Below are 1,153,433 nucleotides of genomic sequence, written 5' to 3' on the forward strand. Positions count from 1 at the left end.
ATATGGGTACAGGGGGTATGGAGAGTATGGAGGACAAGGTCCCAGAGGGGTACAAGGGACGTGTTGGAACTGTGGGAGGTGGGGGAATTTCCTAAGAGAGCGTCAAAGTCGCCCCATGAAAAAATGATCAAAATGAACAGCAGTATTGTCACCTCGACCCAGGAAGCCTGGATAGGCTGCCCAGGGGTGGCGGCAGGAGAGACGAGCAACCTGATCCTAGGTACATAGATGAACACAGAGCACATCCACAGAATGAACAACACCCCCCACAGGCCCAAGAACACATGGTCCATGTTTGAGGTAACCCCTTTATTACAACAACAAATGGCACCCTTGCGCCTTTCAGAGGAGCGGCAGTGGTGTCAGGTAATGTCTTCGATAATGGTGAAAATCAAAGATGTTTAGTATAGGTCAGCCCACAGAGAGCACTTGCGTGTCCAGTACTATCAACAACCATTGACGCAGCTGTGGAACCACTGGTGGGATGGGGATAGGAAATAAACTGTTCATTTTTATGGTAGACTGGGGAACAGTAAAATCGTGCCTACGAGAAGGCAGGTTTCTGTTATCTAATCGTAAAATGGAGAAGCAGGGGTTCTCTGGTGCAGTGGTTGAGGTTCCATACACAGAAGAATTGGATGTAACAGTAGGGGGAAAAACAGTGTGAGCACCTCTGTTGTACTACCAAGAGTCACCTAAAAATTTGCTGGGGAGGGACTTCCTTAGTTAGCTCAACATGACTGTCTCATACAGAGAGAGCGATAGTGTGTTCTACTCCTGGGATCTGTGCAATGCGAGCAATGTTAGTGATACACACACAAGCCACAGCACAGCAGGTGCATGGAATACCCGTAGACCCAGAAATGTTCATAAATGGGTTGAAGACATTAGCACAGGTTGTACCCAAACTGAAACGCCAAGAATAGAGAGTGCCAACAGAATTTGTGTTTTGTCCCGTAGCATGCCCTGAGATAATTCCAGGATCAGTGGTGTCCATAGACCTGCATGGGGTACAGGTATCATCACAAAGGATAGCAGTGATCGGACTAGACATACATGGATGTGAATGTCGAACAGTATTGTGCATCAATGCTAACATAGCACTGCGAGATTTGTCTGACGAGGAGATCTTCACTGACTCAGACAGTTATGGAGAAATAGTAATGGAGATAGCAATCCCCTGTGACATAATGATTCAGGACCGAAAAGTGCCACTATCACTTATGGCCGTAGTGAGCGCCCCAACAACATTCTTCAATGATGACATGCAACCGGTGCCAATAAAGTTATGGACAACAGGCCCACATGACATGGGATTGTTGTGTGAAGTGACACCAGTAAAAATAAAACTCAAACCAGGGCCATTATTGCCCCGGGTAAAACAGTACCACCTGTCACGTGAAGCAGAAGAAGGGATAAAAGAAAATATACATGCCCTATTACAGCAGGGGATCATAGTGCCTTCAAACTCACCTTGTAACACTTGTATATACCCCATTAAAAAAGCAAATGGAGGGGCTTGGAGGATGATACAGGACCTATGCCCCCTCAATGATGTCATACAAAAAGAATTCCCACTCGTCCCAAATCCTGCATCAATTTTGTGCAGCATACCCAAAGATGTATCATGTTTTACAATGGTAGACTTGTAGAACGCATTCTTCTCAGTGCCACTAGACCCCGAGTCTCAATTTTAGACAGCATTCACCCGGGGGGGGGGGGAGAAACCAGCATTGTAGATTGCCCCCGGGATACTGTGAGAGCCCAACTATATTCAACAGAATACTACATGAGGATCTTGGAAATATTGACACAAAGAGCACAATCATTCAATATGTAGACAACCTCTTGATTCGTGAAAAGAATGAGGATGAGTGCAGACAGGATTCTGTAACACTACTGACATTGTTGGCAGACAAAGGCTACAAAGCGGACAAAGAAAAATTGCAATACTGTTTGGCAGAAGTGTTGCATTTGGGTCAGCTGATAATAAAAGACGGCAAAAAAAGAATCCCTGACAGAGCAGTTGCAGTGCGAGCTGTGAATTAGCCTAGAAGAGTGAAGGAGGTGCAGAAATGTCTCGCCATTTTCAACTATTGCCGTGCATGGATATCAGAATATGCAGCTTACACAAAACCTCTCCTCCAGGGTCTTAAAGAAGCACAAAGGGAAGACATAGCAATACAATGGACACAAGAGATGCACACTGCCTTCAACATGCTAAAAGAGTTGATATCATCGGCACCCGTCCTAGCCACACCGGACTTTGAATGCACATTTTATTTATTTTCGCATTGTGATGGAACATCATTGGGTCACAAGCCTCTGGCATGCTATAATGGTACACTAGATGCAGTAATGCAGGGACACTTCGCTTGTGAACAAGCTCTCGGAGACGCAGCGTTTGCCATTGAAAAGAGTGCAACAATTGTGATGGGATGCTCTGTGACTCTGTACGTGGAGCATTCACTGTTTGCAATACTAGAAAGGTCCAAAAGTACATTAACATCGCAGAGAGCCACAGCGTATGAGATAATACTGTCAAGTGCAAATATACACATAGTGAGATGGAATACAGTGAACCCAGCTACATTTCTCACGGATGCATGCAAAGTGGAAGACATGCAAACACACAATTGTGCCACAAACAGAGGGGAAGATGATGGTACACCCACTGCCAATGAGGATGCACTAGCAGAAGGAGAGGTGTATTTTATAGATGGGCTAGCACCAATACATTGTGAGACAGGGGAAAAACATGTGGGGGTAGCAGTCGTGCCATTAGAAGAAGGAGAATATGAAGTAATTGTCCAAAAATTATTGCCTGCCCATTTTTCAGCACAAGCAACTGAATTAGTGGCTCATGATTTAACCACTGCATACAGCGAAAATAAGTGCAGTAACAATATACACTGACTCTGCATACATGACCACAACAGTGCATGGGGGACTGGCCCGCTGGGGTAAGAGAGGGTTTCAAAGAGCAGATGGGTCCCCAGTGCAGCATACTGAATTACTAGCAGAACTAATAGAAGCACTAAAGTAACCAACGGTCGTGGCACTAGTGAAATGCCAGGCCCATGCAAACAAGAATGATGTCATCTCATTAGGAAATGCGGCAGCGGACACTACCACCAAAGAAGCATTCTATTTACCTACAGAAGGAACTGGTGAGTACGTTTTACAAAAACATGTGAAAGAAGAACAAAGGGAGGGATACAGCTCTATGCCAGTCTCTCAGATATTAGAATTACAGCAGGAGGCGCCAACAGAGGAAACATAATTATGGGAGAAAAGAGGGTGTAGCCAATCATGCACTGACCTTCTCTAGAGGCAGAACAACACAGGTAAGGTAGTTATGAAACAGAAACTACTAGAAATAGCCTTCCAACAGCTTCACTTCCCAACCCACAATGCCAAACAAGATATTGCAGCTGAAATCCAGGAGAATTGGTTTGTCCCAGGATTACAAAAACAAATAACCAAAATGGTGATAGAATGTACTACATGCCAGATATATAATTCAGGAATGACATTGAGAACACTACGAGGAACATTACCCAAACCAATTGGCCCATTCTGCGAGTCACACATTGATTATGCAGATATGGGAGAAAGATGCAATGGATCTCAATACATGATAGAGGTAGTGTGTCCCTTTTCAAGGTGGATAGCGGCAGACACCTGCACCCACCCGGACGCAAAATGTGCAGCCAAGTTCTTAGTATGGGAAGTGTTCTACCGCTGGGGAATATGTTATGTAATACGTTCCGACAATGGAACGCACTCATCAATGACTTGTTCAAAGCAGTAACAACAATGTTGGGCATCACTCATAAAATATGCACGATTTATCACCCGCGATCAAATGGCGTTGTTAGGAAAATAAACAGACTCCTTAAAAGCAGACTCTCAAAACTATGTTACACATTGAAGAAAAATTGGGTACATTATTCACCCTGGGCCCTGTTTGAATTAAGGAACCAACCCAGCAAGGACCACCACTTGTCCCCTCACAAGATAGTGACAATCAGACGCATGTACACAGCACACTCCCCCATACGCAGACAGCAGTTGCACACAGAAGTGCAACCGTGTTGGGGGAAGAATTCTGTGAGTATCTGAAAAAACTCACGCAAGCAACATGTATAATTGCAAGACAGCTAGCACCCCCATTCACACAAGAGGCAGCAAGTGATACAGTAGCGCCAGCCACAAATAGTCCAAGTGGCCAGCTCATTCCAGGGGAGATGGTGTACGTGAGAAGATTTGTACGTCAGTGGAATGCACCCAGGTTCCATGGCCTATATGAGGTTGTGTATTGCACACCCACTGCAGTAAAAGTAAAGGGTCTGAGGTATTGGATACATTTGTCTGACGTATGCAAAGTTTATGACAGTGTAGCACAAAATGAGGAGAGAAACAAGCCAGAAGAAGAGACACAAACATAAAGAATAACAAGCAGACACAACTGATAAGATCTGCGAAAACAAAGGAGTAAGAGAAGTAAGATGAATATACGGAAATGAGATGTGCATCGTGTAAATGTAAAAATTTGAATAGATGTTACAAGTATCAACAGAGAGTAATAAGGTTGCAATAACAATGATGATAAAAAATGATGAGTGTTCTCTTTCTCTCTTTCTCTCTCTCTCTCTCTCTCTCTCTCCTGCTTTCAAGTAGTGATAAAGGATACAAAAATGTATAAGAACAATGTCTAAAATGGAACAAAATGCATACAGCGAATTGAGAAAAACAAATATATATATATTCAGTGAAAAAACTTTGTTAAAGGGACGTCATGGTTAAGTTGTGCTACTAAAAACCTATAAAATTCAGTGAAAGAATGTTGTCAAAGGGACGTTATGGTTCCAAGTAAAACCGAAAAAAACCCTTGAAATTCGCCAGTTATGGTAAACTAAGCAACCATAACTTGCGCCACCACCGTGCACTGCTAAGACTAACACCCAGGACATCAAAGATGACATCACAAATGTCATTGATGACATCACTGATGACATCACATGTCTGGCTCGCTCTTTTTTCTTTTGCTGACATGTCTGGGCCACATGTTTTCTTCAGTAAGAGTCAGAAAAGTGGTGGCTCTGAAAATAGCCTTTGGGTGGTGTTTGTAAGTCAAAAATTATAAATGCTTAACACCTACTTCAAAATGGTTGTTGTAATTCCAAAAAAGGTCGCAATGCATTTTGTACATTTCACAGAAAAATCTGATAGCCAGCATAAGTAAGATGGACTCCAACTCTGCGAAAAATGTATGTACTACGAAACATAATATTTTCATTGTGAAAAGAGGACATGCCAAAATCTCTTAGAAAGGCACAACAGCCTTATTAACATTGCGCTTTGCTTTTCCCATTTGTGGACCAAATGAAGAAGAAGGAAGCCACATTTGTCTCTGCGCAATCCGTGAAAATATCACTTGAGAATTAGGAAACATGTCCATAACCTTCCCAAGTCCTTCTTTCATAGCAAATTGCAAACAAATTCCAGTCACATTTCCTAAACTGTTCCCTCCACAATGAATTACAATTATGTCTGGATGTTGCTCTGTCTCCAAAGTAGCACAGAGAGGTAGCAAGTCCAACCACTTCATTCCACGTACTCCATGCCAGTGTACTTCCACATGTGGGAATCCAAGATCTACAGCTACTCCACAGCTTTCTGCATGCACCTTCAACCAATGTATCCGTGAATCTCCCAAAATCGAAACAATCTGTTTTCTGAAACACACAGCCATAGCTATCTTTTGTTCTCTCAGCAAAAAGAGTATCTGAGAAACTCTCTCCTGGCACAACACACCCACTAGACTTTCCTGACCAATCCCTTTCAGTGTTTATTCTCATTTGCATGACTTCTGAACCCAAAAATCCCCGGATGTAACTCCCGATGTCCGCGAACTACTGCCATGTCCGCGCACATATCGTAACATGAACAGCCCTTCTACCATTTCCACTTCACTCTCTCTGCCATTCCCTCATTGGATGTAGCTAAAAAATCACCTAACCATGCACCAGTCACATTCAAGACCTCTAGATCTAACTGCATCATCATAGATCAGCACTGCAAAAGTACTGTGAATCTCTCTGAGTACAAGTGTCATATCATTGGCAAGCACCATCTACTAGAAATACTGTACAAGTCTCCAAGATTTCTACTTGCAGCTCCATGCATATCCATATGCATGAACACAAACTTCAGGTATGCATATTTTCTGTACAGTAGATGAACACATTTTCAAACAGACTTTTAGCTTGTGTAATCTGTAAAATGAATTTACTGTATTTTTTCAATATCCTAAAATCAACTATCACTTGTAAACCTTTATACTATTTACTTTCTTTATACACACACACTCAAATCATGTTACACTAACGTTTTTTAAATGAAATATATAGACTACATATATTCAAACAAAATTGCATACAAGCACAATCTATGTTTAAATCCTTAAAAAAATACTTATACAATTTCATATTTTTTTGTTTTTATTTATTTATTTACTTAATTACTTTAATTTTGACATGACATTGAGGCGCTATTACCTAGAACAGCTTAATTACAGAAATAGTGGTATTCACTGGTATATTATAAATTTCACAAGACATAGTAAAGATATTTTTTTTTGCTACAGTTAGTCATTCAATACAATTTGTTCATTAAGAACACATCATATGTACTGACCTGAGCGAATGTATCTTATGTAAATAAATTAGTTTAATGGTTTTAAAGAAGGCACTGAGGATTTCAATTAAAAAAATCAATATCTAAATGAAAAACAGCGCTATATACAAACAAAGTTACTAATTTGAAGCTTTTACAATTGCAGTGAAGACCAGTCTACTGAAAAGAAGCAGCCGAATTCGAAGAACAAAGAAGAACTAAGAAGTTACCTGTTAATTTAAGAAATAAAGTAAGTTTAATATCACCATAATATTTGTATTATTAATCAAACATACTATAACATTAATACAAGCTATTTTGGTGCCTAAAAATAGAGATTGTGTACCATTTTGTCTAAAAATCTCCATGTCTTAAACAGCGATTTACAGCCAGAATGGCCCACAAATTCCTATTTTTGGACAAACAAATTACCCAACTGAACCGCTACAATTTTCATATTATAGAACAAACAACTGTTTTAATTGTATACATTAGATTTACTATTTGAACTTTTCCACACCACTAGCTTACTTTATTTTTGTCATCTGAACCCCAGTTTAGTAACACATAGATTCAAGAATACCTATCCCTACTAGTTGTAGTTCCCAGTGCACAATCACACAACATTACATACATCTTTATCATCTTACTCAAACACTCATGCACACAGCACACATGCATTCCACAACACCCCAACCCATATCTTCTTTATTTTTTTCAACAGACCCTAAAGAATGCCTACCAAAAGTCAAGTCCGTAGAAAGCAACGCAAAAGTAGAGCAAATGAAAATAAAAGTGTCCAACATAAACATCCATCTCTATCAGAATTTGTAAAAAAAGTTGAAACAAAACAGCTAATACAGTCATTTAGTGAAACACAAAAAGTTTCAAGTACAAAAACTTTTCCTCCTCTATCAAAATGTAAAACAAACCAAAAAACAATTAACAGAAAATCAGCTATCACTACAGATAAAACTACTTCTTCAAATTTTAATATAGTGCAAAGTAAGCATACCAAGAAAAGTATTTAAGCCAAAATGTACCGTCACAAAGTCCTTCAAAATCTTATAAAAACAGGAGAGAAATCAGGTTCAATGCTTAAAACCTATCGTAGGAAATTAATCTTAGAAGCGTTGATGGACAGTGCAATTCTTCTGGAAACAAAGTTATTTATTTTACTGTTAAACAAAATGAAACCACTAACAAAACTAATAACTAAATTACAAAAAAGAATTCTCAATAAGCGAAATGTCAACAGAAAGAACTTCTTAAGTATCTGCAGAGGTGAATGGAATCACACTACGCGCACAGAACCATATTTTAATTAAGAAGCGTACAAACAAAAGCAAACAAATACAGTTGCCATACATAGCAGTGGTCGAGGTTATGAAAAAGTGAATAATACCATAATGGAACAAGAAGTACTCCTTACAAAAATATGCCCTGAAAACTTAGAGTTACCCCTCCATTCAACTGAATCAGAATGTCTAGTGTACAAATGGCCATGCACGTCAATGTGTAACATTCCCAAACAATGTTTCAAATCTTTACGCCAATTCCTCAATAAATATGTAAAAAGCAAAGACAAAATCAAAATTAAATTACTGCAAAATGTGGATACCTGTCCAGTGCGCAAGTACACAGGACTACAAGGACATTCATTGGCCTGCATTACAGGACCTACTTGTAAAACCACTTTCCATGATATCAAAAGGATATCAACACATCATTCAACAATAAGAAATCTAGTCTATAAACTGTACTATGGCAAAAGTCCTGCTTTAGCACTAGCAAAGTTAAATAACATCCTTCTACATGGTACAGCAAAAGACCTACTTGAAGAAATTCACTATATCCAGAAAAAATATTTTGGAAGTGAAAGCCATTTACAGAATGAAATAGCTTTAAACCAATCAAGCAACAATTCTACACATGGCAACTTTTTGCTAAACACATACAAAAAAGAAATACTAAAATTTAAAAGTACATCAGCTGAAGTACCAAACCATGTATGTGTATGTTGCCGTAGAACTTTTTATAAAAGTAACACAAAAACTGTAGACATATCATACAAAATAGAAGACAATGAAGATTCTAAATGGTTTGAATTAGCTCTCTACCTTGTAGCAGAAAACAAATATGAAATAACTGAGCCCTTAATACTTTGCAGTTACTGCACTACAAAACTTGACATCAACCAAACTCCTTCACGTGCTATCACAAATAATTTGGAATTGTACCCAGTACCAAAACCCCTACAACAACTTAATTTATATGAGAGCATCATAATTCAAACAGCACACCCATTTCAAGCAATAATACGCCTTCAACCAAAAACAGCAAAATTACCTACCTCTGAATTGGTAAAAGGCATTCGTGGAAAAGTAGTTTATTTACCATTAGATCTAAAAGAAAATGTGCATACTCTAGGAGTGCAACGTCCAATGCAGCAATCTTTAATTATCTTAGTAAATGGAGTACCTACAAAAGACAAAACAATATGGCAACAGCTGGTAGATTTATATAAAGTTAGAAAGCCTTGCAATATCTTAAAGAGAAGAATGAATATTACAAAGAAATTAATATTGAAGAAAACTTGAAAGATACAACTGAAATAATTCAAGAAACACAAGAAGCTGGTCAATTTGAGCTACTAGATCCTGCTACAATATCAAATACTTTAGACCATTATGCAATTCATCCTTTGCACTGTAATGACACCGTAGAAGATGTACTGGAAACTTACCAAATGCGTCAAACAAAAGGATCGCCAATCAGCATATGGGAAAAAAGTATAGAAGCACGTGCTTTTCCTCTACTCTTTCCTACTGGCAAAGGAGGAAGGTATGATGATAGACATATTCAAATATCAGCTTCAGAATACCGCTCATTACAGATGTATTCTGAAGATCCCAGATTTAGACAAAATGTGGAATAAATATTCCACCTACTCTTTGAAAGTGAGCTAGCAACTTTATGCTACGGAGTTGCACACATATTAAAATCAGGATCACACTTTCAAAATATGACAGCTACACAATTATTAGAAAAAGTGCAACAAAAGGATGAGGTTTTACAATCAAATATTACAAATCTATTAGCAAATATGCGTGGTACTAAAGAGTACTGGTTTCGACGTCATGGAGATGTACGTTGTATGATCAGAAACCTTGACCCACCCACTTGGCTTGTTACATTAAGTTGTGCAGAATATGCATGGGAAGATTTACATGATTTCCTACGCATATCAAATAAAAAAAACAAAACAAACATAGATATACTAACACCTGGAGAACTTTGTTCTTTGGATCCTGTTAATGTTTCAAGATACTTTCACCATCGCTTCATTGCTATGCTACATTTTATTTGTAATAAAACTGTTCCTCCCCTTGGAGAAGTGCAACACTTTTTTTGGAGAAAAGAATACCAAGCCAGAGGAGCACCACATATCCACATGCTTTTATGGATTAAAGATGCTCCTAAATTTGGTCAAGACAGTGATGCCACTGTTTTACAGTTTATTGAAAAATATATCACTTGTGAAATTCCATCAGAAGCCACAAATAGTGATCTTCATGCACAAATTTTACAATTTCAAAGACACAAATGTGTAAAATATTGTCGTCGCAAATACAAAAACAAAGGCAAATACTACACCAAATGCCGATTTGGTTTCCCTAGACCAGTTACAAATGCAGGTCAAGTGAACAACCTCATGTCTTCAGTTAGACATAGTGTTAAAGGTAAGTCACCTAATAATACATATTACATAAAAAGTAAAGAAGAAGAAAAATATATCAATGAGTATAATGCAATCATTGCCCACTTATGGAATGCAAACATAGATGTGCAGTACATTGCAGACAATTCTACTGCAGTTGCACGATATGTCACAGCATACTTAACTAAAGCAGAAAAGACAGAGCTCCAAGACCTCTGGAATGACCTGTCATCAGATAAAACAGTATCTCAGAAATTATACAGCTTGGGCATGAAAATGCTCACCCATAGAGAATGTGGATCTTATGAAGCAGCTGATCGTTTAACTGGTACTTCATTGTATGGTAAATCTGAAAATATAGTATGGCTATGTCTTGGTCCAGCTAAATCTAGAAAAAGAGTTCTAAAATCATATGAAGATATAGAAACAATAGCCAAACATGATCCCAACAGCCAAGACATTTAAAAAAAACAATTTATTGGACACATACTACCCAAACAGAAGTAATACTTTGGATAACATGTGTCTATACCACATAGCCCAAAACTACACATACAAAAATAATATGAAACCTGATGAAAAAAAAGGTAAATATAGAGTAACAAACTGTGAAGGCAGCTTAGTTAAACTCACTAAACCAAATGTAATTAATTATATCAAATTGTCATTAAAGACTCCTCAACATAAAGAAGTATATTACATGTCCCTGCTACAACTCTTCAAACCATGGAGAAAAGAAGAACAATTACTAGATAACTATGACTCATATGAGGATGCTTTCAAAGCAAATGAAAGCAGTATAACTGATGTAAACTTTACACAGTACAAAACAATGTTGCACAATGAACAGCAACACGAAGAAGAACTCCAAGCCCAACTAGATAAGGACACTCCTGACAGTAGTCAACCTTCTGTAACAGGAAGCCAAGAACCACTGGGAGAACCACTAATAATAAATGAGCCAGAATTAGCTATGATAGAAGTAGAAAACACCATGTGTCAGTATGAAGATAAGGAAGACTTAACTATTCTACAATCAAAACTAAACAATGAGCAAAGTAACATTTTTCAAGAAGTAACAAAACTAATTGCACATGGTGTAAAACATGAAAATAAATAATGTTCCTGCCATAATTTATAAACCTATACCTCTGTACGTCAGTGGTGAAGCTGGTTCTGGCAAAACATTCCTAATCAAAACCATTAGTAAGTTCCTTCAACAATTGACAAACAACAAACTGTCAGCTGTTGTCACTGCCCCCACAGGTTTAGCTGCCTACAACATAGGTGGTGTTACATTACACCGATTACTACTATTACCAGTAGAACACCAAAACAAATTAGACTATTACAAACTTTCTGCAGAAAGTGCTACTAATAGATGAAGTGAGCATGGTCTCCAACCTGATGTTAGCTTTGATTCACCTCAGATTACAAGAAGCACTCAAAACAGACTATGAAGAGCTCTTTGCAGGAAAACACATTATTGTTTTTGGAGATCTGCTTCAATTAACACCAGTAAAAGGTGAGCCTATTTTTAAAACATTAGGACACAAACTCTGCCGTAAAACTGTTGGCAGCATTGGAAATGTCAACCTTTGGCAACATTTCCAATACAGAGAATTAACAGAAAACATGCGGCAATCTGCAGATCTCACTTATGCCAACATTTTAAAAAGTATCAGAGTTGGTATACCTTCTAAAGAAGCAGAAGCAATATTGAAAACCCGGCACATTAATGCACTTTATGGCGATAATTCATGTGCTACAGATGTTATGGAACAATTAGCCCACACAAATGTCAATTGTATGGCCTTAATGGCAACTCTTGCAAGCTGTTTCAAATTCAATGAAATCATGCTAAGTAAAGAAATGCAACCAATCATGGAAATTAGCGCCACAGACAAACTAGATGTACATGGTATGACACTACCCATGTGTGACCAAGCCACAACAAGACTAAATAGTTTAGAAAAATCAATCTCAAACACAAGAGGCTCAGAAAAGATGTTAAAATTATCCTTAAATTGCAGAGTAATGCTTAAACGTAACCTTGACGTGGACCAAGGACTAGTAAATGGAGCACTGGGTACAGTTGTTGGCTTTCAAACATACCCACGCGACAACAAAATTCAGTTTGTCAATATACTCTTTGACAAACTTTCAGAAGTAAAAAGGATAGGACGCTCAACAGCTGGATTCCTTCTCTTCAAGGATATGTATGTACGCGGAGAACAATTTTCTCTAACTCTTGCATATGCAGTCACGATTCATAATTCACAAGGTCTTACCCTCGACAAAGCAATGATAAATATTGGTAACACAGTCTTTAAAGAAGGCATGAGCTATGTAGCACTATCACGCTTACGTACACTTGACGGTCTATTTCTAATCAACTTTGATGCAAGTAAAATAAACGCTGATATTCCTTGCATTTTAGAATACAATAGACTTTGCTCACTATACACCCCCCACCTAAACACATATTCTGTTCGACAAAAAGTAAAACATTATAAAAGAAAAATAAATCAAACAGAAATGCAACAGGATGTCACTGCAAATCCTCCAAAGAGAGTAAAAGAAACTAATACTTCATCAAGTACCACAAGCAAAAAAGAATCAATTAGGGAAAGTAAACCAAGTACTTCTTTAAAGAAGGAAGACAAACTCCAAAAAAATCAGTTAGATACAGAACTACCTGGACCATTTAAATTCTCAAATATAGTTGATGTAAGTTGCTACGCAAATGTAGCAATGAAAATTCTATTTCAATTACCACCAATTGTTGACAACATTTACTTACACAGTACAGACCCATTGTGTTTGCAAATGTTAGTACTTCACAGAAATGCAGCAAATAATCCTGACAACACGTATAGTGTTTTTGGAATAAGACAACAATTGGACTACTGTGCTGCAATGGTGAAATTCACTATAAATTCACAGGAAGATCCACAATAATATCTAATGTACTTACTACAAGTACTGGAAAACAAAAACATACTTATAAATGAAATCTTTCAGATTCCATACATGTGGAAACATACATGCACTCTCTGCAACAATGTGACACAAGAAGCAATCCCCAATGAACGCTTCCAAGTTGAATCCTCACCAAACTTTGCAAAACAATTCAGAGTGACCCAAATACTTTTTTTTGCAAAGTTTGGTGAGGATTTGTCCAGGGAGAGCGTAGTTATAAGCCGCCCAAAAAGTGCTCTTCCTATGGAAACAGCAACTTAACCATAACTACATGGCCACTACTGTGGCCATGTAGTTATGGTTAAATTGGTGTTTCCAAGGTTTTCATAGGAAGAGCACTTTTTAGGCGGCTTATAACTTCGCTCTCCCCGACGAATCCTCACCAAACTTTGCAAAAAAAAGAATTTGGGTCACTCTGAATTTTTTTGCAAAGTTTGGTGAGGATTCGTCCAGGGGGGGCAAAGTTATAGGGGGGTCCCAAAACTTTTTTTTTTCCCATAGACATAATGGGAAAAAACTTTGCTCACGCCTACAGCCCAAACCGCTTGATGGATTTACACCAAATTTGCGGCAGGAGCGGCGGCTTGGTCACAAAAGCGTGCTTTGCTTTATTTGGTGTAAATCCGTCCAGTAGTTTTTAAAAAAATGACAAAAATGTAAGTGAAAAAAATTTGTGATATCTGTGTTTGTTTTTGTGGACACACTTCCCTGTTCGCTCCGCGGACAGGACGGTGATTGGGCAAGCAGCTTGCGGATGTCCGCGGACATCTGACGTGCTCTCTCATTGGATGCGGTGAAAGCGTGCAGTGCGTCTGGCTTCAGAGACGCCCGCCATCTTTGTTCCTCGCCGCCTGCACAGTAAGTCTTGTGTCTGTCTCCTGTTCCTCCCACCCCCGTTCATGCCCCGTGTGTCCTTCTTGTCCCCCCACCCCCACTCATGCTCCATGTCTCTCCTGTTCCTCCAGTCCCCCGATCACGCCATCGGCACACGGTGGCCAGCGGAGGGCCGAGGAGCGGGATCTGCCGCCTGCACACGAACGCTGTGTGTCTCTCTCCCACCCCCCGCTCATGCCCCGTGTGTCTCTCTCCCTCTCCCCACCCCCCGCTCATGCCCTGTGTGTCTCTCTCCCCTTCCGCCAACCCCCGCTCATGCCCCATGTATCTCTCTCCCATTCCCCCCACCCCGGCTCATGCCCCGTGTGTCTCTCTCCCTCCTGCCCACTGCCGCTCATGCCCTGTGTGTCTCTCTCCCTCCCCCCCACCTCCGCTCATGCCCCGTGTGTCTCTCACCCTCCCGCCCACCCCCCGCTCATGCCCCGTGTCTCTCTCCCCTTCCCCCCACCCCCGCTCATGCCCCGTGTGTCTCTCTCCCTCCCCCACACCCCTGCTCATGCCCCGTGTGTCTCTCCCCTTCCCCCCACCCCCCGCTCATGCCCTGTGTTTCTCTCTCCCTCCCCCCCCACCCCCACTCATGCCCCGTGTGTCTCTCTCCCTCCCCCTCCACCCCCGCTCATGCCCTGTGTGTCTCTGCCCCTACCGCCCACCCCCCGCTCATGCCCCATGTGTCTCTCCCCCTCCCGCCCGTCCACCGCTCATGCACCGTGTGTCTCTCTCCCTCCCCTCACTCCCGCTCATGCCCCATGTGTCTCTCTCCCTCCCCCCACCCCCGCTCATACCCCGTGGGTCTCTCTCCCTCCCCTCCACCCCCGCTCATGCCCCGTGTCTCTCTCCCCATCCACCCACCCCCGCTCATGCCTCGTGTGTCTCTCTCCCTCCCCCCCACCCCCGCTCATGCCCCATGTGTCTCTCCCCCTCCCACCCACCCCCGCTCTTGCCCCGTGTGTCTTTCCCCCTCCCACTCTCGCTCATGCCCCGTGTGTCTCTCCCCCTCCCACCCACCCCCCGCTCATGCCCTGTGTGTCTCTCCCCCTCCCGCCCACCCCCCGCTCATGCCCCATGTGTCTCTCCCCCTCCTGCCCACCCCCAGCTCATGCCCCGTGTGTCTCTCTCCTTCCCCCCACCCCCCGCTCATGCCCCGTGTGTCTCTCCCCCTCCCACCCACCCCCCGCTCATGCCCTGTGTGTCTCTCCCCCTCCCACCCACCACCCACTCATGCCCTGTGTGTCTCTCTGCCCCGTGTCTGTCTCCTGTTCTCCCCACCCACCGCTCATGCCCCGTATCTGTCTCCTGTTCCCCTCATGTGCCGTGTCTGTCTCCTGTTGCCCCCCCACACTCCCCTCTCATGCCCCGTGTCTGTCTCCTGTTCTCCCCACGCCCCGCTCATGCCCCGTGTCTGTGTCCTGTACCCCCCACCCCCCGCTCATGCCCCGTGTCTATCTCCTGTTGCCCACCACCCCCCCGCTCATGCCCTGTGTCTGTCTCCTGTTCCCCCTACCTGCTCATGCCCCGTGTCTCTCTCTTGTTGCCCCCACACCCCCGCGCATGCCCTGTGTCTGTCTCCTGTTCTCCCCACACCCCGCTCATGCCCCGTGTCTGTCTCCTGTTCCTCCCACCTCCGCTCATGCTCCGTGTCTGTCTCCTGTTGCCCCCACCCCCCGCTCATGCCCCGTGTCTGTTCTCCCCACCCCCGCTCATGCCCAGTGTCTGTTGTTCCCCCCACCCCCCGCTCATGCCCCGTGTCTCTCTCCTGTTCCCCCCACCCCTCGCTCATGCCCCGTGTCTGTGTCCTGTACCCCCCACCCCCCGCTCATGCCCTGTGTCTATCTCCTGTTGCCCACCACCCACCGCTCATGCCCTGTGTCTGTCTCCTGTTCCCCCTACCCGCTCATGCCCCGTGTCTCTCTCTTTATGCCCCCCACCCCCCTGCGCATGCCCTGTGTCTGTCTCCTGTTCTCCGCCCACCCCCGCTCATGCCTCGTGTCTGTCTCCTGTTGCCCCTCATGCCCCATGTCTGTCTCCTGTTCTCCCCACCCCCCGCACATGCTCCGTGTCTGTCTCCTGTTCCCCCCACCCCCGCTCATGCCCCGTGTCTGTCTCCTGTTGCCCCCCGCTCATGCCCCATGTCTGTCTCCTGTTGCCCCCCATCCCCCCGCTCATACCCCGTGTCTGTCTCCTGTTGCCCCCACCCCCCGCTCATGCCCCGTGTCTGTCTCTGTTGTTCCCCCCACCCCCCGCTCATGCCCCGTGTCTGTCTCCTCTTCCCCCACCCCCCGCTCATGCCCCGTGTCTCTCTCCTGTTGCCCCCCACCCTCCGCTCATGCCCCGTGTCTGTCTCCTGTACCCCCCCACCCCCCGCTCATGCCAGGTGTCTGTCTCCTGTTCCCGCCACCCGCTCATGCCCTGTGTCTCTCTCCTGTTCCCCCCACCCGCTCATGCCCCGTGTCTCTCTCCTGTTGCCCCCCACCCCCTGCTCATGCCCCATGTCTGTCTCCTGTACCCCCCCACACCCCTTGCTCATGCCCTGTGTCTCTCTCCTGTTGCCCCCCACCCCCTGCTCATGCCCCGTGTCTGTCTCCTGTACCCCTGCACCCCCACTCATGCCCCTTGTCTCTCTCCTGTTGCCCCCCACCCCCCGCTCATGCCCTGTGTCTGTCTTCTGTTCCCCCCACCCCCCGCTCATGTCCCGTGTCTGTCTCCTGTTCCCCCCAACCCCCGCTCATGCCCTGTGTCTGTCTCCTGTTGCCCCCACCCATGCCCCGTGTCTGTCTCCTGTATCCCCCACTCCGCGCTCATGCCCTGTGTCTCTCTCCTGTTGCCCCCCACGCCCCTGCTCATGCCCCGTGTCTGTCTCCTGTTGCCCCCCCACCCCCGCTCATGTCCCATGTGTGCCCTGTACCCCCCCGCTCATGCCCCGTGTCTCCCTCGTGTTCCTCCCCACCCCCCGCTCATACCCCGTGTCTCCCTCATGTTCCTCCCCACCCGCTGCTCATGCCCCGTGTCTCTCTCGTGTTCCCCCCACCACCGCTCATGCCCTGTGTTTCCTTCCTTTTCCCCCCCACCCCCTGCTCATGCCCCGTTTGTACCCTGTTCCCTCTCACCCCCCGCTCATGCCCATGTATCTCCCCTGTTCCCCCCACCCCCCGCACATGCCCTGTTGTGTTCTTTATACACCCCGCCTTCCCTTTCCATGGTGGCCATCTTGGTAAAAGATTTTCCTTCTTACACCGGGAGGCCGCAGGCGTCCCGGTGTAGGAAGGAAAATCTTTTTGTTTTTTTTACCACCCGGTGTTCCCACTTTGAGGACATTAGATGTTAGTGGTCTTCATCTATTGAAAAGGATGTTATGGTGACGTTGCCCTTATAAAAACCTTTAAAATGTAGTTAAAAACAAATGTTACAGGGACGTTATGGTTAAGTTGCGCTACTAAAAACCTATGAAATTCAGTGAAAAAACGTTGTCAAAGGGACGTTATGGTTCCAAGTAAAACCGAAAAACCCTTGAAATTCGCCAGTTATAGTAAGCTAAGCAACCATAACTCGCGCCACCACCGTGCACTGCTAAGACTAACACCCAGGACATCAAAGATGACATCACAAATGGTGGTCAAGAGTTGTCTGCCATGCCAATGTGAAGCCAGAAGTGACCCGCTGCTCCCGGTTCATGTCATCCATAAAAATAACTATTGAAAAAGCCACGAATTAACAGATGCCAGCCCAGCAGGCCCTGTGCCTCATGCTATGACACTACTGAAGCATGCTGCACTCTGTGACGGGAGTACTGACGTGCAACCTGATAAGAGCATATCGTGCAAGAACAGAAATTCCCCAAGGAGGAGAAAAACCAGAGTGGTGGTCAGTAGAGAGGACCTTCTGGAAGCAGACATGAGAGAAAGAGATGTGAGAATGAAGGAAACAGCCCAAGCAAGTATCGACTGGGTTCGAAATCCAAAGATGAAAGAGTTCAAGGAAGGGGACAAAGTGCTTGTGAGACAATGAATACAGAGTAAAGCGTATGCCAGAAGAAAGTCACCAGGAATGCATCCTTCTTCAAACACCTCACGTCTGAGAGCGGTTGCGACGTAGATGCCACCCGGAGTCAGGAACAGAGAAAGCAGTACATGGAAGGGGGAGACAACGCCCCTGAACAACCCCTGTCTACCAACTTAGAAGCAGAGGTCAACTAAGGGACTCACATGAGGTTGGTTACCAGGAGTCCCTGCCGGCTCATCGAAGAGATACGACATGGATGCAAGGAGATGTGTGAGGCCGAGGTGGTATAAGGAATTGTATTGGTGCCCTTTAAAAAAGACTGTCAGAGGAGAAAGAGTCAGTTACTCGGGGAGGAAGAGGCAACAGGTAATAAACTATGATGGCAAGTAACATGCACAATGTGTCCGTTTCGTTCTTAGGCCTGTATCCAATATGTAACAAATGCCTAACTCTTCCTAAAGTAAATTGCTACAGCTGTCAAAACCTCAACACACAGGACTTCTCTGAAAGATTCCAAATGAATGCATAAGAGTTCTAGAAGCAAGTTCCTTATACAGGCAGGTGAATCTGGCTGCCTGAACTCAATGCCCCAAATCTCTTAAAAGTGTGAGAAGTTCAGCATATCCCCAATACAGGTCAACATCAGGTGATTCAGGGTTTGATCTGAACATGTCTCCAAGCGTGATGATGTTGAAGAAATAGTGGACCACTAGGATATTGACATGTGGTCTGGGAGGGGAATACAGCAATTACTGTATTCCAAAACCACAACCACTCTCCTTACATAGATAACATAGCTCACTAAGAGTACCCAGCTTGCAAATAGCCTTCCACTGCTCTGTGCATACCTTTAGGTGGTCCTTAGTTAGGCGTTTTCCGTAGATTCTGGAACCCAGGTGTTTTACATTTACTGTTGTGTGTACAATTTAGGTGTTTTCCCTTTATCCAGGGGTTTCAGATTTGGGTGTTTTGCATTTGCTGTTAGGTCTACAATTTGTACGTTTTCCCTCTTCTCAAAGAATCTCACATCTAGTTATTTGCTACTTGCAGTTGTGTCTCAACTGGAGGTGTTCTGCATTGCGACAACTCTCTAGCAATGCAACTGTGCTTGGAGTTCAGGTCCTCAAGAACAAGGTCTCCCAATAGAAAGAGGCCCCATTTTTAGGTGCCCTAAGCCCTCCACTTTGCTTAGGATCTAGGGGCCTCTAGCTAAAAGAAGAAAAGAAGAGGTAATCTTCAGAAGGTCTAATAATCTAAGGATGGTAGACATTGTAAACCGCCCAAAAGGTAAGGCCACCAAAGCGCAGACTTGGAAGCCACTTCACAGATCTGCCCCTTTTTGACCTTCCCCTAATCCCAATCTAAACCATTATACTGCAAACCACCCCCTGCGACTCTGACAATAACGTCAGACCACACATACCATCAAGAAACAACAAGTAATTAGGGGTTTATAAAACAAAACAAAAAAGACAACAACAAACCCAACAAAACTGTTAAAGTGTCTTATGTAGACATGGGCTTCTGCGACCCATACGCAATAACACGAATCCCAAACCTATACTTAAGAGAACAGAATATGCCATTTCACAGAAGAGGACAATGCAAGAGAAAACTAGGAGAAAGGATACATTAAATGCAACCTCACCAGGTCACCAGGCCAACAAATACACAGGACAACAACAGAGCACACACCCATAAGCACAACACAAAATAAAAAAAATAAAAAATAAGACAAAAATCACTATATGATTGATTTAGATTTTTGATTTTGTGTATTTATAGCGTGTTCAGGATGAACTTAACTCTATAAAGGTGCAGCTGGTATCAAAAAGAGAGCACAGACCCAGTGGCATAAAATAGGTGCACATATAAAATCCCTAAATAGGAGAAGAGGTGTATGGCCCTCCCAAAGTCCCTCGCTCTCTACTTAAAAAGGAAGATCTTAAGGGCCTTCCCGAAAATGAATTTGCCTTTCACAAGCCCTGATCTCTTTGGGAATGCTGTTCCAGAGTCTAGGGCCAGGGCCAAAGACTGCAAATCTTCTGTCTCCCCTTGAAGTGCATATTGGCCAGAGAACAATCAGCAACAGCTGGTCTTTAGATCAAAGTGTCTTAGATGGTTATGTAGTGAAAAGGGTATCTGCTCACCCCAGGACCAGCCATAATGACCCTATAACCCTTTACGACCCCTCACAAGTTCAAAACTATGCGAAGCACAATGTACACAGTCTGGAAGAAACCCACTCACAAGAATATTTTATACTTGCATGTATTTACTAATAAATCAACTAAATCCAACTTGCAATTTTCTATAAAATGGGAATCAAAATGCAAGCTAAACAATGCAGGTTATTAGTTGCAAGTGAGATGCAAATATATTACGCTCCTATAAATCGCTGATCTTGATGCGATCTGGTCACACCTAGGACCCATGCTGCCCTTGTGCTCAGCACCGCTCCGGGACTGGCCCAGCCCCAACAGCCTACACAGAACCAGAATGTAACAGCAAGAGCCTCTGAATTTCAGTGCTTGGCTGGTATTCCAGACACTGCTTTGTGTGTGCACGGTCCAAACAGCCCAGGAAGAGTCCTTCCCCCCTTGCTCAGGTGAAGGCTTCTTATTATGGCCTGCTTGTCTATCAATGTTCGTATTAGATTTTTGAGAATCTTTTCGACAGAGCCCACGGCGCACAAAAACATGTTTTTGACAGGAAATTTCCAAGCTCTTTGGCTCTCAGGCTCTCTTCACTTTGTTTTGGGAAGCTTTGCTTCTCTACATTCCAGTCTTATCAATGCACCTAGCGAGAGCGGTGCAAGGCAGTGCCGGGTTGCAAATGTCTGTGCAGAGCCTCTTGCAAGAAATAGATGTTTACGCGCTGAGGTACTTTTGCAGTTAACCCCTCACAAGCACAGACGGGCTCACCCCGACCATGTATTTGAACAGCATTTTTCTACATGAATAAGCTGAATATATGCGCAACAAGACTTTGGCCAAAAAAAGCACAGTTAGCTCACTAGGTTAACGCCAGCATCTAGATGTTTGTTTGTTTGTTTATTTATTTGGTATGGCATGCAAAACTCAGAGGTAACAGGGCACAACAGAGAACAGGAAGATAAGATTACATAACAACTTAGTTGCATGATAAGGCACATATGAGTATAAAGCAAAGCATTACATTACGTAGAATCTGGTGAAAGGAAGGACATATCTACATATATTCATACATATATACATACAGTTCATTACATTTCGGTAGGTCATCTAAGGGATGTACATATATACAGTCTGGTTGGCTATGGTTTGTAAGTGTGAGAGGGCTAAGGTCAGTCATGTGGATCATTGGATCATAACCAAGTGAGAGTGTTTCGCCTAAAGCTGTAGTAGGATTGGTCTGTTCTGATGTTGAGTGGGAGGGAATTCCAGTGTTGGGCTGCCATGACAAGGAAGCAACTGCCGCCCGTTTTCTTTAGTCTGAATTTGGGTACCTGCAGGCAGTTAAATCATTCTGGTGGGACGGGTGGAATTTTTTTTTTTACTGTTCTCATTGCGAGATGGGGGGGCTGCATTATTTAAGCATTTGAAAGTGAGTGATGCCGTTTTGAGTGAGATGCAGTCACAGATTTTGAGCCATTTGTGTTCTCTTCTTTTGTTAGAGATCTGCTCCTTGGAGGGTAAATTAAGGGCTGTTCTGAGTGCATTGTTTTGCAGTGTTTGAAGTGTGTCGGTTATATATTTGTTGCTTTCCACTACAGGTTGGTAGCGGCAGATTTTGTCTCCCAAGTAGTCAGGGGAGAGACCATTTAGACATTTAAAAATCAAACATGCCATCTTCAATTCTTCTTCCACGGCCAACCAGTGCAAAGTTCTATGAAGAAGGGATACATGGGCGGATTTGCCTTAACGGCTGACCAGTCTGATGGCCGCATTCTGGTCTTTTTAGAGTCTATACATTTGTTTGGCAGGAATGAAAAGACTGTACAGTAGTCCAAATAGGCATACGTTAAGGCACCCGCCACCGTCACATGATACTCATCGGGATGAACTGTAGAGAATAAAAATGTGCCTTGAACTTGGCATTGACCGGCACCTCGCTTTCAAGATTATTTTGCCAAAGGCTGTCTATATTTTCTATGTTAGAGGTAAACTTTATTACAACTCCCAGGATAGTTGGGACAAGAGATTCTTTAGCAGCCGCGATGAGATGTTTAGGCCCAAACTGCACAACCTCCATCTTGAATGCATTCAGACGGAGCTAATTTTTGGCCGTCCACTTGCTAACATCTTCCAACCACTGTTTGACCTTGAGAAAAGTGTCCTCAATGTTTCCTATTTTGATGTATAGGTGGGTGTCATCGACGTAAGAATGATAACTCATCCCATGTCTCCTCAAGATATTCATCAAAAGTTGCAGATATTGGTTAAAAAGCTGGGGTGATAGGGAAGATCCTTGTGGGATTCACAACCCATCACAATAGGGTCTGAGCGATAAGCTCTGGATTTAAACTGATGTTATTGTTTTGACATGAATGATCTGAAACACTTACTGGCATGTTTAGACACCTTGCCTACCGCTCACAGGCAGTTAAGCAAAATGTGATGGTCGACCACGCCAAAGACTGTGGCAGGTCAAGCATCACTAACAGTGATAACGCCTGTTTATCTGCGACCCCCAACAGGTCATCCTGCACAGATAACTGTGCTGTCTCTGTCCAGAATTTGGCCCGGAAACTTGATTGAAAGCCGTCCAACAACAACTAATTTTCTATGTGTGTTAGCAATTGGAAAGTGACCACCTTCTCCAAGTATTTCCCTGGCCACGAAAGACCTGCTAAAGGCCAGTAATTCATTAAACTGGTCGAGTCCACGTTTTCTTTTTTAGCAGGGGCATTATAATAGCATTCATTGACTTGTTGGGTATAATCCCCTGAGCTAGAGATTTATTTGTGAAGGGAAACATAAATGTGGCAAGTTCTTGAGCCATGAGCAAAGCTGTGCATGCAGGCAAGGTAAACAGGGAGTTATTTGAGGGTTTGAGGTCTAAGATAAGTAATTGTATTTTGTCCTCTGTGACCAGGTGGAAGACAAATAAGACACAATCCTCTCCTATCTCGGCCTTCATTGAGCACAATGGGGAACTCAATCCCAGACAACCTCGGGAAGAGTGATATAATAGTCCCTTCTAAGACTTGTCTGCAGTACAATATATGGAACACCATACCTCGTGACAGACCAGCCACCAGAGCAACTTGCAACCGCCATAAATTCTGGAGACACCAGGAGGTTACTAGGACTGCCTTGGAAAAGTAAAAACATGCAGAAGAGGAACAATGGAAAACAACACCCTCACACCATACATCAACAAAACTCAAGAGTACCAACAGCAATGGCAACAAGATATAGTAGAGGAGCCAGAATAAGTGATGGACCTGGTTCGAAAACTATCCAAGCTACTCAATGAGGAAACAGACCCTTCAGAACACACCTCACATCCTGAAAATAATGAAGAAACCAGCCAACAAGACAACATTAAGACAAAAGCAACTACAAAACGGGGCAGTATAAAGAAATAAATACAAAGAAATCTGATCAACGCTAGATCGATATCCAAACATGCTACAGAGATCTATGAACTACTCTACAATGGTGAATTTGTTATCTTATTCATCACAAAAACCTGGTTAGATGACAACCACAAAGTCAGACTACACAGCTGTCTATGCAACAACTTCAAACGCACACAGTTAAACAGAAAAAGAAGAAGAGGAGGAGGACTTGCTGCAGCCTACAAAGAACACCTAAAAATAAAAACAGCTGACCCGCTGAACATCCGTAACTGTGAATCCCTCACGCTTCACCTGACATCAAACCCACAAACAGACCTCACTTTCATAATCATCTATATGATGCCTTTGTAAACACCTTCAGTAAAGCCATCACGAACCTGGCCATCAAACACGATCACCTGATAATCCTTGGGGACTTCAACATGTTGTATAGAATGGAAACTCACAGAAATCCCTAATTAAGCAGCTTGAGATAATGACAAGTCAGATGGTAAAAGGAGCGACACACATGGCAGGACACACTCTCGATGTAACCTTCGCCAACGAAAATCTGATCTCAACTGTGCCACCAATACAAATATTACGGAGCGACCAACTCATTATTCCGTTGGTAATCCAACTACCATCTAAGGCATTCAAACAGCCCCAAAAGCTCCCCCCATTCTGGAAAAGAAACTGGAAAACAGTCAAAAGCAATAATTTAGAAGGACAACTGGAATCCTCAAAACCATTGATCAAAACCTGGGAGGAACCCTTCATACCCTCACAAAAGAAATCAGTGGCAATATTGTTCATGTCAGACCTCAATACAATGAGGAGAAAAAAATCAGAATGGAGGAAAAACTACGACCAGGCCAAAAGATTAATCTTTCAAAAACAAATTTGAGCATACAAAAAGGAAACTCTCAAAGCCAAAAAGAAATAATACTATGACCTTATCTCAAAAGCTGCCAATACCTATTCAACAACATAAACAAGATCAGGAATCCCTCCAGAAGCAACAAAACCCTGTTACCTTCACATTATACAAAGTAGACCAACCAACCAGAATGTGCACCACCCCGTACCTACCCCAGGACCACAGAAAAATTCCTCAACCTGGTGAAAAGAAGCAACAAGGCAGGCTCCCCAATGGACACCTGTCCACCTAACATTTATAAATCAATCCTTACACAGGGCAAACCATCAGAATGCTTCCTAAACATCTTCAACCTATCTTTCTCATCGGGGAAAGTACAGCGACCATTCAAACCTGCATACATCAAACCACTCCTTGCAGACACAACGAGCAATGTGGAAGACCTCTCAAACTACAGGCGATAGCAAGCATTCACTATTCAGCAAAACTTTTAGAGAGTTATGTCTATGAACAAACACCGGAACATGTAGAATATTGCCATCTTTTGGACCAGGCAAAAGTCAGCTTCAGACCCATGAGAGGGACGGAGCCAGCACTTCTCTCTATATGGGACGACCTAAAGACCAGTTCAGACTTCAATACAAACTCAGCACTGATACTACTTGACCTCTACGCAGCATTTGACACAGTCAACCACAGAATCCTCATCAATAGACTAGAAGAAATAGTAATCACTGACAAAGTGCTTCTCTGGATTAAATCCTTCTTGTCTGAAAGATCAGAAACTAAAAACCTCACCACACATCTTCACATGCTACAACTACGCAGACGACACCCAAATCATTTATAAAATTGGCAATGAACAAGAAGAAAACAAAATGCTAATAGACTGTCTCAAGGAACTCTACCAAAGGATGAATACTAATCACCTCAAAATCAACCCCTGCAAGACAGAGATAATGATTACATCTGACAACCTAGGAAGCAATCAGTACATCCCATGGCCCACTGAACTAGGAACAGCAGTCAAAGCATCCACAGTTATCAAAAACCTTGGATTCCTGAAGGACAACAAGCTAACGTTAGAACTGCAAGTAAATGGGATAATCAAGAAATGCATTTTCCATCTGCACACGATCAAAAAGAATCAAATCTACCATTCCTCTCCTTCGCACACAAAACACTGACCATCATCTCCCTCATCATGTCCAGGATAGACTACACCAACAGCCTATAATTTGGTATGGTGACTATCTCCTGAAGAAACTTTTATAAAACCCGGCTGCCAGACTACTCCTGAAACTCTCACAAAGTGACAACAAGAGCTTAAGATGCTACATTGGCTGCCAGTCAAAAAACGAATCACCTTCAAAACAATTAACACACTGAGCTATCCACGGCAGAGGAGCACAATTCATAAAAAAGAAAATAATCATCTACCAGCCGACTAGAACACTCATATCCAGTGATGACATCCACCTAGAATCCAAACCATACACAAAGAAAAAACTCAGTGGATCAGCATTCTCTTGCCAAGCCGCTTAACTTTGGAAATCCCTATCCAGAGAAATATGAACCACGAAAGACCATATAAAATTCAGAACACTTCTAAAAACCTGGCTCTTCAACTCAGAATGGGACAAAAATGAATGAACAACACCCAGGACCCATGAAGCGGTCACACAACTGGAAAAGACTGGAGAGTATGCCAAACCAGAGTGAAGCACAGGAAAGTAGAGGCATCCAAATGGGAGGGAGACCCAGGTGTACCGTTCAGAGGGTCAAACCGGAAACAGGAGAGATAGATGGGACAAACTTAATTGGGCTACAGATAGAGGACATTAGATTAAAAGAGAGAGAGAGGTCACCCCATACTCGGATCAGATGGAACACAGGGAGTAATTGTCCCAAGGAGGGTACCCGTGGAGATGGTGATTACTGCACACCAAGATGTGCTAGGGATAAAGGGATGCAGGCACTTTTGGTCGGAACACCGAGGGGTGGAGAGGGTGCCACCACTAAACACTAAAAAACCCTGTTGTTGACCCACACCTCCACACACAACACAGGATTGGTAATTGTAGCAGACCACAATTTACAACAAGGGGAGGGACATACACAGCAGACTGTCAAAATAGAGGGGATAAGCTAGGGTAACACCACAATGCAACCCTACTAAAAAACCTCATCCTCCTCATCCTCTTAATACACCTCTCAGACTCTGATCTAAGCTCAACCACACTTCTACAGCACAACAAACCGCACGCATTTCACTACACCATAGCAATGAAACACAAAACACATAGCCTCCCACAACAATCACACATACGCTCAGTGAACCGTGTAAACGGAAATGAAGTTGCTAACAGGACATCACAGCTCTCGTGCTTTTTTCTCCCACTCAGTCCTACTAACTTACACCCCCTTACCATCTTGCTTTACAGATCCACCAAAGCGCCCAGGGACCACGCAGGTGGTGACAGTACGTGGTGTAACAACCTTTTACATAACATAACATAGCATTGCATGTGTACAGTAGGTTTTCATTCAAGAGTAACATTATGGATGAGTGTTGATAATCAGCTCAATCATTTTGAAGGATATCAGGATGGGCAATGTGCAATAAAATGATGATATGTTTTGTTGGTCCATTTTCAAAGTGACACTGTGGGCCTCATCACGAGTTGGGCGGTAACGCTGGTGGTATTACCGCCGGTGATATTAGCCCTACTGCCAACCCCCCAGCGCTATTAGCGCCGGATCACGGGTTTGGCGGTAATGGAATTCACCATTCCCCACTGAGCCCATTCGGGAATGCCTCATTCCCCATTGGGCTCAATGGGGAATTTTTGCGCTCTTACCGCCGGCGGATTTCCCGCCGGCGGTAATAGCGCGAATTTTCCGCGGATTTCCCCCCAGCTCAGAGCTAGGGAGAAATCCGTCGAAGCCCAGATTTGGCTGACCCTTAAATCCGCCGGTGATAGCGTGACCGCCGGATTTAAGGGTTACCGCCAAACTCGTGATGAGGCCCACTGGAGTTTTCTTTATTGGACAAAGATTCTAATTTCACTGACATCCTGTAGTTTTGGCCCTTTGTCAGAACTTGAAGCAGCTTAGACTTTCACATGGAACCTCTGGACAGCATGAGGGATCTATGAGCACTGCTAACACGGCCAGCCCTGCTGTTTTCCCACTTTGATCACATCTTTTACCATGACCGTCATCTTTACCACGGTCAATGTTGAATCCTATTGTTGGAGTAGGACGATTTGAAGCCAGCTAAATATAGATGACTATTGTGAATTAATTCCAAATTACATTGTGTGTTGCATACATCATACAGCCGTTTCCAATGTAGTTGTGGTTGATGGTTCTTGCTGAAAATATTAAGCACAGCACAGAGTTTGATCGCTAGGTTATTTCACCTTGCTATTTGAACCTTGCTATTAGTAAATCTATTTCATAAATCCCCTGCCCACATGGCAAGCGAAAATCCAGAACAGTGAACAACATAACATCATGACCAGCAGAGATTCAATGAAAAGCTTGTTCAAGAAATATTGCGCAGGCTGAAATGGCTGGCCATTTTTATTCAGGAACGAAACTATATACTTTTGATCACAACTCTAATATTGTGTCTATCACATTTCATACAAAACTCATCAGCCCTGTTGACGATATTATTCATTTTGATGTGGCACCGAATGGCACAGATAAGAAGAAAAAAAACAGAGGCAAAGACTCTGCTCGTTTTTGAATGATCAGTGCCATTTTGTCACAATTCCTCTGACAAACGAAGGCCTCTGTATTCCCCTTTTCGTTGTGGTGGCACCGAGAGTATCGCTTTCCACACCTAATTTTTATGGAAATGGTGAGGCTTGAATACATATGGTTACTACCTGATTTTAACAGCAGAAAAAAAGCTTCTGCGATCCATATGGAGTTATTGTAATTTGCCAGTGTATGCATACATGGCAGTATTGCCACTCACTTTCTGGTCAAAGGAGCTAACTGACCAGATGTCGATTCTCTTTATCCTCCCTGCATGGGACATTACCACAATTTGCAGGAGCACGCTGTGAATGTCGTCATGGATGCAATCCACACTACTGCATGACGCCGACGAACTGTTGACTGGCCCCCTAATGTTTTCTCAAGCTGCTTAATTTCACAACCTCAGTTAAAACTGTAATCTCTTATTTGCTGCCGCTATTTGTTTTTCAATTGCATGCTGTTACTTCCATGTGTTGTTTTAACACCATTCCTCCGTTTTTGGAATCATCTGAGTACAGCTAAATCATAGCTGACACTTTTCCCTGTTCCGTGCATCCCGATCCTGTTTTTTTTTCTTCTCGCACTGCATGCTGGGACTTGTAGCCCACCCTTGCAATGGGAAAAGCAAAATTACAAGTTTCAGGATGCATTTTCAAGCAAAAACCAGGACTGGCACGAGCTATCACGTATGGAATGCGGAAACTTGGCAAAGAGGCTAAATGTTTGCAGTTTTCATATTTTAGGCTGCCACAAGCACAGTGGTCCTAGTTAAATTATATTGCATGAGTCAAAAACTAGGCTGATATTCAGGCGCACAGATGATGACTACTAGTTTTTATATAATAAAATATAAGATGCTTCTTGGAAACGCTTGGGTAACAATATCATTTATAATTGTACCATATTACTTTAACTGCAAAGAGTATATTTTCACATATGCGAGATGGAGTAGAATCATAAAAACGGAGACCTGAAGTCTCCATGGATGATATTTTTCGTGCAAAAGCAACTCTTCATTTATAAGCAACAAAACATTTTTGCATCACCCACAGAAATGGTTCATTGCATGAAAATAACGTTTGAACTTTGTGAAATTCAGTGCAAGTGTGAAATACATTTTTCAGTGTGTCAATTGGGGTCAGCTACCATACATGTCTTCTCATTTGTGATGGACATATATTCCCTGTGGAGAGTGTGAGATTTCCCATCTTACATACAAACACCTATCCTTCTTGGCTGATGTGCCTCCTCTTTCCTTGTCTAGATCCCTCGAGGTCTTTGCCTTATCCCCTCCGGACCTGTCCTTCCAAACGTTTTCTCCATTGCGTTATTCTTGTCTTCCTTCTTTTTTTTAAATGTCTAGCAGTATTTTTCATGTGTGGGTTCTAACTGTTCTATACTGTTGGCTTTTCTGCATTTATTGTTTATATGCTGTGCCCTAAACGTGCATTGTCTTAAGTAACCCTAAACAATAAGTGCCCATTTCGGATTACTAAAAATACCCCCTATTATGTTGCAGCATTCCGGTGCACAGTAGTATTTGTTAATATCATCAAAATAATGTTGGTTTCCTTCATCAAAAACAATTGTATGCGATATGAGAATGTGCGTAAGTGTCCCACTTTCCAAGTGTCTGCTACAGTTAACTATACAAAGGAGAGACACATTAAAAAAGGTCTAATTGCCCTTTTGAGTATGTTATGGTGTACCTAATTAAGACCAATTATACTGCACAATATGTGATAGTATCAGATGTGTTGTGCAGTTTGGTAACCAATTGTCATTCTCAACCTTTACCGCCCAATAAACCTCGAGCCTGCAATACTATTTCTAAATGCTGCAGCTAACAATCTTTATGAATGCACACATTCAAATGTTGTTGCCTCCATAATGGTCGTATTTGCATGTCTGTAACACAGGGAACGGATACCTTGCCCTAATACATTTTGTCATTGTAGTTACCAACAGTGGCTCGAACTAATGCTACCTGTAGCTAAACCTACATTATTAGGTTCAGAGATGCAAACACTAATTGGCCAGATTCTGACCATATGAGGCCAGAACACTTCCAGCATCAGTTCAATTGGTCAACAGCTTGACATTCAACTAAAGATCCCCTCACATGCATTTTATATAGTGAATGCACAGTTCTGCAAACACTCTTCCCTTGAAATAAATTGTTTTATGTTCTTGTCTCTCTCTGTGTAGCACATGGACTATTGCTACTGTTCTGAAGAAGACATTAAGAGATGATGCTGCTGATGAAATAGACATGTGTTAATGCATACGTATCTTTCATTGTATCTATGTATTGTGTATGATACGGTTATTAGTCATGGTTGCATTAGAACGTGACTATCAGGGTAATTCATGGAAATTTGCACAAAAGTGGCACAGGCGGCTGGCGTACAGTGTTCCCGTGCAATAGACTGCGCCAGCCGCATGCGATAAAATCCATTTCAGCGCACAGCCAATATTTTTCTCGCGCACGGACTTCCATGAATCGATGTGCGCTGGTTTCCCTGCGATTTTCGCACTTGCACTGCGATTTTCGCTCTTTCACTGCGAATCGCACGTTTTTGCACGCTTGCGCCGAAATTTTCGGCGCACATTAATTCCATGAATCGGCCTGTGAATGTTTGACCACTATTCCATGAGAACATAATATGTGTGTCTTGTATTCATGGCTTTCATTACTAATACTTGTATAACAATATAGACAATAACTTTCATTGTGTGGTGTTATCATCATTAAATCATACGTCATTAAATCATAATTCATGTCATTAAAACATTGATTTATGCGCTTGTATTATACGTTGTCTGGTTTCTCTGTTAACTGACCTTTTCATATTGCCACAAACACTGTGTTTAGCTCTAACTTTACTGCAATTTAAGACACATCCATTGCTGTGTTAGAGCCGTTTTAGTCATGGAAATAATGTTGCCGAAGTCACTTCCTTCTTCTGTCTGATCCATATATGACTACCGTAAAGAGGATTAGAGACCGGTATTTTCTGAAGGAAAGACTCGCTTGCTGTGTAGGATTGTCAGCACACTTACCGTAGATATCACTTTGCTTGCACAAGGGTGCTTTGGGAGCTATACGACAAGACATGGATGTGCATGACTTTAATGGCAGTGAAAGTAAAACATATAAAGACCGATTTGTAGTAGCTGCTTAGAATATGAAGGACCACCCATTTGCCACCTAAATGCCTCAAACATATATTTCATGTCTGTATCAATCCTTTGACGAGCAAAGTATACCTAGTGGCCGAGGTAATGTGGGTTGCATGTATGCTACTCACAAGTGATAAATGAAGCATCACATGTGGCATTATCGGATTATTTATAAGGATCTGTCCAATTGGAATTAAAAAGTGCTCTAAACATTGAAATCAATAAACAATGACCATAGTAATGAGTGTACATAGAAAAAGGTAGAATTGTTAATTGCCACTTCACAATAATGTAGTGCTGATCAACATGGCATAACCCAGATAACTAAGATATTATAATATTTAGCAAGGTCCCAAATGTATTATAGTGATTATCGATACATGATACACTTTTAGTGATATGGTGTAACACCCCATTGAAAATACATTGTTAGTGATATGGGGTAATAACACTTGGAACTCTGCATAAGTCTGCCACAGACAGCAATCTCAATAGTGCTTGATGAGTTTTTTCAAAACTGGCTCGCAAGCTTTTCGAATCACTTTACAGTGACTCAAATGAATTTCAGCACAAACTAAGGTTTTTTTTAATGAGGTCGAGCCGACCCGAAAACAGATGAAACAACAGAAAAAAAATATATAATCATTATCAAGTGGATTTGCATCGATCCGGTAAATGCCTGCTTCGATTTTGCACAGTTTGAATCGGTTCAAGCAGTTAGGTCTCTATTGTTTGAAACTGACTGCATATTTTTCGAACAGGCATACTCATTTGAATCAGCTTGATCTTTTTCAAGCAAAAACAATCTATTGACTAAAGCTGTGTTGAGTTGGCTCGATCCAGTAAGAGCACAGGAGATTGAATAACAAACCTCCTGTTTCCCGGGTGAAGACAGAGAAAGAGTGTGAACGATAGAGGCACAACACAGACACACGGAAATGGCTAGGAAAATGGAGACAGTTGAAAAGGCTGTTAGAGCAGTAGAGGAAAAGGGGAAGAGGAGATTTACAATTACGAGGGAGTGATGCTTTCCATAACTTCCCGTGGCCAGCAGCCAACAGGACAGAAACAAGAGGGGCAGCAGCATGCATCCCTGCCTTAGGCTGATGAGGAGCAGAAGGCTCCGGCAGGCACTTCTTCACTGCAGCAGAGGCTCCAACAGGACTCAAATACGAGGGAGAATGGTTTTGAAAGGGGGTAGTGGTTTGATAGTGTTATTGTACCGGTGCTCGTGCGGATCCACGGAACAATAAGGGCTCAGAGGTGATCTGCAAATTTGTGTGGAGGGAGGTAGGCGCCTAAGTAGGAAGCAGGCCACCTATGGTATCTCAGTAGCTAAACCTACCACTTCCTCAAGGCAGCAGCATCAGCAGTGAACATGTCCCTCCCACTGTCCGGAAGGCCACGAGGATTGTTAGCTGTATTAGGATTTTTTTCACCCAACTATGCAGTATTTACCATCCTGTGATGGCTGGGTCCATGGCAACAGAACGAGATGATGCCAAGGGGGCTCACCTCACGACATACCTTGCTGCCACATGGCAAAACCGTGAGAACCAGACACATTAATTCCCTTATTTGTTTTTTCATCCTATTTTACATTCCTTAGTTATGATCCTTTCCCTCCCAAAGAAATACAAAATGAGGAGAAAAGCGACCACAGAAATGTACAAAAATGACAAAATATTAAAAAAGAGATTCATGTTTTTACAGCACTGTGTGCAGAATTCCTCCATCTGTAAACACTGAAAATGGTTTAATATTGATACCCATTTGTATTCACCCCAAGTGTATTGTCGAGACAGCCTTCCTCCAGGTGGGGGATGATTCCTGCCAATTCATGGATATGGATGACGCGTGCATCCTCACTGCACGGATGGGATTCACTGGCACTGTCCTGAAATGGTGTACCTCCTACCTCTCGGGCAGACATCAGACCGCCTAGATAAACATGACGTATTCTAATCTAACCTCAGACCACTGCTGAGTCTCCCAAGGCTACATACTCTCAATGGTCCTATTTCAACTTTCGATGGGGTCTCTGTGCACCCCCGCAACAAAGATCCTGCTATAGCCATCCACCTATACATGGACAATACTCAGTTGTACTTGAGAGCATGAAACCCACAGGACATGAATCATCTCTGTGATTACAGAGACATCCAATCCTGGATGTTGACTACCTACCTCAAATCAATCCTTCCAGAAACACATAGCAAAGAGGGTCCAAATGGCCTTGCTTCAAATCTCCACCCTTCTCCAAATTAAAACTTCATCCTGCAACATGGATTATCGACCATAGTGCATTACCTTGTGGTCTCTCCACATCAGTGGGGAATCACCCCCTGATTGGGCTCCTTGCCCTTCACTTGGCTCACTTAAAAGTAGTCCATCATGAAGCAGCACACCTTATTATGGGTGTGTGGAAAATTGACTCAAACTCCCCCATCTGATACAAACTATACAAAATACATGTGCTTCCTCTCAGTCCAGCATGCTGTTCAAGAATGCAAGCATAATCTACAAAGCCATCACAAGTAGCACAGCAGCATACTTGGTATGACCACATTGATGACATCACAGATTACTGCACTGATACAATCACTGGTTACATCTGCTGTCCGCTCACCAGCTGCCAGAGTAGAACTCCTGCACATGGACTCAGTTTATTCCGGTTTATGGATGGTCCTTTAATCGCAGACCATGTCCATGGACAGCTGGTGCTGTCTCTATGCTGGACTCTATGCTTATCTCCATGACACCGCAGCACCCTGCTTCTGCCCTCTATTGTCATTTAACTCTCCTACTTCCTTTAATCCCACTCTGGGTGGTGGGATATGTCTCCTGGGGCAGCTGGTCTCCTCTATCTCTCACTCCTTCATATTTATAGTTCAGATATCATCTTTTACCAAACTACTATGAATGAAAACATCACAAGCAGTGATTGATATATGTGTAGCTGTTGACTATTTTTAACTGTGTACTCATTGTTATGAACTATTCTAAAATGCTAAAATCACATATGTAGAAACGTAAGGGTGGTCTGAATATGTGCAATACCTAGCGTGAGCTTATGCCATCAGTTAAATAATCATTGTGTTGATATATGATGTTATTAGTGATGGCACCACTGATCGCATCAGTGATGCCATCAGTCATGTAATCAGTGAAGTCATACATGATAGTATTAGTGATGTAACCAGTGATGTCATCAGCTCAACAGTCCAGTGATGTTCTCCTCCTGGCATACTTTCATGCCTCAGCAAACTTCAGGGAGGCTTACTGGATTCAGGTGGGCAGGATCGAATCCCTATGATTAGTACTAGTATGTTGCAGATGGGAATTCTGATATCTATAGTTTAGGGCCACCCCCCCCTTTTTCAACGTTAGCCCTCAGTGGGAAGGGGGCATTAAATACAATGTGGCACTCCAAAGGTAGGGATGTTTAATCTTCAGGGAGGCTGACTGGATTCAAGGGTGCAGAGTTGAATTCCTCTGGTAAGTACCAGGATCTTGCAACAGGGAATCAGGCATATGTAGTTTTAGAGCCAGCCAAGATCCAACTCTCCCTCATTTTTCAATTTTAGCCCTCAGTGAGGATGTGGAGGGTGAGTTACCAACAGTGTGGCAATCCAAAGTCAGGCATATACAGCCTGGGTGCAGCCCCCTGGAGCCCCAGTCTCCAGTGATATGTGCAAACAAAAGTGGGATGGCAAGGGCACAGAGCAGGTTCCCAGCTGCAATCAGCTCAACAGTCCAGGGATGTTCTTCTCCTAACACACTTTCATGCTTCAGCAATCTTCAGAGGAGGTTGACTGGATTCTATCATGCAGGGTTGAATCCCTCTGATAAGTACCATGATGTTGCAACAAGGAATTCTGGTATCTATAGTTTAGTGCCATCCCAAATTCAACTCTCCCCCATTTGTCAATGTTAGCTCTCATTGTGGATTGGGGGATGTTTACCAACAGTGTGGCACTCCAATGTCAGGCATGTGTAGGCAGGTGCATACATATATGTATATGATACTCAGTACTTGTTTGCACAAACAGGAAGATGAGTGCAAAAAGCTTGTAAAACATGAATTGTTTCTACAATTACCTAGCTGTTATCCAATGCTGAATGTCATTGGCTTGGGAGGATAGCTCAGCGGCAACGTGCTCGCCTTGAAAGCAAGATGACACAGAGGAACACAGGTTCGATCCCCGGGTCCACGCTTAGAAACCTCTGGCTATTAAGCGCGTCATAAATAACCTATCAAAATCTGCCTACCTCAAACTTAACCCCTCCAAGAATGGATTTGTCCTCGTCAGTCCCCCAGCTAAACAACTATGTATATCACCTACGAAGCCATTACAATAAATGGCCTTGGTATGCATATTTTCAATTATGTTTACCAATGACTAATCCAAGGCATCTGTCCGGTGCTAAAAATCTGAAGGTCAGTCATCAACTATGTTGACCTCTAATGGAAAATGCATTTTTGACCTTGATGGATGATGAACTGTGTTACAGATGCTCTTTGAAAGTGAAGCCTTGTATTCATCAATGGGTGCCTGAGTTGACATTGTTTGTTTGTTTGTTTGCTTGTTTTATTTGTAAAGCGCTCCAGACCCAGGGGTATATGGGACATTATGTGGTAGGCCAACTTGATTAGGGCTCTTATGTGGGGGTGGGCAACGGACTACATTGAGGAAGACAGTAAGGATGTGCAGCTCATGTAATGTTTATGTTTTATGTCAATTCAACAACTATTGAAAGCACACATTCCTTCCTGGCAAAAAGCCTCAACTGTCCAGGCTACAGTAAAGGCTCCAGCACATGGGGGAAGAACACGTGTTGTTGATATCTATTTTGAACCTAAGTGTGCAGCTTTTATACTGTGTAAGTCTGTGTTTTAACTTTATGGAGGACAATTTGGAAGACTACCAATACTAATTGTTCAAGAGATATGTTCTCAGTGCTGCAATCTTGTCTGATTGATTCTAATGCACTGTATGTGTGTTCCATTGCAGGTGTAAGATATGTCAGTGCTAAATGGACAGACATAGAATCACATAGAACTCCAGGCAATTATCTAGGTCCTAACATTGTTATTACCGGGTAGGTAAATCAGGAGATCGAAACACACAGCACTCACACATGTCCAGACAATATTAGTGCATTATGCAGATAACCCTATTTATGGACATCATCGCAAGCACCTGACACTCCAGACAATCATTACGCTTGAGGTAATATTGGGATATCACATCTGTGATATGAAAAAAAATCAAAAACTCAAAGCCCTCATACATCCTCAGATAGTACTGAGACAGCATGCTGAAGGTAGGTGGGCAGGTATGGAACCCCACAACAGTCCAGATGATCATCGAAAAATGTATTTTAAAAACAAAACTGATCCACAAACACATAACACTCAGCACTATGCTGTCCTCAAAGATACCATCAACATGCATTGTATACTCGGACATTACATTCATGGTAATGTGCACAGCCACATACACAATGTCACAACCACACAGCAGCCGATGGCTGTGAACTCTCAAAGTGAGAAAAAACCACACGACAGGTTATCATGCCATGTACGGTCTGGAAGGGGGCGCCTGCTACCTTTTTTGACACATTACATATAGAATTGAACTTGGACAGAGAAATGGTGTACATTGCATGTCATCTTTTAAAGGCATTATTCACAAAAGTAACATGATGAATGTTCATATGTTGAACACTGGTCTACATTGGCGCTGCCACAATGGGCATGTTTCCTCACAGTGGACATAGCATGTTTACTGTATTAAGGACAAAGTGAAAATACGTTTTCTTATTGCATCTACATACATGCCAACATGTTCCATTCCATTCAAGAAATGCTAAAGTACATCCGATTGTAATTTTAAATCCAGGGACTTGCAGTCTTGGCGTTACCCATTATGAACTCAGGATAGCCCGATCTAGTATGCAAAGTTAAAATGAGGACTGGTATAGCATCTTCCAATTGGAAAAGAACATCTTGGCATGTATGCAGTCAATAGGGACATATTTTTAATGGTGGCCTTAGCATTTGTATTGGAATAATGGGCAAATTAGAAACGAGGCACATTATGTGGGACATAGTTCATTTCAGCCAGTATGGACGTGGCATTTTACAGTGGTATGTCATTTTTACTATCATTATGGGGAAGAATGTGTTCAGTGTTCATATGTGGGAACATTGGTGCAGCTATTATGGACATGTTTTTTTTAACCGTGAGCATCACATTGTTATCTGATGTGGGGAAGGTGGCTAAATTGGGCAGCCTGATATGTTTCCCATGACATTTTAATGCGATTATTGCCAAAGCAAACATGAGAAAGACTTACTAGTGTATATTGACCTACTCTGGTGTTGCGAGTATGGACATGTTTTTCCACATTGGCATAGCATTTTTAGTGGCATTACGTGCAAAACGAACCTGATTAGTGTTGTTGCCTGGGGATACTGGCATCCATTGGTGCAACTGGTATGAATATGTTTTCTTAAAGTATATATACCGACATTAGGGGTAAATCAAACCTGAATATTTTCATGGGTGGTACTGGTGATCACCTTACATTTCAGCTGAGCTTACAGATTCCTCTTTGTGTTCAGAACAGTACATGAGTATGGAGGTCTGTGGGAGGAGAAACATTTCTTAACAGCAGTATGTACTGCAACACATTCCTGTGCCCTCTTAGAATCAACATTGTTATATAAAGGTATCTTGGTTAACACATTTTATCAGGCTTCATAATACCAATCTACAGTGATATGGTTTCTTTCAGATGTTAGGCAACCCACAGAACGTGTATCAGAACTGTATTTCCATCAATACCAATCTTGAACATGTGCTGTGGAGTACACAAGCCTTCTTGGCAAAGTGAATGTCATGTTTGAATTCCTAAGCCTCAAATATCAAGCCCAAGCTATTATACTTTTGAAGTGCAGTTTTTTGCAGAGAAAAATACATGTGTTTTAAGTGCGTGCCTTTATTTGAGTAAAACAGTACTTTGTACGTTTATGGAAGGCCTATTATTGTATAATTACACCAATCAAAGTTAAAGTTATATAGATTTAATATTACCAAAGATGGGCTGAAATGAAGGTACAGAATCAAAATTGTAAGTTACATTCTCACTGAAAGGCATGCTGAGGAAACCAAGTCTACCATCCGGTTGGTACCTGTTAGAAAATAAATTCATGTTATGGTCTGGCAAATGGCTTCAGACCATCTTGAAATGTTCTTTCATTGGATTCAAGACAGGTATCAATGTATATACGCACCGTACATTCACGTCATGCACCCATTTATGATTACAAGGCTTTACTTTCAAAGAGTATCTGTAACAGAGTCCATCATCTATCAATGTTAAAATTGCCTAAGCCATGGAGGTTATGTACATCAAACTGGTGTCACATGAGGACTGATGGACCTAGCCCGATCTACAAGAATCACAAAGGGTAAACCAGCAGTTCAATTCCTCACTTCCTAATATACCCTCTCAAAGATCATGGCATCTGGAGACACATGCAACCAGCCCCTTCACTAGATATAGATTGTTGTATTTGATATCACACAAGGTAAAGATATCAAGTGCATGTGTGCACTAATTACATCACAATCTCATTCACACTCTCATATTCATGTGTTAAGTCTCAATCATTCATCCCAGTTCAATCATACAATTATACACTCCTAAAATAAAGCTAGTGCTATGCTACAAAGTTAAATAATATAGAGTGCAAACATGCATCAACCATTAATTGAAACAGTACTTGGTGTACTGATTTAACCCGCATACAATGATCAAAACATGTGAACAATGTCTCAGTCCACATGTGGTTGACTGTTATGACTTTAAATGCTTTACAGAGAATATAACATTTACACTTTGAGTTGGTTCACTGAATCCTTACTTGATGAAAAACAGGTACAAGGAGAAGTAATGGAGTGCCTTCCCAACCCCATCTCTGGCACTGAGAAGGAGAGGCAGGGACATAGGTAAAGCTGGGGAAACTCTCCTGGAGAAAAAAAAAAACACATGAAGAGTGGAATTTAGTTGACCTGGGATTAAGGTCTTTAATGAAGGCTTCAAGGGTAGACTATACAGCCTTTCAGTGTATTCGCAGACAAAAGGACGTCTTCTATTATGATTCAGTTCCCCACACAGCTCCCATGTAGAGATAGAGAAGAAACAAACACAAAGGTAATTAGTGTGTGTTGGAATTTGAAAACAGTGATGGCAGGAGACAAAAATGTAGGAAGAGTTCAGGGAGGCTAGGTAATTCGTGCTTACCTTTTGGAAATACTTCTTGCTCTTTTAACTGGAGGAATGGTGCACATGTTGCACAAACAGGAAGATGATCCATGTGTTGCATATGCTGGAAGACGATGAACATGGTGCGTAATGCTGGAAGATGATGCACCTGTTGCGTAATGCTGAAAGATGATGAACGTGTTGCGTAGTATTGCAGGATTGTTTTAAAGGTAGATGCATGAGTTTGATAAATTCCAATACTCAGGTGGTTTTGAAAGTGGAGGTATGCACGTGCATGTTTAAAAACTCGAGGAGTGTAGAGAAACAGAGTTTGCTAGGCCAGTGATTGTTCCGATGTAGAAAGTCGGCTACAAATGGAAATGGAAGGCAGAGCTTCAAAAGGCTCCAGTCTGCCAAAGTAAAGTTATGCTTAAACACATACGCGGCCCAGAAAAGGTGAAGTAAAGTTCACCGTGCAGCACTTAATGCAATAATGAGGGCGAAAGTCCCAAGAGTAAGTGTCCTGATGGAAATGTTTACTCAGGGTTTTCCACAAAAGGAATATGGGAAATACTGGTAGTGCACTGAGAAGCTGTGAGAGACTTCACTACAGAAATAGAACAGGGCGAGAAAAGCACAAGGAAGGTGGGTAGGGAGAGGTAGGAAGGAAGAAAGCAAGGAGCACTTACTCAGTAATAAGTTCAGCAACTCCAGAAAGCAGTCATCTTTGAAGTATCTCAAGATCTGCCATGCAAAAAAGTGTATTTAAAGGCGGAGACACAGCGGCCATCTTGAGAACAACTGGACCTGGAAAGTTGAATAGAATGAATGGACCTATGGGCTGCCATGTTGGAAGGGGGAAAAAAGTAATTACTTGAATAATTTCCACTTCTTCCACAGGGAATATCTATGCATTACATCAACTAGCGGGGGTCATAAAAATGTGTTCTCCATATGCAATTATTTGAATACACCTTCCAATGCAAGATTAACCATATTCAATGAACATCATATTAGAAAGTCTTCTTCAAGCCAAACATATGATGATTCCAACCTTTGCGACCCAATCATGCATTATGTTCTCTTAAGGAATCTAATCCCTGCCAGTTGCACACCTGCACTGCCCCCAGGACCACTCCCCGCCAGTTGCACACCTGTGCTGCCCCCCTGGCAACCCTTGCACATGTGGACTGTTCCTGTATCCCTACAGCCCCTTACCAGCACTTGAAACCTGACGCATGCACCTACCCTTGCACTTGCCACCAGCTGGACACACTTTTTCATTTAATAGTCTTTTATCATAGTGTTTATCCTATGCAATGTACTGTCCCTTCCCCGTTCCCCCAGCACTTTTACCCTTCTCCCCTCCCCTGTACTTGCACAACCTCAATGTCACCTGGCCTAGTAAGATCATTGTTTCGGTCTTCCCTCTGTTCCCCTTCCCTTGCCTCATCGCGCCTTGAAACACTTGTGTATAGGTGCGTTATAAATGCCATAACATGTTCTATCACTCCATGTATCAAATATCCAGGAATATTATATCTCCTTAAAATCCTTGTCCACATCTGTATATCACAAATGGTTACCATACAGATGGTATGTCCCATGTACCAATTTAGCAGTATTATATATCAACCACAGAATCCAATCCAATAGGATAGTTGATGAAACTGATAGACACCTGATTCCTAATCCATAGGGGAGTCTCACCCTGCGTATTAGCCAGCAGGAAAGTCCCCAAGAGCCATAAAGGTCAAGAGAGATGATGACTGACATTCAGAAGTTTGGCACCAGACAGCTACCTTGGATTAGTCATGGTTAAACATCATTAAACATATGATCACCAAAACCATGGAATGGGAATATTTAGTTGAGCGTTGCATCAGCCATCTGGTGGAGAACTGCTTGTATAGCACAACAAAAAAATTCCAATGCAATTACATGAACAAAAATAATAACTAGCATATGTAAAAATGAAATTTAGCAGTACATTGCAACGGAAAATCTGATTGACCACATATTTGAACTGTTTGTAGAAAAAGGAAACCTGTACTGGATAGAATCTTAAAACAGAGTTATATGTTGTAATTTTTGGAATTACTCAAATGTGCTAAAACACATACAATCATCAAATAATTCAGAACAACAACCTCTAAAAATATAAGTTTAATTAAGTTAGCACAGATGGGTTTTAAATGTTAGAATAAAAAAGGAAATTAGCTTCTTTCCAAAAAGGGCAAGTAGCCTTTTCACCTTTTCAGACATGTGGGAAACAAACCACTCTACTTTGCAAACCAAGAGTGGGATAAGAGGGGAATATAATGGAATGCTTATAGGACAGAGAAAACACTCTGGAGATTTGGGCGTCGGCGAATGAGAAGAGGAACAAACTAGAGATTGGAAAGAAAAAGGCAAAACTAAATGCAGAGGAAATTATTGCTCATTTGGAATTCAGCCGATAGAGGGATGACCAACCACTACCTGGTGATGGATTCCACAAAGGCCATCTGAATTGAGAGTTTGCTGATAGGATTATGTCTGGCTCCCTAGCTGGGTTTCCCAAAACCTGAATTTTAATCTGGAAAGGTAAATCAACCCCAATCCCCACAATGTCCAAGTAGAACACAGGGTACCAAGTGGGAAGATAAACAGAATTTGCAAAGTTAATATAATATAAATACCTGGTACCATTGCCTGGAACGACATCACACAGTTAATGCAACAAAGGAAAGCCATGTTCTGGATGTTTGCACAATGAAATGCATGCTGGAAGAATGATTCCATTCATGAAGTACTGTGCAAAGTGCAAATCCTCTGCCTAGGCATTACAACACAAGAGAATGCTGAGTCATGTGTACTATGGGAGGGCAGGGATTTTCCAAGTAAATGTTGGTTACTTGAGTATAGTATATTTCCAGCCAGGAAACATAAAGAGATTGAAAGCATTTTATACAGGTCATTTTAAAAGTGTGTGTGCATATAGGCAGAATGTAACATAATCATGTTTAGCAAAACCCATGCACGCAGGTGCATTAATGTGGTGCAGGCATACACAGATGGAAATATGCACATGTTATTGTTTTAAAAACACACACATGCACCTACAATAACATGTATAGCTTGTGAATCACAACCTCAGGTTTAGCTAAAGTAAAACACATGCAGGATTAGTGAAAACTGAGCTCATGTCTTGTAGAGAATGCACTATTTATGTATGCTCAGATTTGTGAATGAAAACTTACATGAGCCAATGTAAGCAATATGCCTGTTGCATATAATTGTCTTAACACATAGCCCTAAGTTAGTGATACTTGCTGATATTCCAAGTGGCATGTACAGCTAATGCATTCACTTCCATCCGCAAACACACATGCAAAATGTTCCATTGAATTGTATGGACAAACCCATGCTAAACAACATTGTCAGTTTGTCTAGAGTTTATTGCAATACATTATGTTAATATGGAGATTGTTCTGAATGAAAATGGGTGTATTTGTAGAATGTTAGTGGGGAGACAAAACATCGTCCTGAAAAATAAAATTATGAAATATGTGCAGAAACTAGTTTGAAGTACCCCAACAAACTGTCACTAGTTTTAATGAGCTTGTGTGGCACAGAGAAAAGGGTTATACAGGATTGACAAAACATTGTCCTGAAAAATAAAATTATGAAATATGTGCAGAAACTAGTTCAAAGTACCCCAACACACTATCACTAGTTTTAATGACCCTGTGTGGCACAGGGAAAAGGGTTATACAGGATTGAGTTCACATGAGCAAGCTGAAGCATATCTCAGAAGCTAAACAGGTGTCCTTGAGCCAGTGCAACATGAAGTTGATAGATGATTATGTGCTTAATCACTGCAAACAATTTGTTAAAGTTATTAAATAGGTTTATCATCAGGTGCAAGGGGCAGTCTTGAAGGGGCCAGCCGTGCCATGTCATTTGATTCAACCTGTTATAACTAAAGGAATTAATTCACATGGGGCAAATTCATTATCTGTAATTTAAATCATTCAATTTTCTAAAGACAAACAGAATTGTTAAACTGTCAAATATCTATTTATGACATGCATACATTCAATAGATATGATATGATAAGTAATTTATAATGCTCCTGTACGCAAATGTTTTTAGGTGTGACAAGATAAGGTGGGTGAAACAGAAGGAGAGCAAACAACGATCTTACTAGGCCCTGTGTCATACAGATCGTGCAGGTCTGGGGAAGAGGGGTGGGAGAAGTGGCAAGAGGTAGTGGAGGGTGAGGAGAAGTGCAGGTGACTCAACATGTGCTGCCAGAGGTGGGCTGTCAAGTGCAAAGAGAAGGGACTGTTGGGTTACAGATGCAGACCCTTAAGTGCTGAGGGAACCCAGAGGCAGTGCAACAGCAACTGGACATGCAGGAGCCTGGTTCAGAGGTGGCCAGGTGACCAGTGTGCAGAGCTACAGGACATTAGCAGGGCAGAGGAAGAGAGAAAGCGGAAGGGAAAAGGAAGGCCTTGAGTTTTTTTTCCAGAACCAGAGGTGGTTCTGCTCGATATTTTGTGAGAGGCAGGGAGGCTCTTGCAGAGGGATGCCCCAGCTGAGGAAAGAGGTCTGCCCCCATTCTCTGCAATGAAACGTGTTTGATCCTCAGAGAATTAGAAGTGGATGAGCAGAGAGCTCGAGAAGACAGATGTTTAGGAAGAAAAAGGAAGAGAAAGATGTTTCTGGTGTGGTCCCAGGCCCCAGAAAGCCTTGTGGATGATGCAACGGGTCTTGCATTTGATCCTTGCAAGATAATCATATATATATTATTTATACAACATTCATTACATCTTACTCAAATATATACATGTGGTCAATTTAATTATTTACCCTTTAAAACATAACAGACAGTATGACAATAATTAATCTACCAGTAAATATATTGAAATTGCAATTAATTGTGAAATAAATTGATATTAATCAACATACTGAATAACTAACAAACTAGCATACAAAATAATGATCACAAATAAATAAACTAATATCACACCGGGTTGATAACCTTATGGCTGATAAAGTTATTTGTCCTAACAGTCTCATCAAGATAATAATCTGATGATCTAATCAAGTTAACGGACAATAAGTTGTACCCTCATTTGCATATTGTTTTGGGTCTCTACTGTGGCAAGACAACTAGATTTGATGGAATCACCTCCCATAATGGCTTTGTCTTCTTTGGGACCTTTATTTATACAACCAACTTAATATCTATTTAGGTTTAATTGTTCAAATCAAAACATTTTTACATCACGTCTTCTTTTATTTGCAACAATATGTATTATGTTTTATCAGGTAAGTATATCTTCTTCCCTGTGACCATAATAATTAAATTCATCACTAAGTAACAACATCTGAATTGCACTGCCATATGTTAGAATATGTATTCAAAATGCCAACCAGCAACAATGTTGCAATCCATTGCATGCCCCATGTATTCAATTGAGAATCTATGGTACACACTGCTTAGGCTCTTTAAAAAAATAACAGAATGATTAATCATTTAAGTGACAACGTTGCTATTATATATTATATACATATATTACAGCCACATATTTAATAGGATCATATCACAACTGCTAAATGGCAACTTCTTACAGCATACTACAACTTTGTCAATAATCATTAGATTCTCAATTCCTTACCAATTTACAACATGCACTATTAAAATAAGTGTATTTGAGATGCTACCCCAGTTGCAGCATTGGTGCATACAAACGGAAGAGCATGCTTGCCACACTGCTTTAACAACCAAGGCTAAAAACGTGCAAACTAATACAAAACAATTAGAAGCTCTCCATCTTGCATGTTTTTGTAAACTCATCGATCCTATAAGTCTGCATGTTCCCTGACATTGCGTGATGACAAAACACGTTTGTGGAGTACTAACACTGCAGACATTTTGAAATCAAAAGTATTCACTGGTGGGCATAGGGTGGGTATCACAGAGCCAATTCTCTCGCTAGAAATCTCAACCATCTTTGTATTATCTGACTATATTTACTTCCTGAAACTGATAAGGTACACACCCATCATGAGATGGTCTTATATGGATTGTGCCAATCATGAAATGAGAAATATACAAAACCTAGAAATGTGTTAGAAGGCACAAAAAAATGTAAATGCTGAATGTGTTTCATTTCCACATGATACTTGAACAGAGCAAATCCTCACACATAATAGAAGATGATGATGCATGTTAACAGTGCTGACAGAGAGAGAGAGAATATTGGTTGGCATGCACATGGAAGCCGACATTGTCAGGCATATGCTATGTCAGGCTCTGTCCAGGGCACAGGTAGACCACGTTTATGGCTCAACAACACATTCAAGGCAGGCCATGCAAGAATACGATTTACATGACCAGAACAAGGTTTACATGACATTAAATGCTGAATAAGGCTATATGGTGTAGGTTGGAAAGATCAACTAAATAGGATGCATTATATCATCTGGGTAGGCTGACTGGAACTGTGCTGTCCTTGAAAGCTGCTTTAAGAGCTTGTCCCTAAAGGACAGAAAATGTATCTTTATGAAGCTCAGTGTTAATGTCAATAAACAAACGTATCACACTGACTTTTATGTGTAAGGCTCTGAGAAGTCTGTACAGAGGGCCTCATATTTGGGACAGGGATACAATGGCAGTTTCTCTGCCCATTTATGCACAGAAGTGTGCAATATACATTGTCCCTACCTTTTGTGCCTGGTTTCCAGTAGGATTATTTGGTGATGGAGTGCACATTTCAACAGTATCATCCTCCTAAATTAACACTTAATTTCCCTGATAAACCTATCAATGTATTTGTACATTTACATACAACAAATTCAACTAGATAGTTGTAGGTCCCTTAAAATATACAAACAGTATTCTGGAGTATTGATAACCACTTGGACAATCTGTTAATTCTTTATGACCTATCAGACAATGTCAGACATTCTATTCATCAGACTATTTCAACCTATGACCATGAGATTTGTATAATTTAAATTATTCCACTAGACTAGACTGACCATTTTCATATTTCCTTTGAGATTACTCTTACAATCTCCACTCTCCAATAATACGATTCTCAAACTAGAATTCTCCCATGCTCCTGGAAATTGTCCAGTGTGCAATCCACATCATCTCAAGAGCCAGTCAGCTAGAAAGTTCAACACCAGATCCCAGAGGTCTCCATACAGCTTTTGGCTCTAAACTAAATAATTGTATGAAAGCAACTGCACCTGCTCGGTCGATCCTACTATCCATTAAGTCTGATAAGCCTAGTCAATGTTTTAGTTCTGAGATTACCACTACCTAATCAACTGTTTATAATATTGAACTTAAGTGAACAATCTCCTGTAAACATCTAACTAAAATTGTATATTTATCTACTTTGCATATTTAGAAACTTGTCCGCAGCACTGCTCATTCGAGTTAGCTTTCTAAAATAGGTATACATGCCAACAAGGCTACAAATTAAATCTTTAAAACTATCTGCATCCTGACAACTTCTAAAGATTAATAAAACTGCATTAGACCATGCCAGACTTTTTCCAATGTGCTTGTACATTTTTCCCAGTTATCCCAGTTAAAATCTTTCCTCACAGTTGAACACCTAAACCAATTAGAATATCACGAATTGCCTGCAGAAGCTGCATTTGAAGCATGCATAATTCTATGACAAATTATGTGTCCTCTAATAGATTAAACCTGGTTTCTAACATAATGCTAACTTTAATTTACTTAATAAGACTGGATACAAACAACTGTAAACATAAACATAAATGCATATAAAAACAAATTAACACAATTATGAATTTAACGAAAATTGTTAAATTATGTTTCAATAATATTTATTGGTCAAATTACAATTAGAATATGCAATTAGGTATTGAACAACTTTAAATGTACAGAAAAAAACATAGTTATGATTTTCTAGAAATATGCTTAATTATAATAAAATATGTGTTTTCAATCCACCGCCATTTTTTCCAATGAACACATGATTAGACCAATGATTAGACATGTTGAAAAAACAACAGTGTACAACAGACAAATGTTGTTCAGATATGACCACTAATACTTTTCAATTTCAAGCATAATGTGTAAACCTTCCATAACCTCGAAAAGGTCCTAAAGCATGAACTGTCATTTGCACCATTGTCCCTACCATTGCTTCCTCCTTCAAGACGTGGTTCTCGATATTTTGGTGACCCATGAAAGAGAGAAACAACCATTACTGAGGTCATTAAAATGCTTTCTTCTCAAACGTATTTTTCCTCTTGAGGTACACAATATGCTTGAACAACAATGGATGGGACCCCTGGATGCACTATCCAGAGTCTGCACAATTTCCACAAATGTTGGAGACTGGAAAAAGGCATGAAAAGAATAACACAGTGGTGAAATCAACTAAAAATTGAAGTAGTAATTGAGCAAGGACACAGATAGAATGTTCAAGTTCACAGCAAACTACCATTAATGTTACAATTGACAAGACTGAAAATAAAATATATTTTTTAATCCAGCTCAGATTTTGTTCCCATGACTCAATGATTAGAAACATGTTCACACAACAACACAATGCAACATAAATGTTGCTCAAAACATAGTACATACCATGCACTAACCTATGAGGACAACCAAAAGCTAATGCATCTATATTTTAGAAATAGTGGATATGAAAAACACCAACGGATCATGCATATCAGAAAATAATCAGCATGCAGCTGGACTGTATTAAGTCATCTTATGTACTTATACCTTCATTGTTTTATAAATATGAATTGATTGAATACAGAAAGTAGATGACTAATTGTACCAATTCATAAATATGTTTGCTTTATTTATTTACATTTGGGCATAACCTTCACATCAGTCAGTAGTTCTTGCTTCATGAAGTATATAACATTGAATGGATTTAGATTTTTACTGTTGCAATAAGTATGCTCTGATTGCACTCTTATAGAATGGATTATACATGTTGTTTCTGTTGCTATGAGCTTCTTCAGGGCCTACTTTACCCAAATATTGGTTTCCACACTGTTATAAATAAGACATAAAAGATAGTTACAAAAATAAATGGTGCAGAGTCACATTGGAAACACAATGTTATGAAACAAAACAATAAATAAAGTATGATAAATAACATGGTGCACAGATTAATTCAAAGGGGTAATTGAAATATAGTTATACATAATATTTAAACAATGTGGTTAAATAAAAACATAAAAAGAGACAAAACATGAAAGTTGTTAATCCTAGGATAGCTACATTAAATAGAAGTCATTCAAAGTAAACTAAAGAATATCTTTGTATAATAAGTAAGAAACACAGTATTTGGCTAATATCAGACTCAACGTGTCATTATATAGAACCAAAAAATAGATTCAACAAAATATTATCAAATATTATTATAACAAACATTGGGAGTGATGGTCACATTGGATAATAGTTAGTGCTTGACAGATATAATAGGCTGATTCTGGATTTGAGTCCAGTAATGCCACATGAAATAAAAGAGTGAACATTAGAATGTTGTGTCTAATTTCTTATTTCTTGTGTATTATAAGTCTGTAAATGCTCAAGCGTAGTATCACATTTGTTTTAAGCATGATATTCTTGGGATTTTCTAGGATGCTGATTTCTCAAATTGAATAAAAACTGCTGCATGCTCATCCTTCTTTGTTTTTATAAGATAATCTTATTGAATACTGTTGATTTTGAAAAGAAAACAAAACAATAAATATGTAATGTTTTGATATACATAATGACAAAGGAGTGAAGATGTTTAATTAATGAATATGCAACAATTATTATTATATTATGATATGATGCAATATTGTTGCCATATTAATAATTTGTCTAAATTAATGAACATTTCAACATCATTTTGGTATTTGCACACTGCACACTTCAGTTCATGATCAGTATTGAGTCCCTTTTTGATGTTGTTAGATACTATAGAAAATAATGGATGGTTAGCAATTTTCCCAATGATGAAGAACATTTCAGAAATATAGAACAATTATGATTATCTTAGTTTACGTAATTATTTCAGCTGGTATGGTTATTAACATTTTATGTTATTTCCCACACCAGAAAAGGCTATTCAGAAACTTAAAAGAGATAAGCATTTGTCCCACTATGTAATAAATAGTTATTTCCAGCTTGTTCAGGGGTAGTGTTCTTTTTCAAAAAGTTCTTAGATGTAAGGGGAATAGTTGTTTTACATTTTGCCATAATACTATAGCTCAACCATATCAGGAATGAAGACGCAAAAGGAAGACAGTAAGAGTTTCAACACAATTAGTTAACATTTGGTTTAGAAATATTTGTTTAAAATACAAAAAGGACTTCAACTTTCTAAATCATTATGTTCTTAATTTACAGCTCATTGCCTTTTAGTCGCCTAGGCAAAAAGAAAAAAGAAGCATGGATTGAATCAATAGGATACAAAGTACCTTATGTAGAATTACAGCAAAATGCAGCATGGTAGACGCAATTTCAAAACATTCTTAAAAAGTGCTTGAAATATTCTGTTTAAAATAACAGTGGTCAATAAGGTGCGTTGAAGCATGCAGCACAGTAATTGACCTAAAATGAACAGAATAGGATTACAAAAGAAAATCACATTATGCAATGATTGACCAGTGTGGAAAATGGCTTTATGGCTGATCACTCCCACATCTACAGATCTATCTTTGGGGTCACAGCCAATCAGTGCCCATGCTGCACCTGTGACCTTTGACCCAAAAACTGATGTATTTGAGAGGTATTTTAACCTCCAATAACTGGGCTGAGAGTAACACAGAACTCAAAACAACAGCGCCAGAGGATTTGTATGATTTTACTGTGACATAATTGTACGCAGCAGAATTGACCGTAGTCAATTTTGCCACAAACCCAATTTTGCCACAGCCAAAATCAACTAATCCATGCCCGCCTCCAACCCACCCAATAGATCCCCAACCTCCCCCACTTACCTTTCAGTGCCAGCTTTACATCTGGCCCTGAGGTGTCAGTTCCGTCCCTGCAACGCGGGTTAGAACTGATGCTGCAGGGTTCCTTTCTCTGTTTATTTTTTTTTATTTATTTTTTTTTTAAAGTCCCCCACTTCCAGTGGCACGGAAGTGTGGGACACCCCTGCAGCCCCTGTTCTCCTTGTTCATTATAATGGAACCGTATGGCCTAGTTGACCGAATGTTTGGTTGTACGATCAGTTCGTACAGCCTAAATTCAGTCAACTAGGCCATACCGTAAAATATATTTGGTAAAATTGGCCAATTCTGCACCAGAAGCACTCATTCCTTTTGCCTGGGGATGCATGCCCGCCCCACCCCACCGGCTCCTACTGCTAATCTGAGCATGGCATCCTCCATCCAGCCCACTCTTCTCAGTCACCTGCAAGGACTCCATCTACCCATCTGCCCTGCTCTGTAGCTGCACACTTGTGGTTCTGGCTCCCCTTCCTGCCATTGAATGCTCCTCACCACCTTCAGTACCCGACTCATTTCTTTGGGGTGACTCAGCTGCGGGCGACCCAGCAAAGTGCAAACAGCAAAGGGCCAATCTCGAGCCCTTCCTCCAGCCTCTTTGCATTTGACCTATTGCTTTGTTGTGTCCTTCTGCTTGCTTGTGAGCACCTATTTTATCTTTGTTCGTTCTCGCTGTCACCATGCCCTGCTCTTACTATCTCTTCCCTTCTCTTCTACTTCTCTCGTCATTTTCCTCTGCTCAAACCATTTCAATTCTCTTCCTAGCCCCATAATCTATTTTCCTTGACACCACCCCTCTTCTTGCTCACAGACTCAACATAAGTATCCTTCTACATCCCATGCTCTTTATATTGCTCCTTGGAATGCACAGTCTGTCTGTAACAAGACTTCCATTGCCTCTGACTTCCTTCTTTCCCATTCTCCCTCCTATGATCTAATTACCCTTACAGAAACCTAGATTCCTCCCTCAGACTCTGCAACCCTTGTTGACTGACGTTAACTCATAACCAGTTGTTCTCATCAGTCTCCTCTCTGCCCATCGACTCAAATGATAACTCCCTTCACATTATTCTCATCTCCTCTCAACTCCCTGCCTATAATAACTCCACCGCTCCCTCACCCTCTAGTCATTCTATCGTCTTTGCCAAAATCTCCATTCCTTCTTCCACCCAGCTCTCTCCAACTATCACTTTCATTACCAAGCATAAATTTCCCTCCTCCAATGTCCCTATCTACCTCGCTGACTTACACCACTGGCTCTCCTCCAATTCAAAGTCCCATCCATTGATAAAGCCTTCTCTAACTTTAATGCTTACTACACTTACTTGTAAAACGCTCCCCTCCACAGCCCTGGATTATACCTACCATCCACACTCTGAATACAACAATGAGGAACACACTTTGCCCTTCGCAAAGATCTTGAGACTACTCGGATATCCAACTCTACCTGGCTGCGCTTTAAAATTGATCCTCTGCTCTCGACTCCAAATGTGACTTCTATGGCTCTCTCATTTCGCCTCAATCCTCCAAACCTTGCTGTCTCCAAAAATCTCTCCAGTCAATTCTCTCACCTCCTAAACCCTCCTTAATCTCCTCTAATGTATCTGATAACAATCTAGCTCTCTACTTTGATTCAGAAATGTCCAACATTCAAGTTACTCTTCCAGGTGTCCTGGAACAGCCTTATCTCCCCACTCACCCCCATGACTGTTGGTTTTTACCAGGATAAATCCTGGTGCACTTCCCTTCACTCTCTATACCTCTTATCTTGCCACCTTGATCTCTTCCTATGGCTTCTCCCATCAATTCTTTTCTGATGACACTCAAATATGCTTCTCCTTTCCCTCTTTAGCTGATAAGCTACAGTCATACCTTTTTCATTGTCTCTCCACCATCAAATACTGGATGCCATCTCATTCACTCAGGCTCAACTCGACTAAGACTGATGTTCTCTAATTCCCATCTATACTGTCTATATCTTCCTAGAGCCTCTTCAATTATTTTTTCCTGACTACTTTCCCTACTCTTCTGCTCGCAACCTTGGTGTTGTCTTTGACCTATAGCACAACTTTGCATTCTTCATCTCCAAATCTGTCACTGCGGCCAGACTTAATCTCCTTAAAATCAGAAAAAAGACAACTTAATTCCTTCAACACTACAAAGCACTTAAACTCCTCTTTGGTACTCTCTCAGTCTGCCTACCTTGTCAGTCCACTCTATGCCTTCCCAACTATGCGTTTTCACTTCTCGACAAAGTCCTCAACTTTTCTGTCTGTATACTCGTTAACCTTATACGCTTCACCTCCAACTCCCCAGCCTGTCGTCAGTTAGGCTTTGTTATCTATGAGACAGAGGGCTAAGTATAAACTCATTCTCATCATCTTCAAAACTATGCATGGACTTGCCCCACCCTACTCATAGGCCCATCTCACTCCCTACTCTCCCCTTCTCTTCCAATGATCATCCGTGGCCCACCTCCTTTCCACCTCTTGTGCATGCCACACTCCCTCTCATTTCCGCTCACTTCATCTTGTCGCTCCTTTAAACTGGAATGCTTTTCTTTTCCCTCTACACACCACTCTCACTCTATCTGTATTACCTCCTAGCTCTTCTCCTTTCTAAAGATCCACTTTCATAGCATTCTATGACACCACATCTCCCTTTGCTCCTCTCCAGCTACCTCTCTACGACAATTCCAGAGCACTTATCCCCCAAACCTTGATCCTAAAACTTAGCACTTACTTCACTATTCCATTCCTATATCATGCCCCACTATCCTTGTCTCTGGTTCACGTTTCTAACTCCCCTGCCTCATCTGGTCTTATATCCACATCATCTCACCTATTGTTAAGGACACTGGTCCTCCACTCTGTAAATCAGTGTTAAGATGTTGTGTCAGCATTTCTGCGGCAAAATTAAATCATGCAATCTGCATGCACTGATGGTGTTTGACAAGATTTTTGAAAATATGTGAATCAGCAAGATGCTGTGGTGTAGTGGTGTGGGATGGTGGTGCAATGAGCCATTGTCTTCAAATGACGGGTACTGGGACCATTTCCATTTGCAAATCATGTAGATGATGTCCTCCCATGGGGGCCCAGAAGGAAGAGATACACAACTGGGAGCATGCCTTTCCTTGCAAGACATTTTTCTTGCATTTATGGAAGGTGTCAAGATGAGCGTGCTGCTTTTGCAATGCAAAATACTGCACACTGCTGATATTTTGGAAGGGCTAATATGGGCCCATACCTCTCCAGGTTCCTGGGGTCTGTTCAGTTTGCTTTAGAGTGGATTCTGTGAGGGTGCTCCTAACTGAGAAACCAATGCAGTTTTTGTGAGTAACTGCAAAGTTAACTACCAGTAGAATGTGTTTTTTTCAGAACATTTTTGGAAAAAAAACTGTATGCCGGTGTAAACCTGTTTCCTACGTACAGTGCTTGCAATTGGCAATTACATGTCTTTCTTCTTCTGTTTCCTGGTCTCCCTTGCAATCTATTTAATCATCAGAGTAGAGGAGTCTGAGTATCAATGTTAAATCAGGGGAGGGAGCTTAATCTTTGTCATTGTCATTTGTTTCCATGGAAATCAGAGGTGAGGAATGTTCTGAAATCATCTTGTTTTGCTCATCACGGTATTGGACACTTTAATACCAAGCTAATATCATATCTTCTTCCATGTGCACCTCAGTTGGTGGATTCTGAAAGTCCTGCTTCTCCTACTGAACTCTATCCTCTGGAACCTGAGGCTTGTCCAAACATGGTGCCTTCCAAAGCGCGAGATTTGTTTAACACAGATATCTCTGTTCTTTTCAGATTAAGAGATCTATGATTACTGACTGAGTGCTGGGGCTGGCAAGGAAACCCCTAAACTATCTCTTCTTCTCCAAAGCATATAGCTGTTGCACCAGCAGGTAAAACACAACAACAGATACATGTTTACCCTGATTTTTGAATCCCCCCTAAACTGTTTGGGGCCTGTAGTAGACTGAGATAAGTTAATTTAATTCACATTTTCCTCTTTTGAACGGATGTGGGGTTCTTAATGTGTTGGTCTTTTACTATGCTAAAGTAAATGCATGTGGAGTTCTGACGCTTTGACGTACTCCTCGACCTACAAAATGCCCATGCACTTCTCATTGTGTTGTCCTTCTCCTAGGCTGGGTAAAAACATGTTATGGTCCCATTGCTTTGGTCTATACTTTATAAATTCATGTTGGGCTCCCATGTTACGTTATGTTAACAGCCTTGGCACTAGGGCAATAAACTGAAACAACCAGCAGGCTTCCTGAAAAAGGAGAGTTTTCAAAGACGTCCGGAATTGCAGGTGTTTTGTTAAATTCTTCATTGCTATGGGTAACTTATTCCACAGAATGGCTGCTGCAACCAAAAATGCATGGCCACCTAAACAAGCTCTCCAACATTTTGGAATATTGACCAAGTTGCCCGTTTGTGAGCATAGGGACCTGGCGGGCATGTAGGGCTTAAATGTTTCCTGCAATAATTCAGCGCTGAGTCCATAGTATGCCCAGTGTTCTACGTGTTAGTCCAAAAATAGGAGGCTACTGCAAAAAAAGACACGTCAGTCACGTGGACCAAATATATAAACAACAGTTTTTTCACACTCGAGGGTGGACTCGACTTTGACAATGCATGGCATACAGGCATAGGACAAGTGAGCAAAAACGTGTGGGCCTAGATGTGTTTTATGCACCTTCAGAATACCATGACGGATTTGGGCTAGCTTATCACGTAATGATGGCTTGTGACTTACAGACCGATGGAAGTGGGCAATTTACCATGGCAACATGTGCTTGGAAATTCCATGTCAACCTGCAGACTATTTACCGTCTGTGAAGCAAAGTGAAGAGGGTTGTAGGAGGATATTGTGTTCTCCAGCACAAGATAACACTCCTTGCGCTACTTTATCTATGTTATTGCTAGGCTAAAAGGTCAGTCTGTATTTCTTCTAAGTAACTTGATCATTCAGAATCAGAATATGCTGTGAATTGTGCTTCACTTTAATTGTTTGGATCGCACATTCACAATTAGCTGCAGAAAACAAGACAGTCAGGGAAGACAGGATGGCACCCAATTTAGAGATTAGCTATGTTCGTGCCAGTGCTTCAAGGCTCCTCTGTTAGAGTTCAGCATGCTAAGCGGTTTCAACATTCCTGTATAGGGGCATGTTTTAGGGAAGCTTCCAAAGCAGTGACTTTGTGAGTTCTTACTGCGTTCAGAATGAAAACTCGGAAATGGGTGCAAAGCAGATAAAATTGCGGTTTCGGAAACCGTGATGGCGCGGTTAAATGTGTATGTGCTTAGGCCAACATTATGATGCGAAATACATCTGATTTTACTGCCATGTTCTGCAGGCACTGGAGCTGCTGTATCAACCCCTTAGTTTGAGCCAGATAAAGGGCATTGCAGTAATCATTGCAGCTGGATATTAGAGAAGCCACCATCTGAGGGCATAAGGCCTCCGGTAAGGACGGCATAATCCTGCGAAGAATCTTTAGCAGATAGAAGCCCATCTTACAGAAAGTGCTAACTAGTCCAGTCATCGATAGCGTGGATGACAATATGACTCCTAAGTTTATGACAGACGCAACAGGGAGGGAGGATCCCCCAGAGCTGATGGCCAGAACGAAGATGTCAACAGAGAAGTCCTAGAAGGGGAACCAACCACCATCAACTCTGTCTTGTCACCATTCAGTTTAAGCCAGTTGTCTTCCATCCAGCCTTTCAAGGCCAACAGACCTTTGCACAGACTCAATGCCACCGCAGATTGGATAGATCTAACCGCACCAAATCTGGGTGTCATCAGCATAGGCATAGCATCTGAAGCCGTGAGAGCGGATGAGGGGAACTACTGATTGAACGTAGAGGTGAAATAACATAGGGGACAAGGCAGAGCCCTAAGGGACACCACAAGATAGAATGTGAGAGCGTGACAGAAAAGAGGGCGGGAATTTGACTGACTATGCCCCAATAGAAAATTAGAAAACCAGGCCAGGACAGTTCCCGAGAGGCCTGCTTAGGCCAGGTGGGACAGCAAGATGGAATGGTCGTCCATATCAAACATGGCTGACAGGTCAAGTAATATCAGAGTTCCCACTTCATCTTCATCTGCCAGCATAGCCAGATCATCCAATGCCGACACTGGGACATTCTCATTACCCCGACCCAGCCGGAACCCGGACTGTAATGGGTCCAGGCATTAGGGTGTTCGAGATAAGAGGATAGAAGAGGGGACACCAAAGACTCTAACAATGTCATAAAGAAGGAAAGAAGTCAGATAGAACGATAGTTGGTCAAAACCGAAGTATTGAGCAAGTTTTTTTTTTTAACAGTGGTAGAACAGTGGCTTGTTTCAGGTCAGAGGGAATAATACCCTGTTGAAAGGAGCAATTAACCATAGTAGTAACCAGAGTGATAACCTCTGGAAGAACTTCCTGCAAGACCGCCACCGGAATCATTTCTGACAGAGCTGCCGCTTTCAGTTTAGTAACTGCCTTAGGCACATCCTCAGTTGAAAAAAACAGGAAGTCATACCAGGAATGAAGGAGTCTGGTATTAGGCCTACTTGTATCAATGCATACTTTCCCATAGCAATTGTTCTTGATAGGATCATGTATACATGTAACCTTATTAATGAAAAATTCCACTAGAGAGTCACACAGTATCTGTGAGGGAGTTATACTAGCTGTAATGGCAGCCGTAGAAGTAAATGATTTGACAACTGAAAATAGCTCCTTCAACTGATTAAGAGCCATCACAACTCTGCCAGTAAAAAAGCTCTGTGTGGCGAGTTTGATCGCTCTATGGTAGTTGTAGGTCAGCTTCTGAAAGCAGGACTTCTCCTGCAAATCGTAATTTCTATGCCATTTCTGCTCTGCCTGCCGTAGCTCTAGGTGGGCTGTTTTCAGCTCTGCCGAGAACCAGAGTGCAGAGGGGCATTTTGGAGGGCAAATGAGATTAAGGGGAGCCACTATATCAGCCACTTTGAGAAGAATCTGAGAAAAAGAAGGCAAATCTGGTATGAAAGCAGAATTGCATGTTTTGGCTGTCAAAGGGGCCAATGCCCTATGGTTCAACCTCACACCAATTACGCAGTAGGGTGGCTGCAGCAGGAAATATAGTGGAGAAGCCTGGAACATTCATAATGCAAAGAGACAGAAGATAGTCATCCCACCAGATGAACGGGCACGGGGGGTCATTTTGTATATTAGGGTCAGCTGTAAAGAAAAGGTCAAGAATACTGCCATGCCTATGGGTGGACTCTGACACGAGCTGATTCAGCCCTAAGTCGGCATTCGAATCACAAAACTGAGCAGGACCAATAGAAAGAGCGGGGTTAAGCCTGATATTAAAGTTTCACTGTGCGTGCCTTCTTCTATGCCCAATAAATGCATGTGGGGTTCACAGTACATGGGCCTTTCCGAATGCCTAGTAAATGCATGTGGTATTCTCAGTGTTTGGCCTACTCCACCACAGACAAAATGAATGGGGGTTCTAAGTGCTTGAACCTTCTCCTTCACCTACAAAGACCATGTTGTATGCTCAGAGATTTAGCCTTCTTCAAGTCCTAATACATGCAGATGGGGTTCTCAGTATGTTGGGCTTTCTCTATGCCTAGAAAATACATCTGGGATTCTCTGTGATTTTCCTTCTCCTACACCTAGTAAAGTCAAGTGGGGTTCCCTGTGCTTTATGATCCTTCCCTATCCCTGTTAAATTGACATGAGGTTCTAGGTGCTTTGCCTTCTCATTCACACACACAATATATATGTGTTCTTAATGATTTGGCCTTTTCCTATGCTAATACATTCACTTGTGATTTGCAGTGCTTTGGCCTTCTCTTCCTCCTAGTAAACGCGCACAGGACTCTCAATGCTCTGGCTCTTTCCTAGGTCTGCACAATGCAAGGGAGTTGTATCCCCCCTCTCCACCCACAATTCAGACCGGCACCGACAAATCTTGTGCCACAAGACACCCAAAATAATTGCGATGTAACTCTGTCTAATATGGATTTTTATCTACTGTAACCTAACTATCCTAAAATACTTTACAGTCAAGCCTGAGCTACTAATGCCTCTTTACATGTCAATTTTCGACTATCCTGAGTTTCTACTCCCTTGTTTTGAACACAAGACAGAACCTTGTAGTATCTCATATCTCGAATGTCAGGAAAAAACCCACACAGTTAGATCTTGGCAAATCCCACAGAAATGATATTGGTGTGAGCTTTGCATGAACCATCTCACTCCTCAGGGGGAAGCTCTGGCATAAGGGGCACTAGGGTGCCATCCCTCAGAATCTTATTGTATCTAGAGCTCTGGTTCTCTCCAGGCTTGACTATTGTAACAGCCCTTTTCAAATCTGCCTTCCTCTACTCTCCGTCCTCTGCAACTCATTCAGAACAGGACTGCAAGACTTGTCCTTGGCTTCAAGCCCAGGGATCGTATATCTCCAGCACTGAAATCTCTCCATTGGCACCCAGTGGCTGCAACGATCATGTTCCAGACCCTTTGCATTGTCCACAAGGCCTTCTGGGGCCTGGGACCAAAGTGTCTCCAGCTTTCTCTTCTGAAGTATCTTCCTACTCGAGCTCTTCGCTCCTCCACCTCCAAGAGGGTCAGTCGCTTTTCCAAGCAGCGTTTCGGGGGCAGATCTCTCTCTTCGACTGGCACCTCCCTCTGGCACAGCCTCACTGCCTCTCTGAAACTTGAGCAGAACCACCTCCGGTTCTGGAAGCAGCTCAAGACTCTCCTCTTTGTCTCTGCCTTCTCTCTTCCGCTACCTTGCTGATCTCCTGTATGATACTGCACTGGTTACCTGGCGACCCTCTGAATCTGCCCTCCCAGTTGCACACCTGCACTGCCGGCAACCCTGCACTTGAGGCTGTTTTTGCAGCCCAACAACCTTCTACCTGCACTTATTTAACACTTGTTTTTCTGCACTTAATCCCTTGACTGCCACCTGCTGGCCGCACTTCTTGTTTTTCGATGTTTGATCCTATGTCTTGCACTTACTCCCCTTCCCCTGGCACTTCTCCCCTTCCTTCTTCCCTGCACTTGCGCAATCTCAATGGCACTGCGCCTAGTAAGTTTGTTGTCTTGTCCCCCCGTGTTCCCCTCCCTTGCCTCGTTGTGCCTTAAAACACTTCTCTATAGGAGCCATATAAATAAAATATCATATCATATCATGAGAACCTGTGGATCCCATAAAAGGAAACTAATCAAACATTATCTTTGTTGTGCATTTCATTATGCAAATATAGTGGTTTGCCTGTAAAATAATCTAAGACGGTATATATGCTTGCAAATGCAAACCCGGGTGTTCCTTGCATCAGTCATAGGGATGTGCATGGGCCAGGTCAAGAGATAATCAGTACACTACACAATTGCATGTATAATACTAAAAAAGACATTAGGGAACTATCACATGGCTTCACACTATTTATTTCGTTACCAGGATACTGGGAACCAAGACCATGCTGAGAATCAAAGGCCTTGTATCCCTCCCTCTTCCCATATGTCTCAGATAAAGGCTGAGGTCAGAATGCTGACCCTGCCCATGGTCTAATTCAGAGCAGGAAGAAGAAGGAGTGAAGGGAAGCCGCTGACCCTTGACCTCCCCTGCTCAGCTCATGCCTGTGGATAGAAGATAGCACCCGTGCTTCCCAAAGGTAAGTCAAATCCTTGTGGCGTTTGTGTATTGAGGGAATGGCCTCTGAATGCATGATGTCAGCATGTGCATATGAACATAAGTGTGATCGGTGTTCTAGCTGAATGAGACGATTTAGTCTGTGTGAGGGTTGTGTGTGTGTAATGACTGATACGTTAAATAAGTGTTGGGCAGGGAGGAGAGAAACATATTACTGTCATTACGGGCAAATACATTGTGAGTGTTCTTGCTTGGGAAGTGGGGGCAACATTTGTGCTGCCAGCACAGACATCGTTTCTTACATTTTTTCAATATTTGTGCTTACCAAAGTCAACGTGATAAGCGTTCTTACGTGGGGTTCGGCGTGACTTCATTGGGGCAGCTACTAGGGACATGCAGTTAGATTCATTTTGAGATGTTATGTTCACTCAGCAAATTGTGAACTAACCACAGCTTAGTGTGTAAGCACAAACTCATTCCTAGCAAAAAGTCTCAATTGTCCAGACCAGAGCAGAAGCTTGAAATCTTTTTCAACATAAGTGTGCAACCGTATTACTGTGTCGGATGGACCCTAACCTTTAAATTCTAGGAGCGTTAGTTACAATATTAATACTAATTGTTCAAGCATTGTGTTCTGAATGCTGAAGACTTGACTGACAGTTCTTAATGCCTTGTATTTGCATTTTCTGCATGTTGCAAAGGAATGAACATACAAGGAATTATGAACAATCTGCCACGTTCTTCTGATAGTACTTAAAAGCAAATATGCATTGCACAGGCAGACATGCATGCATAGAACTCTAGGCAATGCACCAGGTCCTGATAGTGCTATTATTGGGAGAGTAAACTGACAGATCAACAAATATACATCACGCACACAAGCTCAGATGGAATAAGGACAATGGGCATCATTATGACTGTGCCGGTCCGATAACAACGTTGCCGGTAAGCCTACCGGCACCGTTGTTACCGGACCGGCACAGTATGACTCTGCGGGCGGTCCTTCCATGGTCCCTATTCCCATTGCGTCCTATGCAACTCAAATGGGAATGGGGATTTACAATTTACTGGTGCCTGAATTTCCGGAACGCCAGGGTTGTAAACCCTCAGTGTTACTGGCAAGCCAGGAACTGGTAAATCTTCCAAGTCCGGCGGCAACACGCTGGTAACACTGGCAGGGCTAACGCCGGACTTGTAATGAGGCCCATTATGCGAAAGCCCTATACATGGACGTCTTCAAAAGCACATGACTCTCCCGGTGTTCTCTAAGCTTATGCTAGTACTAGAACATCATATTAGTGATACAAGGCAAACACGCCAACACAGACCACTGAAAACCATCCTACATCCCCATATAGTGCTTGGACATCGTGTTGTAGGCAGGTGGACAGACAAGGGAGCACACAACAAACCATGTGTCAGCAAGGCATGTATTTAACCACAAGTCATATAGGGGCACATGCACATCAAGAAAAACAGCATTCACCCACTACACATTCCTCAGGTCAACCATCCAAGTTCAGATAGTACTAGTACATTTTTAATAGTAAAGCTTCACAACCACACAGCAGCCAAGGGAATAACCCAGGCCCAGATAGTACTAGGACATTATATCAACAATGGTATGAACACAGAGAGACACTAGCATATTATTGTTATGTTTTTTTTTTAATTGAAGAACTGAACTAGCACAAAAACACCAGAGCACTGTACAGCGTATGGTTAGCCAGATTCTGGGCTGTGACATGTAACAGTAGCAATGTACTGTGATTCTTGGTCTGTGTTAAGTATTTCTGATTGTGTGTCTTCAGTTCCCGAATCTCTACTGCATGCCATGTTTTACTTGCATAATGGGCAAAATAAGCACGATAAGTGCTCTTATGTTGACTACTTTCCTACATTGTTGGTACCCCTTTGGGCATGTTTTCTTCCAGTGGCCATAGCATTTTTACAGGCATTATGGGAAAAGCTAACACAATGAGTATTCTTACGGGAGTGTTCTAACTGGACTTACCTCGCCCGAATGTAAACGGGAATGTTAGCATGTATGCTGCCAAAATTGGCATGTTTTCTTACAGTGGGCATAGAATTTGCATTGGCATAGTGGGAAAAGCAAACATGATATGATTTGCTATATGAGGGCTACATTGGTGTTGCCAAAATGGCATGTTTTCCTACATTTGCAAGGCATATGTCCTGGCATTATGGAGCAAGCCAATATGACCAAGGAGTGTTCTCATATGAGCATAGCTAATATGATAAGAAGTCTTGCAGGTGCATTGTGGCCTACGCCGGCGTTGCCAGTATCGACATTTTTAGTGTGATTACAGTCAAAACCAACATGATGAGTGTTCTTATGTGTGGATGCTGGCCTCCACTGGAGCAGCCGGCATGAACATATTTTCTTATCTTAATTTTACTGGCATCATGGTCAAGCAAGCTGCGAGTATGTGCACACGTGGGCAAAATGGTGTATATTGGTGGGCATAGCCAGCATGAACATGTTTGAAATATATGGACAAGCAATGAACAGTGCTCCTGTCCACTGTCCATGTCTTAGAAACAATTGTTTTTGTATGTCTTACCCTGCAATACCAAATATAAAATGTGGCTTTGAATACGATTGTTCACAGAAAGTGTCCTGTGAAAGAACCATATTAACCGATTATTTAAAAACCTTTCTCAGAAGGGGTTGGGAGGGGGGCATGAATCTGCCTTGCTTAGTTCTGGCTCAATCGCTACGCTCGGTCACATGTGTGCATTCATTGGAAATGTGTATGCCCCTCCAATCATAGCCACCACTGCTGCTCATAATCATTCCATATAGCATGAGTGATGTTGAGGTTTAAGAGAAAAAAAATCCATGCAAACGTGTATGTGTGCGTAGCTGGGTTTATTGTGACGAATAGACGTGTTTTTTTATTGTTTTTTTTTTTATTCACTTTAAACCAGTCCCACTCTAAAAGAGTGGGGTGTTTCAAATAGGCTATTCAAGAATGTTCTATCACTATATTTCTGTTTTTGATCTAGGTATAATAGTCGGACAATTATGACACTCACGAGACAACATTAAGTAGGTGCCAGTAGTCCAACCAACATTGTGTCACCTTTTCGCTAGTTGCAAGTAATGAATTGTTGAATTACCAGGAGTGGCCGTGACCAAAATGCACGTTTATATGTGCATTCGCTTCGGCTCTCATACATGTACATATATATTGTTGCAGTTTCCTTATGCAGCGCGTCACGGCGGATTCCTCGGGCTTTGCTCCTTTTGCCGACCTCGGAAGGAGGAGGGGCTGCGCTGGCCCTGCTGGAAAGGGGAGCCTCTGTTTGCCGGCTGCATTCTCTGAGCTCTCTACCCGGCACCGGATGCATCCCGTCGAACTGAACTTGTGATTTAAATCCGCTAATGTTAGAGTTGCTATAATAATCAATTCGCATCTAAAAGCTCATTCAATTAAGGTTATCACAAGAAACGGAAATACACTATTGACAGACTCCGCAACGGGGAGGACAATCACGTTCAAGAATCAAACTGACAGCACATGCATTTTAAATTGAAATTCCTTTTGGAGCAATGACACAGAATATCACAACTCACAGGCAGGCATTCCCATTTAGATAACCATTTATTGCAAAGGGGACATGATGTTGTAAAAAAAAAAAAAGGAAACATAGATCTATATATATCTTCTGATATTATGTTCTATTAAAGAGATTCTATTGCATGAAAATCGAGAAATGACACAACTGTAATTTCAGACAAAGTTTATACAAATAATTATCTGCGGGGTAAATGGGTGATGCCACAGTAAAGCACCAGCATATTAAGTAACATGCAGAGATAATGGCTCAACGCCCTTACTTTGACATTTGTCCTTCTCAGATATCCTTTCTATTATGCTGCGGGGGTGAGAGAATGAGGAGTTTAAGGACAGATGCATGCGTGATGTCACTCAATTTTAAATGGACAGGATGCATACCTTTTTGTATTTTCTTCAATGTATTTATTTATATGATTCATAATATAATTTTAGATACATAAAATGCAAACACGTAGTATTACAAATATGCTGTTTGAAAACATCGTTTTGTTTCAGTGAACACAGGAAAAATGTTTTTCCATCTGTGTTGCATTCAAATACATATACAGTATTATTTGCATTAACCGTTCTGTTCTCAAGAAAGCATCAGAAAAGCTGATGAGAGGACATCATCCAAATATGCGTCCTAGATAGAATAAATAGTGTGCACCTCGCCATACTCTACCGTGCAGTGCCTAATGTCTCGCTTGGCTGTTGCCCATTACACCTATACTCCTGGACCATGTCTCCAGTAATAGGGCAGATGACTGAATCCACTGTAGCCCAAATGCAATTTGGTGGTTCATCAAAACTGGGGTCCAATTAAATAAGTATTGATATCAATGGATCCTTCCTTTTGGTACATATTCGTCCAAGTAGACACGTTTTGACCAACCCGAGTATCTTCCTAGTGTCTCAGTTACAATCATCCAAAAAGATTGGACATATGAAAACTGCAACCACATATGAAGAAACGCAGCCTGTCGATACAATTTGGACATCCAGCTTTAGCACTGCCAGCCATTCTCTGCAGCAGGACCAGAGAGATGAACACCCTGTGTAAGCATTTGCAATAGAACAGTTCATGCTCGCTGTTATTCTGAATCCTGTGAAAAGCAACACAGATCTTCCTCCCATTTCTGCTTATGTTATTTTCAGGGGAGCATTATATATCTCAGAGATTCGTTTGCCTCATATACCAATTGACATACTTGTACTGTTTAGTACACCAATGCTTCCTAATGTAATGTGGCTCAAGTTTTCCGCTTCAATGTGAGCAATTCAGTGCAGGCCAACAGAAAGGTTGCATCCATACTCAGTGCACTGCAAAATGAGTCACTCTCTAGATATCTGCCTTCATCATATAATTGGCCCCAAGTTCTAATATTCGATCCAGGTCCCAAATACTTCCAAATTCAGTTTGTTTATTCAGGCAGAAGTAATTTTGCAAGAAAGGAGTAATGGGATGTACATGCATCCATGTCCGACCGTTAGTATACTTAGTACAGGTCAAATACATCACCATCAGATGAAGAGCAAGTAATTCAGCAAGAATACTCATCTCAACCCACCATTTTACCATCCATTGTCCCTAAAACTTTGGTTAATTTAGAGGCACATTCAGATGTTCTCATTATAGGAGTATTCATGGTCAGAGGTACTCCCAGTGGTATTTTGAATTTCCCAGGACACACTGGTCTAACCACCTTCCCTTCTGCTTGATATAGATGAATATTCATCAATATCTAATAAGGATTGGCCTTCTGGCTCAGTTGGGCTAGGCCTGGGTGAGTCCAGCTCCCTCATGTTTCCCTGTTCTTGCTAAGTGGTGTGTATGAGGTCACCAGGACTTATGAAGTTGTGGCTAACTGGCAGGAGGTCCCTGGTAGAGAGGGTATCACCCAGTTATCAGCGGGCGCTTTTCCATACCCTGACTGGTCAGATTCCCTTAATGCCTGTTTGTATTTTTCAATTTCCTTTGTCAAACACTCACCTCTGCTTCTCGCTGTCTTGATTCCTTGATGTTATTCTGAGAGCTGGCTTTTTAACTGTGAGACTAAGGCCTGTGTAGTCTCAAGCACCCTCCCTTGAGCCATGCTGTAATTCCTCCTGAAATGCTTCAATTTCTTTGTGGGAGTCCTGAAAGATGTGTGCATATTCAGGTGCTTGTCTTTCAGGAGACTGATCTCTTTCTCTAAAGTTCCCCTACATTATTTTGCCTGTGACAAGTCAGCCTCTACTTACTTCACATGCACCACAAGTCCCCTGTTTTCCTCTCTCATTCTAGTTAGCTCCAGAGAGTCTGAAGATTATTGTTCTGCATCATGGTCTTTTGCAAGCTGCAAATTCTGTTGCTTGAGAATATTTACATTCTGACACATTACATCATACTCCTGTTGAGTGCCCATTTATTTGATGACACACTGACTATTGTCCTTCTCTAATTGCCTGATGTGTTGTTTGAGGGCCATAATGTCATCTAAAAGCCGTCTATCACAGATAGTCTGATCGTTTACCTTATGTTGCAGTCTGCTCATATTTTCCACATACTCTTTATGTGCATCTTGCTGTGCAGATAAATGCCTTTCATGCTCTGAGCTCTCTTGTTGTCGCATGTTGTGCTCATTCTTGCATTGCTCAAGGAGACTTTCTTGTTTTAATTCTAAGATATGGCTCTGTCTTGCTTTATCTTCTGTTTAAGTTCTTGCTTGGTCTCTTTCAAAGCCACAGTCTGATTTCCACACATGACTCATTCTTTTGCAATCGTTCTTCCACTAACTGTAAATGAAAGTACAAATACGCTGTGAACTGAGCCATTTCAATCAGCTCATCACAAGTCTTTTGTGTCAGGTAAAAGCCTGTTAGAACTTGATGTAACAGACCATTATCCTGTCAAATGTCAACGCTTACAGAAGTAGCCTCCTGCATCATTCTATTTTGCCACAGTTCATGTTCTTCCTCCTTCAATTCCCCTCTAAGGAATAATTTGGATAGGAGGTGCATCCTGGCATCTCTAACTTCAATGGTGCTAAATGGTATTTTTGCAGTTTTGTCAAATTTCCTTTACGCAAAGGCAACATCACCCTGTTCCCACTTAATTTCCATTTAAAATGACAAATCAATAATCAAGTCTTACTCAATCTTAATTGATGACCTATACATCTCCCTGGTACACAGTGGTCAAGTCCATGTGGCACTTTAATAAGAAACAGAGGGCCTCATTACGACCCTGGTGGAAGAGCATGGTGCTATTAGCACAATGGTCCATGCCGGTAAGTTACCGACTCCGCCATGGAGAAAGGGGGAATTACCACCCCATTACAAGGTTGACGGGGCGTTAATTCCCCCTTCCTCCATGGCCCTTCCCCATTCCCATTTTTGCCCCATAGGGCTCAATGGGAATGGGGAAGGCGCTAAGTACGGTGCCGCAAATTGCGGCACCGTACTTAGCACCAAGGTCCCTTTGCGGGTCCCTACTTTAACGGCTGGTGTAGACCAGCCGTCAAGTTCGGGTCCCGCAAATGGACCTCGTAATTAGGCGCTAATAGGTTAACGGCGCTGCAGCCTTTTACGGCGCAGTTAACCCCTTAGCGCCTGGGTCGTAATGAGGCCCAAAGTAATTTCCCTCCTCCTTAATGCAATTATATCAAAATGGATAGTCTGTCACAATGCACTTGTAATGAGTCAGAAATAGCCTGCCAAATCCCGATCACAAGCCCTGAATTTGTAAAAGTTTATTGAGAGGCCACCCTCAACATAGGGAGTTCCTACCCTCCCCAATACGCAATAAATGGTTAATGTCAGTTCCTTTATTGAGAAATATGTCCAATTCATCTAATACCTCTTAGATCCCCAGGCCGGTGTACAGGAAATATATATATATTTATTTGAATTATATGTTAACAAAATTGTACTAAAATGTCAAACACCACTTTATCCATGGAACAACACAATCAACTACTCTCAACATAAATAAATCACACAAGTGGACTGAAAAGAACACAAATCACAATTCTTTACTTTCTACGAATTTCTCTTCAAGAAATAATGAAACTGATCAATAAACAAAATCAATTACGTATACAATGCTGTGCAATTTTGATTTTCCTGTGTGCTTTAAAGGCTAGCAGTTTAGTTTTACAAATGTTTGCAAATGCATATGGCAATTATTATTTCACCCTGACTTTCGCTTTAAAATAAACACAGGGTGATTTAGCAGTTTGTTTTTCAACCCCCCCCCCCCCTTGGTCTGTGTTGGGGAAGTCGGACAGACAAATTGGAATTATTTGGGAATTTTGGATTTCAGACCCCCATCCAATTAAGGCCCGTGTTGGGGAAACGGGATAGCAAATATGGGAGTGATTGGCGAATTGTGGATTTCAGACCCCCCTCCACTTAAAGGCTGCTGTTGGGGAAGCTGGATAGCAACACATGGGATGATTTTAGAATTTTAGATTTTAGACCCCCTTCACTTAAAGGCCTGTCTTGGGGATGCTGGATAGCAAATATGGGGATGTTTGGCGAATTGTGGATTTCAGACCCCCCTCCACTTAAAGGCCGCTGTTGGGGAAGCTGGATAGCAACACATGGGATGATTTTAGAATTTTAGATTTCAGACCCCCTTCACTTAAAGGCCTGTGATGGGGAAGCTGGATAGCAAATATGGGGATGATTGGCGAATTGTGGATTTCAGACTCCCCTCCACTTAAAGGCCGCTGTTGGGGAAGCTGGATAGCAACACTTGGGATGATTTTAGAATTTTAAACTGCAGACCCCCTCTTCTTAAAGGCCTGTGTTGGGAAAAATGGATAGCAAAAATGGAGATGATTTGCAAATGTTGGGTTTCAAACCCTCCTCCACTTAAAGGCCTGTGTTGGAGAAACTGGATGGCAACAATTTGGATGATTTGAGAATTTTGGTTTTCAGACCCCCCAGCACTTAAAGGCCTATGTTAGGAAAGCCAGACCCATAGGATTACCCAATTAAATTATAGTCTATAGTTTTCAGCGCACACCAGACATTATCTTGTTAATGTTGAATTTTAACAAAAATCACCCTGTGGTGTTCTACGAAGGGGAATTAATTACATTCATATTTTTTTGTTGTTAAATAAGCTAAGGATCTATACAGTTCCCTCCACCCCCTGGCCCGCTATAAAGGGAAAGGATGTAAGGCCAGCAGATCCCCCCAACCTATTGGCTGTAAAGGGTTCAATTCTACTTACATAGAAAACCTCTGTTTAAAGTTTAGGAAAGATAGCTGCATGTCAGGACCCTCTGGAAGGGCAGGGCAGGGATCTGGTCACTCCACTCTCAAGGATGGTCCCCAGCTCTCTGCCACAGGAACCAGTCAGTTTTTAGGCCTTCCTAGAAATAGACAATTCAAACTAGATGCACTCCCACTAATCTCCTCTGGAGTTTCTTTGCAGCTATCAGATCGTAAGTGTTAGCTGCTCTGTCCTTTCCTCTTAGTTTTTTTTTTTTTTTTTTAAATATTTTTATTTTATTCAAACCAAACAACAATACAACAAAACATAAATAAACACATTAAACAACATAAACACAGCAATCCCCGTCCCTCCCCCCTATGAGCCTGTATGTTCTTCGCATTCAGCATCCGCTTCGTGTGGCAGGGTCTCGCCGTCCTCAGATTCAACAGGAGCCGACACTGCTCCAAACAGTTCAGCTATCAATAATTTCCATGCCATGAGGGAGCCCATTTCTTCACCCCCCCCGCGTTACTAGCCTCTTGCCACACCACTGTTTCAGCCTCTGCCCATTTTTTTAGGTCCTTCCACCAGACCTCCACCTGTGGCTTATGACACTCCTTCGATCCCATGGCGATCCTACGTTTCGCAAGTACATATGCCAAATCTCTCAGGTTCCCAACATGTTTGAGTTTTCGCGCTCTGGGATACCCCCCCAGCAAGCAGGCCCAGGTCGAATCTACTTTGAGCGTGACACCCTTTCCTGCTAGTTTCTGCGCCACTTCACCCCAGTAGCATGCAATTACTGGGCACGCCCAGAACATGTGTATCATGTCGGCATTCTCCTCGTCACACTTAGGGCACGCCTGGCGCCCGATATTCCGGAACTTGGATATTCTCAGAGGGGTCATGTACGCCCTATGCGTTATATATAGCTGTATCTGTTTGAACCTGGCATTTCTCGACACCTTCTTGTGATATCCCAAAGCACGTTCCCACAGCCCATCTTCCATCGGGGCTCCCATCTCTGTTTCCCATTCCAATCTCAAGTGCACAAGGTCATTCCCGACCTTAGTCATCAACATCTCATACAATCTAGAGACCTCATGCCCGCCCTCCGATGTGTCATATATTATCTCAACCGTAGCATCCGGTTCATCCGCCAGAATAGTTTCAGACCACCTACTCCGAATCTCCTGCACTATCCTATGATAAGTGACATATTGGCCTCTATGCAATCCCGCCACCTCCTCCAGTTCCTCAAACTCCATAATAGACCCGTCTTGCCAAATGTCTCCCATAGTGACTAGTCCCACTGACTCCAAGTATGTCCTGATGATTACCCTCAGCTGCCTGTCTCCCCTCGCCAGTGCGACCAGTGGTAGCTGCGGAACACACGGCAAAGGGTCCCCCATCATCTGACAGGCTCGGCGCCACACGTTCCGCCCCAAAGCCAGCATTCTAGGGCGCTCCCTCATGTCTGCGCTGGCCACCCATATCATCTCCCGCAAGTAAAAAGGGGTGCAGTCCCTCCCGAGCAACCTGTGTTCAGGGGTCTCTTCATCGGAGAGCCACTTAGCCACATATTGCAGTTGCGCTGCCACATAGTAGGCTTCAAAATTCGGCAGTTTAATGCCGCCTTTTTCATAAAAAATCTGCAGCTTCCATAATGCAACTCTGTTCCGGGTACCGTGCCACAAAAATTCCCTGCACATACTGTGCAGCTTTACAAAAAACTTCTTGGGTATCATGTATGGGATATTGTTGAAGTAATGCAAAAGCCTAGGTAATACCACCATTTTAAGCATAGCACCTCGGCCCATCATCGCTAATGGCAATCTCTCCCAGAACCTCATGCATTTCCCGATGTTCCCAAAGGCTAATTCAGTATTGTGCCTATGTTCTTCCTCTGTCGTGTGATACACGTCGATTCCTAGGTAGCGGAAAGAGCTCGTCGCCCACGGAATCTGCAACACCGGCAACCTCTCCACAGGAGTCCCCACATAGCTACCCAGCGGAAATAGAACAGATTTCTGGGGGTTCACCGCTATACCGGACAGCCTGGCATATCTCCCCATCACCTCCAAGATATACCGCAGATTTTCTTCTGGGTATCTCAGATATAGTAGCATGTCATCAGCATACAGGGATATAAGGTGACACTCCCCTCCCACCTCGATACCGATCGGGTCATATTGCTGCCGGAGGTAAATTGCTAAGGGTTCCAGGGCCAATATGTACAGCTTCGGGGACCAGGGGCACCCCTGCCTAGTGCCTCTGCCCAGCTGCCATCTTTCCGACACCACTGCACCCGTGCAGACCCTGGCCAGCGGTGCACTGTATAACATCTCAGCCCACCTAATATAGCCTGGCCCCACTCCATACCCTCCTAGGTCCGCCAGCAACCACGGCCACTTGACAGAGTCGAACGCTTTAACCGCGTCCAATGCCACTATCGCCATTTCGCCGTCATCACTGCACCCCCATTCGACCACCCGGTGGAGGCGTCTATGGTTGTGAGTGATGTTCCTGTTCGGGACATAGCCCGTTTGATCAGGGTGGATTAACTTGCCGATTACTCTCCGCATTCTGTTGGCCAGGACAGCTGTCAGTATCTTGCTGTCCTGGTTCAGCATCGACAAGGGCCTGTAGGAGCCGCAACTGTGTCCCGGTTTATTGGGCTTAGGGAGCGGTATTATGATCGCCTCCCTGAGTGACTCTGGCAACCGTCCCACCTCGAACGCTTCATTAAGCATTTCTAGCATGGGCGGGAGCACCTCCTCTCCATACACTTTATAAAATTCACTAGGGAACCCGTCTGCACCTGGAGCCTTGCTGGTGGGTAACTGCCTTACAATCTCTTTCAACTCTTCCAGAGTGATCAGAGCATCCAGCTCCTCCCTCTCCTCGTCACTGACCTTAGGCAGGCCTATATCTTCCAGTACCTCGTCTATCTCCTCCTGGCTGCTCCCCTCGTCATCTTCATACAATGCCTTATAGTATTCCACAAATGCCCTATTTACACCTTCTTGGGTGTCCACCTCCTCGCCCTCTTCATTGATTACCAATCGAATCGGGGATCTCAGGGTTTCGCTCTTGTACAACCACGCTAGGAGTCGGCCCGTTTTGTCTCCTCCCGCATGCTGTCTCTCTATATACTTTTTATAATTTAAGTTACAGAGCCTTTCCCAGTATTCTGCGCACTTCTGTTGTAATTTGGAGACTACCTCCGTATCGATCCCGTCACCTTCCAACTCTCTTTCCAGCTCAGTCTCAGCTCTATGCAGATCAGCTAGAACTCCACCCATCAGTCCCTTTGACTTTGCAATGGCGATCCCCCGCATTACAACTTTAAAAGCCTCCCATAAAGTACCGGCCGACTTTACACTACCAGTATTCACCTCGAAGTAAGCAATAATCTCCTCCCTTATGTCTTCTCTGAAGACTGGGTCCCTGAGCGCCTCCGCCCTGAGGCGCCATGTTGGTATGCGTGCCCTTGGGGGGCAATACTGCCACCTCAGGACCAGGGGCGAGTGATCAGAGAGAACTCTTGCTCTGTAGTCTATATGGTCACACTCCGCGACTACGTCTGGAGTGGCAAAGAAGTAGTCAAGCCTCGTATGTAGTTGATGCGGAGCCGAATAGTGCGAGAATTGCCTCACGTCTGGGTGTCTCGCTCTCCACACATCTGCCAAGCCAAAGTCCGCTAGCAGCGTCTGCAATACTTTAGCCGCCGGGCTGGGCTTGGCCATCTTATCATCCGACCTGTCCACCCTAGGATTCAATACACAATTGAAATCCCCACCCCAAATCACTGCACCCCCCACACCCGCACTGAGCTTGGTACACAGCGTCCTAAAGTATGCCGCCGTGTTTTGGTTGGGGGCGTATGTATTTACAATGCATACTTCTTTGTTCTCTATCAGCCCCCTCACTATGACCAACCTCCCGTCCGCCTCCACAACCTCCTCAGTTAGCTTAAATGGGACATGTGGCGCCACCCAAACCAGTACTCCTCTTGCATAGGCAGAGTACGTTGACCCCACCGCTGTCCCTTTCCATTTCCTCCCCACCAACTCCATTTTCTCTCGCGTCAGATGCGTCTCCTGTAGCAAGGCGACGTCTATCTTCTGTCGCTTCAGATACAGCATGACCTTGTTTCGCTTCAAATAACTGTTGAGCCCTCTAACATTCCACGTTAATATCCTAAGGTCCCCCATGGTTCATCAATAGCTCCCCTTCCCCCTTCGAAGCAACCCTCCCCCCCACACCAAACAGACACCTGATTTTAGTTCCTCCCCCCAGGCTCATATTTAAACTTACACACCCCAAAACCCCAACCCAACCCACTGCCCAGCTCCATCCCTGGATCTCAGGCATCCCCGCGTTTGGTTCTCCCTTGGAAACCCAATTAGAGAACCCGACAGGGTGTCACCTCACTAACAGTGACTAAACTGAACTCTAAATGGGGTATAAAGATCGGCCCCTGGAGGCTCCTTCCTCTCGCAACCGTATCCGTGCTCACGGACCATGTTTCCTACCAACTAACGCATACATGTTCTCCAACTGCTTCAATGACTATAATCAAGTCCCACCGTCCGCAGCCCAACCAGGGCCGCAGCTTTACTTATTTCGTCCTACTTCATCTGCCTTCTGGATATCTGGCTCTTGAGGGCAGTTTTGCACGTCCAGCCACTCCATAGCATCCTCTGGAGTGTCAAAGAACAGCATCTTGTTCTTATAAAAAACCTTTAGCTTGGCCGGGTAGAGCAGCATGTATTTGTACCCGACTTCCCGCAATCTCCTCTTGACCGATCCAAAGTTCATACGACTGCGCTGTACCTGCAGGGTATAATCAGGGTAGGCAGTTATGTTCGCCGCTCCTCGTTGTATTGTTCCTCCCTTGCGGAAGTGTTCAAGGATCCTTTCCCGGTCCCGGTAATTGAGGATCTTGGCGATCACCGGCCTGGGCGGATTTCCCAGCGGCGGCTTTCTCGTTAAGGCCCTGTGCGCTCTTTCCACCGCAAAACCCTGCGACAGGGTGCCCCCAGTGATCTCCTGCAGCAGCATATTTTCAACGAACTCCGTAGGGTTGTGACCTTCGGCCCCCTCCGGCAGGCCCACAATACGGATGTTGTTCCTCCGGGCGCGTCCTTCCGCCTCCTCCGCCCTACTCTCCAAGTTGCCCACACGTTGCACCAGGGCATGGGGCTCACGCTTCTGTGCGGCGCAGTCTGCCGCAGTAGGGCCCATTTCTTTCTCCAGAGTCTCCGTGCGCTCCGCCAGAGTCCTCACGTCCTGCCTTAGGAGGTTCACGTCTTCCTGCACCGCCCCGACCTGGAGTTCCATTGCAGTCTTCAATTCCGTCACAGCCAGCTGGAGCTTGGTCTCCCAGGCCACCTTCAGATCCGCAATCGTCGCGAGGACCTCCTGATTCGCGCCCCCCGCGGCCATTTCCCTTGCTTGGGATTTGTCTTTACTTCTGGCTCCGTCCGGGCCAGTCCGTGTCTTGGCGTATTCGTCAAGCGTGGGCTGTTTACTCTTTGCTCTCAGGGGCTTATTAGACATTTCTTCCGTCAAAGGCAGCCTCCTGTCCGCGCTTGGATCTGCAGCAGGATGTCCCAGTGCACTCTTTTGCTGTCCCTTCGCTATCGTTGCATTCCTGTCACGAGGCTCCTTTGTTCCCTGGCCCCTCCTGCCATTCTATCTTCTTCCTCTGACTCTCACAGCCCAATGATAGGCCAAACTGCGCTTCTCCTCCCTTTGAAAAGTTCTGAGGGCGCTCCCAGCACTTCCAGAAGTGCCCATGTATGTTTCCAACAACCTTTGGGATCTTTATCTGCGCTTTAGTCCCTTCGCCCTCCTATAGTTCCGCCATCCAATACCGTATTGCAGGCTCTCACCTCCTGCTAAGCCCGGCCCTCACCTCATTTATCTTCAGCTGTATGCTTATTGAAAGCTGGCGCTTGGGCTACAAAAGGTCAGGGGCCTCGCTCCATGTCCAGACGCACGCTACATTTGCAGCCTTCTAGTCCAACATCCACGTTATTGTACGGGCTCAGTGCCCCAGCTGTCCACTGGCCATACTGCCGCTCCCGCGGCCGATCTTCCCTAACACAAGTTACAATTTATCTCTGGCCAGGCCCTGCTCCCTTTCGGTTATGCGCTGTTCTCCGCAACGGTGAATCGGGCAGGCTGCGCACCCTCCGATCCCGACGCTCCCGCACCAGGCTGCTTCGGCGACTCCCGGGCCTCGGGGTCGCGTCGCACGGAGCCGCCTCACTGCAGAGGTTGCGCACCTCGTGGGCCTAGGACTGGGTGCCGGGTGTCCTTAATGTTCACAGCGCACCCGATCCATGCCCCTCCAATGCCACTCACCTCCGTTGCAATTGCCAGGCGCCCAGGCTAGCCTCTCCTTTGTTCCTTGATTATGCGGTGGCGGCCATCTTCTCCTTCGTTGCGCTCTCACCTCCAGATTTTCCCTTAGCTTCTGGCAGCGCTCTCACGGTACGGGTCCGTGCCAAAATGTATTCACACGTGCACCCGAGCTTCGTGTACACGATCCTCTTTGTCACAGCCGAATTGCATCAGTCCTTGCATGGTTTTCAGTCGGATAATATGCGGATCTGCAGGAGCCCCCGTATGGACACGTCTTTTCACATGGCTTCCTGGCCACGCCCCCCCTCCTTTCCTCTTAGTTCATCCACTTTATATAGCAGCAATGACACCATCAAGTGTACAATCTTGTGGAATACCCTGCAAGACTTCTCACAAATGGGATTGGACAGTTAACCTTCTCTCACCTGCCAAATCCTTCCCATCGCTAAGGATTGGCTTAGGAGTTTGGAGAAGACAAATGGCAGCTGTTGTTTGCAGCTCCCATTTGTTCTCATGTCAAATTATTATTAAAACTAGTTATGTGCAAAACTGCATGAATTTATCTTTGACTAGTAACTGTGATAATATACATATTTTCTGATTCACCTAATCATGGGGAATTAAATAAAACAGCAGCCAATAAAACAGTGCACCATTTTGCACGGCCATTTGGCAATTTATCACCATGTTTACAAAAAGCATAATCATAAGGAACAATCATTGTATTATCCATATTGCTTATTTTACCCCCACACCAGTTCACCAACTCTCAAATTTGGAAAATGTTTAGATTAGCCAGAAATCCATTTTAGAAAGGCCTTACATTATGTTGAGTCCCAGGTGGATGAATTTTATATCATCAAAATCACCTATCGATTACCTAAAAAATTACACATTAATCAAGAAAGCATGACTTTTGGTTATGATATGATATATTTTATTTATATTGCGCTCATACACAGGTGTTTCAGAGCATGAAGTTGCTGAGAAAAAGGCCTACATTTTAACAGTCCTTTTAAATTAATAGCAAAACTATGTGATATGCAAATAGGTGGACTCCTGTCTCCAGCGCCATTTGCCTTACTGGGCCAGTGTTTTTATTAGTCTCTTTGTTGCTTCAGTGCAGATCGTAAATGGGGATGCATTTGCTACACAGAGATCCTGCATTGCAGATATCGGACATCCTTTCATATCATCTGAAGGGGACCACCTTTTGATCTGAGAAGCTTGTATTTCCCTGTATTGTTTTCTTTCCAGGGTTCAGCCTTGATTATACCCCCTGTGTTCACACTTCCCCCCTACATTCTGGACATGCACCAGCCAGAGCATTTGGCCTGCTCAGAACTGCCATTCGGGACAGCAGGTCTAAGGAAACATGGTTTTCAACACCCTGCGGGACACATTTATTGCAGTTGTAAACAGTTGGAATGCAAACCAGGCTTTCACTAGGGAAGTCCAATGTGAATTTTGCCCAGAAGCCCACCATTTCTCCTTGGCCGAAACAAACTCACATAATGCATGTTTTAACATCAGTCTTGTCTCTTTGACATACATTGTGTTTTCAGTTTTCGCTTTGCTTTTTGTGCTGGGAGTACAATGTTGTTTCTTTCAGTCATTAATAAAATACACTTTTAATTATCTGCTTTTCATTTTTCTGCTGAAAAGTGAGTCTGAATTGTCACAGGACATCACTTTTTGATTGGTGGTAGTTTCAGTGAAAATGCTGTATTTATTTCTCAGACAGTAATGTGATGTGCTATTCCAATCTGCACTTGGATTATGTTTTTGTCTAGCTTTCTCTGGATTTCCACTGCAGAAATACAACCAGATAGTCTGCTAAGGCCTACAGGACCTTTTCATGGAAACAAAGTGAGCTTTACTTTTCAAATGTTTCCTGGTAAATATACATTACTTTTTGTCAACAACATTTCTTTTGCCAGAAATCTTTATTTTGGCAGGGGAACATGTTCCGCTTGTCTTGCTTTAAACTCCATAAACACATGAAAAGCCAATTTTGTGTCAGTGTTTAAAAATCCTGGTTTTCATGTGAAATGGACCGTTGAATTCCCTCTGCCTTTGTGAATTAAAATGCTGTTTTTCCTTTGTTAATGACAGTTAGGCCTTTTTCACATGACCCTTCAGTTCCGTTGGTTTGAGGCCCTTTGATTACACCCCACAGTAGAGCTGCAAAGTCCATTTGTCATGACATCAAAGGCATCCCAGATCATTCCTACATCCACTGGACCTCTCTCATTACTGTCACAGAAGACTATAAATGCATTCTTTATCATACTTATATATGCTGTGTCGGTGAGAATCTCAACCTGTAATCTCCATGTCGATATCAGGGATTTGACTGCTGCCTAGATAAACAGAAAATGTTGTTGTGTATTGTTCTAGTTTCTGCAATCTAATTAATCTACCATTTTCATTTTGTGATCCCATTTAACTTAAGTGAAATCGTAATCAGTGTGAATGTACCAGCACAGAAATAAGACTACACCTTGAGAGTTAAAGAATGGTAATGCCATATTTCCATCAGATCAAATGCCTTTATGAGATTCCTCAGTGTATGGTCAGCCAGGAGGATAGCTCAGGGGCAAGAGGTTTATCTTGGAAGCAAGACAACACATAGCAACACAGGTTCAGAACCCGGTAAATGTGCTTAGGAACTGGTCTCTGATATTAACTGTGTTATAAAGGAACAATTATAATTATAGGATGCTAGGCCAAGGAGTCTCCAAACATAACTAGAGAAATCTTGTTCCCTGTGCAATATACAACTATAAACTGTAGCCCATACCAAACAGTGATCTATGTATTTATTCAGGATGGTAGATACATGAACAAACAATTAGGCCTTTGAAAATGCTGTATTTATTATAAATTATAGAACACATCTATATTTGGGGCATAGGAACTTACGAGCAGTGAAGGGTGGCCATCCAACTATAGCTCCATATCTCTTAATATAATCAAACATTTGCTTGGGTGTTCAAGGGTATTTGCCTTTTCAACCAAATGAAAACTCCTCTGAGTACATAAAAGCTGAGCTAACCAATGCCCTTACCCATTTCTATTCAGGTTAATAGAGTCAGCTGCAATTAAGTTGTTTTATCAATTAATTAATGTATTGGAATTTCTGTTCTTCACTGGCCAAACCCACAGAGTCTCGGAGCACCTTACAAGGTTGAAAGGTTGAATAGATGGGAAGTGTAACTGAAGTTACAAAATATTGTCAGGATAGGACAGGACGATTAGTATAGACAGGTGGTAGCAATGGAGGTCCAGAGTCAGAGTTATGTGTATGGAAACAGGTATGTTTTGAGGCTCTTGCTGAAAGTGGTGATGGGGTGTAATCAGATGTGAAGAGGTATGTTGTACTGGCACTGAGTGCCAACTGTGCAAATGTTTGTTTTTGTGTGCTCTGAAGGCATCATGAAGCAAGACACAGGCAGCAAATTCACCTTTATAAGCAAAAAGGATTTGATTGTATATGTCAGGATGGACTAAGGCCTAACTTGCGCTATGCTGAGGTGGGATTCCTTAAAGAAACTAAGGATTGTCTATGTCAGTAAGTTCAACTTAGAAGTCTGTCTGTGTGCAAAACCTATTCTTACCCTCACAAATAAAGACATACAATGTGCAGGGATGGTAGCACCAAAAGAAACAGTGCTCAAAATAAAGTTGCAAGCTTCTTCCAGCACGAGCATGGGTCATCTTCCACTTCCACACGTTCAAATAGTTCCACAAAGAACCAGGACTCAGGGTTCCCTTCCCCATGTGTAAGATAACTGCAAAAACTCTCAGGGGTCACTTCCCCAAGTTGGTCACAGTTTCAAGGTATCTCAGGGTTCCCTTCCCAGAGAGTAACACAGTTCCAAACATATCAAGTCTCTTATGGTTTCACCAACATCATCAACTTCCACTGGTACTGCCTTTGCCTTGTATCAAAACCACATGATCTCTTCCACTTCAACATTTTCATCACACAGCCTTTGTCTTTAGGATTTTCTTGGCTCTATCACTGGTTGTGACTACACAGTCAAGGCGCAGTTGTTGGACCTCACGGTCCACCCATTACAAATCATGGAACCAATAAACCTTGGCACTTGGTGCTGTTCTTTAGGCCTCTTTGATTAACACTGGTTTTACACTTAGCACCAGTGTTAGCACTCAACTGTTTCTCTTTCTCCCTTTGGCACCTTAGAGCTTCATCAGCATGTGTGTATTGGCAGTCTTTGGACTTTGTACACAACTTGCATTCAACTAGTTTGATAGTGTAGGTCTTCTTCCACCACCTCACATTAACTTTGCCCCTTTGAGTTCAACAACTAGCCTTTTCCACATGTTCAGTTCATAAATGTCCATCAAGAATGTTCACTTTGTTTGTTATTGTTCACCCTGGTATGAGTATCCTCTCTCTAGTACTCGCTGGAGCTCCTCTGCTTCGTTGGGCAGCATTGCGCTTCTCTTCATTCACTCTTGCGCCCCACTCGGGTTGCAGCACCACTTTCCTCCCCTGCGAACACACAGCTTCCTCTCTGCCAGTCCTGCACCATCCTGCTCCTCACCACACATCTGCCACATTCTCTCCTGGCCGGTTCTCCCTTCTTTGCAGTGTGGGTCTGCTTGTAGGCAACTGCAGCCTCTCAGCAGGCTGCAGGTGTGAGTAGTATGCCTGGCCCTCATTGTAGTAATTAACATGACATGCCTGATCCTTTGCAGGCATCTTCCTCATCCAATTACAATAGTGGTGAAACTAGCTAGAAGTGTGTATTCATCCAAATTACAAAATCGCAAAAAATATACATTTTCAACACATTTTCGCAGCACGGCAAAGGAACAGCAAACTTTGCAAAATGTATCTTTTTTGCACTTGGCCAATTTTTGCCCTGGTTCTTATACCACGCCAAACTGCACTTGTCATGGTGCAATGGTTATCTAATATGTCTCAGTGCCTTTAGATATATTACAAACTCTAGTGCTAACATCGTGCAACTTTACACTTGCACCAATGCAAAGTTTCTGCAATCTTGCGCCTGTTAGCTAACTTTTACTTCATTTGTTCAATTTTCAACATTGCTCTTTAAGACACTGCATTACTTTTTTCTAACATCTTGCATAATGTCACATTCTCTTCTATTCTTCTCAACAGATCGTGTAAAGACACCTTACTCTGATAACCTTGTCAATGTGCTTGCTCCTTGCTGTTTTATTATTCAAGTCAAGGGGGAAAGGCGGCAGGGACTCCTCCCATTGTGGTACAGGAGGCTCACCTGGACCCATTCCGGAGCCATCCCTGTCCAAGATGTGGGCAGTTAGAGATGCGGGGAAGATCCCCTGAAAAAAAAAGGTGCCCAGAATGTCAACACTCGTACCACTCTGTATCACTCAATGCCTCCCAGTACATGTTCAGGCAATGGTTCTCTTTTCTGTTGTTGCAGTCCAAATACCACAGTGCACCAGGGAGCAACTAAGAAAACCCATACCAAAGACAATAGACTTCAATTTAGAAAAAAACAGGAAATTGACTAGATGTTTACAAGCCAAACAGAAATGAGACACCCAACACCAGACCTGGTAACTGTTAATGGACCCGAGGCAAATGGGCAGCCAACAGAAAATGAACTGGGGGTGAGGAGAGACTGGCAACAAATCTCACCAGCACATGAAGGACACCACAGGGAGAATGAGCAGCCTGAGCCCCTGGCTGCTACCACACCAGACACTGTTCCAAAATCATGCTGGAGAAGGAGGAGAGGCATAGCGAGATATTGACGCCTTTCCAAAAGACAAGTAGTGATTTTTCACTTAAGTAAGGTGCACACTCTAGATGATGGACATGGGAAGAGGGAGACAGAACCAGCATGGCCCCAGTATTAAAGGAGATGGAAGGAGAGGCTGAGTGGATGTTGCAGGGGTGAGGTCAGGAGGTGTGAAAGTGGACTGAGAGACACGCCCTAGGGCGGACAGAGGAGTGGAGTGCTTGGAAGTTACTCTCAGAACCAGAGTAGGGTACTAGTGAGGTATATCTGAAAGTGAGTAGTACTTGTGTATGTTTGTGTGTGTGGGTGGCTATGTTAAGGTGAGTGAGAGAAAGCCATAATAGAGATAGAGAAGGAGAAGTGTATTAGGAATTAGAGGGAGAGTGAACATGGCAGAGAATGTGCATATGGGTGGTACTGTAGACAGTGCAAGAAGGTAGGGGGAGCAGTGGTGAGGGTAGGATGAATGGGGTAAAAGTAGTGGTACGAGTTAGGCTGAGAGAGTGTGGTGAGGCATAGATAGAGAAGAGAGGTGTATTGAAAGTTGAGTTGAGAGATACAGTGAAAGGTGAAAAGAGGGGTGCAGAGAGGGTGATAAGAGGGGGCAGTGAGAGTTGAAAAGAGGGATTTTGTGAGAGCTGGGAAGAGAATTGTAGAGAGAGGTGAGGAGAAGGATGTAGTGAGCAGTGAGTACAGCAGTGAAGAGACAGGAAAGTAAAGGAGGAAGGTGACAGACGGAGAAACAAATAGATGGTGTAGGAAGACCATAGTGGGTTGGAACAGAGAGGAGATTGTGGGAGAAATCAATAAAATGAGGTAGTAAGAACAGGAGGAGGAGAACAGAGCAGTAGATGGTGAGAGTGAACTGGAGCTTGTGAAATCGGCACATTTTCCATCTAGCCACTTTGACAACCCTAGGGAGTGTTAGAATGCAGGCTTCCCTAGAAAATGATTGAAGGGAGCCAGATACATGGGGCTGTTGCCTTTAGGCCCTCATTACCAGCTAGGTGTAGACAGTAGTTGTTACCAATCACTAGTTGGGGAAGATGAGATTTAAGGATGCCTGGACTAAGGCGGGAGCACCCACAGGAGACGGGAGAAGGGCAGACATTAGTGTACCCACCTTCTTCCAGCCTGATACACTCGTTTGAACAAATGTAACTATTGAACCATCTGCATGAGCAATCTAATATTGATGATGATAAAAGTTGATACAACTTAGCTGCTGAGAAAATAACACCCCTTGAATATCTCTGGAGACTCTCACCCAGCATGTCAAGGATGTAGCTGTGAATGAGGGGGATGACTGTGAGAAGGATGAATGACCAGCCTGTGGGGAGTGTTTTAGTTATTGGAGGTGAACCTCGGTATTTCATCGCGTTGGTGTTTTTTAAAACATTTTTATTATTTGTATGTTCCTTGCTCTGGAATTCACAATACAGTCAGAGTTAGAAATGACTAGTTGTGGTGTCTATAGCAGTGTAATATGTTGCAGTTTTTCCACAATATCTAAGACGTAAATTTCACCACTCCTGGCTATGGTGATGCCAGTTTGTTACATGATTTTGACACGGGACCCCGAGGTGAGTGTTCACTCTATTTTCAGCTGCCTTTGCAGCAAGATATGAACCTGCTTATTTACTCATGTGTTGCCCAAATGGGCATGAGGTTTTATTATGCTCTATTGGTCCGATTTAGGTGCTGCTTACAATTTGGAAATTTTTGATAACGATTATATTAGGCGAGATTGTTGGAACATGTTTTCTCATGTTTATTCTTAGGATATCAATCCAGTACTTGTGTGGATTGGTGATTTTTAGGATTCTTTCTGGTGAATCACATTACATGGAACATTTTTCATTCATGTTCACATAGCACATTTACTAGCACCAGGTCAGCTATGATGTTCACATTCCTTTAGGATATGGATTTATTGAGGTGTGACTGAGTTATTTACATAGTGTGTTAAACAGATTGATGCATGGTCCCTCAATAGATTTTACACTCAGACGCACTTTGTTTTTTCATTCATATCTGAAAACTTTGGAGTCTGTCAACTGAACATTTTATGGGATGTTATTATTTTGTCCGTCAAACTCAAGCCAGCCAACAGAGAAGGAAAAAGTGGAGGTGGACTTACCGTAGCATACAAGGAACACCTAAAAATAACAATAACACCACCATTTAACATCCCAATTTGTGAATCACTCATCCTACACCTAACCTCAGACCCAAAAATTAATCTAACGATTCTACTCATCTACAGGCCACCAACCTATGACACAACATGCATAGACACCATCACCAACATGGCCATTAAACATGAACACCTGATCATTCTTGGACACTTCAACATCTGGTTCAAAGAAGAGAATTTGAACTCACCCAAAACACTAACTAATCAACTAGTGACAATGCATCTACAAAAACTGATAAAAAGAGGGACGTACACAGCAGGCCACACAGTAGATACCATCTTGTGCAACAAAAACATGGGCACAACTACACCTCCAATGCGAATCCTCTGGAGCGATCACCTCATTACCCTTTGTGATTCAACCACCATCAAGGATACCTGACAAACTCCCTAAAAACCCACCAACTCTAAAAAGAAATTGGTGAGCAATCAACAATGTTAACCTAAACATGAAACTGGAAGCCACAAAACTATCATTGTCATCATCCTAGACGCAGCCATCATAGAAGAAAGAACAGATGCAATCCTAAAATGGATCACGAAAACAAAAGATGACAATGCACCAGAAAAACCTTTCACCCCCACACTAAAGAAAATACTAGGAAGATGGTTAATGCCTCATCTCAAAGCTCTAAAAAAATGAAAGAAAATTAGAACAAGAATGGAGGAAAAGCTCTGACACAAAGGAAAACACACACCAAAGACATATTAGTCTATACAAAGCGGAAATACTCAAAACAAAAAAGACATGGTACAATGAACGGATTGCAAAAGCAAGCAAGACAGAGAAAAAAAGTTAAATATCACAAACACGATAAGAAACCCACCCGCGTTAAACAACACACCAGCCCCCACACAAAAACTATGTGATGACCTTGCCAGCCACTTTAAGAAGACAATCACCAACATCCAGCAAATCCTACAAAGCAAGCCAAAATGCACCCTTGATCACCTCAACCAGCCAATTCCAGAACCACCGAATATACTAAACAACCTTGTAAAGACTGTAAGTGGTTATCTGTACTTCTACCATCTATATGTTAGGGTAAAGGCACAGAACATCCTAGCCAGGGCTTTCAATTTGGTAACAATGGACAAGCAGCCAGGCCTAAGATTTCAGTAGGTGATGCAGGAAGGTTCTTAAGTACAGTGAGTCCCCAAGCCTCCACAAAGGAATGTCCACACACTATGTTAGGTGATAACACATCTTTTTTTTAATATAAGATAAGATTCAGGAATACATATACTTTTAAATAGTAACACTGTGTACTTGGAAATACTTTTTGAAAGAATGGTGAAAATATACACTCTATGTGGTACCACACAACACTTAAATTCAGTTATAGATGCACTAACTGCAGACAGTTTTAAATAGACATGCAAATTCTTAAGTTAGGTGTACCAGCATAGAATAGGGAAGGAAGCCAGTTTAGATGTGAACAGTGGCAGAATGCTTTCTTTAGACCAGATATTCAATTATGTGTGAAGATTCCCCACCTGGTCAACCTGTAATAGAAAAGTTAGGTAATAACTTATCTTGTCTTTTACAGCCCAGTCCAATAATGTTCTATAATCTTCTGCTTTCTTTAAAAGGTTCTTCCACCACAAAGTACCTGAGAGGCCACCGGAGAACAGGATTCAAGATGAATCTGGGACCACTGGACGAGTCGTCAGGCTAGAAGATGCTCTTCCTTGTCAAAGTACCTTATGTGCCTTATGTGCCTTAGCAGGCTAAGTGGAAGAGTTTCTCGGTTTCACTCAATGAATCCTTCTGAAGATGGACTCCCCTTGGAAAAAGGAACCACTGGGATGCTGTGTCCATGAAGAAAAATGGAACCAAATTATTTCTGAAGTGCAGCGGTTTTGCACTTTGCAGTGCTCTCTTTTGGTCAACGATTTCTCTGACTGTAGAAGTCCTGTGAAGATAAAACTTTGTCTGGGCTACATAAAGGTATGGCAGTTGAGAGGAAGACAAGTGGCACCCTCCAATGACTTCTGGCAGTGACAGATGCATAGGTCACTTTTTGTGTCGGTTTATGAACATCACGTTTTTCTGACTTTCGGTTCTTTGTTGTTGCAGCTGCAGCACGGACATCTGGATGGCTTCTTGTGGCCTGGACTTGACCTTTACCAAGTCTGGAACCCCGGGACATCTTCATTAGCGTATGGTGGTGGGAAACCCACCTACGTACCTTATATCTGCACTGATCGACTCTGGACTCTCACCAGTGGGGAAAAGTGCTCAGTGATGATGGGAAGGATGTCCCTTGAAATGTTTTTAGGCAGTTCGAAACTTTTGCAGCTCTGGGTGTCCAGCAGCACTACACCAGGGTGCCCCATCGTCTGGGCGGTAGACATCAATGATACAATCTGTAGCGATATATGTTAGCTTTTCCTTACACTCAGCGTTTGTTTGATGTAGATGGTATTTTCTGAATAAGAGTTGTAATACCTAGAAATGCATGAGAAAAGCAAGGTCATGCTGCTGGTAGCTTGTTCAAAGTTGTCATCTGTTGCTCTGTTATATTTATTAGAAGTAAAATTAAGACAAATCAGATTGAGTATTGTCAAAACAATTATGACATGTCAGATGATGTATTGAGATTTGAGTAAACTTATTTTCATTTCTATCAAGTAACCATTCCAAAGCACTTTCCTATTTTTGGGGATGTATGGGTAGGTGTGTGACAATTGTACACATTATTGTCATGATGCTGCCTTAGTATATATGTGTCTTTAGGTCCTTGACTCTGTTGGACATTTTCCTTGTTGGCACAATTGACTACATTTGAAAGCATTTTCTTTTAAAATCACTCCCATGTCACAGCCTCTTGCGGTGCCACAGCAGGATGTGGAGGAACAAGGGCAGGTACCGGAAGAGGAGGTGTTGAAGGAGACATAGTGGAGGAAAAATCCAGGATGTTCCCAAGGGAGAGTTGACCTCAAGTCTCCCACCAATCCCACAGGGTTCTAGGTGTGGGACTGTTTTGACCTTCCACCAGTGAAGACAATCAGGAGGAGGAAATTGAGGCTCTGCTTGTTAAAGTGCTGTGGACAGTGGGTCAAGAGAGATTACAAGGAAAGTGTCAAGGAGTGCCTGAACCCTAGAGATGACAATGATGAAGAACCATGTGCACCAGTTTCACAGGGAAATGTACCAAATGCACATGTCCTCAGAAGCTAGTGTACAAACCACCACCATGGCCCTCTCGAGCAGTTGTCAGGAGGAGGGTGCTAGCATGTTTCAGAGCTGTAGTCAGCTTGTCAGGCTAGTCAATTGGCACCAGTGGCACTGGAAACTTTGGCCAGCAGCTGGTCCATTCACCCAGTGTGAAGCCATCATGAAGTAGACACAAACAAATGAATTCATGTTTTGGGTATACAAGTTGGTAAAAGACCTAACTTGCCCTATGCTAAGGTGAGGTTTCCCTACCTAACTAAACTAAGGATAGTCTGTGCAGGCAGTCCAATGTAAAAATATGTCTGTGTCCAAAACCTAAGCTTGCCCTCACAGCTATTTGTATGCAATTTGCAGGGATGTCAGCATCAAAACAAGAAGTGTTCAAATAAAAGTTCAGGGCTTCTTCCAGCTCATAGTTTTGGAAAGGGCTTTCCCTTTCCCATGTTTCAAGATAGTCATGATGCAAAGTGGTTCACTTCCACACACTTTAATATAGTTCACAATGTAAAGGGGTTGCCTTTCACACGCTTTCAAGTCTTTCAGATTTTCCAAAACATCGTTTTTGTGATACGTTCCTGCTCCTCTGGGTTGGTTACCTGTCACCAATTTCACAAAATACAGTTCCTTAACTTCAGTTCATAAAATGTCCTTTACGTTCAATTACAAGCTCCTTGGCAAGTATTTTAAGTGGCTTTCACATAAGCAGATGTCCTCGGTCTAGGAGCAGTTGTCGTACCATGCGGTCCACCCATTACTGGTCACGCAACCGAGTCACATGTCTTGCCTTTTCTTGCTTGCATACACGTTGCTACTGTTTCAGCTCTACAGTGGTTCTTGGGTTTTTCCCACCTCTTCATGATGCGTTACCATTTGCATGTTTTGCCACTATTCACTAGTTGCACTTTCATATCTTTCTATGGCCCTTGCCAATGTTTGTTCTCCCAATTCACACAGTGCTTTTATAATGTAGGAATTCACAAAACTGCTTTCATTCAGATCCGTTTTGAACAGTACTTGTTCTCACTCAAATTGAGTTCAGGTGTAGGCAATGTTCATACATTACATAACGATCTTGGCACTCAGCATCCCTTTTCCTCATCCCAGTACCAGAGTAATGTTCATCAGGGAAACATTTTTGGGAAAACCAAGGAAGGGATTGACAACAGCCTAAAAAGGCCTGGGAAATGGTGGACTCATTGTGAAAGGGAAATGGGGGAGACTGTGTCTCACCCAAGTATGCCTCCTCCCCACTCCCCAACTTTCCTCCACCAAGGTGATCGTCTCTTCCATTCCACCCCTAGGGTAAGGATTCAAAAGCAATGAGCTTTCCCTGGGTGCACCGGGGGAGGAAATATTGGGTAAAGAAGTGAGGATGCACTCAGATTCCACACACCACTTGATGATGATATACCACTGACAGCTTACATCTTTGTGCAGGACCCCTAGAATACTTTATGCAGCATGCGGTGACATAATGCTTTTATTGTTGAGAGTTAATAAGCACAGGGTAGCTGTACTGCATAGTCGTGGTGGGCAGCCTGAAAAGGCATATGAATCTGTGAAGCTGCATCACCCTTTCCACATGTAGGTGAACTGGATGATCCCCAAACAGTGGTTTAAGATGAGTAGCAGTACCCTCGAGATAGATGGGGATGCAGATTCATACTCATGCATCAAATAATTAAGATAACTCAATAGTTTGACAAAGTGAGTTCCTTTTAATGACAAGTTCATAAAACGGGGAGTACAACGAACATCAGCAATCGCTCGATCTTCTAGCTCTCTTTACTTTTAATAAAACACAATATTTATAGCAAAAACTCGTCATTGCTGACATACAACCTGTGCACGTACTATCGTCATTCTACGTGGCAACCTTAAAAACATAACATGCAATGTGATTGGTTAAATGGAAGGTAACTTAACATAGGTACTATATCTGTAAATGGTAACGGGGACAGGGGATTGGATAATCAATATCAGGTGGGGCAACTAAGCCCTCCCTTCGAAATGGTCACTATGAACGTCACTAAAAGTATGACCTTCCATTGGCTCTACTCACTATAGGACCCTAGATTACATAGTCCACTATGATTGGGTTGGCCTCAACACCACTCATACTTTTCCATCTACATCTAGCAGCACACAGAAAGAACATCCAGGTGCAGCGAAGCTCGTCTGCACCCCAGCTTCCCACCAAATATGCTACAATCAATCATCACCCCAGTAGTCATATGTCAATTACTGCTTTGTAGTTTTTCCTTGAGTCTCTGTGCTCTGAGAACTTTTAAGGAGTATGGAGATTGTGAGGATCAATGCATAGGTGTGAAAGTTTCACCCTCCAGCCTGCCTTTGCCACGTGACTGGACATCGTGAAATCGGCTTTCCTCCTGTCTTTTCGTATATTTGTTTAATTCTACCAGTTCGCTGACGTCTGTGGCTTATCTTGACCTTTCTGGATGGGATCCTCTGTTCTCTTTTCTCCTTAATTGTATCCCATATTGGTTTATTCCAGCCAGATAAGACCTCGGCTTCTTCGCATGGTCATCCTTAGCTGAGTTTTGCTCTGTCTTGATTCTCGATTTTCTTGCTGCGACACACTCCATGTGGGGCCTTTTGTAACCTTTGTTCAATTCTGCTCATATGTGTAGTGGTCTTGTATCCATACATAAAGTGCTTCTTGAGGTATACATTTGTAAACGTTGGCGCTTGCCGCAATCTTTTGACTATTTAGCATAAGCATGCTTCATGATTTCTTTGCCTCTTGTAGTTACTTGCATCTTTATACATTTAAACTACCTAAATATCTTCATCATGTATGTGGCATAAGTTTCTTCATCTTGACATCAACTTCTCCACCTTGGGCTCAAGATGTAACTTATCCATGGTATCTTTTCTATATTTCATCTCTTGTCAGTATTCTCAGGTCAATATACCTTCTATATGTGTGTCAGTCCGATTCATTATGACGTCACCATTCATCTTCCTTCATTATCTTCTTTGCTTCTTCGGGTATTTTATTCAAACAACCGTCATATTGTTAAGAATGTAGGTATGGCTTTTTTAATGGATACCTTACTGTCCGGGTTTCTTAGGTGTTGGTATATTAATAGGTACTGTTACACTAATAGGCACTGGGAAGAGCAGATGTGCTGCTCTTTGCTGAATCAACTGTTCTTCATAAGTCACATACTTTGGTGTGAACTCGACTCAATAGGCAATGGGAGGGGGCAACTGGAGTGGGGACAATACTCGATACTTCTTCTTCACTCCCCCTCTGGGCGATTCATCGACCACTCCCACTTCTTCCTTTGCATCCACGTTTTCTTCATACTTTTTCTTCATCCTTCACTTTTATTTCGTCCTCTGAAGAGATGGTTCCTTGGGGTCCATATCTTTATTACTCCTTTCAAGCATCCTGCTGTTCTCACATGCTCATCCTTGTTCCATGTCATCAGTTGCCATTCTCCACTTGGAGTGCAATAGATCCATCTTCCCACATATTTTATATGATCCCTTGGATACAGGAACTTGGTCCCTTCTGGTGCATAAATGCTGACCTTCACAAATGGCCTCATTACGAGGAAGGCGGATTGGGTTTACCAGCACCGGTAATGGTGCCGGTAAACCCATTCCGCCCTATTACGAGATTCCCTTGCGGGACCCGCTCAGAACATCTGGTCACACCATACGTCCTTTGCGGGTCCCGCAAGGGGACCAGAGCGTTATTAACGGGCCCATTATTAGCTCCATCCCCATTCCCATTGAGCCATATGGGGGCTCAAATGTGAATGGGGATTGTTTTTTTGAATGAGGAATTACCGGGTCCTCCAAGGTTGGAATGACCCAGTAATTCCTCATTCAAGGAACCCGGACACGATTTTGAAGGCAGCCATGGCGCTAATAGCACCATGGCTACCTCCAAACTCGTAATGAGGCCCAAAGTCTCTTATTTCTTCATCAGTTAGGTCTTTGGGCTTCCATCCTGACTGGACATCAATCATGATCTTCATCCCTACGGCTTTCTTTGGAGTCTTCTGGCATTGGGAGATTATTAATTTATCACACAGAATCCAAGTAATATCATCACCAGCAGGGCTCCTAGGAACTTGAATGCATCTGCCATCCATTTTGGAATCCATGAAAGCAGTGCTCCAAACCAACTGTCATCATCAACTTCGTCAACTTCATCTATCATATGATTCTGTTGTTTTTTCAGCATATCTATGGACTCTGTTAAGGTTCCATTCTCATTGTCGTGTGAAGGTATAAATGTGCAACATGATTCTCTGATTTTTGCACAAAGACCTCCATACATAGCTGTGATCATGTCTAAGACATATGTGTTCTGGAGTGCCATCAGTCTGATTGCTCTCAACTCTTCTCTGATTGCATTGAATCCTTTTATGGTCGTGTTGATAGTCTGCAGTAATTCCCATCTGGTTATCTGCAACCATTTAGTATTTGCTCCAGCCTGAATTCTATGGCATTTAGAAGCATACTCAAGTTTGTAGTGTTAGCTGGATCACGGATAAATGTGTGCACATCAACATTAGCATGTCTCCCAACAAGGTCAGGAAAATCCTCAATTAAACAAAAAAACGCTGCATTTGCCAGTCTATGATTCTCTGGTGGTAAGTACATTTGTATTGTCCTCGCTGTACTCTGGAAGTAAAAGAAATTGCTCTGTAATAACTGTGAGCAAGTTTGATATTATCTTTTCTTTATAAGAATCTTGCAAAAACTGTTATGCTTGTAAGTCTCCCCACCGACGACGGGTAGGGCCTCAATACCAACTTGAAATAGGTCAATATGTTCCTGGTGAGGTCACTATTGTGTGACACCATAAGTAAGTCCAAACAAAGACTCTGTAATGAATGACTCGGGATATTGTATTCTCTTCCAGTTTATATATTCTCGATCAAAATTTGGCATAGCGTTTCTTATCAAGGCTCCAATGTGCCTCAGTCCAAAGTCACCAAGCTACTTGTGGCTCAATAAATGCAATTATCTTTATTTACCCTGCAACTAGGATGCACAGAGTGTTTGGATTTGTGTCGTGTCCTTTTTCCTTTATTTTGCTGAAAGGAAATGTCTTATAACTGGGCCACAACCTTATCACAAAGGTTCCTTGCTTTTTCACTTGACTGGTCATACGTCCTTCTTCCTCGTCATAGATCTTGTCTGCACATGCTGCGGTTCTTCCCCGTTGTCTGTAGTCTCTCTGGGTTGGGGTACGGGCAGAGGGGTCTCTCCGATATATGGCTTGATGTCACCAAGGAAGATCCAAACTCTTCTTTCCTGTAACTTAACTGCAGATGGCGTTATGTCTTCCAGAACAAAAGAGCTGTGTAACTTTAGATCGTCCCCGATTTTTCCTTGTGTGATGCAAAACTAGGACGGTGTACCCAGGGTAGAGTTGAGGTACACGTAACTCCGGACCTTGTCTGTTCTAGTATCTCCTTCTGTGTTCTGTACTGCCCTACACCCTCCTCGTTGTTGCAGCTGTCCTGAAATTACAGAAAAACTGGAAGTCATACATTCAGGTCATTTTGCTTTACCAATCCTAGCACTTATACTGGCTGAGCATCACATCTAGCTCTAGTTCAAATCATTAACAGCATCCATATTCTTCTGCGTTTCACAATTTCATGTGGCATGAGATGGTGGTCAGAACCAGGCTGGTTTCTGAGTGCATACAATGCCAGTGGAAGGCAGTGCAACCATCCTTTCTCCAGAGTAAGCTTCAACTTGGCTATCGTCTCCTTTAACAAGCCGTTCAGCTTCTCGCATATGCCATTCCCTTGCGGATGATACGCCAACGAAAACGTGTGCTTTATAGCAAGCAACAAGCTGATCTGTTCAAATACTGCGTTAACAAAATGAGGACCGTTATCCAACCCCATCTCTTCACAACTCCCCATCTGGGAAACACTACCCTCACCAAGAATTTGGCTGCACAGGTAGAGTCTGGGTGTGTACATGGACCTGCCTCGATCCATCTAGAGAATGGACACACCACAACAATTAGATACCTGTACCCATTACATACTTGAATCATATTGACATAGTTGTTGTGCAAGTGCTGAAAAGAACCATTAGGCCTTGGGATGACTCCTCTGATCACACATAGTGTATGCCCAGCCACACATTTCTGATAGACTATGCAATTTATCATAACAAATGCAACATGCTCTGCTAGGTTTGTTGATACAAACCAGTCTTTGGCAATGGTTGCTGCTAGATTCTCTCTTGTTACATGCGCTGGATAGTGTAACTTTTCCAGTGCTATTTTCAGTAGAGCTATAGGCATCACTGGTTTACCATTGCTGTCCTGTCACCACAAAGCCTCAGAGGGGTTTAAAAAACACCCTATTCACTTCCAAAGGTTCTTTTCTTCCTGGGGTGCCTCCCCCTGCAGCTCCATTAACTTAGTATTTGACATGCTACTGTAGCCTTCCGGCTCACTCCTCACAACAATAATTTTCTCACACACATCAGGCATTCCCACATCCATCATTATTTCATCTTCAGTTGCCACACGCTTGGCTTCAGTGTCTGCTGCTTGATTTCTGTGTGAGATAAAATCGGTCCCTTTCGTGTGGGCTGCACACTTCACGACTGCTATGCCCACTTGGAGTTGTAGTGCCTTAATGGCCTGTCCAATGAGGCAGCATGCTGCACAGGCGAGCCGTCCACTCAGAGGTAGCCCCTCCTTTTCCAGTGCGCTAAGCCTGCGTGCACTGTCGACGTCACATAGGCAGAGTCACTGTACACTGTTACTTCCTGGTCTGCGTGATTCTGCAGCCTTTGCGGAATAATGAGAGGGTAAACGTGCACTAATAAGTACTTGAAATTCTCTATTTGCCGTGTGCTTCACCACAGCAGCACCTGTATATCTTTGTCCATCATTTTGATTGATCTTAAAAGAACTGTCAATGAAGACGATTTCTCCTTCTGCCAATGCATTTTCTTTTACTCGGGGGATCTCATCATAGAATTCGTCATAGTTTAGACAATCATGTATTGGCTCTCCTTCAGTAACTGGCTCTGATATAAACATAGCTGGGTTCACTATTCTGCATCAAATTATTTTAATCGCTGGATTTGATATGACCACTTCATATGCAGACATTCTTTGTAATTGGTTTCTTTAAAATTGCAAATAATATGAGATCATCGAATAACATCATAGGGCACCCCATTACAATGGTTGTAGGTTTCTCTATGGTGAACGCGGCGGCAGCCAAACTTTGTTCAGACAGGAAATGACTTCTCATTACTGGGTCTAAAATCACACTTTAGTATGCCTGGGGCTTGTACCCCAACGTGATTTTCTGTGTAAGGACTGCTGTCATAAGAGTACCATCTGTGTGTGAAAACAGGTAGAATTCTTCTGCATAATTGGGAATTTCTAAAACTGGTGCCGTGCAAATGTCCTTTTTTTCATCAAACCCTTCTTCCATGGCCCTTCTTCCATAGTCCACATGATTTTTTCTTTCATTGCCTGTGCTTTCTTTAAGGCTTGTAAGAAGGGCCTGGTATAAGAGCTGTAGTCAAAGACCAATGCCCTGATGTAATTACATAATCCTAGAAACGTTTGCATATGCTTTACCGTGTGTGGGTTAGCTGTTTTCAAAATAGTTTCAGCTCTTCCAGGAGTGACCTTCTCTCCTTCATGTGAAATCAATTGGCCTATGTACAAAACTGCTTGTTAACAATACTGTAACTTCTCCTTGTCAACTTTATATAATTTTTCAGCAAGTATAGTCAATAACTAATTGGAATCATGTCTGCACTCTTCCTCTGTTGTGCTGCAAACCAGAATGTCATCCAAAACAACGTCCAGTGGTTTCACCACTCTCGAATGCCATGTTGCTCAAGTACATCTGCAGGACTCTATTGAAAATTGAAGGTGACGCTCAATACCCTTGAGGAGGCCTTGTGCTTTTCAGACAAACTTGTCTGAATGTGAAAAATGTCAAATCTTGCGAGTCTTTGTCAATGAGATTGAGAAAAATGCATTTTTCAAGTCAATCACCGTGAAATAACGTGCCTCAACAGGTATGTTACATAGAATTGTAGACGGGTTAGGGACTAGAGGGAACTCAGTCTCTACCATCTGGTTTATCGGGTGAAGACCTTGTATTAAATGCCAAGACCCTCCTTTTGATTTTTTTATCGGATAAACCGAAGTATTGCATGTCGACTCTGATGTCACTAAGTTGCCTTGATCCATCATGGTGGAAATTGTCTTGAAAATCCCTTCATCTGCTTCCCTAGACATGGCATATTGTTGTGCTCTTGGTAAAATTGCTCCTGGTATCAATTTAATCTTCACTTCTCCAACTCCTTTCAGTAAGCCTTTCAGTAAGCCTATGTAGTCCATACTGAGATAGGCACCTTTGCCATGTCAGCATCAATATATTCAGGACGTTTTTGTGCCAGCATCATCATCTGGGGCACCTCTCTTTTAATAATTTTCACCCAATAAGTGAGGTTTACCTCAAATGTCATCTCATCATCACCTATTCGTTCTTCAAACAGATCGTCATTATTGATGTCAGTCAATCTGTAACCTTCCCCAATGGCGATTACTGCACACCATTGTCTGCCTTCATCATCACAGCCATCAAGCAAAGCCATCTCTCCTCGCACTATGGCTGCTTGTATTCTTAAGGGAAACACTTGTCCCTTTTCCTCATGCATAGGTATTCTTGGTCTAAAGAGAAACTCACCTGGGGTTCTCATGTTCTGTCTGCAAGGCCAGGTAGCCATGACATTAATATGTGCACTCTATATGCAAATATCTCAGGTTCTAATGGAATGGCTCTCATAGCGTATGCTCTGATCATTTCACACACATTTAAATAATGCATTTCTGGAGTTGAACACACTGTGCCCTCTTCTGTGAACGGGATTGTCCTATTTAACTTTGTCATCAAATCTCATCCTAATATATTGACAGGCGTCTGTCTCGAATTCAATAGTTGCACTTTCATGTCACATTATCCTATAGAAACTGGAAGTTCTTTTGTGAAGGGAAAACAGCTTGTGGCTCTTGTAAAAGCTTGGGTATTCATGGTGTCGCCAGATAAAGAAAACTTTCCTTCATTTATACACGAGCGTGTTGCACCTGTGTCCACTGGGAACAAATATTCCTTATCCCCTATAATGACATCTACCCTTGGTTCCTCGTGAGGGGTTTGGTGTCACTGATAGGATGGAACACATCAGGTCTCCCAGTAAGCTGTCCTAACCCATGTACAATTTTGTCCCACAGTTAGTGAATGGATTTCCTCCATCACTAGTGGCATTTCCTGCTCTTGAGTTCAATACCTCTCCTGTGCCTGTAGTCTGTAGAAGTTGCATCAGGGACTGTTGAGACTGCCCTTGTGGGAAATTGGTCACAGTCTGTACTCTCGCACTTGCTGTTGTAGTTTGATTCTGAGCAAATCCATCTCCACTCTGCTGCCAAAACGCAGGTGGATTCATCGTCCCCCCCTCTTGTATATAGATCATTTTGCTCCATCCCTTGACTTCTGCACATAAGCACTAGATGCACTGTCATCCCAAACGTCCAACACGTTGGCGGTGGTCTGATCATTTGCCCATTTTGCATATTCTGAGTTTTGCCATGCATATTATGAAAGCCTCCCTGATTATTTTGCCATCCCCTTCCTTGGTAGCCTCTTCCTCTTGTGCTGAACCCATTATTATTTTGATCGAACTGTCTTTGGTTATTGACCTGCTGCGCATTGGATCCATCTGTGCTAGTTAACATTTCCCCTTCAATGGCATATTTAGACAATTTTTTTCTGCACTAATTTGGCCTCTTCGCCTTTCCTTGCATCATTCTTCTTGCAATTTTTCTCTTGCAGCAGCCTGCAATAATGCACAATGGTCAGTTGTATTTCTGACCATGGCTTAGCTTTGATTCCTACCAACTTCTTGAGCTGTTTCTGCACCTGTTCTGGCAGGTCTTGACATAATATATGGTAAAACGCAGGTATAGATTTTCCCAAAGATTTGCGAGTTTCCAATACACATGCGTCTTGAAATGTCTGAATGTAAAGCAACGGATCATCTCCCTCTTTCATTTTACGCGTCATTATAGCTCCCATGTCAGAAGTATCCGGGTATAGCACTCGAAGCGCTTTCCATACTGTCATGCACGGTATTAACTGTAGTTACACCAGGGTAACCTGCACGTGTCCAAACACCGTCAGCTCTGTCACCAAGTTTGGCGATCAAAAGACCTTTGATATCCCCTATAGCCAACATATTACCTACCGTCATTTTTTCTAACTTGTGTATATATTTCCCAGCTCCAGATGTCAACATTGGGAGCTTGTTATTTAGATTCTCTCTATCCATTTGTGGGCATGATATATACTGTGGCCTTGTCCCTCCCTTCTCTAATAAGTGAAACTATGATGCACTAAACTCCTTTTCTTCTCTCATCATTTGTCTGTCTACTGCAGGGGAAATATTCCCACCTCACTGTCTGCCTGGCAATGTCCTTAATCTGTTTACATACAGACACCCCCCTCTGATCATGTGGCAGTCCTTCATGCCTATCTGACTGTGTCACCTACTCTGTCACTTTGGATGTGGACGTCTCTCACGACCTTGCCCTGTGTCTTTCTTCTCTTTGTTCTCTTTCGTCTCTTTCACAGGCTGCCCTTTCTTCATCTGATATTGCCTGTGCCCAACTTGTGCAGTTTATCTCATGTTCCTCATTTCTATTTAGAGTTAGCCTATCTTACGACAGCTCTCTGTGTCTGCTGCTGCGTGAAGCGTCCTCAGTATCGTACAAGTGAGTGCTCTCAAGGCGCTCATCCTTTCCCTTTCCTTGGGGTACTTTTTCTAATCCCATCTCATCATGTATTCTATCGATTGTCTCTTTGATACTTCTGGTGTCAAAGTCATCTTCTAGAATTACTCTAGACGTGCTTGATACTAAATCATACTCTTCTTCTTTAACTTCCTATTCTACCACTGGATCAGGCTTTCTAACCTCCCTTTCCAGATACCCGAGATCACGCGTTCTCTGTGTTCCCTTGTGTTCTATGTCATCATCAAATTCTCTAGGCTTCCTCTCCAACCCTGCCTTCCTCCTTTTTCCTAGTATCTCTTCTTTCATTTGCCCTTCGTAGTTCCTTATCTTTCCAACTTTTTATTCTCTTCACTTGTATCTTTTGTTCATCTTCTAGTCACCTTTTTTTCTATACTTCCTTGATCATCAGCTGTTCTCTGCTTTTTATTGTGTTTTCTTTTGTTCTTCTGCCTTCTCCTGTTTTCTGGCCTGTTCATCATGGTATAACTGCTCTCGTTTCTGCCTATCCTTTTTTTCTCGCCCTTCATTTCTCAATCGTCATTTCTCCTTATCCTTTCGTCTTGATCTCCCCTTAGTCTCATTTCCTCAATGCCTTTACCATTGAGTGTCAATAAAATCTGACCTCCCATTCATTTGTTCTGTGTGAATGCCATCTCATCAGTTCTATCCTCATCTCCTTTCCTTCTCTTTACCTCTCTTCCTGTACCTAGAGATGTACTTACTTGTGCTTGATCACTTTTTTCTTTTTCGTGTCTCTCCTGATCCATCAGGACTTTAGAGGTAATATTGCTTTCCCTGTCCTTCTCTGGGCTTTCGTCACTACTTTGCGTAGGTGACTCATATGATGGGTTGCTATATACCGTTGCTGCTTTAAGTTCCCTCAGTGGGTACAATCCTTCATCTTTACTAGCTTCATTTTTTATTTCAGAGGGGCCGGGTTTCACAGAAGGCTCTTCACCCCCCTCTTTGCATATATTCAATATCCAATCTAACAGCAGCTCCTCTTCTCTATCTTCCTGGTACATCTTCCAAAGTTCTAAACTAGCCAGGCGCTTGTCTAACTTTTTGGCAGTGTACGTGGCATGTTAATATGTCGTCATGTGTTGCAGGACCATTTTAGATTGTGATCCAACTTGGGGCCATGGCATAAACATTGTGTCCACGGTCCCTTTAACCCATTCCGCACTGTACTGTTTAAGCTTAGTGTTTCGGCAACTGTTTGCACATGTGTATTAACGGAGTGATATCTTCCATGCTTAACTCGTTTATCCCTTATTCATATAAACTTACTTATTTTTTCACTTCACACTTTATAACAATTGAGTCTCAAAAATCAACGACGTGAGTGAGCACCAATTGTCGCAAGCTCCAATCCTGTTTTTTCAACAATATTTGTTTACTTTAATCTTCCTAAAATATAACCATCAATCCATAACAGGCAATAATTTCCTTCTACAATTGTGCAATTTTCATTTCTTACATAAAAACTGTTTTCAACTATTACGTAACACTTTTACTCAAACACATAAAACAAACAGACAAACTCTGGCCGGCCACATACATCTTATGTCATCTGCTCTCTCAAACTCTTCTTACCCCTATGTTTATTCCGACATGGAATTTAAGCCTATCTATTTCGTATTGTCTTTAATCAAATCGGTCTCCTACGTCATCCTATTAAAAGGACTTTAGATAAGGGCTTCTGTTAGCATTCTTTAAAATCTAGGAACTGGCGTATACTCTTATCATGGCCACACTCACGATAACTCTTTATATTGCTCGGTCACACTCGAGTCTATATCTTTACCCATCTATATATATATACATATATATATATATTACATGGCCTGCGGTAGCGACCATGTAGTTACGGTTAAGTTGCTAATCCCATAGGAAGAGCACTTTTTGGGCAGCTTATAACTTGACTCTCACTGGACGAATCCTCACCAAACTTTGCAAAAAAAAGTATATGGCCCACTATGAATTATTTTGCAAAGTTTGGTGAGGTTTGGTCCAGGGGGGCAAAGTTGTAGGGGGATCCCAAAATTTCTTTTTTTCCCCACAGACATAATGGGAAAACAATTTGCTCACGCCTACAGCCCAAACCGCTGGACGGATTTTCACCAAATTTGCGGCAGGAGTGGTGGCTTCGTCCTGAAAGCATGCTTTAGTTAATTTGGTGTAAATCCATCCAGTAGTTTTTTTTAAATGATCAAAACGTAAGGCAAAAACAGCAGACAGGGCACCAATTGACTAATAGACTTGCGTCATGTCTGAGGACACACAGCATGTTCACTGATTGGTTGGCGTGAAGCGTGAAGTGCGTCAGATTTTTGGAAATGCACGCCAAATTGGATTCGTGGACATCGGCCAGTGTCCGCGGACATCGTGGTAAAAACAGATAAAAAAACACAACAATGCACTTGTCAAACTTATCAAATAATCTCTGGGGGGTTGAGGGGTGATGAGGATGGGATGAAATATGGTTTCAAGAAGCAAAAAAATGGGTGGTTTTTGCGTCGAAAGTCCGCAAACAGTTCAGATGTTCGCAAACAGTCCTGAGAAGTTTGGGAAGACTTCAGATGTTTGGGGGCAGTTTTTGGATGGCATATCATTTTGGCACCACTCAATGAAACTGCATGACATTTTGCAATTTTATTCCCGTCCTGATTCCGAATGTGTTTGGAAAGTTTGGTGGGATTCTGTCAAGAGGGGGAAAAATTAGAGGTGGTCTCAATATAATGTAAAGGCTTATAAATGAGGTGTCATTTGACGAATGCACACTTAATTTGGCAAACTGATAATAGAACTAGATATTAATGTTGTTGCAAAGTTTGGTGGGATTTTGTCAAGGGGGGAAAATTAGAGGGGGGTTCCAATATAATGTAAAGGGTTATAAATGAGGTGCAATTTGACGTATCTAAACTTATTTTAGCAAACTGATAATAGATCTAGATATAAATGTTTTTGTGCAATTTGGTGGGATTTTGTCAAGAGGGGGCAAAATTAGAGGGGGGGTCCCACAATATTGTAAAGGCTTATAAATGTGGTGTCATTTGACAAATCTACAGAAAGATTTGCAGAAAGAACAAAGATCTAGATATAAATGTTTTCGTAAAGTCTGAATGGATTTTGTTTTTTGACAAGCGTCATAATGTAGGTACAAAAAATATTGATTTACCTTTGGTGACTGGGGTGTAGCCTGTGGCCATGGGCAGTCGCCAGATTGTCCGGGTCTTGGAATAAGGTCATGATCGGGACAATCAGGCTACTGGCCATGACCACGAGGGACAACACATGGGGTTAAAGTGGCCATGTCCACCCGGGACTGGCTTTGTAGTAAAGTGCTTGTGGTATATGGTCATAGGATTCTCATTTCACCTTCTGCAGGCTGCCATGGAAAGAGAAGAGGGGCCCTGTATGGAACCCCGCCTTCCCTTTCCCTTTCCATGGTGGCCATCTTGGAAAAGGATTTTCCTTCCTTTCACCGCAGGCGTCCCGGTGTTTAGGAAGGAAAATCCTTCTTTTAGCACACCGGGTTCTCACTTTTGGAACCTAGGGTACTAATGGCCTTCATCCCCATTACAGGGGTTGGAATGGGGGAATAATGGTCTGGAGACCTTGTTATCTACCCTTGCTTTGCTTGGGCTGATAACTTGGGCTGCCAGGTCGGTATCCACTGTTCCATCCCTGGAACGGGGGATAAACGCCACAATATCACCATTAGCATAACAGAAAATGCAAATGGAAATGTTGGAAAATCTTATTGAGTCTATGTACATTACTGAGAAATATAAAGTAGATGGAGTCTAAAAGTTTTTTTTGTTCTATTTTTTAACTGTGAAAGGTGTTTTTTTGGCAGGAGAGCTTAGAACGAAAGGTGGGGAGGGAAATGAGGGAAGAGGCACCAAACACTAATATGGAGAGGCAGGTGGACAGGGGAAAATGTTGCTTGTGTGTTATTTCTAAGGTAGGGGGCAGTGTTTCTCATGCTCCTTTATTACAGCAGTGGTGGTGTCTCTTGGGGAGGAGGGATTGAATTAGCTGATTCCATTTTAAGATAAATAGCAGTTTTGCTAAAAGTATGTACTGTGTACTAGATTGTTAATGGATGAGTAGGAATAGGTGTTGGAGCTGTGCAAGGGAAATTTTGAATTTTAAAGTTCCTAGATCAGTAGAAAATGCAGTTTCAAACTGTCCACGAAGCACGTATATTATCGTGAAGTGCGCAGGGGTTCTTGGACACGTCATCATGCCGCACGCCAACATATGGTCATGTGGCACTGTCCGGAAGGTCAGAAATGAAGTCAGATGTTTGTAGACGTTATCGTTAAGTTGCACTAATAAAAACCTATGAAATTCAATGAAAATCTTTTGTTAAGAGGACGTTTTGGTTAAGTTGCACTACTAAAAACCTATCAAATTCAGTGAAAAAACTTTGTTAAAGGGACGTTATGGTTACAAGTAAAACTGGAAAACCCCTGAAATTCGCCAGTTATGGTAAGCTAAGCAACCATAACTCACGCCACAACCGTGCACTGCTAGGAATAACACCCATGACATCAAAGATGACATAACAAATATGATTGATGACATCACTGATGGTATAAACACTTCATATTGGTATAAATGGCCATTCTGAAGTGGTAAAAGCCACTTTGGCACTTGAACAGGAAAGGAGTTTTGGTAATGGGAAATTACCTCAGAGGATAATGGAAAGGGAGGAGATCCCTCAGTTTAGAATTAAAAACCAATGCATTTCTGGATTGGACAATCCAGATTTTGAAAATCGAATTGCAGGAAGGTGTATGCTAAAGATTACTGTTGGACAAAAAACCATCTAGCACAATTTTTAGAGAGTGGAACACAAAATGACCTACCTGGGCAATGATATCATGCACAGGATGTGCATGGTGTTAGATTTCCTTAACCAAAAAGTATGGTCCCGGGTAGGCGGGCCTGCGCCCGAATTTGAAGACAAAAGAAAGGCTTATCATTGTGCACAATTGGTGTCATATGTAATGGAGCTGCAGTTGAAAAAGGATACTACCATTCCTGCATTCACCAGGCAGGTTGTTATAACACTAAAATGCAAAGATGGACAGCAAAAGAAGGATTCTGATGCATTTTTGTGCTTGAATGAGTCCATGAAACAGCAAGGGCTGGACTGTGAATATACCCCATTGGGACATATTGGGGAGGGGTCCGTCAAAGTCATGGTGGATAATAAAGGATGTCAAGATGTTCATTTAGAAGAGAATTTGGTGCTAGGAATGGCAATACAAAAATCACATTATACTGCAGATTTCAACAATATGGTGATTGGAAATATCCCTGAGAGATATGTAGATGCACTGGGTGTGTTGCCAGAGTCCCTGGATTCTCAACCCAAAGGGATGTTCAAAATTCAATCTGTGTACCCTTATGATTCCAATGAGACAGTGTGCTGTCACCAGGAGAATTGTATTTTATTTGATTTAAATGAAAACAAAACAGGAAATCAGCATATTGAAATGGAGGCTGATATGCCAACATATTTAAAAGTGGCAACTATGCAAAGAGATACAGCCACACAGTTGGAATAAAGCACAGAGGTTCCTCCATTGGAGAATTTCCCAGAATTGTCAAAAATGGTAGAGCAGATTCTGTTAGCAAATGGCTGTGATAGCGAAGAGGATAAGAATTAATTGAGAAACATATTTATGGAATTTAATGAGGTTTTTGCCAAAGACGCATGTAATTGAGGCCTAACTGATTTACATGTTGCCACATTACCAGAGGGGTGTGGTAGAAACCCAGCATTTATGCAACAATATCGATTACCACTGACATGCTTAGAGTCATTGGCAGAGATAATTAAAAACTTGGAGTCTAGGGGAATTATCAGACCCATTCATAGTACCTCCAACACTCCCATTGTGGGTGTATTAAAGACAAATGGTCAATGGCGTCTGTGTGAAGAGCTGAGGGAATTAAATAAAAGAGTGCCAGTGTCTAGATGGCCGCTACCATTCATTGATCAAGGCCTTGCTCAGGTGCATGGGTCAAAGGTATTTACCACATTAGATCTTACCTCTGGGTACTGATGTGTGCCATTGGCAGAAGACATTCCGAATTTATTTGCATTTTCATTTGATAAAACATAATACGCTTTGTCCAGAACACCATTTGGGTATGTCAATAGTGGGAGCGAATTTGACATATTTTTAAGAAAAACTATGCCAGATGCAGCAGAAAGAGGGACTATTGTTTATGTAGATGATGTCCTAATAAAAAATGAAAGCTTAAAAGTAATTTTGATGAAAGTAGACATGTACTTGACCAATTGCAGAAAGCAGTGCCAAATTATCTTTACAGAAAGCCCAATGGTGCAAGAAAACGGTGAATATCTTAGGCCATGAAGTAACTGAACACAGGTTAAATCCACAAAAGAAAAAGGTGGAGGCCATACAGAAGTTGAAAGATCCTAGAAACATGAAAGGTTTAAAAAATCTATTAGTAATGAGAGGATATAACAGGAAATGTATTGAACATTATGCTGAAATCACTCAACCATTGAGTGGATTGGCTTATCATTGTGCACAATTGGTGCCATATGTAATGGAGCTGCAGTTGAAAAAGGATACTACCATTCCTACATTCACCAGGCAGGTTGTTATAACACTAAAATGCAAACGTGGACAGCAAATGAAGGTTTCTGATGCATTTTTGTGCTTGAATGAGTCCATGAAACAGCAAGGGCTAGACTATGAATATACCCCATTGGGAAATATTGGGGAGGGGTCCGTCAAAATCTATTGAAGCTAAATAAACCCTGGACATTGGAAAAGGAGCAATCTGAGGCAGTTGCTAAATTGAAGGAATGTCTCATAAAGGCACCATGCTTGGCCTATCCCATAAAGAATAAAGATATTTTTTATAGAAATAGGATTCACTGAGCAGTTTATGTCAGCAGTGTTATCTTAAAAACATGATTTGAAGCATAAAACTACTGCTTATGCAAGTAAGGCATTTTCTCAAGTTGAAATTAAATTCAGTGAATGTGAAAAGTCTCTTCTGACCACTGTATGGGCATTGCAACATTTTCGTCCCATTGTTCAAGGGGAGAAGATGATCATTGAGATACATCATCAACCATTGAAGTTTTTACAGAGTAAAAGGATTACATCAGGCAATCTAGCACAGTCCAGCATTACTTCATAGACATTGGCATTGCAGGGCTTTGATGTAGAAGTGAAATATGGCCAGAATAAAAAGAGCACGATTGCTCAAGGGTTGGCAGTTCTACATGACTGTGCAGCAGATGAGTGTGTATCAGATGAGGTAGAGGTGGAGTCCAGTTTGCAGGAGTTTGAACAATCACCACACAAAGCTTTTGATGAAAATACATGCAGGGAATTGCCAATTGTGTATGTTGATGGATGTGCTTTTCAGATTGAAAATGACAGCGATAAACAGTTGGTGTCAGGGATTGGAAACATCTGGTTGATGTGAGGACATTCCTAGTATAGAAATGAGAATTGGGGCTAGGAGTAGCCAGATAGCAGAGTTGTGTAGGATTGTTTAACGTGTTCTGGGAGCACAGAGCACAGCACCACTGCACAGGATCAATGTATAGCATGTTTTTTGAAGTGCAGCACCACTGCATGGGTTTGGTGCATTGCTATAAGGTGGTACAGCAAGGCATGTGTTGCCAGTGTAACCTGGACATGTAAATGAAAACAGGCTATGCAGGCAAAAACGATTTCTACATATAAAATGCAAATAATTCTTTTCACAGTTAAAAGCATATATTTTTTTTTTACCTGAAATTCCTCTGTTGCAGGAGACACATTTGAGGATTAATGAACTAACCCCATTAACAAAAAACTAACATGCTAACTCATTAATAAAATAATGTGTTCTCCAATGCAAAATGGGTGGAAAAGACAGGCTTTGAAAGTCATTTTAAACGCGCATCCAGATTTGTTTTCTTTTTGTTGCTCTGTGCTGCTTCGTCCACAGTATTTGCACGAAGCAAAGATTCGAATAAGCAGGAAATCAGTTTTGTTACAGTTGCTTACTGTAAAAGATTTCTATTGTGTGCAGGAAGAGGATAGGACATATGGGATTCTTATTGGACAAGCATCATATTAGAGGCTGTAACCAAGTTTTCCTGTAGAATCTGGGGGAAGGAGAGAAGCAGAATACATTTTAGACAGCTCGGAGAAAGACCTGACCGGTAGCTGTGGAGTTCCTGATTGAAAAAGCAGATCCCAGCTGCACTGCTGCAGAGACCGGGAATCCCAGACAATAATCCCCGGTTTGAGTAACGGCAGATGCCTGTTCTCACTGGGGGTGCTTGAAGAGGGAATTGCCACATCCAGAAGGCGACCAGCTGAAGAATTTCACATGCTGAACAGATTAGGTAATTATACATTGCAAAGTACGGGGGCAGTGTGCGTGAATGCGAAACTATTCAGTCAGTGTAGAAGAAAGAATTCCAGTGTCTTATCAACAGGTTTAATGTTGCGACTGTTCTCGTTGCCCTCTTCTCATTTTGTTACAGATAATGTTGACTGTGCTATTTCATTTATTTCTGTAAAAAGAGTAAGATCCTGTTTAGATGCAATTTTTATAATACACAAAAATATCTGAAAGCAGACGGGTAGTGTGTTTTATTTTCTCTTTCCTTTGTGCATTTACCATTATAGTGCTGATGATGTGGGGAGATGTTTAGACAGTGCAATTGTCATTTTTAAGGTAGCTAAAAATAAGACTTGGTTGCAGCTGTGTGCACAATTTCATTCAGTATGAGCAATTATAAATAACTGTGTGTGTGAAATAGCCTGCTGAAGGTAAATGAGTCAGCAGAAATAGAGACCCGGAACATAGTTCACTATTGTATATAAAATAGTGAGTGTTGTACCACATATTAGCTCGCTGTTGTAAATAATTCAGTGAGAATTCCCCATGGTGGCACACTAAAAATGAAAATGTCCTATTTCTGAAATGTAGGCCTGAGGTCTCTCTAGTGATCACACGAACAATCTAAACAAAAATAAGGGGTTTTGGATATTGGGGCCACAAATAAAACAAAGGAATTATGCTCACCAAAAATACCACCAACCACGCATACCAACCGCGCATACCAACAAATGTATACCATCTAAATATGTCTGTGTACGGAAATAATGCATATCCACTGTATTATTATTATACATAACCCAATCTGAATACAAGGAGTGATTGTTGCAAAATTATTTTTTCGGCGGTAATAAAATACCGCCAGGCCCCAAATCTACACAAAATACCCAACAGTTAGCAGCCACTTATAAAGCAATTACTACTGCACTTGATAACAAATTCAGTGAAATTGTCCTGGTGACTGATTATGATTATGCACAAAATAGCTTTGTAGAATATTTGCCTGGCTGGGGAAAGCAAGGGGCATGCTCACATATAACAAACAGCCCCTCAAACATGGGAATATTATTCAAGTTATAGACAAATTAGTGTCAGAGAATGATTTAACAATATATTGGAGAAAAATTTGTGGACATTTGAAAACACCAGGAGAGGATGAGGAGGGAAATGATAGAGCAGATCAATTAGCCACGATTGAGCTGTTATGAGAGAATTGTTGCCCATTGAACACTTAATTGGTGAAATACAAATAGATGCATTTACACAATCTAAATCTCCAAAAGAAGTTGAACAACCTGTAGTGCAATGGAGTTATGATACAGCAGATCAGGATCTGATTAAGGCCCAAAAAGAAGATCCAGTATTGGGGGTCTACTATAATCATTTGTTGGACCCCCCAAACAAATTCCTTTAACTGAAAATGATTGTACAGGAAAAGAAGAATTGAGAGTGTTGTTAAAGAACAAAAAACACATTAAACTACAGGATGGTCTGATGGTTAGGGAATCCATAACAGAGCAGATACAGTGGGTGGTACCCCTTTCATTTAGAGGGTTAATGTTATACCATGCACATGATGTGATAACTACAGGACACAGAGTTTCACAAAAAAACTTTAGAGATACTGAAAGAGTATGCTTACTGGCCACACATGTCCCAAGATGTGGAATTATATAGCAGAGGGTGTCTGGTATGTGCACAATTTAAACCTGCTTCACCAATGCATAGAGCTCCATTAATGAAAAGAGGTTTAACGCTTCCATGGTCGGATTTACAAATTCACTATTTGGGGCCTGTAAAAAGATCGAGTAGGGGAAACCAATATCTTTTGACAGTGGTGTGTTTAATGTCGAAATGGGTAGAATGTATTCCTGCACCAGATTGTATTGCACAAACAGCAGTTACATTGCTGGTAAATCACATATTTTCAAGATTTGGATTACCACAAAGGATAGAGTCATACAGAGGAAGTCATTTCACGAGCGCTTTATTGAGCAAGGTGTGGCAGATATTTGGGGTAAAAAGGAAATTGCGCATCGCATATCACCCCGCCTCTTCTGAGAATGTTGAACGTTGCGATAGATCTGTCGTGGAGATACTAAAGAAGTTTGTAGTGGAAGCAGGTTCTAGTTTGGATTTGCGATCACCTTTAGTGTTGATGGCTATTAGGTTGACCCCTGCTAAAGCGACAGGTATCAGTCCTCATGAGGTGTTGACAGGAAGGAAAATGGTACTGCCACAACATGTATTATACAGGACGCATGAACAAACATTTGTGAGTGCATCTACAGTTCACGAGTATGTGGAAGAACTGAAAAAGCATTTACAACATGCATTTGCATTTGCACATCAAAATTTGGAGAGAGCTGTTGATAGTGCAAAGTCCTACTATGATAAAAGGACATCTGTGAAAGAGTATAAAATAGGTGATTGGGTATATAAGTTTAATTTCTGGAAAGGTAAACTTATAAATTCAAAATTTCTTGCGGCATTGGCAATGTCCCTTCCAAATAATAGATAAAGTCTCCCCGGTAGTGTACAAAATCTTGAAGACAGAGTGTGAAATAGCAACAGAGATATTTGTTTACGTCAATCAAATTAAGCCCTTTCATCCAAAGCATGAAATAAAGAGGCTTGAGCAGGTGGAGACGGGTTAGGAGTACTAACTGCATAGGAAAGAAAGCTAGCAGGGGGATAATTGATGAAAACATGGTAAGTTTATATGTTAATGAATGGGTGAAGAACTGTTGACCATATAATCCATGCATAATGAAAATGACAAGGTGGTGTTTTATTCCATGAGAAACCAAAAAACAAAAATATAGTAGCATAGTAGTATAGTAGTAAATAAAAAAAAAACAATTTTAAAAAATAAATTAAAAAAAAACAATTAAAAAAGTGTGGGACACTGCGTTTATGAAAAGTGCTGAATCAAATCAATCGATTTTAGCACAATGTGATGAAGTTATTATACATACAGATCTTTGGAAATGTGTAATAAGGTGGGATATTTATGTTACTTGTTTCTCTAGAACATGTGCTTATTTGCAGGTATTCGAAAGTAAAGGATCATAATGTTTTGGGCCACATTTTTGTTTTGGCCAGTTAGTAGAAAGGGTAACATTAGTTCTGAGGGGTGCGCAGGGAGTTTTACACGCAATAGGCCTTGGCTGAGTGGGGTACGTGTATTCTGAGGGGTGCGTAGGGAGTTTTACACGCGTTTTCACTGCCGTGGGAGGGGTACGTGTATTCTGGGGGTGCACAGGGAGTTTAACATGCACATTGGCAGTGTGGGACCTCCCAGGTGTGCGCTCTCCCCCCTCCCCAGACCCTGCAGACAGCCCATCCACCTAGGCAATGCCCTACAGGTAGCCCATCCACCCTGGGCATGCCCCCTAGCCATCACACATGTCACCATGCACCATTGAGCACCCACTCATGTCCCCCTGCACCCCCAACCACCCAGCAGTGACGGGCACCTGCTAGCAGGCCCCGAATCATGTCCCCAAGCACCCCCACCCACCCGGCAGTGACGTGCACCTGCCAGCAGGCCACGACTCATGTCCCCCTGCACCCCCACCCACCCGGCAGTGAGGGCCACCTTCCAGCAGGCCCTGACTCAAGTCCCCCCCAACACGTCATCATGATCCACAATCATGGGCCTTATAGCCACCCAAAGCCCACTGCACGCCACCCCTGTCCAAAGAGCCAAGTATTCCATCCACCCCACATTGAAATGCACATTACATGACACAAACCAAATGGCAAGTATGTACATCAACACATGTCCCTCACACACACACACACACAATGTGTGGCAGTGAATGTGAAAACCCACATTGTGACATGCATGAAACCAATGAGAGAATACCACAAATTGAAGTACGACACAAAAATATATTACACACAAAATGAAGTGGATCAAATGAAAACACACAATAATGGAAATAAGAAATAAAATGCAGCATGTCCCAAAATAAAAAATAAAATATGAAATCAAAATCCAAATGAATCCAAATGAAGATGTGTCCAAAGTCTCCGTCCAACAAAGCAAATCAAAAGGGAAAGAAATAAGTAAAATCAATTGCTCCATGGTAAAAAAAAAAAAAGTAATGATGCAAAATCGACTGTTCAACTATATACCAATAACAAATCCAGGGTCCATGAGCCCAACTATTCAAATGAAACCTACAAAAAAGACAACCGAATAAAGAACTATCTACAAAAAGGTGGGCATAGTCCAAGCGCCCCAAATGAAAGAAAAACATAAATTAAACCTAACACTAACTAACTATATACAATGGAGGCGGGCAAGTCCTACGGCTCACTTGTCGATTTCCGGGCCAGGGCATCATCGAACCCCTGTTCTATGTCCTGGAGGCGGGCCTGTTCCATGGCCTGAGGTTTCGCAGGGATAACGCCATGTCCACCTCCAACTCCCTGAGAATTGCCTCGAGGCACTTGGCCCGCCTCAGTGCCCTGCACATGGAGTTCTCCGCCCTGACCATTGTGAGCCGTGCCTCTTCCGCCCGCCGCCCCTCCGCATCTATGTGCTGGCCCAACCGCTGCCACACGGAAGACACTCCCAATCCAGGGTCCTCCTGCCCTCCGGCTGATGCCTGCCCCTCTGATGCTGATGGCCCTGAGCCATCATCACTCCCACCTTGAGCCTGCTGCTGCTGTGCCTGTGCCATGGCTCTTGATGCCTGCACGTCCTCCTCCTGCTGGTGTGCAGTTGTTGGTGTGGCCACCCTGGCTGGACCTCCGACTCCTGACTGTGGCAGGGATGTGTCCTCCACCAGCCTGGCCGCTGGGTCAGAGGCAGCTCCACAGGGTACCCAGGTGATACATGGGCCGGAAGATGGCACTGAGTACGACTGGGGCATAGGGTGTTCAGGTGGGGAGGGGGTTGGAAGAAGGTCCAGCAGACGAAGGAATCCAGTCCTGGTGACCCATCCCAGTAGGTCGACGCGGTCAAAGAGGCATCTGAGATGACGTGCAGTGTCTTCATGAAAACACTGCAGGTCATCTCGCATGCCACGTTGACCCAACGCCACCCCAGCTAGGACAGGCACAACACGGTCTCAGATTTCCACAACCGCAGGGAGAGGAAGGCCAGTTGTTGTGCGCTCATCCCTTCCATGAGAAGGGGTCTGGACATAGGCATCCCTGCTGGTGCGGGATGATGCAGTCACAGGATCAGGGACAGGATTACGCACAGGCACCTACGCGGCGGCTTTGCTGCCTCCTGCCCCTCCCCTGGACTGCACCATTAGGACCAGTGGAATCCCCCTCCACACCCCGTGTGTGTCCCTTCCACAGCCTCCTCCTCAACCAAACCCCCCCCCAACCTGGATGACTCCATGCCATCTTCCTCCATCCGACCCTGTGGGGTCTCAGCTGCCCCTTCTGCTGCCGAGGAGTCCACCTCCGACCTCCGCCTCTTGGGCCTACCCTTGGCAGCTGCCGCCACAGACGTGGCACCAGACTCCTCACTCCCCGACGAGATGATAACCTGGGAGGGGAGCCGGGCCTTGCGTCTCCGACTGGCAGTGGGATCCCTGCTACTTTGCTCCACAGCACTGTCACCGCCCTCTTCATCAGTTGACACTGCAGACAGGGAGAGACAGAACACAGGCATCAGGGCACTGTACAATGGTCTGATAAACACATGACAGTTGTACATGAGTGGCAGTGTCAAACTTCAGACATGGCATCACACTCCCCAACACACACGTCATTACCGTAGATTGAGGAGGTTGAACATTAATGTCCTCTTCAGAGATAACGATTGATGGTGATCCATGATCAGTGTTATTTGTCTCTGGGAATGCAGAGTGTTCAGTGAGCTTAGATGAATCAAGAACTGGCGGATCAGAATTTCTTTACAATCTGAGAGTCGGTTATAGTGTTATTCAAGACATTTGCAGGAAAACAAGTTAAATCGACACATGGGATCGCCGTAGTATCAGGTTCATTGGTTACATTAAGCTCACCTTCATTACCATGAGCGGTGTCCTGGAATATGGTGTAGAAGTCCCGGATGTCAGCAGAAGCCATTTTCTTCCCAAGAACAAGCATGGGATGACCGCTTAATTTGCGTTTAAGAGCAATCGTGGGTGAAAGTTTGGGCATGGAAGGTTTCAGTTGAAGGGAGGCACTTGATGCTGCTATAAGGGGCAGCATCCCTGTTTTAAGTGTGTACATTCAAGTTTGTGAATTTCAATGTGACAAAATAAAAAATAAATAAAAAAATGAGGTGGAGCGCCACAGCCGTAGCAGCAGACTTACTGAAGCAACTTTGTGAAGCGCGCGCTCGAGAAGCGCAGCGTTCACGTAGTTGTAGAGAATGCTGGGAAAATGGGTGGAGTTATCCCTATTAGAACTCCTGTTGGAGCGAGAAACACAAAACACAAAAGCACAACACAGCTAGTTAGCCACAGCAGATTTCAGAGTCCGTTCACCATATAGCAGCTGGTTAGAGGCTTTTTTTCATTCCAAAGTCCAAGGAGCAGCGTTCTTGACAGCGTTTCCAACAGCGTAACAGCAGACTTATTTAAGCGACTTTGTGATGCATGCGCTCGATAAGCACAGCGTTCACGTAGTTGTAGAGAATGCTGGGAAAATGGGTGGAGTTATCCCTGTTAGAACTCCTGTTGGAGCGAGAAACACAAAACACAAAAGCACAACACAGCTAGTTAGCCACGGCAGATTTCAGAGTCCGTTGACCATATAGCAGCTGGTTAGAGGCGTTTTTTTCATTCCAAAGTCCAAGGAGCAGCGTTCTTGACAGCGTTTCCAACAGTGGAACAGCAGACTTACTGAAGCGACTTTGTGAAGCGTGCACTCGAGAAGCGCAGCGTTCACGTAGTTGTACAGAATGCTGGGTAAATGGGTGGAGTTATCCCTGTTAGAACTCCAGTTGGAGCGAAAAACACAAAACACAAAAGCACAAAACAGCTAGTTAGCCACAGCGGATTTCAGAGTCCGTTCGCCATATAGCAGCTGGTTAGAGGCTTTTTTTCGTACCAAAGTCCAAGGAGCATCGTTCTTGACAGCGTTTCCAACAGCGTAACAGCAGACTTACTTAAGCGACTTTGTGATGCGCGCGCTCGATAAGCGCAGCGTTTACGTAGTTGTAGAGAATGCTGGGAAAATGGGTGGAGTTATCCCTGTTAGAACTCCTGTTGGAGCGATAAACACAAAACACAAAAGCACAAAACAGCTAGTTAGCCACAGCTGATTTCAGAGTCTGTTCGCCATATAGCAGCTGGTTTGAGGCTTTTTTCATACCAAAGTCCAAGGAGCAGAGTTCTTGACAGCATTTCCAACAGCGTAAAAGCAGACTTACTGAAGCGACTTTGTGAAGCGCGCGCTCGAGAAGCGCAGCATTCACGTAGTTGTAGAGAATGCTGGGAAAATGGGTGGAGTTATCCCTGTTGGAACTCCAAAGTCCAAGGAGCAGCATTCTTGACAGCGTATGCGAGCAGGGTACATGTATTCTGGGGGTGCACAGGATTTTTAACACACGTTTTCACTGCCGCAGGAGGGGTACTTGTATTCTGGGGATGCACGGGATGTTTTACTCACAATAGGCCTTGGCCGAGCGGGGTACGTGCATTCAGAGGGGTGCGCAGGGAGTTTTACACGCGATAGGCCTTGGCCGAGAGGGGTACGTGTATTCTGAGTGGTGTGCGGGGAGTTTTACACGTGTTTTTGCTGCCACGGGAGGGGTACGTGTATTCTAAGGGGTACGCAGGGAGTTTTTACACATGATAGGCCTTGGCCGAGTGGGGTACGTGCATTCTGAGGGGTGCGCGGGGGAGTTTAACATGCGATAGGCCTTGGCCGAGCGGGGTACGTGTTTACTGCCGCGGGAGGGGTACGTGTATTCTGTGTGTGCACGGGACGTTTTACACACGATAGGCCTTGGCCGAGCGGGGTATGTTGTGTATTCTGAGGGTTACGTGGGGAGTTTTACACACGTTTTCGCTGCCACGGGAGGGGTACATGTATTCTGGGGGTGCACGGGGAGTTTCACATGCAAATTGGCAGTGTGGGACCTCCCAGGTGTGCCCTCTCCCCCCTCCCCAGGCCCTGCAGGCAGCCCATCCACCTAGGCAATGCCCTGCAGGTAGACCATCCACCCTGGGCATGCCCCCCCAGCCAGCCCATATGTCACCATGCACCAGTGAGCACCTACGCATGTCCCCCTGCACCCCCACCCACCCAGCAGTGACGTGCACCTGCCTGCAGGCCCCGACTCATGTCCCCCTGCACCCCCACCGACCCAGCAGTGACGGGCACCTGCCAGCAGGCCCCAACTCATGTACTCCTGCACCCCACCCACCCAGCAGTGACGGGCACCTGCCAGCAGGCCCCAACTCATGTCCCCCTGCATCCCCACCCACCCAGCAGTGACGTGCACCTGCCTGCAGGCCCCGACTCATGTCCCCCTGCACCCCGACCGACTCAGCAGTGACGGGCACCTGCCAGCAGGCCCCAACTCATGTACTCCTGCACCCCCAGCCACCCGGCAGTGAGGGCCACCTTCCAGCAGGCCCCGACTCATGTCCCCCCCAACACGTCATCATGATCCACAATCATGGGCCTTATGGCCACCGAAAGCCCACTGCACGCCACCCCTGTCCAAAGAGCCAAGTATTCCATCCACCCCACATTGAAATGCCCATTACATGACACAACACAAATGGCAAGTATGTACATCAACACATGTCCCTCACACACACACACACACACACACACAATGTGTGGCAGTGAATGTGAAAACCCACATTGTGACATGCATGAAACCAATGAGAGAATACCACAAATTGAAGTATGACACAAAAATATATTGAACACAAAATGAAGTGAATCAAATGAAAACACAAAATAATGGGAATAAGAAATAAAATGCAGCATGTCCCAAAATAAAAAAAAAAATATATGAAATAAAAATCCAAATGAATCCAAATGAAGATGTGTCCAAAGTCACCGTCCAACAAAGCAAATCCAAAGAGAAAGGAATAAGTAAAATCCATTGCTCCCTGGTAAAAAAAAAAGTAATGATGCAAAATCGACTGTTCAACTATATACCAATAACAAATCCAGGGTCCATGAGCCCAACTATTGAAATGAAACCTACAAAAAAGACTACCAAATCAAGAACTATCTACAAAAAGGTGGGCATTGTCCAAGTGCCCCAAATGAAAGAAAAACATAAATTAAACCTAACACTAACTAACTATATATAATGGTTGCGGGCATGTCCTACGACTCACTTGTCGATTTCCCGGGCCAGGGCATCATCGAACTCCTGTTCTATGTCCGGTAGGCGGGCCTGTTCCATGGCCCCGAGGTTTCGCAGGGATAACGCCATCCTCCAACTCCCTGTGAATTGCTTCGAGGCACTTGGCCCGCCTCAGCGCCCTGCGCATGGAGTTGTCCGCCCTGACCATAGTGAGCCGTGCCTCTTCCGCCCGCCGCTGCTCCTCATCTATGTGCTGGCCCAACCGCTGCCACACGGAAGACACTCCCAATCCAGGGTCCTCCTGCCCTCCGGCTGATGCCTGCCCCTCTGATGTTCATGGACCCGAGCCATCATCGCTCTCACCTTGAGCCTGCTGCTGATGTGCCTGTGCCCTGGCTCTTGATGCCTGCACATCCTCCTCCCGCTGGGGTGCAGTTGTTGGTGTGGCCACCCATGCTGGACCTCCGACTCCCGACTGTGGCAGGGATGTGTCCTCCACTAGCCTGGCCGCTGGGTCAGAGGCAGCTCCACAGGGTACCCAGGTGATACATGGGCCGGAAGATGGCACGGAGTATGACTGGCACATAGGGGGTTCAGGTGAGGAGGGGGTTAGAAGAAGGTCCAGCAGATGGAGGAATCCAGTCCTGGTGACCCGTCCCAGTAGGTCGACGTGGTCAAAGAGGCATCCGAGATGACGTGCAGTGTCTTCACGAAAACACTGCAGGTCATCTCGCATGCCCCATTGATGCAACGCCACCCCAGCCAGGACAGGCTCAACACGGTCCCGGATTGCCACATCCGCAGGGAGAGGAAGGCCAGTTGTTGTGCGCTCATCCCCTCCCTGAGAACGGGTCTGGACATAGGCATCCCTGCTGGTGCGGGATGATGCAGTCACAAGATCAGGGACAGGATTACGCACAGGCACCTCCGCAGCGGCTGTGCTGCCTCCTGTCCCTGCCCCTGGACTGCACCATTAGCACCAGTGGAATCCCCCCTCCAGACCCTGTGTGTGTCCCTTCCACAGCCTCCTCCTCAACCTGAACTCTAGGCGCTACCACAGGACACTGTACGGCTAAGTGTCTCCCTAGCTCATTGTATTTTGGTCTAGAAGTACTGATTCCAACCTAGATATTGCCACAGGGCTCTGTATGGCCATTGCATCTAGCACTCCTACAATGTACACTACTAGGAGCCCATTGACCTGCATGACTCTTGTCCTAGGGACCACGCTGTTAATAAACACATTGGTAAACTATTACCCTCCCACCATCATAATAGCACTACACCCACTTGGGATCAATGTAGAAAGGCCTTCCAAATTAACCATGCAAGAATCACTGTTATCTCTACCATGCACGACCCCTGTCAGAAATAGCAAACTCCGGGCAAGACTGCCTAAACTGTATGAACCGCTTGCCAGAACACTAGCACCTAGTAACAACAGATCCTGCATTTCACCTGTCACCAATATTAGTAAAGCCAAAGGTAACCAAACACAAATAACACAGACCACAGCACCAGCCGGCCTACCTTGCCATACTCTTAAAGGAGCTTTAATAAATGCTAGATCCCTGGTAGCACATGCCATCGAGATATCGGAGATCATACAGCTAGAACAACTAGACCTATTAGCAGTCACTGAATCAATCCTGGTTGCACGCCGCGGCAGGCCCGGCACTATCACTAGCTATCCCTACAGGCTACACTATCCTTAGATTAGACAGAACTGAGGCACGAGGTGGTGGAATTGCACTCATTGTAAAAGATAACCTACCTATCAGACTTATACCACACCTGGATACCAATTTGTGCGAGAACCTATCAGCCAAACTTAACTTAAATTGCACCCAAACTCTTACAATCCACCTAATATACAGGCCTCCAAAGTCCATTGGTACCTTCGAAGATGACTTATCTAATATCATATCAAACAATTTAAAAAACTCTTCCCAAGTCATTTTATTAGGAGACTTTAACTTAGGATATAACGACCCAAAAGACGTACATGCCTCTACTGTGGCAAATATCCTTACAGAACAAGGCCTCACCCAAAAAGTACTGGACCCTACACATTCTAAAGGAAGAACTCTGGATTGGATAGCGGACCATAACTGTAATGCGACCATCTCTTCCAACTCACCTGTGTTATGGTCAGACCACCATCTGATAACCTTCACCATCAACACTGAGAAAACTATTGTCCTGCCCGCACTACTAGCTCCCTCAGTCCCTACTCGCAACAAAAAAAAAATCACTTGCGATAAACTACTCCCCCTCATCTTACCCACCCTCAATGCCCTCCCAGAAAACTTGGGAACAGATGCCCTGATCAAAGTTTTCAACAATACCATGACCACCTCCCTGGATACAATTGCGCCACTTAAACTCAGAAAAAGCAAACCTAAGGCGCACCTCAACTCTTGGTACACACCCCACCTAAAAACATTACGTACCAAAAAAAGATCATGCCAATTACTATGGAAAGCTCACCCTTCTGAAGAAAATAAAACCAATCTGGGCGCTATTTCTGCCTTCTACACAAAAGAAATTCTCTTAGCTAAACGTGAATCTTACAATTCAAGAATAGCCCAAGCTAAATCCAGTACTAAGGAACTCTTTGCTATCCTCAAAGAACTTGAAGCACCCATCCCCGTACCTGACAACTGCATTAAGGTCAAACCTTGGTGTTCGAATATCCAACAAGCATTGACAGGTAAAGTTGCTACTCTTCAAACCAAAATTAAGAATAAAAAAGCCTCACTATTAACCAACTTGCCCAACAATACCATTATAACCCCGCCCACTATTTCTGACACACTAACACGATTCAAATTCTCAAAAGTTACTATTCTCGAAACAGAAAAGACAATACTCTCACTCAAACCCTCTAACTGCCATGGTGATCAGTGCCCTGCCCAACTCATAAAGGATGCAGCCAGAGAACTGTCACCTTTTATCAATAAATTGTTCAACGCATCATTTAGGACCAACAGCATCCCCACTAACCTTAAGGAATCCTGGGAGCTCCCTTTACTAAAGAAACAAACTTTAGACCCTCTAATTCCCACGAACTACCGACCCATTACCACGGTACCATTCCTCCTGAAAATCATAGATAAAATAGCCTATCTACAAATTCAAAAACATTTAGAATCCAATCACCTGTTGGGATCTAGACAATCAGGCTTCCGGCCCCAACACCGGACTGAAACTGCGTTAATTGACTTGAAGGCACAGATCGATGACCTCAGGGACAGAGGCGACCTAGCTCTCCTCTTGTTTCTGGACTTATCGGCAGCGTTCGACCTGGTCGATCACCAGATCTTGTGCAGCCACTTGGACTCGGCAGCACACTTCTCCCCAGAAGCTATAGCTTGGATACAATCCTTCCTCAGTGATCGTACCATGAGAGTATTCTCTCCCATTGCTTCAGCTGACCCTATCCCTATCACGTGTAGTGTTCCCCAGGGTTCATGTGTCTCGCCTACCTTATATAATATTTTCACCAAGTCCCTTTTCGATGATTTGGATCATCTGGGTATCACCTACACTAACTATGCAGATGATACGCAGATCCTCCTACCAATTACCGGTGATTATGAAAAAGATTTGGCCTTGGTAAATAAGGTTTACCTCATCATCCAGGCATGGATGGCCTCTCATGGACTATGCCTGAATGATGACAAGACAGAGATCATCATCCTGGGTACACAACTATCGTTAACGAAACTAAGCCCAAATTATTCTTCCTTTAGCGTCGACAATAACATTATTACAACTGCTAGGGAAGTAAAAACATTAGGTTTTTACTTGGATTCTGCCTTAACGTTTAACAAAAGGTTAACACGTTGTCCTCGGCCACAGCCTATACCTGTAAATTAATCAGAGCTGGCAGAGCCTTCCTCTCCAATGACAGCTGTATCACCCTTGCTAGAGCTCTTATATTATCAAGACTTGATTACTGCAATGCCATGTACATTGGGGCGAGCAAGCAAACCACTAATAAAATCCAACTCCTGCAAAACAACGCCCTTAGAGCCGCGCTCGGAATTGCCAGGAGAGACCATGTCTCGGACACCAGAAGAGCTTACAACTGGCTGTCGACAATGGACAAAATAAAACTTAAAGTCGCCTCCCTTACACATAAATGCGTAAACAAAGCGGCCCCTCGCTATCTTATGGACAGAATCATCACTAAATCTGAGACAAGACTAACCAGACAGTCAAATACTAATTGCCTCCTGACCCCTAGATTCAAACTGGCCAAAGTGGGAGGTAACAGCTTCCAGGTCAAGGCTACCCAACTATGGAATTCACTCCCTACCCTACTCAGACTAGAACCATCCTTCACAAAATTTCGCCACATCCTTATAAAAATTTGCAAAGATTCTGATGGCTAAGCGTGATTTTGGCATTCGCCCTCTTCACCTAGAACCTACCCTCCTCTACTCCGGACCCCACTCGGTATGCCGCTTCCAAAGATTTTGCATAAATTCATTTTGTATATAATGTATAAATATTCTCTGTGCTATTACCATGTAAATTTTAAAAAATTGTAAAAGTGCATTTTGTATATAATGCATATTGTATTGTATTGTATATTATGTACAACTAAGCTGTGAGCAATCTTATATGATGCGCCCGACTACCTGTGGGTTTGGTGCGCAATACAAGTAATAAACTAAACTAAACAACCCACCAACCTGGATGACTCCGTGCCATCTTCCTCCATCGGACCCTGTGGGGTCTCAGCTGCACCTTCTGCTGCCGAGGAGTCCACCTCCGACCTCTGCCTCTTGGACCTACCCTTGGCAGCTGCGGCCACAGAAGTGGCACCATACTCCTCACTCCCCGACGAGATGACAACCTGGGAGGGGAGCCGGGCCTTGCATCTCCGGCTGGCAGTGGGATCCCTGCTGCTTTGCTCCACAGCACCGTCTCCGCCCTCTTCATCAGTTGACACTACAGACAGGGAGAGACAGAACACAGGCATCAGGGCACTGTACAATGGTCTGATAAACACATGACAGTTGTACATGAGTGGCAGTGTCAAACTTCAGACATGGCATCACACTCCACAACGCACATGTCATTACCATAGATTGAGGAGGTTGAACATTAATGTCCTCTTCAGAGATTATGATTGATGGTGATCCATGATCAGTGTTATTTGTCTCTGGGAATGCAGAGGGTTCTTCAGTGAGCTTAGATGAATCAAGAACTGGCGGATCAGAATTTGTTTACAATCTGAGAGTCGGTTATTGTGTTATTCAAGACATTTGCAGGAAAACAAGTTAAATCGACACATGGGATTGCCGTGGTATCAGGTGCATTGGTTACATTAAGCTCACCTTCAGTACCATGAGCGGAGTCCTGGCATATGGCGTAGAAGTCGCGGATGTCAGCAGAAGCCATTTTCTTCCGAGGAACAAGCATGGGATGACCGCTTAATTTGTGTTTAAGAGCAATCGTGGGTGAGGGTTTGGGCGTGGAAGGTTTCAGTTGAAGGGAGGCACTTGATGCTGCTATAAGGGCCGGCATCCCTGTTTTAAGTGTGTACATTCAAGTTTGTGAGTTTGAATGTGACAAAATAAAAAATAAATAAAAAATGAGGTGGAGCGCCACAGCCGCACGCTGACACGCTGAACAGCGTAACAGCAGACTTACTGAAGCGACTTTGTGAAGCGCGCGCTCGAGAAGCGCAGCGTTCACGTAGTTGTAGAGAATGCTGGGTAAATGGGTGAAGTTATTCCTGTTAGAACTCCTGTTGGAGCGAGAAACACAAAACACAAAAGCACAAAACAGCTTGTTAGCCACAGCTGATTTCAGAGTCCGTTCGTCATATAGCAGCTGATTAGAGGCTTTTTTTCGTACCAAAGTCCAAGGAGCAGCGTTCTTGACAGTGTTTCCAACAGCGTAACAGCAGACTTACTGAAGCGACTTCGTGAAGCACATGCTCAAGAAGCGCAGCATTCACGTAGTTGTAGAGAATGCTGGGAAAATGGGTGGAGTTAACCCTATTAGAACTCCAAAGTCCAAGGAGCAGCATTCTTGACAGCGTTTCCAACAGCGTAACAGCAGACTTACTGAAGCGACTTCGATCATCAGCTTTCTGGTCTCCTGCAGTTGGCAAAATACGCAGAAGGAGCAAAGTTGTTTGTTGCCTGGTTGAATGTTGAGCTAATTTCATATGTAGCAATCTCAATCCACTGCCATTCAAAAGATTTAACGCATACTAGCATGACTTGATTGGTTTCGGAACGGTATTTCTATGACTCTTAATGGAAGCAAAATGATGTTCAACGAGCCGGTCCTGATATGTCTCGTTTAACGCATAGTTGCGTGTAAATGCGTTACTGCTTGAATGCAGGGTAAAGAGACACTGCAGTAGTGCAGGGAGGGTTAGCACATGTCATTACAACTCACACACATGAGCACATCAACAGGAATGTTGCACCAGGCAGCACCATCCATACACAAACAACAGCATGAGCAGCCGAAGGTGAGCCTCACCTCACATGCAACATGGGGAGTGCAGAACACATGCACACATGCCACCAGACATACATGCATCCGTACATCTCCACCACCTGTCGCAGTGATAAGATCGCCATCCATGTCACATCTATCAGTCAGCCTCCTACATGTCACTGTCACATGCATCCATGGTGTATCACAGTTGCATACTTGTCAAATAAACACACATGCACATGGACATAGTGCAGATACATGCAGGTGGAACCACCATCCATGTGTGACACCACAACCATGCCACTGTACATACACAGAAATGTAAAAATGTGTGCACCCACAGCTGCATTTGGCCAGCATGCTTACCAACACATACACCATCAATGTGTCTCACACATGAGAGGACTCACATGCGGCAGGCTCATTTCCCTGTACATACACATGCATACATGGCCCTACATAGACATATGTACAACCTGCACGCTCCTGTCACACCTCAACATGCACAGCATCCAATCAATACCATGTACACTTACCGCTCATCTCCAGACGGGTCTGCCTCTCAAGGACCTGGAGGCGGAGCGCTTGGCGTATATGTTCCAGGACCCTCATTTGGTTGTTGGTTAGGCGGACCCGGCACCCCTTGGTATCCACTGCCTTCAAGAGGCGCCAGGCCTTGTTGAGGGTCCTGGACCTGAAGTCCTCCCAGCGCTTCCGGACGTGTTGAATGTCACAGACTGCCACCCTCTCCACGTTGATGGCAGTCACTATGTCCATCCAGATCCTCTTCCGTCCTTCATTGTTGGCATGCAAACTTCTAAAAAGGGCATCATACTGCCCCAGGACTTGCTCAACCAGGATACCAACTTCACTGAAGCTGGTAGCCCTCTGCCTCTCTGGCTGTGGAGCAATGGTATCCCAGTTGGGAGTCTTCTGTTCCAGCAGGGGTGGTCACATCAACTGCACCCCTGCAGATGGCTGATGTGCAGGCACCAAACTGCAGGACACGTGGGCAGCAGGCAGTTAGGCAGCAGCAGATGGCAGGTTGGAGCGTGCTTGGGGCTCTGGGGGGCAGGAAAATGGCCTTCTGGGCAGGAGCGTGGGCCTCCATGTGTTGCTGCATGGCCAGCTTGATACGGAGTGATTTGGCACATGAAAAAACTGCATGTCTGCGTGTAATTCGAGGAGAGGCACTTAGCCTGTAACCGCATCTGTGACGTGACGCGCAACGGCGTTTCCCTCAACACGGGTGCATGTTAATTGTACACATGCTAAAACTGCACGTCCGGGTGTCACTGTGTGCAATTGGAGGAAAGGGCCTGAGCGTTTTCCTGAGCACAGGTTAAATGTGAGCGGGGCCAGCAGTTCGCTATACGTGCCTTTAGTGGAGACCGATGTGTGTGTTGCTACTTCATGTTGTTTCGCACACCATCACAACTTCACAGCGGATCAAGGACGTATCTCTTCTTTTGGTGGGGGTATTGGCTACGCATGTTTTTCATTATCACGCTAGTCTGACGGTGAGTCGTGCACGCTATTTTTCCCACTGCGGGTGCCCCTGTGTATTGCGTACCCTTTTTGAGGTCATAGTAGCCTGCGTATCTCACACGTGCCACCGCATACTGCGGGAGGTTAATTCCACACACGTGGGCTACCAGGGGATGCGTGCACAGTTTTACTGCAGTTTTGGTGTGCCTGAGCATTGCGTGACTCGTCACTTCATCACCGGGGTCACATACAGCCTTGCAGGTGAAGGGGTGCTTTTAACATCTTGTATCCCACCACCTTCACCCCAATTGCATAGGACAATTGACGTGTACACCTCCCATTGGCACTACTCCATCTGTGCCGGCACTACTCCATCTGTGCCATGGTAGGGAGGCCACGAAACGTGAGGGCAGCCTCAGCTGGACGTACTACTCGTGGTGGGCGTGGTCAGGGACATGGAGTAGGGGGACTCCAGGGTGTCCAGGGTGGCTGCAGAGGGGGAAGAGACAGGGGTGCGGCAGCTCGGGACGATGTTGTGCCACGTGTTGGTGCAGTCATGCCACCACGCCCTGCGGCTCTGGGGGATGCAGTTCATGCATCTGGCACTGGCGCCCATGTGACCCAGCAGTCCGTTTCATCAACTGCCACGGGCCCAAGGTTAGTGGTAGCTGCAGGTGTAGCTGTGGACACCACCACCCAGGCTCAGGGTCTGCCAGCGCATGTTGCGTTGGCACTTGAAGAGTCCATGGAAGATTTCCAGCAGGTCAGGAGGAACTCCGTAGGTGCAAACAGGGCTGCCCTGACCGAGGCAGGTGTCCCTGGGGCAGTAATGTCATCTGCTGCCCCGACCAGTCAGGTGTTGGCAAGTGCAGGGGCAGATGCAGCAAACAACACCTCGGTTGTGAGTCTACCAACCAGGACAATCGCGGTCAATGACCCTGGCACAGCAGATGTTGCTGTGCAGGGTCCATTTCAGGGCACCCAGCAGCCACTGATGCAAGTCAGGCCTTCGGTCGTCCTTCCACCTGCCACTCCCTTGGTTCAATCCACCGGTGCCACTGGCCATACTGATCAGGGCAGCATTCACCAGCCAGGGTCTGCACCACCACCCAAGCGGAGGAAGGTTGCACCTGCACACAGCTGGGACCCCAGACACAGCCACAGCCTCCTGCATGTCAAGGAAGAAGACTTTCTGTGTGCAGGAACTGGACTCTTTTGTGGACTACGTGTGGGAACGCAGACGTGACATGCTAGTGGGGCCAAATTGTCAAACTACGGCTGCCCATCGGAATACCCACTGGAAGCATGTTGCGGATAATGTGAGTTCATTCGGCCATGAGGTGCGCACAGCTGGCGAGTGCAAGAGCGTTGGGATGACCTCAAACGCAGCGTTAAGGCTAAGCGTGCCTCTAATTAGAGCATGACTCTGGTGACTGGCAGTGGGCCACCACCTGAGGAGGATGACCTCACTCCGCACAAGTCATTTGTTGCAGAGTTCATACAGGCAGAATCGGTCGAAGGAGTGGGAGAGATGCAGGACTTTGATGCCCCGTCCAGTGAGTGTTGTTGCATGTATGTCCAGCCCATGTGTGGTATGCCTGTGTGTTGTGCTTGACTGCCACTACATGCTATGTGTACATGGTTCTCATGTGCTAGTCATGCAATGCTTCACTGATGCGTGCATGCTGGGCAGGATGGTGGACATGTAGAGAGACAGGGATGTCCTCACCACCACACTTGCACCCTATTCACATGCTAGTCACCCAGATGCCCCTCCGGTCCATGTTCCAGCTCACTGGTCCTTCTGCATGTAGCCAGGGGTGTCTTTCCTCTCCGCACTGGGACTATGTCATTGCATGACTGACATGCATATGTCCTCTGCCTGCATGCGGGTACTCCACGTAGGCATGCCCCCTTGCCCTTCCACCCCCAATTTCACCATTGCACTGGTGTGCATCATTTTGGCATACTGCAATGGCCTGTTCAAGCCTCCTGTGTACATGCTAACTTCCACCAGGCAACCTGCCAGACACATGTAGTGGGGTACATCCTCTGCCCTTCATGCAGGGGGTCTCCCTTGCACTGTGCAGATGGCAGATGCTCCGCAGGGACATGAGTGCCCATTCATGCTCCATGTGCATTCCATGCATGTCCCTATGTGTCCTTGACTGGATGATCATTGTAGTACCTGTCCAGGATGAGCTACATTTCATGGCATTTCTTCAGCCATCCCATGCCCACTCTGGCTCAGTCCTGCATCACACACATGTTTAGGGTGTCACTGTCTGTGTGGGGCACCGTCCTACCCCTGTTTCAGGCCCACTGACTCTGTCCAACTGGTGTAGTGACTTCTGCACACATGGGTGTACTACTGAGGGTTCATCATGTGTCCTGCTTACTGTCTTACTGTCCCATCATCATCTGCTGTGTTGTCAGTTGACTCAGATGATGCAATTGATGCTAGTCAACACTGTCTGCCAATACACAGGTCTCTGGTCACCCTTTTGCTACCATGCAAGGCATACCTGCATTTTCACTAGGGGGGGGGTTGCTTGTAGCCATGCAACCCATTGCATGCACATTGCACGTGATGCCTGAACTTGCCGTTGCACTGCCTTCACGTTTTTTTGATACACATCATGAAGTACTTGTACATGTAGATAGTGAGTAACGTACACATGTTCTGCACTGCATCGACCTACTACAGGGCCGTATAACACCCTTCTACATGCCTACTCACTGATGCAATGTCAAATTGACCTGGAATGCAAGGCAGGTTCGCTTTTGTGTGTGACATGTCTGCTTCATGTGTTGGCTGTCTGTGTGGATGTGTATGTGTGTGTGTGTTATGTGCTTCTAACATGTGTACTGATATTTTTTTCTCTCCACTTTTCAGATGATGACGCAATGGAGCCAGAGGATGGTGTTGTCATGCCAGGCACAGGGTTGTTATCACAACAGCAACCCGGCACAAGTGGGGGTCGTGGGGTGGTAGACCACGAGAACCCAAATGTGCTACAGACCATCTTGTCTTTGGCTGGCAGTGAGCTGGCAGTGAGTCCAGCCCAGATGACCACTCTGACGTACATGTCGAGTTGGATGTGCATCAGGTACATACGTCAGGGGTGAGTGATTCTGATGTGGATATTCCTCTGTCCGTGACACCTGCACTGAGGGTCCAGACAGTGGTGGGACCTCCGCCTGTGGTAGATTGGGATGCAGGGTCACCCTCCACACCAGTCGCTGATGTGCATGGGCCATCACGTCGATGGGGGCATGTAGTCATGCAGCCGCGGGCAGTGCCAACCCAACGAGGACGGCCGGTCCTTGGGTCCCGCAGGTGTCAAGCCCAGCAACGCGGTGGCTGCACGCCACCGAGGTATACTGAGTGGGAACAAGACATGACTGCCAATTCAGAACGGCAGGGGGCAGCACTTGATAACATCACTGTGAGCATGCCACATGTGGCCCAATTCGTGCTCCTCCCTGCTAGGCAGGTGCTTCTCCAGCAGCAAGCAGCACGATCCACGGCCCACTCGCTCAGGCTGGGCATGGCGGCCTCAGACAGGGCACACCAGGCTGAAATGGTGTCTTTGCATTAAGCAATTGCTGCTCACGCAGAGGCACACATGGAGGCCATGGAGGTTGAGTATGCTTCCCTCAGATCCACTCTGGGTGTGCTCATGATGACCCAGAGGGAGCGGGCAGAGGAGAGGTTTGCGCAGCTTGGGCGTACCATCTCGGCTGAGCTACGTGCTTGCTCAGAGGTGCATCAGTTGTCCAGCCAGGCTTTGCAGGATGAACTCCATGTTACACGTGTTACCTTGCAAGAGGAAGCATGCGTATCACGGGAGGTTCTGCATGCAGACCTACGTGTCATCGCCGCACAGAACCAGGCTCACCCGTCCAGCAGACTTGCTGCCAACGAGGGGCAAGCTGCAGCTAGGCGTGGTCAGGTTCCTGTGCCATGTCCTCCTTTTCAGGATGAGCCAGACTCGGACGACGAGATATCTCCCACACAGGTCGGGCTGTGCAGGTGTTGAGCCCATGGGGGTTTTATTTTTGTATCAACATCATTGCATGTGGGTGTTGAGGTGCACCCTATATCTCCCCCCTCCTGGGTGCCCCCCCCCCCGGGTCGTATGTGGCCATTTTTGATTTTAGTTTAGTTAGTTAATATTGACTATTTTATTATTATTTTAATTAGGTTATGTAGGTTGTTCATTGTTAGTTTAATTAGTTAATATAATTTAATATTGTTTGTCTATTGTGCATTCATGTGACAGTGTGGTGCTTTGTGGCTTTTGAAAGCATCCACTGTCTGTTCCAGCTGGGCCCTTCAAGCTTGTCTCGTGTATGTGTTTGCAGCTTGGGGTCCTGACTCACATAGGCCACTCCTGCTTCCCTTATCCATTGGCTTGCTAGGATGGTTCAGTGTAACAAACATTTACACAAGGACTTTGGACTTTTGTCATAACTGTGGCCTGTCTGCTGCTGTACTGCTGTGTTAACACCCCTAGTGGGGATTTGTAGCGTTTTATCCACCCCATGTCTGTAATCAATTTTCGTGAGTATGTGATTGATGTCTCCATTAATTGATTTGGATTACGATGTATGTTATTTTCTTGCCTGCATATGTGCTTGATGCCCTTCATGCTGTAGACAGTAGCCTGCCCCCTTGGCCTGTCAAAGTCACACTGATGGTGGGAGGAGTTTGGATGTAGGTCTGTAACCGGTCCCAGTGACAACCAGCATGAAGGCACACACACAGGGAATTTTCAAGCCTTATTAATATATTTTATGCCCTTTCTGCAGGGAAATGAGCCTCCACGCTACCTTTGCCAGCAGACACAGGGACTAGTAATCCTGATGACTGGCCACGTTAAGTGGTGCAGACGTGTGAATGTGTGCACAAGCAGAAGCACAGGGCTTGTGCTCAGATGTCTGACAGAAGAAGATGTGTTTCCAGGAGCTCCAGGCAAGGTGAGCAGCACAAGGGCCCACACCGCAGCCAACCTTCCACCAGGCCACTTGCACATGCATGCTAAGTAGCACCAGTGCTGGGGAGCTTTGCCAGGCATTGTTGGAGAAGTGCACAGTCAGCTGATATGTTTTGAGGGCCAAAGGCAAAGTGGCTTTACAAGTTATCAGGGGCACACGCAGGGGCCATCAAACATATCCTCGAGTACCCCCTGCTCCATTAAAGCAGAATTATTAGGGCTGTAGTGTTCCTAGCCAGTAACTGATACAGTGCACAGGGACACCCTGCGAAGCACAGACTCATGTGCAGTGCATATCATTTGCATGTGCAAATTGCCACCTGCACTACCTATTGAAATCTGTGGCTGCCAGAACACAACTTGTACTGAAGTTGCACCTTGCTATACACGCGTCGCAGCTCACCCAGGGACCATTGCATCATGTGTGATTCTTGACACATTGGTCTTCCATTTCCCACATGCCCACATGCACCCACCTTACTGCATTGACAGTGTATGAACCATGAGGGGGCCAAGCTAAAGTATGGGTACAAAGCAGCAGACAGGAGTGTTTGTTTGTGGAGGAGTCACTTACTTTGGGGCATGGATGGTGTTGTGTGTGTTGTTAACACACATTCAGATAGTAACTCACACTCTCTTTGCAGCATTGAACTGCTCCTGTTACCAGACCTGAGAGTGTGCAGGCAGGAGGCCAGTCTCACCCCAGAGATAAGTCTCTCTTTGGCTTGCATTTGACTCATTTGGTACAATGTGCATGGTGAACATGTTTTCTCAGATTGAGTATGTGTTATTGTGAATAGTAGTTTTTAGTATTTTGACTACTTTCCCTTGCCAATCTGACTCCCCTCTCTTGTCCCTCTTTCCGGTTATCCTGCATACCAATGCCTGTCCAAGCAACATATCCCTGACCCTGCTTCCCCGCCGGGGTCTAAGAGGCCTGTGTAAGTTTGACCTTGCAGGTGCAAAGATCATGGAGGGTGTAGTTGGTTCGTGCCACTCCTTCGCCTGGACACCAGAGCTGTGACACTACCCATCAGTTGTTGCATCCTCATTGTATGTTATGTACTGTAAATGCTACCCATCCTGTAGGACCATTGTTCAACTGTGCTACCTTGGTTGTTCTATCATTGTGCTGGTACATGTGCTTTGACATTTCCTGCTACTTCAAGTCATCTACTGGAGACTCTTCCAGGGTTTTTTGGTGCTTACAGGCTTTTTCCCTGGTTTGTGGGTTTGGCTCCTTGGAGTTCTCTGCGATTTGGTATTTTTACCAGTCAAGGTGGCCTCTGAGGGGGCCGGACCCGATTTACATGCAAGCTGGAACATGGAGACCAAGGGGCAGGGTGATCCGGTAGCCAGGTAGACTTGAAGGAAGAAGGCTACATACCCGAGTCACAGTTGTTCAGAAGGTCACGGTGATGTGTAAATGAGGGAGGGCATTTTGTTGTTGGACAGTTGGCTTGGGCTACAGTGTTTTGGGCACTCTGACATTGTAATTGTGGGGTACTATGTACATGATGTGTTGTGCTGGTCAATGCCTGTTCCTGTGTTGTCTTTACTTTTCAGGTGTCAGGGGATTGGTGTGGTTTGACATGCTGGGGTGTTCACATGGGCAATGTTCACATGTGATGTGTACAGGACACTGAGGGTCACTTTATTTCACATGCATATATTGAGTGCATGTCCCTACTGACACACAAAGTAGCACAATGATCCACCACACGTACAATCACCCTTCCATGGCCACAGGTGCACACAGATTGCATTCTCGGGCCCGCTGTGTCCCTGCAGCACATGATCTACCATTTGGGTATCCGGTACATGCGTCATTTGGTTATTGATTTGATTTGTCATTTTCATGTGATGCTCAAGGTGTATCTGCAACACAATGGCTGCTCAATGTGCTGTGTGATGAGCAGTGTGTTGCAGGAGACACACACAGCACACGGGTTTGGGAGTAGGGATTTTGCCATGCCCAATGTGCATGTGAACAGGTATTCAGTGTTGTGTTCATGCTACGACTGGTGGAAAACATTTGTGTCTTACTTTGTATGTGTGGGAGGTTGTTGGTCAGTCATTTCATCTGATTCCATGTCAGGCATCATTGTCTCGTGCCGGTTTTCATTTCTGACATGTCACTTTGTATCTTATTGGTCATGTGTTGGCCTTTTGCTGTTGCATGCAATGTCATGGTGTGGCAGACAAGTGTGATGTGGGTCGGGAGGGTTTGGGTGACATACCAGGGATTGTGATGGCCTGTTTTGCAAGGGGGTGCGGGGGGGTGATACACACCTTGCGTGTGTTCCTTTTGGTCATACAGGATTGGTTATGTTTCAGTAGCTAGGGATGCACACAATATAGCACTTCCGTGGCAAAGGGTGGTAAAGTTGTGACAGTTGACTGTCTCTTTGTCATCATCGATTGTCACCTGGTATGTGCCAGGCCTGTGTGCACTCCACAGGGGTGGGAGTTTAGGTGAAAAATGTGGCCACAAGCTAGGTCCGGGCTGCCTCGCCACGTACCCTTTCCCCTCCCATGAGCAGCGCCTGTGCCTGTGGTTGGAGATGTGGGGGCACCACCATGTCCACCGGTACATCCCGTCGTGTTGCAACATTGTGCAGGACACATGCTGCCACAATGATCCTGCACACTACCGGGGGTGCATATAGTAGCTGGCCGCCAGAACGGTCAAGGGAGCGGAAGCGTGACTTGAGCACTCCGAATGTGCGGTCCACTATGCCCCTGATTTGCAATATGGGCAGCGTTGCATCTTACTTGGGGTGGTGTGGTGGGGTCCGGATTGGCGTCATCATGTGGTTGCTCAGAGGGTAGGCACTGTCCCCTGGGGAGGTGATAATGGTTGTGATTATTGGGGTTTGTGTATTTGGCTGTGTGTGACATGCATGCACGTGCACAGGCATTTGTACTCACCTAGGAGCCATGTGTCGCCATGCTGCCCAGCTTCCAGGGCCCGGCTCAGGGCGGAAATTCAGTATATGAAACTGTCATGGGTAGAGCATGGGTAGTTTGCATAGACAGAGGTGATGATTCCCTTTGCATTGCATACGACCTGCACGTTGATGGAATGCCAGTGCTTGCGGTTTCGATAGATATGCTCAGTGGCCCTAGGTGGACTTAGGGCCACATAGGTGCAATCTATGGCACCGAGCACTTTGGGAAAGTGTGCCACCCTGTAAAAGTCCTGGACCACGGCCTGCCTTTCTGCAGGTGTTCTGGGCATGTATATGTGCCTGCGGACTGAGGGGCGTGCAGTGATCATTGCCAACACCTGGTGTAGGCAGCGTGGCTGCGTGGCCTGTGAGACCCCCCCACTATGGCAGTTGTCCGCTGAAATGACCCAGTGGCCAAAAAATGCAGGACATTGAGCACCTTCTCCAAGGGGCTCAATGCTTGGGAGCACAGGGTGGGTGATGTACGGTCATCATCCCACTCCCTGACCAGGACTAGGACGATACAGGGTGGAAACCTATACCTGCCATGGACCTGGTCATCAGGCATCCCAAAAAAGGCTAGTCCGGGGAAAAAATGTGGGCACTGGCTATTCTCCTCCTCCTGCGGTGTCCCACGATCAGTGCTGGGACAAATGGGGCATTCATCGTAGCTGGATATACGTGTTTGTTGTTTGCGCGCACTTTTATACTGTGCGCGGGGATGCTTCTGCCTGCCTTCGTGTGGCGGACGTGTTGATGCCTATGCGCGTCTTTTGGCGTGCGCGGGTTTCCCGTTTTGAATTCCATGAATACGTGTTGTTCGCGTGCGTGTGGGCATTCCGTGTAGTTCCCTGTAGTACTTCCCCAGTTACGCCTTCCTTTTTACGTGTTGATCCCCATTCTGCGTGTTACGACCCGTGTCTCGCCCCCTTTTTGGTGTGTGCGCCGACGTTGTGCGCTTTCCCTGTGCACGTCGCGCACGGCATTCGGGATGTTGCAATGACGTGTGCGCCTGTGAGCGCCACGCAGGGATTTGGCGCACATCCTGGGGAAAACACATGCAGGCTTTTCCCTGAATCGCATGAGTGCGCGTGCGCTTGCTTTTTCACGCTTGCGCCAGCTTGCGCCAGCTTGCGCAGCGATTTTCGGCGCACATTTGTTCCATGAATCGGTCCCTAAATCTGTTCCTTTTCTATTTGATTTAGATACAATTAACTATTGTCTTGGCAGGGGACGGAGGTCGCAGGACCTGAGGACGCGAGAGATGATGGATTCCTGGAGTCCACTGGAGGAAGCCCCAGTAAAGCCTCCGGACAGAAGTATGGAGGTGAAGACAAATAGACTGGGGTGCTAAAAGAGATGACTTCTGTAGAGAGACACCCAAGAGTGCCAGGATGGAAGAATTCCACTGAAGGGATGATGTAATGGAAGTTTGGTGATCCGGACATCTCAGAGGTGCGGTCATGAAGGTGGTGAATGCCATCAATGGAAATGCAGTCAGTTGAACTAATTTTGCAGCGTTGCTGGTGGGGCATAGTATTGTCCTATGCTTAAATGGGAATAATGGAGACCCACAAGTTTGTTATTTTACTTAATTGTTTTAGTTATGTTAGCCATTTTTATTTATTTATTTTATTTTATTGTTTTGTTGTTATACATATACACTAATGAGAAATGTTTATTTCATACATATATAAAGACTATAATTGAAAAAGACATAACTGCAAACATATGTGGACACTTCAATTGGAAATATGTGTGTCCAATGTTTCATTATACATGCATATGCACATGTGTGTGAGGACTGATGCGCCCTATTTGGGATCTGCTTCATTTTTGTTATGATTGAGCAACAGTTTCTTATGAAATATTTAAATCTTCATTTTCTTAAGATGCTATTATTTCAACCGTGATTCATCTGACAACAATGGAAAAGAGAGTTTCCTCCAATTATGGTTTTATTAGCCAGAATTGACAGAAAAAGGAGGGTATGTAAGGATATATTTGGGAATTTTATTGACAGTATGCAATATGCAGTATGGAAATGCAGCCAGGCACAGTTTTTCAAACAGCAGGCATTATTTTTAAAATCATTTAGTTTGTTGGCAGTATGCAGTATGCAATATCTAAATGCAGCCATTTCAATGCACAATAGGTGCAAAGCAGTTTTCAGTAACAGCCAGCAGGTAATTTTTCAGAGCATTTAGTAAAACGTTTTAGCACAGTGTGCTGTCATTTTAAAATGCAGAGGTGCACATTTTTACAAAGTGGATGTTTTCATGTGTGCAAACTGCATTAGAAATACATCATTAATTAACATTATACTAATTGTCATACTAATAAATTAACTGCCCCTCTAACATGTTAATGCAATTCGACATGTACAGTTTAAAATCCACTTTATTTTTTCCATGAAGAGATGCACACTCTGAAATTCATACCATGTTAGTCTTTTCTGTGGAAAGCAGAAATATGCCACTGGCAGGAAGGCAAACGGAAACAGTTGCTTTGCAGGGCTGAAATCTTCATTGTCTTGAAAAACAAGGGCTGGTACAGGGACATTCTTTTATTCTGATTGGTAGGCATTAGAGGTGGATGGGCACGTCAATAGAGGGCTGACCTAGGGGTGATAGATAGGAGTTTTCTTGATGAATAAGGCAGTGGGAAGAGTTCTGTTTGAGCTGAGACGGAGGTACAGACGGTGCTTCCAAGGAAATGCTGCCGGACTCCATGTGGGTGTGAGCGCCGGCTACAAACTTAAATAGCTAGGAGCTGCCCACACAAGGAGGTCGAATTGCTGGATTTCTTGCAACGGTGTCCTTAGCACTGGGTCTGCGAAGTGGCGAGGTCGCGCAGATAAGGTCCTGACAACACGAATTTCAAACTTTGCTTGTCCGGGGTGTTAGGTGCCAAGTGAGGAATGAAAATGAATAGGAGATGACGTAATTTGTTGGCAGTGCAGGGAGTTTGAAAAAATAATACTGCATGTTCATGTCTCTCTCTCCACGTTTAAAAGTGCTGAACATCAAATTTGTTTTTTTTGCAATGTGCCTATTGTTTTCTGTTCTCTTTTATATTTTGTAGGCTCGATGCTGGGATATCATGTGGTAGGATGTAACTATGTTTATAATGGCTGTGTAATACATGGTGTGCAAAAAACAAAGGCTGGTATTTTGGTGTCATTTCATGTGTCTGTGTACAAGGGAATCACAAGGGTTTGATGTTTGTCAGAGTGGTAAAGCATTTGCTATTTTACCACTGGAGCTAAAGTAGCAAGCAAGGAGGTAGCAAGGGGTGTGTATGTGTTTTGAATGTGCTTTTCTCTGCATGCATTAGAGAGAGCGGTGTCATCAGGACACATAGATTACTGGATGTAAATAAGCCAGTAATATAAGCCACATACAATAGGTGACATTTTGAATAAACTCATTGGGTTCTCTAAAAGTGTGATAGATCTGGGGGGTTCTCTACAGGTGACCAAGAGACATTCTAATAGAGAGGATAGGTTTGTTTTATGATGGGACTGTAGTATAAAAAGATATGCTCATCACTATACCACAAAAATAAGGTAATTCTGAAAATACCACAAGTTAAGATACCACTAAAATTACCACCAACACAAGCTAACACTATATCATCACCAAAATAGGGTAATACTGAACTATCTTTAACAGTAAGGCCAGTTTACCGCCAGTTTACCACCAACATATCACAGAAAGAAAATACTACCAAATCCTGAATTTGCTCCAATACGACAAAACCTCCGAAAAATACTATATCGCTAAACTGTATTTTACATACAAAAAAATCAACACGTAAAGGAAACATATAATAACACAAAGTACAAATTGAATAAAGGTGAAGACTGCTTTTTTCAAACTATATTTAAATTAGCTTATGTTGCCTATAACACAAAAGGATGAATTAGCATAGTGTGTTTTGGGTAGCATGCTTTGGGTGATAAATATTATGAACCATTCCCATTCACTATGCAGACATGAGCTGATGGTAGTTTTAGTCGAAAACATCTAAAGTTCCAAAGGTTTCAGAACCCTGGCATAGTTTGTATCATGTACTCATTTTCATATCAATTTAGTACTTCTGAGTAGGACAAGGATTTAGGCATTAAACATTTGTAGTTACCTGGTTGCTCTTTGGCACATTTTAAAACAAATACAAATACTGCACTCCTATATAGTGTTTATCTACACCTTATCACTGCTGTAGATATATTTTTCATCACCAGGATTCTTAATACAGGTTTTAACCAGACAGCGTGTATACATTATATTCAGTGGATGTGGAAAGTGATGACCATCTTAAATCATCGTCCCCCCGGTTGATGACCCGTAGGATCTAATGATGGGTTATTTATATAACGCTTATGCCTACATGCTTTACATAGAGCACATATACATATAATATCACCGGATGGGAGTTGGTAGTCATTTATCAACCTCAGAAGGTTGAAAGGCTGAGTTTGTCTTGCTGGGATTGGAAGATGTGACCTGCAGATAACACACAGATCACAGCAGCGAGTGCTCAACCCACTGAGCTACCTTGCCAGCCTCTAATGTTGTATATCATTGTGAATCCCATCTGTTATGTATGTGCCCATGGGTTTTGCAACAGGGTGGATGCTAAGTTAAGATGAGCATCACTTCCCACATCTGCTGAATTTCAAGTGTTTTGTTGCGTTTAATTTGATCAAATTAACAGTCCATTAACTAAAGATTTTTCAATGAATTTCAAGGGTTTTGTTATACTCACTTTATATTTTAAAACCCTAGGTAGCTTTTAATCCCACTAGTCATGGCCTTCGGCCGTGGCCACTGCACATGTTGCACCAATAGGTTTATTTGTCACCCATTAGCCATGGCCTTCGACCGTGTACACTGTACATGTTGCACCAATAGGTATTATTGAAGCCCACTAGCTATGGACTTAGGCCACTGTACATGTTTCACCAATAGGTTCATTTGGGCCTGCTATGTATAACATTTCTTTGTTGTATCACTCTCTTCCTATTGCCACAAGATTACCATGATATTCCCCTGATAATGGCAATGAACTACATATAAAGTGGCAATGAACAACCCATGCCCACAGCATTCCCCTGGAATTCTTGTGATAATGCGGAAATGCTAGAAAATGTAAATACTCTTCCTCACCTTCACAGGCACTCACCAATTGCTCCCATTTCCATTGTCCCCCACTCCCTCATATACCTTTTCCCTTCCCTTGCCCTCTCCCATTACCCAATTTCACTCTTTGCTTTGTCTGACGCATTTTCTTTTTCTCTCCAACTCCCCAATTTCACATGGTGTCCTCTTTCCCCCACCCCATGTCTAGCCTGATGTAATTTTCTCATTTTTCCTTCACCAAAATCTTTTTGAGCACTTTTCATTTTCTGCTTCCTCTGGTATTACTGCAGTCATTGCCCGCATCGAGAAAACAAAAATGGCAGATGGGAGATATAGCTTTATTTTTGGGAGAAGGTGGCACCCCATTCCCCTTCAAATATTTTACAACATACTGGATGGAATAACCCCATACCTTTCCCAGAAATTAAGTCAACTCTTCATGCCCAAGTTGTTTCTTTTTTGGTCCAATTCCCTGCAGCGGTTTCTGCGCTTTGGCTTGATAACATTTTGACTTTTTCTCTGGGAAAATAAATGGGAGTGGGCTGAAAACAGCATTATCTTTCTTTCTTAAAGACTTTTTGTTTTCTTAACAGATATTTTCCATAATGTGCAGTCTGGGGGGCTAGATGGGTGTGACAAACATGTTGGTTACAAAATGTCATACAAATCCGTCCACTAAATCAAAAGTTATTAGCATTAGAATTTTAGGATTTCCTAAGGCTCATGTCACTCACCTTAACAACATGTTGGCGAGTACTGGTTACATCGCTAATTACCACCAATGTGATCAATAATTACATCAAACATGACATTAATGATGAAATAAGTTATAATATTTTTGTTGACCTCTTTTGATATATATTGTATTTTATTAAAGTTAAAAAGAATAACAACATGGCATTGAACAATACACCGATACATATGATTATGTGTGGGGAATATATTTGTAGTACTTTTAACGTATAAACTTTAAAAACCAAATACGTGACGTTGAAAAAATAGTTTGAATTCCATGTATTAGTAAACAATTACAATACTTAATTGCAGGGAAAGTACCTGATTCTGGCAAATCTATTTCAGGTATTTCAAACATAATACATTACGTACATGTAGTAACAAAAAAAAGGAAATACGTATAGCTAGAAGTAGAAACATGTTTAATAGAAAGTGTTATGAAAATAGTCAATGTTCACATTTAAATTTGCAATACCCCTTACTCTGATAACATTACATGAACACATTATTTACTAAATGACAAATTGTATTTAAAAAACAATCACATACAAAATAAAGTATGTGCCTGTGTGCATTGTGATAATATATCATCTAAGTAGTTTGGTTAATATGCAAAAAAAAACAGTTAGTTGAGCTACATAATTGTATACCACAGACTACAGTTAAAGAAAACAAGGCAGAATACATTGTACGGTGTGAGCATGAAATGTGTACATATATGTCATGTTAAAGAACAGAGATGTCATATTTAAAAATATAATTAATCAAACCAGTAACATCAGTGATGGCATACATGATGTAATTAGTTACGCTATCAGTGATGCCATTCATGATGTAATTAGTGATGTCATCAGTGTAGTCATATGTGACACATCATTGTGGTCATACCCTGTGCCACAGGGGGGTATAGTTAAGGTGGACTTTCTCGAAATATGATTGCTGAATATCAGGGGTTTTGTTGCGTTAAATCTGATCACCATAACTCTCTTGTAACTGAGGTTTTTTCACTGAATATCAATAGGTTTCTGTGGGCCCACTAGCAATTACCTTTGACCGTGGCCACTGTACATGAAGCACCAATATGTTTCTTTGGGGCCCACTATCGTTGACCAGTGCCCACAGCTAATGGCTGTGGACACTGCACATGTTACACCAATAGGTTTCTTCTGAGCGCACTGGCTATGGCCTTCACCGTGAACGCTATACTTTGAATTGTTTTTCTCTCCCTAACCCTTTCCCATTACACCTATCAATTATAATTGTTTTGGCGTGTGACTTGTGCCATTGCCGCTGGTATCTTGTGAGATTCACGCTGTCTTCTCCTGATAAACCTAGAATGTTCTACTCATAACTGGCTCTCCAACCCACCCCCAACTTCATGGTGGCTTCTTTCCCATTCCCCAACTCTAGTTTGATGTGATTACTATTGCTATTGCTATTTGTATTAGTATTTATATAGCTCTCAGGGCCAAGCCATCTAAGCACTGTTGTTCAAAACAATCAGTGTTCCCCTAGGATTGGCTACATACACATAAGAGTTTTGAGTCTCTTTCTGATGTCAAGAACCTTATTAGACTCTGCAAGGTCATGCGGGAGTTCATTCGAAATGTTGATGTCATCCTTTTCTCTGCTCTATATAGTGTTTTAAGTACTTTTATTGGCAGTTTCTCCTGGTAATATTGCGGGAATCACTTGCATAATGCAAAAAAAAAAAGCAGTGTGCCCAAGTTGGTTCTTATTTGGTCCAAATCCGGAAAGCGGTTTTCACACTACTGTTGTTCAAAAATTGCATTTTTTTTAATGTCTTAACAAATCTTTCCCAAAATTTCAAGTATGGTGGGGGGATGGGGGGTGGGGGCTTTGGGCAAATATCAGCCAAATCTGTCCTGCAAGTTAAACGTTTTAGCAATAGAATTTTCACATTTCCTCTTGATCAAGCAACTTACCTTAACTGTAGGGTGGCGACTGCCTTCCTATAATAAAGTAGGAAAAGAGTGAGATTGTGAGCAATATCGTCCTTAATCATGTTACAGAAGAACCCCTGATCACGGAGGGAGTGGATGGAACAGATGGAGTGAATGGAACAGAGGGAGTGGATGGAACAGAGGTAGCGGATGGAACAAATGGAGTGGACTGAAAGGATGGAGTTGATGAAATGGATGGAGTGGATGGAACGGATGAAGTCGATGGAACGGATGGAGTGGATTGAATGGTAAAAGCGGATGGAACGGAAGGAGCGGAAAGAACGGAAGGAGTGGAAAGAACAGAAGGAGTGGAAAGAAAGGAAAGGGGTGGATGGAACAGAAGGAGTGGGTGGAACGGTTAGTGTGGAGGGAACGATTGTTGCGGATGGTATGGTTGGAGCGGATGGAACAGATGGAGTGTATAGAACGGATGAGTGGATGAAACAGATGGAGTCAATGGAACGGATGGAGTGGGTGGAACAGATGGAGCGGATGGAATGGTTGGAGTGGAAAAAAACGGCTGGTGCAGATGGAACAGCTAGTGCAGATGGAACGGTTGGTGCGGATGGAACGGTTGATGCGGAGGGAATGGTTGGTGCAGATGGAATGGTTGGTGCGGACGAAACGATTGGTGTGGATGGAACGGTTGATGTGGATGTAACGGTTGATGTGGATGGTATGGCTGGTGCAGATGGAAGAATGCATGGAGTAGATGGAATGTGTGGAATGGATCTAACGCATGGAGTGGATGTAACGGACAGAGTGGATGGAACGGACGGAGTGGATGGAATGGATGGAGTGGATGGAATGGATCGAGTGGATGGAACGGATCGAGTGGATGGAACTGATGGAGTGGACAGAACGGATGGAGTGGATGGAATGGATGAAGTGGATGGAGTGGATAAAACCGAAGGAGTGGATGGAACGGTTGGTGCGAATGGGTCGGTTGGTGCGGATGGAATGGTTGGTGCGGATGGAAAGGTTGGTGCAGATGGAACAGCTGGTGCGGATGGAACGGTTGGTGCGGGTGGAACGGTTGGCGCGGTTTAACAGTTGGCACAGATGGAACAGTTGGTGCAGACTGAACGGTTGGTGCGGACGGAACGGTTGGCACAGATGGAACGTTTGGTGTGGATGAAAACATTGGTGCGGATGGAAAGGCTGGTGCGGATGGAACGGTAATACAGATAGAACAGATGGAACGGTAGGTACGGATGAAAAGGTTGGTGCAGGTGGAAGTGTGGATGGGGTGAATGGAACGGATGGAGTGGATGGAACTGACAGAGTGGATGGAACGGAGGAAGTGGATGGAACGGAAGAAGTGGATGGAACGGACGGAGTGAATGTAATCGGACAGAGTGAACGGAATGGACGGAATGGATGGAACTGATGGTGTGGATGATGCAGGTGTTAAGGATGGCTCGTATGATACTGATGGCCGGATGTTACGGATGTCACAGATGGTGAAAATAGTGCAGATGCTACGGCTGGTACGGATAGAGACAACACCTGTTCACCATGATACTACGTAATATCCGTAACACCTATATATGTCTTGTAACAGTATCCGCTTGTGTATCTGTATTCCATACATACCACTATCCATCCTGTCGCTATATATATATGTGTGTTGCTATGTACATCCCCACTGTCCTGCTCACGTTCCCGGTCTCAGGCACTTGCACTGATATCCACCATATCACACCACTATGCTTACTCTCTTCTATACACCATCATTCAACTAGAACACAGCTATACCATGATACATTTGGCCTAGTTGTTCTCATAGAACACAACCCCACGAACACCTCATCACCCTAATAAAACACTGCTAGTTGAGCACATTCCGCTAGCTTAGGCATTCCTTAGGCCTAACTCAATCAGAACCCAGTCTAGGTGTCCACCCACCAGATTGAACACATTCAACTGATTTCATCGGCACCACGCATATTGCTATAAAGCAGCTATCATACAACAACCAAACCAGCTGCACACATATCTGGTGCACCCACACACCATACCACACTCTTTCTCTCTACTGACTTCAACTACGGTTCCTGAGGGTGTTCAACCTACCAGTGCTTTGAAGTCATACCAATGATACTTAAGGCGCTACATAAATACCAAGTAATGTAACATAACAACATAACATGTTTTCCAGATCTCCAATGTGCTATAAATGCCACCAGAGTCAGAGTGCACAACCTACACTTTAGGTACATCTTGTTCATATACGAGTGTTCAAGCTCATTGATGTTTGAGGGCGACATAGTACTTATGAAGTGAATACTCAATAGCTAAAGTGCTTTTCAAGCAGGCACCTGAATTAGTTGCAATCCATTCCACAAAAATGGCTTTTGCTATCGGTTGTTGCAGCTGTAGATCTTCTCCGGGATGTCACAAGCATAATTCAGGCTATGCTTCCTGGTCATACCTTTAAAATCTTTCACCCTGAGAAACTTCATAGCTTCGGATAATTGTTCACAAATGAGAATTTGAAATGTGTTCCGAATCATTCAACATGTTATCCTGTGCACATGAGGTAAAACTAGTTAGCAGTAGTGTGTTTGAGGGAATCGGCAGAAGCCTCATAAGGGCTGAGTTCTCAGTTACACCAAAATATATTGTATCACTGTGACTATATAGGCCTGTCTCATATAATCCAGCAGGGACTGCATTTGCTCAAAAATATCCAAAACGGGAATGAAATGTTTGCAACCAAAACACTTTGAGATGATCACTGCTGCTCCTCCTAACCTAGATAAAGTCACACCCAGCTCTGGCACCAAGAATCATCCATCCTGACTAAACTGCACGCCTATGTATTCAAAGGTCCGGACTTTCTCTCGATTTCACAACACGCACATGAATAGCTTATCTCAAAGTATGCCTGCCATTTAGAGACATACATTTGATTTTATCCATGTTCCTTCCAAGGCCCTTCCTTTGCAGGTACCTTAACTGATCCAATCGTTTTGAACCCTTTGGCTTCTTAGAAATGAGTGACATCAATGACAAATAGGAGAACTGCAGAATTGTATCCATTCAGTGTTGGTACATCCATGCCCAAGGCAGTCAATTGCTCTTCTAGATCAGTTATATAGAAAGAAAAGAACAAAGTGTCTACGAAACACCCCGGTCTTACACCTATTTCTACCAGAAAAGATCTGGTAGTTTCTCCTCTCACATCAGCTCACATCCACTGAATTGCTACCAAACATCATATGCATGGATTTTAATGTTTCCTAATTCACACCACAGATCAGCTCTCAGCATTGTATCTAAAGATGATTTGAGGTCAGCAAAAATATCACAAAGTTTTGGATACCAATATTTTGTAATAGAACTTGAAAAAAGTGCCATATTTCTTAAGCCAGGTTGGAAATGATTAATCACATCTTCATCTGAAAAGCAACTATTAATTCTGTTCCTATAAACTCTCTGAACATATCAATTATTGATATCAGCATATAGTTATTGTGGTCATTTCTATCACCTTGTTTACCGTTAGTACAATATCTGCAGTTTACCAGGAATCAGGGAAGTGTACCTGTTCATTGAACCTATTATATAATCTATGAATATTTGGCATCCAAAGCAGATCTCCATTTAGTCTCTTGAGACATGTAGCTCAACCAGGACTGTGTGAGTCAAAGCTCCATGTATCACACACATTGTATAAAAAGGCGTCATCAAAAGGTTTTCATTCAGATAGGAAATTGCTATTGCAGAAACACTCTCTATGGAGGATATTTCATAGCATGTTTGAAAATGGCAATAGTGCCCTTTTCATTGGTGTTATTTTCTATAGTTGCTGCACTAAGTTTGCCTCCTGCCACAAGTTTTCAAAATAAACCTTTGTTTTACTTGTGATAGCATTCATATGTGTCTCCCTTTGTCAGCTAACTTCTTTCTACTTCTTTTTAGAGATCATGGGCCTGATTATGAGTATGGGGGTAAATGAAACAATAGGCAGTCACATAATTATCTACATATCTTTTGGTCTCCCAACCACAGGTTGTACCACCATAAAATGCTGGTCATATTACCTCCAAAGAAATTGATGAATTATCCCTAGTGGAATTGCCTATGGAGGTAATTCCTACATTCCTAAATAAAGAGCTATGTGGCTTCAGAATGGGTACTAACAACAACTCTAAATTAGGTGGAAATTCCACAGTTACAACTGGTGAACAATGCAATTCCATTTGGAGGAATTAGCTCAGCTAACAGCACTAATCTTGTGCCCCAAGTAATTCCGCTTTCTTCACTCTTCACTCTACATACATTATGAAACTATGAACACCTACTTTGGGTTCACTTTTGTGACATATTTTAAGACATGGTAAGATATGGAATCATGATTGTAACCCATTTACTATAGGCATCTATCAAGGCTCATTGACTACCTTCATCCTCCAGTATCTTTGAGAGCAATGGAAAAACATCTCTATACAAGAAGGGAAATGCACCCTCTTGATAAAATGATGTCCAAAGCAATCTTCCCATTATATTGCAGTGTATCACAGAAATGTTAACAATGGTCATCATTAATTGATCTACAAAATGATCATAGTATCAAAAAGGATCATACACGACAGCTGGAGCAAGAACTTTATCAGCAACAGGAGGCACTCAATACATTTTCATCTATGCATTGTGGATACTCACTTGCAGCATTAAGGAAAATGTATCTTATGAAGATACTCCCTAAATTGATGGTTGGTGGAGTGGTATGGGGGTGGAAGAAAGAGAAAAACCTAAAAAAAGATGGAGAATGCTTGTATTAGATCTTTAATCTATCTACCATCATCCAGACCTATTGAATTCATGTGGTGTGAGCTTCACATTGAATCAGCACATATAGAATTAACAAAACAACAAGCAACTTATTATAAAAACTTAAAATTGGCACAAAACAACTTTGTGCTTGTGCTAAAATGTGGGAAAAGTAGGCCAGTTTAGAAGGGACGTTGACAAGCTGTATCACAACACTCTCATTGTTGAAATGTAAACAACTGCTGAAACTGTATGTATTGTTGGATATTTTGTGTAGATTTGGGGTCTGGCAGTATTTTCTTACCACCAAAAATAATGGTAATTTGGTGATGGCTACTCCTTCCATTTAGATTGGGTTTGGCCTTATTTCCTTTCAGTGACCATTCCTCATTACATTATATGGGATCATTTAGTGTTATACATTATTGTCGGTGGTTTAGTGGTGAGCATCATTTTTCTGTTTTATTTGTGGCCCCAATATACACAAAACCCTTCTTATTCTTAGACTGTTCTTGTGATCTATAGAGGCCTCGGACCTACATTCAGAAACACCAGAGTTTCACATATAGCATTCTCAATAACCTGTGGTATGATCACTAATTTATATTCATTAGTGAACTATGTTTCCATACGCCTTTTTGCTAGTTCATGGACCCCCAGCAATGTCTATTGTATTAAATTACACTCAGGCACCATGCACTGAGTGGACACACACACACAGCTATTTATCACTGCTAGTGCTATTATTCCATCTGCATAGGAAACATGACACACGTATTACCTAAACATCTTCCCCCTTTCCCGAGATATTATTCTAAATGCACCAAGAAAAGAGAAAAAAGCAAAAACACTCTACACGATTTGTGTACATATCATTTGTATTATAAACAGTTGCATTTCAAAATAACATCTTACCCTCTTTACTGCTGCATTGTCTATAACAAACAGACGAGAAAAAAAATACAGCAACAAGCAACAAAACGAAATTCACTCCGCATTATTTGTAACAAGAAGAAGAAAAAAGATTACAGCGACAGAACAAACTTCACTTTGTCAATTAAACACAGGGGATTCCCTTGGCTACTCTCCCTGCCTGATATTTATAGAAGGTCATCCGTACAGCACACAATAACCTCAATTCACTTGGATAATCACCAATTTTCTGTCCCCCACGCGACCTCCCTTCGCTCGCCTCCGAGGAATGGGATCAGGGTTGTCTTCGTAATCTTGAAAGCTTGAAGTGCACAGTGAGAACATGCAGTTATCTGCAGTTCTCAAGCCGGTGCTAAGTGAGACTGGGAATGCCTCCTCACAGCCCAGTCTCAGATGCTCCGTGTCAGCAGCTCAGCAAAAAGAAATCTGAACTTTTTTCTGTCAGACTTTTCCAGCAAACCTCGGTCTCGTCCTCCTCTGCTTACGTGGAACCACTGCAGATACTCTGCACCAATCCAATTAAAAAGATCGTTCACCCTTCCTTCCACAATAGCTCATTTTTTACAGTAAGAAACTGTAGCTAAACTCATTTCCTGGCATGCAGATTCTGCTTTCTGCAAACACAGTGAACAAAGAGAGAAGAAAAAAAAAACAAGTGCACGTTTAAAAATGAATCTCAGACCATGTATTTCTGCCTCATTTTCCACATAGAGATTACATTATAATGTTACTAAGTTAGTACTAGTGATTAGTATTTGTTAATTAAGTCAGTCAATTAGATACCTAATGTAGTCTCCTGTGAATGAGGCATTTCAAGTAGGAGAAAAAAAAATGTGTCTACATTTAAACATGCAGCCTGTCTCCATTTGCATACCCATATGTTATGCTAGCAACATAGGGCTGGCTATATGTGTGCCACATTATTGCTGGCAATAGAATGCTATTACATTCAGTGGAGCGCTATACTCCAAAGCACAATAAATTATACTTTGCCACATTATTGCTGGCAATAGAATGCTATCACATTCATTGAAGCGCTATATTCCAAAGAACAATAAATTATACTACAGTGGATGTCGTGGCCAGTTAACAGACGTGGGTGGGTCTAGCAGCCAAAAGCAGCAGCATTAATCACATGAAAGCCCAAAGTACTTGTCCACCTATGGGAGCTTACATACATGGTTTCCCGAATCAGGAAATCCAAGATGAATACATTTGGATTAAATTTAATGTGGCAGAGACCTGGGATACAATTGGGGTATGTATGGGTATACCCAAAGCTAACCACGCATGCAGATTATGCCAGAACAGCATTATTGAGACTTCTAAGCACCTAATGTGCACCTGCCAGAATTTCAAAAGGATCAGAAGAAGGGCATTGCTTGCTATAGGGAGACATATCCAGGATGATGAAAACGACCTCTGGCAGTGTTTTTTTAGAAGGCAACAATGTATCTTTGGTATACCATTTGACTGGTCTGTGGATGAATAGTAACACAGCATTGGCATAGCTGTATAAAATAATGAATGCACTAAGTCAAACCTGTTTTGAGAGGGGAAGTTTTGAGACTGATTGGATATCAAATGCATGTTGTATAATGAATTGTGATCTTACTGAAAGACTTTAAGTAAGGCTGTACTATAATAAAAAAAATAAAAAAAAAAAAAGGGAATCATGATCACTATAAAACTAGGAATTATACTAACAACCACTAACTGGAAGCAGTTCCGAGTATAGCTTTATGTATAATGGATATAACTAGGTCTATCATTGGACCTAATGGTCTAGTGTGCCGGAGCAGTCCATCAGAACTTGCCATTGCATGCCCTTGGGCCAACATTGTGAGGGGAAGTAACTGATAAGCTGAAATGTATTTCATTCCCTCAACCACTTAGTGTGGACTCATTTCCATGGGTTATTGGTAAAAAAAGCAGGATGGTCTTCACATATGAAGTGGCCTGGAAGTGGCTGTTAGACTGGGAACCCTGTTGTCCTCAGCGATCGTGCTGTGCACGTGGCAAGTTCCATGCAATCAAGCTACGTTGAAGCCCTGCCCACTATTTGCGTGTTGCATTACCAATCGAATCTCCCATGCGCACCAGCGCACCAGGAAGTGACCCGGTAGTGGCTGTTAGGCTGGGAATCCTGTTGCTGTCCTCAGCGATCGTGCTTTCCACGTTGAAAATTTCCTGCAATGAAGGTCTGCATTTCCACAGAGTTGCTGCTTGATTTATTTTGTACTTTAATGAAACACGTTTTCAGTGCTAACACATCTTTATTCTATTTCTTAATAGCTATGTTGAAGCCCCGCCGAGTATTCCTGTGTTGCATTACAAATAGAATCTCCGGCAATCGGAAGTGGCCCTGCTGTGGCTGTTAGGCTTTTAAGCAGTTCGATGTGAGTTGTGAGAGTAACACTTTTTAGTGTTGTCCGTTTTTCTTATTCAGTATATCTAGCACATCTGTTATGGCTAGTGTCATCAATCTAGGTAAGGCCATTTGTGAATGTTGCATGGTGATTACGAGTATTGTACTTTTTTGTTAGCTACCTCATACCGTGTTTGTGCCGGTTGTGATACCGCCTAATTTTGGCTGCTATATGTCAATGCAAGTTCTGTTTTATTATAGAGAGAATGAGCTGTAAATAGCGTGAGTGCGGGCCATATGTAGTTAACTTTTGGAGTGTGAGTGTCTGAGCGCCCAGTTTTCACTTATTCTGCTACGATAATTGTGAGACATTTTCCATCGGTTAGCTCGAGCTTAGTGACTTAATGCTCCATATATGTAACTGCAAAATCAACACCTTGGTGTAATTATGTCAATTGGGTGAACTGTGAATAAGTCCTCATTTAGCACTGACATTAATTTTAACCATCTATAGAGTGGTAAAAGAAGGGGAACATCTAGGAGTAGGGAAGGAGTATTAGGGGGGTGGGGGGAAGGGAGGGAAGGTGACAAAACAAAATAAAGGGAAATTGACCATTTTTACTGGGATTTAGTTATACATTATGATTGGCGGTCTCAGAAGGGATTGCACGCACAGCGAGACTTCTGCAACTTGCTCTGTAGTGTTATACACTGCTTCACAAGCTGCTTGCCCTTTTAGAGAAAGCACAGACAACCAAAGGTCACCATCTGTTGAACCCACAGTCTCGAATAAAAAAAGTGAGTACCATGTGTGCAGATCACAGAGGTGATCCGTCCTCAAACCTGATTTGCCAGGAGATGGCATTTTCACGTGTTTGTGCTCAAATTCACACACAGAACAACGGCACACGCAAGGTGAAATCGTATGCTCTCCATGAAGTCCATGACATGGACTTCTCCATTCACCAAAGTTTCCATAATCACCAGGGTAATTCAACTAGCACCTGTTTGTTGTCTAATCAGGCAGAATGATTTAACAATTCTGTTTCTGACCTTTCGATGTTGGCTCTAGCTGTAATGGCAGAATTAGGTAAAAGGATTTGTCTCTCGCTTGGTCCCTCTACACCTGTAGTGACCACCTCAAATGCCATTGAGGATGTACAACTTCATAACAAACGGCACATTGAAGCCAGCTTAAATGAACCAACTCATCTTCTTGAGTATTCTTCCAGAAAAAACCTTCATTTACCTATGGCTAGTTCGCCAAACCCTTCATCATTTAATCCCATCAATGCCAGAGATGGGCACAGTCCTACTTATCACGAGAAGCATCAAGTAGTGTGGGTGCAAGATATCGAAATCATGAACACTATGCCAATGCCTCTGCAGAAAACACAAACTCATCCCATGACCTAAATAATCCTGATACATTTTAATTCCCTGTTCTTACACATATTTTGAACCTTTTAGATAAAGGTCATGAAAAGACTCATTATGAAATTAGGGATGTAAAATTGTTTATGTCAGACATACTGGCAAAGCTGAATAAGATAGAAGGATGTGTATTTTCACAAGAAACTATTTGGTCCATGAACTCGTCAAAGTCTCTTGATTTAAAAAAAGGTGTCTATGACCTCACACTCCTGCCAAACAATTGGTGTAGGTGTCAAGACCACCTAATCACATACAAACGATAGTAAAGGTACAGGTCCTACAAATATGTCATACGCACAAGCTGTTAGCAACATCTCCTCAATCTATATCAATGTTGAGGGTGTTGATCTACGTAACATTGAGGGTGATGATCTAGGTGACAAATGGCCTAGTGTCAACTCTAACATAGCGCAAATCATCAATCTTGAAACTCAGCTAAGAAACCTGCAGGAGTACGACGGTTAAACCTACACAATTGCTGTGTGCTGCCACAGACAAATGCAATAGAGACAGAATCAATATCTGTGCATCCGAATAGTCCGACTGCGCTGACCAACCTAATTGAACAAGCTGTAAATGCGAGCTCAAGCGGACATGAATGACCTCAACATTGAAGTGTTAGCACTTGGTGAAAGAGAATGTCTTAGTCCATTGAACTGTGCATCCCTTTGAAATCACAGAGCACAACCTTCAACTTGACAGGTTCCCACACTTTGAAGCTGACTTGTACAATGCAGGTTTACCCATTCACACCCCAAGGAGGAAAAGTTTATTTTTGGTGGGCCACTTTCTCTAGCCCAACTGCAGTATTGATTAATGTGACTCATTATTTCACGTGGCACACATTCATTCTAGCTTACAGTGTGTGGAGAATTTGCATATGCCACGGACGTATTTGTATTTAAGTGGCTGTAGGTGTGTAATCATTGTGGAGTATGGATCATAAAGCTATAGGCAAGTCCAATTGTAATTGTGACCCAGTGTGAACCTGAAACAAGTCTGCTCATTGAAAACGATATTTGTGCCTTAAGAAACACAAAGTGATTTGAAAGGAAGTGGAATAAAGAAGATATATATATATATATATATATATATATATATATATATATATATATATATATATATTCAGTAAAAAAACTTTGTTAAAGGGACGTTATGGTTAAGTTGTGCTACTAAAAACCTATGAAATTCAGTGAAAAAACTTCGTTATGGTTCCAAGTAAAAACGAAAAACCCACCAGTTATGGTAAGCTAAGCAACCATAACTCGTGCCACCACCGTGCACTGCTAAGACTAACACCCACAACATCAAAGATGACATCACAAATGTCATTGATGACATCACTGATGACATCACATGTGTATGTACTTTTCATGAAATATGTGTACAAGAGATTCTTATTATAATGTTGCGAAAAAAGTGTCAAGGATCATTGCAGTAAATATCATTCCCTAATTAGTGCATTGAACGATACATTGATATAAATAGCATTCTATTATGGGGTTCTATCTAGTATACTAAGCTACTATTGCAGAAACATAGCATTGTGTGCAGCGTACAAGATGAAGGTATAATATTCGTAATGTTAATATGTTGAATAATGAAATGATAATCGTTTTCATAATAGATTTTTGTGTACTGTGAAATATGTAATAAGTAGCTAATAAAACCCATGTGTTACATAATTGCATTACTATAGACAAAACACAAAGAGACAAGAACACATACCAAAATGGGTATATACAGGGAAAGTGAAGTTAGCAAAAAAGCACAAGTAGTAGCACAAACAAATCATAACCTAACTGATTATTTTCATGCAAATAAATGATTGCTCTGTTTCAAAGCTGCTATTTACCCTATGAATATGTATCACTTGATGTGATTGGACCCTAAGGAAAGTAGTGTGAGTACAATGTATACAAATGTGACCATATATAGGGAAAGTACAGCCATAAAACACAACAGAACTATCAGAAAGTGCTGATAAGTTTATTGATTATCTTTATGCACAAAAAGGATTGTGTCTTTAAAGCTTGTGTCTTCCCCTATATATATGTTTCATATGATGTGACTGGACTCTAAGGGAAATACTATAAGAACCTACTTATGGGATACGTCTACAAATAAAATACAATTTTTAGTTTCTGACTGTTACTGAAGAAAACCATGTGGCCTAGATATGTCAGCAAAAGAAAAAAGAGTGAGCCAGACATGTGATGTCATCAGTGATGTCATCAATGACATTTGTGATGTCATCTTTGATGTCATGGGTGTTAGTCTTAGCAGTGCACGGTGGTGGCGCGAGTTATGGTTGCTTAGCTTACCATAACTGGAGAATTTCAAGGGTTTTTCGGTTTTACTTGGAACCATAACGTCCCTTTAACAAAGTTTTTTCACTGAATTTCATAGGTTTTTAGTAGCGTAACTTAACCATAACGTCCCTTTAACAAAGTTTTTTTACTGAATTTCATAGGTTTTTAGTAGCGCAACTTAACCATAACGTGCCTTTAACAAAGTTTTTTCATTGAATTTCATAGGTTTTTATTAGTGCAACTTAACCATAACGTCCCTTTAACAAAGTTTTTTCACTGAATTTCATAGGTTTTCTAGTAGCGCAACTTAACCATAACGTCCCATTAACAAAGTTTTTTCATTGAATTCCATAGGTTTTTGTTAGTGCAACTTAACCATAACGTCCCTTTAACAAAGTTTTTTCATTGAATTTCATAGGTTTTTATTAGTGCAACTTAACCATAATGTCCCTGTAACACAATTTTGTTTTACGGCATTTCATAGGTTTTTATTAGTGCAACGTCACCATAACATCCTTTTCAATAGATGAAGACCACTAGCATCTTAGGTCCTCAAAGTGGGAACCCCAGGTGGAAAAAAAAGATTTTTCTTCCCAAACCGGGACGCCTGCAGCGTCCTGGTGCAGGAAGGAAAATCTTTTACTAAGATGGCCACCATGGAAAGGGAAGGCGGGGTGCATAAAGAGAACACAACAGGGCATGAGCGGGGGGTGGGGGCGACAGGAGAGAGACACGGGGCATGAGCGGGGGTGGGGGCAACAGCAGGGAGATACGGGGCATGAGCGGGGGGCAACAACAGGGATACACGGGGCATGAGCGGGGGGTGGGGGGTAACAGGAGAGAGACACGGGGCATGAGAGGGGGTGGGGGTAACAGGAGAAAGACATGGGGCATGAGCAGGGGGTGGGGGGAAACAGCAGGGAGACACGGGGCATGATCAGGGGGTGGGGGCAACAGGAGAGAGACACAGGGCATGAGAGGCGGTGGGGGGTAACAGGAGAGAGACACAGGGCATGAGAGGGGGGTGGGGGGTAACAGGAGAGAGAGACACGGGGCATGAGCAGGGGGTAGGGGGCAACAGCAGGGAGACACGGGCCATGACCAGGGGGTGGGGGGCAACAGGAGAGAGACATGGGGCATGAGAGGGGGTGGGGGGCAACAGCAGGGAGACACGGGGCATGAGCGGGGGGCAACAGCAGGAGACACGGGGCATGAGCGGGGGTGGGGGGCAACAGGAGAGAGACACAGGGCATGAGCGGGGGGTGGGAGAACAGGAGAGAGACACGGGACATGACCGGGGGTGGGGGGCAACAGCAGGGAGACACAGGGCATGACCGGGGGGTGGGGGTAACAGGAGAGAGACACGGGGCATGACAGGGGGGTTGGGGGTAACAGGAGAGAGACACAGGGCATGAACGGGGGTGGGGGGCAACAGGAGAGAGACATGGGGCATGAGAGGGGGTGGGGGGCAACAGCAGGGAGACGCGGGGCATGAACGGGGGGCAACAGCAGGAGAACGGGGCATGAGCGGGGGTAGGGGGCAACAGGAGAGAGACACAGGGCATGAGCGGGGGGTGGGAGAACAGGAGAGAGACACGGGACATGACCGGGGGTGGGGGGCAACAGCAGGGAGACACAGGGCATGACCGGGGGGTGGGGGGCAACAGGAGAGAGACACGGGGCATGACAGGGGAGTGGGGGGCAACAGGAGAGAGACACAGGGCATGAGCGGGGGGTGGGAGAACAGGAGAGAGACACGGGACATGACCGGGGGTGGGGGGCAACAGCAGGGAGACACAGGGCATGACCGGGGGGAGGGGGGCAACAGCAGGGAGACACAGGGCATGAGCAGGGGTGGGGGGTAACAGGAGAGAGACAAGGGGCATGAGCGGGGGGCAACAGCAGGGAGACACGGGGCATGACCAGGGGGTGGGGGTGAAAGGAGAGAGACACGGGGCATGAGCAGGGGGCAACAGCAGGGAGACAGGGGGCATGACCGGAGGTTGGGGGGCAACAGGAGAGAGACACAGGGCATGAGAGGGGGTGGGGGGCAACAGCAGGGAGACACAGGGCATGAGCGGGGGGCAACAGCAGGGGGACACGGGGCATGAGCAGGGGGTGGGGGGTAACAGGGGAGAGACACGGGGCATGAGAGGGGAGTGGGGTGCAACAGCAGGGAGACACGGGGCATGAGAGGGGGGTCGGGGGTAACAGGAGAGGGACACGGGGCATGAGAGGGGGTGGGGGAGACACAGGGCATGAGCGGGGGGTGGGGGGTATCAGGAGAGAGACAAGGGGCATGAGCGGGGGGCAACAGCAGGGAAACACGGGGCATGACCGGGGGGTGGGGGGAACAGGAGAGAGACAAGGGGCATGAGAGGGGGATGGGGGGAACAGGAGAGAGACACGGGCATGAGCAGGGGGTGGGGGGTAACAGCAGGGAGACATGGGGCATGACCAGGGGGTGGGGGGTAACAGGAGAGAGACACGGGGCATGAGTGGGGGGTGGGGGGCAACAGCAGGGAGACACAGGGCATGACCGGGGGGTGGGGGGCAACAGGAGAGAGACACGGGGCATGACAGGGGGGTGGGGGGTAACAGGAGAGAGACACAGGGCATGAACGGGGGGAGGGGGGCAACAGCAGGGAGACACAGGGCATGAGCAGGGGTGGGGGGTAACAGGAGAGAGACAAGGGGCATGAGCGGGGGGCAACAGCAGGGAGACACAGGGCATGACCAGGGGGTGGGGGTGAAAGGAGAGAGACACGGGGCATGAGCAGGGGGCAACAGCAGGGAGACAGGGGGCATGACCGGAGGGTGGGGGGCAACAGGAGAGAGACACAGGGCATGAGAGGGGGTGGGGGGCAACAGCAGGGAGACACAGGGCATGAGCGGGGGGCAACAGCAGGGGGACACGGGGCATGAGCAGGGGGTGGGGGGTAACAGGGGAGAGACACGGGGCATGAGAGGGGAGTGGGGTGCAACAGCAGGGAGACACGGGGCATGAGAGGGGGGTCAGGGGTAACAGGAGAGGGACACGGGGCATGATAGGGGGTGGGGGAGACACAGGGCATGAGCGGGGGGTGGGGGGTATCAGGAGAGAGACAAGGGGCATGAGCGGGGGGCAACAGCAGGGAAACACGGGGCATGACCGGGGGTGGGGGGAACAGGAGAGAGACAAGGGGCATGAGAGGGGGATGGGGGGAACAGGAGAGAGACACGGGCATGAGCAGGGGGTGGGGGGTAACAGCAGGGAGACATGGGGCATGACCAGGGGGTGGGGGGTAACAGGAGAGAGACACGGGGCATGAGTGGGGGGTGGGGGGCAACAGCAGGGAGACACAGGGCATGTCCGGGGGGTGGGGGGCAACAGGATAGAGACACGGGGCATGAGAGGGAGGTGGGGGTAACAGGAGAGAGACACGGGGCATGAGCGGGGGGTGGGGGGCAACAGCAGGGAGACACGGGGCATGAGCGGGGGGTGGGGGAACAGGAGAGAGACACAGGGCATGAGAGGGGGGTGGGGGGTAACAGAAGAGAGACACGGGGCATGAGAGGGGGGTGGGGGGCAAACGCAGGGAGACACGGGGCATGAGCGGGGGTGGGGGGGAACAGGGGAGACACGGGGCATGAGCGTGTGGTGGGGGAACAGGGAAAACACGGGGCATGGGTGGGGGAAAAAAGGAGGGAGACACGGCATGAGCGGGGGTGGGGTGGAACAAGGGAGACACGGGGCATGAGCGGGGGTGGGGGGCAACAGCAGGGAGACACGGGGCATGACAGGGCGGTGGGGGGTAACAGGATAGAGACATGGGGCATGAGAGGGGGTGGAAGGGCAACAGCAGGGAGACACGGGACATGACCGGGGGTGGGGGGCAACAGGAGAGAGACACAGGGCATGAGCGGGGGGTGGGGGGGTAACAGGAGACAGACACGGGGCATGAGCGGGGGGTGGGGGGCAACAGCAGGGAGACACGGGGCATGAGCGGGGGGTGGGGGGAAAACGAGGGAGACACGGGGCATGCAGGGCATGAGAGGGGGTGGGGGTTAACAGAAGAGAGACACGGGGCATGAGCGGGGGGTGGGGGGCAACAGGAGGGAGACACGGGGCATGACCGGGGGTGGGGGGCAACAGGAGAGAGACACGGGGCATGAGCGGGGGGTGGGGGGTAACATGAGAGAGACACGGGGCATGAGCGGGGGGCAACAGCAGGGAGAAACGGGGCATGAGCGGGGGTGGGGGGAACATGATGGAGACACAGGGCATGAGAGGGGGGTGGGGGGTAACACGAGAGAGACACGGAGCATGACCGGGGGGTGGGGGGCAACAGCAGAGAGACACGGGGCATGACCGGGAGGCAACAGAAGGGAGACACGGGGCATGACCGGGGTGTGGGGGGCAACAGGAGAGAGACACAGGGCATGAGAGGGGGGTGGGGGTAACAGGAGAGAGACACGGGGCATGAGAGGGGGGTGGGGGAAACAGCAGGGAGACATGGGGCATGATCGGGGGGCAACAGGAGAGAGACACGGGGCATGAGAGGCAGTGGGGGGTAACAGGAGAGAGACACGGGGCATGAGAGGGGGTTGGGGGGTAACAGGAGAGAGACACGGGTCATGAGAGAGGGGTGTGGGGTAACAGGAGAGAGAGACACGGGGCATGAGCAGGGGGTGGGGGGCAACAGCAGGGAGACACGGGGCATGAGTGGGGCGTGGGGGGCAACAGCAGAGAGACACATGGGGCATGAGCGGGGGGTGGGTGGTAGGGATAGAGACACACGGGGCATGAGCAGGGGGTGGGGGGAGGGGAGAGTCACACGGGGCATGAGCGAGGGTTGGGTGGGAGTCATAGAGACACACGGGGCATGAGCGGGGGTGGGTGGGAGGGATAGAGACACACGGGGCATGAGCGGGGGGTGGGTGGGAGGGATAGAGACACACAGGGCATGAGCAGGTTGAGAGAACATGGGGCATGAGCAGGGGGTGGGGGAAGGGGAGAGACACACGGGGCTTGAGCAGGGGGTGGGGGGGAGGGGAGCGACACACGGGGCATGAGCGGGGGGTGGTTGGGAGGGATAGAGACACACGGGGCATGAGCGGGGGGTGGGTGGGAGGGACAGAGACACACGGGGCATGAGCCGGGGGTGGGTGGTAGGGACAGGGGCATGAGCGGGGGGTGGGTGGGAGGGATAGGGGCATGAGCCGGGGGTGGGTGGGAGGGATAGGGGCATGAACGGGGCATGAGCAGGGTGTGGGGGGAGGGGAGAGACACAAGGGGCATGAGCGGGGGGTAGGTGGGAGGGGAGAGACACATGGGGCATGAGCAGGGGGTGGGTGTGAGCGTAGAGACACTCGGGGCATGAGCAGGTGGTGGGTGGGAGGGGAGAGACACACGGGGCATGAGCAGGGGGTGGGGGGGAGGGGAGAGACACACGGGGCAGGGGGTGGGGGGGAGAGACACACAGGGCATGAGCGGGGGGTGGAGGAGGGAGAGAGACACACCAGGCATGAGCGGGAGGTGGGTGGGAGGGAGAGAGACACACGGGGCATGAGCGGGACTGGGGGGAGGGAGAGACACACACGGGGCATGAGCGGGGGTGGGGGGGAGGGAGAGAAACACACGGGGCATGAGCGGGGGTGGGGGGAGGGATAGAGACACAAGGGGGTGGAGGGGAGGGAGAGAGACACACAGGGCATGAGCGGGGGGTGGGGGAGGGAGAGAGACACACAGGGCATAAGCGGGGGGTGAGGGAGACAAACAAAAACACAGACATGCCGCACCGACATGGGTTCGTGTGGCAGATCCCGCTCCTCGGCCCTCCGCTGGCCACCGTGTGCGATGGCGTGAGCGGGGGGCTGGAGGAACAGGGGACACACGGAGCATGAACGGGGGTGGGGGGGACAGGAAGGACACACGGGGCATGAGCGGGGGTGGGGGGGACAGAAAGGACACACGGGCCATGAGCAGGGGGTGGGGCAGACATGGGGCATGAGCGGGGGTGGGAGGAACAGGAGACAGACACGCTCCTGCTGACCTGACAAAGCCTCTCATGCGGGAAAGAAAGATGGCGGGCGTCTCTGAAGCCAGGCGCACTGCACGCTTTCACCGCATCCAATCAGAGAGCACGTCAGATGTCCGCAGACATCACGCAAGCTGCTGGCCCAATCACCGTCCTGTCCGCGGAGCGAACAGGGAAGTCCGTCCGCGGACCGAACACAGATATCACTAATTTTTTTTGCCCTACTTTTTGGTCATTTTAAAAAAAAACTACTGGACGGATTTTCACCAAATTTGGTGAAAATCCATCCAGCGGTTTGGGCTGTAGGCGCGAGCAAAAAAATGTTCCCATTCAATCTATGGGGGAAAAAAAATACTTTTTTTGCAAAGTTTGGTGAGGATCCGTCCAGGGAGAGCGAAGTTATGTAAGGGTCCTTGGAAAATGGCTAGAATAGATGACGCTAATATGGCTATTATCCTTGCTAGGACTCTCAGAGATATCATCTGTTTGCTCAGGCATACTGTGGCTCTTTTATGATGTCTCAGATCTTTTGGCTGGCAACTATAGAGTCGCTGACTTGGTGTCTTGCTGGGGTCATGTCTGATTTCTCTTGATTCACTAGGAAACCCAGTGAAGCAAGGAGCTCCTTCACCCATGACATCTGGTACATTAGAGCTTATCTGTTGTCCGTCAGTAAGAGCATGAGAGAACAGCAGGATTTTAAAATGTAAATTAATGTTTCTCTGCAATTCTTGTCATTTCCCTACAGGAATACAAAGGCGGCATACTGTTCCTTTGGTTGTTTTTTTAAGAAGTATCCAGGCTGTTCATGTTTTATCTTTTTCTGTATTTTACATGAAATGCAAACGTTCCCATTTATATTTTTTTCAACATTGTTCCTATTGATGGTTCACCTTTCAACTTTTATGAAGCAGGGGACTGGGCCGATCCTGTCCTGCAACCATTTGTTAATCTGTGCTACTGGAAAATGACACGCATCTTTGGGATCACTGGATATGAGAGGCATGTATGTGTTGCTCCCAGGTGATGCCTGTTGTGTGGGAGTGAGGGGTCGTTTAGGCCCCCCTCATGCATTCAGCACAATGTAAACCACTTGCTCATACAATAATGGGGGAGATTTCCATTTGCTCGCGTGCACACTAGCAGTTTCATGGGCAGTGGCAGAGGCGGGGTTATTGTACGTATACCCTCGACTCCATCTTTGGTCTAGGCCTCACTGCGATAATACGAAAAGGCTTCTCTCACCTCTGCAACGCTGCACACACCGCGCTCATGGCCCCCACCTTTTCTCACTGTGCTTGAAAGCTTTGCAGTTCCGTTCTCATGGCTGAGCCAGAGATAATTGCAACAAATACACCAATGTAACATCTCACTCTTCCTCTGAGATCATTATCCTATGTGTGAACTGGTTCAAACCATGCCCTGTAGCTCATCCATCTCCACAAACCTGCCCGTGCCCTCTTACCCCCACTGTTGGAAAATACTGACACTACGACCCTGTGTCCCTGCAAGGTATTCCCTTGATGTACTAGACGCATGACTCCATTGTGAATCCCACCCCAGAGTGCCTCCAACTAACACCAGACCTCTGTCACAGTCTATTGCACCCTAGAACTAACAAATGTCAGAATGCCTTATAGCCTCTTTGATGCATCTGGGCTCACCCCACAGCCAATGTTATCTCATTGACCAGGATCCTAAGCCCGGCACTTCATATAATCCCAATGAATAATGTTGTGATTATATGTGCACAATTTATAGATCTATGATGATGTACTGAAAGGAACTATAATGACTATTATTTAGTGCATGTCTAATGGTAGTATCTCACATTAGCATAGTTAGGGCTCACCCTACCACATCGTGACCTGCCCTTCACCCCTCCTGGAGCTGACAGCCGGACCATGTGATGTTCACCCTCCCGCCAACTGGGCAACCAATCCGGATGAAGCAGTGCCTCCGTGGACCTATGTATCCATATTGTCTATCCAATCCTGCACTGATCTAGTACCCTATGTTAGTTGTGTCATCTATGACGCTGTTTTACTTTATATTGTCATGTAATTGTAATGTTTGCCAGAGCGCTCTCGGGCAGCAGAGTTCCCTGGATGGCAATTTTATATAAACAAAACTTAAATCTCGCAGCCTGTTCTCTTAATCTCATTCCCCATTGGGGTGTGTCTCATTTATTGGTATGCACGTGTTAAGACGGGGAGTGAGCCTATACATTTGTTGACCCCCGCAACGTGATTGGGACAGGTGCCCCGAAGCCCTGTGCCATGTGGCGAGATCCTGGACGCCCTCAGCAAAACCATCGCCTCCACGGTTAACCAGTTCGCGTGCACAAACAAGAGGTTCCACGGGTTTCCGTTTTCCAAATACCCAACTACAACTGCTCGCCAAGGCGGGTCACGGCTTTTTTGGGGTGTGGACCAGATTGTGGTTAGACCGTGAATGTTGGCTTTCAGACCACACGGCTGAACATGTGAGTACTGGTTGCGAGACTCTCAGGGGAGAAAGGAAAAATTGGGAAAGGGATATAACAAAGTAAAAGAGATAAAATAGGGAAGGTAAAAACAGAAACTGAGGGTATAGTTAGGGTCTGTGTGAATGTGACTGAGGCTTTTTTCTTAGCTATCCTTTATATGGCCATTAGGTTGTTGTGGAAATAGAGATAAAAAGAGTATGGGATCCTAGCTCCGATGAGGGGTAGAAGGCAGCGCGGCGTTGCATTGTCTTGACCAGTGCAGGGAATAAGTGGAGATAAAGAGAAAAAAGTAGGAGTCTCATATATTTAGTAGACTCGGAATAGTAATTTAGAATGTTATTTTTCTGTGTGAGCAGAATCTTTGGAAAGGTAGCTCAAAGGTGGGGAGTGACTGAGAAAATTAGAGTGAGGGAAAATAAAGTATAGTAAGTGAAAAGAGGGGCTAAGGGAGAAAGGGAGTACATGTTACATGTTCAATGTGCAAAAGTTTTTTGTCAATATGTGGACGTTTTTCATGTTGGTTTGTCAGTAAGTACATATGTATCTGTGCACACACTAAAATAAGGACTATGAGAAATGTTGACAAATAGTTTGTGATCCACGGTGGTAACAACGTTGCAATTTTTGCAAAAGGGTGTAAGTAAACAAGATTGTGATATTGTTTGATATTACTAGTGAAATAATATTGAACAGAGGTGTTAAAGGAAGGTGGTCACTCTGTAATTGACATTCGGCCTGATCACGACTTTGGCGGTAATATTAGCCCTACCGTCGAACTCCCCGGCGCTAATAGCGCTGAATCACGAGTTCGGCGGTAATGTATTTCCCCATTCCCCATTGAGCCCATTCAGGAATGCCCCATTCCCCATTGGGTTCAATGGGGAAAATTTGTGCTCTTACCGCCGGCGGATTTCCCGCCGGCGGTAATAGCGCAAATTTTCAGCAGATTTCCCCCCAGCTCAGAGCTCGGGTAAAATCCGCCAAAGTCCTGATTTGGCGGACCCTTAAATCTGGCGGTAATAGCGCTACCACCGGATTTAAGGGTTACCGCCAAAGTCGTGATGAGTCCCATTGTGTGATTATACCCAAAGAAAAAGAAAGGGAACACAAGTACGGGATCATGGGAGGGACCACACCATTAGCACATATCTGTCAACACCTGCCTTTATATAGTGACAATATACAAAAATATAATGCGTTGGTGGTGGAAATAAAAGGAGAGGGTGTATCGCTCATATGGCCGGAAGGAGGGTCCTTTGAGAAATGTGTATTGGACCTAGTGTCGACACATCTGCTAGCAAAATACAGGGGAAAGCAATTGCAAAATAAAAGGGAGATACTAGATTTATGGCGAATGTTCGAAGAGATAGTGCATAGCGGTGAGGTAAGTAAAGACACAGTATCTGAGAAAGAGAGGTCCCGGAGGAAGGAGAAGGTGCTGCAGTGGAAGAATGCACCATGAAAACAAAAGAGTATGTGCTCACTACGCAGTGGACTACAGTGAGCCCGAGTATGTGCCAGCACCTGCCACACCAGCCGCCCTGGCAGCAGCAGCTGCCACAGCTGCCACAGCACCCCAACCATATGAAACAGGAGGGTTATTTGGGCCAGCTAGTGCCCCTGCAGTGAACTTAGCGTGGCTAACCGGAGAGTTAGATAGACAGCTGCTGCATGTGCAAATGGAAATAACACGATTAAGAGACTTGTGCGAAAGAGGTCAGATGTTGCCAGGAGGAGGGGAAGTACCACTATCGACAGCAGCTGACCACACCCCTCCACCAAGTGTCGCAGGGGAAGGTACACCTTCCCCGCCGCCGCCACCGCCAATACCAAAAGGATCGGAGCAAGAGTGGCAATCAGGGGAGTTCCTGTTCCATCTAAATGGCAAACCCGTAAGAATAATAAGACCAGCAACTCCAGACACCCAAAAAAGGGGAGGAACAAGGAGCGAGAGAGTCAGAGGGGAGATAGAGGAAGTATGGCGTGACCTAGATGAATATGAGGAGGGGGTGGCAGCCGTGGGGTCTCCACTGCCATTCCCGTTTGACCCAGAGGATGAAAGAGCTGCGCCAAGGTGGCAAGGGAGGTTAAGGCAAAGGGTAGGGAACATGCTGGTAAGTAAAAAAAAGAAGGGAACGGTAAGTAAGAAAGGAGGTAAAGCAAAACTACAAATACCACTGATACACAAGGGAGCAGGGAGGCTGCACTACATCCCATGAGCACAGATGGACAAGAATAACCTATTGAAGCTTCTCCCTCCACTTTTGGGTGGGGCAGGGATGTGTATACATGCATTTTAGAAAAACACAGCAGGAGTTCCCTTAGCCATAGGGGATGTAAAATGTTTACTGGTATCCGCAGAGGGTGACCAAGTAGACACAGTATGGGTGAAGGCAGGGTTCCCGGGAGTGACAATGAACTGTGATCGCAATGATGGGTCCCCATTCAATAACGTTAGAGCACAAGTATGGGATACATTGCAAAGGACTTTTCCAGAAACTCCAGATTTACATTTAGTGATGCAATGCACTATGGGAGAGGAGGAGGAGCCTACGCAGTTCATCCTTCGGGTGCAAGACCTGTGGAGATCTGAAACGGGTATGGCATGGGACCAATCTACTGCCTTGTTCTACTTTATAATTAAAAAAGGGCTCCTGAAGGAGGTACAGAAGGCCTTGGACAAAATAGCTGGGACAGAAGCCAAAGGCTGGCTGTAGATTCAGAGCATAATTGTGCACTATTGTAGGAGGATCAAAGAAACAGAAAGAGGGATAGTACAGAGAAGGTTGGCAGACGAAGCAAAGTTAGTACAAAATAAATGAGTGAAGGTCGCAGCAATGAACACCACAACAACAACTGACAGATAGGGGGAAGGAGAGGAAGGGGTAGGAAACACACCAGCAAGGATGGCCACAACGTGGGCTGCAAACGGACACGAGCAATGGGATGGAGAGGAGCAGTACGGAGGGCCCCAGTGGCAAGGAAGGCCCACAAGAGGACGAGGTGGGTACCAAGGATCGAGAGGGGATTTAGGAGAAATGGGAAATAGAGGATTTGGAGGGCCAGGGATGAAGGGAGGACCACAAGAGTCATGTTGAAATTGCAGTAGGTGGGGACATTTTTTGAGAGATTGCAGAATGCGACAATTGACAATGACAATTTCTAAAATACCTGAGGGAGTTAGATAGAGTAGGCCATACATGTTTGGTTTCCCTCTGAGATTAGAAAGACCTAAACAGATACATTATGAAACGGAGGCTAGGAATACCTGGGCTATACCGGAGGGAGCCCACAAGGAGGTAGAGAGAGATGTAGAGTTTTCCTTAGTTTAAATCATACCAGTCTTCCCAAATTTGTTGTTTTAAATATTCATATAGCACTGTGAAACTACACATTTTTTCTGTGGACACTAACCAATTAATTCCTTCTGAAGGGTCACGTTCCACGTACTTTAAAGCAGGGGACTGGGCAGTGTCTGTCCATTGAGCCGTATTATATTTCTGTGCTCCTGGAGATGGTGAACCCTCTTTGGTTTTACTGCATTTGAAGGACATACATGTGTTGCTCTTGAATAATGTATATTTTGCTGTGTGCGGGGGTGGTTGTCAAGAGCCATTCTGCATTCCTGAGTGTGGTGTATATACCCACAATGTCCCTGTGCACGTTGTTCCATGAGTGGATTTGTATCTCTTGCATTGTCAATATTTTTGTAATCATTTGTCGTGCTCTAATTGTCTCCTATTGTATGGGCTGCTAACAAGATGTTAAAAGGAAAGTGAAAGCAGGGAGGAAAAGAAGTTCAGTCTATTGATCCATTATTGCCTTCAAGAGATACAGTAATAGATTGCATTTGTACACTAAAACATGTGTATTCTTGCTAATCCTTCTATTTTAATAACAGTAGCACCAGCATTGATAGTACTACTAATATTAGTCATAACATAACTCCTTCCTACAGTGATACCAGAAATATTAGCATTACTACCAGTAGCAGTAATATGTAATGATATTATCTGTAGCATTATTTAAGAAACAACCATTGGAAATGGTTGGAATGGTGGAAATTACACCATTGGATCAACAATTTTACAAACAAGTTCAAGGAGCTGTGCCTTTCATCCCTGATACAGGTCCATGATCATCATTGGCAACCTACACAGTTGGAAGTACTACTAATAGTATTCATAACATAACTCCTTCCTACAGTGATACCAGAAATATTAGCATTACTACCAGTAGAAGTAATATGTAATGATATTATCTGTAGCATTATTTAAGAAACAACAGTATTGTTACACCATTGGATCAACAATTTTACAAATAAGTTCAAGGAGCTGTGCCTTTCATCCCTGACACAGTTCCATGATCATCATTGACAACCTACACAGTAGAATGTCTACTTCTTCAAAGCTCTATCCTCGTGGTAGGTGTGTATTTGAAAAAGAGTGCTTTGGGCTATTTGTTGCAAACATTGTGTAATTAGTGGTTTATCGTTCTTATGTATAAGAAGGTGAACATAAGTAATACAGCTTCTTTCAGACCAATTAACATTTTGTAAAGAGACCATAAAATTCTACGGCAAATGGGTGTCATCCCAGTTTCAATAATGGACTGAAGCCTAACATGTCATTCTGAAAACACAGTCTTTTCAAAAAATGCACCCCATGATCAACTTCCTTTCAGAATTGATTGCGAAATATGTGAAAAATAAGAGCAAGAGATTCTGTGCACGTTTTTAGGCCAAAAACAAGGTGGAGGGTCTGACAGCAGAGCCAAGCTGCTGTCTATATCGAGGATGTTTGGCCTGCCAAAGAGCCTTCTGACTATTACCAAGCACTGCACATGGACTCTTTTGGAAGAGTAAGGTCTGGGGAAAGTGGGCATCTCACCAACATCCTCTGGATTATGAGCCAGGCAACAGACAAGGCAGGATTATCATCCCATTGTTATTCCTCCTATACTTGGTGAATATGGAACAAACTTCCTGAAACAAAATACTTTGCCTCCTAAGCTTGTGCTGAGGAAGATTTTGACCTTCATTTTAACGCTGTAAATGTTCATTAGCATATTAAAAGCATCATTGCATCACAAGAATACCTATTTTGCAATTCAACTTGGTAAAAAACGAAATTATTGTTTTTGGTAGCATAGTAGGAAGGGTATCCAGACCTTTTTTTGACAGAATTCTGCTGAAAAAACTAATCAAATTATATCAGGGTGGAAGGGGGCGAGAGGGGAGTTGCAGGTAAGGGTTTAAGGGGGGCCTAAGGTAGGGGGATTAGTGTTGGGAAATGGGGGGTATGCAGGGGAACATCCCCAAATAGAAAAAATAAAAATAGGTGAGGTTTTTCAGTAGAATTCTAGCAAAGTAAAGTCTTTTTACACAATTCCTGTCGTACAAATATCATAGAACCAGAAGAAAGATCAGGCCCCTGGAACATTGATGTGACTGTGTTCAATATTGAGAAAAGTTATACTGTAAGCAAGTTGAAGAATGTGAGTGTCAGTATCATTCATTTGTCTAATATATACGGAGGTAAATCCCTGACCAGTACCTTGAGTGTATACGACACTGATGAGTTGAGATGAAAACCTATTGATGTTTTGGACATCATTGAATCATGGCTGTTATGTTTGTTGCCAAATCTGAAAGTGCAACACATCAGAAATAGATTAAATTACCAGGCTATCTCTGTTGGCAAAGTCCTGTTGGCCCAGTTTTCTTTTTTGTTTTGTTTTCTCATGCTAAGGGAATTGAGGAATGCCCTAAATATTAGACCTGAAGAAAGATCAATGTGGGTAGGGCGTGTAGAAGGGCTGAAGGAGAAACTGGATCTGACCCAGTTAATAGCACATGCCAAGAACATGAGTTATTAAAGAACACAATCGTAGATAAATTCCAGAAAAGTAAAAGGAGATATTATGGTCTAATCTAAGGTTAGAGTTATGTAAAACCAACCTGGATTCCTGAGGGTTATTTAGTAGAGATGTTAATCCCAGACCACTGGATCTTGTTCATAAAGGATCTTGTTCATAAAAGGGTGATTGTATCAAGTTAAGAATTGGGGTAGATATTGCAGATGGACTTGCATTTTAGGTGACAGAGAAAGTATTTGCTGAAGTGTCTTTTAAAAACAAGCTGAATGTTGTGGGCCTAGTGTATTGTTCTCTGCTTAAGTGTGATGTTCTATTCGTCAATTGCATGTTTTGTTTTTTTAAGGAAATTATGTACTCTTACATTTGATATATACTCTGGCTGGCTGAGTGTATCAAGCAACGTTTTATAAAAAAACAAACAAAAGTGTATTTCACACTTTGTTTTATTTTTAACTTGTTCCTATCAACTGTGCACACTAACTGAAGGAGACATTACAAAGAAAGCTGGATTTACTGACCAATACTTTCAGTATTATGTATAGCAGTACAGTTACTAATGCAGGTAATAGTAATCCCAGTAATACTGCAGTGGGTAGACATAGTATTAATAGTAGTAGTCACAGACACTGGTGATAATGAAGATTACCCCTGCATACTGCGCAGGGAGTCTTGATTCTATCAAAGACAAGGAGGCGAACATTATTCTTTAACTTCTTTAATACCACTCTACAGCAGTTTCAACAAAATAACAGAAAAAAAAATTGAAAATGAACTCAGCTACTCATTTTGTTTTTTCGTTCTTTTATGAACTACATTTCCCTCTGTCCTCTGCTTATCTGTAGTCATTTGTAGTCCCTTTCTACATGTCCCTTCCTGTCCATCAACTCCTCCCTTCTTCTCGGATGCTCTGAACTGATTCATAACTGTAATCTTTAATTAAACAAAAGTTCCAACTAAATTCCAGCTTCCAACTGACTTGGGTCTGTTGCCTGCCAGCTGTGTCCTATCACTCTCTCAGCACTGTGTCTCTCAGTTAGCCTTCTGAGCATCTCCTGTGGTTCATACAAGGTCATATTCTCAGGGTGGAGGCAATGCACTGTCTTGGATCATAAAAGGTAATATTGTCAGGTTGGAGGCAATGCACTGTCTTTCAAATCATAATCAACATTCTCAATGTATGCTTTATACAGTGCATGCACTGGGTGGGAGAGTCATGCTCGCTTCCTTGTCTTTAATAGAATCAAGACTCCCTGCACAGTATGCAGGGGTAATAGTCATTCTATGTCAAGACAAGAGGCGAGCATTATGCTTGTTTAAAGCTTCCCATTACTGCTGTCGACCATCCCCTGAATCGGCTTAAAATAAAAGGTCTTAAATCGCGAGCCCAGTCTGCTGCTTGCATAATATCTTGAAGTGTCACCCCCACTATGAACACTTTTGAGACCATCGCTCCTCTTAATGAATGCGCTCCAAATGTCTTCAATTCAATACCTGCTAATTGCATACCTTCTTGCACTTATCTGCCGATGGTGGCAATCGTTATTACCTGCTAAGGCTTGCTACGTGCTATTAAGAGACGGTTGATGCCCGCTGGCCTTGACTTTGCTGTCCTATCCTCGTACTCTCTGATACATGCTGCAACGCACCATTTTGTGTGTTCTGGGATGTAGGGGTAAGACATAGACGCGGAGTTCATCTTTGTTCTCTTAGCTAGTGTAAAAGTCACTCCTTCCAGTCAGATGTCTGCAAATTGACTGCGTAACACTAGACATTATAGCATGGCTAGTTTGCCTGATAGTTGCTTTAAGGATAGAAACGTGTTTGCTGGCCAACTCGCCAGAAGGCACAACACTATCATTACATCCCACAGCTGTAAATATTTTGGTTTTGGGGGTGGTCTGAAATTGGCTCTTATTAGGAGCCTCATTACCGCTGGTTTCTCTCCTATCAGAACTCCCTCTATGGGTAGGTGTCCCAGTGATATTGCTGACCTACAGACCCTAAAGGTCCATAAGGCCTTGCTGTCTTGTGACAGGGATGCTAAGAAATTCAGGACTGATACTACATTGGAAGAAAAGGAATGAAAAGGTCTCCCTCTGCACCAAGCTGACCATTTACTACAAGCCCCGTTGAAGCTCCTCCATGTGGATGGTGCCCATGACTGAGCTTTGCCACCTGTTTCAAAATGCCTGCCAATGCCCCGCATCTCCTGATATCCTGCAAGCTATTAACTGGACAGTCGCTTTCACTCTCAGAGGATGAAATGACCCAGCTGGTTCCATGAGTAGGTGTTCTCCCGCCAGAAGGATCCGCTGGAGATCCACAGTCAGCTCCATTAGGATCAGAAACCATACTTGAGACCTCCACATCTAGGACTCTGCTCAGCATCAGGAAGGGTGGAAAGGCATAGTGCAGCTCCCCTCTCCAATCCTGCAGAAATGCATCAGCTACTAGGGCCGTCAGGTCTAGTCTCCAGCTGAAGTAGCTGTCCATCTGTGTGTTCAGCCATGACACAAATAGGACAGTGTGTGCTGGCCCCCATAACCGGTCCAGCCGTTGGAATATCTCTGTGTTCAGTTTCCAGTCACTGGAGTCAAGTATTGGGAGTTCCAGGCCGCTACTACGTTAAGTGTACCTGGCAGGTACTCTGCTGTGACTGAAGTCCTTGACTGGAAGCAAAAATGCCAAATGTCCTTTGTCCCTACTAGGTGATTGATCTAATTGACTGCTGAGATGTTGTCCATCTTCAGCAGGATGCACAAATTCACTTTTCCCTTCGTAAAAGCTTTGATCGCAAAAGATCCAGCCAGTAGTTGTAAGCAATTTATGTGGAGCTGCAGCGCTTCTGCACCCCATTTCCCCCCCTGTCTTCAGTGAGACGCATCATTCTCCCAGCCTATTCTGCTGACGCCTGACTCTATAACTAGACTGGGGCGTTCTCCGAAGATGGCTCGTCCATTCCAAGCATCCATATTCTTCAACCACCACTGTAGTTCTGTGATGGACTTGCTGTCTAGCAGGGCCATCTAGTGTTATTTCAACCCCTGTTGGGTGTGTCTTATTTTTAGTCTCTGCAAGGCTCCATAATGTAAGGGTCCTGGGAAAATGGCTTGAATAGATGACGCTAATATGCCTATTATCCTCGCTAGGACTCTCAGAGATATCATCTGTTTGCTCAGGCATACTGTGCCTCTTTTATGATGTCTCAGATCTTTTGGCTGGCAACTCTAGAGCTGCTGACTTGGTGTCTTGCTGGGGTCTTGTCTGATTTCTCTTGATTCACTAGGAAACCCAGTGAAGCAAGGAGCTCCTTCAACCATGCCGTCTGGTATATTAGAGCTTATCTGTTGTCCGCCAGTAAGAGCATGTTGTCTAGGTATATAATCAAACGGATCACTTTCTCCATGATCGCCGCTGAGATTGGTGAATGCCCATGGTGCTGATGCTAGTCTGGATGGCATTGTCTCGAACTGCCAGAACTGCCTGTCCCAGTCGAATGCCAGAAATGGTCGCAATTCTTCTTTGACTGATACAGAGAGATATGCGTCTTCCAAGTCTATTCTGTTTGACCGGTCTCCTTCCCTTAAGGTGTCTCACAGCTGATGTATACCTTTGTTCTTGAATTGTTGGTATAGCAACCAGCCATTCAACTCCTTCAGGTTTATGACCGGTCTCACTTTCGATTTCCTGTGTACCAGGAACATGATGATTATAAACTGCGATGTGATCTTGCTGTGCATCGCTCGATGGCCCTTTCATACTCGAGCTGGCTCAGCTCGTAGTGTAGGCTCCATTTCTGACTGTGCCATGTCTATCACTTCCGGGTGCACTCTTGCACCGGCTCTTGCACAAAGTCTAAATGCAACCCTCTGACTATTTGCAGTACCCATGCATTGCTGGAAAGTGCGTAACAACTCTGCCAAAATTCTCATGTCCTCTGCCTACAGGTGTGTATGCACAGACTCTCACCTGTGGCGTGACCTTGACCTCTTTCTGGACCTCTACCTCTGCAACCTCTGGGAAATCGTCCTCTGGTGGGGAAGAAAGAGTCTTGTTGCCTGTTTTCCCAGTAGTGTGCTCTGTTGTTCTGAGGCCACCTCACACTTGAAATTGACCGGCTACACTGTGAAAACAAAATCAAAATATCGAGGCTGAGTACCCCAAAAGGAAATACACCGAACACGGGTTACAAAGGAACATACAAAGCACTTTATTTTATACTGAATCCAGTTACGAAGAACAGAGCAAAATGAGATAGCTATCGACCCTCAGTGCAACACAACGAACTCCAGCGTGGTTCAGTGTGTTCAGTGAGAGACGCTGTACATTAGAATGCATTGGTTTTTTATACTCTTTGTGAGCACGATGTCCAACCCCACTTCGGGTTAATATTCCGCTAATACATCACCGATCTAGGGTTCATGCCAAGTCTCGCACATCCACATATAACTTGTTTGCTTTTAATACATATATCAACAAGCCTATACGGCAACTGTGTATTCTGGGATTTCCCATGCAGGTCTTTTCAAACATTAATACAATGTAGTTAAACAAGTGTTCTACGTTCAGTATTTGAATACATTGTTCTTAACATATGCTCGCGGATTAGTTTCATTGCACGAGTAATCCTTTACACACAGGTCAACGAAGGACAAGGTCTCAGTTCACGACCTCAACAAGTGGCCTGGAGGCAAGTTATATATTAGCTACATACAGAGGTCAAGATGGCCATGTTGTATTTTGGAATTACATCGTCCACCATTTTAACTCACAGAGTGACTTTACAAAGCGAACCGAAAATGGCGGATTGACTTAAAATGGCGGCTTACATTGATTTTAAGGTCAGGACCTTGCAACACTAATATCTTCGCAAGCAATTTATAAGCAGCTTGGCATAGGGCAATATACATATATTCATTGCGATAGGAGGCATGATATAATTTCTCATTTGACAAACCCTCCTTTTGGCCTATGCCAAGTGCTAAAACTACTTTGGATCTCCTTGCAAATAACTCCATGCATCATCGTCCATGCACCCTGAATCACTGTCGGAAATATCTATTGCCATTAGGTCATTCGCTAAAGTTTCTTTCAACACATATTCTTTGGTAGTTTTATCAGGGGCATACACTTTATGTCCTATCAAACCTATCGCGTGTGCGCAACATCCCCCTAGCATCGAACATATACTAGGTAAACACTGAATACAGAAACAAAGAAACAACAGGATTCCCAAAATAATCAGCAAGACCGAAAGTACCTTCCAACCCCAAGATTGCAAGAAGTCCCACAACCAAGCGCTAATATCCCAATTTCCCTCAGGAACATGAACTTCTGAACCAAGGACGTGCAGATTCTGTATTGCCTTGAAGATGATTGCAGAGGAATCTGGAACGAAAACACAGCAAGCGGACCCCACTAATTTACACACTCCCCACGTTCAGCCAGAATGACATCTAATGCCATCCGGTTTTGAAGCGCTACTAGTCTTATTAGTCTTATCGCCTTCTGTTCTAATGTCATATTATAGAGTATGTCCGTGGTCCGGTTGATGGTTCTCTCCAGTACTCTCGCTAGTCTTCTGATATCTTCGGAATTCGCTATCTACCCCCAAAATGGCACAACTGATTTTGGTATATCTCCCAAGATTTGTGCTGGAGTGTTATCATTCTCGTCCCGCCGTGGACGAGCCTTTGAAACTTCTATTGTACTAGCTATAAACACCCCAGGTAACAGGATCCCTAAATAACAGGTTCCCTGCCAATCCCTGGGCAACCATCGGAATGCTACATTACCGCAGACAAAGTAGACAGGTTTGCCTACATACAAAGGTCTGTTTTCGCCAGTCAAATCATAACCAGGGCTATGATTAACAGTGTAAGACGGAGGCATGGCATACTTATTGCCTATCGGAGCCATCTTAAAGGAAATCAAAGATTGAAAAGGACGAGACAGTCTATCAGAAGGTCTAATAGAAGCAACGTTAGGTTTACTCCTATTTGCGAAAAGCGAGCATCTGAGGGGAGTCAAAACACGTTTCTCAAGACTATTCAAATTGGTGCCATCAAAGTTCCCTGAGATGCTATCATTCCAACGGCCAAACAACAGTGCTCTAAGAAAAGCATAAGAAGCAGTTGTCAAAGGTAAAGGATGAATATACCAACCTAGCCTCTTATCCCTGTGTTGCGGTAAATGTGAGCAGACCCAACAGTTTAGACTTATTAAAAATGGCATGCGTAACATTCATGATAAGTAGTAGAGTATTATTGTGGTACCTTTGTGTATGCTGAGAGTCCCTAGGGGACAGAGTATGCAAATGTACAAAGGGAATAGGAACAGCAGGTACATTTTTAGTGGGCAGCAAGGATTCTAAAGGATGCATTTCCTCAAGGTACCACAATCCTGAGACAGTGACTATTATAAACCAAAATATCATTATAAAAACACAGCAATATGTTTTCGGGGCCCAGGCATAGTGTCCATTGTCCCGGTTGGTCACCCCCTCATTTACAAGTCCCATACGAGCGGTAGCGGTAGCAGGCATTGTAGTCTTGACACGGATACCCCCAATGTTCGTTGCTGGCGACCTCCCGGCCGCGCGACTTCTTAGTCCTTCCACAACCCTAGCCAAAAGAATCCCCTTTCTCAAATTTGGGCAAAACAAGCCCTCGGTGATCCTTTCCTTCTTCGAATGCACAGCCGAACCGTGCTGTAAGTCTATCAGATGCACAACAAAACCGTGCCGTAAGTCTATCAGATGCACAGCAAAACCGTGCCGTAAGTCTATTTTCTTGGACGCAGATTGTACCTTGCTTTTCCCGGTACTGATTGATCCGGAAACAATGTGTTGTCACTTCCCGTTGGAACGTATCAGAGACAAGTGAAGATGCCGAATTTGAAACAGCAGTTTCCGGATGCAAAACTTTTGGAGAGTGTGGAGACAAAATGGCAGCTTCCCCAAGCCTCACTGGCTCAGAGAGATTCTCCGACACACTCTCGCACTGTTTACTGCTTTGGGATCGTTGATTTCAGCATTAGCGAGGGGTTCTGTTTCTTCTGTAACGTGTGGCACTGGGTGAGGAAGTTTCTTGATGTGGGACGCGTGTATCCAGTTCTTTCTTCCAGAGACCCGCACCGCTGTTTGGGTGACCAACAGGACCTGGAACGGGCCACGACAGCTAGGCGCAAGGCAGGAATTGAGCTCAAATGCCTTGATGAGCACCCAACTTCCAGGCCGTATACTGTGGCCCGGGCCCTCGTATCGCACAGGTAAAGCTTCTCGTACCTGGTGATAAATCAAATACAGGTTTTTAGTCAACTGCCTGCAATAATCTGAAAGTAATACATTTTCAACATTTCTCAATGAATTGCATTTAGGAAGGTTCCAGATATTGGCAGGTCTCCCCATTACCACCTCAAATGGAGAGAGCCCAGTCTTAGTTTGAGGGGTTGTACGCTTGGATAATAACATGATCGGTAAGGCGTCCGGCCATTTTAGTTTGGTGCCGGCACACATCTTAGCGAGCTTGTTCTTGATGATAACGTTGTGTCTTTCTACTAGTCCGGCGCTCTGAGCATGTCTGGCCGAATGGAACCGTTTGTTGATTTGTAATGCCGCACATATCTGCAGAATTACAGCAGCGACAAAATGTGGACCATTGTCCGACCAGATAACTCTTGGTAGCCCGAACCGCAGGATGTACATGTTTTTTGCAGTAATCATGGCTGTAGCATCTTTGACGGGAAAAGCCTCAACCCATTTACTAAAAGCACAGATGACCACCAGCACATATTTTTTATTGTCACATCGTTCCATTTCAATAAAGTCAAAGTGGATAACTTCAAAGGGGACAGAGGGTGGCCCAAAACTTCCCCTTGGAGTTACTGTCCCATTTTCCCACATTGTGTTGTAGGCAAATTATGCAATCCTGGATGTAACGCTGTGCAATTTTCAAAATTGTGTCATTTGCCCAAACTTTCTCTAACATTTTTGTCATCTTCTGGGCACATACATGCATAGGACCATGGGCCATGATGACCATCATCATTATATACGCGTCAGGGAGTAGCCATTTCCCTTCAACTATGTCCACCCAACACCCGTCATCATCAAGTTTCCCCAAGCCTTCAGCCCACCTCTTGGATTCTTCTAACGTGGCATCGGCTTGGATATCCCGTACAGACCCAACACCCTCATCCATTGCATAAGCATTTACAGTCTCCCTTGAAACATACATCTCCGTAAGGGGATCGGCAGCAGTTTGTCTAGCTATCTGATCAGCGAAAGCATTCCCTTTCCCTATGTCATCTGTAATCTTTCGATGTGCTGCACATTTCATAACTGCTAACTGAGTAGGGAGGCAAGCGCTGAGAGTAGTTGTACTATTAGGGAGCCATGTTGGATTTTAGTGCCGTGTGAAGTTAGGAACCCTCTCTCCGACCAAAGTCTCCCAAAGTTGTGAACCACCCCAAAGGCATACTGACTATCAGTATATATGTTTACTGCAAGCCCTTCAGAAAGTTCACAAGCTCGGGTCAATGCTATAATCTATGTGGCCTGCACATAGTTATGCGTGATTCTCTTGGTTTCCACGACTGTGCTTAATGTGGTGATTGCATAAGCAGCTGTGGATGTACCTACTGGAAGTTTGAAGCAGGAGATATCACAGAACAGCTCTCCTTGCGGATTATCCAAAGGAGTGTCTTTCAAATCAATTCTACCCTTTGTTTCTTGTTCGGTAGTATACAGACAGTCATGTGACTCTTCATCGCCGCAAGTAGTATCTTGCGGGAAAGGTAGAAGTTCAGCCGGATTAAGAACACAACACCTCTTAATTTGAATGTGAGGAGCAAACAAGATCAATTCATATCTTGTCAACCGTGCAGAAGTGAGGTGTTGCGTTTGGGTTCGGTTCAGTAGAACATCTACAGAGTGAGGCACCATCAGGGTTAGATCATGGCCTAGGACCATTCCCTCACTCTGTTTGACAGACGCAGCAGCAGCAGCGACAGCTCGCAAACATCTTGGCAAAGTGCATGCTACAGGATCAAGGGCGGAAGAAAAGTAACCGCATGGCCAATTCTTCCCTCCATGTTCCTGCACTAATACAGACAAAGCACATCCATCACATTTATGCACAAACAGCACAGAAGCCTTTTCATAGTTTGGTGTGCCCAAAACTGGTACAGAGCATAATGCAGTTCTAAGCAATCAAACGATTGCTGGTGTTCCGCGTTCCACGGCAATGGCGAAGAAATGCCCTTCTTTGTCAAAGCCAACATCGGTTTGATCACTAGTGAAACATTTGGGATCCACAACCTACAGTAAGAAGCCATACCCATCAAGGCTTTAACTTCCTTCTGTGTATTTGGGACAGACATGCCAGAAATGTGTTTTATTCTTTCAGGTGTCAATCTTCTTCCCTCCTGTGACAGGAGATAGCCTAAATAGGTGACCTCCTGGCAACAATATTGAAACTTTTTAAGCAAAGCTTTGTGACCATGCTTAGCTAGATGGATAAGCAATAACACAGTGTCCTCCTTGCAGGCGCTCTCAGAGTCAGCAGCTAAAATCAAGTCATCAACATACTGCAGCAATGTACAAGTTGACGGCCATTCAAGGGTATCAAGCTGTTCTTTCAAAGCCCTACTATAGATGCAAGGACTCTCTGTGTACCCTTGAGGTGCACAAGTAAATGTGAATGAGCGTCCCCGCAAGATGAAGGCGAACAAGTAGCTACTATCCTTGTGTATAGGAATACTAAAGAAAGCATTATTTAGATCCACAACCCTAAAGTAAGTAGCTGTATCTGGAATCATGGTTAAGATTGTCGTCACATCAGGCACAATTGGAAATTGTGGAGCGACGACTTTATTAATGGCACGTAAATCAATTATGAAACAGAATGGAATTGCATTATCGCCTTTCTTGTACACGGGTAAAATCAGACTATTACACAAACGTCCTGAAATTTCTTCAATCACCCTGCGATGCACAAAATCGGAAACAATGCATTTCAAAGCTCGCTCGCCCTCAACTGAAATCTTATGCTGGGGAATGCGTGGCAGCTCAATTCCATGTTTCAAAACTATCTTAACAGGTTCAATCTGTAAAACACAGACATCATTGTCGTCAACAGCCCATAAGCCCTCTGGTACATTAATAAATTCTGGTGGCAAAGGTCTAGTCAAGAATTGCGAGACAGAAAAATGCTGTGGTGAAATCGTCAAGCGCACTCCATCAGAAGAACAATAAATCACTGCATTTTATTCTTTTAACAGATTCAACACCAACAAATTCTCTCCACAATTCGAAGTCAACAGAAATGGACAGTGGTCTGTAAAGGGACCCAAAGAAATGGGTACCGGCAAAGAAACCGGACAAATAACTGGTGTGCCAGAAAACCCTACAGAAACATTGGCTTGCCCTGACAGTGGAATGTTTGGAACACGCGAATGATCAATGGAACACTTCTGTGCTCCAGTGTCTATCAAAAACTGATGTTTCCTATTTACCACCACCATTTCAATGTAGGGACCTTTCTGATTGACGGGAATAGGTGTATGTTCCAAACCCTGCTTCGGGCAATCCTAACAAAACAGAATGTCATCAAAAGGAAGCTCTTCAGATTAATATGCAGCAGAAGGATGATCAAATATGTTCCTGGTGTCCACACTCGAAGTCTGATTATCCTGTGAAAAAGGTTGCTGAGGATCCTGTGTAAACTGACCTCTACCAGGGCCCCCTACACCCAGGCGACCTCTGGATCGTCTACCCATATTCCCGAATGTATTATTCGACCTTTGTCGAAGGACGGGGCATTGTGCACGCCAATGACCCTCTTGACGACAATAGGCACACTGGTTAATGTTCACAGGACCCAAGGGCACATTCCCTTGCGGGACATACTGACCTCTAATCTGAGAACTACCCCCTCTGGGGCCTCTAACAATTTGCTGTAATAGCATTTTAGTCTTTAAATCACCTTTTCGTTTTTCAACTCTATCTTTTTCATTATTGACACGGTTCTGATAGTACTGAGCCATGTGCAGTACTTCTGATTGCGATTTCGCCTGCCAAGCGCTCTCAGAAGACGTAATTTGTGACTGGATGTCAGGCAGCAATCCACGCACAAATTTGTCCACAAATAACCTTTTCCCAGACTATGTGCCTAGGTCTTGTCCACTGAAATCCAAGAATACCTGTTCGAACCGATTAAAGAACTCGGTAGCACCTTCAGACTTTCCTTGGACACAGACCGTAAGTTTGTTCCAAATAATTCTTTTCTCTGGAATTATGGTTTTTAATTTTGCAATAATTCTATCAGGCAAAGTCAATATCACCTGAGGCGGTCTTTCACCAGCTGGGCTTTCTCCATCGAGTCTAGTTATATTCACCCATGTATCTCCCAAACCTGGCACGTCGTCTATAGTTCTAACTTGTTTCCACAAATCTACGGGCAGGAGTACAGGGAATAACAAAACAATAGCACCTAAGGTGAACACTGAGGATTGCAAGACGGACTCTATTTCTTTATAGAATCCTGTCGGATTTTTCCTAATATCAGGAATAGATTGCTTAATAGTATTCACTTCCTGTCTTGAGAACGGGACGTGAATGAACTGTGATACATAATGTGCAGGAATGTCCACAGCGACTATACCCCGTGCAGCATTGGCCGCAATCTCAACCTTTGGGACAAATGTCGGAGGAACCTCTCTCATAGGTAACTGAGAAGTAGGTGGCTCCGAACGCTTACTAAGCAACAGAGCTAAGTCGAGCGCTAAAGCAGTTGAAGAAGTGTCAAGTGAAAAAGCTCTCTTGTAGATACTCAATAACTCTGTGGACAACTAATCTTTCTTTTTACACAATCATCCTGTAGGTACTCTATCATTACTTGTATCACTTTCCTCTGAATTTGTGGTGTATACTGACTGTATGTGTCATATACTTCAACTGGAGTTATCAACATATCCGAAATCCATCTAGTGCGCCCTTCGTACAAATTCGTCCTTCCTCAGATATCGATTTACAACAAGGAAGGGACAGTTTCTGCACATACATACTTTCCCTCTCATCATCCTCATTCTGCAACTTTTCTAACTCCTTTCTATACCCAAATAACCTCTCGACATGCTCATTTACTTTCTCCACAGTGTCTCTAGAAAACGCTAAAGTATTTAGAGCCCTTAACCCTTACGGGAGATCTGTATTATTTATTTTTCCCCACATTACACATAAATGAATCCCTAAACCTTCAATAAAAACATTTTTCTCAGGAAAATTATCCATATTACAAAGTGTGGCAAAAACATTAGCTTGATCATCCCTCTCAATACAATGCTTAGCCCATGCAATCAAATCACGTTTCTTCTCTGGTGGTACAGTATTGAGAGTGACAACCTTTGACCCAGCACCCCGATCAACTACAAGCGGCTCAGGACCACTTGGAAGAGAGGGAGCAGGCAAATTCAATGGAGGTACTGTAACTGGTGCGATAAGAAGAGGTGGAGGAGCCGAAGGAAGGGGAACATTAGGAGGAGCAGGAACGGGAACAACAGCAGGTAGAGCAGGAATAGCAGGAGGAAGAGACAAAGCAGCAGGAAGAGGAACATACGGAGGTGGCGCAGAGGCACCATGCCTTCATTCATTTAACAATTTGTCTATGAATTCATCAAAAGCATGGAGGTCTTTGGAAGGATAGATTTTCTGAATTCCAAGTGAGAAAGCCCTATCCATATTCCTAGTCGATTCAGAATGTTTATCTTGGTCATACAATAATGCATTTTCGGCGTCTGTCTTATGACGGCGCGCATGTTTTTCTCTACTTTTAATTTGCTGCAACGCTTCTTTTTTCCAATGCTGCAGAACATCAAATGCTGCAGGTCTATAGCCTTTTTCTTTAATAGAATTGACTCTAAATACTCAATATGAGGGATTTCAAAACTACCATTTATTGGCCACTGAAGTTCGGAGGCATGTCTGGTTTGTCTGTGCCAAATGTCATTAAATACTATACTTCCAATGCCATGCTTACAGTGCATAGTACATTCCGGCGACCCCTCCTGTGGTGCAGGATGGCTAAATTCCAAAGATTGTCTATCGCTGTGGAACAATGCCTTGAAACAGGTAGACAATTTCCCAGGCATATCAAATTATTGGTGTTACCTGGTCAATAATTGTGTCTGCAGATACAATGCGCCAAATTTAAAATATCAGGGTTGAATTAAGAGTCGGGTCACGAGTCACCTGAACAAACCTAAGGAGGTCCGATCGGATTTCAAAGAATCTTACCTAACTAATCTTACTTCTTTTATGGTGATTTCGGCAAATATGCCCACCTCTATAAGTGGACCCTCGTCAAGATGCCGTCTCGGACCACAAGCTAATAGTCCAGGGATCGGGTCGTGCAGCGCTGCTGAGGTGTTGCGTCTCGTTCAGTGGGGCCCCCTTTTGTCACACCGTCTGCTCCCGGTACGATAGCCTTTGTCAACCTTCAACAATCCGGCATCAATCTTGAGGGTCCCTATTAGGGCGCCAACTGTGAAAACAAAATCAAAATAGCGAGGCTGAGTACCCCAAAAGGAAATACACCGAACACGGGTTACAAAGGAACATACAAAGTATTTTATTTTATACTGAATCCAGTTACTAAGAACCGAGCAAAATCAGATAGCTATCAGCCCTCAGTGCAACACAACGAACTCCAGCATGGTTCAGTGTGTTCAGTGAGAGATGCTGTACATTAGAATGCATTGTTTTTTTATACTCTTTGTGAGCACGATGTCCAACCCCACTTCGGGTTAATATTCCGCTAATACATCACCGATCTAGGGTTCATGCCAAGTCTCGCACATCCGCATTTAACTGGTCTGCTTTTAATACATATATCAACAAGCCTATACGGCAACTGTGTATTCTGGGATTTCCCATGCAGGTCTTTTCAAACATTAATACAATGTAGTTAAACAAGTGTTCTAAGTTCAGTAGTTGAATACATTGTTCTTAACGTATGCTCACGGATTAGTTTCTTTGCATGAGTAATCCTTTACACACAGGTCAACGAAGGACAAGGTCTCAGTTCACGACCTCAACAAGTGGCCTGGAGGCAAATTACATATTAGCTACATACAGAGGACAAGACGGCCATCTTGTATTTTGGAATGACATCGTCCACCATTTTAACTCACAGGGTGACTTTACAAAGTGAACCTAAAATGGTGGGTTGACCTAAAATGGCGGCTTACATTGATTTTAAGGTCAGAACCTTGCAACACAGATTTCTTCGCAAGCGATTTATAAGCAGCTTGACGTAGTCCAATATACATATATTCATTGCGATAGGAGGCACGATATAATTTCTCATTAGACAGCACAACCTCTATAATGGCCGGTCCCAGCAAAAACTCTGACTGGGAAGATCTTTCTTATTGAGACTTGGGCTTTTTCAAGGGATGTGTAGGTCTCTACGAACCTCCCCAATTCTTTGCCATAAGTCCCTCCACATAGGAGAACATGTGCTGTTTCTCCCGCCTCTTAAGTGGCTAGGTCTCCTAGTTTTTGTTTATTTTCAACAGGAGGCCCCTTATCCTTTCTGAGGATATTGCAAGGATCACATTTCCCAGTGAGCAAACTGCTCTTTGGGTCCAGTTAGCTAGCGCGTCCAGGTTCACCTCTTCTCCGGTGTCCCTAGTGCATTCTAACAGATCCATGATCGGTAAACAGAAGACCTGTGAGGTCTAGAACCTTCTCCTGGCAACTTCTCCAGGACCTGTCCATCCCCTTGCATGTGTCCTTAGCTGTCTTAGTGACAAAGGCTAGCATTTTAGGATCCAACTTGGACGCCTCCGCATCTTTGCCCGGGAGGTTTGGGGGGGGTACTCTACCCTCATACGCTGCCTCCTGTTTTTGTCTAGTGCTTTTCTGAGCCTATGGGTCATGTATTTTGACACCCTGGGTGATGGCTGCCAGTCTGACGACATGGAGTTCCTGATGTTCTCCAGCTCAAACTTGTCTGGTATCTCTTGACCCTCGCTTTCTAGGTATTTCTCTTTCTGGGCTAACTTTCCCACGGCAGGCTTAAGCCAATCCTCCTCTGGCTTCTCCCCTTCCTTCTGTGAGGATATTGCAACCTCCGGTGACTCTTCTTCTGAGTCCCTGTCTGCATCTCCAATATTATCAAGCCCTACAGAGGGAGTCATTACGCTTGGCACCACTGATTTCTGCAGAAAAGTGTTTCTTAGCTTCCTTATGTTTATGTTTATTGAGTTTATATAGCACTTTAATCCTTCCTTAAAGCGTCAGCAGCTTCTGGTGCCTCTTTGTTCACTCTGTAGGTAGAACTGCGGGGTCAGTTGAGGATTTCCTCTTGCAGGTCTCAGTACACCCCTTAAAATCTTTTTCCGAGGTCTTAGTGGACATGCTTTGCTTTGTCTTGGCGGTCTTACGAGGATGGCTTTACATTGATTGTAATGTAGCCAATCTATCTTGCAAGGGCTGCACCACTTGATCCACTGCATCAACCAACAAGCATCCTAGCACCTCCGTAAAAGCTGTAAACCAGGTCTTGTGCATGCTCCTCTTCACTCCACTTGCATTCAGACATTCTACAATGCCTGGGTGCTCTGTGCCGGTACCTGAACTTACAGGGTGAAGTTCACGCCCACTGCTGCTTTGTGCTGGATGTTGCTCTTTTACATATAAAGGTATTTCTTAATTCCCTTTATTAATCCTTTTGACTTCCTTTTGTTTCGTTTTTTGTCTGCCTAGCACCTCTTTCTCAGTGTTCTTCAACTCTAGTGGGAGCTATTTGGCAACCCTGTGAGGCTTGTCTTCTTACGGTCTTGTAGTGCCTCTGTTAACTTGTTTTACCAACAGAGAGCTTCTGTACTCTGAAGTGTGAGCCCTCGCGTTTCGTAACGCTGTGCTCGATTGTTTTATGGCTCCCATAACGTTCTGTGCGAATATTTCTTTTCGATCCACTGAGGCTGGGTTCGTCTTTCACTCTCTCTGAAAAAGACGTCCTTGGAGCTTTGTCGCTCGTGTGACGTGTGTTCTGCTTTGAGGCCCCACCCCCATGAGGGATGGGGCATGTGCACTCTACCGGCTCTTCACCGCTTAGGCCTCACTCCTGAGATGGAGGGGGACTTGCTCGCTCCTCTCTGTGGAAGGGAAACAGTCGCCCGGCTGTGTTGGTAATGCGACACAGGTCCCATTTCCCTTCCCTTGCTCGCATCTCAATACGACCTTGGCGCCTGCTACTCTCTGCCTGCTAGTTAACGCACTGCATTCTTTCTAATATAAAACCACTTAAAGAGCTTTGGCGTTCTGATCTAGATAACACTGTACGTTTTACACCTAGAGTTCTAACTCTGCAAACCTGTTACCAGCAATTCCTGACAGAAATAATTTTATTACGTGTGATACCAACTTCACTAGAATTTCATGAAAGAAATCATTATGTTCTGTGTGATACCAACTTCACTAAACACCATGAATGAGTCAACTCGTTCTGAAGTAAGAATAGTGCACTTATCTTGCTGAAGAGCAGGAAAAGAAGAGGAGAAGGAAGCGATGGACAAGAAGTGACATGTAGACAGGGCAAGGACCTCCAAGGACTACGGATATGCTGAGAACAGAGGAAAATGTAGTTTTTAAAAGAAAGAAAAATAGTTGAGTTCATTTTCAATGTTTTTTCTGTTTTTATGTTGAAACTGCTGAAGAGTGCTATTAAAGAAGTTGAAGCATAATGCTTGCCTCCTGTCTTTACATAGGATACATATGTTGATATTGACAGTACAGTTACTACTACTGGTTGTTGGTACTAATACGGTCAGCTGTGCTAGTACTGGTTATAGTAGTGCCACTGCTTCTGTTCTTACAACTACTAGTATTTCTACTACTGCAATTATTGCTACTATTTTTACTACTACTTCTACTATCCTGGTAATAATGTTGCTATTACTACTGACACTACTGGTTGTAGTACTACTGGTTGAACTGAAACTAATATACAATGTTTACAGAATTACTACAAATGGTAGTAGATGTAATACAGGTTCTACTGACATTAGTGTTTCTACATCTGAACCTACTGCTGTTAGTTGTGCTCTAACTACTACTAGAAGCATTACGATTTCTGGTATGACTATTGTATTTTCTGGGCAAGAAAGTAGTTCTGTAAACTTGATGGTGTAAAAGTAAAAGAAAATGAAGATTTTTATGTGGCACCTCTGCTTCAACAATGACATTTTGGAGTGCACCTCCTCTAGTCTTCTTGTGCCACTTCCACATCAGGGGTTTGAAAGTAACAGACTAAATGGAGGACAAAGTAGGAAGAAAAATGGCTACAAAAATGTTGAAAATAGGATAGACAGATTTTCATTTTTTATTTGTATGCTGGAAAAAAGACAGAAGACAACAAACTGACAGGTATATCCATTAAACAGAAACGCAACACCAAAGAGCCACGTACAGATGTTTCCCTCTGCCAGGCCTTTAAAATAATAATAATAATAATAATAATAATAATAATAATTATTATTATTATTATTATTATTATTATTATTATTATTATTATTATCATCATTATTATTATCATTATTATTATTATTATTATTATTATTATTATTATTATTATTATTATTATTATTATTATGATATATGTGTCACATTCATGCTGTTGGAAATCTAGTTGCTTGCAGTGCTTTACATATGAAAAATATGCCACACTGTCCTGCAGAGGTTTGCATAAAACAAACATTTGAGCGTGGGTTGAACCTTAATGCCAACAACTCAAATGTTCTGGTGATTGGTCTAAATCATACAAATTACTTGACAAATTGAACATTCAGAGACCACCCAAATAAGTGTGCCCAATCCAAAGACCTAACAACATAGGTGGGAAAAAGGGTTACCAATATAAACTTGCACTACAATATCAATTTCCCTTTTTATGCAGCACACTACCAAATGTACTTCTGCTGATTCCACAGGTTTCGAGTAAAATATGTATTCCCCCTAATGTATTTGTCAAAATTGTTCTTTGCATAATTCCACAAAAATCATTGCTAAATTACTTTCAATTTATTTTGTCCGTAATAACCCTGCTCCAAGTTTGTTGTGCCTTGTCTGACACGTGGTCACCTGTAATTAGACAGACCCCATACAGGTTGGCCCATTAGAGGAATAGACAGGATTGTGTAAGAATTGGGGCCTGTAGCTAATGTAGTAGGGCCTGCTCTAATGCTGCCCGCAGAGAAAAGGGGGCTGGTTCTGCACCCAGCTGAAAGTATAAGAGCGACCAAGCATTGTGAGGCATTGTGAACCAATCCAGGGTGGTTCTGAGGGACTCTCCTACCCACTCAGGGACATTTTTTTTTAAATCATTTGTTAAAATTGTGCAATTTACAGTACACTTTATGTCGTAAATTAGGTATAAGCCACATAGTTTACAATGCATTACAAGCCAAGTCAGCAACAGTACACAGGAGCACTTTCCAACCGATTTTCATAATGCCTTTGCTCACGATATGCCAGTGCTCTGTAAGTAAAACACATTTTCATATTGATTATGCACATGCATGTCCTTTCTGGAGCAGCTATACATGCCATGCCACAATTACCACATAAGAAAGTCCTCATATCTGCTTTGCCCATAAGGCCAGTAATGATATATAACAAAATGTGTTCATACTGGCTCTGCCACTATTTGCCAGAATCCTCTTTTAAGAACATACACCCGTTGGCTTTGCCTTAATGCCAGCAAAACAAGCCATGCCACAGTACGAAAATATGTCCTTGTTGGCGAAACAAATTTCTCACCTCCGTCCCATATAAGAACACTCATCATTTTGTACATGCCCATAACGTCTGTACGAATGTCATGCCACAGTAAGAAAATATAGCCTTGCGGGCTGAACAAATGCCCCCCATGCAAGAATATTTATCATGTTGCCTTTGACCTTAGAAATCCTTGCCACAGTAAGGAAACATACCCACCCATGTAAGAGCACTCATCATGTTGGATTTGCCCAAAATCAAGTGCAAAATTCCCTTCTGCAGTAGGGCCCCACCAACCCCACGTTAGTTGAAACCCTCACTCCAACTCGTCCTTAACATAGTAACATGTAAGTTGGCTATGTGTTTTGCCCGTATATGGTAAAAAATAACTCCTGGATGGCTTATATAGGTGAAGCCAGAACACTACAGGTCAAACATTTCACTTCATCAATCCTTATGAAAATGTAATAATCAAAGAGAAAAATACTTTTCACCCTTCCCTTAAAATACAGCGGTATTCTCAGTACATTTTAAAACACATATACTAAAAACTAATATTAAAGTGCAAAGTTCTACCAGCTCCATACAGTTCTAACTGTGCACACGTGCAAGGTGTCCTTAATCATAAGTTATTGTTGCTAAACATCTATGACCCTCCTGGGGGATCTTTTACAGCAGGTATTCAATTTAAAGTATTTGATCTTCTGGGAATGAAGTATGCGTATGACTCTTAGATAAACGATATTATTGGTGGTAATCTGAATGCCAATTGTGTTGTAGCAAAAGCCAAACATGCATTGATTAGGAATGTTTCTGAATTCCAACAAAGATGTGTCCGAACAAAGAATGCTTTTTTGAAGATCTGGAATTTGTCATTTTTAATGGTACAGTAAAAGGGAATATTCCTTCTGCCCCAGCATCCGTTTGTGGAAATAGATATTCTACACTAGATTTCATTAATGTATGTGAAAAATGGTATCAGTAGATATAGTCATTGCACATTTCATTTACAGCTGATAGTGTCCATGCAATATTGACATTCAGATACCAACTACCTGCTATGAAGTATATCTGTTTTGATAAAGTGGGCTTTGTGAATTTCAGTGCAGGTGCTAACAGGCTGAGGTGGACAGATAGAAATCTGGAAAAAAAGAAAAAAAGTGGGCTCTTCATGTCCGGGATGATCACCATCAAATGGAGAACACTGATGACATAGTCTCCTGGATCTCCTCCCACATGCATGGTTTTATGCCTATGGGCAACTTTATATCCCTCAAAAAGGGACAAAGCATGGCAGTTAGTACAATAAGGTTATTGTGCTTGTAAAAAAAAGTTATGCTAGTAATTGCAAAGGATTGCTAAATCAAACTTGACTTGTAGGGAAAACTCTTGCTAATACACAACGTGAAAAATAACTACAATAACTGGATACAAATATGTTGGATGTCTGCAGACAATGTAGTGTGCCAAAGCATGACGAGGGTGCTCATTGTTGGAAACAGTAAAACATTATAGACAAAATATAAATCTCTGAATAATAAAGCTGGTAGTGAGGTCATCTGTAGTATGAGTGAAGACTCATGGAACGAATACCTTTTGGATACATTTTCTGGCAGTGTACACACTGTGGAAAGAAAGTCTTCAAAGGAGATTGAATTTGAATTAAAAGACTTGATTAAAATATTTAAAGGACTTAAAGGACTTAAATCCTCACTTGTACATGGGCCTAATGGCCTATGTAATCTGATATTTAAAGATAACCCAACATTGTGGGCAGACATTCTAAAAACATTGTTCTCAAAAATTACCAATTCTGGAAGAGTACCTGGATCTTGGAAGAAATCACATTTAATCCCTGTATATAAAAAATGACTGAGGGATATGCCAAAAAACTATCGTCTTCTTGCATTGATGGATGTTTCAAGTACAATATTTTGTTCTTTACTCTTGAAGGAAATACATTATTGGCTTGAAAATGATGATGTCATCTACAGTTTCCAGACTGGCTTCAGGAGGGGGTGTTCAACTAATATGAATATTTGTATTGTAAACACACTCCAAGAGCAGACTAAGGTGAACGAGTATTTGCCTTTCTACATCCTAGTAGTAGACTTTACGTCTGCATTCGATTCAGTGGATAGGGTAAAACTTCAGGCAAAAATTGAAAAGTTGGAAATGCCAGAGCATCTCCTATATGCCTGTAAATTGATATTTGAGGCCAATACGGCTATAGTCAAATTGGGCAAAATGGGTCAACCTTCAAAAACATATAGCAATTTGGAGGGCAGTAAGACAAAGATGTGTTTTGCCTCTCCTCCTGTTTAACTTGTGTATATCTGACTTTGGCATGTCATTGTCATTAACACCTTTCCCAAATTGGGTGGAAATATATTTGGTTGGCTTGGATACGTAGGCGACTTGATCATCTTTGATATACCTATCAGTCATAGTGTCCAAGCAACCATAAAATATGCAGAATTGAATGTGCTAAAGGCAGACTTTAAAAAAAAACAAAACTATTTATGTCAGTTGGCAAAATATGCGTAGGGAGGTTCTCTATTAGTAATTGTCTGGGTGTGATAGATAAGGTGATAAGCCTACTGACTTAACATCTGAGAATAAAAATGAAATATTGGACTACTAGCACATTTGTATCATTTTGCATTTCCAGATACTCAAGCTATTAGCTACAAGGATAGCCAAGCCACCATATAGACCTCTTTTTTCTTCCCTAGTAGCAGGGCACAAATATGAAGTATACCCATCAAATAAAACTACCCTCAGCTGTCACGTCTCCTGCAGTAGTATTATGTCAGCAGAATTAATATATGTACATGAAACATCTGAACTAAAAAGATGCTTGGGCCATCTAGTATCCCAGATTTGATGTCAATACTTGATCAGGATTTTGTCAGAATTGGTGGTAAAAATGTACATAACCACTCCCAATGGGATTTAATGTTTGGGTCATATAGCTCTTCCATGGTGTTAGCAACCTGTGTTTTTTGTTACTTTCTACCTTCTTCCTATCCCCCTTATTTTTCATTTTTTGATCTTTATAGGAGAAATTTTTAGGGATGTTACAATCTAATTCATAACCCCATTAAAAGAGTGATGCCGAGATAGCCCTAATTTGCCCAACTACTTCAGCAGATGTACAATGTACCTTAGTTACATAACAAGAACATAACACAACACATTCAAAGCCACTGCTTTTTATCACTCTTAGAGGAAGGAGATTGTTAAAAATATCTAGTAGACAACCTCTATTTATCAGGTGCGTAGAGCCCTTTGTTAGGCTCGCAATGGTGAACTGCCTATGAGAAAGGTCATTGCCCTTAGAGAAAAAAGGTTTTTCTGGTGCCGACAGTTCAATAGCTTTCTATGTTGATCTATCTGTTCCCTGATTCCATTTGCTTTTAGCTGTATTAAATTGGACACTCGCAGCAGTGATCGTCCGCGATCTCTTGATGCAATAAAACTGTTTATCCATCAGAGTCTTAGCACCAATTAGCCAGTTAGATAAAATACCAGCTTTATTGACCGTTCTCTTCGCTCTTCGTACTGCATTTTTCTTTGATCTTTTAGATGCTCCGTGGTTCTTATCCATACTTTCTTTATCAGATTGCTCATTTATTTCTTCCACAGTCTGCGGTTTCTTTGCTGTGTTAGATTTTAAGTTCTTAATTCTTTGTTTTCTCTTTTTAATAAAGTGAAGTCATCCTGTAGGATTATTTAGCGTGTTTTTGGAGTGCAGCGCCACTACATGGGATCAATATATAGCGTGTTTTTGGAGTGCAGCACCACTGCATGGGATCAATGTATTGCTATAATGTGGTACAGCAAGGCATGTGTTGCATGTGTAACATATGGATATGTATATGAAGACAGGCTACTCAGTAAAAAACACATAATTTTTTTCACATTTAAAAACGCACCATTTTTTTTTTCACCTGAAATGCCTCTGTTGCAGGAGACACATTAGAGGATTAATTAACTAATATAATTAACAGTACTAACATGATTATAACTTATCAATATCATAATGTGTTCTCCAAGTGCAAAATGAGGCAGGCTGAAACTCATTTTAAACGGACATTCAAATTTTTTTTCCTTTCTCTTTCTCTGTGCTTTTCACAGTCCTTGCTAAGGAAACAAAACTCGAATAAGCAGGAAATTAGTGGATACAGTTTCTTACTGAAAAGTGAGCTATTGTTTGAAGAAGGAGGGTATGACATGATAGATTTTTATTGGATGCACGTCACATTAGGGGCTGTAACAGAGGTCTCTTGGTGCATCTCGGGGAGGAAGAAAGGCAGTGGACATTTTGCACAGCTTCGGTGAGGACTCGGTGGGAGATGCTGTGGGGCTGCCTGATTGAGGGGCGTCGTTCCAGTGTACTGCTGACCTTCACACGCCGGAATTCCAGTCAATTGACACCGGCTTGAGGACCAAAGAGTGCAGATTGGAACTGCATGTCCTCGCCGGGTGCTCTAAAAGGAAGCCCCGAGCCATTTAAAGAAAGCAACCTGTCCAGAGAGTTTGCGTGCTGAACTGCTACAATTTTTCTGGTAATTATCTTACACAAAGCGAGAATGCGGTGTGTGAATGAAAGCTATTTCAGTCAGGCAGCGTAGCGATAGCTGCATTCTAATGTTGCCATTCAGAAATGCAAGTCAACTGATGAACTGTTCTTTTTATTGTTGCAAAGAATCTAATGAAATGCCATGTATTTTGCAATTGCTTCTCTTATGTTTATTCTAGAAAAGACTGCCTCACAAAACTGGTAATGTATGATTTTTGAAATGAAACTGATGTAAATCACAATCTGTGTAAAGGCTTCTATTTGCTTCTGTTTTTCTCTGGTGCAGTTAGCACATATCGCCTGATAAAAGGGGAGGTTATTAGGTAATATATGCCAAGCATCCCATGTGGAAAAAGTTATCTTATGAGTAATTATAAATAGCTGTGTGCGTGGTTCCACTCAGTGTATATGTGTGTGTAACTTCTGAGTGGAACACAATCTGATAGTCTGCTGGACGTACATGAGTCAGCAGAGAGAGAGGCCTCTGGAAATAGTTTCACTAAAGTAAATAAATTAGTGATTATACTAAATGTTATTGTGAATACTTTATGGAAGCATAGCTCACTGGTGTAGATAAATCAGTGATAACAGCCATAAGTGGCACTCCATATGAAAATGTGGTGTTCTTGAATAATGTAGAAATCTGAGGCCTCTAGAGATCACAAGGACAGTCTAAACAAAAGAAAGGGGTTTTGTATGTTGGGGCCACAAATAAAACAAAGAAATTATGCTCATCACTATATCACAACAAAATGCACGATACCACTATAATACCAAACCCAATCTGAATGCAAGGAGTGATTATTGCTAAATTACTTTTATTCGTGGTGGTAAGAAAATACCGCTAGGCCCCAAATCTACACAAATACCCTACATATTTATGGGGCGTTGCAGGCTGGGAAAGTGATCATAGAGCATAGAGCATGGAGCACCTACTGGGCGTGGCAAGTGTGTCTCACACCGCCATCTGTACATTAAAGGGAACCCATTTCATAATAGCAGTGTGTCACTAAAAACGAATTTCAGAATATCTCAAAGGAAACCACATTCTCAGACCTAGTGCAATATTTAGAGGCAAAGTTATTTGCACATGGGACGTGGTCATCGAATAGTACCTCAGAATGGCATGACCGCATTCATGGTGAGGTGCAGAAAGAAAAACTAGACAATATTTTTGCAGAAAGCAGCATAATTCAGGTCTGCCTTTTAAGGTTATTAAATGCAGCAGATAAAAATGCAGAGAAAGACTGTTTGATACGGCTATGCGCCAAAATCTGGTTTATTTTGAATAGGTCCCTGCGAATGCAAGAAAATGACACCCAGCTAATTAACAGGTTAAAGACTGACTTAGATGTGGCAAGTAAAAAAGAGGAAATGTTAAGAGCAGAATTGGATGTATGCCAAAAAGACATGCAGTTAAAATGCAGAGATTTTGATGTTCAATTGTCCAAAAGCAAGAAACAGTTTGAGGACAGTGAACAAGAATTGGTACACTTAAAAGCATTGGTGGACCACATTAGATAAGATAAAGATGAGGTTGTGTCAGAGATGCAGATTTTACAAAAAGAACATTATGAGAAAGAAAGTGACCTCCAAAATGCAGAACAAGAAATGGTTAAAATGCTTCAAGAAAGAGACAAGAGGAATACATAATTTAATGAGTGCCAAATGCAAATGTGCGACATGCAGGAGGTAATTAATAAAATGAGTGATGAAAACAACTATTTGCAAAACGAAGCAAACAGGCTCCTTAAAAAGTGTAAGGACTTAGAACAGCAAATGTGCCTTCCCATGTCCCAGGAGAGGCGGCAGGGTACCACATTCAATGGAGTTGAGGTGAATTCTATTTCTACCCAAAGGGCTAGTGCCCCAGTGACTGGGCCGGTGACTGAACTTGGTTGCAGTGCCCTTGGGGGATTTGATACTCCCATTGGGGGCCACCACCAATCCCATACACCTGGAACCAGGGTTGAGTCACCAAGTAGTGCAATTCCATGCATTGCAACAAGTAGCCCCATAAAGATAATGAAATCCATTAAAGCCCTGATCAAACCATTTAAAAAAGGAGGGGAATGCTGCATTGAGGATCACTTAGAAGTGGTTCATGACATTTTTAAAGCACTCCAGATACCTAAGGAACAGTACAGGCAATATTTTCATTTAACTTTAGATGCCCCGACGGACAGTATTATAAGAGGATTGAATGAACTGCAGAATATGACATGGGCGGAGTTCGATAAAGAGATTAGGCGTCATTTTTCTCCTTTCCAGTCATTGCAGGAGGCAAAGAAAGTCACTTACATAATCACTGCACGGCCTAATACATCCCCTCGCCAGTTTTTACAACACTTAAAAAGAGCATTTTCTCGCTTTGATGTGTCTTTTGACCCCAATTCCAATGCGTTTAAAACTGCCTACTTCTATGGGCTGCAGAAAGACATCATATCCCAATTGGTCCGTGAATTTGACCGTGACAAGTCCCTGGAATGGATTGTACACCAAAGCACAAAACCATATGAGGTACTCTATTGTCAGGGTAGAGAAAGTGATCAAATGAGAGATATTAGACCTAAATCTAAAGAACCCTCAGCAACAGTGATGGAAATCAGGTCAGCCAAAATGTCCCTTGAGTCTGCTCAAAGTCCAAGTAAAAATAATTTGGCACCTGAACAGAGGGGTAATCAACAAAGGTCATCACACACTGCACCAATGTTCCAATCACATGATCATAGTACTAGGGAGAATACGTCAGCCCCAGGTACTTAGGAGATAGGCCCCGGGCAGGCTATCGACCTGATATGTCAGGTATGAACAATAACCAGAGACAATATCAGGATCAAAGAAATGATGGTCCTTATCAGACATTGGGGACACAAAGCAGATTTGATCCCAATACCATGATATATGGTAATCAGGATAGACCCCGATATGTGGATTGATTTGCTGATAATGGGAATCAACATAGGGGCCAGTATCCATCACATGAGAGACCGGACATGAGGCAGAATATGAACTACACGTCACGTCAGTACAATGATTCCCCACCAGGGGACTTCAACCAAAGGATGGGTGAACCCCACTCCCCTCCACAAATGAATCAAGAATTCAGGAACCATCCCAATAGAAATCATTCTCCTGAGAGGTATCAGAATAGATCCAATCAGGGAGAAAACAACCAATATCAATCTAGGCCACAGAGAGAGGATTCTAGAGAGATGGAAAGATTCCAGTGCCTCGAGGCCCAAGTAAAAATGTTGGCTGAGCAAATAGGAAAGATCTGTACAACACAAAAACAGTCATCAAAGGGGGCAGAAGGCCATAGCAATGATCGGAGGGCTTCTGAAAAGTACTTATGATACCTGCAGCGCCAAAAAGACAGTTTGCTCTGATGTAATTTTGCATAATGACTCTGAGATGCCTAATGATTTAAAAGTGAAAATACCAGTACATGAACATGTAACAGAAAATGCAAATACTTCTAAAAGAGAGGTACGGTTTAACCTAGAACTAAATCAAACATTGGCGATATGTACAAATTAAATAGGAAAACCTGAAAATCTAAAAGAACAAAGAGACAGGTTTAAGAAAAATGACTCATGCATGGGGAATACCAGTGAACCGGGAGTAAGTGGCGATGCTATAACTCCTTCCCTGGGCAATCCAAACAATGACCAAACACAGGCAGGAAAAAGAAATGCTCAAAAGGAGGGTACAGGTCAATCACCTGAAGAATTCTTTGAAACACATATTTTTGAGGAGGTTAAAAGGGCTGGTGTCATACTGAATAATCACAAATGCACAGAATTAGACAATGACAAATTGCCAAGTGATGTTGTTACACATGTTCAGTTGGAGGGTTGTAGTGTGACCTCTGATGATACCTGGATGGATTGGCGAACGGTGGCCACACTCCAAAAAATCTCTGAACATGGGGAAATGAATAAAGTCTCTCACGCAGGAATGAGCAAAAAGGAGGGAAAAATGTCTTTCCATTTACCGATATGCTTAGCCAAAAGTGAAAAAGGCCTGAGAAAGGTGAGCCCTGAAATCAGTAAGAATTCACATTTTCTATGTGTGTTAGAGGAAGTTGAAGACAGGTATTATGCTCCCATCATTGTGGAAGAAAAATGCCATACATTTGCAATGATTGACACTGGCGCACAGGCCACAATTATGTCTAAAGAATTAGTAAAGAGTATCAATGAAGGGAGATCCCCGCAGAATCAGATCACAGTAAAGGAGAATCAAGGTCCAGTGCATAATTTTAACAGGGAGGAGGTGCCTATTATAGGCGCCACCGAGGTTGTCATAAAGATAGATAAACACAGAATGAAACAGGAGGTATTGGTCACATCCATTTGTGATATTCCATTTCTGATGGGAACAGATTGCCTGAAAAGATTATCTCTGCTCATAGATTGGGTGAATGGAGTACTGTGGTCCTTAACCAAAAAAACATTGAGACCTAAGAAACTAAAATCACAAAACAGCAATATAAATGAATGTCACACCGTTGCAAAAACAAATGATGCAGTGGAGGTGTATCTCCAGAATAGTTGCATACCTAGCGTCACTGTTATATTAATGTGTCAAGACAAGATGCATAGTGAAAATAAAAAATTACCTGTACAAATATACTTAGACCCAAGGAAAGAATGGCAAACTGCCACAGATGAGCACTCCTTACGTTTTTATTTAAAAGAGAAGACATGCAAACAGAAGACTGCTCCTAGAGCAGGTTCAGAAAAACACATTACCACTCTTGCTGAAATACACATGGAAGATGAACAACCATGGGTTCATGTTGGGATAAATGACTATTCTCAAACAATAAAAGCCACTTTAGCGCTTGAACAGGAAAGGAGGTTCATTAATGAGAAATAGTTGCAAAAAATAATGGAAAGGGAGGAGATCACAAAATTTAGGATTAAAAACCAGTATGTCTCTGGTTTGGACGGTCCAGACTTTGAAAACCGAATTGCAGGTAGATGCATGCTGAAAATTAGCCTTGGACAAAAAACAATTTACCATAATGTTTGGATAGTGTGTGGAACACAAAATGACTTTTACATAGGCAATGACATCATGCACAGAATGTGTATGGCGCTAGATTTCCTTAAATAAAAAAATATGGTCACGCATAGGGGGGCCGGCACCTGAATTTGAAGACAAAAGAAGGGCTTATCATTGTGCACAGCTGGTCCCTTATGCAATTGAATTACAAATGAGGAAATATACTGTTATTCCTGCATTCACAAAGCGGTTTGCAATAACACTGAAATGCAAAAATGGACAGCAGATGAAAGATTCTGATGCATTTGTGTGTCTGAATGAATCCATAAAACAGCAGGGCCTGGATTATGAAGACATTCCATTGGTAGATGTGGGTGAAGGGTCTGTAAAAATTATGGTGAATAATAAAGGTTGTCAGAATATTCATTTAGAGGAAAACTCCCCAGTAAGAATGGCCATACAAAAAAAATTACACAGCTGATCTAAACAACATGGTGATTGGAAATATCCCTGAAAAGTATGTAGATGCTAAGGGTGAATTGCCAGAATACCTGGACTCTCAGCCCAAATGGATATTTAAAATTCATCCTGTGTACCCTTATGATTCAAGCGAGACAGTGTGCTGTCATCAAAAGGATTGCATAACATTTAACTTAAATGAAAATGAAATAGAAAATCAGCCCATTGAAGTGGAAGCTGATATGCCAAAACATTTAAATGTGTCAGCTTTACAAAGGGACACAGCCACACAATTAGAGGAAAGCGGTGAGATTCCCATGCCAGAACATTTTCCAGAATTTTCCAAAATGGTAGAGGAGCAGATTTTGTTAGCGGATACATGTGACAACGAGGAGGATAGAAATGAATTGAGGAAGATATTTATGGAGTTTAAAGATGTATTTGCAAAAGATGCTTATGATTGCGGGCTAACTAATTTACATGTGGCCACACTCCCGGAAGGGTGTAGCAGAAGCCCAGTATTTGTACGCCAGTATAGACTACCGCTGGCATGTTTAGAATCATTGGCAGAGATTATTACAAATTTGGAGTCACAGGGAATCATCAATCCCATTCATAGCACATCCAATACACCTATTTTAGGTGTGTTAAAACCAAACGGTCAATGGTGACTGTGTGCAGATTTGAGAGAGTCAAATAAAAGAGTGCCAGTATCCAGATAGCCACTGCTATTCATTGATCAGGGATTAGCTCAGGTACATGGTTCAAAAGTGTTCACCACATTAGATCTAACCTCTGGATATTGGTGTGTGCCATTGGCAGAGGAGAAACAGAATTTGTTTTCCTTTTAATTTGATAAGACTCAATACGCATGGGTTAGAACTCCATTCGGGTACGTCAATAGTGGGAGTGAATTTGGCATATTTCTGAGGAAGGCTATGCCTGATGCAGCAGAAGGGGAACCATAATTTATGTGGATGATGTCCTGATAAAAAATGATAGCTTGAGAAGCCATTTTGATGAAATAAGACATGTTCTTGGCCAATTGCAGAAAGCAGTGTGGGATGTTTTTACCCATGCATCCGAACCCTACCACAAAAATTGTGCCTTACTGGCATTGAAAACATCATGATGGCCAGAACTTCCCAGAAAATGCACAGGGAAATGCATGAAGAATAGGCTGCCACCCATTTTTGCCGATGTTGTGGGCACAGAAGGGCACTGCCTAAAACCACCTTTGGGCTACACACTGTAGTCTGAAACCATTGCAAAGGGGCAATGCTGATTGCCAAAAGCAACCCACAACTATTGGGAATTCATTTCTTCAATGGGCACAGAATTATTTTACTGCAGAACCATACCAGTGCCATGTGCTGAACCTGGATAATATACTTCCATGTAAAATCTCTTGTTTGAAATGCATTAATTCAAGACTGATCCAAAAAAAAAAATGCATGCAGTACCCGCTTTGGACTCAAGGCGGCGCTAGCGGTTTAAACTCTGACAGGAGAACTGCTACTTCAGAAGCTAATCAGCCTTCTGTGACAATTGGGACTTCAAAAGACTGTGGGTTAATTAGAAATCTAACCACCTGCTGTTCCCAGAAACAATCTGATTTGATTAACAGGCCAAAAGGCTGGGAAACCTTCTCACCTCAGAAAGCTCAGGATATCACATGGTCATGCTAACCAAATGCAAAGTGGCCCCCGGGTCTGTTGACCTCAGCTTGCTGGAGCCCACACAAAAGACCTTTTCCCTTGAATAGGATATGGTGATTTTGACTGTTTCCTGTCAACAAAGATCTGCCAGCCAGGAGAGACATGTGATCACTGTCATCCCCAAACTTTGGGGGCGGACTCAAACACTGCAGTACTTTGAATTGAAAGCAAATATATATTTTACAGAAACACTGATAATTCTTGGTAACCAGATGACAGAAATGTGAAATTTGGGGATCCTTAAAATGAAAACTTTGCCCACAATTCAAGCCCAAACTCCAATTTGTGTTATGTTCTGGGGCAAAACCCTGCTATTTATTGATACTACAGACTCTGTGTTGAAGCTAGAGACATGGGAATTTACTGGAGTATGTATGGACAGGCCGTGTATATGTGTATAATTTTTAATGAAAAACCAATGTTGCATAACCAACTAAAATCGAAAATAAGTTGCCATTTCTTTACCCAAGCTCCTAGAAACGCCAGAGTCGGAACAGTGCCTACCTCATGTGATATATGATGTGTGTAGGTGATGTAAAAACAACTGTGTATTTGGGAAAATATGTATTTGGATCAAATATAGATTTGTGTGCAATCTGACAAGGGGAGGGCCCTCTGGCCATAAAATCTACCTTATCACTCTGACTCACAACTCAGTTCCCCAAATCAAGGGAGAAAGGAAAGCTTGGCCAATGATAAATTGAGAGAGGGGCTGGCTTAGTGATTCTGTGCACACACCCACTTTCTAAACACATAAAAGCAGACAGTGCAAGACAACTGGAGATCCCTTTTTCACTTTCCGCGGGACGCTCTGCCGGGAGACTTCAGACTTCAATCCATCAATCTTCAGAGACCAAGACTTTACTTCAGAATTTGTAAAGAACAGGCCTAACCCACAGCTGAGTTCTCTTCAGCAGGCCTCAAAATCATTTGCAGACCGGGCTGAGCTGTTGATTCTGGCCTGAAACCCTGCGAGAGATTTCATGAGAAAAGATCTTTAGACTGGGTCATTGAACAGACTACCCGGATCTATGAGGTGCAGAATCCTATCGAAAATAAAAATAACGCGCCGAAAAACCCCAAAACCAACAGCACCCCTGCTGCTGCCAAGGTGGCAGAGGTAAAGATTGCCCCCATTTTAGATTTGGAGATGGGGGGCCTAAAAACCTGCCAGCACCAAATAATTCACAGCCCAGAAGGCCCTCGGGCCAGTCACAGACAGGGAGTCGAGGAGGTAGTCCCACAAATGGGGTCCCCCGCTCCCCTGACTATGTAAGTCCCTGCTACAAGGGAAACCGACCAATCCTGGGTTATGTGAGGGTATCCTCCTGCCCAAGGGGGGGGATCCAGCCAAACCCCTGACCCGGGGGACTTCCCTCCTAACTTCTGCCAGAAGAGCAGAAATTCACCAAATCCTGGGCAGAACTTTTTTCCCAGGTATCCACCCAATTTCCAACCCCAAAACCATCCATCCTTCTTTCCCCAATTCCCTGAGCCCAGACAACCTAATCCGGGAGAGGGGAGGCCAAGGGTGGAGGGGTACCCAAATCTTCCCAATCCGGGGTATTACCAGAGAAGGGATAGCTACCCTTCCCAGGATCAGCCCAGGGGAGAAAATAGAGCCCCGTATCAGCCTGAGTGGGTTTCACAACTTGAGCGCCAGGTCCAAAATATGGCATGGGATCTGGGTCACATACTGAGGGCTCAACAGAACCCTCAGATTAGCATGCCACCGCAGAATGCCCCAAAATCTGGACCTGGTGCTCCAGAACAATGACGGGGGCAGCACCCCAATAACCCACCGGTTCCCAGGGAGGAGGCACAAGGGGAAGGGGGTGTAAAGCCTTGGAGGAAGCTTCCTTCCCAACTTGTAAACAGCCCCTGGGAAACCAGGAACTGGAAACAAAATCTCCTGCCCCTGAATGCCTGCCTCCCAAGGAGCAGAGGGGGGGTAGGAGAAACAAAGGACCCAAACAGACCCACTTTGTGGAGGAAGTACAGGTCTTCCAATTTGAGGGAGAGGGATCCTCAGAAGATCCTGGGAAAAGGATCTTCTCATTCAGAGATGGGGGAACTCCTCCCAAAGAAAAATGGGTCCCAAGGGATTGCAATCCAGACTGGGGAGATATGGAGACTGAGCGACCGCCGCCCATCATCTCATCCCAGAACCCACAATACCGAAATCCCCTGGTTCAAACCCATCCTGATGACTGCCTCCAAAAAGGGGGGGGGTGGCCCAGACCTGGAACCAGGGGAACCCACAATGGCTCTGATCTCCAGTTGCCAACTTTCTCTTTCAGATTCCCCAGCCTCTCCACAGACTTCTGCCCAAATCTTTTCGCTAGCAATGTCCAAAACCAGAAAGTTAGCCCACCAGTTGTCCAAAAATGTGCATTATCTGTGCCCCCTTGAGGAGAAGGAGGGAAGATACTATGCCCCGGTACAAGTACAGGGGCAGGGTACAATTTTGGCACTGGTGGACACTGGATCCCAAGCTACCCTTCTGTCCAAAGGGGCCTTTGATTAACTAAATGCAGGAAGGGGGGAGGATTACCGAATTCCTCTCACCTCTCTTCCTGGACAACTGCAGAACTTTGACGGGAAGGAAATTCCCGTTGAGGTGGCTGCAGACTTGGACATTAAAATTGGGCGACATAAGGTGAAACACACGGTCATAGTAGTAACTCCAGAGGGCACCCCATGTTTACTAGGGAATGACCTCCTGAGAAGGTTGTCACCCCTAATAGATTGTGTAAACAAGGTCCTCTGGACCCAGACTAGCCGACCAATAAAATTAAAACAGAGTGTCAACCATGTTAGTTTAAAACGGCACCTGCCACATGGTTGAACAAAAATCTGACCAAGTAGAATTTCACTTCCAGAACAACCAAACTCCAGACGTGACAGTAATAGCAGTAGGACAACAGACTTGTGATGGGGGGGTCCTCTCTATTTCTGAAAATCAACCTTCCTTCCAGTTTAAGGTGGTATTCCACACTGGAAGGAAGCACCCTGAAATTCTTTACTAATCCACAATCAGAAACTCCCACTCCTATATTCCAGAAAGATGTGAAATCAGCTCAGAGCCTGGCTGATATTCAGCAAATTGGAGAGCAGTTGTTCATCCCTGTTCAGTTAAATGATGGGAAGGACTCTGTTCTCGCTCGAGTGTGTGTGAACAACGGTAAGAGCTTCATCAGCGAAGCCATGTTCCGCCAACTCCCAAAAGATCCAGCCATTCTCACATTCAAACTGATAGACAAATGGGAAATGGACCTGGAAGCACCTAATTCCAAACATCTCCTGCCAAGCAGGTGTATGCTCAAAATCTCCATTGGCAACAAGAGCATAGTCCATAATTGTTGGGTCGTGCGAGACGTCACTGCCGCCTTTTACTTAGGCAGTGACATTCTCAATCGCTTTGCCATTAGTTTGGACCTAATAAACTTCAAAGCTTGGTCCCGATTAGCGGATAATCCCATGGGCTTTGATGATCCAGAAAAAGCATTTAGGTCAGCTCAATTGCTACCTTATGCCGTTGAAATTCAGATCAAAGAGGAAGTCACCATCCCAGAAAGGACCCGACAATTCTCCCTGGAAGTGAAAGTGAAAAGAGGACAAAAATTGAAAAACCCTGATGCTTACATACATCTAAATGCTTCTCTCCAACAGCAAGGGTTGGGGGTAAACCCAACTCCATTAGTCAACATAGAACATGACACCATTCCAATAGAGGTGGATAACAGCAATTAAAGAGTATTACTCCAGCCGCAGGCACCATTATTGGAATGGCGGTTGATGACCGATATTTCTCCATTGATTTAGGAAATTAACTGTTAGGACCAATCCCCAAGGACTGTTTTGACAGTGACAGTGAGGACAATACAACACCAGACAGGATTTTCACCCGGCATGGGGGGAACTTCCTGGTGTACACTTCTTGCCCTTATGGTAAGGAAGATGTGACTTGTGACTTCAGGAGGGATGAGGTGATTTTCCAGGTCCATGAAGGCTGCCTTTCCCACCTGAAGCCTCCAGTCCAAATCAGCACTCTGACCAGGGACTTCTCCACCCAGCTGGAGGAGGCCGCTGAGATAGCCAAACCAGAAGTCTTTCCAGACTTCAGGCAGATGGTGGAAGAGAGAGTCAACCTAGCTGATGCCTGTGTGACTCTGGAACAGAAGCAAACATTGAAACAAGTTTTCTTGGATTTCCAAGATCTCTTTGCGGTAGACTCATATGACTGTGGTCGCACCGACATCCACACCACAATTCCCACGGACCCTGGAATGACTCCAGTGTTTGTGAAGCAATATCGTTTGCCTCTCGCCTCCATGGAGTCCCTTACTGAAATAATTAAGAAACTTGAGTCCCAGGGAATAATACGTCCAGTACACAGCACCTTCAATGGCCTCTGCCCTACATTGACCAAGGGCTGGCCCGGATTCAGGGGTCACAGGTATTCACAGCAATAGACCTGACCAATGGATGCTGGACCGTGCCTGTCAGTAGGGAGGACCAATACAAACTGGCTTTTACCTTTGGGGGCCAGCAGTACACATGGACCCGGACTCCCTTCAGATACCTCAACTCCGGCAATGAATTCAACATTTTCCTACATAAGGCCATGCCCGACCTGGGTGCAAGGGGTAACCTGGCTTATGTAGGTGATGTCCTCATCAAAAGTTCATCTGTGGAGGAACAAATAGTGGAGATCCGTTATGTTCTGACACAGTTGAGGGCTGCCGGAGCAAAACTTTCCTTCCAGAAAGCACAGTGGTCTAGAACCCGTGTTAATTTCTTGGGGCATGAGATTACTGCTCAGGGTCTCTGTCCCCAAGAAAAGAAAGTGGAAGCACTCCAGAAACTGAAGGATCCCACAACTCTGCGGGAACTAAGGAGCCTCCTTGGACTGACTAAGTACAGCAGAAAGTTCATTGAGGGCTATGCAGAGGTCACTAGACCCCTGATTCATCTCCTGAAGGGGGGGGGTCAAGTGGGAATGGGGTCCAGAACAATCCGAGGCAGTAAGACAACTCAAAAGAAGCCTCTCACAAGCGCCTTGCCTAGCTTACCCTGTCAGAAACAAGGAGTTCTTCCTGGAGACGGGGTTCTCTAATACGTGCTTGACGGCAGATTTATACCAAAAGCATGACAAGGTCAATAAAGTAATCTCCTATGAGAGCAAAACTTTATCCTCTGTGGAGGAAAAATTCAACGATTGTGAGAAGGCACTCCTGGCAACGGTGTGGGCATTGAAGAATTACCGCCCGTTTATCCAGGGGGAACACATCATAGTGGAGACTCCACACCAGCCTCTGCAATATCTCCAAAGTGACAGAATCCGGGCCAGAAATGTGAGTAATTCCCGAATTACTTCCTGGATTCTGTCAATGCAAGGCTTTCCTGTGGAGGTCAGATATGGCCAAAACAAGAAGAGTCCCCTCGCGCAAGGTCTGGCTGACTTGCATGATTGTGCCAGAGAAAACTGTCTCGAGGACGAAAGTCTAAAAATCAAGGACAACATGGAGGCATACCTTAATTCCCCAAACAAAGTCTTTGAAGAAGACAAGTGTGAGGGAATGCCCATTGTCTATGTGGATGGATGCTCGTACCATGTTGACAACCACGGGGAGAAAGAACTGGTGGCTGGCGTAGGGAATGCCTGGGTGAAGGAGTTTCCAGAACCCTCCGCTGGATACAAAATTGGTCCCCGAAGTAGTCAGGTGGCAGAGTTGATGGCTGTGCATCAGGCCATCCTCACTGCTGTCCAACATCAACTCCACAAACTGGTCCTAATCACAGATTCGGATTATGTACGGAACGGGTTCGTGGAGCACCTGGTTAATTGGAAAACGAGAGGCATGTTATGTGCTAATAACAAACCCCTGAAACATGGGAAGATAATTCAAAACATTGATGATCTGGTCACCTCGAATGGGATGACCATCTACTGGAAGAAGATCAAGGGTCATTCCAAAGTAGAGGGACCAGACAAAACTGGAAATGACTTAGCTGATCAGCTGGCGAAAAACCGGGGCCATCCAAGGGGATCTAATCGAAATAGAGTCTCTGTTGGGAGAAATCCAGGTCACTGCTATCACTAGGTCCCAGACAAATGCTCACAATGATCTTTCAACTGCACAATGGAGTAAGGAGACCCCTGATGCTGATTTAATTACAGCTCAGAAGGGGGATCCAATTATTGATAAGTTTTACCAACACCTTGAGGACCCTGAGAACTTTCCCCTGACGGATACCGATTACATTGGGAAAGAGGACCTAAGAGTGTTGATGAAATGTCCAAAAATGTTCCGAATCCAAGACGGTTTGCTGGTAAGGAAATCCAAAGCTGGCCACGATCAGTGGGTGGTTCCTACCTCATTCCGAAGCCTGATGTTAAGTCACGCCCATGATGCGGCCACCGCCGGTCATAGGGGGTTTCACACAACACTGGAAATCTTAAGAGAGGTTGCATATTGGCCACACATGGGGCAGGACCTCGACCAATACTTGAAGGGGTGTCTTGTGTGTGCACAATTTCAGCCATCATCCCTCACACACTGTGCGCCTCTCCAAAAGAGGGGGATGACACTGCCATGGTCAGATTTGCAAATCGACTTTGTGGGCCCTGTAATTCGCTGGTCTAGAAGAAACAAGTACATGTTGACCGTTACATGCTTGTTTACCAAGTGGGTGGAATATCTCCCAGCCCCGAACTGCAAGGCAGAAACAGCAGCTGCCCTGATGATAAACCACATTTTTTCTCGTTTTGGTCTACCTCAAAGTATTGAGTCAGACAGAGGTAGCCACTTCACCAGTGAAGTAATGACAAAGATGTGGGAGATACTAGGGGTTAAAAGGAAGCTACACATTGCTTACAGGCCAGCTTCTTCTGCAGCAGTGCAGAGATATAACCGGACAATTGTGAGCCTATTAAAAAAGTTTGTGGCAGATTCTGGGCCAAGTTGGGATATCCGAATACCTCTGGTCCTAATGGCCATCAGATCTACCCCTTCATCTGCAACCAAAATGTCACCATTTGAGTTGATGACCGGATGCAAGATGGTGCTTCCCCAGCATTTGCTCTACAGAACCCAAGAGCAAACGTTGATAAATGCCTCCACAACTCATGAGTATGTGGAGAATTTAAGGAAACACCCTCAGCATGCTTTTGCCTATGCTCAGCAGAATCTAGAAAGATCAGCCGAGAGCATGAAGACCCACTACGACCTGAAGACCACCCGGAAGGAATATAAGGTGGGTGATCAGGTCTATCTATACAATTTCCAAAGGAACCAGGCCAAACAGCAAAAATCCTTGCCTACATGGAAGGGACCGTTTGAAATTATAGACAAAATCTCCCCTGTGGCCTACAAGATCTGCATCCCCAAAGGCAGTCTGGCGGAAGGGGAAGACAAGTGCGTCCATATTAACCAGCTAAAGTGTTGCCATCCCAGGCACACTTTGCAGCAACTGGAGGAGTCCTCTGCAATACCAGAGGGGACCGCTCCAGATTAATTCAGTTCCAACCCTAAAATATCCCACATATAGTCTCTAAAATATTATACTCTTGTAAGCCAATGTCTTTGAATGATAACTTGTATCTCAAAAGTAAAATGTTAGGTATGTTAAAGTATAAAATCCATATGTCTGCCACACCATTAGTAGTGGTGGAAAAATGTCTACGAATAGGTATTGCCGCTTTTCCTTTGTCGTCCTAGGAGAAAGAAAATCTGGAGACTGACCAAGGAAGACGACCGGGGACCGGGAGCAGAGACCCAAGGGGCCCGGGGTACCGCCCAATATTCCCATCAGGACCGGCGAGGAGAACCGATCGATCTAACCGGATGGGGGAAAAGATGCTGAACTGTGCCATCTACCGGAAGAAGATGAGGAGAACATCCCAGATCTTGCAAGTTCCATCTGTGAAGGATCAGAATGGCCATCGCAAGAAGGGGGGGCTTGTGGGATGTTTTTACCCATGCATCCGAGCCCTACCACAAAAACTGTGCCTTACTGGCATTGAAAACATCATGATGGCCAGAACTTCCCAGAAAATGCACAGGGAAATACATGAAGAATAGGCTGCCACCCATTTTGCCGATGTTGTGGGCACAGAAGGGCACTGCCTAAAACCACCATTGGGCTACACACAGTAGCCTGAAACCATTGCAAAAGGGGCAATGCTGATTGCCAAAAGCAACCCACAACTATTGGGAATTCATTTCTTCAATGGGCACAAAATTATTTTACTGCAGAACCACACCAGTGCCATGTGCTGAACCTGGATAATATACTTCCATGTAAAATCTCTTGTTTGAAATGCATTAATTCAAGACTGATCCAAAAAGAAAATGCATGCAGTACCCGCTTTGGACTCAAGGCAGCGCTAGCGGTTTAAACTCTGACAGGAGAACTGCTACTTCAGAAGCTAATCAGCCTTCTGTGACAATTGGGACTTCAAAAGACTGTGGGTTAATTAGAAATCTAACCACCTGCTGTTCCCAGAGACAATCTGATTTGATTAACAAGTCAAAAGGCTGGGAAACCTTCTCACCTCAGAAAGCCCAGGATATCACATGTTCATGCTAACTAAATGCAAAGTGGCCCCCTGGTCTGTTGACCTCAGCTTGCTGGAGCCCACACAAAAGACCTTTTCCCTTGAATAGGATATGGTGATTTTGACTGTTTCCTGTCAACAAAGATCTGCCAGCCAGGAGAGACATGTGATCACTGTCATCCCCAAACTTTGGGGGCGGACTCAAACACAGCAGTACTTTGAATTGAAAGCAAATATATATTTTACAGAAACACTGATAATTCTTGGTAACCACATGACAGAAATGTGAAATTTGGGGATCATTAAAATGTAAACTTTGCCCACAATTCAAGCCCAAACTCCAATTTGTGTGATGTTCTGGGGCAAAACCCCGCTATTTATTGATACTACAGACTCTGTGTTGAAGCTAGAGACATGGGAATTTACTGGAGTATGTATGGACAGGCTGTGTATAGGTGTATAATTTTTTATGAAAAAACCATGTTGCATAACCCACTAAAATCGAAAATAAGTTGCCATTTCTTTACCCAAGCTCCTAGAAACGCCAGAGTCGGAACAGTGCCTACCTCATGTGATATATGATGTGTGTAGGTGATGTAAAAACAACTGTGTATTTGGGAAAATATGTATTTGGATCAAATATAGATTTGTGTGCAATCTGACAAGGGGAGGGCCCTCTGGCCATAAAATCTACCTCATCACTCTGACTCACAACTCAGTTCCCCCAATCAAGGGAGAAAGGAAAGCTTGGCCAATGATAAATTGAGAGAGGGGCTGGCTTAGTGATGCTGTGCACACACCCACTTTCTAAACACATAAAATCAGACAGTGCAGGACATGTGGAGATCCCTTTTTCACTTTCCGCGGGACGCTCTGCCGGGAGACTTCTGTCTTCAATCCATCAATCTTCAGAGACTAAGACTTTACTTCAGAATTTGTCAAGAACAGGCCTAACTCACAAGCTGAGTTCTCTTCAGCAGGCCTCAAAATCATTTGCCGACTATTCACAGCCGGGCTGAGCTGTTGATTCTGGCCTGAAACCCTGCGCCGGAAAGATCCAGAAGCAGTGCTGTACCCAGAGAAAGCAGAGACACCCAGAAAGCAGACCAGAGATCCAGAGAACCACAGGCCGCTGTATCCGGGGAGCTGACCCAGATGCTGTGAGCAGAACCGGTGCCTGACAGACCCAGCAGAGCAGAGCTGACCCAGGCGCTGCGCACAGAGACTGTCCGTGGCGAGGGAACCTCAGCCAATCCTGACCCGATCCGTGGCGAGATCCAGTCCTTTCAAAGCTAGGAGTGAGTACTTAGATCAGATTGTGACAGAAATAAGCTCTTAGTTAAAATAATTTAATCCAACTATTTTAATCTGATTAGAACTGTCTCCTAGGAATCGTGTCACCTGTCATTTTCAAAGCTGTCACCTGTCAATTTGAGTTACATTAAATCCGAAAAACGACCTTTATAAAATTGTTAATATCTCTGGAACCGTTTGTCCTAGGAACTTGGTTTAACTTTCCTCTGAAAGCTTAGAATCTCAGCTTCCCAATGAACCTAGCTGCTCCTTAAATTTTTGCCGTGTTCGCAATTCACGTACTCGCGAATTTCGCCGCGATTTGCGATTTGGCCTGATTTCTTTACCTGTAAAAAGATAGCAGCTTTTTGCTTTCCTTTGCTAAAAAATTGTTTGCCTCTTAATAACCATCCCTGAATCATTGCTAAAGTGAGCCTGAGCTCATCCCAAGTATCTCTCACTCACCCTGAACCTCCTAAAGGGAATTAAAAGCATTTTCAGCATATTTCTCACTTCACTGCCACCACATTCAAAGCACTTGGGCCTGTGTTTTAAAACTCATACCTGTTTTCTCTGAGCTTGCTGGGGTAGGAATTGAATTTCGTATTGTATTTGATTGCATTCCTGAGAACTGTGTGTGTTACTTCCATCTCCTTGCATTGCATATAGGGGAGGGGGGGTGAATTGCCACCAGGGAAAAAGTGAACATTTATATCATGTGAAACCATATTAGTTAGTTTCTGTACTGCATTTCCATTCAACATTGCATCCATTTGAAACCATAAAAGTATTTTCGCTGCCTTATCCATCCTACACCAACTCCTCATTGATTATAAAGAAGTGTGCTAGTGTCAGATTACCCATTGTTGATTAACATTATATTTATAAGGGCGATATCGATTATTAATTTATTATAAAAGCGTGGTATCTATATTTTGTTTTATTTCTCAAATAAACCTTTTAAACTTGCAAAACAGAACTACTTCTTGGCTCAGTGGGGTCAGGGGGATTCTAAGAGAGGGGTGTTACATAGGGGTAGTCATCCAGAACTCATGAACTGGACATAAAGATATATCAATAAGGGTTTCCATTCAGTATCCCAGACTAGGCATTGACTTAGCTGTAGTGTTGAATTGAATCCTCTTACAGCAGGCACCAAAGTATCTTTACAAAAAGCACAAAGGTGCAAGAAAAAGGTGAATTTTCTAGGCCATGAAGTGACTGAACATGGACTAAATCCACAAAAGAAGAAAATAGAGGCCATACAGAAACTAAAAGATCCTAAAAATGTGAAAGGGGTAAAAAGTGTATTAGGAATGACAGGCTATAACAGAAAGTTCATTGAAAATTATGCTGAAATCACTCAACCATTGACTAAACTGCTTAAACTGAATACACCCTGGAAATGGGAAAAAGAGCAGTCTGAGGCAGTGGCTAAATTAAAGGAATGTCTTGTAAATGCACCATGTTTTGCATATCCCATAAAGGACAGGGAGTTCTTTATAGAAATAGGTTTCTCTGAACATTGTATGTCAGCAGTGTTATCACAAAGACATGATTTGAATCACAAAACCATTGCATATGCAAGTAAGGCATTTTCCCAAGTTGAAATTAAATTCAATGAATGTGAAAAGGCCCTAATAACCACTGTGTGGGCGCTACAACATTTCCGCCCCATTGTTCAGGGAGAAAAGGTGATTATTGAGACAAATCATCAACCTTTGCAATTTTTAGAGAGTAAAAGAATTAGGTCAGGTAATTTAGCGCAGTCCAGAATCACTTCAAGAATGCTAGCATTACAGGGTTTTCCTGTAGAAGTGAGATATGGCCAAAATAAAAAAAAGCCCAATTGCTCAAGGTTTAGCAGATTTACATTACTGTGCAGCTGAACCAGTATCAAACAAAATAGAAGTGGAACCTAATTTGCAGGAATTTGAACAATCACCACACAAAGCTATTGATGAAAAAACATGCAAGGACTTGCCAACTGTATATGTTGATGGTTGTGCCTTTCACATTGAAAATGACAGTGATAAACAATTAGTGTCAGGAATAGGAAATGTATGGTTGAAGTGTGAAGGTATCCGAGTATAGGGATGAGAATTGGTGCTAGGAGCAGTCAAGTAGCGGAATTGGCAGCCATTTATAAAGCAATTGCTACTGCAGTTGATAATAAATTCAGTGAAATTGTCCTGGTGACTGATTCTGATTACGCACGAAATAGCTTTGTGGAATATTTACCTGGCTGGAAAGAGAGAGGCATGATTACATACAACAAAAAGCCACTTAAACATGGAAAAATGATACAAGCCATAGACAAATTGGTGTCAGAAAATGATTTAACAATATACTGGAGGAAAATTTGTGGACATTTAAAAACTCCAGGAGAGGATAAGGAGGGAAATGATAAGGCAGATCACCTGGCTAAAATTGGGGCTGTGATGGGAGAATTGCTACCTATTGAACATTTACTGGGTGAAATACAAATTGATGCAGTAACACGTTCTAAAGCATCAAAGGAGACAGATCAACCAGTGGTACAGTGGAGTTATGATACACCAGACCAAGATCTGATTGAGGCACAAAAGAATGATCGAAGTTTGGGAATCTATTCTAATCATTTGATAGATCCTGAACAAAACCCTTTACCAGAAAATGATTGTATGGGAAAAGAAGAAGTTCAGGGTGCTATTAAAGAATAAAAAACGAATAAGACTACAAGATGGACTCATGATTAGAGAGTCCATAACAGGACAGATACAGTGGGTGGTACCTCTTTCATTCAGAGGGTTAATGATACATCATGCACATGATGCTATAACTGCAGGCCACAGAGGCTCACAGAAAACAATGGAAATACTAAAATATTATGCTTATTGGCCACATATGTCCCAAGATGTAGAATTATATACTCGAGGATGTCTAGTATGTGCCCAATTTAAACCTGCTTCACCAATGCATAGAGCTCCATTAATGAAAAGAGGCCTAACTCTTCCATGGTCAGATTTGCAAATAGACTATGTAGGGCCTGTAAAGAGGTCGAGCAGGGGAATCCGTCATATTTTAAGTGTGGTGTGTTTGATGTCGAAGTGGATTGAGTGTATTCATGCACCAGATTGTAGTGCGCAAATAGCAGCCACATTGCTGGTGAATCATGTGTTTTCAAGGTTTGGGGTGCCAAAAAGAATAGAATCAGAAAGAGGAAATCATTTTACTAGTGCTCTAATGAGGAAGGTATGGCAAATACTGGGTGTGAAGAGAAAGCTACATATCGCATATTGGGCGGCTTCTTCAGGTGGAATTGAACACAGCAATAGGTCTATTGTAGACATTTTAAAGAAATTCATGGCAGAAGCAGGTTCCAGCTGGGATTTACGCTTACCTTTGGTTCTGATGGCAATCAGATCAACTCCTGCCAAAGCAACAGGTATTAGCCCTCATGAAGTTTTAACAGGTAGGAAAATGGTGTTACCACAACACCTGCTATACAGGACACATGAGCAAACACTTGTGAGTGCATCCACAGTTCATGAATGCATTGATTAACTGAAAAGCATTTACACCATGCATTTACTTTTGTACAGAAAAATTTAGAAAGAGCTGCTGACAGTGCAAAGACATATTATGATAAAAAGATGTCAGTAAAGGAATATTGTGTGGGCGATCAGGTGTATAAATTTCATTTTGGAAAAGGTAAACAGAAAAATTCCACATTTCTAGCAGCCTGGCAGGCCCCATTTCGAATTATAGATAAGGTCTCTCCTGTGGTCTATAAAATTTTGAAGACTGAAGGTGAAACAGCAACAGAACAGTTTGTTAACGTGAATCAAATTAAACCATGTCACCCCATACATGAGATTAAACAACTTGCTCGTGTAGAAACAGATAAAGTCCCTTGAACATAAAAAGGTAAAGTAAATGGGTCTAGTCAATAGTAGTGGCAGAGAAGTTAAATAAAGATGGTTGATTATAATAATGGCACATAAACACTGTAAAATATGTATATATATATATATATTTTAAAAAAATGGAAGCTGAAATTTATGAAGTTGGTGTGCAAAATTAAAAGGTATTATATATTGAATTTTGTTTTATGTATGATTGTTCTTTCTTGAAACCTGTGCTTAATTTCAGAAGGCGAGAGAAAAGGGGCGAAATGTTTTGCAGAGCACGTTTTATTTTTGGCAAAAGGGTGAAGTTCGTATTGTGCTATATACTTAATTTGTTTCTTTCCTATTTGATTTAGAATATTAACATATTTGTACTTGGAGGACACGGGACCAGCGGACACGGTAGACGATGGAATCTTGGAGTCCCCTGGAAGAAGATCAAATGATGCCTGCCTCCGGGTGGAGGTGAAGAAAAAATAACCGGAATGCCAAAGAAAAGATGACTTCTATGGAAAAAGGATCCAAGAGTGCCAAGATGGAAGAGCACCGAAATGAACCAAATGATGTGACATTGCAGGTCGGGACATATCAGAGGCAGACAAGTGTCCCGGAGTATGCGGTTCCATGTATTTATTATTTTAATTAATTATTTAAATCTGTTATGTTAATTATTTATTTTAAATATTGGTTTTATTTTATTGTTTTGTGATTAACTTCAAGTATAAAATTAAAACACTGGACTATGGACACTTCCATTGGGAAGAGAAATGTAAAATATTTTATAAGAACTGATGGACTCAAAGATGAATTTTGATATTATGATGATTGAACAGTGACTTTTCAGTTTCATTTCTTCACATATGAGTATTGATTTTGTTGGATTGCTACATGTTAAAAGATGAAAGGGGCAAGTTGGATTTCTTCCAATTGTGGCTTAGACCATGGCCAAAATTCTCAGAAAAAGGAGGGGATATGTAGGATTATTTAGCATGTTTTTGGAGTGCAGCACCATTACATGGGATCAATATATAGCGTGTTTTTGGAGTGCAGCACCACTGAATGGGATCAATGTATTGCTATAATGTGGTACAGCAAGGCATGTGTTGCTGGTGTAACATATGGATATGTAAATGAAGACAGGCTACTCAGTCAAAAACACATAATTGTTTTCACATTTAAAAACGGCCCATTTTTTTTCTCACCTGAAATGCCTCTGTTGCAGGAGACACATTAGAGGATTAATTAACTAATATAATTAACAGTACTAACATGATTGTAACTTATTAATATCATAATGTGTTCTCCAAGTGCAAAATGAGGCAGGCGGAAACTCATTTTAAATGGACAATCAGATTTTTTTTCCTTTCTCTTTCTCTGTGCTTTTCACGGTCCTTGCTAAGGAAACAAAACTCGAATAAGCAGGAAATTTGTGGATACAGTTTCTTACTGAAAAGTGAGCTATTGTTTGAAGAAGGAGGGTATGACATGATAGATTTTTATTGGATGCACGTCACATTAGGGGCTGTAACAGAGGTCTCTTGGTGCATCTCGGGGAGGAAGAAAGGCAGTGGACATTTTGAACAGCTTCGGTGAGGACTTGGCGGGAGTTGCTGTGGGGCTGCCTGATTGAGGGGCGTCGTTTCAGTGTACTGCTGACCTTCACAGGCTGGAGATTCCAGTCAATTGGCACCGGCTTGAGAACCAAAGAGTGCAGATTGGAACTGCATGTCCTCGCCGGGTGCTCTGAAAGGAAGCCCCGAGCCATTTAAAGAAAGCGACCTGTCCAGAGAGTTTGCGTGCTGAACTGCTACAATTTTGCTGGTAATTATCTTACACAAAGCGAGAATGCGGTGTGTGAATGAAAGCTATTTCAGTCAGGCAGCGTAGCGATAGCTGCATTCTAATGTTGCCATTCAGAAATGCAAGTCAACTGATGCACTGTTCTTTTTATTGTTGCAAAGAATCTAATGACATGCCATGTATTTTGCAATTGCTTCTCTTATGTTTATTCTAGAAAAGACTGCCTCGCAAAACTGGTAATGTATGATTTTTGTAATTAAACTGATGTAAATCACAATCTTTGTAAAGGCTTCTATTTGCTTCTGTTTTTCTCTGTTGCAGTTAGCACATATCGCCTTATAAAAGGGGAGGTTATTAGGTAATATATGCCAAGCATCCCATATGGAAAAAGTTATGTTATGAGTAATTATAAATAGCTGTATGCGTGGTTCCACTCAGTGTATATGTGTGTGTGACTTCTGAGTGGAACACAATCTGATAGTCTGCTGGACGTACATGAGTCAGCAGAGGGAGAGGCCTCTGGAAATAGTTTCACTAATGTAAATAAATTAGTGATTATACCACATGTTATTGTGAATACTTTATGGAAGCATAGTTCACTGGTGTAGATAAATCAGTGATAACAGCCATAAGTGGCACTCCATATGAAAATGTGGTGTTCTTGAATAATGTAGAAGCCTGAGGCCTCTAGAGATCACATGAACAGTTTAAACAAAAGAAAGGGGTTTTGTATGTTGGGTCCACAACAATAAAACAAAGAAATTATGCTCATCACTATACCACAACAAAATGCATACCAACTAAATGTATCTGTGTACTGAAATAATACATAGCCACGATACCACTATAATACCAAACCCAATCTAATGCAAGGAGGGATTATTGCTAAATTACTTTTATTCTTGGTGGTAAGAAAATACTGCTAAGCCCCAAATCTACACAAAATACCCTACAATCCTCTTCTTCATTACTGCTGTCAAGGATCTCTACCTTTATGGATTCCATGATTTCAGAGTTAGTTGTCGGATGTGTGTCATTAGTCGGAATGGTCACAGTGCCTGGCTGTGACTGCTGCATAGTAGGTCCATTGTCAGGACTAGCTTGTTATTCGAGTAATATCTCTGATAACAGGATTCTGTTATTTTGTACTTGACAGGAGATATTATATGTTAATTTCAACAACATGTTTAAGGCAAAGCTTGAGGCTAAATTATGTGCATCTAACTCTTTACATTTTTCATTATACAAACTATCCATGTTCACATGGCTGCTAGCATCTTTGGTAAAATCAAGCAAATCATTTCTGATTTGGGGACCTGTATCTTTAATCCCTGTAAGCCGTGGGGAAAATGGTAGAAGAAACAAGTAATTGCCCATTAGCCTCAATAACTGTTTGCTCATAAACATTTATCTCAATCTCAATGTTATCTTGGCAAACTTCCAAATTCACAATTTCTCTATGTAGAGAAAAACAAAGGTTCAACAATGAATTGTTATTGTCCAATTCTGCCGCTGTACAAGCCAAACTACTGCTCAAATTTTCAAATATTTCTGGTGTGGGATGAACTTCAATTACCACCATCTTCCCTTTATAAAAAGTCAGTAATTTTATCAATTTTTGCAGCTTCACGTTTTGAGACATTTTCTGATTCAAAGGTATTGTTGCTAATTACTTTTTATTATTATTAATAATCCTTTGTTTTCCATTTCGTAGACTTATTTTTCCCGACATGCAACTCCATGAAAAGGCAAGCTTACAGTACTGGATTTAGTCATATGAGTCTTGCGCCGCTCTAAATGGCTAAATACTCCTGCAACATCACTTAATGGATCCGTTAAGAGGACAGTCCAAGCAGTTAAAAAAAAGGCCATTTTAGCCCGCAGTCACTGCTTATTTATTTTATTTTTTTCATTTGGTTGACTGATAAATTCAACCTCTCATATACATAAGAGAAGAGTTACAATGTTTTATAATGATACATAAAAAAACTGTCCAAAATACAAACAGTTCTCATTGAAAAATTATTTTAACAAACTATTTTACATTTTTACAAACTCAATAATAACATTTTAAAATAAGATAGAAAAAAAATACGATGTTCATCCTCTGACCGTTCCAATAATGTTCATATATACCAAGTTTTATCTATCAGTTATAAGCAAAGCATGTTCGTGGATTCAATTATTTACACTGTTTCTACATCTGAAATTGTAGGTTTGAGCTGTTATTTTGTCTTGGTGTTTACAAACGGAAGGATGGACTCAGGGTATTTTACCACTGCTATTCTAACAACAATTCTTGTACTAGAGAAAATGTTTTTCCATAGTTCATTGGAATCTGCAGATCTATATAGACAAAATAATTTGGCAAAGAACAGTTGTCGTTTAAAAATTAAAGCTGGACAATATACAATGATTTGCTGTAGAGTCTCTTTCTGCAGGGTGTTAATACAGATAAGACAGTTTAGCTCTTTTGGTAATATACCTCTTCTAGCCAATACATCCTTGGTGTGCCACAAATTCAATCAATTTAAATATTGATATGTTATATGTGGTGAAGGGAAATAATCGGTCATAAATCGAAAGTACTTATAGCCAAATAAAAGTGTGTTAAAATCTTTATAAGCATTGCATTTTGCCCAATTACATAGCCAATCATATTGGTACAGTTTTGACTTCGCTCGATTAGGGTTCTCCAACAGAAGATCCAAGGAGATAGTTGCATCTGATGAAGCATTTAAAACACCATTACGCCATTTCTGAGGGAATATTTGACCGGATGTTATGGGTCCCAGCAGACATTTTCTGAATAGGTTACACATTTTCCACATCACTTTCACAGATAGAGACAGCAAGCCTAATTCAAAACGTATCATGGGTAGTGGGGTACAGTTTGGCAATTTCAATATACGCTTCCAGAAGTGAGCTTCAAGTATGTCCAGTTTTGTAGTACACTGGGAAGCTTTGTCTCTACACCATAGAGTAGGATTGGAACTACCTTTTGCTTATAGAACATCATGATATGGCTATGGGAGAATTTACCATACTTGTATACAGGGATGTTGGCGTGTGAGATCAAAGTTGCTAGATTACAGACCAGATTTTGTGTATAAATGGCATCAGACATGAAGTTATGTATTAACATATCTAAATATGTATCTTCTGTTACAATTAATAACTCTGTGTTCTGCAGATGTCATCTATATTTGGTGGAGCAATTTTTAATGTTTTTATGACAAACCAGAATTTGTGTTTTCTCTAAGTTAACTATCAAATTATTTGCCTGAATATGTGCAGCCAAACTGTCTAATATATTTTTCAATCCCATGGGAATTTGTCCATGTATAACAGCAAGGCTATACGCTGAGAAAAAACTTTTGGAGTGTCAGTCAAAGTGGTAATAAATTATTTACCCTAATCCAATATGAATAGATTAAAAAGAATGGAGGCCAATATACAACCCTGCTTTAGGCTTTGCTCGTTGGTAAATAAAGCAGGGAGTAAGCCTACCATTATCAATCTAGCCTGCATAGTGGCATTCGTATGTAGATGTTTAATTAAGGAGATTAAAAATGTAGGACATTCATAATCAATCAATTTTCTATAAAGTATCAGGTCAATGAAATCAAAGGCCATCCGGAAATCAACAAAAGCCAAATACAATGGCTGATTCCGGATGGCACTTTGTGATTTTAACATGATCAGTGTAATGATGTTTGGCATTGTGCCTAGTCTGGTTACAAATCCCAATTGAAATGGATCTCTCCTGTTAGGTACTTAGGGACCATTTATTCAAGTCCCTCAGAATATTAGACTAGGAGGGCAATGGGTCTGTAACTTGATGGCTTGCACCGATCACCCTTTTTATAAAGTGATAAGATTATTGAATGTTTCCATGATTGAGGCAGAGTTTGAGAATGATTTATATTGGTAAACATATTAAATAGAATGTCTGCCTAAATCTTGGGATGTTGTTTAAATGCAAATGCAAAGGGCCACAGGCTCGCAATCCAGTCACTTTACTTATGAAATATAATATGTCTTCCTTGTCAAACTCTAAATGGAATTTAGATATGGAATTAGAGCTAATGGAGTAAACTGTGCTTCCTGGAGATTAATATATCTTTGAGTAGTATGTAATCCATTCATGTTCCCTAACGGTATCTGGTCAATCCATTGACAACCAAAGCACTGACAGCCATACCATCGAATTATATGCAACAAAATTCCATTCCAATGAATAGCCATTTTGTTTTATATAATTTGATGGATCCATCACAATTAGTGGGGTTAGACTTGGGGCTAGGTTTAGATTAGGGGTTAGATTAGGGTTAGAGTTAGAGGTTAGGGTTGGATTAGGGTTACGGTTTGGGTTTGGGTTGGGGCTAGGGTGGGTTAGATTAAGAGTTACATTAGGGCTAGGGTTGGGGGTTAGGTTGGGGCTAGGGTTAGATTAAGGGTAACTTTAGGGTTAGAGTTAGGGTTGGGGCATGGGTTATATTTAGGGTTACATTAGGGTTAGTATTGGTGTTGGGGCTAGGGTTAGGGTTAGGGTTAGTGTTGGGGCTAGGGTTAGATGAAGGTTTACATTAGGGTTAGGGTTGGGGCTAGGGTTAGGGTTAGGGTTATGGCTAGGGTTAGATTAAGGGTTGCATTAGGCTTAGGGTTGGGACTAGGGTTAGGGTTAGGTTTAGGGTTGGGGCTAGGGATAGGGATAGGGTTAGGGTTGGGGCTAGGGTTAGATTAAGGGTTACATTAGGGTTAGTGTTGTGACTAGGGTTATGGTTAGGGTTGGAGCTAGGTTTAGATTAAAGGTTATGTCAGGGTTAGGGTTGGGGTTGGGGGGTGGGCATGGGGCTTGGGGGGCCCAATATTCAAATCAAATTAAAACGTTACAAGGAGCTGACCAGTGCCGAAATGTCTGCACTGGACAGCTCCATATAATGTTTTAAAGTTTTTTTGTTTTTTAAATAAAAAGGATTGAAATGCTATCTTTTACATGTAAAAGTGCATTTCCATGGAAACCAGTCCATTTATATTTTTGATGGACTGGTTTAGATGGAAAGGCACTTTTACATGTAAAATATGGACTGTCAATGCTTTGGTATTCAATCCTCTTTATAAGATGCTTTGGCTTGTTGTTTTTTCTTGATGTAATCACTATAAACCTTCCCTAACAGCATTAGATTGTTTTGCACCTTGGTAACCAGCTGTAGATTGATTTATGACTGATCAGGTTTGTGCTGTGTTTTTGTTATGTCGTTTACTCAACATTTTGGCCCTGTCATTTTGATAGATAAATGATTTAGAGCTTCTCAACCAGTTTTTGTATTTGGTTTTGATATGTATTAAGGTAGGACCCCTTAGTCCAACTGGAAGTTTTAAAGCCTCACATTTCTCCAAATTAAACAGACCTTTTCTTGCTTTAATCTCATTACTAAAAACATGAAGCTTTGATGTTGCTTCCCCAGTTGTCGGACAGAGTCAGTTTGAAAAAGCTGCATCAAATCAAGATAAACAAATTCCTGATTTTCAAACCCCATATAGGTTTTATCTAATGCTAGTGCACAATGTTTGCTGAACTTTCTCAAAGATGTTTCCGACCATCATAATCTGTTACATTTTGTATTTACTGTCATGAGGCCTTGCATGCTTGCCAATAGTAGTGGTTAAAGTTTATTCTAGTGTCCACTGAATTGAAACCATATTGTGATCGCTAGGATACAAAATTGAGTAACTCGAGATATGAGTGTATAATCTACATTGTTCTAATCGATAATGGCCTTACTATTTCCTCTGTGCCATGTTGGATTAGGTGGAATATCGTGTCATGAACCACCTAATTCGTCCAATCTGGACTTCATGGTCCATGATGCACTGCGGTATGAACTCTGTGATACTTCCCACATGGCCGACGGTTCCGGAACACTGCACTCCACCCCTTGCGCATTACGCGCAACTTCCTAGAAAACAGCCATGCTCCTGCGGTGCCGCGCATCTCAACGCTACTGCTTGGAGTAGTTAGACGTGTGTTGTCGAAGTCCGCTCTGTGCTCTTTTTTGATGCCTTTGTTTTCCTCCTTCCTATTCCTGGAACCCGTTCGTTCCCTTCCCTGCCTCCTTCTGTGGTTCTTCCTTGGATTATTCTTGTGCTAGGTCCTACGGCGCTTCGGCTCCTTCCGAACCTGGACTCTATCTCCCTCCTGGTTCCTGGATACTGAACGCTTCCTAGCGGAAGACAACCGAAAACTCATGCTGGAATCCGAAAGACCAGCGCCCAGGCATATACAAGTCTCGGACAGTACGAAAGAAGGAAGCCACTTCCAAGAAGGTCGCAAGTAAGGAGAAACAGGTGAGAAGGGGAGAAACTTTTGACATATCGTCTATAACAGACCCATTCAGCATTTGAAAATTCTGAGATTTAACTAAATTCTGCCACTGTGATAATCTGCCTTTATGATGTGATTGATTATTTTCCAGACAGTGGAGATTTAAATCCCCAACCATTATAATATAATGGATATTTGAGTCGATTATAATAAGGTCCAACAGCCCATTTAGGTCATTTATAAAGCAATCATCGGACATGACATACAGATTCCAATAAAGATTTATAAATGCATAAAATGTGCTGTTGGAGTGAAGCTTTATCATCTGCATGTATGAGTTGAGATAGGTCCAGCTTTCAGATGTAAAAGTCGAGATCTGTTTAACGGCTATTAATAGACCTGATGTTGGTCTACCACATACTGCCTTGCTTGCTGGAACCAAATGTATATTATAATTATCCCATGTGGGAAGTGTGGTGAGCCATGTTTCCTGCAGCATGACTATATCAAACTTCTCGAGATTAGATGCATTGTTTTTCAGGAGATGGTGAAACCCTCTTGAATTCCAGCTAACAAGCAAAACTATTTGCTGAGCCGTTAGTTGGACTAGTTACTGATTATTATAATTGCAATTTCAATCACACTGAGAGTTGTCTGAGTCACATTTGTCGGTCAATATGGTAATGAAGGACTTAGCCTTAGACCTATTTCAATTCAAATCATATTGGACGACTGGTGGAGGCCGAACAGATATGATTATGGAACGTAAAACCGGACGTTTAATAATGGAATTGGATTGTGGTTTTATGTTGGAAATAACAGATTGTGGCTTGATGGGCTCAGAAGATGAAAGACTTTTTTGTATCAACTGTGTTTTGATAGCTGTTTCTATTAGCCACAGTATCTTGGGGCCAAGTGAGGTATAGAGATTAGAGACATCTATGTGATGCTGATTTGTGTTGGAAGAGAAGTCAGGCCTTTTACAGTTCAAATGAGCTGTACCATTAATCGTTTTTAGTCATGTTATTTGATTTATGTATATGAGTTTCTGATCTGGGCATGGATAAGATGGCTGGCGGTAGTGTTTGGGCATTGAACTGCTGCAAATGCTCATTGGTCTTATTCATATAGTGAAGTGATGTTGTTTTGTTTTGTTCATTTCTTAAGCCAGTGTTTACTTGTTGAGAGATTTTTGAACTTGCAGGACAGGTAGTAAGATATTTCTGTACAGGTTGGGCAGCCATATAGTCACCTAATGCTTGTCGGATGTCCTTGCGGTAGTCATCAATCGATTGTAGTGAAGCAGTCATGAGTGTGACATGAGATCGAGTAAGTTCACCTTTTATCGAGATAGTCGATTGTGAACCTCCATCTACAATGGTTAAAGCAGTTGCTCCTTCCACCAGGTCATCTAACGGACCATAAACTGGAATGACCAATGTGTCATTAGTTATGGAGCTGTTTTTCCTGGTTTGGGCCTGATATAGGTACTTTTTGGTTATGCTTTTCGAGGCCAGAGTAGCACCTCTCCGGAGCTCCTTTAATGCTCTAATGAATTGCTTGGTTTATGAGGACGAAACATGTTTTGCATTTTTTATGTTTTTGGATTTCTTCCCCAACAAAATCTTTTGAGGTTTGGATACAGGTTTTTGTAATTCAGAATTGGAATTAGCTGCAGAAAAAATAGTATAAACCAATTTTGAAACAAGAGCTGTAGTTGTTACATCATTGTTGACCAGCTTGTTCCGGTGGCTCGAAATTCTGATCAAGAATGATATCAGCTATATGTGGTACTGAGGTGGTAGTTTCATCTACTGTGTACGTTTCAGTAACCATTGGTGAAGTCGATACATTGCTGCAAAATGTGGTTTGGCTGGCTGATGAAACTACAGTTGTGCTGGACTTGATGTAATCAATATAGGCACCTGCTTTAAAACTCAAGGATTTTGAGATATTATTTTGCCAAAACAAAATTTTATCGATTTGCGCCGCTTGAAGTGACAACTTAGTGTCAAGTGTTTCAATGAGTTTGACCATTGAATGTATGGCTAGATTCATCGAATTAAGGGTAATTTTCAGCAGTTTGATGGTTTATTCAGTAAAACCAGATACTTCAAAACCTGTTGTGGAAGATTGTGGATTACGCGGGGTAGGGCGGTAAATGAAACCACTAAAACTGAATTAGAGTGACTAATATCTGGAAAGAGGTCAGGTGAACATGATAGATTTTTTTGTTAAATCATGAGAAGAAAAGCAGAAGCCATTTGATTCCAGATCTATTATAGCTAGATCCAGCAATTCATTTTGTGATTATTCGTTATCAGCAGATATTGGTGGAGTAGTTAATACATTAAACATACTGTCTGTCAGTGAAACATTACTCGCATTTGCAGATGGATTACAAAGAATGATAGCCTCTATCTTTGAAGGCGCATTCTGGGATGAGGCATCATTGAATTTTTGCATTGGCTTCTTGGTGGCAACAGACTCCATGGAGAGTGAGGTTGTAGCAACACCTGTTATGGTAGAGGTCAACATGGGCTTTGTCAGAGGCACAGATGGTGTTCAAAGACCGGCCACTGGAGGGCCTGTATTGTCCAGGTCTTGATCGAACAAATGTATGTCCGTGTTCTTAGCAGATTTTATTGACGAACTAGATGAAGTCCTGCTTTTCGGACTAGATGGAGTAGAGCAGATTTGATTACCCTCTCATTTCCGAGTGAGAAGGTCGAATGGCTTTTGTTTAACAGAATCCATTAGTGAGAGAGCTGGGGGACGGATGCCGGGTCTCAATGTAAATACGCCACGTTGCTTTACAACACTAGAAAACAGCAACAACTAGGATGAATTGAGTGAAACCAAGGACCGGAAAAGAAAATACTGTCCGGCTGCGACACCGCGACAAATGAGGCGAAGAGGCCAATCGGTAATTCTCCAGTACTTTGCTTTGGTGCGATCTGGATTTTGTAGGTTCACGGCCAAAGGGGTGGGGCTTAACAGTTTAAATGATATAAAGCTTAAATATATGACCAAGAGAGACCTATGTAACAAAACAGAATGGCAAATATATTAGATAAGTGTTCAGAAGTAAAACAATCATACATCCAAGGTGTAATCCAGTAAATATACCGTAGAGTAGAAAAGTGAAGTCCAGATCCACTATGAGAAGAGCAGAGTGTGCAGCCAAGATGTACTTCTCTGGTACTTTGCTTTAGTCACTGCTTATTAAGTCTGACCTGTCCACACTGTTCAAGAGGCTTGCATGCTAGCCGGCAATGTGAAAGAACGTTGCTGGGCTGTAAAGCTCTTCAAACAGATCATCAGTGGTAACACAAGGGTCAACACAGCCAACAAGCACTGCCTAAGAGGCTGCAGGCGATGTTTCAAAATGGATCGCTGATGAGGCGCATCCACAAAGAAGGCTTCCCCACCTTGCCACGGCAAACCACTGACAAACACAATCTCCACAGTACTAGAAGTAGCGCTATCGCTCTACAAAGCTGTGTTTAAGGTGTGCAAATAGTGTCTCTTCCCCAAGTGGCAGCAACTGTTGAAAAACATGGTTAGGAGGCAGACTCCAACCACCGACAACCACACACAGCACTCTCCGCAGCACTATCACGTTACAAAGCTGTTTCTAAGGTGTGTAAACAGTGTCTCTTCCTCCAGTGACAGCAACTGTAGAAGGACCGGTTAGGATGCAGACTCCAAACTCGGACAATCACACTGTCCACAGAACTCTGCGCAGCGCCATCGCACTACAAAGCTGTGTTTAAGGTGTGAAAATGGTGTTTATGCCTCCAGTGACAACAACTGTAGAAAGACAAGTTTGGATGCAGTCTCCATAATGGACAACCACACTCTACACAGCACTCCACTATTTTATTTATTTATTTGTTAATGTGTTTATTTACATTTGTGTAGCACGCTTACAACCCAAGGGCTTTGAGGTGATGTTACAAGAAGTTTGTAGGACATTTTTATTAAGTGGTTACAGGTGACCGAAGTGGTCTCTTTAGGTATAGGTGCAATACAGGTAGGTGACTTTAAGCAAGACAGGTAAGTAATAACATACATGAAAAGTGAGCCAGCAATAGTATTACAGCAGAGATAACAGAACATATACGAGTTAGCCAAGCAGTTTAGACAAAGAGCTTGGTTTTGATGGCTTTGCGGAATGCATAATGGGACTCGATCATCCTTAGGTGGAATGGAAGGACGTTCCATTGTGGTGCAGCCATTGTGGGGAAGCTTGAGCCCCCACTGCATACTTTCAGCGTCTTGGGAGTGATAACCATGTTAGAAAACCCCTTTCTGAGAGGTCTTGTGGATGTGTGTTTAACGATTCGTTGAGCAAGGTAGGGTGGAGCCAGGTCATGGAGGCATGTATGGGTCAGGGAGAGTGTCTTGAAGACGATCCTCTCTTTGACTGGGAGCCAGTGAGCCTGCCTCTTCACTTCAGAGATGTGGTCTTTCCTGGAGGTGCTGTGGCAGCCCTAAGGGCATTGTTTTGCACCAGTTGGAGTTTGGCTAGGTTTTTACAGGAAGTCCCTACGAGGAGGGCATTGCAGTAATCTAGCCTAGAGCCGATTATTGCCCTAGCGATTGTAAGGCAATTCTGGTGGGATAGGAAGGGTCTGGCAGTGTTAAGGACTTTGGAGTAGTAGGCTGAGGAGGAGGCAATGGTGTTAACCTGTTTGTCCATGGTCAGATCCGAATCTAGGTAGACTCCTACTGTCTTGACATGGTTGGATACCTTGATGGGAGTGTTGTCAGTGGTGAAAGACACCTACTGCTGGTCAAGATTGCCCAAGGTAGTGGGTGAACCAATCAAGAGGATTTCTGTTTTATTCACTATTGAGGCACAGCCAATTAGCTGCCATCTAGGATTGGATTGTGGAGTATATGGTGGCGAGGGTGATCATATCCTCTTTGTAATTGCAGATGAGTGGGATAAGCATCTGTGTGTCATCCACATAGTTGTTATACGAGATGCACAAGGAGTCGAGGATACTAAACAGAGGCCTCGTAAAGAGGTTGTATAGGGTGGGCACAATGCAGGAGCCTTGAGGGAGTCTGCATTTGATGTAGCTAGGGGTGGCACAGGCTGAGTCAGAGAAGACTTTCATAGCCCTCTCTTGAAGAAAGGAAGTGATCCAGGCACAGGCTTTGGGGGAGAAGTTGGCTGCATTGGCGTGGTGGCAGCAAAGGGTGTTGTGCTCCACCAAATCAATGGCCGCCGCCAAGTCAATGAGCAATAGGAGCGCAGGTTTGCCTGAGTTTCTAAAATCGTCCATTTGATTCTTTAGTTCAAGAAGGGCCATTTCAGTACCATGTTGTGGGCGGAAGCCAGGCGGCCACAGGCCAAGGACACGGTTATCTTCCTGTAGGTAGGCTGCTTTGTCCAGGATTTGTAGGAGTAAAGGGAAAGTGGTGATGGGCCTATAGTTCCCTGGAACCGTTGGGTTGAGGGATGGTTTTTTAAGGAGCGGGCAAATCCAAGCTTCCTTGAGATCATTGTGGACGAGGCCAGACTTGAAGGAGGTGTTGATGAAGGCCGTTATGAAAGGTACGGGGAGGTTTGCTGAGTCCTTAATCAGTTGGACCGGGCAGCCATCGCCCTTACAGTTAGAAGGTTTGATGGATTTTAACAAAGCCGTGACTTCAAGTTCTGTCATTTCTTTAAAGTCATAGGGGGTGGTGGAGTTAGACTTGGTGACCACTGGCTGGTCGCTGTGCAAGTTGGCTATGAGAAGGCTAAGAGCTTTTTGATGGCCCCAAATTTTGTTTTGGAGAGTATTGAGTTTGTCTAGCATAGCTGACTGAATGCTGTTACACCAGTTTTCGTCCTTAAGGAGAGTGGGCGGGGGAGTGGATGGCTTTTCCAGCTCTCTAAAAATTGTGAAGATTTCTTTGGACCCAGATTTATCATCATTAATCCCAGAGTTAAAGGATGCAGCTTTGGCTTGGATGATGTTGGCTTTGTTCGTTTTAGAGATGGCTTTGAAGGCACTCCTATTAGCATCTGAGGGGTTGGCTTTCCAGGCAGAGAGTGCTACCCTTTTTTTAGTGCCTTCGTCAAGCAGTTCCTTAGAGAACCTGGCATTGGAGTGTTTGACCCTTTTCACTTTCTTAAGGGAGAGTTGGGCTATAGCGTCCACAACTTCGGTGATGACGTCTCTGAAGGTGCTAGCTAGAGTTTCAGGGTTATCAGAGAAAGGGGCCTGCAATGCGGGCACCATCAGAAGGGGTGCAATGTTTTCAGCAGTGAGCTGACAAGAGCTTCTTGCAAGGGCTGATGGACAGGGGGTAGTGGTTTTTTTTGGATAGAAGGTTGAATTGAATATAATGATGATCAGACCATGGGAGAGGTGTGTTGGCAGTTATATGGACGGTGCAGTTATGCTGACTAATCCAATCCAAGGTGTGTCATTTAATGTGGGTTGGTTCACTGATGGATTTGGAGAAACCTAGTTTATAAGGGTTTTGTTCAGGGTATTGGCATGGGAGTCCTTAGCAGTGTTGATGCCTAAATTCAGATCGCCCAGAAGCAGAACTCGGGAAGTCTTTTTGATGTTATCAGACAGGGAGAGGTTGAGGTTTTCCTGGAAGTCAGCGATAGGACCAGGGGGACGATATACAATGTGCATGGTAATGGTGCAATTGTGGGAGATGTTAAGTTTAAGTTGGAGGTAGTCTCAGATGTGACTATGCTGACCTTCAACCTACCTAATGGCAAGGGTATCCCTGGTGTTGAGGGCAACTCCCCCACCTCTCTGTAGTGTACGGTCTTTTCTAAATATTGTGTACCCTGTCGGGATGGCAAGTGACAGAGCAGGATCAGAACCTTCATTAAGCCAGGTTTCTGTGATTATTAAGAGGTCGAGGTTATCCTTGATAATGAGGTTGTTAATGTCAAGGGCATGAGCTGGTAGTGAACGTGCATTAATGAGTGCACAATTAAGGGTGTTAGTAGGCGGAGGAGTGGGGTAGGCAGTGGCAAGGGCTGAGCTGGGAGTGCAGGCATGGCTGGGCAGGCAATGGTAGCAAGTGCGGGAAGTGACAGCACAGGCATAGCTACTTCATAGTGCACAGGCATAGTAAGGCTGGTAATATCAGCAACAACAGGTAATGGCATAGGCATAACAAGGTGTGCAGGTGTAGTAGGGCTAGTCACATCAGCAACAGCAGGTAATGGCATAGGCATAACAAGGTGGGCAGACATAGTAAGGCTAGTAACATCAGCATCAACAGGTAATGGCATAGGCACAGCATGGTGTGCAGGCATAGTAGGGCTAGTAACATCAGCATCAACAGGTAATGGCATAGGCACCGAATGGTGCACAGGCATAGTAGAGCTAGTAACATTAGCAACAACAGGTAATGGCATAGGCATAACAAGGTGCACAGGTATAGTAGGGCTACTAACATCAGCATCAACAGGTAATGGCATAGGCACAACAATGTGTGTAGGCATAGTAGGGCTAGTAACATCAGCATCAACAGGTAATGTCATAGGCACAGCATTGTGCGCAGACATAGTAGGGCTAGTAACATCAGCATCAACAGGTAATGGCATAGGCACAACATGGTGCACAGGCATGGTAGGGCTAATAATGGGTGGTGTGGGCATATTGGTGGTGACCTGATCAGCAGGAGGGATAGTGGGCACAGAGCAGCCTTCCACAGTATGGGCATGTGTGTGTGGGGCAAACAAGGCACCATTAGTTAATGACAGACGCCAGCTGATCAGAGAGGGTGATCCGGCGTCTTTGGTGGGGTCAGTGTCAGTGTTAGTGGAGCAGCTGAAGTGTATATCCATGGGCTGAAGAGGTGTCTTTATAGTAGTCATGGGTTGTATACGGTCTGTGCGACCGGACATTTGGGAATGAGTGGCGCGCATTTTGCTTGAGGCATGTAGGGTCGCAGAGCTTGTGGAGGGAGCAGCGACCCTCATTAGGTGTCGGTGCCTTGGACGGACATGCTCAAATGGAAGGAACCTAGCTCCCAGCCTTGAATTTTTAACTTGGGTGCAGAGGAAGTAGGAGATGGGCATGGCAGGGTGGGTGCGCAACCGGAGTTGCGTATTCCTGGTGTGACAAGGGAGGGTTGAGGGGGGTTGGATGGCCAGCGTTCCCCCTGGGGGATACATGCCACAGGCGACCCCTCTTCAGAGTCTCACAGCCTTATCTTTTGTTTTGCAGCGGGCCCCTTCGGGCACCATCGAGCAGCGGAGAGCTGCAGAGAGGGGCAAGGGCCTTTTCCTCAGGCCTTTGCCCAAAAGCGGCTTTGCCTGGCGGCGAACCTCCTCTCCCTTTAAAGCGGGAGGGCAGGAGCTGCAGGCCGCAGAGCACCAGTCAGCTGGCTCAGGCTCAGCTGAATTATGTCCCGAAACCATGGTTATGCGACAGGGCTGCTCCTGTTTGTGTATTACGGCGGAGGCCGCGTGGATTTTCAGGGTGGGGGACCCTCTCCTGTCTGCTGTTGCGGGCAGGCGGGTCTTCATGGGTCCTGGAGGCACAGTGAGCTCTCGCAGCAGAGCTGCAGAGTGGGGCAAAGGCTTTTCCTCAGGCCTTTGCCCGAAAGCGGCTTTGCCTGGCGGCGAACCTCCTCTCCCTTTAAAGTGGGAGCGGAGGGGCTGCAGGATGCGGAGCACCAGTCAGCTGGCTCAGGCTCAGCTGAGTTGTTTCCAGAAACCATGGTGATGCGGCAGGGCTGATTCTGTGTGTGTATTGCGGCAGAGGCCCGCGTGGATGTTCAGGGCGGCGGACCCTCTCATGTCTGCTGTTGTGGGCGGATGGGTCTTCATGGGTCCTGGAGGCACGGTGAGCTCTCACAGCTGAGCTGCAGAGAGGGCAAAGGCCTTTTCCTTACTATAACAGGGACATCTGCCCCAACCTTTATGCTTCTGACTTGAAACATCCTTTGCTCAAAAATAAAAGAAGCAATGGGCAGGGTATGTTCCATCTTACTTTCCATGAGACGGGAAGACATATTAGGTGGAAGGTCAATCAAGTAATCACATAGCATTACAGAGATCTATCATTCAATTTCCAATCCACTTTTTTATATACTTTCTAACAATATGAATACTGTATGGAACTCATGTTTTCCAATAGGTAAAACTATACAACCTTTTGTTAAAAACTCAGCAACAGAAAATAAGACCAAAATTGTGTTTTGGCAAGAGTGCAAATTCTAGAATGATAGCTTTAATAAACATTTCCAGCCCAGCATCTGTGGTACACCAGAATTATAGGACCTTTATTAAGACTAAGAACGAGAAATACAGTTAGGATAATTGTCTATCCCCATGAGAACTATGTAGCACCTCTTTCCTTTTCTCTGAGTTAGAATGAATCCCAATTCATTCTAAAAAAAATGTAGGGTGAGACCCAAAAATCAATAATAAATCAATAATACATGTCATCCAAATGAGTCAATAAGTGCACAGGAGCAAAAAAACAAAAAAATGTATTACATAAAACCACAGTCAGGAACAATTCAAAATATAAAATGGTGACGTTTTATAGTGAAGAGAGGAATGTCATCATAAACAATGTTTCAGAATACTCAGACAACACAATTTTCTGATTGGTTGATCATTGATACTCTATAGGCGAATCTACACCATGCCTAGCTCTATTGGTCTATCCTTGTGACCATTCTGTAGTTACCTCATAATAATGACTTCTCAGGCTTACTATGGAACAGTCAATGCTAAATATTGTTGCTTTCACTCTTTGGTGTTTATTTTGTGGAGCTCATGTGGCCATCCTGGGGTAGGCCACTTCAATCATTTTAGATCAATGAAATTGTGCAACATTTGTATATTTCATATCCTTTTCTCATGGGAATTAAACATTGGTAGCATCTTACTGTTCTTACCCTTCAAGCTGCGTCAACCGGCAGCATATTGTAACTTCTGATTGGAAACATGTAACTCCTTCCTTTCACATGGTTCATATGCATGACCTCAAGTACTGTGCCCCTCGGCCCATTGCTCTGGACAGAACACTTGTCGTGACTATGTTTGTTTTACTTTTATATGAATATTTGGTATGGCAACTTAAAATCAGTCCTATAATTTGTTGATAATCCCTAATCGATGGACAATATTCATTGCATCCTTTGTGTTTAGCCAGGGCCTTTGAACCTTTGTATGTTGATTTCTACCTGGATGGGAAGCTGACTTCTCATTGCTGGTGTCTTCAGTTTTGGTCGCATTTTCCCTACAAGGGGCTTTATGTCTCTTCTATCTGAATGACTTTGTCCTTTGCATATCTCTGCCCATGGTCTTATCCTTAACAGGGCTATGTTCTTGTCTTGGTTAATTTTGAGTGGGAACATGGGCAGAGCTTATGTTAGTAAAATGTTCCACATGCTGGATGTGTGGGACCTGACTGAGCCTTCTCACTTACAGCCAATCCCTACGTCGCATGTTACATCTGATTAGGTCATGCTTCCTTGTACTTTTGCTTTGGAAAGAGCTTCACCTCATACTTCTAACCAATCGCGGCGTGATTTTGCACTGTGTTCAAGCTGCTGATCTTGCCACTGCATTGCTTTGCACTGTCTTGAATTGGCTGCCTTTTACTGTGTGAGATTATTTTTAATGCTCTGAGGCCTATTATTTGAATAGTCTATGCATTGCCTTTTGTATTGAGGGCTAGTAAGTATTAGGGACCTGTAAAGCAGTGATGTGAGCACGCATATGTATATGTATAGTTTGTTTGTCTATTTGTTTTAGTATGGCGCACCAAACCCAAAGATAACTGGGCGCAAACAATACAAGGAGGCTTTAGGCTTGAGATACATAGAGTTGCAGTCAAAGTATTACAGGTACAAAGATGGAGATATTCACAGTACACAAAATATGCTTCACAAATTGCAGGTAAACATTGAGGATATATACAATTACATTACAGATATGCACAATTATATTGTCGATAGCAATATAGTATGTGGTTTCAGTTGCAGGATTTTATGCTAACAGATACTTGGATTAGTATGTTGTTTAACATTAGGTCCTAGGGTGAGCGTCATTGGTTCTGATCCATTTCTGTATGTTGCGTCTGAAGCTAGGGTAAGTTTGATCAACCTGGAGTGAGTAGGGGAGTGAGTTCCACGTTTGGGCTGCCATAACTGAGAAACTTCTGCTGCCAGATTTGGCTAGATTGAAGCATGGTACGCTGAGGCAGCATGAGTTGGAAGACCTAGTCAGGCGAGTGGTTGTTTTCTTGACTATCCTATCAGTGAGGTACCGTGGTGCAGCATTATTGAGGCATTTGCGGGTCACAGAGGTTGTTTTTAGCAGTATTCTGTCCTTGATTGTCAGCTGGTGTTATATTATCTCACATTCATACGTACTTAGTGTGTTTCTCAGTTCTTCTAGTCTATGGTAATGTGTGTGCATGTGTTTTGTTAAGGCTAACTTCTGCCCCTATGTTATTCTGTCATCGCTAATCCTTTCAAGAATATAGTCTACGTACAAATGCATCTATCTGTGCTTATGTGTTTTGCTGGCTGTTATCTCTCTTATGTAACAAGGAGAGCAAACCCTACTACTGATGTTTCATGTTCATAACCTAAATCTATTACGGCTTACATTGTTTACTCTAGACCTTATTGTGCTTCTTGCCTCTTGGGCCTACTTACTTTCACTTATCTCTACATGCATGCCAAATTGGTCCTTGGCACATATTTGCTTTTTTATTGAGTCTGCCGTCTTTTGGCACATCTACACCTACAATGCATGTGTGTATTATTGTTCTCCATTTTATCTCTCGGTGAAGGCATATGACAGTTAATCTGCTTGCGGACTGGGCCTTTGGCCTTTTATGTGTGCTCTTACTCGTGCTTCATGGGTTTCTTTAGTATGTATTTCCTCTCATGTGTGGGATGTTCATCCCACCTTTCTCCCTTTTTGTTCCTTCTGGAACCAATTCTTTCATTTACGTGTCTCTTAGTTCTTGTTCGTGCTCCCAATTATATATACCTTTTGGGATCCAAATCTTGCTAACATTTCTCAAATGTCTTCTCCCCTTTGCATAATCCCTGGTGCTACATCCTAATAAACATCAACACCATCTCCTGAGAGATCTAAATAGCATTCAAGGTAATTGTTAGGGTCTGGGTGTGGTATCCAAAGGGATCCTGGTGGTCCTATGGGATGACCTATGGGTATCATTTTGGGTATGGCTTTTATTTCCAACTCGTTTGTTTGTGTGTTCCCATGTTTCCATGGAGAACTGGCCTCTTCTGCCTTAACTACAAGTAATGTAATTCTATAACCACTGGACACACAAAAGGCTCTTATAACTTAAAATATTGTCTAAATCAGGATTAAGAGATCCAAATTGGCAAAATTACTCGATAGACATTCTTCAACCAGTTTGGCAACCATGGACAAGGTTAAGACACTGTGCCCCATTACCAGATTAGCAGTAGAACCCAGCGGTAGGTGGCGGGCTACTTCGACCCTGTAACACCATTTCCACCGCCTGATATACCAAAGCTACCGCGATATCCTGAGCAGTGGCGGAAATGTAAATACCCACTCTCGCATAGGACTCCACGGGAATGGGGACACTCACGCACCGGCACCGCTGTTAACAGTGCCACTGCTTCACACTGCTTCAGTGAAAACTCTGCGGGTAGGGGTCTCAACTCCTGGCAGATGAGGCAAGCTGGGAGTTTTGTGGCCCCAAGGACAGAATCCTAGTTTGGTGTCTGGAAAGGGTGCCCATACTTTGCTACCGGCACCCTTATTTCTGCCCCACCAAACTTGTAATGGGGCCCACTTCCTCTTTGAAATACCATCTCATCTTTCTTTTAAACTTCCAAGCTGTCCAAAGCTTTTATTGTGACAGTGAGAGATCCATTGTTCTGGTCATTTGTGGTGGTCTAAGTGCAGCAAGAGCTGCCAATGTTTCTCTAGACCTTGCTTTCCGTGGCAGTGAGTAGATTGAGCACCATGTGGTTTTGGAGGGCCATAATATAAATTGCCCTCAGTTTCTCTCTTATGGCATTGAGTCTGTGTTCAGCTGTGTTTGCAAGCTGGACCCGGTTGGTTCCAGCAGTTTTTTTGCAACCAGTTTGCACTAGTGGCAAAAAATGTCTCAGTTGTTGCAAAAAGTCTGTCTTGAGTCTGGACGTCTTCCAGGGCTTTGTCCTCATCCTTGCTAGGATAGTTCCACCACTTCTTACAAACCAGTGTCTGTGAGTTTTTTTGTTTGTGCACTGTTGGGGGCACAGTAGGGGGCTGGGGTTTCTCCTTCTTGGGGATAAACAAGTGTTACTTAATGATCTTGGGTTTGGGGTGTGCAGGTTCAGGAGGGAGTATACCATCTGGCATAGTGATGATTCGATTACATCCTTTGTTTTGACCCACCTTTCCTCTAAAACAGACTGAAGATCGAGTGAGTATTTCTGCTTTTACTGGCTGGTCATGTTGCAAATTCATTCATTAATGCATGTATGATGCCCACACTTCTCACCACATTCCATCTGCGCTCTTTATGACTTCTTCTTTGTACCCTACCAGTCCCTATGCTTTGAATGCTGCTTGCCCCTTTACCCATTGCTTATTGCAGTAAGTCAAACCTTCTATGCACACCTGGGGTTTGATTGAACATGTGTTGTAGTCTTGTCCTTTTTTTCTGTTCACACTTGATGTTTGTTCAAGCCTTATTCGAACGGAGTGTCCCTGGAACTGCCCTTTCAATGTGCAAAGTACTAAATGTATTAAGCACTGTGATTCTAATACTGTTATCTCTTGGGGAATAAATTGTCTCAGGGTGCCAACTGCATGCAGGATGAGCCCACATACAAAACATGAATCATTGTATTCATCCGTGCTGATTGCTTTCACGCATTAACAAAACTGATCTCCTCATGTTGCCCGCTTCAGGGCACCCCTGAGTTACCACAAGAAACTAGAAACTAAAAAACAACTCATTTTTCTTGTGTGTCTTATCACCAGTTAAAAATTCAAGATATTTCTGTTCGATACAATCTTCTCAGCCACATTTTATGGTCACACTCTATACTCACACCAAGCTACTGTTGCCTATGATCAAATGCACTTTTATATAGCGACACTTTTTACAACATGATTAAAATTCAACACTTATATTCACACATTTTTATTTTTCCTCCTCTCGTTCCTTTACCAGTGGAATGGTGAATTACAGTCCTTGCTACTGCGGGACATCCCACTCTTCGTTACACAGCACTGCCTGCTCTCCATATCGAAAGAAGTTAAAACTTCTACATCCACAATTCTTACTGCTGTGATGTCACTGCTTCCTCCCTAAGGAAGCCATCTTCTATTTGTACTACATATTAAAGCTTATACAAAAAGTTCACACCACGTGGATCACTCCTAATGCACTTCACTTCCGCACATATACTCACTCTCTAGATCATTGTTCTTGTGTCACGTGCGCTTTGCTCACTGCATTCTCCCGAGGCCCCCTTATGCCATTTCTTCCACAGAAAAGCCTGCTCACCTGGGGGCGCTGCTGCCGACTTCAGTAATCAGGCAAGCCAATCCATATTTCCAGCAGTTTCTGGTCTACTCGTGGTGTGTGCAGTTCCTGCTCCCTGCAGGTAGGCGCTGCATACTCAGGGAATGCAGCAGAGGGGCTTCCAGTTGGAGTGCGTAGGACCACGTATCAGGGTTACCAAATATAGGGTAAGACCCAAAAATCAATAATACAAGTAATCCAAATCAGCCAATAAGTGCACAGGAGCAAGAAAAACAAACATATATTCCCTGCAACCATGGTCCGGAACAACTTAAAAACTACCATTCACTGATCAATACAAAATAGTGAAGTTTTATAGTGAAGAGTAGATTTTCATCATAACAAATGTTTCAAAATACTCAGACAATGGGCCTCATCACGGGTTTGGCAGTATCCTGACGGTGTTACCGCTGAGATAACGCCTGTGTAAAAACATATCTATTTTGCCTTATAATGTTGGCCTAAGCACGTACACATCGAACCGTGCTATTGCGATCTCCAAACGCCATCTTGGTTGTTTTGCTCTCTTTTCCAAGTTTTCATTCTAAACGCAGCAAAAATTCACAAAGTCACCACTTTGGAAAATCCTCAAACATGCCCTTGCACAGGAATGCTAAATCTGCTTAGCACATTGTTTGTCTTCAACCTTATAACCTTGAAGTGCTGGCACGAACATAACTAGTTTGGCAATTAGGTGCATTTCTGTCTCCCTGTGCTCTCTTGCCTTTTCTGTGGCTATTTGTGAATGTGCATTAAGACTATTAAATGAAGAACAATTCATAACATATGTTGTTCTGAAAGACCGAGCTACTGAGTAGAAATAAAGACTGACCTTTTAGTGTAGAAACAACATAGATAAAGTAACAGCTTTCATGCTACAGGTATGCGAGGTGCTACAAATTGATAAGAAATGTCATTCGGTGAGGCATCTGCAAAGTGCCGGTTTAGTAGAATATTATAACGGCATCCTTTAGAATAACCTTGCAAAGGTGTGTGCACATAGTAAACTAAAATGGCCTGACGCCTTACCATTAGCCTTACTGTCAATGAGGATACCGGCTCAGTCTAGAACAGGACTTTTTCCCTATGAAACCATCATGGGGAGACCTGCTAATGTATGGAATGCATCTAGACCTAGAAAACTATGTGAAATATAGTACCCGTTATTAACTGACTAGTGTGATCAATTGACTCAAAACCTGTTTTAGATTTACCAACAAGTTCGAGCTGCTCATCCCGAGAAAAAGGACCTGGTCATCACCTTCGACCTGGGGACTTTGTTCTAGTGAAGGACTTTGAGATGAATTTCTGCTTTACAGCTTGTTGTAAATTACCCTGTCAGGTGCTACTGGCTACTCAGACAGCTGTTTGAGTCGTTGGAAAACACCATTGGATCCATGCAGCGCACCTGAAATGAGTGCCCTTGCCTTCACCCTGCGACAAATGGGTTGAGGATGATGATCCTGAATGCAAAATTATGCCTTTGAATGAGGGAACCCAATCCGATTATGAGCTCAAACAACTCGAGAACTCTTCACTATCTTTAGATTCTGTTACTTTGTTCACCGACCATGGAAATATTTAGGGAATTACATTTTGATAGATAAAGAAACCAACAACCTTGTGGGTGCAGTATACAAACTGCACTTTCTCTATCTATCAAAATGTAATTCCCTAAATATTTCCATGGTCGGTGAACAAAGTAACATGTGGTCAAGTGCCACCTACGGATGAACTTATAGAGTCTGTTTCAGTGAGGCTTCTTAACGGACACTGAAAACTATTCCTATGTTTGGGGCACGTAGAATTGAGGACATGGAAAGCATTGCCAGTGGAAAGCTCATATCTAGAGGACTATGGTCCACGAAAGAGAAGTTTATAATAATCGCAATTGTAGCCTGTGTCGTGATCACACTTATACCTGTATTATGGTACTTGGAGAGTTCACATCCGCTTAGTGTACTATTGCCTACAGCTAGCACCACATTGTCTCCTCTCTACGTACACTCTCACACTCTTCATCCACCTGATCTGAAACACAGAAAAGGATATCATAATAATATGCTCATACAAATTATGTACGCCATCCATGCCGTATTGAACAAAACTAACAGCTGGGTATGTTCTCACCTACCACATTTCGGTGAGAAAGGTTTTGGGATGGTACATCTATCCACTTCCACTATCGACTTCTTTTTATGCATCATTTGGAGCCCTATTTTTTGGTAAGTGGAACAATAGTACCACGGGTAACTTTGATGGAACGAACATCAATGAATTCAATCAACTAGTTCTGTTACCTTTAGGTTGTTCTGTCATTGCAAATAAAAGTATGACCAATACTGCTTCCAATAAAAGTACTGATAAACATGCTAGACCCTATCAGTCCATGATCTCATTTAGAATGTCACCAGTAGGAAACCGGGAAGCATTTCCTCCATCCTACACTATAAATTATGATCCAGATATAGTTCCATTTTGTTTGCAAAAAGAAGGTTCCCTGTATGGGCACATATGACAAAATGTGTGAACACTGCAGTTCTGGTAAACAAAAATAGGCCCTCATACATTGGGGGACCCATTTACTTTGCGAAAAAATGAAGCCTATCCATGGTTGCCTAAAGATTGGAAGGGGACATGTTATCTGGGGATACTACTGCCAAGAGTTTATGTCACGTCCACTGCAGACATACTAAAGCATCGCCATAGGAGAGGAATAGATGATGATACCCCTCTCCAGGTATTGGGAGATATAGCGAAAGCCATGGTTCCCTTTTGGGGCCAAATCAAAAACTCACAGGATATTAGGAGACTGGCTAGAATGTTAGAAAACACTATCAATGAAACTATTGGCATACTATTCAACATGACATTGGAACAAAGATCAATTAGGTTAGAGTCTCTTCAGATTAGAATGGCTTTAGATGTCATGTTAGCTGAGCGTGGTGGTGTATGCAAAATGTTCGGGTCTGTGTGTTGCGTGTACTTATCTGACTCCTCCCCTATGGTGTTCCAAGCAATCAAATGATTACACACACTAAGTACTGAAGTTCATGTTCCCGAAGGGGATTGGGACATTGAAACACGGGCCTGGAAACTACTTAGAATTTAGGGTTGGAAAATCTTCCCTGCACTTGCTGTTATCATTGGTGTAATTCTATTTTGCTGCTGCTGCATACAATGTTTGCCCATTCTAGGTTCTGCACTAGGTGACTGCTGTTCTAGATCTCTAATAAAACTAAAACCTGGTCCTCATCTTCCTGGAAATATGACCAATGCTTTGATCATGCAAGATGTTGCTATAAAACAGCAATCACTATAGATGAAAGTGATGACTCTGATTGTTTTGATGATGATGATGATGATGATACATGGTCACATAATACTAGCAATGTTTTGGCTTAGTCCAAAAGGAGGGTTTGTAAAAACATTTCTATTTTGCCTTATAATGTTGGCCTAAGCACGTACACATTGAACTGCGCTATTGTGACCTCCAAACGCCATCTTGGTTGTTTTGCTCTCTTTTCTGAGTTTTCATTCTAAACGCGGTAAGAATTCACAAATTCACCACTCCGGAACCTCCTCCATCATGCCCCTGCACAGGAATGCTAAATCTGCTGAGCACATTGTTTGTCTTCAAATTGAGAACCTTGAAGTACTGGCACAAACATAACTAATCTGGAAATTAGGTTCCTTCCTGTCTCCCTGGACTCTCTTGGCCTTTCTGCCGCTAATTATGAATCTGCATTAAGGCTATTAAATGAAGCACAATTCATGGCATATGTTGTTCTGAAAGACAGAGCTACTGAGTATAAATACAGTCTGACCTTTTAGAGTAGAAACATCATACATAAAGTATTGCAAGGAATGTTACCTTGTGCTGGAAACACGATATAGTCCTACACTCCACTCTGCTCTGCTTCCCAGACAGTAAATTGTCTGTGAGATGACGCTGAGTGTTCCAGCATATGTTGCTATGGTGAACTGCCCACGTTGTAGATCATGAACCATCAACACGTGATGGGTTAGCATTAATTTATCATGGTATTCTTTTTTGTATAAAGTGTGTTCTCCCTTGTATTGGCTAACTTCCTCCATGCCTATATACATGCATTTATGAATCTGAGACCACTTAAGTGTTAATAAACTGTTGTTTATATATTTGTTCCTCGTGACTGTTGTATCTTCATTTCTTTGCAGTAGCCTCATGTTTATGGACTTACACCTGGGCTAATAGCATTACTGCCACCAGTTTCGTCGCCATTAGTGTTGGATCAAGTGTTGGGCGTTAATGGGTATTCCACATTCCCCATTGGGCCGATTGGACCCAATGGGGCATGTTCAGTGCAATTAGTGCACACTTATAGAGCTGTGCTAATTGCACCTGAACATGGAAAATGCTGTCAGACTTGTGATTGGGCAGACCCTTAAAAGTGGTGGTAATAGCGTTATTGCCACATTTAAGGGCTACCGGCAAACTCGTGATGAGGCCCAATGTCATTCACTGATTGGTTGATCATGGTTGATCTATAAGCAAATCTATACCATGCCTAGCTCTGCTGGCCTATCCTATCCCTTGAGACAATTATGTTGGTTCTCAAAATAATAACTTCACAGTGGCGCTATCTGCTTTCTAAGGCTTACTATTGGACAGTCACTGCTAAATATTGTTGCTTTCACTCCTTGGAGTTTAATTGGTGGAGCTCCTGTGGTGGGCCACTTCAATCACTGTAGACCAGTGAAATTGTGAGGTGCAGACAGTGTGGAAACATTTGTATGTTTCACATCCTATTCTCATGAGAAATAAAAGCTTGCACAATTACTGTTCTTACCCTTCAAGATGTGCCAACCGGCAGCATATTGCAACTTCTGTTTGGAAACATGTAACTCTGCTCCTTCCATTCTCATGGTTCATGAGCATGACCTCATGTGTTGTGCTCCTACATCCGTTGCTGTGGACCGAACACATGTCAAGACTGTGTGTGTTTTACTTTCATATGAACGTGTCGTATGGCCACTTAAAATCGGTCCTATAATTGCATCATAGGTCCTGATCGATGCACAATGTTCATTGCATCCATGGTGTTTTATCTAGGGCCTTTGAACTATCGTATGTTGGGTTCTACCCGGGCAGGAAGCTGACTTCCCATTGTGTGTGCCTCCCTCTACTCCCTGCTCTTCCTCTGGCACTTCTTCAGCCACCTCTCCTCCCTCCTTCTCTGCCTTTCCCCTCTTCTCACCTGGCAAGGTTTCCAGACAAGTCCGATCTATAAAAGTCTCATCAAAACAGGTTCATCCCTGCTCCCCCAAAACCATAAAGGACCACATTGACTCCCTGGCTCCTGTCCTGGCTGACTTCTGGAAAAGCTGGCCATCTCCCAGCTCAACCTTCATACTGAATCTGTTGACTTTGTCCATGATCATCAGTCTGGCTGTAGATCTGCCAGAAGCAGAGAAACTGCTCTCCTGAACATCCATGAAGACCTGCTCTCTAAGCTTGACTCCAACACCCCCTGTGTCTTCATCTTACGTGATCTCTCTTCTCCCGTTTGAAACGGTGAACCATGCCATAATCCTCAATATTCTCTGTGATAACCTGGGTATCACTGGTCAGGCAATGGAATGGCTGAGAACTTTCCTCTCTGATCGACCTTCCCATGTTCAACTTGGGTCCATCCTCTCCTCCATCCCTATCTCTACCTGTTGTTTTCCTCAGGGGTCTAACCTCTCTCCCTGGCTGTTTAACCAATACTTGGCACTTCTTGCCCATCGCATTGCCACACTCTGCCTCAACTTCTGGTGCTATGCTGATGACAGTCAGCTAATTTTTAGGCTACCGTCAGCCACCTCCTCTCCTTCTCTCATCTCTGACTGTCTGTCTGCCATCCATGTTGGTGTGCCACCAATGATCGCTGCCTTAATGCCAGTAAGACTATGCTTCTACTCATCAGCAGAACCGCTCCCTCCTTTCCTGTCACTCTCTGGCTGGCCTCTCTTGGCCCTCTTCCTGTGCCCACCTGTGAGGCTAAATACCCCAGGGTCATCTTCAACTCCACACTATCCTTTTCTAATCACATCTCTGATGTCCCTAAGAAGTCACACTACCCGCTGCACCTCCTCAGAGGTAATATTCCTCTCTTCTCCTTCCCCCAGAAGCTCACTGCCTCCAGAGCTCTGGTTCTCTCTAGGCTGGACTATTGCAACGGCCTCTTTCTAAATCTGCCGGCTTCTACTCTCCAACCTCTTCAACTTATCCAGAACAGGACTGCAAGACTTGTTCTTGGCCTCAAGCCCAGGGATTGCATCTCTCCAAGCCTGAAATCTCTACATTGGCTCCCAGTGGCTGCGAGTATTAAGTTCAAAACCCTCTGCATTGTCCACAAGGCCTTCTGGGGAATGGGGCCTCAATACCTTCAACTCTCACTTCCTAAATATCTTCCTTCTCGAACTCTTTGCTCATCCACCTACAACTCCCTCAAGGTCAGTCGCTTCTCCAAGCATCCAGTTGGTAGTAGATACCTCTGTTCGGCTGGGGCTTCCCTCTGGAACAGCCTCCATGCCTCACTGAAACTTGAGGAGAATCATCTCTGGTTCCGGAAGCACCTCAAAACCTTTCTCTTTGCTTTGCTTCCGCTTTTTCTCCTCCTCTCCGCTGCTGAATTCCTGGCTGAAACTTCACTGGTTACCTGGCCACCCTCTGATCTTGGGCCCAGGTTCCTCCACCACCAGTTGCACACCTGCACTGCCTTCTTGGCAACCTCCCACACTCAGGACGGTCCCTGTAGCCATGCAGTCCCTCTACCAGCTTTTGACACCGGATGCCTGCACTTACCTTTACACTTGCCACCAGCTGGATCTACTTACTTATGGTTATTAGTCTATTATCCCATGTACTGCACTTTCCCCTCCCCCTCTCCCTTGCACTCCCCCCTCCTGTTCCTATGCACTTGCGTGATCTGAATGTCACCTGGCCTAGTAGGATTGCTGTCTGTCCTCCCTCTGTTACCCTTCCTTGCCTCGTCACGCCTTGAAACACTTGTGTATAGGCGCATTATGAATGCCATATCATATCATATGCAGTCTTGGGTGGATATTTCCCTACTGTGGACGATGTGTCTCTTCGGTCTGAATGACTTTGTCCTATGCATATCTCTGCAAGTGGTCTTATCGTTACCTGGGCTATGACCTTGTCCTGATTAGTCTTGGTAACATGGGCAGAGATTCTGTTCAGTAATATGTTTCACTTGCTGGATGAGTGGGACCGGATTGAGTTTTCTTCTTCACAGCCAACCCCTATACGGCACTCTACCTCTTCCCCTTGCAGACCCTTTTGCAACATCTGTTTATGTAATGCTTCCTTGTACTTTTGCCTGGGAAAGAGTTTCACCTCATACAATCGGCTTTAGACCATGCTCAAGGCTGCTAACCTTGCCACTGCATACCATTGCATTGCCTCAAATTGACTGCCTTTTGCTATGTGAGGATATTTCTAATGGTCGGAAGCCCATCATTTGAATAACCTATACGTTGCCTTTCATATTGAGGCCTACTAAGTGTTAGGGACCTGTAGAGCAGTAATGTGAGCATGTATTACAAAGCCACAGTAGCGGCTGTGTAGTTATGGTTAAGTTGCTAATCCCATAGGAAGAGCACTTTTTGGGCAGCTTGTAACTTCGCTCCCTCTGGATGAATCCTCACCAAACTTTGCAAAAAAAGTATATGGCCCACTCTGAATGTTTTTGTTTGCAAAGTTTGGTGAGGTTTGGTCCAAGGGAGGCAAACTGATAGGGGGGTCCCCAAAATGTATTTTTTCCCATAGACTGAATGGGGTAAAAACTTTGCTCATGCCTACAGCCCAAACCGCTGGACGGATTTTCACAAAATGTGTGGCAGGAGCAGCGGCTTGGTCCCAAAAGAGTGCTTTTGTAAATTTGGTGAAAATCCGTCCAGTAGTTTTTTTAAAATAATCAAAAAGTAGGTCACAAAAAAATGGTGATATTTATGTCTGCTCCGCGGCCACATTTCCCTGCTCACTCCGCGGACAGGACACCGATTGGCTAATTGGCTTGCTTCATGTCCGCGGACATTCGACGTGTTCGCTGATTGGCTGGAATGATGCGTGAAGTGCGTTGTATTGTTTTGATTTGTCCGCCATCTTGGATCCGGAAAGCGCAGTGACAAATGGGGAGAAATACAACTTTAGCAAGTGTGTTGGTGTGTAAGAGTGTTTTAGGAGGGTGGGGGAGTAAGAGATGGTTCAAATGCTGTATTTATTTAGGTGGCAGGCACCACCGTTGTGTTTGTTTTGTCCGAGGACAGTCGCGCTCTCCTGGATGTCTGTAATTAGTCAAAATGGGGGTGTCCTAATGACACTATACCTGTCCGTGCTGTTCTTAGAACACATTCTGTGTCTGGGATGACCGTAATTAACCAGAATGGAGGTGTCCTAAGGACACTATTCCTGTCTGTACTGTCCGCAGGCAAGTTGAAACTGTTCTAAGAACACGTGCGGTGTCCGGGATGTCCGTAATTATCCAAAATGGGGGTGTCCTAAGGACACTATACCTGTCCGTGCTGTTCTTAGAACACATTCTGTGTCCAGGATGTCTGTAATTAATTAAAATGGAGGTGTCCTAAGGACACTATTCCTGTATGTACTGTCCGCAGGCAAGTTGAAACTGTTCTAAGAACTCGCGCGGTGTCCAGGATGTCCGTAATTATCAAAAATTGGGGTGTCCTTAGGACACTATTCCTGTCCGTACTGTCTGCAGGCAAGTTGAAACTGTTCTAAGAACATGCACTGTGTCCAGGATGTCTGTAATTAAAGAAAATGGAAGTGTCCTAAGGACACTATACCTGTCCATGCTGTACGCAAGCAAAATAAAACTGTTCTTAGAACACGTGCGGTGTCCGCGGACATAAAAAATTCCCATATGGCATAGTTAAAATGTTTGATTCTATGGGTGTGATCTATGGGTGTGATATGCTGCCGTAGACCATGCACCCAAGACTCTAGGCCCTGGTCACAGCCACCACAGCATATCACACCCATAGATCACATCCATAGAATGGAATATCTATGAAATATTTGCAAATCGATAATTTATGTACTGTTTGATTTGTATAGTTTGTATGTGAAGTTGCAGTATAACATATCCATGGAAGTAAACATTTTGTATTGTGGTGTACGGTTACATGTTTGCTTTAATGGTTGTGTTATGGAGCAGTATTTATGAGTTGTATTTATTATAATATACTTACTGTTTGATTTGGTAACTAGAGTACATATATTCTTTGGCAATTTCTGTGATAAAGAAAAGATCATGTTAGTGTTGGTCGTATATAAAGACTTATAACATTGAATAATATACATTTCTGATACATTTCGACCCTCATATTTAGTAGATTACAAAACAGTGTACTGTGCAAGTTTCTGTGTTTGTTGCTTAAATCATTGGGTCTGTGGGAGAAAATATAAATCCCTGTAGGTTTATAAAACATTTTTTTTTGTTTTGGTACAGTAAATGTATTTCTGTGTTTTCAGTGTTTACTTGTTGTTTCTAGCTAATGTTCTATATGTTAGCTTGTAGCAGATTGTTAGTTGTTATAGTTTTTTTTATTTATATTCTCAAGTTGCTAATCTATCTGTTGGGTTGTTGCACATTCTTGGGGCAATTAGATACATGTTGACATATGTTAACTGTTTATTTATGGTTATTTTTCAGTGGTATTGATTTATCTGTTTGGTTGTTGCAAAATCTTGGGGCAGTTAGATACCTCTTGGTGTATTCTAACTGTTTATTTCTCTTAGAATTTAGTGGTATTGATTTATCTGTTTGGTTGTTGCAGTGTCTTGGGCCAGTTAGATACCTTTTGGCGTATTTTAACTGTTTATAGTTTTTTTAATTGAAGTTTTATTAATGTTTATGCACAGATTAGTTATTAAATTTTGGTTTTAAGAATATTAAATAAGCATTTATAAGATTTGCTGGTAATCTTTGCTTTAAAGTAATGGTGCTATCATTCCATTCGAAACATCCACAATTCATTTTTATATATGCAGTGTAGTGACCTGCATTGGTTATGGTTCCTGCATGGTAGATTATACCTATGGTTGTGAAGTTTTTCTTGCCAAGTGATACTTCACCATGTATGAATCCAGTCAGCTTGCAGTTGTTTTTAGTACCATTTGCATTGTAACGTAGAAGCATTAGTATTACGTATTTACTATGTGTTTGCATTAGTAAGGTGGAACGATTATCTGAATTGCTGGTAGCACATAATCTGCCATGGTTTGCACTGTGTACAAGTTGCTGAAATGGAACGGATTCACAGTTAGGTATGGATACATACACAAAATGTTCATTAGGGATTTCTTTGTGTTGCATATTGTTGCAGAGAGTGCATGTATGTTTACACATGTATGAAATCTGGAAGATTTCATTTATAGGTATGTTTTTTTTCAGTGAATTTGTGAATTTCACCATTCCAGCAGAGTAGTCCAATTCTTGTCTTATTCCATGAACACTACATGTGTTGTCACAATTGTTGGTTGCATTTCTATGAAGGACTAACATTTGCAAACACAATTGGTCCGTATTGTGTAAGTAAATGTTGTCAACAATTGGTGGCAATTGAAATAGAATATTGATTGCTACATTTGCTTAGCAATTTACATCACTTATATCTGAACATTTTAATGGACCAGGTAGTTCTGTGTCCAAGTCATTTTTTCGGAGTGTGTGTTGCTTCTTTGAAGAAGTACCTGAGTTACTTTGAGTAATAGATTCTTCTTTGGTTGTAGTAATTGATGAAGTATTAGCTTCTTTTACTCTCTTTGGAGGATTTGCAGTGAGATCCTGTTGCATTTCTGTTTGAAGTAGTTTTCTTTTACAATGTTTTCTTTTTTGTGGAACAGGATATGTTTTAGATGGGGGTGTATAGTGAACGTAGTCTATTGGATTCTAAAATGCAAGGAATATCAGCGTTTATTTTACTTGCATCAAAGTTGATTAGAAATAGACCGTCAAGTGTACGTAAGCGTGATAGTGCTATGTAGCTCATGTCTTCTTTAAAGACTGTGTTTAAAGACTGTGTTCCCAATATCTATCAATGCTTTATCTAGGGTAAGACCTTGTTATTTGTGAATGGTGATTGCGTATGCTAGAGTTAGAGAACATTTTTCTCTGCGTACATACATGTCTTTGAAAAGAAGGAATCCAGCTGTTGAGCGTCCTATCCTTTTTACTTCTGAAAGTTTGTCAAAGATAATATTGACAAACTTAATGTTGTTGTCACGTGGGTATGTTTGAAAGCCAACAACTGTACCCAGTGCTCCATTAACTAGTCCTTGCTCCACGTCAAGGTTACGTTTAAGCATTACTCTACAGTTTAAAGATCACTTTAATATTTTCTCCAAACCAGCTGTGGTATTTAGTCTTGTTGACACATGGGTAGTGTCATACCATGTACGTCCAGTTTGTCTGTGGAGCACATTTCAATTATTGGTTGCATTTCTTTTTTCAACATTGTTTCATTGAATTTGGAACAGCTTGCAAGAGTTGGCATTAAGGACATACAATTGACATTTTTGTGTGCTAATTGTTCCATGACATCAGTAGCACATGAGTTATGGCCATAACGTGCATGGATGTGCCGGGTTTTTAATATTGCTTGTGCTTCTTGAGATAGTACACCAACTCTAATACTTTTTTAAAAATGTTGGCATAAGTGAGGTCTGTAGATTGGCGCATGTTTTCTTTTATTTCTCAGTATTGGAAATGTTGCCAAAAGTTGACATTTCCTATGCTGCGAACAGTTTTATGGCAGAGTTTGTGTCCTAAGGTTTTAAAAATAGGTTCACTTTTCACTGCTGTCAATTGAAGAAGATCTCCGAAAGCAATAATGTATTTTCCTCTAAAGAGCTCTTCATAGTTTGTTTTAAGTACTTCTTGTAATCTGAGGTGAATCAAAGCCAACATTAGGTTGGTGACCATGCTCACTTCATCTATTAGTAGCATTTTAATTTGTTTTAACACTCTGCATAGTTCCATTGCAGCTTCTGTAGAAAGTTTGTAATATTCTAATTTGTTTTGGTGTTCTACTGCAAGGAGTAGTAATCTGTGTAAAGGGACACCGCCTTTGTTGTAGGCAGCTAAACCTGTGGGTGCAGTTACAACAGCTGACAGTTTGTTGTTTGTCAATTGTTGAAGGAACTTGCTGATGATTTTGATCAAGAATGTTTTGCCTGAACCAGCTTCACTACTAATGTATAGTAGCATAGGTTTGTAATTTTGACAGGTACATTTATTATTTTCATGTTTTACACCATGTGCCATTTCTTTTGTTACTTCTTGAAAAATGGTACGCTGCTCTTTGTTCAATTTTGATTGTAATACAGTTAAGTCTTCTGTATTTTCTTCATATAGACACATGGTTTTTCTACTTCTGTCATAGCTAATTCTGCCTCATTTGCTATTAGCGGCTCTCCCAGTGGTTCTTGGCTTCCTGTTACAGAAGGTTGACTACTGTCGGGAGTATCCTTATCTAGTTGGGCCTGGAGTTCTTCTTTGTGTTTCTGTTCATTGTGCAACATTGTTTTGTACAGTGTAAAGTTTAGATTGATTATAGTTTTTTCATTTGCTTTGTAAGAGTCTTCATAGGAGTCAGAATTATCTAGTACCTCTTCTTCTTTTCTCCATGGTTTAAAAAGATGTAACAGGGACATGTAATATAGTTCTTTATGTTGAGGAGTTTTTAATGACAATTTGATATGATTAATTAAGCTTGGTTTGGTAACTTTCACTAAGCTGCCTTCACAATTGGTCACCCTGTATCTACCTTTTTTTTCCATCGGGTTTTATATAATTTTTGTATGTGAAGATTTGGGCTATGTGGTATAGACACATGGTTTCCAAAGTGGTACTCCTTTTTGGGTAGTATGTGTCTAGTAAATTGTTTTTCAAAATGTCTTGTTGTTGGGGTCATTTGTGGCTATTGTTTCTATGTCATCGTATGATTGAGAACTCTTTTTCTAGATTTAGCAGGACCAAGACTTAGCCATACTATATTTTCAGATTTTCCATACAAAGCAATACCGGTTAAACGATCTGCAGTTTCATAGCAGCCACATTCTCTATGAGAGAGCATTTTTATGCCTAAACTGTACAATTTCTGAGACAGTGTTTTGTCTGATGATAGGTCATTCCAGAGGTCTTGAAGCTTTTTTTCAGCTTTTGTTAAGTAGGCTGTAACATATCATGTAACTGCAGTGGAATTGTCTGCAATGTACTGCACAACTATGTTTGCATTCCATAAGAGGGCAATGATTGCTTTGTAATCATTGATATATTTTGCTTCTTCTGTTCTTTTTCTGTAATATGTGTTCTTAGGTGATTTACCTTCAACACTATGTCTAACTGAAGACATGAAGTTGTTCACTTCACCTGTTTCTGTAACTGGTCCGGGGAAAACAAAGTGGCATTTGGTGTAGTATTTCCCTTTGTTTTTGTATTTGTGACAATATTTGCCATATTTGTGTCTTTGAAATTGTACAATCTGTGCATGAAGATCACTATTTGATGCTTCTGATGGAATTTCACAAGTGACATATTTTTTGATAAACTGTAAAACAGTGGTATCACTGTCTTGACCACATTTAGGAGAATCTTTAATCCATAAAAACATGTGGATATGTGGTGCTCCTCTGGCTTGGTATTCTTTTCTCCAAAAAAAGTATTGCACTTCTCAGAGGGGAGGAATAGTTTTATTACAAATAAAGTGTAGCTTCTCAATGAAACGATGATGGAAATATCTTGAAACATTTACAGGATTGTTAGGGAGAATTCTCTGTTTAGGCTGAATTTCCTAACCTAGTGAGTCCCCCAGCAGCTTTGCTGGATTTCTGGAGTTGTTTTTTTCCATCCTGCCAAGAGTGAGACTCTTTTCTCCCATTCTTGGACATTTATGTGTGTAATTACTTTGAAATGTCAATGTGTTCGATGGGCTATGGGGTCTTTTACTCCATAGGGTCTCATATGTTTTTCTATGTGTGTTACACCGCACCCTACGTGCCGTAACACTAGGGCGTCCTAGCGGACCCCCACCATAGACTCCATACCCGGGGACTGACTACTGTCTCCCCGGGCATGTAAAGTCACCATTGGCTTTACTAGACCTAAAATTTACTAACAGAACTAGTACAAACCATCTTATTGTGGACGTACTAGTAGGGGTAATTCGATTACTCCTAGATCTGTTACTCGAGGGAGCACTGTCCCGTCCCCCCTCGTCGAGTTTTGGCTGGTGGCAGTGGAAACTACTTGTTATGTTCGACCCCGAACATAACCCTATGGGATTCGTCCCATTGTTGGAGATTGACCCTTTTTCTCGTTAATCTCTAACGTACCACCGGTATCCTTATCTTAAATAAGTTTATCGGATGGTATTTTCTGCCAGAACTCGGTTTTTAAAATGGCATCTGTGTTCATCTCTGTGACTCCTAAACCAAAGGTTGAGCCCTTTGTTCCACTTTTGGCGGGCCTCTGGACAGAGACCCTTCAAAGTGGTGCCATTCTGTCTGGGTTACCACAGGGGTGTGGGAGGGGGTTTAGGCACCCTAGACCGAGTTGCTTTGCCAACTCCGGTCGCACTCTGGAGTGATTGGCCCAAGTGGTGAGCCTTCCCGCTCACCACTTAGCATGTGTTGATTGACAGCTAGGCTGAATGAATGGGGGTTTTCTACATAAAAGCAGGGCTTTTGGGACTGGATCTTCAGAAGTCGCCACAGGACCTAAGAATCCGACGAGGGAAACGCTGAGCCGACCTGCACGACGACACCTCCGGTTGAGCACTGCGGAACCGACTCACCACTTCCCGACGACAGAGGAGATCTCCCTGCCGGAGAGTCTCTTCCCCTAGCTGGTGGGAACAACCAGTCCCCTTTGCTTTTTATTCGCCTCAGGGCGCAGTGGTTGAATTGCCTGTGCAGAGCACCTCAGCAACCGGATAGCCACTACCCCTGTACCGCGACCAAAAGGTGGTGCCTTGTGACGGAGCACTCCGCGGCTGGTCTCTTCCCTGGTGGTGCACCAGACTACACTTTTCTTCGACGACGAGATCATCTCTACTTTTAGCAAAGACCCGACGTGCATCCACCACCAGGAACAACTGCCCCCGCCGTAGCTGCCCTCCACAACAAGGTACCGTGTCCGCCTGGCTTCCCTTTCGATCGGTTCGAGTGAGGTGTCTTAATCCTCTCCTTTCCGTTGGGCGCCTTCAAGATTTTCTCATTTATTGTTCTGAACTGGTTCAATCTGCCAATAACAATTTGCTACAAAGACTTGAATGCATCTCCACTAGAGACTTTTTGGGACATCGCGCCTTGCCTCTCTCCGAGTGGGCCTGGCCTCTGAACTTGATGATCTATTGTGATTCTTGCCTTCCTGCCTTGCATTTTATCTGCGAAGGATTGAACTGTGTTGATTTCGTAACCTGCTTATTTTTCTCTCCCGTCCTAACTAATATTAGAGTGTCATCTAGGTTGAGGTATACACCTCTGTCTGAAAATAAGTGGTACCAGTAGAACCTAGACTTGTCGAAATATTGCTAGGGGGATTGATCGTTTTCTTCTTCGTAGCGTAATTGTGTTTGATTTGTTTGCCGTGATAGTGCCATAGTGTTTTTCATAGATGTTTTGTTATAAATAAATACCTTAATATCTTTACACTAAGCCTTGTTGCGTGTTTGCTTGTCTTGCTATGAAGAATTGCCCTATTTTGTATACTCCACATACTGCTCAACTTTTCTTGAGCGAAGTCTGACTGCTCAGCCACAGCTACCAAGTGAATCTGTGTGGTGCAGACTGCTACCAAGTGGGTTCACCGCCAAACGCCTGTAGTCCTAAATCTTTTGCAGTGGTCCCAGAGGGAACTGCACAGGTCTCCGCCTAACACTGGTGTACAGCGGTGGGATTTGTATCGAGTATACAGTTTAGAGTGCTTTTCGACACTTTAGGATAACTAACCACAAAACTTTGCACAAAAAGCAACTTTCAAAAAACATGTCTACGATGGAAACTTACAGTCAAGAGTCCTTGTCAGGTGAAAATACTGAGAGTCTGTGAGCTCTCTGTAGGCAAGAGAATCTTCCTGTAAGAGGCAAGAAGTCAGAACTAATAGAGAGATTGCTGGCGAACCAAAGTCTGGGTACTGGTTCAGAGGAACCAATCTCTCCAGCGACTGTAGATAACAGTGATGGTGTTGATCTGAATCGTAATTCTCATGATAGCGATGAAGAGGCTGACGAGGACGGAGAGGCTAACGAAACTGTCTCCCCTGCTCCTCTACCTGCCTTACCAGCTGTGCCTACGGGGCCCATACCAGGTCCCACATGTAACCCTGCTTATTTTGAACTTGAAAAAATTAAGCTCGAACTAGAATACAAACGGTTCTTGGCTCAATCTGAACGAAACCAAGAGCTTGAGTTCAGACGGATGAATGCCGAGGCTGAGCAGAAGCAAGCTGAGTTAAGACTCAGGGAAATAGAACTTAATCACGAATTAGAGATGAAAAAGTTGTCTATGGAAAATGCTTCTCTCTCCTCTGGTTCCTCTAGGAGCTCCAGTCCCAAAAGACCCCGGATGCCAAAGGAATTAGTGGGTATGTATGAACCGATATTGGATGTGTTGGATTGGTTGAAACTGTTTGAATACAATCATGGGCTCCAGGACATCACCGGGAATGCTTTGCTTCCCTGGTTGTTCTCTAGGCTCCCTCCTGTTGCGACTGATGTGGTAATGGAGTTGGGGGAGGCGGATAAGACGGATTACGAAAGTGTGAAACTAGCTTTAATAGCTAGATTCGGGAAGACCCCTTCCCAGTATCTTAAGAGGTTTAGAACCCTCAAAAAGCATGATGGTACCCCTTGGGCTACCTGGGTGAGTGAAGGGTTGATAAACTTAGAGGGGTGGATTAAGGGTTACAAAGTGAACACTTATGAGGGTATGAGGAATCTTTTTATGTTGGAGTCTATTTATGATGCCTGTTCTCCTGAGCTCAGACAGCACTTGGCTGATTCGAAGGAATTGGATTCCAGGGAGCTAGCTAAGGCTGCTGACTTGTGGGTTGCCAACAGGGCTACTCATAAGGATTCTGGGGCAACTCAGAAAAAGGATGAGGGAAAACAGCCTAAAAAAGACTCAAAAGAGAATTCGAATAACTCACATTCCAAAGAGGGCCCCAAGCAAAACCAGAAGGGTAAGCCACAAGGAAAACCACAGCAGAATAGTGTGTCTTCTGGTGCCAAACCGGAAGGAGGTCAGAACAAGCCACCATTCCAGAAAGCATTCGGTAAGTGCTTTGTTTGTGGCTCGACTGACCACGTGAAAGGAGATCCCAGATGTAAGGGTAAACCTTCAGGGGTCCAGCTTGTCTCCTTAGCCTTTGCTCCAGAGGAGGAAGTCCAAATGGCAAGTGGAAACTTTCTACTGCTAGCTGACGAACCCATTGGAGTCTCAGCCAGCGTTTGTTTAGTATCTCTGGGGTTGTGGGAACAACAGAATTTAGATGTCTATAATTCTATCCCCGATAATACTAAAGAGTATTATAAGGACAGTGTCCAGGTGAATGGTCAGGAGACTCCTGCCATTAGGGACACTGGGGCCAGCATAACTGTGGTGGATAAATTGTTTTTTCAGGCTGAGGATGTTGCTAAGGCACCCAAACGCCTCACCAAGTTAGCTGGAGGGCCTGTGCAGATGCTTCCCCAATTACCAGTTCTCATCCAGTGTAACGATATGACTGTAAAGATACCTGTCAGCATACAGAGTGAGGTACCAGGACGCGTACTGTTGGGTAACGATTTGAAAACTCTCTGAGTTGTATCGCATACTCCCAGACCTCCTAGTAAACGGTTACAGGAGCTAACCAGACCTGCAAGAGAGAGGACCATGCGCGGTACTCTCCAGGAGATGATGAAGAAAGATATCACTCCTGCTCCACTGGAATTGTCGGCCGCTGTCTCCAAGAAATCAGAAGCGAAAGGGGTACCTAAGACTTCTATCCCGAAACCAGCGACCCACATTCCAGTGCAGCCAACACGGACTTCCCCGCGGTTGTCCACAGTTACACCCGTAACTCCACCTCCAGCCGAGGCTGAGAGGGAGGTACAACCCTGTGTGGTAGAATTAGACTCTGAGGAAGAGCTAATGGAAGGCCAGGAACTCATTGGAGATCTGGATCCTGTTGACCATCCTGAACTGCAGTCTTTACTGGCAGAAGGTGGACCCAGCAGGGCAGACTTCAGTAAGGGACAGAGAGAATGTCCAACTCTGGAAGGTCTTCGCCACCAGGCAGAAGCTCAGGCTGAAGGGCAAGAGCCTGGGAAATACAGGTTGCACTGGGAAGATGGCCTCTTCTACAGTGAACTGACCGAGTCTGCAAACTACAAACGATTTGTAGTACCCCAAGAGAACAGACCACAGTTCTTGCAGTTTGCCCACGAGATTCCTTTGGCTGGTCACTTGAGTTTCAAGAAGACTAAGGAAAGGCTCTCTCTCTACTTCTATTGGCCGAAGATGGGGGCCGAAGTAGAAAAACACTGCAGGAGCTGCCACACCTGCCAGATCTCTGGTAAGGTTGGCTCCAAGAATGTGGCACCTTTAGTGCCTCTCCCAGTCGTGGGAGTCCCATTTGAGAGAGTAGGGATTGACATCGTTGGTCCCCTTGATCCTCCAACCTCCTCAGGCAACAGGTTTATACTTGTTGTAGTAGACCATGCTACTAGGTATCCCGAGGCAATTCCTATGAGGACTGTTACAGCTCCGGCTGTGGCTCAGGCCCTCCTTGGTATTTTTAATAGGGTCGGGTTTCCTAAGGAAGTAATCTCTGACAGGGGGTCAAACTTTATGTCCCACTACATGAAAGCCATGTGGAAAACCTGCGGAGTTACTTACAAGTTTTCAACGGCTTACCACCCACAAACAAATGGGTTGGTAGAACGGTTCAACCGAACCATGAAGAGCATGATAGGTGCTTTAGAGGACCCCCTTAAGCGTAAGTGGGACCTTCTACTGCCATGCCTTCTCTTTGCTTATAGAGAAGTCCCTCAGGAGGGCGTAGGTTACTCGCCCTTCGAACTCCTCTATGGTCATCCCGTCAGAGGTCCATTGGCCCTGATTAAGGAGGGGTTGGAGAGTGCTCCTTCCCCCATGCCAGTCAGAGTGACTGACTACGTGATAGGTCTCCGGAGGAGAATGTCACACATGATGACGGAAGCAAGCGATAACTTAAAAGCTGGACAAGCAGTGGTCAAGCACTGGCACGATCAAAAGGCTAACATGGTTGAGTTTGCTCAAGACCAGCTCGTTCTCGTTATGATCCCAACAAGGCAGAGGGCCTTGCAAGATAAGTGGATGGGACCCTTCCGAGTAGTGGGTAAACTCGGAGAGGTTAACTATCTGGTGGACTTGGGCAATCCCAAGGAGGCTCCGACAGTCTTTCACACCAACTGACTTAAAGCGTATGTCTCACGACCGGATGTAGGAGCGTTGCTTCTAGCATCATCCGAGGAAGAACAAGAGAGTGAAGCTCTTCCGGATCTCCTCAGAGGCTTACCTTTAGACGAAAAAATTGAAGGAGCAAATCTCTCCTCCAATCTGACACCCGAGCAACAAGACGAGTGCAAATCTATGTTGAATCAGTTTGCCTCTCTGTTCTCGCTTTCACCAGGCTTGACCCCTTGGGGCCAGCACGACATACTCACTGGTGACTGACTGCCAGTCAAGAGCAGAGGATACCGAATGTCAGAAAACGTACGAACCCACATCAAAGGTGAGGTCAGCAAGATGCTCGATCTCGGGGTAATAGAGCCCTCTACTAGTCCATGGTCTAGCCCAGTTGTGTTAGTACCAAAGGCCGGATCTAAAGAACTTAGATTCTGCGTGGATTATAGAGCTCTTAATGCAGTCACCAAGACTGATGCCCACCCTTTGCCAAGAACAGATGAGTTGGTGGATCAACTTGGCGCCACCAAGTTCCTCGGCACATTTGACTTGAGGTCAGGCTATTGGCAAATAACCCTGACAGACCATGCCAAGGAGAAAACTGCATTTTCTACCCCCGTTGGCTTATACCAGTTTAAGGTAATGCCTTTCGGATTGAAGAATGCACCTGCTACGTTTCAACGGATGGTAAACCAGGTTGGTTCTGAATGGGATGGAGGACTTCTGCATGGCATACTTGGATGACATTGCAGTGTTCAGCAATTCCTGGGAAGAACATGTAACCCACCTGAGAGATGTTTTGCAGGCTCTTGGACGAGCCAATCTGACCATAAAGGCGAGCAAATGCCAAATTGGACAGAGTAAGGTAGTCTACCTTGGGCATGAGGTAGGTGGTGAAGAAATAAGGCCTTTGCTCAGTAAAATTGGAGCTGTGCAAAAATTGGACAACACCAACTACGTAAAACCCAGGTGAGAACCTTCCTAGGCCTCACTGGGTATTACAGGAAGTTCATAGAGAACTATGGGACCATAGCTTCTCCACTGAATGTCATCTCCTCGCCCAAATTTCCTAAAAAGGTTAAATGGAACGAGGAGTGCAATCAGGCTTTTGAAAACCTGAAAACGGCTCTTTGCCAAGCCCCAGTACTCAGAGCTCCTGATTACCGCCAACACTTCATTGTGCAGACAGATGCTTCAAATGTAGGAATAGGTGCCGTACTCAGTCAACTGGATGGGAAAGGTAGGGAGCACCCCGTTTGCTTCATCAGCCGCAAGCTGAAGGATCCTGAAACAAGGTGGGCAACAATCGAAAGAGAGTGCTTTGCTATCGTGTGGGCTCTGAAGAAGTTTAGGCCATACTTGTATGGTTCTACTTTTGTCATTCAGACTGACCACCAACCCTTGAGATGGTTAATGCAAATGAAAGGGGAAAACCCAAAACTATTGAGATGGTCGATCTGCCTGCAAGGGTTTGATTTCACCACTCTTGGACATGTATGTGTGTAATTCCTTTGAAATGTCAATGTGTTCGATGGGCTATGGGGTCTTTTACTCCATAGGGTCTCATATGTTTTTCTATGTGTGTTATACCGCACCCTACATGCCGTAACACTGGGGCATCCTAGCGGACCCCCACCATAGACTCCATACCCGGGGACTGACTACTGTCTCCCCGGGCATGTAAAGTCACCATTGGCTTTACTAGACCTAAAATGTACTAACAGAACTAGTACAAAGCATCTTATTGTGGACGTACTAGTAGGGGTAATTCGATTACTCCTAGATCTGTTACTCGAGGGGGCACTGTCCCGTCCCCCCTCGTCGAGTTTTGGCTGGTGGCAGTGGAAACTACTTGTTATGTTCGACCCCGAACATAACCCTATGGGATTCGTCCCATTGTTGGAGATTGACCCTTTTTCTCGTTAATCTCTAACGTACCACCGGTATCCTTATCTTAAATAAGTTTATCGGATGGTATTTTCTGCCAGAACTCGGTTTTTAAAATGGCATCTGTGTTCATCTCTGTGACTCCTAAACCAAAGGTTGAGCCCTTTGTTCCACTTTTGGCGGGCCTCTGGACAGAGACCCTCCAAAGTGGTGCCATTCTGTCTGGGTTACCACAGGGGTGTGGGAGGGGGTTTAGGCACCCTAGACCGAGTTGCCTTGCCAACTCCGGTCGCACTCTGGAGTGATTGGCCCAAGTGGTGAGCCTTCCCGCTCACCACTTAGCATGTGCTGATTGACAGCTAGGCTGAATGAATGGGGGTTTTCTGCATAAAAGCAGGGCTTTTGGGACTGGATCTTCAGAAGTCGCCACATGACCTAAGAATGCGACGAGGGTAACGCTGAGCCGACCTGCACGACAACACCTCCGGTGGAGCCCTGCGGAACCGACTCACCACTTCCCAACGACAGAGGAGATCTTCCTGCCGGAGAGTCTCTTCCCCTGGCTGGTGGGAACAACCAGTCCCCTTTGCTTTTTATTCGCCTCAGGACGCAGTGGACGAATTGCCTGTGCAGAGCACCTTGGCAACCGGATAGCCACTACCCCTGTACCGCGACCAAAAGGTGGTGCCTTGTGACAGAGCACTCCGCGGCTGGTCTCTTTCCTGGTGGTGCACCAGACTTCACTTTTCTTCGATGACGAGATCATCTCTACTCTTGGCAAAGACCCGACCTGCATCCACCACCAGGAACAACTGCCCCCGCCGGAGCTGCCCTCCACAACAAGGTACCGTGTCCGCCTGGCTTCCATTTCGATCGGTTCGAGTGAGGTGTCTTAATCCTCTCCTTTCCGTTGGGTCGCCTTCAAGCTTTTCTCATTTATTGTTCTGAACTGGTTTAATCTGCCGATAACAATTTGCTACAAAGACTTGAATGCATCTCCACTGGAGACTTTTTGGGACATCGCGCCTTACCTCTCTCCGAGTGGGCCTGGCCTCTGAACTTGATGATCTGTTGTGATTCTTGCCTTCCTGCCTTGCATTTTATCCGCGAAGGATTGAACTGTGTTGATTTCGTAACCTGCTTATTTTTCTCTCCCGCCCTAACTAATATTAGAGTGTCATCTAGGTTGAGGTATACACCTCTGTCTGAAAATAAGTGGTACCAGTAGAACCTAGACTTGTCGAAATATTGCTAGGGGGATTGATCGTTTTCTTCTTCGTAGAGTAATTGTGTTTGATTTGTTTGCCGTGATAGTGCCATAGTGTTTTTCATAGATGTTTTGTTATAAATAAATACCTTAATATCTTTACACTAAGCCTTGTTGTGTGTTTGCTTGTCTTGCTGTGAAGAATTGCCCTATTTTGTATACTCCACATACTGCTCAACTTTTCTTAAGGGAAGTCTGACTGCTCAGCCACAGCTACCAAGTGAATATGTGTGGTGAAGACTGCTACCAAGTGGGTTCACCGCCAAACGCCTGTAGTCCTAAATCTTTTGCAGTGGTCCCAGAGGGAACGCACAGGTTTCCGCCTAACAAGGATCTAGAGAGCAAAGTTCTCCAGGTGTCAGTATATCTATGTTTGTTTTGTTTTTGTTTGATATGCGTAGGAAATCATGTAAATCTTCCCATGCATATTCTGCACAACTTAATGTAACAAACCAAGTGCGTGGGCCAAGGTTTCTTATCATACAACGTACATCTGTGTGACGTCGGAACCAGTACTCTTTAGTACCAGGCATGTTTGCTATCAGATTTGTAATGCTTGATTGTAAAACCTCATCTTTTTCTTGCACTTTTTGTAGTTATTGCGTAGCTGACATATTTTGAAAGTGGGTTCATGATTTCAATGTGTGTGCAACTCTGTAACATAAAGTTGCTAGTTCACTTTCAAAGAGTAGGTGGAATATGTATTCCATATTTTGTCTAAATCTGGGATCTTCAGAATACATTTGTAATGAACGGTATTCCGATGCTGTTATCTGAATAGGTATATCATTGTACCTTCCTCCTTTGCCAGTAGGAAAGAGTAGAGGAAAAGCATGTGTTTCCATACTTTTTTCCCATATGCTGATTGGTGATCCTTTGGTTTGTCGCATTTGGTATGTGTCTAGTGCATCATCTATGGTGTCATTAGAGTGTAATGGATGAATTGCATAATGGTCTAAAATATTCGATACTGTAGCAGGATCTAGAAGTTCAAATTGACCAGTTTCTGGTGACTCTTGAATTATTTCTGTTGTTTCCCTTAAGTTTCCTTCAATATTTATGTCTTTGTAGTATTCATTATTGTCTTTTAGGTATTGCAAGGCTTGTCTAACTTTATGCAAGTCTACGAGTTGTTGCCAATTTTTTTTTTGTCTTTTGCAGGTACACCATTTAGTAAGACAATTAAAGATTGCTCTATTGGATGTTGCAATCCCAGAGTGTGCACATGTTCTTTTAGATTTAATGTTCAATAAACTACTTTGCCACAAATGCCTTTCACCAATTCAGAGGGAGGTAATTTTGCTGTTTTTGGTTGAAGGCGTATTATTGCTTGAAATGGGTGCACTGTTTGAATTATGATGCTCTCATATAAATTCAGTTTTTGCAGGGTTTTGGTAATGGGAATAATTCCAAATTATTTGTGATAGCTTGTGAAGGAGTTTGATTGTTGTCAAGATTTGTAGTACAGCAACTGCAAAGTATTAAGGGGTCAGTTATTTCGTATTTGTTTTCTGCTATAAGGTAGAGAGCTAATTCAAACCATTTGGAATCTTCATTGTTTTCTATTTTGTATGTTACATCTATATTTTTTGTGTTACTTTTATAAAATTTCTGCAGCAACACACACATACATGGTTTGGTACTTCAGTGTATGTACATTTTAGTTTTTTTTTTGTATGTGTGTAGTACGAGGTTGACATCTGTACAATTGTCGCTAGTCTGTTGTAAAGCTATTGCATTTTGTAAGTGGCTTTCACTTCCAAAATATTTTTTTCTGGATATGCTATATTTCTTCGACTAGGTATTTGGCTGTACCATGTAGAAGATTGTTATTTAAATTGGCTAGTACTAAAGCAGGACTTTTAGCATAGTACAGTTACTAGACAAGATGTCTTATAGTTGAATGATTTATTGGTATCATTTTGATGTGATGGAAGGTGCTTTTGCAAATAGGTCCTGAAATGCAGGCTAATGAATGTCCTTGTAGTCCTGTGTATTTGCACACTGGACAGGTATCCATATTTTGCAACACTTTCATTTTGATTTTGTCTTTGCCTTTCACATACTGATTGAGGAACTGGCATACAGATTTGAAAGATTTTTGGCAATGTTACACAGTGACGTGCAGGCCATTTGTATACTGGACGTTCTGGTTCAGTTGAATGGAGAGGTAATACTGAATTTTCTGGGGATATTTTTGTAAGCAGTATTTCTTGTTGCATTATGGTATTATTAATGTTTTCCCAACCTTGTCCACTGCTATGTATGGCAATTGTGTTTGTTTGCATTTGTTTGTATGCTTCTTCATTAAAATATGGTTATGTGCTCGTGGTGTGACTCCATTCACCTCCACATATATTTAAGAAGTTATTTGCTTCATATATTTACAACTATCAACTATTAGAGCTGTCCGTTTCCATTATAAAACATATTCCTTGATGTGTAATCTTTTGGCCCCTACTTTATGTTTATGGAGAGTCCAATATTCACATGTCAAAAATGAGGTTGTTGCTAGCCCTAAAATCAAACGAACCAACATTTTTGTAGTTGTAGTTTGTAGACCCACATGCCATGTTCATTACCAGATTGAATCTGAATTATTTAATTAGTATTATGTAGTTGTTGGAACATGTATTATGACATCTTGTCCCATGTATTCATCTCCAATAAAAGATGTTGTAGTCAAAATATTACTTCAATATTATTTGAAAACACTTTTTTCAAAAGGCATCTTAAATCCTAGGGCCAGTGGCTGCATACATCAGATAGAAAGAGCATCACACCTCTGTAAAACCTTGTTTTCAATAAGGATACATCAATAACGTGTATGCAATAGGTTTAGGAGCTCATTCTTTTTATATATATATATATATATATATTGTTAGTATTCATATTCTTATTTTAATATTTCGTTCATGCATAAATACAACAACGTTTACCATTTTGCTCTATAAAACATTCTTGGGGTTCTAATGAGGAAACTGGTGGTTGCTTACAATCCGACCAGAAGAAAGACCAAACACAGTGCCACTTTCACAAAACAAACATCATTTTTGCCATAATAAATGGGGGAGTGGAATGCAAAGAAAACACACTGTGCCAGCAAAGCATACAGCATTTAACAGACCCTTGCCACAATATTGCTGATTGTGCGTCCAAAGGTACATCTCCATGCTATGAAAGGTCTGGTTTACTAATTCGCAAAACTGTCTACTAAATCGAGCCAATTCCAGAAAATGTACAATATTTTGATAAATACATTTTTTTTTGCAATCTGTACGTTTGCAGTGAATAAGGCACACAGACATACACGTTGCCAATGTTAAGCCCTGCAAAATGTTCTGGAGTACGTCTGCAAAAGGACTGTTGGAAGGGATATTTTCAGCAAACAACACGAGCAGCGTTTGACTTGAAAATCTGAAACAAACGTTTATCTCCGAGTTTCTTTTTCTATCCAGCAACGTGGTTTAAAGTCACTTTGAAGACAAACAATGCTAATGTGTAAACATTGCAAAAGAAACAAAAAAAACACAACCTGTCGCTAAATTGAACCACAGGAATTGAAATACTGTGCACGTCCTTTCTGCTTAGAGCCAGTAATCTCCCACTTGTTCCTGAATATCTGAATCAGGGTGTGCTGTAAACTGGAGCAGTGTGCGTGGAACCTACAACGCCTCTACCACCTCTGCTCCATGCGGCAAAACATTTGCATTGTATCACAGGTCAAGCATGCGTGTATTTTTTTTTGTTTTTGTTTTTTTTTGTATGTAGTCACCGTATAACTTGCATACAACTAATGCTCCAACACGTATGAATTTCCTTTTCCAATAGCCACCGCATGATAAAAACACAGATACGTACTTGATTTGCCTTTCATTCAGGCGTTTGTTTTAAGCTGGATACTATAAAAAGAATAAATAAAAGGCAACAGGAGTTTAAAAAAAAAAAGATGTATTGGCAAGTGGCGGCTTAGAATGAATGAAGTGACCATTTTCGGTAAGCCATACTCTCTGTGGGGTTCGTCTATGACACCGAGCACAGAGCGCTGTGCATCAAGGACGCTTCTGTCTGCTGTGAGTTCACTTTCTGCAGCTGTGGCGCCAGCGAGGGGGTTGCAACGCTACCAGCTGTTGGCATATAAGGAATAAATGAAGCATAAAGTGCTCTCGGCATACCAAAGCAGCCGCACTCTGCTGGCATGGAACGTCTTTACGAAGCATATGTGTCCATCCACTTTACATTCATTATCCAAGCAGTGCATTGCACGTGATGTATTGCTCTGCGAATGCGCAAGACAGACTTGATGGGTAGTTGTTGTTTTAAAGGTGTTGGAAAATATCTTTGTGTACACAGAAATGTCTGTAGTGTGACAGTTGTCTTGCAGAAGCATGAAGATTACATGACTTGTGCTCTTGACTTTGTTTGTTTGTGTGTTTGCTTTAACTTTGCCATTCTTCTAAGAGTCCAGAACACGTCCGTTGGACAGAGCTCCGGGCTTTTTAAATGGCATCCTCCTCGTATTCCCCTGACAGCCCCAGAGCGGGGCCTGTAGAACACCAAAGGGGTGGTGGGAAGATATGACATGTGGCATTGGGGCAAGATCTGAACTCATACAAATGAAAGCTGTCAGACAACTCCTCAAAGACTGACAAAGGTTCTTATCACGGCTTGCTTGAGCTGGCTCGAAACATAAACTTATTGTATTATTCAACTGGTTGATTTTCCTTTTTTATGACAACCCTACCCTGGAGACCATCCATCTCTTTTCAGTTTGGGAGAAAGGGTAGAGCTGAATTATATTTTTATATAACGTATACACATATGGATTGAAAAAAAAATTGTGTTTCTTGACACAAGAAGAAATAAATATAACGTTACCACATACTATATGAGTCCATATTAATGTTGCTGATATTCATAGGTTTGCTCTATTTCACATAAGACGTAATTTAAACATGTTCATGAATTGCTCATTGGGGACGCGTTGGGAAAATTAGACTATCAACGCCCAATTCTCATGTGTGTTTAAAATAAATACGTTTGTGCCAACAAATCAAAGTTATGCATACAAGTTCTGTAATAAGAATTTTGTTTGGCTTAATTGGTGTGAAGGTGTGTTTCTCCCAGTTCTGCCACATCAAACAATACAATTTCAGTGCTGTGCAATCTTCCGGAAACTCATAAACTCCCAACGTCTGAAACTACACATCCAATCTTCAGTACAATTTCGAAAATAGGTTGCCATTGATGGCAACTACGTGATGAATACCATCAGCAAAATAAGTGAAAGTTCATCTGACTTGTGGATGACTCTCTTCAGTACTGCCCTTGATCTTAATGTGTGAAATGGTAGACTGCTCCTTCTCCCACTGGACCTCTTTCTAACAAGTATAATAGAAAACTAGCACTGCGTGTGTTCCGGCCATAGGCAACGTTATTAATCTGTCTGGATATTTGCACTAAGGTCATCTGGTTTTAGTAATTCCCAGTGGTGGCCTGCCACTATGAGCAGGGAGTACCGCCCCCCACGTTAGTAACAGGCTGTCCCTTCTTCTGAGCAGTAGGCAGCACTGTCCACATGTGTTTTATTTGCACGAGGGTGTGCGCTACGTGCCTCTGAACAGGGGTGCATCCCCGCTACACTTTTTATTTTGTTGGATAGCCCTTTCATAGCGTGTAGTACTGGGAGATGGCAGGGTGTCAGAAATCTTCCCAACCTCTCATTATAGCATTAGCAGTGTAGACACACTGACTGACAGGGTAGGAGTCCTCTCTTGTGAGTATGCATGTTTCCTTTGTGGAGAAGAGGGTCCTCCCCTTGGCACGGCAGATGCATGTGGAGGGTGCATGTAGGTATGGTGCTTGTTTAATGTAATGTTTATATGTGCATGTATGTATGCATGGTGGTGTTGATTTCTTATGAATGTGTGTGCATGCAAGGTGTTGTGTTAACCATGTGTGAATGTATGGGTGAATGTGTGTGTATGTGTGTGTGTCAGCCCACACCCATAAATGTATAGGCACGCTGAAGGTGTCCCCTACATTTAGGGGTGGGGCCTGGTGGGGACAGGGCATTCTTTTTTTTGCTTCACCCTTGATAAACAATATTGTGCATCAGGAATAGAGCAACACTAGTAAGTGAAGTGTAATTATGCGCCTTACACTGAATGTAGGCCATACTAGCCACATATTCACACTTAGGTTTCCTGTGCCCTTGATGCTCAGGAATGCTAAATCTAACATGATCATTTTTATTCCCTGGCTAGACTGTCATACATTGAATAGAGGCCAGTCTAGCCATGTAATAACACAAATAGTTCATTTGCATTGATGCACAGTTACTGTGCATCGAAAGTGAAGCAAACATGACAATTAATGGCCTACATTCAACATAGGCCCATCTAGCCAGCTAATAACATTGGTCATGTTTGATTTACCCTCCGTGCTCAGGTTAAGTGTTGTTACTGGCCTATCCTCAGTGTAGTCCAATCTAGCTAGGTAATAACATTCATCATGTTTGTTTAACCCTTGATGTACAGGTTACTGGTATCCAAACTGTGTTTGCTTTACCCTTGATGTGCAGGTCACTTCATCAAGGGTAAAACAAACATGATACCTTTTTTATTCATTTTTATTGGTATAGCTGAATTACATCAACTTTAGAATCATGAATAATGTATTTCTTAATGATACAAAATCACAATTTCTAAGCAAATGATAAAAGTTCAAACAATCTTAAAAATACCACAGGCTGTGAACATATGACCAATAACCATTCAAATATGCAAAAGCTTAACACTTATTAAAACCATTAAAATGTAGAAGTCACATGATGCAGAGATTTTTATGGATAAATGACTGAACAGATGCATTTCCACACTTGTGTCCTTTTCGTATATAAAAATACAATGATTTTGTGAGTGTGTATATAGACACCACTTTCAAATCCCCTTTCAATGATAGATACATTTCATTTACATTCACTTTCCTTTGCATCTTCAAATGTTATAATGAATTGCTATTGCAAATCCACAGCCTGAAGGAAGGAAATTTCCCCAAATCTCAACGAGGTTATATTACCCCATAAAATCAGGTGCCAAAGTAGATCACATGGCATCTCTGTATACTGAATCAGGATTCTCTTGAAAGTATCAAATCGCATTGGCTTCAGGTCTACACACTCAGTCAGAACATGTCTCAAGGTTTCCGGTTGTTGATACATTTTGCAAAATCGACATTAGTTGTCACTTGTTGGAAAGTTTTTTCTTTTTTCTTGGACATCATTGGTATACCAGAGATTAAATCTTAATCGCATAAATGCCACTCTATGAACTTGTGAGGATGATTTTTTTAAATACGGTTCAAGCACACTACATTTTTTATTTAGGAATGGATTTTCTGTAAAGTCTCGATGGTTGAGACATTTCTCTCTGGTTTAAACCCAGCCCCATTGGAAAAGGTTTGTCTTCATTCTGACCGGGTTCTGCACTAGAACTGTCAGTGAGACTTCAGCACAATCCAATGCATTAACCGCCAATCTTCTCCATTTACTAATAAACACATTCGAAGATGAGAAAATATGTTTAGCCAGAATTCCTATAAGCACAGTGGATTCAATTGCCAATAAACTTTTATGGAACAATGCGACTATTTGCAATAGATATCAAGAGTGTAAGGAGATAAGGCCCAATTCATGCCTAGAGTAATAGGTACACAGTTGAACAAATTAAGAATACAACGCCAAAATGTACCCGCTAACCTGTTCCAAGTTAGTTCAGATATTATCCCTTTTGTTTACACACCATATAACAAGACAGGCGTTGTTTTCTGGAGATAAATGTTTAAGATTGGCGATAATGAATATTTCCCAAACCGTTGTTGAATAATTCTTGATTGGGAAATAGGCTCAGTTTTGTATTTAACGTCAGCAAATGTACTGTACAATGTAGAGTCAGCAACAAGGACCCCTAGATAAATATACTGGTTCACACATTCAAGCCCTTTGTCATGAATCTTCCAAGTATATTTTCTCTCTTTGCGTTTCTTTAAACCTTTGAGGATCATTACCTTTAAGTAGCCGTTGCATACCCTGAGGAGTTTTAGACATAAGAATCAAATAATCTGCCTATAGTAGTGCAGGAATTGGCAAACCACCCAATTTAGGCCCATCAGAAATCACTTCTGCAAAACCCTTTTGAATATCCGATATAAAGAAATTAAAAAGGGTAAATGCAAGGATGCAACCATGGCGAAGTCCTTGACTCGTGATGATATATGGTGACAAATGGCCTTGTAGATCTAATCTTACTTGTATTTTAGTATTAGAATACAAGCCTTTGATTAGTGCTATGATATATTTGGGGCACCCACTCTGTAGCAATGTGTCTGGCAAAAGTTCTCTTGACACAGAGTCAAAAGCAGACTTAAGATCGACAATAACAAAATATACATTTTGCTTCAAGGACTCATAATGAAATATGATAGATGATATAGTCATAAGGTTTATCAAAGTACCTAGCCCTTGAATGAACCCTGTTTGATAAGGGTCCCGCTTTGAGTTCTGAATTGCCCATGTGTTGAAGTTGCATAAAATAAAACACGCAAATAGCTTCCCCGGAGCATCAAGAAGGGCAATCGGCCTGTAATTCACCAGACAGGACCCATCACCCTTCTTGAAGATGGGCACTATCACAGAGCAGTTCCACGAGGTTGGAATCCTATTCAAAATCAGTATTTCTTGAAAGATGTTATATAGGATTCTAGTCCAGAGTTTTGGGTGTTGCTTAAACATCCAGTTACTTAGACGGTCTGGACCCGGGGCCCTTGAGCTACTTGATTTATTGATGAACCATCAGACATCTTCTTCAATAATTTTTAACGGTATGTAGGAAACCTGATCATCAACAGAAGTTGTTTCTGGGGACCCAGGTTGTTGATACATTTCAAAATTATGGGAAATCCATGCTGACTCTGATACACCATTAATTAGAGAGGACAGTTGTGTGGAGTGTGTTGCTATATCAAGTATAGACCATGTTTGTGCTGTGTTCTTCGAAGCAATGGTTACTAAAATTTGTTCACCATTCTGTTGACACAAGTGGGCTTTTTGCGTACGATGCCAATTCCGATATTTGCATTTAAGAGAGCGAAGTATGCTAGCTCTGACTACAGGAGGGAGTTTCAAAGCCACTTTCTTTCATTGTCGCATAATGGTTTTCATTTCTTGCACATACGGATCAAAAGCATGTTTTAGTTGAACTTGTGGGCGCGAAACTATCGGCATATCAATTTTATACATTTGGAGAATAGAAATATATGATTCACCTGGCCACATGACTAAATCATTAATGTCATTATTCATGCTCACAAGTGAATGATCATTTCATTTATGATTATTAACTGTTAGAACAGGTTGAAAACAATCATATGCAGGTCTATCAATGATGTTATCATTCGACCATTGCAATGATAATAATTCTTGCTCACTGGCTGCCTGAGTTTTTACTTCAAATCTTAAAGCATGATGAAAGGTATTTCTGTCAACAAACATAAAGTCAATTGTTGATTGGGTTTTACCTCTGTGCCAAGTGCTTTTTGCTGGGATGTCGCCAGCTAGCGCACTATTCACCATGACTAGTTGGCGATCGTTCATCAGGTAGAGCCATCTTGTGCAATTTGAGTTAATTTTGGATCGATTAGGGTACACACATTGCATATTTAAAACACCCACCTCACTGATATTAGTTACTTCTGAGCTTTGCCATGATATGTTGAACACATTTTCTAAATCACAAAGACATTTCTCATCTGTTATGGCTACTCGGTTTCAATATATATTAATCAACACAATCAAACCAGCAGGATAAGAGATTCTAACCATCTGTGTATGTAAATTAGGAGCAAGCCATAATTGTAAGTCATATCCTTTGCTATTATCAACTGCCACCATGAGCCATGATGAGGGACAGCCTTTGGAGGTTCTTTTGGCAGGCAGGAGGGCAATGGTATGGCTGTTCCATATAGGATTGGCAGTCATCCAAGTCTCTTGAAATGAGATAATATTATAAAATGATATTACCTCGAGACTCTGCCCAAATAAATGTGTGGAGCCACAAGTTTTCCAGCTTGCAAGGGACACTATTTTTGAAACAGAAGGCTCTTTTAGTTAGAGGTTTTGGGTTCTGCCATTTTGAAAATGTTTTTGTCCTGTGTATTCATTGTCTTTGACCTTTTCTGTATTGCGATAGATATTCAGGTGATTTACTGATATGGTCGAATTTGTGAGATGAGACTGTTGGTAGTCCTTCATTAATTTTTGTGAGGGATCTAAAGCAAGTACAAAACCCAGAGAGAACAGTTCCAACCTGGCTTGCCATATCACATTTCTAACAACATTGGATGACACTCATAACCCTACTATAGAAAGGTCATACTCATTAAGAAACTCTAACAAACTGATGTCTGTTGATGTAACATCCTGCAAACTATCAACATCCTCAAAAACAGCCAGCACACTGGCTCGACTCAAATTAAAGGAAGGATATGGAGATGGGCGACATTTTAGAATAAAGCAGTGTAGTTTCTGATTTCCACTTTGCATATTGCTACGTGGTAGCAGGGAGTCACACCCGCGGAGGTTCATTGTTTTCATATTTAAATTACGGTCGTTACTGGCCATAGAAAGATCAGAATGCTCATTTGATTTAGTCAGATTCAAATTAGTAACCACTGTATCACTGCATATTTCATCAATATTTGTGATGACAAAAGTGGGTGGTAAACCAGAAAACTGAGCATTCATTTGTTTTTTATTAAGAAATTAATTAATGGATTTTTGGATCTCTGCTCGAATTTGAGGAAATAAATCATTTGACATAGCTTGCTCATTGGGTTTGCTAAGTGGGACACTCAAATCTGAAGCTTTCGAAGCATGAGCCACACATACTGTCTGTGTTTCAGATTTCTGAGAGTCACCTTTAGCTAAAGCAGAAATGAAATCATTTAACAGTGAATAATTTGAAGGAGACAACACTTTTGCAGACATCAGCTTTCGTCTCATTTCTGCAGGCTGTTTATATTTGGACACTACAGAGTTACTTTTCCGTATTGAGGACATATTGAAATGAAGTTGTTTAACAAACAGTTTTGCCCCTACGCTTTTTTATGACCAGGCAGATCCTTTAAATGTGTTGTCTTTTTTCATTAGACTTTGTAGTAGAACAACCTGGTTTATTTTTTGGTTGAAACATTTCAAAAACGACAGATGTTCCAGCAGTTGTCGGTTTGACAAGGCTAGTGGCTTTTTCAGGCACCCTAGTCGGACTTGACTCATCAAGATTAATTAGTGGAACATCTTCACTAGTAGGAATTTCTCCATGGATGGTAGAACCTGTTTGAGGACGAATTATGGAAGTGAATGTGGGCAAAACGCATCCATTGGATAATTTACACACAAAAAGAGGTTTGTTAACAACCTTTCGTAAATAAAGGGCATGTGCCATTCCTCCTATAAATGATGGACTTGTCCTCTTAAAAACTGATTTTAATCTACACAGGCACTGCAGCAATTCCAGGTACATTTTTGGAGGCAGGTTGCTATCTTTACACACACAGAAGAGAATGCCCAAGGTTGTAACCCTTGTCTTCCCTTAGGAGTCGAGGGAGAGTGAGAAAATGTATATCCATGGTCCTGGATATAAGAACATGCTCCAATTAAATATGAGTACTGCTCACTGGGAACAACTGCCACATTGTTCTTGTGGAGAGATGGTGCTTAGAAATATAGTGCTTAGAAATATAGTGGTGAGTTTGGGGTCCCACTGATCCCCTGCTTCAAGGGCAGACCTCTTGATTTCCATATGCTTTGGTTAAACAAACTAAATAACAGCTACAAACTGAACATCTGTCATCTGACAGGTTCTATTTTGTTTGCATGAAAACATTAATCAATGGGCAGATAATGGGGGTGGGTAAGGGGGGCTCAGGGGTAACACAAAATACTACCTGTCACATGCTAAATGTATGTGTGTGCCTTTGTAAGGCTAACGCATCATAGTTGCAGAGAACAGACGTGGAGTTCCTTAGTTGACTTTGTTTAACATATTTGACCTTGTGTGCAGTTATTTGTAATCAGAACAACAGCTGATACCTGATGACAAAATCACTGACTGCATGTCCCTTAGCCATATATATATATATATATATATATATATATATATATATATATATATATATATATATATATATATCATATTGTTTTATTGTGGGGTTTTGGTGGGTGGGAGGCTTAAGAGTGACCACCCTGTCTGCTCCCTTCAAGAGTCCACTGGGAAATGTTACCTCCCCACCGGTAACATAACAAACCTTGTTCCCTTTTACAAGGGGCAAGGGATATACTTGGTTATCACAAAACCTGCCGCCCTCCCCCTTTTTTAATGTATAGCTACAATAGATGAATAACGAGATTGTTAAAGGGGGGAGTGAGGCAAACTGGTCAGGAAAGTAGGTTTGTGTAGGATTGTTTAGCGTATTTTGGGAGCACAGAGCGCAGCACCACTGCACAGGATCAATGTATAGCATGTTTTTCAAGTGCAGCGTCACTGCATGGGTTGGTGCATTGATATAAGGTGGTACAGCGAGGCATGTGTTGCCAGTGCAACCTATGGACATGTAAATGAAAACAGGCTATGCAGTCAAAACGATTTCTACATATAAAATGCAAATATTTTTTTTTTCTCACAGTTAAAAGCATATTTTTTTTTACCTGAAATTCCTCTGTTGCAGGAGACACATTTGAGGATTAATTAACTAACCTCATTAACAAAAAACTAACATGCTAACTCATTAATAAAATAATGTGTTCTCCACTGCAAAATGAGGCAGACTCTGAAAGTCATTATAAACATGAATCCAGATTTTTTTTCTATGCTGCTTTGTCCACAGTATTTGCAGGAAGCAAAAATTTGAATAGCAGGAAATCAGTTTTGTTACAGTTGCTTACTGTAAAAGATTTCTATTGTGTGCAGAGGGAGGATAGGACATGATAGAATTTAATTGGTTAGGATCCTTTGGTAGGAGGTAACCAGAGTTTTCCTGTATAATCTCAGGGAAGAAGCTAGGGAGAGGACATCTTGACACAGCTCCGGGAAGGACTGGGTTGATAGCTGGGGATGACTGATTCCTAAAGCAGATTCAATACTGCTACAGAGACTGGGATTTCCAGTCAACAAGTCCCAGTTTGAGTGACAGCAAATGCTTGTCCTTGCTGGGTGAACCCCTCCGGAAGGCGACCAGCCAAAGAAGTTACATGATGAACAAGCCTGGTAATTATCTCGCTGAAGTGTGGGGGCTGTGTGTATGTGTGCGAAAATATTCAGTCAGAGTAGGAGAGGAGATTCCTGTGTTTTAACCACATGTTTAATGTTGCAAATTGAATTCTTGTTCCTCGCCACTCTCTTTTCATTTTGTTACAGATAATGTTGTTACTGTGAGTTTTCCATTTATTTCTGTAAAAAAAAGAGTAAGCTCGTGTTGAAATGCAAGTTTTATAATAAAAAACAAATTATCTGAAAGCAGGCGGGAAGTGTGTTTCATTTTTATCTTGTCCTTTGTGCATCTATCATTACAACACTGGTAATATGTGAAGATCTTTGCACAGTGCAATTGTCATTTTTAAAAGTTGCTAAAAGATAAGACATGGCGGTAGCTGTGTGCATGAATCCATTCAGTGTATGAGTGTGTGTGATTTCTGAACGGAACATAATAATAACAAAATGAAATAGCCTGCTGTCGAAGGTCTATGAGTCGGCAGAAAGAGAGGCCCTGGACATAGCTCACCAAACGTAAATAAGTTGTGATAAATACCACATATAGCTTGCTGTCGTAGATAAGTCAGTGAGAACAGCCCATGGTGGCACTCCAATTGGAAATGTGGTGTTTCTGAAATGCAAGCCTGAGGTCTCTCTAGTGATCACACGAACAAACTAAACAAAAATAAGGGTTTCTGGATATTGTGGTCACATATATAAAACAAAGGATTTATGCTCACCCATAAATATCACCAATAACGCATACCAACATAATGTATACCACTAAATGTATCAGTGTGCTGAAATAATGTATGTATACTATAGTACTATATACCAAATCTAATCTGAATGCAATGAGTGATTATTACTGAATTATTTTCATTTTGGCGGTAAGAAAATACCGCTAGGCCCCAGATCTCTACAAAATACCCAACATTTGGAAGCATTTGCTCAAATGTAAGGTCATAATGACAGTGTCCTTAACAGCAAATGGGACTGTGAACAATACAATCGAATTTGTGTTTCGCCACTATGATGAAGACATTTTGAAATTGTTCCTTTTAGGTTGTTTTAATGTTAGTTGAATTATATATGCGAATTTGATCTTATCTGCATGAAATAACTTCGGTTACACAATGGTTTGAATGACTCACCAGCATGTCACAAGAAACCTTTGTGCTTCTACGAAATGCAGTCCATCTTCACAGGTATTTGCATGTGTGAAAAGCAGACGAATGCAATCGACGAATGGACCCCCAGCTGCCATTGAATACTAATGATTTTAAAATATATTTTTAAAAAAATGAGAAAACAACGCAACATGGATCCACATATAGTGCAATGCAATATTGAATGCTGACTGTGTGCCTTACATGTTTAAAATAGAGCGAAAATATAAAAAAGTCCCAAATTGCAGGATACATTCTAATAGGTACCTGTTCTTATAAAGCACTGAAAACCCTCTATAAAATAAACGCATGTGACATTTTGATAACTATAAACTCATGCTGAACAGGGAGTAAACATAATGCACATACAACCACTAACACACATTAATAAAGGATGAGCTAAACAGGTCATCGAGGGAACTATATGGCCTATAACCCTGTTTATCTAAGCAAAGAGCTGTGATACAGTATGATAACTCGCAAGTAGCAAATCTCTAAAATATTCCTGAAACATCACCCTCTAAATACCTGGATTGCAATGGGCACCATTTGGCAAATAAGTGAAATATAAGATGCACACGCTTTCTCAGAGAGTGCCAGTACAGGGTGCCTTTCTGTTCAATTGCCATTTTGGTGCAGACCACTGTAAACCCATTAACTATGTTGCCTTTGGAACAAGAACAAAGGTACATATATACATAGATAAGTTATCCAAGCGGGTGATACATCTAACGTAAGGCAAGATCACCATATAGAATGAAACTATAGTCCAATGAAGTCCTTATGTCTATTTTCACAGAGCCAATTATGCAGTGTATGATAAGGTACCATTGCATTAGAATGGAAGGAAAGCAGGTAACAGTTGGGATGCACATTCTTTTTTCATGCATGCTGCCTTGCAATCACCGAACAGTTGCATGGAAGTGCATAGACGCCATGATTCCCAGGCAATATTTCCAGCCAAATCATCAAAAAAAGTGAACAACGTATAGCATATAAGGGAGCATACAACTGTAAATGTGAACCGTCTCTCGGAAGTCAGGATCTCATCAAAAGGCAAATGCATGCTCCAGCCACACCTCACCTGAGTGGCATGCAGTTTGGATCCATGTATCTGGTACGCAGAGGACTCACTTGCTCCCAGCCCACAAACTCACTGAAGACCTCTTCTAGGTTGAGCCAATTACTGTGGACTGTCGTGATAAACTCAGAGAATAACACAGAAGCATCATGGAGAGAGAGAAGGAAACAAAGAGAGATAATTGTTGCATCCAGACCTACGTGATTCTAAGAGATGGATGCCTTACCAGTCTCTTTCAGATACATCAGACATAGGTAAATTGAGGATGAATGATGGGCTCAGTTTATATATGTCCCGTATGTGCTAAATGTTTTCCCTTGGGGACTGACCTGGTCTTAGATCAGCAAAGTGGTCTTTTAACTTTAAGTTAGCAGCAAGCTACCCTATTATATCTTTCACAAAAGGTAGCAGGCGGTCCTCTCCAGAGAGAACATGGCATGATAACCTGTTCTGAGGTGAGAGATTGCAACACATGCTTTTTGCTCACTGTACCTTCCACAGATGGGAAAAATCCATTTGCATATAAGTCTGTGTCCCACCCACATGGGCAGTCCAGCACCGAAATATTATGGCAATTCCTCTCTGAACAAGAGTACCAACAGCAACCCTATACACGTGTTTCAGCCTTGTTGGGCCTCATCAGTGAGGTGAAGCTGTGCCTCTCTGAGCACAGTGAGCAGGGAGACCACGTCTGGTTGCCCCCAGGTAACTTAGGGTGACCAACCCCAAGTTCCTTACACATATTTCTCAAAAGGTAGCAGGCGCTCCTCTCCAGAGATAACATGGCATGATAACCTGTTCTGAGGTGAGAGTTTGCAGCACATGCTTTTTGCTCACTGTACCTTTCACAGATGGGAAATATCCATTTGCATATCAGTCTTTGTCCCACCCACATGGGCAGTCCAGCACCGAAATGCTATGGCAATTCCTCTCTGAACAAGAGTACCAACAGCAACCCCATACACGACCCCAAAAAGCAGATGGCTGCAAACTCTCAATGTGGTTAACAACCACTGAACAGGTTATCATGCCTTGTTCTTCCGAGAGAGGGGCGCCTGCTACCTTTGTTGTACCCTATTATATCTAATTAGCAACTTATATGCTCCATCACTAAATGTAGGGCTTTAAGTGGGCCAGATATAGTTTGGCCCAGCCCTGCCATTGTCAAAAATGTGCCTTCAAGACAATGTTTTCACAGGGCTCTCTGGTCGGATTTTCTTGCCATATAAATCAAACAGGCATTTGATGTTAGATTATTGGTTTGCAGTATTCTGAAGACGAAACTAAAGAAAGAGAATAGATTGTTTATTTTTGCAAAATATTATAGTCTTGTATTTATTATTTAATCAAATAAAGGCTACTACTTAGGCGCTGCTCCAATTACCGTTTCCCTCTAGGTTTAGCAAGCTCTATGGTTTGTTGTTAGTAACAAGGTTATACACCCAAACATCCAAACTTCTCATTTTTTATCATCTCAATTGACCTTAACAAACTTGATTAACATAACATACCAGAACAGAACATAACAGAACAGAACATAACATAACATAACTCTGTCACTGAATAATCTGTGTTCCCCAGTTAACTCTCTTGACATTTGTATAGTTCTTAGCTGTGTACTCCAATTAAAGACAGCCCACCTGCTTCAATGAATGGCCAACAAAACCTACAATATGTATATATATATTTTTTCTTCACATATTATAAAAGTTACAGAACAGTTGACAATAATCCCACCCACCACTGTCTTCCCTCACAGTGTCACAGAGTTTAGTATAATTCCCAAAATCTGCCCCTGCTACTCTCAAATAACTTTTTTTTCTTCTGATGTCTGCAAATAACTGTCTCCATCATCACAAGCTTGCACATTTCATCAATCAAAGTGCTCTTCTGAGGACGAATTATAGACTTCCAGTGTCTCAAGATCAATTTCTTAGCTATCAAAGAGACCCTAAACAACCACTTTTTCTGAGCACTCGTGAAATCATGAATGAGTTCATCATCACCCAGTATTAAGGTATCAAAATCATAATCAGGTGACATCCTCAGCACTCTATTGAATAACATGGTCAACCATTCTCAGAAGAGTCTCACTTGAATACATTCCTTTAGCATATGTTTTAATGTATCGTTCTGTCAGAACATCCCTAGCACTCATCCGTATCAGACACACCACGCTTATAAAATCGCACAGGCATCCAATCGACCCCATTCAGGAGCTTAACTGGTGTCAAACTTTCCCTCACGCTGATAGAAGAGTTACATTTCTGCAGACATTAGCCCAGCACACCGCAGTCATTTCACCAGACAATCGTGCCAACCATTCTTGCGATAGAGCAGTGTTACTACTGGCCAAGAACAGCATCAATGAGTAGTACCTGCTTGCTTGATGCCCCTCTTTTTCAGCCTTATCATTCATCCGTCCAAAATCAATCTTGTCCTCCTCTGAAACATCAGAAATAACCTTCTCAAGAGTGCTCAATTCCTGAATTACGCAGTTAGGAATATGCCTGGCAGCCTTCAGCTGAATCAAAGTAAGCCATTTCCTGTACGCTGTAACCCCCAAGGATCCAATCCGGCCAAAACACAACATTTTCTTCCCATCTTTGATCTCTGGAAACTGATGGCACTTGAGGCCTTCTATATGTCTCTCAGGAGCTCAAAGACAAACTTTGACATTATTTTATAGAACTCCATGGGCAACACGTTTGGGCCAGGACATTTTCAAGAATCAAGACTCAAAGCCGATTTCCGCAACTCCTCAGTTGAAAAATCCTCATCCAAATCTGCTCTCTCTTCATCAGAATGTTCCGTAACTATCTTGTCCTGTCCAAGTTCAGGTAAATCGCCCTTATCACCCTCCTCCAGTGTCTAGAGCTTCTTATAGAAGCTGTGAAATTCACCATTGATTTCTTCTGTGTCAAACGTTACAGAGCCATTAGATTTCTCAATGGAAGGGATGGCTCTATCTTTTACCTGAATCTGAAGCCTATGAACCAACCATTGATCAAACTTCTCCCCATTCTCATAGTACGTGCATTTATTTCAACACAACATGTATTCTGCCCTCTCGCACACTGGCTTATTAAACTTGCATTTAAGCTGGCGGTGCACACTCTTTTTCCCTTCATCTGTATTCAGCATCACCTCCTTCTATATATTCTTAATCTTTAGTTACAATTGCTTGATTGGCTGATTGGTGTTCTTTTATTTACACAATCTGGAATGAATTTGGTTATGCATGTTCAGAGAGTTGTGTTGTCATAGTTTTTAAGCTATTTCAAAAAATCTATACAAATGCATACGTGTTGTCCATGTAGGCTCCCATTGGTTGCCTGGTTATTCACTACCTTCTTATGCTTTGTGGGATCCTCATTTACAGTGCCAACCCATCTGTATAAACCCTGAGCATGTAAGTGCAGTATATGTAATTTTGGAATGGCAACCTTGGGGTACAGTTCTGCTGTCAAAACCTAACCATGTATGTTGCAGTGTGTGATAAAAGCACAATCAAAAGTGTAGGCTGTCTCATTAGAAACCATAATGGCTTGCCCTGTTCACCCCCTGTCATATGACAACTCAGCATAACTAAACTAAAATCGTCAAGGGTTGAATGCCACAGATTGTGCTTCACTGTTGTTGTTGTTGTGCTGCCCTGTTGTTGTTTGACGACTCCTAAAATGCTGATGGGGGCATCTGGTTTGATGAATTTCCATGTTTTGGCTTTGTCATGTACTACTAACCCATCACACTTTTAATATAGTTTGTGAATCCAAATTAAAAGTCAATATATATTTCCTTCCAATATCAACGCTAAGATCAATTGGGTGTTCTATTATTCACAGGCTTTGCGTTTCCATTGGGATTTTATTGATGTCATGTTCTCACTTAACTGCCTGCAAAAGCCTGAAATTTGTTTTTCTCTTTAAACCCTTCAAGGATGGTTCAAAACATTACAATACACAGCCAATATTACGCCGTCAATGTCTTGTAAAGCCACAAATTCAAAATCATTTTGAAAAACTAAAACACGCATTCTCGTTAAATGAATGCATAGGTTGGTAAGGGTGCGGTTTATGGCTTAGGTTGTAGCATGTACAATAGCCAGGAACACTGATCATTCATGTTTTTCTCTACTGATATGGCACTGTTTTGGAGAACCCATGTTGTCCTCCTACCGTTCCTTATTTTACAAATGGATGCAATGTTTTTGATTAAAATGTTAAACCCCTGTGAAGATTCTTTAGCTACATTTAAAAACAGGTGAACCCTACTTCCAAATCCTTAGTAGTCCAACGTATTTGGAACTAGTCAGGGACAGTAGAAATGCAACCATGATCGAACTTAATAGTTACTTTTATCTTGTTCTACAATAGCAATATTAGTCTAAGTAAGTAAGTAAGTAAGTCTAACCTCTAAGCAGGGGAATAGTGTACACCATTGTTAAGGTTCCTTGTTGATTCATGAGTTGTAGGTGATTTTCTTTATAGATATGGACAAATTATGAAGTGGTCATTTTTGTTGCATCAGTTTGATGATTTAAACTGTGGGACTATTTAAAATGTGCCCGTCAATATGATTTGTTGATATTCCTTTTGATGGATTTGACTCTCAACGTTATTCCCAGCAAACTCTGTCTGTCTGTTGAGTCAGTGGCTTGGAGGGGATTTTCTGGGAACAAAGCTGAATGATTTGGCCCCTAATATTGAATTACCTTTATTAGGGGCTACACATTTCAATTATATGCTTGTCAGTATTAGAACCAAATTAAATCCTCGTTTTCAAGGAGATTAGCTTATTCTGCTCAACTTTTTTGGTTATTTACATTTTTTTATTTTGCTGTTGAAATATATCGCTTGTATCAGATTTTGACATCAATAGTCATGTATTATTGCTTTTCTTGAGGTGAATTTTTCTGAACCATTCTTTGGGAATTTCATGAACACTGTTCAAATGCCACTACTCATGTCCTCACGCCCCTCTTAGAAGCGTTTCAATGTAATAATAGCTGTTCCAATTGGGATCTAATTCCTTCCAAAATACACAATTAAATTGTATTATACAATTCAAAAACACAATGATTACAAAAGCACAATACACACCATATTTCACAAAATTGCAATTATTAAAAGTCCATTCACAACTTTGAACATTGATTGATTGATATTTTATTTCTATCGCGCTCGTACACAAGTGTTTCAGAGCGCGACAAGGCAAGGGAGGGGAACAGGGGAGAACACAACAGCGATCTTACTAGGCCCAGTGACATTGAGAACGTGCAAGTGCATGGGAGAGGGGAGGGGAAAAGTGCATGGAAGGAGGGAGAAGTGGAAAGTGCGAAGCAGAGGAGAAACAGATAAATAACAATAAATAAATAATAAAGGCAACAAACAGTGGTAATGCAGCCAGAAATTTGAAAGTGCTAGGTTTAAGGCAGCAGACAGGGTAGGTCTGATAAGTGCAGGAAGAAAAAGGGGGGGGCGCATGGATACAGATACAGACCCCAGAGCAAGTGGTGGCCCGGAGGCAGTGCGGGAGGGTGGCAGGGTGAGCAGGTGCCTGGGCCTGAAGGACAGAGGGTGGCCAGGTGCACTGTGCCAAGAGAGAACAGATCAGCAGGGGAGAGGGGGAGCGAAGGCAGAAGAAAAGAGGAAGGTCTTGAGGTGCTTCCGGAACCGGAGATGGTTCTCCTCAAGTTTTAGAGTGGCAGGGAGGCTGTTCCAGAGGGCGGCCCCAGCTGAAGACAGAGATCTACTCCCAGCTCGTTTCTTTGAAAAACGACTGACCCTGAGGGAGTTGGAGGTAGAGGAGCAAAGAGCTTGAGAGGGGAGGTATTTGCAGAGTGAAAGCTGAAGGTATTTTGGACCCAGGCCCCAGAAAGCCTTGTGGACAATGCAGAGGGTTTTGAATTTAATCCTTGCATCCACTGGGAGCCAGTGGAGAGATTTCAGAGCTGGAGAGAAATCTTGCAGTCCTGTTCTGGATTAGTTGCAGAGGGCGGAGAGTAGAGGCAGGTAGATTTAGAAAGAGGCTGTTACAATAGTCCAAGCTAGAGAGAACCAGAGCTTGGGATACCATGAGCTTCTGGGGGAAGGAGAGGAAAGGCAGAGTACCTCTGAGGAGGTGCAGTCGGAAATGTAACCCTGAGGTTCTTAGCCTCGCAGGTGGGGGTAGGAGGAGTGCCAAGGTAGGCCAGCCAGAGAGTGAAGGGAAAGGATGGTGAAGGTGTGCCAATGAGGAGGATCTCTGCCTTGCTGGCATTCAGACAAAGATCATTGGCGCAACACCAATCTTGAATGGCAGTTAGGCAATCAGAGATGAGAGAGAGAGAGGAGGTGACAGAGGGCAGCCTGAAAATGAGTTGAGTGTCGTCAGCGTAGCACTGGAAATTTGAGCAGAAAGTGGCAATGCAGTGGGCGAGAGTTGCCAGGTATTGGTTGAAAAGCCAGGGCGAGAGGTTAGACCCCCTGGGGAACACCACAGGTAGAGAGGAAGATAGATGAAAGGAACGACCCAAGTTGGACCTGGGAGGGTCGATCTGAGAGGAAAGAGGTCAGCCAGGCCAGAGCCTGATCAGTGATACTCAGGTTTTCATGGAGACGGTTGAGCAGGATGGTATGGTTGACCGTGTCGAAAGCAGAAGAGAGATCGAGAGGATGAGGACAGAGGGAATGTTAGAGTAAAGGTTGGAGAGCAGATCTTCATAGATGTTCAGGAGAGCAGTTTCCATGCTTCTGGCAGCTCTGAAGCCAGACTGGTGGTCATGGAGACAGCCAACAGAATTGGAATGAAGGTTAAGCTGAGAGAGTTTGCCAAGAAAGGGAGTCATGGAAATTGGGCGATAGTTAGCTGGACAAGAAGGATCAGCTGTGGGTTTCTTGAGAAGAGGATGCACAAAGGAGTGCTTCAGAGGGGAGGAAAGAATCCCGAGGCAAAGGAGTGGTTGCAAAAATCAGCAAGGGCCGGAGCAAGGGTGTCAATGTGGTCCTTGATGGTTTAAGAGGAACAGGGATGAACCTGTTTTGATGAGGCTTTCATAGATTGGACTTGTCTGGCGACCTCGTCAGGAGTCAAAAGAGGAAAGGACGAGAAGGATGGTGGGAGGGTGGCTAAAGGAGGGTCAGCACGCACAGATGGAGAGGGGAGAGGAGGGGTGTGGGTGGAGAGGGAGGACAGGATGTCCTGGGTTTTTGAAATGAAGTGAGAGGCAAGGGCATTGCAAAGAGCCAGGAGGGGTAGAAACTGCAGCAGGGTTGGCCAGCTCCTTGCAGATTTTAAAGAGTTCGGCCGAGTTGTTAGATGCAGCAGAGACACAAGCTTGAATGTGGACTCTCTTCTTGGTGAGGACAGAGAGTCGGTATTGCCTTCGTAGCAGGTGAAAGGCCGGTTTGTCAGAGGATGAACAGGAAGTCTTCCATTTCCTCTCAGCTGCCCTACACTTACGTTTAAGTGTAGCTAGGTCAGAGTCATACCTGGAATTGCACTTGGCTTTGGACCTCAAACGGATCCTCATGACAGGGCAAGAGCATCAAGCGTATCAGAAATTGAAGAGTAGAGCAGAGACAGGGCTGGGTCAGGATGTGAGACAGCCGAAGGTGGAGGGGGGGAGAGAAAGTGGCAGCAAAAGGCCCAACTGACACACGCTTCTTTGGCCGGATGTCCGAGAAGGTAGGTGGCAGTGTTGGGGTAGGCTTGGCTTGGGGGGGGGAGAGGGAAAGATGAGATGAGAGAAGGGAGTGATCGCTCCAGGAGAGAGGAGTGGTCAGAGGGATGGAGAGGGGAGGTCAGAGGAGATCAAGACATTGAGTGTGTGCCCTGCAGAGTGAGTCGGGCCAGAGGGGAGGATGCGCAGGGAGAGGGAGTCACAGAGGTCACAGAAGAGTACAGAGGAGGAGCAAGGAGAGTCTAAATGTATATTTAGGTCACTGAGGAGGAGGAGTTGAGGGGTAGAGGCCAGGAGGGAGGAGGAGAGGTCTGCCCACTCAGAGAGAAATGAGGTGATTTGACCAGGAGGCCAGTAGATGGTAACCACAGTAAGAGAATGGGTAGGCGAGAGAGAACGCCTACAGACAAGGCATTCAAAAGAGCAGTAGGGAATGATAGAGGCAGGAATCCACTCTGGAAAGATCAGGGCTACCCCACCACCGGAACAGAAGGATCTGGGTGCTGAGAGGATCTTGTAGCCATCAGGAAGGAGAGTGTCAAAGCTCGTGACAGACCTGGCCGTGAACCATGTCTCAGTAAGACCAAGGACATCAAGGTCTAGTTCTTCAAGGAGGTGGCAGATGTCAGAGGAGTGTTTGACGGCAGAGCGAGAGTTGAGAGTGGCAATATGAGGAAGGTTGCTAGCCTTAAAGACCTTCCGCGGAGGGGTACAGATCAGAGGTACGCCCTGCGGAGGAGAAAGAGCCCTAGGAGGGGCAGAGGAGGAGGAGAGAGAGGGCAAGATAGCCAAGGGGGATTCATATCAAAAACTTCATGTAAAATAATTGATACACAAATTCTGTACTTTCCCCCATTCATTTGCAAGTCAGTATGACCGTGTAAAACACAGTGTCGTTCTTTTTCGAAGCCCAAAGTATACGTTTCTGTCCTGTGTGGCTCGAAATTGCTTGAAATTGCCCGACAATCATCAGGGGCAAACCCATGTGTATCTCAACTTAAAATCTTGTGAAATCCTGAGGATCCCTACAGGAGGAAAAGGACACAATACATTTTAGGTGACTGGTGTTGTGATTAGACCTAGCCCTAACTCTCCCCTAGGGGAGTCAGGTTAGATATACATTTCTATACCTGAGTGGTAAGGCTGTATATGCCACTTCCAACCACAATGCAACCTTTCGTGTTGCTGTTGCTAACTTTCCTATGTCAGGATAGATATCAGCTTGTCCTGTTAAGCCTCACCTAGAGGGATAAAAACATCACCCACTTACACCACTGTAGTGTGTATCATTTATTTGCAGCCACTCAAATTCCTCTCTTAAATAGGCATAAAGGAAACTATAATCTTAACTCATAATGAGAGAAGAAAGAAAACATCTGTAGAAGAGTGCTGCCTTTAAGTTGCAATATACTGGTGGAACAACTTCTAATTGTGACATCCCATCATTAGCATCCTGGGCATAAACGCAAAGCGATAGGTCAACAGTGCCTTTCCTTAACCCAGAAACCAATCATTCAGTTTAAAGCCCATGAGACTAACATCTATCTGGATTTATGTTTCCTTATTGTATTCTAGGACAATGTACCCTCTCCACAGTGGAACTCACCCAGGCTAAAATATCGCTGTAGAAACCATATTCTTCAGTGTTCAGTTTAAAACTGCGCGATGACGGCTAAGGGACTTTCTTGTTTCCCATATGTGTCTCCATTTGGTTAAATGTCACTATGAGATATAATGTCTCTCGTTTTCACATTCAGTCCATCCTATTCCTCCCACACATGCTCTTGTGGACATGTAGATGGACAACATGTTTTAAACATATCCTCACACCAATACTCTCAGAGAGGCAATATTAAACTGGTCTGCACTCTAATCTACCATTTTGCAAAGATAAAACAACATTTTTAGAAGTGCAATAATTGCCAAAACATTGTACCCCAATCCAGCCTCCCATGCATATGGCTCAGATCTTAATACATATTGTATAGCGCAATACCATTTCGACATTTAGTAGGTATAGTCCTCAAGTATTCGTAACCATTATAATCCTCAAGTTGTGAATAACACCTCATAATACAAATAGGGAAAAAGGTGGGATAAAAAGTCCTAGTATTCAACATACATGACTGTCTCCCAATCACACACAAGTATATTCTATGAATGATGGACAGAGAATGTCTATGTTACATAGTGCCACTCAATATTCTCATTGAGCCTTCTTATTTGGCTCTGGGTCAGGAAAATAAGTTTCTGTTCAAGGTTTAACAGTTTTCTGTTAACATCGTCCTGTGATTTCCCTTTGACTTTTTTTAGGATGATCCATTCAAATTCAGTAAAGACATGTTTCTTCTCCATAAAATTCTTAACTAAGGGTGCCAATTCCATTTTGTTTTTTAGGCAAATCCTGTGTTCAATCATGCTTGTCCTGCATTTTCTATTAGTCTTCCCAATATAATGCAAGGACAAGGGCAAGTAATCATATAAATCACATTTTCTGTATTGCAGTTAGTGAGCTTTTCCAACATCCGCTCATGTTCTACACTCAGGTCCGCCAATAACACCTTCTTAGTCTGAGGACACATGACATAGTTCCCTCAAGGGTGATGCCCTACCAGTTGGGGCAGCCCCCATAGTGTACATTGTGTCTGTCTATCTCTTCAATCTCTTTTTATATCATTTTTCATAATGATGTTGCTTATGTTAGTACTTTTTAAAAAGCTAACAATGGGGAGGGCATACTCATAATCTTCCTCCAGTTCTTTTTGACAATACTTTTCACCTTATATGATAGGCTACTAAATGTACTCACAAACACTAGGGGGACTTCTTTTTTTTTCTTATTGGTCACCTCCCGTCTTCCTCTCAAAAAGAGCCTATCTATTGTTGTTATCTTGGATGTCCTGGCTGTTAGTCTTAGAAATGCATGGTGGAGGTGCGAGTTATGGTGGCTTAGCCTACCATAACTGGCAAGTCTCTCAGAGTTTTTGGATTTACTTGTAACCATGATATCCATCAATTTCATAGGTTTTTACCAGTGCACCCTACTTTGCTACAAATTCTTAATATCATACCCCCAATATAGCATCTCTAGCCTAACTAAGAAGTTTGATGTGAAAAGTGTAGCATTCCCATCCGTCTATCAACATTCTTAACACTTCTATTAACTTTCTACAACATTTTAGACCGTTTTTTGTTCGCTGACATTTGCAAATGTCAGACATCATCATATACTTTCCGGACAGTGTCACGTAACCACATGCCGACGCAGCGTGAGGATGTGTTCGCAAACTGATCTGTGCTTCATGAACAGTTCAAAACTGAACTTTCAGATGATATAGAAAGGTTCCAACTAAAAATGTACCCTTCCACAGCTCCTACACTTATTCTTACTGATTTTCCATCTGAAATCAAGAAGAGAGCACATGCTTGCAAAAATATTAGCACAACTGAAATTTAACTTCAGAAATGGAATCAGCCATAGCCATCCCTCATCCCCAAGAGCCACCAAAACCACCACAATCAGCTGGAGGGCCTCTACAATGGAAAAAGCATACTGAGGCAGACAAGAATCAAGAGGACTAGGAGGATGAGATAGAGCAAATGCCTACCTCCAGCAACCACAGAGAATCATAGGTGTGGAAATTCTTTACCACCATTGGGGGTGTACCGAAGGCTAAGGCTACCAAGGTGAAATGCACTCATTGAAACATTATACTCAGTCACTGACAACCTGGACAGTACTCCTGCGGGACCGCCTCCATGCAACACCACACCAATCCAACCACCAGGATGCTCTGAGAAAGGCTGTTCCTTTTATAGGAAGTTGTAGGCAGTCTTCTTCTACCTCATATACTGCCACCACACAGGCTACTCCTGTGGGGCAGAAGATCCCATCAGCTACCTTGCAAGCCATAAAAGAGGCTTTTGATCCATATCTTTCCAAGAAAACACTACTCTGTATATACTGCAACACGCCACTCTGCAGAGCAAGCAGTTTCAAAGTGCTTTTGAGGCTGCAATTAAGGAGCATGAGAAACACTGCCCCTTACCTTAGATTTAAGGCACACACAACATATTTCCCTGGCCACCTGCCCCTCCATATTTTTCACCAGTGCCCTTTCACTCATTTTCCTCCCCGACCTTACTTCTCAGCCTCTGTTGCCAAAAATACAAAAATACAATTGCAAAAAACACAAACAAAGTTTCCTTTCGGAGCCACCTCTCACAGCTAAAAAGTAGAAGAAAAGAAATCTTATAGATTCCATCAACATTATCTGGAATAAACTTAGTTTCAATAAGATTCTCCAACATGTCCATTGCCATGTTGTACTCTGCTAATGCTAATAATGGACAATTGTATAGTAGAGTAAGTGAAAAAAAGGACAGATACAATTTTCTGTCACAAATACATTTCTCTTCCATACACTAAGGACCATAATCCATGCACCTTAATAACTATCCACGGTCTCCACAGTCAGGCAACATTAAAAGACCGAGATGACACGTATACACCATCAGACAGAACAGCCCTTCTACCCTTTTTACTTTTATGTTTCTAATATTACCTTATTAGCTACTTTTAAACACTCAGCATCCATCCAGCAATCACTTCCAAAAAATCTATATATAAGCCTATGAACATGTTTAACCTCCAGACACGAACTGCCAATTTACAATGTTCTAAAAATATTTTCCATCTACATTTCCCTTACTTATTCAATTAAATTGTAAGACAGTGGCGCAATACATGCACATATGCATTGTGCATAGAGAGATGTGCATGAATAGAAGAGGCAGTATGGATGTGCAAGTGCTAAAAGGAGCCTGGGAAGGAATTGCCAATGAGTACCAACGTCAGAGGCCACTGCCTAGCTCCTGTGGCACAGCAGTCCGAAGTGCTGGGTGTACCTCAACCAGACAGTGCATCAGCAAGCAAAGTGCTGAAAAAGGGGTGGGATTATGATGTTGACTACGTATAGGGCCTGTAATCTGTCAGGTTTATGAGTGAACAGGCCACCAGTTTCAATGGCAGTACCATGAGTTTATAGGGAAGGGAGAGAGGGAAGAAGAAAGAGAAAAGCAAAGTTTTAAAAGTTTCCACAGCTTAAGGAAATCCAGCAGAAGTCTAAGAGGGGCAGGGAGCCTGTTCCAAAGACAGGCACCAGCTGAACACAAAGACCTGCCTCCCACTCTCTGTTTCAACAAGTGTTTAACAAGCAGAGCAGTCAAGCTACAGAAGAATAGGGCTCTAGCAAGTATTTAAGGAGACCAACTTGTAAAAAGAATGTTACCAGGCCCAAAAAACCTTATGGATAATACACAGAGTTTTCAATCTCATCCTTGCAAGCACCAGGAGCCAGTGTAGATGTTTTAGGGCTGCAGACATAATGATTCCTAGGCTAGAGGCCAATAATACGTCTCTGAGGGTCAGAGGCTTCTCCAGGCAGAGAGTGGGGGTAGATCTCTCTCTTCTGCAGGTGCCTCACTCTGGAATGGCCTCTTTACCCCTCTCAAACTTGATCCAGACCACCTGAAGTTCTGGAAGCAGCTCACAACCTTCCTCTTTGCCTCTTCTTTCTCTCTCTATCTCCCCTGCTGACCTACCTGTCTGGGGGGCTGTCTGGTTGCCTGGCTATCCTCAGAGTCTCGCTGGGTACCAGGCTCCTCCACGACCAGTAGCTCCTGAACTACCACCGGGTTTGCTGCACACTTAGGGGCTGCAACTGGATCCGTACAGTCCCCTGCCTCCTTGCACTTACCCAGAGACAAATGCCACACTGGCTGCATTTACTCAGAGCTATGCTGCCCTGATTGCACTTCCCCCTTCCCTCCCCCTGGCACTTCCCCTCTCCCTGCCCACTGCACTTTGCATTATGGCACTTGTGCAATCAGAATGACACAAGGCCTAGTAAGATTGTTTGTTTTGTCATCCGTCTGTCTTCCGACCTATCTGTCTTCCCAACTGCCTGTCTTGTTGTGCCTAGAAACACTTGTGTACAGGCACGTTGTAAATATCATATCATATCATATCAAATAATTGCTGCCCAATTCTGGATTAACTGAAGGGGTTGTAGATAACAAAGTGGGAGATTGAGTAGGAGGCAGTAGTCCAGCCTAGGACCCTGGGAAACACTACAAGAGGAGAGTAAGGTGGTGGAGGAGAAACAGCCCAGTTTCAGCTACAAAGGGCAGGTCATGACAGAAGAGGTCAGACAGTGCAGTGCCCGTCCCATAATGCCCAAGGTATCATGGAGCAATTTAATAAGGGTAGCATGGTTGACCATGTAAAAGTCAATGGAGACATTGGGCCTCATTACGATAGTAGTAGTAAAGTGATAGCAGTGCAAGTAGTGCTGCTGGCACCGTTATCACTGTACCGCCACATTACGAGTTCTACTCGCGGGTGCCGCTCTGCATGCCTGGTTAGACCAGGCATGCAGAGCGGCACCCGCGAGCAGAACAGGATGGTAGCAACAGTGCCATTATGAACGGTACCGCTGCTACCATCCTCCCCATTCCCATTGAGCCTTATAGGGGCTCAAATGGGAATGGGGACATGCCTGCTCCGGGTCCCACGAAAGGGGAATTACCGGACCCACCAAGGTCAGAATGGCCCGGTTAATTCCCCTTTCGTAGGACCCACACCCAAGTTTGGGGGTAGCCATGCAGGTAAAAACTGCATGGCTACTTCCAACCTCGTAATGAGACCCATTGACAATCCCTATCCTCAATTGTACTACAATCATAAATACAATATACACTTAAATTATATCATTCCACCATATTATAAATATGATATGCTCTACTGATAGTACTTTTACTAACTATGCACATATTACTATACTGCATGTGGCCAGTGGCCATATTCTTGGGGCACAGGCTACGGTCATGGACCTAAGAATCTGCCTACCGGCCACAGCGACCAAAATAGAATTAAACCTTATAACAAGTATTTTCAATACACCTTGACATAACAATACTCACCCCTCCCCCAATCCCAATGATGTCCACCAACAGAAAAAATGATGGAACACTCCCCATCACCTATAACACTTCCTGTATATCAACCGTTTCCAGGCCCACTTTCATCCACAAAATAACCCCAAATATATTTTCCAGACTTCTTTTCCTCACCACACTGTCCGCGGACAAAGACCATGATCTGCCCATCTACTGTAACCAATGTTTCAAAAATTATAATGCACCTCTCATTTTGAAACATCCAATGAGCATGCACCTCTCTACAAAGTTTGCTGACCATTCGTCAAAATGGTGCCAAAGTTATAAGCTGCCAAAAAAGTCCTCTTTCTATAAGTTGAGCAACTTAACCAATAATATTATTACCATTCATTATATAAAAATCCCTCCCTCCCCATGATCACTTTATATCAATTCCAAACTCTCACATTTATTTCTCTCATTCTGATAATCTATCACTTTGACAAACAAGTGCATTTTGTTCACTATAATTATCTTCTATAGTATTATGTGATACATTCCTTTTTTCAAAACCCCAATTAATAGTCTGCAGATGGCACAACTACTCAGGCGTCGGTTTATAAAATAGGGTGTCCACACATTGCACCATTTCCTCACATATCCAGTCTCACATAATGCACTTTTAATAAGTCCATGGACAGCATGCCGGTTTGCGGACATTCATGTGCAAGCACCCAGTATCTGCCACTCGACGGGTTTCACAAACATCCACCAACACAGACATCCCCAGAAGTCATCATGTAACTGGGCCTGTGCAGCGTGACAGTGTGTCCACAGACACTGTCTATCACCATGGACAGTTTGAAACTGCATTTTTAGTCAATCGACAATATTTCAATTTAACAGCTCCTAGACCCATTCGTACTTTATCGGTTAACATTGTACAACTGTCCACAGCCTACTTTCAAGTTGGTTGCTCTGAATAGGTCGGTTTCTTCTTTCTCTCAGAAGCACTTAACTTCCTCTACCCCATCTTCCTAAACTGCTTCTGCCACCATCCAAGGGGCTGGGGGGCAGTTTCAAAGTGCTTTTGAAGCAGCGGACAAGGAGCACGAGAAACACTGCTTCCTATCGTATATTTAAGGGACATCCAACATCTTCCACTGTCCAACTGCCCTTCCGTATCTGTGGCTGCTAACCGTTCCCTCCCTACTCTCCCTTCCCTCCCACACTTTACCTCCCCATCTCTCCCACACAGAAAATGAAAATCCAAAACAAACATTGAACCCAGAATGACAAAAAATGTTCTTTTTGGAGCAGACCTTCAGTTTCATAAAAAAATGGTGGCTTTTAAAATAACATTTTTTTGGTCTTTCTAACTTCTATATATTTTTGGGATTATTTGGTTTCATATACTTAATTAACAAATGTTCCACTGAAGTTCATTCTTATTTTTTTCTAACTTTCACAAAAAGTGCTTCAGATTTTTCTTTCAGTTTTTCCTTTTTGCTTACTGCATGTACTAAAACATACTTCAATCCATATTTATGTGTTCTCACACACAAACAGTTTCAATGCATTTTGACCATTTTCAAGAAAAAGCTGATTGCCAACATCAGGCAGATGCACTCAATCTGTTCTAAAAAATGTGGACAACATCCTGCAAAACAGCACATAAAGCTTTGTTTACATTGTTGCTGGTTTTCCCAATTTGTGTTTAAAATAAATTTTCACACTTCCACATTTGTCTGTGTGCCATCCAAGAGAAAAATAAAATCTTTGAATGTAGAAACAATTCCATCAACTATGAAAATGTATCCATTGCAAACTGTAATGAAATTCCAATTACATAGCCCAAAGTATAGCCACCACAATGAAGCACAATGATGTCAGGATGCTTAAAACTAAACACACTCTCACAAAACAGGAGCAATTCATCCACATTATTCCTCAAACTCCAAACTAGATAATTTAAAATTAATGACATCCAACATGTACAGGCAATGCACACTGCTACAGTACACCTTAAGCCAATGGACCCAACGATGGACCCAAGCATTGCCCACCAATAAGGCACTCTGCTAACTCAAAGCCATACCTATCGCCACTGCACACAACCAAGATAACTCTCGTTGCCAGTCTTCCTGTATACCACACCCAAAAAACCAGTAGTCACCTTTCCATCCTAGAAATACCCAGATTGCAAGTACAGTTTCCACAGACTACTGCAGTGTCCAGGTTGGCATGGCCAATTGAAGGGCCTGAGGGGGTTGAAACACAATTCAAAGCATCTATTCTACAATGATGGCTCTTGAAGTTCTGGTTTTTGTGGGTTTTCAATTTTTTGTCTCATTTGTATTTCCTACAACTACTTACAAAATGTTTTACCGTACACTCCACACCTTCCCTTTTACCTTGTTCACATTAATGTTCTCAATGAATTTTTAACATCCCAAAGAAAAGTATAATTGCCAACATCAGTTAAATCCACTCCATCGCTCTGAAAAGTATTTACTCCATCCAACTGAACATTTTCATTCTCAAAAGATGCATCTGTAAACCATACACAATAGTACATACACCTTTATTGACAAGGTGCCTAGCTTCTCCTATTTGAGGATGAAACACATGTGGACATCTCCAAATCTGCCTTGGATTGATTTGAGAAAAAAATATCTTTGCAGCTGGAAACAGTTTCTTTTGGCTTCTCAACATACACTTGATGGTAAGCTACAATTACAGTGGAGATATATAGCCCAAACTGTGGCCTCCACAATGCACAACATTCATATTTAGATATTTAAAGTGAACCATACTTTTACAGAATGGCAATAAGGTCACCCAGTTTAACCCACAAACTGCAACCCTGAAACTTCCAATTCTTCCAAACCAATTATAGCAGAGATGCCACACGATTCAGTGTAACCCTTCAATGAATGCATCCAAGAATCTCCAACCATCCAACACTTGTCATAGCCATAGTACAGGCATCTTAATAATAACTAATAATTAATAATTCATAATAATTGCACCCAAAAATGGAAAAACCTGCCTCCTTCTCTTCCTGTACCACAACCACAGAACCCGATTGGCTGATCCCCTGATGTCCACAGACAGCAACAACTGTCCGGGGTCTCTGAATTCCCATTTCTGTAAAAGACCTGGATGGCATGTGCGGATCCGCTGACTCTAGCAGTGTCCACTGAGATTGTAGTACCCACCGACCAATTTTTTCACCTATAAAATCAGCTCCAAATCAACTTTATTCCACCTCCCACCCTTTCCAGGCCCTCTTTTGGCCAACTAATAACCCAAAATCTGTTTTCCAGACTTTTTTCTCACTGCACTGTTCCCAGTCAGCGGGCATGTCCACGGACTCGGTGGCATATGCAAACCTTTTTTTACCTATAAAAATAGCTCAATTTCAACTTTATTCCACTGCCCGGCTGTCTGTGCATCCAACATGGCGACCGTTTCATAAATCTGACACAGCTCACATTGCTAAATATCCAATCAGCGGGTGCGTTCAAAGTCTTCGGATGTCACGCCCGTCCCTGATTGGTCCAGGGGCAAATCAGGAAATGAGTCAGCGGACCGGACCCAGATAGCACTAATTATGTTTTACCTACTTTTTGGATATTTTTTCAAAAAACTACTGGATGGATTTACACCAAATTTACAAAAGCATGCTTGTGGGGTCAAACCACAGCTCCTGGTGCATATTTGGTGAAAATCCATCCAGGGGTTTGGGCTGTAGGCACAAAAAATAATTGTTTCCATTGCATCTATGAGGATTTCCACAAATGTTGGGACCTCCACTATAACTTTGCCTCCCCTGCAATAACCACACCAAACTTTGCAAAATGGCATCTCAAGTAGATAAAGAAGCTGCATGATGTGAGCAAGCACTGTCATTATTTAGTGAAACACAGCGCGTTGACAAAGGAAACAGGAAAACTGTAACTTCAGCAGCTGGTATTGAAAATGGTGAAATTATGCTGCTAAGAGAAGAAGAAAAAACACCATAAGAAAAAAATCAGTAAATGGTAGGAGGAGCATTCACTCCAAAATTATAGCAATGTTGGCAGAATTCCCAGAGGCCTGCACGTTTTAACGACCCCATCTTTTGAGGATCAGGATTCAATGATGCTACTAGAATGGGGTGATTCCACCAATGCATGCTTGGTTAAATTTTAACATTTTCCAATCAAATATGCTTGCATTGATTGGCACAAAATATGATTGAAAATTCAAGAAATTGAAGAACAACTCAAGCATATTCACCTTAGTGAAGAGCATTAAAAGTTACGAGCAAGCATGGAAGGAAGCATCAAATCTCACGAAGATGAGATCAAAATGAGAAAACAAAGAAAGTTTCTCTGAGACAAAGATTACGAGACGAGTATATACGTTTGCACAACCACTTTGATTCACTGAGAAAAACCACTGAAACACCTATGTGGAGTACTATTGAGAGAGTACAAACTCTCTCCAGTGAAGATGCATCCATGTCAGAAACAGAAGCTAGCAGCAGCGAAATAATAACCTATTACGAAACAATCCTGGAAAATGCCACCAGAAAGGTCGATTGGTACATTGATTGGGGCTCTATTGGAAAATACATCCAAATAAGTGGACAAGGTCATCTTCCCATTTGTGTCAACTCTCACTTCCTACTTGAGAGATTCCAATTATTTCCCTTGTAAGATTAATGGCATCACTTGGGAAACAAACGTCATGCTGGCTACACTGGAGGTAGTTTCTCTCTACACGTCCATCAAAGATGCACATATTCCTAAACACCAGGTCCTTGAATTAACTACAGCATAGCACTATGATCATTGAAATTATCAATTATGCTTAACTAACAACAGCTGGGTTTTCGGCCTGGAGTGGGCAAAATGGAACAGGCATTAAACCTGTACCTATTGGTGTCTAATTTGGTGTATTGTAGAGGGGAGGCAGTGTATCTTGCATTCATGGACCTGAGCACAGCCTTTGAAAGGTCAATAAGCCAAAACTGTGGATGGTGGTCGGGTCTTTGGGCTGCCCAGTTGAGATTTTGACTGTGTTACGGTAGCTACACAATGAGAACCAGGTGTGTGTACGAAGCAGATCAGGGGGACAATGTACTGCTTATTATAATGTGAGACTGGTTACCCGCCAGGGTTGTGTTCTGGCCCCGATTCTTTTCACATTGTATATTAATGGACTACAGGATACACTGGTGGAGACCAAAGTGGACTATCCGTGTCTGAGTGGTAGGGCTGTACCCATTCTAGCTTACGCAGATAACACAGTCTTGATAGCTAGTACCCCCATAGCACTGCAGGGCTGGATTAACACATATTTGGCATTTATGAACACCCTGGAGCTGAAGATTAACACCTCCAAATCAGCATTACTGGGGAGTGTTAGTGGGGAGAGACTGGTGAAAATGCACCTTATAGTTCGTAATGGGGCAATTATTCCTAGAGTTACGGGCTTTGATTATTTAGGAGTTTGATTCTCAGAGAAGGTCACTGGCCAAGCTCTTCTCAGAAAACAATCTTTGAAGATGAACCAATACGTAGGAAGACTTTTTTAACTTGTTGGCTCGTTGCCAGGGGAAACCTCTGTATTTGGTTCTAGAGCTTTACGTGACTTAGACTCAGGCAGCACATCTCTTCTTGTTCTTCTTGTCATATTTTTCCATTGCAAGCATTATTAGCTTAACTGGTAATCAATGCTTTTAAATTGGTTATTTTAATCAATATATTCACTATATGATTCTAAAAATATGTGGTGGTTAAATTCCCCCGTTTTCTGAGATGTTTATATTTCTTTCTTTGGTGTTTGTTTATATGTATACATTTCTTTTTTTATGTTTGAAAGGTCATCCAGTCTCTCTTGAGGAGTTGAAATGTGCAATAGGTAAGAGCAGGGCGATTGACAATAGCTGCAAAATTAAATTAAATGGTTTAGCCAATGTAGGTTATTTTATATTGTCTAAAATGCTTTTAATAGCTGCTTAACTGTTAGAGCTCCATCAAATTATATTATGGAGTTGGAGTGGTCCTCATATTTAGAGGTCAAACACTGAAGTATCTGCACTGATATGAACTATGGCACTTTAACGTTAGATAGAATCATTTGATAAAATAGGCGTATTATAAATATAATATGTAGAAATGCCCGTGTTTTAATGCACACTGATATAATAGCATTCTATCTGAGAATCCAACATACATGTGTTATTAATTCCCGCTGTATAATAACACAGCAACAATTATTTTAGCAACAATTGTCTGAGCTGGATTGTACACACATTTTGGTCTGCATTTAAGACTGTTTCTGAAGGATGAAGTGATGCATTGTTGAAATTTGTTGGCAGCTAATAGCACTTTAAAGCATGTGCACTTTATTATAACATACTCAGGAATATTATATCAATATGTATTTGTGACTATATTGCTGGTAAAGAGTGCTGCTATGAATGGTACTCTATTTGACTGTAATGCACTGGCACTTTATTTTCTGATCAAATTGTTAATATTAGACATGCAGCTATAACACACATAAGAGCATTGTATTAAAAATATTTGTGTATGAATCGCTGATTTAAAAAAGTACTGTAATGCACTTGCACTTTATTTAGGGACTGCCTTAATGCCAGTAAGACAGAGATTCTCCTCATTGGCACACCTGCACTCTCCTTTCCTGTCACTCCTTGGCCAGCCTCCCTTGGCCCTCTTCCTGCTCCCAGCTGTCAGGCTAAAAACCTCGGGTCATCTTCGACTCCACACTCTCCTTTTCTCCTCACATCTCTGATGTCTCTAAGAAGTCAAACTACCAACTGCACGTCCTCAGAGGTACCCTTCCCTTCCTCGCCTTCCCCCAGAAGCTCACTGTCTCTAGAGCTCTGGTTCTCTGTAGGCTGGACTACTGCAACAGCCTCTTTCTAAATGTGCCTGCTTCTACTCTCTGCCCTCAGCAACTCATGCTTAACAGGACTACGAGACGTGTCTTTGGCTTCAATCCCAAGGATCGTATCTCTCCAGTACTGAAATCTCTGCATTGGCTCCCAGTGGCTGCAAGGATTAAGTTCAAGAGCCTCTGTATTTTCCAGTAGGCCTTCTGGGGGCTGGGTCCTCAATACCTCCAACTCTCTCTTTGTAAATACCTCCCTACTCAAGCTCTTCACTCCTCCACCTCCAACTCCCTCAGGGTCAGGTGCTTCTCCAAGCAATGAGTTGGTGGAAGATCTATTTCTTTGGCTGGGGCCTCCCTCTGGAAAAGCCTCCCTGCCTCTCTGAAACTCGAGGAGAACCATCTCTGGATCCGCAAGCATCTCCACACCTTCCTGTTTGCTTTTGCCTTCATACCTCCTCTCCCCTGCTGATTTCCTGTCTGATACTGCATTGGTCACCTGGCTACCCTCTGATTTTGGGCTCCATCCCTACCCACCCATTGCACACCCGCACTGCCTCCCGGCAAACCTTGCACTTGGGTCTGTGTTTGTAATCTTACATTCCCCCTACCTGCACTTTTGGACACCTGCTGTCTGTACTTACCCTTGCACCTGCCACCTGCTGGCTGCACTTCTTATTGTTTTGATGCCATGTACAGCACTGCTCCCTCCCCTTTCCCCTGGCACTTTTCCCTTCCCCTACCCCTGAACTTGCACAATCTCAATGTCACTTGGCCTAGTAAGATCGTTCTCTCTGTCCTCCCTCTGTTCCTCCTTCCTTGCCTCGTCGCACCTTGAAACACTTGTGTATAGGTGCGTTACAAATGCCATATCATGTCATATTATATAATTTGCAAACATGGAAATGCTGCTATGATAAACTCAGGAACATTGCTTACTTCTGGCAACCAAGAGAGTAGTGTGGGCGAGCAGCACTGTGATGCATTAGCACATTATTGCTGAACCTAAAAACTTAAGACTGTTGCATCAACAGGTATTCATGAATGAAACAGTGGTAAATAGTACATTAATGCACTTGTACTTTACTTAGGGATTAACCTGTTAACATGAACACGTTGTTATGATATACTCAGGCATATTGCATGACTATCCATTTAAAAATGAACTGTTGGTGAATCCTATTGTGATGCATTAGCACTCCTATATGTGTGTTGATTGCACTGAGCAAGCTATTATAAGATGGCCAACATGCAAGTTAAACTAATCTGGATATATCCTTGGTTGTTATTTGGAAGAAATGGAAAAGGGCTTTATTGAATCACAGCAACCATGGAGACACTGGGCCTCATTAGGAGACTGCCACCAGTATTTTATTTTTTCCAGCACCCAGAAATGGGAAATGACCAGGTCATTATGGCCTTGCCAGACCCGGGATTTGCCCATTCCTGGGCGCCGGGAAAAATTCTTCCCCATTCCCATTTGAGCCTCATAGAAGTTAATGGAAATGGGGAAGCCGGATGCACCAGCACCGTCATGAATGGTGCCAGTGCATCCATCATGCTGTGCTCGCGGGCAGAAAGGCACCCGCAAGCACAACTCATAGTTTGCCGGTCTGGGAACTATGATACCAGCAAGCATACCTGTACCGTAGTTCCCAGACCGGTAAACTTGTAATGAGGCCCACTGTCCATTATATTGAGTGGCCTTCCAGCCAGAGGGCTAGGAAACACATCGTACTGTGGTTTGTCTTCTTTTACTTGAGTGATAGGACAATGTTTTTGTACTTTAATTCCTCTGTGCCTATGGCTATTTCAAATACAGAGCGCTAGATTCAGCAGTTCTTTTCAGGAATGCAGTCCGAGGTGCTTTTACACTTTACTTTTCTTAAAATGTATGTATATTCACTAACAAAAAATGTTGTTAAAAGGACGTTATGGTTAAGTTGCTCTAATAAACACCTTTTGCCTTTAATGCAAAAAACAACCCTAAAGCAATGTTGTGGTTAAAATGCCCTACTAAAAATCTATGAAATTCAATGGAAAAACGTTGCTACAGGGACGTTATGGTTACAGGTAAATCCTACAAAAAACAGAAATTGGCAAGTTATAGTATGGTAAGCAACCATAACTTGCACTATCACTATGCACTGCAAGGACTAATACCCATAACATCAAAGATGACATCACCAAAGGAAAATGCAGTACTGCTGGCAAAAAATAGAATCCCATTTGTATAGTAGGACAATGGCACAAGTTGTAAAAAGACATAAAAACACTTCTTCACAATATACCACACTTTCTCCATTTCCGCACCAAATTAAAAATAACGTCCCTACATGGGTGGCTGCATATTGGGAAACAGAGTTATGCAGGAGATTGGAAACTGAATCACTGCCTGCCCTACTACCTCCCTCAGCACAAACTCCACTAAAAATTGTGTTACATGGTGTGCATTTCTCCCTACACAATCAACAACAATAATGTTGTCTGGATCTAGTCTATCCACAGTGTCACACAAATAAATCAAAAGCAATCACTTCAGTGTAGATGCTCCACACGCGTACATACCCATCTAATACACTGCACACAACTCCCATTGGACACACTTTTTCCTTCACTGTCAAGTAATGTATGTTCAAATCACCCACAGAGCATATGTTGTGGCTCGTACAACACACAACCATAAGCTCACCCTCTGCATTAAGGTAAACATATATATCGAATAGCACATTCTGGGCATGAATTGCACACCCACAAAGTTTATTGCGCAATCCTGTGTCCTCCACAATCCCAAATAGATTATGTGCATGTACAAAATCGGCGTATGTTACACTAACAACCCTGCAACTGTGGCAAAGTCCGCGATTATTTGCAGGTGTGCATGCGTGGGAGTAGGGGAATAAATGTCAACCAAGGTAGGGGATGTCCTTTGTAGTGGTGGCTTTTAAAAAAAGCTGTTTAAAAAAAAAAAACAACTTCCACAGTATCAACTCCTTTTTCGGACTTTTGTAATGGTTTTTATTTGTTGCTCTGTGCCCCACATTCTTACAATAGCGTCTTCACTGCAGCCTGTAGATTCGAAAACCAAATGTTATTGCCACTGTGCGACAATTGAATGCCATTTCCATTGAGAAGGTGCAGATATCGAAGCACAATGTTCTAATTCTTACAGGAATACATCCCAGCAGCACGCAAGAATTTGCACATACTTCTGTTGATAAGACGCCTTCCCAACTCTGGCTGCCGACAACATTCATTAGAATAGTAAAAATCATCTTCGCAGTGCAAAAATATGCTTCACTTCTTTCAGCATCATTTTCAGTAGACATGACACACTTGTGCAAGCTATTGATCCCAAAAGCAATGCTCCATAATGCACTATCACTATGTGTACAGTACCTAAAGTGGCCACTCGTCGACATTCTTCAACCAAATGGTGGAAACTATGGACAGGGATACCGCACCACAAAGTCTCCACTTCGTCCAAATTCAAATTGCTATTAAGCCCTCTTTTAAAGGCATACTGGAGCAGATTGAGCACAAAGTGATCACCCACTATGAAAACTTTGCATTTCACCATCTTTTGCCTGCCTCACTACACACAGGAATTAAACAAAATATGTCCGCCTTCTCCTGTGACTCACAATCTAAGCACCTCATTGGACAATTGCAACATACATATTTCCTTTGTCCAGCATGTTCAAAGGCACAGAATATAGGACGGGCTACTCGCAAAGTACCGTTAGAGCCGCACCCCAACAATTCATTAACAGTCCTTCTTCCCTTTCCACTAATCTCTTCCCACCACGCCCTGATTAGGTATTTGTAAGTACTGACACACGCATCCACCAATGGCCTCCAAGACTTCAGCATCCTACAATGTCACTTCTCCAGAACAGTACATATGTACCGTTGCAACATTAGGCTGCACGTGTGCTGTTATTGGGAAGCACGTACAGTTAAATCTTCAGTGAAACATTGCAGTAATTATACATGCATATTCATGCACATAAGCACCCATCACCACAAAAGAAACTGATGGAAATGTGTGCACAACTCTGTTAGAAGTACCTGTGCGCACGATATCTGCTTATAAGCGTCCACTCTGTCTTTAAAAAGCATACTAATATTCCTCCATGTAGTGGCAATTAGTTGGTATATGCTTCCAACGTTTTTATTTACCCATATCATACACTATATTAGCTAATCAGTAACTCTGTTCCTGCCTCCCACATTGATACCAGATGCGTTCCCCACTAACCCACCTACTACATAACTCGTAAAAATAAGGCACTGAATGTATTTTACCAATCAACAGGCACTTTCCAAAAGGTCAGTGTCTGCACGGGTGTGGTGCTTTGTACGCTGCACTGTTGCCGCATGCTCTTTTTAAATTTGCCCACCTCCACTTTCTGTCCTCACTAACTCATGCATAAATTAGCGTGCAACTCGTTCTCTGCCTGCACGGCAGGTATCATATCTCTGCTTCAGTAAAATTTGTGCACTACCTCTGACTAACTTCGAACAATAAAATAAAAGCCCTGTGAATTATGCAGAATGACATCTGGTCCCTGGGACCTCAATACCTTCCACTCTCACTTCCTACATATTTGCTTGTTTCACCTTTTCCCTCATCAGCCTCCTACTCTGTCCGGGTCAGTTGCTTGTACACGCAATCAGATGATGGTACATGTCTTTCTTCTGCTGCAGCCTGCCTGTGCAACACGCTCTCTTTCTCCCTTCAACTTGAGGAGAATAATGGTAGGCTCTCAAAGCACCTGAAAACCTTTCCATGAACAACTTCTTTTTCCCCTCCTCTCCCCTTCTGAATTCCTGGCTAAAAAGTATTGTGCACTGGTTTCTTACCCATCCTATCAGTGTCCCATTCCACCTCCCTCTTTACACTTCCACCCCTGCACTAGCATTCAGCCAAACCTCGCACTTGTGGACTGCTTTCTAGAACTCTAACAGTGCACACATCACTTCATGTCAATACTTATCCTTCCACTTGCCAGCACCGGCCGTGGTTGCATGTATTTCTGTTTCTTATTGTTCCCATATACTGCACTTTGCCCTCCCTGGTCCTGTTCACTTACGCACCATCAATGTCAGCTGGCCTAGAGGAATCAATATCTCTGTATGGCCTCGGTTCTGCATCCCTTTCCTCGGCACATCTACACACACTTGTATGTAGGTGCAATACAAATGGCAGAAAGTACCATAGCACATCATATGATATAATGCACACACTGCATGCATAACAACATCATGGCTGCCACATACTTTATACACTTCACTGTATGGTCTTCCATTGTAATGCATGTACTACAAATGTTGGAAAAGTGATCCCACAAAAGCAGCAGGGAATGTATAGTAGCAACGTTACACAATTGTGTTCAGTCCATGCATACAAACATGATGCATGCCCCTTACCTTGCACACTTTCACCATAGCCTCCTACATTTAGGTGTACAAACAAATCTTCTCTCACAGTCTTTGTGTACACACCACAACCAGTAAGAAAATTGCCCAATTCCTTTGCCTCCTCAGTGGCAATGCTACAGCTGCCATCCTAAAAACAACCGGATATGCCACATAGAATCCTCACAGTACTGCAGATTGTGCGTATTACTGTGCTATACACTAGAGGGGTGTTGAGAGGGTGTTAGGTGTGGTAGGGGGGATGAATCAAAGGGGTGGGGATTGTGTCTTTAGAATGGTGTGTAAAACCACTGTGGCGGCCTAGAAGCATGACAGGACGCTGTATGGTTTCAGTGGGTGTTTATTTAGACACCAGCACAATAACAATGTGGGGGCATTGGGTATGGTCCAGAGTAGGTCTGGGGTCTGAGCTCACTGCTGTGCTGTCGAATGATGCCGTTAACTTCACTGCATCCAAGGTGTCATGGAATGAGACACACCTAGCCAGCAAGAGCACCCAGGAAGCTGTCCTCAGCCTTGGTATTATGCTCTGCAGGTGGGCCCTGTCACTTATTGAGCTTATTCTCAGGAGGAGGGCCAGGGCTGACTGCCTTGGTCATCTTCCCGCCGAGTTCTGGCGCTCTGTTCTCTTCGCGCTCTTCGCGCCCGTTAATTCTTGCTAGATCACGTGAGGAGGAGTCCCCACAAACACTTATATTTTGTTTTCCTTTTTGTCGTGTTTTTATTATATACATGCATTCATACATTTTTTTCTTCTTCTGTCTGTTTCTTTGTCCTCCTGACATTTTTCTCCACTGAAGATTAACCATGATCTTACATTTCTTCAGGATTGTCTGCAAAGCTTTGTGCACAGTGGCAAGCACAACAGCATTGCCAATGGAAGTAAAAAAAATGCCATTTCCCTGGAACCACTGGCACTCTCGCTGGTTATTAATGCTCTCATAGTCTGTGCACAACATCCCAACACTGGACATAAAGTCACACATACTTCTGTTTATCCAACGTCTCTCGAGCTCTAGCTGTGGACAACTGACACCTGCATGCTCCCATTGTCCTTTTGCTGTCATTGATGAGAAAATCACCTTTGCAGCATGAAATATCTGCATCACAGCTCTCATCAACCTCTTTAAATAAACAAGCAAACCTAAACACAACACGTGCCCCAAATGTAGTCCTCCAAAATGCATGACCAACACATCCACAGTACCAACTGAGGCCACAAATTTGCAAAGAAGATCCATGCAGCCGAAACCTCACTCATAAACTGTGGCCCAAAAAGCCTGCACTCCTCCCAACTGAAAATCAGTATTTAAGCCTCTTTTCGCGGCATGCCTGTGCAGATCGTGCACAAAGCTATCGCCGACTATAAGCACTCGCCGTCTCTCCATGTCTGACAACCTGAATACATCTACCTTTTGGTAAATATGTCACTGCGCCTTCAGTTAAACCACACCCTCCAATCCTCATCGGAGAATCCCCACAATTACATTTGCGAAAAAACGGCATGCTCATAAAGCCATGATGTGGCACGTGCACTTTCCCAGCTAAGGTCACGCCCCAGTAAAGCAGACACAATACTTCTTCCCTTTGCACTCTATTTCTCCAACAGTCCCTTACTGGCACATATTAACAACTATCAAATTTTCTAAAACGGCTGCACCAATCACATACTTAAACTCTGCATTGCACACAATTACAAATAAGCTGCACTTCAACCATACCCTGTGCCATACTGTCAGTATGCACACACTGCACCAAGTGGGCACACTGCATGACTTTTCATTGCACCATCTCCAATCACACATCCAAAACTTTAAAATATTCTACCATCCACCTCACCTGTGGAACTAAACATACACACCTGCCAGCTCATTTGTACTGCTCTATGTCATCTGCAACATAGTGCACAACCATTCTTTACCGGTCATCACCATCTACCAGATGCACAGTCAACATTGCATTAGTGGCATGGGTTTCCCCAAGTCTCCGGCTCTTCAATCCATGGCCTACAACCTACCACTTTTGGCCATACACCCAATAGGCTACACCTTCAACACAGGCACCGGAACTCCATAGTGACAGTATGCAAACCCAGCACCCAGTGCACACACTGCATCCCTTTTCACAGCATCATCTCCAAGTACACAGCCACATCTTTACCATGTTGTAACAGTGTCCTCACCAGCAAAACCACACAAGCAGGCATGGCAGCTCACTTGTCCTGCTCTATTGCATCTTAAATGTGCTCCACACCCATTCTTTACAAGTCACAACCCTCTGCCTGCTGCAGAATCTAAAATACCTTACTACCATGTGTGTCCAAGTCCTAGCCTCTTCAGTGCATGGCCTACACCCTTCAGCTATGCACCCAACAGTGTAGGCCTTCAAGACTGTCACTGCTACGTAATAGCATCATCCATTTCACAATTTCACCAACTTCACTTATCCACATACACAGCAGTACCACCAGCACTAGTACCAAACCTGCACACTGCCATGGATCTATAGAGCAACAATTTGCACCACTTACCATAATGTAGAAAGAAAACACTCTCTCCTATACACCTGTGCACTTTCATTCACATACTATTGCCGTCCCCATTTCCATTCCCAAACTATAGTACCACTGCCTAAGTAGCCACATTCAGTTTGCAATAGTAGCCTACTGCAACACAAGTGGACACACTGAACTATGGAAGCACCACCCTGCACCAGATGTACACCCACACTTGCTTTACTTCAGTAGATATGGTAAAGGCCTACACTCTTCACTGCATGCCCCACGATCCATGGCCTTCATTCATGCAGCCAATATTATAATCCTTCCACAAACCCAAAGCAGCTTCCTTAACCCATGCATGCCACCATGTGCCCGAGTATCGCATTCCATCCACATGACACAGAAACCCGCACTCCCACCCAGCATATTTCATGTGCAATTCATTCCCTTTCTACACTGTACCTGTCACCACTTAGCACATAAAGATGTGGCCGCAAACAAGTGACCTGCACACGCATCCAGCAATCAGATACAGAACTTCTGCATTGCACCCATTCACTAAAACAGGTTGCTATAACCAAAATGCACAAACATACCACAGCCTCCACCAACCCAACTCAGACCCATTCACAAAGTATGTTATCACTACCAACCTAACCACAACTGTTACACAACATTGGTCCTATTGCCACAATTCATCACACAGCATAGTTACTAATCACATTTAAGGTGCATTTCTACCATATCCTCTGCCATAGTAACAGTAGGCAAACCCAGCACCCAGTTCCCACACTTTATCAGTTTTCACATCACCATCTTCAAGTGCACATCAAATACTTTACCATGTTGTAACAGTGTCCTCAGCACAACACCAAACATGCAGGCATGGCAGCTCACTTCTTCTGCTCTATTGAGTTTCAAATGTGCTCCATACCTTTTTTTACAGGTCACAAAATGCATTAGTACCGTGTCTGTCCTAAATTACTAGCATCTTGAGTGCATGGCCTACGGCCTACAGCCTTCGGCCATGCACCCAACAGTGTGCACCTTCAACACTATCAGCGCTACATAATTGCATCATCCATTTGACCATGTGACCAACTTCACCTATCCACATACTGAGCACTACCACCAGCACTACTACCCAACCTGCCCAACGCCATGTACCTATACAGCAGCAAATAGTACCACTTACCATAATGTAGAAAGAAAACATTCCCCTGCATCCTTGCACACTTTCATTCACATACTATAGCCATCCCCACTTCCATTCCTAAACTGCAGTGCCACTGCCTTAACAGTATGCAAACCCAGCACCCAGTTTCCACACTACATCACTTTTCACATCACCATCTCCAAGTACACATCAAATACTTTACCATGTTGTAACAGTGTCCTCACTAGCAAAGCCAAACATGCAGGCATGGCAGCTCACTTGTTCTGCTCTATTGCATTTCAAATGTGCTCCACACCTTTTTTTTTACAGGTAACCACCCTCTATGTACTGCAAATTCCAAGATGCATTAGTACCGTGTCTGTCCTAAAGTCCTAGCCTCTTGAGTGCATGGCCTAAGGCCTAGGGCCTTCGACCATGCACCCAACAGTGTACACCTTCAACACTATCGCTGCTAAATAATTGCACCATCCATTTGACCATGTGACCAACGTCACCCATCCACATACAGAGCATTACCACCAACACTGCTACCCAACCTGCACACTAGCATTTACCTACACAGAAACAAATTGCACCACTTAGCATCATTGAAAAAAAACACTCTCTCATTCACCCCTGTGCACTTTCCTTCACATCCTATGGCCATCCCAACTTCCATTCCTAAATTATAGCACCACCGCCAAAGTACCCACATTCGGTTTGTAACACTAGCCTACTGTAATAAATGTCCACACACCGCACTATGCAAAGATCACCCTGCACCGGATGTACACCCACACTTGCCTCGTTACTGCGTTACGTATGGTAAAGGCCTACGCTCTTCACTCCATGCCCTACGGTCTACGTTCTTACTCCATGCAGCCAATATTGTAATCCTTCCGCTAACCCAACGCAAGTTCCTTAACCCATGCATACCCCCATGTGGCCACTACTGCATTCCATCCGCATCAGAAATAGGTAGGCACAAACAAGTGGCGGCACAATGTATGGGGCTGTTGCGCCACCTGCCTCCAATCAACACACACAGTACTCACCTGTGTAGGTACCTGCCAGTTCAAGCAGTATGCGCCAACAGTACAGGCACTCCTCCATCTTCTTCCACCTACACACACATATTTCACATAACCCACTTTGAACTCCCGCACCAGTTCTGTTCAGTCCATTTTCCACACCCTTCCGATACACCATGGCAGCATTTCCTAAAAACATTGATGCAGAGCACTCTTCCCTACAGCCAACCACCGGCCACGTCCAACGTTCTCCGACATCAATGCGTACCACAGGCCAATGACACTGAGGTCCGCGGAGCGAACATATATATCACTCATTTTTTGGGATGTACAATTCAGTAATTTCCCAAAAAGTACTGGTCGGATTTCCACCAAACACACAAAGCACGCTTTCTGACCCAAGCCCCCACTCCAGCCGCAACGTTGCCGAAAAGCCATCCAGCTGTTCGGCCTGTAGCCTTGCACAAAGATTTTCCCCATTCACTGTATGAGAAAAAACACGTTGCTTAGCTTACCATAACTGGCGAATTTCTGGGGGTTTTCGGTTTTACTTGTAAACATAATATGGATAGGTTGTTATTAGTGCAAAGTAACTATAACATCCTTTTAACAAAGTTTATTCACTGAATTTGATAGGTTTTTATTAGCGCAACTTAACCATAACGTCCCATTAACAATGTTTTTTCACTGAATTTCATAGGTTTTTACCAGGCTACACTTAATTTGTATAGATGCACCATACAACATAGAGAACCCCATGGCCCCATTCCGATAACCAAAAGGTCCCAGGACCCGGACCGTGCAACTTTTCACAGACCTCGGGTAGTTTCCACACTGCCCAATACCATGGGGGTTGTTTCACATTATGGTAGCAAACAGCAAAGAAAATGAACATCTTTAAAGACCACCACATAAGTCAATTGTAAGGAAAAATTAAATAGGTCTACACACTCTGTACTTATAAAAGCAGCAATACAATTGCATAGAGTGTGCAACATAATGGAATGCACCAAGCTGGAAAATAATCTGTACTTCCAACAGCATTACCTCAATGCTGCATTACATACAAACTGATGAGCAATGTCAGCAGGACAACTGCAAAGCACTGACAATAGAACTGGACTACAACGTAGTAAGTACACTACATTTTTTTCTATAACTGCGCAGCTTGTTCTATGTGCAATACTAGTAAAAATGATTTCTCTTTTTTTACACAGAAATGGCAAGTACCCTGGAGTGGCTTGAAGAGAATTTCCCTCATGATGAAATCAGTGAAGACAGTAACTCTATTGGTGCACAGTGCAGTTTGAAACATAAGAGAATAAATACACATTGCTTCATATGTACCTGAGACATATTTCTTTCTTGAACAGTACATACAGGAAATGAAGGGAATGGCCCAGAAGTAGCAGCTCCTCCACAAGTCCATGGACAGATAGAAAACAAAACTAACAGTCTACAAAATCAACTAGTGTGCCTACTGGCAAAAATGGACCAATTAATGAACAGTTTTGGCGACTTAAAAGATATTGTACGGTGACATATTATGGAGAATATTAAATACCACTGCCCCACCTGCACCTGTACCTCTTCCCCTGTCCCAGCCAAGCATCCCCATAAATTCCCTGTAAGCAAAGACGTTATGATGAGACCTCAATCCCTTCCTGCCCTGATGCCCAACCTGTGGAAAACCCCAATTCCCCTGTATATGTCTCAATTTCTGCAACCCCTCCCCTTTCCTAATTGTGTGTATTCATGTGTGTAAATAAAGGTCTATGCTGTGTGTGTGTGTTTTCTTTTTTACAATCCCTGTTTGGAGTCCGCGGAAGGCAGAACTGTCCGAGATGTCCGCAATTGATCAAAATAGAGGTGTCCTGTGGACAGCGCGCATTTCCGGGAAGTCCGCATTGAAAGTGGAGGTGTCCGTAGGACCCTGATCCTGTCTGCATGTCCGCAAAGATGTGACATACCTTTAATTAGTTTGGGGATCCCACCCCTATTCGGCGGACACTTGGGGGCATGCGCATCTCTCCCCCTGACTCCTATGAACATCGTGCCTATCCGGCATGTCCGCAAAGCAGTGACATGCTTTAATTAGTTTGGGAACCCCACCCATGTCTGACGGACACCTGGGCGCATGCGCGTTTCATTCCCTGTGTCCTACGAACAAAGCGCCTGTTCAGCATGTCCACAAAGTTGTGGCTTACTTTTAATTAATTTGGGGACCCCAAACCTGTCTGACGGACACTTGGGCGCGTGCACATACCCCCCCCCCGAGTCCTACAAACATCGTGCCTATCGGCATGTCCGCAGGCGCTTTGTTCGTAGGACACAGGGAATGAAACGCGCATGCGCCCAGGTGTCCGTCAGACATGGGTGGGGATCCCAAACTAATTAAAGCATGTCACTGCTTTGCGGACATGTCCGCAAAGCAGTTACATACTCTAATTAGTTTGGGGACCTGATCCATGTCCTGTGGACACCTGGGCACATGCGCATCTCATCTACTGGGTCCTACGAACACTGTGCCTGTTCAGAACTGTCCGCACAACGGATACCCACACAATAGGTGTCATGTGGACAGCCGTCCCATTCACGAATGTTTGCAATGTCACCATGTGACCGCAGCCACACTGAGCATCAGCCCTTATTCTCAAACAGGGTCTGGGCCCCCAAATAGAATAAAATGCTTTTCTGAGCAATCCAATGTGTTTTACTGTGAAACTTCACCCTTAGACAGGTCCCAGACCATGCTAATGGCGTTCTGTACACATTTTGGAACTTTTTTAGCCCAGTTTGGGGTTTGAAGTATCTGTGGATGCACGACTGTCTGCAAAGCGCTCCCCTGCACTCCTATAAAAGGCCACACCCTAGTGCTGCTCTTCATTCTGTTTTCGATTTCCAGAACATAGCACTTGCTATCATTGACTTTCCATTGCTGGATTACTTGGCCACAATTGGCATTGCTTTTGGTTGTGGCTGACCAGGACTACTGCTGCAGGTTGATGTTCAGCTATTTGACACATTGCTGTGTTACTGCTTTTTTTACAGGTCTGTTCCTGGTTCCATACTACCTTTTCATGGACAATGGCATCCATGGCTACTTCTCCTGCTGCCTCTGCCTCAGCATCATCACCACCAACACCTTCCCAAGGGCCTGGGGAGGGGATCAGGTGTGACAATGCGAGGACGAACAAGAGGACGAACGAAGAGGATAAGGTAGTGGTAGTCCCTGCTACCTGCTGCTGACGTGAGTCTTGGTTGTGAAGGCTCTTTACCACCATTGGAGGTAAGCCCAACGCTAGTGCGGCCGGGGTTCACTGCAATGAGTGCAGAATGGTACTCAGTCTCGGCAAACCTGGGCTGTACAGTTATGGATTGCCTCCATGTGGCGACACCTGAGATCCAGCCACAAAGCAGCAATTTGGAGAGTAGTCCCCTACGAACAGGGTAGAAGGTTGAGTTCCACTGCAGCATCATCGACATCTGCTCCTGTCACCATAAGGGACATTCTGTGGGGCAGAGGATTGCTCCAGCAGCCTTGCAGGCCATACGCACCGCAGGAGATCCTTACCTTTCAAATGTGCAGTGTGTGTGTTTGTACTGTGACGCAGTACTATGCAGGGGTGAGCAGTTCCGGAGTGGTTTCGAGGCTGTAGTCCAGGACAACTAAGGAAAGTGCCCCCTACACCCAACATCTTCCTTTCTCCGTTGTGTGTCATGTTTAAAAAATTAAAAATAATTCACATAAAATACAGAACCACCTTTCACAGTTTATAAATAGAAGTGCCAATGAAATGGTGCAGGCCCTGCACAGTCTGAGAATTCTGCAGTCAGCGCGGTGGTCCACAGACTTCCAAAGCATGCAGGGGGTGGCAGCATATAAATGATTGCATTCTTTTCCGGGACAAAGTGGTGGGTCTGAAAATAGCTTTTTTGGGGGTGGAGGGGGTTTGTTCTTGGAAGTTTTGACATGTCCAACACCTACTGCACACATGCTTGATATGATATGATTTGATATGATATTTTATTTGTATAGCGCTCGTTTCAGAGCGCGACAAGGCAAGGTAGGGGAATACGGTAGAAACAAAACAACGATCTTACTAGGCCCAGAACATGGGAAAGGAAACTTGGAAACAGTGCATGGAATGGGGAGAGTGAATAGTGCAGAGCAGAGGAGAAACAGATAAATAATAACAAATAAAAATAAATAGAATAATAGAGGCAATGAATAATGGTAGTGCAGCCAGCCAGTGGCAAGTGCAGTGTTTACAGCAGCAGATTGGGTAAGTCTGATACGTGCAGAAAAAGAAGAAAATGGGGTGTCGGGGACTGTATCGGTACAGATACAATCCCCAGTGCAAGGGGTGGCCAGGAGGCAGTGCAGGAGGGTGGCAGGGTGAGGAAGTACCTGGGCCCAGGGGGCATAGGGTGGTCAGGTGCAAAATGGCAAGAGAGAGCAGATCAGCATGGGAGAGTGGGGGCAAAGGCAGAAGCAAAGAGGAAGGTCTTGAGGTGCTTCCGGAACCGGAGATGGTTCTCCTCAAGTTTTAGAGTGGCAGGGAGGCTGTTCCAGAGGGAGTCCCCAGCCCAAGACAGAGCTCTACCCCCAGCTTGTTTCTTTGAAAAATGACTGACCCTGATGGAGTTAGAGGTAGAGGAGTGAAGAGCATGAGAGGGAAGATATTTGCAGAGGGATAGCTGATGGTATTTTGGTGTCTGGCCCCAGAAAGCCTTGTGGACAATGCAGAGGGGTTTGAATTGAATCCTTGCATCCCAGGGTTTGAGGCCAAGGACAAGTCTTGGAGTCCTATTCTGGATTAATTGCAGAGGGCAGAGACTAGAGGCAGGCAGATTTAGGAAGATGCTGTTACAATAGTCCAACATAGAGAGAACCAAAGCTTGGGAGACAGTGACCGTCTGGGGGAAGGAGAGGAAAGACAGAGTAACTCTGAGGAGGTGCAGTAGGAAGTTTGACTTTTTAGAGACGTCAGAGATGTGGGCAGAGAAGGAAAGTGTGGAGTCAAAGATGACCCAGAGGTTCTTAGCCTCACATGTGGGGGTAAGAGGAGGGCCAAGAGAGGCCAGTCAGAGAGTGAGGGGAGAAGATGGTGAAGGTATGCGGATGAGGAGGATCTCTGTCTTCTGACATTCAGACAAAGATCATTGGCGGCACACCAATCTTGAATGGAAGTGAGACAATCAGAGATGAGAGAGGGAGAGGAGGTGGCTGAGGGTAGTATGAAACTGAGTTGAGTGTCGTCAGCGTAGCACTGGAAATTTGAGCAGAAAATGCCACTGCATTGGGCAAGAGTTGCCAGGCATTGGTTGAAAAGCCAGGGCAAAAGGTTAGACCCCTGGGGAACACCACAGGTAGAGAGGAAGATAGATGATAGGAAGGACCCGAGTTGGACCTGGAATGGTCGATCAGAGATGAAAGAGGTCAGCCAGACCAGAGCCTGATCCCTGATACCCCGGTTATCACGGTAACGGTTGAGCAGGATGGTATGGATGACCGTGTCGAAAGGCAGAAGAGTAATCGAGTAGGATGAGGACAAAGGGAATGTTAGAGTCAAGGTTGGAGAGCAAATCTTCACGGATGTTTAGGAGAGCAGTTTCTGTGCTTCTGGCCGCTCAGAAGCCAGACTGGTGGTCATGGAGACAGCTAACGAATCAGAATGAAGCTTAAGCTGAGAGATGGCCAGCTTTTCCAGGAGTTTGCCCAGAAAGGGAGTAATGGAAAATGGGCGATAGTTAGCCAGACAGGAAGGATCAGCTGTGGGTTTCTTGAGAAGAGGATGCACAGTGGAGTGCTTCAGAGGGGAGCGGAAGGATCCTCAGGCAAAGGAGTGGTTCCAAAAATCGGCAAGGGCCGGAGCAAGAGTGTTAATGTGGTCCTTGATGGTTTTAGAGGAACAGGGATGAACTTGTTCTGACAATTCTTTCATAGATCGGACTTGACTAGCGACCACATCAGGGGACAAAAGAGGAAAGGATGAGAAGGAGGGTGGATGGGTGGTTAAAGGGGGGTCAGCAAGCGCAGAATGAGAGGGAATAGGAAGGGGAGGAGGGGAGAGGGTGGACAGGATGTCCTGGGTTTTTGGGATAAAGTGAGAGGCAAGGGCATTGCAGAGAGCCTGGGAGGCAAGAGGAGGGGTAGAAACTGCAGTAGGATTGGCAAGGTCCTTGCAGATTTTAAAGAATTTGGACGAGTTGTTAGATGCCACAGAGACACAGGCTTGAATGTGGGATCTCTTCTTGTTGCGAACAGAGAGTCGGTATTGCCTTTGGAGCAGGCGACCGGCCAGTTTGTCAGAGGATGAGCAAGAAACCCTCCATTTCCTCTCAGCCGCCCTACACTTATGTTTAAGTGTAGCTAGGTTGGAGTCATACCTGCAATTGCACTTGGCTTTGAACTTCAAGCGGATCCTCATGAAAGGGCCAAAAGAGCATCAAGAGTGGAAATAGAAGAGTAGATGTTAGGGACAATTCTCCAAAATGGCTAATTTCCCTTACCCACTGAGTCCCTCAGCAGCTTTGCTGGATTTCTAGGATTCATTTGTTTCACCTGGTAAGAGTGTGAGCCTTTTTTCCCAATCTTATATGTGTTTTTCTGTGTGTGTTTAACATGTTTGTGTTCATAGACTGTGGAGCCTCACCTTCTCCAAAGGCATCATCTTTTTACTGTGTGTTACACAGCACCTTCAGTGGAGTGACACAGGGTTGTCTTTTAGACTTCCCAACTCAGACTCCATTTTCTGGGACTGACTACTGTCTCCCAGAACATGTACAGTGCCATTGACTTTATTAGTCTTTTTAAAATCCACAGACCCAGTACAAACTATCTTACATAGAGTACTGGGAAGGGTTACTAGTATCCCTTTGTGTCTGTTTCTCATGGAACATTGTTTCGTTCCCTTTTCATTAAGATTTGGCTGGTGGTAACTACCCTATTTTTCCGACCGCGGTTATTTTAAAAAGCCCTGGTATTGTTTTAGGCTATCTTGGTAGCCTCAAACTTAAACCCGCTGGACCATATTTACTTTTAAACGGTTCCGGTTGGGTTTATAAACCATTTCTTTTTGTAAAAGTATTTCTCGTGTTTTACTCTGCGTGCCTACCCAGGTTTGGTTCCTTTGTTCGCCGACCTTTCGCGGGCTTCTGCACAGAAGCCCCCCTTATGCACCTGTATGTCTGAGGGGGACAGGATGTGAGGGAGAGGTTTGAGACTCCCTGCACAGGGTCTCCTTGGAGACCCATGTCACACTCTGGTATGATTGGCTGTGGTGACTGTCCCAGCAGGACAGCCACCCTGCTGTGTGATTGACAGCCAGGCTGGGTGAAAGGTGGACAACTGCATAAAAAGCAGGTCTCTGGGACTGAGAAGGCAGAGTCACCACTGGATCAAGAGAACCGAAGAGAAGCTGACAGAAGAGGAACTCTACCACGACTGAACCTCCCGGTGAAGCCGTGCTGCAGGTCCGAATCTCCAAACTTCGACGACAGGGAAGATCTGCAAGGAATCTTCTCCCCTTGAGCTGGTGGGAACAACCAGTTCGCCAAGCCAGGCCTCCCGCCTCCTGTCGAATTTGCTGTGCACAGCTACAATGTACCGGATAGCGAGGAAGGTCGGACCCTGCTTGGGTTTTAAGGAGCGAACCTTTTATTTGCCGCTTTGCTCCGCTGCTGGTTTCTTCCCTGGGTAGTGCAGGACCCTCCGGTATTCCTACTTCCTGTCAGTCTGACAGTCACTTCAGGAACCGTGAGCCTGCAGGACCTGCCAGGAACATCTGACTCAGCTACAGCATTCTTCTGCTCTAGTGTGCTAACCCGGTTCTTCGTTTCGTCCAGCCGTGGTGAAAATGTGTGAACTCTTTCACCAATCTGAGGGCTTGTCCTTCTCTATTCTTTAAAGTAACTTTTCATCTGACCAACTTCGTTCTGAAGACTTGGCAAAGACTTAACCGCAAACTAACCTTAACTGTGTGATCCTCTGCAAAGACTTTGGTCCATTGACTTTGGGGCAGGCCCCTTGATTTGATTTCCTCACTGTAGTTCCTTTTTCTAAATTGCCCTGCTTACTGACTTGTTGGTGCTGCTCAACCTCTTTCTAACTTTGTCTTTCCCTCCCTTTTAAATTACTGGAGTGCTATTTTGCACACATTTCATTTTGAGCCTAACTTGTCCAGAATCTATTGGGTGTGGTGTAGTGTATTAGAAATGTGATTTTTCAACTGCTTGATAATAGTGAAATGTTTTATAACTGATGTGTAAATAAATGTATATTCTTTTAATCAGAAACCTTGAGTTAGTGTTTGTTTGAATCATAGTAATTGCTGTCCTTTGAGTAACTATTGATACTGCTCACTTTACTCTTGAGATAAGTCTGGCTGCTCAGCCATCACTACCACTTTACTGTGTAGTACAGGCTTGTACCAAAGGTGAATGTGTACTGTCACTGTAGTCCTAATTGTGTGTGGTGTTGCAGAATGGTACTGCATATAATTCTGCCTAAGAGTAGAGAAGGGACAGGGCTGTCTCCGGGTGTGAGTCAGCTAGAGGAGGAGGAGGGGGAGAGAAGGTGGCATTAAAAGCCTCAACTGAGACACGCTTCATAGGTCGATGTCCGAGAAGATAGGTGGCAGTGTTGGGGAGGGCTTGGCTTGGGACAAAGAGAGTGAGAGATAGCAGGAGAGATAGTAGTGGCCACTCCAGGAGAGATGAGTTGTCAGAGGATAGAGAGGGGACTCTAGAGGAGATCAAGACATCAAGTGTGTGTCCTGCAGAGTGCGTCAGGTCAGAGGGGAGGATAAAGAGAGAGAGGGAATCACAGAGGTCGAGAAAGAGCAGAGATGAGGAACAGGGAGAATCGAGGAGGATATTGATGTCGCAAAGGAGGAGACATTATTGAGTGGTTGAGGCCAGGAGGGAGGAGGAGAGGTCAGCCCACTCAGAGAGAAAAGTGGTGGTTTGACCAGGGGACCTGTAAAGAGTAGCAACAGTAAGGTAGTGGCTAGGAGAGATTGAAAGCCTGCAGACAAGGCATTTGAAAGATGAGTAAATCTGAGTGGGAATGATAGTGGCAGGAATCTACTCAGGAAAGATCAGGGCTATGCCACCTCCAGGCCAAGTGAATCTGGGAACTGAGAGGATCTTGTAGCCATCAGGGAGGAGAGTGTCAAAGCTTGTGACAGAGCTGGCCGTGAACCATGTCTCAGTAAGACCAAGGACATCAAGTTCCAGTTCTTCAAGGAGGTGGAATATGTCAGAGGTGTGTTTGACAGCAGAGTGAGAGTTGAGAGAGGCAAGATGAAGAAGGTTGCCTGCCTTAAAGACCTTCTGGGGTGGGGTACAAATCAGAGGTACACCCCACAGAGTTGTGGAGGTAGCCTGAAGAAGGGCAGAGGAGGGGGAAGAGTGGGAAAGGTAGCCAAGGATTGAGAGGAGGGGACAGCCGGAGAAGAAAGGAAATTGATTAGGTGAGGGAACTGCCTGTCGAAGAGGAGGAGATTGGCCTCAGCACCTTGGAAAATGACAGTGCCATTTAGGTAGTCATTAAGGATGACTCTGGAGGAGTCAAAAGAAGCCATGAGGACTTCCCAGCATGTGCCACCATTAATGGGAGAGGAGGAGACAGGACAGAGCACAGAGATCATATGGGGGTCCATAGATCCGGCGAAGGAACAACAAAGAAGATGTTGGTGAGGGTCTGCCTGGAAGAGGCGCTGGTAATGTATGTAATAGTAATGCTTTAACAATATAATGCAGATGGTACCAAAAACATCTGCAAGCTTACTAGCTTCACACACGGGCAAGAATCACGTGGCAAGAAAACCTTCACAACAGTAGGCATAATCTACCACACAGGTGCCACAACCAGTCAAGGTCACTATACTGCATACATAAAAAATAAATGTGGGTGGTTTGAATACAGTGATACTTCCATTACTGTGAAGAAGAGATTACCAGCAAATCTTGGAAATGCCTAATTAATATTCCTGAAAGCAAAATTTACTCAATGATCTACAAAAGGAGCATAGCCTACTGCCCAATACCCACCATCACATGTGTAATTACAGAAGAAAAATAACCTTCTACCCTGTGAAACTGGAACAAGTTAGCATACACCAACTGGCCCATGAAGACTTCAGTTGCGCTGCCATACAGTTTTTTTTTCCCCAATGACCCAATGATTATAGTCACAGAAACAAGAACTGTGCAAAGGACACATTAATATTGTTTCCCGAATAGTACTTAAAAAGAAAGGTACTGAGTATGAGGGTCTACAAACTGTCCTCAATGAACTGTGAAATGACCAACTGGTAGAAAAAGGCAACAGCTGTCGAACAATGCCCATACCAATGCAAGAAATATGCAACTGAATGTAACTACACCCTTAGTACAGTAATGAAGACATACCATGCGAAACTGAGAAACTATAAACAGTTCGAATATGGCAACTAGTATCTAACTGCAAACATAATACTACAATACTACTTCCCATTATTACACAATTTGAAATCAACCAGCAAATATGAAAGTTCTTCTGAGGAAACCCTTCAAAACTCATTAAGTATAAACAACCAGAATACACCATCTGGTATCTCACTGCACCCACAGTACTACAATATTATTTCCAGTGGTCAAACTGCCAAAATCAACCTTCAACAATCAAAGTGCTACAAACATACCTTCAACATCTTTCAAACTACCAGCAGTTTGAATACGCCAACAGGTATCTAACTGCCCCCATAATCCTGCAATATTAGTTTGCAATTCTACATTACTAAGAAAACACCAACAGCAAGCAAACGCATAAACAAATACGGCTAAAAAGAGGAAACAGATAAACAGTTAGAATATTCCAACTGCTATGTAACTGCAACCATAGCACCACTGCTTACAAAAGAAAAATCATACACCATTTCAATTCCTCCAACTGCAACAGTGTTTATAACAGAAGACTATATATATATGCACCTTTATTATTACTGTTAATAGTGCACAAGTCAGTGAAATAGAGTGTGCCACATAACAACCAATGAAAGTAGAAGTTTTTTTTTATCCTTCATGGATTTATTTTCCCCACAGAGCCAATGATTACGCGAACAAACACAGGAAATGAGCACATTGCTCAGTATGCTTGTTTAAAGCATAGTACTTGTGAAGTACTAATTATGAGGGTCCACAAAGTACACACATGTCTGCAATGGAATACAATAATACATTATGAAGTACGTACCCTAACATGTCATGTTATCTTTTATCACAGACAATGAAACAATTTCCCCTGCATTTCCACATGCCACAATAATCAAATCTGCGATTGCCAGTTCAACAGTATTCTACATTGCATTCAAAAAAGGTGTACAGTGCCTAAACAATACATACAGTGAGTATACGATTATTGGTAACATGCTTCTTTGTATTCTGCAAATTGCATTTTATACACATAGTTGTGCAATCCATATGCCAGTGTCACAATCTTGAGTTCATGCCAAATTATGCTGCAGAGCTTGTGGCCAGGCCCTAGACTCTTAGGTGTATGGCCAGAGGCCCTACCCACTTCAGTTCACATACTATTACAGTACTTCCAGCCAGTGGACAGACTCTTGAGTGCATATACCCAAGAATCTACTGACTGTCCGCAAACAATACAGCATAATACAGTGAAGTATCCGAGAATCTGCTCAGTGGCCACAACCCACACACATAAGGCATCCACCTTAACCCCTGTCCACTTAAGTTCACATACTATTACATTTCTCACACACACTACACAGATGATCATACACCCAAGAATCTCAGGGTAGTCCAATAAGCCACCTGCCACACATCCTGTTCACTTCTGTACACATACCATGCCCCCAAAACTCTAGTAGCTGGCCACAATTACCACATCATAATACAACTATGCACCAAAGAATCTGCCCAGTGGCCCCAATCCTTGGGGCAGTCCAATAAGCCAGCTGCCACACACCCTGTCCTCTTCTGTACACATACTATTACACTACTTGCAGCCAGTGGGCAGACTCTTGGGTACATGCCCTCCGGCCATGTACCCAAGATTCTAGTAGCTGGTCACAATCCCCACTGCAAAATACAGCCATGCACCCAACAATCTGTACACTGGCCACAGCCCACACAATAAGCCAGCCACCTGAGGCCCTGTCCACACATACATTTGCAGTATGTGCAACCAGTCAGCACACACTTGGGTGCAATGAGCCAGCTGCCTGAGGCCCTGTGAACTTCTCTACACATTCTATTACAGTATTTCAACCAGTGGGCATGCACCCAAGAGTCCAGGAGCTTGTCACAACCACCACAGCATAATACAGCCTATCCAAACATCCTCATATCATCTACATTCCACTCCCCTACCCTAATGAATGCTGCCTGAAGTCACCAGATAAGCTGCTCGCCTGACTACCTACATGCGAAATGCTGCAGTGTCCGCAGACACCACGGACACAACACAGTCTTCTTTCACCTAAACAAATATATCATATGAACCTTCTTTCACTCTCCCACCCTTTCCAGCCCCTATTCCCAACACCAACACCAAATGCCCTGTTTGTTGCTATCTGCAGATAAAACAGGGCGGGCATTTCAGAAAAATATGATGCACATAACGCTTCCCTCCAGCCCATCAGCGGGTGTGTATAATTAAATCCCCATTTGTAAGATTTGCTGGTAATCTATGCTTTACAGTAATGGTACTATCATTACATTCGAACCATCCACATTTCTTTTTTATATATGCAGTGTAGTGACCTGCATTGGTTGTGAATCCTGCGTGATAGATTATACATATTGTTGTGAAGGTTTTCTTACCAAGTGATACTTGACCATGTGTGAATCCAGTCAACTTGCAGTTGTTTTTTGTACCATCTGCAGTGTAACATAGAAGCATTAGTATTACGTATTTACTATGTGTTTGAACTAATAAGGTGGAGCGATTATCTGAATTGCAGGTAGTACATAATCTACCATGGTTTGCATTTTGTACAAGTTGCTGAAATGGAATGGATTCACAGTTAGGTATGGATAAATACACAAAGCGTTCATTAGGGATTTGTTCCTGTGCCACATTGCTGCAGACAGTGCATGTATGTTTCCACATGTATGAAATCTCAGAGATTTCATTTATAGGTATTTTTTTTGCTTTCCAGTACTTGTAGTAAGTACATTAGAAATTCGTGTGGATCTTCTTGTGAGTTTATAGTGAATTTCACCATTCCAGCACAGTAGTCCAATTCTTGTCTTATTCCATGTACGTTGTCAGGATTGTTTGTTGCCTTTCTATGAAAGACTAACATTTGCAAACACAATTGGTCTGTACTGTGTAAGTAAATGTTGTCAACAATTGGTGGCAATTGAAATAGAATAGTCATTGCTACATTCGCGTAGCAACTTACACCAGTTATATTTGAACATTTGAATGGACCAGATAGTTCTGTGTCCAAGTCATTTTTGCGGGGTGTGTGTTGCTTCTTTGAAGAAGTACCTGAGTTACTTTGAGCAATAGGTTCTTCTTTGGTTGTGGTAATTGATGAAGTTTTAGCTTCTTTTATTCTCTTTGGAGGATTTGCAGTGAGATCCTGTTGCATTTCTGTTTGAATTTGTTTTGTTGTGGGACAGGATATGTTTTTAGATGGGGGTGTATACTGAACATAGTCTATTGTATTCTAAAATGCAAGGAATATCAGCGTTTACTTTACTTGCATCAAAGTAGATAAGAAATAGACCGTCAAGTGTACGTAAGCGTAATAGTGCTACGTAGCTCATGCATTCTTTAAAGGCTGTCTTCTCAATATCTATCAATGCTTTGTCTAGGGTAAGATCCCTGTGATTTGTGAATGGTGACTGCGTATGCTAGAGTTAGAGAACATTTTTCTCTGCGTAGATACACGTCTTTGAAGAGAAGGAATCGAGCTGTTGAGCGCCCTATACTTTTTACTTCTTAAAGTTTGTCAAAGAGAATATTGACAAACTGAATGTTGTTGTCACGTGGGTATGTTTGAAAGCCAATAACTGTACCCAGTGCTCCATTAACTAGTCCTTGCTCCACGACAAGGTTATGTTTAAGCATTACTCCACAGTTTAAGGATAGTTTTAATATTTTCTTCAAACCAGCTATGTTGGAAATAGAATTTTCTAAGGTATTTAATCTTGTTGTGGCTTGTTGACACATGGGTAGTGTTATTCCATGTATGTCCAGTTTGTCTGTGGAGCTGTTAGGGAGAATTCTCTATTTAGGCTGAATTTCCTAACCTAGTGTGTCCCCCAGCAGCTTTGCTGGATTTCTGGAGTTTTTTTTTTCCCATCCTGCCAAGAGTGAGACTCTTTTCTCCCACTCTTGGACATGAATGTGGTTAATTCCTGTGAATGTCAATGTTGTTCTATGGGCTATGGTGTCTTTTACTCCATAGGGTCTCATGAGTTTTACAATGTGTGTTACACCGCACCCTCCGTGCCGTAACACTGGGGTGTCCTAGAGGATCCCCACCATAGACTCCATACCCTGGGTCTGACTACTGTCTCCCAGGGCATGTAAAGTCACCATTGGCTTTACTAGACCTAAATTTACTAACAGAACTAGTACAAACCATCCTATTGTGGACGTACTGGTAGGGGTAATTCGATTACCCCTGGGTCTGTTGTTCAAGGGGGCGCTGTCCCGTCCCCCCTCATCGAGTTTTGGCTGGTGGCAGTGGAAACTACTTTGTATATTCGACCCCAAATATATTCCTATGGGATTCTTCCCATTGTTGGAGGCTAATACTGTTTCCCGCTGGAGAGTCTTCTCCCCTTGACGGGTGGGAACAACCAGTCCCTTTGCCTTTTCTTTGTTTCCAATGCATAGTGGTCGAATTGCCCGTGCTGAGCACCCCGGCAAATGGATAGCCACTAGCCCATACCGCGACCAAAAGGTGGTGCCTTGTGACGGAGGACTCCGCGGCTGGTCTCTTCCCTGGTGGTGCAACGATCTTCAACTTTCCTTTGACGACGAGATCATCTCATCTCTTGGCAAAGCCCCGACTTGCATCCACCACCAGGAACAACTGCCCCCGCTGGAGCTGTCTCTTCACTTACAAGGTACTGTGTCCGCCTGGCTTCCCTTGTGACGGTTAGCGTGAGGTGTCTTAAATCCTTACCTTTCCATTGGGTCGCCTCCAGACCTTCTTAACTTTTTGTTCTAAACTGGTCAAACCTTTCTGTAACACTTTGCTACAAAGACTCGAAGTGCATTTCCACTGTGATACTTTTTGGGACATATCGTCTTGCCTCTCTCTGAGTGGGCCTGGCCTCTGAACTTTGTGATCCACAGTAGACCCTGCCTTGCGGGCCTTGTATTTGCTTCGTAAAAGTGTTGGTACCGAGTTGGTTTCATACCCTGCCTTTTCTCTCCCGTTCTAACGAATATTAGAGTGCCATCTAGGTTAAAGCATTCACCTCTGTCTGCAAATAAGTGGTGCCGTTGAACCTAGACTTGTCGAAATATTGTTAGGGGATTGATATCCGTATAGTAATTATAATTGAAGTTGTTTGCCGTATTAGTGCCAGTGTGTTTTCTTAGATGTGTTTTTATAAATAAATAATTATATATCTTCACACCCAAGCTCTGTTCCGTGTCTGCTTGTTCTACTGTGTAAATTGCCCTATCTTGTATACTCTACATACTGCCTAACTTTTCTTGAGAGAGGTGTGACTGCTCAGCCACAGCTACCAAGTGAATCTGTGTGGTACAGACTGCTACCAAGTGGGTTTACTGCCAAACACATGTAGGCCTAAATCTTTTGCAGTGGTCCCAGAGGGAACTGCACAGGTTTCTGCTTAACCCTGGTGTACAGCAGTGGGATTTGTATCGAGTATACAGTTTAGAGTGCTTTTTAACACTTTAGGATAACTAACCACAAAGCTTAGCACTAAAAAGTAACTTTCAAAAACATGTCTACTATGGAAGTTTACAGTCACGAATCCTTGTCAGGTGAAAATACTGAGAGTTTGAGAGCTCTCTGTAGGCAAGAGAATCTTTCTGTAAGAGGCAAGAAAGTAGAACTGATAGCGAGATTGCTGGAAAACCAAAGTCTGGGTAATGGTTCAGAGGAACCAACTTCTCCAGCAAATGTAGAAAACAGTGATGATATTGATCTGAATCAAAGTCTTGATAATGAGTCAGAAGAGGAAAGTGAACCTAATGAAGTTAGCCACTCTGAGCCTCTGTCTGCCTTACCAACTGTACCTACGGGGCCCATACCAGGTCCCACATATAACCCTGCTTATTTTGAACTTGAAAAAATGAAGCTCGAATTAGAGTACAAACATTTTTTAGCCCATTCTGAAAGAAACCAAGAGCTAGAGTTCAGACGAATGAATGCCCAAGCTGAGCAGAAGCAAGCTGAGTTAAGACTCAGAGAAATAGAACTAAATCATGAGTTGGAAATGAAAAAGTTGTCTGTGGAAAATGCTTCTCTCTCCTCTGGTTCCTCTAGAAGTTCCAGTCCCAAAAGACCCTGGATGCCTAAGGAATTAGTGGGTATGTATGAACCTAGATTGGATGTGTTGGATTGGTTGAAAATGTTTGAATACAATCATGTGCTCCAGGACATCACAGGGAATGAGTTACTTCCCTGGTTGTTCTCTAGGCTTTCCCCTGTTGCAACTGATGTGGTAATGGAGTTGGGGGAGGTGGATAAGAAGGATTACGAAAGTGTGAAACTAGCTTTCATAGCTAGGTTCGGGAAGACCCCTTCCTAGTATCTTAAGAGGTTTAGAACCCTCAAAAAGCACGATGGTACCCGTTGGGCTACCTGGGTGAGTGAAGGGTTGAAAAACTTAGAGGGATGGATTAAGGGTTACAAGGTGAACACTTATGAGGGAATGAAGAATCTTTTTATGTTGCAGTCTATTTATGATGCCTGTTCTCCTGAGCTCAGACAGCACTTGGCTGATTTGAGGGAATTGGATTCCAGGAAGCTAGCTAAGGCTGCTGACTTGTGGGTTGCCAACAGGGCTACTCATAAGGATTCGGGGGCAACTCAGAAAAAGGATGAGGGAAAACAGCCTAAAAAAGACTCAAAAGAGAATTCGAATAACTCAAATTCCAAAGAGGGTCCCAAACAAAACCATAAGGGTAAGCCACAAGGAAAACCGCAGCAGAATAGTGTACCGTCGGGTGCCAAACCAGAGGGAGGTCAGAACAAGCCACCATTCCAGAAAGCATTCGGTAAATGCTTTGTTTGTGGCTCGACTGACCATGTGAAAGGAGATCCCAGATGCAAGGGTAAACCTTCAGGTGTCCAGCTTGTCTCCTTAGCCTTTGCTCCAGAGGAGGAAGTCCAAATGGCAAGTGGAAACTTTCTACTGCCGGCTGATGAACCCACTGGAGTCTCAGCCAGTGTTTCTTTAGTGTCTCTGGGTTTGTGGGAACAAAATAATTTAGATGTCTATAATTCTATCCCAGATAATACTAAAGAGTATTATAAGGACAGTGTCCAGGTGAATGGTCAGGAGACTCCTGACATTAGGGACACTGGGGCCAGCATAACTGTGGTGGATAAATCTTTTTTTCAGGCCGAGGATGTTGCTAAGGCACCCAAACGCCTCACCAAGTTAGCTGGAGGGCCTGTGCAGATGCTTCCCCAATTACCAGTTCTCATCCAGTGTAATGACATGACTGTAAAGATACCTGTCAGAATACAGAGTGAGGTACCAGGACGAGTTCTGTTGGGTAATGATTTAAAAACTCTCTGAGTTGTGTCTCATACACCCAGACCTCCCAGTAAACGGTTACAGGAGCTAACCAGACCTGCAAGGGAGAGAACCATGAGAGGTACTCCCCAGGAGATGATGAAGAAAGATATCACTCCTGCTGCACTGGAATTGTCAGCTGCTGTCTCAAAGAAATCAGAAGCGAAAGGGAAACCTAAAACTTCTATACCAAAACCAGCAGCCAACATTTCAGTGCAGCCAACCAGGACTTCCTCTCGGTTGTCCAAAGTTACACCCGTAACTCCCCCTCCAGCTGAGGCTGAGAGGGTGGTACCACCCTGTGTGGTAGAATTAGACTCTGAAGAAGAGCTAATGGAAGGCCAGTAACTCATTGGAGATCTGGATCCTGTTGACCATCCTGAGCTGCAGTCATTACTGGCAGAAGGTGGACCCAACAGGGCAGACTTCAGTAAGGGACAGAGGGAATGTCCAACTCTGGAAGGTCTTCGCCACCAGGCAGAAGCCCAGGCTGAAGTGCAATAGCCTGGGAAATCACGGTAGCACTAGGAAGATGGCCTCTTCTACAGGGAACCGACCGAGTCTGCACCTGGAGACCTCAAACGACTTGTAGTACCCCAAGAGAACAGAGAACAGTTCTTGCAGTTAGCCCACAAGATTCCTTTGGCTGGTCACTTGAGTTTCAAGAAGACTAAGGAAAGGCTCTTTCTCTACTTTTATTGGCCGAAGATGGGGGCCAAAGTAGAAAAACACTGCAGGAGCTGCCACACCTGCCAGACCTCTGGTAAGGTTGGCTTCCAGAATGTGGCACCTCTAGTGCCTCTCCCAGTTGTGGGAGTCCCATTTGAGAGAGTAGGGATTGACATTGTTGGTCCCCTTGATCCTCCAACCTCCTCAGGCAACAGGGTTATACTTGTTGTAGTAGACCATGCTACTAGGTATCCTGAGGGAATTGCTATGAGGACTGTTACAGCTCTGGCTGTGGCTAAGGCCCTCCTTGGTATTTTTACCAGGGTCGGGTTTCCTAAGGAAGTAATCTCTGACAGGGGGTCAAACTTTATGTCCCACTACATGAAAGCCATGTGGAAATCCTTTCGAGTTACTTACAAGTTCTCAACAGCTTATCACCCACAAACCAATGGGTTGGTAGAAAGGTTCAACCGAACCATGAAGAGCATGATAGGTGCTTTAGAAGAACCCCTTAAATGAAAGTGGGACCTTCTACTACCATGCCTTCTCTTTGCTTATAGAGAAGTCCCTCAGGAGGGAGTAGGTTATTCTCCCTTTGAGCTTCTCTATGGTCATCCCGTCAGAGGTCCATTGGCCTTGATTAAGGAGGGGTTGGAGAGTGCTCCTTCCCCCAAGCCAGTCAGAGTGACTGACTACGTGATAGGTCTCCGAAGGAGAATGTCGCACATGATGACGGAAGCAAGTGATAACTTGAAAGCTGGACAAGCATTGGTCAAGCACTGGCATGATCAAAAGGCTAACATGGTTGAGTTCACTCAAGACCAGCTAGTTCTCGTTATGATCCCGACAAGGCAGAGGGCCTTGCAAGACAAATGGATGGGACCCTTCAGAGTTGTGAGTATACTCGGAGAGGTCAACTATTTGGTGGACTTGGGCAATCCCAAGGAGGCTCCGACAGTCTTCCACACCAACCGACTCAAAGCGTATGTCTCGAGACCGGATGTAGGGGCGTTGCTTCTAGCATCATCAGAGGGAGAAGAAGAGAGTGAAGCTCTTCCTGATCTCCTCAGAGGCTTACCTTTAGACGAAAAAATTGAAGGAGTGAATCTCTCTTCAAATCTGACACCTGAGCAACAAGAAGAGTGCAAATCTATGTTGAATCAGTTTGCCTCTCTGTTCTCACTTTCACCAGGCTTGACCCCTTGGGGCCAGCATGGCATACTCACTGGTGACTGTCTGCCAGTCAAAAGCAGAGCATACAGAATGTCAGAAAATGTACAAACCCACATCAAAGGTGAGGTCAGCAAGATGCTTGATCTCAGGGTAATAGAGCCCTCTACTAGTCCATGGTCTAGCCCAGTTGTGTTAGTACCAATGGCAGGATCTAAAGAACTTAGATTCTGCGTGGATTATAGAGCTCTTAATGCAGTCACCAAGACTGATGCCCACCCTTTGCCAAAAACAGATGAGTTGGTGGATAAACTTGGTTCAGCCAAGTTCCTCAGCACATTTGACTTGACGTCAGGCTATTGGCAAATAGCCCTGACAGACGATGCCAAGGAGAAAACTGCATTTTCTACCCCCGTTGGCTTATACCAGTTTAAGGTGATGCCTTTTGGATTGAAAAATGCACCTGCTACATTTCAACGGATGGTAAACCAGGTTCTGAATGGGATGGAGTACTTCTGCATGGCATACTTGGATGACATAGCAGTGTTCAGCAATTCCTGGGAAGAACATGTAACCCACCTAAGAGATGTTTTGCAGGCTCTTGGACGAGCCAATCTGACCATAAAGGCGAGTAAATGCCACATTGGACAGAGTAAGGTAGTGTATCTTGGACATGAGGTAGGAGGTGGAGAAATAAGGCCTTTACTCAGTAAGATTGAAGCTGTGCAAAATTGGACGACAACTACTACTCAGACCCAGGTGAGAGCCTTCTTAGGTCTCACTGGGTACTACAGGAATTTCATTGAGAACTATGGGACCATAGCTTCTCCTCTGAATGACATCTCCTCTCCAAAATTTCCTAAAAAGTTTAGATGGAACGAGGAGTGCAATCAGTCTTTTGAAAACCTGAAAAAGGCTCTTTGCCAAGCCCCAGTACTCAGAGCTCCTGATTACCACCAAACTTTCATTGTGCAGACAGATGCTTCTAATGTAGGAATAGGTGCAGTACTCAGTCAACTGGATGGGAAAGGTAGCGAGCACCCCATTTGCTTCATCAGCCGCAAGCTGAAGGATCCTGAAACAAGGTGGGCAACAATCGAAAGAGAGTGCTTTGCTATCGTGTGGGCTCTGAAGAAGTTTAGGCCATATTTGTATGGTTCTACTTTTGTCATTCAGACTGACCACCAACCCTTGAGACGGTTAATGCAAATGCAAGGGGAAAACCCGAAACTACTGAGATGGACAATCTGCCTGCAAGGGTTTGATTTCACCATTGAGCACAGGTCAGGGTGTCACCACCAAAATGCTGATGGTCTCTCTAGGATGTATGTCATCGACTAGAGGTATGAGATTGATCCAGGAGTGGATTAAATCCTCCTGTCCCTTAGTTTGGGGGGGCGAGTGTTAGGGAGAATTCTCTCTTTAGGCTGAATTTCCTAACCTAGTGAGTCCCCCAGCAGCTTTGCTGGATTTCTGGAGTTTGTTTTTTTCCATCCTGCCAAGAGTGAGACTCTTTTCTCCCACTCTTGGACATGAATGTGGTTAATTCCTGTGAATTTCAATGTGTTCTATGGGCTATGGGGTCTTTTACTCCATAGGGTCTCATGTGTTTTACTATGTGTGTTACACCACACCCTCTGTGCCGTAACACTGGGGTGTCCTACAGGATCCCCACCATAGACTCCATACCCTGGGACTGACTACTGTCTCCCAGGGCATGTAAAGTCACCTTTGGCTTTACTAGACCTAAATTTACTAACAGAGCTAGTACAAACCATCCTATTGTGGACGTACTGGTAGGGGTAATTCGATTACCCCTGGGTCTGTTGTTCGAGGAGGCACTGTCCCGTCCCCCCTCGTCGAGTTTTGGCTGGTGGCAGTGGAAACTACTTTGTATATTCGACCCCGTAGGCCGCTAAACCTGTAGGGCAGTTACAACAGCTGACAGTTTGTTGTTTGTCATTTGTTGAAGGAACTTGCTGATGATTTTGATTAAGAATGTTTTACCTGAACCAGCTTCACCACTGACGTATAGTAGTATAGGTTTGTAACTTTGGCAGGTACATTCTTTATTTTCATGTTGTACACCATGTGCAATTTTGTTTGTTACTTCTTGAAAAATGGTATGCTGCTCTTTGTTCAGTTTTGATTGTAGTACAGTTAAGTCTTCTGTATCTTCTTAATAGTAACACATGATGTTCTCTACTTCTGTCATAGCTAATTCTGCCTCATTTGCTATTAGTGGCTGTCCCAGTGGTTCTTGACTTCCTGTTACAGAAGGTTTACTACTGTCGGGAGTGTCCTTATCTAGTTGGGCATGGAGTTCTTCTTCATGTTGCTGTTCATTGTGCAACATTATTTTGTACTGCATACATTTTATATCAGTGATAGTGCTTTCATTTGCTTTGAAAGCATCTTCATAGGAGTCATAGGGGGTCATTACGACCATGGCGGTAAGGGTTTAACGGCGCCGTAAAAGGTGTCGTTGCCATTAAACCCTTAACGCCTGATTACGAGGTCCCTTTGCTGGACCTGACCTTAACGGCTGGTTTTACCAGCTGTTAAAGTAGGGTGCCGCAAAGGGACCTCGGTGCTAATTACGGTACCGCAATTTGCGGTACCGTACTTAGCGCCTTCCCCAGTCCCATTGAGCCCTATGGGGCGAAAATGGGAATGGGGAAGGGCCATGGTGAAATGGGGAAATACCGCCCCACCAACCTTGGAATGGGGCGGTATTTCCCCATTTCACCATGGCGGACTCGTTACAACACCGGCACCAACCATGATGCTAATAGCGCCATGGTTTAGCGCCGGGGTTGTAATGAGGGCCACAGTTTTCTAGTATATCTTCTTCTTTTCTCCATGGTTTAAAAGTTGTAGCAGGGACATGTAATATAGTTATTTATGTTGAGGAGTTTTTAATGACAATTTGATATAATTAATTAAGCTTCATTTTGTAAGTTTCACTAAGCTGCCTTCATAATCTGTCACTCTATATCTACTTTTTTTTCATCGGTTTTATATTATTTTTGTATGTGAAGTTTTGGGCTATGTGGTATAGACACATGGTTTCCAAAGTGGTACTCCGGTTCGGGTAGTATATGTCTAGTAAATTGTTTTTCAAAATGTCTTGGCTGTTGGGATCATTTTTGGCTATTGTTTCTATGTCGTCGTATGATTGAGAACTCTTTTTTAGATTTAGCAGTACCAAGACTTAGCCATACTATGTTTTCAGGTTTTCCGTACAAAGCAGTACCGCTTACATCATCTGCAGCTACATAGGAGCCACATTGTCTATGAGAGAGCATTTTTATGCCGAAACTGTACAATTTCTGAAATAGGGCCTCATTACGACCCAGGCGGTAAGGGGTTTACGGCGGCGTAAACAGCGCCGACTCTTACCGCCTGATTCCGAGGTCCCTTAGCGCCTGGAGGATTTAACACCTGCTTTTAGCAGGTGTTAAAATCCATGGCGCTAAGGGACCTTGTTGTTAATTACGCCACCGTAATTTACGGTGGCGTAATTAACGCCTTTCCCACTCCCATTATGCCCTATGGGGCAAAAATGGGAATGGGGAAGGGTAAATGGGGATTGGGGACTTACCGCCCCGCCAACCTCGGAATGGGGCGGTAAGTCCGCCAACCACCATGGCGTAAACATAGTTTACGCCATGGTGGTAAAGGTACGACCCAGGCGGTAACTTACCGCCTGGGTCGTAATGAGGCCCATAGTGTTTTGTCTGATGATAGGTCATTCCAGAGTTCTTGAAGCTCTGTTTTTTCTGCTTTTGTTAAGTAGGCTATAACATATCGTGAAACTGCAGTGGAATTGTCTGCAATGTACTGCACATCTATGTTTGCATTCCATAAGAGGGCAATGATTGCATTGTAATCATTGATATATTTTGATTCTTCTGTTCTTAGGTGATTTACCTTTAACACTATGTCTAACTGAATACATGAAGTTGTTCATTTCACCTGTTTCTGTAACTGGTCTAGGGAAACCAAAGTGGCATTTGGTGTAGTGTTTCCCTTTGTTTTTGTATTTGCAATGACAATATTTGACACATTTGTGTCTTTGAAATTGTACAATGTGTGAATGAAGGTCACTATTTGTTATTTCCGATGGAATTTCACAAGTGACATATTTTTCGATAAACTGTAAAACAGTGGCATCATTGTCTTGATTAAATTTAGGATTTTAATCCATAAAAGCATGTGGATATGTGGTGCTCCTCTGGTTTTGTATTCTTTTCTCCAAAAGTAGTGTATCACTTCTCCAAGGGGAGGAAGAGTTTTATTACAAATAAAGTGTAGCATAGCAATGAAACAATGATGGAAATATCTTGAAACATTAACAGGATCTAGAGAGCAAAGTTCTCCAGGTGTTAGTATATCTATGTTTGTTTTATTTTTGTTTGATATGCATAGGAAATCATGTAAATCTTCCCATGCATGTTCTGCACAATATATGCGATTGGTGATCCTTTGGTTTGTTGCATTTGGTACGTTTCTAGGGCATCATCTATGGTGTCATTAGAGTGTATTGGATGAATTGTATAATGGTCTAAAATATTAGATACTGTAGCAGAGTGTGCACATTTACTTTCAGATCTAATGGTAAATAAACTGTTTTGCCACAAATGCCTTTCACCAATTCAAAGGGATGTCATTTTGCTGTTTTTGGTTGGGTGCACTGTTTGAACAATAATGCTCTCATATAAATTGAGTTGTTGCAGGGATTTGGTAGTGGGAATAATTCCAAGTTAGCACGTGAATGAGTTTGGTTGTTGTCAAGTTTTGTAGTGCAGTAACTGCAAGGTATTAAGGGGTCAGTTATTTCGTATTTGTTTTCTGCTATAAGGTAGAGAGCTAATTCAAACCATCTGGAATCTTCAGTGTCTTCTATTTTCTATGTTACATCTACAGTTTTTGTGTTACTTTTATAAAAAGTTCTGCGGCAACACACACACACATGGTTTGGTACTTCAGCGGATGTACTTTTACATTTTAGTATTTCTTTTTTTGTATGTGTGTAGTAGAAGGTTGGCATGTGCAGAATTGTTGCTAGTCTGTTGTAAAGCTATTGCATTTTGTAAGTGGCTTTAACTTCCAAAATATTTTCTCTGGATATGGTTGATTTCTTTGAATAGGTCTTTGGGTGTACCCTGTAGAACAGTGTTATTTAAATTGCCTAGTGCTAAAGCAGGACTTTTAGCATAGTACAGTTTATAAACTTGATTTCTTATAGTGGAATGATGTGTTGATATCATTTTGATATGATGGAAGGTGCTTTTGCAAATAGGTCCTGAAATGCAGGCTAATGAATGTCCTTGAAGTCCTGTGTATTTGCGCACTGGACAGGTATCCATATTTTGCAGCACTTTCATTTTGATTTTGTCTTTGCCTTTCAAATACTGATTGAGGAACTGGTGTAAAGATTTTAAAGATTTTTTGGGAATGTTACACATTGACGTGCATGACCAATGAACGTTCTGGTTCAGTCGAATGGAGAGGTAATTCTGAGTTTTATGGGGATATTTTTGTAAGCAGTATTTCTTGTTTGATTATGGTATTATTACTTTTTTCATAACCTTGTCCACTGCTATGTATGGCAATTGTGTTTGTTTGGTTTTGTTTGTATGCTTCTTCATTAAAATATGGTTCTGTGCTCATGGTGTGACTCCATTCACCTCCACAGATATTTAAGAAGTTATTTTTGTTGACAATCCGTTTATTGAGAAGTTATTTTTGTAATTTAGTAGTTAGTTTTGTTAGTGCATTCATTCAAGACTAAAATGGATAACTTTCTTTTGAGAAGGATTGCACTGTCTGTCAAAGCTTCTAAGATTAATTTTCTACGGTAGGTTTGAAGGGTGGTGGATGATTTGTCTCCTGTTTTTTTAAGATTCTGAAGGACTCTGTGGTGGAACATTTTTGCTAAAATACTTTTTTGGTATGGTTACTTGCATGTATATCAAGATTTATAGGAGCAGTTTTAGCAGTAGTGGTAGCCAAATTCTTGTTAATCATTTTCTGTTTCGTTTTACATTTTGATAGAGGAGGCAAAGTTTCTGTACTGGAACCTCGTTTTGTTTTGCTAAATTACTGTATTAGCTGTTTTGTTTGAACTTTTTGCACAAACTCTGGTAGAGATGGATGCTTATTTTGGGCATGTTTATTTTGATTTGCTCTACTTCTGCGTTGCTTTCTACAGACTTGCTTTTTGGTAGGCATTCTTTGGGGTCTGTTGAAAAAAAAAAGAAGGTATGGGTTGGGTCGTTCTGCAATGTATGTGTGCTGTGTGCATGAGTGTCTGAGTATGATGGGAAGGATGTATGTGGTGGCGTGTGATTGTGCATTGGGCAGCTGCAATTAGTTGGGAAGGCTATTTTTCTATTTGTGTGTAACTAAACTGCGGTTCAGATAAGAGTAGAAAGTGAGCTGGTGTTGAGGAGAAGCATTAATAGTAAACCTAATGATATAAAGTTAAAACATTTCTTTGTTTTGTAATACTAACATTCTAGGGCTTGAGTTTGATATTTGTGTTCCAAAAAAACGGGCATTTGTGTGCCATTCTGACTTCTAATCCCTGTTTAATAAATGGAGATTTGTGGGCAGAATGGTTCAGAAATCTCTGTTTTTTTTGGTGCGCAAATTACATGAATGAACCACACAGTGTGTTTGAGGAACAAGCATGTTTCTTCAGATATGTTGTTTGTAGTTCAGATGCTGCTGATTTTCAGGAGAGTGGTCTTCACTGCAATTGTAAAAGAAAGAAGATATTAATTTTGTGTGTTTATAGCACTGATATTAATGTAGACATTGATTTTTATGTTTTTGTAGTAGTATTCCTGTTTGATATCTGAACATAGTGTATGCATGCATTTCATTTGACTATGTGCAGCCTTTAAACTTTATTTACAATATGTTAGTTCAACATGCTTTGCAAATGAGTAGAATTTTAAGTGTATGAAATTCACTTGGTTTTCTAAAGGTGTGTTGTAGATAGCAGACAGGTTTGGAAGTGACAGTTGATTATAGTAGATGGGAAAAATATCAATAAGTTCATTTTATATGTTATGCAGGTTTAGTGGCATTACTCTGTTCATATGCATTCATAAGAGTTGTACATGTACATACATGCCAACATTTTGTAGCAGCTGGGAGGTAGATTCTCTCTGCATTTCCCCATTAGAATGCATTGGGATTAGAATTATTTTACGAGGGTGGCAGTACAAAACAGCAACATTTTTGGTAATTAAATCGAGAGTCTCCCGCATGTATGCATGTAAGGGTTGGCATGTATGCATGTACTGTGAATACAATATCGGGAACATTTATTTTTCCCATAGGATTGCATTGGGACTAATATTAATTTAGTTGGAAGATAGTAAAAAATAGTGTGATTTCAATGAAAAATCGGGAGTCTTGCGCCTAAATCGGGAGGATTGGCATGTATGTATAAGTTATGCAGGTTTAGTGGCATTACTCTGTTTATATGGATTCATAAGAGTTGTACATGTACTGTGAATAAAATATACATACCTGTAGTTTGTATTCATGCATGTGGATATGAATGCAGCTGTAAGTAGTCATCTTGGGGACTTATAGAGTATTTTTTGTAGTAGGTGCTTTACAATGATATGAGACTTGTACTCAGAGTGATCAACAGTACATTTGAAGTGCGGAACTCTGATGATGGAGTTAGATGTAGTGGTCTTGGATGTGATTTGTGGATGGTTGTGTGACTTCTTAGCTGTATCCAATGAGGGAATGGCACGAGAGTGATGTGGAAAGGGTAGAAGGGCTGGTAAGAGTTACGCGCTGCGTGGACACCACAGCTGTTCACAGATAGGGCGTGCCACATCCGGGGTTTTCCAGCAAATCCAGTATGGAAAGGTGACTGTAGGGATCAGCCAATCAATGTTGATGTTGTGGATTTGTGTCGAAAGAGACTGTGGGCCTGATCACGACTTTGGCGGTAACCCTTAAATCCGGCGGTAGCGCTATTACTGCCGAATTTAATGGTCCGCCAAATCAGGACTTCAGCGGATTTCGCCCCAGCTCTGAGCTGGGGGGAAAACCACTGAAAATTTGCGCTATTACCGCCGGCGCGAAATCCGCCGGCGGTAAGAGCCCGGAAATTCCCCATTGAGCCCAATGGGGAATGGGGCATTCCCGAATGGGCTCAATGGTGAATGGGGACTAACATTACCATCGAAGTCGTGATCCGGCGCTATTAGCGCCGGGGAGTTCAGCGGTAGGGCTGATCAAAGTCGTGATCAGGCCCCGTGTGTAGTAAAGATGGCAGAGGTGGAGAAAGTCAGGATGTTGGTGCTCGGAGATATCTTTGTGCATGCTTTACAGCAGTATGCTCAATGTAGGCATGTGGCAAACAATTTCAATGTAAAAAGGAGTGGAGGTGGTGTGGAGCGCTATGCCTGATTGCAATGTAGAGCAAATTCTACAAGTTTGTGAAGATATGGGCAGGATGAACAGTCCCAATCTGGTAGTTTTGCACTATGGTGCTTTCCATTTGGGCTACGTCAGTGCCCCCACTTTGTTAGCAGATTTGGAACAGGTGGTTCAAGCAGTAATGAACATCCTTCCAAATGTGAAAGTATTTTTTTCTGGATTAATACCTAGGGCAATATGGTACAATAGTTCTGTTTTTTGTCCTCAGCAAAACATTGGGTCCTTTCCTCTAACTGTGGCGAGCCTGCGAGCCCGCGAGCCGAAGGAGCCACACGGAGCAGGGAGCTACTGTAACCACGCGGGAGAAGTGCCCGACCGTGACTGCCCGTAAGGTCCTGAATACGAGGGGGTCATACGGAGTCTGCTCAGGACCCCTGGAGCCAAGGGCATGCACAGGAATCGGTGAGCACTGAGTACCCTGGAACACTGAAGGATATTATAACTTCAGCATTCTGTAGGCTGAGTCCTACAAGTGACAGGATAATACGTCTTTCCAGTTACATTTATTAGTATGCCCTGGTGCACTATGTAGTTTTGTGGTATAGCTGCCACTGTTATCTATATCTTCTAGTGTTGTAGGCTGAGCTCCATTTCTTTTACATTACTACGCTCCACTCTCTTTAACCAGTTCTCGAAAGAAAGTAGGGAAACTGAGTTATATCAGGAGAAAGTGGCCAGGAGACTGACCTTTGAACTTGAAATTCGGAAACGGCTTCGTAAAAGCACTCTTAAACTGAGGTGCATGGGATAAAGCAGGTGAAACTACGGGGAGACTGTGGGAGATAATACTTTGATCCCCTTTGTTAATTACTACAGTTGTATATGCTCTTTGTCCCTGGTTATCTGTCTCTTGCATGAGGCTGACTTAAAAACGGTGCTCAGCCACTATAGATTGCACACTCGATAGTAGAAATCATCGATACTTTGTAGTTAGAAGAAAGTGGTATCAGCCTCCTGGTAATCCTCCACTTAAGGAAACTTGTGGCGAGATAATGGGCCTCATTACGAGTCCGGCGGTAACCGCGGCGGTAAAACTGCCTGTTTATTCCGCCTCCGTGACTCCCAGAAATTCCAGGGCATTATGACCCTGGTGTCCTGGGAATCCCGGAGGAGGAATGGTGTAAATCCCCATTCCCATTGAGTCCCATAGTCTTTCCACGTCCGCCTGCAGGCGGGAGGTGTTCAACCCGCCAGGTCAGACTTCGTGGGAAGATCACCTCCCGCCTGCAGGACTCAGGATCGGGCGGTCAGGAATTAACAGTGGCGGCGGGTTTACCGCCACTGTTAATTCCGGACCGCCCAACCTGTAATGAGGCCCAATGAGTACCTGTTCAGTGGGGGCTGGTTATAATCTGCGTAAAGCGAAAGAGAAAGTACTACCATTGAGAATTGATAATAAGATGGATAAAAGTAAAAGTAAAAAACCACTCCCGGTAACAACGGAACTATTACTGCCTTCTTTCAACCCAACCAACCAGCTGAGGGCAAAATGACACAAGAACAGTATGTGGTACCACCCATTGATCTGAATAATCACTCATTGGAGCAGACCATTAATGGAGAGATAGACAATAACTCCCTCCTGGATATGTGTCTCTCAATACAAAGGCAGATGACTCCAGCAGTGATGAAAATTCCGGAAGTGCATACTTTGAATAATTTGTCTCCCAATTCAATGCAGTCATTGAACATGGCAGCTAGGCTGTCTGCCTCACCAAATTTGGAGGCATTGGTGTACCAGTTAGCAGTGGAACCTTCCAATGACTCCTTTACCTCAACGGGTGGGTTCAAGGAGTTACAGGCCTCAGTGGCGTCATTGCAATTTGCGCTTCAAATATTATTAAAAATGTGTGGGCGTATCCTTGAAAATACCATCAATATGACTTCAGCAAATGAGCCTAACTGCAACGAAATTGACGATGCGGAGAATAATCTATCAATTGCGGCTGGTATGGTGGAGGCAGAACCAGAGAATAATGAGAACTCGGTTCAGGAAATCGAGGAGCAGACAGACTCTGCAATCTTTTTCTCTCGTAAACAGAGGAAAATGGTCAGAAGGGCTGTAATGAAGAAGAGACCAGTTGTTGAGGCCTCAATACCCCCATCAACTGCTGTACCCATCAAGACTACAAAAAAGCTAAGAAAAAAAGCTACACGGGAAAAGAAACGAAAGTTGGTAAAAGAGGGGCACCTAACCAGCTGGTTGATTACTGAGAAGGTCAATGAAGATAATAATGTGGTAGAAAATTCAATTGCCCTCTGTTCTGACTTGAGTGTCGTGTAGACCGATGAGACCTCCGTCCCCAAGTGACGCACAGGGGAAAAAATAGAAACCCACTATGCGACCCTTGAGGCCACAGGTGAGAGATGTCTTCCCAGATCCACGGAGCCTCTGGAACACCGATGCTGCTGTCAAGAAGGAAGGAGGTTAAGCACCAGGCAATCACAATACAGGCAGGTAAACAAAAGAATCTAAAGTGTCTTACCTATCTGGTGTAAGGGAGACCCAGGTAACCTAGTAGGGAGGTTCGAGGCTCATTAGATGCGGCGGTCCCTGGAATAGTAGAACCGCAGGTTAGCGTGGATGAAGGGTAGCCACCTGTGGGAGTCAGGGCTAGACTTGAATCCCCCGTAGGGAGAAGGCGTAGAAGATCAGCAAGGTACCAAGGGATGATCCAAAGACAAGTCGAGGTGTAGTCCAAATATCCGGCAACAGGTAAACAGTTCCAAGCAAAAGTACCAAGGGGTGTCCGAGGGAGTCCGAGATAGAGTTCCGAGATCCAGGTAACAAGGAGCAAGATGTAACGCCAAACAGTGTCCGAAGCCAGCTGAGAAGCAATGAGCGTTCTGTCTCTCAGAACTTTATACTAATCGCCGCTGGGTCACGTGACTTGCATATCACGTGACCGGCGTGGAGACGTAAGGCCGCCCTTTCTGCTATACGTTCTCCAAGGCAGTTGCCAATGCAGAAAGGGTTGCAATCGAGCCCGTACAACGGTACGGAGTCTTCGGTTCTGTGGCTTCACCGAATCACTTGAGCCTCGAAGCTTGGGAGGAGATGTTGGGGGAATGTGAGCAGTGTTCTGATGTGTCGTGGCCTGGTGTGCAGGGGATCGCCTAACATAGCCCCCCCCCAACGGCCCACGACCCCGTGGGCAGGACGGATGATCCCTATGGAAGCGGGCTACCAACCGCGGGGCGTTCACATCAGATGCGGAAACCCACGAACGCTCCTCCGGGCCGTAACCCGTCCAATCCACCAGAAACTGGAGCCTACCCCTAAACCATCTAGAACCCAATATGGCCGATACCTCAAAAACATCAGGAGAGGTCAAGGACACCGGCGCAATAGGGGCACGAAGACGGACTGAGTCAGGACAGGGTTTGAGGAGGGAGACATGAAACACAGGATGGATACGCCAAGAGCTGGGGAGTACCAGACGGAAAGCCACCGGATTAACAACCTGCGAGATCACATAAGGCCCGACAAAGCGAGGCAGCAACTTCCGGCAACCCACCAGGCGAAGATGTCGGGAAGACAACCAGACCCTAGAACCCACCACCAGAGGGGGAGCAGCACGACGTTTGCCATCCACACGGGCCTTCATAGAGGCCTTTGCTTCAGTGAGATGAACCACTGTACTCGCATGAATAGCAGAAAGATCCCTAAGACATGTCGTGGCCGCAGGATTCAAAGAACCAGAGGCATCAGGGACCGGCAAAACCTTGGGATGTTGACCATAGAGGGCGTAAAAAGGAGAATAACCAGTAGCTGAATGAGCCGCATTGTTATACGCAAACTCCGCAAGCCGCAAAACGGCCAACCAAGAGGACTGGTGTTGCAATATGAGGCAACGAAGGTACTGTTCCATCGATTGATTCGTCCTTTCGGTCTGACCATCGGTCTCCGGATGATAGGCCGAAGAATACCTCGTATCAATGCCCAATAGTTTCGTCAAGGATCTCCAAAACCGAGAGGTGAACTGTGAACCTCGATCGGAAATAATGACCGAAGGGAGGCCGAATAGCATAAACACATGTTCAAAAAACAAGTCCGCCAAGACAGGGGCCGAAGGGACACCTTTGCAAGGGACAAAACGGGCCATTTTTGTGAACGTGTCCACTACTACCCAGATGGTATCGAAGCCTTTCGACTTGGGGAGATCGGTAACGAAATCCATCGTCAAAGTATGCCAGGGCCTGGGAGGTACCGGAAGCGGAAGAAACAACCCAATCGGTCGACCCCTTTGATGTTTAGCCTGAGCACATACCGCACACGACCTGACGTAACACTCCACATCGCGCCTCATAGAAGGCCACCAACACCAACGCTTGAGAAGGTCTAAAGTGCGCTCTTGTCCGGGATGGGCATTAAAGGGGGCGTCATGAGACCACTCAAGGGCAAGATTACGTGTATCAGGTGTAGGAAGGAACAGGCGTTCATGTACGAAAGGTAAACCATCAGAATATACCGGATCCCATTCTCGTAACTGGTCAGAATGATCGCTAGTCCAGGATCGAACCGAGTCTATCAGTGACAATGAGGGAGTACAGAGACAAATCACATGACTCTTTTCGAGAACAGTGTCGGGGAATGTAGGCAGCTGGACCCCCCCCGGGGAACGTGACAAGGCATCCGCCTTCCCATGCGCCGTTCCAGGACGGTGCATAATACGGAAGTCGAAGGAGGAAAAGAAAAGATGCCATCGGACCTGTCTGCTATTAATGCATTTCAGGGAGGCCAAATCCTGTAGGTTCCGATGATCGGAGTATACTGTGACAGGATACTTAGCCCCCAGAAGATGATGACGCCAAACACGGAACGCGTCCATGACCGCCAAGAGTTCCTTTTCCGTAACGGTATAATGAGACTCAGTACCGGAAAACTTACGGGAGTGGAACGCCACTGGGTGTAACTTGCCGGTGTTAGGACACGTTTGTGACAGCACCGCCCCGAGGGCAAAGGAAGAGGCATCTGCCTCGACTATGAACGGAAGATCCGGATTGGGATGTTGGAGTACCGGTGCGGTAGTAAAGGCGGTTTTCAGAGTCACAAAAGCCTCCTGCTGTTCTCTCTGCCACTGATATGGCACCCGAGGGCTAGTCAGGGCCGTGAGTGGGGCTACAATCGTGGAAAAGGAAGAGATGAAACGCCTATAGAAGTTGGCGAATCCTAAAAAGGCCTGCAAGGACTTGAGTGTTTGAGGTACTGGCCAATCTAAGACTGCTTTGACCTTAGACTCGTTCATGGATACCGCCCCAGGGGTGATATGGAAACCCAAAAACTCAACAGAGGTCTTATGGAACTGACATTTCTCAGGTTTGGCAAATAAGGAATGTTTGCTTAAACGGGCTAATACTTCTCGGACGTGTTTTACATGGACATCCAGGTCACGAGAGAAGATCAGGATGTCGTCCAAATATACAACCATGTACACATCCAGAATATCCCTGAAAATGTCATTCATGAATCGTTGGAACGTGGCCGGGGCGTTACATAAGCCAAAAGGCATGACAAGATATTCGTACAATCCGTAACGTGTACAGAAAGCAGTTTTCCACTCGTCTCCCTCGCGAACGCGTACCAAATTGTATGCGCCGCGTAGATCAAGTTTGGTAAAAACGGTGGCATGTGTTAAGTGGTCTAAGAGTGGAGTGATTAACGGGATGGGATATCTATCCTTCTTGGTGATCGCGTTCAGACGCCGATAATCCACACAAGGACGTAAATCCCCCTCCTTCTTAGGTACAAAGAAGATAGGACTTGCCGCTGGTGAAGTGGAGGGGCGGATGTGTCCTAAACGCAGGGCGTTCTGTACATATTCTTTTAACACCAGTTCCTCCGAAGGAGACAGAGAGTAGATCCTGCCCGAAGGAACGGTGGAATCAGGAAGCAGTTCGATTGGGCAGTCATAAGGTCTATGTGGAGGAAGTACCTCAGACGAGCCTCGATCGAAAACCGATTCGAAAGCCAGATATTCTGGTGGGATCCCAGACACCAACCCCCCAACAGTATGAGACTGTATGACTTCTGGATCGTCAACCGTCAGTGTGAGTTGTGCTAGTGCTCCCAAGACCCGAGAGGGTGTGTCAGAGGCTTGATGGATCGGGAGACAATAATTCTGACAAATATCGGACTCAAAGAGTACAGTGCCTGCTTGCCAATTGATCAATGGGTTATGTTCACGTAACCAGGGTATCCCTAGTATGATACCGAATTGAGGTGCGGTGATCAAATCAAAGCTCAAGGTTTCTGTGTGTATGTCCTGTATGTTCAACAAGAGGGGTGCGGTTTGTTGTCTAACAGGACCAGAAATCAATGCGGAGCCGTCTACGGCTTGGACAGGTTCCGGTCGTGTTTTTACCACTAAAGGTAGATTGAGGGAATGGGCTAAATCAATATCTATGTAATTACCAGTGGCACCAGAATCAATAATGATATCGACTACATGCAGAAGGCCAGTAGAGGGACATAGAGTAGCCTTTACGGAGATAGGTTGAACACGAGCAAAGGTAAGAGGGGTTCCCGGAGAAGATGATGGGAAACTCGACCTGGTCTCCGGTCCTAAGGTCGAGCCATCCGAAAAACCTGAATCTTCTTGGGACGTCGAGGACACTCTTTCACGAAATGTCCAGTGGTGCCACAGTAAAAGCACGCGTTATCAACCCTTCTTCGTTCCCTCTCAGATGTTGTAATAGGACTGCGTACCCCTCCCACTTGCATAGGTTCTTCAGTAACGGAAACGGGAGTGTTAACAAGAGGAGGAGAGGAGGAGGCCCCCGATTCAGCTCTACGCTCCGCTCGGCGTGCATCTACCTGCAGGACGAGATCAACCAATTCCTGGTACTGAGTAGGCATAGAAGGGATTACTGCTAAAGCGTCTTTCATGGTGTTACTCAACCCCCTGTAAAAAACCACCGCCCGCTTATTTTCTGGCCATGATGTTTCTGCAACTAGCTGATTAAACTTGGTGATGTACTCTATCAGCGTTCTTTTACCCTGAGTCAATTCCAACAACTCCAAATCCCTAGACTGAGCCTTGTGCCGAGTATCAAATACTCGGGACATTTCTAAGACCAACATATCAAAGTCATAAAGAACCGGGCTATTGTTTTCTAACAGGGGATTAGCCCAAGCGGCAGCTGTTCCAGCTAAATGGGAAAGGGCGAAGGCAGCCTTAGCAGTGGACGTGGGAAAAGCCAAAGGCCTGCATAAGAAATGTAACTTGCACTGGTTAACAAAGGTTCTAAATGTCTTGGGATCACCCTGGTAACGTTCAGGAGCAGCCAGGGGGGAAGGAGTTGGGAGGACTATTGGAGTAGGTACTGGCGGTGTAAGGGAGGAGCTGCCCTCTCCGAACTCCGGGTCTGCAGGAAGGGGATGCTGAACGCTCTGTATAGTATCCAGCCTTTGGTGGATCACTGTGTTCGCGGCGGCCATATCTGCCCTTAGTATTGTAATTGCCTGAACTAAAGCAGTTATGGGTTCGTCCGTGGATCCCTGCATCGTCTAACACGACTATAAGGCTTCTCAGTCTGTTCTGACTTGAGTGTCGTGTAGACCGATGAGACCTCCGTCCCCAAGTGACGCACAGGGGAAAAAATAGAAACCCACTATGCGACCCTTGAGGCCACAGGTGAGAGATGTCTTCCCAGATCCACGGAGCCTCTGGAACACCGATGCTGCTGTCAAGAAGGAAGGAGGTTAAGCACCAGGCAATCACAATACAGGCAGGTAAACAAAAGAATCTAAAGTGTCTTACCTATCTGGTGTAAGGGAGACCCAGGTAACCTAGTAGGGAGGTTCGAGGCTCATTAGATGCGGCGGTCCCTGGAATAGTAGAACCGCAGGTTAGCGTGGATGAAGGGTAGCCACCTGTGGGAGTCAGGGCTAGACTTGAATCCCCCGTAGGGAGAAGGCGTAGAAGATCAGCAAGGTACCAAGGGATGATCCAAAGACAAGTCGAGGTGTAGTCCAAATATCCGGCAACAGGTAAACAGTTCCAAGCAAAAGTACCAAGGGGTGTCCGAGGGAGTCCGAGATAGAGTTCCGAGATCCAGGTAACAAGGAGCAAGATGTAACGCCAAACAGTGTCCGAAGCCAGCTGAGAAGCAATGAGCGTTCTGTCTCTCAGAACTTTATACTAATCGCCGCTGGGTCACGTGACTTGCATATCACGTGACCGGCGTGGAGACGTAAGGCCGCCCTTTCTGCTATACGTTCTCCAAGGCAGTTGCCAATGCAGAAAGGGTTGCAATCGAGCCCGTACAACGGTACGGAGTCTTCGGTTCTGTGGCTTCACCGAATCACTTGAGCCTCGAAGCTTGGGAGGAGATGTTGGGGGAATGTGAGCAGTGTTCTGATGTGTCGTGGCCTGGTGTGCAGGGGATCGCCTAACACCCTCCCGGATTCATTCATGGAAGAAGATCCTGACAAGATCTCTTCTACTCCTTATAGTAGAAGTATGATCTCCCCTATAAGAGAGAATGTCAATTTAACGATTAAGCAGGTAGATATGGATCGGGTGGGGAGCAAGAGGAATATATGTATCATTAAGAACCTCTACCAAAAGAATGAATCGGATTGGCTTACGAGAACTGAATTTCTTACTAGACTGTATTGTATTCCTCAACTGAGAGTCTTAAGATCTGAGGATTTTGAATTTATTGAACCTTTGACTTGTGTGAATACCAATGGCTCGGCTATCCACTGTGAATTTCAATCTACTATACAACTGATGAGATCATATAAAGATAACTTGGTTGAGGTGGACGTGCAATTAGATGTAGATCCTGAAAAGGAAGACCATAATTGCCCTAGGAAGAAGACGCTGATGACCAAGAATAAAACTATGACGCCCATGGTAACCAAAGAGAAATCTCCCCAGATAGAGGACATCCAGAATGTTTTGAAGTGGCTGGTTGAAGCATTACCAGTGTCCTCAACAAGGATTGAAATGTTGCCATTATGTCTTGGAATTGTAGGGGTTTTAACCATCTTTTCCAAGCAGGAGGCTCACTGTCTACAGTAACTAAATTCCCTTGTTTGTGTCTACAGGAAACATGGTTAACCTCATTAGTTGTACTAAATGGAAATACAGTATATCAATCCATGGCTAATAAGGGTCTTCGAGGAAGACCTTTGGGGGTATGATTGTGGGAATTAAGCATAATGTTAAATCTTGTCAGATTAAGACTAATTTAGATGAATTTCTTGTTGCTGTAGAATTTGAATTGTGGGCTATGGACCATATAGAAAACATTGTGTTAATCACTCTGTACTCCCCGCCTGGTGCGGTCCATATTGAAGCAATCAAAGAATCTCTGCATATCGCGATTATGGGTGACTTCAATTGCCACATGGGGGAGGGAAATGGTCGTCAAGTAATCCTCTCTTAAGGGCTGAGAGTAACATGCACCAGAGGAGAACTGACATGGTGGGATTACAATCGTTGAGTTTTTTCAAATTTTGGGACATGGAAATGATTAACGGAAGATCGTTGGGTGATAATCCGGGTAAAGAAACTTGGGGAAATGGTACGAGTAAGAGTACTCTTGATTATTCTTTTGTTACCCCGGAACTGGCTACCCTTGTTAGAGACTTTGGCCCTCATTACGACCCTGGCGGAAATCGAAAAACGATGGCGGAAATGCAATACCGCCATCGAATAGCGCTCGGTGCGATTATGACCCGTCACCGCAAAGTACGAAGCCATTAGCGACACCGAAGTGAACGCCAACGCTAACTGCACCAAGCACGCGCGCGCGCGCCATGCCAAACCGCAAACACCACCATGGTGCAACGGTACGCCAATTCCGACCCAAGCGGACATGTACCTAACGCCATCAGGCATGGCGCAATGTACCATTCCGCCATGGCGAGAAGTACGGCATCGCGAATCAACCGTAAACGGCCCCACTGAGTGCCTGTACACCGCTCCCTGCCCACAAAGTACAACTCCCCGTAGGTGCAATGAAGCCACAATGCAACCAGTGAAATGTACAAGTCACCCATGCATGCCAACGAACAAAAGAAACACAAGAGGGGCCAATGGGAGCTGCAGGGCACAGATGGCACGAATACAGAAGCCATCCCAATGGACATGACCACAGTCCCCCACCAAGAAACGCACGCAAACACAGGCACCAGTGACCACCAACATTCCGAAAATCACATCATTCCACCAGTCCACCTGGCCGACCGGCATCTGTTACACAAAACCCAATCCCCCGCCCCTGAGCATGACAACATTCAAACTGTCATATTGGCAGCCCCCATCCCTGACCTCACGGGCTCCGTAGGCAAACGCGCCCAGTACAGTACCACGCAACCAAACTCCGAAGCTGGAACCCAGTGCAGATCTCCTCACAATACATCGCCCCCCAAATAGGCATATGCCACATCACTTGCAAAGAAGAACGCTACACGGGCCAAATCAGAATAGAAATTTAATGCACATCAAAATCACCAAGCCCATACAGCCATCAGGCCATGAACTCCAAAACACCATTCACCATTGTGGGCTGCTTCCGCAAGAAATGACCAGCCACTACCTGTGTGTCGCCCTGTACCCCCATGGTACACAGAGCCACATTCACGTACGAAAAGGCTACATGGAAGCGCACAGAACCGCAGGGCCGTCCCAATGGGGAGGCACTAGTCCAGCTGAAAGGCCGAAATGTTGCTCCGAGCCACCAGTACTGCGTAAGGGCATGTGGCCCATTGGCGATCGTCCCATAAGATCATAATGCTGCTCCACTGATTCACACGAAGCAGCAGGTGTCGGGAGTAAAAGCCATCTGAAGGAGTGGCATACAGATGGCAGTGGCAAAAGGGGAGGAGATACCTGTCAACCAAAAGAAAACAAAAAGAACAGAATGGCCATCAGAACTACATTCCAACTACTCACTTCAATGATCACACGAAATCCACAGCCATATGCATGCTAGCCCAACCAAAAGGATCATCACCACCCCAAAACCACTTGCGACTCATAACCATCTATATCGAGGTGCAAACACCATCACAAACGAGTGTACCTGTGCATGCGTCTGTCAAAACAGATTCCATCAGATGGGAATGTTAACGTGCATGGACACAAGTGTCTGAGGGCGCCTCGAGACAGGGAGGGCTCAACAAGGCCAGATGGACGATGGTCCCACTATGGCAGCCCTGCATCACATAGCGTAGGGGAGGCGGATAGATCCCAAGAAGCCCTGTACATGGCAAACTCTGTATCAAATCACCTGCCCATGCATCCATCCATCATTCCCTCATCCCGGGATCAAAATGCCTGAATAATTACTCACATAACATTAGAAACATCCATTGAGTCTGTGCGTTATGCAGCCTGCTAAATCCACAGTGCCCCAGCCCGTAAATCCAGTGTTGTGAAGTAACATGTATTTGGGAACGGACGGCCTCATCGCCCACGTAGCTATTGCGCATCCCCAACTATTCATATCAATCATTGCTCCCTCGCCATGGCCCCTGTCCCAAGGACATAGAACAATAGAACGTTACATTTGCAGTCAGACCTGTGGGCATCTCCTCGGCGCTAGCTGGAAACCGAAAGCGCCGCCCCTCGAATTCCTCATTTGCAACATCACGTCGAAAAGGCATCTGTGGCCGTTTGAAATCACTAATTATTCCATCGAGTGCGGCTGTGTGTGAAAATGGCAACTGCCTTCACCCACGAATGGGACGCCCCGCCCGTCGTTGCAACTCGGTACAGTGATGCATGAGGGCCCACCGTTACTCGAGTACTACGTTCCACTGACCCCTCACAAGTCAGATCGCGACTGCACAGATAGTATGTGAAACAATGGGACCACAGCAGAATGAACATATCAACCAATCTTACACGGCCATCGGGTACTAATACATGATCGTAATAGCAAGATACAATTCCCCGAATTGCAGCGTTGTGCGCGGGACGTGCTCGGCCAAAGGGGAGAGCAGTTTGCACAGGTGGAATCAATCACCACAGGTGGAGGCCATACAGCCTGAAAACACATAAATTGCACAGCCAGTCTCCTCCCACAACCACACCGAAATGCTACCGGCAGGACTCGCGATGTTGGCCCTGGGGGACCTGATAGCACTGCAAGTGCTCCAACTCCAAGAGGAAGACGAACACCAACTACAACCGGCCGCACGGAGGAGACGCAGGAGGAGGAGGAGGCCAAGGCAGGGCCAGCAAGGCCCACCAGCACAGCCACTACCACCACGCAGGCAGCCCGCAATCCCACGCCTCCGAGCACATCCGTTCAACCTCACTGATGAGCAGATCCACACCCTCTACCGTTTGGACTGGGACACCATAGCCGCCATTGTGGACATGACACAGGCTGACCTTGTCAGCATGATAGATAGCCCAACCGCCATCCCACCCCTACTGAAGGTGGTGTCTGTACTCCACTTCCTGGCCACAGGCACCTACCAGCACACAGTCGGACAGTTGCATGGCATTTCTCAGCCACTGTTCTCACGGACACTATTGCAAGTGCTCGATGCCCTCCTGCAGCACGCAGACGACTACATCTCTCTACCACGCTCGGAGCAGGAAATAACCAACACAAAAGTGGGATTCCATGCACTTGGCGGCATACCGGGTTGCATTGGTGCCATCGACTGCACCCATGTTGAATTGGTCGTCCCACATGCCATGGAGGCCCAGTACCGCAACCGAAAACAATTTCATTCCCTGAATGTACAGATGGTGTGTGACTCCAACAGGATCATTACACATTGTTGTGCCCGATTCCCTGGATCAACCCATGATTCTATGGTCTTGAGGAACTCTACAATACCACGCTACATGGAGCGACACGCAGGGAACAGATCCTGGCTACTCGGTGAGTCTCATTACATGCATGATGATGTGGGGTATGTGAATTGGCATTGACCTGCCAGGAAGGGGGGGGGGGTGTGCGTACGTATCAATGGCATTCCACATCATACGTTTCTCGTCCACATACAGGTGATGCTGGATATCCACTGAAGAGATGGCTCCTCACACCAGTCCGGAACCCACGGGACCAGCATGAGGAGGACTACAACCATGCCCACTCACGTACCCGTGTAGTCATTGAACAGGCATTCGGCCTACTGAAGACTCGTTTCCGCTGCCTCAGCAGGTCTGGCGGGGCACTCCTGTACCGCCATGAGAAGGTTGCAAAGATGGTGATGGCATGTGTCATGCTCCACAACATGTGCGTACGTAGAAATGTGCCCATGCCCCCTGACGCAGAACTGCAAGCACCTGATGATGGTCATGATGAGGGTGGGGATGTGGCAGCACCTCATGGAGTCTGCGAGGCACCGGAGGCCCGTGACATTCGTCAGCATCTCATAGATGCATGCTTCTAGCACTCACGCCTGGTGGCTGATACATGGACACGGGACTCGTGGCACTGCGTGTGTCTGGGACATGCACAATATGGACTGTGCGCCTATGATGGCCTAGTACACAAAGATCAATGTCCACACTTCTCATTGGTTGATCGTGCACTTTTTATGGCATATGTGATATCATGTTGAACACCCTATCGACCCGCCACCCAAGTGAGCCCAACACACCCCCTCCACCCTCCTACCTCCCCCCCGAACACCAGTGTCCAGAGATGCTCATTGTCGGTGGGCTGTCGCTATTGCAAGCCCCCTCTGCGGGTATCAGGGGCACCCCTGCCTGTGGAGCGCAGGTTCCTTCCAGATCTACGTTGGGGGCTGCCCTGGACGGAACTTGCAACGGATGATGTGTCTGCCTGCTCACGTCCATGCATGTCCCTAAGGGTTTGCGAGAGCTCAGTGAGCACACGGCGCACTGCGGCAAGTTCGGCACATACGTCTTTGGACGTCGCATGCAGTTCCCCCCTCAGGCTCTCGGTGCTTCTCTCCATTTGTGCCCTTAGCGTCTCTGTACCTCTCTCTATTTCTGCCCTAAGTGTCTCAGTTGATGTTTCTATGTCTGCCTTAGTGCCCCCACATTCATCGGCATGGTCCTTGAGGAGTGTGGCCAGTTGCTGCTGTTGTTCGATTAACTTGTCCAGGGACTGTTGCCTCTGCTGGGCCATGGCCATTTGCGGGGGTGTCACAGAGGGGCTGTTGTCCTCATGTTGCCTTGCCACAGGGCTTGTGGGGGATGGCCAGTCGTCGTCTGGTGGGTGCCCCTGCGTGGTATCCTCATGTTGTACGGGATGGAACAGACAGGGGGATTGGGACAGGTCATGGATGGATCTGACTTCGGCATCCCCGTTTTCTGTGTCCGAGCATGCTGCCATCAATGGGGTGTCACCTATGGTGCTGCTGCCACCAGAGGCAGTGCCTTCTGTGGCATCCATTGGGGGGACCTGTGGTGGTGGTGTTGTGGGCATGCTGGCTGCTGGGGTGCCTGTTGATGTTCCCTCCTCTGTGCTGCCACCTGATTTGTGCTGCTGCCGTGTCTTGATGCGTGCAGCTGAGGTGGAGGGTCTCTGGCCGTTGGTCTTGGCCCTCTTTGCAGGTGTGCTGGTAGGGGTGTGCTGTAGCTCGTCGTTTGGATCGGACCCTGTGGTGGAGTAAAGGAGGGCGAGGGTTATTGATGGGTCTGTGGGAATTGGAATGGCATTGTATCACATGCATTGGGGTGGTACCTGAGGGTGATTTGGGTCGGGGCCTTGGAGGTGCTTTGATTTGTGTGTGGAGTGAGGGTGCAGTTGTCTGGCAGCCTGCAGTTAGGGTGTGCCTGCTGCACGTGTAGTGCGTGTATTAGGGGTTTTTAATTATTTATGTATTTATTGTGGGTTTTAACGTGCGCTTGCAGGCCGATGTGTGTGGACGTTCTCCTGGACATGTGTTTCTGTTGCACTATGTGGACGCATGGTACTTCACATGGATGGACTGTGTGGATTTGGCATTGTTTTATCTGGCCCACCTACCTGAATCTTCGGATGTCTGCACTCCTTTCTCCATCCCTCCGACTCCCTCTATGCTCTCCATTCCGATGGTGGAGGCACAGATTTCTTCCCAGGGGGTCAACTTGATGGGTGATTCAGGACCTCCCCCGGTGGCTGTGGCAATGTTGCGGTTGGCAGAGAGTATGCTGCGGACGCGTATCCGCAGGTCGTCCCATCGCTTGCGGCATTGCTGTGGGGTGCGGGGTGCGGTCCCCACCGCACTTACCCGCTGTGCCACCAGAGCCCATATGGCCTTCTTGTTTGCGAGTGCCGTCCTGGTCATTTGCGTGCAGAAGACGACGGCAGCATTCTCCTGGAGGGTCTCTGTTAGCACGGTGAGTTCCTCGCGGGAGAAGTGGACTTGCCGCTTGCGGTCGCACGCTTTCTTCGCTGCTTTTCCCATTATTCTTGGTTTCGCTAGGGTGGTTGACGGGTTGGGGTGTGTTTCAGGGTAGTGATTTTAGTGGTTGTGTGGTTTTAGTGTATTTATAGGTGTGCGCCGGGATGTTTCCCGTTCCGGGCCCATGTTTTTACTTCCGTTTCCGTATATTTCCGGCCACCGTACTTTCCGGGAGGCGCACACTGCGGTGACCGCTAAGAGGGGTGGCGGTATTGCACCTAGGGCGCCGTACGGCGGCGGTGTGGGCCGTTTTGGGGTCATTTCCGCCATCGCGGACTTTGCACTTCCGCCATGCCGTGGTGCTCGTGCCCGATGGGTCGGAATGGGCCGCACTTTGCTCCTTCGTGCAATGGCGGAAACGCTATTTCCGCTGTGGCGCTCCGGTCAGTCGCTTTCCGCCAGGGTCGTAATGAGGGCCTTTGTGGTGTTAGACAATGATTGGAGTGGCCATGCACTACTCTCATTGACAGTTGCCCCTTACATGATTAAACATGCTCATAAATCTCTGGGGTCTCTGAGGGTAAATCATGCCGCTACACGTATTAGCTGGTCCAAGAAAAACTTTGTTGAAGCAGCCCAGTTTATAGCAGAGACCAATCATCCAGAGATAGCCATTTTCCTGGAAATGACAATAGATAATATCGAGAACTGGATATCTTCCTTTTCCATAGAACATGCTTTAGCGAGTTTGGGACTAGCCTGGACTGAGCAATTTAAGGTAAACAAGTATGATTTGGAAATTAGGAATGCTAAAAGATCACTTAGAACAGCAATTCATAAAGCTAAGAAGTCCTGTCCCACTATACAGTCCTTTCATATACTGAGTAGATAGCTTAAGAATAAATATAAAACGTGGATAAAGCAAAAAAAATACTTACATAAACTCAAGCAATGGCAGGACACAGTGAGAGTTTTATTCACTAAGAACACTCGTAATATATGGACAATACTAGGGGATGTTCGGGGTAATAGGGTAACCCCTATGATCAACCCTATTGGAGCTCAGAAATGGGAAAGATGTTTGTCAGAACGTAATATATATATGGGAGAGAAAAGCAGCCTGATAAGGAAGATTATTCCTACTGTTCCTCCTTTTTCGGTTACTGTTGAACAACTTATTAATAAAATAAAAGAATTAAAATCATCCCGAGCACCGGGGCCAAACGGTTTGGCTAATGTCACACTGAAAAACAAGCCGAGGTTCTGGGCGGAGCTCCTAAATATCCTGTTTGATAAAGTCTTTCGCAAAGGGAAAATCCCAGACTCATGGTGTAGGGCGATACTGATCTCTATACATAAAAAGGGAGACAAGTTAGAGCCAACACATGATAGCCTATTGTCCATGCTGGACTGCACTAGTAAAATCTTTGCCAGTTTCCGATTTAAAGAACTTCAAAGTTGGATTGATCGGAAAGGTCTTTTTTATCGTTTCCAGAGTGGTTTCAGGCAGGGATATTCCACTACACACAATTTGTTTATTTTGGATACCTTGCGGATGAACGCTAGTAAAAAGGGGAATCCCCCTATTTATGCCTTATTTGTAGTTTTAAAGGCGGCTTTTGACTGAGTACACACAGAGCTACTTTGGGCTAAATTAGAATTGCTTGATTGTCCTTAAGGTCTTCTTTATTATTTAAGACTACTACATGAAAATAATACAGTTTGCCTAAAGCTTGACACACAAGGTAACATGACAGCACAAGTGGAGCAGGATCGAGGGGTTAAACAGGGATGCGTCACTGCACCAATGTTATACAATCTATTTGTGTATGACCTCCCCTTAGCTTTTGATGAGGTATATAACTGTGCGCCGCGTATAGGGGCTGATAGATGCCCGGTACTGGCTTACGCAGACGATCTTGTCATTCTTGACCACACATTTAGTGGGCTGCAATGGTCTGCTGAAGCACTCTGGTCATATAGTAAAAAGAACGAGCTGGAAATTAATTCGGAAAAGACCCAAGTGATGGTTTTCTCCCATAAAAAGATTGTGCGTGTAAGACTTGAAGTCCTAGAATCTATCAAATGTTATACTCCTTCTTATAGATAACTGGGCATTGAGTTTGAGATGTCCAACGACTATGTGCATCGCATTCAAGTACGCAAAATTAGAGCAGCTTAAATCACAGCTCAGGTCTATCATTTTATTGAGTCCCATGGGGGCTTCAGCATTTGGGCAGCGTGGCAACTGTTCCAGCAGGTCTTCACCCCTATGATGATATATGGCCTGGAGGCCCTTCAAAAAATTGATCTTAAGTGGCTAAGGTGGTGGAGGGTAAATTTTGGAAAAAACTCCCCCCCCCCCTGTATCCCGATGGCCATCATCAGACTTGAACTGGAGTTGTTATCCTTGAAATCAATGGTACTCAAGAAAAGGACTGAACTCTTTTTGAAGCTCAATAGTACCTCTTGTAATCAATTGTTAGTCTCTTTATGGCAAGAACTGCGCATGGAATCTAAGAGATCACTTCTAAAAACTAGTACTGAACATTTTTTGCAGACTATAAACTGGAGCTGTCGCCAGGATATATTTACTCCAGCAGCTAAATCTGCTCTGTCAAGGAAAAATTGATTTGGCTGACTGGATAGACAATTATGCCCATTTAGAACAACTAAAAAAATACCATTTTGTGAAGTATATTCTTCATACATTCAAAAAACCTCAACTGTATTTAAATATATGTCAAAGCGTTACACTCCGACAATTCATTTTACTGACTAGGATTAATTATCTACCGGTATTAGAAAATACTGGGGTAATAAATACATTAATGAATGAGGAGCAATGCTGTAGACTATGTGAGGACAACGATATAATTGAGACAGGGCCACATGTTTTGACTTGCTGCTCGAGAATGGTAGACACTATGGTAAATTTGTGCACAATATGGAGCATATAAATGAGGAAATATTCTGGTGGCGGAACCTGAACTCCACAAATTTGAAATGCTTAATAGCAATGTATAATGTGTGGTTAGAGATCGAGAGCCTATTGGGTATCTCTAGTTGAGTCAATTGCAATGCCCCGGAATTACTTACGTGCACAGCTAGAGGTCATGGGAATGAAATATAGACTGGATATCCTTGGATGTTCATATATTTTAGAGTAGATTTTATTGAATTTATTTTAGGTTTTTTGATATGGTTTTAGTACATTTTATGAGTATTAACTATGAATATGTAATTTGGTTTCTTTTTTGCTATTGGCCTATGTATATGTATAAATAATATGTAATCATGTGAAAAGTTTATGTATAAACTGTAACACATTAATAATAAATTAAATGAAAACATTGCTAGGTGTGCTGTCAACCGGGGCATGTCTGCTTTCATGCTTAGAGCTGGTCTGTTTTTCTGTAAAAATGAGAATATTGATTCGAGTAATGCTGTTTATTTTGAAGAAGATGGCATTACCTTATCTTTTTTTGGGAAATTGCATGCTGTTTTGGAATGTAAGGGTTGCTTTAGAGTAGGTTATGTGAAGATTTTAGTAGTAAAGTAAGAAGAAAAAAAAATACAGCACAACTTATCCAGAACGTACATATATATAAAACATATATATATATAAACATTGTTAAAGGGACGTTGTAGTTAAGTTGCAATAGCAAAAACCTATGAAATTCAATGGAAAAACGTTGTTACAGGGATGTTATGGTTACAGGTAAAACCAAAAACTCCCTGAAATTCACAAGTTATGGTAATTTAGGCAACCATAACTCGTGCCACCAGTGTGCACTGCAAGGACTAACACCCATGATATCAAATGTGCCATCACAAATCTCATTGATTACATCATTGATGACAGCACATGTATATTTAGTTTTCATGGAAAGCCTCCACAAGGGATGGTTATTGTAATGGTGGCAGAAAACTATCAAAGATCATTGGAAGAACTATCATGAGATAAGTAGTTCATTCAGCAATGCATTGCTATACAGACCATTGTATTATAGACTTCCTTTCAGTACATGAACCATGGACAAATAGCCATTGTCTGCACCATGCCCATAGAAGTGTAATCTTCAAAATGTTCCCTATATTACATAGTGACATGACTGCTTTCGTTTTAGAGTTTCAGGTACTGTGAAACATGTAAGAGGTAGGTATCATTGCCTTAATATCTAAATAATTGCACTACTGCACAGAAAACATAAATACACCACAATGCATACAAATATGAGCATATACAGAAAAAATACAGTAGTCAAAGACGGAGCAGTATTACCAGAAAGTGTTCATAAGATAAATGATTACCTTCATGCACAGAAATTATTGCTGTGTTCTTCCCCTATATGTATATGTATATGTGTATGTATATGTATATGTATATGTATCATACGATGAGAGTGAAACCTGAGCAAAGTAGTGCAAGATAATATGAGAAGGGTGCCGTACACAAAGATTGAACCTTTTGAATTGTTACTTTCTGACTGGTAGTGAAGAAAAACACCTCGCCTACTTATGTTAGTGACCAGAAAAGGGGGCCACCACACATGTGATGTCATCAGTGATGTCAGTTGTTGTTGCACTATTTGTTTTAGAAATGGAGTACTTCAAGTCCTAGTATGAAGAAGCCAAGAAGCATGTACAGATTAGAAAGAAGAATGTTAGTGTGTGCAATTTCATTAACTTGCCCACACATGCATGCTTGGTACTTGAGTGCTATTGCAATATGTTGGAGAAATCGTTTCCATTTTGTTTCATTTATTTCTTAAAAATTAGGCAAAGCACTGCTGTAAATGTACACATGCATGTATTTGGTTTCCTTCAAATGGTACTGAAATGAATAGTTTTGCAAGCATTGGATTTTGACATTTTTCAATCTATGAAAATGCCATTCTTTAGTAACATACATCCAGTTTTTGTTTTGAGTGTGCATTGTGGGAATTTTAGTGAAGCTTTGTTAGTGATATTGATATTGATATTTTATTTGTAAGAGAAGTGGTTTTAAATGTGACAGAATGAAAGAAGACAATAACAGTTTGCCCATTACAATGGGTGATATGGGCAAGCATGCATGTCTTGGTAATATATTGAATTTTCACAGAGGATGAAGAAAACGTTCTAAGCACACATCATTGTAATCTGCAAATCAAACTCTTGTAAATGTTTACAGTAGTTTCTGATGCAGGTGCTTTGGAAGAACTGGAAACCTGTATTTTTAGTGTTGAACAGTACATCTGAAGTGTTGAACTGAGATGACAGAGTTAGATGTACAGTGCTTGGATGTGATTGGTGGATGGGTGTGTGACAGTAGCCATGAGCAAGTAGTGCAAATAGTGAAGTGGAAAGGGAAGAAGGGCTGACGTGTGTTACATGTCCCGCAGAAACACAGGGGTAGTTCACGGACAGGGCGTGCCACATCCAAGTCTTCTCAGGATACCTGTCATGGACATGGGACTGTGCGGATTAGCCATTCAGGTGTTGAGGTTGTGCTTTATAGGAAGAGAGGGTAATACTTGTTTTCATTGCTGTGTGTAGCGAAGATGGCTGTGGGATGATAGAGACAGTGTGTGGATGGTGTAAGATTGCTTTGTAAGTGATCTGCAGAGGTATGCAGAGATAAGTGGCATTTCTGACATTCATGGATTTGAGGGAGTGGAGGCTTTGTGGTGTGGTGAGCCTGGCCACAATTTTAAAGTGTGCCTGCATTTTGTCAAGATGTGGCAACTTTTAATATCCCAGATGTTCCTGAGGTGCACTTTGGAGGACTGCATTTTGGGTACATTTGCAGACTGTACTGAAGGACTTGCTAAAGGCACTGATGCTATTGTTTTACTTCACCTAGAGCACTATGGAACTGCCCCAATGTCTTCTGTCCTCAGCAAGATTCAGGAAGGTGTCTTGTGAACAGAGGCATATCTTCTTTTTTGTGTAGTGTTGGGATGTTCTCTTTTGAGAATGAGAACATTAATTCTCAGAGAGTGATTTTTTTTTGCTGCAAATGGCATTTATTTGTCAAATATTGGAAATGCCATCTTCCGTTATAATGTAAGGAATGCTTCAAAGAGGTTCATGTTATCCTGTAAGCAGTGATATCATTTCACCAAAATGCCAGGTGTAGCGGAAGTGACATCACATGACCATTGACCTCTGATGACATCACAGGGATTGATGTCATTTGACACCACCCTAAAGCGACATCATGGGAAGCAATGAATCGCAACCTTTCACCCCTTGACAAAATAGAAAGTGGCATCACATAGCATTGTTCCTAACTATAGGATGAAACATATGGTTACGATATCACTAAAATGTGACATACACTTCATACAAGAATGGATCACCATATGTATCATTAATATCAGTATGTATAGGCCCATTTTACCAAATTACAGTGAATGCAAGCAGACGACCAAGGCCAAGGGAAAATGATGTGCTATCATATAGCACTTACGCTTAAGTGCTTTATTTAGAATGAATATACATACAATATCACACAACTTGTGTTGGTACTCATTTATCAATCACAAAAGGATTAAAGGCTGAGATGAGGTGTAAAAGAACACACTAAATCAGTGACTCACCCCATGAAGTGTGCCTGAAATAAACCTTTAATGAGTCTAGCAATTACCGTATAGAATTCCAGAATGACACATTATTTGTTATTCCTATTCATTCTCACTTAGGGTCACTAATCAAAGTGTTACACCTGTGGAACCCCTCTTTTTTTTAGAAGGCCTGAACAAGAAAGCCAGCCACTCCAGAAACAAATAATAACATAGTGCTGACCACATCCCAGAAGCTTACACCTAAAAAAAAGAAAGAAAAACATATAATATTTTTTTTTTCTCATGGGCAACAAGGGAGACAACAGGGGTAGCAAGGGAGACCAGGGGTCACTGTTACTACTGCTGGTGACCCCCAAATGACATCCCTGCCCGTAAGGAAAAAAAAGAGAAAAGCCAAAACAAATGATACAAAAAGGTGTTTGTTTCCAAGCCGTTTTAAGAGCCACCACAAAAGAGAAAATACATTAGTTTGTGTTTAATTTGTCTCCCTAAGCCCCTTGAATTGGATGATTTGTCCGTGAACACTGCAATAGTCGGCACACAGCACTGAAGTGGGAGAATGGAAAACCAGGCACCCGTCCTTCACCTCTCGCGCTTGGCCTAGAGGGTCACGACCCAAACACCCGCCACGAGAAGAGTTTGCCCATTTACCAGACGACCAGGTACCCTGGTACAGGAACATACGGATGTGTCCATCTGCTTGCCCAGCAGCCCGCACTGGCCATGCCGACACCTGCGGCACGGATCAACTAGACTAAAATCTACACGTCGTTAGAGATGCCATGACGACCTAGACAACGGGAAGCACATCTGTACAAATATACACTGGACATTCCCACACCAACCTACACGAAGAATATACTCAGTGCTATGACGTAGGCGACAGGCATATTCACGGACGTGCATCTTTATTATTTTCATATAGGCTTTCAGAATGCAGAAACGCAAGACGCGTCATGAACTTTTATTTAGCTTGCTCACGCTTCTCTTTGAAACCAGGTACAACGATGAGAAATATGATAAAGACAATACCGATTATGGAATTACATGCTCCTATAACCTAAAGCACCTGTGCACCAAACGAACAACTTATGCACCGGGCCAAAGTAGGCCTCAAACAAGAGCTCCCGTGGACATCAACAAAACAAAAGTCAGTTGCTGATCCTACAGAATGAGCTTGGCAAAGCAACCAGCCAAGGTCGCAATGTTGCAAACCCACGTTCCAAGAGCAAATCATCAAAGGCACGATGTTGCAATCTCGCACTCCGCGCACCAACGTTAAAGTCACACCGACAAATTAAAGCAGACGCACAGTAGAAAAACAATATTAATTGTGCAGAATTATGCCTCTTTCACGGTCCCTTCCCACGTGATCAAGCCGAACCTGACGAGATGCCAAACCCTGGAGAACAGAGGCGTCTGGATCCCTCGCTACGAGACACTGGCAGATACACTTGAAAGGCTCAATGGACATTTGCAACGGTGGGAACGGTACCCCGTCTAGCTATGAATAAGTCCTCACATTGTCTGCATGTACCCATAGTGAAACATTGTTGCAACTTACAGGTACACCGAGAGCTGGGAACGACGGTGGTCCCAGGCTGGGGAGCTCACGGGTGCACCAATCAGAACTTGGGGCTCTTATCACTGACGCCAGCACATTTAGCCAATCCTCAGGAGCCTTCATGTAACAATTTTCATGTATCTTATTGTAGGGACAACCCAGATATACCACCTGACTACACCTTATCCACTAATATCTTTCTCTATATGTGTGCTATACTAATCCTACCACTCGAACATCCAATTAAGAGTGGCGATAGGTTTTTTGTTAACTTTCTGAAGTGACGCAAGTAGCGCGTCATAATACAGTAAAAAGGGCCTGCGAGCCCCACAATTGTGTGTGTGTCAGGACGAACGCGTGCGCTCCTTGACCCATCCCTGCCGTTTTGTCTAATAAACAGCAGAGTCACCTTGCTCCTTGTGTGCGTCTCATGCTCTATCTCATCTTATCTGGGATACACACGGGAGGAGTTGGGGCCTCCTTGCCTGGAGGTCTGCGGACGGCCCGGCCGACCCCGGCAGAATTTCCCCCCGACAAGTTGGAGGCACTGCTGAGATCTGTTTAAGATCGACTTTTATTTTTACTTTTTCCAGGCACTCCCGTTGCGAGGAGGCCCGGCGGCGCGGCCCCCTCTGCCGTTGCCCCCTTCTGAGGACTACAGGACCATCGCGGAGCTGCGAGAAGACCGGACAGCGCAATCCGGATATTGGCCCTCGGGAGCCGGTTGAGAAGTATCCCGCCCGCGGTTGGCGAGTGTCCAGACGTGGTCCAGACGAGGGGAGGTGGCGAGCCGCTTGGAGGGGTGCACGCAGTCGAGCGGCCCTGCATCGAGAGAACTTGGTGAGCATGGCACACACAACGAGCAATGCGAAATTGTGAGGGAGGGGGGAGGAATTAAATAAGGGAGGAGGGAGGTGTTGCACAGGTGCGCGGCGAAGGGTTGACAATATAGTGTTGGCAATGGAATGAAAGAGAGTGAAAAGAGTGCGAGAGCAGTGACGTGAAAGAGGGGGGCGGAGCACGAAAACATCACGTGTGGTCGCTCGTAGACACTGATTGGCCTAAATCGCGACTAACGTGTAGGGGTGGGCGTGTGTGGTTTCCTACGATTTGGCATTTATTGATCAATGAGTAGATGAGGTTTCCTATTGGTCGAGCAAGAAACTCGATAGGTAGATGAGGTTTCCTATTGTTCGAGCAAGAAACTCGATAGGTAGATGACGTTTCCCTGTAGGGGGTAGCTAGTTGCATAGTTGCCAAATACGGAAGATAGTTGGCTGGTTAAGCCCTCCTGTTGAGGGGCGTATCACACGCGAGGCGACGCAGCGTGTGCAGTCCAATTATATTATTGATGAGATTACCTTGTTCCAGGAGAAACAGGAAGACAGCTGTAGGGTTAGTGGGGATAAATTGCAAGTGTATTTTGAAACTAATGATGAGATTGTACTAGTAGCATAGAGACATCGGTGACGTCACCAGTAGGGATTTTTTTTTAGGATATCACGAGCACAAGGAAGATTGAGTTTTGAAGGCGGTGGGGAAGAGAAAAATGATGAGGGAGTGGATAAGAAGATAAACAATAAACGAGTGGATTGGAAGAGGAGAAGGGGAGAGGGGCGTGGTTGAGCACGGAGAACGCCAGCCACGACAAATGTAAAAGGGGGAGGAGAACGAGGAATAAGGACGACTGTATAAGATCGTCGTAAGGGGTACGCAGCCACAGGGGGCTGCGTGCGCTTCGGCCGCAGGGGGCCGTAGGGGAAGGAATATACAATACAAAATTATACATATATATATATATTTGTGTTTTATTATTTCTTGTTTTTTTTTTTATTATTATTATTTTTTTTTTTTTACTATTATTGCATACTTTTTAAAGGATTGTCGTAAGTCCCCACACTTACGGGGCCAGGTAAACAATATAAGGTCGTAAATTGTAAACTGATAACGAAGGGAGGAGTAACAAGTAGGGCACAAGTATGTCATCTGGGAAAGGGCCAGGAGGGTGGGGGAACACCCTCACTACCCCACTACAACACATATGCACAACACTGCCACCCCATAGGGAGAAATTAATTAAGTACAGCATAGAGTGGACCCAGGGGACGGATAACAAAATGTTAACACCATGGCCGCCTAATGGTAGTTTCGATCCTTATGCCCAACATTCATTGCTAAACCATCTGCATAATACATACAAGGGGAAGAAGTTGGCGAGCCATATGGAGATGTTTAACTTATGGAGGATGTTCCAGGGATCCCGACCAGGACCAAATGGAATGTTCTCTGTGGGAGAAACACCGGAAGTAAAGGAGATTATAAAGGAGGGAACGGATGGGGGAAAGGGGTGTGAAAGGAAAAAGAACGAGGAAAACGAAGGAGAGGGAAGAGAAAAGATTGACACCTTAAAAGACATAAAAAAGGAACCGAGCAACGAGATACCCATAACACCGGGAGTGAAAACTGAGAGAGAAGGGTTGTACCCTTTAAGAGAACTAGGAGAAATGGAAGGACAGTTAAGGGCGGCTGAAGGATACTCGAACCCGGCTTACAGCCCTCCACCATATGTGGCTCACAGGAAGATAGTGGGGGAGGGGAGGATTGGAGAAGAACAGATTGTAGAGATAGGACATGATGAGTGGGTAGCTGCACAGATATTATTAAAATTACGGGGTTCACTAACGGGAGAAGAAAGGGAGGTTGTAAAGAGAACAGGCGAGGATAGTAGAAGGGAGAGTGAGATGAAGGGGGAGGAGCTACTAACACAAAGAGAAGAGATTTTGGAGGAAAAATTGGCAAAACTAAGGGATGAGCAGAATGAATTACTAACACAGCTTGAGAGGGGGGAAAAGGAGAGAGTGAGGAAAAGGAAAGAGGGTAAAAACGAATTGGACAAATTAAGGGAACAAAATGAGGAGCAAAGGATAGAAGATGGAAGGGTAAGAACAGCAGCAGAAAGGGTGTCAAGAGTAGTATTGAGAGAAAAAAAGAAGGAAGAAGAGGAAAAGGAAAGGGAATTGGAATTATGGAGGAGGAGGGTAGTATCAGAAGCAGCTAAGAAATATGAAGAAGAGAAAGCAATAGAAAGAGAAAGGGTGAAATGGGAAAGAAAGAAAGAAGATGAAAGAATATTGGAACAGATGAGCAACGAAATGATGGAGGAATTAAAAAGGAAAAGGGAGGAAAATAGTAGGGAAATGGAGGAGAGGAGTGATGGGGAAAGAGGAGGGAGAAATAAGGAGAGTGAAAAATGGGGGGATGTATATAGAAGTAGAGAAGTAGCGACAACATCAACACCCGGGGGAACAGTTGATAACAAAGGAAGAGGAGAAATGGAGCGAATAGACTTAGAAACAGTAACAGTAAAGGGGAAAAGAACAGAGTGGGGGATAACATCTATGAATGATTTTTGCAGTGAGGAGGAAGAAGGAGTAGAAAGGGTAGGAAGAAAGAGTGAAAGGGAAAGCTTAGATAAGCTGTACCTCACTAGAACCAATATAGACTCGCCATGGATCCGTAAGAGAAGGGAGGAGCTGGAACAAGGTGAGGAGAGGGTGCAAAAACTAGTGGAAAAACAAACCCATGAAACCACACCATCGCCATCTCCATCACGCCCTCCCCCATCGCACCCTACATGTTCAACGACCACACGCACGCTGCGCAAAATAAAGCTTGCGCCATTCATGGACGAAGTGACTCCTTATGCGTGCCGGCTTAGAGACCTCCCTAGCCGCAGGCAAGACAGACAGATAAGCATACCCATATTAAGCACAGAGGATGACGAAAAAAGGGGAAGGGAAGGAGAGGTAGGAAGGAGGAGGGGTAGCAAGGAAGAATTTGATGTGGTAAGGGAAATAGGGGAGGAGGAGGGGTGTGAAGATCCAATATTATGGAACATAAAGGGTGATATAGGACACAACTTAATGCCACTGTTAGAGAGAGGAGGGGTTAGACCGCAGTATGTACCATGGAAGCATACGGATAAGGAAAATATAAAATGTAGGCTCCCATCACTAAGTGGAGGTGCGGGTAAGTGGATATATGAAATGGAAAAACACACCGCAGGGCAGAAACTAGCAGTAGGAGATGTGAAAGGCCTGTTAATATCAATATTAGGAGATAGAGCAGACGACATTTGGAAGAGAGCGGGATTCCATGGGATAACAATAACAAACACATCGCATGATGGGGCGCCATTTGCAAACTGCAGACATGCGCTATGGCAGGCACTGAGAGTACAGTACCCAGACACATCAGATATAGGAGCAATCACTTCCCGTAAGATGCGTGAGAATGAAGATCCCGTTGATTATATACAGGATATTCAAGAAAAGTGGCGCATGGAAACGAGAGAACAATGGGATAAAACACCAGCCATATTTTATCATATACTAGTACAGGGGCTCCCAGAAGGAGTACAGAAACAACTAAAGAAAGTAGTGGGAATGGAAGTAAAACCATGGCCTGAAATACAGCTGACAATAGTACATCACTGCAGGATATGGCAAGGAAAAATGAAACAAAAGGAAGAGGACAGGAAAACAGAAGAGGCCAAACTAGTACAGAAAAAATTAACTAAATATACAATGGAAGGGGCACTAATAACTGCACCCACAACAGTGGCCCAAAGCCCCACGCAAATAGTGGCTGCACAAGACCCAGCTCTAATAGCACCTCGACAAAGTATAATACAGCAAATGCCGCCACTACAATTACAAGCACAAAACGTGGGAGGAGGGTACCAGATGCAAGGAGCTGGGTATTATGGGTATAACAGAGGGAGAGGTGGATTTATGAGAGGGAGAGGATACGGATATAATACCCAACAGCAGGTGGGGGGAGTTGGAAGTTCATACCCCACAGGGCAACAGGTATACCAGGACAACACAGGGAGCTTTCCATGGCAAAACAGAGAACCACCCGTGTGTTGGAGTTGTGGAATACTAGGACACATGTCACGCACGTGTAGGGTCAGGCCAGGGACACCAGCATGGAATGAGCAGGCACAACCTAGGCCATCGCAAGAACAGCAGGGCATGCAGCAACAGCAATTAACACAACAACAGCCACTGCAGCAACAGCAATTAACACAACAACAGCCACTGCAGCAACAGCAATTAACACAACAACAGCCACTGCCACAACAACAAATAGTGACAACACAACAACCCCAAAATGAACAAACACAATTGGGTAGGGTGACAGTATTGGGACACAACCCTTACACAGGAAATGGCCAATCATTGTACCCCCAATAGGACAGCCCACAGACGGCCTTGGTGTGTCCCATCCTGTCAATAACACCTAATAGTGCGGAGGAGCCACGCATAGAGGTAACGATAGGTGACAAAAAATTATCTTTCCTTGTTGACACCGGGGCAACCCGGTCTTGCATAAGGGAAGGTAAATTTAAGATGTCAGGCGAAGCCATGAACACCCAAGGATTTTCTGGGGCTAAAGGATTGGTTCCTTTTACTGATAACGTTCCCTTATCTATCGGAGATTACGATCTGTCAGTTCCACTATTGTATTATAGTGCCTCACCAGTAAATATACTGGGGAGGGACATAATGAATAGGTTAAATATGACAATCTCCTTTACAGAGGATGGTATAATTTGCTCTACTCCTGGGATTAACATGCTAGCAGCGCGACAGATTATGCAAGCATACTGTGGGCAGACAGCGATTAGGGCGGAACCAATAGATGGCGCGATATTCCAGTATGGGACAGACATGGCAATTGCATGGATGCCAGGGATAGAAGGTAAAATATGGAGGAGGCCAGCAGCTTACCTGTTCCGACCAGAAACACCTGTTAATGAACAGGAAGGAAAAGTGTTTGCAATAGACATTGAAAGCATTATTACAACAGCTGAGTATATTGCTGTGCACGCCCAAGACAAAGAAGGAAGAGCATGGAGGGCAGTGATTGCACTAGCAGAAGGATGTAGGTTGACCCAGGTGTCAGATGAGGAACTGTTTTCAGAAGAAAAAGAGGAGGGGGAAATGGTGTTCATGATGAGTGTAGAAATATGGTTACGAGTGGCTCACAAACATATAGCGCAGAAAATTGCTATGGCACTTGAGGCACCTGCATGCACCCCAGTCCCCTTCTTTAAGGAGGATATGGCAAAAGTGCCCAAATCATTATGGACCATTAGCCCTTATGACGTAGGATGCATTAAAAGCATAGGGGGTGTACGGATAAAATTGAAAAAAGGTGCAATACTACCAAGAGTAAAACAGTACCCATTGTCAAAAGAGGCAGATGAGGGCATATATGAAACTATAACGGCCCTTATAAACAATGGCATATTGGTCCCCTCAGAATCACCATGTAACACGGCTGTGTACCCAGTGCGCAAGGCTAAAGGGGGGTCTTGGCGCTTCATACAGGACCTAAGGCCCTTGAACAACATAGTGGAAGCAGAATATCCAGTAACAGCAAACCCGGCCACAATATTGTGTGGCATCCCAGCAGAGGCATCACGATTTACAGTAATAGATCTTAAGAATGCTTTTTTCTCAATACCACTACACCCCGACTCACAAGATCTAACAAGTTTCACTTACCGAAATACTAAATGGAAACATACCAGGTTACCACAAGGGTATTGTGAATCACCCTCAATTTTCAATAGAGTTATACAGATGGATTTGGGTAACGTTGAGGTGGAAAGCACAGTGTTACAATATGTGGATGACATAATAATTTGCAGTACAAATGAAAGTAAATGCAGAGAGGATTCTCTAAAAATGTTGACTATATTGGCTGAAAAAGGGTATAAAGTAGACATGGAAAAAATACAATACTGTCAGGAACAGGTACTGTACATTGGCCAACTGATATCCCAACATGGAAGAAATATTGCACCACAAAGAGCACAGGCCATATCAAGCACTCCCATACCACAGACTGTGAGAGAACTGCAGCAATTTTTGGGGCTATGTAATTACTGTAGAGCATGGGTGTTTGATTACAGCTCATACATAGGACCCCTGCTTGAGGGGTTGAAGGAAGCAAATAAAGGGGAGAAAAGGTTGGGGTGGACTATGGAAATGAGGGAGGCATTTGACGAATTAAAGGACGCAATATCAACAGCTCCAGTACTGGCAACCCCAGACTATGAGCGACGATTTTTTATATTTTCACATTGCGACTCAGCAGTAATGAAAGCAGTATTGGCCCAAAAAACAAGCATGGGCTATAAACCAGTAGCGTTTTATAGCGGTCACTTAGATCCCGTGATGTTAGGCCACTTCCCTTGCGAACAAGGCCTCGCTGCAGCTGCTTTTGCAGTAGAAAAGGCATCAGCAATAACCATGGGGTGTCCAACTACACTGTTTGTGGAACATGCATTATTTGCAATATTGAATAAACCCAAGTCCACACTAACGACACAAAGGGCTTCAGGTTATGAGATCATTTTGTCTAGGGCTGAACTAGCGATTGTTAGATGTAGCACTGTCAACCCTGCAAGATTTCTAGCAGAAATAATTGAGGAGGGAGATTACGCCCACGACTGCACCCAACTAAATGAAATGTATTCATGTACTAGAAAAGTTGAAGAGAATGCACTAGAGGGAGGTGAGCTTTTGTTTATTGATGGGTCATCAACTATTGATCAAGGAGATGGGATAAGGAGAACTGGGGCAGCAGTGGTAAAAATGATGGAGGCTCCGGTGTGTGTGGCTATGAAATGTGTACAGTTACCACAGCATTACTCTGCTCAAGCCGCTGAACTAGTTGCACTAATATTGGCATTGAAAGAAAGTTTTAACAAACGTGTAACAATATATTCCGACAGTGCATATGTTACATCCACTGTCCACTCAGGATTAACAAAATGGAGGAGAAGAGGGTTTAGGAGAGCTGACGGCACTCCAGTGCAACACGCCCTCTTGTTGGCTGAATTAATTGAAGTAATAAACGACCCCCAAGAGCTAGCCCTAGTAAAATGCACCGCACACACCAATGGTGAAGACCATGTCTCAAAAGGGAATGCAGCAGCAGACGCACATGCGAAATATGCTGCATACTTTGGTGAAATATGGGACCCCACAGACTCTCAGAGAGGGAGAGGGAGGGGAATGGCTAGGGAGATGTTAATAAGAGAAGGGTATACCCATCTCCCAGCCACACAGATTATGGAATTACAAGCAGCAGCACCAATGGCCGAAAAGGAAATATGGGTAAAAAGAGGATGTACAATGTCACCAACCGACGCACTATGGCGCCAGAGTGGTACTGGGAAAGTTGTAATACCATTGGCACTTTTAAATACCGCCCTGAGCCAATTACATCACCCAGCCCATACAGGCAAGGAAATAATTGCAGCACGAATTAGAGATGATTGGTTCTGTCCCGAGTTAAATTCTCATGTTTCAAATTTTATCAGCAATTGTCTCACATGCCAACAGTTTACGGCCGGTCACACCCTAAAGGTAATAAGAGGTACCATACCCCGGCCAGAAGGACCCTTTCGGCACCTCCACATTGACTATGTTGATATGATCAACATATGTCAAGGTAATAGATACATGATTGTAGTAGTATGCCCATTTTCTAGGTGGATTGAAGCAGGGCCCTGTTCACACCCAGATGCATTTAGAGCAGCCAAATTCATAGTAAGAGAGGTCTTCCCCAGGTGGGGAGTGTGCGAAGTATTAAGATCAGATAATGGCCCACATTTCGCAAACGAAATGTTCCAACATATCACAGCCCTGCTGAGCATAAAGCACAAATTTGCATGTGCATATCACCCACAGGCTAATGGCGTATGTGAACGCCTAAATGGCTTATTGAAGGAGGCAATTGCAAAAATACAACAAACAACAAAGAAAAGTTGGTTGTATTGTCTTCCGCTAGCATTGTTTGAGCTGAGGAACAGGCCAGGGTCCGACCACCACCTCACTCCACATGAGGTGGTTACTGGACGTCAAATGCGCCTTCCTCTAACGCCAACGTCAAGGGCATTCACTGACCACGAAAGTTCAGCGAATATACTAGGTGATGAAATGTATCAATATGTGTCATCTTTGATTACTAGTGTTGTGTTTGTGTCTCAACAGCTCGAGCGCACACGGGGCGGGTCCACCAGAGATAAAGAAGAAGGCGCCAGTACAGAATTGGAAAAAGAGAACTTGTGCAAAATTGCCAAAGGTGACCACGTGCTACTTCGTAATTTCAATAGAAGATGGAACGATAAAAGGTTCACCGGTCCACATCTGGTAGAAGACGTATCAACAAGAGCAGTAAAACTAAAGGATAAGCGTGCTTGGAACCACCTACACGATGTAAAGATATACAAACTGCAGACCCGCCCCAGCGCCAACGACAGGTCCATTGGAACAACAGCAACAACATCCCTGACAGCGGAAGGAAGTTCTACCACAGACAACGACCCAATTGTTCCCTTACCTTCCCACTACCCAGATACCCCAGAGACGATAACTGACGAAGAAAGGGGTGATCACTGCACTGCCCACCCCATGGTCACACGTTCAAAGAATAAAAATAATTACGCCATCCCCCCCCCAGGACAGTTGTAACATAAACTAAAAGAACTTGGTCGCACAAATACACATGTAAACACGTGAATGTTCTCTTTCTCTCTCGCACATACAGGAACTGCGTATTATTGTATTGTTAAGTAGAAAAATAACTAACAAAGTCCACTGTCCAGGCATAGATGGTACTCCCAGACGATAACTACCCAGAAGAATTGTCACACCAATTTGTATACGAAATAAAAAGGCCAACATACCTAAAAAGAAGAAGGGTACGTGTTTACTACACAGCCTTCCTCCTGGCCATAGAATATTACATGCCCCACCTCCGCCCATACTTGCCGGTCTTAAGAGACCAATCACTTAGAGTAGCGTGGGAGCAGCTCTTCGCCTGGGCACTGAATGACTATTTGATAGGGAGAGCTTAAACAAAACAAAACTAACATTTAAAACGAGCATTTCTGAGAATTTTCAGGCGGGCAACTTTAACGTCGCAAGAATAAGCTGCCAGGACCGCAGCAAGGTAAGAGCAAAATGCCGGTGAGATTAGCAATTGTAATAAAAATAATAGGGATTTTGATAATCACCGGATTTGTGGCTGCTTCTGTATGGCAGTATAGCTGTGCTATCAATTTTGTTGCTGCACCCAACCCTAATGTACCCCCGTTCCTTGCTGCAACAGGTGTTACGTCAGGTGGTAGTAGTAACATTACACCAAAGAAAAGTAGAGTTAAACGCAGCACATACTCAGACAATAAAGGTATTGATAATTATGTACAAGATTCAGCACACGTCACAAACAATATATGGTACCAACACATGACCCGCATTGGTAAGCAGACAACTGAGGATAGCTGCTATGTCTGCTCATTAATACCATACGCCATGAGTGCGTCACGAACATTTGTTGCTACAGAAATAAATGAGAAGGTAGCACAGTGCATAATATACTTGGCACTGTTCCAGACGAAAGGAAGATTTCAAGGAACTGTAGTGCACATGACATGGAAAACACGAGACTCATACCCATATGAAAACAACTTCCTCAAGACCTACCTGAGTTATCACAAGACCAGTTTACATGCTGAAGCATTCAAATATATAACAAGTGGCCCTGCAAAAGGAGAAACACAGAAAGTAACACTGAAGTATCTACCATGTGATTGGTACGCCACTGAAATTCCGGGTAAACAAGGATGCTGGGAGAGGCCGCTACTGACGATAACGGGAAAGGTGTATCTGGATAACAGCTGGGAGATAGGGGTGATTGGCAGCAACATGGTAACAAAAGAAACTATCTCAACCATCGAGACACACAATCACCGATGTTGGACGACGTGGATCAAGTATGTACCAATGCTCACATGGGTAGAAGAAGATGAAGACCCAATAGCGATACTACCGTTGACTGCGCCCAAGGTATGTTACCAACATAAAGGAGAGGTGGACGTAGGATATAACACCAATTGCGCAAGTGTGACGGAGTTACCTGAGGGGGGAGCAGGAACAGCAGTAATAATGGATCATTATTGGGCCTGTGGAGAAAAGGCATACCATACACTGCCTCCCCTGTGGAATGGTGTGTGCACAATGGTACACGTCAATGTACCATCACTAGTGGTACCTAAGAAGCACGTCGATGTGGCGAAATTTCCCAGAATGAATGAGGGGGATAAGAGAAGAAAGAGATCTGCACCACTCCAGGAGGAGCAAAGGAACAGGACCAACAGCAATGACACTGTCCTAAATAGAAAAAAAAGACAAGGAGAGCCGCTGACAGGAAATTACCTATGGGGAAGGTCGGAAACGGCACTAACATCAATACCGCCAGAACACAGACTATTCAGCAGAGCAGCAATGTTCTTCTCCTCAATAATACACCCGGGATTACAGGCTTACGCAAACGCAAAATGGCTCCAAATAACTAGATGGGAACTAATGATGACCATCAATTCTACAGTAAATGGGTTCAACGCAATAAAAGAAGAGCTGCGAGCTGTAAGGATGGTAGCACTACAAAACAGATATGTATTGGACCTTCTCACAGCAATGGAAGGAGGAGTTTGTGCAAAAATAGGACAATCATGCTGCACGTTCATACCTGCCAATGATGCTGACAATGGTACACTGACAGAAGCTGTTTCACAATTAGCCCAAATGCACTCTAAAATGACGGATGAAAGCAATGGTGTGAACAAGGATGAGAGCTGGTCTTCACTATTATGGTCATGGATGCCATCTTGGCTGTCAGATGGACTGAAAATAATAGTGGGCTGCACCATATTGGCTGGAGCTACCCTGATCATAATTAGATTTTGGAAGGCACGAAAGGCACGCAATACTGACGAATTGCTGGAAATGGTGGGAATGCACCCCTTGATGCCAGCAGATGACGGCCAGCATACAGGTATAATTATACAGGAAAGGGAGAAGCTGCGCACCCAAATAATTACCCACCATCTAGACCCACCGTCAGTAAAGACCGAGAACCCAAGAAACCCCAGGAGCTACATAGGAAGATGGGTATATTGTACTCCTGGGGGTACCTGTGAATATATGTATTGGTCATTTGAAGATCATGTAAACCACTATGGACATCTCGGAGGAATAACCAAGATATGGCGAGTAAGAGGAGATAACGAGAAGGATATGTTTGTGGTCGACAAGTCGACCAGAGGGGGGACTGAAGTGGGAGAATGGAAAACCAGGCTCCCGTCCTTCACCTCTCGCGCTTGGCCTAGAGGGTCACGACCCAAACACCCGCCACGAGAAGAGTTTGCCCATTTACCAGACGACCAGGTACCCTGGTACAGGAACATACGGATGTGTCCATCTGCTTGCCCAGCAGCCCGCACTGGCCATGCCGACACCTGCGGCACGGATCAACTAGACTAAAATCTACACGTCGTTAGAGATGCCATGACGACCTAGACAACGGGAAGCACATCTGTACAAATATACACTGGACATTCCCACACCAACCTACACGAAGAATATACTCAGTGCTATGACGTAGGCGACAGGCATATTCACGGACGTGCATCTTTATTATTTTCATATAGGCTTTCAGAATGCAGAAACGCAAGACGCGTCATGAACTTTTATTTAGCTTGCTCACGCTTCTCTTTGAAACCAGGTACAACGATGAGAAATATGATAAAGACAATACCGATTATGGAATTACATGCTCCTATAACCTAAAGCACCTGTGCACCAAACGAACAACTTATGCACCGGGCCAAAGTAGGCCTCAAACAAGAGCTCCCGTGGACATCAACAAAACAAAAGTCAGTTGCTGATCCTACAGAATGAGCTTGGCAAAGCAACCAGCCAAGGTCGCAATGTTGCAAACCCACGTTCCAAGAGCAAATCATCAAAGGCACGATGTTGCAATCTCGCACTCCGCGCACCAACGTTAAAGTCACACCGACAAATTAAAGCAGACGCACAGTAGAAAAACAATATTAATTGTGCAGAATTATGCCTCTTTCACGGTCCCTTCCCACGTGATCAAGCCGAACCTGACGAGATGCCAAACCCTGGAGAACAGAGGCGTCTGGATCCCTCGCTACGAGACACTGGCAGATACACTTGAAAGGCTCAATGGACATTTGCAACGGTGGGAACGGTACCCCGTCTAGCTATGAATAAGTCCTCACATTGTCTGCATGTACCCATAGTGAAACATTGTTGCAACTTACAGGTACACCGAGAGCTGGGAACGACGGTGGTCCCAGGCTGGGGAGCTCACGGGTGCACCAATCAGAACTTGGGGCTCTTATCACTGACGCCAGCACATTTAGCCAATCCTCAGGAGCCTTCATGTAACAATTTTCATGTATCTTATTGTAGGGACAACCCAGATATACCACCTGACTACACCTTATCCACTAATATCTTTCTCTATATGTGTGCTATACTAATCCTACCACTCGAACATCCAATTAAGAGTGGCGATAGGTTTTTTGTTAACTTTCTGAAGTGACGCAAGTAGAGCGTCATAATACAGTAAAAAGGGCCTGCGAGCCCCACAATTGTGTGTGTGTCAGGACGAACGCGTGCGCTCCTTGACCCATCCCTGCCGTTTTGTCTAATAAACAGCAGAGTCACCTTGCTCCTTGTGTGCGTCTCATACTCTATCTCATCTTATCTGGGATACACACGGGAGGAGTTGGGGCCTCCTTGCCTGGAGGTCTGCGGACGGCCCGGCCGACCCCGGCAGAATTTCCCCCCGACAGCACATGCCACACTCAGGGCTTTTGAGGATGCCAGGCATGGAAATGGGACTGTGGAGCCCAGGAGATTGGCCAATCAGGTCAAGGTGAGAGTGTGGCAGAATGTCTGTTAGCTGAGAGGAGTGCAGGTGGCTATGGCTATGGCTGTGTCTTTCAGGAGGCACAGTGTGTGGATTTTGGGGGACTTGTGGATCCATTGGTTGGAGGTGTATGCAGAGCAATATGCAGTGGATGAACATCTTGGATGTCATCATTGATGTGTAGTAGTATGGAGTGTGCAGCATGAAGTGGGAAGACTTGGTACCATTTTGTGTCAATTTGGTCATGCTCCATCATCTGGACATTATCATTGTTCATTGTGGAGGGAACAGTTTAGGCCATGTAACTGGAATTTCACTGCATTTTAAAATGAAGGAGACATTTGGGAAAAAGATGAACATGTTTCCGAACTCCTGACTAATTTTTTCTCATATTGTCCAGAGACAGATGTCTCTGTGATCCACTACATTTGGTCCACAAATGGAGAAAGTTAGGTGAAATGTCAGAAAGACTGTCTGCGGACTTTGCAGCCTGCGTAGGGGTCTGCACCTTTTTTATGGTACTTTTATTTTTGAACTGTGAAAGGTGGCTCTGAAAATAACAGTTTGTTTGTATTTTTTGGGGCTTTTTTACACAGGACAAACAAGAGAGGTTAGGGAAGGGGCACCAACCCCAGGGACAAGGGGTAGGTGGAGATAGGAAGATGTTGGGTGGGCCTTACTTAGTTAGGGGGCACTGTTTCTCATGCTCCCGGACTGCAGCCTCAAAAGCACTTTGAAACTGCCCCCCCTGCAGAGTGGTGTGTCACAGTGCATACAGAGCACAGTCATCTTTGAAAGGTAAGTGTTGACGGTGTCATGTATGGCCTGCAAGGTATCCGCAGGGATTCTCTGCCCCACAGGAGTGTATCTTGTGGTGGCAGGAGTGGATGATGAGGAAGTGACAGTGGATGTCAACCTGCTCACCCCTTCTCAGGGTACAACCCTCCGAACTGCTGCTTTGTAGTTCAACCTTAGGTGTCACTGCATGGAAGTGGCCCAGTAGCAATACTGCCCAGGCTTTCTGTGACCAAGTACAATGGTGCACTCTGCGCATCGAACCTTGGGTACATGTGCCTTGGGTACCCACCAACTGTGGTAAAAAAACACTCAAGACTCACGTTGTCAGCTGGTAATAGGGATTTCCACTACCTCATTCTCTTCGTCCTCTTGACCCCCCTCTGCATCACTATGCCTGTTACCCTCTCCAGGCCCTCCTGTTGGTGGTGGTGGTACAGTGACCATGGCCATGGATGCCATCTCCTCACAGAAGAACAAAGTATTCCAAAATCTGCAGCAGGTGCCCAGTCCTGGACAGCCAGAAACACAAGGAGAAGCAGCAGTATGGTGTGGCCTTTTATAGGGATGCAGTTCGCAGACCGCACGACTGTCAGCGCACACTTCAAGCCTCAGGTTGGGCTCAAAAAGTCACTAGATCGACCAGGAGATGGTCTAGGACCTTTGCAATCCTATCTTCTTGCACAAGCACCCTTCCAATGCCATAAATAAATCCAGAACATAGCGGTTGTAGAGGGCCATGAGGCGAATAGCCCACAATTTGGCTTTTATTGAATTAGACCCTACTCTTTCTGGTTCACTATCTGGAGCAGCTCCCACCTTATTATCTGCAATCACTTTGCATTGGCTGCAATTTGGATGCCATACACTAGGAGGGAAGTGATAAATGATTCTGTATTTGGGAACAGGCAGAATTGCTCTGGAATCACTTTGAGCTTGTCAGAAGAGTTTTGGCACCAATATTGTGACTGCTTTTGTTGGCATGTTCTCAGTGAGCAGAAAGCAGGCTGATTGGGGGAGGGTTCAGTTGCAACTGGTGGGTGGCAAATTTATGACAGTCAACTGTGAGTCTGACACTATGAGGACAGTCTAATGCAAGGTGATAAGTGAGCAGATGCCTCTCCAGGATGTGGGAAGGTGGAGATTAGCGTATTGTCTGCACACACAATAGAAGTTGATTAATGTGGATGTTCCTGTGGTCAGGTCTGCAAAAAACAAAGTCTTATTGCATCTTTTATTTGTTCGTATGAGTACAGTGCCATTTCCTGTGAAGCAAATTGAGAAGTTTGTCAGTATCTACATGTTAACAGGCTTTTTTTCAGTGCCATCAGGGTGAGTTTTGACACATAAGTGTTCCAAGTTTTAGAACATTTCATGTTGACACATGCCACTATATCCTCGGAGAACACCAGTAGACCCTGATGTACACATCACTGGTCCTTTCACCCATCTGTCATTGGACAACAGCACACCTTCCAATTTCAATAGTGGTCTTCTATGACAACGTGCTTGACTGACTGGACCATGTGTCCTTGAAACGGAGCTTGTATTCTACACAGGGCCAAGTGCACTAAACATTGGGCTGTAAGAGGTGACATTTCTTGCGGGATAAACAGTATGTGCATGCTCGCTATTTGGGTGATAAGGAATAAAATGTAGCAGCCTTCATTGGACTTCACTCTCCTTGCCTCCCTCTGTTACGGGGTGGTGCACATCCACAGCGGTATCCAAAATTACTCCTTTATATTCATTATATTCTATTTCATTTTCTGTGTCCCTTTCATTTCTTGCCATATTTCTTGCCATTCCTGTACGTAATGTTTCTTCTGTGCCATTGCTACCATTGCTTTTCTCCCTTTATAAGCATAGACCATGCAAAATGTCTTACAATAATGGAAAGAAGAAGACAGAAACATAAACATCCTATATATAACAATATATCCATTGCACAATGTCTTAATCTTGGAAGCTGTGATAAAAAAGAAAGCTCAGTGTCCTGGTGCCCATGGGGGTGCATCTGCTGCAAAAATGTCACTTGAAGGATTACCACATTCATTGTTCAATGCCCATTTTCTTGAGGGCCTACAAGAGTCTGGGCTGTGCCAGTTGCTTTACGAACATCAGATAGGTGGACACAATAGTGCAGTTCTTTCACACAGCAGACCAAGTTGCATACACAATGTCAAATGCGCATTGCTACTGACAGTCACTCCATTTCCCCCCAAATGACTGTACATATACAAAATATACAGGGTAAGCTGAAGTGCCTGTAGAGACCTTGGGATGACCGTAGGTATGGCGGATGTTTCTTCTCTCCTCGGAGAGAGCGGTCGATATATAATCTTAATACATTTTGTTAAATCCCTCACATACACCTCAAACTCCTCCCCTAAAATCTCAGCTGCGCTATGTGCATCTGATGCATTGCGTGCAGGTGTGAGTGATGTGTGCAAAATTCTCCCTGTCACTGTCTCGTGTGGGGAAAGGTGGTGGAAAGGTGGTGGTCCTTATCAGGCTAGATCCTGAGTTTGAACAGGGCCAACGGAAGACAATGCAACCAGTTTCTCCATAGTGTATAATACAACTTGGACAGTTTTTGTTTCAATAAACCATTGAGATGTTCCACAATCCTGTTGGCTTGAGGGTAATAAATTGAGCACAATTTATATGTAATTGTAATACCTAGTAGGAATGTTATCTCTTTCAATAATGTGTTGAAAAAAAGAGTCCTGTTTTCTGAATTTAGGACATCACATATCCCCCAGCAAGGAAAGATCTTTATTACCAAAAAATGTGGCTGCTGATTTAGCATCTGGTTGTGCGCCAGGGCCCGCCTCAATCCAACAAGAAAATGGACAATCAACAACAATAAGATAACAATAGTTACTGCACCTGTTTATAATGTCCATATAGTCTATGTGGAGTTCCCGAAAGAGTCCTGTTAGACGGGACAATGTTCCATACAACATCCTATCGGTGTGTCCTGTGGTGTAGAGGTGGCAGGTTGTGAAGTTTGCAACATACTGTTTGTACGTATGCCTCTGGTAATGCATTCGCTTGAGAGCAACCATAGGAAATTCCCACAGCTTTGCTACTTTACCTGTAATGTTTTGTCTCCTGATAATATCCATCGGTGAGAGTGAGTATCTACGTTTAACACAGAATTATTCTCCTCTTGTGGTGCCATTGTCCATCACCTGATCAATCGTCGATGACCCATCAACGAAGAGCATCTCGCCATTTTCGAGTGCATCATCTTGCTTGAATTAAGTCATCCTCCGGACCTTCGTACTAAATACAGGCACCTCCTCCCCTGGCTGAACGGGTATTGCAATGAATGTATTATGGTTAACTGTGAAACACCTTAAATTGTGAATCGAGGGTTTTAATAGAATGACCTCATAAGCTGATGCTCTTTGGGTAGTGAGGGTTCGTTTGGACCTTTTAACAAGGGCAAAAACCTTGTACTCCACGTATAATGTTACAGAGCACCCCATGGTGATTGCGGATGATTTTTCAATTGCAAAGTCTGCACCTGTTTGCAAGGGAAATGTCCCTGAATAACTGAGTCTAAGATCCTTCTGTGATAACCTAGCGGCTTGTATCATATAAATGTTATCTGAGTCCACACTGCTGTTATTAGAATGTGAGAACAAATAGAATTCCTTTGTATAATCTGGGGTGGCTAACATTGGAGCGTTACTCGTAGCAGTCTTAGATTCTTGAAAACATGTGATCATTTCTCCTGTCCATGTGAGTGACCTTTTACCTTTCTGTGCTTCTTTCAGTCCTTGCAACAGGGCATTGTGTAGCTAGAGAATATCCATGCTCTACAATAGTTGCACAATCCTAGAAACTATTGCATCTCTTTCAAGGTGGTAGGCCTTGGTGTGTTGTGTACTACAGTTGCTCTCTCTGGGGTTACACTTTTTCCTGCTGAGCATACCAATTATCCTAAGTATACCACTTCCTTCTGACAATACTGCATGGTGTCCTTGTTCACTTTGTAACCCGTCTCTGATAGGAATGTCAGAAGTGTCACTGTGTTCTCACTGCTCCTCTGTGTTTCTACACACTAGGAGGTCATCTATGTACTGAATCATAATGCTAGAAATGTCTATGTTACCTAAATCAATATGCAAATCTGTTAAAAATATTGGGGGACTCACAGTACCCCCGAGGAAGCATTGTTTGTTGAAATCACTGCCTTCCATAAGTAAACACATTGAGATTCTCAAGAATCAGGGTGCAATGAGATGGATACAAAAACATTGTTCAAATCAATCAAAGTAAACAATGTAGCCTCAGTGGGTATGTTATACAAGATCATGGCAGGATTTGGTACCACTGGGAATTCTGCCTCTAAAATGATATTCAGAGGGTGGAGATCCTGCATAATTCTCCAGCTTGAACCCCCTGCTTTCTTGACATGATGTTCCTGGGGATTCTGATGGTACTATTATGCCCTGCTGCCATAATTCCACGATGATGTCATGAATCTCTTCATCTGCCTCTCTCGATAATGAGTATTGTCATACTCTGGGTAATACTGCATTCTGCTTCAGCTTTATGCAAACGGCCCCTAGGCTTTTTAATAAACATACACACACGCACATTATGAGAAGTGCATTGGAAAGTGCTGTTGGCTGTGGAGGTGACCTCCTGTCCATTTTACCCAAGGATATATTCTCCTGAGTATATTACTGGCAAGCTTGCCTTCCCAAAATTCCATTTATTCAACAGGCATGTGCATTTTGTGCATGCGCATTTTGAGAAGTGCATTGGAAAGTGCTGTTGGCTGTGGAGATGACCTGCTGTCTGTTTTACCCAATGATATATTCTGCTGAGTATATTACTTGCAAGCTCCACCCCCTTCCCAGAATTCAATTTGTCCAACAGCCGCATGAATTTTGCACGTGCGCATTTTGAGAAGTGCATTGGAAAGTGCTGGCAGCTGTGGAGGTGACCTTCTGTCCATTTTACCCAAGTTTATATTCTGCTGGTCTGAACTTTGGAAAGGACTATAAAGGACCCTCTATCTAATCCACTCTCGATATACCCTTTTGAAACATCAAATACTTGCATATTTGTATTGTTTTTTCTTTATTTTATAGTATATTACTGGCAAGCCTTGCCCCCCTTCCCAGAATTCCATTTATTCAAAAGGTGTGCGATTTCTGCCAGTGCGCATTTTGATAAGTGCATTGGAAAGTGCTGACAGTGGAGAGCGAAGGTGAAGACGTGAGTTTGTATAGATTTTCTGGATTCTTGCATGTGTTTTGTTCGTATCGCTCTGTGGATTTCTGCTGCTCTGTTTCTGTTACTCCACAGAAATCAGATATTAGCTCATTCTTAATTGTAATTGTATGATTACATGCTGAGGCGGTATTCTTTAATGACCGATATGCCAACAACTGGGAATATTGCTGCTCATACCGCAGAGGCACTCTTAACTGCCAAAACTACGACACGTACGATTCAGCTGTCGCGAAGCTGCAACGCTGTTTCCAATGCTCGCACCTTGTTGCTCACATCAGACATATGAAAATTCTGTGCCCCGACTATAAATCCACTGAAAGGATAACTGAACTCTTGCTGTCATCATCAAGCAATGTGGCAATAAACAAGCAGCGGGAAAAGTGTGAGGATGGTGTGTGAAAAGGTCTGATTGACACGCCGTCTGATTCATTACTCCAAGCAGGAGCATTAATGCTCCCTACACAGCAACCGGAGATCCTGTTACCTCTGACCTTAGGAGAATCTATCCATCATTCCCACACTTCACCTGTGGCCCTCCCCCATGATAACAGCAATCTTGGTCAGGAGTTGAGAAGCACAACCAGAGAAAGGTATTCCCTTGAGAAATCTGACTGCATTGTAGTAGAAGCACCATGTAAAATGGCTGACGATATGCAGGAGAGCGTTCCACCTATTTCCTTACAATTCCTGTCCTGAATCTTATCCTGATTTATCTCAATCTCCAGTTATGTTCCCAATGTCAGCGCAGAACTCTTCTTTACTATCTACATCCTTTACACAGCCAACTCCCATGCCCAAGCCATTAGGTTTAGATTACTCAGTGGGGCTGAAAACATCCCTGCAGTCCATGAATATGGCCCTTTTTTTCCCTCACAAAGCTTGACGAGACATTAGATAGAAAACATAATGCACAACAGGGCTATTACTTGACTTGATACATTGTAACAATGAGACCAGTACCATATGTATCAAATGTCATCAATCAATCCAACAAAAAATTGTATGCACCAAAGATATTTACCTAGATTCCTCTGTTCATTTTCAACCAGACAAAGTGATCCTGACAACTTGTTGTCCTCCTCTTCAGTCCATTCCTTTATTATCTAATCTCAATTCTGCCAATCTGAATATGAACAAAGCAGTACAACTCCCATTGCACATGACTAACAATCCTGAAGAATCAATGTGCCAATCAGGCAAGCTGTGCCTTAAAAAAAGAAAGGAAAAATTCAAGAATATCCAACAACCTGTTGTTAATAAAGACTCCATTGTAATAAATGTTCCTGATGAAGTCTCCCAAGTGCAGGAAGATGCTAATCTGCCTCAAATCCAGAATTATAACATGTTTAAAGAAAAAAATCAAAGCAACTATTAATAGTCAGGCAATCCAAAAAACATCAAAATGAGCACTGGTGATAACATTACGAGCTCTCGCCACTTTATTCAGAATCTTACCCTGCCTAAAACAACATCAAGCCTATCATCTTCAGCTATTGCTAAAAAATATTGTAAGGCGATCCGACTGAGGAGTGTGCAGCCCCACCTGAATTTGAAACATAATCAATCCTTGTCTTATGAACCGCTGGACACCCTAATAGAATTAAGTGAACAGCAAACTAAAATACAACACGCATTGTCACTAAATGAAACCGAAAAAGGAAACAGACTTAATAGTGATAAACAGTCTTTGAACGATACGGTAAAATGCATACCCGTTTCTCAAGATGACAAAATAGAATCTTCAGTCAGACAAATTCATGATGCAGAAGACAGACGAGAACAGATTGCACAATTTCTTCAGCTTTTCTTCTCACAACATAAATCATATGAGTCACCTATTAGTGATGACAATCAATAAATTGTTGAAAACTTAACAATAAACAATAAAAGAAAGCAATCTCTGGCTTCATCTTTGCTAAATACAATTTAAAACACAAACTGAAGCTACCAACTATGAAATCTAACTTATTTCATCTCATCTTACAATGCTGCTCGGACCCATTCCCAGAGTATTATATTGATCAAATAGAATTCCTGCATGACCACGATTTATCAGTTTTTAAGCTATGGATGAAATCAGGCTTTGTAAGAAATGCTTTGTGGCAAGCCCTTGCAGAGTTTTATATCTTGGGCTTCTTACTGATCAATCAATTGTCCTTTGACCGCCATCACATACCCCATTTCAGACAACTATCTAGCTCTACTCAGGCTAACTATCAGAACCAAAATTAGGTAACAATTAAGATAATCGGGCAAATGTCAACAATGGTCTAATTATAATTAGGAAAACTACCCAAAATCCACATTAACAATCCATAAAACTTACTTCTTATGTTTTGGCCTCTTGAAATACAAGAGGATTTAAACACCTAACAAATACCAAATCTAATCTCCTGAGGCATTTGGCTCTCCACTCCCCCTATATGCGACCAACATGTTATGTCTCTGATACCTGTCAGGGCCGGCCATTGTCTAGTCTTATAGTTGCAGTCAAAACCACCTCGAACCTCATATTATAAGCATGGGTGTCTCCCAATAGTTGTATACAATTGGTTCAAATCAAATTTGGTAGTCATTCCATAGCGTTAATAAATGCTTATTGGAATCGTGCTGTCTTAACAGATGATGACTTTATCAGAGACTTGCAACTGTTACTAGACTTGATAGCTGCCGAGCACAACTGTGAACATACAATTATGGATGGTGATCTTAATATTACATCTTTAAGGGAAACCCCAAAGACATTTTCACCAATTACTATAAGTTGGAATACAATCATAAAGGAATGCCAGCTCCATATGCTGAATGGATGTGTCCATGGAGCTACCCCACCGGCCAGCACTTGGCATAGGTGACAGCAGGCGACGCTGATTGACAATGCCTATATGGATAAAAGCCTGTTTGAATTTTACTATGCATTTTAAAGTAAAATCTCAGAACGTTAGTGACCATGAGATCCTTTCTCTCTTGTGGACATGGTCTAATCCAAAAAGACCTATACTACCATCTGTTGCCCATGGCATAACCCTAAATAATGGGAAAAAACGGTTTTGGTGGACACCAGGTCTAATAAAGGAGTTCAATAGGAAATTAAAACAAACATCCAAAGGGAATCTCTCTTCAAATCCTGATACGCAATCATATGTTAGCACTATGCAGAGCTTTAAAATCAAAACACCTCTGACACATAAAGTTATTTAAAAAAATGACATAGCTATGACTAGGAAGTGGCAGAGAAGAAAGCTGCATTTCGAGCTGACAAAAGAAAAATTCTATTGTGCGATTGTCTATGCAAAATGACATGACTAAGATCGCTCAGGTGCAAATTCAAAAACTGGATAAAAGTAAGGAGATCACTAACCTATCAGCAAGATGCTGAACATATGATGGAGTCACTTGCCTCCAAAAGCTGGAGTCTGCTGAATCAAGCACATGGTTCTTTCCAACTCACAGCCCAAATAAATGCCATCCCCGAAGAAGTGTGGGTTACATGCTATAAGACACTATATGCCTTTGTGCCACTATCAGATCACTCTGATACTAGTCATCACCAGCTACAATTTGACATAGAAGACATAAGATATCATATTTCCGAGTTGAGCATTTCAAGGGCCCATGGCCCGGATGGCCTGTCAAATGACATGCTAAAACAACATCCCACAGCATGGGCCACTATTCTCATTGTGATCTTTACACAGACCATTAGTAACTGACAACGTCCTTCTTCCTGGAAAAAATCCATTGTAATACCTATTTATAAGACGAGTGATCGGACCAACCCTGGTAATTAAAGGCCACTTAGCTTACTAGATATTCCTGGCAAACTCTTTGCCAAACTCATCTTGAGAGAATTTAACCATTGGCTTAATATCACTGAAATACAAGATCCCAATCAGATAGGGTTTTTGTAGGGGCTGGGTATGGCCATTCATTTACATACCTTGTAAGCAATAAAATTACAAGAACAACAAATAAAACAGCCATTTTATATGGCATTCATTGACTTCCAGTCAGCGTTTGACTCTGTGTGCAGAGAACTCGTCATGGAAAAACTATCCAAAGCTAGCTGTCCGGATCATTTATTGTTTTGGATTAACCAATTGCATTCTCAAACATCAATGCAGATAAGACTCTCTCTTGATGGTAATTTATCAGAACCAATTAAAACATTTAGGGGACAGGGGACACAAGCAGGAATTCTTAATAGCATCAATATTCTTTTTTTTTTTTTTATTGCAGATATGCAACATGACTTTGCCGGCACTGTTTCGGATCCACCTAGGCTGGGGGGGGTGCACTGTCCCCTGGTTGTTCTACTCTGACAATCTTGTATTGTTGGCAAAGGGGACTCTGCGCCCTTCTATCCAAACTGAGTGCTTATGTGACAAACAATCTGCTCATGATAAATCAGGCTAAATGCCAGGTCATGATTATGGGCCTGAACAGAAAGAGGAACATGAAAATCTTATTGTGGATGCTCCGCCTTGTCATTCTGGAGGTGTTCCAAGAATACAAATATCTGGGCATCATTGTAAGCAATCTGCTGCCTGATAAATCCTATTATTGTGGCTTACAGAGAAAACTGAAGACTGCCATCTCGCAGACGAGAATAATCCAGGCAAGCTATGTCACATTGTCAATCTACCCAGCCATAACTTTCTTTAAACAGAAGGTTGATCCAATTCTTACGTATGGGGCAGAGACAAGAACATGGCAGACTGCAATATTTTGGTAAAGAATGGAGGGTGCATTCTGGAGAGCAGTCCTAGTGTTACCTCAGCTAACCTCAATGTGTATTATACGGCATGAATTGGGAACTATTTCCCTACATGCCATATACACATGGAAACTCCTCTCGCTATACAGAAAGTATATCATGCCGTTCACACCCCACTGTATCTTGAATACTTTATCAAAACTGGTCTTGGCAACAGAATGTAAAAGGGTGCAGTGCTGGAGAAATACAATTCAAGATATCTTAAAAGGTAAGGAGATCTCAAATAACCTATTAATTACTGACCCTGATAGAGTAAAAAAAATAAATCTGGTTGAGTGACTGGATAACAACCAGGGAAAAATGCTCAGACCTGCATCTATTTGATAATCAAGCAGTCATGCTAAAAAAAGGGACATATCTCAGAATCCTACATGATAAGATTCCCTGATCCCAAGTTAAGAAATATGTCTATGAGATTGAGAATGAATCTGTGATTTACCAATGAGATCTTGCACAAGCGCAGAATCACCCAAAATAATGGATTTAGATTTTGTCTAAATACCTCTCAGCCAGAAACCATAAAACATTTGATTGCTGAATGTCCATCATTAATCATACTAAGAAATAAGTATTTCTATGATATGCTTCAAGAGTACTGATTAATAATCTCTGATACCTTATGGAGAATCCTTTTCGATTGTCATAAACCGATGGTGAATATAGTCATGGTGAAATTCATGCAACCTTTGACTCTGAACGAAGAACATTTGGAATTAAGTACACAATAACAGTCCCATAACACTTCATTTCGAGTGTTGGGAAGTTCATTTGGACAAATTGTTAGAACTCTGGCTGTCCTGATCCTGATCATTCAAGATCTGCAATGATTATATATGTTGGTAATTTCATTGTATGCACTAATTTAAGCAGCATGTTATTAATGTAAATATTGTTTCCTGTTGACATTTTGATTTTTAATTCTATGGGAAAGGGTTTTTACAAGTGTGGATATTAATGAGTTTTTTTTATAAACTGTAACCCTTTTAACATTTGAAAGGCTGATTATTTCAGCTATATCAAACTAAAAAAATAAATAAATAAACCAACATCATGGGGTTACTAGTCCACAAGGTGCTGGCCACTTTTGCCATGTCTTCCTATAAGTGAGAGGGTAATGGTAGATCAAGTGGTGAGCAATACTTCTCTGTGCTGCACCTTGTCCTGTAGGATATTTTGTGTAAATTTGGGGTTTGACAGTATTTTCTTACCACCAAAAAATGAGCGGTACCTTGGTAATACCTATCCTTGTGTTTAGATTAGGTTTGGCCTCACATCATTCTAGTGGCCATACTTTGTTATATTATATTGGAGCATCTAGTAATATGTACTACTGGTGGTACTTTGTGGTAATAGGTTACTTAGTGGTGAGCATAATTTTCCTTCCTTACTTTATGCCCCATCATACACAAAATCTTCCTTACTATTATAATACTCCTAGTGATCTATAGAGTGTCTTGGACCTACATCCAGGGACGCCCAATACTTTTACATAGAGTGCCACCTACAGCCTGTGGCCGGTATCACAGGCTTATTTACACCAGTGATCTATGCCCATAGGCATTGCTGGGTCATAGACCTCCAGCAATCTATATTATATTATATGTTCTCCAACAACATGCAAGGAGAACACACACACGCACACACCTGTTTATCACTGCTTATTATTGTTTATTATTCTATCTGCATGGGCAAAATGACAAATGTATTACCAAAGAGAACCCATCTCCCCTGTGTCAAAATTACATTCCCAAATGCAATAATAAAAAAGAACATACACCACCTGTTTTTATATATTATTTGTATTGCATACAAATATCATTCCCAATAAAATCTTACCATGTACATGCATCGTTATCTGTAATAAAAGAAGAGAAAAATACAGAGACAGAGCAAAATTCACTTTGTAACATTATAACATGATGAATGAAATGCAGGGGATTTCTTTTGGCCACTCTCCATAAATTATATTTTTAGACCAGTCATTCGTCAAACAACGGCACAAAGTAACCTCACTTCAACTGTATGTGTGCTTACCAGAAAGATTTGTAGCTCTCTCCCCCACACAACCTTCTTTCACTCGCCTCAGAAGAACAGGCCCAGTCAGCATTAATTGCCTCTGTAATCTTGGTGTCTGAGATGCACAGCAAAACTTCCAAGCCAGTGACACCAAGATCATCTGTCTCTCGAGCCCAGCAAACACGAACTAACTTCTCCCAGACAGTCCTTCCCTCAGCAGAGTTCTGCACCTGCCCCCTTTGCTTAAGTGATAAATCTGCAGACACTTTGCTCCAATCAGGTTGAAAGGCAGCATCAGCCTTCACTTTTACACAATAAACTCTTTACCCAGGGAGCAACTGTATCTAATATCATTTCCTGGTATGCAGGCTCTCTGCTTTCTGCAAACACAGAAAGAGAAAGAACAAATTCCAGTGCACGTTTGAAAAATGAGTTTCAGAATATGTATTTTCACCTCATTTTGTACATGCGACTACATTATAATGTAAATGAGTTAGCACTAGTGATTAGTAATTGTTAATTAAATCAGTCAGTTATATAAATAATGTAGTTTCCTATGCATGAGGTATTCCTAGAGAAGAGAATAAAAGAATGTGTGCACTTTTACTCTTTGCAGCTTCACATTGAGTTTTTTTTTCTACTGCATCATAAATCCTGTACCTTGCATGCCTCCAGCCACTTACTCACAGGTTTTTTGGCAAAATAGAACTGGCCACATTATTGCTGGCATAAAAATGCCAACACATTCAGTGAAGCGCTACACACTCCAAGGTGCTACAAATACTATAAAGCGCTATATATATTACTACATTCCTGACAAAGAATACATATTTCAAAATAATTTCTCCATCATTGTCGGCATCTTCAAACAACTCCTCATCATACAGCCCCTTTAATGGCTGGGAGGGATCTAGACACAAGGCTGTGCCTCACTCACCTCCTTCCTTGTCAGTCCCTTATGCGTTATGGATATTACTGCTTCTAACTCTAGTGTGAGGATGGTACCTGGGACATGATCCTGAGGTACTGCTGGTTTAAACAAAAACTCCACTAGCACCCTCTATGTTTTGTCTTTTATTCCTGGCACTCATCCCACCGACACTGTTACTCATACTTAAGTTGAAATCAAAATTAAGTTGAAATTTTCTAGGACCCTCGGAATAAACGTTCTGCCTAATTTAGTGACCAAAACAAATGCAGACTGCTGGACTGAGTTTCTTCAGATGATGTTTATTGATATATCCTCTACATGTAGCATTCCGCCTACCTTTGGTGCCTATTTTTAAAAAGGGGCTAGAGGCAAGCTTAAAACCTTTTGACTGCTAGTGCTCACAAATGTAATGTCAAAAATCTATACCGGTTGCATTTTGAAACAACTTAATATGTTGGCTAATTATAGAAAATTGCTATCTAGGCAGCAGGTGGGTTTTTGAAAGGGTTATGGTACCATGTGTAACATCTGGAGTTTGATTCATACTATTCGTACTATTTTATGCGTACCACTTTGGATGATACATTGGCTATAAAGATTATTCACCAGCATTTGAATCTGTATTAGAAGACAGACTGTAGGCTAAACCTGAGGGCTGAGGATGTGAAATATCAGCCTGAACATGGTCAAACAATGTTATCAGGACACAACTGTGGACATTTGGTTGGACTTAGAAGAAAGGATGACTGCGGAAATGAAAACCTATTGAGGGGTGTGCTAGGGCTGCATTGTTGCTCCACTTCCTTATGATCTAGACGGGTGTAGGAATGTCCTCCTCACCCCCTGTTTTGGTGGCAGCGCGTTGCCCGGGCTCACCTACCCATATTACACTGTTTTCCTGGAAAGAACATCAATAGGCTTGCAGAGAAGCATGGATGCATTAGTTGCCTATTCTAAGGAGAATGGGCTGTTGTTGAATGTGTCCAAAACTAAAATCAGGATTTGGCCATAGATGCATTTCGGAGGGATTGATCCCATTTACAAGCCTTGCTAGTGACACTTATTACAGAAGCCTGAATCAAATCAACCAACGTGGCTATCTCTATCCAATTAGTTTCCAAAACACATGACCACAAATACCAGAGACGACCAATACAGAGAATGGCAATTCTTACCAAGTATACATTGTCTTGAGCAATTTTGCAGAATTTATTTTCCATTTAACCCATTGGACCAGAAGTAGTCGATAAACGTGCGGGCTTTGAAAACGATTGGTGGTCGAAACACGTGTCGGCTGTTCAAAATCTGAGGAATAAAAACACCAATTACTTCATCATCTGAGTTTTTTCAGTGATATAAAACTTGCATCAGTGGACTCCTTTAACCTTTATCGGTTTGAGCACAAGACACTTTCCTGAACCCAAATTTTACTGTCAACCTATTCCAAACTTTGTGGGAAGTTTGAGGGAAGTGTTTGCTTGCAGCCAACCTTCTCTATGAGAATTGAAGTTTGATTGTATCAATACGAAAGTGGAAACTAGCGCACACGTGACAGATTGATCCCACAACCATAATCAGTCTGTATCCTTGACATGGTTGGTATTGAGGGAGTCAGTGGAGCTGGGATGGATGACAGCAGCTAGGAGGCAGGAGGTGTGTCACCCCCCCACCAAATCCAGACAGCAAATGATAATCCATAAATGTTAGCCTTAGCACTGTAGGGTATTTTGTGGAGATTTGGGGCCTGACGGTATTTTATTACCGCCGAAAAATAACTTAGCAATAATCACTCTTTGTATTCAGATTTGGCCATGTGCAACAATAATACAATGGACATGCATTATTTCAGCACCCAGACCTGCATATTTGGTATACGTGGTTGGTGGTATTTTGGTGAGCATAATTCCCTTGTTTTATTTGTGGCCCCAATGTCCAGAATCCCTTATCTTTGCTTAGATTTTTCGTGTGATCACTAGAGAGACCTCAGACCTGCATTCTAGGAAGACCACATTTTCCTGTGATAGTGTTGGTGTGCCACCATGGGCGAACTCACTGACTTATTTACGACAGAGAGCTATATGTGGTAGTCTTGTGGTAATTTCCACTACCTTATATACGGTAGGGAGCTATGTGCAGAGAGTCTCTCTTCCCGTTGGCTCATGTACCTCCAACAAGCTATGCTACAGTCACTCACAATTATTCATACTGATTTTGACATGCACACATCTGTCTTAAAATGACCATTGCACTGTTTAAAAATCTCCCCACATCATCAGCATTGTAATGGTAAACAATAAACATCACCCGTCTGTTTTCAAATATTTTTCTGTATTATAAAAGTTGTATTTAAAAACGATCTCATTCTTTACAGAAATAAAATGGTACAGTCAAAGCATTGTCTGTGACACTCTGCAAAGAGAGTGGCGGAGAACAGAACTCAAATTGCAACATTAGCACTTGATTAAGACACGCACAGGAATCCTACACTGACTGCATATTACCGTACACACTCAGCTCCCACACTTCTCATTACCTTATCTTTTTAGTTGTTCTCTTTGTGAATGTGGCTCTCTTGGATTAACTCCAGCAAAAAGGAACGCTTGCCTTCTCAAGCCGGGGTCATTGCCTGGAATTCTCAGCTTTTTCAGATAGGAATGCCTCAGCCAGTGGAAAGGTTTTTCTTTCAGCTCTCCCCAATCTCGACTGCAGCAGGACACAGGAATCTGCATTCAGTCAGGACCCCACAGCCAGGTCTTCTCCCCAGTAGTGCAGAAAGATGTCTGCCTGTCTTTTTCCCTGATACTGCCCACTAAAACTCTCCTCTCAGCCCTCTGTATGACGTGTCCCAATGAAATCCATCATCTCTCATCCTCCTACTCTTCAACAATAGCTTCGCTTATACATTTGCAAATGTTGCAAATCTGACTTCCTTCTTCCTGCAGTTACTGTGCACAAAAACACGGAGAATCAGGCAGAGAAGAGAAGAAACAAATCTGCACACACATTTAAATGGTTTTCAGAGTATGTCTAATTCTGCAGTGGAGAACACATTTTATTAGTGGGTTATGTTAAATAAGGTTTTATTAGTCAGGTTAATTGTTAATAGGTTAGCTGTTAATTTTCAAATGTGTCTCTAGCAATATAGGCATTTCAGGTGAAAAATAGTGTGCATTTTTAAATGAGCACGTGTGCTTTTAACTGTAAAAATAGATTTGCATCTTATATGTTAAAATCGTTTTTGACTGAATAGCCTGTCTTTCCTTGTTAATCTGGTAACCCATATAGCAATGCACCGCACCCTTGTGGTGGTGCTGCAAAAAAAATTGTGCTACTTGTGCAGTATTGCTGTACTCTGTACTGTAACACGCCAAATATCCTTACAGCACAAACTGAAGCAGTGTGCAGGGACACATGCCAGCATGCCCAGCAGCTGGGCTGGCCAATTAGGGTGAAGTGATGGGTTGCCACATCAGCCTCCCTCCACAGAAGCCTGGGGGGAGGGCACCAAGCGCACACTTGAGCGGTTGTGCAGTGGGAAGATGTGCAAGTGGCCAATCCAAATGCAATACATGCCACACCCCTACTTGCACTCTCCATGCCAGCAGTAGTGTGGCATGTGAGGAACCACAACACTGTGCAGTTGTCACACCAACATGTTGCAGGCCCAGTAGACCAGCCCCCATGCTGGCATGGCAGATGAGCCCCATAGCACTGTATGACTCCCTGCACCTACATGGGTGCAGCAAGCCAAACACAAAACAAAACAGTGCACCGCTGCTGGCTTCACAGCAGCATCCCATTGAGACATGGTAGTGCCATAGGATATTGTGGACATTGGGCCTCATTAGGACCTTGGCGGAGGACCATGGCGCTATTAGCACCATGGTCCATGGCGCTAAGTTGCCAACTCCGCCATGGTGGTTGGCGGACTTACCGCCCCATTCCGACCTTGGCGGGGCGGTAAGTCCCCAATCCCCATTTACCCTTCCCCATTCCCATTTTTGCCCCATAGGGCATAATGGGAGTGGGGAAGGCATTAATTACGCCACCGTAAATTACGGTGGCGTAATTAACAACAAGGTCCCTTAGCGCCATGGATTTTAACACCTGCTAAAAGCAGGTGTTAAATCCGCCATGGCGCTAAGGGATCTCGTACTCAGGCGGTAAGGGTCGGCGCTGTTTACGCTGGCGTAAACCCCTTACCGCCTGGGTCGTAATGAGGCCCATTGTGTTTAACCAATTACACAAATTAAAAAATAGTAATAATAAAAAAGCAGCTGACAGGCCAAGGGTAATTGGCATATAGGATAGGTTGGAGTGCTTATCGGAAGTGATGAAGTTGGAGACATTCATGAGAGCAGACTCCATGCAGCGACATGAGTAGAAACCTACTTGTAGCGGGTCTCGAAGGTTGTGGTTATCTAAGAAATTGGTTGGATGGTTGAACACAACCATCTCCAGCACTTTAGAATAGTGAGGAAAGAGAGGCACAGGATGAAAGTTCACTATCAGGTTCGGGCCAGCCCCTTGATTTTTTAGGACAGGAATGACTGTGGCTGTTCTGAAAATATAGGGAGAGCAAACAGAGCCGAATGACAAGATGAAGAGTTCAGTGAAGGGAGATGCATATAAAGTGGCAATAGGCTTGACTAGCTGAGGATCAAGGCCATCTGATTGAGCAAAGGAGGGCTTAGCCTTCATCAGTGAGATAAAACATTGTCAGTAGCATTGTGACTGAAGTGGGAGATAGTGGCAGAAAATGATGGTAGAGTGGGAGGAGTGTAAAATTTAGCAGGATGGAATGTGAGGAAGGTCAGGTTAGAGTCTCTAATGTTCTGAATTATTTCAGCAAAGTAGTCAGCTAGCTCATCAACTGTGAGAGTGGATTTAAGATTCATAGGTTTAGCAGGAGTGAAGAGTGTGATTAGAGCACCCTGTAGGCAACAAGGATGGTTGGATTGAGAGTCGATGAGGGCATATCAGGAGTGGACTTGGAGAATTCAGTGCAGAGGTAAAGTTACAGGTCCTTGTGCGTGTGGGTGCACATCCATTTGCAAAGCAGCAGGCACATGTGTGTGCAGAGACAGCATATGAATGGGGTGACTATGGTTGAGAACACTGAGACTTAGGGGAAAAAATATCAACAGGAAGTGAGAGGCAAATCAATAATATAATAATGATTGGAAGTTTGAGAAAGCAGTGATAGTGAAGGAGGAATCAGGTGTGAAAGAGCAGAGTAAGAAATGTAGTCATCAGAGAAAGTGAGCAGTGTCACAAGGTTTGCAATTCCTTTTAGTAATAGGTCAAGGAAGGATGTAAGGAGAGGTCAGAGGGTGGAAAGTAGATGGTGGTGGAAACAGTGGAGTGATCAGTTAGGGATGGAGTGACAGTAATATGTCTGACTGAGGGAGAGGAGGAGATGAGTAAGAGATCAAAAGAGTTACCCCTGGTGTGGGTTGGTAGGTTATCGTTAGAGTGGATCATGTAGTCACTAAGAAAGACTGAAGTTCAGATTTCTGAGAATTGGTTGAAGAGGAAAGGGTAAAGTTGCCCAAGTTCATCAAAGAATGTGCCAACGGGACAAGGAGGGAGATAGATGAGGATGATGAGAAACAAGTGAAGTGTAGCAATAGTAGAGATGGGGAATTCAAAAGCAGTAAGAGAGGACTTGACATTGAGATTTTTGATTTGATGAGGCTGGAAGAGAGAAGGTGTCCCACGCCTCGAACTCTGCCAGATAGACATGGGGAGTGAATAAAGGATAATTTGGAGATATGATATGACATGATCATTTATTTATATCACGCTCCTACACAAGTGTTTCAGAGCGCGAGTTGTATAGGGCAGCGAGGGTGGCAGTGTCACATGGAGAAATCCAGGTTTTAATGATATCAAGGAGAACTAGGGAAGGAGAGCTGGCATGAAAGTAGACAGTGAAAAGGGATGTTTTGTTGCATACAGACTGGACATTCCAGAGTGCAATTTTCAGTTAATGCCGTAAGGAAGAAGAGTTGAGTCTCAGAGGAAGAGAGGCGAGGCGGATAGGTCTTTGGGGGAGTGTGTTTTGCACGTCGGCTTTATTTGTTAGACATATGAAGTGCAAGATGTGGAGGAGTGGGAGTTTCGAGATGTGAGTTTTATCACAGGAATAGAAAGGATTAAGTTGTAGTGCGACTGGCAAACGCAAATGGAGAGGCTAGTAGGAGGAGCACCATCAGCAAATGCATTATAGGTCAGTACCACATTGTGGACAGGCAGCACAGTAATTTATGTATGTATTTATTTATTGGTCATTTGTAATACGCACTATACATCAAACGTTTCAAGGCGCATCAAGACAAGGGCGGGGAATAGAGATGATGAGAGGGGATAAAACAAAAACAAACACGTTCATAAAACATATTGAACCATTCAGAAAATGCAAATGCTATAGCATTAGAGCAGGAGAGGGGAAGGAGTCGGAGATGCCACACATGGCAGGACTACAAAGTCGCTCGCTGCGCCACAGGGAACCAGGCTGCACCTCACTGAGGAGGTCCAACAAGGCCGAAACATGTCTGGGGTTGCTTGGTTTTCTGTGCAGAGGGGACCTGGCCTAGCAGTTCGGGCTGGGCTGCTACCTGATGTGGCAGCAGCTGCTGACTGATTTGCACATGGCTGGTCCCCTTTTGCAATGGCGCAGACGGGCTAAAAAACGGTGGTGTGGAAGGTTGCCCAGAGCAATTACCAGTGGTTTAGATTCATTCGAAACCTTCCACCCATCACTTTTGTGGTCAGTTTGTTTCTCCTTGTGAGAGAGGGTATGCCCAGACGTGGGTCCCTTGCTCGCTGCGCCACAGGGAACCAGGCTGCACCTCACTGAGGAGGTCCAACAAGGCCGAAACATGTCTGGGGTTGCTTGGTTTTCTGTGCAGAGGGGACCTGGCCTAGCAGTTCGGGCTGGGCTGCTACCTGATGTGGCAGCAGCTGCTGACTGATTTGCACATGGCTGGTCCCCTTTTGCAATGGCGCAGACGGGCTAAAAAACGGTGGTGTGGAAGGTTGCCCAGAGCAATTACCAGTGGTTTAGATTCATTCGAAACCTTCCACCCATCACTTTTGTGGTCAGTTTGTTTCTCCTTGTGAGAGAGGGTATGCCCAGACGTGGGTCCCTTGCTCGCTGCGCCACAGGGAACCAGGCTGCACCTCACTGAGGAGGTCCAACAAGGCCGAAACATGTCTGGGGTTGCTTGGTTTTCTGTGCAGAGGGGACCTGGCCTAGCAGTTCGGGCTGGGCTGCTACCTGATGTGGCAGCAGCTGCTGACTGATTTGCACATGGCTGGTCCCCTTTTGCAATGGCGCAGACGGGCTAAAAAACGGTGGTGTGGAAGGTTGCCCAGAGCAATTACCAGTGGTTTAGATTCATTCGAAACCTTCCACCCATCACTTTTGTGGTCAGTTTGTTTCTCCTTGTGAGAGAGGGTATGCCCAGACGTGGGTCCCTTGCTCGCTGCGCCACAGGGAACCAGGCTGCACCTCACTGAGGAGGTCCAACAAGGCCGAAACATGTCTGGGGTTGCTTGGTTTTCTGTGCAGAGGGGACCTGGCCTAGCAGTTCGGGCTGGGCTGCTACCTGATGTGGCAGCAGCTGCTGACTGATTTGCACATGGCTGGTCCCCTTTTGCAATGGCGCAGACGGGCTAAAAAACGGTGGTGTGGAAGGTTGCCCAGAGCAATTACCAGTGGTTTAGATTCATTCGAAACCTTCCACCCATCACTTTTGTGGTCAGTTTGTTTCTCCTTGTGAGAGAGGGTATGCCCAGACGTGGGTCCCTTGCTCGCTGCGCCACAGGGAACCAGGCTGCACCTCACTGAGGAGGTCCAACAAGGCCGAAACATGTCTGGGGTTGCTTGGTTTTCTGTGCAGAGGGGACCTGGCCTAGCAGTTCGGGCTGGGCTGCTACCTGATGTGGCAGCAGCTGCTGACTGATTTGCACATGGCTGGTCCCCTTTTGCAATGGCGCAGACGGGCTAAAAAACGGTGGTGTGGAAGGTTGCCCAGAGCAATTACCAGTGGTTTAGATTCATTCGAAACCTTCCACCCATCACTTTTGTGGTCAGTTTGTTTCTCCTTGTGAGAGAGGGTATGCCCAGACGTGGGTCCCTTGCTCGCTGCGCCACAGGGAACCAGGCTGCACCTCACTGAGGAGGTCCAACAAGGCCGAAACATGTCTGGGGTTGCTTGGTTTTCTGTGCAGCGGGGACCTGGCCTAGCAGTTCGGGCTGGGCTGCTACCTGATGTGGCAGCAGCTGCTGACTGATTTGCACATGGCTGGTCCCCTTTTGCAATGGCGCAGACGGGCTAAAAAACGGTGGTGTGGAAGGTTGCCCAGAGCAATTACCAGTGGTTTAGATTCATTCGAAACCTTCCACCCATCACTTTTGTGGTCAGTTTGTTTCTCCTTGTGAGAGAGGGTATGCCCAGACGTGGGTCCCTTGCTCGCTGCGCCACAGGGAACCAGGCTGCACCTCACTGAGGAGGTCCAACAAGGCCGAAACATGTCTGGGGTTGCTTGGTTTTCTGTGCAGAGGGGACCTGGCCTAGCAGTTCGGGCTGGGCTGCTACCTGATGTGGCAGCAGCTGCTGACTGATTTGCACATGGCTGGTCCCCTTTTGCAATGGCGCAGACGGGCTAAAAAACGGTGGTGTGGAAGGTTGCCCAGAGCAATTACCAGTGGTTTAGATTCATTCGAAACCTTCCACCCATCACTTTTGTGGTCAGTTTGTTTCTCCTTGTGAGAGAGGGTATGCCCAGACGTGGGTCCCTTGCTCGCTGCGCCACAGGGAACCAGGCTGCACCTCACTGAGGAGGTCCAACAAGGCCGAAACATGTCTGGGGTTGCTTGGTTTTCTGTGCAGCGGGGACCTGGCCTAGCAGTTCGGGCTGGGCTGCTACCTGATGTGGCAGCAGCTGCTGACTGATTTGCACATGGCTGGTCCCCTTTTGCAATGGCGCAGACGGGCTAAAAAACGGTGGTGTGGAAGGTTGCCCAGAGCAATTACCAGTGGTTTAGATTCATTCGAAACCTTCCACCCATCACTTTTGTGGTCAGTTTGTTTCTCCTTGTGAGAGAGGGTATGCCCAGACGTGGGTCCCTTGCTCGCTGCGCCACAGGGAACCAGGCTGCACCTCACTGAGGAGGTCCAACAAGGCCGAAACATGTCTGGGGTTGCTTGGTTTTCTGTGCAGAGGGGACCTGGCCTAGCAGTTCGGGCTGGGCTGCTACCTGATGTGGCAGCAGCTGCTGACTGATTTGCACATGGCTGGTCCCCTTTTGCAATGGCGCAGACGGGCTAAAAAACGGTGGTGTGGAAGGTTGCCCAGAGCAATTACCAGTGGTTAAGATTCATTCGAAACCTTCCACCCATCACTTTTGTGGTCAGTTTGTTTCTCCTTGTGAGAGAGGGTATGCCCAGACGTGGGTCCCTTGCTCGCTGCGCCACAGGGAACCAGGCTGCACCTCACTGAGGAGGTCCAACAAGGCCGAAACATGTCTGGGGTTGCTTGGTTTTCTGTGCAGCGGGGACCTGGCCTAGCAGTTCGGGCTGGGCTGCTACCTGATGTGGCAGCAGCTGCTGACTGATTTGCACATGGCTGGTCCCCTTTTGCAATGGCGCAGACGGGCTAAAAAACGGTGGTGTGGAAGGTTGCCCAGAGCAATTACCAGTGGTTTAGATTCATTCGAAACCTTCCACCCATCACTTTTGTGGTCAGTTTGTTTCTCCTTGTGAGAGAGGGTATGCCCAGACGTGGGTCCCTTGCTCGCTGCGCCACAGGGAACCAGGCTGCACCTCACTGAGGAGGTCCAACAAGGCCGAAACATGTCTGGGGTTGCTTGGTTTTCTGTGCAGAGGGGACCTGGCCTAGCAGTTCGGGCTGGGCTGCTACCTGATGTGGCAGCAGCTGCTGACTGATTTGCACATGGCTGGTCCCCTTTTGCAATGGCGCAGACGGGCTAAAAAACGGTGGTGTGGAAGGTTGCCCAGAGCAATTACCAGTGGTTTAGATTCATTCGAAACCTTCCACCCATCACTTTTGTGGTCAGTTTGTTTCTCCTTGTGAGAGAGGGTATGCCCAGACGTGGGTCCCTTGCTCGCTGCGCCACAGGGAACCAGGCTGCACCTCACTGAGGAGGTCCAACAAGGCCGAAACATGTCTGGGGTTGCTTGGTTTTCTGTGCAGAGGGGACCTGGCCTAGCAGTTCGGGCTGGGCTGCTACCTGATGTGGCAGCAGCTGCTGACTGATTTGCACATGGCTGGTCCCCTTTTGCAATGGCGCAGACGGGCTAAAAAACGGTGGTGTGGAAGGTTGCCCAGAGCAATTACCAGTGGTTTAGATTCATTCGAAACCTTCCACCCATCACTTTTGTGGTCAGTTTGTTTCTCCTTGTGAGAGAGGGTATGCCCAGACGTGGGTCCCTTGCTCGCTGCGCCACAGGGAACCAGGCTGCACCTCACTGAGGAGGTCCAACAAGGCCGAAACATGTCTGGGGTTGCTTGGTTTTCTGTGCAGAGGGGACCTGGCCTAGCAGTTCGGGCTGGGCTGCTACCTGATGTGGCAGCAGCTGCTGACTGATTTGCACATGGCTGGTCCCCTTTTGCAATGGCGCAGACGGGCTAAAAAACGGTGGTGTGGAAGGTTGCCCAGAGCAATTACCAGTGGTTTAGATTCATTCGAAACCTTCCACCCATCACTTTTGTGGTCAGTTTGTTTCTCCTTGTGAGAGAGGGTATGCCCAGACGTGGGTCCCTTGCTCGCTGCGCCACAGGGAACCAGGCTGCACCTCACTGAGGAGGTCCAACAAGGCCGAAACATGTCTGGGGTTGCTTGGTTTTCTGTGCAGCGGGGACCTGGCCTAGCAGTTCGGGCTGGGCTGCTACCTGATGTGGCAGCAGCTGCTGACTGATTTGCACATGGCTGGTCCCCTTTTGCAATGGCGCAGACGGGCTAAAAAACGGTGGTGTGGAAGGTTGCCCAGAGCAATTACCAGTGGTTTAGATTCATTCGAAACCTTCCACCCATCACTTTTGTGGTCAGTTTGTTTCTCCTTGTGAGAGAGGGTATGCCCAGACGTGGGTCCCTTGCTCGCTGCGCCACAGGGAACCAGGCTGCACCTCACTGAGGAGGTCCAACAAGGCCGAAACATGTCTGGGGTTGCTTGGTTTTCTGTGCAGAGGGGACCTGGCCTAGCAGTTCGGGCTGGGCTGCTACCTGATGTGGCAGCAGCTGCTGACTGATTTGCACATGGCTGGTCCCCTTTTGCAATGGCGCAGACGGGCTAAAAAACGGTGGTGTGGAAGGTTGCCCAGAGCAATTACCAGTGGTTTAGATTCATTCGAAACCTTCCACCCATCACTTTTGTGGTCAGTTTGTTTCTCCTTGTGAGAGAGGGTATGCCCAGACGTGGGTCCCTTGCTCGCTGCGCCACAGGGAACCAGGCTGCACCTCACTGAGGAGGTCCAACAAGGCCGAAACATGTCTGGGGTTGCTTGGTTTTCTGTGCAGAGGGGACCTGGCCTAGCAGTTCGGGCTGGGCTGCTACCTGATGTGGCAGCAGCTGCTGACTGATTTGCACATGGCTGGTCCCCTTTTGCAATGGCGCAGACGGGCTAAAAAACGGTGGTGTGGAAGGTTGCCCAGAGCAATTACCAGTGGTTTAGATTCATTCGAAACCTTCCACCCATCACTTTTGTGGTCAGTTTGTTTCTCCTTGTGAGAGAGGGTATGCCCAGACGTGGGTCCCTTGCTCGCTGCGCCACAGGGAACCAGGCTGCACCTCACTGAGGAGGTCCAACAAGGCCGAAACATGTCTGGGGTTGCTTGGTTTTCTGTGCAGCGGGGACCTGGCCTAGCAGTTCGGGCTGGGCTGCTACCTGATGTGGCAGCAGCTGCTGACTGATTTGCACATGGCTGGTCCCCTTTTGCAATGGCGCAGACGGGCTAAAAAACGGTGGTGTGGAAGGTTGCCCAGAGCAATTACCAGTGGTTTAGATTCATTCGAAACCTTCCACCCATCACTTTTGTGGTCAGTTTGTTTCTCCTTGTGAGAGAGGGTATGCCCAGACGTGGGTCCCTTGCTCGCTGCGCCACAGGGAACCAGGCTGCACCTCACTGAGGAGGTCCAACAAGGCCGAAACATGTCTGGGGTTGCTTGGTTTTCTGTGCAGAGGGGACCTGGCCTAGCAGTTCGGGCTGGGCTGCTACCTGATGTGGCAGCAGCTGCTGACTGATTTGCACATGGCTGGTCCCCTTTTGCAATGGCGCAGACGGGCTAAAAAACGGTGGTGTGGAAGGTTGCCCAGAGCAATTACCAGTGGTTTAGATTCATTCGAAACCTTCCACCCATCACTTTTGTGGTCAGTTTGTTTCTCCTTGTGAGAGAGGGTATGCCCAGACGTGGGTCCCTTGCTCGCTGCGCCACAGGGAACCAGGCTGCACCTCACTGAGGAGGTCCAACAAGGCCGAAACATGTCTGGGGTTGCTTGGTTTTCTGTGCAGCGGGGACCTGGCCTAGCAGTTCGGGCTGGGCTGCTACCTGATGTGGCAGCAGCTGCTGACTGATTTGCACATGGCTGGTCCCCTTTTGCAATGGCGCAGACGGGCTAAAAAACGGTGGTGTGGAAGGTTGCCCAGAGCAATTACCAGTGGTTTAGATTCATTCGAAACCTTCCACCCATCACTTTTGTGGTCAGTTTGTTTCTCCTTGTGAGAGAGGGTATGCCCAGACGTGGGTCCCTTGCTCGCTGCGCCACAGGGAACCAGGCTGCACCTCACTGAGGAGGTCCAACAAGGCCGAAACATGTCTGGGGTTGCTTGGTTTTCTGTGCAGAGGGGACCTGGCCTAGCAGTTCGGGCTGGGCTGCTACCTGATGTGGCAGCAGCTGCTGACTGATTTGCACATGGCTGGTCCCCTTTTGCAATGGCGCAGACGGGCTAAAAAACGGTGGTGTGGAAGGTTGCCCAGAGCAATTACCAGTGGTTTAGATTCATTCGAAACCTTCCACCCATCACTTTTGTGGTCAGTTTGTTTCTCCTTGTGAGAGAGGGTATGCCCAGACGTGGGTCCCTTGCTCGCTGCGCCACAGGGAACCAGGCTGCACCTCACTGAGGAGGTCCAACAAGGCCGAAACATGTCTGGGGTTGCTTGGTTTTCTGTGCAGCGGGGACCTGGCCTAGCAGTTCGGGCTGGGCTGCTACCTGATGTGGCAGCAGCTGCTGACTGATTTGCACATGGCTGGTCCCCTTTTGCAATGGCGCAGACGGGCTAAAAAACGGTGGTGTGGAAGGTTGCCCAGAGCAATTACCAGTGGTTTAGATTCATTCGAAACCTTCCACCCATCACTTTTGTGGTCAGTTTGTTTCTCCTTGTGAGAGAGGGTATGCCCAGACGTGGGTCCCTTGCTCGCTGCGCCACAGGGAACCAGGCTGCACCTCACTGAGGAGGTCCAACAAGGCCGAAACATGTCTGGGGTTGCTTGGTTTTCTGTGCAGAGGGGACCTGGCCTAGCAGTTCGGGCTGGGCTGCTACCTGATGTGGCAGCAGCTGCTGACTGATTTGCACATGGCTGGTCCCCTTTTGCAATGGCGCAGACGGGCTAAAAAACGGTGGTGTGGAAGGTTGCCCAGAGCAATTACCAGTGGTTTAGATTCATTCGAAACCTTCCACCCATCACTTTTGTGGTCAGTTTGTTTCTCCTTGTGAGAGAGGGTATGCCCAGACGTGGGTCCCTTGCTCGCTGCGCCACAGGGAACCAGGCTGCACCTCACTGAGGAGGTCCAACAAGGCCGAAACATGTCTGGGGTTGCTTGGTTTTCTGTGCAGAGGGGACCTGGCCTAGCAGTTCGGGCTGGGCTGCTACCTGATGTGGCAGCAGCTGCTGACTGATTTGCACATGGCTGGTCCCCTTTTGCAATGGCGCAGACGGGCTAAAAAACGGTGGTGTGGAAGGTTGCCCAGAGCAATTACCAGTGGTTTAGATTCATTCGAAACCTTCCACCCATCACTTTTGTGGTCAGTTTGTTTCTCCTTGTGAGAGAGGGTATGCCCAGACGTGGGTCCCTTGCTCGCTGCGCCACAGGGAACCAGGCTGCACCTCACTGAGGAGGTCCAACAAGGCCGAAACATGTCTGGGGTTGCTTGGTTTTCTGTGCAGAGGGGACCTGGCCTAGCAGTTCGGGCTGGGCTGCTACCTGATGTGGCAGCAGCTGCTGACTGATTTGCACATGGCTGGTCCCCTTTTGCAATGGCGCAGACGGGCTAAAAAACGGTGGTGTGGAAGGTTGCCCAGAGCAATTACCAGTGGTTTAGATTCATTCGAAACCTTCCACCCATCACTTTTGTGGTCAGTTTGTTTCTCCTTGTGAGAGAGGGTATGCCCAGACGTGGGTCCCTTGCTCGCTGCGCCACAGGGAACCAGGCTGCACCTCACTGAGGAGGTCCAACAAGGCCGAAACATGTCTGGGGTTGCTTGGTTTTCTGTGCAGCGGGGACCTGGCCTAGCAGTTCGGGCTGGGCTGCTACCTGATGTGGCAGCAGCTGCTGACTGATTTGCACATGGCTGGTCCCCTTTTGCAATGGCGCAGACGGGCTAAAAAACGGTGGTGTGGAAGGTTGCCCAGAGCAATTACCAGTGGTTTAGATTCATTCGAAACCTTCCACCCATCACTTTTGTGGTCAGTTTGTTTCTCCTTGTGAGAGAGGGTATGCCCAGACGTGGGTCCCTTGCTCGCTGCGCCACAGGGAACCAGGCTGCACCTCACTGAGGAGGTCCAACAAGGCCGAAACATGTCTGGGGTTGCTTGGTTTTCTGTGCAGAGGGGACCTGGCCTAGCAGTTCGGGCTGGGCTGCTACCTGATGTGGCAGCAGCTGCTGACTGATTTGCACATGGCTGGTCCCCTTTTGCAATGGCGCAGACGGGCTAAAAAACGGTGGTGTGGAAGGTTGCCCAGAGCAATTACCAGTGGTTTAGATTCATTCGAAACCTTCCACCCATCACTTTTGTGGTCAGTTTGTTTCTCCTTGTGAGAGAGGGTATGCCCAGACGTGGGTCCCTTGCTCGCTGCGCCACAGGGAACCAGGCTGCACCTCACTGAGGAGGTCCAACAAGGCCGAAACATGTCTGGGGTTGCTTGGTTTTCTGTGCAGAGGGGACCTGGCCTAGCAGTTCGGGCTGGGCTGCTACCTGATGTGGCAGCAGCTGCTGACTGATTTGCACATGGCTGGTCCCCTTTTGCAATGGCGCAGACGGGCTAAAAAACGGTGGTGTGGAAGGTTGCCCAGAGCAATTACCAGTGGTTTAGATTCATTCGAAACCTTCCACCCATCACTTTTGTGGTCAGTTTGTTTCTCCTTGTGAGAGAGGGTATGCCCAGACGTGGGTCCCTTGCTCGCTGCGCCACAGGGAACCAGGCTGCACCTCACTGAGGAGGTCCAACAAGGCCGAAACATGTCTGGGGTTGCTTGGTTTTCTGTGCAGAGGGGACCTGGCCTAGCAGTTCGGGCTGGGCTGCTACCTGATGTGGCAGCAGCTGCTGACTGATTTGCACATGGCTGGTCCCCTTTTGCAATGGCGCAGACGGGCTAAAAAACGGTGGTGTGGAAGGTTGCCCAGAGCAATTACCAGTGGTTTAGATTCATTCGAAACCTTCCACCCATCACTTTTGTGGTCAGTTTGTTTCTCCTTGTGAGAGAGGGTATGCCCAGACGTGGGTCCCTTGCTCGCTGCGCCACAGGGAACCAGGCTGCACCTCACTGAGGAGGTCCAACAAGGCCGAAACATGTCTGGGGTTGCTTGGTTTTCTGTGCAGAGGGGACCTGGCCTAGCAGTTCGGGCTGGGCTGCTACCTGATGTGGCAGCAGCTGCTGACTGATTTGCACATGGCTGGTCCCCTTTTGCAATGGCGCAGACGGGCTAAAAAACGGTGGTGTGGAAGGTTGCCCAGAGCAATTACCAGTGGTTTAGATTCATTCGAAACCTTCCACCCATCACTTTTGTGGTCAGTTTGTTTCTCCTTGTGAGAGAGGGTATGCCCAGACGTGGGTCCCTTGCTTGCTGCGCCACAGGGAACCAGGCTGCACCTCACTGAGGAGGTCCAACAAGGCCGAAACATGTCTGGGGTTGCTTGGTTTTCTGTGCAGCGGGGACCTGGCCTAGCAGTTCGGGCTGGGCTGCTACCTGATGTGGCAGCAGCTGCTGACTGATTTGCACATGGCTGGTCCCCTTTTGCAATGGCGCAGACGGGCTAAAAAACGGTGGTGTGGAAGGTTGCCCAGAGCAATTACCAGTGGTTTAGATTCATTCGAAACCTTCCACCCATCACTTTTGTGGTCAGTTTGTTTCTCCTTGTGAGAGAGGGTATGCCCAGACGTGGGTCCCTTGCTCGCTGCGCCACAGGGAACCAGGCTGCACCTCACTGAGGAGGTCCAACAAGGCCGAAACATGTCTGGGGTTGCTTGGTTTTCTGTGCAGAGGGGACCTGGCCTAGCAGTTCGGGCTGGGCTGCTACCTGATGTGGCAGCAGCTGCTGACTGATTTGCACATGGCTGGTCCCCTTTTGCAATGGCGCAGACGGGCTAAAAAACGGTGGTGTGGAAGGTTGCCCAGAGCAATTACCAGTGGTTTAGATTCATTCGAAACCTTCCACCCATCACTTTTGTGGTCAGTTTGTTTCTCCTTGTGAGAGAGGGTATGCCCAGACGTGGGTCCCTTGCTCGCTGCGCCACAGGGAACCAGGCTGCACCTCACTGAGGAGGTCCAACAAGGCCGAAACATGTCTGGGGTTGCTTGGTTTTCTGTGCAGAGGGGACCTGGCCTAGCAGTTCGGGCTGGGCTGCTACCTGATGTGGCAGCAGCTGCTGACTGATTTGCACATGGCTGGTCCCCTTTTGCAATGGCGCAGACGGGCTAAAAAACGGTGGTGTGGAAGGTTGCCCAGAGCAATTACCAGTGGTTTAGATTCATTCGAAACCTTCCACCCATCACTTTTGTGGTCAGTTTGTTTCTCCTTGTGAGAGAGGGTATGCCCAGACGTGGGTCCCTTGCTCGCTGCGCCACAGGGAACCAGGCTGCACCTCACTGAGGAGGTCCAACAAGGCCGAAACATGTCTGGGGTTGCTTGGTTTTCTGTGCAGAGGGGACCTGGCCTAGCAGTTCGGGCTGGGCTGCTACCTGATGTGGCAGCAGCTGCTGACTGATTTGCACATGGCTGGTCCCCTTTTGCAATGGCGCAGACGGGCTAAAAAACGGTGGTGTGGAAGGTTGCCCAGAGCAATTACCAGTGGTTTAGATTCATTCGAAACCTTCCACCCATCACTTTTGTGGTCAGTTTGTTTCTCCTTGTGAGAGAGGGTATGCCCAGACGTGGGTCCCTTGCTCGCTGCGCCACAGGGAACCAGGCTGCACCTCACTGAGGAGGTCCAACAAGGCCGAAACATGTCTGGGGTTGCTTGGTTTTCTGTGCAGAGGGGACCTGGCCTAGCAGTTCGGGCTGGGCTGCTACCTGATGTGGCAGCAGCTGCTGACTGATTTGCACATGGCTGGTCCCCTTTTGCAATGGCGCAGACGGGCTAAAAAACGGTGGTGTGGAAGGTTGCCCAGAGCAATTACCAGTGGTTTAGATTCATTCGAAACCTTCCACCCATCACTTTTGTGGTCAGTTTGTTTCTCCTTGTGAGAGAGGGTATGCCCAGACGTGGGTCCCTTGCTCGCTGCGCCACAGGGAACCAGGCTGCACCTCACTGAGGAGGTCCAACAAGGCCGAAACATGTCTGGGGTTGCTTGGTTTTCTGTGCAGAGGGGACCTGGCCTAGCAGTTCGGGCTGGGCTGCTACCTGATGTGGCAGCAGCTGCTGACTGATTTGCACATGGCTGGTCCCCTTTTGCAATGGCGCAGACGGGCTAAAAAACGGTGGTGTGGAAGGTTGCCCAGAGCAATTACCAGTGGTTTAGATTCATTCGAAACCTTCCACCCATCACTTTTGTGGTCAGTTTGTTTCTCCTTGTGAGAGAGGGTATGCCCAGACGTGGGTCCCTTGCTCGCTGCGCCACAGGGAACCAGGCTGCACCTCACTGAGGAGGTCCAACAAGGCCGAAACATGTCTGGGGTTGCTTGGTTTTCTGTGCAGCGGGGACCTGGCCTAGCAGTTCGGGCTGGGCTGCTACCTGATGTGGCAGCAGCTGCTGACTGATTTGCACATGGCTGGTCCCCTTTTGCAATGGCGCAGACGGGCTAAAAAACGGTGGTGTGGAAGGTTGCCCAGAGCAATTACCAGTGGTTTAGATTCATTCGAAACCTTCCACCCATCACTTTTGTGGTCAGTTTGTTTCTCCTTGTGAGAGAGGGTATGCCCAGACGTGGGTCCCTTGCTCGCTGCGCCACAGGGAACCAGGCTGCACCTCACTGAGGAGGTCCAACAAGGCCGAAACATGTCTGGGGTTGCTTGGTTTTCTGTGCAGAGGGGACCTGGCCTAGCAGTTCGGGCTGGGCTGCTACCTGATGTGGCAGCAGCTGCTGACTGATTTGCACATGGCTGGTCCCCTTTTGCAATGGCGCAGACGGGCTAAAAAACGGTGGTGTGGAAGGTTGCCCAGAGCAATTACCAGTGGTTTAGATTCATTCGAAACCTTCCACCCATCACTTTTGTGGTCAGTTTGTTTCTCCTTGTGGCAGAGGGTATGCCCAGACGTGGGTCCCTTGCTCGCTGCGCCACAGGGAACCAGGCTGCACCTCACTGAGGAGGTCCAACAAGGCCGAAACATGTCTGGGGTTGCTTGGTTTTCTGTGCAGAGGGGACCTGGCCTAGCAGTTCGGGCTGGGCTGCTACCTGATGTGGCAGCAGCTGCTGACTGATTTGCACATGGCTGGTCCCCTTTTGCAATGGCGCAGACGGGCTAAAAAACGGTGGTGTGGAAGGTTGCCCAGAGCAATTACCAGTGGTTTAGATTCATTCGAAACCTTCCACCCATCACTTTTGTGGTCAGTTTGTTTCTCCTTGTGAGAGAGGGTATGCCCAGACGTGGGTCCCTTGCTCGCTGCGCCACAGGGAACCAGGCTGCACCTCACTGAGGAGGTCCAACAAGGCCGAAACATGTCTGGGGTTGCTTGGTTTTCTGTGCAGAGGGGACCTGGCCTAGCAGTTCGGGCTGGGCTGCTACCTGATGTGGCAGCAGCTGCTGACTGATTTGCACATGGCTGGTCCCCTTTTGCAATGGCGCAGACGGGCTAAAAAACGGTGGTGTGGAAGGTTGCCCAGAGCAATTACCAGTGGTTTAGATTCATTCGAAACCTTCCACCCATCACTTTTGTGGTCAGTTTGTTTCTCCTTGTGAGAGAGGGTATGCCCAGACGTGGGTCCCTTGCTCGCTGCGCCACAGGGAACCAGGCTGCACCTCACTGAGGAGGTCCAACAAGGCCGAAACATGTCTGGGGTTGCTTGGTTTTCTGTGCAGAGGGGACCTGGCCTAGCAGTTCGGGCTGGGCTGCTACCTGATGTGGCAGCAGCTGCTGACTGATTTGCACATGGCTGGTCCCCTTTTGCAATGGCGCAGACGGGCTAAAAAACGGTGGTGTGGAAGGTTGCCCAGAGCAATTACCAGTGGTTTAGATTCATTCGAAACCTTCCACCCATCACTTTTGTGGTCAGTTTGTTTCTCCTTGTGAGAGAGGGTATGCCCAGACGTGGGTCCCTTGCTCGCTGCGCCACAGGGAACCAGGCTGCACCTCACTGAGGAGGTCCAACAAGGCCGAAACATGTCTGGGGTTGCTTGGTTTTCTGTGCAGAGGGGACCTGGCCTAGCAGTTCGGGCTGGGCTGCTACCTGATGTGGCAGCAGCTGCTGACTGATTTGCACATGGCTGGTCCCCTTTTGCAATGGCGCAGACGGGCTAAAAAACGGTGGTGTGGAAGGTTGCCCAGAGCAATTACCAGTGGTTTAGATTCATTCGAAACCTTCCACCCATCACTTTTGTGGTCAGGACTACAAAGTTCGCCATTAGTTGAAGGTAGGCAAGCTGCAAAACACAGCATGATGCAAAACATAGCGAGGATGCAGAGTCACCAGTGGTTGCAGGTTGTATGAAATACAAAAGGATGCAGAGTCGCTGAGTGAAGGCGAATACAGGACACAGCACAGGCTGGGCTAAGTCAGGCCAAGGCAGAATGACTTGAGGAGGAGCGTGGGCTACATCAAGCATGCAAAGGCATGGGACCCACTAGAAACAATGAACCACAAGCAACTGGCTTGTACATCAGGTGAAAGAATGTAGGACAACAGCAATTCACCCGTGACTGCCAGGGGACAACAGGCAGGACAGCCGAATGGACAAGGTTAGCCGAGGGACTGGGGGTCAGAGTCCGGAAGGCACAGGCAGGCTAGGTCTTGCCCAGACTCACCATAAGAAGGCTGCGCTAAGCACAAGAAGGGAGAAGGAGATAGATCGAGTCAAGCAACCACGCAAGCCAATGGATGCAGCTTGAAAAACAAGGTGTCAGCTAAATAGATACCACAGAGGCAGGTGTAAGTAAAAGAGGAGAGGATGGTAGAGCAACAGGATAGAGAGGCTGCTCAGTTAAAAGAGTGTAACACCAGGTTTGAGGAGAATGGGAAGTGGCAGGGGAGAAGTTTGGTAGGAGAGGTTACAGGCAGCTGAGTGAAGTGGAGACATCACTCATAGAGGGCAGCTATAGAGAGAGGAACGACAGAGGGTGGTTAAGAAAAAAAGGCTGGGAGACGACCGAAAGAGTTGCGAGGAGGAATGGAACCATGGAGCGCCACTAAAATGAGGATGAGTGGAGCAAAGCAAAGGGAGGATGGGGGAAGGCCATAAGACGAGAGGTGAAGGGAAGAAGAGTACCCCAACCCAGGTACAGTCTATACCCTGCAAAAAAACGTGAGAGGGGTAGGTGAGTAACAGTGGAGGGGGCGGCTGAATAAAACTGATTGTGCAGTGCAACAGAAGGAGGCAGGGACAGGCAGGATTGAAATTGCAGAAGAGAGGCAGGGAGGAAGAAAAAGGGGGGAAGTAGAAACACAGAGACGAGGATGGTAAATAAGATAGGAAAGGAGGATAAACAGAGAAGAGGGAGTGAGGAGCCTCCTTACCTTAATGGAAGAGGGGAGAACAGAAAAAAGCAGCAGATAGTGCTGTAAACAGACAGAGATTGGATGTGCATTGAGACAGAACCACAGGAGTAAAAAGAGGCATACAGGCTGGCACCACGGCACCAGCAGAACCCGGACAGGCCCAGACAGGCAAAGGGCCTTATTGTGGGGGCTTTTATCAGGGGGACACCAGCAAGCCTGGCGGCGTGATTCACAGCTGTTTTTTTTATCTGAGCCCCCACAATCAGATAACACAAAGTCTGCCATAGATGCCCCAGTACTTGTAGAGCCTCGTTGCAGGCTGGCTTACTGTGGTTGTGGTGGTCAATGCAGGAGCGGGTGGCCATCTTAGAAGGAACAAGTGCTCCATGGGCAAAGATTTTGTATTCAGGCATTGGCCACCTCCCGCAAGGGGGGTCCTGCAGGAGGAGCTTAGATGCTCACTGCTGACATCGCTGGAGCAAGCTAGGGGTATTCACAGATGTAGCAGGTAGGAAGGAAACAAAAAAGGTTCATATACAAAGAGGCAAAGAGGCTGATCTTAACCCTTTAATGGTATGCTCTTAATTTTGTCGACCCTACGGAGTTCAGATAAGACATCAGATGCTCTTGTCACCTGATTGCCTACTCAATCATTGGGTGGTGTCTTGGATTTTGTCCCCTGGTGTTAATGAGATGTGGTTATTTCTTCTTGTTTGGTGTATATACACCTACATATAACATGTTATTCGCCAAGAGGCTTAATTCATCAAAAGATTGACAGATTTGGATTCTTCAAATTCAAAAGAAATCCCACATGATGTGAACAAAGGAAAGAGTGATGAGAGGTGCAAATGAGTAATTGTTCTTGCAGTAATGGAACCAGTCATAGGCATTTCTTTTGAAGGAATTGATACACATAATGATAACTTGTTATGAGAAACTCAGCCTACATGTAAATGCCCTGGGTGATACCAGTACAAACAGACGGTGGTAAATACAACTCTTTCCAAATGTACTGATTTGTATTCTATTATTGCTGTTTCATATAGTGCAGACCTTGCTCCAGAAACAATGGAAGGACCCACATAAGACATGTAACTGCAATCAGAGTTTCTCACACACACAACTCTACATTCCACAGTATGGTGCATGTTGTCTAGCTGGAACTGATGGGAAACCATATAACTAGAACAATGATAGGTAACACATGGCCTAGTATTTCCATATTAATGTTACTCATAGATCTAATGTGGGAACTATTAGAGGCATGCAGACTGTCATTATATTTGACTAAAAATGAATAACTAAGCAGAAAAGCATGAGCAGGAAAACATATAAAACATATAGGGCCTAATTCACAGAAGAATCATTAAACAATGGCACAATCCCGTAGGGAAACAGTCTGTGGTTTGTTTAAAGAGGTGAACATGTGTGTTGGCCTCTAATGGAATGTGTTGATTGTCACACAGGCACAAATGATTAACTGTGCAGCACATGCAAAGCAAGGAGGCCCACACAGCCGTGACTGGCATCAGCTCCAAACTTTATTAACTGACTCAACCTCTCTAGACTTCCTACCTCGCTACGTCACTTCCCACAACCTGCTCCCACCGTAGCCCCTCCTTATACAGAACAATGTGGATGTCCTAGATGTCCACAATGTGACACCTTCCTCCTTCTTAAATAAATAGACAACAGGTTAACCAATTTCTTTAATAAGCCTTACTGTTAAGGTCTTGGCCCTGACTGGCCGTCCTTCTCGTGGTGGAGCTGGACTGCATCTCGGGCTGCTGAGCTCCATGTCCCTCCATTCTTCATCAGACATCTCCCCATCTGTCAAGTAAGAATCATATAACTCTCCTTGGGACCAGACCCCTGCAGGTTCATCCCACGGATCATCACACTCCTCAATGTCTCCTCAGTATTCCCTAAAACAGGATATTTTTTAGGTTAGCTTGCATCCATCGTTGTCGTCTACAGAGATAATGGTGCCTTTCACTTGTGTAGCAGTGAGGGGTCCAGTTGCAAACCTGGAATCTTCTTTCCCTCGTTGGGTCTGGCGTACCACCACCATTTCTCTCACTTCCACTGTACTCTCTTGAGCACCCCTTCTCGCATTAACTGCCACTTTCATCTTCATTTTCTCTCTCGAGTTCTTCTCTCTGATCTCTTGGTCAGAGGGTGGAGAACCATCAGCGTGGGGGCCTTGAGACAACCGAGTCCTCAATATCTGTCCGAGCAATAGATCTGCTGTGCATTTGCCCGTGGTGCTGTGAGGTGTGTTGATAGTCTCTCAAGAGTTGGTACAATGTCTGTTCAAAAGGCTTGTGAGACACATGATTGAGTTGCAGAGCTCTCTTGATATTTCCCATGAACCACGCGACAGTGCAGTTGGCCTTTTGCCAGAGGGATGTGATCTTTCAGTATATTAATCCCATATATTGTGCAAAATTGGCAAAGTGCATGCGGGTAAACAGCAGACTGTTGTCAGACTTAATGACTTTTGGAATGACGTCAATATGCAGTCCAGGGCTGGTATAACGGCCTCTGCTGCCATAGATGATATAATATGCACCTCAGGGAATCTTGAATACTCGTCCAACACCACCAGAGTATACGTGCCATCTCGGAGTGGGGCAAAGAGGTAAATCGCCAGCTCTTCCAATACTTCTTCTGGCAGTGGGGAAATCTGCAGAGGGTTTGGCCGTGGAAGCGGTGCTGCTACACAGCAGATGGCACAGTTATTCAGCATTTCTTCAACCTGCTTGTCTAGACCTGGGAAACATATCTTTTGACTGAGCAGCCCCTAGTGTGCAAAATCCACAAACTTTTGGCACAGTGACTTGGGTAGAACAATCTTGCACCCCTTCATGACCACGTGGTCTTCAGTGATGGTGTACACATCCTGCACCAGTGTCATGTGTTTAACGTTGTCTTGAGAAGGTGTTTGGCCATATGCTTGGTGTGCTTCATTCTTCCTTGGCCGATGCACTGTGAAATTATGGCAAGGGCTGCGTCGGCTGCCGATTCTTATTGGAGCGGTTTCCATGCCAAGAGGAATGGATTCATTTGGTGAATGACATAATGCAGATAGGCGTCTGCAAAGGAGTGTTCGGGTTGTTGGATCTGCACAATGGCGTGAAAGGTAGTCAGCCGGGTTCTTGTCCTTCCCTGGTCTGTGGCAGATGGTGAATGTGTAGTCCTGAAGTCGAAGGCCCCATCTTGCATTGTGTGGGGCATACAAACGTTCCCATAGATGATAAGAATGGCCTGGTGGTCCATGGCAACTGTGAAAGTCTTCCAGAAGAGGAAACAATGACACTGCAATTATTTATGTTACTTGATCACCAAGCTGCGTCTTGCATAGGACACAACCCTTTTGATGTGTGGGGTCTTGGGATCATATTGGGCCAACACTGCGCTGTCATTGACAGTCACCTCCATTTCTTTGGATGATCTTAATATGCCATATCGCTGGCAAATGTAATATTTGCTTGAATGGTCTCAAATCTGGCTTTGCCCTCAAGGTATCCGATAATTTTGGTGTTCTCTAGTCAGCTTCCAGAAAGGGGAACTCACTGTATCATGGTTCTCTAGATAGCAGTAGCAATAACTTGCAAGACCTAGGAATTATCTCTGGTCAGATATATTCATTGGACGTGGGGCCCCGTTCAGGTTTGCAACTTTGTTGGGGTGCATAGCTTAATCAGAAAATATGTGCCCAAAGAATTTCTGAGTTATTTTCCTGAACTCGCACTTGTCCTTGGTGAAGGTCACCTGGGCAGCTACCATGCAAACTCGGTGTAGCGTGCCATCATGTTCCAGGGGGTTTTTGCCAAATACCAAAATGTCATCACTATAATTAAGGCATGACCTGGTGGATCTCCTCTTGGAAAATTTCTGTTGCCAAGGGTATCCCAAAATTTTGCGAAATAGCCCCATATGAGTTAAAAAAGTGGTAATGTATCGTGACTCCGGTACAAGTTCCAGCTGGTGGTAGCCCTAGTTGCGGTCCAGTTTGGAGAACACAGTCGCCCCATCGAGTATGTGGATCATGTCCGTGATTCTGGGGGCGTGGTGGCATTCTCGCTGTATAGCTACATTCGGTCAGCGCATGTCCACACAGAGGCGAATGGGCCCGTTGGCAAATTTCTTCGGGACGTGTACAAATGGTGAGACCCAGGGGGTGGGCCCAACCACTGGTTTAATGCTGTTAAGATCCAGTAAGTGCCTGAATTCCTCTTCCACCTGCTTCTGGATGTTTATGGGTATGCCATGATAGTGCTGTGCAACCCTTTTGACTGTCAGGTTGATGTGGAGTCACACTTAACAGTTTCGTGGTTTACTAAGGCCTTTGAACACGTCGGGGAATGCCTTCACAATGTCAGCCTCTGGGGTCAGATATTTGTGGGCCACCATATGGTATAAAATGTGGACAAAGCCCATGTCGATGGCTTTTCGGATACTCAGGATGCACCCACTGTTGGCTTCGGTGCAGAGCACATGTAGCTGAATGTGGGCTGTGTTGGACTTGTGGGAACAGACTGTTATGACATCCCTTTGTTCGACAATGGTGTGTTGGAACCATATGGGTATATGTCCACCATGGATGGTCTTAGCCTTGGCAGGTGCACAAGCCAGATATTTGCTTCCTCACTCATGACATTTACCGTTGCACCAATGTCAATCAGGAACTCAGTTGGTGTGTCACTTACTTGTAGAACCACCGTGGGGCTATTTTATGGAGAGATCCCGTTGCCCAGCACCTACACATAGTCCCTCTTCTGCTGATCATCGGGAGAGGAGGAGGATTCACTTCCTGATTGGGATCTTAATTCCACATATATTACATTCCTTATTGTTCTGTAGGTTCCTCTTCTGTCTGGGCACTTGAATGACCGTTGAGACTGCTGCCTGTCACCTTCTCCTCAACTGGGCGATATTTCCGGTACTCACAACCGGGCTTCCTGTTATAAGGGTGATGTTTTGGATGTTTCTTGCTGATCCTAGGTGAGATCCCTTGTGATACTGGTGTGGGGGTGTTTCTACATACAGCCCTGAAGTGGTCATCACCTCTGCAGGCAGTGCATTTCTGACTCAGGGCAGGGCACATGCCCTCATGGGGGAACTTGTACCCACACCGGGAACTTGTTTTGTTGCTGCTCTTGGTGTTGTCTTGAGACGCCAGCATGAATTCCTTGACTGCCTCTTGGTCTCTCGTGATGAGAATACTATCAATCTACCCAAGTTGACAACTTGGTGAGATATGGCACAGTGAGTTTGTGCAATGCCCAGGTCAAATGCTGTGGACAGTTGCCAAGGAGGGACATCCCCTTGCGCAAACTGAAACACTTCCGACAGGCAGGCAGGCACCGTGGATGGTATTTCACCATCTGACATTGTGGCAGCGGTGTGTTCTTGAATACTATCCCTCTTAAATGTTTATACAGGATGCAGTGTCTCTTCTTAATGGTTTTTTTCCTCTAAATAGGAGTACATGTGGTGCCGGCAGGTGTGCAAAATGACTATTCACTAAACCCTTAGTGAAATCTTAAGACCTTGGATCCTTCTGGGAAGTGTGGGGTCCCCTTCCGCATCTCTGTAAACTTGGCCACTTGAAGTTGTCACAGTAACATGTAGCAGCAGCACTGAAGCCCCTCTAGCCTGCTGGCTGCACATTAGAAGTCACGTATGCTTGGGGATCCGAGCTGAAACAGCAGGCTTTTTATGGCACCTCATGTCGGTGTGCATCCATTATACTCCGGGTGTCTCACTATCCAGATGGAATGTGCTGCAGCTCACCGCCGCCGCCCGGGATGTAAGGAAGACAAATGCCTCACTGCACGAGGCCACTGCAGTTGCACACAGATTCATCACTGCGGCCCGGGCCAGGAAAACATGCAGGCTGCTTATGCTGCTAGCGTCAGGCGACTGCAGACACAGCTTTCATGCCTGCCAGGACGTTGGGCTCAGACCCGTCGTCGTCAATGCCGGCCTCTAATGGGCTGTGCTGATTGTCACGAGGGCACAAATGATTAACTGTGCAGCACGCGCAAAGCAAGGAAGCCGACACAGCCACAACATGAAATAGTATCAACAGACTCAAAACCTCGAGGTTTCCTGCCTCGCTAGGTCACTTCCTACAACCTGCCCACTCACGAGCCCCACCTTATACATAACAACATGCAAGTCCTGGATGTTCACAACATGACAATGTTGCAGGGGACTGCAGCCATTGAAAGAGTTTGAGTCACATTGCCAATGATAAATATTTCCTACAAAAGTAGAGGAGGTCGGAATGAAAGATAAGCCTGCGTTGCATTACTGTACCTTTGGAGAGGTAGCTCGTTTACTGTGCGGCACATAATTGCCAATCTTTACTATTTTGTTAACGAACTAAACCATACTATGACGCATTGTTTACTTTGTTTAAAATGCTGTAATCCTCATGTGTATAGTGATGTTTCCTATCGGTTGTTTTTTTCTATTACATTTTTTAAATGTATTGTCCATAGAACATCTTGCACAAAAATACGCATTTCACTTCATTTCCTGACATCACAATATGCTGCGGTCTCTTTAAGTTTGGAAAATAGGTTAATGTTCTGCAGATCACCCTGCAGTGACATATAAGTATACACTTTTATTTTTTCCCCCAGTATCTTGGGATCCGTGTGAAGAAATACATTGATTTAAATGAATGGGCTATTCAGAAGCACCGCTGAGATGACAGGATCTATTCCCTCACCTAAACTCTCAAGGCCTGTGGAGACTCAACTTTGAATAACGTCGCTCGGAGGATTTCATTTTGAGAATCACACAAGCCTGCATAATACCTTCCTGGAGGGACACCGTTTGGCATTTGGAAATAGAAAGAGAAATTCCACTGCACGTGTGTTGGTTGGACTAAAAACTAGCAATAAATAAGACTGTTATGGCTTCAGAATGCCCGAATCGAAAAGACAGTCAGGCTTTTTTTTCTTTTTTTCAAATTAAATGGATGATGCGTATTTTATATTTAAAGATGAATATTCCAATTGTTTTAATTTGTTAATCTCCACAAAGATTTAAACAAGAGGGTAGTGAAATGGCATTCAATTTCCCACATTTTCTTTTAAAATTCATGAATAATATTACATATTTGGATGGTGCCAATCTCCAAATAGTAATTTTATTACAAATTAAATATTGATTTCAAATGACGGATCCGTGTAAAGGTTGTACAGGAAATTGATTTCTTAAAGGTGCAGGTAACAGGAGGCATTATTGAAGTACACCTATTGTTCAAGCTGTGGCAAAAGCCAAACACTGATTAAAACGTGTCTTTCTTACCATAAGCAGAGTAGTTCTCTACAGAGGGTCCAGCATTATAAGCTGGACATGCTTAGGTAGAGGGACTAGAGTTGCTTAGCTAACTATCTGCCCATTAGCAAACATTTGGAATGCAAATTCCAACCAAAGAAGTGGCAGAAATATCCCACAACAGTTGGGTCCTTCTTCCTCAGTCTATTCGTGCAAATGTATCTTGGAAAATAACAATGCTATTTGTTCTCCACTCTCTCCTTGATGAGTTCCACCTGAAAGAGGATTGACCCTCTCTTCCCCTCCAAAACAATGCCTTTTTTACTGATCTACGTAGTTCTGAAAGAGTTTCTTTTCACGTTTTTCAACGGTTACATACTTTAGAAAATGAAAAAGCTGTGTCCCCTCTTATTTGCTATGTTCTCGGCCATGATGCTGGGATAATGTAGAAATCGCCCTTCACTCCTAATCAGCACAGGAGGTGACCTGCAGGACGGTGTGAGCGAGAGGGTAGAGGTAACATTGTTTATCGGCTTGACCAGCACGTTGGATTTGCACTTCTGTTGGTGCCCAGTAAGAAATGGGAGAATTGGGAGAATGCTGCATCATGATACATTATGTACGGTTCATGAAATGGCCTATAACCAGGGATGAGTGCAGGAAGAGAAGGATAGCTTAGAATCTTCTAGACGGCAGAGACCTGTATGTCAAACGATTCCCAGTTTAGGAATGTTCCTTAAAAAGATTCCTTCTTGTGGCTACCTTGGAGCTACCGCAAACTGATTAGTGATGGGATTTGATCAGAAGACTTCACCCGCCAACTACCCATACCTGTCACCCATCCGAGCCTCTACTACTGGGCCAGTGACAGCTTGAGCTTAACCTCATCCTGTCCTGCCCATACCATCCATGTTGTGTCCACTCCATTCTGCCACTGTACCCAGATGCTCCTACCCCTTCAACCACATGCCTGCTCCAGCACCCTTGTGTTCCTTCATACGGGCATGCTCTGCTTTTTGTGGCCCTCGCCTGCTGTGCTTCTGTGTGCAGTGTTTCTTGGGTGACCTCTCTTCAGGCCAGTCCAGGAAAGCCCCAAACCACCAAATCACAGAGGCTACATTTGAATGGGCTGAAAATGTGCATACTCTCTCATCGTAGGTTCTTGTGTTGACCTCTTCTTGCCTATGCCATGTAGGACAGCAAGCAAATACATGAGAGTATACGCCTACTTTCTTTCTCATCTAAAGATGAAAAAGTAGTGAGAGGGAGACATGTGTTGAAAAAGCGGTGGGATGTTGTTTCAGCATTCATGTTAGAATCAGGATGTTTCTTCTCCAGACATGTTGCTTTAATTAAGATTCCAGAATTGTTAAATAAAGTGTGGGGCATCTTGGCTATTTGTGAATATGACCTTAATTATGTCATTAAGATAAAATAGGAAAATATGATGAAATGATTAATTCTGAAATGTATCATTCAGAAGTACGAACTGCAAAGTATTTGAAAAATGTAATCAAATAAAGTGCAGGTGAATCATGGGATTTATAGGTCTCCCTGCTGTTTTTCTAGGTGATGTTCCTCTCACCAACTCGGCAGATTGTCAAGTACAAGAATTCCTGAACAGTGGCATAGCACAAAATATGTTGGGCCCCTGTGAGCCATGCTGAGTCACCCCTCTCTCCTAGCACAGCAACAAATCACAGGTCGCGCCACATTCTAGGCCGGCCTAGATTACCACACTTGCGCAATATGCACAAACGTGCTGCTGCAGGTGCACACTGCACATTGTACTAGGAGAAGGATATATATATATATATATATATATATTCAATGAAAAAAACTTTGTTAAAGGGATGTTATGGTTAAGTTGCGCTACTAAAAACCAATGAAAATCAGTAAAAAAAACATTGTTAAAGGGACGTTATGGTTCGAAGTAAAACCGAAAACCCACTGAAATTCGCAAGTTATCGTAAGCTAAGAAACCATAACTGGCACCACCGCTGTGCACTGCTAAGACTAACATCCAGGACATCAAAGATGACATCACAAATGTCATTGATGACATCACTGATGAAAAACCTTTTTGAAACACACCATACAAACATTAAAAATAATACAGAAACAGACCTTAGAAAATCATCTGCAATGAATGCAGCAAAAAATGGATCTATTAAAATAATAGTGCACTCAGATATATTATTTTCCCAAGTGTTCGGGCATGTACTTCTAAGCGTACATTGATCGATTGTATAAACATTTCCTATGCACCTTACTGTAATGTTCCTCTTTTTTACACATGCTAAATCAGGCAGCATGCGTGGCCATCTTGTGATAATCTTATCCGTTCCTGCATCGCCCAAGATGGACTGGCCTGGCGGCACTAATTCATATGCCCCGCCCCTGAGGCTAACATCACCAAATCTAGTGATATGCTCCACCTGTCTCCAGAACATTACTATACAGCATAGTAAAACGCACTCAATCATCACCTACGTGATAACGTTACTTGAAACAGAAACCGGAATATCAGCGCACATCATCTCACAACACAGCACGTCCCAATTTTGAATATGAAACCATACTTTTAAAGGAAATAGCAACAATGTACAATTTGTAAAGTAATTTTATTTCACAATAAACGCTACAAGAACAACCAGAGATGTACATATGCAAGCAAATAGGTAATGGTTTTCTTCGTTCTGGATCCACAAATGTTTATCGTGAGTCATGCAGTGTTCCTTTTTGATATAAGAACGCATTGTACGAACTGTGAATCGCAATACTTTGGCACGAACTTCGAGCTATGCCACCATAAACGATATCAAATTGCTCCTTGTCGCTGGTATGGCGTACGGGCATATGGGCCCGTGTCGATCATCCCAAAAAAGCATCACTGTGATCCACCCACTCACGTGTATCTGTAGATGATGGTTAAAACAACCGTCAGTTGGTATCTGGAATCCATGACAATCGCAGAAAGTCAAGATCTAGCTGTTTAAAAAAAGATAACAGAAATGTGTCTCAGTAACCGATCTTATTACAGTTTATCATTTTAACCATTAATCTGGGCCCCTGTTACTACGATTGATAAGCACAGACGTCAAACAATGATAACTCAAACAAAACAACATTCAAAATACTCTTCAGTTTGCTGTACAAATTACTGCTACGAAGTATGGTCTGCTCAAAATGGGATGCTAGGGCTGACGCTGCAATCAGAGAGCAAAATAAAACCAAGAAAAACACATACACAGAATTTTAATTAGGTATTAGCATTCAATTACGCGTTTGTGAACATGGGGGAACCCACTACTGAACTACACCCATCTCAATGCTGCACTGCCCATGTGCCCACGACAAAACAATCTACACACACAAGTTGTAATTGTGTATCATTGCAATATACCACACACAACAAAAAATACAATGTACCCCACCAATAATGTCACCGAATGATAATTTGACTAGTTTGTGTATAAATCGTCCAAAGTAAAACTTACATAATATTCAACATTTCCATTCTATCAGTGTTAAACAAACACTCCGTTCACTTCAACAAATTTTCATAAAATGAAATTACATGTTCCTTTGTCCAATTTTTGAATGGGGAACATTATTTTATTTGAAAGTCTTACACCCCCCACCCCCTTCATGCATTCTGTTCGCAATCCTCCCTTTGTTTCAAGGTCAAAAAAAAATTGAACCTTATACTGTGTACCATGCGTGGGTTTGCTCTGCTAGGAAATAAAAATTCAACGGCGCTGACCTTCACTCAGAATGGGAGCCGATAACGCTTCACACCACAGTGGTATTACAAATATTTTTGAAAAACATATGAATTGTTTGCCACCGTTCACCAATGCGGACAACATTTGTAAGGATTTATTTTGTTCCTCTGGAGAACTTTGCACTCTCCCAACGACTGCCACAGTCAGGCCACACCACCCGTCACCTCATCACATCTCCTCTTCATATGGCAATTCACGTAAACATTTTTGAAAGGAGCAAGTCTCTAGACATGACAAAAAGTGTTTGTATGAGAATGTTCGAACAAACCCTGCTACAACCCCCTCCGCCATGCCACGGACCCTGACCACAATGACCGCACTTATATATTAATGGCCTATAGTTTGCACACGTCTGTTTGTACTATCCCACTTTTGGTCACTAGCGAAATGAAAGGAGTGGGCGTCTTACCACCTTACAAATACATACACATGGTGCCTCATTAGGACCCTGGCACTCCCGTAATGAATGGTGCCGGTACGGGACCGGCACCTTTCATTACGGGATGCCCTATTATGAGGCCTGCGAGCGGGTCCCGCTTTTCACGTCTGGTCTGACCAGATGTGAAAATCGGGACCCGCTAGCAGGCCTGAATGCTAACTACGGGCCCATCATTAATGGGAAAGGGGATTTATTTTTACTGGGTCCAAGAAAAGGGTAATTACCGGGTCCGCCAAGGTTGGCATAACCCGGTTATTGACCTTTTCTTGTACCCGGTAAAAAATCATTACTGGCGGCAGCTGTGTCCTTAATAAGGGCACGGCTACAGCCAGGGTCGTAACGAGGCCCACAGTAAATACATAATAGTAATGCTTTCACTTGGAATGCCAATGATAGCAAAAACAACTGCAAGCTAACTGGATTTACAAATAGTAAACTATCACTTGGTAAAAAAAAACCTTCACGCCATTAGGTATATTCTACCACGCAGCAGCCACAACCAATACACGTCACTACACTGCATATATAGAAAAGAATTGTGGATGGGTCAAATATAATGATACCAACATTACTGTAAAGCAGAGAATTAGAAGTTCTGCCACCTACCTCAATAAACCACACCCTACATCTTCTTTCCACCTGCTGAGCACAAAAAACAAAACTATTGCCCCATACTGCCCTAGGTACTAAACCAGAAAAAAATAACCTTGACATTTGGAATTATTTTCATTACTGCCTGAACCAAATATTCAAGATCTGCCAACAAAGTAGGGGCACTGACATACCCCAAATACAAAGCACCACAGTGCAAAACAACTACATGTGCAATGTTTACCATGCCCATATCTCGACAAACCTGACCAATTCCCTGCACATTAAAACCAGTCATAGTGCTCCATACCACCTCCACTCCTTTAAAATCAACATTGTTTGCCACATTCCTACATTTAGCATACCACTCCAAACCATGCACAAACATATCTCCAACCATCAACACCCTGATTTTCTCCAATTCTACCATCTTCACTACACCCAACCTCTTTCAACACAAACCACAACCTCAACATCTGATTGGCTCATCCCTACAGTCCCCTTTACATGCTGCATTTGCTGAGAAACCCCAGATGTAGCACACTCTGCCCCCAAACACCCACGATGTTCGAGGACGCGTAACAATCATCCACCAATCCACAATCATCCACCAATCACATCCAAGAACTCTATATCTAACTCTATCATCACACATCAGCACTTCAGTTGTACTAGTGAGCAAACTCTGTACAATTCAGCTGTCAGTGCAACAGACCTACAGCAACAACTACTATAAAACTGGCCAATAAATCTACTTGCAGATTCATGCACATCCACATGCATGAACACAGACTACAGGCATTAATATTTTCTACACAGTACATGTACAGCTCTTCTAAGAATACATATATACAGAGTAACTTTCACTTACCCTGTATAACCTGTAAAATGACTTTACTTCATTTATCCCATCTGGTATGATGAAGTATCAATTGCAAATCTGTCTCCTCTCCAAATTTTTGTTTACTCACTCAGCTATCTATTTTTTTTTTATTTCATATTAAAAGATGGGCGAAATAACAGTATAATTATGAAAAAGACTGTCCAGTGTGTTATAAAATTACACGCATCCAGGATGAGTACATGAATATTCATTCAAGCACACACAAACAATATAATTACAAAGGCTCCCTTGCTCAAACAACACCACTGCCTCTATATGAAATCCTACTCCTTTATTTACCACACCTTCACAAATGCATATGTTGCATGCTTCTCTGTACAATCTCTGCCATTTACCCTGTAAAATAGCAAAACATGCATATGATTATTTCTTCCACGTCTTACCATCCAATAACATTACATTAAAAAAACAAGTGTGCTCTATACGTTTACTATTATACTCATTTGTAAAACATATTCAACAGATTCAAAATAAAATGTACAAGATGCACATAGACAAAGGAAATTGCATATGCATACTATGCTCAGTTGTAAGAAAACACTACTAGTACAAAAACAAATAAAAAAGTCTACATTAACAAAAGTGCTATAAACACAAATATTCACTGACTTATTTCTTTTACAATTGAAATGAAGACAAGTCTCCTGAAAAGAAGCAGCGTCTAAAGTACGAACAACGACTTTGAAGAAACCTCCTCTTTCTATACAAAAAAGTAAGTATAATACTTACATAATTCTCTGTTACTCAAACACACTAGCATTGTACTGTTGTAGAACAAAGAAGTGTATTAGCCCTTTCCCATTAGATGTATTATTACCACTTCCCCCTACCAGTTGCATAATTTATATTGCCCTCTCAATCCCAGTATACTAACACACAAATACAAGAATAACCTTCCCAACTTAATATAGCACACACCTCCACAATCATCCTTACCATCATACACAGACACTCATGCACAACGCATGCATACACTGCACAACAACCCAACCCACACTTTCGTTTTTTCTCCAACAAGCCCCAAAAAATGCCTATCAAAAAGAAACTCTGTAGACAGCAACCCAGAAGTAGAGCAAATTAAAATAAAAGTGTCCAAAATAATCAATCTCTACCAGATTTTGTACAAAAAGTTCAAAGACAGTCATTACACAAAACAAAACAAGCTTCTGCTACAGAAACTTTCCCTCCTCTAGCAAAATGTAAAACAAAACAAAAAGTGATTAACAAGACTTCACTTACCACTACTACTAACGCTGCACCTATAAATCTTGATATAGTAGCAACTAACCATACCAAAAAAAAATATTTTACAAAACATGTTCTGACACAGACTCCTTCAGAACCTTATAAAAACAGGAGAGAAATCATGGACAACCCTTAAAACCTACCATAGAAAAGTAATCCTAAAAGCTCTCATAAAGAGTGCAATCCTTCTGAAAAGGAAGTTATTTATTTTATTTTAAACAGAGTGAAACCACTAACAAAAGTAACTAGTAAATTACAAAAAACACTTCTCAACAAACTGAATATCAACATAAATTACTCCTTAAACATTGGTGGAGGTGAATGGAGTCACACCACGACCACAGAACCATATTTTGATGAAGAAGCATATAAACAAAAGCAAACACATCCAATTGACATAGATAGCTGTGGACGAGGGTATGAAAAACATAATAACACCATTGTGAAACAAGAAACTCTGCTCACAAAAATATCCCCAAAAAACTCAGGATCACCTCTGTAACATTGTCAAAAAATCTTTCAAATATTTACGCTACTTCCTCAATCAGTATGTAAAAAGCAAAGACAAAATCAAAATAAAAACTACAGAATATGGATGCCTGTCCAGTGCACAAATACACAGGACTACAAGCACATTCATTAGCCTGCATTTCAGGACCTATTTGCAAAACCACCTTCCATCATATCAAAATGATATCAACACATCATGCAACTATACAAATCTGGTCCATAAACTCTACTATGCTAAAAGTCCTGCTTTAGCACTAGTCAATTTAAATAACAATCTTCTACATGGTACAGTCAAACAACTACTCAAAGAAATAGAGCATATCCAGAGAAAATATTTTGGAAGTGAAAGCCACTTACAAAATGCATTAGCTTTACCATAAACGATCAACTACTGTACACATAACAACCTTCTATTAAACACATACTAAAAGAAATACTAAAGTTTAAAAGCACCTCCGCTGAAGTACCAAATCATGTGTGTGTGTAGCATAACACACCTATAATACCATTTTGACTATGGTATGTGGGCTCCTTATAGGGGATATTAATTACAATCAATCCTCTACTAACAACCCAAAACCAACATCATACTAAAGTGAATTAGCTAGTAGTGTATTGATTATATCCATGGACAACCGCTATGACCGTGGACATGGCGAACACATCAGGGGCACCTGCCACCTAAACAAATACAGTATTTGACCCATCTCTTACTCCCCAACCCTCCCCAAGCACTTCTGCACACCAACACACTCCACAAAATTGCATTTTGCCTCTGTTTGCCACCGCACTGTCGGCGTATCCAAGATGTCAGGTGCATCGAAATAATGTAACTCACCTCACGCCTTACCCCAGCCAATCAGAGAACACATTGCCTGTCCGCGGACATGACACAAGCCGACTAGCCAGTCGGTGTCCTGTCCGCGGAGCGAACAGAGAAGTGTGTCCGCTGAGCAGATATAGATAACACAAATGTTTTGCCTTAAGTTTTGGCCATTTATAAAAAAAGCTACTGGACAAATGTACACCAAATTAACAAAAGCACGCTTTCGGGACTAACCTGCAACTCCAAACACAAATTTGGTGGAAATCCGTCCAGCGGTTTCAGCTGTAGGCGTGCACAAAGTGGTTTCCCATTATTGCCCCCCTGAACCAAACCTCACTTAAATTTGCAAAAAAAAATCAGAGTGGGCCATATACTTTTTTTTTGCAATTTTGGTGAGGATTCATCCAGGGGGAGCGAAGTTATAAGCTGCCCAAAAAGTGCTCTTCCTATGGGATTATGGGACTACCGTGGCTGTGTCATATTCAGTGAAAAACCTTTGTTAATGGGACATTATGGTTACAACCGAAAAAACCCTGATATTCGCCAGTTATGGTAAGCTAAGCAACCATAACTCGTGCCACCACCTTACACTGCTAAGACTAACACCCAGGACATCAATGATGACATCACAAATGTTACATTAAAAAATAAATAAGTAGCGCAAACTGTATATGTAAGAAACCAACAGTCCAATTACATAGCATATGGAACTTAATGCAACATACCAAAAAAAGAATAACATATGCCTCCAGCAGAATTACCTCACAAAAACTGCTCAGCAAAAAGCAACATCACAGCTATGAAGCAGTAACAGTCAAAACAAACAAAAAAACTGGTAAGTACACCACATTAATTCCTATATTTATAAACTTTGTGTAGTAGGGTACACTGAAAAATATATATATTTGTTTTTTACACAGAAATGTCTAGTACTTTGGAATGGCTAGAAGAAAATGTTCCTCAGAATGAAATGAGTGAACATACTGATAGTAATGGTAGAGTTCTGTAAATAAACCAATTAATAACCATTATTTTATGTGCACTTAACATATATATATATTTTTTTACCAGAACATACAGACAATAGGAATAATACTGAAACCTTGGAAAATCATCTGCAGCGTTTTGAGTACAAAATGGATCAATTAATGGCCAATTTCATTATTTTGAAAAACTTTGTAGCGGACCATAACATGAAAAAAATTAATATTGTACATGTACCCCTACTCCAAGTCCCAGACAACCATCCCCAAAAAATCCCCATCATGAAAAACATTATGCTGAGACTTCAATCCCTTCCTCCCCTACCATCCAACATGTAAAAAACCCAATTTCACCTGTATTTGTATCAATTTCACCTTCCCCCTCTCTTTCATAATTTTTATATTTATGTACAATAATAAAATATTATGTGTGCTGTTACTATATTCCTCTGTGTCATGTTTTTTTTAAAAAGGCTGTAAGGTCTCTGTGGACAGCGAGGTTGTCCCAGATGTCCGCAATTAACCAAAATGGGGGTTGCCCAATGACACTATACCTGTTTGCACTGCCCGCAATCAAAATGGAGGTGTCCGCAGAACACTAAATCCATCTGCATGTCCGCAACTATTTAAAATAAGGTTTCCTTAGAACATACCCCCTGTTTGAATTGTCCGCAACCAGAATGAATATGTCCGTAGAACACATATCCTGTCCGCCAGTCCACAAAGTTGTGACGCACATTTAATTTGTTTGGGGACCTGAACACTGTCGTAGAACACCCACACTCATGCGTATTACACTCTTGGGTCCTACAAAACATTGCGCCTGTCCATAACTGTCTGCCTCATGTGTGTCACACTTTTAATTCGTTTGGGGACATGAACACTGTCCGTAGAACATCGGCGCGCATGCGTACACCTGACCCCATGCATATGGTGTCCTACGGACACCCGTCCCGTTCGAGAACGTGTCCACAACATCATCATGTGACTGCACCCACGCTAAGAGTGGGTCCTTGTTCACTAACACAGTCCGGGCCTCCGAACATTAAAAAAGTGCTTCTTTGAGCAATTCAAGGTATTTTCCTGGGAAGATTCACCCTTGCACATGTCCCAGACAATGCCCTAGCGATCTACATACTTTTTGGAACTTTTTGAGCCCTTTTTTGGTGTTCAGAGTGTTCACAGACAGCACAGGTGTCTGCAAAGCACGCCACAGCACCCCTATGAAAGGCCACACCCCAGAGTTGATCCTCATTCTGCTTTTCGATTTCCAAGTAAGACAGAGCATTGCCTGATGTTTGGGAGAATCCTCCAAAATGGCTAATTTGCCTTACCTAATGGGACCCTCAGCAGCTTTTCTGGATTTCTAGGATTTAATTTTTTCACCTCGTAAGAGTGTGAGCCTTTTTTCCCACTCTTACATGTGTTTTACTGTGTGTGTTTAACATTTTTGTGTTCATAGACTGTGGAGCCAACCTACTCCACAGCCATCATCTTTTTACTGTGTGTTACACAGCACCTTCATTGCAGTGACACAAGGTTGTCTTTTAGACTTCCCAACTCAGACTCCATTTTCTGGGACTGACTGCTGTCTCCAAGAACACATAAAGTTGCCATTAACTTTATTACATGGAGTATTGGGAAAGGTTAATACTTATCCCTTTTTGTCTGTTTCTCTTGGAGCATTGTTTCGCTCCCTTTTCATCAAGACTTGGCTGGTGGCAGTGGTAACTACCTATTTGTCCAACCGCGGTTATCTTAAATAACCTTGGTATTGTTTTAGGCTATCTTTGTAGCCTCAAACATAAACCCGCTAGACCATATATGATTTATTACAGTTCCAGCAGGGTTTATTCGCCATTTCTTTTTGTAAAAGTCTTTATCATGTTTTACTCTACGCGCCAAACCAGGTTTGGTTCTTTTGTTCACTATCTTTTCGCGGGCTTCTACCCAGAAGCCCTCCTTAGGCATCTGTATGTCTGGGGGGCAGGATGTGAGGGAGGGGTTTAGGACTCTCTGCACAGGGTCTCCTTGGAGACCCATGTCGTACTCTGAACTGACTGGCTGTGGTGACTGTCCAAGTGCGACAGCCACCCTGCTGTGTGATTGACAGCCATGCTGAGTGAATGGGGGAAAACTGCATTAAAAGCAGTTCTCTGGGTCTGGAAAGGTGGAGTGGCCACTGGAATGAAAGAACCGGCGAGGAGCTGACAGAAGAGGACCCCTATCATGACTGAACCGCCCGGTGAAGCCCTGCTGCAGGTCCGAATCCTCGAACTCCAACGACAGAGAAGATCATCCAGGAATCTTCTTCCCCTGCGCTGGTGGGACTAACCAGTTCACCCAAACTGCAAGCCAGACTCTTTCCAATGGTCGAATTTGATGTACAGTGCTACAGATGGCCGGATAGCCAGGAAGGTTGGACCCTGCTTGGGTGTTAAGGAGTGCACCTTTTATTTGTTCCTTTGCTCTGCTGCTGGTTTCTTCCCTGGGCAGTGCAGGACCCTCCAGTCTTCCTACTTCATGTCAGTCCGACAGTTGCTTCAGGAACCGTGAGCCTGCAGGAACTGCCAGGAACGTCTGCCTCAGTTACAGCTTCTTCTCCATTTAAAGGTACTGTGCAAATCCGGTTATTCGCTTTGTTCAGCCACGGTGAAAGTGTGTGAAATCTTTCCCCAATCCAATGTCTTGTCCTTCTCTACTCTTTAAGCTAACCTTTCTGCTAACCAACTTCGTCCGGAACTCTTGGCAAAGACTTAACTGTGAACTACCCTGAGCTGTGTGATCTTGAGCAAACGACTTTTGTCCTATTGACTTTGGCCATAAGCCTTTTTGATTTGATTCCACCACTGTAGTTCCTTTTTCTAGATTGCCCAGCTTACTTACCTATTGGTGCTGTTCAATTTCTGCCTAACTTTTTCTTTCGATCCCTTTTAAATTTCTGAAGTGCCATTTTGCTCCCACTTCATTTGTGAGCCTAACTTGTCTGGAACCTATTGGGAGTGGTGTGGTGTATTAAGAGTGTGATTTTTAAACTGATTTACTTTAGTGAAATGTTATACAACTGATGTGTAAATAAATGTATATGCTTTTACTCAGAAACCTTGAGTCAGTGTTTGTTTGAATCATAGTAATTGTTGTCCTTTGTGTAACTATTGATACTGCTCACTTGCTCTTGAGATAAGTCTGGCTGCTCAACCTTCGATACCACTTTACTATGTAGTACATGCTTTTACCAAAGGTGAATTTGTACTGTCAATTGTAGTCTTAATTGTGTGTGGTGTTCCCAAAGGGTACTGCATGTACTGAATATAATTCTGCATAACACTGGACACTGATCCTTGGTGGACCTGCTTTTCCTACTGCATTATTTCCTTTTGGAAAAATCCTGACAGCTGTCCTGATGGCATCCATGGCTGCTGCTGGTGCTACTTCTGTCTCAGCACCACCCCAACCCCTCCACCACCACCACCTCCCCAAGGGCCTGCCGAGGGGAACAGGCATGAGGATACAGAGGAGAATGAAGAGGATGAGGAGGATGAGGTAGTGGAAGTCCCTACTACTAATACTCACCATGAGTCTTGGGTGTGGAGGTTGTTTGCCAGTCTTGATGGAGTACCAAAAGCTCAAGCAAACAAGGTGTGCTGCATTCAGTGCCAGTTGGTGCTGAGTTGTGGCAAACCAGGTTTGTACAGCTACGGTATTACCTCAATAAAGTGACAACTAAGGTTGTTCCACGGCTGGGCTATTTGTAAGGTTGTACCTTACAATAAACATAGTAGGTTGAGGTCCTATGCAGCATCCTCCATTTTGCTCCTGCCACCATAAGAGACACTCCTGTGGGGCAGCAGATCCCTCCAGCTGCCTCGCAGGCCATACGTGATTCTGTAGACCTTTACCTGTGGGGGGTCACAGTATTATGTATGTACTGCATCACAGTACTCTGCAGGGGGGAGACCCTTCGAAGTGCATTCGAGGCTGTGGTCCGGGAGCATGGACTGGCAACTACCTGATTAAGGCACACCCTACATCTTCCTCTCTCCACCTGCCCTTTCTTAACTCCGTGGTTGGTGCCCCTTCTTTATCCTCCCTTCCCTTCCTTTCCTTATGTGTCATGTCTGAAAAACACAAAAAAATACAAAACAACAAAAACCAAGAAAAAAAGGCTATTTTCAGAGCCACCTTTCACAGTTCAAAAATAGTAGTGCCAATGAAATGCTGCAGGGCCCTGTACATTTTAGAAGTCCGCATACAGTTTGCGGACATTTACATTTTTTGGGGTGCTGCCTTATCAAAACCATTGCTCTCTTCTCCGGGAGGATGTGGTGGCTCTGAAAAGAGCCTTTTTGTGGTGTTTTTTTTTGTTGTGTTTCGAAAGCTTCAAATGGTCAACACCTACTGCAAAATGGATTGCTTTAATTCCAAAAAAGGTCACAATGCATTTTGTATATTTTGCAGAAAAATCTGATTGCCGGCATAAGTAAGATGTACTCCATCTCTGCGAAAAATGTTTGTACTACAAAACATAATGTTTTCTGAAAAGAGTACAAACCAACATCTCTCAAAAAGGAACAAACAGCCTTGTTAACATTGCACCTTGCTTTCTCCATTTGTGAACCAAATCAAAAAAGAACAAAGCCACATTTATCTCTGGAGTTTGGATACATGTCCATGACTTTCCCAAGTCCTTCTTTCATTGCAAATTGCAAAGATATTTCAGACACATGTCCTAAACTGTTCCCTCCACAATGAATAATAATGTTTGGATGATGCTGTGTCACCAAAGAAGCACAGAGAGGTACCAAATACAGCCACTTCATTTGACACACACTCCATGCCAGTGTACTTCCACATGAGGGAATCCAAGATGTGCAGCCACTGCACAGTGATCTGCATGCACCTCCAACCAATTTATCCACGAGTCTCCCAAAATACAAACAATCTGCCTTCTAAAAGACACAGCCATAGCTATCTGCTCTCCTCTCCTCTCAGCAAAAAGACTTTCTGACAAAGTCTCTCCTTACACATCACACCCAGTAAACCCTATTGACCAATCCCTTGCCCTGCTAAGTCTCATTTGCATGCCTCTCAGCCTCAAAATCCCTGTATGTAATACATGGTGTCCGTGGACAACTCATAAAATCTGAGAGCAGGGAATGAAAATTTAAATTGTGTGACCCATTTCCCCTTTGAGGTTGGCTCTGAAAACAGCCTTTTCTCTTAGTTTTTTTTAAGATGCTTCAGAAACACCTTTTATTTTGTACCTTTTTGGGGGTTTTGTCCCTTATTTTCCTCCAAATATCTCCACATTAGCTGCTTCTCCAAAGCAACCTTTATGTTCCAAAACAGCATGGCATTTCCCATAAAAGATAAAGACATGCTATCTTCTTTAAAGTAAACAACATTACCAGAATCAATGTTGTCATTATTGCAAAAGAACATGTGAGCTCTAATCATAAAAACAAACATGCCTTAGTTAATTAAACACCTAGCAACATTTTACTGAGGGCAAAACACAGAAGTATTGTCCCATACAGCTCTAGGTACCAAAGCAGAAAAATAACCTTGGCATTTAGAAGTACTTTGATGACTGCCTGAACCAACTTTTCCAGATCTTGCAACAAAGCAGGGGCACTGACATAGCCCAAATGCAAAGCACCACAGTGTAGGACAACTACATGTAGACTATTAAACCTAGCCCTATCCTGACAAACGTCTAGCATTGCCTGCAAATTAAAAGCAGGCAGAGTGCTCCACACCACCTCCACTCCTTTTATGTCAAAATTGTTAGCCACATTCCTAGATTCAGCATGCTGCTGCAAACCATTCACAAATATATCTCCAACCACCAACACCCTCACGTTCTCCACCTCTGCCATTGTCACTACACACACCCTCTCTCAATACAAAGCAGAACCTCAACACCTGATTGGCTAATCCCCAAAATACACTCCCATTTCCTGCTCAGAATCCCTAGATGTGGCACGCCCCATATGCGAACAACAGCGGTGTCTGCGGCGCACATAAGTAACACTGGGGCAGCCCTTTTACCCTTTCCGCTTCACTCTCTGCATCATTCCCTCATTGATTACTGTTAAGCAGTCACACAACCATCCACCAGGCACATCCAAGAACTCTACATCTTAGTCCATCATCACAGTTCTGCACTTTAGATGTACTGTTGATCACTCTGAGTACAATTGGGCTGTGATTGCAAAGCATGTACATCAACAACTACTGCAAAACTCTCCTAGATTTTTGCTTCCAGATTCATCCACATCCACATGCATAAACATAAAGTATGGGTATGAATATTTTCTGCACAATAAATGTACAGCTTTTGTATAAATGCATATAAAGGGATTTAGCAACTTAACCATAACATTAACAACAATGCTATTAACACACATATTTACTAACTTTTTTCTTTCACGATTGCAGTGAAGACCACTCTCCTGAAAACAAGCAGCATCTGAAGTACGAACCAGAACTCAGAAGAAACCTACTCTTTCCATCCAAAAAGGTAAGTGCAATACTTCCATAATGTTCTAACTGTTACTCAAGCACTGTAGAATGCTAGTTTCATAGAACAAACCATTGTATTAACCCTGCAGCATTAGATTCACTATTACTGCTTGCCCCTCAGCAGCTGAATACTTTGTATTGTCATCGGAACACCAGTATAGTAACACACAAATACGAGAATAGCCTTCCCAACCTGAAGTGACAGCCCATTTCACAATCACACACATCTACATACATGCTTACCATCATACTCAGACACACATGCACAAAGCACACATACACTGCACAATATCCCAACCCACACTTTCTTTTTTCTCCAACAGACCCCAAATTATGCCTTCCAAAAAGCAACTCTGTAGAAAGCAACAGAGAAGTAGACAAATTCAAAATAAGTGTCCATAATAAGCATCCACCTCTAGCAGAATGTGTACAAAAAAGTTCAAACAAAACAGCTAATACAACCACTAAGGGAAACAAAAACTGCTTCCAGTAAAGAAACGTTGCCTCCTCTTTCAAAATGTAAAACAATACAGAAAATTATTAACAAGACTGCAGCTACCACAAGTGGTAACACTGCACCTATAAATCTCGATTTAGCAACTAGTCAACATACCAAAAATATTATTTTTGAAAACATGTTCTGCCACAGAGTCCTTCAGAACCTTATAAAAACAGGAGAGAAATCACTCAGAAACATGTGCATGCTATTATTGACAAATAGCACCATATTGGTATAATCACAGATGTGGAGAAAGCATATCTGACTTCTGAACATCCAACCATGCCAACCGCATATTTCCTCTTAAAGATCCATAACACATATGTGAAGATACCAGAAGAGAGACCTATTATTAGTGGGCAAGGTGGTATCATGGAACCGATTTCGATTTATGTAAATTAATGTGACTAGGGGCCTTAATTCAGACCAAGAATTCCATGTATTTCTGTGAATCAGGTTGTTTAGTCAAACTTTCTCGTTCTAATGAGATGATACAAATATGTGAAAATAATACTTTGATAACAATCAAGAATTAGTGAGACACTGTACAGTACAAGTATTACAGATACTAAGCTCAAAACTATTGCTGATATCTGTACGGGAATGCTTTGCTATATTTTTTGTTTTAGCTTAGCCAAGACGGCATAGGACAATGTCTGTTTATATTGAGCCTAATGTTAAAATGTACCTATTGAAAGTTTGGGACATAAACTTGTCGTAAATAATTTACCTGGACTAGCCAGTGATTTGCCATAATCGTATTATGCTATTGGTGTTAATCCTTAATTACCACTGATAACTTTAGGGGCAACTAAGGCACGTGGGTCATGTGCTGTTGGTCTCATTTGTGGCGCCAAAGGCATACATCTGCTATTTGAGCAGGTTAGTTTTGCCAGAAAGAGACTGTTAGCACAGAATTAGCTATGTGTCCCATGACTCGCCGTATTTCGGATAATTCCATCTAGCAATACTAAGCAATTGCTTACCAAATTAAATACAATCCTTACACTTAGTTAGACCTAGCAGGTTTTAGTAAAATGAGCAGCTGCCCGTGGATAGTGATCCACAGGAGACTATTCAACTTGCATACTCACCCAAGATGGCGGCCTATGTAATACATCGTAATACACGGCGGCCAATGATTTAGTGCTAATATATTACTAGCATAAACACGCAGCGCGCCCTCTCTCGAACTCAGTCTGTGGCCGAAAGGCAGGTAAGAAACACGTTGTGTTTATTTGTCCATGGTCCCTGACCTTACTAATTGAAGCCAACATAAGTAATTAGGACCCTTTAACACATTTTTGGTCCTTATCTCTTTTCTCTGTAAAATCGGGCATGGATAACATGACACTCTGGATGTTTACTTCATTCCGTGACTGATGTTTTAAATCGTGTTTATAACAGCGGTCTGGGACATATTGCAGACTTTTGAAAATAACGCTGAATTGCAGTATACAATTAATAAGGTAAATCCTATGGGTGATCAAACTCATCACTATTGTCTTGAGAATTGCTCTCTCTAATTAGACCAGTGGTTTTGCAATATTTCTTAGCCCTCCCTCTTCTCTCCTTGTCTATTCAAAGTTACAGAAGAAATTGGTAAATATACTTCCACTATATTTTTAATTTAAGTTTATATGCAGGTGCACCACAGATGTTGACCACGGCTATATGCAGGCCTTGATTGCTAATTTCATTTAATTTTAATTTTTATTTTTTCTGGTTCCAGATGCTCCTCATTCCACAACATAATTGGTAAAATGTATATTTTCTTTTGTTTGTTACTTTAATTGCGGATCAAATTATGTAATGTGATAATTATTTTGGGGTATTTTACCAATATATTATTGTGTCTGTGTTTTAATGTGAATTGTGCTATGCCGCTCCTGGTACCACTTTGGTTTGCTCGTTATTTTTGACTTATGGATCTTTGTTTAATTGCCCACAACCGGTTTGAATAATTGTAACTAAAATGTGTACTTGCATCAGCCTCAGAGTAAGAGCCGAGCTCGAAACACGTGTCAGGCTGACCAGAATTAATAACAATTAAACACTGTACAACTGTACAACTGTACCTTGTAATTGTGTCTTGTGGCACAGTGTGATTGTTTACACTGTTTTTAGTAATCTCTGTAACTGTGGGTGCAAGACAAGGCCTCCACGCTTGCACAACTTACCTGACAAATGTGAGCGCTGTGATTCTCTTTGGCTTTCCTGTCCATTTTCTGAGTCAGTTTCAACAACAGATCAAGTAAACAACTTCATGTCTTCATATAGACATAGTGTCAAAGGTAAATTACCTAAGAACGCATATTATATAAAAAGAACAGAAGGATCAAAATACATCAATGATTACAATGCAATCATTGCTCTCCTATGGAATGCAAATATAGGTGTGCAGTACATTGCAGCCAATTCCATTGCAGTTGCACAATATGTCACAGCCTACTTAATGAAAGCAGACAAAACAGAGCTCCAAGACCTCTGGTAAGACATATCATCTGACAAAACACTATCACAGACATTGTACAGCTTAGGCATAAACATGCTCTCCTATAGAGAATGTGGCTGCTATGAAGCTGCAGACCATTCAACCGGTACTGCCTTGTATGGAAAATCTGAAAATATAGTATGGCTAAGCCTGGGTCCTTCTAAATCTAGAAGTTCTGAAATCATATGAAGACATAGAAACAATAGTAGTAGTACCCAGATTTAGACTTGCTAAAATCGGTGGTGCAAGCTTCCCTGTGAGAGCTGCCAACTTGTGGAACGCTTTGCCACCCAACCTAAGAGTAGACCAACCCTTCCCACACTTCAGAAGGAACTTCATCAAACATATTAACGCTAACAACAACTAGACACCTGAACCTTCACAAGTGTAGCCCTACTTAATGCACTCAGATGCGTAAGTAACCCTTATGTTTATAACTGCTAACTCTTTATATTGATAACTGTACATTCATGTAAATACTGCAACCGTTAATTGTACATTCATATAATTTTGAAATATTGTAAATTCATTCATGTAACATTGTAACATTGTAAGTCTCTCATATACTTGCTGCTGCGCCCGGTAACCTAAGGGTCTGGAGCGCATTATAAATAAATAAAACAAACAAACAAACAAACAAACAAACAAATAGACAAAAATGACCCCAACAGCCAAGACCTTTTGAAAAAGAAATTACTAGACACATACTACCCAAACAGGAGTACCACTTTGGAAACCATGTGTCTATACCACATAGCCCAAAGCTTCACATACAGAAACAATATTAAACCAGACAAGAAAAAAAGGTAGATACAGAGTGGAAAATTGTGAAGGCAGCTTGAATCTTACCAAACAAAGCTTAAGTAATCATATCAAATTGTCCATAAAAACTTCTCATCATAAAGAACTGTATTACATGCCCCTGCTACAACTTTTTAAACCGTGGAGAAAAGAAGAAGATTTACTAGATACCTATGACTCCTATGAAGATGCTTTCAAATCAAATGAAAGCACTATAACAGATGTAAACTTTACACAGTACAAAACAATGTTGCACAGTGAACAGCAACAAGAAGTAGAACGCAAGGCCCAACTAGATGTGGACATTCCTGACAGTAGCCAACCTTCTGTAACAGGAAGCCAAGAAACACTTGGACAGCCACTATTAGCAAATATGGCAGAATTAGCCATGACAGAAGTAGAAAACACAATGTGTCAATATGAGCAATCTACAGAAGACTTTGCTCTACTAAAATCACAACTAAACAATGAGCAGCGTAGCATTTTCCAAGAAATAACAAGACAAATTGAACATGGTGTTCAGCATGAAAGTAAAAATTGTACCTGCCAAGACTCCAAACCTATACTGCTGTACGTGAGAGGTCAAGCTGGTTCAGGCAAAACTTTCATACTCAAAATCAGCAAGTTCCTCCAACAATTGACAACAACAAACTGTCAGCTGTTGTAACTGCCCCACAGGTTTAGCTGCCTACAACATAGGCGGTGTTACTTTACACTGATTACTACTCCTTCCAGTAGAACACCAAAACAAATTAGACTATTACAAACTTTCTCCAGAAGCTGCAATAGAACTACATAGACTTTTCAAACAAATGAAAATGCTGCTAATATATGAGGTAAGCATGGTTTCCAATCTAATGTTAGCCTTCATTCACCTCGATTAAAAGAGGTCCTGAAAACAGACTACAAAGAACTCTTTGGAGGAAAACACTTTATTGTTTTCGGACATCTGCTTCAATTGACACCAGTGAAAGCTGAACCTATTTTTAAAACCTTAGGGCACAAAATATGCCGTAAAACTTTTGGCAGCAAAGGAAATGTCAACCTTTGGCAACATTTCCACTACAGAGCATTAACTGAATACATGCTTCAGTCTGCAGACCTCACATACGCCAACATTTTGAAAAGTATTACAGTTGGTGTACTATCTCAAGAAGCACAATCTATATTGAAAACCAGGCACATCCATGCACTGTACGGCCATAACTCATGTGCTACTGATGTCATGGAACAATTAGCACACGAAAATGTGAACTGTATGTCCTTGATGCCAACTCTTGCAAGCTTTTCAGAATTCAATGAAACAATGTTAAAAAAAGAAATGCACCAATACTTCAAATGTGCTCCACAGACAAACTGGACGTACATGGTATGACACTACCCATGTGTCAACAAGCCACAACAAGGCCAAATACCTTATAAAACTCTATCTCTAACACAGCTGGTTTGGAGAAAATATTAAAATTATCTTTAAACTGTAGAGTAATGCTTAAACATAACCTTGACATGGACCAATGACTAGTTAATGGAGCACTTGGTACAGTTTTTGGCTTTCAAACATACCCACGTGACAACAACATTCAAGTTGTCAATATTATCTTTGACAAACTATCAGAAGTTAAAAGGATAGGATGCCCAACAGCCCGCTTCCTTCTTTTCAAAGACATGTATGTACGCAGAGAACAGTTTTCTTTAACTCTAGCATCCTCAGTCACCATTCACAAATCAAAAGGTCTTACCCTAGATAAAGCATTGATAGATATTGGTAGCACAGTGTTTAACGAAGGCATTGTTACGGATAATTCTCCAGAATGGCTAATATCCCTTACCTACTGAGTCCCTCAGCAGCTTTGCTGAATTTCCTGGATTCTTTTTTTTTCACCTGGTACGAGTGTGAGCCTTTTTCCCCAATCTTACATGTGTTTTGCTGTGTGTGTTTAACATTTTCTTGTGTTCATGGACTGTGGAGTCTCACCTACTCCATAGGCATCATATTTTTACTGTGTGTTACAGAGCACCTTCAGTGCAGTGACACAGGGTTGTCTTTTAGACTTCTCAACTCAGACTCCATTTTCTGGGACTGACTACTGTCTCCCCTAACATGTAAAGTTGCCATTGACTTCATTAGTCTTTTTAAATCCACAGACCTAGTACAAACTATCGTACATAGAGTAATGGAAAAGTTTACTAGCTAACCCTTTTTGTCTGTTTCTCATGGAGCATTGTTTTGTTGCCTTTTCATTAAGATTTTGCTGGTGGCAGTGGTAACTACCCTATTTTCCCTACTGTGGTTATTTTAAATAGTCATGGTATTGTTTTAGGCTATCTTGGTAGCCTCAAACTTATACAGGCTGGACCATATTTACTTTTCTACGGTTCCGGCTGAGTTTATTCGCCATTTCTTTTTGTAAAAGTCTTTCTCGTGTTTTACTCTGTGTGCAAAACCAGGTTTGGTTCCTTCGTTCACCAGCCTTTTTGTGGGCTTCTGCACAGAAGCCCTCCTTAGGCACCTGTATGTCTGAGGGGATAGGATGTGAGGGAGGGGTTTGAGACTCCCTGCACAGGGTCTCCTTGGAGACCCATGTCACACTCTGGTATGAATGGCTGTGTTGACTGTCCCGGCAGGACAGCCACCCTGCTGTGTGATTGACAGCCAGACTGGGTGAATGGGGGAAAATTGCATAAAAAGCAGGTTTATGAGACTGAGAATGCAGAGTCGCCACTGGATCGAGAGAAGCGAAGAGAAGCTGACAGAAGAGGACCTCTACTATGACTGAACCTCCCAGTGAAGCCCTGCTGTGGGTCCAAATCTTGAAACTTCAATGAAAGGGAAGATCTGCAAGGAATCTTCGCCCCCTGAGCTGGTGGGAACAACGAGTTTGCCAAACTGCAAGCCAGACGTCCCTCCTCTGGCCGAATTTGCTGTGTACAGCTACAGTGAACCGGATAGCCAGTAAGGTCGGACCCTGCTTTTGTTTTAAGGAGCACATCTTTTATTTGTTGTTTTGCTCCGCCGCTGGTTTCTTCCCTGGGCAGTGCAGGACCCTCCAGTCTTCCTCCTTCTTGTCAGTCCGACAGTCGCTTCAGGAACCGTGAGCTTGCAGGACCTGCCAATAACGTCTGCCTCAGCTACAGCATTCCTCTGCTCTAAAGGTACTGTGCTAACAAGATTGTTCATTTCGTTCAGCCGCAGAGAAAGTGTGTGAAATCTTTCGCCAATCCGAGGTCTTGTCCTTCTCTATTCTTTAAAAAAAACATTTTTGCCCAACCAACTTCTTTCTGAACTCTAGGCAAAGACCTAACCGCAAACTACCCTGAACTGTGTGATCCTCTGCAAAGAGTTTGATCCATTGACTGTGGCCCTGGCCTCTTGATTTGATTTCCTCACTGTAGTTCCTTTTTCTAGATTGCCTTGCTTACTCACTTGTTGGTGCAGCTCTATTTCTGTCTAACTTTGTCTTTCCCTCCCTTTTAAATTACAGGAGTGCCATTTTGCACACACTTAATTTTGAGCCTAACTTGTCCAGAATCTATTGGGTGTGGTGTAGTGTATTAGAATTGTGATTTTTCAACTGCTTGATAATTGTGAAATGTTTAATAACTGATGTGTAAATAAATGTATATTCTTTTACCTTGAGTCAGTTTTTGCTTGAATCATAGTAATTGCTGACATTTGTGTAACTATTGATACTGCTCACTTTACTCTTAATAATAAGTCTGGCTGCTCAACCATTGCTACCACTTCACTGTGTAGTACAGGTTTGTACCAAAGGTGAATTTGTACTGTCACTTGTAGTCCTAAATGTGTGTGGTGTTCCCAAAGGGTACTTCTTATAATTCTGCCTAACAGGCATTAGCTATGTAGCAATATCACACTTACGTACACTTGACAGACTATTTCTAATCAACTTTGATGCAGGTAAAGTAAATGCTGATATTTCTTGCACCCCCATCTAAAAACCAAAACTTTGTAGAAGAAAACTACTCTCAAATTATGCAGGATCTCACAGCAATTCCTCCAAAGAAATTAAAAGAAGCCACTACTTCATCGAGGACCACAACAAAAGAAGAATGTACTGCACAAACAAAGTCAACTACCTCTTCAAAGAAACAACGTGCACTCCGAACAAATGATTTGAACACAGAACTGTCAGGTCCATTCAAATTTTCAAATACAACTGGTGAAAATTGCTACGCAAATGTATCAATCAATATTCTATTCCAATTGCCACCAATTATTGACAACATTTACTTACACAATACAGACCAATTGTGTTTGCAAATGTTAGTCCTTCATAGAAATGCAACCAACAATCCTGACAACACTTACAGTGTTTCTCGAATAAGGCAGGAATTGGACTACTGTGCTGGAATGGTCAAATTCACTATAAACACACAAGAAGATCGACAAGAATTTCTAATGTACTCACTACAAGTACTAGAAAACAAAAACATACCTATAAATGAAATCTTCCAGATTTTATACATGTGGAAACATGCATGCACTCTTTGCAGCCATGTCGCACAAGAAGAAGTTCCTAATGAACACTTTGTATATGTATCCATACCTAACTATGAATCCATTCCATTTTAGCAACTTGTACAAAATGCAAACCATAGCAGATTATGTACTACCTGCAATTCAGATACTCGCTCCACCTTACAAATACAGGCACATAGTAAATACTTAATAGGAATGCCTTTATGTTACAATGCAGATGGTACCAAAAACAACTGCAAGCTGACTGGATTCACACATGGTCAAGTATTACTTGGTAAGAAAACCTTCACAACAATAGGTATAATCTACCACGCAGGAGCCACAACCAATGCAGGTCACTACACTGCATATAGAAAAAAGAAATGTGATGGTTCAAATATAATGATAATACCATTACTCTAAAACAGAGATTACCAGCAAATCTTGTAAACACTTACTTAATATTCTTAAAACCAAAATTGAATAACTAATCTGTGTATGAACATAAACAAAACTTCAACTTCAAAACTATGCACAGTTAGAATACGCCAACAGGTATCTAACTGCCCCAAGATTCTGCAACAAGCAAACAGATAAATGAATACCACTAAAATGAAACAAGAAATAAACCATTAGAAAACCCAAAAATCTGACACAAACCAACAGATAAATGAATACCACTAAAATAGAAAAAGAAATAAACAAATAAAATACACCACCTGCTATCTAATTGCAACAATACTACTACCACCTTCAAATAAAAAATCATACACCTATTCCATTCCTCCTACTGAGATCAATGAAATAAATATATTGTACCACAACAGAGAAAGTTTTTTTTTTAATCCAGCATGGATTTCTTTTCCCACAGACCCAATGATTTAATGAACAAACACAGGTACACTGGTTTGAACTATAGTACTTCTAAAGTACTAACTATGAGGGTCGACAAAATACAGAAATGTCTACTATGCAATGCAATACTTATTGTAAACTACCTACACTAACATGTGTTTTTTCTTTTATCACAGTGATTGAAAGAAATGTCTCCTCCAATTACCCATGTCATGAAAAAACTGCATACAACCACAACAAGTCAAACAGTAAGTATATAATGACTGAACCCACAAACACCACAGCATAACACAGCAATTCAAGCAAACATCTGACCATAGACCACAATCCGAAATGTTTGCTTCCATGGGTATCTTATGCTGCAGTGCTTGTTGCCAAACACTACAATCTTTACTGCATTCCCTGGCAAAAACTCAACATACAGCCTCAACAAAGGAAACAGTAAGCATATAATAATTAGACTCACAAACACCGCAACATAACACAGCCATGCAAACAAACACCTCACCAATAAATACAACCCAAAATGCCTACAGTCTTCAATACCAACATTCTGAATACAATCCAGCAAACAAACTAACACACATCATCTCACTATCCTATAAACACTATTACACTACTGCAATCAGTACTCCCATTTTTGAAAACATATCCCCTAAGCAGCCCACATACCACAGTAAAAATATTTCGTAGCATTGGTGTAGCTTCGGCCATGCACTCAAGTCTCTAGGCCCTGGCCACAACCACCACAGCCCAATACACCCATAGAAACAAACACCTACCAAATAACCTCTTCCCAAAATAATAACATATCCACCTCAAAACCTATACACTTCAATTAACATTCTAAAATAATAATTACAACTAATGCGCAAACACTTCAATACATACCCTCTTCACTCAATGTTCTACTAACGACCCAAAACCAACATCATAGTAACGTGAAATAGCCAGTAGTGTGCCCAGGTTTGGTATGTCCATGGACAACCGCGGTGACTGTGGACACTGTGAACACATCACAGCCTTCTCCCACTTAAACAAATACATCATTTGACCCGTTCATACTCCCCCAAACTCTCCAAGCACTCCAACACACCAACACACTCCCCAAAATTGTATTTATGCTCACTTCCACTCCACGCTGTCTACAGATGTCCGCGGATCCAATATTGCGGGCACATCGAAAGAATATGACGCACCTCATACCTCACCCCAACCAATTGGTGAACACATCACGTGTCCCCTGACACGACACAAGCCGATTATCCAATCGGTGTCCTGTCCATGGAGCGAACAGGGAAGTGTGTATGCGGAGCGGACATAGATATCACTAATTTTTTGAGACCCACTTTTTGGTTGATTTAAAAAGAAAATACTGGATGGATTTTCACCAAATTTACAAAAGCACGCTTCTGGGACCAAGCCGCCGCTCCTGCCATAAAATTGAAAATCCTTCCAGCGCTTTGGGCTGTAGGCATCCACACAATTTTTTCTCCATTCAGTCTATGGGAACAAATACATTTTGGGACCATCCCTATAACTTTGCCCCCCCCCCCTTGACCAAACCTCACCAATCTTTGTAAAACGAATTCAGAGTGGGCCATATACTATTTTTGCAAGGTTTCGGGAGGATTCGTCCAGGGGAAGCAAAGTTATAAGCCACCCAAAAGGTGTTCTTCCTACGGGTTTAGCAACATAACCATAACTACACGACCGCTACTGCATGCCACGGTAGTGGCCATGTAGTTATGGTTAAGTTGGTGTTTCCATAGGAAGAGCACTTTTTGGGCGGCTTATAACTTTGCTCTCCCTGGACGGATCCTCACCAATCTTCGCAAAAAAAGTATTTCAGTCACTCTGAATTTCTTTGCAAAGTTTGGTGAGGATTCGTCCAGGGGGGGCAAAGTTATAGGGGGATCCCAAAACTTTTTTTTCCCATAGACTGAATGGGAAACATGTTTTGCTCGCGTCTACAGCCCAAACCGCTGTATGTATTTTCACCAAATTTGGACCAGGAGCAGCGGCTTGGTCCCGAAAGAGTGCTTTTGCAAATTTGGTAAAAATCCGTCCAGTGTTTTTTTTTAAAATGACCAAAAAGTAGGTAAAAAAAAATTAGTGATATCTGTGTTCGGTCCGCGGACACACTTCCCTGTTCGCTCCATGGACAGTGTCCTGATTGGCCAATCGGCTTGCGTGATGTTCACAGACATGCAACGTGTTCGCTGATTGGACGGTGTGGAGCGTGAAGCGCTTTAGATTTTCGGTAGCTCCCGCCATCTTGGATTCGCGGTCGTCCGCGGACAGCGCGGTGAAACTTTGTTCAGAATTTGTATTTAGTATAGTGTGTTGGTGTGTTTGGGGAAGGTGGGAGTGTATGAGATAGGATGAAAGTTGTGTTTTTTATGTGTTAGACATTCTTTTTGTGTTTGATTTGTCTGCGGACATCACAGGTGTTCTGAAATGTTCTAAATAAACTGAATGGGGGGTGTTCTGAGGACTCAATATGTGTCTGTTTTGTTCGCAAGCAAACTGAAACTGTTCTAAGAACATTCGCAGTGTCCTGAAATGTTCGCAAATAAACAAAATGGGGGTGTCCTGAGGACGGTGTCCGTATTGTTCGTTGTCAAGTTGAATATGTTCTAAGAACAATCGCGGTGTCCTGAATTGTTCGCAAATACACAAAATGGGAGTGTTCTGAAGACGTTGTCGAACACTCGCTGTGTCCTGAAATGTTTGCAAATAAGAATGGGGGTTGTGGCTGACAAGTTGAATGTGTTCTAAGAACACTCGCAGTGTCCTGAAATGTTCGCAAATAAACAAGATGGTGGTGTTCTGAAGACGGTTCTAAGAAAACTCGCGGTGTCCGGGGAAAGTTCGTAGGGGTGTGCTGAAGACGCTGTCCGTATTTTTCTCTGTCAAGTTGAATGTGTTCTAAGAACACTCGCGGTGTCCTGAAATGTTCGCAAATAAACAAAATGGGGGTGTTCTGAAGACGTTTCTAAGAACACTCCCGGTGTCCTGGAATGTTCGTAGGGGGTGTCCTGAAGGCGTAGTGCGTATTGTTCGCTGGCAAGTTGAATGTGTTCTAAGAACACTCGCAGTGTCCTGAAATGTTCGCAAATAAACAAAATGGGGGTGTCCTGAGGACGCTGTCCGTATTGTTCTCTGTCAAGTTGAATGTGTTCTAAGAACACTTGCGGTGTCCTGAAATGTTCGCAAATAAACAAGATGGTGGTGTTCTGAAGACGGTTCTAAGAAAACTCGCGGTGTCCGGGGAAAGTTCGTAGGGGTGTGCTGAAGACGCTGTCCGTATTTTTCTCTGTCAAGTTGAATGTGTTCTAAGAACACTCGCGGTGTCCTGAAATGTTCGCAAATAAACAAAATGGGGGTGTTCTGAAGACGTTTCTAAGAACACTCCCGGTGTCCTGGAATGTTCGTAGGGGGTGTCCTGAAGGCGTAGTGCGTATTGTTCGCTGGCAAGTTGAATGTGTTCTAAGAACACTCGCAGTGTCCTGAAATGTTCGCAAATAAACAAAATGGGGGTGTCCTGAAAACGCTGTCCGTATTGTTCGCTGGCAAGTTGAAAGTGTTCTAAGAACACTCGAAAATGTCCGTGGACATTAAGGGGGTAATTCATAGAATTCAGTGCACAAGTGGCGCACGCGGCTGGCCCACAGTGTGCGCGTGCGAATCCCTGCGCCAGCCGCGTGCACTAAAATCCATTTCCGCCCACAGCGAATTCATGGATTCCAGCTACCAAAACCAGCCGTGGCGCACAGTGGCGCAGCGACCCTGCAGCAGCACCAGTTACGCCCCCAAGAATGCCTCTCGCGCAGGGAAAAGCCATCAAAATCCCCAATCCAGCGCAAAGGGCTGCGCTAAACCTGTACCAGCACGGCAAGCGGGCTACGTGTATCACTGCGGTGCGCGGGAAGTACCTCACGTGATTGGCCCCGTGCGAGCAGGGTACGCGTATTTCCTGGGTGCGCGGGAAGTTCCACAGGCGATTCCCCCAGGGTATGTGTATTTCAGGGGTGCGCAGGAAGTTCCACACGCGATTTCAGCAGGGTACGTGTATTTCAGGGGTGCGCGGGAAGTTCCACACGCGATTTCAGCAGGGTACGTGTATTTCAGGGGTGCGCGGGAAGTTCCACATGCGATTTCAGCATGGGTCCGTGTATTTCGGGGTGCGGGGGAAGATCACACGCGACATCAGCAGTGTACGTGTATTTCAGGGGTGCACGTGAAGTTCCACACGCGATTGGCCCCGTGCGAGCAGGGTACGCATATTTCAGGGGTGCGTGGGAAGTTCCACACGCGATTCCAGCAGGGTACGTGTATTTCAGGGGTGCGCGGGAAGTTCCACAGGCGATTTCAGCAAGGTACGTGTATTTCAGGGGTGCGCGGGAAGTTCCACACGCGATTTCAGCAGGGTACATGTATTTCGGGGTGCGGGGGAAGTTTCACACGCGACATCAGCAGGGTACGTGTATTTCAGGGGTGCGCGGGAAGTTCCACACGCGATTGGCCCCGTGCGAGCAGGGTATGCGTATTTCAGGGGTGAGCGGGAAGTTCCACACGCGATCTCATCAGGATACGTGTACTTCAGGGTGCGGGGGAAGTATCACACGCAACATCAGCAGGGTACGTGTATTCCAGGGGTGCGCGGGAAGTTCCACACGCGATTCCATCAGGGTACGTGTATTACAGGGGTGCGCTTGGAGCACCACACGTGAATTGCACGTGTGGTACCTCCCAGGTGTTCCCTCTACACCCTCCACGGCCCCTGCAGGTGGCTCACACCACAGGGGCCTACCCTGCACATGTCCTGCAGGCACCCCATCCACCATGGCCATGCCCCCCAGCCAACCCACATGTCAACTTGCACTACTGCCCACCAACGCATGTCCCCCTGCACCCCCAGCCACCAGGGGCACCCTCCACCAGGCCCCACCCATGTCTCCCACCACCCCCACCCCCCAGCAGTGCAGGGGCACCCTCCACCAGGCCCCCACCCATGTCCAACTCATGTTCCCCACCCCCCCACCCCCCAGCACTGTGGGGCACCTGCCAGCAGGCCCCCACCCATGTCCAACTCATGTTCCCCACCACCCCCACCCCCCAGCAGTGCAGGGGCACCCTCCACCAGGCCCCCACCCATGTCTCCCACCACCCCCAGCACCCAGCAGTGCAGGGGCACCCACCACCAGGCCCCACCCATGTCCAACTCATGTTCCCCCCCACCCCCCAGCACTGTGGGGCACCTGCCAGCAGGCCCCCACCCATGTCTCCCACCCCCCACCCCCAGCAGTGCAGGGGCACCCACCACCAGGCCCCCACCCATGTCCAAATCATGTTCCCCACACCCCCCACCCCCCAGCACTGTGGGGCACCTGCCAGCAGGCCCCCACCCATGTCTCTCACCCCCCTCACCCCCCAGCACTGTGGGGCACCTGCCAGCAGGCCCCCACCCATGTCTCCCACCCCCCCACCCCCCAGCACTGTGGGGCACCTGCCAGCAGGCCCCCACCCATGTCCAACTCATGTTCCCCACACCCCCACCCCCCAGCACTGTGGGGCACCTGCCAGCAGGCTCCCACCCATGTCTCCCACCCCCCAGCAGTGCAGGGGCACCCACCACCAGGCCCCCACCCATGTCCAACTCATGTTCCCCACCCCCCCACCCCCCAGCACTGTGGGGCACCTGCCACCAGGCCCCCACCCATGTCTCCCACCCCCCACCCCCCAGCAGTGCAGGGGCACCCACCACCAGGCCCCCACCCATGCCCAACTCATGTTCCCCAGCCAACATGTCATCACAATCTAGATCCCTGGTCCCTATGGTCAGCCTCCAAATGCAAAACACCCACCCGAGTATTGCATCCACCCACTCATAATTGGCAATTACATGACAGAACACCAATTTCAAGTTCCGAAACAAACACATTTCCCTCACATACACCCAATGGGTGTCAGTGAATCTCAAAACCCATATCATGATATGCATGAAACCAATGAGATGATACTACACATTGAAGTTTGATAAAAAAAATATGTATTAAAGGAAACATAAATAGAATCAAAAATAAAGAAACATAAATGGGAATGTACAAAAATGAAAAGAAGCATGTCCATGAAAAAAGCAAAACCAAAAATCAAAATCCAAAGTAATGGTGTCCAAAGTCACTGTCCACAAAACAAAATCCAATGGGAAATAAAATTGAAAGCCCTTGCTCCATGGTTAAAATGTGAAAGAAAAATACAATCCAACAGTGAACTATGTACATACGAACAAGCCAGGGTCCATTATCCCAACAAAAGAAAGGAAAACTATCTAACTACACTAACTAATAAAATAAACTATATACAAAAATGTGGCCAATGTCCAAAAGGTCCAAAATAAATTTTAAAAAAAATGAAACCTATCACTACCTACATAACTATGTACAAGGGCAGCGGGCTAGTTTGACGGCTCACTTTTGGATGTCCCAGGCCAGGGCATCATCGAACTCCTGCTCAATGTCCCGGAGGCGGTCCTCCTCCATGGCCCCGAGGGTCCGCAGGGCCGCCGACGTGTCCACCTCCAAACCCCTGCGGATTGCCTCGAGGCACTCGGCACGCCTCAGGGCCCTCCGCATGGAGTTCTCCGCCCTGACCATTGTGAGCCATGCCTCTTCCGCCCGCTGCTGCTCCGCATCTATGGCGTGGCCCAACCGCTGCCACACGGAAGACACTCTCTGTCCTGGGTCCTCCTGCCCTCCGGCCGATGCCTGCCCCTCCGATGTTGAAGGCCCCGAGCCTTCATGGCTCCCACCACGGTGCTGCTGCTGCTGTGCCTCTGCCCGTGCACTGCCTCCTGCTGCCTGCACATCCTCCGCCTGCTGGGGTGCAGTCGTTGATGTGGCCACCCCTGCTGGACGTCCGACTCCCGACTGTGGCAGGGATGCCTCCTCCACCAGCCTGGCCGCACCGTCAGAGGCAGCTCCACAGAGCACCAAGGTGACTGATGGGTGGGAAGATGGCACGGAGGACGATTGGCGCGTTGGGGGTTCAGTTGAGGAGGGGGTCGTAGCAAGCCCCATCATACGGAGGAATCCGGCCTGGGTGACCTGTCCCAGCAGGCTGACGTGGTCAACGAGCCATTCGAGATGACGTGCAGTCTCCTCATGAAAAGACTGCAGGTCACCTCGCATGGCCCGTTAACGCAACGCCACACGCAACGCCACACGTCAGAACAGGCTCAACCCGGACACATTTAGCCACGTCCGCAGGCAGAGGAAGGCCAGTTGTCGTGAGCTCATCCCCTGTCTGAAAACGGGTCTGGACGTAGGCATCCCTGCTGGTGCAAGATGATGCAGGGATAGGATCAGGGACAGGATTGCACACAGGCACCTCTGCGGTGGCCTGTGATGCCTCCTGTCCCTAGTCCTGCACTGCACCACTAGCAGCAGTGGGATCCCCCACCTCCAGACCCCGTCTCTGTTGCTTGCACGTTCTCCTCCTCCACCAAACCCCCCACCAACCTGGATGACTCCGTGCCATCTTCCCCTGTTGGGCCCTGTGGGGTCCCAGCTGCCCCTTCTGCTGCCGAGGAGTTCAACTCCAACCTCCGCCTCTTGACCTCCCCCCGGCAGCTGCGGCCTGGGACGCGGCACCGGACTCCTCACTCCCCGACGAGATGACAACATGGGAGGGGAGCCGGGCCTTGCATCTCCGGCTGGCGGTGGGATCCCCGCCGCTGTGCTCCACAGCACCTTCTCCGCCCTCTTCATCAGTTGACGCTGCAGACAGGGAGAAATAAAACACAGGCATCAGGGCACTGTACAATGGACAAATACACACATGACAGTTGTACATGAGTGGCATTGGCAAACCTCAGACATGTCATCACAATCCCCAACACACATGTCATTTCAACTCGCACACATGAGCCATACCACAGCCATATCGCAACTGCCAGCACCATCCATACACATACAACAGCATGAGCAGGCTAAGGTGAGCCACACATCACATGCAACACAGGAAGTGCACCACACATGTACACACACCACCACACTTGCATGCATGTGTACACCTCTGCCAAGTGTTGCAGTGTTCAGATGGGCATCCATGTCACATCTGCCGATCAGGCTTCCACATACCGCTGTCACATGCATCCATGTTGCATCACTGTTGCACCCTTGTCAAATATACACAGATGCACATGTACACAGTACTGATACATGCAGCTGAAAACAACATACATGCTTGACATCACGGACATGTCTACTTACATACACATTCATCCAAACATGTGTGCCCACACAACTGCATTTGGCATGCAAGCCCACACACACAAGCACCATCCATGTCTCACACATTCCAGCCCTCGCATGTGTTAGCCCCACGGCCCTGTACACCCCCACCCATACTCGACCCCATACAAACAGATGTGCAACCTGCACACTACTGAAAAATCACAACACGCACATCTCACAATCAGGATGCTTGTAAACTTACTGCTCGACTCCAGACGGGTCTGCCTCTCAAGGACCTGGACGTGGAGCACTGGGGATATGCGTTCCAGGACCCTCATCTGTTCTTCCGACAAGTGGCCCCGGCGCCCCTTGGCATCCGCTGCCTTCAAGAGGCGCCAGGCCTTGTTCAGGGTCCTGGACCTGAAGTCCTCCCAGCGCTTCTTGACATGTTGTAAGTCGCGGACTGCCACCCCCTCCGCATTGATGGCAGTCACGATGTCAGTCCAGATCCGAGTCCGTCCTTCCTTGTCGGCGCGGGAACTTCCGAAGAGGGCATCATACTGCCCCAGGACTTGCTCCACCAGGACACCAACTTCGGTGGCACTGAAGCTGGTGCCCCTCTGCCTCTCTGGCTGGGGGTTGTCAGTGGTCTCAGATGGTGTTTGCCCCGACATGACAACCCCAGAGGCAGGAGTGGGTGGGCAACTGGGTCCTGGGGCTGGGCTGTGGAGCGATGGAATCCCAGTCGGGAGTCTTCGGTTCCAGCAGGGGTGGTCACAGCAACAGCACCCCTGGCTGATGTGCAGGCAGCAAATGGCAGGGCACGTGGGCAGCAGGCAGTCAGGCAGCAGCAGATGGCAGGTGGGAGCGTGCTCGGGGCTCTGGGGGGCAGTAGTTCGGCCTTCTGGGCAGGAGCGTGGTCTTCCGTGTGCTTACGCGTGGCCAGCTTGATACGGAGTGATTTGGCATGTGAAAATTCGGCACGTCAGCGTGTAATTCGAGGAAAGGCCCTTAGCGTGTAAGCGTGTCTGCACGCATACGCATTTTCATTGGACAGAAGGCCCCTCAAGCGCAAGCGCCCCTGTGACGTGACGCGTACAGGCGTGAATGGGCATTTCAGCGCGCGTGAAAAACTGCACGTCCGCGTGTAATAAGAGGAAAGGGCCCATGCGCGTAAGTGACGTGACGCGCACGTGCGTTTCCCTCAGCACGGGTTAAAGGTGAGCGGGCCCAGCAGTTCGCTGTACGTGCCTTTCGTGGAGACCGACGTGTGTTGCTGCTTCCTGTTGTTTCGCGCGCCATCACAGCTTCACAGCTATCAAGGACTTATCTCTTCTTTTGGCGGGGGTATTGGCTACGCGTGTTTTTCTGCATCGCTCTAGTCAGACGGTGAGTTGCACACGCTCTTTTTCCCACTGCGGGTGCCCCTGTGTATCGCACCCATTTTCGATGTCATAGTAGCCTGCGTGTCCCACGTGTACACGTTATTCGTGTTACTGGGTGCCACCGCGTACTGCGGGGGGTTGAATCCACGCACATAGGCTGCAGGGTTGCGTGCACGGTTTTACTGCAGTTTTGGGGTGCCTGAGCGTTGCGTGACCCGTCACCACATCACCGGGGTCACATACAGCCTTGCAGGTGCAGGGGGGCTGTTAACATCTTGTTTCCCACCCCCTTCACCCCAATTGCCCAGGTCAATTGTGGTGTACACATCCCATTGGCACCACTTCATCTGTGCCAGCACTACTACATCAGTGCCATGGTTGGGAGGCCACCAAAGGTGAGGGGCGCCTCAGCTGGGCATCCTCCTCGTGGCGGGCGTGGTCGGGGAGGTGGCCGTGGTGACCAGGGAGTAGGGGGACTCCAGGGTGTCCAGGGCGGCCACAGACGGGGAAGAGGCAGGGGTGCGCCACTTGAGCACAATGTTGTGCCATGTGTCGGTGCAGTCATGCCACCACCCCCTGTGGTTCCGGGGGATGCAGCTCCTGCATCTGGCACTGGCATCCATTCAACCCGGCAGTCCGTTCCATCGACTGCCACGGGCCCAAGGGTAGTGGTAGCTGCAGGTGCAGCTGTGGACACCGCCACCCAGGCTCAGGGTCTGCCAGCGCAGGCTGCGTTGGCACTTGAAGAGCCCTTGGTAGATCTCCAACAGGCCAGGGGGGGAACCATAGGGGCAGGCTGGGCTGCTCAGACCAAGACACGTGTCCCTGGGGCAGTCATGTCATCTGCTGCCCCGAACAGCTGGGTGTTGGCAAGTGCAGGGGCAGATGCACCCAACAGCACCCCGGTTGTGAGTCTGCCAACCAGGACCGTTGCGGTCAATGACCCTGCCACAGCTGATGTTGCTGCGCACGGTCCATTAGTGGGCACCCAGCTGCCACTGACACAAGTCAGGCCTTTGGTCATCCCTCCACCTGCCACTCCCTTGGCTCAATCCACCGAACCCACTGGCCATACCGGTCAGGGCAGCATTAGCCAGCCAGGGTCTGCGCCACAATCCAAGAGGAGGAAAGTTGCACCTGCAGCACAGGCTGGGACCCCACACACAGCCACCACCTCCTCCACGTCGAGGAAGAAGCCTTTCTGTAAGCAGGAACTGGACTTCCTCGTGGACTACGTGCGGGGCCACAGCCGTGACATGCTAGTGGGTTCCAATAGTCAGACTACGGCTGCCCAACGTGACACCCACTGGAAGCATGTTGCGGAACATGTCAGTTCATTCGGCCATGAGGTGCGCACGGCGCAAGAGTGCAAAAAGCGTTGGAATTACATCAAGCGCAGCACTAAGGCTAAGCGTGCCTCTAATTACAACTTGACTCTGGTGACTGGCGGTGGGCCTGCACCAGAGGAGGTAGAGCTCACTCCGCATGAGGCTCTCGTTGCGGAGTTCATACCACCTGAATTGGTCGAAGGAGTGGGAGAGATGCTGGACTTTGATGCGCAGTCCAGTGAGTGTTGATGCGTGTTTGTTGAGGACGTGTGTGTTTCACTTGTGGGATGTGTTGTGCATGATTGCTGCTACATGTGACGTGTACATGTTTCTGATGTGTAAGTAATGCAATGCTTCCGTCATGCATGTCTCCTCTGCCTGCATGCGGGACTCCATGTAGGCATGCTCCCTTGCCCCTCCTCCGCCACTCTGCACCCCTGTTCCACCTTTGCACTGGTCTGCTTCAATCTTGCCAATGTGTAGTTTCTTGTTCATGTGTCCTGTGTAGATGCTAAATTCCAGCGTAGAATCTGCCAGACATATGCCATGTGGTACAGCCTTAGTAATCGATGCAGGGTATCTCACTTGTACTGTGCATGGGTCAGATATCCCGCAGGGACATGAGTGCCCATTCATGCTCCATGTGCATTGCACGCATGCCCCTATGTGTCCTTGACTGGATGATCACTGTAATATAAGTCCTTGGTTACATACATTGCCTACCATCTCATCAGCCTTACCATGTCAACTGTGGCTCTGTCCTGCGTTGCACACATGTTTAGGCTCTGACAATCTGTGTGGCTCACAGGCCTCAGCCTGTTCAATGGCCAATGACTCTGTCCAACTCTTGTTGTGTCTTCTTCACACGTGGGCGGCCTCCGGAGTTTTCATCATGTGTCCTGCCTACTGTCCCAGCATCATTTGCCGTGTTGTCATTTGAATCACATTAAGCTGTTGATGCCAGTCAACACTGCCTGTCAATACACAGGTGTATGGTCTGCCTTTTGATACCATGCTAGGCATCCCTGCTTTGGTACTGGGGTGGAGGGGTGCTTGGCTTCTAGATATGGTACACATTGAATGCACAATGCATGTGATGTCTGAATTTGACATTGCACCACCTTCACATTTCCTGGCACACACCATGGAGTGCTTGTACATGTAGGTAGTGAGTGGCGTACACATTTTCTGCACTGCATAGACCCACTTCCATGGAAACTGCCACCTTTCAACAGGTCTGATCACACAAGCTATTCAAAGTTGACCCAGCATGCATGCCAGGTTATATGTTGTGTGTCACATGTCTGCCGGATGCGTTTGCTCTCGGTGTGTGTGTGTGTCGTGTGCTTCTGACATGTGTAGTGATCTTTTTTCTCTCTATTTTTCAGGTGATGACGCAATGGAGGTGGAGGATGGTGTTGTCATGCCAGACACAGGGTTGGTAACACCACATCAACCCGGCACTAGTGGGGGTCGTGGGGTGGTAGGCCACGAAAACCCCCAAGTGCTGCAGTCCATCTTGTCTCTGGCTGCCTATGACTCCAGCCTTGATGACGACTCTGACTTCCATGTTGAGTTGGATGAGCATCAAGTCCATGTGTCATGGGTGAGTGATTCTGATGTGGACACTCCTCTGTCTGCGACCCCTGCACTGAGGGATCAGACAGTCTTGGTTCCTCCGCCCATGGTGGATTGGGACGCAGGGTCACCCTCCACACCAGTCACTGATGTGCCTGGGACATCACGTCGACGGGGGCATGTAGTCGTGCAGCCGCGATCGGTGCCAACACAGCGAGGACCCCCGGTCCTTGGGTCCCGCAGGGGTCAAGCCCGGCAACGCGGTCGCCGCGTGCAACCGCTGTATACTGAGTGGGAGCAAGACATGACTGCCAATTCCGAACGGTAGGGGGCAGCAATGGAGAACATCGCTGAGAGCATGGAGCGTGTGGCCCGATCTGTGCTCCCCCCTGCTAGGCAGGTGCTTCTCCAGCAGCAGGCGGCACGGTCCACGGCCCGCTCGCTCAGGCTGGGCATGGCGGCCTCAGACAGGGCACGCCAGGCTGAAATGTCGTCTCTGCGTCAAGCAATTGCTGCTCACGCAGAGGCGCACATGGATGCCCTGAGGGAGGAGTATGCTTCCCTCAGATCCACTCTCGGTGTCCTTATGATGTCCCAGAGGCAGCAGGCAGAGGAGAGGTTTGCACAGCTTGAGCGTACCATCTCGGCTGAGCTACAGGCTTGCCGGGAGGTGCAGCGGTTGTCCAGCCAGGCCTTGCAGGAGGAACTCCGTGTTACACGTGCTACCTTGCAAGAGGAAGCACGTGTATCACGTGAGATTCTGCATGCAGACCTACGTCATATCGCCACACAGAACCAGGCTCACCTGTCCGGCAGACTTGCTGCTGACGAGGGGCAAGCTGCGGCTAGGCATGGCCAGGCTACTGTGCCACGTCCTCCTTTACAGGATGAGCCAGACTCGGACGACCATCTATCTCCCACATAGGTCGGGCTGTGCAGGCGTTGAGCCCATGGAGGTTTTTTTTTTTGGCTCAGCATCATCGCATGTGGATGTTGAGAAGCACCCTGTACCTCCCCCCTCCTGGGTGCCTCCCCTCCCCCCCGGGTCGTATGTGGCCATTTTTGATTTTTCTTTTAGTTTAGTTAGTTAAGTTTCTGTTTGATAGTTAGTGTAATTAGGTAATGTAGGTTTTCCATTGTTAGTGTAATTAGTTAATAGTTGATTTAGTTTAAAATTGCTAGTCTATTGTGCTTTCATGTGACAGTGCGGTGCTTTGTGGCTTTTGAAGGCATCCACTGTCTGTTCCAGCTGGGCCCTTCAGGCTTGTCTTGTGTATGTGTTTGCTGCTTGGGGTCCTTGACTCACATATGCCACTCCTGCCTCCCTTATCCATGGGCTCGCAAGGATGGTTCGGTGTTACAGAATATTACACAAGGGCTTTGGACTGTCATATCTGTGGCATGTCTGGTGCTGTGTGACTTGTGTTGACACCTCTAGTGGGGATGATTTTGGTGTTATTGTCCAATGTTCAGCTTTTGCTAGATGGGGTGTGTCATGATTAATGTGTACATTGATTGCTATGCATTGTGTAGTATGTTTCATATCTTTCCTGTACACGTGCTTGTTGCAATTCATGCTGTAGATAGTGTTCCACACTTTGGATTTGAAAGACGGACTGATGGTGTGATTTGTGATGTGACTCTCTGACATGGTCAAGTAATGAGATGCCTGATGAGACATACATAGATGACTTTGAAGCATTAATCATGTGTTTCATGCCCTTTCTGCAGGGGGATGAGCCTCCAGAGCACCTTTTCCAGCAGACATGGCCCATTGGACGACGGAATTCTGGACCCGTTTGTTGGTGCCCACATGCACATGTGTGCACAAGCAGAGGCACAGGGATTGCAGACCCACATCCTAGAACTCCTGACATGTTCCAAGGAACTCCAGGCAAGGTGAGCAGCACAGGGGGGCCACGACACAGCAAAGCTTGCACCAGGCGAGTTGCACATGCAGGCTTAGTCACAGCACTGAGGGTGAGCTTAGACGAATATTGGTGTTGAAGCACACAATGCAGCTCAGATGTGTTGGTGGACTGATGGCTGTTGATAGTAGGGTTGTCTGGGACACATGCAGGGGCAGTGGCACATACCCTCCGGTACACTGAGGTCCATTGAGGCACTTGTATCAACCATGTAGCCTTCCGAGACATGGAAAGGGGCAGCTCACAGGGACATACAGCAAGGGACATACTCGGGTGCAGTGCATGTCTTTTCCATGTACTTTATGATAAATGCACTGCCAACTTTGTTTCGGTCATGGTGGTACGCAACTTGCTCTGAAGTCATGGCTTGCTATATGGGTCTGTCTGCTTACCCAGGGAACATTGCATGTTTTGTGAATTGTGACACATTGGTGTTCCATTTGCCACGCACCTACCAGCGGCTGACTTACTGCATTGACTGTGTATGACCCGTCACAGGGGTGATGTTATATATGGGTACGAAGCATTTACACCAGATTGTCTGTTTGTAGAGTAGTTTGTTGCTATGGGGCATGTTTGGTGTTGTGTTTTTGCGTAATTGGCACGTACAGGTTGTTGACTGTGGCTCTCTTTGCAGCGTTGCAGTGCTCCTGTAACCGGACCTGAGAGTGCGCAGGCAGGAGGCCAGCACTCAAAACCAGAGCTAAGTGTCTTGTTGTTTTTCTTTCGAACTGCTCTGCATAGGCTTGCTGGGGAGTGTACTGATGCATGGATGTATGTGTGGTTCAATTTGGTATGTTTTTTCTCCCTAATCACCCGTGATCCTATGCAATTTTGAACCCTGTACCCTCTACCCGGTGTTCCTGCTTCCCGTACCTATCCAAGCAACGTTCCCTACCCTCTTTCCCCGCTGGGGTTGCGGATGCCTGTGTAAGCCCCGAACTTGCAGGCGCCAAAACCCTAGAGGGGGTGGTTGGTTCGTACCACTCCTGAGCCTGGACTACAGAAGGCCATGACAATGATGTCCAAGTTTGTTTGGATTGTGTATGTGTTCATGCAGGTAGTACATTTTCGTGCATTCCCTAGTTTCATGTGTCATTCCTCCTCCCCTCTCCTGCCACTCATTCCATTCATCCAGTGTGTCAACACCTGTCCCGACTGCATATCCCTGAACCTCCTTCCCTACCAGGGTCTCAGGGGCCTGTGTGAGTTTGACCTTGCAGGCACCCGGGACATGGTGGGGGTGGTTGTTTCGTGACACTCCCGCGCCTGTACAGGGGACCTGTGACAGTACACATCCGTTCATGGTGCATCATCCTATGTCATGTACCACACATGTTTCACATCCTGTCGTGACATTGTTTTACTGTGCTACCTTGGTTGTTGCATCATTGTGGTAGTACTTGGCCTTTGTGAGTTACTGCTACGTCATGTCATTTACTGGAGGGTGTTCTGGTTCGTTTTTCTGGCTTGGATTTTGTGATTTTGGACATTGATTAGGAGGGTGCAGGCACCTTTTTACACACAAGGTGGGAGATGGGGACGAAGGGTAAAGGTGATCCTGTGGCCAGGTGGAATTGAGGTTTGAAGGCTCCATGACCCAGGTGCAGTTGTTCAGTGGGTCATGGTCATTTGTGAGGTAGGGGGGGGTTTTTGTTGATAGTTGCCTTGCCCTGCAGTGTGATGGGAACTCTGACATTGTAATGGTGGTATCCTATGTACATGTTGTGTTCTGCTGATCAATGCCCGTTCATGTGTTGTGTTTACCTTTCAGGTGCGAGGGGATAGTTGTGGTTTGACATGCTGGGGTGTACACATGGTGAATGTTCACATGTGATGTGTAGAGAACACTAATGGTCACATGAGTGCACATGCATATGTGGAGTGCATGTCCTTGCAGAACCACACACTTGCACTCTGATGCACTACATGTACTCCCACCCTTGCATATCCACGTGTACACTGTTTGCCTAATGGTGCCCACTGTGTCCCTGCAGCACATGTTCTGTGACCGATTATGGATCCTGTACATGCCTAATTTGCTGTTTGATGTGGTCTGTCACTTAGATGTGATGCTCAGGGTGTGCATCACACACAATGGCTGTTCACTGTGCTGTGCGCTGAGCAGTGTGTTGCAGGAGTAGGACACTGCACACATGAGCTGCAGTGTTGATTTTGCAATGCACAATGTGCATGTAGACAAGCATTCATTGTTATGTTACGTCTACGACTCTTGAAATGCATTTGGAAATGACTTATTTTGGGTGGGAGATTTTGTTGGTCTGTCATTTCATCTGATTCCGGGTCAGGCATCATTGTCTGATGCCACTGTACATTTTGGACATGGCAATGTGTACCTTATCGTTACTGTGTTGGTGTATGGGTATTGCTTGCCATGTCATGTTGTGGTTTGGGAGGGTTTGAGTGACATGACAGTGATGGCCATGGCCTGTTTTGCAGGTGTGTGTGATGCACACCTTGCATGTCAGGGTCATCCGCTTCTCAGAGCAACTAGCTGGGGGTAGATCTCTCTCCGCTGCAGGGTCCTCCATCTGGAACAGGCTTCCTGCCTCACTTGAACTTGAGGGGAACCATCTCCATTTCTGGAAGCACCTCAAGACCTTCCTCTTTGCTTCTGCTTTCTCTCTGCCTCTCCCTTGCAGAATTCTTCACTGGAACTGCACTGGAGCTGCAACTTGGCCACTCTCACCGACCTCGGTCCCTGGCCCAGCCACTCTCCACTTGCACTGCCTCCCCCTGCACTGCGGTACTGTCTCTCTATCCCTACAGCCCACCCTTCCCAGCACTTGTCTGCACTTACCTTTGCAGTTGCTACCAGCCGACCTATGTATTTTATTTTTGGGCTACTTCCCCTGTACAGCACTCCCCCCCTTCCCCATGCACTTTTCCCTTCCCCCTACCCCTGCACTTGCACAATCTCAATGACACCTGGCCTAGTAGTACCGTTGTCTGTCTTCCCTTGTTCCCCCCTCCCTGCCTCATCGCACCTTGAAATACTTGTGTATAGGCCATATCGTGTCATATGTCATATGTGTGCCTTTTGGTCACACTGGATAGCTTGTGTTTAAGTAGCTAGGGATGCAGACGATGTGGCACTTCCATGGCAACTATCTCAGGGTGGTAGGGTTGTGACAGTTGACTGTCTCTTTGTCATCATCGATTGTCACCTGGTATGTGCCAGGCCTGTGTGCACTCCGCAGGGGTGGGAGTTTAGGTGAAAAATGTGGCCACAAGCTGGGTCCGGGCTTCCTCGCCACGTGCCCTGTCCCCTCCCACGGGCAGCGCCTGTGCCTGTGGTTGGGGATGTGGGGGCACCACCATGTCCACCGGGTCGCCCTGCCGTGTTGCAAAATTGTGCAGGGCACATGCTGCCAAAATGATCCTGCACACTACTGGTGGTGCATAGAGTAGTTGCCCACCAGAGCGGTCAAGGGAGCGGAAACGTGACTTGAGCACTCCGAATGTGCGCTCCACTATGGCCCTGGTTGCAATATGGGCGGCGTTGTATCTTACCTGGGGTGGTGTGGTGGGGTTCCGGATTGGCGTCATCATGTGGTTGCTCAGAGGGTAGGCACTGTCCCCTGGGGAGGTGATAATAGTTGAGATTATTAGGGTTTGGATATTTGTCTGTGTGTGACTTGCATGCATGTGCAAGGGCATTTGTACTGACATAGGAGCCATGTGTCGCCATGCTGCCCAGCTTCCAGGGACCGGCTCAGGGCGGACATTCTGTATGTGAAACTGTCATGGGTGGAGCCAGGATAGTTTGCATAGACAGAGGTGATGATTCCCTTTGCATCACATACCACCTGTACATTGATGGAATGCCAGTGCTTGCGGTTTCGGTAGATGTGCTCAGTGGCCCTAGGTGGACGTAGGGCCACATGGGTGCAATCTATGACACCGAGCACTTTGGGGAAGTGTGCCACCCTGAAAAAATCCAGGACAACGGCCTGCCTTTCTGCGGGTGTTCTGGGCATGAACATGTGCCTGCGGACTGAGGGGAGCGCTGTCATGATTGCCAGTACCTGGTGTAGGCAGCGTGACTGTGTGGCCTGTGAGAATCCCCCCACTATGGCAGTGGTCCGCTGAAATGACCCAGTGGCCAAAAAATGCAGGACATTGAGCAGCTTCTCCAAGTGGCTCAATGCTTGGGAGCAAAGGGTTGGGGATGTAAGGTCATCTTCCCACTCCCTGACCAGGTCTAGGATGATATGGGGTGGAAACCTATACCTGCCATAGACCTGGTCGTCAGGCATCCCAAAAAGGCTTGTCCGTGGTGCGAAAATGCGTGCCCTGGCTATTCTCCTCCTCCTGCGGTGTCCCACGATCAGTGCTGCGACAAATGGGGCATTCGCGTTTGTTGTTTGCGCGCATTTTTATGCTGTGCGCGGGATGCTTCCGCCTGAATTCGTGTGGTGGACGTGTTGACGCCTGTGCGCGTCTTTTGCCATGCGCGGGTTTCCCGTATTCGGATCCATGAATACGGGTTGTTCGCGTGCGTGTGGGCGTTCCGTGTAGTTCCCTGCAGTACTTCCACAGTTACGCCTTTTTTTCACGCGTTGTTCCCCATTCCGCGTGTTACGCCCACTGTTCCGCAAACTTTGGTTGTGTGCGCCGCGCTATGTGCGCTTTTGCCGTCCGCGTAGCGCACGCCATGTATGCCTGCGTGCGCCATGGCTGGATTGGGCGCACGGACAGCGGGAAACACGCGCAGCGTCTTCCTTGAATCGCACGCGTGCGCTGCGTTTCTCACACTTGCGCTCCCTTGCGCCTGCTTGCGCATGGATTTTCGGTGCACGTTTGTTCCATGAATCGGCCCCTATACGTGTTGTCAGGATTGTTTGCTGCATTTCTGTGAAGTACTAAAATTTGCAAACACAATGGGTCTGTACTGTGCAAGTAAATGTTGTCAACAATTGGTGGTAATTGAAATAGAATATTCACTGCTACATTTGCGTAGCAACTTACACCAACTATATTTGAGAATTTAAATGGTCCAGGTAGTTCTGTATCTAACTGCTTTTTTTGGAGTTTGTCTTCCTTCTTTAAAGAAGTACTTGGTTTACTTTCCCTAATTGATTCTTTTTTACTTGTGGTACTTGATGAAGTATTAGTTTCTTTTACTCTCTTTGGAGGATTTGCAGTGACATCCTGTTGCATTTCTGTTTGATTTATTTTTCTTTTATAACGTTTTACTTTTTGTGGAACAGAATATGTGTTTAGGTGGGGGGTGTATAGTGAGCGAAGTCTATTGTACTCTAAAATGCAAGGAATATCAGTGTTTATTTTACTTGCATCAAAGTTGATTAGAAACAGACCGTCAAGTGTACATAAGCGTGATAGTGCTACATAGCTCATGCCTTCTTTAAAGACTGTGTTACCAATATCTATCATTGCTTTGTCTAGGGTAAGACCTTGTGATTTATGAATCGTGACTGCGTATGCAAGAGTTAGAGAAAATTGTTCTCTGCGTACATACATATCTTTGAAGAGAAGGAATCTAGCTGTTGAGCGTCCTATCCTTTTTACTTCTGAAAGTTTGTCAAAGAGTATATTGACAAACTGAATTTTGTTGTCGCGTGGGTATGTTTGAAAGCCAACAACTGTACCCAGTGCTCCATTAACTAGTCCTTGGTCCACGTCAAGGTTACGTTTAAGCATTACTCTGCAATTTAAGGATAATTTTAATATCTTTTCTAAGCCTGCTGTGTTTGAGATTGATTTTTTAAACTATTAAGTCTTGTTGTGGCTTGGTCACACATGAGTAGTGTCATACCATGTACATCTAGTTTGTCTCTGGCGCTAATTTCCATGATTGGTTGCATTTCTTTACTTAGCATGATTTCATTGAATTTGAAACAGCTTGCAAGAGTTGGCATTCAGGCCATACAATTGACATTTTTGTGGGCTAATTGTTCCATAACATCTGTAGCACATGCATTATCGCCATAAAGTGCATTAATGTGCTGGGTTTTCAACATTGCTTCTGCTTCTTTAGAAAGTATACCAACTCTGATACTTTTTAAAATGTTGGCATAACTGAGATCTGCAGATTGCCGCATGTTTTCTGTTAATTCTCTGTATTGGAAATGTTGCCAAAGGTTGACATTTCCAATGCTGCCAACAGTTTTACGGCAGAGTTTGTGTCCTAATGTTTTAAAAATAGGCTCACCTTTTACTGGTGTTAATTGAAGCAGATCTCCAAAAACAATAATGTGTTTTCCTGCAAAGAGCTCTTCATAGTCTATTTTGAGTACTTCTTGTAATCTGAGGTGAATCAAAGCTAACATCAGGTTGGAGACCATGCTCACTGCATCTATTAGTAGCATTTTCATTTGTTTCAATACTCTGCGTAATTCCATTGCAGCTTCTGCAGAAAGTTTGTAATAGTCAAATTTGTTCTGATGTTCTACTGGTAATAGTAGTAATCGGTTTAATGTAACACCACCTATGTTGTAGGCAGCTAAACCTGTGGGGGCAGTGACAACAGCTGACAGTTTGTTGTTTGTCAATTGTTGAAGGAACTTACTAATGATTTTGATTAGGAATGTTTTGCCAGAACCAGCTTCACCACTGACGTACAGTAGTATAGGTTTATAATTATGGCAGGAACATTCTTCATTTTCATGTTTTACACCATGTGCAATTTGTTTTGTTACTTCTTGAAAAATGCTACTTTGCTCATTGTTTAGTTTTGATTGTAGTATAGTTAAGTCTTCCTTATCTTCATACTGACACATGGTGTTTTCTACTTCTATCATAGCTAATTCTGCCTCATTTATTATTAGTGGTTCTCCCAGTGGTTCTTGGCTTCCTGTTACAGAAGGTTGACTACTGTCAGGAGTGTCCTTATCTAGTTGGGCTTGGAGTTCGTCTTTGTTTTGCTGTTCATTGTGCAACATTTTTTTGTACTGTGTAAAGTTTACATCAGTTATAGTGCTTTCATTTGCTTTGAAAGCATCCTCATATGAGTCATAGTTATCTAGTAATTGTTCTTCTTTTCTCCATGGTTTGAAGAGTTGTAGCAGGGACATGTAATATACTTCTTTATGTTGAGGAGTCTTTAATGCCAATTTGATATGATTAATTAAATTTGGTTTAGTGAGTTTAACTAAGCTGCCTTCACAGTTTGTCACTCTATATTTACCTTTTTTTCATCAGGTTTCATATTATTTTTGTATGTGTAGTTTTGGGCTATGTGGTATAGACACATGTTTTCCAAAGTATTACTTCTGTTTGGGTAGTATGTGTCCAATAAAATGTTTTTTAAAATGTTTTGTCTGTTGGGATCATGTTTGGCTATTGTTTCTATATCTTCATATGATTTTAGAACTCTTTTTCTAGATTTAGCTGGACCAAGACTTAGCCATACTATATTTTCAGATTTACCATACAATGCAGTACCAGTTAAACGATCGGCTGCTTCATATGATCCACATTCTCTATGGGTGAGCAATTTTATGCCCAAGCTGTATAATTTCTGAGATACTGTTTTATCTGATGACAGGTCATTCCAGAGGTCTTGGAGCTCTGTCTTTTCTGCTTTAGTTAAGTATGCTGTGACATATCGTGCAACTGCAGTAAAATTGTCTGCAATGTACTGCACATCTATGTTTGCATTCCATAAGTGGGCAATGATTGCATTATAATCATTGATATATTTTTCTTCTTCTTTTCTTTTTATGTAATATGTATTTTTAGGTGACTTACCTTTAACACTATGGGGGTAATTCATAGAATTCAGTGCACAAGTGGCGCACGCGGCTGGTGCACAGTGTGCGCATGCGAATCCCTGCGCCAGCCGCGAGCGCTAAAATCCTTTTCCACGCACAGCGTATTCATGGATTCCAGCCACCAAAACCAGCCGTGGCGCACAGTGGCGCAGCGACCCTGCAGCAGCGCCAGTTATGCCCCCAAGAACGCCTCTCGCGCAGGGAAAAGCCATCAAAATCCCCAATCCAGCGCAAAGGGCTGCGCTAACCCTGTACCAGCACGGCAAGCGGGCTACGTGTATCACTGGGGTGCACGGGAAGTACCTCACACGATTGGCCCCGTGCGAGCAGGGCACACGTATTTCAGGGGTGCGCGGGAAGTTCCACACACGATTCCCGCAGGGTACGTGTATTTCAGGGGTGCGTGGGAAGTTCCACACGCGATTTCAGCAGGGTACGGGTATTTCAGGGGTGCGCGGGAAGTTCCACACGCGATTGGCCTCATGCGAGCAGGGTACGCGTATTTCAGGGGTGCGCAGGAAGTTCCACACGCGATTCCAGCAGGGTACGTGTATTTCAGGGGTGCGTGGGAAGTTCCACACGCGATTTCAGCAGGGTACGTGTATTTCAGGGGTGCGCGGGAAGTTCCACACGCGATTTCAGCAGGGTACGTGTATTTCAGGGTGCGGGGGAAGTTTCACACGCGACATCAGCAGGGTACGTGTATTTCAGGGGTGCGCGGGAAGTTCCACACCCGATTGGCCCCGTTCGAGCAGGGTACGCGTATTTCAGGGGTGCGTGGGAAGTTCCACATGCGATTGGCCCCGTGCGAGCAGGGTACGCGTATTTCAGGGGTGCGCGGAAAGTTCCACACGCGATCTCATCAGGGTACGTGTACTTCGGGGTGCGGGGGAAGTATCACACGCAACATCAGCAGGGTACGTGTATTTCAGGGGTGCGCAGGAAGTTCCACACGCGATTTCAACAGGGTACATGTATTTCGGGGTGTGGGGGAAGTTTCACATGCGACATCAGCAGGGTACGTGTATTTCAGGGGTGCGTGGGAAGTTCCACATGCGATTGGCCCCGTGCGAGCAGGGTACGCGTATTTCAGGGGTGCGCGGAAAGTTCCACACGCGATCTCATCAGGGTATGTGTACTTCGGGGTGCGGGGGAAGTATCACACGCAACATCAGCAGGGTACGTGTATTCCAGGTGTGCGCGGGAAGTTCCACATGCGATTCCATCAGGGTACGTGTATTACAGGGGTGCGCGGGGAGCACCACACGTGAATTGCACGTGTGGGTCCTCCCAGGTGTTCCCTCTACACCCTCCAGGGCCCCTGCAGGTGGCTCACACCACAGGGGCCTACCCTGCACATGTCCTGCAGGCACCCCATCCACCATGGCCATGCCCCCCAGCCAACCCACATGTCAACTTGCACTACTGCCCACCAACGCATGTCCCCCTGCACCCCCAGCCATCAGGGGCACCCTCCACCAGGCCCCCACCCATGTCTCCCACCACCCCCACCCCCCAGCAGTGCAGGGGCACCCTCCACCAGGCCCCCACCCATGTCTCCCAGCCCCCCACCCTCCAGCAGTGCAGGGGCACCCTCCACCAGGCCCACACCCATTTCTCCCATTCCCCCCACCCCCCAGCAGTGTAGGGGCACCCTCCACCAGGCCCCCACCCATGTCTCCCACCCCCCCAACCCCAGCAGTGCAGGGGCACCCTCCACCAGGCCCCCACCCATGTCTCCCACCCCCCCACCCCCCAGCAGTGCAGGGGCACCCTCCACCAGGCCCCCACCCATGTCTCCCAACCCCCCACCCCCCAGCAGTGCAGGGGCTCCCACCACCAGGCCCCCACCCATGTCCAACTCATGTTCCCCACCCCCCCACTCCCCAGCACTGTGGGGCACCTGCCACCAGGCCCCCACCCATGTCCAACTCATGTTCCCCACCACCCCCACCCCCCAGCAGTGCAGGGGCATCCTCCACCAGGCCCCCACCCATGTCTCCCACCACCCCCACCCCCCAGCAGTGCAGGGGCACCCTCCACCAGGCCCCCACCCATGTCCAACTCATGTTCCCCACCCCCAGCACTGTGGGGCACCAGCCAGCAGGCCCCCACCCATGTCCAACTCATGTTCCCCACCACACCCACCCCCCAGCAGTGCAGGGGCACCCTCCACCAGGACCCCACCCATGTCTCCCACCACCCCAACCCCCAGCAGTGCAGGGGCACCCACCACCAGGCCCACACCCATGTCCAACTCATGTTCCCCACCCCTCCCACCCCCCAGCACTGTGGGGCACCTGCCAGCAGGCCCACACCCATGTCGACCACCCACCCCCACCCCCCAGCAGTGCAGGGGCACCCACCACCAGGCCCCCACCCATGTCCAACTCATGTTCCCCACCCCCCCACCCCCCAGCACTGTGGTGCACCTGCCAGCAGGTCCCCAACCATGTCTCCTACCCCCCCACCCCCCAGCACTGTGGGGCACCTGCCAGCAGGCCCCCACCCATGTCTCCCACCCCCTCACCCCCAGCACTGTGGGGCACCTGCCAGCAGGCCCCACCCATGTCCAACTCATGTTCCCCACCCCCTCCACCCCCCAGCACTGTGGGGCACCTGCAAGCAGGCCCCCACCCATGTCTCCCACCCCCCCACCCTCCAGCACTGTGGGGCACCTGCCAGCAGGCCCCCACCCAGGTCCAACTCATGTTCCCCACCCCCCCACCCCCCAGCACTGTGGGGCACCTGCCAGCAGGCCCCCACCCATGTCTCCCACCCCCCCACCCCCCAGCAGTGCAGGGGCACCCACCACCAGGCCCCCACCCATGTCCAACTCATGTTCCCCACCCCCCCAGCAGTGCAGGGGCACCCACCACCAGGCCCCCACCCATGTCCAACTCATGTTCCCCAGCCAACATGTCATCACAATCTAGATCCCTGGTCCCTATGGTCAGCCTCCAAATGCAAAACACCCACCCGAGTATTGCATCCACCCACTCATAATTGGCAATTACATGACAGAACACCAATTGCAAGTTCCGAAACAAACACATTTCCCTCACATACACCCAATGGGTGTCAGTGAATCTCAAAACCCATATCATGATATGCATGAAACCAATGAGATGATACTACACATTGAAGTTTGATAAAAACATATGCATTAAAGGAAACATAAATAGAATCAAAAATAAAGAAACATAAATGGGAATGTACAAAAATGAAAAGAAGCAATTCCGTGAAAAAAAGCAAAACCAAAAATCAAAATCCAAAGTAATGGTGTCCAAAGTCACTGTCCAAAAAATAAAATTGAAAGCCATTGCTCCATGGTTAAAATGTGAAAGAAAAATACAATCCAATAGTGAACTATGTACATACGAACAAACCAGGATCCATTATCCCAACAAAAGAAAGGAAACCTATCTAACTACACTAACTAATAAAATAAACTATATACAAAAATGTGGCCAATGTCCAAAAGGTCCAAAATAAATCCCAAAAAAATGAAACCTAACACTACCTACATAACTATGTACAAGGGCAGCAGGCTAGTTTGACGGCTCACTTTTGGATGTCCCGGGCCAGGACATCATCGAACTCCTGCTCAATGTCCCGGAGGCGGTACTCCTCCATGGCCCCGAGGGTCCGCAGGGCCGTCGACGTGTCCACCTCCAAACCCCTGCGGATTGCCTCGAGGCACTCGGCCCGCCTCAGGGCCCTCCGCATGGAGTTCTCCGCCCTGACCATTGTGAGCCGTGCCTCTTCCGCCCGCTGCCGCTCCGCATCTATGGCGTGGCCCAACCGCTGCCACACGGAAGACACTCTCTGTCCTGGGTCCTCCTGCCCTCCGGCCGATGCCTGCCCCTCCGATGTTGAAGGCCCCGAGCCTACATGACTCCCACCACGTTGCTGCTGCTGTTGTGCTTCTGCCCGTGCACTGCCTCCTGCTGCCTGCACATCCTCCGCCGGCTGGGGTGCAGTCGTTGATGTGGTCACCCCTGCTGGACGTCCGACTCCCGACTGTGGCAGGGATGCCTCCTCCACCAGCCTGGCCGCACCGTCAGAGGCAGCTCCACAGGGCACCCAGGTGACTGATGGGTGGGAAGATGGCACGGAGGACGACTGGCGCGTAGGGGGTTCAGTTGAGGAGGGGGTCGTAGCAAGCCCCATCATACGGTGGAATCCGGCCTGGGTGACCTGTCCCAGCAGGCTGAAGTGGTCAACGAGCCATTAGAGATGACGTGCAGTCTCCTCATGAAAAGACTGCAGGTCACCTCGCATGGTCCGTTGACGCAACACCACACCAGTCAGAACAGGCTCAACCCGGATCCGGATAGCCACGTCCGCAGGCAGAGGAAGGCCAGTTGTCGTGAGCTCATCCCCTGCCTGAAAACGGGTCTGGACGTAGGCATCCCTGCTGGTGCAAGATGATGCAGGGACAGGATCAGGGACAGGATTGCACACAGGCACCTCAGCGGCGGCCTGTGCTGCCTCCTGTTCCTGGTCCTGCACTGCACCACTAGCACCAGTGGGATCCCCACCTCCAGACCCTGTCTCTGTTGCTTGCACGGCCTCCTCCTCCACCAAACCCCCCACCAACCTGGATGACTCCGTGCCATCTTCCCCTGTTGGGCCCTGTGGGGTCCCAGCTGCCCCTTCTGCTGCCGAGGAGTCCAACTCCAACCTCCGCCTCTTGGACCTCCCCCGGCAGCTGCAGCCTGGGACGCGGCACCGGACTCCTCACTCCCCGACGAGATGACAACATGGGAGGGGAGCCGGGCCTTGCATCTCCGGCTGGCGGTGGGATCCCCGCCGCTGTGCTCCACAGCACCTTCTCCGCCCTCTTCATCAGTTGACGCTGCAGACAGGGAGAAATAAAACACAGGCATCAGGGCACTGTACAATGGACACATACACACATGACAGTTGTACATGAGTGGCATTGGCAAACCTCAGACATGTCATCACAATCCCCAACACACATGTCATTTCAACTCTCACACATGAGCCATACCACAGCCATATCACAACTGCCAGCACCATCCATACACATACGACAGCATGAGCAGGCAAAGGTGAGCCAGACATCACATGCAACACAGGAAGTGCACCACACATGTACACACACCACCACACTTGCATGCATGTGTACACCTCTGCCAAGTGTCGCAGTGTTCAGATGGGCATCCATGTCACATCTGCCGATCAGGCTTCCACATACCGCTGTCACATGCATCCATGTTGCATCACTGTTGCACCCTTGTCAAATACACACAGATGCACATGTACACAGTGCTGATACATGCAGCTGAAAACAACATACATGCGTGACATCACGGACATGTCTACTTACATACACATTCATCCAAACATGTGTGCCCACACAACTGCATTTGGCATGCAAGCCTACACACACAAGCACCCCCCATGTCTCACACATTCCAGCCCTTGCATGTGTTAGCCCCACGGCCCTGTACACCCCCACCCATACTCAACCCCATACAAACAGATGTGCAACCTGCACACTACTGAAAAATCACCACACGCACATCTCACAATCAGGATGCATGTACACTTACCGCTCGACTCCAGACGGGTCTGCCTCTCAAGGACCTGGACGTGGAGCGCTGGGGATATGCGTTCCAGGACCCTCATCTGTTCTTCCGACAAGTGGCCCCGGCACCCCTTGGCATCCGCTGCCGTCAAGAGGCGCCGGGCCTTGTTCAGGGTCCTGGACCTGAAGTCCTCCCAGCGCTTCTTGACATGTTGTAAGTCGCGGACTGCCACCCCCTCCGCATTGATGGCAGTCACTATGTCAGTCCAGATCCGAGTCCGTCCTTCCTTGTCGGCGCGGGAACTTCCGAAGAGGGCATCATACTGCCCCAGGACTTGCTCCACCAGGACACCAACTTCGGTGGCACTGAAGCTGGTGCCCCTCTGCCTCTCTGGCCGGGGGTTGTCAGTGGTCGCAGATGGTGTTTGCTCCGACATGACAACCCCAGAGGCAGAAGTGGGTGGGCAACTGGGTCCTGGGGCTGGGCTGTGGAGCGATGGAATCCCAATCGGGAGTCTTCGGTTCCAGCAGGGGTGGTCACAGCAACAGCACCCCTGGCTGATGTGCAGGCAGCAAATGGCAGGGCACGTGGGCAGCAAGCAGTCAGGCAGCAGCAGATGGCAGGTGGGAGCGTGCTCGGGGCTCTGGGGGGCAGTAGTTCGGCCTCCTGGGCAGGAGCGTTTTCTTCCGTGTGCTTACACCTGGCCAGCTTGATACGGAGTGATTTGGCACGTGAAAATTCGGCACGTCAGCGTGTAATTCAAGGAAAGGCCCTTAGCGCGTAAGCGCGTCTGCACGCATATGCATTTTCATTGGACAGAAGGCCCCTCAAGCGCAAGCGCCCCTGTGACGTGACGCGTACAGGCGTGCATGGGCATTTCAGCACGCGTGAAAAACTGCACGTCCGAGTGTAATACGAGGAAAGGGCCTATGCGCGTAAGTGACGTGACGCGCGCGTGCGTTTCCCTCAACATGGGTTAAAGGTGAGCGGGCCCAGCAGTTCGCTGTACGTGCCTTTCGTGGAGACCGACGTGTGTTGCTGCTTCCTGTTGTTTCGCGTGCAATCACAACTTCACAGCTATCAAGGACGTATCTCTTCTTTTGGCGGGGGTATTGGCTATGCGTTTTTTTCTGCATCGCGCTAGTCAGACGGTGAGTCGCACATGCTCTTTTTCCCACTGCGTGTGCCCCTGTGTATCGCACCCATTTTCGATGTCATAGTAGCCTGTGTGTCCCACGCGTACGCGTTATTCGTGTTACTGGGTGCCACCGCGTACTGCGGGAGGTTGAATCCACGCACTTAGGCTGCAGGGTTGCGTGCACGGTTTTACTGCAGTTTTGGGGTGCCTGAGCGTTGCGTGACCCGTCACCACATCACCGGGGTCACATACAGCCTTGCAGGTGCAGGGGGGCTGTTAACATCTTGCTTCCCACCCCTTCACCCCAATTGCCCAGGTCAATTGTGGTGTACACCTCCCATTGGCACCACTCCATCTGTGCCAGCACTACTACATCAGTGCCATGGTTGGGAGGCCACCAAAGGTGAGGGGCGCCTCAGCTGGGCGTCCTCCTCATGGCGGGTGTGGTCGGGGACGTGGCCGTGGTGACCAGGGAGTAGGGGGACTCCAGGGTGTCCAGGGCGGCCAGAGAGGGGGAAGAGGCAGGGGTGCACCACTTGAGCACAATGTTGTGCCATGTGTCGAGGCAGTCATGCCACCACCCCCTGTGGTTCCGGGGGATGCAGCTCCTGCCTCTGGCACTGGCACCCGTTCGACCCGGCAGTCCGTTCCATCAACTGCCACGGGCCCAAGGGTAGTGGTAGCTGCAGGTGCAGCTGTGGACACCGCCACCCAGGTTCAGGGTCTGTCAGCACAGGCTGCGTTGGCACTTGAAGAGCCCTTGGTAGATCTCCAACAGGCCAGGGGGGAAACCATAGGGGCAGGCTGGGCTGCTCAGACCAAGACACGTGTCCCTGGGGCAGTCATGTCATCTGCTGCCCCGAACAGCCGGGTGTTGGCAAGTGCAGGGGCAGATGCACCCAACAGCACCCCGGTTGTGAGTGTGCCAACCAGGACTGTTGCGGTCAATGACCCTGCCACAGCTGATGTTGCTACACAGGGTCCATTAGTGGGCACCCAGCTGCCACTGACACGAGTCAGGCCTTTGGTCATCCCTCCACCTGCCACTCCCTTGGCTCAATCCACCAAACCCACTGGCCATACTGGTCAGGGCGGCATTAGCCAGCCAGGGTCTGGGCCACAGTCCAAGAGGAGGAAGGTTGCACCTGCAGCACAGGCTGGGACCCCACACACAGCCACGACCTCCTGCACGTCGAGGAAGAAGCCTTTCTGTAAGCAGGAACTGGACTTCCCTGTGGACTACGTGCGGGGCCACAGCCGTGACATGCTAGTGGGTGCCAATAGTCAGACTACGGCTGCCCAACGTGACACCCACTGGAAGCATGTTGCGGAACATGTCAGTTCAATCGGCCATGAGGTGCGCACGGCGCAAGAGTGCAAAAAGCGTTGGAATGACATCAAGCGCAGCACTAAGGCTAAGCGTGCCTCTCATTACAACTTGACTCTGGTGACTGGCGGTGGGCCTGCACCAGAGGAGGAAGAGCTCACTCCGCATGAGGCTCTCGTTGCGGAGTTCATACCACCTGAATTGGTCGAAGGAGTGGGAGAGATGCTGGACTTTGATGCACAGTCCAGTGAGTGTTGATGCGTGTTTTTTGAGGACGTGTGTGTTTCACTTGTGGGATGTGTTGTGCATGATTGCTGCAACATGTGACGTGTACATGGTTCTGATGTGTAAGTAATGCAATGCTTCCGTCATGCATGTCTCCTCTGCCTGCATGCGGGACTCCATGTAGGCATGCTCCCTTGCCCCTCCTCCGCCACTCTGCACCCCTGTTCCACCTTTGCACTGGTCTGCTTCAATCTTGCCAATGTGTAGTTTCTTGTTCATGTGTCCTGTGTAGATGCTAACTTCCAGCGTAGAATCTGCCAGACATATGCCGTGTGGTACAGCCTTAGTACTCGATGCAGGGTATCTCACGTGTACTGTTCATGGGTCAGATGTCCCGCAGGGACATGAGTGCCCATTCATGCTCCATGTGCATTGCACGCATGCCCCTATGTGTCCTTTACTGGATGATCATTGTAATATAAGTCCTTGGTTACATACATTGCCTGCCATCTCATCAGCCTTCCCATGTCAACTGTGGCTCAGTCCTGCGTTGCACACATGTTTAGGCTCTGACAATCTGTGTGGCTCACAGGCCTCAGCCTGTTCAATGGCCAATGACTCTGTCAAACTCGTGTTGTGTCTTCTTCACACGTGGGCGGCCTCCGGAGTTTTCATCATGTGTCCTGCCTACTGTCCCAGCATCATTTGCAGTGTTGTCATTTGAATCACATTAAGCTGTTGATGCCAGTCAACACTGCCTGTCAATACACAGGTGTATGGTCAGCCTTTTGATACCATGCTAGGCATCCCTGCTTTGGTACTGGGGTGGAGGGGTGCTTGGCTTCTAGATATGGTACACATTGAATGCACAATGCACGTGATGTCTGAATTTGACATTGCACTGCCTTCACATTTCCTGGCACACACCATGGAGTGCTTGTACATGTACGTAGTGAGTGGCGTACACATTTTCTGCACTGCATAGACCCACTTCCATGGAAACTGCCACCTTTCAACAGGTCTGATCACAGAAGCTATTGAAAGTTGACCCAGCATGCATGCCAGGTTATATTTTGTGTGTCACATGTCTGCCGGATGCGTATGCTCTCGGTGTGTGTGTGTGTGCTTCTGACATGTGTAGTGACCATTTTTCTCTCTATTTTTCAGGTGATGACGCAATGGAGGCAGAGGATGGTGTTGTCATGCCAGACACAGGGTTGGTAACACCACATCAACCCGGCACTAGTGGGGGTCGTGGGGTGGCAGGCCACGAAAACCCCCAAGTGCTGCAGTCCATCTTGTCTCTGGCTGCCTATGAGTCCAGCCTTGATGACGACTCTGACGTCCATGTTGAGTTGCATGAGCATCAAGTCCATGTGTCAGGGGTGAGTGATTCTGATGTGGACACTCCTCTGTCTGCGACCCCTGCACTGAGGGATCAGACATTCTTGGTTCCTCCGCCCGTGGTGGATCGGGACGCAGGGTCACCCTCCACACCAGTCACTGATGTGCCTGGGACATCACGTCGACGGGGGCATGTAGTCGTGCAGCCGCGGACGGTGCCAACACAGCAAGGACCCCCGGTCCTTGGGTCCTGCAGGGGTCAAGCCTGGCAACGCGGTCGCCGCGCGCAACCGCTTTATACTGAGTGGGAGCAAGACATGACTGCCAATTCTGAATGGCAGGGGGCAGCAATGGAGAACATCGCTGAGAGCATGGAGCGTGTGGCCCGATCTGTGCTCCCCCCTGCTAGGCAGGTGCTTCTCCAGCAGCAGGCGGCACGTCCACGGCCCGCTCGCTCAGGCTGGGCATGGCGGCCTCAGACAGGGCACGCCGGGCTGAAATGTCGTCTCTGCGTCAACCAATTGCTGCTCACGCAGAGGGGCACATGGATGCCTGAGGGAGGAGTATGCTTCCCTCAGATCCACTCTGGGTGTCCTTATGATGTCCCAGAGGCAGCATGCAGAGGAGAGGTTTGTACAGCTTGAGCGTACCATCTTGGCTGAGCTACAGGCTTGCCGGGAGGTGCAGCGGTTGTCCAGCCAGGCCTTGCAGGAGGAACTCCATGTTACACGTGCTACCTTGCAAGAGGAAGCACGTGTATCACGTGAGGTTCTGCATGCAGACCTACGTCACATCGCCACACAGAACCAGTCTCACTCGTCCGGCAGACTTGCTGCCGACGAGGGGCAAGCTGCGGCTAGGCGTGGCCAGGCTACTGTGCCACGTCCTCCTCGGACGACCATCTATCTCCCACATAGGTCGGGCTGTGCAGGCGTTGAGCCCATGGAGTTTTTTTTTTTTTTGGCTCAGCATCATCGCATGTGGATGTTGAGCAGCACCCTGTACCTCCCCCCTCCTGGGTGCCTCCCCTCCCCCCCGGGTCGTATGTGGCCATTTTTGATTTTTGCTTTTAGTTTAGTTAGTTAAGTTTCTGTTTGATAGTTAGTTTAATTAGGTAATGTAGGTTTTCCATTGTTAGTGTAATTAGTTAATAGTTGATTTAGTTTAAAATTGCTAGTCTATTGTGCTTTCATGTGACGGTGCAGTGCTTTGTGGCTTTTGAAGGCATCCACTGTCTGTCCCTGCTGGGCCCTTCAGGCTTGTCTTGTATATGTGTTTGCTGCTTGGGGTCCTTGACTCACATATGCCACTCCTGCCTCCCTTATCCATGGGCTCGCAAGGATGGTTCGGTGTTACAGAATATTACACAAGGGCTTTGGACTGTCATATCTGTGGCATGTCTGGTGCTGTGTGACTTGTGTTGACACCCCTAGTGGGGATGATTTTGGTGTTATTGTCCACTGTTCAGCTTTTGCTAGATGGGGTGTGTCATGATTAACGTGTACATTGATTGCTATGCATTGTGTAGTATGTTTCATATCTTTCCTGTACACGTGCTTGTTGCAATTCATGCTGTAGATAGTGTTCCACACTTTGGATGTGAAAGACCGACTGATGGTGTGATTTGTGATGTGACTCTCTGACATGGTCAAGTAATGAGATGCCTGATGAGACACACACAGATGACTTTGAAGCATTAATCATGTGTTTCATGCCCTTTCTGCAGGGGGATGAGCCTCCAGAGCACCTTTGCCAGCAGACATGGCCCATTGGACGACGGAATTCTGGACCCGTTTGTTGGTGCCCACATGCACATGTGTGCACAAGCAGAGGCACAGGGATTGCAGACCCACATCCTAGAACTGCTGACATGTTCCAAGGAACTCCAGGCAAGGTGAGGAGCACAGGGGGGCCACGACACAGCAAAGCTTGCACCAGGCGAGTTGCACATGCAGGCTTAGTCACAGCACTGAGGGTGAGTTTAGACGAATATTGGTGTTGAAGCACACAATGCAGCTCAGATGTGTTGGTGGACTGATGGCTGTTGATAGTAGGGTTGTCTGGGACACATGCAGGGGCAGTGGGACAAACCCTCCGGTACACCAAGGTCCGTTGAGGCACTTGTATCAACCATGTAGCCTTCCGAGACATGGAAAGGGGCAGCTCACAGGGACATACAGCAAGGGACATACTTGGGTGCAGTGCATGCCTTTTCCCTGTACTTCATGATAAATGCAATGCCAACTTTGTTTCGGTCATGGTGGTACGCAACTTGCTCTGAAGTCATGGCTTGCTATATGGGTCTGTCTGCTTACCCAGGGAACATTGCATGTTGTGTGAATTGTGACACATTGGTGTTCCATTTGCCACGCACCCACCAGCGGCTGACTTACTGCATTGACTGTGTATGACCCATCACAGGGGTGATGTTATATATGGGTACGAAGCATCTACACCAGATTGTCTGTTTTTAGAGTAGTTTGTTGCTATGGGGCATGTTTGGTGTTGTGTTTTTGTGTAATTGGCACGTACAGGTTGTTGACTGTGGCTCTCTTTGCAACATTGCAGTGCTCCTGTAACCGGACCTGAGAGTGCGCAGGCAGGAGGCCAGCACTCAAAACCAGAGCTAAGTGTCTTTTTGTTTTTCTTTCGAACTGCTCTGCATAGGCTTGCTGGGGAGTGTACTAATGCATGGATGTATGTGTGGTCCAATTTGGTATGTTTTTTCTCCCCAATCACCTGTGATCCTATGCTATTTTGAACCCTATACCCTCTACCCGGTGTTCCTGCTTCCCGTACCTATCCAAGCAACGTTCCCTGACCCTCTTTCCCCGCTGGGGTTGCGGATGCCTGTGTAAACCCCGAACTTGCAGGCGCCAAAACCCTAGAGGGGGTGGTTGGTTCGTACCACTCCTGAGCCTGGACTACAGAAGGCCATGACAATGATGTCCAAGTTTGTTTGGATTGTGTATGTGTTCATGCAGGTAGTACATTTTCGTGCATTCCCTAGTTTCATGTGTCATTCCTCCTCCCCTCTCCTGCCACTCATTCCAGTCATCCAGTGTGTCAACACCTGTCCCGACTGCATATCCCTGAACCTCCTTCCCCACCAGGGTCTCAGGGGCCTGTGTGAGTTTTACCTTGCAGGCACCCGGGACATGGTGGGGGTGGTTGTTTCGTGACACTCCCGCACCTGTACAGGGGACCTGTGACAGTACACATCCGTTCATGGTGCATCATCCTATGTCATGTACCACACATGTTTCACATCCTGTTGTGACATTCTTTTACTGTGCTACCTTGGTTGTTGCATCATTGTGGTAGTACTTGGCCTTTGTGAGGTACTGCTACGTCAAGTCATCTACTGGAGGGTGTTCTGGTTCCTTTTTCTGGCTTGGATTTTGTGATTTTGGACATTGATTATGAGGGTGCAGGCACCTTTTTACACACAAGGTGAGAGATGGTGATGAAGGGTAAATGTGATCCTGTGGCCAGGTGGAATTGAGGTTTGAAGGCTCCATGACCCAGGTGCAGTTGTTCAGTGGGTCATGGTCAGTTGTGAGGGAGGGGGGGTTGTTGTTGATAGTTGCCTTGCCCTGCAGTGTGATGGGAACTCTGACATTGTAATGGTGGTATCCTATGTACATGTTGTGTTCTGCTGATCAATGCCTGTTCATGTGTTGTGTTTACCTTTCAGGTGCGAGGGGATAGTTGTGGTTTGACATGCTGGGGTGTACACATGGTGAATGTTCACATGTGATGTGTAGAAAACACTAATGGTCACTTGAGTGCACATGCATATGTGGAGTGCATGTCCTTGCAGAACCACACACTTGCACTCTGATGCACTACATGTACTCCCACCCTTGCATATCCACGTGTACACTGTTTGCCTTCTGGTGCCCACTGTGTCCCTGCAGCACATGTTCTGTGACCGATTATGGATCCTGTGCATGCCTAATTTGCTGTTTGATGTGGTCTGTCACTTAGATGTGATGCTCAGGGTGTGCATCACACACAATGGCTGTTCACTGTGCTGTGCGCTAAGCAGTGTGTTGCAGGAGTAGGACACTGCACACATGAGCTGCAGTGTTGATTTTGCAATGCACAATGTGCATGTAGACAAGCATTCATTGTTATGTTACGTCTACGACTCTTGTAATGCATTTGGAAATGACTTATTTTGGGTGGGAGATTTTGTTGGTCTGTCATTTCATCTGATTCCGGGTCAGGCATCATTGTCTGATGCCATTGTACATTTAGGATCTGTCATTGTGTACTTTATCGTTACTGTGTTGGTGTATGGGTATTGCTTGCCATGTCATGTTGTGGTTTGGGAGGGTTTGAGTGACATGACAGTGATGGCCATGGCCTGTTTTGCAGGTGTGTGTGATGCACACCTTGCATGTCAGGGTCATCCGCTTCTCAGAGCAACTAGCTGGGGGTAGATCTGTGTCCGCGGCAGGGCCCTCCCTCTGGAACAGCCTTCCTGCCTCACTTGAACTTGAGGGGAACCATCTCCAGTTCTGGAAGCACCTCAAGACCTTCATCTTTGCTTCTGCTTTCTCTCTGCCTCTCCCTTGCAGAATTCTTCACTGGAACTGCACTGGAGCTGCAACTGGGCCACTCTCACCGACCTCAGTCCCTGGCCCAGCCACTCTCCACTTGCACTGCCTCCCTGGCATCCCCTGCACTGCAGTACTGTCTCTCTAACCCTACAGCCCACCCTTCCCAGCACTTGTCTGCACTTACCTTTGCAGTTGCACACCAGCCGACCTATGTATTTTTTTTTGGGCTACTTCCCCTGTACTGCACCCCCCCCTTCCCCTTGCACCTTTCCCTTCCCCTACCCCTGCACTTGCACAATCTCAATGACACCTGGCCTAGTAGTACCGTTGTCTGTCTTCCCTTGTTCCCCCCTCCCTGCCTCATCGCACCTTGAAATACTTGTGTATAGGCCATTTCGTGTCATATGTCATATGTGTGCCTTTTGGTCACACGGGATAGCTTGTGTTTAATTAGCTAGGGATGCAGACGATGTGGCACTTCCATGGCAACTATCTCAGGGTGGTAGGGTTGTGACAGTTGACTGTCTCTTTGTCATCATCGATTGTCACCTGGTATGTGCCAGGCCTATGTGTACTCCGCAGGGGTGGGAGCTTAGGTGAAAAATGTGGCCACAAGCTGGGTCCGGGCTTCCTCGCCACGTGCCCTGTCCCCTCCCATGGGCAGTGCCTGTGCCTGTGGTTGGGGATGTGGGGGCACCACCATGTCCACCGGGACGCCCTGCCGTGTTGCAACATTGTGCAGGACACATGCTGCCACAATGATCCTGCACACTACTGGTGGTGCATAGAGTAGTTGCCCACCAGAGCGGTCAAGGGAGCGGAAACGTGACTTGAGCACTCCGAATGTGCGCTCCACTATGGCCCTGGTTGCAATATGGGCGGCGTTGTATCTTACCTGGGGTGGTGTGGTGGGGTTCCGGATTGGTGTCATCATGTGGTTGCTCAGAGGGTAGGCACTGTCCCCTGGGGAGGTGATAATAGTTGAGATTATTAGGGTTTGGATATTTGTCTGTGTGTGACTTGCATGCATGTGCAAGGGCATTTGTACTGACCTAGGAGCCATGTGTCGCCATGCTGCCCAGCTTCCAGGGCCCGGCTCAGGGCGGACATTCTGTATATGAATCTGTCATAGGTGGAGCCAGGGTAGTTTGCATAGACAGAGGTGATGATTCCCTTTGCATCACATACCACCTGTACATTGATGGAATGCCAGTGCCTGCGGTTTCGGTAGATGTGCTCAGTGGCCCTAGGTGGACGTAGGGCCACATGGGTGCAATCTATGGCACCGAGCACTTTGGGGAAGTGTGCCACCCTGAAAAAATCCAGGACAATGGCCTGCCTTTCTGCGGGTGTTCTGGGCATGTATATGTGCCTGCGGACTGAGGGGCGCACTGTCATGATTGCCAGTACCTGGTGTAGGCAGCGTGACTGCGAGGCCTGTGAGACCCCCCCCACTATGGCAGTGGTCCGCTGAAATGACCCAGTGGCCAAAAAATGCAGGACATTGAGCAGCTTCTCCAAGGGGCTCAATGCTTGGGAGCAAAGGGTGGGGGATGTAAGGTCATCTTCCCACTCCCTGACCAGGTCTAGGATGATATGGGGTGGAAACCTATACCTGCCATAGACCTGGTCGTCAGGCATCCCAAAAAGGCTTGTCCGTGGTGCGAAAATGCGTGCCCTGGCTATTCTCCTCCTCCTGCGGTGTCCCACGATCAGTGCTGCGACAAATGGGGCATTCATCGTAGCTGTATATACGCGTTTGTTGTTTGCGCGCATTTTTATTCTGTGCACGGCGACGCTTCCGCCTGCCTTCGTGTGGCGGACGCGTTGATGCCTGTGCGCGTCTTTTGCCGTGCGCGGGTTTCCCGTATTCGGATCCATGAATACGGGTTGTTCACGTGCGTGTGGGCGTTCCGTGTAGTTCCCTGCAGTACTTCCCCAGTTACGCCTTCTTTTTCACGCGTTGTTCCCCATTCCGCGTGTTACGCCCACTGTTCCGCCCACTTTGGTTGTGTGCGCTGCGCTATGTGCGCTTTTGCTGCGCGCGTAGCGCACGCCGTGCATGCCTGCGTGCGCCATGGCTGGATTGGGCGCACGGACAGCGAGAAACACGCGCAGCGTCTTCATTGAATCGCACGCGTGCGTGTGCGCTCCTTTGCGCCTGCTTGCGCATGGATTTTCGGCGCACGTTTGTTCCATGAATCGGCCCCTATGTCTAACTGAAGACATGAGGTTGTTCACTTGACCTGTATTTGTAACTGGTCTAGGGAAACCAAATCGGCATTTGGTGTAGTATTTCCCTTTGTTTTTGTATTTGCGACGACAATATTTTCCACATTTGTGTTGTAAGGATATTTGGCATGGTACAGCACAGAGTACAGCACTACTGCACAGGTAGCAAACAGCACAGAGTACAGCACTACTGCACAGGTAGCAAACAGCACAGAGTACAGCACTACTGCACAAGTAGCACATTTTTTTTTGCAGCACCACCACAAGGGTGCGGTGCATTGCTATATGGGTTACCAGATTAACAAGGAAAGACAGGCTATTCAGTCAAAAACGATTTTAACATATAAGATGCAAATCTATTTTTACAGTTAAAAGCACACGTGCTCATTTAAAAATGCACACTATTTTTCACCTGAAATGCCTATGGTGCGAGAGACACATTTGAAAATTAACAGCTAACCTATTAACCATTAACCTGACTAATAAAACCTTATTTAACATAACCCACTAATGAAATGTGTTCTCCACTGCAGAATTAGGCATACTCTGAAAACCATTTAAATGTGTGTGCAGATTTTTTTCTTCTCTTCTTTGTCTGCTTCTCCGTGTTTTTGTGCACAGTAACTGCAGGAAGAAGGAAGTCAGATTTGCAACAATTGCAAATGTATAAGCGAAGCTATTGTTGAGAGTAGGAGGATGAGAGATGATGGATTTCATTGGGACACGTCATACAGAGGGCTGAGATGAAAGTTTTAGTGGGCAGTATCGGGGAAAAAGACAGGGAGACATTTTTCTGCACTACTGGGGAGAAGACCTGGCTGTGGGACTCCTGACTGAATGCAGATCCCTGAGTCCTGCTACAGTCAAGATTGTGCAGTCGAGATTGGGGAGAGCTGAAAGAAGGACCTTTCCACTGGCTGAGGCATTCCTATCTGCAAAAGCTGAGAATTCCAGGCAATGACCCCGGTTTGAGAAGGCAAGCGTTCCTTTTTGCTGGAGTTAATCCAAGGGAGCCACATTCACAAAGAGAACAGCCAAAGAGAACAACTAAAAAGATAAGGTAATGAGAAGTGTGGGAGCTGAGTGTGTACGGTAATATGCAGTCAGTGTAGGATTCCTGTGCATGCCTTAATCAAATGCTAATGTTGCAATTTGAGTTCTGTTCTCCGCCACGCTCTTCGCAGTGTGTCATAGACAATGCTTTTACTGTACCATTTTATTTATTTCTGTAAAGAATGAGATCGTGTTTAAATGCAACTTTTATAATACCGAAAAATATTTGAAAACAGACGGGTGGTGTATTTAATATTTACCATTACAATGCCGATGATGTGGGGAGATTTTTAAACAGTGCAATGGTCATTTTAAGACAGATGTGTGCATGTCAGAATCAGTATGAACAGTTGTGAGTGACCGTAGCATAGCTTGTTGGAGGTACATGAGCCAACGGGAAGAGAGACTCTCTGAACATAGCTCCCTACCGTATATAAGGTAGTGGAAATTACCACAAGACTACCATATATAGCTCTCTGTCGTAAATAAGTCAGTGAGTTCGCCCATGGTGGCACACCATCACTATTACTGAAAAATGTGGTCTTCCTAAAATGTAGGTCTGAGGTCTCTCTAGTGATCACACGAAAAATCTAAGCAAAGATAAGGGATTTTGGACATTGGGGCCACAAATAAAACAAGGGAATTATGCTCACCAAAATACCACCAACCGCGCCTACCACCCACGCATACCAAATATGCATGCCTGGGTGCTGAAATAATGCATGTTCACTGTATTATTGTCGTACATGGCCAAATCTGAATATAAGGAGTGATTGTTGCTAAGTTATATTTCGGCGGTAAGAAAATACCGCCAGGCCCCAAATCTCCACAAAATACCCTACATATTTATGGTGCGTTGCAGGCCGGGAAAGTGATCATAGAGTACCTACTGGGCGTGGCAAGTGTGTCTCACACTGCCATTTGCACATTAAAGGGAACCCATTTTATAATAGCAGTGTGCCACTAAAAACGAATTTCAGAATGTCACAAAGGGAAACCACATTCTCAGATCTAGTGCAATATTTAGAGGCAAAGTTATTTGCACATGGGAATTGGTCTTCGAATAGCACGTTAGAATGGAGTAACCGCATTCAGGGTGAGGTGCAGAAAGAAATACTAGACAATATTTTTGCAGAAGGCAGCATAATTCAGGTCTGCCTTACAAGATTATTGAATGCAGCCGATAAAAGTGCAGAGAAAGACTGTTTAATACGGCTATGCGGCAAAATATGGTTTATTTTAAACAAATCCCTGCGAATGCAAGAGAATGATACTCAGCTAATTAACAGGTTAAAGACTGAATTAGAGGGGGCAAGTAAAAATCAGGAAATGTTGAGAGCAGAATTGGATGTATGCCAAAAAGACATGCAATTAAAATGCAGAGACTTTGATACTCAGCTATCCAAAAGCAAGAAACAATTTGAAGATAGTGAGAAAGAATTGGCACACTTAAAAGCCTTAGTGGATCACATTAGGCAGGATAAAGATGAGGTTGTTTCAGAAATGCAGATTTTACAAAAAGAACATTGCGAAAAAGAAGGTGATCTCCAGAGTGCAGAACAAGAAATGATTAAAATGATTCAAGAAAGAGACAAGAGAAATAAAGAGTTCAATGAATGCCAAATGCAAATGTGCGATATGCAGGATGTGATTAATAAAATGAGTGATGAAAATAATTATTTGCATGATGAAGCCAACAGACTCCTTAAAAAGTGTAAGGACTTAGAACAGCAAATGTGCATTCCCAGGTCCCAGGAGAGGCGGCAGGGCACCACATTCAATGGAGTGGAGGTGAATTCTAGCTATGCCCAAAGAGCTAGTGCCCCAGTGACTGGGCCGGTGACTGAACTTGGTTGCAGCGCCCTTGGGGGATTTGATACTCCCATTGGGGGCAGCCACCAATCTCATACACCTGAAAACAGGATTGAGTCACAAAATAGTGCAATTCCATGCATTGCAACAAGTAGCCCCATAAAAATAATGAAATCCATTAAAGCCCTGATCAAACCATTTAAAAAGGGAGGTGAATGCTGCATTGAGGATTACTTAGAAGCGGTGCATGACATTTTTAAAGCACTCCAGATACCTAGGGAACAGTACAGACAATATTTTCATTTAACTTTAGATGCCCCGACGGCCAGCATCATAAGGGGATTAAATGAACAGCAGAATATGACATGGCTGGAGTTTGAAAAAGAAATTAGGCGTCATTTTTCTCCTTTTCAGTCATTGCAGGAGGCAAAGAAAGTCGCGTACACAATTACTGCTGGACCTAATACATCCCCTCGCCAATTTTTACAAGACTTAAAAAGAGCATTCTCTCGCTTTGATGTATCTTTTGACTCAAATTCCAATGAGTTTAAAACCGCATACTTCTATGGGCTACAGAAAGACATCATATCCCAATTGGTCCGTGAATTTGACCGTGACAAGTCCCTTGAATGGATTGTACATCAAAGCACAAAGCTATATGAGGTACTCTATTGTCAGGGTAGAGAAAGTGATAAAATGAAAGATACCAGGCCTAAATCTAAAGAACCCTCAGCCACAGTAATGGAAATCAGGTCAGCCAAAATGTCCCTTGAGTCTGCTCAAAGCCAAGGTAAAAATAATGTGACACATGAACAAAGGGGTAATCAACAAAGATCGCCATTTCCTGTACCAATGTTCCAAACACATGATCCTAGTAATAGAGAGAGCTACATCAGCCCTAGATATTTAGGGGATAGACCCCGGGTAGGATATCGGCCTGATATGGCAGGTATGAACAATAACCAGAGACAAAATCAAGATCAAAGAAATGATGGTCCCTACCAGTCATTGGGGACACAGAGCAGATTTGATCCCAGCACCATGATATATGGTAATCAGGATAGGCCCCGATATGTGGATCGATTTACTGATAATGGAAATCAACATAGGGGCCAGTACCCACAATCTGAGAGACAGGACATGAGGCAAAACGTGAACTACAATCCACGCCAGTACAATGATTCCCCACCAGGGGACTATAATCAAAGGATGGGTGCAACCCGCTCCCCTCCACAAATGAATCAAGAGTTCAGAAACCATCCCAACCGACATCAATCACCTGAGAGGTATCAGAATAGATCCAATCAGGGGGAAAACAACCAATATCGACATAGGCCACAGAAAGAGGATCCTAGAGAGATGGAAAGGTTCCAGTGCCTTGAGGCCCAAGTGAAAATGTTAGCTGAGCAAATAGGAAAGCTCTATACAGCGCAAAAACAACCTTCCAAAGAGGGGGCTGATGGCCATAGCAATGACCGGGGGGCTTCCGAAAAGTGACTAAGTACTCATGATAATCGCAGTGCCAAAATGACAGATTGCTCTGATATAATTTTGCATAACGACTCTGAGATGCCTAATGGATTAAAAATGAAAGTACCAGTAAATGAAATTGTGATAGAAAGTGCAAATACTTCTAAAAAAGAGGTACGGTTTAACTTAGAGCTAAATAAAACAGTAAAGATTTGCACAAATGAAAAAGAAACATTAGGAATTCCAAAAGAACATAGGGACAGATTTAAGAAAAATGACTCATGCATGGGGAATACCAGTGAACAGGGAGTAAGTGGGGATGCCATAGCTCCTTCCCTGGGCAAGCAAAACAATGACCAAACACAGACAGAAAAAGGAAATACTCACAAGGAGGGTACAAGTCAATCACCTGAAGAATTCTTTGAGCCACATATTTTTGAAGAGGCTGAAAGGGCTGGTATTACACTAAATGATCACAAATGCACAGAATTAAAAAATGACAAATTGCTGAATGATGTTGTTACACATGTTCAGTTGGAAGGTTGTAATGTGGTCTCTGATGTTACCCAGATGGATGGGCGAACAGTGGCCACACTCCAAAAAACCTCTGAACATGGAGAAATGAATAAAATATCTCACACAGAAATGGGTAAAAAGGAGGGAAAAATGTCTTTTCATTTACCAATGTGCTTAGCCAAAAGTGAAAAAGATCTGAGAAAGGTGAGCCCTGAAATCAGTAAGAATTCACATTTCTTATGTGTATTAGAGGAAGTTGAGGACAGATATTATGCACCCATCACTGTAGAAGAAAAATGCCACACCTTCGCTATGATTGACACTGGCGCACAGGCCACAATTATGTCCAAGGAGCTGGTAAGGAGTATCAATGAAGGGAGGCCTCCACAGAGTCAGATCACAGTGAAGGCAAATCAAGGCCCAGTGCATAACTTTAATGGGGAGGAGGTGCCCATCATAGGTGTAACTGAGGTTGACATAAAAATAGGAAAGCACAGAATGAAACAAGAGGTATTGATCACATCTATTTGTGAAATTCCATTTCTGATGGGGACAGATTGCCTGAAAAGATTGTCTCCTCTCATAGATGGGGTGAATGGAGTGCTGTGGTCCTTAACCAAAAAACCATTGAGGCCTAAGAAACTAAAATCACAAAACAGCAATATAAATGAATGTCACACCGTTGCCAAAACAAATGATGCTGTGGAGGTATATCTCCAGAATAGCTGCATACCTAGTGTCACTGTTATATTAATGTGTCAAGACAAAATGCAGAGCGACAATGAAAAACTACCTGTACAAATATACTTGGACCCAAGGAAAGATTGGCAGACTGCCATAGATGAGCACACATTACGTTTCTATTTAAAAGAGAAAACATGCAAACAGAATATTGCTCCTAAAACAGATTCAGAAAAACACATTACCACTCTGGCAGAAATACACATGGAAGATGAGCAACCATGGGTTCATGTTGGTATAAATGATTATCTTAAAACAATAAAAGCCACTTTAGCACTTGAACATGAAAGGAGTTTCATTAATGAGAAATTGTTGCAAAAAATTATGGAGAGGGAAGAAATCCCGAAATTTAGGATTAAAAACCAATATGTTTCTGGGTTGGACAGTCCAGACTTTGAAAACCGAATTGCAGGCAGATGCATGCTTAAAATTAGCATTGGGCAGAAAACAATTTACCATAATGTATGGATAGTGAGTGGAGCACAAAATGAATTTTACATGGGCAATGACATCATGCACAGAATGTGTATGGTGTTAGATTTACTTAATCAAAAAATATGGTCACGCCTAGGTGGTCCGGCACCTGAATTTGAAGACAAAAGAAGGGCTTATCATTGTGCACAACTGGTTCCTTATGCAGTCGAATTACAAATGAGGAAAAATACTATTATTCCTGCATTTACAAAACAGTTTGCAATAACACTGAAATGCAAAAATGGACAGCAGATGAAAGGCTCTGATGCATTTGTATGCCTGAATGAATCCATAAAACAGCAAGGCCTGGATTATGAATACATTCCATTGGTAGACATTGGTGAGGGATCTGTAAAAATCATGGTAAATAATAAAGGTTGTCAGGATATTCATTTAGAGGAAAACTCCCCATTAGGAATGGCCATACAAAAATCACATTATACGGCAGATTTAAATAACATGGTGATTGGGAATATTCCTGAAAAATATGTAGATGCCAAGGGCGAGTTGCCAGAACACCTGGACTCTCAGCCCAAAGGAATATTTAAAATTCATTCTGTGTATCCTTATGATTCAAATGAGACAGTGTGCTGCCATCAAGAGGATTGCATAATATTTAATTTAAATGAAAATGAAACAGGAAATCAGCCCATTGAAGTGGAAGCTGATATGCCAAAATATTTAAAAGTGGCAGCTCTACAAAAAGACACAGCCACACAGTTAGAGGAAAGCGCTGAGATTCCTTTACCAGAAGAGTTTCCAGAATTTTCCAAAATGGTAGAAGAGCAGATCTCCTTAGCGGATGCATGTGACAGCGATAAGGATAGAGACGACCTGAGGGAAATATTTATGGAGTTTAAGGATGTATTTGCAAAAGATGCTTATGATTGTGGTTTAACTGATTTACATGTGGCCACACTACCAGAAGGTTGTAGCAGAAATCCAGTGTTTGTACGCCAGTATAGACTACCGCTGGCATGTTTAGAATCATTGGCAGAGATTATTAAAAATTTGGAATCACGGGGAATAATCAGGCCCATTCATAGCACATCCAATACGCCTATTTTAGGTGTGTTAAAGCCAAATGGTCAATGGCGGCTGTGTGCAGACTTAAGAGAGTTAAATAAAAGAGTACCAGTATCTAGATGGCCACTACCATTCATTGATCAGGGCCTAGCTCAGATACATGGTTCAAATGTATTTACCACGTTAGATCTCACATCTGGATATTGGTGTGTGCCATTGGCAGAGGAGATACAACACTTATTTTCCTTTACATTTGACAGGACTCAATATGCCTGGCTTAGAGCTCCGTTCGGGTACATCAATAGTGGGAGTGAATTTGGCATATTTTTGAGAAAGGCCATGCCGGATGCAGCGGAAAGAGGAACAATAGTTTATGTGGATGATGTCCTGATAAAAAATGAAAGCCTGAAAAGCCATTTTGATGAAATAAGACATGTGCTTGGCCAATTGCAGAAAGCAGGCGCCAAAGTATCTTTGCAAAAAGCACAATGGTGCAAGAAAAAAGTGAACTTTCTAGGGCATGAAGTGACTGAACGTGGGCTAAATCCACAAAGGAAGAAAATAGAGGCCATACAAAGATTAAAAGATCCTAAAGATGTGAAAGGAGTAAAAAGTTTATTAGGGATGACAGGCTATAACAGAAAGTTCATTGAGAATTATGCAGAAATCACTCAACCATTGACTAAACTGCTTAAACTAAATACTCCCTGGAGATGGGAAAGAGAGCAGTCTGATGCAGTGGCTAGATTGAAGGAATGTCTTGTAAAGGCACCATGTTTAGCATAACCCATAAAGGACAGGGATTTCTTTATAGAAATAGGTTTTTCTGAACATTGTATGTCAGCAGTATTATCACAAAAACACGATTTGAATCACAAAACCATTGCATATGCAAGTAAGGCATTTTCCCAAGTTGAAATGAGATTTAATGAATGTGAAAAGGCCCTATTAACCACTGTGTGGGCGCTACAACATTTCCGCCCCATTGTTCAGGGAGAAAAGGTTATTATTGAAACAAATCATCAACCTTTGCAATTTTTAGAGAGTAAAAGAATTAGATCAGGCAATCTAGCGCAATCCAGAATCACTTCATGGACGCTGGCATTACAAGGTTTTCCCGTAGAAGTGAGATATGGACAAAATAAAAAGAGCCCAATTGCTCAAGGGTTAGCTGACTTACATGATTGTGCAGCTGAACAAATACCAAATGAAATGGAAGTGGAAACTAGTTTGCAGGAATTTGAACAATCATCACACAAAGCTTTTGATGAAAAAACATGCAAGGATTTACCAACTGTATATGTGGATGGTTGTGCTTTTCACATTGAAAATGACAGTAATAAACAGTTAGTGGCAGGAATAGGAAATGTCTGGTTGAAATGTGAAGGCGTTCCCAGTATAGGGATGAGGATTGGAGATAGGAGCAGTCAGGTGGCGGAATTGGCAGCCATCTATAAAGCAATTGCTACTGCAGTTGATAAAAAGTTCAGTGAAATTGTCCTGGTGACTGATTCTGACTATGCACGGAATAGCTTTGTGGAGTATTTGCCTGGTTGGAAAGCAAGAGGCATGGTTACATACAACAAAAAGCCACTTAAACATGGAAAAATGATACAAGCCATAGACAAATTGGTGTCAGAAAATAATTTAACAATATACTGGAGAAAAATTCGTGGGCATTTAAAAACACCAGGAGAGGATAAGGAGGGAAATGATAAGGCAGACCATCTGGCTAAGATTGGGGCTGTGATGGGAGAATTGCTACCTATTGATTATTTAATGGGTGAAATACAAATTGATGCAGTCACACGTTCTAAAGCACCAAAGGAGGTAGATCAACCGGTGGTGCAGTGGAGCCATGACACGCCAGACCAAGATTTGATTGAGGCACAAAAGAATGATCACATTTTGGGAATCTATTATAATCATTTGATAGATCCTGAACAAAATCCTTTAACAGAAAATGATTGTATGGGAAAAGAAGAGTTGAGGGTGTTATTAAAGAACAAAACACGAATCAGATTACAGGATGGACTCATGATTAGAGAGTCCATAACAGGACAAATACAGTGGGTAGTACCCCTTTCATTCAGAGGACTGATGCTACACCATGCACATGATGCCATAACTGCGGGCCATAGAGGTTCACAAAAAACATTAGAAATATTAAAAGATTATGCTTACTGGCCACATATGTCCCAAGATGTGGAATTATATACTAGAGGATGTCTAGTATGCGCCCAATTTAAACCTGCTTCACCAATGCATAGAGCACCATTGATGAAAAGAGGCCTAACTCTCCCATGGTCAGATTTGCAAATAGACTATGTAGGTCCTTTAAAAAGGTCGAGCAGGGGACACCGTTATATTTTGAGTGTGGTATGTTTGATGTAGAAGTGGATTGAGTGCATTCCTGCACCAGATTGTAGTGCGCAAACAGCAGCCACATTGCTGGTGAACCATGTGTTCTCAAGGTTTGGGTTGCCACAAAGAATTGAGTCAGACAGAGGAAGTCATTTCACAAGTGCTCTAATGAGTAAGGTATGGCAAATACTAGGTGTGAAAAGGAAACTACATATCGCATATCGGGCGGCGTCTTCAGGTACAGTTGAAAGAAGCAATAGGTCTGTTGTGGATATTTTAAAGAAATTTGTGGCAGAAGCAGGTTCCAGCTGGGATTTGCGTTTACCATTGGTTTTGATGGCAATCAGGTCGACTCCTGCCAAAGCAACAGGTGTTAGCCCCCATGAGGTCTTAACAGGTAGGAAAATGGTGTTACCACAACACCTACTATACAGAACACATGAGCAAACCCTTGTGAGTGCATCCACAGTTCATGAATATATTGATGAACTGAGGAGACATTTACAACATGCATTTGCTTTTGTGCAGAGAAATCTGGAAAGAGCTGCTGACAGTGCAAAGTCATATTATGATAAAAAGACATCAGTAAAGGAATACAATGTAGGGGATCAGGTGTACAAGTTTCATTTTGGAAAAAGTAAACAGAAAAATTCTAAATTTCTAGCAGCCTGGCAGGGGCCATTTCGAATTATAGATAAGGTCTCTCCTGTAGTGTATAAAATTTTGAAAAATGAAGGTGAAACAGCAATAGAGCAGTTTGTCCATGTAAATCAAATCAAACCATGCCATCCCAGACAAGAGATCAGGCAGCTTGAGCATGTAGAGACAGATAAAGTCCCTTAAAAAAAAAAAGGAGAAAATAAGTGGATGTAGTCAGGAGGCAGTGACAAAGAAGTTAAAAAAAAAAAGTTGATTGTTATGATGGCACATAAACACTGTAATATATGTAAAAATATATAATATAAATAAATAAATAAATAAATAAATAAATAAATAAATAAATAAATGCACATATAATGGAAGCTCATGGTTGGTGTGCAGAGAGAAAGTGTGTTAAATATTGAATATCTGCTTGTTTTCTTTTAACTTGTGTTTAATTTCAGAAAAAAAAAAATGAAATATTTTTACCAAGCATGTTTTATTTTTGGCAAAAGGATGAAGTTAGTATTATGCTATGTACTTAATTTGTTTATTTTCTATTTTGATTTAGACAATTAACATTATTTGGTCGGAGGTTTCGAGATCAGAGCCCACGGGAGAGACGATGGAGTCCTGGAGTCCCCTGGATGAAGACCAAAAGATGCCTGCCTCCAGGTGGAGGTGAAGACAAAATAACCGGAATGCCAAAAGAGATGACTGCTGTGGATTCAAGATTGCCAAGATGAAAAAATACTCGAATGAACCGAATAACATCGCTGGTCGGGACATACCAAAAGAGACAAAACAAAAGTTCCGGCATATGAAGTTCCACGTATTTATTATTTTAATTATTTATTTTAATTTGTTATATTAATTATTTGTTTTAGTTAGTTGTTTTATTTCGTTGTTTTTAATTGACTTGGAAAATTTAAACTTAAAGTAATGCCACTTCCACTGAGAAGGCAAATGTGGAACATTTTATGAACTGATGGACTCAGATGAAATGTTGATTGCAAATTTTTCATTGATGCACATGAATATTCATTTTGTTGGATTGCTATATTGTAAAAAAAAAAAAAAAAAGAGAGAGAACAAGTTGTTTTTAGGAATTGGCTTGGATTGTAGCCAAGTTCTAAAAACAAAAGGAGGGTATATGTAAGGATATTTGGCATGGTACAGCACAGAGTACAGCACTACTGCACAGGTAGCAAACAGCACAGAGTACAGCACTACTGCACAGGTAGCAAACAGCACAGAGTACAGCACTACTGCACAAGTAGCACATTTTTTTTTGCAGCACCACCACAAGGGTGCGGTGCATTGCTATATGGGTTACCAGATTAACAAGGAAAGACAGGCTATTCAGTCAAAAACGATTTTAACATATAAGATGCAAATCTATTTTTACAGTTAAAAGCACACGTGCTCATTTAAAAATGCACACTATTTTTCACCTGAAATGCCTATGGTGCGAGAGACACATTTGAAAATTAACAGCTAACCTATTAACCATTAACCTGACTAATAAAACCTTATTTAACATAACCCACTAATGAAATGTGTTCTCCACTGCAGAATTAGGCATACTCTGAAAACCATTTAAATGTGTGTGCAGATTTTTTTCTTCTCTTCTTTGTCTGCTTCTCCGTGTTTTTGTGCACAGTAACTGCAGGAAGAAGGAAGTCAGATTTGCAACAATTGCAAATGTATAAGCGAAGCTATTGTTGAGAGTAGGAGGATGAGAGATGATGGATTTCATTGGGACACGTCATACAGAGGGCTGAGATGAAAGTTTTAGTGGGCAGTATCGGGGAAAAAGACAGGGAGACATTTTTCTGCACTATTGGGGAGAAGACCTGGCTGTGGGACTCCTGACTGAATGCAGATCCCTGAGTCCTGCTACAGTCAAGATTGTGCAGTCGAGATTGGGGAGAGCTGAAAGAAGGACCTTTCCACTGGCTGAGGCATTCCTATCTGCAAAAGCTGAGAATTCCAGGCAATGACCCCGGTTTGAGAAGGCAAGCGTTCCTTTTTGCTGGAGTTAATCCAAGGGAGCCACATTCACAAAGAGAACAGCCAAAGAGAACAACTAAAAAGATAAGGTAATGAGAAGTGTGGGAGCTGAGTGTGTACGGTAATATGCAGTCAGTGTAGGATTCCTGTGCATGCCTTAATCAAATGCTAATGTTGCAATTTGAGTTCTGTTCTCCGCCACGCTCTTCGCAGTGTGTCATAGACAATGCTTTTACTGTACCATTTTATTTATTTCTGTAAAGAATGAGATCGTGTTTAAATGCAACTTTTATAATACAGAAAAATATTTGAAAACAGACGGGTGGTGTATTTAATATTTACCATTACAATGCCGATGATGTGGGGAGATTTTTAAACAGTGCAATGGTCATTTTAAGACAGATGTGTGCATGTCAGAATCAGTATGAACAGTTGTGAGTGACCGTAGCATAGCTTGTTGGAGGTACATGAGCCAACGGGAAGAGAGACTCTCTGAACATAGCTCCCTACCGTATATAAGGTAGTGGAAATTACCACAAGACTACCATATATAGCTCTCTGTCGTAAATAAGTCAGTGAGTTCGCCCATGGTGGCACACCATCACTATTACTGAAAAATGTGGTCTTCCTAAAATGTAGGTCTGAGGTCTCTCTAGTGATCACACGAAAAATCTAAGCAAAGATAAGGGATTTTGGACATTGGGGCCACAAATAAAACAAGGGAATTATGCTCACCAAAATACCACCAACCGCGCCTAGCACCCACGCATACCAAATATGCATGCCTGGGTGCTGAAATAATGCATGTTCATTGTATTATTGTCGTACATGGCCAAATCTGAATATAAGGAGTGATTGTTGCTAAGTTATATTTCGGCGGTAAGAAAATACCGTCAGGCCCCAAATCTCCACAAAATACCCTACAGTGTCTTTGAAATTGTAAAATTTGTGCATGAAGATCACTATTTGTGGCTTCTGATGGAATTTCACAAGAGACATATTTTTCAATAAACTGCAAAACAGTGGTATCACTGTCTTGACCAAATTTAGGAGCATCTTTAATCCATAAAAGCTTGTGGATATGTGGTGCTCCTTTGGCTTGGTATTCTTTTCTCCAAAAGAAGTGTTGCACTTCTCCAAGGCGAGGAACAGTTTTATTACAAATAAAATGTAGCATAGCAATGAAGCGATGGTGAAAATATCTTGAAACATTAACAGGATCCAAAGAACAAAGTGCTCCAGGTGTTAGTATGTCTATGTTTGTTTTGTTTTTATTTGATATGCGTAGGAAATCATGCAAATCATCCCATGCATATTCTGCACAACTTAATGTAACAAACCAAGTGGGTGGGCCAAGGTTTCTGATCATACAACGTACATCTCCATGACGTCGAAACCAGTACTCTTTAGTACCACGCATATTTGCTAATAGATTTGTAATATTTGATTGTAAAACCTCATCCTTTTGTTGCACTTTTTCTAATAATTGTGTAGCTGTCATATTTTGAAAGTGTGATCCTGATTTTAATATGTGTGCAACTCCGTAACATAAAGTTGCTAGTTCACTTTCAAAGAGTAGGTGGAATATGTATTCCACATTTTGTCTAAATCTAGGATCTTCAGAATACATCCGTAATGAACGGTATTCTGAAGCTGATATTTGAATAGGTCAATCATCATACCTTCCTCCTTTGCCAGTAGGAAAGAGTAGAAGAAAAGCATGTGCTTCTATACTTTTTTTCCCATATGCTGATTGGCGATCCTTTTGTTTGACGCATTTGGTAAGTTTCCAGTACATCTTCTACTGTGTCATTACAGTGCAAAGGATTAATTGTATAATGGTCTAAAGTATTTGATATTGTAGCAGGATTTAGTAGCTCAAATTGACCAGCTTCTTGTGTTTCTTGAATTATTTCAGTTGTATCTTTCAAGTTTTCTTCAATATTAATTTCTTTGTAATATTCATTATTCTCTTTAAGATATTGGAAGGCTTGTCTAACTTTATAGAAATCTACCAGCTGTTGCCATTTTTTTTTGTCTTTTGTAGGTACTCCATTTACTAAGATAATTAAAGATTGCTGCATTGGACGTTGCACTCCTAGAGTATGCACATTTTCTTTTAGATCTAATGGTAAATAAACTACTTTTCCACTAATGCCTTTTACCAATTCAGAGGGAGGTAATTTTACTGTTTTTGGTTGAAGGCGTATTATTGCTTGAAATGGGTCTACTGTTTGAATTATGATGCTCTCATATAAATTAAGTTGTTGTAGGGGTTTTGGTACTGGGTATAATTCCAAATTATTTGTGATAGCACGTGAAGGAGTTTGGTTGTTGTCAAGTTTTGTAGTGCAGTAACAGCAAAGTATTAAGGGCTCAGTTATTTCGTATTTGTTTTCTGCTACAAGGTAGAGAGCTAATTCAAACCATTTAGAATCTTCATTGTCTTCTATTTTGTATGATAGGTCTACAGTTTTTGTGTTACTTTTATAAAAAGCTCTATGGCAACATACACATACTTGGTTTGGTACTTCAGCTGATGTACTTTTAAATTTTAGTATTTCTTTTTTGTATGTGTTTAGCAAAAGGTTGCCATGTGTAGAATTGTTGCTTAATTGGTTTAAAGCTATTTCATTCTGTAAATTGCTTTCACTTCCAAAATATTTTTTCTGGATATAGTGAATTTCTTCAAGTAGGTCTTTTGCTGTACCATGTAGAAGGATGTTATTTAACTTTGCTAGTGCTAAAGCAGGACTTTTAGCATAGTACAGTTTATAGACTAGATTTCTTATAGTTGAATGATGTGTTGATATCCTTTTGATATCATGGAAAGTGGTTTTACAAGTAGGTCCTGTAATGCAGGCCAATGAATGTCCTTGTAGTCCTGTGTACTTGCGCACTGGACAGGTATCCATATTTTGCAGTAATTTAATTTTGATTTTGTCTTTGCTTTTTACATATTTATTGAGGAATTGGCGTAAAGATTTGAAACATTGTTTGGGAATGTTACACATTGACGTGCATGGTCATTTGTACACTAGACGTTCTGATTCAGTTGAATGGAGGGGTAATTCTAAGTTTTCAGGGCATATTTTTGTAAGGAGTACTTCTTGTTCCATTATGGTGTTATTCACTTTTTCATAACCTCGACCACTGCTATGTATGGCAATTGTATTTCTTTGCTTTTGTTTGTACGCTTCTTCATTAAAATATGGTTCTGTGCTCGTAGTGTGATTCCATTCACCTCTGCAGATACTTAAGAAGTTCTTTCTGTTGACATTTCGCTTATTGAGAAGTCTTTTTTGTAATTTAGTTATTAGTTTTGTTAGTGGTTTCATTTTGTTTAACAGTAAAATAAATAACTTTCTTTTCAGAAGAATTGCACTGTCCATCAACGCTTCTAAGATTAATTTCCTACGATAGGTTTTAAGCATTGAACCTGATTTCTCTCCTGTTTTTATAAGATTTTGAAGGACTTTGTGACGGTTTATTTTGGCTAAAATACTTTTCTTGGTATGCTTACTTTGCACTATATTAAAATTTGAAGAAGTAGTTTTATCTGTAGTGATAGCTGATTTTCTGTTAATTGTTTTTTGATTTGTTTTACATTTTGATAGAGGAGGCAACGTTTTTGTACTTGAAACTTCTTGTGTTTCACTAAATGACTGTATTAGGTGTTTTGTTTCAACTTTTTTTACAAATTCTGCTAGAGATGGATGCTTATGTTGGACACTTTTATTTTCATTTGCTCTACTTTTGCGTTGCTTTCTCCGGACTTGACTTTTCGTAGGCATTCTTTAGGGTCTGTTGAAAAAATAAAGAAGATATGGGTTGGGGTGTTCTGGAATGTATGTGTGCTGTGTGCATGAGTGTTTGAGTAAGATGATAAAGATGTATGTAATGGTGTGTGATTGTGCATTGGGAACTACAACTAGTAGGGATAGGTATTCTTGAATGTATGTGTTGCTAAACTGGGGTTCAGATGACAAAAAAAAGTAAGCTAGTGGTGTGGAAAAGTACAAATAGTAAATCTAATGTATACAATTAAAACAGTTGTTCGTTCTATAATATGAAAATTGTAGCGGTTCAGTTGGGTAATTTGTGTGTCCAAAAATAGGAATCTGTGGGCCATTCTGGCTGTAAATCGCTGTATAAGACATGGAGATTTTTGGACAAAATGGTACACAATCTCTATTTTTAGGCACCAAAATAGCTTGTATTAACGTTATAGTATGTTTGATTAATAATACAAATATTGTGGTGATATTCTACTTACTTTTTTTCTTAAATTAACAGGTAACTTCTTAGTTCTTCTTTGTTCTTCGAATTCGGCGGCTTCTTTTCAGGAGACTGGCCTTCACTGCAATTGTAGAAGCTTCAAATTAGTAACTTTGTTTGTATATAGCGCTGTTTTTAATTTAGATATTGATTTTTTTAATTGAAATCCTCAGTGCCTTCTTCAAAACCATTAAACTAATTTATTTACATAAGATACATTGCATCAGTTCAGTACATATGATATGTTCTTAATGAAAAAATTGTATTGAATGACTAACTGTAGCAAAAAAAAATATCTTTACTATGTCTTGTGAAATTTATAATATACCAGTGAATACCACTATTTCTGTAAGTAAGCTGTTCTAGGTAATAGTGCCTCAATGTCATGTCTAAATTAAAGTAATTAAGTAAATAAATAAATACAAACTAAAAAATATGAAATTGTATAAGTATTTTTTTAAAGATTTAAACATAGATTGTGCTTGCATGCAATTTTGTTTGAATATATGTAGTCTATATATTTCAATTAAAAAATGTTAGTTTAACATGATTTGAGTGTGTGTGTATAAATAAAGTAAATAGTATAAAGGTTTAGAAGTGATAGTTGATTTTAGGAAATTGAAAAAAAATACAGTGAATTCATTTTACAGATTACACGAGCTAAAAGTCTGTTTTAAAATGTGTTCATCTACTGTACAGAAAATGTGCATACCTGAAGTTTGTGTTCATGCATATGGATATGGATGGAGCTGCAAGTAGAAATCTTGGAGACTTGTACAGTATTTCTGGTAGATGGTGCTTGCCAATGATATGACACTTGTACTCAGAGAGATTCACAGTACATTTGCAGTGCTGATCTATGATGATGCAGTTAGATTTAGAGGTATTGAATGTGATTGGTGCATGGTCATGTGATTTTTTAGCTACATCCAATGAGGGAATGGCAGAGAGAGTGAAGTGGAAGTTGTAGAAGGGCTGTTCATGTAACAATATGTCCGCGGACATGGAGGTAGTTCGCGGACATCGGGAGTTACATCCAGGGATTTTTGGGTTCAGAAGTCATGCAAATGAGAATAAGCACTGACAGGGATTGCTCAGGAAAGTTTAGTGGGTGTGTTGTGCCAGGAGAGAGTTTCTCAGATACTCTTTTTGCTGAGAGAACAAAAGATAGCTATGGCTGTGTGTTTCAGAAAACAGATTGTTTGGATTTTGGGAGAATCGTGGATATATTGGTTGAAGGTGCATGCAGAAAGCTGTTGAGTAGCTGTAGATCTTGGATTCCCACATGTGGAAGTACACTGGCATGGAGTACGTGGAATGAAGTGGTTGGACTTGCTACCTCTCTGTGCTACTTTGGAGACAGAGCAACATCCAGACATAATTGTAATTCATTGTGAAGGGAACAGTTTAGGACATGTGACTGGAGTTTTTTTGCAATTTGCTATGAAAGAAGGACTTGGGAAGGTTATAGACATGTTTCCTAATTCTCAAGTGATATTTTCACGGATTGCGCAGAGACAAATGTGGCTTTGTTCTTCTTCATTTGGACCACAAATGGAAAAAGCAAGGCGCAATGTTAATAAGGCTGTTTGTGCCTTTCTAAGAGATTTTGGCATGTCCTCTTTTCACAATGAAAATATTATGTTTCGTGGTACATACATTTTTCGCAGAGATGGAGTCCATCTTACTTATGCTGGCCATCAGATTTTTCTGAGAAATGTACAAAATGCATTGCGACCTTTTTTGGAATTATAACAACCATTTTGAAGTAGTCGTTCAGCATTTATAATTTTTGACTTACAAACACCACCCAAAGGCTCTTTTCAGAGCCACCACTTCTTCCCAGAGAAAATTGCAATGTTTGTGATGGGGTAGCAACCCAATTTTTTAAATGTTCGCAAACTGTCCGTGGACTTCTAAAAAATACAAAGGGCCCTGCTTCATTTATTTTCACTTCTATTTTTTAACTGTGAAAGGCGGCTCTGAAAAGAGCCTTATTTTTTTTTTGATTTTTGATATTTTGTATTTTTTTTGGTTTTTTATACACGACACACTAGGAGAGGAGGGGAAAGGAAGGTAAAGGGGGGGACACCAACCACAGGGATAAGAAAGGGCGATCTGATAGAGGAAGATGTAGAGTGGGTTTTATTTGGGTAGTGAGCAGATCTTCTCGTGCTCTGAGACGATAGTCTCAAAAGCACTACAAAGTCGTTCCCCCCTGCAGAGTACTGTGTCACAGTACATACATACAACTTTGACCCTCGAAAGGTAAGGGTCATCAGCATTCTGTATGGACTGTGAGGCAGCTTGAGGAAGACGCTGTCCCACAGAGGTGGTCCTTGTGGTGACAGGATCAGAAACAGAGGATGAAGTAGAGGAAATCAACCTGCTACGTTCTTTGCAAGGTACAACCCTGCGAATAGCCCCAGAGTGAAATGACCTCAGGTGTCGCTTCATAGTAGTGGTCCCAAAGTTGTACTTACCGTGCTTCCCGCGACTGAGTATCATTTTGCACTCATTGCAGGTAACACGGTTTGCACGAGCCTTAGGAACATTACCAGGAATGGTAAATCACCGCCACACCCAAGACTCACGCCTAGTGCGGGTAGTACGGTTTTCCTCTACCTCATTCTCATCATCCTCTTCTTCCTCCTCTGCATCCTCACTCCTGTTCCCCTCTTCAGGCCTTTGGGGAGGTGGTGGTGGTGGAGGGGGTGGGGATGGTGCTGAAGCAGGTGCAGGACCAGGTGGCAGTTCTGCAGCCAGGGATGCCATCTCGATGGTGTAATCAGCAAGTTGCTGGAGAAATAGGTGTGCTCTGAAGAATAGCTCGAAACACAATGAGAATAAGCTCTAGGGCGTGGTCTTTTATAGGGGTGCTTGTGCGCGGTTCGCAGACATGCGCGCTGTCCGTGGACAGATTAAACACAAAAAAAGTTTGAAAAGTTTCAAAAGGTATGTAGAAACTCAGGATTACTATGTGGGACTTGTGCCATGGTGAGATTTTATTGAAAAATATTATGGATTAATTGAAAATGTACTTTTAATTTGTTCGGGGACCCGAACAGTGTCCGCATTCAGAACACGCTATCAGCGTGGGCGCAGTCATATGATCCGTTCGCGAAGAAGTCCGCGAAGGAAGCGCATGTCCGCAGGACACCAAATGCATGGAGATTGGTAAACGCATGCGCGTTGATGTTCTACGGACACTGTTCGGGTCCTGAACTAATTAAAATTGCGTCACACGAGAAACGAACATTTCAGGACACTGCGTGTGTTCTTAGAACAGTTTAAATTTGCTAGCGAACAGTAAGGACAGATAAAGTGTTCTTCAGGACACGTTCAATTTTGTTTATGTTCGAACATTTCAGGACACAAATTGTGTTCTTAGAACATTTTCAACATGCTAGCGAACACTACGGACAGGTATAGTGTTCTTTAATACACCTACATTTTCGTTTAATTACGAACAATTCAGGACACCGCGTGTGTTCTTAGAACAGTTTGAACTTGCTAGCGAAACACTACGGACAGATATAGTGTTCTTTAGGACACTTTAATTTTTTTTGTTTACGAACATTTCAGGACACCGCATGTGTTCTTACAATAATTTCATCTTGCTAGCGAACAGTACAAACAGGTATAATGTTCTTCAAGACACCTCCATTTTCGTTTATTTACGAACATTTCAGAACACCTGCGCTGTCCGCGGACACATACATTGTTTTTTTTAAAAAAAAAACGAAACTATTTACAAGACAATATAAAAATTAAACTTTATTTAACATATATTATTAATTTATGACAGAGAAGGTGAGGCAGAAACAGAAACAAAAACAGGAGAATTAGGGGTTTCATCATGATTGTTATTAGGTGAAGAAGGGATGGAAGTCTCATCAAAATGTTTTGGGTTATGGAGAGGGTTTGGGGATAATTTACTGGGATATGGTGAGGAGGGACAAGTACATGTGGGGCAATGGTACAAGGTTTTTGGTTTAAAATGATCTTCCACAAAAGTTTTCAAATTATTAAAATTAGTCAACAATAAATCCATTTTTTCTTCTATACTGTGAAAGGTGTTATCCATAACAGGTTTTTCTGAAGTATTTTCTATTTTGGTATGCTCTGTACAAAAAGAAATATATATATGTTAAATGTATACAAAATAATAATAATTAAATGGTTTATATTATAAAGTGTTTACCATTAGTTTCACTATCTTGTGACATTTCCTCATGTGGGAAATGTTCCTCTAGCCATTCCAGAGTACTAGACATTTCTGTGAGAGGAAAAAAAAAGATATATTTTTTTTATCTAATACAGAAAGTTTATAAATATATGAATAAAATTAAGTACACTTACTATTTCAGGTAAGATATGTCCTATGTGCTCAGTGGGTCTGCTCTTGTTCTCAGTTCTGTTGTGTATGTGAGGTAATTATGTTGGAAGCCAATTTATTTTCTTGTGGTATATTCCATTTTAGAACATAGTGCATTTAAATGAATGGTTAGTGTGTTTTATATATGGGTTACATTTCTTATGTATTAGTACATATAATGTGTTTGTATGCTTTTTTTGGAATGTGTTAAATGTTCCTATGTTATGATATAACAATCAAACATACCCCCCCAGAGTTTTTTAGGTAGTGGTACTGTTCTTCGAACATGTCCGCGAACATTAAATGAGTTCGCGGACATCAAGTTCAGTAAAAGAGATTCAGTCAGTTCCATATGATATGAATATAAAGTGAAAGTCATTATTGTTAAGTTGCACTACTAAAAACCTACGAAATTCAATGAAAAAACTTTGTTAAAGGGACATTATGGTTAAGTTGCGCTACTAAAAACCAATGAAATTCAGTGAAAAACTTTGTTAAAGGGACGTTATGGTTAAGTTGTGCTACTAAAAACCTATGAAATTCAGGGAAAAAACTTTGTTAAAGGGACGTTATGGTTAAGTTGCGCTACTAAAAACCTATGAAATTCAGTGAAAAAACTTTGTCAAAGGGACGTTATGGTTCCAAGTAAAACCGAAAAACCATTGAAATTCGCCAGTTATGGTAAGCTAAGCAACCAAAACTCGCGCCACCACCGTGCACTGCTAAGACTAACACCCAGGACATCAAAGATGACATCACAAATGGTTGTCAGTGGTACCTGACCTTTCCACCAAATTAAAAGCTCCCTTCCTCCTGCCTCACATATGTTTCTAAATCTATCTGGTGACCTTTTTCTTTGACACTAGAAAGTGGCTCAGTCAGCAGCTCCTTTAGAAGCCCCAACTGCCTTTACCATCAAGACCCATCCCTTTCTCTATAGTCCTTCATGGGAAGGTATGCATGTAGGCCCAATTGAAAGTTTAACTATTTGTTTTTCTTTTTCCAAGGACTGATTTGAATACCATCAAGTACTGATATTGGCTGTTTGGGAGTTTTCTATTATCCTAAAGGTCTTCAATTTCCATTATAGAGGAATGTCAATTGCTTTATAATTAAGGTGGAACCTGTCAAGTACATTACATGTGAAAATTCAATGGCTAATAACTGTTGAGCTATAGGAGGGAAAAGAAAACATTTTACAAAAATAATTTGGGGCCCAGACCCCCTGCACACCAGAAGTGAAAAATGTTGTGCAAATACGTGTTATGGTTCAAAAGATATAAAAAGCCAAAAGAAGGGTGTGTTTTTCACTTTTCCATTCATTTTCCAATGGTGAAAATGTCAAAATTGTATTCAAACATACAGGCAAAAATGCAGGACGGATTTGCGCCGAAAGAGGAACATGTTGAGCGTAAAGCGCTCAAAAGGAATACTTGGTTGGCTTGCCGTAAATCTGTATAGTAGTATTCTTTTTTTTTATTTGGCTCATTTGTCCTTGAAGAGATAACCATCTTTCGTTACTAAGTTCCAGTGATTATTCCTAATGTATTCCTTCCAGAGATCGGAAGAAGGCGTTCTGGCTCGGACGTCTTCCAGGAGGGAATTTGCTTGTGCCACAAACACGAAATTGGTACAGGGCAAAAAAGAATGCCCAATGGGCTTGACAACTGTTTCTGCATTCCAGGGACTGTAGGACTTGCAAGTTTCGATGACCTGTTCGTACTTGCACTGGATGTTTAGCACCCAAGAGTAGATGGCGCCAGTCGGTAAAGGCTTTTCGGATGGCCAATAACTCCTTCTCCAGGTTGGAGTAGTGGCTCTCGTAGGGAGTCAAGGTGTGGGATAGGTAGGCAATAGGATGTTCCATCTTGTCTTCAAATTCTTGTTTTAAGACCGCACCAATGGCATAGTCAGATGCGTCTGTTTCCACCAAAAAGGGCCGATCTATGTCGGCTTGGGCCAGGATTGGACCTTGAGTAAATCTTTGTTTCAGTTGTTGAAAGGCCATCTCTTGAGCAGTAGACCATTTAAATGGTGTATCCTTCTTTAGGAGTGCTACAATGGGATGTCAGAAAATGTAGGAATTAATTTTCTGTAGAAATTTGCAAGTCCCAGGAAGGATTGAATCTGTTTTACAGTGGTGGGTGCTGGCCAAGAAAGTATGGAGTCGACCTTGGCAGGATCCATTCCAATTCCTTTGGGGCTCAGCACAAATCCAAGATAATGAACGGTTTGGACATGGAAGAGACATTTTTCTGGTTTGGCGAGGAGTTTGTTTTCACGTCGACGTTGTAAGACTGTTTTTACATGTTCTTGATGGATCTGGGGGTCATTGGAATAAATCAGTATATCATCCAGGTACACAATGACAAAAAGGAACAGCATATCAGAGAAAACTCTATCCATGAACCGTTGAAAGACCGCAGGGGCATTGGCGAGACTGAAGGGCATTACCAGATATTCAAAGTGACCAAAGGGAGTTCTGAAGGCCATCTTCCATTCATCACCTTCCTTTATCGATCGAGTTTAGTGAACATGACAGCACCCCAAAACTGCCTCCAGGATGTCAGAAATGAGTGGTAGCAGATAACGATCTTTGAGAGTACATTGGTTGAGACCACGGTAGTCCAAACAGGGCCGAAGTTCTTTTGTGTCTTTCTTTGGAACGAAGAATAGGGAAGCATCGGCTGGAGATTTTGAAGGACGGATAGTCCAATTTGCCAGGTTGGTATCCAGGTATTCTCGTAGTGCCCTTTTTTAGGGTTCAGATAATATAAACATCCTCCCGAATGGAATTACTGCTGAAGCATCAGTGTCAATGGCACAATCCTCAGATCTGTGGGGTGGAAGACCCTGAACAATGGCTGTTGAAAACACATCAGAGTACGTTTGATAGATCTCTGGATACACTTAAGGATGATTCTTTGTGATTCTGGGAGTTCACAGGAGTGTTTTGCCATGTGTCTTGAGACAAGCAATGGGAAATACAAAATTCAGAGGCTAGAAATAGGGATCTGGCTGCCCAGTTGATGTAAGGTTTGTGTTTCTGAAGCCAGGGCATGCCTAGAACCATGGGGGAGTGAGCAGCCTTTATGATGTCAAAACTGAGACTTTCCTGATGGTTGTTTATTGAGAGTAGTAATTCCTTGGTTTGGTGAGTAATGGGTCCGGAAGACAATGGTCTGCCATCAGTTCCTTCAACAGGTTGTACTACTTCTTTGGGTTCTCAAGGAATGTTGTGACTGACAGCCAAGTCGTGGTCTATGAAAACACTCATGGCACCGCAGTCCACTTTGGCCAGGATGGTGAAGGATTCTTTCTCAGTAGGTGACAAGATTGTCTGGAGAATCACTAAGGTGTTCTGTCCTGGAGTATTCAAGGAAGGAATGGTTGTGGAGCAGGCATCTTTCTCCTGAAGCTGTGCTCCGCTTAGGATCGAGAGCTGGCATTTCCCGAATGTCGGGGTGGCGCTATTGGGCATTCTCTCACAAGATGTTTATCAGAGGCACAGTACATACAATACGTGTATTGATCCTATCGATCCTTTCTGGCAGAGAAATTGGTCCACGGAAGGCACCCAATTGCATAGGTTCTGGATCTGAGGAGCGTGGAGCGGATTCTTCTTATTCTGTGGTTGTCTTTGGGGATGTTGTCTTCATTTTTCTTTTCTCTGCCTTTCTCTCCTGGATTCTGAAGTCTATCTGTAAGGAAAGGTCCATCAGGGCCTGGAAGGAACTCGGACGGGCTACTCTGGCAGGCTCGTCCTTTACTTCATCATTCAATCCCCTTCGGAATTGAGTGAAACTGGCTTCTTGAGACCAATCGGCTTCTTTAGCTAGCTGTTTGAAGCGAGTCACGTAAGTAAGCATATCCTGACCCCCTTGCTGGAATTAAAGAAGTCTTTCTTGTGCACTGTAGACAAGTTCCGGTCGATCAAACATAGCCTTAAGGGCTTTCACAAAGGCTTCGTAATCATTCAAGAGTGGGTCTCCCAAATTGACTAGGGGAGTCGCTGATGTTAAGGCATTGCCCGTGAGGTGAGATATCATGAATCCAACCTTAGCTCGTGGCGTTGAGAAATAGTAAGGTTTGAAAGTGAAGTGCACTAGGCAGAAATCAAGGAAGGAACGCAGAGACTTGGAAGATCCATCATATTTGCCCACTTACCCTCTACCAGGGTACTTTCTTTGACCGTGCAATCCCGGGGCAAGACAAGCTATTTTAGTGCTGCATTTTCAGCCTTGAGGTTTTGAACCTCTGTAGTTAATTCTTGCATATCTCTCATGAACTCTTGAACTGCAGCTTCCATGTCTACTTCTATATCAGGTTTTAGGTGTCTCAATCTGTCACAAGCTTCTTTCTTTCTTACCTGTTGAGAAATAGTAAGGTTTGAAAGTGAAGTGCACTAGGCAGAAATCAAGGAAGGAACGCAGAGACTTGGTAGATCCATCATATTTGCCCACTTACCCTCTACCAGGGTACTTTCTTTGACCGTGCAATCCCGGGGCAAGACAAGCTATTTTAGTGCTGCATTTTCAGCCTTGAGGTTTTGAACCTCTGTAGTTAATTCTTGCATATCTCTCATGAACTCTTGAACTGCAGCTTCCATGTCTACTTCTATATCAGGTTTTAGGTGTCTCAATCTGTCACAAGCTTCTTTCTTTCTTACCTGTTTTTCCTTGCTTGTGGTCTTCTTGGGAGCGCTTTCCTTCTTCTTCACTGTGTGAGACTTGTACAGGTTGAGCGCGAGTCTTCGGGTTCCAGTGTGAGCTAGCCGACAGCCTTAAACCGGATAGCGTTCAGTATCCTGGGTATCACTGGTCAGGCTCTGGCGTGGCTAACCTCTTTCCTTTCCAATCGACCCTCCCAGGTCCAACTTGGGTCCTTCCTCTCTGACATCTTTTTCTCCACCTGTGGCGTTCCCCAGGGATCTAATCTCTCTCCCTGGCTGTTCAACCAGTATCTGGCACTCCTTGCCCACCGCATCGCCGCCCTCTGCCCCAACTTTCAGTGCTATGCGGACGATACCCAGCTCATTTCCAGGCTACCCTCGGCCTCCTCCTCTCCCTCCGTCATCCCTGACTGTCTGTCTGCTATCCAGGAATGGTGTGCTGCCAATGACCTCTGCCTTAATGCTAGTAAGACTGAGATCCTACTCATCGGCACACCCACTCCCTCCTTCCCTGCAGCTCTCTGTCTGGCCTCTCTTGGCCCTCTTCCTGCTCCTACCTGCAAGGCAAAAAACCTCGGGGTCATCTTTGACTCCACACTCTCCTTCTCTCATCATATATCTGACGTCTCTAAGAAGTCACATTACCAGCTGCACCTCCTCAGAGGTATTCTTCCCTTCCTCTCCTTCCCCCAGAAGCTCACTGTCTCCCGAGCCCTGGTTCTCTCGAAGCTGGACTACTGTAACAGCCTCTATCTTAATCTGCCTGCCTCCACTCTCCGCCCTCTGCAACTCATCCAGAACAGAACTGCGAGCCTTGTCCTTGGCCTCAAGCCCAGGGACCGTATCTCTCCAGGACTGAAATCTCTACACTGGCTCCTAGTGGCTGCGAGGATTAAGTTCAAAACCCTCTGCATTGTCCACAAGGCCTTCTGGGGCCTGGGGCCTAAATACCTTCAACTTTCTCTTCCTAAATATCTTCCTTCCCGAGCCCTACGCTCATCCGTCTCCAACTCCCTCAGGGTCAGCCGCTTCTCGAAGCAACGAGCTGGGGGTAGATCTCTCTCCGTGGCAGGGGCCTCCCTCTGGAACAGCCTTCCTGCCTCCCTGAAACTTGAGGAGAACCATCTCCGGTTCCGGAAGCACCTCAAAACCTTCCTCTTCACTTCTGCTTTCTCTCTCCCTCTCCCCTGCTAAATTCTTCACCAAAACTGCACTGATTCTGCAACTGGGCCACTCTCACCGACCTCGGTCCTGGGCCCAGTCACTCTTCTCTTGCACTGCCTCCCTGGCAACCCCTGCACTGCGGGACTGTCTCTGTATCACTACAGCCCCCCCCCAGCACTTGTCTGCACTTACCTTTGCACTTGCCACCAGCTGGCCCTATTTATTTATTATTTTATTTCTATTCTACTTATTTGTACTGCACCCCCCCCTCCCCCTTCCCCTTGCACTTTTTCCCTTCCCCCTACCCCTGCACTTGCACGGTCTGAATGACACCTGGCCTAGTAGGATCGTTGTCTGTCTTCCCCTTGTTCCCCCCTCCCTGCCTCGTCGCGCCTTGAAACACTTGTGTATAGGTGCGTTACAAATGCCATATCATATCATATCATATCATACCATATCATATCATATCATATCATATCCAGGAATGTTTAGCGACTGATCCAGGAAGGAGGAGGGCAGGCGTCCTATGCTCGGGAAGTGCCCGGGAGACCGCGCACCGAGCACAAGACAGGATCTGGGATGAGGGGATATGGGCTAGCGGGAAGATTGCAGGAATCAGGAGAGAGTTCTGGGATGTAAGAAAAAGGGGTAAGGAGTTGGAGAAAGTACGGTACACGGACTGGAAACACGCGGCTAACAACTCCAAGCAATTGCGCTGAGGCGCGCAGAGCCGCAGGGGCGTGTCTGTTTTCTAGGAAGCAGAGTTTTGTGTGCAAAGGCTAGAGCACAGCGTTTCTGGCCCGTCGGCCATTTTGGAAGAATCACTGACCTCATGCCGTGGTGCATCATGGACCATGAAGTCCAGAAGGGCCGGAATTGGTGGTTCATGACAAGATATGCCTCGGCTCATGTCAAATTGGGGTAGGAGTTATTGAAGGCCTTGATACCTGGATGACTACACTGACTGGTTTAAAGAATACAAAGTGTCCTCATGAAAGAATAGTGATGTGCAATATCAGCCCCTGCATCGTGGCATGGAACCCCATGACGCGATGCAGAATGCAGAGTTTGGGAAAAGGAGGCAGGAGAGAGGAACGAGAGTGAGAGGGGTGACAGTTGGAGCGGTGCCTAGAGAGCTGGGCTCACATTTCTTGTGCAGATACACTTATCTAATAAAATGTCATATATACAAAGTAACTTCAGTCTGGCTGAATACCTTCTACAGAAAGCACTCTTTTTCTATTTGTATGCAGAGGATTGATTTGATGTAACTGAATCTCAGATCTTGTGTATAATTATTGCCATAGTAATATCAAAAAATGTACAATGCCCCCAAGGAGTATATTGAACAGAATTGTTTGTTCAATTCCCTCAGCTCTGCAGAACGTGAATATGTTTGAGGAGATTGCATTACAAACTGTTCATCCATTTCAGGTTATGCTCAGATTGAAGACAAAAGGCCTCATTAGGACCCTGGCGGTCCCGTAATGAACGGTGCCGGTACGGGATCGGCACCGTTCATTGCGGGCTGCCCTATTATGAGGACTGCTGTAGGGCTCGTTAAGGAACGCCTGGTCAGACCAAGCGTCCTTAGCGGGTCCCGCTAGCAGTCCAGGATGCTAACATCAGGCCCGTTATTAGCATCCTCCCCATTCCCATTGAGCCCTAATGGGCTCAATGGGAATGGGGATTCATTTTTACCAGGTCCCAGAAAAGGGCAATTACCGGGTCCGCCAAGGTCGGCATGACCCGGTTATTGCCCTTTTCTGGGACCCAGTAAAAAATCATTACCAGCGGAAGCGGTGTCCTTAATAACTCCTTAATAAGGGCACGGCTACCGCCAGGGTCGTAATGAGGCCCAAATTCTTTAAGGTTTCCTTCAAAGGAACGTGTGCAGGGAGTGACAAGGAAAGTGTTGTATTTAGCACAGGATTACAAAGAAAATGTTCAGAATGTTGGTGTCAGATGGCAATGTGAGACACTGCCATCTCGCAAGGGTGCAACGTCCTGGCTTTTTAAAATTTAATTAGTACATAAAATGATGTGGGTTATTTCTTCTCCAAAGGGGTAACATGCTAAGCATATCCCACGTTATCACAACTCCATGCAAAAGGCATAGTGTACTTGTGGCCTGTTGTATCATTAGCCTGATCCACAGCACCCGCTCTGCTCATGGTGCAGAGCAGGTTTAAAGATCACACAATGCCCACTCGACCACTGCAGTGACAGCAATGTCACTTCAGCACAGTGGTGACATTTAAGATATGCCGCTGTATCAAAACTACGATGATCATGTGTACCCTATGATGGTGGCAGTATAGTCTCTAAGAATAAGCTATGCCTGAGTTTCAGCAAATGGCATGGCAATAATTATGATTATGGCCACCACATCCTTACTGATATTTCTCATGTGTCAGTTCCTATGAGTCAGCTCTGCTGTGGAAGGGAATTTGTATTCAGGTCAGACGGACCGATACAGCCACAAGGCAGGCAGAAAAACTGAGGACCCAGCCTCCCTTTGATTCACTTTTTGAGGAAGTTTACCCCAGCCCCCAGATACAGCAGCAGAAAAGGCAGCTGTCCTGAGACCAGCTATCAAAGGAACACACCAATTCAGGAGGGGCAGCATCACTCCAGGGTGTTGTAGATTCAATGGTCTTTGTTGTTGGTAGGAGGGAAAGTGGTGGAAGAAGGATAAGCAGGAGTGCGCTGGACACTGGAAGAAGCCTTCAATCATATTGTTTCTCACTGTTTCCCTTTTCCTTTCCTGTATTCACCACTTCCTGTGGAATAAAGCACAGTGGGTGCAAGATCTACTAGAAAATGTTCACTCTAGGCTGGGAAAAGGGATTGTTCCCCGAAAGCAGGCTAGCTTTAGACCAAACACCTGAGGATTTGTGCCTTTAAAAGAAGGCGTCTTAGGCCCCTTGGGCAGAATTCTCTGAGTTCATTAAGGATCCTGTAAGGCTGAAGAGACATTCTGAACATTTATTTCAATTCTTAGTAACGCGCCAAATCGCCCGGAGACCTCACGGCGCACATGAAACAAGACATTGACATGGAAAGAGAAGAGTGAGAAGCAGAAATCTAAAAGGACACCGTTTAGCGAAGACCGAGTGTTGAAGGGATGGGTTTTAAGATTTTTTGGGAAATTGATCAGTGAGGAGGAACTCTTAAGGTGAAGAGCTAGAGAGTTCCAAAGAGCAGGAGCATCGACACTAAAGATGGTTTTGCCAAATTTGACTGAGCGGAAGCGAGGCTGACTAAGCCTAGCTTGCTCAGTGGACCTGAGTGTTCTACCAGGGACATAGGGATGAAAGCACTGGGTAAGGTAGATGGGTGCAGAGTCAATCAAGCATTTGAATGTGAGAGTGAGTATTGTGAAGGATACCCTTTGCTTGATGAGCAACCAGTGCCGTTTTTTCCTGGCTTCCGTGAAAGAAGAATGCCTGGGTACACCAAGCACTGCTCGGACTGCACCATATTGGGTCATCTGGAGAACAGCGATATTAACTGCTGACGTGCATGCAAGGAGATGATTTCAGTAGTCTAACCTGGAATTAACAAGGGCGGATGCTAGAAGGGACATGTTGCTGACAGATAGAAAGGGGCGCATTGTGCAAAGTGCCTGTTGACCCAGCTACAGGTTGCCCTGGTTTTATCAACATGCACACGCATTGAGAGCTCAACGTCAATGGTGACACCAAGAGTCTTAACGCGTTGTGCCACTGGAATAGGCACATTGGCAATGGTAAATACGTTATATTCCTTAGGAAGGTTTCTTAACATGTGACTTGATCCAGAAATGAGGAGCTCGGTTTTATCTGCGTTCTCAGCCAAGTGGACGATAGAATAGATGGAAGAGATGGCTTTGGAGTCTGTGGAGTAGGAGCCAGACAGTTCATGGAGGACCTGGGTGTTGTCAGCGTAATTGGTATACAGAACACCCATGTTGTGAAGCATGAGAAGCAAGGGGAGAATATGAATATTAAACAGGGTGGGAGATAGGGAGGGTCCCTGGGGGACACCACGTGTGAGCAGAGAGGGTATAGAAGAAGCATTATGGATGACCACACAGGTGTTCCAAGGACCAAGAAAAGAGACTAGCCATTGTTTGGTGAGATTCGAGCAGCCGACAAGAGATTGGAGCCTAGTTGACAGAAGCGCATGGTTGACCAAGTGGAACGCAGCAGAGAGATCTAACAGCATCAGAAGTGCAGGATGGCCATGATCGATGATGGATCCTACATTCAGTTTTAAATCCAGAATGTCAGTTTCAGTGCGTGACAAGGACGATAACTGCACTGAAGAGGCCCAAACTTAGCATTGTCGTTGATATATTTCTGTAGCTGAAGGTAGGCCACTCGGTCCATGACCTTCAAAAGGAAGGGCACGTTTGGTGATAGGGCGATAATGTTTTGCAAGAAGGGGGTCCAGATTGGCTTTCTTGATTAGGGGTGTGATCCATGCTTCCTTGAAGTTAGTTGGTACTTGGCCCTCTATAAAGGACTGATTGATCAGTTTAGTGATCCATGGACCAATAGTATCAAGGCATTGTACCAGCAACCTAGATGGACAGGCATCACCTTTACATGAGGTGGGCTTAATTTTTAGTATGATGGAGGTCACTTTGGAAACAGTGCAAGGGGTGAAAGAAAAAGAAGGCTTCATAGAGGGGGAGTTAAGAGTCGTCCAGAGTGACGGGTGAGAGAGGGAATCAATAGGTGCACCAGAGGGACAATGGTCATGGGCAATCTTCGATGACAAAGGTTGTTCAGATACGTGAACAAGTGTAGGAACAAGAGGTGCAGACAGGGCAGTAACAGAGGCATTGGTGGAAGTTGAAGCACTGGCTTCAAGGTGAGAGGCCATTTTTGCTGAGAAGGCATCTTGGATGGTTTGACACCAGGCGGCATCCTGGGGTGCCTGCACCGTTGTCTTAGTGTTAGAGTTAAATTCTTGAAGGATGGAAAAAAGTTCCTTGGATCCGGATTTGGCTTGTTGAATATGATTGCTGTAATAAGCTGCTTTTGCCTTAATCACAGCAGATTTGAATGTTTTTACTGAGCTTTTTATTTACATTCTCAACTTGACTCCCTTTGGGAAGGTTTCACTGGCCAAAGCCTTCTGCTGGAGATGAAGACTGAGCCGTCCAAAACAGAAGAAAGATCAGTCCCCTAATCACTCCCAGGGAACATTGGAAGTAAGCAGTGCTGCGGACCAGGATTAACCATTCTGCAACAAATCTTCTTTGCCAGAAGAGCAGAATTTGAACTGGAGTATCCTGTTCTTGCGTCCTTTGCGAAGGCCCCACAGCAACTGGAGAGCAAAACCAGCCAAAGCACCTTGTTCTAGCGCACCAAACCGGTCACTCCTTGTTCCCCGCATCCTGAACCATAGGGAAGGCACTGGTGCTGGTGGCTGTGTTTGTCCAACCAGTCAAACTATTGTACTGCATATAAACCAGCTTGATATGTCATATAAACCATCTTGTCACAATAATAATAATAATAATAATAATAATAATAATAATAATAATAATAATAATAATAATAGTGTCCTAATGAACTCTGAATAACTCTAACAGTTACAACCACATCTCAGCCCAGCTAGCCCAAGAACTGCTGCCTCATCGATCGTACATTGACCATGATCACCACTTTGATGACCGTTAACTCAAACTGGAGCATCACTCGTCGTCCATCTTCCTGCGAACCGGAATCCAATTCATCACAGACTGATTAAGGATTAATTTCTGATATTAATGAATGGTGTAACAAGAAAAGACAGACACATCTGACATGAACATTTTTGATTTTAAAGGTAAAAAGAGCACTTGGATATTTGGCTATGAATAATTGATGTTACTCTGATCTAAAGATTGAAGCCGATATTCCACTTCTTAATATGTCTCGAAGGACAGGTGGACAATTTCAGCGTATTAGTGATGCTGAGGCTGCAGGCTTATTATAGCACTACACTATAAACCTTTGAATTCACTTGAGGTAATAGTTAATGCAATGGAATTATATCAATTGCAGCAGGTTCCCTGGTTAGTTTGTGGGAGAACAGTTTAGAGGCTTTATGTTTCCCAATGTTTTTTCCTTCTGAAAGATGTTGCCGATTGGATGAACACACTTCACCCATTTCTGCATCAGAATATTGCTGTACATGCATGTATTGTATTCTGAGGATCCACAATTCAGGACAAACATTTTCAACTTGATGTACGAGAGTGAGTTATTTACCCTTTGATTAGCAGTGACACACACACTTAAGACTGACACTCATTTTCAAGACTGGTACTCATTTTCAAAACATCACTGCAAATGAGAAGGTGCAGAATGTGAAAGAGAAGGTTGAGGTATTAAAAAACAAGATTACCAACATTCTTGCTAAAATGCATGGAACTAAAGAGTACTGGTACAGAAACACAGGTCAATCTACATGGTTTGTAACCCAGAGCTGGTCAGAGTATGCATGGAATTATCTGCTGTAGTTTAATCATGAAAGCAACCCTTCAAAAAAGTAGGCTGGAGCCATGGCAGCAGCAGAACTTTGTGCAATGGACCTTTTTCTTGTGTCTCACTGTTTCTATCATTGTTTTCTAGCTATATTGCTTTTCATATGTAGCCAACAGAATACTCCCTTGGGATAAGTTGAACATTTGTTTTGGAGGAAGGTTGATCATGCTGGTGGAGCACCTAACATTCATATGCATTATGGGTGAGAAATGTTCCAAAGTTTGGTGAAGATCTAACTAGCACTGTTTAGAGGTTTTTTTTTTTAGAAATACGTGGCATATGTAATTCCAACACAGGCTGGGAATTCAGAGTTACAATTGAAGGTCTTCCATTTCAAATGCACAAGTGCAGTACATTTTGTTGAAAAAGATAACAGTGCAAAGGGAAATATTACACAAGGTGAACGTTTGGATTCCCTATACATGTTTGTTCAGCTGGTCAGGTGAACAGTGTCATATCTTCTGTTTGAGTCCATGTGGCTATAAAATCACCCCAAAAAACATACAACCTTAAATGCAAAGACAGTGTTAGTTCATCAATGACTACAATCATGTCATAGCTCTGCTTTGGAGTGCAAACATTGATGTTCAGAATGCAGTAGACAACAGTACTGTTGTAGCGCATGGCATGTTACAGCTTTTCTGACCAAACCTGAAAAGAGGAAAGGCAATTAGTTTGGGGCTGATTTGACAGCAGATAAGAGCTTGAGTCAGAAGTTGATCGGTGTGGGAATCACAATGCTCTCTCACCATGAGTGTGGTGCATATGAAGCTACTTCCTAGCACTCCTCTTTATGGACAGAGTGTCAATGTGTTCTGGTAGAGCCTTAAACCTGCCATTTCTAGGAAACAAGTGGTGAAACCACGGTGTAAAATTGAAGGTATGGTGAAAATATAGCATTACAGTAAGGACATCCTTAAAAACAATTTGATTGAAACATATTCTCCAAAGTGTTCCAGTTGTATGGAGAATCTGCGCTTGTATGAAATAACCAAACATTATTCAAGTCACAATGTGTGTGGATGGCACACATACAAATTGTAAAAAAGGACTTTTCAAGTTACATGATTGTGTAGATATAAAGGGCATAAATACAAGTTTGGTGGTGCGGCCAACAACGGTGGTAACACAGTGGGAACTGAATGACCACTACATTACCAATGCATTGCTGCACTGGCTAACTATGAGTTTGGAAGTAAGGCGGAGGAAACACTTCCAGCAGAATGCTGTAGGTAATTATTCTGCTTTACTGCCAAAAAATGGCCAAATCAGTGAAATTACCGACCAATGGTAATTCTGCTGAAGTCCTCATGGAGTCCTATGGACTCCAATAAATGGGGACCAACACCACCTAAATATATAATATCAGGGGGCCCATTGGGTTCCTTGATTTTCACAAACAGCCATACTGATCCGTAACACATATAATAAAGAATGCTTTGCATTCTAGAAGTGCTCTATTGGTCCCTGTTGTACCCTAACTGAAAACCTCTACTGTTCCTCACAGGTGCCACCTTTCCCCAGGGGATGGTCATGAGCCGCCTATCTATGAAAAAGGGATAGCCAGAGAAACTTGCCATATATACTAATGGAAGTTGCTTTAGAGAAAAAGGACACCTGTAAAGTTAAACTGATCCTGTATTTTAAAACAGTATCTAGATTGGTCTAATGACTTTATTCTTGACACATCTATATATTGAAATTAAACTATGGAACCTAGAACCTAGAAACAAGGTGGGCGTAATGAACACCTAAAGGGGTGCTGTGTACTTGAAAATTATGTCTAACAGCAAGCAAACATTGATAGGGTTAATTCAATTTAGATTATATCCCCATTTCTGCATAATAGTCAACCAGTTTCAGTGGTAGGTAATTCAACTGCCTTCTTCAGTGCTAGAGACCCACAGTGTTGGGAGCCTCTCAATGTTTCTGTGAAGTGTATGTTTTCTCTGTCACGGCCCCATGTGACTTCAATAATCTGTAGGGAAGACATGAACACAAAACAGAGAAAAACATGTTTTGCTGTTGTCGTTTAGTCATGGGACTAAAAAAGTCAAAGAGTCGTTTATCACAACTGCTTTTGTTGAAGCGGGAAAAAGGGCACTCACCCAATGTTAACTTCTCATGCATTTTGGATTCTGTATATTATATAGCCTTTAAGATGTATTTAATAGCTTTTGCACCTGAAAGCACTTGGAAGCACAATCAGAATTGGTATGTCTCCATCTGTGTTGCACACATTTTACAGGATTAGCAAAATGCAAGAGAGTCAAAATCGGTAAGTTTCCATCTGTGTTGCAGGTTTAGCACTTGGCTAGAATGTCAATTCAGGGTGCATTAGGGACATATTGAAAGATTGTGATGGGCTAAAAGACAAAATCATGATGATTCGGGACATGTTGCACGTTTAGTAATGGGCTGAGAGAACATGTTACAGGTAAGGTAGTGATAGAGTACCAAATCAATTCAGGCAGGGGAGGGGTAAAGTCCAGTAAAGTCTGGATGGAGAAGGGATGAGGCAAAGGAGGCACATATCGTTGCTGTCTAGGTAAATATTGGTGGTATGAAGTGTTGTGGGGCACTCGCAGGAACAGGATGGCCTGTGCAGTGTGGTATTTAGGCTTGGAGCAAATTTTTCATATGATTACGCTGCTGCTAAACCAGGCAGAATGCTGTTTGAAACTCCTCAACTCTACCTATGAATGGCGATGCAGCTACCAAGTGCCAGAAGTAGGTTTGACATTTGTTCACTCTGTCAACATGCTAGACATATAAGTGGCCCACTGCCTTCAGTCTGAAGAGTTGTCCTCCTCCCAGGTCCCCTTTTCTTCCTCTGGTTGTCGCTTGTAGATAACTTGCTGCCATCCCTCTCCCCGAGTGCTAGCTCCCTGGTCTTTTGCATCTCTACTTCCCTCACATTGTCCTTCCTCCTAATATTTATAAAGACTTCTGTGCAAAGACGGCTGGGGTTCAGGCAGTAGGCGGAGAGGACTCAGGCAGGAGGCACGGAGTCAAAAAACTCCAAGCAAGTTAGGAGAAAACAGAGGTCTAAAGTATAGCCCAGCGTGGCTCAGGCAGACTCTTACACTCTACCACTCCAGGATCCAGCTTGTCATGCAAGCTGCAATTCACCCTTCTCACTTGAGGAAAAAAATCTCTGGCATGTTAATTCCCTAAATGTGCATCCTCGCCCGGTGGGCAAAGGTGAAGTGGTGGCTACTTCATCAGAGGATATGCACAGTCCATACTGCAGCGCCGTCCTCTGCTCCTGGCGCAGCTCTCTTCCTTTGAGTTAATAAAAAAAAACTTTGGTTCAAATCTGCACAGCATTTTTCGAACTGCAGCTGTTCAAAAAGTACTTTTTTTTTTCTCTAACAGAAAACAAATGGGAGTCGACTGAAAACTGTGTTTTTTGATGAATTGTTCCCAACATTTCCAGTTTCGGGGGGTACGGCTTGACAAACCTTTTGTTTAAAAAATGTCATCCAAATTCATCCAGCAAGTTAAAAGTTATTAGCCACTCCAAGCCTCTCTGCTGCAAAGCACCAACACTGATATAAAGAATTTCGGTGCAGGGGGCACACTGTTCTCTGTTGAATATTTTTAAACTACTGAATGGATTTACCCCCAAACTAGTCAAGAAAACTATGCCCATGCTTTGCGCCCAAATAGTTTCTCATTTGGTTCAAATCTGCCAAGTGGTGTTCACACTACAGTTGTTTAAAAACTGTGTGTTTTCTCTATGGGAAAATGAATGGGAGTAGTGTGAAAATTGTGTTTTAATATTTTCTTAATAACCTTTTCATTTATTGACAAATTGTTCCCAGAATTTGGGGGTGCTGTCAAGCTGAAAAGAAAAAGGCCGCCTGAACGAGGATCTCTGTACTAGGCAAAATACTAAACAAAAAAAATCCTCAGAAGCACCTGCTAACTGAATTTTCTACATTGCGGAGGAACGCTGAAGGCCTGCACCGGTAGAGGGTGAACGCTGGTATCCCAGAATGAAACGGTAGCGGAAGAGCGGCAGATGGCAACTTCAATGGTGTGAAGCTTAAATTGACACAGACCCAGACCTCCGAGAGAAGGAGGGGGAACTCCTGCTGGGGACTGGCGCTGCAGGGAGGGGAGGGGCTGGCACGCCTGATACTCGATCGGGCTGAGCAACGTCTCCCCACCCAGCAATGGAGCAGAGGCATGAAAAAAGAAAGAATAGGACACATGCCGGACCAGCAATCCCAGGTAACGCTGCAGCGCTGGATTGGGGGCCCCCTGCATCCTGACATACCCAGACCCAGTTAACAACAATCAAACTGATATTGGCATAGCAGGGTGGCTGTAGCGGTGCCCAGCAGCAATTTAGCAGTCCTCTGACCCGTCTCCAGTACGCCCTGCCCCCAGGCATTGATAAAAGTAGGCCATGACGGCCCAAACCACAGGAATCCAGGGAATCCAGGGCACCTCCTCGCCCATCTGCAGAATGCACTGCATCAGAGGCAGCCCTGCTCAACACAAACATTTAAGGAGACAATCCAGCACATGACACACAAGGGCTCATGCAATGAGGCCTGGATCACAATGTACTTAGAGCAAGAACATGTGGGCAATCCAACAGAGGCCACAGCATGGCGAAGGCATAATAGAGGGCAGCACTTTGGGGACACTGTGCTACAAGTGCAGTGTTGAGATTTGGTAAAACAACAAAGTGACTGCGGTGGCCCCCACAGAACAGACTGCTTCTGCACCACCCATACCCACGTAGACAGTGATAAATTGGTGGGAAGCTCATTATACAGGCAGTGCCACACGGACACAGTTCCTTTCACAGCAACACTCATATTGTTTGAGATCCGAACGTTCTGCTGTTTACTTAGCTGTTGGTACATTTAGTTGTATGGAAGTAACCAAGCAGGTACAGCCATGCACCTTTCCAGACTGACTACAGACTGTCACACTTGTAGTGATATTCACTCTCTAACACTAGAAACCACAGACGAGAACTTGACACTTTTCTCGGTGCTCAGTGCGGAGACTCTGTGTCTGTTTCACAGGTCATGGAAGGGCTAGCAGCACGTTAATCAAAATAATAGAACATTTAACACGCCCGCTGTACATTGGAGGATGCTGTTCCTTGCGCGCACTGGATCTCAGGCAGCCAGGCCTGCTGCAGCCGTAATTTGGTTGGTTTGGACAGCAAAATACGTAGGCCGTACAACTGTTTTAAATGCAGTAGCCTACAGCAAGATTCGGTAGGGTTGGTGACAGGGGCAGTGTTACCAGTACATAGTGCATGAAATATGTCTTTGCATAGCTGTCAAATGGACATACGAGCGCTTCCACAACTAAATAACAGTGCATTAACAGATGCGGACATGCAGCCAGTACTCAAGTCCTACGGATACCTGCATTGTGATTGCACATATGCCTGCCATGTTCAGTCTCCCTAGGAAACCTCAATTTGCTTACCTGCTCCCATATCGCCCACTATTCTGCACCACAGACTCACCATGCAATTTCAACACAAAGGAAAAGCTACTTACCCACTCACCAACACTTTACATGTACAGGTTTAATGTGCACGATACATACACCCTACTAGCAAAGCAAAGGGGTAGCACAAATGGATACATACACAGGGGAATTTGGGATGTCAACAAGTTTGTCATGAGGGGATCTAAGGATTGAGGTCTCATCCCAATTTATCTGCTCACAGGGATGTTGTTGGGGATGGTGCGCTGGGAAATGGGGAAGGGGTAGGCGTGAAGGTGGGGCTTTGGTATTTTATTTCTCCAATAATATGTCCTTGTACACCATCTGTTAAGGCAGCTAAATTGTTTAGCAATTCTTCTACTTTTACGTCCAGGCTGCGTAGGTTTCCTTTTAAAGCATTTCCTTCATTTCCTGTGGCCATATGCTGTTCTGCAAGAGGTGCCGCATCTGATGCATTGCTTTCATTTCCAGTATGTCCTTTTAAAGATAACAATATCTGTAAGGTGCACATGAAGCAATACTTATTAACTGTCTTACTTTTCAGACATTGCTACATACCAATGGCGTTACTATCGTTACTCATTTCGTGAACAGGGAAATTCTCATCCAGCCATTTTTGGATGCTTTGCATTGCTGCGTACAAAAACAACTGTCATGTTTTTCCACTGTTGCACACTGCACAAGCTGTGCAATTATATGAGAAGCTTCAATGTACTTACCATGTTGTAATGACATTCTGCTCTCAATATTTTGCAGTCCTTAGTCTGCCATTCCCTTCTTCATTTCTATGTAAAGCAGGAGTGCAGTAATATTGTTGGACACAGACCTCACTTTAACTATTGGTGCATTCTATTATGGAGTATACTCTATGCTTTTGTTCTGTTTGTTTTACAAGTACAGAGTTTGCAGTCCTACTTCATTTCTCCTTGCAATGCACATACATGGCGCTCTGTACATGTGCCTTCTCTTTGCTGGAAGCAACCATTATGTGTGTACCAAATCAATTATGTGTGTGTTGTCACAGAACTTTTTATACAAAGATCACCAAAACTGTAGATATAGCGTAAAAAACAGATTCCAATGGTTCCAATTAGCTCTCTACCGTATAGCAGAGACAAATATGAAATTAGTAACCCGTCAATATTTTGCACATACTGCACTGCAAAGCTCACGGGGTATCAATATTAACCTGGAAATATTCCCACTTCCAAAACCACTCCAACAACTTAATTTGTATGAAAGCATTATAATCCAAACAATACACCCATTTCAAGCGATAATATTCCTTCAACCGAAAACACTCAAGTTGCCGCCTTCTGAATAACTGAAAGGCATTCATGGCAAAGTAGTTTATTTTCAAAAAAAATGTAGACACTCTGGGAGTGCAACGGCCAATAGATCAATCTTTGATTATCCTAGTGAATGATGTACCTGCAAAAAACAAATACATTTGGTAGCCTTTAACAAAGGTAGAGAAGCCCTACAATATCTTAAAGAGAACAATGAATACTACAAAGAAATACACATTGAAGAAATCTTGAGAGAAACCACCAAAATAGTTTAGGATTCCTCGTCAACTGGCCAATTTGAACCTGTAGATCCTGTTACAGCATCCAATATTTTGGATCAGTATCCAGTTCACCCACTTCACTCCAAAGACAGCATAGACGATGCACTAGAACCATATCAAATGCGGCAAGGCAAAGGATCTTCAATCAGCATATGGGAAAACAGTATTAAAGCACAAGCCTTTCCTCTACTCTTTCCTACTAGAAAAGAGGGAGGCTATGGTGAAAGATGCACACAAATAACAGCATCACAATACCGCTCTTTACAAATGTATTCTGAAGACCCCAGATTCAGACAAAATGTTGAATACATATTCCACCTCTTCTTTGAAAGTGAACTAGCAATTCTATGTTACGTAGTTACACACACATTGAAAGCATGTTCCACTTTTTTAAACATGCCTGCTATGCAACTACTTCAAAAGGTGCATGATAAAAATGAAGTTTTGCAGTAAAGTATCACAAATCTCTTGGCAAACATGCACGGTAGAAAAGAATACTGGTTCCTACATTACACAGATGTACGGTGTATTCTATGCAACCTTGGCCCACCCACATGGTTTGTCACTTTAAGTACTGCAGCGTATGCATGGGAAGACTTGCACGATTTCCTAGGAATAGCAAATAAAAACAAAGCACAGACAAACATGAAAACACCAGTCGAAATCTGCTCTCTTGACCCTGTGAATGTGTCAAGGTACTTCCATCACCGCTTTATTGCCATGCTGTACTTCATCTATAATAAAACAATTCCCCCCCTCGAAGAAGAGCAACACTTCTTTTGGAGAAAAGAATATCAATCCAGAGGAGCACCATAAATCCACATGCTTTTGTGGATAAAAGATGCTCCTAAATTTGGTCTGGACAGTGATGCAATTGTTTTGCAGTTCATTCACAACTATGTAACTTGCAAAATCCCTTCAGAAAGCATACATAGTGAGCAACATGCACACATTTTGCGGTTTCAAAGACATACATTTGGCAAGTAATGTCGACGCAGATGTAAAAACATGGGCAAATACAACACCAAATTACACTTTGGTTTCCTTGGACCAGTTTCAACAAAATGACAAGTAAACAGCTTCGTATCTTCTGTTAGACACAGTGTGAAAGGCAAATCACCTAAGAAGAATTACTGCATTAAAAAAAGTGAAGCACCAAAGCATGGAAGCATCAGTACATCAATGATTTCAGTGCAATCATTGTCCTCTTGTGCAATGCAAACATACATTTGCCGTACATTGCAGATAATACCACTGCTGTTGCACAAAATGTCACAGCCTACTTAACCAAAGCTGAGAAAACAGAGCTGAAAACCTCTGAGATGTCATATCATTTGACAAAACACTGTCACCAAAAGTATACAGCTTTGGCATAACAATTCTCCCATAGAGAATGTGCTTGCTACAAAGCTGCAGACCGTTTAACAGGCACAGCCTTATATTGGAAATTTGAAAACATAGTCTGGCTAATCCTTGGTCCTGCTGCATCCAGTAAAAGGGTGCTCAAATCATACCAAGACATAGAAATAATAGCCAAAAACAATCCCAACAGCCAGCACATTTTGAAAAACAATGTATTGGACACAGACTACCCAAAAAGGAGTACTGCTTTGGAAACCATGTGTCTTTACCATATAGTCCAAAATTTCTCATACAAGAATAATATTAAACCAGATGAGAAAAAAGGTAAATGCATAGTCAAACATTGTGAAGGCAGCCTGGTGAAACGTATCAATACCAGCCTGATTAATCATGTGAAGCGATCATTTAAAACTCCACAAAATAGAGAACATTACTACATGTCCCTACTCCAAAGTTTTAAACTATGGAGAAAAGAGGAAGATTTATTGAACATCCATGACTCCTATTAAGACACTTTCAATGCAAGTGAAAGCAGTATAACAGACATACATTTTAAGCAGTACAAAAACATGTTGGACATGTTGGACAATAAACGCCAACAAGAACTTCAAGCACAACTAAATGTAGACTCTCCTGAGGGTAGTCAACCTTCTGTTACAGGAAGCCAAGCACCACTTGGAGAGCCACTCATAGTAAATGAAACAGAAATAGCCATGACTGAAGTAGAAAACACCATGGGCCTCATTACGACCCTAGCGTAGGTGGCTAACCCTATTTTAACTGCCTTCCACCTCATTTCGAGGTCTGCACCTTAACGGGCCCGTTGTTAGCATGCTCCCCATTCCCATTGAGCTCTATGGGGGCTGAAATGGGAATGGGGATGTACTGGGTTCGGGTTCCCTGAATGAGGAAATACTGGGCCCTCAAGGTTGGAATGGCCTGGTATTTCCCCATTCAGGGAAACTGGTACCCGGAATGGGGGTAGCCATGCCACAAAAAGCGACATGGTTACCTCCAGGGTCGTAATGAGGCCCCATGTGTCAGTATGAGGAATCTGAAGAAAATGTTGCTCTACTGAAATCACAACTGAATGATGAACAATGAAGCATTTTCCTGTAAGAAACTAAAGAAAGTGAGCATGGTGTGCAGCACGGAACTAAAACTTGTAGCTGTCAAAATTGTAGACCTTTACTCTTGTATGTAGGTGGTGAAGCTGGCTCAGGAAAAACATTCTTATTAAAAATCATCAGCGAGTTGCTCCACAAATTGACAAACAACAAGCTTTCAGCTGTTCTAACTGTTCTAACAGCCCCCACAGGTGTAGCTGCCTACAACATAGGTAGTGTTACTTTGCACCAATTTCTGCTCCGTCCAGTAGAACACCAAAACAAATTAGACTACTACAAACATTCAGCAGAAGCTGCTATGGAGCTATGCAGAATTCTGAAACAAATGAAAATGCTTCTAATAGATGGGGTGAGCATGGTCTCCAACATAATGTTGGCTTTGATTTACCTGAGATTGCAAGAGTTCCTTCAAACGAACTACGAAGAACTCTTTGGAGGAAAGTATGTTATTGTTTTCAGAGAATTTCTTCAATTAACACCAGTGAAAGGTAAACCTATTTTTCAAACCGTAGGACACAAACTGTGCCGTAACACTCTTGGCAGCATAGGAAATATAAATCTCTAGCAAAATTTCTAATACAGAGAACTAACTGAAAACATGTGTCAGTCTGTAGACCTCACCTATGTTAACATTTTGAAAAGCATTCGGATTGGTGTGCTTTCTATCATCCATTAGCTATACGGGCATAACATGTCAAGAACAATTAGCACACACAAATGTAAACAGTATGTCCTTAATGCCAACTCTAGCATGCTGTGCACAATTCAATGAAACAATGTTGAAAAAAGAAATGCAACCACTAATGCAAATTAACTCCACAGACAAACTGAGTGTGCATGGTATGACAGTGCCTATGTATCAACAAGCCCCAGCACAACTAAATAGCTTAGAAAATTCGATCTCCAACACAGCTGGTTTGGAGAAAATATTAACATTGTGTTTATACTGTAGAGTAATGCTAAAGGGTAATCTGGACATGGAGCAATTTTTTTGTAATTGAGCATGTGGTACAGTTGTTGGCTTCCAGACATATCCAACATATCCAGACATATCCAAGTGACAACAACATTCAGTTTGTCAACATCCACTTTGACAAACTTTTAGAAGTTAAAAGGATTGGATTCTGAGCAGCCCGATTCCTTCTTTTGAAAGACATGTATGCATGCAGAGAACATTATTCTCTGTCTCTTCCATATGCAGTCACTATTCATAAATCACAAGGTCTAACCATAGATCAGGCATTCATTGAAATTGGCAGCACAGTCTTTAAAGAAGGTATGAGTTACGTAGCACTGTCATGGCTGCATACACTTGAAGGACTATTTCTAGTCAATTCTGATACAAACAAAGTCAAGGCTGACATTCATTGCATCAGAGAGTACAGCAGACTATGTGCACTATACATACCCCATCTCAATATGTACACTGTTCCTCAAAAAAGAAAAAGTGTAAAAAGAAAATGTGTGCAAACACAACTTATAAGAGATCTCCCAACAGTACCACCAAAGAAATTGAAAGCAGCTGCTACTCCATCAATTAGCACAGCCACAGAAGGATGTAGTGAAAAGGCAAATGCACATCCAACTGCACAAGAGAAGTATGTCTTCAATAAAAGCAAGTGGAGTTCCAGCAAATGACTCAGATAAAGAACTGCCTGGTCGATTCACATTTTCCAACACAACTGGTGTAAATTGACTTGAAAATGTAGAATCAATGTTCTATTCCAATTGCCACCAATTTTTCAAAACATTTACTTAAACGGCACAGACCAGTTGTGTTGGCAAATGATACTCCTTCATAGAAATGCAACAAACAATACTGAGAACATTTACAGTGTCTCAGGAATAAGGCAGGAAATGGACTACTATGCGGGAATGGTGAGATTCACCATAAACACACAAGAAGATCCAAAATAATTTCTAATGTATTTACTGCAAGTTCTCAAAAGCAAAAACATACCTATACATGAAATCGTCTAGACTTCATACATGTGGAAACATACATGCACTCTCTGCAGCCATGTGGCGCAGGAACAAGTCCCTAATGAGTGCTTGGTGCAAGTTGCTATGCCTAACTGTGAATCCATTCAATTTCAGCAGTTGGTGCAAAATAAAAATCAAGGCATATTATGTACTACTTGCAATTCAGACAATCGGTTCACCTTACACATAAACTCACATAGCCAATACATAATAGTAATGCTTTTATGATACGACGCAGATGGTACCAAAAATGACTGCAAGCTTTCTAGCTTCACACATGGGCACATATCGCTTTACAAGAAAACCTTCACAACAGTAGGAATAATCTATCGCACTTGCGCCACAACTAGTACAGGTCACTATACTGCATACATTAAAAAGAAATGTGGGTGCTGTGAATGCAATGATACTTCCAATGATACTTGCAATGAAGCAGAGATTACCAGCAAATCTTGCAAATGCCTACTTAATATTCCTGAAACCAAAATGTGCTCACTGACCTACACATATAGCGTAGACTACTGGCCATTAGCCACCAAAAAGTATGTAACTGCAAACGAAAAGTGAACTTTTACCCTGTGAAACTGTAACAATTTAGCATACATCAACTGACCCGTAAGTAAATCAGCTTTGCTGCTATACAGTTTTTTCAGCATTGAATGATTATAGGCACAGAAACAAACAACAGCTGGGGAAAACACACACTGACATTGTTTTACCCATAGTACTTAAACAGATAAGTACTGAGTATGAGGGTCTACAAGCTGTCCTCATTAACCTGTAAACCTACCAACTGTTAGAATAAGCCAACAGCTGTCTAACTGTGCCCATACCACTGCAAGGAATACAGCAACTGGCATCTAACTGCACCCATAATACTACAACGTTACTTGGCAATAGTGGAAAATGGAAACCCACCAACAAAAATTAAGGTGCTTGAAAACATACTTTGCAAAACTGAAACTGTGAACAGTTAGAATACGCCAACTGGTATCTAACTGGGACCATAATACTGCAAAAGTTAAAATCCAATAGCAAAAAAGAAAGTTCTTCTGAAGAAGACCTTCAAGACTTAATAAGTATCAACAGACAGAATACGCCAACTGGTATCTCAATACACCCACAGTACTACAATGTTACTTCCAGAGGTAAAACTGCTAAAATTCACCTTCAACAATGAAACTGCTACAAAACATACCCTCCAGAACTCTCAGACTAGCAACAGAATACGCCAACAGTTATCTAACTGCCCTCACAATACTCCAATATTAGTTTTCAATAGTACAGTACTTACAATACACCAACTGGAATGAAACTGTGTAAACGGATAGCATTAAAAAGTATAAATGGATAAACAGTTAGAATAACTCAACTTGTATCTATCTACAACCATGCCACCACCACTTCCAAAAAGCAAAACATATACACCATTTCAATTCCTTCTACTGCAACACTGTGTAAGTGCTGCATGCTTCAATCAAACATAGTTTTTTTGTTTTTCCTGCGTGGATTGTTTTTCCCACAGACCCAATGGTTAATCAATCAAACACAGGAACTGAGTACATTGCACAGTAACCTTGTTTGAAGTATAGTACTTGTAATATACTAATCGTGAGGGTCAAGAAAGTACATGAATATGTGCAATTGTATACAATATGACAGTTAGAAGTACCTTCCCTAAAATGTTATGCTGTTTTTCACAGACAATGAAACAAAAATGTCTCCTCCATTTCCACATGCAACAAACAAAATGTGTGCCCGCAATGGCACAATATGCAAAAGTGCTATTTCCACTCCAATGTCACTGTGTTCCAAGAGGTATGCAGTGCCTGCACAATATGTACAGTGAGTATGCTTATTGCAGCCATGCTTCTTTGTAATGCGCAAATTGCATTTCTATACACATAGTTCTGCAATGCTTATGCCACTCACCAGATTCTTGGGTGCATGGGAGTATTGTGCTGTGGAGGTTGTGACCAGCCCCTAGACTCTTGGGTGCATGGCCTATGTCTATGTCCTGCAGCAATGCACCCAAGAGTCTAAGGTCTGGCCACAAAATCACAGCATAATGCAGCTATGCACCCAAAGATCTCACCAGTGCCCACAACCCACACACATAAGCCAGCTGTCAGAAGCCCTGTTCACTTCTGTACACATACTATTGCAGTACTTGCAACTAGTGGGCAGATTCTCATTCACCCAAGAGTCTAGGGGCAGGCACAGCCATCTCATCATAATACAGCCATGCACCCAAGAATCTGGCCAGTGCCCATAACCCACACAAATAAGCTACCCGCTAGAGGCCCTGTCCACTTCTGCACACATACTATTGCAGCACTTGCAACTAGTGGGCAGATTAAGAGTGTAGGGACTCGCCACAACCACCAAAGCATAATACACCCATGCACCCAAGAAGCTGGCTAGTGGCCACAACCCACACACATACACCAGCCGCTCGAGGCCTTGTCCACTTCTGTTCACATGGAATTGCAGTACTCGCAGCCAGTGGGCAGACTCTTGTGTGTATGGCCTGTGGCCATGCACACAAGAGTCTAGTAGCTGGCCACAACTACCTCAGAGTAATGCAGCCATACAACCAAGAATCTGTCCAGTGTCCACAACCCACACACATAAGCATGGTGCCCAAGGCCCTGTACACTTCTGTACACATACTATTAGAGTTCTTGCAAACACTGTTCAGACTCTCATGCACCCAAGAGTGTAGGGGCAGGCTACAACCACCACAGTATTATGTAGACATGCACCCAACAATCTGGCCACTGACCACAACCCACACACATAAACCAGCCATCTGAGGCACTGTCCACCTCTATACACATACTATTACATTACTTGTAGCCAGTGGGTAGACTCTTGGGTGCACCAAGGGTATAGTGGCTGGCCACAACCACAACAGCATAATACAGCCATGCACCCAAGAATCTGACCAGTGACCACATCCCACACACATAAGCCAGCCACCCAAGGCCGTGTCGACTTCTGTACACATACTATTACAGTACTTGCGCCCAGTGGACAGACTCTTGGGTGCATGGTATCCGGCCATGAGTCTAGTGGCTGGCCACAACCACCGCAGCATAATGGAGCCATTCACCCAAGAATCTGGCCAGTGGCCACATCCCACACACGCAAGGCAGCTCCCAGAAGCCCTGTCCACTTCTCTACACATATTATTACAGTACTTACAACCAGTGGGCAGACTCTGAGGTGCATAGCATCTGGCCAAGAGTATATGGGCTGGTCACAACCACCACAGCATAATATAGCCCATACAAAAATCCTCATATCATCTACATTCCACTCCCCTACCCGAATGAAGCATGCCTGCATTCACCAGATAAGACTCTGAGGCCCTGTCTGCTACCTCCTACACCACACAGTCTTCTTCCACCTAAACAGATACATCATATCAATCATTTATCATTCCCCCATCCTTCCCACCCCCTTTTCCCAACACCAAATGCCCCAAAACATGTTTCCCAGCCCTGTTCATCACCGCACTATCCGCGGATATCTGAGGATACAACATGAAAGGCATTTCGGGAGAATAGGATGCACATCACACTTTTATCCAACCAATGAGAGGACGTGTTGGGTGTCCGCAGACATCATGCCCCCACCAGGCCAATCAGAGTACTGTTCTGGGACCTACATTTTGCCTGTTTTTTAAAAAACGACGGATTTCTCTGACATTTTTAAAAAGCATACTTTCAAGACCAAGCCATCGCCCCAGCCGCACATTTGGAGAAAATCCATCCAGTGGTTTGGGCTGTAGGCGTGAGCAAAACTGTTTTCCATTGTGTCTATAAAAGAAATAAATAACTGGCGAATATCAGGTTTTTTTTTGGTTTTACTTGGAACATTAACATCCGTTTAAGAATGTTTTTTCTTTGAATTTCATAGGTTTTTATTAGTCCAATTTAACCAAAGTTTTTTCAGTGAATATATCTCAGCGAATATATATATATATATATATATATTTATACATTCAATAAAAAAAAACTTGTTAAAGGGACATTATGGTTAAGTTCCGCTACTAAAAACCTATTAAATTCAGTAAAAAAACTTTGTTAAAGGGACCTTATGGTTCCAAGTAAAACCGAAAAACCCCTGAAATTAGCCAGTTATGGTAAGCTAAGCAACCATAACTCGTGACACCACCGTGCACTGTTTAGACTAACACCCAGGACATCAGAGATGACATCACACATGTCATTGATGACATCACTGATGACATCACATGTCTGGCTCCCCCTTTTTTCCTTTACTGACATATCTAGGCCACATAGTTTCCCTCAGTGACAGTCAGGAACTAAACATTGAAAAGGTACAATATTTGTAGACTTATCCTTCAAGTATGTTCTTACAGTAAATCCCTTAGGGTCCAGTCACATCATATGAAACATATACATAGGGGAATACACAGGCTTTTCTGTGCATGAAGATAAACAGTAGGGTTATTAGCACTTTCTGATAGTTCTGTTGTTTTTTTATGACTGTACTTTCCCTGTATATGCTCATATTTGTATACCTTGTACTCACACTACTTTCCTTAGGACCCAGTCACATCATGTGATACATATAGATAGGGGAAGTAGCAGCTTTGAAACAGAGCAATCATTTCTCTGCATAAAGATAATCAGTTAGATTATGAACATTTTCTGTTACTATTGCTGCTTTTTTGCTTACTTCACTTTCCCAGTATATACTCATATTTGTATGTGTTGTTGTCTGTTTGTGGTTTGTCTGTAATCATACTATTATGTAGTAAGTGGGTTTTATTAGCTACTTATTACATGTTTCACAGTACACAAAACTCTAATATGAAAGGAGTTATCATTTCACTATTCAACATGGCAAGATTATGAATATTGCACCTTCATCATGTATGCTGCACACAATGCCTATTTTCTAGATGAGTAGCTAAGTATACTGGATAGAACTTCATAATAGAATGCTATTCATATCAATGTCTTGCTTAATACACTAAGTATCTCATGATATTTATTCCAATGATCCTTGACACCTTTTGTGAACATTTTAATAAGAATCCCTTGTACAAATCTTTCATGAAAGTTAAATGCACATGTGATGTCATCAATGATATTTGTGATGTCATCTTTGATGAACTGGGTGTTAGTCTTAGCAGTGCACGGTGGTGGTGCGAGTTATTGTTGCTTAGCTTACCATAACTGGTGAATTTCAGGGGGTTTTTGGTTTTACTTGGAACCATAAGGTCCCTTTAACAAAGTTTTTTTACTGAATTTCATAGGTTTTTAGTAGCGCAACTTAACCATAACATCCCTTTAACAAAGTTTTTTTTATTGAATATACATTTTCATAGTGTAAATTTGATAGATGTTTACTAGGATTGCCTTACTTTATATACATGTAACATAGAACATACCGAACACCCCGCTAATGATTTTGATGTCCGCGGACGGTTGCGAACGACATCAACACTACCCAAACACTCAGTGGTTATCTGAAATTGTTCTATCATACCATATAAACTCTGCACAAGTTCAAAAAGCAGCACGTAAACACATTATATGTAATAATAAATAAGCAGTGGAACCTACATATATAACACATCAAGCATCCATTTAAATACCCTATATAATAAAAATGGATTATACCATAAATAAAAAGATATGCCTCTAACATATTTACCTCATAATGGTGAATGTACATTTAAATAGTGTGTCCCATTTCCCCTTTGAGGTGGGCTCTGAAAAGAGCCAGGTTTTTTGGTTTTTTTTGCAGATGCCTGACAGACACCTGTTGTTTTGCATTTTTTGGGGGGATTTTCTTCTCACTTTAAAACTAAAATCTTCACATAACCTTCTCCAAAGCAACCCTTACATTCCAAAACAACATGCCATTCCCCAAAAAAGATAAAGAAATACCATCTTCTTCAAAATAAACAGCATTACTCGAATCAATATTCTCATTATTACAGAAAAACATACCAGCTCTAAGCATGAAAACACACATGCCTCGATTGATTGCACACCTAGCAATGTTTTGCTGAGGACAAAAAACAGAACTATTGTCCCATATTGCCCTAGGTAGTAATCCAGAAAAAAATACTTTCACATTTGGAAGGACGTTCATTACTGCTTGAACCAACTGTTCCAAATCTGCCAACAAAGTAGGGGCACTCACATAGCCGAACAGGAAAGCACTATAGTGAAAACTAACAGATGGGGACTGTTCATCCTATGCATATCTTCACAAACTTGTAGAATTCCCACTGCATTACAATCAGGCACAGCACTCCATACCACCTCTACTCCTACAACATCGAAATTGTTTGCCACATGCCTGCATTGAGCACACTGCTGTAAACCATGGACAAACATATCTCTGAGCACCAACACCCTGACTTTCTCCACCTTTCCCATCTTCACTACACTCAGTCTCTTTCTACATAAATCCATAACGTCAACATCTGATTGGCTGATTCCTACAGTCCCCTTTCCATACTGAATTTGCTGAAAACCCTGGATGTGGCATGCCCTTCCCGCGGACAGCCGCCGTGTCCGTGCAGCACGTAACTCTTAGCCAGCCCTTCTACCCTTTCCACATCACTCTTGGTTCCATTCCCTCATTGGATACAGCTAAGAAGTCACACAACCATCCACCAATCACATCCAAGACCTCTAGATCTAACTCCATCATCATAATTCAGCACTTCAAATGTACTGTTGATCACTCTGAGTACACGTCTCATATCATTGGAAAGCTCCTACTACAAAAACGACTCTACAAGTCTCCAAGATTTCTACTTACAGCTGCATTCATATCCACATGCATGAATACAAACTACAGGTATGCATATTTTATTTACAGTACATGTACAAGTGTTATGAATCCATATAAACAGAGTAATGTCAGTAAACCTGCATAGCCTATACATACATGACAACCCTCCCGATTTAAGCGCGAGACTCCTGATTTTTCATTGAAAAATTGCACTTTTTTTACTGTCTGGGATTACGCCTAAATGAATGCTAATCCCAATGCAATACTATGAGAAAAATAAATGGTCCTGATTGCTGTGGTGAAATCTCCCTCTCAGGTGTTCCCGATTGTTGGCATCTCTACCTATAAAATTAACTTATTGACATTTTTCCCATCTACTATAATCAACTGTCACTTCCAAACCTGTCTGCTATCTACAACACACCTTTAAAAAACAAAGTGATTTTCATGCACTTAAAATTCTACTCATTTGCAAAGCAAGTTGCACTAACATATTGTGAATAAAATATAAATGCTGCACATAGTCAAATCAAATGCATGCATACACTATGTTCAGATATCAAACAAGAATACTACCACAAAACATAAAAATCAACGTCTACATTAACATCAGTGCTATAAACACACAAACTTACTAATTTCTTTCTTTTACAATTGCAGTGAGGACCACTCTCCTGAAAATCTTCAGCATCTGAACTACAAACAACATATCCGAAGAGACCTGCTCATTGCACAAAAAAAGAGTAAGTACAATACTACCTTAATATTTTTACTGTTCCTCAAACACATTGTGTGGTTCATTCATGTAATTTGTGCACCAAGAAAAACAGCGATTTCTGAACCATTCTGCCCACAAATCCCCATTTATTAAACAAAGATTAGCAGGCAGAATGGCACACAAATCCCCGTTTTTTTGGAACACAAATGACATACTCAAACCTTAGAATGTTAGTACTACAAAACAAAGGACTGTTTTAATGTTATACCATTAGATTTACTATTAATGCTTCTCCTCTCCACTACCTCATTTTCTACTCTCATCTGAACCGCAGTTTAGTAACACACAAATAGAAGAATAGCCTTCCCAACTAATTGTATCTGCCAATCCACAATCACACAACACCACATACATCTTTCACATCATACTCAGACACTCATGCACACAGCACACATACATTGCAGAACGTCCCAACCCATACCTTATTTTTTTTTCAACAGACCCCAAAGAATGCCTACCAAAAAGCAACTACGTAGAAAGCAATGCAGAAATAGAGCAAATGAAAATAAAAGTGTCCAAAATAAGCATCCATCTCTACCAGAGTTTGTACAAAACGTTCAAACAAAACAGCTGATACAGTCATTTAGCGAAACATAACAAGCTTCCAGTACAGAAACTTTGCCTTCTCTATCAAAATGTAAAATGAAACAAAAAATGCTTAACAAGAATTTGGCTACCACTACTGCTAAAACTGCTCCCATAAATCTTGATATACTATCAAGTAACCATGCCCAAATAAGTATTTTGGCAAAAATGTTAGACCACAGAGTCCTTCAGAATCTTATGAAAAACAGGAGACAAATCATGCAGAACCCTTCAAACCTACCATTGAAAATAATATGAAAAGCTTTAATAGACAGTGCAATCCGTCTCAAAAGAAAGTTATTCATTTTAGTGATAAACAGAATGAAAGCACTAACAAAACTATCTACTAAATTACAAAAAAATCTTCCCAATAAACGAAATATCAACAAAAATAACTTCTTAAATATCTGTGGAGGTGCATGGAGTCACACCACGAGCACAGAACCATATTTTAATGAAGAAGCATAAAACAAAACCGAACAAACACAATTGCCATCCATAGCAGTGGACAAGGTTATGGACAAATTAATAATACCATAATGGAACAATAAATACTGCTTACAAAAATATCCCCAGAAAACGCAGGATTACCTCTCCATTCGACTGAACCAGAACATCCAGTATACAAATGGCCAGGCACTTCAATGTGTAACATTCCCAAAAAATCTTTCAAATCTTTACGCCAGTTCCTCAATCAGTATGTGAAAGGCCAAGACAAAATCAAAATGAAAGTGCTGCAAAATATGGATACCTGTCCAGTGCGCAAATACTCAGGACTACAAGGACATCCATCATATCAAAATGATATCAACACATCATTCAACTATAAGAAATCTAGTCTATAAACTGTTCTATGCTAACAGTCCTGTTTTAGCACTAGCCGATTTAAATAACACTCTTCTACATGGTACACCCAAAGAGCTACTCGAAGAAATCGACCATATCCAGAGAAAATATTTTGAAGTGAAAGCCACTTACAAAATGCAATAGCTTTAAAACAGACTAGCAAAAATTCTGCACATAGCAACCTTGTACTACACACAAACCAAAAAGAAATACTAAAATTTAAAAGTACATCCGCTGAAGCACCAAACCATGTTTGTGTGTGTTGCCACAGAACTTTTTATAAAAGTAACACAAAAACTGTAGACGTAACATACAAATTAGAAGACAATGAAGTTTCCAAATGGTTTGAATCAGCTCTCTACCTTATAGCAGAAAACAAATATGAAATAACTGACCCCTTAATACTTTGCAGTTACTGCACTACAAAACTTGACAACAACCAAACTCCTTCACGTGCTATCACAAATAACTTGGAATTATTCCCACTACCAAATCCCCTGCAACAACTTAATTTATATGAGAGCATCATAATTCAAACAGTGCACCCATTACAAGCAATAATATGCCTTCAAACAAAAACAGCAAAATTACCTCCATCTGAATTGGTTAAAGGCATTTGTGGCAAAGTAGTTTATTTACCATTAGATCTGAAAGAAAATGTGCACACTCTGGGAATGCAACGTCCAATAGAGCAATCTCTAATTGTCTTAGTAAATGGTGTACCAACAAAAGACAAAAATTTGGCAACAACCCGTAGACTTACATAAAGTTAGACAAGCCTTGAAATATCTAAAAGACAATAATGAATACTACAAACAAATAAACATTGAATAAAACTTAAGGGAAACAACTGAAATAATTCAAGAGCCACTAGAAACTGGTTAATTTTAACTTCTAGATCCTGCTACAGTATCCAATAATTTACACCATTATACAATTCATCCACTACACTCTAATGACAGCATAGATGATGCACTAGAAATGTACCAAATGCGGAAAACCAAAGGATCACCAATCAGCATATGGGAAAAAAGTATAGAAGCACATGCTTTTCCTCTACTCTTTCCTACTGGCAAAGGAGGAAGGTACGATGTTAGACCCACTCAGATAACAGCATCAGAATACCGCTTGTTACGAATGTATTCTGAAGATCCCAGATTTAGACAAAATGTGGAATACATATTCCACCTACTCTTTGAAAGTGAGCTAGCAACTCTATGTTACGGAGTTGGACACATATTGAAATCAGGAACTCACTTTCAAAATATGTCAGCTACACAATTAATACAAAAAGTGCAAGAAAAAGATGAGGTTTTACAATCAAGCATTACAAATCTGTTAGCAAACATGCGTGTTACAAAAGAATACTGGTTCCGACGTCACAGAGATGTACGTTGTATGATCAGAAACCTTGGCCCACCCACTTGATTTGTTACATTAAGTTGTGCAGAATATGCATGGGAAGAATTATATGATTTCCTACGCATAGCAAACAAAAACAAAACAAACATAGATATACACCTGGAGGACTTTGCTCTCTAGATCCTGTTAATGCTTCAAGATGTTTCCATCATTGTTTCATTGCTATACTACACTTTATTTGTAATAAAACTGTTCCTCCCCTCGGAGAAGTGCAACACTTCTTTTGGAGAAAAAAAAACCAAGCCAGAGGAGCACCACATATCCACATGCTTTTATGAATTAAAGATGCTCCTAAATTTGGTCAAGACAGTGATTCCACTGTTTTACAGTTTATCGAAAAATATGTCACTTGTGAAATTCCATCAAAAGCAAAAAATAGTTATCTTCATGCACAAATTGTACAATTTCAAAGACACAAATGTGGCAAATATTGTCATCACAAATACAAAAACAAAGAAAAATACTACACCAAATGCCGCTTTGGTTTCCCTAGACCAGTTACAGAAACAGGTGAAGTGAACAACGTCATGTCTTCAGTTAGACATAGTGTTAAAGGTAAATCACCTAAGAACACGTATTGCATAAAATGAACAGAAGAATCAAAATATATCAATGATAGATAGATGTGCAGTACATTGCAGACAATTCCACTGCAGTTGCACAATATGTTACAGCCTACTTAACACAAGCAGAAAAAACAGAACTTAAAGACCTCTGGAATGACCAATCATCAGACAAACCAATATTTCAGAAATTGTACAGCTTAGGCATAAAAATGCTCTCTCATAGAGAATGTGGCTCCTATGAAGCTGCAGATCGTTTAACCGGTACTGCTTTGTATGGAAAATCTGAAAATATAGTATGGCTAAGTCTTGGTCCTGCTAAATCTAGAAAAAGAGTTCTCAAATCATATAAGGACATAGAAACAATAGCCAAAAATGATCCCAACAGCCAAGACATTTTGAAAAATAATTTACTAGACACATACTACCCGAACAGGAGAACCACTTTGGAAACCATGTGTCTATACCACATAGCCCAAAACTTTGCATACAAAAATAATATAAAACCCAATGAAAAAAAAGATAGATATAAAGTGACAGATTGTAAAGGCAGTTTAGTGAAACTTACCAAACAAAGCTTAGTTAATCATATCAAATTGTCATTAAAAACTCCTCAAGAGAAAGCACTAAATTACATGTCCCAGCTACAACTTTTTAAACCATGGAGAAAAGAAGAAGAGATACTAGATAACTATGACTCCTATGAAGACGCTTTCAAAGCAAATGAAAGCACTATCACCGATGTAAACTTTACGCAGTACAAAACAATGTTCCACAATGAACAGCAACACAAAGAAGAACTCCAGGCCCAACTAGATAAGGACACTCCTGACAGTAGTCAACCTTCTGTAACAGGAAGCCAAGAACCACTGGGATATCCACTAATAGCAAATGAAGCAGAATTAGCTATGACAGAAGTAGAAAACACCATGTGTCACTATGAAGAAGATACAGAAGACTTAACTATACTACAATCAAAACTGAACAAAGAGCAGCACACCATTTTTCAAGAAGTAACAAAAGAAATTGCACATGGTGTACAACATGAAAATAAAGAATGTACCTGCCAAAATTACAAACCTATACTACTATACATCCGTGGTGAAGCTGGTTCAGGCAAAACATTCTTAATCAAAATCATCAGCAAGTTCATCCAACTATTGACAAACAACAAACTGTCAGCTGTTGTAACTGCCCCCACAGGTTTAGCTGCCTACAACATAGGTAGTGTCACTTTACACCGATTACTACTCCTTCCAGTAGAACACCGAAACAAATGAGACTGTTACAAACTTTCTAAAGAAGGTGCAATGGAACTATGCAGAGTGTTAAACAAATGAAAATGCTACTGATAGATGAAGTGAGCAAGGTCTCCAACCTAATGTTGGCTTTGATTCACCTCAGATTGCAAGAAGTACTTAAAACAAACTACGAAGAAGTCTTTGGAGGAAAACACATTATTGTTTTTGGAGATCTTTTTCAATTGATACCAGTGAAAGGTGAACCAATTTTTAAAACCTTAGGACACAAACTCTGCTGTAAAACTGTTGGCAGCATAGAAAATGGCAACATTTCCAATACAGAGAATTAACAGAAATCATGAGCCAATCTGCAGACCTCACTTACGCCAACATTTTAATAAGTATTAGAGTTGGTGTACTATCTCAAGAAGCACAAGCAATATTATAAACCCGGCACAGCCATGCACTTTATGGCGATAACTCATGTGCTACTGATGTTATGGAACAATTAGCGCACACAAATGTCAATTTTATGTCCTTAATGGGTACTCTTGCAAGGTGTTCCAAATTCGATGAAACAATGTTGAAAAAAGAAATGCAACAAATAATTGAAATGTGCTGTACAGACAAACTGGACATACATGGAATGACACTGCCCATGTGTCAACAAGCCACAACAAGACTAAATACCTTGGAAAAGTCTATCTCCAACACAGCTGGTTTGGAGAAAATATTTGAATTATCCTTAAACTGTAGAGTAATGCTTACACGTAACCTTGACGTGGGTCAAGGACTAGTTAATGGAGCACTGGGTACAGTTGTTGGCTTTCAAACATACCCACGAGACAACAACATTCAGTATGTCAATATTCTCTTTGACAAACTTTCAGAAGTAAAAAGGATAGGGCTCTCAACAGCTCAATTCCTTCTCTTCAAAGACATGTATGTACGCAGAGAACAATTTTCTCTAACTCTAGCATATGCAGTCACCATTCATAAATCACAAGGTCTTAACCTAGACAGAGCATTGATAGATATTGGTAACACAGTCTTTAAAGAAGGCATGAGCTACGTAGCACTACCACAATACATACACTTGACGGTCTATTTCTAATAATGTTTGATGCAAGTAAAGTAAACTCTGATATTCCTTGCATTGTAGAATACAATAGACTATGTTCACTATACACCCCATCTAAAAACATATCCTGTTCCACAAAAAGGAAAACCTTTTAAAAGAAAACTAATTCAAACAGAAATGCAACATGACATCACTGCAAATCCTCCAAAGAGAGTAAAAGAAGGTAATACTTCATCAATTACCACAACCAAAGAAGAACCTATTACTCAAATTAACTCAGGTACTTCTTCAAAAAAGCAACACACACTCCGAAAAAATGACTTGGACACAGAACTATCTGGTCCATTCAAATTTTCAAATATAACTTGTGTAAATTGCTACGCAAATGTAGCAATAAATATTCTATTTCAATTGCCACCAATTGGTAACAACATTTACTTACACAGTACAGAACAATTGTGTTTGCAAATGTTAGTTCTTCATAGAAACGCAACAAACAATCCTAATAACACGTATAGTGTTCATGGAATAAGACAAGAATTGGACTACTGTGCTGGAATGGTGAAATTCACTATAAACTCACAAGAAGATACACAAGAATTTCTAATGTACTTACTACAAGTACTGGAAAACAAAAACATACCTATAAATGAAATCTTCCAGATTTCACACATGTGGAAACATGCATGCACTCTCTGCAACAATGTGACACAGGAACAAATCCCTAATGAGCGCTTCATGCATGTATCCATACCTGATTGTGAATCCGTTCCATTTCAGCATTTTGTACAAAATGCAAACCATGGTACATTATGTACTACCTGCAATTCAGATAATCGCTCCACCTTACTAATACAAACACATAGTAAATACGTAATACTGATGCTACTATGTTACATTGCAGATGGTACCAAAAACAACTGCAAGCTGACTGGATTCACACATGGTCAAGTATCACTTGGTAAGAAAACCTTCACAACAATAGGTATAATCTACCACGCAGGAGCCACAACCAATGCAGGTCACTACACTGCATATATAAAAAAGAAATGTGGATGCTTTGAATGTAATTATAGTACTATTACTCTAAAGCAGAGATTACCAGCAAATCTTAGACACGCGTATTTAATCTTCTTAAAACCAAAGTTTAATTACTAACTTGTACTTAAACATTAACAAAACTTCAATTAAAAAACTATAAACTGTTAGAATGTGCCAACAGGCATCTAACTGCCCCAAGATTCTATAACAAACAAACAGATAAATGAATACCACTAAATTTTAACAAAAAATAGACAGTTAGAATACGTCAACAGGCATCTAACTGCTCCAAAAATATGCAACAAGCCAAAAGATAGAACACTAGCCAGAAGCAACAAGTGAACTCTGAAAACATACAAACAAATAGACTGTAGCATAAAAAAAGGGTTTTTTAATCCGACATCGATTTTTTTCCCACAGACCCAATGATTTGAAAAACAAACACAGAAACTGAGCAAATTGTACAGTAAACTGGTTTGTAAACTACTAAATATGAGGGTAAAAAAAAAGCTGAAATGTCCATTATGCAATGTAATAAGTCTTTATAAAATACATACATTAACATGCTCTTTTCTTTTATCACAGAAATTGAAAAAGAATATGTACTCCAGTTACCAAACTCATGAAAAAAATATATCCAATCTTAACAAATCAATCTAATAACATGACGTAGCTAAAACTTCACATACAACCTATACAAATCAAACAGTACAGAAACTGTAGATTTCAAACATTTGATAGATATTTGATTCTATGGGTGTGATCTATGGGTGTTATATGGTGCGGTAGTTGTGGCCAGGGCCTAGAGTCTTGGGTGTATGGCCTATGGCCTACGGCCTGTGGCCATTCACCCAAGACTCTAGGTCCTGTCCACAACCACTGCACCATATCACACGCATGGTGCCTTATAACTTCAGTACATATAACTTGGGCACTGGCTACAACCAACGCAGCATATCACACCCAAAGATCACACCCATAGAATCAAACATTTTAACTGTCTATATGGACCCACCCATATCACACTTTCTGCATAGTGGCTTATAACTTCAGTGCATATAACTTCAGTCTTCGGTGCATGGCCTCAATAAGATTTTCCAACATTTCCATTTGCATTTTGTGTTATGCTAATGGGAATATTGTGGCGTTCATCCTCTGTTACAGGGGCTGTAATGGGAGGAAAATGGTCCAGAGACCTCGTTATCCACCCTTGCTTCGCGTGGGCTGATAACGTGGGTTGCTGGGCCAGTATCCACCATTCCTGTCCCTGGAACGGAGGATGAACACCAAAATATTCCCATTAGCATAACACAAAATGCAAATGGAAATGTTGGAAAATCTTATTGAGTCTATGTACTTTACTGAGTAATATAAAGTAGATGGAGTCTATACATGTTTATTTAGTTCTATTTTTTAACTGTGATACGTGGATCCTAAAGGAATATGTCTTTTGATCTTGTTGGCTGTATTGTTTTGGCATGAGAGCTGACAACGAAAGGGGGGGATGGAAATGAGGGAAGAAGAACCAAATATTAATATGGAGGGTAGGTGGACAAGGGAAAATGTTGCATCTGTGTTATTTGTAGGGGGCAGTGTTTCTCATTCTCCTTGATTACAGCAGTGGTGGTAGCTCTTGGGGAGGACGGATGGCATTAGCTGATGCCATTTTAACATAAATAGCAGTTTTGCTAAAAGTATGTACTGTGTACTAGATTGTTAGTGGATGATGAGTAGAAATAGGTTTTGGAGCTGTGCAAGGGAAATTTTGAAGTTGAAAGTTCCTAGATCAGTAGAAAATGCAGTTCGGAACTGTCCGCGAAGCAGAGATTTTATTGTGAAGTGCGGACGGGTTCTTGAACACATCATCATGCCGCGTGCCAGGGTTTGGTATGTGGCACTGTCCGGAAGGTCCGCTATGAAGTCAGATGTTCGTAGACGTCTACGGATGCAAAACTAGTTGAAATAGTTGCAAAAAGTGTATGGAAGTGTTAAAAATGATTTCAGAAGGTGAGAAATGGCAGAGTTTTAAGGTGACACTTGTAAATTGGACACAAAGATTGCTGTATTGGGTAAATATGATATTAGTAAGTTGTAGGAAAATAGCATGAACTGGTAAAAAACTATGAATTTCACTGAAAAAACTGTCTTAAAAGGGCGTTATGGTTAAGTTGGACTAAAAAAAACCTACGAAATTCAATGAAAAATCTTTGTTAAAGGGACATTATCGTTAAGTTGCACTAATAAAAACCTATGAAATTCAATGAAAAAACTTTGTTAAGGGGACGTTATGGTTAAGTTTCACCAATGAAAACCTTTGAAATTCACTGAAAAAACGTTATTAGAGGGATGTTATGGTTATGTTGGACTAATAAAAACCTAATAAAAACCTTTGAAATTCAAAGAAAAAACTTTGTTAAAGGGACGTTATGGTTTCAAGTAAAATCGAAAAACCCCAGAAATTCACCAGTTATGGTAAGCTAAACAACCATAACTCGCGCCACCACCGTGCACTGTTAAGACTAACATCCAGGACATCACTGATGACATCACATATCTGGGCAACTTGATTTTGTTTATTGACATATATTGGCCAGGTGGTTTTGTTTACTGGCAGTCAGAATAATAAAATTGAAAAAGGTGCTATATATCTAGACGTTAACCTTGTCATATGTTCTTTGAGTACTTTCCTTAGGGTTTGGTCTCAGCTCATGGTGCACATACATGGGGAAATGAGCAGGCCTCAAACACACAATTCATTTGTATACATGAAGATAAACTGATGATGCAGTTTAATTCTTCTTTACTTTAGTTTCCCTGTATGTGCCTCTGACTTGTATGCATTGTGGTTCTTTATATGATTTGTTTGTACCAGCACATTAGCTCTTCCTCAGAGTCTAATTCTACCACACAGGGTTGTACCTCCCTCTCAGCCTCAGCTGGAGGGGGAGTTACGGGGTTAACTTTGGACAACCGCGGGGAAGTCCATTTTGGCTGCACTGAAGTGCTGGCTGCTGGTTTCGGTATAGAAGTTTTAGGTTTCCCTTTCGCTTCTGATTTCTTGGAGACAGCAGCTGACAATTCCAGTGGAGCAGGAGTGATATCTTTCTTCATCATCTCCTGGAGAGTACCTTGCATGGTTCTCTCCCTTGCAGGTCTGGTTAGCTCCTGTAACCGTTTACTAGGAGGTCTGGGGGTATGACACACAACTCCGAGAGTTTTTAAATCGTTAACCAACAGAACGCGTCCTGGTACCTCACTCTGTATGCTGACAGGTATCTTCACAGTCATGTCGTTACAGTGGATGAGAATGGGTAATTGGGGAAGCATCTGCACAGGCCCTCCAGCTAACTTGGTGAGGCGTTTGGGTGCCTTAGCAACATCCTCAGCCTGAAAAAAAGATTTATCCACCACAGTTATGCTGTCCCCAGTGTCCCTAATGGCAGGAGTCTCCTGACCATTCACCTGGACACTGTCCTTATAATACTCTTTAGTATTATCTGGGATAGAATTATAGACATCTAAATTCTGTTGTTCCCACAAACCCAGAGACACTAAAGAAACACTGGCTGAGACTCCAGTAGGTTCATCAGCCAGTAGTAGAAAGTTTCCACTTGCCATTTGGACTTCCTCCTCTGGAGCGAAGGCTAAGGAGACAAGCTGGACACCTGAAGGTTTACCCTTGCATCTGGGATCTCCTTTCACATTGTCAGTCGAGCCACAAACAGAGCATTTACCGAACGCTTTCTGGAATGGTGGCTTGTTCTGGCCTCCTTCCGGTTTGGCACCAGAAGGTACACTATTCTGCTGTGGTTTTCCTTGTGGCTTTCCCTTCTTGTTTTGTTTGGGGCCCTCTTTGGAATTTGAGTTATTAGAATTCTCTTTTGAGTCTTTTTAGGCTGTTTTCCTTCATCCTTCTTCTGAGTTGCCCCCGAATCTTTATGAGTAGCCCTGTTGGCAACCCACAAGTCAGCGGCCTTAGCTAGCTTCATGGAATCCAATTCCTTCGAATCAGCCAAGTGCTGTCTGAACTCCGGAGGACAGGCATCATAAATAGACTCCAACATAAAAAGATTCTTCATACCCTCATAAGTGTTCACTTTGTAACCCTTAATCCATCCCTCTAAGTTTTTCAACACTTCACTCACCGAGGTAGCGCAAGGGGTACCATCATGCTTTTTGAGGGTTCTAAACCTCTTAAGATACTGGGAAGGGGTCTTCACAAATCTAGCTATCAAAGCTAGTTTCACACTTTCGTACTCTTTCCTATCCTCCTCCCCCAACTCCATTACCACATCAGTTGCAACAGGGGGGAGCCTAGAGAACAACCAGGTAAGTAGCTCATTGCCTGTGATGTTCTGGAGCCCATGATTGTACTCAAACAAACTTAGCCAATCCAACACATCCAACTTTGGTTCATACATACCAATTAATTCCTTCGGCTTCTAGGGTCTTTTGGGACTGGAACTTCTAGAGGAGCCAGAGACAGAAGCAGTTTCGACAGACAACTTCTAACTCATGCTTGAGCTCCATTTCTCTGAGCCTAAGAATTTGTTGCATTTCTTGGTGTTTCTGTTCAGTTTGAGCAGTAATCCTTCTGAATTCCAAGTCTATTTTCATTTTTTTTTCTAGTTCAAGGACTTGAGGATTTAGTGTGGGACCTGTTATAGGCCGAGTAGGTACAGCTGGTAAGGAAGACAGAGGAGCAGGGGAGACAGTTTTGTTAGCCTCTCCTTCCTCTTCAGCCTCTTCATCACTATCATCAGAACTTTGATTTAGATCAACACCATTACTGTTATCTACATTTGCTGGAGAAGTTGGTTCCTCGAACCAGTACCCAGAATTTGGTTTTCCAGCAATCTCGCTATAAGTTCTACTTTCTTGCCTCTTACAGAAAGATTCTCTTGTCTACAGAGAGCTCTCAAACTCTCAGTATTTTCGCCTGACAAGGACTCTTGACTGTAAACTTCCATAGTAGACATGTTTTTGAAAGTTGCTTTTTAGTGCTAACCTTTGTGGTTAGTTATCCTAAAGTGTTGAAAAGCACTCTAAATTGTATACTTGATACAAATCCCACCGCTGTACACTAGTGTTAAGCGGAAACCTGTGCAGTTCCCTCTGGGACCACTGCAAAAGATTTAGGCCTACAGGTGTTTGGCAGTAAACCGACTTGGTAGTCGTCTGTACCACACAGATTCACCTGGTAGCTGTGGCTGGGCAGTCAGACCGCTCTCAAGAAAAGTTAGGCAGTATGTGGAGTATACAAAATAGGGCAATTTACACAGTAGAACAAACAGACACGGAACAGAGCTTGGGTGTAAAGATATATAGTTATTTATTTATAAAAACACATCTATGAAAAACACGCTGGCACTAATACGGCAAAAAACTTCAATTACAATTACTATAAGTAAATCAATCCCCTAACAATAGTTCGACAAGTCTAGGTTCAACGGCACCACTTATTTGCAGACAGAGGTGAATGCTTTAACCTAGATGGCACTCTAATATTCGTTACATCGGGAGAGAAAAGGCAGGGTATGAAACCAACTCGGTACCAACACTTTTACGAAACAATGCAAGGCAAGTAAGGCAGGGTCTACTGTAGATCACAAAGTTCAGAGGCCAGGCCCACTCAGAGAGAGGCAAGGCGATATGTCCCAAAAAGTATCACAGTGGAAATGCACTTCGAGTCTTTGTCGCAAATTGTCACAGAAAGATTGGACCAGTTCAGAACAGAAAGTTAAGAAGGCTTGGAGGCGACCCAATGGAGAGGCCAGGATTAAGACACCTCACGCTAACCATCACAAGGGAAGCCAGGTGGACATGGTACCTTGTATGTGGAGAGACAGCTCCGGCGGGGGCAGTTGTTCCTGGTGGTGGATGCAAGTCGGGGCTTTGCCAAGAGATGAGATGCTCTTGTCGTCGAAGGAAAGTTGAAGATCGTTGCACCACCAGGGAAGAGACCAGCCGCGGAGTGCTCCGTCACAAGGCACCACCTTTTGGTCGCGGTACAGTGGTTAGTGGCTATCCGGTTGCCGGGGTGCTCAGCACGGGCAATTCGACCACTACGTCCTGGAAGCGAAGAAAAAGCAAAGGGCACTGTTTGTTCCCACCAGTCAGGGGAAGAAGACTCTCCGGCCGGGAGATCTCCTCTGTCGTTGGGAAGTGGTGAGTCGGTTCAGCAGGGCTCCACCGGAGGTGTCGTCGTTGCAGGTCGGCTCAGCTTTACCCTCGTCGGATTCTTAGGTCCTGTGGCGACTTCTGAAGATCCAGTCCCAAAAGCCCTGCTTTTATGCAGAAAACCACCATTCATTCAGACTAGCTGTCAATGAACACATGCTAAGTGGTGAGCGGGGTGGCTCACCACCTGGGCCAATCACACCAGAGTGCGACTTGAGTTGGCAAGATAACTCAGTCCAGGGTGCCGAAACCCCCTCCCACACCCCCTGTGGTACCCAGACAGAATGGCACCACTTTGGAAGCCCGCCAAAAGTGGAACAAAGGGCTCAACCTTTGGTTCGGAGTTACAGAGACGAACACAGACGCCATTTTAAAAACCGAGTTCTGGCAGAAAATACCAACCGGTAGATTTATTTAAGACAAATAAACCGGCGGTATGTTAGAGACTAACGGGAAAAAGTATTAGCCCCCAACAATGGGAAGAATCCCATAGAGTTATTTTCGGGGTCGAATATAACAAGTAGTTTCCACTGCCCCCAGCCAAAACTCGACGAGGGGTGACGGGACAGTGCCCCCTCGAACAACAGACCCAGGGGTAATCGAATTACCCCTACCAGTACGTCCACAATAGGATGGTTTGTATTAGTTATGTTAGTAAATTTAGGTCTAGTAAAGCCAATGGTGACTTTACATGCCCTGGGAGACAGTAGTCAGTCCCAGGGTATGGAGTCTATGGTGGGGATCCTCTAGGATACCCCAGTGTTACGGCACGGAGGGTGCGGTGTAACACACGTAGCAAAACATATGAGACCCTATGAAGTAAAAGACCCCATAGCCCATAGAACACATTGACATTCAAAGGAATTAACCACATTCATGTCCAAGAGTGGGAGAAAAAGAGTCTCACTCTTGGCAGGATGGAAAAAAACAAACTCCAGAAATCCAGCAAAGCTGCTGGGGGACTCACTAGGTTAGGAAATTCAGCCTAAACAGAGAATTCTCCCTAACACCATCTGGAGGGGGATGCTTGGAGGGTGTGGTGCCCAGTCTGCAGGGGTCTGTGTGTGGGGGTTGTCCCACCTGGAGGGGGCTGCATGCAGGAGGTGTCACAGGTGAGGGTGGTTGGGGGGTGGTGTCCAGTCTGGAGGGGGCTGTGTGTGTTGGGTGTCCCGTAAGGAGGGGGATACCTGGAGGGCATCCAGTCTGGAGGGGGCTGCCTGCAGGGGTGTTACATTTGAGCGGGGCTGTGAGATGTGTTCAGTCTGAAGTTGGCTGCCTGTGGGGGGTTCCTGTCTGGAGGGGGATTCCTACCGGGGGTGTCACAGGTGAGGGAGGCTGGGAGCTGGTGTCCAGTCTGGATGGGCATGCCTGTGGGGTTGTCCCATCTGGAGGGGGTTGCCTGTAGGGGGTGTCACAGGTGAGGGGGGTTTGTTGGGTGGTGCCCAGTATGGAGGGGCATGCCTGTGGGAGTTGTCCCATCAGGAGGGGGATGCCTGTGGGAGGTGTCACAGGTGAGGGTGGTTGGGGGGTGGTGTCCAGTCTGGAAGGGTCTGTGTGTGGTGGGTGTCCCGTCTGGTGGGGGATGCCTGGGGGGGTGTCACAGGTGAAAGGGGCTGGGGCGGTATCCAGAATGGAGGGGGATGCCTGTGGGGGTTGTCCCATCTGGAGGGGGCTACCTGCAGGAGGTGTCACAGGTGAGGGTGGTTGGGGGGTGGTGTCCAGTCTGGGGGGTGTGTGTTGGGTGTCCCGTAAGGAGGGGGACACCTGGGGGAGGTGTTACAGGTGAAGAGGGCTGGGGGCGGTATCCAGTATGGAAGGGCTGTCTGTTGGGAGTGCTCCATCTGGAGGGGGCTTCCAGCAGGGGGTATTACAGGAGAGGGTGTCTGGAGGGTTGTGTCCAGTCTGGAGAGGGCTGCATGTGGAGGGTGTCCCCCATCTGGAGGGGGATGCCTGTGGGGGGTGTCACAGGTGAGGGGGGTTTGGGGGGTCGTGTCCAATCTGGAGGGGCATGCCGGTGGGGGGTGTCCCGTCTGGAAGGGCATGCCTGTGGGGGGTATCCCATCTGGATGGGGCTGCCTTTGGGGGGGTGACACAGGTGAGGGGGGCTGGGGGTGTTGTGTCAACTACAGTGGTTCATGTCCAGTAGGGGGTTATGTCGACAGAATGTGTGCTGAGGATGTAGGGGGGAAGTCACGTTTTTGTAAGTGGTGTAGCCTACACCTAAGAGGTGTTGCATGATTTCTTATGGGTACGGGCTGGGATTTTGAGGTTGTGTCACACGATTTTGCTGGGGTACGGCCTGGGATTGCAAGGGAGGGTGCATGGTTTGTGTGGGGTGCAGCCTGGGATTCCGAGGTCTTATTACACGATTGTGCTTGGTTATGGCTTGGGATTGCAAGGGAGGACACACATTTTCTCTGGGGTGCAGCCTGAGATTGCAAGGATTTTGTCACGCTATTTTGCTGGGGTACGGCCTGGGATTGTGATGTTTTTTCGTGTGTTTTCTCTGGGGTGATGGTGGCTGGGCCAGGGATAGCAAGGAGGCTTGCACTGTGTTAGTCTTTTAACTTGCTTTTTGGTGTACTTTGGGGCATTTTGGGGGTGTTCCTCACGCAGTTTAGGGCTGGGGATCTAGTGCATGTGAAAATCAACATTCTTGTGACTAATGATCCAATTTCCGAATATCAGATCAAAGTAATTTCTAGTAAAGAAGATTTTGCTCTAAAAGCTCATCTGGCAAGTACATGTGAATTAGGTTAACCTAAGGAAGTGTCTGCATCTTACTCTATTATTATAGTGGAAATCGATTCTCCAGTTTGAAATGAAGAGGCTCCATGGAAGCATGAAAAAAAAGGCTAATAAGAAAACTATCGGCCCAGCGGTCAGTAGGGAAGCGATAAGCCACTTCCTGAAACCTGTGCAACCACCCTTTAGAACCTGGTGTCCATATTCCTGATCTCAGTTGCCTGTCTACCCTTCCTGTTGGTGGCCCATGAGGGTGGGGGAGTGTGCATAGCTGATGCCATTATTCTTATCTGTATTCTCCAGCCAGCACCTATAATATTTTCCTCTCCTGAGGTCAGCCAGATTGAGAATGACTAAAAGAAATGGGTGGGTTACTTTGAGGAACCCTCCACAGTGTTTCCTCATGCCCATTAATTTGTGAGGTGAAAAGAGGACATTCAACGTTGTACAAAGTTCAGAGGACAACAAAGAATGTTAGTATCAGTTGTAAAAGTGTAATGTTTGGCAGGGTGGCCACACAATTGGATTTCTAATGCCTGCAAAGCACGGACATTGGCCACGGACAAGTCATCATGCTGCATGGGCATGCTAATGGCATTCTCGCATACTCACTCTCTAAAACACTTGTGTATGAGCACAATGCAAATAAAATAAAATATCATATGATATCATATCATTTGCAAACCTTGTTTGTTGTACGATAACATCCACACAGCAGGGTGATGTTGTTCAGGTGTACTATGGAGATCACAACCTCACCAGATGTTCATGAAACAATTAAAAGGGGGTCATGCCACTGCACACACATTAGTGTTTGCACGCCTGCGGAGCATGGTGATGTCAATCCGGCACACTATGGAGACCGCGAATGCACCTGGTGTTTGAAAACCAAATAAAAGTACAGCATTTCCACCGCAGACATGGCAGTCAGTTTGCGAATAAGACCCTGCCATGTGACATCAATGTTTACAATTGTGTGGACTTGTACAGTCTGCAAATTTAAAATTGTGGTTTCAAAAAAATACATTTCACACATATTTACATCACATTGACATTATGTTACATTATGATAAGGAGGCAGAGTCAAGTTGGGAAAAAATAGAGCATTTGGGGGTGGTATATGTTCATGATTGGATGAAGTAGGGATAGAAATCTCATCAAACCTTGATCGCTAATATCCTCTTGCAATAACTGGGGTTATTGATGGGGGAAAGGGTCACAGATTCAAGTAGGGCAATGGACATTTTTTTGTTTTAAAAAAAAACTTTTTTATTGATTTTTAAAACATAACCATAACAATGTACAGGCTATTCATTCATCATAAACATTTCACAACAAATTCTATGATTACTACTCCCCTCTCCCCAACTCCCCCCACCCCTCTCAGGCCTACGCTGCACCTCCTATTTCATCACTCTTCTTCATGATTCTGCAACCCGGCTGGCTGCTGTGTCCTCTTGTCCTAGAGATCCCTCCAATGTTTGGGTATTCTATTCTGTGATGGCTAGAACCGCTAATAATTGTCTCCACGCCTCCACCCCCGTTGCCCTTGTTCTGTGTCTCTATCCATCACTTCATGCCAGACCACTGTCTCTGCGTTAGCACATTTTAACAGGTCTCTCCACCATGGCTGTACTGCTGGTCTCATTTGTGCATTCCAGCCCATCGCTATTCTGTGTTTAGCCAGTGTATACGCTAAGTCTCTGAGTTTTATGACATTTCTAGCCCGTTTGGGTCTTGGGTCTTGGGGAAACTCCCTAGCAGACAAGCCATGGGGGATTTCAACCCAGAGTAATCCCTACCTTCGCCAATGTTTGGGCTTCCTCCCCCAAAAATCTGCCAATCTCTGTGCACGCCCAAAACATGTGTACCAAATCTGCATTTATCTCCCCACACTTCGGGCATGCCTGTGTATCTGCTTTTTTAAGTTTGGCTATTTTGTTCTGGGTCAGATACGCTCTGTGTGTCACCTATAATTGGTTCTGGTGTAGTTGTGCATTCCTCAACACTTTTTTTGTGATACACTACAACCCTATCCCAGATCTCATCTGACACTGGCTCCTGTAAGTCTGCTTCCCACTTTAGCCACTTTTACTCTGTCTGCAGGGAATATGGTGTTGTGTTTTCCATCAGAAGACAAGCCCTATGTCACATTTTGCACCCTAGGCGCAACAGTAGGCGCTCCCGGTCATGTGCGAATCTGGCAGCCATATAACTTTGTTCAGATAGAATGGAGCCCTTTCTGGTCGTAATCATCTTGATTCAGGTGTCGGTCCATCGGACAGACATTTGGCCACTAATTTCAGTTGGCTAGCCACAAAATATACCATGAAGTTAGGTAGTATTATTCCCCTTTGTTCATATGGGTTCAGGATCTTCCATAGGGCTACTCTGCACCTTGAATTGTGCCATATGAAACTCCTGCAGATGCTATGTTGTTCCTTAAATAACTTTGTAGGTATCAAATATGGAATGTTAGCGAAGTAAACAAGGAGTCTGGGCAGCACCACCATCTTCAATAACGCTGCGCGTCCCATCATGGTCAATGGTAACCTATTCCAGAATTATATACAATTTTCTATCTTGCTAACTACCATCTCTGTATTGTATATATGTTCTGTTTTAGGGTGGTGGTATATGTCCACCCCCAATTACCTGAATGATTTCAATTCCCACTTAATTGGTAGCACCGGCAGTTTGTGTATGGGCTTCCCAACATACTCTCCTAAAGGGTGCAGACTCAACTTCTGGGGGTTGACGGTTATACCTGAGAGTGCGGCATACCATTCCAACACATCTAACACATATTGTAAATTCCCCTCTGGGTACTTCAGGGACAGGAACATGTTTTCTGCATATAACGAGATCAGGTTTGACCCTTCTGAGGCACCCGCTTCCCTGTACTCTTCCCTTAAATAGAATACCAGGGGCTCCAGTGCCAGGATGAAGAGCATCAGGGATCATGGGCATACCTGCCTCATGCCCTTAATCAACTGCCACTGCAATGAGATATTGGAGCCTGTTGTAACCCTTGCTTTTGGTTCATTATATAGCAACTTCACCCATTTTAGGTATGTGGGCCAATACCAAACTCCTTCAGGACCACTATCAGCCAAGACCATCTGATGCCTTAACTTCATCTAGTGACACTATTGCTACTTCCTGTGTCTCTTTCTGGGTATAATCTATTATATGATGCAATCTTCTCAAATTGTTAGTGATGTTTCTATGCGGGACATATCCTGTCTGGTCTGTATGTAAGAGCTTATCTATGACCGGTCTAAGTCTTTTAGCCATGACTGCTGTAAGTATTTTCCCATCCTGATTCAGCAACAAGAGGGGCCTATATGAGCCGCATTCTGTAACTGGCTTATTCGGTTTGAGGAGGGGGATCATTATTGACTCTCTCAGGGACCCTGGCAGTTTACCCTTGTGTAGCGCCTCTTTCAGCATTGCTAATAGTTGAGGAAGGATTTCAGCTCTATATTCTTTATAGAAGTCTACAGGGAGCCTACCCGCCCCTGGGGCTTTGCTAGTTGGCAGTTCCTTTATTACACTTTCTAGTTCTTCTATCGTGATGGGTGTTTCTAGGCTATCACTCTTTTCCTAATTCAGTGTAGGAAGACTTATCTTGGATAATTCCTCTTGTATATTCGCCTCAGTCCCTTTCATGAATTCCTTGTACAGGTTTGTATAATAGTCATAAAAACACTTTTCCCCTCTTCTTGAGTCTCTCGCATCTTACCATCCATCCCCTTCACTGCCCTGATTGTCTGACGTGCGTTCTCACTTTTGTATAACCAGGCTAGCAGGCTAGCAGACATCCCGGCTTATCCCCCTCTGCGTGTTGTCTTTCAATATGTTTCTTGTAACTTAATTTGCCTAGCCTGTTCTATACACTCTTGTTGGAGGCGGGACACCTCCTGGGCTTCTTCTATGGACCTCTTTCCTAGTTGCATTATACTTTCTAGTCAACTTTCTGTCCTCTGTAGATCCCACAAGATAATGTGTTGTATTCCTGTCGACTTGGCTATAGCTGCCCCTAGTACCACCACTTTAAAAGCCTCCCACAGTGTCCCCTCTGAGTCTACACTACCCATATTGTACTTAAAATATTCTTTCACCTCTTCTCTCAAATGTTCACGGAACCCTGTATCTTTCAGTGCTTCAACTCTAAGTCTCCAGGTGGGGATCCAGGCTCAGGGGGTGGGGGTAGAAACTGCCAGGTGACAACCAAAGGGGCATGGTCTGACAGGACCCACGCTTTATATTCGGCCTGTGTGAAATCACTCAGCATGTCCACCCCTACAAACACATAATCCAATCTTGTGTATAGATTCTGTAGGGCTGAGAATCGCGAGTATACACAAACTTGCGGCTGCTTTGTTCTCCATACATCTATTAACTTAAACGAGTGCAAAAACCTGCTTAAAGCTTATGCTGAGGGGGTCCGATATACACATTTGTTATTGGATCTATCTCTCGATGGGTCCAGCACACAAATGAAATCTCCACCCCATATCATCGCCCCATCCCTATGTGGACTAATCTTAGAGTATAAAGATCTAAAAAAAAAGCAGAGGTACCTTGGTTCAGGGCATACATATTAAAAACGCATATTTCTCTGTTTTCCATCAATCCCTGAATTATTACCATCCTACCATCTTTGTCCAGGATGGTCTGAAAAATCTTGAATGGGACTGTTGGTGTCACTCATATTAAAATCCCTCTAGCATACGCCGAGTATGTTGAGCCCAGGGTCACCCCCCTCCATTTCTGTGCCAGCGTATCCTGTCGCTCTTTGGTCAGGTGAGTTTCCTGCATGAGTGCTATGTCTATTTTCTGGCGTCTCAAATACGACATAACCCGATTCCTTTTGATATAGCTGTTCAAGCCTCTCACATTCCATGTCACTATTTTGAGTTCACCCATATTTGTTAGTTGTTTTCACCTTCACCTCCCTCTCGGCATCTCTCTCCTCCCTCTTCTGTGCTTCTCTGTATGCCCACTTCCCTCTAACTACCCCAACTCCCGTCCCTTCCCTCTCCACAACCGTTCTCAACAATTGCTCAGCCCAAAATCTGGATCTCAAGCATCCTTGCATCTCTCTCCTTTCCCAGCCCAATGCCGGTAGTTGTAGTGCAGTGGGAGGATACTGAACTACTAGTATCCTAACTACTCTAAACTATTGTGGGAGATAGCGTGATCCTTAGTGTCGTTTGATACTAATCAGCACCTTTGCTTCCTGCATTTAGCTAACAATTAGAAACACATTTGCTGTTCAATTTAATTATCAGTGCCGGATCAATATGTGTTTGCCTCTATACTGCCCAAGAGTAGATCATGTAGTCAATACAGTTCACTTATCACTTTCACTTCTGTCTGGTCTCGTTTTTCCATTGGCATATTCAGCGTGTCCATCCACTTGCCCACGTCTTCTGGGGTCTTGAAAAAAACAGCACAGTCTTTATAAAGGACATTCATCCTCGCCGCATACAGCCGCATGTATTTAAGATTGGCAGTGCATAACCTCTTCTTAATTGCCCTATAGCTCATCCTCTGTTTTTCTACCAAAAAAGTATAATCAGGATATGTTGTGATGGTCGCTGATGCTCGGCTTATCATCCCACCTTTCTGAAAGTGTTCCAGGATTCTCTCTCTAACCTTGTAGTTTAATATCTTAGCAATGACCGGCCGGGGCGATACTCCGGGTGGTGGTTTCCTTGGCAGGGCTCTATGAGCCCTTTCCACTGTAAATCCATGAGTTAATGATCCAGCTCCTATTTCCTGCATTAGTCAACAATGGTCCTTTTTAAACACTATTTTGTCTTGCAAATTTGTTTTGCCATAAACAGCTGCTTGAGGAAACATTAAGAATTAACTGTTTTGCAAACTCTGTTTTTGTGATTGAACCTCTTGCAGTTCCTAACTGTTCTTTTTAACAATATACCTTTTTTCTTAATAAATACTGATGCATGATTCATAAATGCATCCAGCAGCAAAATAAATTCAAAAAGCTGACAGCTCAATATCTATTTGTGTCTGAAATTCCTCCCCGTGCATTTTTCACATTTAAAGTGTTTATGTACCTCTCCTGACATAATAGAAATAACCCAGGTCTACTTTAGTACAATAGTAGTCCCCAGAAAACGCTACACGTCGGAACAGACCCCCATTGTTGACCAAGCATTTCTAGCCCATTGTTTTGACGTAGTCGGGCTATCCCTTCAGTTACCCCTATTTCCTGCATTAACATGTTTTCAATGTAATTTGTCGGGTTTGGACCTTCCTCACGCTCTGGGAGCCCAAGAATCGGTACGTTATTCATCTGTGTATGTCCTTCTGCCTCTTCTGCTCTGTTTTCCAGATTCTGCACTGGTTGCTTCAGTGTAGATATGTCCTGGGAATGTTCGGTGCAACTGCTCGTATTGGCCTTCACCTCCTTCTCTCCTTCTATAGCACTCCAGTGTACTATGTCAATGCTCTGACATTTTGTCTCAGAAGGTTCACGTTGATGCTAATTGTGTTGTTTTTTATTTCCAGCATCGATTCCAGCTCTGCTATGGCCTCTACTATTTGCTGATCATGTCGCCCCTGGGCTGCTCCTTCCCATGACTCTTGTGTCGTTGTCTTCACGCGTCTGTTTTTTTTGCGGGTTTAGCAAATGCATCAATTGACGACTTCTTCTCATTACTTTTATTTGGTTTGGATGCCATTGTAACACTCCCTGTTCTACAGCACCGCCTCTGCTTAGATGTACCCAGTGCAGTAACTTGTTTATCGCAGTTCTGTGTTGGGGGGTTATTCCAACTGTTATCTTTGCAGCACGTTATGTGTCACCATTGCACACCCTCCCCATACACCTGCTACTGTGCGCGGTTAGTCCGCTTTTATTCCGAGTTCCAGCTGGGTTTTCCACATGCAAGGCTCCTCTGGCCTGCTCTAGGGTGTCCCTCCACTCTAATTATGGTTCTACCATAGTCTGTTGTACCGAGGTCAGGCTGTCTTATCCACCGGGTCCCCAGCTGCAGTGTTCGCCTATGTAAATTGTGCACCCACTTTGTGTGTATTTTCCGGGTCTGCCGCTTCTCATAATGGGCCTCTGCCCTAACTAGGCATCCAACAAGCTGTGTCCCACTGTGTTGCAGCTCTCCTTCATGACTGGCTGGTGCAGGTATGCTATGCCACCAGGAGCACATCTGGAGCCAAAGCAGGCAATATGTCACTCTCTTGAGGGACTACGAATTGTCATCACATGCTGTGTAGGTTATATAATGGTGGGTAGTTTGTTTGCGCTGGGGAGCTCTGCTGGCTCTACAATACCACCTTTCCTCGTGCAGACTCCACTGCAGTCACCTGACTTTATGCGCCGTCGGCCCTCCTAAAGTACTCACACAGTCCTGATTTCCCTCAGCAGGATCGTACTGAATGTTTACATACCGCCTCTCCTGTTCTCCATATTACTCGTTATGGCTCCCACTATACTCTAGCCGAGCTTCCAAACCTCTTCTAGGGCATTTAGTGTGTCTCTATTCTGCTTGGACTTCACTTGCAAACAGCTCTCTCAGCTAGTGTGAAAGGCAAACCGTGCCTCCAATATACATGGGGATTTGTATCTTCCCTCTTACTCATCATTTACACAGATTTAAAATGTTCGGCCTGCTCCGTGCTGATACCTGACACTGTATCCCTCTGTGAAGTATCCAGTATGTGTACGGCAACACTATCAGCAGAGTCGCACCACGTATCTATTTCTTTTCATTGATTTCAGGCTTTCCGTTACGGCCTGCTCCCTATCCCTCCAGATGTTGCATCCACATCCACTTCAACCCAACCTGCCAGTGCGCCGGCAACAATGCATCTTCTCCCATCCTTGCATTCGGAAACCTGTTAGTCCAGTGGGGATCATGGGCTTCTGATGTTATCACACCGCTCTCACAGTTCCGGGAGCTCCAGAGCATGAGCCAGGCTACTATTCGCCTGACGCAGCTGCTCCTCTGCTTTTTCTTATTTTCCGTTTTGTTCCAATTGTTTCTGTATCGGCAGACTGCCATATTAGCTCATCCGAGGCACCATTGTTGCTCCACATGGTGCGGGCCAGCTGGCAAGACTCGTCTGTTACCACTTTAGTATTCTTTGAAGGACTGGACTTGCATTCACCTTCTCATATATCCGCACTCCTTCTTTCCGTGCCATAGCCCGTCGGATGACTTCTTTGTTCTTGTCCGGCCGCCATCTTGTTTTCCCAATTGATGGTGTGCACCAAACCTTCTGCAGCTCACAATGTGTCGTAAATGCTATGGTGACCGGCGATTTCAGATCATATTGTGCCTCACATATTCATGCATTGGTGGGTCCAGGATCTTGTGCTGTTGCAAACTCTGAACACACATTTTCTTCAGGATTGTGTAGGATCAGCATGAGCTCATCAGACTCACTTCCTATCCCATAGCACTGTGGCCACACCCCCCTGGGCAATGGGAAGTTATATAACATTTTCACAGACTTATTACTATTACATACTGGATGTTTATGAATTAAATGAAAGGTACTGTTTACTTACTAAAGTCTTGAAATTATCTTCACTGCAACCAATGTTGTGCTTCAGTGCTGTCAGTGATTCTGTTATACACGGTATACAGTTTTATTCAATATTTGTTATCCATAATATTGTGGTGTCATTTTAAAAACAGTATTTAATTTTAGTTATAATGGATGTAAAACACAGTTGTATTAATTGTTTGCATTGTGTTCCTTGTTTGAATTGTTATACGAATAATTTTTCTACTAATTTTTTTCTAATACCCGTGTGATTTTCGGTAATATTGATGCCACTAGTTTCCAGGTAAGCCCACAGACTAGTGATACTGTCCACCGACTTTATAGATTTTATGTGGCAGCAGAGATTGATTTTTACGTGCAAAGTTTGAGAAGAGAACTTAATGATAAATGCTGTTGCTCTGATAAAAGCCATTTAAATTCAGTTAAATAAACTTTGCTAAATGGACGTTATGGATAAGTTGCACTAATATGAACCTATGAAATTCATTGAAAAACACGTTGTTACAGGGACATTATAGTTAAGTTGCACTAATAAAGAGCTATGAAATTCAATGTAAAAAACTTTGATAAATGGACATTATGGACATTATGGTCCCAAGGTAAAATAAAAACCAAAAGAATAAGCCAGTGGAGGTAAACTGCGCAACCATAATTCGCCTCAAATGGCGTCATCCATCTTTCCTTGCTGGTCTAGGGTAGGTTCTTGCACCAGCCAGTTATTCCTCATGCGTTTGCTTTCAAGGTTTGCCAGCTGCGGGCCCGGGCCAATATTAATTCACCATCAATCTGTGCCCCTGCATTTTTGCTCTTATGTTGTTCCAATACAACCGTTATAGCCTTGCAACTCAGCGTGGTGTAAGACATAGGGCCTCATTACGGGTCGGGCGGTCTGGAATTAACAGTGGCGGTAAACCTGCCGCCACTGTTAATTCCGGACCGGCCGATCCGGAGTCCTGGAGGCAGGAGGTGATCTTCCCGCCAGGTCTGACCTGGCGGGTTGAACAGCTCCCGACTGCAGGCGGACGTGGAAACACCAGCACCATCACGAGATGGTGCCGGTGTTTCCACTTCCCCATTCCCATTGAGTCCTATGGGACTCAATGGGAATGGGGATTAACACCATTCCGCCTCCGTGACTCCCGGGACACCGGGGCAGTAATGCCCTGGTAATTCCAGGAGTCACGGAGGCAGAATGGTAATACGAGTCTGGCGGTAACCAGGCAGTTTTACTGCCGCGGTTACCGCTGGACTCGTAATGAGGCCCAGAGATTCTTCTTGCAGATGAGGTACTGGATTCTTTTTGTTTTGCCTTTCCAGCCCGCTAGGTCGGCTTCCATCTTTCTTTGATGGTCTAGGATTGTTTATTGCATCAGCCAGTTATTTCTCATGTGTCAGCCTCCGAGATTGGTTTGCCAGCTACGGGCCCGGGTCAATAATATTTTACCATCTATCTGTGCCCCTGCTAAGTTAAGGTATAAGGCAGTAAGTCCCATTTATCTATGGGCACTGCTGCCTTATGTTGCTTCATTTCAACTTTTCTCACTCTGTTCATTACAATTATTGCACATTTTTATCAGCCACATGACTGACAGGTACAGTCTGTTACTTATGCTGTAGTCTTTTAATTGAACACCAATCAGCACAGCCACGGCCGCTAGTTGCACGTACAGTACGTGACGACGTTCTGTTACTTCAGTAGTTCCATTCTTCGCTGTTTGCGCGGGTGATTGTTCATTCCCGCAGCCACCACAGTGCTCTGCCAGCCGGCGCTGCAAAACGAGTCTCTGTTGAATCACAGGACAAGTGAGTTCTTTCCAGTATTCCACCTTTCCCAGTTGTAATGCGCGGTCTGCGCTTACTTTTATGAGCGGCATTTGCTTTTTTCGCACATGCGGTGGCCGTCTTTGCCAGCATATCATTAGGGGGTCACTTAGCCTTATGTGCTCCTCCCATTCGGCTTGAGACTACGAACCCTAGCTGGGTCAATTGTTTTATGAGGTCGACATTTCTCTGCCAATTAGCATATTAGTTTGGTGCTCACTGTTTGATCCTTTTTTGTTTGCACAATTTGGTTACACTGGGCCTACTTATATGGCCCTTCCTTGCATTTGCCTTTTTAGTTAACCTCTGGTTTGGGGTGTTTTACATGTATGGTTTTAGTTGTTGCAATTTTCTTTTGGTTTCAGACATCAATACATTTGTAACTCTGAATTACACTTTGGACACTTCTACTTGAGTGTTGAGTCCCTGACATCCGACTCCTCATTGGCAGCCCACTCATTGGCCTGATCTAATTTCTGGTGAGATGTTTATCCGTCTTTTAGCAGGACGTCACCCTGCATTCAATATGGGCTCTTACATGTCCTTAATTTTTTCATTTATTCATTTCTCATCCATCTAGGTTCCCTGCACTCAACAGGCTCATCGTGCAGGCACAACATTGGTTAGCTGTCGGTACATGCACCATTCTTGGGATCTTATGGCCCTCACACAAACGGTCAGTTTCCGGCTTGTGAGTGGCTGTCTGGAAGGCACGTTTTGGCCTTGGTGGCACTTGTATTCATTGGCACATGAATTATTGGGTTGTCTCGATTTCTCCATAGTGTTGGCTGCACCCCACCACCTGGCACGGTTCTCTCCTTTCAGGTTTCACTTACCTTTTTGGTCTGGGTTAACTTCGGAGGATCAGGCACGTCTGCATATTGACTAATATACATCTACATTTAAATAACAGTCCTTCTTGGTCTTTTTTAAAAAATATATTACAACTGTGCAGGCAGCATGCAGTATAGGTACTAATGAGGCTAGATTAAGTATGATGACAGGCCATTGCATTACATTTATGTAGTCATGTTCCTGTTTTTGCTGTATGTTTATATCTTCCTCCTGATGAAGACGTTTACAAAATCAGTACTTCATGTTGAAACCGGTCGAGAACATTTAAAAGGGATGTGATCTTCTTAATTCTTGTTGCTCTGATCCACCTTTGCGATAGATTATTTGTAATGTTTTCTATTGCTGTTTGTAATATATGGGACAATTTCTAAACCCGTCTTCTTAATGTTTTCGGTATTTTTTTTAGCAATTGATGTAAATATGATTGACACTGTGTTTAGATAAATGTTTGAATGTTGCACGATGAATGAAAAGTGTTGTGGTATGATGCATTTTTTTAGCTATTTTAGCTATTTTAGGTACATGCTATCCTGCTATGTTTTAAACTGATTAAGTGTATAGTCATATGTGATTAATTGACACTTTGTACAAATTGTTGTATCATGCTAAATGAACATGTCCTCTGGACATTTTTTTCAGTATATCTTTCAGTATTTTTTCAGGTCTCCATCGTTGACATTGATGTCATCAATCTATATAGATTTTTTCACTGAACATATATTATAGTTAAGGTGAAACCTATCATTCTTAGGAAATTGTGAAGAATCTATGACTAATAACTTTTGAACCATAAAAGGAATCATCACAACATTTGATATTCCTAATCTGATGCCCGGTCCCCTGAAGCCTCGAGGATTACGTTCAAATCTGTTTCACAGTTCAAAAGATGTAAGATATAAAGGATCAAACAATGCATGTTTTTCACTTTTCCATAAAATTTCTCAGATTGAAAACGTCCAATTTGTGCTCAAGCGCAGAGCCCAAACCTCTGGACGGATTAGCTGCACATGGGAAATACATCTGGAACAAAGCACTCAAAGGAAATCCTCTGTTGGACTAGTAGATTTATTTTTTTATTTGTCGTACAGTGGGGTCTTAAAACCGATTTTGAAAAATGCCCTAAAATGATTTAAAGGGTGTGTAAGTAGGGCAGTTTTGAGGTCAAGGAGCATGTGGACATGTTAGGAAAGGATGATTTGTGAAGGTTATATAGGGGCTATTCGTTTTTTGGGGGTGTTAAAAGTATTAAAAAGGCATATTAATGCTTAATTGCTTTAATCGGCTCAGGAGGATAGCTCAGGGGCAAGGTGCTCACTTTAGAAGCAAGACGACACAGAGCATTACAGGTTCGATCCCCAGTTCCGCAATTAGAAACCTCTGGGTATTATGCGCATTATACATAACCTATGATATATCATATCAATAAAAAGTGAGCAATAACAGACCAGAGGAAGCCAATGCGTGGTAACAATATCTTTTGTTTTCATGTGACTAAACAGTGACTAAACAGTGCAGATCTCTACAGGATCATTCCTCCCTCTTCTTTGTCACAGTACTTAGTTACTAATCCTACTTCCCTCTTCCTCTTCCCAGTACTGAAGAGTAATGTTACCTATGCACCCCATATCTCTCTTTCTGGTCACAGTCCCCCACTAACTACACCTCACTCTTCCTTGTCACAGAACCTCAGTACCATCACCTCACTATTTCTCATCAGTCCCACACCACAAACACATCACTCTTCCTTGTACCATTATCCCACTGCCACCAACTCACTCTTCATCTTCACAGGGCCCGATTACCACCATGTCACTCCTCCTCATCACAGTACCCCACTACGCCCAACTCACTGTTCCTCGTCTTCATCCCCCACTATGACCATCTCACTACTCCTCATCACAGTCCCCCACTTCCACCAACTCACTCTTCCTTATAACAGTACTCCACTACCAATGCTCTCATCCTCATCACAGTACCCCAATACCAAGAACAAACTCTTACACATCACAGTACCTCACTACCACCAATTCACTCTTCCCTGTCACAGTTCCCAACCATCACCAACTCAATCTTCCTCTTCACAGCCCTCCACTACCACCACATCACTCTTCCTCATCTCACCTTCTCATCATCCTTGTCACAGCCCCCCTCTACCACCAACTCACACTTCTTCATTACTTTACCACACTAACAACACATTGCTTTTCTCCATCACAGTATCCCACTACCACCACCTCACACTCCCTTGTCACAGTGCCCCACTAGCACCAACTCACTCTTCCTTATCACAGTCCCCCACTATCACAATTGCATGCATTTTGATTGCAGTACCCTAATGCCACCAACTCACTCTCATGACAGTACCCCACTACCAGCAACTCACTCTCCCTCACCACTGTCCCTTACTACCACCACCTCAATATTCCTCATCACAGTCCACAACTACCACAACCTCACACTTCATTGTCACAGTTCCACAGTACCCCACCTCACTCATCACAGTGCCAAACTACAGAACTTCAATTTTTCCATCACAGAGCCCCAGTAACTCCACCTCCCTCTTCCTCTTCACAGCCCTACCACCACATCACTCCTCCTCATCACAGTCCCCCAATACAACCAGCTCATTCTTCCTCATCAAATTCCCCCACTACCAACTCACTCTTCCTCATCACAGTCCCCATTCTACCAGCTATCTAACTATTCCTCCACTACCACCACATCACTCGCTCCATCACAGTACCCCACTACCACCACCTCACACTTCCTTGTCACCGACCCCCTCTACCACCTCGTCACTCTTCCTGTCACATTACACCGTTACAAATCCCTTATCAAGTGGACACAACAATAGATGAAATACTTGATTAATATGATGTGTTGTAGCTAAAGAACAGATATAGATAACAAAAGATATGACATCAGTTATGTTATCAGAAGTAAGAACAGAATCACAGGTGGTGGGATGTATAGCATATGAAAACCCTTGACATTTAGTAAAACGACTTAAATTGAAACACCATTAAGATGAAACAATCGTCTACAATGAAACCCTTCAAATTCAGTGAAATAACTTTAATTGAAGTGATGTTAAGGTGCTGATTTAATGCAACCGGGCGCCTGAAGTTTGTTAGGTGCTGCAAACTATTCCACCTTAACTATGAGGCCTATGATGCGCAGCCCTTAAGCACCCTGATGAAATCACAAATGACATCACTGATGATATGACATGTGACATCACTTATGGCCTAATGAATGGCATCCCTAATATCGAAAATCAAGCATGCAAGAATGAGAGATGCAACATTTAAATAGTGAGTTTAGGCATATAAGAGTGGATTCAGGTGACAAGCTTGATTGGAGTTTGCATGTAGGTATACTGTCAATTTACAACAATGGTATTCTGACACATCAGATTTACTCTGTATTTATTGAGCATTCACCATGATGAGATACTCTAGTACCTTTATCACTCTGTTCCAAAAATTGCCCTCAATGCAAAGAAGACATTTTAGTACTCCAATTCTGACTTTACACATGTCCACTAAAGAATACAACATGAATAATAAGCAGCAGTTTCCGAAGTCTACATATGAACATATAGCAGACAACTTCCTGTCATAACAAATCAAATTGTAGGCCTTGACCTTGTAAAAAGTGATACTGTACTCCATTTGCCATAAACTGCTTTTTTGTATGCCCGAACCATCTGTATTGACAACAAACAACAGCTTCTTCAACAAAGTGTGATGCCACTAGGACCCTAGAGATCCATAGCCCTTGATACATACATCCCCTGACAACAAAGAGCTAAGCATTTTTTAGCACCAATATAGTGCAGGTAAAAATCTTAACTTCAAGTTAGGAACACTAGTATTTCAACACTGGGACCCATTAATATCACAACGAACCTGATTGTGAGACCCCACACACCATTGGTAGCTGGGGATTGTTTTAAGTGGCGGAGTACACGTTATTATGCCAAATTGTTGAAAACAACCCTAAACAGAGACATTTCCATGGTGGAGGCATCGTGATTCTCACTCCAATAATTGTTTTTTTTCTGTTTTTTTCTGTTCTTAAAAATGGGTCAGGTTCAAATGTATTAAATATATGGCTCAATGATTTGAGCAACATGATGAAAAGCAGAAGGTTTTACAAGCACGTTTGAAGTCCAATATACAAGCTAGATTAATATATCATATTTTAGTTTACCACAGCTCAAAGGGGTGAATGGGGCTTAATGTTTAATTTATTAGAGGTTGGGAACATGAACAAAACCTGAGCCGATGTATGATAGTTCTCAGGAGAGAAACATGTGAATCCCATCGTACTGCCAGGACATAAAACTGTCCTGGAGGTACAACTTTTCACATTTAGATTTTCGATTTCATCACTCATCGAATTTTTATGAATTAACATTCATGCAAAATTCAAATATGCGCTCTGGCTATGATTAGAACACTACTTTTGACAGGAGAAAGATTTAAAAATAACACATCAAAATACAATAGGGTGGATTAATGACCTAAATGTCTAAAACAAAATGCAAATTCAAACATGCCTCAGCAACTTAGGAAGACAATAATGCTGTTCATTATGGGTTTGATACCTGTGATGCTCAATTATAAACTGAAGTAGTGCAGCATGAGGTAAATCATACAAAATAATAGAGAAAAAAAACAAATGTATAAGAGAGTACACAGTGGGGGTCATTACGAGGTAGGAGGTAACCATGCCGCTATTAGCAGCATGGCTACCCCCTTACTGCCTACCTCGTAATGTCACCCAGTGTCTTGAAGACAAATCATATTTGCAAACATAAAAAAAAGGTTAAAAAATGATATGCAACATATATTTCCAATAATACACACACACAACTCTACAGCATATTGCATATTTGCAAAGATACAAGTATCTGATCAGCAAATACAGAGATTATACAAGACATCATATGAATTCTACATCATATATTAATACATCTAGACTTTTAAATAGATATTAGATCAAGAGATGTAATCTTTAGTCTCAATATTCAATTTCTTTCATACTATCCCCGGCCCAACATGTTTCTGTACTTTATACTGTGAGTGTGGGACATTTGTCAGGGGTATAAACATAATTATTCTCCTTTCGGATGTGGGTGTTTCTATAAATCTCTCTCTTGAATATTACTTTATATCAGAGAGTTGTTCTTCAAAGGTGCACAATGTACCAGGAGCCTTCTGTGTAGCTAACTAGATCCCTGTACTTAGCTGTGAAAGAGTTAAACAGCAGGCTATGAATCTCAATAATGATCTGCAACCCTATTTATAATGTGAATACCATACTCTGACATTATTAGTTAACTAATGTCCACAAATGGTATGCACTGTATTATTTCTGTATGACTCCTTGTATGGCGCAGTAACCAATATGATACAGCATTCTATCCATCAAGGCATGTTTTCGTCGTGACTGTTGTCCTCATCAATTTATGATTTCTCTGTGAAGGTAAAAGACCAAAAGATTGGAATATGAATTACAAATATTTTCCCCATAATATTTAAACAAACTTGTTTTCCTGGGAATCTTATCACAGATACCTTTAACATAGTTTCCTGCCATTTATCCTGGAATCAATCGCGCTACAGTTCCTCAACTTGCCATACTGTTACACATGGATTAACCAATGTTGTGTAAATTTAAGTAGGTCATAGAGTCATCAGCATCAGACTGTCAAATGAGAAATTATATCATGCCTCCTATTGCAATGAATATATGTATATTGGCGCGCCAAGCTGCTTGTAAGTCACTTGCGAAGAAATTCGTGTTGCAGGGTCCTGACCTTAAAATCAATGTAAGCTGCCATTTTAGGATCATCCGCCATTTTAGGTTCGCTTTGTAAAGTCACCCTGTGAGTTAAAATTGTGGATGATGTCATTCCGAAATACAACATGGCTGTCTTGACCTCTGCATGTAGCTAATATCTAACTTGCCTGCAGGCCACTTGTTGAGGTCATGAACTGAGACCTTGTCCTTTGTTGACCTGTGTGTAAAGGATTACTTGTGCAAAGAAACTAATTCTCTAGCATATGTTGAAAACAATGTATTCAAATACCGAACATAGGACACTTGTTTAACTACATTGTATTAATGTTTGAGAAGATCTGCATGGGAAATCCCAGAACACACAGTTGCTGTGTAGGCTTGTTGATATATGTATTAAAAGCAAACCAGTTACATGTGGATATGCGAACTAGGCATGAACCCTAGATCAGTAATGCATTAGAGGAATATTAATCCGAAGTAGGGTTGGACATCGTGTTCGCAAATAGTATAAAAGAGCCATGAATTCTAATGTACAGCGTCTCTCACTGAACACACTGAACCACGCTGGAGTTCGCTGTGTTGCACTGAGGGCCGATAGCTATCTGATTTTGCTCTGTTCTTGGTAACTGAATTCAGTATAAAATAAAGTACTTTGTATGTTCCTTTGTAACCCGTGTTTGGTGTATTTCCTTTTGGGGTACTCAGTCTCAGTATCTTGATTCTGTTTTCACAAGACGTATACCATCAATACTACGTTTCTGAGCAATAACACTTCCTACATGAAGACGTGAATCAAAACATGCACATGCAGGATCACTAAAGAACATCTAGACCACTACAAGTTGTTGAATTGATGATGGAGTGATCCCTCAGCTAACATATGCCAACAATCCTGTGTCTACGTGCTGTAATGCTTCATATCTAATGAGCAACTATGTTTATGCAGGAGCTAGCTAATTTAATATGCCCACAAATAATTAGACCAACAAATGGTGTTTAAAAACCACAGTGATAACATCTACTGGACTAAAGAAAGTAATTTCTCGGCTGCATCAAAACAGTGAACTATGTTGAATATTTATGAGTTGTTCATTAATTTAAATGCTATTGTACACTGTTCATCTATAACTCGATGGACATTGGGGGTTACCATTTATGTCACAGTTATTATATCATGTACAAAGAGATTATCCAAACTGGGTTAGCTCCCATTTCTAATGAGAAAGTCCCTACTCACTGATATCCATCAAGACATTCGTAGTTCACATTATGCCATTCTATATTTTCATTAAGACCTACTTGATGGCTTTTTGCCAAAAAGTTAATAAGTTGTGTAGAAGTTGTAAAGGTTTCTGATTATTAATCATAGCTTGATTTATTCCATTCATCTTCATTAGGATAACCTGCTGTAGGTCCAACAAAGTATGACCCATGCTGTGGTAATGTTTAACCAAAGGGACGTTCTCCATATTATTTTTAATACATCTACGATGTTCTATAATGAGTGTTTTTCATTTCTGATTAGATTTCCCAATATAACACCATCCATAAGGACATGCAATCATACAAATGACATTCATAGGGTTACAATTAATACAGTCCTTGAGCCAATATGTATGGGTTTATCCTAAATTCACAATTTAAGCATTGTATGTGTAGTCACATACGACACATGATCGGCATCAATGGTGCCCGGTTATAGGGGCCATTCCCCATGTCTCTGTTAGAGTAGGATTTTTACCTACTTTTGGCTTGATATCATTACGTACAATGATATTCCAAATGCAAATGCTTTTTTTGAAAAGCAAATACGGCCTCTTCCAAGTTTTTATTGAAACAATGGGCCTCATTATGACCCTGTCGGTCCAGAAACAACGCTGGCGGTAAACCCGCCACCACCGTTGTCTCCGGACAGGTAGATTGAGAGTTCTGCAGGCGGGTGGTGTCACTCCTGCCAGGTCTGACCTGGCGGGAGTAATGCCACCCACCTGCAGATGGAAATGGAAACACTGGCACCGTTAATTAGGGTGCCAGTGTTTCCATGGTCTCCATCCCCATGGAGTCCTATGGTCCTACGGGACTCCATGGGAATGGGCACCAACGTTATTCTGCCTCTGGTATTACCGGACCACTGGGGCTGTAATGCCCTGGTAAATCCAGCAAGTCCGGAGGTGGCAATTAATTCTGGGTCCGGCGACAGCCTGCCGGTTTTTCTGGCATGGCTACTGCCAGACTCTTAATGAGGCCCATTGTTTTCAATTCAGTTTCACAATTGTTTTGACCTTATATGAGAGATTGGTAAAGGTGTGAACACACACTAGTTTTCCCATAAGGTCTGTTGTTTTATTCTGTTCCAATAAACCATCTCTATTATTGTTCTAAGCACGATTCAATGATTTTTTCACAAGATGATGAGAACATCTTTCTCACTCTATTTCTCTGTGTGTCTCTGTCTCTCTCTTATTCACACTGCCTGTCTTTGAGTCTCTCTAGTTCTCTCTCTCACATGCCCACGCGCAAACACACACACACACACATACACACTCATAAACAGCACAGAGACAGAATTCAGAAATACAAAAAAGGTAGCAGGCGCCCCTCTCTCGAAAGAACATGGCACGATAACCCGTTCTGTGGTTTTTACCCAATGTGAGAATCCTCAGCTTGTCACACAGTGAGAAAGCAGGAACCAGCAGAAGGGGCAGGTGAGTGTTAAAGGACCCTTATTTCATTTTGTTACCCACAAACACATTCCTGTGTCCTGCTTGTGACACGTTGCCTTTCCACCTGGTTTCATACACCACCTGCAGAACTGCAGGGTTGTGGTGGTGATGGATCAGTAGAGACCTCTATAATGCACATATGCAGTTCAGTTGTAATATGTTTGACTAAGGCAAGCTTAATCATGCTGTCAGTCACTCATGGATATTGATGCGACTGGGTAAGCTGTTGGACCACAACCCCTTTTCCCCATCAGAACTGTTGCCACTGCCATCCACCTGCTATGTTGCTTTTTCTCAAACTAATCTTTGCTTGCCATCGATTTTCTTAACTAGACCCAGATCTTCACTTGGGAACAATAAGGAATTACATTGCAACTGGTCTGGCACCGCTGACCCATATGGTACTTGAAATGGCAACCACATACTAGACCATTCACGCTCTTGCTAAACTAGTTTAACCTAGTGGACCAATTATTTAGCCAATGAGTCAATGGCAGGGCTGATGCTTGAAAGCTAACTAAGCGCAGCACTGAAGATGGATCAAATATCTAATTTGTGTGCTTTGGGAGTTGTGATTGATTCGAAACATATAAGTGCAACTGACGCTAGTGGTCCGATAGTTACCCTAAAGGTGATAACATTGCATCACTATGAAGCAGATTCAAATGCTGCATGTATGGATGAGATGGCAAGCGCATATCAGGTTTGCATCTGTTTCCTTAAATCCAATTCTCACAAATCCTAAAACTGGAACACATATGAAGAAACCTACAGCTTCTGTGACATGTCTGTGAGCAAGCTCTAAGTAGAGCCACGCCTCTCCTGTCTTGCTCGAGTTTCAGATATGGGATCCTTAGGAACACCTTCCCTCTTGATCCGGAGCAATTTTTCGAAAAACAGGCTATAGCAGTTCTTCTTAGAACAATGCATAATGTAAATAGTTCTATGGTAAATGCGCCATCACAGTGGCATTGATTTCCTTATTTGTCATACTCTACAGGGGAGGCAAGGTTAGATTTTCAAGCGACCTAACTTACTCCCACATTGTGGTGAGGTGAACAGTACAAGGATGGGATGACACGCTGTTGCTGAAAACCTATCCAAGTTTATATGGGAAATTCCATTTTACTGCCGAAAATGTGTGCATTGAAATATATTACTGTGAAACGGTAGCACTTCTTACAGTAGAAGCCGATAGTGTCTTCAAAAATTAAAAACAGCAAATGTTTCTTTTGTTAACAAATACGGATGTCGACAACAAGTAAGAATTATACAATGGTCTGAAGAGTTAGATTATGTTAAATCATTATACTTTTAAATGAATGAAGTGGTTATAGTGTAAAGATTTATTCCACAGAACAAAAACACTTAAAAGGTAGTTTATATTACTGTTATGCTTCATTGATGATAACATTGGGACTTCAACCTGCATAACTACAATGATTAATTAAGAGGCGTGTTCAGGATGAGTGGGCATCATTATTGTTCTTAAATAGGAAAGGCAGATAACCGTGGCTGATTATTCCTCAATTCCCAGTCTCACTTGTTAAAGACTGAAGAATACGAAAGTAGGTTGTGTAATTTCCATGCTTCTCCAAGAAGCTGAAAATAACATGATTAGCGTGCCAGGCACTTCTGTTAGAAGGTGAGATGGCGGACTCCTTTGAAGATTAAAGTTTCCAGACTTCCAAAACCTTGCAGGTTAAAATGCAAATATTCCGCATGCAGTATTAAAAAATAAATCATTTTAATCTGTGGCAGACTTAATTCTATGCTTGAAACTTCGAGCAAAAAAAAAAAAAGAAATGAACACTGCAAATGATCCGCTTGGGGAAAAAAAAAACATGTAACTCGTCCTGCAATGATGCCCTAATGGGTAGAGATCGTCGATAAGAGCATTTGGGAAACATGGTTTGTCAGTTGAAATTGCAACATCTTGTGAAGTTAGTGTTTGCCTTGAAACTCATCACATGGCAAAATGTATGCACAGTTGAGAACAAACAACATGCATATAACATATTATGGACATCTGATACCCATACGGTGATTGGGGTACTTGGACACGTTTGGGTGATGCTGATGCGAGCATTTTCTGAAGTTGACTATGAGGATGCCATACAGTATGTCAGGTTTTCACTTTTAAAAATCTTAATTTATTTATCAGCTGTCATGTGGCCTGGTGATGTGTACTTCTTTTGAGATAATATATAATTCAGAACTGTAGGTCATGTTGATAGCAGAGGGCTTCCTGACTTAATCTCTAGCAATATATTGGTTGCCTTGCGAGATTTTGACTCTGCCAGATAGATGCCCATAAAACGTGGCATTAGTGTGAGCTTTTTCAATTGCATTTAATTTCTCTTTTAACAACGGAAAATAAGTCAACACCATAAAGGGGCATTTTCATGAGATATTTGCTGGTAAATCTCTGTAAACGAACGGCACGCAGATGGGGACAAACACATTCAAGGCCTTGAGAGAAATGTGGCGATCAGGTGCAAGGAAAGTGAGCCATCAAGATGTGTTTTCTTTTGGCTTTTGGAAAGCTTGTGCAATCTTTTTTCACCTAAAATCCTTCCCCTGCGGAGTACACATGTGCCTGAATAATCCCAGGTGCCATTCAATGATGACAATGAGCCAATCCACTGTGCCCACAAAACCACCCTGAGAAAGTGCCCTTGGAAGTGTACATTCCTTTTTGTGTTTAAAAAAGAAACACATTGAAGAGTGAGGACACGATTACCACCATGCCAATCATTCAATGAAATCACCCCTTTGGTACCAATACCATCCCATGCGACTAACTAACATACCTGTCAAATGTGTAAGCTGTGATAAACCCAGCAACAATTCTAACACCATGCCTGTGCTGCAAGCCATACATGGCATCCAAAAGTAACATGCACACAAAATACAAGAAACACAATGGCAAATTGCTGCACACATGTCCTAGAATGTGCCTGGTGCGCACAAACATGTCCCTAATGTGGGGTGTTGAAAAGCAGTGCAGTAATGATCCACATGTGACACAATCTGGCAACATGAACACAATAAGCCACATCCCAAAATAACAAATGATAAATAGGTAATTGGCAATTGTGACAAAGAGGGTGACACACCAGAATGGCCACATTCAGACATGCAGCAACTAATCTTGCCATTCCATAATTATCGAGATAAATGCACATCTTACCTGTCCCCTGGGCATGCAGTCGACAGTCAACATCCATCCAAGGAAATAGCCATCATTCCCTGATGGAAGGATCTGCAGACAATGAAAAAAAATGAAACATAGTGCAGCCAACACATCCATGCACCGACAAACCCACGTGCCCACTCAGTGAAATACAACACATGCAAACAACAACTCACAAACCAACCACCATGTGTCCAGGCACACATGCAGCAACACCTGCACACTGCTTGCAATTCAAACAGACAAAACACACACACTGAGAAACAACAACAACCCCCACACTGTCTAACCCCCTGAATGACCTGCAGCAAATGTGCATGTCACATATCCCCATTCCCAAGCTGATGGCACATAAACAACACACGCATCAGTCACCATGCTGCATGAAAGTGAAAAGACATCAGACATGAAGATAATTGAGCCATTAAAAACGCAGGGACACCCACTGAATGCAAGCAGTGGCATGACAAGGCATGCCAATGCACAGAAAAAAGGGGGGAACCCCAATATTACTACTAGAGTAGTAGCTCTACCTTTTATTGGGCGGGGTAGTATTATAGACCTAAGAGGTAGTTAGCTCATATCATACAGTCTACAGTCAGTATACATTAAATCAATGCTGTAGGTAGTACAAATTTCATCATTTATTAATATTCAATTATTTAAGAGAAATACAATTCAATTTAAAAATAAATGTGGATGGGAAAATCCCATTCAGTTCACATAGTAAAACAATGACACACTGTCTAAAACAGACAATTTAGTTTGTTATACATAGATTGTAGAACGATCTGATAGCAAATATCTAACAGGCTGGACGTAGATTTTATGATCTCTGCAGGAGCCAGTTGCTACCTTGCCCTAATCTAGTATACCCTTTTAGGGGATAATTATTTTTTAACAACTAGTGGATGTTAAACTAGTTAGGGAAGACTCGACATGTCTCAGTTCTCTGACTGTTCTCGGAACTTTCTTCAGGAGTAGTGTCATTGTATCTAAATAGTTACAGTAAAAGAACAGTAAAACACAACAAAAGGACAATATCAACAGGAAATGTTCTGAATACATGTAACATTTGATAGTAGTTCCTGTTGGCAGTGTAAAATGACACACATGGGTGGTTTATCTGTAGCTGTTGATGTGGGACAAAGGAGACAAAAAGAAGAGAATAAGCTATAAGCTTCTAGCGCAACATACCCATTTATCGGCACTGATTGCCATCTCAGCACTAAATGGAAGAATCAATTTGATTTAAAATATTAAGAAATCCTACCTCCTAGGCAAAAGCTCAAGAGCGTAAGGTAAGCCCCTTTACGGCATCTTTATTTACTACCTGTGGTTTTATTACAGCATAGCCACTGACCAACCTAATAATCCAGAAATGTCACTAATGAACCCCTCCTTGTTTTGCGTGCTTCTAGTACTAACATAGCACTAATATATTGCTATATGTTTCACTTTTCTCTAGGCATTTGAGCCATACTTAAAGTGGGCTTTTCACCCTAAAACTCACTACAAGAGACATTAGTCTCACGAACCACAACAATGAATTTCCATCCATGAAGCTATTCGGTTTAATTCAGCAGGGTAAGAACCTACTGCTTTAGCAATGAGCATTTGGCAACCAAGTTCTCAGTGCCTCACATTATTCTGATGAATCAATAATTCACATTCCAAAGCAGTATCTTTTCTAAACAATATTTTAAACTTTTTCTTGCTAAATATTCAGGATTAACCCATTTCAACATTTTGAGTGAGTTACCAACATGTCTATTCTGCATGATTTCTTACCTTCACTTAATAGGTTTATACATAATTGGCCATGGGTCTCAACAAAGCACAGGTACATGTAGATGTACCTCCTCCAATCCTCACTAAGGACTAATCCAACGGTGTGATATGCAATTTTGTCATATACTAGAAGTGAGTCTCATGTCACTCAAATACACCAAGATGATAAATTATACCATGTAAGATGGAAGAGTGACCATGTGTCAAATAACCTCATAATTTGTTTTTCCACTTTTGCTCTCAGCCCTTATGATTGTGCCTGCCTGATTATGGGTATGTACACCCGATTTTAACAAACTGTTGTATTCCTGTTTAGAAAATGTGTATCTGATTACTCTGCAACATTGTATAATTATTCGTGTTATGACCGTACTTCGATGGACATAACTCACCACATGCTAACATGTAAAAATGTTTCATTATTATTTGTTGATGTTTCAACTATCATGCATTTTGTCACAAACAGCCTTGAGAACGACGTGATGGTCGAAACACGTGTCGCTGTACTTGAATTAAAAAATACTACTCACATATTGGACATTTTTTCATTTATGTACTTTGAATTTGTTATGAGCCAGGAACCCTACTTATAGAGTATTAGATACTATGATTGATTCTGTTGTGCGCAATCTAACTATAGAACCCAACTATTTCATACATTTCCTTTGAGGCGTCAAGGGGAACCTCAAGTATAGTTTGTGCTGCATTCAGACGTGATCTGTGAAAGTTGAGCACACCACATATAGTTACATCCTTGTTTCAACAACTTATTGCTTCCAATATTGTGTTGGCTAGGATAGAGGCATTGGAGTCTTTAGGGTCATTGTAGCCTAGGTTGAAATCACCAAGTAGGATGATTTGTGTCCCCGGTTAAGCATTCGTGTTTAGAAGGGTGGTTATGTCTTCTTCAAAGGTACCTAGTGGTCCAGGAGGTCTATAGATGAGATGCACAGTAATAGTGCATGAAGCAGAGATTCCTAGTTTTAGGGAGAGTAGTTCTTCTGAGGGCATAGTCATATGATCTATTTCTTTGATAGTGAGATTGGCTCTGCAGATGAAAGCTATGCCACCTCCTTTGGAAGTTTCTCTGTCTTGTCTAAAGATGGTGAAGTTCGAGGGTATGGCTAGCATTAGGGCTGGGCAGCCATGTTTCCATCACTGCTAGGAAGTCGAGCTAGTTGAAGGTGATGATGTGAGCAATTTCAGAAGCATGGGCTATCAAGGATTTAGCGTTGATGATGCCTCCCTTGAGGATATGTGTTACTTTCAAGGTATCACTAGTGTGGACATTGTTGATCAGGGTTTCAGAGGATTTAGTACAGGGTTTCTGAGTATGGATAGGTTTGCTTTTAGAGGTGTTACAAGAGGCTTGTGTAGGCTCCGTCTTGGAATGACCATGTGAAAGGTGGGCTTGTGGTGGCTTTGGTAGTCTACATCCTAATCTATAGTTTCTTAGTTTCGTAGGGCAGGCCTGACTCTGGTGGGTCTGGGTAAAGGGATCAAATAACTGTCGGAGGCTGGGTATGTATCTTGCTAGTCAGTTCCCTTACTGTTGGGAGACTATAATGTCATTAATGTCATTGTGGATAAGGCAGTAAGTGTTGCAAGGATGGCTAGGGCGCAGTGGGTAGATTGGACATAGGAGATGTCATATCGGTGTTGGTAGAGGAGTTTGTCTATTGTCGGCAAATGTAGGACATAGGGATGGACTGGTTCAGGGTGGCGGAAGTCAGCAAAGGGCAAGGCTAGTACAGTGTAGTAGCATATGGCTAGGCTAGTGCAGTATAGTAGCAGTCAGCATAGGGCCTGGCTAGAACAGTATTACAACAGTCAGCATAGTGCCAGGCTAGTACAGAGTAGTAACAATCAACATAGAGCCAGGTTAGTACAGTCTAACAATAGTTAGTATAGGGCCAAGCTAGTACAGAATTGCAACCATCAGCATAGGGCCAGGCTAGTACAGAATAGTAGCAATCGGCATAGGGCCAGGCAAGTACAGTATAGAAGCAAACAACATAGGGCTGGCTAGTACAATGTAACAGTAGTAGGCTAGTGCAGAATAGCAGCCAGGCTGGGGCCAGGGTGGTGCAGAATGGCAGCAATCGCACCTTGTTAGATGGGAGCAGTGGTGCACATAAGGTACAAGGCAGTGCAAGTGGAAGTGGATGAGCGATGCTAGGGTACAGTAGGAGTATAGTAAATTACCAAATGTTACCGTATCGAGGCTAATAGGTAGGGCAGAAGCAAATCATGTGCTGCAGGTAAGCTAATTCTCTGACGGAGGGCATGTAGTGGGATCGGTTAGACAGTATGATGATCGAGTGGGTAAGCAGCATATGAGGCAACTGAAACTGATCAGGATTGGTAAGGCTGTGATAGATAATACGATGGTCAGAGGGCATAGTATCAAGACATGTAAGCTGGTTAATTCAATCGACAACTCAGATAAACAGTAGTATGGTAGATAGGCAGAGGTGACCTGATGTACCAGTGTGGCAACAGGTGAGGTCAGATTGATAGTATGGAAATGTCTACATGACCGTAGGTACCCAAGCAAGTTGTGGGCGAGATTGTGGTAAGGCTGTAATGCAAGGTGCAGGGGGATGGGCCCTGGCCTCTGGGCAGCTCTGGACAGGCTCAGGGACAGTGTGATGATACACTGAACCCATAGTTACCTGCACATACCATCCTGAGCACCACCATGCAAACATTTTATTTGACCACACTCTGCATGTCCACCACTGCAAACACCATGGCCTTGAGAAGGGCAACTGCACAACTCAAGTAAAAATAAAACACCAAAAATTAAAAAATAAACCAGGAAAGAGCAACTCAAAAATAACATGACAATATCCAGGATGTGGTCTACAAAAGGGGCAAAAATAATTTAAAAAAATGTCCATCATGAATGGGGGAGGGGATGTACTCCCATGAGGGGGGTGGGGCAGGGTGCATATCAATGTACACATGGGCAGATGTCCAAAAATAAAAAAAATACAAATAAATCCCCTCCATGGGCTTACATACCGCATGGCTATGGTGGAACGGGAGGCATGTCTGTACTGGCATCCACATCCTGTGCTGAATCTGCAGGTGAAAGTGGTGTTGGAGGCTGACCACACAGTGCCCTGGCCTTATCCTCAGTGGCAGCCGCCATGCGTGACACTGATGAATGCATCAGCAGACCGAGGGCTTGGATGTCACTATGCACAACCTCACGGGTTGCACAGATTTCCTGCAAGATTATCTGCCTCAATACAAACACCTCTTGTAGAACAGTCTTACGGTGGCTGCATGTTCTTCATGGATTGCAGCCATGTGGACCAACAACTCACGCCTCAGAGCATCGCTGTGTGCCAGACCCTCTGCAAGCAGGGATGCCTGCAGACACTGCAGATCTGCCAGTCGGCCCCCCATGTTGGCCTCCATGTGCAGCCTGTGGGAGCGGCATGTGGACTGCATGACCTGCAGCTGTTGTTCCACCTGTGTTGCTGGGGCGATCATGGAATGGAAGTGGCCATCCTGTCCATGCCCTCAGCCAAACTCTCAAAGGTAGCACCCCATCGGTGTGTGGAATGCAACATCTGCTGCTCCCACTCTGTCTGCCCAGCATACATACATCCCCCACACCTGCCTGTTTTAATGGAGCATGGCCCTTGCTGTGATGAACCTGTCCCAGGCTGCAGGTCTATAATATTCCATTGGACATCTGTCCCAGGACCAGAAACCAATATATGGGAGTGTGGCCTTGCAACAGTAACAAACACAGGCAGGTGTGCCACCACTGACTGGCCTTTTGAAGGCACTTGACCACCAGCAGACTTATGGGCCCCAACTGCTCCACCCATTGTTGCACTCACCTCCTCCAGCATTGAGGACTGCACATTAGCATCAGATCCAGTTGAGTCATAAGAGTAACAAGTGTATGTAGCACGCTTCAGGATGATCTGTAGCACCTGTAGGTTCTCATGGCCTGCCATACCACATCCTCCACTGGTGGTCTGAAGTACCACAGACTCTTCTTCATCCTCCTACTCTTCCTCCTCTTCCTCCTTTGCGTCTGGTGCGTCTGGTGCATACATGTGGAGTCATGTGTAACGTGTCTACAGTAAACATGTGTATCACATTGCTGTCATGCAACAAAATGCAGCGCATGTCTCCATAAGAAATACAGCATCCACACACTTACGACAACAAGCTATCTGAGCATGGCATATGCAGACTGGCAAAGAAATTCCCTGCTCAGGGCCATGCTGCCAGTGGACACATTGCCAACCAACAGGGTCGTTTAGAAGCACATTATGGCCATGGAAATGCAAACTGTTGACTAATACCAGTAAAAGGGCATGGACATATGATATGATAATTTATTTATATCGCACCTACACACAAGTGTTTCAAGGTGCAACGAGGCGGGAGAGGGGAACAAGAGGGAACACACCAGCAATCTTACTAGACCAGTGACATTGTAATCATGCAAGTGCATGCAAGTGGGAAGGGGAGAAGTGCCAGAGGATGGGGAGGAGGAGCAAGTGCAAGACATGGGATCTGACATTGAATTAATAAGTGCAGCCATCAGGTGGCAGTGCAAGGGTTAAGTGCAGAAACAAGTTGTGATAAGTGCAAGTAAGGGGGGGGCTAGGGTTGCAGATACAGCCGGCACTGCAGGTGTGGAACTGGGAGGGCAGAAACCTGGGCCTGTGGTTCAGAGGGCAGCCAGGTAGCCAGTGCAGTATCGGACAGGAGATCAGCAAGGTAGCAGAAGAGAGAAGGCAGAAGCAAAGAGGAAAGTCTTGAGCTGCTTCCGGAACAGTGATGGTTCTGCTCAAGCTTCAGAGAGGCAAGGATGCTGTTCCATAGGGAGGCGCCAGCCGAAGAGAGAGATCTGCCCCCAACTCCTTGCTTGGAAAAGCACCGGACCCGACCTTCATGGAGTTGGAGGTGGAGGAGCGAAGTGCTCGAGTAGGACGATAATTCGGAAGAGAAAGCTGGAGATATTTAGGTCCAAGGCCCCAGTAAGCCTTGTGTACAATTCAAAGGGTCTTGATCCTGATCCTTGCAGCCACTGAGAGTCAATGGAGAGATTGCATTGCTGGTGAGAGAGATACAGTGCCTGGGCTTGACGCAAAGGACAAGTCTTGCAGTCCTGTTCTGGATGATGTGCAGTGGATGGAGAGTAGAGGCAGGCAGATTTAAAAGGAGGCAGTTAGGTTACAGTAGTCAAGCCTAGCGAGAACCAGAGTTCTAGGTACAGTAAACTTCTGGGGGAAGGATATGCCTCTGTAACCTGCAATAACATCACATGGCAACAGGCAGACACAAATATCCACATCCAAGTCTGCATCTATCACATGCCACACCAGTGTTGTCTTGGTATAGGGACTGTATACAATGGGAACATGCTGTAAGTCTGGGAAAAAGGAAATAGTCCCAGGTGATGTATTGCTTTAAGAGTACCTCCTAAGCAAGGTTTGTGAAGTGGAGAGAGTAAGTCAATGGAGTTGTAGATAGAAACAAGGTGCAGTGACCCACAAGAGGCATAGGGGCATGGACTCATGGAGTGTGGGCTGAGTGTGGGAGGATCACAGGGAGCAGGCTTCACAACAATTTGCCTCAGGAGTCATTGCCATTGGGACAGCAGGGATGTGCAAAGCTGGACATATGCACACTCACTCAGGGCACGTCATAAGGCGTGTTGGGTGTCATCTTGTGGCATGGCAGCACATACGTGCATGTGTGAAAATAGATTCAATACCCTGCATGACATGAAGTATAACTAGGATTTTCGGACACATCATGCACATGACTAGCAGAACAGAGTCACTCACATCAAGAATGCATCAAACAACTGTGCACTTGTGGTATCATGTTGCAGATGTTGGGGGGTAGGCTAGTGGGGGATGAGTACTGATGTAAAACACATGTTTTTTCTCTACTCTTGTGTACACTGGACAGAAGTCAATACACCACATGACATGGTTCACCCGGGGCAGTCATTCCAATGCAGCCAGATGTGCACCACAATTATACATCTTGGTGATGCACTACTTCACGTACTCAGGATGCACAATATCGGTCACTCACTGATTGTGTCCTCATAAGTTTACAGGTCCCCTATGCATTGCACCTGCCCAGTAGAATTAATTGGCTCATAGCCTCTTCATGCTCGGTCTACTCTTCCTCCTCTCATGACCCCCTTCCAGTTGTCAGAGCAGAGGCCTGGACTTGGTGTGACGGGTGAGATCATTCCAGTGCTTTCACTCCCTGTGCAGCAGTGCGCTTCTCAACCCCTAAGGCCTTGATCTCACCCATGACATGCTGTCAATGCACCATATGCTGAGCATACACCTGAGTAGTAGGTGTGCTCCCCGGATGCTGGCACATGTCACAGTGTGAATGGTCACTTAGTCCATTAGGATCTTGAGTTCTTCATCATGGAAGTTCTTCTTCCTCAACATGTGCTGTGTCATGGGGCTGAGCCTGTTCCTTCTGTGCAAGCTTTGCCTTCTTGCCACAAGGTGTTGGTGCCACACCTGTGTGGCTGGGACCACTTCGGGGTCTAGATGCCGGACCAGAGGTGGCCTGGGGCATAGCATGAACCCATGGGGCCGGGGCTACTGTTTCCACAGCACATCCCCACCCTTTTGGGCTGGGACAGCTGTTTCCACAGCACATCCCTTACCCTTTCAGGCTGGCACAGCTACTTCCACAGCATGTCCCGGAACCCTTGGGGCTGGGACAGCTGCTCCACAGCATATCCCAGAATCCTTGGGGCTGGGACAGCTGCTTCCACAGCACATCACTGACCCTGACCCCGACCCCGTCTGCCCCCTTTCCCTCTTGGGGCCTTTCCACTCCTGTTCCATGTGTAACAGAAATATGGAAGGCACACCAAGTAATTGTCTTGGGCAATATGAGTGTGGGGGCATCCTACATGATGGAAAATGTAGTTCTGTGTCCAGCTAGGCTTAAAAGTACCCCATGTGTGGATATGAAGGTATGTGTAATGTACAAGCACCCAGAAACAAAAAATGTGTATGCGATACCACGATAGCTTCCGAAATATGAAAAAAGCGGTATACAATACATAGTGGCACCCAGAAACACTAAAAATGAATACGAAAACCCCGGAAATCTACCCAAAAGGTAGAAATAGTGGTACGGGATACACATGGGCACCTACAGTTGAAAAACATGTGTACGTGAAGCACCATTAGCCTCACAAAAATCAAAGTAGATGTGCATATAAGCAGAGGCAAATTCCCCACCAAAATAAGAATTTTTTAACGGTCCATGAAGTGAACGGATTGCGTGGCACCCCAAAATACACAGTATTCCACTCGTCCATTTCCTCCCCTTTGCACGCACATTCGGAGTTGCTTCTACACATACACATGTATCTCCGAATATGGCATGCTCAACGCCTGCGTGCAGAGCGTGTCACGTAGTTAAACGCTGAGGGCCTTTCTTCTGAATTCATATGTCCACGCTTTTCTCATTTTTTGAGCACAAACTCTCTTCACTCTGTTAACAGCTGCCATCATTGCAAGACAAGGAATACCCACGCTCCTGCCTAAATGCCATATTACCTGCCTCCAACTTTTCCATCTGCTTTTGCCTGTACAGTATGTGTGCCTGCTGCCCACCTGCTCTGCGTTTGGAGTGCCTAAGTCCAGTTATTGCCTGTGCTCCTGTCTCCGGCCCTGTGACCACCTCAGCTGCTTCGTTTGACTCCCATCGTGCCATTCCACCACCACCGCTCCAAAGCCCAGCTCCAGGACCACCTTGCTCATCCACACCTGGCTCTGGGGTTGCCATGCCTGCACCATCATCCTCAGACAGGAGCAGAAAACCCTTGGCAGAAATGCAGAGGGCTCTCAACTTCAGCGCCAGGGAAGTTGGCATCCTGGTGGCGAAGGTCCTGGAGCATTATGATGCCCTCTTCAACCCTGTCATCCAATGCAGCAAGGAAGGACATGAGCAGATCTGGGACGGGATCATGGATGCCATCAATGTGGAGGTGGTGGCAGTCAGCTCCTTCAAGACTGTGCACAAGCAATGGGAGGATCTTAAATCCAGGACCCACGGCAAGGCCATGCGATTCATCCAGGCCGGTGCTACCACAGTGGAGCACACAGTGGAGAGGTTTTACGCAGCACTGCACACCCAGGTCTGTGAATTACGCCAAAGTCTGGAGTCGACTGGTGAGTAGCAATGTGGTGCACTGCTCTATGGTACATATGTGTTGGGCATGTACCAGCATGTTGGTTGTGACCCCCTTAGATTTGCAGCAAGTATGCTTCTGAGATGGATATCTGCATGCATGCCCCAGACATTTCTCTCCATGTGTGCATCGAGACATCTTTGGATGTTAAATGTGCTCTTATTTGCATTGTGTGTTGTAGTGCTGTATTATAGAACGTGCATATGCAAATGTACTTGTGTCTGTGACATTCCAGGATGGCAAGTGTGTCAGTTGAGGTAGTGTTGATCACTCATGCCAGGATGCACCATTTGCATTTGAATGACTGGCTTAGACACGTTGAGGCATTGCAGTTCATGGGACTCTGATTTGACTGGTCATGGCACTGCGTGGGCCCTCTGAATTGGCATATATAGACGTGTGGCACAGATTGTCTTCCATGTTTGAGTGTTATGAAGGGCAAATTGTGGCAGAGAGGCAGCGGGCAGAAGAAGCAGGAGTAGTGATGGCCAGGGCTGGTATTGCCCTGCGTCGAGCAAGAAGGCGGGCTGCCATCCTGGAGACCACTTGCAGGCAAGTGCAAGTGATAGAGACACAGATATTGGGCAACCTGCAAGCCCTCCAGGCGAGAACAGAGGCCTGCCTGAGGGGGGGGGAATGTGGCGTGGGACCCAGCCCTGGGGGAGAGGCTGATTGAGATTGTTGAGGAGGACTAGCCCCTGCTGCCTTTGTAAATAGTTATTTAGATGTATGTTTCCTTTTTTTATTATTTTCCCCGGACGTGGCAGACTTTACTTAGTTTTTCATGTATATAGTTAGGCATAGTTTTTTTTCTTTTCTTATTTTCCCCTGGACTGCTTTGAACTTCTTTCCCCATTTGTATTGTAAATATTTATATGCAATACATATTGGATTTTGTTACATTGCATGCTTCATGCACTTCATTTGTGTGTGTAGTTCACTTTTCAGCCAGTGCATCTCTCCATTGCAAGTCATGTGTCTTGTGGTGTGCATGGATGTGTGTTTTTGATGCTGTGATGGTTGTGGCTGGAAGGATGTATGTGTGGCTGGCATGTGCGGGTGAATCCATCAGACGGTGGGTCTGCACTGTATGTTTTCATTTGCTTTTAGCTGTGAAGCGTCACTATGTGGTTTCCATCAGTGTGGTTGGGGTGGAGGGAGGTAGGCTCACTGTGGAGGTCTTCCATGGTCCTGTTAATGGAACTTTTGTTTGCCATTGCTGAGTTGAACCCATGTCATGCAGACACGCCCAGCAGCATGTGCAGACACACAATGCCTTCTCTCATGTGTTGCTCCACCTCAGACACTGGAATGCAGTCGGGAGCGTTGTTTGCTCTTTCTGAGTGGCAGCACAATTCTCTGGTTTCTGTGACTCAAGCCCTCTCTGACTGCCCTCCAATCACCCATGCATGTCCCTTTCATGTTGGTGTTCCCTGTTGGGTAATTTGACACCCCTTCCACCTAGGTCACTGATGCTCAGGCGATGATGTACCTGGCCATTGTTTGTGTATATTTCATATTTATTAGTAGGTTTACTACAGTCATGGGAACACATTCAGTTAGTGTGCTTTGATGCCCTGGCAATGTGCCATGGGCAACATGCACTTGCCACTTGCTATTGTATTCACTGGTGGGAAGGTTAAAGGCTTAAGGAGTGTGCCAACAGATGCTCCACTCCTGGATGGATCTCTGGTGCTTCCTGTTGATCGTGTTTGTGGTGGACATATTGGAGTTCCATTTCAGGTAAGCTACAGACATCCATTGCACTGGTATTGTGGGAGACTGTCAGGGTGGTTCCTGGGGGGTGTCACAGGTGAGGTGAGGCACGCGATTTTGCTGGGGTGCAGTCTGGCTTTGTGAGGAAGGGCCCGCATTTTTGCTGGGGTACAGCCTGGGATTGCGAGGTGAGGCACGTGATTTTGCTGGGGTGCATTCTGCAAGGAAGGGCCCAGGTTTTCGCAGGGGTGCATCCTGGGCTTGCGAGGGAGGGCCTGCATTTTCACTGGGATGCAGCCTGGGCTTGCGAGATGAGGTGTATGATTTCCTTGGGGTGCAGTCTGGCTTTGCAAGGGAGGGCCTGCATTTTTATTGGGGTGCAGTCTGGCTTTGCAAGCGAGGGCCTGCGTTTTCGCTATGGTGCAGCCTTGGCTTGCAGGGAACGGCGTGCCATCTCACAGGGGTACTGAATGCTGTTTCAGGGGTGGACGTGAAGGCTTGCACCTGGTTTGTCCTTTAGCTTGATATTTGTTGTGTACGGCGGCGTGTTGTGGGCGTTCCTCGCGCAGCTTGTTTTTATTTGTGCGACGGCTAGTAATGTGCCTTTCAATCCATGAATATGCATGGAGCACAATTTTTTTCTGTGCCATGGCTCGCAGAGGATTCTTCTCGCCGTGCAGCACTTGTTCCATTTCTGCACTTGATTCCATGAATCGGGCCCAAAGAATCTGGCAAATATTGCACAATTGCTGCAGTAGTTCAAACCCCTATTTATGAATCAGTAACAGGCACAAGAATGGATGTAAACCACAGGTTTCTGTGAGCGTTACTACTTGCTCTGCATCAATGGGCCTGGCCTGGGACATGGTTGGGTCTTTTTGCATGGACATCTCTCCAAGAAAAATGACCACAAGTGGGATGCAGCCCCACAATGATGATTACATGGCCACTGGGCCAGACAATTCCAGTTGCAACTTTGGGAGATTTAGGAAACATAATTGACAAGTTTTTGTGATTAGTTTTCTTGTGCTGCATCTTTAACATCGATTTAAACAAGCGTTATTTGTTCATTGATGTTTCGTATGGCTTTGCACCAGCAATTTAACCACAATAGGCCTGGTTTACAAAAGCCTTTTTCAATGGGAAACCTCTGTTGAAAAACGCTTTATAAATCAGGCCCAATATTTCTTTAATATATACGTATATGGCTAGATATTTAAAAAATGCATTAGTTAAAACAGGGCTAAGGTTATCCGAGTTTCCTATTTATCATAACAAAACCCATCCAATTCGGCAGACGTTGCAAATTTTGACAATTTTAACCCCCACAAGGTAACTTTTGATCTCATTATTTATTCCCTCTGCAATCTCATGTATGTACTCATCACTGAGCAACAGGGGGGACTCTGAGTTAAGATGGTTGTTGCATCCAACAGCTGCAGCATGTTTTGGACTTTGTGGTTATAAATCAGAATATCTTATCTCTGTCTAAAGATCGTCACTGAATTGCACATGTTTTGTTATGCTATATCTTCTCCAGGGCCCATTGGTCATGGCCTTTATCATCTTAAATAATTCTCAACTAACCTTTTTTTATTGAATTGCAAGGGATTTGCTCTGATATATCTTATCCAGGCCCACTCTCCTTTAATTTGTGTGGTAGTTTCCCTAGGAAAATGTGTGTGGTCACCACCATGCTGCTTTCCATTGTTGAGGTACCCAGTCCCGATAGTCATTTGCACATGAATGCCTCGTTTTATGATTACTCCAGGAATGGGAGAACACTCAACAACTAGGAAAGTCTCCCCATCCCCACTGCAGCTCTTCCTGTGTATCCCTCCTGCTTTCTAAGACCCCCCTTGTGTAAATCCTGTAAATCATTCTTCACTTTCTCCTATTATCCGCCTTTCACTTGCCGGTTTGTGTGATGTTTCATTTTTTTAAAAATGTTCGGCTGCCTGCTGCTAGTTAAAGCGGGACTCCTGCAGAAATCCATGGGGATTTCCCCAGTAAGACAAACATTTTCTGATACAAAGGGGCTCCCCAGCCCATCCCAAACGCTATCACTTCACAAGTGGCAATCTTCCCCCAGCTCTATCCTGATATAAAAGCCCCACTTTTCCTTTTGCAAGTATCATTTTGAACACTTTTCTACAGCAGGGTAAGCTTGCATTTGTGAAATGCCTCACTGAAGTAACGCAGAATGGGAGTAGGGAGCACTCCCCTTCTCTTTCACATTACTTAGAAGTAGTGGATGGACCAAAAAAGAGCACATCTGCAGCGCTTTGTGCCGAACCTGTTTATTATTTGGTGCAAATCTGTCCAGCAGTTTTCATGTTACAGGTGTTGAAAGGGAAAATAAATGAGATTAGTCAGTAAACAGTCTTTTTGTTTTCTTAGCTTTTGAAACGTTGATCATTTCCACAAAAAATCTAGTTTGGAAGGGGCCTCTGCAAGACATTTTTTTTAATTTTGATTTTGATTTCTTTCATATCCGTCCAGTGATCTAAAAGTTATCAACAATATAATTTTGGGAAGAATCAAACCAATTGGTTTTATCTTGACTAATGGGTAGCGACAGCCAGTCGATTATAAATGTGTGTATCATATTTAAATAAACACAACTCAAACCTTAAGCTGACTGAGGACCACAGGAATATGATCAAACCTAGAATCACAATATCGGTTGAAGGAGACAAAATTCAAAGTGACTTATTCATCCAATCCACAGGTCTACATTATTATTGCAATTCACACAATCTCAAAAGGATATTCCCTCACAATGAATTCATGAGAATGAAGAGAACCTGCACCACTGAGGTCAGCTACTTGAACCTGGCAAAAAGTGCAGTCATTAGATTTGAACAACGAGGGTATCCTAGGAAGGTCCAAGAATCAACCCTTGTGATAATAAACTTTTGAGGATTTGCTAATTACACAAATGAAAAGCCAGCAGGAATGTAGTCTCTGATTAACCAAACACAATCACCCATATTTCTGCTTACTCCCTATAACGAAAACATATCTCCTATCAAACGCATAATTAATAAACACTGAACGATATTGATTAGTTACACACACCGGAATGAACAGCTTAATTTAAGAGTTTCCATTTCAAAACGGAAACTAGCTTCTCTAAGGGACTTCCTGGTACAGAGTTGTATTTTACGAAACTGAACAAACGCATTGTAGCACTTGACTGGAAATTTCCAGGAATATCATACGTGCATCCAATCAATGCCTAGCTTGTCAGTGTGCCACCAATAAGCAAAGTTATATTAGTCCAGCTAAAGGGAAAGCAACTCTGATTTAAAAGTGTAATCAACATTCTTAGTTAAGATAAAGTCAAAAAAGACACCACTTAATGCGTAACACTTGTTTATTTCTAGACATGTGTTATTAAATCTAAACTGATGCCATGTGTGATATCCTTGGAGCACTTCCCTAGACTGTGGCAACTTCTCTCAACTGCTGGCCTTGACATATACAATTGTTCATGATCATGCTGTGACAAAATGACTACTGCTCTGCAGGTGTACAGGGATGGGTAGTGGTATTTAAGTTCTTAGTCCTGCACTACTACCACTTCAGCAATGATCCCAATCATGAAATGGAAACAGACATCATGAATGGTACACCTCCTTCATCTCTTTAGAGTAGCACGGCTGAGGGAACATTATAGTCTTCAAAATTTGCCTGCGCTAGCATTGAATCATCCATCCAAACAAAAAAATAGTATTGTGGGACATATTTTATTTTAAAAACATTAAAAACTAGGACATCACCAGGGGGCACAGTCAAGATGGATACCTGAGAGTTGTGTGCTCCTTCAAACAATCCCGAAACCCGAATATTAAGCTGTAATGGCACGAGGAAAGATGCTGAATAGGTTAACCCCCATGAGCCCCATGAACACAGGAACCCGGCGCACCCGGTTTGGAAACATGATAGTAGAAGGACAGGAGGAGATTCAAACGAGAATGTTCGCCCGAGGGATGCAGGCCCAAGTACTGGAGATCGACGGCACAGCGAAAGACTAATGCAGCCAGGAATCAGAATAGAAGCGATAGGTGCACACGATCATGGAGGATCGTTCGGTGTCATCGAGAGCTGCTGCGAATGTGGGAATAATAACCTTGTCCCCCACCTGCTGGAAGGCGTGCAGCGGGAGGTGTACCGCCGCAGAGAGTACAGACAGCAATTGTGGAATGCAGTGGCCTCCGGAAGCAGACCATGTGCTGGTAAGTGACTCATTAACGTGTTGAATCCAGAGAAAGGGTTGAGAATGGAGTTTGAAATGCTCCTGCTGACACATCTGACACTGGAGGTGCAACCTTTGCCCATCCAGATGCGATCAGTGGATAAAGAGCGCAGACACATGGAGAGTGTTCACAATATCCACTTTTGGGCTTTCTTTAAAGAACTGGTGGAGTATGTAATTTCAAATTCTGCTGGGACCCATTGATATGTTGCTGGATGATGTTCATGTTGAGTTACTTGTATTAGTTGTAGCAAATTGTCTTTCATTTTATCAATATTTGACAGCTATTTCAGGAAAAGCATTTCAGAACATGTTTTTCCACCCAAAGAGTGACTGTATAATTTGAAGTGGAGTTGTGCAGTCAACCTTATCAAATACCAGTCGTAGATCTATAAACATGATACGGGGGTTTCCGTTGTTAAGTTTGTGTAGTATGCTCTCCCCAAAAATGAGCATAGAGATTTTGGTGCTTCTCCCAGCATTTTTGCCTAAATGGTGATTTCAAAGAAGGTTGTTTCTGAGATTAAATGGTTGTACTGTTTGTCCACAAAGCTTTTGAATGTTTTCACGGGGCACAAAGGTTCAGTAATGGGAGGAAAGTTGTTAAGGTGGACATGATCCACTGAGGGTTTATGTTTAACAATGTGCACACTCATCTACGTTCTGGCAACTCAGGAACTCTCTGTGCTTGGAGGAGGAGTTTTCCAATTAATGGAATGTAAGTCTTGATGTTGGACTGTTTATTTAAACAATATGGCTGGAATTGAGTCACTTGAGATGTCTGTTATAAGGTATGCAACATTTTTGCGAACACGTGGTGGCATTACTTGTGCCTAAGTATGAGTTTGTGGGTGTCGTTTGTGAAACATCTCCATGCAGTTTGTAGAATAGAAAACTTGGGAATGGCTATCAACTCTTGTATAGCATGCTAACATGTGAAGGGGGTATTGGTTGTAGCAAGGCATGAATACACCAAACATCACAATAGTTATGAAATATATATTGAGTTTGAGATTTCAAACTGAAATAAATGCAGAAAGGTATACTCTAGGGCAGGGGCCTGCAACCAGTGGCTCTCAAGGTGTTGTATGGCTAGGGTGGACCATTAAATCTTGATAGCCAACGGTTGTTGAATCCTGCTCTAAGGTGAGGGCAGACAATGTGTGCTCTCTTAGCATGGCACCCCCATTGATTTCAAACATAATAGAGTGGGACAACATGTGCATTTAAAGTGTGTACTCTCTGTTTCTCAAATCAGAAAATCAAGGAAATTTAGACCACTTCATAGGTAATAGGAATTCAGAACATGCATATGCACCACTTGACCATATACTATTTGAACCAAGTTCTCTCCAGGTTGTCATAATCCTACTTGAAAAAACGTAGCTGGATTGCTATTTCGCTAACATGGGGGTGTGAACTGGCAGATCTTTTGGGCACAAGCGATGAGATGCATCTCATCACTTCATCAAAAATGTTCCCAATTCACAAATGCTATTTGAATGTGTGCATCTCAAATGCTATTGTTTAGCTCCTTTGGACATTCACGAATATCAGGGGGAATTTCTGTACATTTAAACTTAGTTTAAAATGTACAGAAACAAAGACATGCTAACAGGTACAGGAGGGGCAGGAGGGTGCGCATTGGATGTCAGGATCCTTCTTGACAGTTCACAACAGCAATAGTATAAACCTCTGCTGCACCACTTGCATGTTTATTCCTCAGAGAGATATTGTTTTTGTGCTGTGACATTTTACAATGATTGGATCCTACATCAATGTGAAATGTGATCCTATCACTCACGCGGATGATGAAATACTTTTTTATTAAGGAATATGTTCAGGGGTGGGGTGGTCGGTTCATCATTTGTGCTAGTTCTGAAGCCACCTAAAATGGGCAGGGAACCAATGAGAATACGTGACCTTCCCATTTCTCACGGTAATACAAATGAAGAAATAGCATTCTCTGCATTGTAGGTATGTGTGTTTATTTTTGAGAATGATCCCTTTAGAATTCATGATCTCTGTATATGCATCCATTTAGATATGGTATCCATTATCTGGAAATATATTTGCAAATGTTTCCTTATTTTGACATGTTTCCAATCTTGCCAGAGCAATGCATTGATTGGAATAGATTTGCTTTGAGAGGGACAATCAGGTCATGACATTGGGACCTATGAAAAATAAATAAAAGAATCAATATCTCATAATAGGTATCTTCATTTTTATTTGAGTTATTGAAAAGGTACTTCTCCGGGGAATGCATTGTCGTCAATATTCATGTTCTATGCTGCACATCGTTATTTTGTCACATGAAGTATTTATTAACGTGGATATCCCAAGTGAAAAGAACGATAAGATGCATGTTCCCCGGAGGACTAGTAAAAACAAGAAAACAACGTACTAACGGGCCAGCTGCAGTAACACATAAACAGCCTACTGTGGTGAATGTGTCTGAAAGGAAGCAGCTGACCGAAATGGCAATGCGTTATAACCATACCACCATGTTTTCATACCAGCTCGGTTTTGTTTGCGTAATAGTGTTGTAAATAAATGATGCAATTAGCAACCAGAACTGTGTTGATTATTTTAGCAAAGGCATCCCTCATGTGCCAGAACTCTATGACCTTAAGACTGCAGACACATATTGTTGCAGCAAATGTTCTCTCTTAACTGTCTTTTCACCAGTTACATGAATCTGATGTTGATGGGCAATCATCGAACAAACAGGTCATATGCATATTGTCTGGCTTGGCTTTACCAACCTTTAGATTATGGCTTGGATGTGTTTACCTACTGCTCTATTTCTTGTGGAATATTGCATGTGGTAAATGCTGCAACATGTACTAAATGAAGAGGTTGAATAGGATATGATCACTTCTCAAAAGTTGACTTTCACTTCGGAGTTTGCTGTAAACCTTCAATAACAAAAATAGTCCCCTGAAATTATTACACTTTGGGAGTAATACATTCTGCATGGGGACCGACAAAGGGGATGCAAAAAGTCAGCATGACTGTCCTTTTACATGGATTAAAAAACAATTCCAGGGCATGATCCGGTACCGTAAACAATCCATTCAATCCGTCAAAACGGGGGTAAAAGACAATTATGAAAATAACGCTGGCAAATGTATTTAATTATTGCATCCAGTTTTTCAGTAAGTTCACCTCCATTACTTCTCTACAGGTGGCCTACTTATAATCAGATGGGGCCCCTCATATTATTCCAGGTTGTATGGTTAGTTATTTCATGTGGTAATTGGAGTAGAAGATCTAACAGCCTCATGCTGAGTGAGGACTGTGGTATGAGGATGGGGATAGCACACGTGCTTTGTCCCAGTTGTTGTATTAAAAACAAAAAAAACATGCACAATGGAAGTTACAGTACATGTGTCTGTAAGTCTCGAAAGCATCACATTTTTACAGACAGAATATGTTTCTAATTTAGACATTTAAAAAATCCAAAACAAAGACATTGACCCCCTTAATATACCTTCTTTTGGGTTTAGTCCCATCTATTGCTTATTCCCTGGATGTGCAGCTAGTACATTGCTAGTATGCCATACCAATTATAACTTTCAACTTACTGCACATGTTGCCACTGGCTGGGCTGGCATTATTACTTGCCCTTATATGAAATACACTAAGAGGCATAAAACAAGCTAAAATGGTAATGTGATTATGTGAAGAATTATTGTAGGGCCCATAAACGGTGGGAGACAACTAGTCCAGTTTTGTGAGCTTTATTTCGTGAAAATTACAATATTTTCATAATAGCAATAAGCACGCATATAATACATAGATAACAATTACACGGAGCAAATCAATCACTGAATAAAGAAGATTGAACTGGCTAATTATCAGTTTGAACATGAACACATGTTTTTCTAATCTGCAAACATTACAACCATCTATAGCGTCATGAATCCTTTCCCTTATTTTAAATGTGTTCAATAAAAATAAAAATAAATCCACTCCCAAAACAGTAGTGGGGTACAGCACATGGCTAAGAACATCAAAGCAGGGCTACACTGCCTAAAGTGCATTGCGAGTAATACTGGTATACATGTTCTACTGCATGGGGATTTATGAATTGGACATCATAATATTTAAAAAAAAAATGATATCTTCTACATTGTCTGGCCCGCATAAATGGTTATCGCCAGCCATTACAGCTCTGTACCATTTACTTTAAAAAGTCTTGAATGTAAGCAGACCAGACCTAAATGTTGTAATAAATGAGCAGGAGTACAAAACCAAAACATTTGTCTGCACCAGGTCATGGCTCAGTAGATAGAAATGCTTCAAACATTGGTTTGCATTTCGCACAATCTTCTCTGTGGGAACGTGTCAACCAAAGCAATAGTACTTCAAAAGAGGCTTTCAAGTTTGCCTTATTTGAGTAGGGTCATGGTACCACGATTCCAGACCAGTAATTCAGTTTTTACACACATTAGTCACTCTAGCCTCAGCCCTACTGCTCTTTACACTAGCAGCACCTGAAAAAAATGCATTTTACAAACTAATAAGAGGCTGAACATTAGTGAATATCCAAACTTCTGCTCCATAAGCTACCAATTCAACAGATTTTGGCTGACAGAGGACAACTGCTTTTGTAGTAGGGCTATAAGGGAACTTCATACTACCAGCATACGACTTTTCAACACATGTGATTTCATTGAACATGGTAACTGGTAGACTTTGGGAGAAATAACAATTTGTGAATTGAAAAGGAGCTGTCTTCTAACATAACTTCACTCTATTATGGGAAAGGATCACTGCAGAATGTCTATGTCAGCTTTCTATTTCACTACATTGTGATTAAGCTAATGCAAATGTCCTCATCCATGCAACTTCAAATATTCTATAACCAATTAGAAACAAATGGATTAATAAATGAAATACATCAAAACAGTTGAATGTGTTTCCCTGTTGTTTTGTGAGACAAAAAGGAGAGAAAGACTGAGCTAGCAGAGTGATACATATTATAGAAAAAATGGATTGGAGGACAGATACTACTCAAATTAGACAATGTTAAAGAGAATAAAGAGCGGAATGTCAGAAGAAGGAAATGGAATGACAAAGGGCATACAAAGAGGAGAAGAAAAACAAGAGAAAGCAAAAGGAAGAACAAAGAAGGTATGAAGAACACAATAAAGAGAAAGAGGAGAAGAAACATGAAGAAATAGAACCAGAGAGATTGAAAGAACATAGGTTGCAAACAAGGTGAGAGGAAGAAGAGAAAAGGGAGATGAAAAGAAGGGAAGAAGAAGGTGCAAGGAGTAGGAGACACAGGGATGACAAAATAGGTAACATTGATAATAGATGTGTATGACCGGTTGAAGAACAATAGACAATGGGAAGAAGAGATGAGGTCACAATAACTCTGCATGGAGCTGCACAAGACACCTACAGTACAGACATAGGCTGATGAGAATGAGGCAGAAGTCATAGGATCTATATAGGCAAAAATGGGAGAAAGATGGGTGTGTGACTTCACCAAAGGAAACAGGAGCCAGATAAGGTGACATAATGATGGGCAAGCATAGAATGCTGTCCTTAAGTAGACTAGATCTTGATGACATGAAAAGGCATAGTAGCCATACCAGTTGGGGTATAATGATGTCAGATGAAGAAATGGAAGAAAACGAGACAGCAAAAAGAGAGGGCACTTGTGGTTTTTTGGTAGATCCGGACATAGGAAGAGGGGTCAAGTGGTCATGTTTAGAAGACCCAAAAGAACAAACACCAGAACCTAAACCAATTTCCGAATGACCACAAGCATGGTTGCATAGCACAGGGGTTATATCCACACCTTTTGAAAGTAGATTAAGGTCATGGCCAGGACGAAGACGAACGGGTGAAACTAGTCCTGCCGGGAAGACAAGAAGCATAGGTGGATGCAATTGAAGACCAGGGTTTACAAAATTCCCATTATTAGAGAAAGGGGGAGGACAACCAACATATATACCGTGACCACAAATGAGTAAAGAAAATTTGAAATATAAATTACCTAGTTTGACTGCAGGTGCGGGTATGTGGATTCATGAGTTAGAAATAATGACGGCAGGAATGATATTAGCAGTGGGTGATGTAAAAGACATACTACCAGCTATTCTAGGGGAGAGATCAGACACCATTTGGAGAAGAGCAGGTTATGCTAGTGTGACATTGCAAAACACAACACATGACTGAGCACCATTTAATAATTGTAGAGCAGACATATGGAGGGCGCTTGAAGTACAATATCCTGACACATTAGACATTGGTGAGATTATGACAAGGAAAATGAGTGAGGGCGAAGAACCTGTTGCTTTTATTGAGCTAAAACAATAGCATTATTTAATCATATTTTATTTCAGTAACTGCCCCAGTCAGTGCAGATGAAAACAAAGGTAGAGATGATAGAAATGAAATATGGAGAAAAGGTGGGCACCACTGTTCGTTCTGTTGTGCAATTTGTCTTTATAACAACTATTTTATATGTTTTACTTTTATATATTGATTTTTATACATGGAGCTCCCAGGTTGAAACTAGCCCAATGACACCAGGGCTATATACAATCTTGACAAGTTGAAAAACAGGGTGGAATCCACCCCGTAAAAACCAGTCGAAAATACATGGTAAGGAAACTAATAGACATGTTGCATTTTTCCTTTTTACCTTTTCAATGTTACAATGAACTGAAACACACATCACAATGATTTTGACATGCGGACGGTGGTATGTATTCATGACATGTATTGAAATCTGTATCTGCATATTGTATATGGATCTGAAATATAATGATGTTAATTTTTTAAAAGGAAGCTCTGAAGATGGTGCTATGCACCGAAATGCATTGGCAATAGCTTCTACTTAAAGGAATAGGAATCTTTTTTTTCGCCTTTGAAATATTGTATGATTAAAATACAGTTTGCTTATTTACAAAATATTCAGAGAAGTTTTTTGAAATTCATTTGAATCTTTGGAAATTCTTTACTGAACAAATTAATGAGAGAACAATTGAATGCAAATTAAATGAAAACCTAAAACACCCTTTGATCTAACACAAAGAAACAAATTTAGCTCCAACTAGGTGCAAGGAGTGAGCACCGGTTTTTACGGGGAGGATTCCACCCTGTTTTTCGACTTGTAGAGATGATAGCAAAGCCATGGCCAGAAACACATTTGGCTATGGTCAATTGTTACAAGAGAAGAATAGGAAAAAAGCTGAGACTATTAAGCAAACTTAGTTCAGAAAATGTTTTCAAAATTTGCCATAGAAGATATTGATATTGATATTTTATTGCTATCACGCTCGTACACAAGTGTTTCAGAGCGCGACATGGCAAGGGGGGGAACAGGGGAGAACAAAAAAGCGATCTTACTAGGCCCAGTGACATTGAGAACGCCCAAGTGCATGGGAGAGGGGAAGGGGAAATGTGCATGGAAGGGGTGAGAAGTGAAAAGTGCGTAGCAGAGTAGAAACGGATAAATAACAATACATAAACAATATAGGCAACACACAGTGTTGTAAATACAGATAAAATGAATAAATAAACATATTTATACATAAATAAATACATGAATAAATAATAAAAATAAAAAACAGAAGGCGCAGTATTGACGAGTGGTGAATGCATGGCCACACAAGTGTTAGAGCCTGCATCGCCAAGCAATGTAGGGCACGTGATAGATCAAGGTGGGTACAATTTCTTGCCGTGAGCTAGAAGAAATGGACCTAGACGACGAGGAGGTGGATTTCAAAACCCTTAAGGCGGAGGAAGATTTAATGGAGGACAGCCGCAGCAGTGCTAGAATTGTGGGAGGACAGGACATATTGCCTGCATGTGTAGAAGTAGCTGGGGCATGCACCAGAACTGCCAAGCTTCAAGAGGGGATGGGCTATTCTCCACAGTATAGTGCAGAACCACCAGAGAATTATGCCCAAGATCACATGTATTATGAGACACGCGTGCCTCAAATACAGCAAACACAGCAGATTCTGCTGCAACCAGTCACCACAAGGGCAACCAAAGCAAGCGTCAATCCAAACAGAACAAGCACAGACACAACAACAATTTTACCCACCAATGCAACAAGCAACAGTTACACAATGGAAGGCGAATACAGGAGCCCCACAAGCATCCACACCCAGGATAGGGAGTGTGGCAGTAGTGGGAGGGAATCCTTTACAGGTACAGGGATGAATGTATACCCACAATAAGAAAGCCCACAGAGCAACATGATTTGTTAGTACTATCAGTGACACCAAACCAACAAGAGGAACCGAGGGTCAGGGTAACGATAGGAGGCAAGATATTTATGTTCCTTGTAGACATGGGAGCAGCCCTCTCCTGTGTTTGAGAGGGAAAGTACCCAATGTCTGGCATTTCCATGAATGCAGAGGGTGTTATGACCACTGTGATATGGCACAAGTTGTGCCATAAGCAGGCTCCCACCAGAACCCAGAGGGCCTTAAAACCACTGCAAAAGGGCTCCTGGAGCCAATCCTGGTGCCTTTGGCACCAGGCTCATATATAGGAAGGAAGGGATGTTCAAACTATGTCCCATGTATGTACATGGGCCTTTAAATCCAACACGGAAGCACACACAAGTGCCTAGTTCTAAGGACCAAGTCATGCGGTCTAGTGTTTTGGGTGTGGCAGGCCTGGAACTACTTTCCCTGGTACTACTTTACCTGGGCTATATAAACCACACCCTGACTGCAGAACATGCGTTGTGTTATTCTGCAACCAGCAGTTTGACGCTCACCGTGTCCAGCTCCTGGTCTTCAGCATCTTCCTGTAATCCTGCAAGAACAAGAACAAGATTATTCTGTTTTACCTGAGAAACACCATCCAGCACTCAGCATCTCAACTGGGCTGCAATCTGTGGAAACCGAGAGAAAAAGAAACATCACTCACCTGTGAGTACTAGCTTAAGGACTTACGGCGAACCGCTACCACAGCTGCTGTTCGAACATTGTGACCTGCAATAACGAGAAAGGGAAAAACAATATTAGAATGCGTGCTTCAAAAACATCAAATTCCATCAGTCTTACCTGAATTCCATCGCGCTACGCCATGCTTCCATCTGGATCACTACAGCAACATCTGCAAAGCAAAATAGACATATTCAGGTTCACTTTCAATATTAAACAACCGCACAGCGCTGTACTTCCTTAACGGATTCCGGGGGCCTGGTTTTCATTGCGCTCTCATCCACTCGCAGCACCACAGCCACCAGTGAGGAGAGAAGAAGAAGAAAACACAGGTTAGCTTCAAAAGACAATAAAGGCATTGTGCTTCGCGCTTTCTCTTACCTTGAAATGTGCCTCTCCATCCGGCACGCCAGCATCAAGTCCTTCGCACCCGAAAAGAAGAAGATAAAGACATTAACAAATTCCCACCAGAACAAAGACTTACAATTAATAAAGCTACCTGCCTACCAGCAGATTCGGGGTCACAGTAGGCCTGGGCCGAAGTAAGGCGTACTGCACCAGTGAAGCAACTCGGGCAGCTCGCCAACAAATGTCAAGCACCCCTGCACAAGAAACGCAGGACGGATAGCTCACCCTACAAATAACTAAGATTCATTATTCAGCACTGGGCAACTACGCATCCAGGGTTCCAGATCTCAGAGCCTTCCAGACGCCCCCGGGGATATCAGTTGAGCGTAACACAGGGATTCTCTGGGGCTATGAGTTTTGTTCCCTTCACTGATGAATTAACAATTCCGAAAGGAGAACATGACGTGTCCAATGCATTATTGTATTCAGGGCAGACACCAGTTAATGTATTAGGATGTGATAAAACTTAAAATGACAATATCTTTCACTGACAAAGGGATTGTGTGTTCCACTCCAGGGATGCACTACATAAATGTAAGAAAATTGATATTAGCATTTACAGGCCAAAAAGCATTATGAGGGGTTCCTTTAGACCAAGAAGTAGTTTTGTATGGAGTAAACATTTTTTTTAAATGGCTTCCTGGATTAGAAATTAAACTACTGATAATACCTGATGAATTTTTGTTTAGGCCAGAAATACATATTGCTGACAAGAGGCAACAGGTTATCCCTATATAACTAGAGGTAGCAGTGGTAAAGGAGGAAAGGGTGGTTGTTATTCAGAGATGAGTATTCAGACGATGAAATCATAATTTACCTAAGTCTCACTTATTGAATTAAAGTTGAGAATAGGGATATACCATAGAGAATGGCATTGGTGTGAAATAAAATGTAATTTCTCAGTAGATTTAGAAAAGGAAAGAGGCCTCTTATGGAACAGCAGTCCATGTGACATGGGTTTATTGAGTAGAGCAGGAACAGTTAAAATAAAGCTAAAACCAGGAGCAATTTAACCATGAACAATTTAACCATAAGCAAAACAGTATTCCATCTCCAGAAAAGCATATGAAGGTATATTTGAAACCATTCTGCTTTAATACAACAGGGGATATTCGTACCATCAGAATAACACGGCGGTGTGAAGGAATCAATTTGGGGGTTGTGGAGATTTATTCAGGATCTACTCCCTTTAATTAATATCGTTGAGGCAGTGTGTCTGCTGGTTTCTGAATCCAGATACAATATTATGTAACATCTCAGCTAAAGACAAATATTTTACATCTATAGATTTAAAAAAAATGCTTTCTTTTCAATTCACCTTCATGAGGACTCACAAGATGTGACTACATTTTTGTTTAGAAATCAGAGCTGGAAACATGCAAGATTACCTCAGGGGTACTTTGAGTCCCCATCACTCTTTAATAGGGTTCTTCAGATGGACCTAGGTAATCTACAATTCGAGAACATAATAATTAAGTCTGTGGATGACATATTAGTGTGCAGTCAGACAGAAGAAAGATGCAGAGAAGATTCAGTTTGACTAATGACAATATTAGCACAGAAAGGATATAAAGTGGGTAAAGCGAAACTATAATACTGCCAGGAACAGATGCTGTATAATGGAGAGTTAATCTCTCAACAGGGAAGAAACGTGACACATGAGAGAGCAGAACCAATCATGAAAACTCCAAAACCTGAGACAGAGAGGGAAGTGCAACAATTTATAGGCCTATTTAATTATTGTAGGGCCTGGAATTTTGATTTATTCAACCACTTTTAAAGGACTCAAGGAAGCATAGATAGGTAACAGTGAGACAATATGGACGGATGAGATGACTGAAGGATTCGAAGAATTAAAAAGTCTGATTTGTACAGCCCTGTGTTAGGGATTCTGGACTATAATGATAAGTTTTACGTATTCTCGCATTCAAATGGAGAAGTGATGACAGCAGTCCTCACGCAGAAGACATCATTAGGACATGGACCTAAATCATAAGCCTATTATAGTGGAAATTTAGACCCAGTAATGAAAGGACATTACCCCTGCGAACAAGCGTAAGCAGCTGCTACTTTCCCGATTGAACAAGCTAAAAGCATTATAAAGGGGGTTTTAATTATGTTATTCGTCAAGCTTTCCTTATTCACCATTTTGGAAAAAACCAAAAGCACATAGACTACACAAACAGCGTCAGGGTACAAAGTGATTATTTTAAACCTAGCAATCAAAATTGTTAGAAGTAGAGTAGCGAATCCAATGACATTCATAAAAGAACCAGTAGGTAATGAGGACCATGTACATGACTGCACAACTTATACAGATTTTTATGTCAATATTCCCCATGTTAGTGAAAATGCTCTCAGAGGAGGGGACCATTTTATTCATTAAACACGTGTATGGGATTGCTGTTGGTACTCTTGTTCAGAAGGGAATTGCCATAGAATTTTGGTGCTGGACTGCCCATGTGGGCAGGACAAAGACTGATATAAAAATGGATATTTCTCTTCTGTGAAAGGTATAGTAAGCTTAAGTGTGGCTACAGACTCTGGAGTGTGTACCTTCCCAAAGAACAGGTCATTTAGCCTTGTTCGTTCTAGTAGAGGGGCACCTATGGACTATTTTTTTTATTGTTTAAGGGACTTAGGTTTAGTCATCCTAAGTTTCCTAGGGTCATCCTGACTTGGACCCCTTGCTCACTGTGCTCAGAGAGGCACAGATCCACTTCACTGATGAAGCTCAACAAGGCCGAAACACATGTATGGGGTTGCTGTTGGTACTCTTGTTCAGAAGAAAATTGCCATAGCATTTCGGTGCTGTACTGCCCATGTGGGCGGGACAACAAATGATATGCAAGTGGGTAATTCCCTTCTGTGAAAGGTATAGTGAGCTCAAATGTGGCTGCAGACTCTCCTGTGGGTAGCTTCCCAAAGAACAGGTCATTTAGACATGTACGTTCTCGCAGAGGGGCACCTATGGACTATTCTTTGATTGTTTAAGGGACTAGGTTACCACACCTTTCCTAGGCTCATCCAGACGTGAACCACTTGCTCACTGTGCTCAGATGGGGACAGCTCCACCTCACTGATGAGGCCCAAGAAGGCTGAAACACATGTATGGGGTTGCTGTTGGTACTCTTGTTCAGAGGATAATTGCCATAGCATTTCGGTGCTGTACTGCTCTGTGAAATGTACAGTGAGCTAAGGTGTGGCTGCAGACTCTAGAGTTGGTACCTTCCCAAAGAACAGATAATTTAGCTCTGTTCGTTCTTGCAGAGCGGTGCCTATGGACTATTTTTTCATTTAAAAAATAACATGTGGTATCAACACATAAGTGAGGTGGGAAGAACAACGTCAGATGAAATGTATGTACACTTACCCCTTATATAAATACACAGAGATGCAGGCTACTCCTCCCTTCTTCACCTAAAGGAATGCAAAGTAACCCACTCCACTATAACAAACCCTTTTCATTGGTCTGTACTTTTTCTTAAAAAACAGATCCCTCAGATTAAATTTAAGAAAAAAACACTCTTTATTTGTCATCATATTATTTGTTAAAAGAACACTTGCTGGGCAACACATTATACCATGTAAAACACTTGTTATATAACTTCAGTTGCTTGTTGGCACCATATTGTTAATCATATAGTGTTACAACAGTATATAGTTTGAACCATTGTACTAGGGTGGTGAAAGGTTAGTGGAAACCAGTGACTTTATGTGATGTTGTTATTCAGCACATATTCCGAGTCAGAGGATTAAGGAAAGGAGGTAACATTTGCCAAGAATAGTAAAATCAAAGATGCAAAAAGCGCATGCAAGACCGATGTACCAAGTCTCCAGAGGCTGAAGAGAGTAATAACAAATAGCACTAAATAGGACAGAATGGACTCAATCATGGTCTCCTCAAACTTGGTGCAAGACCAGGAAACAAGGCCTATGCATAAGGCTCCAGGAAAATATAGCAATGTACCTTCACTCCCTTTGAAGTTACAAAGAAGAGAACAGTCAGCAAGGTCAACTACAAAGAAGAAGCCTCGGTTTAGGGCCTAACTTATGAGAGATGGTAAGCTAATTGGTCAAATGGGCAGTTGTCTGGCGGTGTTCCCCACACCTGGCTTTTGTTTTGTTTATGTGTTGCTAACAAGCCAAATGTCCAACGTTGGAAGAGAGTGCCAACCAATCATGAGGGCCTATGTAGTGATGTACTATACAGTGTTGCAGAAGCCAATCCGCTGCTGTTATTCTGCTATTATCTTTATTGTACATAGGTAGAGGTAGTTGAAGCCGTGGCTACTTGATTAGGGGCAGCTAATGATGTTACTTTTACCTATGCAGACTATAGTTATATTTGTTCCCTTAACCAATCCCACCGCCCAATACATTTTTACTGTTTGCCATGAAGGATGATGTCATAGCTGACATACATCGAGGTATAAAACCTTTGTGTCTTTCAAATGTGATGAGAGTGTCTGAGTTTCGATTTGTCATGCTCGCCAGGTTTCCCTACTTTATTGACCTGACAATAAAGTCGTATTTTCAATATTCTTTGAGTTTTTTCTGGTTATTTGGGCCTGAGATTAGATATTGTTGTAATCCCATCTAGCAATAGGAACATTCTGTGTGCTAATGCACATCACTGTCAACCCTGAACTGTCAACTCATTCTGGCCAAGGTTTCTGTGAGTATTCATATGAGGATTTCCCAGTTATGATTTCATATTTGGCTAAGACTTTCTGTCAATCATTTATGCTGTTTCTCTAGTTGTGAACGTTTTTCATAACTCTCCAGACTATGTGAGGGTTGTTGGTCTGTTCTTACCTTGAAGGGTAACAATCTCTCATAGGAGAGTGGTTTTTGTAACATTGATAACTCTTATTGTATGTATTGCTTGGTCTCCACTCACCATATTGCAATCTGTTATCCTGGATCCTAGGAGGAGGAGGTGGGTACTTTTCTTGGTGTTTGTTCTAGGAGGTGGTAATTGGCTTCTCTCTATGGAATAATTCCTCTTGGAACATTCTCCTGGTTTCTGACTATTTCTCTCTGAATGAGGAACATATTTGTAGCCTAAGATAGTCCTAGAAGATGCATGTTTAGAACTAATGTAAGATTCAGATTTTGTGTGTTCAGCATTTTGCATGCCAGGTTGGCTGATTCAAAACCGATGCTGTTAGTATCCGTCAAAGCAGACAATTCTTTGGCCCACCTTTCTTTAAAATTATCTGAAGAGTACTCTACACATCAGCTACCTTAATCATTCGTTCAGGGTTCATTTATTTATTTTGGGAAATGTTGGTTTCTTTACTTCATATAACCTCATACCCTCTGTGATGATCCACTCTAGAATTAGCAAATTATCAAAATCGCGAACTAGCTGAGCCACCGCATATTTAGGAAGGGCATGGAAGAATGCAGTTTTTAAATCTTGACTTTCCCTATCGACACAGACAAATGTGGGCAAAAGAGGGATTGATCTCTTGAGAAAACCCAATAGGAGATTATCAACACTGAGTAAAATATAGGCTGCTTTGGGGGCTGCTTGGGTTTTTTGTTTGTTGAAACATATTTCTAAATGGCTGCAGTGTAAGGGGACAATTTGTAATAATTGTGATCGTCCATCGCTGCAAAAAAACTAGAAAACTCGGGAGAGATTTTACATTTTATGAATTTAATGTTGTTTGGGTCATGCTTCAATCCGAAGAATGCATCTTCTGTTAGTACAATTCTAAATATTCCCAATCAGAATGTTTTGCATGTTTATATAAAGGTGCCACTAAGTTTATTATGGCCTTAATCTGTTTGTTTGGGGTTTTCACAAACTGTGATTTTGGTTTTCTTTTTATATGTCACCTTTCTTGAGTCCAATTTCCCCCACCAGAGTCAGATCCACTATTTGAACCCACTACCTGTTTGCATATATGTGCCCCCCTCATAATAGTTGTAGGGATGTTTCATATCTAAACAGTACATTACATGATCTTTTTGCTCTCTTTCCTATTGGTCTTCTGAGTTACAGGCCTCAGGTCAATTCTAAATGGCTGGATAGTATGGTATATTGTCATATTGTTGCTCAAAACAGGGTTTCCTCATCTACCTAGTGGGTCTGGAGTATCCCAATAACTCTTGCCATATATACAGCCCTTTGAAATTCCCTTTTAGGTTGAATTTTATCTCTCTCAATGTCAGTCAAACATGCTAAATAGCTTATTTGTTGAAAATGTGTTGTAATTCGAGTTCCTTTAACTCATGTTCATATCTTGATAAACTGATTCTCATATTAAAGTACTCTAATTTCCTCTCCTGTCCACTTCTGACATACTAACTACACCATGCTCCTATCTTCTCAGCTGAATTTCTCTCTATATTCATCTGTATCTAAAAGGGAACGCAATTATTCCCATGTGTGCGGGTTAGTTTGGGAAAGAGAAATGGTGTGTCTGGTACCCTGCATATTATGATTATGACTTTGTGTGCCAAGGCCACTGCTATGACTCAGGAAAGGTCTGCAAAGTGAAGAGGTAGACAAGGAATTTGGTAATGATCACTCTTTTTCAATGAAACATCTGCAAAGTTTAGATTGTGATTCTGAACTTAACTGAATATCTTTGATTTCTTGTCACAGCAAAGCGGTATGGTCCATATCAATTTTTGTTTGCTGTTACCTCAGTACACATTGTTCCCTAGCTTCATTCAGAGTAGCCTGGCTAGCGTCAAATGCTCTAGTTTTGGGAAACAACTTTTCTTTTGTGTTTTCTAACTCTATCTGCAATTGTTCTTTCTAGTATGTATTTCTTGCACTGACTCTTGAATTATGGAGTGCCAGCTGGATAATTATTTCTTCAGTTGTTCAATCTCTGACATTTCGTAATCAAGATTGTTCCTTAATGTTTCTGATTTCTCTCTCAATGCCACATTTTCATCTTCTTATTCCATTATTTCTTGTGAAGTCACTTTACTCTGATCCCCAATGCATTTGTCTGTGTCAATTGGAAAAAGTAGTATCTTAATGATTTTTATATAATTGCATAGCTGAGCAAATTAAGTATGTGAATCTACATATTTAGCTGTCTCTTTGCTCACTTTTAGTTGCATTTTTATATCCAAATTGTCATATTATGAGACATTTGTGTTAACAACTTGATCGGTTATGTTGGCCTTTGATATATCATGTGTCTGTAGACATTGGCTATACATGTCTTTTGTATTTTAATGTACTCTCTCAAGGCATTGTTTGGCTTCTCTACACACTTTCTGTTCATCATGTATTGCCTACACTAAAATGTTATTTCTGTAGTTACACTTTCTTGTCACCCAGAGACTCAACTGTTTAATTCCATGCTCATGCTGATCATTAGCTTTTTGCATTTGCATAGCTTTTGAGTATTTTCTATATATGTGTTGCAATAATGTATATGTTCACCCAATCTTTCCTCCACCAGTTTAAGGTGGAAGAAAAGATTCACAAGTGTATGTTTTACTTCCATCGCAAAGGACATCATATATAATGTGTGTAATGTATCATCTAGTGGGTCTTCTGGTTCCTAAACCTCTATTCCTACATTTGTCACAATTTCTTTCATTTTGTTTCCCCATGACTTAATATCGTGTGTCAGCCATAGCCCTTGCAAGAAATAGTTAGTCAATGCATGATCAATCAAGAGTAACGTTCAAATAAACCATGACATCATATGATGACATCGCTATATTGCATGTCTGATCTGAAATATGATTTAACTATGTACAATCAGTAATCATGTAACAAAATAAAAAATGAACCTACATTATTTGCTCACTTCTACATCCACTAATGTTCAGCCTACAATTCCACAAATTCCGAGTTAGAATGACAACCTGTATACTCCAATGAGGATATACAACAGTGTCCAACTAATTCAACACGCTAATAGAACTTCAAACAAATCTGTGACCTTTCACACCTGTTGTGCTACTCAATGCATTGGTGCATTAACATCAGTGTTGTCATCTACTTAGCAACCCGGATGAGCACCCGTTGTGTTGAGATAAATATGTTATTCTTTCCTCTAAGTGGCAATCCTTGATATAACACTCCCTGGCATACAATCCCACTTCGTAATTCTGGGATAAGAGCATTGCTCTGCTAATACTTAAAACTCACAATGTTACAACTAAAAATAAAATCACCTTTATGCAGGGGAAGTCACCATAGGAACATGAACTTTGATAACTTGTTTACATAATTGAAATTGGCCTGCCTGTGCCAATCTTGTTAGGATGTGGCACACACACAATCAATCCTTGAAACAGCTCTATGTATTTTTACACATGTATTCCTAAATTACATAATTATATTCCATTTCCTTATACACCACTTGCCAGACAGTACATCCAAATAATGTGAGTGATTTGTATATCACATTGATTTCCTTATAATCAAAAACATATTTTAGAACATTTAATTTTTTCCAGTTTTAATAACATGGTGGGTACAGAGAAAGGTTGTATACATATATACACTATTATCATTCAATCAAAATCAGTTCCCCAGACTATAATGGATTTAATTTAATTCTGCAGGTTTGGGTTAGGGAAGCAGTGCTATCAATTTAGGACACAGCAATTGGTTCACGCACCAAACAATGGAGAATGATTTGAGGATGTTCTAATACAAGGATGAATAGCCCTCCCACTTCACTTCTCTCACTGTTGCAACTGTTGCACTGTTGCAAATCCCTTCCCTACTGTACAAGTCAAGAGAAAGGAGAGAATGTAGTTTACATTGCCAACATATACTACAGCAATGGAAGTGACACAGCTGAAATTCCTTTCATTTTCCAATGACTCATTTTAAATATCTATGGCTTTCATAGGTGACAAGTTATCAACCAATTAAGCAATTATCATTTAGACCATTCAAATGCCAGCCTAAGTGGTTGACTACATCTACAAAAACACTCTGGGTATTGTTTTTTTGGATTTAATTTACGAAGAACTGCACTTAAGCTGCAGAACCATGCTATCAGTTCTGCATTGTGCACACCATGCTGGAAAATGCTACTGGAAAGCAGGCCTGCTCCAGGTGCATGTTTCCTCACGGATAGGGCCCACTCCTCCAAGTTCAGCAGTCATCCATTTGGAAAGTGTCTTCTCCTTTGCAAGTTGTAAAATCCTTGGGAATCAATTCTCTTTGTGTATAATGGTAATTTTCCTCACAATTGCCATGATGGTCTCACATTTTTCGATTGTTAAAACCTTTTCATAGGCTCCCAGTCTTCAGGGTTGATCGTATTTTCAATACATTCAAAAAGATGGTGGTTGCCTGCACTCAATACTTCTGAATTCAAAATAACATGTTTCCTATTTCATTTTAGCAACATGACACATCTTTGAAATATGGATTTATGAATTACAAATGGGCCTGGCAAATACAGGGTTACCCATCAAGAATATGTACAATCAAAAATGAATACATTTTTCAGATGTTATCAATCATTCATCACCATACAAATGTACAATTTAGACTAATTTAACAAATGATGATCTCACAGTCAAACGTACAAGTCATATGGTCCTGGATTTTTTTTAATGTAAATGTAACATTATTGTTACTTCCAATGGCTCATAATATTTTTGAAGCATGGCTACATCCTTAAGTTTCATTTTTTATCATTTTCAAAGAGCTTTCAGAGGCCTCTTGTCTTTTTTCCATCACAGGCCATCTGGTGCCAGATTACAGAAATAATGCACCAGTGCAAGTGCAAAGTTACACCATATTAGCACTAGAGTATAATTTGCCTTTGTTTTAAAAATGTTGTGCTGTATTTGAAAATATTTGCACCATGACAAATGTCATATTTCATGGTATATACACTAGGCAAATATTTCCCTATAGAGAAAGCATACATTGTCAAAGCATGCTTGAAACAGGGCAACGTTTGCCCTATTGTTAACTTATTGTTTCCATACATCAATTATGTCTGAATACTGATGAAAATAAAATAAAAAAAACTACTTGATGGATTATGTACACAGGTAAAAAAAAACAATGTTATTTGGAAATATTTATTTTATTGTGCTACTTGTTCCTATGACCCTTGCCCCCAACAATAAACCCCAATATATTCAAGAAGACAATAATAATTGCTTCATTAACATTTATATCCTTCCCCCAATTGTGAACATATATCACTTCCCGGGCCAGGAGGATGGCTCAGGGGCAATGTACATGTGTTGGAAGCAAGAAAACGCAGGGCAACACAGGTTAGAACCCCGGTCCCGCTCTTATAGACTGACCAGTATTTAGCAATTAATTCCCAATTCCCCTATGTCTGTTTCCCACTATGATTCTCCTGTTTGTAATTTAAATGCATGTAAATACATGTATATATATATATATATATATATATATATATTTTTTTTTTTATCACTATTTGCTGTCTGTTGTCTATGTGCTTACCCGCGGTCAGAAAGCAAATCATACATGAAACATAAATTCAAAGTATATGACCATGGATACATTTAAATACATTGTTAATCAAATGGCATCAAAAACTTCAGCTATGTATGACAGAGTTTTCAAACACTCATAATTCGGTCACCCGTACACTATCACGATATCCATTGTCAACGACAAGTCCAGAGGACCAGTGCATTCACGAAGAGGTGCCAACATTTGCAGCATCGTAACGTGCTTTTAATTAGTTTGAGAATGTAATGCAGTGCCAAGCATGCTGACGTTTGCGAAAAATGGGTGACATTTGCAGCATTGTGACACACTTCTATTTCATTTGTGAAAGTCAACCCAGCAGCCAACCATCACTTTGTCTTAATGCACTTTTAATTAGTTTATGAATGTCAATGCCTACCCAAGTTTGCACCAAAGCACTTGGTTGACATCACTTGCACTCACTGATGTTTGTGAATTCCATGACGTGGCTGCAAACACCATCAAGTGCTTCATGGACATCTTTCTTGGCCCCTACTAACTCTTACATCGAAACGTTACCCTTCCACAAATGCTACTATCATTCTTGATGTTCTTGTTTTCTGTACTTTATGGAATGTTTAGTGCCTTCTTCTGGCCTTTGAAGTCTGTGAATGGGGATAAGTGACTGCGGACAGTGGCTCCAGGGTGACCAACCCATTTCTTATAGTAATTCTTAATGTGATTGAGAGCCAGAGAGACTGCACCTGGGAGCTGCCATTTCTGGCTGGAGAAAATGTACACAAGGCTTCAGTAATGTCAATTCCTCCCTCTAAGGGGCCATGACTGCCATCACCACTACCACCTGGAGGACCTGGAAGAGGGAGCAGCTGAGCCACAATATGAACAGCAGGAAGATGCCGATGTAGAGGAAGTGACTGAGATGTCCAGTAGCCAGAAGGAGTTGTGGGTGTGGTGGTTCTTTACCACAGTAGTGGGAGTGCTGAAAGCTCACTTTACCCAGGAGTCACAGTACACAAGAAATGTCTGCAGGAACCTATGACAAACTACAGACTTCTAGAAATGCTGGATTATAGCTCAAAGATCTTCTCAAAGCTACTCCTAAATCTGTTTGAGTGGATGGAAAGCAAGGGGCTCTTGCATCTGACCCATGACGGCGTTACTGTAAAAAAAAAAAGCCATAGTACCACGCACTCCATATGGGGTATACTTACCTTGATTTGAGATACCCTACAGGATCTGAATCTGAAACTCTACATTTGCTTCGTAGATTACAATTCTGCATTTGATTGTGTTGGCCAATTCAAACTCTGGGACTAACTTACGAGCTGGGGCATAGAACCATCCATCTTGTATTTCCTCAACCTGCTCTATGGAAACGCATATGTAAGAGTTTGGCTCTCAATGGCCTAGTCCCTTCTAATAGAGCACTAAAGCAGGGTTGTGTTTTCGCTCCCCTACTATATAATCTTTATGTATCAGACTTCATTCAACTGCTGAAATCCGCGAACAGACTAACCCAAATCTTGTTAAAATGAAACTTTGGAACCAGGACTGGATTCTGACTGGCGAACAGTCATAAACATTGTTTAATGAAAAACACCCCGATGCAGAAAAGAGCTCTCAATGAAATTCAAAACTATTTGGTAAAGTTTCAGGATCTTAACCGAAGGAAACTGTACATGAAATTTCATTTGAACCTTTTTCAGACTCGAGAGCGCCTAAATGTATGGGCTAATACTGCTGTCCCCACGACACTTTGTAGATTGTGCAATGCCAGTGAAGAAACACTTAAACACCTGATAATGCTGTGTCCAAGCTTGACTATTGAACGTATGGAACACTTTGGTCATTTTACTCAAGCAAGATCGACTCTATCACTAGATGACTGGTGGCAAGTTTTGTTCGACGAAACAGATTGGAAGCTAACAATAGCACTAAATTTCTTTCTGGAAAAAGCCATCGCCTCTTTATGTGATGTAACAGAGTTGACCTAGTTAAACTTTATTTTAAGATGAATATTCACTGATTTAAATGTTTAAAACTTGGAGAATGATTTTGTTTTCTTTTTATGTTGGTTATGGAATTAAGGAACTTATTTAATGCATAATTTATTTCGTGTATTTTAAAGGTTTGTAATACACCAGTAAAAAAATAAAATCAAAGATATACTGACAAATCCACAAACAACTTCCCTCCTTGACTGGGTAGTGAGGCTATCAACTGCTTCTCATATGCGGACGATACTGTGTTACTCAACTGCACTGAAGTTGGATTCCAATGTTCCCTGGATGCCTTACATCAATATGCGGGAGCCAATAGACTCCAGAATAACATTGAGGAAACTAAGGTCATGACCATAGGAAAGTGAGCCTATGGCAGTACAACGTTCATCTAGCGATAGGGCACCACTAACTTAGAGCAACAGAGGGAATATAAATACCTGGGTATAATTATTAGAGAACAACCATCCTTTGCCACCTGACCGACACAATCCCATCCAAGGCCTGGATAAATGGCTGCCAATCAGAAGATTCATTGATGAGCTAGCTGGTGCATCCTTAGAAACTGAGATTAGGGTTTACAGGATGTCTATAACTTTCATAATCTAATATGCTCTAGAAGCTTTCCAAACAAAAGCACTCCATTGGTTAACGCCACTGGAAGCGAAGATTCTCCACTCGCCCTTGGGACACTACCAAATTCTGTACCAGTGGAGGCAATTAGATTGGAGCTGGCACTTCATTTTTGCTCTCCCTTTGGAAGGTTGCAGTTTGTAGGTTCTGGTCCAAGATTAAATTTACTAATCCAGGAAATATTTCTCTCCTTGGTCATGGTCTGGAACACAACCAATGAAAAGTAGCAGCACCTGGTTTAAACATATGGAGACTGGGGTGCTCAACTGGATTTACATTAAAATATCATATCCCAAAAGACAGAATCACAAAATCAGAGCCGACTAGCCCACATTTTGTGATTCAGTGTATTGGGATTTTGGCTATTTGTCCCCCGCACTACTTATAATATATGCAGGGGACGTGCCTGCAAGCCCCAAAGCTCATAATAGCAAACTGAAGTTGCGGGGGGACACCCCAACCCAAACACCCCTGTTGAGTATTATGCGCTTAGATCTTATCTACTATGTCGAATGTGCACAAAACGTGCATTTAGCATTTTAGATACAAGCTTTTCATCCGATACCACTCTAACACATCCCTGACATCAAAATGAGAGAATGATCTGTAACAGCTGCTGATTTCTATCAGCCTGCTTTTGAAAAGAAATCCAGACGTACGGACCAAATACAATCTTTGGCCCTCCTAGCTGAGTGACGTAAATACCTCCAGTACTCACATCAAGGACTGTTCACACATAGCCCTCGTGACAAAAATCCAATGACGTGAGCTCATACGATTCAGATTATATCTACAATTTGACATCTTGCCAGTATTGGGGTACACAGGTGCATGGAGGGACTTTCCCAGGGACCAGTCAATTGTTTGGTGGGATTCCCAGGTATGCCACGCCGACGCTGGGTGACCGCGGACTCGGAGGGCCCAACACCCTGCCCAGGACAAACGGAGGACTCAGTGAACAGCAAGTTCAAACTGCGGTTTATTGCAAATAAAACCAACAGGGATAAGTACAAGACACAAGGAAATTCAGGTACATCTCGAGGTTCCAAAGCGAGCAGGCTGGTTTTCTATCACTCTTTCATCATGACTTGGGCCATTCCCATAAAAGCTATCACCATTAGGTATTGGCTACTGAGAGTGGCTTTTACCTAGAGTGGACCCTATAGGTGTTATTATACTGGTTCTCGCATGCCAGGTATTTGGCCTGCCCCATCCTAAAGGAGCTATCTATTACATTGTTGCAGAGTAGTGGGCTATGCATTGGTACTTGCCAACCACCCCTGGAATAGTAAACTGTGATTGGTTAGGGTTGATGCCCCCATGCCTGGGACTCGATCGAGTTCTCAGTTCGCTGTGCACCTCTTCAAGGTGATGTGAATGATTGTGTGTCTGTATTGTAACTTGTGTACACCACCTTTGCATATGAGAATATTCTCCTTACGTTTGCAACCAAGAATGTGAGCTCTTCAGCTTACAGTTATGAGGATTTATTCTGTTTCTCTGCAGCTGGTCCCTTTGTCACCTAGGGATTGGAATGTGTCTTCATATCTCTGACCTTGGCTGTGGGCCTGTTTCACACGTCTTTCTCTTTGTGCAGCCTTAGTAACCTCAGCTCATCTCATGCTCAGTGGCATCAGGCCTGCTGTAATTTGCCTGAACCGTATAATGTGGTTTCTACACTGGCCATGTTGTGGTACGTTCCCTATGGGTTAGCTATACGTGGTTCAATCAGGTTCCATATATACTCCTGTATATCCATGCAAACATTAGCTTTAAGCATCAGCAAGCTTGCTCAGAATCTCTTGTGCTATGCAGTTCTGTGTTACTGCATTTACTGCATTTGGCTAATGGCAAAAATAATAAAATCATCGGCAGTATCTATATGTATCTGTCCTCTAGCTATAGAACTGTGTGCTCAAGTTCTTCATGTATACAAGTGTTTGTTTATGTGGTGTGGTGCGGAATGCACATGTGCTTCATGTCTAATGCAGGTATGGTGTCACTAATGATGTCAGTACCATGGCTTCTTGATGATTAGTAGAGATTGTCCATATAGGCTTCCCTGGCCACAATCTCAGGTTCTTCTCCAACACACGTACACCATTGAATTGTATTCAGTCTGTAAGGCTGGCTAAGAGGATACATTTCAATTCATTTGTCAATCATTGGTGCACTCGGGATCTGACCACAATAAGATGAGTGTCTGTGGGTGTTTCTGGCCTTGCGTCTTATCATGAACTTCAGAGGCTGGAGGGATGGTCTCGGGACCCCCAGGAGTCCCCTTCAGTCCCCCCTCTGGTCGACCTGCCAACCATATCCCAATAAGTCAATCCTTTAGCACTTGACTGCCATATTTTCGTAATTCCTCTAAGGTGTCCATAATAAAGTACATGATCATCAAAGGTCCATTCAATGTAACTACAGTCTCCTTCAGGGTTGCACCACTCCCATTTTTCTTCATAGTACTTTGCATCAAATGGATTGTCCAATTTCATTGCTTCAAGTGGAAATGCTGGACAGTTTGCTATTCTCTTTCTCAGCTTGTCTCTTTCCTCCACTATTGTATCCCTGGCTCCTCCCATGTTCATGTCCATCAGAACCTTAATTCCACTAATTTCTTCTGCTTTCTTCCGGCACTGAGTGAGGCAAATCTTTACCACACACATGGTCACCCCAGCCAATATCAGTACTCCGAGTATCACCTTCAGCCCATCTGATAGCCATGATGGCATCCACGACTATATGTATGCTATCCAGCTCTGGTCTTTTCCTGTCCCCTTGTCTTCTTCTTCCATTTTGGCATGCATCTCGGACATCTGAGTTACCGCTTCTGTTAGTGCACCGTTATCTTCGTCATTGGCAGATATGATTGTGCAAAAGGAGCGCCCGATTTTTGCGCAAACTCCTCCTTCCATTGCTGTTAGCAAATCTAGAACATATCTATTCTGGAACGCCACCAACCTTACTGCTCGGGGCGCTTCTTTTTCTGGCGTTGAACCCATACACTGTGGAGTTTATTGTTACCATCAGCTCCCAATGGGTTATCTGCAGCTATTTCACATTTGTCTATGTCTGTACGGATGGTATTACTGATGCAAAGAACATTAGCGTCCTGCTGAACAATCTGTGTTCTGCGTTCAGTTCATCCAGTGCTCTTACTGATGCTTCTTTAAAGTGAATGCCTCTTTTCTTTACTCTACTCAATTCAGCGGGCTTTTCACTCTTGCATATTTGTTCCTCCTCCACAGACCTCTTCTTCAGTTTGTTGGTGTCCATCTTAGGAAATTAATTGATTTTCGCATCCAATGATGGTATATTGATGTGTACAAATGAGCAAACGCCTCGCCAGTTGGGTAGCAACTTCTCGTATGCCTTGGATCCAAATGCCCAGTAGTTATCCATTAGTATTGCAGTGCCTATCTTCATTTCTGCATGTTTTTCTACGCTTCTGCAGCCTACATTTAACCAAATTTTACCTCACCATCATTCTGGTAACAGAGTGCTGGCGCCTTCAGGGTTATTATAGGCATTAGTCCAGCTGCATTCTCCAGTCACGTGATGAATTTTGCACTAGTATCCCATTGCTTTAGGCACTTGTCATTTTCTTGTTATACCTTGTTCACTGGTGCCTTGCTCGCCACTACTCCATCCTTCCATCCATCATTCATGCAAACTTGACCATACACCAGTATCTGTGGTCTTTTCCTGCAACCATGTCCTCCTCCAATCTCTTTCACTCTTGTCCATGGACATGGCAATTCTTTCAGTGTTATAGGGTTTCTCTCCCCCTTCTCGGGCCCATCAGTGGTATACTGTATTGTTTCGTCTAACTGCCAATAATTGTTCATCATGTCTAATGTCTTTATGTAATTGTCTTCATACTGGAACGTTGCACGGGACATCCACCTCAGTGTTGCTGCCTTCCCTTGATATCTCCCTCAAGTTGTTACCATCGACAGGTAAAAGAACAGCAGATAACACTAAGGCACACCTATTTTAAAGGTTCTTTTGGTTAAATACCTGCAAGGGTATTGTTGAAGACATTCTACAATGTTTATATGGAGTTTTGAGGTGCGGGGGGCAAAGGCACAACCTTGGCATCTAGGTTGGATATGTAAGAACAAAAAAGTGGTTGTTCCTAAAGAGTCCTTTAGGAACTCCCGTTCCCTGCACACTTTCTAATGTCTGAAGATCAGACCAAACATTCAAGTAGGTAATCAAAAGTTCATATTAACCATTTGGCATAATTGATAATTTGATATAAGAAACTCTCTTTTTCAATATTTCAGTAAAACACAATATTTTATTATACAAATAAAGAAGCCCAACGCGTTTCGAGTCAAAAACTCTTCTTCAGGGGCAATATCACAATTCATCAGATTTCTAAAAAGTAGAAAAGAAACATCTTAGTGTAAAATTCCACAATAAAGTATTCTTTAACACAGTAACTACTTTTTAGCAATTTTTAACAAATCACGTATTAATACATACTTAGATCAATCAGGGTCCTCTATATCCTAGAGGTAAATCAGCTAGTGTAGCTATTATTAGAAATGTGGAGAAAAAGAGTTTGGCTCGGCTCAAAATAACCAGAATTCTATCTAATCAATCCACACATGCAGTCAAGAGAGAGAGATTGCTGTCAAAAGGTCTTAACTCAGTATGGTCGGAAGAAGAGCGGATAGCACTTACCCCAGCAAGTGGGTGTCTAGATAGGGAAACAATCCTAGAGGTGTATGTATTCATGAAGTAAATGATTGATAGGACCCCGCGTCCAACAATAGATCAATATTAAGTCTGCAAAACAAGTAATAGCTCTAATTAGGAAAAGAAGTAGAGCCTTGGTGGAATGTAGTAAAAGAAAATAGATAAACACTTACATCAATAATAGTGTCCTGCTCAACGGTACCCAGAAGAAATCCTAACTGCAAAAAGCTGAAAGTAAGAAGAAAATGATAAGTGCTAGTTCGAATAACGAGTCAGTCCATGGTACAGGGAAAAGTACCTAAGCTACTTACAGAATTCGCCAAAGATCAACGAACGTGGGAGCCGAGGAGCGACACATCTCACCAAAGTAGGATGCGTTGTTCCAATGGGTGCCTTTTATTTATACTCAAAGGAGTGTAAAGGAGTGCATGCGCAGAAGATTGCACGTGCGCCTAAGGAAAAGGTCAAGAGCGTCATAAGGCTTGCGTCATATGCGAACATGTGCAATACCCTAAGGAAGGAAAGTAAACACAGCGCCATGACGTATCAAGAAGGTGTATGCGTGTGCGTTTGATGGAAAGATGTAGGGCGTCATGAGAATGATGTCATTTATCATGGGCGAACGCTTATAAAGTAAACGTATTCACGTAAGGAAGGAGAGTAGCGTTAGGAAGTAAACAAAGTGTGGAATACTCATAGCGCCGTCACCATAGTGACACGATCTGCGTCAGAACGTGATGGTGGCTGTAAAAAACTACGGAAAAGGAAGTAGCGTAAGACAGTAAAATACTCATTACGTAAAAGAATAAGCAATGGAGATGATAAAGTAAGATCAGTGAAGATCAGTGAAATCGTCAGTCTTCCTACAGGGACTATGTCATAAATGTCCAAAACTGAGGAGTCTTTAGAAAATACATGTACTGCCTGTCCACCTAGGGGCGTACAATCTTACACAGTCACATGAAAAATAGACCTACTACAAAAAAATTGGAAATAAAATAAAGTTACATTTTTTATGATGAAAGGCAGTAAATTTGGATACATGATTTATAAAATTTATAAACAAATTTATAAAAAAGGGCCCAGATAATAGTCTTCATTCATCCCCAAAGGGGAGAGGGAGTCGAGGGAATGAATCCAAAAAAGTTCTCTCTGGGCTAGTAACTTCTGTAAGTTACCTCCTCGAGGAAGTGGATGTATAGTTTCAAGTATTACAAAGCGCATTTGTGCTACTGTATGCTGATGGTCTCTGAAGTGTCTGTATACTGGTGATTTAATGTTTTTTGTGCGAATATTAGACTTGTGTTCTGTCCATCTCTCCTTTGCTTTCCTGGTGGATTTGCCAACATAATATTTCCTGCATGGACAGCGTAAGGCATAAATAACATTTTTAGAGTCACATGTAGCATATTGTTTCAGAGGTATCTTTTTGCCAGTATTGCCATGGCGGATGTGATCGCCTTTAATCACATTTGAACAGTGTTGGCAATTAATGCATGGAAAAGTCCCATTTTTGGTTTTACACAGCACAGTTTGATTACCAGGTTTCTGTTTTTCAGCCTTAATCAATTTGTCGCGAAAGTTTCTGCCCCACTTGTATGCCAGCATTGGTTGTTCCGGAAAAAGGTTGTTCAGTTGTGGATCTGTTTTTATGATCTCCCAGTTTTTGTGAATAATTCTCTTGATTTGAAAACTCTGACTGATATATTTCAAAGAGTGAATTAAGTTAGTTTTCTTCATTTTGGCTTTTGGGTCCAGGAGGTCCTCTCGGCTATGCAGTTCAGTTCTGAGTATGGCTTTATCGATCAGGTCTCCAGGGAAACATCTGTCTCTGAATCTTGTTTTCATGTTGATGTATTCTTCCTCTAGTTTATCTGCTTCCGAAGTAATTCTTCTCACTCTGAGAAGTTGACTGTAAGGTACATTTTCGTTAAGATGTCACACAACCTGATGACAAAAGTATAAGCGGGGTAGGTGTGACTGGATTTTGCTTCAAGGTTCGTGTCTTACAATACCATGAGTGAGCTCATGTTCTGCAGTGCTTTTGCCAGTTGTTGCTGGACACGAAACACTGCATCTTTTCAGGATTCAAGCAGAAGATTTGCCCCATTGTACAGCATTGCTCTCGAAATCAAAAGGTATTTTGAGAATCCTGCACCTGTTTGTAATGCAGTAAGACAGCTAAATGGGTTCAGTGCCACCTGCATGTATCCTGCAGGGGGCAGGGTCTAGGCCTTCAATGCTGGCTCAGCCTTTCATCTTTCTAATCTTTGATTATTCCTATACCGCTTGTTGTTAAAACATCAGGTGAGACAATGGGATTCCTATATTAAGTGAAGCCAGCAGATAGCAGGGCTTGGTTATAAAGTCCACTTTCAGGCAGTTAGCACGACTTGGAGACCAGACAAATATCTACACTGGCAAGTGCATTTATATGTGGGTATGCATGTATCTGTCTAAAATGGTATTGCATGCACCCTGAATACTGAAGCAGGGTACGCGTTAAACCAACTGGGATAATGCACCTGCTGCAGAGATCATTTTATCAGAGGTTTGTGAGTTTGAAACTTAGCAAGGATGAGTTTGCTTTTTATTTCCTGTCATTAAAAGTGCTAGTTTCCTCTCTGTATTGGGAAGCCTTGCCCTGGTAACATTTAAACAATAATTCAAAATGAAAATCCCCTCTAATTGGTTTGTTTTCCTTCCTCATTGGAGCTTTGCACCACACTAAAAATTGACCACAAACTGTAGCTTAAGTCTGTGTGCACAGCTGGTAGGTACAAGGTGCCCAAGCTGCACACACTGTGCATTTCCATGATTTCAGGCATACTGTTGGCGCAGGAACCATTCCACTGTGCAGCTTACCACACCTCACCCCACACTCCATGGTCCAGTTACCATCCCAGTGTTGACTGATTGGTTAGTCTAGGCCTGCATTCATGCATTAAGTCCTCATTTCTATCACTGGCTGAATGCATCGACTGAAGTTTTATTCCTTAAATGTTTGAACATTTCAGATGCATTTTACTCTCTTGCAAAGAAGTAAATTAATTTGTACTCACTTGAAATTGCATTTACTCTCCAATTGTAAAATCAGGGAGTAAAATACTCCCTCCTCAAAATCTTATCTGGAGCACTGGGTAGAGATATGTCCTGTCAACGTGTACAAATATCAGGCTTGCTTAACAGAACATGTTCTACAGTACGTGAAAACAATGTCTGCCATTAGCATATGCACAGAGATGTGCTGTTAGCATGCTGTAATATATGTGCTTTCCCTTTCTAATGCACGAGACTCAGCTCGTGGCTACATCAGTCCCTGCATTCTGTATCTGCGACTGCAGCAGGGGTGGAATGCGAACGCGAATCAAACGACAACGATGTGGAAGAGCTGTCAGCTGGTGGGGCCTCATCTATCATCCAACTCCCTTATTTTTATATTCATAATTAATAATAATAATAAAGTATTTGTGTAAATATATCATACTGACGTTACTTCCTTGTTTACATTTCAAGTGGCGACGAGGATCTGCTCCAGGCCCCACCGCCTCTTCGAATCTGGCCCATCTCGGAGCGTCGTAGCGGCCCTCCGCAGTACTGCGTTTTACTGCTGCTGCTCCGCTCACTGCAGTTACAGGTACCCTTTGCGCATGCTGAAGCAATAATAATCCACATATGCCACCTTTATTTCAGAAGAAACTGTAGCCCCGTTGTGTTTATAGACTTCTCTGAAATTCTGTGAACTTCCTGCTCATGGGCAGTTGCCGGCGCAACGCTGGAAGAATTTAAAGGGGCACAAACATACGCCTGCTGGAATTTAAAGTGACAGTGCTTAAAGGGGCACACACATACGCCTGCTGGAATTTAAAGTGACAATGCTTGAAGGGGCACACACATATGCCTGCTGGAATTTAAAGTGACACTGCTTCAAAAATAAAAAAAAATACAAGGGGAAAATGCAGGAATACAATCATCAGTGGCCATTTGATAGAGACAGCATGAGAGTCTGTAATCTTGTGGCAATTGATCAATAATATCATTGTTCTGGCAAACAACCATATGTATGCTCCTATCTCATAACAAGAATTCACCCGTCCATGTTTGGATACACCCGTCCATGTTTTTCCTGGCAGAAGTTGGTGATCCATCAATTCCTTGGAAGAGGTGGATCAAATCTTTTGAGCACTATGCGGGTGTAGTGTGTGGTCAAAATTGCAGTGTGGAAAAAAGGAAATCACTATTGTTGCACTGCCTTGGCCCAGCCGGGCAAGACAAATTTGAAGATCTGCCAGAATTACCTCCTGATGAAGATGATGAATTAAATGAATATGAGCTTGCTGTGAGGAAGATGAGCAAACATTACCAGAAGAAATTGAGTACAATATTGGAATGTTACAAATTTGGGAATAGAGTACAAGAAGAGGGGGAGAGTGTAGAGCAATACATAACTGAATTGAGAAAATTGGCCAAAACTTGAAACTTCAATGCACAATTAGATGAGAGACTGAGGGATCAGTTCATGCTAGAATGCAGAAGCAGTAAAATGAGGGAAAAACTGTGGTCTGAGGATGACCCTTCTTTAGATGCTGTGTTGCGCGTAGCTAAAGAAGTGGGACACACAGAGAAATGTGTCAGAGAATTGGAAAACAGAGTTCAAACAGTTGGAATTAAACATGAAACTCCAAAGATCAATACAACCATGGTTAATACCAACAAAAATAATGAATGTATAGCTTTAGTAACAGAAACAACGAATATGTGTAATACACCCGGGAGAAGTCATAGACAACCATGGAAGGAAAACAGGAGAAGTGGAATGCCTTCCAGGACACAAACTATAAACTCAAGGAGGAGAAGTCCACGGAAATTGAGAGACAGTCCAATGAGGAGAAACACAGGCAGATGCTTCAGGTGCAACGGTACAGATCATTGGGCAGATAACCCAGAATGTCCTGCTCTTTAGATTATCTGTGGAAAATGCAAAGGCAAAGGACATTATGCCAGGTGTTGTAGAGTTCAAAATACCTCAACGAATTGGATAGGAAATGAGGATTACAGTGACGAAGACGGAGAAGAATGTGTTTTTATTATTATGGATGAAGAAAATGAGGAAGAAATAGAAAGTCCCGAAGCCACAGTATGTATTGACGGTGTTGACATGCATATGATGATAGACACTGGTGCTAAATACACCCTTGTACCACAAACTGTATGGAACAGAAGCAAGCATGAATACTTACATGAGTCAGATATAAAACCCAGAGCCTATGGGGGAGTCAAAATAGATATCATTGGGTGGTTCTGGGGCACATTGAAATTCAAGGACAGGAAGGCAAATGGCAAAATATATATTATGAAAGCAGGAAGGACACCTTTATTGAGCTGGACTCATCAAAGTAAACTCAAAGTTAAATTAGATGCAAGTGCCAGTGAATCTGTACTGTCAGTTCAGAGTACTCCAGTTAAATCTGAGGAGTCTAAGCAAAACGCTGGGGTTGATGAGACAATGAAGGGTGTGTTCAGGGACGAGATTGGATGCCTGCGTGGCTATGCACATGAAATTAAAATGAAACCAGGGTTTATCCCTGTCGCACAAAAAATGTGTACAATACCACTATCTATGAGAGAAGAGGTGAGGAAAGAAATCAAAACCCTAGAAAATCAGGGAATCATAGAAAGTATAGATGCAGGTGAGTGGGTCTCACCATTAGTTGTTTTAAGGAAGAAATCTGGAAGTTGAGAATATGTGTGGACATCAAAAAGTGTGTTGTTCCTGACACACACCCTCTTCCTAATATCCAAGAGATTGTGTCCACCATAGGTCCGTCGAGATATTTTTCAACCCTTGATTTAACCTCAGCATACCATCAAGTCAAACTACACAAAAATTTGAGGAAAATTACAACTTTTATCACACCTGATGGTTTATACCAATATAAAAGATTACCTTTTGGATTGATAGCTGCTGCCTCTGTGTTTCAAAAAATTATCTATCGGCTTTTTGAAGGAGATCAGGGAATCATTTGCTTCCAAGATGACATTTTAGTACATGCCATTGATCAGAAAATACATGTTGAGAGACTTCAATATGTATGCAAGAATTTATATGATGCTGGTATGACCCTGAGTAGAGACAAATGTAAGATCAACCATCGTGAAACTGACTATCTGGGGCACACAATATCAGCTGAAGGGATACAACCTAAAAAGAAATTAGCTGATGCTATAAGGAATATGCCGAGACCTAAATCTAAGGAGGAAGTACGTACCTTTATAGGGACGGCAGAATACTATTCAAAGTTCATAAGAGATTTCGCCATTCACACTATACCACTCCCTGAACTATTGAAGAGTAAGGTGTCTGAATGGAATATTGAGTGTGAAGAAGAATTTGAATCAATCAAATCAGCTCTGAGTAAAGCACCATCTTTGAAGAACTTCAGAAGTAGCAAGAAAACTATAATCACCACAGATGCCAGCAATTTAGGTCTCGCAGCTGTTGTCACTCAAGAATATGACGAAAAGAAGTACTGATTGATTTTGCATTTAGACTTTTGAAGGGGGCGGAAAAGTCATATGCAACCATTGAGAAAGAAACATTGGCAATCAAGTGGGCAGCGGAGAAGTTTAGGAGTTTCATCTTGGGTGTAGAAGTAGAGTTTCGCACCGACCACAAACCTCTAATTCATGTTATCATCACTAAGGGATTGGACAAAGTGTCTAATCGTATAAAGAGATGGGTAGTACTCTTACAAGAATAAAATTGCTCGGTGCGATATCTACCAGGTTTAAGGAATCACGCTGCTGACTGCTTATCACGTCTCACCAACATCTCTGAGACTGGTGATGACAAGGAAACTGATTCAGAAGTTGTCCTGAATATAGATACTTTGTCTATATCAAGGGAAGAAAGGGAGGAAGTAGAGAGATCGATAATATGATGATACTATTGAAACAAGTAATTGAGAGTCAAAACTCTTTGAGGAAAACTAAATTTGAGGAACTTAATCTTATGGATTATTGGAGTGTTGCCGAAGAATTGAATGTAGAAAATGGCATAATCAGGAGGGGCGATAGGATTATTCCACCCAAGGGTTTACGTCAAAGAATTATCAAACTGGGTCACGAAGGCCATCAAGGAATAGTCAAGACTAAACAGAGAATACGCGACGATTATTGGTGGCCAGGATGTGATTTACAGATAGAGAGATTCATCTGAGACTGTATCCTTTGTTATGAGAGTGATAGAATGTGCATGAGTGCAAAGTATTCTATGGTGGTGACGAACATTCCAGGGAAGGTTTGGGATGATCTGGGGATGGACATCCTAGGCCCCATTCATAGTGATGGCAAACAACAATTATGTCTGGTAATAATTGATCTTTTAACCAGATGGGTGGAAGTTTTGATTAAGCCGTGCATGACTGCAAAAATAGTTGTTGATTTTTTGTCGGAAGTTTGTGCAAGGGAAGGTTTTCCAAAAAGCATCATGACCGATAACGGTGTTCAATTTCGGTCGAAGGAGACGCAGAATTTTTGTGTGGAAAATTCCATTGTACACAAGAGGAGCGCCATATATCACCCGCAGACGAATGGTGTAGTTAAGCACAGTGTGCTCAAGGATGCCATTCGCTGGGCGTGGTTGAATGGGTTGAGATGGGAGGAAGCAGTTAAACAGAAAATCATTGCCCATTGTTTCACACTACACTGCACAACGGGATGTTCTCCATTTGAGTTAAGTAGGGGATGCAAGGCTAATACGAAATTGACCCCATCCTGGTTGGAGAGACCGACAGTTGCACAAAAAGATTTTGGAGATGTGTGTGAAAACATTAGGAGCACGCAATTGAAGAACAAACTGGTTCATGCCACATCCTTAGGGGGTGGGAAAGGAGAAACTTCTCCAACTGTGGGGGAGTTAGTAAGGATCAAACTCCCTCCTGTCTTAAGGGAGGGACCGTGCACATGGTCAAAACCTATAGCAGTGGTTCAGGTTTTTAAACATGCTGTGAGAGTTGAAGACGGGAGAATCTGGAACATGGAGAGGGTGCATGTGATGAATTCACATAGTGCAAGTGTTTCAGGTGAATTTGTCATAAAAAGGAAGAGAAAGGCAGGTAATGGTGGAGATGCTAGTGAGAGTGGACGATGTGTCAAAGAAGTAGTGAAAGGGAGCGGTGAGAATACAAGAGTGTATGAAAAATATATCAAAGAAGTAGAGAAAGCAAAAGAGGCTTCAATAATTTCCTTGCCAAAATCTAAACCAGGTTTTCTTCACAAGTCAACCAGAGGAAGAATCATTCGCAGACCTGGGCATATGAAAGATTTTGTGCAAGTCAACAAAATGATGGAGGAGTGTCGGCATAACATCAGGGGCAGCGGAAGACTAAGGAAAGGAGATGTGTAATATACGTGCTTTCCCTTTCTAAAGCACGAGACTCAGCTCGAGGCTACATCAGTCCCTGCATTCTGTATCCGCGACTGCAGCAGGGGTGGAATGCGAACGCGAATCAAACGACAACAATGTGGAAGAGCCATCAGCTGGTGGGGCCTCATCTATCATCCAACTCCCTTATTGTTATATTCATAATTAATAATAATAATAATAATAAAGTATTTCTATAAATATATCATACTGCCGTTACTTCCTTGTTTACATTACACATGTGCACAGTGTAAAGGTGCAATTTACACATGCAAATGACACAAATTTGCCCTTCAAATGCTAACAGCACATCCCTGAAAATGCTGAAAGTAGATGTGCCCTTACCATGTGCACAGAGTATGTGGCATACTCGTTAGTATATGTCAAGAGGAGATGCGTAGCTAGCATGTTCAGGGAGGATATATGAACATTATCAAGTGGAGTGATGTGCTGTTACTATGTGACCAGACGGGATGTGCCGTGAAGGGCTCTGCACAAGCCAGATAACTCTGATCTACAACGCGTTTGGTCTATGGGTCTGATTTTACATATGCATTGGGTGTATTTGTTGGATAGGTTTTACTCTCTTGCAGAGGAGAAAACTCATTTTTACTCTCTTGAAATTGCATTTACTCTGTAATTTGAAAAATCATGCGTAAAATACTCCCACCTCAAAATCTTATCTGGAGCACTGAGTATACAGCAGTAGCACTAGAAACCAGCAAAAATTCTCCAAAATATAAATGCAAATACCCCACCTGGAAAAAAGAAACACAACAACATAATCACATTCGTTATTATGTCACCCATCTTTACCTGTGATGCTTGAATATTGTGCATCTTGAAAATATAGTTGCCCTCCTGAAATGCGCGAATGTGTGCGTTATTTTGTTAGAATGTAGTTAATGTGTTAAGCCACGTGGACCAAGTAGTCATTCAATGCAACAACAAAAAAACACCTTCTCCCACACTGCCCCTACTGCCTGGTATCTTACTGTGGCTATAATAGTAGGGTCACCTTGTTTAAGTTGTGGGCAAGCTTGGGCCACATATTCTACAAAGGTGAGATAATACACACTGGGTGATTGTGCTCGGAAACTACTGGGTCTTCTCACATTGTAGACAAATTGTTTTGAGAAGATATCAGGGTGATAGTCAGTGGGCAACATGAACAATCATCAGTTATTGTCACTCTAAATCTATAATATTATTGTCACTCTAAATCTATTAATGGTCCATTCTCTAACTCTGCTGCACTTCAACAAGAAATCATTGGGTGTCCTCCATTCGGCAGTGTAAGTTCAGAATCCTTGGTTTGCTCTTCTTGCTGCTGATCGTTGGCCCTATTGAACTCGGTGCCATTCGAGACTGCTGCTTGGTAGGGCTTGATGTCTGAGAGGTGGATCCAGATCATTTTTCCTTTCAGTTTGACAGCGTGGTCTGCCACTTCCTCCAACGTGTGGGGACCAGTGAACCTTGGTGCTTCCCACCTTTGGATGAAATTGCGTAGTAAGACCATGTCCATAATGTTAACCAGTCTCTTAATCTCACAGTCCTTTGGTTTGTTGCCACAGTGCGTTCTTTGCTGTCTTCTGGGCCTGCCTGGAACCGTTGTATCTGATGAGAGATAAAAGAGGCACTTGCAAGCAAGAACGCAATTTACTTCTCAAATTGAGACATTGAAAAAAGAAATTGAAGCCATGGGCAATCCCACTGCTGTCAGAGACAAAAACTATGAAAAAATATACTTGTTACTTAAGGAGTAGCAAAATGAAATTAAAATACATATATTTCAGAAATTCTTTGTGACAAAAGAGATTATAATAATGATCAATATCCTTTTCAGGCTAAATATGATAATGATAATATTAGCTCTGCAGTGAAAACACCTACATTGACTCCAGTCTCATCCGAGGTGGAATCTGAATAAGACCAACCCACAACAACCGATAAAGGGGAGGAAAGCGTTACCCCCGTGCTAAAACATTGAAGGAGGTTTTTTTTTGGCTGAAATAAAACGATACAAGAAGGGAAATGTCTCAAATCCTAATAAATATATGAATAAACAAGATGTCTTTAGCATCCCTTTAGGGCGAACTACCTCAACTCCCACCACATCTTCCGAGGAAGAAGAGGAAGAGGATCCAGGGTCAGATACAGGAAGAAACACAAATAAATGACTCAGTCCATTTGCAAGAATCTCAAGTCCAAATCCATCCTCAAAACATAGTGTATAATTTGTCAAGTAAAGGACTGTCCATGTCAGAGTTGTCCCTTCTGAATAAAGGTTTGTCTTTTGCACCTAGTCGTCAGTCGGATCTAATTGATTGTCCGATTGATTTGTATACATTCATCAGAAAACTAAAATTTAAAACGTTTTTTCATAACCAAGTCAAAATGTTCTCTCCCAGTCATGTCAAGGAACCGATCATTAGTTTAACCGTGGCAGATATTGAAGATACTCTTCTCATTTCACTTACTGATGAGTTACCTCTCTCACGGACATCACTACAACAGGATTTGGGAATACACCAGCATAATCTTGAACTCTTAGAACACAAACACCGGTCTAAATGTGTCCCACCCTCACCAAATGAGAATGCGATTGACACCTTTTATCAGGCTATATATCAGGACATACATTGGTATATGGATCGCCAAAGAACTGGATCAGGTAGCTTCAAATCCAATTTAACACCTTCTGAGAGAACTGCACTCACTAACTTAGCTAAAGACATAGGCATTGTTATCAAAGTGGCTGATAAAGGCGTCACCATAGTCATTTTGAATACTCATGACTATATCAGCATGGCTAATGAACACATTGCAACTCCAGATTGTTATCAATTACTTCTGGTAATATACAAACAGTACTGAGTCTCAAGACCCTTATTCAGGAATGGCTTTCACGTGGGATGCTACCTGATGATGAAAGGGACTTCCTGGTCTGACCACATCCAGTGATTCCTACTATGTACTTTCTCCCAAAAGTCCATCAAGATTTTACCACATTACCCAAGTAAGACCAATTTTGAGTGGCCTTGGATGGGCCACTGAGGGTCTTTCCCAATACATTGATACCGCCATTAAGGATACTGTACCGACACTACCTGCTTACCTTTGAGATTCAACACAGACATTTCTCATATTGCAAGCCATTGAGTGGCATTCGTATTATCATTTGGCAAGTTTAGATGTGAAAGCACTCTACACATCTATTCAGCACAATCTAGCACTTGACACCATTGATTTCACGTTTCGCAATCACTCAGCCTCATACACGCAACACATCCAAATGATTAAGGATTTTTTGGCATTCACTTTGGAACACAATCAATTGATTTTCAAGCCAACGGGATGGTTGAAGGGATGAATGCACTTCTTAAGGAAAGTTTTTATCCAGATTATGCATGATCCTCTAAAAGAACTGGGTCCACTGTTTACCCCTGGCTTTTTTCAGTTTGAGAACGCAGCCCAGCAAATATCATCACCTCTTGCCTCATGAAATTGTGACAGGGTGGAGAATGCACACACCTCTTTAATCTACACATAGTGCATCTGATACTCACTTTTCTGGGAGAATTTTGGGGGACACGTTAATGGGGTATTTGCGTCAGTTAAACAGATGCACACATGTTCTCTCTCAACAGATAGCACCAAAAAAGAAGAATTGGAGGATGGCATGGTGCTCATCAACGTGAGCTTACTACCCCTTCAACTACTGCCTGGAGAAATCGTCTATGTAAGGAACCTCATCTGCCATTGCGGTTAACCAAGGTTTAATGGGCCCAACACTGTTGCATACTCAACAACGCTTGACATTAAAGGTAAAGGAGTTTTCTGATGTTCGGAAGGCACCTCATACGGCTTCCCCTTTACTAGATCCACAGAAACTTTCAGAATAAAGATATGACTGTTTAAGTATGTTTGACAGCAATGGATGTTTTAAGGAAAACATTTTTAAGTATATTGTTTGTTTTTCTTTCAGGAGTGTGTTCATTCATCTGTATAACACATTCATTTTACTGGTAAAGAGCATTAAGAATACTGTGATCACTGCATGGTTGGCTCGTTCTTCTCGCCCCTTGCAGGTATCACACAACAAGTGCTTTGTAATATTGTCATTATCTACATATGATTAGGTTTTGTTGTAGAATTTTGTGTATATTCTTTGAGTCTGGTAATATAATGGGACATATAAAGAAGGGTGTAGATGGTTTGCACAAAGTGATATTTTTTCAAAATGATGTCCATATGAAAAGAACTAGAATAATATACAACAATACTTGTTTCAGAAAACAATGCATTACGTAGGGGGCTAAGGAAGATGGGGAATATGACCAATACAAAGGGGTGGTGTTTGATACAGTGGCCACTGTACACTATCCGGAAATTCAGTAATTTATGCTACTGTCAAATGCACTCAGTGGGGAAGGAGAGGTCAAATAGTAGCTTTTATGTTTGCTCTTTCATCCCTCATGCATCAGGGGCACTGAAGCTGCTAGTACCCCAAGAAATGCCACCTCTGGTAGCCAAGTGTTTAGTCCATTTGGCACAGTGCCAGGTACAAAGCACGTTCCAAGGGAACAAAGTACCAGTCGTACTGATGGGCAGATATGATGGAGAATGTGCAAAGAAGGAGAAGGACCCACAGTGCAGGACATGCCCACTGCTAATGATGGAAGGAGTGCTGTGTGTTGCCACAAATGTGAGGCAGCAGTATTCAGCTCTGCAGCAGGGTTTTTGGCAGTGATCGAGGAAGAAGTTATATGGAACGTGAACAAGAACTGCGGTGCCATGTGTCAAAGCTAAGGTGGTTCAAAGCAAAAGAGACTCCAGTGAAGATAAAGACAGTAGCAGAATATATGTTTTGCTTTTGAGGAAATGGCAGCATTCCTATAGAGACCAACAGCAAATGCATTAAGACGTTATTCATCATTCATCCCTGATCTTAGCAAAGGAACTGCCATTCTTAAGGACATATTCTGGGTTTGTGGCCAGCAAGCTTACATGCATCTACTGCCATCATGGAGAGGCACTTGTTCTCTAACTACCCTATATTCAACTGTCTTGTGGTTCTTGATGCACACTTCTCTCTAGTATATATGCCAAGATCGGAGTAATGCCAACCCCTGCAAGTAAGGCAAAAGAAAAGCTCAATCAGAAGAAGCTGCCTGAAGTGATCTGATTACCTGTCCGAAGAATCCTCTAACACTTTTAAAGCGATTCCAGACAAATATTGCCTCTATACGAAGACAGAAACTATCTTTAAATCCCTTTTGGTGACAGGTATCCAGGATGCAGCCAATGCCAAATGGTTGCTGAAAGTGTAGTAGGAAATGATCTAGTTGGTGATTGATACAGAGCAGGGTCTGATTTTGATAAAAAAGTGAGTTGCAAGAAATATGGTGGATGACCCTGCAGAATAGGTACATCCTGGATTTGTTGATGGCCATGCAAGGGGGCATATGTAAATAAATAGAGATGCCATGTTGCTCCTATATCCCGCCAAATAATGCAGACAATGCATCTTTGTCCCATATAATTGGAGCCCTACATACATTGAAGACAGTAATGGAGACAGAAGCAGGAGTGGAAGCTGATAATTGGTTCAACACCAAGTTCTCCTGGGCCCCAACATTACTAGAAATAGCAGTGGAGTGATTGTTTCCTATCGTAGTGTTTCTTCTGCAAATAATTTGCACAATGTTGCACCAAAACTCTCCCAAACAGTGCTATGATGATGGTGTTGATACGGGCAGGTGAAGCTTCTCCTACCACAAAACACCAGTATAGAACGTTTGCAGGGGGAATAGCTTAGGGGCAACGTGCTTGCCTTTGGAAGCATGGCGACGCTGAGCAACACAGGTTCGATCCGCAGTTCTGCACATAGAAACCTCTATATCTTAAGCGCGTTATAAATAACCCATTACAATTTACAATTTACAGTCCAGATAGGCCATGTATGGTGATAATTGAACATTCTATAGACCTCAGGGACATTAACTTCAACTCCCACCAGATCCAGAAACTTATGTGGAGCTCGGGGTCAACTTAGCTGGGAATAGTGATTCTCTTTACCATACCTGTACCATAGAAAAATATGCCAAAGATGGGGGAAGTTTGTGTCACATGTGCAGGGTATGGGTGCCCCAAGATGATGATTATAGAAGAAGGGAAGTTGCAGTGTTAGTTCATGGAGGATTAAGTAAGGGGGGATGTTGGGATGCACGTACAGTTTCCATACCCAGCCAAACGATTAAGGTTAATAAAAATCTGTTAGCGCAGGGGAGTGGAAAGCGCAGATGGGAACAGAAAATGTATTTTTAAAAGTAGTTATAGAGGCTAAGGCAGACCAGGTATAGGGAACAGGTGATATTGTATAGCAGTAGTGACATATAATATGTAGCGAAGATGATGTAGACACAGGCCCGGGATGCCAGAAATACTGAGGTGTTTCCATATTGGAAGTGAGGCGTACCATTTTGTGTTCCCTGTCGAAGGTGTAGCAGTGCAGCATAATGACAAGTTCAAATTATTTCCTTTTCCAAAGCCCCAGTAGTGAAGCTGAGAATAGTGGCATTTATGCTGAATATATAATGGTTTCATTGTATCCAGCTGTAGGCCTGTGAAACCACAATGGAATGTGAACAACAGAGCAAGCGCAGGCCGTCCTATTTGAATTGTCAGGCAGTTGGAAAATAGAGTACATGCATCCATCAGAATTGGGCCAATTAATGTGGTCCTCAAGAGAGCCAGGAGACGTACCTGGGATGGGCAACTGATAAGGGGGAAGCAAGGAACAGACCATTCCATGATTTGTGACAAGAGGCAATGCCAACCTAGTCCAGAGCTGGGGAGGCATGGCTGGGGTGCCTGCATTTCTGGCATCAAGAGGAATGCACTAGTATTTCAAAGGGCCAATTTGATCTCAGAGTTGTCCACTGAGCTCATGCAACACCAGGTGCACACCATGTGACTAGGCCGATGGGGCGGGTAACATCTCAGATAACTCGCCTATCCAGTAGCTGGCAACCAAGGTGTGGAATAGGGGAACCACATGTTAGAGAGCAGGGGTAGATTAGGATGTGTCCAATCACTAAAGGGACTATAGGGGATTGGTAGTATTTATATATGAGGGAGCCAATTATGGTGGGGAGATAACACTGTATACTGCTTACATCATGAGCGATGCCTTAATACCCTCATACTTGCTTTGATCGAACATAGAGAGAGATTTGTGGCAGTTTTGTTCTACGGGACTTTGTGACACATTTTTGATTTTTTGTATACAAAATAAACCTCGTTTTTCTTGCAAAGCAGCACACCAAGTTTTTTTACTTAGACAATTGTTTTCTATTGTCTGTTTGCCTGGAAGTCTTGCCTTACAGAGTGCAGCCATACACATGGTTCTGATTTAGAAAGACTGTTTCAATGGGATTTTCCATACGAATCTGGCTTTTGTAAATCAGGCCCTAGATGCATAGATTGGTGTTTTCTAAAATTGAAATGTCGTCTTTTCGTTAGGGGAGAACACAGGCATTACTCGAAGAAGTGGCTGAGTGATGTGTTTTCAATCAAGGCTGATCCGTGACATGTCCTTTACGGATCCCGTCAAGGTTGCGCGTCCGTCGCAAATTAATCTGGGTTTTAAATGCGGATTAGTGTCTGTTTGGACTAGGCTGAAACCACGAACTGCTCCATTAAAATCACTGAACATCCATCAACCAGAAATTACACCCATGCTCCCTGGATTTTGATTTGATTGGCACATCTCCCCACATCATAAAACCGTCTCTCACACTTTTTATCGAGCCCGTGTTGGTTTAATTTAGCGTTCTGCTCTCTGAGGTGGGCAGTCACCTTCATGTACACAACGTTCATTCCTTATTGACACGTTTTCTGCAAGTTGGCTAATTCAACTTTCTGTTTGTGACAAGACAAGTGGCGGTGTCTGGCAGTTAATTCAGCTGATTTAAATGCTCGAACAATGTAAGGGGCATATTAACCTTGACCTGCTTCCCCTTAAATACACTAGCCTAGGAGTGGTGCTCTGCTGTTATCTCGCCATTTGAAAAAGAGGCCACCTTTAGATAATAGGTTTTACATTCGGTATAGGTATTTCCCGCCCGTTAAGCTATGCTTTGAAAGTATCATGTTGCGCCTTCCTTCCGTCTGGTTTTAAGAGTGAATCTGCTTACTTGCAATCAGGTTAGCCCTGGACTGTTGCCAAGTCTCCTCGAAACTATGTTTTCATCGCAGAGCTCTCAAGTTTTCCCGTATCAGAATTTCATCTATCCTGATTTCTTCTTTGCATTGTGAGCTTTCAAGGTCCACATTTATCACAGGAAATGCAAAGCTAAAAATGCCACAATGTATGGAAAACAAGTGACAAAGCCAAATGCTTTCATTTTATGTTACACTTTTGCGAACTATTGCTCCGATGTGGACAGACACACGTACTCTTGTCCATCTATACCAGGTGTTAACAATTCAAGCCCAGGTACTCGGACCATTGACAAGTAATGCAACCCAAACTGCATGTACTCAAATGTCCCTCAAACGCCCAAATACTCCCAATGCTAGTGGATATTGATATACAACATGCATGTAATCAATCTATTGTCATGTACAGCCATCCATGTTCAAGGTAGTCAAACTTTTACTAGGAATAGGGTACTCGGCCCACTGCCATATGGTTGGTAATGCACAGAATATGCCAGGTGTTCACAGAATATTCTTATTCTCATTTGCTCACACCATATGCTATGTTGCCATAATATTGGCAGGTATCTTCATTAGAAGTCAAAGTACTCACACCATTACAAGGTGATGGCAACAAAATGACAAGTACTCCCACTATTGCCTGGGTATGCCATCAAAAGCCAAGTACTCACACCAATGATATATGGCGATCACTGACATTATATGCCAGGTGTTCACACCAAAAACGATTCTGATCCAATATTTGAACTCTGCTTCTATTAAAACATGCCATGTTTTGACACACATTGAGCATGTACATGAAATAATGTGCCTAAGTGCTGTACAATGTACAAGTGTTGACCTCAAACGCTGAGCATCTCACTGTAATGCCTGGTATTTTCACTGGAAATCTACATTGTTATGTATTCCAGTTAAATGTCCACATTGTAGCTGGGTATAACAGATATGTGTCCAGTCATTGAGAGCAAATACTGAGTTGCTTAGAACAATGCAGGCAGTCACACCATTAATTATTGTCACCAAAGATTCAGGATTTCACAGCACTAGCAGGCGTTGCCATCAAGGGCTAACCACATGATATGATATGATAGTTTATTTATATAGCGCCTATACACAATGTGCTTCAAAGCGCTTCAAGGCAAGGGAGGGAACAAGGGAAAAAACAATGACATTCTTACAGGCCATGAACATTAAGGATGTGAAATTAACTATCGTACTCGGCCTGATGACATTTCAGTAGTGCAAGAGCTAAAACATAGATAAGGAAGGGAGGGGGAGAGTGGGAAGGAAATGGAAACAGACAGGCGACTACCGTACTAGGCCTGTCGACATTTCTGGTAGAGCCAGAAAAAAAACAAGAGTTAATGGAAAGGGGTGCAGAAAGGTAGGGGAGGAACAAAACAAGCGACTATCATATTAGGACTGACGACATTTCAGACAGTGCTGGAGGGGGGTTGGGGAGGAAAAAACCAGTAAGGGGAGGGAGGAGGAGACAGACGGGGTTGCTATCATACTAGGTCCAGGGACAATTCTGATAGAGTAAGTGCATAGAAGAAAGTAAGGGGAGGAGATAGGAAAAGGGAGAAGGGAAAGGAGGAGAGAACAGAGAGTTAGCAGTCAAAAGAGTGGGGAAGCAAGAGGGGAGAGTGAATACAATTGCAGAAGTCAGTCGTAACACATAATGTTGCAAGCCAGGATACAAGATGAAGATGGGAACAGCATGATTCAGGGTCACCATGAGTACAAGATGCAAAAGAAGTTCAGCATGAGAGCTGAGAAAGGGTGACGCACCATGAATGAATGAAGTCCATAAAAGTCAAATCCAGCATTGTCCACAAGACGGTGATGGTGAAACCAGAATGTATCAGGGCAGACTCCTGCATAAGTAGGCTTGAGTGGGGTGAGGGGGGAGCAGGGTAGAAAAATCAAGCAAAACAGGCAACACCTGAGTGCAAGAATGGGGGGGCACAAGAGAACATCACGGGGGGCCCAGAGGAAGTAACACATGTTGGTGCATGCCTACCTGCTGTCTGAGTGGGGGTCGGGCCCTGGGTCCTCCTGGTCTGAACAGGTCCAAACAGGAATTCCCCTTTACTTCGTCTGCCCTTCGCTTAGGACGCCTGGGCAAGAGACACCCTTTATCTAATAGTTAGGAGCAGGAAGGAAGAGGCAGGGCTAAGAAGGTGGGTGGTGCTTGCTAAGTGGTGAAAAAGAGCATCAAACAGGAAGGCACCAGGTGGGCGGGGCTTGCTAAGTGGTGAAAAAGAGCAGCAAACAGGAAGGCACCAGGTGGGCGGGGCTTAGGCCAGGTGACCTAGATCCACTTGCACCTGCTTCCCATCTGCAAAGGAAAAGAGGCTGGAGGGCTCCTTAAGTAAGGAAAAAGAGCGGCAAACAGGAAGGCACCAGGTGGGCAGGACTTGCTAAGTGGTGAAAAAGAGCGGCAGGCAGGAAGGTACCAGGTGGGCGGGGCTTAGGCCAGGTGACCTAGATCCACTTGCACCTGCTCCCCATCTGCCCATCGGTTGAATATGTTTCCCAATACAATGCTGAACGTCGAAATGTCCATATAACATGTTTATCTCCAAAAAAATGTCACTTTTAATTAGTTTGAATCACAAACATATGTGTTGCTTTCCTTTTTTTTATTCTATTTTATGAAATAGCGGTGAGCAATGTTTCTATTATGCGGAAGTGCGACTTTTCATCCTTTGGCCCATGCTGTCCACGTTCTATGTCCACTACAAAGGTGACTCGGCTGTAGGAAGCAGGCTGGTATGCTGCTGCAGCAATGCAACCAAGAGAAAAGACAGGAACTAACAGACGCGAAGAAGTAAAAATGGCGGAGGGATAAGAGGTGAGCAGAGGGTTTATAGAGATCAAAGAATCGGGTTGAGAGTTAGCATTGTGAAACAAGGCAAGTCAGGTGGAGAGGAGGGTCCTCTCCAATTAACACAAACAGCCCAATTTGTGGCATTTGTTTCACTGTTCGAAGTGACTTTGCACTACTGAAAAGTGACGTTCCATTGCTGACACATAACCCTACTTCATGGAACTGTGCAAATTGTATTGTTGCAATGCAAAGTCAGTACAAAGTAATTGACTTTGCATTGACTTTGCACTGCAAACAATTCCATAAATCAGGGCCATAATACAGTTCAGGATAGCAGGGATGCATAGCAGCTCCTATTGTTTGAAGTAGATATGTGGTTGACTGCTATCCAAATAATATATTAAATACAAGTTTAAAAAACAAACAAAAAAGAATGTGTTAGACAGAATTCAAATTTGAAAAACATAGGGACACAAAATAATAAAACATAATCAAAATGCAGGTAAACAATGTAAAAAAGTACAAAATACAAAAAAACATCGTATGCGTGGCAATGTACTCAAACCATTTACAGGTACTGCTATCAAATGTCCTGTTTCCACATTATAGCTAGCAATTTTCGCACCATGGCATAGGGTTGGAGTCGAATGCCTAAGAACTCATAACATTGCCAGGTATTACCACCACAGTTTTGAGTACTCGTATTAAATTATATTGCCAAACAAAGACCAGGTATCCCCCCACTTCCAGACGTTCCCTGATACTCTGCCTCTGGCGAGCTCTTCTACAGTGTTGGCACTGACCGCACCATCTGTGCTCCATAGCCTCTGGAGTATGCTCCACCAGCTACTGCAAGGACTGCAAAGGTGATGATATGTGTGGGAATACAATCAAACATAATGCACTTCTCAACTATGTACAAGCATTATGAAGGAGTTAAATGTAGCTGCTAGCTGAAAAAAAAAAATCAAATGTGAAGTGCTTTTCTGGAAATGTGCAACATGGTTCCAGGGACATCATTACACCAAAATGTCAGGGGTAGCAGAAGTGACATCACATGACCTTGACCCCCTGATGACATCACATGAAGTCATGTAATTTGACCCCACCCCAGGTTACAGCACGTGAAGTGATGGCAAACAACCTTCAGATTTTTCAGACGCGTCTAGCACCCGTGTTTACAGGCGCTCTCATTTCAGCCAGCTGTAAGAACCAAGGCACAGAGGGAAGCATGATTTGTCCACGATCACACATTTGGGCAATGTCATTTTCCAGAATCAACGAGGGGTCTATATGTAAATTATACCTAATGCAGTATTTGTAACAGGGTAACCAAAATTTCAAATGCAGGCTACATCTAGTGTATGAAACGTCTACAGATTAATGTATACAGAAGTATGCGTAATCTGTGGTGTTGCTGTGTTAAACAAGCCAAAAAAGCACTGACGTGGGGAGGCGTGCACTGCTGTTTACCCGGGAGAAAAATGCTGCACAAGCAAGTTCTGAAAATAAATCATTGACCAGGCTTTAGTATCAACAAAATTACCTCTGTATAAATGTATCTATGAGTCAGCTACCACTACGATAGAAGGAACCTATTAGAGTGGTCTGGGTGAACACATGGGAGTGCACCTGATAATGTTATCTTTGCTGGAGTATAATATCTGGGAAAGGTTCTTTCAAATTACCTAAGACACCCCCCATAATGTGTATTATCTAAGCATACTACTGGGTGCCAGTTGACTTAAAGAAAATATACCTTTTAATGTAATATAATTGTAGCACACATAAATACTTGGCACCAAAAAATTATCTTAAATGGAGAACACCCACGAGTTGCTTCTCACCCAGGGACTCACTGTCAGACTTCAATGCGCACACTGCACACTACCCCTTTGTCAGACCCAGTGGTGCCCAATGCGTAGCACAAACCTTGGCGGCTCCCCTGTGAACCACGCTGTGGGGGCCTCCCAAGCTCTTTAACAAATCACAGGGCATACTATACAACGGCCCGGTCCGAACCACCATCTGTGTGCAATGGCCATGATAATTATGCCGCTGCAGGGGCATGCACTACTGCAAGTGAAATAAATAAATAAGATTTTGAATCAAAGCTTAAATGTTTAATGTAACATAGAAAGAAGGGGTCACTAATCAGCAACACCTGAACAGACTGTCTCCCTGAAGATTGCAAGAAGTGTGAACGTACTTGGAGGAGAAGAGCAACTGAACTGCAGAAGGTACACAAATCTGGGAACTAGAGTGTGTGCCTCTCCCCCTCTTTTTTCTAAATCTTGATTTGGGAGTCCCTTACTCCAGAGGTTGCAGCACCGGGGTGACCCATGCCCCACTTAGGAAAGCCATAATGTTGGTTTTTCCCCTCTCCCCCCACCGTGGGAATTATATTGTGCAATTGCAGGGGAGTTGGTTCCTGGCTACCAGCATTAACTACAGCTACCCGAATTCACAGAGGCCACAATTGGCACTAATCAGCAAACATTTGAACAGACTGCCTCCCTGAAGATTGCAAGAGGCATGAACATGCTTGGAGGAGAAGAGCAAATTAATTGCAGAAGGTACACAAAGTTGGGAACTAGAGTGCCCTCCTCACCCCCTCTTTTTTCTAGAAAGAAGTGGGTGGTGCATGGTCCACAAATAAAACAGTCACCACTGGTGGTTGGTGAGTTGTTTTATTTGATGGTGTAAATATTTGCCACAAGTATGTGATTGCGACCAAGACTAGCGAGTGATCCAGAACTAAGGACATTGGGTTGGGATGCTCAGGGTGGATTCTTCTCCCTCCCTCGAGAATTTATTTTGATTAATGAGTTAAAATTGTGCATTACACAGCACACTTTCTGTGAAAATGTGGCTGAAAGGCAAACAGTTTGGGTAAAAGGCAAGCAATCGCTGTTGTAGGGTGCAGGGTAAATCATGAAAATGTACAATAGATTAAAGTCCCCAAAAATGCACAGGCCATGTCCCAATGAATTATCATGCCAGTCTCTGCAATATATGCCAGTATGCCAGCATGCTGGCTGTGTCCATACATTTCCATGCTGGCTCCACTACCATACGCTAGTATTCCCATATAAGACCATACTCATGTTCGCTTTACAATGTTTTTTATAGTATTGCTACTGGCACCAGGCAAAAAAATAAACTGGCTCTGTCATTATATGCCAGCAGTCCTATGCAAGAACACAGTCCCGTTAGTTTGGCCAGGCCAATCAAAGCGGCATGTCACAATATGACAACCTGTCCAATGTAAGCCAGTCTGGACCAAAGAAAATAGTTATCATGCTTGTTTCATCATAGATGCTCAGTTAATGAAAAGTCATGCTACAGTAAAAAATATTCAGGCCATTTCTCCAAACATTAGTCTAATGAGGTAACACTACTTATCATACTTGCTTAGGAAGAAACTGAAAACACTATTGTTCAAATAAAGGACCTACATAAATACTAAATACCATGTAAAGTTAATATACTCAAGACCAGTAATCCTGCTCTGCTGTCCTGTTACTTTCCTGTTGTCCTTGTCTTTATGTAATGAACCCTAATGCCTGTGGGCTTCGGCGCTATAGAAATAAAGGCACAAAAATAAAAAAATAAAAATATCATACCACAGTAAGCAATGGCTAGAATGACTGCACCAAAATGCCAGTCTAGCCAGTTAATGACACAAATGAACTTTTCGAGGGGATTGGGTCCTCCGACGTATTCCATATCTATGACAGTAATCACCACAGCTGTGCTGCTTCGGAAAATCTTTTGGCGTCTGCGTCCTGCGTCGATGACATAGATACACCACACTCGAGGACCTCCCCCGACGGCCGACGTCACTGGATGTTATAAGTAGGACGCACGACGCCCGTAGCCTCAGTTCCGTTTTTTCCGCGAACGTGTTAGCTTCGGAGATCTCGGCATGCCTCGACTCTTTGGGGTTTCTGTTCTTTATCAGTTCTTCGAACCTGTTTGTTTGTGAAGTTATCCTTCGTGATGTCTACCTCGTCTTCCACCCCGTGTCCGGGCTTTAAGAAGTGTGGGGACTGTGGGTCCAAGATGTTGGTGACGGACTTGCACGACGCCTGCCTCAGGTGCCTCGGGGAGGCCCATGACACAGATGATTGTGTCGACTGCCAGTCGCTTACGTCCAAAGCCTTGTGGGAGCGCAAGAAGAAACTGTCAGTAGGTAAGATGTCCAAGCCACGGAAGTCGAAGTCTGCGGGGCTTTCGACGGATGATTCGAGGGGTGACTCTCCGCATCGTCGTCGGAAATCCAGTGGGTTTCGGTCCCGGAGTAGGTCCCGCCACTCCTCTGCCTCTTTGAGGCACTCCCAGAAGCGCCGTCATCGGTTGCCTTCACCGTCCTCATCCGAGGACTCCGCCCGTCGGCGATTCGCTTATCCCACCAAGCATGCGATGCCGGAGGGCTTCCTTCGGTAAGAAATGGGCTTCCTTCGGTAAGAAAATACTAGCGATTCTTGAATCGCAGGGCACTGGTCCGTCCGCACCTCCGAGTGGGGTCGGTCGTGATCGGTCGAGAGACTCCGCTCGTACGCCTTCAGGGGGAAACATTCTCCTCATGCCCTTTCTAGGTCCCGGTCCTCGATGTACTCGAGACGTGTGCACCTGTGATGTCTTCGAGGAAGACGTTGACGCCTGTGGCGCCAAGGTCGTCGACTGACTCTTTCGAGACTCCACCTCTGAAGAAGTCGCCAATGCCGTCGGTCCCCAGGCTGTCGAGGGACACGCTCGGAGCTCCGACCTCAAGGCCTGTGTCGATGCCGTTGGCGAGCGTTCGGCGTAGACACCGATTCACTCGACGCCCTCGACGCCTTTCGAGGCTATTTCTACGGGGGTTCCCCGGGGCACGGTGGAACCCCCTACAAAGGCTCTAGTCAAGGTCAAGCATGGCTTTGTTCCCCATTCTGTGCCCTCTTACCACCATCTTGAGTACATTTCAGAGGTGGATAAGGGCTCTGATGATGGCATGGTTCCTGATACGGTGCCAGATGAGATTCTCTCAGGTCATAGACAAATTGAGGAACTGCGTCAGTCCCTGCACGACACCAGTGGTCTGGACACTTCTCAGGAGGTGGAGTTTTGTAGACCTGAGCCTGGCACTCATGCCGACTCCTCGTACCGGCGCCTTATGTCTAGGGTTACCGAGTACTTGGGGTGGTCTGCTCCACCAGGAGATTTTCTTCAGGATGACCTTACGGATATCCTCGACCAAGGTTCACCAACTGACCCGGTACTGCCGTTCCATACGACTCTACAGAGGAGGGTGGTGGCGGCTTGGACTGCTCCGGAGAGTCTCCCGGCAGTGGGCAAGTCTTTGCCACGAAAATACCACCCATCCATTAGCGACCCCTGCTACTTGACCAAGCACCCAACTCCGGAGAGTTTGGTGGTGCAGGTGGCTACAGCCCAAGCAAAGCAGGCGTTGTATCCTACCATCCCTCCTGATAGGGACGACAAGCATTTTGATGGTTGGGCGAAGAAAGTGTTTTCTTCAGGGGGTATGGCGCTTTGGGCGGCCAACTCCATATGTGCCTTGTGTCGTTTCACGCACACTCTGTGGAACTGTGTTTCCTTAGCGACTGAACATATTCCCGAAGGGGATGAATGGCATGGTTTCCTTGCTATGGTCCAGGATGGCAAGGATGCTATGCGTGAGGCCATTCAGTCGGGTTTGGACATGGCAGATTGCGTCAGTCGGTCCATGGCGGCGAGCACCATCATACGCAAGTTTGCGTGGTTGCGGAAGTCGGGGTTTGCTCCTGATGTGCAGGCCCGGCTCCTCAACATGCCCTTTGACGGTGAACATCTTTTGGGCAGCAAGGCTGACGAGAGCCTTGAGAGGTTGCAGTCCTCCAAAGCTGCAGCAAAGTTGTTGGGTGCTGCAGTTCAACAGCCTCTGCATTTTCGTCCTAGGGGACAGGAATGGAGGGGAGGTCCCTTTCATTATTACTCATCCTTTGGTAAAGCGAGAGGAGCTGCCAGTCAAAGGGGCCACCGTAGGAGTGCCAGAGGTGGAAAACAAGGTACTCGAGGTGCCAAGGCCGCTTGGGCAGTTCCTTCTTTGCCATCAGGCAACGCCGCAGCCGCTTCAGCTCAGTGAGGAGGCCATGTCCCATGGTTCGCCAGTTGGGGGAAGGCTGGCGCAGCATCTTATAGAGTGGCGTGCCATTACTTCAGATGTGTGGGTTCTGGAGATCATAGCCCCTGGCTACTGTCTTCCTTTCCGTGCAGAGGCCTCACTACAATCCACCGGGGAATCTCTCTTTGAAGAGTCCGGATCCGCTCCTTGCACAGAAAATTCAATCCCTGCTGGAGAAAGGTGCCATAGAACTGGTGCCTGTAGCGGAGAGGAATAAGGGATGGTGTTCCCCTTATTTTTTGATTTCCAAGAAAGACGGGGGATTGAGACCCATCATTGACTTGCGCGGTTTGAACAAACTCCTCAGGAAGGACAAATTCAAGATGGATACTCTCTCTCGAGTCCTCCAGGCCCTTTAATTTCAGGACTGGTTGGTGTCTCTCGACCTCAAGGATGCTTATTTTCATGTGCTGATCCATCCAAAGCACAAGAAGTACATGAGGTACGCGGTTGGCGACTCGCACTTTCAGTTTCGGGTCCTGCCGTTCGGATTGACCTCCGCCTGAGGGTCTTCACCAAGCTCATGGTAGTGGTGGCGGCTCATCTCAGGAAAGGGGGGATTCACGTCTACCCCTATCTGGATGATTAATTGATCAGGGCGCGCTCTTCCGAGCAAGTCCTGGATCATCTGTCCGTCACCTGCGACTCCCTCCACAAGCTGGGCTTCTCCCTCAACTTAGAGAAGTCCTATTTGATGCCAACTCAGAGGCTCCAGTACATCGGAGCAGTGCTCAACACATCCCTGGGGCTGTGTTTTCCTCCCCAGGTGAGGGCTCATCACATTCAGCAGTTGGTGCACACGTTTCAGCTTGCCCAGAGTCTCCCAGAGTTCGAGTTCTTGAGATTGCTCGGCCTCATGGCATCCTGCATTCTTCTGGTGCCAGGGGCCAGGTTGCAGATGTGATCTTTGCAATGGGCACTCAAGCTCCAGTGGTCTCAGTCCTCTGGCAGGATGTCGTACCTGGTTCAGGTGCAGTCCTCAGTCGCCGAGGACCTTCTGTGGTGGGCCTTCGAAGGCAATCTGATGAAGGGGGCTCCTTTTTGGCTACCCTGGCCGGAGGTGACGATTGTGATGGACACATCCCTCATGGGATGGGGAGCTCATGCCAACGAGTTAACAGTCAGCGGTCGTTGGTCACCGTCGGAGTCCAGACTCCATATCAATCTTTTGGAGCTGAGGGCCGTCACGCTTGCCCTGAAGGCTTTTCTGTCGACTGTGTGAGGAAAGAATGTCCTGATCCTAACGGACAACACAGTGGCCATGCACTACCTCAACAAAAATTGGGGGACAGGGTCACTTCCTCTGTGCAAGGAGCCAATGCAGCACTGGTTCTGGGCAATCCAGCAGGAAGTTTCGATCTCGGCAGTTCATCTGGCCGGAGACGAAACGAGACAGCAGACGCTCTGAGCAGGCAGAGCGCGATCTCTCACGAGTGGGAGTTGGCTCAGGAGATTCTCCTGGAGATCTTCGCCCTTTGGGGGACCCTTCAAGTGGATCTCTTCGCCTCCAGTGTCAACCGGTAGTGCGAATGGTTCTTCTCACGGGAATTTCCTCCAAAAGGAGCCTTAGGGGACGCGTTTGTGGTGGAGTGGTCATTCCCACTGCTGTACGCGTTTCCTCCAGTCCCCGTCATCCCGCAAGTGCTGCGGAGGTTGCAAATGTTCAGTTTATCGGATGATCCTCATTGCTCCGGCGTGGGCCTGGACGACGTGGTACTCGGACCTGCTCGATTTGTCCGTCTGCCCTCCACGTTGTCTTCCCTACCGAGACAATCTGCTCTCATGGGAGGAGGGTCAGGTTCTCCATCCAGAGGTCAGATCCCTCAACCTTCACACTTGGTTTCTGAAAGGTTGAGGTATAAGGATTGGGGCCTCCCTGAAGACATGATGGAGGGGTTGCTTTCGGCCAGAAGGCCCACAACTAAGTCCCTGTACCGTTGCCGTTGGCGAAAGTTCTGCGACTGGTGCAGGGTTAAGAATGTGGATCCTTTTGCATGTGACATTCCTGTGGTTCTGTCTTTTTTGCTTTCTTTAGCCCACAGGGGCTTGCAAGTAGGTACGGTCTAAGGTTACCTGGCGGCGCTGTCCATATTTAAGCGCTCGTCTGAAGAGTGTTCTTATTTTAAAATTCCTTTAATTTCTCAGTTTCTAAAAGGGCTCACTAATGTGCTCCCTCTGTCACCTTTCCAGGTGCCCGGTTGGGATTTGAAACTTGTCCTCAAGTTTCTGATGGGTGCTCCGTTTGAGCCTTTGCATTCATGCCATTTGGGACTGTTAACTCTTAAAACTGTATTTTTGGTTGCGGTCACTTCCGCTAACATAGTGAGTGAGTTACAGGCACCTTGTTGTCCTTAGAGTTCGTCCTTCTTTTCTTCCGAAAGGTGGTGCCAGAATTTCATTTAGGCCAGAAGGTTGTTCTTACGGCATTTCATCCTCCTCCACATCCTGGTAAGGAAGAGGAGAGGCTCCATAGGCTCGATCCTAGGAGAGCTTTAAGCTTTCATATTTCACCCATGTCCCGGGTCAGAGTGGATGATTAACTCTTCATTGGTTACGCTGGAAAGCATTTGGGACAAGCTGTGACTAAGCAGACTTTGTCTCGCTGGATTATTCTGGCTATTTCTGAGTGTTACCGCTTGACGTGTAAGGGCTCACCGGTCGGTTTGCGGGCCCATTCTACTAGGGGTATGGCTGCCTCTACTGCCCTACAGAGGGGTGTTCCTATTCGTAACATCTGTGATGCAGCCACCTGAGCTTCGGTCTTTTGTACATCACTACTCCCTCGATTCCATCCGTGGGTAGGATCTGGCCTTTGGCAAGGTGATCCTTTGTTCCGCAATTTGATTGGGCATCCTAAATTTCTTTTTCTAAATTCTTTTCCCACCTCCTTGCATTGGTACTGCATTGGAAGTCTGTCATAGATATGGAATACATCAGAGGACCCAATCCCCTCAAAGAACAAGTTACTCTCTTACCTGGTAACGTTCTTTCGATGGGATGGTCCGACGACGTATTCCATATCGCTCCCTCCCTGCCTTCCCCGCTACAGAATTTTTTATGTGATTGCAGCTTACGTTTCCACAAGGCTTTGTGTGGTCAGACTGGCAGAAGACTGGTGCCACACGTTCTGGGGAAAAAACTATAACTGAGGCTACGGGCGTTGTGCATCCTACTTATAACATCCAGTGACGTCGGCCGTTGGGGGAGGTCCTTGAGGGCGGTGTATCGATGTCATCAATGCAGGACGCAGACGCCAAAAGATTTTCCGAAGCAGCACAGCTGTGGTGATTACTGTCATAGATAAAATATGTCGGAGGACCATCCCATCGAAAGAACGTTACCAGGTAAGAGAGTAACTTGTTCGTCTCTTCCTGAAAATACCAGTACATCTTGCAAAGTCAATAAAGGATGTGGCAAAACTGTCCTGTGATCCCCCTTCTCCCAGGGCCTTGCACATACATGCATCCCCTATCACCTACCTGTCACTCACCCATACATTCCCTCTCACATTCACTCACATTGGATTCACCACACAGGCACACACAAAACCACTACCAGAACATTCAAACACACACTACCACATTCATACTAATTCACACACCAGTTACTCACTCATGCACCTGTTCTTACCTCCTCCCTTTGCGTTCTCTACACAGGCACACAACCACCCAGAACATTCAAAAACATACCAACACATTCAAACTCATACTCGTACCTTGAAACACTTGTGTATAGGCGCGTTATAAATGCCATCTCATATCATATCAAATCATTCACCCAACAGTCACTCGCTCACACTTTCTCTTACATCCACTGATTGCATTCTCTACACAAGCACACAGTCACCCACCCAGAATATTCAAAAACACACATCACATGTCATCACTTCTCATTCACCCACCAGCCACTCACACCTTCTCTTGCATCTGCTTATTGCTTTCTCTACACAGGCACAGACCCACACACCCAGAACCTTCAAAAACACACATCACATAACTTCTCATTCACTTACCAGTCACTCACATCTTCTATTACACTCACGCCTTGCATTTTTTACCAAGGCACACACCCACACACTGACTCACCCACCTAGAACATTCAAAAACACACATCATATCACGTCACTTCTCATTCACCCACCGTTCACACACATAATTCTGACACACACTTCCCACATGCAAAATACAATTCATATTTCCAGGTCACCCCAGGCTGCTTCATGCTGCTCACAAACAGGAACCAGGAAGCTGCAAGAGCTTCCCGGTTCCTGTATGTGAGATGCAAGGAAACCGAGGGAGAAGGGGTTGGAGCTGAATGCGGCATGTGCCACCTTTTATGGTCAGCCCCAACCCCTACTGAGCACCTGCTCAGCCCAGCCTTCACACTGATGGGTTAGGACTGGGCCAGTATCCACCAGACCTGGTGTGGTGGAGGCCCTCATTACACCAGGAGCTTTCATTCTCCCCCCCAACTTTTTTATTTTTTTATTTTATTTTTTAAGTTGGGGTCACAGGGAGTCCCCAGGGGTGGCAACTGCGGCCACCAGGGGTGGCAACTGGCACCACCAGGGGTCGCAGCTCTGACCCCTGGCGACACCCAAGTTACATCCCTGCATGTTTCTTGCTTAGCTTGTTTAGCTGTTTTCAAAGAAATCCTATTTTATAGTCGGCGGAAAGGTGTTATTATTCAGTTACAACGTGTTTATCCAATGGTGCATTAAACAACATTATTTGGGGTTAGCCAGGGGTAAACGTAGAATCCCCTTTCGTACCCTCGGCATTGCCCCTGTGAGCCCTCGTTCAGAGGTTACATTGGCAGCACCAGAAAGAGAAAGAGAACAGAGATACTCTAGGCTTGGCGAATGCGAAAAATGTTCAGCCCCTTGTCTTTTACCTTTACTTTCAGTAGCAGATGTTTTGCTACAGGGTGGATAAGAGTTCTACAGTATAAGTGGTGGGAAGCACCTAGGTCTATGATGTCATACTATGAATATGATGACTATACCTGGAATTCTAGGTATTAGCTGGTATGTAATGGCCTTCCTAGGTCATCTGATGTTTCACATGGCATATGACAGCAGCAATCGGACAAATTAGAGGGTACTCGTGATACGAAGAATATAACATGCAAACAAGGCAATAACTGGCATATAATGGCATTATTTCAGTTTTTAATCTACAGTTGTGTAAAGGATTCCAACTGGGCGTCGCACACCAGACCAGGACCCTCACCCTTAGCCTTAGATGTAGCGTGCAATGTGAATGCTTTTTCTTGATTTTCTACAAATTCAAATTGAGCTGATACCAACCCATCTCACACCACCTTTTACAAATTCCCCTGGGTCACAATGGACCATGAACCAGGCCGGTGGGTGGTAACAGAATATTTATTTATTTTAATTTCAAAGAAAATCACAACATTTTTATATTGGGCAGCAATCACCAATGGGTTGATAATTACAATAAAAACCACTGAAATACACTTGGTCTACAAGAACATATCCAAAGCACAAATGAATCGGAGCACTTATTCAATTAGGATAGATAGTGCCGAGTTAAGGTTTCCCCCTGCAATGTTCCCAACCCACAATTAATCAAATTCTGAGTGGATAGAAAGAAGCAGCAAGGAGTCAGGGATATTATGCAGCAAACAGAATCAAAATCCTTCCCTCACAAAATAAGAGGCAAAAACCCTTTGCAATGGCCTAAAATGACACTCGGATTTTGACAAATAATTAATTATACGTGTGTTTAAATAATGTACAGATGTTTGATCACAGTCTCAGGTATGTTATATCACTAGCAACTATAAGGTAAGGTATCACAAAAGGCATAGAGTTCAAAAAGCAACTTGACATTAAAACACAGTGCAGCCCATTCACACGTTAAAAAGTTCAAATTTTCTCTTTTTCAGTTTTAAATGTCAAAAACGTGTTTTAAAGAAAACGGTTGAAATACACAGAATCGGAAAGCGGTTTTTAGGCTGAGTGATAGATGTACATCACAAGGACACTATGGAAGTGAAAGAGTGACTATAGCTGAAGAATTGGATGAGATTTTCAAGGTGGAATGAGGTTCAGTTTAGATAAAATAAAGCAGTTAAGAAAAGAAAGGCAAGTTTTACTTAAACTAAATTATTTAGACTATATAGTTAAAGAAAGACACGGTATGTTCCAAGATTGATTCGCGACGTCAACCTTTTCACCCTGCGTTCAACTTTATGTGGGAATCAATTTGATTATTCCAAATGTGACTAAGGATTTATGATCTATTCAATACAGAGATGAATAGAAATGTGGCGCTAACGCTTGGAGATCAATGACAAGATGCACAGAGAATTCTAGCAGTTTTAACAAGGAAGCAGGGTATGGATAGGATTACTTAAAAATTGGAACAAAGACGAAGTATCAAGATGGGGTAGGCTATGTGTGGCTATGGGATGGGGAAATACTCACAATCCACACTTGAGTTTGGTGATTTGGTCAGTCATCCGGTTCTGGATTCAAAAGCTCTGGTCACAGGATAGCGGTGGACATTCCTAACAGCAAGCAGCTGGGCAAGTCTGGTCACTTGGTGGCAAGAGTACAGCAAGGGTACAGCGGGCATGCGGGTAGTGAGCAAAAGGCTGGTCTGGTCACAAGATGCTCCCCAAGGGTACCACAGCTTTTCCCCTTGGCTATTGGGATTTTTGTCGAGTTTCCTGCATAATATGCTCTGCTTGGATAGGGTCACTTATGCTTTGGCCTAGCAGTAGAGTCTGGAATCTTGCAAAGGTGGATCTGGAATGGCTGGATACGCAGGTGCTGGAAATTCAAGATAGAGTGCCCCTGTCCCTGTGAGCTCCCACCCTTTATATAAAAGCGGGTGACATCACTGGGTTATTGATGGGCAGAGTGAGCTAGACCTATCCCCAAGAACCAGCTAGGTCAGCTAATGTTGGTTGCCTCCTCTAGGACCGGTCTCAGTTTATGGGGTTTTGTTTTTCTGAGGTGCAAAGCTGTCCGACAGTGCTTTTTGCAAAATGTAATCTTAACATAAATTACGCAATTGTACAGTTGTGGCACTTTAACAAATTATATAGACAGATTACATATTTCATGCAGAGCATGAATGTCCAATTCTCACGTTTCTAATAATGTTTCATCCTTTTCAGTGAGAAATGTCATAACTAAAGTTCTATAACTTTATACATGTGTATACATTATCATAAGGCATGTACGTATTGCTTTTCATTAACGCACCATATACACTTTCTTCAGAATATCCAATTCTCCGCCATTTCTGTTCCTTATATGCCACTAAAGGCTACCAGGTCTTGAATTACAGCCATCAAAATTGCATCTAGATTGTGAAATGTTCGCATTTCTGCGTTGTCCAATTGTGGAGATAAAAGTCTCAAAAGTTTATTAATAAAATAGTCGTTATAGCCAAATGGGGCTGTCCTTTGTTCTTCAACTAGGCCAGTTTTTCCAGGCTACATCCAAATGACAGTTCAGCCCAGGGTGGCCATGGGGGTTTCCCAGTTTTATTGAAGGTTTATTGTCACTTCCCCAATTAACATATAGGTGTCCCAGAATCAATTGTCTCAAGCTGAAGCCCAGACAAAATTCTGACAAGCGTGTGATATTTCTTTCTCTTGGTCCTTTCAAAGTTTTCAAGTGTGGCAGTTAACAGGTAGATGTCCCAGAATCCCTTTGTGGCTCTTTTTGGGGGTAAAAATCACTCCTGTTGTTAGCAACCCCCCCAGAAGAAAACCTGTTTGGCCAGTTCCACACTACAGCCATTGCCTTTACTTATTTATTTTATTTCTCTGAATCAGAATCATGTCTTTTGAAAGAAAACACCCCATATACGTTTCCCAGCAAAACCCCCTTTACATTGCTAGGCCAGGACAGGGACTTCTTTTAACATTACACTTTTAAAACATGCATTTTTCCTTATTTGCAAAAGTGCATTTTAACACATAGTGAAGTCTGCTGGGCTGACCATTTCAAAAGGTTTTCTCTTCCTTCTGGCTTCCCAACATAGTTTTGCAGCCCTAGTCAGTTTCACTTTTACAGCAATCTGTTTAAGACGCAGGTCCACTGAAATTGACATATGCCCTTAGAGCTAGTGTTTCTGTTGAAGCAGTGGTTTTTGACATTTTGAAGCCCAAAAGTCAAGCGTTTTCCCATGCAGTTGAAAGTAATGCTTCTGTTGATTTCCCAGACTTGGTCTCACAGCACCTGCCATTCAGGAAGAAGGCTCTCTTCTGCTGCAGCACAACCTGAATATGGATGGGCATGGCAGGGCCTCACTGATAAAAGCAGAGTGATGTAGAACAGATGATCAGAGCATCAAAACGGCATCATTTTAAATGTAACATATTCCTTTTTTAAAGGGGGAAATGTTGAGCTAGCAGCAAATCAGTGCTGCTTTTCCATTTACTTCTTGGGTGCATGTAAGAAACACAATGGCAGGTTTTCTTAGTGTGCCCCCTTATTACATCCTGCCCAAGAGGTGATTCGCAAAACAGTGCAGCCATCCTTTTGTAGCTGCAAAACTCAGTTTTGGTGCGAGGCAATGGTGCTCAAAGGAACCACCGCCACCATTTGCTGTTAACTGCTGGACTGCAGCTTGGTTATGGATGGGAATTCTGCTGAGTGGGTCAATGTATCCCACAGTTGCATTATAATGGAATTGTCTGGACATGTGATGCTATACTTTAGGTGATATTACTGGGATATTTAAAGCGTACTTGGATTATCATGGCAGCACCAACATATGTGAGCTGGTTCCATTTATTTGTTCAGTGAGCAGCCATAGGAAACATTAACTGGCATAAGACAGCAAACATAGGACTTTTGAAGTTACATTTGATATTATAATTTTCACACCATATATTTGAGGCTGCACCCACATTGGTTGGCTATTCCGGTCATATAAAGAATTACTTGTTTTAATATACCATTCCTATGCATTTGTGCTATGATGACAACATTTAACATGTGAGATTGGTATCCAGTGAAAATGTAGCCAACAAAAATGCATTCTGTGAAAAAGTCATGGTGAAAATAGCTCTGCAGTGAAAAAGTTGCCAAGCAAAATGTAGTCAATAAACACAACTGAAAAGTAGCCAAATATGTAGTGCTGCTAGCTTTATTGTTAGAGTTAAGTCGGGTTTAGTGGGTTTGTGCTTGTCTAGTTTAGGCATAGGATATGGGTTGGAGAGGATATGGGTTAGAGTAATGACTTTGGGGTTTAGTTAGTCATTAGGGTAGATTAAATGTCAGGGTTAGTGTTAAGTTAGGGGCTAATAGAAGACTAAGGCAAATAAAGTGATTAGCGTCAATAAATATAACAATAATAATAATAATAATAGTTTGGGTAAGTAGTAAGGAAAGGGATAGAAAGGTTGCAGAGGGCTGGCAATGTTGACATAGTATAGTGGTTAGGCTGGGTAAACCTAGTGGTATGGTAAAGTAGGCATTAGAGTAAGTGGTAGAACTGTAATTAGGGTAAGACTAAGCTTTGTATTTGATCATGGGTTTCGATTAGGGCAATGGCTATGTACTTTGTGGTGAGCTGGTGATGGGGCAAAGGATTTATTTTGCATTCAGTAATTTACAAATACATGTTTTTGTGTGCTGAAGAGTTAGTGTTTTGTAAGAGTTCAGGGTAGAATAAGCATTTTAATTAGAGTTAGGGGAAGGTTTATGAATGGAGTGAGGATGCTTGTGGAGGTTTTGTTAGAGGTTTGGGTCATATTTAGGGTTACAGCCTTGCACTTTTATATATTTACTAGCAACATTTTCACACTTTGGATTGCTTGCATTGAATGATTACATTGTTTGAAAACAACTTTTTGCTGACTATATTTTCATGTGGCTACATTTTCCTGTGGACATTTTTAAACAGATCTGTAAGATTGTGCAGGCATTTGAGGCATTTATTGGTATGTAAATATGGGTGAAACCTGGACATGCACTTGGCATATGACGGCAGCATCTGGGTATTTAGGGCTGAACCATACATACTGAAGCTATAAAAGGCATAGGGGTCATTAACTGGCATAACATGGACATTTTGGAACATTTGTGGGTGCACTTGGCAAATGATAGCAGCAGTTGAGTAGGAGAGGTTTTACCTTCCAAATAATAAGTAAATCTGGTATATTGAACCTACAACAGGTGTTATCAGCCCAGGCCTGAGTTAAAGGTCCAAACGAAGTAAGGGCATTTAAGGAGGATCACCAGGTCGATAACACCCAATCTGTCATGCCAGAGAGGATCTTAATGCTATTAGCACAATAAGGTTGAAAATACTTCAGTAAGATGGCCCCCATGGATCTGGAAGTTGGGGCTCCATACAGAGACCCTCTTCCATTTCTATGGCAGCTACAATGGACCAGGAGCAGAAGCAGCAGCAGTTGTGGCCACCACCGCAATCAGGTAAGTGGGGAAGAGGGGAGAACAAAAGGGGAGGGACATTGGGGGAATAATGGCAGGTGCGGGAAGCAGCCAGCAAGCAGCTTGGTACGTGGGCTTACATTGGGAAATTCAGCTAGCATTCCTTAACTCCTGATTGACTGCCTCCACCCTGCCGGGTGCTAATTAAAATTAGAATATATGTTAATTTGCAGTTTTTTACCTTAATTAGTGTAGCCCAGAATGGCGTGTTGAGTTTGTTCTCAGTTCGTTTCCACTAAGCTTTTATACAGTAATTGCAATCAAAAGGGAGGACTTATTTCTTTGGGCAAATCCAAACAATACATTTTGTTGTTGTTTTATGGTGTTTGGTTTTCTGCTTTGGGTTTAAACTTATATTTTGATTGCTAGAGATAGAAAGAATTTGGTCCAAAGGTTAGTTCTTTGGTGAGAGCCAAATGGTCTTGATTCCACTCTTGTAGTTTGCATATGGAGATTTTTTATTTTATCCAAAAGATATTTCTTTTTTTCTTTGGTTTTTTAAAGGGTTGCAGATATATTCAAGGTCCAGTTATATCAGGTTTGAGGGATCCAATTGTCCTACTCCCGATGCAGCAGATCTGAGGCCCACTGAATTGTCAGAATATCCTTAACCCAAACCCAAGGATCCTGTTCCCAGGGGCAATTCTTGGGCTGGAGGTCAGTGTGACAGGAGCCAAACAGGCATATCACCACTACTGTGCACCTATTGCTCAGGGACCTTAACATCCCCTGAGACAGGATCAGCATACCCAGTTGCAGGAGGCTTCTGCTAAGGCCATCTATGCCCCTGATGTCTTCCTCCAGTAGCCATCCTCCAAAGAAAGACAATGGGGGTCATTCTAAGGCACTTTATAAATCAATAAAATACAAATACAAAATACATTCTGAGTTGGGCGGTAAGGGATACTGGGCACCAGTAAGGAGACTGGTGCCGTTAAACCCTTACCGCCCAATTCCGATGTCCCTTAGCGGGAGCCACAAAGAACGTGTGGTCTGACCACTAATCCTTTACGGGTCCCGCTAAGGGACCAGGGCACTAATAACAGGCCTACTATTCGTGGGCCCGTTATTAGCACCTTCCCCATTCCCATTGAGCCCTATGGGGGCTCAAATGGGAATGGGGAATGGTTGGTTGAATGGGGACTTACCGGGTCCTCCAGGGTCGGAATGACCCAGTAAGTCCCCATTCAACAGCGCCATGGCTACCTCCAATCTCGGAATGAGGCCCAATATTTCTCTGCCCACATCAAGATTTGGGCTGTGACCAGAGAGAGAGAATCTCACCATGTTCCACCTTAATGCAAGAGATACCACTGGGTTACCATATTGTTCATTCAGACCACAAAAGCTTGTCCCACAAGCTGATTTGTTTGTTTTGTTTTGAGATTCTCCCAAACTCTTTCCTCTGTTGTGGTCAGCATAATCTGAATGGCTGGATAGATCTAAGGAAATTCCCTCATAGTTTGGGCAGAGACGACACCATTGAAATGCTCAGCTGATGGCATCGCCCATGGAAATTGGTAAGGAACAGCCTTTTAAGGTCAGGTTCCAGAATCTGGAATGTTGGAGATGCTCCCTAGAGCAAGGAACAACAGAAATGCAGGCTGCCATATCCCGTTGGATTTGAAGGTAGAATTAGCCGAAGAGAACATATCTGGGTTTAAATATTGACATATTTTTGGAGAGGTAGAGAAACCCAACCTTCAAAATTGGCCACATGAAGTCCAGGTGTGAGAAAGGGACTAGGTGTTTAAGTTCAATTTCCAACCAAATTTAACTATGGTTTGGCATACAATAGTCATGTTCCGAGACACCTCCTCCCTGGATGTGTCTTGAACCAGCCAATAATTGAGTTATAGTTTTACTTGTATCCCCTACATATGAGGAATCCCCACAGGGGTAGACAGCACATTGGTGAAGACACTTGGAGATGATGTGGGGCCAAATGGATTCACCCAAAACTGGTATTAACCCCTTTTGATGGTACATTTCAGGAATTGTCCCTCCAATCTCCTGACTGGGATGTGCAGCTAAGCCTCTTCTACTGAGCATAGGCAATCGTCAGGTGAGATCAGAGGAATGATGATCTTCATAGTCTCCACACTGCATCTTGTCTTACTGACCAACCAATTCCCTCCATGGAGATTAATGATGGGACTCTTGAGGTTTTTGGATACAGAAAATGAATGGTATAAACACACCCACCTTACTGGTTGAAAAGCTCTATTTTTTGGGGCTGATGTGATGCCCTGCTCGAGGGCTATTTTCCATAATGAGTCTCTAGGCAATTAAGTGATCTATGTGCCAGAATCCAGGGAAAGCAGATGCACTTTATGAGCAGCCTGACTTAGAGCTCTGTGAAAACCCAGGCATTGGAAATGTGTTGCCCTCATGTGTACAAAAAAGTATGCAGGCAACGCCCTACTGGAACTTCTGGTTGGAGGCAGGATTGTAATAGGTCAGTCTGAGAGGATTTGCAGAACGACAGGAGCAAGCTGGGGAGGCATGACAGCAGAGGAGGACGCTCTGCCACTACACTTATTTCTGAAACTCCCTTGCTGGGCCACAGATAAAGGGCAGAAGGGCTGGTACCTATAAAACGTTCTCGAAGAAGCAGTCCTTTGCTACATGGAAAGTTGACTGCATAGATCCCTGTGAGAAGCCCAAATGTCAAACCTCATGCACATTCTTAAGGGATCCCTCTACCCTTCTACCTATCTTGTTTGTAGGGGTGGCCTCCACTGATGATGCTTGGGCCTTGCTTGCAGCACTGGGCAGAAGAGAATCAATCTTGTGGTGAACTGGGTATTCAGAATGGAAACCCTGAAGTGGGTACAATTTTGGCCAATGCCTGGGAAAAGCTGCTTATTTGGAATCTTTCCATTCTCTGGAGATTATGTTATGAACACTCTGGAGAATGGGTAATCCCTCTACCTCTGTAGGGTCATACCGGTGATAAGCGTCAGGGATCGCTGGAGGCAGCAGAGCAGAGACTTTAATATCATCCAGCTGAAATGTGTATGTGCTATCATCTCATTTGCATCTCATTTCAGGTACTTTCACATGGTATGCTAGCCTTCCTGATCCTCAGGGTCACCCATGAGAATGTCTACCACTGCAATTGCTACATGAGCCAGATCTGTTTGAGCATCATTTGCCACAGGGGAAAGTGAATTCTGTGGGGTGGGAGGTAGCAACCATCTATTATCTTTTCCACATTTCAACTATGAGGTTCTTTAATTCCTACACTGGCATGCAGAGGTAGGGGAGGTTGAGGTGATGGTGCGGGAGAAGGAGGCCAGGCTCAGCTATGGTTGAGGGGAGATCCCTCCACCTGCCGCTCGTAGCGGTGGATAGATCAGGACTTGGTACAGCTCCTCCAACACGAGAGCTTGTGGGACACCTGGAGCATGACAGGGACTGTGAATTGCACTTGGATTTCAGGCAAGATTGCCTTTGCATTATTAGCTTGCAGGAAACCTGTACTTGACCTTTTTCTATAGCTGCTTCCACAAGGCTGTAGCATCCTCACCTAGAAGAACATCTTGCTCTGGAAGTCGACACACAGAGGGGCATCATCGGACCTTGCTGAACTCACAATGGGGGCTTCTTACACTGTCTCGCTCTATTGGACCAATGGTCTGCCATGAAGGGTGAGCCAAAAGAAGTTCCAAAGAACATCATCTAAACCTGTCAGAGACAGAAAAACAGGCACACATGGAGGGTGCAGTGCCTCTTAGTGTAGTTGGAGTTAATTTATTTTGTTTAATGTGATATAGTTTTGTATACAAAAAAATGTACACATAAATCAAAATTAACAAATTCATACATACACATATACAAAGTATATGCACAATGTAACACACCATAACAAACGAATTAATAATAATAATTTCATGCTTACTTAAAACCAATTTCCATCCAGAGTTGGAACAATAATTAATCAAAATTCAAGTAAGTTCAACTATGTCTAGCATTTCGTTATTCCGAAGGCACATAATTGATTGATTTCACTGTGCACAGTAAATACACCATTAACCCTTCCACAGCTGGTTAATGAGTCAATGATCAATTGTATCATTTAACAGTTTATCAACATAAATCCAGACTCTTTAAAGTGACAGATGGAGACTGGCATTAAGAGTGTTTAAACAAAAATGCCAGAACCCATCCTCTTGAATGTAATCCTGATTGTAGACAAATCTGTCATAATGCTTAAGATAGACTGGGCCCATCCCCATACATGAGGTAAGAATATGTTTGGCCGTTCTGGCTCCGATTGTTTTTTGCAGATGCGACAAAAGCGCTCTGTTTTTCGTATAAGACGCTTGGGGCCAATAACTGTCAACAAAGGAAGATGATTAATTTGTAACAGCATCACCAATCACTGTAGTTTGACTGAGGAACAAAGGTTTAGCTATTTTTGCGCTTTTGTGTAAGTATATAGTACATATTTAACAAAACTATAGGTCTTCAGTTTCTCCAGATGTATACAGTTATTTTGCCAATCCCATATGTTCAGATGCTCAGTTGTTCAAAATCTGCGGACCACTTTGTGGTCCAGCCTATAGCTTTAAACAGTATGGCCATATCTGCTGTTAATTTGTTTTGCTTTCAACTTCTAATATCTTCCTCAATACACATCAGCAGGGGATTAGTAGTGTTGTTACGAATTTTATTAAACAATTCTGCATTTTTTTTTTAGTACAACCAGTTTCAATGAGAGTAACGACAATTCCAGCCTCAGGATGGCCATCCGCCTATCCTGTGGGAGACCCAGGAGTTTCTTCCAGAACTTCCCCTCTATTATCTGTAGCCATTCTAAGTTCATATTGGTCAGAGTCTCAAGTCCATATGTAACCATAGGCACAAGACACTGTATACTTATCGTAGTTGGAGTTAAGGAGGAGGATCCTCCCTCACATGGGCAAGGTGTGTATGGGCATGTGGTGGAGGAGATCATCTCATTCTTATGGACTGGAAGGAGCAAGAGGGACAAGGGGGTAGTGACTTACTAGTTGCACATCTCAGTTACACTTCAGACAGTTGTGCTTAACTCAGAGTAATCTTACGAATACTGTTTTAGCATTAGATATTCATCTTGTCCCTTCCCCCAAGACCAGAAATCAGTGTCTTGCATTTCTGTCATGCTATAAGTATTTTTTCTTCTGTATGTGATTGAGTTACACCATGGCAATGTGTGACAAATAAGATTCTGATTCACCTGAGTCTAAGGATTAGTAGGGACAAAAGTAACATACTAAGCCCTCACACTTCTACAAACCAAAACACAACACAACACAATAACGATGGTCAAACAGTGACATTTAAGAGCCATGCCTTCTTTGCCTTTTGTGGTAATGTTGGCCGAGGAATGGCTATACTCTCAAGAGGCATACAAGGGTCAACCAGTAGTGACCGAAACAACTCAGTGGGCCTCATTCCGAGTAGGGCGCAAAGAGATACCGGGCACCGTTAAGGGCATCAGTGCCGGTAATCCCTTTGCGCCATACTACGAGGTCCCTTAGCGGGTCCCGCAATGGGCCCCTGGTTTTTCAAATTGCGGCACCGTTATTAGCTTCTTCCCCATTCCCATTGAGCCCTCTGGGGGCTGAAATGGGAATGGGGAATGTTTTTTTCAATGGGGACTTACCTATTGAACCAGGGTGGACTCGGTACCGGTATGGGAGGTAGTCATGACGCAAATAGCACCATGATTACCTCCATATTCGTAATGAGGCCCAGTGTCACAGTTCAAAATAAAGGGAATGTCCAATCAAGTTTCTAGACACATATGCATACTTTAATTAAACACATCTACGCATAGAATGAAAAGAGATCATTTTACAAAAATACACCTCGAAGGAATAACCAAGAAGATACAACAGACTGGAGAGTAGCCTCTTATCATAGTTCCAGTGGTGGTAGGTAAGGGGCCACCATACAAAGTATATTTTGTCGAAAACAGGAGCAATTGCGACCTATAGGTGGACAGTCCAGAATCCACAGTACCTAGATTCAGTTTGTGGTGTACTGACGCAGTTAGCCCCAATGTCGAACGTATATGCAAGCTGATCACTCTCAGTTCAGGCACATAGGAACATGTAGGCCCTGGCAGCAAGAGGGCATCAAGTAAGGCTGAATCCAGCTGCTCTGTGCAGTAGAACAGCGGCTCTTCAAGGATGCAGATTGGGGTGTTACCATGAACGGTTTGCAGTTGGCCAGGCCGAGTTTTAGCCGCTGAGAGGGGTAGATGAGTGATGCTCTGGTGGTTCAAGTTGGTGGGCGACGGTTGTCAAAATAGTGATCTTGGGTGAGACGACGTGTGATAGATGAAGCAGAAGTCCGAGGGCTAGCTGGGCTGAGCTGTGGTGGTAATCCCCAGTTAGTGTCGGCGAGTGACTCTCCAGTGATTTGGTTCGGGTCATGGCATTGAGCAGTTGCTTGTGCGTACTAGGTGATGAGCTATGGCTGGGACACGATGAGGTGTTGAGCTGGTCAAAAGTGCACACAATGTTCGATGGGTGGAAGAGCACAGCAACCAGAGCCAGAGACTTCCCCCTTGTTCCAGGTGCAGTGAACATGGATCAAGCGGTTTGGTGCAGTAAACAGGGAGCATCGGCTGGTCTGGTCCTCTGCTTGCTGTGAGGTCTTTTCAAGGTGATTCAAGGATAGGATGCTTCCATTCAGGGTCTGCTCTCCCAGTTCTGGTAATTCCAGAGCAGAGTGGTAGGTCCTGATCCACAGCAGAGTGTACTCCTGATGTCCCCTGGGAGGGGTAGGGGACAGATCTTCTTTCTGTCTTGGATTGCTTCCTTCTTCAACTGAAGCTTATGGCTTTGAAAAGTACAACTTTCCCATAGGAAGTCCATTGAGATGCTCATACAAATCTGTGGTCTTAAAAGATCTGAGAGGAACTGAGTGAATCAGCTGAAGGGGTGGAAACCCCTTATTTTAAGGGAAAAAGTCCTCAGGTGATTGGACTAAAGCTAGCCTGCCTTAGTAGCCCAATCCCTGCTCTGGAATAGAGTTGACTTTGCCCTGTTGATGTCACACCTTTGCTTTAGAGGAAATGTAGGGGACAGGAAAGAGAGATAGAGCCTGTGAGAATCAAGATGGTGGGAACATTTGTCCATCGACTAGAGCCCTCTTACGTGTCCTAATTCTGCCCTTCCCTACTCTATGTGAACAAAGGCCTTTGGATGTCCACACCCTGGTGTGATATTACTCCCTATCATATGGTGTTCTCTCTTAGTGTCTGGGCCCAGGACAGCTACCTGCTGTGTGGCTGTCTCAGGTGGAGGATATTACCTGCCTTCTCAACGACATCAAAGAAGCAGCCTGGTACTCCAGGTTCTTGTCCGGCCATTTGGTGGGCTACACCTGGCTGACCAGAATACACATAACCTGGATCTGGCACACAGGAGCTGACACATTTTATTTTGAAGCATATGTAATGCGCAAATTGAAAGGAATTAACCGCACCAGATGGTAACGAGTTAATTGGGAATATGCTCCTATATAATATCACATGAACATAACCCAAAACTAATCATTTAAAGAGAAAGATTTTCAGTGATTTACAAAACAGAAGAAATGAATCCTTTATTTTTAACTCTAGTGGAATGCTGTTGCAGAGCTTGGGGCCAAATACTGAAAACCCATTTGATACCAAATGGGAAGGAGGAAGTACCAATAGAAGCTTACCCGTGGAGCGCACTGCATGCGATGGCTGGTAACTGATCAGCTTTTCCACCATATATGAGGGTGCCAAGTTGTTTAAGCACTTAGAGATCAGGCAAAGAATGTTTAATTTCATTTTGTCTTCAACCACCAGCGAAAGTAAGGATCGGCAGAGAGTAGAAATGTGGGTGGACTTCGACACTTTGTATATTAGTCTCCCGTCCGCTTGTTATACCCTTTGAAGAAGGATCAAATGTTTTTGGGGAATTACTAATAACATGCCATTGCTGTAGTAGAGCTTTGAATTAACCAGTGGCCCTACAACACTACCATGATCTTTAGGTGGAGCATGGCAAACGAGTTGAAGAAGCCACAGTGAGTAAAAAACGGATTTTACTTTTACTCCTATCTGCATATCACATCCTAGATTATCTTGCCATATGCAACCTACATTCTTTATTTCTGGGCAAATTGCAAGTTGCACACGTGTGCGATATCAATTGGAATGTGGCAGCTGTGATAATATGTAGCAGTATGCACTATGCCTGAATGTAGTCATAGCTTTCATCTAGAGTGTACCCTGCCGCCAGCACGGGTGACTCATGATCACTGTAGTTTTTGGTAAAGAGGGGCATATCCTAAATGCTGCCTCTGTGCCAAAGAGACTTGGGTGCCTCTGTTGCTGTCAAGTCGATGCAAAGCCTCATGTCTCAGGAACTCGCTGCAGCTGCCATTCTCAGTAGTTGAACCAGCTGCTAACACATTGAAAATGGCTGGCTAGTAGTCCCCCTCTCCACCAAGTGTTCAGACCCACAGCCTTCCGGAACAAAGCATACAAATCTGCATTTGAGGATTAAATACTACAGATAGTACTCACTATGGCCGCTCTAGAAATCGGAATACTAAATATATATAGTAACACACATACTGTGGAAGCTATTACAGAGATCACAGACAATCTTCTGAAAATAAGGTGGCACTGAAATTCTTGACATCCTCTGGGGGCTAGCAGCAGGTAAGAGCTGCATCCCCCGGCAACCTCCTTGCTACCCTGTCAGTGCCTCGGTGTCACCTGGTCAAAGAGGCACTGTCACTGGTAGTTAGAAATGTGCTTCTATCTGGGGGATCCAGTTTAGTGTAAAAGGAAAATAGGACAGTCTAAATCTATGTTTTTCAAACATTGCGCTCATTACGTGAAATGCCAAATGCTATAATATGCTGTTTTTTGAAAGTCTATGTTATTTTTAAAGACATTCATATTCTTAAATTTTTTGAATATGTAGCAGACTGGTACTCTCAGACTGCACATGTTAGCCAGAGCATCATTTTTGTTTTAACATGTTTGGGAAATTTCAATTTTCATATATTAAGTTAAAGGAATAATGCACTTCGCTACCCAAACATATGAATTGGAAACATGTTTACCGACATTGACCAGGGAATCTCTGCGGGGCTGATTTACAAAAGCACAGTTGAATGGGAAAACCCCAATAAAAAGCCTTACTAAACCAGGCCTGAGTTGTCCCTTTCCAGTTTTTTTTTTATTTATTTATTTTTTTATTCGTATTTGTATGGTTGATAAAATCAACCTTTCAAATTTTTCATCATATCCAAAGCAATGCAATACATTAAAATTATCTTACAAAGTTGATCTCACATAAGCAACCGAATCAGACAAAAGACAAGTCAAAAAAGAAGTAATTAAAACTAACTAGTACATAAAATAGTATTACAACAATTTCAATTCAACCTCAATACTCACAATATGCAAGCATATGACAAACATAGGAACTGCATTTGGAGTAAAAAAAAACTGTAGTTACTACGAATGAAACCGTTCAGATTTTAACATAAGAGGAAGAAAGTAATACAAATCAGGAAAAGCTGCATCCAAAAACTGCACAATAGCTATCTTAGTTGAGAGCAAGGGCGACGAAAAAATACATTGCCACATGTTCTTTTGTGTGTACAAATTTTGATCTTCAAAAACATTTCTGAAACACTTTTTCCGAATGGTCGACAATTGTGGACAGTAAACCAAACAATGATCCAAAGTTTCTTTTTGCACTGGATTTCTACAAAATCGACATTGATTTTCATCTTTTGGTAGTAACTTTCTCGAGCCAGAACATCTAAGGTTGGCCAGAGATTCAGGCGGAAGCGGAGAAGCTTCTGTCGAAATTCTGGAGAAGGAGATTTGACCAAATAATCAGCCATAACTCTAAATCATATATGACCAAAAAAGTTTTGATCAAAGTCCTTGTATTTTAGGCATTTGTTTTGTGTTACACACCAATCATATTTCTGAATTTTCCTTTTTGCACGACCTTCTTTAGATAAAAGCAATTCTAATTCAACTGAAGCATCCATAGTAAATTCACACCACTTCCGAGAAAATGACTGGTTCTGCTTAAGTAAATGAACTGCCACCTTTCCCAAAATATCTGAACGATCTAATGACAATAGACATTTGCGAAAGAATGCACAATATTTCCAGATGACATAAGAAAATATTGAAAGAGAGCCCAATTCAAAGCGAATCAGAGGTAGAGGTGTGCACATTGGCAAATGTAGGACGTGCTTCCAAAAAGTAGATTCTAATTTATCCCACCAGATTGCGGGTTTAGGAGATTGTGCCTCAGACCCACAGGTTAAAATTGGGAGCACCTTTTGCAGATAGAACTTTAGCACATGTTTAATTGTACATTTTCCAAATTTGCCCATAAGCACTTTTGCCTGGGCAACAAAGGACCGCAGTTTACCGTAAGTCCCGGAGTCAAACCCTGAGTTCTAAAGGGTATCTGTAAATAGTGTGCCCAAATATTTATAGCTAGACACCCGTTCAAGCATAACATTATGGAGGCTCCACTTAAAAGGCTTAACTTTAGAACATGAGTGCCATTTGCAGATCATTGTTTGTGTTTTGGTGGTATTCATTTTTAGATGATTTGCGTGTACATATGATTGCAAGCCATCCAAGAGTTTCTGTAATCCACTGTGTGTTTTAGATATAAGAATTAAATCATCTGTATACAAAAGGTAAGGAATTCTGCGTACGCCTAAACTGGGAGGATTGCTCAAGATTTTACTTAGAGTGATTCCCAAATCAAAAATAAAGAAGTTGAAGATCAATGAGGCCAAAATGCACCCTTGCTTCAGCCCTCTATACGTGTGAAATGTAGAGGTCATGTCACCACCCAGAGCAAGTCTAACCTGCATGGTTGTGTTGGAGTGTAACAAAGCTATTAGGGCTATCAGAGATGATGGGCATTTGTGTTTGACCAATTTGTTATAAAGAAGGGTACGATCAATTGAGTCGAACGCGACTTTAAAATCAAAAAAGGCCAGAAACAGAGTTTGTTTGCGTGCAGCATGGTCTGATAGAAGCATGTGTAACGTAATGATGTTAGGAATGGTGCCTAAACCTGCCACAAATCCCAATGGAAAGGGGTCATTAAGCTGGGCCTGCATAGTGCATTTGAGAAAGTCTCTCAGAATTAAACGAGAGAAGATCTTTCCGGGAGCGTCTAGGAACGCTATTGGTCTGTAACTGGATGGTTCTTGCCTGTCTCCCTTTTTGAAAATGGGGAAAATGATGGAATGGGTCCAGCTGGGTGGCAGTTTTTGTGTCTTCATAATGAGGGTGAAAATTTGGAACAAGATTTGCCCCCAGATTTCAGGATGAGCTTTTAACATATTATTGGACAGGCCATCTGGACCACAAGCACGGGACCGACTGGCCTTTTTGATGAAACACAGAATATCATTCAAGTCAAAATTTATATGAAAATGTGTCGGGAGGCATATACAAGTTATAGAAACACCAACATTAGGCGCTTTTGTAAAGATCAGAGAAATATGTAATCCAAACAGCTTCAGAGACTGCATTAGCTTGGGTGACAACTTGTGGACCAATTGTGCCTTGATTAAGAAAGGACCACATTTTAGCAATGTTTTTGCTTTGTACTGCAGCTAAAAGTGATTAGCTGTCATTGTGAAATAATTTGACACGCCTTGTTTTGACCCAATTTTTATATTTTCTGAGATTTATGAGATGTTTATCTCGACTGATAACTGGTAGCTTCAACGCTTCTCTTTTCTGCTGTCTAAACAATCGCTTGCGATCACTAAGTTCCTTATCGAAAACATACAAAGTGGGGATGCAATATCCCAATTTTAAAGAAGAACCATATGCAGGAGATCGGAAGGCTTCGATCATGTCAAAGTAACAGACATTTGAAGAGCTAATGTCAGCCTGTAAATTTGTAATCTCATGGGTCAGGCATTTTTTAAAGGAATCCAAAGCCTTTCCCGTCCATCAGAGTCTATTACCTGCATTGTTGACAATACACTGGCCTTGAGTGATTGTATCTCTTTGAGCACTAAAGTCAATACAGTGCTGCCATTGGGCAGTTAATTGGTTATGATCACTCAAGTCTGAATTCACAATTTTGAAGTCCAAAACATCAGAGAACAGGCTAGCATTCGTATACATATAATCGATGAGGGATGAGGAGGAGCTCCTTGACCATGTTGAACCTGGGAGGATGTCAGATTTGAATGTTCCATTAAGCCTAATGAGATTATGATGTTTTGCAAATTGTGACCATTTTTTGATACGGGTTAAGTTGTTTTTTTTTGTTATTACGAATGCAGTCAAGATTGAAATCTCCTGCAATCAGTAATTTGTGAACAGAGCCATCCAAAAGAATTATATTCAGCATATCACTCAAGACTTTTAGGAAGCATTCATCTGTTATCCCCACCGGATTCCAGTAAATATTTATAATGGCATACGTTGTTAATACCAATTTCAGCTGAGTCATTTGTATAAATGCATTAGGAGAGGCCCAGGGAGTAATGCTAAAATTGATGTCGGCTTGGATTGCAGTCAGTAAGCCTCCAGAGGGTCTTCCGCAGAGTGCCGTACGAGCTGCAATTGTGAGCACATCATGAGCACCCCAATTTGGGTCAGAGGTTAGCCAAGTCTCTTGGAGCAAGATTAGCTTATATTTCATAGAGAGCTGAAATCGTTGTTCAATAACTTAAAGTAGCCTATAGTGTTCCAGCTAATTACAGGAAATGTGCTTGCATTCTCTACTTGGACTAGTTAATGCTGGGAATAGGTTTCAGATGAAAATATTGGCCCTCTCTGCCCATGGGAGAGACTTTCATAAATAGCATGAGTGGCATGATAGGATTGCTGTTGCTGAGAAGGCTTGACAGTATCATTTGCTTCCAAGGAAATCTCAAAGCCCAAATCACACAATTGTCTTCTAGCTGACCATATTGCATTCTGGATGACTCGAGATTGCATCCAGAGACAAACTGCATGTATATTGCCCTTATCAAAGAAGTCCACCAATGTTAGATCATGCTCAGAATGGAATTGCGATTTAGTACACATTGTGGGCATGGAGGCGGTTTGCAATTCAAATTTGCTGGCCGCTTTTGTAATGGTCGAGAGGCAGCGGGTCCTTTACCGGACACCAGAGGTACAGATGAATTAACTAAGAGTGGTTTGGGCTCTTTTTGAAAGGCAACATGCAGTAGATCAAAAAGTTCAGGAGCAATATCCGCCAGAAGAGATCATTTAGATGGGCCTGAAGGAGCCTGGGAAGCAGGTAACTGAGGAGCATCACCACTAGGTTTATCGAACAGTGCAGTGGAGCGAGCGGGCTTGGCCGTTACAGGGACCACTGTCAGAGGCTCCAACTCAGCCACATGCAGCAAGCTCTTGGGTTGAGGTAATTGGATGGAAGAAAGAGGTTTTTGAACGGCAGAAGCATGACCAGACATGTATGCATCCACTGCACGGCGAATTTCTTGCCGATGGAAATCCAAAGATATATTCCTACCCAAGTCACATATAGGACAGAGACCTGCAATAGTGACCTTCGATGGCACTTGCTTTGCAGTAGGAGAGTTATCCACACCCGCTACCGCTTCCACCAAAGCATCAAGCGGTGCATAAGGTGGTATATTTGATGGAACCAGCAAATTTGGAGCCGGTGTGTGCGCAATGGCCATTTGATGGTATTTTTTTGCTACTGCAGAAGAAGCAATAAGCGCACTTTTTTTTCGGCACATGAATATGACGGAGGAAGGTTTTCGTTTTAGACAAATTATCCTTTTTAGCTGATTTTTGATTTTTTGTTTTTTTGGGGGAATTTTGGGACCATCAGCAATTGCCTTAGGGGTGAAAATTGTATAAGGCACACTCGCCAAAGCGGTTGCTCCAACATTTAGCTTTGGAACAACTGGAAGTGATTGAGGTAAACCAGTCTGAACCATGTTATCCAGTATAATACCTTCAATGATCGGGACTGCCGAGGTTAAAGGGATCTTTGCCGGGGCGGACAGAGGACAATTGGTACTTGATGAGGTTTTGGTGCCTAGCGAGGCAATTATGGCCAGTGGGTGGTCACTTACAGCAATGGTACTCGATACAAGGGCTCTGTTTTGTTTTAAAAGAGAGGTGGCACTATCTTGCCAGGTTAGAATCTTATCCACTTTCTGAGAATGATCACACAAATTGTTAATCACTGAATCAAAAATTTTGGATAGCGTTTGTAGTGAAACATGCAAAGCAGATAGAGTAAGATTGACCATATTGTTGTTTGCCACTTCCGTGTCCGCCTTGCCAGACGGCGCCGGTAGTTCTGCCCCACGGCGTGGAGTGGGGGTAAGATACAAGGCTTCAATAACCGAGCAGTTGAGTTCAATTTCTGAAAACATAACAGGGGATTGGGGCAAATTAAGGGGCAATCCCTCAGTTCGTAGCTGATGTGAAAATTCGGACTCATTTAAGTCTAAGTTTATAATAGCAACATCAGATGGCACATCTACAGCCGATTCCGCCTCTGCAGGTGCGGGGGCTAACGGCGGAAAATTATGTAGCAACACACTATCAGACAGAGAAATAAGAGACACAGAGTTACCACGGGGTGGAAAAGGCACTTTGTTCTCTGCTACCATGGCAATTTTTGTGGGGGAAGGACAAAGTCTGTCTTTAGGATGGAAACAAGGAATACAGTTACGCTGCACAGGCCTAATCGCAAACTCAGCTTGAGAGGGTGGAATAACTCTCAAGGTATCAGGCAAGAGGGCCTTAGGTACTTCCTTATAGAAATGCCGAATGTCAGGCAATGGGGGCCCTTTGAAGCATATTCTGGTACCATTGCGACTGCGGCTCGAAACTGGAGTCGATCACAAGGTCAGCGCTCGTTTCTTCTGAGCTGTCAATAAAAGAGAGTTATGAGGCAGTTTAGCCCTCACAGGTTGTACAGATGAAGACATCCCCATTTTTAACGAGGGCAGTCTTGACTGCATAATAGGCCGTAATACACAGAAAAATGACTAAATAAGTAATAAAAAAATAGCAATGTTATATAAAACAAAACAAAAACTCACTGCTTATATTAATGAGACCAAGTCCAGTAATAACGCCTCGCTGTGCGCTAGAAAGCTAGACAGCAACCAAAACACTTGTCCAAAGCACTTTCACGAGTGCACATGCATGAATGCGCATGCACGGTGCTTTTATCTGGTTCCGGTTTTAATGGCAGAATTGCGCTAAAAGCAAACAAAAGTAGATAAGTTAAAGTGTCCAGTAAACCTAATAGGGGCCAATACGGGCAAGAGCAGGTTCCCTGCTCAATGTTCAAACTGTTGAAACTGGTCGTACCATCCAATCAGAATACAGCAGGTAGCTGGTGGGAGGTGCTGCAGCATCAGTACACGCTCCGTAATCTGATCAGAATTCTGCAGCGATCTGTGCAGAAGCGGTCAGCGAGATAGCAACCAAAACACTTGTCCAAAGCACTTTCACAAATGCGTGCGCACGAATGCGCACACACAGTGCTTTTATCTGGTTCCGGTTTGAATGGCAGAATTGCGCTAAAAACAAACAAAAGTAGATAAGTTAAAGTGTCCAGTAAACCTAGTACGGGCCAATACGGGCAAGAGCAGGTTCCCTGCTCAATGTTCAATGTTCAAACTGTTCAAACTGGTCGTACCATCCAATCAGAATACAGCAGGTAGCTGGTGGGAGGTGCTGCAGCATCAGTACACGCTCCGTAATCTGATCAGAATTCTGCAGCGATCTGTGCAGAAGCGGACAGCGAGATAGCAACCAAAACACTTGTCCAAAGCACTTTCACAAATGCGTGCGCACGAATGCGCACGCACAGTGCTTATATCTGGTTCCGGTTTGAATGGCAGAATTGCGCTAAAAACAAACAAAAGTAGTTAAGTAAAAGTGGCCAGTAAACCTAATACGGGCCAATACGGGCCAAGAGCAGGTTCCCTGCTCAATGTTCAATGTTCAAACTGTTCAAACTGGTCGTACCATCCAATCAGAATACAGCAGGTAGCTGGTGGGAGGTTCTGCAGCGTCAATACACGCTCTGTAATCTGATCAGAATTCTGCAGCGATCTGTGCAGAAGTGGACAGCGAGACAGCAACCAAAACACTTGTCCAAAGCACTTTCACGAATGCGCACGCACAGTGCTTTTATCTGGTTCTGGTTTGAATGGCAGAATTGTGCATCCAATCAGAATACAGCAGGTAGCTGGTGGGAGGTGCTGCAGCGTCAGTACGCACGCCGTAATCCGATCAGAATTCTGCAGCGATCTGTGCAGAAGCGGACAGCGAGACAGCAACCAAAACACTTGTCCAAAGCACTTTCACGAATTTTTATTTTTGCGTTGTAGCACTTGTGTTTGTACATTTACAATATAGAACATAAAATGACACGCACCTTAAAGCCAAGGAAGAATCAAGAATAGCATAAACTTTTCGCAAATCTCACCAGACATTGATCACCTTGAGCCGTCTTGCAGTCGTTCCTATGGAATGTTGATATGGGATGTGCGAATGTTCCAGAAAACAAAGATATTTTTAAATAGCGCCCAATAACTAATATTTAGTAGCATTGATTATAGGTGTAGAAGTAGGCTACATATTATATAGGGCTTTGAGTGAACAGTTCAGCTTCCCACTCCAGTATGTGAAGCCGTGCAGGGAGTTAAGCGCTTACCTCAGAGATATGAGCAGAGCCTGGAATTATATTGAATTTCGTTGCATTGGTTATCACGGACTTCTATTATTAAAGCACGTATACATTGTAGTACTCAATTGTTTAGCAAAAAGTAAAAAGTTGAATTATATTTAGTTTGATTCAAAGTCTGTGAGCACTCTTTACATAATATGTCGGTACTCGGGCTTAGAAGACTCTTTGGTGACTCTATAACCGGCATAAAAAGGCAATGCCCCTCGGGCTACTGCCATATCAGGACTGGACTTATGGCCATTTAAAACAGTAACCTGGTCAATATGTTGTTGGTAACCAACATAACATGTTGCCTCCTTTGCAAACAAATGATTTTATTAATTTGCACCGAGTGTATTTTGTTTACATCAGCGATGCCAATTCATTTGTCATCATCTGCGTCAAACGTCATGTGCCCGCACTTCATGTGGTGTGACTGAGGTCAAATGTCCTATAAGGTCACTTCCTGCGATGTCACAGGGAGAGTGATGTCACTTCTGCTACCACTGTCCTTTTCCTGAAATAATATTCCTGGCTCAACCAGCAGAATTCGCAACTGTCCAAAACCAAATATGCGTGGGGAAGTTTTCAAGATTATGGGATAGTGCAACTGACTCGAATATTGCACTAAACAAATAAAAATAAAAACCAGACTCCAATACAACAAGCGTGTGCAAAGCCAACAGGACTGGCTTCGGAAATGCAGAGAGTAAGATTCTTTGTAAAGCCTGCCCTGCTACGCAGGGCGACAATGATCAGATTTACATACTTGATTTGTCAATGCCTGTTTTCTGCTGTACATTGCAAAATGTCTGACCGTGTAATGCATTACTCTGGACTGGTGAGTTGCTGTGCTAAATATAGGGTTGCAAGAGGAAGGAGTAGAAACCATGCTTATGACTCCCAGGGCCTGATCTACAAAAATGTTTTTACATGGGAAAATCCCATTGAAAACATGTTTGTAAATCAGGCCACGCACTCGTACCTTTCAGTATTAAGGCCCTAATTCATGAAATTCTTTGTATGGAAAATCGGCACTTTGCAGGCCATTCTGTGCGCTAAAGCCCGTTTGTCTATTCATGGAATCAACTGCGCTGGACTTTTCTGGGACTTGTGTGGAGTTTGCGGCGGCTCGGCAACTCTCTGCAAGCAGTCGAGCACCTTGCGCAAGACTCCTCGCAGAGTGTGGTTTGGGCCTATGCAGAGCTCAAAGTAGGATGTGGAACATGCAGAATGAGGAAGAACAAGGAAAATGGTGGGATTTCCGAGGGATGACACGTGCAAATCATTGCACGCCCACAACTGCGCAGAACAAATTGTATTCATGAATCTGACCGTGCAACCTCACGTTGTCAGGGAAATGACCATGCAAAGCTCTCGATCTAACTAGCACACTAATTCAGGCGTACAGACACTTGCGCATAGGAATACTGCACTGAGGTAAGATCGCATGTTGGATTTAGGGGTGGGTGCATGCAGTCTGGGTTCCGATCAAAGTTAGGCGTTTGCATAAGCCAAGTGAATGTATGGTTTACGGAGGTTCACACGCAAATTTACCAGGAAATGACATCATCTACGATGCATGGTACGCATGATTTCGGGGTGCTAGGAATAGTTACCAGGGACCCTATGCAGTGTCGCCGGGGTGCTGCCTTGGTTGTGAGGGGTTTGCATGCAGTTTTTCCAGAGTGCATTGCTTCGCAGTCAAGGAGTGCAAAAAGGTCTGTATGCAAGGCTGAAATAGCAATGCGTGGGAGTGTGTCGTGGGTGTTGAAGTCGCTCCTTGGGCATAGGGTTGTTTTGCGTGGGAAATTCTGTGAATGCAGGTCGATTTCGACCACCAGACTATGGGCCTCATTAGGACCCAGGCGGTAAGGGGTTTACGGCGGCGTAAACAGCGCCGAACCTTACCGCCTGATTCCGAGGTCCCTTAGCGCCATGGCGGATTTAACACCTGCTTTTAGCAGGTGTTAAAATCCATGGCGCTAAGGGACCATGTTGTTAATTACACCACCGTAATTTACGGTGGCGTAATTAACGCCTTCCCCACTCCCATTATGCCCTATGGGGCAAAAATGGGAATGGGGAAGGGTAAATGGGGATTGGGGACTTACCGCCCCGCCGACCTCGGAATGGGGCGGTAAGTCCGCCAACCACCATGGCGTAAACGTAGTTTTACCATGGTGGTAAAACTTACCGCCTGGGTCGTAATGAGGCCCTATGTCTACTTCCACTAATAAGCAACTCTTTCCTCACTTGAACCCCATCCATTTGTTTGGGGTCGCTGCACCTTGCTTGGCTCAATATTAACTGTAATGTGTCTGCATTTGAGCACGTCCCTGTTGTGGGATATTCCAAAGTGCACTAAACGGGATTATTCCTGTGGGCAGCAAGCAACATATTAAAACTGCATTTAATATCTACCTTTAGAGTTCCCATTGCTAGGTCAGATTGGGCGAAATTGTCAACCTCTGTGCATGTTCCTCATTCCAATAACCGTATCCCTTGTATCTATCTACCTTCCATCTTTCAGTGTCCGCAGGCAATGCCAAAAGCAGAAACATTCAAATCACCCAAAAGGATGAAAGCATGATCTACAGCATCTGCAAATGAAGATGGGCAAATGGGAAGCTCTCAACGTGATGAGAAGCCCTTACAAGCCAATATTCCAGTATCCGGCCCGGAGGTGCGTGCTCACTTTTTCTTTGCATTCTGGCAATTCTCGTTCTCGGTGAATAATCGTAAAGGAAACATTTCCAAAAATATATATTTTAAAAAACTGTTAAAAAGCATGTTCAGGATGGGGCAGGTATGGGTCAGTGGTGTGTGAGCACATACTATTAGGTTATACTTAAGTGCGTGCAAAATGAAGTCATATTCATAGAAGCCGCATATTGGATCCGATCGAATGTTTTGTTTTTAATGGTATATGCCTCTCTTTTGTCATTGCAAAATTAGCAGTGCTGAGGTGGTCACTGTGGACCCATTAGTGAGGTCCTTCACCAAGAGCAGACGCTGGCAGAGAAGCGCATGAAAGAGAAAGTGTGGCTGTGCGTCACTGCAAGAAGCCTGCAGCAGAAGTATCTAAAATGTGATTATTTTAGGAGTCACTGTCTAGGGCCTGATTCGTGGAACTTTTAGCGCGGTGCAAAGCTACTTTGCACTTCCAACTAACACCCTGATGCACAGAGCTGTGCAAACTGCATTTTTGCAGTGCAAGGTCACTTTGCACCGCACTAAACGTTCCATCAATCAAGCCCAAGCCGTCTTTCTGTTTTCCACAATATCTAATAACAAGAACAAACAAGATTGTAATGCCATCTTACAAGCATCTGTCCAAGCACATCTGCCAAAGTACCGCTGGTACTCAACCACTGGCTGTGTGCTGTTTTGATTTCAGCAGAGTAGAGCAGGGTGTGCAAAAAGTCAGCAGAAGGGAGGGCCACTGTGCGAGGAGTTTCCACAGCACGGGTGCCCAAAGTGACAGACACAACCTTTACCACGCGCACCCAGAGCCCAGTCCCCAAAGAAACATTTCCCAAGTGATATATGGTGTAACGAACCCGATATCCTGAGTTCTGACAGAGTTTTACCGCGCATGGAAATGCACGAGTATAGACACCGAAAAACATTGCCAAAATGGCAGCGATTCGGGGGGATTATCCTGTTTGCGCCATACTGATACATAATTGAATCCATTAATGTATATCTGTTCATTATTCAATTGTCCTCTGATGGATTGCATGTATGTATCAGTATGGCGCAAACAGGATAATACCATCCATAAGAAAACATCCTTCTCTATTTCTACAGTCAATATGGAGGTATAGTAAACATGTGCAAACAACTGAATTTTGCTCACATCAACATTGGATTCGCACAGAGAAAAGGCCCTCTGACTGTATCATTTGCCAATAATAAGCGATATGACCATGTGTAGTCCAAGACTCTGAGCAGCTGCACAGCACCCAGGCAGGGCCTCCTTTCGTAGGAGAAGAAGCCGTAGAGCAAGGACTGGGGTGTTGTCTGTTCGCCTGCACATGGCCAACTCCATGTCACCTTAAACTACACCTTGAACACATCTCGCAATAGCCTCGGGCGACATCGTGGGAGTTGAGGGGGAGGACCGGGGCACAGGCTCGACGTGACATACTATGTTTCAAGCAGTGGGCAGAGAGACAGGTGTTACTGCGGAAGGAATGAGTATACAGCGAATGTCCACACTCCAGGTGGCCACTCTGAAATCCGTTGAAGGGGCACCGGGCGGTGGTTTACTTAATGAGATAACCAGAGGCATATTCTTGACCCCAGAGCAGTTGATTGGCAGCATGTTCCGCATAGACACTTTTCCAAGCGCTCTATCAGAGGGTTACATCTCTCTCTCTTAGGGATCAAACACCAGCCAACCGTGGGTCACATCACAGGGTGTGTTCATAGTAATGGGTAAGAGTTCTCTCCCCTATCACACAGCTCGATAGGAAATCATGTTTAAGGACTTAATGATATGTCTTTAGTCATATATACCAGTGCCAAATCTCAGCTGTGCAATTTCAGAAAGAAGAACAATAGCGCTTCAGAAAACAACAGAATGCCCATTCCTCCTTTAGTGAATCAAGCTTCACGTATTTAGAGTAGAAAATGAAGCGCTCACGGTACAGGTGTTACACAGGACCGCCATATGTTCACCTGTTTTGCTGTAGACCTGCAGCGCCATCTAGAGGAAAGCAAAGAAAATGAAAACCCTCTAAAACTCGTTCAAATTCAACATTCCTTTTATATTTTCATAAAAGGGACAAATACACAGAACAGACACTTTAAAGCAAAAGGCGGATCTAAGAATATTGACGAAATGATGGGACATGAACATTACATTTCATATAAAACATAAATAAAGCAATATGGCGCAGCAACATTTCAGCTCCTCACCGCTCCACTGTATCCTGCCCCTGCAACCTTTCATCTTTGAATGAGTTGAATGTTATGCCTGCACACAATCTCGTAAGGTTAAGCGCCTATATACCTCTGGGTTGTGTGCGCTACATACATGTTCAAATACATAAATACATCAAAATTAAGTGGATTGCATTAATGCAACATGAAGCTGTTTCCTGCAATACGCGTCTCTGTTGCATGATCTCACGGAAACAGTAAGAAAAACGAATCTGCACTTACGTTACAACCCTCCAAGGTCGGACTCGTCAACCACTAAATACCATTGTCAGGACTGGTACAATATTATAACGTGTTTTGTTTTGGCGATAACATCCCTGGCGACCGATTCGTATTGCTCTGTTTCTTTGCCCTTCCCGCTTTGGTATGAAACATGACACGTACCAACATATCAGCATTTGGAGAGAGTTAACGCTTTTATTGGGCTGCATCCAGCATGTGTACCTTTTGCATCTAGGGCGAGGTTCTGCATTTGGAAAAGTGATGTTAGTTTCTTAAACATCACAGTCAGTCTTATAGGTCGTTCCGCCTCTCTCCCACGTCGGCTGTGCCAATCGTGAAAGGATCCTTTTAAGAAACAAGCTGACCTTGCCAATCCCCTTCTCTTCCGTACAGAAGCAGATGGCACCTTCAACCTCCACTAATATGTTTCCAATTCTCTCCGGGAGATAACTTCAAATCTATGTTGTGTCTCCTTCAAGCCATCCTTCAACCTCAATGCGGAGAGAACGTCAGCATGTGTCCAGCAACTGCATTTAAGGGAGGTATTATTAATTATGATTTAAAACAGCGCAGGGTCACTGCACAAAGAATGCATATATAAATAGTATAGTAAAACAATAACCAAAGCAAGGCAGCACTATGTGAATTTCTTATGTTTTGGCTATCTCTGTAATTGATGTCTAAGAGTGAGCGTTTGGTTCTGCGACTCTTACAATTAAATATGCCTTTGGAATGAAAATACTCATGTTTATAGGTGTGTACTTGACACTCTTTTAAGGGCTAGTTTACCTGTAGGAACTTTAGAGATTATTTTTGTTGAAGAATTTAATTTGATGGTTGCCTTGGGCTACATAATTGTCTTATTTGTGGTATTGATTTAGAAACCTCACACAACAAGACATACATGTTCAGTAAAGTTTCTGTGTTGAAGAAAATAAAACATCCTTTGAAAAAACTTCTTTGTAATTTCAAAATGTTTAATAAATAGAAATGCTATGTGGTCACAGACACCCACTAAACGTGTTTCCCTACATACTGTGCACAATAGACTCGCGACAAATGTGAAAGGTTCCTTCCTCCTTGTGCACTCTGAAAACTGGCATTCCATTATAAAAGTTGTGGCACAGTATGGATGGCATGTGCTATCGCGTGTGTGCAAGTGATCTTTACAAATTATTGAAGTGGGAGAATGGAAGACCAGGCTCCCGCCCTTCCCCTCTCGCGCTTGGCCTAGAGGATCACGCCCAGACACCCGCCACGAGAAGAGTTTGCCTACCTACCGGACGACCAAATGCCCTGGTACAGGAACATACGGATGTGTCCATCTGCCTGCCCAGCAGTCCGCCCTGTCCATGCCGACACCTGCGGCACGGATCAACTTGACTAAAACTACACGTCGTTAGAGATGCCATGACGACCTAGCCAACGGTCAGCACACCTGTGCAAATATACACACCGGACACTCCCGCACCAACCTACACGAAGAATATACTCAGTGCTATGACGTAGGCGACAGACATACTCACGGATGTGCATCTTTATTATTTTCCACATAGGCTCTCAAAATGCAGAAACGCAAGACGCATCATGAACATATATAAAAAGGCTTGCTCACGCTTCTTTCAAGAGCCATGTACCATAATGAAGAATGTAACAGGGACACGATACTGAGGATAAAGCAATATGATACCGTAACCTAAAGCGCTCTGCATCAAACGGTTCCACCTATGCACCAGGCCCAAGTAGGCCGCAGGCAAAAGCTTCCATGAACACTGAATGAGCATGAACTGGGTTGCTGACCCTGCAAAATAAGCCCGGCGAAGGCACCCCGCCAAGGGCACGATGTTGCAATCTCGCACGCTGCAAGCCAACGCCAAGGTCGCACCTGCAAGATAACCCAGGCACACAGTAGGAAAAACAATATTAATTGTGTTGAATTTTGCCTCAAACACGGTCCCACCTCACGTGACAAAGCCAAACCTGACAAGATGCCAAGCCCAGAAGGAAGGAGACGCCTGAATCCCACGTTTCAAGACACAGGCAGATACAATTAAAAGACTCATTGGTCATCTGCAGCAGTGGGAGTATTCGACCTCCCAACATATGACTAAATCCTCACATTGTTTACACCTACCCATATTAAAACATTGTTGCAAATGACAGGTGCACCGCGAGCTGGGAACAGCGATAGTCCCAGACTGGGAGGCTCGCGAGCGGACCAATTAGAACATGGGGTTCTTATCACTGACGCCATTCACATTGACCAATCCTCAGAGGTCTTCATGTAACAATTTTCATGTATCAAATTGAAGGGACAGCCCAGGTATACCACCTGACTAACCCTCAGCCACTAACACCGTTCTCTATATGTGCGCTATACTAACCCTACCACTCGAGTAACCAATCCAGAGTGGAAATAGGTTTTTTATTAAATTTTGTAAGATGACGCAAGTAGCGCGTCACACTAAGGTAAAAAGGGCCTGCGAGCCCCACGATTGTGTGTGTGTCAGGACGGACGCGTACGCTCCTTGACCCATCCCTGCCGGTTTGTCTAATAAACAGCAGAGTCACCTTGCTTCTTGCGTGTGTCTCATACTCTATCTCTTTTGGGATATACGGGAGGAGTTGGGGCCTCCCTGCCCGGAGGTCTGCGGACGGCCCGGCCGACCCCGGCAGAATTTCCCCCCGACATTATCACATTCAAATGGCCAAAAATCCTGCATTCAGGATATTGACACATTCCGAACATTGTGAACCTGATTCATGGAAAAGAGCACATAAATCCTGCAAGTGCAGCACACCGAGATCGACACTGCGCGAGCCTGCGCACAGAATAAAATATGTGTGCCCCACATATTCATCAAATTGTCTGCGCAAAGTAATTGTATATGCAAGTTGTGGCTGGAACGCCCCCAACACGCCCCCACGCAAAGCAAAAACAGCCAGAGAGCTACCTTTGCGTGCACTCCTGGGTGTGAATACACGCACCCTTCGAACAGTGCATGGCCCCCCCCGCAAGTAGGCGTAGATCTCGGGGACCCTCTGTGGGGTCCCCTGTAACTGTAACCAGAACCCTGGGGGCAAGCGTACAGATTCACGCAAAGCATTTATTTTCCCAGTCAAACTGCATGCAAACACCTGTAAAAAGTCCCTGCACCTTGCTACGCTGCATACACTGCATACATGCACCCCAAATATTAAGGAACCCCATCTGTATGCATGCACCCCTAAATCCGACATTCAAACTCATCTCCATAGTTACGATTGCTCTGCACAAATCTGTATGCCTGCTTCCGGGTGGCAGATATTGTGAGGTAACTGCATGGGCATTTCGCAGACGAGAGGTTGCGTGGTCACATCCATGAATACGCTTTGTCGGGCGCATTTGTGGGTGTTTTATGGACTGCTTGTAGTCCGTCCCTCATAGCGTTCACTTTCTGGCTTCTTCTTTCCCATTTTGCATGTTCCGCCCCTATGCAGGCCACACCCACCCCTGCATGGAGTCTGGCGCAAGGCGCTTAATCGTTCAAAAAGCCATGCTGAGCCTGCGTGAACTCCACGCAAATCCCAGAAAAGTCCTTCACAGCCGGTTCAATAAATCAACATTGCATGAATCAGGCTCTTCATCTGCTTGTATAGAAACTTCAGTAGACATATTAACATTTGTGAAGGTTCCCACATGCATAATGCAGGCTAGTGCAATTATTCCCCAGAAAACTGGGCACCCTGATTCACAATAGAATTCACTGTGAACTACAGCAGACCTACCACTCGTTCTCCTGTGCCTGGTCAGTCATCCCCAACCATACATTCAACACAGGAGACATGGGTGCCATTGCACATAGTTTAGAATGCTCCTCTTCATTTCACTGCAGCCTCACACTGAGGTAGTTGATTGTTGGTATTATGCGCTCCATAATCTCACTGTCTCGTTTTAGTGGATAGGATTTATGTAGTGTGTAAACATATGCAAATAGTTGCACTCTGAATATGTGGAAGAGCTTCCATGTTGGCCCACTGAGAACTTTATCTGGATACATTACAAATATTGCCCTTTATTTATGTATGTATGTATGTATACATTTGGCATTGCACGTTTGTTTTTGTTCTGAGTGAGACTTGGAATGCCAAAGTGCGAACAGATGAAGCTAAGTGCCATTCTGTCTGACAACAGATCACCTTTGAGATGGGGCCCTATACCTCTCGTTTTATTTATTTGTGTCAAACTGCAAAAACTTCAAAGCATATTTACATACTATTGATGCTGCATGTGGCGGGGACTGAGAGAGGGTCTATGGCACCACTTATTTACTTTGACTCGGATAATCCATTGAAAGGACATTAATATGTGTCTTGGAAAAAGAGCCCTTTTCCAGATCAATTGCTCCATTATTTGGTTACCTAGTCTACACCTTTCATCATTTTAACAGACTCATTTTTTCATCCACTGTTTTCTTTCTTTTTGTACATTTCCATCCAAACCCTCGCTACTCCACTCCTCTTACACGTTTGTAATATCCACCTTATATGTTCTTCCATGACTACTCAAAAAGGTACCTTTCCACTGTACCTCTTTTGCTCTCAACTTTTCCTCCTTTTCCTCCTAACAGATTAACGTCACTCTACCAGTTTTAACCGTGCGATCTAGCATGTTCTATTTCCATTTCCCCATGATGTGGAAGAAAACTCTTTCTCCTTCTTTGTTTTATGGCTGCTGCATTGTTGAACTAATTTAATTGTCATTAGTACCCGGCCAGGGGGATGTGTCGGCCTCCCAGCTAATGAGGAGGCTCAACACTGGGGCATTACCAGATAGTATTCCCACTGTCCGTGCCTCCTCATAGCAGGAGGCTGCCATCTTCCCCCACCGGGTCCTCAGGTAAGTGCTGCTCTATTTTCTTACATCCCCCTCCCCCAGACCCATACTCATCTGCCCCCCTTTTCCACATATTTTCCCCCCACCCATTTCTGCCCCACTTACCTTCCGCTGCCAGGTCCCTCACTGTTCATGGTGTGTCCCTGCAGCCTCACAAATTACCATCATAGAAAGGGAGCAGGGACTACATAGTCCTTTCGCCGGATCCATCGTGGCCACCTTATTTTAGCTTTTTAAGTTGAGAAACGACAATGTCCTTTTCTCAATTGAACAAAGACAATGATTAGTATCTGGTACAACCTGCTGGATATTAATAGCAATATTACCCTTACAGGGGGGCATTACCTCAGCCTGGTAATGGCCCATACTAACAGTAATGCCCTTGCTTTGCTCGTGCTTCTACTTGGCCTGGGGCATAACCTGGCTAGGTAATGTCACCCCTGCTCAGGTAATATGCTTAATTAAAACAACAGATTAGAGGAAAGGTTTCCTTTCCTCTAATCTGGCTTCACCCCAACCACACCCCCATGGCAGGACACATCTCTACCGTTCCACAAACAGTGTAGAGTTTACTGCTTCATTTCACTGCAGCCTCACAATGAGGTAAGAGGTTTTCTGCATCCTCTGCTCCATACTCTTTCTGAAAGCTTTTAACAGGTGTATGTAGTGCATGAACATATGCAAATTGGTGTATTGTATAAAAGTGCCGGAGCCTCTACATTTGCCCATAGAGAACTTCATCTGAACTATACATCTGCTGTAGATTGTTGTATGCATGTATATAGGAGTTTGGCATTGCACATCTCTTTTTGATTTGTGAACGTGAGATTGTAAGTCCTGAAGTGCAAATAGAGGGCACACAGGGCCACTCTGAATGGTGATAGCTCATCTGTGAGTTAGGTTCTTATACCTCTTGATTTACGTACTGGCAGCAAACTACAAAACGCTCATGCCAGAGATATATCTCATGCATGGTGGCTATTGGCAGGACTATGAGAAGGTCTATGGCAACACGTATTTGCTTTAATTCTAACAATCCATCTTAAGATAATTAGCTTATCTCCTAGAATGAGTCACATTCTTCCCAAGCCTCTGCTACTGTTACACTCTCATAGCATCAGTGTAATGGAGACCCTGGAACTGATCACCCCGGACAGGGCCAGCACCACGTTTTGGGGGTCAGGGCAGCGCACACGGGCCACCTGGTTACACTTATGGAGATCAGGCAAAGGTCAGGCACTCGGCCAGGAGAGGCACCCCTTGGGAAAAACGACATATAGAGTGAGATCTCGAGAGACAAGAATCTCATGACACTGGCACTGGCATGCCTTTATAAGGCCTCAGCGCCTGGCAGCATGAGCCAGACGTTCCAGGATGCCTGCCTGGATGACCCGCTTTGCATCAACATCCCTCTCTGAAGACAGAAGTGCAGAAGAAAGTAGAAGAAAGGCAGAAGCTGAAGAAGAAAGGCCGAGGACAACAGGATTACACAACTAGGAAGAAAAGCAGAAGACAGAAAAAAGCACAACCAGAGAAGAAAAGCAACAGGAACTGAAGGGCAGAACGCAGCGGAAAATAACATAGACTTACCCAAACAAGCACCCGCTCCAGGTTTTCACTGCTGTTCACTGGATCTGACTGGCACCTGAAAACAGGGAAGACATGTTAGTGCAGGCTAACGCCCCCTCCATCCGGACTAATCATTAAGGGTTGTTTCCGCTTACAGGAATCCCCTGGGTTCCACCAGGGCCTGCAAGAGAAAACAGAAAGAACATTGTAATTATCATTGTCAAACCGAATAGCACAGAGACATACTATATGTATGGCAAAAATAAGGAATTCCGTTCTGGACATTGAAAGACATTTCCGAATTCTTCTACGGGGTCCTGTCAACCACCGTAATACTTCCAACCCTATGGAGTGAATGTTAGCTCAGCGTAAGCCCAGGCTGTCACTGGTAAATGATCCTCATTGTTGTAGGCCAAGGCGTGGATCAGTGGAGAGGCTCTCCTGTACCCATCCAGAAAAACAGGTACACACATAAGAGAGGTCAACAGGTGGGTAAGGATGGATAACGGGCACTCGCGATAGACAGCCACCATATTGTTCACTCTGATTTGCAGATGGTCAGTGACCATAGCGGAAGTGAGGGCGATCAAGAGAAGGAAAGGACACCACGCCAGAGCCAGCAAGGGCGAATCATATCCGGGCCACTGGCCCCCATTAGCCTGTCCTGTTTTGCCAGTAGCAATAGCAGCCAACTGGGAGCGCTCAGTTCGTGCGATTGGGCAAGAGCATCAGATATCGGTTCCATGGCGTTTCTGTAAGTCGTCATCCAGATAGGATGTTTCAATCCGTTTCCCATCCAGCCTTTCCCATGATCACACACTTTGCCTTTTTCCTGATTGATCCATTCTCTTTCCTAGCTTACCCCTTTATCCTTCTGCTAGACTTAATTTTCCATCCACTTTTTTTCTCTTTTCTCTCTGATATTTTCATCCCACCCTCTCCCGAGCGCAAACCTATAACCTTTTGGTACTATCCATCTTATCATTCCTTCTCGGCATAAACTAAAAGCGCACCTATCCACTGTACCTTTTTCCACTGCTCAACATGTATCCCTTTTTTCTTCACAGCCTAAGGTCTCTCTCCCTATTGTATCTGTGTGGTCTAGCATTATTTCTTTTTATTTCCGCATGATTTGGACCTGGCTACTTTTTCACTGGAAACACCCTTAGCGATTTTGATTCCCCCATATTTTATGGTTGCTGCATTGACAAACTGATTTAATGGTCACACCAGCAAAAGGCGACAAGGCCCTGCCTGGCCTCCATTAGCACCCTCATGCCAATTGCAACAGATATCTGCACCCTTCCACACACAGTTTAAATTCTTCGGTTTCATTTCCCTGCATCTTCACAGTGATCTTCGACTGTTTCTGCATTCGCCATAATCGTATTGTTTCTTTTTAATGGCTCTATGAAGTATGTGAACATAGTTAGATGGCTGGACTGTAGAAAAGGGGTAGAACCTCTATGGTGGCCCACAGAGTACTTCATCTGGATAAAGTCCAATTTACCCTAGACTGTTGTATATTTTTATATATGATGTGTATGGCACTGTTGTGGGGAAAATAATAGACGCAAAAAGACCGCTTATATTTAAAGTGAGAGGGACTGAAAGTTGTATTTCTTTTTTAAATGTGACACATGTGAGTTAACTGTTTGAAGACATATTGCACTGATAAAGACGGGGAATGAGTGTCTGAAACAAAATAACATTCTCACATACAAAAATACCATGGCTCAAAGGTGTCAGAAATATAATTCAGCAGACAGGTCAACATAGCGTGTGGGGAAAAAAAAAAACGTTGAAAATATGAAATTCAAATGAATAAACTTTGGAACTTTGGATTTGCCGGACTGTTCCCATGTTTTCAAATATTATATAAATATCACAATGCACCTGTTTATTAACTGTATTCAAAAGCATACTTTGATGTAATAGTGTATTCATTACTCCAACAACGGTCTGTTTTAAATATATTCCAGAACAGTTTAAATATTCATACAGGAAATCAGATTTCTCCAAGCTGGGTTCACAGTACATTTTGTCAGCACTTTTCCAGCCAGCAGAACTCACCCTGGGTAAGCACGCGTGAGGACCAGTGAATCTTGCACAGACTATTTGTGGACTGCTCGTGTTTTTCCTTTTATTTCGTCCATCTCCATTGCTCCATTTCCCGAGCCTCCTCATGCTTTCCCCAGCTGTCCTACCTCCAATCCCCGCCCACCCATTGAAAGGTGATTGGCCCTCAAGCCCCAAATGTGACCAGAACCTCCCAATCTTAGAAGTGCTCCCATGTCAGCCTTGCCCGGCCAGCTGGCTAAGGGCTAGTGGCAAAGGTAAACTCCCTCCTCCTGTTTACCCTTTTCACCCAGGGCTTCTGATGAAGCATTCTACTTCTACAACCAGGTAAGGTGGTAGGAGTTGGGAGCTCAGCCATCACTGGGTCCCTGAAGCCCTGCCACTATTACATTTCTGCCATTGTTTTGCTTTGGTTGAATCTAGCAGCATTTCTTATTAACTTTGATATTGGATTTCACTGTGCTCTGATTCTACCATTTGCTGAACCCTGATGCGCTCAGTGGTTTACTTACTGTATTGATCCATGCCATTGTTGAAATCTTGCTGCACTCAGGTTGTAGTTGATGTTGATCCAACCCACTGCATAAGCTTGTGGCTCTCAGGGGTCTACTACTGTGTTGATTACTTCCAGTGTTTTAAACCTTGCCACATTCAGACGTTACACATTGTGATTGCTTAAAACCAGAGCTCTGCTCAGAGGTTTTAGTTGATGATGTCTCTGACCACTATTTAATCTTGTTGCACTCATAGTCTTAGCTACTGTTTGATTTCTGCCACATAGATGAAACAAAATGTCAGAATGGCAACATAAATTAGTATTAATTCTCGTACCCACATTGCACAGCACAATTTAAGGTGGAACACTTGATGGGTGAACACACTTTGGCTTGCAAACACAGTTAGACAGCTTGCTCTGCCCTCGAGAGCGTTCTTGGTCATTCAAGTCTGAGAGACAAGTTCATAGGTCTAACCCCTCAGTTCCTCTCACCCAAGTGCATGTCATCCTTCAAGCTTCAACATAGTTTCAGCAAAACTGTTTCTAAGTATAGTATTTGATCGCAGTTCAGTACAGATTCCCCTCAATCAGGCTCAAACCTTTTCTCCTTGGTGGGTTGCCCTTCCGCAAGCTTTCTTCACATTCCACACTATAGGTTCCACTCAGTCGGGCTCAAACCTCCTTTCATATTTTGATTTCGCTGTTGAAGACTTTCAGAACTGCGAGAATGTTCACTCTCACCTCCACATGACCACTTCCACCTACCTTTCTTTCTGTACTTCCACTTTACATAGTTTCCTTCAGTTAAAATGTATTTTGAAAAATCCACTTGTCACGTATGACTTGCTTTTCAAACGGGTCTCCCTAAATTGGGCACAGAACCTCCCTTTACTTTCACACACTGCTCTCCCTCGGTTGGGCTCAGAGTCTTCTCTTGCTTTTCACATGGGTCTTCTTGTGTGCCGCCTTGCTCAAAGTGTGCCTCAGCGTTCCACATTTTAACCATGTGGGAACAGTTAATAGGTATTAGGTGTACGTGATTAAAGTCAAGTGTCTGACGCTGCTTCATCTCATTATAGGGACATGTCCAATGTATTGCATGGGTGGTGATCCTTTCAGCCTTAGACCTCCTCTTCCTCAGCTCAGTGTTTGTGCAGGAAAGGGGGGATATGGGAAGTCAGAATATCCCATAAAATAGGATTGGATAGGTGTATTGGAAAGGGGGGATACTGCCTCTCGCCATCAGGTGTCCATCTCCCACTCCCTGAGGACACTCACCTAGTTGATTCCACCGCACTTTTCCACCCCCAGTGTCTGGATCCAAATGTGAGGGCTTTGCCCTGGCCATCTGAGTGAGGCATCCCCTGGGTTTGGGCAGTGAAACACCCTCTGGTTTTTCACAAGAGATATAAACATAGAAGAAAACTTATAATAAACTACCCAAATAATTGGAGATCCACCACAAACAGGCACATTTGAATGTGTGGATCCTGTTACTAGAGCCAACATTTTAGAGCAGCATAAAATTCACCCACTACATTCCAAGGACACCATAGAAGATGCATGAGAAACATATCAAATGCATCAAACCAAAGGATCTCCAATGAGCATATGGGAGAACATTGTAGAATCATGTACATTTTCGCTACTCTTGCCTAAAGGAAAAGAAGGAAGATATGATGAAAGAGCCACTCACATTAGTGCATCAGAATATCAATCTTTATGAATGTATTCCAAAGATCCAAGATTAAAAAAAAAATCGAGCTAGCAACTCTATATTACAGAGTTGCACACACACTAAACACACACTCTCATTTTTTAAATATGTCAGTTCCCAAGCTCCTTCAAATAATAAAATAATAAGATGAAGTTTTGCAGTCCAGTATCCTGACATTGTTGTAGGCCCCCCTATCTGTGTCTCCTGGAGGATCATCACGGTACTACTTTCGCTTTGCCACCGTGGCCCAAGCTTGCTGGCAGCCTGCTGTTGTTACTTTGCAGTGCCCGATTAATTCCCAAAGAGGCTCCTCTAAAAAATACTGGCCTACCGGGAACAGCAACTACCAGCAACAGTACCACCTTCTTCCCTATGGCTTGAGGTATTTGTGCCCGAGCTTCTGAGCTAAGACTCACTGTTGTGCATATTCTGCGGAATATCATGTTATCCGAAGGTCCCCAACAGGGATCCTATGGTCTACACATCCCCAGTAAGAGATACTTGCTGCCCTGTGGCAGCACATGTAACTGGGTGATTTGTGCAGTTCAGGATTGGTTTGTGTGTCTGGCTAGGCTCTGCCTGCAGTTGCTAAGATGTCTCCTGGTGATCATCCTGCTGCCTGTTGTACACCTGGCCTCAGATGAAGTGAACCACTTTGAGTTATCTAGGTTAGGTTGTTTTTTTAATTCTAATGACGTTGCTCCACATTGATGTGACCTGCCTGGTTACGTGTTTGAATGGCTCTTGAATCTGAACTGCAGGGCATTGCTGTAAGCACTGTGATTTGTAGCCCAAATATTCTCACTGCTACGTCATCCACCAAAAATAAAGATAAAGGCAAAGGCACAATCATGTACTCTTTTGCAAATCAGACCAGGTAACATGATATTGCCCATGCTGTGGTTGCTTTGCCACAAGTCACTCAATCGCCCCAATCAGATCTGCAAGAGACCAAGGTTCTCACTGCCCTAGCCGCTCTTAGGTCTTCCTCGGAGACCAAAATTGATGAGGTTAAGATTGATGTTCAACTAATCTGACATGACGTGCAGGCACTGGCTGAGAGTCACAACTGCAGAATCATTGCAGAAGAAAACTACATCTACAACTTGCGGTACGGGTGAAGATGTTGTAAGTAGGGAATGCCACATTGGAAATTAAAGCTGAAGATGTGGAAGGTAGATCCTGCAGCAACAATATTTGTGTGTTGGGAATTCTGGAAGGCACGGAATGTTCAGATCCGACTGCCTACATTGAGAACCTTCTGCTCCAAGAAATTGATCCTGGGAAATTATCGCAAAGATTTGCAGTCAAGAGGACCCATCGATCACTCCAAAAGAAACACCCAGCGGGGTCGTATCATAGACCGATTATTGCCTTGATTTAAAATATTAGGGATAGGGAGATATTCCTACAATTTTCCAGGTAAGGAGGTGAGAGACAGAAGGACACATCAAAGGTTGCTATATACCCGGATTATACGCCTGATCAAAGGTTGCTATATACCCAGATTATACGCCTGCTGTTCAGAGGGCGAGAAACATGTACCCATCTAGGTTGACGGTCACATTTTTTTGTTAGCCTGGAAGTAACAACCATGTGGATTAAACACAACATCTTACATAGTGTCAGTGACCTTGACACCTGAGGTAATGATGAAGGTGCTACCCTTTAGGATCTTCATGTGGATGAGAATTTAATGCTTCTGACCCTTGACTTGAAGGTTGGCGGTCTCCTCTGGTGCAGTGGGGACACTTCTTCATAAGACCGCAGCCTCCTTTATGGGGTGTGCATACTGTTTTCTACTCACGTGTACTGATTTTATCCTGTGGTATATTGACCCTGAGATCTCTAGACAGATGCTGTAATATGATGAATCTCTGTCGCAAACTAGATATTTTTGTTTAGTGTTGGCAATGTGCTGTTACCCACTAGGTGGACTCAGCCAACACCCTTTTCTGGTTGATACCTGGCACTGCCCTGTTGCTGGTGCCATTGCACAGTACCCAACAGCTCAGATGGGCCGTGACGGTATGTGTATGCCCAATGGAATGTTTCTGTTGGGCGATGTTTATTCCCTTTATCTGGGACTAGCTGCTTGGTTTTTATTTTGTTTTTGTTGTGTGGCTTGCACGGTATTGCTATCAGGCAGAGAGAGGAGTGCAATTGTGTGTTTTGTGTAGTTCCACTCTACTCCTTGGACTTGTATGTGGGGCGGGGGGGGGGCGTTTTACTGTGGAAATTGGTCTCTCTGTGATGACCATGCTTGAGTACTGGGGTAGCCACGTGGGAGCTACTCTGGCTGTGGTGACTATAACCCGACTTTGATACTGATTTGAAATGTATGTTACTTAGGGTCCTATATGTGCAGGAATAGGGTGAAGTCCTACCTACACCATAAGAGGATTTCAATATCTCTACTTCAGAAGACTCATTTGATGACGGTAGACAAGGAGTGTGTTTTAAATCGTTGAGTGGGATTGGTTATTGTGCCTTATATTCCATATTTGCTTGGGGGGGTCGTTATATGGATAGATGGGGGTTTACCATTTCAATTGCTGGACAATAATATAAATAGAGAGGTGAAGTATTTGGTTCTGTGAGGTTACCTTGACCATACAGAAGTGTATATTGTGAACTCTTACTTCCAGAATCCTGAGATACCGGCCAATCTTCATATGCTATGTAATCGTATTGCGTCTAGATGGGATGTTTTCTTTATATGGGGTGGTGACTTTAATTGTGTATGAGATGTTATACTTGACAGGACCACCACCCCCACCCCCCTGAGGTGGCTCCTCTCTGGCCACATGTGCCTTAAATGCAATGCTGTCTGAACTAATTCTGGTGGATGTATGCAGGCAACTACATCCGGGCACATGGGGTTATTCTTTATATTCTTCCCCTCATAAATTTCACACTTGGATAGACTATGGCCCTCATTCCGAGTATGGTGGTAGTCATGGCGCTATTTGCGCATGACTGCCTCCCATACCGGTACCGACTCCGGTTTGGTTCAATGGGGACTTACCGGTCCATTCCGACCTTGGAGAGACCGGTAAGTCCCCATTTGCCAAACCATTCCCAAATTCCCATTTGAGCCCCCATAGGGCTCAATGGGAATGGGGAGGGCGCAAATAACTGGCTGGCGTATGCCAAGCCCGTTATTTGCGCCCAGGTCCCTTAACGGGTGCTGTCCTTAACACCTGGTCAGACCAGGCGTTAAGGGAGGGACCCGCTAAGGGACCTCGTAGTAGGGCGGTAAGGGATTACCGTTACCGGTCTCCTTACCGGTGCCCGGTATCCCTTACCGCCCCACTCGGAATAAGGGCCTATTCTTTTGTTGGTGCAGGACAATTGTCGGAATTTGTTAGTGCGACTTAGGTGGAACAAAAAATATCTGACTACTCTCCTTTGTTGATTGCATGGGAGAACAAGGAATCTCATCCCCAAATTCCAACGTGGCATATGGCTACAGAGATCTTTGAAGATTACCTCTTTAGAGACAAATTACGGGACACTCTGGTCAACATTTGGAGGGAAAATGTTGGGAGTGTTGTCAGTTGGGGCACTGTTTGGGAAACTATGAAAGTAGTGGTGAGGGGAGAAGTCATTGCTAGTGCAGGAGGCATTCACAGGGCATTGCGGGAAGACCTGGAGGCCATGAAAAATAAGGCAGGCATGCAATAGACTTGTAACCCTGGTCTGGAGTTGACTTAGAAGGAACTATCTGACATTTGGTCTCAATGCCTACGAGTATGGGAGCGACTGTCCAAATTTGACTATGCTACACGGATAGCTCGAGCACATGCAGAAGGGAATAGATCGGGGAAAGTATGGGCATGGTTGTGTAAACTTGAGTGGATGAGATCTCTGACCACATTGTTGCATGATGAATGTGGGGCTCTTTGGCAATCCCAAATGGCAATCAGTGATATGTTTACTACACGTTATTCTCAATTGTATATCCACGACACACCGGTCCCCCCATTAAGATAGCAGAGGCACTACCACTAACCTGACTCCCGAAATGTACTACTGATCATAGATCCTCCATATATCAACCTTTAACAGCAGAGGAATTAGTGGAATGATAATCTCCCTCTCGGGAAGATAGCTCAGCGAAAACGTGATCGTCTTGGAAGCAAGAGGACACAGAGCCTCACAGGTTCGATCCCCGGGTCCATGCTTAGAAATCTCTAGGTAGTAAGCACATTATAAATGACCTATCATATCATATCCACTAATAAGACACTGGCGAGTGATGGCATTCCAGCTGAATTTGACAAGGTGTACTGTTCTATCCTGACCCTGACATTGCTGAAGGTTTTGAAGGAGTCATATGATAGGGGCATACTCCGGGTAGCATGAGGGAAACGCAGATTATACCTATCCCGAAAGCCAGGAAGCCCATGGAGAGGTGTGACTCTTATCACCCTATGGTCATGTTAAATTGTGATGTTAAAATGCTCACTACTGTGCTGGCTACATGCCTACGTTAAAGTATTGGTTCTATAATACATTCAGTCCAGAATGGATGTGTGCCCGGCAACAATACTACGCTGATGCTTCGCAGATTACAACCTATCATTGATCAAACTAACTCTTGTACTGAACATTATGTAGTGGTGTCCCTTGACACCATCAAAACTTTTGATTCAGTCTACTGGAAGTGAAAGATTGCTGCACTATGAAATTTCAGGTTCAGAGACTTTTTTATCCAGTGGGTGACATTGCATTATTCCTCTACAACGACTCAAGTAAAATCAGCTAGACAGATGTCAACGTCTTTGAACATACAAAGGGGAACTCGTCAAGGGTGTCCACTCTCCCTAATGTTGTATATACTCACTGTAGAGCCTTTGCCTGTATATTTAAGGCAGGAGTATTGGAGGCCAGTATCATGGTGGGAGGCTTTAAACATCTTGTGTCATTATCCCTTGATGATGTCCTACTTTATCTTGCGGACCTCAACATAACATACCTATAATACTGGATTTGCTGGACAAATTTTTGGTGTTGTCCATGAGGTCCATTGTCTTCTGGTCTAGGCTCCCACTATCCCTTATGGGAAGAGTGGCCAATGTCAAGATGATTATTCTCCCCTGATTGTTATATGCCTTCACAAATGGTCATTATCATATAGAGGTAGCCATTTTCTGCTCTCTCGAAACACTGCTTAGGGGTTGTGTGTGGGGCTTAGGGTGACATAAATTGGCAAGGCGTACAATTAACTTATCTTACAGGTATGGTGTGGGTGCAGATGCCAAACCTGGAACCCTATTAATAGCTACTCAAGTTTTGTGGTGTAGTGCCTATTCTACATCTAAATCTATGCTATTCCAGATATTGGCGAGACCTGCCCAATTTAAGGGGGTTCTACGGCTCCCAGAAAGTTGCATTAACCCCCAGCCCTTACTTGTGAAATTAGGCAGACAGACCTGAGCTAGAGTGTTGAAATTGCTCCAAATATGACACCCCTATTCACCTCACCAACACATCTGACCTAGCTACTGCGAGGCGCTGAGAAAACCTGGGCATATTGTGGCCTGCTGAACCAGAAGTGGACACATTTCTGTCCCTATTGTCTAATTTGGACGATGGTTGGAGGCCAGTATCAAGATTGTATGAAATTGTGTTACATGGGACTAGCATTAGGGTTACTAAACTGAAGATGTTTTGGGAGACTGATATTGCCACAACACTTTCTGATGAGCAATGGGAACAAGCATTACCTTTTCCCAAAAAGTCTCCTGTACTGCGAGATTTAAACTACTTCAAATGTATGTGATTCAATTGCACTTATATGACCCACAGCAGGGTGGCTACATTTAATACAAGTGTCACATCAGCTTATCCTGGTGTGAAAGGGATGGTGCTGACCTATTACATATATTTTGGAGGTGTGTAAATGTTTTGGGGTTCTGGGTGATGCATTCAACACACTTGGGTGGCGGCTGGAGTTGTTAGATACCACTGGAACCCACTTGAATGTTTTCTGGGCATATACTCGAGACCCAGTAAATACAAACACGTCACCAAGTTTATGGACCTTGCCTCTATAATTGCGAAAAGACATTTGGCTATGTCATGGAAGCTTAAAAATTTCCTCAATTTGCGCTATGGCGCAAGGAGTTTGACAATTGGTGCGAAACTGAAATTAAAGTGTGGTTGAAGGCACTACGCATACAGGACGGCAATTCAGCTACTACTTTTCAGGCCCGGGAATTGCTCACTTTAACAATGTTCTATCCATTGGATGACAAACCACCCACAAGCAGTCCCACTCCTATTTTGTTGTTAATGTACACAAACCTGATGGTTTTGATTTCGGGAACTGGTTGTGAATACTATTGCAGTGCTTTAATTGTTTAGTTTATTGTACCTTTTGGGACACCTCACTCCGAACGGAGTTCTGTGAATTCAACAATATGTGGAAGCCATGGTTGTTTGCAGTTGTTATGTTTTAGTTTGGATGCGTTATGATGCCTAGACATTGCAATGTGATAAGATGCTGCTTTCAATAAGCTGTATTTTGTTTATACATATTGTACTTAAATGGCTGGTACTATGGCAAAGGCATTAATAAACACATTTATATATTAAATATGGTTTGTTACTTTAAGTTGTGCAGAATATGCATTGCATGACTTGCATGATTTCCTAAGCACTTCAAACCAAAAAGTCCAGGATAAGTCTGTTCTCTTGATCCTGCCAATGTTTCAAGATACTTTCACCATCACTTCATTGGAATGCTACACTTCATCTGTATTATAACGACACACCAAGTTATTTTGGAGAAAAAAATATGAATCCAGAGGAGCCATCCACATGCTTTTGTGGATAAAAGATGCTCCCAAATTTGGCCATGAGAGTGATGCCACTGTTATACAATTTCAATTAAAAATCAAATATACATTACCTGTGGCACTCATTCATAAATCACACATAGTGACCTACTTACACAAATCTTATGCTTTACAAAAACATAGGTGTGGCAAATACGGCATGCGTCGATATAAAAACAAAGGTAAATACTGCACCGAATGTCACTTTTGTTTCCCTAGACCAGTTTCCAACAAAAGGACAAGTACATAGTTTGATGTCTTCTGTTAGGCATTAAAGAACATCAATAAATGCAATACAATCATTGCCCTATTGTGGAATGCAAATATAGACATTCAATACATTGCGGACAATTCCACTGCAACCTACCTCACCAAAGCTGGGACGACTGAGCTAAAAGATCTTTGGGATGACATTTCAGATGACAAAATTCTGTCACAAAAATTGTACAGCTTTGGTATCAAAATGCTGCCATGTAATAAATGTGGGTCCTGAGAAGCTGCAGATCGTTTAACAGGTACAGCCTTACATGGGAAATCAGAACGCATTCTCTGGTAAAACCTTGGTCCAGCTTTATGAAGAAAAAGGATACTAAAATTCTGCAAAGAGAAAGAAACAATAGCCACAAATGATCCCAACAGCCAGGATATTTAAAAAAAAAGAAAAAAAGAAAATTGACGCATAGGGCCTCATTACAACCCAGGCGTTAAGGGGTTAACGGCGCCGTAAAAGGTGTCGGCGCCGTTAAACCCTTAACGCCTGATTAGGAGGTCCCTTTGCGGGTTGCACTTTAACGCCTGCTTTTAGCAGGCGTTAAAAAACCAACCCCCAAAGGGACCTAGGAGCTAATTACAGCACCGTAATTTACGGTGCCGTAATTAGCGGCTTCCCCTTTCCCATTGAGCCCTATGGGGCAAAAATGGGAATGGGGAAGGGCCATGGCGGCATTACCGTCCCGCCAACCTTGGAATGGGGTGGTAATTCCCCATTCCGCCATGGCGGAGTCGGTAAAATTACCGGCATGGACCATGATGCTATTAGCACCATGGTCCAACGCCTGGGTCGTAATAAGGCCCATACTGTCCAAACAGAAGTACTGTTTTGGAAATCATATGCCTGTACGACATAGCCCAACACTACTACTGAAAAAACATTGTTATGCCAGATGAGAAAACTGGCAAACATTCAGTCTCTACTTGTGTAGCAAGCCTAGTAAAATTTACTAGGCCAAGCCTAATTATACATGTAAAGGTATCCTTTATATCTCCACAGCCTAGAAAACTCTATTACATGGCCATACTGCTTCTATTCAATCCGTGGAGAAAAGAGGTAGCATTATTAGATGACCATGACACATTTAAAGCTGCATTCAAGGCAAATGAAAGGAATATAATAAATGTCAATGTGAAACAGGTAGTCAAATGGTCATCAATTGACCAGAGTGTGAACTTGCAGAGCATGTATGTAAGTATTGATCCCCATATAGTGGGTATTTGTCTGGGAGATTCCATGTCTCCCATTGTGGGAAATTTATATGCAGATATGAAGACAATTATGTCATCCTTTTGTTAAAAACCTGCATGAAAATTAGGAAGAATAACCTGGCCAACAAAAGGTGGTTTGATGAAGATTGCAGTTATGCAAACATAAGTTTGATAAGCAGGACCTAATGAACTATTTAAAAAATGTGGTTATGATAGACAAGCCCCATTTAAGGGGCCTTTGGGCTAACTACAAAGCGGTAATAGCCCTTAAGAAGTCACAATATGGGATGAGGTATTGTCCTGTAGTGTGAATGGTGATCATTTCAATTTATGGAGGCTGGTAGGAGGAAATGAAATGAAGTGAAGTTGGTGGGCCCTGTCTCCAGTCATATTTCACCTGGTGAATCGTTCAGCCATTTTAGTAAATTTTATTAGAAAGGACAGACTGAGCTATTTGCACACTCACAGCAGTTTGTTAGGGAGAGCTGCAAAAAAAAAAATTGACGTTTAGAACCACTGAAGTGGAAGAGGCTATAAATGTGTTAGGGTATCGGAAAGCACCAGGACCATATGGAATTCCGATTGATTTGCTAAAAGACAAGCCATCCATTTGGGCCACCCTGATATTTGATTGTGTTGCAAGAATGGGGGATGTCCCTCAATCATGGCGTGAAACAATTATCATCCCCTTGTACAAGAAGGGAGACAATAAGAACCCATGGAATTATAGACCAATCTCACTGCTAGACACAGTGGGAAAGGTCTATGCAAAGGTATTGCTGTCCTGCTTGCAGTGTTGGGCCCTTGAGAGTAATCATATAAACCACCTGCAGGCTGGATCCCATTCAGGCATTTGCACAGTCGACCAATATCTTTGGCTGTATGCAGTCTTGTCCAAATATATCTCTGTACAAAATAATAGGATCTACGCTGTATTTGTAGACTTACACGCACAATTCAACAGTGTCTCGCAATGCAAGCTGTGGTCATTGCTCAGAAGTAAAGGTGTTCCAGGGCCACTGCTGTTTAGTATTCAACCACTATATACTAATAATGGAGCTTCTGTAAGGTGGGGATTGTGCAGGGAGACCACTGACATTTTCCTATTAGAGAGGGGGGTCCAACAGGGGTGTGTGTTGCCCCCCTCCTAGTTTGTTTGTACTTACATGTAATAATTGAAGAATTGTTAGTTTGTGGTCTTGACCCTCCTAAACCTGGATCTGATATATTCCAAGCCCTCTTTTATGCAGATTATGTAGTACTAATATCTACTACCCCTATGGGCTTAAGATGTAATTTGAATATTTTTGTTAAAAAGTGGGATGCACTTTCAATGTAGCTCAATGTAGCAAAAACCAAGGTGATGGTGTTTGGTCACACACGTAGGAAGAAAATGAATTTGAGGATTTTAATTGTTGAGTGTGTTTTAGAGCAGGTATGTTTTATGATTACTTAGGGGTTAGGTTCTCGGAAAATGTATCATGGTCTGTGCACAGTACTAAGGCTGTGACCACCCTAGAAAAGTAGAGTAGCGGAATACACTGTTTTTTAGTACACATAGGAGAGGAGCAATTTCCCATGCTTCAAAACTGTATAAAGCCTGGGAATGGGTGTCAACTCTTTATGGGGCCAACCTGTGGGGTCATTGCATGTGTATACAGATAAGGGAGGCTGATAACCATTTCCTGAGGTCTTTACTCGTGCACCAAAGGGAGCCACATTGGCTTGTTTGCACTGGTAATATGACCTCATGACTTTGTGTGAAGTAGCAGCTAGTAAGCCATTATTATTCTGGTCCAGATTGTGGTGTATGCCCGAACTTGTAAAATGTAGGGAAACAATCATCAGTTTACGGAATGTACCTGGGTCGAGCTCACATCCATGGCTTAGGCATATCCGCATAGGGTTTGCATATTTGGAGTTGTCAACATTTTGGTTCAGTGCAGAGGGGCTACCATCTGGTTCAAGAAAGGTAGTTATATTGAAGTGCTTTGATGCTATCATCAGGAACATGAAAAGGGCATGTGCTGTTTTAAAGCCTGGTGGACAGTATTTATTCTTGAAGCAGACAAAGGGCTTTGAGCCCTACTTAGGCTGTGTGGCCCATGGTTATGCACAAGCATTGCTCCTTCAACTCGATACCAACACTCTCAAGGTGGTCACTTTTACTGCAAGATAGATCAGTCCTTAGACACACAATGTAAAATGTGGTAACCTGGAGAAAATGCTAAAACACTTCTTACTCTTTTGCCCTGTTTATCAGGGCCTTAGGAGACATTATTTGGTCACCCTCTTTAGAATAAAGAGTATAATACATACAAAGGTAGCCATGGAATATTGTAAAAGTACTACTGATGTGAATGAAGTTTATTATATTACAACATTTCTTCATAGGGCATGGTTAAGAAGAGCGAAATTGATACTGTGAGGTTGTAGATTTTATTTTTTTATAAAGGATTGTTTTTATTTATCTGCTGATATTGTTATTATTTTATGTCTCTCTTTTGTATTGATAGTAGGTAGTGATGATTGGTATCTGTTACTTATGAACTGTATTTTAATTTGCAACACATACATTGATTCTTTTATGGTTTTTATTGATGAATAAAGCTTGTTTGAACACAGAAATATCCATTTTAAACAATACAAACACATGTTGGACGATGAATGTCAACAGGAGGAAGAAATTGAAACTCCCTATGTGTCAACAAGCAACAGCATGACTAAACAGCTTCAAAAATGTATCTCCATAACAGCTGAATTAGAGAAACAGTTAACTCTGTGTCTGAACTGCAAAGCAATTTTAAAATATAAACTTGAGGTAGAGCAAGGTTTAGTCAATGGAACAATTGGCACAGTTTGCTTTCAGACATGTGTACATGAGAACAACATTCAGTTTGTGAACATCCACCTAGGCAAACTCGCAGAAGTTGAAATATTTGGCTGCACAATGGCATGTTTCCTTCTTTTCAAATACATGCATTTATGCAGAAAACAATTCTCTCAGTCACTTGCATACGCTGTCACTATTCAGAAGTTACAAGTCTAACTCTGGGCCATGTACTGATCGACTTTGGCAGCACAGTCTTCAAATAAGGAAAGTGTTATGTAGCACTTTCACATACATTTGATGGTCTATTCCTAGTTAACTTTGATGCAAAATCAACACTGACATTCCTCATAACCTAGATTACAACTGCCTATGTGCACTGTACATTCCGCATCTAGATATGTACCTCGTACCCTGTATACTAAAAAAAAGAAAAATCCTTTAAACGGTGAACTGATAAAAACAGAAACTATAGCAGATCTTCCTGTAATCCCACCCGGAAAATAAAGAACAACTACAGATCCTTCAAATGATACAAACACAAATCTATCTGGTCCAAAAGCAACTGCATGTCCATCAAAGGGTATACAGACAAATGTTGCTGGTTCTAAAACAACTACAGGCCCATCAAAGCATACAGAGGTACAATGTCCTGATCCGTTTATATTTTGCAACACAACTGGAGTAAATTGCCATCAATTGTTGAGAACATTTACTTAAACAGCTCAGAGAAGTTTATGTATTTATTTATTTATGCATTTGTAACGTGCCAAAAGCTTGCAAGCATCAGTTGTGTTTGTAAATGCTTGTCCTTCAAAGAAATGCCACAATTAATCCTAACAACACCTACAGTGTGTCAGGTATAAGACAAAAATTGCTCCACTGGATAGGAATCATTAAATTCACCATGGACACACCGGAAGATCCACAAGAATTCCTAATGTACTTATTACATCACTAGAAACAAAGAAAATCCCTCTACATAAAATCTTCCAGAATTCATACACGTGGAAACATACATTCACTCGCTGCAACCTTGTTTCACAAGAGCACATTTCAAATGAAAGATTTGTGTATGTACCCATGCCAAATTACGACTCAATTCCTTTCCAACAGCTTCTTCAAAATGCAAATCATGGCACATTGCGCTCTTTTTTTGCAATTCAAGCAATCAATCCACCAAATAAATAAATCCACATGGTCAAAATGTGATACTAATACTTTTACGGTACAATGCAGATGGTACCAACATATCTGTTAGCTCACTAGCTTTACACAAAGCAAAGTATTACTTGGCAAGTAAACCTTCACAACAGTAGTCATAATATACCACACTGGTGACAGAACCACTTCAGGCCAGTGTACTGCATATGTGAAAAAAGAAGTGCGTGGTTTGATTGTAAGGTCACTTCTTTTACTCAAAAACATAGGTTACCAGCACATCTAACAGATAACTACACAATATTCCTTCAACCCAAATGTACTCATTAATGTACAAAAAAAAATCACAATGACTACAATACACAGTTAGCATACACCAATGGGTATCTAACTACGTTAAACATACCCTTCATTACAATACACTTTGAAACATGCCATAGAACTTATACTTACATACTACAGTTAGAATATGCGAATGGGTATCTAATTACTTTAAACACACACACATGTTGTGCAACAAATGCAATTTAAAACCATGTAAATGCCAGAAACTCTAACTCTATACAATGTATTTTATTTTAATCCACCATGGATTTTCTTTTCCCAATGACCCAATGATTACGACAAGTTAATACAACAGCAGTGCACCAAACACAAATGGTGTACTTATGAGGGTCAAAAAATAAGTATATATGTACAACTGTAATTAACTACATTTTTCAAAGGATATTATATAACAAATTATACTTGTTTTTCTTTACAGAGAGATGACAACATATTGCAGCCTTGTTACCATGTTCAACATCCACACCCAGTACCAATTACTGTGACCATGTTACTGGACCCAAAGTGAGTGTATGGCTATTTCATATTTGAAAGGTTTTGGTACACTCCCTATAAATTTGTCCACCGTTACAAAACCACAACACATTTCACAAAATCTTTCAGAGGTAGCCATGTCCTTTTTTTGTAATGTTTGATAAGGATTCTTTAATCTAATCGGCACCAAAGTCATAAACTGCCCAAAAACTGCTCTCCTTATGGGTTGGGTAACTTAACCATAACTACAGGGCCTCCACCACAGGTCCTGTAATATATACACATTGTATGGGGTGTCTATGGTATTGACAATAGACCATAGAGCTAAGAAGCATGATACAAAAAGGACGAACAGTGATTCCAAAATCATAGAGATGTTCTAAAATATAATGAGTGTTTTTTTTAACATATTGTGTATGTGATCAAACACACTATACTGCTATTTTTTATATGTTCTGCCTGATTGGAATAAAGCTTTCCAACTTTTTGGGATCTTAAAAAGGCATTTGGGAGAAAGCTGAGTGCAGCCCATTGTGCTTTTTTAGCCATGCAGTTGGAATATATATATATATATATATATATATATATATATATATATATATATATATATATATATATATATATATATATATATATACATATATATACATATATATATGTATATTACATGGCCACGATAGTGGCCATGTTGTTATGGTTAAGTTGCTGTTTCCATAGGAAGAGCACTTTTTGGGCAGCTTATAACTTCGCTCTCCCTGGACGGATCCTCACCAAACGTATTTGGGTCACTCTGAATTTTTTTGCAAAGTTTGAATGTCCTTGTAGTCCTGTGTACTTGCGCACTGGACAGGTATCCATATTTTGTAGTAATTTAATTTTGATTTTGTCTTTGCTTTTTACATATTTATTGAGGAATTGGCGTAAAGATTTGAAACATTGTTTGGGAATGTGACACATTGACGTGCATGGCCATTTGTGCACTAGACGTTCTGGTTCAGTTGAATGGAGGGGTAATTCTAAGTTTTCAGGGCATATTTTTGTAAGGAGTACTTCTTGTTCCATTATGGTATTATTCACTTTTTCATAACCTCGACCACTGCTATGTATGGTAATTGCATTTGTTTGCTTTTGTTTGTACGCTTCTTCATTAAAATATGGTCCTGTGCTCGTAGTGTGATTCCATTCACCTCCACAGATACTTAAGAAGTTCTTTCTGTTGACATTTTGCTTATTGAGAAGTCTTTTTTGTAATTTAGTTATTAGTTTTGTTAGTGGTTTCATTTCAGTAAAATAAATAACTTTCTTTTGAGAAGAATTGCACTCTCCATCAACGCTTCTAAGATTAATTTCCTACGATAGGTTTTAAGCATTGAACCTGATTTCTCTCCTGTTTTTATAAGATTTTGAAGGACTTTGTGACGGTATATTTTGGCTAAAATACTTTTCTTGGTATGTTTACTTTGCACTATATTAAAATTTGAAGAAGTAGTTTTATCTGTAGTGATAGCTGATTTTCTGTTAATTGTTTTTTGTTTGTTTTACATTTTGATAGATGAGGCAAAGTTTTTGTACTTGAAACTTCTTGTGTTTCACTAAATGACTGTATTAGCTGTTTTGTTTCAACCTTTTTTACAAATTCTGCTAGAGATGGATGATTATGTTGGACACTTTTATTTTCATTTGCTCTACTTTTGCGTTGCTTTCTACTGACGACTTTTGGTAGGCATTCTTTAGGGTCTGTTGAAAAAAATAAAGAAGATATGGGTTGGGGTGTTCTGGTATGTATTTGTGCTGTGTGCATGAGTGTTTGAGTAAGATGATAAAGATGTATGTAATGGTGTGTGATTGTGCATTGGGAACTACAACTAGTAGGGATAGGTATTCTTGAATTTATGTGTTACTAAAGTGGGGTTCAGATGACAAAAAAAAGTAAGCTTGTGGTGAGGAAAAGTACAAATAGTAAATCTAATGTATACAATTAAAACAGTTGTTTGTTCTATAATATGAAAATTGTAGCGGTTCAGTTGGGTAATTTGTGTGTCCAAAAATAGGAATTTGTGGGCCATTCTGGCTGTAAATCACTGTTTAAGACATGTAGATTTTTGGACAAAATGGTACACAATCTCTATTTTTAGGCACCGAAAGAGCTTGTATTAACGTTATAGTATGTTTGATTAATAATACAAATATTATTGTGATATTCTACTTACTTTTTTTCTTAAATTAACAGGTAACTTCTTAGTTCTTCTTTGTTCTTCGAATTCGGCTGCTTCTTTTCAGGAGACTGGTCTTCACTGCAATTGTAAAAGCTTCAAATTAGTAACTTTGTTTGTATATAGCGCTGTTTTTAATTTAGATATTGATTTTTTTAATTGAAATCCTCAGTGCCTTCTTTAAAACCATTAAACTAATTTATTTACATAAGATACATTGCATCAGTTCAGTACATATGATATGTTCTTAATGAACAAATTGTATGAATGACTAACTGTAGCAAAAAAAAATATCTTTACTATGTCTTGTGAAATTTATAATATACCAGTGAATACCACTATTTCTGTAAGTAAGCTGCTCTAGGTAATAGTGCCTCAATGTCATGTCTAAATTGAAGTAATTAAGTAAATAAATAAATAAATAAAAACAAAAAAATATGAAATTGTATAAGTATTTTTTTTAATATATAAACATAGATTGTGCATGCATGCAATTTTGTTTGAATATATGTAGTCTATATATTTAATTTAAAAAATGTTAGTTTAACATGATTTGAGTGTGTGTGTATAAAGAAAGTACATAGTATAAAGGTTTATAAGTGATAGTTGATTTTAGGAAATTGAAAAAAATACAGTAAATTCATTTTACAGATTACACAAGCTAAAAGTCTGTTTGAAAATGTGTTCCTCTACTGTACAGAAAATATGCATACCTGAAGGTTGTGTTCATGCATATGGATATGCATGGAGCTGCAAGTAGAAGACTTGTACAGTATTTCTGGTAGATGGTGCTTGCCAATGATGTGACACTTGTACTCAGAGAGATTCACAGTACATTTGCAGTGCTGATCTATGATGATGCAGTTAGATGTAGAGGTCTTGAATGTGATTGGTGCATGGTCATGTGATTTCTTAGATACATCCAATGAGGGAATGGCAGAGAGAGTTTAGTGGAAATGGTAGAAGAGCTGTTCATGTTACGATATGTCCGCGGACATGGCGGTAGTTTGCGGACATCGGGAGTTACATCCGGGGATTTTTGGGTTCAGAAGTCATACAAATGAGAATAAGCACTGAAAGGGATTGGTCGGGAAAGTTTAGTGGGTGTGTTGTGGCAGGAGAGAATTTTTCAGATACTCTTTTTGCTGAGAGAACAAAAGATAGCTATGGCTGTGTGTTTCAGAAAACAGATTGTTTGGATTTTGGGAGATTCGTGGATACATTGGTTGAAGGTGCATGCAGAAAGCTGTGGAGTAGCTGTAGATCTTGGATTCCCACATGTGGAAGTACACTGGCATGGAGTACGTGGAATGAAGTGGTTGGACTTGCTACCTCTCTGTGCTACTTTGGAGACAGAGCAACATCCAGACATAATTGTAATTCATTGTGGAGGGAACAGTTTAGGACATGTGACTGGAATATTTTTGCTATTTGCTACGAAAGAAGGACTTGGGAAGGTTATGGACATGTTTCCTAATTCTCAAGTGATATTTTCACGGATTGTGCAGAGACAAATGTGGCTTCGTTCTTCTTCATTTGGTCCGCAAATGGAAAAAGCAAGGCGCAATGTTAACAAGGCTGTTTGTGCCTTTCTAAGAGATCTTGACATGTCCTCTTTTCACAATGAAATATTATGTTTCGTAGTACATACATTTTTCGCAGAGATGGAGTCCATCTTACTTATGCTGGCAATCAGATTTTTCTGAGAAATGTACAAAATGCATTGCAACCTTTTTTGGAATTACAACAACCATTTTGAAGTAGGTGTTAAGCATTTATAATTTTTGACTTACAAACACCTCCCAAAGGCTTTTTTCAGAGCCACCACTTCCTCCCAAAATTGCAATGTTTGTGATGGGGTAGCAACCCAATTTTTTAAATGTTCGCGAACTGTCCGCAGACTTCTAAAAAATTCAAAGAGCCCTGCTTCATTAATTTTCACTTCTATTTTTTAACTGTGAAAGGCGGCTCTGAAAAGAGCCTTATTTTTTTTTGATTTTTGATATTTTGTATTTTTTTTGGTTTTTTATACATGACACATTAGGAGAGGAGGGGACGGGAAGGTAAAGGGGGGGACACCAACCACAGGGATAAGAAAGGGCGAGCTGAGAGAGGAAGATGTAGAGTGGGTTTTATTTGGGTAGTGAGCAGATCTTCTCGTGCTCTGAGACGATAGTCTCAAAAGCACTACGAAGTCGCTCCCCCCTGCAGAGTACTGTGTCACAGTACATACATACAACTGTGACCCTCGAAAGGTAAGGGTCATCAGCACTCTGTATTGCTTGTGAGGCAGCTTGAGGATGACGCTGTCACACAGAGGTGGTCCTTGTGGTGACAGAGGAGGAAGTAGAGGAAATCAACCTGCTACGTTCTTCGCAAGGTACAACCCTGCAAATAGCCCCAGAGTGAAATGACCTCAGGTGTCGCTTCATAGTAGTGGTCCCAAAGCTGTACTTACCGTGCTTCCCACGCGGAGTATAATTTTGCACTCATTGCAGGTAACACGGTTCGCACGAGCCTTAGGAACATTCCCATGAATCGTAAATAACCACCACACCCAAGACTCACGCCTAGTTCGGGTAGTAGGGTTTTCCTCTACCTCATTCTCATCATCCTCTTCTTCCTCCTCCGCATCCTCACTCCTGTTACCCTCTTCAGGCCCTTGGGGAGGTGGTGGTGGTGGAGGGGGTGGGGGTGGTGCTGAAGCAGGTGCAGCACCAGGTGGCAGTTCAGCAGCCAGGGATGCCACCTCGATGATGGTGTAATCTGCAGGTGGCACCAAAAATCGCTGTGTTTCGTAGAATAGCCAGAAACACAATGAGAATAAGCTCTAGGGCGTGGTCTTTTATAGGGGTGCTTGTGCATAGTCCGCGGACATGCGCGCTGTCCGCGGACAGATCGAACACAAAAAAAAGTTTGAAAAGTTTCAAAAGGTATGTAGAAACTCAGGATTACTATGTGGGACTTGTGCCATTGTGAGATTTTATTGAAAAATATTATGGATTAATTGAAAATGTACTTTTAATTTGTTCGGGGACCCGAACAGTGTCCGCATTCAGAATACGCGATCAGCGTGGGTGCGGTCATATGATCCGTTCGCGAACAAGTCCGCGAAGGAAGCGCATGTCCGCAGGACACCAAATGCACAGAGATTGGCTAGCGCATGCGCGTTGATGTACTACGGACACTGTTCGGGTCCTGAACTAATTAAAATTGCGTCACACGTGAAACAAACATTTCAGGACACTGCTTGTGTTCTGAGAACAGTTTAAATTTGCTAGCAAACAGTAAGGACAGATATAGGGTTCTTCAGGACACGTTCAATTTTTTGTTTATGTACGAACATTTCAGGACACCAATTGTGTTCTTAGAACATTTTCAACTTGCTAGCGAACAGTACGGACAGGTATAGTGTTCTTTAAGACACCTCCATTTTCTTTTAATTACAAACAATTCAGGACACCGTGTGTGTTTTTAGAACAGTTTGAACTTGCTAGCGAACACTACAGACAGATATAGTGTTCTTTAGAACACTTTCATTTTTTTTTTATGAACATTTCAGGACACCGCCTGTGTTCTTAGAATAGTTTCATCTTGTTAGCGAACAGTACGAAGAGGTATAGTGTTCTTCAGGACACCTCCATTTTCATTTATTTACGAACATTTCAGAACACCTGCACTCTCCGCGGACACCTACATTGTTTTAAAAAAATAAAATTAAACTATTTACAACACAATATAAAAATTAAACTTTATTTAACATATATTAATAATTTATGACAGAGAAGGTGAGGCAGAAACAGAAACATTAACAGGAGAATTAGGGGTTTCATCATGATTGTTATTAGGTGAAGAAGGGATGGAAGTCTCATCAAAACCTTTTGGGTTATGGAGAGGGTTTGGGGATAATTGACTGGGATATGGTGAGGAGAGACAAGTACATGTGGGGCAATGGTACGAGGTTTTTGGTTTAAAATGATCTTCCACAAAAGTTTTCAAATTATTAAAATTAGTCAACAATGAATCCATTTTTGTCTTCTATACTGTGAAAAGTGTTATCCATAACAGGTTTTTCTGAAGTATTTTCTATTTTGGTATGCTCTGTACAAAAATATATATATATATGTTAAATGTATACAAAATAATAATAATGAAATGGTTTATATTATAAAGTGTTTACCATTAGTTTCACTATCTTGTGACATTTCTTCATGTGGGAAATGTTCCTCTAGCCCATGGGTGCACAACATACGGCCCGCGGGCCAGTTGCGGCCCGCCATGCTCTTTTGTCCGGCCCGTGAGGCACAAAGACTTTCCTAATGGAGGGCGGCCTGCGGCCGCCCTCCATTAGGAAAGTCTTTGTTGTCTTCCAGGCTGGACAAAACACTGGCCCTAATTGGCTCAGCACACACACGCACCACGTCGCTCCTACGAGTCACGTAATGCGTGTGTGCTGCACCAATGGAGGGCCAGCACTACGGCTGGCGTGGTCCATAAGGCCTGATGCCGGAAGGCATGTATGCCTTGGACCACGCCAGCTGTAGTACGATTCCAGCGTTCCAGTTTACCTGCCGCTTACCTGCCTTCCAGCACGTCTCCGGTAAGTGCTCTGTTTGTGTTTGTGTGTCGGGTTTGTTTTGCTTTATGTTTGTGTGTGTATGTTGAGATGCGGGGGTCGGGGGTGTGTCAGATGTGTATGAATGTTTGTATTTGAATGTATTTTGTGTGTATGTTGAGATGCGGGGGTGGGGGTGTGTCGGATGTGTATGAATGTTTGTATTTGAATGTATTTTGTGTGTATGTTGAGATGCGGGGGTGGAGGGGTTGTCGGATGTGTATGAATGTTTTGATTTGAATGTTTTTTGTGTGCTGAGTTGGGGGGTGGGGATTCGGGTCTGTATGGGTGCATGTTTGTGTGTGTGCTGAGTTGGGGGGTGGGGGGTTCGGGTCTGTATGGGTGCATGCTTGAGAGTGTGTGTGCTGAGTTTGGGGGGTGGGGGGTGGGGGGTTCGGGTCTTTATGGGTGCATGTTTGTGTGTGTGCTGAGTTGGGGGTGGGGGTACGGGTCTGTATGGGTGCTTGTTTGAGAGTGCTGATTTGGGGGGGTCGGGGGTTCGGGTCTGTATGGGTGCATGTTTGTGTGTGTGCTGAGTTGGGGGTGGGGGGTTCGGGTCTGTATGGGTGCATGCTTGAGAGTGTGTGTGCTGAGTTTGGGGGGTGGGGGGTGGGGGGTTCGGGTCTTTATGGGTGCATGTTTGTGTGTGTGCTGAGTTGGGGCTGGGGGTACGGGTCTGTATGGGTGCTTGTTTGAGAGTGCTGATTTGGGGGAGTGGGGGGTTCGGGTCTTTATGGGTGCATGTTTGTGTGTGTGCTGAGTTGGGGGGTGAGGGTTCGGGTCTGTATGGGTGCTTGTTTGAGAGTGTGCTGATTTGGGGGGGTGGGGGGTTCGGGTCTGTATGGGTGCATGCTTGAGAGTGTGTGCTGAGTTGGGGGGTGGGGGGTTTGGAGTTGGAGGGGTGGGGGGTTCTGGTCTTTATGGGTGCATGTTTGTGTGTGTGCTGAGTTGGGGGGTGGGGGGTTTGAAGTTGGGGGGGTGGGGGATTCGGGTCTTTATGGGTGCATGTTTGTGTGTGTTGAGTTGGGGGGTGGGGGTTCGGGTCTGTATTGGTGCTGGTTTGTGTGTGCTGATTTGGTGGGTGGGGGTTTGGTTGGGGGTGAGGGGGCCATGGGGTGGGCAGTTTGGTTGGGGGTGAGGAGGCCATGGGGCATAGTGTTTGGTTGGGGTTGAGGGGGCCATGGGGCATAGTGTTTGGTTGGGGGTGAGGGACATGGGGCATAGTGTTTGGTTGGGGGTGAGGGGGCCATGGGGCATAGTGTTTGGTTGGGGTGAGGGGCCATAGGGCATTGTGTTTGGTTTGGGTGTAAGGGGGCCATGGGGCATAGTGTTTGGTTGGGTGTAAGAGGGACATGGGGCATTGGGTTTGGTTGGGTGTAAGGGGGCCATGGGGCATTGTGTTTGGTTGGGGGTGAGGGACATGGGGCATAGTGTTTGGTTGGGGGTGAGGGGGACATGGGGCATAGTGTTTGGTTGGGGGTGAGGGGGACATGGGGCAAAGTGTTTGGTTGGGGGTGAGTGATATGGGGCATAGTGTTTGGTTGGGGGTGAGGGGGCCATGGGGTATAGTGTTTGGTTGGGGGTGAGGGGGGCATAGGGCATTGTGTTTGGTTTGGGTGTAAGGGGGCCATGGGGCATAGTGTTTGGTTGGGGGTGAGGGACATGGGGCATTGTGTTTGGCTGGGGGTGAGGAGGACATGGGGCATAGTGTTTGGTTGGGGGTGAGGGGGCCCTGGGGCATAGTGTTTGGTTGGGAGTGAGGGGGCCATGGGGCATAGTGTTGCACTCCAAGAGTGAACCCAATAATAAAGCTAAAACAGGCACAGTTAGGAGATGTTCATCTTTGGCTTTTTGAGGAAACCTGACTCAACGAAGGCCATACTCCTCTTGGGCAACTCAAATAGCAAACTGTAGCAGTCCAAAATAACGGCATGTCCAATCTAGGGTCAATAAAATATATATAAGTTAGTTAAATAACTAAATAGAAATAAATTATAACAATGGAAAATGTGTAGTACAAAATGTAAGTTTGAAATGCAAATAAAAATCTTTACACCTCAAAACATTTTTTTTCCATGTGTTTAGTACAACTTGGGGGTTTAAAAAGCCTCCTTTCACACCCCGCCTACCGCCCCGCCCACATTTAATTTTCGGCCCACTATAGCCCTCATGTAAGGTACTTTCGGCCCTCTGTCAAAATCAGTTGTACACCCCTGCTCTAGCCATTCCATAGTACTAGACATTTCTGTGAGAGAAAAAAAAAGATAATATATTTTTATCTAATACAGAAAGTTAATAAATATATGAATAAAATTAAGTACATTTACTATTTCAGGTAAGATATGTCCTATGTACTCAGTGGGTCTGCTCTTGTTCTCAGTTCTGTCGTATTTGTGAGGTAATTATGTTGGAAGCCAATTTATTTTCTTGTGGTATATTCCATTTTAGAACATAGTGCATTTAAATGAATGGTTAGTGTGTTGTATATATGGGTTACATTTCTTATGTATTAGTACATATAATGTGTTTGTGTGTTTCTTTTTGAATTTGTTAAATGTTCCTATGTTATGATATAACAATCAAACATACCCCCCCAGAGTTTTTAGGTAGTGGTACTGTTCATCGAACATGTCCGCGAACATTAAATGAGTTTGCGGACATCAAGTACAGTAGAAGAGATTCAGTCAGTTCCATATGATATGTAAATAAAGTCAAAGTCATTATTGTTAAGTTGCAATACTAAAAACCTATGAAATTCAGTGAAAAAACTTCGTTAAAGGGGCGTTATGGTTAAGTTGCACTAATAAAAACCTATGAAATTCAATGAAAAGACTTTGTTAAAGGGACATTATGGTTAAGTTGCGCTGCTAAAAACCTATGAAATTCAGTGAAAAAACGTTGTTAAAGGGACGTTATGGTTAAGTTGTGCTACTAAAAACCTATGAAATTCAGTGAAAAAACTTTGTCAAAGGGACGTTATGGTTCCAAGTAAAACGGAAAAACCCTTGAAATTCGCCAGTTATGGTAAGCTAAGCAACCATAACTCGCGCCACCACCGTGCACTGCTGAGACTAACACCCAGGACATCAAAGATGACATCACAAATGTCATTGATTCTTAGAATGCGCCTACATCGTACTATGTGCATAATTTAAAATGTCACATTTCTACAAATCGAAAGTTAAAAAGTATTCATAAAATCTTTTTTTATAAATGCAAAGTCCATTACCATTGATCATTTTTAAAGTGCAAAGTGCAACAAGATGGAAAAAATATATGTATTCCCAAACCCTAGTCAGTAATTGCACATGCATGTCGCCATCATATTAGTAAACATTTCAATGTGCAAAAACGCATTCCTATGATTTAAATTCATTAGGCATTCTTAAAGCAGCATTGTCATAATGTAAATTGCATAGTGCATTCCTATTACGTTCTTTAGACAGCGTATACATGATGTAAAGTTCATAGTGCATTCGTATCAACCATATATGTCATTGGGAATGTAAATATAAATGCAAAGTGCAAAAACACATTCCCATCACCGGGATACAGATACAACCATGTGCACATTTAGAACAGGAGATACAAATCTAGGCGCTTACAAAGTTAGATTGCACTATTTTAGATATTCTAATTTCAAAAAATTATGTCAAGATAGTTCTGCTACTCAGATATCACACTAGCTATAAATTACAATGAGTAATTATGAGCACGAATATACACTGCTTTGCAGTAAATTGAGGTGTAGATAGTATTACAAGTTACCAAAAAAAAGTGAAAATACATATAGCAAAAAGAAAGAAAACAAAAAATTCACACAAATAACCAAAATAAAAGGATAGCAATATAAGGTCATTGAAATTGATGATTATTACTTCCTGGGCTTTCTATACTACATTTAATAGAATCCTTATGTCCCCAAGAAGGTATAAAGCTCCTCATCAATGTTATGGCCAACCGGGGCCTTACTCTTATAATCGAGAATAAAATGAGTCTCTTCTTGTCAAAGTGTTCTCTCATTATCTCCTCCCCTGGGGCCGGAATGACCTTGTGTATATCAAAAAATATTAGGCTGTCTGGATCTTCATTGTGAATTTCAGAGAAATGCTTCGCCATTGGATAAGTACAATATTTATTAGTGATGGCTCTGATGTGTTGTAGGATGGACATAGCTTTTGCACTTTCTTGCATATTTGGAAATTTTACACCTGGTACATCTGAAGAAGCCAACTCCTGTTGTGGAAAGCCAGTTGGTGCTTGTATAATTCTTTTCTGCAACCATATAGCTGTTCACCAATAGATCTTGAATAGATGTACTTTTCCGAAAGTAATGTCAGGGTGGTCATTTAATAAGCTACCTATATCTTTGTCTGCTTTCAACACTTTCCAATATTTATTTATTATCCATTTGATAATCCCAGAGTGGCTTCCAAATATCAGAATATATATAAGAAAAAAAGGTTGTTAAATGGACGTTATGGTTAAGTTGCACTAATACAAATGTAACAAATTCAGTGGAAAAACTTTGTTAAAGGGATGTTATGGTTACAAGTAAAATTGAAAACACCTAGAAATTTGTCAGTTATAGTAAGGTAAGCAACTATAACTTGCACCACCACCGCTGTGCACTGCTAAGACTAACTCCTAGAACATCAAAGAGGACATCTCAATTTTCATTGATGACATCACTGACGACCTCAGAAATCTGGGCCACTTAGTTTTGTTTACTGACATATGAATGCTGACCAGTTTTCTTCACTGATTGTAAGAATGTTTATATGGAAAACATTAACCATCTTGTATATTGCAGCGGTACTGTCTTTAGAAATTTGGTGTCAGCTCATGGTGCACAGGTATGGGCCAATAAGCAAGCTGTACACAGACAATTTGAGTACTTGATGATGAACTATAATTTTATTGAAATTTTGTATTGATGTTGTCTCTGTCTTCTATTCTTTAGTTTTCCAGGATGAGCCTCTAATTTGTATGCATTCTGTGTCTTTATATGTATTGTTTGTAGTAACACACATATGCAGTAAGTCTTGACTTATTTCCTATGTATTCCATGCTTAACATTACTGAAAACTCTGCAAAGATATCTTACATTATTACCATACAAATCTCCAAGATTTCTATTTGCAGATTCAACCACATATACATCTATCGACACAAAGTACAGGTATGCATATATTTTGAAAATTACATTTCCAACTCTTTTGAAAATACATATAAACATGGTTCCTGCCACTTACCCTGCAATACCTTACTCAATAATCATACTCTAATTTGTCCCACCTTCTGACAGCAAGTGGCAGTTACTTACAATGCTGTGTGGTTGCAAAGTTTTCTTTTAATTTAGCATTTTCATAACAGTTTAAAAATACATATTTGCAATTTCAGCAGCACTGTATGTGTCATTTTTGTGAAAGACTAGAAAACCACATTTAAAAGATGCCCACAGCATGTTTCAGTATCCAATCATATGCGAGAGTTCAATATATTACCAGTACATGCATATGACCCATTATAATGTAGAAAGTGGTATTTTCTTCTTTCTTTCTGTCACTTTTAACACCACTTCTCCCACTAACAAAGTTACACTAAAACTCTGACAATGTAAACACAACTCAAAAACTGCATGTATGTTACTTAAGCGTGGCATATACATGGAATGAAAAATGGCAAAATGCAATGTGTTTACAAATATTTATTTCACCACCATTTGAAGTAAAACAAATAAATGTATATATTTATAACAGTACTGTGTGTAATTTTTAATAAATAAATGAAAGAAAATGGAACCAATTTCTCCAACATTTTGCAATAACGCTCAGTGTGTGCAATTTTATTAACTTTCATGCACATGCATACTTCGAACATTCCCCTTTCTAATCTGTGCCTGCTTATTGGCTCATTGATTTTTCTCTGCATTCTTGGACTTGCAGTGCTCTGTTTCTAATGCAAACAAAAGAACCATCATGTAATAAGAAATTACACATTGAAATGCATCACATTCGCAAGGATGCACCTACTGACAACATGACAAACCTTCACACAAGTGCCACTTAAAAGTGTTCTACAAATGTTTTCCTCCATTTCTTTTTCTAGTGAAAAAGTTATGCACAGTGCTACTATAAATCCATCCGCAAAACCATTTTTTAACTTTCATGTACAGCCCTCACAAAAAGGACAGCTTTTTAAACGCTTAGCATTTTCCATTTCACATTGTATAAAAATTTCACACTTTCTTGCCGTGGCCCATTAGGCATGCTTATCACAGGACAACCAGCCCTGTTGGCAATGCAGCCAGTGCTCCCATGTTCCCATTCCCGTAGAGTCCTATGTACCTCCACAGGGATAGGGACTAACATTTTCCAGCACCTGACTTTCCATGCCTACAAGTCCTGTAATGTCCTCGTGGCACCGGGAAGATAGCTGCTGAAAAAATTATTACGAATCTGGTGGCAACCTGGCTGCAGCACCGACAGGGTTACCACCATACTCATAACGTGGCCCAATTGTATTAACTCTTCTCCCGAACAACTCCTCCTACGTTCATGAAAAATGTCTTCTTGTATTAAAATTACTTCACCATTACCATTAACACCCACTAATGTTCTTCTTTCACAATTGCAGTGTAGAACAACATCCTGGAAGACAACAACCTGAAGAAAAGTATTCTACACACCCTACAAAGTAAGTGTAGTAGTGTACTAGTATTCTTTCTGTTACTCATACAATACAGTTTAGCCTCATAGTAACCTACAACATTCCTTTCAAACCAACATTTACTTCACTCTTATTCAATTCCACCTCAACATTTACTTTCTTTATATTCTCTTCTGAACACCATTATCATAACATGTAATATTTTCCTAAAAACACTGTAAGGTCTTTACTTATGCGTTCACACTACCACTCTCTTACACAGTAACCTAAGCCCTTCACACTCCTACACACACAGCTACTCTTACAACTGCCCGAACCACAACTAGCAGCCCATTGCACAATAACACAGCCCCCTATTTATGTCTGCCCACATATTCACTCATTCATAATACACACAAATATATTCCACAACTTTCAAACCCACAATTTCCTTTTTTCTCCAACAGACAGAACAGAATGCCTACTAAAAAGCAACTCAATAGAAAACAAAGAGCAAAATAGAGCAGATAAAAAATTGAAGCATGCCAAATACTCATCCACCTCTATCAGAATTGATAGCAAATATTCAAACAAAACTGCTAATACAGTCAGTCAACAAGACTTAACCAGCTACAACTAAGAAAACTAGGGCCTCTCTTCCAATTTTTTTTTTTAAAAATGCATAAAGAAGAATAAAACTACTAATGACCCTACCACTATATCTACCAATGTTAACATAGCCACAGTTAAGCATTCGAAAAAATACATTTTACAAAAAAGTGTTCCACCATAGAGTATTTCACAATCTTATGAAAACAGCTGAAAAGTCACTCTACTCTACTCTTAAAAATTACTGCAGAAGAAATGGTTTATATTCATTTTTAACAAGAATGAAACTACTAACAAAATGAATCAGTGAATTACAAAAGTACTTCTAAACCTGCACAATGGCAACATAGGTTTGTGAATTTCTGTGAAGGTGAATGGATCCACACAAGCAGCCCAGAACAATATTTCAATGAAGAGGCTAATAAACAAGAGCAGAAAAACCCAATTGTCATACATAGTAATGGCCGTGCATATGAAATGCCAGAAAAAACACCATTCTGGCCCAAGAAACCCTTATCGAAAAAATGGCCCCAACAAACTTGCAATCAACTGTTACTTCCACCTAACCAATCCGTCCAGTCAACAAATGGCCATGCAGCTCAATGTGTAACATACAGCAACAATACATTAAATCTTTATGACAATTCCTCAATCACTATGTGAAAGTAAAAGACAAAATTAGAATAAAAACTTTACAAACCATGGACTCTTGTCCAGTGCACAACTACACTGGACTGCAAGGAAATTCATTAGCCTGCACTCCGGGACCTCTTTGCAAAAGCACTTTCCACCACATCAAAATGTTAGCAACACACCATTCCACTATAAGAAATATTCTGCAGAGACAGTTTGTCCTGCTTTGCAACTGCAGCATTCTAATAACATCCCTCTACATAGGAAAGCCAAAGAACTCCTTCAACAAATAGAACACATCCATAGTAAGCATTTTTGAAGTGAAGATGACTTGGAAAATTCAGTCATTTTAGAACATAAGCGAAAACGTTACAAACACCAATCTTCTAATAAACACATACAAAAAAGAAATAACAAAGTTTAAAAGCATATCTGCTGATGTACCAAACCAAGTATGTGTGCGTTGTCGCAGACATTTTTATAAAAAGAGAAAACAAATTGAAGATTCCAATTAGCTCTATATCTTGTAACAGAAAATAAATACAAAATAAGTGACACCTCAATATGTTGCACGTACTGCAATACAAAGCTTGATAGTAACGAAATGCCTTCAGGCGGTGTCACTAATACCTTGAAAATATTTCTACCTCCAAAACCTCTCCAAGAGTTTAATTTGTATGAGAGCATTACACTCCAAACAGCACACCCATTTGAATCTATAATATGCATCAACCAAAACAAAAAATGTTGCCTCCTTCATAGAAAATCCCAACAATATCTAAAAGAAAAAAATGACTACTACAAATATATACACATTGAACATAATTTAAGGGAAACCACCCAAATAATACAGGATTCATCACCAACTGGCCAATTTGAACTTGTAGATCCTATTACTGCATCCATTAATTTAGACCAGTATAACATTCACCCACTACACTCCAAAGACACCGTAGATGATGAATTAGAAACATCAAATGTCTAAAGCCAACAGATTTCCATTCAGCATATAGGAGGAAAGCATAGAAGCATGAGGCTTTCCTCTACTCTTTCTTACAGGAAAATCGGGAAGATATGATAACAGATCCACACAAATAACAGCATCAGAAAACTGCTTTTTACAAATGTATTCTGAAGACTCCAGATTCAGACAAAATGTTGAATACATATTCCACCTTCTGTTCAAAAGTGAACCAACAACTCTATGTTACGGAGATGCACACACATTAGAAACAGGGTTCAATTGTTTAAACATGTATGTTACCAAACTACTACAAAAGATAAAAAATCAAAGATTAAGTTTTGCAGTCAAGTATCACAAATCTCTTGGCAAACATGCCTGGTACAAAAGAATACTGGTTCCAACTGCACGCTGATTTACGCTGTATGCTAAGGAATTTCAGCCCACCCATATGATTGGTTACTTTAAGTTGTGCAGAATATGCATGGGATGACTTGCACAACTTCATAGGCATAGCAAACCAAAACAAAGATGGAAAAGACATAAAAAACCAGGAGAATTCTGCTCTTTTGACCCTGTAAATGTGTCAAAATACTTTCACCACCACTTTATTTCCATGCTGCACTTCATCTGTAATAAAAATATCTCTCCCCTTGGAGGAGTGGAATGCTTCTTTTAGAGAAAATAACATAAATCCAGAGGATCCCCACATATCCACATGCTTTTGTGGTTAAAAGATGGCCCTTCATTTGGTCATGACAGTGATGCCACTGTTTTGCAGTTTATTCACAAATGCATAACCTGCAACATCCCTTCAGAAACCACAAATACTGAGCTACGTACACACATGTTATGCTTCCAAAAACATATGTGGCAAATAATGCTGACGCAGATATATAAACAAAGGTAAATACTATACCAAATGCTGCTTTGGGTTCCATAGACCAGTTTCAGCAAAAGGACAAGTAAACAGCTTTGTGTCTTCTGTGAGACACAGTGTGAAAGGCAAATCACCTAAAAATGCATACAGCATTAAAAGAAACAAAGCCTCAAAGTACATCAATGATTACAATGAATCATTGCCCTCTTGTGGAATGCACACATAGATATATAATACTTTGCAGATAATTCCACTGCTTTTGCAAGATATGTCACAGCCTACTTAACCAAAGCTGAGAAAAGAGAGCTAAAAGATCTCTGGGATGACATATCATCTGATAAAACACTGGCATAATCATGTTACAGCTTTGGCATAAAAATGCTGTCCCATAGTGAATGTGGATGCTACAAAGCTGCTGACCGCTTAACAGGCACAGCCTTATGTGGCAAATCTGATCACATAGTCTGGATAAGCCTTTTGGAGCCCATATGGCTCCCCTACTGAGACAACTTCACTGGCTCCCTGCTGCTCAGCGCATCTTGTTCAAGTCCATGTGTATAGTACACCGGGCCTATCATGGAAGCGGAGCGGAATAGCTGCAAAGAAAATTCACTCCCTACCAACACACTCGTACCCTTTGCTCTCAAACCACCCTGCGGGTGGCCGTACCTTGGTTTAAGCTGGCCTGCAAGGGTGGCCATGTTTTTTCAGTTGCTGCTGCAAGATCAAGGAACAACCTTCCCATTCCTCTGTGTGACATGTCTGGTCACCCCATCTTTCATCGAGGCTTAAAAACCTTGCTTTTCTAGCTGTGCTCTGGCTTTTGCCTGCCTCCTCAGCGCCAAGAGGCCTCCGGGTGTACGTGCACTTACAGAAATTCCTATAACATAACATAGCATAACATAAGAGGCTTAAATTGCATAGTACATCATTTCCATACAACTTGGGTAAAGTTAAAAATAAAACATACACATGATTGTTTTGTGCAAAGAATTGTTACATAAAGAACATAGGCACAAGTTGTGAGCAAGCAGTCCAGGGCGCGATACAACCACAAAAAATATAACACATGTACATCACATGTAGGAAGAGTAAAAAAGTAGAAATTAAGTTACCACAAATTAACCAATTTCATTCATAGTAGTCCGTTGACAGACAAACAAAAAAAGAAGAAAAAGAAACATGATTTTAGAAACAAAAGTTGGCCATAGCAGCGCAATCAAGTTCCACTTAGTAAGCTAAGTCTTAAATCAAAGACTGTAATGTATTCCAAAAATAAGTACCTTAGGTTGCAGCAATAAGAACTCCACATTTAGAGTAGGACAATGCCAAATACAGTTCTGTAGGCAGATAGATTAAGTAATTACTGGAAAGCCAATTGCAGAAAAATATTACGTAAATTACCAAAACAAACCGTAATGCTGTCAATAAAATCAATAAAAACATACCTCAAATGCCTCGCAGTTGCGGAAAGCTAATTTAGCCAAAGAAACCAGGAAAAGAAAATAAATCTCAAATTAGTATTCAAAAAACCACCAAAGTACCCATTAGATTAACTCCAATTAACTTGTGATTCAAAAGGACTGTGGACAATTCCTGACTGGTTAACCAAAAAAGCCAATTAAAAGTTAAAACTACAACATGGGGAGAGCAAAATAAACAGACCTACCTCAATGACCGCTTGTTTCAGTCTACTCGTGTTACCATTGCACAATGCACGAAAGAAAGGTAGGACTAAATATACTGGAATGCAGTATAGCACAATGCATGGCATTCCAAGTAAAACAAACAGAAAGGGGCAAAAAGGATCGCCATCTTGGGTGAACTAAACACACCTTTAGAAAAGCCTAACTTAGTGAAACCGGTCCATAAGCCCAAATTAGCCAAAAAATAAAAAGGAGAATTTAGCAAACAATTATTACTCATGTTTTGCTGATGAAATTTATTTTTTGATTTTTGTTTAAATTAATTTATTTATTTAAATATATATATATAATTTTTATTGTATTTTTATTTATTTTTTTAGAGACAAAATTAATTTAAAAGTAACAAGCCACTGCTAGTCATGAATAATTGAAGTGGTATTTAAATAAACCAACAATTCCAATGCACTAAAAAAAGTGTGGGGCCTGAGTGCGCTGCTACTGAACAACATTACAAATAAAGGCACATTGCACAGTAATAATACACGTGGAACAAGAATATAATTACAGGAGGGGATCCCCCCAAGAGGATTATTAAGGCACTTGTCAACCCCAACAGAGGAAATATGAATTATAAAAATATGGCAAACTCATGATCTGAATTAAGTCCTTCAGAAACAGTGCGATATTTACAAATTAATTTGGCCTCCAATTGTCGTAATTTTAGTGTAAGGTTACCACACCGTGGGGGCAATTACACTTTGCACAGCCCCACAAAACAAATGTCATTTTTGAAGTCCATTTGATGAGATTTTTGCCAATGATAGGCAAGGGGGTATTTAGCATCTTGGCTCCCAATGGAAGCCAGATGTTCACGAATTCTAATTTTAAGTGGGCGAATAGTGCTCCCTATATATTTCAGGCCACAGGTGCATATAATACAATACACTACAAACTTAGAATTGCAATTGATGAAAGACTTGATTTCATGATTACCTCCTAGCCCAAAAGAGACTGCGGATGTTTCAAATGTTAAGTTGCACATATTACAAACACCACATTTATGAAAGCCAAGGACTCTTTTGGACTACGAGGTAATCATGAAATCAAGTCTTCTCATCAATTGCAATTCATATTTTTGGAATACATTACAGTCTTTGATTTAAGACTTAGCTTACTAAGTGGAACTTGATTGCGCTGCTATGGCCAACTTTTGTTTCTAAAATCATGTTTCTTTTTCTTCTTTTTTTGTTTGTCTGTCAACGGACTACTACGAATGAAATTGGTTAATTTGTGGTAACTTAATTTCTACTTTTTTACTCTTCCTACATATGATGTACATATGTTATATTTTTTGTGGTTGCATCGCGCCCTGGACTGCTTGCTTACAACTTGTGCCTATGTTCTTTATGTAACAATTCTTTGCACAAAATAATCATGTGTATGTTTTATTTTTAACTTTACCCAATTTGTATGGAAATGATGTACTATGCAATTTAAGCCTCTGATGAAAAGCTGTACACAGCTTGAAAGACGTGTCAGGCTTCTCATCGCACAAACAATAAAGGCTTTTCTTGCACAAACAACTAATTATAATTTCTTGGCGCAGTGAGACTGGGAACATCTTTGTTTTTCTTCAACTATTCCTGTGGATGTGTATTGGCAGTACACCCACACCGCCCAGATACCCGCAGCCTTAATGTTTATTTTCTTAAACACTGTATAAGCGCTGTGAACTCGTGACTTTTTCTGCCATACCTTTGTTCTTAACATAACATAAGCCTTGGTCCAGCTGCATCCAGAACAATCCTACCAAGACATAGAAACAATAGCCAATAATGAAGCCAAATGATAGGACATTTTAAAAACATTTTATTAGACACCTACTACCCAAGCAGAAGTACTGCTTTGGAAAACATGTGCCTGTACCAAATAGCCCAATATTTCTCCTACAAAAATAATGTGAAACCAGATGAAAAATGTGGAAAATACGTGGTCTCAGCTTGTAAAGGGAGCCTCATCAAACTTACCAAACCCAACCTAATTAATCATATGAAGTTGTAATTTAAAACTCGTCAACATAGAAAACTTTACTACATGGCCCTACTGCAACTTTTTAAACCATGGAGAAAAGTAGATTAATTAGGCAACCATCACTCATTTGAAGCAGCATTCAATGCAAATGAAAGCAGTATGACAAATTTCAATTTCAAGCAATACAGAAACATGTTGGACAATGAACGCCAACATATGGAAGAAGTTCAAGCACAACTAAATGAAGACACAACTGAGGGCAGTCAACCGTCTGTTGCACAGGAGGCCAAGAACCACTTGGAGAGCCACTCATTGTAAATAAAGCAACATTAGCCATTACTGAAGTAGAGAGCACCATGATACCAGACATGCAAACACAATTAAGCAAAACCAAAGACAAAAGGAGTGCTTCTAGTAGTCATATAAGTGTTCAGTAGAAACAATGAAATGTAGCAAATGTAAGGCATGATATAGATGTATTTAACATCTCTTAGGTGTGTGACCCACAGAGTAGGTCTCAGAATAAAGACAGTTGTATGAACCATTTTGATACAATAGGCCTCAACAATCCATGGTTAATTCCACACAGTAAAATGCATTTGGTTTCATCCCATACAAAAGAGACAAACAGACAAGGCCAGTGGCATTGATGCAGGGTGTAAAGTCATGCTGCAACTGAGCAGAATTATGAGGGGAAGTTCTTTACCAGGCACAGAGTAAGACACCATGATTTAATTAGATGTTGCAACTATGAGCCAACCCTATGAGGGGAAACACTAACAGCTGCATATTGATTGGTTAGGAATAGGAAGGTGCAGTCAGGTCCCACATATCGAACACATGGTACATCAAATCAAGTTCCTGCCCATGTTCTTAGAGACTAAAAAATGCAAGGCCACAGTTTGGTGGGAATGATACAGTAAGCAGACACATTTAGAAGACAAAGGGCCTCAATATGAGTTTGGAGGTAGCCATGGTGCTATTAGCACCATGGCTGCCTTCAAACCGGGCTCCAATACCGGGTTCCTTCAATGAGGAATAAACGGGTCATTCCAACATTGGAGGACCCGGTTATTCCTCCTTGAAGGAACCATTCCCCATTCCCATTTGAACCCCCATTGGTCTCAATGGGAATGGGGAGGGAGGTAATAACGGGTACATTACGAATGGCCTGTTATTACCTTCCCCTTCCCCTCTGGTTTTACCAGACGTCTGGTCCGGGTCCCGCAAAGGGAACCTCGTAATCGGCACTTACGTAATGAAGTGTGCCGGTCCCGTACCGGCACCCTTCATTTCCTGAGCGCCAGGGTCGTAATGAGGCCCAAAGTCACTTAGATAGAAGGCACACACTGCCCCCTCTAGTAAAATATTCACTTACAAGTCAAGCAACAGGATTGGGTGACCTAAGCACTTCTTACCAAGAACATACAGAGGTTTTAACATGTGATTGTAGAAACTAAGGAGTACTTTAAGTAATGTAGGAACATAACAGAGTTTTCTGACACTTAGTAAAGTTCACCTGCATTTAGCTATACAGACACACACAAACCCATTCATTTAATGCACAATTTAGTTGTGCACTTAGTCTCAGAGCAAGAGGTCAAGAATCACACCCTATGAAGTCATGTAGACACATTATGGGAAAGGAAATAGAAGGGAAACAAGTTTCCAACAAGGAGTCACAACATTAACTGCCGGTTAAACATCCTCAAGGGTGAGAACAGCAAGTTGGTGCCAACCTTTTAGCTCTCAGGAGAAAGGATGTGAATAATTATTTTTTGTTGCCACACTGTTCAGACCTCACAATTATATTGGTCACCAATGACTGAAGTGGCCCACCCCAGGATAAGCAAAGAGGAAGTCAAGTCGTACATCAAACATTTTAACATGTCAACTGTCCAATTCCATTTGCGTGAAATTAGATGGTCCCACCATGAGATCATTACCATGAGGTAGTCATTAGAATGGTCGTGAGGGACATCAGGTCAAAGGCGGACAAGAGGTCTAGTAGCACGAGGAGCACGGGTTTTCCCTCATCTTTGAACACATCCAGCTGATTTTTTAAGTCAATGAGTGCTGATTGCATGCCATGACCCGACCTGAAACCCAATTGGCGTATCCCAAGGATGTGGGTGTTCTCTAGGTAGGATTGAATTTGAATGTATGCTGCCCTGTCTAGAATTTTTTGCAGGGATGGTACTCTGGTAATAGGGTGGTAGTTGTTTGGGATTGAAGGGACAAGTGTAGGTTTTTTTAATCGTCGTAGGAACCAGGATTCTTTGAGACTAAGCTGGTTGTAAAAGAGGCTTTAATGAATTTGGTAATTAATGGCACTAAGTTTCTGTGCACTCTTTAATAATGTTACCTGGGCAGATGTCCCTTTTGCATCTGGAAGGTTTTACATTTTTGAGAATGTTAGTAGTTTCTAGTTCCGATATTTCTCTAAAAGCATTGCGTTGGCTTAGGTACTTTAGTGGGAGTGGAGTCATAGGGGGCGCTTTGGTCAAGGCTTGTTTCTTCACAATTTTCTGTTGGAGGGTGTTGAGTTTCAAGCGCATAGCATCCAGGATCTTACAGCATCAATTCTCAACTTTGGAAATGGTGGATGGGAGTGGATGGTGACTCTAATTCTGTAAGGAATATAACTGTTTCCAGGGAGTTGGAGTTGGTATTAGCTATTCTATTGTTCTATGAGTTTGCTTTCATGATGATAATCACCTGCTTGTATTCTATAGCTATCCTGTTGAATACAGATTTGGAGGCGGCTGAGGGAGCTTTCTTCCATATGGCTTCCACCTCTCTTCTTTTATTGCGTAAGTCGTGGAGGTCTTCCGTGCGCACTTGTGTACAGGCGCGTTATAAATGCCACATCATATCATAACCAAGAGTTAATATGACTGGCTGAGTGGGCTTTCCTCAAGAGTAGAGGAGCTACCAGGATTACCGCTTTGGTTAGGGTGCTAATGTAGATATCTAGGAGGACGTTTGGATCTGTGGATTTATGAAGTTCCTGGCAGAGTGGGGTGAGGAAGGCAGTGGTGCTTCCTTTGTATATCTTCTGTGTGCTGTGTGGGCAATAATGGGGCATGGCTGGACTCAGGGTCTGCTGTTTCTTCTGGGGGAAGGTGAAACTAATTGTGTGGTGGTCTGACCAAGGGCATGAGATATTGGCTGTGATTTGGTTGTTTAGATCAGCTATCCAATCTAGTGCTCTGCCTTTAGTGTGCATGTGGGCCATGACACAGTGTTTGGAACCTAAATCTGGTTGTTTTGGTGGGGTCATTAAGGCCTGTGTTCATGTCCCCTAGGAGTATGAGTCTGGATGTGGGTTTGATGTTCTCACCTATCGTGTATATGAGGTCTGCCTCTAAGACTGTGTTGGGGCCTGCGGTTCGATTGATAATTTAATGGATTGTGCAATCTGATTGGGAGGAAGTAAGCTTCATGGGGAGGAGCTTGCAGCTCCCAACCAAAGGTCTGTCGATGGGTCTGATTAAGAGGGAGTCTCTGAAGATGAGTGCTACGGCCCCACCTCTTATGTCCTGCCTGTCGCGTCTTAGTATAGTGAGGCCTTCAGGATGCTATTTGGATAGGGCAGGGCCTGAAGCTTGGTTGAGCCAGGTTTAGGTGATGGCTGGCAGGCCTAGATGTTGCAATGTGATTCAATTGTTGATGCCTATGGCATGGACTGGGAGAGATGTGGCATTCCTAAGGGCTCCTTTGAGTAGGGGGCATGATGGGTGTGGTTTGGGAGTGTTTGGTATTGTGTCAGGGCGTGTTACTTGCAGTTGTATGACAGAGCTCCTGATAGGTGAGTTTTCCTTGGCGTTGAGCGACGTGTCCCTAATCTGTGGGGGGTTACTGTTGCTAGCACAGTGAATGCAGTTCATTGCATACAAAGGCATCTTTGTTCCCATGTGAATGATTACTGCCTCCATCAAGAGCCCCCTACGGGGGTTTGTTGTTTGAGGATGGGCCATGGTTGGGATGTGATCTGAGGCTCAAGTGATGGTTTCTTCTAGCCAGGCTGGCTGGAAGGTGGGAGGGGCTGATTTTGGCTGATCTAAAGCCTAGTCTGCTATTTTAGACTGCCATGGGCATGGTGGTGGTAGGTTTTAAACAATGGGGGTGCATAAAACAAGGTGGCAGCATGGCAGCCAGGCTGCATATAAAGTGAGGGATGTCCCATTATGATTCACACTTAGACCATGTCTGTTTCTATCTATTTAAGGTCACATTAATGTTAATATTTTGGATCCCGGGGAGGATAATTATTATTATTATTATTATTATTATTATTATTATTATTATTATTATTATTATTATTATTATTATTATTATTATTGTATTTATTGAGCATGGACCTAGCATTGAGGAGCAACAGAGTGCTTTACAGAGGTATACAATAGGAAACGTTTATGAGGATTACATTAACATCATAGTTAGTAACAGTGGGTCATGATCACTTTTCAGGCATTAGTGAACTTCTAAGGACTTTAATAGATGTCGACCTACCAAGTCCACCAAAACATAATCCTTATGACACAGTTCATGTAGAGAATGGTACATAGATTGAGATGCTTAGCGACACAGTGCTCCACTATTACATGCTCTTAAACCAAAAGTGTATTAACTGGCTGCTAATCGTTATGCAAGAGCATATGTACATTGAGAGGGACCATGCTTGAAGTTCCAGATTTCCAAATTTCCAGATGTTGTGTTTCTAATATACAATCAAAAACCAGGAGGATAGCTCAGGGCAACACATTTGTCTTGGAAAAAAGACAATGGAAAGCAGGTTAGAATCTCCATCCTGCACTTAGAGACTGGTCGCTGGCATAAAGCGAGATGTAAAGCTCCATTTTCTTTTAATAGCAAAAGGTCAGGTTCAAAGTGTGCTTAGGTTCAGACCTAACATACCTGTGAAAGGAGATATTTAACTCTGTACAATTGACATTTGATGCTATGGAAATCCAAATGAGTAACTTAGGTTGGTAATCCTCTGGGCCTCTTTATTGCAAACATACATAATGTGATGTTTCCTGGCTTATGTACTGGGTCTGCTAACCATGTTTCCTGGAAACATATGACATCAAATCTCCCCAAATGTGTAATTCTAAGCATTTGCAGGTTTACTGCATACCCCACTAATAGTTCAGTACACTACCGTAAAAGGTGGAACCTAAGCCAGAACTATAACCCAATGTATGCAAGTGAACAGGTTCAGAGTCACAAACATTGGAACATAGTAGAGGTAGAGTCCTAAATTCAATGGATAACAAAACCTTCACAAAGTGATAGTGTGGCAATAACATTTTAATATTATCAATTAAAGTGTCCCAAACATCTAGTATTGCCTTAACATCAAAATAGTCAGCTCGAGTAACTGATACATTGATGAACAATGTGTCAGGTTGTTCACTAGACAATGCTGTGAGTTTAGGGACCCGAGTTATATATACAGATTTAGCTTGTAGTTCTTCCGACTATTTAGATTTGAACTTGTGTGTGTGTGTGCCATAAAACATTATAACCTACCAACATGTCAAGAATGGAAGAAGGAACCAGACTGATGGTTTCCCATTTTTCAAACGGATGTAAGATGTTTTATAGCATAATCATCAATAGTGGAAAGTAGCTGTGCTACATCGGACTTTGAGAAATGTGAAATACATCCAATTACAGATGTCTTGATAGAGGATCATTTGTGAAGGTATGGGGGCAGATTTAGATGAGGACAAAAGCAATATTAAAACATGGTAATTCACACAGATTGCTGGTAGATTGCTGCTGGGTAAGAACTTTAAGTGGTTGTGTTGTAGGAGACACATGATAGTTTCTATTTTAGATTTCAACTTATATTATATCATTGTTGTGAGTATTTATTTCTGGAATAGTAGTTATGATCCCTGCTTCTACTTCCAATTTTGTAGTTAGCATATTCTGGGTACAATAATCTGTGTCTATGTGTGATGCTGGAACTGCCTTATGGAGGGACATGGATGTGCAGCTCTTCATTTTATCTTATGGTGAACACACCAATGGGATACTCTTATGGCACCCATAGGTGGGGTTACATCATTGTACCTCTTATGTGTGTTTTTAGGCACCTGTGTGTTGCCCACAGAGAAGGATATGGGCTGGTGCCAGCTACATGCAGACTTGGCAGTGGCTCTGAGTGTCCACCATTTTTGGGATATCCAGGCCCTGCCATATGAATCAATGGATTCCTACACAAAAGCAAGATGGCCACTATGATCTTTTGGTTTGTATTGCCTCTTACCTTGTTTCCCAAAGTCATGGAAAGTCCTGTCTCTTATTCCCGTCCCCCTGAATGGCTGTTGGCTGGTGTTAGGAAAGATTTCATGATTGTAGGTTATTTTCCTTCCATATGGCAACCCCCAAACTTTTTGCTGTTGTTTTACACCCTGATCTAGACTTTGCCGGAGAAGCGCAGCCTTCCGCCGCACTCCTCTGGGCTTTCGCTCCATTCTTACGGGGAAACATGCCCTTAAGACAGTCAGTACCGGGAGACTTCATTTCCCTTAGTCCTTTCCTCATGTTGCAGCTTTTGAGCAACATGAAACAAGAGTGCACCGTAACTTACATTACCGCGCTCTTGGGTCTCTAGTCATTCCAATGGCCCTAGAAACTCTCGCTGGACCTATCATGAAATGTGCAAGTGTGTCACGGACGGGACTGGTGGAAGCTATCGTTTCTTTGTGTTTTGAACCCCTTTTTGCCATGTTAACAGTGCTTCCCGCGTTTGGCCCAAATGGGTGGCCTGGCCTCCAAAATGGCCAAGGCACGAGGTTCTTTGTCCTGTCCGCTGACCGTCTTGCCCCTTCACCTTCCCCCAGGTCGAGCTGACCCGGGGCAGTCCTTATTTGGTCATGCACTTTCCCGCGAAACACAACGATTTCGCGGGCTTCTGCATGCCTTGTGTGTGCCTCCAGAATGTGGGCTGGGATGTCTGTTCCCAATACACATCCTGGGTGCCAGAGAGTCTAGAGTGTTGTGAATGCCTGGGACCACCGTGGTCCGTGATAGGTCCACGTATGGTGTGAGTGTTTTTTGAGCAGATCTCCCATTGGATCCTCTCAGTTTTGTCGCGAAGGGAACTCTGGATAAGAGGAGGCTGGAAGCACCACTACCATGTCGATCTCCTGAGTTCTCACAAACAAAGGATAAGGAGCCAAGTATCCTGCAACTAAGAAGCTGAGTCGAGGAATCGCTGGTGACCCGCTCAAGGTTTGGCACCCTGCACTGCTGTCGTCCTGTGAGACCCCTCTGCCTCTGATCGAACGAGAAGGCCTGTACTGGCGCTTCGACCCTTTAGAATAGTGGGAACAACTATTCTCGGCATCTTCACCAAATCCTGTACGTAAGCCTTCGGAAGCATCCCTGGGCCATCCAGTGGACTGACCAGCCTACACAGGAACCTTGCTCTGTCACCGCCGTCTGGCTTACTGCTAATCCCGTGTCCTCGGCACTCTCACACGGTTCATACACTTGGCATTCTCAGGTCTGAAGTGAGACGTGTGCTTTGGGACCGGAATACATGCGGTTGCCGAGTTGCCTTACTGTGGTAACAAACCTGTGCATGTTCGCCTCAATTGGGACACCCTCGACCCTGACTCCTGCTGTCGCTGAATCTACACGGCGTTGAGACATCCTGCAGATCGCATCTGAACCTGCCAGTACCGAAACGGAACCGGAGAAGCCTGGGTCTGCCTGCATCGGGCACCAGTGAGTAGTCAATACCCTAACCGGTCGCCCTCCCGCAGGAGCCTGTGGCTCTCCACCGCTGTCGTAATCAGCAACCCTTTTCACCCTGCTTCTGCCCATAAGTGGAGGACACGCTGGAGTAGCGGGGAACTGTTCATCATTGTTTTGTTCACCTATCTGAACTGCCTGATCTCCCTGAAGAGACTCTCCTTTGCCCGTTGGCACCCGCGTGTGCAGGTACTTTTGAGCACAAGGCTCCACTCTTTGTAGGGCTCGGACTTCCTTCTAGTTAGGTGGCCTCTGATGTCGAACTGGGTCTAACGATTATTTGCACTGCCTGTTTTCCTCCCCATCTAGGTGGTCTGCATATTTAGTGCTTCTAACTCTTTAGACCCCTTGGTCCTGTATATATATTGTATTGCTTGTGATGTGTTGGTTTATTGGAGTTTTACCGTGATTCTTTACTATGGTCGATGTTACAAAGGCCTTGTAATAAATGTGTCTATATGTTTAATATAACACCTGTCTAGAGTAATTTGTAAGCGTCCTTGCTTTGTGTGCTCATTGCGGGCTTTCAGTCACCATCACCCCTCTTGAGATCTAGTCTTGACCGCCGCCATCGCTACCCTGATTGGTCTGGCTTGTCCAGAGTTTACCCTGTTCCAAGAAACTAGGCTGGCCTTCTGAACCTCTGCTCCTCCAGGACAGAGTTCAGTAATCCATCTTAACAGCTGGGAACACCACATATGTCTTGGATCCCTTTCCCCCTCACTGCTTGTTGGGTGGAAATGCCATGTATGGCTCTGGGGCTGCCTCCTGTCATACTGACTGGAGCCTTGACAAGTGTTGTGTGTTGTAGGTAAACATTAGGTGTGGGACCTGTTTGAACGGAGTTTGGAGTCAACTAAAATTCTTTGTTGTGGGAATCCAGTTTCTGTCTGTGTGACACAATGAATGAGACAGCCCCTGACAGAAACAGACATGAATGCAGTTTTGTGTGCTGAAATGCTGGGTACCAATCCACATTCATTGTTATGGGTGTCTGGGTGGAGTGAATGGCCTGATTGTCTGTGAGCCTGATTGGCTGCCTACCTGCATGAATGCAATTCTGTACGATTTGTTGACTGAGCCTGCCTCAGCCAGAGTGAATGAGCAATGGAGATGTATATCTGGGGTCCTCTCACTTACCAATTTGTTCAGAATCTTAAGTCGAAGCTGAAGCAAGAAGAAGCTGTTAGTTGAAGCCCAGCTGGAACAGAGTCTACTGTTTTATTTCTTCAATGTAATTCGATGACCTGAACAGAAACCTCTCCCCGAGAAACAAGGGACCATCATGCAACCTGCTGCTCTTCATCAAAGTATCCTGCAAGGTAGTCCTGTGTGCCTGCCATCCGGAGAAGGGGTCTTCGAAGTTATGAAGATGAGTGCCCAGACTTCTCGAATGGAAGAAGTCCATTGGTGTCACCCAGGGTCCAGAGGTGCATTTTGTGACTGCTGGAAGCCATTGATGTCTGCAGCCCAGAAGAGGGGGGGCCCTGGCATAGTGGTGCTGCATACCCAGAGCTGTGAAAGTACAAAACTGCCTCAGAACATGTTAAAGGACATCCTTTCCATCATCCCTGTCCACTTCTTCCCGCCAGAAAGAGTCCAGATTTGCTGGGTGCAGTGTAACGTCCGCCTGTGGGTTTCCCACCACTAGAATGCTAACAAAGATGTCCTGCGGGTCCAGACATGGTGAGGGTCTGAGAACCACTCCAGTGGTTGAGTCCAACTCACCAGAAGCTGTACAGAGTTCCGTGCTGTTGCTGCAGCACCGAAGAACTGTAGGTCAGAAAACTGCAATATTCCAAAACCTGACACCGCCAGAATTCATCGAAGGGTCCCAGTGGTCTTATTATCATCTGCCAAGCCTTTAGGGTGTCCACAGTAAGTTTCATCTTTACAGGACTTCTTTAGTTGGTGGAAAAATCATTGACCAAAGGAGAGCACTGTGAAGAGCCAAACTGCTGCACTTCAGAAAGACTTTGGTTCCATTTTTCTTCTTGCTCTCACATCCCGGTTGCTCCTTCTTCCAAGGAGGTTCCATCCTCGGAGGGAATCATTGAGTGAAATTGAGAACCTCTGCCACTTCGCCTGCCAAGGCACCAAAGGTACTGTGATGAGGAAGAGCATCTTCTAACCTCAGGCGTAATCCAGGGGCCCCACAGTTGTCTTGGATCCTGTTCTCCTGTAGCCTCTCAGGTACTTTGGGGTGGTATAACCATTTAAAAGAAAGCAGCATGTTATTGGACATTATTGGACTGGGCTGTTAAAGACAAGATATGCTACTCCCTAACTTTTCCCTTACAGGTTGCCCATGTGGGGGGACCCTCACAAAGAATTATCTATCTATCCACAATACATTATTCTGCCACTGTTCACCACTAACCTTCCCTTCTTCCCTAGTCTATGCTGTTACACCTCACTTAAGAATCCAACTGCTTATTTAAAACTGTCTGAAGTTAGTGCATCTTTGTACTGGATTTAAATATTTTGTGGTACCACATAGAGTGTATATATTTGCCATTCTCTGAAAATGTATTCAAAGTACAAAGTGTTATTATATATATGTATATTTATGGTAGAGGTAGTAACCATATTTTGTATAACAAAGCTGTGTTATGACCTAACATAGTGTGTGGACATTCCTTTGTGGGGGCTTTGAGAAATAACTGTACTTAAGAGCCTGCCAGTATCACCTCCTGAAAGCTTACACCTGGCTGCTCGCCACATTTTATCAAATTGGGAGCCTTGCTGTGGTGTTCTATGCCTCTATTCTACCATATAGAGGGCACAAATACCCCCTCCAGTCTTTACAGTAAGCAAGAAATCGGTGTAGATTGCACGTCATCATCATCCATTGCCTGTAATTTGGGAAACACATTTTTCAAGGGAATCTGGGTGTAAACAGCTATGTGTCTCTATATCAACCTTATATTTAAGGCCTACTTCTTGGTGGCCAATTCCTTTAGGGATTTCAAACATGTCAGGAGGCAAGACACCTTTGGTAATAAGAGGAGAATTGTTTATAATATTTTTGGTTTCCATAGATTTGGAGGGGATAAAATGTTTGAATTCTTAAAATATGATCATTGTCTAACAAGAACGATGAGTTACTACCCGGACAGAGTGCTTCATCATCTTTTAGGGCACTCCATAATATGGCAATATGCAAAATAACTGACTATAAAAAGACTATGAAAATCCCACCCCTGTGGAAAGAACAAAGAATATGGATGCAGAAAATGAAGATGAAAGCACTCTGGGTAATTTAGCAGGTATGACAAACAAGACATTGCAACAATACCTCTTTTAAGAGGAAATGTCATATGAGGAAAAAATGAGAATGGGTATCTTATCATTCTGTAGGGTCCCAAAATGGACTGGGGGCTGGGATGGAACTGACACAATTACCTGAAGTGCCTTCCCAAACACACAGGAGATGGTGAGTTGGGAACTATACAGCTTTAATTCATTCACCTGCGGGCTGATGCTCTGATCACCATCCTCCTCCTTCTCTCGTCAACGGTCCCCTTCACCATTCCACATTATAGCCTTATGCCCATGGGTACTGTGAGCCATACTAAAGATATAACACATTCCCTTCCATTAAATCAAAAGAACATCAATCCAACTGAGAAACAAAACAAAATAGCACATGACAAGTAATAAAATCCATAATACATAACTGCGCAGAAAAGTGTGTATAACAGCACACACTAGGGGGTTACAGGCCAATACCAGGAGAATACACTAAAATGTAATTAGTATTTTCCAAAACATCTCCCAGACTTCTCATTTCATTACATAGTCTTTGGACCAATCCGGTCCTCTCACTATTCTACTCTCCACAATTGACTCACATACACTGCTTTCATCTTGAGCCCTGAAATCATTATCTCTAATGGCAGACACCTCCTCCACCAGATCTTCATCCACACACAAATCATGCCTTCTCCTACCACAAACTAGGTCATCCACACCTGCACCACAACAATTCCATCTACTAAATCTGTCCATGTTTCACATGGTCCCGTCTTCAACTCTGACAATACTGGTAAAGACTTCCTTTATTCTCACTGGATCAGAATACTTGGAACCTCATTTGGCAAGAAATACACCCTTCTTTATTCTGATAAACTCACCAGGATTGAACTGTATGTTATTCACATTCACCGTGCTTGGCCTTTCCTCATCAACATGCCTCTTCTCCAACTTCCTCCATACATTAACCCATGCAGGTTTTAAAACCGTATTAGGTTATCTTCCCCTCATGATCACAAACGGAGACTCACATAAATATTGAAACACAGACGTTCTTACACTCCACAGTTTCAACTCAACAGCAGACCTCACATCCCTATTGTTCCTAATGGCTTGTTCTACAGCATCCACCATTACTCTGTTACCTCTTCACACTCTTAGCGTACCACCCTCAAACACTGGTTTGAGGGTGGTACAGTGCTGAAAATGTCCACTGAATTCCTGCACTACAAACATACTTCATCATGTCCTCACTGCTAAATTGGACTCCATTATCACTCAATATCCTATTGCGGTAGCCTGCTCTCGAGAATACACCTTCCAAAAACATAACCACATTTTTTTTATTTATTTGTTTCAGCTTTTGTAATGTGTCACATGCCCAAGGGCTTCAGGGTACATTTAAAGATGGACAGATATAAGAAACAGGTTAAGAGGGGGCATTAGCATTCAGATCAGTCAAAGGGAAATTTATTGATAAAACAGAAGGCTCAGTCGTGGCAAGGTTGAAAAGCTAAGTCTTCAGCCTCTAATTTCATTTCTGAGGTTCTGAGGACATTAGGTAGGGCATTCCAAGCAGTGGGCCTTTGTACATCAAAGCTGCATCACCCAGCCTTTAGCAGCCTAAACCTACGCTGCACAATTCTAAATTGACCCTTGGTTCTGAGATTACGTGAAGGTACATAGGGCTTTAAGTGGTCCATGAGATATTTTGGGGCTGTACTGCGCACAGACTTTTGAGTGAGTGTGAGAATCTGAGGTGTGACTCTATGTTTCATGGGGAGCCAGTGCAGCTCCCGCTTGGAAGCAGTTATGTGGGAACGTTTGCATAAGCCAGAAATGTCACAAACAGCTCCATTCTGAGTGATCTGCAATGCAGATAGGTTGGACTGGTAATATCCACTTAGGAGACTGTTACAATAGTCGAGGCAGGAATTGACAAGGGCGGAGGCCAAGCCGGACACATTATTGTGAGACACAAAAGGCCGGATATTGTAAAGCAGCTTATTGATGAGGCTGCAAGAGAGTGGAATCTGGGAGACATGATGGTTCATTGTCAGTTTGGTGTCCAATGTGACACTGAGGGTCTTCACCTTCTTGGCCACAGGAATAACAGTCTCAGAGATCGTAAAACTGCTATGATCAAGAGGTAAGGTTTTAAGTTTAGGGCCACAGGCAAAAATCAGTAATTCCATTTTTTTTAGTGTTGAGGGCAAGGGAGTTGGTTGTCATCCAATAGTGGATAGCCAAATTGATGGTATTGAGATGCAGTAAGTCCTGGGCATACAAGCCTGGGAGTTTCATGATGACCTCAGTGCTGTCAGCGTAAATAGTATAAGGGACATGCAGGATGTCTAGAAGTGTCAAAAAAGGGATAATGTAGACATTAAACAAAGAGGATGTAATGCCACATGTGATAGGTGCTGCTCTGGAACAGGCCTCATCAGTGGCTACACTAGCATTGAAAAGGCCAAGAAAGGAGGTAACCCATTGCAAGGCCAAAATAGAAGAACCTGGTATGGATTGCAATCCATCCACCAATAAAGCATGATCCACCAGATCAAACGTGGTGGATAGGGCGAGAAGCATTAGGAGCACTGGTTGACCATGATCGACAATATTCAACAGATTTGCTTTAAGGTCCAGCATGGCTGTCTCAGTGCCATGTCTGGCTCTAAAGCCTGACTGACGTATTCCAAGAATATTGTTCTGTTCAATGAAAATCTGGAATTGTAGGTATGCAATCTTGTCCAGAATTTTAAGAAGAAACAACATGGGAGCGAGATTATCCTCCTTCAAAAGTGGGGTAATCCATGCCTTTTTAAGGAAGAGCGGCACAGATTCCTTGGCAAATGAAAGGCTCACCAGTTTTGTCACCTAGGGACTCAGCACACCAATGCAACCAATAAAAAGTCCAGATGGACAAACATCCCCCCGGCATAAGGTGGGTTTCTTGTTGCTGACAATCTGGGAGGTAACTGTCTCAGTACTGGGTGTAAATTGAAATGTAGGTTTGTTAGAGACTAGTGGGGATTTAGATTCAGGAGAGTTGGTCAATAAATCCCTCACCATATTGTGTGAGTTCTTAACATGCTGAATGGAGCTTTGGTTGGAGGAGACTTTATCGACAAAAATAGTTGTGAATTTTCTGACATCACACAGAGTTCTTCACTGCCCTGGGCATGATAAGAGGCTTTCCTTTAAATTCCTTCAGGATGGCAGACAGCACCATTGAGCTGGATTTGTCTTGTATGATCCTGGAGTTATAAAGAGAAGATTTAGCTTTTATGATAGCATCCTTGAACTATTTAACAAAAAGTTTGTAGGCAGCCAGGGTTGTGGCAGAAGGATTTCTGCGCCACTCGCGTTCTGCTGACCTCTTCTGGTGTCTAAGGTGGAGAAGGGTGTTATTAAACCAGCACTTGTTCAGTGTCCCACACTTCACACAGTGAGTTATCATTGATTGATTTATTTATTTATAGAGTGCTTTAAACCGTGGGTGCTAAAGAGTTGATAGCTCCCTCCGGAGTAACTGTGAGGTGACAAGCTAAATCATTGCCCTTCTTATAGTCATCCAAAGAACCAAGCTTAAGGGTGACAGTTTTGTGGGAGTAAGGGGGACGTGGCTACAAGGCCACAGGCTATGACGTGATCCATATGAGCTCCTGCTGATCCAACACTGATCCGACCAAAAAAACATGCTTTGAGCCTGCGGAGTGCTGCCTTATTGGAACTTTGAATACATGAATATGAGAGGCATATGGAGGTCGTGGAGCTGGCGCTACCTGTGCATGAAGTGCTGTATTGTGAGCTAAGGAAGATAACGAGCTTCGGTTGGCGGGAGATACAAAATGGCGCCCACGTGAGAACAAAAAGATGAGCCTTAGGACAGCTGCATTGGCACACCGCGGAATGGCGTTGCTCGCCAATAAAAGTGGATCTGAAACATTGGAGAGGACCTGGATGCAAGTGAATGGCTGTAACAAGGATCGTAGCTGATATGTCCCGGTGGTCTGGCAGATCAGCGCACATTGCGGCCTACATGTATCAAAGCATCGCCGTGAAGTGAAGCAGCGTAAAACAGTTGAGATTCAAACAAGATGACGCCTGCTCCAACCCGAAAGTTGGTATCTATAGACCGAAAATAAACATAACGCATGCTGGGGCGAGGAGGCCAGACACACGAACACTGCTGGTGAAAGGTGCTGTATGTGACAGAGGAGCAAGTGGGCACGCATTGTGCACAATCCCCACGGACATATCAGTGCTGGCGGACATCGGAGGGGCAGAGACCAACTCTGGTCAACACACCACATAAAGCAGTACTGACTATGGTTCCAGGGCAAGGCCCAGGTGGCGGCGACTTGCAATTACTCAACCAAAAGTGGGATAATGTCGGTGAGAGGAGGCAAAGCGAAGGCTAAACAATCAACAATAGATATATTCTCTAAGACCCTGACCTCCCCAGCACAGACCCCAACCAGCGGGTCAGCGGACGTCACCCCCTTGAGAGATGACCAGGTGATTCTGGCTGCTATCACGGAACTGAAAGTGGCGCTGGAGACTAAAATAGACGCAGTGGGCTTAGAGGTCAATCTATTGCAGCAAGACATGAGGGCGCTAGCAGAGAGGACGACCAGTCTGGAAAGTGAGGTGAAAACCAACACAGAAACCAGCACCAGTAATGCTAAAGAGGTCCACGTACTAAAGCAGCAAGTATCGAATTTAGAGAACCAAGCAGAGGAAGCTGATGGAAGAGCGAGACGTGATAACATACTTGTGGTGGGCCTTCCAGAAGGAGAGGAAGGCCAAGATCCAATGGACTATGTGGAGAGCATGATTATGCAGGAGATTGGGGCCGGCGAGCTCTCTCAAGGATTGGCAATTGAACGCGCATGTAGAGCCCTGATGCGGAGGCTACAACTAAGGACCCCTGCCCCGAGCGATCATAGCAAAAATCCTTAACTATAGAGACCGAGAGAAGATCCTGGAGTTTTTCAGGAAAGGAAGGACGATAAAAATAACGGCAGTGACCATAACTGCAATACCCCGACTATACCATGCAAGTACAAAGGCAACGCTACAGATTTGTAGCCGTGAAGAGGAGACTACACACAGCTGGCCTTAAATACATGCTCTGTATCCTGCAAGATTCAAGATAATTTATAAGAGAAAAACATATTTCTTCGACACCCCGGAAGAAGCGACAAACTGGCTGGACACCCAAGGATGCTTGGACGTTGAAGAGGATGAGAGACGAGAGGCACAAGATAAGTGATGTGTGGCAATGCTATGGGTTGCCGCAAAAGAGAATGAATGGGGGCTACATTGGGGCATGATATTGATTGTTCAAGATGAGTGATGCCGGACATAATGGACTGGAATATAGATGGCACTGTCAAATATTGATATTGATATTCCAATGTGATTACTAATGCAGGAGGCACAAACGGGACGTGACCTACCCCCTGGAAAATAGAGTGAGGAGAAAAGCCACTAGGGCTGAATCACCCCGCTGAGCCCCGAGCGTGCGTGTTGTCGGGTTAAGGGCTAGATGCGGGGGTGCCTGAGATCCAGGGATGGAGCTGGGCAACAGTTGGGAGGGTTTGGAAGTAGTGGAGGGGTAGATATTGTGTTTGGGCAAGTTGGGGAAGGGGATGGGAAAAGGGAGGGTGGGGTGGGTGTTGGGGAGTTGAGTGTGTTGTTTGGAGTTGGGGATCAAGCCTATGTGAGTCTACATGCAGGAATACATGCTTTGAATAGAAACTGCATTGGTAGGTGGATGAGAGACAGATTGATAAATAATGGGAGAACTCAGAATTGCTACGTGGAACGTAAGAGGGCTCAATAGCTACCTGAAGAGGAACAAGGTTATGATGTACCTGCGCAGACGGAAATAGATATAGCTTTGATACAGGAAACACACCTCATGCGAGATAAGTTAGAAGTGATAAAAATTAAAGGGAACTGTGGTAGGCACCACGTATTCAGCCTATGCCAGAGGTGTTATCACATGGGTGGCGCTGCATGTCCCTTTCCAATTGCTACAATCCACGGTGGCAGATGATGGAAGGATGGTAATTATAAGAAGGCTGATAGAAAATAGAGAAATAAGTATTATTAACACATATGCCCCAAACCAAGATACAGTGGCGTATTTTAGGTCTCTGTATAGTAAGATGGGTAGGTGCCTGGGGGGGCGTTGGTCTGGAGAGGAGACTTTAATTGCGCGCTGAATCTGAGAATTGATAGATCGGATAATAAAATCGATAGACATGTAAGTGACTTCAATCCAGCAATCCAACTAAGTCAATGCCTAGTCTGGGATGCCCAATGGAAGCCCTTATTTATATATTTTTATGTCAAGTTCTTAAATCTCGATGATGAACCCTTATATAACGCCCCTCTCTTTGAATCCCCCTGACCTCACTGAGCCAAAAAGTAGGTTTGTTTTGCAAATTAACAGATTTATTTGAAGAATTAAACAATATATATGTATCACACTTTTATGAATAAATTAATATTTGATAGCACACTTATGAATATAATAGTGATCAACAATGGGTAATATTACAATAGCGCACTCTCTTTAATCAATGAGGAGTTGGTATAGAAAGGATAAGGTAGCAGAATACTTTGTATGGTTTCAAGGAAATGCAAGATATGAAAGAATGTAACACAGAAATAAACTTGATATGATTTCAACAAGAGATAATATAATCACTTTTCCCTTGTGACAACTCACACCCCCTCTTATGCAATATGAAGAGATGGAAATGAAAGCACACAGGTTTCAGGAATACAATCAAAATGCAGTTCAGTTCCAGTTCCCCCCAGCAAGCTTAGAGAGAACAGGGATGATTTTAAACAGGCAAAAATGCTTCTGAAGGTGATTGCAGTGGATGGGAAAATATACTAAAATGCTTTTAATTCACTACATGAGATTCAGGATAAGTGATAGCTACTTTGGAGTAGTTCAGATCAACACTAGCAATGATTCATGAGTGATTGTCAAATTGAAAACGAATTTCAGCAGTGGAAAGCAAGAGCCAGCTATTTTGACAGAAAATGAAGTGGAGTTGAATTGCAATTCGCGGCACTTTTTCAGCATGCGTAAATCGCGATTACGGAAAAACTAAAAGGTGTTAGGTTGGAAAGCTTAGGTTCTTAGCCTTAAAATGACAGTTAGATTTCGCTTCTAGGATATACGGTTCAAAAGATACGGACGTTTTTGTGAAGCTAGATTTTCAGAAATGAAGTCAAGATTTCAGAATGACAGATGCGCGTTTTACAGATTTGAAATCACAGGATGGACACAAAATTCTAAATGCAGTTCTGGACAGGTTGAAATGGATGGGATAATATTACTTTAGACTAAGAGATTGGTTCTGTAAAGTTCTTATACTGGATACTCAATCCTAGTTTTGGAATAGAATGGAAATGGGCCTCGTCACCAATCTGGTCAGGTTTGGACTTCACTCACCACAGGACGGTCTCAGGCACTGGTTCTGCTCACAGCATGGCATGGAAGTCTGGTCTGGTCTCTTGAACTGGATCTGATGGGTTCTGGATACAGCTCTGCTTTCTCTGGATCTCGGTTTTGGCACGGGGTTCTGGGCCACAAGCGAACAGCATGGCAAGGCTGTTGAATAGTTTGGTTAGGTTGCTGGATTCTGAGGCCTGCTGAGAAGAGTTCAGCTTTTGGGTTAGGCCCCTGCTTAAGGTTCTAGAGCTGGGTTCTAGAGCTTTCTTCTGGATCTATCTGGAGTCTAAGTTCTTCTGAATATTGTCTGGATTTGGTCGGGCAGAGTGCTGCGCATGAATCAGTGAGTAGTGGAAAAATGAGTGTCCCTATCTGGGTCTCAGTGGTTCTTTTTTATGTGTTTCCAAAGGGGGTTTGGAGGCTGACTTTCTATGCCCAACCCACTAAGGATTTGATAGGTTAGAGGATTCCCTGTGACCTGACTGGAGAAGGGAGTAGTGAGTCAGAATGAGTCATCAGGTGTCATGTTTATGGCTGAAGGAAAGAACACTGCCCTTTGGTTTCTCATAAACAATACATTTTTCATAATCAGATATGTTTCCAAAGTACACAAGTTGTTGAGAATGCATGTACATATCACATATTAATTAAGACAGGTCTCTGTTTAACCCTGATCATTCTAAGAGCTTGGGTTCAGAAATGATAACTTATTCACGATTTTAGTAGGTTTTGCAATATTGGTTTTGCACCAAATCTTACACAGAGGTACACACCCTCTCTGAGCATATAACTGGAAGTTCTTAGGTTTCTAGCATAAACAATGCATCCACAATATTAATATTTACGGGGCTTGGCCTCAGAAAATCCGACGGCGTCCAACTTAGTCTTGAACTGTGAATGCATTTTTCATATTAATAATCCCAAAGTTGTACATTTCTGTCAGCTTGATACAATATTTTAGAAGCATTTTCCTTAAAAATATATTTGGTGAAATATTAAATGCACAACCCAGTCTGGTCCGCCCGATGAAGCTTGGTGAGTTAGATGGTCACATGTCTTGCTTCTCCCAGAGCAGTGCTGACAGTTACACCTCCAATCAGCATATTCTATTAATCCCAAAGCCCCCATTGTTCCTTCCTCTGGGCTGCAGAGAAAATCTCCTCCTCTCCTAATTTACATGTCAATGCGATATCCTGTGCTGTTGGTGGTAAGACCAGGTGTGAAGGCTTCCCAGGGACAGAAGGCCTCTTGAACTTTTAATTAAATCAGACTGCTTTCTAATCAATTGCAACTTAGTTCCTTGTGAAAAAAAATATAACATTATAAACTGAAAATAAGCAACATATCTTTAATAAAGTTTTTTTCCACATTAAATAAATGTGTGGCACTCTATATGGCATTTTGATAGACTTCTCTGTTTTGGCTTATTTAGCTTCTGAAATACCGGAGCAGGATGATTTGGCGCGACCGATTCGGCACGGGACTATTTGGCGTGGCCGGATCGGCACGGCATCCCGCGCTGAACTGGCCGTACAGAACCCGCGCCAAACTGGCCGCAGGTTCTTGACAATGTAATCGCTCTGCCTGAAGTGGCTCTGATCTCCAGATGCTGCTGCCTCTGAGAGGGAACTGGTGACTTCTATGCACGCACCTAATAGTGCTCCGGGAACAGTCTTCTCTGTTAGATAAAAATACCATAGATGTGCATCAAGTCTTGTTATCTGTAAAGGCTACTGTAATGGTCATGATACATGGGTCAGCCCATGATGTCCCAATAGTTTTCCTGAACTTGTTAATGAGTTGGATATTTGTTCTGAGGTCCCAGAGGTAGAATATATGGCGGATATAATGGACAATTCATCCACAACTTGTTGTATGAGCATTGTGGTACACCCCGTTTCGGCGCCGCCGGTTCGGTGCTGGCGCGCCAAAAAACATCCCCGTGCTAAAACATCCCAGCGCCGAACTGGCCGCGCCAAACTGGCCGAGGCGAATCGGCCCGTGTCGAACCAGCGGCACCGAAACGGGGCGTACTGCTGAAATACAGGTCTCCTGTCAGAATTTAGATCGCCAGCGCCAGTCGGTGGCGAGCACTGGTACTGCACCCATTTTTGACAGCTGTGTTTAAATTAAATGGGCCTCATTACGACCCAGGCGCTAATAGGTTAACTGCGCCGTAAAAGGCTGCGGTGCCGTTAACCTATTAGCACCTAATTACGAGGTCCCTTTGCGGGACCCGACCTTAACAGCTGGTATTACCAGCCATTAAAGTAGGGACCCGCAAAGGGACCTTGGTGCTAAGTACAGTGCCGCAATTTGCGGCACCATACTTAGTGCCTTCCCCATTCCCATTGAGCCCTATGGGGCAAAAATGGGAATGGGGAAGGGCCATGGCGGCATGGGGAATTACCGCCCCACCAACCTAATAGCACCATGGTCCTGTGCCTGGGTCGTAATGAGGCCCAATGTCTTTAACATGGGATTTTGTCCTAATAACATATGATTCTTGCTGACGTGGTACTGATGAGGATTCTTGCAGTAGAGTAATGTAGAACACCCAACAAGAAGTTGTATACTTTTGGTGGTTTTATGAGCCATGATTTTAGACATTTTGACGATCAAGAAAATGAATTCCCAAACAGCTCTGGGTTGCTTTTGGCAATCAGTATTGCTATTTCCAAGTGGTTTCAGGCTACTGTGTGTGTAGCCCAATGGTGGTTTTAGGCAGTGACCTCCTGTGCTCACTAAGATAGGCAAAAGTGGATGGCAGCCTATCTTTCACATTTTTTTCTGTGCATTTTTGGATGGTTTTGAGCGAGCAGCATGCTTTCCAATGGCCATTCTGATGTTTCCGCTGCCAGTAATGCACAATTCTGTTGTAGGGCTTGGATGAGTGGGTTAAAACATCCCACAGACCTGCCCCGGCGGCCAGAGCGCTGCAGACACTGCTGACCGACCTGGGGTTTGAAGATGCATGGAGAGCGCAACACATGTCAGAAAGACAATACTCTCATTACTCAGCCCCATAAAATGTGCACGCTAGGCTGGATTACATGTTTGTCACGCATAAACTAACGTCAGAGGTAACCCGTACAGAATACAAAGCAAAGGTCCTATAGGACCACTCACCGTTGATACTGGAATGGCAACATCAGCCCTGAGAACAAGGATACCGACTTGGCGCCTCCGTGCTGAGGCGCTGAGAGATACTATATTTAGGGAAAGCCTGCGAGACGACATAGTAAGCTACTTTGAAATTAATACTGGTAGTGTGGAATCCGCCGGTGTGCTGTGGGAGGCCTTTAAAGTAGTAGTAAGGGGAATGGCCGTAGCAAAATCCAAAGGGCTGCAAGGGGGGATAGTGGCTGAATTACAAGAGGCTGAAGACGAGTTGGAGAAAGCGCTGAGACGGGGTGGTACCACTGAGGAAGAGAATGTAGAGACACTGGGGCTGCAGCAAAAATGTGTGGGATGCTGGGAGAGACTGTGTAATCTGAATTATAGGAAGCACGTAGAGAGATTGCATGCGGGGAGGGGACAAACCAGGAAGAATGCTGACATGGCTCTATAAAAATGTAACCCCCAGACCCACAATCAGGACAATTGCGAGAGATGATGGGAGTACGGCGGACACCCAAGAAGCGGTTAATCAAGAATTTGTAGAATACTAGCGAACCCTATATGATAATCAAGTGGGGAGTGATCATGGGAGAACAAATGAAACGCTAGAAGACATAGGTCTGCCACAGATTAGTTTGGAAGAACGAGAAGAGATAAACGCCCTGATCACCCTGGAAGAATTGTAGGAGGTAGTGGTGAAGCTACCACAAACAATACCCCGGTAGCCGATGGACTCCCGGGCAAATTTTACTAAAAATATAAAGACGAGGTGCTTCCCCTGCTGTTGGCAATGCTAAATGAGGCTTATGACAAGGGTGGGCTCCCAGAGTCCCTGCAAGAGGCGATAATTATACCACTCCCGAAACCTAATAAGCTGGCCAAGGATTGTGGATCATATAGACCATTGCCAATGCTAAATCAGGATAGCAAAATACTCACAGCGGTTTTAGCAAATAGGATGAGAAGAATTATCACCAAACTCATACACCCTGACCAGACTGGGTACATCCCAGGCAGAAATATTACGAATAACCATAGGCGGCTCCATCGAGTCATTGAGTAGGGGAATGAAGAAGAGGGGGAGATGGCAATCGTATCACCGGACGCAATAAAAGCATTTGATTCAGTAAAATGGCCCTGGATGATGGCTGTCTTGACCAGCTATGGGATAGGGCTGGGGTACCTTATATGGGTCCAATTGTTATATAGCGTGCCTCTAGCCAGGGTGAAAACAGGAGTGATAATCTCGAAGATATGGCAGTTTAGCAGGGGCACTAGACAGGGTTGCCCATGGTCCCCTATGTTATATATTTTAGCCCAAGAGCCACTAGACAACAGTATAATGTGATAGGTATCACCATTAAAGCAGAGACACATTTAATTTCCCTGTATGCAGACAACATACTGTTGTACTTGAAACACCCTGAAGAAAACCTCCAATATGTGCTGGAGGTGATGGAACAATTTGCGTTCCTGTCCAGCATAGCAGTAAATCCTAAAGAGTCATGCGTGTTCCCGCTGGGTAGATATAAGGGGACCCCGCTAGAGCACTTGCCGGTATTGCCAATACCGTGGGAGGTGGACACGTTTAGGTACCTTGGAATAGACATCTACCATACGGTGGAGGCAGAGCACCTGCAAAACAGAGAGGGCGGTCAAGGGTATCGAGAGTAGCATGAAGTTCTGGGTGAAGCTTCCTTTGGCGATGATGGGAAGAGGGGCAATGTTAAAAATGGTGGTCTTGCCGAGATTGTTGCATTACTTTAGTAATATACTGCATCTGATCCCAAAATGATTCTTTGCCCGATTACATAGCATATGTAGAGATTTCCTATGGAGTGAGACTAGAAATAGAATATCCCTCTGGAAGCTACAAAATACGCATGAGAAAGGAGGGATAAAACTGCCAAACTATTAGGTCTATTACTTAGCGAGTCAATTGCAATATGTAGCGAAATGGTTATCGGAAGAATCGACCTCGGAATCTAGGCTGTTTAGATCGGAATATGCACCATTTTTTCTACAAGAAATGATGTGGCTGCCCAGAGAGAATATGAAAGATGGCCCGAAAATGATGTTGCTTGGATGGGACATATGGCACAGAGCCTGTCGGGCAATGGAGAGCCCTACCCCATGCTCCCCGCTGGTGCCACTTGTGGCACTGGTGGGAAAAGACGCCCAACTAATGAAAACGATCAGGAAGCACTGGGAACCAGTTGGGAAAGCAACTCTGGGTGATGCATGGCAAGATGGGAAGATTACAGATTTTGAGACTTTGGTAGAGTTAACCGGATTACACAAGGCATAGTATATTACATACCACAGGGTGGTGCGGCGGGTTACAGAAACGTGATCAGAGATAATACTGGAAGGCCAACCGGATGCCACCCTAGAGGTTATATACGAAATAGCAGAAGGAGGACATGAGATATCCAGACTATATGAGATGGTTATATCCAAAGTGGGGAAAGAACCAAAGTGATTACAACAGGAATGGGAAGAAGAGGTGGGGATGTGGGAGAGAGCTCAAAGATACCACAAGAAGGTGTCAAGAAATGCCAGGTTCCAGCAGATACAGTTGTATATCACCCACAGAGCTTACATGACACCCCAAAGAATAGCTAAATTTGCGAATGCAGTGCAGCAAGCATGCCCTAAATGTAACAAGAATAATGCTGGGATGGTGCACATGTTCTGGGCATGCCCAGTGATTGAAACTTTCTGGAGGGGAGTGGCGGATAGGTTGAACACAAAAGGGATTAAGCTAATGATAGAATCGGCGTGGGCGTGCCTGATTGGAAGGTTCTCCAGACCCCGTAAATTGAAGCATGTCAGTAAACTTAAAGAAGCAGTGTATATACTTGCGAAACGTAGAGTTGCTATGAACTGGAAGGCATGCCATGGTCCGATAGTAGAAGTGTGGTGGAAAGATCTACAAAAGTGGTCAGAAGCTGAAACTGCAGTATGGCAGGAGACAAGTAACTTGGGTGGGGAGGAGGAAGCAGAAACCTTGAAAGCTTGGAAGCATCTAGTAGCTACGATATTTGGGCCCACGCATGATGGGTTGAGTGAACGCGACTCAGTAGAGAATTCGGATGAAGGACTCCACCTGCAAGGCACAGGAACAGAAGGTGTGGAAGAATAGGCTAAGGAGGGGAGTGGGTAGAGGGAGCAGTATATATTATTAAAGAAATATAGTATTGTAATAATGTTAACTGCACTGCAAGTTTGGTTGTATTGTTGTTAACAAATAATACAAATTGTTTAAAAAAAGGTTTTGCAGGAGTATTGTTCTTCCAATTCCTGGTTTTAATGACTAATCTAAGATTAGTCATTAAAACCAGGTGACACAGGGAGTGACACAGGGAGATTCAGGCTTACGGTAAGCAGGTGGTGATCAGACCAGATACAGGAATTAGCAGTGAGGGTAGAGACAGTGAGAGAGACTGTGAGAGAGAACCCAATCAAGGGTATGCCCTCCAATATGTGTAGGTTCAGTCACCCACTTTGAGAACCCTGTAGCAGCTAGAGCACCCAATAGGGACAGAGTGACATTATCTGATGAGGATTCAGCTCAGTAGTTAAAATCCCCCATCACTAGAACTGTGGTGTTGACCTTGGTGTTTTTATTCAGTAGGCTCATCAGCTGTTCCCTGAAGTGAGGGAGAATGCTTAGGGGTCTATAGAAGATAATTATAGATATCAAAACATTGTCATTGATTTTCAATTTCACTATAAGTCTATCACAATAATCCAGTGCCTCGTGGGACACCAAATGGCAGTGTTAGTGACTTTTTAGCAGTAGGTCTACCCCATCTCTCTAACCGATTTTACGGTCAGCCCAAAAGATTTGGTAATTGTTGGGAATTGCTAGGGTGGCTTCTGAGGGAATTGTCTCATTAAGCCAAGACTCAGTAACTGCAAAAAGGTCAGGACTTGAGTTCATGAGGCGATCTTCAATCTCCACTCCATCTTCCTTTTTCAATATGGTACAACTGTCACCTGTATCTCAGGCCAACCTTTTGCCTCAATTCCCACTATCTATACTAAAGGGACCTGCACATCTGCAGGGAGCCCCCTCACTAGAATGTAGTAGAACAAGGGTATCCACATTTTCCTGTATCCACATTTCTTGTATGGATCGTATGTATTCCACGGGATCCTCATCAAGCTTCATTTTGTGAGCTAAAACAGAACCCATGCCTGATGTATCTGGATAGAGCTCCCTTAGATCCTTCCAGACATGTGCTCGATAGTTGTTAAAGGGTGCTCCATTGTGTATATTAGAGCTTAATTTTACCTTTGCGTATCCAGCCTTTTGCCGTATTTTGTCACTTCTCTCCCCGACCAATATTGCCAATAAAACTTTTATGTCTCTTTTGACCAATGGAATTCCTGCTGCCTCTTTTTTTAAACCATAAATCCACTTGATCGCCCCTGCCATCAATGAAGGTTAGCTAAATTGTCACTTTCCATTGTCTGCCATGGTATGTAATGAACCTCGCCCGTCACTTTCTGTAAAAGGGGCATTTGTGTGCAAGCTCTGCTTTTTCTGCTCCAGAGCATATTTCCCCAGTCAACCACTGATTCTTCTCTTCCCTCCTCTTTGCTCACATCTCTTCTCCTTTTCATTCTTCTGTCTGTCAGACTGTGTGTCTCTATTTCGCCATTCCCAGGATTGCTGTCACTACTGTGTGCCCTTCTTCTGCCGTATCAATTTCAATATGGTCTGAGTCCTGTCCCCATTTGTCTATTTCAAACTTTATGCATCCTGCAGTCCACCCCTGTTTGTTGGTTGCTTTCTTGTGTTCCTTTCCTTTCTCCTCTAGTTCCCTCTCCATTGCTTTTTCTGCTTCCTTAAATGGACTGTAAAGTTGCTGCTGCGTGCTCTTTTTTATGTCATTTAAATATTTAGTCTTCCCTTTCTCGTACTTGCTGATAATGCTTGTTTCACCCTCTTCTTTCTTTTTATGTGTTTCTACCTTCTCATGAGACACTAATTTAGGATTCATATAGCATGCATATGGTTTTAACAGTGGCTATATTGTATATGGACGGGGTGGTGCACTTCCCTGCTCCTCCTCCTCTTTCCCTTTCTCTGTCTCTTTTTCCTTCTCTTCATACAATTTCAAACCCCAGAATGTCCTGTCTCTTTTTAAGCTTGCTCCTTTGTATGTAGCTGTCAAATAGGAATACATACTTTCTATGATATATTTATCGAATGTCCCCTCTGCAGGCTACTCTTTATAACACTTTCCCACTGTGTTGTGTACCCACTCAAAATGGTACTTTGCTATTTTATCAAGATATTGGGGCAATTATTTGCACATGTGATTAAGCAGAGCATCCATCCAAAAGGACAACATTGTTTCTGCCTTATTCCTTTTTAATGACATATTTTTCACTGCCTTTTCCTGCCTTCCCCTTATTATTTTAAACCTTTAAACTCTCACTCTCCCTTTAAACAATCCCACCTGCTCAATTTGTATACTTACCATTTTGCTTGATCGCCCTAGTTTCACTCATACTGGTCTTCTCTGCAGGCCTTGCCCTTTCACATCTCACACTCAGTGCATGCATCCAAGGGCCTTCCTCACAGGCCTGCCTTGTTATATCATATTAGTACAGAAATGGCCTTCTCCCCAGGCCCACCACCTTAGCAATGAGGCCCTATATTAGTATATTAGAAAAATCGGTTACTCCTCCTCTCGCTCAACTGCATCAGTTACTTGTGCAATCTGGTTTTGTGCTATTTGCATGTTATTTCTAAAGCCACATAAAATGAACATTAAGATCACTTTTCACAACACTAACAAACAAACTGACACTACTCACAAAACATGTGCATGCATGTACCCCAACATAATTTACCCCAAAGGAAAAAATGGATGCACTATGCCAATTGCCTGCACTACACACAACTCTTGTCTAACAAGGTCTGCCGTTTACTATTCAACCCAATGCTCTAGCACATATGTGCCATCGTCTTCCTACTCCCTATCGGAATGGCAGACCTAAGACTACTTTGGTCAATCGCCCTCCAGCGCTAATGATTGTGCATCCTATACATCATAAAAATAGTCCCTCTCACCCCTAGAGATTTCATGCACATGTGCCCGGGCATATCATTTAGGAGATTCTTCACTTCTCTTGACTTTGGAGTCTCCCTTTAAAGGCCTGACTTCAGTGCGAATGAAGGCAGTGCTGGACCAGGCATATCTTTGGAAGTGGTGTCCGCGGACCTCTCCTGGGTCGAGCTCTTAGTACTGGCCAATGGACGCTTTCCTGCACTCCTCCTGGAGCATTGCTGGAATCCCCATGCCTTCGTCGAACAGCAGAGATATCTCGCTGGGGCCTCCAATAATGTATCCAGGGTCACCTTGTAAAACTCACCTAAAAATTACAAAAGTAGTAAAAAAGGTGTGTACGCCGGTGCAAGAAGTAACACCATTTTAGTCAGGGCCCCAGGCGCAGCTAGGGCAGAAATTTCAAACAGATTGTGGAATAGAACTGCATGATAGGGCACTGTCCAAGAAACACCCCTAAGCTTAGAACATGTATATAATGCAAATAATTTGTGTTTGTGATCATGCAACATGAAAAAATCTCCCTACACAAATCTGATTGGACTTCGCACTTTGATCCCTTATAGAAAAACATACATTGCGATCAATAATTAGGCCCACAATCTTCCCACACCACCGTCATTTACAACCTGTGATGTCACAATCCACCCCCAATTCCGACAGCACAAAGTTAAGTCATTTGAGATGACCATCAGAACTTTAAGCAATTGCCTTGGGTGCCTCCACCTGATTCTCATGAGAATGGCACTCCAGCATGACACCACCAGAGCCTTGAACCACGGACATACTGCTATACAAATTTTGCATATCGGTGACACTCGAACCCGTTTCCCAGGGAAATGTTCTACGGGGCAATTTGAAACCTCTGTGGTTCTTTTCTGCTCCATTAGAAAAGTGTATTTCATAAACAATTATTAATTATAAAATGGTCATCTATCACTTATTCATTGTTGAAACCTGTGAACTCTAATATGTGACTTCGAAAAATAACAACCACTGTGTACTTCTCTGAGTGCTGGCCTAGGATCGCGGACTCTGCACTAAATCACCAGCCACAGCGGTCTTGGCTGCGCACAAAATGCTAACACACGTTCAAAGCAAAAGCAAGAATTTAAGGCCTATTTACTGTGCTTCGTTCCACCAGAAAGTTTGATTATACTGTAAGTGATTTCAATCCGGCACTCACCTAAGTCAAAGCCTAGCATGTAATGCACAACTGAAATCGTTATTTATTGTTGTCTAAAAGTTCTGTTATTCAGAACGATGTACCACTCATATCCCGCCCCTATCCTGGAAGCCCCCACCCCCACGGTCAGACTGAACCAGGAATCAGGCTGGTTTGCAAAGTTAAAATATTTATTTATGTATTCACAATTTAATCACACTATGTTTAATGGGTACACAATGATCACCAATGGGGTGATGTCACACTAAGCAATCTCTTTAATGCACAAGGAGCAATAGTGAGCAAAACAATTCAGCACAGAAATAATGCTTTTGTGTGTGTGTTCAAATCAGATTAGCAGTGTGGCTACTATTTCCCCCTGCACACCCCTCAACCCCCCACTAGACAATGTAAAGAGATAGGAGGAGATAACAGGTTTAATGAATGGCAGATTTCAAACAAAATAACAATCCCAATTCCCCCAGCAAACACAAGAGAAAAACGGAATTGATTGGCAAGCTGTCAAAATGGTTTTAAAGTTATCTTGAGAATGGATTGGGTAAAACACTAAATATGGGCTAAATTGCTGAAATTGTTTAAATTGTTATGGGAGCCGATTTGGATAGTTGCAGACACACACTAGCAATGATTTAATACTAAGAAGCAATGTGAAATCTTAAAACTGAGGTCGGAAGCAATCAAAAGCTGTTTTACATGTGTCAGAAATTACCTAAAACAAAATTTACGGCAAACTTTTCAGTGCGCGGTATTCCGATTACAGGAGAACTGTATGGATTTGGATCAAAATATTGTTTCTAGCACAAAAATTGAGGAAGTTATGTATGTTTTAGTGGAGGTTGTTTTTTTCGAGATAGGCGCAGAGATGGAAAACGGTAATGCACTTTTAAATGATAAATGGGATTTCTTACACTAGATTATGACTATAAAAAAAGAGAATGCCACACATGAATCTCCACAGTCCTGGCCAGGGACCCTTCACGAGGTGGATACTCACTGTCTTTCTGGGATTCAATTTATTTATTCACAACACTAATTATTTATGATTTTAGAAAACAAATGAGAGAAACTTAGCGCAATAAAAGTTCTGACAATTCAAAAGTACTCATATCAATATCATGTTCTGAAGACAAGATAGGATGGATTAAGATAGGGATTACTATGGACAGTACATATGCTAGTGACACAGTTCTATTCTATATATACTCACTAGATATGATTCAAACAGAACCGTCAGGATTTTGGTCCGTCAAGATTTCTGGTCAAGGAAGGGAACCTGGGTCTGGGGTAGACAGCTGGGCACACCGGACTGGACTGAGTCTGTTCACAGCACGGCACAGGACTGAATCGGGTCTGCAATGGTTCTGGTCACAGCTCGGCACAGGACTGGGTTGGATCTCTTGGTTCTGATAATTATTTTAGCAGGCAGCAGTACAGCACAGCCCAGCTGTTTGTTTGATGTTCCCCTTGGGTTGGGGGATTCTGGTTCCAGAATTTAAGCCCTAGCTGAAAATGGTTCAGCTAATGGAATGGGCCTTTCTGCTTTTCCAAGTTTCTGGAGTCTGGAGCAAGGAAGATGGATGGTTCTCTAGCAGGGCGCTCCGCCAGCAATCGGTTAGTGGGTGAATCTGTGTGTCCTTTTCCAGTCCTGAGCTGTCTCTATTTATGTTTATGATAAAGGGGTGTGTTTGCTTGTTCATCCTAAGTGTGCCCCCTTTCCAGGGATTGGTCAGGGTCTCCTCTCTTCCTTGATAGGAGGAGAAAAACAGTGTGTCATCTTTATGATGTGAGTTTACGAGGCCTAGAGTCCACCCCTAGCCTCTTGAACACGAAATCTACTTTTGGTACAAAACATATTTCCATATGTGCAACCTCTATAACAATCATATATATAGATTACATATTTTGTGTAGCAGCTACTCCACAAAACTCTGTCGCTGTAGGATCTTGTGTCTGCTTTCCACCGAATTTCGCCCTTTTTTATCAGGAACAGAATGTCCAGTTTATCAGAAAATAAAAATGTGTGCGTTGAACATGGGCATAAGTGTAACAAGTTTCATGCTTCTATCAAAAATACATTTTGTGTAATATCACAACTTCCGCTGTTTCTTCCTAGAACATGTCACAGAGTTCTGGCGTCTTTTAAAATGTGCAGCCAATATTTACATTAACAATGCTGTTGTTTTTGTGTCTTTAACAAATTTACACAGTAAGTTATCAGTCTTGTTAAAATGTGTCTTTTGTTCTCGTTAACCAACAAATGGTTGTTTGGCTCCGCCCATTTCTGTCTCTCTGCAGTTCAGAAGCAGTCTCCTCCCTGTTCCTCATGGGCCCAGGCCATTTATGACCCTTCCCACTTGGCACTCCTTTGAGCTGGAGGAAGTCCATTGTCTCCTTCTGGCTCCCCAGCAGTTGGCACCTCCCTGTTAGTTTCAGCTGGGGGGAAGTGTCCTCCTTCTGGGAAGAAACCTGCCTTTCAATTTCTTGCAGCTCAGCCAGGCTTAAATTTAATGTTAATTCTGTTGCAATTTTCCTTAGCTTAAACAAACTTGGAATTTCAAAATATCAGCTAGAAATCTCATTCTAGGTATTAAACCATGGGATTAAACAGTTACAACGTAGGTTACTGTCAGTAATAGGCCACCTACATTGCAAACATTTGCTATCAGCTTATACATTTTTAAGGTTAATCAGGCAGGCTTCTGACAGCTGTCATTCAGGCAGCCAAGGGTACTGCGCCCAGATTTTGACAGATTCCACAAGCTGGCAACTTTTGCTGTGGATGTTTTTATGACAAATTCAGTTTTTCAGCATACTGCAATTTCACAATGATTTCTTGAACTAAATGAATTGTAGCACCCAGCAAGAATATTGGATGTTTGAGGGTGTCTTGTACCGGCATTCTGCAGTTTCAGCAACCAAGAAAAAAAGGATTTAAAAGCAAGATTTTGGATTTCTTTCAGCAAAGCACTGCTTTTCCCTCTGTGCTCCATTTTTACTTGTTGTGTAGCCCAGTGACATGTTTTGAGGAGTGAGATCTCTGTTCCACCACTGACAACAAGCATGGCAGATTGGGCCACCATCTTTTTTTGTTGCAAAGAGTGATTTTCAGTGATTTTGGCGTGCACACGGGTTTTGCAGCCATTTTAGGATTTCTGGCACCATCAGAACACAGGGATGCCGCATGGCAGAGCAAAAGTGGGTTAAGACATCCCACAATACTTACCTGTGCCCCTATATTTATTATTCGTTTTATGAGGGATTTCATTTCACAGGTATCAGAAAGAGCCCCTCCGCTTTTACAGTGCTACTCTCGCAGCTGATAAGTGCTTTTCTTTATACTGCGTTGAACTTGCATCTTTGTCACACTAGTTACCCTGCAAAAACTCCTTATTGTTGTGCCATCCATGCAGTAAATTTCAATCTTTGATTCTGCATTAGAATTTTTGACACAACACCTAATCCCGACAGTGGAAGGGTCTGTGATCAAATAACTACATGGAGCATGGTTGCTAAGACGAAAGATGGTTGCTTATTAATTTGGGCTCCAGGCTGAGAGTTCTTCTCTCCTGGGTTTCAAAATATTTTATGCATGGCAGCACCTTCATATCCATTGATACATGACTACTAAAGCTCCATGCTGCCGTAATATTTATTTCCAGTTGATCACACCTGTTTCATTTAATAAAGTATTTTTATCAGGGCTATCGTGAACTGTAAGCTGTTTTGCATTTTATCCATTGATCATGGCTGCTAAGGAGAAAGATGATTGCTTATTTACTCGAGCCCCCCAGCTTTGAACATCTTTCTCCTATTTTAAAAGAAAATATATATATTTTAAGCACGGCAGTAGGTTCTTACAAACTTGTATATGATTAAAACTATACACTGCCATAACAATTGTTTTAGTGAATTACAGTTTTTTTTTAAAAATCCAAAGAACATTTAGCAGTGCTATTTTAAATTGTAAGCTGCTTTGTTTTTAATCTATTCTGTAATGTGTATAATCCCGATGACTCAATGTCCAATAAAGGTTCTTATAAATTAAATGCATTCTATAATAATAATGTGACGAGGAAGAATATAAGCATTCACTTCTGGTGCTTCTGGTACTGTGACAAAGAAGATGGTGCTCCGAGCATAGAAGAGAAACGCTATCAAAAATGGCTGCACACCATCTGACGCTTGAATGTCTTTTCCTCTAATGCTCAGAAGACTATGAGCCTATTCACGCTGAACTTTGTGTGCACTTGCTCAGCTTATATTGGTATTCCTTGTGCGCGTGCTGGCCTACATAAATGTGCCTCCCAGTGTGCCTTTGGTCACGGCCTACCTGATAGCCTCAAAGGTGCTGCCTCCACAGAAGTTTCTGACACTGTTCTTCGTCTGCAGATCACTTATACTGGCAGTCTGCCACCCACTCTGCGTGCATTCACAATGTTGGTGTTGGGAACACTCATCATTAAAGCGAGTGTCTTCCCAACCTCAAAGGAGATAGTGAGTTTGGAAATATACAGCTTTATTTCATTCACCAGCCGGCCGGCTCTCAGGCCATCTTCTTCCTACCTTTCTCTTCAACCATCCCCACCACTATTCCACATTCTAGTTATATGCACGCGAGTGCTGCAAACCATACTATCGATATAACATTTGTGGTCGTTTGACAGCATCACTCTGGGCTTTTCAGTGCTGTGCACTGGGGATCAAACCAGGTTCAAAACCAGCAAGTCACAGTGGTAAGGCTGTGAGTCGGCGTTAAGTTGAGTTCGAGGTGAAGCTCTGTCTGGTTTGATGTGACATCAGAGCGATTCTGTTTGAATAGTCCACCAGGTTAGGTTTGACACTCCAGCTGGTTTGATGCAGTAAGTACTGTTGAGTCAAGTCATCAGTCAAAACAATGCTTCAAGTGCTTTGTGCCAAGATCTGGTTCAGTTCTAAGCTAACATACTGGCTGTTCAATGTGCTGTTTAAAGATGTGGTGCAGCAAGCTCCTTTCTAGAGCCAGAGCAAGTGAAGTGTCCTGCTGGCACAATGCGGCAGTGAACTGGTTTGATGCAGCAACAACTTTCGTCAAGGTTTGAGCATGTACTAAAGCCTCATTGCAGGCTCTTGATGGTTTGAAGGCATTGGAGTGCAGTACTTTGACTTCCCTGGTGTTGTGAGTCCCAGTCCCGAGGCTCAGTGACAAAATCGGTTCTTTCCATCTTCACACCCAGACTGGGGAGGCTAGCTCACACATGCAGGAGTACTTTAACTCAGATGTGGAGCATTTGTAGATGTGCAGTTGGCAGAGAGTGCAGTACAATCCCAATATTCACTGGGATGGGTAGCGGACAGAACTTACCTCTGCCTTGGAACCCCTGCCTTCATCTCACAAAAGGAGGATTTTAGAATGGGGAGCTCTCCCAACAGGGTACACACAAATGGTACTGATCTTGAAGGTCTGAAAGGAATCAAAGAAAGGGGGGATAACCCTTCCTTACAAAGTTAAAACATCACAGGGAAATAGATAATATGAAGCCTTCTTTTAGGGGTCTAACCCCTGTCAAAGTGCCAATGATTTGCACATTATTTCATCATACAAAATTGCTGTGTTCTTCAGGATGTAGAGGAGACAGGAAGGAAAGAAAAGCCCACACAAATCCAAAATATAAAAAACATTTCTTTAGTCCCTTCTGCTCTTTGTGACTTTTCCAATGTGTAGTCATTTCCAAACCTGCATCTTCAAAGGCCCTTTCATATGCAACACCATGGTGTGAGGCAGCCCATTTTGTTAGAAATGGGTGCCTCTTGGAAGCACAGTTCATATGAGCATTCCTACTGAGAGCTTCTGGGACTGAAGGGAGGTGCTACCTAACCTCACAATGGAAAAAAGAGAGACAGCTTTCCTGCCCAGTGACCTGTTGGCTGCAGGTACAATCAGTGTGGCTACAAATCTGCATAGAATGTTAGTGACAGAGCGCTGCTCTAGTCAACTGCTACCTACTTCCCATTTAACAGACTGTCAGATGAAGTACCAGCTGTGACATGTAACACCTCCTATTGAAGAGTAAGAGCAAATACAAGAATTGCAAAACAAATGTTGCCATGGAAAGGTGTGCAATTTCACATACTGTTTTTTTTAAATGTCAGAGTAGACAGATTTCTAAACCTTATTTGTATTTTCTGGGATGAGAAAATATAGGTATTTCTGCAGTCTCATTGTAAGGCCTCATGTATAAAAGAGGACCAGTGTGATGTAGGCAAAAGATATTCACAAAAGGAATTCATATGCCCTTGAATGCTTCAACAAACCTGTTTACTTTCCCATATGATAATGCACATTGCAAACAAGTTTGGGGATGTTTGTGGTCTCTTGCAGAAGGGATGTGACCTAGCAGTTCGGGCTGGACTGCCCCTTTTGGGGTGGGACCAAGCCTGATTTGCATATGGTCTTTCCCCTTCTGTAATGGCTTGGCAGGTGAAGAACGATGGTCTGGAGGGTTGCCGAGAGCAATGCCAGTGGTTAAGATGCATTCTAAACCTTCCAGCCATCACCTCTTTGTTTTTGCTTTGTCACCACGAGTGGGACTGGTATGCCCAGACGTGGGTCCCGTGCCTGCTGGGCCTAGAAACCCAAGCTACTCCTCACTGGTATGGCCCAACATGGCCGAAACATGTTGGGGATGCTTGTTTTCCTATGCAGAAGGGATGTGACTTAGCAGTTCGGGCTGGACTGCCCATTTTGGTGTGGGACCAAGCCTGATTTGCGTATGATTTTTCCCATTCTGTAATGGCTTGGCAGGCAAAGAACGATGGTCTGGAGGGTTTCCCAAAACAATGCCAGTGGTTAAGATTCATTCTAAACCTTCCAGCCATCACCTCTTTTTTTTTTTGCTTTGTCACCCCGAGTGGGACGGGTATGCCCAGACGTGGGTCCTGTGCCTGCTGGGCCTAGAGACCCAAGCTACTCCTCACTGATGAGGCCCAACAAGGCTGAAACATGTTTGGGGATGCTTGTGGTCTCGTGCAGAAGGGATATGACCTAGCAGTTTGGGCTGGACTGCCCCTTTTGGGGTGGGACCAAGCATGATTTGCATCTGATCTTTCCCCTTCTGTAATGTCTTGGCAGGTGAAGACCGATGGTCTGGCGAGTTGCCCAGAGCAATGCCAGTGGTTAACATTCATTCTAAACCTTCCATCCATCACCTCTTTGTTTTTAATTTGTCACCCCGAGTGGGACGATTACGCCCAGACGTGGGTCCCGTGCCTGCTGGGCGTATAGACACAAGCTACTCCTCACTGATGTGGCCCATCAAGGCCAAAGCATGTTTGGGGATGCTTGTGGTCTCGTGCATAAGTTCCCTTTCTGTAATGGCTTGGCAGGCGAAGAACGATGGTCTGGAGGGTTGCCCAGAGCAATGCCACTGGTTAAGATTCATTCTAAACCTTCCAGCCATCACCTCTTTGTTTTTGCTTTGTCACCCCGAGTGGGAAGGGTATGCCCAGATGTGGATTTCGTGCCTGCTGGGCCTAGAGACCCAAGCTACTCCTCACTGATGAGGCCTGACAAGGCCAAAAACATATTTGGGGATGCTTGTGGTCTCGTGCAGAAGAGATGTGACATAGCAGTTCGGGCTGGACTACCCCTTTTGGGGGTGGGACCAAGCCTGATTTGCATATGGTTTTTCCCCTTCTGTAATGGCTTGGCAGGCGAAAAACGATGGTCTGGAGGGTTGGCCAGAGCAATGCCAGTGGTTAAGATTAATTCTAAACCTTCCAGCCATCACCTCTTTCTTTTTGCTTTGTCACCCCAAGTGGGACTGGTATGCCCAGACGTGGGTCCCATGCCTGCTGGGCCTATAGACCCAAGCTACTCCTCACTGATGAGGCCCTACAAGGCCGAAATACATTTGGGGTTGCTTGTGGTCTCGTGCAGAAGGGATGTGACCTAGCAGTTCGGGCTGGACTGCCCCTTTTGGGGTGGGACCAAGCCTGCATTACATATGGTCTTTCACCTTCTGTAATGGCTTGGCAGGTGAAGAACGATAGTCTGGAGGGTTGCCCAGAGCAATGCCAGTGGTTAAGATTCATTCTAAACCTTCCAGCCATCACCTCTTTGTTTTTGCTTTGTCATTCCGAGTGGGATGGGTATGCCCAGACATGGGTACCGTGCATGCTGGGCCCAGAGACCCAGGCTACTCCTCACTGATGTGGCCCAACAAGGCCAAACCATGTTTTGGGATGCTTGTGGTCTAGTGCAGAAGGGATGTGACCTAGCAGCTTGGCTGGACTGCCCTTTTTTGGAGGGACCAAGCCTGATTTGCATATGGTCTTTCCCCTTCTGTAATGGCTTGGCAGGTGAAGAACAATGGCCTGGAGGGTTGTCCAGAGCAATGCCAGTGGTTAAGATTCATTCTAAACCTTCCAGCCATCACCTCTTTGTTTTTGCTTTGTCACCACGAGTGGGACTGGTATGCCCAGACGTGGGTCCCGTGCCTGCTGGGCCTAGAAACCCAAGCTACTCCTCACTGGTATGGCCCAACATGGCCGAAACATGTTGGGGATGCTTGTTTTCCTATGCAGAAGGGATGTGACCTAGCAGTTTGGGCTGGACTGCCCCTTTTGGGGTGGGACCAAGCCTGATTTGCGTATGATTTTTCCCATTCTGTAATGGCTTGGCAGGCAAAGAACGATGGTCTGGAGGGTTTCCCAGAACAATGCCAGTGGTTAAGATTCATTCTAAACCTTCCAGCCATCACCTCTTTTTTTTGTGTTGCTTTGTCACCCCGAGTGGGACGGGTATGCCCAGACGTGGGTCCCATGCCTGCTGGGCCTAGAGACCCAAGCTACTCCTCACTGATGAGGCCCAACAAGGCTGAAACATGTTTGGGATGCCTGTGGTCTCGTGCAGAAGGGATATGACCTAGCAGTTTGGGCTGGACTGCCCCTTTTGGGGTGGGACCAAGCCTGATTTGCATATGATTTTTCCCATTCTGTAATGGCTTGGCAGGCGAAAAACAATGGTATGGAGGGTTGGCCAGAGCAATGCCAGTGGTTAAGATTCATTCTAAACCTTCCAGCCATCACCTCTTTGTTTTTGCTTTGTCACCCTGAGTGGGATGGGTATACCCAGACATGGGTCCCGTGCCTGCTGGGCCTAGAAACCCAAGCTACTCCTCACTGATGTGGCCTAAGAAGGCCAAAACACGTTTTGGGATGCTTGTGGTCTCGTGCAGAAGGGATGTGACCTAGCAGCTCGGGCTGGACTGCCCCTTTTGAGGTGGGACCAAGCCTGATTTGTGTATGGTCTTTGCCCTTCTGTAATGGCTTGGCAGGCCAAGAAGGATGGTCGGAAGGGTTGCCTCGAGCAATGCCAGTGGTTAAGATTCATTATAAACCTTCCAGCCATCACCTCTTTGTTTTAACTTGGTATGCTGCCATTTCAATTGTAGACTGATTTCCCCCGAATTAAGATTATAACTATTCTGAAATAGGCCAATTCTCATTCATGGGCAGGAAAGAGAGACCTGTTTGAGGCATAACGAAAGAACACGTTGCAAACAAAGAGAGGTGGCAAACACTTGTGGCTATGCAACAAAAGATGTGTTTCAAGGTGAAAGTGTCCCAGAAGTCGCAGAAGTACAAAGCAACAAAAAGCATAGCATTAATACCGTAAATTGAAAGAAGTGCCACTCTGAATAAAGGGACCAATGAATGTTAAACATGTTAAAATAGTCCCAAGTGACGCCTGCAGAGATGAGTGGATGCAATGGTCACCGGGAGCAAACGCAATTGACAGAGATTGATGGATTACACAACTTGGCCAGAGGAAAATATTTTTACGTTCTGAAGTTCTAAAGACATTTAAAATTATAATGGAAGGGACGTGAAATATTGTTGGAAATATTTGTCCTGACCAAACGCTCTTTATTCACGATATTACAATACATATTCCCAATGCCCAAATCTCATCAGTGCAATACTAGAAGTGAAACAAGTTCAAATGTTCGATCTTAACTATAAAGGTAAACTGCAGAATAACCGTCAGCATGTTTCGAGGGCTGAGGATTATGATGGAAAGTCAAAGGGTTGCTACCTGTCCTGCACTCATTCACTCTACATGGTTAAATTACACCACATTTCAAACCATTGTATTAGGTACTCACACTCATGGTGTCTATCTGTGTATGCAGAGCAGCATTCGTTGATATGGCTTGGTGCCTTCTGGCCTTCTATGGGAAGTGACTGCAGGAACACATTTTACCATTAGGTTATTTATTGCAACGTTGCTCGTTCTGTGTTGTGCAGTGGTCAAAGTGTACGAAAAGAAGTAGTGGAACCATGTTTCTTGCAGGCAGCCCCCCACAAACCCCATTATCACGCCCCCCCCACATGCAAAACAAACCCCATACCTGTTTTCCGCCTTTCCTCAATTCCATCCCACCACTGTATAAAGGCTGAAAGAAACTCAGTGATGCAGCTTTACGTACCTTCCCCGTTCTAATCACACACCTGTTGTACCTCTTAAGGGGCATGCTAAAGTTTAAAGCAACCCCTCCCACTAGGAATGGTGAAGCTTAATTTATAGAAGTAGAGGAGCAACGCCCCCAACCGCTCCTGACAACATCGTCCACTGGTGTTGTGTCGTACTTGTGTGTAGTAACTGTCGATTTTAAACAAGTTTGCTACCCAAATGTGAAATTAATGTTTGTGAGACTTAATGGGGCCGATTCATGGAACAAATGTGCGCCGGAATTTGTGGTGCAAGCGTGAAAAAGCAGGCGCACACGCACGCGTGCGATTCATGGAAGGCCCTGCATGTGTTTTCCCCGGGATGTGCGCCAAATCCGTGCTTGGTGCACACGTCACTTCAGCAAATCCCAAACGTTGTGCGCGACGCGCACAGAGAAAGCGCACAACATGTAGCGCACACCAAAAAGGGGGCGAAACATGCAGAATGGGGAACAACGCAGGAAAATGAAGGCGTAACGGGGGAAGTTCTGCTGAGAAATATACGGAACACCCACATGTGAGCGAACAACATGTATTCATGGAATCGAATACGGGAAACCAACGCACGCCAAAAGACATGCACAGGCGTAAACATGTCTGCCACACGAAGGCAGGCGGAAGCGTCCCCGCACAGTATAAAAGTGCACGCAAACAACAAACACGTATATACAGTTACGATGAATGTCCCATTTCTCGCAGCACTGATTGTGGGACACCGCAGGAGGAGGTGAATATCCAGGCCTCGCATTTTATTGCCCAGGACCAGGCTTTTTGGGATGACTGATGACCATATGTATGGCAGGTATAGGTTTCCCGCTTGTATCATCCTAGACCCACCCACTGATTGGGTGGATGACCTCACATCACCCTCCTTGTGCTCCCAAGCACTGAGCACCTTGGAAAAGGTGCTCAATGTCCTGCATTGTTTGGCCACTGGGTCATTTCAGCTGACAACTGCCATAGTTGGGGGTGTCTCACAGGCCACACAGTCACGCTGCCTACACCAGGTGATGGCAATCATGACTGTGCAGCCCTCAGTCCGCAGGCACATGTACATGCCCAGAACACCCGCAGAAAGGCAGGCCATGGTCCAGGACTTTTACAAGGTGGCACACTTCCCCAAAGTGCATGGTGCCATAGATTGCACCTATGTGGCCCTACGTCCACCTAGGGCCACTGAGCACATCTATGGAAACCGCAAGCACTGGCATTCTATCAACATACAGGTTGTATGCGATGACCATGGAATCATCACTTCTGTCTATGCAAACTATCCTGGGTCTACCCATGACAGTTTCATATACAGAATGTCCGCCCTGAGCCGGAACCTGGAAGCTGGGAAGCATGGCGACACATAGCTCATTGGTGATTACAAATGTCTGTGCACATGCATGCATGTCACACACAGACAAATACAAAACCCCAACTAATGACAACCTCCCCAGGGGACAGTGCCCTCTGAGCAACCACATGATGACGCCAATACAGTACCCCAGCACACCACCCCAGGTAAGATACAATGCTGCCCATATTGCAACCAGGGGCATAGTGGAGCGCACATTCGGAGTGCTCAAGTCACACTTTCGCTCCCTTGACTGCTCTGGCGTGCAGCTACTATATGCAACCCCATTAGTGTGTAGGATCATTGTGGCAGCATGTGTCCTGCACAATGTTTCAACACGGCAGGGCGTACCGGTGGACATGGTGGTGCCCGCACATCCCCAACCACAGGCACAGGCGCTACCCATGGGAGGGGAAAAGGCATGTGGCGAGGCAGCCCGGACCCAACTTGTGGCCACATTTTTCACCTAAACTCCTACCCCTGCGGAGTGCACACAGGCCTGGCACATACCAGGTGACAATCGATGATGACAAAGAGACAGTCAACTGTCACACCTTACCACCCTGAGAATGTTGCCACGGAAGTGCTACATTGTATGCATCCCTGGCTACTTAAACATAACCAATTCTGTGTGACCGAAAGGAAAACATGCAAGTGTATATCACTCCAACCCCCTGCAAAACAGGCCATGACAATCAGTGGTATGTCATCCACACCCTCCCAACCCACATCACCCTTATCCCCCACAACATGGCATACAACAGGAAAAGAGCAAACCAAAAGCACAACACATGACCAATTAGATACGAAGTGACACGTGATAAATGGAAAGAGGCCTGACCCAATCACACCTGACATGGAATCAGATGAAAAGACTGACCAACAATCTCCCACACATACAAAGTCATACACAAATGCATGCCACCAGCAGTACCATCAACAAAAGACAGAATTCCTGTTGGCATGCAAATTGGCCAAGCCAATTCTGCGAATCCCAAACCTGTGTGCTGTGTGTGTCTCCTGCAACACACATTGCCAGCACACAGCACAGTGAGCAGCCATTGTGTTGGGGATACAACTTGAGCATCATATAAAAAGGACAAGCAACAAAAATAACCTATTGATGGATGTACACGATCCCCAAATGTTATGTGATCATGCGCTGCAGGGACACAGCATGCCAGAGAAGGCAATCTGTGTACACGTGTGGGCATGGAAGGGTGGTTGTATGTGTGGTGGAGCATTGTGTAAGTGTGTGTCAGTAGGGACATGCACTCAATACATGCATGTGAAATCTAATGACTCTCAGTGTCCTGTACACATCACGTGTGAACATTGGCCATGTGTACACCCCAGTATGTCAAACCACAACAATCCCCTGACACCTGAAAAGTAAACACAACACAGGAACAGCGATTGACCAGCAGAACACATCATGTACATAGTACCCCAAAATGACAATGTCAGAGAGTGCCCAAACACTGTAGCACAAGCGTACCATCCAACAAGTGGCCCTCCCTCATTTACTCATCATCATGACCTTCAGAAGAACTGTGTCTGTGGCCCGTTGGCTTCTTCGCTCTAGTCTACCTGGCTTCAGGATCTCCCTACCTCTTGGTTTCCTTGTTCCACCTTTCGTGTAAATAGGGTCCAGCCCCATCAGAGGCCACCTTGACTGGTAAAAATACCAAATCACAGAGAACTCCAAGGAGCCAAACCCCCAAACCTGGGAAAAGCCTGTAGCCACAAAAAAACCCTGGACGAGTCTCCAGTGGATGACTTGAAGTCACTGAATATGGCCAAGCACATGTCCAAGCAGAATGATAGAATAACTACCAAGGTAGCACAGTTGAAAAATGATTCAACAGGATGGGGAGCAATTTCAGTACACAAAAATCAATGAGGATGCAACATCTGATGGGTAGTGTCACAGCTCCGGTCTCCAGGTGCAGGAGTGGCACGAACTAACCAACCCCTCCGCGGTCTGGGTGCCTGCAAGGTAAAACTTACACAGGCCTCCAAGACCCCCAGCGGGGAAAGAGGGTTAGGGATCCGTTGGTTGGATAGGCATCAGAATTTAGGATAACTGGAAAGAGGGTCAGGAGAGGGGAGGTGGATGGGCAAGGGAAAGTAGTGAAAATACAAAATACAACTATTGACAATTACACATACTCAACCATAGAAGCCATGTACTTCATGCACATTGTACAAAATGGCTCCAAGGCGAGCAAAAGAGAGACTTATCTCTGGGGTGAGTGCTGGCCTCCTGCCTGCGCACTCTCAGGTCCGGTAACAGGAGCAGTTCATTGCTGCAAAGAGAGCAGCGTGAGTTACTATTCTGTGTGCATTTTCCCCACACACACATAACACCATTCATGCCTCGAACTTACTGACTCCTCCCCAAACAAGCACTCTTGTCTGCTGCTTTGTTTGTATAGTTTTCTTGCCACCGTGATGGTTTATACACTGTTAATGCGGTAAGGTAGCTGCACGTGGCACTGCTTTAAACGGAAGTCCATATGTTAAGAATCACACATGATAGAATGTGCCTTGGATGTGCTGCAAGACGCGTGTTGCGAGGTGCGACTTCAGTACAAGTTGCGTTCTGCCAGTGTGGCTTTCTATAGGCAGAGCATGTGGCTAATTGCATATGCTAATGATATGCACTGCATTAGAGTTTGTGCGTCGCTGGCTTCCCCCCTTGCGCTGTATTACTTTGTGGCTAGGAACACTACTGCGCTAATAACTTAGCTTCTATGGAGCATGGGGTACTCGAGGATATGGGCGACACCCCCTACGTGTGCCCCAGACAACTTGGAAAGCTTCTGGGCATTTGTTCCTCAGTGCGGCTTAGATGTACTGTGCACATCCTCCCCAACGCCTGGCTAAGCTCCCCAGCACTGGCACTACTTAGCTTGTATGTGCGAGGGGCCTGGAGGAAGGTCGGCTGGGGCGTGGCCCCTCATGCTGCTCACCTTGCTCGGAGCTCCTGGAAACACGTCTGCTTCTGTCGGATATCTGAGCACAAGCCCTGTGCATCTGCTTTTGCACAAATGTGCAAGTGTGCACCACCCAACGTGGCCAGGGTTTTGTAGTTCTTGGCCTGGTGTCTGCTGGGAAAGGTAGTCTGGAGGCTCCTTTTCCTGCAGAAGGAGCATACAAGGCTGGAAAGTTTCCTGTGTGTGTGTGTCTTTATGCTGCTTGTCACTGGGCCATGCCTGAGACCTACATGTGAACTCCTACCACACAACCCGAGGTTCTGTACCCTGACAGGTAGAGCTGGAACTTGAGTCAAACATAACCAAGGAGGCTGGTACAACTGGATTGTTGAGCTGAAAACCAATCAGTCCTTGATAGCGTGAACAAAGAAAGGCAGACAGCACAAGTCTGGAAAGGCAGAGAGAATGCGAGATAGCCGGAAATAGCTGACAGCAAGTTAAGAGCCACAACAGTTCAAAAGCATTGGTAAAAAGCCAACAGGCAACATAAAGGCATGAATGTAATAGATGAAAGACAGGAGGAGCGACAGAAAGATGCTATTGAACAGAATTTACTGCGGCAAACCGAGGCAGTGTAAGAGTACGTGGAAATAACAGCCTGAGAGACAGATGGACGGATCAGCAACACGGACAGTAGCAGGAAGAAGAACAGGGACTAAAGGCACCAGAGTGTGAAAAACAAGTAGCATAGCAGTAGTCCAGTAGGAAAACTGCACCATCAGGCAGCCTCAAAGTCCAAGAGGGAAGCCAGACACAACGTGCCATCCAAACGGTGTAGTAGTAGTATAGGCAGACATCTCAGGTGAGGACTGGACCGTGAGTTGTGCCTCTTGGCTCACATTCCTAATGCATCCTCCTTTGCCACAATCCCCAGGGGTTGAACTCAACATGTACCAACTTGACATTGTCAACATCCAGCACCCTCCCACCATCAGTGCGAGTTTGACAGCCAAAGGATGCAGGCTACCGTCTACAGCATGAAATGCATCAAGCATGTATACAGGAAGAAAAGAACATACATCGCAAATAACATCAATAAATGGACAGTTCAATAATGTACTCACCAAAATTGATTGCAGACATGCCGTTGAGAAAACATCCTTAATCCCCACTAGGGATGTAAACACAAGTAGTACAGCGGAAGACAGGCCACAGATATGATGAAAGTCCATTGCCCTTGTGTAAATGGTTGTCACAGCGAACCATCCTTGCGAGCCCATGGATAGGGGAAACAGGAGTGGCATATGTATCGGGACCCCAAGCCACAAACACATACACGAGACAAGCTTGCTTGAATAGGCCCAGCTGGAACAGACAGTGGATGCTTTCAAAAGCCACAAAGCACCACACTGTCACATGAATGCACAATAAACAAACAATTGTAAACTATATTAACTAATTAAACTAACTATAAAATAAAAAATGGCCACATACGACACGGGGGGGGGAGGTACAGGGTGCATCTCAACACCCACATGTGATGATGTTGAGATAAAAAATAAAAAAAAAACTCCATGGGCTCAACGCCTGCACGGCCCGAACTGTGTGGGAGATAAGTTGTTGTCCGAGTCACCCTCTGGATGGAAAGCAGAAGGTGGATGTGGCACAGTACCCTAAACAAGCCTATGCAGAGCTTACCTCTCGTCAGCAGCAAGTCTGCGGGATTGGTAAGCCTGGTCCTGTGCGGCGATGACACATAGGTCAGCATGCAGCACCTCATGTGATACGCGTGCTTCTTCTTGCAAGGTAGCACGTGTAACTTAGAGATCTTCCTGCATGGCCTTGCATGACATCTGGAGCACTTCCTGGCATGCACATAGCTCAGCCGAGATGATATTCTCAAGCTGCTCCAACCTCTCCTCTGTCCGCTCCTTCTGGGACATGTTGAGCACACCCAGAGTAGATCTGGGGGATTGATGGTCATCCCTCAGGGCCTTCCTGTGTGCCACTGCGTGAGCAGCAAGTGCTTGATGCAGAGACACCATTTCAGCCCGACGTGCCCTGTCTGAGGGCTCCATGCCCAACCTGATAGAGCGGGCCGTGGACTGTGCTGCCCGCTGCCAGAGATCCACCTGCCTAGCAGGGGTGAGCACGAATTTGGCCACATGTTCCATGCTCTGAGTGATCTTATCAATTGCTGCCCCCTGTTGTTTGGAATTGGCACACATGGCTTGCTCCAACTCAGTATACCCCGGTGGCGCACCGCGTTGCTGGGCTTGACATCCGTGGGGCCCAAGGAGCCGTGGTCCTCGCTGGGTTGGCACTGCCCACGGCTGCAGGACTACATCCCTCCATTGATGTGATGCCCCAGGCACATCAGCAACTGGTGTGGAGTGTGACCGTGCGTCCCGATCCACCACAGGCGGAGGTTCCAACCTTGTCTGGCCCCTCAGTGCAGGTTTTGCGGACCGAGGATCGCCCACATAAGACTCACTTACCGTTGATGAATGGACATGACGCGCATCCAAATCAACATTGTTATCAGAGTGATCATCCGAGCTAGACTCATTGTCAGCCCTGGACAAGATGGTCTGCACCACAAGTGTGGCTCGTGGCCTACCACCCCACAACCCCCACTTGTGCCGGGTTGCCGATGTATTAGCAACCCTGTGTCAGGATTGACATCACCATCCTCTGGCCCCATTGCGTCATCATCTGTAATGTTGAAACAACAAATATGAGTACACATGTCAGATGCACATAACGCACACACACATAGACATCACATCGACAGCTAACACATGAAGCAGACATGTCACACACAAATGAAATTCCGGCATGCATCCAGTGGCATCGATATGCAAACACATCCCAAAAGCAGAAATGGATGTGTAAATAGCAAAGTGATGGCACATATCATAAGCATGTCTGAACTGCCAAATGGCCACAGCTGCAAGTGAATCCAAACACACCATGACTCGCGTAATATGCATGTACACATGCATCACTAAATCATTGTCACTAATATTGCTTCATCCATCTGCAGCTCGGCCCGTAGCAGGTGTCATAGGCCATGTAGACATAGTGAACGTCCCGAGCAAAGCGAGGGCCTGCAAACAGGCATGAGGGACCATGACGCCCAGCACGGTCTGTGCTGCCAGCCATGAAGCCTCCAGAAAACCCATCAGGGCCTGATTGAGCACATTGTGCTATGAATGTGCCCTAAACCATTATTCAGTGTGTCAAATCATCACGGCCAGGCCCCACCAGATTAGCTAAGTGGGCCTTGGTGTACACATACTGCACGACAGTGCACCTTCAGGATTGTGGCAGTTGAACATAACGGGCGCAATGCTGAAATCTCACCAGCATTAACATCAATCAACTACATATTAGTCAGTCAACAAAAACGCTGCAGAAGACACATGTGTAAATGAACACTTTCATACACACATAAGGGAGTAGCCGCAATGTTGCACTACACAACATTGAAGCTGCTTGCATATGTACATGTGAAAGTGTTCAATAACCCCTGTGTGCCTATACACCTGTATTGTGATCATGAACAGCAACCAATACAGCAAAGCAAGCAGCTGCAATGCTGTACACATATACACGTGCAGGCAACTCCACAGTCATTACAACCCGATTGACAGGCTAGAGTCAATCTGTGGCCTATACCGGTTAGTATAGGCCGCAGATTGATCTATCAACTTTGCTAAACACCCACTAGGGTGGTTCAATACTGAGTACATGTGTCACAGCATGCACCTGTGCCTGTGCCTTTCATGACAGTGAAGGGATGGCAATCTGACCATACATGCCAGGTCACTTTGACATTGCATCAGTGAGTAGGCATGTAGAACGGTGTAACATGGCTCAGAAGTGGGTTGGTGCAGTGCAGAGCATGTGCACGGTGCTGACTATCTACATCAACAAGTACATTATGATGTCAATCAATAAACAAGAAGGCAGTGCAAGTGCAAGGTCAGGCATCACGTGCAATGTGCATGCAATGGGTTGCATGTATACAGGCACCCCCCCACCTTAGTGAAAATGCAGGGAGGAATTGCATGGCAGTGAAAGGTTGACCAGATAACTGTGTATTGGTAGACAGTGTTGAGTAGCATCAATTGCATCATCTGACTCAACTGACAACACAGCCGATAAGAATGGGACAGTGAGCAGGACACAAGATGAACCCTCTGTAGTACACCCATTTGTGCAGAAGGCACTACACCAGTTTGACTGAGTCAGGGGGCATGAGACAAGGGGAGGCCTGTGCCCCACACAGACTATGACACCCTAAACATGTGCGTGATGCCAGACTGAGCCACAGTGAGCATGGAATGGATTTTGAAATGCCATTAAATGTATGTCATCCTGGACATGTACTACAATGATCATCCTGCCAAGGACACATAGGGGAATGCATGGAATGCACATTGAGCATGAATGGGCACGCATGTCCCTGCGGAGCATCTGCCATCTGCGCAGTCTGAGTTAGACACCCGGCATCAAGGACATAGGATGTACCCCACAGTATGTGTCTGGCAGGTTGGCAGGAGGAAGTATGCATGTACAGAGGAGCATTGAACAGGACATTGCAGTAGTCCAACATGTTACCCACCAGTGCAATGGTGTAATAGTGGTGCAGGGGGGTGGAGGGGTAAGGGAGCATGCCTACGTTGAGTACCAGCATGCAGGCAGAAGACACATGCATGTCAGTCATGCAATGACGTAGTTCGAGTGCTGAGTGGAAAGACACCCCAGGCTACATGCAGAAGGGCCAGTGAGCTGAAACATGGACTGGATGGGCAGCTGGGTGTCTAGCATGCGAGTAGGGTGCAAGTGTGGTGATGACGACAGTCCCTGTCTGCACTAAATGTCCAGCATGCTGCACAACAGGCACACATTAGTGAAGCATTTCATGACTCGCACATGAGAACGATGTACACATAGCATGTATTGGCAGTCAAGCACAGCACATCGCACAAGCAAACCACACATGGCCTGGACAAACACACAAAAACACTCACTGGACGGGGCGTCAAAATCCAGCATCTCGCTCACTCCTTTGAACAATTCTGCCGGTATGAACTCTGCAGTGATTAACTCGTGCGGAGTGAGTTCATCCACCTGAGGTGGTGGCCCACCACCAGTCACCCCTGTCATGGCTTAATTGGAGGCACGCTTTAGCTCAGTACAGCGTCGGAGGTCATCCCAATGCTTTTTGCACTCCTGATCTGTCCGAATGCACTAACACTCTCCGCAACATGCTTCCAGTGGTCCCAACGCTGGGCAGCCATAGTGTGACAATTTGGGCCCACTAGCATATCACTTTTTTTTCCTTCACGTAGCCCACAAGGAAGTTCAGTTCCTGCTTGCCGAAAGGCTTCTTCCTCAATGTGACGCAGGCCAGAGCCGTGTGTGGGGTCCCAGCCTCTTGTGCAGGTGCAATCTTTCTCCTCTTGGGCAGTGATCCGGACCCTGACTGGCAAATGCTGCCCTGATCAGTAGGGGCAGTGGCGCTGGTGGAATGAACCGAGGGAGTGGCAGGTGGAACTAGGACAGAAGCCCTGACTTGCATCAGTGGCTTCTGGGTGCCCTTGACTGGACCCTGCGCAGCAACATCCACTGTGCCAAGGTCATTGACCGGGACTGCCCATGCACTTGCCAACACCCGGCTGCTCGTGGCAGCACATGACAATACTAACCGAGAGACATGTGCCTCGATCAGGGCAGCCCTGTGTGCACTTACCACGTGCCTCCTGACCTCCTGGAAATCATCCTGGGACACTTCAGGTGCCAACACAATATGCGCTGGCCGACCCTGAGCCTGTGTGGTGGTGGCCACAGCTGCACCTGTAGCTACCACTACCCTTGGGCCCATGGCAGTCGATGAAACGGACTGCCGGGTCTCATGGGCGCCAGTGCCAGATGCAAGAGCTGAATCTCCCGGAATCACAGGTGGTGGTGGCATGACTCACCAACACATGGCAGAACATCCTGCCGAAGTGGCACACCCCTGCCTCTTCCCCCTCTGCAGCCACCCTGGACACCCTGGAGTCCCCCTACTCCCTGGTCAACCCGGCCATGTCCCTGACCACGCCTGCCACATGGATGATGCCCAGCTGAGGAGCCCCTCACCTTTCGTGGCCTCCCAAACATTGGCACAGATGTAGTAGTGCTGGCACAGATTTAGTAGTAGTGCCAATGGGAGGTGTACCAGACAATTGTCCTGGGCAATTGGGTGAAGGGGGTGGGGTACTAGATGTTAACAGCACCCCTGTGCACCTGCAAGGCTGTATGTGACCCCGATGATGAAGTGACGGGTCACGCAACGCTCAGGCACCCCAAAACTGCAGTAAAACTATGCACGCAACCCCCGGGAGCCCACGTGTGTGGAATTAACCTTGTGCAGTACACCAGGGACACAAAAAACACATACGCGTGGGAACCGCAGACTACTATGACCTCGAAAACGGGTACGTGATACACAGGGGGACCTGCAGTGGGAAAAATAGCGTGCATGACTCACCGTCTGACTAGTGTGGTAATGAAAAACACATGTAGCCAATACCCCTCCAAAAGAAGAGATACGTCCTTCATCCGCTGTGAAGTAGTGATGGTGCGTGAAACAACCAGAAGTAGCAACACACGCGTCGGTCTCCACAAAAAGCATGTAGAGCGAACTGCTGGCCCCACTCACCTTTAACCCGTGCCGAGGGAAATGCCTGTGCATGTCACGTCACTTACACGATTAGGCCCTTTCCTCGAATTACATGCATTAACACGTGGACGTGCAGTTTTTTTCACGTGCTGAATCACTATGCACCCGTGCCGAGGGAAACGCCCGCACATGTTATGTCCCATATGCGCTTATGCGCTAAGGCCCTTTCCTTGAATTACATGCTGATTCCTTTTTTTTCACATGCAAAATCACTCCGTATCAAGCTAGCCACACGACAACACACAGAAGACCACACTCCTGCCCAGAAGGCAATTTTCCTGCCCCCCAGAGCCCTGAGTCAACTCCCACCAGCCATCTGCTGCTGCCTACCTGCTGGCCACGTGCCCTGCTATTTGGTGCCTGCACATCAGCCATCTGCAGGGGTCCAGTTGCTGTGACCACCCCTGCTGCAACAGAAGACTCCCGACTGCAGTTCCATCGCTCCACAGTCCAGCACCAGGAACCAGTTGCCCACCCATACCTGCCTTGGGGGTTTCCATTTCGGGGGAAACAACATCTGAGACCACTGGCAACCAGCCAGAGAGGCAGAGGGCTGTCAGCTTCACAGCAGGAGAGGTTGGCATCCTGGTGGACCAAGTCCTGGTGCATTATGATGCCCTCTTTGGAAGAACACGCGCCGACAAGGATGGATGGAGAAGGGCCTGTATGGACATTGTGGTTGACATCAACGCAGAGGGGGTGGCAACCCGTGACCTACCACACATCCACAAGCACTGGGAGGACTTCAGGTCCAGGACCCTCAGGAAGGCCCGGTGCCTCTTGGATGCAGTGGATGCAGAGTGGTGCCAGGTCCGCCTTACCAAAGACCAGATGAGGGTCCAGGAATGCATACGCCGAGCGCTTCACCTCTAGATCCTTGAAAGGCAGACCTGTCCGGAGTCGAGCAGTAAGTGTCCATGTGTACTGATTGGATGCAGAGCATGTTGAGGTGTGCCAGGAGTGTGCAGCATGGACATATGTCTGGAAAGGCCCATGTATGGATGTGTATGTGCGGGGACATGAGCATGCCGCATGTGAGTCCAGTCATGTGTGATGCACATCAATGGTGTATGTGTTCCAAAGCATGATGCACAAATGCATGTGGAGACGCACAGATGTTAGCATTTCTGTGTATGTACTATGCCATGGTTGGGGTGTGACACATGGATGCTGGTTCCACCTTCATGTACGTGCACAGTGTACATATGCGCGTGTGTGTGTTTGACATGTGTATGACTGTAATAACCAATGGTTTAGAGTCATTCGAAACCTTCCACCCATCACTTTTGTGGTCAGTTTGTTTCTCCTTGTGAGAGAGGGTAAGCCCAGACGTGGGTCCCTTGCTCGCTGGGCCAGAGGGAACCAGGCTGCACCTCACTGAGGAGGTCCAACAAGGCCGAAACATGTCTGGGGTTGCTTGGTTTTCTTTGCAGAGGGGACCTGGCCTAGCAGTTCGGGCTGGGCTGCTACCTTCGGTGGCGGCAGCTGCTGACTGATTTGCACATGGCTGGTCCCCTTTTGCAATGGTGCAGATGGGCTAAAAAACGGTGGTGTGGAAGGTTGCCCAGAGCAATTGCCAGTGGTTTAGATTCATTCGAAACCTTCCACCCATCACTTTTGTGGTCAATTTGTTTCTCCTTGTGAGAGAGGGTATGCCCAGACGTGGGTCCCTTGCTCGCTGCGCCACAGGGAACCAGGCTGCACCTCACTGAGGAGGTCCAACAAGGCCGAAACATGTCTGGGGTTGCTTGGTTTTCTTTGCAGAGGGGACCTGGCCTAGCAGTTCGGGCTGGGCTGCTACCTTTGGTGGCGGCAGCTGCTGACTGATTTGCACATGGCTGGTCCCCTTTTGCAATGGCGCAGACGGGCTAAAAAACGGTGGTGTGGAAGGTTGCCCAGAGCAATTGCCAGTGGTTTAGATTCATTCTAAACCTTCCACCCATCACTTTTGTGGTCAGTTTGTTTCTCCTTGTGAGAGAGGGTATGCCCAGACGTGGGTCCCTTGCTCGCTGCGCCACAGGGAACCAGGCTGCACCTCACTGAGGAGGTCCAACAAGGCCGAAACATGTCTGGAGTTGCTTGGTTTTCTTTGCAGAGGGGACCTGGCATAGCAGTTCGGGCTGGGCTGCTACCTTCGGTGGTGGCAGCTGCTGACTGATTTGCACATGGCTGGTCCCCTTTTGCAATGGCGCAGACGGGCTAAAAAACGGTGGTGTGGAAGGTTGCCCAGAGCAATTGCCAGTGGTTTAGATTCATTCGAAACCTTCCACCCATCATTTTTGTGGTCAGTTTGTTTCTCCTTGTGAGAGAGGGTATGCCCAGACGTGGGTCCCTTGCTCGCTGCGCCACAGGGAACCAGGCTGCACCTCACTGAGGAGGTCCAACAAGGCCGAAACATGTCTGGGGTTGCTTGGTTTTTTTTGCAGAGGGGACCTGGCCTAGCAGTTCGGGCTGGGCTGCTACCTTCGGTGGCTGCAGCTGCTGACTGATTTGCACATGGCTGGTCCCCTTTTGCAATGGCGCAGACGGGCTAAAAAACGGTGGTGTGGAAGGTTGCCCAGAGCATTTGCCAGTGGTTTAGATTCATTCGAAACCTTCCACCCATCACTTTTGTGGTTTGACTGTAATAAGCCATGGATGCATGTGACACAGACATGTAGTGAGCCGATTGTCAGATGTGACATAGTTGCCGGTGATTGCACTGTGACAGGTGGTGGAGATGTAATGATGCATGTCTTTCTGGTGGCGTGTGTGCATGTGTTTGGCACTCCCCGTGTTGCTTGTGACATCCGGCTGACCTTTGTATGTTCATGCTGGTGTTTGTGTATGGATGCTGCTGCCTGCTGCACCATTCCTGTCAATTTGGGCATGTGTGTGGGTTCAAATTATATGTGTGTTGGGGAGTGTGATGACATCTGTGAAGTTTGACACTGCCACTCATGTGCAACTGTCATGTGTGTATATGACCATTGTACAGTGCCCTGATGCCTGTGTTCTGTCTCTCCCTGTCTGCAGCGTCTACTGATGAAGCGGGCGGAGATGGTGCTGTGGAGCACAGCGGCAGGGATCCCACCACCAGCCGGAGACGCAGGGCCCAGATCACTACCCAGGTAGTGATCTCTTTGGGGAGTGAGGAGTTTGGTGCCGCGTCTACGGCCGCAGCTGCCAAGGGAAGGTCCAAGAGGCGGCATTTGGAGGTGGACTCCTCGGCAGCAGTAGGGGCAGCTGAGCCCCCACAGGGGCATATGGAATAAGATGGCACGGAGACATCCAGGTTGGTGGGGGGTTTGGTTGAGGAGGAGGCCCCGGAAGGCCCACACACGGGGCCTGGACGGGGGATTCCACTGGTGCTAGTGGTGCAGTCCAGGGGCAGGGACAGGAGGCAGCACAGGCTGCCGCGGAGGTGCCTGTGTGTAATCCTGTCCCCGATCCTGTGACTGCATCATCCGGAACCAGCAGGGATGCCTCCGTCCAGATCCGTTTTCAGGGAGGGGATGCAAATACAACAACTGGCCTTCCTCTCCCTGCGGACATTGCAATCTGTGACCGTATTGAGCCTGTCCTAGCTGGGGTGGCGTTGTGCCAATGTGGGATTCGGCATGAAGTGCAGAGTTCTCATCTGGAAAATGATCGTCATTTCGGATCCCTCTTTGGCCGCGTCGACCTACTAGGACAGGTCATCGGCACTGGGTTCATCCGTGTACTGGAAAATCTTGCGACCCCCTCCTCAACTGAACCCCCTATGCGCCAGTCATCCTCTGTACCATCTTCCCACCCTTGGTATTGCTTTCATTATTTCTTAACTTGCAAGTTTGATTTTCATTATGTTATTTCTATTTCATTATGTTTTTTAATACATTTCATATATCTTCATTATTGGTGTTGTGTACTCTCATTGGTGTTCTGCATGTCTCTATGAGCATTGCCTCAGTCATGTGTTGCCACTGTGTGGCTCTGTTATACATTTATGCATGGCCATGCTGGTTCTTTTAAGACTCTCATGGCATGGGTAATTTGGGAGTGGGTGCAGTGGATGGTTGCGTGCATGTACTGGGGACAGGGGGGATTTGGGTTGGCATTAGGGCCATGGGTCTGTTTTGTTATGACATGGTGTTTGGTGTGCCATGTATCGGGGCCTGCTGGCAGTTGCCCATCAATCAGGGGGTGGGTGGGTGGGGGGCCATGAGTCAGGGCCTGCTGGCAGGTGCCCATCAATGGGGGGTGGTTGGTTGGGGCGGTGGACATGAGTCGGGGCCTGCTGGCAAGTGCCCGTCAATGGGGGGTGGGTGGGGTGGTGGACATGAGTCGGGGCCTGCTGGCTGGTGCATGTCAATGGGAGGTGGGTTGATGGGGTGGGGGACATGAGTCGGGGCCTGCTGGCAGGTGCCCGTTAATGGGGGGTGGGTCAATTGGGGTGGCACTCATGTGTTGGGACCTGATGGCAGGTGCCTGTCAATGGGGGGTGGGCGGGCTTGGGGACATGATTTAGGGCCTGCTGGCAGGTGCCCATGAATGGGAGGTGGGTAGGGACATGAGTCTGGGCCTGCTGGCAGGTGCCCGTCAATGGGGGATGGGTGGGTGGTGTGGGGGACATGCGTCTGGGCCTGCTGGCTGGTGCATGTCAATGGGAGGTGGGTGGGTGGGGTGGGGTACATGAGTCGGGGCCTGCTGGCAGGTGCCCGTTCATGGGGGGTGGATGAATTGGAGTGGGGGTCATGAGTCGGGACCTGCTGGCAGGTGCCCGTCAATCGGGGGTGGGTGGGCTTGGGGAAATGAATCGGGGCCTGCTGGCAGGTGACCATGAATGGGAGGTGGGTGGGTGGGGGGACATGAGTCAGGGCCTGCAGGCAGGTGCCTGTCAATGGGGGGGTGGGGGGGTTTTTGGGGGCATGAGTCAGGGCCTGCTGGAAGGTGCCCATCAATGGGAGGTGAGTAAGGACATGAGTCGGGCCTGCTGCCCATCAATGGGGGGTGGGTGGTTGGGGGACATGAGTCGGGGCCTGCTGGCAGGTGCCCGTCAATGGGGTTTGGGGGTGGGGGAAATTAATTGGGCCTCCCAAGTGCATGGTGACATGTGGCCTTGCTGCGGGGCATACCCAGGGGTGAAGGGCTGCATGTGGGCATGCCCCGCAGGCAGCCCATCCACCCTGGCCATGCCCCGCAGGCAGCCCATCCACCCTAGCCATGCCCCGCAGGCAGCTCATCCACCCTGGGCATGCCCCGCAGGCAGCCCTTTACCCCTGGGCATGCACCGCAGGCAGCCTATACCACAAGGGGGACTTTTTCCACGCGATTTCACTGGCGCGAGAGGGGTACGTGAATTCTGAGGGGTGCGTGGGGAGTTTTCCACCCGATTTCACTGGCGCAGGCAGGGTATGTGTATTCCGGGGGGTGCGCGGGGAGTTTTCCATTTGTTTTCACTGACGCAAGCGGGGTACACGCATTCAGAACGGTGTGTGGGGAGTTCTCCATGCATTTTTGCTTTCGCGAGAGGGGTACGCATATTCCAAGGGGTGCGCGGGGAGTTTTCATGCATTTTTGCTGGCGCGAGCAGGGTATGCATATTCCGAGGGGTGCGCGGGAAGTTATCCACGCAATTTCGCTGACGCGAGCCGGGTACGCATATTCAGAAGGGTACGCGGGGAGTTTGCAACGCATTTTCATGGTTGGGGGCTGTATGCTGGTCCACTGGCCTTTGCGCCATGTACTGGATTTATTTGATGTTTTTGACGCACGGGGCGGGGTTGGGGGCATAATTGGCGCTGCTGCAGGGTCGCTGCACCACTCTGCGCCACGGCTGATTATGAATGTTAGTATCCATGAATACGCTATGTGCCAAAATGGGTGCTGGCGCATGCAGCTGGTGTAGACTGGCACACGCTCCCTCTGTGCGGCAGCCGCGCGCCACTTCTGCACTTAATTCCATGAATTACCCCCATTGTGTAGCACATGTTGGGCATTACGGTGAAATACATTTGTTTTGGTCTGAGACCTTGAGGGAAGATTTTAATCCCAATGACGTTTTGTTAAATACTGTGTGCAACTGAGGGATAACTGTCATTGCAATGATAAGCCACCAATAGCATACCAAATAGTTATTATTACCAAAGAAATTAGTGAAATGATCTCCAGTTGTCTGCATTCATGACAAAATACCTTCATGCTTGTTTACAAGTACCTCTTGTGGATGAAAATGGATGATGTATTACAAACCTACAGTGCCAGCCAAACCACATTTGCCTCTGCAATGTCAGACCATTAAACTCCAAAGTCTGCTTTACCATCCACTTCTTAGACTCTTTGGCAAACCATCACTCTGGACTTAGAAGCAGAGTTGCCTAATAATTCAAGCTGCACTTGCGGCATTACTTTCATTAAACATACAATGGAATATTGTGTCATTACGAGGGAGCCACCAACTGCAGGACTGGTAAAACTACTACAAAACAAGGAGAACGTATTGGCCTTTTCTTGCAGAACGGGCATACACGTCATTTGAACGGCACTGTAATGTCAAATGTGCTTATTATAAAGAACAGCATATTAAAAATGGGGTTCTCTTTGTATTGCAACCCTTAATTGATATGTGAAGGTTAACCATATCGCACCCTGCCAAGTCTCAATAGAGTTGCCTTTTTTAGGGTTAAAAAAGACAGACACCGAAGTGGGTGGGTCTGCCAGGATCAACCTGCTCAAGGCCTGCTCAAGGCCTAGGAGCATCACAAATACATCACTGATTGAAGGAGTTCCGCAAATCATTATAGGAAAGAGCATGTGGTTAATCCCACACATAATAAGATTAGGATGCATCTAAAGTTAAACTTAAACACGTGTGTCACATTAGAGGCATGGTACATGTGATCCCGGAGGCTTGCAAGCTGTAGATGCAAGGGCATGTTAAGACCAATCCAGTTTTTCTTATCTCTTTAATGAAAGCTCTTCGGAGTTAGATGCATGCATGATGTTCTCCACACAGGTCTTTGTTCAGCTCAGCTTTGGTACCTGATACATTGTGGGTGGGGCATGGATGAGAAGTTCAGTAATGGGGACCTGCAGTAGATGTCCTGAGGGGGGTGACCTAGAAAACGTTGATTGATACCGTGAGGCCTTGAACAAAAGCCACATTGAGCTTTCCAATCACACTGAGACCCCAACTTTGTCACAGGATATAGCGATCTTATCAAGGAACATAGCTGGGCTATCTGAGCATTTGATAAACTCTACCTGGTGTGATTTTGTCAAAGAGCAGCATATCATTTTCTTCCCAGAAACATGGTCTATACGGTTTGAATGTTGACAAGGATTTGAATGTGATGACAATGGGTAGAATAAGTGAGGGTTTATCTACTTGATGCATCAATTAATGCCATAGCTTCCATTGTCAAAACTAATTGTAATTACCTACAAGCACTGGATTTTAGATATGGGGAGAATGGGGGCCCAGATCCGCTCCCAGGTAGTGATCTCTTCGGGGAGTGAGGAGTTTGGTGCCACGTCTACGGCCACAGCTGCCAAGGGAAGGTCCAAGAGGCGGCATTTGGAGGTGGACTCCTCGGCAGCAGTAGGGGCAGCTGAGCCCCCACAGGGGCATATGGAATAAGATGGCACGGAGACATCCAGGTTGGTGGGGGGTTTGGTTGAGGAGGAGGCCCCGGAAGGCCCACACACAGGGCCTGGACGGGGGATTCCACTGGTGCTAGTGGTGCACTCCAGGGGCAGGGACAGGAGGCAACACAGGCTGCCGCGGAGGTGCCTGTGTGTAATCCTGTCCCCGATCCTGTGACTGCATCATCCGGCACCAGCAGGGATGCCTCCGTCCAGATCCGTTTTCAGGGAGGGGATGCACATACAACAACTGGCCTTCCTCTCCCTGCGGACATTGCAATCTGTGACCGTATTGAGCCTGTCCTAGCTGGGGTGGCGTTGTGCCAATGTGGGATTCGGCATGAAGTGCAGAGTTCTCATCTGGAAAATGATCGTCATTTCGGATCCCTCTTTGGCCGCGTCGACCTACTAGGACAGGTCATCGGCACTGGGTTCATCCGTGTGCTGGAAAATCTTGCGACCCCCTCCTCAACTGAACCCCCTATGCGCCAGTCATCCTCTGTACCATCTTCCCACCCTTGGTATTGCTTTCATTATTTCTTAACTTGCAAGTTTGATTTTCATTATGTTATTTCTATTTCATTATGTTTTTTAATACATTTCATATATCTTCATTATTGGTGTTGTGTACTCTCATTGGTTTTCTGCATGTCTCTATGAGCATTGCCTCAGTCATGTGTTGCCACTGTGTGGCTCTGTTGTACATTTATGCATGGCCATGCTGGTTCTTTTAAGACTCTCATGGCATGGGTAATTTGGGAGTGGGTGCAGTGGATGGTTGCGTGCATGTACTGGGGACAGGGGGGATTTGGGTTGGCATTAGGGCCATGGGTCTGTTTTGTTATGACATGGTATTTGGTGTGCCATGTATCGGGGCCTGCTGGCAGTTGCCCATCAATCAGGGGGTGGGTGGGTGGGGGTCCATGAGTCAGGGCCTGCTGGCAGGTGCCCATCAATGGGGGGTGGTTGGTTGGGGCGGGGGACATGAGTCGGGGCCTGCTGGCAGGTGCCCGTCAATGGGGGGTGGGTGGGGTGGGGGACATGAGTCGGGGCCTGCTGGCAGGTGCCCGTTAATGGGGGGTGGGTCAATTGGGGTGAGGGTCATGAGTTGGGACCTGCTGGCAGGTGCCTGTCAATGGGGGGTGGGTGGGCTTGGGGACATTATTTAGGGCCTGCTGGCAGGTGCCCATGAATGGGAGGTGGGTAGGGACATGAGTCTGGGCCTGCTGGAAGGTGCCCGTCAATGGGGGATGGGTGGGTGGTGTGGGGGACATGCGTCTGGGCCTGCTGGCTGGTGGATGTCAATGGGAGGTGGGTGGGTGGGGTGGGGGACATGAGTCGGGGCCTGCTGGCAGGTGCCCGTTAATGGGGGGTGGATGAATTGGAGTGGGGGTCATGAGTCGGGACCTGCTGGCAGGTGCCCGTCAATGGGGGGTGGGTGGGCTTGGGGAAATGAGTCGGGGCCTGCTGGCAGGTGACCATGAATGGGAGGTGGGTGGGTGGGGGGACATGAGTCAGGGCCTGCTGGCAGGTGCCTGTCAATGGGGGGGTGGGTGGGTTTTTGGGGGCATGGGTCAGGGCATGCTGGAAGGTGCCCATCAATGGGAGGTGGGTAAGGACATGAGTCGGGCCTGCTGGCAGGTGCCCATCAATGGGGGGTTGGGGGACATGAGTCGGGGCCTGCTGGCAGGTGCCCATCAATGGGGTTTGGGGGTGGGGGAAATTAATTGGGCCTCCCAAGTGCATGGTGACATGTGGCCTTGCTGCGGGGCATACCCAGGGGAGATAGGCTGCCTGCGGGGCATACCCAGGGGTGAAGGGCTGCCTGTGGGCATGCCCCGCAGGCAGCCCATCCACCCTGGCCATGCCCCGCAGGCAGCCCATCCACCCTGGGCATGCCCCGCAGGCAGCCCTTTACCCCTGGGCATGCACCGCAGGCAGCCTATACCACAATAAATATACCATTATAAAGAACAGCATATTACAAATGGGGTTCTCTTTGTATTGCAACCCTTAATTGATATGTGAAGGTTAACCATATCGCACCCTGCCAAGTCTCAATAGAGTTGCCTTTTTTAGGGTTAAAAAAGACAGACACCGAAGTGGGTGGGTCTGCCAGGATCAACCTGCTCAAGGCCTGCTCAAGGCCTAGGAGCATCACAAATACATCACTGATAGAAGGAGTTCCGCAAATCATTATAGGAAAGAGCATGTGGTTAATCCCACACATAATAAGATTAGGATGCATCTAAAGTTAAGCTTAAACACGTGTGTCACATTAGAGGCATGGTACATGTGATCCCGGAGGCTTGCAAGCTGTAGATGCAAGGGCATGTTAAGACCAATCCAGTTTTTCTTATCTCTTTAATGAAAGCTCTTCGGAGTTAGATGCATGCATGATGTTCTCCACACAGGTCTTTGTTCAGCTCAGCTTTGGTACCTGATACATTGTGGGTGGGGCATGGATGAGAAGTTCAGTAATGGGGACCTGCAGTAGATGTCCTGAGGGGGTTGACCTAGAAAACGTTGATTGATACCGTGTGGCCTTGAATGAAAGCCACACTGAGCTTTCCAATCACACTGAGACCCCAACTTTGTCACAGGATATAGCGATCTTATCAAGGAACATAGCTGGGCTATCTGAGCATTTGATAAACTCTACCTGGTGTGATTTTGTCAAAGAGTAGCATATCATTTTCTTCCCAGAAACATGGTCTATACGGTTTGAATGTTGACAAGGATTTGAATGTGATGACAATGGGTAGACTAAGTGAGGGTTTATCTACTTGATGCATCAATTAATGCCATAGCTTCCATTGTCAAAACTAATTGTAATTACCTACAAGCACTGGATTTTAGATATGGGGAGAATGAGTTAAAACGACACAGCTAATTAAACATGTAATGACACCTTGCAAGAGACTGTAAAGTCACAAATCCACATTAAAGGGGATATATGAACTTACTATTGAACCCATGCTCTCTCAGATGGGTGCCTGGAGGAGGAACGCTGTTTGCCCTTCATGAAGGGATTATCCTGGGACTTTTTTAAAATTGTTTGTGAATATGGATATTATATAACTGCCCAAATCATTTTTGTTTTGATAAGGGCCCTGGAGTGGCCGAAACACGTGTTAAAGATCAATGGGCACAACAGTTATATCAAATTTATGTTTCGTTTGAATTGCTTACACAGATAAGACATTTTTTGAAATCCAATTGTATCTTGTGTGGCAGAGTCAATGTGTGGGATCTATCAGTTCTTACAATCCAGACAAGCTGTGCTTTATGGTGCTGAGATTTGGGGTTATGCAATGGTCACAATTTTAGCAGTTACTAAAAACTGGTTCTTAAACAGTGTCCTGAATCTTCCAGCGGGTATACCCCCAATGCTGTTGCATGGTACATTGGACGAGTGGTGGCCTCAAGTCCCTTGTTTTGTTGGGTCCGTATTTGGAGTGCACCTACTTTAGTTAAATGCACAGAGGCCCTCCAGGATGTGTTAGGACAACAGGGTAGTAAAATTGTGCGTTGGTAGAAGTGGGAGAGGAGAGCTATAGTGGAGGGAAGGCAATGTGGTGATAATTAGAACGAGGATGTTACCTTTCTTGTGCATTCGGTTTTTCATGTGCTGTGTGAGGCTGAGGGTGTTGAGGGTTTCGAGCAGGCCAAGGAGAGCTTCTTTGATCGGTTTGGTGGCCTTGTTGCCTGGGAGGTTGAAGTCGACTAGGAAGATGATTTTGACATGTGCGAGGGGCATGGTGGTGACCAAGTAAGTTAAGTCTCTGATAAAGGCGGTGTTGGGTTTGGGTGGTCTGTAGGTGAGATGGAATGTGACTCTGTACATTGGGGAAAGCGGGATGTGGCAAGAGAGTAAGTTGAGAGGAGGCAATGTTGTTGATGTGAAATCTGGTGCAGGGCCTCGAGCAGGGACGTCATTTCACCAAAATGCCTGGGGTAGCGGATGTGACGTTACAATGCCACACCCCCAAGAGTGACATCACAGGAAGTGATGTCATTTGAGCCCACCCCATGTGACAACAAAGGACGTGATGTCATTTTACCACAAACCCACCTGACATCACAGGAAGTGGCATCATAAAGCATTATCAAAAATATGGTTATGATATCATATGATATCACTGTATTGTGACATTTCATAAAAGAATGGATCATCATATGTAGCAGTGTGAATCCGGGTTTAGATATTAATAATAAAATGCTTAATTGGAGGGGCTGGGCTAATAGGGGCATTCTGAAAATAGGGGATGTATGGAGAGGGGGGAGGATGGTTCCGTTTGAAGAATTAGCTAATCGTTATAGTCTGCATAATAGAGAGGTGGGTAGATATGGGCTTTTGGAGCGGTTGCTGATGGAAAGATTGCAAATGTTGAGCGGACCTTTGAGTGGTAGACCTCAGATTTGTGAGATTTCTGCTACGTCTCCTAGGACAGTTTCTACATATGTTAGGTTGATGTCTTTGCAGGACTGTATGAGGAGTTCCTGGGGTCAGTTGCGAATGAAGTGGGTGTCTGAATTGGAAACTGATCTTTCTGATGGCTTGTGGGATAATAGCTGGAGGGCTTCGGTGAGGGCCAAGGTTGATTTAAATCTGAGGTATATTCACCAACGTCTTTTAGGCCGTATTTATTGGACACCAGTGAAAATGAAGGAGGGAGGCTTGGCTGATGTAGATCTGTGCTGGGGCTGTGGGGGCTCGAGGGGGACCTATCTACATATGCTCTGGGAGTGTAGTAGAGTGCTGGACTTTTGGAGAGAAGTTTTGGATTGCATTGATATGGTAACTAGTATGACACTGCCTCATACTTTTCTGTCAGTGATTTTCCTTTCAACTAATAGTCGAAGTGTGGAGATGTGGGATTGTTCGGAATGGATTGATAGAGCATTGTTGATGGCCATAAAACAAATAATGAAGGTGTGGAAATCCAGGAAGAAGCCACATTGTGAGAACTGGGTGTCGGATATGCGGACGCTCTCTTGGTATGAGAAGACTCAGGCAGTTCGACAACATCGGGAAACTGAGTACGAGGAGAGATGGGGGCCATTCAGGGATTTATTTGGATGAGGTGTAGGCTTTGGTTTATTTTTTGTGGATATTGAGGTTGGGGATTGGTAGGGGTGTATGTTTTGTCCTTTTTTTTTGTGTTTTGTGTTATCACGTCTTGCCATGAGATAGGAGGGTGGGGATGTTTTCGGATTTCGTTTTGAATAGCTGTTACTTTAGTAGTAATTTGCATTTTGTTGCACTGATGTATATGGAGTAATCTTTTGCTTGTTCCCATTCTGTTATTACTCAGTTGTATTATGTTTTGTATAATTATTAAATAAAGTTGATAAAAAAAATATGTATGGTTATGATAGCATATGATATCACTGTATTGTGACATTTCATAAAAGAATGCATCATCATATATAGCAGTGTGACAAGGTCCATGTTGCCATGGGAAGTGTATGAACCCAAATTCCTCTTTATGTGGATCTCCCCTATTATTACAGGACTACAGAGCAAAATCACATTCTGGGGGGACAGGGGCGGGCATAGGGATAGGGGAAAGCCAGGATAAAATGAGAGAGGGAAAATATTTCACCAGAGAACATGTATTCTTGCAGTCGATGGCATCCACAGTATTCAATGATTTTGGCACTTACCCCATTTTCTTCTGATTCGACAAGTTACATTCAGTGTTGTGTTGTACTGTTTGCAGTTGTTTAATGGACTTCTTTACTTCTGCACAAAACAGCCAGACATCTCTGATGGTCTTCTCCTTCAGAACCTAGCGCTATCTTTAAAATGGGTTTGATTAGTGAATTGGCAAATACTGCTACCTGATCATCTTCCTATCTCTTCAAAGTTCTTGCATAACCCAAGAGGAAAAATAATTTCAAGATGTGTTTTCTATACATTACTAGTATCATGCTCTCTCACTTTCAAACAAGTATACTTATTTAGTTTCAGGTACAGATCCTACCATGCAAGGTCTGCAGAGGTTTGGTGTCTTACAAAACCTGATTACCAACATTGAAAACCTGTTTTTCCACTTATGCAGTGCTTCTGCATTGCCATTCTAGTGCTGCATCCTTGACCAAAATCTGAAAAGGAGAGTACTTTCAATACTCTGCGTGCAAACTTGCTGTGTCCATCACACATTTGAAGGATGGGTAGGTATTACCTGACAAATCTCTAGTTTGGCTGAGTCTATGGTGTGCCCCTTAAGAGGGTGATTACAAAGGGGAGGGGTTCACAAAGCTGCATCTTGCGGGGAACAATGACTGAAATGAATGCTGAGGTTAGGAGGAATTTCTGCTGACTGTGTTTCTTTCAGTTTTAATAGAACAGTTGGTAAAACACAGGGTTGAGGGTTAGGGGGAGGGGGCAGATATAACCAAGGTAGGGGATTTGCATAGGACGAAGGAGGGGTGCACAGGGTGCAGTGTGCAATGGGGGAGGCAAAGTTGCACTATTTGTTTATCGTAAACTTTCACCACTTCTTAGGGGCCATCATGGTTGCAGGTAGAAACCCAGTCAAAGGGCTCATATGACCAATTGGAATGGGCAGTTGGCACCAGGAGGTGAGCCAGAGCCCCCAGGAGCACATGTGCATACTTAAACCTTGCCAGTTCAGGAAGGAAAGAACCAAAAGACAGACCTTCTTCTCTCTACACCCCTAGACCCTCAAACCTCCTCCCCATCAACATCAGACTCACCCCCTCACTTTTACACTTAAGGAACGAGCTCAATGCCCCCCTCTTCAATGATTTGCACCTCCCTAACACCTAGGTCCACACCCTCTCCACTACCACCCACATTATCCTGTATTTCCATGGATTTATTTTAGGGAGTTGCCACAGTCTCTTAATGTGCCCAAATACAAACATCCCTTGCTTACCTGGGCATTGGTTAAGGCAGATTTATAACATCCTGCCATTACATGGTGTAAAGTAGGGCGAGCGTGATGTTAGAAATCAAATAAAAGGGCTGCACTACGGCCTCATTTCTGCAGCCTACACACAGCTCGTGTAGCATGCAAATGCCGAGCCCCATGTGTGCTCACCCATAAGAAGCACAGTAGCAAAGTCCCCAAGATTCCTTGTGGGATACATGGGCTATCTGTTGGCCTGCAATGCATAGTCTAAGTTTTCATTATTTTATCTCCACCTGCCTTTACTGCTAATGCAACATCATTTTTAGGAAATAGGCCATGCTGTTTACAGCCGATACATTCTCCCCAAACTCCACTGTCTTCCTTGCAAACCCTCCATTGTTGAGGCGTGCTGCTGGGTAGAGACCCAACAGCGCTGCCTTGCCAACAATCCCAGTGTGGATGTAAAGGTTGCCTTCACCCAGCACTGTCATAGAAAACAGGGAACCCCAGGACTGTTACAAGTAATTGTTAACATGCGGATTTGAATACATTCGCTGCGGTCAAGTGAAGCTTCCATTGTCAACAAACTATGCTAATGTGGAAGAGTAATGAATGGAAATGCTTATCCAAGAATTAATGCAAGCTCGAAGGGGGGTGCCCCAGCTTTATAGAATGGTCCACAAGGCACACTGGGACTTCTCCTGAGGGATGACTCTCACACACTCATGTGCCCTCCTTTCATCCACAGATAACTTGCACAGCAGAAATGTGTGCATCCCGCCATACACACCGGTCTTCTGGTAATCAAACCGGCAAGTTAGAGGCGTGGAGCTGAAACACACAGGGGCCATCACAGGTGCCATCACATCACGTGCAATTATGTTATGAGGTGGCTGCCGAGAGCAAAGCTATGAACTCTCGGCTAACAGTGGAATGGTGTGCGTGAATAATAATTGTACACATTTTCACCTTGATGACTGTTAGTCAGAATCCTATGCAGTGCACTTAAGGACCACTTAAGACTACAAGTGGTAATACAAGTTCACCTTCGGTACAAGCATGTACTACACAGAAAGAGTGGTAGCGTGACTGAGCAGCCAGACTTATCTCAAGAGCAAATGAGCAGTAGTAGAGATTGCACAAAGGACTACAATTACTGTGACTCAAGCAAACACTGACTCAAGGTTTCTGGTTTAAAAATATAAGTACATTTATTTTTAAACTATCTGTTCACAAATCACTTCACTTCTAGTAAATTAAAACCACACTTCAAATACATTACACACAACCAATTCCCCTTGTGCAGAACAATTCAAGGTAAGTACCTTAGGATTTGACAGACCAGTGTTATGATACAAAGACGTTACCCGGAGTACATATGCAATCACTTTTTGAGAGTAATGACAGATTTGGTTTTACTAAAGATAAGCTTAGCCACGGGAAGAAATATAACCGTAGTCAAACACACTGAACACATGAATTGACACAAGAGAGTTGGTGATAAAAATCATAGGCAATACTTTTGTCAAGGAACAGAGAATCAGAAGGCACTTTCTAACAAGAAAATAAAAGTCAATAGGTCAGCACCAGTGTCAAGTGGAACAGGGTTCCTGTTACCGAGGATCACAAGGTTAGAACAGTTCACGATTCAAGATTCTTAGATATTGTCAGAAGAGGAGGCAAAAGTTATAAGAGGGAAGGAAGAAAACGACAAGCCTTTGTTGAGGAAGAAGTGTTCACCCCAATTCTTCGAAGTTGGACACAGTACCTTATTCGTTGAAGAACGCTGGTGCCACGGCAGTTGTTCCTGATAGTTTCCTGCAGACTCACGGTTCCTGGAGGTTCAGTCGTTGAGACAAGAAGGAGGACGTCTGGAGTGATCTGCACTACCCAGGGATGAGGCCAGCAGCAGCGACGGTGAATACAAGGTGTGCTCCTTTAAAACAGGAGAGGCTCTTCAGATGGCTATCCGGACCACTACAGCAGTGTGCAGAGATTTCAACCATGAAGAGGATCCTTTGTCTGCGGAGGATGAGCTGGTTGATCCAACCAGACTCAAGGGAAGAAGACTCGACTGGATCTTCTCTTGTCGTTGAAGCGTAGTTAGCTCAGGACTGCAGCAGGGCTTCACCAGGACTCGGGCATGCAGCAGCCATCTTCTTCTCCGCTTCTCTTCAGTTCCTTGCAGTTCCAATGGTGACTCTGACTTCCAGCCCAAGAGTCCTGCCTTTTAATGCGAAAATCCCCCATTCACATAGCCTGGCTGTCAATCACGCAGACCGGAGTCGAAATAAAAAGTATTTGGGCAAGGGGTTTATGCTCGAGGCTAATACAATAGCCTGGAACTGTACCACGTTTATATGGTATAATCGTGGTAGAAAAGTTAGGTTAGATACCACTGCCACCAGCCAAGTCTAAATGTTAAAAGAGCAAAACAAACCTCAGAGAGGCGCAGACAAAAAGGGGTAGGAATTAACTCTTTCCAATACTCCATGAAAGATGCGCTGTACTGGGTCTGCAGTTTAAAGTGACTACATAAAGTTAATGGCAACTTTACAGGCTTCTGGGGGACAGTAGTCAGCCCCTGAAAAATGGAGTCAGTGGGAAGTCTAAACGACAACCCTGTATCACTAGACTGACGGTGCTGTGTAACACACACAACAAGTGGGGCTCATGGAGTGGTGTGCTCCGGAGCCCAAGATCACACAAACAGTAGAAATACACATGGCAAAACACATGTACGAGTGGGAAAAAGGCTAACACTCTTACCAGGTGGAAAAACTAAACCCCAGAAATCCAGCAAAGTTGCTGAGGGACTCACTAGGTGAGGGAAATTAGCCATAAACGAGAATTCTCCCTAAGACTCGCCCCCCCAGACTAAGGGACAGGAGGATTTAATCCACTCCTGGATGGATCTCATAGTTCTAGTTGGTTATAAACATCCTAGAGAGACCATCAGAATTTTGGTGGTGACTTCCTGTTCTGTGCTCAATGGTAAAATCAAACCCTTGTAGGGAGATTGACCATCTTGGTAGTTTGGGGTTTTCCCCTTTCATTTGCAACAGCCATCTCAAGGGTTGGTGGTCAGTCTGAATAATGAAAGTAGATCCATACAAGTATGGTCTAAACTTCTTCAGTGACCACACAATAGCAAAACATTCACATTCTATTGTTGCCCACCTTGTCTCAGGATCCTTTAACTTTCTGCTGATGAAACAAATGGGATGTTCTCTACATTTCTCATCCAGTTGACCAAGGACTGCACCTATACCTGCATTAGAAGCATCCGTTTGTACAATGACGGGTTGGTGGTAGTCAGGAGCTCTTAGGACTGGAGCTTGACAAAGGGCTTTCTTCAGGCCTTCAAATGCTTGATTGCACTCCTCTTTCCATCTGACCTTTTGAGGAAACTTTGGAGAGGAGATAACATTCAAGGGAGAATCTATGGTCCAATAGTTCTCTATGAAGTTCCTATAGTACCCTTTGAGACCTAGGAAGGCTCTCACTTGGGTTTGAGTAGTAGGAGTGGCCCAGTTTTGTATAGCCTGTACTTTGCTAGGCAATGGCCTTATTTCACCACCTCCTACCTCATGTCCAAGGTAGACCACTGTGCTCTGACCACTTTGACATTTACTTGCCTTGTTGGTCAGATGGGCCTGTTCAGGAGACTGCAAAACATGTTCTAGGTGATCAATAGGTTCTTTCCATGTAGGGCTGTACACTGCAATGTCATCCAAGTATGCAATGCAGATGTCCTCCATCCCGTTCAGAACTTCATTGACCATCCTCTGAAATGTAGTAGGTGCATTCTTTAGTCCAAAAGGCATTACCTTAAATTGGTAGAGGCCTGCTGGGGTGGAGAATGCAGTTTTCTCATTGGCATGGTCTGTCAGGGCTATTTGCCAATAGCCTGATATTTGGTCAAATGTGCTGAGGTACTTGGCTGCACCAAGTTCATCCACCAGCTCCTCTGTCCTAGGTAAAGGATGGGCATCAGTCTTTGTGACTGCATTTAGAGCTCTATAGTCCACACAGAATCTCAACTCCTTGGATCTTGCCTTTGGTACAAGCACAACTGGGCTAGACCATGGACTAGTAGAGGGTTCTATAACCCCGAGATCAAGCATCTTGTTGACCTCATTCCTTATATGGGTTCTTACATTGTCTGACATTCTGTACCCCCTGCTTTTCACAGGCAAACAGTTACCAGTGAGGATATCATGCTGGCCCCAAGGGGGCAAGCCTGGTGAAAGTGAGAACAGGGAGGCAAACTGTTTTAACAGTAATTTGCACTCTTCCTGCTGGTCAGATGTTAGACTGGAAGAGCGATTAACTCCTTCCACTTTCTCATCTAAAGGTAAGCCTACAAGGAGGTCAGGCAGAGGTTCACTCTCCTCCTCCTCTTGAGCTGAAGCTAGAGCAAAGCTACCATTTCAGGTCTAGAGATATAAGCCTTTAAACGGTTGGTGTGAATGACTCTGGGAGCCTTCTTAGGATTGCCTAAGTCCACCAGATAGTTCACCTCTCCAAGTTTACCTACAACTTTGAAGGGCCCTATCCATTTGTCCTGCAAGGCCCTCTGCCTTGTGGGAACAATAACAAGAACAAGCTGGTCTTGAGTAAACTCAACCATGTTAGCCTTATGGTCATGCCAATGTTTGACCCGAGCTTGACCAGCCCTCAAGTTGTCACTTGCCTCTGCCATCATGTGTGACATTCTCCTCCGGAGACCTATCACATAGTCAGTCACTCCGACTAGCTTGGGCGAAGGAGCACTCTCCACCCCTCCTTAATCAGGGCCAATGGACTTCTGACTGAATGGCCATAGAGAAGTTCAAAGGGGCTGTAACCTACCACCTCCTGAGGGACTTCTCTATTTGCAAAGAGAAGGCATGGCAGTGGAAGATCCCACTATCTTTTAAGGGGTTCTTCTAAAGAACATATCATGCTCTTCATAGTTCTGTTAAACCTCTCCACCAGTCCATTTGTTTGGGATGGTAGGCAGTAGAGAACTTGTAAGTGACTCCACAGGTTTTCCACATGGCATGCATGTAGTGGGACATACAATTTGATTCCCTGTCAGATATCACTCCGTCAGGAAAACCTACCCTGGTAAAAATACCAAGTAGGGTCTTAGACACAGCCTGAGCTGTCACAGTTCTCATAGGTATTGCTTCAGGATACCTAGTAGCATGGTCTACTACAACCAGGATAAACATGTTACCTGAAGATGTGGGAGGGTCAAGAGGACCAGCAATATCAATCCCAAACCTCTCAAAAGGGACTCCCACCACTGGGAGAGGCACCAAGGGTGCAACATTCTTGGATCCACTCCTGCCAGAGGTTTGGCAAGTGTGACAGCTCCTACATAATTTGTCTACTTCTGAACCCATCTTAGGCCAGTAGAAGTAAAGAGAGAGCCTTTCCTTCGTCTTCTTAAAACTTAAGTGACCACCCAAAGGTATCTCGTGGGCTAACTGTAGGAACTGGAGTCGGTTCTCCAGAGGTACTAAAAGTCTTTTGCAGTCCCCAGGGGTTGACTCAGTTGGTTCACTGTAGAAGAGGCCAGCTTTCCAGCGCAACCTATACTTCCCTGGTCCTTCCCCATCGAGCTGAGAAGCTGCCTGTAGGCAAAGGCCCTCAAGAGTAGGACACACTCTTTGTCCAATGCTGAAGTCTGCCCTGTTGGGTCCACCTTCTGCCAGTAACAACTGCAGCTCAGGAAGGTTGACAGGGTCAAGATCCCCAACCAGAGTAGGGTCTTCTTCTAGATCTGATTCCTCAGTATCTAGTTGAACCGAACAGGGTTGAACCTCACACTCAGCCTCAGCTGGTGGAGGAGTCAAAAGTGTGACTTTGGACAGTCTTGGTGATGTCCTTCTAGGTACCGGAGTGCTTGCTGGTTTCTTGCTGGTAGACTTGGGTTTCCCCTTTGTCTCCTTTTTACTCGCAATACTAGTAAGTAAGTCCTGTGGACTTGGGGTGATAGTTTCTTCTATCAAATCCCCAGGAGAGCCTCTTAAGGTTCTCTCCCTAGCAGACCTTGTGAGCTCCTGCTTCCTTTTGCTGGGAGGTCTGGGGGTAATAGACACAACTCCAAGAGTTTTCAGGTCATTACCCAACAGCACTCTCCCAGGTACGCCACTTTGCACACTAACAGATATTCTGACAGGCATGCCATTACACTGGATGAGAGCTGGTAACTGGGGTACCATTTGCACAAGGCCTCCAGCTAACTTGGTTAGGTGTTTGGGTGCCTTAGCAACATCATCTACCTTGAAAAAACATTCATCAACCACAGTTATGCTGGCTCCAGTGTCTCTGAAGGCAGGTGTCTCCTGACCATTCACAAGAACACTATCTTTATAATACTCGTTAGTATTATCTGGGATTGAGTTATATACATCTAAGTTCTATTGTTCCCAAAAACCCAAGGACACTAAAGAAACACTAGCTGAGACGCTCATGGCCTCATCAGCTAGTAACTGAAAGCTTGCACTGGATATAGGTATTTCCTCCACCTGGGAGAGGCTAAGGAGACAGTGTGGACCCCTGAAGGTTTACCCTTACATCTGGGATCCTCTTTCACATGGTCAGTTGACCCACAAACAAAGCATTTCCCAAATCTATTATTGAATGGGGTTTTGTTCTGACCTCCATCTGGTTTGGCACCAGCTGGTACACTAGCCTGATTCGGTTTCCCTTGTGGCTTACCCTAGTCATGTTTATGGCCCTCTTTTGGATTGGAATTATTGGAATTCTCCTTGCTATCTTTCTTTGGCTGCTTTCACTCATCCTTCTTCTGAGTTACCCCAGAATACTTATGAGTAGCCCTGTTGGCAACCCACAAGTCAGCAGCCTTAGCTAACTTCTTAGGATCTATCTCCTTTGAATCGGATAGGCATCATAAATAGACTCCAACATAACAAGATGCCTCAAATCTTCATAAGTGTTCACTCTGTAACCCTTTAACACTCTAAGTTTTTTAAACATTCACACACCCAGGTAGCCCAAGGGGTACCATCATGCTTTTTGAGGGTCGTAAACCTCTTAAGGTACTGGGAAGGGGACTTCCCAAATCTAGCTATTAAAGCTAGCTTCACACACTCATAATCCTGCTTATCCTCATCCCCCAACTCCATTACAGCATCACTTGCAACAAGGGGAAGCCTGAATCCCAAGATTATACTCAAACATTTCTAACCAGTCCAAAACATCAAGTTGGGTCTCATACATACCAATCATTTCCTTTGGCATTTGGGGTCTCTTAGGGCTGGAAGACCTAGTAGACTGGGAGAGAATCATTTACCAAAGATAATTTCTTCATCTCTAAAGCATGAGCATCTCCATTTCCCTGAGCATTAACTCTTGATGTTTCATGGCAGTTTGTGCCTCAATATTTTTCACTTATTCAAGTCTCATTTTCTCAAGGGTAATACATTCAGGAGTGTGTGTAGAACCTGTGGGGGTCCCTGTGGTCAGAGGTTGTGGTTTATGGGCAGGTAAGGTAGTGGTAGGATCTCCTAACAAAGATTCCTCTACTTCTTCTAAACCACCACTCTCAGAATCAAGCATCATCATCCACATTTGCTGGAGTGGTAGGCCCTTCTGACCCACTCTCCAGACTTTGTTTTCCCAATAATTTAGCAACCAGTTCAGATTTCTTTCCTTTACCAGAGAGTCTCTGTTCTCTACACATGGTTCTCAAAACCTCAGTAGTGTAGTTTAAGAGATTCTCCTCACTGTAGTTTTCCATATTTGACATAATTTTTCAGTTATTAGACTATAGTGCTGTTTAGCCTTGTGGTTAGTTGACCAAGGTAATAGCATGTTATGACTTGATGGTTGTGAAGATTATGGGGCCTCTGTCCCCAAGTACCGCACAGGGAGATACACAATAACTCCCTGAGCGATCTTTGAGGCCACAGGTATTTGAGTGCCGGAAATGCCAGGAACTAGGAACACCACAGACCCCCCGACCGCTGTAAGGTAAGCAATTGGTAATTACAATGACAAGGAAAACTAGCGAGGAACAAAATGTACCTTAATACTAAAGGGCTTAACAAGGTGGAGGACCCTGAGTCTTAAGTAGTACAGACAGGATGGAAAGTGTTCTGTGCAGCGACAGAGTGTGACTGGCAGCGGCAGGTGAAGTATCACGCTGGATGGCAATTTGGATGGACTTGCACCACAATACCTGAGTGGGCGGGAAATAACAAGTTCGGGTGTAGCAGAGGGTGGAGATCCGTAAGCAATCCGCTAGGAGTTCCGAGGTCGAGACCAGCCCTGTACGCCAAATCCAAGGGGAAATCCAAAGGAATCCAGAAATAGTTCAAAAGTCTGGTGAACAGCAGAGCAGAACGAAAACCAAGGGTTTAGCAAGAAGGAGTCAAAGAAAACAGACCGTAGTTCAATCCCGTGATTGTAATTCCAGAAACGCCAAACAGTGCCAAAACGAGTCAGCTGTGAAGCACTGAACGAGCATTTCCTCACAGTTTTTGAATGGGTAGAGGATAGTCATGTGACAGCGTCCCACACACTTCCTTGTCAAGTGATCCGAAGTAACAACATACTGCCGGGCCTTCCTGGTCACGTGATGGTGCAGCGGGAGGGGCCGGCGGCTCTGCTGACCAGCTGAGAGACGCCAGGGTAGCTGCCACTGGCGAAATGGATGTAACAGGTTAGCGCGCCCATAACCAACAGGCTGCCTCCATGTGACCTGCCTGTGCATGACAACCTGCCGCCGCTGCCGCTCTGCCTGAGTGAGTGGGGATTTGCGAGTGGAGGGTGGAGGTGGACTGGGACCAGAGAGGGAAGTGATGGTAGACCTGTGGGTGCCCACCTGTGGGGTATGTAGGACGGGTGGCATAACATAGCAGCACATAGCAGCACATAGCACTCTAAGTGTAATCACTATACTTAAAAATCCCACCACTGCCTCCAGTGTTAGGCAGAATCCCATGCAGTGCCCTTGGGGACCACTGGACAGAGTTAAGACCACAAGTGGTAATACAAGTTCACCTTTGGTACTAGCTTGTACTACACAGAAAGAGTGGTAGCAGTGACTGAACAGCCAGACTTATCTCAAGAGCAAATGAGCAATAGTAGAGATTACTCAAAGGACTACAATTACAGTGACTCAAGCAAACACTGACTCAAGGTTTCTGGTTAGAAAATATAAGTACATGTATTTTTAAACCATCTGTTCACAAAACACTTCACTTCTAGTAAAATAAAACCACACTTCAAATACACTACACACAACCAATTCCCCTTGTGCAGAACAATTCAAGGTAAGTACCTTAGGATTTGACAGACCGGGGTTATGAAACAAAGATGTTACCGGGAGTACATATGCGATCACATTTTGACAGTAATGAGAGTTTGGTCTTACTAAAGATAAGCGTACCCGCGGGAAAAAATTTAACCGTGGTCAAACACACTTAGCACATGAATTAACACAAAAGAGTTGGGGGTAAAAATCATAGGCAATACTTTTGTCAAGGCAGAGAGAATCAGGGGGCACTTTCTAACAAGAAAATAAAAGTCAATAGGCCTGCGCCAGTATCAAGTGGAACAGGGTTCCTGTTGCCGAGGATCACACGGTTAGAACAGTTCACGATTCAAGATTGCCAGGAATACTTAGCTATTGTCAGAAGAGGAGGCAAAAGTTATAAGAGGGAAGGAAGAAAAGGACAAGCCTTTGGTGAGGAAGAAGTGTTCACCCCAATTCTTCTAAGTCGGACACAGTACCTTATTCATTGAAGAACGCTGGTTCCACGGCAGTTGTTCCTGGTAGTTTCTTGCAGACTCACGGTTCCTGGAGCTTCAGTCATGGAGAGAAGAAGGAGGACGTCTGGAGTGATCTGCACAACCCAGGGATGAGGCCAGCAGCAGCGACGGTGAATAAAAGGTGCGCTCATTTACAGGTGAGGCTCTTCAGATGGCTATCTGGACCACTACAACAGTGTGCAGCGATTTCGACCACGAAGAGGATCCTCTGGCTGTGGAAGATGAGCTGGTTGATCCGACCAGGCTCAAGGAAAGAAGACTCCGAACTGGATCTTCTCTTGTTGTTGAAGGGTAGATAGCTCAGGACTGCAGCAGGGCTTCACCGGGACTCGGGGGTGCAGCAGCTGTCTTCTTCTCTTCTTCTCTTCGGTTCCTTGCAGTTCCAGTGGTGACTCTGACTTCCAGCCCAAGAGTCCTACCTTTTATGCGAAAATCCCCCATTCACACAGCCTGGCTGTCAATCACTCAGCAGGGGGGTTGTCCGGCCCGGACAACCACCTCAGCCAATCAATACAAAGTGCGACTTGGGTCTCCAAGGAGACCCTGTGCAGGGGGTGACTACACCCCTCCCTCACATTCAGCCAACCTAGACACCCAGGTGCCAAAGGAGGGGTTCTTCGTAGAAGCCCGCCAAAAGACGGTGAACAAAGAAGGCAAACCTGGTTTGCAGCGCTAAGTAAAACACAAGAAGGATTTAACAAAAAGAAATGGCGACTAAACCCGACTGGAGCTGAAATAAAAAGCATTTAGGCAAGCAGGTTTATTTTCGAGGCTAATACAATAGCCTGGAACAGTACCAGTATAATCGCGGTAGAAAAGTTAGGGTAGATACCACTGCCACCAGCCAAGTCTAAATGTTAAAAGAGCAAAACAAAACTCAGAGAGGCACAGACAAAAAGGGGTAGAAATTAACCCTTTCCAATACTCCATGAAAGATGGGGTGTACTGGGTCTGTGGTTTAAAGTGACTACATAAAGTTAATGGCAACTTTACAGGTTTCTGGGGGACAGTAGTCAGCCCCAGAAAAATGGAGTCAGTGGGAAGTCTAAACGACAACCCTGTATCACTGCACTGAAGGTGCTGTGTAACACACACAACAAGTGGGGCTCATAGAGTGGTGTGCTCGAGAGCCCAAGATCACACAAACAGTAGAAATACACATGGCAAAATATATGTAAGAGTGGGAAAAAGGGTCACACTCTTACCAGGTGGAAAATATAAACCCCAGAAATTCAGCAAAGCTGCTGAGGGACTCACTAGGTGAGGGAAATTAGCCATAAATGAGAATTCACCCTAACAATGACGTCTCAATTTACTAAAATATTTCCAAAGAGTAAGCACAGCACGTTGCAACCTACCAGAAACACAACCTGTGCCAAAGGCAACTGCACTAATAAACATACGCCTGTCCTCCTCGGCTGCCCTGACAGCTATTCAGAGCCAGCTCTCCCAGGGCAGTCCAATCCTGCACTGTATCATTTCTCAGGCCCCTGTTATTATAGTACTAAAAACCAAACAAAGTTTGGCTAGTGCTGCTCAATCCAGCACTGCACCACCTATTCTGGCACTCAGTATCACACATAGCTCTGTGAAGGCAGCTCGACACTTACCTACTGCACTCCGGGATTACTGTATTTAAAACCAAAACACAACATTGTCCGTGCACCTCAATCCTGAATTATGACACCCCACACCAAAGGCATCTATCCCCTGGCAACCATCACCAGTACTCTAGCAGTGAGAGCGACATGCAGCTCTGACAACACCCCTCCTTTCTGACCTGTACAGTGGCACGGCACCCTGCACCCTGAGCTATTCCAGAACCCTGGCTGCGATGCGATCACGGAAATTGCATTTCCCCTTTCAGTTAGTCTGCAACAGAGATAACGATAAGAGGCCAGAGGTATGGGTGTCAGAGTGGCGAGGGAACAGCCCGCCCAGAGCTGCTGCCTCGGGTCCCATGAAGCTTCAGCTCATATTTTGCTTCCCACTTTGCCACCACCATGGCCAGGACTTGTGATGCCATCCTTACCACCATCAAAGGGCCACAGAAACCTCAGACAACTCAGCAGGGTCCACGAACACCAACAGGAGAACCTTTTCAGTTAACTAGTTTTCATTGAAACATTTACATGTCCAAGCTCAACGTTGTGAAGCCAAGAGGAATGACTGCCACGGTGTAGGAAAAAAAAGAAATGGCATATGATTAAATATTTGGACCAAAAATTCTCATTTTGTTCCGACTAGCAATCTCAGTGAGAAATAACCATATGTATGCCAGACTGGCCACCCTGCAAGGGCAGTCCAGCACAAAATGTCAGGCAATTTTCAAGGCCGCCATCAGCGGGAATCCTAAACACGTATGCCTTGCTGACCAGCCTAGGAGGCCATGGCCAGCGCCGCAGGCCCTTCAGGAAGGTGCAGCAGTCCCTGACCGACCACCAGCAGGCAGCAGCATGCCACACACCACACGAGAGGAGAGGACCCAGCCAGCCGAGCACACTCTCTCACTGACTCACCCCACTTACCGTGTTTCAGCAGTGAATGACACATGCTGCTGCTGCGTGAGAGACAAAATGGAGGATGGAACCCAGATGTGGCACTGTGCTTTCTTTGGCCACGCCCCCTCAGATGCCATGCCCCCTCAGAGGTCGCAATAGATTGGCAGAGTCACCAGCCAATCAGCAGAGGTTGCTCTTGTGACCTCTGGCGACCCCTGAATGACATCCCTGTTCACAATGCCTTGTGGATGACTCTGTGTTGGACGCTGTAGCGATCGGCGACACAGATTTCCAGGATGTGGGTTGCGGTGGGTGTCAGCTAGGTCTCAGTGATTGTATGTAGTGATGAGGTTGGGGATGTCTGCTGTATGGGTGATGGCTCAACGGATATTGGCGAGCATCAATTTCAAAGTTATGGATATTGAGTGGGCTGCTGATGTGCTTGAGGCTGATGTGGGTGAGCTTGCTGTATTGCAGAGTCCATTCCTTAGAGGAGGGGTGATGTCGTGGGTGATGGAGTGCCTGGTGATGGTGTCGATGGCTTGTGGGGACAGAGAGAGAAAACACATATCGGCACGTGATTACCTGTTGTCTGCAAAGGGATTGGGACCCAGGTCCTGCCTGTCCAAACAGGTAAAAACAGGAATCCTCTTCTTCACTTTGTATGCCTGGGAGAGAGACACCCTTAATATGAGAGTTAAGAGCACAAAGGAACATGCAGGGCTAAGAAGATAGGTGGGGTTTCTCCACGTGACCTAGATCCACTTGCACCTGGTTACCAACGGCAAAGGAAAAGAAGCTGGAGGACTTCTTAAGCAATGATCAATTGCTTTATCATCTATTTTAGATGTAGTTGCCGGACTCGCCTTCTGGTCTAGACTGCTCACATAACTGTCAGTAGCCTTCAAAAGTTCCCTTGGGTCATTAATACACTTGTCCGCTAGATGCGGGTGTAACCCCTTTCACATTTCTTACATATATTCTCATATGTAATTAGGTTGAACATGCCCTCAAATGTGCCAACTTTGTTACCTGTAACCGATCCATTCCAATATTTCACATACTGATGTACAAAAGCCTGAAAATATTGTCCTCCTTTCTTTGTGAGCTCTTTAAAGCTCCTGTATTCAATTTCTGTGGTTTTGCAGAACTTCTTGAGGTTGGCGGCTTTCATTTTCTTTTAAATTGGCCTCTCCTCCGGAGCCAACTGCATTATTTCATCACTATCAGCTGTAGGGAGACGACTAATATGGACTGCACCCACAACTCTTCTTCCACGTCCTGCAATTATGTCCTTCCCCCATCTCACAAGGACGACCATGGGGATGTGGCATCTAGGTTTCCTTTGGCTGCCACTGCTAGAGGTGCTAGAGGTGCTCCCTTCCCCACTGGAATACCTATTTTGTTTCTCTAGTTCCATTGTGTGCAGTAGGACAAAAACTTTCTTTCTCTCAAGCATTGGGTCTGGAAGCCCACTCAACCCTTTCCAAGATGTCCACTGCTATGCCGTTATCCCCACTAGGCACCCAGGCTGTCCTGAATCTGCAACAACTTGATTGGGTGATGCCCACTATGGAGTCCCCACCCCATGAGTCGGGAGGTGAAGCTGGCCCCCACAGAAGGCCAACACAAAAGGCTGAGCTCTGCCGGTCTCAGCTGAGCTGCATGCAATGTTACACATGCTGCACACATTGCTGTCTGACCTCCATCCACCCCACACGGTTAACCAAACTGTCCTGGTACCTTTTGCCATCATAGTATCTATCACACCCTCCTGCACTCCACTTAATGGGTCCTCAACTTATCATGTGTGTTGCCCATCGCACTGTCATGCCCAACACCCTTCTTCATGCCGGCAGGATTAAAACCCATAAGACACCCTGGCCCAGCACTCTCCGGCAAGAAGAAGCTGCACAGCATCCCAGCCTGCCCTCCACATCAGCCCGCCACATACATTGCACCACCCAATCATCCGGCAACAACCTTTTGGCTGCTACTGGTACTGAAATCAGCCCATTCAGAGTACTTACTGCCTCTGAGTACCCTGCTGTGATACTCGCCAGCCTCTTGTTGCAGCACAATGCAAGTTCTCACCACACCTTGCCACTGCAAACAGACCAGAACACCCAGATTTAACAGAGTCACACCTGAAATGCCCATGTTTTTGCTGCGACCACACAGCTGCCGCCAAGGTACAGATTGCAAACCAAATCTACTGCCCGTACTACATCCCATGCTCCACGGAACAAAGAAAACAGCATCTTTGGCTCAGAACTTTCAGAGAACAATACTGTTCACACCCACTCACATTGAGGAATGCACATTTCAGAATGCGCACCTCATGTTCCTCAGACGCCTGCCTCATAAATGTGTCCCACACACTGTATATCACCAAAAACTGCCACATTCTACATGGACCACACACAACTTCCAACCACAAGGTAAGGTTGAGACACTTATTCCATCAATTGCTATTACAGACCCCTCTTTGCCTACTCATAACCTGTTACTAGAAACAAGCTACTTTGCTAAAGACACATCCCATTCCACACTCTAGCCTGATGAGAGCAGCATCCAGTGCCACCAACACTTTATCTGCTCCAGCTGTATACCCAGTTGGCTCTTCTGATAATGCTATCTCATGTACCAGACTAATGGCATACAGCCCTGACTCTAATGTTGCATACATTCAGTTTGTTATAGGGCCTAATACATATCAGAAACAATTGCAAAAGAAAGTTTAGATCAGTATTATGCACTCAAGGTCCACAGAGATGATCCCCAACTAAAATTGTCAAGCCCAACCTAAGTTGTCTGGGACCTTTTGCTCAATAGTTCAGCTAAAAGTTCCACAGATTTTATGAAGCAGGATAAAATTTAGGTAGGGTCACCGGGGTCCAGTGAAGGGTTCTTAGGCTTAGGGTTCAAGTTCGAATAATGTTCAAAAGTAGCCCCAACAATCAGATGTCTTGTTCAAGCAAGCACTGGCAAAGCCAATAATGTCAGGATTAAGCTTTATTATAAACCCATTGACATATAATGTGAGTATAGGGGTAGGTTAGAAACTCTGTTACTTACCCCTGTTCTTCCCCAGACTTGGCAGAACAAAAGGAAGATGGTCCAATATTGCTTTTCCCACCGAAGGTCACAGTCCTTGATTCACAGGGGTTGCAGGTTCAAACTGATCTCTGGTTGGTGTATTTCACTGTTGCAAGGACTCTTGAGTGAAGAATGCAGAAAAACACAATGCAGGACCCCTCTCAGGACTGGACTCGGATCAGGTAAGCTATTTCAGATGGTGGTCACCACAGCATGTTGATGCAAAAGGACTCAGCAGCCACGGTAAAACTTTTCCTCCTATTTCAGGTCTCCTCGAAACAAAAATGAAGACATTTCATAGAGATTAGTCTCTTAGGGCTAGCTGAGGATCTCCCAAGTTTCAGACTAAAACTCTGAAACTAACGCTAAGTGTACACTTTTATTTTGGCTGCAGGCACATTCTGTTAAAAATCCCAATCGTTGCACACCAAGGTGTTGAATTGACTTCAGCCTTGCAGGAGTGTATGAGTAGAGACTAATGCACACACTCAGCCCTCTAACATCTACAAACCAAGAGCCAACACAATCCTAAAGGTAAAACAGGCACAGTCGAGGGTTATGACTCCTTCGCCTTTTGTAGTGACGTGGGCCGAGGGAAGGCTACACCCTCCAGAGGAGTGGGAAACAGGTTCAGTAATAACCCAAACAGTCCAAAATAAATGAACGTTCAATCAATGTACTAGAACAATATATTATGTAATCAAAAACGCTGTGCAAGATAATAACTAACTAGAAAACACTGTAAAAACTCCCCCTCAGTACAAAGAACACTGAATATGCAAAGATAGAAAAGATGTAATACATAATTAATGATTAATGATGTAAGATGTAATATAATGTATACGTAATGAGACCAGGGGAGAAAAGTCAACTGAAAGACCACAATGTTCAAAAAGGATATTTCTTAAGGTTGCAAAAGAGATTAAAATGGCCTATCCAGTCTCTAGGGGTCACAGAGGGACAATGGGGACATGATTATGTCAATAAAACCTTTGCAAAAGTCTTGTTTGTTCGACTGCATCAAACCAGGCTGCTCAGCATTGTTTGAAGGTTCTTTTCGGTTTGAGGATGTGGCAGTCCTGACGGTAAAGCAGCAAGCTTGTTTTGAGTAGGGGTCAACTGGAAACTACTCAACTGTGCAGATTGGGTGATCACCAGGTTTGGGGAGGGATTGTGGTTTGAGGGTAGTCAGCTGGTACAAGGTTGCCAGGTGAATCTGACCAAAATGGAGGTTCAGAGGTCACTGTTCAGGAGACATCGGGTTTGGGTCTAGAGACTTGCAGGAACAGTGATGAAGAAGCTGGTACTTCAACTGGTAACTCGTGGAATGCCAGACAGCAGTACTTTGTTGGTTTTACCTAAGGCATCTACGTGCTTCAGCTGGCGTGGTGCAACAGTGAACAGAATTGAACAGCAAATGGCAGTTCGGAGAATGATAAACACAAAGGCAGTTATGAAGGGTTCTGGAGGCTCACTGGGCCTTAAACATGCTGACATGATGGTCTTCAGTAGGTCAGCATTACACACAAAGGGCTGGGCTTTCGGGCACTGTGATGCTCACTCCAGGGTCCCCTTAGCCATGGTTAGTCCTTTCTCAGGATTCCACACATGAGGGAGGCTGGCACACACCTTCAGGGATCCTGCAACATGGTGAGGCCATAGGCAACAGGCTAGCTGGCAGAGATGCAGGACTTCATCAGTAGAGTTCCACCCAATTATCCCTGGGGATGACTAGACGACAGCTCTTCCCTGCTGTAGGGGTTCAATCCCTGCTGTTTCTTTGAGTGGACATTGCTCTTCTGATATCACATACCAAGTGCTTTGTACTACTGGAAGTGGAGTGGACAGGAAAGAGACAGACATACAGGGAGAAACAAGGTGGCAGAATCTTCCCCTATCTGTACAGATGTCTTCCTGGCTGCATTAACCCATCCTCCTTCCCTTCTAAAAAGAATCAAAGGCCTTTGGAAATTCAGCACCTTGGGTTGAGGTGTAGATCTTTGTGAATGAGTGCTCACTTTTGTTCCTGTTCCCAGGCCAGATTCTGCTGCAGTGGCTGACCCTGTGGAAAATGGGTTACCGGCTCTTACAAATGAACAAAGAGAGGCAGTGCCCCATATCTATAGTCTTGCCAGTGTTCTAAGAACATATCGCAAAGGAGCTGATGACATATTCATACTGAATCACTAACTCCTTCATAGCCAAAGATTTCTGGCAGTAAAACACTACAACATTGAACATACTATTTTATTATTAAATGCATAAATACAAATAATCAAAGCATTCCATAATTGTTAAAATTATTCTTGCTGAGAATGTGAATTGAGAGGCCCAAATTGTGTGGCCACAGTCCAGTCTTCAAACGACTTCTGGTTTAGCACAATTATAGCTAACAACATGAATTTGCATTAACAATTACTAAAGTTCAATGTATACAAAGTGCACGTGCATACAATGCAGTAATACCTCTGCAAATGACTGCAAAATTAAAGACACACAAAGAGAGAAAAATCAATCAACATACACTGCAAAACATTTTTATATCAAACTCAAACGTGTTTTTTATCAAAAGACACACCACTTATTCAACTCTGATTTTAAAAAATGCCCTAATTGTGGCGGACGGAGTGCAGGCATGATATTTTATTCATGTCCTACTGCTGCAAAACTCAGCTTTCCGATGCCCACCTCCTACAACCAACAGTGCCACTCATTTAGCATCATGTCTATTTCTTCACACTTTGGCTCCATGTCCTAACCAGGGTGTACATCCAAATTATAATTTGCCCTCGCCCCACTAAATGTAAAAATGTTCTGGAAGCACTTCTGTCAACAAAGCGATATTAATAAAAAGGAAGACAGGAGAACTTCTTGATGTGGTGTTTCGGTGGATAGACAATTCTAAACGCCTTCTTCGGGACAGGACATAAATATAAATCCAGCAAATAAATAAGTGTAAATTAATAACTAACTCTAGCACCCATATTATTAAAATTAATTATTTACTCAAAAAGCCAAAAAAATGACCTCTGGCAAACTGAACTTATCATGGAAAATTCCGGACTAGGCTGCTGTCCGGGCCCTGTCAACATGCTCATAAACCAAGGATGTAATACTTGTTCCTTCAGCAGGACAATTAAATTGGTAACAAAATGCATATGCGGACCACGTGTGTCCATTCCATCACCACCTATCGATACATCCTCTGTGGGCAGAGTTAGCCGTACCTCCTGCCCGAAGACATGCATTAGCCCATTTCAACTAGTGGATGAGAAAACGGAGAGCAGTTACCAAAACTCTTGTGGGAGTCTGCAAAGAAACACAGAAACAGCTATTCATGGACAGCATGTTGTGCCCCTTGTCTCAGTGATCGAACCAATGGCATGCTTAATACTACACAGCTATGCTTAATGCTTGTCATAATCTAGCATTTCAAAAATCTGAGTCCCTCATGTTACATCCTTTGAGTCTTATCGCAATGCCACAGGTTGCTTGCTGAGCTAGACAATATGCACAAGACTCCAAATCAGAACACTTATGGTCTTGCCAGTGGGCAGGGGGTGCCTTGTCTTGAACTAAAACATAACCCTTCTACAGCTGAATTCGTCTGATAAGGCTGACAAAGTGTAATATTCAGTTAATGTGGCTGGGATAACTAATAGAGATGCTGGCCCTAACTCAGGTATGGCTTATATTTATAGTTAAACATGCCACCAGGACAGAATCCTCATAGTTATGCAGTTTTCCGAACAGGGGTGTGCCTCATAAATACAGCCCCTGCACTACAGTGACTGGGCTGACACTGCAGCTGTCAGGAAAGCATCTGTGAACTGAACCTGCTCTGTGTCGCTGTAGGGCAGGTGCTGCCATCAAATTACTGAGGCAGCAGTGCATTTATGTATTGAATGTTTTTGTCATGGAGTTGGAATCTGGTCAGCAGATTTCCCTTCCTGAAATGGAATTACCTGCATCATTTGATTTGCTAATAATAATCAAAAGCACCAGGGCTCCTACATCCTGGTTGGATGATCATTCCTCACAACCACATTTATCTATGAAGCACATAACTTGACCCAGATAACACAAACATTCGAAGTCCACATCAAATTTGTGCAATGCTCAGACAACATGAAATTACTTTCATAAACCTACCACATGCCAAGTCACCACTCCAGGATATTCAAGCAGGAAACATATTTGATACTAGGAGGGTCCCTGTAACCCTCCCAGAGAAAATAATCAATGCTCCTTAAACGCAATTGCATGTGCCACATGGTAAACAGACAGAGAGGATGTGCACTGCAATACCTATGCCAAACATTGGTCAGATGCAAGACAGCATGGAATTCATCTTCATCACACCTCCTGGAGAAGAACTACATTGGAAGGCATCCACTGAACCACCCCATCCTCTTTAATATCTGTTATGTATCCAATTGCTATGACCTTTTTATAGAGGGTACCACAACCTCTTCTTCATCATTGAGACATAGTTGACATACAACTATGCACTTGTTCTGTTCAGAGCAATCACATTATCCTTTATTATTTTTATTATGATCCATACAAGCAAGAAAGGGAGAAGTGCACCAGGAACACCTCCACCAAAACCAACTGCTAACAGAATGTTTACAATAAGGAAAACATCTCCTTGTGCACTGCACCATCAATCACAGCCATACCCCATTTCCTGATCATTTAGCATCACCATAATATAATCTATATTTGCAGATACTTAAAGGGATGTAGTTATGAACCTTTCTCTGGACCTTCACATCCTCACCATCCTGGAAAACGTCAATCTTTGGTTACATAGAAAAACTAACATTGCAGCTGGAAAACTATTTGCAAACTGTTTTATACATTTTCCTGCAAATACAAATGTGCAGTTTAGCCTCTCCCGCACCCATCCTTCAGGGACACCACCTTCAAATAATGATCACTATCCTTACTGGGACTAGGGGATGGCCAGATTATACATTTAATTGGAGAACGTACACACAGCCTTGGTTTCTACCAAGAAGGTCAAAATAATCCAGAAGGCAAAACCATCACTGCACCTGTTTGCAAGGGAAAACAAGGTTTATTACATGCAGAAATGGTCTCAGATTGTCCTGTAGAACCAAACTGACACAGAGCTTTTTAAAGAAGATAAAGGTTATATTGCGTAGAACCCGCCAATTAACAATACCATGCATAATAAAACAAACAACATAATCCCACCACCCTCATTGTCTACGACCTATAGAACATGCTAACCCCCCATCCCCCTATAGTCCCTGGACAGATTGGGCACATCTAATCTAAACCCATTCCCGTAGACAAGTGGTCCCCTACACCTTACTTGCAAATCCAAGCACAGGATTGTTGGTTTGCCCTTATTGATACGTTCATAAATGGAGACTGTCACTTGATGCGCAACTCTCCGTTCCAGGCACAAAGTAAACCGGTGAGGCCAACTCTGCTTTGATAGGACAATAGACCTTCTGATTATACCAAATACTGCCGGACACATGAGCTGCACCCACAACCGTGTACTAAATGTATGTCATGATTCCTGCCCCTCATGTCCCCAGCCCTCCAAGATGTCAGGCTGGAGCCAGGCCACGATCACCTACATGGCCCTCAAGGGCCTCTCATCCCTCCAAAGACCCACTTGGAGTCAGACTTGGCGCTTGTGGCACCATACTCACTCACTCCCATAGGATAACATTGGGGATTGGACTTGTAGTGCATTGATGGGGACAAGATGGATGCCCCCACATATTTCGTTTCCCAGAACTGCATGTGCAGTCTAGTCTTTTGGGTGTGGTTCAGCCCAGAGACACCTGGGATACCCAGATACTATTTAAGCCCTGCCCAGGCTGAGAAACATGCTTTGTGTTTTCTGCACCTGCAGCGTGAGACTCACCGTGTTCGGTTCGGTCTCCAGTAGGCCTGCATCTTTCTTGTGCGCTCAGTTTCTGCAAGAAGAAGAACGCCGTTAGGAACAGCCTTACCTTGCAGTGCTTCTGCCCATCATTCATCGCTTCTTCTGTTCTGCAGGCATGTTTGACGGTGTCATTCTCATCCCGGCATGCCGCTTCCTAAGGCAAAGGGAAAAGAACAGAAAAAAGGCATTAGTAAGCATTCAGCAAATCTTTGCTTATTTTTAAAGACTGTACAAGCTTAAAATTCTTACCTGAATCCCAGCCGCTCTGGGGGAACTCTGTCTCTGGAACTTCTCATCCATCTGCAAGAGGGAAAAGACACTCCAGGTTAGCGTGGAAACATCTAGAGGCGCTGCATACCACGCTTTCTCACCACATTTCTTCTTCATAACCGGCATCCACGCTGAAAACGTCGCAGCACCTAAAAGACACAGAAAAAGAACTCAGTTCAATACAAATACGAAAGGGTCACATTGCGCATCACGCTCTCACTCACCTTCAGTGCTGCTCATCTCCGCAGCACGTCGCCATCCCCGGACGCCGGCCATCATGTAAGGAAGGAAAGGAACAAAGTTAGAGAACTGTTCAAAAGACTCATTATACTTACCTGTCGGACTCTTGCCAGTGAAGTAACTAGGCAGCAACGAGCCCGTATCAATAAACGCGCCTCTGCGCTGAAAGAAGGACGGAGAGCACACTTTCCAAGAAAACAAGGCCCAGTCTCCAGTCGAATAGACTCCAGGGAAGGGTTCAAGGTCATAAGAGGTCAGAACAGGCTGAGTGACGTCCCCTTGGACACCAGTTGAGCATTACAATGTATTGGCATCACCTATGCTCCTCCTATTCCAAATCAGAAAACTTTCCAGACATGGTCCCCCCCTGTCATCTTCCAACCCCAGGTGTGTGACCAGGGCACAGCTCTTGAGCCTGAATATCTGTGTTTTTTTTAATTTTTTTTGTTATACGTGTGCTTGTAATTCAAATGGTATGACAGCTCTTAGGTGAGGGCAGTCGTGCTCTAAATCTCCTCCTTGCCCATTGGTATCACAAAAATCTATACACTATTCTCATGAATTTGTCCTTCAAAGAGCACAACCCTTCCTGTTCTTCCTTCATACAACATTCCATTCCCACTGTGTCCGGACCCTGGAGCTGGATAATGCTTATCTATGTAGAATGGATGTCTTTGAACTTGGCTTTTCTCCTAGGGATTGGGAAAAGGGATTTTTTTGTTGGCGCTGAACTAAACAGAGCCGCAGCTCCACATCATGGTCTGTGTTCTACTCTATTCAATGAGTGGTAGGTCTTAACATCCAAAAAGACCATACCTCTGCAACGTTTACACACTGACCTCGCTTCTAGCACCATACCTTGCAGACTCCATCTTCTATCTGTTTCAACTCTTGGCGCACCTCTCATTACACAACATTTCTAGGAATACGACAACTAAACACAGGGCCCATAATACTGCCCTATCACCTCTGCAACCACAACATTAATACATGTGTTGCTCTTTCTGTGTTACTATATCTGAGTATATAATATTTGTCAAACCTAACTATGACAACCCATTCACCGCCTGCAGCATAACTTTCAGTCTGTTCCCACGACGGTACATTCTGATAGGTTTTCCTCAGCCTGAACCTTTTTTGCCTGCCTGGGACGCTGTACATGCATCCCAACTGTATCATTATTTTGGCTTATAGTCCTGCCTCAAGGACTTTATGCACTCCACAAGTTCATCACACACCCAAAGGACAAGTTATCTCTGAAATTCTTTGTAACACACTGTGAATAAACATGCAACAAAATGGTACATACATATCCAAAAAAAAAACTACAAAACAGTACACCTGAGCTCAGGCATTCAATGTAGACTTTTCATACTTTTTAAAAAATGTGACACTGACACATAATCAACTAGACAAAAAGCATGCAATCGCAGTCCATGAGAATATTCTCAGGATCATGTGACAATCTTGGCCTGTGTGAACATACTGAAGCCCATTTTGATCCCTTCAAACAGCATGTACATTGACAATGCTTGCCCATTCACAGAACAGGGTTTTTGACATTAAAATGTATCAGCAGTCTTGCAAAATCTTCAGAAATCCCATATCCAACAGGCATCTGAATTGTAAAATATAAATTCTTTCAGCCCCAACTTAACTCCTCATTAGAGCAAGGAATTGTTCAACAGCCCCACTTAAATGTAATAATACAACCTCTAATCCAGTTAGAAAGCAGTCCATTTCCAATGTTCCCTGTCCAATGAAGTTTCTTGAAAAATGAACCTAACAACAGCTTCTAGGCCTAGTGTAATCTAATAGCATTCTACCTCCTAGTCTGTTAGCGTGAAGGCTAATGACAGGAACAGATTCTACAATCATGGTTATCAGGTGCAATATAAAGAACAGCATGGATGCGAATCAGGGGTCAAGTCCTCAAAATTAAAGTGGGGATGCATCAACAAACGAAATAGGATGTGATGTCACCAGAAATGAGCATATCAAGGTGAAATATGCACATTTCATTACATTGCCTTTGGATAACCACCCAAATTTCACAGGATGAATGGCATAAAATCAGCACACACACAAAAACAAGAGAGGATATTTGCTTCTAATAATGTTTTTGAAAACGTTAAAAGGTGTGCATGTTTTAAACGCCAAGAACCAATACAAATTTATTTCAAGCAACTTGCAGTACCAAAATGGGACATTTCACCTTTAATTGTTTGTGGTATTTTTCATCAGATTATATAGTGCAGTGGTGAAGTGTCCAGCCTGCAAACCTGACAACTGCAGTCAGCTTTAATTTCATAAATTTAAAGAGCCCATTCAATATTTCTCATTTTAGCTGCGGGCACTGAGTACAGCCTCTGAAAACAGTGGGTGGACTGCGTCCATCCGCATGTACCCTCGACTTGAGCACTGATGCCAATGTCCCAAATGCTTGCTTCTGCCTGATATCTCTGCAGCCGTTGATACAATTAGCCAGTAGTCCTTATCATTAGATGAATTAAAGCAAGGTTTGCACTAACATTATTTTGTTGGATGAAGCAATATCTCCATATCAGGATGGAGTCCTCTCATGTGCCCCAATGTATTAGAACTCAAGGAAAACACACATTGTGCCTCACAGGGATCTAGCCGCTCACCACTCTTGTTCAACATTTAAATAGGCCCACTCATAAGCATCATTATGAAGCAAGTATGTACCTCTTATAACCACGTAGATGATAAAAACATTGTTTACAATATGATCACACACACACACACACATACACACACACACACACCCACCAATTCACCATTCAGGCCTGGCCTAATGCTAGTTTTTAATAGACTCATGGATGGTCAAAAAGTGACAACAGCTCAACCCAAACAAAACAATTATTGTGATATGCCCAACTAAAATGAACACACTATGAAAATCCCTTGGACAGAAGAGATAAGGGATATCAACAAGAATTCACAATCAGTGGGATTCTTATGTACAACTCGTCAAGGTATTGGTTAGAAACATCTTCTCCCCTCATAAATCCATCCAAATTATCATTTGTTGTTCCACATAAAAGCATCTTGCAAGATCCGCCAATACAAACAGTCTCTAACTAAGTCCCAATGACTGCCTTGTGAACTTCCCCCAGAGGGCAAAAAACATGGCAGCCAAACTCCTGCTGATACTAAAAAGATGAGAAATCATCGGTGGCCGGTGCAGGCCCTTCACTGGCTTCCATGCATGCAAAAGATCCAATGAAGAACCCTGTGGATTGCCCACAGTGCCTTCCACAGCAGGGGCGAAAAAGACACTTTAAAAGAAGTTAAACAAATGAAACACAGGAAAAATGCTATTATTGTAAAACACCATATGCCGCCTATCAGGCCTTTCTGAGTTTTGGGAAACATGAGGGAAAGGTGAAACGTAGTCAGAAAAGGGGGATAGCAGCATATGGCACGTATGATGCAGCGAACGTCCAAAGTATTCCTTAGATTAGCTGAGGCCACACTCCACCTCTACTCATGGTTGACTAGTCCAGGGCATAACATGAGCCATGGTGTACTTACTATTGACTGAAAGTATGCACACATCTTGACTGAAGGTGATTTATCGATGTGGCAGCTAATTTAAAACTCTCCACTGATTATCTGTTTTACATTGAAATACCAACAGTCGAAATGTAGTGTTGCATGCTGTATAGCGATTTAAGAGACCGCTTATGTGTTCCAGATGGTATGAAAATGTACTACTTCTAGTACTTAAGAAGGATTGAAACACATGCAAATGACAAGAAGAGTTTGAAAAATCATAGGCAAATGAAGAAAAAAAAATATTTAACCGGTGCATGACCTTTTGTATTAGGCTCATTAGCTTGCAATGGTCCTAACACGTCTATACGTTGATTTAAAAAAAATAAATAAATAATAATGTAAGATTTTTATTTCCAAATTCAAATCGGCAAAAAAATATTTTACAGATACGTATTTACAGAGACTAATAAGCAACATCTGAGTAAACGTGACAGCCAAAATATGCTATATATTTTGCAATTTAGAGTAATTTTTATGAGCTATGGTGTTGAGTGAAAATGCAGATCAATGTAACTTTTTTTTAGGGGACTTAAATTACACTTTAATGTAAATGAAATATTCTAAGTATTCAAATTTGAAAAACTAAACAATTTCAGCATTCCAAAAATACAATTTAATCATGTAAAGGGATAATTTACACATGAAACTGCCAATTAATTTTGAAAGAGTATGCAAAATGCGACTACATCCAGTAGAAATGCAATCTACATATGCATGAAATAATTTGCTACAGTATAGGCTTTGATGAGAAATGGTTAAAGTGAAATAGAGAGCAAGGAGAATATTGCGGCAATGGCGAAGAGACACTATTTTTGCTGAAGCTGCACATCCCTCTGGTCTTTCCTACATTTCAAGAGCACAAGGTGAAAAAGGGTAACTGCTTTAAAGGACACAGTGCAGCAAAACCTTTCATACTCTTCACAGATGCAGTCATGATACAAACGAAAGCACATATCCTTTAAATGATCTTGAGAAATGCACGATTATTGTGCAAGTGAGAGCCCATTTGATGTATGTGTATACTTAAGATTAAAGATTTTAGAGAAATGGTGCCACTGTAAATATGCTAAAAATATGTAGGATTTACAATAGTTGAAATCTTTAATACAAAATAAGTAAAATAAGAAAATAGCACGTGAATATATATATATATATATATATATATATATATATAGTAAAAAAACTTTGTTAAAGGGACGTTATGGTTCAAAGTAAAACCGAAAACCCCCTGAAATTCGCTAGTTATGGTAAGATAAGCAACCATAACTCGCGCCACCGCCGTGCATTGCTAAGACTAACACCCAGGACATCAAAGATGACATCACAAATGTCATTGATGACATCACAAGGTGGTGATGATGTCACTTCATTCACGTTTGGCCCGCCTTTTTTTGAATTTGTCTTTCTAATGGCTTTTAATTCCTGGTTTAATTTAAATACAAATGCTTTGTCCTGGGGAGGTGATGGTCACGTTTCTTAACTGCGCACATGACCATCGCGACCCCAGGAACAAAGCATTAGCATTTAAATTAAGGCAGGTGTCCGAGCGTTACAGCTCGACCTGTAGGCTCAAAAGGAGCTAGGGCTGCAGAGGCGCTCAGAGAAAGAAAGCAGCAGGCGGCAGCGCCGTGCTGAGCAGATGGCCACTTCAGTTTGCAGAGTGGCTGTGCTGGAGGCAGGTTGTCCGACGCAAGTTGGGACAACCTACGTCCCGCACAGCCACTCTGCTAACCGCGGTCGGAGTCCCTGATTGCGGGACAATCCCGCGAAATCGGGGACACTTTGCTCCCTCATTTCCATCCCCACCTTTCGTTCTTACCTCTCCTGCCAATAAAAATCCATCCAGAAACAAAATAAATGTTCCTTTAGGAAGCACCTTTCACAGTTAAAAAATAGAATAAAAAAAACGCATAGACTCCATTTACTTTGTATTTCTCAGTAAAATACATTGACACAATAAGATTTTCCAACATTTCCATTTGCATTTGTTGTTATAGTAATGTGAATATTGTAGCGTTCATGCGCTGTTCCAGGGACTGGAACAGTGGATAACAACCCAGTAGACCTATTAATCAGCCCAAGCAAAGCGAGGGTGGAGGGTGGATAAGAAGGTCTCTGGACCATTACCCCCCATTTCAGCCCCTAAAATGGGGGATGAACGCCATTACCAGCCTAGGTTTCCATAGCTGTAACCCCTGCTACTAAAAAATAGGATTTCTTGTCCTATATCGAGACACGGTGTCCTGGTTTAGTAATAAAATCCGTTTCCAAGTTGGCCACCATGGAAAGGGAATGCGCCAGTTTCATACAGGGCCCATCTTCCCTTTCCATGGCAGCCTCCAAAAGGCAAAAAAAAATCCTGTAACCATATTAACATAAGCACATTTTTCATCCCTTTCAAATCTATCCTAATTGCGAATAACTTTACGACAAAGCCAGTCCCAGGTGGACATGACCACTTTAATACTATGTTTTGTCCCTTCTGGTCATGGCCAGTAGCCACATTGTTCCGGATCATGACCTTATACCATGACCCCGACATTCAGGCCACTGCCCATGATTACAGCCTACCCCTCAGGCAAAATCCACACACTATTTATTTTTTCAAAACTGTCAAAATAATACACAAATCATTCGTCATATAAGCTGTGTACAAAATTCCAACAAACTTTGTAAACTCATTCGAAATTACGTCTGAAATATTCCAACCATGATCATCACCCCTCACCTCTCCAAACATTATTGCATAAGTTTCACAAGTGCAATGCTCACAAAATATTATTGTCCCGAGTGTTTGACCATGTATTTTTGTACATATGTTGATTTATCGCAAACATTTCGACATTAGCTTACCACATTTCTCCTCTTTGAGAAACGTACGAAATCTGGCAACAGGGTGCGTCCATCTTGTGCTATTGTTAACCACTGCTGCATCAGCCTAAGGTAAACTGGCTGGACGTCACTAAATCATATACCCCACCCCTGACCCTCACATAACCAACCCTAGTGATAATTAACAACTTTCTCAGTGACGTTCCTCTTCAGCATAGCCAAATGCGCCCATAACCACCTACGTGGCGTGACACAGAACCCAAAAATCAACACACAGCGACTAACAACATACCACGTCACAATTCAAATTATTAAACCGCTCTTTAAAAGAAAACAATAACAGTATACAATTTGTAAAGTACTTTTATTTCACAATAAACTCTCCAAGAACATCGGACTGTTCCCATATTCAATCAAATTGCAAATTTGTGTCTTCGCTCATGATCGAAAATGTTAATTGTGAGACACACATTCTTCTTTTTCCATACACAAAGTGTTCATTTTTGATGAAGGAACAGCTTGGGTGCCACAGTGAATTCCAGGGTGTCTGCATCAACTTACGCCTAGACCACCATAAAAGATGTTATGTTACTCCTAATCGCTAGTGCACCGTACATACACATAGGCCCTGGCCGATCGTCCCACAAAACAGTCACAGTAATCCAGCCGTTGACGAATACGTGCACCTGACAAATGAAGAACCCATCAGTTGGCATCTGAAATCCATGGCAATCGCAGTAAGGCTGCATATAGCTATTTGGAAAACAACAGAAAATATGTATCAATACTCGACCTTTTTTACACTTTATTGCAATATATGTATTATTTTCTCAATTCGGCATACAGTTTAAAGTAACGATTAGCACACACATCAAACAATCTCAAAAAAGACAAAAAAGAACCTAGAAACTGATAAACAATTCCATATAGTCATACATGACATTTTAAAGAAATATTAGCGTTGAACCTGGGTGAATCTAGTTATAGTCTACATACGCCTACATTCTGCACTTCCCATAACCATATAAAAAAGACAACCACAAACAAAAATAGTACTTGAGTTACATTGCCAAAATTAATTTTCAGATAATAATAGGTTAAAGCTTGTTCCGGTATTCAGTCGTCAAAAGCAAACTTACTTAATATTCGCCGTCTCCATTGTATTTGCGAAAATCAGTCTGTAGTGCTCAATCCGCTTGCATCAAAGAATCTTCATGAACTGAATTCACATGTTCTGTACACACTTTTGGAATGCATAACCTTATCAAATGTTCTTTATTACAAACCTCCTCTCACTGACTCTTCACAAAAAAATCCCTTTCTCTCAAGGTCAAAAAACAATTGACCCTTCTACTTTCTGTCCCATGCGTGGGCTGCCTTAGCTCGCAACCAAAAAATCAAAGTTGCTGACCTTCACTCAGAATCTAAATACATTCTCACTTTGCAACAACACGGCTCAACGCACCCATGAGAACTGGAATTGTCATACACGTGCACGGCTGCTGTTTCCATCAAACACTGCAGGTGCCTGCCTCAGAAGCCAAAACCTACGGGGCACCAATCTGACTCCAATATTATTTTACATACATTGTAACACAGACACATTACTCCTTCATCCTGTAGTTTACGCACAATATATTGAGGAATACCTCCAAATAGGGTTGCCAACTTTGTCACATCCCTTTGCGGGACAAAAGGTGGTGATGACGTCATGGCGTCATTCACCTGGCAGAATGATTGCATTGCACCCGAAGCTACTGACATGACCGGCCTGCATGCCTGTCACTTCAGTAGCTTTGGTTGCAATGCAATACAAAAGGACTCTTATTTACAGATTAGCTGCCACTTGGCAGCCACTGTTCTTCCCATTCACGGGAAATGTATGTATATGACCCCCTCCCCACTCAGCCCCAACCCTCAGCATGACTAATTGTGACTCCTAACTTACTCTGTTAGATCACAAATTGTGCTCGAACAGAGCAAGTCGGGACAACCCGCGTCCTGCAGAGCCACTCGGCAAACACAGGTGCTAGTTGAGGGACCACCCCACAAATTACGGGACAGTTGCCCACCCTACCTCCAAATATACCGTATGACTTTTGTGACAAAAACACCACTTTTCTGCTTCTTGTTGCCCCATCCCGTCCCATCCTCATCAACCCTCACCTCCCCAGACAGTGTTTGATAAGTTTAACAAGTGCAATGTTGTGTTTTTCTACATGTTTTTGCAGCGGTGTCCGCGGAAACCAAAACACAGATCAAAGATGGCGGGCGCATCAGAAGAATCTGACGCACTTGGCGTCCTTCCCCATCCAATGAGCAAATGGGGGAATGTGCAGTGTTTTTTGGCTTCGCTGTGAAGTATAACATCCCTCTTCATACATTGTCACTTGAAATTTGTGCGACTCCTGCACCAGATAAGATATGGTAGATTCTTAATTTATTAATTCATGAGTGCTTTAAATCTTCAAGTATTAATATCACATATTCCAGTCATATGATTTTACATGAAAACACTTTTAATCTCCCTTAAGTATAACATCCCTTTAACACATTTTTTTTACTGAATGTACATATATATATGGCAGGCAACGAAAACAAATAGGCTAAACATGTGATGTCGTCATTGATGTCATCAGTGACATTTCAGAGGACAACTTTCATGTTCTGGGTGTTAGTGTTAGCAGTGCACAGTGGTGATGGCAAGTAAGGGGGATCAGTCTGCGATAACTGGCGAATTTCAGGGGTTTTTTATTTTTAATTTGAACCACAATGGGGAGGGCGAACATTTTTTTTGTGAAGTGCACAGGTTTTTCGTAGGGCAACTTAACCATAACGTCCCCTCAACAAAGTTTTTTTTGTAGTGATATACATATGTTTATATATTCAAGGAAAACATTTTTGTTGCAGGGATGTTAAGGTGAGCAATACATTGTAACAAAACCTTTGAAATTAAAAGAAAACCTTTAGTTGCAGGGACATTAAGGTGAGAACCGAATGCAACAAAACCCTGAAAATTCTGCTAAAGCCACCTTAACTTTGCTCCCCCTGTTGCACAGACTATGACCACAATGATGACATCACAGATCACATCACTGATGACATCATTAATTACATTTTGTATGGGAACATTGATGATATTACAAATCACATCACTGATGCCATCACTGGTGAGAACACTAATTGCATTGTATATAACTGATTACATCCATAATAGAATTAGACATAACATCATTTATAAGTTAAACCTTTGATTACCTTAATAACAATTTAGGCTGTGGATTTGGCCCTGGCAAAGACTGAGGTCATTGGCCAGCACCAAAGGTCATAGCTAGTGGTCAGTTAGTGTTTAAAATGACCAATGTGCATGGTTAAACGCCTTGCCTAGTAGCCAGTCACTGTTTTTAAATATACAGCAGGTAACGTTGAAAGCTGTGGGCAAGCTCTGATGGACATGGAGTTCTTCAAAGATGCTCCCTTTTCCTGACTGTCCAGCACTGTCCAATTGACTGCTATGAACTGACTTCAATCTTTCAGGGTAAAACAAAGAATGGTGTTCACCTCCCGTGAATATTCACCTTCATTGACCTAACATGAAAAGCCATGCAGCAAGCCATCAACTGTCTGCCATCAAGGAAGCCTTGTTTTCTGAACTGGCGTGGATCCTCGCAAAAAATGAGAAGAGGTCTAGAAATGAGATGCCTTGAAGCGGGCAGAGTCTAAAAACTGCAGCTGATAAAGACCATAAATGGTAATTGAACGGTGATAGGAAAAGTGTATGAACTCAAAAGAATGTTTGCCTACGTAAGTGCATCATGAACAGTTTTGTTCAGCATTGTTTGAATATTTTTTAATCCAGAAAAAAACATGAAACCTACAATAAGTATGATGTAGGAAGTCAAATACTTACATAGATTGCACTGCATTTAAAATTCAACTTCCAGTTGTAGAGTTTCAGATGTTTTCTGAAACATGCTCCACATATTTTTGTTGTCCTTGAATGACTCCCAGAATCACTCTCTCCAAACCATGAGGCTAAATGTAGAATTGTTAATCCCCTGTTGCAACTTTGTCTTCTATTTTATTGTAGAATAAGATGTAGAAATAGGCAGGGCAGAAGAAATCTACATGCTTTCCTTACCATTGACTTACATGATTTTGTCACAATAATAATTTACTCCCAAACATTTAACTATAGAAGTATGTTGACTTCCAAATGGTGGACTGACTTCCAAAATGTCAAGCATATGCTTTTATGACTTCCTCTCGGATAAAGAGAAATTAGACACTGGTCATGGAAGACTTCCTTCAAACGTCGTCGAACAGAACTGTGTCACCTTCAGACCACACTGGTCTGCTGTATACTTACTCCAACTTTAGGACTCATGCTAAGTGGTTCCTCTGCTCCTCATTTAAGATAAACCTGCAGCTTCCCCCAAATCCCACTGGACCCATAGGACTCATGGAAGTGTACTGATGCATTCTCTCGCCTTACACCAGAGTCGATCATCTGACAGCTCTGGCAAGAAGCACATAAACATATCCAACTATGAGGTACCCAAGTATTTATCAGTCTTTCAATAGAAGCTTTAGAATCTTCCTAAGTAATGGACACAAGAGCGGTTCACAGTTCTTTCAGATGTGCATAAACAAATCTGAATACAAGACATATTTCCCCATTTTAACAGTGCAGTATCAGATCCATACCCCACTCACTGATCAGAATTACATATGTCTTCCCATGTGTGTGACAGTTGAGTTGAAAAAAAGTAGCAGTCTATCTAGTGCATCACTTAAGAACTATGAGCATACCAGACCCTGGCAAGCTTAACCCTAATGTGATCTTGTGGTTGTCCATGACTATATAGCTTGGAACCTTATGCGTGCTTGCACGAAATGAGTTGGACATTTTGAGTATACGTTCCAACCAATGAATATGAATATCTATTTAATTTTCAAAAAATATTAAATACATTTACTAAACGACTAGTGTTTGCATTCCTGTTTTATTGTGTTTCCCTAAATGTGTGTCCTTTCCCTCTCCTACTAAGTGGTAGGTCTCATCTTGCACCATTGCTACCACTTCATGAGCCACAGGAAGTCAAACAATGTCTTCAAGGAAACTGCCTGGCTGTCTCCTGCCTTTAGTAGAATTTAAGTGCTATAATTCTTTGTGTCTGAATCCAAGGAAATAATAATAATAATAATAATAATAATAATAATAATAATAATAATACTAATAATAATAATAATAATAATAATAATAAAAACATTGTATTTTTTTATAACACTTGAAGCCAAATTCCTTGCTCTTCCAAGTCCTGTAATGACAGATATTAATACTCAATTTATGGTAATCGATCTAGTGACCTTTGGATTTACTAAGTAATAGGATTTGTATTTATTATGGGAACAAAGTGGTCCACATAGAAACATTTTGAAAATGAAAATAAAGTGATTGGGAGAATCCTGAAACAAGTAGCGTACAAACGAGGCAAAAGTGTTGAGAAACTGACCAGTTTGTTGAGTGGGAAACAATACAATTGAGACCAAGTACAAGACACAAGACAGACAGCTGACTTAGGGGACCTAATATGTTGGTATAAACAGAGGCACCCATTGCCTTGGAAGTCGTTGAGGGAGTGTCAGTGTAGTGGTAAATATGTTAGCCGAAGTGCAGGGTGTGCTCATGCAAGAGATAACTGCTTTACTTGTGAACTACCGCCCCAGATCTATGATGAAGACACCAAATCATTAGGCAGATTTCTCAAACACATTACTTCAACAAAGCAACTTCATACCAAGTGATGAGGGATCATTATATTCTGCATTCGGAAAAAGGGGACGATTGAGCAACGTTATGCTAATTACTTGTTAGCTCTGCTGGACCTATTAAGTTTACCCATTACTGTGCCCAGTCTCTTCACTCCATCCTTCCCTCCCAGTCCAACTAGCTCTCTCATGCCAAACTGCACTTCTGAAACACTTTCTTACCCACCCTTCCCCTAACTCCTTTCTCATGTCTGATCCTGCCTCCACCATCCCAACCTACAGGCTACTGCATTTTACTTTTATAGTTTACAAAACTGTTGCTAACCATTGAAACCACACTCTTCAAAAGGTTTACATACATCAAAAACATCATGCATTATGTTTTGCATTGTTTACATTGTTGCAAACATTAAGCAAACTGCAAGTTTACTTATCAAAATCGTGTGTGTTTATACAGTAAAGTAAAGGTTTGCAACATTGTTGTAAAACATTGTAAACATTTCTGAATGGTTCTACAAAATCTTGGCAAACCTTTAAAACCATTATTTTACAATGGTTTACAAACATGTCTAGTATAGTAAACATGATGTTTCACATTTGGTATACATACATGTAAACATTTTGCAAACCAAATGTACAGTAATTAAAATGTGTAAACAGCAAGCAAACATCACGTTTGTGAAGGGTTTGCAAAATATTGTAAAGGGTTGTAAATCTATTGTTTTGCAATGGTTTACACATTTTGTAGAATGTGTAAACTATCATGTTCATGCAGTGTCTGTATAATTAGAGAGCACACGGAACATAGTGGTTATTGTTTTAGCTTGCTTTTTTAGTTTGTTTTGTTGGTGTACTTTAAAGTGAAGGGAGGATGACCAGGAGAGGCATGCCTGGTATGCGTGTGAGAGCGCATCAGGAGTAGTGGGTGGGGGAAAAGTGAACCTATGATTTTTCTGTAAGTTCATTCACAGTATTGACATGTACTAAAAGACAAGATAGAACAGTATTTGCTTCTAAACGATTTTCTGTTTTGAGTGTGGTGCAATAGAATAGGCGTAGCGTCAACACAAAACACGTGCCAGATACGACTCTGGGGACAAACACGCCCTTAGAACATATATGTAAGGCTTTGCCCTTGTATTGTGAGAAGATTAAAAAGCACCACAACCAATGGGTGACTGCAACTAGGGGGGCGGGATGCCTACTACAGAAAGGTACAGACGTTCAATTTGTAGATTTAAATTATCAAAAAAGTACATAACTTCTTGGGGTTTCTGTATTGTAACAATCTTCTTTTTCATTTTCAGTTAATTTCGTGCAGAAGCTCTCGCCGATGCATTTCAGGCTGATAGGCTTTCTTTAGGGCGGGCTCTAAAGAAATACAACAAATGTAGTCTTATAGAGACAGTTCCTTATAGCGGCATATGTGTTGCATATATACCACAATTTAGATTTAGTTATACACAATGATCCTAATACTGATGTTCTACTCATATCTGTTCTTTGCATATTACAGCGTGGTGTCCAGAAAGCTCCACGCATTAGTATATCATAGCACTAAATTTGACTGATAATCATCATGGCACATTGCCTAGTTGGAAGAAAAATAACAGAATCCAGTTTTCAAGCCTCTTAGGTTTATATATTTAGCGCATTTACAATAGTCACTCTAGAGCTTGTATTAACCTTGGGAATTTTACAGAGGCCATACAGATGTTAATTCTTATTCATAATTGGTTTACAAGGCAGCAGTGTGAAGTGACACCAGTACCTAGAGGGGGTCATTTAAATAGAATGGGTGGGAGAGAGGCTGTAATGTGCCATACATTTAAAAAATAGTAGGTATCCATTTAACAAATTACATCTTCTTACCTCCAGTATAAATGATCATGGTATACTGTTGTCAGGCCAGTGCTTGTGGATGTTATCAGAGGTTTAACACGTGCAAAAAGACCTAACAAGGAAAGAAAGGTAACTAATTTGCTTATGTTTGCCTATTGAGTTGACTATAGTTAGAATGCAGTTAAGCGTAATGCTGGGCTATACTTGAAATGTTGTGATCAGATTGCCTTGTGCGCTGGCAACTACTTTCCTGGTATCCACTGGGGTCCCGGCGTCTCTACCCACACGGAACGTGAGCGTTACCATGGAAGCTGTGACGCCGGGCCCTCCTGTGAGAATTTAATGTACAATGTCATTTCGCACAAGCGTGATTACGTCTATTGTAAATAAGCTTGCAGCGTTTCCTATTGTCACGCGTCCGTTTTCCAGGTTCAGGAGTGACACGAACCAACCATCACCCCTGCGGTCTGGGCACCTGCAAGCGAAAGCCCACACAGGCCTCCGAGACCCCAGTGGGGAAAAGGCGTTAGGGAGTCGTTGGTTGGATGGGTTTAGGTTGCGAGGATAACTGGTAACAGGGTTAGGATAGGGGAAGTGGGTAGGACAGGGAACATGGGAAAACACAATGAAATGCAATTACATTACATACACTAACATACATGCACTGCACACACTACATGGTTTAGGCTAGAACGGCACTTATCTCTGGGTTGAGTGCTGGCCTCCTGCCTGCGCACTCTCAGGTCCGGTTTATGGAGCAGTGTCAGTGCTGCAAAGAGAGTAGAAATCACTATGCGTGTTTCCTCACACACACACACACACACACAAACACTCATAAGCAACACTTTTGAATATACACAAGGCTAATGCCCCCTTCAGAGTGTGCTTCCTGCCTCCGTGTTAGTTACATGCAACGTGAGAGTTTTGTCATAGGCATGAGGTTTTAACGCTGCACGTGGCTCCGCTCTGCACCTATGCCTGTGGGTGTAGGGTTTAGTCAAGATTTGTGCAATCATGCTGTCTGTCGCTCGTGATGGGTTGCGACTTGCCGAGTCACTCAAGCTAGCCGCGAATGCGGTGTAAGCTGTGTGGCTAATTAGGCATTCAAATCACATGCAGAGTATATGCACTGCTCGGGCTGTTGTTCCGTAAACATGTGCAGTCGGATTCAACCCATTAGTGTCTATAGCTCTAAACAATGATTAGGCATGAACTTAGCTTCAGTGAGGCAGGGAACCTAAGATTCTGGGCTGTGCCCCCTGCGCGTGCCCCTCCGCTTCTCTCTGTGTGCTTTCTGCTGTCTGATCCTTAGCGCAGCATTTTCCCCTGTGCTGTTTGCCTCCCCCTGCGCAGCGCAATTTATCTTTTGCAGGTGAGGAGCCTGTGGTGAAGTGCTGTGGGGCGTAGCCCCTCGTGCTGGTCCTGGTAGTGGGAGCTCCGCCTGACACGTCCTCTCGGGTCGCGTGTTCAAGCACAGGCCCTGTGCTTTGGCTCTTGTATGCATGCGTGCACGTGCCTCGCCCAACGTGGGCCTGGTTAAGTAGTTCCTGGCCCAGGGGTGCTTGGGTATTGGGCAGATTATTTTCCTGCAATGAGGACAAAGAAGCCTTCTATAAGGCTGCAGTTTTTTGCCTTTAGTTGTTTTCTTTATTTTACATGCTTTTAAGTGTGTGTAAGCCCCATTGAGGTCTGCCAACAGAGTCCCAAGTTCTGCTCCATGACACTATCATGGATCTATCATGTACATATTCCGTCACCAATGGAATCATGGGGGTGAAGTTTTGATATTCGTAGCGTGAAAAATACGGTCTTGCAATTTGGCAATTAAAGATTTTTAGTGTCCAATCGTAAAGTAAGACAGTATTAACTATCAGACTCTTGGCCTGAATCTATATGTATCCTCTATCAATCAATGTTGAACTGCATGGATACACTCTATGTGTGAAATATGGCCATTGTCCATATACTTACTGTCTATGGTCGCATACATGAAGTACTTTAATGCTATATGTATATAGCAAAATGAGTTAACATCTGTGGTGCCCAAATCTAACCATAACCATTAACAATCATTGTGAGCATGCCCCTTGCTCATGGCAGTACTGCAGTGATCTGTATTTCTATTGAGTACATCTAGAGGTTACACTGTTCATTCATATTCTCAGAATCACTTCTTCATATCCAGTTTGTAAAATACATCAGTGCCACACCGCATAATCAAATGTATTTTACAGATTGTCTCTTTTTGCCATTTTGTGTATCCTGCATGTTCTATGCAGATTGCAAACTGGTGATTAATGTTGGCATGTATTGGAATACTGCTAGATTTAGCAGTTACATCACTCTATTATAGTTATATTATAGTTATATAAAACATTTCATATAAAAACATAAACTGTACGCCACTTCTTTACCATATGTTCATTCCCATCAGTTCAATTTGACTCGAGTAACACTTCTACCATTATACCAGAGAGAGATTCATAGGTAGCAGTGTAAATCTAGTTCCCCATTTAAACCATATGGAAAAACCATCTCCAACCTGTCAATCCAATATGCCTCGCTCTGTTCTAGTTTCTTGTTTATGCTTGTTTTTAGTTCTCATATATTGATCACTTCAAGTATTTGAATTCTGATTTGGGCCAATTGGTGTTTATATTGGTTGAAATGTTTGGCTAAAGGCAACTGTTGATTGTTTGTTCTAATGTTCGACCTATATTCATTCGATCTAATACGTGCTTCCCGAATTGTTTTGGCAACATATGTTAATATGCAAGGACATTTGATACATATATTACATTCTGAGTATTGCAGGTTACGTAATCTCGTAATTTGACCTTTTCTCCGGTTCTTGAATGAGTTACAATATCTCCTTTGGTCACATTTTTGCTGTTGTATGTGAAACAGAGATATGTACAAGGGTTTTTAGGTTCCTGTCTCTTTCCTCTGTCGTGTTTCATCTTCTCCAGTAGGTCCTTGAGAGTGTTATTCCTTTTAAAAACTAAGATGGGTTCTTCCACACAAAGTTTCTGTATCTTACTGTCACAGTTTAGTAATGGCCAATGTTTCAGTATTGCTTGTTTAATTTTACTGGATTGAATGCTGTATTTACTCACAAATATCAATGGTCCATCAATTGTGGAATTTGCTGTTTTAGGCGTCAAGAGAGTCTGTCGGTCTTTGTTATTAACTTTCATTTAAGCTTCTTTCAATTCCATTTCATGATATCCTTTTCCTTGAAACTTGCTCATTTTTGTGGATTCAGCTTCAAAATCTCTTTCCGTGACTACAATCCTTTTTACTCGTAAAAGTTGGCTATATGTTAGATGTTTAGTAGTTGATGGTGGGTGGAAGCTCATTCTATGGAGCAAAGTGTTCCTGTCAGTTGGTTTATGGTAAACATAAGTTTCAAACTCTGGAGCTTTAGGTAAGATCTGTATGTCCAACAAGTGGAGACCTGGGCTGACAGTTTCAGACGTGAATTGTATCCTATTGTCAATCATCTTCAGATATGGGAGCAAGGTTGTAAGTGTTTCTCTGGTGTCATTCCATATCAAAAAATTGAGGGGGTGCCCCATTCCAGCCAGAGCAAAGATCCGATGAAAAATGTGCACTGGAAAACATGTACACTTTCCTGATAGCAAAGTATAAGGGGATACCATTGCAAAATAGGAGGGAAGTATTACACCTCTGGTACATTTTTGAAAAACAGAGGATTCTAAGGGAGAAAGGGAAGGAGATGGGTGCATGGGAGGATGAGAAGAAAGAGGAGACAAAAAAGGGGATAAACCCAGTAGCAACATGCCCAGCAGAAGGGTATACCAACCCGACATATGTGTCATTGGGCACCAAGGTGGCCACACCCAGCACAGCCCCACCCAATCCATATGTCTCACCTCCGGAGGTTACTGCCCACACTGGAGTGAGCGTGAGATAGCTGGAGGTAGAGCTTGCGTCAACACGCACAGAATTGGCCAGGCTATGGGCGCAGTATATGAAAGGTCTAGGGTGGGAGAGACACCGATGTTGCCCACAGGGGCTACCCAACAGCCACCCGTGGATGAGTGGAAGTCAAGCAACTACCTATTTAGAATAGACAGTGTGCCTATAAGAACCGTCCACGTAGAGCGAGACGGGGAAACAGACAGATTGGGATCCAAGAATGTAGGGTCCCAAAGAGGGGACGAGGAATATTGGATTGATTTTGATGACACTGAAGAAGAAGGAGAGGGAGGAGCCGAGCAGTCGCACCAGGCCACACTGACATTAAAGAGTCTTTAGGATGGAAGATTAAGGGAGAGGTATGGCAGCATAGCGTTAGAACGGAAAAAGGGAGGTACAACTAAGGGTGGGAAGGAAAGATGAAACTCCAAATGCCCCGGATACACAAGGGTGCAGAGCAACTGCACTATGTACCCTGGGCATAAATGGACAAAAATAACCTCCTCAAGGAGCACATGCAGCTCACAGCGGGGGCGGGAAATGGATCTATGCATATGAAAAAACACAACAGGAGTACCCTTACCAATAGGGGACATCCCGTTTGTTGGTAGCAGCAGTAGGAGATCAAGCAGAGACAGTATGGATTAAAGCTGTTACCCGGGAGTAATGTTAAGTAACGATTCCCATGATGCACCATCATTCAATCAGATTAGGGTACGAGTATGGGATGCAATTTGACGCACGTTCCTAGACGCCCCATATTTACAATCAATAATGCAGTACACAATGGGGGATGAGGAAGACGCTGAGCAGGATATTTTTAGGGTCCAAGAGATGTGGATAGCAGAAACGGGCAGCGCCTGGAATCAGTCAAAGTCACTTTTCTAATTGACAGAAAAAAGAGGGCCCCCAAAAGAAGTGCAGAAAGCACTTCATAAGATAGTTGGGGTGGAAGCAAAGGGGTGGCCCGAGATCCAAAGCATCATAGTTCACCATTGTATGAGATCAAAGAGCGGAAAAGGAAACTATACAAAGGTGACAGGCAGAGGAAGCAAAACTTGTTCAAAATAAACTGGTGCAAGTGACCGCAGCATCAACAGGGCCGCCTCCAGAGCACACGGGGGAGGAGGGGTGCGCTGTCACACTCACCTGGTCTCCACGGGGGCTGAGCACGTAGCCGTACGAATGATGTCTGCACTGCCGTAGCTCTGGTGGTATGATGATGTTGCCTCCCCTGTTATCACCCCAGGAGGCGTTTGTCTGCAATGTTGAAACAAGATATTAGCTTTTGAGTGGGGCTGGATTGGTCCCACCTTCTTCAACCTCCTGATGCCCAACTCCTATTCTGGCTCACATTTGAGTTTTGTGAGGTTTGCTCTCCATCCTGCTTGACTTTCAGCAGGGGAACAGTAAGCTCAGTCTTGCCCCGGACACAGTTACTTCTCTGGTCCAGAGTGGCTGTTGCTGTGTCTGGAATATCTGGATTAAGCAGGTAAGTCTCTATGCCAATGGATGCTTGGTATAGGGACTCAATGTCTTTATTTCCCACGGTTTAAATGTGTTTTGTCTTTCTTGCAGGTGCAGATTCGTACGGAGGATTGGATGAAGATTTGACTTTCCTAGGTTCCTGGGCAGGTTATCTCCAGGTAAGTATTAGCGCGAGTGAGTGGCGCTGGATGGCTGAATAATTCTTCATTTTTGTTTTGTGAGCGACTAACCTGCTGTTTTCCGTTCTTTCTATGCAGGTGCGGCACGGCCCCAGGATGATGGATGGCAGACCCGCTCCGTATTCCGGAGGAATGCAGATGCGCGGGTGAATATTGGAGGCCTGTGCGGATGCCCTCTTCCCACCAAGGACGGCGATCCGAAGATCAGCTGAAAGCGAGACCGATGGATGAGAATTGCAGGTAAGGCCTTTGTCGCTGTAATAACACCTATTCTTCTCTCTTTCTTCTTTCAGGTACCGATGGATGGAAATCTCAGATCGGGCGTGGCTGTTGAAGCTCGAGGACAGAGCAGACACGGTGAGCGTTACGCTGCAGGAGTGCAGAATAACACGAAGCATGTTCTGCCTGCAGGGTGTGGCTTAAATAGCCTTGCAAGTAGTTCCAGGCAAGTAGTCCCTTTACCACACCCTGCCTTTCAGGTAAAGTAGTCCCTCGGTCACGCCCTGGATATGGAGAAAGGTTCAGCCTCACTAGGCTGAGTAAGTAGTCCATATGGTTCAAACCATCTCATGAGCCTGGCGTCAACGGCGCCAGGACTGAGTCCAGGAGGTTCTGCGATGCTCCTTTGGGGCTTGATAAGCCCTACTGGGTGCCAATGAATGGGGTGGGCCCATCAGTTACAGGGGTTTTGGAGCATGCACCATGACATGCGCATCTAACGTGACCCAGGCAAGAAAAGCAGTGGTTTGGCTGAAAGAGGACAACGGCAGTGCGGAGGAAACCAGCAATTTACGGGACCCCAGTGGCAATTAGGACAGCAATGAGGACGAGGTGGGTTCCGAGGGCCTACAGTAGGGGATTTGGACGTCCAGGACCCAGAGGTGCAGGGCCTGGGCAGTGCTGGACTTGCAGGAGGTGGGGCCATTTTTTGAGAGAGTGTCGCAGCAGGTAGGGAGGGAACTACAATTACAACCTGCAACATTATGAGTGTCCCCATCCAGGTAGCCCCCAAGGGCCCACTCCCAAATTACTTTGATACCCTGCAAGATTCACAGTTACGCCCACAAATCCCTGGCCCCTACCACCCACCATGCCGGCAAAAAGCAGTGCAGCCAAATTAGCCCCGCCCTAACCAACAGCCAACAGAGAACAGACACACTTTCGGCACTGGACCCAATGGCGCAGCGGCTTTGAAATGGGGGGAAACCCTTTTTCATTCCCTGGGACAGACACCTACCCTGACTAGGACAGCCCACAGAGAGCACTTGCCTGTCCAGTCCTGTCAATGACCCTAAATCCAGAAGAGGAACCTTGGGGGGGCAGATATAGAGAACAAACAATTCATCTTTATGGTGGACTCAGGAGTGGAGAAGTAGTGCATCAGCGAAGGTGACTTCCCGCTACCAGGAAAGACTCTCGACATGCAAGCATTCTCTGGGGCTCTTTAACAGTTCCTTACACAAAAGATCTAGACTTCAAGGTGTGAGGGAAGGTCATAGCATCCCCCCTCCTGTACTCTGAGAGTTTGCCTGTCAACTTGCTCGGTAGAGACCTACTTAGCAAATTGAAAATGGCGATTTCATTTACGGACAGAGGTATCGTCTGCACAATACCTGGCATGTGTTCCCTAAGAGCAATTCTAGTGATACATGTCAAGGACAGAGTTGTGGCAGTGAGAGGTATTCCTGTCAACCCTGACATGTTTGTTTATGGCATCAAGGTACTCGCATGAGCTGTCCCCCAGATCACCAGAAAGGGTTGGAGAGTACCCACTGACTTCATTTCTCGATTTGTAGCACTCCCTGAGCTGGTTGCTGGCACAATCCTATCATTAGATCTGGAAGGCCTACTAGTGTCAGCAAAAAGGATTGCAGTTCTGGCTACAGACCTCCACGGGTATCCATGGTGCACTGTGTTATGCATTGATCCCAATGTGCCCCTAAAAGAATTCACTGATGAAGAACTTTTTAAGGATGGCAATAATGATGTAAAATTATCCTCAAGATGTGTATACCCTGTGTATACCCTTGTATACCCTATGAAATCATGGTGCAATACAGAAAGGTGCAGAGACCCCATATTGTAATTGTTTTGATCCCATGGTTAAAAATCTTGAATGGGAATTCTAGCTGTTATTTGATAACAAGTTTGTTTTGTGCTAAGGAAAAGGCCACAAAATTTAACAATTCATTTAAACCTGGCTGAAGCTGCAGAACTTGAATAACAGGTTTTTCTCACAGAAGGCAGGTCTTTCCCCCCAGCAGGAAATCACACAGAGGTGTTAATTACAGGGTACGAAAGAATGTGGTCTACAGAGGCAAAAGGAACAATGATAAGCTGCAGAGCAGGAAATTCAAAGTGACAAGACAGTCGTAAATGGCCTTTGCAAGGAACAAACATGGGGGTTGGCTCCTGGGGATCCAGGGAGAGACCAAGGCGTGGAGCCAAACAACCATTTGTTGCTTAACAGGGACAAAGAACATGTTTTAAAAAGACTGATAACTTACTATTTAAAAATGTGAAAAATATAAAAAATAACAGCGTTGTTAATGTAATGTCTCTCTGCACGGGTGAAGAGGCGCCAGAACTGTGTGACATGTTCTGGACAGCAATGCCAAGAAATGTGATGTTACAGAAAATATATTTCCGCTAGAATTGTGAAACTTTATACACATATTCCCATGTTAAACACGCACACTTGTCGAAATTTTCTTAAAAATTGGACATTGTGTTCATAATGAAAAGGGTAAAATTCTGTGAAAAGCGGACACAAGATCCCACAGCTACGGGTTTTTGAGGAATAGCTGCTAGATAAAATATGTAATCTGTATATGTGATTTTTATAGAGGTTGCACATGTGGAAATATGTATTTTGACAAAAGTAGATTTTGTATTCCAGGGTCTAGGGGTGGATTCTCAGCCTCATAAAATCACACCAGAAAGATGACACTATGTTTCTCTCCTCCTATCAAGGCAGAGAGTAAACTCTGACCCAATCACCTTTCAAAGGGGCAAGCTTAGGCAAAACCAGCCCACACACCCCATTTATAATGTCATTTCATAGGATAGAGACAGCTCACCACACATAAGGACAAACAGATTCACTCACTATCCTGATGCTGGCAGAGCACCGTGCTGCTGAACTCTACATCTTCCTTGCTCCAGGCTCCAGAAACTTAACAAAGAAAAAGGCCTATTGCATAGCTGAACCATTCTCAGCTAGGCCTCAAATTCCAGAACAGAACCCCACAAACCTAAGAGGAAGCAACATGATAAAGCCAGGCTGTGCTGTTACTGCTTGCCTACTGAAAGGAAATAACCTCAGAACCAAGAAGGGTAGATCCAGTCCAGTCATGTGCCATGCTGTGACCAGAGTGCCTTGCTGACCCTATCCCGTCCTGTGCTGTGCTGTGCTGTGACCAGAGCGCCTTGCAGATCCTGCCAGTCCGATGTGCCCAGCCATCTGTCCTAACCCAGATCCTATTCCCTGACAGTCCCATTTAAAAGTTTATCCAGTGAGTATAAATAGGAAGAATTGTGTCACTAGCATATGTACTTTGCATAGCCTTAGCCCTATCTTAGACCCATCCTATCTTGTATTATGAACCTGTATTGTTAGGAGTATCTTTTCATTGTCTGAAACCTCTCTCCAACCCATCCTATCTTCCTCCATAACCAGTATTGTTAAAACTATCTCTTCTCTGATCCTTTTCTCATCTGAAGAAGGCAAGTTCCTTAGCAGACAGTCACCCTGATCAAGTGACTGTGTTCCTGTGTGGTATTCATTTTGTTCATAGTCATCCTCTAGTGTAAGCAACCCATTTGTCATTTTTAAAAGTGCATTCCTGTTTTCCATTCTTGCGCCTATCTCGGAAAAACAACCTTCACTAAAACGTCTGTAACTCCCTCAGTTTTTATGCTAGAAACAAAATTTAGACTTCTGCTTGCCGCAAATCAATGCGATTCTCCGGTTATCGCGAATATCGAGCAGTGAAAAGTTTACCACAAATTATTGTTTTGGGAAATTTCTACACGTGTAAAACAGCTTTTAATTGCTTCTGACTTGAATTTTAAGATTTCAAATGTTTTCTTGGGATTAACTCATTGCTTGTGTTTGTGTGCAACTATCCAAAGCAACTCCCAAAAGAATTTATAACTAATTCAGCAATTTTGACCATATTTGGTGTGTTTTGCTCAGTTCATTCTAAGGATCACTTCAAAAGCCATTCTGACAGCTTGACAGTCAATTCCGTTTTTCTCTTGTGTTTGCTGGGGAACGTGGGATTGATACTCTGTTTGAATTCTGCCATTCCTGAATACCTGCTCTCTCCTCCTATCTCTTCACATTAACTATTGGGTGTTGAGGGGTGTTGCAAGGGGAACCTCTAACCTCAGTGCTATCTGATCTGAACCAACACAAAAGTATTATTTTCTGTGCTGAATTGTTTTGCTCACTAATTACTCCTTGTGTATTAAAGATATTATTCAGTGTTACCTCACCCCATTGGTGATTGGTGTGTACCTCTTAAGACATATTGTGATTAAATCTTAAATACATAAGTACATATTTACCTTTGCAAACCAGCCTGATTCCTGGTTCAGTGTGACGGGGGGGTGGGTTTTGTGGGGACGGGTTCCAGGAGAAGTGCGAGATATGAATGGTATATCATTCGGGATAAAGAACTTTTAGAGAAAAATAAATAAGGATTTCAGTTGTGCACTACATGCTAGGCGTTGACTTGGGTGTGTGCCGGATTGAAGTCACTTACAAGTACCCATGATAGAGTCCCACTGCCTAATTCATCTTGCGCTTAGTAGGATCACAGGCACTTTCCAGGCATGCAATGTCCACCTAGAACTCATCAATCACGACCCCGAGAAATGTAAAACCAGTTCCACTAAGTCCAACTATATGAAAGATTGTCATCTGCTGATCGAACAGGGCGAGATATGTCAACAACACGTGGGAAGAAACAACACACATGCAAAGCTGAATGACTTTTAGGGTTGTCTGAAAAAAGTATAGCACTCATGGAGCAGACTTGCGCACCAACATGGACAGATCACATTACCAAATTAACTTGGATTGTAGCTATTGAGAAAACAGTAAAAATACATCAAGAAAATACCTATGAACAAAGTGTATACAGTGAAGGAACTGTCTCTGTTGGATCAAACCGGCAGTGTAACAGAAGTATCCTAATCCCAGTCCTCGGAATAGGCACTGTAGCACTGATGGACTATTACTGGGTCACAATGCCAACACAAGACTTTTGTATCCTCCCTGAGAAAGATCCTCAAATGACCTATCCAAAGACTCGACAAAACTGCTTGTACACATGCCTGATGAATACAGGCTCTATAATTCAGCAGAAACATTTTTTGCATCCCTAACACCCAGCATCCAGACACAAGCCAATGTAAAATGGCTCCAGATCATAAGATGGGAGCTGATCCAGCTGGCTAATGCCACCAAACAAGGGTCCAATGTCATAAAAGGGGAGCAGAGGGACCTAGGACTAATGACAATGCAGTACGTGCTGGAACTCCGACAGCCATGGAAGGAGGTGCTTGCAAAAAGATTGGGGGTTCATGATTCAGACATTTCGAAGATGCTGAAAATGGGACATTGTCGCATGTCATTACATCAGTACATGAACTAGGAGTGAAGATGAAGAAAGAAGCTGGGGTTAAAGAAGAAGATTGGTTTACCATGGCCTTCAGCTGGGCCCCATCATGGTTTGCAACATTGGTGAAAATGTTGGTAACCATCATCGTGTTCATCCTGGTGATTTTATGCATTTGCATTGGGTGTTGTGCCAAAGCCCTAACTAAGAGCGCAATGATTATGTTTACTATTGGTAATATTAAAGTACCTCATGATACAAAGGAAGTAGAAATACAAACTGACAAGACTGACCACCTCATTCGCCACATAAAGCAAATCCCTGTTGGAGATGTGCTAGACAACCTATACCACATAACTGTTGTTCCTCCCCCTGAGCCTGAAAATTACAAAGATTTGTGGGTTGACTTGGCTGGGGATGGGGGTGCATTTACATCTGAGCAATATGTGCAAGCAGTGGAAAGTGTAAGTCATATGTGCAGTGCCTGGATGCCAATAAAAGGAACACACGCATTGTAGGAAGCAGTAAGGTGGGCCAATGAGCGTACATATGGGGGAGGAGAATTTGTTACTGTAGAAGTAACAAAAGGGGGAATGTTGGGATTGAAATGATTATATCCCACCTCCCCTAAGATCTTTCAGGTGAGGTGAAGGGGGAGAGAACCATACTAACCAAAGAGCAGATGCATGGTAGTTGGAGACACATAGAAAGAAACGCCATTTTGTAGTTATGGCGAAAGTCAAGGCTTGCATGACCGTCCTGCCCCAGCTGACCTCAATGGAAAGATTTCACTAGGCCCAACATTGTTAGAGCAGAATGAAAGCACTCCGCCAGTTCCCACGGAAGTGCACTTCCACCATGTCCCTTCACTGTTGCAAACATTTAGTATCTTTCAGAAGAATGCACTCTGCAAGAGAGTGAGACAAAACCAGGTTCACCACAGCACCCATTCATCACCACTAAGCTGCCAGCAGGCCACTAACCCCCACTCAGCCAACCAATCGTAGCCTTTCATCCCTGTTAGGGAGAATTCTCTGTTCAGGCTGAATTTCCTAACCTAGTGAGTCCACCAGCAGCTTTGCTGGATTTTTTGGGTTTATTTTTTTCTCCTACCAAGAGTGAGACTCTTTTACCCTCACTCTTGGACATGATTTGAGTGTGTTTCTTTGAATCTAGAAGTGTTTAATGGGCTATGGGGTCTTTTACTCCATAGGGTTTCATGTGTTTTTGTGATGTGTGTTATCCAGCACCCTCAGTGCAGTGACACAGGGGTGTCTTAGCGACCCCCCAGTATAGACTCCATACCCTTGGACTGACTACTGTCTCCCAGGGCATGTAAAGTCACCATTGACTTTACTAGTCTTAAATTCTGAACAGAACCAGTACAAACCATCATATTGTGGACGTACTGGCTGGGGCAATTCGATTGCCCCAGGGTCTGTTAGTCGAGGGGGCAGGTCTCCGTCCTCCCTGATTGAGTTTTGGCTGGCGGCAGTGGATACTACTTTTTATATTCTACTGCAAATATTTTCCAATGGGATTTCCCATTGTTTTAGGCTACTATCTTTATTGAATTATTTACGGTAGCCTCAAACATACCACCGGTTTATTTAATTAATATTAATTCTCTGGTTGGTATTTTTTGCCAAAACTTGATTCTAAAATGGCGTTTGTGTTCTCTCCTGTGACTCCAACCCAAGTCGAGCCCTTTGTTCCACTTTTTGGTGGGCTTCTCCACAGAAGCCCTCCAAAGTGGTGCCACTCTGTCTGGGGTACTTAGGAGGGGTGGAGGGGAATTTAGGCACCCTGGACTGAGTTGCCTAGGCAACTCAAGTCGCACTCCATCCTGATTGTCCCAAGTGGTGAGCCGGCCGGCTCACCACTTAGCATGTTTGAGTGACAGCTAGGCTGAGTGAATGGGGGTTTGCTGCATAAAAGCAGGGCTTTGGGGACTGGAACTTCAGAAGTCGCCACAGGACCTAAGAATCCGATGAGGGAGAAGCTGAGCCGACCTGCCACGACACCACCACCGGTGGAGCCCTGCTGGACTACCTCACCACTTTTCCCAACGACAGAGGAGATCTCCCGCCGGAGAGTCTTCTTCCTTTGACTGGTGGGGATAACCAGTTTCACTGTCTTTTCGCTTTCCTGACGTACCTTGTGGCCGCCTTACCCGTGCCAAGCACCCCGGCAACCGGTATACCACGTTTTACCACAACCTTGAAACCAAGGTACCACCTTTAACCAGAAAACTCTGCGGCTGGTTTCTTCCCTGGTAGTGCAACAACCTTCATCTTTCCTCCAAGTCGAGATCTTCTCTTCCCCTGGACGACGACGCAACTTGCACCCACTACCAGAAACAACTGCCACCGCTGGAGGATCCTTCCCACTTAAGGTACCGTATCCCGTCTGGCTTTCCTTGCTACCGACTGTACGGGGTAGATTTAGCCCCCGGCTTTCGAACCTGGGTTAGCCTGGGACACCCTTGCTAAACTTTTCTAAGCCTCTCTAAACTCTTTTTGAACCCTCTGCAAGATTTTCTAAGCCTAGTGTAACTGTGTGATCTTGGGCGCATTTGTGCTCTGCTCCCTCTAAGAGTGGGCCCAGCCTTTGGACTTTGGCTCACCAGTGACATTTCGCTCTCTGCCTTGCTAACCGTGTTCCTGAATCCTAGAGTGCTGTACCTCTTCATATTCTGTATTTTTCCCTCCCTTTCTCACAAACTTATTAGAGTGCAATCTAGTTAAGCGCTCACCTCTGTATGAAAATAAGTGGTGTTTTACTGTGATTTATCTGATAGGGAAAAAGGGGTGTATATATCATAATAGTAACTGTGTTTAGAATATTTTACAATAAGAGTGCTGGAGTGTTTCAACTGTGTGTTTTTAAATAAATAATTATATACTTTGATACCAAAGCTCTGGTCAGTGTTTGCTTGTATTATTGTATCTGAGTGCCTATTGAGTATACTTTGCATACTGCCTAACTCTTCTTGAGGGAAGTCTGACTGCTCAGCCACAGCTACCAGGTAAATCTGGGTGGTGCAGACCGCTACCAAGTGGGTTTACTGCCAACACCTGTAGTCTTAAATCTTTTGCAGTGTTCCCTAAGGGAACTGCACAGGTTTCTGCCTAACAATCCCCTATGGAGTAGGCTCATGTATATGGTCTTGCCAATCAGTGGCATCAGTTTTTACTGTATATGTTGATGCTACACAGCTTTTTGAACTTCTGCTTGTTCTCAGATTAACCAGATTGTTCTCGAGCAGCAGAGTCCTTTGCTGATATTTGTATTCTGTATTATTAAACCTTGTTATCCTTGCAATGCTTTCTCCTGGCCTATTTCCTTAGAGGGTTGAATTCACTCTGGAGTGTGCTTAAAAGGGGCTTGCCTTCTTCAGAGGTCTTTTAGCCCAGTTCTCTCAGCTTTGGGGAGATATGTTGTGACATATATTGCAACTGCAGTGGAATTGTCTGCAATGTATTGTATGTCTATGTTGGAATTCCGCAAGCAAGCAATGGCTGTATTGTAACCATTGATGTACTTGGATGCTTCGTCCTTTTTAATGTTGTATGTATTTTTAGGGGATTTACCTTTCACAATGTATCTAACAGAAGCCATTAAGCTATTTACTTGTCCTTTTTCGCAAACTGGTCTAGGGAAGCCAAAGCGATATTTGGTATAGTATTTGCCTTTGTTTTTATGTCTACGTCAGCCATATTTTACATGCTTATGTTTTTGGAAGCGTAAGTCTTGTGTATGTATTTTTCATTTTCATTTTTTCAATTAACTGTAAAACAGTGGCATCACTATCACGGCCAAATTTAGGAGCCTCTTTTATCCACATAAGCATGGTGGATGTATGGTGCTCATCTGGATTGATATTCTTTTCTCCAAAAGAGGTGTTGCACTTCTCCGAGTGGAGGGCAGTTTTAGTGCAAATAATGTGAAGCATGGCAATTAAGCAATGGTGAAAGTGCCTTGATATGTTAACAGGGTCAAGAGAACAGATTTCTCCTGGTGTTTTCAAATCTATTCTGCCTTTATTTTAGTTTTCAGTGTGTAAGAAGTCGTGCAATTCATCCCATGCGTACTCTGCACACTTAAAATAACAAACCATGTGGGTGGGCCTATGTTGACCTGAAAATATCATCCTTGTCTTTCATTTTTGAAGCAGTTGGGTAGCGGATATGTTTAAAATGTTAGATCCTGCTTTTAATGTGTGTAGAGTTCCCAGTTAACTTTCGAAGAGGAGGTGGAAAATGTACTGAACATTTTGTCTGAATCTGGGGTCTTTGGAAAACATTCTTAAAGAACAATATTCTGATGTACTAATTTGCGTTGTCCCTGCATCATATCTTCCTCTGTTTACTGTAGGAAAGGGCAGAGGAAAAGAATGTGCTTCTACACTTTTTTCCCATGTGCTCATTGGGGATCCTTTGGCTTGACACATTTGATATGTTTTTAATACATCGTCAATGGTGTCTTTGGAGTGTAGTGGGTAAATTGTGTACTGGTCTAAAATGTTGGCTGCAGTAACATGATCTACACATTCAAATTGGCAAGCTGCTGGTGAGTTTTTAATGATTTGGGTGGTTTCTCTTAAGTGTTCCTCTATGTGTATATCTTTGTAGTATTCATTGTTTTCTTTTAGATATTGTAGGGCTTGTCTAACTTTGTTTAGGTGGACTAGTTGTTGCCAAATTTTTTTGTCTTTTGTTGAAACACCTAACTAGCATAATCAGAGATTGATCTATTGGTCGTTGTACTCCTAGAGTTTTTACATTTTCTTTTAGACCTAATGGCAAATATACTTTGCCACGCATGCCCTTTAGTAACTCGGATGGAGGTAATTTGGCTGAGTTTGGTTAAAGGAATATTATAGCTTGAAATGGGTGCACTGTTTGTATTATAATTCTCTCGTACAAGTTAATTTGTTGGGGAGCTTTCGAAAGTGTGAATGTTAAAGATATTAGTGATAGCACGTGATGGCATTTGGTTATTGTCAAACTTTGTGTTGCAGTACATGCAAACTGTGTAGGGCTCAGTTATTTTGTATTTAGTTTCTGCTGTTAGATATAAAGCTAATGGCCACCATTGGGATTCTTCATTGTCTTCTATTTTGTAGAGTAGATCTACAATGTTTGTTTTTTTTTATAAAACATCTGCAACAAAAGACACATATTTGGTCTGGTATTTCAGCAGATATATTTTGAAACTTAGCATTTCTTTTTTTAATTTCTTTCTTAGGACATTAGTGGCCATGAGGTTTTCGACAATGTTTTCTGAAGTCACCTTCAGATCCAAAGTATTTTTCTTGAAGCAGTTCTTTGGCTGTTCCATGTAGGAGAATGCTATTTAAATAGCAGAACTTTTTGCAAAGTACAGTTGATGTACAAGATTCTGTATAGTAGAATGGTGTGTTTCTAGAATTTTGATGTGGTGGAAAGTGCTCTTGCAAGCAGTTCCTAAAATGCAGGTTACTGAATGTCCTTGCAAACCAGTGCAGCTACGCACTGGACAGGAGTCTATGGTTTGCAAAGTTTTCATTCTACTTTTATCTTTTAGTTTCACATAGTGATTGAGAATTTGTCATAAAGATTTAAAGGATTGCTGGTGTACATTAGACTTTGAATTTGAATTTGAATAATTTCTTACGCTCACCAGGCAGATAACTGCATTCGGGCGCAGATGTTAACTAAAGAATAGAATATATCACTGTAGGAGCCCGAAGTAACCCTTAGGGAGCAAGTTCATTTAAATAAGAAGGTTTTCAGTTCTTTTCTGAATCTTGCCAGAGTGGTACATTGAGCTGCATGTCCATTTGTACACTGGACGATTTGTTTGGGTGAAAGGAGCGTTTGGTTAAAAGTTTGTTGGGGGTTTCTATTCTATAAGGGTTTATTTTGCCATAATGGTGTGTTCCACCATTCCATACCCTCAACCATTATTGTCTATAGAAATATTTTTTTGTTGTTCTTGGTTGGAAGCTTCTTCATTGAAATATGGTTCTCTACTGCTTGTGTCAATCCATTGACCATTACATAAGTTTGTACAGGTTTGTATATTGACACAGTGCATGTAGTTTTTGTAATTTATTGATTAATTTAGTTAGTAGTTTCATTCTGTTTAAAATTGATACAAACAATGTTCTTTTTAGTCGAAAAGCGCTGTCATTTAGAGGTTGCAGGATTAGCCTCCTGCAGTAGTTTTTAATTGTGGATCCTGACTTTACAGCTGTTTTTATAAGATTAAGAAGAACTCTAGGGTGGGACATTTTCTATAACATATATTTTTTGGATTGCTTTACTGTGACTTCTTTAACAGTGGTAGATAGAGGTCTTCTTTTCTATGTACATATTTTTTTACTTTTAGTTTTTGTAATAGGGAGCCTTACCTGTTTTAGTCATGGCTGGTTTACTTTTGTTGAGTGAGAGGTGGATGACTATATGGTGTTGTTTTATTCTTATCTGCAATATGTTTTCTTTCTTTTCTATGGAATTGCTTTTTAGTAGGCATTTTGTTGTGTCTGTTGGGAAAAGAGAAAGTGTGCGTTGGAAAGTTGTGCAATGTATATTCGTGTATGGTGAATAAGTTTGTGGGTGTAATTGTAGAGAAGAATGTAGTGTTATTTGATTGTGAGGTGGTATATCAGGTGTGGTTGGGAAGGTTGTGAGAGTAAGAGTCTGCAGAGGTGTGATGGTGTTGGGTCATTTAAGGGAGTGGTGATGTTATGGAATCTATAGGGTTGTTGTGCTGTTTTGAGCAACAGAGTGGTTGTTGCGATGGTGGTGTGTAGATGGGAATAGTAAGCGTGTGACTGGTGGAATATAATGGGCTAGAGTGAAAGAAATGTTGGTTTGAGAAGAGTGGAGTGAACAGTTTGGGGTACGTTACTGGGATTTCATTTCAGTTTACAATGAAGCAGACATTGGGAAATTTGAAGGAAATGTTCCCTTATTTGAAAAAAAATAATAATAATTCACACATTGCCCAGAGACAGATGTGGATGTGCTCGAGTTTATTTGGTCCGCAAATGGAAAAAGTGAGGTGCAATATCAATAAAGCTCTATGTGATTTTCTGTGAGATGTTGGCATGACATTGTTTCATAATGAGAACATTACAGTTGATATTGCCAACATTTTTCTGAGAGATTCTGAGAGTCCATCTAAATGATGTGGGTAATCAGATTTTTCTGGATCACATTCAACATGCTTTGAAGCAGTTTTTCTGAAAGTGAGAAGAAATAATTCAAATCTGTAAAATGTTTCTTAATTAATGTGTCGCAGTACATGCAGAACACTATGACCCTCAAAAGGTAAGGAACTACAGCAACCTATATGGCCTGCAAGGTGGCCGGTGGGATCATCTGCCCCAAAGGAGTACCCTGTGTGCTGGCAGTAGCGGTTGAGGAAGAAGGCACAGAAGAAATAGCCTGCTCCTCCATGAGAAAGTAACATCCTTTCTCAGTGCAACTGGGTGGTTAGAACAGAAGTGGTGATGCAATGATGTAGTCCCGAAGGAGTAGTGCCCCTGTTGTCTGCAACTGAGTTTCACCTCACACTCCATGCATTCAACACGGGAAGCCTTCACCTTTGGGACCCCACCAAAGGTCTTAAAGGACCACCACACCCAGGACTCACTCCGGGTGCTGGAGGTAGACACTTACTCTACCTCATCTTCATCTTCCATTTGATCCTCCTCTACATCATGGCGCCTGTTCCTCTGTCCAGGCCCTTCTGGCTGTTTAGGTAGTGGTGGTGGTTGGGAGGAGAAATGGCCATAAGAGATGCCATTGGAGGATTAGTAGCTGTTCTGCAAAGCAGGTGTTGGTAGCTGCTGTCTCCAGGATAGCCAGATTGAGAATGAAGAGAAGTAGTGGCTGGGTCACTTCAGTGGAACCGTCCGCGGACAGTTGTGCTGTTCACGGACAACCGAGTCACAAAAAGGCCTTGAAAAGTTGTAAAAAGTTTCAATAACAACCAAGAAAGGGTCTGGGAGCTGTGCAAGGGTGATGTTTCAGCTTCAAACACCCTAGATTGGCAGAAAATGCATTTTTAAATTGTCAGTGGAGAACAGACACCATTCACAATCAGGCCATCAAGCCGCATGGCTGCAGTCACATGATGACGTCCGGGGATGTCTGTGGTCATGATGGCCATCCACGGACACCCGTTGGGTGGGAATCGCAGGACGCATTCACTGGGTGTCCATAGAACAGACGCAGTGTCCATGGACTAACTGAAAGTGCATCATACAAAACCGCACATGTCTGGACATCACGCCTGTACGGGGGGACCTCCATTTTGAGTGTGGAGACCCCAGACAGTTGTGGTGTCCGCGGATTCATAATTGGTGTTATAAAAAAAGGCAATATCACACAACAATATATAAAACATTTATAGTATAAAAAATATATTTGTTCAAGAAAGGGATGGGGTATTGGAATGGGAACCATAAATGGGAGAATTAGGAATTTCTGTACAATATTCATGTGGGGATTAAGGGAGTGAGGTTTCATCAACACATCTTCAGATTTGAATGTTCAGAATTTGATGGGGATGATTGCTGGGGACCATGGGGACAGGTTCAAGAAGGACAGTGATTGGGAACATTTTTAATGACATGCTTTTTCACATACTGTAAACGTTTTTTAAAATCATTACTTAGTTCATGCAGTTCTTTTAGACAAGTTCATGATTTACAGTTGGGGATAGGGGTTCTCTTTGTGATTCTTGGGATTGGATATAATTAAAGTGGGCGTGGTTTATTCATGAAAACTATATACTGTAAGAAAAACTGAAATTATTATTTTAGTAAGGTGTGTACAAATTACATTATTTGTTTACTTTAAAATATGTATTGTATACCATTAGAGATGTTATGATATGATATGAAATGATAACTTGTTTATATCATGCTCATACACAAGTGAAATCGTCACTCGTCACTCATTTCTTCTTTTGTGAAGTTCTCCTCTAACCACTAAAGTGTGTTTGCCACTTCTGTGAGAACAAAAAAAATGCTCTATTTTATAACACATGTTTACATAATGAAAGCTAATAATAGAGAAATACATACAATTCACTTACTATTTAGTGAGAATGTGTTCTCCTATAAGCACCTGGAGTTTCTCAATCTATTTGCAGAGTTCTATTGAGCAGATTATATGAAGTGTATAGTTATGGTTTGTGATTGGTGCATTCCATTGTAATGTGTGCTAAATGAAAAAAGAATTAGTATTTTGTAAAGTTAGAGCTTGTACCAAAAGGTATATTTTTGTGTCGTAAACATTAGTTATGAATTTATGTACATCTGTTCTTTGGTTGATGGGTAAAAATGTAGTGGGTCTCCCCTATGATTCTGGGCTGTGTAAATGTCCAACTAAGTGGTTCACTGCACTGTCTGCAGACTCTATATCTACTACACTTGAGGGTAGTATGTTAAGTATGTTAAAGGGAATATATGGTTAAGTTGCACTAACAAAAACCTATGAAATTCAGTGACAAAACTTAGTTAAAGGGACATTATGATTAAGTTGCACTAACAAAAACCCATTAAATTTACTGAACAATCTTTGTTAAAGGGACGTTTTGGTTACTAGTAAAACCGAAAAACCCTTGAAATGTGCCAGTTATGTAATGCTAAGCAACTAAAAACGTACCACCACCATACAGTGCTAAAACTAACACCCAGAACATCAAAGATAACATCACAAATGGCATTGATGACATCACTAATGACAACACATATGAAAATAATTTTGATTAAAATTCTCTGAACAGGGTTGTATTTATGAATGTTAGTAACAATGTGTCAGGGGTGATCGTGAGATCTATCATGAACTACTTAATGTATTAAAGAATGTACTCATCTGAACCAAACATAATATTGAAGTTTTGTTGTTAATACAGGAACCTAATCATACATACACATAGGCAATGACTCCAGCGTGCACTATAGAAGTACAATATATTTAAATTGCAAATTCTGGATAGTAAAATGATGAATGGTACCTTATCAGAGTTTCCAGTAATGATATACATGGAATAAATAGCTAATAACTGAAGAATTACTATATACTTGTGTTAGTACAAACAATACATATCAATACACACAATGCATACAAATCTGAGGCACATATAAGGAAACTTCAGTAAAGAGGAAAGAAACAGCACCACCAAAAAATGACAGTAACGTTAGACATTATCATCAAGTACACAAATTAATTGTGTGTTTGAGGCTTGCTTATTTTCCCATGTATGTGTACCATGAACTGAGGCCATATCCTAAGGAAACTCACTTAACAACATACAACAAGGTTAATGTGTACATATATAAGGCCTTTTAATTTGTAAAATCCAGGATGGGGTAAGCAATTCCACCAGAGTATTCATAACCGAAGCATGGCCAAGAAGGTTCATAACCTACACAGAGCTGACATTCAGAAGATTTCAGAAGGGGTAAGAGAAGCCATAAGAGAAACTATAAGCAAGGCATGGCCAGGCAGACCCATGGCCCACTCAGAGCTAATAATCAGAAGAACCTAGGAGGGGTTGAAATCGCTACCACTGCAGACAGATCATAAGTCACTCTGAGAAAGCCCCAGGCCTACCTAAAGCCCAATGTCAGAAAAAAACAACAAGAAGGAAGAAGTGTTTGCCAAATCCAAGAGGCACAAATGAGATGACTTAATTCAGTCCAGTATATCCAAGGGGAGGGGATAAACCGAGAACTGTTTGCACTGACAGAGCCTTTTTGTATGAAAGGAACATTAAGAGACATAATGGTGGCAGCCCCACCAGCCCCAGTAGGCGGCACCCCGACCAGCCCCAATAATGTGCGGAGTACCTCAAGGCTCCTGCGTCTCACCAAACTTGTACAACATTGTCACCAAGCCACTTTGCAACCTCCGAGATAAAATGGGGATCATGTATATCAAATATGCTTATGACACCCAAATACTCATCCGCATCACGGGCAACTATAACACAGACTCCAACACACTGAGCAAAGTATACCTAATCATTCAAGCTTGGATGGTGCAGCACAAACCATGCCTTAATGACCAGAAGACCAAACTATTCCTCATTTGCAGCCAATCTCGGCTGCACAACCTATCTGACTCCTATAAATCCTTTACCATTGACAGAAACAACATCACTTTAGCAAAAGAGGTAAAAACCTTAGGAGTCTACCTTACTCCTCTCTATCACTAACAAGGCAGGTTAACCCAATTGCGTCGGCAGCAGCCTATACTACCAAACTAATCAATGCCAGCAGACCATTCCTGACCACTGACAGCTGCACCACCCTTGCTATGGCTCTTATAGTATCTAGGATTGATTACTGTAACTCCCTCTTCGCAGGCTCTAGCTCCTGAAACATTAACAAACTACAAATCATCCAACATAATCCTATAAGAGATGCCTGTAACATTCCACAAAAAGACCACATCTCGTCAGCTAGATGTGATATCCACTGGCTGCCGGTCCAGGAAGGTATTACATTCAAAACTCTCTCTCTGACACACAAATGCCTGAAAAACAGCACCCAGATCTACCTATCTAGGCAAATCGGTAAAGCCCAGTCCAGTAGACCAACCCGATCTGCAAACTCATGTTGCCTCACTATCCCTTGATACAGACGCCATAAAGCCAGAGGATGCAGCTTCCCTGTGATCACTGCTAAACAATGGAACTCCCTACCCCTTGCGTTGAGATCAGATCCCTCACTCTGGTCCTTCTGGAAAGGCCTCAAAACCTGGCTCTTCTCCCAAGATATCTAGAAGAACCACACCCTTACAGCTCTTACAATTCCACCACACTAACAATCCTCTACTTCTTGCAACAAACTGTATTTACTTTATCCTAAATTCAATGTTTTTGACTATGCTTGCCTCCAGATCTTGCACCCCAGTGTAAATTGTAACTACTGTAATCTAACTTAAAATGTATTTACTGTAACCACTGTACTCACCTCCTGGGTAGCAAACACTCAAACACAGAGACCCGTCCATTTGCTTATCCCAGTATGCTAATTGCTGGGATTGGGTCTCCAAATTCAAATAGTTTCTCATGGTTGCTCCTGATGAGAAGACACAGGTGGGGGTAGTGGAAGAAAGAAGGGTGAGACAAGGAGGAGGAGTAAAACAAAAGGGGAGACAGGACTGGATGCATGTGAGGCACAAGAATCATCTCCAGAGGAGAATTTGGAGGAGAACCAAGAGATCAAAAGGAGGAGTGTGGAAAGGGAAAGATAGAAGAGGAGGAGGAAAATGGAGGAAAATCTGAATGTAAGGAGGGTGGTGCATAAGCAGTGGGGGAGGAACAACATACGAAGAACAAGTGTTTGGAGGAGAAGCAGTGGAAGGAATGGAAAGACACAAAGAGTACAGTATAGTCAGAAAGAAATGATATGTAGAGAGGAGAGGGTTGAAAGGAAAGCATTGCGGTAGCAGGAGGAAGGACAGGGTGGTGAGTCAGGAATGGTGGGGTACAACAAGAAAGGATCAGCATTCATAGTAGAAGTGGAAGGACGTTGGAGATAAGTGGAAGGTGGGAAGGAGGTTGACACTTATTCATTGATACCTAAAGCCCTAACCAAGAGAAGGTGGCTAAAACAGTGAGTTTCGATTTGAGAGTAAGGCTTTGAAGCAAGAGGAGTGTGGCGAGTCAGATATAGGAGGCAGACAATAGGACATGTTTCAGCTCCTTCTAAACCTTCTCTAAGCCCTACCACTATGATGAGTTCCCAGGTCTGAAAAACTACAAACGGGCGCTCATCAGGATGTTGAACAAATAGGTTTGGTATAAAACCTACACTATCCCAATAAATGTCCTACCAATAAAGAAAGAAAAGAAAGACAATCTAAGCTTAGAATAGAGTGGATCTCCCAACAAAGCTTTTTCACTAAATTGCATAGGTTTTTGTTAGTGCAACTTAACCATAACATCCCTTTGAAAAAGTTTTGGGACATTATGTTTGAGTTGCACTAATAAAAACCTATGAGTTTTAGTGAAAAACCGTTGTTAAAGGGACGTTATGCTTACAAGTAAAACTGAAAAACCCAAGAAATGTGCATTCGTAATGTTATCTTTGATGTCATGGGTATTAGTCTTAGCAGTCCATGGTGGCAAATGTATTTTTTAATGTTTTTACTTGTAACCACAAAGCCCCCTTAACAAAGTGTTTTCACTAAATTGCATAGGTTTTTATTAATGTAACTTAACCATAACGCTCCTTTAACAATGTTTTTTTCACTGAATTTAATAGGATTTTACCGTCCATCCTAATTTGCTACAATTTCCTAATATTATACTTACCCCCAATATAGCAGCATTTTTGTCCAATTTAGAAACTTTCCCCTTAAAAGTCTGCCATTCCCCAACTTCTAGCAGCATTTCTAACACTTCTATGGACTTTTTGCAACTTTTTCCACTGGCTTTGTGTGCGATGATGTACGCGAACATCTCGCGTCACTGCAGACTTTCCAGACAATGTCACATGACCATGTACGCGTCTGGCATGATGACGAGTGTGTGAATGGGTCCATGCTTCACAAACATTTGAAACTTTATTTCCAGCCGATCTATGAAGTTTCAAACTGAAAGTCTACCCTTGCACAGCTCCTAAACCTAGTTCTACTAATTATCCATTTGCAATCTAAGACCCAGCACATGCTTGGAAGAATATTAGAAGAATTGCTACTCCTCTTCAGAAATGGCATAAGCTATTGCCATCCCTCATTCCCAGGAGCCACCACCACAACCTCCACCACTACCACAAGCTGGAGGACCTAGACAACAGAAGAAGCACAATAATTCAGAAAACAATGAAGAGGACCAGGAAGATGAGGTAGAGAAAATGCCTACCTCTAGCACCCTTGAGGGGATCATGGGTGTGGAAGTTCTTTACCACCATTCGTGGTGTACCAAAGGCGAAAGTTACCAAGGTAAAATGCACTGAGTGCAATGTTGAACTCAGTCACGGACAACCTGGGCAGTACTTCTATGGGACCACCTCCATGTGCCACCCCACCAAATCCAACCACCGGGATGCTCCGAGAAAGGCTGTTCCTTTCTCAGGCAGTAGTAGGCTGTCTTCCTCTACCTCATCTTCCTCAACCAACACTGCCACCACACAGACTACTGCTGTGGGGCACAAGTGCTCACCAGCTACCTTGCAAGCTTTAAAAGAGGTGGCTGATCCATATCTTTCGAAGACAACTGTACTCTGCACATACCACAACTCACCACTCTGCATGGGGGAGCAGTTTGAAAGTGCTTTCAAGACTGCAATCAAGGAGTATGAGAAACAATGCCCCCTATATTAGATTTAATATATGCCCAGCATCTTCCCCTGTTCACCTGTCCCTCCATAGCTGTGCTTGATTCCCTTTCCCTTTCTTCCCTGCCCACCTTACTTCCTGGCCTCTACTGGAAAAAATGTAATAAAAAAACACTGTTCACGGATAGAAAAGTAAAAAACATAAGCTTATAGACTGCATTTACTTTCCATCAGTTAGACTCCAACATTCCCATTAGCATTCTCTACCATGTTAATGGAAATAATGGACACTTGTATACTAGAGAAAACAACAAAACACAGAAACTATTTTCTGTACCAAATTATTTTCTCTAGCATACAATAAGGACCATAATCCATGGCCCTTCATTACTATCAGTGGTTTCTGCAATCCCCTCTCTAGGACATGCTTTATTAAGAAACATGGATTGTATACCATCGCACAAGACAACCCTTCTACTGTTTTTACTGTTAAGTTTGTAGCACTCCCTCAATGCCTGATTTGAAACATTCACACATGTATCCACCAATTAATTAAAATCAATCTACAGATAACCCTATCAGCATATTAAACTTCCATGCACCAACTGCCACTTATAAAACATTTTCCATATGCATTTCCCTTGCTAATCTAATACAATTTTACACTCCTGCTATAAATGCACACATGCTTTGTGCAGTAAAAGGAGTGCATGAATGGAAAGAGGATTAGAGATTATCAGTACTCATAAAAACCCAGAAGGAAAGTACCAGGACATGGCAAAATGGGATGCCACTAACTACCATGGGTGTGGTACACAGCCACCAGGCAATACACCGGCAAGGGCAGTGCTGAAGGGTGGAGGGGTGTACTGGTGTTGACTAGATATAGGGCCTGGAATCTGTGTATCTGCAAAGTTTATGACGGCCCAAGCAACCAGTGTCAGTGGAATGAGTTAGCAGAGAAGGGATTAAGTAAAACAGGACCACAAAAGCACAGTTTTCAGAGGTTTTCGGAACTTAAGGAAGTCCAGCTCAAGTATTAAAGAGTGGAAGGCTGTTCCAAAGAGAGGCACCGGCCGAAGACAGAGCCAGGCCTCTCACGGTATGTTTCAAAAAGCATTTGACAAGCAGAGTACTGGGGATACAGCAGCGGAGGGCTGTAGCAGGGCAGAATTTAGGAAAACAAAATTAGACATATTATAGTCCTTGCAATTTGCAGGACCCAATGTGCACCAAGGATAAGTTTGCAGCCCTATTATAGATTAGCTGAAGGGGTATAGCCAATAGAGGTTAAGGAAGAGGCTGTTGCAGTAGTCCAGCCTACACAGTACCAGGGCTCTACACATGATGAGCTTCTGGGGCAAAGTAAGGAATGGTAGAATGCCTTAAGGAGGTCATGCTGAAACCATGGTCTTTATTTACAACCTCCAAAATGTAAGGAGTACAAGAGACAAAAGACTTAAAGATGATCCCAAGGTTTTTGGCCTCACAGAATGGTAAGAGTACACGGCTCCAAGACAGCAATCACAAGGTAGGAGAAAAACAACAGGGTGCAGGTGACATCATGAGAGCGATTGCTGTCTTACTGCCATTGATACAGATATTGCTAGCTGCACACAATGCCTCAATGGTGGTCAGATAATCAGGGATAACACTGAAAATTAGAAAAAAAGAAACACATCATTTGAGCCAGAGGGAGGAAATAGATATGCAATTGCCACGATGATAGGATAAAACCCTGGGGTACTCTGCAGATATACCGTGAGGTGGTGGAGTACGAACAACCCAGTTGCATTTGGGAAGGGCAGTTAGTGAGGAAAACAGATAAACCAGTTCAGTGCCCAGTCCATGATGCTAAAGGCAAACCAAGTAAAATCGGGAGGGTGTCGGAAGTGGCTGTAATGGTCATTATGTTTGTTGCAGTGCAGATTGATGCCTTCCTACTCACTCTGACAGGTGCCTTCCTCGAACTGACTTGCGTTGCTCTGTGCTGTCCTGCCCACACTACCGGCGGTCGAAGAATCCTGCTGGTGCTGTAATTCAGATTGGCTGCTGCAATGCCCTGCTGCCTCTGTCGCCGAAACGGGTGTGCAGATCTCCACACACTGGCACTGATCCTGTCTTGGCTCAGAAAACACTGATTAGCAGGTACACTTTGCCTGGCATGGAGTGCCATCCTGAGTTACTATTTCTTTGATGTTTCCCACCAGAGCAGCTTGCTCTCAAATTATTAACGCTCATACCCAGCACCCTTGTGCTACAGCAGTCCTTAAATATTCCAAGCAGCGCCCTGCACTCTGCATGGTGTCAAAACTGAATAACCCTCCCTCCTATTCCCTGGCTTCCCTCGCTGTCTCACAATGGGGACCATCTTTCTGAAGTCCTGGCCCTAAGTTCTCGCAGGAGGCAGCGTATTCGTGCCAAGAGAACTGAGATGCCCTTCGATCTTAGTGGCACCTATGACAAGGCTTGCAACCGCAATACAATGCTCAACAACTAATGAAATCAGTTACAAAGGGTCTACAAAAGAAAACACCTACAGCCCATGGGGCTGCCAGATCGAAAACCATCCCGAAAGCAGTGGGGATCTGTTAATTCCCACTCCACTGAAAACTTCTCCTCGGGTGTTTGGGGTCTTTAAATCCAACTATGCTCCCCCTTACACTCTTTGGTGGGCCTTGAGAGAAAGAGTATTTCTGAGACCTGGAGGTGCTCCAAGGCTACTCTCATCAGAGAGTTGAATAGTTGTGACACCCCTTGATGCATGGCTGGCATCTCTAGACATATTTGTTAAGAGACATCATTCTCACATTATTGAAAAAAGTCATCAAACAGCCCATGCTCCACCTGTGAGACATGTGACCATTGATAAAGTGAACTGCTCCTCTCAAAATACATGTCTCCAAAGGAAGTTGATAATTATTCACAAACGACAGGGGTTTTTCGAGTTGGTCTCAGCCCTCAGCCTATGTTACCTATGAAAGTAGTACCATCATCTTCCTCCTCTGTAGGAAACAAGCAACTACAGAACCTTAGATCTGCCCCTCCGGGCCCGCTGACACTGCTGTTAAGTTACATTTGGATGGCTCCTATGAGACCATGAATCCCATTCTGGCTAACTTACGGAGTCTGCGATTAAGAAAAACTAATATGACAATTCCTAAAGATTTACCCACTAGAGCACTGGTTCTGGACCATAGACACTTCATTATTACTAACGTCATGAAACCCTCTCAGAGAGAACCAAGAGATACACTTCGAAATACAGTCTCGCTTGGCTTTGTGCAAGATCTGAGCCTGGGGTAGTCTGATGTTCTGATTTGAAGTCCCTGCATAGGGTTGAACTTGATGATTGGTGCACCAAGAGGAATGGGGACTGTATACTGGTGGGGTGTGGAGTTAGCACGCCGCCCTATTTCCTGAGAATGTGTAAATACTTGCCCATGGGCTCCTCGAATCTCGGTCTTGTAGTTTGACTTCGATCTGCTGCCTGAAACATCGAATTGATTGTTTTATTGGATTTTTTATACTTTGTTTCTTTTTATTTCGCCCTCTTTGCTTGTGTATTTTCTGTTACATATGTATGTATTGTTTGCAAGTTTGTTTTCTTCGTAGCCCTCTGAGGCCTGCGAGCAAATAGCACTTTACAAGAATGCAAAATAAATAATAAATAAAGGATCATGTAACCATTTAATAAGGATACAATAGTTCACTGTATGAAAGGTGGACGAGACATCAAGTAGCACTAAACTCAATTGTACTACAATCATAAATACGATATACACTTTAATTGTATTTATTTATTTATTTATTTGGATTTGTATAGCGCACATCTGCCCAGGAGCATCGTGGCGCTGAAAGCAGTCTTACTTGTTACAGGCATACATGGTGTATATATAGATACAATGCAGAGGATATTTGCATATTTAAATACAGTTGTGCTTGTTTACATACAGTTGTGAAAATACAGTAGGATAGGTGGGGTTAGGTGTAGAGGTTAGTTAAACAACGTGGTTTTGAGTAGTCTGCGGAAGGCATGGTATGAATTTTCGTTCCTTAAAGCGGTGAGGAGTGTGTTCCAGTTTTTGGGTGCTAAGTGTTGAAAGCTAGACCCTCCGGCTTTGCTTCTTTTTAATGTGGGTACATAGGTCTGGTTAGTCATGTGTGACCTAGTGGGTCTAGTGGATGTATTAAGGGTGATTTTTTCAGAAAGATAGGGAAGAGCCTTGGCGGAGAGGCATCTGTGGGTGATGGCCATGGATTTGAATAGTATACATTCTTTTATTGGTAACCAGTGGGCTTCTCTTCTGGCTTGGGAGATGTGCTCCCTTTTAGGGATGCTTAGGGCTGCTCTTAGAGCATTGTTTTGTGTGACTTGCATTTTTTTTAGGTTTTGTGCCGACGTGCCCAAGAAGAGAGCATTGCAGTAGTCCAATTTGGTACCTACTGTGGCTCTGGCTACGGCCAGGCAGTTTTTAGTGGATAGGAAGGGTTTAACGGCGTTCATTACCTTTGTGGTAAGTGCAGCAGAGGAGGCTATGGCATTGACTTGCCGAGTCATGGAGAGAGTGGAGTCAAGGTATACTCCTAGCGTTTTTACTGCAGTGGAGACTGTGATGGTGGAGTTATCTATGTTAAAGGATTTGATCCGTGGTGGGAGTTTGTTTCTTTGGTGCCAACTAGTAGGATCTCTGTTTTGTCCCCGTTTAAGCAGAGGCCGTTGGCTGCCATCTAGGTTTGGATGGCTGTATAGATCTTGGTTAATGCCTCTGCATCTTGTTCATAGACCCCTGTGAGAGGGAGCAGGACTTGCGTGTCATCAGCATAGTTGGTGTAGGCTATGTGACGACTATCCAGGTCATTGAACAGTGGGAGGGTGAAGATGTTGTATAAGGTGGGGGCAGTGCACGACCCTTGTGGGACGCCACTGTGGATAGTGGTGGGGGTAGCGCTCGCAGAGTCAGAAAAGACTTTCATAAGTCGACCCTTGAGGAAAGATCTGTCCCAGGAGATGGCTTCTGGCGAGAAGTGGGCTTCATTTTTGACTTGCATGCCTAGAATATCGTGATTGACCAGGTCAAAGGCGGCATATAGGTCTAGTAGGAGCAGGAGTGCTGGTTTGCCTTTGTCCATGATGTCATTTAGTTGGATTTTTAGATCTAGTAGGGCCGATTCGGTCCCATGTCCTGGGCGGAAACCCGATTGCCTTTTTTCCTAAAATGCATTTTTCTTCCAGGTATTGCTGTATTTGTGTGTAAGCAATTTTGTCGAGGATCTTGAGCAAGAAGAGAACGGTTGTGATGGGTCTATAGTTGTTGGTGTTTTCGGGATCAAGAGAGGGTTTTTAGAGAAGAGGGCGCACCCAGGCTTCTTTTAAGCTGGTAGGGACTGAGTTTGTGTTGAAAGATGCATTGATGAAGGTTTTAAGAAATGGAGCTAATTTTTTTATGCAGTCTTTGACTAGTTTAGCAGGGCAGGCGTCGCCTTTACAATTGGAGGGTTTGATTCTGTTAACGATATCCACTACCTCTTTTTCTGAGACTTCTCTAAATTTGAATGGTGTAATGAGATTTGTCTTTTGTTTCTCAGTCACTGTTTCAGTAATGGATGCTGATAATATGTGCTGAGTGAGATTTTTTTGATGGTCTAGGATTATTGCTTGGAGGAGTTCAATTTTATTCAAGAGGGCGGGCTGTATGGTGTTACACCAGGCTTGGTCCTTGACAATCTCTTGAGACTTGGTGGATGGTGTGGATAGTTCCTTGAAGATGGCGAAGAGCTCTTTGGATTCTGAGGTGGCATTGGAGATTCTTTCATTGTAGGACATGGATTTGGCTGCTATGATACTTTTTTTGTATTGGGTGGCCAGTGATTTGTAGGAGGATAGTGAGGATGCGTTGGGCGCACTTTGCCATAAGTTTAGGGCTTTGCGTTTTTTGGTTCGTAATTCTTTTATTTCTGATGAGAACCAAGTATTGGAGTGTTTGGTATTTTTTGTTTTTTTCTTTTGTAGAGGGGCAATGATATTTATGGCAGTGCTAACGGTGGATTCGTAAATATCCGCCGGTGCCGCTGGGTCTGATGTGGCAGGGAGGTTGGTAGTGAGGGTGTCTAGGTGGGAGGAAATATTTTCTTTGGTGAGGTTCTTGGCGCTTCTGGCTAAGGCTGAAGGTGCTGGCTTGAGTTTTTTTACTGAGTTTTTAGGTGTAGGGATGAGGAAATGAATGAGAAAATAGTCGGACCATGAGGTAGGTGTGATGGAACTGATGTCGATGCCACAGTTGTGGTCAGCTATCCAGTCAAGAGTACGCCCTTTGTTGTGGGTAGGGTGGAGTACTTTTTGTTCAAAGCCCATTTCTTGGAGAGCTTGTGCTAGTGTAGTGGAGGGTCTATCTTTCTAGTGGTGGAGTCCCAGGTTAAGGTCTCCTAAAATAATAGTTTTGGTAGTTGTTTTAAGATTTTCACCTAGTAGATGTGAGAGGTTGTCCTGAAAGTCCAGTATTGGGCCTGGCGGGCGATACACTAGATTAAAGGTGATGGTGGTATTGGGAGAAAGTGTGATCTTGGCCGATAGAGAGTCTACGTTCTCCCCTAGTTTGGAAGAAAGTTGTCTTATTTCTAGGTGATATTTGACTATGAGGGCTACTCCCCCACCTGTGGACAGTGTTCTGTCCTGTCTAAGGATGGAGTATCCTAATGGGAGAGCTAGGGAGATGGCAGGGCCGGCGGTATTGAGTAGCCAGGTTTCGGTGATGGCGAGAATGTCAAGGACGAGGTTGGTTAGAAGGTCATGAATTTCTGTAGCGTGAGCACGGAGGGATCTGGCATTAATTAATGCACACTGTAAGTCTGGGCGTGGCAGTGGGGTAGGGGTGGTATTCTGCCCTTTGGCTGCCTTCTTGGTAGTGGTCAGTTTGTGGTGTTCCGAGGTTGGTTTGTTTTCAGTTTTGGCTAGTGGGGTTTGCGGTGAGGATCTGGAGCGGAGGCCTAATATTTGATTTCTAGAATTGGTAGCTCTAGGGCATGTCGAGGGTGTGCTAGGTTTCTGATCTGTGGGTTTGGTGAAGAAGGATGGAAGGAAGGGCGTAGCGGGGATGAGTGCGGAGGGCTGGGGTGTGATGTTGGCCATGATGGATGGGCACAGGGCAGCAATCAGCTATCAGTTTTGGGCGCAGAGCAACAATCAATTTTGGCTAGGTATAGGCAACACAGTGGCTAGGTATGGGCAACACAATGGCTTGGTGTTGGCAACACAATGGCTAGGTATGGGCAACACAGTGGCTAGGTATAGGCAACACAGTGGCTAGGTATAGGCAGCACAGTCGCTAGATATAGGCAACACAGTGGCTAGGTATAGGCAACACAGTGGCTAGGTATAGGCAACACAATGGCTAGGTGTGGGCAACACAATGGCTAGGTATGGGCAACACAATGGCTAGGTGTAGGCAACACAGTGGCTAGGTATAGGCAACACAGTGGCTAGGTATAGGCAGAACAGTGGCTAGGTATAGGCAACACAGTGGCTGGGTATAGGCAACACAATGGCTAGGTGTGGGCAACACAATGGCTAAGTGTGGGCAACACAATGGCTAGGTATAGGCAACACAGAGGCTAGGTATAGGCAACACAATGGCTAGGTATAGCCAACACAGTGGCTACGTATAGGCAACACAGTGGCTAGGTATAGGCACCACAGTGGCTAGGTATAGGCAAAACAATGGCTAGGTATAGGCAACACAATGGCTAAGTGTGGGCAACAAAATGGCTAGGTATAGGCAACACAGTGGCTAGGTATAGACAACACAATGGCTAGGTATAGGCAACACAGTGGCTAGGCATAGGCAACACAATGGCTAAGTGTGGGCAACACAATGGCTAGGTATAGGCAACATAGTGGCTAGGTATAGGCAACACTGTGGCTAGGTGTGAAGTGCCCAAGGGTGCAGTTCAGATTAACAGACAAACAAGGAATGCAGCGGGCGGAGTTCAGATCCATGGGCACAAATGGTGTACATCAGACATAGTTCCATTGGGGAATGCAGGTTTAGACACAGTGGGGTGTGCTGGAAAGCGTTCTCATGGTAGTGGGTTATAGTTGTTCATACAAAATGCGTAGTCAATGCATGCATAGTGGGGCAGCTTGACGTGCTGGACATGCACGTCTATAATGATGCGATGTCCAAAATGCGTGCATGGCAGAGTAGCGTGTAGCATTAGGCGAATGCGTGCAAGTTAGCACTAAGGTTAGTGTGCTAAGTGGGTTGCACTTGTTTCTTTGGGAGTCACTAGGAGATAGAGTCAACGGCCCAAGACTTCGGTAGAGTGGGACCATGAAATATGATGCAGGCAATGGTGTGACAGGCCGAAACAGTAGTTAGAGGGTTGCAGGCAGGTGCTAGGTGAGGAGGAGAGGTTAACTTAACCCCAGGCGGCAAGGTGCCTTACGGACAGCCGCTGATACGTGGTGAAGCCCCCTGTAGCCCGTTCAAGCATGGACAGGCACAGACAGGATGGGCCTTTGGTTGGGAGGGCCTTAGGTGCAGGGGGCCGGCTTACACCATCATATCATTCCTCTATACTCCCCCTACATTACATACAATTACTATAGACATATTACTACACTGTTTGTGGCCACAACCACCACACTAGAATTAAACCTTATAGCAAGTACGTACAATACACCTTCAAATAAAAAACCTCACCCTGAACCCCATAAATCCAAATGATGTGGGCAGACATTAAAAGTGAAAGCTGACTTGGGGGCATCTGCAAACCCTTTTCTCACCTATAAAAACAGCTCCATATTATCTTTATTCCACTCCCCTACCATTTCCATGCCCTCTTTCAGCAGTCAAATAACACAAAATGTGTTTACAAAACTGTTTGTTTTCAGCGCTGTCCGCGACTACTGCTGTGTCCACAGATTGGGCAGCACCTGCACACCCTTTTTTTCACCTATAACAACAGCCCCATATCATCTTTATTTCACCCACCACTCTTTCTAGCTCCTCTTTCAACCACCAAATAACCCCAAGACTTTTTCCCCACCGTGCTATCCGCGGATTCCTGCGATGTCTGCGGTACCAACATGGCGACTCTTTCTAAAAATATGATGCAACTCACGCTTTTCACCATCCAATAAGCAGGCGCGTCCGATGTCCGCTGACCTCAAGCCACACCCTGATTGGTCCAGGAGGGTGTCCGCAGATCAAATAGGGAAGTGAGTCCATGGACCGGACCCAAATATCGCTAATTAATTTTGCCCTACTTTTTGACAATTTTATTTTTAAATTACTGGACGGATGGACACCACATTTACAAAAGCACAGATTTGGGACAAAGTCGCCGCCCCTGGCACATATTTGGTGAAAATCTGTCCAGTGGTTTGGGCTGTAGGCACCAGAAAAACATTCTTTCCATTGCGTCTATGAGTATTTTCACACATTTTGGGACCCCCCTATAACTTTGCCCTCCCTTGACAAAACTGCACCAAACTTACCTGAATTTCAGAATAATACACAATTTCTTTCTTGCCCCAAGCCCTCACTAAGTGCCCCCCTAATCTGTGTCAGCTCCCCCCAAATGGCCTCCTCACCTCCCCTGCCCTCTCCTTTTCCCCCCACAAAACACGCTGTTTCGGTGACACAGTTTGCTTTGAGATGTCGGCTATTCAAGGCTACAAAATGCTTTGTGTTGCGAACTCAATCCCTAGACCCCATCCAACTCCCAAATTTCACTTTTTGCCCTCAAACCATCCCCAACCTCTAGCCTGATGGCATTTACATGTTTTTGACCTGCAAATAGCTTTTTTCCTGTGTTAAATTTTCTCATTTTTCCGCTATAAGCGCAGTTATCTCTTGCATCGAGAAAAAAAAGATGGTGGCACTTTAATTTCTAAAAACACTCGGTTTGGGGTAAATCCCTGACATCTATCTATCTATCTATCTATCTATCTATCTATCTATCTATCTATCTATCTATCTATCTATCTATCTATCTATTTTTGTGAAGGGGACTCCCCCTTCTCTGTGAAATATTTAAAAAACTACTGCACAGAATAACCCCAAACCAAGCATTGTTTTGGACCTGGTCCAAATCCGTCCAGCAGTTTGTGCTGTGCGCTTGGGCAAAAATGTACCTTGTTTGTCTATGGGAAAAAGAATAGGAAATAGGCACACTTTTGGACAAAATAAAATGTTTTTGTCTTCTTATAACTTTTTTTTATTTTTTAACAAATCTTTAGGAAACTTTGCAAACCTTAGCAAATTTGGTGTCAATCCGTCCAGCATTTTTTTTTTTTTTTAAAAGCCCAAAATCTCAGTCAAAAAAATGATATGTGTCTGTCTCGGGACTTACTTATTGGTTCGGTGTCTGTGGATGCATCTGGGGCAATCAGGGGGCCGCTTAAAATTTGCAGACATTGTATGCATACACTGATTAGTTAATCAAAAACATGAGGTGCATCAACATGTTTGAAACAGACGCCATGTTGGATCACAAACTGCACCCGTAGTCTATGGACATCCTGGTAAAAACATTTTTAAAAACAAATTACACTTGTCAAACAAATGTACCAATCTGTGGGGAGCTGAGGAGTGATGAGGATGAGATGGGATATAGCCAGAAAAAGCCACAAGTCTGGTGTTTATTCTTCTCTGATGTCCACAAATATTAAAGATGATGGGGACATTGCTGTGATGGTCACAAACTTGACAAAAGTTTGAAGACATCGATGCATATTTCTGCATTACAGGGTCAGTGTAGAGAAGGGTTTTGGATGGCTTACAACTTTGGTGCCATTCAATGAAACTGCATGAAATGTTGCAATATCATTTTAGACCCAACGTGTAATGCTTTTGCAACATTTGTTGGGATTTTGTCAAGAGGGGGCAACTTTAGATGGGGGGTCTCCACATTTTTAGATGGCTTATAACATTGGTGCTCTTTGACAAACCTGCAGAAAACTTTACCAAACATGTATAGGCCCAACTTAAATGTTGTTGCAAAGTTTGAATGGATTTTGTCAAGTGTGGGCTATGTTATATCACTATTTTTGTACCTACAATTTGACACTTAAAAATAAGACACATACAGATGTGCAGCAAACTTGTGCAAAGAGCATTGTCACAGACCTGAAAAAATGGTTCTGCAAATCTGTCAGCGTTTTATTTTTCAAAAGTGTCATAATGTAGGTACATTAAATAGTAATAAACCTTTGGTGACTGTGGTATAGCATGTGGACATGGCCAGTGGCCAGATTATCCGGGGCATTCCCCAGACAATCTGGCCACTGGCCCATTGCTGCCATTGACCAGCAATGGAGTTAAAGTTAGCACAGCATCCAGGGACAGGCTATGTGGTAACATTTTTCCACATTGCTATAGCCTTGAATGGGAAAGCAAATTCTGCTCATGGCTACAGCCCAAAATTCTTTAAGAGACTGCAGCAAACTTGCTCGGGGAGCATAAGTGAGGACCTGAAAGCATGCTTTTGCAAATCTGTCCTGTGTTTTATTTTTTCCAAAGAGTCAAAATGTATGCACAAAAAATAGTGATATAACTTTTGTCCCTGGGCAATGGGCCTGGCCCTCGGCAAGGACAAAAAACTACTCTGATTTGCTTCTTGGGGCATGCAGAATGGTGAAGCCCATGCCCCATAGATTGTGGAGGCTGCCGATGGCTGCAAGCGATGAGCATTGGCCATTGGTCACATTATGGGGGTAGTGTGGACACTGGACAAGGATGCAGGTTAGTTGCAGTGGATAACGGGGGTAGTTTGGTAGGGCCTGGGTCATAGTCGAACCTCACAACCTAGGCAATTCAACCATGACTTGCATCCCAAGCAAGCACTGCTGAAAATGACACACATCAGTATACACTGCAAAAAATCTGTTTGTGAAAGAAGGTTTATATTTCTTTCATATGTGTTAAAAGAACAATTATTAATAACTTATATACAGTGCTGTAACATCATTAAACATTTTCACTTTTAAAAACTATTGAAATTCGCTGAAAAAACGTTGTCAAAAGGACATTATGGTTAAGTTGCACCAATAAAAACCTATGAAATTCATAGAAAAAAACTTTGTTGACGGGAGGACATGGTTACAAGGTACAATCGAAAAACGTCTGCTCTTCACCAACTATGTTTGTATTCTAGTGCTCACAAAATGTTTATGACAAGTTATTCAGCGTTCTGATGGCAATAATATGAAGGCGATTGATTTGATTAACTTTCTGAAATGAATGAATGTCCAAGTCGTACATCTGCTCGAAATCGAGTTCATTTGCGTTAAGTGACGGATTAGCAGAGCTTGGAATGATCTACAATGCAATTCACGACGTAAATATGCTTGTTTAGCACCAAATGGCATTCACTTTGGCAAAGAACAGTATGCAGCACTAATTAAAAAAAAAAGTCGATGGTAAGAAATAAAATATGTAAATCTAATTAGTGTGTTTGCAAACTTTTCATTCAAATATTTCCAAAACGAAGCAATGCATCACTTTGCAGATATACAATATCATAACAAAGTCATATCGTTGAATGCCTGAAATATGAATATTGCTTTCACTAATTCACATATGTCCCCTTCGTGTCAGGCCTATCTTCCAAAGCGCCTCTTGCTTAATGTGCATCAACATGAGCCATTCCGGCTAAAGAAACATGTTTCTGTCCAGGTATGGGGGTTCTCAGTATTGCCTAGGGATATAAAGTCAAAAGTCTGTAGAGCAAGTATGATTTAAACACATGTCGGTGAAGTTTCCATGAGGAAGCAGTGCAAATGAGCTTCTTTTCTAGCCATCCACATGTCATAGACAGAGGTGCTAACAGGACTTTTCAAGAGTGTGAGCAAGTTGTTTGCTCAAGAAACGGAACATCTGTGAGCTTTTCTGGAAGAAAAAAAACATCGATGCTTTTTGAATGTGGTGTTCATTTAAATATTTAAATTGTGTAGGACGACACGGCAACACAAAAGCTTTAGACACGGTTTTACAACCTAGCAGTAGCACATGCCACACCGTATTTTCAATAGGAAAAGACTTTACTGTTTGTTATGTTGTGAATGTGTCAAATCAGAGCATTATGAAATAAAACATAATGGCATAATGTTTCTTCATAATGAAAAAACTATCTAGGCGACATTACTTTAAGTGCATACACCTGCCACCGGCAGAGCATGTCAGACTCTAATGGCAAAATGTCATGTAGTTCTGTGCATCTTTTCATTTTGTGTTACCATTCCAATCCAATCAAGAACAGGGAATAACTGTAAACACCTCCGAAAGTATATCAAGCTGTTAAGCGTTATGAATTTTAAAACTGCGCAATGTTTTTATCCCACAGCTTCTCCGCTCTCTTTTACATAAGTGGAGATACGGTATGCATGATGACATTTGCAGAGAGATTTTCGAAGGCTTCACCTTTTCAGAAAGGTGATTTTTCCTTCAGCTTTTTCATTGTTTTGTATTTGTTGATGCACTACATCATTTATTGCCGACATGCAAATATGCAGACTAAACTCGACGAGAAACAGAACTGACTTTTTTTCAATTTTATAATACGATGACAAAATGTCAGGTTCATTTCAATATCCAATACATTTCTTTGACAATTTTCAAGTTGGAAATGCACAACCAGATAGTATCAAATTAACGTTGGTCCTCAACATATGCAAATTGTTTCAGAATTTAGAAATGCATTTGCTTTAATTGTTAATCGTACCATTGTAGTTGGTGGTTGAGGCATTATTGGTTTGGATTATGGAAGCCCCTCATAGGTAGAGTGCTGGATGGATATGTTACTAGTCACTAAGTACTAAACAAGGATAGTTCTTCTCGCAAAACTGCGCTGATGTGGAACACACATTAATAATCTAATCCGCTGCTCTTTTTCTTAAACTTGGAACAACAGTAGCTGGCCATATTTTTCAGCTGTTTCACAGAGAGAGGCAACACTGTGAGATCGAAATCTTACATAACGACTAGGCATGTTAATAGACTCCTTTGAACATGCAGCAGTATCCTAGGCACTTGAATACAACCCTGGCACATATCATAGCCATCTATCAAGGGTATAGAAACCCTTGCTTTTTGATTTTTACTAAACTAAAACAATTATACGGGTAATGCCATCTGAGGATTGGAAATCTGCTTCACTCAGGTCTCAATTTCAAAACCCTCATGCCAAAGCTTAGTGTGCACCTCTGCCCTGCTCGAACAGTACCCTGATCTGCAGTAATTGCTCTCCAGTGGAACAAAGCGAACTGAGGAGTCACAGGTGCCCTCTTGACAGGTGCAGTGACAGCCAAGTTAGGCGATCTCAGTCCCCTAACCATTCCCAAAGACCAATTAGGGTGAAGCATACTGCAAGATCAAGACCTGCATCACTGTCAGCTACACTGTTGCCCGGGGCCTGACGGTGCTGCAGGACTCCTGAAGGTGTGTGCCAGCATCCCCTGTGACTGGGAGCATGCAATGTCCTATCTTGTCCCTGACACCTGTATTGGTCCTCACAGCAAGAAGGACTCCCTGTGGTTTTGCCATAGGACCGATTCAAGCAGTGATATGAGCATTGTCAACACTGTTTGAACCAGCATGACCCTCTGGAGCTGCCTTTTGAAATTAATCATTCTTCAAACCCTAGTGTGCCTGTTTCAAACCAGTTTGCTGCTGCACTGTGCCAACTGAAATGTGTCATTGCCCTGTCTTGAACAACAAATTACTGCTGTATTCACATTGCTGGAACTGCTATTCAAACCACCAGCTTCTTCTTAGCCACCCTGGTAAGTCAATCGAACTTGGTGTCTTTTGAACAGCGGGTTTTGAATCTCTGCATCAAACCAAATTGCCTGCATATCCCGATACCATCTTGCCGTCATTGAACGGGATCTGCCAAATTGAACCTGGTGACTTCCTGGCCTACATAGTTTAAAGAATGCTTTGAACTTCAGCTATCTCCCATTCAACCACTCAGTGCTGGATCACAGTGACCACCACAACCTCAAACCAAATAGCACCGTCTAACTGCACCATGAATCCTGGTTCAACACTGTTTGCAAAAGTGTTATTGACTGATACCTGCCCACTGTCCATATTTGGATGGGACCTAGTGATTACTGGGGTGCCTACTATAGTGGTTCAAGATTCATTGAGCTCAGAGTTGCCTACTGGTGTAGAACCATACCATGAGATGGAGGCCTTGCAAAAACTTGTGGGCCTGCCAGAACTGAGTGTGTTGATCTCATCATCTGGAGGCCCAAATCAGGCTGACCTTTTTACAGTGAAAAATGCTGACCCCGCTCTAGATGATTTATGGAAGCAGGCAGAAAAGCAGTCTGTGGGCAGAACACCTTTTAAGTTCATGGTGTACTGGGAGAGTGGTCTCTTGTGCAATGAACCCATTCATTGTGATGCAGGGGACAACTGCAGGTTGGTTGTGCCCTAATGCCACAGGAGGTTCCAGATGGACTTGGTTCAATATATTTATTTAGCAGGTCCCTTAGAAATAAACAAGACAGCTGGAAGGCGTTCTTCACATTTTTACTTGCCTAAATTGGGTGTAAAAAGAAAGGACTTTGGGTCTCATTATGTGTTTGGTGGTATCTGGGTGGTAATTCTGCCCAAATGCCACCAACCTGTATTACCCTTACCACCACTTGGACTGACAGTATTACTGCCGGATTACAAGTGGTGCTGTAAATACCAATTCTTTAGTCAATAAGACTCAATGGGGCATTTTCAGCAGAATTAATGCGGCAGTAATTCTGTGGTGGAAATTCCGCAGTTATATGGAAGAAAGCTGGCAGATTTACATCCAGATCCTGCCTGGACGTGAATGCTCCAACTTTCCACCATACCTTTAGTTGGGTGGTGTGGTAATGCAGCGCTATACAGCAATACCACTGCATTTAACCCGCACCACACAATTTGTAATGCAGCCTATCTTGTCCTGCTACACTTTATAAGCTTCTGGTAAGTCTGGAGGGACAATACAGGTCGCCTCAATTCACATTGAAAAACAAATATATGGATGCCATTCTGCTCAAAGCTTTGAAATAAACACATGCAAGGAAATGTTGTGATGTGAGCAGACAAGTTACAACAAAAGTGTATTTGTACACAGTAAATGATAAGAGCTACAAATAATGATGTTGAGTTGCATGGAACTATAGAGCAATCTTTATTAAATGAAGAATAGTTGATATAGGTTGCAAAAGCACAACATTTTATAGAAAAGAGAACATCAAATTGAAACCTACATTATTTCTGCTTTCTTCTGAACAGGGCTGGGAATCGGCCTTATTCAATAAAATGTAAAGTGACTTGAAGTATAGATTTATGTACACAGGAGCCTGACTGCAAACATGTTATAATGCCCCTGATTAAAGAACAACATAAAACATGGAAATGTGGAAGAAAGGTTACTTTAAATGTGGCTTTTGTGAATAGAAAGAGCAGATTTGAGCCAGAAAGCAAAATTGCATTATGTCTGACCACATTAAAGGTTCTGGGGAGATGTTTCAGAAGAAAATGAAACCCAGGCTTTGAGGCTGGGCAATAGACTTCATAACACTGGCTGCATTCATAAAATGACCAAAGGCTCTCTTTGCTCCCAAAAGCAGAACTTGCAATTAAAACATGTTTTGACTATTAACGACCTCCATGTATCACTGGATTACCCAAATATTCACTAGAAATACAGGAATGTTTTCTGGGAAGTGGGCTCACATAAGGCTTCGCCAAATTATCAGATATTCTCAGCAAACAGGTCTTCCATTGAAGGATGCCCTTCACATTTACACAGACATGGAGTATTGCATTTGTGACGGCAAGTTGCTTTATTCCTCAAAGGGCATAGAACTGAGTCAACAAATGAATATGAGCAACTAAACTTCAAATATCTTTTGCCATGTCAAGCAGGCATTTTATCGGTCATAAGAGGCCCCACTCTGGTCCTCAAAGGACCAAGAACATATGGTCTGAGTTCAGGTCAGAACCTGGAAATACCAGGCATATTTTGTGAACTCGTCACATGAGAAGGAAGACAATTTACTTTTTTAATGTTAGATATGGGATACAATTTACTTGGATATATTTTCATAGAAATGTTCTAGGAACTTATTTTTTTTCAAATTGTTCAAAGTGAAAAATTATATCAGCTGAATGTAAAACAATATTGTTTTGCTATTTATTTAATAATGCAAATTAGACTTGCAAATATTTTTGCACATAGATGTTGCATGTCAATGTTTTACATATCTTTGCGTCTGTACCATCTAGCTCAATATTCTGAGATGGGAATACGATATTTGTGTGAAAGTATCAGAGAAGAAAAAGCAAAAATATGTCAGATGCACATCATATGTACTGCCAAGATACGACTATCATCAATTGATTCCTCCACTGACTGACTGACTGACAGTTTTACTGGATGAAGGATGGAAAGGAGAATAGATTTGCTTGCTTTCCTTTGTTTTTGATTACTGCCAGGCCATTGTGAGAGGTTTATACATAATTCAAACCAGTCCTTCTTTAGTGGAAAAGGAAGCAGACAGGCCCAATTGATAAGGAAAGAAATCAGGCTGTGGAGTGAAGATTTTCCATCTAGCTGACTGTTGCCAACCTGTTACGAGAGGGGTGGAATCTAACCAATCCTTGTTAGATGGCCAAGCGAAATCCCTACGAAATTCCCAAGGGGAAATGTAATCCAATAGGGAAGTGTACTCTAAAGGGGAATAGATGAAATCCCTGCACCTTTTATTTGTGAAAGTGTTGAGGGTGGTATATCAATTGACTGTACATTCTGGGAAGTTAGTAAATATTTCTGAAGTGTACATGTTTCTGGAATCTTTTGATTTGATAAAAATAGACCCAATGGTGCATATATTGTGAGATCACTGATTCTTCTCTGTGTAATAGTAATGACTGGGAGCCATATCATATCTCACTTTGCGCTTGCTTTGAAAAATAATGTAATTGAAGTCTTTCCCTGATCATATCAATGAGCATGGTCCTCTTACTAGCTTTGAACTACTCAGGGAAAATGGAGAGGGTTTTAACTGCCACCAGTTCTTCAGGCATTAAATCTCCCATTTAAAAATATCAAATACAAACTTTTTACAAAGTTATTCAACAGAAACACCATTGTAGTGAAGCAATACTGTTAAAATGGCATATCCCAGGTTCATAAGAGCAACGTTGCTTATCAAACAAAAATGCACACCTGATTTTGGGTGTGTGCAACATTCCCTAACTAGTTGTTGCACGATTAAAAGATCCTACAATCCCAAAACAAGCTCATTCAACTGGCAAATGTTGGTCATGGTAGATAATGTCACTGGTATTCTAAAGAAGTACTCTGGAGGAGCATCAAAGCCCCTGTTGAACAAAACACTCTATCATGAACATTCATGAGTGTGGGGATTCATATCTGCACACAATATGCTAAAATATGAATAATGTGGTGTTAATTTCAAGTTCTCTACAGCTCCATCCCCAAACCAATAAACTTGGTAAGAGATTCATCAATACCCTCACAGTCATGATAGACGTATTGGGAGAAAACTTCAGGAAAAACATAGGATGTTCTCCTGACATGCCTCCTGTTTGCCTACCAGGAGATGCCAATGTACAGTAGGGTTCAGCCCTTTGAACCTCTGTTTGTCCATCCGGTTAGGGGCCTCCTAAGACTGGTGTGAGAAGGATGGGTGGGTAATCAGGAAAGTCCTTCTCACAACAAAGTGGATTATGTACTTGGGCTCAGATCCAAAATGGCCAGTTATGGAGTACAGAGTACCCAGAATCCGATGAAGCACTGGAAGTACCAGAACAACACATACTACAGGACATACGACCTGAAGTATGGAACCTGTGGAGCCCAGTGCCATTCTGAAAAGTGGAATGATCCTCCTTATGTTGCTCTGGAGAAATTCAGTGTGTTAACTTCCTCATTGATACACAGTATCATAGGCAGATACAAAGGGTCTTTTATGTCAACCTGCTGAATCCACATTAAATCAGAGATGATTTGCTACAAGGTGCCCACTCATTGAACAAGCATGATCAGAATTCTTTACGCCTCAAGTCAGGTGTTGAATGCCATTGACATTCAAGCCTGATTTTACTCTTTGAATGTAAACTCTGATGCAGTTTACATACTTGCAGAGCACACACTCCATAGTGCATTGCACACGCTTCAAAAAACTGATTGAGACAGAACAGAATCTGATGCATAGCGTATCCTCAATATAACATCTGGTTTACTGCAGTGTCTTCACATTCATATTTCTCAGTAAAATTCACAACAGGATGTACTTTTATTCTCATTACAATCTTTGAGGTGCTGAAAAAGAGAAGACCAATCTTGCAATCTCTGTGGAGGAAGTGGAGAATGATATCGAGCAACTAAAAGATTCTGATATTAAATTGGCAAGTTTCTTTTATATACTTAATGAAGAGCAGAAGGCAATTTCCGTCACAAGAGTTAAAAAAGTAATTACTATTTTCCAGCATGAAAAGAAATTCGGTTCTGCTAAGAATACCATCTTTTCATTCTGAATTTCTGTAGAATAATTGCCACAGGAATGACTATACTGACGCATGCTTCAAAGAAGTGTGTCCACCAGGAGTTTGGCTGCATTGGAATTCATGTAGTCAATGTACTCACTGGTATTGCAGCATTTAATATCGGAGGCACAATGCAGCACATGTTAATGCTACAAGTTAAGTATAACAATAAGTTGGAATTCAGGCACATGTGTTTCAAAGTGTCACATAATGTTAGCTGAATAGTTCAGACAATTCTCATTATCAATGAAGTTAGAATGGTATATACAATGTAATTCCAGCTTTTGTATGATTCGGAACAAGTGTTGCTGCTGACGACTTGTGTGAAAAAGTGTTTGGTGAGAAGCATGTTACTTGTAAAAGGCCAGCCGGTGTTTCAGATCCTGATAGTAAATATGCTCAATGCTTCAATGGCAGTATATGGAATGTTGACCTTTGGATTTCATTTCCAGTATCACCAGCAACATATCAGCATAAGACTATCTGTGAATCTTGAAAAGTATTAGAGTTGGAGTGCTAGCTGATGATGTAAAAATGTCTTAAGAATTAGACTAAATTTCAGCATACACTATGACAAATTCAATGGTCCTGAAGTTATGTTACATTCACAGCAAAAACAACATGTAAAAGATTACAAAGTGTCTGGTTGATGTTCTACAGTTGCAGTATGTGAACCATTTGAAATGGAGGTGCAGAGTATCCTAGCCCTACACAGACCAGGTAGACCAGGAAGCCCCGGTCCAAAAACAGAAGAGTCCGAATAAATGACAAAGGCCTGTTTTTTTTTTTTTAACAATTGTAAACAGGGATAGAAGTTAGCGCACAAGTCTCAAAGCTCTCTTATTTCATAATACAAAACAGTAGTTCATAAGGCAAACATATGTCACTTCTGATGTCACAATGTTATCTTAGTTAGTAAAACCTGCAGGAAGGTGGGATTGGTTAGTCGTATCATATAAGCATATACTCCATAGAGGTCAACATTCTGATTGGCTTTACTCTATCTGATGATTCCACCTGGGACCAACTCTAAATTGATAATGGTAGCTGTATGTCATCTTTACATCTTTGGACTGATGTGTGCAACTGTTGCAAAACAACACAATTTGAGAACAATGATTGTTGGCATTGGTTTTGCCAAACTTGATTACTTGGCAGGTTATCAGCACATGAGCAACATTGTATGGTAGGGGATCGACATTCAGGTGCCTCTTTTTCCAATTATAACCCACCATCTCTGATTGCCTAGCCTATGAGCCAGGGCTTCAGCTTTGAACTAGGTTTTATCTTGTATCTTTTATTATTGGAATTCCTATGGAGTGAAGGTCTTTGTTCCTGGTGTGAGGAGACCGCGTTTTGAGTTAGTATGCCTGGCATTCACAAGAATTTTAACCTATTTTACTGTAGTTGCCATCACACTCTCTGTCCACTGGAGAAGTGTTTGAGCTATTCCTCTTGCAATATTAATCTTAATTAATATGCACCAGGGCTGGCTGGTCCTTTATTTATCCTAAAAGAAATATGTAATATGCTTGGCAACTGTTTATCTCATGTACTCCTCTGTGCCTTTCCAAAACCTCCCCTTTCTTACAATAAGCTTAGCGAACTCTGCTGCTACTGACTGGTCTGTCTGTTCATCTTTGTGTTTTTAACTGTTTTCAAGAGAATGTGATCATCATGCAGCTTCAATGATCCTTCAATTTGTCCTATTTAATTTTAAAAAATGGCAGTACCGTCAATGTTATTCAAAATGTCTGCTTGTTACCATTGCGTTTTTGCATTAAGCAAGCATTATGTTTGTTGTTATGCATCTTGCATTAAAACGGATATCTTCGAACATGTGTTTTCTAGTGTCTATTCTGTGCAATGTATATTCTTTGTGCATAAATGTAGGTTTGCCTAATGTTCATGTAACTTTGTGGTGAATGTATATCCGCTTCGTGTCTCATGCATCTTTGTGTGTCAGGAATGGGATGACGTCACTTACTTTCATCATTCTTTGGCTACAGCATGTTCATATATGCCAGATCTCTTCCTCAATCATTTCCAGGGTAAGGCTGGTAGGGTTGTCTTAGTGAATAACACCTTTTGTGTCTGCAGTATGGCTGTGGAGGGGGGGCAGTCACGAAGGCTGATACACTTCTCTCATTTCTGCAATATAAAGGGAAGGGAGGGGCCGATGCCATGGAGCATGCATTAATATGTATTCCAACTCTTTTATTTATGCTTGTTGGCCATTGAAAATGAACATTTCTTGGAATAGAAGTCCATTGATTAATTATAATCCTAGGTAATGTCCTATACACTGCTTCAAATGCTATGACTCCCATGATTTATTTGCAGATGTCAATTTCTTATACAGCAAGTCAAAAGTCTTTTCTGAAACTGTTGATCAACTGTCAAGTTAGTTTTGTTCTTATACTCTGAATCAAATGTCAACTTAGTGAAGGTTTTTCAAAAGAATACAGTTTATTAAACTCAAACAGGGTTTGATAAAATCCTCACTATCCCTACCCTGAGGAAGATGTCCCTGCCTAAAGTAAACTATAGGAAACACTGTAACAAAAGGGTTCTGTCCTTCACACTTGTACATGCATCAAACTGATTAAGGTAACATATGGCAATTCAGATATAACAAAATCTGCAGTTATATTCAAGATCAAGTACTGTTTCTCCTTGTAACCTAGGTGTATCTCCCTTCCCCAGATTCAATCAGGATTTCAACCGGCATTACAAAAGTATAAGGAAATCACATCTTTCAACACAATTCTAATGTAGTTCCAATAAGTCTGCTAAATGTAACAGTTCAGTGTTCAACAAATCTTTGGTCTCGCCACCTAAATTTAACCAACAATTCAAACATGTTCAACAATTTGTTGGTCTCGCCACTTGATGCAGAGTTCCACACAATGTTTCTTTAAAGTATAAGGAGGTTTACATAGTTCATAGAGAACAAAAAAGGCTTCCTTCAGGATAATTCTGTAATGGTTCACTACATACTTGCATCAAAAATGTTAATTTGTCAGGATGGTTCCACAATGATTCACAATATGCTTTATTATATAGCTGCATTTTTTAGTGGACTTGCCACTTCTTTTTCAACACTTGTAACCACACCACAGTACTTAAATTACTTTTACCTGGCCCTCTCACCTGCCAGGCCTATATTACAGGATCCCTTGTGTTGGTGCACTCTCTGCCAGGACTAGCAAAACTACTACTACTACTTCTACAAGTACTTTTGTGGTCTAGTTTTATATTCATACAACTCAAAAAGTCTTAAAGTTTGATCAGAAACAATTTGGACTATTTCTTTTCGAAACCATGAGGCACATTGGTGCTGTTTGTTCCGCACTTTTGATTGCCACATGCAATGCAGGTTATGTTCCCCTCCTGCTGAACACCTTTATTTTGCCTGAATGGAAGCCTTCCTGCCACTCTTGTTTTCCCCCTCTTGCATTAGCCATGTGCTGACAATGGCTTTTTTCGTATTGCTTCTCCTCTTTGGCATAGGAAATGCTTATGTAGGTCCATTTCCTCTATTGACTCTCTCTTCCTCTGGCTAAAGGGTTTAAACATTAGTGGTTTCCTAATTGTTCTATCTTGGCTTTTTGAATGGTTGTTTATGTTTGTTTCTAACAATATTGCCCAATTGTATTGTTGTTAATTGTTCTGACCTTTAAATTCACAATGATAGTCTGCTGGTCAGCTTGCCAAGCGTGTATACTATATATTAGAATAGGTTGTACCCAATAATTATGTGTTGTTGAGGGGCCTGTGATACATAGGGTACTTCTACTGCCTTTCTATGACTTATAATAGTCCAATCCGAGAGCACGTGCCCAGGAAGTTGATGACTATTTCAACTCAACCATACCACTTTACAAAGAACGTAGATTTGCTTACAGGAAAAACATGTTTTATTTGATATATCATGAATCCTGTGGTTGCCTATACACAGTATTTCATAAAAAATGTCTGAATGACACAATACAAAAAACACAAATATTACATTTTACAAAATTACATTCATCCTGGGTTAGTTTTCTGTTATGCTACAAAGTTGTGGCATAAAGTTTTTTCATGCTCTTTTGTCCTTATTCATAGAAGTTCAAGTGAGTTATAGGACGTCTTGTTCAGAGCAGTGTCTTAGTGGAGGTTCAAAGAAATGAAAAAAGAAAAGAAATCACATGTAATACTGTTGGCAGATTTTGAAAAAACATACTGCTTATAATGATGGAACAACACCTCAACTGTTGTGTTTTTTTCTTTGTTTTTGAGAGTTCTATCTTCTCTCTATGTTCCTAAAAGTTCCTTTCTTTTATTACCCTGGCACCGTCTCTGGAAAGTGCTCACTTATTGTCACCTCTTTTTGGTTTATTAAGAAAATGGACATGCAGATGTATTGTCGACACACTGCTTTTCGGCCTCTTAAAATGAGATAGGCCACATCCATGCAGTGGTCTTCTCATTAGTTGTACCAGGCCTTCGTCAGGACAGAAAGTTGATACTTTGTGATGGTCTTTTGTCTCCTAACCCCATAATTCAAAATCTAAAATTTAAAAAGGCAAGGAGTGTAAAGTGGGTCTGTATGTTCTTAATAGAGACTGTGGGTACTGCGTCGGATATTAGTTCACTAACCTTATTCAGTGATCAGGACAGGGACAGGTGACTGAGTTAAGCGTCATGATTACGCATTCTGTATCAATTCCTGTAAGTGTAATTCACAGGATAATGGGTTTTAGTTGTTGCACCAAATAGTTAATGTAACAAGGATGTGTGCATAATCTACATACACATCACATCAATCACTTTAGAGACACAGGTAAATATAAATTCCTACCTCAGATAAAGGTTCACATGTGTCAATTAACATGTTAAAGTTTAAAGGAATCGCTGTAAAAATGGTGTCCGGTACTCTTCCTATTTAGGGACGAACAGGTCCTGTATAACCCAAAGAGAGTGATCTTGACATTCATTTAAGCTTTGTCTGGCGGGTTATGTATAGATATATCTAGGTGTCTTGTTGATATTTGCTAAGTTCTCTTCAAAGAGACATTTTCCAAATTCAATAATCAACCCATTGCATTATGCAGAAACATAGGGGGGATATTCAAAATCCCTACCTTGTCTGCTGATGCAGCAGTGGCTGGTCCTGTCATTTATTCTCAAAATTCCTCACCGTATAAGCAAGTTGAGTGTTTATGAATGAGGTAATTTTGTACCTGTAACCATATAGAAGAAACACTGTAGGGAGAGTATATTGCCTCTGCATAAAAAAAAAACATGCTGGATATTTATAGACATGCATGGTGACATAGACGCCAATGGTATTAAGGTGGTGGGCACAAAACGACCACCAGGACCCTCATAGTTAATTTATGTAGCGGTCCGAAAATCGGAAACAAGTAATACCTCCGTTCGCATTATTGCCAGTGTGTGTGTGACAAACATCGCAGCAAAGCGCAACAGGCAAAAAACGCTGTGGTGTCTTAATGACAAACGCTGTCTTACCTCTCATTCAGGCATTCGCTGATCCTGCAGTTGAACTCCACCAAACCGCTGCCAAAGCTCATTCCGTGAGGATCACTTTTCCCTTTACGGGAGGTATATTTTGTTAACCAGCATATTGCTGGGTGTCTACCAAACCATAGAGATAGAACTATTGGCAATGCTAGTGTCACGGCAAAGTCTGTGCTGAATAGATGGAGATCGAGATGAGAATAGGAATTTTGAGTTTTTGCATTTTGCATTAGGAGTTTATGTGTCTATTTGTTTCAAAGGTCGTATAAATGTTAGTGTCATACTCGAGACCCGCTGGGCCGAGAGTCTTTGTATTTTAGGATTTATTTCTTCCTAAGTGAGTCCAAAATAGCACTATGAATCTATGGAAGTGACTGATCTAAACAAAGGGATGTGACAGGTTGTAATAACAACTTAACTGTCAATAACATAATGTTCTCCTTTTAAATGCCATTATCTCTATATTTTTAATGCTTAAACATGGGGTGAGCATTATGTTGAAACATGGTGCCTTTTGATAATGTTAATAATAGGTGGTTACATTAATCTCTGTGCCTCCAAAAACTTTTTTGGTTATTTATATTTAACACCCAAACACTGATGATAGCATTGTTACAGCTCAATAGAACAACTTTTCGGGTCAAAATACACATTACAGTTTCAAAAACATATTCAATAACATTTGGTTGTGCATACAAATCTCAGTTTCACATCCGCATCTTTTGACACCTTAGTGAGACATATTCGTAATTCAGACATGGCTCGTAGGACATGGCGCCTTTTGGTTTGTATTACAACACAAAGGAATATGTAGACGATAGGTGGCTGCATAACTCTGTGTGCCACAAAAACTTTCTTTTTGGTTGTTTATATTTAACACCCAAACGCTGGTGGTAGCAACCACCTTTTCGGGTTGAAATACACATTACAGTTTCAAAAACATTTGGTAGTGCATACGTATCAATCTTCACATCTGTATCTTTTAACCCCTTGATGAGATATATTGATTCAAAATTCAGTCCGTGATGTACAGGAAAGACTAATGGGAACATTGCTTTGACAGTGAGAATGTAAGGCCCTAACTAGAGATACTGAATTATTAGAAAAACAGGTTCCATTCCATACTTGTGTTTAAACCTTGTTTCACACTGTCTAATTTTTGGATCCATTTTTGTTCGAGTCTCCTTAGTGTGAGATCTCTGTCACCCCCACGTCTTTTAGCCTGCACAGTTTGGATCACAAACCAGCCGATGTCCATGTCTGTATGTTTTTTTGCCTGGTGATGTTCAACCAGGGGTTTGTCAGCTACCTTGTTTTTTACACAAGAGTAATGCTCACAAATGCGCTGACGTACTGCTCTCTTCGTTTTCCTTATATATATCAAGTTGTAGGGACATTTTATGCCATAGATCGCCCAAGTGGTTTTACAGTTGGTAGATTCAGTAAACACCAAATTGATGTGGTTCAAATCCACACACTTCATGTTGGTAGTAAGGGAGCACACAGAACATTGCACACATTTGAAATGCCCAACCACCGGAGGGAGATCCCATATTGTCAGTTGGTTATTTTTCTTTTTGGGCTCCTCTTGGAAAGTATGGACAAACATTTGTCTCATATTCCTTGTTTTCTTGAATGCAAATCTTCGCTTCATTGGCTGAAAGTCTGGAGTAGAAAATAAGGAACAGTGTTTCAAAATAGTTTTTGAGCGTGTTACTGATCAGGCTGTAGGTGGTCATGCTTGTCATCTTCTTTTCTTTTGTTTTCATATGTTCAGTCAGGCTCAGTTCTCTAGGGGTGTTCTTGGCATTTTTGATGGACTTGTGTCGATATCCACGTTCTGTCAGGCATTGTACCAGGTCATTTGTGTGTTATTAAAATTGTTGGCTGGTGGAGCAATTCCTTCTTATTCACAAAAACTGGCTATAAGGTAAAATACATTTTTAGATTTTTAGGATGATAGCTGCCGAAATGGAGTAAGGTGTTTTTGTTTGTCGGTTTTTCGTACAGAGTGGTTTCCAACTTTCCTTGAGAATTCTTTTGGATCATCAGGTCTATAAATGGTAGTGTCATGATCCCAGCACAGAAATACAGATCCCATTCAGAAATACGTGAGAGGCAGGGAACATCATTTCTATCAGTGGGTCAACAGTGGCTTCAAGCCTGGTGCAGGAGGCATTTTAGTAATGTACCCTTAGCTCATTACACTTACATTATCTTCCCTATCTTCAACATGGCCGCCGCTAATCCCATAAGGTAACTCACAGTGCATTCTACACCTGTAGCAGAGGGAGCTACTTAAGCCCCGCCTCTGTCAAAGCTCTCACTTCGTGTCTTCTCCGCTGACAGCGGGTAACGCTTCCATCGATCTCCTGACAGAACCTGTCAACAGAAGAAAACAAGTCAAAGATATTAGTTCCATAGCAAAATCAACAGAATAGTAGAAATTCAGTAAAAACTTACCGAACCAAAGGTTTCCACAAATTATCCGCAGTCTGCAGTAATATTTAAAGTCTCTGAATCTCCTGTCAGAAGCTCTGTCGCAGCATTTCTTCTCTCAGCAGCCTTTGTCCCCGGTCGCAGCCTATTCTTCTGAAAGTTTTCACAGCAGTTCCCTGCATTGTCCAAAGGTATTTTCTTCCACAGGTTTCTCCGAAGACCTGCAAAACAAAGGTATTTAATGAATGAATGAAAGTGTTAAAGAAAATAAAGAAGAAGTTTCATACGTGCTTACCTGAAGTATCAGCAAGGCTTTTGTTTGCTTATTTTTACCGCACTTGTTTCTGAAGGCAGCTATCACTCTGTTTCTTTTTGATGAACTGACGTAATTTAATAGTCCTTTAAAAATGAGTATAGCTGCAGCCTTACCACAGCCTAATCCCTTGTTAGGAAACCACAAAAACCTGAAAAGGATAAAAGGGAATTCTATCAAGAGAGATCTCTCCAACGTAAGGACCATTTCTAATTTGATGCATTATAAACAATTATTATTCTTACCAAGAAACTTTCCCCTGATACTTTAAACAAGCTTTGGATGCTATGAAGATAAAAGATTTTCAACACCATTACCCCATCAGAATAGGCCATCTGCCCAACGTGCCCCTGTAGAATACAGGATGGAGAGTGCTCAGCTGAAAAGGCATTACGCTCCTGCAGGGACTTAAGGTAAGCTTTACAGGTAGTGCCTGCCTGTTTGATGTCATCGTAAACCTTAGATATTGGTCTTGTATATTAAGCCACAGTTTGAACGCTTCAAGTTCTTCCATGGGTCCAGTACAGATGGTAAGCACATCATCAATATAACTGTGGCAGTTTCTCATATGGTCTCTAAATGGGTTTGTGTCATTTCCATTAAAAAAAGTCCATATACAAATTTCCGATGTCAGGTGCAAACATCGCACCTATGCTGGTGCCATGTATTTGTTGAAACAATTTGTCTTCGAAAATGAAAACGTTTTCAGTGAGAGCTAATCATATGATCTCCAGTATGAAAGTGGTGGGAACTCTAGTGGTGGGATTGGGTCTTGCTTCTAGATATTCTTTTAGCACTTCGATACTTGCCGCCTGTAGTATGCTAGTGTAGAGAACTGTCTTTAATGGCTGATGTCATGTTGTTTAAGACATTAATCATTTCCGTGGTGTCGCAAACATAAGAAGTCCTTTTCATGACAAAAGATCTAAGAAGAACATCCGCGTACTGTGATAAAGGTTCTAGGATCGACCCAATAGCCGATACAATCGGTCTGCCCGGGGGGGGGGGGGTACTGCTGTTTTTGTGTACCCTGGGGAGTATGTAGAATGCCGGTAAAGTGGGATGAGATTTGTTTAAGAATCTTTTTTCATTTTCGTCTATCCAACCTTCCATAGCTGCATGGCTGGTCAAGCTGCAGGTTTCTTCTTGTGATCTTTTTGTTGGATCCATAGCTAAAAGTGTATAATGTTGATAGTTGTTCAATAACTTCATTGCCTCAATCCGGTATTCTTCTTTTCTCCAGATCACTATTCAGCCGCCTTTATCAGCATGTTTGATTAAGAAATCGTTGTTGGTGTCTAAATTCTTTATGGCTTTTCATTCCTCTTGGGTCAAGTTGTTTATGGTATAGTTTTTTGTCTTTATGATGTTTTTGACTTCACATAAGAATTTATGATGTTTTTGACTTCACATAAGACCTTATTTTCAAACGCTTACATTTCCGGGCTAATAGTTCCTGGGTGTGGGGGTAAAAGTAGAGGGGGATTTTAATCCCATTTAACTTTCATCTCTGTTGGTGTGGTTCTCTTGTCCTTTTTTTGTCACAGAAGAAAGATTTCAGCCTTATTGTTCTAACCCTTTTATTAACACCTGTTCTTCCACAACTAAAACGCACTAACCTGTGATTTATACTTACATGAATTGATACCGAATGCGTACTCATGACGCTTAACTCGGTCACCTGTCCCTGTCCTGCTCACTGAATAAGATTAGTGAATTAATATCCCAAGCAGTACCCACAGTCTCTATTTATTAAGAACATACAGACCCACTTTACACTCCTTGCCTTTTTAAATTTTAGATTGTGAATTATGGGGTTAGAAGACTAAAGACCATCATAAAGTATCAACTTTCTGTACTGACGAAGACATGGTACAACTAATGAGAAGACCACCACATGGATGTGGCCTGTTTCATTTTAAGAGGCAGAAACACAGTACGTTGACAATACATCTGCATATCCATTTTCTTAATAAACCAAAATGAGGTTACAATAAGTGAGCACTTTCCAGAGACGGTGCTGGGGTTATAAAAGAAAGGACCTTTTAGGAACACAGAGACAAGATAGAACTCTCAAAAAGAAAGAAAAAAAAACAACAGTTGAGTTGTTGTTCCATCATTATAAGCAGTTTGCTTTTTCAGAATGTGCCAAAAGTATCACATGTGATTCCTTTTCTTTTTTCGTTTCTTTGAACCCCTACTAAGACACTGTTCTGAACGAGAAGTCCTATAACTCACTTGAACTTCTATGAATACGGACAAAAGAGCATGAAATTTCGATGGCACAACATTGTAGGCATAACAGAAAACTAACTCGGAATGAATGTAATTTTGTGAAACTTAATATTTGTGTTTTTTGTATTATGTTACTCGGACATTTTTATGAAATACTGAGTAGAGGCAGCCACAGGATTCATGATATATTAAATAAAACATGTTTTTCGTGTAAGAAACACTAAGTGGTTTGGTTGGGTTGAAAGAGTCGTCAACTGCCTGGGCACGTGCTCTCGGATTGGACTATTATAAGTCATAGAAAGGCAGGAGCAGCAGGAAGCCTGTGATTACAATTTTTTCTCAAGCTCTTATACTGCCATTTTCTCCGCTTTACATTCGCTTGATATGCAAAATAATTATCTTTCTGCTTTACATCAGTTTGACATGCATCATATTTATGCTTCTGCCACACTTCTATCAGTTTGACATTCAAAATACACATTTTGGGCTAGAGGGTGGTTACGGAGTGCTACTTGGACACAACACACAGGTGAACAAACTGAGTTTGATGTGCGCATCTGCTCGCCTCGCGGCTTTTGGATTCCTGGCATCTTCTTCTCCGGGCGACATGGAAAACAGGCTTGCTTGGTTTTCTGTGGCCCATTCTGAGCAAAACAGGAGCATTCCATGCTCCAAAGGTCCTTGTGTGCTTGCCTGCCACAGGAGTCTGCTTTGCTGGTGGGAAGGCTTCTTGGCTTCACGCTTCCTGCCAAGCTACCTCTGCAACCACAATATTCAGGGGGAAGATTGTGAAAATAATGCATCCCACTGCACATCATCTGCAACCTCGATCTTCTGAGGGAAAGCATGTACAATTAACACTTCCCACTGCACGATCTCTGCAACTCAGGTCTCTGAAGAAAGAGACCCTTTCAGACCTGGCATCCGTACTGCAAGCCAAGGCAGTTCCAGCATCTCCACGGTCCTTCAGATGCAACTTCTGTAATCTGGAGCTGCTGCAATCACTCCACCTTCCGCGGCTGCTGTTCTCTATGGCCTGCACCTGAGGGGGCCTTTTATTCCTCTCACCTTCCATTAGGTGTGGGTCATTACCCCTATTAACCTGCAACTAGATGTCTAGGTGCTCTGCATGCCTCTTCTTTGTCCTAATATCCTAGCATTATTGGGCTTGTAGTCCCCAATGTTCAAGTTGCTCCTTTTAAGGGGATACGTATTCACAACTTTAGCTTTATCCTTAATTATACTTTAAAAAGGAGTTTCACAAGATTCTACTGAATGGTTTTGTTGTCTAGGGGAAGTAGGATTCTCAGAATATAATACGTTAACATTTAAAGATTCAACTTTAATATTCCCCTGCTCAACATGCGAGAATTAAACTCTCTATGTCTGTTTAAATTTGGAAAGAAGATGTTTACTCCCAATACAGGAATGGTGAGAACAGATTTTACCATCATCCAGACAAACAGTGTTGGGAAAGAATAGCTCCCTCTGACAGCAAGCCATTACTTATTCAGGCATTACTGACTCTCCCTCCTCTGAGGAAGACAAATACTGTGTTTCTCCGAACAGAGTCCTACGTTCCCTTGGATACCTGCTCCTCCGAGGTGATCCTCCCAGCTTATACCACCCCCACGGTCGGTAACAAGTAACAACTGCAATTTCCTAGCCACCTGAGTGGAGACTTTACAGAGTATCTTTGTGAGGACTCTGCATGATTCATCACACAGAGTGGTTGATTTTGTGACTTATTACCACTGATTTTTAGTTTGTTTATCTTAACTTGTTCCACATTAGTCAACTGCACCTAATAGCCTTAACCTCTGCACCCTTTCTGATTTTTAAAGACATGTTTGTCAAAAGAGTGCAGCTTCCACTGTGATCTGACTATGTAATCATACTCCACAAATCTCAAAACTTACATTAAGATGCAACAGTGGTTGATGTAGGGTGCAATATTTTAGAGGAAGATGTAGGGGGGTCTTATCCTTAGTAATCCCTTACCACCTACCTCGTAATGAGGCCCAGTGTGTGCTAAAGAAGGACAAATCTTCATACTGGATAAAAGAAGTGTAAAGGCTCTACAATATATACATTTTTATGATAGTTTCATTAAACATTCTGCAATCCTTTGTTTCTCTTCTATATCTCAACAATTCTATATCTCAACAGATATAACAATGGTCCTTGGCATAGGACAGGTTCCAGCTACATTATTTCACACAGTTGGAAAAGGTATGACACATAGTTAGCTTGATAAAAAATTATGTATGGCTCTTTGTAGTAATGTTTAGAGTCTCCGTATGAATTCATTTTTAAGGGGAAAAGTTGCATTAATGGAATTACCAGATATAAATGGAGAAGGCACGCAACACCTTTGTTAGATATTTTAAACATGTTTTACAATATATTAAAGGAACACTACAGGAAATACGCAGGGTGTGCTGGTAATGTAAACATAGATGCAAAGACTCTGGAGAACATCCCAGAGACCTGTGTGCTCACATTAGAGTGCCAAGATGGCTATATCAGTTTCTTGATCAATTTGAGATATGTAGCATAAAGGCACAACTATATCTGAATTTCCTGTGTTAAGATATTTGATGTAAAAGTCAATTCTAGGCCCAGACAGAATATTCAGCCAATGCATTTTAGACCTTGTCCGTCATCAGGATATATCTGTCATAGAAATCCCCAAAAAATTATGTAATAATAAGCATTCTTATAAACAAAACAGAACAAACAAATAACAAACAAACAGAAGAGAGAATCCATATTAATAGGTTTGATTGCATAATCGAAGTTTCAATTTGTAGTTAAACTTATTTACGTACGTTTCTTCATCTTATCACTGAATGTACAATAAAACAGACAATGTAGAATAACAACATAGAAAACACTAGTAACAAGAAGCCACAAACAGACAACGCATGACCGCAGTACAAATGCTAATTATGCGGGTGTGTCAGGCACTATAATGGTAAAAGTGATTGCCCAGCTATGAACACAGACTGTTTCAAGTATAGTATGGTAGGGCACTATGCAAGAGTGTGTGGAAATAGCAAGAGTAAGAATAAAGACAGCATTGGAGCTCTAAAAGAAATAGGTGGATCCAATTGTCTGCTAACCAAAACCAGTAAGGAGGATGACACAGATTTCCTTTGTGGTCCTTGGGAAAAGAGGCGGATATGGAAGATGTACTAAAAACAGTAAAGGTGAAACAAATTGGATTTAAAGAGTACTGTTATTGCAATAAGGAAACGTCCACACAGAGTTAAAATCACTTGTATTGGGTTAGTGTGAAGAACCCTCTTGGACTGTGAAGTAGTTTTCCAAGTATAAAGAAACTCAAGAGTAAAATATGTAGGCCAAACAATTGTGATTCGAGAAATCTGCGAGAGGTAGTCTTTGGATACCATGGGTGTCTGACTGGTAGCAAGGGGGTAAACTCAAAGAGAAATCTGAGAGTGCAACCAGTGGAATGTCTAGAATGGGGTGTTTGAGCAGGAGAATATTACCTAACATCAGAGGTGATTTTGTGTATTACTGGTGTATTGGTTTGTTGTTGTTGGTTTACTTTGTTTATGTTTTTTTATTTTGTTAATAGGAGATGTTATGTATAACAACTGTCACCTTTCTGTAATTCATCCTCCCCACAATTATTATTATTACTAGCTGTTGCCCGTGGCTTCGCACGCATGCATTTTGGGATTTGGTACAATTGTTTTTAAAAGACACATGAGTTTTGTGTTCAAACTGTACAAAATATAATGTAAAGGTTGTTGTCTTAACATAATGAACAATGTTTTTTGCAGACATAATTGGGGCATGTTGGCTACAAAACAAAGATAGTTGTTGCATTGCTGTGCACCCAGAATTATTTTCGTGTTGTAATTACAAGCAGACAATGAGTCAGACAAAAAAATTAACATTATTTATTTGACATCTACAACCTATAAAAAACGATTTTCGTACTTCTTTGAAACTAAATTAGTGGTTCTCCCTTCAGGTGCTAGGATTACCAGAGAGTTAGGTGAGCTCCTTGTGGACCAGGCCATGTGCCCAAACTGCCCATGTGAGAAGCAGTCTTCCCTTAGGTCAATCCCTGCTACCTGTAAAGTCTGCCCCTCAGAACTGTTGATGGTCATGGGGAAACAAACTTTTAAGGGGAACTCAAGTCTTTTGAATTCAAATGGACATTCTGAAGGTACAAGAGGTATTGGTTGTAAGAACACGGATTCTCCGTGGCCAGAACTGCTTAGCCCCGTAGACTCAATCATAGCTCAGAGGAGAGATTTCACTCGCAATCTGGTGCCATTGCAGCACTTTGGTGGTTGAGGTTTCGCAGTAATATTACAGGTGCTCCCACTTTGAGGAGAAGTTTGTGTTCAAGAAGACCAGGAGGATTTAAAGTGTTCAAGAACTCAACGAGGCCGTGGACTACATCATCACTTTGAAACACTCAGTTTACAGAGTTGTACTCCATTTTGAATCCATCGAAACAATTAATAAGTATATTATTGATTATGGCAGCCATGCTGTTCTTTTGTATTGAAATGGCACGCTTGAATAGCCATTCTGTAGAATTATCCATTCCATCTTTTATGTCAGGGTTCATTTTGGATGTGAGTTCTGCTAGGGAATTGATGACTGTGCCTAGGTTGGAAGGGATGACAATTTTTCTCTCAAATACGGAATAGTCTCATTTACCAATTTTAAGAAACAGTTCAGAGAACTGACCTGTAGACACATCGTTTTGCAAATTTCAACTCCCTTAACTGGATTTTTCGGAAAATGGCTAAAAACAAGTTTCTCTATTTTTGTGGAAGAATTTATATACCACTTTCCACCTCTGTGACATTTTTGTTTTTTGAGATATAGGTAGCCTCATAAAAATATTCACCTCCCACCCCCTTTTCGCTCTATAAGGGATGGAATTAGCCAACATCCTTCCTTGGTTGGTGCCTACATCATGTAACTTCCAAATTCCACGCTCCTAGGTTAAACGGTTTTATCTGGCCATAGATGAGTCTGTCATTCAGTCAGTAATGAATTCTGCTTATGTAAATATACACATATATATATTCAGTGAAAAAAAACTTTGTTGAAGGGACATTATAGTTAAGTTTTGCTACTACTATATCATACAATAAAAACACACAAACATATTCAAAAAGCATTATTACATTTAATAATAAATAAGAAGGGAAACTGTATATGTAAGACACCACAAAGAAATACAGGGATATCTCCAACTTGTGGAATACTACCTCAAATCTGGGGTACTTTGTCCTTTCTGTTACCTTTCTACATGGTATCCCACAAAATAGAGGGCAGATTAAGCTTCTCTCAAGCTGATTATTCAATATACTGTAAATGTGTAGCCCTAGAACTCTCCCTGAATGGAAGAACACCCTTTCCCTTCATGGTGCTTACTGGCTGTAGGAAGCGCTGTGGCACCGCCTATCTAAGAGAGATAGGTAAGGAGAGACTCGCCCTCTTTCTACAATTAATTAAATTAGTTAGAACAAGTACGTGACATATTAATGTCCTATAAAAATACAATTAGAGATTGCAGCTGGGATTCATTCTTCCCAGACTGCATGCTTTGAATAGTCAGGCAGTTCACGTCGGACTATGCATCAAGGGGACAATGTATTCGCCCTCCGTGAAGTGTGTCTGGCTAGCTCAAAGCTAACAACAGTAGTAGATTTCAAATTTAGCTCTCTTATTATTGTTGTACACCCTCAGATTACTTTTCATTCAGGTGTGAACACAATAGATAGTTTTGTAAGAGATTGTGATTCAATATAAAAATAAAGTTAGGATGTAATCGTCGCTAGTCGATATTCCAAATTGCTTGAGTCAACTATGCGTCACCCTTAGTCAGGGGAAATCAGGAATCGTGGTCGACCAGTTTCAATGACTTTTCCTCTCATGCGTCATCTTCTTCAGGACGAAATTCGTCATTTATTTAAGATCACATCTGTGCACCCCTCAGATGTTGTACAGCATTCTCTGTGGGGCAAATATAAAAAAAGTCAGAGGTGACTTCTCCCATCTTGGGCTGAGTTAATCAGTTAATGCTTTTAGTGTTTTGGCTGTTTTCAGTATTTCCTTAGTTACTACCCAATCCATGTGCATCACACTAGTGACAGTTAGAACAGGGTACTCCCCCTCCCCTCCTGCATCAAGCATATATCAATCTTGAAACAATTGCCTTAAAACAGACAGTCGTACCTGTTTTGCCTATCATTCGGGCAATTCTGGTGTGCATCGGATGGTAAGTCTAAGCAGGATTTTCGCCGAGTGGGCGCTCCTGCATGGGTTCTTTTCAACTGCAAAAAAGCATACAGAGCTGTATTATACTCATTGCCTCCATTGACTGTTTTGAATTTTATGGTAGACACACACATCTTTTTTCCTCTTTTTTACATGACTAGCGGCTGCAAAGAGTTTGCACGCTAGTGCATTCAGTTTACCTGGCAGATGTTCAATTGCCACACTCGCAATCTGCCAGCCTAGGTCAGTGGTTTTTCTCTAGAGAATCTCGTCAAGTGTTGGCACTTCTCTTTTTTCTGGGTTGATTCTTTGAAGAAAAAGACCTGCATGTTGACAAAACAGAGTGTCTTTCAATTCATTATGCTTAAATGCTGTCCAATGGGCAGCTCATTTAGCCAGAGGCATGTCATGCTTGATTGTGCATTTCCCCTCGGTAAAGGTTACCTTGCCTTGGATAGTCCCTACTGGTCACCAGTACCGTCGCGTGAGGTATGCTGCATTATGAACTAAATATGCTATCTGCAGGTGTACATACCATTTAGTGCATAGTGTTTGCGTATTCCAGGTTTTGTATGAGCGTCCCGTGTTATTCCTTGCATTTCCTCGCATCGCTCTGCTTCTATGTAAAATAATTCTCAGATGCATGAATGTCACAAAATCCCATTTGTTTTCATGGATACTTATTATATTGAATCTCATTTACATGTCATCAAGTCTTACCATGGTTATTTACAGCATCCTCTGGATTACAAAAGAAAGCAAAACAGAACAGGCAGGTCTATTTTAAACATAGGTTAATGTTCCCACATTCTGAAAATAATGCTAAATAAACATGCAATAATATCCTAACCTTTCTACACTGTAATAAATCTTAGCCAAACATAGGCCATTCCACATGGTCCTCACTTATCACTTCTCTTACCAAGATTGGTATTTCTTTGAAGTTCTTAGAAGTTCACAGCATGACCTTGCTACACTCACAAAAATGCAGGCCAAGTGTCGGTGCGAAATACTTCTGTAATCTTGTTTGGGGACACCAGCGAGATATCTCTCATAGCCAGAGCTCTGACCCCTTGAACTCCATCAGTCTTCTCAGCCCAGCCTGAACTAACTCTTCTAGCATTTCTTGTCCCAAGAGAGCTCTCATCGACCCAATCAGGTTAAAAAGAATTTGTTCTATGCCACCCTTACTATTCGTAAAAATGAAGTTTCAGCCCAGAATTACTGTTTCATTTTGGCTTATTGCTGCATCATTCTTTCTGTTCTCCACAAGCTAAACAAAAAAATGCCAGTGTGCATTTAAAAATCAATATCAGTAGTTCCACTAAAACATGGATTTTCACCTCATTTTGCATATGAGGCTGCATCATAATGTTAGAGAAGTTAGAATTAGTATTTTAGCAGTGTTAATTATGTTAGTCAGTTATACAACTTAATGCAGTCTCCATGTATGAGGCATCCCAAAAAAATGGTGCACTTCATTATTTGACCAGGCAGCTCTAAGCTTTTCTATGTGTTCATTTCATTATCTGCAGTTTTAAGTTGGGCCTGGCTGTGTTGTAAGTCCTGTACTTTGCATACTACCAACAATGCTATGTTATACTGGCAAAAAAAAAAATATATATATATATGTTACATACTGGAAAATACCACTACCTGCTGGGAACAAAAAAATGCCATTACATTTTGGTAAAATGCTATACATGTAATAAAAAAAGCCATCCATGTCCTTGCATATTCCCTCCTTTCTGACAATTCTGGCTACCCAAATCCACAATTTGAAGAAACCCAACTTGTTCTTCTTTCTTTTTCCATTACCTTAGAATGAATGTGCATTGGGATATCTTTCATTTCCCATTGTTGCCAATATCATAAGTAACATCTTCATCTTTATAGACAAAATAATCAACCATCCACCCATCACTAACACTACTACTGCTAAACCCACCATAGTGCGTTCCACCCAGCTTCCCCAATTAAACACATTCACCTCCATTACACTCAGATTACTAACTGTAATGTTGTTCTTTCTCAGATTCATCTTAATAGTATGCTTTTCCTTATGACTCAATACAAATTCTACATCCGGGTCTATCAGAAACGTATCCCTTTGAAAAAATTCAATATTTTCCACTTGGCTTTCCCAAATATCATTTGCAATATGGAATAATGTTAGATACCCAACCGAGACAATTGTATCCTTTGGAACCTGCAAGTAAAATACATTATATTTCAATTGCTTGACAACAAACGTTCCATGATTTAGATGTGTAACAGTAAAATTCGTCATTAAGGTTCTGACTGACCATCTATTTTTAACCATTTTGGCTTGTGCTAATTCCTCACCACTCGAATTGCTAAAGACCACTTCACATCCTCCTGATACACCTTGTTCAGATTTTAAACCCCAGATAGCATCTGTAGCATCAGGAACAAATGGTTTAACTGGACACATGTAATTTTGTTCTTTAAACCTTATATATGTTTCCAAGTTTGGAATCAAGTAAACCTCAGGCTCCCATGACTGAAATGCCACCACCTCTGGAGTTTACATTTTTATGTATTTACCTTCTTGCCAAAGTCCCTCGTTATGTAGCCACTTAGTTTGGTAAATAAGTTCACCAGCTACATATGGGATGCACAGCAAAAACCCTATTTCCATTCTTTGTAAATTCACATATAGTGACATTGCACTGCCCATTTCAAATGCAACTTTCACCTGCATTATTTCAATTTCCCTTTTTGTGATCCTCTCCATCATTTGATGAACAATATCTTGCGAAACAAAATATAATGGTATATGTCCTTGAATTAATTGGGAAATTGCAGTTTGGACCTCCCTCATGTAATTTGTCAACAATCAATCAACAGGAATTATCACATTCATAGGGGCCGATTCATGGAACAAATGTGTGCCGAAAATCTTGGCGCAAGCCGGCACAAGCGTGAAAAAGCAAGCGCACGCGTGTGATTCATGGAAGGGCCTGCGTGTGTTGTCCCCGGGATGTGCGCCAAATCCACGGGCGCACATGTCATTGCAACATCCAGAACGCTGTGCGCGACACGCACAGCAAAAGTGCACAAAGTCACCTCACATAGCAAAAAGGGGGCGGAACACGGGACGGAACATGCGGAATGGGGAACAACACGTGAAAAAGAGTCGTAACTGGGGAAGTACTGCACGGAAATACACAGAACGCCCATACGCACGCGAACTACACGTATTCATGGAATCGAATAGGGGAAACCCACGCACGGCCAAAGACACGCACAGGCCTAAACAGGTCTGCCACACGAAGGCAGGTGGTAGCGTCCCTGCGCATTACATAAGTGTGCGCAAACAACAAACACGTATATACAGCCATGATGAAAGTTCCATTCTGTGGCCCCCTAAGAGAAATGACGTGTCACGCAATGCTCAGGCATCCCAAAAAAACACAAACACTAGATACGCAACCCCTGTAGCCCACGTGCATGTAAAAAAAGCACACGCAGTACGATGTGGCAGTCAGGAACACAAAAAATGCATACGTGATCAACACGAGGGCTAGTATGCCCGGAAAAAGGTGTACGCAACCAACTGGGACACCCACAGTACGAAAGATAGCGTGTGTGCAACTCACCATCTGCCTTGCGTGTAGAAGAAGAACGTGTAGCCAACACCCAGGCTAAAAGAAGAAGTACGCACTGTATCCGCTGTGAAGTAATTGCGTGTGAACCCCAACCTCTGGAAAACACACGCACTGCTTCCCATGAAAACAGAGCGATGGAAACCCACGTGGGACCTTCAACCCGTGCCAGGGAAACGCCCGTGCACACGTTATGTCACCTACGTGCTTACGCGCGAAGGGCCTTTCCTCAACTTACACGCTGACGTGCTGTTTTATCACATGCCAAATCACTCCATATCAAGCTGGCCACGCGACAACACACGGAAGACCACGCTCCTGCTCAGAAGGCCGAATTACTGGCCAGCCAGAGCCCTGAGCAGCCTCCCACGAGCTATCTGCTGCTGCCTGCCTGCTGCCAACGTGCCCTGCCATTTGGTGCCTGCACATCTGCCATCTCCAGGGGTCCAGTTGCTGTGACCAGCCCTGCTGGAACAGAGGACTCCCGACTGGTATTCCATTGCTCAACAGCCCAGACCCAGGACCCAGTTGCCCACCCATACCTCCCTCAGGGGTTGCCATGGCTGACACAATGCCATCTGGCAACAGTGGCAACCCCCTAGCTGAGAGGCAGAGGGCTGCCAGATTCACCTCCAATAAAGTTGGCATCCTGGTGGAGCAAGTCCTGGGGCATTATGATGCCCTCTTCACACCATCCCACGCTGACAAGGAAGGACGGAGGAGGATCTGGACGGACATAGTGGGTGCCATCAACGCGGAGGGGGTGGCAGCCTGCGACATCAAACACGTCCAGAAGCGCTGGGAGGACTACAAGTCCAGGACCCTCAAGAAGGCCCGGCGCCTCTTAGACGCAGCGGATGCAGTGGGGCACCGGGGCCAGCTTACCAACCAGCAGATGAGGGTCCTGAAGCGCATTCACCCAGTGCTTCACCACCAGATCCTCAGGATGCAGGCCTGTCTGGAGTCGAGTGGTATGTGGCCATGCATTGCTGTGTGAAACAGGGCATATTGCAGTGTGCTGGTAGTTAGCTACTTGCCTGTATGTGTGACATGGTCCATATATGGATGTGTGTGTGCAGCGACATGATGATGCTGCATGTGAGACCAGTCATACGTGAACGTGGATGGTGTATGTGTCACAATGTAACATGTGGAGCAGCATGCACAATGCACACACCTGTGTCTGTTCTTGGACATGGTTAGGGTGTGAGAGATGGGTGCTGCCGTCATGGACATGTATGGTGTACATGTCTGTGTGTCCGAGTAGTGTGTGTGTGACTTGCAAATGCCATGGATGCATGACGCATGTCTGTGACGATGTGTTGATTCACTGATGCAGCCTAGTCATCCTTATATCCACTGTGTCTGGTGTGTACGAGGCCAGATGCATGAAACTACAGTGATGTGTGTGCATGTGATCATGTTTTGTGGAGGGACATGATGGAAGTGACGTTTGACAGTGCCACTCATGTGCTATTGCTTCCTATTTAGGGAACTATTGTACAGTACCCTGATGCTTGTGTTCTATGTCTCCCTCTACACAGCGGCGAGTGAAGAAGAGGGCGGAGACAGCGCTGTGGAGCAAAGCGGCGTGGATGCCTCCACCAGTCAGTGACACAAGGCCCAGTCACCCTCCCAGGAATTACAATCATCCGGGAGCTACGGGACTAGTGCTGCATCTGCCACTATGGCTGCAGCGGAAGGGGCGGGTGAGCCCCCACAGGGGCTTGCGATGACAGAAGACGGTGTGGAGCAGTCCAGGTTGGTGGTGTGCACAGAGGAGGAGTAGGCTGCTACTCAGCCGCACATGGGGCCTGGTGTGGGTGGTACCACTGGTGCAAGTGGTGCAGTCCAGAGGCAGGAGCAGGAGGCAGCACTGGTTGCCGTGGAGGGGCCTGTGCATGTCACTGTCCCTGAGACTGTGACTGCACCACCCTGCACAATCAGGGATGCCCCATCCCAGTCCCGTCTGCAGATAGGGGGGAGTTCCACGTCATCTGGCACTCCTCTACCTGCGGACGAGGGTACCCGTGAACGTATGGAGACCGTCCTGATTGGTGTCGCGTTGGGCATGCGTGACATTCGTGATGACGTGCATGCTTCCTGGGGGGACCACGCATGTGATCACGAAGAGATGCGTGCCAATGTGGCCCAGTTGGGAGGAGCCATGGTCGGGGTTTTCCTACATGTGTCGAGCACTCTGGCGGCCGTCTCCTCCTCTGATCAGACAATGCGCCAGTCGTTCTCCATGCCGTCTTCTGGCCCAGATGCCACCAGGGCCCCCTGTGGACCTGCCCCGACCAACACAGCCATCTAGGTGGAGATCCCATCCCTGCCACAGTCGAGAGTCAGAGGTCCAGCAGGGGTGGGCACCCCAGCAATTGGACCCCAGCAGATGGAGGATGTGCCGCATCATTGGGCAGGGCACGTGCACAACGGTGCCGGTGGATTCCATCAGTCCGGATGCCATTGTGCTGGCAGAGGCAGTTGCATCCGAAGCAGCGGCAGGCTCAGCGTGGGAGGCATCATGGCTCAGGAGCATCAACATCAGAGAGGCAGGCATCGGCCGGAGCGCAGGAGGACCCTGGAATGGGAGTGTCTTCCGTGTGGCAGGGGTTGGGCCAGCGGATAGATGCAGAGTGCCGGCGGGCGGAGGAGGCACGGCTCACTATGGTCAGGGCGGAGAACTAAATGCACAGGGCATTGAGGTGGGCTGAGTGCCTCGAGGCAACTCGCAGAGAGTTGGAACAGGCCATGACTACATGCCTGTGAGACCTCGAGGACAGGGAAGAGGCCCGCCTCCGGGACATCGTGGAATTCGATGATGCCCTAGCCCGGAACATCACAGAGTGAGCCATAGGACTTGCCCGCCGCCATTGTATATAGTTCATTAGTCTTAGGTTTGCTTTATTTTTCTTTTATTTTGGAGTTAATGGACATTGCTCCACTTCGTGTATATAGTTTTTTCTTCATAGGACTTTTTTGTAGGTTTCCTTTTGTTTGTGGATCATGGACCATTTGGTCTTCTATTGTATATAGTTGCAGACTTGTACATACTTTCTTTTTCTATATTTCCATGGATCAATGGTTATTTTTTATTTGGATTATATTTTTATTATGGACATTGGCAATGGACCACTTTTTTATTGTACATGATTTTTCTTTTCTTTACTTCATTGGATTTACACTCTTTTTTTTCAAAATCAGTCGTTTTACATTGATTTTCATTTTACTATTCCTCCAAGTTAGTTCATTATGTTTTTAAAACATTTTTTATAACTTCTGAATTGGTGACGTGTTCTGTCATTGGTTTTGTGCATGTCTCATTGAACATTTCCTCAGTCATGTGTTGCCACTGTGTGGCTCCGTTGTGCATTCCTGCATGACCATGGTGGTTCATTTAGACTATCATGGCATGGGTAATTTGGGAGTGGGTTCTGTGGATGGTTGCATGCTCGGATTGGGGGCAAGGGGGATTACGGTTGGCTTTAGGAACATGGGTCTGTTTTTGTTAGGACATGTTGTGTGTTGGGACATGAGTCGGGGCCTGCTGGCAGGTGCCCGTCACTGCTGGGTTGGTGGGGGTGCAGGGGGACATGAGTCGGGACCTGCTGGAAGTGGCCATCAATGGTGGGTGGGACATGTGTTGGGGCTCACAAGTGCATGGTGCCATGTGGGCTGCCTGCGGGGCATGCCCAGGGTGGACGGGCTGCCTGCGGGGCATGCCCGGGGTGGATGGGCTGCCTGCAGGGCCTGGGGAGGGGGCACACCCGGGAGGACCCACGCTGCCAAATCGCATGTAAAACTCCCCACGCACCCCTCAGAATACACGTACCCCTCTCTTGCTAGCGAAAACGCGTGTAAAACTCCCTGCGCCCCCTCAGAATACACGTACCCCTCTCACGCTAATGAACACACATGTAAAACTCCCTGCACACCCCTTAGAATACACGTACTCCTCTTGCGCTAGCGAAAACACGTGTAAAACTCCCCGCGCACCCCTTAGAATACACGTACCCCTCTTACGCTACCGAAAACGCATGTGAAACTCCCGCATACACCCAAATACATGGACACCGTTCGCACAGGACCTGTCGCATGTGAAACTTCCCACGTACCCCCGAAATACACGTACCCCACTCGCACAGGGTCTATCGCGTGTGAAACTCCCTGTGTACCCCCCAAATACACGTACACCACTCGCACAAGGCCTATCGCGTGTGAAACTTCCCCCGCACCCCCGGAATACACGTACCCCGCTCGCACAGAGCCTATCACGTGTGAAACTTCCCACGCACCCCCAAAATACACGTACCCCGCTCACACAGGGCCTATCGCGTGTGCAACTCCCCACGCACCCCGAAATACACGTACCCCGCTCGCACAGGGCCTATCGCATGTGAAACTTCATGCGCATCCCCAAAATTTGTGCAGGCTACCCATCCACCCTCCCCATGCCCCACAGGCAGCCCATTCACCCTGGCCATGCCCCACAGGCAGCCCATCCACCCTGGCCATGCCCCACAGGCAGCCCACACCACAGCGGGGATGCGCAGGGTGTCTTACATGCATTTTCATGGTTGGGGGGGCTGTATGATTGTCCACTGGCCTTTGTGCAATTTCTTTGGCGCACAGGCCGGGGTTGGGGGCGTAACTGGCACTCCTGCAGGGTTTCTGCGCCACTCTGCACCATGGCTGCTTATCGATGTTTTAATCCATGAATACTCTGTGCGCCTAAATGGGTTTTGGCGCACGCGGCTGGCGCAGACTGCCGCACGCGCACTCTGTGTGCCAGCCGGGTACGCCACTAGTGCACCGATTTCTATGAATTACCCCCATATTCTCATTCAATATTCAGTCATACTTAATTATCACTTTGGTACTATGTTGTAGAATGTTGTAGAATGTCAGCCTGTTCATTCAGTAACACCACAGTTTCATTAACAAATTTCACTTGTTCATCCAATCCACCCCTAAATCCATCCAATGTCTTTGGATCATTTCCAGATCATAATTCAATTGTTGTGCTTTGGCACTCAATGTCCCCAATGAAATGGCATTAGCTGTTGACATCGTAGTACCTATTACAGCTCCAATAATAGACATTACTAAGGAGACCACAAGCATTACTGCCCCTCTCTTTCCCCTCCCTTTCCCCTCCTTTTCTTTATATCTGCTGAAATCACAAATGTCTTTTCTAAATGCATTAACATATCTCTTATTGTCTGCTTTGCGTCCTCTTTTCTCAATTCTAGCAAATCTTTTGTCTGGTCGGTTACGATCCCAGTTTTGTTAATAAATCTTTCAATTAAATTATCAGGGTTCATGGGTATATATATATATATATATATATATATATATATATATATATATATATATATTTGAATTTTGGGAGTACACGTTTGTATCTGTACTCTGTAATTCTGGGTGTTTTTGACATTGCTTTTTTCATTGTAAATTGCCTTTACTTTTCCCACAAGCTTCAATATTGCATTTTGCACCAGCACTTTATGATTACCAAACTTTTCTGCCTATCTAATGCTGCTAGAGTCATAAGTGTACAATCTAATGCACTTGCACTTTACATTGCAGCCTGCAACATGTTTTTATCTTAAAGGTCTCACACATTGACTGTCCTCAAACTGTCAACAGAGTGTTCATATTAGACAGTGTGGGTTGAGGCTTCTAGGAATGGAACCTGCCTGTGCTGTGCAACAGTTATATTTAGATTGTGAGTTAAGCCAGATCACAGGAGCTGATTTGGGGTTAAGCCTGAGCCCCAATTTGGTACGTGGAAAGGGTTTTTTTGCTCCCGGTTATCTTGGTTGTAAAGATTAGAAATGATATCCATAACACTTTGGTTAGTACAAAGTGATTCGTTTATTTGCGGTCAGCCGACACGTGTTTCGACCCGTACGGTCTTTCTCAAGGCTAGTCTGTTTGTTGATTACCCTCAGTGGGGTTTTGTTCAATTTGGAACCGTCCTTACGGCAGTCCTGGCTCCTATTGGGCCCTTTGTATTCTGTCTGCGTTCCAGGGCAGCGGTCTGCTCCTGGAACGCAGACAGAATACAAAGGGCCCAATTTGTACTAACCAAAGTGTTATGGATATCATTTCTAATCTTTACAACCAAGATAACCGGGAGCAAAAAAACCCTTTTCATATTAGACAGCATTATCTTGTCCCAGCTGTGTTTTCTCTATGTATTATAATCATATTGCCTTGGTGAGCTAGACATGCACTCGCATTTTATATATATATATATTTTTTATATATATTTTTTTAGCTATTGCCTGCATATTTTTTCATAAGCTTACATAGGAACGCATTTGCACTCTATGTCACAGCTGAGGACTGCTAATTTTTGCTAATCTGTGCGAATTTTTGCTTTGAGTGAAATTTGTTGACATCTATCTCACTGCATGTCCTTTTATTATATTTCTACATGTTTGGTGCTGAATTTTAATGTGCTATTGATTTTACTGCTATTTTTGACCTGTTCATTTTATGGTTAATGCAGTTTTCTGCTACACTCTAAAATGGCCGCCATGTTATTGCGCCAAACTGTTAGCTTGTGTTGGTAGGCAACATGGAAGAAGGACCCATTGTTAATATCTACTCTCATTGTTTTCATGTCTCCCTAACGTGATCAAGCGCTCGTAGAAGCGCAAAACGCGTTGTTAAGGACACTGCCCTGGCGTTCTGTTCTGTTTGCTGTGTGTTCTTTGCCTACTATTTTTTAACCATCTATTAAACTCGTTTTTCTGTTACTTGGATTCGAGTTTGCTACTTTGTTTACTGGGACCTGCAGACCTCATGCTTGGAATGCATTTTTTTCCTTCCTCCATGTTTTGACGATATATATATATATATATATATATATATATATACATATATATATATATATATATATATATATATATATATATATATATATATATATATGTATATTCTGGAAAATCATCCTTCTATTGCCCATAATAAACCCAGGGGCTTCCTCCACTGCAATGCCAGATGCTGGTCCTGGTTCAATGATAACCTGTGCTTCAATGGCTTTAAGATTCCCTACAACCATAAGAATCGTTATCCATGTTGCCGGCACCATCATCAATGACATCCGTCCTGCAGACTTGGTCTTTGCCCCTGCCCGGGGCTTTTTTGGAATTTCCTCCCGCGGACTCCAGGACTCTGTCATCTCTCGTGTCCTCCAGTCCTGCAAGCTCCGACCCCATCAGAGATAAATGAATGTTGTCTAAATTAAATAGAAAAGGGACAGATGAAGTACATAGCACAATACCAATTTTACCCTTTCTACCACACAAAAAACAAAATGTAGTCCAAAACATTTTGCTTGAGTCTTCTGATTTCTGAAACTAATCACAGGTTAGAGAGAAAACAACAACATGCATAAGACACCATTTTTTACATAAAAAAATATTTCAACATACATCAAAACAATTTTCATGTAAAATATTCTAGCACATTATATCATAGCAAATCCACCTGATTCAGCACCTTATATCAATATTTATAACTGCACCTTTCTTGAATGTGGTATTTCTATCTGCATTTATCGCTACAATAAACATAACATTTATTTTTATTTTTATGGCTTGGGACACTATGAGGACAGCCACTGTTCTCCTTTCCGTGTCTTCAAGGTACTTAAGCTGTTTCTACTTGCCTCCTGATTTCATGTTTGGGGTCACAGGGCTTGATTTGGTTCACATGAACAAATTGTTTTGTCACCATTTCACCCTCTGTCTTCAATATACCTTATCCACAATTTCAAATGGCCCTTGCCAGACCGCAAGAAATTTAGAATTTTTACATTTACCTTTTCCAAAATGAAATGTATGTATCTGATCCCCTACATTATACGCTTTCACAGACATCTTTCTATCATAATATGACTTTGTACTGTCAGCAGCTCTCTGCAAATTTCACTGCACAAATGCAAATGCATGTTGTAAATGCCTCCTCAGTTCTTCCACATATTCATGAACTGTAGATGCACTCACAAGTGTCTGCTCATGGGTCCTGTACAATAAATATTGTGGCAGTACCATCTTCCTACCTGTCAACAACTGATGAGGGCTGATACCTGTTGCTTTGGCAGGAGTCGATCTGATTGCCGTCAAAACCAGGGGTAATCGTAAATCCCAGCTGGAACCTGCCTCCGCTACAAACTTCTTTAATATCTCCACAATAGACCTATTGCAATGTTCAACATTCCCAGAAGAGACGGGCCGGTACGCAATATGCAGTTTCCTTTTCACCCCCAATATCTGCCACACCTTACTCATCAAGGTGCTTGTGAAATGATTCCTCTGTCTGACTCTATTCTTTATGGTAATCCAAATCTTGAAAATATATGATTTACCAGTAATGTAGCTACTGCTTGCGCACTACAATCTGGTGCAGGAATATACTCTACCCATTTAGACATCAAACAAACCATGGTCAAAAGATAACGGTTCCCCCTACTCAACCTTTTCACAGGCTCTACATAGTCAATTTGAAAATCTGACCATGGAAGGGTTAAGCCTCTTTTCATCAGTGGATCTCTATGCATTGGTGAAGCGGGTTTAAAATGAGCACATACCAGGCACCCCCTAGTGTATAATTCCACATCTTGGGAAATATGTGACCAGTAAGCATAATCTGTCAGTATCTCTAAAGTGTTTTATAAACCTCTGTGTCCTGCAGTTATTGCATCATGTGCATGGTGTAGCATTAGCCCTCTGAATGAAAGGGGTACCACCCACTGTATCTGTCCTGTTATGGATTCCCTGATCATAAGTCCATCCTGTAGTCTAATTCGTTTTTTATTCTTTAATAACACCCTCAACTCCTCTTTTCCTGTACAATCATTTTCAGTTAAAGGGTTTTGTTCAGGGTCCATCAAATGATTATAATAGATACCCAATATTGGATCATCTTTTTGCGCTTTAATCAGATCTTGATCTGGTGTATTATAACTCCATTGCAATACTGGTTGTTCTACCTCTTTTGGAACCTTAGAGCGTATAACTGCACCTATTTGTATTTCACCAATTAGGTGTTCAATGGGTAACAACTCTCCCATAACAGCCCCAATCTTGGCTAATTGATCTGCTTTATCATTTCCATCCTTATCTTCTCCTGGAGTTTTCAAATGCCCACACTTTTTCCTCCAGTACACTATTAAAACATTTGCTGACTCTAATTTGTCTATAGTCTGTATCATTTTCCCATGCTTGAGGGGCTTTTTTATTATATGTAAGCATGCCTCTTATTTTCCAGCCAGGCAAATATACTACAAAGCTATTTTGTGCATAATCAGAATCAGTCACCAGTACAATTTCACTGAATTTATTATCAACTAGCTTTATAAATGGCTGTCAACTCTGCTACCTGGCTACTCCTAGCCCCAATTCTCATCCCTATACTAGAAATGCCCTCACATTTCAACCAGACATTTCCTATCCCTGATACCAACTCTTTACTGCTGTCATTTCCGATGTGAAAAGCACATCCATCAACATATACAGTTGGTAAATTCTTGCATGTCTTTTCATCAAAAGCTTTGTGTGGTATGTTTTCAAACTCCTGCAAACCATATTCTACTTCGATTCCGTTTGATACACATTCAGCTGCACAGACATGTAAATCTGCTAACCCTTGAGCAACTGGGCTCTTTTATTTTGGCCATATCTCACGTCTACAGGAAAGCCTTGCAATGCCAATGTCCACAAAGTAATTCTGGACTGTGCTAAATTGCCTGACCTAATCATTTTACTCTGTAAAAACTGCAATGGTTGATGGTTTGTCTCAATAATTACATCATCCCCTTGAACAATGGGTCGAAAATGCTGCAACGCCCACACAGTGGTCAAAAGGGCCTTTTCACATTCACTGAATTTGATCTCAACCTAGGAAAATGTTCCACTCACTATCCACACATTGTGACAGATGGTTTTCTGTCTAATATTAATCTTTAGCATGCATATTCCTGCAATTTGGTTTTCAAAGTCTAGATCGTCCAAACCAGAGACATATTGTTTTTTAATTCTAAGTTTTGGAATTTCCTCCCTCTCCATTAATCTCTGCAGTATTTTCTCATTAATAAAACTCCTTTCCTGTTCAAGTGCCAAAGTAGCTTTTATCATTTTAGAATGGTCATTTATACCAATGTGAACCCATGGCTGCTCATCTTCCATGTGTATTTCAGCAAGAGTGGTAATGTGTTTGTTTTTTTGTGTCTGCTTTAGGAAAAGTGTTCTGTTTGTATTTCTTCTCTTTTAAATAGAAGCGCAATGTGTGTTCATCTATTTCAGTTTGCCATTTCTTCCTGGGATCCAAATAAATCTGCACAGATTGTTTTTCTTTTTCACTTTGCATTTTATCCTGACACATCAAAATGACAGTGACACTAAGCATACAGCTATTTTGTAGATACACCTCCACTGCATCATTCGTCCGCGGACATCTAAAATCTGTGCAGTGCTGCCCTGCCACAACCATTGCTCTTTTCTCTGGGAGGAAGTGATGGCTCTCAAAAGAGCCTTTTTGTAGTGTTTTTTGTGTTACGAAAACTTCAAATGGTTAACACCTACTCCAAAAAAGGTCTCAATGCAGTTAGTACATTTCGCAGAAAAATCTATTTGCCGGCATAAGTAAGATGTACTCAATCTCTGCAAAAAATGAGTGTGCTACAAAACGTAATGTTTTCATTCTGTAAAGAGGACATACCAACATCTCTCAAAAAGGCACACACAGCCTTGTTAACATTGTGCCTTGCTTTCTCCATTTGTGGACCAAATGAAAAAGAACGCAGCCACATTTATCTCTGCGCAATACGGGAAAAATTTACTCTGGAGTTTGGATACATGTCCATGACTTTCCCAAGTCCTTCTTTCATTGCAAATGGCAAAGAGATTCCAGACACATGTCCTAAACTGTTCCCTCCACAATGTATAATAATAATGTCTGGATGATGCTGTGTCACCAAAGAAGCACACCACTTCATTCCATGCACTCCATGCCAGTGCACTTCCACAAAAGAGAATCTAAGATATGCAGCCACTCCACAGCGATCTGCATGCACCTCCAACCAATTTATCCACAAATCTCCCAAAATCCAAACAATCTACTTTCTGAAACACACAGCCATAGCTATCTGCTCTTCTATCAGGAAAAAGACCTACTGACAAACTCTCTCCTTACAACACACCCAGTAAACCTTATTGACCAATCCCTTGTTCTGCTCAGTTTTATTTGCATGCCACTCAACCTCAAAATCCCTGTATGTAATATGCGCTGTGCACGGACAACTGCGCTGTCCGCGGGCCAATCGAAAAATCTGAGCGTGGTGGATGAAAAATTAAATAGTGTGGCCCATTTCCCCTTTGAGGTTGGCTCTGAAAAAAGCCTTTTTTTTGTTTTTTTGCAGATGCTTCAGAAACACCTTTTATTTTCTATTGTTTTTTTCTTATTTTCCTCCAAAAATCTTCACATTAGCTTCTCCAAAGCGACCCTTACATTCCAAAACAGCACAGCATTTCCCATAAAAGATAAAGAAATGCCATCTGCCTTAAAGTAATCCACCTTACCAGACTCAATGTTAGTGTTGCAAAACAACATGCCCGATCTAGTCATAAAACCAACCATTCCTCGGTTCACTAAGCATCCAGCAACATTTTGCTGAGGACAAAAAACAGAATTATTGTCCCATATTACCCTAGGTGTCATCCCAGAAAAAAATAACCTTAGCATTTGGAAGGATTTTCATGATTGCCTGAATCAAATTTTGCAGATCTTGCAACAAAGTAGGGCCAAATGCACAGCACCACAGTGTAGGACAACTACATGTGGACTATAAAACCTAGCCACATCCTGACGCACTACTAGAATAGCCTGCAAATTCAAATCAGGCACAGTGCTCCACACCATATCCACTCCTTTTGTGTCAAAATGTTTAGCCACATTCTTAGATTTTGCATACTGCTCCAAACCATTCACAAAAATATCTCCAACCACCAACACCCTGACTTTCTACACCTGTGCCATCTTCACTACACACAGCCTCTATCAATACGAAGCAGAACCTCAACACCTGATTGGCTAATCCTCAAAATACACTCCCACTTCATGCTCAGAAACCCTGGAAGTAGCATATCCTGTCTGTGAACAGCTACACTGTCCACAGAGCGCATAGGTAACACTGAGGGCAGCCCTGCTACCCTTTCCACCACACTCTCTGCACCATTTCATCTTTGGCTATTGTTAAGCAGTCACACAATCATCCACGAATCACATCCAAGAACTCTACATCTAACTCTGTCATCACAGATCAGCACTTTAGATGTACTGTTGATCACTCTCAGTACAATTTGGCTGTCACTGCAAATGACCTACAGAAACAACCACTATAAAACTTCCCAAAGATTTCCACTTGCAGATTCAAGCTCATTCACATGCAAGAACACAGACTACAGGTATGAATAGTTTCTACACAGTACATGCACACCTCTACTAGAAATACAATACATCCCAGGAGCATAGCTCAGCGGCAATGTGTGCGCCTTGAAAGCAAGACGACATGAAGCAACACAGATTCGATCCCCGGGTCCGCACTTAGAAACCTCTGCATGTTTAAGCACGTTATAAATACGCAACTAAAACAAAATAATTACGCAACTAAAAAACAAACAATTCCTGTATCAGTGCCTCAATGCCCGAGGGCTTTGTAAGAAGTTTAAAAATGTAAAACAAAATAAATAAAAATATTAACAGAGTAAATGCCACTGACCCTGTATAAACTGTAAAATTAACTTACTGTCATTTCTCCAATCTGCTATGATGAAGTGTCACTTCCAAACCTTTCAGCTCTCCATATTTTTCTTTACGCACACACCATTCTATAAAAAATATTTTTTCATATTATAAGATGTGAAAAATAACAGTATAATTATGAAAATGATTCTCCACTATGTTATAAAATTACACGCAGCCAAGATGACTACATACATCTTCATTCAAGCACACACACAGACAATATCATTAGAAAAGCTCCCAGATCAAACAACACCGCTGCCTCTATATCAAATCCTTCTGCTTTATTACCCACACCTTCACAAAGGCATACATTGCATGCTTTTATGTACAATCTCTGCCATTTACCCTGTAAAAATAGCACAAAATGCATATGAATATTTCTTCTATCTCGTAACATCCATTAACAGAACATTAAAAATAAATTGTGCTCTATACGTTAACTATTATACTCAGATTCTAAATGAAATATACACGATGCACATAGGCAAAGAAAAGTGCAAACAATGTCTACATTAACAAAAGGGTGATAAACACACATATGCACTACTTTCTTTCTTTTACACTTTCAGTGAACACCAGTCTCCTGAAAAGCAGCAGCGTCTGAAGTACGAAAAGGACTTTGAAGAAACCTACTCTTTTCATACAAAAAAGTAAGTACAAAACCAACATAATGTTCTAACTGTTACTCAAACATACTAGCAGTTTAGTGTTGTAGAAGAAAGAAATATATTAAACGTTTTACCATTAGATGTAGTGTTAGTGCTTCCCTTTGCCAGCGACATACTTTATATTGTCATCTGAAGCACAGCATAGTAACACACAAATACAAGAATAGATTTCCCAACTTAATGTACCTGCCCATTGCACAATCACACACCTCCACAATCATATTTACCATCATACTCAGACACTCACGCACAAAGCACGCATACACTGCACAATAGCCCAACCCACACTTTCTTTTTTTTCTCCAACAGACCCCAAAGAATGCCTACCAAAAAGCAACTCTGTAGAAAGCAACGCCGAGTAGAGCAAATCAAAATAAAAGTGTCCAAAATAAGCATCCATCTCTAGCAGATTTTGTACAAAAAGTTCAAACAAAACAGCTAATATTTTATAATACTTTCCCTCCTCTATCAAAAAGTAAAACCAAACAGAAAGTGATTAACAAGACTTCATCGACCATTGCTGCTAACACTGGACCTATAAATCTTGATGTAGTGGCAAGTAAGCATACCAAAAAAAGTAAGCATACCAAAATAAATGTTTTACACAAAATGTTCTGCCACAGAGTTCTTCGTAACCTTTTAAAAACAGGAGACAAATCATGGACAAACCTTAAAAACTACCGTAGAAAATTAATCCTAGAAACTGTCGTAGACAGTGCAATCCTTCTCAAAAGGAAGTTATTTATTTTAGTTTTAAACAAGATGAAACCACTAACAAAACTAACTACTACTCTACAAAACAGACATCTCAATAAACGGAAAGTCACCAAAAATAGCTTCTTAAACATCTGTGGAGGTGAATGGAGTCACGCCACAACTACATACCATATTTTAATGAAGAAACATATAAACAAAAGCAAACAAACCAATTGCCATACATAGCAGTGGACGAGGGAATGAAAAACTTAATAACACCATGATGGAACAAGAAAGTCTACTCACAAAAATATCCCCACAAAACTAAGGATCACCTCCCCAATCTACTGAGCCAAAATGTCCAGTCTACAAATGGCTGTGCACATCAATGTGTAACATTTCCAAAAAACCATTCAAATCAAAAAGAAACACTAAAGTTTAAAAGTACCTCCGCTGAAGTATCAAACCATGTCTGCGTGTGTTGCCGCAGGACTTCTTATAAAAGTACCACAAAAACTATAGACATAACGTACAAAATAGAAGACAATGAATATTCAAAATGGTTCCAATTAGCTCTCTACCTTATAGCAGAAAACAAATAAGACATTACTGAGCCCTTAATACTTTGCAATTACTGCACTGCAAAACTTGACAACAACCAAACACCTTCACGTGCTATCACAAATAACTTGGAATTATTCCCACTACCAAAATCCCTGTAACAACTAAATGTATATGAGAGCATCAAAATTCAAACCTTGCACCCATTTCAAGCAATAATATGCCTCCAGCCAAAAACAACAACATTACCTCCCTCTGAATTAGTCAAAGGCATTTGTGGCAAAGTAGTTTTTTTACCATTAGATCTCACAGAAAATGTACACACTCTAGGAGTGCAACAGCCAATAGATCAATCTTTAATTGTCTTAGTAAATGGCGTACATTCAAAAGACAAAATAAAATGGCAACAACTTGTGGACTTACATAAAGTTAGACAAGCCCTGCAATATCTAAAAAACAACAGTGAATACTACAACGACATTAATATTGAAGAAAACCTGAGAGAAACCATTGAAATAATTCAAGAGTCACCAGTAAACCGGTCAATTTGAACATCTAAATCCTACTAGATAATCCAATATTTTAGACCATTATACAATTCATCCTTTACACTCTAAAGACACCATAGATGATGCACTTGAAATGCACCAAATGCGACAAGCCAAAGGATCTCCAAACAGCATATGGGAAAAAAGTATAGAAGCACAGGCCTTTCCGTTACTCTTTCCTACTGGAAAAGGAGGAAGGTACGATGATAGACCCACAAAGATAACAGCATCAGAATATCACTCTCTATGAATGTATTCTGATGACCCCAGATTCAGACAAAACGTGGAATACATATTTCACCTGCTCTTTGAAAGTGAACTAGCAACTCTATGCTACGGAGTTGCACACACATTAAAATCAGGTACCCATTTTCAAAATATGTCAGCTATGCAATTATTACAAAAAGTGAAAGAAAAAGATGAGGTTTTACAGTCAAGTATAAAAAATCTTTTAGCAAACATGCGTGATACAACATAATACTGGTTGCGACATCACGAAGATGTATGCTGTATGATAAGAAACCTCGGCCCACCCACTTGGTTTGTAAGATTAAGTTGTGCAGAATGTGTATGGGAAGATTTACATGATCTCCTATGCATAACAAACAAAAATAAAACAAAGATAGATATAAAAACACAAGGAGAACTCTGCTCTCTAGATCCTGTAAATGAATCAAGACATTTCCATCATTGCTTCATTGCTATGCTACACTTTATTTGTAATAAGACTGTATCTCCCCTCAGAGAAGTTCAACACTTATTTTGGGGAAATGAATATCAAGCCAGTGGAGCACCACACATCCACATGCTATGTTGGATTAAAGATGCTCCTAAATTTGGTCAGGACAGTGATGCCACTGTTTTGCATTTCATCCAAATATATGTCACTTGTGAAATCCCTTCACAAACAACACAAAGTGACCTTCATGCACAAATTTTACAATTTGAAAGACACAAATGTGGGAAATATTGCCATCGCAAATATTTAAAAAAAGGGAAATACTACACCAAATGCCTCTTTGGTTTCTCTAGACCAGTTTCAGCAACAGGTCAAGTAAACAGCTTCATGTCTTCAGTCAGACATAGGTCCTCATTCCGATATTGGTGGTAGTCATGGTGCTATTTGACATGACTGCCACCAATAATGGGTCGGCACTGGTGTAGTTCAATGGGGACTTACCAGTGTTGTCTGACCCTGGCAAGACCAGCAAGTCGCTATTGAACATGCCATTCCCCATTCCCATTTGAGCCCCCATAGGGCTCAATGGGAATGGGGAGGGCGCTAATAGCAGGCTCGCGACTTCCAAGCCTGTTATTAGCACCCTGGTCCCTTAGCAGGACCTGTAAGGGACGTGTGGTCAGACCACATGTCCCTTACGGTTCCCGCTAAGGGACCTTGTAATTGGGGGGTAGGGGATTACTGGCACGGTCTCCTTACCGGTGCCGGTAATCCCTTACCGCCATCCTTGTAATGACCCACATAGTGTCAAAGGTAAATCACCTAAGAACACATATTACATAAAAAGAACAGAAGAATCAAAATACATCAATGATTACAATGCAATCATTGCCCCTCTATGGAATGCCAACATAGATGTGCAGTACATTGCCGACAATTCCACTGCAGTTGCACAATATGTCACAGCCTACTTAACCAAAGCAGAGAAAACAGAGCTTCAGGACCTCTGGGATGACATGTCATCTGACAAAACACTATCACAGAAATTGTACAGTATAGGCATAAAAATGCTCTCTCATGGAGAATGTGGCTGCTATGAAGCTGCAGACTGTTTAACCGGTCCTGCCTTGTATGGAAATTCTGACAATATAGTATGGCTAACTCTTGGTCCTGCTAAATCTAGAAAAAATTCTCAAATCATCTGAGGACATAGAAACAATAGCCAAAAATGATCCCAACCACCAAGACATTTTGAAAAACAATTTACTAGACACATACTACCCAAACAGGGGTACCACTTTGGAAACCATGTGTCTCTACCATGTATTCCAAATCTACAGATACATGAATAATGTTAACCCTTTAAGTGCCAAGGGCGAGGTATCTCGTCCTTGGAAGTGCACACGCAGTGCCAAGGACGAGATAGCTCGTCCTTTTCGGCACCTTGTTTTGAGCGATCCCTGCAAAGCAGGGATCGCTCAAAACTGTAATCCAACCCCCGGGCTATGTCAGGGGGAGGTCCCCCCTCACTGCCCGGGGGTTGGATTTCCTTCAGTTTCACGCCGACGTGCGTGATGCACGTCAGCGTGAAACGGAAAGCAATTCCACCGCAGCAGCCATTTTCGGCTGCTGCGTTGGAGAGAGAAGGTGAGTGCCCTTCTTGTTCCGCCTCGATCTCCGGCTGTATACCCATTGTGTGACTTTGCTGCCCGCGGATCGGGCGCAGGGCGCCTCGATCCACGGGCAGCAACGTCACGGATCAAACGAAGATCGTTTTGTGACGCGTGGGGGAGGGGGGGCTGCTTACTAGGTAAGCGGCCCCCTTCCCCCGTGGCCCCAAAGCATGGGGCCACAGCGCCAGGGACCCCTGGGGGCAGATGATCACTGCCCCCAGGGGTGGGGGAAAAAAAAAAATAAAAAAAAATGTCGAGGGAAGGAGGGTGGTGGGTGGGGGTTTTGGGCCCTGGTGCCCACTGGGCCACCAGGGATTGACCTAAAAGTGGTGTCCCTGGAAAGGGGACTTTCTCCCCTTTCCAGGGACACCACTCATATGACGCATTGCTGGTCACGGATCAGCGCAGAGCGCTGATCCGTGACCAGCAACCCACTGAACCACCATGGATCTGTTTGTGAGTTGGGGGGGAGAGGGGCTGCTTCAGGTAAGCAGCCCTCTCCCCCCCCGGCCCCCAAAGCATGGGGACACATGAAAATGAACCCTGGGGGCAGATGGATGACCATCTGCCCCAGGGAAATATATAAAAGAAAAAAAAAGTAATAATCCGAGGGATGGGGGGAGGTGGGAGGGGGTTTGGGGTCCTGGGGCCCACTAGGCCACCAGGGATTGAGCAGAAAGTGGTGTCCCTGGAAAGGGGACTTTCTCCCCTTTCCAAGGACACCACATATGAGGCATTGCTGGTCACGGATCGGCACAGAGCGCTCGATTCGTGAACAGCAACCCACTAGACCACCATGGATCAATTTGTGAGGTGGGGGGGAGGGGGCTGCTTCAAGTAAGCAGCCCTCTCCCCCCTCCCGACCCCAAAGCATGGGGGCACGTGCATGTGAACCCTGGGGCAGATGGCTGACCATCTGCCCCAAGGGAATGTAAAATAAAAAATAAAAATGAAATGATGGGAAACAGGGTTGGGGGAAGGGGTGGGGGCCACTAGCCACCATGGATTTTTTACTGAATGAAAGGGGAGGGTGTCCCTCCATGGGGGGGGTGCCCCCCCAACCGAAGTAGAAAGGGGGCACCCCTTGTAACCCTCCCTGGGGGCAGATATCTGTTCCTAGGAAGGGGCATCTGACCCCAGGGAGGGATGCATGAGGTGGGCCCCCCCTATCTGCCCCCAGGAAGGGTTGCATGAGGTGGGGCCCTCCATTTGGGGTGGGGGGGGGGTTGAGGGCCACCCCCCGTTGCGGTACATCATGCGCTGCCAATTTAGGGTGGCCCTCAGCCCCCCCTAAAAAGCAGCCTGTGATTTTGTATATTTTTTTTTGTTTACCCAACTTGGCTTGGTGCAGATGGGCCCATTAGTGTGGCTATCTGCCCCCAGGGTGCCCAAACCCTACTGTCCCATCTATTGGGGGTCCTGCCCCACCTTTTGGGGTGGCCCTCTCCCCCCTCACCCCAAATGGAGGTGGGGTGTACCTCACGCAGCCGTTTGGAGGAGGCCCAGGGAGGCCTGCATGAGGTGTGTCCCCCAGCCATTGGGGGTGGGGTGGGGGGGCACCCCAAAAGCTGGGGCAGGACCCCCAATAGATGGGGCAGTAGGGTTTGGGCACCCTGGGGGCAGATAGCCACACTAATGGGCCCATCTGCACCAAGCAAAGTTGGGTAAACAAAAAAAAATATACAAAACCACAGGCTGCTTTTTAGGGGGGGCTGAGGGCCACCCTAAATTAGCAGCGCATGATGTACCGCAACGGGGGGTGGCCCTCAACCCCCCCCCACCCCAAATGGAGGGCCCCACCTCATGCAACCCTCCCTGGGGGCAGATATCTGTTCCTAGGAAGGGGCATCTGACCCCAGGGAGGGATGCATGAGGTGGCCCCCCCCTATCTGCCCCCAGGGAGGGTTTCATGAGGTGGGGCCCTCCATTTGGGGTGGGGGGGTTGAGGGCCACCCCCCGTTGCGGTACATCATGCGCTGCCAATTTAGGGTGGCCCTCAGCCCCCCCAAAAAAGCAGCCTGTGGTTTTGTAATTTTTTTTTTGTTTACCCAACTTTGCTTGGTGCAGATGGCCACATTAGTGTGGCTATCTGCCCCCAGGGTGCCCAAACCCTACTGCCCCATCTATTGGGGGTCCAGCCCCACCTTTTGGGGTGGCCCTCTCCCCCCTCACCCCAAATGGAGGTGGGGTGTACCTCACGCAGCCGTTTGGAGGAGGCCCAGGGAGGCCTGCATGAGGTGTGTCCCCCAGCCATTGGTGGTGGGGTGGGGGGGCACCACAAAAGCTGGGGCAGGACCCCCAATAGATGGGGCAGTAGGGTTTGGGCACCCTGAGGGCAGATAGCCACACTAATGGGCCCATCTGCACCAAGCAAAGTTGGGTAAACAAAAAAAAATATACAAAACCACAGGCTGCTTTTTAGGGGGGGCCGAGGGCCACCCTAAATTGGCAGCGCATGATGTACCGCAACGGGGGGTGGCCCTCAACCCCCCCCACCCCAAATGGAGGGCCCCACCTCATGCAACCCTCCCTGGGGGCAGATATCTGCTCCTAGGAAGGGGCATCTGACCCCAGGGAGGGATGCATGAGGTGGCCCCCCCTATCTGCCCCCAGGGAGGGTTGCATGAGGTGGGGCCCTCCATTTGGGGTGGGGGGGGTTGAGGGCCAGCCCCCGTTGTGGTACATCATGCGCTGCCAATTTAGGGTGGCCCTCAGCCCCCCCTAAAAAGCAGCCTGTGATTTTGTATATTTTTTTTTTGTTTACCCAACTTGGCTTGGTGCAGATGGGCCCATTAGTGTGGCTATCTGCCCCCAGGGTGCCCAAACCCTACTGCCCCATCTATTGGGGGTCCTGCCCCACCTTTTGGGGTGGCCCTTCCCCTCACCCCAAATGGAGGTGGGGTGTACCTCACGCAGCCGTTTGGAGGAGGCCCAGGGAGGCCTGCATGAGGTGTGTCCCCCAGCCATTGGGGGTGGGGTGGGGGGGCACCCCAAAAGCTGGGGCAGGACCCCCAATAGATGGGGCAGTAAGGTTTGGGCACCCTGGGGGCAGATAGCCACACTAATGGGCCCATCTGCACCAAGTCAAGTTGGGTAAACAAAAATAAATATACAAAAACACAGGCTGCTTTTTAGGGGGGGCTAAGGGCCACCCTAAATTGGCAGCGCATGATGTACCGCAACGGGGGGTGGCCCTCAACCCCGCCCCACCCCAAATGGAGGGCCCCACCTCATGCAAACCTCCCTGGGGCAGATATCTGCTCCTAGGAAGGGGCATCTGACCCCAGGGAGGGATGCATGAGGTGAGGCCCCCCCTATCTGCGCCCAGGGAGGGTTGCATGAGGTGGGGCCCTCCATTTGGGGTGGTGGGGGTTGAGGGCCACCACCCGTTGCGGTACATCATGCGCTGCCAATTTAGGGTGGCCCTCAGCCCCCCCAAAAAAGCAGCCTGTGGTTTTGTAATTTTTTTTTTGTTTACCCAACTTTGCTTGGTGCAGATGGCCACATTAGTGTGGCTATCTGCCCCCAGGGTGCCCACACCCTACTGCCCCATCTATTGGGGGTCCAGCCCCACCTTTTGGGGTGGCCCTCTCCCCCCTCACCCCAAATGGAGGTGGGGTGTACCTCACGCAGCCGTTTGGAGGAGGCCCAGGGAGGCCTGCATGAGGTGTGTCCCCCAGCCATTGGGGGTGGGGCGCGGGGGCACCCCAAAAGCTGGGGCAGGACCCCCAATAGATGGGGCAGTAGGGTTTGGGCACCCTGGGGGCAGATAGCCACACTAATGGGCCCATCTGCACCAAGCAAAGTTGGGTAAACAAAAGAAAATATACAAAACCACAGGCTGCTTTTTAGGGGGGGCTGAGGGCCACCCTAAATTGGCAGCGCATGATGTACCGCAACGGGGGGTGGCCCTCAACCCCCCCACCCCAAATGGAGGGCCCCACCTCATGCAACCCTCCCTGGGGGCAGATATCTGCTCCTAGGAAGGGGCATCTGACCCCAGGGAGGGATGCATGAGGTGGGCCCCCTTTATCTGCCCCCAGGGAGGGTTGCATGAGGTGGGGCCCTCCATTTGGGGTGGGGGGGTTGAGGGCCACCCCCCATTGCGGTACATCATGCGCTGCCAATTTAGGGTGGCCCTCAGCCCCCCCTAAAAAGCAGCCTGTGGTTTTGTATATTTTTTTTTGTTTACCCAACTTTGCTTGGTGCAGATGGCCACATTAGTGTGGCTATCTGCCCCCAGGGTGCCCAAACCCTACTGCCCCATCTATTGGGGGTCCTGCCCCACCTTTTGGGGTGGCCCTCTCCCCCCTCACCCCAAATGGAGGTGGGGTGTACCTCACGCAGCCGTTTGGAGGAGGCCCACGGAGGCCTGCATGAGGTGTGTCCCCCAGCCATTGGGGGTGGGGTGGGGGGGGGGGCACCCCAAAAGGTGGGGCAGGACCCCCAATAGATGGGGCAGTAGGGCTTTGGCACTCCGGCGCCAGATTGGCACACCAATGTGCCCCTGTGCACAAAGGGGAGTTGGGTTACCAAAGGAAAACAGTGAAATTGTTGGAAGGTTTTTTTAGGGGGGGCGGTGGAGCACCCCAAAGGGTTGGGAAAGCTTCTAAAGGAATGGGGCGTTAACCACCCCTGCCCACACTGGAGTGGGTGCCATGTCATGCAGCCCTCCCTGGGACCAGATATCTGCTCCTAGAACGGACGCCTGAGCCTAGGGAGGAGTGCAGGACAGCCTTCCCCCTTATCTACCCCTTGGGAGGGCTACATGAGATGGGCCGCCCCTCAAATTGGGGTGGTGGTGGAGAGGTGCAACCGCCCTCACGTTAGGAAATTCCACAGCGGTGTAGGGGGCCCCTCTGCCCCCAGAAAAGGGCAGCCTGCCATTTTGAATTGGGTTCTTCGTTTACTATACCTGCCTTGGCGTAGAGGGGCACATTGGTGTGCCAGTCTGGCGCCGGGGTGCCCAAAACGTACAGGCCAATGCAACAGGGGGGCCAATATGGGTGGTCTGGTATTTGGGTGGGCTGACACAGATAATATATGTTTTGTTCTTCCTTTACAGGTCTTGAGCAGTTCAAGCTTCTCCCTTGTTATGTACGTATGAAATTTTGCTTATTCCAACATTTTATAGTGGGTGGAGGGCACATTGCTATTGGGTTGGGGGTGAACAGGGCCTGTAGTGTTCTGTTGTGAAGGAAGTGGGTGCTCTGGGGAGGGATTGGGGTGGCCAGGAACACACTTGCCCGGGTTGCGGACAAAACGCCCCCCCAGTGCAGCTGAACAGTGCTGTTTCCCTGGGAGGGAAGTTTGCCACTTAGCCATCTGTGCAATGTTTTTTTTGTCTGCTGGGGGTTGCCATACACCCATTGGTCTTAGGCCAGTTTGCTATCACTGTGCAGTCCAGCCTTCTGTGGAGGTAGATGACTGAGAAGTTTCATGTATGTGGTGGAAGGAGCTGAAAAATGTACAGATATATGCCAGACAGTTTGGATGTGTTATTCGTAGGCAAAGCACTGAATGTAAATCTTTTATGTTTCTGTTGCAGTTGCGGCTACTGAAAAGCTTATGCTGATTTATGTAAGTATCACATATATTACTTGGTAATGTGCGGGTGGAGGGTTACTGTGGTGGGAGAAACTGTGGCTGCAGTGTCAGTGGTATGGGTGAGAAAGGGTAGTAGGGCGGTTCGGGGGACACTGATGGGAGTGCCTTGCATTGAGGAAGGTGGCTGCTTTGCAGAAGGAAAAATTTGCCGACATAAGTAGCAGCTCCTTTTCAAAAATGTTGCCGGTAGTAATGCAGATGGTCATTTTGTTCTGAGCATGGTACGCGTACTTGATACAGAGAACACTACTTTTACTGCAACGATCACCATTTCTGTGGTCCTTTTCCAGCAGTCGTCCCAGTGAACCCCGCCAGGCTCCCCATCCTTTTGCAGGGGGAAAAGCTGTAACGCAGGGTAGCTAGAGGGGCAGGAGGGGTGGGGGATGAAGTCATTGCCCTTGGGCGTCCATCTCCCAGATGGATATTTAGTCCCTCAAATGCAGCAGTGGGTGCAGGGTGCCCCGGCACGGTCCCCATCCCATCCTAGAGGGGAAAGCTGCAGTGCTGGATAGGCAGAGATGTAGTGTGGTGGTGGTTGATGTGTGTGACCTTGGCTGCCTCTCTGCCTTGGTAGTTGAATGGCCCCAAGTTCACCAGTACTTTAGGAGCTGCGCCCCAATTTCTCACAATCAAAGTGTCCAAATTAGCATGCATGTGTAATGAATGGCGCACATTCTGTCATAGGAACTATATTCGGAGAGGTTACAAAACACCTTTGCTGCACAGGTCATATCCTCTGTCAGACTAGTCACCCTGCCAAAGTGTAATGGTGTAGCATGTGGAAGTCACCTTACCACCGTGCAGTGCAGGCGGTGGGCCACAGGAGCAGACAACCTTTACTGATTACAATTGCCCCAGCAGAACTGTGTTATTGCCACAAGGTGACATACTGTCTTCCTCACCTCTTTGCCACCTCCTTCCCCTAAAACACAAGTGCCAATTACGTAATGACCTACTGTAAATTCACATGAGAGGTGCATGTCCGAATGGGTGAAGTGTGTGTCTGGGATTGTTACAAGAGCCATGTGTTCACACAATCATTCAGCTAGTTTGTAAACTGTATGTATAGGCATATTCATGGGGGTTCACTTGTTTCCATATCATAGTGACGATGAGGGTTGTGTAGATAATTGCCTACTCTTTCACCCAAAGGGCTGCACGATTCTCCGAGGGCCAACCACATCTGGCTCTCAAAGGGATGCCCTCCTGGTGCATTGGTTTGGGGTTAGGGGGAAGTGCTTTCACCAGCTCAGAGGAGCCATCAGCGATGTCCATGCAAAAGGAGATGCAACCCCAACACCCTACAGTGGTGCAGCTGGGAGGAAAAGATTTAACGTCTGTGGGAGGGAAAGGGATACATGAGCTGCTAATGGAGGAACTGGAATGGATAGCACAGATGTTTCCAAACAGTGATGATTTGGTGCCAGATATCCGGGATTTATTTATTGTTATGTTTTTTATGCAGGATGCCATATGCCCACTTGTCTTATTTCCATTTCCAATCCGTGTGCAGTCTAGCCTTCCGTAGTGGTAGATTACTGAGAAGTGTCATGGAACTGGTGGAAGGAAGTGAAAAATGTACAGATAGTAGCCAGACAGTTTGGATGTGTAATTGGTAGGCAAAGCATTGATTTTAATTCTTTTATGTTTCCTTTGCAGTTGCGGCTACTGAAAAGCTATTGCTGACTTATGTAAGTACAACATTAATTACTCGGTAATTTGGGGGTGGAGGGTTACTGTGGTGGAAGGAATTGTGGCTGCATTGTCAGTGATAAGGGTGGGAAAGGGTAGTGGGGAGGGTCGGGGGCCAGTGATGGGTGTGCCTTGCATTGAGTAAGGCAGCTGCTTTGCAGAAGGAAAGGTTTGGCCGACAAGTAGCAGCAAATTTAAAAAAAAAAATTCCAGTAGTTATATAGATGGTCATTTTTTCTGAGCATGCCATGCACACTTGTTACAGAGCTCATTCCTTTCACTGCAAAGTTCACCATTTCTGTGGTCCAATTTCAGCAGTGGTCCCAGTGTGCCCTGTCAGGGTCCCCATCCTTTTGCAGGGGGAAAAACTGTAACATGGGTAGCTAGAGAGGGGGGTGTCATTGGCCTTGGGCGTCCGTCCCCCAGGTGGATATTTTGTCCTCCAAATTCAGCAGTGGGTGCAGGGTGCCCTGGCAGTGTCCAATCCCTTCCAGGAGAGGAAAGCTGTAGTGCTGACCAGGAAGCTATGTAGGGTAGTGGTGGGTGATGGGTGTGACCTTGGCCACCTCCCTTCCTTGGTAGTGAAGTGCCCCCAAGGTCACTAGTGGTCCTGGAGCTATGGTCGAAACACTCACATTGATAGTGTCTGAAGGTGCACCCATTTGTGGTAAATGTGGCACATTCTGTCAGGGTACCTATATTCAGAGAGCGTACAAAGCACACTTCCGGTGGACTTCATATCCTCTGTGAGACTAGTCACCCTGCCAAATTGTAACGATGTAGCATGTGCAAGTCACCTTACCACCGTGCTGGGCAGGCGGTGGGCCACAGGAGCAGACAACTTTTACTGATTACAATTGCGCCAGCACAACTGTGTTATTGGCACAAGGTGACATACTATCTTCTTCACCTCCTTTCCCTGAAAATAATGTGGCAATTATGTGTCGACCTACTGTTATCTCAAATGAGAGGTGGTTTCCGAATGGGTGAAGTGTGTGTCTGGGATTGTTACAAGAGTCATGTATTGGTGTAATTGTTGTGTAATGTGGTAAAATGTATGTGTAGCCATAATCATGGGGGTTTTCCTGTTTCCATTTCCTAGTGAGGATGAGGGTTGTGTGGATTTTCGGCCACTCTTATATCCAAAGGGCTGCACGACATTTCCGAGGGCCACCTACATCTGGGTCTGGAAGGGATGGCCTTGCAGTGCATTGGTTTGGGGTGGGGGGGATGCGCCTTCACCAGCTCCGAGGAGCCATCATCGCTGCCCAAGCAAAAGGAAAGGCCCCCCCCCTGACCTTATAGTGGTTCACCTGGGAGGAAATGATTTTGCGTCTGTGGGACGAAAGGGGGTACGGGAGCAGCTCATGGCAGACCTTGAATGGATTGCACAGAGGTTTCCAAACACTGTGGTGGCCTGGTCCCAGATGATTCCCAGGATGGATTGGAGAACTCAAGGGAATAGAAGGGCCATCAACCGCTCGGTGTGGAAAATGAATGCGGAGTTCACTAGACTGACAGAGGGCAACACCAGAATACGGACCATTCAGCATGGCAATATCAAAGGTGCTGTGATGTTTCACAGAGATGGCGTGCACCTTTCCAAAACAGGCATGGAGCTGTTCATTGGAAACATAATGGATTTTGCCCAGACGCTATTTTAGGGGGAGTTTGCCCAGTGACTGATGGACACACTGGAAGATGTGAAAAGTGAATACAAATGGTAGTAAGTATGTTGGCAGTGAGACTTCCACTTTCTAGCAATTGTTTGCATTCATGGCATGTCAAAGCATTCCGTATGTGTCTGCTACTGAATTCTTAGGTACCCATCACTACTTGCTTCATCAATTTGCTTGGCCTTGCAATAATTTTGTCCTTGTGAGCTTTCCCCTTACAATAGACACCCCTATATGAATGAGCAGGTGTTTTTGTCAAAAGTGTGCCAGCAGTTGCCCGGAAGGGCCAGCCGTGTACTTTATTTATCTTCCCTTTCTGCTTCTTCATTGCCTATGGCTTTTCAACTCACCCAATTACTAATACGTTGCATGGTTCCTTCTCACCTCGAATTACCATCCACGAGCATCCCATGGAGGAGGGCATGGTGCAAAGCATGTTGGCTGTTTCTGAATAGGTAGTGTGGCTGAAATCCTCGTCCCCACGCTTGTATTTCTGTACAGTTTAGCGGAATAGTACATTGTCCATAGATTTTTTGTTCTCTTTCTTTTAGGTGCAGGTGTGTTGTAGCTGTCTACCCACTTGTAGGAAAGCAGTCAGCTGGTCCTTAGCATTTCACGTGAGTGTTTGCAAAGTACTACTCCGTTTATTGTAGCGTGCAGGGAGTACTTCATATTGCAGAGGGCTGCTACAGTTTGTGAGCAAAGTCTGGACCTTTTGGTGTACTTGTGTGGAGTAGGTTTGTGGCACTGAATACCACTTACTGTGCTACGTTCCATACTTTCAGAAGCACACATACTTCTTGTTTCAGTCTTCATCTGGTCTTTGGGCAGTGAAGGGTTCCATAGCGAAGGTACTCATGGCTTCTCGGCGATCAATGTCTGGTGCGGAGGCATTAGCTGCAGTGATGGAGTCTGGCTCAGAGCAAGGCACAGATGTGTACATGCATTCTGAAACAGATAGTGCTTCTGAGGGGCACGAGGGAAGTGATTGGGGAAGTGAGATGGCCATTGACGAAAGTCCCTCCTCCCACTCATCATCGTCATCATCTGATGATGAAGAGGAAGGAAGAGTGCGTCCACCTTTTCGCACACTTCCCACACGCAGGGGACCTGTAAGGGGGAGGGGACGTGGAAGACGGCCACGCAATGTGGCAGTTCCTGACATGACTCAAGAGTCGCTCTGGGTGCCTCCAGCAATGGCTCAGCCTGTTGTGCCCCCTTTCACTGGTATATCAGGGTGCACAGTGAATACAGAAGGGTTTCAGCCTATTGATTCTTTTAACCTTATTGTTGATGATGGGTTCATTGCAGATGTGGTTGAGCAAACCAATTTATACGCTGCACAGTTCATGAGGTCTAGGGGTCCCACTCTAAAACCCCACTCCAGAGCACAAGCATGGGTACCCACAAACGATGTTGAAATGAGACAGTTTTGGGGTCTCATTTTGCTCATGGGAATTGGACACAAGCCGTCTGTCGCAATATACTGGACTACTGTAGCACCACTTTATTGCCCGTTTTTTTCAGCTACAATGAGCAGAAATCGCTTTCAAGCACTGCACCGTATGTTGCACTTCAATGACAACTCGGCAGCATTACCCAAAACGGACCCAAACTTTGATAGGCTGTTCAAACTTAAGCCATTTCTGGACCACTTCACTCACCGATTTGCAGAGGTGTATGTTCCTAGCCAGAACATATCAATTGATGAATCGTTGGTGTTGTTCAAAGGTCGCCTTGTATTCAGGCAATACATTCCTAGCAAGAGATCACGATATGGGATTAAAATGTACATGTTGTGTGAAAGTACCACTGGGTATGTCAGCAGCATGAGAGTCTACACCGGTAAAGACTCTACCCTAAACCCTCCGGGCTGCCCAGCCCATTTAGGGACAAGTGAGAAGATTGTTTGGGATCTTCTCACACCATGGCTCCACAAGGGACATCATTTGTATGTAGACAATTTCTACACCGGAATTCCACTGTTCAAGGAATTGTTCAATGTGGGCACACTGGCATGCGGTACAATCCGCAGAAACCGCAAAGGCTTCCCCAGACAACTTGTGTGTAAGAAGTTGGCCAAGGGACAATGTATGGCATTGCGGCAGGATGAATTGTTAGCAGTGAAATTCTGCGACAAAAGGGATGTGTACATGCTAAGTACTATTCATGATGAAAGTACTTCAGCTGTCCCTCTGCGCAGGCAGACTCAGCAAGTGTTGAAGCCCAATTGCATTCTGGATTACAACAAGTACATGGGTGGAGTAGACAAAAATGACCAAGTGCTTGAGTCATACCACGCTGAACGCAAGTCGCGTTTCTGGTACAAAAAGTTAGCCACACACATTGTGCATATGGCAACGTACAATGCTTATGTGGTGTACCGTGCAGCTACTCCACAAAACAAGCTCTCCTTTTTGGATTTTGAATTAGAAATTGTTCAATCTCTGGCTAATGTTCATGTACAAATTCCCTCCATTCCAGAGGTCGAAGATGTGGCCAGATTGCAAGAGCGACACTTTGGTGATTATGTTCCTCCCACTGCCACAAAGGCACAACCGTACCGAAAATGTAAGGTGTGTACAAAACAAGGAAAGAGGAAGGATACTCGGGTGTACTGTCCCCAATGCCCTTCCCAGCCTGCCCTCTGCTTTCAGCCTTGTTTCCTTTTGTATCATACAAAGGAAAATTATTGGGAGATCGACTGATTTCCGAAAATGCCCATCGTTCCTTGAAAGGGACCCTTAGGCCCTGAAATCGTGCATGTCTTGTAAAGGAATGGCACTCTTGCACCCTGCCCTGGAGGAGTACCTTCAATGAAAATGCAACAGGATGTCAACTCACTTCACTTGATTTAGCGTGCATTCACGAGCATCGCTAGTCCTGCTTCCTCCACTTGAGGCCTGCCTTGGAAAGGCAACCACAGCCGTAGCTTTCCCTTGAGGCCTGCCAAGAAAATGTACATCAGTCTAGATCCCTCAGCTCAAAGCGTGACTTGCAAAGGAACGCTAATCGGGCTCCTTCCATTGGAGGCGTGCCTACGAAATAGTAATCATTATGAGTCCCTGGACTTGAGTTGTGCCATGCGGGTCTTTCCCCTTTGGCGTGCTTTGGCAAGCAATGCTAGTCCTGCCCCCTCCACTTGAGGCCTGCCTGGGAAAGAGACATCACCCCCGGTACCTTTCCCTTCAGGTCTGCCTCATAAGGAAATGGCAGTCTAGCTCCCTCTGCGCGTGGCGTGCCTTGCAAAGTAACGCGATGCTTGTTTCTTCCAAAGCAGGCACATCTTGGAAAGAAATGCCACTCTAGCTCCCTCCACTTGAGGTGTGCCTTGGAGTAGGTGGGGACAGCACTCTGCTTTACTCCCCTTTGGCGTGCTTTGGCAAGCAATGCTAGTCCTGCCCCCTCCACTTGAGGCCTGCCTGGGAAAGAGACATCACCCCCGGTACCTTTCCCTTCAGGTCTGCCTCATAAGGAAATGGCAGTCTAGCTCCCTCTGCGCGTGGTGTGCCTTGCAAAGTAACGCGATGCTTGTTTCTTCCAAAGCAGGCACATCTTGGAAAGAAATGCCACTCTAGCTCCCTCCACTTGAGGTGTGCCTTGGAGTAGGTAGGGACAGCACTCTGCTTTACTCCCCTTTGGCGTGCTTTGGCAAGCAATGCTAGTCCTGCCCCCTCCACTTGAGGCCTGCCTGGGAAAGAGACATCACCCCCGGTACCTTTCCCTTCAGGTCTGCCTCATAAGGAAATGGCAGTCTAGCTCCCTCTGCGCATGGTGTGCCTTGCAAAGTAACGCGATGCTTGTTTCTTCCAAAGCAGGCACATCTTGGAAAGAAATGCCACTCTAGCTCCCTCCACTTGAGGTGTGCCTTGGAGTAGGTGGGGACAGCACTCTGCTTTACTCCCCTTTGGCGTGCTTTGGCAAGCAATGCTAGTCCTGCCCCCTCCACTTGAGGCCTGCCTGGGAAAGAGACATCACCCCCGGTACCTTTCCCTTCAGGTCTGCCTCATAAGGAAATGGCAGTCTAGCTCCCTCTGCGCGTGGCGTGCCTTGCAAAGTAACGCGATGCTTGTTTCTTCCAAAGCAGGCGCATCTTGGAAAGAAATGCCACTCTAGCTCCCTCCACTTGAGGTGTGCCTTGGAGTAGGTGGGGACAGCACTCTGCTTTACTCCCCTTTGGCGTGCTTTGGCAAGCAATGCTAGTCCTGCCCCCTCCACTTGAGGCCTGCCTGGGAAAGAGACATCACCCCCGGTACCTTTCCCTTCAGGTCTGCCTCATAAGGAAAAGGCAGTCTAGCTCCCTCTGCGCGTGGTGTGCCTTGCAAAGTAACGCAATGCTTGTTTCTTCCAAAGCAGGCGCATCTTGGAAAGGAATGCCACTCCACCGCCTCTAGTTGAGGCGGGCCATGGAGAAGAAGGTTGGAGCACTCTGGGTCACTCCCCTATGGGAGTGCAGCTTGCTCCTGGTTGGGATTGCCTAAAAAAAAAAGTCTGGAAAACCCCATCCGCTTCCGGCGTACTTTGGACAGGAACCCAAATCTGGCTCCTTCCACCTAAGGTTTGGCAAGCAAAGAAAGGCCAGTCCCGCTCCCTCTACTGAAGCCGTGCATTGTGGAAGACCAGAACACCATTCAGGTTCCATCCACTCAAGGGGTGTCTTTTCTAAATAATACACGCCACTTTGGCTCCCACCCTTGAGGTCTAAGTATCATGAAAGTGGTGCTTGGACACCAACTATATGGCAGCGGTGTCTTGCGTACCTCGTAAGATCCTGCCTTGTTTATTGTTTTACTGCGAGTAATGTTATGTGTGGTGTAAGTGACACGTCTTCTGTAGGAATGAATTGGATATGTTTGGTGTGTGAATTAGGTAAAGATACAAAGAACATGCAGATGCAATTTCTGTGAATGGACTTTTCCAGCACTGCCGAAATGATTGTCATGTAGCAGGATGGCTGTTTTGTGTGGGTACGGTGGAACATAAGAATGTTTGCCCATAGTTGCTATGGGCATACTGAAAGCTGGTGTGGAAGATAGCGCCTGTAGGGCAGGGTAGCGAAGTCAGCCAGTATGCACTTGCTATCACTGTCCACATGTGATTGCCGGCACATAAAGTTTGCATGCAGACACAGTTGCTATGAAATTGATGCCAAATGATAGTTAAGATATTGCTAGAGACACAGTTGCATTGTACACACATGTCCATGTGGTGTCAGTGTGTAGATATGCTCATGTGTAGATATACTTGCTCTGGTGCTAGTGATTTGGTAGAAGTGCAACTGCTGAAATAGATGCCAACTGACTGCAGACACGAAAGGGATACGAATGGCCAGTGATACGGTGGGTGCCTTGTCGTGGCATCACTGCTCACAAGGACAAACCTGCTTGTGCAACACAAGGAGGTTTGTCCTTGTGCTAAATCCCACCTTGCGTGTCTAACTGCATTGCGTCTGGTATGTATGGGAAGTGTGAGGAAAGGTGCATGTGAAATGGCTTACTGCCAGTACTTTATTGTTTCCTAAGCGCACTACAGCGAAGTTACTATACTAAAGATGTACCCATTGTCACTCAGGTACCACACCTGCACACAAGAGGTCAGCCTCTCATTGGGACACGTGTGGCGATGCGGGAAGGTAGGCCACGTGTTGTTGGCGGTGTGTTTCGGTGAGTGGCCAGAGGGAAATGTCTGAGATTTGTCTTCAATTCCGGCCAATTTCAGAGACATTTCCCTGTGTCCACTCACCGAAACACGTCGCCAACAGCAGATGTCATACCTTCTCGTGTTCCCACAGGTGTTCCGACGAAAAAGGTACCTCGCATGTGTGGGTGCACCTACCGGGGTCGCAAAAGGAAAAGGGTAACCCGCTGGTAACCCCAAGCCTTTCGCCACAGCACAATTTGTTCATGTGGGCAACCTACAGATTTGGGCCTAGGGTGTCGAAGCCAGCAAGGGAAACAGGGAACTCCATGCATTTCCAAAAGAGGACACCCGTGGGAAAGCACAGAGGTCTGATTTGCGCGAAGTGGGCCAGAATTTATTACCCAGACACCCCTGTAAAGTCCGAAATGTGGGGGAAAAAACACTTTTTCCGCACATTTCGCTCGACGCACCCATCGAAACACGCCCCCAACAACACATGGCCTACCGTCCCGCGTTCCCACAGGTGTCCCGATGAAAACGCTACCTCACATGCGTGGGTGCACCTACCTGGCTGCCAAGGGGAAAGCCTAAAACACTGCTATCCCCCCAAAAGGGTTTGGGGAGGCAACCGACAGATTTAGACCTGGGGTGCTTCAGCCACCAAGAAAAACAGGAACCCCCATGCATTTCCAAAAAGAGGACACCCGTGGGAATCCGCAGAGGTATGATTTGCGCACATCGGCCCAGAATTTATTACCCAGACACCCCTGCAAAGTCCGAAATGTGGGGAAAAAACGTTTTTTCCGCACATTTCGCTCGACGCACCCATCGAAACACGCCCCCAACAACACATGGCCTACCGTCCCGCGTTCCCACAGGTGTCCCGATGAAAACGGTACCTCACATGCGTGGGTGCACCTACCTGGCCGACAAGGGGCAAGCCGAAAACGCAAGCAACCCCCAGTCTGTTTGCAGAGGGGAATCTCAGCCATTCTGCCGACCGGCACAACATACATATATGGGCCTCGGGTGTCCAAGCCACCAAGGAAAACAGGGAGCCCCATGCATTTCCGAAAAGAGGACACCCGTGGGAATCCACAGAGGTGTGATTTGCGCACATCGCCCCAGGTTTTTTTACCCAGACACCCCTGCAAAGTCCGAAATGTGCACCCACGCATGTGAGGTACCGTTTTCATCGGGACACCTGTGGGAACGCGGGACGGTAGGCCATGTGTTGTTGGGGGCGTGTTTCGATGGGTGCGTCGAGCGAAATGTGCGGAAAAAGCGTTTTTTCCCCCACATTTCGGACTTTGCAGGGGTGTCTGGGTAAAAAAACCTGGGGCGATGTGCGCAAATCACACCTCTGCGGATTCCCACGGGTGTCCTCTTTTCGGAAATGCATGGGGCTCCCTGTTTTCCTCGGTGGCTTGGACACCCGAGGCCCATATCTGTATGTTGTGCCGGTCGGCAGAATGGCTGAGATTCCCCTCTGCAAACAGACTGGGGGTTGCTTGCGTTTTCGGCTTGCCCCTTGCCGGCCAGGTAGGTGCACCCACGCATGTGAGGTACCGTTTTCATCGGGACACCTGTGGGAACGCGGGACGGTAGGCCATGTGTTGTTGGGGGCGTGTTTCGATGGGTGCGTCGAGCGAAGTGTGCGGAAAAAGCGTTTTTTCCCCCACATTTCGGACTTTGCAGGGGTGTCTGGGTAAACAAACCTGGGTCGATGTGCGCAAATCACACCTCTGCGGATTCCCACGGGTGTCCTCTTTTCGGAAATGCATGGGGCTCCCTGTTTTCCTCGGTGGCTTGGACACCCGAGGCCCATATCTGTATGTTGTGCCGGGCGGCAGAATGGCTGAGATTCCCCTCTGCAAACAGACTGGGGGTTGCTTGCGTTTTCGGCTTGCCCCTTGCCGGCCAGGTAGGTGCACCCACGCATGTGAGGTACCGTTTTCATCGGGACACCTGTGGGAACGCGGGACGGTAGGCCATGTGTTGTTGGGGGCGTGTTTCGATGGGTGCGTCGAGCGAAATGTGCGGAAAAAGTGTTTTTTCCCCCACATTTCGGACTTTGCAGGGGTGTCTGGGTAAAAAAACCTGGGGCGATGTGCGCAAATCACACCTCTGCGGATTCCCACGGGTGTCCTCTTTTCGGAAATGCATGGGGCTCCCTGGTTTCCTCGGTGGCTTGGACACCCGAGGCCCATATCTGTATGTTGTGCCGGTCGGCAGAATGGCTGAGATTCCCCTCTGCAAACAGACTGGGGGTTGCTTGCGTTTTCGGCTTTCCCCTTGCCGGCCAGGTAGGTGCACCCACGCATGTGAGGTACCGTTTTCATCGAGACACCTGTGGGAACGCGGAACGGTAGGCCATGTGTTGTTGGGGGCGTGTTTCGATGGGTGCGTCGAGCGAAATGTGCGGAAAAAGCGTTTTTTCCCCCACATTTGGGACTTTGCAGGGGTGTCTGGGTAAAAAAACCTGGGGCGATGTGCGCAAATCACACCTCTGCGGATTCCCACAGGTGTCCTCTTTTCGGAAATGCATGGGGCTCCCTGTTTTCCTCGGTAGCTTGGACACCCGAGGCCCATATCTGTATGTTGTGCCGGTCGGCAGAATGGCTGAGATTCCCCTCTGCAAACAGACTGGGGGTTGCTTGCGTTTTCGGCTTGCCCCTTGCCGGCCAGGTAGGTGCACCCACGCATGTGAGGTACCGTTTTCATCGGGACACCTGTGGGAACGCGGGACAGTAGGCCATGTGTTGTTGGGGGCGTGTTTCGATGGGTGAGTCGAGCAAAATGTGAGGAAAATGCATATTTTTTCCCACATTTCGGACTTTGCGGGGGTGTCTGGGTAATAAATTCTGGGGCGATTTGGGCATATCATACCTCTGCGGATTCCCACGGGTGTCCTCTTTTCGGAAATGCATGGGGCTCCCTGTTTTCCTCGGTGGCTTGGACACCCGAGGCCCATATCTGTATGATGTGAGAGTGTGACATTTCTGGTGTGAAAACAGACTTGGGGTTACTTGTGTTTTAGGCTTTCCCCTTGGCGGCCAGGTAGATGCACCCACACATGTGAGGTACCGTTTTCATCGGGACACCTGTGGGAACGCGTGACGGTAGGCCATGTGTTGTTGGGGGCGTGTTTCAATGGGTGCGTCGAGCAAAATGTGCGGAAAAAGTGTTTTTTTCCCCACATTTCGGACTTTGCAGGGGTGTCTGGGTAATAAATTCTGGGGCAATTTGGGCATATCATACCTCTGCGGATTCCCACGGGTGTCCTCTTTTCGGAAATGCACGGGGTTCCCTGTTTTCCTCGGTGGCTTGGACACCCGAGGCCCATATCTGTACATTGTGCCGGTCGGCAGAATGTCTGAGATTTCCCTCTGAAAACAGACTTGGGGTTACTTGTGTTTTAGGCTTTCCCCTTGGCGGCCAGGTAGGTGCACCCACACATGTGAGGTACCGTTTTCATCGGGACACCTGTGGGAACACGGGACAGTAGGCCATGTGTTGTTGGGGGCGTGTTTCGATGGGTGAGTCGAGCGAAATGTGAGGAAAATGCATATTTTTTCCCACATTTCGGACTTTGCGGGGGTGTCTGGGTAATAAAATCTGGGGCAATTTGGGCATATCATACCTTTGCGGATTCCCAAGGGTGTCCTCTTTTCGGAAATGCATGGGGTTCCCTGTTTTCCTTGGTGGCTTGGACACCCGAGGCCCATATCTGTATGATGTGAGAGTGTGACATTTCCGGTGTGAAAACAGACTTGGGGTTACTTGTGTTTTAGGCTTTCCCCTTGGCGGCCAGGTAGGTGCACCCACACATGTGAGGTACCGTTTTCATCGGGACACCTGTGGGAACGCGTGACGGTAGGCCATGTGTTGTTGGGGGCGTGTTTCGATTGGTGCGTCGAGCGAAATGTGCGGAAAAAGTATTTTTTTCCCCACATTTCGGACTTTGAAGGGGTGTCTGGGTAAAAAATTCTGGGGCGATTTGGGCATATCATACCTCTGCGGATTCCCACGGGTGTCCTCTTTTCGGAAATGCATGGGGTTCCCTGTTTTCCTCGGTGGCTTGGACACCCGAGGCCCATATCTGTACATTGTGCCGGTCGGCAGAATGTCTGAGATTTCGCTCTGAAAACAGACTTGGGGTTACCTGTGTTTTAGGCTTTCCCCTTGGCGGCCAGGTAGGTGCACCCACACATGTGAGGTACCGTTTTCATCGGGACACCTGTGGGAACGCGGGACGGTAGGCCATGTGTTGTTGGGGGCGTGTTTCGATGGGTGAGTCGAGCGAAATGTGAGGAAAATGCATATTTTTTCCCACATTTCGGACTTTGCGGGGCTGTCTGGGTAATAAATTCTGGGGCGATTTGGGCATATCATACCTCTGCGGATTCCCACGGGTGTCCTCTTTCCGAAAATGCATGGGGTTCCCTGTTTTCCTCAGTGGCTTGGACACCCGAGGCCCATATCTGTACATTGTGCCGGGCGGCAGAATGGCTGAGATTCCCCTCTGCAAACAGACTGGGGGTTGCTTGCGTTTTCGGCTTGCCCCTTGCCGGCCAGGTAGGTGCACCCACGCATGTGAGGTACCGTTTTCATCGGGACACCTGTGGGAACGCGGGACGGTAGGCCATGTGTTGTTGGGGGCGTGTTTCGATGGGTGCGTCGAGCGAAATGTGCGGAAAAAGTGTTTTTTCCCCCACATTTCGGACTTTGCAGGGGTGTCTGGGTAAAAAAACCTGGGGCGATGTGCGCAAATCACACCTCTGCGGATTCCCACGGGTGTCCTCTTTTTGGAAATGCATGGGGCTCCCTGGTTTCCTCGGTGGCTTGGACACCCGAGGCCCATATCTGTATGTTGTGCCCGTCGGCAGAATGGCTGAGATTCCCCTCTGCAAACAGACTGGGGGTTGCTTGCGTTTTCGGCTTTCCCCTTGCCGGCCAGGTAGGTGCACCCACGCATGTGAGGTACCGTTTTCATCGAGACACCTGTGGGAACGCGGAACGGTAGGCCATGTGTTGTTGGGGGCGTGTTTCGATGGGTGCGTCGAGCGAAATGTGCGGAAAAAGCGTTTTTTCCCCCACATTTGGGACTTTGCAGGGGTGTCTGGGTAAAAAAACCTGGGGCGATGTGCGCAAATCACACCTCTGCGGATTCCCATAGGTGTCCTCTTTTCGGAAATGCATGGGGCTCCCTGTTTTCCTCGGTAGCTTGGACACCCGAGGCCCATATCTGTATGTTGTGCCGGTCGGCAGAATGGCTGAGATTCCCCTCTGCAAACAGACTGGGGGTTGCTTGCGTTTTCGGCTTGCCCCTTGCCGGCCAGGTAGGTGCACCCACGCATGTGAGGTACCGTTTTCATCGGGACACCTGTGGGAACGCGTGACGGTAGGCCATGTGTTGTTGGGGGCGTGTTTCAATGGGTGCGTCGAGCAAAATGTGCGGAAAAAGCGTTTTTTTCCCCACATTTCGGACTTTGCAGGGGTGTCTGGGTAATAAATTCTGGGGCAATTTGGGCATATCATACCTCTGCGGATTCCCACGGGTGTCCTCTTTTCGGAAATGCATGGGGTTCCCTGTTTACCTCGGTGGCTTGGACACCCGAGGCCCATATCTGTACATTGTGCCGGTCGGCAGAATGTCTGAGATTTCCCTCTGAAAACAGACTTGGGGTTACTTGTGTTTTAGGCTTTCCCCTTGGCGGCCAGGTAGGTGCACCCACACATGTGAGGTACCGTTTTCATTGGGACACCTGTGGGAACACGGGACAGTAGGCCATGTGTTGTTGGGGGCGTGTTTCGATGGGTGAGTCGAGCGAAATGTGAGGAAAATGCGTATTTTTTCCCACATTTCGGACTTTGCGGGGGTGTCTGGGTAATAAAATCTGGGGCAATTTGGGCATATCATACCTTTGCGGATTCCCAAGGGTGTCCTCTTTTCGGAAATGCATGGGGTTCCCTGTTTTCCTTGGTGGCTTGGACACCCGAGGCCCATATCTGTATGATGTGAGAGTGTGACATTTCCGGTGTGAAAACAGACTTGGGGTTACTTGTGTTTTAGGCTTTCCCCTTGGCGGCCAGGTAGGTGCACCCACACATGTGAGGTACCGTTTTCATCGGGACACCTGTGGGAACGCGTGACGGTAGGCCATGTGTTGTTGGGGGCGTGTTTCGATTGGTGCGTCGAGCGAAATGTGCGGAAAAAGTGTTTTTTTCCCCACATTTCGGACTTTGAAGGGGTGTCTGGGTAAAAAATTCTGGTGCGATTTGGGCATATCATACCTCTGCGGATTCCCACGGGTGTCCTTTTTTCGGAAATGCATGGGGTTCCCTGTTTTCCTCGGTGGCTTGGACACCCGAGGCCCATATCTGTACATTGTGCCGGTCGGCAGAATGTCTGAGATTTCGCTCTGAAAACAGACTTGGGGTTACTTGTGTTTTAGGCTTTCCCCTTGGCGGCCAGGTAGGTGCACCCACACATGTGAGGTACCGTTTTCATCGGGACACCTGTGGGAACGCGGGACGGTAGGCCATGTGTTGTTGGGGGCGTGTTTCGATGGGTGAGTCGAGCGAAATGTGAGGAAAATGCATATTTTTTCCCACATTTCGGACTTTGCGGGGCTGTCTGGGTAATAAATTCTGGGGCGATTTGGGCTTATCATACCTCTGCGGATTCCCACGGGTGTCCTCTTTCCGAAAATGCATGGGGTTCCCTGTTTTCCTCAGTGGCTTGGACACCCGAGGCCCATATCTGTACATTGTGCCGGTCGGCAGAATGTCTGAGATTTCCCTCTGAAAACAGACTTGGGGTTACTTGTGTTTTAGGCTTTCCCCTTGGCGGCCAGGTAGGTGCACCCACACATGTGAGGTACCGTTTTCATCGGGACACCTGTGGGAACGCGGGACAGTAGGCCATGTGTTGTTGGGGGCGTGTTTCGATGGGTGAGTCGAGCAAAATGTGAGGAAAATGCATATTTTTTCCCACATTTCGGACTTTGCGGGGGTGTCTGGGTAATAAATTCTGGGGCGATTTGGGCATATCATACCTCTGCGGATTCCCACGGGTGTCCTCTTTTCGGAAATGCATGGGGCTCCCTGTTTTCCTCGGTGGCTTGGACACCCGAGGCCCATATCTGCATGATGTGAGAGTGTGACATTTCCGGTGTGAAAACAGACTAGGAGTTACTTATGTTTTAGGCTTTCCCCTTGGCGGCCAGGTAGGTGCACCCACACATGTGAGGTACCGTTTTCATCGGGACACCTGTGGGAACCCGGGACGGTAGGCCATGTGTTGTTGGGCGCGTGTTTCGATGGGTGTGTCGAGTGAAATGTGAGGAAAATGCATATTTTTCCCACATTTCGGACTTTGCGGGGGTGTCTGGGTAATAAATTCTGGGGCGATTTGGGCATATCATACCTCTGCGGATTCCCACGGGTGTCCTCTTTTCGGAAATGCATGGGGTTCCCTGTTTTCCTCGGTGGCTTGGACACCCGAGGCCCATATCTGTACATTGTGCCGGTCGGCAGAATGTCTGAGATTTCCCTCTGAAAATAGACTTGCGGTTACTTGTGTTTTAGGCTTTCCCCTTGGCGGCCAGGTAGGTGCACCCACACATGTGAGGTACCGTTTTCATCGGGACACCTGTGGGAACGCGGGACAGTAGGCCATGTGTTGTTGGGGGCGTGTTTCGATGGGTGAGTCGAGCGAAATGTGAGGAAAATGCTTATTTTTTCCCACATTTCGTACTTTGCGGGGGTGTCTGGGTAATAAATTCTGGGGCGATTTGGGCATATTATACCTCTGCGGATTCCCACGGGTGTCCTCTTTTCGGAAATGCATGGGGCTCCCTGTTTTCCTCAGTGGCTTGGACACCCGAGGCCCATATCTGTATGATGTGAGAGTGTGACATTTCTGGTGTGAAAACAGACTTGGGGTTACTTGTGTTTTAGGCTTTCCCCTTGGCGGCCAGGTAGATGCACCCACACATGTGAGGTACCGTTTTCATCGGGACACCTGTGGGAACGCGTGACGGTAGGCCATGTTTTGTTGGGGGTGTGTTTCAATGGGTGCGTCGAGCAAAATGTGCGGAAAAAGCGTTTTTTTCCCCACATTTCGGACTTTGCAGGGGTGTCTGGGTAATAAATTCTGGGGCAATTTGGGCATATCATACCTCTGCGGATTCCCACGGGTGTCCTCTTTTCGGAAATGCATGGGGTTCCCTGTTTTCCTCGGTGGCTTGGACACCCGAGGCCCATATCTGTACATTGTGCCGGTCGGCAGAATGTCTGAGATTTCCCTCTGAAAACAGACTTGGGGTTACTTGTGTTTTAGGCTTTCCCCTTGGCGGCCAGGTAGGTGCACCCACACATGTGAGGTACCGTTTTCATCGGGACACCTGTGGGAACACGGGACAGTAGGCCATGTGTTGTTGGGGGCGTGTTTCGATGGGTGAGTCGAGCGAAATGTGAGGAAAATGCGTATTTTTTCCCACATTTCGGACTTTGCCGGGGTGTCTGGGTAATAAAATCTGGGGCAATTTGGGAATATCATACCTTTGCGGATTCCCAAGGGTGTCCTCTTTTCGGAAATGCATGGGGTTCCCTGTTTTCCTTGGTGGCTTGGACACCCGAGGCCCATATCTGTATGATGTGAGAGTGTGACATTTCCGGTGTGAAAACAGACTTGGGGTTACTTGTGTTTTAGGCTTTCCCCTTGGCGGCCAGGTAGGTGCACCCACACATGTGAGGTACCGTTTTCATCGGGACACCTGTGGGAACGCGTGACGGTAGGCCATGTGTTGTTGGGGGCGTGTTTCGATTGGTGCGTCGAGCGAAATGTGCGGAAAAAGTGTTTTTTTCCCCACATTTCGGACTTTGAAGGGGTGTCTGGGTAAAAAATTCTGGGGCGATTTGGGCATATCATACCTCTGCGGATTCCCAGGGGTGTCCTCTTTTTGGAAATGCATGGGGTTCCCTGTTTTCCTCGGTGGCTTGGACACCCGAGGCCCATATCTGTACATTGTGCCGGTCGGCAGAATGTCTGAGATTTCGCTCTGAAAACAGACTTGGGGTTACTTGTGTTTTAGGCTTTCCCCTTGGCGGCCAGGTAGGTGCACCCACACATGTGAGGTACCGTTTTCATCGGGACACCTGTGGGAACGCGGGACGGTAGGCCATGTGTTGTTGGGGGCGTGTTTCGATGGGTGAGTCGAGCGAAATGTGAGGAAAATGCATATTTTTTCCCACATTTCGGACTTTGCGGGGCTGTCTGGGTAATAAATTCTGGGGCGATTTGGGCATATCATACCTCTGCGGATTCCCACGGGTGTCCTCTTTCCGAAAATGCATGGGGTTCCCTGTTTTCCTCAGTGGCTTGGACACCCGAGGCCCATATCTGTACATTGTGCCGGTCGGCAGAATGTCTGAGATTTCCCTCTGAAAACAGACTTGGGGTTACTTGTGTTTTAGGCTTTCCCCTTGGCGGCCAGGTAGGTGCATCCACACATGTGAGGTACCGTTTTCATCAGGACACCTGTGGGAACGCGGGACAGTAGGCCATGTGTTGTTGGGGGCGTGTTTCGATGGGTGAGTCGAGCGAAATGTGAGGAAAATGCGTATTTTTTCCCACATTTCGGACTTTGCGGGGGTGTCTGGGTAATAAATTCTGGGGCGATTTGGGCATATCATACCTCTGCGGATTCCCACGGGTGTCCTCTTTTCGGAAATGCATGGGGCTCCCTGTTTTCCTCGGTGGCTTGGACACCCGAGGCCCATATCTGCATGATGTGAGAGTGTGACATTTCCGGTGTGAAAACAGACTAGGAGTTACTTATGTTTTAGGCTTTCCCCTTGGCGGCCAGGTAGGTGCACCCACACATGTGAGGTACCGTTTTCATCGGGACACCTGTGGGAACCCGGGACGGTAGGCCATGTGTTGTTGGGCGCGTGTTTCGATGGGTGAGTCGAGCGAAATGTGAGGAAAATGCATATTTTTCCCACATTTCGGACTTTGCGGGGGTGTCTGGGTAATAAATTCTGGGGCGATTTGGGCATATCATACCTCTGCGGATTCCCACGGGTGTCCTCTTTTCGGAAATGCATGGGGTTCCCTGTTTTCCTCGGTGGCTTGGACACCCGAGGCCCATATCTGTACATTGTGCCGGTCGGCAGAATGTCTGAGATTTCCCTCTGAAAATAGACTTGGGGTTACTTGTGTTTTAGGCTTTCCCCTTGGCGGCCAGGTAGGTGCACCCACACATGTGAGGTACCGTTTTCATCGGAACACCTGTGGGAACGCGGGACAGTAGGCCATGTGTTGTTGGGGGCGTGTTTCGATGGGTGAGTCGAGCGAAATGTGAGGAAAATGTGTATTTTTTCCCACATTTCGTACTTTGCGGGGGTGTCTGGGTAATAAATTCTGGGGCGATTTGGGCATATTATACCTCTGCGGATTCCCACGGGTGTCCTCTTTTCGGAAATGCATGGGGTTCCCTGTTTTCCTTGGTGGCTTGGACACCCGAGGCCCATATCTGTATGATGTGAGAGTGTGACATTTCCGGTATGAAAACAGACTTGGGGTTACTTGTGTTTTAGGCTTTCCTCTTGGCGGCCAGGTAGGTGCACCCACACATGTGAGGTACCGTTTTCATCGGGACACCTGTGGGAACGCGGGACAGTAGGCCATGTGTTGTTGGGGGCGTGTTTCGATGGGTGAGTCGAGCGAAATGTGAGGAAAATGCGTATTTTTTCCCACATTTCGTACTTTGCGGGGGTGTCTGGGTAATAAATTCTGGGGCGATTTGGGCATATTATACCTCTGCGGATTCCCACGGGTGTCCTCTTTTCGGAAATGCATGGGGCTCCCTGTTTTCCTCGGTGGCTTGGACACCCGAGGCCCATATCTGTATGATGTGAGAGTGTGACATTTCTGGTGTGAAAACAGACTTGGGGTTACTTGTGTTTTAGGCTTTCCCCTTGGCGGCCAGGTAGATGCACCCACACATGTGAGGTACCGTTTTCATCGGGACACCTGTGGGAACGCGTGACGGTAGGCCATGTGTTGTTGGGGGCGTGTTTCAATGGGTGCGTCGAGCAAAATGTGCGGAAAAAGCGTTTTTTTCCCCACATTTCGGACTTTGCAGGGGTGTCTGGGTAATAAATTCTGGGGCAATTTGGGCATATCATACCTCTGCGGATTCCCACGGGTGTCCTCTTTTCGGAAATGCATGGGGTTCCCTGTTTTCCTCGGTGGCTTGGACACCCGAGGCCCATATCTGTACATTGTGCCGGTCGGCAGAATGTCTGAGATTTCCCTCTGAAAACAGACTTGGGGTTACTTGTGTTTTAGGCTTTCCCCTTGGCGGCCAGGTAGGTGCACCCACACATGTGAGGTACCGTTTTCATCGGGACACCTGTGGGAACACGGGACAGTAGGCCATGTGTTGTTGGGGGCGTGTTTCGATGGGTGAGTCGAGCGAAATGTGAGGAAAATGCGTATTTTTTCCCACATTTCGGACTTTGCGGGGGTGTCTGGGTAATAAAATCTGGGGCAATTTGGGCATATCATACCTTTGCGGATTCCCAAGGGTGTCCTCTTTTCGGAAATGCATGGGGTTCCCTGTTTTCCTTGGTGGCTTGGACACCCGAGGCCCATATCTGTATGATGTGAGAGTGTGACATTTCCGGTGTGAAAACAGACTTGGGGTTACTTGTGTTTTAGGCTTTCCCCTTGGCGGCCAGGTAGGTGCACCCACACATGTGAGGTACCGTTTTCATCGGGACACCTGTGGGAACGCGTGACGGTAGGCCATGTGTTGTTGGGGGCGTGTTTCGATTGGTGCGTCGAGCGAAATGTGCGGAAAAAGTGTTTTTTTCCCCACATTTCGGACTTTGAAGGGGTGTCTGGGTAAAAAATTCTGGGGCGATTTGGGCATATCATACCTCTGCGGATTCCCACGGGTGTCCTCTTTTCGGAAATGCATGGGGTTCCCTGTTTTCCTCGGTGGCTTGGACACCCGAGGCCCATATCTGTACATTGTGCCGGTCGGCAGAATGTCTGAGATTTCGCTCTGAAAACAGACTTGGGGTTACTTGTGTTTTAGGCTTTCCCCTTGGCGGCCAGGTAGGTGCACCCACACATGTGAGGTACCGTTTTCATCGGGACACCTGTGGGAACGCGGGACGGTAGGCCATGTGTTGTTGGGGGCGTGTTTCGATGGGTGAGTCGAGCGAAATGTGAGGAAAATGCATATTTTTTCCCACATTTCGGACTTTGCGGGGCTGTCTGGGTAATAAATTCTGGGGCGATTTGGGCATATCATACCTCTGCGGATTCCCACGGGTGTCCTCTTTCCGAAAATGCATGGGGTTCCCTGTTTTCCTCAGTGGCTTGGACACCCGAGGCCCATATCTGTACATTGTGCCGGTCGGCAGAATGTCTGAGATTTCCCTCTGAAAACAGACTTGGGGTTACTTGTGTTTTAGGCTTTCCCCTTGGCGGCCAGGTAGGTTCACCCACACATGTGAGGTACCGTTTTCATCGGGACACCTGTGGGAACGCGGGACAGTAGGCCATGTGTTGTTGGGGGCGTGTTTCGATGGGTGAGTCGAGCGAAATGTGAGGAAAATGCGTATTTTTTCCCACATTTCGGACTTTGCGGGGGTGTCTGGGTAATAAATTCTGGGGCGATTTGGGCATATCATACCTCTGCGGATTCCCACGGGTGTCCTCTTTTCGGAAATGCATGGGGCTCCCTGTTTTCCTCGGTGGCTTGGACACCCGAGGCCCATATCTGCATGATGTGAGAGTGTGACATTTCCGGTGTGAAAACAGACTAGGAGTTACTTATGTTTTAGGCTTTCCCCTTGGCGGCCAGGTAGGTGCACCCACACATGTGAGGTACCGTTTTCATCGGGACACCTGTGGGAACCCGGGACGGTAGGCCATGTGTTGTTGGGCGCGTGTTTCGATGGGTGAGTCGAGCGAAATGTGAGGAAAATGCATATTTTTCCCACATTTCGGACTTTGCGGGGGTGTCTGGGTAATAAATTCTGGGGCGATTTGGGCATATCATACCTCTGCGGATTCCCACGGGTGTCCTCTTTTCGGAAATGCATGGGGTTCCCTGTTTTCCTCGGTGGCTTGGACACCCGAGGCCCATATCTGTACATTGTGCCGGTCGGCAGAATGTCTGAGATTTCCCTCTGAAAATAGACTTGGGGTTACTTGTGTTTTAGGCTTTCCCCTTGGCGGCCAGGTAGGTGCACCCACACATGTGAGGTACCGTTTTCATCGGGACACCTGTGGGAACGCGGGACAGTAGGCCATGTTTTGTTGGGGGCGTGTTTCGATGGGTGAGTCGAGCGAAATGTGAGGAAAATGTGTATTTTTTCCCACATTTCGTACTTTGCGGGGGTGTCTGGGTAATAAATTCTGGGGCGATTTGGGCATATTATACCTCTGCGGATTCCCACGCGTGTCCTCTTTTCGGAAATGCATGGGGTTCCCTGTTTTCCTTGGTGGCTTGGACACCCGAGGCCCATATCTGTATGATGTGAGAGTGTGACATTTCCGGTATGAAAACAGACTTGGGGTTACTTGTGTTTTAGGCTTTCCTCTTGGCGGCCAGGTAGGTGCACCCACACATGTGAGGTACCGTTTTCATCGGGACACCTGTGGGAACGCGTGACAGTAGGCCATGTGTTGTTGGGGGCGTGTTTCGATGGGTGCGTCGAGCGAAATGTGCGGAAAAAGCATTTTTTTCCCCACATTTCGGACTTTGCAGGGGTGTCTGGGTAATAAATTCTGGGGCGATTTGGGCATATCATACCTCTGCGGATTCCCACGGGTGTCCTATTTTCGGAAATGCATGGGGTTCCCTGTTTTCCTCGGTGGCTTGGACACCCGAGGCCCATATCTGTATGATGTGAGAGTGTGACATTTCCGGTGTGAAAACAGACTTGGGGTTACTTGTGTTTTAGGCTTTCCCCTTGGCGGCCAGGTAGGTGCACCCACACATGTGAGGTACCGTTTTCATCGGGACACCTGTAGGAACTCGGGACGGTAGGCCATGTGTTGTTGGGGGCCTGTTTCGATGGTTGAGTCGAGCGAAATGTGAGGAAAATGTGTATTTTTTCCCACATTTCGGACTTTGCGGGGGTGTCTGGGTAATAAATTCTTGGCCGATTTGGGCATATCATACCTCTGCGGATTCCCACGGGTGTCCTCGTTTCGTAAATGCATGGGGCTCCCTGTTTTCCTCGGTGGCTTGGACACCCGAGGCCCATATCTGCATGATGTGAGAGTGTGACATTTCCGGTGTGAAAACAGACTTGGGGTTACTTGTGTTTTAGGCTTTCCCCTTGGCGGCCAGGTAGGTGCACCCACACATGTGAGGTACAGTTTTCATTGGGACACCTGTGGGAACGTGTGACGGTAGGCCATGTGTTGTTTGGGGCGTGTTTCGATGGGTGAGCCGAGCGAAATGTGTGGAAATTGCGTATTTTTTCCCACATTTCGGACTTTGTGGGGGTGTCTGGGTAATAAAATCTGGGGCAATTTGGGCATATCATACCTTTGCGGATTCCCACGGGTGTCCTCTTTTCGGAAATGCATGGGGTTCCCTGTTTTCCTCGGTGGCTTGGACACCCGAGGCCCATATCTGTATGATGTGAGAGTGTGACATTTCCGATGTGAAAACAAACTTGGGGTTACTTGTGTTTTAGGCTTTCCCCTTGGCGGCCAGGTAGGTGCACCCACACATGTGAGGTACCGTTTTCATCGGGACACCTGTGGGAACGCGGGACGGTAGGCCATGTGTTGTGTTTGTGTGGTTTTCATAACGTTTTGACCCATTTGCTGGAGCCCTTTGTCTCACAACCCTTTCTTTTCCCAAATGTGACCTACATTTAGTCGCTGCTTTAGCCACCATACACTTTTGTAACCTGCACAAGTCACCTACCCTTGAAAAGGTCTGCCTGTGCGCTTTCAAAAAATGTATGGTTGCCGTTCCTCACCACATTGGTTTTCCCAATTTACACATGCTAAGTGCGTCTGGTCAGGCCGTGAGCGTAAAACTCCTGTGTACCATGGCTCAGTGTTTGGCTTGTGGTATTGCTTGTTTTGTACAAACACTACAAAAATGGTATGCTCTCCTAACTGCAAGAGTCGGGGGAATGTAGCGGAGCATTGCTTTTCTCAAAATTCATAGAAGCCATTGCCGTACCAAGCCAACCATGTCCAACACATACCTTTTTTTTCAGTCATTTTCCCGCTTTTCCCCCATTCGATGGCAGTTTCCCCTACCTAGTTGTTGCCTGACCTATACAAATCACCCCTTCCTAAACTTGGAATTTTGTCTACTTTTCAGAAATATATGCCTTTCTGTCCTCCAATTTGGCTTTCCTGCCCTTTTCTTCCATTCCGTCCATGCATGTCCAATTGGCAAAAATGGCAAAAATCGCCTACCTCTCACAAAACGGTTGATATCCCCATCAAAATATTTTTTTCCCATTTCCACTCAACCTGTTCCTGAAAGCCAACACATTGGGGAACTCGGCACAGCAAACCATTTGTTCCTAGCTCTTACAAGGAAAAACCCACAGGCTTCTTTGTACATCATTTTATTGGCATTTTTTGAAAAAACCCAAAATTTTCGCACATTTTCCTTATTTTCTCTCACCCCCCTACAGCAACCTGGGATTCCTGGGTGGCGTTATGACCGCCTACATGTGGGAAAAAAAGGAGCCAAATGTGGCCGAGATATCTCATGTAACGAAAAAGTTACAAGCCATTGAATGGCCACATATCAAAATCACCAAAAAAGGCTCTGGCACTGGGGAGAAATACCCATGGCACTTAAAGGGTTAAACCAGATGAAAAGAGAGGTAGATAAAGAGTGGTAAATTGCGAAGGCAGCTTAGTGAAACTTACCAAAAGCAGCTTAATTAATCATATCAAATTGTCATTAAAAACTCCTCTTCATAAAGAACTGTATTACATGTCCCAGCTACAACTTTTTAAACCATGAAGAAAAGAAGAAGAGTTACTGGAAACATATGACTCATATGAAGATGCTTTCAAAGCAAATGAAAACAATATAACCGACATAAACTTTACACAGTACCAAACAATGTTGCACAATAAACAGCAAGACGAAAAAGAACTCCAGGCCCAACTACAAGTGGACACTCTCAACAGTAGTCAACCTTCTGTAACAGGAAGCTAAGAACCAGTGGGACAGCCGCTAATAGCAAATGAGGCAGAATTAGGCATGGCAGAAGTAGAAAACATTGTGTGTTAGTATGAACAAGCTACAGAAGACTTTGCTGTACTGAAATCACAACTGAACAATGAGCAGCGTAGCATTTTCCAAGAAATAAAAAAACAAATTGAACATGGTGTGGAGTATGAAAATAAAAAGTGTACCTGCCAAGACTACAAACCTTTACTTCTATATGTGAATGGCGAAGCTGGTTCAGGCAAAACATTCTTAATAAAAATCAAGACAAACCCCTTGCCCCAGAGCTATCCTCCCGAGCCAGTCTCTAAGCACTTCATTCGACTAACAGGCCATGTCTGGCCTATGCTAGTTACTTATATGATGGGAATTCTAGCATGTCATGGTATCTCATATACTGATTTTCTACCCCGATGGGCAAAATGGGTGCCTACATATGACAAATAGGGTATCTAAAAAGTTCTGTATTCATTCTCCATAATGGAAAAGTAGGTGTGTTTAATGACAAAGATTTGTTTAATAAAATTGGTGCACAGTTTTACAGGCAATGTTGAGAAGTTAGCCATTCTATCAATTTCAGTGGCATGGCAAACTTCAACTATGTCTTATGGAAATGTGGTCTATCTCTCCAATTATCTAGTACCACAGACAGCCAAACATTGGCAATTTGGGCAAGATCTCTGAAAGGAATACCACTAACACATGCAAAAAAGAAAAAGAAATTATTATCCCATGATGTTCAGAAAAGCAAAAGGAAGCACTCCCTGAAAAACCAGAACACTCCTCTGAAAAGTGAACAGTGTACTTGACCATTTTCTAACCCAGTAAGATTAGAAATTTGGGATAATAAAGCAAAACAGTAATGCAAACAATCTTAGCAAGACACACTCCCTTTAGACGCAATGTGGTGTTTCTCAGGGCTTATTATGTAGTAGGTAGAGACCTGAAGTGAACAGATGGCTTAGAAGTTTGAATATTGCAACCTTGGATTGGGAGCTGACAGCATTGTAATTGAGAGCCCCCATCTTGAAATGGAATAAACAAAAGGACCGCCCATCGCATTTGTGAGGTCCAGAATCTTTACCACAGTTCCCCTGTTTAACAAGGAAAGGGGGTAGATGAAGACATGTAATTATTTAGTATTTATCACATTTGTTTGCAGCACCCAGACCCGGAGGTATCACAGCCCTAGTACATAATTTGTGTCATAGACAGACATAATTGGTATCATAGACAGATAGAGAATAAGCAAACATAGAAAAGGAAAACCTTATTCATAGATGCCCTTGCACCTATAAAAACCTTAAAATCTGCAGAGAGTGCAATTGAAACATGACTGTATTACTGTCACATTACCTCCTTTCCTATATGAGACTTCACACCGCTGAGATGAGGAAGAACAAGAAAGATGGCATAACTTTTTCTAGGAGTACTGGGAAGAGGTGGACACCAGGAGGCAAGAAGAGTACATCATGGAAACAATCAACAGACTATGACAAAGCGCTTGGGTGGGCTTGTAAAGACTGGAGGGGGGTTTTCTGTACTCCTGCCCTCTATATCGCTGAATACAAGCACAGCGCACTCCAGCCAAGATTCTCTAAGCGGTTGCAATGGATGAGCAAGCAAGGCTTAAGCTCTCAGGAGGTGATGCAGACTGATTCTTAAGTACAGTTTAGTTCCCAAGCCCCCACAAAGGAATGTCCACACACTATGTTAGTGATAACACAGTTTTTTTTTTTTATATAAATAAGGTTCAAGTTATATACACACACAATAACACACTTTGTGCTTAGGCAATAATAAAATGATAAATATGAACAATATCTATGTGGTACCACAATTCACTTTTGACTCCTTTAAAATGCACCAACTGCTGACAGTTGCAATGACATACAAGTATAATAGCAATGTGAACCAACACCAGGCATAGGAAGGAAACTAGTGGTTAAAAAACTTGGCAGAATACTTGTCCCTACCAAAGACACAGTTCTTTGTGAGGATCCCCCCACCTGGGCAACCTGTAAATAAAGTATATTGACAATCCCAGTCCATATATCGTTTAGAAGAGGCTTGTTCCCTTTTAAAAATGTTGTACTACCCAATGTACTTGGTTTAGCAGAGTTCTTCAATGGGTCATTGACGGATCCTTCTTGAGTGAACTCCCTTTAAGGCAGGAGCCACAGATCATTGAGATTCCTCATGGAAAAGGTGAACAATGTCTTTGAGGCAGCAACTTCGGTCCTTGAGGTGCTCCTAGTCTTTATTTTACAAGTGATATGTGTTACATGTACCCATTCACCAGATCAAAAATAATTGTCAATCAGGGCCTGTCTGGCCAACCTACCCTCCCTCACCCCATCCCTGTGTGCATCTGCCCCTGCTTCGAACACATTTTCATCATCACTCCAATCCCCAGGTGGCTGGCCATCAGCATCGTGGAGATGTGGCACATGCCTGCGACAGCAAATGTTGTGCAACATGGCACATGTAAGTATGATTTTGCCAACTTTGGGCCTCATCGCGAGTTTGGCTGTAACTCTTGAATCCAGCGGTAGCGCTATTACCGCCGGATTTAAGAGTCCACAAAATGAGGGCTTCAGCAGATTTCTCCCCAGGGGAAAATCCGCCGAAAATTTGTGCTCTTACCGCCAGCGGGAAATCCGCCAGCGGTAAGAGCGCGAAAATTCCCCATTGAGCCCAATGGGTAATGGGGAATTCCCAAATGGGCTCAGTGGGGAATGGGCAATACCCGTTCCACCAAACCTGTGATCCCGCGCTATTAGCACCGGGGGTTTGGCAGTAGGGCTATTAACGCCGGCACTAATAGCGCCAGCGTTACCGCCCAACTCGTGATGAGGCCCTTTCTCTGGTGCATACATCAATGCCCCTCCCGTACGGGCTAGGCACCAGAAGCTTGCCTTCAACAATCCAAATGCCATTTCCACACAGATGCCTGTAAACCCATGGGCAATGTTGTATGCCAGCTCAGCTGGAGTTCGGGATTACGCACAGGGGTCATGAGCCATTTGTACTGTGGGTATCCTGATTCACCTGCAGGGGAGGAAATGTGGACATAAGACCAAGGTTGGTTCAGTGTGTGTACAAGGAGCAGCCATCAGTGACATTGGCAGCAGAATGAAGTATGTGTTGAAAAGGTCCATGCTATCTCAGTGCAATGTTGTCTTACATCCTTCGCCTTCTGGGACATGCATGGGCTGAGGTTTACATGCAGCAGTATATCAATTTACATGTTTACGCTTATGTATGTCACACTCATGTAGTACACGTATGCTGCTTTTCATATACCTACTTTCATTGTGGTGTGTGCTTTGCAAGGTGCAGTATTCAATCAATTGAGTACATACTGCATGCACCTCCCCTGTTTTCTAAATGACACAGTACTCTGTCCCTTATTTCTGGATGAGGATACCCTTATATCTGCATGTTCAGGTGACACTTTGTTAGGCCATGTGGTGTGGCATTCGCTATGGCTGATGTTTTGTTTGCTACTTGGCACAATCATATACAGGGGTCACTGTCTCAGGGATGGTCATTGTTGTGACTCCATCTACTCATGTATGGTGGTTTTGTGGATGTCCCTATATTAGGACTTTATTCTGGTGGCCAGGGTGGGATATCTCTTCTGCGTCAGGGTGAGGAGCCGCAATGCGACACACACAAGATGCTTTGTGGTAGTTGGGCTTCCATATGTGACTGTGATTTCACAAGAGTGTGCCATTCGGACTGGGTGTGTTCAGCTGTATGGAACATGTGTAAGGGTTCTCGTGAAAGGCACATGCATGGAAATGGTGCTGCGCTAGTGCTGCATGTGTCTGCTGCTGGCATCCATGGATTCCTGTGTGTATGCCCCACTGCAACAAGTGCAATGTGGCATGCATTTCATTATACATTTGTACTCACCCAACATCCATGTGTTTTGGCCTCAATGCCTCATCTTGTAGGCTGGCAGGGTACTGTTGCACAAGACCATGGAGTCATGAGTGGGTCCTGGGTAGCGGGCGCAGCAGTGGGTGTAGGTTAGGTCGGGCTACACGTCATCTGCATGTTCATGGAATGGTAATTCCTACGGTTCCTGTAGGCTGCCTCATGTTCCTGGGGTGCTACTAGTGATACATGTATGCGGTCTAGGGCTGCTATGATGTTGGAGACTTGGGCATGGCATAGAATTGTGCCTTGAGCTGGTTGACCTGTGCATGTGAATGCAATGTGCTCATTGACATGGAGCAGCAGTGCATCCAGCACCTGTCCCAGCCCAGCACTGAAGGTGGACTGGGCCATACCTTTTGTAGTCCATGGGTGTGCATTGTTTTCACATGGGGCCTTCTTGCTTTCTCCTCCCTGCTCCTGATGGTGATATGGTGTTGAGAATGGTGTGTTTTGCATGGGTGGGTCTTCTGTAGGCCTCTGTCGTGCATTGTTTTCACTTGGACCTTTATTCCCGTCTCCTCCCTGCTCCTGATGGAGAAATGGTGTTGGGAAGGGTGTGTTGTGCATGGGTGGGTCTTCTGTAGCCTCTAGTGTGAATTGTTTTCACCTGGGCCCTTATTTCATGTGTTCTTTTACCTCCAGCATTTGGCCAGGGGTATTTTTGGCAGTTTTCCCTCCGGTTTTCTGGTGCTAAGAGCGCCAACCCCAGACTTTTGATGGCTCTGTGATAGCACGTTTGGTTGCTGGCGCTATTACAGCCGGTGATATCACAGCCGGCTATATCACAGCCGGCTGTTCTGCTGCCAGCTGTAATAGCACCGGCGGGATTTACAGTCGTGATCCGGCGGAGTGGTATTGGCAGCGATAATACTGTTTCCACCGGATTTCAGGGTTACCGCCCAACTCGTGATGACCACCTATGTATTTTGCTTTTTGCAAGTTGCAGTTATAACATGTTTTTTTCTGCCGATACATATGGTGATCCAGTGTTGTATGAAATGTATATCACTTTATGGTAATATTGAAAGCATATTTTTCATAGTGTACTTATAAACAATACTATGCGATGTCACTTCCAGTTTTGTTAAGGGGTAAACGGTTGTGTTCCATCGCTTTCTGTGATGTCACTTCGGGTTGGGTCCTGTCATCAGATGTCAACGGTCATGTGATGTCACTTCCGCTACCCCTGGCATTTTGGTGAAATGAAGTCCCTGGAAGCCCACAAGCTAACATGGTAGTTCTCAGAAAAGCACCTACATAGTCCTCTGGCATGTGCACATTCCTGTCCACCACTGTCATGTTTGCCCCAGTGTCTCCCAAACCAGCAGAAGGCTAGCCATTCAGGAGGACACTTCTCAAAAATCAGCGGCTGTTCTGTGGGATCGTAGTCAGTAATTCAGTGCACTGGTCCCATGCCCCAAGGGACACTAGTGTAATCTCTGCAGGAGCACCAAAGGAGATTCCTGCAGAGGGGGGAGAACAGTGGACTCCACCTTAGGCATGAATCAAGGGTAGGTCAGTCTGACAGCCTTACATTTACACTTGGGGTCACCCTTCTTGTGGTCCCCAGCCCCACAGTCCCAACAAGTGCCAGGAATGTGAGGTATGGTACTGGAGCCACTGGAAGACTGCTTTGCAACAGGAGGACCATGTCATGATGCCTACCCCTGGAGCACCAGGCCACGCCCAGCACCCCCGGGAGCAGGCATCACGCCCCCGGGTAAAAGCCCGGCGGCCTTTGGCGGCAGGCTCATGTTGGACATCAGTCCTGGCGCCATAGGCGCCAGGCTCATAAGGGGAAGTGTTTGGTGCACTTACCTGAAGCAGACCATGCTGCACACTCACCTGATGCAGACCATGCTGCATGAAGAACCAAGCCAAATGAGGCTTAGGAGGGACTATTTTTCTGAAGGAACTATTTTGTTACTTGGGTGGGGCTATGGAAGAATACTCACCTGGAACTTCTTCCAAAGCTATTTAAGCCACGCCCGGACAGCCACACGTGCTTCGCGTTGTTCTGCATCCCAGCAACTGAACGCTCACCGTGTCTGCTCCTGCACCTGGACTCCAGCCACGCCCGCCTCAAACCTGGAACACCTGTAAGGGAATAAGAGAAGAGAAAGGTGAAAACCAAGAACTTATTGAACCTTCTTACCTGCATCCGGAATCTTCACGCCAGCATTCCTGAAGGAAGACTTCCATTAAAAGCACCGCGTTGCTCGCTGCAGCGCCGCGCTTCACTCACCTGTTCCCGAGACGCCGCCCGGCTCCATCGCGGCTCTCAGCACCAGTCGCCACATATCTGCACCTAGGGGAGAGAAGAAGAGACAAAAGGTGAGCAAGGGAACTGTTAGGCGGAAACCTGTGCAGTTCCCTCTGGGACCACTGCAAAAGATTTAGGACTACAGGTGTTTGGCGGTGAACCCACTTGGTAGCCGTCCGTACCACACAGATTCACTTGGTAGCTGTGGCTGAGCAGTCGGACTTCCCTCAAGAAGAGTTGAGCAGTATGTGGAGTATACAAAATAGGGCAATTCTTCCCAGCAAGACAAGCAAACACGCAACAAGGCTTAGTGTAAAGATATTAAGGGATTTATTTATAACAAAACATCTATGAAAAACACTATGGCGAATTCACGGCAAACAAATTAAACACAATTACTCTATGAAGCAGAAACGATCAATCCGCCTAGCAATATTTCGACAACTCTAGGTTCTACCGGTACCACTTATTTTCAGACAGAGGTGTATACCTCAACCTAGATGACACTCTAATATTAGGACGGGCGAGAAAAGATAGGCAGGTTATGAAATCAACACAGTTCAATCCTTTGCGGATAAAATGCAAGGCGGGAAGGCAAGAATCACAATAGATCATAAAGTTCAGAGGCCAGGCCCACTCGGAGAGAGGCAAGGCACTATGTCCCAACAAGTCTCTAGTGGAGATTCATTCAAGTCTTTGTAGCAAATTGTTATCAGCAGATTGAACCAGTTCAGAACAATAATTGAGAAACGCTTGGAGGCGACCCACCGGAACGGAGAATATTAAGACACCTCACTCGAACCGATCGAAAGGGAAGCCAGGCGGACACAGTACCTTGTTGTGGAGGGCAGCTCCGGCGGGGGCAGTTGTTCCTGGTTGTGGATGCACGTCGGGTCTTTGCCAATAGTAGAGATGATCTCTTCGTCGAAGAAAAGTGAAGTCCGGTGCACCACCAGGGAAGAGACCAGCCACGGAGTGCTCCGTCACAAGGCACCACCTTTTGGTCGCGGTACAGGGGTAGTGGCTATCTGGTTGCCGGGGTGCTCTGCACGGGCAATTCGACCACTGCGTCCTATGCGAATAAAAAGCAAAGGGGGCTGGTTGTTCCCACCAGCCAGGGGAAGAGACTCTCCGGCAGGGAGATCTCCTCTGTCGTCGGGAAGTGATGAGTCGGTTCTGCAGGGCTCCACCGGAGGTGTCGTCGTGCAGGTCGGCTCAGCGTTACCCTCGTCGGATTCTTAGGTCCTGTGGCGACTTCTAAAGATCCAGTCCCAAAAGCCCTGCTTTTATGCAGAAAACCCCCATTCATTCAGCCTAGCTGTCAATCAACACATGCTGGAGGAACACATCAACACATGCAGGAAGGCTCACCACTTGGGCCAATCACTCCAGAGTGCGACCGGAGTTGGCAAGGCAACTCGGTCCAGGGTGCCTAAACCCCCTCCCACACCCCTGTGGTAACCCAGACAGAATGGCACCACTTTGGAGGGTCTCTGTACAGAGCCCGCCAAAAGTGGAACAAAGGGCTCGACCTTTGGTTTAGGAGTCACAGAGACGAACACAGACGCCATTTTACAAACCGAGTTCTGGCAGAAAATACCATCCGATAAACTTATTTAAGATAAGTAGATCGGTGGTACGTTAGAGATTAACGAGAAAAAGTATCAATCTCCAACAATGGGACGAATCCCATAAGGTTATGTTCGGGGTCGAACATAACAAGTAGTTTCCACTGCCACCAGCCAAAACTCGATGAGGGGGGACGGGACAGTGCCCCCTCAAGTAACAGATTTAGGAGTAATCGAATTACCCCTACTAGTACGTCCACAATAAGATGGTTTGTCCTAGTTCTGTTAGTAAATTTAGGTCTAGTAAAGCCAATGGTGACTTTACATGCCCGGGGAGACAGTAGTCAGTCCCCGAGTATGGAGTCTATGATGGGGGTCCGCTAGAACTCCCCAGTGTTACGGCACGTAGGGTGCGGTGTAACACACATAGAAAAACATATGAGACCCTATGGAGTAAAAGACCCCATAGCCCATCAAACACATTGACCTTTCAAAGGAATTACACACATACATGTCCAAGAGTGGGAGAAAAAGAGTCTCACTCTTGGCAGGATGGAAAAAACAAACTCCCGAAATCCATCAAAGCTGCTGGTGGACTCATTAGGTTAGGAAATTTAGCCTGAACAGAGAATGCTCCCTAACACTCGCCCCCCCAGACTAAGGGACAGGAGGATTTAATCCACTCCTGGATGAATCTCATACCTCTAGTCGATGACATACATCCTAGAGAGACCATCAGCATTTTGGTGGTGACACCCTGACCTGTGCTCAATGGTGAAATCAAACCCTTGCAGGCAGATCGAACATCTCAATAGTTTTGGGTTTTCCCCTTTCATTTGCATTAACCATCTCAAGGGTTGATGGTCAGTCTGAATGACAAAAGTAGAACCATACAAGTACGGCCTAAACTTCTTCAGAGCCCACACGATAGCAAAGCACTCTCTTTTTATTGTTGTCCACCTTGTTTCAGGATCCTCCAGCTTGCGGCTGATGAAGCAAACGGGGTGCTCCCTACCTTTCCCATCCAGTTGACTGAGTACGGCACCTATTCCTACATTGGAAGCATCTGTCTGTACAATGAAGTGTTGGCGGTAATCAGGAGCTCTGAGTACTGGGGCTTGGCAAAGAGCCTTTTTCAGGTTTTCAAAAGCCTGATTGCACTCTTCGTTCCATCTAACCTTTTTAGGAAATTTGGGCGAGGAGATGACATTCAGTGGAGAAGCTATGGTACCATAGTTCTCTATGAAATTTCTGTAATACCCAGTGAGGCCTAGGAAGGCTCTCACCTGGGTTTGAGTAGTCAGTGTTGTCCAATTTTGCACAGCTTCAATTTTACTGAGCAAAGGCCTTATTTCTCCACCGCCTACCTCATGCCCAAGATAGACGACCTTACTCTGTCCAATTTGGCATTTGCTCGCCTTTATGGTCAGATTGGCTCGTCCAAGAGCCTGCAAAACATCTCTCAGGTGGGTTACATGTTCTTCCCAGGAATTGCTGAACACTGCGATGTCATCCAAGTATGCCATGCAGAAGTCCTCCATCCCATTCAGAACCTGGTTTACCATCCGTTGAAACGTAGCAGGTGCATTCTTCAATCCGAAAGGCATTACCTTAAACTGGTATAGGCCAACGGGGGTAGAAAATGCAGTTTTCTCCTTGGCATGGCCTGTCAGGGCTATTTGCCAATAGCCTGACGTCAAGTCAAATATGCTGAGGAACTTGGCGGTGCCAAGTTTATCCACCAACTCATCTGTTCTTGGCAAAGGGTGGGCATCAGTCTTGGTGACTGCATTAAGAGCTCTATAATCCACGCAGAATCTAAGTTCTTTAGATCCGGCCTTTGGTACTAACACAACTGGGCTAGACCCTGGACTAGTAGAGGGCTCGATTACCCCGAGATCAAGCATCTTGCTGACCTCACCTTTGATGTGGGTTCGTACGTTTTCTGACATGCGGTATCCTCTGCTTTTGACTGGCAGACAGTCACCAGTGAGTATGTCGTGCTGGCCCCAAGGGGTCAAGCCTGGTGAAAGCGAGAACAGAGAGGCAAACTGATTCAACATAGATTTGCACTCTTCTTGTTGCTCGGTCGTCAGATTGGAGGAGAGATTTACTCCTTCAATTTTTTCATCTAAAGGTAAGCCTCTGAGGAAATCCGGAAGAGCTTCACTCTCTTCTTCTTCCTCGGATGATGATAGAAGCAATGCTCCTACATCAGGTCGTGAGACATACGGTTTAAGTCGGTTGGTGTGAAAGACTGTCGGAGCCTCCTTGGGATTGCCCAAGTCCACCAAATAGTTAACCTCTCCGAGTTTACCCACGACTCGGAAGGGTCCCATCCACTTATCTTGCAAGGCCCTCTGCCTTGTTGGGATCATAACGAGAACAAGCTGGTCTTGAGTGAACTCAACCATGTTAGCCTTTTGATCGTGCCAGTGCTTGACCAATGCTTGTCCAGCTTTCAAGTTATCGCTTGCTTCCGTCATCATGTGTGACATTCTCCTCCGGAGACCTATCAAGTAGTCAGTCACTCTGACAGGGTTGGGGGAAGGAGCACTCTCCAACCCCTCCTTAATCAGGGCCAATGGACCTCTGACGGGATGACCATAGAGTAGTTTGAAGGGCGAGTAACCTACGCCCTCCTGAGGGACTTCTCTATAAGCAAAGAGAATGCATGGCAGTAGGAGGTCCCACTTACGCTTAAGGGGTTCCTCTAAAGCACCTATCATGCTCTTCATGGTTCGGTTGAACCGTTCTACCAACCCATTGGTTTGTGGGTGGTAAGCTGTTGAGAACTTGTAAGTAACTCCACAGGTTTTCCACATGGCTTTCATGTAGTGGGACATAAAGTTTGACCCCCTGTCAGAGATTACTTCCTTAGGAAACCCGACCCTAGTAAAAATACCAAGGAGGGCCTTAGCCACAGCCGGGCCCATAACAGTCCTCATAGGAATTGCCTCAGGATACCTAGTAGCATGGTCTACTACAACAAGTATAAACCTGTTGCCTAAGGAGGTTGGAGGATCAAGGGGACCAACGATGTCAATCCCTACTCTCTCAAATGGGACTCCCATGACTGGGAGAGGCACTAAAGGTGCCACATTCTTGGAGCCAACCTTACCAGAGATCTGGCAGGTGTGGCAGCTCCTGCAGTGTTTTTCTACTTCGGCCCCATCTTTGGCCAATAGAAGTAGAGAGAGAGCCTTTCCTTAGTCTTCTTGAAACTCAAGTGACCAGCCAAAGGAATCTCGTGGGCTAACTGCAAGAACTGTGGTCTGTTCTCTTGGGGCACTACAAGTCATTTGTAGTCTCCAGGTGCAGACTCGGTCGGTTCACTGTAGAAGATGCCATCTTCCCAGTGCAACCTGTATTTCCCAGGCTCTTGCCCTTCAGCCTGAGCTTCTGCCTGGTGGCGAATACCTTCCAGAGTTGGACATTCTCTCTGTCCCTTACTGAAGTCTGCCCTGCTGGGTCCACCTTCTGCCAGTAACGACTGCAGCTCAGGATGGTCAACAGGATCCAGATCTCCAATGAATTCCTGGCCTTCCATTAGCTCTTCCTCAGAGTCTAATTCTACCACACAGGGTTGTACCTCCCTCTCAGCCTCGGCTGGAGGTGGAGTTACGGGTGTAACTGTGGACAACCGCGGGGAAGTCCGTGTTGGCTGCACTGGAATGCGGGCTGCTGGTTTCGGGATAGAAGTCTTAGGTTTCCCTTTCGCTTCTGATTTCGTGGAGACAGCGGCCGACAATTCCAGTGGAGCAGGAGTGATATCTTTCTTCATCATCTCCTGGAGAGTACCACGCATGGTCCTCTCTCTTGTAGGTCTGGTTAGCTCCTGTAACCGTTTACTAGGAGGTCTGGGAGTATGCGATATAACTCTGAGAGTTTTCAAATCGTTACCTAACAGTACGCGTCCTGGTACCTCACTTTGTATACTGACAGGTATCTTCACAGTCATGTCGTTACACTGGATGAGAACTGGTAATTGGGGAAGCATCTGCACAGGCCCTCCAGCTAACTTGGTGAGGCGTTTGGGTGCTTTAGCAACATCCTGAGCCTGAAAAATCGATTTATCCACCACAGTTATGCTGGCCCCAGTGTCCCTAATGGCAGGAGTCTCCTGACCATTCACCTGGACTCTGTCCTTATAATACTCTTTAGTATTATCGGGGATAGAATTATATACATCTAAATTCTGTTGTTCCCACAACACCAGAGATACTAAATAAACGCTTGCTGAGACTCCAATGGGTTCGTCAGCTAGCAGTAGAAAGTTTCAACTTGCCATTTGGACTTCCTCCTCTGGAGCGAAGGCTAAGGAGACAAGCTGGACCCATGAAGGTTTACCCTTACATCTGGGATCTCCTTTCACGTGGTCAGTCGAGCCACAAACAAAGCATTTACCAAATGCTTTCTGGAATGGTGGATTGTTCTGACCTCCTTCCGGTTTGGCACCAGAAGACACACTATTCTGCTGTGGTTTTCCCGGTGGCTTACCCTTCTGGTTTTGTTTGGGGCCCTCTTTGGAATGTGAGTTATTCGAATTCTCTTTTGAGTCTTTTTTTAGGCTGTTTTCCCTCATCCTTTTTCTGAGTTGCCCCAGAATCCTTATGAGTAGCCCTGTTGGCAACCCACAAGTCAGCAGCCCTAGCTAGTGCCCGGGAATCCAATTCCTTCGAATCAGCCAAGTGCTGTCTGAGCTCAGGAGAACAGCCATCATAAATAGACTCCAACATATAAAGATTCCTCATACCCTCATAAGTGTTCACTTTGTAACCCTTAATCAATCCCTCTAAGTTTTTCAACCCTTCACTCACCCAGGTAGCCCAAGGGGTACCATCATGCTTTTTGAGGGTTCTAAACCTCTTATGATACTGGGAATCTAGCTATTAAAGCTGGTTTCACACTTTCGTAATCCGTCTTATCCGCCTCCCCCAACTCCATTACCACATCAGTTGCAACAGGGGGGAGCCTAGAGAACAACCAGGGAAGCAACGCATTCCCGGTGATGTCCTGGAGCCCATGATTGTATTCAAACAGTTTCAACCAATCCAACACATCCAATCTCGGTTCATACATACCCACTAATTCCTTCGGCATCCGGGGTCTTTTGGGACTGGAGCTCCTAGAGGAACCAGAGGAGAGAGAAGCATTTTCCATAGACAACTTTTTCATTTCTAACTCGTGATTAAGTTCTATTTCTCTGAGTCTTAACTCAGCTTGATTCTGCTCAGCCTGGGCATTCATCCGTCTGAACTCGAGCTCTTGGTTTCGTTCAGATTGAGCCAAGAACCGTTTGTATTCTAATTCGAGCTTCATTTTTTCAAGTTCAAAATAAGCAGGGTTACTGGTGGAACCTGGTATGGGCCCCGTAGGCACAGCTGGTAAGGCAGGTAGAGGGGCGGGGGAGACAGTTTTGTTAGCCTCTCCGTCCTCGTCAGCCTCTTCATCGCTATCATCAGAATTACGATTTAGATCAACACCATCACTGTTATCTACATTTGCTGGAGAGATTGGTTCCTCTGAACCAGTACTCAGACTTTGGTTCGCCAGCAATCTCTCGATTAGCTCTAACTTCTTGCCTCTTACAGGAAGATTCTCTTGCCTACAGAGGGCTCGCAGGCTCTCAGTATTTTCACCTGACAAGGACTAAGACATTTAGAGGGGTCGCCCTCATCACTAACGCACCTGATTTTACCACCGGCAATTTAACCCCTCAACGCATCGCCTTTGTTCTGCACCTGAAATAAAGGACAGAAAAAACAACATAATAGGAGGCTCACACTTGAACTTTTGCATCTTCATACTTACGGCGTATCGCTCAGCAAAGTCAAGTGGATGTGCCAGCGCCATTCTGAAAACCAGTGAAGTAACTGGACGAACGCGCGCCCCTGCACCAGAAGCAGGATGGAGAGTCCATCCTTCCAAACCATAAGGTGAGCTTAAACCGGGGGTTTTGGAGGAAGTCAGAGAAGAACGAAGGGGGAAAGGGGGAAGCAAGCACACTATTCAGCAGACAGTTAATCCCCTTTCTCATCTGCAGAAGGATATTCCTACGGGCCAGACAAGCAAGATTTGGGGGTCCTGTTCAATCGGTGGTACGAATTCTGCACATCACGCTTGAAGAGGCCACAGCAACCCAGACCAGACCAGCGCCTCCGTGGGAGCAGGTGAGCGTTACAGACCACTACTCTTACTCCCACCCACATAGGATGTATCCCCACTAGCCTTTTGGGTCTAGGGAAGGTTTAGATGTACCACACTGTGACTGCTTTTGGGATTCTTCAGACTTCTGAGAGGCCCCATTTTCTTTGTCCTTGTCCTTCCCACTGGGTTCCTTAGGGGACACCAGGAGGGAGACCCACTTGTCAGTCAGCCTGCCAGCTTAAAGGGATCTAAAATGTTCTGGTCAGCAACATTCTGACGCAGCTCTGTTGAACAGGCTTCCAAAAAATGCTCAAAAAACAAAAAGTGGGACAATTCAACACCTTGTAAACATCAATCCACCCCATCATCTTCGTATGTGCAGCCCACACCCAATCAATCCAAGACACAGTGGGCCTCATTACAACCTGCCAGTCCGGGACCGTGCAAAATCCGTGACAGCGGTAAAAACGTTTCCGTGTCCGCAAGGTTGCGGAAAAACCGTCCGATTACACGCTGTCGGTCGCGCGCACCACACAGACTCGGAAACGTTGTTACCGCCGTCACGGAAAACCCCACGGAAATCAAAATAACGCAGCCACAAGTGGCGCAAAACCCGTGTCCGCCTCCGCCGCCACGGACACGGAACTGGAAATACCATGATCGCCAAAACAGGAAACAGAGAGGCGGCCATCATATAAAAGCACAATCCATTGCCATCCAGAGCCAGCACAAGCAAAATCCTAAATCTGAGAAGCCAAAAGGGACCACCAACATGTCTGCCAGGATTCCTGCTCAGAGGCAGCGCAAACAGTGCTTCAGCGAGGAGGAGCTAACCGTCTTGGTGGAGCACATTGTGGACAATGCAGAGATGCTGTTCAGTGGCGACCAACGGCGTGCCACACAGCAGCGGAGGAAGGAGGTGTGGGCCAAAGCTGCACGCAAGTGCACCGCTGTGGGCTTGACAGCGAGGAGCGTGAAGGACTGCCACAAGCGGTGGGACGACCTGAGGATGAGGGTACGCAACCTCATTTCCACGCACCGCCAACGCAGCAGTGGGACAGGCGGAGGACCCCCTTCCCCACTGAGGCTGCAAGCATGGGAGGAGCGCTGCAGCAGCGTCCTCCACCTAGAGGGAATCCATGGGATCGGGGAGGCTGAGGCAGGAGTGAGCCCACCTGCAGATGCTGGTAAGTGCCCAAACATGAATGCCACATGAAAAGATGCAGTTGTGAGTACTGGGACAAAGGACCCATTAACAACCCCTCCCCCAGGCAGTGCATGTGTGGGCCGAAGGACCCATTAACAACCCCCCCCAGGCAGTGCATGTGTGGGCCAAAGGACCCATTAACAACCCCCCCCCAGACAGTGCATGTGTGGGCCAAAGGACCCATTAACAACCCCCCCAGGCAGTGCATGTGTGGGCCAAAGGACCCATTAACAACCCCCCCCCCAGGCAGTGCATGTGTGGGCCAAAGGACCCATCATGATCCGTATGGCAACCAATATCACAGAATGCATACACCAGCAATCAGATGCATGTGACTAACACTATTCAATGTACAATCTTAATGACGCATGTGATGCACCCATCTGCCACCACAACAACAGTAATTGCATGCCCTTTGTGTCCCCACTGCCGTTTCAAGTGACAGTGATACTGCACAACACAACCACACAGGAGGATGCTGCCGGCAGTTCTGCACCTCTGGCCACATTACCAGCCACTACAGATGTGTGGCCCACCACCACCACCGACATCCCCACCGTCTCCACACTGCCTGAGTCTAGACAGGTGCCACGGGAACCTATCATGGCCACCCAACACAACACTGAAGGCAGCAGCACTGCAGAGGGGGCGGCCTGCAGTGATAACAGTGCCCGGCAAGAGCACTCGGAAACGGGGCCACAGGGGGAGATGCCCACATTGGAAGACCTGGGCTCCTTCCATGAGCTGGAGTTCAGCCCCACATCACTGGGGAGTCCCATGAGGTCGCCCACCCCATCCATGGCCGAACTGAATGCCCGCATGCAGCGGATGGAGGACCAGCAGGCTACCCTCACCCAGCTGGTGGAGAGGCAGCTAGAGGAATCCAGGCTGCAGAGGGAGAGCTACAGCGCCTCAGTGCGTCGCCTGTCGAGGTCCATCGGACGCTTTGCGAGCACTATAGTGACCCTTGCACACCATGTGCGGGAGGGCAACGACCACACCTCCAGGCTTGTAGAGGCCATGTTGGTTGGCCAACAGGCAAATCTGGCACGGATGCCCTCAATCCCAGATTCTGCCCAATCAAACACAACCACCCCATCCAGCTCCACTACTGCCAGTCCAAGGAGGCGCTCGAGTAGGCTAACGGGTCCCTCGGGCAAGGTTGCACAGGCACAGAAGCGCACACGGAAGTGATGGCATGTGTGTGGGGCAGTTCAGGACACATGTGGACTACAAGGGTGTGAGAGGGGTGGGCACGTTTGGGTGGTGGGGTAGGTAGTTTTGGGGGTTTGAACAATGGGGTCTGGGTGGGGGTGGGCACGTTTGTGTGGTGGGGTAGGTAGTTTTGGGGGTTTGAACAATGGGGTCTGGGTGGGGGTGGGCACGTTTGGGTGGTGGGATAGGTAGTTTTGGGGATTTGAACAATGGGGTCTGGGTGGGGGTGGGCACGTTTGGGTGGTGGGTGTCCCCGGGTGTACAACTTCCCTAACCAATGCACCTCCTTCCCTGTTGTTATTACATCAATACATCACCATTTCGAATCAAGACATACATGTGTGGACATTGATCATTTATTTTGCAGTGCAACTATTAATTCATTGTCGTCACCATGTTCGTGCATTTCTGTGAATGTGCTGTGACTCAAAAGTAAATGCGAATCAGGGCATCGTGTGCTCTCTGGCCATCATGTGGACCCCCAGGGGGAGGCGGTGCCATCCCATCCCCCTCTCCATCCCATCCCCATCTCCATCCCCATCCCCATCTCCATCCCCATCCCCATCCCCATCTTCCTCATCTGCGTCTGGTGGCATTGGGATGTTCCTGCACAGGCATATATTGTGCAGCATGGCACATACGAGCGTGATTTTACCCGTCTTCACTGGGCTGTACAGCAGTGATCCGCCAGATCTGCTCAGACAGCGGAAACGGGCCTTCAGCAGTCCAAATGTCCTCTCAATCATTCCACGTGTGCAGATATGTGCCCTATTGTATGCCTCTTCATGCCTGTTCCTTGGTCTCCGTACAGGTGTCATCATCCATGGCGTGAGTGCATATCCCGCATCACCTACATGGGATGTAGATGGGGGAACATGTCAGTGTTTGTGGCATCATGTCCTCATCTGCTGCTGTGCATTCTTGTATCATCATTCATTCATGCATATGTACCATGCAGTGTATGGAGGTATGTTTTGGGCATCACGATGTATGTCGCTAACTGGATATGGGCCTACACATTAACTTGCATGTTTACTGTGCCCTGCGGGTGACATTTGATTGTGTGCATGTCACGCTGCAGTGCTGTCCACACATGGCAGAGTGACTCCACTGTACGGAAGTAGTAAATACACGTTGTCTCATTTACACGCCTCTCGTGCCTTTTGAGGCAGTGTTTCAATTGAGGGTGGGTGTCTGCAGTGGCACAAGGTTCATGGGACAGTGATGGGATTGGCTGTGCCAGCATGTGCACGGGCACATTGTGGTGACCTGTCATGTCTTCCTTCATGATGTTTGGCATCCGCTGTGTATTTGGTAGATGGAAGGGGGGTGACGCATATGCGGTCACAGCGGCACACTCACAATGCTCATTGGCCTGGACACACACACACCACTTCGTCAGGGTTGTAGCATCGTCAGCTGTACTCACCCAATAGCCATGTGCTTTGCCCGGAATACGTTCCATGTACCGTGGCAACGTGGAATTCCGCAGTACCATTGAGTCATGTGATGAGCCTGGGAAACATGCGCAGCAGTGGGTAATCAGTTGCATGGCATCACAAACCATCTGGACATTCAAAGAGTGATACTGTTTCCTATTGCGGAACACCGCCTCAATTGCACATGGTACTGTCAGCTCAACGTGGGTGCAGTCAACTGCGCCTATGCAATTTGGCATGCCTGCTATGGCATGGAAGGTCAACTTGGTGGCAATGACCTCGGGGAGGGTGCGGGGTAGGACTATGTGTTCCGACACATGGCGCAACAGGGCATCCAATACCTGTACCAGGATTTTGGAGAAACAGGATTGTGATATGCCGTGCAGCTCACCAATCGTGTGTTGATAGGTGCCAGTGCCAAGGAAATGCAGTTCTGAGACAACCTTCAAGAGGGGGGGTGGCGGTGGGGGTGTCAATTAGGCTGCTGATGTTGTCCTCAAACATGGCGGTGATGTGCAGGATTGCTGCACGCTCCAGCCGGTATAGTGTGTGGATCTGTCCTGGGGTGAGGTTCCAGGGTGAGGCCCTGATGCGTGGTATTGCTGGCTGGCGGCGGGGTCGGGCTGGCTGGGCAATGGGGTTTGCCATAGCTGCAGGGTTGGCTGGTTGCCGCCTGCGCCTCCTCCGCCTACCACGCTCCTCCTCTGCGCCTTTACTGCCACCAAGTGCAGTGCTGCCTGTTGGTTGAGTAGGCCCAGTCCCAGTGCTACTAGACCTGCTGCCTGCATGGTTTTGTGTTGTGTTGGGCTGGGTGTGGCCCTTTTGTAGGCTCCCAGTGGCCTGCTAGGTCCAGCTGGGCTGATTTGGTGCACCTGTGCCCTGATTCAGTTCAGCAGGCAATGTATAACGCCATGTTCGCGGTGGCGGCGGTTCCACCACCGTGATCACGGTATTTACGCCATTTTTTTGGCAGTATTTCCGTGTCCACGCTAGTTGTGATGCTCACGGTGTTTCGTGTTGACGGTAACGGAGGGGTTTCCGTGCAGACGGACTTAACGGGACCCCTATTTCCGTGGTGGCGGTTTAGGGTGGTGCTATTACCGGGGCCGCGTGTCATGATTGGGCGGACATGGAAACGGTGCCGGTATGGTTTTACCGGCAGTGTTAATTCCGGACCGGAGTACTTGTAATGAGGCCCATTCTCTCTTTTCTTATATTCACCAAACCTTATAAGGTACTGGGTAGGTGCCTTGCCAAACTTGGCAATCAAAGCAGATTTCATGCACTCATACTGACCCCTTTCTGCCACACTCAGTTTCAGAATACACTCATAACAAGTCTGAGGCATTCTATTTAACAAACACTAGGCTATTCTCTTTTATCAACATCATGGATTCCACAAGCCATTTCAAATGCTTCAATCCACTGGAGGATATCAGAACCCTCCACATACACACCAACCAAATATTTCCTAAACTTGGTGGCAGGGGACCTGACACTCTCAACTGGTTTGACTGAAGTCTCCACTATAGCTTTCTCCAACTGGATTCTTTGACATTCAGTATCCCGGTTGTAGGTTAAAGTTTTGACTCAAAAGGGTCGAATGACAAAACGGTTGAGTCGATTCGACCGAAAAAAAGGATCACATTTTTTTTTTTGTTTGGGGGTCCCCCCCCTAAACCCCTATTTTTGGTGTAAAAACACCTTTTTTTTACCTATACTAAATAAAATAAAAATATATACATTTAAAAAAAAATTTCGATCCTTTTGTTTTCGGTCCAATGCACTCTCACCTTTGGCATTCCATCCTTTTGATTTCGTAACTTTAACTGGACACCCAGTATCCCTATCTTTCAGTATCACTTGCTGTGCTAAACTCCTCTTTCCCAAATTCAAATTCATTTTCTAACTTTTTATATTCAAAGACCAATTTTATCCTCAATAATTCAAGTTCCAAGAAATTCGCTGAAGAAACATTGCTGGGTTTCGGAATAGAGGCAACGGGAGTGGTGGCATTCCCAGAAACAGATTCAACAACAACCCCAGGGGTAGGGTCCGCAATGGTTGCATCCTCCCTCCATCAAGAGCTTCACAATCAGTCTGGTAGTCCACCAGGGCAGCTATCAGCTCAGCCCTAGACATGTCTTCAAACTCTATCTCCCTGGCTTCACAAGCACTCTGGGGAGCCTCTAAGCTCATCCTAGTCAATTTACCATTTGCAATAGATTCCATTGCTTGTAATGTAGTTATCTAGTACACAACTAAACCTTGAATTCACAAAGTGTGGATATTTTGTAAGTGGCAAGGTAATACACTGATTCTTAAAACCATACATATCCCACCGCTGCCACCAGTGTAAAGACTAGAGGGGTGTTTTCTGTACTCCTGCCCTCTACATGGCAGAGTAGAAGCACATAGCAACCCAGCCAAGATTCTGTAAGCGGTAGCAATGGACGAGAAATCAAGGCTTAAGCTTACAGGAGAAGATGCAGGCAGGTTCTTAAGTACAATGTAGTCCACAAGCCCCCACAAAGGAATGTCCACAAGCTATGTTAGTGATAACACAGTTCTTTATATAAATAACGTTCAAGTTATATACACACACACAATAACTCCTTGATTGTGTAAGTGCTGTGAGGAAGAACAGTGGGTGTAGGGGTAATGTGGCTTTGGCTTGCATGATTATGAGGGCGTATCTTGACAGTGAAAGTACTGTGAGGACGAACAGTGGTTCTACATAATAATGTGGCTTTGTGTAGCATGATTGTGTAAGCACTGTGATGAAGAAGAGTGGGTGTGTGTGTAATGTGACTTGGGGGTGCATGCTTTTGAGGGTGTGCCTAGCCATTGTAAGTCATGTGATGCAGAAGTGTGAGTGTGTAGATAATGTGGCTCTGTTATGCATGATTGTAAGGGGGCACCTTGATACTGTAAGTAATGTTAGGCAGCAGAATGGGTGTGGGATAATGTGGTTTTGGGTTCATGAGTGTGATTAAGCTCCTTGATAGTGCAGATACTGACAGGAGAAAGATTGAGTGCAGGGATAGTGTGGCTTTGATGTACATGATTGTGAGGGTGAGCCTTGATGGTGTAAGTACTGTGAGGAGGAGGAAGAATGGTTGTAGGGGTAATGTGACTTTGGGGTGCATGATTGTGAGGGGACACGTTGATAGTGTAAGTACTGTGAGGATGCAGAGTGAGTGAAGTGCTAATGTGGCTTTGGGGTTCATGATTGTGATTAAACTCTTTGATAGTGAAAGTACTGCCAGGAGAAATCGTGAGTGCAGGGATAGTGTGGCTTTGCTGTGCATGATTGCAAGGGTGAACCTTGATGGTGGAAGTACTGTGAGGAGGAGTGAGTGTATGATAATGTGACTTTGGGTGGAAGTACTGTGAGGAGGAGTGAGTGTATGATAATGTGACTTTGGGGTGCATGGTTGTGATGGAGATCCTTGATAGTGTAAGTACTGGGAGGAGAAAGAGTGTTGTAGGAGTAATGTGGTATCAGGGTGCATGATTGTGAGGGGAAGTCTTGATTGTGTAATTACTGTGAGGAGGAAGAGTGGGTGTATGCATAATGTGACTTGGTGGTGCATGATTGTCAGGATGTGTCTTGCTAGTGTAAGTCATGTATTGCAGAAGTATGAGTGTAGGGGTAATATAGGTTGGTGTGCATGAATGTGAGGGAGCATCTTTATGGAGCAAGCACTGCAAGGAGTGCTGGGACGGGGTTAAACCCGGCCCAAACCCCTAGGCGATTCAGAGTAAGACAAGCCCCACTAGGTGAACTGTAATGGACTAATGGGGAGGTGGGCATCTTATTATCCCCGCACAATCACCATCGTATGCCTATTAATGTTATGACCTGGTACCAATGTCCTCAATAATGTGCTTTGAATGACTTCCCCCAATACCCTTGGAGCTCCTGCACATAAGAACACCAACAGAAATTCCAGGGACCTCAGGGAAACCCTCAGGGGAAGAGAGGCCTGTGATGATGCAGGCTTCTGACTTTGTGGAGCAGGCTGTTGTAGTGCATATAAACTGGAGGAGAACTCTCAATCATGGCTCCCTAAAGGAGAGAAACAAGGAAGTTTAGAAAGTAGGTAAATATCAGAGCCCATGAGAAGGGAGTTAGATTGTTATGATTACCCTGGATTCAGCTGCTGTCCTCTAATATGTTGCATAGCTGAGGTTTAAAGCAGAGCAAAGGTCTGTGTAGGAAAGTAGGAAGTTTACAAAGTGCAAGATGCAGAGAGCAATGTCAGCGGACAGAGATGGCGGAATCCTACAGGCATTAGACTGAAAGGAAGGTCTGGAACAATCATGCCAGTGTACTGTCAGGGGAGCTAGGATTTACTTGTCTTCTTGACTGTACAGTTAGAGAGAGAATCAAGATTCTAATAGAAATCACTTTTAAGGGACGTACAAGAAAAAAGAAGCGAACATCGCACCGTTGCTGGGCAACGTGTTCGAGGATCCTAGGTTCTGCTGATCCGCTTCTACAGTTGTACAAGGAAGGTGTACAATCGTAACTAGTCTTACAGCAGGACATCAAGGCATAAATCATGAGAGTCAGAGCGCTTTAGAGGTGAATAGTTAGCCGTGGTCTGTTAAGGATTTCAATAAGGCGACACACACCTTGGTCTCAGCCTAGTATGTAGCGCACATCTAAGATGCCCTTCTCTTTATTTTATGCGGATTCAATTTGAGATGGTACACAACTCATCTCACACCCCCTTTTTCAAATACCCGAAGTCACAATGTACCTTGAACCAGGCCAGTTTGTGAAATTGCAATATTTATTTATTTTTAAGATTCAAACGAAATCATAGAATGTTTAATATGGGGCAGCCATCACTAATGAGGTGATACTTACAATGAAAAGGGAAGCAATGTACTTGGTTAAACTTTTAGTAGAAAACATACAAAGCACAAGTGAATAGGAGCACTTTTTGAATTAGGAAAAATAGCACCAAGTTAGGGTTATCCCCCTGCAATGTTCCCTCAACCCACAATTAATCAAATCTGAGTGGATAGAAAGAAGCAGCAGGTAGTCAGGAATAAGAGACAGCAAACAAAATCCGACCTTCCCTCACAAAATAAGAGAAAAAAACAGAGTTTAAATCCCTATGCAATAGCATGAAATGACACTCGGAAATGGCATATAAATAATGAATGTATGGTTAAAACTTTGAGGTAAATATGATTTTTCACAAAGGCAGTAATATATAAACACTAGCAATCACAAGGCAATGGATCACCAAGAGCATACGATTTGAAAACGAGTGGAAAGTTCAGACATACTGCAGCTGAATGACAAGACATGACAAGTGGGAACATTTCATTTCCTTTCAATTCCCATTTAAAATGAAACAAAAGTTTTTATATAAAAATGGATGAAATACTGAAAATCGCAATGTGTTTTTTTGGTCTGGGGGACAGATGTATATCACAGGGACAATATCAAAGTGAAAGAATGGGGGTAGCTGAAGGTTTGAAAGAGATTTTCAGGGTGGAATGGGGTTCAGTTTTAGGAAAAGTAGAGCACTTAAAATGAAAACTTCGGTTTTGAAAAAAGTCAATGTTACTTAAACTAAATTATCTAGACTATATTGTTAAAGAGGAACACAGTAAACTCCAAGGTTAATTTGCAAGGTCAACCTTATCACCCCAGTGCTCAACTTTATTTGGAAATTAGTATGATTACTCAAAATATAGGGTTTAGGATTGCCACGAGACAGAAATGAAAAGAGAGTTGGCACTAGCACTTAGAAATCAAGGACAGGGTGCTCAGGGTATTCTAACAGTTTTTAACAAGTTACCAGGGTATGAATATGATTGCTAAGAGAGTTTAATACAAACAAAAAGGTCAAGATCAGGAGACTATGGCACAGATTCATGGAACAAATGTGCGCCGATAATCCCAGCGCAAGCAGGCACAAGGTGGTGCAAGCGTGAGAAAGCAAGCACATGCGCACCCTTGTGATTCAAGGAAGGTGCTGCGCGTGTTTTCCACTGGTTGTGCGCCAAATCCATGCATGGCGCACGCAGGCGCACACGTCATCAAATGGCGTGCGCTAGGCGCACAGCGAAAGCGCTCATAGCGCGGCGCACACAACAAAAGTGGGCAGAACAGTGGGCGTAACACACGGAATGGGGAATAACGAGTGAAAAAGAAGGCATAACTGGGGAAGTACTGCAGGGAACTACACGGAACGCCCACACGCACGCGAACAACCCGTATTCATGGATTTGAATACGGGAAACCCGCGCATGGCAAAAGACGCCTCCGTGTGGCGTCAACACATCCGCCACACGGAGGCAGGCGGAAGCGTCCATGCGCACAGTATAAAAGTGCGCGCCAACAACAAACACGTATATACAGCTATGATGAATGCCCCATTTGTCGCAGCAGTGATCATGGGACACAGCAGGCGGAGGAGAATAGCCAGGGCCCGCATGTCTTCACCCCGGACAAGCATTTTTGGGATGCCTGATGACCAGGTCTAGGGCAGGTATAGGTTTCCACCTCGTATCTTCCTAGACCTTGTCAGGGAGTGGGAAGATGACCTTACATCCCCCACCCTCTTCTCCCAAGCATTGAGCCCCTTGGAGAAGGTGATCAATATAGTGCATTTTTTGGCCACTGGGTCATTTCAGCGGACTACTGCCATAGAGGGTGGGGTCTCACAGGCCACGCAGTCACGCTGCCTACATCAGGTCTTGGCAATCATGACAGCGTGCCCCTCAGTCCGCAGGCACATATACATGCCCAGAACACCCGCAGAAAGGCAGGCCGTTGTCCAGGACTTTTACAGGGTGGCACACTCCCCAAAGTGCTTGGTGCCAGAGATTGCACCAATGTGGCCCTACGTCCACCTAGGGCCACTGAGCACATCTACCAAAACCGCAAGCACTGGCATTCCATCAACGTGCAGGTGGTATGCGATGCAAAGGGAATCATCACCTCTGTCTATGCAAACTACCCTGGCTCCACCCATGACAGTTTCATATACAGAATGTCTGCCCTGAGCCGGGCCCTCGAAGCTGGGCAGCATGGTGACACATGGCTCCTAGGTGAGTAAAAATCCCTGTGCACATGCGTGCATGTCACACACACACAAATACACAAACCCCAATAATCACAACCATCATCACCTCTCCAGGGGACAGTGCCTACCCTCTGAGCAACCACGTGATGACGCCAATCTGGAACCCCACCACACCACCCCAGGTAACATACAATGCGGCCCATATTGCAACCAGGGCCATAGTGGAGCGCACATTCGGAGTGCTCAAGTCACGCTTCCGCTCCCTTGACCGATCTGGCGGGCAGCTACTCTATGCACCCCCAGTAGTGTGCAGGATCATTGTGGCAGCATGTGTCCTGCACAAAGTTGCAACACGGCAGGGCGTACCGGTGGACATGGTGGTACCCCCACATCCCCAACCACAGGCACAGGCGCTGCCCATGGGAGGGGATAGGGCGCGTGGCGAGGAAGCCCAGACCCAGCTTGTGGCCATATTTTTCACCTAAACTCCCATCCCTGCGGAGTGCACACAGGCCTGGCACATACCAGGTGACAATCAATGATGACAAAGACACAGTCAACTGTCACAACCTTACCACCCTGAGAATGTCGCCATGGAAGTGCCACATTGTGTGCATCCCTAGCTACTTAAACATAAGCAATCCTGTGTGACCAGAAGGCACACATGCAAGGTGTGAATCACACAGACCTGCAAAACAGGCCATGACTATCACTGGTATGTCACCCAAACCCTCCCAAACCACAACAGGACATGGCAAGCAATAGCTATACACCAACACAGTACCAATAAGGTACACATTGACATGTGAAAAATGTAAAGAGGCACCAGACAATGATGCCTGATATGGAATCAGATGAAATGACTGACCATCAACCTCCCACCCAAAAGAAGTCACACCTAAATGCATTCCAACAGTTGTAGTTGTAACATAACAATGAATGCCTGCCCACATGCACATTGTGCATTGCAAAATCAACACTGCAGCTTCTGTGTGCCGTGTCCACCTCCTGCAACACACTGGTCAGCGCAAAGCATAGTGAACAGCCATTGTGTGTGACGCACACCCTGAGCATCACATCTAAGCGACAAACCACATAAAAAAGAAAAATACGCATGTACAAGATCCACAATTGGTATCATTTGCTGTAGGTTCACAGTGGGTACCAGAAGGCAAACAGAGTGCACATGTGGACATGGAAGGGTGGTTGTACATGTAGTGGATCATAGTGTGAGTGTGTGGGTCAGTAGGGACATGCACTCAATATATGCATGTGCAATCAAGTGACCATCAGTGTCCTCTACACATCACATGTGAAGATTCACCATGTGTACACCCCAGCATGTCAAGCCACAACTATTCCCTCACACCTGAAAGGGAAACACAACACATGAACAGGCATTGATCAGCAGAATACATCATGTACATAGGATACCGCAATTACAATGTCAGGGTGCGCATCACACTGTAGGGCAAGGCAACTGTCAACAACAAAACACCCCCCCTCCCTCACAAATCACCATGACCCACTGAACAACTGCACCTGGGTTATGTAGCCTTCATCCTTGAAGTTCACCTGGCCACAGGATCCCCCTTCCCCTTTGTCACCATCTCCCACCTTGTGTGCAAAAAGTGTCCAGCACCCTCAGAGGCCACCTTGACTTGCAAAAACACCAATTCAAAGAGAACTCAAAGCAGGCTAACACAGAAGCCAAGCAAAAAGCCTGCAGGCAGCAAAACAAACCAGAAGAGCTTCCAGTAGACGACTTGAAGTAGAAGTACGTCACAAAGCCCAAGTACTACCACAATGACGTAACAACCAAGGTAGCACAGTAAAACAATGTCACAACAGGATGTGTACCATGTGTGGTACATAACACAGAATAATGCACCACAAACTGATGTTTACTGTCACAGCTCCCGTGGACAGGTGCAGGAGTGGCATGAACCAACCACCCCCACTGCTCGCCTGGGTGCCTGCAAGGTCAAACTCACAGAGGCCTCTGAGTCCCTGGTGGGGAAGGAGGCCCAGGGATATGCAGTCGGGACAGGCATTGCTATACTGGATAACCGGAATGAGGGTCAGGAGAGGGGAGTAGGATTGACACGGGAAATTAGGAAATGCACAAAACTGTACTACTCACAGTAACACATACACAAGTACACCAAACTTGATCATCATGCACATAGTAACAAATTACTCAAATGGAAGAAAAAGAGAAACTTATCTCTGGGGTGAGTGCTTGCCTCCTGCCTGCGCACTCTCAGGTCCGGTAACAGGAGCAGTTCAATGCTGCAAAGAGAGCCACAGTTACTAATCTGTGCATGCCCATAACACACAGACACACCACCATATATGCCCCAAAGTAACAAACTACTCTACAAACAAACATTCTGGTGTGGATGCCTCGTACCCATACGTAACATTACCCCGATGATGGTTCATACACAGTCATTGCAGTAAGTCATGCGCCGGTGGGTGCGTGGCAAATGGAAGACCAATGTGTCACGAATCACACAACATGCAATGTTCCCTGGGTAAGCAGCCAGATGCATATAGCAAGGTATGACTTCAGAACAAGTCGTGTTCCACCATGACCCAAATAAAGTAGGTAGTGGATGTGTCAAATTCTACATGGTAATGAAATGCACTGCACACAAGTCTGTCCCTTGCTGTCTGTCCCTGTGAGCTGCTTCTTTCCATGTCGTGGAATGCTACATGGCTAATACAAGTGCCTCAATGGACCATGGTGGACCGGAGGATATGTGCCACTGGCCCTGCAGGTGCCCCAGACAACTTTCCCATCAACTAGCCATTAGTCCACCAACGCATCTCAGCTGTATTGTGCGCTTCAACACCAATATTTGTCCAAGTTCACCATCAGTGCTGCTACTAAGCATGCATGTGCAACTGGCCTGGTGGAAGGTCTGCTGCGTTGTGGCCCCCCTGTGCTGCACACCTTGCCTGGATTCCCTTGAAACACGTCAGCTGTTTTTGGATGTATGAGCGCAATCCCTGTGCCTCTGCTTGCGCACTCATGCGCATGTCGGCACCACCAAACGTGTCCAGCTTCCAGACGTTCAGTGGCCCATGTCTGCTGGCAAAGGTGGTCTGGAGGCTCATCCCCCTGCAGAAAGGGCATGAAACACATGATTAATGCTTTAAATTCATCTGTGTGTGTCTCTTCAGGCATTTCATGACTGGACCATGTCAGAGACGTACATCAGAAATCAGATCATCAGTCCGTCTTTCACACGCACACTGTTGAACACACTAGTTACGGCATGAATTGCAACAAGCACATGTACAGTAAATATAAGAAACATAATACACAATGCATAGCAATGAATGTACAAATCAATCATGAAACCCCATCTAGCGAATGAAGAACAGTGGTCAATAACACCCCATCATCCCCACTAGGGGTGTTAACACAAGTTTCACAGCAGCAGACATGCCACAGATATGACAGTCCAAAGCCCTTGTGTAATAGGCTGTTACACCGAACCATCCTTGCGAGCCCATGGATAAGGGAACAGTTGTGGCATATGTGAGTCAAGGACCCCAAGCTGCAAACACATACACAAGACAAGCTTGAAGGGCCCAGCTGGAACAGACAGTGGATGCTTTCATAAGCCACAAAGCACCACACCATCACATGAAAGCACAATAGACCAGCAATTTTAAACTATATTAACTAATTACACTAACTATGAAAAACCTACATTACCTATTAAACTATCAAATTGAAACTAAACTAACAAAACTAAAATAAAAATCAAAAATGGCCACATACGACCCGGGGGGGAGGCAGCCAGGAAGGGGGGAGGTACAGGGTGCTGCTCAACATCCACATGCGATGATGTTGAGGAAAGAAAAACCTCCATGGGCTCTACGCCTGCACAGCCCGACCTATGTGGGAGATACATTGTCGTCCGAGTCTAGCTCTTCCTGGAAAGGAGGACTTGACACAGGATCCTGACCATGCCTAACCGCAGCTTGCCCCTCGTCGGCAGCAAGCCTGCCGGACTGGTGAGGCTGGTTTTGTGTGGCGATGACACGTAGGTCTGCATGCAGACCCTCCCGTGATACACGTCCTTCCTCTTGCAAGGAAGCACGTGTCACACGGAGTTCCTCCTGCAAGGCCTGGGTGGACAACTGCTGCACCTCCCAGCAAGCATGTAGCTCAGCTGAGATGGTACGCTCAAGCTGCGCAAACCTCTCCTCTGCCCGCTCCCTCTGGTACATCATAAGGACCGAGAGTGGATCTGAGGGAAGCATACTCCTGCCTCAGGGCCTCCATGTGTGCCTCTGCGTGAGCAGCAATTGCTTTACGCAGAGACAACATTTCAGCCTGGCATGCCCTGTCTGAGGCCGCCATGCCCAGCCTGAGCGAGTGAGCCATGGACCGTGCCGCCTGCTTCTGGAGAAGCACCTGCCTAGCAGGGGGGAGCACGGATTGGGCCTCACGCTCCATTCTCTCAGCGATGTTCTCTATTGCCTCCCCTGCCGTTCAGAATGGGCAGTCATGTCTTGCTCCCACTCAGTATACTGCGGTTGTGTGCGGCGACCGCATTGCTGGGCTTGACCCCTGCGGGACCCAAGGACCGGGTGTCCTCATTGTGTTGGTACCGCCCGCGGCTGCACGACTACATGCCCCCGTCGACGTGATGTCCCAGGCAGATCAGTGACTGGTGTGGAGGGTGACCCTGTGTCCTGATCCACCTTGGCGGAGGTTCCAACACTGTCTGACCCGTCAGTGCAGGTGTAGCAGACAGAGGAGTGCCCACATCAGAATCACTCACCCCTGACATATGGACCTGATGCTCATCCAACTCGACATGATCGTGAGAGTGTTCATCAGGGCTGGACTCATAGGCAGCCAGAGACAAGATGGACTGTAGCACATGTGGGTTTTCGTGGCCTGCCACCCCAGGACCCCCACTTGTGCCCGGTTGATGTAGTGATAACAACCCTGTGCCTGGCATGACAACACCGTTCTCTGGCTCCATTGTATCATCATCTGAAAAGTAGAGAGAAAAAAGTTCACTACACATGTTAGAAGCCCATACCACACACACACACACACACACACACACACACACACACACACACACACACAGACATCACACAGACACCAAACACATCAAGCAGACATGTCACACACAAAAGAGAACCTGCCATGCATGCTGGGTCAACTTGACACTGCTTATGTTATTAGGCATTATTGAATGGTGTCATTTTGCACAGAAGTGGGTTGATGCAGTGGAGCAATTTTGTATGTTACTCACTGTCTACATGTACAAGTACCTCGTGATGTGAAAATGTGAAGGGAGTGCAAGGTCAACTTCAGCCATCACGTGCAATGTGCATTCAATGGCTGGCATGGCTACAAGCAAACCACCCCTCCCCCAGGTGCAAATGCAGGGATGCCTAGCATGGTGTCAAAAGGCTGTCCATAGACCTGTGTATCGACAGACAGTGTAGACTAGCATCAACTGCATCATGTGAGTCAAGTGACAACACAGCAAATGATGATGGGACAGTAAGCAGGACACATGATGAAACCTCCTGAGTACACCCACGTATGAAGAAGACACTACACCAGTTAGACAGAGTCATTGGCCATTAAACAGGCTGAGGCCTGTGACCTACACAGACTGTCACACCCTAAACATGTATGTGACGCATGACTGAGCCACAGTGGACATGGAAAGACTGATGAAATGCCATGCAATGTAGGTCCCCCTGGTCCCCCTACTACAATGATGATCCAGTCAAGGACACATAGGGACATGAGTGGAATACACATGGAGCATGAATGGGCACTCATGTCCCTGCGGGGCATGTGACCTCTGCACAGTCCAAGTGAGACACCCTTAATCAAGTATAAAGGATGTACCACACAGCATATGTCTGGCAGATTGGCTGCTGGAAGTTAGCATGTACACAGGACGCATGAACAGGGAAGTACTCAACAGCAAAATTGAAGCATATCAGTGCTAAGGTGGAATTGGGGTGCAGAGGGGGGTGGAGGGGCAAGGGAGCATGCCTACATGGAGTACCCGCATGCAGGCAGAGGACACATGCATGTCAGTCATGCTATGACATAGTCCCTGGGCTGAGAGGAAGGTCACCCCACGCTACATGCAGAAGGGCCAGTGAGCTGGAACATGGACTTGAGGGGCATCCTGGTGACCAGCATGTGAGTAGGGTGCAATAGTGGTGATGCGGACAGTCCCCGTCCGCTCCACATGTCCACCATCCAGCAGAACAGACATACATCAGGGAAGCATTGCATTACTTGCACATCGGAACCATATACACTTGACATGTAGTGGCAGTCATGCACAACACATCACACAAGTAAAACACACATGTCCACAACAAACACGCAGCAACACTCATTGGACTGGGCATCAAAGTCCGGCATCTCTCCCACTCCTTCAAGCGATTAATATGGTATGAACTCCGCAACAAGTGACTTATGCGGAGTGAGGTCTTCCTCCTCAGGTGCAGGCCCACTGCCAGTCAAGTTGTAATTTGAGGCACGCTTAGCCTTAGCACTGGGTTTGAGGTCATTCCAATGCTTTTTGCACTCTTGCGCCATGCGCCCCTCATGGCCGAATGCACTCACATGTTCCGCAACTTGCTTCCAGTGGGTCTCACGGTGGGCAGCTGTAGTCTGACAATTAGGACCCACTAGCATGTCACGGCTGAGGCCCAGCATGTTGTCCACGAGGCAGTCCAGTTCCTGGTTGCAGAAAGGCTTCTTCCTCCACGTGCTGGAGGTCGTGGATGTGTGTGGGGTCCCAGTCTGTGCTGCAGGTGCAACCTTCCTCCTCTTGGATTGTGGTGCAGACCCTGGCGGACAGATTCCGCCCTGATCACTATGACCAGTGGCACCGGTGGATGAGCCAAAGGAGTGGCAGGTGGAGGGACAACCAAAGGCCTGACTTGCGTCAGTGGTAGCTGGCTGCACTCTAATGGACCCTGCCCAGCAACATCCGGTGTGGCAGCGTCATTGACCGCGACTGTCCTGGTTGGCAGACTCACAACCAGGGTGTTGTTGGCTGCATCTGCCCATGCACTTGCCAACACCCGGCTGATGACATTACTGCCCCAGGGGCACATGTCTTGGTCAGGGCACCCCTGCGTGCACCTATGGTTTCCCTCCTGGCCTGTTGGAAATCTTCCAAGGGCTCTTCAAGTGCCAAAGCAGCCTGCACTGGTAGACCCTGAGCCTGGGTGGTGGTGTACACAGCTGCACCTGCAGCTACCACTACCCTTGAGCCTGTGGCAGTCGATAAAACAGACTGCCGGGTCACACGGGCACCAGTGCCAGATGCAGAAGCTGCATCTCCCGGAACCACAGGGGGTAGTGGCATGACTGCACCAACACATGGCACCCCATCGTGCTCAAGTGGCGCACCCCTGCCTCTTCCCCCTCTGAGGCCACTCTGGACACCCTGGAGTCCCCCTACTCCCTGGTCACCCCGGCCACATCCCTGACCACACCCGCTACGAGGAGGACAACCAGATGAGGCGCCCCTCACCTTTGTTGGCCTCCCAACCATGGCACAGATGGAGTAGTGCCGGCACAGATGGAGGAGTGCCAATGGGAAGTGTACACCACAATTGTCCTGGGCAATTGGGGTGAAGGGGTGGGATGCAAGATGTTAACAGCCCCCCTGCACCTGCAAGGCTGTATGTGACCCCGGTGATGTAGTGATGGGTCACGCACCGCTCAGGCACCCCAAAACTGCAGTAAAATCGTGCACGCAACCTTGCAGCCTACGTGCGTGGAATCAACCTCCCGCAGTACGCAGTTGCACCCAGTAACACGAAAAACGCGTACACCTGGGAGACGCAGGCTACTATGACCTTGAAAACTGGTGCGATACACAGGGGCACCCGCAGTGGGAAAAATAGCGTGCGCGACTCACCGTCTGACTAGCGTGATAATGAAAAACATGCGTAGCCAATACCCCCGCCAAAAGAAGAGATACGTCCTTGAACCGCTGTGAAGTTGTGATGGCACGCGAAACCACACGAAGTAGCAACACATGTCGGTCTCCATGAAAGGCACGTACAGTGAACTGCTGGCCCCGCTCACCTTTAACCCGTGCTGAGGGAAACACCCGCACACGTCGCGTCACTTACGTGAGTAGGCCCTTTCCTCGGATTACACGCATTCACACGCAGATGTGCAGTTTTTTCATGCGCGCGCTGAACCACTATGCCCACGTTATGAGGGAAACGCCCGCGTGTGCCGCGTCACAGATGTGCTTATGCGCTAAGGGCCTTTCCTCGAATTACACGCTGACGTGCAATTTTTTCACGTGCCAAATCACTCCGTATCAAGCTGGCCACACAACAGCACACGGAAGACCACGCTCCTGCCCAGAAGGCCGAATTACTGCCCTCCAGAGCCCTGAGCACGCTCCCACCTGCCATCTGTTGCTGCCTGCCTGCTGCTCATGTGCCCTGCTGTTTGGTGCCTGCTCGTCAGCCAGGTGTGCAGTTGCTGTGACCACCCCTGCTGGAACTGAAGACTCCCGACTGGGATACAATCGCTCCACAGCCCAGCCCCAGGACCCAGTTGCCCACCCACGCCTGCCTCTGGGGTTGCCATGTCAGGCACAACACCATCTGGAACCACTGGCAACCCCCAGCCAGAGAGGCAGAGGGGCACCAGCTTCAGTGCCAGGGAAGTTGGTGTCCAGGCGCAGCAAGTCCTGGGGCAGTATGACACCCTCTTTGGAAGTTTGTGCGCTGACAATGAAGGACAGACCAGGCTCTGGATGGACATCGTGACTGCCATCAACGAGGAGGGGGTGGCAGTCCGCAACTTCAAACATGTCCGGAAGCACTGGGAGGACTTCAGGTCCAGGACCCTCAACAAGGCTCTGCGCCTCTTGAAGGCAGCGGATGCGGAGGGGCGCCAGGGCCACCTGTCCGACCACCAAATGAGGGTCCTGGAACGCATACGCCCAGCACTCCACTTCCAGGTCCTTGAGAGGCAGACCCGTCTGGAGTCGAGCGGTAAGTGTACATGCATGCTGATTGGATGCTGTGCGTGTTGTGGTGTGCCAGTAGTGTGCAGGTTGCACATGTGTTTTTGTAGGGCCATATATGGATGTATATGTACAGGGGCGTGAGGCTGCCACATGTGAGTCCTCTAATGTATGAGACACATCGATGGTGTATGTGTTGCTAAGTATGCTGGCCAAATGCAGGTGTGGGAGCACACATGTTTGAATTTCTGTGTATGTACGTTGGCATGGTTGTGGTGTCACCCATGGATGGTGGTTCCTGCTGCATGTATCTGCACTGTCTACATGTGCATGTGTGTGTATTTGACAATTGATGCATGTGACACTGACATGTAGGAGGCTGATTGCCATATGTGACATGGATGGTGACATTATCACTGCAGTGGTGGAGATGTACAGATGCATGTCAGTCTGGTGGCATGTGTGCATGTGTTGTGCACTCCCTGTGTTTCATGTGACGTCAGGCTCACCTTTGGCTGCTCGTGCTGTTGTTTTTGTATGGACGGTGCTGCCTGGTGCAATATTCCTGTGGATATGCTCATGTGTGTGAGTTGAAACGACATCTGTGTTGGGGAGTGTGATACCATGTCTGTAGTTTTACACTGCCACTCATGTGCAACTGTCATGTGTGTATCAGTCCATTGTACAGTGCCCTGATGCATGTGTTCTATCTCTCCCTGTCTGCAGCGTCAACTGATGAAGAGGGCGGAGAGGGTGCTGTGGAGCAAAGTGGCAGGGATCGCACCAACAGCCAGAGACGCAAGGCCCGGTTCCCCTCCCAGGTTGTCATCTCGTCGGGGAGTAAGGAGTCTGGTGCCGCGTCCCAGGCTACAGCTGGCGAGGGTATGTCCAAGAGGCGGAGGTTGGAGGTGGACTCCTCGCAGCAGAAGGGGCAGCTGTGACGCCACATCGCCCGATGGAGGAAGATGGCATGGAGTCATCCAGGTTGGTGGGGGGTTTGGTGGAGAAGGAGGCCGTGGAAGGGACACACACAGGGTCTGGAGGTGGGGATTCCACTGGTGCTAGTGGTGCAGTGCAGGGGCAGGGACAGGAGGCAGCACAGGCCACCTCGGAAGTGCCTGTGTGTAATCCTGTCTCCGATCCTGTGACTGCATCATCCTGCACCAGCAGGGATGCCTACGTCCAGACCCATTTTCAGGGAGGGGATCAGCGCACAACAACTGGCATTCCTCTCCCTGCGGACGTGGCAATCCGGGATCGGGTTGAGCCTGTCCTGTCTGGGATAGCGTTGCGTCAACGAAGCATGCAAGGTGACCTGCAGTGTTTTCATGAAGACACTGCACGTCATCTCAGATGCCTCGTTGACCGCATTGACCTGCGTTGACCTACTGTGATGGGTCACCAGGGCTGGATTCCTCCGTATGCTGGACCTTGTTCGGACCCCCTCCTCACCTTAACCCCCTATGTGCCAGTCGTCCTCCATGCCATCTTCCCACCCATGTATCACCTGGGTACCCTGTGGAGCTGCCTCTGACCCTGCGGCCAGGCTGGTGGAGGACACATCCCTGCCACAGTCAGGAGTTGGACATCCAGCAGGGGTGCCCACCTCAACAACTGCACCCCAGCCGGAGGAGGACGTGCAGGCAGCAAGAGCCAGGGCACAGGCACAGGCACAGCAGCAGCAGCAACAAGGTGGGAGCCATGATGGCTCGGGGCCTTCAACAACGGAGGGGCAGGCATCGGCCATAGGGCAGGATGACCCAGGATTGGACGTGTCTTCCGTGTGGCAGCGGTTGGGCCAGGCCATAGGTGCGGCACGGTGGCGGGCGGAAGAGGCGTGGCTCACAATGGTTAGGGCAGAGAACTCCATGCGGAGGGCACTGAGGCGGGCTGAGTGCCTCGAGGCAATTCGCAGGGAGTTGGAGGTCAACATGTCATCGTCCCTGTGAACCCTTGGGGCCATGGAAGAGGACCGCCTCCGGGACATCGTACAGGAGTTCAATGATGCCCTGGCCCAGAAAATCGGGAAGTGAGCCGTCGGACTAGCCCGCCGCCATTGTATATAGTTTGTAGTTTTAGGTTTCCTTTATCTTTTTCATTCATTTGGGGCGCTTGGACTATGCCCCACCTTTTTGTATATAGTTCTTTATTAGGTAGTTTTTTTGCTAGGTTTCATTTCATTAATTGGGCTCATGGAACCTGGATTACTTGTTTGTACATAGTTGAACAGTGGATTTATATATTATTTATTTTATCACCATGGAGCAATGGATTTGACTGTTTCCGTTTCCTTTGGATTTGATTTGGTGGCCGCAGACTTTGGACACATTTTCATTTTGATTTATTTGAATTCAGCCTTCATGTTTTTATTTTTGTGTTTTGGACATGCTGCATTTAATCTTTATTTCTACATTTTTTTCATGTTTTCATTTGATTACATTCTATTTGAGTTCAATACATTTTGGTTTATTACTTTGATGTGTGGTATTCTCTCATTGGTTTCATGCATGTCATGGTGTAGGTTTTCACAATCACCAGCACCCATTGTGTGTGTGTGACAGACATGTGTTGATGTACATTCTTGCCATTTGGGTTGTATCATGTAATGGGCATTTCAATATGGGGTGGATGGGATACTTGGTTGGGTCTTTGCACAGGGGTGGCGTGCGGTAGGATTTGAGAGGCCATGAGGCCCTTGATTGTGGATCATGATGACGTGTTGGTGGGACATGAGTCGGGGCCTGCTGGCAGGTGCCCGTCACTGCCGGGTGGGTGGGGGTGCTGGGGGACATGAGTCGGGGCCTGCTGTCAGGTGCCCGTCAATGCCGGGTGATGGGGGTGCTGGGGGACATGAGTCGGGGCCTGCTGGCAGGTGCCCGTCAATGCTGGGTGGGTGGGGGTGCTGGGGGACATGAGTCGGGGCCTGCTGGCAGGTGCCCATCACTGCTGGGTGGGTGGGGTTCTGGGGGACATGAGTCGAGGCCTGCTGGCAGGTGCCCGTCAATGCTGGGGGGTAGATGGTGCTGGGGGACATGAGTCAGGGCCTGCGGCTCACTGCCAGGTGGGTGGGGGTGCTCGGAGACATGAGTCGGGCCTGATGGCAGGTGCCCGTCAATGCTGGGTGGGTGGGGGTGCTGGGGGACATGAGTCAGGACCTGCTGGCAGGTGCCCGTCACTGCCAGGTGGGTGGGGATCCTGGGGGACATGAATCGGGGCCTGCTGGCAGGTGCCCGTCAATGCTGGGGGGTGGGGGTGCTGGGGGACATGAGTCAGGGCCTGCGGCTCACTGCCAGGTGGGTGGGGGTCCTGGGGGACATGAGTCAGGGCCTGCTGGCAGGTGCCCGTCAATGCTGGGTGGGTGGGGGTACTGGGGGACATGAGTCGGGACCTGCTGGCAGGTGCCTGTCACTGCCGGGTGGGTGGGGGTGCTCGGGGACATGAGTAAGGGCCTGCTGGCAGGTGCCCGTCACTGCCGGGTGGGTGGGGGTTCTGGTGGACATGAATCGGGGCCTGTTGGCAGGTGCCCGTCAATGCTGGGGGTGGGGGTGCTGGAGGACATGAGTCAGGGCCTGCGGCTCACTGCCAGGTGGGTGGGGGTGCTGGGGGACATGAGTTGGGGCCTGCTGGCAGGTGCCCATCAGAGCTGGGTGGGTGGAGGTGCTGGGAGACATGAGTCGGGACCTGAGCCTCACTGGTGGGGGTGTGGGTGATGGGGGCCATGAGTTGGTGATCACTAGTGCAATGTGACATGTGGGCTGGCTGGGGGGCATGCCCATGGTGGATGGGCTGCATGCGGGACATGACCAGGGGTGCTGGGTAGTCCCCTGTGGTGTGGGCTGCCTGCCGGGGCCGTCGAGGGGGTAGAGGGCACACCTGGGAGGACTCACACTGCCAATTCACGTGTGCGACTCCTCGCGCACCACACTGGATACACGTACAGCAAAATCGCGTGTGAAACTCCCCGCGAACCCCAGTAATACATGTACCCCACTCGCACAGGGCCAATCGCATGTGAAACTTCCTGCGCACCCCCGAAATACACGTACCCCGCTCGCACAGGGCCAATCGCGTGTGAAACTTCCCGCGCACCTCTGAAATACACGTACCCCGCTCGCACAGGGTCAATCATGTGTGAAACTTCCTGCGAACCCCCAAAATACACGTACCCCACTCGCACAGGTCCAATCATGTGTGAAACTTCCCATAAACCCCCAAAATACACGTACCCCACTCGCACAGGGCCAATCACATGTGAAACTCCCCGCGAACCCCAGTAATACACGTACCCCGCTCGCACAGGGCCAATCGCGTGTGAAACTTCCCGCGCACCTCTGAAATACACGTACCCCGCTCGCACAGGGCCAATCGTGTGTGAAACTTCCTGCGAACCCCCAAAATACACGTACCCCACTCGCACAGGTCCAATCATGTGTGAAACTTCCCACGAACCCCCAAAATAAACGTACCCTACTCGCACAGGGCCAATCACATGTGAAACTTCCTGCGAACCCCCGAAATTCACGTACCCTGCTCACACACGTCCAATCGCGTGTGAAACTTCCCCCTGCATCCCAGGCCACCACGGGCACCCTCCACCAGGCACCCACCCATGTCTCCCACCCCCCCACCCCCCAGAACTGTGGGGCACCTGCCAGCAGGCCCCCACCCATGTCCAACTCATGTCCCCACCCCCCCCAGCAGTGTGGGGCACCTGCCAGCAGGCCCCCACTCATGTCCAACTCATGTACCCCTGCACCCCCACCCCCCAGCACTATGGGGCACCTGCCACCAGGCCACCACCCATGTCCAACTCATGTCTCCCACCCCCCACCCCCGAGCACTGTGGGGCACCCTCCACCAGGCCCCCACCCATGTCCAACTCATGTCTCCCACCCCCCCACCCACCACCAGGCCCCCACCCATGTCCAACTCATGTTCCCCACCACCCCCACCCCCAGCACTGTGGGGCACCTGCCAGCAGGCCCCCACCCATGTCCAACTCATGTTCCCCACCCCCCACCCCCCAGCACTGTGAGGCACCTGCCAGCAGGTCCCCACCCATGTCCAACTCATGTTCCCCGTCCCCCCCACCCCCCAGCACTGTGGGGCACCTGCCAGCAGGCCCCCACCCATGTCCAACTCATGTTCCCCACCACCCCCACCCCCCAGCACTGTGGGGCACCTGCCAGCAGGCCCCCACCCATGTCCAACTCATGTCTCCCACCACCCCCACCCCCACCCCCCAGCACTGTGGGGCACCCTCCACCAGGCCCCCACTCATGTCTCCCACCACCCCCACCCCCCACCATCCAGGGGCACCCTCCACCAGGCCCCCACTCATGTCACCCACCACCCCCACCCCCCACCATCCAGGGGCACCCTCCACCAGGCCCCCACCCATGTCTCCCACCACCCCCACCCCCCAGCAGTGCAGGGTCACCATCCACCAGGCCCCCACCAATGTCTCCCACCACCCCCACCCCCCAGCAGTGCAGGGGCACCCTCCACCAGGCCCCCTCCCCATGTCTCCCACCACCCCCACCCCCCAGCAGTGCAGGGGCACCCTCCACCAGGCCCCCACCCATGTCTCCCACCCCCCACCCCCCAGCACTGTGGGGCACCCTCCACCAGGCCCCCACCCATGTCTCTCACCACCCCCACCCCCTGCAGTGCAGGGTCACCCTCCAACAGGCCCCCACCCATGTCTCCCACCACCCCCACTACCCAGCAGTGCAGGGTCACCCTCCACCAGGCCCCCACCCATGTCTCCCACCACCCCCACCCCCCAGCAGTGCAGGGTCACCCTCCACCAGGCCCCCACCCATGTCTCCCACCACCCCCACCCCAGCAGTGCAGGGGCACCCTCCACCAGGCCCCCACCCATGTCCAACTCATGTCTCCCACCCCCCACCCCCCAGCACTCTGTGGGGCACCTGTCAGCAGGCCCCCACCCATGTCCAACTCATGTTCCCCACCCCCCCACCCTCCAGCACTGTGGGGCACCTGCCAGCAGGCCCCCACCCATGTCCAACTCATGTCTCCCACCACCCCCACTCCCCAGCAGTGAGGGTCACCCTCCACCAGGCCCCCACCCATGTCTCCCACCACCCCCACCCCCCAGCAGTGCAGGGTCACCCTCCACCAGGCCCCCACCCATGTCTCCCACCACCCCCACCCACCAGCAGTGCAGGGTCACCCTCCACCAGGCCCCCACCCATGTCTCCCACCACCCCCACCCCACAGCAGTGCAGGGTCAACCTCCACCAGGCCCCCACCCATGTCTCCCACCACCCCCACCCCCCAGCAGTGCAGGGGCACCCTCCACCTGGCCCCCACCCATGTCCAACTCATGTCTCCTACCCCCCACCCCCCAACACTGTGGGGCACCCTCCACCAGGCCCCCACCCATGTCTCCCACCACTCCCACCCGCCAGCACTGTGGGGCACCTGCCAGCAGGCCCTCACCCATGTCCAACTCATGTCTCCCACCACCCCCACCCCCCAGCAGTGCGGGTCACCCTCCACAAGGCCCCCACCCATGTCTCCCACCACCACCACCCCCCAGCAGTGCAGGGTCACCCTCCACCAGGCCCCCACCCATGTCTCCCACCACCCCCACCCCACAGCAGTGCAGGGTCACCCGCCACCAGGCCCCCACCCATGTCTCCCACCACCCCCACCCCCCAGCAGTGCAGGGGCACCCTCCACCAGGCCCCCACCCATGTCCAACTCATTTTCCCTCCCCCCCACCCCCCAGCACTGTGGGGCACCCTCCACCAGGCCCCCACCCATGTCTCCCACCACCCCCGCCCACCAGCACTGTGGGGCACCTGCCAGCAGGCCCCCACCCATGTCCAAATCATGTGCCCCACCACCCCCACCCCCCAGCACTGTGGGGCACCCTCCACCAGGCCCCCACCCATGTCTCCCACCGCCCCCACCCCCCAGCAGTGCAGGGTCACCCTCCACCAGGCCCCCACCCATGTCTCCCACCACCCCCACTCCCCAGCAGTGCAGGGGCACCCTCCACCAGGCCCCCACCCATGTCTCCCACCACCCCCACCCCCCAGCAGTGCAGGGTCACCCTCCACCAGGCCCCCACCCATGTTTCCCACCACCCCCACCCCCCAGCACTGAGGGGCAACTGCCAGCAGGCCCCCAACCATGTCCAACTCATGTCCCCCCCAGCACTGTGGGGCACCTGCCAGCAGGCCCCCACCCATGTCCAACTCATGTTCCCCACCCCCCCCCCCCACCTCCCAGCACTGTGGGGCACCTGCCAGCAGGCCCCCACCCATGTCCAACTCATGTTCCCCAGCCAACATGTCATCACAATCTAGATCCCTGGTCCCTATGGTCAGCCTCCAAATGCAAAACACCCACCCGAGTATTGCATCCACCCACTCATAATTGGCAATTACATGACAGAACACCAATTGCAAATTCCGAAACAAACACATTTCCCTCACATACACCCAATGGGTGTCAGTGAATCTCAAACCCATATCATGATATGCATGAAACCAATGAGATGATACTACACATTGAAGTATGATAAAAAAATATGTATTAAAGCAAACATAAATAGAATCAAAAATAAAGAAACATAAATGTGAATGTACAAAAATGAAAAGAAGCATGTCCGTGAAAAAAAGCAAAACCAAAAATCAAATTCTAAAGTAATGGTGTCCAAAGTCACTGTCCACAAAACAAAATCCAATGGGAAATAAAAAAGAAAGCCATTGCTCCATGGTTAAAATGTGAAAGAAAAATACAATCGAACAGTGAACTATGTACATGGGAACAAGCCAGGGTCCATTATCCCAACAAAAGAAAGGAAACCTATCTAACTACACTAACTAATAAAATAAACTATATACAAAAATGTGGCCAATGTCTGAAAGGTCCAAAATAAATCCCAAAAAAAAAGAAACCTAACACTACCTACATAACTGTGTACAAGGGCAGCGGGCTAGTTTGACGGCTCACTTGTGGATGTCCCGGGCCAGGGCATCATCGAACTCCTGCTCAATGTCCCGGAGGCGGTCCTCCTCCATGGCCCCGAGGGTCTGCAGGGCCGTCGACGTGCCCACCTCCAAACCCCTGCGGATTGCCTCAAGGCACTCGGCCCGCCTCAGGGCCCTCCGCATGGGGTTCTCCGGCCTGACCATTGTGAGCCGTGCCTCTTCCGCCCGCTGCCGCTCCGCATCTATGGCCTGGCCCAACCGCTGCCACACGGAAGACACTCTCTGTCCTGGGTCATCCTGCCCTCCGGTCGATGCCTGCCCCTCCGATGTTGAAGGCCCCGAGCCTTCATGGCTCCCACCACGTTGCTGCTGCTGCTGTGCCTCTGCCCGTGCACTGCCTCCGGCTGCCTGCACATACTCCGCTGGCTGGGGTGCAGTCGTTGATGTGGCCACCCCTGCTGGACGTCTGACTCCCGACTGTGGCAGGGATGCCTCCTCCACCAGCCTGGCCGCACCGTCAGAGGCAGCTCCACAGGGCACCCAGGTGACTGATGGGTGGGAAGATGGCACAGAGGATGACTGGCACGTAGGGGGTTCAGTTGAGGAGGGGGTCGTAGCAAGCCCCATCATACGGAGGAATCCGGCCTGGCTGACCTGTCCCAGCAGGCTGACGTGGTCAACGAGCCATTCGAGATGACGTGCAGTCTCCTCATGAAAAGATTGCAGGTCACCTCGCATGGCCCGTTGACGCAACGCCACACCACTCAGAACAGGCTCAACCTGGACCCAGATAGCCACGTCCGCAGGCAGAAGAAGGCCAGTTGACGTGAGCTCATCCCCAGCCTGAAAACGGGTCTGGACGTAGGCATCCCTTCTGGTGCAAGATGATCCAGGGACAGGATCAGGGACAGGATTGCACACAGGCACCTCTGCGGCGGCCTGTGCTGCTTCCTGTCCCTGGTCCTGCACTGCACCACTAGCACCAGTGGGATCCCCACCTCCAGAACCCGTCTCTTTTGCTTGCACTGCCTCCTCCTCCACAAACCCCCCCACCAACCTGGATGACTCTGTGCCATCTTCCACTGTTGGGCCCTGTGGGGTCCCAGCTGCCCCTTCTGCTGCCGAGGAGTCCAACTCCAACCTCCGCCTCTTGGACCTCCCCCCGGCAGCTGCGGCCTGGGGCGCGGCACCGGACTCCTCACTCCCCGACGAGATGACAACATGGGAGGGGAGCCGGGCCTTGCGTCTCCGGCTGGCGGTGGGATTCCCGCCGCTGTGCTCCACAGCACCTTCTCCGCCCTCTTCATCAGTTGACGCTGCAGACAGGGAGAAATAAAACACAGGCATCAGGGCACTGTACAATGGACACATACACACATGACAGTTGTACATGAGTGGCATTGGCAAACCTCAGAAATGTCATCACAATCCCTAACACACATGTCATTTCAACTCACACATGAGCCATACCAGAGCCATATTGCAACTGCCAGCACCATCCATACACATACAACAGCATGAGCAGGCAAAGGTGAGCCAGACATCACATGCAACACAGTAAGTGTGCCACACATGTACACACACCACCACACTTGCATGCATGTGTACACCTCTGCCAAGTGTCGCAGTGTTCAGATGGGCATCCATGTCACATCTGCCGATCAGGCTTCCACATACCGAAGTCACATGCATCCATGTTGCATCACTGTTGCACCCTTGCCAAATACACACATGCACATGTACACAGTACTGATACATGCAGCTGAAAACAACATACATGCGTGACATCACGGACATGTCTACTTACATACACATTCATCCAAACATGTGTGCCCACACAACTGCATTTGGTATGCAAGCCTACACACACAAGCACCATCCATGTCTCACACATTCCAGCCCTCACATGTGTTAGCCCCACAGCCCTGTACACCCCCACCCATACTCGACCCCATACAAACAGATGTGCAACCTGCACACTACTGAAAAATCACCACACGCACATCTCACAATCAGGATGCATGTACACTTACCGCTCAACTCCAGACGGGTCTGCCTCTCAAGGACCTGGACGTGGAGCGCTGGGGATATGCGTTCCAGGACCCTCATCTGTTCTTCCGACAAGTGGCCCCGGCGCCCCTTGGCATCCGCTGCCTTCAAGAGGCGCCGGGCCGTGTTCAGGGTCCTGGACCTGAAGTCCTCCCAGCGCTTCTTGACATGTTGTAAGTCGCGGACTGCCACCCCCTCCGCGTTGATGGCAGTCACGATGTAAGTCCAGATCCGAGTCCGTCCTTCCTTGTCGGCGCGGGAACTTCCGAAGAGGGCATCATACTGCCCCAGGACTTGCTCCACCAGGACACCAACTTCCCTGGCACTGAAGCTGGTGCCCGCTGCCTCTCTGGCCGGGGGTTGTCAGTGGTCTCAGATGGTGTTTGCCCTGACATGACAACCCCAGAGGCAGAAGTGGGTGGGCAACTGGGTCCTGGGGCTGGGCTGTGGAGCGATTGAATCCCAGTCGGGAGTCTTCGGTTCCAGCAGGGGTGGTCACAGCAACAGCACCCCTGGCTGATGTGCAGGCAGCAAATGGCAGGGCACGTGGGCAGCAGGCAGTCAGGCAGTAGCAGATGGCAGGTGGGAGCGTGCTCGGGGATCTGGGGGGCAGTAGTTCGGCCTTCTGGGCAGGAGCGTGGTCTTCCGTGTGCTTACGCCTGGCCAGCTTCATACGGAGTGATTTGGCACGTGAAAAATCTGCACGTCAGTGTGTAATTCGAGGAAAGGCCCTTAGCGCATAAGCGTGTCTGCACGCATACGCATTTTCATTGGACAGAAAGCCCCTCAAGCACATGCGCCCCTGTGACGTGACGCGTACAGGCATGCATGGGCATTTCAGCGCGCGTGAAAAACTGCACGTCTGCGTGTAATACGAGGAAAGGGCCCATGCGCGTAAGCGCGCGTGAAAAACTGCACGTCTGCGTGTAATATGAGGAAAGGGCCCATGCGCGTAAGCGCGCGCGAAAAACTGCACGTCCGCGTGTAATACGAGGAAAGGGCCCATGCGCATAAGCGCGAGTGAAAAACTGCACGTTCGCGTGTAATACGAGGAAAGGGCCCATGCGCGTAAGTGACGTGACGCGCACGTGCGTTTCCCTCAGCACGGGTTAAAGGTGAGCGGGCCCAGCAGTTCTCTGTACGTGCCTTTCGTGGAGACCGACGTGCGTTGCTGCTTCCTGTTGTTTCGCGCGCCATCACAACTTCACAGATATCAAGAACGTATCTCTTCTTTTGGCAGGGGTATTGGCTACGCGTGTTTTTCTGCATCGCGCTAGTCAGACGGTGAGTCGCACACGCTCTTTTTCCCACTGCGGGTGCCCCTGTGTATCGCACCCATTTTCGATGTCATAGTAGCCTGCGTGTCCCACGTGTACGCGTTATTCGTGTTACTGGGTGCCACCGCGTACTGCGGGAGGTTGAATCCACGTACGTAGGCTGCAGGTTTGCGTGCACGGTTTTACTGCAGTTTTGGGGTGCCTGAGCGTTGCGTGACCCGTCACCACATCACCGGGGTCACATACAGCCTTGCAGGTGCAGGGGGGCTGTTAACATCTTGCTTCCCACCGCCTTCACCCCAATTGCCCAGGTCAATTGTGGTGTACACCTCCCATTGGCACCACTCCATCTGTGCCAGCACTTCTACATCAGTGCCCTGGTTGGGAGGCCACCAAAGGTGAGGGGCGCCTCAGCTGGGCGTCCTCCTCGTGGCGGGCGTGGTCGGGGACGTGGCCGTGGTGACCAGGGAGTAGGGGGACTCCAATGTGTCCAGGGCGGCCACAGAGGGGGAAGAGGCAGGGGTGCGCCACTTGAGCACAATGTTGTGCCATGTGTCGGTGCAGTCATGCCACCACCCCCTGTGGTTCTGGGGGATGCAGCTCTTGCATCTGGCACTGGCACCCGTTTGACCCGGCAGTCTGTTCCATCGACTGCCACGGGCCCAAGGGTAGTGGTAGCTGCAGGTGCAGATGTGGACACCGCCACCCAGGCTCAGGGTCTGCCAGCGCAGGCTGCGTTGGCACTTGAAGAGCCCTTGGTAGATCTCCAACAGGCCAGGGGGGAAACCATAGGGGCAGGCCGGGCTGCTCAGACCAAGACACATGTCCCTGGGGCAGTCATGTCATCTGCTGCCCCGAACAGCCGGGTGTTGGCAAGTGCAGGGGCAGATGACCCTGTCACAGCTGATGTTGCTGCGCAGGATCCATTAGTGGGCACCCAGCTGCCACTGACACGAGTCAGGCCTTTGGTCACCCCTCCACCTGTCACTCCCTTGGCTCAATCCACCGAACCCACTGGCCATACTGGTCAGGGCGGCATTAGCCAGCCAGGATCTGCGCCACAGTCCAAGCGGAGGAAGGTTGCACCTGCAGCACAGGCTGGGACCCCACACACAGCCATGACCTCCTGCACATTAAGGAAGAAGCCTTTCTGTAAGCAGGAACTGGACTTCCTCGTGGACTACGTGCGAGGCCACAGCCGTGACATGCTAGTGGGTGCCAATAGTCAGACTACAGCTGCCCACCGTGACACCCACTGGAAGCATGTTGCGGAACATGTCAGTTCATTCGGCCATGAGGTGCGCATGGCGCAAGTGTGCAAAAAGCGTTGGAATGACATCAAGCGCAGCATTAAGGCTAAGCGTGCCTCTAATTACAACTTGACTCTGGTGACTGGCGGTGGGCCTGCACCAGAGGAGGAAGAGCTCACTCCGCATGAGGCTCTCGTTGCGGAGTTCATACCACCTGAATTGGTCGAAGGAGGCTTTGATGCGCAGTCCAGTGAGTGTTGATGCGTGTTTGTTGAGAACGTGTGTGTTTCACTTGTGGGATGTGTTGTGCATGATTGCTGCTACATGTGACGTGTACATGGTTCTGATGTGTAAGTAATGCAATGCTTCCGTCATGCATGTCTCCTCTGCCTGCATGCAGGACTCCATGTAGGCATGCTCCCTTGCCCCTCCTCCGCCACTCTGCACCCCTGTTCCACCTTTGCACTGGTCTGCTTCAATCTTGCCAATGTGTAGTTTCTTGTTCATGTGTCCTGTGTAGATGCTAACTTCCAGCGTAGAATTTGCCAGACATATGCCGTGTGGTACAGCCTTAGTACTCGATGCAGGGTATCTCACTTGTACTGTCCATGGGTTAGATGTCCCGCAGGGACATGAGTGCCCATTCATGCTCCATGTGCATTGCACGCATGCCCCTATGTGTCCTTGACTGGATGATCACTGTAATATAAGTCCTTGGTTACATACATTGCCTGCCATCTCATCAGCCTTCCCATGTCAACTGTGGCTCAGTCCTGCGTTGCACACATGTTTAGGCTCTGACAATCTGTGTGGCTCACAGGCCTCAGCCTGTTCAATGGCCAATGACTCATTCCAACTCTTGTTGTGTCTTCTTCACACGTGGGCGGCCTCCAGAGTTTTCATCATGTGTCCTGCCTACTGTCCCAGCATCATTTGCAGTGTTGTCATTTGAATCACATTAAGCTGTTGATGCCAGTCAACACTGCCTGTTAATACACAGGTGTATGGTCAGCCTTTTGATACCATGCTAGGCATCCCTGCTTTGGTACTGGGGTGGAGGGGTGCTTGGCTTCTAGATATCGTACACATTGAATGCTCAATGCACGTGATGTGTGAATTTGACATTGCACTGCCTTCACATTTCCTGGCACACACCATGGAGTGCTTGTACATGTAGGTAGTGAGTGGCGTACACATTTTATGCACTGCATAGACCCACTTCCATGGAAACTGCCACCTTTCAACAGGTCTGATCACAGAAGCTATTCAAAGTAGACACAGCATGCATGCCAGGTTATATGTTGTGTGTCACATGTTCCCGGATGCATTTGCTGTTGGTGTGTGTGTGTGTCGAGTGCTTCACTACATGTGTAGCGACCTTTTTTTCTCTCTATTTTTCAGGTGATGACGCAATGGAGGCGGAGGATGGTGTTGTCATGCCAGACACAGGGTTGGTAACACCACATCAACCCGGCACTAGTGGGGGTCGTGGGGTGGTAGGCCACGAAAACCCCCAAGTGCTGCAGTCCATCTTGTCTCTGGCTGCCTATGAGTCCAGCCTTGATGACGACTCTGACGTCCATGTTGAGTTGGATGAGCATCAAGTCCATGTGTAGGGGTGAGTGATTCTGATGTGGACACTCCTCTGTCTGCGACACCTGCACTGAGGGATCAGACAGTCTTGGTTCCTCCGCCCGTGGTGGATCGGGACGCAGGGTCACCCTCCACACCAGTCACTGATGTACCTGGGACATCACGTCGACGGGGGCATGTAGTCGTGCAGCCGCGGGCGGTGCCAACACAGCGAGGACCCCCGGTCCTTGGGTCCCGCAGGGGTCAAGCCCGGCAACGCAGTCGCCGCGCGCAACCGCTGTATACTGAGTGGGAGCAAGACATGACTGCCAATTCCGAACGGCAGGGGGCAGCAATGGAGAACATCGCTGAGAGCATGGAGCGTTTGGCCAGATCTGTGCTCCCCCCTGCTAGGCAGGTGCTTCTCCAGCAGCAGGCGGCACGGTCCACGGCCCGCTCGCTCAGGCTGGGCATGGCGACCTCAGACAGGGCACGCCAGGCTGAAATGTCGTCTGTGCATCAAGCAATTGCTGCTCACGCAGAGGTGCACATGGATGCCCTGAGGCAGGAGTATGCTTCCCTCAGATCCACTCTGGGTGTCCTTATAATGTCCCAGAGGCAGCAGGCAGAGGAGAGGTTTGCACAGCTTGAGCGTACCTTCTCGGCTGAGCTACAGGCTTGCCGGGAGGTGCAGCGGTTGTCCAGCCAGGCCTTGCAGGAGGAACTCCGTGTTACACGTGCTACCTTGCAAGAGGAAGCACGTGTATCACGTGAGGTTCTGCATGCAGACCTATGTCATATCGCCACACAGAACCAGGCTCACCGGTCCGGCAGACTTGCTGCCGACGAGGGGCAAGCTGCGGCTAGGCGTGGCCAGGCTACTGTGCCACGTCCTCCTTTACAGGATGAGCCAGACTCGGACGACCATCTATCTCCCACATAGGTCGGGCTGTGCAGGCGTTGAGCCCATGGAGGTTTTTTTTTTGGCTCAGCATCATCGCATGTGGATGTTGAGCAGCACCCTGTACCTCCCCCCTCCTGGGTGCCTCCCCTCCCCCCCGGGTCGTATGTGGCCATTTTTGATTTTTCTTTTAGTTTAGTTAGTTAAGTTTCTGTTTGATAGTTAGTTTAATTAGGTAATGTAGGTTTTCCATTGTCAGTGTAATTAGTTAATAGTTGATTTAGTTTAAAATTGCTTGTCTATTGTGCTTTCATGTGACGGTGCGGTGCTTTGTGGCTTTTGAAGGCATCCACTGTCTGTTCCAGCTGGGCCCTTCAGGCTTGTCTTGTGCATGTGTTTGCTGCTTGGGGTCCTTGACTCACATATGCCACTCCTGCCTCCCTTATCCATGGGCTCGCCAGGATGGTTCGGTGTTACAGAATATTACACAAGGGCTTTGGACTGTCATATCTGTGGCATGTCTGGTGCTGTGTGACTTGTGTTGACACCCCCAGTGGGGATGATTTTGGTGTTATTGTCCACTGTTCAGATTTTGCTAGATGGGGTGTGTCATGATTAATGTGGACATTGATTGCTATGCATTGTGTAGTATGTTTCATATCTTTCCTGTACATGTGCTTGTTGCAATTCATGCTGTAGATAGTGATCCACACTTTGGATGTGAAAGACGGACTGATGGTGTGATTTGTGATGTGACTCTCTGACATGGTCAAGTAATGAGATGCCTGATGAGACACACAGAGATGACTTTGAAGCATTAATCATGTGTTTCATGCCCTTTCTGCGGGGGGATGTGCCTCCAGAGCACCTTTGCCAGCAGACATGGCCCATTGGACGACGGAATTCTGGACCCGTTTGTTGGTGCCCACATGCACATGTGTGCACAAGCAGAGGAACAGGGATTGCAGACCCACATCCTAGAACTGCTGACATGTTCCAAGGAACTCCAGGCAAGGTGAGCACAGGGGGGCCACGACACAGCAAAGCTTGCACCAGGCGAGTTTCACATGCAGGCTTAGTCACAGCACTGAGGGTGAGCTTAGATGAATATTGGTGTTGGAGCACATAATGCAGCTCAGATGTGTTGGTGGACTGATGGCTATTGATAGTAGGGTTGTCTGGGACACATGCAGGGGCAGTGGCACATACCCTCCGGTACACCAAGGTCCATTGAGGCACTTTTATCAACCATGTAGCCTTCCGAGACATGGAAAGGGGCAGCTCACAGGGACATACAGCAAGGGACATACTCGGGTGCAGTGCATGTCTTTTCCATGTACTTTATGATAAATGCACTACCAACTTTGTTTCGGTCATGGTGGTACGCAACTTGCTCTGAAGTCATGGCTTGCTATATGGGTCTGTCTGCTTACCCAGGGAACATTGCATGTTGTGTGAATTGTGACACATTGGTGTTCCATTTGCCACGCACCCACCAGCGGCTGACTTCCTGCATTGACTGTGTATGACCCGTCACAGGGGTGATGTTATATATGGGTACGAAGCATCGACACCAGATTGTCTGTTTGTAGAGTAGTTTGTTGCTATGGGGCATGTTTGGTGTTGTGTTTTTGTGCAATTGGCACGTACAGGTTGTTGACTGTGGCTCTCTTTGCAGCATTGCAGTGCTCCTGTAACCGGACCTGAGAGTGCGCAGGCAGGAGGCCAGCACTCAAAACCAGAGCTAAGTGTTTTGTTGTTTTTCTTTCGAACTGCTCTGCATAGGCTTGCTGGGGAGTGTACTAATGCATGGATGTATGTGTGGTTCAATTTGGTATGTTTTTTCTCCCTAATCACCTGTGATCCTATGCAATTTTGAACCCTGTACCTTCTACCCGGTGTTCCTGCTTCCCGTACCTATCCAAGCAACGTTCCCTGACCCTCTTTCCCCGCTTGGGTTGCGGATGCCTGTGTAAGCCCCGAACTTGTAGGCGCCAAAACCCTAGAGGGGGTGTTTGGTTCGTACCACTCCTGAGCCTGGACTACAGAAGGCCATGACAATGATGTCCAAGTTTGTTTGGATTGTGTATGTGTTCATGCAGGTAGTACATTTTCGTGCATTCCCTAGTTTCATGTGTCATTCCTCCTCCCCTCTCCTGCCACTCATTCCAGTCATCCAGTGTGTCAACACCTGTCCCGACTGCATATCCCTGAACCTCCTTCCCCACCAGGGTCTCAGGGGCCTGTGTGAGTTTGACCTTGCAGTCACCCGGGACATGGTGTGGGTGGTTGTTTCGTGACACTCCCGCGCCTGTACAGGGGACCTGTGACAGTACACATCCGTTCATGGTGCATCATCCTATTTCATGTACCACACATGTTTCACATCCTGTCGTGACATTGTTTTGCTGTGCTACCTTGGTTGTTGCATCATTGTGGTAGTACTTGGCCTTTGTAAGGTACTGCTACATCAAGTCATCTACTCGAGGGTGTTCTGGTTCGTTTTTCTGGCTTGGATTTTTTTGATTTTGGACATTGATTATGAGGGTGCAGGCACCTTTTTACACACAAGGTGGGAGATGGTGACGAAGGGTAAAGGTGATCCTGTGGCCAGGTGGAATTGAGGTTTGAGGGCTCCATGACCCAGGTGCAGTTGTTCAGTGGGTCATGGTCATTTGTGAGGGAGGGGGGGGGTTGTTGTTGATAGTTGCCTTGCCCTGCAGTGTGATGGGAACTCTGACATAGTAATGGTGGTATCCTATGTACATGTTGTGTTCTGCTGATCAATGCCTGTTCATGTGTTGTGTTTTCCTTTCAGGCGCAAGGGGATAGTTGTGGTTTGACATGCTGGGGTGTACACATGGTGAATGTTCACATGTGATGTGTAGAGAACACTAATGGTCACTTGAGTGCACATGCATATGTGGAGTGCATGTCCTTGCAGAACCACACACTTGCACTCTGATGCACTACATGTACTCCCACCCTTGCATATCCACGTGTACACTGTTTGTCTTCTGGTGCCCACTGTGTCCCTGCAGCACATGTTCTGTGACCGATTATGGATCCTGTACATGCCTTATTTGCTGTTTGATGTGGTCTGTCACTTAGATGTGATGCTCAGGGTGTGCATCACACACAATGGCTGTTCACTGTGCTGTGCGCTGAGCAGTGTGTTGCAGGAGTAGGACACTGCACACATGAGCTGCAGTGTTGATTTTGCAATGCACAATGTGCATGTAGACAGGCATTCATTGTTATGTTACTTCTACGACTCTTGTAATGCATTTGGAAATGGCTTATTTTGGATGGGAGATTTTGTTGGTCTGTCATTTCATCTGATTCCGGGTCAGGCATCATTGTCTGATGCCACTGTACATTTAGGACATGGCAATGTGTACCTTATTGTTACTGTGTTGGTGTATGGGTATTGCTTGCCATGTCATGTTGTGGTTTGGGAGGGTTTGAGTGACATGACAGTGATGGCCATGGCCTGTTTTGCAGGTGTGTGTGATGTGCACCTTGCATGTCAGGGTCATCCGCTTCTCAGAGCAACTAGCTGGGGGTAGATTTCTCTCCGCGGCTGGGCCCTGCCTCTGGAACAGACTTCCTGCCTCACTTGAACTTGAGGGGAACCATCTCCAGTTCTGGAAGCACCTCAAGACCTTCCTCTTTGCTTCTGCTTTCTCTCAGCCTCTCCCTTGCAGAATTCTTCACTGAAACTGCACTGGAGCTGCAACTGGGCCACTCTCACTGACCTCGGTCCCTGGCCCAGCCACTCTCCACTTGCACTGCCTCCCTGGCAACCCCTGCACTGCGGTACTGTCGCTCTATCCCTACAGCCCACCCTTCCCAGCACTTGTCTGCACTTACCTTTGCAGTTGCCACCAGCCGACCTATGTATTTTTTTTTTGGGCTACTTCCCCTGTACTGCACTCCCCCCCCTTCCCCGTGCACTTTTCCCTTCCCCCTACCCCTGCACTTGCACGATCTCAATGACACCTGGCCTAGTAGTACCGTTGTCTGTCTTCCCTTGTTCCCCCCTCCCTGCCTCATCGCGCCTTGAAATACTTGTGTATGGGCCATATCATGTCATATGTCATATGTGTGCCTTTTGGTCACACAGGATAGCTTGTGTTTAAGTAGCTAGGGATGCAGACGATGTGGCTCTTCCATGGCAACTATCTCAGGGTGGTAGGGTTGTGACAGTTGACTGTCTCTTTGTCATCATCGATTGTCACCTGGTGTGTGCCAGGCCTGTGTGCACTCCGCAGGGGTGGGAGTTTAGGTGAAAAATGTGGCCACAAGCTGGGTCCGGGCTTCCTCGCCACGTGCCCTGTCCCCTCCCATGGGCAGCGTCTGTGCCTGTGGTTGGGGATGTGGGGGCACCACCATGTCCACCGGGACGCCCTGCCGTGTTGCAACATTGTGCAGGACACATGCTGCCACAATGATCCTGCACACTACTGGTGGTGCATAGAGTAGTTGCCCACCAGAGCGGTCAAGGGAGCGGAAACGTGACTTGAGCACTCCGAATGTGCGCTCCACTATGCCCCTGGTTGCAATATGGGTGGCGTTGTATCTTACCTGGGGTGGTGTGGTGGGGTTCCGGATTGGCGTCATCATGTGGTTGCTCAGAGGGTAGGCACTGTCCCCTGGGGAGGTGATAATAGTTGAGATTATTAGGGTTTGGATATTTGTGTGTGACTTGCATGCATGTGCAAGGGCATTTGTACTGACCGAGGAGCCATGTGTCGCCGTGCTGCCCAGCTTCCAGGGCCCGGCTCAGGGCGGACATTCTGTATATGAAACTGTCATGGGTGGAGCCAGGATAGTTTGCATAGACAGAGGTGATGATTCCCTTTGCATCGCATACCACCTGTACATTGATGGAATGCCAGTGCTTGCGGTTTCGGTAGATGTGCTCAGTGGCCCTAGGTGGACGTAGGGCCACATGGATGCAATCTATGGCACCGAGCACTTTGGGGAAGTGTGCCACCCTGAAAAAATCCAGGACAACGGCCTGCCTTTCTGCAGGTGTTCTGGGCATGTATATGTGCCTGCGGACTGAGGGGCGCGCTGTCATTATTGCGAGTACCTGGTGTAGGCAGCGTGACTGCGCGGCCTGTGAGACCAACCTCACTATGGCAGTGGTCCGCTGAAATGACCCAGTGGCCAAAAAATGCAGGACATTGAGCAGCTTCTCCAAGGGGCTCAATGCTTGGGAGCAAAGGGTGGGGGATGTAAGGTCATCTTCCCACTCCCTGACCAGGTCTAGGATGATATGGGGTGGAAACCTATACCTGCCGTAGACCTGGTCGTCAGGCATCCCAAAAAGGCTTGTCCGTGGTGCAAAAATGCGTGCCCTGGCTATCCTCCTCCTCCTGCGGTGTCCCACGATCAGTGCTGCGACAAATGGGGCATTCATCGTAGCTGTATATACGCATGTGTTGTTTGCGTGCACTTTTATGCTGTGCGCGGGATGCTTCCGCCTGCCTTCGTGTGGCGGACGCGTCGACGCCTGTGCACGTCTTTTGCCGTGCGCGGGTTTCCCGTATTCGGATACGTGGTAAAACTGTACGTCCAAGTGTCATCGCGTGTAATCGGAGGGAAGTGAGCGTACACGCGATTGGCCTGGGTACGTGTGTTTCGGGGTGCGCGGGAACTTTCACACGCGATTGGTGGAAATCCACGTGTGCTCTGTCATCACGTGTAATGAGGGAAACACCCGCGCGCGTCACGTCACAGACGCGCTCACGCGCTAAGGGCCTTTCCTCGAATTACACGCGGATGTGCAGTTTTTCACGTGCGCTGAAATGCCCATGCACGCCTGTACGCGTCACGTCACAGGGGCGCTTGCGCTTGAGGGGCCTTCTGTCCAATGAAAATGCGTATGCGTGCAGACTCGCTTACGCGCTAAGGGCCTTTCCTCGAATTACACGCTGACGTGCCGAATTTTCACGTGCCAAATCACTCCGTATCAAGCTGGCCACGCGTAAGCACACGGAAGATCACGCTCCTACCCAGAAGGCCGAACTACTGCCCCCCAGAGCCCTGAGAACGCTCCCACCTGCCATCTGCTGCTGCCTGACTGCCTGCTGCCCACGTGCCCTGCCATTTGCTGCCTGCACATCAGCCAGGGGTGCTGTTGCTGTGACCACCCCTGCTGGAACCGAAGACTCCCGACTGGGATTCCATCGCTCCACAGCCCAGCCCCAGGACCCAGTTGCCCACCCACTCCTGCCTCTGGGGTTGTCATGTCGGGGCAAACACCATCTGAGACCACTGACAACCCCCGGCCAGAGAGGCAGAGGGGAACCAGCTTCAGTGCCAGGGAAGTAGGTGTCCTGGTGGAGCAAGTCCTGGGGCAGTATGATGCCCTCTTCGGAAGTTCCCGCGCCGACAAGGAAGGACGGACTAAGATCTGGACTGACATTGTGACTGCCATCAACGCGGAGGGGGTGGCATTCCGCGACTTACAACATGTCAAGAAGCGCTGGGAGGACTTCAGGTCCAGGACCCTGAACAAGGCCCGGCGCCTCTTGAAAGCAGCGGATGCCAAGGGGCGCCGGGGCCACTTGTCGGAAGACCAGATGAGGGTCCTGGAACGCATATCCCCAGTGCTCCACGTCCAGGTCCTTGAGAGGCAGACCCATCTGGAGTACATGCATCCTGATTGTGAGATGTGCGTGTGGTGATTTTTCAGTAGTGTGCAGGTTGCACATCTGTTTGTATGGGGTCGAGTATGGGTGGGGGTGTACAGGGCTGTGGGGCTAACACATGCGAGGGGAGGAATGTGTGAGACATGGATGGTGCTTGTGTGTGTAGGCTTGCATGCCAAATGCAGTTGTGTGGGCACACATGTTTGGATGAATGTGTATGTAAGAAGACATGTCCGTGATGTCACGCATGTATGTTGTTTTCAGCTGCATGTATCAGCATTGTGTACATGTGCATGTGTGTGTTTTTGACAAGGGTGCAACAGTGATGCAACATGGATGCATGTGACAGCGGTATGTGGAAGCCTGATCAGCAGATGTGACATGGATGCCAATCTGAACACTGCGACACTTGGCAGAGGTGTACACATGCATGCAAGTGTGGTGGTGTGTGTACATGTGTGGTGAACTTCCTGTGTTGCATGTGATGTCTGGCTCACCTTTGCCTGCTCATGCTGTTGTATGTGTATGGATGGTGCTGGCAGTTGCGATATGGCTGTGCTATGGCTCATGTGTGCGAGTTGAAATGACATGTGTGTTGGGGATTGTGATGACATGTCTGAGGTTTGCCAATGCCACTCATGTACAACTGTCATGTGTGTATGTGTCCATTGTACAGTGCCCTGATGCCTGTGTTTTATTTCTCCCTGTCTGCAGCGTCAACTGATGAAGAGGGCGGAGAAGGTGCTGTGGAACACAGCAGCGGGGATCCCACCGCCAGCCGGAGACGCAAGGCCCGCTCCCCTCCCAAGTTGTCATCTCGTCGGGGAGTGAGGAGTCCGGTGCCGCGTCCCAGGCCACAGCTGCCGGGGGGAGGTCCAAGAGGCGGAGGTTGGAGTTGGACTCCTCGGCAGCAGAAGGGGCAGCTGGGACCCCACAGGGCCCAACAGGGGAAGATGGCACGGAGTCACCAGGTTGGTGGGGGGTTTGGTGGAGGAGGAGGCCGTGCAAGCAACAGAGACGGGGTCTGTAGGTGGGTATCCCACTGGTGCTAGTGGAGCAGTGCAGGACCAGGGACAGGAGGCAGCATAGGCCGCCGCGGAGGTTGTCGGAATCAAAACAATATTATACCTCCTATCGCATTGTTTGAATGTGTGTTGGCCTACGTCAAGTTGTTGTTGATAGTTGCCTTGCCCTGCAGTGTGATGGGAACTCTGACATAGTAATGGTGGTATCCTATGTACATGGTGTGTTCTGCTGATCAATGCCTGTTCATGTGTTGTGTTTTCCTTTCAGGTGCAAGGGGATAGTTGTGGTTTGACATGCTGGGGTGTACACATGGTGAATGTTCACATGTGATGTGTAGAGAACACTAATGGTCACTTGAGTGCACATGCATATGTGGAGTGCATGTCCTTGCAGAACCACACACTTGCACTCTGATGCACTACATGTACTCCCACCCTTGCATATCCACGTGTACACTGTTTGTCTTCTGGTGCCCACTGTGTCCCTGCAGCACATGTTCTGTGACCGATTATGGATCCTGTACATGCCTTATTTGCTGTTTGATGTGGTCTGCCACTTAGATGTGATGCTCAGGGTGTGCATCACACACAATGGCTGTTCACTGTGCTGTGCGCTGAGCAGTGTGTTGCAGGAGTAGGACACTGCACACATGAGCTGCAGTGTTGATTTTGCAATGCACAATGTACATGTAGACAGGCATTCATTGTTATGTTACGTCTACGACTCTTGTAATGCATTTGGAAATGACTTATTTTGGGTGGGAGATTTTGTTGGTCTGTCATTTCATCTGATTCCGGGTCAGGCATCATTGTCTGATGCCACTGTACATTTAGGACATGGCAATGTGTACCTTATCGTTACTGTGTTGGTGTATGGGTATTGCTTGCCATGTCATGTTGTGGTTTGGGAGGGTTTGAGTGACATGACAGTGATGGCCATGGCCTGTTTTGCAGGTGTGTGTGATGCGCACCTTGCATGTCAGGGTCATCCTCTTCTCAGAGCAACTAGCTGGGGGTAGATTTCTCTCCGCGGCTGGGCCCTCCCTCTGGAACAGACTTCCTGCCTCACTTGAACTTGAGGGGAACCATCTCCAGTTCTGGAAGCACCTCAAGACCTTCCTCTTTGCTTCTGCTTTCTCTCAGCCTCTCCCTTGCAGAATTCCTCACTGGAACTGCACTGGAGCTGCAACTGGGCCACTCTCACTGACCTCGGTCCCTGGCCCAGCCACTCTCCACTTGCACTGCCTCCCTGGCAACCCCTGCACTGCGGTACTGTCGCTCTATCCCTACAGCCCACCCTTCCCAGCACTTGTCTGCACTTACCTTTGCAGTTGCCACCAGCCGACCTATGTATCTTTTTTTTGGGCTACTTCCCCTGTACTGCACTCCCCCCCTTCCCCATGCACTTTTCCCTTCCCCCTACCCCTGCACTTGCACGATCTAAATGACACCTGGCCTAGTAGTACCGTTGTCTGTATTCCCTTGTTCCCCCCTCCCTGCCTCATCGCGCCTTGAAATACTTGTGTATGGGCCATATCATGTCATATGTCATATGTGTGCCTTTTGGTCACACAGGATAGCTTGTGTTTAAGTAGCTAGGGATGCACACGATGTGGCACTTCCATGGCAACTATCTCAGGGTGGTAGGGTTGTGACAGTTGACTGTCTCTTTGTCATCATCGATTGTCACCTGGTGTGTGCCAGGCCTGTGTGCACTCCGCAGGGGTGGGAGTTTAGGTGAAAAATGTGGCCACAAGCTGGGTCCGGGCTTCCTCGCCACGTGCCCTGTCCCCTCCCATGGGCAGCGTCTGTGCCTGTGGTTGGGGATGTGGGGGCACCACCATGTCCACCGAGACGCCCTGCCGTGTTGCAACATTGTGCAGGACACATGCTGCCACAATGATCCTGCACACTACTGGTGGTGCATAGAGTAGTTGCCCACCAGAGAGGTCAAGGGAGCGGAAACGTGACTTGAGCACTCCCAATGTGCGCTCCACTATGCCCCTGGTTGCAATATGGGTGGCGTTGTATCTTACCTGGGGTGGTGTGGTGGGGTTCCGGATTGGCGTCATCATGTGGTTGCTCAGAGGGTAGGCACTGTCCCCTGGGGAGGTGATAATAGTTGAGATTATTAGGGTTTGGATATTTGTCTGTGTGTGACTTGCATGCATGTGCAAGGGCATTTGTACTGACCGAGGAGCCATGTGTCGCCGTGCTGCCCAGCTTCCAGGGCCCGGCTCAGGGCGGACATTCTGTATATGAAACTGTCATGGGTGGAGCCAGGATAGTTTGCATAGACAGAGGTGATGATTCCCTTTGCATCGCATACCACCTGTACATTGATGGAATGCCAGTGCTTGCGGTTTCGGTAGATGTGCTCAGTGGCCCTAGGTGGACGTAGGGCCACATGGGTGCAATCTATGGCACCGAGCACTTTGGGGAAGTGTGCCACCCTGAAAAAATCCAGGACAACGGCCTGCCTTTCTGCGGGTGTTCTGGGCATGTATATGTGCCTGCGGACTGAGGGGCGCGCTGTCATTATTGCCAGTACCTGGTGTAGGCAGCGTGACTGCGTGGCCTGTGAGACCAACCTCACTATGGCAGTGTTCCGCTGAAATGACCCAGTGGCCACAAAATGCAGGACATTGAGCAGCTTCTCCAAGGGGCTCAATGCTTGGGAGCAAAGGGTGGGGGATGTAAGGTCATCTTCCCACTCCCTGACCAGGTCTAGGATGATATGGGGTGGAAACCTATACCTGCCGTAGACCTGGTCGTCAGGCATCCCAAAAAGGCTTGTCCGTGGTGCAAAAATGCGTGCCCTGGCTATCCTCCTCCTCCTGCGGTGTCCCACGATCAGTGCTGCGACAAATGGGGCATTCATCGTAGCTGTATATACGCATTTGTTGTTTGCGTGCACTTTTATGCTGTGCGCGGGATGCTTCCGCCTGCCTTCGTGTGGCGGACGCGTCGACGCCTGTGCACGTCTTTTGCCGTGCGCGGGTTTCCCGTATTCGGATACGTGGTAAAACTGTACGTCCGAGTGTCATCGCGTGTGATCGGAGGGAAGTGAGCGTACACGCGATTGGCCTGGGTACGTGTGTTTCGGGGTGCGCGGGAACTTTCACACGCGATTGGTGGAAATCCACGTGTGCTCTGTCATCACGTGTAATGAGGGAAACACCCGCGCGCGTCACGTCACAGACGCGCTCACAGGCTAAGGGCCTTTCCTCGAATTACACGCGGATGTGCAGTTATTCACGTGCGCTGAAATGCCCATGCACGCCTGTACGCGTCACGTCACAGGGCCGCTTGCGCTTGAGGGGCCTTCTGTCCAATGAAAATGGGTATGCGTGCAGTCGCGCTTACGCGCTAAGGGCCTTTCCTCGAATTACACGCTGACGTGCCGAATTTTCACGTGCCAAATCACTCCGTATCAAGCTGGCCACGCGTAAGCACACGGAAGATCACGCTCCTACCCAGAAGGCCGAACTACTGCCCCCCAGAGCCCTGAGAACGCTCCCACCTGCCATCTGCTGCTGCCTGACTGCCTGCTGCCCACGTGCCCTGCCATTTGCTGCCTGCACATCAGCCAGGGGTGCTGTTGCTGTGACCACCCCTGCTGGAACCGAAGACTCCCGACTGGGATTCCATCGCTCCACAGCCCAGCCCCAGGACCCAGTTGCCCACCCACTCCTGCCTCTGGGGTTGTCATGTCGGGGCAAACACCATCTGAGACCACTGACAACCCCCGGCCAGAGAGGCAGAGGGGCACCAGCTTCAGTGCCAGGGAAGTTGGTGTCCTGGTGGAGCAAGTCCTGGGGCAGTATGATGCCCTCTTCGGAAGTTCCCGCGCCGACAAGGAAGGACGGACTAAGATCTGGACTGACATTGTGACGGCCATCAACGCGGAGGGGGTGGCATTCCGCGACTTACAACATGTCAAGAAGCGCTGGGAGGACTTCAGGTCCAGGACCCTGAACAAGGCCCGGCGCCTCTTGAAGGCAGCGGATGCCAAGGGGCGCCGGGGCCACTTGTCGGAAGAACAGATGAGGGTCCTGGAACGCATATCCCCAGCGCTCCACGTCCAGGTCCTTGAGAGGCAGACCCATCTGGAGTACATGCATCCTGATTGTGGGATGTGCGTGTGGTGATTTTTCAGTAGTGTGCAGGTTGCACATCTGTTTGTATGGGGTCGAGTATGGGTGGGGGTGTACAGGGCCGTGGGGCTAACACATGCGAGGGGAGGAATGTGTGAGACATGGATGGTGCTTGTGTGTGTAGGCTTGCATGCCAAATGCAGTTGTGTGGGCACACATGTTTGGATGAATGTGTATGTAAGAAGACATGTCCGTGATGTCACGCATGTATGTTGTTTTCAGCTGCATGTATCAGCATTGTGTACATGTGCATGTGTGTGTATTTGACAAGGGTGCAACAGTGATGCAACATGGATGCATGTGACAGCGGTATGTGGAAGCCTGATCAGCAGATGTGACATGGATGCCAATCTGAACACTGCGACACTTGGCAGAGGTGTACACATGCATGCAAGTGTGGTGGTGTGTGTACATGTGTGGTACACTTCCTGTGTTGCATGTGATGTCTGGCTCACCTTTGCCTGCTCATGCTGTTGTATGTGTATGGATGGTGCTGGCAGTTGCGATATGGCTGTGCTATGGCTCATGTGTGCGAGTTGAAATGACATGTGTGTTGGGGATTGTGATGACATGTCTGAGGTTTGCCAATGCCACTCATGTACAACTGTCATGTGTGTATGTGTCCATTGTACAGTGCCCTGATGCCTGTGTTTTATTTCTCCCTGTCTGCAGCGTCAACTGATGAAGAGGGCGGAGAAGGTGCTGTGGAGCAGAGCAGCGGGGATCCCACCGCCAGCCGGAGACGCAAGGCCCGCTCCCCTCCCATGTTGTCATCTCGTCGGGGAGTGAGGAGTCCGGTGCCGCGTCCCAGGCCACAGCTGCCGGGGGGAGGTCCAAGAGGCGGAGGTTGGAGTTGGACTCCTCGGCAGCAGAAGGGGCAGCTGGGACCCCACAGGGCCCAACAGGGGAAGATGGCACGGAGTCACCAGGTTGGTGGGGGGTTTGGTGGAGGAGGAGGCCGTGCAAGCAACAGAGATGGGGTCTGTAGGTGGGTATCCCACTGGTGCTAGTGGAGCAGTGCAGGACCAGGGACAGGAGGCAGCATAGGCCGCCGCGGAGGTTGTCGGAATCAAAACAATATTATACCTCCTATCGCATTGTTTGAATGTGTGTTGGCCTACGTCAAGTTGTCTAAAAACATTGTGTAAATAAATTCCGCAGCAAGGTCTTGACCTTAATGTATTGTGTAAATCGCCATCTTGGATTTAGCCGCCATTTTAGGTTCTTGTAGTGTGGAAGTCACCCTGAACATCAAAATGGAGGCTGAATGACATTTCGAGTGGGATTCTGGCCGTTGTGACCTCCGCACACATGAATAAGTAATATGCCTGCAGGCCACTTGTTGGGGTCGCGAACTGAGACTTTGTCCTATCCCTGACCTATGTGTAAATGAACAACTGTATCAGCGGAACTGATCAAAATGCATACATTATGGGATCGACCTGGCAACGAACTCTAGGCCTGGTTCTAAGAATGGTTAACCCGCGAGGGGGTTGGCCAGAGCTGGATAAAAAGTATAAAAACCTGAGTAACCCAATGTACGGTCTCTCACACTAACACGGCGAACTACCGTTGATAGTTCGTTCTGTTACTCTGAGGGCCGAATAGCTATCCGTTTGTCAATTGACTTTTGGTAATTGTTGTATCTTTTGATTAAAGCGCTTTGTATGTTCTTTGTAACCTGTGTTGGTGTGTTTCCTTTGGGCTTCCCAGACTCATATCAATTTTTCTGTTTCCACAAGGTGCCTGTGTGCAATCCTGTCCCTGATCCTGTCCCTGCATCATCTTGCACCAGCAGGGATGCCTACGTCCAGACCCGTTTTCAGGCAGGGGATGAGCTCACGTCAACTGGCCTTCCTCTGCCTGCGGACGTGGCTATCCGGGTCCGGGTTGAGCCTGTTCTGAGTGGTGTGGCGTTGCGTCAACGGGCCATGCGAGGTGACGTGCAGTCTTTTCATGAGGAGACTGCACGTCATCTCGAATGGCTCGTTGACCACGTCAGCCTGCTGGGACAGGTCACCCAGGCCGGATTCCTCTGTATGATGGGGCTTGCTACGACCCCCTCCTCAACTGAACCCCCTACGTTCCAGTCGTCCTCCGTGCCATCTTCCCACCCATCAGTGACCTGGGTGCCCTGTGGAGCTGCCTCTGATGGTGCGGCCAGGCTGGTGGAGGAGGCATCCCTGCCACAGTCGGGAGTCGGACGTCCAGCAGGGGTGGCCACATCAACGACTGCATTCCAGCCGGCGGAGGAGGTGCAAGCAGCAGGAGGCAGTGCACGGGCAGAGGCACAGCAGCAGCAGCAACGTGGTGGGAGCCATGAAGGCTCGGAGCCTTCAAAATTGGAGGGGCAGGCATCGGCCAGAGGGCAGGAGGACCCAGGACAGAGAGTGTCTTCCGTGTGGCAGCAGTTGGGCCACACCATAGATGCGGAGCGGCAGCGGGCGGAAGAGGCATGGCTCACAATGGTCAGGGCAGAGAACTCCATGCGGAGGGCCCTGAGGCGGGCCGAGTGCCTCGAGGCAATCCGCAGGGGTTTGGAGGTGGACACGTCGACGGCCCTGCGGACCCTCAGGGCCATGGAGGAGGACCGCCTCCAGGACATTGAGCAGGAGTTCGATGATGCCCTGGCCCGGGACATCCACAAGTGAGCCGTCAAACTAGCCCGCTGCCCTTGTACATAGTTATGTAGGTAGTGTTAGGTTTCATTTTTTTGGGATTTATTTTGGACCTTTCGGACATTGGCCACATTATAGTATATAGTTTATTTTATTAGTTAGTGTAGTTAGATAGGTTTCCTTTCTTTTGTTGGGATAATGGACCCTGGCTTGTTCCCATGTACATAGTTCACTGTTCGATTGTATTTTTCTTTCACATTTTAACCATGGAGCAATGGCTTTCTTTTTTATTTCCCATTGGATGTTGTTTTGTGGACAGTGACTTTGGACACCATTACTTTGGAATTTGATTTTTGGTTTCGCTTTTTTTCACGGACATGCTTCTTTTCATTTTTGTACATTCACATTTCTGTTTCTTTATTTTTGATTCTATTTATGTTTCCTTTAATACATATTTTTTTACTGAACTTCAATGTGTGGTATCTCATTGGTTTCATGCATTTCATGATATGGGTTTTGAGATTCACTGACACCCATTGGGTGTATGTGAGGGAAATGTGTTTGTTTCGGAACTTGCAATTGGTGTTCTGTCATGTAATTGCCAAATATGAGTGGGTGGATGCAATACTCGGGTGGGTGTTTTGCATTTGGAGGCTGACCATAGGGACCAGGGATCTAGATTGTGATGACATGTTGGCTGGGGAACATGAGTTGGACATGGGTGGGGGCCTGCTGGCAGGTGCCCCACAGTGCTGGGGGTGGGGGGGTGGGGAACATGAGTTGGACATGGATGGGGGCCTGGTGGCGGGTGCCCCTGCACTGCTGGGGGGTGGGGGTGGTGGGAGACATGGGTGGGGGCCTGGTGGAGGGTGCCCCTGGTGTCTGGGGGGTGTGGGTGCTGGTAGACAGGAGTGGGGGCCTAGTGGAGGCTGCCCCTGCACTGCTGGGGGGTGGGGGTAATAGGGGACATGGGTGGGAGCCTGTTGGAGGCTGCCCCTGCACTGCTGGGGGGTGGGGGTGGTGTGAGACATGAGTGGGGGCCTGGTGGAGGCTGCCCTTGCACTGCTGGGGGGTGGGGGTGGTGGGGGACATGGGTGGGGGCCTGCTGGCAGGTGCCCCACAGTGCTGGGGGTGGGGGTGGTGGAGAACATGAGTTGGACATGGGTGGGGGCCTGCTGGCAGGTGCCCCACAGTGCTGGGGGGTGGGGGTGGTGGGGAACATGAGTTGGACATGGGTGGGGGCCTGCTGGCAGGTGCCCCACAGTGCTGGGGGGTGGGGGTGGTGGGAGACATGGTGGGGGCCTGGTGGAGGGTGACCCTGCACTGCTGGGGGGTGGGGGTGGTGGGAGACATGGGTGGGGGCCTGCTGGCAGGTGCCCCACAGTGCTGGGGGGTGGGGGGTGGGAGACATGGGTGGGGGCCTGGTGGAGGCTGCCCCTGTACTGCTGGGGGGTGGGGGTAATAAGGGACATGGGTGGGGGCCTGGTGGAGGGTGAGCCTGCACTGCTGGGGGGTGGGGGTGGTGGGAGACATGGATGGGGGCCTGCTGGCAGGTGCCCCACAGTGCTGGGGGTGGGGGGGTGGCCGACAGGGGTGGGGGCCTGGTAGAGGGTTACCCTGCACTGCTGGGGGGTGGGGGGGTGGGGAACATGAGTTGGACATGGGTGGGGGCCTGCTGGCGGGTGCCCCTGGTGGCTGGGGGTGGAGGTGGTGGGAGACAGGAGTGGGGGCCTGGTGGAGGCTGCCCCTGCACTGCTGGGGGGTGGGGGTAATAGGGGACATGGGTGGGGGCCTGGTGGAGGCTGCCCCTGCACTGCTGGGGGGTGGGGGTGGTGGGAGACATGGGTGGGGGCCTGGAGGAGGCTGCCCTTGCACTGCTGGGGGGTGGGGGTGGTGGGAGACATGGGTGGGGGCCTGCTGGCAGGTGCCCCACAGTGCTAGGGGTGGGGGGGTGGAGACATGGGTGGGGGACTGGTGAAGGCTGCCCCTGCACTGCTGGGGGGTGGCGGTAATAGGGGACATGAGTGGGGGCCTGCTGGCAGGTGCCCCACAGTGCTGGGGGGTGGGGGTGGTGGGAGACATGGACGGAGGCCTGCTGGCAGGTGACCCACAGTGCTGGGGGGTGGGGGTGGTGGGAGACAGGAGTGGGGGCCTGGTGGAGGCTACCCCTGCACTGCTGGGGGGTGGGTGTAATAGGGGATATGGGTGGGGGCCTGGTGGAGGGTGAGCCTGCACTGCTGGGGGGTGGGGGTGGTGGGAGACATGGGTGGGGGCCTGCTGGCAGGTGCCCCACAGTGCTGGTGGGTGGGGGGGTGGAAGACATGGGTGGGGGCCTGGTGGAGGGTGACCCTGCACTGCTAGGGGGTGGGAGGGTGGAGAACATGAGTTGGACATGGGTGGGGGCCTGCTGGCAGGTGCCCCACAGTGCTGGGGGGTGGGAGTGGTGGGGAACATGAGTTGGACATGGGTGGGGGCCTGCTGGCAGGTGCCCCACAGTGCTGGGGGGTGGGGGTGGTGGGGAACATGAGTTGGACATGGGTGGGGGCCTGCTGGCAGGTGCCCCACAGTGCTGGGGGGTGGGGGGGTGGTCGACATGGGTGGGGGCCTGGTGGAAGGTGACCCTGCACTGCTGGGGAGTGGGGTGGTGGGAGACATGGGTGGGGGCCTGCTGGCAGGTGCCCCACAGTGCTGGGGGGTGGGGGTGGTGGGAGACATGGGTGGGGGCCTGGTGGAGGGTGACCCTGCACTGCTGGGGGGTGGGGGTGGTGGGAGACATGGGTGGGGGCCTGCTGGCAGGTGCCCCACAGTGCTGGGGGGTGGGGGTGCAGGGGAACATGAGTTGGACATGGGTGGGGGCCTGGTGGCGGGTGCCACTGCACTGCTGGGGGGTGGGGGTGGTGGGAGACATGGGTGGGGGCCTGGTGGAGGGTGCACCTGCACTGCTGGGGGCTGGGGGTGGTGGGAGACATGGGTGGGGGCCTGGTGGACGAAGACCCTGCACTGCTGGGGGGTGGGGGTGGTGGGAGACATGGGTGGGGGCCTGCTGGCAGGTTCCCCACAGTGCTGGGGGGTGGGGGTGCAGGGGTACATGTGTTGGACATGAGTGGGGGCCTGCTGGCAGGTGCCCCACAGTGCTGGGGGGGGGTGGGGAACATGAGTTGGACATGGGTAGGGACCTGCTGGCAGGTGCCCCACAGTGCTGGGGGGTGGAGGGGGTGTTAGACATGGGTGGGGGCCTGGTGGAGGGTGCCCGTGGTGGCTGGGGGTGCAGGGGGACATGCATTGGTGGGCAGTAGTGCAAGTTGACATGTGGGTTGGCTGGGGGGCATGGCCATGGTGGATGGGGTGCCTGCAGGACATGTGCAGGGTAGGCCCCTGTGGTGTGAGCCACCTGCAGGGGCCGTGGAGGGTGTAGAGGGAACACCTGGGAGGACCCATACGTGCAATTCACGTGTGGTGCTCCCCGCGCACCCCTGTAATACACGTACCCTGATGAGATCGCGTGTGGAACTTCCCACACACCCCTGTAATACACGTACCCTGATGGAATCGCGTGTGGAACCTCCCGCGCACCCCTGGAATACATGTACCCTGCTGATGTTGCGTGTGATACTTCCCCCGCACCCCGAAATTCCCACACACCCCTGTAATACACGTACCCTGATGGAATCGCGTGTGGAACTTCCCGCGCACCCCCGAAATACACGTACCCCGCTCAATCGCGTGTGTAACTTCCTGCGCACCCCCGAAATACACGTACCCCGTTCAATCGTGTGTGTAACTTCCCGCGCACCCCTGAAATACACGTACCCTGATGAGATCGCGTGTGGAACTTCCCGCGCACCCCTGTGATACACGTACCCTAATGGAATTGCGTGTGTAACTTCCCGCGCACCCCCGAAATACACGTACCCCGCTCAATCGCGTGTGTAACTTCCCGCGCACCCCCGAAATACACGTACACCGCTCAATCGCGTGTGTAACTTCCCGCGCACCCCCGAAATACACGTACCCCGCTCAATCGCGTGTGTAACTTCCCGCGCACACCAGAAATACACATACCCCGCTCAATCGCGTGTGTAACTTCCCGCGCACCCCCGAAATACCCGTACCCCGCTCAACCGCTTGTGTAACTTCCCGCACACCCCCGAAATACACGTGCCCCGCTCGCACAGGCCCAATTGCTGTATGTTGCCACTTTTGTAATGCGCAGGGACGCTACCACCTGCCTTCGTGTGGCGGACGTGTTTCGATTGTGCGTGTCTTTGGCTGTGCGTGGCTTTGCCCTATTTGATTCCATGAATACCTGTGGTTCGAGTGCGTGTGGGCGTTCCGTCTGTTTCCCTTCACTACATCCCCAGTTACGCCCTTATTTTTGCGCGTTGTTCCCCATTCCGCGCGTTACACCCCGTGTTCCGCCCACTTTCTGGTGTATGCGCCGAGGTTGTGCGCTTTCACTGTGCGCGTCGCGCACGCCTTTCGGGATGTTGCAGTGACTTGTGCGCCATGCACGGGTTTGGCGCACATCCCGAGGTAAACACGCGTAGGGACTTCCATGAATCACACGCGTGCGTGTGCGCCTGTTTTTTTGCGCTTGCGCCTGCTTGCGCCTGCTTGCGCCAAGATTTTCGGCGCACGTTTGTTCCATGAATCGGCCCCTAAGTGTGTTGTTTCACTTTGCAGATCTGTGTCCTACAAGTTCCATTGTAAAATGGCTTAGCCCAGACCCAAGTTTGATTAGTATGTGATGTTTCTTTGTCTTGGTCAGTCAAAGTTTTCCAACCTAGCAATTATAAGCCAGGTGTCCTGGAAGTTTATGGTGGTTCCTTTTTGGGGGAAGCCTTAGCTCTGACCACTTAAATAACCTCTTTTGGGAGCTTGCAAAATCCAGCCAATGCAGTTTAACAGTTTTATTTTCTTTTATTGTGCCCTGAATCAAAAACTAGCCTGTTGAATAAAACAGCTCATATATGTTTACCCAGCAACAAACCCCTTTACATTGCTGGGCATGGAGAAGCTTTCATTCAACATTGTACTTGGCATTTCTTTTTCCTCTGGTTTGTAAAAGTCCATTCTGACACATGTGGTGAAAGCTGGCATATTCCTTTCAAATTCGGTTTTGCTCTTCCATCTGGATTCCCAAATGGTTTTGTAGCAGTAGTCAGCTTGTTTTACACAACAATCTGTACAAGGTAACATTATGATGTTTCTTTTGAGCAGTATTTTTGACATTTCGTAGCAAAATGTAAGCGTTTCCCGTGTAGCTGAAGGAAGCTTTTTGTACTGCTGAGTGGGTAAATATATCCCACAGGTCACACTGTTGCTAAGCAATGTACCTGCGTTCCCGGAAGCAAATGTTTCAGTAGCTGCTGAATCTGTATTGGAGATCTCTCAAGTGCGAGAGTACTGCAAATAATGGTAAAGAGGGTTTAGATCAGATACCAGGTATATGGAAGATAGAGACAGGGTTGGAAGCCTAGCAAACATACTTATGATGTGTCTTCTGTTCAGAGTAGCAACACGATGGCTGTGGGGAGAGGGCTCCTCATAACAGCTTCCCCGCAGAAGAGTAGGCAGATCCAAGACTGGAGGGAAGGCAGACACTGGAACGTAGCTTGCACACGGGCGCCATGTTGGGTGAACCATAGAGGGCCAAACCAATACTCTTCCAGTGCTTCCAAAGTGACCAACGGGGCCCATGAGTCCTAACAATTACACTGCCAGTTGCCTCAACGGGCATGGGTATCGGGGCCTGGCCAAAGCCGGTCTCCGAATGCCACCCAGCTAACCATGAGTTACATCCGGTATCTGGTCATTGCATCTAATGCCATTCCATCTAATTTTTTCCATCTAAAAAATGTGCATAAAATGCATGTTTTTGGGGAGTAAAGGGTTTCATTTTTGTTCAGGAGGATTTTAAAGGGTAAAAACCGGGGGTTTCGGAGGCCCACCCCCAAAACAAAAATGAAATGCATTAGATACACATTTTTTAGATGGAAGAAATTCAATGCAAATGCATTTAGATGCAAGGAATTCGATGCAATGACCATAAACCGTTACTTCCATCATAACTGTCTTAGATTCAAGACCCCCTGAATTTCACGATAGTGGATGACCCCAGCCCACCACCCATAAATTTAATGAGCATCAGAAAGATCTAAAGAATATAGCTGTTCCATGGTAAATTCACAACAAAATGATTTGCAATGTGAGATACAGGGAGGAATGATTTATAGTTCAAAACGAGGGTGGAAACCTTGAGTGCAGACGGTTCAAAAAGGAACGAATGGAGGATGTGTGGGTTAGTATGATCTAAGACTTTCCATATATATGGGTGAAGGTGGGGTGCCCAACAGTGACTTAAGCTAATGATGCACGGGATGGCGCACCTTTCAATATGATAAGATCTGAGGTTTGGGACGTGCTACGACAGGCCTTCCCAGACATGCCTGATTTACAATTGATAATGCAGTGTATCATGGGGGATGAGAAGAACCTGCCCAGTTCATTCTTTAGGTTCAAGAGATTTGGAAGCCAAAAATGTGGGGCTCATGGGACCAATCAATTCCCTTTTTCGATTTCATTGTTATCAAGGGTTGTCAAAAGAAGTACAAAAGGCATTAGATAAAGTTTTGGGGATCAAAGCAAAGGGGTGGGCAGAAATACTAAATATTATAGTGCAGAGTTGAAAATGACTAACGGAGCATGAGAGAGAAATGGCCGGATGAGACTGGCAGAGGAAGCAAAACTAGTAAAGTGTAAATTGGCTAAAATAGCTATTGTAACTCCACCAACCACAATGCAACAAATGGAAGCACTGGGCCCTGCCCAAATGTTTGCCAGAATAGCTGCAGTTTGGACACAAGGACAGTGGGGTGGAGGTCAGCAGTACCCCAACCTTCAGTGGCAACAAGGTGACTATAGCGGGAGGTGTGTTCCGAGGGGTGAGAGGGGGCTTCGGAGGGATGGAATCAAGGGGAGGACAATAGGGTCATTCTCAATGTTGGAATTGTGGGAAGTGGTGAATTTTGTTTCGAGAGAGTGCAGAAGCTGACATGGAGGGGGATACAATTATGGTCTACCCACCCAAGGACCACCTCTGTGCCCCATTATAGTATCCACAAGCATAGGGCCCACCCACGCTGCAACAAGCAGTGCAGCAGTACCCAGGCCAACAAGGGAATCTCCCTAATGCCTTCAGTGGGACACCAAATGGTATAGGTGTTCCCTTCATAGGGGCATCAGTAGTGGGGGGAAACCCTTTCTCATTTCCAGACACCAATACCTACCCTGACTAAGACAGCCCACAGAGAGTTCTGATGTGTCTGATTCTATCGACAACCCTCGACCCAGAAGAGGAACACTTGGTTGGGGCAGACATAGGAGATAAACAATTGATCTTTATGGTCAACTCAGGAGCTGCAAAATCATTTGTCAATAAAGGGTGGTTTCCATTATCTGGCAAAAGTATCGATGTGCAGGGATTCTTTGGGCAGTTTCCATGGTTCCATATACAAAGGATTTGGATGTAAAGATTGGAGAGAGGTTGGTGCAAGCACACCTGTTGTATTCTGAGAGTTTTCCTGTCAACCTGTTATGACGAGATTTGCCCAGCAAGTTGAACATGACAATCTAATTTACAGACAAGGGCATTATCTGCCCTACACCAGGAATATGCACAATGAGTGCAATGTTAATAATAAATGAAAAACTAAGAGATGCAGTTGTTCGCTGAGTACCAATTGACCCAGATATGTTCATATATGGCATACAAGTGCTCATTGAAGCAGTACCCCATATTGCAAAACAGTGTTGGAGAGTGCAAACTGACTTCATTTTTCGTCCTGTGGTATCTCCTGAACTAGCAGCTGTAACAATATTATTCTTGGACCTGCAGAGGCTGGTGGTCTCAGCTAGAAGAATGGTCATGTTGGGCACAGACACATATGGGTGTGAATGACAAACATTACTGTGTATTGACCCCGCTATGCCCCTCAAGGAAGAATCTGATGCCGATATGTTTGAAAACAATTACAAGGATGGCAAAATAATTCTTGATATTTGTATCCCTGTGAGATAATGGTGTAGTACAGGAGAGTGCATTGCTCACTGGTGGTGGTGGTCGCCCAACTCCCCTTCATTGAACAAGACTTATGGTATGTACCCACCCATTTGTTTACCACTAGCCCACATGATGTATGTACTCCTTAAGGAAGTGACCCCAGTACACATCATACTAAAAGGAGGAGCCATACTACCCCGAGTTAAACAGTACACATTGTTCAGAGAAACAGAGGAAGGAATCAGAGATACAATACAGGCCCTACTGGCTCAAGGCATCATAGTACCATCCATGTCCCCATGTAACACGGCTATCTACCCTGTCATAAAATCAATGGGGGCAATTGGAGAATGATCCAAGATCTCCACCTTTTAAATTAATGGTGCAAAAGGAATGTCCAGTTGTTCCTATCCCGGCAACAATTCTCACGGTGGTGGATCTCAATAATAACATCTTTTCAAAACCTCTGCATCCTGATTCACAATACCTTACCACCTTCACGCATGGCAGAATCAGATACAAACACACACTTTTGCCCCAAGGTTATTGTGAGAGCTCAGATATCTATAATAGCATACTCCATGCTGACCTAGGTAGCATTGAAGCACCCAGCATGATCATTCAGTACATTGACCATCTCCTTGTCTGTAGCAACACTGAGCAGCACTGCCACAGAGACTCCATTACACTTCTCCAACTACTGACATAGAAGGGATATAAGGTGGACAAAGCAAAATAACAAAACTGTCAACGGGAGGTGTTATATCTCAGGCAGTTGATCTCAGCTAACGCCAAACAAATCATTACATACAGCATTAGTGTGTGCAACACCTTGTCACATCACAGTAGAAGACTTGCAAAATTTCCAAGGATTATGTAACTATTGAAGGGCATGGATTTTAGATTATGCTGCATACACAAGGCACCTCATACAAGGTCTCAAAGAAGCACAGAAAAACAATGGGCCTCATTACGAGAAAATGACTGGCATGCCAGTGCTAGGGTGTCCGTGTAACACTGCTGCCGGAATCTATGGCAGATTCTGAGTAAGCATGCATGCGCATTCTGGCATGCTGGAAACGGTAGCACTGGCATACCTGTAACGGCCCCAAAACCCCCGATACCAGCATCATCGCTTCCGCAGACACCAACTCTGGCACAGAGGACACCGTAATTACCGGTTCCGGTATTACCGGCACCGGAAACAACCTCATCATGCCGGAACAGGAAATGCACCGGTGACCATCATTAAAACACAATCCATTGCAATCCTCATTCTACAGGAGTGTAACTCAAAATCTGAGCACATACCGACACAGAGGAACATGTCTGCTAGGAAAGCTGCTGTCCGTCACCACAAACACTGGTTCAGTGAACATGAACTGAACATGCTGGCAGACACCCTTGTAGAGCATGCAAATGTTGTTTTCTGTGCAGATCTGTGGTGCCAAGCCCAACTATGAAAAAAGGCCATTTGGAAGGATGTTGCCCGCAAAGTCTCGGCGGTGGGGACAACGCCCCGGACCGTCTGAGACTGTAGGAAGAGGTGGGACGACCTACAACTTTGTGTCCGCAACCTCCTCACTGCAGAGCGCAGCCAGGGCCTGGCCACAGAAGCTGGTGCACCATCCCCCATCAAACTGCAGACGTGGGAGGAGACATGAAGCACCGTCCTGCACATGGAGACCATAGAGGGAGTACGAGATGTGGAGATGGGAGCAACGACATCCGATGATGCCAGTGAGTGTCCGTAACCGTAATCCCAAAGTCACATCACACATTGTAGCCCCAATGTCAATGGTCACATCCTAAAGTCAAGTAAGTGGGCCAAGATCCCGGCTGCCATACCACCCACCGACAACCTCCTTCCACACAAGTACAATGTACCTGTCTGCAAGACAAGAAACAAACCCCACTGACACACCCCACATGTCCCCTGTTTTGGCCACACAAGTACCATCTTCATGCACGCAGACACACATTACCCAGACAATGTCCAACTGCTGGCGGCACTGCCATGCCACCACATGGCCAAAGCCATCTCATGTCAAGATGCACACACCAATGACACCAGTCGCACACTTGTCACACCCACCATGTCCCTTCCAGCAGAGTAAACATCAACACAGCAACGTCCACAAGTGAAACACATCCATTTCACAATCAAACTCTCCATGTCACACAGCCCCTGTGGCATGGCCACAACACCCAAACCACTAAACACCAGCACCCCAAGCAACAGACACTGTGCGCTCCATGACCGCACCACAAACATGCTCCCACACTGCATCTCCACACATTAATGTGTTCATCATGCCATGCCCACCACCATGCCCATGACAATACACATGATTCCGAATGTAGTAGCAATGATGTCTGTCAGGTGGATCCACCCCCATTACTGATGCCCAGCCTCACTGTCCCCCACAGGCACATCAGCTGACACCGAAGGGGAACATGCTACCACACCATGCTCCACTGGTGCACATCCCCGCCGGAGGAAATCCACCACCTCTACTCTAGCCAGGAGCCAAGCACATCCACTGCAAGACCGGAGCATGCCACCACATTTTAGGTCCAGCCCCCACATCAGCAGGAAACACCTGCCGCCCAGCAGCCCCAGCAGCCCCCAACATCTGCTGCCAAGCAGCCATGCCAGACACAAACACCTGCTGGCAAGCAACCCAAGCAGACACCAACACCTGCTGCCAAGCAGCCCTGGCAGACACCAACACCTGCTGCTAAGAAGACCCGGCAGACACTGTTAGGAAAGATTATCTTTACTGCACCTTTCCTTCCATCTTTATGGAACCCCTAAACTGTTTGCTTTTAGTTTTTCATCTGACCTGTACTTTTTGCAGCACAGTGAAGCCTTCAGATTCAATGCACTGGCCGTTGCTCACATGTTATGGGGTAGCTGATATGTTTTTAAGGCTATCAGTACTCGTGTTACTATGTTGCTACTTGTGGTTACTTTTGTATCACTTGTGGTAACTTTTTATCATTGCACAAAGCAGTTTACACTGCAGTGCAATGGGGTGCATTTTTGTTTTGCGCTAGACTAACACTCAAAGAATTTTTTGATTACTCTAGATGCGCTTAAATGATGGGCTGGTGGCAGCAGTGACTTTTCCCCACTCTTTGTGGAATTTTGTTTTAGCTTTACCGCATTTACTGCATTTGGCTACTGACTGTGGCTACTGGTCAAACATGTCGTGCCATGAGGTTTTTTGACCATTCTTTTTGCATCTTGTTGTTTAGCCTTCTTCCTGCCCTCATAGTCCAGGAAGATCCTTATAAGGACTTCCAGTGCCCAGGAAAGCAGCAGCTTTTGCAGGGCTGCTGGATGGCTTTGTGTGTTTGCAGGCAGGATGTGGGCTGGGCCAGTCTGGGCCCAATTCACATACTGGTTTCTGTGTGTCTGAGGGGTATGCATGAGTGTTCCCGCCAGTGGTCCTGATTGGACCACTGTGGGGTGTGTGTGAGGGCTAGTTCTGCTATTGGCTAGTGGGAGTTTCAACACCTACCTGATGTTTAGAATAAGAAGAGGACCCCTGAATGAATATTTCAGAGATCCTGGAAGAACCTGAAGGAGCCAAGTATCCTGTCCAGCTGAGAAGACCCGCAAAGAAACCTGAAACCTGACTGAAGGAGGCCTGGCAACCAACTTCTGCTGCAGTCCCGGTGGAGCCCTGTCTTGCTCGTGATCTTCAGTAGGCCTGCAAAGGTGCTACGACGCTTGGAGTATGGGGAACATCCATTCCTGACGTTTACTCGGTGCCCAGCACAAAAACCGCCTTTGGAAGTGCCCGGGAATTGTATGGCTGACCAGCTTAGTTTTTGGGCTACTGGGTTAACTTCGTTGGCATTCCAAATTTGGACCTGAAACTTGGGAAAACCTCAGCTGCCACTGTAATGGCACCCTCTGTGGAATTTGAGCGTCCTAGCACCAAGGGGACCCGAGAAAGACCGGAATGTCCGACCGTGGCTACTGAGTCCTGTTGCCTCGCTGTGTGCAGTGTGCACCATCCGAAACCTGCTGTTACAACACAAGTCCAGTCCCTAGAGGGGTACTGCATAATTTGTTTTGGCATTCTATGACCGAGAGTCATTGAACCAGCCAAAGATCCCAAAAGTAGTCATTCTCGAACCTGCAACCCAAGGACATAGAAGAGTGTGGATTTCAGTGGGAAAAGTGAGAGAGTACACCCGTCCTTTGTTCCACAAAGACTTGGGAAGTTTCAGAGTAAGGGGGGTAAATTACAGAGTGTTTATCATACCCCTATCGTCCCGTTATAGGTCAATGGGCTTATAATAATCCTATTTCTTATACTATTGGCTTTGCCATTACTTGCCTTGGCAGGACTTCTGCCTGTTGGGGATAATTTTGGGCACATGTCTACATTGGGCCCTAAATCTAAGAATCCATCACTGGACACCAGACACCCTACCTACATGTTTTGCTTGCATCCTAAATTCTGTGGAACTGTATCCTGAACAATAGGGCACAAGGCCCCAGACAACTTAGGGTTGGACAATTCTAGCTAGGGATGATCTTTGTGGACCTTTTTTTGTATGATACTTACCTATTAATTCCTTTGCAGGAGTATTTTGATTTGTATTGTGCATTTGAACCTGTGATTGTATATATGTATTTTGATTTGATGGTATTGGTTGATTAGTCTACCTGCTTGTATTAATTTTCTTTTAGTGTGTTTTGGCCATAATTCAATAACTCTACTTTTATACATCCTGTCTAAGTGCAATTTGTGATTCCCATTGTGTGACCTCATTGTGGACCATTTACACTCTCACCCCTCTGAAGAACTTAGCCTAGACCGCCTATTACTGCTACTTAAACTGGTATGGCTAAGGCTACCCAGAGTTGTCCCTGTCACAATATAGGTTGGCCTTCTATACATCTGTCCAGAAAATCAGCCCTAACAAATTGGTGTGCAGCGGTGGGATGACCCTCTCTGCATAACATCTGGGTGTTTTGTGAATAGGATCTGTATTGGGTACTACAGTGTAAATCACTGGTGGTGTGTCCAGATTATACTTACACAAGACACTATAATATTTGATTGCCTTTTAGATATAAGTTACCTACTAAACTGAATAGCATGGAAACAATCACTATCACCACTTTGAGTGCCTTAAAAGTGGAGCAGTTGAGAAAGTTATGTGTTGAGAGAGTCTTGACAGTCTGTGGCTTAAAAGCTGAAGCAAAGTTGTGCCTAAATTAACAAATGGCCCTGATAGTGGAGCTGGGGCTAGACCCAGCACCAGTAATGTCATTACTTATTATTTATTTATTTATTTATTTATTGTGATATAGTTAAATTTATAAACTATATATATATATATATATATATATATATATATATATACAAAAAGTCATATAAAAAATAAAACATATACAATTTTAAAAATCATCTGCATAAATCAGATATATCACACACAAATCTATACAATATTAAGATGCAATTGCTTAGTCAATTCAAGTGCTTAAAGTGTTATGCCCAAACTAACTTCCACCCTCAGCCAGATGATATACAAGGCTGTCAGCAGACGCATGCTATTGGAATTAGTACAGTGGAGCCAAAAAAGGTCGTCCTTGATATACTCATTATCATGGGCATAACTGTCCAGCAGGGGATTGAATGTGCTAGCCATTTCAAGACATTCAGTCAAAAGATGCTTTGCCGTTTCCAGCTGATCTTGAACTTTGCATAAGCGCCATATTCGCAATGTGACATTAATCTTGGCTTTTCTTCCCGTGACCATCAACGTGGGGAGTTGCTCCAATCTGAGTAACAAGATAAAATGTCTAAGTCTGACTGATGGACAGATGTTCAAATATCTCTGTGGTTTATTGAACTCGTACAATCTATGTTGCACGAATTTATAACTACTCAGACTCCTCAAATGTTCAAAGTTCTAAATCCAATCCCAGAGCTCAATACGTTTGCACAGAGCCCTTTCAGCTTTTTCTGAATACCCCCCCTCCCTAGATTGCCATCCTATTTCATGGTACAATTTGGACATCTGGTCAATAGTTGTACAGACCGAATTCTCCCTGGCCATTTCCTGATGGACTGCTGTTAATAGTCTGTTACTAGTATCACGTGTCATTTTTAAGTATAGTGAAGCTCGCTTCTTCAGTACTAATGCCTTTAGAGAGATCAAGCCCAATTCTAGTCTGATTATGGCCATTGGAATGCAAAGAGGTAGGCCAAGGATGCAGCACCAAAATCTACCTTCAATCACCTGCAACCACCCTAAATCGATCTCCAGTAGGGCTTCCAGCCCATATATTATGTCAGGAAAGAAAGCTTGGATATAGAGCTGCCGAATGCGTCACAGTGTAAAGCCACACTCTTTAACATTAAACCTGTAAAACAGGGCAGTCAATTGCCCCGCTCTAATAGCGCACACTTGTTTACAGGCCACATAGTCACCAGTGACTTCAAAATCTATACCGAGATATCGATATTGGGGGACATAGGAAATATTCACCAGGCCTCCCTTAAGTAGTACACGGGATACTCTCTTGTATGTGTATCTCATAACCTTTGTTTTCCCTAAATTAATGCTAAGGCCATTCACTTCAGCATATTCCCAGAGTGCAGCCGCTGATCTACGTATCCCACTAATGGTATAGTCAAAAATCACCAGATCATCGGCATACGATAATACAGGGCAGAAAGCTTTACCAATTTTAGGGGAGCAGTTGCTTACGGCAGATATTGCTTCGGGATGTCATACACATAAAGATTATAAATTAAAGGTGCTGTGACACAGACTTGCTTTACTCCCCTATTTTGTATAACATTGGCAATTGTATGGCCTTCTTGATCTAATTTCAGTTTCACTGAATTATTTTGATGTAGGAGTCTTAGATAGTATATTAGACCTTTCAGGCACCCCATTAAATTCAATTTCCACCACAGGCGGCTTCTGGGAATAGAATCAAAGGCCGCCGAAAAGTCTATATATAAAGCATATAGTGGCACAGCCCCTCCTCTTAGAGCTCTAGCTCGTGGGATATCCATAATCATAATGTTGTGGGAGGTGGAGTATCCCTGTCTAAACCCACGTTGTCATTACCGTCACTCCAGTGACTGGTTTTGAAGATGAGGTGGGATAAAGTGCATCCTCTGGACTTCTGGTTGAGGCCTCCTCTAGTGCTGATGCATTGTTCAATTTGAATAGAGACACCCTCAGGTTGAAAGAACTGCAGGCTTCACAAGTTTCTCCCAGAGGACCTGGAGATGATTCTGGGTCCTCTTCACATCCTAGGTTTCCTAAAGATCTCCTGAGTATGTATGAGGAAAAGAATGATATAATTGACAGGCTTATAACTTTTGAATATGCATGTGAACTACAAGGAGTGAGTGTCGCCGACAGTATTGCATAGTTGATCTGCAGAATGCCCCATTCTGGCTGTGGTGCCATTATGGAAATGCCAAAGGCTGATAGAATAGACTTTGTAAAACTGAAGCAATCTCTCATCCTCAAGTTTGGGAAGACTCCTTCCCAATACTTGAGGAGGTTTAGAGACTACAAAAAGAAAGATGGATGACCTATGTAAGTTTTGTTGCAGATTCTCTGAAATATTTGAGGATAGGCGGCTATCAGGTAACCACCTTTGAGGGTATGATCGATTTGGTCATGCTTGAACATATGTTTGCCTCTTGTTCCCCAGAGCTTAAGCAGAATTTGGCTGACTCAACGTAGTTAAATCCAAAGAGGCTAGCCATTGCTGCTGACCTATGGGTTTCACATAGAGTTTCCCATGAGGGCAAACCTGCTTCAGATAAGCAGGAGGAGGGAACGAAGCAGAAAAAGAAAGAGAGTGGGGAAACTGACAAACCTGGGTCCAAGAAGGCCCACAAAAAGTGTAATAAGGGGAAGTCATCAGCATCAGGTCAGGATAGTGGGACAAACCCTCCCAAGAGGGTAAGTGGTTACACTAAGCCTCCCTATGTGTCAAGTGCCAGTGGGGCTTGTTACACTTGTGGAGCAAGTGGCCACAGGAAGGGGAAGCCCCAATGTAAGGGTAAGACCTTGGGGGGTCCACCCGGCCAGTCTGGCCTTCTCTCAGTATGTGGATGAAGCAATGGCAGGGGTGTCCTTCCCTTTAGACTCCTTCCCTCAGAGGAAGAGTCTGAATTGTGTATAGATTCCTTGGAAACTAGCGGTGCTGGAGTTTTTGGCTCCCGTCCCTGCCCAATTGCATAGTGATAATTCTGTCATACTGATCCCAGTACTGTCATACCCCCTATTCTACCTGTGGGTGCCTGTGGCAATATGTTTGCATCCATGTTTTTCACTGCATTCTGTTGTGCTGGTGCTAATGTCTGAATTGGTGTTTACTGTGTCTTCATCAGTGCTTGCTGTGTTTGGGGTGGCATCCCTTGTTGCATATCATGTATTTGTGGCATTTGTGCCTGATACTTTGTGTGATCTTGGGTATAATATTCAGGTTGCTTTCTGCTATATGTTTTATTTTATTTATTTGTTTATATAGCGCTGAAAACCCACAGGCATCAGAGTGATATATTAAAACAACACTAACAAACATAGGAAAACAACCATAACAAAAGATATAACAAAACAACACATAAGGCAAGTGAAGTGGAGCTGTGCCTCTCTAAGAACAGTGAGCAAGGGTTCCACAATTCCACGTCTGGAATACCAATCCAGATGTGGAACCCTTGCTCCAACTCCAACTCACTGACGAGGATAAACCAGGCCGAAACACGTATTTGGGGTTGCTGTTGTTACTCTTGTTCAGAAGAGAATTGCCTGGCGTTTTGGTGGTGGATTGCCCTTGGGCAGGACAAAGGTTGATATGTAATGTAAATTTCTCTTCTGTGAAAGGATTGTTAACTAAAAAATCTGGTTGAGACTCTAACTTAGGATATAGGTCAGTAGATAAAGATACTTGCAGAACCCCCTTACTTGCTCATATTAAGTAGCTTTGGGTTTTTCACCCTAAATTACTAGGGTAATCCAGACGTGGAAGCCTTGCTCACTGTTTCTAGAGAGGCACAGCTCCACCTCACTGACAAGGCCCAACGAGGCCAAAGCACGTGTCTGGGGTTGCTGTTGGTACCCTTGTTCAGAAGAGAAGTGCTTGGCATTTTGGTGCTGTACTGCCCTTGGGAAATACAAAGACTGATGTAGTGGAAGTTTCTCTTCTGTGAAAGGATGGTGAGCTAAAGAATCTGGTTGAGACTCTAACCTGGGATGTAGACCGGTAGATAGAGATACTCCCAGAACCCCCCCTTACTTGCACGTAATATTTTGTGCTGTCACCCCAGGATATCCTGCTCGCTTACCAATGTCATCTGATTGCTCCACTAATATGGCAGCAGGCAGGCTTTTTATGTCACCTACTTCTAAGGTCATCCTAGCTGACATTTTCTCTAATTCATAGATTCATTTACCCGCCCCTGATGTGAGTGATAGCAATTTAAAAATCAAATGGATTTGGTCTATTTGTAGCCATGGGCTGTATTGCGACAGTTCTCCCCCTTTCTCTAATAAGGGGAATTCTATAAATCCAGCACCTTGTCTGAGTGCAGCCACAACCTTTATCACCACATCTATCATACTAATTCTCTTCCATTCTGGTACATTTTTCAACCTGTTCACATAAGGCTTTTTCTCTTCTAAACCTTTTTATCACATCTTCTCACATCTGGGATATTCAACAGGTGCTGGCCTCTTCACCAGTTCTTCCAAATTTAACCTGGCTTTCTATTTCCCTATGCCCATGCTTAGAGAAGTGACACAAGCGGCCTCCTCTCTGCTTTCCTCTCTCTCTTCATCATCCAACACAGTGTTGTCACTGTCATCACTTTCATCATCTTCTTTGTCTTCAAAATCTATTCTCTAAAGGAGACTTGTCCTATGTTCCCCTTCCCCCATCTTGCAGAGACCCTCCTATCCTCCCCTTAATGCTGCTGGTGCCATCCCTTCTGCTCCTGTACAGATTGACAATCCTTCATATATCCATTTCCTCCCCTTAATCTGGAAGAGTATGCTTTTTATGAATCTCCTCCACTTCCTTGCAACACCTCTCTGAGCTCCTTTATCTTTTTCTCTGTTCTTGTTTTACGTCTCTTTCTGTCTGGGAGTGTACGCCCCCTAATATCATCAACTTCTTTTCATTGCCTTTCCCTACTACTTTCCACATCTCAGTCTCTCTCCCGTTCTCTTTCCCCCTCTGCACATCTTCATTTCTCATTTTTTGCTTTCTTCTTCTTGTCTATTCTTCCCTTTTTGGTCTGCCTCTTGCTTTCTTTCTCTCTCCTGTTCTTTTTAATTCCTTCTTTCTTTCTCTCTCTTCTCTTCTTCCTGCTTCTGTCTTTCTCTAACTTCACTTTCTCTTTCTTTAAAATCATCCATGCCCTTTCCATCAGAGCAATAATCTGTCCTCCTACCCATTCATTAGGTAGAAAGGCAGTCTCATCCCGGTTGCCCTGCCTTCCTCTCTATCTCTCTGGATCTCCTCCCCGGCTTCTGTCAGTTTATCTTGTAAATTGCGGTACTCACCATATTCCATTTATGTGGACACTAGTCTTTGCTTACTTATTTTTTCTCCACTTATAATGTCTTCAGTACTGTATGTGGGGGCGCGTATGTGGTATTAGTATACCCCACCACTGCTTTTAATGCTTGCAAGGAATATGATCCCTGTGCTTCCAAAGATAGCTAGAAGCTCTAGGAGCGGCGGGAAAGGAACTGTGGGTGCTGTGCCCTTATGTCATGCTGATTAATCATCCATTATTTGCTGGTGGCTCCTCTATCTCTTCCCCATACATTTTCCACAGTTCCAGAATGGCAAGTAGATTCTGTAACTGTATCCCCTTGTACACAGCATGTAAAGAGGTGCATATATGTTGCAGTATTGTCTTCAAGTAAGTGCCTTCCTGCCGCCAGGGCATAAACATTTTGCCTGCCGTTTTCCACACCCACTGTGTGTGGCATTTAATCCTTTTGTCCTTATACCAGGGTAATGCTTTGCACAGGTGGATAATGGTAGTGTCTTCCATGATAATACATCACAGCTTAACTTTTCAATACTTGCCAATATTTTATTTAAATTCTCACTCACCCTCATTTACCTCCCTTTCACACCCTTTCCCAATAATATTTGCCCACAAATAAATACTTCTGTGTATCTCTCTCAGACAACATCTCCTGCATCACTCAATGCTTCAGAGTGGCACCACAGATGCCCCACCTCTCTGTTCCCTCCAAACCTTCTGAGTGACACCAGAACCATCAATCACGCTCTGGGCAGCCCCACCACACTGCCTCCACACTCCTTGGTCCACACCACACCACAACTTCACCTCCTCCACAATATATACCAATTTACACAAAAGTCCACTTTTTACAAAGCCTAAGCTATCTTGCAACATCAGTCTGGCACCAGCAATTACTATACAAATAAATACACTATGGCCACCTTCTCAACTCCTGGTAAAGTATCCATCTCTTCTTATTATAACTCTGTAATAAAGTTTGCCACATCATCTTTCATGACCCTCGTCAGAAGCAATCTCTTTTGCCATTTATATCTTAATTTCATCAGAATCCACCAATATACAAACAATCACAATCCCTGTTTTGCAAGACCTATGGCATACTTGCTTCCATGGATCTGCTGAAGGTTTTCAGTGTCGAGTCTTCCCTAACAGTCAGCTGCCCTCCGCCCTACAGGGCACCATGTAGGCGCCACAGAGGACTTTATCCAAAGGAGCTCCTCTCGACCTCTCTATCTTATGTGTAATCCTGCTCTCCATAGGCCACCTCCACAGTCTTCAGCCACAATGGAGACCTCTCGACAATCTGAAGTCTCCTAGCAAACCATCACCTATGCTACCATCTGTTAAAATGGGCCTTGAACGTTCCAAATTAGACAGGGGTTCTGGATCCAGTTCACACTGGACTCAATAACTGAAATAGACAAAGTGTGAGGCAAATCCCAGCTTTATTATCATAAACATAAAGCAGTTACAGCATACACAAATTGCATTCTTGGTGCTCTCCCTAACATAAAAAAAAACAATGGTTTATATATTCAACATTTGTCATAATTGAAATCATACTGTAATCTCAGTTACCAAAAACCTAGTGGGTATGGGAATTGGCTAATAGTGGCTATTACATATACCTTCCATAGGGGTTAGATTTCTCATTGGGTAAGGATTGTCTGATGGCTCCTCCTGTGACCACCTCTAAATTGATAAAGGTGAAACAACATCAGTTCTACAATATGTAATTGCCTGGCACCGTACTTCATTTGCAGCATAAGATTGGAGATTTTCATTGTTTGACTTCTGACTAAACAACCTTGGACAAATGACAGTTTATCAAGACATGAGCAAAACAGGAGTAGGGGGACAGAGGGCCACAGATTGCTTTTCTTTCAATTAAAGAAGATACCATGCCACATTTCTAGGCCATGAGCTATGCAAATCTCTTTGTTTTTGACCTTGTGTGTTGTCTTGTGTCTGGGGATACATGTAAGGATTAGGCCATGTGTATTATCTGTGTTTGTTGCTAATGAATAAACAGTGTTCATCAATTATGGGTCACTTGTGATGGGACCATGTTTGGAATTATTTTACCCTTCGTTTATTGGGAATTTAGCTAATGTTGATGCAAGTATTATGTATTCTCTTGTCACTGGGGACACTCTTGAGTTATTCTTCTTGGAGTCTTTTGGATTATCCATAACCTGTCCTAGTTTACAAAGGCTGGCTGTTCTCGTATAAAAACTTAATTGATCTTGTAGTATCCTCCTTGTGTACTGGGAATTGCTATCTCATGCTTTCACTGCAACTTTCTGACCAATCCTTAATTTGCATTAATGTTGGTTGTGGTTGACAGCTTCTTCCTGAGCTGTGCACAGATCTGTATTTTTATAGTGTCAGCATTTTGAGTTTACATGAAGCCTTAAAACCGTTTGTTTGATTAGAAGCATGTTGCGGCTTCCATTTTTTAAAAGATGGCTGCCCATTATAATGCACACCAGATCCAAGGGTATCAGGGATTAATGTTGTGTTTCTATTCTAATGAGCTATATTTGCAAGTCTTTCATGTTGCATTCAACTTATACATTGCTTATGTTAGCATTCTTCATGTCTTATGGATTGTAGGTGTAGAGGAGGAGCCAAATGCCTCTACCGGAAACCCCACCTCTATTTTGGCTATATGTTGGAAGCCGGAAATTGTGACATGCACAACGCCAGTAATGGTACCTATCCCACAAAGAATCCTCGAAACAAGTTATCCATTGAGAAAGCCATACATGATGTACCCATGGAGAGATGATAGTCTCTTAAAGAAGGTCCCTGAAGTAGTATGAAGTGATGAATGCAAGAGACTGGTGATGTCACATGAAGCAGAAATGACTCACCAAGAAGAGATGCCCAGGGAGAAGGTGAATGGACCTTATGAAATCTGATGACAAAGTAAAGAATTGAGTAACATTTCATGTGCGGAATGAAGATTGCACGTGTGAAAAGCACTGAAGAAAATGCAAGACATTTTATAATTGTACAGATACTAAAACGCAAGTAGACTAAGTAACCATGAAGGCTGGCTATACATAGTGAATAGACTGCAGGCGGTGCCGCCAATATATATTTTATATATATATATATATATATATATATATATATATATATATATATATATATATATATTCAGTGAAAAAACTTTGTTAAAGGGACGTTATGGTTAAATTGCGCTACTAAAAACCTATGAAATTCAGTGAAAAAAACTTTGTTAAAGGGACGTTATCGTTAAGTTGCGCTACTAAAAACCTATGAAATTCAGTGAAAAAAACTTTGTTAAAGGGACGTTATGGTTCCAAGTAAAACCGAAAAACCCTTGAAATTCGCCAGTTATGGTAAGCTAAGCAACCATAACTCGCGCCACCACCGTGCACTGCTAAGACTAACACCCAGGACATCAAAGATTACATCACAAATGTCATTGATGACATCACTGATGACATCACATGTATGGCTCACTATTTTTTCTTTTGCTGACATATCTAGGCCACATGGTTTTCTTCAGTAACAGTCAGAAACTAAGAATTTTATTTTATTTGTAGACGTATCCTTCTAGTAGGTTCTTACAGTAATTCCCTTAGAGTACAGTCACATCATATGAAACATATACATATGGGAAAACACAAGCTTGAAAGACAGCAATCCTTTTTGTGCATAAAGATAATCACTAGACTTATGAGCACTTTCTGATAGTTCTGTTGTTTTTTTTTTATGGCTGTACTTTCCCTGTATATGGTCATATTTGTATACATTGTACTCACACTACTTTCCTTAGGGTCCAATCACATCAAGTGATATATATACATAGGGTAAATAGCAGCTTTGAAACAGAGCAATCATTTATTTGCATGAAACTAATCAGTTAAGTTATGAATTGTTTCTGCTACTACTTGTGCTTTTTTGCTAACTTCACATTTCCTGTATATACCCATATTGGTATGTGTTCTTGTGTCTTTGTGTTTTGTCTATAGTAATGCAATTATGTAATACATGGGTTTTATTAGCTACTTATTACATATTTCACAGTACACAAAAATCTATTAAGAAAACAATTATCATTTCATTATTCAACATATTAACATTAAGAATATCATACCTTCATCTTGTACGCTGCAGACAATGTTATGTTTCTGTATGAGTAGCTTAGTATACTAGATAGAACCCCATAATAGGATGCTATTTATATCAATGCATCGTTCAATGCACTTATTAGGGTATATTTCTTGCAATGATTCTTGACACTTTTTTCACAACATAATAAGAATCCCTTCTACACATATTTCATGAGAAGTACATACACATGTGATGTCATCAGTGATGTCATCAATGACATTTGTGATGTCATCTTTGATGTCCTGGGTGTTAGTCTTAGCAGTGCACGGTGGTGGCGCGAGTTATGGTTGCTTAGCTTACCATACCTGGCGAATTTCAAGGGTTTTTCGGTTTTACTTGGAACCATAACGTCCCTTTAACAAAGTTTTTTTCACTGAATTTCATAGGTTTTTAGTAGCGCAACTTAACCATAACGTCCCTTTAACAAAGCTTTTTCACTGAATTTCATAGTTTTTAGTAGCACAACTTAACAATAATGACTTTGACTTTATATACATGTCATATGGAACTGACTAGATCTCTTCTTATGAACTTGATGTCCGCGAACTTATTTAATGTTCGCGGACATGTTCGGAGAACAGTACCACTACCTAAAAACTGTGGGGGGGGTGTGGGGGGGTATGTTTGATTGTCATATCATAATATCGGAACATTTAACAAATTCAAAAAGCAGCACACAAACACATTATATATAGTAATACATAAGAAATGTAACCCATATATGTAACACACTAACCATTCATTTAAATACAATATGTTCTGAAATGGAATATACCACAAGAACATAAATTGGCTTCCAACATAATTACCTCACAGACACAACAGAACTGAGAACAAGACCAGACCCACTGAATACATAGGACTTATCTTACCAGAAATAGTAAGTGTACTTCATTTTACTCATATATTTATAAACTTTCTGTATTAGATTAAAAAATATATTATCTTTTTTTTTTTCTCACAGAAATGTCTAGTACTCTGGAATGGCTAGAGGGCAATTTCCCACATGAAGAAATGTCACAAGATAGTGAAAATAATGGTAAACACTTTATAATATAAACCATTTATTTTTTATTTTTTTTATATACATTTAACATATATATTATTTTTTTGTACAGAGCATACCAAAATAGAAAAAACTTCAGAAAACCCTGTTATGGATAACAGTCTTCACAATATAGAAGAAAAATGGATGTATTGTTGGCTAATTTTAATAATTTAAAAACTTTTGTAGAAAATCATTTCAAACCAAAAACCTCGTACCATTGCCCCACATGTACTTGTCCCTCCTCACCATATCCCAGTCAATTATCCCCAAACCCTCTCCATAATCCAAAACGTTTTGATGAGACTTCCATCCCTTCTTCACCTAATACCAATCATGTTGAAACCCCAAATTCTCCTGTTTTTGTTTCTGTTTCTGCCTCACCTTCTCTGTCATAAATTATTAATATATGTTAAATAAAGTTTAATTTTTATATTGTATTGTGAATAGTTTCCGTTTTTTTTTTTAAAACAATAAATGTGTCCGCGGACAGTGCGAGTGTTCTGAAATGTTCGTACATAAACGAAAATGGAGGTGTCCTGAAGAACCCCACACCTGTTCGTACTGTTCGCTAGCAAGTTGAAACTGTTCTAAGAACATACGTGGTGTCCGGAAATGGTCGTAAAGAAACAAAAAATAAAGTATTCTAAAGAACACTATATCTGTCCGTAATGTTCGCTATCAACTTAAAACTGTCCTAAGAACACAATTGGTGTCCTGAAATGTTCGTAAATAAACGAAAATGATGTGTCCTGAACAACAGTACAACTGTTGTAGTGTTCGCTAGCAACATGAAACTGTACTAAGAACACACGCGGTGTCCTGAATTGTTCGTAAACAAACAAAAATTAAAGTGTCATAAAGAGCACTATACCTGTCCGGTACTGTTCGCTAGCAAGTTCAAACTGTTCTAAGAACGCTATTGGTGTCCTGAAATGTTCGTACGTAAACGAAAATGGAGGTGTCCTGAAGAACACTATACCTGTTTGTAGTGTTCGCTACCCAATTGAAACTGTTCTAAGAACACAATTGGTGTCCTGAAATGTTCTTACATAAACGAAATTACACGTGTCCTGAAGAACACTATATCTGTCCTTACTGTTCGCTACCAAGTTTAAACTGTTCTAAGAACACACGCGGTGTCCTGAAATGTTCGTTTCACGTGTGACGCACTTTTAATTACTTCAGAACCCGAACAGTGTCCGTAGGACATCAATGCGCATGCGCTAACCAATCTCCGTGCACTTGGTGTCCTGCGGACAGGCGCTTCCTTTGCGGACTAGTTCGCAAACGGATCATATGACCGCGCCCACGCTCATCGTGTGTCCTGAAATGCGGACACTGTTCGTGTCCCTGAACAATTTAAAAGTACATTTTCAGTTAATCCATAATATTTTTCAATAAAATCTCACCATGGCACAAGTCCCACATACCAATCTTGAGTTTCTATATACCTTTTGAAACTTTCCAATCCTTTTTTGTGTTCGATCTGTCCGCGAACAGTGCGCATGTCCGCGAACCGCGCACAAGCACCCCTATAAAAGAGCACGCCCAAGAGCTTATTCCCATTGTGTTTCTGGCTATTCTTCAGAACACAGTGATTTTTGCTGCCACCTGCAGACTACACCATCATCGAGATGGCATCCTTGGCTGCTGAACTGCCACTTGGTGCTGCACCTGCTTCAGCACCACCCCCACCCCCTCCACCACCACCACCTCCCCAAGGGCCTGAAGAGGGGAACAGGAGTGAGGATGCGGAGGAGGAAGAACAGGATGATGAGAATGAGGTAGAGGAAAACCCTACTACCCGCACTAGGCGTGAGTCTTTGGTGTGGCGGTTATTTACCATTCATGGTAATGTTCCTAAGGCTCGTGCGAACCGTGTTACCTGCAATGAGTGCAAAATGATACACAGTCGCGGGAAGCACGGTAAGAACAGCTTTGGGACCACTACTAGGAAGCGACACCTGAGGTCATTTCACTCTGGGGCTATTCGCAGGGTTGTACCTTGCGAAGAACGTAGCAGGTTGATTTCCTCTACTTCATCCTCTGTTTCTGATCCTGTCACCACAAGGACCACCTCTGTGGGACAGCGTCTTCCTCAAGCTGCCTCACAGGCCATACAGAATGCTGATGACCCTTACCTTTCGAGGGTCACAGTTGTATGTATGTACTGTGACACAGTACTCTGCAGGGGGGAGTGACTTTGGAGTGCTTTTGAGACTATCGTCTCAGAGCACGAGAAGACCTGCTCACTACCCAAATAAAACCCACTCTACATCTTCCTCTCTCAGCTCGCCCTTTCTTATCCCTGTGGTTGGTGTCCCCCCTTTACCCTCCTTTACCCTCCTCTACTAGTGTGTCGTGTCTGAAAAACCCCAAAAAATACAAAATTACAAAAATCAAAAAAAAATAAGGCTCTTTTCAGAGCCGCCTTTCCCAGTTAAAAAATAGAAGTGAAAATAAATGAAGCAGGGCTCTTTGTATTTTTAAGAAGTCCGTGGACAGTTCGGGAACATTAAAAAAATTGGGTTGCTACTCCATCACAAACATTGTAATTTTCTCTGGAAAGAAGTGGTGGCTCTGAAAAGAGCTTTTGGGTGGTGTTTGTAAGTCAAAAATTGTAAATGCTTAACATCTACTTCAAAATCGTTGTTGTAATTCCAAAAAAAGTCGCAATGCATTTTGTACATTTCTCAGAAAAATCTGATTGCCAGCATAAGTAAGATGTACTCCAAAACATAATATTTTCATTGTGAAAAGAAGACATGCCAAAATCTCTTAGAAAGGCACAAACAGCCTTATTAACATTGCGCCTTGCTTTTTCCATTTGTGGACCAAATGAAGAAGAACGAAGCCACATTTGTCTCTGCGCAATCCGTGAAAATATCACTTGAGAATTAGGAAACATGTCCATAACCTTCCTAAGTCCTTCTTTCATAGCAAATTGCAAAAAAATTCCAGTCACATGTCCTAAATTGTTCCCTCCACAATGAATTACAATTATGTCTGGATGTTGCTCTGTCTCCAAAGTAGCACAGAGAGGTAGCAAGTACAACCACTTCATTCCACGTACTCCATGCCAGTGTACTTCCACATGTGGGAATCCAAGATCTACAGCTACTCCACAGCTTTCTGCATGCACCTTCAACCAATGTATCCACAAATCTCCTAAAATCCAAACAATCTGTTTTCTGAAACACACAGCCATAGCTATCTTTTGTTCTCTCAGCAAAAAGAGTATCTGAGAAAATCTCTCCTGGCACAATACACCCACCAAACTTTCCTGACCAATCCCTTTCAGTGCTTATTCTCATTTGCATGACTTCTGAACCCAAAAATCCCCGGATGTAACTCCTGATGTCCGCGAACTACCGTCATGTCCGCGGATATATCGTAACTTGAACAGCCCTTCTACCATTTCCACTACACTCTCTCTGCCATTCCCTCATTGGATGTACCTCAAAAAGCACATGACCATGCACCAATCACATTCAAGACCTCTACATCTAACTGCATCATCATAGATCAGCACTGCAAATGTACTCTGAATCTCTCTGAGTACAAGTATCATATCATTGGCAAGCAGCATCTACCAGAAATACTGTACAAGTCTTTAAGATTTCTACGTGCAGCTCCATGCATATCCATATGCATGAACACAAACTTCAGGTATGCATATTTTCTGTATAGTAGATGAACACATTTTCAAACAGACTTTTACCTTGTAAAATCTGTAAAATGAATTTACTGTACTTTTTTCAATTTCCTAAAATCAACTATCACTTATAAACCTTTATACTATTTACTTTCTTTATATACACACACTCAAATCATGTTAAACTAACATTTTTTAAATGAAATATATAGACTACATATATTCAAACAAAATTGCATGCAAACACAATCTATGTTTAAACCTTTATAAAAATACTTATACAATTTCATATTTTTTGTTTTTATTTATTTATTTACTTAATTACTTTAAATTAGACATGACATTGCAGCACTATTACCTAGAACAGTTTACTTACAGAAATAGAGGTATTCACTAATATATTATAAATTTCACAAGACATAGGGCCTCATTACGACCCAGGCGGTAAGTTACCGCCTGGGCCGTGACTTTACCACCATGGCGTAAACTACGTTTACGCCATGGTGGTTGGCGGACTTACCGCCCCATTCCGAGGTCGGCGGGGCGGTAAGTCCCCAATCCCCATTTACCCTTCCCCATTCCCATTTTTGCCCCATAGGGCATAATGGGAGTGGGGAAGGCGTTAATTACGCCACCGTAAATTACGGTGGCGTAATTAGCTCCATGGTCCCTTAGCGCCATGGATTTTAACACCTGCTAAAAGCAGGTGTTAAATCCGCCATGGCGCTAAGGGACCTCGTACTCAGGCGGTAAGGGTCGGCGCTGTTTACGGCGCCGTAAACCCCTTACCGCCTGAGTTGTAATGAGGCCCATAGTAAAGATATTTTTTTTTTGCTACAGTTAGTCATTCAATACAATTTGTTCATTAAGAACATATCATATGTACTGAACTGATGCAATGTATCTTATGGAAATACATTAGTTTAATGGTTTTACAGAAGGCACTGAGGATTTCAATTAAAAAAATCAATATCTAAATTAAAAACAGTGCTATATACAAAGTTACTAATTTGAAGCTTTTACAATTGTAGTGAAGACCAGTTTCCTGAAAAGAAGCAGCCGAATTCGAAGAAGAAAGAAAAACTAAGAAGCTACCTGTTAATTTAAAAAAAAAGTAAGTAGAATATCACCATAATATTTGTATTATTAATCAAATATACTATAACATTAATACGAGCTATTTCGGTTTCTAAAAATAGAGATTTTGTACCATTTTGTCCAAATATTTCCATGTCGTAAACAGCGATTTACAGCCAGAATGGCCCACAAATTTCTATTTTTGGACACACAAATTACCCAACTGAACCACTACAATTTTCACATTATAGAACAAACAACTGTTTTAGTTGTATACATTAGATTTACTATTTGTACTTTTCCACACCACTAGCTTACTTTTTTTTGTCATCTGAACCCCAGTTTAGTAACACATAAATTCAAGAATACCTATCCCTACTAGTTTTAGTTCCCAATGCACAATCACACACCATTACATACATCTTTATCATCTTACTCAAACACTCATGCACACAGCACACATACATTCCAGAACACCCCAACCCATATCTTCTTTATTTTTTTCAACAGACCCTAAAGAATGCCTACCAAAAGACAACTCTGTAGAAAGCAACGCAAAATTAGAGCAAATGAAAATAAAGGTGTCCAACATAAGCATCCATCTCTTGCAGAATTTGTAAAAAAAAGTTGAAACAAAACAGCTAATACAATAATTTAGTGAAACACAAGAAGTTTCAAGTACAACAACTTCGCTTCCTCTATCAAAATGCAAAACAAACCAAAAAACAATTAACAGAAAATCAGCTATCAGTACAGATAAAACTACTTCTTCAAATTTTAATATAGTGCAAAGTAAGCATACCAAGAAAAGTATTTTAGCCAAAATATACCGTCACAAAGTCCTTCAAAATCTTATAAAAACAGGAGAGAAATCAGGTTCAAAGCTTAAAACCTATCGTAGGAAATTAATCTTAGAAGCATTGATGGACAGTGCAATTCTTCTCAAAAGAAATTTATTTATTTTACTGTTAAACAAAATGAAACCACTAACAAAACTAATAACTAAATTACAAAAAAGACTCCTCAATAAGCGAAATATCAACAGAAAGAACTTCTTAAGTATCAGCGGAGGTGAATGGAATCACACTACAAGCACAGAACCATATTTTAATGAAGAAGCGTACAAACAAAAGCAAACAAATACAATTGCCATACATAGCAGTGGTCGAGGTTATGAAAAAGTGAATAATACCATAATGGAACAAGAAGTACTTCTTACAAAAATATGCCCTGAAAACTTAGAATTACCCCTCCATTCAACTGAATCAGAACGTCTAGTGTACAAATGGCCATGCACGTCAATGTGTAACATTCCCAAACAATTTTTCAAATCTTTACGCCAATTCCTCAATAAATATGTAAAAAGCAAAGACAAAATCAAAATTAAATTACTGCAAAATATAGATACCTGTCCAGTGCGCAAGTACACAGGACTACATGGACATTCATTGGCCTGCATTACAGGACCTACTTGTAAAACCACTTTCCATGATATCAAAAGGATATCAACACATCATTCAACTATAAGAAATCTAGTCTATAAACTGTACTGTGCTAAAAGTCCTGCTTTAGCACTAGCAAAGTTAAATAACATCCTTCTAGATGGTACAGCAAAAGACCTACTTGAAGAAATTCACTATATCCAGAAAAAATATTTTGGAAGTGAAAGCCATTTACAGAATGAAATAGCTTTAATCCAATTGAGCAACAATTCTACACATGGCAACCATTTGCTAAACACATACTAAAAAGAAATACTAAAATTTAAAAGTACATCAGCTGAAGTACCAAACCATGTATGTGTATGTTGCCGTAGAATTTTTTATAAAAGTAACACAAAAACTGTGGACCTATCATACAAAATAGAAGACAATGAAGATTCTAAATGGTTTGAATTAGCTCTCTACCTTCTAGCAGAAAACAAATATGAAATAACTGAGCCCTTAATACTTTGCAGTTATTGCACTACAAAACTTGACAACAACCAAACTCCTTCACGTTCTATCACAAATAATTTGGTATTATACCCAGTACCAAAACCTCTACAACAACTTAATTTATATGAGAGCATCATAATTCAAACAGTACACCCATTTCAAGCAATAATACGCCTTCAACCAAAAACAGCAAAATTACCTTCCTCTGAATTGGTAAAAGGCATTCGTGGAAAAGTAGTTTATTTACCATTAAATCTAAAAGAAAATGTGCATACTCTAGGAGTGCAACGTCCAATGCAGCAATCTTTAATTATATTAGTAAATGGAGTACCTAAAAAAGACAAAAAAATATGGCAACAGCTGGTAGATTTATATAAAGTTAGACAAGCCTTCCAATATCTTAAAGAGAATAATGAATATTACAAAGAAATTAATATTGAAGAAAACGTGAAAGATACAACTGAAATAATTCAAGAAACACACGAAGCTGGTCGATTTGAGCTACTAGATCCTGCTACAATATGAAATACTTTAGACCATTATACAATTCATCCTTTGCACTGTAATGACACCGTACAAGATGTACTAGAAACTTACCAAATGCGTCAAACAAAAGGATTGCCAATCAGTATATGGGGAAAAAGTATAGAAGCACATGCTTTTCCTCTACTCTTTCCTACTGGCAAAGGAGGAAGGTAAGATGATAGACCTATTCAAATATCAGCTTCAGAATACCGCTCATTACGGATGTATTCTGAAGATCCCAGATTTAGACAAAATGTGGAATACATATTCCACCTACTCTTTGAAAGTGAACTAGCAACTTTATGTTACGGTGTTGCACACATATTAAAATCAGGATCACACTTTCAAAATATGACAGCTACACAATTATTAGAGAAAGTGCAACAAAAGGATGAGGTTTTACAATCAAATATTACAAATCTATTAGCAAATATGTGTGGTACTAAAGAGTACTGGTTTCGACGTCATGGAGATGTACGTTGTATGATCAGAAACCTTGGCCCACCCACTTGGTTTGTTACATTAGGTTGTGCAGAATATGCATGGGAATATTTACATGATTTCCTACGCATATCAAATAAAAACAAAACAAACATAGATATTCTAACACCTGGAGAACTTTGTTCTTTGGATCCTGTTAATGTTTCAAGATATTTTCACCATCGCTTCATTGCTATGCTACATTTTATTTGTAATAAAACTGTTCCTACCCTTGGAGAAGTGCAACACTTCTTTTGGAGAAAAGAATACCAAGCCAGAGGAGCACCACATATCCACATGCTTTTATGGATTAAAGATGCTCCTAAATTTGGTCAAGACAGTGATGCCACTGTTTTACAGTTTATTGAAAAATATGTCACTTGTGAAATTCCATCAGAAGCCACAAATAGTGATCTTTGTGCACAAATTTTACAATTTCAAAGACACAAATGTGGAAAATATTGTCGTCGCAAATACAAAAACAAAGGCAAATACTAAACCAAATGCCGATTTGGTTTCCCTAGACCAGTTACAAATACAGGTCAAGTAAACAACCTCATGTCTTCAGTTAGACATACTGTTAAAGGAAAGTCACCTAAAAATACATATTACATAAAAAAAAAAGAAGAAGAAAAATATATCAATGATTATAATGCAATCATTGCCCACTTATGGAATGCAAAAATAGATGTGCAGTACATTGCAGACAATTCTACTGCAGTTGCACGATATGTCACCGCATACTTAACTAAAGCAGAAAAGACAGAGCTCCAAGACCTCTGGAATGACCTGTCATCAGATAAAACAGTATCTCAGAAATTATACAGCTTGGGCATAAAAATGCTCACCCATAGAGAATGTGGATCTTATGAAGCAGCTGATCGTTTAACTGGTACTTCATTGTATGGTAAATCTGAAAATATAGTATGGCTAAGTCTTGGTCCAGCTAAATCTAGAAAAAGAGTTCTAAAATCATATGAAGATGTAGAAACAATAGCCAAACATGATCCCAACAGCCAAGACATTTTCAAAAACAATTTATTGGACACATACTACCCAAACAGAAGTAATACTTTGGAAAACATGTGTCTATACCAAATAGCCCAAAACTACACATACAAAAATAATATGAAACCCGATGAAAAAAAAAGGTAAATATAGTGTGACAGACTGTGAAGGCAGCTTAGTTAAACTCACTAAACCAAATTTAATTAATCATATCAAATTGTCATTGAAGACTCCTCAACATAAAGAAGTATATTACATGTCCCTGCTACAACTCTTCAAACCATGGAGAAAAGAAGAACAATTACTAGATAATTATGACTCATATGAGGATGCTTTCATAACAAATGAAAGCACTATAACTGATGTAAACTTTACACAGTACAAAACAATGTTGCACAATGAACAGCAACATGAAGAAGAACTCCAAGCTCAACTAGATAAGGATACTCCTGACAGTAGTCAACCTTCTGTAACAGAAAGCCAAGAACCACTGGGAGAACCACTAATAACAAATGAGGCAGATGCTATGATAGAAGTAGAAAATACCATGTGTCAGTATGAAGATAAGGAAGACTTAACTATACTACAATCAAAACTAAACAATGAGCAAAGTAGCATTTTTCAAGAAGTAACAAAACAAATTGCACATGGTGTAAAACATGAAAATAAAGAATGTTCCTGCCATAATTATAAACCTATACTACTGTACGTCAGTGGTGAAGCTGGTTCTGGCAAAACATTCCTAATCAAAATCATTAGTAAGTTCCTTCAACAATTGACAAACAACAAACTGTCAGCTGTTGTCACTGCCCCCACAGGTTTAGCTGCCTACAATATAGGTGGTGTTACATTACACCGATTACTACTATTACCAGTAGAACACCAGAACAAATTAGACTATTACAAACTTTCTGCAGAAGCTGCAATATAATTACGCAGAGTATTGAAACAAATGAAAATGCTACTAATAGATGAAGTGAGCATAATCTCCAACCTGATGTTAGCTTTGATTCACCTCAGATTACAAGAAGTACTCAAAACAGACTATGAAGAGCTCTTTGCAGGAAAACACATTATTGTTTTTGGAGATCTGCTTCAATTACCACCAGTAAAAGGTGGACCTATTTTTAAACCATTAGGGCACAAACTCTGTCGTAAAACTGTTGGCAGCATTGGAAATGTCAACCTTTGGCAACATTTCCAATACAGAGAATTAACAGAAAACATGTGCCAATCTGCAGATCTAACTTATGCCAACATTTTAAAAAGTTTGAGAGTTGGTATACTTTCTAAAGAAGCAGAAGCAACATTGAAAACCCGGCACATTAATACGCTTTATGGCGATAATGCATGTGCTACAGATGTTATGGAACAATTAGCCCACAAAAATGTCAATTGTATGGCCTTAATGCCAACTCTTGCAAGCTGTTTCAAATTCAATGAAATCATGCTAAGTAAAGAAATGAAACCAATAATGGAAATTAGCGCCACAGACAAACTAGATGTACATGGTATGACACTACCCATGTGTGACCAAGCCACAACAAGACTAAATAATTTAGAAAAATCAATCTCAAACACAGCAGGCTTAGAAAAGATGTTAACATTATCCTTAAATTGCAGAGTAATGCTTAAACGTAACCTTGACGTGGACCAAGGACTAGTTAATGGAGCACTGGGTACAGTTGTTGGCTTTCAAACATACCCACGTGACAACAAAATTCAGTTTGTCAATATACTCTTTGACAAACTTTCAGAAGTAAAACAGATAGGACGCTCAACAGCTAGATTCCTTCTCTTCAAAGATATGTATGTACGCAGAGAACAATTTTCTCTAACTCTTGCATGCGCAGTCACAATTCATAAATCACAAGGTGTTACCCTAGACAAAGCAATGATAGATATTGGTAACACAGTGTTTAAAGAAGGCATGAGCTACGTAGCACTATCACGCTTACGTACACTTGACGGTCTATTTCTAATCAACTTTGATGCAAGTAAAGTAAACGCTGATATTCCTTGCATTTTAGAATATGATAGACTTCGCTCACTATACACTCCCCATCTAAACACATATTCTGTTCCACAAACACTAAAACGTTGTAAAATCAAACAGAAATGCAACAGGACGTCACTGCAAATGCTCCAAAGAGAGTAAAAGAAACTAATACTTCATCAAGTACCACAAACAAAAAAGAATCAATTAGAGAAAGTAAACCAGGTACTTCTTTAAAGAAGGAAGACAAACTCCAAAAAAAGCAGTTAGATACAGAACTACCTTGACCATTTAAATTCTCAAATATAGTTGGTGTAAGTTGCTATGCAAATGTAGCAATGAATATTATATTTCAATTACCACCAATTGTTGACAACATTTACTCACACAGTACAGACCCATTGTGTTTGTAAATGTTAGTACTTCACAGAAATGCAGCAAACAATCCTGACAACATATATAGTCTTTTTGGAATAAGATGACAATTGGACTACTGTGCTGGAATGGTGAAATTCACTATAAATTCACAGGAAGATCCACAAGAATTTCTAATGTACTTACTACAAGTACTGGAAAACAAAAACATACCTATAAATGAAATCTTTCAGATTTCATACATGTGGAAACATACATGCACTCTCTGCAACAATGTGGCACAAGAAGAAATCCCCAATGAACGCTTCATATATATATTAATACCAAATTGTGAATCCATTCCATTTCAGCAACTTGTACAAAATGCAAACCATGGTAGATTATGCTCTACCTGCAATTCAGATAATCGCTCCACGTTAGTAATACAAACACATAGTAAATACGTAATACTAATGCTTCTACGTTACAATGCAGATGGTACCAAAAACAACTGCAAGCTGACTGGATTCACACATGGTCAAATATCACTTGGTAAGAAGACCTTCACAACAATAGGTATAATCTACCACGCAGGAGTCACAACCAATTCAAGGCACTACACTGCATACATAACAAAGAAATGTGGATGGTTTGAATGTAATGATAGTACCATTACTCTAAAGCAGAGATTACCAGCAAATCTTACAAACGCTTATTTGATGTTCTTAAAACCAAAATTTGATAGATAAACTGTATTTAAACCTTTAAGTAAATTTGTGTTACAAAAATATAAACTGTTAGAATACTCCAAAAGCTATCTAACTGCTCAAAGATTCTACAACAACTAATCAGATAAATGAATACCACTAAATTAGACCAAAAAATACACAGTTAGAATACGCCAATTGGTATCTAACTGTCCCAAAATTATAAATGTGTGTTAAAATAATATAAACTGTTAGAATACTCCAAAAGTTATCTAACAGCTCAAAGATTCTACAACAACTAATCAGATAAATGAATACCACTAAATTAGGCCAAATAATACACAATTAGAATACGCCAATTGGTATCCAACTGTCCCAAAATTTAACAATATCCAAATAGGTAAATCAAAACCACTAAAATAAATTAAAAAAATAGACAGTTAGAATATGCCAATTGGTGGCAACAAATGAAGAATCTGTTACTGCTCCAAAGAAAAATACAACAAAGCAAAGTATAAAGCATTAGCCAGAAACAACAAGTGAACACTGAAAACAAACAAACAAATAAACTGTAGCATAACAGAAAAAGGGTTTTTTTTAATCCAACATGGATTTATTTTTCTCCCACAGACCCAATGATTTTAGCAACAAATACAGAAACTGAGCAGACTGCACAGTACTCTGATTTGTACTCTACTAAATATGAGGGTCGAAAAAAAATAAAAGTATATTGCTTATACAATGTAATAAATCATTACAAAATACTAATACTAACATGCTATTTTCTTTTATCACAGAAATGAAGAAGAAAAACATGGACTCCCATTACTAGACCAAACAGTAAGTATACAATAATAAGGACAACCATAGCAGCATATCACATCCATAGTATCTAATACCTTTGTTCCTTATACATTTGTTTTTCACCCAAAGTTATAAGCAAATATGAATGTGATATGCTGAGGTGGTTGTTGCCAGGGCATAGAGTCTTGGGTGCATGGCCAAATGGCCATGCACCCAAGACTCTATGCCCTGGCAACAACCACCGCAGCATATCACATCCATAGAGTCAAAAATTACAACTATGATATATGGGAAACTTTTAATGTCCCCGAACAATGTGAGTGTTCTTAGAACACTTTGAACTTGCCAGCGAACAATACGGACACCGTTTTCAGGACACCCCCTACGAACATTTCAGAACAACGCGATACTTCTTACAACACTTTCAACTTAACAACCAACAATACGGACAGCGTCCTAAGGACACCCCCTACGAACATTCCAGGACACCGGGAGTGTTCTTAGAAGCGTCTTCAGAACACCACCATCTTGTTTATTTGTGAACATTTCAGGACACCGCGAGTGTTCTTAGGACACATTCAACTTGACAAAGAACAATACGGACAGCGTCCTCAGGACACCCCCTACTAACACTCCCCGGACACCGGGAGTGTTCTTAGAAGCGTCTTCAGAACACCACCATCTTGTTTATTTGCGAACATTTCAGGACACCGCGAGTGTTCTTAGGACACATTCAACTTGACAAAGAACAATACGGACAGCGTCCTCAGGACACCCCCTACGAACACTCCCGGACACCGCGAGTGTTCTTAGAAGCATCTTCAGAACACCCCCATTTTGTTTATTTGCGAACATTTCAGGACACCGCGAGTGTTCTTAGGACACATTCAACTTGACAGAGAACAATACGAACAGCGTCCTCAGGACACTCCCTACGAACACTCCCCAGACACCGCGAGTGTTCTTAGAAGCCTCTTCAGAACACCACCATCTTGTTTATTTGCGAACATTTCAGTACACCGCGAGTGTTCTTAGGACACATTCAACTTGACAGAGAACAATACGGACAGCGTCCTCAGGACACCCCCTACGAACACTCCTCGGACACCACGAGTGCTCTTAGAAGTGTCTTCAGAACACCCCCTTTTTGTTTATTTGCGAACATTTCAGGACACCACGAGTGTTCTTAGGACAGAATCAACTTGACAGAGAACAATACGGACAGCGTCCTCAGGACACCCCCTACGAACACTCCCCGGACACCACGAGTGTTCTTAGAAGCGTCTTCAGAACACCCCCATTTTGTTTATTTACGAACATTTCAGGACACTGCGCGTGTTCTTAGAACACATTCAACTTGACAGAGAACAATACGGACAGCGTCCTCAGGACACCACCTACGAACACTCCCCGGACACCGCGAGTGTTCTTAGAACAGTTTCACTTTGCTTGCGAACAAAACGGACACATATTGACTCCTTAGAACACCCCCTAGTCAGTTTATTTAGAACATTTCAGAACACCCGTGATGTCCGCAAACAAATCGAACACAAAAAGAACGTCTAACACATAAAAAGCACAACTTTCATCCTATCTCACACACTCCCACACTCCCCAAACAATCCTATACACCAACACACTCTACAAAATACACATTTTGAACAAAGTTTCACCGCGCTGTCCGGGGACGTCTGCGAATCCAATATGGCGGGCGCTACCGAAAAATCTGACCGCTTCACGCTCCACGCCGTCCAATCAGCGAACACTTTGCATGTCCGCGAACATCACGGAAGTGTATCCGCAAACCGAACACAGATATCACTAATTTTTTTTTACCTACTTTTTGGTCATTTTAAAAAAAGAAATACTGGACGAATTTTCACCAAATTTGCAAAAGCACGCTTTCTGGAGCAAGCCACTGCTCCTGGTCCAAATTTGGTGGAAATCCGTCCAGCGGTTTGGGCTGTATGCGCAAGCAAAATTTTTTTCCCATTCACTCTATGGAGAGTGAGTATAATGTATACAAATAAGAGCATATAGAGGGAAGGTAGAGTAATAAAAATAAAACTATGACAAAGTGCTGATAACCATAATGATTATCTTCATGCACAGAAAGGATTGCTCTCTTTCAAGCCTGTATCTTCCGCTATGTACATGTTTCATATGATGTGACAGGACCCCAAGTCTACAAATATAGTACCTTTTCAATTGTTACTTCCTTACTGTTACTGAAGAAAACTATGTGGCTTCGATATATCAGTAAAGGATAAAAAGGGAGAGCCAGCCATGTGATGTCATCAGTTATGTCATCAATGACATTTGTGATGTCATCTTTGATGTCCTGGGTGTTAGTGTTAGCAGTGCACGGTGGCGCGAGTTATGGTTGCTTATGTTACCATAACTGGCGAATTTCAAGGGTTTTTCGGTTTTACTTGGAACCATAAAGTCCCTTTAACAAAGTTTTTTCACGGAATTTCATAGGTTTTTAGTAGCACAACTTAACCATAATATCCCTGACATGTAACATAGAACATACTAACCCCCTCGTAGTGATTTTCATGTCCGCGGACTACCGCCATGTCCGCGGACACATCGAAAATCTGAGCGTGGTGAATGTAAATTTAAATAGTGTGCCCCATTTCCCCTTTGAAGTTGGCTCTGAAAGGAGACGTTTTTTTTTACCGATGCTTGACAGACACCTGTTATTTTATATTGTTTTTCTTGTTTTTTTTCTTACTCTACTCCTAAAATCTTCACATAACCTTCTCCAAAGCAACCCTTACATTCCAAAATAGAAAGGCATTTCCGGTAAAAGATAAAGAAATGCCATCTTCTTTAAAATTACCAGCATTACTGGCATCAATATTCTCATTGTTACAGAAGAACATACCAGCTCTAAGCATGAAGGCACACATGCCTCGGTTGATGACACACCTAGCAAGGTTTTGCTGAGGACAAAAAACTGAACTATTGTCCCATATTGCCCTAGGTAGTAATCCAGAAAAAATTACTTTCGCATTTGGAAGGATCTTCATTACGGCTTGAACCAAACGTTCCAAATCAGCCAACAAAGTAGGGGCACTGACGTTGCCCAAATGGAAAGCACCATAGTGCAAAACTACCACATGCGGACTGTTCATCGTGGCCATATCCGCACAAACTTGTACAATTCCCTGTACATTGCAATCAGGCACAGTGCTCCACACCACCTCCACTCCTTTCACATCAAAGTTCTTTGCAACATGCCTGCATTCAGCGTACTGCTGTAAACCATGCACAAACATATCTCCGAGCACCAACACCCTGACTTTCTCCACTTCGGCCATCTTCACCACACACAGTCTCTTTCAACACAAATCCACAACCTCGACATCTGATTGGCTGATCCGTACAGTCTTCTTTCCATGTTGGATTTCCTGGAAAAACCCGGATTTACCACGCCCTGTCCACGAACAGCCGCGGTGTCCGCGGACGACGTCCACTTTACTCTCTGTACCATTCCCTCATTGCATACAGCTAAGCAATCACACAATACGAATAACGTCCTCAGAACACCCCCATTTTGTGAATTTTCGAACATTTCAGGACAATTATCATTTCATTATTCAACATATTAACATTACAAATATTATACTTTTATCTTGTACTCTGCACACAATGCTATCTTTCTCCATTAGTAGCTCAGTATACTACATAGAATCCCATAATACCATGCTATTTATTGATATAAATGCATCGTTCAAAGCACTAATAACGGTATGATATTTATTGCAATATCCTTGACACTTTTTTCGGAACATTATAATAAAAATCCCTAGTACACAAATTCCATGAAAAGTACATACACATGTGATGTCATCAGTGATTTCATCAATGACATTTGCGATGTCATCTTTGATGTGTTGGGTGTTAGTCTTAGCAGTGCATGGTGTTGGCACAAGTTATTTTTCATAGCTTACCATAACTTGCTATTTTCAGGGGTCTTTCAGCTGTACTTAGAACCATAACGTCCTTTAAACAAACTTTTTTTAATATCACACAAACAATATACAAACATGGCGTGCAAAAACCAACTTCTACAGATGGCTTTACACAGAATGTTGCAAAGTAAGAATTTATGCTTGTTCACAGTGAAGGTCAGCTGCTTCCATTTTTTTCTCGGGCCCCGGAGAGGCTCACGAAGCAGACTACAAGGTTGTATTGTGTTTTGACCTTGACAGACAGAGATTGTGATGAAAGACTTCTCTTGAAGGAGTGTTGCTAAAACCTAAGAGAAGATAAAGATGAAATTTCTGAAACGAAACCACTTTTACATATTATATCACTATGCGAAAGATCGTTGGCACACGCGGAGTCGTATTTTGGGACTGCACCACTCGTAGACAATGGAAATTGCAATTGTACTGTAAGCAACCCTTTAGATTATTGTATACCAAATATAATTACAATAGCGTAGCATTAAAGACCACTGAAGTTGAACTTGTTCGATGAAAGTGGCATAATGTTTTCTACCGCGCACTATCACCGCCGAATTGATCCCCTGTCGTTTAGAGGGCTCTGAAAAAGGCAGACGACACAGAGTGGGTTAATATAAATAATTTAACCAGTCTATAGGCGGTCAGGCGCTCTACTCGCTGTGCCACTTCACTGTAGCCTGTCAAGTGGCACAGCGAGTACAGCGCTCGCTTTGACATCCGTGCACAGCTTGCTAACGCAAGTTCGAATCCCGGCAAGGTGAAACTCAGCCTTTCATCCTTCCGTGGTCGATAAATGAGCACCACACACCGTGGTTAATAATAAGCACCGCTTACATACCTCACAGTTCTTAGCGCTATATGAATGGGAACATATTATTATTTTATTATTAACATATTCTGTTGCACTATCTTCGATAGCAAATAGTTTCATGCCCTAATAAATAAAATGATGATTTTTAATGAAGATCGGCTGGTGAGACTAATTTATGTTTTTTAAAACAGGTACGTGGCCCCATTTTGTCTATGTCACGATTTACAGACTCCAGTGGATGGGGTCTTCAACTGCCAGGTGCAAGTCCAAATATGCAACTTCATGACCCTCACCATTTTATGGGACAATCGCCAAGGACCAATATGCCCTTACGCAGTACTAGCGGCTACAAACAACATACCAACCAATAGGGTGGTCTAATGGCTCGTTGTTGGAGCAACCTTCCGATTATCAGAGCGACCATTTACTGCTTTTATCATAAACCAACAGCCTATCTACCGCAAAGGAACAACCCGTGGCTCCAAATAAACTTTTGCTGATCGACAGCAGAGATAATAGCAAATCGCTGAATATTCACTAAACATTAGGGGCGGAAGATATGATTTAGTGTCGAAAAAGCAAGTCAGCCAGGTCAATAGCGCCAGTCATAGGATTATCACATAATGTCGACGCACACCAGCCGGATTTATCGTTTCTTTAGTGGACAAAAAGTCGGTTGACGCCCCTAGGAAATTGTACTATTAGCGAACAAAAGGAGTGCTCTTAAAACACTTTCACCCTGACAACGAACAATACAAACAACGTTCTCAGAACACCCCCACTTTGTGTAATTGCAACCATTTCGGGACACTGCGAGTGTTCTTAGAACACATTCAACTAGACAGATTACAATACGGACAGCGCCCTGAGGACACCCCCAGTTTGTGTATTTACGAACAATTAAGTACACTGCGAGTGTTCATAGCTCATTTTTACCTTCCTTGCGAACAAAAATGACACATACTCCGTCCTTTAAACCATAGCTCTCAACTTACACGCTTTTGGCGGGTGTCACACGCCTTGTAAAGGGCAGACTCACCCGCCAAGCCTCCTGCACGCCCATGCATTCCAATGGGCGTCTCACCCGCTAAAAACAAAATCGGGTGATTTCACCCGCCTGTAAAACAAAAATGATTGAGAGCTATGTCTAAACACCCCACCATTTAGTTTATTTACAAAATGTCAGAACAGCCGTGTTCTCCGCGGACAAATCGAACGCAACAAAAAGGTCTAGCACATAAAAAAGCAAAACATTGAACCTATCTCATACTCCCCAACCCTCCCCAAACACTCTTACACACCAACACACGGCACTAAATACAATTTTTTATCCACGTTTCACTGCGCTGTACGCGGTCTACTGTGAATACAAGATGGCGGGCGCCACAGAAAATCTGAAGCGCTCCACGCCCCTCACCGTCCAATCAGCGAACACGTCGCATGTCCGCGGACATGACGCAAGCCCATGGGCCAATCAGGGTGCTGTCCGCGGAGCGAACAGGGAAGTCCGTCCGCGAAGCGAACGCAGATATCACTAATTTTTTTGCCTTACATTTTGGTCATTTTTAAAAAAAACTACTGGACAGATTTACACCAAATTTACAAAAGCACGCTTTTGGGACCAGGCCGCCGCTCCTGCCGCAAATTTGGTGTAAATCCGTCCAGCGGTTCGGGCTGTAGCCGTGCGCAAAGTTTTTTCCCATTCAGTCTATGGGAAAAAAAAAAGTTTTGGGACCCTCCCTATAACTTTTCCCCCCCTGGACGAATCCTCACCAAACTTTGCAAAAGAATTTAGAGTGACCCAACCACGTTTTTTGCAAAGTTTGGTGAGGATCCGTCCAGGGAGAGCGAAGTTATAAGCCGCCCAAAAAGTGCTCTTCCTATGGAAACAGCAACTTAACCATAACTACATGGCCACTACCGTGTGTATAGAATCTAGATGTTCCACATCACATTTTAGGAAACCAGGACCTCAGTTGCAAAAGGGGTGAACATGTGGCGCAGTAGAGAAAGGCAGTTGAATATGGAGGAAGAATCAAGAAGGTTGTCTGGCCTGTGAGGCAGCCAAGAAACTCGTTATCTAATCGAAGAAGATACAATGAACGTGAGAAGCGAGGCAAGCTCCTGTTGAGGTGCAATGGAAAAATACTAGTATTAAGTGCAAGGAAGGAGCTAAACACGGTCTCCTGTCACATGGGGTAGATGGGAATAGACTTTGGGCAAGCTACATCGAGACTGAAGATAAGAACGTGCTCACACTCTCTTCTAGTCTCAGGCGCAGTGATACTTTGTAAGGCTGAGTTCAAAGACAGTTTGAATGGCAGACAGCAGGAGTGGTGATGTATGATGGGCTAACTGTGTGGGGAGGCATGGTCAAGTCCACCGACAAACACCTGAGGTACCAGCTTGCGTGATGCTAGCGAGTGGAATATTCCAGAAAGTGTACAAGCATGCCAACCAGTTATAGAGGGCCACGTTGCAAAGATCCCTATAGTTTGAAAGCCAATGAAACATTGTGTATTTGATGACAATGAAGATGACTTGCACTGGTGTGGGCATAGTTGTCCACCTGACTATAGAGACCCAATCATAATTATATCCCCCATACAAAGTACACCTAGATGTTCCCAATAGACCAAGCACAACCCCAAGTAGGTTTTCTTAGTTTGCCACCTAGTATGACATCAGTGATGACAAGTGAGTTTTTACTATAAATGTGTATTTTTTCATGTAAAACTTTTAGAGACATGGGGCCTCATTACGAATCAGGTGTTAAGGGGTTAACGGCGCCGTAAACGGCGCCAACCCTTAACGCCTGATTACGAGGTCCGTTAGCGCCATGGTGGTATTAACGCCTGCTTTTTGCAGGCGTTAAAATCCATGGCGCTAAGGGACCATGGTGCTAATTACGCCACCGTAATTTACGGTGGCGTAATTAGCGCCTTCCCCACTCCCATTATGCCCTATGGGGCAAAAATGGGAATGGGGAAGGGTAAAATGGGAAATGGGGATTTACCGCCCCACTCATCTTGGAATGGGGCGGTAAATCCGCCATCCATCATGGTGTAAACGTAGTTTACACCATGGTGGTAAGGGTACGACCCAGGCGGTAACTTACCGCCTGGGTCGTAATGAGGCCCATGATGTGAGATGTCAGTTGATGTCCGTTGTACTCCCTGTTTTAGACAATTGCTAATAAAAGAGCTAAGTGTTGTCAACTTCCTGAGTCAGTCTTATTATTGGTGTAAGAGTAAATACTGCATCCCCATCCATCCAATAAAGTGATACCTCGCTTAAAGGGCATACAGGTTCATATGTTAATATTCTTCATGTATATCTGCATATGTTACCTAGTGTCCACGTTCTTTGTGTTGAGTGTACATTTGCTTCATGTTTAATGCATGTAAATGTATTGTCACAACATTCGTTTGGTTACTCATGCCATTTTCAGTTTAGATTGTGTCCCTCACCTGCTGTAACTGCCTGGTATAAGGGTGCTACAATTGTTTTAGTGAGTAACGTTTCTCATCTTTACCACATTGGGCCAGGGGAGGGGCAGAAGCTATGGATCATGTATTCATCTGCCTCCCAACACCCTGTTAGTGTAGGTATTGTGAGAGAGGATAAATGGGTGTTGGGGTAATATGCCTTGGTGGTGCATGATTGCAAGGATGTTCCTTGATAGTGTAAGTACTGTGAGGAGGAAGAATTGGTGTAGTGGTTATGTGGCTTTGGAGTCCATTATTCTCAGGGTCTGCATTCCCTGAGTGAATACTGTAAGGAGGAAGAGCGGGTGCAGGGGTAATGTGTCTTTAGGGTGTATGATTATTAGGGAAAACTTTCATAGTGTAAGTACTGTGAGGAGGACGAGTGTGTGTGGGTTTAATGTGGCATTTGGTTGCATCATTGTCAGGGTGCACCTTCACTGAGAGAGTACTGTAAGGAAGAAGAGTGGGTGTAGGGTAAATGTGACTTTGGGTTGCATGATTGTATTGGTGCTCCTTGATTGTGCAAGTGATGTGAGGAGGAAGAGTGGGTGCAGTAGCAATATGGCTCTGGGGTGCATGATTGTGAAGGAGTGCATTGATAGTGTGAAGAAATTGTGAGGAGTAAGCGTTGGTTTAGAGTAATTTGCTTTTGGGGTGCATGATTGTGAGGGAGCACATTGATAGTCTAAGTTCTGTGACGAGGCTGTTTAGGAGTGGAAGTAATGGAGATTACTGGTAAATAATATGACAATAGGCCTCATTACAACTCTGGTGGTAGCCGTGCCGCCGGAGTTGACATTTTTCCGGGAACCGCAAATGGGCTAGAACCGAGTCATGGCGAGCTCGGCAGACCCGGTAATTGCCCATTTGCGGGTGCCGGTAAAATGGGACGCCCCATCCCCATTCTGCCCCATAGGGCTGAATGGGACTGGGGACGTCGGATGCACCGGCACATGTAGAGTTGTGCTGGTGCATCCAACGTGCTGGACTCACGGGTGCCGGTCAGCCCGCCAGGAAAAACCTGGGGGGCTGTCAGGCACCCACGAGCACAGCTCATAGTATGGCGGTCCGGGACCTACGGTACCGGCATGCTTACCGGTACCGTAGTTCCCGTACCGCCATGCTCGTAATGAGACCCAATGCCTTCTGTATGGTTGCCCCACACAATCTCCTGTTTAGTGCTTCCGATCATGGCACAATGCAGTTCCACAACGTTATCTTGTCTGCGCTGAGTGTGTGTTGTTCATGTGCCCTGCGCATCAGTTTTTCCCTTGCACTGTTTCTTCCTGTGCGGCATTACTACTGTGAATCAGCTCCTCACTCAAAGCGTTTGCACGTGCAATCTTGGCGCAATCTTTGTACTGCGTTAGGTTATTTTTTTTTTTTATTAGGTCAGGGTTTCTTTCTTAGAGGTTGAAGCAACCTAACTTTGCAAGCATTGTGATCTGGAAGAGTAGACTAGGAGAAAATATGATTCATTTTAAGTAATCCAGAAATGTTTGTTTGGCAACAAAACTTTCAGCCTGTGCCAACTGGTAATGCCCATTGCACTTTTTTCATTTTTTAGATGAGAATATTTCTTCTGGAGCATCTGAAGAAATCCTTAAAAGGTAACGGCAACATAAAGTGTTATATTATTATTATTATTATTATTATTATTATTATTATTATTATTATTATTATTATTATTATTATTATTATTATTATTATTATTATATTTCATCAATTAATGTCTAGGACTAGGCCAATTTGCTACCAGATTTGGGGCCACATTACGAAAACATTGCATTGGTTTAAGTGTGACTTTGATATTAGTAGTAGGGCAAAGTGTGTCATAGAGCAAAAAACATTTAGGACATATTAGAAAACCTGTGCCCCATGGCAAGTGGAATCTTGGAGTGTAATAGCATTAGAGCAGAATTTGTCTTTGGCCAAACCCCACTCCAATGCATTTCTGCACTAGGTCAAAGTTTGTCTCAGTGCAACTATGCAAGGCTTAGAGCAAACGTTTCCCTGGTGTAACGAGTATAAGCTTTTTGCACTGGAGCAAACTTTTCCATACTGCTATACCTTGCCAAAGCGCACTAGCACAGTTCCTGTAATCTGCCTGCGGTTACACTGGATGTTCAGCATTAGTCCAACAAGTCAAAGTAAAGGACCTAATTCACGAAGCACTTTTCTTTGGAAAATCCCATTAAACACGATTTGCGCTATTCTGAAGTCCCATTCCGCTGTTTCAATGTTAGATGGTTTAATGCCAAATTGGTAATGGAGGACGAAATATGCATTGAAAAGGTCTCTACGGTAACAAAACTGAAAACATGTGCAACACATCTTGGACTCTATTGTGAAGTTTATCCACAGTGTGGCAGTGTTGTTCCATGCACAAGTGCTCATTCAGGAAAACATCGTGTTCATAATGAGAGAGAATAACACGGACTCTTCTGAACGCAAGGACTAATATACCGAACCAAACATATGATAAATATAGGGTTCGTGGGAAACCATCCAATTACAAAATAACACTAAATACTTCACTTTCAGTTGCCAAGCACCTAGAATCCGAAAACGATATATTTAAACAGGTATTGTCGAATTACAGTCAATGCTTTACCTCGAATATGAAATACTCGAACACGAGAGTTTTGCATTCATATCATAGTGGGTTATTATTGGCACAATAGGAGTGCCAACGCACACAGCATAGGGATCAAGCGAAAAACAGTTTCGATTCGACTCTTACTGTAACAGGAAGGATTCAAGAATATTCGTTCGTGCATCCCTTCATTGCCAGCCATATTATTTGCAAAAGTACACACCTGGCCCACAATACCATCATCATGGCCACTTCATTTGAGTGCTCTTAATGTGAAGCCCCGTGTTCCTGATTGTAAGCGAATAACACGTGATACTTCTCCTTGAAGCCCATATAAAGGTGGAGCAAAGCTGACTGGTCCTGTTTAAACGACATAATGTAAAGGAGTCGATTTCGGTTAATTATTAGGGCAACCTGACAGAGCACACTACTCCTATTTTGCCTTCGAATAAAAACGCGGTGGCGATAAACTGTGATTTCACCCTTTGGTGACAAAGAAGGCGTTAGTACACATGGCTAATGCTGTAATGTATGTGCTATGCTTCGTTGTCACCGCTATATGTATATCGCAACCTTTAACAGGTTGAGAACCGATCCCAGCAGTTCACGGCGGAGTATTTACTTACATTCGCTGGCTTTTGTCACTTCCTACAGTATGCATTACTTCCAGCTTCACCTGGGAAAGATTTGTAGAGAAAGGGCGTTGGATTGATTATCTGTTTAAATTCATCGTGAACTCTGTGTGTGTTACAATAGGGAGAACAAGCTGAGAGAAAAACACATTCTCGTAAAACAGCGTGATCCATTTGCAGCTGCTGTAGTCCTCTAGAACTACATTAACCAGCTTCCCTGGGCTGCTTCTGGGACAAGACGGTCTTTCCCAATCGGCGCCATACGCGTTGTGACACTCACCGGACTACTGTATATGTGAGCTTCGCAGCCCCTCATCTCATCGGCACACACATGTACCACCAATTCCTAGTTACTCACCAAGCCTTTGCGCTGGCGCCTCGGCACACCACCTCCTCCCATTCTTCCCTGTGCATAGCACATTCACCTATGCTACATTTCTGCATAGTTCTGCATAGATCAACCACGCCTTTGTAGACAACGTTTGTGTTGTGATTCACATTCCCCAATTTTTGATCTTTTGCTGAGTCAATCGATCAGTGGCAGAGCCAGGGCTGGCCTTAGGGCTGGGCGGGCCAGGCGACCGCCTGGGGCACCATGCCCACAGGACGCCAATTGCCCCCCGCCACGGCAGCTCAGGGGAGTCCTTCAAGGCCCCCCCTGAGCTGGCATAGTGGGAGAAGGCGCAGCAGGCGCCCTTTTGTTAATAAGTGCGCCCACGGCAGCGGGCGCATTTAATAACAGTAGGGTGCTGGTGCTTTGCATCAGCACCCTATTCACATGATTACCTCCTCGCTCCGACGAGAGACGAGGGAGCGAGGCGTTTTGCATTGGAATAGGGCACTCACGCACATTAGCATGAGCGTCCTATTCCAGTGATTAGCTCCTTGCGAGGAGGTATACAAAACAATGTGGTGCTTCCTGCCCCCCTAGCCCTGCCCCCAGTTGACCAGGGGCGCACGGGGAGGGAGTGTGCCGATTCACACAGTGCACTGCTGCTGCTAAGGCCGGCTCTGGGCAGAGCACCTGCTCACGTCGCCCGCTTCTCTCCACAGACATCCACCTTCGGCAGTCAGACTCACTGCAGACTGTGAAGGGCAGATATTACCAGCTAGTCTACATGGCTGCACGCCTGTCAGGCACGCCTCCCGTCTATCCCACTGTCATTTATCTTCAGGAGGAATCCTTCATTTGTTACAGGCCATGAGTTTTCACCCAGAACTTTCCCTATTCCAAGCAGCCCAGAAAGCCACACAGGAGGCCATTGTACATTGTAAGAATATAGAAACCCCAACCCTAAAGGATCGAATTCAGTGCTCCCCTCAATCATAAATGATGATGAAAATATGACATCACCTGACCTTACTCCCCTTCCTGCTAATACCAAGGAATATGTGAACTCTAACGAACACATTTTGGATCCCACTGTTCCCTGACTCCCTGCTCACACTCTGGGTAATGGGACTAAGACACCTATCACCTATCCTCCTATTAGAGAACAGAGCAAATTTGATAACTACCCTGACCACCTTATCAGACTATGATCCCATTGTGGAATCAGCCGCTCAGCAGACTTCACAAACACCATGAGGAGAATCTGCATTTAGAATCCACTGGACATGTAAAAACCACCAATGCTCATTGGCCAAGATCCAGGGCAATCAAGTTATTCAGGCGTCTCTTCTAAACACGATATCACTAAACTCGCATGCCATTGACATCTAGGACTACATCCTAGAACTTAACATTGACTTACTATGCCTCACTGAGAGATGGCTTCAACATTTCGTGGCCCTATAATCGATCTTGCAGTACCAGACAACTACATGCTCTTCTCACAACATCAAGCATCTGGTAAAGGAGGTGAGGTGGCGATCATAGCCAGAGTGGAACTGCAACACTATGGCCTCTCTTGCACCTGCTTGGGGTGTGAGATCATCCACCTTAAGTGTCAACCAACGCACGCTAGCTGTATAAATAGCCATCCTCCTGACACAATGCCTAACTTCAACGAGGAGCTCATTCAGATATTACAACCACTAAACAAATCTGGCAGCCCTAGACTAGTCCTCAGAGACTTCATTTGCTGGCCCGGAGACACCCTAGACCCTGAAGCCATCCATCTGGAACAACGCTTACATTCTTCTGAACTTACAGTACTGAATAAGGATCCCACTCACAGCAAGTGCACAATCTAAGACTGGGGGATTAGCCAGAACCTAAATGTCAGGCTCTTATTGCTTATTTTGTATTATGCCCATTTAGCGCAGTGCAAAGATTACTTTTGTAGTGCAATGCAGCTTTGCTCAACAAAAATACACTTAGCACCATTCTATGAATTAGTCCCTGTACAACGTGTTTGTTGACAGTGCAACTTCACTTTGCATTGTGCTGAATGTTCCATGAATTAGACCCTCAGTCTGTTACGAATTGGGGGTTTAAGTAGGTGCAGCCTTAGCGCCGAAGAGCAATTTCAAAGAAGCTGGTGATGTTAAATGCTTACTTGTGAGGAAGAGCAGAACCTCTAATTGTTAAGAGTGCCCTTCCAAAATGCAAATAAAATTGCCACTCCTCATGGGGTCAATGTGGCTGCTGTGGTATCTGTTACGCATAAACCTACATTATTATCATCATTTGTAATAACAGCCAACACACTATGCACCTTAGCACAAAGATGGCAAATTTACAAAGACAACACAAAAAATGCCTTGTGTGCAAAAGTGTGCAAATTGTGGTATATAAAGTGCACAAATAAGTGGGCATTTAACGGTGCATCTGGTGTGCAAATGCTGGAATGAGCATCACTTTGTAACACAAACATGTGCATCTAATCAGATGCTGCAGAAAATGTGTGTACCCCTAAAAAACACACAAGCTATGTATTTCAGACAATTATTTCTTTTTTTTGTCCTATGCACATAATATGTCTGAAAATAACACTATGGATATTTCTTAAGTCCAGCTTTGTGCTGAATTTACATTATGAAATGTATCACATCCCATGGGGGTTCGTGTATACCATTTCATTATCTGAGGTGATAGCTTTGCCATGTCATTCTGGAATGTCATAGGGATATGTATTGGGGTTGTTTAAATGTACAGTGGGATTATGCATTTCATTCACATAATTGTGTAAAAACTGTCAGTGTTTTTGCTAGACAGCAACTTCTAAAGTGTTCTACTTCCTAATGTCCTCTCACTCTAGAACAAATGGTCCATGGCCGCATGGGTAGCAGTGCCACCTGGGTACAACCAATGGAAACACAAACGCACAGTACCCGGCTTTGTTTTAAAATGCCCTCACTATCCTGTGCGGATAATGTTATCACCACCAAAGACACTACTGGTGATCTGGAAGGAGACCTTTGAAAAGAAATACAGAGCAGACAGTACATCGACAAGTGGTGCTAAGGCATGGGCTGCTGGAGTGTGGTAAAGGTCCCCTATCACAGGCTCACCATTATGTGGGGTGGTAAGCGGAACATCTGGTGACCTCTTCAGCGAGTTGAAATATGATGATCCTCCCACATATCATTTCACTCCTCCTCAGTCAGTGCATTACCTGCTGGATTGGCCATTTTGGCAATATGTACCTGTCGCTCTATGCTGCCCTTTTATACTGTCTGGTGTGCACTGTGTGCTTCTTTGGTTAAATAGGTCACTTGCACTCTTTTCTGGGCCACTTGCTCCAGTTTAAATCAAACACATGTTGAAGAGCATTTTTGTTGATGTAAATCCTATGGTCTGGTTTTGTGAATCAAGATTTTGGTACCATCGTTGCTCACTTTCAGTTGCTTTCCTAATTCAGTGTATTTTCCTGTTTTCCTCCCACTCTGGGCACCTTTTGTCCACATACTGCAATCATTTTATTAACTTGCACATCAATGAGATGCGCACTTCTGTGAAAATGATGCATTCATTTATGATGCAATTGTGGCACATCTCAGATTTGCACACTTTTCTATTTTTCAGAATCTGGCCACATTTGTCTTGGTAATTTACCTCTTGGTAATTTATTTCTTTGGGGGTCATTACGAACTTGGAGGTAACCATGCCGCAATTTGCTGCATGGCTACCTCCATTCCGGGTACCGGGTCCGGGTTCACTGAATGGGGAAGTACTGGGCTATTTCAACCGTGGGAATGGGAATGGGCAGGGTGCTAACAAAGGGCCCGTTAATAATGGGCCCTTTGTTAGCACCCTGCTATGCTAGTGGGACCCGCAAGCAGACTTGTAATCGGGCAGTAAGGGGTTAAAGGTGCCGGCACTTTTACAGGCGCCATTAACCCCTTACCGCCATCCTCAGAATGAGTCCCTTTGTGTTTTTTCACTGAAGGTCTGAGCCAAAAGGTACAGATTGCTTGTAGGCAGTAACACAACTCAGGTTTATAGTGACACTGGAAATAGAGTAGAATATACAGCATGGCTTAGGCTGCACTAGATCTTTTAACACTTTTTTAGAACAGGTACATTGTAATGAAGTCATGGAAAGAGGATGTGGCCCAGAAACTGACACTTGATCTGTGATTCTGGGAAGGAGTTTGTATATGTGGGTTCCACCAGAGCCTTTTCCACATCCCTAGCTTATGTCCCGGTATACACCAAATTGTTTGTTTACAATTGTTCGAATGAACAATTGACCAATTTTAAAGGGTCACAATTGACCTTTTCACAATTGACCGCATATATATCGGTTTGGTTAGATAGGTTTTGGGGGGGGTTGGGTGGCGGGTTGCGTGGTATTTCCCCCCGCATATATGTTACAATTGACCTTCACAATTCAGTCAATTGTGAAAAGGTGCATTGTAATTCGAACAGTTGTAAAACGAACAATTCGTATACAACCTATGTCCCACCCAAGGTCAGACATACAAAGACCCCTATCTTGACTCCAGGGTGATAGCAGCCCATTAAAGGCCCAAGATGTGTTCAACACTGCCAACCAGCAGGTCCATTCATATTTCTCACATTTTCGTAAACAAAAAGCACACCATCTGCGCATTATTTATTTGCTGTACTTTTTGAGAGACGGGCACATAGAGCCTGGATCACAAACATTTGCACTAGAGCTAATGAGGATATGTCCTTCCCGTTTGTTCTCTGTTAAGGCGAAGGTTGTTGTCAAACATGCCGTCTTGAACTTCTATCAGGCTGTTTGAGATAAGATCAGATTGGTGAGGTATCTGGTTGAATATGGTTGATGAGGTAGTATCTAGCATGCATCTGTAATGATGTGTGCAAACAATCCAGACCCTTCATTTTATATGATAGAGGTTTGTATTTGTTGGGGTAGACAAGGACAACCCCAACCCTACTGTGCATGTTCTGTTGACCCCCTGGACATTATACCCCATTGGGTGAAGCATGTCTAAGATTACAGTGGAACTTTCTATTTATCATGCCTCTGTGATGCAGGCTAACTCTATGTTGATTTGTTTATTGTGTGATGTATAGTTGTGGTGTTTTTGATTTAGCATTATTGGTCTACCAATGACATGTCCAAATAATACCTTTAGTTTATTACTGGGATTAGAAGTTTATTTTATGGCGGAGATCAGCCGGGAGGGTGTGAAAGGCATAGAGATGATCTGGGAGTAGGTTTGGGTCTCTGTTTGTGTTATCACACATGCCCCCTTTGATCTTTGTAGGAATTGTTTACTCTGAGGTGTGAGGGTTGATAGTATGTCGTGTTTCTGTTTTTTCTCACTGCATGCATGCCACAGATTTAGGTCTGGTGATGTCAAAAAGCCGGTGATGATAGGATAAGGTGTTAGCTCCATGTCGGTAAGTGAGGTGAAGGCAGGGCGTAAAAGGTGAGGTGTGGGTATATCTGAAGAGTTTGAAGTTGACCAAACCTTATCTCACAGATAATGCTAGTTCATGTCTTTATAGTAGTTGTACAATGAACTCTAGCACTAGTCATGACGGACCAAGTTGACTTTCTCCAGTGTCATAACATGCCTAAAAGGTTATTTTTTTTTCCTCTCTTCTGATGTTTCGTATTTCTAATTATGCAGATGTTTGAATGCTGATATGTGGACCATATTGCAAACTGAAGTGGGAAATGAATTTAGCATATGTGCCGCAGCAGTCAAATTTATACTGGAAATAGTTAGGACTAGATCTTAATAAGCTTTCAGAATCTCGCAAAGTCAGAGGTCGCTCTTATAGATAATGGGAGAGAGTTCCACAGTGTAGATGATTTCTTGGTGAAATGCTTGTCACCAGAGTGAGATTGTAGGCAGGTTCAGGAGCTTGTCTGTGCCCACAGACTCCAGGAGAAGGTAAAAACTATTGCAATTGATTGGCCATAAGCAGCAGTGTAAAGCTAAACATTGGTGTGTGTACCAGACAGAGTGCATTATGCTAAATTCTTGCCTTGAGAGGGATTCAATGAAGGTGCAACAGATCAGGGAATACATGCCTATGTTTACCCCCAAAATCCTCACATGTGCTACAGCAGATGGACATGGGGAACAGTGGGATCAGGAGTGGGCCTGTTCTAATGTTAGATTTAATAGATATGACATGTCTGCTATAATTGAGGGGCACTTTTTATGTTTTCATTTCCGAGCCGGAATATGACCATTAGGGAGCCAGAGGTTATATAGCTTTATTTTACGACATTTTAAAGTGCTTCTACAAAGTGAGAATCTGGGCAACACATGTGGTAGGATCAGTTAAGCACTTCTCATATTGAACCCTATCTATCAGGGTGTGCTGGGTATTATGAGAGAAATATTGGGCAAGTGTGTTTCAGTACTTCCCCAACGAATTAACGAGACTATCTATGAAATCTTGACCAACGAGTGCATACGCGTCCATGGTACAGTAACCTGCTGCTTCAATTCTGTAATGATAGAAGTTGATTGTACCTGTCTAGAGGGTGTTTTTTCAGTGTGTTAGTTTGGCCAAATAAAGGACTTTTTTAGCATGATAATTGTTCCTCCAACTGTGGCAGAATATTTTTTGAACCGCATCTGCAACTTTTTAAGAGCATTGTTAAACCATCAGCTATGTAAACAGCTTTCCCAAAGTGATATATCTGTTGGCATATGTTTCAGTGCTTTTCCTACTTCTGGTCCTGGAAGACGTCCTCCTTGGCCCTGTCAAAAGCATGCCTGCTCCTTCAACGACGAGTTTGTATCTGATGCATATAAACACATGTAACAGTATTGATACAAAAGAAAGTGTTTTAAGTGTGATTCGAGATCAGGGAATCGTCTTCAGCGACCAGGAAGATAATCACAGTAGATAATTGTTGTTTTTTGAGGCGCAGGGATACTAGTCTTCATGCCTTTCACCCTGTTCAGAATTAGGATGCTTAAGTCTGAATAGTACATATACGCCTTGCTTTGTGTTATGAATATGCAAGTCACATTTATCTCCCGTTAATTCATATAAGATCGCAGTACTTGGAGCTTATCCATATTAAAAGATTGATCTTTAATTTGATTTTTAAATGTCTGCAGTACATTGTTTTTAGATTTTTCACAATTGGAAGAATTGTGTAACGTGATTCCTTGCATATATGCTGAGACGTACTATATCTTTATAACCAACCTATCGTGAGGGTTTCAATATCTCATATATTACCACGTCACTGTTTTATGCCCACTTCCCTACGAACCAACTGTGAGAAGGAGTTAATTTGTGCACATTGGACAACTATTTCTTACAGTCTCAGTGAAGGCGTGCGAGAGACCTGTCTTAAATTCATTCACTATACAACACACCTGCAGTGCCTACGTGGCAACCCCTGCATTTGGAGACTGTTCTGTATCCCCACAGTCCCCCTCCCAGCCCTTGACACCTGATGTTGCCCGCACTTACACATGTACTTGCCACTTGCTGGCCGTTTACTTACTATTGTTATCATCTTTCTCATGTACTGCACTGTCCCGGACCCTTTCCCACGCACTTGCGCCATCTGAATGACACCTGGCCTAGTAGGATCGTTGTCTGTCCTCCCTTTGTTCCCCTAGCTTGCCGCATTGCGCCTTGAAACACTTGTGTATAGGTGTGACATAAATGCCAGTTCATAACATATCATAACCCATCACCGTGGGCAATGGACTCCAGACAAGCTTTGAAAATGAGAAAAACAAGAATTAAATGCATTATTGTAGAAGTGGGTAATAAACAACAACAATAACCCCTTTGCTCTGGTTATGCCCCGAGAATAACCATTGTTGGGGACCCTTTCTTACTGAGGGAGACTCATTTGGAGCGACCTATACCTATCATCAACCCTCCACTGATTAAGTTGCATGATTTTTGTAGCACACAGTAGACCTTGGTCATTGTTAAGATTGTTAATTACAAACGCATGCTTTATACGATTGTGAAGATATAGAACCAACGTTTTTTGAATGCAGTGGTACATTTCGTGAATGGTACAAGAAACATAACAAATGCAAACTCTCAATTATAGTACTGATGTACATGTCCATTGTATTCGGGGTTCACCCTTCGCTACCCCACCACCTTTCTTGTTATCTTCTTGATACACATTTCTACTGGCTATGACGTGGTCCATTTTTATATTCAAATTTGTGATTTTATTCTCATGCTTGATTCTAGTTTGAGTTACTGTGCTGCTATTTCCTTCTACCTTAATGTACTCAATTCCTAATTCCATCCTGATACCTAAATTGAGTTGGACAATGATGTATGATTTCACGTTTTGTCACAGTTGAACAGATTCATTCAAATGATCTGAAAGTTATGTACATTGTTGCAAGAGTTTGTCATGTTTTACATAGGACAGTGGTCTTCAGACTGTGGGGCTACCCCCTTAGAGGATACAGAAGAATGTCCAGGTGGGCCACGGCTCTTCCTAAAGCGAGTATTTGGACTACTCTTAAAAGAAAATTTAAGCAGCCACGGCATTGGTGAAGGGGCAGCAAGACTATTTTGCCTATGGGGGGGGGGGGGGCTCACACCAATTTTATTTTCCAAGCAGAGGGGCTCAGCATATACAAGTTTAAATATCCCTGATCTAAGATAATCAGTCAACCTTGGAAGGATGTATACTTTTCAGTTATACTACTTTTGTTGTTATTGATTACATTGAATTCATTTAAATAGGTTAATTATTAAACAAGTATCAAAGTGGGGTCCTTCAGATTTTCATGAATTCATTATAGTGTTAATGGATGCTACTGTTTATATAGTGCGATGCTCACTTAGACTCAGGCATCTGGTATATGTGGGATTTATAAAGTTCAACAATAGCTGGAAAGCAATGGAGCACTGTACCGAGGGGACACCACCTTGGGTATACAAGTAAAGGTGCAGGGGTAGGAGAGCAGATCAATTGGACAGGCGGAGCAGGGGAAGGAGAGACCACCAAAGAGGGAGAAGCTGGCTTGTGCGGCTCAACCAGCAATTGGAAACATTTTCTCTGAAGAATTGGGTGTTCATTTCTTCCTGAAGGGTACGATGCAAGGTGCCAGACTGTCCTGCTTCGGTAATTCACACCAGGGAGGTGGTTGTGGTGATGTGACACTCCCCCACTGTCAGTTGTGTAATGTTGGGGAGCACCTCAAGATGTTGGCTGCCCATGAGATTGCTGAGGCACGACCCAGAGGTCAAGGTAAGCGAACGTTAAAAAACCCTTTTGCTTCTAAGTCAAAAAGATGGATATTTACCTAATTGGACCCCATCTCTCATAACGCACCATTTCCTAGGAAGGAAAACACAAACTGGGTTACAGACAGCTTAATTATAAAATTGGAACAGGAGGTGAGACAGGAGAAATAGTTCACACCTAAAGGAAACCCTCACCATACACTGCCCTTGGTTTGAATAACATAACTCTGACCAGAATCGGCCAAGGAGTTTGTATTGCCCCAAAAATAAATGCCTGGGCACATACCAGAGAGCAAGGAAACCCATGTGGATGAGCTAGAAGACTTCAGAAGCTATGTAGGCCTAACAAGAGGGACAGGACAAGCAGGAACACCAAACACATATGAAAGAGCACAACACACCACTAGCACCTCATGCAGAGACACCTTCTTGGCGTCAATGGCATCCAAGGTGGCCGCCAAGCCTTGTTAACCCTCTGCTCACTTAGTAAAAGTTGAGGACTAGATTTCAAGTATTCCAATGCAAGTAAAGGAGAAGAAAGTAAGGAATGAGAGACAACAGGCTACATCAGTCCAGGAGCAAATCTGAGGCCAATGGCTTCATCCAGAGAGTCTATCCTTGAAGAAAGTGAAAGTGGTCATTCCCCAAAATTACAATGAAAATATATCAAAGAAATAGACTCTAATGGACACACCCCATTAGGGAATGAGACCAGGAGAGATTGCGAGTTAGTCAAGATTATCTTTATATAAAAATAAGATGATGCATGCAGAGGACTCTGCTGCTCTTAGAGCGCTCTGCCAACAATGTGTTCTTGACCTGGACCAGAGTTGGGCAGAGGTGCGGTGGCTCCAGGTGCCTTATCTTGGTGTGTACTTTTGGGGCACATTTATCAAGTGCCTTGAGGATCAAATACGGGTGTCTGAATTTGTTAGCACATGGAGAATGTATGTTTGTTTAGGATTAGTGTTATGGGGGCAATCAAGGGTGGCCAATGGGCAGGGGTCCCACCCCTGCTACATCAAAGGAATGAGGGGTTTAAGGTTCATGCAGACAGTAACTCTTAATGGTGGGGGTTTGTGGGTGCAGCGGCAGGTTTGTGGAGACACATGGTTTCCATGAGCCAGGCTCCAACCTGGTCACACACAGGGCAGTGATCTCAGAGGAAGAAGAGAGATATAGTGTCAGCTTGAAACAATTTGTGCCCAAGCTTCTGTGAGAACAGGACAGCTGCAGCGTAGACAGTGGGGAGGAGGCAGGTGTTGTCAAGCTGGCTGTGCACGACGCTGGACAGGGGAGAGGTACAGGATTGCCTCTGATAGTTTCATACACGGCCTAGTCAAAAGATGGAGTTGTGGTTAATACAAAATGGAGTCTTTGGGGTTGTGCAAGGTGCATTGGATAGGTGTCATTCAATGGCTTCCTCGCACCCGTCACTGAGGCTCAGACAAGGGAACGTCTCCAACCATTGTATGAACATAACGTACCCCTCATCCTGAATGACGGTAGGGGGGCCCAAACGACCCTTACTCCCTTACAAAAGGTTGGCAGTGCCTGCTGCATTGTGCCATAAAGAAAAAAGAGGAGTAGGTTTCAACCCTTGAATGCTGAGATGGGGAAGCCTTTGCCTAGTTGTTCCATCTGAAGGAAGAGGCTTGTGTAGCAAATGCCAGGAGGCTCTGGATTCATTAGGGGGGTATGAGATTGGGCAGGTGACATGGTTTTCAAACTATCCCTGAGGGGCCCTGTAAATACCAGACATTGTGCCAAGCCCTGAATCCAGTCCCCAGTGAGACTTAGAGGTATGGAAATAGTTCTTCCTCTGTCTAAAGCAGATTGGGTGTGTATCCAAATATCCAAAGGCCTGGGAGAGAGGCCTGAAGTGAATGTTGGAAGCCGGGCCCATGAGTGGGGCTAGTTGTGAATCTAGGACCCAACGACCGAGGTGAAAGATCTTCTGTGAATGCTGGAAGTCAAGTCCTATGAGAGAGGCTGGTTGTGAATCTTGGCCTTAGAGGGAGGCCTACAGTGAAGCCTGAAGTCCAAGGCCTTGAGGTCTGCCTGCTGTGAATCCTGAAAACCAAGGATTTTGAGAGACCTAGCATAATACCAAAAACCAAGGTCTGAGGATAGACCTGGTGAGATGCCTGAAATATAATCTCCAATAGGGACCTGTGGTAAATTTGGTGAGAACCAAATAACACTTTCTTGTGTTAGACAAAGAATGGACTTTGTAAACAGGATTTAGGAACTTTTTTTCTTTTGACAAACTGTGTAACTTTTCTGTTATTTTCACAGGATAGTGAGTAGGCTATGGATTTAAAACCTGGTTTGCAGCCTTTCTGTTGGCCATATTGTTTGAATATTTCCATTGTGGAATAATGTGTCCCAGGAGGGACAGAGAATTATAAACATTGTGTATGATTTGAGTTAAGACATTTCAAGAATCAGAACCACAGCACCATTTAATATTTAGCCAATCCTGACACTGCTTGTTGTAGAGAAACCCCTGTTTGGTTTTAGAGTTTGCCTTTAGCATTTGTCCAACAGAGATGCTTACTAAGTTGGTAACAAATAAACATCTGCTTGACTATATGTTAGTTGTGATGTGCATCATTGTCTTAAGATCCCCACAGGGTGCAGACCATGGAAATACCTGTTCCTGTTTTTTCACTCCTGTTTTCGGGCCTGGTGATGCTGTGACTTCTGGTAGTTCAGTGACAACTAAAGATGGTGAGATTCTTTGCTAGATAAAGTGCTGTTTTGGTTTTGACTGCTTTCTAGGTGATGGAGGCTGTCTTGAACATGATGCATGTTTCAAGGGGTAGTCATTGCAGGTCCTTAAGTATGGGAGTGATTGACCACATTTACTTAGTCTTGTGATGAGTTATGTAGCATTCAGCCAGGTTGGCATCTGGGATTCCATCCAGGTGTGAGATAGCCAGGGCTTGAAATGGATGTCATTGATATGATTGTTATTTAGGTACTGCTGCATGCAATCTGTGTACTGGCATGGTTGTTGGTGTTTTCAAGGTGTCAGCACAAAGTGTCAATATAGAAGTTAAAGCCAACAGTTAATTAATGGGGTCTTGTTGGATTTTCAAGGTTACATGGCGAGGCTGGGATAAATTGAGACCCATTTATAAAAAGGTTGGCACTCTATTAGAAAGGTATGGGGTGAACCACTAAAGAACATTGTCTGTGAAGCCCACACATGTGGTGAGGATGTTGAGGAAGGCATCAGCAGTGAAGGCTACAGAGAGATAGAACAGGATGAGTAAGTATGGGTCTCCTTTGTTCGGGTTGTGTAGTGCATCAGAGAAATCTTGGATGGTGGCAGTCTGTTTTGTTTTGTGTTCAAAAACCTTATTGGTAGATAGGAGATTGTGTTCAGTGATTCCTCCAATACATCTGCAAAGTATCCCAGTTCTCAATCACATTGAGGATATGTAGATGTGTGATGGGGCAATAGTTGACTGGGTCATGTGAGAGTTTCTTCAGAAGGGGAAGGTTATGTTCCAAATGTGTCTTGTGTGAGTTTTGCATTGATGACATTGAAACATAGTGTGAGTTCTGCACCTGGGACAACCACCTTCATGGAGATGAAGAGGATGTTGCCTTCATAAGTGGTGGGTAGGGGGCGGGGGTTAATGCTGCAAGCAAATGTAGCAGGTATTATGGAGCCCATCTATCTAGCTAGTTTGCAGGCCAGTTGTGTGTGGGACGACTATATTTTTCTTGGAGCTGTCAATGCATTGCCTTATCTTGTTTATCGTGTCTGTGAAGTTGTTGATGGTTTTGCATTTGTTATTGCGATATTGTAGTGTCTGGCAAGGGGTAGCTGCAGTTCCTTTTTAAATTTGAAGACCACATTGTTCTTGTTGAAGGCTTGTCAGATTGTTGTAATTTGAGTTGCTTACTGTGGCTGGGATGATGAGTATCCCACATGATGACCTGAGGGATCTCAGGGTGATTAGATCTTCTAGATGCTGGTATTATATCAATCTCTACTCTTGTTCGGAAATAGCAAGCTTGCTGTCAATGTGTTCCTGTGTACACCAAGGGATGGAGGATGTCTATTTGTTGAGTCACATTTTCAATGGAGAGGGTGGTGTCAGTCATGTTGTGGAAGAGTACCCTGAGATTAACTTTCTCCAATGGGTCAGACGTGGAGGCCAAAGTAAAGAGGTTTCCAATTAGTGTGACCATTGGTAAGTTCTTGAAAGAACAATAAGGTAATATCTTGTTTGGGTATAGCTACCCCCGGTGGGAGAGTGGTTTTTGATATAGTTGGATGGTATTTCTGCTTGGCATATCCAGTCCAAAGGGAGTAGGAAGGCACACTATGGCTGGAGACATACAGGATGTGTGGATGTGTGTTAGGTTGAGGGGGAGCAATACCTCCATGATAAATGTTGCATCTAGGTTTTGAGTGGTGATGATTTCAGTAATGTCTGCTGCATGTAATATTGCTTAGTAAGCATCGATGAACACAAGGTTGTGTGTGTGTTGTGGAGGTGAGGCATGGATGGTTATGTGTAGAATTTGGATGAGGTTATGTGGTTTTGAGCATTGCAGTGGAGTACAAACTGTGTGTTTGAGTGTGTGGATGAGAAAAGTGTAGTCAGGAGTGATACACATTCTGCTTGCTTACCCGAGTATCTAGAAGCAGGGCTTCCAGCCCTTTTCAAATTCCAACAGGTCCTGCCAATTTCTTTTTCTGCCCTTCACTTCAGAGACCAGGGTGAGAGACCCCTTGGTATATATGAATTAAGAAGGGACATAAAGAGTTGGGTAATCCTATGAGTGCCAACTAATTAGCATCTATAGGCAGGTGGGTGGGGCAAAGGTCACATGAAATAGATCCACTTGTAGAATCTGACCAACTGAAAATGGACTGATTCCTGGATTTTTCTTGCACAGAGCAACTTTGCACTGGCAACACACACCCTGATTCACATAGCAGTGAACAGTGTATCTTGCAGTGCAAAGCTACATTGCACTGCAAAATACACTTTCCACCACTCTGTGAATCAGGGTATTCTCTGGCAGTGCAAAGGCACTTTGCACCAGTGCAAAGCCACCTTTCAATGTTCTAAAAAAACATGAATCAGGCCCTTGGAGGCAGTATGAAATGGGTTGGAAAGACAACAAATAGTACCAAATCAAGCAACAAAGGATGAGCAGTGATCAGCTGGTGGGAGGGGCAGAGGTCATGTGACCTTTATCCATATGCAACAATTGACAAACTACACAAGAAGAGAGGCTGGAAACTAACTTAAAGGTGAAAAGAAAGGGGCAGGGCAGACAATATATAATCACTAAAAATGTATCTTTGATTAGCAGGTGGATTGGGCAGAGTTCATGCGACCTAGATCCACTTACACCAGCCGGCCAACTGCAAACTAAATGAGTCTTGGGGGCAGATGAAGAAGTTAAATAAAAGGTCAGGGACGATAAAAAAAGATGTTAGCTATAATTTTAAGTAAGCATTGTTTTGAATGCAATGTGATGGTTACACTCATAACTTGATTAATATGAATCACTGCCATTCTCCATAAATCTACACTATTGTTTTACTGATAAAATCTTCTATTTCAGACTCTCAGACCTTTTTAGCTCGTATTGAGATGTAACTAGCATTGCACTTCACTAGGCATGCTAAACTTGTAAAAAGGGACTGACGTCCCGTCAAATCCATTGATGGGAAAAGATCCACCCTGTGAGATTCTGATGCATTTTCTAGAAGTCCGTACAAGGGGTCAGATCTCGAGCTTGGGACATAGCCTGAGTCTCAAAGGAATTCAACAGCCCTTTTGGCAGTTGAACATTGACTATGGTATTCATATATCAGAACATTTCCATAACTAATTCTAAGTTCCACATCATGATGAATGGGAAAGAAAAAATCCTAGACCACATGCTACAACAGAGAGAGTCTCCTAAGACTGCGAGGAGAAAAGGGTGAACATTGAGGAGTGGAAAGGACGGGACAGGGAAGGTGCTGTTTCAGAATATCACTCAATCTGCCAGGTGTGGCCTGGCCCTGCTCTCCACTCTCATTGGCTGCACTTGGCTCTTATGCCAATCACAGAATCTGGGAGGCAGGATCCATCCAACACTACCCACGGCCCACAACAGAGGCGCTGTCCTCCCCTGTCCACCACGGTGTGCCGCCCTCATAAGAATGTGTTTGCCCCCACTGACCCCTGAGTCCTTCTGTGTACCCCCACTAACCCCTGGGTCATTCTGTTTTCCCCCACTAGCCCCCAAGTCCTTCTGTGTGCCCCCAATGGCTCCTGAGTCCTTCTGTGTGCCCCCACTGGCTCATGAATCCTTCCGTGTGCCCCTACTGGCCCCTGAGTCCTTATGTGTGCCCCACTGACCCCCGAGTCCTCTGTGTGCCCCCTCTAACTGGCAAATCCTTCTGTGTGCCCCCACTGTCCCCCGAGACCTTCTGTGTGCCCCACTGGCCCCCAGTCGTTCTGTGTGCCCCCTCTGATCCCTGAGTCCTTCTGTGTGCCCCCACTGGCCCCTGAGTCATTCTGTGTGCCCCCACTGTCCCTCGAGTTGTTCTGTGTGCCCCCTCCAGCCCCTGAGCCCTTCTGTGTGCCCCCAATGGCTCCTGAGTCCTTCTGTGTGCCCCCACTGGCCCATGAGTCCTTCCGTGTGCCCCTACTGGCCCCCAAGTCCTTATGTGTGCTCCACTGGCCCCTGATTCCTCTGTGTGCCCCCTCTAACTGGCAAATCCTTCTGTGTGCCCCCACTGGCCCCTGAGTCCTTCTGTGTGCCCCCACTCGCCCCTAAGTCATTCTGTGTGCCCCCACTGTCCCTCGAGTCGTTCTGTGTGACCCCTCCAGCCCCTGAGTCCTTCTGTGTGCCCCCACTGGCCCTCAAGTCCTTCTGTGTGCCTGCTCTGGCCCCTGAGTCCTTCTGTGTACCCCCACTGACCCCTAAGTCCTTCTGTATGCCCCCTCTGACCTGCAAGTCCTTCTGTGTGCCCCCACTGGCCCTCACGGCCTTCTGTGTGCCCCCTCTGACTTCCAAGTCCTTCCAAGTCCTTCTGTGTTCCCCCTATATCCCCTGAGTCCTTCTGTGTGCCCCAACTGGCCCTCCAAGTCCTTCCAGGTCCTTCTGTGTGCCCCCACTGGCCCCTGAGTCCTTCTGTGTGCGCCCACTGGCCCCTGAGTCCTTCTTTATGCCGCCTCTGACCCCTCAGTCCTTCTGTGGGCCCCCACTGGCCCCCAGGTCCTTCTGTGTGCCCCCCTGGCCCCTGAATCATTTCCTGTTCTCCCCCTCTTCCCCTGACTCAGTCTGTGTGCCCCTCCCCACTTCATTAGTCCCCACCCCAACCCATGACCCCATGATTGTCTCCTAGTCCCCCTCCCACCCATCCCATGCCTTCAGTGATGGTCACTGCCCCCCCTCGCCCCTTGCTTGCTTAGCTTCTTGTGCCCCCATCTTCTCCACCCCCTCCCTCACCTCAGCCACCTTTCCTTCCTTTCCCTCCTTCTGCCAATCTCCGGTCACTACCGCAATTGCCGTTAGGCATAGTAATTGTAGCTGCCTGTCTTTTGCAGCCTCCTGCCCTCAACCTACTTCCTCTCCTTCCCTGTCCTGTGGAAGTTCGGCACTACCTCAATTGCCATCAGGCATAGCAATTAGTAGCTGCCTGCCTTCCACAGCCATCTTGCCTCCCCCTTTCACTTTCAATTATCTTAGCACTTATTCTTATCATTGTCCCTTGACCTCTGATAACAGCTTGTCTTCCTCCCTTTCCTCTGTGTCTTCTCCTCCCACTCCCTCCCGAGCACTACCTTGATCAGTCGCTGACCCTTCAAGATGGTCACTTGTTTTGTTCGTCTCCTCTTTCCTTCTCTGCTCCTCACCCCCATCCTCCCCTCTCTTCTCGTCATTCTTGCACTGCAACAATTGTCATCAGGCATAGTAATGTTACTGCTAGTATTGTCTCCTTTTTTTCCTTCCCCCTCCTCTCCCTTATTGTTCCATGCACCTGCACTATCTGTTATAATATGATAGTTATTCTCACATTCTGATTTGTTTCAAGGACCTGTAAGAATGTAACTGTATTCTCCCATGTTCCCTCCCTCCTTTAAGTGCTTTGAAACACATTGGGCCTCATTACACAGTAGGCGGTAGCCATGTCGCTATTGGCGCCATGGCTACCCCCTTACTGCATTCCGGGTCCGTGTTTCCGGAATAGGGACTTATCGGGTAATTCCGACCCTGGAGGACCCGGTAAGTCCCCATTCTGGGAACCATTCCCCATTCCCATTTGAGCCCCCATAGAGCTCAATGGGAATGGGGAAGGAGCTAATAACAGTACCGCAATTTGCGGTACCGTTATTAGCTCTGAAGTCCCTTAGAGGGTCCCTTCCATAACGGGACCCGCTAAAGGACCTCGTAGTAGGGCGGTAAGGGATTACCGGCCTCGGTGCCCTTACCGGTGCCGGTAATCCCTTACCGCCTACTGTGTAATGAGGGCCATTGTGTATAGGAGCTATACAAATAAACAATCAAAAAATCAATCATATTCTAGAAGCAATGTTAACGTGTGTAGTACACACATGCAATAACTGTAGCCTAGGCAGAGGACTGTACACACACATGAGAGATAAAAAGAAAGACAAAAAACAAGAACACATTATTGATAAAAGAATGAGCTTAGCAAAAGGATGAACGTGCGGGATGAATAACAGATCGAATGGGAACATTAATTTGGTAAAATGTCAAAATGTGTGATCTAGGGAGGGGTCTGGGTGTGTAGCTGGTTTTATGAGTGAATAAAGCAAGCAGTGGCTGGGGTGGAAGGGGCCTGTTCTATGAGATTGGTTAAGAGTTGTTAGATGGATTGTCAGAGTTAAAGCAAACCAGTGTTGCCACTGACCCTATCTCAGTCCCACCAGTATGCAACATCCATGAGATAAAGCGGTCATGAGATTTTAGTAGTTTGGTGACACTAGGTAAAAAGAAGCCCACAGAGAACCTCATTCTGGTCTAGTTTTCTATATGTATTTATGAGTTTGGCATTGCACAGTTTTTATACCATGAATAATAGTCACAGGTTTAACCTTTATATTTCTAATACTAGATGTCACCTTCTGTGACTTCTTCCTTAATCTTGCTTTTAAATGGCAATTCTGAAAAACGGAATGCAAAATGATTTCCTTTAACCTCTTCCCGATTTAAAGTTGCCTTTTGTATTCACTCTTTTTTCTGAAGTCCATTTGTGATCAATTGTATTTTAATTGGCTCCCTTTCTTTCATTTGGTGGACATTACTTAAAAGTTTTTTTTTTCTTGGGCCCAAATGTAATGTTTTTTGTTGTACTTTTATTTCCCCTCATTAAAAACACTAAAGAAGATTTCCCCTGTACTTGCCATTGTTCCTTTTCCTCTTTGTGTCAAAGAAATACTATTTAAAACAATGCAAACTGTTACATTCTTGGCATCACATACATTTTATTTAAAGAAAACAAATACAAGCTTATATTTTCTATTTCTAATATCATTAGTTCCCTTGTGTCTTCTTCCCCTTGTTTTCCTTAACTCTGTTTAAAACAAAAAAACAAAAAAAGATATTGCTTGGTATAACCACCCTCCCCTAAAACAACTAAGCACACATGGTTTCTTAGACCTTCCCAATTATACTAGACATAATTGAAAACAATGGCATTGAGTGTTTTTTTGAGAAACCTAACAATCCTTTCCTTATGTGTGAAGCTGACACTCCTTCCTGTGTTTTATTATGTCCCCCTCTTTTTCTCTGTGCATCATAATAACCCTTTCCATTTGTCTGTGTGACTTCTGTGAGAATGATTTAGTTTTGATAGTTCATTAAAAAAAAAGTATTTTTTGTCCGATTTGAGTCTTTGCAGCAAGGAACCTAAACTATGATATCACACAAGGACTATTTGGGGGAACATGGGGAGGTAGGACGGGAACAGAAGTGTCACCTTTTGGAAGATAAGGATGTTTACCAAGTCCCAGAGTAAGATTGTGAATCTGTTGTGTTTGAGGGGATAGGTCCAACTTCTTGCAGTCCCCGACCGCAGCACATATTGCTTGAGGGAGGACAACAGAAGATAATAGGTTGCAGGGATGTCAAAGGTGAGCTTAACACTGCCAGAGAAGTATTAGGTCGAGGGGGCACCGCTGTTATTGGGGGCATACTAGTGCAGGGACTCATTGTGTCATAGGTGAATAACAGTTGGCTGGAGGCATTGTTATTTTGTCAATGTAGGATGAGGCTGTAGTAGATGCAGTGACTATAAAGAATTACTAAACATATCTCTGTGGATTCACCCTGGTGTTGCAAAGGAAGTGGATGGAACTGAGAGTGTAGATGGTGCAATAGAGATTTTGAAGTAGGAGTCGAGCACCCAAGTAGTGGACAAGGAGATGCCACAGGTTGTGGTTTTGCAACAGACCAAAAGATCACCCAGTTGAGACACAGGTGGTTGCACAGCAGATAACTAAAGAGGCGGGGAATTAGGCCTCTCCACCTTTGTCTGTTGTATCAGGCTGGCAACACACACAGAGACATTCCTTTGAGAGTTTCAGGCAGGAGAGAATAACTTCCCACCAATGACAGTGCCCATTCTTTCATGGACATACATGTACTTTAAATTATTGAAGAGAAATACTATTAAGGATGAGGAATGCTTTATGGAATGCAACCTCTGCAAGAAGACAGTCAAGTGGATCAATGAATCAAGGTTTCCATATTTGAGGACCTGGCAATGTGAAACCATTTGCATTGGTGGTTTGATGCGTAAGACCGAGAATACAGGTCAATTGCTAGTGACTCTGCTAATACAAGCTTTCCAGCCCTGGTGACAACAATGAGTGTGAGCCAATACCCCACACGGGGAAACACCTGTCTGTTGCATGACCTGCCAATGCAATTATGTCACCTCTGACCACCATCTGCTCCTTTCCAGTTTGCCTTCTCCAGCACCCTCTGCTTTCATGCCTGCCTGCCAAAACCACAGCCAATTGTGCCATCAACCAGAAAGGTTAAAGGGGTATCTCCAAAACAGGTTGTTGTTGGTGGTTGTAGAACTGTGAGAGTGGATTCATGTGGGCAGCCACTAATCAACCAAATGATATGACAAATTAGCAATTACTTCCTGCTTTTCATGAATCACATCAGTGTGGGGGATGAGGGGGGTTAGTACGCCTAGCTGGGGGTGTGGGGGGTGTTTTGAGGAGGCAACACTATAGTACACAAGTTCCTTCTTTTGGATGACTGGGCAAAAGGGTCAAAATATAGAAATTACTGTCCTACATTTTGGGAAGGGCATGTGGGAACGCCACTTCAATTGTGGAACAGGGTGATCTCTATGGGGGAAGCAACATTGTTTTGGCAAAAGGCCCAGTGTGTGAGTTATGTTATTTATGTGAATGTGCTTTTACCTGGGGTATCCAGATCGTTATCTGCTGGAGGAAAGAAACAGAGAAAGGGGAAGACACAAGTATTGGAAATTGGGTAATCTATGCTACAAACACACGGAGGAAAGGATGCAGTCGCGAAGAATGCTTTGTGATTGCATGGGTGAATATCAGTCCAGTTTGGTGAACAATAGTTGTGCAAGAGGAAGGAGGCAATTATGTCAGAAAATGTTGTTAACGTGTTGTGTTTCCAAGGCAGATTTGGAGAATTGCATGTTCATGAACAATGCTGGATGCAAGAGGGGCTCGAGAGCGTGATAAGGAAATCCTGGAATTGTGTTGGCTTATTTTTCTGGGCATCCCTGTAAATTACACACTGTGTCAAACTCCAGAATGTTAATTATGTGAAGGCCTGGCTGAACATAGACAAGAATAGACTGCATATAAAGTTTAATGTTGTTGGTAACAGAAGGTAAGGGCATAAAGTGATAAAACTAGTAGAGTAATAACATTTTTAAATGCGTGCACCTTGATGTCAAAAATGTGATTATTAAACGTTTGTTCCATGTCATGGTCTGTCATGCAACACTTTATTTAAGTTCACAGTGAGACAGCGTGGTTTCTTATTTGGTGGTAGGCTATCAAAGAATAGTAATACATAGCCATAAACTGTAAGAACATATCACCTGAGTTTCCTATGCAGTCTGTGCTTAGCAAACAGTGTAAAAGGTGGAGGATGTGTGACGAATAGGTTTGTAAGTAGAGAAGGGAAATGTGTTTGTTCTTCTATGGAGCGACAGTCTGGCACTGTTAGCTTAGGTCATTTTACATTAAGTTAAACTAGGTGATTATGATTTCACTCTTGCCATAGGGTTATGGTTCACTTGTTTTTTTTTATGCCACCATAAGGCCCCCTCAAAAGACTGAGAAGAAGGGCGATGTTTCAGTTTGCAAGCCAACACCGTTAACACTATTGCACCCCAAAGTCAGCAATAGAGTGACCCTCAGCGACCCAGCCAACATGGAATGAGTAGGAATAAAAAGGAAGCGAATGTGCTCCCAAAGTGACCATATACAGTAGGTGTGATAAAATGACTTTTGTGCTGCAAGAGTCTAATGATTAGTTGTGGTCAAAGTCAATATTCAACTCACAGACTTCTACAAACCAACAGTGATCCCAAACATAAAGGTAAAATAGACACAGAAATAGAAATAACGTATTCGTCTTTTGTGATAACATGGCACGAAGGAATTATAGAAGAGGTGCACATGTGATCCAATAGAAACCAAAGCAAAACACCACTGTAGAACTAAGTAGTACAAACACTATCAAAAACCATCTCCTCTTAAAGGAAGATAGTGAAATGCGGATTGGAAAGGTGCACACACTCCGGATACTTAGGAGGGAGAAAAAAGGCAACACGAGTCCACCATTTCCAAAAAGGAATGCCTTCTTGGTGAAAAGAAGTTGCAAAAGGGTGTTTATTCAGTGTACAGGGTGCCAACAAAAGAGATAGGGGGACAGGGGCCTTCTGACAATACCATCATCAGTTCTTGCCAGTTCAACAGCATTGAACCAGCCTTCTTACAATTGTTCCAGTGGTTGAACTGAGGTTTGAGTGCAGCGAGTCATGGTGGTCCAGAAGTGGAGCAGGTGTTGATTAGCATTTGTAGAGAGGCTTGATGCTGTTCTACATGGCATATAATGTAGCAGGTCAATGGGCCCACCAGGGCCAGTTGACCTTAGATAATGGGTCAAAGACAAAATATCTGGTGAGTGAAGGTGCTTGCTCAAGACGTTGTGGTTCTAAGTCTTCCACTCAGCATAGAGCATATATGGTTTGATCTGAGGCAACAACATGGCCAGCTGGCATGGTGTGGCATTGAACTGGATTGAAGATGCAGCAACAGTGGTTTGAATATCAAGAGGGTGCAAAAGCAGCACTGGTGGATCACACGGTTCAATCAGTTATTAATGTGGTTCAAAGATGGCTCGAAGCAGTTCAAAATTAAAAACTAGGGATTCAGGTTGCTCTGACTCTGAGTCCCAGTAAGGTAGCTCAGGTATAGTCTTTGTTCACATTCACCCAACACGAGAGAGACTCTAAACACCTGCGCGGGTCCCTCACCTCTAGTGTGGTGTTGGGCATTAGTGTATCTTGCAGAGAGGCATGTCTTGCTCTAGCTGGCAGTCTGCACCGATTTTCCATGGTAGTGGGTTTGGAGCAGAGCTTGCCTCTACCTTGGAGCACTAAATCTTAAACTCAATGACAGAGGGCTCTGGAATGGTAAACTCTCCCAAAAGGGGTCCAACATGAATTCTTCCTGCAGTACAGGAATGAATCAAAGAAGGGGTGGGTGATCCCCTATTGTACAGACAAACTACCAATGGGGATTGGACAAAAGCACACCTGCTTTAAGGAGTCCAATACCTGTGCTTTTGGCAAGTTGCCCTTGCCTTATTGCAAGTGGAGGAGACAGGAAGGAAGGAAAGGTACCAAAGAAACCAGATTGTGGAATCCTTCTGCAACTGTGCATGGTTCCCTCTGACTAAACTAACACCTCTCCCTTCTCAGACTGGTAGCATCAGAGGCCCTTTGGTATGCAAGACCCTGCTGTTGGGCAAGTCCTTTTGGTTAGTGTGTTTCCTTTAACGTCTGCTTCCCAGGAGAGCTTCTGCTGAGGTATTACGCATCATCACAATGATCAAATAAGAGGAACCATCTTTCAGTGTCTTGTCCTGCTTGCTGGCAGTGACAGACTGTCTGACGTGAATACACAGAACAAGTGTATGGTTCAAATCAGATGTGACTGTAATAATTATGGGAATTACCAGCCATCATTCCCCAATCTCAGATAATGTGTATGTTTAAAAATTAAATTGCCACTGAGAAGGTCACTCCTCATAATTATGCAGTTTTCTAACAGGGGTGCACATTTATCAGTATTTCTGTACTGCAGTGACATGACTGCCAAGGAATCTCTCACAAGGGCACAGGTGACATTTGAACCTGCACTGTGCCACTGGAGAGCAGGTGTGACAGATCAGGAGATTGCTGCAGCAGGGCACATGTGTGAGTATGCTTATTGTGAGCATGGAACTTAATTAAAAAGAGGTTCTCGTTATGAGACCACCCTTTCAGAGATGAAATTACCTAAATAATACAACTAGAAAAATAGGCAAGTGGTGTTTCCTCGCAGTAGGAGCTCAAGAGTTTTTTTCAGCAATCCTGAAATTTGGTGGCTTATTTTGACAGTCATCGCCATATCATGCACCCCAGAACAAATTACAAAATATGAATTCTATGACTACAAACATGTGCTAAGCCTGAACAAAGTGTGGCAGGGTCAAAGTCAGGCTGTATATAAAGGGGAATGTCATGTGTAGCTGAAGGTAATGGTGGTGATGAAGCTAGTATGAACAAATTGAAAAGGCCAGAGACCTTGATGTTACTAAAGTTAATACGAGTGTGTTCTATGTTATGACTCCAGAGATTATTTTAGGTCACAGTGAGACAAGGGTGGCACCATTTTTGTTCATAGATGTTTTAGATAATAATAGATAGCTATTTAATGAGAAAATACTAATTGTACTCCTTTTGCAAGATTTGTGAAAAATGAAGGTTGTGCGACAAACATGTTACGAAGTAAGATAAAGGTCACATTTCTCTCATATATTTATTTGTTGCAGTGATTGACAAAAGATTTGATATTTAAGTTATGTTATGGTGTCTGTTACAGAACTGTTACAGATTGCAGCAGAAACACTCCCAGTATCAGAAGTTCTTTCAAGGGTTTTATCATAATTTTTGTGGGTCCAAGGACCATGCCTCTCTTTCTTTCTGCTTGTTTCAAACAACCACCCTAACCCAGGCCTTTCTGGACCCAGGTTAGTAGATTAAGAAGATTGACCTGAATTGTCTGTTTCTATCTTTGGGTAGTGGTCATAACCTAGAGGTAGAACACTTTATCGCTCTAATCTTTGTAGAGGAGATGCCCAAGATCACACAATTAGTCGGAATAATACTCAAGAATGGAGGACTCAGCTGCACTTCAAAACCCAGCTTTATTCACGCAACAAATTCAAGCTGGTACAACATAGAAGCACCATTGTTCTTACGGCTCTCAGTACGCAAAAGTATTAAAAGCATGTTTTGTATCACAATTGCTTCATCATTGATGTCATATTTTCATCTCAATTTACAAAACCTACGTGGAAGTTGGGTTGGTTGTTATTCGAGCTACATATTGAATGTGAATGGGTTATTCTGCTATCTTATGACTCCACCTTAGGTCACCCTATTACTGATAATATTTATAATGCATTATTACAGGTCCAGTTAATTGGTTTGCACTGTCTGTGATAGGTGGTATGGTAAAGGGACTTTTCATTGGTTGGCATCTAGCTTATCAACCTTGGACATTTTGCCATCATTGCAATTAAAGAATATTCCCAAATCATCCCAAAGCAATGAGACCTTGTCTCTCCTTTGAACTTAGCCTTGTGTGCTGTCTGGACAACTGCTTTTAGCAGGCGTTAAAATGCAAGGCGCTAACCCGCCTTGGTGCTAATTACGGCACCGTAATTTACGGTGCCGTAATTAGCGCCTTCCCCACTCCCATTATGCCCTATGGGGCAAAAATGGGAATGGGGAAGGGTAAATGGGGAATGGGGATTTACCGCCCCACTCACCTTGGAATGGGGCGGTAAATCCGCCATCCACCATGGTGTAAACAGAGTTTACACCATGGCGCTAAAGTAGGGAACTTGCCGCCTGGGTTGTAATGAGGCCCTATAGCTAATTCTAACATGCCTGTGTGGTCTTCATGACCACTAGGGACACTCTTTCCACATTAGCTACAGAGTATCTTGGCATTATATTCTCGTGCACCTCGACATCAAGTGCTGGTTATTTCTATTAATTCAATTAACTTGGAAGGTCACTGTTTCATCTCCTGGGAGATAGTATCTCATTTCCGCATCTGTCCTGCATGCATGGTACTCCCTTCTGTGTTTAACCTTGGAACATGCTGTGAGTGCTTTTACGAACGACTTCACAGCTTCTCAAATAAATGTGTTTTTGTATGCTCAGCAATTTTTTGAAGCCCACTGTTTCTGGTCCTACTGTTACCTTCGTGCTATCAAAAATGGTGGCACATTGGTTAATTCCCTGTCACATTGTGCTTTGGCATTTCTTACGTGTGGAGGTTCTCCGGGCTACCTATATATGTATTTCTGAGGTGTATGATCTGCTTGGAATCACTTGCTTTGCATCAGCTGACATTTAGTGGTAGGTGCAGAGTATTGCACATGTAGTTTTTGGAGTTCGAAAAGGGACATTGATTGGGAGTGTTTGTAATAGTTTCCCTCGTGTGACCTCTAATGTACCCATGATCCTTCATACATCAAGGTCCTTCAGATTGTTTGTTTCCTCAATCGTGGTCGGACGTGTTACGCAGAGTCTGTAGCACTGCTACATGTCAGAGTTATTCATTATAACATTAGTCCTCTTTCGATAGTTGCTGTTCGATGCACATTTCAATGGACATCCTGAAGACCTTCGACCGCTGAATTTGATGAGTCCTTAAATTTGGCACCAGGCTACGGCCTCCACCAGGCTACAGCTATGCAATAGGGAGAGTGGTGGACTAATTACTAGAGAATGCCTACTTCCACTTCCACTGTACACTGCCCTTGTCTGATTAAAATTAGCCATGGAGAGAACTCCTTTTGAATTCTGTCCAAATTGTAACAGAAAGTACCCGTCGAAGGACACCCATTGAGTGTGCAATCATTGTCTTCCCCGAGATCACCCAGAGGGGCGTTGTGCATTGTGCAAATTATTCAGACTCAAAAACCTTAAGGAACAACGCACCAAATGGTGAGTGTCCCATACCATAATGGCTGAGTATTGAACTCCTATCCGTACCTTTAGTCAGACGTGGAAGGCCAAGGCAGTGACTACTCCATCTCAGAATCCAAAGACATTTGGAGGGAACCTTCTGGCTCCTGCTCATCATTCCCCAACCCCAAAAGATAGTTGCAGCATGCTGCTATGGGGAAAACTCCTGCCACCAAAGATGCACACACACACACACACTCTACTGCACCTGTGTCTATCGCAATGCAAGAAAACAAAACAGGCACCAGTTGCTGTGCATCAGAATTCCTGGACAAGTGTTTTGTGAACACTGAAACACACATCAAAAACACCCTCTAGCAAAGAAAAACACCCAACAAAATCCCAAGACCACATCTCTCATACACCCACTTACCCACAGAAAAGGTCCCAGAATGTACTGGGATTCTCTCCCCTTTATCTCAATCGCTGCAGAAGAAGATGCCAAGAGAAAATCCTGAGGCCACTGTGTTCCCTCTGCCCGAAACATCCAAGACAGGAACCTGGTCTTGGGAACGTTTTGAGGATACTATGTAAAATATGTCCTCTTTTCTATCATTCATGGAATGGTAGCCAATTAGCCAGCAAACCTTATACTTAGAAATGGGACAGCCTCTGGAAATGGGACAGCCTTTAGCTAAATCTCCAGTGCATCAACCTTCTCCCACACATACTATTGTAGACACCACTCAGCAACCTTTGCTTGACACACACGCCTCTCATGACTCTTACCAAGATCCAGGGAAGGGGGATCAAGATCTGTGGTATGATGATCCAGATACCTCTGATGACTATGATCAGGATGACCCAGACGTGACTGTTATATACTCTCCTCATGTTGTTACACAAGATGATGGCAACATTACCCCCATTGATGACCAACTTGTGTTCAATGACTTGCTTAAGATGGCTGCCAATCATTTTAATAGTTAGACTAAGGAAACAGTGGAAGACACTGATTTCATAGATTATATTTTAAATGAGGAAATCCATAAACCAGGCTGTTCCACATTTGCAGTCTATAAAGAAAAGTATTGCTCCATCTCTTAATACATTTTAACTTACTCCTGCAGTCAACCCCAGCATAGAGAACACCTTTAAGACATCACCTTCGCATCCTCTTTACATTAAATATCATGTAAAGCCATATTGACTAGTTGTTACCACCAATGTGTGCCACTGTCCAATGCTGAAGCACCTCTCTATAAATAGTGCACAAGGTTAAATACCCTGGGTAAAGACATGGCCACCTCTGGGGCTTATTTGACACACATTGCAAACAATACCACTTTGCTTGCAAGAAATAATACTCAGTGGGATGAAATACACAAACAACTTGATTTGGTCGTCTTTTGGGAAGGCAGTAGATGACTAGCTATACAATACCAACAAGAGCATGAGACCCTGAAAACATTAGGGCAACTTTATAATAAACCCTTTAGCCATTGGGCCACCTTTATTACACGCTGTTCCTTTCGATGCTAGGGTTTCTCACAGGCCTCACAGTCTTGCTCTGGAGCCTACTCATCTACTTGGTACAATCCCCAAGGCCAAGCATCCTCTTTTAAGCAAATCAGCAAAAACGGTTTAGGAGAGAGTTGCAGTAAAGTTGCAGCCTCTAGAGGTTCTGCTGCTCCCCCCAGCAAATGACACTCCGGTCCATCTACCCTCCCATGCATCCCCATAATGGGTCACATAACATTGTTCACCTACACATGGGAGGGGATAACATCAGATCTCTGGAAGCTAACAACTGTGGCCAAAGGTTATTCAGCAGAATTCCAAAAAAATGCCTCACCACCATCCTCCTCGATCAAGAAGAATGTTGTCAGAACATTACTTGATTCTGGAAGCAGACGTTTTAAAACTACTACAAAAGGGAGTGATAGAATTGATTCCACCGCTGGAAGAAAACCAATGTATTTATTCAGTGTACTTCCTTGTTACGAAGAAAGATTTTACAATGCACCCAGTCCTAGACCTGCGAACACTTATATCAAGCCACACAAATTCAGGATGAATACGCTGCAGGATGTTTTTTCTCTACTATTACAGGGAGATTACATGACAAAATTAGACTTTCATATTTCAATGATGCCAGCAGACAGAAAACACCTATGATTCAAAGTGGGAGACAGGCATTACCAATTCAAGGTACTACCATTCGGCATAGCCTCAGCTCCACAAGTGTATACAAAAGTCCTTGCTGTGGTGGCCGCACAACTACAGAGGCAATCCATTCCAGTGCACCCTTACCTCAAAGATTGGCTAATAACAGGCGCATTACCACCGTTGTGTCAGCAAAATACTCAATTAGGCTTCTCCATCAATGAAAAAAAGTTAAGTCTAGTGCCCAGCCAAGTTAAACAATTTCTGGGTACACTAATTCGGACAGAAGATGGCTTAGTCTTCCCTTCCGAGAGGGTACAGAACATGCTTTTTCAAATCCCTCAATAAATATTCAGTCATCAGGTAACCGTGCGAAATTCAATGCCCCTTCTGGGAATGATGGCTTCCTGCAATTACCTTGTGCCACACGCCCACTTGAGCATGCATCTGATACAAGAGTTGTTAAAGAAATAATGTTGCAAGCAAGCAATCTATCAGACGATTTAGTGGTGGTTTTGCATCCTATGTTTCTTTCTCTGCAATGGTGGATAATAGAGAAACTTTTAAAGGGCAAGCCGTTCAACACCCCTGCAATTGAAGCCACTCTCACTACAGACGCATTGCTATTAGTATGGGGTGCTCATTTGTTTCATCAAACTGTGCATGAGGTGTGGACACAAGCATTAACTGAGAAGCATATCAACCTTCTAGAACTGCTAGCAAAGCTCTAGAAGCATTCAAACAATAACTAGTAGACAAGACACTGCTCATAGTAACAGACAGTACCCCGGGCATGTTCTACATAAACAAGCAGGGATGAGCACACTCTTCAGGGCAGTCCAGACTAGCCCAGAACATTTGACTGTGGTCTCTAAACTACATGTTTCTCTTACCACAACATGTTCCAGGGAAACACAATTCTCTAGCAGATGTACTAAGCAGAAGTTCAGAGCTCCCCTCAGAACACAAAAGGCAATTGAATGCATATGTCCTACACAACATCTTCTCAAAATTGGGTCTTCCAGACTTAGTCCTCTTTGCTACAAAAGAGAATGCACAATGCCGTGACTACGCACCCAGGTTTTCCTAAACAAGATCCAAAGGGAACGCTCTGTTAATGAAATGGTCAGGGAAATTTGCGTACGCTTTTCCCCAAACTCCACTTCTGAACTTGATAGTTCAAAAGCTACAACAGGAACCAGTAACCTTAATATTATGTGGGCATGACAAACATTGATTTCACACCTACTGAAGATGTCTCTTTGCCCTCCAATGAAACTACTGTGCACATTCAACATGTCTCGGAACCAAGGGTCAATACTCCACCCATGCCCTCAGACACTGAACGTAGCAGCTTGGCTCCTGGGGTCATAACATTTGGTCATTTAAACCTAAAGTACAGGTATACAGACATTGTAAAATAAGCATATAAACCTAATACAAGAGACTGCTATTTTAACAAAGGAAATGCTTGTCATATAGTGTAAATCAAGTGTCATCAACCCAATTGACTGTTGACCCTCAAATATAGTAAACTATTTACTTTGGGCCTCAATAAAACATCTGACGGTAATCTGTTGCAATTTCTGCCGAGCAAAAATAGCGTTACCCCCGACTTGCTGGTAATGATATTAGTGCCCGGTGGAAACTGTGCTGAAATAAGGGTTAATAGAGACAAACTGCTGCTAATGGCGTTAATAGCGATATACCGCCGGTGAACCCGGTGCTATTAGCATTGCAGTGGCCATTTTGAAAAATAAAGTCCATTAAATATATCCACTTCCTGCAGCCATCCAGTCCTGGAAAGAAGCAACAATGTCCGAGGAGAGAATAAGAGGCAAGGTGGATGAACATCACCTGGGGAAACCCAGATTTAGTGAGTGTGAGCTGATGGTCCTCACAGATGAGGTAATTTCCCACTGTGAGGAACACTATGGCAGTCGCCAATGGAAGACCACTGGGCAGCACAGGACAGCCATCTGGACTTCCATCTCCCAGAAGGTGACAGCAGTTTCCAGCATACCCTGTGATGGCGAGGACTGCTGAATATGGTGGAATGACCTAAGGGTCAGGGTGCGGGGATTGCTCTCCTAACACTGCCAGGAGTCCCTGGCGACTGGAGGAGGCACTGTAGAGCCACTGGTCTTCGCCACCAGAGATGAGAAATGCAGCATGGTGCTGGACCTCGAAGGGATAGAGGGAGTCGGCAGTGTGGAGAAGGGTGCGTGTGGGAGAATAGCTCAGCGCAACCTGCTCGCCTTGGAAGCAAGACGACACAAAGTAACACAGGTTCGATCCCCCGGGTGTGTGCTTAGAAACCCCTGGGTATTTAAGTGCTTTATAAATATGCAACTAAGATAAACAACTCCTGTAACAGCGGCTCGATGCCCCCATGTTGTGTGAGCACTTTAAAAATGCAAAATAAATAAATAAAGCAGCCAGGAGGCAGGAGGTGAGACAACCCTTCTCCCCCAACACAAAAGCATGCACAAATGACAGCCCAGCATAAGATGCCCCAGTGTACATGGGCACAAGTCAGCAGATCCAGAAGATGGGCATGCCAACAGGGCAGAGTGACGGGGTGGCACATCAGTCATCCTCCAAATCAGCCATGGGGCAGGGTACCAAGGGCACCCCTGAGTGTCACAGCAGCAGGACGGGCAGGCAAGTGAATGACACAAATACCATGGGCAGCACACCCCTACTGGTGCACCCTGTACCAGCGGATTGATGTATGTGAGTGACCACAACACTGTGCAGCTTTCACACCAGCATTTTGCGGGCCCACTAGCAGTGCCCTATATTGGCATGACAGACAAGTCACAGGGAAGTACACATCCAACACAGCCTGCCAATCACAGTGCACCACAGTGCATTCCTGCTGGCTGCAATGCACTGCCCCATAGAGCCATGACAGTGCCTTGGACTAAGCCACACTCCCACCCTCACCATGTGAACACCAACCAGGGAGGGAGTGTGGGGCCATGAAAGACCACAAGCATGCATGCCAGATGTAATCTGCCCCAGCATGGACACCCTGTCCTACCCACACAGAGGCCAAAGACTAATAGGCCATGTGTCACACACCCATTGTTACGAGAAACCCTATGACGCTGGGCCAACATGCATCCTCCCATGACCAACTATGCCCATGTGCACATATGTGTAGGGTCACACTCTGTACCATGGCAATTGTGCCTTGCATGCCAACACACATGGGGGACCATACCTGACAGCATTTCTTATGTCCCCAACAGGCATTGTCTGAGGCTTTAGAGGAGGAGGAGGAGAATGATGCAGGCCCATCAGGGAGCGATGCTACCAGGCCATAAAGGTCTGCCACCACCACCACACAAAGGCCCACACAGACCATACCAAGGTTGATGTCCCTCCACGTAACACCACAGCAGAACAGGGCCAAGGCAACAAGCACACCACAGGCATTCAGGAGCAGTGCAGGGCAAACTGCTCCCACACCTGCTGCCGGAGGCACAGACACTCCGGCGTCACCTGTTGCCAGGGCAACTGAGGAGCAACAGGGCGACACCAGCCTGGTGCCATCACCTGCCGAAGGGCCACACTCCACAGAGATCCCTCCACACCACCAGTACCAACATCAACACTCCCCAGAGAGCTCTCCACGGCACCAACACACACAGACAACAGAGCTGAACATTGGTACCCCTTCAGAGGCTTGAGGACATGGAGCGCAGACAGAGGGAGATAGAGGATACTGGGCACACACAAACCTGCAGGCCATTAGGAAGAGCATACAGGGGGCTACGGCAGGGTTGTGCATGCCATGGTGTGGAACAGGGCCGATACGACAGCCAACATGTTCGCCCTGACACTGTACACCCAACGTGTCAGGGAAATGACAGATGGCATATCTGCACTCGCAGAGGCTATCCTCAGAGAACAGAGGTGCAATGGCAGTAAAACCTTGGGACACAATCCGTCCCATCCATTTCATCCACACCCACACAGTGGTCACAGCAGGGCATGCCACAGCAACAGTCAGAGCTCCTTCTGTACCCAAAACCACCAGGTACTGGCAGGGGGGAAGAGGCTGCGGTCACAAAAGACTCTGGGACCCTGATTGCCATGAGTGGCCATGCTGGGGAGTTGGTGGTGGGAGGGAGGAGGGGGGATATTGTGTAGGGAAGTTGGTGGTGGGAGGGGGGAGGGAGGTAGTGTGATGGGGAGTTGGTGATGGGTGGGGGAGTGGGGATATTGTGATGGGGAGTTGGTGGTGTGAGGGGAGATGGTGGATAGTGTGATGGAGTGTTCCTGGTGCGATGGGGGAATAGTGTTATGGGTACTTGGTGGTGGGAGGGGGAGTGGGGATAGTTGGGTCACTTTATTCATAAAAAACATTAAAATTCATCAATGCAAGAACATTTGCCATCTTTATTGATTGGGGTGGTGTCGCACAATGGTGCATGGCTGGTGCCATGTGAATGTTTCAACGGAAATTGTCTATCAGTCCCTGGTGTGCCATTCTCCCATCCCTCCCATCATCTCTGGCATTGAGTGCATTAGCCTCTGCCACAGGCACTGCATCCTCATCATCTGGGAGTGGCATATCCAAGTCAGGGGGTAGCGGAACATTACTCTTCAGGCAGATATTGTGCAGCATTAGACACACAAGCACATTTTTGCCAAAGTTCTCTGGAGCGTACATCAGGACTCCACTGGTATGGTCGAGGCAGCAGAAATGTGCCTTCAGGAGAGGCTGAAGGTATGCTCATTATCCAGGGCAGCTGTGCATATCCAGAGTTGCCAGCATGGGTGGGCACAGGCATTAGTCATGGTGTAAGGTGTGGGGGTTGACTTACACAATATCAGGTCAATGGACTACTTGTGCATGCAACTTCATTTTATGGCATGTGTCTGCTCTATGTCTTTGCATGCATTGACACTCGTGCAATGCATTATTTGTGCTTCACATGCATCTTATTCCCGTGCAGCATATGCTATGTTAGGTGTCTGTCGGTGATACGTGCAGAGGACATGGTGGCTGTCATGTGGCTGTGTATTTACACCATGCTTGTGGCATGCTGGGTTCCCCATGGACCCTCCCTGTGCATCTAGTGGCAACGGTTGGACATTGGGGACTGGCCTCACATGGGTGCATGATTATGGAACCGGCAGGGATGTTGACTTGACCATTTGTCAGCATTTCTTTGGCAGGTGCATGTTGCATTGTGGTACCTGTAGTCATATCTGTGTATTTGATTGGGACTGTATGTGTACTTTTGCTTCTCCATGCAGGTAAGTCTGACATGTGCATGCTCCCTGGTTTGTACTGTGACAGCGGGAGGTGTTAAAGTGCGGATGTCGCATTTGCTTGTCATGCCATCCTTTGTGTGGTCATTCACCCCCACCCATTGGTCATGTGCCCTGTGCCACATGTGTGCTGGCATTCTACTCACTCACTATCCAGGTCTGTTGTCCTCTGTGCCTCTCCATGTATCCTGGCAGTGTGCTGTTCCATAGGACCATGGCATCGTGGGTGGATCCAGGATAGCGGGCACAGCAGAGGGTGATAATGAAGTTGTAGTCACAGGCAACTTGCACATTCATGCAGTGGTAGTGATTGCGGTTTCAGTCCACTGCTTCATGGGCCCAGGCAGCTACCACCGCAACATGGATAGCTACCACCGCAACATGGATACAGTCCAGGCAGCAATCACATTTGGGATTTGGGCAATGGCATAGAACTGTTCCTTCATGGCATTGAACTGGGCTGGGGTGGTAGACAATGAGATGTGGCATTGCACTTGCCGCAGTGGGGCTTCAAGCACCTGGGCCAGCACTGCACAGAATGTGGGCTGTGCCATGCCATGCATCATGGCCACAGAGTGCTGGAAGGTGCCAGTTCCAACAAAGTTTAGGACAGACACTAGTTTCAGCTGTGGGTGCACAGCTGTCCTGATGTTGATCTTGCTCCCTATGTCATCCTGTATTGTGGTGAGCAGCTCTGTTCTGGTCTCCCTGTTGAGGCGGTACGGGTTGACCAACTGGCTGTTAGTGAGGGATCAAGGTGAGGGCCTGAACTTGGAGATCGGAGCATGCCTGGCTTGGGCTCTCCTCCTGACCACCCCTCTGTACTCCCTGTGCCCTGGCCTGGTTGTCCTGCCTTTCTACATCCGAGTGCAGCATGGGCAGCTGCCTTTCCCAGGTCACAGTGGGTAGTGGCAGCATGGTGTTGGAAACAGTGTTTGGGGTAGGTGTGTGACTTACATAACCCTCTTGGGTGGATTTGCATCACCTGTGGCTTCATTTCAGGCACCTGTGTTCATTTACCTCTATCTGGAGGCTGGAGGTAACTGCACCTTCTTTTTGGCAGCATTATAGTGCCCAGCATGGACTTGTGATGCAACTGTGTTTGTGCCTCGCGTTGCCAGCTGTAATAGCGCCGGATGTAATTGTGCTGGATGATTTAACAATCAGCGGAATTTCCTCCAGCTCGTGATTTGGGGGAGCGGTATTGGCGACACTAAATCCGCTACTGGCACTGTTAAGGGTTACTGCCAGACTTGTGATGAGGCCCGACTCTTAGAATCAGGTTTGGTCTTTAATCCCCTATGAGTGCACCTAGCAGATCTCTCTGCCTACACCAAATTGCAGAGTCAAGTTTTGTGGTGGAAAGTGCCTGTGGTGAAAGCCTTCATCGAGGATGTTAAGAAATTATGCCCACCAGTTTCAAATCCAAATCGCAGCTGGGACTTGAGTATTGTTGTAACAAGGCTCATGAGAGCCCCCTTTGAACCAATGCACAAAGCCACTCTTAAACATCTAACATATAAGACTGCTTTCCTTGTTCCTATCACATCAATAAGGAGAGTTAGTGAGTCACAAGCATTAGCAGTGCAAGATCGTTTTGTCATTATTCACAAGGACAAGGTGGTACTACGCACAAATCCACGCTTTTCTCCAAAGTGCATATCAAAGTTCTATGTTAATCAATCCATAGAACTTTCTGCTTTCTTCATAACCCTAAAGATGCAGCAGAAAGAAGCCTTCATACCTAAGATATCAGAGTGGATGTCATGCACTACCTTCAAAAAACTAAACCACTCAGAAAACGGACAGTTTGTTTGTATCTCTAGCCGCAGTGAGAGAGTGGGATCCTATCTCTAAATCAGCAATATCTAAATGGATGTTCAGATGAACCCAGAGCACACTCAACTCGGGGCACAGGAGCTACTCTAGCTTTCATTACCAATGTCCCCTTATATGCCATTTGCAAGGCTGCCACTTGGAGTTGTGTTCCTACCTTCACTCAACATTACTGTTTAGATACTCATTCTAAAGGTGACACACAGGCGGGTAAGATGGTGGTAAAACATCTCTTTGCTGCTCTACCTTCAAATAACCCACCACCTTCTCCAAGTACTGCTCACTAACCTATGCAATGCATGTGATTCTAGACATATCTACAAGCCTTACCATAATCATATTTCTGATACTTGTATCTATTCACATGCACCCACCCTTCCTCCCCTCTTGGAGTTGAAGGTTCTAGGGCAAATCATAGATGTTTCACACCTCATCACAACCTACCTATTCTCCACACATGCACTTCATACTTTTAGTATATGTAAATATTAATATAGGTGATCGTGATGAGCAGGCACGAGAAGGATTCCATGAGAGCACCTCTCAGTACACAGAGGATGTGCTCGTGGGAGAAGAACGTAGAGACTTTAATGTAAACAAGATTTGCATGCCAGTTGGTGGAGCTCGACTTGTCATCTAGTCTATCTGCCTGCTGCTCCTTTATCAATACTTCATTATAATAAATCAACTCAATCATACCCCGCGTCCTTCGTGGTCCTTATACACACTTCAAGTGGCAACGAGGATTCGAGCTCCACCGCCTCCTTGTATGTATTCGCGGGACCGGCAGTTGCCATCCTCCACAAAATTGCCTCACCGTTGGATGGAGGGCCTGGCTGCTCCGTTCATACGAACGTGGCAGTGGCTGCAACACCCCCCAGTCCACAGGCCGCTCCGTTTATTCAGACGCATCGACGAATGCAGCCTCGCCAGATCAATAACTCATCTCAAGTAAGTCCCCGCTGCACCGGTGCTGCCTGAATCTATTTTGTCTTCCAGGGGCCAGCTCCACCCCTACCCGGCGCCAGCCTATCACGGCCTTTTGTTGTGTACCGTATTACATGCTATAGGAGTGCACTGCACTTTTTTTATCAAGCAATATATGTTCTGCATGCAACCCTGTGGAACAATCAGAGAATTAGCCCCAGGCATCTCAATGTTGTAAACTGTCGATGCTATTTACGCACAAATCACATGTTGCTCTAAAGCAGTAACACTTTGAACCTCTACAGCAAGTGCAATATAAGACTGGTATATTACAATCTCCCTACTTTATTTAAGTCTTCTCATTGGCATAAATGTGAATGCCACACTGGGAAGTTCAGTGATCCAATCCCGCCACGCACAGTGATCCTGCACTCATTTTAGATTAGTGGCCACATCAGCAAGTTTGAGGATGTTATTGACCTTCATGTAGAAGTGTGAAGAGTGCAATTGAATTTTCACTTTGCAAGGAACAGATTGTTATCATGTGTTGAATAATAGCGACCAATCATCATGGCTTTTAGTGGAATTCCACCTCCAATGTTCTTCCTATCAGATGTTGGAGAGCCAGCAATTCCATGGAAGAGAAGAGATGGATTAAGGCTTTTGAACATTATTCGGGAGTAGTATGCGGTCAAAATTGTACCGTGGAAAAGAGGAAATCTCTCTTATTACACTGTCTTGGCCCAGCCGGGCAAGAAATATCTGAAGATTTGCCTGAATTATCTCCTGAGGAGAGTGCTGACTTGAATGAATATGAATGTTCGATGAAGAAGATGAGCAAACATTACGAAAAAAAAAGTAAGCACTATCCTTGAAGGTTACAAATTTGGGAAAAGAATTCAGGAGGAAGGTGAAAGTGTTGAACAATACATAACCGCATTGAGGAAATTGGCCAGAACTTGCAACTTTAATACACAATTGGATGAGAGACTTTGCAACCAATTCAAGTTGGAGTGCAGGAGCAGCAAGGTGAGGGAGAAGCTATGGGCCAAGGACGATCCACCTCTTGATACAGTTCTGCAGATAGCCAAAGAGGTCGAACATACTGAAAGATGCGTTCAAGAATTGGAAAGAAGAGTACAATCTGTTGAAATTAAACATGATATTCCGAAAAATGGTGCTGTAATCAACACCAACAAGAATAATGAATCAGTAGCCCAAGTGACAGATACAGCCAGCGGTAAGAACAGGTTGGAAAAATCTCGCAGATCATCGTGGAATGAGGACAAGAGAGGCAGAGGTCTATCCAAGACATATGCGAGAAAAAGGAGTCCACGCAAGCAAAGGAGCAGTCCAAGAAGGAGGAACACTGGCAGATGCTTCAGATGTGACAGTACTGACCATTGGCCGGATAATCCTGAATGTCCGGCTTTGAAGATTATATGTGGTAGATGCAAGGGCAAAGGTCACTATGCCAGATGTTGTAAAGTACAGAATACCTCTACGAATTGGATTGGTGATAATGATCAAAGTGACGGTGATGAGGATGAATGCGTATTTGTCATGTCTGATGAGGAAAACGAAGAAGAAAAGGAGAGTCCTAAGGCCATTGTGTGCATAGATGGAGTGAATGTGCGCATAATGATTGACTCTGGTGCCAAGTACACAATTATACCGCAAGATATGTGGGACAAAAGAAAACATGAATACTTACACAAATCTGACATAAAACCCAGGGCTGTAAAGACTTGTAGGGGGTGTCTGTACTTCCGCTCTCTATATGGTAGAGGAGAGGCACAGAGGACCCCAGCCAAGATTCTCTATTATTGGTAACGTAGTCGAGCAATCAAGGTCTAGCTTCTCAGGAGGTGATGCAGGCTAGTCCCCTACAGTGTAGTCCCCGAAACCCCACAAAGGAATGTCCACACACTGTATTACTGAAAACATGGTCTTTATATAATTAATATTCCAAAGTATATACATGATCACAATAACGCACTTTGTACTCGGAAGTCAATAATGATAAATATATACAATTCTAAAGTGGTACCACCAATGTTATCGAATCTCATTAAAGTGCATCAACTGTACGGTTAAAATGCCACACAGATTAATAACGAGGAAACCAGCAATAGCGATACGAATGAACGCAAAATGTTCGGAAAAATCGGCAGAATGCTGACCCCTACCAATAGGCACAGTTCTGTGTGGAGATCCCCCCATCTGGGCAACCTGTAAATAAAGATATATAGCACAAGCCCAATCCATGTAATGTTCAATAGTCTTATTTCCTCCTACTTTTGTATTTATTTTACATTTATAAAGCGCTCACACAGCCCGCAGGCATCGAGGCGCTGTTACAGGAATTGTTTTTTTTTTCTTAGTTGCGTAATTGTGTTTTTTTTTGTCTTAGTTACGTATTTATAACACGCTTAAAAACCCAGAGGTTTAAGCCCAGACCTGGGGATCGAACCTGTTGTTGCTTCGTGCCGTCTTGCTTCCAAGACGCGCACTCTGCCGCTGAGCTACCCCCAATGTACCTGGTGGAGTAGAGTTCTCCGAAGATGCGTCGACCGATCCTTTAAAGCAGGAGCCACGGATCATCGAGAGGCGTCGAGGAACTCGGCGTTCGGTGTCGGGGAATCGATTGCCCTTCTTGAGTGCCCTCCCTTTAAGGCAGGATTCACGGGTCATCGAACGTCCGACGGTGAACAGGTTGAACTACGGCAGTGAAGTGGCAGCTTTGTTCCTAGCAGTGCATGTCGACGACAGAGCATTGGCGTCCTGCAAGGAAGAGGCGTGCGGGGCACCTCAGTGGCGATAGTTCTGGACCGAAAAGAGATGATGAAGGACTGTGGCCTAGCAAGGGCGTCGAGTCGTCGACGTCTCTGTGGTCTTTAGGTGGTGGAAACCCACCGGCGGATGCTCCTCGGCGCGTCAACGGTCAGGCCTTCTCCAGCGGGATAAAGTGGGCGGCGATGCAGACGAGAGCGTCCGATGATCAAATGAAGTTCTTAGGCAAACGGAAGCACAGCGGCCCTGGTCGGCAACGGCGGTCGTTAACAGTGGTGGACAACAGTCTGAGTGCTTCTCTTTGAGATTCCGCGGCAGTCCCCGTCTTGGGTCGGCAGCCTGTCGAAGGTCTGTCTACCAGGGAGCTTTGGCAAATATCAGCTGTGCACGATGGTCCCTCGTAGCTCCGGAAGAGGGCGCCTTACCAGGTCCTCTCTGGGTCAGTCTTTGGAGGCACAGCAGCTTTCAGATTGTGAAGGAGAGAAACAGCACTTCTTCTCGTCCAGCAGGGCTTCAAGGTCAAGCTTCAGTTACTCCAGTTACTCGTAGTAGTGGACTTCAGCTTCTGAACACGATTCCTAGCAGTGAGAGGTCCCCAGATATACTGTTGATCTCTCATTCATTCTGCTGGGTCACACTCAAGCATCCAATCACAACTAAGGGCATTCATGCAGGCAGGCAGCCAATCAGGCACACGAGGTATTCAGGCCATTCACTTCTCTCCAGACACTCACAACAAGTTATGTGTATTGGGACAAGTACCGAGCCATTCAACACTCCAAGCTGCATTCATACCGGTTTCGGGTAGGGCTGTCTCAGTCATTGTGTCAACCACCAGATACTAGACATCCACAACACAGAATGCATATTTGTCACACACTCTATTCACCCGGGTCCCACCCACAGGAGGTAACCACAACATACATCACTGGGAAGGCTCCAGCTAGTCTGGCCGGGCCTTCACAACAACACCATATATGGCACTTCCACCCAACAGCCAGTCAGGGGGAAGTGACAGAGTCAGGGCTTCCCACGACTTTGGGAAAACAAGGTAATGGGTAATAGAAAGCAAGAGGCCGCAGAGGCCATTTTGTTTTCCATCCGGAATCAATTTATCCCAATGGCAGGGCTGGGGTATCCCCAAAATGGAGGATACTACGCGCACCTGTCCAATTCAGCATGGAGCTGCCACCAGCCCATACCCTGCTCTGCGGGCCACCCACAGGTGCCCAAAAACATACACTAGGGGCACAGGGTTGTACCCACACCCATGGGTGCCATAAGGGTATCCCACGGGTCCGTTCACCAAACCAAAAGAGAGAGAGCTGCACTGCCAGGAGTACCATATGAACTCCTGCACGGAAAACACGACAGAACACACGATAGAGGCCCTGTCCCTCCGATGCATTTCCAACATCACAAGGGCTTATGGTGGAGTTGAAATAGATGTTTTTGGCTGGTTTTGGGGCACACTTAAATTCAAAGATAGGAGAGCGAATGGTAAAATGTACATCACAAGAACTGGAAGAATTCCTCTGCTAAGCTGGACCCATCAAAGTAAACTTAAAGTAAAATTGGATGCCAGCACCGATGAGTCGGTAATGAATATTGAGGGCCTTCATACGAAAATAAGGGGCGCAGAGGATGATATAGAAATAATGAAAGGAGTCTTCAATTATGATATTGGATGTCTGCAAGGTTTTACACATAAAATCAAGATGAAACCGGGGTGTGTTCCAGTGTCGCAGAAAATGTGCAACATTCCCCTCTCTATGAGAGAAGAAGTTAGAAAAGAGATACAGAACCTGGAAGAACAAGGCGTCATAGAGAGCATCGACGCTAGTGAATGAATATCCCCCCTGGTGGTATTAAGGAAGAAATCTGGAAAATTGAGAATATGCGTCGACATGTGGGAGTTAAATAAGTGCAACATCCAAGAGGTAGTGTCAACTATTGGTCCATCGAAGCATTTCTCCAATCTTGATTTAACTTCAGCGTATCACCAAGTTAAACTACACAAGGAATCCAGGAGTATGGCAGCATTCATTACACCAGAGGGTTTGTATTAATACAAAAGATTACCTTTTGGACTTATATCTGCTGCTTCCGTCTTTCAGAAGATTATGCACAAGTTGTTCCAAGGGGACTGTGGCATCATATGTTTCCAAGATGATATATTGATCCATGCCATTGATCAGGAGACACATGATGAAAGACTACGATATGTTTATGAAAAATTATATAAGGCAGGCATGACTTTGAGTAAAGAAAAATGCAGAATTGATTGTCGTGAAATTGAGTACTTAGGACATACAATATCAGCTGAGGGTGTGCGGCCAAAGAGACTGTTACTAGATGCTATAGAAAATATGCCAAGACCCAAATCTAAAGAAGAAGTACGTATCTTCATTGGCATGGCTGAGTATTACTCGAAATTCATGCAAAGTTTTGCCATGCACACTATTCCCATACGTGAGCTGTTAAAAAGGAAAACGTTTGCATGGGACATGGAGTGTTAAGAGGAATTTGTGTGGATAAAACGTGAATTGAATAAAGCACCAACTTTGAGAAATTTCAAAAGCGGAGAGAAGACTGTGATCACAACAGACGCCAGTAATGTTGGGCTCAGGGCGGTTGTAACGCAGGAAATTGATGGCAAGGAGAGGTTGATTGCTTTCGCATCCAGACTGTTGAAAGGAGCAGAAAGATCATATGCGACCATTGAAAAAGAAACACTGGCAATCAAGTGGGCTGCAGAAATGTTCTGTAGTTTTATCTGGGGTGCAGAAGTAGAATTCCGTACGGACCACAAACCGTTGGTCCATGTCATAATGAATAAAGGTTTGAACAATGTCTCAAATCGTATAAAAAGATGGGTTATACTCCTGCAAGAATATAACTGTGTGGTGAAATATGTGCCAGGTACAAGGAATCGAGCTGCTGACTGCCTCTCAAGGCTTACCAATGTCTCTGAGATAGATGATGATGAGGAAATGAAATCTGAAGTAGTGTTGAACGTTGATGCCCTTTCCATATCAGAGAAGGAATGGGAGGAAGCAGAAGAGTTAGACACTGCATTGATATGTTTAAGGCAAAACATAATGTGTGGAAGCTCCTCAATGAAGGTCAATAATGAGGAGAATGGAGTGACAGAATATTGGAAGGTCGCCAGTGAACTTAAAGTGGAGAATAACAAAATTATGAGGGGCGACAGGATTATTCCACCTATGAGCCTGTGGCAAAGGATCATTGAGCTGGGCCATGAAGGCCACCAGGGTATTGTGAAGACGAAGCAAAGGATACGTGACAAATTCTGGTGGCTAGGATATGACCTGCAGATCGATAGAGTTATAAGAGACTGTATCCTTTGTAAAGAGAGTGATAGAGGATGTATGAATGAGAAATATCCCATGGTGGTCACGGATCTTCCAGGTAACGTCTGGGATGACATTGGTATGGATATATTGGGACCAATTTATAGTGAGGGTAAGAAACAGTATAGATTAGTTATTATTGACCTTTTGGCTAGATGGGTTGATGTTCTAATTAAGCCATGCATGACTGCCAGGATGGTTGTTGAATTTCTAACCGAAGTTTGTGGGAGAGAAGGTTTGCCCAAGAGTATATTAACAGATAATGGGGTTCAATTTCACTCAAGGGAAATGCAAAAGTTATGTGCAGAGAATTCTATTGTGTATAAGAGAAGTGCCATACATCACCCACAGACCAACGGGATTGTTGAACGTTTCAACAGAGTGCGGTGCGATGGGCGTGGGCCAATGGTGTGAGATGGGAAGAAGCTGTCGGGCAAAAGATAAATGCTCACCGTTTCACAACACATTGCACAACAGGACTGTCGCCATTTGAAATGAGTAGGGGTCACAAGGCCAACACCAAGTTGACTCCATCTTGGATGAAAAGGATGATTGGTGTAAAGAAAGATTATGGAGATGTGTGTGAGAACATTAGAGCAATGCAGTTAAAGAACAAGAGAACCCATGATAGGTCTGCAAGTGGTAACATAAGGAGAGCACTACCGAGTGTTGGTGGATTGGTGAGGATCAAGCTTCCACCTGTACTGAGGAATGGTCCATGCAAGTGGTCAAAACCTGTTGGTGTGGTTGAAGTGTTTAAGCATGCAGTAAGTGTTGCGGATGGAAGGGTCTGGAACTTGGAGAGATTATGTGTGTTGGAACCATTCAGGGTAAATTCGCCAAAGTATCGTGGCCATGAAAGTCTTAGAGAGATGGGTAGTGGTGAGGAATCGGGTGATTGTGAAGAGAGTGGCAGGGAATTGCGGTATGGAAAAAGCATGTCGGAAATGTCCTTGCCAAAACCTAAAACAGATTCTTCACGCATGTCAAGTAGAGGAAGGATCATCCACAATCCCCATTTTATGAAAGACTTTGTGTGGGAATGCAGAACATGCAGGAAGAATGTAAAATAGTATAGTGCAAGGTTTTCTTGTAGTGTTAGAGGAGTTTAAGGAGGGGAGATGTGTAGTATATGTAAATATTAATATGGGTGATCGTGACGAGCAGGCACGAGAAGGATTCCACGAGAGCGCCTCTCACAACACAGAGGATGTGCTCGTGGGAGAAGAACGTAGAGACTCTAATGTAAACAAGATTTGTATGCCAGCTGGTGGAGCTCGACTTGTCATCTAGTCTATCTACCTGCTGCTCCTTTATCAATTCTTCATTATAGTAAATCAACTCAATCATACCCTTCATCCTTCGTGGTCCTTATACACACTTCAATACTCCATCTTGTCAGAAACAAAACAATCTGAGGGACATTGACATGTGAGGGATCCTGGGTACAGTAGACGTCACACTAGGGATAATATTACAAACACGCCCAGTTAATGTCCCTTTTCCAACTTCAAAAAAAAAAGTGTTCAATAGGTGCCTACCACTAGATGTCGGCCTATGCACAGCATGTGAATCTAAGGAGATACAAACATCAGATATACGAATACGGTAAGTAATTTATGCGATATATTCTTTGTGTCTACGTGCAAACGTGTTTTTCATGTCTGTGTGCATGTATATATTTTTCATGTCTATGGGCAAATATTATCCATGTCTATGTATTCTTCATGTCTATGTGTGCCTGTGTTTACTACATGTACTTCATGTGTATTTGTATAACAACCTATTTATTCTCTTTCTGCAAACATATAGTCACAACTAACTGTTTCTCTACCTATCACATCATATATTCTATTCTACACTTTGACTCCATGATCTTAGTTTGTTGAGTCTTTTACCTCCAGACACTTAGGGTAAGACTGCCTCAGCTTGTAACGTTTCTCACCTGGACAATATTGGCAAGGGGCGGGATGGGAAATGATACTTGTAAACTCATTTGCGTAGGGGCAGTAGGTGTTACCTGATTATTCACCCCATTTACTCGCCCCTCTGATCCAGTAATGGACCAGGCCCATATTCCTTCCCATTCCGTTATAGTCATCTATGTGTAACCTTATTGTTCTCACCCCCTCAAGTTGCCTCCTTTCACTCCGTATTCTTCAGGACCACATGTCATGAAACAGCAATCCCCATCAGCTTCACAATCGACCCAATGTTCGGTGTAATTGTGGGGTTCAATGGGGCACTCAAACATTGTCTCGGGAAGCCGAATGCAATAGCTTAAGGGTACATTTTTGGGCACTTCATCTGTTTGTGTAGCCTCATCTAAACATTTATTATTATGGTCAATTTGAGTATCTTCTTGCTCACCTTTTCACATTGGCTCAGGGCTATTTTCAGGACACACATAGCAGTCAGGACCAGTACTCGTATGGCTGATAGGATTTTAAATGTGCTTGCTAACCAGGTGGGTAACCATGAAAACAGATAGCACTTGGGGATGGTCGATCAAAATCTATTTCCCATGTGGAACTACCATCCCCAACCCCAGCAAGAGTCCCAGGGAACCCCAGCAGGGTCCCCATCCCTTCCCAGAGGGAGAAGCTGTAATACATGCCAGCCAGAGCTCAAGGATCCTGGATCTGTGGCTGAGCTGTGTTACAGATGTTCCCTCTGGGAAGGGATGGGGACCCTGCCAGGCCTCCCTGGAACCCCCTCTGGGCCAGGGGATGGTCAACCCACATGGGAGACAGCTGCCCAAGGCCAGGGACATCACCCCCAAACCATCCTGGAGCTCTGGCTGGGTTGCATTATTGAATATTTTTCCGCAAAAGGATGTGGACCCGGCCTGGGCTCACCAGGACTGCCAGCTATGGACTCCAGGATGGTTAGGTGTGATGTAACCAGCCTTGGGCATTAGTTTCTCATGTGGTTTGACCACCCCCGAGACAAACGGCAGTTCCCAGGAGCCTGGCAGGGTCCCCCTCCCTTCCCAGAGGGAAATTCAGTAATGCATCCCAGCCAGAGCTCCAGGATGGTTGGGGGTGATGTCCCTGGGCACCCATCTCCCATTTGCCCAAGAACAGGGACATCACCCATCAGGGTAAGAAAGGGGTGGGGATGATACGAGCATGATAGTTTGGATTTATTTTTGGTGGGTTTACCACAGATAATTAATGTTTTTTGTTTTGTTCACAGTTGTGGCAGGCAACAGGTTTTGCTGGCTTTTGTAAGTAGTGCGAAATGTCCTTTTGTTATGATACTATAACTATTATATTTGTATTGCAATTGCTGGGTGGATTGTTAGTGTGGTGTGCAGGGCTGTGGCTAAAGTGTCAGTTGTGTTTTCGAGAATGGGTGGTGTGGAGGTAATGCTGTCACGTCTTCGGTTCATATCTCAGGCCAGGCCCCATTATCCAGAACTCACTCCCCTCCACATGTCCCCCAGGGCTCTCACAGGCAACCCGGTGTGGCTCGCGCGCTGGCAAAGCAATCGCCACACGCTGTTCAGTCGCGCTTGCGGCCGTTTCTCCATTGGCAGTTGCCATGGAGATTAGGTAGCCGCTCAATTCCTCGTACCGGGTTGACCCGGTCACGTGACTCCAGTCATCATCACGTGACCAGGAAGTGAACGCATTTAAGCCAGGCAATACCGGTACTCCGCGCTTCACAGCTGACTTCATCGGAGACCCTGTTTGGCGAACTTTCTTGTGCTACTTACCCGGCTTCTTGAAACCTTGCTCTTGTATATCGGACTTCCTACGGATCACGTTCTGGTTACGGCGACATCGGCTCTCCAGTTTAGCACGATACTTTGACTTCGGACTGCCTCACGGACTCCCGCTGGATCTTGTTCTTTGTTCTTCCTTCGGACGGCTCTCCTGGCTTTAGACCCTTCCTTGATTCTGCCAACGGACTTCTATTGGATTCCCCATATCACCTCGCTGCACGCTGGGCCAGATCTCACTGGTGACGCTTACCATCCAATTGTGGGGATCCTCCGGTACTACACTCTCCAGGTGGAGACCGACAAACTACCTCTGGTCCTATCCGGTCCGTTGCCTGAGTGAGTCCTGGAACCTTCCAGGTCCTGCATCCTTTCCATCCCCGGTAAGACCCTGAGGGTTCTTTATTTATGTTACTCGTTGTGCCCTGCTTGCTTGGATTGTAATCATTGCTTTCTTTCACAGCCGCCTTGGGGTTCCTAACACTTCGGTTCAGACGTCGGATCTTCTCCACCTGTGGCCTCAAAGGTCGCCTAGGGAGTGTATTAAGTTTCTCCCTGCGCGGCACTTGGGGACGGAGGTCTCTTATATCTCCACGACTTCCAACGCACAACAGACTGTGAAGCCTGGTCGTGTGAGATATGGAGGGCGCAGCTGAAGACCCCCTGGCTGCTATAATCCAGGCAATTACGGTACTACGGGCCGACATGGTTGCTGCTAATACAACCATCCATCAGCGTCTCGATCTATTGCAGAGCGCCCAGCACCCCTTGCCCGCAGACCCAGAACTGGTGGACACCCCCCCAGTTTCTGTACCCCTTGCACAACCACTCCCGGCTCCTGTTCCATTAGTCCTGCCCTCTCCCTTTCCTTTGGCTGCCCCTGAAAAATTCCAGGGGGACCCGAGGAAATATAGAACCTTCCTCAACCAGTGTAAATTACACTTCTTGTGTCGACCCCTTGCTTTCCCTGACCCCACCACCAAGGCAGCGTTTACTCTATCTCACCTAGCTGGCACGGCTGCTGCTTGGGCAAACCCGCTGCTAGAAAACAATCATCCTGCCCTCTATGATTTTGATCTGTTAATAACGGAAATGTCCAGGGTGTTTGACACCAGATACAGAGCACAGTCCCATGATCTGAAACTACTGGATTTGTCACAGGATAAGAGCTCCCTAATTGAATACATCACTCGGTTCAATCAGCTAGCAGCTGAGACCTCATGGCCCGAAAGCAAAAAATCGGTAGTATTCTATAGGGGGCTAAACAACACTATGAAGGACGCTCTGGCCATGGTTCCATCCTTACCTGTTCAGTTCCCAGCTTTGGTGGATCTGGCACTCCAAGTGGACGCACGACGCTCTGAACGTAGGGCTGAGGCCGGTTCCCTTCACTCCTCCGGCTCTGCTTCCTCATCGTCTTGCCCCGAATCCACCATTGAGCCCATGCAGATAGGGGGTATTAGGAGTCCCATCACTTCTAGGGAAAGGGAGCGCAGGAGGGCCGAGAACGCCTGCTTTTACTGTGGACTGGGGGGGCATTTAATCAGGGAGTGTCCTCGGAAACCCAAATCCAAGAAACCGGATTTTCGCATAGCTCGATCCTAGATACGGGGGTAGGATCGAGTTCTCCATGCCCTTCCCCGAGTCCCACTCCATCGTTTGGTCGAATCAGGCCCATCCAGGTAGAAGCTACCATACAGCCTGCCCCGGGTATCCTTCATCCCGTACAGATCACCATAGATTCTGGGGCCTCCGGGAACTATATCGATATCACCCTAGCCCAGACTCTGAATCTGCCTCTGCTCAACAAACTCCGACCCGAACCGGTTCAAACTGTTGACGGGTCTGAACTTGTTTCTGGTCCCATCAAACAACAGACAGGTCCCCTTGTCCTGACCATCCAATCAACCCATAAAGAAACCCTCCATTTCGATCTGATATCCACGCCACAGTTCGGTATCATCGTAGGCATACCATGGTTGCGAGAGCACAACCCTCATATCGACTGGGGAACAGGGCAGATATATTTCGAATCCGAGCTCTGCCAGAATTTCTGTCTTCCTACAGACTCAGAGGCTGACACCCCAGCATTAGCTCTTGGGGCAGTTGCCCATTTATCAATCCTGGACGATGATGTTCCCCCTGCCTCTCACGTAGTGGGTCTAGTCTCTGGTCACATTCCTGAGGAGTATAGGGAGTACAGCATGTTATTCGACCAGGGCTCCTCCGAAGTACTCCCTCCTCACCGCCCATATGATTGCCCGATCGACCTGGTTCCCGGGACCGTAGTACCTTCGGGCCGCATTTATTCCCTATCCGCCTCGGAAGATTTGACGCTTAAAAGGTACATTGATAAGGCGCTGCACTTAGGTCACATACGACCATCTAGGTCCTCTGCGGCTAGCCCCATATTTTTTGTGCCCAAAAAAGAGGGCGATCTCCGCCCCTGTGTGGATTATCGTCGACTTAATGCCATCACTATCAAGAACCGGTACCCGATTCCACTCATCTCTCCCCTCCTAGACCGGTTAACCCATGCTTCCGTGTATACCAAGTTGGACTTGCGAGGGGCCTATAATCTCGTCCGCATCCGAAAGGGAGACGAGTGGAAAACCGCCTTCTGTACGCGGTATGGCCTTTATGAATATACAGTTATGCCCTTTGGCCTATGCAACGCCCCAGCCACCTTTCAACACTTCATGAACGACATCTTCTCGGACATCTTGGATATTTATGTGGTGGTGTACCTTGATGACATTCTCATTTTTTCGCACACATTGAAGGAACACGTCCAACACGTACTAGAAGTGTTGTCCCGGCTGCGAATCCACTCGTTATTTGTGAAACCCGAAAAATGTTTGTTCCATGTAGCTAACGTGGAGTTTTTGGGGTTCAACATTACACCTGGTGGGTTGGCCATGAATCGTGCCAAAGTACGAGCGGTCCTTGATTGGCCAACGCCAAAAACCCTGAAATCCCTACAATCATTCTTGGGTTTCGCCAATTATTATCGGCGCTTTATTTCTGGGTTCTCTTCTTTGGTGTCTCCTCTCACTTCCCTTACCAGTCCTCTTGTCCCGTTCAAATGGGAGACGTTACACCAGCAGGCTTTTGACGCATTAAAGGACGCCTTCACCACTGCCCCTGTGTTACAACACCCCGACCCTGACCAGCCGTACATAGTTGAGGCTGACGCCTCTTCCTTCGCTTTGGGAGCTATCCTATCCCAAGTATGCCCCAATACGGGTCGGCTTCATCCTGTGGCTTTTCACTCGCGTAAGTTTAATCCTGCAGAAACCCATTACACTGTAACAGAAAAGGAGTTACTGGCGGTGATGGACGCTTTTCGCACCTGGCGTCATCATCTATTGGGGGCCAAACATATGGTCACGGTATACACCGACCACAGGAATTTACAGGACCTAGCAGCCTTGAAATGCGTGAACAGTAGGCAGGTCAGATGGCACCTATTCTTCGCCGCTTTCAATTTCCAAATTAAACACCGCTCTGGTTCTGAGCATAGCAAGGCAGACGCTTTGTCTCGCTCCCCTGGGGGGGTTTCGTTGCCTGTATATCCTGACACACTTTTGCCCAGGGGTCATGTTGTTTGTACTTGTACTCCTCCTCTGCCTCTGCTCGAGGAGATCCGTTCTTGGGTAAAAAACCATCCCGATCACTTGTCAGAATGGGACCCCTCCTTCCATAACGGTTTACCATATGTACAGGACCGCTTGGTTCTCCCTACCGCCAATACCAGAAACCTGGCCCTGGAGTGGTCACATGATGCCCCGATCAATGGTCATCCGGGCCAGGCCCGCACCTTGGATCTCCTAAAGCGCTGGTGCTGGTGGCCCTCCATGAGACGGGATGTGGGCTGTTACGTTGCTTCGTGTTCAGTCTGTGCGCAGGGCAAGCATCGTAGGGGCCGTCCGTTGGGACTTTTGCGCCCGTTACCCGTGCCCCCTAAGCCCTGGCACACCCTGAGCATGGACTTCGTGACCGATTTACCCAGGATCAAGGGATATGACATCGTATGGGTGGTAGTAGACGTCTTCACAAAAATGGCTCGCTTTATCCCCTGTCATGGTGTCCCTTCTGCCCCTGCCTTGGCCAAATTGTTCTTTGACTCCGTTTTCTGCCTTTATGGCCTTCCGTCTGTCCTGGTATCCGATCGTGGTTCTCAATTCACCTCCCGGTTCTGGCGTGCGTTGACCGCTTTGCTAGGTATCGTTGCACGTTTTTCCTCCGCCTACCACCCGGAAACCGATGGGCAGACGGAAAGAACCAACCAGTCTATGGAGCAGTACCTACGTTGTCTGATGTTACAGCAGCAGACAACCTGGTTACAAAACATCCGTTATGCGGAATTCGCCTACAATAACGCTACACACTCTTCCACTGGTTTCTCTCCGTTCTATGCCATGTATGGTCAGCATCCCCGGTTTCTCCCTGTCCCTGCCATAACGCCCTCTGACAACCCGGCCGCCGCCACCTGTATTCGGGATATGACGTCCCTTCATGCCCTGGTCCTTGTCCATCTGCAAGAAGCACAGACTTCCATGAAGGCCTCCTCTGACGCTAGGCGTACTGTGGCGCCCTTATATCCTGTTGGTTCCCGGGTTTGGTTGTCCTCCCGTCATCTCCACTTGAAAGGATGCCGCAAGTTGATGCCCCGCTTCGTGGGTCCTTATGTTGTTTCCCGGGTCATCAACCCTGTGGCCTATCGCCTGGTACTCCCTTCTTCTTGGCGGGTTCATCCTGTTTTTCATACCTCCCTTCTCAAACCCTGTCCCTCCTCGACCCGTCTCCGCCCCTCTCCAGCCCCTGTTTCCCTGGGGGTGCCTGATGTTTTCGAGGTCTCGGGTATTCTGGGTTCCCGTTTCCTTAGGGGTCGCCTGCAATACCTGGTCGATTGGTTGGGTTATGGTCCGGAGGAACGTTCCTGGGTCTCTGCCTCGGATGTCCAAGCCCCCCGGCTGGTTGCACAGTTTCACCGGGAGCATCCCTCGTGCCCACGTGGTCGTGGGCCTTTGGGGAGGGGCTCTGTCACGTCTTCGGTTCATATCTCAGGCCAGGCCCCATTATCCAGAACTCACTCCCCTCCACATGTCCCCCAGGGCTCTCACAGGCAACCCGGTGTGGCTCGTGCGCTGGCAAAGCAATCGCCACACGCTGTTCAGTCGCGCTTGCGGCCGTTTCTCCATTGGCAGTTGCCATGGAGATTAGGTAGCCGCTCAATTCCTCGTACCGGGTTGACCCGGTCACGTGACTCCAGTCATCATCACGTGACCAGGAAGTGAACGCATTTAAGCCAGGCAATACCGGTACTCCGCGCTTCACAGCTGACTTCATCGGAGACCCTGTTTGGCGAACTTTCTTGTGCTACTTACCCGGCTTCTTGAAACCTTGCTCTTGTATATCGGACTTCCTACGGATCACGTTCTGGTTACGGCGACATCGGCTCTCCAGTTTAGCACGATACTTTGACTTCGGACTGCCTCACGGACTCCCGCTGGATCTTGTTCTTTGTTCTTCCTTCGGACGGCTCTCCTGGCTTTAGACCCTTCCTTGATTCTGCCAACGGACTTCTATTGGATTCCCCATATCACCTCGCTGCACGCTGGGCCAGATCTCACTGGTGACGCTTACCATCCAATTGTGGGGATCCTCCGGTACTACACTCTCCAGGTGGAGACCGACAAACTACCTCTGGTCCTATCCGGTCCGTTGCCTGAGTGAGTCCTGGAACCTTCCAGGTCCTGCATCCTTTCCATCCCCGGTAAGACCCTGAGGGTTCTTTATTTATGTTACTCGTTGTGCCCTGCTTGCTTGGATTGTAATCATTGCTTTCTTTCACAGCCGCCTTGGGGTTCCTAACACTTCGGTTCAGACGTCGGATCTTCTCCACCTGTGGCCTCAAAGGTCGCCTAGGGAGTGTATTAAGTTTCTCCCTGCGCGGCACTTGGGGACGGAGGTCTCTTATATCTCCACGACTTCCAACGCACAACAAATGCCCAGGGGGCCCCAGCGGGGGTCCTCATCCCTTCCTGGAGGCAGAAGTTATAACACAGGCCAGCCAGAGCTCCAGGATAGTCAGTGGTGATGTCCCTGGACATGGGGACTCATATTCCATGTGGGTTGACCATCTCCAAGTGCAGGGGCAGTCCCTGGGAGCCCCGGCAGGGTATCTAGACCTTCCCGGAGGGAGGTATTGTAACGCAGCCCAGCTAGAGCTCCAGGCTGGCCTTGTAGACTGTTGACCCACATGGGAGAGGGTCGCCCAAGGTCAGGGACATCTCCACAGGCCATAATAATTTCCTCTTCCTAGTCCCTGTGGTGTACTAGAGGTTCAGCTTTTTCACTTTGCGCCCAGCTAAGTGTACCATTTTTGTCAGGACACCTGTGGGAATGTGAAAAGGTAGGACATTTGTTGGTGCCGGTGTGTTTCAGTGGTTTCGTGGTGGCAAATATCTGAAAATGGTGTTTATTTCTCCACTATTTGATGTATGCCCAGCCTTGTGGGTAATAAATGTGAGGGTGATTGGCAAAAGGCAGACCTCTTTTGATTTCCCTGGGTGTCTTCTTTTCAGAAATGTATGGGGTTCCCCTTTTTCCTTGGTGGCTGTGACACCCAATGGCCACATCTGTGGGCTGTCCAGATGGCCAAAACCAATATTCCCCAGGGAGTCTGACATACCATTGGTTTTGCCTGTTCTCTTTGTGCCCCGGTCAGTGCACCAACACATGTGAGGTACCATTTTCGTTGGGACACCTGGTGCAATGTATCCATTCATTGCTTTTCTTAATATTGACAGAAGCCATTACCTTACCAGTATAAACATGTCCAGTACATACTTTTTTTCACTCACTTTTCCAATTTGTTGCCAAATTATTGAAATTTTATTTACATACTTGTTGCCTGACCTGCGCAAATCACCCCTTCCTGAACTTAAAATGGATACTTTTCAGAAACGTATGCCTTTCTGGATTCCCATTGCGCAAAACCGGTAGGTTTTTTGAGAAAAATGAAATGACCAAGAAGAATAAAGAGGTAAAACTGAACATTTGGTGCTTCTTTTACAATGGAAAAAAGATCATCCCCTGTATTGGGAACAAAATGTATTGACAAATATTGGGGGAAAAAAAACAATTATTTTATTTTTTATTCTTGCTGCTGGTTTCCTCTGGTTATTGCCCATGTCTGCGGTCCTCAAACTTCTTCACTCTCTATTTCTGTATTTTTGGACAGGGGTGGTCGCAGTTGTATTTATTGACATCACACAGGTGAATCCAGGCCTTTCTTCTCTCTACCTCAACTGCTGAAGAGCTTACTCCTTCTACTATGTAAGGTCCTTCAAACCTTGGCGTCTGCCAACATCTTACACAATTTCTACACAGAATTTCATCTCCAGGATAGGGCTGAAGGAGCTGCAATAATTTTTCAGTGTTCATATGTCCACTAGTTTCTTTGATGACCCTCAAACCACTTTGCCTCGCCTGCACCTGTTTTTATATGCATTTCAAGCATTTAGTCATAGCCATCAAATAGTCATGCATTTCTGCAGTTACAGTGGCTGAATTCTCAGTATCAGTTTGGGCCGGTGTGAGAGGAACAATTGGGGAAGGCATTCTATGCCATGTCACCAGTCATGAGGTGTGAGGTGGTGGTCAGAGTTTGAATATGTATGGCAAAAAGAACTAGGGGAAGGCAGTATAGCCTATTCATATGCAGGATTCATATGCTGGGTATCTTCTATTTCTGTGCATGCATTCTTTTAAGAGGCCATTTAGATGCTCCCTAAACCCATTTGCCAGTGGCTGGTAGGCAGATGACAACTTGTGTCTTAGTCCCAAAAGGGATGTTATGTGTTCAAATACTTTGTTTACAAAATGTGGTCCATTGTTTGAACGTAATACTTTGCATATTCCTCATCTGGGAAACACCTCTAGTACGAGGAATTTTGCAGCCAATATAGCATCTGGATGTTTGCATGGACCTTCTACGATCGAGCAGGAAAATGTGCAAACAACTACAATCATGCATTTGTTGCTGTTGCAATTTTGTATCATGCCTAAAGTCGACATGCAAATGCTGAGATGACCCTATAGGGCGGCGTATTGCTCCTCTCATGTTCCTTAGTGTATGACCAGTAGTACATTTCAGAGACATCATGCAATTTATAACCTCACTTAGTCACATGCTCCTTTAGGTTGGGGACCAACCAGTTGTCCAAAGTTGATGCTGCCAGTCATTCTTTGGTAATGTGTGCTGGGTAATGCAATTGCTCCAGAGCTATTGTGAGTAGCTCAGCGGGCATAATGAGTTTCCCTGTGGTATCTAGGCACCACAAGTGTTTGGAGGGGATAGTGAACACCCCCTTTTTCTCCATAATTCCTTTTCATCTGTTGGGGTGCATCCTTGTAACTACACAATCAGTGTTATTGGCAATTTGTTAAAACCTTTTGCCATCACCATGTTACATGTGAGTGTGTATTCGTTATTGGCCGTTTTAATGTCTAAAATCTCAGTGAAATATGCTGCCCTTTTTGCTTTTGCTCCTGCAGCTTCATTGTCACAAGAAATCAAGTCTACACCTCTCGTATGTGCAGAGCACTTCACCACAGCAACCGGTGAGGGACATTCAAGTGCTTCCAATACTCTGTATCAATGGCACATGCTGCACTGCTGTGCCATCTGCGTGTTGAAAGCTCCTGCTCTTCCAACGTCACAGCCCTGAATGTACTGTTGTCATCACATATGTGGAGTCAGAATATACTCTTATCGCTTCATCCTCATGCACCTCAAGCGCTAAAATAATTGCTACAAATACTGATGTTTGTGCTGAACAAGGTGCAGGTAACCTGTCGCTTCTCACAACTTAGAACTTTCCATCGTCTATGGCTTTTACTACTGCTGTCCGGCTGTGTCATAATCCACTCTTTTGATCTATCGTCAATGACCCAAGAAAGGGCATCTTTTTTGACATGTGGTATGTTATCATCTGTGTAGGTTGTGCAATTATGTACATATTCACCTTTTTTCCAATGGTTCTGCTACAAACCTTGCTGGGTTCACTGGGCCATACCTAACAATTTCTTATTGATTGGTTCGATATTAGAACTTCATAGCTCGATGCTTTCTAGGTAGTGTGAGACAGGCATGGTATCAAGAGAGACACAGATTCAAAAGCAATAGTTCAAAAACCTTTATTTATAAAATTTGTTGGGTTGGTAGAATGCCTTACTGGCCCTAATTCGAAAGGGGTGGTTCCCTCAACTGATGTTTCTAAGGGCTGTTGGTGTCTGTAGATCCAAAACCAAAGTCGGTCTGTGTCTAAATCTATGCTTGCCCCCACTCTTAGACACAATGGGTTCTTCTTAAAGAAAAATGGTGGTTAAAAATGAAATGTAAGCCACAACTGGTTTCAGGTAGTCTTACCAATAGGTGTAATTCTGCCAGTTCAAAATAATAAAACTCAAAAGGGTTGCCCTTGGAACCTTCCATGTAGGGCTCTTGCAGTAAGTCAATAACGTTCACAATGTCTCTGGGTCTCTTGGGGGTCCCTTGCCCAAGTGTCAATCATTTCAGTATCATAACACAGACACAGTTCTTCTTAGGCCTCTCAGGGTTCCCTTCCCCAAGCTTCGGCCCCTCTGGTCTCACACAACATTTCACACTGTTCTTTCTATGGGGTAGTGTCAGAGACTTAAAAAAAATGCCAGGCTTTAGTTCCTCCCCTGCACAACCACTGTGACTTCTGACCCCTCTCTTGGTACACTCTCTTCCTTCTGGCACGTTTCCCTCTTGTGCTCTTCCCAGTCTGACTTTATTTCTTTTTAACCTTTCTTTCCTTCTATGGAGCACACCTGAACCTTCCTCTCTTCTTCAATGTGCCTCTTGCGCACTCTCTGTCCTTTGCTCAGGCACTCTTGCACCTTCCTTTCCTTGTATCATGCTTCTTGCACAATCTTCTCAACCAGCAGGTCTTTGTTACCCTCCTTTCCAGCTTCTAGGTTGCTCTTACCCTTTATTTACTTGCTTTCACTTTATCTTTAAGTTTTCCAGTCTGTTGGATCAATTGCACCCTACTTTCCTGTTTCGGGTGGCTCGCATCCTCTCTGTACTCCCTTTCACTCATTTTCACTCTGTCGGGTCACTTGCACCCTGCTCTCCATTGCGGTTCACTTGTGCCATCTCTTGGCTTTCTTTAACTCTGCTTTTTAATCTGCTGGGTTGCTTTCACCACCTTACCTGCTTCGGGTTGCTTAAACCCTCACTTTTACTGTCTTTCACTTTGTGCCCCTTGTGTACTCTGCTTTTCCTTGCTTTCTCTTGCTTTCCACTTGCTGCTTCCTTTTCTGCTTTCTCCTTCTAGCTGCCACACCTGCTCCAGCCATCCTCACGCCACCAGGTTCCTCTCATTCACATTAAGACTCACCCAGGCAGCGTGGGGCCAGCAAGCAGCTCCCCAGCATATGGGGTGTGAGGTCAATATCTCATCACCTACCCTTTAGACACCCCCTGGGACCGACACACATCCCAGGGGTATGAGCACTGGCCTGCACATGGCCAACAAGCAATCACTCGCCTTCCTCTAGCTCCACAGAGACACAGCTCCTCTGTCATGATGCAACCCCTCTGGTAAACCAGGCCAACGTCTCTGCATTCTGTTCTCCCCTGATCCTCCCAGGATTCTTGCGATGTTTCCTTCATATTCCAACCAGAAATTCTAGCTTGCTCTGCTTTACTTTCAAAATCTGGATTGGGACTGAAAATTGATCCCCTGCTGGACTCAGCCACCCAGCCTCCCTTCTGCGATCCCAACTGCTTCTCAATGCACTGTGGAATGCCCCACCTTTTATACACCTGAGGGCTCTTAAGGGGCTTCAGGTGTGAGTCTTTGGCCTACCTTGCCTGATTTTCATTGGGCCAATTAATGGGACATGCCTGACCCTTAGGACCCCTTCTCTCCTGGTCAATCCGAAAGTGGTGTTTAATAGAGTGCAGGTGTGTAGAGCTCTATGAATTGGACAGCCTAATGGTTGATCGTAGTAGGCCTCTCTCTGAACAGTGTTGTTCCAATGGGTAATCGTTATAACTACCAGTCGCCCCTCCCCAGTCCCATTGCATGTTGGAAATGGGGAGGGGGAACGGGATGAGAATGAAAATACCCAATAAAAGCTGAAGGAAAGTATGGTGAGGTATAACTGGGAAGGGGGGAATACTGTGTCTCTGTATCAGTAGATGTTGAATGTGGGAAAATGACGGAAGATGTTTTTCCACAACCTAAAGATGTTTTAGGAGGGGTAATGGAAGATTGGCCATGAGTAGGACAAGGGGGATGCATATAATGCAACCGAACAGCCCATAATGATACTGGCTTACTTCTCAATCGGGAAGGCTTCTGCAGCCAATGCATGTTCACATGTATAATGGTCTCTAATTACTGGATCTAGGATCCCACTGCAATATTCTAGTAGTTTGTGTCTTCCACTGGAGTTCTCTGTATAAGGACAGCCGTCATCACAGCTCCATTTGAATGGGATAACAAGAATAACTCCTTAATGTAATCTTGAATACCCGCCATGGGAGCTGTGCTGATTGCTTCATTTAATTTATTGATTGTGTTTATCACCTCACCTGCCAATGCCTTGCCATATCTCACCTATCTTTCTGTGCTCCTTTGAGTACATCTAAATGTGGTCTTACATATGTGCTGTACTGAAAGATCTATGCTCTGCAATAATTGCAACGCCATAGGAACTGCTTTATCTCCTTCACAGTATTCGGTATGTCTCTGTTGTTGATCCCCTCTATTGATATTATCAGTACTTTTTCTTGGCAATATTGCAGCCTTTCTTTGACTACCTTGTACCCTTTCTCAGCCAGAACTGTCAATACTTTCACTGAGTCTTTCCTGCACTATTCATGTGCTGCACAGCAAACTAATAAGTCATCCATGTACTGTATGGCCATGCTGTCAGTCTGGAAATGTTCCAAGTCCATATACAGCACCTTGTTGAACATGCCGGGGGACTCGCAGCACCCCTGTGGGAGGATGCTGTGTTGCAATTCTGTTACCGCCAATTATTTTTGGCTCCGTCATACTTGTAATGAGCCCCTGAGTCTTTAATAACACACAATCCTCGTGAACAACACCAAAAACAGATGCCTACACTCCAGACATTGTCGTCCCAGTCTACAACACCAAGGCACTTCCTCTACCAATACAAAAACATCTCTCTTATTCAATATTACCCCATACACAATACTGGTGCCAGTAAACATCAATGCATTCATAAACCACAGTATTCCTTTTTATTCAGGGGATCTGTCTCTTTATTTCTGCCCCTTAAAGAGGCTTACCATGTGGTCTTCCTCAACCCTTTTCAAAGGTATTCAATCCTTTATTATCTCTTATCATCATAAATCAATAACACACAAAAAAAACCACTCCCCAGTTTTGGCATGCACTGTTTATACTCGCATCCATGGATTCTATGAGAGCCCTCACCATCTGCCTACTCCTCTCCAGAACCAGCAGGGCAGCCTGTGGGGACCAGACCAGGCTTTCTGTCAATGTGGGTACCTGCCAACTTCTTCTTAGTCGCATTATCTCTGCTCTCCACAGACTAAACTTGCTGTCCAGGGGATGGCGAAAAGAGTCCTCGATAATCCTGGGTTCGCCAGAGTATCATTATCTGCAATCAAATGTAGAGGAGGTGCCCAAGATCACATTAGTCAGAATAACACTCAAGAATGGAGGACTCAGGTGCACTTCAAACTCCAGCTTTAGTAACACAACAAATCCGAAACAGGACAGCATACAATCATCATTGTTCTTGCATCTCTCAGTGTTACGCTCACCTGGCTCCCACAAGGGTGTCGAGCAGAACTGGACAGCCACGGTCTCCACCAACGTGATGCCTAGTTCAGAGATGACTGACTGGACTGGCCCACCTAGCTTCGTCTGCTTGACACGTAGAAGTAGTCTCCTAAAGATGGGGAAAGGGAATTAGACACCCATGGATTTGAGTATTAAGAACTCACTGCGTCCCCACTTATCACTTCTGACATTCCCTTTCACAAAGCTCACCTTATAGTTTTGTATGATGAGCTCTCAATCCTGCGAAGAATGCAGGGGCGCGTTGATGGCCAGTTACTTCACTGGCTTGAGGATATTGGAAGAGTTCTGGACAAATCTTGGCTCCAAACCTCCGGGCGAAAGGCCGTAAGTATATAGTTCTAATGAGTTCAAAATGTCCGATTAATCACTCTTGTCCAATTCCTTGTTTCTTTTGCAGTTTAGACCCAAAAGATGATCGTCTTGTGGCAGCTGAAAGCGTTCAGGTAAGAGTCTGTGTTTTGTAACACTGTCCGGTAAATGATGCCAAGGTTTAACTCGCTGCTTTCTGTTTTCTTGCAGGTGCAGCGTAGGAAGATTTGGCGTGCTGGTGGATAATACCTTCTGCGGTAAAATCAGGTAAGCATATGGTGGCAAGAGATTGTCCTTGTTTGTTCCCTTGGCTCACCTTGTTGTTTTCTTGTCCCCCTTAGGTGCTGGAATGCGGCAACCAGGTGATGGAGACAGCACGGGATCATAGAGATGCTCCGAGGAACGGTGATTATGGCGCGGCACTGCTGCTGGCGATGTTATGCGTTTAAAATGAAGTCTGTTTCTAGTTCGAAGATGCGCTGAATCCGAAATCAGGTAAGAAATCCAGTAAAGTTCTTGTTCTAACCTTTCTTCTTCTTTCCCTTCTTTCTAGGTGCTCTGGACTCGAGGCGGGCGTGGCAGGATGCTGGATGCTGATTGCAGACACAGTGAGTGTTACGCTGCTGGATGCAGAATAAAGCAAAGCATGTGCTGCTCTTCGGGCGTGGTTTAAGTAGCCTTCAAAGTAGTCCCAGGTAATTATTCCTCCACAGCCACACCCGAGTAACAAAATAGTCCCTAGGATAAAATAGTCCCTTCAAGCCTCACATGGGCTTGGATGCTTGGATCCCTTGCCGCATGGTCTGCATCAGGTAAGTTTTAACATATGAGCCTGGTGCCTATGGCGCCAGGACTGATGTCCGATATGAGCCTGGCGCCATAGGCACCAGGACTGTACGCAGATAGCCCCTAACAGGGGTTGCTGGGTTTGCTCCAGGTAACATGATGCCTGCTTCTGGGGTTGATGGACTTGGTCTGGATGCCCGGGGGTAGGCATCATGACAGCAGGCATCATGGCACTCAGTTCTTACAAGGATTACAGGCAAGTTTTGTAGCACAATTGCATCATCATTGACGTCACATTTTCATCTCAGTTTACGACACCTACAGGGAAGTTGGGTTGATTGTCAATTCGAACTACATATAGAATGTATATGGGTTAGTCATTCCATTGGCTATGGTCTCTCCAAATTGGGTCATCCTGCTACTGATAATGTTTCTATTGCATCATTACAGGGCTAGTTAATTGGTTTGCACTGTATGTGATAGGTGGTTTAGTAAACGGGCATTTCATTAGTTGACATCTAGCTCACCAACCTTGGACATTTTGACGAGGCTTCAGGATATGTGTGAGACACAAATGGGGGGATCGAATTCCATTTACAGTAATTGCAATTAAAGAAAATGTCCTAATCATCCCAAAGCGACAAGGCCTTGTCTCCATTTGTGTGCTTTATGGTCTCTGCATCTGCTCTGAGGAAGCTCTGCAGGTGTCTTACAAGTGTTTGGCTTGCAATGAATAGCCAGTGTTTTCCTGTCTGAATGATGTGTTATGGTACCGTGTTTGACAGTGTATTTCCCTCCATTCATTAAGATTTTAGCTAATTCCAACATGGCTCTTGTGTTCTTTGTGACCACTAAGGACCCTTTCCCCATTTTCTATAGAGTATCTTGGCATAGTATTCAGTTGCACCTCGACATCAAAGACTGGTTATTTCTGTGAATTCAATTAACTTGGACGGTCACTGTTTCGTCTCCAGGGAGTTATTATCTTCTTTCTGCGTCTGTTTTGCATGCATGCTACTCCCTTCTTTGTTTAACCCTGGAATATGCTGTGAGTGTTTTTGCTGAACAAATTCACAGCTTCTCAAATAAATGTATTTTTGTAAACTCAGCACTTATTTCTGGGTCTACTGTTGCCTCTGTGCTAGGAAAAATGGCTGCACATCGGTTCATTTTGTCATGTTGTGCTTTGGCATTTCTTAAATGTGGAGGTTCTCCGGGCTACCTATATATGTATATATTATTTGTGTCTAAGTGCACATGCGTTTCTAATGCCTGTGTGCATATATATGTTTTTCATGTCTACGGGCCGAATAATATTCATGTCTATGCATTCTTCATGTCTATGTGTGCTCGTGTTTAGTACATGTACTTCATATGTATGTATGTAGCCATCTAGTTTAGTTCATTTATAGAGTGCACCAAGCCCTTGGGCAACTGGGCGCTTAGCTTACATGTAGCAAATATACATATGATTATAAAGATACACAGTATACAAATGTACAAGAAATAAACAATATACATACAATATACAAAAAGGTCAATGAATGGAGCGCATTAGGATGTATACAACAAAATCACAGAGTGGGAGAGAGTTCAAGCAGTCAGACGCCTATGTTGCTCGTAGAGCCAGGCTTTGGTCTTATTCCTGAATGTGTGATAAGACGGTTCTTCCCTAATGGCATTCCATTTTCTGGCCATCCATGCTTGTATGATTGTGTAAATATTGTGTAGAGTCTCACTCTCTCGAGAGACACGCAAGAGCCCTGAGGCACCCTGGAAGTGACGGGGGTTGGAGAGGCAGAAACAGAAGGTGCAAAGATACTTATAGATCTGTTATTAAGGAAGGACTTAATCCAAGCATTGGCTTGGTCTGAGAAGTTTGCAGCAGAGGACAAATGTTTGCATATTTTATGGCCTACCAAACCAAACGCTGCTGATAGGTCGAGTAAGAGGAGCAGAGGTAATTTGCCTTTGTCTTTCAGTGTCTGGATGTGGGTCTTAAGGTCGATGAGGGCAGTTTCAGTTCCATGTCTGGGTCTGAAGCTGGATTGTCTCAGACCTAGAAGGTTGTTAGTTTTTTCCTAGTATTGTTGTATATGCAGATAAGCAGCGAGGTCAAGTATTTTTTAGAAGAAATGCGAAAGTCGTAATGGGTCTATAGTTAGCCGAGTTGTTTGGGTCGAGAGAAGGTTTTTTAGCAACGGGAGAACCCACACATCTTTCAGGTTATTGGGTACTGTGCTAGATTTGAATGAGGCGTTGAAAACAGATGTAATGAAGGTGGCTAGTTCCTTGGCAGCTTCGTTGACGAGAGGGGCAGGGCATGCATCACCTTGACAGTTAGAAGGTTTATAGTCACAACTGTTTCTATACCTATCACATCATCTATTCTATTCTGTACTATGACTCCATGGTCTTACTTTGTTGAGTCTTTCACCCCCAGACTCTCGGGTGGTAATGCTGTCTCAGACCTGGACAATATTGGCATGGGGAAGGTTTGGGAAACAATACTTGCACTCTCATTTTAGTAGTTGCAGTAGGTGTTACCTGAATATGTGCCTGTCCCATTAGAACTTGCTCAGGGACCTCCTACATTTTCCTCCACTATCTACTAGGATTGTGGAATTGTGCCTTATTACCCTGTTGGATTAATGCGCAATCTAGCATGCTCCCTCTCCCCTGTCTACTTTTTCCTCATATCCACTTTGCCTGTTTGTGATGTCACCTTTGATGTCATTGGTGTTAGTCTTAGCAGTGCACGGTGGTGGAGAAAGTTATGGTTGCTTAGTTTACTATAACTGGCAATTTTCTGGGGGTTTTTGGTTTTACTTGTAACCGTAATATGCATAGGTTGTTATTACTGCAAACTTACTATAAGATACCTCCAACAAAGTTTTTGCGCTGAAGGTGATAGGTTTTTTAGGCCAACTGAACCATAACGTCCCTTTAACAAAGATTTAACACTGTATTTGATATGTTTTTACTAGTTCAACGTAACCATAATGTCCCTTTCACAAAGCTTTTCAGCAAAGGTTTTTACCAGTATACCCTTAATGTGTATACATGTGCCATACAGCATACTGAACCCCCTGCTCCAACGCTAATAACCACAAGGCCCGCAGACCATGTGACTGTTCGCGGTTATCAGGCAGCATCCCCTCTGTCCAATATCACAGGACTTCTTTCACATTATGGTATCATACAGAAAAGAAACACAACATCTCTAAAGACCAACACATAAGTGAATTCTAACAAAAAATTAAATAGATCTACAAACTCTGTATTTACAAAAGCAGCAATGCAGTTGCATAGAGTGTGCACCATAATGGGATCCACCAATCACAAAAATAACCGGTGCTTCCAACAGTATTACCTCAATGATGAATTAGATACGAACTGAAAAACAAGTGTCAGTGGTTGGGGTGTACCGAACTTCGGCTTCAAGTAAGTATTCGGCCGAAATCTGGCTAAAAAAAAGCAATTCAGCTCCGGCCAAGTAGTTTCTTGCTATTCGGCTCTTGCAGAATACTTTGACATTCTCATTTGAATGCAATGCATCATGAACTCAGAAAGGCAAATATAGACTTTAATTTGCAAAACTGAATAGAATTAGACCAGTCAAATTGCTTTCACACAGCTGAAAAATATCTTATATTGTAATCTGCTCTTTAGGGCATGTTTTGTTACAGATTCTTAGACAAAAAGAGTGCTCATCATTTATACTTAGCCTGCAACACTACAGGATTATCTTTTCTTTTGGCAAATGTTTAAATGCAATGTGCACTTTCTCAGTTGAAAAACACAACCTGAAAGAAATGTGCATAGGTACTTTCAGTTCCTGTCATTGTGTACGCCATAGTCCCCCTTTTATTTTTTAAGGGCTTGAGTCCTGAGTTTAATATTATCTGATATTTTATCAGGAATTATAAGTTGCATATGTTTGTGTATTGGCGAGAAAGAGTGGCTAGGATAAGTGAAATGTGAGCAGCATTTGTTTGGGTGGGGTGAATAGTTGTGAGATAGAGTTCACGCATTTCAGATTTCCTCGTGACTTGTGTACTGCGTGAACCATTTTATACATTTCTATGTGAGCTGCAAAGAAGTTTTGAAACTCGACTGCATCGACTTTGCAACTGGATAGAGAATGCAATGCATCTGATTCACAAAGGCAGTCCTTTTGCATTTGTGAAGCCTCCTGCTTTAACTGGCCCTGAATATGCAACAATCTTCTGTACATTTGGTCCCTTCATTTTGGTTGAAGCTACTTTATTTCTGTTTTTTATACTTTAAATAAAGATGCTACATTAATTACAATGAAGCGAAATAAAACTATAGAATGTATTTAATATGTTGCTTTATTTGTTTTTTTTAAATAAGTGAGTTTTTTGAAGTTTGGAACATGATTTATTAAATAAAGCAACTATTCAGCTTCATATTCGGCTTCGGCCGAATAGTTGACAAACTATTCGGTATATGGCCAAATACTAATTATGCTATTTAGTACAGCCCTAGTCAGTAGGACATGTGGAAAGTACTGAAAGCACAACTTACTACAATGTGGTAAGTACATTATATGTTTTCCTATAACTGTGCAGTATGTTCTGTGTACAGTAGTATTAAAACATTTCTCACTTTTTTTTACACAGAAATGGCAAGCACCCGGGAGTGGTTGGAAGAAAATGTTCCTCATGATGAAATGAGTGAAGACAGTAACTCCAATGGTTCACAGTGCAGTTTGAAACACAAGACCATTAATACACATTGCTTCACATGCACCTAAAACATACTTTTTTTTAACAGTACATACGGCAAATAAAGACAATGGCCCAGAAACAGCAACTCCTTCACAATTGCATTGGCACATAGGGAACATGGGAACAATGTACAAAATAAACTAGAGAGCCTGGGTACAAAATTGGAGCAATTGCTGAACACTTTTGCTGACTTAAAAAATGTTGTACAGGGACATATCATGGAGAAAATTGAATACCACTGCCCCACCTGCACCTGTACCCCTGCCCCCTATCCCAGCCAACCATCCCCACAAATTCCCTATAAACAAATACATTACGATCAGACCTTAATCCCTTCCTCCCCTGAAGCCCCACCTGTGGAAAACCCTAATTCCCCAATATATGTTTCTATTTCTGCTATCCCTTCCCGTTCCTAATTCTGTGTATTTATGTTTGTAAATAGAGTTCCATGTGTACATTGTTGCTGTGTGTCTATGAGTTTTCTTTTTTAAAAGCCCAGTTTTCAGTCCGTAGAGCGTGCGACTGGCAACAAAGTCTGCATTCAAAATGTAAGCATCCGTAGGACTCCCTGCTGTCCCCATGACCGCAAACCTGTGACGTAGCTTTAATTAGTTTGGAGATCCTACCCGTGTCCTATGGCTACATGTGTGCACACAATCACATTCCCTGTGTCCAACGGACAACGCTCCTGTCCATCATGTCTGCAAAGTTGTGGCGTATTTGTAACTAGTTCGAGGACCCCTGCCCTGTCCGGCAGACACCTGGAGACATGCTTCCCCTGGGCCCTACAAACAACGGGCCTATCCGGCATGTCTGCAAAGTGGTGATGTACTTTAATGACTTCAGGGACTCCACTCATGTCCGGCAAACACCTGGCTACTTGCACATCTCATCCCCCAGGTCCTACGAACACTTTGCCTGTTTGGAACTGTCTGCTGCACGTGTGTTGCACTTTTAATTAGTTTGAGGACCAAAGCCCTGTCCGTATGACACCTATGCACATGCGCACAATGGAGCCCGCGCAATAGGTGTCCTACAGACAGCCTTCTCATTCGCAAAAGTATGCAAATGTCATCATGTGACCGCACCCATGCTGAGTGTAGGCCCTTATCATGAATAGTGACCAAGCCCCTGAACACCCAAAAAGCGCTTTTTGAGCCAATCCAAGGAGATTTACTGCGAAATGTCACCCTTGCATACGTCCCAGGCTATGCCCCTAGCCATCTGGACACTTTCTAGAACTTGTTGAGCCCAGCTTTGGGTTTGAAATGTCCCCAAAGCACGCAACTGTCCACAAAGCGCTCCCCAGCACCCCTATAAAAGGCCAGCCAAGTGATGCTTCTCATTCTGTTTTTTTGATTTCCATGACAGAATGCTGTATGCCATTGCCATTACTACTGCTGGATTGTGGCTGCATTGCTCTGCTGGATTGCTGCTCAGAGCACTTGGCTGCAATTGCCAATTGTGTTGCTAAATTTCCAGGAGTACTGCTGCAGGTTGCTGTTCAGCATATTGCTGTGTTCCTGCAGTTTTGCATATTGCTCTGTTCCTGGTTCCAGGCTACTTTTACTTGGATTAGAGCATCCATGTCTACCTCTGCTGCTGCCTTTGCCTCAAGACCAACCTCACCCCCAACAACACCACCATCTCCCCAAGAGCACAGAAATGAGAACAGGTGTGACGATGCAGATGAGGAGAAAGAGGACGAAGAGAATGAGGTAGTGGAAGTACCCATTAGCACCTGCCAAAGTGAGTCTTGGGTGTGAAAGCTCTTTACCGCTGTTGGAAATAAGCCCAAAGCTATTGCAGCCAATGTTCGCTGCAAGAAGTTAACATGATACTCAGTTGTGGCAAAACTGGGCTGTACAGTTATGGGACTACCTCCAAAGCGGTAACACATGAGATCCAGGCACAAAGCAACAGTCCTTAGGTTAGTCCCCTTCAAACAAGATAGTAGGTTGACTTCCACTACAGCATCCTCGACATCGGCTCCTGTCACCACAAGGGACACTCCTGTGGGGTAGCAGATCCCTCCAACAGCCTCACTGGCCATACGCAATACAGCATATTCTTACCTTTCAAATGTCACTGTTCTGTGTGCATACTGTGACTCAGTACTCTGCAGGGGTGAGCAGTTCTTGAGTGGTTTTGAGGTCAGTCTGGGACCACAAAGGAATCTGCCCCCTACCTAACATCTTCCTCTCTCTATCTGCCCTTTCCTATCCTTGTGGTTGGTGCCCCTTCCCTACCCTCGCGTCCCTTGTGTGTCATATTTAAAAAATCGGAAATAAATTCACAAAGCGTAACAAACAAAAAATATGACTCTTTTCAGAACCACCTTTCATGGTTTAACAACAAAAGTGCCTATGAAATTCTGCAGGCCCCTGCGCATTCAGTGAAGTCCAGGGACTTCCAAAGCATGCATGTAGTGGCAGCATGTAAATAATTGCATTCTTTTCTGGGCCAAAATGGTGGCTCTGATAAGAGCCTTTCTAGGGCGTTTCTTTTTGATCTTAGAAGTTTTGAACTGCAAACACCTACTGCACACATGCTTGCTATTCTTCAAAAAACGTCTGCAAAGCATTTTGGATATTGTGCAACAAAAGATGATTGCCACCATCAGTAGATGGACTCCATCTCTGCAGAAAGTGTTGGTGCTACAAAATGTAATGTTTTCATTGGCGAGGGAAGACATGCCAATATCTTGCAGAAATGTGAAAACAGCCTTGTTGGCATTGCGCCTGGCTTTCTCCATTTGCGGACGAAATGATGAAGAGTGCAGCCACATCTGCCTCTGGGCAATGTGTGAAAATATTACTCGAAAGTTTGGAAACATGTCCATGACTTTCCCAAGTGCCTCCTTCATCGCAAACTGGAGAGAGATTCTAGTAAAATGGCCTAATCTGTTCCCTCCACAATGAACAATAATAATAGCTTGATGATGCTGCATCAACAAACTGGCACAAAGGGGAAGCAAATCCAGTCACTTCATGCCACGCACTCGATACCAGTGCACATCCACATGAGGGAATCCAAGATGTGCACCCACTCCACAACACACTGCACACACCTGCACCCAATGTATCCATGAGTCCCACAAAGTCCACACATTCTGCCTCCTGAAAGACACAGCCATAGCCATAGCAATCTGCACTCCTCTCAGCAAACAGACCTTCTGCCACAGTCTCTCCTTGCACACCACACCCAGGAAACCTTATTGGCCAATCCCCTGGCCTCCACAGTCCTATTTCCACTCCTACAATCTTCAAATGTCCCAGATGAAACACATGTGATCCGCGAACTACCACAGGGTTCCCGGATAAAATGGCCAATTCAAGGGGGTGGGGAGAGAAATGTAACTCAGGGTAGGAGATTTTTCCCTTTGGGTGGCTGTGAAATGAGCCCTTTTTTTGGGTGCTACTGAAGACCTTTTTTTCTATTTTTTCTCTTCTTTTCCTCCTTACTCTCTTACATCAACCTCTGCAAAGCATCCCTTAGATTCCCAAAAAATGAGCATTTCCAAGAAAGGACAACAAAACAACATGTCCAGTAAAGTATTGCACACTAAGGGAATCAATGTTCTCATTGGAGAAAACAGACATCTCAGCACTTTGCAAAACTACACCCATGCCTCCATTAGCAAGGCACCTTCTGACATTTTGCTGGGTATTAAAGACATTGAGATTGTTCCATTGTGCTCTTGGTATTATTTCAGAAAAAAACAACTTAGCATTAGGGAAAAAACACGATTCTGTCTTCCACAAACAACTTCAATACAGGAACCAAATTTGGGGCACTGAAGTAGCCAAAACACTCTCCTCCACAGTGAATCACCTCAACATCAGGACTACCAAAAGTAGCCATGTTTCTGCAAACAGCAAGCAGTGCCTGAAAATTGCGGCCAGGCACACTGCACTATAAAGCCTCCAGTGCTGGAAAACCAAGATGTGCAGAAAACCCTCTTGCCTTTGCATAGCTCTCCAGATCACATACAAATGAATTTCTCACTATCCATACAATAACTCCAACCATCTTCTACACAACAAACACAGCATTGACAAAAAGTACTACCCTCCCTTCCTGTTAAGCACACCCTGAACACCTCATTGGATAATCTCCACAGTCCCATTTCCATGCCAGGCATGCTGAGAAGGCCTGGATGTGGCATGTGTGATTCTCTTAAATACCACAATGTTCACGGATCCCGTAACATAGGTGCAGCCCTTCTTCCCTTTCCACAATTTGCAGCACTCTCTCATTGGCTACTGGTAAACAGTCCCACAACCATCCACCAATCACATCCAAGATCTCTACATCTAACTCTATCAACTCACTACAACACTGCATATCTACTGTTCAACACTCAGAATCCAGGTCTCGTATGATTCCCAAGCACCTGCATCCAAAAGTACTGTGAAACTCAACATGATTTCTACTTCCAGATTCATCCACATCTACATCCATCAACACAAACTACAGGTATGCATATGTTTTGTATTGTATAAAGAAAATAAAAACTCCATATATGTATACATGCCAACATTCTTGACTACCTAGGAGGGACATTCGAGTCCTGGAAGTAGGAGAAAGCAGGAGAAAAGAATTTCCCCATATGGGAGTCTCCTGACCAAATCGGGACCACTGGCAAGTATGTTTTTGTTACCAACCCATTGCAAGTACATAGATTGCATGCATGTAATGAGCGTGCCTGCCACTTGCCCTGCATAACCTATTCAATAATCATACTATCATTGGTACCATCTCCTCAAATCAACTGACAGTTAATTACACTGCTGTTTGCTTTTACAGTTTTCTTGTACTGCCCACTAGCATAACACCTACAAACCACAAATTTCAGTTCAAGCACCACTGTCTGTGATTTGTTTTATGAAATCCCACATTGGGAACATTTGCACAGCACATTGAAATGCCAGATCCTATGTAAAATCCCCACAATGCACACAAATAAAATGGAAAACGCATGTATGTTAGAAAAGCCTGGCAATTAAATGCATTGTACAATTCAACAAATCGACCATTTGGAGGAAAACAAAGCAATGCTTGTCTACATTGGAAACTAGGCTATCTATAAATTTGGATAAATACATAAAACAACAGAAAACAACTTCTGTACTCATATAGCAAACATCCATGTGTCACAAAGTTAACAAAATTCCACAAACTGTAATATTCTCCTTCCCAATCTGCACATCTTTCTGCCCTTTTTCTCACTATACTGTAACTTCCACCTATGCATTTCCAAAAAAATCCTGCAAAAACATCTCACACCATTCGAAAATGCAGCCCCATATGCCACAGTTATCACTGTAGCACTGCCCCCAAACCAACAATGCTAACACTCCCAAGTACCCACTCGTATGCAGTACTGTACGCACACACACTAACTCTTCCTGCCAACAAATCCTCCTAGAATCTAAAACAATGTTTTCTCCTACTGCTATTACTGTACCATTAACACACATACCCACTAACATCCTTCTTTTGCAATTGCAGTAAAGAATCTCCTCCTAAAAGCCAGTGACGTCTCTGCTGGAAATACCAAGAAGAAATCAACTCTTCACATCCAACAAAGTAAGTGCAGTACTGTTGTAGTGCTCTGCCTGTTACCCAGACAGTGCAGTGTTGTTTTATTGTAGCCTAGACAATTTCATCCAACCTCATAGAACTCGCTTCACCCGTACTCATTGCACCTTGCCAGGTCCACTGTTTCTATTCTCATCAGAACACTTGTATGTTAGTTTTATAAAAACCTTATAATGTCCTTATTTCTTCAACCACATTACACTATCATACACACTGAAGCAAACCTTTCCCACAGCAACACACACACATACCACTACAACCTTCCCAACCAAAGGTAACAGCCCTTTGATCAATCATACTCCTCTACATATACCCACGTTCATATTCAAACACTCAAGCACGACTTCCAAACCCACACTTTCCTTTTTTATCCAACAGACACAAGACAAAGCCTACCAAAAAGCAACACTGTACATAACAATGCAGAAATAGAGCAAACACAACTCAAACCATGCAAAATGTCCATCCACCTCTAGCAGACATTGTACACAAGGTTCAAACAAAACAGCTAATACAGTCACTGAGCAAATCGGAACCAGTTAGCAATCCTCTGGCCAGTCCAATAACCCGCTGCCACACACCCTCTCCACTTGTCTACTAAAACTATTACACTATTTCAACCATTGGCCTCTGGCCATGCACCCAAGAGTCTAGTAGCTGGCCACAATCACAACACCATAATACAGCCATGCACCCAACAATCTGTACAATGGCCACAACCCACACGCATAAATCAGCCGCCTGAGGCTCTGTTCACATCTGTACACATACTATTAGACTACTTCACAACAGTAGGCAAACTGCACCCAAGAGTCCAGCAGCCTGCCACAACCACCACAGCATAATACAGCCTATACAAACATCCTCATATCATTTACATTCCACTCCCCTACTGTGATTAAGCCTGCCTGTGGTCACCACATAACCTTTGCACCTCAGGACCTACACTCGAACTTCTGCAGTGTCCACGGCCACCGCGACCACACCACAGTCTTCCTCCACCTAAACAAATACATCATATGACCCATCTTTCACTCCCGCATCCTTTCCAGTCCCTCTTCCCGACATCAGATACCCAAAACATGTTTTTAAGTCCTGTTCGCCACTGCCCTATCAGTGAATAAAACATGGCGGGAGTTTCGGAAAAATATGACGCACATGATGCTTCCAACCAGCCAATCAGCTATCACGTTGTATGTCCACGGACATCACACAGCCCTCCGGACCAACCAGAGTCCTATCCATATATCGAACCAGGAAATGGCTCTGCGGAGCGGAGCCAGATATCACCCATTTTTTGGCACCTACAATTTGCATGTTTTTAAAAAAGCTACTGGACGGATTTTCACAAAATTTAAAAAAGCAAGCTTTCTGGACCAAGCCACCACTCCTGCTGCAAAGGTGGCGATGATCCATCCAGCTGTTTCACCTGTAGGCATGAACAAAGTTTTTTTTCCATTCAGTCAAAGGAAAAAAAAGAAATTGGGACCCCCTGTAACTTTGCCCCCCTTCACGAAACCTCACCAAACTTACCGGAAACATTCAGAGCGGGCTATATATATTTTTTTGCAAAGTTTGGTGAGGATTCATCCACGGGGAGCGAAGTTATAAGCTGTCCAAAAAGTGCTCTTCCTCTGGGTTTAGCAACTTCTTACTTTTTATTTGCATCATCTAGTTTCTTACAAACTTTTGTTACAGTACATCGTCAATTCACTTCTATCATAATTACAAGACCGTTTAGATTTTTTAATACCTCAGAGCAAGACTTTGACCAGAAAATTTATCACTGAACAAGTTAGATGGAACGAGCTGCCACTCAATATTCGATACCACAGCTCTTCCATCATTTCATTTACTGGCTTAAATTTGATCAAGTGGATTGATCTCAGCTCCTTTATTGCCACACATTCAGTTATCAGGTGTTTTACTGTCTCATCTTGGCTTTTACAATGCCGACAAGCTGCATTAGTATTCTCTGCCAATTTCCTTTTTACCGTCATATAATTTGTCTTATAGAGATTCAATCTAAGTCTAAGAAATCTGTCCCTGTGATATCTCGACGGGAATTGGCATAAGTACTTTGGCATTGTATCCACCTTGTTCTTTGTAGGTCCGAGATCCAGTGCTGTCGACATCATGTCGTATTTTTCCAAATTTTCGATCCACAGCCATTTTTTCAATAGTCTTCTCGCAGACTGCAGCCGATTTAACAACGTGTCCATTGAAATGTTCGCATTTAACATGATGGTTTTCACTTTCTCTGACCAGTTTAGTAATAAACCAGTATAGTGATGTGTCTCTCCTAGGTTTAATATTCTATAAGCAGGTTCTGGCTCCGACATTTCAATCTTTCGTAATAGTAACAGGGATTTCCATAATACTGTTCCATAAAGACTTTCTAGTGCTAATTCATGGCGCAAGATGGTCATTGAAATGTTTTTAGGCAACCGCAGGGCATATCGCCAAAATAGGCCTTCTAGTTTAGACCAAATTTTTAGGTCTATGTTCCAACCTGCTTCTGAACCGTAAGTTATTGTGGGGATTACCTTCTGGAGGTAGAAAATTCTCAGTGGTATCATTGAGAATTTTCCATATAGGGCATGTAATCTAGCACCTTGTAAGGTGAGCATTCTTGTTCGGTGGATAATATTCTTCACCCAGCTCATTTCGCATATCGAGATATTAATCATTATTCCTAGGTAGCGGATTTCTGTCACTTCTTCAAGCTGCTTTTTGTCAATCCACCATTTAAAGATCTTTTTTTTTGTGCCAGGCGTACATCCAAACGTCATAATTTTTGTTTTTTCCACATTAATGACCAGTTCATTATCGGTCATGTAGGAATCTAGCTCTGACAAAAGCCGCTGTAGCCCTATTCGAGTCCTATCAACCAACACTATGTCGTCGGCATAGATCATGCAGCTTATTGGTTGACCATTGACTTTAGGAGGGAAGCAGTTGGCACCTGCAAGTGCTGTTGTAATATCGGCAATATAACATTTGAACAGGGTTGCGGCTAGGGGGCAACCCTGTTTCACCCCTCTGGTTGTAGTAATTGATTTTGACAGGTCACCTTCTGCGTTTAACCTTATTCTGATTGTAGTGTTAGAATGTAGAGCCTTAATAGGGAGTAGCAGAGAATTAGGGCACATTCTATTTTCTAACTTTGCCCTTAGTTTTTCACGGTTTATAGAATCAAAAGCTTGTTGTAAGTCAATAAATGCCATGAATAGCTGTTCTTTTTTTCTTAGGGCTTCGAGTTTTAATAGGTTCATTAGGGCGAGATTATTCTCTGTTCCTACGCCCTTTGTGAATCCTGTTTGTCTTATATCCGGCAAATCAACTTTTTTTGCCCATGTTGATAGTTTCTTTTGTAGAAATGTTGCTAGTATTTTTCCGATTGTATCCACAAGGGCAATCGGGCGATAGTTTACTGGATCGCCACGATTGCCCTTCTTGTATATTGGTACTAGTATTGCCTCAGACCAAGACTTCGGGACCTGTCTTCTTGCGGCTATTGCCACAAATATGTTTTTGATGAATATTGCCCATGGATATTTATGCTCTTTTAGTAGCGTATTACTGATGCCATCAGGTCCGGCAGCTCTTGACGTTTTTAATCTTGCTATGGCCATGAGAATATCATCGCCAGACTCGATTATATCCCAAGCCGTGTCATCATTTCTAGTGTCAACAGATTGAGACAACCCATTTCCAGAAAACACCTTTTGGAAGTGTGAGACCCAGTCGTATTTTCGGCGACTCCATTTGACAGTAGAGATTCTTGATTCACTGATCCTTTATTCAAGATTCTCCAAATTTCACTTGAATTATTTTTATAAATTAATGCCAGCATTTCTTCGCCGCGCTCTTGGTCTCTCTGATAGGCAAAAGCTTTTACCCAATTCCGATATTGTTGTTTCCTCTGTTGGAATGGAGTAGGAGTCTGTCCATGAACAAGTCTTAATTATATGTCTGATAGCAACAGATGGAAGTTGTACATGATTCAAAGTCATAGAAAATGGGATCTCAACAATAACTGACCAATACACTGAAAGAGGTTTCAAAAGAAATCTTCATGACATGAACAGGATGTAAATGTATGATCTAATCTGCATAAGCCTTATTGGTGAGGAATATCAGCTAATGGATAAAACACCTAAGTCATCTAATGATGTGTCTAGGTGTGCTGGTGCCATTCCTATGTTCAAACCAAAACTTAATATCACCAAAAATGAAAAGAAAAGTTACAAGTGGATAACAGGTTTTCAGCAGCTACCTCTGCCAGCAGATCCAAAACCATGGGGTCTCATAGATTACCAACTTTTTAAAAAGAAGTTTATTCCAGGTCATATATTTGGAAGATGAAAGTTCCATACCCAAAGTGACGGGAACATTTTGTTCTATTATAGAAAGTATCTAATTAAAAATGGTTGTGACACCTCAATTTTGTCTAACAGATTGAGAATGGGCGAGACCACTATGGTTACAGGGAAGCCTGTTAATGACCATTGGATAATTGTCTCTGTGAGACATCATGTTTTCTAGTACCACATGTTCTAGTGAAAGCATTATTTAACCAAATTTCGAATATTCATACAGATGCATGTTTAAATATTTTGAGGTAGATTGAAGGCCCTGCACAATGGACCTTCGATGCTTGGGAAGCGAACTTTTGCAAAGGCAAAAGTGTTCAGTGGTAAGAAAGGGCAATTGGGTGACAGTATAAGTGTAGGACTGTTGGGCAAACAATATTCTGATAAAATGTAGGATAGAAAGCACCTCAGCATGAGTTTGGCAGTAATTCTGTGGTAATTATTTGCAATTGCTGCCACCACTCAGACCTGTGGCATCACCGCGGGATCACAAGTGATGCTAAGGGAGTGTACATCCCCTTTTTGGAGTCTCTACAACCCCATTTGTAGTTTAAGTGGATATAACGAGGGTGTTAATATCACACAGTAAATACATTGATTGTTGCCAGTAAGGTGAACGTTATACCTCCAGCTTAGCAACAAATGCCTAGTACGGTGGTGTGCTAACAGAACTCTTGCCACATTACCACCATTGCTCCACACCGGTGTACTTTTAATGTTGCCCAATGTGTTCGATGATAGCTTTGTAGTTAATTAGTGTCTGGGCAGCATTAGTGGCTCTCTGCATGGGTCTGGTATTGATGTGCACAGATGTGATTGCTTTTGACGTGACTTTGGCATACCTCTTTTGCATGGCTGCTCTGATTCTGGAATATCTGGAATATATGGTTTCATTTGGTGGCATATCAATTGCAGTAGTGCAGTAAAATAGATGAAAGACTAACTAGCTAACAAGCTTTCCTTGTCCCAGTGCGCTGTTTAGTGTTATGAGGTTTTACACCATAAAATACCTCGGCCACCAAAACAGGGGCAGCCTCTCCCTATCACAAGTTAAATCAAATCAGAATAGCATATACACATAGATTAGAGTTAATACTTGATAAAAAACGTAAGCAGCAATGTGGTTAGAGTACAGAATCACATCTTATCAAAACTGAGGCAAAACCTCTAGGTTCTGGGTGCACTAGTAAAAGTACTACACCTGTTATTTGCAGAGGAATAGATCTGATGCTACTGAATTGTCAGTTTTACTGCACAGATTGGCATATGATATGGGCTTATCCAATGCATTCTTCTGTTCCTGTAACTGTTGAGAAATAGTGTTGAATTTCGTCCTTGCCCCTATCCCCACGTGTGTGTGTGTGTGTGCGTGCGCGCGCACATCACCTAAACCACCTCATCCTGCTGGACTGGATGTCTCAAACCTTACAAATCACGTGTCTCTTAGTTGTTTGTTGTTCTTGTTTACCATAAAAGCACTAGACTCAGTTCTTTGTAGCTCTCTCACATACACATTTTGTCTCATGGGTTTGGTGTAATCCCTGTTAAAAAATCATGTGCACCTTTCAATGGCTTGTCCTTGTTATGCCTACAATTTATGTATCTATTTCAGTGGTTCAATATTCTACTTAACCCTAAGATAAAGTGTGTGCCTCAGTGAATTGATGTCCGCCCTGCTTTTTTTTTAAATGATCCCCACATAAAAATCATATGTGCCTCACAAATGATTTTGTTTCTCTCCCCCTCACAATCACATGGGTGTCTCTGTTGTTTGCGCTCTCCTGGCTTGTCATCCCCACTGCCTGCAAATCCATGTATCAGTCCATGTGAAGGAAGAGGAGGTTGAAGTGGTAGCCGTGGGGGACTGTCACTCCAAAGGGTCAGAGGGCGACCTGATATTTACTTTTATTTACCTTACTGTGTCCCTCACTTTCATTCTCCCTGCAAAATGTATGATGTATATTGTTTTGTGTGTTCCCTCTGTGAATATCGCCTTTTTTCACTATGTTTCATTTATTTACACTCACCCTTTCATAAAGTATTTCCTGGCCATGTTCCTGTGAACCTTTTCCCTCATTGTTTTTGTGATGCCTTTTTCAATACAGAATATCATGTGCTATCCAAGACTAATGTGACCTTTTTAGTGTGTGTGTGTTTTGTACCTATGTAGCTTGGGGGTGGGTGGGGCAATGTCGACACTGCGCATGGTCAAGGCATGTATGTTCTTGCCATGGCATTGTTTGACCTTCACACTTGTGCTATGTATACTCATTTCCCAACATGCGCCCATTTGCATGGCTTGTCTGTGGGATTGTGTCATGATGCACATGTGCATCCACATGTATATCAGGTGTGTAGTGCTATGACGGAGCCAGTGTGTCCGCTCCATCAATGATGTACATTTCGGGTCATGCAGCTGCTGGAAATGTAATTTACAGGCATGGAGGCGATCTGCCAATGAATAGGTTGATACATTGGGCCTCATTACACGGAAGGCGGTAATCCAGGGTGCTATTAGCACCCTGGACCATGCCGGTAAATTACCGGCACCGCCTTGGCGGAAAGGGGATTTACCGCCCCATTCCAAGGTTGGAGGGGCGGTAAATCCCCCTTCCGCCATTGCCCTTCCCCATTCCCATTTCTGCCCCATAGGGCTCTATGGGAATGGGGAAGGCGCTAATTACGGCACCGCAATTTTGCGGTGCCGTAATTAGCTCCGAGGTCCCTTAGCGGGTTGGTACTTAACGCCTGCAAAGGGACCTCGTAGTACGGCGGTAAGGGTTAACGGTCACCGTTGCCATTAACGGTGACCGTTAACCCTTACCGCCGTCCGTGTAATGAGGCCCATTGAGTGTACATCATCTTGCATCGCGTCCAAACATGGACGAAACAGTATGCGCAGCACCAACGCATTTCCATGTGGAAGGGCATAGCACATGGAATCCCTGTATGGTGTTGAGAAGGGGTGGACAGGAGGGTGATAAGGCCATGCATTTCGGTATGCTGCTGCCATGGCCTGTCTACATCCTGTAACAACAAACCGACCTTGGACTTTCCTGCTATGTCGATAAGGTGAATGTGGCCTTGTTTCCTACAACCTTGTGGGTTGTGAGAGGTGGGTTGAAAGGCTATCTGCAACAGTGAAGGACACGCTGTTTATTATGGCCTACCCCAAATGATTAGTGGAGAGGTAGTTGGACAGTGGATGCCTCGATACAATTTGTGTGGGGGGCATGAGACCTTTGGCCGAAGACTATGCGTATCGGAGCCATTTGTCCTCCTGTCAATATTTTTCATACAAGGGGTCTGGAAGGGGTTTCTTGGACTTCTGGCTGCTCCTCTTTATGATACTATCGGACTACAGGTGGTAACATTGCGAGTAGGAGTGCCTGTGTGTACCGCGATTAATGACTGTGAGCAGAGCTGTGTGCATTGTGAGCCCTTGCATGAGAATTGGCTATATTTATTACGGGCTCAGTGTTTCGACCATCACAAGTTTTATGTATGGGTATTCGCAGAGAACACAGAGAATTGTGTCTTACCTTTAGGTTACTGGGCAGTAGGCATTGACAAATGAAAGCTGAGGAATACTATAGGTTACTGGGTTTGACTGAAACTGGACATGTGGACCATGGTAGAATATATGAACACGGCCCGAAGAGCATACAGAAGCAGAAATAAACATGAACAATATATGGCATGCATGGCACATGTGGACGGCACTCGGGCACAACTATGAGGGTACACACATTCAGTCCAGTGTTCTGTATTCCACAAATCCTTAAGGGCATAGAGAAATCAGGTGAAGTAGTCCAGGTCAGAGCATGAAAGTTTGAAAAAGACAAGAGCCAGAGCATGGCAGGTGGGTTACATTCGCAGCACAGCAGACAACTGTCAAGGTGAACAAGCTTGGTCGATACACAGAAGAAACAATGAAAGGACGGCAGATAACAAGGAAGGATAGGACACACTCAGGATGGAAAACGGGAACAAAATATGTGGATGTGGGACTCACCAACGGTTTGTCATGCGCCACTTCTCTAGTCGCCAGTGTTCATGTAGCCTCTCCCTGGTATCCATAATGTCAAGGCATGATGCGTTGCCATGGACATGCAGAGGGGCGTAGGTCTCTGTCCTACATCCTGCGCTAGGCATTCTGAGTCTTTTAGTTAGATGTGTCATGGAAGTCCCCAGTCTATGCTATCGCTACTGTTTCCCATGCATTTCATGTACCTATGTAACCACGCTGAACATTTCCTTGTATCCTGCGCCCTGATGCTCCAGGGTCTGGTGCGCATTATAAATAATAAACTAAACTAAACTATGCTGTATATACACCACTCAGTGTGCAGATGATGATGATGTGCATGCCTTCATGGTCACTCCACCAGGCCAGGGTACATCCTGTGTTCATCCCAAGTTGCAGCCACTCTGAGCATTTCAGTCATACTTGTAGCAGTTTTTGGTGATCACTTCATGTGGGTACTTGCGACTCCTGCTCCTTTGGAATGCAGTGTCTTGTTCGTTCAGACCTCATGTGTGCACCAATAGTTGGCCATGCTTTCATGTGATGTCATTGTGGATAAGGGTCAGCCCAAGCATAATGGCACGACAACCAAGCAACATATGAATGTCTATTGCACCCATGTGCACTCTAGGTTGTGTCCCATAAAACCTATGCCCATGCAACACAACTGGTTTGTGCTGAGTGTTGCGTAGTGCTATCTTGCCATTGCCTGCTTACTGATGATGGAAGGGTTGCTGATGTTCCACTTAGGGATTCTGTCATCTCTACATGACTACCGGCATGTCAGGCTGGCCAATGTTGATTTGTCAGTCCACCAGTGTGAGGTCTTTGATACAGCACTGGTGGGTGTTCAGACTGTGTTCAACTGCACTGTGGTCTTCTCACAATGTGTCATGCAAAATCGCTCATTGTGGTGAGTATGGGCATGCAGACAATTGGACATGTGTGACATGTCTTGTGCATTGCAGGTGGGATGGTGTGGGTGTCGGGCGTGCATTTTCCTATGTGTCTGCATGGCCACATGCCTGTTTACATGGGTCTCTCAGTCAGGTGACTGTGTGCAGACTGTGTCTGGCACTTGTCATCCTTTTATGATGAACACTGTCTTGTGTGCAGTCACTGTTCCTCTCAAGCTTCATGCATGCTCATGTGAAGGAGCTGTTGACCATCCACTCCATCGCTCGCACTTCAGTGATACTGACCTCCCCGCATACCGGTGGTCCGAAGTCAAGTATTACTCCAATATACCATCCCCTTTCCTCTATACTGTAGCAGCATACCACGCAAGGGACAAGAGCAGAACCTCTTTTTCACCAGAAAATAAAAATTTCCCCTCTAAATAAACTGGCGCATGGGCGCAGCCCCGGTAGCGCGTGCTGCCTTAACCCCGCCCACCGGCACCACACCTCAGTCCCTTTTTCCGCATGGACCACTCCACCAGCGCTCCTGGGTAAGCTCTAGTCTCCTAATTCCACTCCCTTTCCCCCAGAATCTGATCTTTTCTTTTTATATTGCAGATTTGATAATAATGTCCACCGGTGCCCTAGTTTATCCACTGTGCATATCGGCCCGAGAGGCTTTAGCAGGTGTCCACCAACGGTTCCTTCCCTACAGCATATCCCCACGCACTCTTTCTCTGATGCATTGGTGAATACCACGGATGGGACGAATGCTTTCGCATGTGATTCCCTCATGCCTAGGTCGCTTAAACACTGATTCGAGCATTGGAGGGAACTGTTCAAACAGGACTCCTCCTCAGAACATCAACCACTACGTCTGGGGAAGACAAAGAAGGTAGGTGCATTATTTTCCAAAGCACCCCACAGAGGTGACTCCTTCTCGGGGAAACACTCTGGTGTGAGGGGTCAGCCTGGCCCTGGTACCGGCTCAGGGAGCACAGAGGCTCATGCTGCTACCATTGTCATGGACAGGGGTCAAAGGGCCCTACTGGCAGACGAGGGGCCTGTGAGCTCTACTACCACCGGGAACCACCCGGAGGGGCATTGCCCTAATACCGTGTCCTTATCAGAGGGGGCTCCTTTATGTACAGCCAGCACTACCGACTGGGAGGCCGAGGGCACGCAGCCTACCGGGTTTACTAGAAATAATGGTGAGGGGCTTACCACTTGTAAATAGAGATATTGACTTGATCGTAATTTTTATCAAGTTCAATCGAAATGCTTAATTTACGTTCTAAATTACGTAAACCATCATTATGTCTCATAACCACTTTATACACTGTACACAAAATATATGCATATTTTATTAGTTTTGAATCTGTTAGTTTATCTGCGGTAATAGTAAAAATATGAGCCGTGTGAGCAACGTAAAGCAATTTTTCACAGAAAAAGGGTTCAAGTCAAAATACCCATAAATGTAGGAAATAGAGTAGTACGAGCCCTGTTGTTGTTTTCAGTTGCATCCCCTGTGAATCCGTTGGGGAAAGATGTGCTAAGCAAACTAAGCATGACAATATGATTTACAGCGAAATGTGTAGTGTGTTTTAGCCCAGGAATATGTTGTCTGAGGTCCATGGCATTGAGCATGCATTAAGGAGTGTGGGAGCAAGCCGCAGAGTTCCTGTACACCCGTTCACATACAGGGTTATAATTTTACTTAATGCAGTGGCAGGTGTAGGTCATGCAGAGTACCATCTGATTACTTATTCCAACCAGCTATGCCCCAAGACCATGAAGCAGGGAGGATTATTACACTAGATCTGGATGGGGTGGTGGCCATAGGATACAAAATTGTGTTGATAGGGACCGATGTAGAGGGAGGAGAGTGGTGCATGGTCCTCTGCATTGACCCATCCCAACCATTAAGGGGGGTGTCAGATGGGCATCTATATAAGGACATCAACAATGATAGGGCAGTAATATTGGACGTATGTGTCCCATGTAAAATAATGATCCAATATTGCAATGCCCCATCATGATAGCTGGAAGCATGCCATTGTTTGCCTAAGATTATGAGCAGACGGTTTATGGATGAGTAATCCCCATGACGTAGAACTGTTGCAGAGTGTGACAGCAGTGCACATTACCATTCAACCAGGAGCAATATTACCCAGAGTAAAGCAGTACCCATTGTCTAAGGAGGCAGATGAAGGGATACATGACACCATCACAGCATTACTGTATCAGGGCATTATAGCACCCTCTGAGGCCCCCTTTAACACGGCTATAAACCCCATCAAGAAATCAAAGGGTTCCAGTTGAAGGATTAGTCAGGAGTTACGCCCCTTAAACTGTGTGGTTCAAGATGGATTCCCAGTTGTACCAAACCCAACCACTATCCTTTGTAAGATACCTACCACAGCGACTCACTTCATTGTCATTGATTTAAAGAATGCATTTCTTTCCATCCCATTGCATCCCAATTCCCAATACCCCACTCCGTTTACATATAGCAGGGTTTCATTCCAGGATCCTAGGCTCCCACACCGCTACTGTGAGTCCCCCAGTAATTATAATAGGGTACTCCGCGCTGAATTAGGGAACAGACACATACCCAGTATCATAATCTAATATGTTGATGATCCATTGGTGTGCAAAGTGAATGAACAGCAATGCACAGAGGGCTCCATCACACTGTTGAAACTGTTAGCACACAAAGGGTACAAGGTGCACAGGGCTAAAATGCAATACTGTCAACAGAAAGTGTTATATTTAGGACAACAAATTTCCTTTGATGGTAAGAGAGTGACACATGAGGGAGCAGTGATAGTGTGTTGCAACACCAGCCAGTCACAGTTAAATACCTGCAGAAGTTCCTAGGGTTGTGCAATTACTGCAGGGTATGGATCTTTCACTACACCACATAGACAAGGCCATCATTATAAGGACTGAAAGAGTCCCAAAAGGCAAAACGCCCCATCACATGGACAGAAGAGATGGTCACATGATTCAAAGAACTTATTGACCCCATTAATAATGCCCCTGTTTTAGCAACCCCAAACTACACAAGAGTTGCATATGTTTTCTCTCTCAAATGGACAAATGATGACCGCAGTGCTGACACACTGATGTACTATGGGTCTAGTCTAAGCCCTTAGGATATCATCGTGGGATGTTGACTCAGTGATGCAATGTCAATTTCCATGTGAGCAGGGTTTGCAGTGGCAGCCTATGCCATTGAAAAACCTGCTATAATTATGATGGGATGCTCAGTAACTTTATATGTGGACCATGCAGAATTCAGACTTCTTGATAGGTCCGAAACCACACTGACTACAACGAGAGCATCAGCAAACTCATTTTTATTAAGCCCATGCATTCACATTGTTAGATGCAGAACTCTCAATCCAGCTACCTTTCTTACTGAACCAATTAATTAGGGGGATGACATACCTAATGTTAGGGAGTAGACGAGGAGGTATTCTTCACTGATGGTTCAGCTACCATTGGCCAGGACATTTGTAATAGGCACAGAGATGTGGCAGTGGTGTTGTTAGTAGATGGAGAGAATAAGGCATTGGTTCCAAAAAGAGTGCCCATCCACTACACTGCACAGGGTACAGAGTTTGTCGCCCTAATTGAAGTGCTGGAAGCATCCCAAGGGTGCTGAATGACAATATATTCCGATTCAGGATATGTCACCACCACTGTGCATGTAGGAATATCCTGATGGAAGAGGAGGGTGTTTCACAGGGCTGATAGGTCCATAATGCAAAATACGGCCCTACTAGACAGATTGATTTATGCCTTCTTGCGGCCCACACTTTATGCAGTGGTCAAGTGCACTGCCCTGAGTGATAGCATAGACCCAATTTCCCTTGGTAATGAGATGGCAGACCAGGCAGCCAAAACAGTGGCTAATCTCCCAGTGCCTGACATTGCGGCCTACCGAGAAATAGCAAGCTTGCAAGTGCAAAAGAGGTTGCATATACTGCAGTGAAAGTCACACAAATTATTGAACTACAGGGACAGGCACCCTAGGAAGCGAAAGAGTTGTGGCAAAACAGTGGCTATATGCAATCACCTATTGATCTTATCTGGAGACAGCTCATCACAGGTAAAGTATCACAGGTACAGCAAGACACCCACGAAATGTAAGCTTACTGCCCCTGTAGCTACTGCCTGGAGACACCGCTTATGTCAGGAACGTCACCCGGCGTTGCAGCAAGCCACGTTTTAGCAAGCCCTATACCCTTGCATAGGCTACAACTTTCGCTGTCAAGATAAAGGAGATGCAGCATTGAGTTCACCTTTCTCATGTCCAGAAGGCACCTCATAGAGCTCCCCTTTGCCAGGTTCACAACAACGTCCAGATTAAAGATATAATTGTTTAAGGACACATGCCAGTAATTTAAGTAGAGAATGTGTTTTTTCTTTCAGGAGAGTGTTCATTCAGCTGTATAACACATTAATTTTAGTGGTAAGGAGCATGAAGAATACTGTGATCACTGCATGGCTGTCTTCTTTGTCTTGTTTTTTGCAGGTTTCATACCACAAGTATTGTGTAATAGTGTCCATATTGTACGCATGCTTAGAATTTGTGTAAGATTTTGTGTATATTCTTTGGCTCAGGTTATATAATGGGGACGTATAAAAGGGGGTGTAAATGGTGTGCATAAAGGGATATTTTTCAAAATGATGTTGTTCAAATGAAACGAATCAGAATATAGACAACAATACTTGGTTCAGAAAACAACATATTTGGCTGAAGTTGAAGAAGATAGGGAATATGACCATTGCACAGGGGTGGTGTTTGATACAATGACCGACGTGCACCAGAATTCAGAAATCTAGGGTACAGTCACATGCATTCAGTGGGGAAGGTGAGGTCAAATGGGACCTATTGTCATTATCCCTACCCCTGACCCCCACTGGCAACTCAGCCTGCCGGGTAGGGCCAGGTTTAAGGGTTCCATTATGGCCTTAAAGCCCTTAAAATCTCACCTGAGACTCTCTTGGAGTCAGTCCTGGTGCTTTGGCACCAGGCTCATAATCACTATGGAGAACACCTTTAGGTTGGGACCATTTTACTTGTATTGACTTTCTTGGGGACTTCAGTCAACATGGAGGCACTCACATAGCTCAGTTCCCAAGAACTGAGCTATGCGGTATAGTGTTTAGGGTGTGGCTGGCCTGGGGCTACTTTACTTGGACTACTTTACCTCAAGACTATTTAAACCACACCCAAACAGCAGAACACGCTTCAAGGTAGGTATTTTACACTATCCTTTGTAAGACACCTACCACAGCGACTCACGTCATTGTCATTGATTTAAAGAATGCATTTGTTTCCATTCCATCACATCCCAATTCCCAATACCTCACTTACTTTACATATAGCGGGGTTTCATTCCAGCATACTAGGCTCCCACACGGGTACTGTGAGTCCCCCAGTAATAATAATTGGGTACTCCACGCTGATTTAGGGAACAGACATGTACCCAGTATCATATTCTAATATGTTGATGAACAGTGAATGCAAAGTGAATGAACAGCAATGCACAGAGGGCTCCATCACACTGTTGAAACTGTTAGCACACAAAGGGTACAAGGTGCACAGAGCTAAAATGCAATACTGTCAACAGGAAGTGTTATATTTAGGACAACTAATTTCCTTTGATGGTAAGAGAGTGACACATGAGGGAGTAGTGATAGTGTGTAGCACCCCCAGCCAGTCACAGTTAAAGACATGCAGAAGTTCCTAGGGTTGTGCAATTACTGCAGGGTATGGATCTTTCACTACACCACATAGACAAGGCCATCATTATAAGGACTGTAAGAGTCCCAAAAGGCAAAACGGCCCCTCACATGGACGGAAGAGATGGTCACATGCTTCAAAGAACTTATTGACCCTATTAATAATGCCCCTGTTTTAGCAACCCCCAACTACACAAGAGTTGTATATGTTTTCTCTCTCAAATGGACAAATGATGACAGCAGTGCTGACACACTGATGTACTATGTGTCCAAGCCCTTAGGATATTATAGTGGGATGTTGACTCAGTGATGCAATGTCAATTTCCATGTGAGAAGGGTTTGCAGTGGCAGCCTTTGCCATTGAAAAACATGCTATAATTATGATGGGATGCTCAGTAACTTTATATGTGGACCATGCAAAATTTAGACTTCTTGATAGGTCTGAATCCACACTGAATACAACGAGAGCATCAGCAAACTCATTTTTATCAAGCCCATGCATTCACATTGTTAGATGCAGAACTCTCAATCCAGCTACCTTTCTTACTGAACCAATTAATGAGGGGGATGACATACCTAATGTTAGGGAGTAGAAGAGGAGGTATTCTTCACTGATGGTTCAGCTACCATTGGGCAGGAGATGTGTAATAGGCACAGAGATGTGGCAGCAGTGTTCTTAGTAGATGGAGAGTATAATGTATTGGTTCCAAAAAGTGTGCCCATCCACTACGCTGCACAGGCTGCAGAGTTTGTTGCCCTAATTGAAGTGCTGGAAGCATCCCAAGGGTGCTGAATGACAATATATTCCGATTCAGGATATGTCACCACCACCGTGCATGTAGGAATATCCTGATGGAAGAGGAGGGTGTTTCACAGGGCTGATTGGTCCCTAATGCAAAATACGGCCCTACTAGACAGATTGATTTATGCCTTCTTGCGGCCCACACTTTTCGCAGTGGTCAAGTGCACTGCCCATAGTGATAGCATAGACCCAATTTCCCTTGGTAATGAGATGGCAGACCAGGCAGCCAAAACAGCGGCTAATCTCCCAGTGCCTGACATTGCGGCCTACCGAGAAGTAACAAGCTTGCAAGTGCAAATAAAGGTTGAATATACTGCAGTGAAAGTCACACAAATTATTGAACTACAGGAACAGGCACCCTAGGAAGTGAAAGAGTTGTGGCAAAAAAGCGGATATATGCAATCACCTATTGATCTTATCTGGAGACAGCTCATCACAGGTAAAATATCACAGGTACAGCAAGACACCCACCAATGTATGCTTACTTCTCCTGTAGCTACTTCCTGGAGACACCGCTTATGTCAGGAACGTCACAGGGCATTGCAGCAAGCCAAGTTTTAGCAAGCCCTATACCCTTGTATATGCTACAACTTTCGCTGTCAAGAAAAAGAAGATGCAGCATTGAGTTCACCTTTCTCATGTCCAGAAGGCACCTCATAGATCTCCCCTTTGCCAGGTTCACAGCAACTTCCAGATTAAAGATATAATTGTTTAAGGACACATGCTAGTATTTTAAGTAGAAAATGTGTTTTTTCTTTCAGGAGTGTGTTCATTCAGCTGTCTAACACATTAATTTTAGTGGTAAGGAGCATGAAGAATACTGTGATCACTGCATGGCTGTCTTCTTTGTCTTGTTTTTTGCAGGTTCATACCACAAGCATTGTGTAATAGTGTCCATACTGTACGCATGCTTAGAATTTGTGTAAGATTTTGTGTATATTCTTTGGCTCAGGTTATATAATGGGGACGTATAAAAGGGGGTGTAAATGGTGTGCATAAAGGGATATTTTTCAAAATCATGTTGTTCACATGAAAAGAATCAGAATAATAGACAACAATACTGGGTTCAGAAAACAACATATTTGGCTGAAGTTGAAGAAGATAGGGAATATGACCACTACACAGGGGTGGTGTTTGATACTATGACCGACGTGCACCAGAATTCAGAAATCTAGGGTACAGTCACATGCATTCCTTGGGGAAGGTGAGGTCAAATGGAACCTGTTGTCATTATCCCTACCATTGACCCCCACTGGCAAGTCAGCCTGCCAGGTAGGGCCAGGTTTAAGGGTTCCATTATGGCCTTAAAGCCCTTAAAATCTCACCTGAGACTCTCTTGGAGTCAGTCCTGGTGCCTTTGGCACCAGGCTCATAATCACTATGGAGAACACCTTTAGGTTGGGACTGTTTTACTTGGAATTACTTTCTTGGGGGCTTCAGTCAACATGGAGGCACTCACATAGCTCAGTTCCCAAGAACTGAGCTATGCGGTATAGTGTTTAGGGTGTGGCAGGACTGGGGCTACTTTACCTAGACTACTTTACCTGAAGACTATTTAAATCACACCCAAACAGCAGAACACGCTTCGAGTTATTCACTGTTTGCAGCGTAACGCTCACCGTGTCCAGTTGGATCCCCAGTATTATTTGATGCCAGCTATTCTTGGAACCGCGTGCCTGCAGAGAGGAAAAGAACATTGTTATTGGAATCCTACTTGTGAGTAGCATCCTGTCTTCAGCCCATCGTCAGCTCCTGATTCTGCTTACCTGGAGACATTCGATCCAGTGCACTCCATCATCTGAGCACCGCATGATTCGTGGAACGCAGCAACCTGAAAAGGGGAGAGAGAAGAACAGCACTAGTGAGCAGATACTCATGGTTCCACTTGAAGAACGAAAATCACAATATTCTTACCGGATCAGTCGCCTCTTGTTCAGCATCATATCGGAACATCACTGCAACTGGCGAAGAGCACCGTTGCCTACGAAGGAAGGGGAAAGACACAGGTTAGAATATACAAAGCAAAACAGCGCTGCGCATCTCGCATTACTTACCGGACAGCATCGTGCACACCACACCTTCATTTACAGGCTCGTGCTCAGCTCCAACCCGCATGAAAAAAACACCAGAATCTCTTTGCATGCCTAAATAGAGGAAATAAGACATTAATAACAATAAGAGGAAGGAAGGAAAGAACAGAATAGAATACAAAGACTGTAAAGCAGCAGGACCTACCTTAAAGACACTCAAAAGGGCGCGCACCAGTGAAGCAACTTGGTCGCTCATGCCCACATGAGACTACGCACCCCTGCCAGAGCAGGGATATTTTTCAAAATGATGTTGTTCACATGAAAAGAATCAGAATAATAGACAACAATACTTGGTTCAGAAAACAACATATTTGGCTGAAGTTGAAGAAGATAGGGAATATGACCATTGCACAGGGGTGGTGTTTGATACAATGACCGACGTGCACCAGAATTCAGAAATCTAGGGTACAGTCACATGCATTCAGTGGGGAAGGTGAGGTCAAATGGGACCTGTTGTCATTATCGCTACCCCTGACCCCTGACCCCCACTGGCAAGTCAGCCTGCCAGGTAGGGCCAGGTTTAAGGGTTCCATTATGGCCTTAAAGCCCTTAAAATCTCACCTGAGACTCTCTTGGAGTCGGTCCTGGTGCCTTTGGCACCAGGCTCATAATCACTATGGAGAACACCTTTAGGTTGGGACTGTTTTACTTGGAATTACTTTCTTGGGGGCTTCAGTCAACATGGAGGCACTCACATAGCTCAGTTCCCAAGAACTGAGCTATGCGGTATAGTGTTTAGGGTGTGGCAGGACTGGGGCTACTTTACCTAGACTACTTTACCTGAAGACTATTTAAATCACACCCAAACAGCAGAACACGCTTCGAGTTATTCACTGTTTGCAGCGTAATGCTCACCGTGTCCAGTTGGATCCCCAGTATTCTTTGATGCCAGCTATTCTTGGAACCGCGTGCCTGCAGAGAGGAAAAGAACATTGTTATTGGAATCCTACTTGTGAGTAGCATCCTGTCTTCAGCCCATCGTCAGCTCCTGATTCTGCTTACCTGGAGACATTCGATCCAGCGCACTCCATCATCTGAGCACCGCATGATTCCTGGAACGCAGCAACCTGAAAAGGGGAGAGAGAAGAACAGCATTAGTGAGCAGATACTCATGGTTCCACTTGAAGAACGAAAATCACAATATTCTTACCGGATCAGTCGCCTCTTGTTCAGCATCATATCGTCTTACCGGATCAGTCGCCTCTTGTTCAGCATCATATCGGAACATCACTGCAACTGGCGAAGAGCACCTTGGCCTACGAAGGAAGGGGAAAGACACAGGTTAGCATATACAAAGCAAAACAGCGCTGCGCATCTCGCATTACTTACCGGACAGCATCGTGCACACCACACCTTCATTTACAGGCTCGTGCTCAGCTCCAACCCGCATGAAAAAAACACCAGAATCTCTTTGCATGCCTAAATAGAGGAAATAAGACATTAATAACAATAAGAGGAAGGAAGGAAAGAACAGAATAGAATACAAAGACTGTATAGCAGCAGGACCTACCTTAAAGACACTCAAAAGGGCGCGCACCAGTGAAGCAACTTGGTCGCTCATGCCCACATGAGACTACGCACCCCTGCCAGAGCAGGGATATTTTTCAAAATGATGTCGTTCACATGAAAAGAATCAGAATAATAGACAACAATACTTGGTTCAGAAAACAACATATTTGGCTGAAGTTGAAGAAGATAGGGAATATGATCATTGCACAGGGGTGGTGTTTGATACAATGACCGACGTGCACCAGAATTCAGAAATCTAGGGTACAGTCACATGCCTTCAGTGGGGAAGGTGAGGTCAAATGGGACCTGTTGTCATTATCCCTACCCCTGACCCCTGACCCCCACTGGCAAGTCAGCCTGCCAGGTAGGGCCAGGTTTAAGGGTTCCATTATGGCCTTAAAGTCCTTAAAATCTCACCTGAGACTCTCTTGGAGTCAGACCTGGTGCCTTTGGCACCAGGCTCATAATCACTATGGAGAACACCTTTAGGTTGGGACTATTTTACTTGGAATGACTTTCTTGGGGACTTCAGTCAACATGGAGGCGCTCACATAGCTCAGTTCCCAAGAACTGAGCTATGCGGTATAGTGTTTAGGGTGTGGCTGGCCTGGGGCTACTTTACTTGGACTACTTTACCTGAAGACTATTTAAACCACACCCAAACAGCAGAACACGCTTCAAGGTAGGTATCTTACACTATCCTTTGTAAGACACCTACCACAGCGAGAGCAGGATGGAGAGCACGCCTTCTAAGGAATTAAGGCTCAACTTCCATCGGAGGCACTACCCAGGGATCAGGGAAAGGGTTCGAGGCACATATTATCCAACCAGGGATGAGTGGCGTCCCTCTGGATACCAGGTGAGATAACACCTTTTATGTTTGCTCTCTCATTCTCCATTCTTCAAGTGCACCCAAGCTGTTAATACCCCAAGAAAGGCCACCTCTGGTAGCCCAGCGTTTAGTCCATTTGGCACAGTGTCGGTTATAAAGCAAGTTCCAAGAGCACGAAGTACAGGTGGTAATGATGGACAGAGATGATATAGAATGTGCAGTGGAAGAAAAGGACCCATGGTTCAAGACACCCCCATTGCTAAAGATGGAAGGAGTGCTGTTCATTGCTTACAAATGTGAGATGACAGTAATTAGCAGTGCATTCAAAAAGCAAGAACAGAGGGTCACATGGATAAATGCACAATTAATTAGAATTCAATAGACTCAGGTAAGTGTAGGGAGGAGAGAAGGCTTGGTCGGGTATTTAATTATATAATCATATTTTATTATTATCAAAATTCACAATAGAATAAAAATCATTCACAAAATAACATCATAAAATGTATATAAACATGGAAAAGTATGAAAGCAAACCTGTGGTACACTGCTAAACATAATTCATACCCTCTTTGCATCTGAAGCAGTGCACAAATATCAGTATAAAGATGCTAACATAAAGTAAATATAGTGGGAACAGCATCCATTAGATCAGCTATAGTTACTGTTGGGAATACCCGCAAGGAAGAAGGAAGAATATGAGAGAATGGCTCTGTCCCAGAAGTGGAAAAGTTCGACCATTCCGTCTAAAGCAGACTGGATGAACAAATGACCCCCTATATCAACCAAGCGCGTTATATAGAACAAATATACATACACTATCACCCAACCTGTGTTGGTACTCATTTATCAACCTCAGAAGGATTAAAGGCTGAGTTGATGTTTTTAAGAACAGATTAAATCAGTGACTCTCCCCCAAAAGTTTGCCTGAAATAAACCTTTAATGAGTCTAGCAATTATCGTATATAATTCCAGAAAGACAATTATTTGTTATCCCTATTCTTTCTTATTTAGGGTCACTGCTCAAAGTGTTAAACTTGTGGAACCTCCTCTCAGAGGCCTGAGCAAGAAAACAAGAAAGCCAGCCACTCCAGAAACAAATAGCTACATAGTGAGTGCTAGACACAGTCCAGGAGCTTACACCTAAAACAAAGAATGAAAACATATATATATTTTAAAACATGTTTAGGCGTAGCAAGGGAGACCATAGGGCTAGCAAAGGAGACCCAAGGGGTCACAGTTGCAACCCCTGCAATCCCCAAATGGCGTCCCTGTTCCAACCCCACAAGGTTGTTTTGACACCCCCACCTCCCACCCTCATCAGCGTCCAGCCCCATGATGATGTCAGAATCACTTTAGAACTGGACCATCAGTTACTACTAGTTCACTGGGCTCTCATTCTAAATAAATCTTCACCCTAAGTCCCCTGTTCGTAAGGATCCACAAAGTCCACCAAGCCCTCCATCAACAACACCCCCGACAACCACACAAGCAGGGCCCCCTACCAGCGGCAACTCAGAGCAGCATGTGAGGTCTTCTTCTTCTCCCTCTACTGCACACACCCTCCTGGGGTATTGTTCTGCTATCAAAGGTACTGTACCCTATAAAATATTACACGAGGAGAATCATGTCTATATTCAAGTTTCAAGTATTTAGAACACTGGTCATTCACGATCCCAAAGTCAAGAGTCCACTGGCAGCGGGGTGTTCAACTTCTTACATTTATGGGAGTATGCGACTCAACATTTATCATTGTGTCCCTTGTTTCTTCTGATCCACCACTCCTGTAGTCAAGCCTTGGTGTCTTGAGCCATCTTCTCCTAGTGGTTCACCCGAAACCCTTTGGATGCCATCCTCCATAATAAGTTTATATTTACACCCTTCACGTTCAAATGTCAATGAAAACGCAAACCTCCATCAATATCTCACCCCTTTGGTATTGAGCCATTTGGTCAGGGCGCCACATAGTCGACGTCGAAACAATTTAAATGATGAGAGGTCTTGAAAGATGGCAATCCGTTCTGTGCCCCACTCCATTGGGAACATTCTCCTGGCCTTGTCAAAAATGTAAGCTTTTTCAGAGTAATAATGAAATCTGGCCAGTGTCTATCAATAGTTGGCTCAGAGGTGTTGTCATCATTAAAAATCGAATTTGTTGATTTGTCTGATAATGTCTCTCTCAGTCTCCCCCTCTCTTTCTGGGTATCCAAAGACTCTTAAGTTGTTCCAACATTCACGTTTCTCAAAGTCGTCCGTTTTAAGGGTGATTTCATCTTCTCTTCTTTACAGTTCTGACACTCTTATGTCCATTTGTGTTTCCAGAATATCAACTGATGTTTGGGTGGCTTCCAGCCCTAAACTTCCATCATCTATGTTTTATACTTTTTTGTTAAGGCAGTCAAGTCTGTTGCCGAAATCTGAGTGGATGCCCCTAATTTCTTTCATCAGTGCTGCTATATCCTTCTTTGTGGACATCTCATCTTCCGCCATTGCTGGGTTGGACGGGAGGCATGCCTTGGTTGGGAGGTGACAATTTGACAAATGTATGTTTCTGAAGGGACTCAGTTCGTGAAAAAGCGAGTGGGTTCCACTTGATTCCCACTCTCCAATTATATTCCAATCTAGGGGAGCCGCGTTTCCGAGAGACACTCTTCATTATCACTTCAGTCTCAGGGGAATGACAGGAGGCCAAACACTGGAAGGTACACAGGAGAGACCCCAGATTCAGAAATATAGCTACGGACCACCCAGGCCCCCAATGCCCTACCAGAGATGGCTGAGGGCCATGATTTTGCATTCACAGTGTTGCAGGTGCCCTTTTCATGGGTGCACCACCCCAGAGGGCCCTCTCTTTGGGTTCAGCTGCAGTCAGGGGAATCTCCCCAATCTGGGAGGTTGGCCCTCTGATGATTGGACCCCCGCAGGTTTCTCAGATCACAGCAAAACAATGGGGAATGGGGCACCACACAGGTATTGCTCTGTGGTTAGGGTCCCCCTGCCGTAGGGGTCTGACTCATCCGGACTCCACTATGGCTTGTTTCACAAAGGCCTACAGGGATTCTGCTTTCCAGGAATCACAGGCAGGTTTCCCCTGTGGGCACAGATGGTCATGCTCCCCACCCCACCAGAGTTCAAATATCCCAGTGTCATTGTTTGTGATGCTATGCCCATCCAGTTTTTGTTTCAGCCCAGTATTAAATTCCTTAACTCTCTGCACACTTCTCTCCTTGGCAACACCAATAACTGCAGCTGTAGGGCCATTGCAAGGTCGACCTCTCTGTTAGAACACTGAGAGCATCCAGACCCTGGAGAATGGAGGCTGCGGCACACTGCACAGTCCTTAGCACCACTGCGGCCCTCCACACTGAATCTTATAGCCCACCACCTGGGGTTGGCTTGTTGATTCTTGTTGCCCTGACAAACTGCCAAGACCCGGGTGCTAGATATATATCTCTGCTGGACCCAGTATATGGGAGCTCACCAAAGTCTGTTTGGGTGGAGACTACAGCCTCGCTCGCCCCCGTCAGAAGCCAGTGGCTCGGTTGGATAGTGCTCCAAGAATACAACAGCCTCCTGTAGGGCAGTGTCAGCTGTTCAAGTGACGGGGGCCTGCAGTTGTACAAGCGGAGCAGCCCTTGCGGGTTGACTGGGGTGGGTTGGCCAGTCCGCACCACTGCTGAGGGGTGAGATCCTGAAGGCTATTGTTGGGCTCAGAGCCAGAGCATGCACCCTCTAGTAGACCTCATTGTGGAGCTGTCCTCAGACAGGGGACGCCAGGCTTACTCGACAAATGACAGCTTGAAGTTTACCCCACTTCTCAGGGTCAGATCGAGCCCAAATTTCGCATGAGGGTTGGGGACACCTTTAGGCTTAGAAATCCAAGCAAGTGGCACAAATCAGGGAGGAGGAACCGGGTGCTCAGAATCCGTTTAACTCCAGTGGAGATTTTCTACACTAAGGTTTTTCCTATTTATTTTGGCTATGGTTGCAAGATTATTTGTGTTACCAGTGGTCTAGTCATGATATTGATTGTAAAAGGATCATATGCTGGTTTTGCCAAATAACCAGCACCGGGGTAGGTATTATAAAACCCTTCCTTGCAGAAAATTACATCCAGTGTATATCTGGCCAGAACAGTAGCTCCGTTGACCATTTGTATAAGATGAAGGATTGCCAGGAAAGCATTGAGGGAATTTGCTGATGTTCTATTTTCTCTCTCATTCCAGGTGTTAACATATCCCAGTACATCAATGATCTGGTGTTGCACTAATAGGCTGACTATTGCATCTGCAGATTTCTCTGCAGCATTGGGATTTTATTATCTTTGCTTTGAAAATGTTCAGAACAGAAATATACATGTGATTGTTCAAAATGCAATTTCAAGATTTCTTTTGATAGTAAATATGTCGATATGAGTTTTATTTCAGGCCTTGATAAAGCCTGCAGAGGTGAAACACTTGCATGTGCTCCAGTTGGTCAGTGTTGTCTTTTAACTCGGATATTCAACCAATTGCTATACATTATATATGAATTTGAACATTATTTAAAAAAGAAACATTTCTAAAAGAATAACTAGGAGTCTGTCTTAAAACAAACAAAAAAATATTTGTATTTCTGTGCACCTGAACTAGAACTGTTCTTGGGGTAATCTGTATTGTCCAAATGGCCAAAAAACAGATAGGCTCCACTGGACATAGAGGCATGCGTTTTCATATACAGGGAAGTACTAGATCTTAGAAGATAAAGTTCATGTCTCCAGCAACTTCTACAACTTACACAAATGAGGGGATTTCCCTTCCTATGCATCCTTACACTCTCTCCTTTCTTGATATTGTATCTTCTTTGCTATGCGTAATGTATAATCCATATATAGAGTTTATGTGTGCATCTCTGAGAGAAAGAGAGAGAGAGAGAGAGAGGGAGAGAGAGAGAGAGAGAGAGAGAGAGAGAGAGAGAGAAAGAGAGAGAGAGGGGGGGAGAATGAGAGAATGTGAGGTAGTGAAAATTGAGGATGTGTTTGGAAGCCAGTGTGAGAAGGAGAATGGGAGTGTATTGAAGATCTACAGCATACCACCAACATGCTCATTGTGAGTTTAGAAATTGGACAGAGACTCCTCCCTATGCAACCTCATTTTCATTCTCATTCAAATGTGTTTGAGTGTGTGCCTGGGAGTGTGGTATTAAGGCATAGAGATATGGGTGGTTCCAGGGTACCACGCCTTTCACAGCCCTGCCCTGGTAATGATAGCCCCATGTATCTATAGGGCAGTCTAAACCTTCCAGCCATCAACTCTTGGTTTTTGCTCTGTAGGGCAGAAGGCATTAAAGTGAATCCTTAAGAATTCCCAATGTGTGTAATTCTTTATACATGTGTTTAAATCCACGAGTATTGGAACTTCACCAGCTATACTGCATTTAATGCAAGCAGAGACACTGTTGGATTTTCTTCATGTAATGGAAATTGCACATTTTCAGCACTATAGGCCACTCCATCTAGGAAATTCAATTCAAAATGGCATGGAAGGTAAAAGGAGCAGCTAGAGTTCTTTTTTTACTCTTGTTTTTACCATGTATGCCATTTTACAACTCATTCAATGTAATTACGGTTCCACATGTTTCCACTGTGCCTCATCTGAGTTTTTGTCTTTTTCTCAGGGGTGTGTGCTCAACATTTCTTTAAGATAACTTGTGGCTAAATATAAACACCCTCTGCCAAATAGCAACATTGTTCACACTTTAACAGTTCCATGGTGAGCCTCATCCTCCCTCCCTAACCCCTTCTGTGATCATGCACTACAGGTGACCATGGCTACGCAACCCTTAAAAACTCATTTGACTCCCTTGACCTCTACATGCACAGACAACACACATTGCCTTCAGAGTAGGCTGCAACATCCTTTGCTTCCACATGGGGATCCCCCAGAAAAAGAGATAGGGTCTAATTTTGGATGAGCTGTAAAGTTAATGGATGAAGTAAAATCTTTGCCTAAGGCTTTTGCTCCTTCTATGAACATTAAAACTCATTTTCGTCAATTTGTATGCCACTGGGGAGGGGCAACTTGCATTTCCGCATCGCCCTTCTGCAAATATTCCCAGCGTTCGCTCACGCATGCATTTTCATGAAGGTGTAAATCCTGGGGATCCCTATAGGTTCCGCCGGCTTTATGCGGCAGCAAGAATCGGGCGTAGCCCCATAGGCATCAATTGTAAATGCTGTCTGCCATACGCACATGGCAGGCTGAGTTTACTTTGCAATATAGTACACAATTGTACGGCATATCTTGCCCTGCATTTATGCACTCCACTGTGCAAATGTCCAAAATTCGGCTGTGGGGACCTTTGCACATCAAAGTGCATGAGTACACGTTCCGCAGTGAATTAGGCAGGGACTCCAATATGAACCCCATAGTGGGCAGATGACTATCTGCTATATTCTGGGTATGGCATATGGTCCCTGGTTGCAAATTATTTGCTACTGGCCTTCGCCATTAAGGATTCTGTCAGAGTGTGTGGCTTCAAAATGTTCTACATAAACTCACGATTTATAACGTTTAAGTATATCAGACGTTGAAGGTAGGTTACTATTTTGCTATGTGAAAGTGAACACTTTTTGACGATGCCATTGCACACTATGAAAAGGAATATCTATCTTTAATTGACCATGATGTAGTAGTCCATGAACAATATCTGCTTTATACGACAAGGACATTATTACACTCGGAAACCTTCTTCACAGTTACTGCTAAACAAAAGGTCACTTTTTCTGGGGATGCCTGCATATATCTGCAGTTACTGCTTGCTTGTGCATTTTTTGTTAAGCACCGCAGCATTTGACTCAAATTAACTTTCTTAATTTTCTGCCTTTACCCTAATTAATATATCTGTAAACTGCCTACTTTTCATCTCAATTTTACACGCGTATTCATTTTTGACGTCGGTATTGCCAGCAACTTGATAGGGTTTGCTTAATAGGCCACTTATTTCTTGACAAGATAAGCTAAGTGTTTGAGGAACTAATTCAAGCTACAAGCTTTAATTTGTTTTTTTCTGCTCTAATTGCTGATGGCAGTGAAGAACTCTGAACAACTTGTCAGCATCACGGGATGAACACTTTCTCAAATATGAAAAGCTTTTTTTGTTTAAACTGGAAATATGTGCAGGCTGTATGCAGTTAATAACTTTGCTTCTATTTTGTACTTGCTGCACCATACATATTCTATTCACACATTTATACATTATTTTTGGTCTTAAACACTAATGGGCTCATGTTGCCCAAAATCGTAATTTGATGGTGGGGAGTTTTTACGTTTACACTGTAACATAAACAGTTCCCCATTGCCTAATTCTTGTCATTTGCACTGCATGTATGCCGTCTTTTGCCCTTCACATCAGCAAACTACAGTTCAAAGTGAGAAAGCGCTGCCTAACATGCTAGTCAGCACTTTTGTTTGTGAGCGCTGCCATGGTCAAATGTAAATCAGTGCTTAAAAATGAAATGAAACCCTCCCCAACATGCTTGCAAGTTAGGGAGGGTTTTATTTCAACTGCAAACAATTCTTACCAACCTAGCATGATAAGCAGTGTTCCCAATTGAAATGGAACCCTCCCAGATAAGGGTTTAATTGCCATTGTACACACTCCCTGCCCTGCACTTGTACAATGCACCCCTAGGGAACTCCATCGTTTGCACTGGCATGAAAATCCATGTCGGCATAGATGCTGGAGCATTTGTATAGATGAGAGGAAGGCAGTGTCAGAAACAAAAGTTTTGTTCCGCCCCTCCTCACCAACGTACAATTAACTGTAAATTAGCCATGGAGTGATTGCAAGGCGCTAAAGCCTTTCCCAAGGCTTTTAAACATTGCAATCACATTGCAGCTCAATGGAAAACAAGCCTCTAATCTTCTCATTTTATTGCCCCCACCCCCCCCCCCGCCCCGTAAGAGCGAAACCTAGGCGCAAACAGTTTACTCATTGGTTTAAAGCTCTGTTGTGTACTCCAATATGTGACTCCTTAAACAATGCTTCTAACAACATGAACAAAATGCACACACGATGATGGAACCGGATTCGTGTTATACGCTTCACCCCTTGTTTTTAACCCACAAAATACGACTTCAGAAAACTGCCTGAACCAATAATGCGGCTGCTGCTCTGTCACTCATCATTTAGCACCATCATTTGCACCTGCACCATGGCAGGTGCTATTTTAATATGCAAAATTAGCAATGCACATAGGTGGGCCTAATCACCTCAACAAGCCCCTCAGAGCTTACAGCAGCCGCTCTAGCCAGACAATTAGTGCAAATGGCCATGAGGATGAATAGGCTACTCTGCGGTAATATCAGTGCGGCAGATATTTCAAAGGTGGTTAGTGGAAACTCACATTTAAATAATAACCAATTAAGGGGTGGGAAGAGCACATCAAAATAACAATGTTCTGCCACCGGGGAATGAGTAGGACCTTTTTCGTGTACTCCTCTTGGAGCTCTTTTCTATTTGCAATTGGATTTGTGTGTGGGTTTAAAATGTACAAACCTATCTAAGAAGTAATAGAGTGCTGTACAAGTAATCTGCGATGACCTGGGTTGATGATCACTAGATAGTCCCTGAGGAGCAGGATGTTTACTTCATTCTCGAACTGTCAGAGCTTTGAGCCGTCCTAATTGTGACCAGGCTAGTGTTACAGTGGACGATGGGGTAGCACAATTTTCTATTTATGTGCCACTTTAGTCGCGAGGTTCTCAATGGTCCAGCACATATATTAATCTCCCTCATCTGTTCCCATGCACGTCTCATCTGAGTCTGATGTTCAGACGGTAGTTTTCTCTTATAAAATGCAAGCAGTTTTGAAGAGTATCCTGGCTGGGATTGGTAGCCAGTGTAATTCAGTTACGATGGGAGAGATGTTGTCACACCTTTTAGTTCCTGTCATGAGGCTTGCAGTGACATGTTATGGCACTAAGGGGGGGGGGGAGGGTGGATCGATGTATTAGTCCAGGATACCAGTGAGGAAGACATTCCCTCCATCAAGGTATATGACAATCAGGGCCTGGACAGTGGTTCTGAAATCTTTGAGTGGAAGGAATCATTAAATATTCTGGTGGATTATCAGTTGATATCAGGCGGTTTGGGATCTGTTGCTACAAAGAATCATGTTACAGGCATAGGTGGGGAGGCAGAACCAACATCATCCAGCTCACAAGCGTCCCTCAGGTACACCATAAACCCGCCTGGAAACTCATCAGCTTGCATTCTAGACCCTCAAAGCAGGCCATTAATCTGCACTCTATGCCTCCAACAGGCCCATATGTACCCTTCAGGAATGTCATGGGAGAGCTCAGAGATATGCAACATACTTTGGCTACCTGGAAACCATTCCCCCAACCTTCACTGCGCCACTGGTCATCTCATGGAAATCCTGCCCAGCTTCCACATGCAAATGCATGATTATCACGGTCTTCCTTGCAGCGCCACAGACCATATGCACAATAACTGCATGCTAACATGCAGTTAGCTGCATGCATTTAACTACCAAAATGCTTTTTCTAAGAGATTTCTGCATAATGGTGTTTCTGGTATTACACCAACTACATCATTACATTGACCACCCGTGTCATACTCTCTGCTCCACCAGACACCAGATACCACATGCATCCATGCCTGATGCCGGCCTCTCTGAAATCCTGTGAATTCCAGAAAGCTCTAATATAATGCTTCCCACACCCGTACCCACAACCCTATTTATTAGGAATTTGGAGTTCTCAAACACCGTTTCCAATGCCTGCACAGGACAGTTGGTGCATTCATGTACTGTCTGGAGAAGGTTGTCTTCATTGTGCCAACATGCTGAATACTTTACAACATTGGCATTCAACACAATGTACCCAAGACTGTTGAGGAAGATGATGATCCAGACTCGTACGATGGTACTATAGCCAAGCCAAATGGTACCAGGGCCTCAGAAGAAGGAGAATGTTGATTGCCTGTTCCTGCTGGAGGAAAGCATGGAAAACATGTGTTCAATAAGACGATATTACATCACTACAGTCAATACGATGACCCACCTGTACCTTTATGTTTACAAACTCCACATACAAGGAAGGATCGAGGAACGTTGGTTGATTCCCTCTCCATGTACTTCTGCCATTGAGCAAGAAGCTGCTCCTGGCACGTCAGCAGAAGGCAATGGCATGGACTGTCTACAAAATAGAAAAGCAGAGGGTGGAATCGGATTGAGTGACTTGTAAACTACCCCAAAGATGCTGTGGGCAGCAAGACGAGTGGCCTGCCTCTGTCTGGAAGCCTGCTTATTATCCATGCAATCCTCCTGCCTGTCTTGGGTACATCCCTCAGCAACAGCACATGAATCTGTTCCCTAACCCATATCCAAAAGATCCAATCATGATGTCTTTAAATGGCCATAAATCCTCTCTCCCATGTAAGCCAGCTACTCATTACCTGCATTGACACATTAGAAAGATGTCTCCATGCAAGTTTCAACATTGCATATATTGTTCCAATCCCTTTAAACTCTGGTTTCTTTGGACACAACCTGTGATTCCTCCTTTAAGGACATGGCCATTGACTTTTGTTTAATTGGTCTTTCTATGGATACTTTCTTTGTTGGATCCTGCAATAGATACTTTTACTTTATCGCAGGTTACACTTACTCCAAAAGGGGCAGTTCATTGTTGCTTTGGAATAGTTGTTGGACTGCACAACATCAACATCAGCCTCTGCATTCCCTTGTCCCCAGCAATACTTCTGCATAGGTGTCATTGTTTCACTGTGTGGATGGAGGAGGCATGTGATCTAGGCAGCTACTATTATGATAGGTAGGATGGCATGACAACACATAGACTGCCTGGCATGGCTACTAATCTCTCTGACTGATGTACGTTAGCAAGTACCATTCATAATAGGCTAGTACTAATAGAGACTATTATTACAGTGCTTGGAAACCAGATTAGTCTACCCATAAGCACTTTTTGAGAACATATACATATTTGTATTATCATAATTAATATTATCATGATTATTATTATTATTATTATTATTATTATTATTTACAATAATATTAGTAGTAGCTTTAGTAGTAGTAGTAGTAGTAGTAGTATATTATTGTCAGCATGTGGCCCTGTGTTGGTACGATATAATAGAAGTAATTGCCACCAAGAAGTGTGGCCATGGGGTGACATTCAACCAGAGCCAGCCGCTAACGCCTGATTAACTTCTAATTACAGTATGTGTGCATATCACATCTTCCCTCTGTACCACAAACCTGCTGTGGTTGTAAATGTTATTGATGTAATAATTGCCTTTTCTCCTATGTGTTTCCTGAAGCATAGATGCAGAAAGCTGATTGTCCACTTTTACAATTCCTATGTCTCCTTTCACTCCATCTCTTCGGCACTATTTATTATGATAAGTTGCTTGAATGAAACATGTTGAGAGGGATTTGAGGGGCTCCCTGCAGACATATTGATGCGTTGTCAATGGTGAGGGCATGCTTGTTACAGACACATCAGGCCTCCAGCACACAGGTATTAGGACTCAATGCGCATTAAGAGGAAAACAGGTCTAACGGCAGTCAAACCAAGAAACAGAAGGAGGAAAACTAGACTAATCATTAGAATTAAACAAGCATGTTTTTAGTGCTTTCTTAAAGTAGGTAGTACTTGGAGAGGTTACCAAGATGAGCGGACAGGGAGTTCCACAAAACCAAGGCGCAAACCTGAAAACAAGTGCCACCAAAGCTTTTCAAGTTATATATAGGTACACAAAGGTTATTAGCTTTATTGGAGCAAAGGATATGCCTAGTAGGGCTTTGGACAGACGGTTGATAAGGTATCAGGGTAAGTATTTTATGAGACATATAGTGGCGTACGGGGAGCCAGTCTAGTGCTCTTCGTGATTCGGGAACATGATCACATGGGCCCAGATTACAGACAGCTCTGAATGAATCATTCTGAGCTGTTTGAAGGCCTTTAAGATTTTGTTTGGATGTACCTACATGGAGGCTGTTACAATAATCCAACCATGAGTTGACAAGTGTGGTAGCCAAGGAGAAAAGATGTAGTTTCGATAGATATGGTTTGATTTGTCACAGAAATGTATTACCATAGGCACAAGATGATTTAATGATATGATAAGTCATTTATAACGCAACAGTAAAGAAGTGTTTATAGGCACGACAAGACAAGGGAGGGAGGACAAGACAAACAATCTTACTAGGCCTTGTGTCATTTAGATTGTGCAAGTGTGAGAATGACAAGTACAAGGGGAAAGGGAGGGGGATTGCTGTAAGTGACTCCAATCCAGCAATCCAACTAAGTCAATGCCTAGTCTGGGATGCCCAATGGAAGCCCTTATTAATATGTTTTTATATCAAATTCTTTGAATCTGGATGATGAACCCTTATATAAGTCCCTTCTCTATGAATTCCCTTGACCTCACTGAGCAAAGAAGTAGGTTTGTTTTGCAAATTAAAAGCTTTATTGGAAAAATTAAACAATATATCTATGTCACACTTTTATGAACAAAATATTATCTGATAGCACACTTATGAATATAATAGTGGTCAACAATGGGCAATATTACAATAGCACACTCTCTTAAATTAATTAATTAATTAATTAATAGGGGACTATTCTTGTTTGGCCACATCTGACCGCCACAGGAAAGCCTTGCATTGACAGAATCCAGGAAATAATTCGGGAATTACTCACATTTCCGGCCCGGATTCTGTCACTTTGGAGATATTGCAGAGGCTGGTGTGGAGTCTCCACTCTGATGTGTTCCCCCTGGATAAACGGGAGGTAATTCTTCAATGCCCACACCATTGCCAGGAGTGCCTTCTCACAATCGTTGAATTTTTCCTCCACATAGGATAAAGTTTTGCTCGCATAGGAGATTACTTTATTGACCTTGTCATGCTTTTGATATAATACTGCCGTCAAGCATGTATTAGAGAACCCTGTCTCCAAGAAAAACTCCTTCTTTCTGACAGGGTAAGCTAGGTAAGGTGCCTGTGAGAGGCTTCTTTTGAGCTGTCTTACTGCCTCGGATTGTTCTGGAAAGTGCTTTCACTTTCTTTTCCTGGGGACAGAGACACTGAGGAGTAAACTCATGCTCCAAGAAATTAACACGGGTTCTACACCACTGTGCTTTCTGAAAGGAAGGTTTTGCTCCGGTGGCCCTCAACTGTGTCAGAACATAACGGATCTCTGCTATGTGTTCCTCCACAGTTGAACTTTTGATGAGGACATCATCTACATAAGCCAGGTTACCAGTCACACCCAGGTCGGGCATGGCCTAGTGTAGGGAAATGTTGAATTTGTTGCCGGAGTTGAGGTTTCCGAAGGGAGTCCAAGTCCATTTGTATTGCTGGCCCCCAAATGTAAAAGCCAGCTTGTATTGGTTTTCTCTACTGACAGGCACAGCCCAGTATCCATTGGTCAGGTCTATTGCAGTGAATACCTGTGACCCCTGGATCTGGGCCAGCCCTGAGGCCATCGGGAAGTATGGACCCGTTTGTTGATATCCATAAGGTCAGCGCAGAGTCTCCACTCGCCGTTTGGCTTCAATATTCCCAGCACCGGATTATTGAAGGTGCTGTTTACTGGACGGATTATCCCCCGGGACTCAATGTTCTTAATTATTTCAGTAAGGGACTCCATGGATGCAAGAGGCAAGCGATATTGCTTCACAAACACTGGAGTCATGCCAGGGTCCGTGGGAATTGTTGTTGTGTGGATGTTGGTGCGACCAGTCATATGAGTCCACCGCAAAGAGATCTTGAAAATCCAAGAAAACTTGTTTCAACTTTTGCTTCTTCTCCAGAGTCACACAGGCATCAGCTGGGTTGACTCTCTCTTCAACCATCTGCCTGAAGCCTGGAAAGACTTCTGGTTTCACTATCTCAGCGGCCTCCTCCAGCTGGGTGGAGAAGTCCCTGGTCAGAGGGCTGATTTGGACTGGTGGCTTCAGGTGGGAAAGGCAGCCTCATGGACCTGGAAAATCACCTCATCCCCTCTGAAGTCACAAGTCACATCTTCCTTACCATAAGGGCAGGAAGTGTACACCCAGTTCCCCCCATGCCGGGTAAAGATCCTGTCTGGTGTTTTATGGTCATCACTGTCACTGTCAAAACAGTCCTTTGGGATTGGTCCTAACAGTTAATTTCCTAAATCAATGGAAAAATGTCAGTCATCAACCACCATTCCAACAATGGTGCCTGCGGCTAGAGGAATACTCTTTAAGTCGCTGTTATCCACCTCTATTGGAATGGTGTCATGTTCTATGTTGACTAATGGTGTTGGGTTTAACCCCAACCCTTGCTGTTGGAGAGAAGTATTTAGATGAATAGAAGCATCAGGGTTTTTCAATTTTTGTCCTCTTTTAACTTTCACTTCCAGGGAGAATTGTTGGGTCCTTTCTGGGATGGTGACTTCCTCGCCAATCTGGATTTCAACTGCATAAGGTAGCAATTGAGCTGACCTAAATGCTTTCTCTTGGTCATCAAAGCCCATGGGATTATCCGCTAATCGGGATCAAGCTTTGAAGTTTATTAGGTCCAAACTAATGGCAAAGCGATTGAGAATATCACTGCCTAAGTAAAAGGCGGCAGTGACGTCTCGCACGACCCAAAAATTATGGACTATGCTCTTGTTGCCAATGGAGATTTTGAGCATACACATGCTTGGCAGGAGATGTTTGGAATTGGATATTTCCAGATCCATTCCCCATTTGTCTTTCAGTTTGAATGTGGGAATGGCTGGATCCTTTGGGAGTTGGCCGAACATGGCTTTGCTGATGAAGCTCTTACCGTTGTTCACACACACTCAGGTGAGAGCAGAGTCCGCCCCATCATTTAACTGAACAGGGATGAACAATTGCTCTCCAATTTGCTGAATATCAGCCAGGCTCTGAGCTGATTTCACCTCTTTATGGACTACTGGAGTGGGAATGTCGGATTGTGGATTGGTAAAGAATTTCAGAGTGTTTCCCTCCAGTGTGGAATACCACCTTAAACAGGAAGGCAGGTTGATTTTCAGAAATAGAGATGACCCCCCCCATCACCAGTCTGTTGTCCTACAGCTATTACTGTCACATCTGGAATTTGATTGTTCTGGAAGTGAAATTCTACTTGGTCAGATTTTTGTTCAACCATGTGGCATGTGCCGTTTAAACTAACATGGTTGACACTCTGTTTTATTTTTATTGGTTGGCTAGTCTGGGTCCAGAGGTCCTTGTTTAAGCAATCTATTAGGGGTGACAACCTTCTGAAGAGGTCATTCCCTAGTAAACAAGGGGTGCCCTCTGGAGTCACTACTATGACCGGGTGTTTCACCTTGTGTCGCCCAATTTTAATGTCCAAATCCGCAGTCACCTCGACGGGAATTTCCTTCCCGTCAAAGTTCTGAAGTTGTCCAGGAAGAGAGGTGAGAGGAATTTGGTAATTCTCCCCCCTCCCTGAATTCAGTTCATCAAAGGCCTTTTTGGACAGAAGGGTAGCTTGGGATCCAGTATCCTCCAGTGCCAAAATTGTACCCTGCCCCTGTACCTGTGCGGGGCATAGAATCTTCCCTCCTTCTCCGCAAGGGGGCACAGATAATGCACATTTTTGGACAACTGGTGGGCTAATTTTCTGGTCTTGGACATTGAAAGAGAAGATTTTTGGGCAGAATTCTGTGGAGAGTCTTAGGAATCTGAAAGAAAAAGCTGGCAACTGGAGATAGGAGATGTTTTGAGTTCCCCTGGTTCCGGTTCTGGGCTGCCCCCCCTTTTTGGAGGCAGTCACCAGAATGGGTTTGAACCAGGGGATTTTGATGCTGTTGGTTCTGGGATGAGATGATGGCCGGCATTAGCTCAGTCCCCACATCCATCCAGTCTGGATGTGAATCCCTTGGGACCCATTTTTCTTTGGGAGGAGTTCCCCCATCTCTGAAGGAGAAGATCCTTTTCCCAGGAGCCTCTGAGGATCCCTTTCCCTCAAATTGGAAGATCTGTACCTCCTCCTCAAAGTGGGTCTGTTTGGCTCCTTTGTTTCTCCTACCTCCTCTATGCTCCTTGGATGGCAGACTTTCAGGGGTAGGAGATTTTGTTTCTGATTCCTGGGTTTCCAGGGGCTGTTCACAAGTGGGGAAGGAAGCTTCCTCCGAGGCTTTATACCCCCCTTCCCCTTGTGCCTGCTCCCTGGGAACCGGAGGGTTATCGGGGTGCTGCCCCGTCATTGTTCTGGAGCACCAGGTACAGAGTTTGGGGCATTCTGTGCCGGCATGCCCATCTGAGGGTTCTGCTGAGCCCTAAGCATGCGACTCAGCTCCTGTGCCATATTTTGGACCTGGCGCTCTAACGTGAAACCCGCTCAGTCTGATACAGGGTTCTGTTTTCTCCCCTGGTCTGATCCCTGGAGGGGTAGCTATCCCTTCTCTGGTAATACCCTGGGTTGGGAAGATTTGGGTACCCCTCCACCCTTGGCCTCCCCTCTCCCGGATTAGGTGGTCTGGGCTCAGGGAAGTGGGGAAAGAAGGATGGATGATTTTGGGGTTGGAAATTGGGTGGATACCTGGGGAAAAAGTTCTGTCCAGGGTTTGGTGAATTTCTACCCTCCTGGGGGAAATTAGGAGGGAAGTTCCCTGGGTTAGGTACTTGGCTGGATCCCCCCCTTGGGCTGGAGGAGTCCACACATAACCCAGGATGGGTCGGTTTCCCTTGTAGCGGGGACTTACATAGTCAGGGGAGTGAGGGACCCCATTTGTGGGAATACCTCCTTGGCTCCCTGTCTGTAACTGGCCCGAGGGCCTTCTGGGCTTGGAATTATTCTGTGCAGGCCTGTTTTTAGGCCCCCCATCTACAAATCCAAAATGGGGGCAACCTTTACCTCTGCCACCTTAGCAGCAGCAGGGGTGCTGATCGATTTGGGGTTTTTCTGAGCATTACTTTTATTTTCTATGGGCTTCTACACCTCATAGATTCAGGTGGCCTGTTCAATGACCCAGTCTGGTGACCTTTTCTCATGAAAATCTCTCACTAGCTGGGTCATGATGTATTTGGGTAAGGCATGGAAAAAGTGTTAACAAATCACTTGCTATCCGGGCGCACCCTTTTGGTAGTCTGCGCAAAGGCATGCTTCAACTCCTGCACAAATTCTTGTGGGGCCTGATCCTCCCCACATTGCAAATTGTAGGCTGCCTTGCGAGCCTCTTGGGGATTTCGGTGAACAGAAAAATGTTTCAAGATGGCCGCCCTATATGTGGACCATCTTAAATGATTTTGGTCCTCCAGCCCCGCAATCAAACTGGAGTATTCTGGGGAAAATGTCCATTTTACATACTGAATGCAGCTACAGCTGTCTTTCAAATGGAAAGTGTCCATCATTTGCTCAAAGAGCTCCAAGTGTTCCCAAACAGAATACTTGGAGTTCTTATGATAAGGAGTGATGACGCTCCTTATTGCTTTGATCTGTTATAAGGGGTCCTTAAGCAAGGCCCTTTTTTGCCTTATTGACCTTCTTGGTTCGGGTCACCCTTGTCCATTCATCCTCTGACTCAGAGGCACTGCGCCCAGAGGTGCCTGTATGCTCTTGCAGGTTTTTCCGGTTTCTGCGAGCCTGTGAATGGCTGGCAGAATGTGGGGACCTGGTCTCCTGTGCCCTGTGACGCACAGGGGAGTCTTCAGATTCTTCCTTGCTGCCCAGATTTGATGGGTACCCCCCCACTGACCTAACTGGGCAGAGGTTTTCAGAATGCCCTTAGAGGGCCTACTCTCCCAGGGTTCCCCACTAAATTGCACTGTACTTGGGTGCCCATACCCGGATGCCCGGCCATCCATTCCTGGGGGGTACTGGCCAGTGAGCCCCATATTTCTGACTGGATAGTAATCTGCCATCCCCGTGGCCCTGGGCTCATGTGCGCCAGGGGACCTGGGGGTGGCAGAGTCAAGGGACTGGGAGAGATGGAGGCCTCTGGTACTAGGGCTCCTGAGGTTATGCTCAGGTGTTCCCTTTCCCAGCGAACCTCATCTCTATCAGCCCCTGCTCGCTGTTGCTCTGCCTGTGCTTTCAGTTCCTCAATCAAGGCTTTACTAGACTCTATCAGTCTCTCCTGCATGGCTTCCTGTTGCTGGAGCCTATCATTGTGCTGGCAGAGAGCCACATTCTCTCGCTGTGCTTCCTGGTTAGTCTTGGAGTACTGGGCCAGTCTTTGCTGCAGGAGGGTTACCTTCTGAGTCCCATCCCTACTGACCTGCTCCTTTCTTGCCAGAGCATCTTCCACCCTCCTGGTGTGCTCTAACAAGTTCTGATGCTCTTTTTGGTGGTCACCCAGTCCCTGGAGGGCCAGGTGATTTTCTTCCATTTTCTTTTTTAAGTTGCAGACTTCCTGGCCTAAGGTACCCAGATATCTAACCCAGCTGCAGTGACCCGTTGCGTGATTGCCTGCAAACACACATCCTGGCCCTGCTCAGTCCATTCACCTCTCACAAACAACTTATGCAAAAGGTGCTCCCTAACTATCTTGACATCTACCAATGACGTCATTCTGGAAATTGATTTCCTTCCTGACTTACAGAAGATTATTATTTTATTTTGCAAAACAGACCGTTTCCTGAGAGTGTTCCCTTTTGAGGGGTGTTTTTACAGCGTAACACAACGTGGTGATCCAACAGGATTTATGTATCCTATCTGTTAGCACACTGTATTAAGCTGCACAAGTGGTAGTTCTAATCCAGAAATCCCGGACAAGCCCCCACTCTGTAATTGACTCCAATTCAGCAATCCAACTAAGTCAATGCCTAGTCTGGGATGCCCAATGGAAGGCTTTATTAATATGTGTTTATGTCAAATTTGTTGAAGCTGGATGATGAACCCTTATATAACGCCCCTCTCTTTGAATCCCCCTGACCTCACTGAGCCAAGAAGTAGGTTTGTTTTGCAAATTAAAAGGTTTACTGGAAAAATTCAACAATATATCTATATCACACTTTTATGAACAAAATAATATCTGATAGCACACTTATGAATAAAATAGTGGTCAACAATGGGTAATATTACAATAGCACACTCTCTTTAATCAATGAGGAGTTGGTATAGAAAGGAAAATGTAGCAGAGAATACATTTATGGTTTCAAGGAAATGCAAGGTGGTAAAGAATGCACACAGAAATAAACTTGATATGGTTTCAACAAGAGATAATATGATCACTTTTTCCCTTTTGACAACTCACTCCCCCCTTATGCAATAGGGAGAGATGGAAATGAGGACGCACAGGTTTCAAGAATACAATTAATAATGTAGTTCAATTCCAGTTCCCCCCAGCACGCTTAGAGAGAACAGGTATGATTTAAAGCAGGCAAAGCCCTAAAAATGATTTTAATTCACTAAAGGAGCTTCTGGGTAGGTGATAGCTACTTTGCATTAGTTCAGGTCAACACTAGCAATGATTCATGAATGATTATCAGGTTGAAAACGAAATTCAGCAATTGAGAACAAGGTGCAGCTATTTTGACAGAAAATGAAATTGAGCTAAATTGCAATTCGCAGCACTTTTTCCGCGTGCACGAATCGCGATTATGGAAAAACTATTAGGTTTGTTGGAATGCTGAGGATCTTAGCTTTAAAATGACAAATTTTACTTCTAGGACGTGTGGTTCAAAAGATACGGACGTTTTTGTGAAGGTGGATTTGCAGAAATAAAGTCAAGATTTCAGAATGACAGATGCGCGTTTTACAGATTTGAAATCAACAAAATGGACACACGATTCTATTAATGCAGTTCTGGACAGGTTGAAATGGATGGGATAAGATTACTTTAGACTAAGAGATTGGTTCTGTACAGTTCTTAGACTGGATACTCACTCCTAGTTTTGGAATAGAATGGACCTCGTCACAGATCTGGTCAGGTTTGGGCTGCAGTTCTCTCACCACCGGACAGGTCTCAGGCCCCCTGGGTTCTGCTCACAGCATGGCCTCTGGTCTGCTATCGGCACTGCATGGCGGTCTGGTCTCTTGGACTGGATCAAGCGGGTTCTGGATACAGCGCTGGATCTGGTTCTGGCAAAGGGTTCTAGCCAGTAGCAAACAGCACGGCAAGACGGTTGAATAGTTTATTTAGGTTGCTGGATTCTGAGGCCTGCTGAGAAGAGTTCAGCTTTTGGGTTAGGCCCCTGCTGAAGGTTCTAGAGCTGGGTTCTAGAGCTTTGTTCTGGATCTATCTGGAGTCTAAGTTCTTCTGGATATTGTCTGGATCCGGTCGGGCAGAGTGCTGCACAAGAAATCAGTTGAAGTGGAAAGTGAGTGTCCCTATCTAGGTCTCAGTGGTTCTTTTTATGTGTTTCCAAATGGGGTGTGGGGGCTGACTTTCTATGCCCAACCCACTAAGGATTTGATAGGTTAGAGGATTCCCTGTGACCTGACTGGAGAAAAGATTAGTGAGTCAGCATGAGTCATCAGGTGTCATGTTTATGGCTGAAGCTGAAACTCTGCTTTTACTTAGAAATCCATTTTTCATAACCAAACATGCTTCCCAGATACACAAGTTGTTGAGAATACATGTACACATCACAGATTACTTAAGACAGGTCTCTGTTCAACCCTGATCTTTCTAAGAGCTTGGGTTCAGAAATGACAACTTATTCACGATTTTAGTGGGTTTTGCAATATTGGTCATGCCCCCAATTTTACACAGACCTACACACCCTCTCTGAGCATATTACTGGAAGTTCTTGGGTTTCTAGCATAAACACTGCATCCACAATATTAATATTTACGGGGCTTGGTCTCAGAACATCGTACAGGTTTCAGTTTAGTCTCAAACTGTGAGTGCATTTGTCATATTAAGAATCCCAAAGTTGTACATTTCTGTCAGCTTGATACAATATTTTAGAAGCATTTTCCTTAAACATATATTTGGTGAAATATTAAATCCACAACCCAGTCTGGTCCGCCCCTAGAAGCTTGGTGAGTCAGATGGTCACATGTCTTGCTTCTCCCAGAGCAGTGTTGACAGTTACACCTCAAATCAGTATATTCTATTCATCCCATAGCCCCCATTGTTCCTTCGTCCAGGCTGCAGAGAAAATCTCCTCCTCTCCTGATTTACATGTCAATGCGATATCCTGTGCTGTTGATGGTAAGACCAGGTGTGAAGGCTTCCCAGGGACAGAAGGCCTCTTGAACTTTTAATTAAATTAGACTGCCTTCTAATCAATGGCAACTTAGTTCCTTGTGAAAAAAATATAACATTATAAACTGAAAATAAGCAACATATCTTTAATCAAGTCTTTTTCCACATTAAATCAATGTGTGGCACTCTATATGGCATTTTTATAGACTTCTCTGCTTTGGCATATTTAGCTTCTGCAAGACAGCTCTCCTGTCAGGATTTTGAAATCACCAGCACCTGTCAGTGGCGAGCACCGGTACTGCACCCATTTTTGACAGCTGTCTTTAAATCAAATGTCTTTAACATGGGATTTTGTCCTAATAACATATGATTCTTTCTGACATGGTACTGATGAGGATTCTTGCAGTAGAGTAATGTACAACACCCAACAAGAAGTTGTATCCTTTAAGTGGCTTTGTGAGCCATGATTTTAGCAATTTTGACACCAAATAAAACAGATTTTTTAACAGCTCTGTATTCCTTTGCACTGATTTTGCTCTGCGTGCAGCCGAAGAATGGGGTCTGGCAATGGTCTCCTGTATTAACACTGACAGAGGCAAACGTGGATGGTGGCCTATCTGTCAGGTTTTCACTGCGCTTTTTCTGGTGATTTCTGGCCAGCAGCATCCTTTCCTCAGGCCATTATGATGTTACCGCTGCCAGTAATGCACAGTTCTGTTGTAGGGCTTTGATGAGTGGGTTAAAACATCCCACAGTGTAAAGGAGAGGTGAGGGAAAAACAGGGCAGCAATGCTCTGAGTAAGTGCAGCCAGGGCAGCTGTTAAGGTTTTCAATCAGGTGGTTCACACCTTGGTCTCAGTCTAGTGTGTAGCATACAACTGAGATGCCTTTCTCTTATTTTATACAGAATCAATTTGAGATGGTACACAACTCGTATCACACCCCCTTTTCCAAATACCCCTGGTCACAATGGACCATGAAACAGGCCGATTGGTGAAAATACAATATGTATTTATTGGATAGGAGCACTTTTGGGATTAGGATAGATAGCACCCAAGTTAAGGTTTTCCCCTGCAATGTTCCCTCAACCAACAAATAATGGAATTCAGAGTGGATAGAAAGAAGCATCAGGTAGTCAGGAATAAGAGGGAGAAATCCAAATCCGACCTTCCCTCACAAAACAAGGGATATTACTAACAGTAGCTTGAGGAGGAACAGATAAAAATAGTGTCAGAGCAGCATCATTTTAAGGTAAAATACCCACTTTTCTATGGGGACTTTGGGCTGGCAGCAAAGCAGCGCTGCTTTTTCACTCTATTTCACTCTATTTCTTTTACCAATGGAAGAACACACTGGTCAGCTTACTCAGTCTGCCCCATTGTCCCCTCCTGTCCATGTGTGCTTGGCAAGATCATGCAGCCATCTTTTTGTTGCTGCAAAACAGAGTTTTGGTGCAATGGTGCTTACTGGAGCCAGCGCTGTTGACTGCAGATGCACAGCTTGGTTATGGAGAAATCCTCTTCAGTGGGTCAATGTAGCCCACACAGCGCGGCTCTGGGTAGTGGAAGCAGAACAAGAGACTGTAGGGTTACAGTTACAGCCCCTAAGTGTGTGGTAGGCCTGGAGGCAGTTCTGTTACGATCCATGCCCTTGACCCCCTCAGGTATAACAACCCCCTGGCAGCAGTGGGGCTAAAGCCCTTCACACTGGCCCCAATGGTCTTAAAACTCAATCAGAAACATACATGGAGTCAGTCCTGGCGCCTTTGGCGCCAGGCTCATTATCAGGAATAACGTAAAACCACTTTTGGACCTTAATCAAACATGGAGGCCTATTATACAGCTAAGTTCTTTAGAACCAAGCCATGCAGTCTAGTGTTTTGGTTGTGGTTGGGCCTGGAAGTACTTGGCCTGGAACTACTTTACCTGGGCTATTTAAACCACACCAAACAGCAGAACACGCTTCCTTCATCTGCTTCTCCGGCGGCCCGGTCCTGAAGCCCTAGATCCGGATTCCATTAATAACCTGGTAGAACAAGAACAGCATTAGCGAATGAAGTAACTGGCCTTGAATCCATCCTGCGCACCGCTTACCCTGCCCATCTCCGGAGTTCGCTGCAACCTGCAAAGGTAAAGAAACAAGGTCAGCATTAATAAAAATCGTTGCCTGGGCAAGCAGCGAGCCATAGCAGCACCCTGCGCTTCTCTTAACTCGCCCATCTCTGGGTTTCACCGCAACCTGCAAGGGAGAAGGAACAAGGTCAGCATTAACAAAGCACTTATCTGGGAAAGCAGTGCTTCAATCGCTCATCACACCGGAACATCAATGCAACCTGTACAATGAAGAGAAGAGAACACAGGTTAGTAATTAACACCAATAAACAGCGCAGCGCTCTGTGCATCAATAACTCACTGTAGTCTTCGCCATCGGCGCGGCAACTCCGAGATCTCAACCATCCCTATGAAAACAAAAGAGACATTGTTAGGGAACAGCATAGTGGAGGAAGACGCTGAGAAGACAGAGAAAACGGAGGGAAAGAAAGAGACAGAATAAAGATGGAAAAGACATTATAACTCACCTGGAAGACAGCAAGCAGAGTCGGAGTCACAGCCGGTCTGGACCCAACATAAGGGCACATGGACCAGTGAAGTAACTAGGTCCACGGAACGCCCGCACCAACCACATGCCCCTGCACAGAGATGCAGGAATGAGAGTTTGATACACAAAAACCTAAGGTGAGCAATAACCCCAAGGGAGGGGATTTGGACCAGCGGGAGGTGGGAGTCCACCCATCACAGAAACAGTATCTTAACCCTCCATTCTCCTGTTATAGGCGTTACCCAACATCTGGTACATAACCAAGCAGAGAGGGGTCTGGGATAGCGCTTAGACCTCCATCCAGTATCATGTGGCGCCCGCGTGGATACCAGGTGAGCGTAACAAGTGCAAGGGTGACTGATCAAGAAAGAGCCTGGTACAGAAAGAGACTCTGAGGGTAGCTGAACAACCAGTTAGTACAGCAGACAAGTAGGTCAAGTAGGTCAGCACGGGAGGGAGAAAGAAAAAGCAGAGGAAAAGAGGAAAGTTTTGAGCTGGTTAACATGTTGAACATGTTGTTTCATGGTCATTCCAGTGTCGATTTTGACAGTAGGGCTGACTGGTATGGCACAGTTAGTGTTGGAAAAGTGGCTGGATCTGTGGTCAAGCTTTTTTATTCGTTGACTGCAGTCAACAATTATCAGCTCTGTTGTTTCCTTGTTCAAAGCCAAGTAGTTGACTAACATCCACTCTTGAATCATTTTATAGATGTTATTAGAAAGGCTGGCTCTGTGCTCAACGACCAGCTGAGTGTTGTTGGCCTAACTGGTATAAATAACGCTGATGCTGTCTAGCTGGTCGAAGAGGGGGTGTATGTACATATTAAATAGTGACAGACAAGTGCCCTGTGGAACACCACATGACAGTAACTCGTGTTCGGCCTTGATGCCCCCCATTGCAACTCTGGCCCTTCTAGAAGCTAGGAATGAGGCAAATCAAGTGATGGTAGATTCTGGGCAGTGGGTGAGATTGGAAAGGAGACAGTGTCCATGAGTTAGGGAACACATGCGTCTCCTGCACACTCTATGTATTGTTGACAAACAAACAATATTTATAGGGATGTTAGTTCAACTTGAGTCAGAAATTCAAGAAAGTGGAAAAAAAACACCTGCATGTATACAGAAATGTAATTCAATAAATGTACCCTTATCATGGAAGTTCTATGTAACATGACATTTTTACTTACAAATAATAAATAAGTTAATGTACAGTTATGTCTCGTCATATTAAATATTGCACTATTACATTCATAGTGTGGAATGTTTTCATCCACAATTTCTGATGCATAAAGCACAAGAATCTACAGGATAATAGCATTGATGTAAGTGAGCCAGTTAGCTTGTAAGCTCAACGTGTTTCGGGATATAAAATCCCTTCTTCAGGAGCGTATTTTGTTATTAGTCCAATAAATCCTTTTCATAATTCATACATTCTGTAGGAAGGAGGGAGATAACAGAAATAGCGTTTATTAGCTGCAATCTTCTTGTGTTCACTTCATCTTTAACAATCCTTAGTGTTGAAAAGTCCCTACCTCACATGGGTACGAGTGGAGGTCACTGGATGAAGCCCTACAAACGCGGGTCCTAGGAGAATCTCTAGGAGTAGGGTGAAGTGTCACTCAATGCGAGGGTACCTTAAGTAGGTATAGATGCTCATGTAAGATAGCGAGCCAAGATATATGGAAATGATTAGTTATGTGACAATAGTTCACTTGAAATCGGAACTTCAATGTATTGTTGTGCAGAGAATTCTAACCAAGGTCATACCTGGAATCAGGTAAAGAGATGTGCAAGGTCGTCTATTGTCAAAATCGGTAGGGTCACTTGTTAGGATTGACTCCACACCGATTTCATAGTTTCATCATATTTATTGGAGAGCTTGTACGTGACAGCTGGCACAGTTAAGTTAAAAGCTCCAATTGACTCAAAACAATTCCAGAAGTAAACAACGTAGTTAAACATTCTAATAGGAACCAAATGAGCTCACAACATTCCTTATCTTGATGTGAAATATTTTCATATCTAATTACTTATTACTAACATGTCAAATCTATATGTAAACTAAATCTGTAGTGATTAAACAAATTAATGTTTTCACTAAATGCTAATCAAAACACATCTCCTCCCTTGGCAGTTATTGATTGAATTTCATTCCACATAGAATTCCTTTAGCCATTTTGGCTTATTCCTTACTCTACTCAAGTTCCTGTCTATGTTTGATTTCACACCAGAATCGCCCTTGGCTCCTTCATTTGAACCGTGTTTCCCTCCCTCGCTTTCTTTGTTAGAGGGTTCACCAATTACATCATTGTTACACTCCTTGCTAAACTCCACGTTCTCACCTTCATCAACACTAGATGAACACTTGACCAATCTCGACATTGACCAACATTCTCCCCCTTCCAAAATCACAACATGTCCTCTTACAGCTTCAATCTTCTTTGGTCCCAGAAATGTGCTCTCTGCACATTTTGGACTTGACCTTGGATTCTTGATCAAAACTAGATCACCTTTCTCCAATCCTGTCTCCTTTGTTTTGTTAACTTCATCAAACTTTTGTTTATACACATTTTGAGCCTCCCTAATGAGTATCATGATCTTCTCAGAATCTATGACTACACTCTTTGCATTGTCCAGCCAACCTGGACAAAGTTTTGTACCCGGTTGTCTGCCCTTCAATGACATGAATGGAGATATTTTTGTGACAGAATGTGGTGTGGTACAATAGTTC

This window comes from Ambystoma mexicanum, chromosome 1p, assembly GCF_040938575.1.
Source record: "Ambystoma mexicanum isolate Mex_15411 chromosome 1p, UKY_AmexF1_1, whole genome shotgun sequence".
Classification (NCBI taxonomy): Eukaryota; Metazoa; Chordata; class Amphibia; order Caudata; family Ambystomatidae; genus Ambystoma; species Ambystoma mexicanum.